Source organism: Suillus discolor (genome assembly GCF_016758755.1).
Source record: "Suillus discolor strain FC423 chromosome Unknown F5147scaffold_1, whole genome shotgun sequence".
NCBI classification, from domain to species: domain Eukaryota; kingdom Fungi; phylum Basidiomycota; class Agaricomycetes; order Boletales; family Suillaceae; genus Suillus; species Suillus discolor.
The window spans coordinates 727,949-1,670,019 of record NW_024541248.1 but is presented as its reverse complement, the minus strand read 5'-3'; the positions used below and the strand labels follow the sequence as shown (position 1 = coordinate 1,670,019).

The 942,071-nt window shown below is 47.5% G+C and overlaps 378 protein-coding genes and 2 non-coding genes across 380 annotated transcripts; 181 read left to right on the top strand and 199 right to left on the bottom strand.

The window, feature by feature from the left end:
• Window positions 1–86: 86 nt before the first annotated feature.
• F5147DRAFT_624812 (Endonuclease/exonuclease/phosphatase) lies at window positions 87–1,809 on the bottom strand (the record flags this gene model as incomplete). The annotated part of the gene is made up of 8 exons (XM_041432660.1): window positions 87–241; window positions 293–724; window positions 781–863; window positions 913–933; window positions 992–1,299; window positions 1,359–1,465; window positions 1,523–1,544; window positions 1,597–1,809. The coding sequence occupies 8 exons, from the start codon at window positions 1,807–1,809 to the stop codon at window positions 87–89; spliced, it is 1,341 nt and encodes a 446-aa protein (XP_041300380.1).
• Window positions 1,810–1,922: 113 nt separating this feature from the next.
• F5147DRAFT_663977 (Metalloenzyme, LuxS/M16 peptidase-like protein) lies at window positions 1,923–6,398 on the top strand. Its single transcript, XM_041434953.1, has 21 exons — window positions 1,923–2,279; window positions 2,328–2,366; window positions 2,417–2,453; window positions 2,505–2,614; window positions 2,668–2,774; window positions 2,833–2,927; window positions 2,979–3,070; window positions 3,124–3,440; window positions 3,488–3,573; window positions 3,630–3,816; window positions 3,872–4,044; window positions 4,092–4,464; window positions 4,514–4,824; window positions 4,873–5,096; window positions 5,145–5,245; window positions 5,296–5,367; window positions 5,425–5,565; window positions 5,617–5,703; window positions 5,754–5,819; window positions 5,868–5,954; window positions 6,001–6,398. The coding sequence occupies exons 1-21, from the start codon at window positions 1,955–1,957 to the stop codon at window positions 6,310–6,312; spliced, it is 3,342 nt and encodes a 1,113-aa protein (XP_041300379.1). The 5' UTR covers window positions 1,923–1,954; the 3' UTR covers window positions 6,313–6,398.
• Window positions 6,382–7,640, bottom strand: F5147DRAFT_562850 (uncharacterized protein; the record flags this gene model as incomplete). Its single annotated transcript, XM_041430645.1, has 3 exons — window positions 6,382–6,582; window positions 6,640–7,222; window positions 7,279–7,640. The coding sequence occupies 3 exons, from the start codon at window positions 7,638–7,640 to the stop codon at window positions 6,382–6,384; spliced, it is 1,146 nt and encodes a 381-aa protein (XP_041300378.1).
• Window positions 7,641–7,923: 283 nt separating this feature from the next.
• On the top strand, window positions 7,924–8,600 carry F5147DRAFT_663972 (acyl carrier protein). Its single transcript, XM_041434952.1, has 5 exons — window positions 7,924–8,130; window positions 8,187–8,267; window positions 8,322–8,379; window positions 8,441–8,470; window positions 8,520–8,600. The coding sequence occupies exons 1-5, from the start codon at window positions 7,948–7,950 to the stop codon at window positions 8,525–8,527; spliced, it is 360 nt and encodes a 119-aa protein (XP_041300377.1). The 5' UTR covers window positions 7,924–7,947; the 3' UTR covers window positions 8,528–8,600.
• Window positions 8,601–8,970: 370 nt separating this feature from the next.
• On the top strand, window positions 8,971–9,686 carry F5147DRAFT_14971 (uncharacterized protein). The gene is made up of 2 exons (XM_041428286.1): window positions 8,971–9,339; window positions 9,403–9,686. The coding sequence occupies exons 1-2, from the start codon at window positions 9,022–9,024 to the stop codon at window positions 9,562–9,564; spliced, it is 480 nt and encodes a 159-aa protein (XP_041300376.1). The 5' UTR covers window positions 8,971–9,021; the 3' UTR covers window positions 9,565–9,686.
• A 681-nt stretch (window positions 9,687–10,367) lies between these two features.
• Window positions 10,368–11,484, top strand: F5147DRAFT_663961 (60S ribosomal protein L13a). Its single transcript, XM_041434951.1, has 4 exons — window positions 10,368–10,667; window positions 10,727–10,993; window positions 11,048–11,143; window positions 11,199–11,484. The coding sequence occupies exons 1-4, from the start codon at window positions 10,509–10,511 to the stop codon at window positions 11,277–11,279; spliced, it is 603 nt and encodes a 200-aa protein (XP_041300375.1). The 5' UTR covers window positions 10,368–10,508; the 3' UTR covers window positions 11,280–11,484.
• Window positions 11,485–11,697: 213 nt separating this feature from the next.
• Window positions 11,698–12,809, top strand: F5147DRAFT_563437 (uncharacterized protein; the record flags this gene model as incomplete). Its single annotated transcript, XM_041430674.1, has 2 exons — window positions 11,698–12,009; window positions 12,078–12,809. 2 exons carry the CDS (start codon window positions 11,698–11,700, stop codon window positions 12,807–12,809), a joined length of 1,044 nt encoding a protein of 347 aa, XP_041300374.1.
• Window positions 12,810–13,381: 572 nt separating this feature from the next.
• Window positions 13,382–14,376, top strand: F5147DRAFT_741849 (ribosomal protein L17; the record flags this gene model as incomplete). Its single annotated transcript, XM_041439509.1, has 4 exons — window positions 13,382–13,446; window positions 13,496–13,580; window positions 13,627–14,070; window positions 14,146–14,376. 4 exons carry the CDS (start codon window positions 13,382–13,384, stop codon window positions 14,374–14,376), a joined length of 825 nt encoding a protein of 274 aa, XP_041300373.1.
• A 2,580-nt stretch (window positions 14,377–16,956) lies between these two features.
• F5147DRAFT_14828 (uncharacterized protein) lies at window positions 16,957–18,017 on the bottom strand. The gene is made up of 3 exons (XM_041428275.1): window positions 17,439–18,017; window positions 17,227–17,386; window positions 16,957–17,172 (listed from the first exon to the last, which is right to left on the bottom strand). Exons 1-3 carry the CDS (start codon window positions 17,645–17,647, stop codon window positions 17,170–17,172), a joined length of 372 nt encoding a protein of 123 aa, XP_041300372.1. The 5' UTR covers window positions 17,648–18,017; the 3' UTR covers window positions 16,957–17,169.
• Window positions 18,018–18,317: 300 nt separating this feature from the next.
• Window positions 18,318–19,996, top strand: F5147DRAFT_14859 (uncharacterized protein). Its single transcript, XM_041428278.1, has 3 exons — window positions 18,318–18,703; window positions 18,772–18,881; window positions 18,941–19,996. Exons 1-3 carry the CDS (start codon window positions 18,389–18,391, stop codon window positions 19,701–19,703), a joined length of 1,188 nt encoding a protein of 395 aa, XP_041300371.1. The 5' UTR covers window positions 18,318–18,388; the 3' UTR covers window positions 19,704–19,996.
• Window positions 19,685–21,282, bottom strand: F5147DRAFT_663942 (uncharacterized protein). The gene is made up of 5 exons (XM_041434950.1): window positions 20,986–21,282; window positions 20,835–20,935; window positions 20,530–20,784; window positions 20,000–20,476; window positions 19,685–19,944 (listed from the first exon to the last, which is right to left on the bottom strand). Exons 1-4 carry the CDS (start codon window positions 21,107–21,109, stop codon window positions 20,051–20,053), a joined length of 906 nt encoding a protein of 301 aa, XP_041300370.1. The 5' UTR covers window positions 21,110–21,282; the 3' UTR covers window positions 19,685–19,944; window positions 20,000–20,050.
• Window positions 21,283–21,322: 40 nt separating this feature from the next.
• Window positions 21,323–22,261, top strand: F5147DRAFT_663937 (ML domain-containing protein). Its single transcript, XM_041434949.1, has 5 exons — window positions 21,323–21,543; window positions 21,594–21,706; window positions 21,756–21,835; window positions 21,886–21,977; window positions 22,032–22,261. The coding sequence occupies exons 1-5, from the start codon at window positions 21,414–21,416 to the stop codon at window positions 22,139–22,141; spliced, it is 525 nt and encodes a 174-aa protein (XP_041300369.1). The 5' UTR covers window positions 21,323–21,413; the 3' UTR covers window positions 22,142–22,261.
• A 69-nt stretch (window positions 22,262–22,330) lies between these two features.
• F5147DRAFT_663935 (uncharacterized protein) lies at window positions 22,331–25,663 on the top strand. Its single transcript, XM_041434948.1, has 13 exons — window positions 22,331–22,386; window positions 22,437–22,509; window positions 22,564–22,689; window positions 22,736–22,839; window positions 22,889–22,951; window positions 23,009–23,240; window positions 23,291–23,337; window positions 23,391–23,756; window positions 23,814–24,083; window positions 24,134–24,580; window positions 24,637–24,771; window positions 24,828–24,887; window positions 24,955–25,663. Exons 1-13 carry the CDS (start codon window positions 22,339–22,341, stop codon window positions 25,225–25,227), a joined length of 2,244 nt encoding a protein of 747 aa, XP_041300368.1. The 5' UTR covers window positions 22,331–22,338; the 3' UTR covers window positions 25,228–25,663.
• F5147DRAFT_663931 (RlpA-like double-psi beta-barrel-protein domain-containing protein-containing protein) lies at window positions 25,664–27,188 on the bottom strand. Its single transcript, XM_041434947.1, has 4 exons — window positions 26,528–27,188; window positions 26,381–26,477; window positions 26,268–26,329; window positions 25,664–26,219 (listed from the first exon to the last, which is right to left on the bottom strand). Exons 1-4 carry the CDS (start codon window positions 27,027–27,029, stop codon window positions 26,077–26,079), a joined length of 804 nt encoding a protein of 267 aa, XP_041300367.1. The 5' UTR covers window positions 27,030–27,188; the 3' UTR covers window positions 25,664–26,076.
• A 210-nt stretch (window positions 27,189–27,398) lies between these two features.
• On the bottom strand, window positions 27,399–28,953 carry F5147DRAFT_663929 (translation initiation factor 3 subunit 3). The gene is made up of 5 exons (XM_041434946.1): window positions 28,722–28,953; window positions 28,434–28,593; window positions 28,202–28,372; window positions 28,050–28,149; window positions 27,399–27,991 (listed from the first exon to the last, which is right to left on the bottom strand). Exons 1-5 carry the CDS (start codon window positions 28,884–28,886, stop codon window positions 27,454–27,456), a joined length of 1,134 nt encoding a protein of 377 aa, XP_041300366.1. The 5' UTR covers window positions 28,887–28,953; the 3' UTR covers window positions 27,399–27,453.
• Window positions 28,954–29,036: 83 nt separating this feature from the next.
• On the top strand, window positions 29,037–31,076 carry F5147DRAFT_663925 (cation efflux protein). Its single transcript, XM_041434945.1, has 9 exons — window positions 29,037–29,176; window positions 29,229–29,280; window positions 29,331–29,370; window positions 29,430–29,577; window positions 29,632–29,712; window positions 29,773–30,294; window positions 30,345–30,643; window positions 30,697–30,772; window positions 30,828–31,076. The coding sequence occupies exons 1-9, from the start codon at window positions 29,089–29,091 to the stop codon at window positions 30,848–30,850; spliced, it is 1,329 nt and encodes a 442-aa protein (XP_041300365.1). The 5' UTR covers window positions 29,037–29,088; the 3' UTR covers window positions 30,851–31,076.
• F5147DRAFT_601446 (mediator complex subunit Med5-domain-containing protein) lies at window positions 31,073–34,770 on the bottom strand (the record flags this gene model as incomplete). The annotated part of the gene is made up of 14 exons (XM_041432234.1): window positions 34,551–34,770; window positions 34,424–34,493; window positions 33,725–34,368; window positions 33,472–33,678; window positions 33,342–33,407; window positions 33,165–33,283; window positions 32,963–33,107; window positions 32,797–32,913; window positions 32,574–32,742; window positions 32,450–32,523; window positions 32,226–32,398; window positions 31,987–32,175; window positions 31,730–31,932; window positions 31,073–31,668 (listed from the first exon to the last, which is right to left on the bottom strand). Coding segments are annotated over exons 1-14 (2,829 nt in total), but the record flags the coding sequence as incomplete, so codon positions are not given.
• Window positions 34,771–34,946: 176 nt separating this feature from the next.
• F5147DRAFT_663918 (uncharacterized protein) lies at window positions 34,947–35,986 on the bottom strand. The gene is made up of 4 exons (XM_041434944.1): window positions 35,697–35,986; window positions 35,151–35,642; window positions 35,027–35,095; window positions 34,947–34,971 (listed from the first exon to the last, which is right to left on the bottom strand). Exons 1-2 carry the CDS (start codon window positions 35,937–35,939, stop codon window positions 35,205–35,207), a joined length of 681 nt encoding a protein of 226 aa, XP_041300363.1. The 5' UTR covers window positions 35,940–35,986; the 3' UTR covers window positions 34,947–34,971; window positions 35,027–35,095; window positions 35,151–35,204.
• A 214-nt stretch (window positions 35,987–36,200) lies between these two features.
• Window positions 36,201–36,467, top strand: F5147DRAFT_563483 (uncharacterized protein; the record flags this gene model as incomplete). Its single annotated transcript, XM_041430677.1, has 1 exon — window positions 36,201–36,467. A coding segment is annotated over one exon (267 nt), but the record flags the coding sequence as incomplete, so codon positions are not given.
• Window positions 36,468–36,839: 372 nt separating this feature from the next.
• F5147DRAFT_562956 (uncharacterized protein) lies at window positions 36,840–41,566 on the bottom strand (the record flags this gene model as incomplete). The annotated part of the gene is made up of 14 exons (XM_041430648.1): window positions 36,840–36,917; window positions 36,967–37,224; window positions 37,274–37,381; window positions 37,435–38,037; window positions 38,090–38,631; window positions 38,684–38,726; window positions 38,778–38,917; window positions 38,967–39,338; window positions 39,606–40,003; window positions 40,521–40,753; window positions 40,804–41,088; window positions 41,138–41,191; window positions 41,243–41,452; window positions 41,504–41,566. The coding sequence occupies 14 exons, from the start codon at window positions 41,564–41,566 to the stop codon at window positions 36,840–36,842; spliced, it is 3,387 nt and encodes a 1,128-aa protein (XP_041300361.1).
• An 86-nt stretch (window positions 41,567–41,652) lies between these two features.
• On the top strand, window positions 41,653–44,874 carry F5147DRAFT_832136 (elongation factor Tu GTP binding domain-containing protein). Its single transcript, XM_041443796.1, has 19 exons — window positions 41,653–41,755; window positions 41,812–41,901; window positions 41,955–42,029; window positions 42,086–42,292; window positions 42,348–42,704; window positions 42,761–42,796; window positions 42,850–42,893; window positions 42,944–43,028; window positions 43,082–43,107; window positions 43,164–43,424; window positions 43,473–43,572; window positions 43,628–43,658; window positions 43,727–43,847; window positions 43,901–44,102; window positions 44,157–44,306; window positions 44,361–44,404; window positions 44,461–44,548; window positions 44,606–44,643; window positions 44,697–44,874. The coding sequence occupies exons 1-19, from the start codon at window positions 41,698–41,700 to the stop codon at window positions 44,745–44,747; spliced, it is 2,064 nt and encodes a 687-aa protein (XP_041300360.1). The 5' UTR covers window positions 41,653–41,697; the 3' UTR covers window positions 44,748–44,874.
• On the bottom strand, window positions 44,875–45,489 carry F5147DRAFT_663905 (ESSS subunit of NADH:ubiquinone oxidoreductase-domain-containing protein). The gene is made up of 3 exons (XM_041434943.1): window positions 45,279–45,489; window positions 45,105–45,220; window positions 44,875–45,044 (listed from the first exon to the last, which is right to left on the bottom strand). Exons 1-3 carry the CDS (start codon window positions 45,402–45,404, stop codon window positions 44,963–44,965), a joined length of 324 nt encoding a protein of 107 aa, XP_041300359.1. The 5' UTR covers window positions 45,405–45,489; the 3' UTR covers window positions 44,875–44,962.
• Window positions 45,490–46,436: 947 nt separating this feature from the next.
• F5147DRAFT_786269 (cytochrome P450) lies at window positions 46,437–48,761 on the bottom strand (the record flags this gene model as incomplete). Its single annotated transcript, XM_041442929.1, has 13 exons — window positions 48,399–48,761; window positions 48,217–48,346; window positions 48,120–48,164; window positions 47,923–48,066; window positions 47,721–47,872; window positions 47,553–47,668; window positions 47,391–47,502; window positions 47,327–47,340; window positions 47,079–47,268; window positions 46,971–47,027; window positions 46,717–46,921; window positions 46,537–46,663; window positions 46,437–46,481 (listed from the first exon to the last, which is right to left on the bottom strand). The coding sequence occupies exons 1-13, from the start codon at window positions 48,637–48,639 to the stop codon at window positions 46,437–46,439; spliced, it is 1,578 nt and encodes a 525-aa protein (XP_041300358.1). The 5' UTR covers window positions 48,640–48,761.
• A 1,283-nt stretch (window positions 48,762–50,044) lies between these two features.
• Window positions 50,045–51,223, bottom strand: F5147DRAFT_14412 (acyl-CoA N-acyltransferase). The gene is made up of 8 exons (XM_041428253.1): window positions 51,183–51,223; window positions 51,059–51,122; window positions 50,951–51,009; window positions 50,805–50,894; window positions 50,557–50,751; window positions 50,384–50,505; window positions 50,298–50,334; window positions 50,045–50,246 (listed from the first exon to the last, which is right to left on the bottom strand). The coding sequence occupies exons 2-8, from the start codon at window positions 51,089–51,091 to the stop codon at window positions 50,147–50,149; spliced, it is 636 nt and encodes a 211-aa protein (XP_041300357.1). The 5' UTR covers window positions 51,092–51,122; window positions 51,183–51,223; the 3' UTR covers window positions 50,045–50,146.
• Window positions 51,224–51,372: 149 nt separating this feature from the next.
• On the top strand, window positions 51,373–53,340 carry F5147DRAFT_563097 (RIO1 family-domain-containing protein; the record flags this gene model as incomplete). The annotated part of the gene is made up of 9 exons (XM_041430654.1): window positions 51,373–51,435; window positions 51,497–51,638; window positions 51,694–51,807; window positions 51,871–51,925; window positions 51,977–52,097; window positions 52,163–52,251; window positions 52,304–52,498; window positions 52,553–52,739; window positions 52,792–53,340. 9 exons carry the CDS (start codon window positions 51,373–51,375, stop codon window positions 53,338–53,340), a joined length of 1,515 nt encoding a protein of 504 aa, XP_041300356.1.
• Window positions 53,341–53,978: 638 nt separating this feature from the next.
• On the bottom strand, window positions 53,979–55,208 carry F5147DRAFT_663888 (uncharacterized protein). Its single transcript, XM_041434942.1, has 5 exons — window positions 55,055–55,208; window positions 54,751–54,951; window positions 54,544–54,700; window positions 54,418–54,486; window positions 53,979–54,361 (listed from the first exon to the last, which is right to left on the bottom strand). The coding sequence occupies exons 1-5, from the start codon at window positions 55,081–55,083 to the stop codon at window positions 54,182–54,184; spliced, it is 636 nt and encodes a 211-aa protein (XP_041300355.1). The 5' UTR covers window positions 55,084–55,208; the 3' UTR covers window positions 53,979–54,181.
• An 806-nt stretch (window positions 55,209–56,014) lies between these two features.
• F5147DRAFT_540345 (uncharacterized protein) lies at window positions 56,015–56,678 on the top strand (the record flags this gene model as incomplete). Its single annotated transcript, XM_041430218.1, has 3 exons — window positions 56,015–56,310; window positions 56,366–56,591; window positions 56,646–56,678. Coding segments are annotated over 3 exons (555 nt in total), but the record flags the coding sequence as incomplete, so codon positions are not given.
• Window positions 56,679–59,404: 2,726 nt separating this feature from the next.
• Window positions 59,405–59,940, bottom strand: F5147DRAFT_663878 (uncharacterized protein). The gene is made up of 2 exons (XM_041434941.1): window positions 59,918–59,940; window positions 59,405–59,856 (listed from the first exon to the last, which is right to left on the bottom strand). Exon 2 carries the CDS (start codon window positions 59,773–59,775, stop codon window positions 59,560–59,562), a length of 216 nt encoding a protein of 71 aa, XP_041300353.1. The 5' UTR covers window positions 59,776–59,856; window positions 59,918–59,940; the 3' UTR covers window positions 59,405–59,559.
• Window positions 59,835–60,623, bottom strand: F5147DRAFT_663873 (uncharacterized protein). Its single transcript, XM_041434940.1, has one exon. The coding sequence runs from the start codon at window positions 60,543–60,545 to the stop codon at window positions 59,871–59,873; it is 675 nt and encodes a 224-aa protein (XP_041300352.1). The 5' UTR covers window positions 60,546–60,623; the 3' UTR covers window positions 59,835–59,870.
• Window positions 60,624–60,831: 208 nt separating this feature from the next.
• Window positions 60,832–62,446, bottom strand: F5147DRAFT_563331 (Eisosome component PIL1-domain-containing protein; the record flags this gene model as incomplete). Its single annotated transcript, XM_041430667.1, has 3 exons — window positions 60,832–61,659; window positions 61,709–62,040; window positions 62,098–62,446. The coding sequence occupies 3 exons, from the start codon at window positions 62,444–62,446 to the stop codon at window positions 60,832–60,834; spliced, it is 1,509 nt and encodes a 502-aa protein (XP_041300351.1).
• Window positions 62,447–62,774: 328 nt separating this feature from the next.
• On the bottom strand, window positions 62,775–63,856 carry F5147DRAFT_741831 (cap binding protein; the record flags this gene model as incomplete). The annotated part of the gene is made up of 5 exons (XM_041439508.1): window positions 62,775–63,101; window positions 63,153–63,266; window positions 63,316–63,379; window positions 63,429–63,619; window positions 63,674–63,856. 5 exons carry the CDS (start codon window positions 63,854–63,856, stop codon window positions 62,775–62,777), a joined length of 879 nt encoding a protein of 292 aa, XP_041300350.1.
• A 211-nt stretch (window positions 63,857–64,067) lies between these two features.
• Window positions 64,068–65,513, top strand: F5147DRAFT_14234 (mitochondrial carrier domain-containing protein). The gene is made up of 4 exons (XM_041428246.1): window positions 64,068–64,197; window positions 64,244–64,520; window positions 64,570–65,200; window positions 65,251–65,513. Exons 1-4 carry the CDS (start codon window positions 64,134–64,136, stop codon window positions 65,284–65,286), a joined length of 1,008 nt encoding a protein of 335 aa, XP_041300349.1. The 5' UTR covers window positions 64,068–64,133; the 3' UTR covers window positions 65,287–65,513.
• On the bottom strand, window positions 65,368–66,610 carry F5147DRAFT_14238 (PX domain-containing protein). Its single transcript, XM_041428248.1, has one exon. The coding sequence runs from the start codon at window positions 66,534–66,536 to the stop codon at window positions 65,448–65,450; it is 1,089 nt and encodes a 362-aa protein (XP_041300348.1). The 5' UTR covers window positions 66,537–66,610; the 3' UTR covers window positions 65,368–65,447.
• A 42-nt stretch (window positions 66,611–66,652) lies between these two features.
• On the bottom strand, window positions 66,653–68,286 carry F5147DRAFT_663863 (CBS-domain-containing protein). The gene is made up of 7 exons (XM_041434939.1): window positions 68,029–68,286; window positions 67,823–67,981; window positions 67,560–67,759; window positions 67,252–67,506; window positions 67,027–67,203; window positions 66,785–66,974; window positions 66,653–66,731 (listed from the first exon to the last, which is right to left on the bottom strand). The coding sequence occupies exons 1-6, from the start codon at window positions 68,279–68,281 to the stop codon at window positions 66,807–66,809; spliced, it is 1,212 nt and encodes a 403-aa protein (XP_041300347.1). The 5' UTR covers window positions 68,282–68,286; the 3' UTR covers window positions 66,653–66,731; window positions 66,785–66,806.
• An 89-nt stretch (window positions 68,287–68,375) lies between these two features.
• On the top strand, window positions 68,376–70,655 carry F5147DRAFT_663861 (SPRY-domain-containing protein). Its single transcript, XM_041434938.1, has 4 exons — window positions 68,376–68,819; window positions 68,879–69,976; window positions 70,055–70,430; window positions 70,485–70,655. Exons 1-3 carry the CDS (start codon window positions 68,474–68,476, stop codon window positions 70,396–70,398), a joined length of 1,788 nt encoding a protein of 595 aa, XP_041300346.1. The 5' UTR covers window positions 68,376–68,473; the 3' UTR covers window positions 70,399–70,430; window positions 70,485–70,655.
• On the bottom strand, window positions 70,656–72,696 carry F5147DRAFT_663857 (uncharacterized protein). The gene is made up of 7 exons (XM_041434937.1): window positions 72,489–72,696; window positions 72,074–72,436; window positions 71,872–72,015; window positions 71,665–71,824; window positions 71,226–71,607; window positions 71,052–71,175; window positions 70,656–71,000 (listed from the first exon to the last, which is right to left on the bottom strand). Exons 1-7 carry the CDS (start codon window positions 72,636–72,638, stop codon window positions 70,725–70,727), a joined length of 1,599 nt encoding a protein of 532 aa, XP_041300345.1. The 5' UTR covers window positions 72,639–72,696; the 3' UTR covers window positions 70,656–70,724.
• Window positions 72,697–72,883: 187 nt separating this feature from the next.
• On the top strand, window positions 72,884–74,778 carry F5147DRAFT_663853 (pyridoxal phosphate-dependent transferase). Its single transcript, XM_041434936.1, has 7 exons — window positions 72,884–73,203; window positions 73,256–73,365; window positions 73,422–73,550; window positions 73,614–73,835; window positions 73,887–74,437; window positions 74,493–74,697; window positions 74,760–74,778. The coding sequence occupies exons 1-6, from the start codon at window positions 73,098–73,100 to the stop codon at window positions 74,647–74,649; spliced, it is 1,275 nt and encodes a 424-aa protein (XP_041300344.1). The 5' UTR covers window positions 72,884–73,097; the 3' UTR covers window positions 74,650–74,697; window positions 74,760–74,778.
• F5147DRAFT_14147 (uncharacterized protein) lies at window positions 74,494–76,558 on the top strand. The gene is made up of 3 exons (XM_041428241.1): window positions 74,494–74,697; window positions 74,760–74,874; window positions 74,930–76,558. Exons 2-3 carry the CDS (start codon window positions 74,779–74,781, stop codon window positions 76,328–76,330), a joined length of 1,497 nt encoding a protein of 498 aa, XP_041300343.1. The 5' UTR covers window positions 74,494–74,697; window positions 74,760–74,778; the 3' UTR covers window positions 76,331–76,558.
• An 845-nt stretch (window positions 76,559–77,403) lies between these two features.
• Window positions 77,404–78,218, bottom strand: F5147DRAFT_663846 (uncharacterized protein). Its single transcript, XM_041434935.1, has 4 exons — window positions 78,105–78,218; window positions 77,904–78,034; window positions 77,645–77,846; window positions 77,404–77,594 (listed from the first exon to the last, which is right to left on the bottom strand). Exons 1-3 carry the CDS (start codon window positions 78,155–78,157, stop codon window positions 77,653–77,655), a joined length of 378 nt encoding a protein of 125 aa, XP_041300342.1. The 5' UTR covers window positions 78,158–78,218; the 3' UTR covers window positions 77,404–77,594; window positions 77,645–77,652.
• F5147DRAFT_14124 (NADH2 dehydrogenase) lies at window positions 78,212–78,820 on the top strand. The gene is made up of 2 exons (XM_041428240.1): window positions 78,212–78,577; window positions 78,631–78,820. The coding sequence occupies exons 1-2, from the start codon at window positions 78,255–78,257 to the stop codon at window positions 78,704–78,706; spliced, it is 399 nt and encodes a 132-aa protein (XP_041300341.1). The 5' UTR covers window positions 78,212–78,254; the 3' UTR covers window positions 78,707–78,820.
• Window positions 78,821–78,919: 99 nt separating this feature from the next.
• Window positions 78,920–80,027, bottom strand: F5147DRAFT_766839 (histidine phosphatase superfamily; the record flags this gene model as incomplete). Its single annotated transcript, XM_041440814.1, has 8 exons — window positions 78,920–79,003; window positions 79,057–79,320; window positions 79,349–79,521; window positions 79,572–79,637; window positions 79,684–79,765; window positions 79,815–79,866; window positions 79,919–79,949; window positions 79,997–80,027. 8 exons carry the CDS (start codon window positions 80,025–80,027, stop codon window positions 78,920–78,922), a joined length of 783 nt encoding a protein of 260 aa, XP_041300340.1.
• A 108-nt stretch (window positions 80,028–80,135) lies between these two features.
• F5147DRAFT_t3 lies at window positions 80,136–80,225 on the bottom strand. The gene has a single exon. It is a non-coding gene; the product is annotated as a tRNA-Ser (tRNA).
• Window positions 80,226–80,369: 144 nt separating this feature from the next.
• Window positions 80,370–81,000, top strand: F5147DRAFT_741818 (Sm-like ribonucleoprotein; the record flags this gene model as incomplete). Its single annotated transcript, XM_041439506.1, has 4 exons — window positions 80,370–80,424; window positions 80,524–80,592; window positions 80,657–80,772; window positions 80,830–81,000. The coding sequence occupies 4 exons, from the start codon at window positions 80,370–80,372 to the stop codon at window positions 80,998–81,000; spliced, it is 411 nt and encodes a 136-aa protein (XP_041300339.1).
• A 226-nt stretch (window positions 81,001–81,226) lies between these two features.
• Window positions 81,227–82,490, bottom strand: F5147DRAFT_741817 (uncharacterized protein; the record flags this gene model as incomplete). Its single annotated transcript, XM_041439505.1, has 4 exons — window positions 81,227–81,470; window positions 81,522–82,170; window positions 82,231–82,322; window positions 82,372–82,490. 4 exons carry the CDS (start codon window positions 82,488–82,490, stop codon window positions 81,227–81,229), a joined length of 1,104 nt encoding a protein of 367 aa, XP_041300338.1.
• Window positions 82,491–86,271: 3,781 nt separating this feature from the next.
• On the top strand, window positions 86,272–87,817 carry F5147DRAFT_663814 (uncharacterized protein). The gene is made up of 5 exons (XM_041434934.1): window positions 86,272–86,414; window positions 86,468–86,665; window positions 86,710–86,812; window positions 86,864–87,308; window positions 87,358–87,817. The coding sequence occupies exons 1-5, from the start codon at window positions 86,375–86,377 to the stop codon at window positions 87,595–87,597; spliced, it is 1,026 nt and encodes a 341-aa protein (XP_041300337.1). The 5' UTR covers window positions 86,272–86,374; the 3' UTR covers window positions 87,598–87,817.
• A 356-nt stretch (window positions 87,818–88,173) lies between these two features.
• On the bottom strand, window positions 88,174–89,659 carry F5147DRAFT_663805 (MEMO1 family). Its single transcript, XM_041434933.1, has 8 exons — window positions 89,556–89,659; window positions 89,464–89,504; window positions 89,297–89,402; window positions 89,179–89,247; window positions 89,010–89,122; window positions 88,848–88,959; window positions 88,653–88,793; window positions 88,174–88,582 (listed from the first exon to the last, which is right to left on the bottom strand). The coding sequence occupies exons 1-8, from the start codon at window positions 89,570–89,572 to the stop codon at window positions 88,195–88,197; spliced, it is 987 nt and encodes a 328-aa protein (XP_041300336.1). The 5' UTR covers window positions 89,573–89,659; the 3' UTR covers window positions 88,174–88,194.
• A 24-nt stretch (window positions 89,660–89,683) lies between these two features.
• Window positions 89,684–90,707, bottom strand: F5147DRAFT_663803 (ribosomal protein L32e). Its single transcript, XM_041434932.1, has 5 exons — window positions 90,570–90,707; window positions 90,329–90,381; window positions 90,142–90,274; window positions 89,946–90,091; window positions 89,684–89,888 (listed from the first exon to the last, which is right to left on the bottom strand). Exons 2-5 carry the CDS (start codon window positions 90,373–90,375, stop codon window positions 89,828–89,830), a joined length of 387 nt encoding a protein of 128 aa, XP_041300335.1. The 5' UTR covers window positions 90,376–90,381; window positions 90,570–90,707; the 3' UTR covers window positions 89,684–89,827.
• A 943-nt stretch (window positions 90,708–91,650) lies between these two features.
• F5147DRAFT_663802 (kinase-like protein) lies at window positions 91,651–94,059 on the top strand. The gene is made up of 4 exons (XM_041434931.1): window positions 91,651–92,589; window positions 92,647–93,133; window positions 93,185–93,302; window positions 93,362–94,059. Exons 1-4 carry the CDS (start codon window positions 91,795–91,797, stop codon window positions 93,783–93,785), a joined length of 1,824 nt encoding a protein of 607 aa, XP_041300334.1. The 5' UTR covers window positions 91,651–91,794; the 3' UTR covers window positions 93,786–94,059.
• Window positions 94,060–94,233: 174 nt separating this feature from the next.
• F5147DRAFT_786247 (translation elongation factor EF-1 alpha) lies at window positions 94,234–96,249 on the top strand (the record flags this gene model as incomplete). Its single annotated transcript, XM_041442928.1, has 8 exons — window positions 94,234–94,539; window positions 94,589–94,723; window positions 94,777–94,871; window positions 94,924–95,136; window positions 95,185–95,321; window positions 95,373–95,690; window positions 95,743–96,155; window positions 96,212–96,249. The coding sequence occupies exons 1-8, from the start codon at window positions 94,506–94,508 to the stop codon at window positions 96,247–96,249; spliced, it is 1,383 nt and encodes a 460-aa protein (XP_041300333.1). The 5' UTR covers window positions 94,234–94,505.
• Window positions 96,250–96,462: 213 nt separating this feature from the next.
• F5147DRAFT_13577 (dienelactone hydrolase) lies at window positions 96,463–98,173 on the bottom strand. The gene is made up of 12 exons (XM_041428213.1): window positions 97,912–98,173; window positions 97,830–97,845; window positions 97,646–97,776; window positions 97,559–97,584; window positions 97,477–97,506; window positions 97,362–97,422; window positions 97,282–97,310; window positions 97,219–97,227; window positions 97,026–97,166; window positions 96,953–96,970; window positions 96,828–96,899; window positions 96,463–96,776 (listed from the first exon to the last, which is right to left on the bottom strand). The coding sequence occupies exons 1-12, from the start codon at window positions 98,024–98,026 to the stop codon at window positions 96,600–96,602; spliced, it is 825 nt and encodes a 274-aa protein (XP_041300332.1). The 5' UTR covers window positions 98,027–98,173; the 3' UTR covers window positions 96,463–96,599.
• On the top strand, window positions 98,130–99,371 carry F5147DRAFT_663795 (uncharacterized protein). The gene is made up of 3 exons (XM_041434930.1): window positions 98,130–98,493; window positions 98,555–98,717; window positions 98,768–99,371. Exons 1-3 carry the CDS (start codon window positions 98,382–98,384, stop codon window positions 99,297–99,299), a joined length of 807 nt encoding a protein of 268 aa, XP_041300331.1. The 5' UTR covers window positions 98,130–98,381; the 3' UTR covers window positions 99,300–99,371.
• Window positions 99,372–99,417: 46 nt separating this feature from the next.
• F5147DRAFT_741810 (uncharacterized protein) lies at window positions 99,418–100,667 on the top strand (the record flags this gene model as incomplete). The annotated part of the gene is made up of 5 exons (XM_041439504.1): window positions 99,418–99,712; window positions 99,767–99,889; window positions 99,940–100,367; window positions 100,420–100,519; window positions 100,573–100,667. 5 exons carry the CDS (start codon window positions 99,418–99,420, stop codon window positions 100,665–100,667), a joined length of 1,041 nt encoding a protein of 346 aa, XP_041300330.1.
• A 25-nt stretch (window positions 100,668–100,692) lies between these two features.
• Window positions 100,693–101,464, top strand: F5147DRAFT_786221 (uncharacterized protein; the record flags this gene model as incomplete). Its single annotated transcript, XM_041442927.1, has 3 exons — window positions 100,693–101,116; window positions 101,169–101,224; window positions 101,279–101,464. The coding sequence occupies exons 1-3, from the start codon at window positions 100,702–100,704 to the stop codon at window positions 101,462–101,464; spliced, it is 657 nt and encodes a 218-aa protein (XP_041300329.1). The 5' UTR covers window positions 100,693–100,701.
• Window positions 101,465–101,612: 148 nt separating this feature from the next.
• Window positions 101,613–103,508, top strand: F5147DRAFT_663791 (Thiolase, N-terminal domain-containing protein). Its single transcript, XM_041434929.1, has 10 exons — window positions 101,613–101,872; window positions 101,930–101,984; window positions 102,034–102,232; window positions 102,280–102,346; window positions 102,393–102,491; window positions 102,540–102,813; window positions 102,867–102,964; window positions 103,020–103,096; window positions 103,145–103,182; window positions 103,235–103,508. The coding sequence occupies exons 1-10, from the start codon at window positions 101,663–101,665 to the stop codon at window positions 103,381–103,383; spliced, it is 1,266 nt and encodes a 421-aa protein (XP_041300328.1). The 5' UTR covers window positions 101,613–101,662; the 3' UTR covers window positions 103,384–103,508.
• On the bottom strand, window positions 103,245–105,610 carry F5147DRAFT_13508 (general amidase). The gene is made up of 9 exons (XM_041428212.1): window positions 105,307–105,610; window positions 105,094–105,253; window positions 104,928–105,040; window positions 104,734–104,876; window positions 104,314–104,687; window positions 104,219–104,265; window positions 103,862–104,163; window positions 103,666–103,808; window positions 103,245–103,598 (listed from the first exon to the last, which is right to left on the bottom strand). Exons 1-9 carry the CDS (start codon window positions 105,568–105,570, stop codon window positions 103,477–103,479), a joined length of 1,668 nt encoding a protein of 555 aa, XP_041300327.1. The 5' UTR covers window positions 105,571–105,610; the 3' UTR covers window positions 103,245–103,476.
• A 1,004-nt stretch (window positions 105,611–106,614) lies between these two features.
• Window positions 106,615–107,192, top strand: F5147DRAFT_766827 (kinase-like domain-containing protein; the record flags this gene model as incomplete). The annotated part of the gene is made up of 4 exons (XM_041440813.1): window positions 106,615–106,636; window positions 106,692–106,966; window positions 107,018–107,051; window positions 107,086–107,192. 4 exons carry the CDS (start codon window positions 106,615–106,617, stop codon window positions 107,190–107,192), a joined length of 438 nt encoding a protein of 145 aa, XP_041300326.1.
• Window positions 107,193–112,706: 5,514 nt separating this feature from the next.
• F5147DRAFT_530003 (Rad1/Rec1/Rad17) lies at window positions 112,707–113,517 on the top strand (the record flags this gene model as incomplete). The annotated part of the gene is made up of 5 exons (XM_041430061.1): window positions 112,707–112,795; window positions 112,844–112,985; window positions 113,058–113,219; window positions 113,266–113,330; window positions 113,388–113,517. Coding segments are annotated over 5 exons (588 nt in total), but the record flags the coding sequence as incomplete, so codon positions are not given.
• Window positions 113,518–117,538: 4,021 nt separating this feature from the next.
• Window positions 117,539–118,831, bottom strand: F5147DRAFT_647325 (uncharacterized protein; the record flags this gene model as incomplete). The annotated part of the gene is made up of 8 exons (XM_041433194.1): window positions 117,539–117,667; window positions 117,739–117,897; window positions 118,041–118,085; window positions 118,201–118,213; window positions 118,318–118,380; window positions 118,429–118,505; window positions 118,545–118,681; window positions 118,750–118,831. 8 exons carry the CDS (start codon window positions 118,829–118,831, stop codon window positions 117,539–117,541), a joined length of 705 nt encoding a protein of 234 aa, XP_041300324.1.
• A 1,884-nt stretch (window positions 118,832–120,715) lies between these two features.
• Window positions 120,716–121,045, top strand: F5147DRAFT_647324 (uncharacterized protein; the record flags this gene model as incomplete). The annotated part of the gene is made up of 1 exon (XM_041433193.1): window positions 120,716–121,045. One exon carries the CDS (start codon window positions 120,716–120,718, stop codon window positions 121,043–121,045), a length of 330 nt encoding a protein of 109 aa, XP_041300323.1.
• A 4,725-nt stretch (window positions 121,046–125,770) lies between these two features.
• Window positions 125,771–126,427, top strand: F5147DRAFT_563694 (uncharacterized protein; the record flags this gene model as incomplete). The annotated part of the gene is made up of 2 exons (XM_041430688.1): window positions 125,771–126,237; window positions 126,307–126,427. Coding segments are annotated over 2 exons (588 nt in total), but the record flags the coding sequence as incomplete, so codon positions are not given.
• Window positions 126,428–128,795: 2,368 nt separating this feature from the next.
• On the top strand, window positions 128,796–129,775 carry F5147DRAFT_766822 (uncharacterized protein; the record flags this gene model as incomplete). The annotated part of the gene is made up of 5 exons (XM_041440812.1): window positions 128,796–128,942; window positions 128,990–129,182; window positions 129,235–129,313; window positions 129,468–129,613; window positions 129,678–129,775. 5 exons carry the CDS (start codon window positions 128,796–128,798, stop codon window positions 129,773–129,775), a joined length of 663 nt encoding a protein of 220 aa, XP_041300321.1.
• A 1,057-nt stretch (window positions 129,776–130,832) lies between these two features.
• On the bottom strand, window positions 130,833–131,389 carry F5147DRAFT_562768 (uncharacterized protein; the record flags this gene model as incomplete). Its single annotated transcript, XM_041430640.1, has 2 exons — window positions 130,833–130,992; window positions 131,046–131,389. 2 exons carry the CDS (start codon window positions 131,387–131,389, stop codon window positions 130,833–130,835), a joined length of 504 nt encoding a protein of 167 aa, XP_041300320.1.
• Window positions 131,390–132,483: 1,094 nt separating this feature from the next.
• Window positions 132,484–133,041, bottom strand: F5147DRAFT_647322 (uncharacterized protein; the record flags this gene model as incomplete). The annotated part of the gene is made up of 2 exons (XM_041433192.1): window positions 132,484–132,891; window positions 132,943–133,041. The coding sequence occupies 2 exons, from the start codon at window positions 133,039–133,041 to the stop codon at window positions 132,484–132,486; spliced, it is 507 nt and encodes a 168-aa protein (XP_041300319.1).
• Window positions 133,042–134,256: 1,215 nt separating this feature from the next.
• On the bottom strand, window positions 134,257–136,890 carry F5147DRAFT_741824 (uncharacterized protein; the record flags this gene model as incomplete). Its single annotated transcript, XM_041439507.1, is given in 9 exon segments — window positions 134,257–134,658; window positions 134,680–134,867; window positions 134,947–135,172; window positions 135,192–135,306; window positions 135,356–135,694; window positions 135,792–135,938; window positions 135,986–136,332; window positions 136,413–136,532; window positions 136,627–136,890. 9 exon segments carry the CDS (start codon window positions 136,888–136,890, stop codon window positions 134,257–134,259), a joined length of 2,148 nt encoding a protein of 715 aa, XP_041300318.1.
• Window positions 136,891–142,056: 5,166 nt separating this feature from the next.
• On the top strand, window positions 142,057–142,344 carry F5147DRAFT_563247 (uncharacterized protein; the record flags this gene model as incomplete). The annotated part of the gene is made up of 1 exon (XM_041430658.1): window positions 142,057–142,344. A coding segment is annotated over one exon (288 nt), but the record flags the coding sequence as incomplete, so codon positions are not given.
• A 4,279-nt stretch (window positions 142,345–146,623) lies between these two features.
• Window positions 146,624–148,152, top strand: F5147DRAFT_647319 (uncharacterized protein; the record flags this gene model as incomplete). The annotated part of the gene is made up of 7 exons (XM_041433191.1): window positions 146,624–146,697; window positions 146,990–147,125; window positions 147,180–147,234; window positions 147,423–147,494; window positions 147,556–147,668; window positions 147,724–147,855; window positions 147,952–148,152. 7 exons carry the CDS (start codon window positions 146,624–146,626, stop codon window positions 148,150–148,152), a joined length of 783 nt encoding a protein of 260 aa, XP_041300316.1.
• Window positions 148,153–151,482: 3,330 nt separating this feature from the next.
• F5147DRAFT_562629 (uncharacterized protein) lies at window positions 151,483–151,829 on the bottom strand (the record flags this gene model as incomplete). The annotated part of the gene is made up of 2 exons (XM_041430629.1): window positions 151,483–151,603; window positions 151,657–151,829. The coding sequence occupies 2 exons, from the start codon at window positions 151,827–151,829 to the stop codon at window positions 151,483–151,485; spliced, it is 294 nt and encodes a 97-aa protein (XP_041300315.1).
• A 2,859-nt stretch (window positions 151,830–154,688) lies between these two features.
• Window positions 154,689–155,295, bottom strand: F5147DRAFT_766815 (uncharacterized protein; the record flags this gene model as incomplete). The annotated part of the gene is made up of 4 exons (XM_041440811.1): window positions 154,689–154,782; window positions 154,833–155,022; window positions 155,095–155,189; window positions 155,243–155,295. 4 exons carry the CDS (start codon window positions 155,293–155,295, stop codon window positions 154,689–154,691), a joined length of 432 nt encoding a protein of 143 aa, XP_041300314.1.
• Window positions 155,296–158,151: 2,856 nt separating this feature from the next.
• Window positions 158,152–159,066, top strand: F5147DRAFT_647315 (uncharacterized protein; the record flags this gene model as incomplete). Its single annotated transcript, XM_041433190.1, has 3 exons — window positions 158,152–158,338; window positions 158,390–158,497; window positions 158,882–159,066. 3 exons carry the CDS (start codon window positions 158,152–158,154, stop codon window positions 159,064–159,066), a joined length of 480 nt encoding a protein of 159 aa, XP_041300313.1.
• Window positions 159,067–159,992: 926 nt separating this feature from the next.
• F5147DRAFT_647314 (uncharacterized protein) lies at window positions 159,993–160,741 on the bottom strand (the record flags this gene model as incomplete). The annotated part of the gene is made up of 3 exons (XM_041433189.1): window positions 159,993–160,071; window positions 160,127–160,296; window positions 160,349–160,741. The coding sequence occupies 3 exons, from the start codon at window positions 160,739–160,741 to the stop codon at window positions 159,993–159,995; spliced, it is 642 nt and encodes a 213-aa protein (XP_041300312.1).
• A 15,877-nt stretch (window positions 160,742–176,618) lies between these two features.
• On the bottom strand, window positions 176,619–176,927 carry F5147DRAFT_540473 (uncharacterized protein; the record flags this gene model as incomplete). Its single annotated transcript, XM_041430220.1, has 2 exons — window positions 176,619–176,804; window positions 176,838–176,927. Coding segments are annotated over 2 exons (276 nt in total), but the record flags the coding sequence as incomplete, so codon positions are not given.
• A 1,502-nt stretch (window positions 176,928–178,429) lies between these two features.
• On the bottom strand, window positions 178,430–178,894 carry F5147DRAFT_563283 (uncharacterized protein; the record flags this gene model as incomplete). The annotated part of the gene is made up of 1 exon (XM_041430662.1): window positions 178,430–178,894. The coding sequence occupies one exon, from the start codon at window positions 178,892–178,894 to the stop codon at window positions 178,430–178,432; it is 465 nt and encodes a 154-aa protein (XP_041300310.1).
• Window positions 178,895–179,723: 829 nt separating this feature from the next.
• F5147DRAFT_766808 (uncharacterized protein) lies at window positions 179,724–180,644 on the bottom strand (the record flags this gene model as incomplete). Its single annotated transcript, XM_041440810.1, has 1 exon — window positions 179,724–180,644. One exon carries the CDS (start codon window positions 180,642–180,644, stop codon window positions 179,724–179,726), a length of 921 nt encoding a protein of 306 aa, XP_041300309.1.
• Window positions 180,645–185,612: 4,968 nt separating this feature from the next.
• On the bottom strand, window positions 185,613–186,729 carry F5147DRAFT_647311 (uncharacterized protein; the record flags this gene model as incomplete). Its single annotated transcript, XM_041433188.1, has 6 exons — window positions 185,613–185,622; window positions 185,755–185,858; window positions 185,986–186,170; window positions 186,198–186,446; window positions 186,504–186,647; window positions 186,690–186,729. The coding sequence occupies 6 exons, from the start codon at window positions 186,727–186,729 to the stop codon at window positions 185,613–185,615; spliced, it is 732 nt and encodes a 243-aa protein (XP_041300308.1).
• Window positions 186,730–187,554: 825 nt separating this feature from the next.
• Window positions 187,555–187,890, bottom strand: F5147DRAFT_538354 (uncharacterized protein; the record flags this gene model as incomplete). Its single annotated transcript, XM_041430196.1, has 1 exon — window positions 187,555–187,890. A coding segment is annotated over one exon (336 nt), but the record flags the coding sequence as incomplete, so codon positions are not given.
• A 1,678-nt stretch (window positions 187,891–189,568) lies between these two features.
• On the bottom strand, window positions 189,569–190,528 carry F5147DRAFT_647310 (uncharacterized protein; the record flags this gene model as incomplete). The annotated part of the gene is made up of 1 exon (XM_041433187.1): window positions 189,569–190,528. The coding sequence occupies one exon, from the start codon at window positions 190,526–190,528 to the stop codon at window positions 189,569–189,571; it is 960 nt and encodes a 319-aa protein (XP_041300306.1).
• A 1,366-nt stretch (window positions 190,529–191,894) lies between these two features.
• On the bottom strand, window positions 191,895–192,515 carry F5147DRAFT_741806 (uncharacterized protein; the record flags this gene model as incomplete). Its single annotated transcript, XM_041439503.1, has 4 exons — window positions 191,895–192,004; window positions 192,032–192,158; window positions 192,180–192,340; window positions 192,371–192,515. The coding sequence occupies 4 exons, from the start codon at window positions 192,513–192,515 to the stop codon at window positions 191,895–191,897; spliced, it is 543 nt and encodes a 180-aa protein (XP_041300305.1).
• Window positions 192,516–196,333: 3,818 nt separating this feature from the next.
• On the top strand, window positions 196,334–198,951 carry F5147DRAFT_766804 (uncharacterized protein; the record flags this gene model as incomplete). The annotated part of the gene is made up of 5 exons (XM_041440809.1): window positions 196,334–196,900; window positions 196,950–197,742; window positions 197,794–198,427; window positions 198,477–198,576; window positions 198,625–198,951. 5 exons carry the CDS (start codon window positions 196,334–196,336, stop codon window positions 198,949–198,951), a joined length of 2,421 nt encoding a protein of 806 aa, XP_041300304.1.
• Window positions 198,952–199,010: 59 nt separating this feature from the next.
• On the bottom strand, window positions 199,011–201,431 carry F5147DRAFT_832108 (P-loop containing nucleoside triphosphate hydrolase protein; the record flags this gene model as incomplete). The annotated part of the gene is made up of 6 exons (XM_041443795.1): window positions 199,011–199,139; window positions 199,192–199,779; window positions 199,831–200,236; window positions 200,285–200,371; window positions 200,421–201,053; window positions 201,105–201,431. The coding sequence occupies 6 exons, from the start codon at window positions 201,429–201,431 to the stop codon at window positions 199,060–199,062; spliced, it is 2,121 nt and encodes a 706-aa protein (XP_041300303.1). The 3' UTR covers window positions 199,011–199,059.
• A 500-nt stretch (window positions 201,432–201,931) lies between these two features.
• On the top strand, window positions 201,932–202,600 carry F5147DRAFT_663785 (uncharacterized protein). Its single transcript, XM_041434928.1, has 4 exons — window positions 201,932–202,048; window positions 202,123–202,179; window positions 202,245–202,268; window positions 202,324–202,600. Exons 2-4 carry the CDS (start codon window positions 202,146–202,148, stop codon window positions 202,473–202,475), a joined length of 210 nt encoding a protein of 69 aa, XP_041300302.1. The 5' UTR covers window positions 201,932–202,048; window positions 202,123–202,145; the 3' UTR covers window positions 202,476–202,600.
• On the bottom strand, window positions 202,569–204,686 carry F5147DRAFT_562346 (general amidase; the record flags this gene model as incomplete). Its single annotated transcript, XM_041430612.1, has 9 exons — window positions 202,569–202,690; window positions 202,758–202,909; window positions 202,963–203,264; window positions 203,320–203,366; window positions 203,415–203,788; window positions 203,835–203,977; window positions 204,029–204,141; window positions 204,205–204,364; window positions 204,423–204,686. 9 exons carry the CDS (start codon window positions 204,684–204,686, stop codon window positions 202,569–202,571), a joined length of 1,677 nt encoding a protein of 558 aa, XP_041300301.1.
• A 528-nt stretch (window positions 204,687–205,214) lies between these two features.
• Window positions 205,215–206,484, top strand: F5147DRAFT_13335 (ribosomal protein S3). Its single transcript, XM_041428201.1, has 4 exons — window positions 205,215–205,635; window positions 205,690–205,898; window positions 205,948–206,160; window positions 206,208–206,484. Exons 1-4 carry the CDS (start codon window positions 205,495–205,497, stop codon window positions 206,431–206,433), a joined length of 789 nt encoding a protein of 262 aa, XP_041300300.1. The 5' UTR covers window positions 205,215–205,494; the 3' UTR covers window positions 206,434–206,484.
• A 34-nt stretch (window positions 206,485–206,518) lies between these two features.
• F5147DRAFT_13400 (polysaccharide lyase family 8 protein) lies at window positions 206,519–209,600 on the bottom strand. The gene is made up of 11 exons (XM_041428207.1): window positions 209,158–209,600; window positions 208,998–209,110; window positions 208,744–208,946; window positions 208,407–208,688; window positions 208,286–208,353; window positions 208,107–208,239; window positions 208,040–208,057; window positions 207,951–207,994; window positions 207,734–207,899; window positions 207,598–207,681; window positions 206,519–207,548 (listed from the first exon to the last, which is right to left on the bottom strand). Exons 1-11 carry the CDS (start codon window positions 209,325–209,327, stop codon window positions 206,535–206,537), a joined length of 2,295 nt encoding a protein of 764 aa, XP_041300299.1. The 5' UTR covers window positions 209,328–209,600; the 3' UTR covers window positions 206,519–206,534.
• A 177-nt stretch (window positions 209,601–209,777) lies between these two features.
• On the bottom strand, window positions 209,778–211,262 carry F5147DRAFT_663763 (uncharacterized protein). Its single transcript, XM_041434926.1, has 4 exons — window positions 210,637–211,262; window positions 210,362–210,583; window positions 210,185–210,310; window positions 209,778–210,132 (listed from the first exon to the last, which is right to left on the bottom strand). Exons 1-4 carry the CDS (start codon window positions 210,914–210,916, stop codon window positions 210,053–210,055), a joined length of 708 nt encoding a protein of 235 aa, XP_041300298.1. The 5' UTR covers window positions 210,917–211,262; the 3' UTR covers window positions 209,778–210,052.
• A 73-nt stretch (window positions 211,263–211,335) lies between these two features.
• F5147DRAFT_663762 (Mpp10 protein) lies at window positions 211,336–213,867 on the top strand. The gene is made up of 6 exons (XM_041434925.1): window positions 211,336–211,550; window positions 211,613–212,344; window positions 212,395–212,763; window positions 212,818–213,323; window positions 213,377–213,664; window positions 213,738–213,867. Exons 1-5 carry the CDS (start codon window positions 211,406–211,408, stop codon window positions 213,656–213,658), a joined length of 2,034 nt encoding a protein of 677 aa, XP_041300297.1. The 5' UTR covers window positions 211,336–211,405; the 3' UTR covers window positions 213,659–213,664; window positions 213,738–213,867.
• Window positions 213,868–214,006: 139 nt separating this feature from the next.
• On the top strand, window positions 214,007–215,532 carry F5147DRAFT_663758 (uncharacterized protein). The gene is made up of 4 exons (XM_041434924.1): window positions 214,007–214,054; window positions 214,120–214,708; window positions 214,760–215,310; window positions 215,367–215,532. Exons 2-4 carry the CDS (start codon window positions 214,195–214,197, stop codon window positions 215,382–215,384), a joined length of 1,083 nt encoding a protein of 360 aa, XP_041300296.1. The 5' UTR covers window positions 214,007–214,054; window positions 214,120–214,194; the 3' UTR covers window positions 215,385–215,532.
• On the top strand, window positions 215,533–217,729 carry F5147DRAFT_663757 (uncharacterized protein). The gene is made up of 10 exons (XM_041434923.1): window positions 215,533–215,741; window positions 215,807–215,832; window positions 215,880–216,046; window positions 216,093–216,435; window positions 216,487–216,540; window positions 216,592–216,914; window positions 216,972–216,984; window positions 217,035–217,184; window positions 217,242–217,343; window positions 217,400–217,729. The coding sequence occupies exons 1-10, from the start codon at window positions 215,704–215,706 to the stop codon at window positions 217,573–217,575; spliced, it is 1,392 nt and encodes a 463-aa protein (XP_041300295.1). The 5' UTR covers window positions 215,533–215,703; the 3' UTR covers window positions 217,576–217,729.
• Window positions 217,711–219,301, top strand: F5147DRAFT_624678 (PUA-like domain-containing protein). The gene is made up of 11 exons (XM_041432658.1): window positions 217,711–218,121; window positions 218,172–218,225; window positions 218,280–218,309; window positions 218,367–218,462; window positions 218,512–218,528; window positions 218,576–218,616; window positions 218,663–218,725; window positions 218,775–218,857; window positions 218,913–218,946; window positions 218,996–219,055; window positions 219,111–219,301. Exons 1-11 carry the CDS (start codon window positions 217,760–217,762, stop codon window positions 219,171–219,173), a joined length of 903 nt encoding a protein of 300 aa, XP_041300294.1. The 5' UTR covers window positions 217,711–217,759; the 3' UTR covers window positions 219,174–219,301.
• A 96-nt stretch (window positions 219,302–219,397) lies between these two features.
• On the top strand, window positions 219,398–220,548 carry F5147DRAFT_663747 (uncharacterized protein). The gene is made up of 5 exons (XM_041434922.1): window positions 219,398–219,698; window positions 219,749–219,785; window positions 219,838–219,858; window positions 219,911–219,994; window positions 220,051–220,548. Exons 1-5 carry the CDS (start codon window positions 219,466–219,468, stop codon window positions 220,462–220,464), a joined length of 789 nt encoding a protein of 262 aa, XP_041300293.1. The 5' UTR covers window positions 219,398–219,465; the 3' UTR covers window positions 220,465–220,548.
• On the bottom strand, window positions 220,549–221,993 carry F5147DRAFT_663744 (uncharacterized protein). Its single transcript, XM_041434921.1, has 3 exons — window positions 221,962–221,993; window positions 221,268–221,915; window positions 220,549–221,205 (listed from the first exon to the last, which is right to left on the bottom strand). Exons 2-3 carry the CDS (start codon window positions 221,875–221,877, stop codon window positions 220,631–220,633), a joined length of 1,185 nt encoding a protein of 394 aa, XP_041300292.1. The 5' UTR covers window positions 221,878–221,915; window positions 221,962–221,993; the 3' UTR covers window positions 220,549–220,630.
• Window positions 221,994–222,090: 97 nt separating this feature from the next.
• F5147DRAFT_766792 (uncharacterized protein) lies at window positions 222,091–222,597 on the top strand (the record flags this gene model as incomplete). Its single annotated transcript, XM_041440808.1, has 2 exons — window positions 222,091–222,141; window positions 222,193–222,597. 2 exons carry the CDS (start codon window positions 222,091–222,093, stop codon window positions 222,595–222,597), a joined length of 456 nt encoding a protein of 151 aa, XP_041300291.1.
• Window positions 222,598–223,220: 623 nt separating this feature from the next.
• F5147DRAFT_741796 (GAMM1 protein) lies at window positions 223,221–224,592 on the top strand (the record flags this gene model as incomplete). The annotated part of the gene is made up of 8 exons (XM_041439502.1): window positions 223,221–223,268; window positions 223,319–223,406; window positions 223,459–223,630; window positions 223,679–223,766; window positions 223,813–223,965; window positions 224,014–224,187; window positions 224,238–224,478; window positions 224,537–224,592. 8 exons carry the CDS (start codon window positions 223,221–223,223, stop codon window positions 224,590–224,592), a joined length of 1,020 nt encoding a protein of 339 aa, XP_041300290.1.
• Window positions 224,593–224,802: 210 nt separating this feature from the next.
• On the top strand, window positions 224,803–225,857 carry F5147DRAFT_663732 (uncharacterized protein). Its single transcript, XM_041434920.1, has 3 exons — window positions 224,803–225,196; window positions 225,251–225,392; window positions 225,443–225,857. The coding sequence occupies exons 1-3, from the start codon at window positions 225,054–225,056 to the stop codon at window positions 225,704–225,706; spliced, it is 549 nt and encodes a 182-aa protein (XP_041300289.1). The 5' UTR covers window positions 224,803–225,053; the 3' UTR covers window positions 225,707–225,857.
• A 335-nt stretch (window positions 225,858–226,192) lies between these two features.
• F5147DRAFT_562621 (major facilitator superfamily domain-containing protein) lies at window positions 226,193–228,359 on the top strand (the record flags this gene model as incomplete). Its single annotated transcript, XM_041430628.1, has 8 exons — window positions 226,193–226,395; window positions 226,454–226,644; window positions 226,691–227,174; window positions 227,221–227,280; window positions 227,340–227,433; window positions 227,481–227,652; window positions 227,702–227,775; window positions 227,832–228,359. 8 exons carry the CDS (start codon window positions 226,193–226,195, stop codon window positions 228,357–228,359), a joined length of 1,806 nt encoding a protein of 601 aa, XP_041300288.1.
• Window positions 228,360–228,388: 29 nt separating this feature from the next.
• On the bottom strand, window positions 228,389–230,207 carry F5147DRAFT_12930 (uncharacterized protein). Its single transcript, XM_041428179.1, has 8 exons — window positions 229,866–230,207; window positions 229,677–229,815; window positions 229,369–229,624; window positions 229,267–229,320; window positions 229,134–229,218; window positions 228,952–229,079; window positions 228,783–228,900; window positions 228,389–228,729 (listed from the first exon to the last, which is right to left on the bottom strand). The coding sequence occupies exons 1-8, from the start codon at window positions 230,065–230,067 to the stop codon at window positions 228,419–228,421; spliced, it is 1,293 nt and encodes a 430-aa protein (XP_041300287.1). The 5' UTR covers window positions 230,068–230,207; the 3' UTR covers window positions 228,389–228,418.
• Window positions 230,208–230,231: 24 nt separating this feature from the next.
• On the top strand, window positions 230,232–231,598 carry F5147DRAFT_663721 (ribosomal protein L15e). Its single transcript, XM_041434919.1, has 5 exons — window positions 230,232–230,606; window positions 230,664–230,818; window positions 230,870–231,060; window positions 231,116–231,202; window positions 231,254–231,598. The coding sequence occupies exons 1-5, from the start codon at window positions 230,530–230,532 to the stop codon at window positions 231,347–231,349; spliced, it is 606 nt and encodes a 201-aa protein (XP_041300286.1). The 5' UTR covers window positions 230,232–230,529; the 3' UTR covers window positions 231,350–231,598.
• A 2-nt stretch (window positions 231,599–231,600) lies between these two features.
• Window positions 231,601–233,763, top strand: F5147DRAFT_663717 (glycoside hydrolase family 16 protein). Its single transcript, XM_041434918.1, has 14 exons — window positions 231,601–232,004; window positions 232,058–232,093; window positions 232,154–232,165; window positions 232,218–232,334; window positions 232,386–232,462; window positions 232,515–232,533; window positions 232,584–232,611; window positions 232,659–232,731; window positions 232,779–232,822; window positions 232,870–233,029; window positions 233,082–233,222; window positions 233,272–233,286; window positions 233,340–233,422; window positions 233,473–233,763. Exons 1-14 carry the CDS (start codon window positions 231,778–231,780, stop codon window positions 233,629–233,631), a joined length of 1,191 nt encoding a protein of 396 aa, XP_041300285.1. The 5' UTR covers window positions 231,601–231,777; the 3' UTR covers window positions 233,632–233,763.
• F5147DRAFT_832093 (sure-like protein) lies at window positions 233,764–235,159 on the bottom strand (the record flags this gene model as incomplete). The annotated part of the gene is made up of 5 exons (XM_041443794.1): window positions 233,764–234,459; window positions 234,517–234,550; window positions 234,614–234,676; window positions 234,727–234,803; window positions 234,862–235,159. The coding sequence occupies 5 exons, from the start codon at window positions 235,157–235,159 to the stop codon at window positions 233,810–233,812; spliced, it is 1,122 nt and encodes a 373-aa protein (XP_041300284.1). The 3' UTR covers window positions 233,764–233,809.
• Window positions 235,160–236,078: 919 nt separating this feature from the next.
• On the top strand, window positions 236,079–239,762 carry F5147DRAFT_786135 (ras guanine nucleotide exchange factor domain-containing protein; the record flags this gene model as incomplete). The annotated part of the gene is made up of 12 exons (XM_041442926.1): window positions 236,079–236,417; window positions 236,469–236,655; window positions 236,677–236,841; window positions 236,894–237,097; window positions 237,155–237,584; window positions 237,639–237,709; window positions 237,767–237,908; window positions 237,966–238,515; window positions 238,568–238,668; window positions 238,725–239,024; window positions 239,076–239,298; window positions 239,349–239,762. The coding sequence occupies 12 exons, from the start codon at window positions 236,079–236,081 to the stop codon at window positions 239,493–239,495; spliced, it is 2,859 nt and encodes a 952-aa protein (XP_041300283.1). The 3' UTR covers window positions 239,496–239,762.
• Window positions 239,763–239,813: 51 nt separating this feature from the next.
• Window positions 239,814–242,762, top strand: F5147DRAFT_663701 (DEAD-domain-containing protein). Its single transcript, XM_041434917.1, has 8 exons — window positions 239,814–240,131; window positions 240,181–240,862; window positions 240,914–241,443; window positions 241,497–241,678; window positions 241,735–241,921; window positions 241,977–242,097; window positions 242,155–242,231; window positions 242,280–242,762. Exons 1-8 carry the CDS (start codon window positions 239,940–239,942, stop codon window positions 242,616–242,618), a joined length of 2,310 nt encoding a protein of 769 aa, XP_041300282.1. The 5' UTR covers window positions 239,814–239,939; the 3' UTR covers window positions 242,619–242,762.
• Window positions 242,763–242,781: 19 nt separating this feature from the next.
• Window positions 242,782–248,898, top strand: F5147DRAFT_749844 (anaphase-promoting complex, cyclosome, subunit 4-domain-containing protein). Its single transcript, XM_041440147.1, has 16 exons — window positions 242,782–243,422; window positions 243,478–243,808; window positions 243,862–244,457; window positions 244,512–244,618; window positions 244,666–244,796; window positions 244,848–244,999; window positions 245,050–245,303; window positions 245,363–245,590; window positions 245,644–245,701; window positions 245,758–245,943; window positions 245,994–246,121; window positions 246,193–246,295; window positions 247,136–247,271; window positions 247,329–247,363; window positions 247,420–247,953; window positions 248,005–248,898. The coding sequence occupies exons 1-16, from the start codon at window positions 243,191–243,193 to the stop codon at window positions 248,718–248,720; spliced, it is 3,927 nt and encodes a 1,308-aa protein (XP_041300281.1). The 5' UTR covers window positions 242,782–243,190; the 3' UTR covers window positions 248,721–248,898.
• A 20-nt stretch (window positions 248,899–248,918) lies between these two features.
• Window positions 248,919–250,407, bottom strand: F5147DRAFT_12536 (phosphatidylinositol N-acetylglucosaminyltransferase subunit C). The gene is made up of 6 exons (XM_041428156.1): window positions 250,201–250,407; window positions 249,928–250,149; window positions 249,689–249,869; window positions 249,491–249,638; window positions 249,272–249,438; window positions 248,919–249,219 (listed from the first exon to the last, which is right to left on the bottom strand). The coding sequence occupies exons 1-6, from the start codon at window positions 250,304–250,306 to the stop codon at window positions 249,174–249,176; spliced, it is 870 nt and encodes a 289-aa protein (XP_041300280.1). The 5' UTR covers window positions 250,307–250,407; the 3' UTR covers window positions 248,919–249,173.
• Window positions 250,408–250,716: 309 nt separating this feature from the next.
• Window positions 250,717–251,364, bottom strand: F5147DRAFT_12419 (uncharacterized protein). The gene is made up of 4 exons (XM_041428149.1): window positions 251,102–251,364; window positions 250,933–251,049; window positions 250,824–250,876; window positions 250,717–250,757 (listed from the first exon to the last, which is right to left on the bottom strand). Exons 1-3 carry the CDS (start codon window positions 251,252–251,254, stop codon window positions 250,868–250,870), a joined length of 279 nt encoding a protein of 92 aa, XP_041300279.1. The 5' UTR covers window positions 251,255–251,364; the 3' UTR covers window positions 250,717–250,757; window positions 250,824–250,867.
• Window positions 251,365–251,376: 12 nt separating this feature from the next.
• Window positions 251,377–252,298, bottom strand: F5147DRAFT_663672 (uncharacterized protein). Its single transcript, XM_041434916.1, has 5 exons — window positions 252,181–252,298; window positions 252,074–252,125; window positions 251,831–252,022; window positions 251,632–251,780; window positions 251,377–251,582 (listed from the first exon to the last, which is right to left on the bottom strand). The coding sequence occupies exons 1-5, from the start codon at window positions 252,241–252,243 to the stop codon at window positions 251,475–251,477; spliced, it is 564 nt and encodes a 187-aa protein (XP_041300278.1). The 5' UTR covers window positions 252,244–252,298; the 3' UTR covers window positions 251,377–251,474.
• F5147DRAFT_663671 (actin-related protein) lies at window positions 252,299–254,086 on the top strand. Its single transcript, XM_041434915.1, has 9 exons — window positions 252,299–252,445; window positions 252,499–252,563; window positions 252,622–252,820; window positions 252,877–253,001; window positions 253,053–253,175; window positions 253,229–253,418; window positions 253,469–253,643; window positions 253,696–253,835; window positions 253,884–254,086. Exons 1-9 carry the CDS (start codon window positions 252,392–252,394, stop codon window positions 253,947–253,949), a joined length of 1,137 nt encoding a protein of 378 aa, XP_041300277.1. The 5' UTR covers window positions 252,299–252,391; the 3' UTR covers window positions 253,950–254,086.
• Window positions 254,063–254,971, bottom strand: F5147DRAFT_663669 (ribosomal protein S24e-domain-containing protein). The gene is made up of 5 exons (XM_041434914.1): window positions 254,884–254,971; window positions 254,464–254,748; window positions 254,337–254,408; window positions 254,146–254,280; window positions 254,063–254,087 (listed from the first exon to the last, which is right to left on the bottom strand). The coding sequence occupies exons 1-4, from the start codon at window positions 254,884–254,886 to the stop codon at window positions 254,227–254,229; spliced, it is 414 nt and encodes a 137-aa protein (XP_041300276.1). The 5' UTR covers window positions 254,887–254,971; the 3' UTR covers window positions 254,063–254,087; window positions 254,146–254,226.
• Window positions 254,972–256,148, top strand: F5147DRAFT_663665 (uncharacterized protein). The gene is made up of 5 exons (XM_041434913.1): window positions 254,972–255,106; window positions 255,157–255,412; window positions 255,465–255,515; window positions 255,567–255,693; window positions 255,742–256,148. Exons 1-5 carry the CDS (start codon window positions 255,071–255,073, stop codon window positions 255,836–255,838), a joined length of 567 nt encoding a protein of 188 aa, XP_041300275.1. The 5' UTR covers window positions 254,972–255,070; the 3' UTR covers window positions 255,839–256,148.
• A 198-nt stretch (window positions 256,149–256,346) lies between these two features.
• F5147DRAFT_663663 (uncharacterized protein) lies at window positions 256,347–257,660 on the bottom strand. Its single transcript, XM_041434912.1, has 3 exons — window positions 257,080–257,660; window positions 256,753–257,025; window positions 256,347–256,700 (listed from the first exon to the last, which is right to left on the bottom strand). The coding sequence occupies exons 1-3, from the start codon at window positions 257,477–257,479 to the stop codon at window positions 256,537–256,539; spliced, it is 837 nt and encodes a 278-aa protein (XP_041300274.1). The 5' UTR covers window positions 257,480–257,660; the 3' UTR covers window positions 256,347–256,536.
• Window positions 257,661–257,945: 285 nt separating this feature from the next.
• On the bottom strand, window positions 257,946–260,653 carry F5147DRAFT_663662 (ARM repeat-containing protein). Its single transcript, XM_041434911.1, has 10 exons — window positions 260,525–260,653; window positions 260,435–260,471; window positions 260,077–260,373; window positions 259,766–260,014; window positions 259,475–259,711; window positions 259,299–259,413; window positions 258,998–259,243; window positions 258,606–258,943; window positions 258,279–258,549; window positions 257,946–258,224 (listed from the first exon to the last, which is right to left on the bottom strand). The coding sequence occupies exons 2-10, from the start codon at window positions 260,459–260,461 to the stop codon at window positions 258,220–258,222; spliced, it is 1,785 nt and encodes a 594-aa protein (XP_041300273.1). The 5' UTR covers window positions 260,462–260,471; window positions 260,525–260,653; the 3' UTR covers window positions 257,946–258,219.
• A 1,894-nt stretch (window positions 260,654–262,547) lies between these two features.
• Window positions 262,548–264,216, top strand: F5147DRAFT_663653 (galactose mutarotase-like domain-containing protein). The gene is made up of 4 exons (XM_041434910.1): window positions 262,548–262,738; window positions 262,788–263,070; window positions 263,120–263,582; window positions 263,630–264,216. The coding sequence occupies exons 1-4, from the start codon at window positions 262,691–262,693 to the stop codon at window positions 263,754–263,756; spliced, it is 921 nt and encodes a 306-aa protein (XP_041300272.1). The 5' UTR covers window positions 262,548–262,690; the 3' UTR covers window positions 263,757–264,216.
• F5147DRAFT_12305 (uncharacterized protein) lies at window positions 263,908–269,937 on the top strand. The gene is made up of 21 exons (XM_041428141.1): window positions 263,908–264,239; window positions 264,289–264,398; window positions 264,453–265,462; window positions 265,510–265,581; window positions 265,627–265,683; window positions 265,733–265,786; window positions 265,838–266,516; window positions 266,567–266,681; window positions 266,729–267,028; window positions 267,076–267,274; window positions 267,323–267,469; window positions 267,520–267,652; window positions 267,703–267,946; window positions 267,999–268,126; window positions 268,175–268,327; window positions 268,377–268,556; window positions 268,605–268,762; window positions 268,818–268,949; window positions 269,002–269,172; window positions 269,231–269,478; window positions 269,530–269,937. The coding sequence occupies exons 1-21, from the start codon at window positions 264,029–264,031 to the stop codon at window positions 269,805–269,807; spliced, it is 4,779 nt and encodes a 1,592-aa protein (XP_041300271.1). The 5' UTR covers window positions 263,908–264,028; the 3' UTR covers window positions 269,808–269,937.
• A 113-nt stretch (window positions 269,938–270,050) lies between these two features.
• Window positions 270,051–273,833, top strand: F5147DRAFT_663647 (uncharacterized protein). The gene is made up of 5 exons (XM_041434909.1): window positions 270,051–270,253; window positions 270,299–270,413; window positions 270,466–272,514; window positions 272,567–272,749; window positions 272,804–273,833. The coding sequence occupies exons 1-5, from the start codon at window positions 270,093–270,095 to the stop codon at window positions 273,740–273,742; spliced, it is 3,447 nt and encodes a 1,148-aa protein (XP_041300270.1). The 5' UTR covers window positions 270,051–270,092; the 3' UTR covers window positions 273,743–273,833.
• Window positions 273,834–274,312: 479 nt separating this feature from the next.
• Window positions 274,313–276,937, bottom strand: F5147DRAFT_749833 (DCP2-domain-containing protein; the record flags this gene model as incomplete). Its single annotated transcript, XM_041440146.1, has 8 exons — window positions 276,702–276,937; window positions 276,584–276,655; window positions 276,323–276,530; window positions 276,173–276,271; window positions 275,969–276,121; window positions 275,825–275,916; window positions 274,760–275,774; window positions 274,313–274,738 (listed from the first exon to the last, which is right to left on the bottom strand). Exons 1-8 carry the CDS (start codon window positions 276,815–276,817, stop codon window positions 274,313–274,315), a joined length of 2,181 nt encoding a protein of 726 aa, XP_041300269.1. The 5' UTR covers window positions 276,818–276,937.
• A 794-nt stretch (window positions 276,938–277,731) lies between these two features.
• F5147DRAFT_663642 (uncharacterized protein) lies at window positions 277,732–278,727 on the top strand. The gene is made up of 4 exons (XM_041434908.1): window positions 277,732–278,224; window positions 278,275–278,328; window positions 278,396–278,425; window positions 278,490–278,727. The coding sequence occupies exons 1-4, from the start codon at window positions 278,030–278,032 to the stop codon at window positions 278,538–278,540; spliced, it is 330 nt and encodes a 109-aa protein (XP_041300268.1). The 5' UTR covers window positions 277,732–278,029; the 3' UTR covers window positions 278,541–278,727.
• Window positions 278,728–278,884: 157 nt separating this feature from the next.
• On the top strand, window positions 278,885–280,490 carry F5147DRAFT_663638 (phosphoribosyl pyrophosphokinase). Its single transcript, XM_041434907.1, has 6 exons — window positions 278,885–279,001; window positions 279,063–279,102; window positions 279,153–279,462; window positions 279,579–279,626; window positions 279,761–279,855; window positions 279,908–280,490. Exons 1-6 carry the CDS (start codon window positions 278,968–278,970, stop codon window positions 280,332–280,334), a joined length of 954 nt encoding a protein of 317 aa, XP_041300267.1. The 5' UTR covers window positions 278,885–278,967; the 3' UTR covers window positions 280,335–280,490.
• Window positions 280,491–281,500: 1,010 nt separating this feature from the next.
• F5147DRAFT_562754 (Pkinase-domain-containing protein) lies at window positions 281,501–284,860 on the top strand (the record flags this gene model as incomplete). The annotated part of the gene is made up of 5 exons (XM_041430639.1): window positions 281,501–281,747; window positions 281,808–282,037; window positions 282,089–282,769; window positions 282,824–284,674; window positions 284,726–284,860. The coding sequence occupies 5 exons, from the start codon at window positions 281,501–281,503 to the stop codon at window positions 284,858–284,860; spliced, it is 3,144 nt and encodes a 1,047-aa protein (XP_041300266.1).
• Window positions 284,861–285,148: 288 nt separating this feature from the next.
• F5147DRAFT_663632 (ubiquinone oxidoreductase 20 kd subunit) lies at window positions 285,149–285,934 on the bottom strand. The gene is made up of 5 exons (XM_041434906.1): window positions 285,608–285,934; window positions 285,513–285,553; window positions 285,436–285,461; window positions 285,396–285,400; window positions 285,149–285,312 (listed from the first exon to the last, which is right to left on the bottom strand). The coding sequence occupies exons 1-5, from the start codon at window positions 285,921–285,923 to the stop codon at window positions 285,275–285,277; spliced, it is 426 nt and encodes a 141-aa protein (XP_041300265.1). The 5' UTR covers window positions 285,924–285,934; the 3' UTR covers window positions 285,149–285,274.
• A 9-nt stretch (window positions 285,935–285,943) lies between these two features.
• Window positions 285,944–289,333, bottom strand: F5147DRAFT_663629 (P-loop containing nucleoside triphosphate hydrolase protein). Its single transcript, XM_041434905.1, has 8 exons — window positions 289,103–289,333; window positions 288,922–289,049; window positions 288,456–288,871; window positions 287,786–288,403; window positions 287,461–287,736; window positions 287,022–287,406; window positions 286,531–286,968; window positions 285,944–286,474 (listed from the first exon to the last, which is right to left on the bottom strand). The coding sequence occupies exons 1-8, from the start codon at window positions 289,182–289,184 to the stop codon at window positions 286,103–286,105; spliced, it is 2,715 nt and encodes a 904-aa protein (XP_041300264.1). The 5' UTR covers window positions 289,185–289,333; the 3' UTR covers window positions 285,944–286,102.
• A 121-nt stretch (window positions 289,334–289,454) lies between these two features.
• Window positions 289,455–290,854, top strand: F5147DRAFT_741772 (WD40-repeat-containing domain protein; the record flags this gene model as incomplete). Its single annotated transcript, XM_041439501.1, has 8 exons — window positions 289,455–289,681; window positions 289,735–289,782; window positions 289,841–289,928; window positions 290,000–290,070; window positions 290,123–290,356; window positions 290,405–290,470; window positions 290,523–290,535; window positions 290,561–290,854. 8 exons carry the CDS (start codon window positions 289,455–289,457, stop codon window positions 290,852–290,854), a joined length of 1,041 nt encoding a protein of 346 aa, XP_041300263.1.
• Window positions 290,792–293,404, bottom strand: F5147DRAFT_11904 (uncharacterized protein). Its single transcript, XM_041428112.1, has 6 exons — window positions 292,360–293,404; window positions 292,263–292,295; window positions 292,187–292,210; window positions 291,765–292,122; window positions 291,342–291,712; window positions 290,792–291,290 (listed from the first exon to the last, which is right to left on the bottom strand). Exons 1-6 carry the CDS (start codon window positions 293,178–293,180, stop codon window positions 291,074–291,076), a joined length of 1,824 nt encoding a protein of 607 aa, XP_041300262.1. The 5' UTR covers window positions 293,181–293,404; the 3' UTR covers window positions 290,792–291,073.
• On the bottom strand, window positions 293,243–294,920 carry F5147DRAFT_663614 (uncharacterized protein). Its single transcript, XM_041434904.1, has 3 exons — window positions 294,447–294,920; window positions 293,666–294,395; window positions 293,243–293,615 (listed from the first exon to the last, which is right to left on the bottom strand). The coding sequence occupies exons 1-3, from the start codon at window positions 294,851–294,853 to the stop codon at window positions 293,433–293,435; spliced, it is 1,320 nt and encodes a 439-aa protein (XP_041300261.1). The 5' UTR covers window positions 294,854–294,920; the 3' UTR covers window positions 293,243–293,432.
• Window positions 294,921–294,991: 71 nt separating this feature from the next.
• Window positions 294,992–296,017, top strand: F5147DRAFT_663609 (uncharacterized protein). The gene is made up of 3 exons (XM_041434903.1): window positions 294,992–295,415; window positions 295,460–295,688; window positions 295,742–296,017. Exons 1-3 carry the CDS (start codon window positions 295,050–295,052, stop codon window positions 295,879–295,881), a joined length of 735 nt encoding a protein of 244 aa, XP_041300260.1. The 5' UTR covers window positions 294,992–295,049; the 3' UTR covers window positions 295,882–296,017.
• A 660-nt stretch (window positions 296,018–296,677) lies between these two features.
• On the top strand, window positions 296,678–300,569 carry F5147DRAFT_563157 (P-loop containing nucleoside triphosphate hydrolase protein; the record flags this gene model as incomplete). The annotated part of the gene is made up of 4 exons (XM_041430657.1): window positions 296,678–296,922; window positions 296,978–297,098; window positions 297,151–299,814; window positions 299,868–300,569. The coding sequence occupies 4 exons, from the start codon at window positions 296,678–296,680 to the stop codon at window positions 300,567–300,569; spliced, it is 3,732 nt and encodes a 1,243-aa protein (XP_041300259.1).
• Window positions 300,570–300,982: 413 nt separating this feature from the next.
• F5147DRAFT_741769 (adaptin N terminal region-domain-containing protein) lies at window positions 300,983–304,306 on the top strand (the record flags this gene model as incomplete). The annotated part of the gene is made up of 11 exons (XM_041439500.1): window positions 300,983–301,012; window positions 301,060–301,150; window positions 301,203–301,233; window positions 301,282–301,390; window positions 301,443–301,636; window positions 301,696–301,825; window positions 301,872–301,973; window positions 302,024–302,129; window positions 302,180–302,857; window positions 302,908–304,166; window positions 304,214–304,306. 11 exons carry the CDS (start codon window positions 300,983–300,985, stop codon window positions 304,304–304,306), a joined length of 2,823 nt encoding a protein of 940 aa, XP_041300258.1.
• A 135-nt stretch (window positions 304,307–304,441) lies between these two features.
• Window positions 304,442–307,544, bottom strand: F5147DRAFT_563384 (Rho GTPase activation protein; the record flags this gene model as incomplete). Its single annotated transcript, XM_041430671.1, has 11 exons — window positions 304,442–305,326; window positions 305,379–305,455; window positions 305,502–305,677; window positions 305,725–305,983; window positions 306,037–306,199; window positions 306,251–306,293; window positions 306,343–306,935; window positions 306,992–307,108; window positions 307,158–307,273; window positions 307,320–307,383; window positions 307,431–307,544. 11 exons carry the CDS (start codon window positions 307,542–307,544, stop codon window positions 304,442–304,444), a joined length of 2,607 nt encoding a protein of 868 aa, XP_041300257.1.
• Window positions 307,545–308,042: 498 nt separating this feature from the next.
• On the bottom strand, window positions 308,043–309,885 carry F5147DRAFT_663596 (GNS1/SUR4 membrane protein). The gene is made up of 8 exons (XM_041434902.1): window positions 309,380–309,885; window positions 309,232–309,322; window positions 309,104–309,177; window positions 309,007–309,052; window positions 308,917–308,957; window positions 308,791–308,860; window positions 308,528–308,741; window positions 308,043–308,472 (listed from the first exon to the last, which is right to left on the bottom strand). Exons 1-8 carry the CDS (start codon window positions 309,707–309,709, stop codon window positions 308,457–308,459), a joined length of 882 nt encoding a protein of 293 aa, XP_041300256.1. The 5' UTR covers window positions 309,710–309,885; the 3' UTR covers window positions 308,043–308,456.
• Window positions 309,886–309,944: 59 nt separating this feature from the next.
• F5147DRAFT_832069 (uncharacterized protein) lies at window positions 309,945–310,909 on the bottom strand. The gene is made up of 6 exons (XM_041443793.1): window positions 310,714–310,909; window positions 310,615–310,652; window positions 310,476–310,549; window positions 310,337–310,422; window positions 310,155–310,288; window positions 309,945–310,108 (listed from the first exon to the last, which is right to left on the bottom strand). The coding sequence occupies exons 1-6, from the start codon at window positions 310,783–310,785 to the stop codon at window positions 310,054–310,056; spliced, it is 459 nt and encodes a 152-aa protein (XP_041300255.1). The 5' UTR covers window positions 310,786–310,909; the 3' UTR covers window positions 309,945–310,053.
• Window positions 310,910–311,184: 275 nt separating this feature from the next.
• F5147DRAFT_749822 (vacuolar protein sorting-associated protein 13) lies at window positions 311,185–322,980 on the top strand. The gene is made up of 47 exons (XM_041440145.1): window positions 311,185–311,347; window positions 311,407–311,479; window positions 311,530–311,607; window positions 311,660–311,875; window positions 311,932–312,050; window positions 312,102–312,206; window positions 312,260–312,358; window positions 312,406–312,471; window positions 312,522–312,671; window positions 312,727–312,930; window positions 312,981–313,733; window positions 313,788–313,918; window positions 313,973–314,162; window positions 314,211–314,642; window positions 314,690–314,868; window positions 314,918–315,297; window positions 315,348–316,042; window positions 316,095–316,892; window positions 316,943–317,332; window positions 317,382–317,498; window positions 317,552–317,621; window positions 317,672–317,700; window positions 317,748–318,062; window positions 318,114–318,399; window positions 318,446–318,514; window positions 318,568–318,721; window positions 318,785–318,984; window positions 319,032–319,152; window positions 319,205–319,353; window positions 319,401–319,427; window positions 319,476–319,543; window positions 319,598–319,911; window positions 319,961–320,153; window positions 320,212–320,403; window positions 320,453–320,930; window positions 320,985–321,120; window positions 321,175–321,318; window positions 321,379–321,703; window positions 321,753–321,831; window positions 321,882–321,963; window positions 322,015–322,081; window positions 322,136–322,209; window positions 322,262–322,317; window positions 322,370–322,425; window positions 322,479–322,511; window positions 322,564–322,654; window positions 322,701–322,980. The coding sequence occupies exons 1-47, from the start codon at window positions 311,309–311,311 to the stop codon at window positions 322,967–322,969; spliced, it is 9,291 nt and encodes a 3,096-aa protein (XP_041300254.1). The 5' UTR covers window positions 311,185–311,308; the 3' UTR covers window positions 322,970–322,980.
• Window positions 322,981–327,527, bottom strand: F5147DRAFT_663582 (DENN domain-containing protein). The gene is made up of 10 exons (XM_041434901.1): window positions 326,926–327,527; window positions 326,160–326,874; window positions 325,803–326,104; window positions 325,660–325,719; window positions 325,421–325,602; window positions 325,239–325,370; window positions 325,012–325,174; window positions 324,604–324,961; window positions 324,009–324,553; window positions 322,981–323,956 (listed from the first exon to the last, which is right to left on the bottom strand). Exons 1-10 carry the CDS (start codon window positions 327,283–327,285, stop codon window positions 323,261–323,263), a joined length of 3,513 nt encoding a protein of 1,170 aa, XP_041300253.1. The 5' UTR covers window positions 327,286–327,527; the 3' UTR covers window positions 322,981–323,260.
• Window positions 327,528–328,275: 748 nt separating this feature from the next.
• Window positions 328,276–329,144, bottom strand: F5147DRAFT_663580 (uncharacterized protein). The gene is made up of 5 exons (XM_041434900.1): window positions 329,036–329,144; window positions 328,862–328,972; window positions 328,702–328,809; window positions 328,565–328,652; window positions 328,276–328,513 (listed from the first exon to the last, which is right to left on the bottom strand). Exons 1-5 carry the CDS (start codon window positions 329,087–329,089, stop codon window positions 328,368–328,370), a joined length of 507 nt encoding a protein of 168 aa, XP_041300252.1. The 5' UTR covers window positions 329,090–329,144; the 3' UTR covers window positions 328,276–328,367.
• Window positions 329,145–329,175: 31 nt separating this feature from the next.
• On the top strand, window positions 329,176–331,273 carry F5147DRAFT_11508 (uncharacterized protein). Its single transcript, XM_041428084.1, has 5 exons — window positions 329,176–329,472; window positions 329,527–329,837; window positions 329,895–329,937; window positions 329,988–331,059; window positions 331,110–331,273. The coding sequence occupies exons 1-5, from the start codon at window positions 329,315–329,317 to the stop codon at window positions 331,194–331,196; spliced, it is 1,671 nt and encodes a 556-aa protein (XP_041300251.1). The 5' UTR covers window positions 329,176–329,314; the 3' UTR covers window positions 331,197–331,273.
• Window positions 331,110–333,716, bottom strand: F5147DRAFT_11510 (uncharacterized protein). The gene is made up of 5 exons (XM_041428085.1): window positions 333,346–333,716; window positions 333,277–333,296; window positions 332,914–333,218; window positions 332,317–332,860; window positions 331,110–332,258 (listed from the first exon to the last, which is right to left on the bottom strand). Exons 1-5 carry the CDS (start codon window positions 333,579–333,581, stop codon window positions 331,351–331,353), a joined length of 2,013 nt encoding a protein of 670 aa, XP_041300250.1. The 5' UTR covers window positions 333,582–333,716; the 3' UTR covers window positions 331,110–331,350.
• Window positions 333,717–335,246: 1,530 nt separating this feature from the next.
• F5147DRAFT_766756 (uncharacterized protein) lies at window positions 335,247–336,033 on the bottom strand (the record flags this gene model as incomplete). Its single annotated transcript, XM_041440807.1, has 3 exons — window positions 335,247–335,666; window positions 335,715–335,834; window positions 335,890–336,033. The coding sequence occupies 3 exons, from the start codon at window positions 336,031–336,033 to the stop codon at window positions 335,247–335,249; spliced, it is 684 nt and encodes a 227-aa protein (XP_041300249.1).
• Window positions 336,034–336,333: 300 nt separating this feature from the next.
• On the top strand, window positions 336,334–337,880 carry F5147DRAFT_647271 (uncharacterized protein; the record flags this gene model as incomplete). Its single annotated transcript, XM_041433186.1, has 6 exons — window positions 336,334–336,835; window positions 336,878–336,969; window positions 337,023–337,256; window positions 337,331–337,615; window positions 337,674–337,758; window positions 337,783–337,880. The coding sequence occupies 6 exons, from the start codon at window positions 336,334–336,336 to the stop codon at window positions 337,878–337,880; spliced, it is 1,296 nt and encodes a 431-aa protein (XP_041300248.1).
• Window positions 337,881–337,896: 16 nt separating this feature from the next.
• F5147DRAFT_741763 (uncharacterized protein) lies at window positions 337,897–339,543 on the top strand (the record flags this gene model as incomplete). The annotated part of the gene is made up of 6 exons (XM_041439499.1): window positions 337,897–338,110; window positions 338,162–338,370; window positions 338,420–338,609; window positions 338,679–338,723; window positions 338,772–339,159; window positions 339,378–339,543. 6 exons carry the CDS (start codon window positions 337,897–337,899, stop codon window positions 339,541–339,543), a joined length of 1,212 nt encoding a protein of 403 aa, XP_041300247.1.
• Window positions 339,544–339,891: 348 nt separating this feature from the next.
• F5147DRAFT_563279 (uncharacterized protein) lies at window positions 339,892–340,474 on the top strand (the record flags this gene model as incomplete). The annotated part of the gene is made up of 2 exons (XM_041430661.1): window positions 339,892–340,053; window positions 340,103–340,474. Coding segments are annotated over 2 exons (534 nt in total), but the record flags the coding sequence as incomplete, so codon positions are not given.
• A 1,644-nt stretch (window positions 340,475–342,118) lies between these two features.
• On the top strand, window positions 342,119–343,875 carry F5147DRAFT_766753 (uncharacterized protein; the record flags this gene model as incomplete). Its single annotated transcript, XM_041440806.1, has 7 exons — window positions 342,119–342,427; window positions 342,479–342,598; window positions 342,654–342,737; window positions 342,791–342,922; window positions 342,976–343,083; window positions 343,139–343,689; window positions 343,740–343,875. 7 exons carry the CDS (start codon window positions 342,119–342,121, stop codon window positions 343,873–343,875), a joined length of 1,440 nt encoding a protein of 479 aa, XP_041300245.1.
• Window positions 343,876–345,503: 1,628 nt separating this feature from the next.
• F5147DRAFT_663570 (uncharacterized protein) lies at window positions 345,504–348,358 on the top strand. The gene is made up of 8 exons (XM_041434899.1): window positions 345,504–345,957; window positions 346,007–346,222; window positions 346,267–346,449; window positions 346,498–346,916; window positions 346,975–347,020; window positions 347,070–347,206; window positions 347,257–347,600; window positions 347,651–348,358. Exons 1-8 carry the CDS (start codon window positions 345,676–345,678, stop codon window positions 347,932–347,934), a joined length of 1,911 nt encoding a protein of 636 aa, XP_041300244.1. The 5' UTR covers window positions 345,504–345,675; the 3' UTR covers window positions 347,935–348,358.
• Window positions 348,260–351,270, top strand: F5147DRAFT_766751 (Rec8 like protein-domain-containing protein; the record flags this gene model as incomplete). Its single annotated transcript, XM_041440805.1, has 16 exons — window positions 348,260–348,468; window positions 348,518–348,528; window positions 348,575–348,698; window positions 348,747–348,816; window positions 348,867–348,894; window positions 348,946–349,303; window positions 349,350–349,519; window positions 349,570–349,772; window positions 349,826–349,946; window positions 349,996–350,082; window positions 350,135–350,314; window positions 350,365–350,423; window positions 350,472–350,799; window positions 350,856–350,940; window positions 350,999–351,120; window positions 351,197–351,270. The coding sequence occupies 16 exons, from the start codon at window positions 348,260–348,262 to the stop codon at window positions 351,268–351,270; spliced, it is 2,229 nt and encodes a 742-aa protein (XP_041300243.1).
• A 296-nt stretch (window positions 351,271–351,566) lies between these two features.
• Window positions 351,567–352,424, top strand: F5147DRAFT_663561 (uncharacterized protein). The gene is made up of 5 exons (XM_041434898.1): window positions 351,567–351,694; window positions 351,768–351,957; window positions 351,996–351,997; window positions 352,050–352,246; window positions 352,309–352,424. Exons 2-4 carry the CDS (start codon window positions 351,847–351,849, stop codon window positions 352,231–352,233), a joined length of 297 nt encoding a protein of 98 aa, XP_041300242.1. The 5' UTR covers window positions 351,567–351,694; window positions 351,768–351,846; the 3' UTR covers window positions 352,234–352,246; window positions 352,309–352,424.
• F5147DRAFT_11342 (uncharacterized protein) lies at window positions 352,101–353,170 on the top strand. The gene is made up of 4 exons (XM_041428081.1): window positions 352,101–352,246; window positions 352,309–352,488; window positions 352,542–352,657; window positions 352,707–353,170. The coding sequence occupies exons 2-4, from the start codon at window positions 352,324–352,326 to the stop codon at window positions 352,894–352,896; spliced, it is 471 nt and encodes a 156-aa protein (XP_041300241.1). The 5' UTR covers window positions 352,101–352,246; window positions 352,309–352,323; the 3' UTR covers window positions 352,897–353,170.
• On the bottom strand, window positions 352,995–353,709 carry F5147DRAFT_766750 (uncharacterized protein; the record flags this gene model as incomplete). The annotated part of the gene is made up of 5 exons (XM_041440804.1): window positions 352,995–353,050; window positions 353,131–353,201; window positions 353,253–353,323; window positions 353,382–353,493; window positions 353,564–353,709. The coding sequence occupies 5 exons, from the start codon at window positions 353,707–353,709 to the stop codon at window positions 352,995–352,997; spliced, it is 456 nt and encodes a 151-aa protein (XP_041300240.1).
• A 340-nt stretch (window positions 353,710–354,049) lies between these two features.
• On the top strand, window positions 354,050–354,958 carry F5147DRAFT_741761 (Isopentenyldiphosphate isomerase; the record flags this gene model as incomplete). Its single annotated transcript, XM_041439498.1, has 4 exons — window positions 354,050–354,200; window positions 354,253–354,588; window positions 354,641–354,754; window positions 354,807–354,958. 4 exons carry the CDS (start codon window positions 354,050–354,052, stop codon window positions 354,956–354,958), a joined length of 753 nt encoding a protein of 250 aa, XP_041300239.1.
• A 599-nt stretch (window positions 354,959–355,557) lies between these two features.
• Window positions 355,558–357,291, bottom strand: F5147DRAFT_663545 (uncharacterized protein). Its single transcript, XM_041434897.1, has 5 exons — window positions 356,733–357,291; window positions 356,478–356,676; window positions 356,340–356,424; window positions 356,060–356,285; window positions 355,558–356,007 (listed from the first exon to the last, which is right to left on the bottom strand). Exons 1-5 carry the CDS (start codon window positions 357,187–357,189, stop codon window positions 355,796–355,798), a joined length of 1,179 nt encoding a protein of 392 aa, XP_041300238.1. The 5' UTR covers window positions 357,190–357,291; the 3' UTR covers window positions 355,558–355,795.
• Window positions 357,292–357,448: 157 nt separating this feature from the next.
• F5147DRAFT_832058 (uncharacterized protein) lies at window positions 357,449–358,051 on the top strand (the record flags this gene model as incomplete). The annotated part of the gene is made up of 5 exons (XM_041443792.1): window positions 357,449–357,506; window positions 357,564–357,583; window positions 357,630–357,727; window positions 357,779–357,798; window positions 357,849–358,051. The coding sequence occupies 5 exons, from the start codon at window positions 357,449–357,451 to the stop codon at window positions 358,049–358,051; spliced, it is 399 nt and encodes a 132-aa protein (XP_041300237.1).
• On the bottom strand, window positions 357,779–361,546 carry F5147DRAFT_786033 (ATP-dependent DNA ligase; the record flags this gene model as incomplete). The annotated part of the gene is made up of 16 exons (XM_041442925.1): window positions 357,779–358,225; window positions 358,285–358,722; window positions 358,772–359,002; window positions 359,059–359,241; window positions 359,297–359,594; window positions 359,644–359,719; window positions 359,769–359,934; window positions 359,996–360,097; window positions 360,153–360,293; window positions 360,345–360,510; window positions 360,561–360,626; window positions 360,684–360,954; window positions 361,006–361,059; window positions 361,109–361,180; window positions 361,236–361,418; window positions 361,477–361,546. 16 exons carry the CDS (start codon window positions 361,544–361,546, stop codon window positions 358,139–358,141), a joined length of 2,604 nt encoding a protein of 867 aa, XP_041300236.1. The 3' UTR covers window positions 357,779–358,138.
• Window positions 361,547–362,107: 561 nt separating this feature from the next.
• F5147DRAFT_663534 (40S ribosomal protein S11) lies at window positions 362,108–363,009 on the top strand. Its single transcript, XM_041434896.1, has 6 exons — window positions 362,108–362,169; window positions 362,228–362,279; window positions 362,345–362,440; window positions 362,499–362,627; window positions 362,680–362,763; window positions 362,816–363,009. The coding sequence occupies exons 1-6, from the start codon at window positions 362,158–362,160 to the stop codon at window positions 362,905–362,907; spliced, it is 465 nt and encodes a 154-aa protein (XP_041300235.1). The 5' UTR covers window positions 362,108–362,157; the 3' UTR covers window positions 362,908–363,009.
• Window positions 363,010–363,345: 336 nt separating this feature from the next.
• Window positions 363,346–364,998, top strand: F5147DRAFT_766744 (Metallo-dependent phosphatase-like protein; the record flags this gene model as incomplete). The annotated part of the gene is made up of 5 exons (XM_041440803.1): window positions 363,346–364,219; window positions 364,272–364,697; window positions 364,751–364,778; window positions 364,832–364,924; window positions 364,977–364,998. 5 exons carry the CDS (start codon window positions 363,346–363,348, stop codon window positions 364,996–364,998), a joined length of 1,443 nt encoding a protein of 480 aa, XP_041300234.1.
• Window positions 364,999–365,614: 616 nt separating this feature from the next.
• F5147DRAFT_663528 (uncharacterized protein) lies at window positions 365,615–367,523 on the bottom strand. Its single transcript, XM_041434895.1, has 5 exons — window positions 367,202–367,523; window positions 367,101–367,144; window positions 366,794–367,048; window positions 366,139–366,745; window positions 365,615–366,088 (listed from the first exon to the last, which is right to left on the bottom strand). The coding sequence occupies exons 1-5, from the start codon at window positions 367,310–367,312 to the stop codon at window positions 365,915–365,917; spliced, it is 1,191 nt and encodes a 396-aa protein (XP_041300233.1). The 5' UTR covers window positions 367,313–367,523; the 3' UTR covers window positions 365,615–365,914.
• A 30-nt stretch (window positions 367,524–367,553) lies between these two features.
• On the top strand, window positions 367,554–367,985 carry F5147DRAFT_10871 (ribosomal protein L36-domain-containing protein). The gene is made up of 2 exons (XM_041428067.1): window positions 367,554–367,864; window positions 367,915–367,985. The coding sequence occupies exons 1-2, from the start codon at window positions 367,628–367,630 to the stop codon at window positions 367,924–367,926; spliced, it is 249 nt and encodes an 82-aa protein (XP_041300232.1). The 5' UTR covers window positions 367,554–367,627; the 3' UTR covers window positions 367,927–367,985.
• Window positions 367,961–369,029, bottom strand: F5147DRAFT_10907 (dihydrofolate reductase-like domain-containing protein). Its single transcript, XM_041428071.1, has 2 exons — window positions 368,478–369,029; window positions 367,961–368,423 (listed from the first exon to the last, which is right to left on the bottom strand). The coding sequence occupies exons 1-2, from the start codon at window positions 368,717–368,719 to the stop codon at window positions 368,045–368,047; spliced, it is 621 nt and encodes a 206-aa protein (XP_041300231.1). The 5' UTR covers window positions 368,720–369,029; the 3' UTR covers window positions 367,961–368,044.
• Window positions 369,030–369,127: 98 nt separating this feature from the next.
• F5147DRAFT_766741 (SGS-domain-containing protein) lies at window positions 369,128–369,886 on the bottom strand (the record flags this gene model as incomplete). Its single annotated transcript, XM_041440802.1, has 4 exons — window positions 369,128–369,462; window positions 369,516–369,678; window positions 369,729–369,825; window positions 369,873–369,886. 4 exons carry the CDS (start codon window positions 369,884–369,886, stop codon window positions 369,128–369,130), a joined length of 609 nt encoding a protein of 202 aa, XP_041300230.1.
• Window positions 369,887–370,264: 378 nt separating this feature from the next.
• On the top strand, window positions 370,265–371,597 carry F5147DRAFT_766740 (uncharacterized protein; the record flags this gene model as incomplete). Its single annotated transcript, XM_041440801.1, has 7 exons — window positions 370,265–370,331; window positions 370,395–370,407; window positions 370,462–370,514; window positions 370,573–370,620; window positions 370,668–370,753; window positions 370,805–371,276; window positions 371,329–371,597. The coding sequence occupies 7 exons, from the start codon at window positions 370,265–370,267 to the stop codon at window positions 371,595–371,597; spliced, it is 1,008 nt and encodes a 335-aa protein (XP_041300229.1).
• A 519-nt stretch (window positions 371,598–372,116) lies between these two features.
• Window positions 372,117–374,302, top strand: F5147DRAFT_563089 (glycosyltransferase family 31 protein; the record flags this gene model as incomplete). Its single annotated transcript, XM_041430653.1, has 5 exons — window positions 372,117–372,413; window positions 372,468–372,903; window positions 372,959–373,673; window positions 373,725–373,975; window positions 374,028–374,302. The coding sequence occupies 5 exons, from the start codon at window positions 372,117–372,119 to the stop codon at window positions 374,300–374,302; spliced, it is 1,974 nt and encodes a 657-aa protein (XP_041300228.1).
• A 99-nt stretch (window positions 374,303–374,401) lies between these two features.
• On the bottom strand, window positions 374,402–376,028 carry F5147DRAFT_663512 (uncharacterized protein). Its single transcript, XM_041434894.1, has 3 exons — window positions 375,672–376,028; window positions 375,113–375,621; window positions 374,402–375,058 (listed from the first exon to the last, which is right to left on the bottom strand). Exons 1-3 carry the CDS (start codon window positions 375,943–375,945, stop codon window positions 374,504–374,506), a joined length of 1,338 nt encoding a protein of 445 aa, XP_041300227.1. The 5' UTR covers window positions 375,946–376,028; the 3' UTR covers window positions 374,402–374,503.
• A 634-nt stretch (window positions 376,029–376,662) lies between these two features.
• F5147DRAFT_10841 (uncharacterized protein) lies at window positions 376,663–378,618 on the top strand. The gene is made up of 5 exons (XM_041428066.1): window positions 376,663–376,815; window positions 376,866–377,351; window positions 377,412–377,597; window positions 377,649–378,444; window positions 378,493–378,618. The coding sequence occupies exons 1-5, from the start codon at window positions 376,754–376,756 to the stop codon at window positions 378,535–378,537; spliced, it is 1,575 nt and encodes a 524-aa protein (XP_041300226.1). The 5' UTR covers window positions 376,663–376,753; the 3' UTR covers window positions 378,538–378,618.
• Window positions 378,619–379,027: 409 nt separating this feature from the next.
• On the top strand, window positions 379,028–380,153 carry F5147DRAFT_562712 (Isochorismatase hydrolase; the record flags this gene model as incomplete). Its single annotated transcript, XM_041430636.1, has 6 exons — window positions 379,028–379,296; window positions 379,347–379,457; window positions 379,509–379,727; window positions 379,783–379,879; window positions 379,930–380,052; window positions 380,103–380,153. The coding sequence occupies 6 exons, from the start codon at window positions 379,028–379,030 to the stop codon at window positions 380,151–380,153; spliced, it is 870 nt and encodes a 289-aa protein (XP_041300225.1).
• Window positions 380,154–380,376: 223 nt separating this feature from the next.
• F5147DRAFT_10774 (uncharacterized protein) lies at window positions 380,377–382,225 on the bottom strand. The gene is made up of 2 exons (XM_041428059.1): window positions 380,929–382,225; window positions 380,377–380,880 (listed from the first exon to the last, which is right to left on the bottom strand). Exons 1-2 carry the CDS (start codon window positions 382,004–382,006, stop codon window positions 380,456–380,458), a joined length of 1,503 nt encoding a protein of 500 aa, XP_041300224.1. The 5' UTR covers window positions 382,007–382,225; the 3' UTR covers window positions 380,377–380,455.
• Window positions 382,226–385,731: 3,506 nt separating this feature from the next.
• Window positions 385,732–387,248, bottom strand: F5147DRAFT_663493 (ras family-domain-containing protein). The gene is made up of 8 exons (XM_041434893.1): window positions 387,091–387,248; window positions 387,014–387,040; window positions 386,904–386,957; window positions 386,772–386,854; window positions 386,693–386,724; window positions 386,574–386,636; window positions 386,365–386,519; window positions 385,732–386,317 (listed from the first exon to the last, which is right to left on the bottom strand). Exons 1-8 carry the CDS (start codon window positions 387,140–387,142, stop codon window positions 386,052–386,054), a joined length of 732 nt encoding a protein of 243 aa, XP_041300223.1. The 5' UTR covers window positions 387,143–387,248; the 3' UTR covers window positions 385,732–386,051.
• Window positions 387,249–387,592: 344 nt separating this feature from the next.
• F5147DRAFT_663485 (putative serine dehydratase domain-containing protein) lies at window positions 387,593–389,275 on the bottom strand. Its single transcript, XM_041434892.1, has 6 exons — window positions 389,008–389,275; window positions 388,830–388,958; window positions 388,584–388,780; window positions 388,465–388,540; window positions 388,199–388,409; window positions 387,593–388,144 (listed from the first exon to the last, which is right to left on the bottom strand). The coding sequence occupies exons 1-6, from the start codon at window positions 389,218–389,220 to the stop codon at window positions 387,711–387,713; spliced, it is 1,260 nt and encodes a 419-aa protein (XP_041300222.1). The 5' UTR covers window positions 389,221–389,275; the 3' UTR covers window positions 387,593–387,710.
• Window positions 389,276–389,457: 182 nt separating this feature from the next.
• Window positions 389,458–391,063, top strand: F5147DRAFT_601185 (Alpha/Beta hydrolase protein). Its single transcript, XM_041432233.1, has 5 exons — window positions 389,458–389,902; window positions 389,954–390,013; window positions 390,072–390,234; window positions 390,288–390,704; window positions 390,827–391,063. Exons 1-5 carry the CDS (start codon window positions 389,626–389,628, stop codon window positions 390,897–390,899), a joined length of 990 nt encoding a protein of 329 aa, XP_041300221.1. The 5' UTR covers window positions 389,458–389,625; the 3' UTR covers window positions 390,900–391,063.
• Window positions 391,064–391,095: 32 nt separating this feature from the next.
• Window positions 391,096–391,893, bottom strand: F5147DRAFT_10688 (Endoribonuclease L-PSP). Its single transcript, XM_041428052.1, has 4 exons — window positions 391,639–391,893; window positions 391,492–391,589; window positions 391,309–391,437; window positions 391,096–391,254 (listed from the first exon to the last, which is right to left on the bottom strand). Exons 1-4 carry the CDS (start codon window positions 391,688–391,690, stop codon window positions 391,159–391,161), a joined length of 375 nt encoding a protein of 124 aa, XP_041300220.1. The 5' UTR covers window positions 391,691–391,893; the 3' UTR covers window positions 391,096–391,158.
• Window positions 391,894–392,378: 485 nt separating this feature from the next.
• F5147DRAFT_741742 (uncharacterized protein) lies at window positions 392,379–394,632 on the bottom strand (the record flags this gene model as incomplete). Its single annotated transcript, XM_041439497.1, has 12 exons — window positions 392,379–392,513; window positions 392,568–392,673; window positions 392,729–392,800; window positions 392,850–392,931; window positions 392,978–393,050; window positions 393,104–393,173; window positions 393,221–393,358; window positions 393,412–393,459; window positions 393,509–393,643; window positions 393,698–393,907; window positions 393,954–394,544; window positions 394,601–394,632. 12 exons carry the CDS (start codon window positions 394,630–394,632, stop codon window positions 392,379–392,381), a joined length of 1,692 nt encoding a protein of 563 aa, XP_041300219.1.
• Window positions 394,633–394,841: 209 nt separating this feature from the next.
• On the bottom strand, window positions 394,842–396,308 carry F5147DRAFT_741741 (IlvN-domain-containing protein; the record flags this gene model as incomplete). Its single annotated transcript, XM_041439496.1, has 9 exons — window positions 394,842–395,003; window positions 395,055–395,159; window positions 395,223–395,286; window positions 395,337–395,396; window positions 395,452–395,679; window positions 395,742–395,907; window positions 395,959–396,122; window positions 396,176–396,235; window positions 396,292–396,308. The coding sequence occupies 9 exons, from the start codon at window positions 396,306–396,308 to the stop codon at window positions 394,842–394,844; spliced, it is 1,026 nt and encodes a 341-aa protein (XP_041300218.1).
• A 300-nt stretch (window positions 396,309–396,608) lies between these two features.
• Window positions 396,609–398,172, top strand: F5147DRAFT_601175 (NAD(P)-binding protein; the record flags this gene model as incomplete). The annotated part of the gene is made up of 7 exons (XM_041432232.1): window positions 396,609–396,848; window positions 396,907–396,943; window positions 396,990–397,106; window positions 397,168–397,261; window positions 397,314–397,504; window positions 397,563–398,081; window positions 398,138–398,172. 6 exons carry the CDS (start codon window positions 396,609–396,611, stop codon window positions 397,670–397,672), a joined length of 789 nt encoding a protein of 262 aa, XP_041300217.1. The 3' UTR covers window positions 397,673–398,081; window positions 398,138–398,172.
• Window positions 397,688–398,982, bottom strand: F5147DRAFT_10500 (uncharacterized protein). Its single transcript, XM_041428040.1, has 7 exons — window positions 398,695–398,982; window positions 398,534–398,645; window positions 398,379–398,464; window positions 398,222–398,324; window positions 398,138–398,171; window positions 397,851–398,081; window positions 397,688–397,793 (listed from the first exon to the last, which is right to left on the bottom strand). Exons 2-6 carry the CDS (start codon window positions 398,639–398,641, stop codon window positions 397,882–397,884), a joined length of 531 nt encoding a protein of 176 aa, XP_041300216.1. The 5' UTR covers window positions 398,642–398,645; window positions 398,695–398,982; the 3' UTR covers window positions 397,688–397,793; window positions 397,851–397,881.
• Window positions 398,959–400,693, bottom strand: F5147DRAFT_10526 (peroxisomal membrane protein PEX16). Its single transcript, XM_041428043.1, has 6 exons — window positions 400,506–400,693; window positions 400,179–400,446; window positions 399,742–400,121; window positions 399,501–399,690; window positions 399,340–399,446; window positions 398,959–399,289 (listed from the first exon to the last, which is right to left on the bottom strand). The coding sequence occupies exons 1-6, from the start codon at window positions 400,642–400,644 to the stop codon at window positions 399,276–399,278; spliced, it is 1,098 nt and encodes a 365-aa protein (XP_041300215.1). The 5' UTR covers window positions 400,645–400,693; the 3' UTR covers window positions 398,959–399,275.
• A 113-nt stretch (window positions 400,694–400,806) lies between these two features.
• On the bottom strand, window positions 400,807–402,527 carry F5147DRAFT_663462 (Nsp1-like C-terminal region-domain-containing protein). The gene is made up of 8 exons (XM_041434891.1): window positions 402,300–402,527; window positions 402,183–402,242; window positions 402,066–402,131; window positions 401,964–402,014; window positions 401,855–401,914; window positions 401,623–401,801; window positions 401,368–401,570; window positions 400,807–401,307 (listed from the first exon to the last, which is right to left on the bottom strand). The coding sequence occupies exons 1-8, from the start codon at window positions 402,376–402,378 to the stop codon at window positions 400,992–400,994; spliced, it is 1,014 nt and encodes a 337-aa protein (XP_041300214.1). The 5' UTR covers window positions 402,379–402,527; the 3' UTR covers window positions 400,807–400,991.
• A 708-nt stretch (window positions 402,528–403,235) lies between these two features.
• Window positions 403,236–405,067, top strand: F5147DRAFT_766727 (uncharacterized protein; the record flags this gene model as incomplete). Its single annotated transcript, XM_041440800.1, has 3 exons — window positions 403,236–404,667; window positions 404,723–404,932; window positions 405,003–405,067. 3 exons carry the CDS (start codon window positions 403,236–403,238, stop codon window positions 405,065–405,067), a joined length of 1,707 nt encoding a protein of 568 aa, XP_041300213.1.
• A 199-nt stretch (window positions 405,068–405,266) lies between these two features.
• F5147DRAFT_741738 (uncharacterized protein) lies at window positions 405,267–407,562 on the bottom strand (the record flags this gene model as incomplete). The annotated part of the gene is made up of 7 exons (XM_041439495.1): window positions 405,267–405,436; window positions 405,489–405,668; window positions 405,717–406,253; window positions 406,302–406,364; window positions 406,412–406,433; window positions 406,487–406,705; window positions 406,753–407,562. 7 exons carry the CDS (start codon window positions 407,560–407,562, stop codon window positions 405,267–405,269), a joined length of 2,001 nt encoding a protein of 666 aa, XP_041300212.1.
• A 175-nt stretch (window positions 407,563–407,737) lies between these two features.
• Window positions 407,738–410,638, bottom strand: F5147DRAFT_10437 (uncharacterized protein). The gene is made up of 19 exons (XM_041428038.1): window positions 410,351–410,638; window positions 410,103–410,276; window positions 409,991–410,045; window positions 409,904–409,941; window positions 409,773–409,852; window positions 409,697–409,717; window positions 409,607–409,643; window positions 409,534–409,555; window positions 409,451–409,474; window positions 409,363–409,398; window positions 409,217–409,310; window positions 409,071–409,167; window positions 408,851–409,016; window positions 408,743–408,802; window positions 408,680–408,692; window positions 408,598–408,611; window positions 408,487–408,543; window positions 408,340–408,431; window positions 407,738–408,280 (listed from the first exon to the last, which is right to left on the bottom strand). The coding sequence occupies exons 2-19, from the start codon at window positions 410,210–410,212 to the stop codon at window positions 407,869–407,871; spliced, it is 1,428 nt and encodes a 475-aa protein (XP_041300211.1). The 5' UTR covers window positions 410,213–410,276; window positions 410,351–410,638; the 3' UTR covers window positions 407,738–407,868.
• Window positions 410,639–410,692: 54 nt separating this feature from the next.
• On the bottom strand, window positions 410,693–412,087 carry F5147DRAFT_663436 (uncharacterized protein). Its single transcript, XM_041434890.1, has 5 exons — window positions 411,778–412,087; window positions 411,473–411,724; window positions 411,242–411,422; window positions 411,078–411,194; window positions 410,693–411,023 (listed from the first exon to the last, which is right to left on the bottom strand). Exons 1-5 carry the CDS (start codon window positions 412,046–412,048, stop codon window positions 410,906–410,908), a joined length of 939 nt encoding a protein of 312 aa, XP_041300210.1. The 5' UTR covers window positions 412,049–412,087; the 3' UTR covers window positions 410,693–410,905.
• Window positions 412,088–412,174: 87 nt separating this feature from the next.
• On the top strand, window positions 412,175–414,169 carry F5147DRAFT_624493 (phosphoacetylglucosamine mutase). Its single transcript, XM_041432657.1, has 6 exons — window positions 412,175–412,284; window positions 412,335–412,452; window positions 412,510–412,899; window positions 412,947–413,381; window positions 413,435–413,942; window positions 414,000–414,169. Exons 1-6 carry the CDS (start codon window positions 412,190–412,192, stop codon window positions 414,077–414,079), a joined length of 1,626 nt encoding a protein of 541 aa, XP_041300209.1. The 5' UTR covers window positions 412,175–412,189; the 3' UTR covers window positions 414,080–414,169.
• Window positions 414,170–414,317: 148 nt separating this feature from the next.
• Window positions 414,318–416,272, top strand: F5147DRAFT_663431 (N-terminal nucleophile aminohydrolase). The gene is made up of 11 exons (XM_041434889.1): window positions 414,318–414,579; window positions 414,639–414,738; window positions 414,791–414,858; window positions 414,917–414,975; window positions 415,035–415,110; window positions 415,168–415,267; window positions 415,317–415,351; window positions 415,408–415,515; window positions 415,564–415,653; window positions 415,709–415,798; window positions 415,854–416,272. Exons 1-11 carry the CDS (start codon window positions 414,529–414,531, stop codon window positions 416,100–416,102), a joined length of 1,026 nt encoding a protein of 341 aa, XP_041300208.1. The 5' UTR covers window positions 414,318–414,528; the 3' UTR covers window positions 416,103–416,272.
• Window positions 416,273–417,929: 1,657 nt separating this feature from the next.
• On the top strand, window positions 417,930–419,268 carry F5147DRAFT_563532 (uncharacterized protein; the record flags this gene model as incomplete). Its single annotated transcript, XM_041430680.1, has 6 exons — window positions 417,930–417,973; window positions 418,033–418,465; window positions 418,520–418,722; window positions 418,773–418,962; window positions 419,014–419,086; window positions 419,141–419,268. The coding sequence occupies 6 exons, from the start codon at window positions 417,930–417,932 to the stop codon at window positions 419,266–419,268; spliced, it is 1,071 nt and encodes a 356-aa protein (XP_041300207.1).
• Window positions 419,269–419,338: 70 nt separating this feature from the next.
• Window positions 419,339–419,915, bottom strand: F5147DRAFT_563135 (molybdenum cofactor synthesis 2; the record flags this gene model as incomplete). Its single annotated transcript, XM_041430656.1, has 2 exons — window positions 419,339–419,685; window positions 419,744–419,915. The coding sequence occupies 2 exons, from the start codon at window positions 419,913–419,915 to the stop codon at window positions 419,339–419,341; spliced, it is 519 nt and encodes a 172-aa protein (XP_041300206.1).
• On the top strand, window positions 419,908–423,395 carry F5147DRAFT_663421 (Indigoidine synthase A like protein-domain-containing protein). Its single transcript, XM_041434888.1, has 15 exons — window positions 419,908–419,925; window positions 419,995–420,568; window positions 420,618–420,634; window positions 420,689–420,720; window positions 420,775–420,865; window positions 420,916–420,931; window positions 420,983–421,063; window positions 421,110–421,155; window positions 421,208–421,420; window positions 421,472–421,504; window positions 421,557–421,612; window positions 421,666–422,166; window positions 422,219–422,330; window positions 422,389–422,395; window positions 422,453–423,395. Exons 2-15 carry the CDS (start codon window positions 420,116–420,118, stop codon window positions 423,177–423,179), a joined length of 2,385 nt encoding a protein of 794 aa, XP_041300205.1. The 5' UTR covers window positions 419,908–419,925; window positions 419,995–420,115; the 3' UTR covers window positions 423,180–423,395.
• Window positions 423,207–425,704, bottom strand: F5147DRAFT_766719 (P-loop containing nucleoside triphosphate hydrolase protein; the record flags this gene model as incomplete). The annotated part of the gene is made up of 10 exons (XM_041440799.1): window positions 423,207–423,326; window positions 423,374–423,548; window positions 423,598–423,784; window positions 423,835–424,297; window positions 424,357–424,445; window positions 424,497–424,676; window positions 424,731–424,891; window positions 424,944–425,141; window positions 425,195–425,305; window positions 425,367–425,704. 10 exons carry the CDS (start codon window positions 425,702–425,704, stop codon window positions 423,207–423,209), a joined length of 2,022 nt encoding a protein of 673 aa, XP_041300204.1.
• Window positions 425,705–425,805: 101 nt separating this feature from the next.
• On the bottom strand, window positions 425,806–427,312 carry F5147DRAFT_663415 (mitochondrial carrier domain-containing protein). The gene is made up of 7 exons (XM_041434887.1): window positions 427,218–427,312; window positions 427,112–427,140; window positions 426,986–427,054; window positions 426,781–426,931; window positions 426,409–426,729; window positions 426,248–426,359; window positions 425,806–426,196 (listed from the first exon to the last, which is right to left on the bottom strand). The coding sequence occupies exons 1-7, from the start codon at window positions 427,258–427,260 to the stop codon at window positions 425,983–425,985; spliced, it is 939 nt and encodes a 312-aa protein (XP_041300203.1). The 5' UTR covers window positions 427,261–427,312; the 3' UTR covers window positions 425,806–425,982.
• A 129-nt stretch (window positions 427,313–427,441) lies between these two features.
• On the bottom strand, window positions 427,442–430,240 carry F5147DRAFT_663410 (PINIT domain-containing protein). Its single transcript, XM_041434886.1, has 10 exons — window positions 430,161–430,240; window positions 429,895–430,112; window positions 429,546–429,745; window positions 429,425–429,493; window positions 429,288–429,372; window positions 428,972–429,236; window positions 428,817–428,922; window positions 428,697–428,764; window positions 428,485–428,645; window positions 427,442–428,430 (listed from the first exon to the last, which is right to left on the bottom strand). Exons 1-10 carry the CDS (start codon window positions 430,191–430,193, stop codon window positions 427,599–427,601), a joined length of 2,037 nt encoding a protein of 678 aa, XP_041300202.1. The 5' UTR covers window positions 430,194–430,240; the 3' UTR covers window positions 427,442–427,598.
• Window positions 430,241–430,345: 105 nt separating this feature from the next.
• F5147DRAFT_9938 (nuclear movement protein nudC) lies at window positions 430,346–431,527 on the top strand. The gene is made up of 7 exons (XM_041444521.1): window positions 430,346–430,482; window positions 430,535–430,729; window positions 430,779–430,923; window positions 430,974–430,995; window positions 431,053–431,070; window positions 431,122–431,163; window positions 431,217–431,527. Exons 1-7 carry the CDS (start codon window positions 430,389–430,391, stop codon window positions 431,277–431,279), a joined length of 579 nt encoding a protein of 192 aa, XP_041300201.1. The 5' UTR covers window positions 430,346–430,388; the 3' UTR covers window positions 431,280–431,527.
• F5147DRAFT_9997 (WD40-repeat-containing domain protein) lies at window positions 431,213–433,380 on the bottom strand. The gene is made up of 9 exons (XM_041444526.1): window positions 433,203–433,380; window positions 432,905–433,144; window positions 432,718–432,858; window positions 432,398–432,664; window positions 432,310–432,348; window positions 432,135–432,256; window positions 431,900–432,074; window positions 431,831–431,846; window positions 431,213–431,780 (listed from the first exon to the last, which is right to left on the bottom strand). The coding sequence occupies exons 1-9, from the start codon at window positions 433,311–433,313 to the stop codon at window positions 431,368–431,370; spliced, it is 1,524 nt and encodes a 507-aa protein (XP_041300200.1). The 5' UTR covers window positions 433,314–433,380; the 3' UTR covers window positions 431,213–431,367.
• Window positions 433,381–433,449: 69 nt separating this feature from the next.
• Window positions 433,450–434,088, top strand: F5147DRAFT_832027 (uncharacterized protein; the record flags this gene model as incomplete). The annotated part of the gene is made up of 3 exons (XM_041443791.1): window positions 433,450–433,692; window positions 433,753–433,872; window positions 433,925–434,088. The coding sequence occupies exons 1-3, from the start codon at window positions 433,500–433,502 to the stop codon at window positions 434,086–434,088; spliced, it is 477 nt and encodes a 158-aa protein (XP_041300199.1). The 5' UTR covers window positions 433,450–433,499.
• Window positions 434,089–434,162: 74 nt separating this feature from the next.
• Window positions 434,163–437,263, bottom strand: F5147DRAFT_756727 (uncharacterized protein; the record flags this gene model as incomplete). The annotated part of the gene is made up of 5 exons (XM_041440357.1): window positions 434,163–434,348; window positions 434,406–434,702; window positions 434,771–435,400; window positions 435,456–437,045; window positions 437,104–437,263. Coding segments are annotated over 5 exons (2,776 nt in total), but the record flags the coding sequence as incomplete, so codon positions are not given.
• A 118-nt stretch (window positions 437,264–437,381) lies between these two features.
• On the top strand, window positions 437,382–440,160 carry F5147DRAFT_832025 (uncharacterized protein). The gene is made up of 6 exons (XM_041443790.1): window positions 437,382–437,696; window positions 437,749–437,830; window positions 437,882–437,921; window positions 437,973–438,222; window positions 438,277–438,479; window positions 438,529–440,160. Exons 1-6 carry the CDS (start codon window positions 437,528–437,530, stop codon window positions 440,032–440,034), a joined length of 2,250 nt encoding a protein of 749 aa, XP_041300197.1. The 5' UTR covers window positions 437,382–437,527; the 3' UTR covers window positions 440,035–440,160.
• Window positions 440,161–440,603: 443 nt separating this feature from the next.
• On the bottom strand, window positions 440,604–441,684 carry F5147DRAFT_663393 (ribosomal protein S9). The gene is made up of 4 exons (XM_041434885.1): window positions 441,565–441,684; window positions 441,279–441,369; window positions 440,848–441,227; window positions 440,604–440,792 (listed from the first exon to the last, which is right to left on the bottom strand). Exons 2-4 carry the CDS (start codon window positions 441,321–441,323, stop codon window positions 440,783–440,785), a joined length of 435 nt encoding a protein of 144 aa, XP_041300196.1. The 5' UTR covers window positions 441,324–441,369; window positions 441,565–441,684; the 3' UTR covers window positions 440,604–440,782.
• A 6-nt stretch (window positions 441,685–441,690) lies between these two features.
• On the top strand, window positions 441,691–442,804 carry F5147DRAFT_624465 (ribosomal protein L4). The gene is made up of 3 exons (XM_041432656.1): window positions 441,691–441,752; window positions 441,804–441,882; window positions 441,928–442,804. The coding sequence occupies exons 1-3, from the start codon at window positions 441,720–441,722 to the stop codon at window positions 442,665–442,667; spliced, it is 852 nt and encodes a 283-aa protein (XP_041300195.1). The 5' UTR covers window positions 441,691–441,719; the 3' UTR covers window positions 442,668–442,804.
• Window positions 442,805–442,828: 24 nt separating this feature from the next.
• On the top strand, window positions 442,829–444,309 carry F5147DRAFT_9863 (Rad51-domain-containing protein). Its single transcript, XM_041444514.1, has 6 exons — window positions 442,829–443,124; window positions 443,182–443,292; window positions 443,343–443,643; window positions 443,696–443,825; window positions 443,877–444,001; window positions 444,054–444,309. Exons 1-6 carry the CDS (start codon window positions 442,899–442,901, stop codon window positions 444,181–444,183), a joined length of 1,023 nt encoding a protein of 340 aa, XP_041300194.1. The 5' UTR covers window positions 442,829–442,898; the 3' UTR covers window positions 444,184–444,309.
• F5147DRAFT_9860 (uncharacterized protein) lies at window positions 444,245–445,973 on the bottom strand. Its single transcript, XM_041444512.1, has 2 exons — window positions 445,531–445,973; window positions 444,245–445,476 (listed from the first exon to the last, which is right to left on the bottom strand). Exons 1-2 carry the CDS (start codon window positions 445,909–445,911, stop codon window positions 444,436–444,438), a joined length of 1,422 nt encoding a protein of 473 aa, XP_041300193.1. The 5' UTR covers window positions 445,912–445,973; the 3' UTR covers window positions 444,245–444,435.
• Window positions 445,974–446,027: 54 nt separating this feature from the next.
• On the top strand, window positions 446,028–447,970 carry F5147DRAFT_663386 (uncharacterized protein). Its single transcript, XM_041434884.1, has 3 exons — window positions 446,028–446,195; window positions 446,247–447,039; window positions 447,101–447,970. The coding sequence occupies exons 1-3, from the start codon at window positions 446,076–446,078 to the stop codon at window positions 447,820–447,822; spliced, it is 1,635 nt and encodes a 544-aa protein (XP_041300192.1). The 5' UTR covers window positions 446,028–446,075; the 3' UTR covers window positions 447,823–447,970.
• On the bottom strand, window positions 447,968–450,070 carry F5147DRAFT_663384 (Pal1 cell morphology protein-domain-containing protein). The gene is made up of 3 exons (XM_041434883.1): window positions 449,616–450,070; window positions 449,385–449,560; window positions 447,968–449,321 (listed from the first exon to the last, which is right to left on the bottom strand). Exons 1-3 carry the CDS (start codon window positions 449,939–449,941, stop codon window positions 448,330–448,332), a joined length of 1,494 nt encoding a protein of 497 aa, XP_041300191.1. The 5' UTR covers window positions 449,942–450,070; the 3' UTR covers window positions 447,968–448,329.
• A 155-nt stretch (window positions 450,071–450,225) lies between these two features.
• On the top strand, window positions 450,226–452,004 carry F5147DRAFT_766704 (fatty acid desaturase-domain-containing protein; the record flags this gene model as incomplete). The annotated part of the gene is made up of 5 exons (XM_041440798.1): window positions 450,226–451,014; window positions 451,070–451,088; window positions 451,141–451,162; window positions 451,213–451,609; window positions 451,639–452,004. The coding sequence occupies 5 exons, from the start codon at window positions 450,226–450,228 to the stop codon at window positions 452,002–452,004; spliced, it is 1,593 nt and encodes a 530-aa protein (XP_041300190.1).
• A 279-nt stretch (window positions 452,005–452,283) lies between these two features.
• F5147DRAFT_766703 (60S ribosomal protein L13) lies at window positions 452,284–453,083 on the bottom strand (the record flags this gene model as incomplete). Its single annotated transcript, XM_041440797.1, has 4 exons — window positions 452,284–452,316; window positions 452,376–452,552; window positions 452,607–453,001; window positions 453,062–453,083. 4 exons carry the CDS (start codon window positions 453,081–453,083, stop codon window positions 452,284–452,286), a joined length of 627 nt encoding a protein of 208 aa, XP_041300189.1.
• A 1,320-nt stretch (window positions 453,084–454,403) lies between these two features.
• On the top strand, window positions 454,404–456,465 carry F5147DRAFT_624453 (uncharacterized protein). Its single transcript, XM_041432655.1, has 5 exons — window positions 454,404–454,682; window positions 454,735–454,769; window positions 454,818–455,074; window positions 455,126–455,177; window positions 455,231–456,465. The coding sequence occupies exons 1-5, from the start codon at window positions 454,559–454,561 to the stop codon at window positions 456,209–456,211; spliced, it is 1,449 nt and encodes a 482-aa protein (XP_041300188.1). The 5' UTR covers window positions 454,404–454,558; the 3' UTR covers window positions 456,212–456,465.
• On the bottom strand, window positions 456,427–457,728 carry F5147DRAFT_663379 (uncharacterized protein). The gene is made up of 6 exons (XM_041434882.1): window positions 457,645–457,728; window positions 457,487–457,592; window positions 457,276–457,413; window positions 457,172–457,218; window positions 457,033–457,119; window positions 456,427–456,979 (listed from the first exon to the last, which is right to left on the bottom strand). Exons 2-6 carry the CDS (start codon window positions 457,581–457,583, stop codon window positions 456,752–456,754), a joined length of 597 nt encoding a protein of 198 aa, XP_041300187.1. The 5' UTR covers window positions 457,584–457,592; window positions 457,645–457,728; the 3' UTR covers window positions 456,427–456,751.
• Window positions 457,729–458,601: 873 nt separating this feature from the next.
• F5147DRAFT_9716 (TFIID and SAGA subunit) lies at window positions 458,602–461,512 on the bottom strand. The gene is made up of 8 exons (XM_041444498.1): window positions 460,980–461,512; window positions 460,853–460,931; window positions 460,503–460,802; window positions 459,959–460,451; window positions 459,767–459,906; window positions 459,367–459,713; window positions 458,892–459,307; window positions 458,602–458,840 (listed from the first exon to the last, which is right to left on the bottom strand). Exons 1-8 carry the CDS (start codon window positions 461,433–461,435, stop codon window positions 458,726–458,728), a joined length of 2,346 nt encoding a protein of 781 aa, XP_041300186.1. The 5' UTR covers window positions 461,436–461,512; the 3' UTR covers window positions 458,602–458,725.
• Window position 461,513: 1 nt separating this feature from the next.
• Window positions 461,514–464,452, bottom strand: F5147DRAFT_9715 (ATP-dependent DNA helicase). Its single transcript, XM_041444497.1, has 15 exons — window positions 464,352–464,452; window positions 464,242–464,299; window positions 464,145–464,188; window positions 463,918–464,096; window positions 463,784–463,868; window positions 463,697–463,729; window positions 463,504–463,649; window positions 463,173–463,450; window positions 462,858–463,119; window positions 462,791–462,803; window positions 462,550–462,741; window positions 462,419–462,500; window positions 462,320–462,354; window positions 462,124–462,268; window positions 461,514–462,073 (listed from the first exon to the last, which is right to left on the bottom strand). The coding sequence occupies exons 1-15, from the start codon at window positions 464,418–464,420 to the stop codon at window positions 461,616–461,618; spliced, it is 2,079 nt and encodes a 692-aa protein (XP_041300185.1). The 5' UTR covers window positions 464,421–464,452; the 3' UTR covers window positions 461,514–461,615.
• Window positions 464,453–465,793: 1,341 nt separating this feature from the next.
• F5147DRAFT_663371 (ferric reductase NAD binding domain-containing protein) lies at window positions 465,794–468,282 on the bottom strand. Its single transcript, XM_041434881.1, has 8 exons — window positions 467,939–468,282; window positions 467,614–467,884; window positions 467,071–467,561; window positions 466,703–467,009; window positions 466,491–466,655; window positions 466,209–466,438; window positions 466,058–466,150; window positions 465,794–466,002 (listed from the first exon to the last, which is right to left on the bottom strand). The coding sequence occupies exons 1-8, from the start codon at window positions 468,047–468,049 to the stop codon at window positions 465,991–465,993; spliced, it is 1,680 nt and encodes a 559-aa protein (XP_041300184.1). The 5' UTR covers window positions 468,050–468,282; the 3' UTR covers window positions 465,794–465,990.
• Window positions 468,283–468,745: 463 nt separating this feature from the next.
• Window positions 468,746–473,807, top strand: F5147DRAFT_741712 (nucleoporin; the record flags this gene model as incomplete). The annotated part of the gene is made up of 21 exons (XM_041439494.1): window positions 468,746–468,953; window positions 469,007–469,117; window positions 469,164–469,260; window positions 469,311–469,726; window positions 469,778–470,577; window positions 470,610–470,749; window positions 470,797–470,987; window positions 471,033–471,138; window positions 471,190–471,361; window positions 471,409–471,518; window positions 471,570–471,702; window positions 471,753–471,827; window positions 471,881–471,957; window positions 472,009–472,094; window positions 472,141–472,484; window positions 472,544–472,683; window positions 472,737–472,986; window positions 473,037–473,157; window positions 473,214–473,318; window positions 473,373–473,515; window positions 473,571–473,807. The coding sequence occupies 21 exons, from the start codon at window positions 468,746–468,748 to the stop codon at window positions 473,805–473,807; spliced, it is 4,062 nt and encodes a 1,353-aa protein (XP_041300183.1).
• Window positions 473,571–474,866, bottom strand: F5147DRAFT_9684 (uncharacterized protein). The gene is made up of 4 exons (XM_041444496.1): window positions 474,714–474,866; window positions 474,527–474,659; window positions 474,014–474,479; window positions 473,571–473,964 (listed from the first exon to the last, which is right to left on the bottom strand). Exons 1-4 carry the CDS (start codon window positions 474,849–474,851, stop codon window positions 473,877–473,879), a joined length of 825 nt encoding a protein of 274 aa, XP_041300182.1. The 5' UTR covers window positions 474,852–474,866; the 3' UTR covers window positions 473,571–473,876.
• A 1,576-nt stretch (window positions 474,867–476,442) lies between these two features.
• F5147DRAFT_766696 (uncharacterized protein) lies at window positions 476,443–477,262 on the top strand (the record flags this gene model as incomplete). Its single annotated transcript, XM_041440796.1, has 5 exons — window positions 476,443–476,540; window positions 476,594–476,715; window positions 476,772–476,867; window positions 476,924–477,078; window positions 477,137–477,262. The coding sequence occupies 5 exons, from the start codon at window positions 476,443–476,445 to the stop codon at window positions 477,260–477,262; spliced, it is 597 nt and encodes a 198-aa protein (XP_041300181.1).
• A 125-nt stretch (window positions 477,263–477,387) lies between these two features.
• On the bottom strand, window positions 477,388–479,264 carry F5147DRAFT_601111 (uncharacterized protein). The gene is made up of 2 exons (XM_041432231.1): window positions 479,171–479,264; window positions 477,388–479,116 (listed from the first exon to the last, which is right to left on the bottom strand). The coding sequence occupies exon 2, from the start codon at window positions 478,802–478,804 to the stop codon at window positions 477,710–477,712; it is 1,095 nt and encodes a 364-aa protein (XP_041300180.1). The 5' UTR covers window positions 478,805–479,116; window positions 479,171–479,264; the 3' UTR covers window positions 477,388–477,709.
• Window positions 479,265–480,328: 1,064 nt separating this feature from the next.
• Window positions 480,329–481,900, bottom strand: F5147DRAFT_9610 (uncharacterized protein). The gene is made up of 2 exons (XM_041444494.1): window positions 481,440–481,900; window positions 480,329–481,384 (listed from the first exon to the last, which is right to left on the bottom strand). Exons 1-2 carry the CDS (start codon window positions 481,858–481,860, stop codon window positions 480,549–480,551), a joined length of 1,257 nt encoding a protein of 418 aa, XP_041300179.1. The 5' UTR covers window positions 481,861–481,900; the 3' UTR covers window positions 480,329–480,548.
• Window positions 481,901–482,520: 620 nt separating this feature from the next.
• Window positions 482,521–485,671, bottom strand: F5147DRAFT_663351 (10 TM acyl transferase domain found in Cas1p-domain-containing protein). Its single transcript, XM_041434880.1, has 6 exons — window positions 485,322–485,671; window positions 485,185–485,268; window positions 484,284–485,126; window positions 483,977–484,237; window positions 483,771–483,928; window positions 482,521–483,707 (listed from the first exon to the last, which is right to left on the bottom strand). Exons 1-6 carry the CDS (start codon window positions 485,431–485,433, stop codon window positions 482,607–482,609), a joined length of 2,559 nt encoding a protein of 852 aa, XP_041300178.1. The 5' UTR covers window positions 485,434–485,671; the 3' UTR covers window positions 482,521–482,606.
• A 16-nt stretch (window positions 485,672–485,687) lies between these two features.
• Window positions 485,688–488,165, bottom strand: F5147DRAFT_663346 (uncharacterized protein). Its single transcript, XM_041434879.1, has 14 exons — window positions 487,632–488,165; window positions 487,429–487,584; window positions 487,293–487,381; window positions 487,129–487,243; window positions 486,972–487,071; window positions 486,840–486,921; window positions 486,732–486,793; window positions 486,606–486,684; window positions 486,495–486,551; window positions 486,391–486,445; window positions 486,323–486,337; window positions 486,096–486,272; window positions 485,981–486,046; window positions 485,688–485,926 (listed from the first exon to the last, which is right to left on the bottom strand). Exons 1-14 carry the CDS (start codon window positions 488,071–488,073, stop codon window positions 485,883–485,885), a joined length of 1,539 nt encoding a protein of 512 aa, XP_041300177.1. The 5' UTR covers window positions 488,074–488,165; the 3' UTR covers window positions 485,688–485,882.
• A 137-nt stretch (window positions 488,166–488,302) lies between these two features.
• F5147DRAFT_663345 (NTF2-like protein) lies at window positions 488,303–490,413 on the bottom strand. The gene is made up of 13 exons (XM_041434878.1): window positions 490,203–490,413; window positions 489,860–490,134; window positions 489,478–489,802; window positions 489,403–489,427; window positions 489,328–489,344; window positions 489,198–489,275; window positions 489,127–489,141; window positions 489,033–489,075; window positions 488,929–488,981; window positions 488,864–488,874; window positions 488,721–488,810; window positions 488,648–488,653; window positions 488,303–488,593 (listed from the first exon to the last, which is right to left on the bottom strand). Exons 1-13 carry the CDS (start codon window positions 490,302–490,304, stop codon window positions 488,428–488,430), a joined length of 1,206 nt encoding a protein of 401 aa, XP_041300176.1. The 5' UTR covers window positions 490,305–490,413; the 3' UTR covers window positions 488,303–488,427.
• Window positions 490,414–493,961, bottom strand: F5147DRAFT_663335 (DIL domain-containing protein). Its single transcript, XM_041434877.1, has 10 exons — window positions 493,361–493,961; window positions 492,914–493,311; window positions 492,638–492,856; window positions 492,437–492,587; window positions 491,907–492,380; window positions 491,810–491,855; window positions 491,633–491,756; window positions 491,503–491,577; window positions 491,311–491,451; window positions 490,414–491,261 (listed from the first exon to the last, which is right to left on the bottom strand). Exons 1-10 carry the CDS (start codon window positions 493,737–493,739, stop codon window positions 490,626–490,628), a joined length of 2,643 nt encoding a protein of 880 aa, XP_041300175.1. The 5' UTR covers window positions 493,740–493,961; the 3' UTR covers window positions 490,414–490,625.
• A 67-nt stretch (window positions 493,962–494,028) lies between these two features.
• F5147DRAFT_663334 (Rrp15p-domain-containing protein) lies at window positions 494,029–495,156 on the top strand. The gene is made up of 3 exons (XM_041434876.1): window positions 494,029–494,502; window positions 494,555–494,734; window positions 494,791–495,156. Exons 1-3 carry the CDS (start codon window positions 494,043–494,045, stop codon window positions 494,853–494,855), a joined length of 705 nt encoding a protein of 234 aa, XP_041300174.1. The 5' UTR covers window positions 494,029–494,042; the 3' UTR covers window positions 494,856–495,156.
• A 247-nt stretch (window positions 495,157–495,403) lies between these two features.
• Window positions 495,404–496,978, top strand: F5147DRAFT_663332 (CTLH/CRA C-terminal to lish motif domain-containing protein). The gene is made up of 6 exons (XM_041434875.1): window positions 495,404–495,571; window positions 495,620–495,705; window positions 495,774–495,841; window positions 496,000–496,195; window positions 496,385–496,756; window positions 496,811–496,978. The coding sequence occupies exons 2-6, from the start codon at window positions 495,703–495,705 to the stop codon at window positions 496,880–496,882; spliced, it is 711 nt and encodes a 236-aa protein (XP_041300173.1). The 5' UTR covers window positions 495,404–495,571; window positions 495,620–495,702; the 3' UTR covers window positions 496,883–496,978.
• Window positions 496,979–499,228: 2,250 nt separating this feature from the next.
• On the top strand, window positions 499,229–504,064 carry F5147DRAFT_624419 (MAP kinase). The gene is made up of 9 exons (XM_041432654.1): window positions 499,229–499,374; window positions 499,431–499,983; window positions 500,042–500,188; window positions 500,240–502,604; window positions 502,653–502,911; window positions 502,962–503,103; window positions 503,152–503,421; window positions 503,476–503,564; window positions 503,617–504,064. Exons 2-9 carry the CDS (start codon window positions 499,459–499,461, stop codon window positions 503,705–503,707), a joined length of 3,888 nt encoding a protein of 1,295 aa, XP_041300172.1. The 5' UTR covers window positions 499,229–499,374; window positions 499,431–499,458; the 3' UTR covers window positions 503,708–504,064.
• Window positions 504,065–507,481: 3,417 nt separating this feature from the next.
• F5147DRAFT_9353 (uncharacterized protein) lies at window positions 507,482–507,973 on the bottom strand. Its single transcript, XM_041444478.1, has one exon. The coding sequence runs from the start codon at window positions 507,850–507,852 to the stop codon at window positions 507,541–507,543; it is 312 nt and encodes a 103-aa protein (XP_041300171.1). The 5' UTR covers window positions 507,853–507,973; the 3' UTR covers window positions 507,482–507,540.
• Window positions 507,974–509,150: 1,177 nt separating this feature from the next.
• F5147DRAFT_766685 (uncharacterized protein) lies at window positions 509,151–509,505 on the bottom strand (the record flags this gene model as incomplete). The annotated part of the gene is made up of 2 exons (XM_041440795.1): window positions 509,151–509,246; window positions 509,281–509,505. The coding sequence occupies 2 exons, from the start codon at window positions 509,503–509,505 to the stop codon at window positions 509,151–509,153; spliced, it is 321 nt and encodes a 106-aa protein (XP_041300170.1).
• Window positions 509,506–511,702: 2,197 nt separating this feature from the next.
• F5147DRAFT_9176 (DUF866-domain-containing protein) lies at window positions 511,703–512,529 on the bottom strand. Its single transcript, XM_041444468.1, has 6 exons — window positions 512,453–512,529; window positions 512,317–512,400; window positions 512,211–512,267; window positions 511,972–512,160; window positions 511,827–511,916; window positions 511,703–511,767 (listed from the first exon to the last, which is right to left on the bottom strand). Exons 1-6 carry the CDS (start codon window positions 512,456–512,458, stop codon window positions 511,714–511,716), a joined length of 480 nt encoding a protein of 159 aa, XP_041300169.1. The 5' UTR covers window positions 512,459–512,529; the 3' UTR covers window positions 511,703–511,713.
• Window positions 512,530–512,693: 164 nt separating this feature from the next.
• F5147DRAFT_562683 (mitochondrial ribosomal subunit protein-domain-containing protein) lies at window positions 512,694–513,477 on the top strand (the record flags this gene model as incomplete). The annotated part of the gene is made up of 3 exons (XM_041430631.1): window positions 512,694–512,853; window positions 512,904–513,238; window positions 513,286–513,477. The coding sequence occupies 3 exons, from the start codon at window positions 512,694–512,696 to the stop codon at window positions 513,475–513,477; spliced, it is 687 nt and encodes a 228-aa protein (XP_041300168.1).
• Window positions 513,478–513,608: 131 nt separating this feature from the next.
• On the top strand, window positions 513,609–514,993 carry F5147DRAFT_601081 (carbon-nitrogen hydrolase; the record flags this gene model as incomplete). Its single annotated transcript, XM_041432230.1, has 5 exons — window positions 513,609–513,751; window positions 513,808–514,200; window positions 514,255–514,274; window positions 514,328–514,690; window positions 514,741–514,993. 5 exons carry the CDS (start codon window positions 513,609–513,611, stop codon window positions 514,770–514,772), a joined length of 951 nt encoding a protein of 316 aa, XP_041300167.1. The 3' UTR covers window positions 514,773–514,993.
• An 82-nt stretch (window positions 514,994–515,075) lies between these two features.
• Window positions 515,076–515,969, top strand: F5147DRAFT_663299 (uncharacterized protein). Its single transcript, XM_041434874.1, has one exon. It carries the CDS (start codon window positions 515,194–515,196, stop codon window positions 515,830–515,832), a length of 639 nt encoding a protein of 212 aa, XP_041300166.1. The 5' UTR covers window positions 515,076–515,193; the 3' UTR covers window positions 515,833–515,969.
• A 130-nt stretch (window positions 515,970–516,099) lies between these two features.
• Window positions 516,100–518,241, top strand: F5147DRAFT_601080 (Septin-domain-containing protein). The gene is made up of 8 exons (XM_041432229.1): window positions 516,100–516,422; window positions 516,479–516,607; window positions 516,657–516,738; window positions 516,791–516,925; window positions 516,985–517,102; window positions 517,153–517,520; window positions 517,574–517,820; window positions 517,872–518,241. The coding sequence occupies exons 1-8, from the start codon at window positions 516,206–516,208 to the stop codon at window positions 517,896–517,898; spliced, it is 1,323 nt and encodes a 440-aa protein (XP_041300165.1). The 5' UTR covers window positions 516,100–516,205; the 3' UTR covers window positions 517,899–518,241.
• F5147DRAFT_663296 (armadillo-type protein) lies at window positions 518,222–521,660 on the top strand. Its single transcript, XM_041434873.1, has 9 exons — window positions 518,222–518,379; window positions 518,452–518,544; window positions 518,593–518,871; window positions 518,922–519,012; window positions 519,064–520,073; window positions 520,129–520,363; window positions 520,412–520,825; window positions 520,876–521,335; window positions 521,392–521,660. The coding sequence occupies exons 1-9, from the start codon at window positions 518,257–518,259 to the stop codon at window positions 521,501–521,503; spliced, it is 2,817 nt and encodes a 938-aa protein (XP_041300164.1). The 5' UTR covers window positions 518,222–518,256; the 3' UTR covers window positions 521,504–521,660.
• Window positions 521,661–521,818: 158 nt separating this feature from the next.
• On the top strand, window positions 521,819–523,304 carry F5147DRAFT_663294 (succinate-CoA ligase). The gene is made up of 8 exons (XM_041434872.1): window positions 521,819–521,922; window positions 521,974–522,089; window positions 522,148–522,264; window positions 522,315–522,458; window positions 522,509–522,635; window positions 522,691–523,029; window positions 523,081–523,169; window positions 523,219–523,304. Exons 1-8 carry the CDS (start codon window positions 521,886–521,888, stop codon window positions 523,243–523,245), a joined length of 996 nt encoding a protein of 331 aa, XP_041300163.1. The 5' UTR covers window positions 521,819–521,885; the 3' UTR covers window positions 523,246–523,304.
• A 30-nt stretch (window positions 523,305–523,334) lies between these two features.
• On the top strand, window positions 523,335–524,197 carry F5147DRAFT_663292 (uncharacterized protein). Its single transcript, XM_041434871.1, has 3 exons — window positions 523,335–523,438; window positions 523,487–523,936; window positions 523,986–524,197. The coding sequence occupies exons 1-3, from the start codon at window positions 523,349–523,351 to the stop codon at window positions 524,094–524,096; spliced, it is 651 nt and encodes a 216-aa protein (XP_041300162.1). The 5' UTR covers window positions 523,335–523,348; the 3' UTR covers window positions 524,097–524,197.
• On the bottom strand, window positions 524,198–525,256 carry F5147DRAFT_663291 (ribosomal protein S16 domain-containing protein). The gene is made up of 4 exons (XM_041434870.1): window positions 525,028–525,256; window positions 524,955–524,957; window positions 524,531–524,849; window positions 524,198–524,470 (listed from the first exon to the last, which is right to left on the bottom strand). Exons 3-4 carry the CDS (start codon window positions 524,768–524,770, stop codon window positions 524,360–524,362), a joined length of 351 nt encoding a protein of 116 aa, XP_041300161.1. The 5' UTR covers window positions 524,771–524,849; window positions 524,955–524,957; window positions 525,028–525,256; the 3' UTR covers window positions 524,198–524,359.
• F5147DRAFT_663289 (like-Sm ribonucleoprotein) lies at window positions 525,194–525,982 on the bottom strand. The gene is made up of 5 exons (XM_041434869.1): window positions 525,925–525,982; window positions 525,775–525,870; window positions 525,689–525,716; window positions 525,565–525,637; window positions 525,194–525,508 (listed from the first exon to the last, which is right to left on the bottom strand). The coding sequence occupies exons 1-5, from the start codon at window positions 525,947–525,949 to the stop codon at window positions 525,470–525,472; spliced, it is 261 nt and encodes an 86-aa protein (XP_041300160.1). The 5' UTR covers window positions 525,950–525,982; the 3' UTR covers window positions 525,194–525,469.
• A 24-nt stretch (window positions 525,983–526,006) lies between these two features.
• On the bottom strand, window positions 526,007–528,255 carry F5147DRAFT_663287 (ARM repeat-containing protein). Its single transcript, XM_041434868.1, has 6 exons — window positions 528,132–528,255; window positions 527,897–528,072; window positions 527,666–527,845; window positions 527,296–527,616; window positions 526,410–527,243; window positions 526,007–526,361 (listed from the first exon to the last, which is right to left on the bottom strand). Exons 1-6 carry the CDS (start codon window positions 528,163–528,165, stop codon window positions 526,311–526,313), a joined length of 1,596 nt encoding a protein of 531 aa, XP_041300159.1. The 5' UTR covers window positions 528,166–528,255; the 3' UTR covers window positions 526,007–526,310.
• A 279-nt stretch (window positions 528,256–528,534) lies between these two features.
• F5147DRAFT_601058 (26S proteasome regulatory complex non-ATPase subcomplex Rpn2 Psmd1 subunit) lies at window positions 528,535–532,218 on the bottom strand. The gene is made up of 10 exons (XM_041432228.1): window positions 532,011–532,218; window positions 531,763–531,950; window positions 531,566–531,699; window positions 531,135–531,512; window positions 530,963–531,085; window positions 530,238–530,912; window positions 529,522–530,187; window positions 529,292–529,471; window positions 528,694–529,233; window positions 528,535–528,637 (listed from the first exon to the last, which is right to left on the bottom strand). Exons 1-10 carry the CDS (start codon window positions 532,154–532,156, stop codon window positions 528,620–528,622), a joined length of 3,048 nt encoding a protein of 1,015 aa, XP_041300158.1. The 5' UTR covers window positions 532,157–532,218; the 3' UTR covers window positions 528,535–528,619.
• A 34-nt stretch (window positions 532,219–532,252) lies between these two features.
• Window positions 532,253–533,058, top strand: F5147DRAFT_831992 (COX6A, subunit VIa of cytochrome c oxidase). Its single transcript, XM_041443789.1, has 5 exons — window positions 532,253–532,444; window positions 532,498–532,525; window positions 532,575–532,597; window positions 532,646–532,818; window positions 532,867–533,058. Exons 1-5 carry the CDS (start codon window positions 532,318–532,320, stop codon window positions 532,891–532,893), a joined length of 378 nt encoding a protein of 125 aa, XP_041300157.1. The 5' UTR covers window positions 532,253–532,317; the 3' UTR covers window positions 532,894–533,058.
• Window positions 533,059–534,280: 1,222 nt separating this feature from the next.
• On the top strand, window positions 534,281–535,441 carry F5147DRAFT_663281 (ribulose-5-phosphate 3-epimerase). The gene is made up of 7 exons (XM_041434867.1): window positions 534,281–534,457; window positions 534,543–534,608; window positions 534,662–534,744; window positions 534,863–534,866; window positions 534,920–535,053; window positions 535,090–535,240; window positions 535,288–535,441. The coding sequence occupies exons 1-7, from the start codon at window positions 534,352–534,354 to the stop codon at window positions 535,398–535,400; spliced, it is 657 nt and encodes a 218-aa protein (XP_041300156.1). The 5' UTR covers window positions 534,281–534,351; the 3' UTR covers window positions 535,401–535,441.
• A 512-nt stretch (window positions 535,442–535,953) lies between these two features.
• F5147DRAFT_766672 (Ribulose-phosphate 3-epimerase-like protein) lies at window positions 535,954–536,321 on the top strand (the record flags this gene model as incomplete). The annotated part of the gene is made up of 3 exons (XM_041440794.1): window positions 535,954–536,016; window positions 536,077–536,137; window positions 536,179–536,321. 3 exons carry the CDS (start codon window positions 535,954–535,956, stop codon window positions 536,319–536,321), a joined length of 267 nt encoding a protein of 88 aa, XP_041300155.1.
• Window positions 536,322–536,822: 501 nt separating this feature from the next.
• F5147DRAFT_8916 (uncharacterized protein) lies at window positions 536,823–539,631 on the bottom strand. The gene is made up of 5 exons (XM_041444450.1): window positions 539,111–539,631; window positions 538,800–539,053; window positions 537,484–538,748; window positions 537,321–537,428; window positions 536,823–537,270 (listed from the first exon to the last, which is right to left on the bottom strand). Exons 1-5 carry the CDS (start codon window positions 539,553–539,555, stop codon window positions 537,039–537,041), a joined length of 2,304 nt encoding a protein of 767 aa, XP_041300154.1. The 5' UTR covers window positions 539,556–539,631; the 3' UTR covers window positions 536,823–537,038.
• A 1,538-nt stretch (window positions 539,632–541,169) lies between these two features.
• On the top strand, window positions 541,170–543,261 carry F5147DRAFT_766670 (uncharacterized protein; the record flags this gene model as incomplete). Its single annotated transcript, XM_041440793.1, has 4 exons — window positions 541,170–541,331; window positions 542,001–542,261; window positions 542,325–542,549; window positions 542,614–543,261. The coding sequence occupies 4 exons, from the start codon at window positions 541,170–541,172 to the stop codon at window positions 543,259–543,261; spliced, it is 1,296 nt and encodes a 431-aa protein (XP_041300153.1).
• A 139-nt stretch (window positions 543,262–543,400) lies between these two features.
• F5147DRAFT_647203 (uncharacterized protein) lies at window positions 543,401–544,508 on the bottom strand (the record flags this gene model as incomplete). Its single annotated transcript, XM_041433185.1, has 5 exons — window positions 543,401–543,658; window positions 543,694–543,905; window positions 544,214–544,287; window positions 544,360–544,439; window positions 544,467–544,508. The coding sequence occupies 5 exons, from the start codon at window positions 544,506–544,508 to the stop codon at window positions 543,401–543,403; spliced, it is 666 nt and encodes a 221-aa protein (XP_041300152.1).
• A 9,160-nt stretch (window positions 544,509–553,668) lies between these two features.
• F5147DRAFT_766668 (uncharacterized protein) lies at window positions 553,669–555,120 on the top strand (the record flags this gene model as incomplete). Its single annotated transcript, XM_041440792.1, has 9 exons — window positions 553,669–553,777; window positions 553,828–553,835; window positions 554,047–554,160; window positions 554,204–554,274; window positions 554,329–554,350; window positions 554,428–554,494; window positions 554,547–554,768; window positions 554,843–554,911; window positions 554,960–555,120. 9 exons carry the CDS (start codon window positions 553,669–553,671, stop codon window positions 555,118–555,120), a joined length of 843 nt encoding a protein of 280 aa, XP_041300151.1.
• Window positions 555,121–555,256: 136 nt separating this feature from the next.
• Window positions 555,257–556,721, top strand: F5147DRAFT_647201 (uncharacterized protein; the record flags this gene model as incomplete). The annotated part of the gene is made up of 7 exons (XM_041433184.1): window positions 555,257–555,500; window positions 555,550–555,600; window positions 555,673–555,767; window positions 555,842–555,904; window positions 555,969–556,154; window positions 556,259–556,476; window positions 556,502–556,721. 7 exons carry the CDS (start codon window positions 555,257–555,259, stop codon window positions 556,719–556,721), a joined length of 1,077 nt encoding a protein of 358 aa, XP_041300150.1.
• Window positions 556,722–560,371: 3,650 nt separating this feature from the next.
• On the bottom strand, window positions 560,372–561,737 carry F5147DRAFT_647200 (uncharacterized protein; the record flags this gene model as incomplete). The annotated part of the gene is made up of 7 exons (XM_041433183.1): window positions 560,372–560,547; window positions 560,583–560,628; window positions 560,762–560,881; window positions 561,065–561,259; window positions 561,322–561,516; window positions 561,620–561,675; window positions 561,728–561,737. The coding sequence occupies 7 exons, from the start codon at window positions 561,735–561,737 to the stop codon at window positions 560,372–560,374; spliced, it is 798 nt and encodes a 265-aa protein (XP_041300149.1).
• A 2,713-nt stretch (window positions 561,738–564,450) lies between these two features.
• Window positions 564,451–565,813, bottom strand: F5147DRAFT_741689 (uncharacterized protein; the record flags this gene model as incomplete). Its single annotated transcript, XM_041439493.1, has 7 exons — window positions 564,451–564,555; window positions 564,594–564,731; window positions 564,782–564,802; window positions 564,824–564,935; window positions 565,015–565,177; window positions 565,232–565,361; window positions 565,775–565,813. 7 exons carry the CDS (start codon window positions 565,811–565,813, stop codon window positions 564,451–564,453), a joined length of 708 nt encoding a protein of 235 aa, XP_041300148.1.
• Window positions 565,814–566,867: 1,054 nt separating this feature from the next.
• On the bottom strand, window positions 566,868–570,557 carry F5147DRAFT_663266 (Phosphatidylinositolglycan class N-domain-containing protein; the record flags this gene model as incomplete). The annotated part of the gene is made up of 21 exons (XM_041434866.1): window positions 570,470–570,557; window positions 570,330–570,400; window positions 570,106–570,270; window positions 570,017–570,051; window positions 569,939–569,956; window positions 569,743–569,887; window positions 569,521–569,687; window positions 569,330–569,474; window positions 569,175–569,270; window positions 569,047–569,143; window positions 568,915–568,974; window positions 568,823–568,891; window positions 568,664–568,776; window positions 568,417–568,625; window positions 568,346–568,362; window positions 568,172–568,282; window positions 568,028–568,127; window positions 567,871–567,979; window positions 567,515–567,815; window positions 567,333–567,402; window positions 566,868–567,057 (listed from the first exon to the last, which is right to left on the bottom strand). The coding sequence occupies exons 1-21, from the start codon at window positions 570,499–570,501 to the stop codon at window positions 566,869–566,871; spliced, it is 2,319 nt and encodes a 772-aa protein (XP_041300147.1). The 5' UTR covers window positions 570,502–570,557.
• A 121-nt stretch (window positions 570,558–570,678) lies between these two features.
• On the top strand, window positions 570,679–571,866 carry F5147DRAFT_663257 (ATP synthase subunit C-domain-containing protein). Its single transcript, XM_041434865.1, has 7 exons — window positions 570,679–570,774; window positions 570,829–570,940; window positions 570,997–571,074; window positions 571,134–571,170; window positions 571,223–571,301; window positions 571,354–571,530; window positions 571,580–571,866. Exons 1-7 carry the CDS (start codon window positions 570,696–570,698, stop codon window positions 571,648–571,650), a joined length of 633 nt encoding a protein of 210 aa, XP_041300146.1. The 5' UTR covers window positions 570,679–570,695; the 3' UTR covers window positions 571,651–571,866.
• A 260-nt stretch (window positions 571,867–572,126) lies between these two features.
• Window positions 572,127–575,250, bottom strand: F5147DRAFT_663254 (uncharacterized protein). The gene is made up of 6 exons (XM_041434864.1): window positions 574,585–575,250; window positions 574,276–574,529; window positions 573,056–574,227; window positions 572,895–573,002; window positions 572,372–572,845; window positions 572,127–572,319 (listed from the first exon to the last, which is right to left on the bottom strand). The coding sequence occupies exons 1-5, from the start codon at window positions 575,003–575,005 to the stop codon at window positions 572,614–572,616; spliced, it is 2,187 nt and encodes a 728-aa protein (XP_041300145.1). The 5' UTR covers window positions 575,006–575,250; the 3' UTR covers window positions 572,127–572,319; window positions 572,372–572,613.
• Window positions 575,251–575,268: 18 nt separating this feature from the next.
• F5147DRAFT_663249 (pyruvate kinase) lies at window positions 575,269–577,990 on the bottom strand. Its single transcript, XM_041434863.1, has 15 exons — window positions 577,867–577,990; window positions 577,608–577,747; window positions 577,537–577,558; window positions 577,425–577,484; window positions 577,292–577,366; window positions 577,200–577,240; window positions 577,101–577,145; window positions 576,943–577,032; window positions 576,841–576,892; window positions 576,325–576,785; window positions 576,260–576,268; window positions 576,090–576,207; window positions 575,807–576,040; window positions 575,648–575,754; window positions 575,269–575,590 (listed from the first exon to the last, which is right to left on the bottom strand). Exons 2-15 carry the CDS (start codon window positions 577,707–577,709, stop codon window positions 575,408–575,410), a joined length of 1,599 nt encoding a protein of 532 aa, XP_041300144.1. The 5' UTR covers window positions 577,710–577,747; window positions 577,867–577,990; the 3' UTR covers window positions 575,269–575,407.
• An 85-nt stretch (window positions 577,991–578,075) lies between these two features.
• Window positions 578,076–580,886, bottom strand: F5147DRAFT_601041 (uncharacterized protein). Its single transcript, XM_041432227.1, has 4 exons — window positions 580,398–580,886; window positions 579,636–580,344; window positions 579,205–579,579; window positions 578,076–579,153 (listed from the first exon to the last, which is right to left on the bottom strand). Exons 1-4 carry the CDS (start codon window positions 580,830–580,832, stop codon window positions 578,348–578,350), a joined length of 2,325 nt encoding a protein of 774 aa, XP_041300143.1. The 5' UTR covers window positions 580,833–580,886; the 3' UTR covers window positions 578,076–578,347.
• Window positions 580,887–580,920: 34 nt separating this feature from the next.
• Window positions 580,921–581,556, bottom strand: F5147DRAFT_663246 (uncharacterized protein). The gene has a single exon (XM_041434862.1). It carries the CDS (start codon window positions 581,519–581,521, stop codon window positions 581,120–581,122), a length of 402 nt encoding a protein of 133 aa, XP_041300142.1. The 5' UTR covers window positions 581,522–581,556; the 3' UTR covers window positions 580,921–581,119.
• Window positions 581,557–581,593: 37 nt separating this feature from the next.
• Window positions 581,594–585,043, bottom strand: F5147DRAFT_663243 (uncharacterized protein). Its single transcript, XM_041434861.1, has 4 exons — window positions 584,484–585,043; window positions 584,143–584,435; window positions 583,955–584,091; window positions 581,594–583,903 (listed from the first exon to the last, which is right to left on the bottom strand). The coding sequence occupies exons 1-4, from the start codon at window positions 584,894–584,896 to the stop codon at window positions 581,903–581,905; spliced, it is 2,844 nt and encodes a 947-aa protein (XP_041300141.1). The 5' UTR covers window positions 584,897–585,043; the 3' UTR covers window positions 581,594–581,902.
• Window positions 585,044–585,181: 138 nt separating this feature from the next.
• Window positions 585,182–587,212, bottom strand: F5147DRAFT_8725 (P-loop containing nucleoside triphosphate hydrolase protein; the record flags this gene model as incomplete). Its single annotated transcript, XM_041444441.1, has 3 exons — window positions 585,182–585,840; window positions 585,900–586,846; window positions 586,893–587,212. The coding sequence occupies 3 exons, from the start codon at window positions 587,210–587,212 to the stop codon at window positions 585,314–585,316; spliced, it is 1,794 nt and encodes a 597-aa protein (XP_041300140.1). The 3' UTR covers window positions 585,182–585,313.
• A 26-nt stretch (window positions 587,213–587,238) lies between these two features.
• Window positions 587,239–590,175, bottom strand: F5147DRAFT_663235 (general substrate transporter). Its single transcript, XM_041434860.1, has 20 exons — window positions 590,012–590,175; window positions 589,937–589,953; window positions 589,777–589,883; window positions 589,562–589,730; window positions 589,466–589,511; window positions 589,360–589,419; window positions 589,185–589,306; window positions 589,011–589,137; window positions 588,862–588,957; window positions 588,795–588,807; window positions 588,719–588,736; window positions 588,645–588,659; window positions 588,516–588,594; window positions 588,406–588,463; window positions 588,246–588,355; window positions 588,159–588,192; window positions 588,055–588,110; window positions 587,893–588,008; window positions 587,785–587,841; window positions 587,239–587,733 (listed from the first exon to the last, which is right to left on the bottom strand). The coding sequence occupies exons 1-20, from the start codon at window positions 590,105–590,107 to the stop codon at window positions 587,570–587,572; spliced, it is 1,560 nt and encodes a 519-aa protein (XP_041300139.1). The 5' UTR covers window positions 590,108–590,175; the 3' UTR covers window positions 587,239–587,569.
• Window positions 590,176–590,583, top strand: F5147DRAFT_663230 (uncharacterized protein). Its single transcript, XM_041434859.1, has one exon. The coding sequence runs from the start codon at window positions 590,318–590,320 to the stop codon at window positions 590,534–590,536; it is 219 nt and encodes a 72-aa protein (XP_041300138.1). The 5' UTR covers window positions 590,176–590,317; the 3' UTR covers window positions 590,537–590,583.
• F5147DRAFT_663229 (uncharacterized protein) lies at window positions 590,176–592,957 on the bottom strand. The gene is made up of 3 exons (XM_041434858.1): window positions 590,705–592,957; window positions 590,549–590,651; window positions 590,176–590,495 (listed from the first exon to the last, which is right to left on the bottom strand). The coding sequence occupies exons 1-2, from the start codon at window positions 592,926–592,928 to the stop codon at window positions 590,584–590,586; spliced, it is 2,292 nt and encodes a 763-aa protein (XP_041300137.1). The 5' UTR covers window positions 592,929–592,957; the 3' UTR covers window positions 590,176–590,495; window positions 590,549–590,583.
• Window positions 592,958–593,003: 46 nt separating this feature from the next.
• Window positions 593,004–595,103, top strand: F5147DRAFT_624358 (peptidylprolyl isomerase-like protein 2; the record flags this gene model as incomplete). The annotated part of the gene is made up of 10 exons (XM_041432653.1): window positions 593,004–593,163; window positions 593,212–593,358; window positions 593,414–593,638; window positions 593,691–593,842; window positions 593,895–593,992; window positions 594,044–594,181; window positions 594,228–594,317; window positions 594,368–594,516; window positions 594,570–594,737; window positions 594,791–595,103. Exons 1-10 carry the CDS (start codon window positions 593,072–593,074, stop codon window positions 595,101–595,103), a joined length of 1,572 nt encoding a protein of 523 aa, XP_041300136.1. The 5' UTR covers window positions 593,004–593,071.
• Window positions 594,952–596,255, bottom strand: F5147DRAFT_663226 (Snf7 family). The gene is made up of 7 exons (XM_041434857.1): window positions 596,157–596,255; window positions 596,050–596,092; window positions 595,849–596,001; window positions 595,642–595,794; window positions 595,507–595,593; window positions 595,384–595,456; window positions 594,952–595,332 (listed from the first exon to the last, which is right to left on the bottom strand). Exons 1-7 carry the CDS (start codon window positions 596,210–596,212, stop codon window positions 595,277–595,279), a joined length of 621 nt encoding a protein of 206 aa, XP_041300135.1. The 5' UTR covers window positions 596,213–596,255; the 3' UTR covers window positions 594,952–595,276.
• A 233-nt stretch (window positions 596,256–596,488) lies between these two features.
• On the bottom strand, window positions 596,489–598,121 carry F5147DRAFT_647191 (uncharacterized protein; the record flags this gene model as incomplete). The annotated part of the gene is made up of 8 exons (XM_041433182.1): window positions 596,489–596,854; window positions 596,903–596,927; window positions 596,984–597,224; window positions 597,286–597,442; window positions 597,607–597,696; window positions 597,751–597,785; window positions 597,837–597,966; window positions 597,999–598,121. 8 exons carry the CDS (start codon window positions 598,119–598,121, stop codon window positions 596,489–596,491), a joined length of 1,167 nt encoding a protein of 388 aa, XP_041300134.1.
• Window positions 598,122–598,681: 560 nt separating this feature from the next.
• On the bottom strand, window positions 598,682–601,082 carry F5147DRAFT_831975 (histidine phosphatase superfamily; the record flags this gene model as incomplete). The annotated part of the gene is made up of 9 exons (XM_041443788.1): window positions 600,611–601,082; window positions 600,020–600,559; window positions 599,940–599,958; window positions 599,605–599,884; window positions 599,481–599,556; window positions 599,422–599,427; window positions 599,154–599,360; window positions 599,026–599,099; window positions 598,682–598,972 (listed from the first exon to the last, which is right to left on the bottom strand). The coding sequence occupies exons 1-9, from the start codon at window positions 600,786–600,788 to the stop codon at window positions 598,682–598,684; spliced, it is 1,671 nt and encodes a 556-aa protein (XP_041300133.1). The 5' UTR covers window positions 600,789–601,082.
• A 294-nt stretch (window positions 601,083–601,376) lies between these two features.
• On the bottom strand, window positions 601,377–603,613 carry F5147DRAFT_663212 (histidine phosphatase superfamily; the record flags this gene model as incomplete). The annotated part of the gene is made up of 9 exons (XM_041434856.1): window positions 601,377–601,804; window positions 601,858–601,931; window positions 601,982–602,188; window positions 602,309–602,384; window positions 602,433–602,712; window positions 602,768–602,786; window positions 602,848–602,936; window positions 602,987–603,386; window positions 603,439–603,613. The coding sequence occupies 9 exons, from the start codon at window positions 603,611–603,613 to the stop codon at window positions 601,514–601,516; spliced, it is 1,611 nt and encodes a 536-aa protein (XP_041300132.1). The 3' UTR covers window positions 601,377–601,513.
• Window positions 603,614–604,302: 689 nt separating this feature from the next.
• On the top strand, window positions 604,303–606,280 carry F5147DRAFT_8449 (phosphatase 2C-like domain-containing protein). The gene is made up of 10 exons (XM_041444434.1): window positions 604,303–604,558; window positions 604,612–604,681; window positions 604,740–604,892; window positions 604,942–605,165; window positions 605,216–605,345; window positions 605,399–605,545; window positions 605,597–605,626; window positions 605,677–605,747; window positions 605,798–606,046; window positions 606,104–606,280. The coding sequence occupies exons 1-10, from the start codon at window positions 604,444–604,446 to the stop codon at window positions 606,130–606,132; spliced, it is 1,218 nt and encodes a 405-aa protein (XP_041300131.1). The 5' UTR covers window positions 604,303–604,443; the 3' UTR covers window positions 606,133–606,280.
• On the bottom strand, window positions 606,175–609,067 carry F5147DRAFT_663194 (gamma-glutamyltranspeptidase). The gene is made up of 19 exons (XM_041434855.1): window positions 609,048–609,067; window positions 608,737–608,999; window positions 608,612–608,678; window positions 608,400–608,560; window positions 608,251–608,350; window positions 608,165–608,195; window positions 607,819–608,115; window positions 607,746–607,764; window positions 607,574–607,697; window positions 607,502–607,515; window positions 607,388–607,452; window positions 607,276–607,338; window positions 607,185–607,224; window positions 607,075–607,125; window positions 607,007–607,021; window positions 606,872–606,954; window positions 606,720–606,815; window positions 606,465–606,660; window positions 606,175–606,414 (listed from the first exon to the last, which is right to left on the bottom strand). The coding sequence occupies exons 2-19, from the start codon at window positions 608,894–608,896 to the stop codon at window positions 606,260–606,262; spliced, it is 1,737 nt and encodes a 578-aa protein (XP_041300130.1). The 5' UTR covers window positions 608,897–608,999; window positions 609,048–609,067; the 3' UTR covers window positions 606,175–606,259.
• A 504-nt stretch (window positions 609,068–609,571) lies between these two features.
• On the top strand, window positions 609,572–610,101 carry F5147DRAFT_563303 (Prefoldin; the record flags this gene model as incomplete). The annotated part of the gene is made up of 4 exons (XM_041430664.1): window positions 609,572–609,700; window positions 609,752–609,876; window positions 609,926–609,986; window positions 610,048–610,101. The coding sequence occupies 4 exons, from the start codon at window positions 609,572–609,574 to the stop codon at window positions 610,099–610,101; spliced, it is 369 nt and encodes a 122-aa protein (XP_041300129.1).
• On the bottom strand, window positions 610,044–614,514 carry F5147DRAFT_8310 (RNA dependent RNA polymerase-domain-containing protein). Its single transcript, XM_041443775.1, has 13 exons — window positions 614,128–614,514; window positions 614,014–614,077; window positions 613,697–613,962; window positions 613,408–613,647; window positions 612,878–613,357; window positions 612,731–612,830; window positions 612,549–612,676; window positions 611,825–612,491; window positions 611,664–611,770; window positions 611,566–611,607; window positions 611,415–611,511; window positions 611,050–611,362; window positions 610,044–611,000 (listed from the first exon to the last, which is right to left on the bottom strand). The coding sequence occupies exons 1-13, from the start codon at window positions 614,302–614,304 to the stop codon at window positions 610,283–610,285; spliced, it is 3,399 nt and encodes a 1,132-aa protein (XP_041300128.1). The 5' UTR covers window positions 614,305–614,514; the 3' UTR covers window positions 610,044–610,282.
• A 472-nt stretch (window positions 614,515–614,986) lies between these two features.
• Window positions 614,987–616,041, bottom strand: F5147DRAFT_8283 (uncharacterized protein). The gene is made up of 4 exons (XM_041443774.1): window positions 615,572–616,041; window positions 615,473–615,518; window positions 615,258–615,422; window positions 614,987–615,088 (listed from the first exon to the last, which is right to left on the bottom strand). The coding sequence occupies exons 1-3, from the start codon at window positions 615,674–615,676 to the stop codon at window positions 615,283–615,285; spliced, it is 291 nt and encodes a 96-aa protein (XP_041300127.1). The 5' UTR covers window positions 615,677–616,041; the 3' UTR covers window positions 614,987–615,088; window positions 615,258–615,282.
• Window positions 616,042–617,292: 1,251 nt separating this feature from the next.
• On the bottom strand, window positions 617,293–619,411 carry F5147DRAFT_562821 (MFS general substrate transporter; the record flags this gene model as incomplete). Its single annotated transcript, XM_041430643.1, has 12 exons — window positions 617,293–617,365; window positions 617,417–617,520; window positions 617,572–617,673; window positions 617,725–617,940; window positions 617,991–618,125; window positions 618,181–618,361; window positions 618,419–618,468; window positions 618,510–618,681; window positions 618,738–618,838; window positions 618,896–619,088; window positions 619,151–619,212; window positions 619,268–619,411. 12 exons carry the CDS (start codon window positions 619,409–619,411, stop codon window positions 617,293–617,295), a joined length of 1,533 nt encoding a protein of 510 aa, XP_041300126.1.
• A 1,113-nt stretch (window positions 619,412–620,524) lies between these two features.
• On the top strand, window positions 620,525–622,540 carry F5147DRAFT_601013 (WD repeat-containing protein 8). The gene is made up of 10 exons (XM_041432226.1): window positions 620,525–620,970; window positions 621,022–621,094; window positions 621,148–621,254; window positions 621,311–621,397; window positions 621,463–621,600; window positions 621,645–621,719; window positions 621,766–621,826; window positions 621,890–622,015; window positions 622,067–622,309; window positions 622,363–622,540. The coding sequence occupies exons 1-10, from the start codon at window positions 620,560–620,562 to the stop codon at window positions 622,473–622,475; spliced, it is 1,434 nt and encodes a 477-aa protein (XP_041300125.1). The 5' UTR covers window positions 620,525–620,559; the 3' UTR covers window positions 622,476–622,540.
• A 1,988-nt stretch (window positions 622,541–624,528) lies between these two features.
• F5147DRAFT_663134 (ATP-dependent metallopeptidase Hfl) lies at window positions 624,529–627,398 on the top strand. The gene is made up of 4 exons (XM_041434854.1): window positions 624,529–626,459; window positions 626,513–626,814; window positions 626,866–626,961; window positions 627,016–627,398. Exons 1-4 carry the CDS (start codon window positions 624,690–624,692, stop codon window positions 627,206–627,208), a joined length of 2,361 nt encoding a protein of 786 aa, XP_041300124.1. The 5' UTR covers window positions 624,529–624,689; the 3' UTR covers window positions 627,209–627,398.
• On the bottom strand, window positions 627,286–629,921 carry F5147DRAFT_7899 (MFS general substrate transporter). Its single transcript, XM_041443036.1, has 19 exons — window positions 629,654–629,921; window positions 629,508–629,597; window positions 629,379–629,459; window positions 629,287–629,326; window positions 629,164–629,230; window positions 629,029–629,102; window positions 628,806–628,973; window positions 628,637–628,750; window positions 628,571–628,589; window positions 628,471–628,522; window positions 628,399–628,402; window positions 628,231–628,348; window positions 628,159–628,175; window positions 628,033–628,108; window positions 627,956–627,975; window positions 627,887–627,896; window positions 627,771–627,839; window positions 627,688–627,721; window positions 627,286–627,635 (listed from the first exon to the last, which is right to left on the bottom strand). Exons 1-19 carry the CDS (start codon window positions 629,837–629,839, stop codon window positions 627,363–627,365), a joined length of 1,512 nt encoding a protein of 503 aa, XP_041300123.1. The 5' UTR covers window positions 629,840–629,921; the 3' UTR covers window positions 627,286–627,362.
• On the bottom strand, window positions 629,877–631,089 carry F5147DRAFT_624329 (UreD urease accessory protein-domain-containing protein). Its single transcript, XM_041432652.1, has 2 exons — window positions 630,788–631,089; window positions 629,877–630,732 (listed from the first exon to the last, which is right to left on the bottom strand). The coding sequence occupies exons 1-2, from the start codon at window positions 631,034–631,036 to the stop codon at window positions 630,004–630,006; spliced, it is 978 nt and encodes a 325-aa protein (XP_041300122.1). The 5' UTR covers window positions 631,037–631,089; the 3' UTR covers window positions 629,877–630,003.
• Window positions 631,090–631,094: 5 nt separating this feature from the next.
• On the bottom strand, window positions 631,095–634,413 carry F5147DRAFT_8000 (uncharacterized protein). The gene is made up of 3 exons (XM_041443249.1): window positions 632,362–634,413; window positions 632,116–632,301; window positions 631,095–632,062 (listed from the first exon to the last, which is right to left on the bottom strand). Exons 1-3 carry the CDS (start codon window positions 634,178–634,180, stop codon window positions 631,434–631,436), a joined length of 2,634 nt encoding a protein of 877 aa, XP_041300121.1. The 5' UTR covers window positions 634,181–634,413; the 3' UTR covers window positions 631,095–631,433.
• A 1-nt stretch (window position 634,414) lies between these two features.
• Window positions 634,415–638,236, bottom strand: F5147DRAFT_7896 (NRDE-2, necessary for RNA interference-domain-containing protein). Its single transcript, XM_041443025.1, has 8 exons — window positions 637,689–638,236; window positions 637,553–637,641; window positions 636,790–637,504; window positions 636,691–636,736; window positions 635,839–636,636; window positions 634,985–635,785; window positions 634,815–634,933; window positions 634,415–634,764 (listed from the first exon to the last, which is right to left on the bottom strand). The coding sequence occupies exons 1-8, from the start codon at window positions 638,137–638,139 to the stop codon at window positions 634,532–634,534; spliced, it is 3,252 nt and encodes a 1,083-aa protein (XP_041300120.1). The 5' UTR covers window positions 638,140–638,236; the 3' UTR covers window positions 634,415–634,531.
• Window positions 638,237–638,336: 100 nt separating this feature from the next.
• F5147DRAFT_663121 (uncharacterized protein) lies at window positions 638,337–639,412 on the top strand. The gene is made up of 6 exons (XM_041434853.1): window positions 638,337–638,506; window positions 638,564–638,791; window positions 638,862–638,996; window positions 639,046–639,122; window positions 639,177–639,204; window positions 639,261–639,412. The coding sequence occupies exons 1-6, from the start codon at window positions 638,447–638,449 to the stop codon at window positions 639,273–639,275; spliced, it is 543 nt and encodes a 180-aa protein (XP_041300119.1). The 5' UTR covers window positions 638,337–638,446; the 3' UTR covers window positions 639,276–639,412.
• A 1,079-nt stretch (window positions 639,413–640,491) lies between these two features.
• On the bottom strand, window positions 640,492–641,134 carry F5147DRAFT_7843 (uncharacterized protein). The gene has a single exon (XM_041442851.1). The coding sequence runs from the start codon at window positions 640,999–641,001 to the stop codon at window positions 640,657–640,659; it is 345 nt and encodes a 114-aa protein (XP_041300118.1). The 5' UTR covers window positions 641,002–641,134; the 3' UTR covers window positions 640,492–640,656.
• Window positions 641,135–641,526: 392 nt separating this feature from the next.
• Window positions 641,527–644,974, top strand: F5147DRAFT_7814 (secretory pathway protein Sec39-domain-containing protein). Its single transcript, XM_041442633.1, has 3 exons — window positions 641,527–643,558; window positions 643,608–643,767; window positions 643,819–644,974. Exons 1-3 carry the CDS (start codon window positions 641,623–641,625, stop codon window positions 644,735–644,737), a joined length of 3,015 nt encoding a protein of 1,004 aa, XP_041300117.1. The 5' UTR covers window positions 641,527–641,622; the 3' UTR covers window positions 644,738–644,974.
• Window positions 644,975–647,869, bottom strand: F5147DRAFT_7810 (uncharacterized protein). The gene is made up of 2 exons (XM_041442550.1): window positions 647,183–647,869; window positions 644,975–647,132 (listed from the first exon to the last, which is right to left on the bottom strand). Exons 1-2 carry the CDS (start codon window positions 647,821–647,823, stop codon window positions 645,212–645,214), a joined length of 2,562 nt encoding a protein of 853 aa, XP_041300116.1. The 5' UTR covers window positions 647,824–647,869; the 3' UTR covers window positions 644,975–645,211.
• A 260-nt stretch (window positions 647,870–648,129) lies between these two features.
• On the top strand, window positions 648,130–648,548 carry F5147DRAFT_766633 (uncharacterized protein; the record flags this gene model as incomplete). Its single annotated transcript, XM_041440791.1, has 3 exons — window positions 648,130–648,209; window positions 648,260–648,385; window positions 648,440–648,548. The coding sequence occupies 3 exons, from the start codon at window positions 648,130–648,132 to the stop codon at window positions 648,546–648,548; spliced, it is 315 nt and encodes a 104-aa protein (XP_041300115.1).
• Window positions 648,260–652,591, bottom strand: F5147DRAFT_663100 (Pep3/Vps18/deep orange family-domain-containing protein). The gene is made up of 13 exons (XM_041434852.1): window positions 652,511–652,591; window positions 652,327–652,460; window positions 651,587–652,280; window positions 651,434–651,538; window positions 651,138–651,382; window positions 650,919–651,086; window positions 650,664–650,861; window positions 650,433–650,606; window positions 650,223–650,384; window positions 649,599–650,173; window positions 649,219–649,549; window positions 648,441–649,159; window positions 648,260–648,386 (listed from the first exon to the last, which is right to left on the bottom strand). Exons 1-12 carry the CDS (start codon window positions 652,521–652,523, stop codon window positions 648,680–648,682), a joined length of 3,279 nt encoding a protein of 1,092 aa, XP_041300114.1. The 5' UTR covers window positions 652,524–652,591; the 3' UTR covers window positions 648,260–648,386; window positions 648,441–648,679.
• A 16-nt stretch (window positions 652,592–652,607) lies between these two features.
• On the top strand, window positions 652,608–653,907 carry F5147DRAFT_663099 (histidine phosphatase superfamily). The gene is made up of 9 exons (XM_041434851.1): window positions 652,608–652,755; window positions 652,819–652,843; window positions 652,900–652,906; window positions 652,957–653,038; window positions 653,096–653,306; window positions 653,361–653,421; window positions 653,466–653,589; window positions 653,645–653,673; window positions 653,729–653,907. Exons 1-9 carry the CDS (start codon window positions 652,716–652,718, stop codon window positions 653,807–653,809), a joined length of 660 nt encoding a protein of 219 aa, XP_041300113.1. The 5' UTR covers window positions 652,608–652,715; the 3' UTR covers window positions 653,810–653,907.
• Window positions 653,908–653,983: 76 nt separating this feature from the next.
• Window positions 653,984–657,907, top strand: F5147DRAFT_663096 (uncharacterized protein). The gene is made up of 7 exons (XM_041434850.1): window positions 653,984–654,427; window positions 654,482–655,054; window positions 655,104–655,334; window positions 655,386–656,186; window positions 656,236–656,322; window positions 656,379–657,250; window positions 657,475–657,907. The coding sequence occupies exons 1-7, from the start codon at window positions 654,053–654,055 to the stop codon at window positions 657,518–657,520; spliced, it is 2,985 nt and encodes a 994-aa protein (XP_041300112.1). The 5' UTR covers window positions 653,984–654,052; the 3' UTR covers window positions 657,521–657,907.
• Window positions 657,908–658,144: 237 nt separating this feature from the next.
• On the top strand, window positions 658,145–659,894 carry F5147DRAFT_600978 (mitochondrial carrier). Its single transcript, XM_041432224.1, has 8 exons — window positions 658,145–658,307; window positions 658,368–658,384; window positions 658,570–658,707; window positions 658,765–658,915; window positions 659,066–659,240; window positions 659,295–659,448; window positions 659,508–659,695; window positions 659,748–659,894. Exons 1-8 carry the CDS (start codon window positions 658,250–658,252, stop codon window positions 659,761–659,763), a joined length of 897 nt encoding a protein of 298 aa, XP_041300111.1. The 5' UTR covers window positions 658,145–658,249; the 3' UTR covers window positions 659,764–659,894.
• A 20-nt stretch (window positions 659,895–659,914) lies between these two features.
• Window positions 659,915–661,090, top strand: F5147DRAFT_663093 (uncharacterized protein). The gene is made up of 6 exons (XM_041434849.1): window positions 659,915–660,138; window positions 660,203–660,484; window positions 660,537–660,628; window positions 660,677–660,736; window positions 660,788–660,829; window positions 660,888–661,090. The coding sequence occupies exons 1-6, from the start codon at window positions 660,045–660,047 to the stop codon at window positions 660,993–660,995; spliced, it is 678 nt and encodes a 225-aa protein (XP_041300110.1). The 5' UTR covers window positions 659,915–660,044; the 3' UTR covers window positions 660,996–661,090.
• Window positions 661,086–665,980, bottom strand: F5147DRAFT_624301 (ER-golgi trafficking TRAPP I complex 85 kDa subunit-domain-containing protein; the record flags this gene model as incomplete). The annotated part of the gene is made up of 18 exons (XM_041432651.1): window positions 665,790–665,980; window positions 665,446–665,739; window positions 665,242–665,395; window positions 664,876–665,188; window positions 664,557–664,826; window positions 664,288–664,503; window positions 664,102–664,227; window positions 663,890–664,046; window positions 663,653–663,834; window positions 663,388–663,601; window positions 663,163–663,332; window positions 662,743–663,109; window positions 662,510–662,691; window positions 662,232–662,452; window positions 662,000–662,183; window positions 661,535–661,950; window positions 661,389–661,484; window positions 661,086–661,350 (listed from the first exon to the last, which is right to left on the bottom strand). The coding sequence occupies exons 1-18, from the start codon at window positions 665,923–665,925 to the stop codon at window positions 661,086–661,088; spliced, it is 3,963 nt and encodes a 1,320-aa protein (XP_041300109.1). The 5' UTR covers window positions 665,926–665,980.
• Window positions 665,981–666,056: 76 nt separating this feature from the next.
• Window positions 666,057–666,898, bottom strand: F5147DRAFT_766627 (uncharacterized protein; the record flags this gene model as incomplete). The annotated part of the gene is made up of 2 exons (XM_041440790.1): window positions 666,057–666,764; window positions 666,824–666,898. The coding sequence occupies 2 exons, from the start codon at window positions 666,896–666,898 to the stop codon at window positions 666,057–666,059; spliced, it is 783 nt and encodes a 260-aa protein (XP_041300108.1).
• A 5,041-nt stretch (window positions 666,899–671,939) lies between these two features.
• F5147DRAFT_663075 (uncharacterized protein) lies at window positions 671,940–672,350 on the top strand. The gene is made up of 2 exons (XM_041434848.1): window positions 671,940–672,119; window positions 672,191–672,350. Exons 1-2 carry the CDS (start codon window positions 671,949–671,951, stop codon window positions 672,293–672,295), a joined length of 276 nt encoding a protein of 91 aa, XP_041300107.1. The 5' UTR covers window positions 671,940–671,948; the 3' UTR covers window positions 672,296–672,350.
• Window positions 672,351–673,605: 1,255 nt separating this feature from the next.
• F5147DRAFT_766626 (uncharacterized protein) lies at window positions 673,606–673,831 on the bottom strand (the record flags this gene model as incomplete). The annotated part of the gene is made up of 2 exons (XM_041440789.1): window positions 673,606–673,706; window positions 673,756–673,831. The coding sequence occupies 2 exons, from the start codon at window positions 673,829–673,831 to the stop codon at window positions 673,606–673,608; spliced, it is 177 nt and encodes a 58-aa protein (XP_041300106.1).
• Window positions 673,832–674,700: 869 nt separating this feature from the next.
• F5147DRAFT_647171 (uncharacterized protein) lies at window positions 674,701–675,897 on the top strand (the record flags this gene model as incomplete). Its single annotated transcript, XM_041433181.1, has 7 exons — window positions 674,701–674,783; window positions 674,874–674,994; window positions 675,062–675,229; window positions 675,294–675,394; window positions 675,492–675,568; window positions 675,680–675,819; window positions 675,871–675,897. 7 exons carry the CDS (start codon window positions 674,701–674,703, stop codon window positions 675,895–675,897), a joined length of 717 nt encoding a protein of 238 aa, XP_041300105.1.
• F5147DRAFT_7400 (uncharacterized protein) lies at window positions 675,870–676,348 on the top strand. The gene has a single exon (XM_041439454.1). It carries the CDS (start codon window positions 675,960–675,962, stop codon window positions 676,212–676,214), a length of 255 nt encoding a protein of 84 aa, XP_041300104.1. The 5' UTR covers window positions 675,870–675,959; the 3' UTR covers window positions 676,215–676,348.
• Window positions 676,072–677,526, bottom strand: F5147DRAFT_663071 (uncharacterized protein). Its single transcript, XM_041434847.1, has 4 exons — window positions 677,259–677,526; window positions 676,529–677,205; window positions 676,310–676,458; window positions 676,072–676,254 (listed from the first exon to the last, which is right to left on the bottom strand). The coding sequence occupies exons 1-3, from the start codon at window positions 677,302–677,304 to the stop codon at window positions 676,390–676,392; spliced, it is 792 nt and encodes a 263-aa protein (XP_041300103.1). The 5' UTR covers window positions 677,305–677,526; the 3' UTR covers window positions 676,072–676,254; window positions 676,310–676,389.
• Window positions 677,476–679,928, bottom strand: F5147DRAFT_7440 (uncharacterized protein). The gene is made up of 5 exons (XM_041439647.1): window positions 679,493–679,928; window positions 679,004–679,442; window positions 678,093–678,948; window positions 677,798–678,043; window positions 677,476–677,740 (listed from the first exon to the last, which is right to left on the bottom strand). The coding sequence occupies exons 1-5, from the start codon at window positions 679,758–679,760 to the stop codon at window positions 677,648–677,650; spliced, it is 1,902 nt and encodes a 633-aa protein (XP_041300102.1). The 5' UTR covers window positions 679,761–679,928; the 3' UTR covers window positions 677,476–677,647.
• Window positions 679,929–680,096: 168 nt separating this feature from the next.
• Window positions 680,097–682,052, bottom strand: F5147DRAFT_563059 (uncharacterized protein; the record flags this gene model as incomplete). The annotated part of the gene is made up of 6 exons (XM_041430652.1): window positions 680,097–680,275; window positions 680,334–680,394; window positions 680,459–680,586; window positions 680,722–680,938; window positions 680,985–681,551; window positions 681,609–682,052. 6 exons carry the CDS (start codon window positions 682,050–682,052, stop codon window positions 680,097–680,099), a joined length of 1,596 nt encoding a protein of 531 aa, XP_041300101.1.
• Window positions 682,053–682,217: 165 nt separating this feature from the next.
• On the top strand, window positions 682,218–684,913 carry F5147DRAFT_663056 (methylmalonate-semialdehyde dehydrogenase). The gene is made up of 15 exons (XM_041434846.1): window positions 682,218–682,459; window positions 682,516–682,649; window positions 682,711–682,787; window positions 682,838–682,924; window positions 682,973–683,027; window positions 683,074–683,097; window positions 683,147–683,395; window positions 683,451–683,521; window positions 683,569–683,616; window positions 683,671–683,703; window positions 683,763–683,859; window positions 683,918–684,094; window positions 684,153–684,312; window positions 684,416–684,541; window positions 684,598–684,913. The coding sequence occupies exons 1-15, from the start codon at window positions 682,247–682,249 to the stop codon at window positions 684,670–684,672; spliced, it is 1,626 nt and encodes a 541-aa protein (XP_041300100.1). The 5' UTR covers window positions 682,218–682,246; the 3' UTR covers window positions 684,673–684,913.
• A 167-nt stretch (window positions 684,914–685,080) lies between these two features.
• Window positions 685,081–686,178, top strand: F5147DRAFT_7291 (SH3-binding, glutamic acid-rich protein-domain-containing protein). Its single transcript, XM_041439349.1, has 5 exons — window positions 685,081–685,220; window positions 685,276–685,380; window positions 685,444–685,490; window positions 685,545–685,558; window positions 685,612–686,178. The coding sequence occupies exons 1-5, from the start codon at window positions 685,151–685,153 to the stop codon at window positions 686,084–686,086; spliced, it is 711 nt and encodes a 236-aa protein (XP_041300099.1). The 5' UTR covers window positions 685,081–685,150; the 3' UTR covers window positions 686,087–686,178.
• F5147DRAFT_7365 (uncharacterized protein) lies at window positions 686,178–687,553 on the bottom strand. The gene is made up of 6 exons (XM_041439434.1): window positions 687,358–687,553; window positions 687,268–687,300; window positions 686,991–687,206; window positions 686,794–686,937; window positions 686,596–686,737; window positions 686,178–686,535 (listed from the first exon to the last, which is right to left on the bottom strand). Exons 1-6 carry the CDS (start codon window positions 687,442–687,444, stop codon window positions 686,270–686,272), a joined length of 888 nt encoding a protein of 295 aa, XP_041300098.1. The 5' UTR covers window positions 687,445–687,553; the 3' UTR covers window positions 686,178–686,269.
• A 126-nt stretch (window positions 687,554–687,679) lies between these two features.
• Window positions 687,680–689,471, bottom strand: F5147DRAFT_663046 (uncharacterized protein). Its single transcript, XM_041434845.1, has 5 exons — window positions 689,123–689,471; window positions 688,888–689,068; window positions 688,616–688,839; window positions 688,327–688,558; window positions 687,680–688,277 (listed from the first exon to the last, which is right to left on the bottom strand). The coding sequence occupies exons 1-5, from the start codon at window positions 689,395–689,397 to the stop codon at window positions 688,161–688,163; spliced, it is 1,029 nt and encodes a 342-aa protein (XP_041300097.1). The 5' UTR covers window positions 689,398–689,471; the 3' UTR covers window positions 687,680–688,160.
• A 45-nt stretch (window positions 689,472–689,516) lies between these two features.
• F5147DRAFT_7252 (uncharacterized protein) lies at window positions 689,517–690,380 on the top strand. Its single transcript, XM_041439106.1, has 2 exons — window positions 689,517–690,255; window positions 690,308–690,380. Exon 1 carries the CDS (start codon window positions 689,609–689,611, stop codon window positions 690,245–690,247), a length of 639 nt encoding a protein of 212 aa, XP_041300096.1. The 5' UTR covers window positions 689,517–689,608; the 3' UTR covers window positions 690,248–690,255; window positions 690,308–690,380.
• Window positions 690,381–690,979: 599 nt separating this feature from the next.
• On the top strand, window positions 690,980–691,800 carry F5147DRAFT_7221 (uncharacterized protein). The gene is made up of 4 exons (XM_041438896.1): window positions 690,980–691,122; window positions 691,180–691,569; window positions 691,617–691,728; window positions 691,778–691,800. Exons 1-4 carry the CDS (start codon window positions 691,069–691,071, stop codon window positions 691,789–691,791), a joined length of 570 nt encoding a protein of 189 aa, XP_041300095.1. The 5' UTR covers window positions 690,980–691,068; the 3' UTR covers window positions 691,792–691,800.
• Window positions 691,801–692,163: 363 nt separating this feature from the next.
• Window positions 692,164–693,091, top strand: F5147DRAFT_7223 (uncharacterized protein). Its single transcript, XM_041438904.1, has 4 exons — window positions 692,164–692,338; window positions 692,390–692,779; window positions 692,837–692,945; window positions 692,998–693,091. The coding sequence occupies exons 1-4, from the start codon at window positions 692,285–692,287 to the stop codon at window positions 693,003–693,005; spliced, it is 561 nt and encodes a 186-aa protein (XP_041300094.1). The 5' UTR covers window positions 692,164–692,284; the 3' UTR covers window positions 693,006–693,091.
• Window positions 693,092–693,420: 329 nt separating this feature from the next.
• Window positions 693,421–695,596, top strand: F5147DRAFT_663037 (rab GDP-dissociation inhibitor). The gene is made up of 8 exons (XM_041434844.1): window positions 693,421–693,544; window positions 693,621–693,752; window positions 693,816–694,140; window positions 694,201–694,309; window positions 694,361–694,794; window positions 694,848–694,992; window positions 695,048–695,479; window positions 695,551–695,596. The coding sequence occupies exons 1-7, from the start codon at window positions 693,527–693,529 to the stop codon at window positions 695,232–695,234; spliced, it is 1,350 nt and encodes a 449-aa protein (XP_041300093.1). The 5' UTR covers window positions 693,421–693,526; the 3' UTR covers window positions 695,235–695,479; window positions 695,551–695,596.
• Window positions 695,590–700,525, bottom strand: F5147DRAFT_766615 (RAVE protein 1 C terminal-domain-containing protein; the record flags this gene model as incomplete). Its single annotated transcript, XM_041440788.1, has 20 exons — window positions 695,590–695,959; window positions 696,015–696,202; window positions 696,252–696,505; window positions 696,557–696,803; window positions 696,857–697,159; window positions 697,210–697,339; window positions 697,390–697,445; window positions 697,494–697,630; window positions 697,677–697,873; window positions 697,924–698,088; window positions 698,139–698,229; window positions 698,292–698,744; window positions 698,794–699,193; window positions 699,243–699,579; window positions 699,632–699,744; window positions 699,796–699,859; window positions 699,913–700,006; window positions 700,056–700,179; window positions 700,240–700,386; window positions 700,445–700,525. The coding sequence occupies 20 exons, from the start codon at window positions 700,523–700,525 to the stop codon at window positions 695,590–695,592; spliced, it is 3,951 nt and encodes a 1,316-aa protein (XP_041300092.1).
• Window positions 700,526–700,834: 309 nt separating this feature from the next.
• F5147DRAFT_563286 (uncharacterized protein) lies at window positions 700,835–708,371 on the top strand (the record flags this gene model as incomplete). Its single annotated transcript, XM_041430663.1, has 18 exons — window positions 700,835–701,468; window positions 701,522–701,779; window positions 701,830–702,369; window positions 702,419–703,603; window positions 704,032–704,124; window positions 704,174–704,282; window positions 704,331–704,394; window positions 704,452–704,747; window positions 704,807–704,945; window positions 705,002–705,130; window positions 705,188–705,214; window positions 705,276–705,309; window positions 706,797–706,866; window positions 706,913–707,063; window positions 707,133–707,329; window positions 707,378–707,422; window positions 707,476–707,954; window positions 707,989–708,371. The coding sequence occupies 18 exons, from the start codon at window positions 700,835–700,837 to the stop codon at window positions 708,369–708,371; spliced, it is 4,833 nt and encodes a 1,610-aa protein (XP_041300091.1).
• Window positions 708,372–709,628: 1,257 nt separating this feature from the next.
• F5147DRAFT_663026 (glycosyltransferase family 4 protein) lies at window positions 709,629–711,824 on the top strand. The gene is made up of 6 exons (XM_041434843.1): window positions 709,629–709,862; window positions 709,916–710,223; window positions 710,277–710,466; window positions 710,577–710,897; window positions 710,954–711,254; window positions 711,312–711,824. The coding sequence occupies exons 1-6, from the start codon at window positions 709,681–709,683 to the stop codon at window positions 711,567–711,569; spliced, it is 1,560 nt and encodes a 519-aa protein (XP_041300090.1). The 5' UTR covers window positions 709,629–709,680; the 3' UTR covers window positions 711,570–711,824.
• A 662-nt stretch (window positions 711,825–712,486) lies between these two features.
• F5147DRAFT_663022 (mitochondrial amino-acid acetyltransferase) lies at window positions 712,487–714,810 on the bottom strand. Its single transcript, XM_041434842.1, has 3 exons — window positions 714,510–714,810; window positions 714,384–714,449; window positions 712,487–714,337 (listed from the first exon to the last, which is right to left on the bottom strand). The coding sequence occupies exons 1-3, from the start codon at window positions 714,609–714,611 to the stop codon at window positions 712,616–712,618; spliced, it is 1,890 nt and encodes a 629-aa protein (XP_041300089.1). The 5' UTR covers window positions 714,612–714,810; the 3' UTR covers window positions 712,487–712,615.
• A 1,198-nt stretch (window positions 714,811–716,008) lies between these two features.
• F5147DRAFT_756661 (uncharacterized protein) lies at window positions 716,009–718,319 on the bottom strand. Its single transcript, XM_041440356.1, has 7 exons — window positions 718,102–718,319; window positions 717,660–718,048; window positions 717,371–717,614; window positions 716,539–717,321; window positions 716,273–716,372; window positions 716,161–716,203; window positions 716,009–716,113 (listed from the first exon to the last, which is right to left on the bottom strand). Exons 1-5 carry the CDS (start codon window positions 718,180–718,182, stop codon window positions 716,331–716,333), a joined length of 1,539 nt encoding a protein of 512 aa, XP_041300088.1. The 5' UTR covers window positions 718,183–718,319; the 3' UTR covers window positions 716,009–716,113; window positions 716,161–716,203; window positions 716,273–716,330.
• A 9-nt stretch (window positions 718,320–718,328) lies between these two features.
• Window positions 718,329–721,722, top strand: F5147DRAFT_831937 (uncharacterized protein; the record flags this gene model as incomplete). Its single annotated transcript, XM_041443787.1, has 12 exons — window positions 718,329–718,402; window positions 718,458–718,517; window positions 718,566–718,922; window positions 718,976–718,984; window positions 719,036–719,311; window positions 719,363–719,679; window positions 719,734–720,193; window positions 720,248–720,839; window positions 720,894–721,080; window positions 721,128–721,268; window positions 721,321–721,380; window positions 721,437–721,722. The coding sequence occupies exons 1-12, from the start codon at window positions 718,367–718,369 to the stop codon at window positions 721,720–721,722; spliced, it is 2,781 nt and encodes a 926-aa protein (XP_041300087.1). The 5' UTR covers window positions 718,329–718,366.
• Window positions 721,723–721,913: 191 nt separating this feature from the next.
• F5147DRAFT_6897 (glycoside hydrolase family 16 protein) lies at window positions 721,914–724,885 on the bottom strand. Its single transcript, XM_041436988.1, has 17 exons — window positions 724,613–724,885; window positions 724,489–724,554; window positions 724,220–724,413; window positions 724,075–724,165; window positions 723,833–724,021; window positions 723,590–723,782; window positions 723,513–723,527; window positions 723,443–723,463; window positions 723,361–723,395; window positions 723,078–723,311; window positions 722,989–723,030; window positions 722,812–722,941; window positions 722,701–722,763; window positions 722,635–722,654; window positions 722,470–722,580; window positions 722,253–722,422; window positions 721,914–722,199 (listed from the first exon to the last, which is right to left on the bottom strand). Exons 1-17 carry the CDS (start codon window positions 724,769–724,771, stop codon window positions 722,106–722,108), a joined length of 1,827 nt encoding a protein of 608 aa, XP_041300086.1. The 5' UTR covers window positions 724,772–724,885; the 3' UTR covers window positions 721,914–722,105.
• On the bottom strand, window positions 724,873–726,206 carry F5147DRAFT_831935 (uncharacterized protein). The gene is made up of 3 exons (XM_041443786.1): window positions 725,926–726,206; window positions 725,745–725,876; window positions 724,873–725,697 (listed from the first exon to the last, which is right to left on the bottom strand). The coding sequence occupies exons 1-3, from the start codon at window positions 726,197–726,199 to the stop codon at window positions 724,991–724,993; spliced, it is 1,113 nt and encodes a 370-aa protein (XP_041300085.1). The 5' UTR covers window positions 726,200–726,206; the 3' UTR covers window positions 724,873–724,990.
• A 67-nt stretch (window positions 726,207–726,273) lies between these two features.
• Window positions 726,274–728,172, top strand: F5147DRAFT_831934 (Ima1 N-terminal domain-containing protein). The gene is made up of 6 exons (XM_041443785.1): window positions 726,274–726,512; window positions 726,561–726,679; window positions 726,732–727,038; window positions 727,099–727,268; window positions 727,316–727,474; window positions 727,531–728,172. The coding sequence occupies exons 1-6, from the start codon at window positions 726,311–726,313 to the stop codon at window positions 728,146–728,148; spliced, it is 1,575 nt and encodes a 524-aa protein (XP_041300084.1). The 5' UTR covers window positions 726,274–726,310; the 3' UTR covers window positions 728,149–728,172.
• F5147DRAFT_663005 (uncharacterized protein) lies at window positions 728,173–729,981 on the bottom strand. Its single transcript, XM_041434841.1, has 2 exons — window positions 729,349–729,981; window positions 728,173–729,294 (listed from the first exon to the last, which is right to left on the bottom strand). The coding sequence occupies exons 1-2, from the start codon at window positions 729,643–729,645 to the stop codon at window positions 728,539–728,541; spliced, it is 1,053 nt and encodes a 350-aa protein (XP_041300083.1). The 5' UTR covers window positions 729,646–729,981; the 3' UTR covers window positions 728,173–728,538.
• Window positions 729,982–730,029: 48 nt separating this feature from the next.
• On the bottom strand, window positions 730,030–732,896 carry F5147DRAFT_6751 (chondroitin AC/alginate lyase). The gene is made up of 4 exons (XM_041435890.1): window positions 732,436–732,896; window positions 731,994–732,377; window positions 730,745–731,937; window positions 730,030–730,693 (listed from the first exon to the last, which is right to left on the bottom strand). Exons 1-4 carry the CDS (start codon window positions 732,775–732,777, stop codon window positions 730,267–730,269), a joined length of 2,346 nt encoding a protein of 781 aa, XP_041300082.1. The 5' UTR covers window positions 732,778–732,896; the 3' UTR covers window positions 730,030–730,266.
• On the bottom strand, window positions 732,886–734,674 carry F5147DRAFT_663000 (Thiolase, N-terminal domain-containing protein). The gene is made up of 8 exons (XM_041434840.1): window positions 734,449–734,674; window positions 734,363–734,393; window positions 734,053–734,306; window positions 733,533–734,005; window positions 733,386–733,483; window positions 733,226–733,334; window positions 733,102–733,163; window positions 732,886–733,050 (listed from the first exon to the last, which is right to left on the bottom strand). Exons 1-8 carry the CDS (start codon window positions 734,607–734,609, stop codon window positions 732,982–732,984), a joined length of 1,257 nt encoding a protein of 418 aa, XP_041300081.1. The 5' UTR covers window positions 734,610–734,674; the 3' UTR covers window positions 732,886–732,981.
• Window positions 734,675–736,229: 1,555 nt separating this feature from the next.
• Window positions 736,230–738,707, top strand: F5147DRAFT_831930 (Sodium:solute symporter family-domain-containing protein; the record flags this gene model as incomplete). Its single annotated transcript, XM_041443784.1, has 8 exons — window positions 736,230–736,815; window positions 736,870–737,049; window positions 737,104–737,177; window positions 737,217–737,352; window positions 737,403–737,512; window positions 737,566–737,670; window positions 737,721–738,422; window positions 738,470–738,707. 8 exons carry the CDS (start codon window positions 736,230–736,232, stop codon window positions 738,698–738,700), a joined length of 2,124 nt encoding a protein of 707 aa, XP_041300080.1. The 3' UTR covers window positions 738,701–738,707.
• Window positions 738,708–739,199: 492 nt separating this feature from the next.
• F5147DRAFT_562510 (uncharacterized protein) lies at window positions 739,200–740,746 on the top strand (the record flags this gene model as incomplete). Its single annotated transcript, XM_041430622.1, has 9 exons — window positions 739,200–739,266; window positions 739,399–739,455; window positions 739,506–739,619; window positions 739,691–739,846; window positions 739,904–739,954; window positions 740,030–740,199; window positions 740,250–740,272; window positions 740,326–740,408; window positions 740,466–740,746. 9 exons carry the CDS (start codon window positions 739,200–739,202, stop codon window positions 740,744–740,746), a joined length of 1,002 nt encoding a protein of 333 aa, XP_041300079.1.
• Window positions 740,680–742,494, top strand: F5147DRAFT_6654 (glycosyltransferase family 21 protein). Its single transcript, XM_041435105.1, has 3 exons — window positions 740,680–740,943; window positions 741,004–741,257; window positions 741,309–742,494. The coding sequence occupies exons 1-3, from the start codon at window positions 740,825–740,827 to the stop codon at window positions 742,325–742,327; spliced, it is 1,392 nt and encodes a 463-aa protein (XP_041300078.1). The 5' UTR covers window positions 740,680–740,824; the 3' UTR covers window positions 742,328–742,494.
• F5147DRAFT_6671 (uncharacterized protein) lies at window positions 742,421–743,385 on the bottom strand. Its single transcript, XM_041435218.1, has 2 exons — window positions 742,878–743,385; window positions 742,421–742,824 (listed from the first exon to the last, which is right to left on the bottom strand). Exons 1-2 carry the CDS (start codon window positions 743,276–743,278, stop codon window positions 742,515–742,517), a joined length of 711 nt encoding a protein of 236 aa, XP_041300077.1. The 5' UTR covers window positions 743,279–743,385; the 3' UTR covers window positions 742,421–742,514.
• Window positions 743,386–743,859: 474 nt separating this feature from the next.
• F5147DRAFT_6588 (exocyst complex component Sec3-domain-containing protein) lies at window positions 743,860–748,260 on the top strand. Its single transcript, XM_041434494.1, has 16 exons — window positions 743,860–744,066; window positions 744,115–744,227; window positions 744,278–744,443; window positions 744,494–745,380; window positions 745,436–745,561; window positions 745,616–745,717; window positions 745,767–745,899; window positions 745,949–746,049; window positions 746,101–746,262; window positions 746,312–746,417; window positions 746,468–746,604; window positions 746,652–746,917; window positions 746,970–747,099; window positions 747,152–747,416; window positions 747,466–747,611; window positions 747,667–748,260. The coding sequence occupies exons 1-16, from the start codon at window positions 743,907–743,909 to the stop codon at window positions 748,051–748,053; spliced, it is 3,387 nt and encodes a 1,128-aa protein (XP_041300076.1). The 5' UTR covers window positions 743,860–743,906; the 3' UTR covers window positions 748,054–748,260.
• Window positions 748,051–749,156, bottom strand: F5147DRAFT_662975 (TB2/DP1, HVA22 family-domain-containing protein). Its single transcript, XM_041434839.1, has 4 exons — window positions 748,995–749,156; window positions 748,786–748,935; window positions 748,671–748,734; window positions 748,051–748,620 (listed from the first exon to the last, which is right to left on the bottom strand). Exons 1-4 carry the CDS (start codon window positions 749,024–749,026, stop codon window positions 748,219–748,221), a joined length of 648 nt encoding a protein of 215 aa, XP_041300075.1. The 5' UTR covers window positions 749,027–749,156; the 3' UTR covers window positions 748,051–748,218.
• Window positions 749,157–749,546: 390 nt separating this feature from the next.
• F5147DRAFT_766595 (uncharacterized protein) lies at window positions 749,547–750,170 on the top strand (the record flags this gene model as incomplete). The annotated part of the gene is made up of 2 exons (XM_041440787.1): window positions 749,547–749,716; window positions 749,774–750,170. The coding sequence occupies 2 exons, from the start codon at window positions 749,547–749,549 to the stop codon at window positions 750,168–750,170; spliced, it is 567 nt and encodes a 188-aa protein (XP_041300074.1).
• Window positions 750,171–751,099: 929 nt separating this feature from the next.
• On the top strand, window positions 751,100–754,917 carry F5147DRAFT_662968 (uncharacterized protein). Its single transcript, XM_041434838.1, has 15 exons — window positions 751,100–751,385; window positions 751,439–751,446; window positions 751,509–751,645; window positions 751,700–752,456; window positions 752,509–752,635; window positions 752,689–752,740; window positions 752,796–752,929; window positions 752,979–753,083; window positions 753,131–753,202; window positions 753,257–753,389; window positions 753,445–753,725; window positions 753,782–753,988; window positions 754,039–754,105; window positions 754,156–754,223; window positions 754,280–754,917. Exons 1-15 carry the CDS (start codon window positions 751,268–751,270, stop codon window positions 754,690–754,692), a joined length of 2,679 nt encoding a protein of 892 aa, XP_041300073.1. The 5' UTR covers window positions 751,100–751,267; the 3' UTR covers window positions 754,693–754,917.
• Window positions 754,918–755,467: 550 nt separating this feature from the next.
• Window positions 755,468–757,290, top strand: F5147DRAFT_624216 (DUF1212-domain-containing protein; the record flags this gene model as incomplete). The annotated part of the gene is made up of 7 exons (XM_041432650.1): window positions 755,468–755,556; window positions 755,608–756,112; window positions 756,161–756,285; window positions 756,339–756,424; window positions 756,480–756,672; window positions 756,724–757,046; window positions 757,099–757,290. Exons 2-7 carry the CDS (start codon window positions 755,631–755,633, stop codon window positions 757,288–757,290), a joined length of 1,401 nt encoding a protein of 466 aa, XP_041300072.1. The 5' UTR covers window positions 755,468–755,556; window positions 755,608–755,630.
• Window positions 757,278–761,970, bottom strand: F5147DRAFT_662963 (SNF2 family N-terminal domain-containing protein). Its single transcript, XM_041434837.1, has 9 exons — window positions 760,986–761,970; window positions 760,585–760,927; window positions 760,308–760,528; window positions 759,407–760,242; window positions 758,160–759,353; window positions 758,080–758,106; window positions 757,832–758,029; window positions 757,741–757,777; window positions 757,278–757,692 (listed from the first exon to the last, which is right to left on the bottom strand). Exons 1-9 carry the CDS (start codon window positions 761,895–761,897, stop codon window positions 757,504–757,506), a joined length of 3,957 nt encoding a protein of 1,318 aa, XP_041300071.1. The 5' UTR covers window positions 761,898–761,970; the 3' UTR covers window positions 757,278–757,503.
• Window positions 761,971–762,086: 116 nt separating this feature from the next.
• F5147DRAFT_662957 (uncharacterized protein) lies at window positions 762,087–763,877 on the bottom strand. The gene is made up of 5 exons (XM_041434836.1): window positions 763,436–763,877; window positions 763,269–763,385; window positions 762,631–763,219; window positions 762,469–762,567; window positions 762,087–762,410 (listed from the first exon to the last, which is right to left on the bottom strand). Exons 1-5 carry the CDS (start codon window positions 763,763–763,765, stop codon window positions 762,403–762,405), a joined length of 1,143 nt encoding a protein of 380 aa, XP_041300070.1. The 5' UTR covers window positions 763,766–763,877; the 3' UTR covers window positions 762,087–762,402.
• Window positions 763,878–764,026: 149 nt separating this feature from the next.
• On the bottom strand, window positions 764,027–770,854 carry F5147DRAFT_662949 (uncharacterized protein). Its single transcript, XM_041434835.1, has 20 exons — window positions 770,454–770,854; window positions 770,348–770,399; window positions 769,445–770,291; window positions 768,127–769,388; window positions 767,854–768,077; window positions 767,729–767,803; window positions 767,330–767,675; window positions 767,207–767,280; window positions 766,962–767,156; window positions 766,853–766,916; window positions 766,692–766,800; window positions 766,475–766,640; window positions 766,359–766,424; window positions 766,139–766,306; window positions 766,073–766,081; window positions 765,943–766,021; window positions 765,717–765,890; window positions 765,385–765,662; window positions 764,931–765,332; window positions 764,027–764,879 (listed from the first exon to the last, which is right to left on the bottom strand). Exons 1-20 carry the CDS (start codon window positions 770,766–770,768, stop codon window positions 764,376–764,378), a joined length of 5,409 nt encoding a protein of 1,802 aa, XP_041300069.1. The 5' UTR covers window positions 770,769–770,854; the 3' UTR covers window positions 764,027–764,375.
• An 80-nt stretch (window positions 770,855–770,934) lies between these two features.
• Window positions 770,935–772,242, top strand: F5147DRAFT_662942 (uncharacterized protein). Its single transcript, XM_041434834.1, has 4 exons — window positions 770,935–771,028; window positions 771,076–771,172; window positions 771,221–771,328; window positions 771,387–772,242. Exons 1-4 carry the CDS (start codon window positions 770,946–770,948, stop codon window positions 772,050–772,052), a joined length of 954 nt encoding a protein of 317 aa, XP_041300068.1. The 5' UTR covers window positions 770,935–770,945; the 3' UTR covers window positions 772,053–772,242.
• Window positions 772,243–777,093, bottom strand: F5147DRAFT_662939 (Sec8 exocyst complex component-specific domain-containing protein). Its single transcript, XM_041434833.1, has 18 exons — window positions 776,451–777,093; window positions 776,325–776,374; window positions 776,146–776,263; window positions 775,893–776,094; window positions 775,669–775,837; window positions 775,517–775,619; window positions 774,720–775,468; window positions 774,582–774,665; window positions 774,412–774,534; window positions 773,966–774,362; window positions 773,855–773,916; window positions 773,545–773,796; window positions 773,348–773,494; window positions 773,108–773,295; window positions 772,943–773,057; window positions 772,775–772,893; window positions 772,514–772,724; window positions 772,243–772,461 (listed from the first exon to the last, which is right to left on the bottom strand). The coding sequence occupies exons 1-18, from the start codon at window positions 777,085–777,087 to the stop codon at window positions 772,270–772,272; spliced, it is 3,918 nt and encodes a 1,305-aa protein (XP_041300067.1). The 5' UTR covers window positions 777,088–777,093; the 3' UTR covers window positions 772,243–772,269.
• Window positions 777,094–777,175: 82 nt separating this feature from the next.
• On the top strand, window positions 777,176–778,782 carry F5147DRAFT_662932 (uncharacterized protein). The gene is made up of 5 exons (XM_041434832.1): window positions 777,176–777,550; window positions 777,600–777,862; window positions 777,915–778,010; window positions 778,065–778,437; window positions 778,500–778,782. Exons 1-5 carry the CDS (start codon window positions 777,370–777,372, stop codon window positions 778,508–778,510), a joined length of 924 nt encoding a protein of 307 aa, XP_041300066.1. The 5' UTR covers window positions 777,176–777,369; the 3' UTR covers window positions 778,511–778,782.
• A 779-nt stretch (window positions 778,783–779,561) lies between these two features.
• On the bottom strand, window positions 779,562–781,846 carry F5147DRAFT_785757 (uncharacterized protein; the record flags this gene model as incomplete). The annotated part of the gene is made up of 14 exons (XM_041442924.1): window positions 779,562–779,844; window positions 779,901–779,954; window positions 780,016–780,148; window positions 780,208–780,232; window positions 780,293–780,350; window positions 780,401–780,428; window positions 780,485–780,544; window positions 780,592–780,741; window positions 781,035–781,104; window positions 781,160–781,185; window positions 781,403–781,543; window positions 781,593–781,606; window positions 781,657–781,735; window positions 781,785–781,846. The coding sequence occupies 14 exons, from the start codon at window positions 781,844–781,846 to the stop codon at window positions 779,749–779,751; spliced, it is 996 nt and encodes a 331-aa protein (XP_041300065.1). The 3' UTR covers window positions 779,562–779,748.
• A 1,164-nt stretch (window positions 781,847–783,010) lies between these two features.
• Window positions 783,011–784,091, bottom strand: F5147DRAFT_662920 (uncharacterized protein). Its single transcript, XM_041434831.1, has 5 exons — window positions 784,048–784,091; window positions 783,987–783,994; window positions 783,824–783,937; window positions 783,389–783,772; window positions 783,011–783,341 (listed from the first exon to the last, which is right to left on the bottom strand). The coding sequence occupies exons 1-5, from the start codon at window positions 784,049–784,051 to the stop codon at window positions 783,189–783,191; spliced, it is 663 nt and encodes a 220-aa protein (XP_041300064.1). The 5' UTR covers window positions 784,052–784,091; the 3' UTR covers window positions 783,011–783,188.
• Window positions 784,092–784,119: 28 nt separating this feature from the next.
• F5147DRAFT_6216 (uncharacterized protein) lies at window positions 784,120–788,202 on the top strand. Its single transcript, XM_041432629.1, has 12 exons — window positions 784,120–784,512; window positions 784,568–784,672; window positions 784,726–785,139; window positions 785,191–785,415; window positions 785,470–785,871; window positions 785,918–786,259; window positions 786,307–786,512; window positions 786,566–787,416; window positions 787,467–787,616; window positions 787,667–787,832; window positions 787,883–787,933; window positions 787,984–788,202. Exons 1-12 carry the CDS (start codon window positions 784,282–784,284, stop codon window positions 788,099–788,101), a joined length of 3,261 nt encoding a protein of 1,086 aa, XP_041300063.1. The 5' UTR covers window positions 784,120–784,281; the 3' UTR covers window positions 788,102–788,202.
• Window positions 788,203–788,302: 100 nt separating this feature from the next.
• F5147DRAFT_563267 (uncharacterized protein) lies at window positions 788,303–793,060 on the bottom strand (the record flags this gene model as incomplete). The annotated part of the gene is made up of 9 exons (XM_041430659.1): window positions 788,303–788,969; window positions 789,024–790,495; window positions 790,546–791,432; window positions 791,482–791,640; window positions 791,694–791,905; window positions 791,953–792,055; window positions 792,115–792,270; window positions 792,321–792,753; window positions 792,944–793,060. The coding sequence occupies 9 exons, from the start codon at window positions 793,058–793,060 to the stop codon at window positions 788,303–788,305; spliced, it is 4,206 nt and encodes a 1,401-aa protein (XP_041300062.1).
• Window positions 793,061–793,195: 135 nt separating this feature from the next.
• On the bottom strand, window positions 793,196–794,922 carry F5147DRAFT_662914 (carbohydrate esterase family 1 protein). Its single transcript, XM_041434830.1, has 8 exons — window positions 794,743–794,922; window positions 794,572–794,690; window positions 794,382–794,503; window positions 794,213–794,325; window positions 793,892–794,155; window positions 793,702–793,830; window positions 793,612–793,642; window positions 793,196–793,556 (listed from the first exon to the last, which is right to left on the bottom strand). The coding sequence occupies exons 1-8, from the start codon at window positions 794,806–794,808 to the stop codon at window positions 793,531–793,533; spliced, it is 870 nt and encodes a 289-aa protein (XP_041300061.1). The 5' UTR covers window positions 794,809–794,922; the 3' UTR covers window positions 793,196–793,530.
• A 49-nt stretch (window positions 794,923–794,971) lies between these two features.
• On the bottom strand, window positions 794,972–797,288 carry F5147DRAFT_662909 (alpha beta-hydrolase). The gene is made up of 4 exons (XM_041434829.1): window positions 796,454–797,288; window positions 796,149–796,405; window positions 795,714–796,100; window positions 794,972–795,661 (listed from the first exon to the last, which is right to left on the bottom strand). Exons 1-4 carry the CDS (start codon window positions 797,268–797,270, stop codon window positions 795,152–795,154), a joined length of 1,971 nt encoding a protein of 656 aa, XP_041300060.1. The 5' UTR covers window positions 797,271–797,288; the 3' UTR covers window positions 794,972–795,151.
• Window positions 797,289–797,339: 51 nt separating this feature from the next.
• F5147DRAFT_662906 (uncharacterized protein) lies at window positions 797,340–797,876 on the top strand. The gene is made up of 4 exons (XM_041434828.1): window positions 797,340–797,421; window positions 797,474–797,531; window positions 797,583–797,611; window positions 797,659–797,876. Exons 1-4 carry the CDS (start codon window positions 797,367–797,369, stop codon window positions 797,757–797,759), a joined length of 243 nt encoding a protein of 80 aa, XP_041300059.1. The 5' UTR covers window positions 797,340–797,366; the 3' UTR covers window positions 797,760–797,876.
• Window positions 797,877–798,443: 567 nt separating this feature from the next.
• Window positions 798,444–800,110, bottom strand: F5147DRAFT_562774 (kinase-like protein; the record flags this gene model as incomplete). The annotated part of the gene is made up of 9 exons (XM_041430641.1): window positions 798,444–798,716; window positions 798,819–798,978; window positions 799,033–799,079; window positions 799,131–799,310; window positions 799,352–799,443; window positions 799,498–799,597; window positions 799,649–799,688; window positions 799,852–799,906; window positions 799,969–800,110. The coding sequence occupies 9 exons, from the start codon at window positions 800,108–800,110 to the stop codon at window positions 798,444–798,446; spliced, it is 1,089 nt and encodes a 362-aa protein (XP_041300058.1).
• F5147DRAFT_6039 (uncharacterized protein) lies at window positions 799,983–802,720 on the bottom strand. The gene is made up of 8 exons (XM_041432288.1): window positions 802,655–802,720; window positions 802,506–802,601; window positions 802,352–802,460; window positions 802,083–802,302; window positions 801,770–802,030; window positions 801,333–801,712; window positions 800,856–801,275; window positions 799,983–800,806 (listed from the first exon to the last, which is right to left on the bottom strand). Exons 1-8 carry the CDS (start codon window positions 802,655–802,657, stop codon window positions 800,268–800,270), a joined length of 2,028 nt encoding a protein of 675 aa, XP_041300057.1. The 5' UTR covers window positions 802,658–802,720; the 3' UTR covers window positions 799,983–800,267.
• A 488-nt stretch (window positions 802,721–803,208) lies between these two features.
• On the top strand, window positions 803,209–807,047 carry F5147DRAFT_749679 (RNA dependent RNA polymerase-domain-containing protein; the record flags this gene model as incomplete). The annotated part of the gene is made up of 11 exons (XM_041440144.1): window positions 803,209–803,296; window positions 803,363–803,651; window positions 803,701–804,163; window positions 804,222–804,321; window positions 804,374–805,210; window positions 805,260–805,366; window positions 805,414–805,455; window positions 805,509–805,608; window positions 805,668–805,679; window positions 805,735–806,023; window positions 806,078–807,047. The coding sequence occupies 11 exons, from the start codon at window positions 803,209–803,211 to the stop codon at window positions 806,823–806,825; spliced, it is 3,075 nt and encodes a 1,024-aa protein (XP_041300056.1). The 3' UTR covers window positions 806,826–807,047.
• Window positions 807,048–807,666: 619 nt separating this feature from the next.
• On the top strand, window positions 807,667–809,446 carry F5147DRAFT_756637 (uncharacterized protein; the record flags this gene model as incomplete). Its single annotated transcript, XM_041440355.1, has 8 exons — window positions 807,667–807,700; window positions 807,821–807,968; window positions 808,130–808,133; window positions 808,171–808,231; window positions 808,365–808,413; window positions 808,584–808,694; window positions 808,750–809,012; window positions 809,060–809,446. The coding sequence occupies 7 exons, from the start codon at window positions 807,667–807,669 to the stop codon at window positions 808,985–808,987; spliced, it is 645 nt and encodes a 214-aa protein (XP_041300055.1). The 3' UTR covers window positions 808,988–809,012; window positions 809,060–809,446.
• A 535-nt stretch (window positions 809,447–809,981) lies between these two features.
• Window positions 809,982–812,170, bottom strand: F5147DRAFT_749678 (cytochrome P450; the record flags this gene model as incomplete). Its single annotated transcript, XM_041440143.1, has 11 exons — window positions 811,902–812,170; window positions 811,746–811,853; window positions 811,567–811,695; window positions 811,345–811,507; window positions 811,209–811,292; window positions 811,063–811,159; window positions 810,894–811,011; window positions 810,727–810,840; window positions 810,500–810,674; window positions 810,210–810,453; window positions 809,982–810,153 (listed from the first exon to the last, which is right to left on the bottom strand). Exons 1-11 carry the CDS (start codon window positions 811,989–811,991, stop codon window positions 809,982–809,984), a joined length of 1,494 nt encoding a protein of 497 aa, XP_041300054.1. The 5' UTR covers window positions 811,992–812,170.
• A 729-nt stretch (window positions 812,171–812,899) lies between these two features.
• F5147DRAFT_662861 (uncharacterized protein) lies at window positions 812,900–815,622 on the bottom strand. The gene is made up of 3 exons (XM_041434827.1): window positions 814,434–815,622; window positions 814,351–814,380; window positions 812,900–814,295 (listed from the first exon to the last, which is right to left on the bottom strand). Exons 1-3 carry the CDS (start codon window positions 815,469–815,471, stop codon window positions 813,318–813,320), a joined length of 2,046 nt encoding a protein of 681 aa, XP_041300053.1. The 5' UTR covers window positions 815,472–815,622; the 3' UTR covers window positions 812,900–813,317.
• Window positions 815,623–815,684: 62 nt separating this feature from the next.
• F5147DRAFT_756634 (uncharacterized protein) lies at window positions 815,685–817,616 on the top strand. Its single transcript, XM_041440354.1, has 2 exons — window positions 815,685–815,858; window positions 815,910–817,616. The coding sequence occupies exons 1-2, from the start codon at window positions 815,747–815,749 to the stop codon at window positions 817,481–817,483; spliced, it is 1,686 nt and encodes a 561-aa protein (XP_041300052.1). The 5' UTR covers window positions 815,685–815,746; the 3' UTR covers window positions 817,484–817,616.
• A 507-nt stretch (window positions 817,617–818,123) lies between these two features.
• On the top strand, window positions 818,124–820,583 carry F5147DRAFT_624170 (uncharacterized protein; the record flags this gene model as incomplete). Its single annotated transcript, XM_041432649.1, has 2 exons — window positions 818,124–818,353; window positions 818,409–820,583. Coding segments are annotated over 2 exons (2,291 nt in total), but the record flags the coding sequence as incomplete, so codon positions are not given.
• A 135-nt stretch (window positions 820,584–820,718) lies between these two features.
• F5147DRAFT_662853 (uncharacterized protein) lies at window positions 820,719–822,631 on the top strand. Its single transcript, XM_041434826.1, has 8 exons — window positions 820,719–820,851; window positions 820,911–820,976; window positions 821,028–821,273; window positions 821,326–821,679; window positions 821,734–821,868; window positions 821,925–822,037; window positions 822,084–822,225; window positions 822,282–822,631. The coding sequence occupies exons 1-8, from the start codon at window positions 820,771–820,773 to the stop codon at window positions 822,573–822,575; spliced, it is 1,431 nt and encodes a 476-aa protein (XP_041300050.1). The 5' UTR covers window positions 820,719–820,770; the 3' UTR covers window positions 822,576–822,631.
• On the bottom strand, window positions 822,632–823,611 carry F5147DRAFT_662852 (mitochondrial ribosomal protein S25-domain-containing protein). Its single transcript, XM_041434825.1, has 2 exons — window positions 823,192–823,611; window positions 822,632–823,133 (listed from the first exon to the last, which is right to left on the bottom strand). The coding sequence occupies exons 1-2, from the start codon at window positions 823,563–823,565 to the stop codon at window positions 822,665–822,667; spliced, it is 843 nt and encodes a 280-aa protein (XP_041300049.1). The 5' UTR covers window positions 823,566–823,611; the 3' UTR covers window positions 822,632–822,664.
• Window positions 823,612–823,739: 128 nt separating this feature from the next.
• Window positions 823,740–824,762, top strand: F5147DRAFT_766574 (MED7 protein-domain-containing protein; the record flags this gene model as incomplete). Its single annotated transcript, XM_041440786.1, has 6 exons — window positions 823,740–824,006; window positions 824,059–824,128; window positions 824,186–824,376; window positions 824,426–824,499; window positions 824,549–824,651; window positions 824,697–824,762. The coding sequence occupies 6 exons, from the start codon at window positions 823,740–823,742 to the stop codon at window positions 824,760–824,762; spliced, it is 771 nt and encodes a 256-aa protein (XP_041300048.1).
• A 1,383-nt stretch (window positions 824,763–826,145) lies between these two features.
• On the top strand, window positions 826,146–826,899 carry F5147DRAFT_563374 (uncharacterized protein; the record flags this gene model as incomplete). The annotated part of the gene is made up of 2 exons (XM_041430670.1): window positions 826,146–826,313; window positions 826,369–826,899. The coding sequence occupies 2 exons, from the start codon at window positions 826,146–826,148 to the stop codon at window positions 826,897–826,899; spliced, it is 699 nt and encodes a 232-aa protein (XP_041300047.1).
• Window positions 826,900–827,946: 1,047 nt separating this feature from the next.
• F5147DRAFT_662834 (uncharacterized protein) lies at window positions 827,947–829,148 on the bottom strand. The gene is made up of 2 exons (XM_041434824.1): window positions 828,656–829,148; window positions 827,947–828,635 (listed from the first exon to the last, which is right to left on the bottom strand). Exons 1-2 carry the CDS (start codon window positions 828,769–828,771, stop codon window positions 828,092–828,094), a joined length of 660 nt encoding a protein of 219 aa, XP_041300046.1. The 5' UTR covers window positions 828,772–829,148; the 3' UTR covers window positions 827,947–828,091.
• Window positions 829,149–832,187: 3,039 nt separating this feature from the next.
• F5147DRAFT_600830 (uncharacterized protein) lies at window positions 832,188–834,295 on the top strand. Its single transcript, XM_041432223.1, has 2 exons — window positions 832,188–833,416; window positions 833,469–834,295. Exons 1-2 carry the CDS (start codon window positions 832,309–832,311, stop codon window positions 834,107–834,109), a joined length of 1,749 nt encoding a protein of 582 aa, XP_041300045.1. The 5' UTR covers window positions 832,188–832,308; the 3' UTR covers window positions 834,110–834,295.
• Window positions 834,296–838,079: 3,784 nt separating this feature from the next.
• F5147DRAFT_562425 (uncharacterized protein) lies at window positions 838,080–838,694 on the top strand (the record flags this gene model as incomplete). The annotated part of the gene is made up of 3 exons (XM_041430617.1): window positions 838,080–838,178; window positions 838,234–838,356; window positions 838,410–838,694. 3 exons carry the CDS (start codon window positions 838,080–838,082, stop codon window positions 838,692–838,694), a joined length of 507 nt encoding a protein of 168 aa, XP_041300044.1.
• Window positions 838,695–838,858: 164 nt separating this feature from the next.
• F5147DRAFT_662816 (uncharacterized protein) lies at window positions 838,859–842,445 on the bottom strand. Its single transcript, XM_041434823.1, has 2 exons — window positions 841,613–842,445; window positions 838,859–841,562 (listed from the first exon to the last, which is right to left on the bottom strand). The coding sequence occupies exons 1-2, from the start codon at window positions 842,324–842,326 to the stop codon at window positions 839,199–839,201; spliced, it is 3,078 nt and encodes a 1,025-aa protein (XP_041300043.1). The 5' UTR covers window positions 842,327–842,445; the 3' UTR covers window positions 838,859–839,198.
• A 12-nt stretch (window positions 842,446–842,457) lies between these two features.
• On the top strand, window positions 842,458–845,501 carry F5147DRAFT_756625 (phosphoribosylglycinamide synthetase). Its single transcript, XM_041440353.1, has 10 exons — window positions 842,458–842,814; window positions 842,861–842,927; window positions 842,981–843,268; window positions 843,320–843,565; window positions 843,613–843,764; window positions 843,821–843,959; window positions 844,015–844,195; window positions 844,243–844,514; window positions 844,567–844,770; window positions 844,829–845,501. Exons 1-10 carry the CDS (start codon window positions 842,614–842,616, stop codon window positions 845,434–845,436), a joined length of 2,358 nt encoding a protein of 785 aa, XP_041300042.1. The 5' UTR covers window positions 842,458–842,613; the 3' UTR covers window positions 845,437–845,501.
• A 15-nt stretch (window positions 845,502–845,516) lies between these two features.
• F5147DRAFT_624148 (uncharacterized protein) lies at window positions 845,517–848,312 on the bottom strand. The gene is made up of 6 exons (XM_041432648.1): window positions 848,072–848,312; window positions 847,915–847,992; window positions 846,794–847,862; window positions 846,583–846,739; window positions 846,211–846,528; window positions 845,517–846,161 (listed from the first exon to the last, which is right to left on the bottom strand). The coding sequence occupies exons 1-6, from the start codon at window positions 848,166–848,168 to the stop codon at window positions 846,015–846,017; spliced, it is 1,866 nt and encodes a 621-aa protein (XP_041300041.1). The 5' UTR covers window positions 848,169–848,312; the 3' UTR covers window positions 845,517–846,014.
• Window positions 848,313–848,601: 289 nt separating this feature from the next.
• F5147DRAFT_662805 (6-phosphogluconate dehydrogenase) lies at window positions 848,602–850,418 on the bottom strand. Its single transcript, XM_041434822.1, has 8 exons — window positions 849,909–850,418; window positions 849,693–849,849; window positions 849,621–849,645; window positions 849,472–849,568; window positions 849,307–849,419; window positions 848,976–849,253; window positions 848,887–848,908; window positions 848,602–848,838 (listed from the first exon to the last, which is right to left on the bottom strand). Exons 1-8 carry the CDS (start codon window positions 850,346–850,348, stop codon window positions 848,714–848,716), a joined length of 1,257 nt encoding a protein of 418 aa, XP_041300040.1. The 5' UTR covers window positions 850,349–850,418; the 3' UTR covers window positions 848,602–848,713.
• Window positions 850,419–850,534: 116 nt separating this feature from the next.
• Window positions 850,535–851,928, top strand: F5147DRAFT_662802 (t-SNARE). The gene is made up of 7 exons (XM_041434821.1): window positions 850,535–850,806; window positions 850,855–850,901; window positions 850,952–851,164; window positions 851,214–851,289; window positions 851,342–851,523; window positions 851,575–851,826; window positions 851,883–851,928. Exons 1-7 carry the CDS (start codon window positions 850,596–850,598, stop codon window positions 851,907–851,909), a joined length of 1,008 nt encoding a protein of 335 aa, XP_041300039.1. The 5' UTR covers window positions 850,535–850,595; the 3' UTR covers window positions 851,910–851,928.
• F5147DRAFT_831894 (uncharacterized protein) lies at window positions 851,929–853,255 on the bottom strand. Its single transcript, XM_041443783.1, has 4 exons — window positions 852,744–853,255; window positions 852,633–852,689; window positions 852,323–852,579; window positions 851,929–852,268 (listed from the first exon to the last, which is right to left on the bottom strand). The coding sequence occupies exons 1-4, from the start codon at window positions 853,189–853,191 to the stop codon at window positions 852,020–852,022; spliced, it is 1,011 nt and encodes a 336-aa protein (XP_041300038.1). The 5' UTR covers window positions 853,192–853,255; the 3' UTR covers window positions 851,929–852,019.
• Window positions 853,256–855,178, bottom strand: F5147DRAFT_662795 (uncharacterized protein). Its single transcript, XM_041434820.1, has 5 exons — window positions 854,607–855,178; window positions 854,191–854,550; window positions 854,043–854,142; window positions 853,445–853,991; window positions 853,256–853,391 (listed from the first exon to the last, which is right to left on the bottom strand). The coding sequence occupies exons 1-4, from the start codon at window positions 855,081–855,083 to the stop codon at window positions 853,588–853,590; spliced, it is 1,341 nt and encodes a 446-aa protein (XP_041300037.1). The 5' UTR covers window positions 855,084–855,178; the 3' UTR covers window positions 853,256–853,391; window positions 853,445–853,587.
• Window positions 855,179–855,449: 271 nt separating this feature from the next.
• F5147DRAFT_662792 (uncharacterized protein) lies at window positions 855,450–856,837 on the bottom strand. Its single transcript, XM_041434819.1, has 8 exons — window positions 856,507–856,837; window positions 856,349–856,454; window positions 856,186–856,292; window positions 856,068–856,130; window positions 855,968–856,013; window positions 855,801–855,912; window positions 855,706–855,745; window positions 855,450–855,655 (listed from the first exon to the last, which is right to left on the bottom strand). Exons 2-8 carry the CDS (start codon window positions 856,363–856,365, stop codon window positions 855,600–855,602), a joined length of 441 nt encoding a protein of 146 aa, XP_041300036.1. The 5' UTR covers window positions 856,366–856,454; window positions 856,507–856,837; the 3' UTR covers window positions 855,450–855,599.
• Window positions 856,838–856,967: 130 nt separating this feature from the next.
• On the top strand, window positions 856,968–858,668 carry F5147DRAFT_562701 (WD40-repeat-containing domain protein; the record flags this gene model as incomplete). Its single annotated transcript, XM_041430634.1, has 4 exons — window positions 856,968–857,151; window positions 857,211–857,534; window positions 857,589–858,282; window positions 858,332–858,668. The coding sequence occupies 4 exons, from the start codon at window positions 856,968–856,970 to the stop codon at window positions 858,666–858,668; spliced, it is 1,539 nt and encodes a 512-aa protein (XP_041300035.1).
• A 199-nt stretch (window positions 858,669–858,867) lies between these two features.
• Window positions 858,868–860,150, bottom strand: F5147DRAFT_647113 (proteasome activator pa28 REG alpha beta subunit; the record flags this gene model as incomplete). The annotated part of the gene is made up of 9 exons (XM_041433180.1): window positions 858,868–858,909; window positions 858,960–859,073; window positions 859,128–859,258; window positions 859,309–859,326; window positions 859,386–859,399; window positions 859,511–859,548; window positions 859,609–859,872; window positions 859,997–860,059; window positions 860,115–860,150. The coding sequence occupies 9 exons, from the start codon at window positions 860,148–860,150 to the stop codon at window positions 858,868–858,870; spliced, it is 720 nt and encodes a 239-aa protein (XP_041300034.1).
• Window positions 860,151–860,270: 120 nt separating this feature from the next.
• F5147DRAFT_662788 (TAF1 transcription initiation factor TFIID subunit TAF1) lies at window positions 860,271–864,318 on the top strand. Its single transcript, XM_041434818.1, has 14 exons — window positions 860,271–860,425; window positions 860,476–860,911; window positions 860,959–861,107; window positions 861,156–861,432; window positions 861,498–861,679; window positions 861,738–861,962; window positions 862,019–862,114; window positions 862,168–862,331; window positions 862,383–863,035; window positions 863,092–863,444; window positions 863,497–863,648; window positions 863,716–863,842; window positions 863,897–863,933; window positions 863,988–864,318. Exons 1-14 carry the CDS (start codon window positions 860,414–860,416, stop codon window positions 864,260–864,262), a joined length of 3,138 nt encoding a protein of 1,045 aa, XP_041300033.1. The 5' UTR covers window positions 860,271–860,413; the 3' UTR covers window positions 864,263–864,318.
• On the bottom strand, window positions 864,319–866,929 carry F5147DRAFT_662784 (uncharacterized protein). The gene is made up of 5 exons (XM_041434817.1): window positions 866,506–866,929; window positions 866,419–866,450; window positions 866,094–866,361; window positions 865,818–866,045; window positions 864,319–865,761 (listed from the first exon to the last, which is right to left on the bottom strand). Exons 1-5 carry the CDS (start codon window positions 866,855–866,857, stop codon window positions 864,425–864,427), a joined length of 2,217 nt encoding a protein of 738 aa, XP_041300032.1. The 5' UTR covers window positions 866,858–866,929; the 3' UTR covers window positions 864,319–864,424.
• Window positions 866,930–869,857: 2,928 nt separating this feature from the next.
• F5147DRAFT_562937 (EF-hand) lies at window positions 869,858–870,593 on the top strand (the record flags this gene model as incomplete). Its single annotated transcript, XM_041430647.1, has 3 exons — window positions 869,858–870,071; window positions 870,122–870,453; window positions 870,474–870,593. 3 exons carry the CDS (start codon window positions 869,858–869,860, stop codon window positions 870,591–870,593), a joined length of 666 nt encoding a protein of 221 aa, XP_041300031.1.
• A 123-nt stretch (window positions 870,594–870,716) lies between these two features.
• F5147DRAFT_624119 (uncharacterized protein) lies at window positions 870,717–872,071 on the bottom strand. Its single transcript, XM_041432647.1, has 4 exons — window positions 871,842–872,071; window positions 871,388–871,789; window positions 870,903–871,340; window positions 870,717–870,853 (listed from the first exon to the last, which is right to left on the bottom strand). The coding sequence occupies exons 1-4, from the start codon at window positions 872,044–872,046 to the stop codon at window positions 870,738–870,740; spliced, it is 1,161 nt and encodes a 386-aa protein (XP_041300030.1). The 5' UTR covers window positions 872,047–872,071; the 3' UTR covers window positions 870,717–870,737.
• Window positions 872,072–872,335: 264 nt separating this feature from the next.
• On the top strand, window positions 872,336–874,353 carry F5147DRAFT_662753 (uncharacterized protein). Its single transcript, XM_041434816.1, has 9 exons — window positions 872,336–872,453; window positions 872,507–872,571; window positions 872,625–872,666; window positions 872,741–872,816; window positions 872,866–872,908; window positions 872,956–873,350; window positions 873,407–873,580; window positions 873,633–873,713; window positions 873,765–874,353. Exons 1-9 carry the CDS (start codon window positions 872,403–872,405, stop codon window positions 874,218–874,220), a joined length of 1,383 nt encoding a protein of 460 aa, XP_041300029.1. The 5' UTR covers window positions 872,336–872,402; the 3' UTR covers window positions 874,221–874,353.
• On the bottom strand, window positions 874,335–875,782 carry F5147DRAFT_600785 (uncharacterized protein). The gene is made up of 3 exons (XM_041432222.1): window positions 875,315–875,782; window positions 875,190–875,262; window positions 874,335–875,136 (listed from the first exon to the last, which is right to left on the bottom strand). Exons 1-3 carry the CDS (start codon window positions 875,744–875,746, stop codon window positions 874,514–874,516), a joined length of 1,128 nt encoding a protein of 375 aa, XP_041300028.1. The 5' UTR covers window positions 875,747–875,782; the 3' UTR covers window positions 874,335–874,513.
• A 93-nt stretch (window positions 875,783–875,875) lies between these two features.
• On the top strand, window positions 875,876–877,032 carry F5147DRAFT_766552 (u3 small nucleolar RNA-associated protein 11; the record flags this gene model as incomplete). The annotated part of the gene is made up of 4 exons (XM_041440785.1): window positions 875,876–876,232; window positions 876,263–876,467; window positions 876,518–876,714; window positions 876,766–877,032. The coding sequence occupies 4 exons, from the start codon at window positions 875,876–875,878 to the stop codon at window positions 877,030–877,032; spliced, it is 1,026 nt and encodes a 341-aa protein (XP_041300027.1).
• On the bottom strand, window positions 876,937–878,646 carry F5147DRAFT_5226 (PLC-like phosphodiesterase). The gene is made up of 8 exons (XM_041429938.1): window positions 878,385–878,646; window positions 878,307–878,330; window positions 878,167–878,255; window positions 878,071–878,113; window positions 877,986–878,018; window positions 877,705–877,926; window positions 877,391–877,653; window positions 876,937–877,343 (listed from the first exon to the last, which is right to left on the bottom strand). The coding sequence occupies exons 1-8, from the start codon at window positions 878,596–878,598 to the stop codon at window positions 877,134–877,136; spliced, it is 1,098 nt and encodes a 365-aa protein (XP_041300026.1). The 5' UTR covers window positions 878,599–878,646; the 3' UTR covers window positions 876,937–877,133.
• Window positions 878,647–878,739: 93 nt separating this feature from the next.
• Window positions 878,740–878,843, top strand: F5147DRAFT_t4. Its single transcript has one exon. It is a non-coding gene; the product is annotated as a tRNA-Leu (tRNA).
• Window positions 878,844–878,847: 4 nt separating this feature from the next.
• On the bottom strand, window positions 878,848–879,912 carry F5147DRAFT_662744 (uncharacterized protein). Its single transcript, XM_041434815.1, has 4 exons — window positions 879,708–879,912; window positions 879,572–879,651; window positions 879,432–879,507; window positions 878,848–879,372 (listed from the first exon to the last, which is right to left on the bottom strand). The coding sequence occupies exons 1-4, from the start codon at window positions 879,874–879,876 to the stop codon at window positions 879,065–879,067; spliced, it is 633 nt and encodes a 210-aa protein (XP_041300025.1). The 5' UTR covers window positions 879,877–879,912; the 3' UTR covers window positions 878,848–879,064.
• A 67-nt stretch (window positions 879,913–879,979) lies between these two features.
• F5147DRAFT_662740 (uncharacterized protein) lies at window positions 879,980–881,316 on the top strand. Its single transcript, XM_041434814.1, has 2 exons — window positions 879,980–880,866; window positions 880,916–881,316. Exon 1 carries the CDS (start codon window positions 880,099–880,101, stop codon window positions 880,825–880,827), a length of 729 nt encoding a protein of 242 aa, XP_041300024.1. The 5' UTR covers window positions 879,980–880,098; the 3' UTR covers window positions 880,828–880,866; window positions 880,916–881,316.
• Window positions 881,317–881,854: 538 nt separating this feature from the next.
• F5147DRAFT_662736 (malate synthase) lies at window positions 881,855–884,010 on the bottom strand. Its single transcript, XM_041434813.1, has 6 exons — window positions 883,602–884,010; window positions 883,415–883,550; window positions 883,032–883,361; window positions 882,835–882,969; window positions 882,582–882,786; window positions 881,855–882,517 (listed from the first exon to the last, which is right to left on the bottom strand). Exons 1-6 carry the CDS (start codon window positions 883,945–883,947, stop codon window positions 882,047–882,049), a joined length of 1,623 nt encoding a protein of 540 aa, XP_041300023.1. The 5' UTR covers window positions 883,948–884,010; the 3' UTR covers window positions 881,855–882,046.
• Window positions 884,011–884,800: 790 nt separating this feature from the next.
• F5147DRAFT_562389 (uncharacterized protein) lies at window positions 884,801–887,831 on the bottom strand (the record flags this gene model as incomplete). Its single annotated transcript, XM_041430615.1, has 10 exons — window positions 884,801–885,155; window positions 885,206–885,612; window positions 885,669–885,845; window positions 885,893–886,006; window positions 886,057–886,388; window positions 886,423–886,533; window positions 886,594–886,710; window positions 886,759–886,916; window positions 886,968–887,444; window positions 887,491–887,831. 10 exons carry the CDS (start codon window positions 887,829–887,831, stop codon window positions 884,801–884,803), a joined length of 2,589 nt encoding a protein of 862 aa, XP_041300022.1.
• Window positions 887,491–888,680, top strand: F5147DRAFT_5013 (HIT-like domain-containing protein). Its single transcript, XM_041429929.1, has 3 exons — window positions 887,491–888,092; window positions 888,150–888,295; window positions 888,353–888,680. The coding sequence occupies exons 1-3, from the start codon at window positions 887,987–887,989 to the stop codon at window positions 888,626–888,628; spliced, it is 528 nt and encodes a 175-aa protein (XP_041300021.1). The 5' UTR covers window positions 887,491–887,986; the 3' UTR covers window positions 888,629–888,680.
• A 51-nt stretch (window positions 888,681–888,731) lies between these two features.
• On the bottom strand, window positions 888,732–890,311 carry F5147DRAFT_563637 (uncharacterized protein; the record flags this gene model as incomplete). Its single annotated transcript, XM_041430686.1, has 3 exons — window positions 888,732–889,766; window positions 889,818–889,851; window positions 889,908–890,311. 3 exons carry the CDS (start codon window positions 890,309–890,311, stop codon window positions 888,732–888,734), a joined length of 1,473 nt encoding a protein of 490 aa, XP_041300020.1.
• A 213-nt stretch (window positions 890,312–890,524) lies between these two features.
• On the bottom strand, window positions 890,525–891,975 carry F5147DRAFT_600760 (kinase-like domain-containing protein). The gene is made up of 2 exons (XM_041432221.1): window positions 891,676–891,975; window positions 890,525–891,618 (listed from the first exon to the last, which is right to left on the bottom strand). Exons 1-2 carry the CDS (start codon window positions 891,895–891,897, stop codon window positions 890,722–890,724), a joined length of 1,119 nt encoding a protein of 372 aa, XP_041300019.1. The 5' UTR covers window positions 891,898–891,975; the 3' UTR covers window positions 890,525–890,721.
• Window positions 891,976–892,119: 144 nt separating this feature from the next.
• On the bottom strand, window positions 892,120–895,328 carry F5147DRAFT_662727 (P-loop containing nucleoside triphosphate hydrolase protein). The gene is made up of 10 exons (XM_041434812.1): window positions 895,207–895,328; window positions 895,136–895,149; window positions 895,012–895,074; window positions 894,755–894,955; window positions 893,356–894,701; window positions 892,861–893,307; window positions 892,692–892,806; window positions 892,415–892,642; window positions 892,294–892,361; window positions 892,120–892,243 (listed from the first exon to the last, which is right to left on the bottom strand). Exons 1-10 carry the CDS (start codon window positions 895,209–895,211, stop codon window positions 892,202–892,204), a joined length of 2,529 nt encoding a protein of 842 aa, XP_041300018.1. The 5' UTR covers window positions 895,212–895,328; the 3' UTR covers window positions 892,120–892,201.
• A 450-nt stretch (window positions 895,329–895,778) lies between these two features.
• F5147DRAFT_624082 (tRNA synthetases class II (A)-domain-containing protein) lies at window positions 895,779–899,349 on the top strand. The gene is made up of 11 exons (XM_041432646.1): window positions 895,779–896,025; window positions 896,074–896,179; window positions 896,233–896,315; window positions 896,367–896,556; window positions 896,612–896,645; window positions 896,691–897,201; window positions 897,258–897,660; window positions 897,710–898,599; window positions 898,651–898,770; window positions 898,820–898,906; window positions 898,960–899,349. Exons 1-11 carry the CDS (start codon window positions 895,789–895,791, stop codon window positions 899,239–899,241), a joined length of 2,943 nt encoding a protein of 980 aa, XP_041300017.1. The 5' UTR covers window positions 895,779–895,788; the 3' UTR covers window positions 899,242–899,349.
• A 100-nt stretch (window positions 899,350–899,449) lies between these two features.
• F5147DRAFT_662724 (pali-domain-containing protein) lies at window positions 899,450–901,378 on the top strand. Its single transcript, XM_041434811.1, has 3 exons — window positions 899,450–899,771; window positions 899,942–900,781; window positions 900,829–901,378. Exons 1-3 carry the CDS (start codon window positions 899,543–899,545, stop codon window positions 900,996–900,998), a joined length of 1,239 nt encoding a protein of 412 aa, XP_041300016.1. The 5' UTR covers window positions 899,450–899,542; the 3' UTR covers window positions 900,999–901,378.
• Window positions 901,379–903,111, bottom strand: F5147DRAFT_662720 (arginase family-domain-containing protein). Its single transcript, XM_041434810.1, is given in 11 exon segments — window positions 901,379–901,536; window positions 901,590–901,630; window positions 901,688–901,766; window positions 901,818–901,838; window positions 901,895–901,914; window positions 901,975–902,108; window positions 902,166–902,369; window positions 902,427–902,443; window positions 902,500–902,653; window positions 902,706–903,074; window positions 903,087–903,111. The coding sequence occupies 10 exon segments, from the start codon at window positions 903,060–903,062 to the stop codon at window positions 901,415–901,417; spliced, it is 1,149 nt and encodes a 382-aa protein (XP_041300015.1). The 5' UTR covers window positions 903,063–903,074; window positions 903,087–903,111; the 3' UTR covers window positions 901,379–901,414.
• Window positions 903,112–903,128: 17 nt separating this feature from the next.
• On the bottom strand, window positions 903,129–905,131 carry F5147DRAFT_662714 (arginase family-domain-containing protein). The gene is made up of 9 exons (XM_041434809.1): window positions 904,482–905,131; window positions 904,274–904,428; window positions 903,996–904,224; window positions 903,805–903,938; window positions 903,737–903,756; window positions 903,666–903,686; window positions 903,534–903,612; window positions 903,436–903,476; window positions 903,129–903,380 (listed from the first exon to the last, which is right to left on the bottom strand). Exons 1-9 carry the CDS (start codon window positions 904,866–904,868, stop codon window positions 903,262–903,264), a joined length of 1,185 nt encoding a protein of 394 aa, XP_041300014.1. The 5' UTR covers window positions 904,869–905,131; the 3' UTR covers window positions 903,129–903,261.
• Window positions 905,132–905,237: 106 nt separating this feature from the next.
• On the bottom strand, window positions 905,238–906,377 carry F5147DRAFT_662712 (uncharacterized protein). Its single transcript, XM_041434808.1, has 4 exons — window positions 906,188–906,377; window positions 906,110–906,138; window positions 905,980–906,046; window positions 905,238–905,929 (listed from the first exon to the last, which is right to left on the bottom strand). Exons 1-4 carry the CDS (start codon window positions 906,339–906,341, stop codon window positions 905,388–905,390), a joined length of 792 nt encoding a protein of 263 aa, XP_041300013.1. The 5' UTR covers window positions 906,342–906,377; the 3' UTR covers window positions 905,238–905,387.
• A 1,847-nt stretch (window positions 906,378–908,224) lies between these two features.
• Window positions 908,225–910,953, bottom strand: F5147DRAFT_662703 (WD40-repeat-containing domain protein). The gene is made up of 12 exons (XM_041434807.1): window positions 910,701–910,953; window positions 910,275–910,648; window positions 910,152–910,227; window positions 910,070–910,099; window positions 909,819–910,020; window positions 909,754–909,772; window positions 909,511–909,706; window positions 909,322–909,457; window positions 909,053–909,271; window positions 908,827–908,995; window positions 908,627–908,773; window positions 908,225–908,572 (listed from the first exon to the last, which is right to left on the bottom strand). Exons 1-12 carry the CDS (start codon window positions 910,885–910,887, stop codon window positions 908,363–908,365), a joined length of 1,965 nt encoding a protein of 654 aa, XP_041300012.1. The 5' UTR covers window positions 910,888–910,953; the 3' UTR covers window positions 908,225–908,362.
• A 416-nt stretch (window positions 910,954–911,369) lies between these two features.
• On the top strand, window positions 911,370–913,689 carry F5147DRAFT_662694 (WD40 repeat-like protein). The gene is made up of 10 exons (XM_041434806.1): window positions 911,370–911,493; window positions 911,548–911,919; window positions 911,967–912,118; window positions 912,169–912,218; window positions 912,275–912,509; window positions 912,557–912,683; window positions 912,734–912,848; window positions 912,899–913,117; window positions 913,171–913,336; window positions 913,388–913,689. Exons 1-10 carry the CDS (start codon window positions 911,424–911,426, stop codon window positions 913,547–913,549), a joined length of 1,668 nt encoding a protein of 555 aa, XP_041300011.1. The 5' UTR covers window positions 911,370–911,423; the 3' UTR covers window positions 913,550–913,689.
• Window positions 913,690–915,214, top strand: F5147DRAFT_662688 (Bax inhibitor family protein). Its single transcript, XM_041434805.1, has 7 exons — window positions 913,690–914,016; window positions 914,078–914,273; window positions 914,326–914,426; window positions 914,476–914,603; window positions 914,651–914,821; window positions 914,871–914,975; window positions 915,029–915,214. The coding sequence occupies exons 1-7, from the start codon at window positions 913,756–913,758 to the stop codon at window positions 915,075–915,077; spliced, it is 1,011 nt and encodes a 336-aa protein (XP_041300010.1). The 5' UTR covers window positions 913,690–913,755; the 3' UTR covers window positions 915,078–915,214.
• Window positions 915,204–917,821, bottom strand: F5147DRAFT_749643 (Sec1-like protein; the record flags this gene model as incomplete). The annotated part of the gene is made up of 9 exons (XM_041440142.1): window positions 917,700–917,821; window positions 917,386–917,642; window positions 917,122–917,335; window positions 916,851–917,067; window positions 916,626–916,793; window positions 916,282–916,576; window positions 916,058–916,232; window positions 915,694–916,005; window positions 915,204–915,641 (listed from the first exon to the last, which is right to left on the bottom strand). Exons 1-9 carry the CDS (start codon window positions 917,721–917,723, stop codon window positions 915,204–915,206), a joined length of 2,100 nt encoding a protein of 699 aa, XP_041300009.1. The 5' UTR covers window positions 917,724–917,821.
• A 1,342-nt stretch (window positions 917,822–919,163) lies between these two features.
• Window positions 919,164–923,807, top strand: F5147DRAFT_662683 (uncharacterized protein). Its single transcript, XM_041434804.1, has 10 exons — window positions 919,164–919,648; window positions 919,705–919,775; window positions 919,823–920,578; window positions 920,635–920,839; window positions 920,893–921,847; window positions 921,903–922,073; window positions 922,130–922,453; window positions 922,505–922,642; window positions 922,695–923,147; window positions 923,198–923,807. Exons 1-10 carry the CDS (start codon window positions 919,253–919,255, stop codon window positions 923,497–923,499), a joined length of 3,771 nt encoding a protein of 1,256 aa, XP_041300008.1. The 5' UTR covers window positions 919,164–919,252; the 3' UTR covers window positions 923,500–923,807.
• Window positions 923,808–924,672: 865 nt separating this feature from the next.
• On the top strand, window positions 924,673–924,891 carry F5147DRAFT_563494 (uncharacterized protein; the record flags this gene model as incomplete). The annotated part of the gene is made up of 1 exon (XM_041430678.1): window positions 924,673–924,891. A coding segment is annotated over one exon (219 nt), but the record flags the coding sequence as incomplete, so codon positions are not given.
• A 2,423-nt stretch (window positions 924,892–927,314) lies between these two features.
• F5147DRAFT_647090 (uncharacterized protein) lies at window positions 927,315–927,737 on the top strand (the record flags this gene model as incomplete). Its single annotated transcript, XM_041433179.1, has 1 exon — window positions 927,315–927,737. The coding sequence occupies one exon, from the start codon at window positions 927,315–927,317 to the stop codon at window positions 927,735–927,737; it is 423 nt and encodes a 140-aa protein (XP_041300006.1).
• A 1,052-nt stretch (window positions 927,738–928,789) lies between these two features.
• Window positions 928,790–929,427, bottom strand: F5147DRAFT_647089 (uncharacterized protein; the record flags this gene model as incomplete). Its single annotated transcript, XM_041433178.1, has 3 exons — window positions 928,790–928,989; window positions 929,041–929,113; window positions 929,275–929,427. 3 exons carry the CDS (start codon window positions 929,425–929,427, stop codon window positions 928,790–928,792), a joined length of 426 nt encoding a protein of 141 aa, XP_041300005.1.
• Window positions 929,428–934,401: 4,974 nt separating this feature from the next.
• On the bottom strand, window positions 934,402–935,446 carry F5147DRAFT_785539 (uncharacterized protein; the record flags this gene model as incomplete). The annotated part of the gene is made up of 7 exons (XM_041442923.1): window positions 934,402–934,704; window positions 934,772–934,894; window positions 934,951–935,012; window positions 935,066–935,104; window positions 935,160–935,193; window positions 935,284–935,409; window positions 935,439–935,446. 7 exons carry the CDS (start codon window positions 935,444–935,446, stop codon window positions 934,482–934,484), a joined length of 615 nt encoding a protein of 204 aa, XP_041300004.1. The 3' UTR covers window positions 934,402–934,481.
• A 6,133-nt stretch (window positions 935,447–941,579) lies between these two features.
• Window positions 941,580–941,780, top strand: F5147DRAFT_563537 (uncharacterized protein; the record flags this gene model as incomplete). Its single annotated transcript, XM_041430681.1, has 1 exon — window positions 941,580–941,780. One exon carries the CDS (start codon window positions 941,580–941,582, stop codon window positions 941,778–941,780), a length of 201 nt encoding a protein of 66 aa, XP_041300003.1.
• Window positions 941,781–942,071: the final 291 nt, after the last annotated feature.

Genomic DNA, 942,071 nt, shown 5'->3' with positions numbered 1-942,071 from the left:
CCCATTTACCAATGCTGGTTGGGCTCCATTCCATTTGAAATACCCTAGACAGGTTATGCCACATACCTCCTCGACGTTGTAATCTATCATGATAAAAGGAGTTCTGCACAAAGAGAGACATGATCACTTCCGCAAACGCCAATCTGAGGAAGACCTGCTTCCATGTCAGTGGTACGATGTGGGTTGAGGTAGCCTGCGACATTGATGCTGTGTTTGGGTGTGTCCACGAAGAAAATGTAGTCTAACAACATCAAATTCAGCAAGCGAAGGGGGACGGGAGAGACGAAGAAACCTAGCGTCGTCTTCCAGTAGTTTGTGTAACTAGTCCACATTGGTTCATGAGCTCCGAGTCTGGTCGGGGGCAAAGAGACTCGATCGCCAAATGTGTACAAATCACTTGGGATGCCGTTGTCTCTCTGAGTCCTTTGACCTTCATCATATGCGCTCCGAAGCTTGGCACCATTGATGAAGAGTGATGTCAATTCAAGGTCGGACAGCAGTCCGTCTGATGAAGTGGCTACTCTGGAGTTATTAATGACCCTGTCTGGATCAGCCTCTGAACCATCTCCCTCTTCATCGTCCGCCTTTTTCGCAGTTGGCACTATAGTGGGATCGATGGTTATATGAATAACACGAGACATATGCAAACGCTGAGACTGGGCCTCAGTAAGCGGATCGCCGACGAGCAAGGAGTATGCCGGGTCATCGGGAGTAAAGTTGAAGTCTGTAATCACGAGGAAGTCAATACACAATAATTCACTTCGAATTTACCGTGTTTACCGCCGGCGATGATGCAGGGCCAATGGTCAAGTTTCATAGACTGTCGGAAATTAAGGACTTCTCGAATGAGAATGCCGGCCTGCCTGTGAGCCAGCTCAGCGATATGTTCGACTGGCGAATGAACTGAAATACCTTGCCCTTTCGTACGTGAATCTGAAACAATAGACCAATATTAATGTGAGTTTAGTTGAAACATATAAATTGCACTAACGCAGGATGCCAAAACAGATGGGTGGTTGCAATGATGACACCTTGGTGATCGGCGCCGACTTCAGCTAATGCGACCATGAAACCGATATTTTTCGTAACGCGACTCGATCCAATACGTGTAGCAGGATGGGAAGAATTCTCAGGGACTTCTTGCTTGTCGTACTCAATTATAAGTTCGTCCACTCGGCTGTATTTGTTCTGCTTGTAAGCAATAAGGCAGCCATGCTGCTTTCCAGGGCCTGCAGCATAAGCAAAGGAATACCCTGCTTGTTCTAGAGTAGAAGAAAGCTTTTCTAGGCGATCCACTTCCTGTGGGTGGCCGTACTCGACATGGAATTTTGAACGTCTGAGATGGTTTGACAACTAACCTGCAAGCACATTATATCCGCAGAATGGGACAGAATCTCTGCATGTATCATAGGCTCCCTGTGAGAGGTTTTAAGGGCTTTTAAACTTGTTGGAAATAGGTTCGAGCCTATCCTCGACCATCACTGAGCCTGAGCACACACTGGGCGTGAACCAAACCACGCACGAATCAGACATTGAGCAAGAAGCTAAAGTATTGATGCATCATGGTTTCGAAATACAAGATGAAAATCCACAAACATTCCAGGACATGACCTTGATAGTGGACCGAGGTGCAGTCTGAGTGCTTGGTAAAGATTTCCACGGCCTTGGAAGAAACATTGGAGGGAGATGAGCTTGATTCTGGGCATTCTGTTGCTGCAATTTCTTTGCTTCGCGCTGTCTACGTCGTTCCTCCGCAAGAGCCAATTGCTCAGGCGTTGGCTTGTAATCAAATATACGCTTTGTCTCCATGAGTGGTCTTGAAGAGCAGGCGCGAGAGAATGCAGGAGACAGTGTCATCATCTGTAGTCACACGTGTGAGCAGTATAAAATTGGACCCAAGTAAGTGCTGACGTAAAGAGCACTGTTCCGCTCAGAAAAATCTCGAGTTGAGTGAATGCAGCGGCGACTGTTAACGGCGTCCCGGCTTTGTACAAGGGCTCTCTCTCGGAGACGCATCGGACTATCAAACCTATCGGTCCAACTGCAAACCGGCGCTAATCGCAATCTCCCCTTCCTTTCCCCTTGCCGCTTCTTCCAATCATCCATCTCATCGATGTCACCTCAGTCTCTAAATGGTTCAGCTGCCCCGCACGATAACTTTGATGCTTATGGCAATTTCGACCTGATCAAACGTGTCAAGCTAGACTACACTGACGTCGTCGTATCAAGATGGCAGAGCCGTGTTACTGGTCTCACTATTGTGCATCTCGATTATGAAGGTATGCATCGTGCCAACCTGTTCGGCCTATTCTTAATATTCTGGCTAGCGCCTATCGTCAACGGCTACTTCGTTGTGGGTACCGAAAGTCGGTGTCATTTCATCTTGTGACTGACGTCGGAGCTAACTTCGTGACAGTCTTCGATGACAGCGGCTGCCCACACACTTTAGAGCAGTAAGTGGAGCGTTTAATGGATTTTCAAATGTAGCTTAATATTGCTGGAAGTCTCGTCTTCATGGGTTCGGAAAAATACCCATACAAAGGCATCATAGATCATTTTGCGAATCGCGGGTTTTCTCATGGAACCAATGCATGGACAGACACTGATCATACTGGTAAGTCTTTTCTGAGTGCCGTATTCTTTCCTTCCATCAATCCTTTTCTCCAGCGTATACTGCTTCAACTGCTGGAGAGCAGGGCTTCCTCCAACTTTTACCGATATATGTGGATCACATCCTCTATCCCACGATGACCAAGGCAGCCTTCTTGACTGAGGTCGGCAGTTTGTCAAAGCTGTTGTTCCCGGACATACTGACACGCGCGCCGCGATTAGGTTCATCACATTAATGCAAAGGGCGAGAATAGTGGTGTTGTGTACAGTGAAATGCAGGGCCGCGAAAATACGTCGGGTGATCTTATGGGCCTTCGGTCCGTTATTATGCTATACCATTGTTTTTACTGCTCATGTTTACCTTTCAGCTCACAGCGTCTCTTGTACCCCCTTGGGAGTGCCTATCGTAGCGAAACTGGTGGACTCATGTCAGCACTTAGGGCACTCTCTGTCGAGCAAAGTGAATCAATCCCTCTTGGCGTCCATCCTTCACTAATGTCCTCCTGATCTTAGTCAGGGATTATCACGCCACTTACTATGTTCCGCATAATCTGTCCTTGATCGTTACCGGAAAGCTTTCTACCGGAACAAAGTCTTTGTTGGCTGTAGTGCAGGACAAGGTTGAACCTAGTATCATTTCACATGGTCAAAACCATGGGCCCCGCCCGAGCGGTTGGAAACGACCCTTCTTAGAGACTGCTAGTGCCAACCGTTCTCCCATCAAGAAAATCACGAAGGAAACCGTCGAGTTTCCTGAGAAGGACGAGAGCCAGGGCGAACTTTTGATCATTTATACTGGTCCCTCGCCCAACGACTTCGTGGAGCGAAAAGTCTGTGGTCTTACAAACCTTCTGATTCGGAGCTTACAATCTCACAGGCTTTAGACATTCTTGCTACATACCTTACATCATCGCCTGTTGCCCCTTTGAACAAGGAGTACATCGAAATCGAGTCACCGCTCTGGTGAGTATCTGGTTCATAATTTGGTGCGGTATTAGACTGACGACACTCCTTGTAAGTTCGTACATCTACTTTAGCGAAGACACTCGCGCGACAATGGTTGATCTGCCGATCTATATTGGTTCAGTCCCTGTCGAAGCGTTGGAGAACTTCGATGAGAAGCTTGTCGCAAGTTTCAAACAGATTGCCTCGGATGGTATAGATATGACGAGAATGTCCATGGTCATCAACCGGGATGAACGCCAGGTAGGTTGGCACCACCAGGCCGTGATCAAACATTGACGTTATTGACGTCACCTAGCTTCGCAGCAAATTGGAGTCAGCTAAAGGCGACACCTTTTCAGGTGCCATCATAAGTGACTTCTTGTACGGTGCTGCGGATGGTTCGGACATGCACCCTGCCCTAGATGAAATCAATCATTACAGGACTTTACGGACATGGACTAGCTCACAATGGGTGGATCTCTTGCGCAAGTAAGTCATGATAGATGATGACCTCGACATAGCTCAACTACCGTTAGGTACATTGTTGACCGCCCTTACGTTGTCGTCATTGGCAAACCTTCTGCAACTCTGGCAGAGAAGCTCGAGAAGGATGAAAAGGCTCGCCTTGTTACTCAGCGGGAGACGCTGGGTCCAGATGGTCTTGTCAATGCAGAACGGGAGTTGGAAGCTGCAAAAGCTGAGCATGAGAAGCCAATACCGACTGATGTTTTGACATCGTTCCCTGTTCCGGATGTGAAGAGCATTTCCTGGATACCTGTTCAGTGCGTTCAAGAGCCTGGAAAAGGGCGGTCAAGTACTGTGCAGAATTTTGGACAGTCTCAGCTTTCCAAGCACATCCAGTCTGATGGGTCGCCACTTTCTATGTTTGTACAATACGACCATGTCAAGGTAAAGGTTTCATAATCTCCTTTTGATCATGACGCTCAAGACTGTCCAGTCCGACTTCGTTGCTGTCCATGCTTTCTTTTCGTTGGCTAAGTTGCCTAATAGGCTACGGCCCTATCTCTCGACTTATCTCTCGGTATTTTTCTCGCTCCCCGTGCAACGCGCTTCAGGAGAGGTACTCAGCCATGAAGAGGTTGTCAACCAGCTCGACGATGGGACAGTCTCGTATGAGGCTGTTCTCGGTATATCCGACCAATTTTCCGAATTAATGCGCGTCAGCTTCAAGGTCGAGACATCCCAGTACGAATCAGCCATCGCATGGTTACGTGATCTCGTATACAATTCGATATTTGACAAGGAAAGGTAGGGTCTCGTGGTATTCGTCTAGTTTTTATGTCTCACGCGGTGTAGACTGCAAATTTCTGCTGCCAAGCTGGCACAGTCGCTTCCGGAACTCAAGCGTGATGGAAACAATGTTCTGTCCTCTGTATGGGCCGAGATGCTTTACGATAAGAGCTCGACATCGCTCGCTGGCGCCATCCTCCCTCAATCAGAATTTGTGCCGAAACTTATCCAGAACCTTCAAGAGGATCCTGATACAGTGGTCGCGGACTTTGAGGAACTGAGGAAATACCGTACGTATCATGAAAGCATGACATGGCATTCATTCACAATATGACCAGTGACGGATCCCACTGGAGTACGGATATCAGTCACGGGTAACGTTTTGGACATACCCAAGCCAAGGAGCGTCTGGTCTAAGCACTTTGGGGACCTTCTTCCGGTACGTGTTTCTTTTTCTAGCATCGGCGGCATCATTTCATGATCACGCAGGAATCCAAACTTGCTCCGTTGAAGCTTACGAGTCACACGCTTAGTGAATTGGGTAAGAATCCTGCAACCAAGGTGCGAAGAGCTTTTGTTTTACGGCTCTGCAGCATTCTTACCGGTTCCTGCTCTTAGGCTACCGTGGTCAGCTTGCCAACGATCGAAAGCTCGTTCGTTAACCACACTACGAAAGCAATACGAGGCTTCGATCATCCTGAATTCCCCGCTCTCCGGGTGGCTCTCGAGGTTCTCAATGCCACAGAAAGCTTCCTCTGGGTAGGTGAACACATTGTGAGCGCAACCAAATCTTACTTATTACATGTGTAGCGTTCTATCCGAGGCTCTGGTCTTGCGTATGGCGCCTACATAACTGTAGATAGAGAAGCTGGCTTGCTCACATTCTCCCTCTACCGGGTATGCGACTCTTGGGCGAACGGTGAACTTTTTTGCTGATGCTCTTGCAGAGTTCCAACAGCCTGGAAGCGTTCAAACAAGCAAAAGAGGTCGTTAGCGGACTAGTTGATGGGACTGTGTGTTTTATGTTTTCCTGATCATAATATTTACTGATCCAAAGCAAGGTGGCGCTGGAGGAAACCGCTCTTGATGCAGCCAAAAGCAGCATTGTTTATGGCGTCACCAAGAATGTCGCAACGGCTGGCCGAGCTGTACGTGTATTTATTCGAGCTTGAATCATGCTAACAGTGGTCATAGGCTGTTAACTCCTTTACTAACCAAGCTCTTAGAGGAGTTCCCCAAGACCACAGCCTGCAGATGCTAGAGAAGTACCAGGAAGTGACGAAGGCTGATGTGCTTGCTGCTCTGGAAAAGCATATTTTGCCTGTATTCGACTCGAAGCGATCTATGGTAACAGTGGTCACCGCACCTTCCAAGGCGGCCGAGATTGCGGCCGGATTGACTGGTTATGGCTTCGAAGTTGAGAAACGGACGTTGGAGGTCGAAGCCGATGAGGATGGGAGTGGAAGCGAGAGCGATGGTGATAGTGAGAGCGACTCAGGACGATGAACGATAATTATACGATGAATCTACACAACATCCCTACTTACTCCCGCACTTTGGCCAATGATATCATTACTATTCTAATACAGTCATCTGGGACTTCGGATCTGAGAGAGCGGTTTGAAGTTGGGGACCAGTGCTGCCCAGTACTTCAATCATTTTCTGCTGCGCCTCGCCTGGCTTCAACTCTACTCCTCGCAGAAAGTCGTTGTCAACCAAAAATCGAACCGCTTGAGACAAGTTTGATACGGTGATGCGAATTTCAGGAAGAAGCAACTAGATGAAATATATCAACTCGCAGTCCAACAGATAATGGACACAAGCACTACGTACACTCCTAAGCAAGGTAGGTCGTGACGCGAATGTATTTCGCGGCGGGAGCTTGGGTTGAGGTTGAGGTGGCCTCTTTATGGGTTTGGGTGGCGCTTGTGATTGTAGTTCTTGCTTGAGCTGTGGTGTTGAGACCAAGACTGCCTCTGCAGCTGGAGGAGGCTTAGAAGACACAACTTCGGGAGCACCATCATCCGAACTAGAGTCTAGATCAGATCTGTCCTGTTGTTCCGTAGGAATTGATGAGGAAAGAGGTGCTGCTTGAGGTTTCATCGGTGACGATGTGTCTGGAGTCCTCGAGACAATGAAACTAGTGTGACTGCCACGACCCATTCCTCTACCCCTCCCTCGACCCCTTGGTTGCTGACCCCGAAATGACGAATCTTCCCTTCTCCGCTTCCTTCTCGCTTGTAAGCCAATGTCTTCAGGTGTCAGCTGGCCTCTCGCGATGGCTTCCTCAAGCTTCCTCTTCTTGTCTTCCACCTTCTGTGTAGTAGGAAACCGGGTCTTGCGCTCTGCTATCCAACCATCGATCGCCTCTTGGGAGTCGAGGATTAAAGATGTTCCCTGAATCGCAATAGGTTTGCTAAGCTATGAATTAATCCAAAGTCACCAGGTTGACAGAACTCAAGTTAAACCTACCCTTTTAGACTTGGGTCGGTATCCCATTCGTCTTTTTTCTGCCATCCAGGGGGAAAGATAAAGTGGCGGTCCATCATATGTATCTCGACTGATTTCTTAGAACCAGTAAACACACAACCCTGACGAGTACAACGACAGTTTCCAGACTGGTACCAACTAGCATACGCTTGGCCACTAGTGGAATCTGACCTTCTATCGTTAGTCCGCACAGGGACATTATTGCTAGCTTCACGGGATACATTTCGCGGAGCACTTCCACCGGTGGTGTGTTGAAGCATGTAAGTCGACGATAGGGTATATCCTTGCGCATTTATCGGAGGCTGCATGGCCTGCATATATGCCTGATAATAATGAGGAGACATTCCATGCTGAGCATACGGGTTAGCCAATGCCGCTGTTATGGCGTTTCCGGCCATCGCAGCCTGGGAGGATGCATATGCGTATGCAGAATGATTAGCATCCTCGTGCTGGTGTGCATTCTGAGGGTGACGAGACGAGCCAGCTTCGAATTGCCGGTGAGGTAGAGGAATCATGACGATCGATTCAGACTTATCAAAAAATCAAAATCAAAAGCGCGTTGCGCCCACGTGATCACAGTCTAGCCGCTTCGGCCAAAGCCGGACATTTTGACTTTTCCTTCCAAGTTGTAAAACGTTGCCTTTGCAAATCATGTCTTTCACTCGCCTTGCCCTTCGCAGTGTGACTCGTGCACGACCCGTGCTTGCGTCGTCCTCGAGACAGACCTGGGTATCTCGTGCGAACTACTCGGCAGCAGCAGGGTTGTCGAAGGAAACCATACAGACACGCGTACTGGACGTACTAAAGGGCTTCGAGAAAGTGGACGCAGCCAAGGTCTGAATGTTTTCTCCGATGACACCTTTTTTCCTGTTAACAGCACTCTGTATTAGCTCACAACTTCGTCTTCATTCACGGATCATCTCGGGCTCGACAGCTTAGACGCAGTTGAGGTGGTTATGGCGGTAGAGGAGGTGCGTGGCCACGTCTATATTCACAGAGAACTACCTCAACACGTACTTTAACAGGAGTTTGCCATTGAGATTCCGGATGCGGAAGCCGATGAGATAAAAACCGTACAGCAAGGTGCGCTTCCGTTGCCCATTTTATATGGGCTGTCTACTAACTGTTTGTAAATGTCCTTTAGCTATCGACTATATTGCAAAGACACCAGAAGGTCAGGACATCATTTATCTTTGCAATGTATTTACTGACCTTCTTTGTAGCTCAGTGAGGGATTGGTAGCACAGTCATTAGCCAGCTCCTTTACGCGCCCCTACTCATTTATACAACTGCATTTTTTTCTATAACCGTGTGAAACAAAGTCGTGAAGCAATGTTGTCTGCACGTCAATTGACTTGTGATCAACATGTTTGATGATGACTGGTATCAACAACTGTCAAGCGTATTGTTACTGTTATGCATGGACAGGGAGCGTCCGGTACGTGACCTTATTTTCTGTCAGTGATGTGTAACATCCCCCATGCATCGGTGAGTTTTTAGTAGCCATTCGTCATATTTATATGTAAGCACACTTAGGCGCCACCAATCCTCAGAACGGAACATGTAGGGAAGAGTCCGGGTCTTGTTAGTGTGAATGACGTGAGGGTGTCAGTACCTTGTTTGCTCATGGATTGAAGGAACCGAGGAAGGTCCGAGTAATAAAAGGGTGCCAGAAACCGTTCTCAAGTGCTCTTGCCTACTTATCAAAGGTTCGAGTTCGGCTGAATGTTCGTAACTTCCATGGTGTCCACATCTACATACCACATCCACATCACCTATTTTCCCGTGCGAGCACGATGTGAACCGGTGCTACTCATTCTCGCAGATTCGGGAACCCAGTTTGAGTACGAAGAAGTTCCCCGTGTGAAGTGGGTAGAAATGAAGAAGGCAGGCCAAGTTACGCCTGCGATGTTTCCATATGGTGGCGTACCTATTCTTCGAGTAACAGACAAAAGCTCTAAACAAAGAAGCGAATTTCTGCTTGGAGAGACTTCAGCTATCCTGTCTTACCTTGAGGAGATCCTGACACTGCCAGGAACTACGGTAAGGAGTCTTGCGCGTCCGTAAATAAACTGCACCAGCGCTAAAGCATCGATCATCCGGCAGTTGAATAAAGACCTCCCACTCCAAACCCGTGCACGCACACAGATGATCAAGGAAGCATCTTTGTTCTTCACCAACAGGGTATGGCAATTGAGTGGGGAAGAGGTAATTAAAGTCACTGTGATTAGAAGTGAGCTGAGAAATAAAAACCACAGGATTGGCTAGCGCCACCATCACGAGATAAGATTTGGAAAGCCATCACCGTACGATACCTGCGCAACACAGAAGCTGCACTCGGAGAACTACAGAAGGAGATGAGAGTAGTGCCAGAAGAGATGGGCCCACTGACTGCGCTTCATGCAACAGTGGCAGCAGCCATCACGTTTATAACGCAAGTGTTTCCATCTGTCAAGCGGGGGCTGGTACCTGGAGGGAATTTTCCGTTGTGCGGGCAATTATGGATAGCAGTCATGACTCGCCCAAGAATTGTTGCTTATTGGAAGGAACATGCGATCGCCGAGAAGGCATGGACGATAACGGAGTACGGGACAGCAGAGTGGATTGCAAGGGAAGCAGCAAAGTATGACTCGCCGAGTTTGCTGGCCAAGTTATGACAGTATCAATGGATTCCTCAACTAGCGTTGAACGTCCGATTATCAGATTCGCCGAGTCCACTGCGCACATGTTTATAGGAGACCTACTGGACGTGTATCTTAATGTATCCCGCTAACGTAATTTGTGTATCCCGCCTCAGCAAATGATTCCGTCGCTATGGCATAAAGTGCCCCACGGGCCAAGCGGGAGTATTTTATTATCAGAATATTATACCTGGAACATAGCTGGTGATGGAGCCTGCGAGAGAGAAAGAGCATGATAACTTCCCGACGCGCACTATAGTTACTTGATTATTTTTTAAAGTCTGTGATGAACGTTTGAACAAAGTTTCAATCGAAAGCTCGGAGATTGCCGAAAGGAACTGCATAGTTCTGGTCACAGTGGCTGAGACTTGCAAGTTCCCACATTCGACAACGACCTCAAGACCTTCAAGGTAAGAATCCTATCCGCCGTGTAGACGCTCCTGAACACGTATTTCTATCCCCTAGGTGAGCACGGAATATTCATGTCGCTATTTTCAAAGCTGAATCCGGCGCGTTTTGATAGACTTTGTAATGGCCACCTTCTCATCGACACCCATCGTTATTGATGGCAAGGGTCACCTCCTTGGTCGACTGGCCTCAATAATCTCCAAGCAGATTCTCTCTGGCCAGAAGATTGTTGTCGTGAGGTGTGAGGAGATCAACATCTCCGGCAGCTTCTTCCGCAACAAGGTATTTGGTCATTTCATTAAACCAGTCAATGAACGAGACGCATACGCTTAAACATTTAGCTACGCTACCACAACTTCCTCCACAAACGCCATATTGTCAACCCCAGGAAATCTGGGCCTTTCCATCACCGTGCTCCTTCCAAAATTCTGTTCCGTGCTATTCGTGGTATGATTCCCCACAAGACTCCTCGGGGTGCCACCGCTCTTGAGCGCTTGAAGCTCTTCGAAGGTGTTCCACCACCATACGACCACAAAAAGCGGATGGTTGTTCCTGAGGCTTTGCGTGTGTTGCGGTTGAAACCCGGCCGGAAATACTGTACTGTTAAGGTGGGCTCAGTCGTTCAGTCGTATGACTTGGATGATAAACAGGGTGTGATTTAGCGTTTGTCGCATGAGGTTGGCTGGGGCTACAAGGATGTTGTGGACCGTCTTGAGGAGAAGAGGAAGATCAAGGCTGAGGCCTTCCACCAGCGCAAGGTACGTGAACTGGACAAGCTTCATTGAACAAGACTGACTCAGACATGATACATAGATTACAGCACTGAAGTTGCGCCAAAAGGCAGTTTCGGATGCTTCGCCATCCTTTGAGAAACTGACGACGCTGGGGTACTAGTTGGATGAGAGACTACTTCACCTTCTATGTGCTTGCGTTACTTTATGTTATGATGGTTCCCATAAGACATGCATGTAACTATGCGATCTCTGCTGAGCTGGCGTTTTTTTATGACGATGAACCTCCACCAAAAACACTTGCAACAGAGATGTAGTTTTAGGCATGCATATGATACAAATTGAAGGATAATAATTGACTTTGACAACAGTTTGGGAGAGACGACCTTAAACGTCATATGAGATGTGGCTGTGTGATCGGACGGTAGCGGCACCGAAAAAGGTATCGACGACGGTGGCAAGTTTTGTTAACAAGTTTCGTTTCTTTGCATCTTAACCTCCATCATCATCATTTAAATAAGTTCGGTTTCCTCATCTCCATCCCCTTTCACTTCTCTCTCTCCCCTTTCTTTCAGCTCACAATGTCTGCTGAGTCTCCAGTTCGACACGCCTCTGGTAATCTCATCTTTTTATCTAGGGGTGATCTTTACAACTCATATTTGAATGTCACATCAGTTTCTCCCCCAGGATCACGTTCATCTTCTCCAGATAATGCTCATGACACCTTGACTCTTCGTGCTCTTGTTAACACAAAGGAAGCTGGCGTAATCATAGGCAAAGGCGGGAAAAATGTCGCTGATCTTCGTGAGCAGACTGGCGTCAGAGCTGGCGTCAGTAAGGTTATCCCTGGCGTGCACGAGCGCGTCCTTACCGTTGGCGGATCTGTTGAAGCCGTTGCAAAGGCAAGTCAACTCAAATATATACTCGATTTAGCGCTCACACGTTGTGGCTCATGTTTCAGGCGTACAACCTCATAATCTCCCAACTTGTGGCATCCAGCCCATCACCCATCTCCCTATCATCATCATCGCCTCATACCTCAATCCGTCTTTTAATTTCTCACAATCTTATGGGTACAATAATAGGCCGCAGCGGTGGCAAAATCAAGGCTATTCAGGATGCTTCGGGCGCGCGCATGGTGGCGTCAAAGGAGATGCTCCCACAATCAACTGAGCGCATTGTCGAGGTACAAGGCGCACCTGATTCGATCGGCCGTGCCATCGAGGAGATTGGCAAGTGCTTACTGGAAGACTGGGAGAGGGGTCAGGGCACCGTTCCTTTCCATCCTGGTGCTGGTGATGCCACCTCAGGTACGAGACGATCAGCTAATGGCTATTCGGGTGGAGCTCGCAAGTCCAATGGAGATGTAGCCCGACGTTCACCACCACCTTCGCCCCATTCACCTACCGTTGCACAGTCAACAGCCAACCTGCGCACACAGAACATCTCCATACCATCGGATATGGTTGGATGTATCATTGGTCGAAGTGGAAGCAAGATTACTGAAATTCGGCGGTTGTCAGGATCCAAGATTTCCATTGCCAAAGCTCCACATGATGAGACAGGCGAACGGATGTTTACCATCGTCGGTACTCCGGAGGCCAACGAAAAGGCCCTTTTCCTGCTCTATAATCAGCTCGAGAGCGAGAAGGAGAGGAGGGTCGGCAGAGAACAACAGCAGCAAGAGGAGTAATTTGGCATACACACAATTCGGTGTCTGTTTTCGTATTGGAGACTGCTCAAAACTTGAACCTGCGTCTCCATTCGCACACGCGTACCATATGTATCATGTCCCGTCACCTCGCCACTTCTTGTTTTGCTGTTGTCAGCATACTGTCTCAGCCATACTCTGTTTCGTGCATCGTCTCACACCATCGGTACAACGTGCTGATACTGTCCTCTTACCCGCCTGTGCATTCGTCTCCTTCCGTCCAAAACTCTTACACACGTGTTCATATCTTTCTCTCGCCTTCTCCCTTCGCCTTCTTGCCTCGCTCTCATGCTTGTGTTTGCCCTCTTCCCCTCTCGTAAAAACTCGTCGCTCCCACTGTCATGCGTTACATACAGCACATTGTAGTACACATACTCACGGACGATAAATCTATGCACGTATAAGTACCTGCTGTTATACATACATATTGTTGTTCATTATCAGATCACGTGTAAGCAATTTTCGGTACGTATGTACTAGGCGGCACTATACGTCGGTTGCTACATCCTCTCGTGTCACTTGTTCTGAAGAATAAGTTGCGAATTTAGGCAGCTATGAAACATGGAGTAGCCTTTCGAAAATTCTCGAGGACATCCTCGCATCGGAATTTAATGCTACGGTGGGCAAACCAGTTCATTTTGGTTACACTGGCGTTAAAAATACCATAGGAATCTTGTGACTTCCCTCTTCGAACACGAGCAGATTAGAACAACATTACCCAAGGCCAAAGACACTGCCAGGTTGGCAGAGAAGGCAAGACCACAGTTTTATCTCTTACAGTCTGCTCACGCGTGAATAGATCATTACGTTGGGGAAGAAGAACAACGAGACTTCGTATCGCCAGGCTCAAGCATTCATCTTGAAACCTCCTGTCCTCCCTAAGCTTTTCACTACCTTTGCCGAGCGTTATGCAAACAGGCCAGGAGGCTACACGCGGATTCATAGGCTCGACAATCGATTCGGAGACAATGCACCCATTGCTCTCCTTGAGCTCGTCGACAATCCCCGTGACTTCAAATTGGAGATGACTGCACGCGCAGTAGGGCGGGAACTCTTGAATGAAAAGCTTCGGTGGGACTCACCCCGCGGTGTCGTCAACAGCGGTGTTCAAAACGCAGATATTGTCGTTGCAAAAGAGCTGCACTTGGGTGGACTTGACAGCGGTGAACTGCGGCCAACGACGAGGCGTAATCTTCAGAAAGTCATGAAATATCGAGGACGAGAGGCATTAACAGAAATAGGTGTCAAGCTTCAGCTTATATTGTAAGACCTCAATTACTGTCACTGTTCTTCATCCTGATTATATGCGAACACGCAGGAAACCATTTTGGCCAAGCCGGTCGCCGAAGCCAAAATGCAACTTCGAGCTGACTCCAAGGAGAAGGAGAAAGCTCGGAAACGAGGGAACCCCAACTTTGTGGGCAGCTTCCCAGTTTTGCCAGCCCGTGCAGGTGTTGCATCACCTGGAGAGACTCGGCCTGCAATGCGGCTCGTTCAAGGGGCACTCGGTCGGCCCGCTCGTTGGAAGGGCAGGCATGCACTGGCATAATATATACCTCATGCATGTTTGATTACAATCTTAGGTTCTAATTCATGCATAATATTCGAGCTTGAGTCACGTATAACTCTTCAGTCTGCTCCAGATAGTCTGATGCGTGCTCATCTTGTGTAGCATGAGTGGTATGTGATCTTCGCCATAATTGTAAGGACTCCTTATCTTCCACGCCGCAAACTAACACTTCTGATCAAAGGCGCAATTGAGCCATTTCCGAGTATCGTCGGTGCGCGGAGATTCTACCTTTCACATTCGAGACACGCAAATACATTCTCTTGTGCATGACTTTGCATAACGTTTCACACTTTCACATTTCACATTCTCACATACATCATGTGTCACGCCTCGTTGCACATTCTCGGATGGGCCTCAGCGCTCAGCGCCAGCCTTGTCTCCGTTCGCCTCACACCTTCGTTCACGTATTCACAGCTTGGCTATTGAGCCACTCACGAAAGTATATAGTCCAGGTATGTACCCTTGTAGTCGATAGCAGAATCACTCAGTGCTTTCTTTGCTCCAAGCAGACTTGGATCCGATAACTTTCAAGAGTCTCTGCCTCACTTCGTAAACCGCACTTAGTGTCTTCAAACGCGCTCCCTCTGTCTTCTCGTACTGATCATCATATATCTTCGAACTCATTGCCAGCCCTACACAATCGACATGCTGTGCACGATGCATAAAGTCGTGCGTGTCGCATTTACGTTGAACCGTATGTTTGGTGCTCAGTGACCTTTCGCTCGCATGGTATCCTCCCCATGTCCTCCATGTAGTATTAGGCCAGCGTCCCGCACCCGTGTCCAAATGCCCAATAGTTCGTACAGAAATGCACTGTGGAAACGCAGACAACTGCATAAGCATAGATGGCTGCACGGCTTCAAGCTTCATCGCTACCAGCTAAGCATTTCATATACGATCACCGTGACGACAGCATTTTAGGTAGCTGACTTTTTCGCCACGACTTCAATATACATAAAAACATGACTCGTGAACAATACTAGAGACGTATCAGGAAAGAATTGCTGACAATACAGGACTGACGCTTTACTTAATACACCCAGTCATCAACTTGACTGAGCTTCGGAGCTCCGTCGGAAGGCGGCGAGGAGAACCGTCTGAACCGAGTTTCCACAAACACTTTTTCAACACCTATGTGTTTGTCAAAAGCGGCTTCCAACGGTACGCGATGAGAAATTATACCGAAAAACTAGGTGAAGTGAACCGCCTGAAGCAGGACGAAGAAACTCACAATTTGGGGTCGAATTTGCCCGTCATGATGTACATCATGTAGTTGTACAGAATTTCTTTCTAGCACTTGTGGACTGGCGCTTGACCGTTGCCGATAAATCTCACACATTTCTCCATGAGCGCACCGATGTTGAAGCTGTTGGTAAAACCAGTATACGCAGTAATGAGACCGCATCGACCCATCTTCCTCACAGACACGATCATCTCGTTTGCAGTCTCGGGAACATCAGTCTCAAGTATGAGTATCTCCATCCCTCTGTGAAGTAAGGTCTTCGGCTCGTGGTATGTACCTGAGAACTGTGTCAAACAATATAACTGGATGTGTTTGCGGCGGGCTCACTACAGTCGAGTGCGACGTCAAGTCCTCCGGGAATTATTTCATGAACCTTCTGACTAACGTCCTTGACCTTCCAAGTCGATAACTTCGCAACCCTGCTCCTTTGCACGCTCCAGACGCTTTGGGACTTGGTCTACTATAGCGATGATGCGAGATGCTCCCTTCAATCTTGCTCAGCGAGCGAAGCATTGTCCAATGGGACCGAGACCTGCTCGGAGTTAGGTTGGAAACTCGACAGTGTAAATACACTAAACCATATTCTGGGTCTTCTGACGGTGTCACCTTCCTGCACCCAAAATATCGCCCTTCTCAAGGGTTATGATCTCCCCGTGGTACAGATGTAAATCTGGTTCACAAATAGTTGTGCCTGTCACTTCAACAACCACGTCGTCCGATTCTGTGATGTCGGGGATATGCATATCGATGATTCGAACGTCTGTCACGAACCATGCGAGGGCTTTCATAGTTGAGCCATCTTCGCGAAGTTTGTATTCCAGCTGTGCAACTTTGCAAATTGCTTGGCATATATTCATCAGCAAAGGTAGATGAGCCTATCCCCACGCAGACTCACCAACTGTACTATGCTAGCGGTAACTTGCATGTTGTGTCAGGAGGTTGAAAGGCACGTTCAGGAGATGGTTTGTCGTAAATATGCGTCCTTGGTCATGATGCAATGGACTTCATACATATGGCGCTGGCTATGATCATTCTCACGCGACAGTCCGAGCGTTCAGCACGTATAGCCCGTAACATTACGATGGGGAGATTATCATGACCAGCAAATATCATGCATGCTGCAGTGCACCTGGACCATCGGAGTGTTAATCCGGCTGACATCCCCACCTTATCTCAAGCCACCGAAAAACTTCACGCACTGATTTGTACAGAGCCTGAAATACAGCATTCACATCTATATCCCTGCCCAGAAGATCCGTAAAATTCCACTCGCCGTTGTCGAACCGGAGCAGGTTGATTACCCTTAATATGTCATCAACACAATGTCGATTGCGCAATTTGGAAGGATGACAACAATAAACATTTGATTGCGTATCATCCTACGGCGTGAATTTCAATTGCAAGATGAGGTGTGTACCAGCAACAATAAAGAAATAAATTTACGTTACAAGATTACGTGCAAATGCTGATTGGTATCGTATGAAGGCTTCTGCCCCTCAGGGTATAGTATCTCGTCAAAAGGGCTTGCTTCACTGGTTATTAGAGGTAAGACCGAATAATTGACAGGGGATATGGTAATTACTTACAGCATCGTTCCAAACATTGAACCGATAGTCCCGCCATACTCGGTCAACGGTGACGCCGCTGGCGGGCGAACCCGTGGACCCACGTAAAGAAGCCCATGAGGGTGGGCTAGCAGCAAATAGATGCGATATTTCGCACTGAATATCTCGCCAGCTCCGTGCACTGTATACAATACATATGAGAAACGAACGATAGACTGGCCGTGCATACACACCTCACGTTGGCAACCTTGGAATGTGATTTGAGAGCATATTTATACATGGAACCTGCCTCGAGGACTAGGGTGAGGCTTTCTCCAGGGTGTAGCAGAACAACTGCGCTAGTGTTCCGGCCATAATCACGCAGTAACTGGATCGTTGCGCAGTCATGCGTATCGTTCGTGAAGTCGAGTAAGACTTCGTATGATTGTGTAATTGCAGGCATATTGTGATGGCGTTAGGAACGGAAAGTTACGGGAGCTCAGGTTTGTGTCGATAAGTAGAAGTCTTTGGGGATGGGGAGTGGAGAAAGGCGAAAGGAGGACCAGACAGAATAGCAATATTAATTGACTTGAGGATGACACGCGAAGACACTTCACTCGGAGAAGCGTTGATGCGCTGGCCTCTTTTGTTTGCCTTACGGCACGCGGTATAGTCGTGCCCAAACACTGCAGTGTTTAGACGTCGAATTTGAACTGTCAAAAGATCAGGGTAACAAAAGTACGATCCTGAATGAAGAGATGCAAGTTACGGTGAGTTTATGTGGCTTGGGTAGCATGAAGTTCCTGAAGTAAGGCAACGGTGACTCAAGAACAAATAAGTAGAGTCAGGCGTGTTGCCACGTTTTGCTTGTTTTATTGTCCTCGTGCGGAGGAATTGCGCAGGTATTGCGGCCTCCGATGCCTTGCGAACATGCCAGTCCAGGATCGGAAGCAGGGAAGGACAGATCCATGCTTAAGTGGTGAGGCTTGCGGATTGATGGATCGTTTTCCCTCCAAATGTCAAGCTCGGGATAATCTGCTGATCAACTTGGCTCACACCTTTTTCAGCAATTTATAATCACCTTAGTACTAGGACTAGTACGGTTACCAATATTAATTCCCTTCGAAACTTTTTTACATATTTCAATGGTACTAATGAGCTTAGTTCAGTTTCAGCCTTCCTACGTCTTGGAAACCCTCATAATATGTCGACAAAAGGTCTTTCTATACGAGACTTACCTTACGACGTTCGTTTCCTCATCTATGAAGCCATCTTGGCTAATCACCTGTGTGTGAATCAAAATCGGCAACCCTCCAATAACCATATTCGTGTCCTTCATACCTGCAGGCAGATCTTCTATGAAGCACGCGCAATATTCCATAAGTATGTCTCCCTGCGAAATGATTGGGACGTGGATCACTACCTCGCTTATCTGGATTCCGAGCCCAAAGCTGCGCCCATAGTTCGTTGGGCCGATGTTGCCAACGATGGACGTGTCTCGGAGAGTACGCATGGTCAGGTATGTAACATTCTCTTATTCTGCCTTGAATAGGGGGTCGTTAAATTAGCTATGTCGTCATTAACTAGACTGGCCCAGCCTCCCGGTTGTATCTTGTATTAGCAAAGTTCGTATCGCTGGAGAAAATACGAGTCTTCAACGTTCGTCATTATCATCCCCACATGATATCCTGTGGTAGGTGAGGCGCTAATGATATTACCTGCTGGTCTCATGACTCAATCTAGTACCATACCCAAGGTATCGGCTGAACTTCGAGGGTGCCATGTTTCCTGCTGCAAAGGGTCCCCAGCCCCTCTTGCAGGCATACGAACTTCACCTGGATCCATCCACAAGGGCGAATCCTTTCCAAACAATTCCTTCGAATCACATTCGTTCGCTGCGTTTATCAGGAGATTGTCGTTTCGAGCAAACACCTTTTCCTGCCCTGCGCCATCTCACCATTCGGGGCGTCACAAGCAATGCCTTTGACCAGATACGCTTCGACACCAGTTTTCCCAACTGTCAACTCGATTCCTTCATCCATGCACAAGGTCATCGACTTGGTTTCGAAATCAGAAACGTTCATCTGGAATCCCTCCTCGCGGGGCCCGGGTCATGCCTTCGTAAACTCGTCTTATTGGGCAGTAGCCGGCTCTCAAGTGCAACCATCGCTTCATGCCTCCGCAGTTTGCCCACGTTAGAGTACTTTGCTCTATCCTTGGTGACTGTCAACGAGCTACGTGAAAACTTTATTCTAGCTCTGGGTCCCTCGCTCCAAGTGCTCAAGTTACAAATAACTCATGCGTGGTATGCTCTACCCCTGTTTGAAGAAGAGCGAGTTATTTGTGATACGATAGAGGAGAGAATTCTGCTTCGGCACTTGCCCCATAAAGTGGCGCATGTCTCATTTCATAGTCAGTTAATGACCGAGCATGGCCGACAAGATAGGTGGAGGAACATTGCCGCTGCACGGCACATATCACTAAAGATAGGACCCTGGGAAGACGAGGAGGAAACATAATTTTGAAAGTGGAGCAAGAGATACCACGTCTAATATATAGTCGTAGAAATAGATCAGTCCATGTAGAGGAATGTTCGCTAAAGGTATATTACAAACTTCGCACAAAAGTTCATGGGGGAGGAATACTACATATTCCGTAAGAAATCCACAAAGCAATGATGGAATCAGAGAATTTCCTTCTGCTACAAGAATGTGGTGGTTTTGACCATCTGTGGCGTTGGGCGACCGAAGAACCCTTAAGCTAGGAAAAAGGAATCAGCTTATAATGATAACGCTATTCGGGAGAACTGACAAACCCGCTCATTCAAGTCGACCACAAATGGCGATTGTGATGAGCGACCTAGGAATCAATACACACCAGGGTGAGCCTGTGTAGGTGCAGATTGCCCAGTCGGACTATCAGGGCCGTAGTAGTTATTAGCATATGGTGCAGGCTGAGGGCTCTGTGTGCCTGAAGGGGCAGTTCGCGTCGACTGCTGCCGCTCAAATTGCGGCTGCGGTTCGGGGGGATAGGTCGGCGTGAGATAAGATTGACCATCGGCGTATCTTTCTTTCTGTAATGGAGCATTCATGGTTGATGCCGTACTTGCATTTCGCCTATGACCGCGGCCGTCTTCGTACTCGGTAGATGCTCTGTAATCCCAAGGATCGCCACGATCAGACATCGGAATATTATCCGTCAGTGGTTTCGTGGTATCATTGAGAGCGTCGTACTTCTCATAATCTTGTCTTTGGGCGGTCCCGTAAGATGAAACAACAAAGAGCAGATATGCCTGTGGAGCAACGATCAGCTGTCTACTGGAGTATCAGATGGTAGGTAAGCTACCTGCACAAGGGCAAAGAAAACCCAAGCACCGGCCATCAACCCAACGTCAACCCAGGTGATGATGCCGCAGACGGTTTGACCCTCGGTAGTATTGCTACCGTTGGACGCTGTAGGATAGTATTTGTTCTCGCAGTTGGTCAGAGAAGTCGAGTGACGAGTGGCTGAGAGTATGACCCACGCCGCGGCAATTGCGAAAGCGGCAAGGGTGATGAGAGAGTGAAGAGTGGCATAACGGCGGAAAAGTATGTGTTTTTCCTAACGACGCAAATTTCAGCGTCGGCAGCTGCATTGAAAGAACATCATACCTGGAATACACCTATGAAGCCAAGAACTTGAATTGCAGCGCCCACGTAGCATACTGCTGCAAGAAGCGCTGGCGCGTATGAAGGAGTTGCTGCTCCAACAACTACGCAGAGACGGGTTACATACTAGAAATCAGAAGTTGGAGCGACTCACTGGAAGGCGTTCCAACAGAAAGGGTGCCTATGATAATCCCAAGAGAAAATTGTTCGATCAGCGTGGTATATATACCAGCTTTGACCAAGGGGATTGCGCAACAGCAATACTCTCTAGCTTTCATTTTCGGCAGCACAACCCGGGGACGATATCAATGAAAAATGGCCCTGAAGGTAAACGCTGCTTGGTAGGATCAAGCTACCAATATTCTCTGGCTGCTTTGCACGATTGTTAATTGCCTTGGTGTTTGGTCGAGAAGAGAAAGGAAGCGAGTTGCCTTGGTGCACACCAGTGCGCAGTGACTTGCGCTCATCGCCACAGATCGCTCCGTCCTGTATGTAATTCTCCCACGCCATACTGCCACTTTAGCTGAGCTCCGGACAAGTACTCTATCTTCTCTCAGCTTTTGCTCGAATTACCGTTGCGCCATGGTTCATATATTCTCCGTTTCTTTGCTCGCCATGTTAGCAGGTCTTGCTTCCGCAAGTTCTCCTCCAACACAAGAAGTTATGAATCAGCCGGTGCATACAACGGAGAGTTGGTCATGGTCCGATTGTGGTGAGACCTGTTTGATAGAAGCGCATAAGATATATGCTAAGTTTCTTCAGGCTCCCCAGCACACGTTGTTCAGTTGAAATCAATAAGTCTATCTCCCGACCCACCCAAGCCGGGCCAAGACTTGACTGTCACAGTCGTGGGGACTGCTCAAGAACGAATTGAGGTTGGTTTTGTTAATATTACATGTCGGAAAATATCATGTCTATTCGCAGGATGGAGCCTATGCCGACGTTGTTGTAAAGCTTGGACTCATCAAACTTCTCTCGAAGACTTTTGATGTTTGTGAAGAAGCGTAAGTTGGTTGTTGTTTTTGTCCTGGATTTTGATTGAAATCAGATATAGACGCAACGCAAATGCAACTGTCCAGTGTCCAGTCGAAGGGGGTGATTACACTGTAGTCGAAACGGTTGCATTGCCAAAGGAGATTCCTCAGGGTGCGCACAAGTCTATGTATAGTATAGTTAAGCCAGTTGCTGAATTTTTTGCAGCCAAATTCAACGTCGCCGTGAGAGGTTATACTGTGGAGGATGAGGATTTGCTGTGCTTGGATCTTCAAGTTAATTTCATGAAGAGCCCATTCCCAAGGTTCGGGTGGTAGATTGCAGTTACCTTCATCTCACAACGATATCCTTTTGCCTGTACTACAATATGTTTAACCTGAACGTTTGAACTATGTATCAGTCTTGTTATCAATTTCTGCTTTTGATAAGCTCCTAAATAGTGAAAACTAAGTCATGTGATGAATTTTGGAGCAAAGATCAAGCGCGTTTTCATCCATTCTCGCTATTCGACATCATGCCAAAGAGCTCCAAAAAGAAGAAAGAGAAAGCAGTCGACTTCTCGGTGAGTTTTCACTCGCCCGACCCTTTCTATTTTTTAAACTTGACAAACAGAAAGCCAAATTGAAACTTGGTAAAGGCAAGCAGCTACCAATCAATGCGGTGGATACTTCATTCAAAGCTCGTAGTGAGTATTTGATTCGGTTGCATTTGTGGGCCGGGATGTATCTTATGGTTCAAGGCATTGTACTTCCCACCCAGAGTATTGCTATAGAGAAGGATGTTACACTTCCTACTACCAGGAGGAAACAGTCATTTGATGACCTCGTTTCGCTCATGAAACACTACAATGCAAATACCCGGAAAGGTATGTGTCATTCGTTCGCAACGACAAAAGCTTATTGAATTCACAGATGCCATCTTAAGCTTCCGGGAGTTGTTTGAATTGCATCCTGACATTGTAGAATCCTCAATGACCATACTACTAGGTGCTTGTGTCCGCTTGATTGGAGATGAGGTTTGTCCAGTGACGCGTTCATGGAAATGAAATATTTAAGTATCTACAGGATGCAGGCGTTCGAAAGACACTGCTTTCATTTTTGAGTTGGCTGCTACCTCTTGTTTCGAAGGTGATGTACTACATGACTTATCGTGATCACTCAAATGTTTAAGCTGTTTTTATGCAGGAGGATCTGATTCCTCATGTTCCACTGCTCATTCTTTTCACTACATCAGCCCAGACCCATATCTACCCAGAAATCAGGATCGATGCCGTGCGATTCTTAGACTTGTTTCTTGAGATAGTTCCAGAAAGCGTGGTCGATGGCTGGACCCAAGGAAACTCTGGACACGGCAAAAGAGTTTTAGAGGGATACTTAGGGATATTGAGCGCAGGAACCAAATATGGTGATACCGAAGGTAGGGGTTACAACGCTTTGCAAACTCATGTGACTTCTCATCCCACAAAGGTGAATTAAAGGCAACATCGACTGCTAGTGTAGTTCTTTCATCGCAGGTATGGCTAAACCATCAAGCATGCTACAGGATCAATACTGACATGCATTGCAGTCGAAGCTCATCGTACTGAAGTCACTTTCGGCATTTCTCACTCATGCGGTATCACAACAACTGCGACTGTCAAACCATGCAACTTCTAACCTGGACCCGGCCGCAGTCCCATTACCAACATGGTTCCTCGCTCCTTCTTTCCGCTCTACTCGGCCATTCATTGCTTATCAACGATTATTCCGACCCGAGTCGGTTGATCGTCAACCTCAGCTGGACGCCGAGCACCCTCACGATGACTTTATATGTATGCCGAACTTCGCAACTGGCCCATTAGCCACGGCTTGGTCTTTAAATGACCTTTCTGATCTATCACTTGCTCAAACTGAATCATTGACTCATCTAAATAGTAATACTTCCTCTCTCATCGTGCGTCACCGATTATTTTCATCGTCTAGTCTTCCATCAACGCCACATGATCCATAGCACCTGGCTCGAACGCTGTACTCGACTTTACTAGCTTCGTATCTTGATTGCGCTCCCATTGTCTTTTCACCTAGCGCGAATCCTCCTGAAGCAGAGCTCAACCTTCTTACCGTGACGGCGCGAATCATGAAGACGCTCTATGGATCGATATTGCAAGACAGGTTCTCCTTAAGCCACGCCGAGGAGGAAAACCTTTGCGACGAGCTAAGTACCTTGCTTGGTTATATGACAGGGTACTTTCCGTTCAGGCCTGCGCGCCGAGATTTCAAGGTAATGATTTGTCAATCTGGGATAAAGATTCCCCAGCTGATTGCAATCAGGTGGAACATGCATTCCAAGATCTGAATATAATCTACTGCGAGCTCACAGCACTATTGGTTCTCGTATCCTTCCGCCGACCATCAGGAGATATTTCACGCAAAGCCCGCTTTCCAACTTCTCGATCAAACGCTTTTTTTTCTCATGTCAAATATGAGGGCAAGTTAACCTTACAAGCCGGCCTGGTCAGAACATACGTCACTAGTCTTCTGCGAGGGGAAGACCACTCTGGGGCACAGATTTCAAGGCCGCTAATCCCGACGATGTATATCGCGCTGCTACCCACGATATGGGCTCTTCTAAACCAGCCGAAGGAGAGCCACACGCGGAGTCAAGGCGAGGCCCCCACAGACACCGTATTATCCGCGATGCTTGATCAAGCGATTAGGACGACATCGAAGTCTGCTGTCAAGGCGCTCACTGTGGAGTTTATAGCTCGGATTCTTTTGGTATGTGTTTTCCCTCACCCCCCTCTAATGAAATGAATGGGTGACATCACTCCAAGCTCGAAACAGAGTCAGACTATTGCGGACATTTCGATGTGCGCAATACAGGGGAGCAGGAAAAATTCCGAGAATGGATATTGCACCTCCCAAAGACGCTTTGGGAGATAGGTCCTCACAACCTGGCTACTTCCGAGGTAATTTTTTTAGTCGAGCTTATTGCCATTTTTTCAGCTGACCGTCCTGGTTTCAGATAGTCATCAAATCATTGTTACGTCTTCTCCAACGTGGCTCCATCATGATCAAACATGAGGTGCGTCCTTGATCGGAACGACGGGCAATTGACGAACATATGATCCCGTTCCTTTGTGTGTTTATAGGAAATCATCGGATTGCAAACCCGCCTCACGCCCTTTTTCATGATCACGCATCCTGTTCGCGGTCGGCTTCCTGGCCCGTTCACCAAAATCCCTACTTCTTCACTACTTATCCGAAGGTTAGCAGTGGACCTTGTAGTTACGATTCTCTCAGTCTCAACGAGATCGGAGGGAGAGGAGAGAGAGAATCTTATGAACGCAGTGGGTAGTGCAGTATCAGGTACCCCCGAAGAAGGCTATTGGCAGCAACTTATGACAGCAACAGGGCTGTCGTGAGACCTGCAATGCGGCTATATTTGCCTTCGGCCTACAGTGGTTTTTTTACATCACATGATCAGACTACTACCCATAGGGCCATAACATCGTTTGAAACCGCGGGGATACTGCGCCTTCCCGTTGGCGTGATTCGGTGTCTTTGCAACGTTTTTTCAAGGGAGCCTGTCAGTCACAGCCTTTCAGCCAGACTTTACCGAATGGACCAATCATATTACCTACGTTCATGTGGTAATTACAATGCTTGGATAACGGCAGCGACGCGGAAATGAAAGATCATATTCGATTAATCTGATTCCTCGATTCTAGGACCGAGGGCAGAAGTATCGGGCATGACTACTGTTCGCTTTGACTTGGAGTGTCAAAATGTAGCCTAACGGCAGTGCGGATGCGAAAATCGATGGCGACTGATTTCGGATGCCGTATGATAGGATGGCGTATACTTGCGACGAGTCATTCAACAACGGGATGTACATGTTACATAGCAGGCATCTATATTCCACTTTATGTTACAAACTGCACAATAATAAGACCTAAACCAAAGCTAAGCCTATCAAGAAGAAAAGCGCTGCAAGACCCAAGCAAGCAGCAACTGCTCATTCCAACCCATCAACTACGTAAATAGGAATCATCCAGTGATCACAAGTACATAGCACGTGTGTGTGGGTATACGGGAATGAGTAAAATCGATAGCGATCCCAAGCTCTCTGCTAGCAGAAAGGCGACTGGCGCGAAAGCAATCGAAAAATATATACCTTGAAGCATATTTGACCGCAAGAATAACGAATAAAACATAGAAGACGTGATGGCCATTCGGCGCGAAAGCATGAAGGCGTAACGGGAGCGAGATGTTTAGCTCCATGACCAGTCGATGTCAATACGTCCCAACGACTCATTCGCAAGTTCGCTGAATGCAGAGGGCGAGAAATCAAGGTCTTTAAGCTGACAGCCCGTGCACCGGTCAGTGATGGTGACTGTCACACTCTTGCCCTGGTCTGAAGATAAAGTCAAAACATGATCGTTAAGAGACAGAAGAGGCTTACAGGTAGCAGTGACTTGCTGGCCGCAGAGAGGGTTGTCGTTAGGGTTCACACCATTATAGCCACTAGTTCACCAGAATAAGACCTCGGCTAGGAACAGAGAGTATAATACTTACGGGTAGGCATCGAACAACAAGTGCGAGACAGCAGCGATGTGATCACTGTCGGTGTTTGTGATACCACACGCTCCAAGACCAGTCGCGTAGTATGTGCCTACCATGAAAAATGAGCCGAGGACCGGACAATGATGATGAAAAACTTACCCTGCCCAGCATTAATGCCGCTTAGGAAGCCACCTGGTGCACCACCACTGGATGCAGAAGTAGTCTGCGCAGCCTTGCTGGTGGTACTTGGGGAAGGTGTGGGCGTGGGTGTGGGTGTGGGCGTAGGAGTGGGAGTAGGACTGGAAGCTTCCTGGGTTGGCTCCGAAGCAGACGAGGAATGGGAAGAGGAGTGGGAAGAGGTGACAACAGGTGATTGAGCAACGTTAACCGGGGCGCTTGTAGCAACAGCAGACGGGGAGGTCGATGGCGAAGAAGATACAGTGGAGTTACCAGATGGTTTAGGTGCGCAGCGTTTGTTCAGAGAACGTTTGCGTGTGGGAGCTGACGGAGTATCGACTTGACCACCAGTGACTGCCTGCACGTTGACATGAGTGAGAGCGCGGCGGTGGTTAAAAACATCATTGGAGATGTGAGGGGAAGTGAGGGCAGCAGCCGAAAGTACAAGGGAGAGAAAAGCAAGGCACTTCGTGATGGGGGCCATTGTAATGAGCGGGGGAGAAGACTCTTGCTGGTTCGACTAAAAGGATCGACGGGTGACTTTATAGTAGCAGTACCAGCTATTAAAAAATAAAGATTGTGGACAAGAAAAGACAGCCGACAACCAGGGAAAGAACGATGAAGAAGAAGCAAGTCAAACACCAAGATAATGTGTAAAAGACGAAGGAAGCACCTCAGTTAATATACATCCCACAAATTATATTAAGTAATCATTTTAACAAAAAGGTTATGTATTTTTTTCCGGTATCCACCAAATTTATTGGCTGCGGTCACAATCACCCTATTTTTTGACAGGTACCAACAACGACAGGTCACGCTTGTAATGCCCTAAACAATGGCATGTAACCTCGCATTGTTCTCAAACGCTAATCCATTATTGGTCTAGCCCCTGTATAATACAAGGAAATTTATACACCAGAGCTAGCTTTGGCTGCATACATCTTCACTAACCCCGCACCTGCAATGCTCTCGAGACTCTTCGCGTAAGCATCCACCTGTCCTAGTAAGAGCATGCTCTCCAACCGGCTCGGCTCAGGCGGGATCCTGAACAACCTGCTTACATCTTCTTCGGGCAGGGCGTTCAATCCCTGCGCCACCCGCCGCGCATTCTCCTCTTTCCGTTTCGCAACATACGTCTCCGCGCGAAGCTTCTCCCGTGCGATTTGCCTCGACAAATACGCGACATTGCCTTCTTCTGTCCGGTAATTATCGATCGCTTCGGCGACTTGTTCCAGATTCTTCGTCAGTCCCACATTGCCTATATCAAGCACTGAATAGGACGGAGGTAACGCTGACGTCGTTGCCACCCCCGGATGAGCATCCGAAAACGTTGAAGTCGAGGGAATCGCAAGCGTGTTCAAATACGAACTCAGAAGCGCATTTGTCCTAACTCTTAACGGGATCTCTTCAAGTATGGAAGCAAAAGTTAATCGATGGCTAATCAACCTATAAATCTCACTCAGTTAAATCGATCGAGGAGCGTGATCAAAACGAGAAAACATACCCGGCTGTACTAAAATTAGCTCTTCTGTAGGCATCCATGAATGCTGGCGTCAGCTTGAATGCACGGAACGATGCATTTCCGCGTGCCGTCTGTGAGATATCTAACCTTGCTGTCAGCATGTGGCGTCTGCATGTCGAGCCACGTGACATTACCATGAACAATAACAACACCGCCATGTCTAAGCCTATCTTGGTGGATTGCTTGTGTATCTATCAGTGATTGATTGAAGAAAGCACCAAGCGAGGTTGCTTGGTAAAACCCTACGACGTTGTCGTCTCCTTGAACCTCTTTTAGCGATCGCAGCATGGATTGCTGGTAGCGGGCTACCATCAACAACGTTTTATTAGTGTTTACGATCCGTGGAGATAATAACGGGGGACCCACCAATAGATTTTGTCGCCTTTTCATCGTCGTCATTGTGATGATTCGGTAATGCAAACGAGTTGGACACCTCGAGGATGCCATCAAGATCAAGGCCTAACAGAAGCCCATGCGCGGTTGTTGAGAACGCCTCGCGACTGTGTTTCAAAATTTTGGTAATAACCTGCGATTCAAAAGTCAGTATAGCATAAATAGAAGTTCAACGGGCAACTTTAAAAAGTAGAAGTAGTAGAACCGTCCATAGGTAAGTGATGGGGACATAAGGGAGAGGGGATCCACAAAATTACGCACTATTCCATCAAGCTGGACGCATGTAAGAGGTATTTCAGCCTCGATGTCGATCGCCTTGGACATGGATGCAGGGATGGCTTCATACGTGGGGGCTGCAGGTGTTGGTGCGGCCTGAGGGGCGGGAAGTGAGGCAGCCAGAGCTGCAGCCATCGATGGAGCGGCCATTTTGGTTTCCTATGTAAACGATTCTGATGGTCTATGATTTGGACCGAGATGCTACTGTAGTCTTTGCTTCAAACGATGGTCGACGGCAGCCGAAAAATGTTGCATAAAATGAGTTTACGTAAGCAGCGGTGGTGAGTTGTTCCGCCGCGGTGAACGGCTTAGTAGGCATTACTTAGTGCCAGCCTCTACAACTTACCACTCGATGTCCGTCTTCGGGATGTCTCGCTCAGGGAGAATAACGCTGTTGCTTATTATTGACGTTATATTCTTCTTCATCGAGCTCATTGCAGGTAAGTTGACATTCTGTAGTCTTACACCAGGATCCTCCTAAGAGAATCGCAGGTTATGCTGTTGGTTCACTTGCCCTTGTCGCCGACAGTTTCCACATGCTGAAGTTTGGATTCCTTCAACTTACTCTGCCATGTAGCTAAATTCTCTCAACAGCGATGTGATAAGCCTTGTGGTTGCTCTCTACGCCATTAAGGTATGATGCCAATCGTTTCAGGCCATTGAATAATTCATAACCTCTCTTTTGTCTTTGAGTTGTCACAAAAAAGTGCCAACGATTCTAGATATTCTTATGGGTGGCACAGAGCTGAAATTCTCGCTGCTCTTGTCAATGGGGTTTTTCTCCTTGCGCTTTGCTTCTCTATTACGATGGAAGCCTTGGAGCGTTTTTTCAGCACTCCAGGTGGGTGACTCCCCATGTCATCCAGAAACATTTTCTCACCATTCGCTCCCGCAGAAATTTCCAATCCTCGTTTGATTGTGATCGTAGGGTCCTTCGGTCTGGCGTCTAATATTGTTGGCCTCTTCCTCTTCCATGGTCAGTTTTGATGTCATCACCATGCTGATTGCTGCTCAGACATTACCACGCTATGTCTAGAACATAGTCATGACCATAAGACCTCTCCGGCCCCAACACGTTCCTCGAGCATATCTGAGTTAGAACAAGTTGTAAATGATGACGTCACCTCCCCGAGAAAGATACCTGGAGGGCCTAGTAGCCATGAGCGCTCTGACTCCTATTCCTCGATGTATGGTCACCCCATTGCGACGCGTGCGTCCGTCGTGCAAGCTGCTCAGGACATAGCATCCCCTTCTCCGCACACGAGGCGATTAAGCACCTCCAGCCACGTGTTCGACGAGCGCCTCCCACTCCTCGGATCCGGAATAACCGAAGCGCCGTCTTCCAAGAGTAACACAGTCCACCATCATGGTCACGCGCATGGCTCTATGAATATGCGCGCCCTGGTATTGCATGTGTTAGGCGATGCCCTAGGGAATGTTGGAGTCATCGCTACCGGCTTGATCATCTGGCTTACGGAATGGAAATATAAATTTTACTTCGACCCTATCATTAGTCTTGTGATCACGGCCATTATCTTTTCGTCTGCTCTGCCTTTGGGTGTGTGGATTTTCCTACCTGTATCATTGGCATCAACTCATCTGTCTCAGTCGAGAGTGCGTCTTTCATTCTCCTCCAAGGCGTACCGCCGGCTATATCCCTGGACGAGGTCCGGGAATCCATTCTGAATGTAGATGGGGTTCTTTCCGTGCATGAATTGCATGTGTGGCAACTCTCAGAATCCAAAATCGTCGCCTCGGTACACGTGATGGCATCACGAAACCATGACTTCATGCCTGTTGCAGCAGAAATTAGAAAAGCTCTTCATTACCACGGCATACATTCTAGTACTATTCAACCCGAGTACCATACTCGCAACCCAAACATGTTTCCAGAAGACCAACTTAGGGTGGGTGCCCTGCGTCGATTATACTTATCCCCATTTGGCTGATTACCCTTAAGTCATCCATGGACTCATCGTGTTTGATACTGTGTCCAGCGGATCAAAACTGTGATCCGGTAGAAAACGCTTGCTGCCGTGAGTCCTCCATCTATCTGTCATACTATCGCTTACACTTACCCTGTGCTGCCAGCTCCGCCCGTACCAAGCGTTTAAAAAAACGTTTACCCATGCGTGTAGCACCAGTAACATGACTATTTATGTGTTTCAGACCCTTGTATATATCGTGATATTGCACGCCACTGGTGTGCGCGGAATTGGTTCTGGCGAGTATGTAATGCATGGTCGTGTAGAAGCTAGACGGCAAGGCGTAATTAGATTTTCGCAAGATAGATTATCATGAAGTTTCGTCTACATTATTACAGCTTTTTACATCACAAACACAGGAAAATTGGTGACGAAAGCAGGGGATGATCCCAGACGCTGCAAAATAGTTGCACTAGTAGATGAACCGCGCTTCTGCGCTCGGAGGTCAGCTGCAAGCCGCCTTGCGACAGCGGCACTTGGTTGACCAAGTACAAAGCGCTGCTCTTCACATACTGTTTGCACCGCCCATTCGATGTGTAGTGCGGCGGTCAGGGCGGATGAAATGATTGTCACCAGGAGCTGCGTGTTCATACCCTTTTCTGTTGCCTGCTGTTGGTCTATGGTGGTGATAAGGTAGGGGAGAACGTTGTACATAAATATCGGAAGGAGGGGTGGCGCCGATGATAGCTGACGCGGCATGGCTAAAACGAATGTCGCTAGGCGCCTGCAGGTTTCCATCTCCCCTAGACTGGAAGCGACACTGAGCTCTGACCAGAGCAGATTAAGGAATTTAGAGGGTGAAGTGGCGGAAAGACACCGTGTAACGTCAATGCGAGGAGCCTTGTGGCGCCGAGCTAACGCGAGTGCCTCGTGGATCTCTTGTTTTGGGAAGTCCATCCATCTGGTGGCAGGGCTGATCTGATGATCCTCCAACGCCTTGCAAGATGCTGTGTCAGATGATCAATTTAGCTGGCAGGAGGAAATGATTGTTTCGAACTTGTTACTCACGGTCTTTGTTGACTCCGAGGGTTTGGAAGCACGTGGCTCGTATAACGCTGATGTCCAGAACTGGACTCTGGGGGAAAGCTTGGATCCGTCTACTAGATAATAGTCTGAGACAGCTCGGACTACAGAGACGGCGGACAACGATGGGACAATGGGGAGAGCATAAAATAGTTTGTACGATCGCGAGGTGAAGGGGAGCTATAAGCCTGCAGCGAGAATGTGTCGACGATGAGTTCATTTGATACTGGTATTGCACTTACGCTCTTTGCCCAATTTCAAATAACATAGCATGGATCACGCCAACGAGTGTCCACCGGAGCAACGGTCCAAGGAAGTATGACATACCGGTCTGCAGCGTGTCGTTATCAAGTCGGCTTTCTTGACGAGCCAGGGCAGCCTGCGAGAATAGTGTGGCGGAGATTTGCAGGAGAATTTGGGGTTTTGTTGTACTACAGGGAAATGAGGAACAAATTTCATTGCAACGGCGGGAACACATTACCGGAGTAAGGCGTCGTCAATCCCTTCGCTATTGCTATCAAAAATCGCCTTGTACCAAGTGGCAAATGCGGATTTGTGTTCTAGGCTTAATTCATCCAACTGATAAACTCTCGAAGTGCATCGGAGAAGTTCTGTGCGGTACATCTTTCCGTCTTTGATGATTGGCGATGAGATCTTGACAAAGAATGTCAAGGAACAATCGTATTCCGATGATAAAAAACATACCCGGAATTTTGCCAAGACCATCTCTGCAAATAGAACTATATCGCCCAAATGGCTCACTGCAGTTTGTGGATCACCTATGAGTCGTTGTTAGCACGAATGTTGTAAGCTTCGGTGGCGAACATACCAACTGTTTCGCAATCATACTCCGAGATTATCTCCAGTGCATTACAAATCAAGTTTGAGATCTTGAGATGCAGTGATAGTATATCTAAGGCGAAATCATGGTGGTACAATGTCCGCGTTAGGTGACTCAAGTGTTCGAGATCCAGGGACGTAGAGTGTGACGTAAATCGCTGAAAAGTGCCTGATTAACGGACGGGATCAATCATGAATGGCCTCGCAATTACTTTCTGAACCACAGCAGCAAGATAGTAGTGGCTGCCAGGTTCTTGGCGAATTTTCTCCAGCAGTAACGAAGTGTCTTCTGGATCTGAATCTAAAGTGAGTTTTGAATCTAGATAAGTCTGCAGGTCCCGTCATCATCAGCAAGGAAAGTATGGTGTGATAATTTACTTCTATGGAACAGCCATGATCAAAAGCTTCTGACTGTAAACGTGTCCTGGGGTCGTTTACCATCATGGGGTCCATGGAGACCGCAAATGCATACTCGATAATCCCAACAGCTAGAAGTTGTTGAATGAATTCGCGAATAAGTGATCTATACCTTCAGAATGAGATGTTCGCACGAAGGACGCGGAACAACGATTAAACATACGATGTGTTATTATCCTGACTGGAATCGGGTCCTTTGCCTTGTCGGGCTACAGCGTCACATTGTGCCAATAGATCAGACCGTTGAGATAATGATAACAATGCAGCATGCATTGCAGCTCGCTGATAGAATCGTAGTTCATACTAAGCCTTCACGACTTTCAAAAAAGATTTCGCTTACCCAATCTGCCTCGGTTGTTCCATGAGCTTCAAGACTTTTTTCGAGGGCAAATAGAAGCCGCGGAAGCTATAGATCATGAGTTGGTGGTAAGCTGTAATGATACTCACGGTGGCCTTGCACTAAAACTTACACGACCAACCACAAACGCTTTCCATAGAGAAAAGGAAGATTCATGATCATCCTTAGCAGAGCTTTGAGCGACGCAAGTCAGAGCAGCCACGAGTAGCTGCGTACAAAAGACATTCGGGGCCCATGACGTCCACCGCAATGTACCTGTCAATACTGCAACAGCTTCTAAATCACTTCCCGCTCCAAAGTCACAGGTACGGCATGCCACCTGTAAAGGATGAGTGGTGCTCGAGTTACAGCCCTGAAATACGTACAAGGCTTTGCAATAGCAGACCACAGGTGACGGTATCAGTTTCACCATTGACACCATGGACGTCATTTTTTCCCATAGTCAACTGCATAGCGTGCAACATTTGTGCATCTCTGACAGCTTTTGCATCATCTCCCATGAGCAAGCTCAAAGATAACACGAAGCCCTCTAATACCTGCCGGAGTTCCTGCGAAAGGCGCAACGACTGCAGCACATCATTCGCATCCCCGAGATAAATCATAGCTTGAGCGGCTGTTAACTGCGACATGTCAGTGACACACGACAGTAGCAGGATCGCGAGTTCAGAAGCTGATATAATAAGCTGATGGAAGTTAGAAGGGGGAAGAGAGTGGGCAATCCGCAAAAGAGCCAGCGCATCTTGTACTTTGGAAAGTACAGAAACCTGGGAGTCCGCTAAGGGGATGATGGATCCTGCGGGTGATGATCCCGATGTGTAATGTGTATTAAGAGCTAAGCGGCAAAGCATATCCAGGGTAGACCCATTCTGAAGTTCTGGGTCCCGAGCAGCGCGTATAAATGTGGAGACGAAGACCGCGTTCGAGAGTAATCCGTCACTCAGAGCAAGTTGAAGGTATTCGCGAAGAGTAGGGTCTGCGGGGTACAAGCGATAAAGTTCAAGGATAGTATCTGGTCAACAGGTATTCAATGCAGAGTCTGGATCATCAGTATGCAGGCCACATACTGCTAATGGCGGTGCTAAAGTCGACACCGACATGATGTTGCTGTACAAGCAGTCTGCATAATCCCAACCACTGAGAAGCTCCGGTACACCATTATAGCATGTAGTACTACAGATAGAAACTACTCACCTGTTGCGGAGATACCCCGCATTGAAACGAATTCCTCGTCAACTCAGCGAGTGACATGTTACAGGTGAGAACTACTGTTGCCGCCCTTTAGTATTTGCTTGGTTTGTTTTGTTGTTTCACGACGTGTTCAGCGGAATACTGCGTCAATGTAGAAATAAAGCAGCGTAAGGATTCACGCGCAGGGACGATAGCCTACGCGACCTTCAGTAGCAGATCGAGCTGAGGAATTTGTGGCTGTGGAGCCTGTGGTCCATGACTTGCGAGTTGCCGACGCGGCAGCCCAAATGATTAGTTCTTGTAATTCTCATCAGTTCACATCTCCATAGGATTTGATATATTGCCATATGTCAGAGACAAAAAGAATGTGGCCAGGTTATGTAAAAGCGCCCTTTATTTCCAACTCTCAAGTAAACACCAAATGGTGAGAGAGCTTCACCCATGACTGTCATCGTATTCCAAACATTTGTCCGCTCTAGGGTAGTACTCATCGCATACAATATATCGTCACGACTCAGCCGCCTGAACAAAACCCCGAACTACTCTTGGCGGGTATAGATTCATCACTCGTTGATTCCGTTGTCGGTGACGAGAATGTCTTAGACGCCATTTCCGAGTATCTTGGCTACCTTGACCTCTTCGTCTGAACTCGGAGCACTAGCGTCTACGTCCATGAGGTGCACTGCTTGCAACTGATGATCCAGCAATGACATTGTCTGCGGGTACATGGAAGTACGCACATGTCAAACTCTCAGCTACGTCAAGCTCCTTGTCAGCATTAGTGAACGCTGCCGCCTCAAGCTCATAGACGGAAACACTACATCTCTCGCGGTCGTCGAGTTCGTCGAGCGTACCGTCAACCAGCGTCTCAATCGAAGTTTCGAGTGATTCCGAAACAGCATTGGCATATGATGTAGCTTCACTCGCAAGAGTCAAATACATAAACTTCTTGTGTTCCACAATGGCGTCGATTTGTAAAGCTGCTGCGACAGCACGCGCGCGTCTCCATTCAACGTTAGCTCCAATCGCAATTACGGCCTGAGCACGGGCCTCAGGAGATAGGCTCTGCATTCTACGTTCCAGTCGAGCTTTGTCCTGGAACGATATCAATAAGTAATAGTAATATCCGACATACATAGATTGACATACTTTTGGACTATCCAGGAGACTCGTGGAGCCATTGCATCCCGAACACTCCTCACCGCAGAAACGCTCTATGATGTTGGGACTGACTCTCTTATAGGGCGCGGGTCTTTCTTTTGCACTCTTCACATAAAAAGACAGATCACGAAGAATGGAAGGAGGGAGTATAGGTGCGATTGTATCATCATCCGATGAATCGTAGGAAGTGTCGGATGAACGTGATGACCTTGAACGCCTGCAGGTGTGCATGTGTGAAGTCTATACAGCGGGGAGGGAAGTGACTGAGTTTCAACGTTTCAACTTCTAACCATTACTTATACATACTTATTTCATCTTGACTGAGTGACGAAAAAGGGAGAAATTTCATGCAGCTGTTGGAGAGTCACTGCCAGGCTAGACTATCATGATGTATATGCTATGCTATTACAAACGGCTAACTTTGCTCGAAACGAGGATCTCCATTGTCACTGTGACTCGTATTAGTAGCTTGTCCTTCAAGCGCTCTGGAAACTCCGCATACTCGGTTTCATGGAAAGTGGCTTAATTCTCAACACATGCCACAGTGTCTCATCTACGATCCGATGTGGTGATGTCTGCCGAGTTGCACAAACAGATGTGTGTCTATTCGATGGTCTTGCTTCAATGTTTTTGCAAGACAACAGTATTCAACAGTGCGTCTCGCTTATACGATTGCCGCGTATCAGAGAAACGGCAGCTCAGATCACTTCCCCCCTCGATGCCATGACTATTGCATGCATCATTGTAATTGGCACGTGACCCATATTTCGTTTCGTCTCTGTCACCGAAGCTGCGGTTGCGAATGGCCAGTACCCCGAAGCTAGCGCACTTGACGGTCATCAAATGTGTCAGCTCTTAGGGCACACCGTCGAATCAGAGAAGGCATGGAGACACCAGAGTACAAGCGCGTTATCTTCTCGCACTCAAAGGCCTTGTGAAAGAGTATTGGCTGACCTTCACAGTGACTGACGTTGTTTGTGAGCGTTGCTACTAGTATGTGTTGTCGCGCGGTGTTACCACAACAGGAAGCTGCGAGATTCACAAGTTCTAAGAGCATCCTACATAATACGTCTCGGCAACGTAGATATCGTCCTTCTAAAGCTTCATCGAATAACTGCAATAATTTCCTCACTAGACTTTCGCTATCAGCCTCCGGGTCTCTTGTGGTGTAAAACGCAAGATGATGGACAAAACGCGAACGAGATTGGGCTGAAACAATGGATTATTAGCACGAACATATTCGGTGTTCTGCACTCACTCTCATCTCCTTGTGTTCTAAAAACTGCAATATCACGTTTCGAAGGTACTCCAGGTTAATGTCTTCATCGCCTTTGGACGGGGCGGGCGATGTTGGTCTAGGAGATGCAGCTCGCAATGGAAGATCAGAGCCAGGCGATACCGACACGCGAGAATCAGTGTTCTCGGTCCGCGAGGTCCAATAACCCACTCCTGGATTGCGCTGACGCTCAAGTAGAGCAGCTGAGTTTTGCACCTTGCGGAGTTCTTCTCGGAGCGTCTGCAAGTGCTATGAGACAAAAGGAGTGAAGAGCTCGGATAGTCATCACCTTGATGTGACCACGCAGCTGTACTTCATGAGCCTTCAGGTTTTCAAGCTGGCTCTTGTAACCTTCGGCTTCTGCTTGAGCGTCCGAGATGCGAAGCTGGAACGACGCCTGTATGGCACCTGTCATAAAGAGCATTCTGGCGCATAGTACACAAGCCATACCTCGGAATTGTTCATACGGTCAACCTGTAGCTGAAGTTCCAACGCATGACGCTGGTGATTCTGCACCTCAGCTGTTAGCTTCTCGATTTCAATTTTCAGTACCCCTGTAGTGCTCTCTTTCTCTTCCCGTAACTTCGCAGAAGACTGCAGAATCGTCTTCAACTCGTCCGTTTCTCTACTTTTATCGGAGAGCTTGCGACTCCAGTCCGCTTCGCTCTCTGTCCGCTCCTTCTCTGCGAGGACCAAGTTCCTCTTGATTTCTGCTAATCTGGCCTCGTACTTGGCTTCCATCGTGGAGATGAGCTGCGAAACGTCTTCCTGTGGAGCGCCTGGCCCATGCGGTCGCGTTTCTTGTTCCCCTCGAAGATCTGATATTTCCTCGGCGAGAAGAGTAAGGCGATCCTGTGCTTCCCTGAGCTGGAACTGTAGTTCAGTGTGTTGACCCTGGAGGGTCCCGACGTGGTGCTGAGAGGATTCCAACTCGGCCTGCCGAATCTGGAGTTGTTCAAAGAATGTCCTATTCTCCCTAGAAAGATTATTGACAGATGCTTCCAATGTAGCGATCTGTGACTTCTTAAGAGTCAATTCCGTTGAATGCGACATCTATATTGCAATTTCTTAGATCATTGACGAAGTTGCGACCATCTATACGAACCTTCAGCGCTGCAATTTCAACTTCAAATTGTGCGCGGGTGGTAGAAAGCTCCTTCTCACTGCGATCCTTGACAGCAGCTACCTCTTTGTCGAACTGGGTCCTTAAGCCTGTTACCGCTTTCTCTCGCTCTGCATTGACTGCGTCGATTTCCGACTGTAGCCTTGCTCGTTCAAGCCTCTCTTTGTCTCGCTCCTGCCTGTCCCTTTCCTTAGATTCCCCGATTTCTTTCAGCGCATCGTCTCTATCCTTCTCAGCTTTGACAAGCTTCTGACGCACAGTCTTGAGGAGGCTAATTGCCTTGACACGTTTCTCTTCCTCTTCTTTTGCTACTTCTTTCGCTTTGGCAACTTCGACTGCAAGTCGTTCGATCTCGGCTGTTTGCTTCCCTGTTTCTTCTTCCATAAGAGAAGCTGAAGTTTGAGAGGCTGCAACGAGGGCTTCTGCTTCGTTAAGCTGTTGACGAAGCTTGTGAATCTGGTCCAACTGAGACCTGGTTTCAAGCCTGTGAGTATCTCTGAGCTCCTCGATACGTTCCTCTTGACCTGTTTTAACGAAAGTCAGCATTCTCTTATGGCGATACGAACAGTTCATTACGTGTCAGTTTTCCGTTGAGACGCTGCAGTTCATCTTGTGTGAGCTACTTAAATGGTTAAGAGGCTAGAACCGAGCAAACATTGTGGTACGTCACCTCAGTCTTCATATTCATGTTAGACAAATAGTCACGTAGTACAGTTGCATCATCAGCATCCTCCAGAGGAGTCAATTCCCGAATGACATCATCTACAGCCGACCGTTCTGCCTGAAGTTTTTTAAAAGATGTCGACACATCTTGAAAGAGTAAGCATGTACCCAACGTACAGTCCAACCAACAACGTACCTGAAAACCGTTGTTCAACGAGTCTTAGACGTTCTTGAAGAGCTTCTACGTCAGCTTCGCTGCACTTTGACGAAGGCACAGTAGGAGGGATTTCTGGAGGTTGTTCCGTCTTTTCACCATCGCCATCGCCGTCTGAAGTAAGTACTTCTATTTGAATGGGAATATCGGCGTTTCCATCAATGTCTCCAGAATTCGAGTCTTGAATTTCTGACACATGCGAAGCAGATGAATCCGTATGGATAGGAATATCGGCGTTGCCATCGATGCCTCCCGAATCCGAGCTGTGAACTTCTGGTACATTAGAAGCAGATGCATCTGTATGAACGAGGTCATCGGTAGTGCCATCAATGTCTCCAGATTGCGAGTCTTGAACTTCTGACACATGCGAAGCAGATGCATCTGTATGAATAGGAACGTCGGCGTTGCCATCGATATCTCCAGAGTCAGAACCGCGAGCTTCTGTTACATAGGAAGCAGATACGTCTGTGTGAATGAGAACATCGACGTTGCCATCGATGTCTCCAGAATCCGAGCTGTGGACTTCTGACGGAAGTGCCGTGTCTGTATCAGCGGGAAGATCATTAGGCAGCTGGAGATTTTCTTCTATCCCGATAGATGCTGATACGGGTTTTGGGGGACTAACAGGGTATTCTGCCACAGGTGCCTCCTCTACGTTCGGTGGCAGTGGAACCTGAACTACAGCTTGAAGAACCTCTGTTGTTGAGGTAGCATGAGGGCCTTCTTCACTAGCATCTTGGAGGTGAATTGCGGCGAGGGACAATGGTGAAGGATCTGCCGGGAGGTCGCTGGGGTGGGTGTCAAATACTTGCGGTGGAGGAGATGCTGTTGGAAGTAATGCAGGGGAGGCTGGCAGAGGAATAGATGTGGGGGAGAGTGGATGCTGCGTGACAACAACTGTATTCGAAACTGGCGAAGCTCTCGAAGATATAGCAGGCGATGTAGTATTAGATGCATCTCCAACTGAGAATGACGCGCGTAGACGTTCTTCGAGAGTAAATTTGCGTAGTCCAGGATCACTCGTACTGTTACTCTTTGAGATAGACGAAGAGACAGGACTAGAGGATCGCGGACTCCCAGGGCGCTGTGATGCAAATGACCTGCGCATGTTAATCAGTGCAGCGTCCGCGAGTTGATTTGCGGACTGCGACTGTCGCGTAGACTGCGCGTCAGGTGAACCACTTCTGAAATGGTTATCATCGTTGTTGAGGTCTTGAGACCGACGGGGTTGCGGCTGCGCAAAGCTTTCCACTGCCTGCCGAAACTGTGAAAACATTAGGGATACCAGAAGTACTCAAACCTAACTGTAGAGGTAGTGGTGGCCGTCGCACTTGGTCCTGGACAATGATCGGCTCTCGAACAAGTCTCCCACGTGAGCATGCCAAAGGAAACGTTCAAATTGCATATTTTAAGTTTGAGAGTACAACTTGCTATAAAACGAACAAATAGTATACATGATTTTACGATGAAGATTCATTCGATAGTGTCTCTGCTTCCTTCTCCTTTCCATTCAACTGGGTGAGAGATGTAAACGACCCATTCAGTGAAGTTGAGCTCGGTAGTGACTCTGCAGTAGATGGCACCGGGGCCGAGCTAGCTAATTGCCATGAAGGTATCGATGGTCTACTGGCCAACAAGGGTATTGGTGTCGAAGGAGAGCTCGTCAGTGGAGCAGACCCGCGACTAAGCAACAGAGCCTTGAGGGATTTGAGTTCTTGCTGCAGCTCAGAAAGAGACTCCTTTTGAGACTCTTTGTTCTTCTCAATCATCTGTGTTGAAATATGAGAGACGCGAAAATGACCGACATCGCGAGCCCTACCTTGGGAAGCATCTCTCGGATATTTTCCACTTCGTCACGAATTTCACGCATCTCGTCCCGCGTCTTTGACTCGCCCTCCCTCATTTCAACCACTACCGACTCAACGTCTTTGGTGACTTTGTTCACCCGTTCATTTTGTTCATACACCGCAGATTTGACGGCTTCGGTTTCTGCCTGAATTTCTTTCAAGAGAGCCTCTGCAGCATCAAATTGTGCTGTCAGTCCATCGCGGTCTTGTTCATATGCAGTCGCTGCTGGAGGAATAAGGTGTGGTTGAAGATATTTCTAGGGCCAAGGTAAAAGCAAGAAATACGGAGTGATTCAAGTCGTTCACCTTGAACAGCGAAACGGCACCATACACCACTGACCCTGATATCACAGCAGTTATCTATAGTGACTATGTCACAACTTGCACCACAAGGAGAGTGAAACGACGCACGAAATAATCGCGCCAGTCCCATTGCTGAGAAGGATAGCTGGCTGGCCCATATGTTACATACGGTGATTGGAAATTATTATGAGGCTGTGCCGCAGGCTGCGAGCGCGTAGTCTGGCTCGCCGCCTGCTTCATTGCCTCCTCGATCTCTGGTCCACTGAGGCCTTTTGCTTCAAGGAATTGGACACGCTGGGCAAGCGGCGCTTGTTGAGTCTGATATACCAATGAGTGTTGTACACTTCAAGAAATTTATGACTTGCACACCGTAAACTCTGAGAGGAACGAAACTGCATTACGGACGAGTTCACGTCTATCAGTGTCTGCCATGGTGCTAGTAACTTATAAGCCTTTGAATACTATGCCGATTAGGAAAGTCTACTCCTTACGCTCCGAATTCATTCTCCGATCGTCTCCAATTTTCCTGCAGGACGTTGGACCAGAATTCTTTTGCAACAAGTATGTTTAGGTTGGCAGCTCAGCGGGGAATAGCGAACAAATTTGCTGGCTCTTCAAGAGGTATCTCATGCTCTGCCTCGTGTTCTCTACATGTCTAACGTTTCCTGGTTATCAAGCTCTGAGGGCTTCTTCACTGTATGCTCGTTGCCGGTGCTCAACATGGAAACCAACGTCTGGCTTTTTTCTGCCTTCCGCTGCAAGCTGGGGTATGGTCATGCTTATTGGAGCAAATTTACTCGTGTCTGAGATATTCTAACAGGCAACCGACGTGGTTATGCTGAAGCCGCTGGCAAATTCTCTCGCGAAAAGCCCCACATGAACATCGGCACCATTGGTAAGGCTATGTTTTTTTTTGCATTTTAACGCGCTTTAACTTAGTTTGATCTTTAGGTCACGTTGACCATGGCAAAACAACGCTGACTGCAGCTATCACCAAAGTTCTCTCTGACAAGGGTGCTGCAAAGTTCACGGACTACTCGCAGATTGACAAGGCGCCTGAGGAGAAGGCTCGTGGAATCACTATCAACTCTGCGCATGTCGAGTATGAGTCTGATGGGCGCCACTACGGACACATTGACTGTCCTGGTCACGCTGACTGTTTGTCCTTCCTTGCTCACATACGTCTCCAGTTTTATACAGCTAATCCTCATAGATATCAAGAACATGATTACTGGTGCTGCACAAATGGACGGAGCCATTATTGTCGTATCGGCAACGGATGGTCAGATGCCTCAGACCCGTGAACATTTACTTCTTGCTCGCCAAGTTGGCATTAAGAAACTGGTCGTCTTTATCAACAAGGTTGACATGATTCAAGACCCAGAAATGCTCGAGCTTGTTGACATGGAGATGCGCGATCTACTGTCAACTTACAACTTTGACGGCGAAAACACTCCCATTATCATGGGTTCAGCATTGGCCGCTTTGGAAGGTCGGGATGACAGCGTAGGGAAGGAAAAGATCCTTAGTCTTGTCCAGGCTTGTGATGAGTGGCTTGACGTCCCCCCTCGTCAGTTTCTTTTACATATGGTTCTTCATTAGGAGAGCTGATTTCTTTTTTCATAGGTGACCTGGAGAAGCCTTTCTTGATGCCTATCGAAGGTAATATCAAGATCATTGTTCTCAGGGCTTTGACATATTTGCTCCCCTCAAAGATGTGTTCTCGATTTCTGGCCGTGGCACTGTTGCTACTGGACGAGTGAGCTTCGCGTTAGGAACATGTATCCTCTGAGCTCACCTGTTGTACAGGTTGAGCGTGGTATTGCAACTAAGGGTGCTGAGGTGGAGGTCGTTGGTCTTGGCAACACTTTCAAAACCACGTTGACTGGTATCGGTACGATCAATACCAATGCATCATCAATTTTTGGATTTCTCATGAATTTGCAGAGATGTTCCACAAGGAACTTGACCGAGTATGAGACACTCTGTCTTGTGATATGCGTCATGTTTATTTTTATCCATTTTTCAGGGTGAAGCTGGCGACAACATGGGTTGCCTCCTACGTGGTGTCAAACGGGAACAAGTCCGCCGTGGCCAGGTTATCATTGCCCCAGGCTCGATGAAGGCTGTTAAGAAGTTCCAAGCTCAAATTTACGTCCTCACTAAGGATGAAGGTGGTCGCTACACCCCATTCATGAGCAACTATCGTCCTCAGCTTTTCCTCCGGACTGCTGATATCACCGTTGCTCTAACTTTCGCCGAGGGTACTCCTGACGCCGAGGAGAAAATGGTATGCACTATGCCGTTTTCTGATCTATTGCTTACACTTTTTTTGTAGGTAATGCCCGGAGATAATGTCGAGATGGTTTGTGAGCTGGTCCACGATGTTGCCGCCGAGGCTGGTTCCCGCTTTACTCTTCGTGAAGGTGGCAAGACAAGTAAGTTTTGATTTCATACACTCCATCAGGTCCCAGCTGAACGACCACGATACAGTCGGCACTGGTATCGTCACGAAGATCCTGGAGTATGCATGAATGATACTAGATTATTATATACTATTCTGTCGTAATCCTTGCTTTTCTTCACTTGTAGTGTTGTTGCATCCCCCCTCAGCATCATGTTCAAAAGTAGACTCAGAGTTCATTATGCACTACATCTGTCGTTTATCTATGTGGCCGCCTTGAAGCCACTATTGGCGATTTTCCCTACGGCTGTCCGTCACCGGTGTCACCCGTCATCCCTGAAGTAAACGTCGGTTGTTTCAAGGTTCTAAAATGCAATGCCAAGATTGTTTGTCTCACACCTCACACCCTCACTTGCATCAACTACCTTACGCTCGCTTGCCTCAGCAACTTAATTATGTTCTCTACAATCAGACAAGCTGCTCGTGCGCGAACGATGTCCTTGACGACTGCGAGGACAAGTCCCTCGAATATCATGCGCATTCCCGGTTGTCGGACTATCGTTAGTGAGTGAAACCCACCACCCGCCGAGTGAACCCTTATCTAACAATCTCGACTAGCAAAAAAGTACACCGAGGAGCACGAAGTCGTTGCTTTTGACGATGAGACTGGGTTGGGTGCTGTGTCTATAACGCATCATGCGCAGGAGAGTCTTGGAGATGTTGTGTTCGTGGAGCTTCCTGCCGTAGGCACGAAAGTTTCAAAAGGCGGTAGGTACCCGTTTTCTGTGAACAGGTGAACAACGCGCTAAAACCCATTTGTAGACCAGATTGGTGCAGTTGAGAGCGTCAAGGCAGCCTCGGATATAGTTAAGAGACACTGATTGCTTTTTGGCCCATAGCTCATGAATGTTCGTTTACACAGTATGCACCAGTATCTGGCATTGTCACTGAGGTGAACGAGGCCTTGAATTCTGAACCTGGGCTCTTAAACCGCTCTCCCGAAGAAAAAGGTAATATTTTGCACATCCGATTGAGTTATAGCAGAGTAATTAACATGAGGCTTGCAGGTTGGCTGTGTAAAATCAAACTTTCTGCTCCCGAGGAAGTGAGTGGTTCACACGTTTCTGTAAGGATTCTAACAGCAGCTTATTGTAACAGATCAATGCACTGCTCACGCTCGAGCGCTACAAAGCGACTTGGGAAGCGTAAATCATAATACTGAAGGAGTGACTATCTACCTTCTATTTGGTCTGCCTGCAGGAGACTAAGTTTGACCAACAATACAAGACCTGGCCTCAACTGCCATACCTTTGTTATTACTTATATTATCATAGATGTTTAGACGTCATCAGCTCTTGCAATGCATTCTATCTCGAGTACCAGTATGGATTGTCAGAATGAGATGGTAAGGTAGTTGATGAAATTCATGATGATGGTTCGTATTTGTATTTCTCTCCACGAGCTTCCATACGTTCCTTGGCTTCCCTTAGGGCCCACGTTTGTATGCTGTATAGACCAAGTTGACTGATGAACGAGCTGGCTCAGCAGAAGAGATACGTCGCCCACCTTGTGTCAGGCTTGTAGTACAATAATACTGCAGCCATTGCCATAGACCCGAACATCCCTACATACCAGATGTTTTCCCACTCCTCTTTCACTCGCTTTTGTCCTGGTGCAGGGGGCTAAAGCACTCATCTTGTCAGCTTCCCAGAGGTCCTGAACAAACGTTACAAACATCACCTTTTCGCCAAAAAGCAAACCGCTAGGCTCGTTGAATTGTGGTGGGCCATGGGATGCAAATCGCCTGCCTGTTATGCGGCGTGGTACTTTCACTTGAAGCGCACGCAGAGATGAGGTCGGGGGCATGAGGAATAATGATTTGAAGTTGACCGACTCCAGTGTACCTCGGGTAATTTCGAGGTGGATTGGTCTAAATAGATGCAAACACGGCTTCATGGCCGCCTATCAAAGGGCACTTCTGCCTTCATGCAGTATTAATTTTGCCTAGGCCTCAATATTTCTTTACGATGTCTAGAAAGCAGCAATATGATCCACAATACTGAAAAAAATCAGCAGCCCAGAGAAGTTAGCAAAAGAAACAGTAGTCTTCAGTTATCCGAGGTATCCGCTTGTAAGCACTTGTTTCGTGACTGGATTGCAATTTGCGAGAGCAAATAAGAGACCATGATGATCCTGGACTACGTGTGGTCTCATTCAAGTATTATCTCTCTGATTGATGCAAGCCTGGGCGCCAATGCAAAGCATCAGATGCCATATCTTTTATAATTTATGGCTGGATCCGCACGAATGCATCTCAGACTCGGAACAATATGTATGTCGTATTGTGAAAAGCCATGCTGGTGCAGCAGAATCGGTAAAGGAGACATAGAGCAACTTCCAGATGTCGGTGAGGATGAATCACTTCCAGGCAAGCCCGAAAGATGTGGTATAAGTTTCGGAGGCCGAGGTGACACAAGCGGGACATAGACATCGACGGTTCGAACAACAAGAGCGACTAAACTTACTTCCGGTCAAGAATGACAGTGATTTTTTGCATATACCTGTACTCCGAACGGGTCCAGGGACCAGAAACTCCGTTACCAGGAGTCAGACCATATATACTTAGCAGAAGGAAGGCAATTCTTCATGTTCAGAGTACACAGGTTGTAGTTACACTCAACAAATTCAATGGACATCGCGGCATAGACTAACGTAGTCGCAATGTCATCTTACACAGACAACAAAGTCAAAGTAGAAAGCTATTGGGCTGCGTATTACCCGCACCGCACGCCACAATCACGATTACTCTAACACTGTATGTCAGTATGTGAGAATACCGGGTGTTATCGATAGAACGAACCTAAGTTAGTCGAACGCGTCAGCGTCTTCAAAGATGCATCAGGGAATCGCTGGAGAATGCGACAGGGAAATGTCTCCGGACGACTAAATAACAAGAGCTCAGCATACCACTCTCGGGGCTGGATGAAATTCTACAAACATTGTGAAACCAGTGGTGAACTTCGGAACGACTGGGATGTTCATCAAGAGCATTGTGGGCCGAGAAAGATGCCAGGAAATTTGCCATCGCGATCCAGAGTGAGGCGTCTACGACATACCGTCCCACACTGCCGGTGACCAGTTGCTTTCAACGGAGGGCGAAGGAAGAATAGATACTCACCAAATCCGGCGACCCCAACCGAAGCCTAAATGCATATTGTCGTTGTTGAGAGACCCGTCTGCTTGGAAAAATCTTTCCGGTTTGAATTCGTTGGGACTGGGGTATTTCGTTGTATCGTGTGTCATTGCCCTAAAGGTTTCGTTATTTGGATATATCAGGATAAGGGTAGCAGGGACTTTCCATGCATTTGGAAATACAGCAACACCTAGCAAACTAGTCGTCAGCGGCTATTATTAAATCAGCATGAGACAAACCTTTAGGGATGAAATAGCCATTGTAGATGTCACTGGTTGTTGTTGCGTGTGGGATACCTGCGAATATTGTCAAAGGATATTTGGAAATGATCTGTGCTTAGGACGAACCCATTGGAACCACTGGGTGCCACCTGAGTGTTTCACGCAAAACAGCCTCTAGGTAAGGTAATGCTGGTCTATCATTGAAATTAGGAAGTCTATCTTTGCCAACGACTCGATCAATCTCTGCCTGCGCTTTGGCTTGTATCTCCGGGTTGAGCACCATAGCAAGAAGGAACACAAGTAACGTGGCAGTGCTCTGAGTCGAGGGTTGCAAACTGATTATGATTGGCAAACGAAGACCACAACAAACTCACTGTCTCAGTCGCCGCTGAGGACAAAAATAAGCATCGAGAGGAAACAGTTTATCAACTTGCATACCTGTGAATGCAACGGAAGCAGCCTCCTTAACTGCAGTTGTATAGACGACGTCCTCTTGACCGGTCTTGTTCAAGGCATCAGCTACCAAGCACGGCCCCATGTCATTGGCAGACTATCAATGATTCGTTAGTTCGATGTACCTCCTCTAGTGGGGTACTTCACCATCCTCTCTTTGACATATTGAAAGGGTATCTCCTTCACGTCATGGCCTGCTTGGATACACTTGAGTGATGCTTGCTTAAATGTGGCACCGGGAAACCAAGTAGGTAGCTTCAAAACTAGAAGGATTATCGAGTTACTTATATGCAATTACTGGATGTGCGAACGTACGGAAAGGGAATGTTTCCATCAATGTCATAGCAGTTGGCGCGAAAACATCGACTATAAGTTCCCCATACTTTGTGATTGCGTGGGCAACGTGGTCGTCCTCAGCTTTGCCTTCACAGTCATATATTATAGACAGCATGAATGTCAAAGTAAACCTGATAAAAATCAGCTTCAGCGCTAGACTGAACAAATTCTCGCGACCGACATCTGAAAATGGTCTGGATAATTGTCAGGGTCCTGTAGAAAACTGGACAGCATTTTGCGGGCGGAACGGAGTTGCACGGCTTGATGAGCAGGTGTAGCAGCTTGATGAAATGCCTGATGAAATATTCGTCGGTGAAGGCGCCACCTGCTTGTTATCAGACACCCATCAACATATCATAGAATGACGCAATTATGTACCTGTTTCCATATGGCATGAACCCCGTGTTAAAATCTGAAGCGAAACTGACAACATGTTAGTGATTGATGTCGACTAACAACCCAGGATGCAACTCACGCTTCGTAAACAATTGATTGGGGTCTATCTGAATATATGCTTGAACGCCGTTCAAAGAGGTCTTTAGCGACCTCCTCAGAATTAACGACCACGACAGGCTTGTTGAGGAGACGAGCATAGATAATGTCACCTAAGGAACAAGATGAGCTGTTATGAACAGATCCCAGCCATGATGTACCAACCATATGTGGATCTCCAGGCATTGAAGGTCAGCCAAGGCCGAGCAGAATCAAGACTGAGAACATTTCCCAGTACTGGAAGGGGGGTAGGACCAGGCGGCAGGGGAGGATGCGAATGATTGAGCCAATATTTTCGACTGTAGCTTAAGACAGCTATCATCAAGGCTGACACTGCCAAGTAAAGTCCGGGTCCATTATCGAGCATCGTTGGATAAGACCAGGTATACAAAGGAGGAGGGTGCATTGAAGTCTGTGTTAGCTTGAAGTATATATCGCACTCGGCTCAACTGAGCCTCGGATGCAGGATGTCAAATGTACTATATCAATCAAGTAAGCTGACATGCGAACTCCACGCTACAAAGAGTTCCTCTGCTGATTGTACGTCAGGATTTATATTCGTTGGGGCAAGAGCGGAGGCGGGGTTCAAACATTAATGAATGCATCACGGGCGTAAGGCTCAAACTGACGGAGCGACGAATGAGAATGATCTTATCTCAATCTACATGAATCAAAAGCAGGCTATTACTAGTTAGCAAAGGAGCTGTGACGGAGCTTGATGATTAAAAGGGCTCGCCTTCATCTGACATGATATAAGCCGCAGTACAATGCGATGTTTGAATTCTGGAAATCCCATCGAGAACAGAAGGACAAAATCTGATGTTTTTCGAGAGCCGCGCCACAGATCACTCGACTTGTCTACGTGCTCGCAAAAATGTCCTAGTAGCAAAGTCTGCCAAATAAGACCAAGCATGTTATCTAGCTGATTGAACCTGTACGGCATGCGTCTTCTGGATCATGTTCGCGATTGGGAAGCGTTCCGGCGCCTGTAAGATCTTCGAGACATCGTTCAACGGCATAAGTCTTGCTTTGGAGTAAGGTAGCAGTCGTGCGGATTCTACCTGCCTCACGTGACAAGTGTGATGAAAAAGTGACTCAGGACAAAATTGTAATATCAATTAATCAGGAGCCTTATGCATCAAACGGCTACACAGTTGCATTGGTAGTAATACTGCGAATATTTTCTGTTAATAGACATGGAGTAGTTATATCAGAAATGCTCGGCATCTGCTTACACACTTATCCTGCGCGGCGTCAGTCAGTCACAATCACGTGAGGTAGGCACGACTGCTACCTTACTTACAAGAGGAGTGTACTCGAATATTGCGCCGGGTGGAGTCAACGTTCTGCTCCAGGATGACGAAGAACCCTTGTGCATGCCCCTAATTGATAGTCATGTGAACGCTTGGCGTAAAGCATCCGGGCAGGAATAGCTCCTCCATGACAAAATGGGTTGCGCCCAAGCTGTGATGCCTACGAATATCGCAAAACTGCCAACCAAACAAATCTACCGTGCTGAATATCTAAGGCACGAACTTCACACATTGAAAGAAGGCGCAAGCCGTCGAAAGTTGTCGGCCGTAAACCATTCTACAACCAAAAGTGAAAATCGAGATAGGATTCGGAAGGTCAGCGCTAGCCGCGTAGAGGGTGACCCGTCACCAGGAACACACTGGTACTGTGTACCAAACCTAGTCACCTATCTATAGTGGCACTCGTGCCACATGTGCCGCGGTAGGGGTATTCGCACCTAGCGCGACGTGCCCGCAATGTAGCGGCGGAGTGCATAACAAGATGGCTTGAGGTGCGAGTTCACACATGAGAGTTACGCGAATTGTTTCCGCAGAACAGAGTTCCGTCCTTGGATCTATAACATGAGTAGTTCCTATAATTAAGAGTGATATTATCAACGATCACGGTATAGATTTGGACAAAATGACGTAGTCGCAGTCTAGTTCCTCATCTTGCCAGTCATCCTCCACATATCCAGGTGAACTCGGATCGAGATCAAAGCTAAATTCATTCGTCAAGGAGGTGCAAGGGATATAAATGAAGTGAACATACCCCAAAGATTTATAGAAAGCAGACGCAGCATCATTGGCTACTATTTATGAGGATAGGGCAAGTTGAAGCTGTGTATCGGAGCTTACCTTTAAAAACGGTCAACATAACATTCTTCATCCTCCATCGTGAGCCAATGTCGAACAGAGAGCTCATCAATAGCTTTCCAACCCCGAGTCCTCGAGATTCTTCGGTCACTTGGAGTTCATAACTTTCATCGATCGGTGAGCTAGGAGTCTGCAACCTGTAGCATTGTACCCACCAATACACCACGTCTTGTTTGGCTTCACGTTCGAAGCGGAAGATAGTATATGCGACTATCCGAGATTCTGACGGAATTGATTCACTACCTGAGGGCGTATCATCGCGTCGCTCACATAAGACGAGCCGAGCGTGTGGGTGAAACATCTCTTCTTTCTTCGAACGAGGATCCCAGCCAAATGAGGACGTCGTGTAGCTGAGCGGGGTAAATCATGAGATACTTGAAGATGAAGCATCGCATGAGCTTACAACAGGTGCATATTGGACTCGAAGATGTTCCATATTCGCTCGGATTCAACGTCGGACAGCTCTGACGAAGTCTTCACGGCGAAATGCAATCTAATCGTATGGTTATGTGAACAAACATGCCGCAATTTACAATACATTAGACATACCTGGTGCCATTCAACTCTCTAGATGTCGAGATGCAGGCTTCGAGCTGTGCTGAAGTCGCCTAAGGCATGGTTCGAGTAAGGTTTTCTGTCAAACAAGACGCGGAAAACCTTGTTGGCTCTATTTACTGCACTAGACCGCATTCTATGCGAGGTCACTGAGTGATTGAACGATCTGATAACGAAAACGTCTCATATCAACACCGAGAACACACCGCGAGCAGTCTTCACGCACCAACTCGTAACCAAGAATAATTTACTTGATGAAAGGTTACTTGTAAGCCGTAATTTCCAATTTGGCAATATTAGTTCGCGGAGATTTTTGATTGCAAGTTCGTTCTACATCGCAGTTACATGCTCGCGTACCGAGTCTCACTCACTTCACTTTGTGCCATACTCGCGGCTAGCAGCAGAACAAGCAAAATATGAAGCTTGACGCAACAGATCTGCGATACATCACCTCGGATGAATTTCGGGTACTGACTTCAGTAAGTAAGGGGGTCCTTCGTCAAGCTGATGATGGCCGTATCTCAAAACACTCGAACGCAGGTGGAAATTGGATCGAAGAACCACGAAGTTGTCCCAACTCCCCTCATCGTACAAATCTCCGGCCTTCGAAATGGGGGCGTTAACAAGCTGATCGGGAGTTTGGCGAAACGCAATTTAGTCGCTAAAGTGCAGAACTCGAAGTGTTAGTATATGCCCTTTTGTTTAGTCTTCCTTGTAAGCCTGACTTTCGGTGATAGATGATGGATATAGATTAACGTATGGCGGATACGATTATCTGGCTATGCGTGCATTATCCAAGCGAGACTCGATGTACTCTGTTGGAAACCAGATTGGAGTCGGGAAGGAGGCTGGTGGGTTCGCTTTTAGCGATTCTCAATATATTCACCTATGGAACGACTGATCACACGGCACAGATGTATACATAGTTGCAGACGCGGAGGGCAATGAATTGGTCCTTAAACTACACAGGTAAGCTGATGACAAGGCCAGGTTCCATGGACTTTGCACTCATGGAATCAGGCTAGGCCGTATTTCATTTCGTGCCATCAAGGAAAAAAGAGATTATATGGGAAAGCGCAAGTCGGCGTCGTGGATGTATATGTCGCGACTAGCAGCGCAGAAAGAATGGGCTTTTATGAAAGTCAGTTAGCTGCAGGACTTATGATGCAATCTATTGAGAGCGTGGCGCTGACGGAATGACCGCAGATCCTCCACGAACATGATTTCCCGGTCCCCCGGCCTGTTGATCAAGCTAGGCATTGCATCCTTATGGAAGCAATCGATGCATATCCGCTGTAAGCACACGCTTTCATCTACCACTCTCTTTGTTTCTCATGGTAGATTCAGACGACAGATCGCTGACGTTCCGTCGCCGGGCAAGTTATACTCGACGTTAATGGATATCATTGTACGATTTGCGCGGGCGGGGCTTATTCATGGCGATTATAACGAATTCAATATCCTGATTCGACGAGAGAGTGGCGAACCGATAGTCATTGATTTTCCACAGATGGTCAGTACGTCACACGAAAATGCCGAATGGTGCGCAATCGCAGTACTCGACCTTATTTAACACAGCCTAATGTGTTCATCAAGGTACTTCAATCGCGATGTGGAATGTATACGCACCTTTTTCCGCCGACGTTTCAAGTACGAAAGTGCGTTGTACCCCAGGTTCAAGACTGTCAAAGCCGAATCAAATGGTGAAAATGATGGTTTCCGATTGGATGTAATGGTTGCAGCTAGCGGTTTTGCGAAGAAGGACCAAAACACTTTAGAGGAGGTGGGGGCCCTTGCACCTAACACCTTTCGAGCTCTTATGAATAACGCTGTAGTATATGGAAGCTGTTCGAGCAAACGAACCCCAGGATGACGCAGATCAAAACAGCTCCGATGAAGAGGAAGAGGAGGAAGAGGAGGAAGAAAATGACGAGGGCGAAGCTGACGACGTTCTGGAAAGCCATGAAGACAACGTCCAGGTTGAAACCGGTGATGGGCACAGTGAATCGGAGATGCAAGAACCTGAAGGCATGCAAACCCCTCTAAGCACCAAAGTGCCATCGTGTTCACAACCTGGGCCAAGCACTGACACGTTCGATTCCCCGGACCCAATTTCTCGGCCCAACAGCCGCATGTCTCGGTTGTCAAGATCACCGCCACGCTCCCGCTCGCCTTCGCCTGATAGCTTGGCAAAGATGGCCGCTTCTCTGAGCCTACAGGACGCTGCTTTTCGGGAGAGGGTCGCATCTGACCTCGCCAAGCGTTCGCGCCAGCAAAAAAAGTATCACACAAAACGTGCTGCACAGAGAGCCGGACGGCCGCAAGGAAGCAAAGCCAAGCAGGACACGCGGGTCAAACTTGACAAAAGCGGAATATGGGAGTAATGTTCTCAAAGAAAATCAGATTGATTGTCAAGACCCTATGTCGAATTACGAGTTGAAACGGATGATCCAAAGCTGTTCGGGTTCCTATCACATTATTACAAGGGTTGTTCACTTTCGAAATTCGGGATCGTCGTAGCTGATAATGGAAAAAGATCCCCTGACCTCGTAGGGCAATAACACGAGGGCGGCGATACTGTCTTAAGGAGTTAGTGGTGATCTTCGGGTTAAAAAATCGATCGTCGGAACTTTGGGAATGAGTGTCCTTTGTACGTCCCTAGAAACGTTTGTGGCACGCAGTCGGTATCGAAAGTCGGGCGGCGTGGGACCTTAGGGGGCATGTGATTGAGTTCACGGGTGGCACATCGAGGGCATGTGATTGAGTTCACGGGTGGCACATCGAGGGGATGGATATGAATTTCAAACGAGCTGAAATGAAGGCAGCGCCGGGGCCGCGAAGACGGTTGTACCCGTGCACTAGTAGGCTGAGCATTGAAAGGGTGTCATTAATTGCCGATAACTAGGACCAGTACTAGCGGCTGCCGCTTACGAAAGATATCGATTAGTTCCTCTAGGGAGAGGGTGAAAGAACAAGAAGGCGAAGAGACATTATAGGCGTTTCCCGAGGTAGTCACATTTGGGAACAATATATCTACTGTACACGTTGAACCTTGCAGATGGGAGGTCTATTATATACTGGTAGCCTCGTAAGCAGTAGCATAAGTATAGGGAATGCCGTGGTTCGATTATGTACGATACAGGTGCGATGAACAAGCGATTAAAGAAATACATAAGTTGGTTGTATAAATGACCACATGACCCTGGAATGCAGCGAAATAGGGGACTATGATCTTGCCGAATAGGCAAGGGAATCCATGATCATCGGGCCTGTGGAATTGATGGCGGTCCTTGCGTTTAAGGCCATTCCGGGTGAATCCATAGAGTGACGGCGTACATCTGCTTCAAGAGAAATGGAGCAAGTTGAAGTTGCTTGGGTGCCGAGCAGCTTGTGCAGATTATTATTCTACGATAAAGCTAGTTTAATATGTGGTTTTGGAGGTGAATAAACGAAAAATGTACCGAACGTTCGAGCTCTAGCAACTTGAGCTTTGTGTGGGTAGCATCGTGCTGTAATCCAGCTACCATACTCTTTGTAAAAATAAATGAGCGGCTGGTTTAAAATGTAAATATAAATTGAATTGTTACCTTGGCCGTCTTTGAATTAAGGCCCCGGTATGGCTCGAGGCGTTGAAACGGGATTGGATAAAGGCCGATCCCGAGCAGCTGGTTGTGTAACCGATCGATGTGCGCCTCGAGAGAGGCGATGTAAATGGTACGCCTGTGCGGTGCGCCCATGGTTGACCTGAAAGCGAAATTAATGAGTGAGTGAGTTGAAGTGAATGGAAGACGGACAATTCCTGAGGAGAAAAGAGTTGTTTCTCGAGGACATGGTTCCATATTTTTCGTCGCTTGGAACCGTCCTTCTTTGCGTAAAGGCGGGCGTATGGGTGTGCGATAGTGAAACGAGATGCTCTATGTGAATTATCACGAGATGGGTGTTCGACGGAGGAGGTATCAGAAGATTGGTCTGTAGATACGGGGCTCTCGGATAATCTAGACTTTATGAAGGAAGAGTGGTCTTTCTGTTGTGGAAAGAGATATGGGGAGTAATGGTAAGGGGGCGGCGAGTCATGATATGAGTAGGAGGAATGTGGACATGGGGTAGATGGAGATTGTAGAATTCATTGGAATGAAGGAAATATTGAAGGTAGAAATATATTATATATATAACATTGGACTGGCCGAACTGGTTTAAATTAAGATCGCCAATCTTGTTACTACTTCTCCGTCGTGGTAGGTCTCAGCCGCAGTTTTTCCGGGAGAGGCTTCTGGCGCCACGATCCGGGCCCGCGGCGCTTAAGAGGTGGACGAAAGAGATAACACGGCCGCGACAATCTAAATTCAAGTCCGCGAGTACCCGTCTAATATTCTCACGCTTAACCCTCGGACGAAATCGATTTGAGGCTACCATCTCGTTAGTACAACGTTGATCATCCAACTGAATTAGCCTTCAGACACAAACCAGTCTTGCGGTATTACGGCTCATGATCTGCGAGTACCCATAAACGTTTCTCACTCCAGTAGATGACTCAGTTACCCTGAACCTTGCCTCTCATCGGCGAACATTCATTTCCCTCGGCTCCTAGTTTCCATTTAACGAAATCTAATCAATTATATACCAGTCAGCATATGCATGTCATTTTCATTTCTATAATATTATTTCTCTCTATTTAGCCTCCCCATTCGCTCATTTCGAACCCCAGCAATCATGTATCCCATCCCATCTACTGACTTTGATCCTCAATACCATCAACAATTCACTGACCCTACTAGCTTGCATCTTGCTCCATCTTCAGACTACACTTCTAGACGCGACCCCTACGGCTTGCCTGAAGATCCTTCGATCCCCTTGAATTATTCCTACCCGTCTATTCAATCTTACGACTACTCAGACACACAGGCACAGCCAGAGATGCATTTGCATACTCCAGTCCCAGTCCCCTACGGCCCACCTCTCATGCCAAACTTTTCTCGTCAAATCACACCACCATACGTGGAGCAAACGTACTACGACCATCACGTCCCATACACCCCTTCTTTAAATCAAGCCCCCCCGCAGTCCACAACCATCAATACCGACATTCTCAATTATTATGCAAACGCCCCCCAACTTCTTTTCCCAACCCCCTCGGAACTTCTTACAGACCTTTCAACACCGTCTGCTCAGATCCCCACCACTCTCTCAGCCTCCTCGTCCGTGTCTCACCAGACACAGCGCGAGCAGTCTCAGAGCAGTGAACGTAGCACTGAGCCTCCTACCTCTGCTGCACCTAACACGAGTAAGACAGAAAGCCAACGCAAGGCACGACAACGTGCCGTTGCCGAAGAGATAGGTTTTATTCCTACCGATCCGTAAGTTGTTTTGTTTCAACGAATTCAACTCCAGACCTTGACCGATATTTTCCAGCGACACTATTTCGTCACACGAGAAAAAACGCCACTATCTGGAGTGTCTCGAACATTATGTCTTATATCTGCACGAGCAATTGCATCTCGTCAACACAGCTCCGCTTGACCTCGAGCGCGTTTCTACCTATCGGGGTCTGAGCTCTCGCAGCATCAGAACATTGCTTGTGCACATGCAAAACACAAACCGCCGCCTTCATGAAAATACGCTGGAAGAGGAGCAGGTGGTAAGTCAACCCCTCCTTCCATTCCTCTGTGGAGCACTGACGATCTCTCCGCAGTTTTTGGATCTCTCCGCTGAAGTAATGGCGGCGCACGGGGCAGGATTTCCCATGAGACGACATTCGGTTGATGTCATCGATCAGACGGCTAGCAGCTACCCATCTGACTCCGCGAATATCGGTGCTACTACTACTAGTAGCGATCGCGTATTTTTAGGAACCGGTATATCGTTGAGCGGTGTTGACCAACGTCAGCTCCCCTCCGACTAAGATAACGGCGTTGCATTCTGCCTTCTGGATACCAGTTTTATTCGGTATACGTCGTTTTTGGTTCCCGTTCATTCTGCCTGTTCTTGTAACACCTCCGTCGCATTGATTTCTTTTGTATTTCATCATTCAGTAGTTACAGTTTGTGGGTCCTCTTGTATGTATTTAGATATGAGCATTGCAGGCAACTTTAAGTCGTCTGAGGAAATCTGAGCAACTGTTATGATGAACTCAATTGAGCAGGTCTCCGATAGCGGCCTAGTTGCGCCTCATGGAGCTGATTAATGATTATGCAAACAAGTCGTGCTACTTGCAATTACAGAACATGGTACCACACCTTGCCCGGGCCGATACAAGACGAGTGACCATGCCTCTAGCGAGCAATATGGCCCGACTTCTCGGCGCAGGCTGTACCCACACGCGCAAGATCACTGGGCCCCCAGATGCCGCTCCTACATACCAAAGTCTGCCTAATTAATGACGTCCAGAAGGATTTCCAGCTACCCAGAATCGACAATAGTTGCGCGTAGAGCGCGTCTTTAATCAATCTGGTGCGCGTAGTTGGCGGCGCATGCTTCGTCATGGATGGGGCAGGTCAGGGGTCGGCGCCTCGGCACCAATACTCGTACCCATGTGATCGTTTCGATTCACTGCTCAATACTCAGTTCGAGAAAGACATCCCCCACCACATTCATTACTCGATACTCAGTTCCAGACATACAGAAGACATTCATCGTTGAGCAATTAAGCGTTCCTAAAGTCGCAATGCACCTGCGAATCTAAAAAAAGGCCGCCGAAGGCGAACCGACAGATTGAATTTCATAGGGACCATTTCCGTTTATGGGACTGGTAGCATACGCTTGACAAGTGGCGTTCCTCGGTCAGCTCAAGCGATATCGCAAGCGCGTATGGCTCCTCCATTACCTACGTCTTCAAACTGCGGTTCTGAACTGGGTTCATGGTTACACGTATATGCCAATCATCCGAAGCAAGGCACAGAATGCACACTCACCTTCCCTTCCCTTCCTACTTCCGAATCCATGTACCCCGTCAACAATTAATCGCCAGAAGGACCGTCGAGGAGCATCAATCATTCAGATTATAGTCGTCCAGAATACCTAACTCGTCCTGTCCCTCCTCCCCCTCGGACTCGGTAGTAGACATCAATCAATCAGCAACCAAGTCGCCGGTCAACGCCACACCTGGTCAAGCCCTGGACACTCAGCCCGTCGGAGAAAGGGGACGACAAGCGCTATGTAAAAGACGAATGCACGTCCCATGTGATCAAGAAGCCGTGGTATCGTGATCTGAAAATCTCATCATTGATAAAGCCGCTGAAGACCACTGAACTTCCTCACCATTTCAGATGTGAAACATCTCGAGGGTCTACCATGCATACTCGAGGAACAAAATCCAACATCACATTCAAGTCAACGAGCCTCTGCGAGCGTTGAACAATCGCTAACGGCATGAAGAGATAGTACTGCGTACATTGTCCAGCGAGCGGCCTTCTCTCCAAGGGCTCATTTCCGTGGAAGATGAGTCTGACAGCAACCTTCATATCGACAGACTCGGACCAGATTTCATCCACCTTCGAGTTGTCAGCGGGGCACCCGCTTTTACGTCGTAGACAACTTTGGTCTCATCATTTCTAAAACCGGCAAATGCGTCAAGCGGTGCACTCTCGAGAACTCCCATAACCAGCCGTTGTGACCATTAATCGTGTATATTGATCCAGTGTCCGCTTATCTCGACCGGACTTTCTGACTTTCCAGCTGAGAGATCCTCTGGCAACAGAACCGCGCGCAGTACTCAGAATTAACCATAATTTGATCCTACCACAACACTGGTATTCATACAGGTTGACATAGCTCCCCACCACCATTCGAATGGGTGGTGCTACCGTCTTGAAAACTGAACGGGACCTTTTGTGTTTGTCCAACTTCGCAGATAGAAGCGCCCAACCGAATAAAATGACAGGTTGTTTTGATATGAAAGTCGTTGGTTTGCTAGTAATGTCGGCAAAAAATCAATTTGCGCTGCCACCTCGCAAAATACTTACTTGATACTGGTTAAGCGCCATATCACATCTTCGACGCAGGTGGTCAGGTACATGCCAGCGACGGTGTCACGCACAATCACGAGAAGCGAACATGGTTCAATTTAAAGTGGAAGGCGGCAAAGAAGCACAGCTCACCCAGATCGTTCAAATCAAAACGCAATCTGCACAGATCACTCCAACTTCTTTGCGCACTAAGAATTAAAATATTAATGGCCCACCGATTGCTGTTTACGATACGCATTCCAATTTGAAGGTGACGATGAAGAACGGCATTCATACGAGCCACTCATCAGTAAGTAATCGTCAGATGAACGTCGAGATACACCATTGACAGTCATCCTCTTCTAGATCCTTCTCGCGTATCGCATCATGCTGTCGCCATATGGTGCATTATGCGAACATTCTGCATATGCACCATCAAGGACCGTTTCACGCATCACAGTTGTGAGTCTAAGCGTATTCTGCACAAAATAACGCATAACAAACGTACGATTACACCAACGGACATCGGCTTCGCAAGTGCCGACAGCAACGAAGTCTCTGATAAATAAGGCGAGAAAGAAGAAAAGCGGTGATGAGATCCTGATAACAAGTAGAAGAGGGGAAATGCATCACATAGATTATCGGTATCAATACCTGCAAGCGTCATTGACACCAGTCTCTGTCCGCGAAACCTGCTATTGACGGGAAACACAGAATCATCAACGGGCATCTAGTATAGTTTGATAAGACGACGTCAAGTTCGAGCTGTTGACGGACAATTAGCATCACACGAATCATGACACCCCTCGCTTCCGAGGCGATGAGTACGATACATACATACTTATGGAGGAGAGGACCCTGACTGCGCCATCTACGCATTTGGTTCGTCGGTTGGAGCAAATTTATGCTTGCCTCGAATCGCCACTTCCGTCATTCCTTTTCCGCTGCCGGTAACGCCGACTACAAGGCCGTTATCAGAAATCAAGAAGTCTGCGTTCAAACAAACTGAAACGATACGCACCACGGCCTAATGGGTTGTCGGGCGTCTTGAAGATGCTGGTGCCTGCCACACCGGCAATATGGACGCCCTTCTTCTCAGACTTCTTAGCAAACTTCTGCCACGTCGCCTGTTTTGCGAGTTGTTCCTTGGCTTTTGCAGCTTTGACCTCGAGTTTTTTCTCGTTGCGCTTCTTCTTCCGATCTCTCTCCTCGTCCTCTGCTTTGGTTAGCTTTCTTTTGCTCGGCGCTGATACTTTCTCCTGGTGATTTGCTGGTAGTGCCTTGATTTCTGACCCTTTTATCAATTCCGTCGTATTGTAGCCTTTGAACATGATGCTGTATACAGGGTTCTCTGCGGAGCCACCAACGCTGGTAATGCGTGCAGGATACCAATTGCCATCACCTGAGTATTTGGCGAGACAGTCGCTTCCTGCAGTCCATGTGTGTGAAGGTGTTGAATTTGCTGTCTTACGGACAGCATCTGTACGTGATGAGGAAGCGGCTTGCGCAAGCGACTGTTGGGTGAGAGAGATAAGTTCTTGTAGTTCCGAACGGAGGGAGAGGAGTCCGGCATTTTCAGTATCTGTTTGGAGTGCGAGCTCGACTTGAGAGAGCTGAACTTGATATGTCTCGAGATCCGTAGTGTCCATCTTCAAGGTAATGTTGGAGTAGTTGGAAAGGAGGACCGTGCGTAGTATACCTTTTGTCTGGGGTTTATTAGGGTTAAGGTTACAGTCCACCAGATAATCACTGATTATCTCAAAAAGTGATCTCTTCCCTGCAGATTAGAAGCTTCCAATCTCCATTGATCTTGCCAAACTTTGGGTATATGAATGGAATGAATACATTGCATAAGAATGGTACAACTTGTAAATGCATACGAACAAAATCCACAAAGTAATTGAGATATTGACGATAAATAATATCAGACCCTACTTATTCAATGTCCTGGTATGGGGGAAGCTCATCACCATCTTTGACCTCGCTGTGTGCATTTCCGCTGTCAGTGCCAGCGCTAGCAAGAACACGTTCTCTCTCTTCCCGTTCAAGTCTTTTCTTCTCCTCCTCGGCAGACTCGTGTTCAGAAGTAGAGGATGTCCCCGCTGCGGATACCCGCTCGCGTTCCTCGCGCTCAAGGCGACTCTTCTCTTCTGCTGCAGTCTCGTGTGGCTGTCCATATAGATCATCAGATGGTGAGTTTCCCGGCAGACCGCCACTGCGTGGTCCCGCAGCATCTGAGGCACGGCGTATGTCACGAAGAGAGCCGCTAGCAGGGCCTGGACCAGATGCACTCGCAAGTACGGGAACACCAGTTTCAGCCACCGTAGGTGCGTCTACCGGGATTGCGATAGGAGGAAGCGAGTGATCTTCCGGAATTGGTGCAGGAGATAGATTGAGTGTCCTCGGGTCAATAGGAGGAGAGTGCGACGCGTCTCCGAACTTTTCTGCGTCTTGAGGTGGAGGTGTGATGGGCACACCTGGATGACCAGCGTTTGCTTCAGGGTTGGATGCGAGACTGTGCAGTTCCGAAGCGTGACTCTCCCCAAATGATTGGGTGTCGGCGCGCGAAAGATTTGCACCGGGCCGTGTGGCAAAGGATGTGCTTCCGGGAGTATAATTTTCCAGTGCGTTCTGAAGCGCAGCACGAGCAGCGGCTGTTTCCTGAGCTCCTGTATAAGGACTTGAAGGTGAAGGGGGAATTGGTGGCAAGACGGCAATAATAGGCTTGGAAGCCTGCGACAATAGGACTAGTTTTTCTCCAAACTGCAAAAAATGTGTCAGTACACCTTCATAGCAGCACAAAGTAATTTACCTCGCGTATAGCGTCCCACTTCTGCGATTCACTCTCACGAACTGCCTTCCGCTTCAAGATCTCATGTTCCTTTTCGAGGGGCTCGTCGACACGTTCAGCCTTGGCGAGTGTCTGTTTTAGTTCAGAAAGCTTCTGCTCCATGCCCTTCTCCACATTATGCTCCATACGAGAAATCTGGGTGCGCAATCCAGCACGGAAGTTGCGCTTTGGACCAAGGACAGCCTCGGCATCGCGAAGAGCTTTGAACGGCGCTCGTGCATTGTTGAGTTTTATCGCAACAGATGATGCAAGAGATCCCTGAACAAAGTTCAAGTACGCCAATCTGTCCGTTACTAAATGTCAAACTTCTCATTAGCTCAAATCGCGTTATTGGGGAAGAGGCGGCCTACCATCCTTAAGATCTTCTGGCTGTGCCTGACCCCATGTGTACAATTCCTTGCTTTGCACCTTCGCATCCCTAGCAAGGGCATCGCAATCGATTGCAACACCCTTTTCAGATGTGATGATTCTTTGCACTGGTGTGGTGGTGGTATATTGTTGTCCAATTGTGCGAAATTGATGCTGCAGTGCCTCCAAAGCCACTGAACGATGGCCGCCCTGAGCTGCGGATTGATTGGCAGATGGTTGGTCGGCGGTGGTGCCGGGGGTGGTGCCGGGGATATGGCCAGCGAGAGGGGTCTGATTGATGGCACTCTGTGCCTTATCGGCAAACGATGACAAGAAACTTGACACCGACATGGAGTGGAATAGCCTAAGGATGTGAAGATGAGTGGTTAGAGAGAGATTTTATTGCGTTTGGAGCTGTTGTCGTAGGGTCTTTATACAGGAGACATGATACGCAGTCACATCAATTACGTCACACGCAGCGTTACGCAGTTGCACTGCCAAGGGTGCACAGCAATGCACAGCTTCAGGTACAGAGTGATTTCAATATTGTGTATCGCAGCAGCAGCATGAGCTTGAAATGAGAATATTCATCCGGACACCATACAAATGAATGAGGCATATCCAGCAAATCTATTTATAACTTTGCTCAATCGATATAATAGCAAACTTATGCACCCACTCAAATGACAAGCTTCTTCGCTGCCTTGCCCTTCTTCTCAGAATCCTTGTGCGAAAGGAACTCAACCTCGGTTGCGAGAGGACCGGCCAGTTTTTGGGTCTCGGGATAGCCTAGTACATTAATCTTGAAGTGCCGTCCAACTGTCTCGATGCGTTCACGTAACTTGTCCTCATCTCCAGAAGGCGCAAGGCGCGTCCAAATTGATAAACGGTAAAACTGCGGTCGGGTAGATACGATCACACCGGTGATAAGCGATTGAGTATTGGGTTCAGTTGCCTCCCCGCTTGTAAGATGAGGATCGAAGGTTTCACCAATAGCAGCAAGCATCTTTATGCAGCAGTCAAAATAAAAAGATCAAGAGATGAAAGGGAGACGTACAGTGTAAAGCCACATTTTATCAACCTGACTGCGATTCTTCTCTTTGGGCAGCTGTATACTCCACTTGCCTCCATTCTTGTTGGCTTCATCTTCCCATGCAGGTATGATACCCTCCTGAAAGCGCTGTTAGGTAAACAAAGACACGATTATACGAAATAAGTACCTTGAAGAGGTAGTAATTTGCTTTCTGGGGGAGCTGTGAAGGAGGTACAATGTGATTGTAGAGGCTATGCCTTGGTAAGCTTTCAGTCTTCGACATAGGAGAAAGGGACTTGCCCCCAAAACTCTTCAACGCTGTCGAAGCTGACAACTCTTTTGATATCCTCCATCCATCCCTGTGCAGCCGCAGCACTGGGAGTCTGAGGAACGGGAGTTTGGGGGAAGGAAGAAATGGGAGTTTGGGGGAGGTTACGGCCTTTAGTAGCAGGGGAATCGAACCAAAGGGTCCATGGTGAGTATAGAGGATGCTGTATAGGAGAAAAATGAACACTCTAAAGCGGCCAGTCAATTCGGTTGCTCACCTTTACATTGAAGCTGGTAGGGTGACTGAAGACGGTGCGAATGTCGTCTGCCTGCGCTTGCATATCTACTTCTTGAATTTCACCAGGCTCTACGTCTGCTCCAATAGATTCTGAATTCTCAGCAAGAGCCGCGGCGATAGCAGCCTTGTTAGCATGCTGAAAGGAGGCAGGTAGAGCAGCCATGGTGAAGTGAGCGGGGTTTGCAATCCTGTTGCTTTTGAGTTTCAAGACTATCAAAGTCTGTTAACAAGATTGAAAAGATATTGATCAAAGGATCGAATGAAGCTTGAAATCAGTTCTTGTTGGCGAAGGCTTCCGGGGGTCGGTTGTTGTGTGTGATCAACAAGTTTATTTACTTGTTCACAAAATTAATTTCCCGGTCATTGCCGGTATTCCGTGATACCGCCGGCACACCGGGAACCGTCAGGCAAGCCAGAATAATTTCTGTTCCTCCTCCGCCATGGATCCGTTCCATGCTAAACTCGTAGCTGCGGCGTCGGGGTCAACGATGACCGCACTTACAAGTATGTTTCAATCATTTCTTCATTCCTTGATATTTATTATATTCAGTGACTCCTTTTGACGTCGTGAAGACCCGTCTTCAGACTCAACCTAGGGTGCCTCTCTTTTCACCACCACCACTTAATAAATGCTGTCAGCCAGCACATATACCTTGCGTACGCAACATGTCCTCGTATGCACGTCCGCTAGCCACAGAAGAGGTCGTCTGTATTTTCGATCACGGCGTATACCGCACAGAACGTGTGAATGGGTTCTTGGATGCTGTCCGCCATGTATGGCGAGCAGAAGGTATGAGGGGATTATGGAAAGGTGCTGGCACAACACTGTAAGCTAACTCGATTCATTTTTTGGTCACAGTTCTCATCATGCAATAGACTCATCGGCGTTCCCTCATCATCGATATACATGCTCACTTATGACCATCTTCTACGAAATGTACTCCCTCCCCTTATTCCCTCCCCTACGTTCATCCCTCTCGTAGCTGGTATTACGGCTCGCGCTTCTCTTACTTCCCTATTCTCACCACTAGAGCTCATACGAACCAACCTGCAATCGACTCCAGCATCCCCCGACAAACCACATACACTTCCATCTGTCCTTGCTTCCGTGCGTTCAATCGTCCAGAAACAAGGCATCTCCTTCCTATGGCGTGGTGTTGGTCCTACCTTGTGGCGTGATGTACCTTTTAGCGGCATATATTGGGCGGGCTACGAGGCTTGGAAAGGATTTTTCGAGAGCCGAGGAAAGAAGGGGGCATACGTTGCCTTTGCATGCGGTGCTATCAGTGGGACAACCGCGTCATTAGTAACTTCACCCTTCGATGTTTTGAAAACCCGACGGCAAGCGCTTCTCATGACTGGAACCATGTCATCACAGACTACAGCTACGATACCGCTGTTGGCTCATATCGTTCGCACTGAAGGCACCGCTGCCTTGTTTGCTGGCGTTCTTCCTCGTACAGCCAAGATTGCCCCAGCTTGCGGGATCATGATTGCATGTTTTGAGGTATGGTTACTCTACACTGTTAAAACATACGGCTTACCGAGTTATTCCAGGGAGTTGGCAAATTTTTGGAGAAGGAGCAAGACTAGCTAGACCTATATTATATTTTCATGGAGCATCAATGCATCGTCATCATCATCATTATCATCATCATCTACATTAATTCAATGTGTTCTAGATGTTAACTATTGGTATATGTGTAGCACTTCGTACATCCCTACTCAAAATTGGAAAACCGCCCTGATCTCACTCATCCCAGGCGGTTGAGCTGCTTCTTTGCGCTGCTCAGTTTACCCCCAACACGTTCAACATCGTTATTAAGTTCATCCAACAACTCGTTGTGCACTGCAAGCTCAGCACCGATTGCTTCCCCAAGGTGCCTCTGGCGTTGTAGTATGTGCGTGAGTGTAGCAAGTTGACCATCTTGCTGCTCCATCTGAGTGTTCTGCAACTGCACAAGACCCTGATCGTCAAGCGGTCTCGTCACCTCCGTCTCTTGAGGTTTCTTAGCCCCAAACACTCGCGTGACTGGTTTGCTAAGGCTCAGCAGTGCAGCCCGATCCGACTCGGGAGCGATAGCAACATTTGTGAAGCCCTGTGAGGAAGGGGCTGCCGTAGGACGAGAAGCCTGTCGAGTGATGGTGACCATCTTTCCCAGCTTCTCGCAGTCGTCCTGCAAGCGTGCGACCATATCTGTACGGCGTTGCAGCTCTCCCTGCGCCATAGCTGCCATGCCGAGTTCCTGCAGACCCTGCTTGAGCGTACGTACCCGAGAAAGGGTTTCCGCGAGCTTCTTCTTCGCTTGAACATTCGCAGTATGCGATGCACTGACGTCTCCCCGGTCAGAGAGCGCATCCCGCTTGTTTATATCTGCGCGGATGTCACGAATCTTGGCCTGCAGCTCGAGGTGCTCGTCGAGCCAGGAGGAAGAAGAGAACTGTTTAGAGGATGTGCTGCCTTCAGCCATGGTGCCCAAGCGGCCGACTGGCACACCAAGGAAGTCGCGGAAGGCATAGCATTCTCGCCATTTATCATCCTTTGCGCTGATTATGGCGCGCAAGTATGTCTCGAGGCCAGCCCTGCGCTCCTCGGTCATGCTACTACTATCTCTGAAAGGTCCGCGGAGGATGGCGAGGGAGTTTTTGGGTGGTAGAGGTGCTGGGGGTGAAGAGCCTGTAGACTTTGTGAGTTCTGTGTGTAATTCCACGAACTCGGAATAGCGTCTCCACATTTGCCATGAGCGGACATGGGCTTGAATTTCGATGCGGTAAACAATGTGAGGCTTAGGATCGGAGCGTTCTTCGTGCCCGCGTACGTAGACGGCTTGGATAGCGGTCATGGTGGTTGATGGTATAGTGCCTTGTGTACAATGAGGCCGTCGCGTGCCACAAGTTTACACACCACAGGCCTTCCGCACGTCTGCTGACTACTATTCACAGCTGCTCCCACAAAGACGGCAACATTATTGTATAACCTATGACATCTACGGGTACAGCTCATGCAAAACATACAATTGCTAGTCAGATCCAGCTAACTGAGAATTTGAAAGCGCATAAGATAACGAAAACCTGAAACTCGGCGACGAACCCCTCATTTCTGTGCGCCATCATCATGAAATAACATCTGGAGAGAGCAGTGTGCTTGGAGCAGCGGACAGGGCCGCAATCTCCTCAACTGACTCGCCGATACCCACCTCACCGATAACGTACCGAAGAACGTCGCTCAGTGTGATTATGCCAAGTAGGCGTCCTTTCTTTCCGCCTTTCTTCTCCTCCTCCTGTAAGAGTATGATTGGTATAGTGAGTGTGTAAGTCAGAACAAGGCCTTACATCTCCTTCCACGACGACAAGTCGGTGGACTCTACGTTTCTTGATTAGCTCCAGTAGTGTTCCCAGCGAATCGCCAGCTGTACAAATGACAACTCCCGGGAAGTCCGGAGAGCGTTGGTTAAGGGCCTCTGATATCGTAAGGTCAAGGGATTGATACGCTCCTAGACGCACAAGAGTCTGCAAAAGGGATAAGATTTGGTATACACATAATAGGACATGACGTACGATCACATCTACTGTTTCGTACAGATTCACGACAACGCCGTCCTGGTCGATGATAGGGACTGCAGATATGGCACGCTCAGAAAACATATGGACGACGTCAAATACAGGGGTATCGAGCGTGGCGGTTGCGATCGGATAATATGGATTCTGAGTTTCCGGGTTTTCCGGGTCTGGGGGCGGTGGATTTGATGAAACATAGGTACCGATCTTGAGTTTCCGGAGCGAGAGATGGAGTTGCTGAATTTCTCTCGTGCACTAGAAAGGTAAGGTGAATGAAAATCTTACGTGAAGGCAGGGCGTTATGTTACATTTATAGAGATAAATTTGAGAAGTCTATACTGTGTGAGGACCGAAACGATGACTTCGTGACCTGTTTCTGTATCATAATCGAGGAGAGGTAATCGGCGAGCATGTGTTTGAATTAAGACTCTGGCAGCCTTGTAAAGGGTACTATTTGGATGTTCTGCTAGCATTGGAGGGGTGGCTACACCAAGGCTCCTCTCGATATCTAAGTTAAGAGCAGAAGATGATCAGTTTAGGGATACGATACCGCGGCAGCCCGTATACGTACCTCGTATTGATTCTAGCCTAAAGGTCTCCACGTCTGCAGCAGCAGCTTCATAATTTGCTGTGTCGTAATAATATTGAATGAGATGTATTATATCTAAGACTGTAAGCATCCCAGCAAACTTTGACTTTTCGCTGTTCCATAATGGTGCAGAGACCACACCTGTGGTGACAGTGAGGAAAGGTGAATAGTAGCGATTAAAGGATTACCATTGAGAAGCAAACATTGTAAAGCTTTTTTGACATTCAATTTAGTGTCAAGGACTATGAGCCTGAAGCTAACAGGGAATGCATCGTAAGAAGTTCTTCCTTTGAGGAGGTTACGAATGGCATGTAGGGCAGCGTCGTGAGTTTCCTGAGATTGAGGTGGAGGTATATGAGAGGGGGCGCGTCTTCTCGTTGATCCCTTTCTTTTGAGCGTCTTCGGAGAGGGAGCTACGGATGGTAAGAGCGTCGTGTTCATCGCAGAGGTTAATGCTTAAGGTGTATTTCCCACGCTTCATTAATAATAATATCACCCGGAGTGGCTCGGCTTATGCCGGATTACGTTCCTGTCTGCCCGTTCACCCAAAGCTAAGCTACACTTCTTTGCTAGAGTACTCACCACACCACACTTAGCTATTGCTCATAAAATCAACCTAATTCCTTGGTCATTATGGCCACACAGGTCGTCGTCAACATCAGTCACATCGTCGACAACTCCCTGGGTAGCTTTCAGACCTCAAGAGATAACTTCAATTCACAGCCTGCGCCAGATGCTCTTCTCTTCATATTACCTTTGCTTATCGTGCTCTCCACTTTCCTTTTCATTCTCCTCATCTTTCTAGTATGTGTTATATTCATTCGAAGACGACGCGGTATCGTCTTGCGAGACAGTGATGGACCTACCGACATGAGTCGAGAGGAACTTATAGACGGGGAAGGAGGCTTTGAAGGCGTGGAGTCTCGCTGGCTCGAGAGTGTTTCTGAAAATGTTCGACGTTCATATCTCAGAGCAAAAGGTCCCTTTTGTTTCTCAAAATTTCCTGATCCCATATTCATGCAACCTTTCTTCGCTCAGATTACCAATTGCAATATGCTCCGAACTCGGAGCCTACAGATATCACGCTATCTCAATTCCTTTCTATCCAGGAGAAGGGTGTCTCAGCATGGTCCTTTGAGCCAGACTACGAAACTATTAATTCACTTTTGGTTCATGCTCGCACGGAAATCACCTTCCTTCCCGATCCTGCATCCGCCTCGTGCGTGCAGTCAAATTTACCCCTACCCAAATTGAACGAGGTCTACTATTGGGAAGTCAAGATGTTTGATCTTCCCGAAACTACTACAGTTGCCGTTGGACTGGCCACCAAACCCTATCCACCTTTCCGACTTCCAGGTCTAAACCCTTTCTCCGTCGCTTACCATTCCAACGGTGACAAGTGTTACAATTATCCCTTCACTGCATCACCATTCGGTCCTCTACTCAAAGAAGGCGATGTTCTTGGCATTGGTTATCGTCCTCGCACAGGAACCGTGTTCTTCACTAGGAACGGTCGTAAGATGGAAGATGCATTCATCGGCCTCAATCGTTACAATCTATTTCCCACAATTGGAGCAGATGGTCCATGCAGTGTCCATGTCAACCTCGGCCAAGCTGGCTTCGTCTTTATTGAGGCGAACGTAAAGAAGTGGGGTCTGGCCCCGACCGTGGGAACTCTGGCACCCCCACCTGCCTATGGGAGCGAACGAGGCAGTATCTTACTGGATGTGGGAGGTGGCGTACGACCCAGCGCCCCAATTATTTCTCCGCCGGGCACTTCTTCCACGCCCCGCAGACGCTCTCACCGCTCTCGAAGACCGAGCAATGCAATCTCAGCATCTATTCCTGTCGCTTCTTCGCCACTTAGAGGCACTCCCATATCATCACATACTGGGGATCCTGGTAGTCCTCCCCCACCGATTACACCCATCATCGAAGAGCCCGACAGCACAGACCCCTCAAATGGCCAAGAATATCTGTCTCCAACAGATTTACCTTTCCACACGCCACCAAATCACACGCTTCCATTGTACCCTACGCCAGAAGGCGAGAGCGAGCAGGAGGACGGAGAGGGCACCCCCTCCCAGTCACCAACCTCCTCGCGTTCACAATCGCCAGAAAGCGAAGGTGCCGCAGGTGCGAGCAGCCTTTTTAGCATCCCTCGCTTTCGGCGCGAATCCTTTACTCACTTCCTGGCCGCGATGCAACACGCAGGTTCCGACTTGACCATTCAGGTACATCCACCGCCTGATTCGCCCCGTTCGCCGAATCCGCCCACGCCTAATCAGCGTGATATTCATTTGCAGGCCTTCACTAGCTCTGCATCGACAGAAGGATCGGATGACGCGTCGGAAGCGAGATCTCCGACGTTTATGAGGCGCGATCCACCAGCATATTCACCGTTGGATGCATTCACATATGCGGAGGGCGTTCATATTGACTTACCAGCCGATGTGATCGCTGCAGCCCTGGAAGGGGGTAGTATTCCTCCTAGTGCAATTGGTCAGGGGAACAGCGAGCGGTCAGAGAGGCGTCGTAGCAGACGAGACAGACGGTGACATACGAGGTTTTATATGACTGGATTATGATGGTGAGTCCCAAGGGCTTTGACTCCGAATTATACCTGAACGCGCGAATATTCCAGTATCATTTGTGCTGTGTAATGCTCTGTAAATTCGTTGCGAATGTCAATCTTTGCTCTACATCTACTACCCACATATCTCATGTATTACGCATGGACACTTTTCGCCTTCACCTTACAATTTAATTCGACACAACACTCAGCATTTGGGGTGGGGTTACTTGCGATGTGATGTTACAAATGTGGCAAACAGTAGATATCATTTATTCGTGTCAATCTATATATGTATCATTCGTGATTGCTCTAAGGCTCAAGGCGCTTGGGGTCCCTTGGGAAGAGGGAGGCGCGTCTTATGTTGTTCAGCTTTAAGAACAACATGAGTACCCGCTCGAGACCGATGCCTCCTCCGCCATGCGGAGGGCATCCCATACGGAATCCGTCGATATAGCCCTTCATGCTCTCAGGATCAACACCTTTTGCTCTCATTTGCTGGCAGAGGAATTCAGGGTCGTGGATGCGTTGTGCCCCGGAAAGAATTTCCTCGCCACGCATAAAGAAGTCATAAGAGTTGGTGAGGGTCTGGATGAAAAGAGTAAGCGCCACGCCAAGATAAATAACACGTTTACGTACTGGGTCATTAGGGTCAGGCATGGTGTAGAACGGACGAAGCTCGAAGGGAAACTTGTCGACGATGAAGTAGTCGGTATCATACTTTGCCTTTACAAGCCGTCCAAGCCTCTTCTCGTTCTCCGTGCTAACCCACAGATGTCAGCGTATTTATCATTGAAATTTCAGAACGCCCACTTGATATCATCCAGATTTTCGCGGTCGACACCATCCTCGACGAGAAGGTCCACTGCTTCTCTAAACGTCAAAGTCAAGGTCTCTTCCCTCCATTTGAATTCTTCCGCCTCGAATTGCTTGCTGACCACTGCGATCTCTTTCGCATACCTCTCTTTTAGACCCTTGAAGATAGTCTTGAGCATTCCGTCAAGAAGCTCTTTGACCTCGTGGTAGTGCTCTTCGATCGTCATCTCCAGATCAAGGCCGATGAACTCGGTAAGATGTCGGTGAGTATTCGAATCCTCAGCACGGAAGACCGGTCCGATCTCGTAGACTCGCTCAAAATCAGCGGCGATAGCCATCTGCTTGGCCAGTTGAGGGGACTGCGCGAGGAACGCGTCACCTGGGATATGGTCAAGTTAATGTTAATGATACGAATGAGTCAAAGCAAGTAACAAACCTTTAAAGTACCCAACCTTGAAGACAGATGCCCCTGATTCGGTAGCTGCTCCTTGCAATTTCGGGCTGTGGATCTCGGTGAAGCCGTTGTTGTTGAGGTAGTCACGGAATAGGTCTCCAATGGCATGTTGAAGCTTGAAGATTGCTTGATTTGTTTGTGTCTACAGATCGAGTGAGCAAACAATCATTGAATAAAAATGAAGCGAACCCGGAGATCGATGATACGGTTGTTTAAGCGGGTGTCCAATAAAACTCTACTGAACTGCCCCTCGACTTCAGGGGCAGTTTCTGATCTGGATGCATCCTCAAGAGAAAATGGCAATCGACCTTCAAGGCCTGCAACTAACCAGATCTGATGGAGAATCAGAAGTAAAGTCAAGTGGTACAAGGAGAAAAGATAAAATACATACTTCGCTGACTTGGATTTCAACGTCATCGATCGAGCAGCTTTTAATGGATTCTGGTGACTTTACTACTGTCCCATGAACGAGGACGATGCTCTCGTCGGAAAGACTAGCAGCCCATTTGACCATTTGTTTGCTAACTTGTTTATCGTCAACAGCGAGCATGGCCTGGATCGTGTCGGTCCGTTGACGAAGACTGAAAAACGCCATCTTGTTTGACTGAAGACGTGAAGTTTGAATCCGAGCACGAAGAAGAACGTGTTCGGAATCATTCTTGGCGCTGAGAGTCGCGATGTCAGTGCGTTTACGATTGGGGCGCGACTGGGACTGGTGCAGAGGAAGCTTTCCATAGTGCGCTGCCGCATAGTCCTGCGATTGTCGATGATATGAAATCAACACATGAAACGAGCGATCAACGTACGGGCCCTTCTGCAGCTTCTCTGACCTGCTCAGCCTCTTTGACCTTCGCAGCTTTCTCTGCCTTCTTTCGAGCCTTTTCCTCCTCTTTTGCTTTCTTTTTCAGAGCACTCTTGGTCAGACCTTCCTCGCCCTGTTCAACAATGTCGGTCATGATGATGAATGAAAGTCTAGTCGAGTCAACCAAAAAGTTGATCTTATCTCTACGTGATTTGTATGCAATTGTTGTGACGCTCCAACTGTAACCCTAGCATGAGGTTAGGTTTGAAATTGTTATTGGGCCTCGGCCGTGTGTATTAATTGACAGAATATGACTACATGCGAGAATTTGACTAGTGACGGGTTCTTAGCCTAGTAGCTCCTACCGACGAATGCGCATTAGTCTCTGTTCCGGTACTGCTAGAGGCTCCAAATGATCAACAGCAGTGCTTGAGCCATCATGTTTCGGGTTAGTAAACCCACGTTCTAATCGGCGCTCTACCGCCGAAATCGGCTTTCACCGCCCTCGCCATCACCATAAAAGTTTACTTTCCTTGATCTTCCAAATTCCAATAACCGCTCAAATCCTCTTCCTTGACTTTCCCTCTGTGTTTTAGTTTCAAACCTTAGACTAATGCTGGCCATTAACGCTGTCCGTCGTGCACCTGCAATTTTGCGCAGTGCTGCACCTCTTTCGACTTGGTCAGCTGTTCCAGCCGGCCCTCCTGACCCGATCCTCGGTAGGACTAGCCTACCTGAAAACTGACAGTGTTGATTGATCCGTTCGCATAGGTATCACTGAGGCATTCAAAGCCGACAAGGACCCTCGTAGAATCAACCTTGGTGTTGGTGCATATAGAGACGAAGACGGCAAGCCGTACGTTTTGAACGCAGTCAAGAAGGTACGGGATGATAAGTGCCTTTTCTCTGCAGCCACTAACCGTGTATTCTTCGGAAGGCTGAAGAGAGGATTTCTGCTGCTAAGCTCGACAAGGAGTACCTCCCAATTACCGGGTTGCCTGGCTTCACGAGCAACGCAGCTAAACTAGCGTATGGCGCTGATAGCGTGCCACGGAACCAAAATGCGGTGAACAAGCTGTGGTTGAATCCCAGAAGTGTCGTCATGATTGCTAACATCGCAACTTCTCAGATTGCCGTGACTCAGTCTATCTCTGGAACTGGTGCTCTCAGAATCGGTGGTGCTTTCTTAGCAAGACACTACCCGCACTCCAAAACCATTTACGTTCCTTCGCCCACATGGGGCAACCACATACCTCTTTTCAAGGATTCTGGCCTGGAGGTTAAATATTACAGGTACTTTGACAAGAAAACTGTCGGTCTGGACTTTGAGGGCTTGAAGGAGGACTTGCAAGTACGACAACTCGATTCGTATAATTGTGTCATACATATTGATGGTTTTCAGAATGCCCCGGAAGGCTCCATTGTGTTGCTGCATGCTTGCGCACACAACCCTACTGGAGTTGACCCCACTCAGTCGCAGTGGAAAGATATTTCGGACTTCGTTGCTGAGAAGAAACTTTTCCCTTTCTTTGACATGGCATATCAGGGCTTTGCTTCGGGCTCGACTGATCGTGACGCATTTGCTGTGCGATACTTTGTCTCGCAAGGCCACCAGATTGCTCTCTCACAGTCGTTTGCAAAAAACATGGGTTTGTATGGAGAGCGCGTTGGTGCGTTCTCTCTTACGACCGCCAATGAAGAGGAGAGAAAGCGGGTGGACAGTCAATTGAAGATCATTGTGCGCCCGATGTACTCGAACCCTCCCCTGCATGGTGCCCACATTGCCAACACGATTTTGTCGGACCCTGAACTCTACCAAGAATGGGAGGGTGAAGTGAAAGGCATGGCGGACCGCATTATCAACATGCGTGAACGCTTGTACCAGCTGTTGAGCAATGATTTCCGGACACCTGGAGAATGGAGCCACGTAAAGAGCCAGATTGGCATGTTCAGGTTAGTGTACTACTATATATTACCCTTGCTGGTACCGACTGGTTTTCATTTTTAGCTTCACCGGACTTAATAAGGAGCAATGCAAAGTCCTTGCGGAGAAGGCGCATATTTATATGACTATGGATGGACGTATTTCGATGGCAGGATTGAATGGTAGGAACATCGAGTACTTCGCTAAGAGTGTGGATGCAGCAGTTAGAGGTGACTTGTAGAACTGCCGAGAAATAGATGTTCCTTTTTGGGTTGTGTTGATCCCCTTCGTACGTCGCGTGCTAAGTCCGAGGGCAATTGAATTCCAATTGAATTACATATTTTTTTCGAGGTGCGGTTTAACTCTTTCTATGTTAACTCTCATGTCCAGTCCTTCAACTCCTACAAAACTCATACCAGGTGCTTGGTTAGACCAAGCCATCTCTTCATCCATTACTTCCTCCTCGGTACGTGATTATTGTAATCTCAAAGTAATTTCCGTGTCATTGAGGTTCTAACCAGGGTCAGACCATCATACGAAACGTTGACCAGGTGATTACTGCCTCGCCCGGGCAAGGAACCCCTGAAATGCCCACGACGAGTACAGCGGGCGACCGTCCCCTGAGCATCACAGTGCCAACACCAGTCTTTGTGCCACCATTGGCGTATTGCCCGTTCAGCACAGATTTTTCACTGCCCCCTCTGCCAGCCTCATACATTGGAAAGAATTTTACGCCAGATGAGCACACAAGCTCTAGTATGCCATCTACGCCTGGTCTTGAGCATACCCCATCTTCGAGTCACTTCTCATCCGATCCAAATAACATGACATCTCCAACACCTAGCAATTTCGCAACAATGCCCATCACTCCCGAGGCGCATGATAATCGTGACATTGCTGCCATAAATACGTCTCCTTCAAAAATAATTAAACCTCAGGCCAGCATGACGCTGATGATGGACAAACCACCCAAACTACCAGATAATCTATGGGTGTCTGCTGGATCCAACTGGCTCAGCGACCTCGGTGGAAATACAGAAACAGACCGCATATTCCGCAACGCTCTTTTTGGTCCAGTTCCTTCCCTAAGCCCCCAAAGTAGCCCACTCACTTCGAGTGTCGCATCCCCCACTTCCTCTTTCCCCGCAGCACTCTTACCGAGCATGTCTGCATCCCTCAACAGTACTCCGGTTTCGTCTCCCTCCGCACCGTCCTCTCTCAATTGTATGTCTTCAGCCTATTCACCAACTACAGCACGCCTGGCGTTGGCACCGACCTCGACTTCAGCCTTTCCATCTAGCATTGATAGTTTCGAGCGATGGCGTGAAGATGTTACAGTCCAAACGAACAGACGAGAGACCATGCCAGAGACTCCTTCTGCATATGATGACACTGGTTCTAGTGCAGATCACACCGAACGCATGAGCCAGCCTCCCCCTGGCTTAAATCAGAGAGTGGTGAACTCGAATGCACCGCCTGCAATGAAGTCAAGAACATTCATGCAGAAGGCGAAGACGATTGGCGGACGCGTTAAACGCTTCGTAACGCGCGGCAAAAGAAGTCAATGGAATGCCGTCATCGAAGCCGGCGCTTTCGATGTTACCACTCACACGGGAAGCGATGACTCGGATGGGAGCATCGTAGTCATTTCCGCATGTCCTCCGTCATACGACACACGCCTTTCTCCACGCATCTCACCACAAAGTCCTGAACAGCGCAGGAGGTCTGTGCCAATGCTCTCTCCGCATTATGTCCTCGTTAGAGAGCGTGTCTCAGCGATCGCTGAGGGGGTCATTGAGGTACCTCGTACAGCGACCCCCGCGGACGCGAGGGGACTTCCGGGGTCCATTGTCTCGAGGGTTCCTACTCGCCGTTTTTCTCTCGCGGCGTTCTCAAGTCTCGCATCGCTCAAACGACCATGAGAGGATTTGTAAAATATTTTTATTCCATTGTATTTGAGGTTAAATGCATTGCAAGTCAATGTTCGAGCTTTCCTATCGGCGAACATTTCTTCTAGATTGTAGTATTCCTTTGGCTCTTCATTACGACCCCCATCTTGGAACGGCTTCTTGATTTCGTAGTCCATACTCGAATAGATAGTATGGACATGTCTGTAGTTCATGACGTTGACATTAATGACTAGATTACAGTAATTTTCAATGTAACATCATGTTCATATACCCGATGTCGACGGCACCCTGAGGCGTGTCTGCTCACTGACGTTGATGATAGACAACCTCTCGCAAAGACCAGAAAGAGTTGGAGTTACTAGCACTCACGCCGATGTCCGAGAACATCGAATCAATGCAAAAAGAAGAAACACAATAAAAATACTCGCAACCCTACTCTGCAGCGAAGTTGGGGTCAGAACTTCCATCCGGATTCTTTGCTGATCATATTTCCGCCGCGATGAAATCCGCCGTGGTCAGCTCCAAGTGCACGAGAACCAGCCTCCAACTTGAGGTGTCGAACTACCCGGTTGAACAAAAAGCACATCAATGGATCAGTGCCAACGTTTTGTATTACACAGGAGGTGCGGGGGACCTAGAATCAGGGTCGCGGGGATGGGATTCACTGCGATCGTGATCCTAGACAATGTGAAGAGGCGTCAACGAGCTGGAAATGCTATTGCTTTCTTCTGAGCGAGATGATCTCCGAAGTCGCGGTGCCCCAGTCGTTCGGGACCCTGTGTGTGATACAACCAGCAGACGATACGCGCGTCAAAGACTGCTAAAACATGCGCTTACTACCCTTTGCCATTTGATTCCAACGCTGACATCAACACTGTCTGTTCTTTTAGAAGAGCATCTATGTCAAGTGGTACATTTGGTCAAAGGAAGATACAGACGAAGCCCAATCATGTGCGTTATGTGCCAGCAAGGTGCTGGATCCCACAGGACCAGATTCAACGCCCTTTGGCCGGTTTCTATTGTTGACGAGAAAAATAGACTCAACTTTTTCTTCGCTCTTGTACTCGTGCTGCAATACATCACTCGAAGTGGCGACCAGTGATCCATTGCGTGACAGATTACATCCACGCAGTCACGTTCTGTTTAAGTGAAGAACAATGCGAACGGCTTGAAGGTGATTATTACGAGTTTGTCGAGTAAGTACAGTGAATATCATCTACCCAACTGGCGTTGGGGCCACGGCACAGATCACTCTAGAGCATGGAATGCGCAAATGCTGTCGAATAACTTAGATAATGGGGACATGGAGATAAGGAGAGGACGTACACTAGAGATCATGAGTCCTTAGGGCTCTCAATCATGGGCGGCGCCTTGACCTCCGACCAGCTCCCCCCGCTCATGCGTTTCGTCGTCTCTGTTGCCAACCTCTTAGTCTCCATTCTGAAACGCTTCATTATTGCAGAATAGCATGCTTTACATGCATGATGTGCGAGCTTAGGCTCTCCGCAAGCTGGACAATTAACGATATCTTTAAAATAGTCAGTTAGTTGGGGGAAGGATATGAATAAAAAAATTGAGGGCGTACTCCGCTTGTCTTTAAGTCCTTTGTTTGCACTGCGCATCGACTTTCGCGAGTGAGAAATTTTACTCTTTGGAACTGCTAGGACAATGGGAGGAAGCAGTTCAAGTAGGGACTGCAAGCCTGGTAGAGCCCAACTGAATGACTTTTGCCGCAGGTCCAAGTTGGCAGTTATAGAAGCAGCATGCTGGCAGCTGCGCCCATGACGACCTGAACGTAGAGATAAACGAGCGCGTTTGATGTAGAGCTAATGAGGCCATGACGGTGTAGAAAGACTTTTGTAACTTTTAATGACTTCTCGATTTGTACTCCAAATTCAGACAGTGAATCAAACACTCTTGCTAAACAGCAACCGTCATGTTCAGATTCACGCGTCCATTGCTGCAACAAGTCACTAAGAAGACGACTGGTATCGTCGGTCTTGCCGTCCACCAAAATCCGCTCCCAGAACTCTCCAACACTTATAATTCGACGCTCAGCGTCCTTGCTTCAATACCGCCGACCTCCGTCTACAGACAGGGCGTCGAGGCACTCACCAAACACAAACTCAACATTGTACAGGGTGCAAATGGAGACATTGCAAGTGTGGAGAAACAGCTGGATGAGGGGCAAATCGAGGAGTCGTTGGATATTGCTAAAGATGAACTGAAGTTGGCCGAGAATATGCTTGAATGGAAGGCGTGCGTTTTGAGATTTAGCATGTCTTTCTGCGCTTATTAATTTTATTCTTTAGCTGGGAGCCTCTAGAAGAGAAGCCATCACCTGGTCAATGGGAGTACTTTGGCAATACATCGAGCCCGACATCGTAGTGTCACTCAATAACTCAGGGATTTGTCGGGGGCAATATCTCACTGCTGGACCACGTCCGGTAGTGGTCGTGGAGGGAACTTTCGCAAAAATAGATTGATGGTACACATCCAGACTGCTTTAAAACATGCCACTGCGTGACTCTACTGATTCGTCTACCTGGTCTAACTTGTCAAAGGTTTCCGAAACACCACCGCATATCGCTCTGAGAGTTATCACAAACTGCTGCGATGTATCTGGGGCCCACAATTGTCTTCTTCTTCTTCTTGCATCGCGGGAACACCTTGGTCCGATATAACCTGGTTCGCTTTGTCAGCGTATCACTTAGACTTCCACCTGCTCACACACTTACCTTGCCATTCGCAATCTGGATGTCCTCCAAGCCCCAGTCTCTGGATGCACCTTCCTTCAGGTGGCTCCCTGAAGCCAAATACTTGGCTTCCCAAGCTCCCAATACACCTGAAGCGTTCGGTTTACGAGAAAACTCAGAGATTGAGCAGCAGCCAACTCTCAAAGGGAGATCTGGTTGTGCTAGCAAGGCCCGACACAGCACGATAACAGTCGCAGCGTGACTGACTAGAAGAATGTTCTTATGCTTGACTGCCAAAGCGTGTTTCTACCTCCGTAATGAGCAAATCTAATACACCGTTGGCGCGCTCATGCAAGGCTTCGACGTCCTCGCCTCTCCGTGTGGGATACCAGATCGAGGACCACGAGGGGTCGATCTCTGAAAAGTATGTTTGCATGACTGTAGCGGACGATGGCCTAGGGTGCAAGCCAGTGCCAGGAGCGACAGGGGAATACCATTCGGACAATCCTAACCAACTATGAGCTGATATACGTACATCGCCACTTGGATTTGCCCACCGTGTTCGACATAGATGGGCACTTCAAGAACTTGGGAGGTCGGCTTGGACGTCTGCAGACATCGATCTAAGGTAGTCTTAGCCCTGAGAGTATTAAGAAGTGATATGCTCACAGTAAGGGGAAGATAATATGATGGTGGGGCGCTTCTCTTCGGGAAGAGCTAGAAAGTGGTCAGCAAGTTCCTGTGCTTGAACCTAAGAATCATGCATGAGTTGATGATCTCTTCCAACGGTCCGATGGTACCTCTCCATAAGCAGCCAAAGGAGGATCTCTTGGAAGACCCGTAGGACTCTTCCTGTAGTATCCGCGGGTTAAATTATAGTTTGGCCTGACCTTCATCCGCTCACCAGTTAGTGTTCATCCAGTTTAATCTGAAACCTAAGACTTGGTGAACACCAGATGGAATAATTAAAAGATACACTGACCATGTCTAGCAATGTAGATCGTCTCAATCATATTCTACTAGTGGGTATACCGAAGAGCTGGGAGTACATTGATAATTCATAGTACTAGCCGTCGGAGTCTAACCCTAACCGAACAAAATGTGAGAAGACCGAAAAAATTCGCTGACAGCAGGATTTGAACCTACGCGGGCAATGCCCAAGTGATGATGAGTATTCAAATCACTCGCCTTAACGACTCGGCCATATCAGCTTGTATTCCGTGCGTAAATCGAAAATTATAACCTCGCTCCCACCAACGATATCAAGAACAAATCTCAAACTTTTACAGCTTTTGGTCTCTCCTTACATCTCGTAGTACTTATTCGCTGCTCGGGAGCAGCATTAACCACCTTCCATGGATTCTTTAATCCCATTCACGACATCGGGATCACTGGTAGATTGCGTGGACAGTACGTCTACACAGTCAACTGCACGGCAACCATTCGACCTGAAGTCTCCATGATCACTTTACCCCCCAATTATGATATGCACTCTTTCGCCCGTCCCAGGAAAGATGTTGGTCGTCCTCAGAGACGGGCGAAAATTACACGGTGTACTACGCTCTTATGATCAATTTGGTAAGTTTGTTTTCGTTAAGCATACGATAGTCTGCTGACTCTTCCAACTCGCCCGCTTTTTCAGCTAACCTCGTTCTCGAAGACACCGTCGAGCGAATATTTCATGGTAAAGCATTCGCAGAACACTGGCACGGCCTTTTTCTCATACGCGGGGAGAATGTCGTGTTGCTTGGCGAAATTGTACGTATTCGAGCGCCATGCAGCAGGTGCATTTACGTTGTTGATGTCTCTTGGCAGGATCTCGATCAGGAGGATGATGTCCCATTACAACAAGTGGACTATTCCGTTCTTGATCCATATCATAAGAGGGATATCGCACATAAGAAGGCACGCGAAGATTTCAAATCCAAGGTCTTATACGAGCAGAAAGGGTTCTGTAAGGAGGGTGGCGAGGGCGATGGCTATTGATGAACTATCGTACTAGTACTGTTTATTCATTCCTCATGCATACCGCCTATGGGCGTATTGGTTTATTGAGTCCATCTAGCATAAATGTGCGGTATCACCGGGTAAAGGCCAGGGCTACAAAAAAAGACGAAAACATCATTATCAAGAACTGCAAAAAAGCGAGATAGGACGTCAAATACTCTGACAACAAACAAGAAAAGATGTCTTAAAAATACAGTGGTGTGAATTACGATTTCTTCTTCTTCCCCTTTTCTATAGTCTCCCCGTTAATCCGAGGTTTGCTAGTGCCATTAAGTGGCGGATCTGCAAGTGAGGGCTTGGACGGCGCCTGAGAGGCATTCGTTGATGGTGGGTATAAAATATCTTCGATTCCTTTCCTTATTTCGCGTTCGCGAGTGGTGAGAGTGGAGAGGATCGTTTCCTTCGTTTCTTTATCAAAAGCAACCTCGGCAACGCGTAGTTTCTGCCACCTAAGCCACAGTCAGATCCCCCACGTCAAAATTCATGAAATCAACGCTCACCCTGCATGTCGCTCACACTTTTTCTTCCCCGTACACCACCACTCCCCATGACTGGTCGTGACGCCATCCACCTGCATGACATCATCTGATGCTTCCTCCTTTGCCTTCTCCTCGTAGCTCTCCAACACTTCCGCACCAAAATCATCCCACTCTTCCTCACCAAAACAAAGCCTCTGATCCCACCCACACTCATCCACCCTTTCCGCCCGCTCAGAAGCAAGTTTCACCAACTTCTCCCTCCACAACACCATATCCATCTCACGTTTCATCATCTCCCGCTCCCTCACCACGTTCTCGAGGCGTGAATTCAAGCATGCAATTTCACGGTCCGTCTTGCGCTTCTGTGCAGAAATAGGCGCAGGTGAGAGTTTACTGTCGACCTCCATCTTCACGTCTGCACAGACGACAACGCCCTCACGCTTTTCTGCGTTCTTGACGCTTTCCCAGAGCTTGTCGCGTTTGCCACCGCTGCGCTCCCATTGCGAAATACGCATCTGCATATACTTGATGCCGCATTCGTCGGAGCAATACTTCGAAAATGCACCTCGAGATGGTTTGTGGCACGCATTCGACGATGATGGGTCTGTATGCTTCAACCCGAAAAAGCAGCGGCGCTTATACGTCGTTTGAAGGTGCAAGTGGGGGTTAGCTGCAAACGCATCCAAAACAAATGAACAAGTTGAATCTCTGCGTGATAGTGATGACTCACTTTGGATGCACACCGGGCAGATGAACTGATCCACAAGATCGACCTCAAGATCGGGCATGTTGACGCACTGTGTATGATACCATTCGTCACAGCTACACCACAGATACATTAGCTCTGCTCTTGAAAAGAGAGAGCACTCACCGATCGCATGCAATCATGACTCGATCTTCGTCATATCGTGTTTTGCACACGCAGTACAGCTTATCGTCCTCCCTCTCGCTGTCCTCGTCTTCCGGCTCCTCCTTTGTGTCGATAGGCATGACAGACGCAGATCGTGACCGTGAGGCAGCAGCATGCTTTGCAAAAAGACTGTTTTTGAGAACATCTTTCGGCGTGGGTTCCTTGGCTTTCGTCTTTGGAGGAGGTTTTGCGCGCGCTTTTGGTGGAGGCTTGGGTTTCGGAGGGGGCTATGACACGAAAATGGGTTATCTGAAACTACAAAATAAAATAAGATATCACCTTGGGAGCAGCCATGCCTTTCTTCTTCCCGGCCTTTGCTGGCTCTGCCTTCTTTTTGATAGGCGCCGCAGGGGGAGGGGGCATGAGCTCGTCATCTGGAGGAGATGGGCGTTGTGGAGAAGGCGACGGCTTGGGTTTTAGACGCGAAGCTTTGTGATTTAATGATGGGCGATCCTCGATGAGACTCAGGAGTTCCTCGTCCACATCCATAGAAGAGGGGTCGGGTTTGTGTATGGGAGAGTGGAAGGGACGAGTAGGAGACACACGAGTGGAAGATAAATATAAAGGGGATTGTGGGCCTTCCGTCGCAGAGGGTGCAGTGGCGTGGACGGGAGAAGGAAGGCGCGTCTCTTGCTCCTCCACCTTACTTGGTTGGGAGAGCGAGAGCGGAAGCGTTGGAGAATGTACCTTTGTCTTACCACGATACATTGGAGGCAAGTTACGTTCCGCGGTATCATCGGGCGAAGGTTGGATGGTCGGGGAGCCGGATGTGGAGGTAGGTATAAATGGCTGTGGCTGCTCGTCCTCGCCTTCCACAGCGTCTGGACTCGTATCAACATCTTCGTCCTGCTGGACTTCGTCCAAATGCATCTGCTCAAGCTGCTGTCGGCGCTCGAGTTCCTGCTGCTGTTGAAGTGAAAGTTCTTCTTGCTGTCGTCGCAGGGCTTCTGAACGTTGTTTCCACTGGAGTTCCTCTCGTTGGCGCTGTTCCTGTTCCTCTCGTTGACGCTGTTCCTGTTCCTCTCGTTGCTGCTCCTCTCGTTGACGCTGTTCCTCCACCAATCGTTGGCGGTCAAGCTCCTCCCGCTGCTCACGTTCGAGGGCTTCCCGTTCCTTGCGTTGAGTCTCTTCAGCTAATCGCAATCGCTCGGCTGCTTCTCGCTGCTGGCGTTCAAGTTCCTCCAATTTTCTGCGTTCGAGCTCTGCACGCTGGCGTTCGGTTTCCTCCTTCTGTCTGCGTTCGGTCTCCTCTTTCTGCCTACGTTCGGCCTCTTCTCGCCGAGCCTGTAGTTCGAGATCCTCAAGACGCTTGCGCTCAAGGTCTTCCCGTTCTTTCCTCTCAGCTTGTTCACGCAGCCTGCGCGCACGATCTTCCTCCTCCCGGATCTTGCGTGCTTCTTCTCTCTGCCTGAGCAAAGCCTCCTCTCGTTGCCGATGTAACATCACCTCGCGCTGCATCCGCTCGAGCTCTTCTTGGCGTTTATGTTCCTCGTCCCGGCGGCGCTGTTCGCGCTCAATGCGTTGACGATGCTCAAGCTCAGCACGCACGGCTTCTGCTCGTTCGGCCTCTGCACGTTGGCGTAGCTCAGCCTCTATACGTTGGCGCTCAGCCTCTGCACGTTGGCGCTCAGCCTCTGCGACACGTTGACGCTCAGCCTCCGCGACACGTCGTCGCTGGGCATCTTCCTCCTTGCGTCGGCGCTCAGCCTCCTCTTCTTGGCGTCTGCGCTCAATCTCCTCTTCCTGCCGTCTCCGCTCGGCTTCTTCTTCCTGTCGTCTCCGCTCGAGCTCCTCTTCCGCCCTCCGTTTCTCGAGCTCTTCTTGGCGGCGTCGCTTCTCGATTTCCTCCTCTTGCCGCTTTCGAGCGAGTTCTTCACGCTGACGCTGCTCGGCTTCTGCACGAATGCGTTCGTTCTCAGCCTTGGCCTTCAGCTGGACCTCTTCTTCTTCGCGCCTCCTCGCCTCTGCCTCCCTCTGCCTCAAAGCTATTTCCTCCCGCCGGCGTTGTTCCTGACGCATTCTTAGCTCCTCTACCTGCCGAGCGGCGGACTCTTCTTGCTGTCGAAGAAGTTCCTCGCCCTGCCGACGCTCACGTTCTTGACGCTGCAACTCCCGCTCTATCTCCTGCCTCCTCTGAAGCTCCTGATCGAGCTGTCTCATCAGCTGTTCACGATATCGAGGGTCCATATCATTTGGGTGGAGGAGGGGGTCGCGCACGGGATGGAGAGAGGCATCACGTTTTGGGCGATGTAGAGATGGCTGGCGATGTGAGGATCTGTCACGACGTTGGGAGTCTTCCCGGGGGGATTGATGCAATGTGTCTCTCCGCCCGCGCATGTCTTCCACTTTCCATGCAGAGTCTTCCTGTGCGCGGAGAACACTCTCACCCTGCCAGCGCTCGAGCTCTTGTTGTCGAGGGACCTCTTCACGCTGTCTGAGAATGATTTCGTTTGCATGGCGTTGACGGAGCTCGAGTTCCTGACGTTGACGGATCTCCAGTTCTTGGCGCTGACGGATCTCCAGTTGGAAGTCTAGCTGGTGGGGGTCGGGCTCTTGTCTGTGCCGTAGCTGGTAGTCATCTCTATCATGCTGGCGTTCCTGCCTGAGGGGTTCTTCACGCCTTCTGATATCGTCAACTTCCTCTTCATCCCATACCGCCCTGCCGAGACGGGGGACGTCAGAGCGCATTGCAGCATATACGATGGGTGACATTCGGGTGGGAACGATAGGGGAATGGCGTGCTATTGTGGGAGAACGATGTAGAGGTGGGTGATAGTGTGGAGGTGTTATGCCTGGGCCTGACAAGGGTATATTGGAGGGAGAAGATAAATGTGGGATTCCGGGCCCTGTGAGACTTGAGCTGAGAGCGCTTGTTGTTGGACTTGGGTTTGGGGCTGAGCGGTGTGGTGGAGTTGGAGAGCGAGATTCTCTTATTCTCTTGTGTGGACGAGGTGAGTCGTCTGTGATGTATAATGGATAAGGGCGGGGAGGGGGTAAGCTGACTGGACTTGTACTAGATTCACTTGTTGATGAACCTGCGCTTATGCGCCTTCGTTCTTCTGATGCAGCATGGACGAGAGCGTCAAGACCTGTTCGAGGATGTGACATTGACTGTGTAGGATTAAGAGATAAAGGGTGTGATAAAAGAGGAATACTGACGAAAGGCGAACGAACTGGATTTAGGAGAGCGTTTACCGAAGAATGAGAATGAGAAGAATCTGGACGAGGTGAAGGATGGTGCAGTAGGGCATCGATAGTTCTTGGTGGCATGTTGGGTGAAGTTAATTCTGGTATGTAATTATGAGTTGGGGCCTGTCGTGCGTGTTTACCACGAAGATGTGGAGCTAGAATAACAGGCTGATAGATTAATGGTGAGGACGACGACTGTTGCTCGTCGTCGTTGTCATTGTTGTCGTTGTCGTCGCAGAGTAGCGATGAAATGTCCATTCGTCTTGCAGCCATGACATTGAAGAAAGAGAGAGAACGTGAGACTCTTTAACGTGCTTGTTTACGAGAGTTTAATTGCATCAAAAACAAGCTTGTACGGACATCAAAGCTTGTACAACGAGACATTGCGAATTTCGCCCAAACGGTGACCATGAATAGTCTCCACTACGAACGTACCGCACCCAAGTCCCATCGAAAATCTCTCTTCAGCCCATTTATGACGGTCTCAAGGTCATAGTTCTACAACCATCCAAAAAAAAGGCGGGTAAAACTCGTCGAGATGCTTTTGAAGGCTATAAAATTTTAGTTAGAAGGACGTTCGTCTTCCGACTGCATGAAACTAACCTGTTTTGTTTTAAGCGTAACCCTTTGAATTCGAAGCAGACTGGTTTTTATACCTAGCACGTGTCATAAACTGTACAGTGGCTTGAAAGGACCCCAGTTCGTGTTTACGGGGTCATCACAACTAGCACTCTAATCTCATCCCTCACTCTGACTGATCCTTAAAAAACCGGCCATGTCGGTGGCCACAAGAAACCCTTTTGCACTCTTGGACGGCAGGTTTTGATTTTATCATTTCATTCAGTCACTTACTTTCTTATACTAACAGAGGACAGGCCATCCACTCCTCCCCCTTCAGCTGAGCCTGCGGCACCAGCGCCAGCTCCACAATCACAACAAACTCGTACTCGTGGACGCGGAGGCCCTGCCTCTCGTGGGGGTAGATACTACCAGCGTGGAGGCGCTGCACCCCCTGCTGCCCCTCCAACTGATGATCAGCCAGCTCCAGAGCCAAAACCAAGGCGATGTGAGTACTTTCTTTCTTTTAAATCCATATCTAATAAATAAAAGTCGATGGCGAGCGCAAAGAAGGCCGTGGAAGAGGCCGTGGTCGTGGTGGTGACCGTGGCGGACGTGGTCGTCCATTCGACAGGCACAGTCAAACTGGTAAAACGTAAGTCCCCCCTCACGCTCATTATTCACCCACCCTTATCCTCTCACCTAGCGACTCTGAAAAAAAGGTCCACAACTCTTGGGGTGGCGATGATGGAGAAGCAGAACGCAAAACAGAGGAAGCTGCCACAAACGACGCTTTGGCAGAGAACGCTGCTGGTAGTCTAAATGACTGGGCTACCCCAGCAGCTGACCCCTCTCCAAATGACTGGGCTGCTCCCGCAGATGCTCCTCCTGCAGATGACTGGGCTGCTCCCTCGGCAGCAGAAGGTGCCGAAAAGCCTCAATCAGGTGAAAGGCGTGAAAGGCGCGGTGACAGAGAGGAAGAAGAAGATAACACTCTCACTCTCGACCAATACCTTGCACAACAGCGCGAGAAGGACAATGCACTCGTCCCAAAGTTGGACGTCAGAAAGCCCAATGACGGTGCAGATGATGATGTCTTCCAGGGTGCTGCACCCTTGCAGAAGGACGATTCTGAGTATTTCGCTGCAAAGGTACCTTTTTGCTTATACCTGTTAATCGCATCTCACACATCTCCACCAGGTTAAATCTGCTCCAAAGGCTCGCACCAAGAAAGATGAAAAAGTTTTCATTGAAATCGAAGCTCGCTTCGAACGTCCAAGCCGTCCTGGTCGTGGCGGTCGTGGTGGAGACAGGGGTGGCGGAGAGCGGAGCCGTGGCGAGAGGGGTCGTGGTCGTGGGGGACGCGGACGTGGTGGTGCTGCGAACGGTGTAGCTGCCGTCAACGTGGACGACGAGACCGCATTCCCCTCACTCTCATAGGGGAGTTGTACGCGTATAATAGGCGCCCCCAAGGTTGCAGAATAGCTCGATTGACGACTTGATTTAATGTGTACTGACTGAAACTGACACCGATGCTGATTACACCCGCTCGTATACATATCACTTTCTCTGATTCGTTTGGTCTTTTTTTTTGGTCTTTTTTCCTCTCCCAATCTGTCTTTTTCGAGGTTCATGCAATATTATTTTGCCATGATGCAAACGTTTGATGTGATCTGAAATCTCCCCGCAATCTGGGTCCCACACATGTCACCGTGCGTCCAATAAAAAAATCAGCTCCCACCGCACTTAATCCATTTCCACCCGAAATCAGCCGATGAGCTATAAAACCGCCCACTCATCCACTCACACCTCACGCCCCATTCTAGTCTCGCAGACGCGTTATGGCCGTCTGGGAGAACTTCCTCAGGGCTAAGAGAGACTCGTAGCGCATAGTGTCTAACTGTGTTTTCCTGTCCTCAGGTAGACTATGGGTCAGCAGTCTGGGCCCAGCGCTCCACACCCGTGCATATAATGATCTGTAGTCAAATATATTGTTGTTATACACTGGCATCGCCAATCGCATTATGCACGCCCCCTCTAAAAAGTAACAAACGCACTCGCATAACTCACGCTCCAATCATCAAACGACACACACCGATTGCTTTGCTCATATCGCACCCATTTCATTCTAGCCTGCTTGCCTTTCTCTTCCAGCGCACTGAGCGCGCCCATCAGCACCCCGATGGGATGTCGTCCACAAATCGTATTGTGCGTGCGCTCCAGGTACGCTACAAATTTGGCATGTGCAGTAGACGCAGGCTGTTGGGCGAGGATATCCATCGCTTCGTGGTCCAGATCTGAAATGGACGCGTGGATGGGTCGGGAGGGTGCCGGGCGCGGACCGCTACGGCGTAGATGAACACCTGGGACATCGCTAGGAATCGTCTCGGGATAATAGAATGTGTATCCATAATGCGAGTGACCCCTATGTACCGCACCGCACATCAAACACTTAATTCAATGTTAATGCACCGACACCACCAAAACAAACGTACCAATGACAAAAATCAGAAGAGATAACAAAGAGTGTATCGTCCCTTTCAAGGTACGGCGCTAAGATCTTCCCATACTCTTCTTCCTGCGCCTGATCGATAGCGCCGACCATGATCGGCACGATCTTGATATTATCGATGGACCTGCAAACCAGGCTCGAAACGGATGAGGAGAGGGAGGGATAAGGTACAGCTTACTCCTCAAACACTTTGTATACGTAGGGCAGGTGCATCTCGATACTGTGCTCGCCTTGGTCCCTGCGTGGTTGGAGGTACTCAAATCGTTTGGTCTTGTAGAGTTCTTCGATGACTTGGGTGTAGGGTTAGATTTGGGTGGCTAACTGTTAGTGTGAGCCGTACCTTCCCTGTCTAGTGTGAGGTTTCCTAGCGGGGTCTCGTACGTCTCACATTTCGAGAGTGCACATCCACCGAGATAGAATGCATGCGATGGGCCTAGGATGAATACTCGGGAGCTGCGTGGTAGTGTATCTCATCAAGGGTATTTATTGTTTGGGAGTGAGGCACTCACATTCCAGCAGTGGATATGCTCTTGTACGCCCAAGCAGCTGCAGGGCCAGAGTAGGAGTAACCAGCGTGGCTAGTAGCTCTAACTCAGGAACAAAGAAGAGACAGGAGCGAGAACATACGGAGCGATGATCGCTTTACAGCTTGCGACCGGCGGCGCAAAGTCGTCCTCGTCAGTAGGCTTAACGCCAGCCAGCCAGTTCGAGAGCTCCGTGTCGAGAGTGTCCCCTGTTGTTTGAGAGAAGAAGATATCCAGTACTTAAGTAGGTGATCTGGCGGAGCAACGAACCATCTGCTGAATACCACAACTTGGTAGCAAATACAGCCGGTCTGTTGGACATGCTGATTAGCTACGAGCGTATGGAACGAACGTTTTCATGCCTGGATTTGAAAGACATGCTGGGTGGTTCAGGTAAAGGTGATAGCTAGTGCACCTCCTTTGATCAATGAGCGATGTGATTGTGTACCTCATTAGGCAATCTCAGGTTATCAGCAACTAGACAGGAATAGCACAATATCCTCATGCATATGTGACCGATCTTACAGATTGACAATACATGATCATTCAGCCTGAAGCATGCTTGCATGTCGAGATTATCTCCAGCATATGAAATGAATACATGGGAATGGCGTGAATAAGAAACGACAACAAATCACTCTTCTGACCGCAGCCGTGCTGCAGAGTTGGTCACCTTCACTCCGAGAGCCTTTGCTCTAAAAGACGCATCAGAATATTAAAGAGCACAAGACCCAGAAGTAATCAAGACTTACCGCTCAAGAATGATAGTGCGGTTGCGGCTGCTGACGTTGTGTGCGATCTCTGCCGCGTAGCTTTTGTTGTGCATCAGAAGGAGGTCAATTTCCTTGACATTGTTGATGAGGAACTTCTTAAGGCCGTTGGGGAGAAGGTGACGGGTCTTGTACAGAACATAAGCATGCGCATCTAGCAGCGGAGGAGCATCTCTACCTTCTTGTTGCTCCCGTAACCAATTTTGGGCATGGGAAGCTGGCCCTTGAACCGACGTCTCACTCTGTTGTCAATACCCTTGGGTTTCCGCCATGCTTCCTTGACGCTGTGGTAACGGTCGGACTGGTGGCGCCTGTGTTGGAGAAAATGAGTCCTGGTTTATGAAGTGCTGCTGCTTTGTACACACTTGAAATGCTTGGTGCGCTTCTTGACGATGGGGATCTTGATGGCCATGGCGGTCTGAAAGGAATGGTTAGTGGTCGACTTTCAGCGGAGATGCCGGATTCCAGGGTGACCACATCATCAACACATCCGAGTATGAATCCATCCATCCATTAACTTCTTTGGGCTCAAACTCTCCAAAATCGAATATTATCGACATCGGACTGTGCTGTGGACTTATTGAACACTAGCATAAAGAGACTCACCGACGAGTTTTGGATTTTGGGAACGACGGCTTCCTTGTCCACTAGTTTCTGCTCAGCGAAGTGGGAGCTCCAAATAGAACCAAACAATTCGGTGGCTGTGCTAAACTTGTACTACATACACGAGTACTCACTCTGGGCCACATGGCACTGCTGCCTCTTCCTGCATTCTCTCTCTCAGTTTCTATCAACTATTTCAGATTACACCGTCTCCGTGTAATTTAGAAAAGGAACGATTATCTTACTTCCGCCACGGCTACCTAGGGAGACTACATTTCCTGATCCCTCTCGGCCAGAGCAAATGGAAGGAATGTGATCTTTCTCTACGGTGTCATTTTTATGTGGATGTACGCACGAGCATGTCACATGAAGAACGTTGCTTGCACCGGATGCCGCTGTGTGTGAGAGGTCGGATCTTCTCTTGTGTCTTTAGTATAGATAGCTATGCTCTTCTCACGTATAAACGCGCACCTCCCATCAGCGGCACCGCGGCTGCACCGCAGATGAAACCCCAAAATTTTAGACCAGTCGGTGGTACACCGAGTCCGACGGGCGTCTTATGCAATGCAAGGTTTGAACAAGATTGGAAAGTTTATTTAAATCACAAAACGAAGCAGGTCAGTCGGTTTACCCATGCTGTGAATAGACTTATGCAGGTCAGCGAATATCGGACATGCCCATTCTGAACTAGGGTAGAGTTGAAAGCGGCCCTGACACCACAGCAGTGTTGCATCCGGTGCTAGGACATATCCTGTGCGTCACAATGCAGGAAATCAGTTAAAATTCACCGCTTGCATTAAGATGTTTCACAGCCGCAACGGGTCCCAGCTACTGCAGTCACTGGCAAAGGGCGTCATGGTGTGAGTGCGCGAGTAGTCACAGACTCACCACGTATGATCATTGGCAGATTGTCATTTCCATGTTTGGTTGCTGTATTGAGATCTGTCCTAATAGCTTCGCATTCGCGTCAAGTACCTGTTTATGAACTTTGGTCAATAAATGTACTAGTACAATAATAGACGTAAGTGTGTGGGGTAGCTTGGATCGTAACTGGGCCGGAGAAGCGTGAGAACAATGCCGGTCTAATATCTTAGTGGCGGATGACAACTAGTCCGCCATGCCATATTAAAGGGCTCGATCAAGTGATTCCGGCGCTCACTTTGTTTCTCATCCTTGCTCAGCCTGTTTCCGCCTTGTGTCTTGCAAGGGATCATCGGTGCATAATTTCATGCTCGCCGCAACTCCCATCGATTTTGCCTTCGACGAAGATGATCATTGGCTATCCACAGCTCCTCCTTTGCTATACAGGTCGACAAGTGTCGGAAGTAGCTGGGGAGTCACATCGATAGGTCGCGGCTTTGATTGGTCTGCGAAAGATGATAATGAAGTCGAAGTCATATCGCAACCTCAATGTCCATTGGAGAAAAAGCCGCCACAGGATCTTCCAAAGCTCGAAGACTCTAAGTCCGCAATGCCCACTCGACCGCCTCTACTGGTTTCTCCAGTCCCTGTTCGTTTGCTTTCAGAAACTCAAACACCCTCCCCAAACTGTGAACCATTAATGTTATCCCCATCTGCATCTACTCCCAACCTAACGGACTCTCCGATATCTGACTCTCCGTCTCGTTCGCTATCGCGCTTGTCATTGCATTCGACAACCCCACTTGAGCCAAATGTATCTGAAGCACATCATCCCCCACTTTCCCGTTCCCCTACCTTGTCACGAGCTCGCAGGAGGTCTTCACAGCAGCGGGTGTCCCTCATCGCAGGTCGCGTTATGATAGCCCCGATAGAACCGCCTTCACCGCCTCCTACAATGCCAAAGATTCTACATCGGTCAGGAAGCACTGGAAGTATGTTGTCTTCCGTTGCAAGTACCTGTCCTCCGACCCCCGCTCGTGAAGCCTCCTCATTACCTGATGGCAAGGCCATATCAGACTTTTTTATCGAAGGTGAGATCGGCCGAGGCGCGTACGGCCTCGTCAAAAGAGCACGCGAATACAAAACAGATGGATCCCTTGGGGTGAGGTTTTATCTACTAGACTTTCGCTTGATCCTTGCGGTCTGACAATGGGATAAGCCACCATTGGTCTTGAAACAAATAATCAAGTCTCGCATCCTTGCTGACTGTTGGAAACGACATCCGCGGTTTGGCACGATACCAATAGAAATTTTTGTCATGTCTGTTATATCATCAACGTCGTACACCTTACCCGCAGTACGGCCATGGGATCCATCACGACGACGGCCTCCCGCTAGAACCGACGGGGACCCGACACGTTTTCAGCCTGATTGTATTCACATGGCCGACGATGAAAGGTGGCAAGAAGGAAAAGAGATCAAGGGACATCCAAATATCTGCCCTCTGGTGGATTTCTTCGAAGACAACCATTATTACTATCTTGTCCTACCGTCTTCCACGCCTGAAAAGACGTCCAATGAGCCTCCTCCAACAGATCTATTTGATCTCGTCGAGACTTACCCCCAGGGACTTTCACCGTTTGATATTCGCAGCTATCTCGGACAGCTTGCAGATGCCCTATGTTTCTTGCACTCTCATGGGATAGGTTAGCAGTTTGTCTCCAGAATCTCTTGGTGATATACTGATTTATCATCAGTTCATCGAGATGTAAAGGATGAGAACGTTGTCCTTGGACCGAATGGCAAATGCGTCTTAATAGACTTCGGAAGTTCGGGACTTGTGAAGAAGAACGGATGGGACACATTCAGTGGGACGTAAGTTTTCTCCATGCTCACGGCTTCTACTTGTCGATGCAGTTGCTTACCCAATCAAGGTTGGACTATGCGGGCCCTGAAATTTTACGTGGGGAGCGATATCACGGGAAGGAGCAAGATGTATGGGCGTTCGGTGTTGTGGCATACGTCCTTCTCGTAGGAGAATGCCCTTTCGTCACGGCAGCTGAGGCCCAAGAGGGGTTGGCCTCGCCGTTTGCGAACGCATCTATTGCACTGGATGAGCGTTGCGGTGATGATAAGGAGAAAGATGGAGAAGAGGAGGATGGAGGTGGAGCAGCAGGAGATGCTGCAGCCCTCGTCAGGGCTTGCTTGCAAGTGGAAGTGAGTGCGAGACCTACGTTTGAGAACATTTTGCAGTGTCGATTTTTGAACGGGGGAAAGGGTTGGGGGATGGAGCTGCCCTGCGGTAATTATCAACACCTATCTCCACAACCGAGCGCGTTTCCAGCACGTGTCACTTGATCGAAGGCAACGAGGCAGGTATTTTGTCTGTCAGACTCCCACTGATCCTAATGAGGATCTGTTCGGCCTATCTTGGACATCTCTCCTCTTATGTCCTTTCTTTTTATCTCAAACCATCAAATCTCACCGTATCAGCATCGATCTGCCATGAGGCCTCATAATACTATTGATCTGTTTCAACTAGCTAGTACGCAATGCTATCGATAGGCTGTACTAGTAGCACATCGTAACCCTCTTCTTGTAGATTAATCATATCTGTATCAAATTGATCGGGACATTCGAGTCTGTTCGAGTCTGCTTCAGGAGGAGTCAGCGCTCAGCGGCAGTGTAAGATGTGACTCGGCCAGTCCGGCGCCACGCGGCCGGTGCCGAGCGGAGTCACGGCGGCATATCAAATCACCAGATTGATAAAAATTTTCCTTTGGGAAGGTATAACTATCGGCGAAATCAACAGGCTCTCTCTTTCTTTCCTACCACCACATCCCATTCCTCTGTTTTTTTCTCTCTTTCTGTACACTTAAGTGAGTCTTTTTTCTTTTCCGATCTTTCAAAAGATCCTGGTTACTAGCGCGATGCATGCCCTGATGTCCTTATCATCATCGCGCGATGGTATTCTGCGATTTTACATCGCCTGGTCTCTGATTACTATGATCACTGCCAATCCACCTTGTTGAAGGATCAATCACTAACGATCGCTCCATCGGACAGAAATCCTTCAAAATGGGAAAGGACAAGATTCACGTTAACGTTGTCGGTATGTATCTCACCATCTACATCTAGCCCACTGATCTGATCCATCGCAGTCATCGGCCACGTCGATTCTGGTAAATCTACCACCACCGGTCACTTGATCTACAAGTGCGGTGGTATCGACAAACGTACCATCGAAAAGTTCGAAAAGGAAGCTGCTGAGCTCGGCAAGGGTTCCTTCAAATATGGTAAGCGACTAGATAATCTACATCTCACTAACGTCACTGATAACGATCTTTAGCATGGGTGCTTGACAAGCTAAAGGCTGAGCGTGAGCGTGGTATCACGATCGACATCGCTCTATGGAAGTTCGAGACCCCCAAGTACATGGTTACCGTAGGTTTTTTTTGACAACTTTCCAAGTAATATCTACTTATGGATTTTCCAGGTCATTGATGCCCCAGGACACCGTGATTTCATCAAGAACATGATTACTGGTACCTCCCAGGCTGACTGTGCCATCCTCATCATTGCCGGTGGTACTGGTGAGTTCGAGGCTGGTATTTCCAAGGACGGTCAGACCCGTGAGCACGCCCTTTTGGCGTTCACCCTCGGTGTCCGTCAGCTCATCGTTGCCGTCAACAAGATGGACACGACTAAGGTATCCATCGACACTTCTAACAATATATCCACTTACACTTGAAATCAGTGGAGCGAGGACCGTTTCAACGAAATTATCAAGGAGACTTCCACTTTCATTAAGAAAGTCGGCTACAACCCCAAGGCCGTCGCATTCGTTCCCATTTCTGGCTGGCACGGTGACAACATGTTGGAGGAGTCCCCCAAGTCAGTTTTATTTCTGTTAGCCAGTTTATCGCATTCTCATGTCTTACACAGCATGCCATGGTACAAGGGCTGGACCAAGGAGACCAAGGGCGGTGTTGTTAAGGGCAAGACCCTCCTCGATGCTATCGATGCCATCGAACCCCCTGTCCGTCCTTCTGACAAGCCCCTTCGTCTTCCCCTCCAGGATGTCTACAAGATCGGTGGTATTGGTACTGTGCCCGTCGGTCGTGTGGAGACCGGTGTTATCAAGGCTGGCATGATCGTTACCTTTGCTCCTTCGAACGTGACCACTGAAGTCAAGTCCGTCGAAATGCACCACGAGCAGCTTGTTGAGGGTCTCCCCGGAGACAACGTCGGTTTCAACGTCAAGTCCGCATTTGTCATTTGTTCCCCTGATTTTCACGCTTATATATATCTTTAGAAACGTTTCGGTCAAGGATATCCGTCGTGGCAATGTTGCTTCTGACTCCAAGAACGACCCCGCCAAGGAAGCTGCTTCCTTCAATGCTCAGGTCATCGTCCTCAACCACCCTGGTCAGATCGGTGCTGGCTATGCTCCAGTGCTTGACTGCCACACCGCCCACATTGCTTGCAAGTTCGCCGAGTTGATTGAGAAGATCGACCGTCGGAGTGGAAAGTCCCTCGAGGCATCTCCCAAGTTTGTCAAGTCTGGTGATGCTTGCATTGTCAAACTTGTTCCCTCTAAGCCTATGTGTGTCGAGTCCTACAACGAATACCCACCTCTGGGTCGCTTTGCCGTCCGTGACATGAGACAGACTGTTGCTGTTGGTGTCATCAAGTCGGTCGACAAGACCGACAAGTCTGGCGGAAAGGGTGGGTCTTCCAGCTATCCTTCTGCGAATAAGCTTACTGATTGGTGTTCTCTTTAGTGACGAAGTCTGCGGAGAAGGCCACCAAGAAGAAGTAATAGATGTAGAACTGCCGTTTCCATATTTTTTTCTTTCCGGCCTTCTGCTGTTTGCTGTCTCTCTGGTGCCGCCCATACGGTATTCATACCTGCAATGTGTTTACTATCATCATTTGTATGCACGGTTAACGAAGCTGGCAGCGAGGTCATGATCAGTGGCCTCGCTCGCCTGTTTACTAATGTCGCGGAGATATTGTCTCGAATAAGAGCGAAGGGACTTAATTGTATCAATATTTTTATCCATCATGGGTCCCCTCTTCCATCGCAATCAACGTGTATCAAAAATTCCCAGACTCTGACGGGTTCTTTGTTGAATTCATATCTCATTGCCTACGATATTTATCGCGGATCTAGCATACGTGCTCGACTTGCTCTCCTTTGTCGACTTTGGGCCCAAGATCTCTCCCGATGGTTCTGTCAAACACCTCCATCATGAATGTAAATAAGGACCGCGTGAGGGCAGCATCCCATCGACCTTTAGAAGATTCATCTCTGATGAACGCGTGTTGCGCCTGCACTTCCAGAAACTGCATTTGTGGTGAACGTTCTAAAAATGCACGTGAAATCGTGTAACTTACAGAGCAGGGCACCTTAGCATCCTCAATAGTCTTGCGGATGAGATCACGACCTTCGCGAGGGACATGCGTGTCCTAGCGGTACTAAGTTCAAACACGCGCCTCTTCTCCCAAATGGCTTCACGTACCTGTTTCCCGAATATCATCTATGAAAAGTTTCAGCATGGTGTCACTGCCCTTCTCGATCGCAAACAAACATACCACGAGTTCACCTTTGCCTGTCATATCCCCCTTGTGAACACGCGCAAGAGAGTTGTCATTTTTGCCTTTGCCAAGGGTTGCACTGTGAAGATCAGTCGCAAAGAAGCAGACTGAGGATAGTACACGGGGATCAAAAGCAGCCTTTACAAGGGTTAACGAAAACTGCTAGTAGCATCGTCGCCCTATCGCTTACCCGAAATGCCTGTGATCTACATATTCAAAGATGTGGCACAGCAGGCAAGGCTGACAGACGCACCAAATGCCCTCCTAAGCACATTCCTGTCGCTGAGAGACATTTCAATGTCTAGTATGTAAACGGAAGGCTCGTTGACATACCTGCAATGCGACCGTTGCAGTTTGGCAAAGAAACCAGAAGATCGACGGAGAGCGTAGCATCCTAGACCACACCTAATCGGAAGTCTGTCGACAACAACAGAACCAGGAAGCTGACCTCGTCGTACGCAGTTACGTCTTTCTCGATCTGACACGAAAATAGATGAGAATGCAAACCGTGACGATATGAAGTTGCTTGCCTTGTACCTGTTCCCCCTATCAGTTCCTGATATTGACAATGATAAGCAACGAATGGAAGTGGCAAAGATGAAGAAAACAAGACATGCCTTCGGTATCGTATGGAATGGCCTCTGGTCCCTCAAATTCATGGTAGCTTGATGGGCAAGCGACCACATATCCCTGGCTCGCGATCTGACCAGCGAACCTTTCCACTGGCCCTGTTACTTGATAGATTTCACTGACGAATGTGAACAATTGTGCGTGAGTTCAACCCACCGAAATCAGACCCACCTGAAGCACACCACACCTGTTCTCGTCCGCAAGCACTGGATCAGCTTCAAGAGAATAAGAGTGATAATGACATGCGACTTACCGGGAAACTTTGCTCGTGGGTAATTTGGAACAACAGGAGAGACCACAAAGATACGGATTGGACGCCCGTTGTCGAGTTTGCTGGGCACGTCGTGGAATGTTTTGACGATGAGCATGGCCGTAGAGAAGTGCTCAATGTGGCTTCAGGTAGGTCGAGAGAACAGTTCAACCCACGTTCGATAAAGTGTGTGAAGCAAGCGAGTTTGAGGAATTCCAAGTCAAACCTTCAGTGTCTTCAAGCATAGTCACCATCAATGATCATCCTCAGTGGAACTTGTTTGCTTTGAGCACTATCCATCGCACATGCATGGGCCTGCACTTAAAACTTCCGAATCCTGAGGCAGCACTGCTGTGGATCGCATTATTGTTGTGCCTGCCTAGACAAACGTGCGATGAAAAGTTGCTACAAATCATGGCAGTGAAACTACAAGCTGTTTCATTCTCACTCCCATCCATTTGCACGGTACAATCATGACAGAAGCTGATGCGCGCATCCGGTTGTATGAAGCTTCCGACGACAAACGGGTCAAGTTCAGTATCGGAAAGGCCTCAATGGAGGGTCTCGCAGTCGCGAATCGAAGTGGTATGTGTTGTGACTGTCGTCTTCCACTTTTTCGCGATGAGTTGACCAAATAATCCTGTAGCCTTTTTCCACCCATTCACGCTTAGTGCCTGGGTGGCCCTGTCATGCATCATGATCCAGTATCTCAACTGGTGGCCCAGACCGGAGTACGGGTTCCTTGGTTATTTGCAACCTTTTCCAGCTTTCGGATGTTGGGGCGCCGTTATACTCTACCTCATGGATTGGTATGTTGATACGCACACATTACGGACCGCTCAATAATTTAACTCGATAGGTTCAACCGCCCACACTTCGAAGATGCGTCTCTTGACTTGTTGCGAAGACCAGATGTCGCGGACATCGCAAACTATTATCGGCGATCTCCCTCATCAGGCTTTTTCATTCTCGAATATGCCGGAAAGTTCGTCGGTCTCATAGCTATCGACGCGTCCAAGGACTCTCAGTCACAAAGCACGCTTATGGACAAGGGAAAGCCATCTTCATCCCTGAAGTCGAAGCATACAATGCCTCAGGGAACATCAACCGTCGCCACAATCCGTCATTTTTATATCGAGGAGCCATATAGGCAAGCAGGAATCCAAAAGGACTTGCTCGCACATGCTATACAGCATGCATTCAAAGCGGACAATGCAGTCAAGGAGATCAAGGTGACCACTACTTCCCTGATACTGTATGCTCAAAAGTGCATCCACGACGCCGGGTTTGCTTTGGAGAAGCCCATTGGCAAGTTTGGTGTTTATGGGTGGAAACTTGACCTGCTCGTTCTCCGGAGGGCACAGTGGGAAAAACAAGGTGTTGTTTCGTAAAGTTAATTATTTACAATGTCGTAGTAGTTATAAGGAACGGCTATATCAAGGACTTCAGTGGTTCCAGCGACTTGAGCCATATCATGTTGAAGCAACTTGGACTCACCACAAAGAGAAGATGTCTTTATTATCTTCCATCATCAACAACCCAACAGGATTAAAACCACATCAACCACTGATTATCCTTCAGTCGTCTTCCGCACAGACATGTTATCCCATCTTGAGGAATCTGATCTCAAATTTCAGACCGACTACCCAGACTCTGCTGTTTTGCTTCTTGCATCCACCATCAAGCTTGATAAATGTCGATGAGGCTCCAAATATCATTGCGTTCGACTTCACTGAGCGAATTCCCGGCTACGACGATTCGTGGTGTGGTCCTCAGGACGAGATACTAGCTCGCATCAATTCTGGTGAGCATCAGCGCATTTGATGAGCATGATAATCAGACTAGTAAAACCTTGTAGCACCTCCGGGATCACTGAATGTGATCATTGACTCTGTGGATACATTAACATCTGACCTCGGATCCACACCAAAAACTTACAAGTTTATTCGGACACTCCTCGGGCTCATTACAACGCGTTCTGGTGTGTTTACAGCACGACTGATATATATGTGCCTACTTATGTTCCTCAAGAACCTTCGATCCTCGCATTACACGTCCAGCCCAGTCCTCTTCTCGAACTATTGACTCAAACTTCCCTATCACCAACACTTATTCATCTGACTGCGCATCCCCCGGCCATCATTACACACATCGCCTCTGCATATCTTACACATCCTCCACCAGCTGGTCCGGCAGATAAATTCTGGAGTATCTTCATCCCCTTCTCTGAGCGTATACATGAAAGTGAGCGCCTGGTCTACGGCCCCGAAGGCAATGGGACGAGTGCCGGTGCATGGGTAAGCAAGGGCACAAGGGAATTTGTCGTGGAGGTCCTTATAAGGGGTGGAGGTAAGCGCGGTGTAGAGAGGATTGTCGAGGGCTGGAGAGGAGATGTACCGTGCGACCTGCAAGCTCTCGACAGCCTTAAAAGCATTTGGACCAGGAGAAAAACGGAGGAGGTGAGCGCGAACGCCATCTTGACATGACATCTTATACCTGACCACACTATAGGCACGACCTGATCCAACACAGAACGTATCGTTTAATCTAAATCTCACGCCATCACAGGAGAGATCGCGGGCCCAAGTCCCCCTACCGTATGCACACGAAGGTGGCGCTTCCTTCATTTCTCTATGCTTTACGTCATTTTAATCTCGACTTTAGGCAACCCTGTTACAACAACTGGGGCGATTCTGTATGACCCTGATTCTGCCGATGATATCGATGACGATGATCCGGATGAGGACTTGGATATATAGCCTATCTCTATACGCGTACACAACACCCGTGACAATGCGAAAACTGTCGTCATGGTGCTTCCATGACGTCGAGAAAAACGGAGTAGATGTGAGACAACCGTTGGTCCTGTTCGCAATCCAGGATCCAGTCTCCTTTTTTATTTTCTCTCCTGTAAACCTGCGACATACTATGTCCAGCTCCGATATCTCTCTCGTCGCGGTTTGGCCTGACCAGCGCCAGTTCGTCATCGTGGATCGCATGGCATATCATGAGCTACCTAACCGCACAGTAATGTGGCTTCGCTTCGTTGGCACCTGGATTCTCGGTAGTATCTTCAGTCCGTCCAGTTTCAGGTTATTCAACACGCTGCATGCGAATGACCCTTGTGCAGAGGTTGAGAGCAATGGATCAGCCGCCATCATCCCTTGCATTCCAGGAGAGGATCGTTTCTTTTATCTACATGTCGAGGGTGAGCTGTGCTTTTTCATCGCCGCTGTCCTAGCTGATCGTCTGTAATCAAGCTTGGGTTCCATATCCAAAATTTGCGGATGATACCGGTGATGATGCTCTCGTGGCAGTGGGTGTAAACGCCCCTAGTGTTCTGAGTCTTCGTTTATATTAGTACTTCTAGGATTCCGAGTCTGACTCCAGCTCTGATGAAGCTGAAGAAGCGGACGTCCCACACACTCCCAAATTGCCGAGTTTCCAATGGCTGTCAGGAGGGTTACTAGAGGGTGATGATTTAGATGAACTCGAGAACAGCGCGGTTGCGACAATAAGTCTAGAGAGCCAATTGCGGAAATTTCCTGGAGCGTAGCTATCTACTTACTGCACATGCGGGATCACAGTCTTCGACATATGCACTCCTGAGTACTCGGTCTTTGTCGTATATATTAGGTTAACGCGAACTTCCTGATCCGATTAATATTATCGGCCCGGCGCTCGTAATCATCCATATGATCCATAAGTACTTGAATCTCACACTCGATGCCTTTTGAGGATCCCAGTTTTCTTCATGTTGGCTAGCGCTGCGGTCCTACGTGCTAGGATCCTGTCTACGATGCGTAATGTCTCTACACATAGCGGCAAAGGCATCTCTGCGGTGTTGCAGAAGAACCCAGATGACGTGGTCATTACTTTTGCAAAGCGTACCGCGATGGGGAGGAACAGAAAGGGTCAATTCAAGGATATCCCAGTGGATGAAATGATGCAAGCTCTGCTCAAGGTTGACTGGCTGTTTGTGGACTACCTACAGTAACTCATAAAACCTTTTGAATCTCAGGCGACCTTTGAGAAGACAAAGCTGGACCCCGCGAAACTTGACGATATTTGTGTTGGTAAGTGGAAGCCATACCCTGCTATGTATCTCTGTTGAACTCTCTGCAGGCACATGTCATCCTCCTTCTCCAATGTACTCCTCGCGGGCCGCTGCTCTCGCATCCGGCATTCCTCATGATGTTCCTATCTCGACAGTGAACAGGCTATGTGCATCCGGCCTTATGGCCATCCGAAACATTGCCCATGCTATTCAGTCAGGGGAGATATCTATGGGAATGGCAATTGGAGTGGAGAATATGACACTGAAGCGAGTCTCCAATAGTCTGTGGTACACTAATGTTAATCTTCGCGCAGCCCTCGTCCTACGCCTATTATTGCTGAATCCGTGGACAAAATTCCCCGTGCTCACGACTGCATTCAAGTGTGTCTGGGCGAGCTATATAGATCAAATACTGATTTATCTGTAGCCTATGGGTTGGACGTCTGAAATGGTTGCTCAAACCTACAAAGTCTCGCGACAGAAGCAAGATGAATATGCCCTCATATCCCATACTCGCGCAAACAAGGTCTGTACGTCCATATTTCTCCATGTTGCATCTTATTCATGAGAACAGGCGATGACCACCGGTATCTTCTCTGAGGAAATCATTCCGGTCGAGATCCGAGGGACTGTGATATCCGTTGACGACACAATCCGGCCTGGCGTGACGACGGAGATGCTATCTGGGCTAAAGCCTGTGTTCCAAGATTGGGGCGATGCAGCTACCACTGCTGGAAACGCTAGTGGCATTGGCGATGGTGCCGCGTTATGCATTCTCACGACAAGAGAGCGCGCGGAGAAGGAAAACATGGAAATTCTTGGGAAATGGGTCGGAAGCGCAGTCGTCGGTCTGTTATTTGTTGTGTGTGTCTGAGGGTTTGTTGAACTGTCACTGGTGAAGGTGTCGAGCCCCGCTACATGGGCATTGGCCCCATCGCCGCTATCCCTAAGGTCCTCACGCAAGTTGGTCTCACTAAGGATGATATTGACATCTATGAGGTCAAGCACTGTCTTCTATGTTCTTTCTGTTTATGGCTTAACGGCTCTCACGTAGATCAATGAAGCATTCGCTTCGCAATTTGCATACTGTGTCGAAGAACTTGGCATTTCCATGGACAAAATCAACCCGAAGTAGGTCATTCCAGCTGGAGTACTTCTGTTCTGATACTTAGTTGGCAGTGGTGGGGCAATAGCCGTGACGCACCCTTTGGGAATGAGTGAGTCTCATCGTTGTCTTGAAGCTTCGATAATTCATCTACGAACTATTAGCTGGCCTTCGTCAAGTTGTCACCGGCCTTACAGAACTCCGCCGGAGAGACAAAAAGTTGTTGTGCACAAGTATGTGCGTCGGCAGTGGCATGGGTGCGGCAGGTATCTTCGTGAACGAGGCACAACCACTTCTTGGAGCGAAGTTATAGTTTTCGAATTGTTTGTATTTGATCGAGGTGTATGTGTATTGTACATATTCATAACTGCTTTCTCGAACAAGTCTCGAATGGTATATCTCGAACTTATTTGGCCGCTGCCAGCGCCGCATCCACGATTTCTGTCATTTTTATCACTGCCTCTTCCTCCAGAGTCCGACCGACAAGTTGCAAACAAACAGGAGCGTTCTTGAATTTCTCTGGGTCATCTAAATCAATCGTTGGCATCAGACATCAGTAATCAACTAGGGGTCATTCAATGCTGGCACTACTCACACATTTCGTAAACGTCCTGATCGAACTGGTCATAGAATCTATGAGGAGGGTCGCGAGGATCGAGAGTGGGGTCGACAGTAGTCACAGGGAAAACCGTAGCGGGATAGTCGAGTACATTCCAAACAGTAGTATAGTTGGCGTACCTGTGCATCGTCTCATTGAAAGTTCGAGACCCTGAAATTACTAAGATACTCACCTGTTCTTCCCATGGGGAGTTGCAGCAAACGGTGCGGCTGGACAAATGATAGCATCGACAGCCCGTCCTGTCCCGGTCTCAGAGGCAGTTGCGTTCCAGTGGTCTATGTATTCTTTCCGGATATTCTGACGCAGCTTCTGCACTTGCCAGAGCTGATATGCAGTGATACCACTATTTTGAAGACGGAAGGATGCCGCCGTAGTGTCTGCGTGTTCAAGTTCCATCGTTGCAATTATCGGCTCCCCTGTCACAGAGGTTGTGATCGCAAAGTCCTCGGCGGAACCGGCGTTCCAGATGTCCCACTGCACGGTGTTAATTAGTCAATAGATTGGCGAAGTGAAAGACACAGCTGCTTACCGCAACGTCTCCAAGCAATTTGTGTTTGATGGGTTTCCAGTCAACAACTGCCACTCAATGAGTACAACTCGGCAGGGGAATTAGACGAGAAAAACCTTTGTGCCCAGCCTTCTGGAGAGCCGCTTTGGTGATTTCCAGAGACCTCCTGATAGGTGGGTGGGGCACAACAACCCCGTCATCCCACATGATCGCAAAGCACAGATCCTTGCCAGACCCATGGTCCGCGAGTTGGTACTCGTCTTCAGCCCAATTCTTCCGAACCGCAAGAGGGTCCTTGAGCCATGGTTTAGAGTCAACGACAGCTTTCATGAAGACTTTGAGTCCGGATAGACTGTTTGTCATAGGACCAAACACGGAGAGAATCGAGTCTTGGCCCTCAAGTGAGTTGCGGGCACCACAGTACGGTACACGCCCGTATGACGGCCTCAGGCCGTATATGCCGCAGAATGCAGAGGGAATACGAACGGAGCTGTCGGGGGGTTACTACCAGTGATACTTCCAAATTCTTGTCATACCCTCCGATATCAGAACCGACACCCAATGGGCTTCCTTTTAGGGCAATCAATGCACCCTCTCCTCCTGATGACCCACCTGGAGTCAGGGAGACGTTGTGTGGGTTAGTTGTCCGGCCGAAAACACTGTTGAAGGATTCTGGCCACTGAAATTACTTTGAGCACACGAGCAGGATTCATTTTCAGGGTGCGCTCACCATGAGTGCCTGTGGAATGTTAGTGCGGACAAATGGCACGGCTCCGCACTCGATCAGAACATCGACCAACACTGCGTTTTTCTCTGCATACTGTCCAATCCACGAGACATAACCTAAAACCCAGCGAATCACAATGCGTTAGGTCTAGACCGGGATTGTGACTTACCCATAGTGGTTTCTAGTCCTTTGATACATAGTTGGTCCTTTAGAGAGATGGGCAGTCCGTGCAGGGGACCAACAACCTTCCCGGTCTTCTTCAGGTAATCATCAAGTTCAGCCGCTCGGGCCAATGCGCGATCAATAAAGATTTCCGTCAAGCAATTAACCTTGCCGGCCAGTTAATACCACATCATCGAGCAAATGCCTGGCAATGGCTTACAAGCTGATGAGCAACAATGGCCCTCTTGGAGAACGCGGTGGTCACGTCTACAGCTGTCCATTCTGCACTTGCAAGTTTCCTCAATAAGACATCCACCGAAGTATTGGTAATCTCAATTTCTTGAGCATTCAAAAGACCACAGGACTCTGGAAAACCAGTCACATCCAAGGTAGAAGGTGGAGGCGGAGTCACAAGCCATTCCTGTGGAATAGATTTGAGCTGCCTCTGTTTCTTCTCTGCGACTAAAGCAGTCCAATGCGGCATATGGATAGCGTTGGGGATGAGATTAATTAGACAAGAGAATGATGAAGTTCAGACCTAAAAGAACACACTAAGAGTAGATAAGACATACAGGCAGCGGATAAAGGAAGTCCGTAGCTAATCTTAACAGCGAGATAAGACTGTAAAAATGATTGGCTTGAGGGTCAGATGGGTGCGGAGAAGGAAAACATGGAAATTCTCGGCAAATGGGTCGGAAGCGCAGTCGTCGATCTGTTATTTGTTCTGTATGTTTGAGGATCTGTTGAATTGTTACTGGTGAGGGTGTCGAGCCCCGCTACATGGGCATTGGCCCCATCGCCATTATCCCTAAGGGTCCTCACGCAAGTTGGTCTCACTAAGGATGATATTGACATCTATGATGTCAAGCAATGCCTTCTATGTTCTTTCTGAGTTAACGGCTCTCACCTAGATCAACGAAGCATTCGCTTTAGTGTTCCGTGAAAAACTCAGGAATTTTTGACATCATCAGTTTTTGACATGTTAACGACATGTCAAAGACTCAATTGCAAGGGCGTTTTGAGGGTGTCGAGAACTCTAAATATACCATAGAAGTTAATAGATTGGTTGAGGATGTCGGAGTTGACCATACAGTGACAAGAAAAGAGCCGAAAAGTATGCAACTTTATGTAGTGTTGCCGCCGAAGTGAAGCGACTTCGAGGTAACTTCGTGACTTCACTTCAAAAACCAGACTCCAAACCATTGGCAGTAGTATTGGGGTAGCTTGGTTATGGCTGACTCAGCTCCGGCTTTTACCGGTTATGCATCAGTTCGGTTGGCAGTAGGTTGGCTCAGTTAATTTTTCAGTTTGGTTCACCCCGGTTAGCTGCATGAACCAGCTCTAAGCCCATTATGTGTGAAAGGCAGTTCGAGCCGGCTTGAGCTGGCTGAAGCTGGCTCCAACCAACTGGATGCCAGCTTGCATGCAGCCCTCTTCAGTTGTTTCCCGTCTACCCAATCTTCGAATATATTAGTGTACCATGAAAAACGTCCCAATTTGAGTCAATGGCAGATTCAGGCTGGGAGACATGTTAGGATCTGGCTCGTATGGTATGTTATTTACATGTATAATCTATATGTTGCATTTGAATTTAATGTATACTAGGTGTTGTATACCATGCACAGAACATTATCAATGACGATGAATTTGCCGTCAAACTTGAGCCTCTTATCGACAACTCATCCTCTTTAGAACATGAATATAATACTTTGAAGCAACTTGAAGGTGGAGCTGGGATCACGCATGCTGTCTGGTTCGGTAGAGAAGCCGCATATGATGCACTGGTTCTTGACCTCCTTGGGTCATCACTGCATGATATTTTCCTTGTGCACAATCAAAAATTCAACCTTTGTACCATCCTGAATATCAGAGACCAACTGGTAAGTTGGTTTATGGTGGGTCCTAGCGGCAGATGCTAACTTATTTCCTAGCTCTCATCTCTGGAGCATATACACTCACAACTACGTGCATGGCGATATCAAGCCTCAAAATATCTTAGTCGGTCGTGGCGCTTTAGAGAACACCGTCTTTATTGTCGATTTTGGTATCGCGAAGGAGTACTGGAGCTCTACAACACAAGCCCATATGCCATTTTGTCAAGGTTGACGTCTTACTGGCACTCCTGCGTTTGCGTCAATCAATAACCACCTGGGAGTCGTGCCTGGTCGTCGGGATGATCTCGAGTCGCTCGTATATATGTTGATTTATTTCATTTGTGGCTCCCTTCCATGGTTGACTAGCGACCATGAGAAGCTCTCTAGCTCCTTGATACTGGCACGCAAGGTCGACTGAACACAACGCCTCTTTGCCGATCGGCTCGTCGTGTGTGAGTATTTTGTGTTCACTCTTCCCACTGTGACTCACTAACTCAAACCTTCAAGTTTACGCCCACATAATGGTTACCCTGTGCCTGTAACTACTTCTAAGACATCACGTTGTAAAAATGTTTAGTTATGTACTATATCATTCTATTTCTCTTTCTTTTTGCTACCCCAACACATGTTTTATGTAGACGCTGAGACATGTTTGTGTACGTTTATCGTCACACGAGTGACGTGACACATTACTAATTTACTAAGCGACAACTTCTTATCGATACAAACACGTATGCTACCTTGCGTTCTGCCATCATGCTGTCCCACTGTCCCCTACAGATTTAATGTGCAAATCGGAAAATGCGGGGGACCTTCTACCAACACACTGTTGAAATTTCGTTTGTGATCAGGATTCAATCCAGTCAGTCACTTAGCGATTACAGAATGGGTTTGTAATTCTGTTTCATTTATTCTGCCAATTTTATCGCTGATAGTGAACTAGGGAGGAGGCAGACCTAAGCGTCTGACTCATGATCGCATGATGCCAACCAGCTTTGTACCGCATGTCCAGGGGCCAGGGCACTGCACGAGGGCATTACTACACGCTTATCAGGCGATGAAGGTAACTCCTGAATTCTAGATCTTACTGTTACTGAGGCTCTGCAGCATTTTGGGGTTAGATGATCCCTGGATTCTGTGACGTTCTAACCGCATCTTCCTTTGCTAATCAGTGGCAGCTGACACACCCTCGAATTTGCGAGAACCTAGTTACATGTACGCGGCATTATGATTTAACGTCAGGTGAGTCAAGATCACTGCATGTGTGTGTTTCCTGGGACTCACAGGGCATCCGTTTATATAGAACAGTCATTAACTCATTAAATCCCCAACACTTGCGATCATGCCACCTCGACGACGTCCTCCAAAAAAAACTCAGACTCCATACCCTACTGCTGTAGCTCCCCCTGTCGACACATCCGAGACTTCACCTCCTGCTGTTGTAGTCCCCCCTGTCAGCACACACCAGGCTTTACCCCCTGCCGCTGCAGTTCCCCCCGCTGCAGCCTCCCTTGCTGCAGTTCCCCCTGCTGCAACCTCCCTTGCTGCAGCTTCTTGTATTGCAGTGACCGCAACTCTCCAGAATCCCCACAGAGCTCAATGGCCCACCACAAAGCTTCGAGGCAATAAAGCTCCCAGGGCTGGTCCAAGCCGTGCAGCGGACGACGGCGAGTTCGACATTGACAATATCTACGAGGAAGATGAGGACGACCTACTAACCCCAGTAGAAGCAGCCCGCACAGGCCTCGGCCCACTTCAGATGCACACAGGTGCAGATACAGCCCGATCTGATCCCTTGGCCACGGGGCGTCGAACAAAACAGACAGGATCGGAAGTGCATCATTTTTTCACTAAGGATGCAACATCAGGCCAGCGCATATGTGAACCTTGCGCGTGAGTATCATCTCTGAGTCTTTTTTGTTTTTCTCTTTTTCATGCTATTCGCCAGGGACATACAGAAAGAAGACACCTCGTATGATGTTGCCAAATACGGTTCGTCAACCGGTACCAGCATTCTTCGCGGTCATTTGCTCAAATTCCACTTGCGTGTCTATGTCACTGCACTGGAGCAATTCAACCTGAAAGTTGGGGCCAAAGCCATCCAGAACCTTCTCGATATGGGGTGGACTCTCACCCAGATCCGTCAGGAGCTTGACCAAAACCCAGATAAGTCTCTTGAGTCATTTGGTTCCCCCCTGGCGGGGGGGTCCTTGGTTCAGGACCCAGGCTAGGGGTGTCAGTGCTCGCAGATGAGATACCGGATTTCACTATTGACAAGATGCATAGACAACTTGTCAAATTCATTGTGGTCGATGACCAAGTGAGTACGTATTTGCTCTCAATGATGCTGTTATTGAATGACATCTTTAGGCGATGAATTTAATGGAATGCCCTGAGTTCTGACAGTTACTTCGACTTCTGCGAAAGGATCTACGCGAGTCTGACATTCCTCATCGGACAAAACTCCACGAGTTGATAGTCGAAACATGGTACAAATATTTTGACGTTTTAAAGCAAGAATTGGCCGTAAGTGTATAACTATCTGATCTTACAAATTATCTCATGTTCTCTTAGAAAGCAGAGGGAAAGATCTCGTTTACCTCTGACCTCTGGTCAGACGAGAATCACCGTCCATTCATGGCATTGACGGCTCACTGGATCACCCAGCAAGCATCAAAGCTTATTCTCAAGGCCGCCCTTATAGCTTTCACCCACATTCCCGGTTCTCATGATGGGGTGTCACTCGCCACAATTATATTGGGGCTCCTGGACCGTGCAGGAGTGACAGACAAAGTTAGTGATTGACTGCAGTGTGTAGCATATTCTGACTCGGTCTAGGTTGGACATTTCACTCTAGATAATGCAGCAAACAATCAGACTGCCATGGCCGAGCTTTCTCGTCTGCTGTTGGCACAAGGTATCGAGTTTGATCCTGTTGATCGCAAGATCCCGTGTTTCCCGCACATAATCAATATATGCGTTCAGCATATCATCTCCACCTACTATTCTGTGGATGTTGCAACAGCGCCCGCTGAGTGGCTAGCTTGCGGTACCGTCATCAAAAAGGGGTCATATTCAGAGGCTCTGAAACTTCAACCTGTCAAACGGGGCAAAAATCTGGTCCATGTGATCCGGGCATCGGGCCAATGATGAGAAGCCTTTCAGAACGCTATCTTGATTGGCAACGAAGGAAATTTTTTTCCAGGAGGAAAGCTTCCAGTCGTCGAACTCTTATGCGATGAGCCTACTTGATGGGATTCGACATATGTAATGCTCAATCGTCTTCGAACACTTCACCCGGTAAGACTTCGTCTCATATAACATTCATTGTAAACTCACAGTGGCGCAGGCTATTGATTGCTACCTTGCGACACACACAAACTTAACCGAACACGGGTTGAGTCCAATGGAATGGATGGTCTTGCAAGATCTTGAGGTGATTTTAGAGGTCAGTGTCAATATCATTAGAGCCCGTGATGCATTTTAATTCGTCTCAGGTGCCCCATGCTTGTCAGCAATCAATGTCTAGTGAGAGTACCCCTATGCTGAGTAAGGCAGTCTCTGCCTTGGAAGGTATGATAGAGCGGTGGGAAGGGGTGGCCCGGATTGCCAAGCACTGTGCACCCATGATTGATGTAGGCTTAGCCTGGGCAGATAAATATGGCCACAAGATGAGCGAGACAAACACGTATGTAATCGTGATGTGTGAGTTTGGTCTTGGTACAGGTCGTTCGAACTCATGATTTTTCATAGTTGTTGACCCTACATTATGTTTGTCGTGGATCGATGGTCACTGGGCTGAAGAATGAGCTCGTAGTGCCAGGGAGTCTATTATGCGTCTGGTACGTCTGCCTTGTCTCAAACAAGGCACCTTTAAGCTAACGTGTCCTACAGCTACGGGACAAGAGAGCCAATGCTACTCAACGTCCACCCATAGAAACGCCGGCTCACCAATCGCGCACTGCAACCTTAGGCGCACAAATTTACGGTATTCCTGATATTGACTTGCCATGCCACGACCCCGGTGTCCAAACAGTTGACGAGGAATTTAATGCATACAGTATGTCCCATGTCAGCCCTCAAGGAACTGACGTGCTCGCATTTTGGAATGTGAGTTTTTTCTATTGAGTCACCTACTTATATTCATTATTGATGGTACATCGACCAGAGCTCGAAGTCCTTGTTTCCAACTATCTACAGCCTCGCAATGGATTATCTGCCTATCCAGGCTTCCGCTGTTCCCTGCGAACACATTTTCTCGTCAAGCAGCGAGACGTGTACAAAGAAGCGCAATCGCCTCAGCCCTGCTATGATGGAGGCGCTGCAGATGCTGAAGTTTTTGCTGAAGAAAGAGCGACTCGACTTTACCAAAGGATGGGCAGCATCGGAGCAGGGAATGGAATATGACACTCAAATACAGTGTACACTCGAGTCGGATGACAAGTGCCAGGAGGAACTTTTGTCATCTGCTGGCAGTACCGGCAGCAGTCGCGAATACGACGCTCTTCTTAAAGCCATGGCAGCAGATGAATGTGACAATGTTCCCAATATTGCTGTTCTCTATCACTGACAATTTTTTGCATTTTCATAATCTCATGTACCACTACTACCTAGTACTTGCTGCGCTTTGTCTCTCGTTATATCGATTTCAATGGTTGACTATTTTTCCCCTAGGTTTCTAATATTGTGCTGTAAGCATCTGCGTTTTGCTTCGTAACTATTCTAAGTTCTAGATAATGAGCTGCACAGCTTGTTCCTTCTTCCAGTGAAGCTGTAGGTGAGTGAGCTCCATGTTGAATTTCCATGTCTCACATCATAGGAAGATAGCAGAACTGAATATTTTAGTCCCACCTATCAGTCGTATTACATGGTCATCATGAAACAGCCCCTGTGTCCAGCTATTGTAACGAGTAAACGTGGTAAAATTCCCGTCATCTGTTGAGTTTTTGAATCACATCTTTTGCTAGGTTATCATCCATCCCGCAGCGCTTTGTGAGGACTCCAAGAATGTCTGACTTGCTTGGACGTCCTGTTAAGAGGTCTTTCAACTTTCCGATGAACCTGGCAAGCCACCCATCTCCTCCATTCCAGTCCACCACTGTATCCTCATGCCGTGTGATCAAGTCCTTGACTTCCCTTCTAAATGCTTCGCACTTCTGCTTGTATTTTGGGTCCAGGTTGGCTGTCGCAGCGATACAAGCATGGTCAACACACTTGACTGCATGGCGGTCGAACGATTCCTTGTTTCATGTGTACCAATGATCCATGGGATCCGTATACATTCACGCACCGTGCCTATGGAACGGATATGTTCAGGTACTCGGGCAACTTCACACTGAGTTGGTCTAACTGGATGAATTAGGAGAATGTTATGACCATACCCGCTGATGTCCTCAGCAATTTTGATACTTTCTGGACGGGACAACATCTCAATGTGAGTGCTCGTAGTTGCTGCTTCTTTTTTCTAGTGTTGACATTGCGGTAGATTGGAGTGGTGTCGCGACCACCTCCAGCGTCGTCGTGCATGCAGATCTGAACTACAAGCAGCAGCGTCGTGTTCCCCAGTTCCTCGCTCAAGGTCCTTTCAACAACTGGAGTTATGACCAGGGTATCTCCAATGCGATGAACCTAGTCAGCGATGGCACTTGGGAGCTCGAAATCATGGCTGCATGGCCAACGTACCTGCAACTCAACATGTTTGGGTACGGACAAGAGGGGTGATGATGCATGGCGTCCTAATGCCATTCGTATCGATCAGCACTTCGGCGGTAACGAGAAGCGGACGAGCATGCATCTCACATATGCAGGACCCGGACACCCCTTGACGCTTGTTCTGTAAGCTTCAGACCTCTTGTCATGATCGATTGTACAGATATGTTGCAGTGCGGAAGACTCATCAGGGCCCACAACGACATGTGAGATATCGACTTTCGATTCTGAGCCGAACTTAGAGCTCCCATTCGATGCTGAGCAGACATTGAGTGCCTCCTCAAATACTCCTTCATTCTGCCTTATACCTTCTTTAGTGCCCTCAAGATCATTTTCAAGGTCTGTTTAACAGACATCGAGTTTATGATGCAGCTCACACGGTGACTAGTCATCATTCTGGCTCCACGATGCCCTTTCAGAACTTGATCCATCTTGTGAAAAAATAACATTGATTGCCAATCCTGTAGCAGATGTCCAGAGCGCGCACAGAGGCATTCCCACTAAACCCCTCTTTCGAATACAGGGAACGGGAGCATTCGGCAGTACCGAGGTGAGTTTCTAACTTTGTACAGGGTTCAGGTTCCAATCTACTGCAGATGGACTATCCGAACGACAGAGAAGTCCTAGAAACATTCGAATGTTCACGTAGTGTCAGCTTCAGGTACTGTTATTCGTTGTGCTGCATGCACCTAGCAATCACTGAGATGCTCGGTATTAGCTATCGATTTGCACATATATCACGCATGCTGCAAGCTTTGCAGAACTCAACAAAGACCTCTCTTTGCCTTGAGCAGGAGGGTTTGTTGAGTTTGCAGTTCTTAGTGCCCGTACCAAGGCCACGGGGTGGGATGATTACTTCTACGGTGACGTCGACGGGGACAGCATTATGGATCGGCTACCACCAAACAGCATTGCGCTCCTAGGAGCTGTTGACCCATCAATTTGGGGGCATGCTAAAAATTGAATCAGTATGAAGGTTTGATTAAGCGACGGTGTTATGCACGAATGGTATTGCTGGAGTAGGTTCTACATGCGGGACTAGCAATGAGTCTTTCAAAGGTTCCAACGTCCTGGGCTTGTACCAACGTACGTCCGGGAAAAATAACACTTTTGAATGTTCGAGCGCGCGTGGCACCTATCACCGGACTCAATCAAATTTCTCTCGTGCAAATGACTTAGTACATTGAGCTACAGTAACGTTTCGTTCTCTCTTCCGAACCTTCTCTAACACACGCAGCTCTTCCTACAACAGCCCGGTTCTAATCCTGCCCTCCATCGCGACCCACCATCCTCAACAACCAACATCGCCACTTTGATCTCCACGGCGATCCTCCTCCTCCTCCTCCTCCTCCTCCTCCTCTCTCCCTTCTTCGAGTTATGGCTTCTCTTTCGGCTCTGCGGGGTGCCTCAGCCATCCGCGTGCTCCTCTGCTCTCGTAGCTGTCGTGCGCGAGCAGCGCTGCCATACAACTAACATTTACTTTAGTATTTGATCGGACGTCAACGGGACCACATACATTATCCTGGGGACCCATAAGTGCTTGAGTCGTTATGCGTTGATTGTAGATAGTACAGCATGCAGTTGCTTTCCTTTTCGGCTGTAAGTCTAATTTCTAATTTATTTTTGTAACATAGTTTAAAAATATATATTTGAGCCAGCTGTAAGCCCTTAAATTGACTTAGCCATGCTATTTGGGCCGAGCCAGACCGTAAATTATGTAAGCTAAAGCCAGGTGTCGGTTCGACTATTCATGGCTCTAGCCGCGGCTAAAACCAGCAATAAGCCGGAGCCGCAGCAACACTAATTGGCAGTGTGTTGAGAGTACATCTGAGTGCCGCCACACAAACCAAATACGACCAACAATAATTCAAACAGTGCAACTTTGGACTCTAACACACTTGGCCGACTGGCACAAGTTGTAGTGGCGCAAAGGTTGTATCTATTTGTCCCTCCAAAAAATACCTTTGAAATAGTCACCTAGTGTTTTATTTAACAGTGTGACCGTCTGTGACACAACACATATTTATTTTGATTCTTTTGAGTTAACCCTTAAGCATTATAATGTTGGCCCGTCAATCCAAAGTACCAAATTTGACTGATATGAAGACAATTGTTCACAGTGCATTCAGTATCACCCCTTGTAATTGTCAGAAATTCCTAATTTAGATTTCAATGCCTTATAAGGCATTTCAAGGCAAAATGGCCTTTGAAATGGGTTTAAATAATAGAGTTGTACTTAAAATTGCCATAGAAATGTAGTTAAAATGGCATTGCAACAGATTGCAATGGGCCTTGCAATGGTACAGCATGTTGCAATTTGGTTGCCACATTATTGCAATATATTGAAAAATAGCAAAATTCCTTGCAAATTCATTTCAAGAATACCTCATTACAATCACTTTTGGAAATTTGCGACATACTTGGCAACTTCAGTTGGCTTTGCATCAGCTTGAGAAGAAGAATGTCTTTACTATTTCTCCAACTGGCTCAGGCAAAACATTCATGTTCTGGATCCCCCTTCTATTCAACAACAATGGAATTATCCTCAGTGACACCTCTGAATATTCTTGGTGAGAAAACTCATAATGAAGCAAAAATGCTGGGCTTCCCAGCCTACAATCTTTCTGCAGAAAATGCTACTGATGAAGCTTTCAATGTGGGTGCATATCATTTGAATCTACTAGCTGCACTGATGCTTGTTATACACAATAGGACATTGCAAAACTCAAGTACTATGTCAGTGAGATTTTTGTGTCCTGGTGTTTGACATCATGGGCTGCTTTCGAAAATGCCACTCATGAAGGTTGAGGTGGACAGGCCATTATCTTGTAGGCACTGCATCACTTTTGATAGTCTACTTGCAAGACTCATTGTACAACAGTAGTTCATGCATGACAGCGCTCATTTTATCACGAACTTGCTGACTACTATGCCTCATGTTCTCCTTGCATTATTCCTTCTGCGCTGCTAATTGCCTCACAGTTTATTTATATAATCAATATTATATTTCAATAATGATTATATCAAAGGTTTATTCAAATACACCCATGTCACACCTGGGTGCACTGGCGACTATTTCGAAGGTATTTTTTGGAGGGACAAATAGATATAACCTTTGCACCACTACAACTTGTGCCAATCAACCAAGTGTGTTAGAGTCCAAAGTTGTGCTGTTTGAATTATTGTTGGTTGTATTTGGTTTGTGTGGCGGCACTTGGATATACTCTCAACACACTGCTGATGGTTTGGAGTCTGTTCAAAAATGTGAGAATTTGGTCGACTTTGTTGTTCTGAAGTCAGTTGAAGTGTGACTTCGTCCACTTTGAGAGGTGAATTGAAGTTATCACATAGATTAATCATCATCATTGCACATCTGAAGACCTCTATGTGCCCCCTGTCTCTATCATATTTCAATCATCAGACATCACTGTACATACTATGTACATTCAATATAAGGTTTTTGTGCATGATCTTGAACATTTGCCAAGTTGGCTCCACAATGGAATTAAAATTTATGACCTAAAGACTAAATGTAGGCTCTCACTGTCTGTGTCTTAAAATAAAAAATTCTCTACTCCCATGTACCATTTAACAGCAGGTTTTCTTCCTAGTAGTCAGTCACAGTTTCCTTCACACTCAGCTGCACAGCCTACAAACAGTCATGGTCCATCAGTTTTGCCATTAACAATACCACATGGTTCTTTCAAGACTTTGTGAAACCTCTCCCCACCCCTGCATGCACCTCCTAGTAATCACTATGCCCAGTATATGATGCCTCATAGTGATTACCAGGAGGTGCATGCAGGGGTGGGGAGAGGTTTCACAAAGTCTTGAAAGAACCATGTGGTATTGTTAATGGCAAAACTGATGGACCATGACTGTTTGTAGGCTGTGCAGCTGAGTGTGAAGGAAACTGTGACTGACTACTAGGAAGAAAACCTGCTGTTAAATGGTACATGGGAGTAGAGAATTTTTTATTTTAAGACACAGACAGTGAGAGCCTACATTTAGTCTTTAGGTCATAAATTTTAATTCCATTGTGGAGCCAACTTGGCAAATGTTCAAGATCATGCACAAAAACCTTATATTGAATGTACATAGTATGTACAGTGATGTCTGATGATTGAAATATGATAGAGACAGGGGGCACATAGAGGTCTTCAGATGTGCAATGATGATGATTAATCTATGTGATAACTTCAATTCACCTCTCAAAGTGGACGAAGTCACACTTCAACTGACTTCAGAACAACAAAGTCGACCAAATTCTCACATTTTTGAACAGACTCCAAACCATCAGCAGTGTGTTGAGAGTATATCCAAGTGCCGCCACACAAACCAAATACAACCAACAATAATTCAAACAGCACAACTTTGGACTCTAACACACTTGGCTGACTAGCACAAGTTGTAGTTCAGATGTGCAATGATGATGATTAATCTATGTGATAACTTTGATTCACCTCTCAAAGTGGACGAAGTCAACCAAATTCTCACATTTTTGAAGTGAAGTCACAAAGTTACCTCAAAGTCGCTTCACTTTGGCAGCAACACTACATATAGTTGCATACTTTTCGGCTCTTTTCTTGTCACTGTATGGTCAACTCTGACATCCTCAACCAATTCATTTCTCATGTTTTTGAAGTGAAGTGAAGTTACCTCAAAGTTACTTCGCTTTAGCAGCAACACTAGAAAGGACAGCTGTGCTTATTACATAGCATGACAACACCTCATACTAGGCAGGTGTGATGCAGGGACACTGTGCACCTGTGCTAGCTTAATTTTTTTAATAAATGTGTGGCCAAGCACCGTTCTGCTATAGCCCAAAGGACAAGAACACAAAAAAACAAACTCTACAGTAGTAAGCTACTAATCATATGTTTCATCATTGTCCTCCTCATCAGAGAATCCCATAATAACTAAACCCTCCTCTTCTACAATCGGAGCTGTAGGTAGTAAGTGTGCACTTGGTTCATCCAGCTCAGCCAGTTCATCCAGCTGGCGATGATCAGATGCATCTGTCATACAGTAATTTAGAACAAACCTTATTCAAACTAAGAAAAACATACCAAGACCTTGTCTGCCATGAATACCACCCATGTAGTAAGCACCATCAGTATCTCCATGAAAAACAGGTCCTTTTGGTTTTCAAGGAGAGGCAAAGGCTCTTTGTCCAAGTCAGTGACATCTGTAAGAGACCTAACAATGGCTGATACCTGTGCAGAGCACTGCATAGAATAATACAAATCTAAGGAAATTGTCCACATGAACTGGCAAGTGACTGGAGGATGGCCTAAATCATCATAACAGCCTTGAATAAAATCGTTGAGTGGTTGGAGAACCAAATCAAAGACAGGATGATCAGGTTTACATAGAGATTGCAGATATGGTCTATAGCATCTTGTTTGACTGTTACCTAGAATGATAAGCCAGTTAGTCATAATGCGATTCAAGTAGCATTCAAATAAAATATATCTTAAAATCTAAGGCTCCAAAATCTTCTGTGGACTCATATATTAGATTAGATACACCATGTGGAAGTACCTAAATTATGTGATTGTAAGTGCTAAATGAATGTAAATGAATACCATCAAAATACCTTGTTACGATTTGGCCTTTTGAGGGTGTTGTTAACATAGTCCTAATACCTATCTAGCTCACACTGCAACCATGGAATGAAGACCCAACGGAAGATCATGCTAAATGCACAACTGTAAGCAAACTTAAAATATCAGCAAACCAGAGCCAAGGTCACTTACACCTGAAGGGTGTTATCACTATCGTACCAGCCACTCTCCACTCCTTCATCTAAAAGTGTTTCAAAACCAGGAGTAAACTAGCATCGTAACTGAGACTAAGTGATCTCCAGTTTAACATTCTTCTTTGTCCACATCCAGCAGTGTTGTAATGTGCCTTGTAGTGCCAGATCATACATTTGGTGAAGCATTGTATGTGCATTAGTGATTCCATAGTTTTCAGTGCTAGGATCACTCTGAGTCACCATTGGAATATCTGTTGCAGCCAAGCAAGGCAGCTTGAATAAGTAACAGTATGAGGAATACTTATTTGAATAAACTTACGTTCCAGTTTCTCAATGGTATTGAGATAGTATGTGAGAATGAGTTGAGGGTTGTGGTTCAAATACCAGACTCGGATCCACATGATATAGCCAGAGAATGGCTCTACTCCAGTATGTAATGCAAGACTAAATCAAAGCCACGTATCATGCTGATCAACAGCAAATATGTTATTGATACCAGCAGCCCAGAACTGCCTGTGCTTAAGGCGACCAGCTTTTCATCGATGTATAAGGTCTGCTTCATAGGCGGCACAGTATAATATCACCAAATTTCTAATTGATAGCTAGTCAAATCCCTTATAGATCAATGGTAATTGAATTAAGTACCTCAACACATTCATTTCCTTTTCATGAGATAGAAAAATGACCATTTCCTATGCACCAGCATTTGAATATGCCTTGTAAAGCTCAATCATAGCTTCACAGATGGATTCAATCGAGTGGTTCTGCTTGCAGGTATGCAAAAGACCCATTTTATTGCATATCTCTTTGAACTTTATGATCCTGCCCACAAAAATTAGGAAGGTAGTACTGATAAGTGGAAATTGACTGACCCTAGTCCATAGTAAGACATATCAAAGTGGTTCAACAAGTTCTCTATAATCTTCTTGTCAGTTTGACGAGCTTTCCAATACTGAAGAATATGTGGAGTGATCTCCTCAAGAGGCACTGATATCACAAGTCATGTTGGCCTTGTAATCACTACATATACAGAAATAAGTACAGGTTGGCTTGTTCTGGTTAGGCATAGTAGTATGAGTGGCAGTCACCATACAGCCAGCATTTAAAAACTCAAATGCAAGTACTGGCAGAAATAAGAGTCAGCTGAATAGGAGTATTGAACACCAATAAGAGAAGAGTGCACTGAATATCAATAAGAGTCAGCTGAATAGATAGGTGCACTGAACATTGCTGAACACCCACCAATAAGAGAAGAGCACACTGAACACCAATAGCACACTGAAAACCAATAAGAGTGCACTGAACACCTTAATAAGACTAGTCAAATAGGCATACTGAACACTTCAATAGGAGTCAGAGATAGGTACACTGAATATCTACCAATAAGACAATAAGGGTGCACTGAATACCTCAATAAGAGTTAGTTGAATAGGCTACTGAACACCCACCAATAAGAGAGAAGCATGCTGAATACCAATGGTGCACTGAGCCCCATACTGAACACCTCAATAAAATAGGCAAGCTAAACATCTCAATAAGAGTCGGTCAGTCAGGCAATTGAATACTAACTTGAACAGCAAGATTATAGTTAGATATTCTAAGGCACGTCTTGCAGGAGCCCCAAAAGATTATAGAATACTATCGATGATCCGGTAGTGCAAATCAGTATAGTAATACAAATTTTCAAACTACACACCCGACCTTTCATATGACTGCTGCCTGTAAAAATCAAGTGTACTGGTATTCACCACGAGAGTGAGTATATAAAATTTCAAGTCGCTTAATGAAGTATAGTGTTCTCGAGAAAATTAATAGTGCTAGCTGCAGGTTCAAATTTGTGCAAGCGGTTCATATTTTGCAGTACAGAGCATGTATATACTCGAGAAAATTGGAAAAAAGTATGAGACCATACACTAGAACCTTCCCACTATCCAACCTACTACCTGACTTGACATTACAGGCGCTCCTGCACTATCAAAACACTTGTGCAAATTGCATGGAGCATGAGTGTGACACATGCGTGATGGATTCAAACTCCGCCATGTTGACGCGTCATGTTGCAATTCGAAAACTACTACATGTGCTGCACGCATTATATTGTCTACTCGCGTCTGAATCCACCTGTGCTGTACGCATCAATTCCACTCCTACAGATAATTGTATACCCCACTACTACACATGCTGCGCGCATTATATTGTCTACTCATGTCTGAATTCACCTGTGCTGTGCGCATCAATTCTACTCCTACAGATAATTGTATACCCCTGGATCTCCTTCAATAATCATGCCGAAAGCTGCAATGTATTGCACAGAAGGTCTCAAGGCCGAGAAACATGAGGCACTGATTCAAGAGGCTGTCACTGCTGTTCATGAGAAGAGATACCTCAGCATTGCAATGGCATGTTGTAAACTTGGTCTCACTAAGTACTATCACACTGTGAACCAGCATTTTCTTGGCAAGATGAAGCCACATGTGAAAGCCCATATGTGCCAGCAGCTCCTCAATAGCTTGCAAGAGAAAGTTCTACAAAACTGGATCAAGTGGCTCAGAGCCACTGGTATACCACTCTCTAAGTGTACCATTGCACCGAAAGTCGAACAGCTCTGTGGATAAAAGCCATCGAGACGTTGGGTTCAGTGCTTTGTTTGACGTAATCCTGACTGCGCACTCCACCGTCCTTCTGGACTCGACCCCAAACATGCATGGCAATTCAACTTCACAATCGTCAATAAGCATTTCAAAAATATTCAACAAGTGTTTGATGATGGCAATATTCCACTTTGCAACATTTTTAACTTTGACGAAATCGGAATTCAGCTTGGCAGTGGTTGAAAGAGCAATGGCGAGCTCTTCTTTTTCTTGTGTGTCGACAAGAGCAAGTATAAGCTGAAAAGTGATGAGCTTGAGCTAGTCACCATCCTCAAAACAATCTGTGCAGATGGAACTGCTTCTGTCAAACTCTGCTTCGTGTTTTCAGGCACGCACCATAGTGCAGAGTGGTACAAGGCTGCTGATGGTGTATTGTAATTGATTTTTTGTGTCATTGGTGTTGCATGGCTGATATGTGCCTACTAGAATTGCAACAACTGACAATGGCTGGACATCTGACAAAGTCTATGCTGAGTGGTTTACAAAAAACTTCATTCGTGATGCGACGGCACATGCAGATACATCCAAACCAATAGTTCTCATATATGATGGACATGGCTCGCACAATACTGTCAAGCTGATTAATGCTGCATGTGCAAACAACATCATTCTCTACCTACTGCCACCTCACACAACACACCGTCTCCAGCCATGTGATGTTGGTGCCTTCGGACCTTTGAAGCGAGCCTGGTATAGCCACTGTGATAGCATCTACAAGATGACTGGGCAGCACATGCAAGCAAGTGATGTCATACGAGAGTATCTAGCTGCACGGGATGAATCTTTCAAAGAGTCAACAATCCAGAAGGCATGGTCAAAGTCAGGCATTGGTATTGACAAGAATGGCCGACCGAAATGCACTCCCGAAATCTTCACAAATAATGACATTGCTCCCAGTGTCTCATTGTCGACACAACTCAACCTTCCTGAAGGGTATCCTGCTGGCAAATCTGATCCATCGTCATCTGAAAGTGGATCCGAGTCTGACAGTGACTTCGAGTCTGATGGACCACATCATCCTGCAACATGCCATTCTAGATGTGTACTTGCCTGACAAACTGTACCTGCCGCTGTCGACAATGAAATCAACCCTCCACACAACAACATCAAGCCTCTTCCTCCTTTCAATGGCTGTTACAATGATTCACTCTCTGATCACTCTGATAATGATGGTGACATTAGCAAACATGAATCTGAGCCTGCGAAGCTGAAAGCAAAGGCTTCACATTACAAAAAGCAAAGGGACCATGCTTGTGAACAGCGTGACAAGGCTGCTGCACATGCAGTACTTGCTGCGAGTCACATCCAGAGACTGCAGGGCCAACTTAATGCAAAGATAAAGAAAAATGGTGCCGGTTCATGCACTGTTCTTATGCCGTCGCGGGTGATTAGTACTGATGAAGGTCGGATGGAAGCACAGAAACAGAAGAAGGCTTGTGAGGCAAAAGCACAAAAAGATGATGAACGACAGCAGAGGAAGCTTGATGGTGCCATCGAAGTGCATGAGCGACGGAATCGGGAGGGGAGGGATAAGATAACCTTCAGTGGTGCTCTCAAGACCCAGAAGCTCCCATTGCTCTGTGACATTGCATGGACATTGGACATGTCGGAGGATGGGACACACAATGAGTTGATCAAATGAGTCAGTGCGTTTTTCAATGCCAGTGAGAACACACACCTTCATCACAATCCACGTTACAAGGGACTATTCATGACCAGTAAGCGTGCACCAAAGCGGCCTCTCCCAGCACCCACAGATGATGAACTACATGAGCCACCACATCAACGATGTCGCTTAGGTGAAATCACCAACTTATCTCCCATCTTGCCTTTGGATCCTCGACTGCAGCCTGAACATGAATCACCAATCTACTCATCACCAGATCTTGACATGATTAACCTGCTAAACGATACCTCAAATGGGTGATTCATGCCATACGAGCCTCCCACTGGACCAAGCACAGGCATTGCATTTAATCCCCCGCTGAACCATGATCATCGTTCGATTCTTTGTTTCATGGGTGCTCCTGGACCATTCTTTCGATCACAGCCTGGCCCTATGTCATACATTCCTACCTTTACATGATACTTCACTTACAAATTGATCTGTAGGTTGTAATGAGTGTAGTCATTTTGTTGAATCTGTAATGTATGAAGTTTGAATGTTCAAACGAGCGCCGATTCACATTCACGCACGCAACATATGACTAAGTGTGACATTGTGTGACATGGTGCAAATTTGAGGAAGAGAGACGTGCCGTTGCATTTGTACATATCTTGGTGGTGTAGCATTGCAGAAAAAATTCATGATTTTTGTGAGTAAATTTTTAAGCTTCTAGCTACAATTTGCACTAACTTTCAAGGCTCTATGTGTTGTGGTTGAGTTGTGAAACACTTGTGCGAATCAATTTGCATTACCGGGTCATCGATAGTAAGTCTGACAAAAAAGTCTAATATGAACAAGTCTACACCAAATGAGCCTCACAAGATTATAGAATAAGTCTGACACATCAAACACATTAGATGTTGAATGCACTGTTTCTATTTTAGTTGGACACCAACTGAATGTGACCATAATCATGGTGACTCTGATTCCAACTATCCAACATGGAGAATTTGGCAACTCTCAACTTAGACGCACCTTAGTGCTGCGGGAGATTCCTCAACTTAGATGCAACTTATTGTTGTGGGAGCTTAGTTATATTTCAGAGCAGTGAGTTGTCCTGGATGGTCCAATATATAAGCCTGTCTCTCAAGTGTTGTAGGGCTATTGTTCCAACAGTATTCCTTCAACTCATCCTCATCACACAATTCCTTACTGCCATTATGGCCAATATTGAACTTGTATCTCAGTTTACTGAGGATGCTATTGCCAAGGAGGATTGTATCTGTGGTTGACCCGCTTGTGGTAGCATGATACTGAAAGGTGCTCCATATCATTATATTGCCACTATTGTGCCTGGCCAACCTGGTTGCTTTGTCTGTAGAGCGTGTTACTTGCGATATACACAGAAGCTTTCAACATTAGTCCGACCCTCTTCAATTTGCCCTTCTTGTAAGTACACTTGAAATCCCTATGTATTTTTTTAATCAATGATGCCATTGATTACATTTAGCCGCACAATCACTTTCAGATCCTCACATCATATGACAAAGTGTAAATGCTGCACAGCACAAATGTAAGTCCAATTTCTCTACTAGAACTTGTGTCAATCATATCTCAATGGTGAAATTTAATAGCTATTATCAACACCCCTCATGTAATTCCCCTTTTGCCTCAGCCCTCAAGTAGCACTGCACATATGGGCCGCCTTCCAGGCCCAGATATTGCAGTACCTTTATCACGGCAACAACCACTGGCAAGTTCCAGCCAGAACAGGGTACTCTGCATATCATGCTTAATATAGTCTGGAGTGTGAGTGATGGGTTAAACTGGCATATGCTCCACCCCCTGCAGAGACCATCATGTTAGAGATATCAGCTGTATATGAGGAGAATTTATAAAAGAAAAGTGAGTGTGGCATCAACTTTGGGGTATATTTTCTCTTTCTATCTCTCCTGTGTTGCTATATTTCTGACACTCATACCAGAATATTTGTAAAGGAAAGAAGGATATTGATGTTCGCTTGGATGCCCCTAGTCTCATAGCAATTGCTTTTGATACTGTTCTATCCAAAATCCTTGCATTCAGAAGGGGATTTCCTTGGTGTACTCAAGAATTTGTTGTCCAAGATGCTGCCTGGGTTAACCTAGCTGGACATTTGCCTGCCATTCCATATTTTTTGGCTCAGTGCTTAGTACAATCTCGGTGTGCATCAAAAACAATGACTTTCAAGACTAAAAAATTCTTGCTCATGGTTATTGTGCCTGCAGTGCAGTGCAGTGAGTATGAGGAATGACTAGAAAAAACTGAAAAAGAAGTAAGATTCTGCTCATTTAATGTATTATAAATCGGCTAACTCATATTTTTCTCAGAATACCTTACACAAACAGCTTCAATGATGCAGATACATCTGTACTGATATTGAAGAACAAGACCCTCACATTGTTAGTACTAACTTGGATGACTATGAAGATTCAGACCCTTTTGGTAACGGCTTGGAACCTGTGACATGTCCATTAGCAAAGTGGGCTCATATTCAAAGGGAGAGTGACTCCACAAATAGTACTGTATCATCTCCCCACAAGAAGCCAGTGCCTGACATATTTTGTCTTCCTGACTGTGATGATCTGAAAGAGGCCTTGAAAAATGGAGGTAGTGTAGATGCTGCACATGCACTTAAAGGTAAGAGTTTATTCTCATCTTAGAGCGGGATTTTTAGAATCTAAATAAGCATTGACTTCAGTTTATGATTTACACAATGAGGACATTCAATTCCATCAAATCCCTGTGTGTCCACTAGCTGATATCTTAAAGACTCCTCAACATCGTTCATTCAGACTTGACATCTCAAATTTGTCTATCAGCTAACTCACTATTGATGTCCCCCTTCACAGCATGATTGGGATTGGTGCTTTCAAGACAGCACATCCAGGGTGACTCACACTATCCCTCCTGTCCTCCAGTGGCCTTGGGTTACGCACTCAGCAGGATGTTGTTGTTAAGCAGCCATTCTACAGACCTTCCTCTCACACCACTGGATCAGCACCCTTAAGATCTCATGTTACTCACTAGCAGATGAGCTCTGAAAGCCCTTAAACAAAAGTGATGTGTTGTACTGGGCAAAATCTCTCCTTAACTTCACTTACAAGTACATTGATTACTGTATCAATGCTGCACCAAGTCCTTCATCTTTTCAAATACCCCATGTGCACTTCATGGAAGCAGGAATTGCTTTGGCATTTTCTCATCACTCATTGAATACTCAGGGGACTTCTAATCAAGCTCCCATAGCAGACATCAAGGCAGGGACATTTTCGGCAGTGTATCTCCTTGAGGAGCCAATGATGTTTGATGCTAATCAGACATTCACAAAATTTATCCACAACAAGGACTGTGAACCATCACTTGATGATAATGAATATGGCTATGACCTAGCCGTCTTTCTTGCTTTCACTCAGTACATTCAGTATGCAAAGACAGAAGGTTTAGCCTTTGTTTCTGATTATCAAGGCAGCACCGAGCTTCTAACTGATCCTCAAATTTTGACCCACTGGTGTGTATATTTTCAACTAGTATTAATTGCAACATTTGTTTATCGCAGTTACTTCTTTAGCTCAGTTAGTGATGAAAATGATATTTTTGGTGATGGAAACATCACAAGCATGATAGATGACTTTGAGACAAAGTATGTTTGTAATTATTACTGCAAGTGGCCAGGATTCGGATTGGAGGTATATGCTTAGCAGCTTAGGAGACTTATTTTGACAGATCCTGTAACACATGATATGAAAGTTTTGATAGACTGTGCAATGAAGATTTAGCAAGTCATGTGGCCTCAATGAGACAAAATGTGGCACTTTTTCCTTGAGTGATGATATCACTCAAGGAAAAAGTGCCATGTGCATCTGCCTCTTCCAAGTTAGAAAAAATACTTGTAAACAACTTATTTATTTGAGTTTGAGGTGTATGGAGTCCTATTGCCTTATATGTGTTTGTGACATGACTAAGTGAGTGCGGCTGTCCTGTCTTCCATACAACTGAGAGATTACTTGATGTGGACAATAGGGTGGTTGAATATATGACCAAACTACCTCAACCTCATGTGATTCGGAGCTTATTAGATTGCCATAATGGGGTGGGAATGGCATCCTAGTTAGCATATGATATTTGCTATCTCACTCACTGCCAGTAATATTACAAATAAATAGTTTATTCCCTAAATGCTTGCTAATATAAGAAGGCTATTATTGGAGGCTGCCGATGGTAACTATCAGCTATGTCAGCAATGTGATCCCTACGCTTTTGGCTGCTCCCACGATGTGTGCTCATCACCAATAGTCTGCACTCGCTGTTTACCATGATGAGCAAGGTAAGTCCCTTAGTTCTGGACTGTTTTTTTTTCAACATTTTTTTATTCAGATGCTATTTATCTTTCCCATCACACTCCTAATATCCTCAGGGCCCTGTGCTCTTGTGGGCACTATGTTTTAACTGTAAGTCTTTTACTTAAACATACACATGACTTTGTTGACCGTGCATGATACATAACCTTGTTCGTGAACATCATGCTCGCTGTCCGTGCACCACCTCTCACTGGCTTCGATAATGGCTGTGTTTGTGGTATTGGGTGATCGAGATCCTGGAATAGTGAATATTTAGTGAGTAGATTGCTTGATCTTACTAGAAATTAAGGCTGGTACAATCATTACAAGCCCATTCACCAGTACAAGACAACCAGTGTGGTCATTGGTTGTTGCATGTGAAACTACTGAACAAGCTGAACACATCATGACCTTGCAGCCTTTTATCAAGTCGCTCAGCCAACAAGTACCACCAATCAGCATGATGGACTCTCTCTTACAGTCTCAGGCCCTCAAGGCAATATTTTTGCATCACACACCATTTTACCCTGTTGTGTGCGGTATGAATGTTAGAATATACCTTACCTGGTGAGTACTACACATTGTCTTTACTAATGATTATCCAACTGTGGTACAGGGAAGCGGCATTTCAGCAAGTGAGTAGATAACAAGTGCAGAAGTTTAAGAAAACTAGGACATTTGTCAAGGCTGTTGAGTTCATGCTCACCAGAGGAGTTGAATGCACACCCACCCAACCAATATTGCTACCATTGCGCGCTCCAGTGTCCCCCACAAATCCTTCATCCTTGAAGTTACATATTTCCTCAAGGACAATGACAGGACCATCTGTCACACAGCCTACCAATTCTAAGCCTCGCAAGATTTATCGTTTCATCAGATTGCTTGCTGGAGTTGTTGGAGAAGAATATGATCCTCCCAGCATTCGCAGTAGTGAAGAATACCCTCCCATGGCCTTCTTGGCCTGGCTGCAGAGAAGTACCTTGATGCTCATGGCTATAAGGGCAGTGCCGTCTTTCACATCCTACTTGGATTTACGGAGGTGTACTGCGTGTTGGATTTTGTCAACTATGTCTGCCCAAGGGGCATGTCTCAGGCAGAAGCCATTCACATATATGAACTCATCAGTGGCTCTGATACTGGGTGCGAGGATTATGAAGCTGTATACTAATTTTCACTCATTGTTTGCTTTATTTACATATATACTACCACTGATATCTCATTTGTATCAAACACTATCCCCTGCTCAACATGACTCGTCTGTCTCTGCACAGCACTCAATGCTACATTAAGACCACAAAAGTCAGTCAGCGCACACCATGGCGCTCACGAATGAAGAGAAAGCAAATAGCAAAGAAATCAGTAGCTGAAAAAAAGCTCTTGCTGAGAAGCGCCTCAAGAGGCAGACAGATTATCACACCACACTTGCTGAAGCACAAGATGTACTAATGCAAGAAGACGTCAAGATGCACGAGATGCTTGGCTCTCACACAGTTGACTACTGCTATGAAGCCATTATCCAGACATCACATATGACCAAACACCAGAGGGCATGCAATCCATGGAACACATACCTCTGAGCTGAAGTGAAAAAGTATAATGAAGGTACATTCTATAAGGATGATACTACATTTTTTTGCTGACCTGTCTGTACTCTGAAGCACTACCTGACAACGAGCCTCATCGTAAGGCTACCAAACTAGCAGGGGAAATTTCTGTCAATTGGAAAGCCATGAGTAATGATAGCAAGAAAGCTGCTACCAAGGAAGCGATGGTGTTGCTTGAGAAGCACCATATTAACAAATGCACAGGTGTTAATAATGTGCCTATCAACACATTCCACGACATGCATGTCACTCTCAAATCTATCTCTAACAAAGTAAGTGACAAATGACCACCTTACATGCTAAAGTCTATGTCTGGTAGCTCACAGTGCTGTCAGCTCGTACAGGATGCTATAGCCTCTTAATAGCAGTGTGTGGTGACACTGATCATTACTTGTGTCCCTTTGTATACATGTCGGATGACCATATTGGAGACTATTTCCAGCTTGCCCTGCAACAGGCACCCACTGATGTGGCCACTCACCTCAAAGTGCATTGTTTATCTGGGGTCACTGGTGAGTATCAGAGTGTGTCTGCTTGAAAAAAGCCTTGCTAACTCGAACATAGGTGTTGTCCAAAACTACAAGCAGGCTCTTATTGATCTCAAAGCGCAAACAAGTTCATTGATCATCAAACGACTTCGCAAGTCTATCTTTATATCAGTGTGTATTAATTTTAACTTTTGCAGGTGATGCTGTGCAAGTTAATGTGCCTAGGATGTTTTATGTCAACTTCAAAGAAAATATTATAGCAAAATATGGTGTAGTATGCGAGGGCTGGCCACTGCTGAAATTTTGCAGCCCTGGAGACATTGGCTCGCACACTGAAGTCAAGGTACTCAACAGCGCATGGAAAACAGGGACTGCAAAATTCTGGAAGATGTCAAAGGCTGAGTTTGAGCAGTGGGACAAAGATAGGTTCCAGCAGAAATTGCTTGCTGATTCGGGTAAGTTTATGTACACTTAAAAATTTTCATTGCACTAATTCAACTGTGCCCTTGATTCCATCAGAAGGCTCCATTAATATCACCCAGTCTTCACCCATAATGGAGGTGCCTGCATTGTACTGCCCACTAACAAAACAACAAGTCATCCGCCAGAAAATTTGATCAACATTATTTCCGGAGTAGGTGGCAAGGAAGTTGTAGGCACTAAGAAAGCTAGGAAGACACGTTCTGACAAGGGAAAAAAATGAGGCTCTAAATGCCCACAAGCAGCAGCTACTGAATTTTCTCTGTCAATCCTTACTGCTGATAATTGTTCCTTGTACATTACAATCTGTCTATGTAGTCTTGTCCATACTCATATGTATGCTGTACCTGCTCACCTGCCTGCAGAAGAATCATTGGTGGATGCAAATAGGTCGCTGTGGAAACAACAATCTTGCTGGGTGGCAAGAAAAGGTTGGGTCAAGCTAATGCCTAGCTGCTATGTCTAAACAGACGTGTTCGACCCTAAAGAGAATTGCTACTAGAACGATGATGGATGTGTGTGACCCAAGGGCGCATTAAGCGCGGGAAAATAGTGGACAAGGTATGCGCGAGGTGCCGGAATGTATCCGAGGCTATCCGAAGTGCAGGAACACACGGTCAAAGGTGCGGAAAGCGCAGGAAAGTGCGGACAAGGTATAGGGAAGTTAAGGAACGAGGTTCAGAGAGAGTGAGGGCAAAGGTATATTGCGAGGTAAGGAAAGTCTAGGTATCGAGAGGTATAAGGAACCTAATAGGGGCTAAAAAGCGCGCACTACAAGGGACTACTTCGAAGGTAAACCTATAGAGAGAGGCATACAGTACGAGGGAAGTGTAGTAAGGAAATAGTCCCTCAGGAATAGTCAACTTATACTGTCTAGACTCTCACTCGGAGAAGGAAGGGATAGGAAATGTAGGAAATATGTAAGGACATGTAATAAGGCTGCAACACATTTTACAAGCCTTGAGGTAAGGAAATTCACATACCAATGGGGTTTGGACGGACTATGGATAGACGAGGGACCTTCCTAATGCATTTCCGAGGTATCCGAAGCATGGGAACGCGCGTCCGGTGCGGCCGATGCGTGGGAAAGTGCGGATAAGCGGATGCGCAAGGTGTGGGAAAAGCGGTGTAGCACTCGAGCTCGCGCTGAGCACGTATTCTCTCATTTCTCAATAAGGTAGACCTTGCGCACTTTCAGCAAACCTCACATAGTATCTTTGCTGAATCAAGCTTGCTCAGGATTGAATCAGGAAGGACACGATGTCCACAATACTTTTTCATTGCCCAAGCAGCTTGCTTCCCATTTAGGCCTCTATGATAAGCGTCCATAAAGCGCTGCGATCTCATTGCAAACCTGTGCAGTTCCATCAGAAAATGTTTCATTTTCCAAATCCTGTGATACCTTACCTCTGCATGCTGGCAATAGGAACGGAATCCAGCACCTTAACTACATTGATCTCTAGGTCACTGTCCTTCATTGACATGGGGTAGGTGCGATAAAGCCGCTTCACAAAACCCCAGCATTGCTTGATGAAATTTAACTCACAATGGAATTTCGGAAGGAAAATGACCTGAAAACCCCTGGCCTTGCAAGTAGTTTCCAAGAATGACTTGACATTTGTGAAGTCAGGCTGACTATAGAGAATACAACGGCAGCAGCAATCAGTTACTCCAGCAGCACACTCAAAGTTTTTACATTGGGCCTTTAAATTTTTGACATCAAAACCACGCTCTGTCAAAATGGTTGCCATGCCTTTGAACATGCCCGACTTCTCGTGCCCCTCCGGCCAATAAAACTCCTGGGGTGCTCCGTCATGGAAACCATTGGCCATGCAAACCTTTTGCTTTGTTGGCTTCCCATCAGGGCCATGGATCAGTTTTCCTTGTGTGTCCCATACTGGTGTGTCAATCCCCCATTGTTTGCAACCTTTTGGCATCTGACGAGCAGATATTGCATCATCAGCTCTTTTCAGGTGAGTTGAAGCATTATCAAAAACAAAGACATGGTTGTCGTCAGGATAATCTTTTTCCAGGATTGTCATTGCTGTTTCAGCGTGCTGAATAATTTCATTGTTCGTAAAATATCCATCTCTTGCTTTTCCCGCGTGGAAGAGGATGCAGATACAAAGTCTACTGCCATGAGGGATACTCCCTGTCCTTTGGGTTGCGGTGTGCTTTTTTCGTCTTCGTGTACCCATCGCTTTTGACAACAGTCATGTGCATAGAACGTAGACTCGTCATGGAACCATACCACGGTATGTCTTCCCAACATCAATTGTCCCTCGCTGAGTTTCATGGGATCCAAAGATGACCATTTTTGCATTTTGGATTCTAGTGCATACCATGCAGGGCAGAATTTTTTCTGTCAGTAATTGACAACATCCTCTCGTTCATGACCATCAACATATTGACCATTTTTGGCAGTAGTCCAGTGAAATCCACAAGTCTTCATCCAGTTCTGAGCTGTTGCCAATGAAACTGTCTTTGACAGTTTGTATCGGCGCTGGACATCCGGTTTTGCAAGATATTTAATGATCACAGAAGCCATAACATATTTTCCAAGTGATTGGAGATGGACGAGTAATTCATCTTTCAAATCCTCATCCTCAATCCGTGACTTAGTCCAGTTTCGGTCGCTCTTGCACATTGGTAGGTTCTCGCGGTCCTGGATGTAGGCCTTTGACCATTCCTGTACCTTTCTAGCCATGTATGTCCCCTTCCCAACAAACTGTGCTGTTTGCAATGCCGCAACAGACCATCCTGCGCCCTGTACATATGCATGGAGGAAATATTCCATCCTTGATAGGCGTCTTTCAAGAATTGAAGTGAGTCCAGTTACTTTTAGTCAATGTCCCTTATCATGAGGGGGATAAAGAAGGTTTTTGAGATCACATAGAGCCAGTTTTGCTGATTTGAGGCTTGGTGGAATACGTGCATCAATGGGATGCCATGGATAGATGTATTCCTTCTCTCCTGGACTGTCAGAGGCTAGACTTTCCCCCTCAAACATCTCGAAGCCCTCACTTGGTCCATACTCAATCTCATTGCACGTCTCAAAATCCCAATTTAACTTATTGCTATCAGAATCCAAGTCCGCATCTGGGTCTGAGTTTGAGTCCGAGTCTGAGTCTGAGTCTGAGTCTGAGCTCAAGTCTTCCTTGGGTATGTCCAGAGCTTCCTCAGACAACTGAATGTCTGATCTATATTCATGAGGTGAGACTGATACAAGAACTGTCGTGTCTACTGAAGGGCACTGGAAAAAGACATTAGTTTTCAGTACTCTGAATATTTGAGTATGTTTCACCTCTTTCTCCTTGTCTACTTGGACTGAAACCTTCCTTTTCTTTGCATAATGCCCGAGGTTTTCAAGGGCCAAATGCACCTTTGATGAACATTTGGGCATCCTGGTGCTGAAAAGGGTAGAAAGGACCTCCGGATGTCACTAACAGCATGTCCAGTGGCAAATTTAGACTCAGTGGAACTTTGATTAGCTTTGTAGACCAAATATTGAGTATCTTCTCTTGAAACATGACATGAATAAACAATCAGTGACAGATGATTTGTAGCTAGAGCTTTTCTCTACAACTTATCCGTCTCTGATTTTCCCAAACTGATCCTGTTACCTTTCCTATACACAATCAGTACTTTTGTCACGTTTTATCATGCTTTATCATGTGACGTTTGCTGAAAGTGCGCAAGGTCTACCTTACACGTCCAATGCCCATCACGCACTAATCACTTCCCGATGCTAACCCGCTCAACCTGACACTTTGACTAGCGGACCCGATGTTTCGGCCGCATCGGACCCAATATTTTCCCGCGCACTTGTCCTATCCGTATCCTGTTATGTCTTGCTAGCCCCACTAGGTGCGTAGTTGATTGTTTCACACATTACTCACGTTGTAGCCAGCGCTATTGAATGTTTTCCCATCATCCGCAGCACCTCGTGTTTATTTACATGTACTTCAGACCCGAAATCGTCGGCCGCTACTTTCGCCTACAGCTTCTGCATTTCTACGTACTTACATATATATATTGGACTGACTACAAGTATTTTGGAGGAGGCAAGTAGTAGGGAGCTGTTCCCCAATACTTAGTGGTCAAACCTGATATTCCATAGCTCTTAGTTGACATTGCAAATATTACCACTCTTTCTATCCGAAATACCCATCATTATTGTTAATCCACATACCGCTCGCTTTCCCGACACTCGTTATCGCCATTCCCGCTAACCCACTAAACCTGACCCTGAAACCCACTAACCCGAAACCCGAAAACATCGGACCCAAAGCTTTGGCATCAGACATTGTAGATATACCTTCGGACATTGTTTCTCGCACTCGGACTTTTGACCGTTTATTGTTTCACTAACTACAGACCATTCCATACAGCAAACCCCTCGGGTCAAACACACTTGTCTTATAAGTATAGCAGACTAGGCTGTGCATGACCACAACACTTTTTTATATTGCTGGCTACTTACTTCGTGTAGTGTCCAGCAATTGTTGTATCTCTACAGCGGGTTCAGTTTCGGACAAGGTTACTTGCAGGACAATGAATGTGCAAGGACAGGAAACTCATAGTGTTCTATGCTCCTTGACACAAGTATCAAAAAGGCCTATTTGCTGCCCAGCATGGGTCCGAGCGTCACACCGCCCATGACCCCACAAGCTTCATCATCCTCATCCATGTCAGATTCTACTTCATCAGCCAGGATGTCCGTGTGCATTAGTGAATGATTCAGAATAGCAGATAAGTTCTTCTTCATGCCAACCATCTTATCTCCTGTGAAACCAGCAAGGCTAAATGTTTGAAAAACATGGGCAAGGTTATGAGAATTGATTCGGATGTGGCACGTGGCAAATTCTTTGATGGGGTGGTACAATGTGTTGTTCTCAGCATTGAGGCATTGGAGAGTGGCTTCAAAGTGACAATTTTCAGCAACAATGGATGAGTGAAGGCGATGAAGCTCGATGTTACAATGATGGACCTCTTCATGAGCATGTTTGATGCGAAGTGACTGGCACATCAATTCATGCACTTCCGGACAGGTCCATTGATTTGTTCGTACATCTTGCCGCGTTTCACAGAGAAGTGTAAACTCATGAAGAAAGCCATAGTGAGAGACACGCAACCAGTCGAGACTCGGAGCAGGTGGAACAAGTGCAGATGCTGCTGCATTGTATTCCTTCACCTTGTTTTGAATTGCCTTGCAGCAAGTTTGGAGGGCTTTAGCAAGTATGAGTGCGCATGTGATAACCTGTAACATGGACATTGTAAGATAAGAAAGACATTGAAAAAAAAATACCAGTCTGTGAAAGGTTTAACTTGTGCAACTCGAAGAGTCGCAGCACAACAAGACACTGCAGCTCATCTAGAGCATGGTGATATTTCTGTGTAGCCATGTACCTCATAGGCTCAACATACTCACTGTCTGATGGCTCCCACCTCTGTGTAATGTCCATCTTCACCTCCATGGCAGTGATCTCTTGCAATATGGTATCCAGGCGCTCATTCGCGTGTCGTCGTTGAGTCTCCAGCTTGCATGTTCACTGACAGATTGGCGATATATGCAGGATCTGTTGATGTCACTGATGAAGTTGAGACAAATTGATAGTCGGTGGGAATGCCATCAAGGAATGATGCTGATGCATTCTGTGCTGCAGCCCTGGAAATGTAATGTTAGTTCATCAGATGTAAGAATTACCTTCACATACATTGCATTTTGGAGATTTTTCAACAACTCAATGTACGTCATCGCATGCACGTCCCACTCGGCTTCATTTCCAAGGGTTTCAAGGTACACTGACTGCTGCTTCTGCCATTCCTTGATATTGTCATCTGTAATGTCAAGGCACAGTTTGGCGTGCTCAAATGTGATAATTTCCTGTTCAATAATGTCGAGAGCTTGACGATAGTTGTTGTATAGCATGTTGCCAATATTCATGTACTTGTCTTCGTCCCACTGTTTGAAAAACATGTCAATATAGAAATGACGGTTGTAGGTGCTTGCATAACAAATAACGGGGGCGAGCTGGTTAGATGAGTCAAAAATTCTCTTTATCATGGAGAAGTCCTCAGTCCCATCCCTCAAATGATGTTTGGATGGTTTTTATCCTGACATGCATATACCCATGGAATGCATCAATACACAAGCGGCTGTTAGATTCATGAAACTTGGTAGCAAGGGAGGTTGACTTGACAGTGGTAGCAAGTTTGCATCCGACATCATAACTGATCAATAGTTCGGGGCTGAGGACTTCAAGCACCTTATTCACAATGGAGAGTGGATACTTAAAGCTAGATTAAAATCAACAGATGAAGCTTCCTTATGCAACGTGACATACAGTTCACCGCTGTGGACCATGTCAACAATCCACAGTATCATGCCATGATGGCATGCACATGCAAAGATCCCTGTTTCTTCAAATATTCCCCACATCTTTTTCTTGGCTTCAGCAGCAGCAGCCTTCCAATTTTCCGTGCACAGTCTTTCCATATTCTCACCAACTTGAAGTTGCAGGGCACATTGATCAGCTGGTGCTTGGGAGGACGGTGCTTCATCAGCAAACTGATTGACGTAGTCATGGGAAAGGAAGAAGTCTGAATCAAATGTGCGCATGTCACCGACATTGCAGCCACCCAGTGGCACCATTCGAGATAGAGAGTTGTTGCCATCAAAGACAATCATGTGCTGGTAGAGAAGCGGTGGTTCTCCTCAACCTACAAAAGTCTGAGGGTCTGATGAGTTAGCGATAGCAACATAGTACATACCTCAAATGAGCATGGTGGACAAGCATTCAAGACATGCCAGTTAGGTGAATTGTGACCAAGGGCTTCAGAAACTTGAAGCTCAACTTGACGGAGGACAATGTTATAGACATCAAAGGCTGCCTACCAGGCATGTTTGATATCTGCGGTGAATAAGGTATCTAAGTAGATAGAAGAAATTGTTAGCAAGTCTGTAGGTATGATTACAATGACGTACATTGTAAAGATCACACAGAACCTTCATAAAGGCCTCAGCACTAAATGATGGTTTTTGCAGGCGAATTCTGTAATACAGTTCCAGGGTGCGAAGTGAGATAGCAATGGAGGGAGACTCTGGAGTTGCTCCAATATAACTGTTCAGAACAAGTGCCTCAGAGACAGTCTTGACATTGGTGTGGCATTGGATGTGAGTTGTGTTGGACAGTGTATAAATATCAATGCATTCAATTTCAAAATCATAGCTTGAAGGTGAGGGTGACATTGATCGTGAGGGTGACGCTCATTGTGAGGGTGATGCCAATTGTGATGGTGGAGGTGCTGCATTATGTGGGGGAGACTGTGAAGGGTACTTCCAAGTTAGATAGGCTAGAGTCAAGTCTTTGATGATTGGTCCCCAGTTCTCTTGAAGGCGGGTAACATGCTGGCACCATGTTCGTCCATCTTTATACACTCTCCACCTATGAAATTCAACTATATGATGGTCAAGACTTGTTACAAGTTTTGAGTACTTACTAGCTTCCAACAATATCCTGAACTGCATGCACAAATGTGTCATTATCCTTCAATGTCTTTAGGATGGTCTCCCATTCAAGGTCTGGGTCCATAGCAGGATTTTCGACATCCATTGCAGTGGGCTAATCACGTTAGAATAGGTATGATGGAAAGAAAATTGTTGAAAACACTGTACCTGATGTATTGAGCTCATATCCATCCTGTCAACGAACACGCTCATTGACAAGGTCCTTCTGCTTGAGATTTCTGACACTGAGGGTACCGTGTTTTCGAGCATTTCCAATGACAAGAGTGACCAATCATGAAACATCTTTCTCCTTTGGCATAGTGTTGGATGGAGAGAAGACCGAAGCCAGTAAGAGGTGGTGCACGGACAGCGAGCGTGATGTTCAAGAACGAAGTTATGTAACATACATAGTCAACAAAGTCATGTGTACGTTTAAGTAAAAGACTTACAGTTAAAACATAGTGCCCACAAGAGCACAGGGCCCTGAGGATATTAGGAGTGTGATGGAAGAGATAAATAGCATCTGAATAAAAAAAATGTTGAAAAAACACAGTCCAGAACTGAGGGACTTACCTTGCTCATCGTGGTGAACAGCAAGCGCAGATGAGCGCACATCGTGGGAGCAGCCAAAAGCGTGGGGATCACATTGCTGACATAGCTGATAGTTACCATCGGCAGCCTCCAATAATAGCCTTCTTATGTTAGCAAGCATTTAGGGAATAAACTATTTATTTGTAGTATTACTGGCAGTGAGTGAGATAGCAAAGATCATATGCTAACTAGGATGCCATTCCCACCCCATTATGGCAATCTAATAAGCTCCAAATCATGTGAGGTTGAGGTGGACCAAACAAGTCCATATGATGACATCAACTATTAAGATAGGGCTCTTGCGCACAACCAACCAACCTGTGACGCCTTGTGATGCCATGTAGTGACTAGTGTAGAATGACTTAGAGGAAGTACTAAGCTTGTACTAAGTGGTTAGTACTATATATATTGTATTAACTGTGCAATGAAGTTACTTCTAATTAATGAACTAAAAGATAGTTATATGTGCTATGTAATAAATTATACAAAATGATAAGTGAATGATACTTTACAGTCCAGCTTTCTTGAGCTTAGTGAGAGTGGAGTGAGAGAGGACTCAATGATATTTACCAAAGTGCACACTTTGGCATTGAGAAGCCTGTGGTGCAGTAGTCTGAAGATATGAACATAGAGGTGACAGATTATCTTTTTTGTAGTGTTATCCCCTAATTGTCACACACAGAGATCTTAATTCCAAGCCCATAAGACTCATTTTTCTAATGGCACTCGCAATTCTCAATTTTTTGAAAATCCAGCCCCATAGAGTTATTCTAAATACAAATATAAAGAGGACTGCAGAATTTCTTTTGCCAAAAAGTCAAATTTATGATGGCCATTAGCTGTACACTCTAAAGTCACACAAAAGTCACTTGTGGTCATGTGATGTTGGTTGGTTGTACAAGAGCCCTATCTTATATATTTAGTTTTACCACATTGATAAACCTATGAACAAGCAAATACAATTCATTTTTTGCTCAGATTCAGACCTGTCATGATTTCATTGCTCCATGCTGGACCATGAGGCTTCTTGAAATCCTTGTGTCATGATCAATCAATTTGATTATTAACTGTAATTCAAACTCTTAACTATTATGTTTTGTGTTTCACCTATAGTAACTACACATGTTGTATCAGAGACTTTTGCCATGTATCACTTTTTGCCCATCAACTACCATCACCCACTGGCCAGTTCTCTGAGTTCAAAATAGATGTTTGATTTCACATTGATCTATAGCTATTACACTCCTATATTTGTCAGTGTTCCAAATTTGCCTCTTATTTACCTCCATTCAAGTTATCACTATATGTTACATGTGTATGCCTAAACAGTTTGATCTGTTCACATAATTCAGTTTTTACTCTCATTGTTATTCTCCTTCTATTGCTTTATGTGACCACTGCTGTCTCAATTATACCATCAATTAGCTGATTCAGTATTGAAGCAGTATTATTGTAATCATGCATCATGTCATGTAGTAAGTATGAATAATCACTGTTCAATTCAGTTTTCAGTTTTACAGATAGGCTAACAATCTACAGTTGCTATTACATTTTCTGCACAACACTAATCACCTACCTCAAGGAGGATATGATTTGTTGGTTTATGTAAATTTGTTAAAGTTGTAAGTACTACTTCTTGTGCTCACACTTACTCTACTCCCAGTAACCTCCACCTTCCCCTGCTCTATACTTTCAGCATTATATACAGCTGCTAGAAGACTAATATTTATTTTTTCCAATCAACTCAGTGACCAGTTAGATTTGGGGCCTCCAGCATCATATCATGAAGGAGTCACAAGAACTTATTTTTGCACTAGTGGTTAGTCCTTCAGCTAACATCATCTACTGGGTCACTAACCAATCAAGCAAGGTCTTATTATGATGATCCACTACAGGAATTTCTTGGTGTAACTGAATCATCAGACTACCCTTATGCACCAGGTATGTCACTACTAACTATTACATTCTCAGTCACTGACTTAAGATACAGTACTCCCAGGCCCTGGGTCATTGTCCAACTCCAGCAGACCATCTACCAGTGATACCAGTAACAGCATCCATCTACTTCTTCAATCACAGGAATTTGATGCCTTTTATTCCTTATTATTTCCTCAGTCACTCACAGGACCATCTCATCCTGAGAGATTCTAGCACAGTCGAATACTCTCCTCTATACCCTATTTCACACCTGAACCTAGAGTTACATATGATACATTATCAACTACCACCTTCTGCAGCAAATCACTTTAATACTTTATAGCCAGTGATAATGATTGTAGCTTCTGTCACCCTGCAACCTGCCAATAACTCTATTATTTCTATCATTGTCACCCTACACCCTGTTATTGTCTCCATCACCCACCCCTACTGTCCAGCAACCTCCAGCTCCTATTGAAATTAGTATCTCCCATGAGGTCCAGAAGCAAATCATAGATCATGCCAAATAAAAAATTACACAGTTTCTTCCTACATCATCTGCAATGGCCACTACTGATAATGAAAAGATCCAACTAGTTTCTTAAGCGATTTCAAAGTTAACCCCAGCTATCCCTGGTATAAACAATGAGTCTTCATGTATAGAGGTTGTCAAATTGATTTCACTGCAAACATTTTTTCATTTTCCTCCACCAAACATCCAAAAAACATTGATTAAGAAGACAGAAATTTTCCTTTTCCCTGTCGAAACATTGGAAAAAAGTCATACATGTTTTAATGATGTTCTGTGTATGAGACATGATGCAAAAATTGGTCATGTTCCTTCAAGGATACTGCTGTATTTTTGATGTATTGTCTTTGAAATAATAGCTGAAAATAATTTTAATTTTCTTCTTTGTATTTTTCAAATATATACAGAACATTTGAAAAACATAGTATATTTGAAAAACACAGAAAATAAAATTAACATTATTTTCAGCTGTTATTTTAAAGACAATACATTAAAAATACAGCAGTATCCTTGAAGGAACATGACCAATTTTTGCATCATGTCCTACACACAGAACATCATTGAAACATGAATTACTTTTTTCTAATGTTTCAACAGGAAAAAGGGAAATTTCTGTCTTCTTAATCAATGTTTTTTGGATGTTTGGTGGAGGAAAATGGGAAAATGCCTGCAGTGTTTCTAACTTGATTGATTTCTTAGTTACAGTATGCATGTCAGACAATCAATGCCAGCAGGTGACAGCTGCATGGACTGCCACCTTCAAGAAGCTCCTGAACATCATACAGACTTATCTTACTATCAGTTATACCATCTACCTACCAATTGACTCTAGTTTGACACCAAAACGATTCTGCTATCATGTTATTTCTGTGTTAATTGACAACATTCTTAACCCTTTTGCATTTATACACAAATACATTGTCGATGCTGTATGTCCAATTTTCTTTTCAGATTTTGTTAATTGATTTTGTTTTTTTAGAACAGAAATATAACAATATTGGATGGTGTCCTTGACCATCCCTTCATCCTCAATATTATTTTCTATATTGTATGGTGTAGAGACATTGGCCTTGCTGAGTTCATTGATGATCCACAGAAACAGCTTAATTACACTATTGCTGCTGCTAGTGCCATTACCGCCTCATCTGCCAGTCATCCTTCTGCTCACGCAGCTCAGTGGGAAGGATGCTTTCAATGGTATATCAGGAAAATGCAAAATTCATGTAGGCACATGCTACCCACAGCCACCTATGTAGACCATACCATCCTATATACACTTTGTAGGACATGTAGCCCTCATATATGCCAATGAAAGCCAAATAATTCAATAAGATAAATCACACACTATACTCTTTTCAATCTCAATCTCAATCCTCTGAGCTCTTGTCTATGCCACCTGTTGTTCAATGGTTTTTGCAAGGTAAGCCTCATATACCTGTACTACAACACTCACAAACTAGCTTTAGTACTCAAAAGCTGAAGTACTCAGACCAAGAAAATTTCCCACTGCTGGCAGTGAACTCACCATAAAATACTGCCAAGTAGTAAGGACTGCCATTATGCTGGCCATGTCTCACCAGCTTCTAACCTTAATTTTGTGATGTTCATTTCCAGTCTCCAGAGTGTGTCGAAGAGTCATATATCAAAAGGTGTGTCATTTTAGTACTATGGTGCCACTGCTAACCTTCTTGCAGGTCCAAATGAGAACTCAATAGGTGGATTCCCTTTATACTAATGCTCCTCCAAAATCTACATGGAAACAAGCAAAGGAGACCATGGAGGAGATGATGACATGGGTTAAACAGTTTGTAAAAGTAACAAATCTGAGTGGTCTTGCATATATTTTTTTTTATGAAGTATGATATTAGATAGGAGAATCACGTCAGAAGAATGAAACTATTGCTGAACACAAGTCAATTTTCATTCATGCATCAACAATTGTGAATCAGACCCAGATCAAACAAAGGGAGACTTCTATGGGCATCAAGGACACCTTTCTGGACTCATTCTTGAATCGCCTAGCTGAATCATACTGCAAAATCCAGGGTGGCAACAAGGCAAAACAGGAAGCGCTCAATAGAGTCAAAGAGACACTGCCTGAAAATGTCACAAGTCCTATGTGGCGAATCAAAGGTATCTCAACCATTTTCACAGTGTAGGATTGACTTCAATAACATCTCAGGTATTGATCCTTACACTGACACACCTGCGGAAATCCTCCACACAGTCCTTCTTATATTTGTCAAATACCTTTGACATGATGTTGTCTATGTGAGAATCAGAAAAGACAAATTGAAGCGTGAACTTTTAGAAACTCGCCTATCATCTGCTGATGTCTCAGGTCTTGGATTCAGCCATCTCGCTGGTCACACCCTTATTCAATATGCAGGATCTCTTGTTGGTCGTGATTTTCGTTCTATTGCACAAGTTGCACCTTTTGTGCTTCATGATTTGGTACCCACAGAATGCTATGATACTTGGGTTGTGTTATCAAACCTGATACCACTCATCTGGCAGCCTGAAATTGAAAACTCCACAGAACATTTAGTATGTATTAGCATACTTTTCAGTCTTATTTGCTGATATTCATATTATCTGATTATTATCATCTCAGTGCAATCTCACAACATTGATCAATAACTTCCTTGTGTGTACTGCCAGGTGGACTCCTCAATGGTTCAATAAGCCTAAATTTCATATTCTATCACATGTTGTTGACCACATTCAATAATTTGGACCAGCTGCTTTGTTTGCAATAGAGGCATTTGAGTCCTTCAATGCTGTCATCTGTGTGAAAAGTATCCATTCAAACCACTGTGCTCCTTCTCAGGATATCGCATGTTCTTTTGCCCATGGAAGTCAGATTTGTCATATTCTCTCAGAAGCGCAAATACTCATGCATGATAACAATATAAATGACATTCGCTCTGATTCTCCCAATCTTATCCAAGCCTCTAATCCCTCATCAGACAAGCTGCCAGATGCCATAAATGTCAAAGTTGTTGGAAAGGGTCCATTGTCACTTGTTCAATGGCCAAATATTATCACTGACTACCTTAGACTTGATGCACATGCTGACACTAAAAATACAGTAAAGTTCAATTTTATACGAGTTCCAACTTTGAGAAATACAATACTAAGGGTCAGTATCTTTAGGTCAATGCCTTCGTAAAAACCTACCACTCCAATCATACTTGACTACCGAGACAGGGAAATGCTTTCCAAATGCACTTTGATCACTTCCAAACAACACTCTTGAAGGACATAATTTCCATACTTGCAAGTCTGTGGTGCTTTTCAATGGAGATGTTTGTAAAATAGGAGACTGGATTCTTGCAGTGAATGGCACAGCAGAGCAGTCCCTGATTGTAGCATGTATTCAAGAAATTATTCAGCACCAAGGCTCGGATGCAGATAAGCTTCTGTGTCCAGATGCAATTCTTCTGGAACACGGAAGTGTTGGCGAACCGGCAGCATCCTACTCTATGCCTGCAGTCAGGACATATGGTGGTTTTTTACTCTTGTCATATACCAGATTCTACACCCCACTTCCACTATGATATCTTGTCCAAATCCTCATATATCCGGACATATCCATATGATTCCCACCCAATCCAGTTCACACATTCAATCTGTACTCCATCTGATTCTCATCTGATCCTCATCCATGTCCTATCTGAACCCCTAGCTTTTGGACCTTTGGATCTTGTTTGTGGTCCTATCCAAAACTATTCTTGTGCACCTGTGTATTACCCCATTTAGGATATACCTGTGTTTCCAGCTCTCGGTTATCTCTGCTTCCGCCTTGATAATGTATTCTATACAAGTTTCATCTCCAAGTTCATCATATCTATGTTCCATTGTACTTACTAATGTGTTTCCATATGCTACATACATAGCTTTGGACTATGCTTACTGATCTCCCGTTATGCTACCTACAGTATATAAACTTGTAGTACATCTCCTGCAGACCTCAGTCTGATCATTGCTTCTGCTTCTGCTTTTACTTTTGCTTTTACTTTTGTTTCTGTTTGCCCTATTACTTATTATCTTGTATCTTCCTTACCTCCTGTCTATATAACTCCGTTTCCATTCTTGTACTTGGGCTTTGGCCCTTGTAAGCCTCCAGCTCTGGGCTATGAGATTATTCCCTAGTCCAGAGCCTTGATCCTTGATCCAATTCCAGTCTTTGTTCCATTTCACCTCTGACTCTACCTATGGTAGTCTTATCCTGTTTGTTTCTATTCTGGATCTTGTCCGGAGTAGTCTATACTATCCTTACACAACCTCCGGACCTACTCCACTATAGTAGTTCACACTACCCCTTAGATCCATGGAGCTCTGCTCCTCCATCCATCCATCTGCTCGTCCGCTCGTCCAATCCTCCACTACTCCGCTCCTCCTACCTTCAGACCTATCCTATCATGTCCTCCAACTCCTGTGTATCTCCTTTCCCTCTGGAGCTTTGCCCTTATCCTGCCCTGGACTTTGTCCAGTGGTCAACTCCTCCATCCATTCTACTTAGAACTTATTCCAGTAGTCTTACTATTATTCCCCTCACTCCAAAAGTAGTTCCAGTGTGCTTTCCTATGCTCATCTGGAAGTCTGTTGGTGCTCTATTGAGCAATCCAGCCCAATAAATGGGGGTGTTGTAAAGAGTTGATTCTATGTGGGCGCTACAAAAGTGTTACCTTAAGACTCAGAGTGCGAGTGAGATGTTCGTCCCAAAGAGACTGCCTATAGAAATGCTCCTTAATATAAAGCAAGGGATATATTGTTGAGATCAAAGTAAGAGAAGGAAAGTTACCAAGAGTGCACTCGGTGTTCCGAGGATATGTCCGAAGTACCGAAGTACTTGTCCGAAGTGGTCCGAGGGTGGTCCGACACCTAGAAACGAAGGTCCGAGGTTGCGCGAGACGTCCGAAGAGCTTCCACTGAACAGCGAAGGTTCCGAGAGAAGTACGGCAGGTGTATCGAAGTATAAGACTTGCAAAGTATAACTAAGCAAAGACTATCGGGAGAACTCAGAGACAGCAAAGAGCGAAATGGCAGCGGTCAGGCCAAACAATCGTTCCAAATGAACAAAGATCGATTGCGCAAAGTACGACTATCCAAAAGTGACTCTACTAACTATGACTCGTAGCAGGGAAAGTGAAGTGAAGTGCGAGTAGCTAGCGAGGCAGATTATATCCTACAGCGTGAAGGTCCGGAAACTGCATAGGCGAAACCAGTAGTGAGATAAGACATCCGAAATGTAATAAGACTCAAGGCGAGCCGCTACAGAGATATACATGTAATAAGGCGCAAGGCGTGTTCGTTGTGTGTATAACCGACAGGCTGACAATGTATGTGCCCCTAGACATGATCAATAACAGATAACCAAGTGGAAAACACACCAGCGAAGTCAAACGGACACAGACGGGACATGGTACGGAGGATCAGAACTGTATACAGGCCTCGGAAATGGATGGACAACCTTCGGACGACTCGGATGAACGCACGGAACTCTCGGAAGGTAAATGGAGTGTCGAGGAATGTGTATGTGGAATACCTATGTGTTTGGCAAGATACGAGCCCAACACCAATCCGAGTGCTACAGTGTGCTTTGACCGTAACAGCTGTGATACATCACATTGGAGACCCTGATGACCTCATTCTCAACACTGCACGGATGCAAGATGCAAAGCACATGCAGGGCCTTCAGGTACCTATTCAGCCACCAGATATGAACCTCGCAATCCTTGAGGGTGCTGCGAGGGAGATTCGGACACACAATGACACCACTAGTGGAGCTTCCATGACATCTATAGCAGCAGCACATGGACCATGTGCTCAAGGCCAACAAGTTAACAGATCACTACAGCAACACTGGTCTGTATTACAAGTTCAGTAATGATTAGGAGTAGCTTTTCGCTTCTATATATCATCTGCTGCACCTACAAGTATGATCCAGTATCCAGGAGCAGATTCTTTATCATATCCCCTTCTACATAATATCATCTGCTGTATGTGCCCCTCTTAGTTGATTACTAATACTTGTCGCTAATATGTGGTGTCATCATTTGGTTGCAGGCAACATGATCCTTATTACAATAATGAAACTGAAATTATACCTCAAGGCCATTCTTGCTGCAGTGCTGACTACCACCAAACATCCTTATTACAACAATAAAATCAAAATTATATTACCTTCAGGCCATTCTTGCTGCAGGACTGACTATTACTATCACCAAACATCCTTATTACAACAATGAAATTATACCTTCAGGCTATCCTTGCTGCAGTGCCAACTACCACCAAACATCCTTATTATGATAACTAAACTGAAATTATACCTTAAGGCCATCCTTGCTGCAGCGCTGACTACCACCAAACATCCTTATTACAACAACAAATACCTTGAGGCCATCCTTGCTGCAGTGCCGACTACCACCAAACATGATCCTTATTACAACAAGGAAACCAAAAATATGCCTTGAGGTCATCATTAATCCTGCATGGAACCCACTATTGTAAGCTGTGTTTTCATATAAATGTGTCAATGAGCATCACATTTCATTAGTAGAGCACTTTCCAGTGACTCACCTTTGAGTCAGTCATTCATTTTCACTGTCACTCATCCCAGTCTACAAACATGTCCTTCGACTTCTCTACTCCACCTTCCGGTTCTCAGCCATGAGTGTTATCATCCTTCCATTTATCTGGTCCACTTGATGATTCCCAGCCAGGAAGTCCTTCAAATTCAAGCTTGCTAATGAGCCCTTCTGCCTAGTACCTATGCACTCCTGGATCTCCACCTTCAAGTTCATGTCAACCACAAATTGACCCAAATCTATTCACAAATGAATTGTCTGCCCTCTTTGTGGATGCCCTTGCCAACCAATTTGGCCTTAGCGATGCAGAACAGGACTTACGGAAAAACCTACATGGTTTTGCTAAGGTATGTCAATAGTTTGATTTTTCATCCACATGCTGACATTTTTTTGCATTGCAGCTTGGTCATGGATTGAGCAAATATGACCTTGCAACTAGAACTTATCTCCTTGGCAGTATATTCTGCATTCTTAAGGAACAGTGCATGATTGCTGCCTCTCACCAATCAACACAACAACTTCTCGCAGATTTGCAAATCCATCTTGAAACCACATTTTCACTTAGTCCTGAGCAACAAGTATCTTCTTGCACCATCATCTATAAAATATCTAAAGCATAAAGACGAACATACACATTGTGGCAGGTGATCTTATCTTTGATCCTAACAGGATCACGTTCATGACACTTCATTTTGATGTCGTGGTAAATCCTACCAGTGAGTTGTTAGATAGCACTGTATGCTTATTTTCTAATCCCACAGAATCATTTACATAAAGATCGCAAGGCCTTCAAACTCACAAACATCTATGGAAACCCAGCAAGGGAACATTTTCTGACCAGCTATACCAAAAATCAGTGTTCTAGCATCTGTAATTCATTTCGAAAGTTGGTATGCACAAGTGGTTGATATTTGTTTCGGTTCTCGACTGATTGCCTTGTTGCAGCTATGTGACAGTGTCATTGGCGATGACACAAGCACACTATCAGACTTTATTTATGACAGTTCGAATCATTTCCGTCGGGCAGGCAGGAACTCAGACCTTGGATATCCAATCCATGCCTGTTTGGCTATCTTGGTACAGTCTTTCTCCATTGTATGACCACTAAATTTCCTCACTGTTTCAAATTCCAGTGTCATTTTGTGTATGAAAATGCCTCATTTGCTTGACCAGGCAGAGGAAGAAGATGAGAGTCCCACAATACTGAGTACAGAAGATGCTGAAGACTCTCCTATCAGAGAACCACTGAAGAAGAAGCATAAGCATGGTCAAGGTGGGTACATCGTCAAAGGTAAGGACTTCTGGTCCAAAGTTGAAATGTGGTTTGAGGCACAACAGAAGCAGTGGGGAGAATGTTGGGGCACACCAGGCTAGACTGCATATGTTTGTCTGACTATCTGGCTGCACATCAAGCTGACCTAGCCTTAGATATATCAACCATACCATTGAACTTGACACCCATCACTACCAGAGGCCAGTCGTCCAAAATCCGTTCATGATTGATGTCATTGTTCCAGAGGCTTACAGGGCACACAGTGGGTCTTCTGACAGAAATGTCCTAAGTTGATGACTCAACATCAGACAAGGAATGATATTCAGGCTCTTAAGACAACTTAACTAGTACTGCACAAACCTAGGCATGAAGATCAACGCTAGATGGTGACCAGTACTGCGCAAACCTAGGCATGAAGATCAACGCTAGATGGCAAGCAGTATTGTGTGAATCTGGGCATGAAGATCAACATTACTTGGTGACCAGTATTGTGCAAATCTAGGCACGAAGATAAATGACATTCAATAATCAGTATTAAGCTGATCTGAGTGTGAGGACCAACTCTACTTAGTTCTGTTAAGCTAACATTTATGAGTGAAGGCTCCTCTGTGACTTACATCAATTCTATAACCATTAAATTTCTAGTACACAGCACATTGATCCTCATGTTCTGGAACAACTGGTAATCAGGTGTGTGTGAGGAATGATAGCTAGATGAGAAGGGGTGAAAGGGGAAGAAAGAGTGAAGTGGGGTAAAACTCAAATAGACCTCTGGACGCGAGTATAGATTTAGCCCAAGGGGATTGCTACTGAGAATGATTCCTCTAAGTAAAAATATGAGGGGAAATCTTGAAACTAATAAGAGTAACTGAGAATGGAAGGGGCGCACGAAGATGCGCTGACGTGATGTGAGCGTGAGTGAACCGCCAAAAGTACAATATGATGCACGACCGAGTGGCCGAAAATTTGATGAAGCACAAAGGCATGGGGGAGAACCGAAGAATATATAAGAAAGCTTAGCGTAATGTGGAAGCAATGTGACACAACAATGAGACAAGGGAAGCATTTAGACGATAGATGCGATGGACGGAGTGCGAACATTAGCGCTATCATTAGTGAAGCACACGATGTAGTTGGCCAAAGGTTTAGGTTCTTAGTCTGAGTGCAAACAGATGATAATTTCAATGGAGGGAAAAGAAGAGATACATGAAAATTTAAAGTACTAAATATATATGATAGCGCGCTAAGCACTGTTCAGAGCCGGGTAGGTAGCAATAATATGTAACAAGGGTCCATAATGCAAGTATCATGAACATAAGCAATATAGCTTCGGAGATATGGTCAGTCTAACATAAATGAGATAAGGTACGCACCAATGGACAAGTGGAGGACATGGATAGGACAGAGGAAGGATACACGACGGAGCAGAAGAGGAGCAGAAGCAAGCCGATGTGTGCATGTGAGCCGCGACCGTCGGCTGATGATAGAAAAGTTGCACGCCATGTTAGTGATAGCGCACACTGTGCGAGGACCTGAGGGACACTGCAAAAATAGCCTCTACGAGGCCACAAGGACTCCAAGTCCTACACAGGTTCCGATCACCCTCATCAGTGAACTGGTGAGGAAATTAGAAGGTCATATATAACAATATATAGCACATAATAACAAGCATTAGCATAATCCTGCTGTCGACCATCACATTGTCATATTTGACTTTGTAAAGGAAAGGAGACTTTCTGATTTTCTTATGCACATTTGGGATCGGGAAAAAACTCGTACATTTTTCAAACTCACACTGGACAGGAAGGTAGTGCAAAGCTAATAATTGGCACCATTAACTGGAAATGCTTGAAGACTGTCAATTTTATTGTAATTGTCCAAGTAAGAATGAAAGATAACATCCTTCCAGTAAATAATGATATTTCAGTAAGTGAGCCGGGATAATATGTGTTCACCAAGTGCATGACAATCAAATTATATCTTGCTTCACATATCCATATGACCTTCTGTATTTATTGAATAACCAAGAGTTTGTTCCCTTGGGACAATACCTCAAGAGGTCGTGGCCTTGTGTGAATGCTGCATCGTCACGATGTAGTTCATTAGCTCAGGACTTGATAGTAGTGGGTCATAGACCACCCCAGTGCATCACATACCATTTGATGGGCATAGCATATATTGTGTTACAGTTTGGGACAATCAAATGTGTTGGCGCGCTACAGGAAAAATTCTGTATGGATTCATTTTGGCCCTAGGTGCTTTAAGTTCTCAATCCTGCAACTATGTCATCATGAGGCAACAATTCATATATTCAACAAATTCTTCAAACTGCAAAGAAACATTATCAAAAACCTAATGAACCAACAAAAACTCAATGATCTCAAGTGTTGTCGGTGGGACTTTGAAGTTGAGACGTCATCCAATCATGTTCACTTGGTAGGTCCAACTGTTCCATTGTGTGATTAGCGCAATGATTAAAACTCACAGAGATGACCATGCTTGCACTACACTTCTTGGATTCACAAGACTCCACTGTCTACTTCAGAATTCTAATGTTTGTGTGGTAGATATCAATTGGGAATGTGTGTGAAAAAGCTTTACCTTTATGCAGCACATCGAGATATGTTCACAGGGTGGGCAATGATCGATTTGTATCGTGGTTCGGGTCTCTGAGCCATATTTTTTTGCTTTACTAAAGACTAGCAGAGGCACATTACTTGCGACTGCATCCTAAGAAGTCGTAGCTTTGCCTGAACACTATGGAGTTATCACTTAGTACCTTGACTCAGAACTTGGCAGCCAAGGGTCATACCACTACCATGGTACTTCACTCACCATTCAACAGCCTTCATGCAACACGTGCGACTGCGCTGTGAGAAATCCTGGCTTTGCCTGGACAGGCCACCTTCCTTGTGTATCTAATGGCTGACAGTGCTATACCACTCACAACTTTATTGTTATGCCATATCCCTCTTATGTAGTGCCCCAGATGAAGTCTCGGCTGTGCGTGTTCTATGTATCACTGCAGCAATGCACTTTAACTTCAAACTCGTCACCAGGGGCTCATGCATAACCTTGTTACCCATCTTGTCATTGGAAATCCCTCCTACATGGTGTCTCGTACATACAGGTGAAGTCGCAGCTGTGCACAGACCATGTATCACTGCAACAGTGCACTTCAACTTCGAACTCACTGCTGGGGGTTCATACATCACCTTAGTACCCCAATTGCCATTCACCATCCCTCATATGTTAAATTATATAGTACATAAGCCTGCATGCATAGAATAATGCTACTATGTTATTGTTGATTCCTTCAGCTCAAATATCTCACAAGGCAAATATGAGACAAGGATGGCAAGTCATGTTATTAACATCAAATTATGACAGTACTAAGGTAGACAAAAACAACATAGTAAGATACGATCTTTTTAGTTTGAATCAAAAGTAGCATCATTGAGTTGTGCCCTCTGCCTTGCAAGGGCATTGACAGACATGTTGGCTTTTGCTGTGTTGCTAAGGTCATCATGGTGGTGCCTCCCAAAAATCTTCCTAAACAACATAGCATTAGTTCAGGCTGGTTGCAATTACTGCAAATACCACACCTTGTCCACCACTCAAGAAGTTTATTGACCCTGCATTGCGCTTCTCGACCAGGGGGCTTTTCGAAAAAGTCCACAATGGACCACCAGAATTGAATGTAGTCGAAATCGCCATCAACAGACCACCATGAGGTAACTGAAGAAAGTGCAAATCGTACCTGCCAGAATATTATCATCTATGATGGATTAAAATGTACACTCTCACGATGACTTACCTGACAGGTGACATGCAATTGAACGAGGTGTGACTTTATCCATCTTGATAATTTGTGTTACGTGTTTCTTGACCTTTAATCCACAGAATGACTTTTTAGCATGTTGGTTGTTGGCTATGACATCTGTGCCATCACTGTCACCCTTGACATCTTTTGCTGAAGACAGAGATGTAAATATGGCTTTGTAGCCCTACAGACAACAGTGAGATTATTGCTGGGCAACTGTGGCTTGGCAGATGTAATGAACCTGCAGCAAAATTTTACCCTTGAAAAGACCTTCTTCCAAGTTTTCTGCATTGGCAGTGTAATTTTCATACATGAAGGCCAGAAAAGAGAGGTCCATTGTAAAGAGTTGATTCTGGGTAGGTGCTACAAAAGTTGTTACCTTAGAACTCGAAGTGCGAGTGTAGTGTTTGTCCCAAAGAGACTGCCAATAGAACTATCTCTTGATATAAAATGCAAGGGATATCTTGTTAAGATCGAAGGTGAGAGAAGGGAAAGTTACCAAGAGTGTGCTCAGTGTGAAGAAGTAATAGTGACTGGCCAGCAAGAAAGCTAGAGCACTAATAAATCCAACTGAGTGTGGGTGTGCTGTCTCGATCCAAGAGGATTGCTATGAAGCACTTTCTTCAAGTATAAATGCGAAGGGAGCAGATGCGGAATGGAAAGAACTAAGGCGATGTGGAAACAACAATCTTGCTGGGTGGCAAGAAAAGGTTGGGTCAAGCTAATGCCTAGCTGCTATGTCTAAACAGACGTGTTTGACCCTAAAGGGAATTGCTACTAGTACGATGGAGGATATGTGTGATCCGAGAGCGCGTTAAGTGCGGGAAAATAGCAGACAAGGTATGCGCAAGGTGCGGGAATGTATCCGAGGCTATCCAAAGTGCAGGAACACGTGGCCGTCAACTTATACTGTCTAGACTCTCACTCGGAGAAGGAAGGGATAGGAAATATAGTAAATATGTAAGGACATGTAATAAGGCTGCAACACATTTTACAAGCCTCAAGGTAAGGAAATTCACATACTAATGGGGTTTGGATGGACTATGAATAGATGAGGGACCTTCCTAATGCATTTCCGAGGTATCCGAAGCGCGGGAATGCGTGTCCGATGCGGCCGATGCGCGGGAAAGTGCAGATAAGCGGATGCGCAAAGCATGGGAAAAGTGGGTTTGGTTTCGGACCAGGTTATTTGCAGGATAATGAATGTGTGAGGACAGGAAACTCATAGTGTTCTATGCTCCTTGACACAAGTATCAAAAAGGCCTATTTGCTGCCCAGCGCAGGTCCAAGTGTCACAGCAATCTTGGAAAAGCAAATCCACCAATGAGAGCAAAAGCGAGACCGTGGGTCTGGTAAATGCGCAATGTGAAATGAACGAAAGCGGGAGGATCCTAGGTAAAGAGCGGTGGGTTTCTAGGTAAAATGTGGTTCCACAAGTAGTGGCTAGGTATAGATGAGGTTTATGGCCGAGGTATAACTAGGTATGGAATGCTAAGTCGGAAACCAAGAGTGGTTTGGATTCATGCAGAGCCTAGGTAGAGAAAACTTAGAGGCGCATTCTTGGAGCAGTCAAGAACATGCGGGTTCAAAGTGAGGATGAACAAAGCTTGTCAATTGATCAAAAGTACTAAGAACATCTAAGATGACTCCGCAAAACAAAGGTAGCATCCGAGGGAAGGGAAGTAATGTACTGTATGTAGCGCGCAAGACTTTATCCTACTGTGTGAGTGTCCGGAACCCATAGGCGAGAACTGTAGCGATGAAACGAGGCAGATAAGTAATATGTAATGAGAATGCACGCAGAATGGAATATGCAGTTACATGTAATAAGCCTTGATATTGTTTAGTCAAACCGAGAGAAAATGAACACACACCAACAGAGATAGGTGGACATGGAAAGGACATGGACGGAGGATGGGCCCGAGTGTGGATGCATGCCAGTTGGCTATTGGCCAAAGGAAACTCCTAGGGGAAGACTGGAATGACATGGATCCTGTGAGTTCCTATAGGTCTTGACATGTGTATCAAAAGACACTCGTTCCTGCCCAATGTGGGTCCAAGCGTCACATCGGTGTTCCAAGGATGTGTCCAAAGTACTGAAGTACTCATCTGATGAGGTCTGAAGGTGGTCCAATGTCAAGAAATGAAGGTCTGAGGTTGCGCAAAGCATCCGAAGAGCTTCCAATGAACAGCAAAGGTTCTGAGAGTGAAATACGGCAGTTATGTCGAAGTATAAGACTTGTGAAGTATGACTAAGCAAAGCCTATCAAAAGAACTCAAAGACAGCGAGATGCAATTGGCAGCGGTCAAGCCAAACAATCATTCCGAATGAGCAAGAAGGATTGATTGCGCAAAGTACGACTATCCAAAAGTGACTCTACTAACTATGACTTGTAGCAAGGGAAGTCAAGTCAAGTGCAAGTAGCTAGCAAGGCAGATTATATCCTACAGTGTGAAAGTCCAGAAACTGTGTAGGCGAAAACAGTAGCGAGATAAGCTATCCGAAATGTAATAAGACTTGAGGTGAGCTGTTACAGAGATATGCATGTAATAACGTGCAAGGCATGCTGCTATATGTATTAACCAATGGTTTTGATGGGCCAACAATGTATGTGCCCCTAAAACATAATCAATAACAGATAAACAAGTGGAAAACACGCCAGCAAAGTCAAATGGATATGGATGGGACATGGTATGGAAGATTGGAAGTGTATACAGGCCTCAGAAGGGGACAGACAACCTTCAGACAACTTGGATGAACACACAGAACTCTCGGAAGGTAAGAGGAGTGTCGAGGAGTATAACGTGAGATACCTATGAGATTGGCAGGATACATGCCCAGTGCCGATCCGAGTGCTGCACCATCACCACATGGCCCTCCGATAGATCTCGAATGCCTGTCCTTACACTGGTGACTAAGTTAGTGTGGTGCGGGATACTGAGTGAACTAGTACGTACACTGGGTTGTTCCAGTCAAGTTCAGCCGGGCAGAGTAGCCTCCTGCATGCATCACAGATGAATTCACGGCAATTTTTATCATTGGAATCAATGAGGGGATTTGGCTTGAGCTCACAGTTGACCCAGTCTGAGATAAGAGTCTTAAGCTTTGCCGTATCATCTCCTCGGGCACCATCAGCCCCTGTCTGAGCTGAATAGTGACTTGATATGATAAAGCCCAAACATTGACATGAGGAAGGTATACGCACTACTTTTAACATACACATATAATCATCATGATCCATGTCTGAAGAGCCCTTCAGAAACCACAGCATGGTCCTTGTGAGGACACCGTACCCTGTCTGCAACCGATCTTGGCTACACAAAAATCAGTGAGGAGGCTCACCATAAAGCAAGGACAGAAAGCTTACTTGAGAGTGGCATCCTCATTGTTGTCATTATCATATCTCCTATCATTTTCCATGATGAGATCTTCAATACTATTGAATAAAGCCACCACATGCCTAAGGACCCGTCCTTGAGCCAGGTAGTAATTTGATTGCCTGACAAATGGTGAACAAAGCTGACCCAACAAATAGTATGAGATGACGGTACATACCACTCTTTGACTATGTGCCCCGACTCCAGAACTGTGATTTTACTCTCCAATTCAGCAATTTTCCATCTCTGCCAAGCCTGTGCAAACAATGAGTGTGCTTGAGATTCTGCTAGCAGTGGTTCTGGAGACCACTGAAAGCTGCTGTCATTCTGTCAATCCTCAGTTTGAATGACTGCTGGCTCAAATGTAGTACTACCCTCAGCATAAGACATGCTACTCTCGGTATGGGGCATGAAAAAAGAGAAGAGAGGAGGTTCACTGAAAAGCACATGAGAAATGAGTAGAAGTGTGAAACAATGGACAGAAACTCAACCCAGCATTCTTGGCCCATTTTATATGTTGGCCAACACTCAAGAACCATGTGTTGCGCTATGTAACAGTTAAATCAAAGTTGGCAAACATCATGGTTGTTGACAGATCTGAACTTGGAAGTGGCTATCAAGTTGTGTGCTTCTTTAGGAATTATGCCAATTGGACAAAAGAGCAAAATAGAGCCGCTTAGTACACCAAAGTGAATCAGCTTCAATGTACTTCTTCAGAAGTTTTAAAAGGAGCCCAACTCAACTTTGAGTGCTGAGCTTGAAGCAGTGTTCCTCCAGTTAGTGATTGTACAGGTGCCAATACGTCACCTGTGAAGTTTCTCTTACTATTCCCTGGAGCTGAAAAGTTTTATGATACAATCCACTGCTTAAATAGCAGTTAGGAACTTGTGGGATCAGTTCTAAAAACATCTGTGATATGCTCACAAGAAGGCCACTGGTTATGCGTGAGCATCATCAGAGCACCTCCAGATGTTGGAGGCTAAGTTTAATACCAGGCCCATGCATAGCTCAGCACTGTTACAGTTTTTGTATGGTGATGATTTGAACGTCGAAATTTGGCGCCTAACAGAAGTGAGACTACTGCAGAGAGGTCAGCACAGCCTGAGGGGAGGCCTGAAATGGTCAATCATTCACTTAATTTGACGTGTGGGAAATTGAACTTGAACCTTACACTACATGAAGCCACAGATTGTTGTGGTGTAGGATGAAATGGGGATGTCCCTATCCCAGTGAAATCTCATGGTGATATCATGGAGATCCTCTAGCCATGAGGATATCATCGTGTTGGCTTAAACATTGACTGATTATTTACAAATCATGTGGGGATCATCAACATCTCTGTCATCAGAGATTTTGTCCTAAAGTGCTTGTATTCAAACCATGCATACAATACTGCATGCATTCCAGCTACTTATTTTGTTGTTCCTTGCGCACAATGAACTCAGCATGCTTCAAGCAGTTTAGAATGAGCAATAACAGTAAAATTCATAGTAATACAACAATGAGGAAGTGTAAAGCAAGGTGAACAACAGCAGTATCCAACACCGACATGGTCCGCAATAACAAAAATTTACTCCTCAAACATGTTGACTCAAGCAATGACTCGAGGGTTCCGTGGTGCTGATGAGCTGGTATTGGAGGCATCGCGCATGGCATAATGGAGGCTGTATTCAGTGTTAGTTTGTCTGCTTTGATTGAAGGTGAGGGTACATACCATTTTCTATTGTCTAACTTCGTCAACCTGTCAGCACAAAATATTAGTATTGCTACTTCAGAGGTCCACATCAGCACTGACTCACTTGCAGGAGGGCATTTCCATTTGGTATTGCCAGGAAGAGGTGGCTGAAAATGGATAAGCAGCCTTATATGCCTGTCACCTGCCAAGGAATAACTTACTAGCAACCTCGACAAAATCTTTGGCTCCATTCATGTCACTGGTCCTGGACAGGGCTCCCTCATGTGTCTGATTTTGATGTCAGTATTGAATGTGTGAAATAACATAGCATACATGCAGTGTTTGGTGTGTGCCCAGTGACAGATGGCTGGATAATGTTGTTGGTGGTGTCCTGGAGCATGATCAGTGACTGTATGCATAAAAGCCACATACATACCATGAAAATTGTAGTCAAGGACTAATCTGTCAACTGGCATATTCAGGCTAGTGTAATTTATGATGGAGGTGATGGTGACTCGGAATAACTAGATGTGTTTGTCAGACATGGTGCTGCAAGGCATTTTGTGCTCTATAGTTATAACTAGCATATATATAAAATGAGTCGAAACAATGTTTGTAGGCTCACCAGTGATCAAAATGGTAGGTGAGTGAAGAGGTAGTCTGCCCAGGTTGTGCTCTTGGTCATGGTGGCGGTGGTTGGTGACATGACTGCATCAAGTTGCACTTGAGAGACGAAATATTTCCAAAGTCCAAATTCCCACACATATATCGCAATCACGAGCTCGAGCTTGAAGGATGGATGTGGAATTAAGGCAGAATTGTTTTATCCCATCTAAATCCTAGTACAATGGGGATGTGGTCAGGATTGCAGTAGGATTGTGTTAGGATAGACAAATTCCCACTCAATCCTTGTCTACAACAATCTCTGGTTTCACATGGTGTTAGCTTCAACATTGACATTGGTACCATAATGCATGCATTGGAATTTGTACTTGATGTTATAACTTCCTGTCAGCACATCAATGCTATCACTGTCCATAAGGCCTATCCCAACTTCTGGCTCCTTTGAGGGGGGCTTCCACCAATTACAAAGGTATACTGCTCCATTGCTATTGATTCCACCTTGTACTATTTATCAAATCCTCCACTATTGATTAAATCCTCTGCTAATGATGGCATGCTCACTCAAACCTCCTTGCCAACAACCTCTTGCCAACTCGCCACATGATCGTCTTTCTCAATGAATTTCACAAGGCTCAACTACCAACTGGACCACCTCGCATCAAGCATGGGTTACCCACCCAGAAAGTCTCAGAAGAGTGGCTTGAGATGTGCAAAAGCAATGATGCTGAGGATCGGAGGCAGATGGATGGCATACCATGCATCATGGGTGGGTTGACTGCGCTGTGTGGTGAGTTCTGCAATTATTGAGCATACTGTTTGATTTCTAAATATGTCACAGGCAGACTTGACAGGCGGGGTGGGAACTTCGCTTGGAAGACCCTACCTGCCCTACTAGCAAAACACAGCTGCGTCATCTGCAACTATCCTTACAATACTCTCATGCCCAGTGAGAAACACACCACAGTCATATGAAGCAAAGGCATCTATGATCTATCACTTCATGAGCATGATGTACTTGCCAACACCCTCAAATACAACTTGCTGACCCTTCAGCACATCACCACTAATGGTGCATGCCGAAAACTTTTGGTGTCATGCAACCTGGTCATATATGGTGAAGCTCCTGGAGCTGAGTCACATTACTCACATAGCTGTTGCCAGTTCTCCAATTCTCATATTGATCGGAAGGGTCTTCTTTGTCTCATTTCTCCTGCGCCTTCTCCTGTGTCTCCTCATCCTCGCTATCAGAGACTTCGGAGACTCCAAGTAATATCACCAGTGTCATCTCCTGAACCTTCTTATTGTCCCAAATACTGCATTTTCATGAAAGTTCCACTTCCCCCACCCTCCTGGAGGTTGATTGCTACACAGCAACCTCCCGTACTCGCTGTACCTGCCAGTCAATGTCACACCAGTGAGCTCATTCTGAAGATAGTCTCCCTGACACAGCATTCGTCGATGACGGACATCAGAGTCGATCAGCTTGATGAACTTCTTGGGCCCCAGGAGAATTAAGTGACCGAGCGATGTATATTATGTACTCTAGCATGTATATGCTCTCTGGCAAATGATATTTGTTTTGAGTTGGGGCATCTGCATTATCTGCTGAGAATTCAAACAGGGCTATGGACATCGACTGAAAGGGCAAGATTTGACAGTTTTTGCAGTGCCATGGAAGGGTAAGATACATACAGCAAGAGTGCCTTGTTTTGAGTGGACTGAATACTAGGCAGAACCAGAAAAAACTTAGTGTGAATGAAGTACTGAGAGCATCGCCTGGCAGGTGTGCCATGGAGAATATTGAGATGCTCAAGGACATGTCGACAAGGATTGTGACCATCACAGAGAAGGTACAATGTATTCTGGAAGGGCCACAATGAATCGTCGAGGGTCCCAGGAGGCACTGCAGGAGGAAGCAAGGTATATTTGGTGCTACTCTACTACTGAGAAGTGATGCCTGAGGTGGAATGTCATAGGTTGAATGAGTCAGATAGAATAGTAGTACTGCAGTAGAAAAAACTATATATAAATAAAAGGGAAAAAGCATACAAAAAATGGCCTCAACCCCGTAGGCCTGGTACTAGTACAACCGACGAAAATATGGAACTTCAAACCATAGGCTCTCAGTATGGCTGTAGATGATAGGGCTGATTATTGTGATCAAATGATGGCACCAGGCCGAATGACTATTGAGGGTGTGGGTGATAGTTGTGTGGTATCGCAAGTTGGAGAGGTGACTCTACTAAGTTTAATCCCATCTCGGGTCCAAGGTAATGTGAACTTGCAAAAGGAGGTATCAATGAGCCTCCTGCAAAGGTGTGTGATTGTGGAAATGGGGAAGGTATCTTTGAATATGGCTCAGCACTTGCCGAAGATGATGGCGCAGTGGAGAAATGCAAGATACTATGACAGTTTAATTTTAACTTGACCAAGTGCAAGAGCTAAGAGATTTCCTCTGCTGACGAAGGTATATAGGTGATCCCGACGCTCAGATCATTTAATGATTTCACTATCTTTTCCCTGTAGTGAAAAAATGACTATAGTGTGCACGCATAAGGCCATAGCAAACACTCACATTCCTTTCAGGTGTGTGTCTAACAAATGTGCTTTAAACACTTCCTTGTGGATGGGATGCAGTAAGGTGTGCTCCATGTCTTTTACGAGCTCAGAGTGCCATCCAGCATACTTCATTTTAGTGAATCGGGCAGTCTGCAGATCAACTATGTGGTTAATTAAAACTTGCAGCTACAAAACACAGAAATGAGAGCTATGCACAAGGGAATAGCATGTGACTTACTGCAACTGCTGACCATGCTAACAAGACAATCGGGGTCATGGTTAAGCTGCACTTGAATATCTCATCACAGAGAGGCAACTTGACATCATCATACCATTTATGGATATGACCCTCTATCAAATGTTTGTTGCCAAACATGAGAAGGTTGACAGTATTGCCAGTGATCTTGTAACCATGGAGGAAGTTTGTGTACAGCCCTTCCTTCAACAAATCAAAGAGGATTGATCGGCATTTTTTCATATAGTCACTGCGGACAGAGGCAGACATCTGAGGGTCTGACTTGGATGGTTTGATATTGTACTTAGATGTGAAGGGTTCAAATCCTTCGGTAACCTTCAAATGACATGTTCCAAGCCATTGAATCAGATTAGCGGCTAAAGAATCCGTGAACATTATATCTGATCAAGTCAGTCACTGGTGCTCAGGCTGTGGGATGACTTGGAGATACTGCAAAGATGTTTTTGGTTCACTTGGGCCACAACTTCTCAGAAATACACATTCACTGCAGACTTTTCAGCTTTGGTGGTGAGCGTCAGCCAACTCTTACTTGTGAGCATATTCATCTCAAGCTTTTTGTACATCTACTCAACAGCAGTACATTCCTGTGCTGTATACTTGGTGAGATCCAGTTTTGGGGGTTCTGGCTGTTTGCCTTTCCAGCTCCACTTAGATTCAGAACTAGCATGGACACTATCAAGGTCGTTGTGGAGTAAAGGTAAGATATTATCAGACACCTGGGACTTGGAATTTGCGCGGGAGATACTGGTGCTAGTAGTAGTAGTAGTAATAGCACTGTTGTATGGATAAGGATGGCCCAGGTGCACAGACCTGTGTGATGATCGTTCAGAAGCCACCGGCCACTATCTGCCATCTGTAGCCATATGGTCTGGGTGGAATTGAATTACATCGAATGACTCAGACATATTGAGGAATGGGGTAACCTGTAGAAGGTCAAACTTTTGTTTGATTATATGATAGCCAACTTAGAAGGTTGCTCTATATGACTCATAATCTCTTGATCACTATATTCTAATTTGGTAAGCTGCTAATGCCACCAATGCCACCAAATTGATTATTTCCATCATCTCTATACCTATCTCCACTCAAATAATTAGCAAGTCTCTCAAGACAGCCAACCTTAAAGCTGTAACTAAGAAAAAAAGATCCTTCTGTCTCTAACCTATAGAAAGAGAAGATAAACTGCTGCTTTAAAGTACAAATACTACACTGCTAATGGCTGAAAGAGGGTTATCTGTTTAGATGAGACTAAAATGAATAGGATGAGATCAGGTGGTCAGGAATTCTTATTCAAAAAAGCTAGAAGAATCATTAAGATAAAAAGAAGCAAACAAACACTTCAGTTTTAAGAAGAAAATTTAGTGATATGGGCCTGTATGGGATGAAATGAAGTGGAAATTTTAGATGAAGCTGAAGGGGAGGATGAATAAAAAGCAGTAAATCTTCATTTGATAGGAGTGTCTGCCAAGAAGCATGTAGAAGTCATGTGTTACTGAAGAAAATACTATTTGTTGTAAGATAATAACCCTAAGTATACCTCCAAATTGGTTACCAATGGCTTGAAGACTATGATATTACTGTTCTATCATGTCCAAAACAGATCCAAGACATCAACTGTATTGAATATCTTTGTGAATCACTCAAGAAATTGCTTATAGCATATTAAAATCCACCATAGGGGCTATATTAGCTATGAGACAGTGTTACAGCAGAGTGTAATAAGATTACTAAGTAGAAATACCCAAAATTGATAGAGAATATGTCTAGAAGATTAGTAGAGATGATTAGGGCAAAAGGAGGTCACACAAAGTATTAGAATTATAGAGATTGCATTAGTCAAACTCAAAGTCAAACAAGTGTCCAAATAATTCATCATTTTAAAATGGTCATATCTTTGCATAATATCATTTTCTTTCCACGCCACAGGTAACAACAATAAAGCTGAGATGCAGACCTTTCTAACGCCTTCCTATAGCTTAGTCATATTCCCACATCCTGACATATTATAAAGCAATTACATGAAAAGCTATAAACATTCGGACACTTTTTTGAACCACTGTAGTTACCAAACAATCATCATCATGGTACTGGTGCGTAGTACCACAACCAGCCCTTCAGTCAATCTGCACTTCAACACCACCATCATGACAGTCACTGAAGATCATACAAACATATCAGAATGCTGGCTGTGATGAACACTAAGCACTCTCTCTGATTGGTAATGATATTGCTCACTTTCACAATCAAGGGCCAGTAAAATTATGATTCTCACAATAAAGCTGTGCAATCTGACCGTGTTAGAACACGGGACTTTTGATTGTGTATGATGTGATGCGATAGAGGCAAGGTAGAGGTTCTGAGATGAATTCAAGAAGGGTGATACAATGGGTCACATGTACAGTTCGAGGTGATTGAATTCACCTCGCCACTGCCAGCAACCTGAGTATGTCAACCTGGTAAACGAGATGAACACAGTGGTATCTTAAAATAAATGATCCATCAGACAAACCATTTACCATATGATACTGATTGAGATATAATGCGTGGCAGACAGGTAGTACAGCAAACAGTTGGAAGCAGGACCGGGCCCAATCATTTTGTACTTCTAAATCAAAGCCAGTCCACGGTAGTTCCTTAATGCAGATACTAAATACCAAATCTAGTCTGACATAGTATTACTAGATAGATTTTTTGAAAAAAAAAATACACATACAAATTATAAAGTGGTGGTAGTAGTACCACTAGTAGGAATGATATCAGGGTTTTTCCGTTGTGGGCCACAAACACCCCTTGATGCTCGTGAATGATGTATCTTCAAGTTATATGCTTTTTGCTGTCAAATCCAAGTCAGTGTTTGAATGGCTGGCCCACGCACTGACTCTGACATCATTCTTTCAACAGTGCAGTGAGAGTTATTTGTGAAAAAATGGATCAGTGCGGACTCACTGGAGGTCAAGGAAAGCTTTTTCAGAGTGTGTCCCTTGAAAGGTGCAGATAGTACATAGATAAGAACAAAATCTAACACGCACTCGGAAGCACATGTCAAGTTGCTGCATACCAGGAGAGTAAGGGTTGCTTGAACTCAGACTCGGAGGAGGATAGACAGATCCTCCCACAACTAACATGATCTCATTGCTGGCACTTGCCACTGATCTATTTCGGTAAGTATTCTCCACATTAAAGTGGCTCTGAAACAGCCTGAGAGACTTGGATAAGTGCATAGCATGCAAATAGCAGTCTGCCAAGTGCACACTGCATATTGACAAGGAGCAATGGAATGCAGGTGGAGCTGGGCCAGGTGGAGTGTGTACATGGGAAGCAAGATCAAACATTTTTCCTTCAAGTTAGTACATATGTTAGTAGACACCAAATCTGAATACATGAAAAATACGCACCTAGTAGTACCACTAGTGGTATTTGTCCTGGTCAATGTACACATACATTGGCGCCACATCCAAGTCAGCAATCATTGACTCGGAGGGATATGGTATCACTATCATGATATGACTTGGGGGGCCATCACAGGAGTGAGAAGTCTGGGCCTCAGATTATTGGTATCACCCACATACTATTATTCAATTTGGATCAGCATCGATCTGATGCTAATAATAGTACTCATTGTGACTGACACATCCAAATACATTGGCGAACTCCTTCATGAATTGTCAGGTTAAATCTGACTAGTCGACTCCCAAAGATGAAAAGGGCCCTACCTTTTCATAGTAATAGCTTGAACTCCAGTATAAACAAGTCACGCCTTTACTAAGTAAACAGCAGTAGTGCTGTTGTTTCGAAGGATAAATTGAATAGTAATAATGATTGGAATCAGAAATCTACAAAGGTTGCGATACTTCCAAATTGAAATATCATTTAGCTGTATTGCATCCGCAACACAAGATCTTCCAAAGAACTATGATATATTTTTAGATCATTCTGGGGAAGCGACATGATTCCTGTCCAAACCTCACAGCATTGGGGGTTTCAATATTTGCAAGATTTCACTCTAGACCTAGCCTAGAGTGTTACAGAGCACTCTGGACTACCTTTCAAGTGTAATTTCACTGGCAGCAAAAGGTGGTAAAATATCAGTTTCCCCCACTGTGTCATCAACCAAATTTTTTGATGTTCCTGTCTTAAAATAGAGTTTTATTTGTATGATCATGCGAGACTGTTTCTAATCAACATGTGTTGCCTCTGTCACATCAGGGTGTTCAATATTTAGAGTGGGTTTATATGTAGTACAACATGCAAAGAAAATATTTGAAATTTAAACTAACATAAAGATGGGCACAACTTCAAATTTTGTCAGTGTTTTGTGTGAAATCCAAAATATGAGAGTCTGTTTGGGCACCCTTGTTTGCGCAAATTAGGATTTGAATCATGCAAAACTTGGCTTAGGAGAGTCACAATGTGATATACATAGATCAATCACAATCACTGGCATGCCTGTTACTCAACGACAGTCCATCCATCTATGCAACTCTCACAGGATGTCATGCGGTTGCAAAAGTGCTCACGGTGGTTTAGAAGTGATGGAATCAAGGGCTCAATGTATATGGACTGAAGCAGATGAAATTATACTCATCCAGTATGTCACTGCCAACCGCCCCAAAGGTGGGGATGGCATGAACTTTGACAAGACATCCTGGGTCTCTATTGCTGATAGCATGGCAAACCATGCCTGCTCAGGTGCACCCAAGACACTGGCTGCATGTCAATCAAAATGGACATGGGTGCATTGTAGCACTCAGCCTCACACTGAGCTCATATTCTGTTATTTCCCAGTACATGTCCAATGCCCATCGCACACAAATCATTTCCTAATGTAACCCGATGCTAACCCGACACTTTGACTAGTGGACTCAACGTTTTGGCCACATCGGCCAACCTGAAATCCTGTGCACTTGTCCTACCTGTGTCCTGTCCCATCTCGCTAGCCCCACTAGGTGCGTAGTTGATTATTTCGCACATTACTCAAGTTGTAGCCAGCACTATTACATGTTTTCCCATCATCCACAGCACCTTGTGTTTGTTTACATGTACTTCAGATCTGAAATATTCCACCACTACTTTCGCCTATAGGTTTCCGGATTTCTATGTACTTACATATATATTGGACTGACTTTGAGTATCATTCATCATCCAAGTAGTAGGGAGCCGTTTCCCGATACTTAGGAGTCAAACAAGTCACACATGGTAAGGCTTGCCTGGAAGCTATGGTAAGTACTCATTTGTGCTGTTTGCTCTCCCTTTGATCTCATTTTTGTAGTTTGATATCTATTACAAGCTACCAAGTCGGACTGCTGTCATCAAAGAGTCATCTATTCTAGCATCAAAACCCTCACACAAGAACCAATACAGTGATGATTGGATGTACTGTTAAAGGGTGAGAGCTAAGATAGTGCAAGCCTCAGTCTATGGTAAAAGAGACTAAATTCCTAATGTATGGACCTAAGATAGTGCGAGCCTACAAGTACACTAATGGGTATAGTAATGATAGGAATAATAAGAACATACACACCTCAGTCTATGGTGAAAGAGACTGAGGTGTGCCAAAGGCATCTATCTGTCTTAAGTAGCGAGGAAAGTGAGGAAAAGGAAAATAACTGTAACTAGGGAAGTGACATGCAATGACAAGGAGAGAATGTAAAATGACAGACATGATATTAGACTGGAACCAGCTTAGATTCTCTGATGGATCACCTCTCAACACTCCCACTTGTCAGGGCATCCAGCATACTCTGGCAGTGCAAGCCCATCTCCTCTTGATGTCGTACTCCTGCAGGGCGAGGCAGCACCTTTGTTAGACTGTCTGCAATCATTTCCAATATGGATTTGTACTGCAGTTCGATCTTCTTCGAGTCGACAAGACTGCAGATGAGATGATAGTGGATGCAAATGTGCGTTGCTCTCTCATGGAACTTTGGATTCATCGAGAGGGTGATACTGGCTTGGTTGTCCCTGTACAATAGCACAGGATCATATAGATCAGAGTCAAGTCAGAAGTCATGAAGAAGTTGGATGAGATGCAATGTCTCATAAGAAGCATTCGATAGGCCAATGTATTCTGCTTCTGTGGTTGACATGGCGATGATGGATTGTTTTTGAGACTTCCAACTGATGGGCCCACCAAAGAGTTGGTAGATGTAAGCACTAGTATATTTACTGTCATCCTGATCTGCAGCATGGTCTGAGTCTGAATGACAAATGAGTCCCTCGTTTGATGAGCTGAAGATAAGCATTAAGTCTGTCATCCCACGAATGTATCAGAGGAGGTGTTTGAGTTGGCAATAATGGTCAATGCTCGGATTCTCCATATAACAAGAAAGGCATGATATGGAGTTGGCAATGATGGTCAATGCTCGGATTCTCCATATAACAAGAAAGGCATGATATGGAGTAGGCAATGTCAGGGTGTGTCATTTGCATGGCGTAATTGAGTTCGCCAATTGTTTGATGATATGGGATGGATGCGATGGCAGCTGCCTCTTCTTCAGTTGGGGCTTGTGTAGTTTTCTGCAGGACAACACCTGGTGTCATTGGCATGCTCACCAGGTTACACATCAACATCCTAGCATCATCGAGGATCTTCTCAAGGTAAGCTTTCTGGCTAATAGCGAGAAGTTGTTTCTCTCTGTCTAGCATGATGTGCATGCCAAGGAAGTGTCTGGCTGGGCTGAGATCTGAGAGGTCAAAGCACTGTTTGAGTTGTGCCTTGAAGGTATTTAAGAGATTGTGAGAATTAGATGCTGTGAGCATGTCATCAACATAGACTACTAGCCATATGACCTTGCCTCCTTTATGAAGGACATATAGGCTGTGGTCTGCTTTGCTCCTCACAAACCTAAAACCCTCCATCCACAGGTACTTATCTAGCATCTGATTTCACTTGTAACCAGCTTGTTTCAGCCTGTAAAGGGCTTTTTCAAGCTTCCATACCCAGTCTGGGTGTTTGGGATCTTTGAAACTAACAGGTTGTTTGAGGTAAATATCCTCTTTGAGTTCAGCATTGAGGAAAGCTGTCTGAATGTCCATTTGGTCTAGCTCAAGGTTGAATTTCACCATGAGAGCGAGAAGGATGTGAACCGTGTCATACTTTGTGACTGCTGTGAATGTTTCCATGTAGTCGATACCCTTGACCTGCATGTACCCTTGAGCAACAAATATTGCCTTGTGTCGGGTGATGCTCCCCTCTTTATCAGTCTTCACCATAAATACCCTTTGATCCAATTGCCTTTCATGACCTGAGGATGCCTACTGATCTAGCTCTTTGTGAAGAGACTAGCCATTATTCGATCACTTCGCCAGAGTTCTACCTCTGGTCGTCGTTACCCAATACCATACTCTAGATCTCCTTTATTGGAGCTGTTATGGAAGACTCTATCTGAGTTCATAACAAAAGATTCAAGTTATACTCTGAACCCCAGCTATCCAGCGGGGCCTATACTTGACCAAGACGCCTGCCTCATGAAAGCAGCAGCATGCATTCAGCGAGATTGTTGGACTGAACCCCTACCCTAGATCCCCAGTTTTAACAGCTGGATCTAACAGACCTCAGACACCCCCGAACCCCTTTCCCACATTCTTGAACATGCCAGGGCCATCATCGGTCCAGGCAAGAACCACTGTATCCCTGATCGGACCACTGACAGTCCTACCCGACCCTATCTCTGAACCAGTACCACTCGTATCTGACAAAGACAAAGAAATCTCCGATGCCCAGCCAGAATACCCAGAAGAACCTCCATCAGACAACAAACCTTCTGACGAAGAAGAAGAAGACTCTGACAACGACATGCCGAGACCAGTAGAAAAGAAAATTGGTGTTCCCCCTGACTTCAATGGAGACAGAGAACTCTCCTCCAGATTCATCCGACTTGTTCGACTCTATTTAGACATTAACACCCAGATCTACATAGAAGACACTGAGAAGATCAGCTTCGCCCTCTCCTTCTTCAAGGAAGGCACTGCCCCAGTATGGATGGAAGATTTCATCGACCATGCCATGGAAATTAACCTAGAAACTAGTCAGCCTTTCAGCTATGGTACCTGGGCAGAATTCCTAGATGCCTTCTCCTCCTCCTTCGAACCCATTGACTCTGCAGGTACTGCATTATACAAGTTGCATAACCTTAAGCAAGGCAATGATGTAAACAAGTACATCAACACGTTTAAACAGCTATGCAGCAAGGCTGGAATCACGAACTATGCCGCCAAGAAAGACTACTTCCTCCATGGTCTGAAACGAGGAGTCATACAGAAGATCTATGACTCCGGAGATATCCCCTCCACCTTCGACGGGCTTGTCAAGAAAGTTGTAAATATGGAATCTGCATATCAACTCCTCCTTGCCCATTGCTCCCACCACCAGAATGCCCAGAACAACCAGAAGCCAACCCCACGCTACACCCCCAACCGATCTGATCCCAATGCCATGGATGTAGATCGAATGACTGAAGAAGTCAGAACTGAGCATATGAAGAAAGGACTATGCTTCAAATGCCACAAGAGCGGTCATTGTGCCAACGACACTGCATTTCACCCACGCACCACTGGAGATGCCCGAAAGAATGATAAAGGAAAGCAACCAGTAAGGCATACAAACCCTGATGATGAAACAAGCAAGATTGAAGACCTTGATGATGAAGATCTAGAAACCAAGAGATTGGATTTTTAGAATGGGAGCCTACCACAGCGTTAGACCTCCCATATCTCGATGTACGAACTGTCAAAAATGTAGGAAAGACCAGAGAATTTAGGGTGCCGGTCACCATCTTATCCTCCGAACATCAAAGCAAATTGCTGGAAACCACTGCTGTCGTCGATACTGGCGCAGTCGCCACATTCATCCACTGGATGTTTGTCAGAAAGCACAAGATCCGAACCCATGAACTATCCCAACCAATCAGAATCTGAACCGCAGACAGAGAATACTTGAAGCACACTGTCACGCACTTCTGCCACCTCGCAATCAAGATCGATGACCAAGTCATAATAGGAAAGTTCAATGTCCTCAATATGAGCGACAAAGATATGATTCTCTTAGGAAAACCCTGGCTAAATGCCATGAACCCTGATATCAATTGGACTAATGACACCCTTCGATTACCATCCACTCCCCGATCCCTCTGCCTCGAAAACATCTACCAAAAGAAATATGGCCTCTACAAGAGAACCTCCATAACAGAAGAACTAGAGAAAGGAGGATTCCACCCCGCACATAACCCGCTGCCTATGAACGGCAAAAGAACCATCGAACGAGTCAAGCAGAAAGAAGAAGAAGTCTTCCATGACACATTAGAAGAACTCCCCCCTACTGTCCCTGACCTCGCAGTCCCACCCCAGTATGATACTAACTGGGACGTGTGGGATGATATCCCCACCGAACCCCTTGAACGCGACCTCTTCCTCACTAGGAAAGTCAACAATCCTGCCACCTACCTCCTCAACGACAACGAGGTCCTAATAGAATACGCCCAAGATGGTTCCGAGGTAACCCTATTCAAAAACCTCACCTTTGACACGCCTCTCACTCGGGATGGCACATCCGCCACCGAGATCCACCGCATGGCATCCCTCACTCCGCTCAGAAATCACTGGATCCTCAGAAAGGCTGAAGAAGACAAATATCTAAAGACCAGCAACAAAGCACAAGAATTTGCCCTCAAAGACGCACAAGAAAAGAAAAAGAAGACCTTCGAAGAGCTTGTCCCCTCCTATCTCCACGACTTCACTGATATTTTTGCCAAAGACAGCTTAAATAAACTCCCTCCCTCAAGACCAGGTGTTGATCATAGAATCGAAACCAAACCTGGCTTCATCCTGAAATCCGCAAAAATGTACCCCTTATCCCTGAAAGAAACCAAAGCTGTGAAAGCCTTCCTAGATGAGCACCTCACTAAAGACTTCATACAACCTTCCAAATTGCCTCAAGCAAGCGGCTTCTTCTTTGTTGGAAAGAAGGACGGTTCCCTTAGACCTTGCCAAGACTATCGATTCATTAACGAATGGACGATAAAGAACACCTATCCCCTCCCCTTGATTCTGCCCCTGATTGCAAAACTCCGTGATGCGAAGTATTTTACCAAGATGGATGTCCGCTCCGGATACAACAACATCCTGATCCACCCTGATGACCGCTGGAAAGCAGCGTTCACCACTTCCTTTGGGCTCTTTGAACCAAAAGTTATGTTCTTCGGGCTGTGTAATTCACCAGCCACGTTCCAAGCCTACATGAACCAGACCTTCCAGAAGGAGATAAACAAAGGCTGGATGATCATATATATGGACGACATCCTCATTTTCTCGAAGTCCCCAGAAGAACACCAGGAGAGAACCCGCCGCGTACTTGAAATCATCCGCAAAGAAACCTTGTTTTTGAAACCCAAAAAATGCCTCTTCGACGTCCAGGAAGTCAACTACCTTGGCATGATCATTTGCCCTGGCCAAGTAGCCATGGACCCTGCCAAGCTCTCCGGAATCAAAGACTGGCAGACCCCAACCTCCGTAAAAGAAGTCAGATCATTCCTCAGATTCTGTAACTTTTACCGACACTTCATCTCCCACTACTCCGACCTTGCCCGACCCCTGATCGACCTAACAAAGAAAGACGCTAAGTTTGGATGGACACCACCCTGCACCGAATTGTTCCAAAAGCTGAAACAATGCTTTCTTTCTGAACCTGTCCTTTGAAACCCTGACCCCTCTCGACAATTTGCCCTTGCAACTGACACCTCCCTTGTAGCCACCAGAGCAATCCTCCTCCAGACTGATGAGAATGGGGCATACCACCCGTGTGGCTACCTTTCCCAATCCTTTAACCCTGCAGAACAAAACTACCAAGTATATGACCAAGAACTCCTTGCCATCATCTGTGCTCTCAAAACGTGGAGGCACTACCTCGAAGGAAATCCCCACCCTGTGATAGTATTCACTGATCATAAGAACCTTCTCTATTTCTGCTCTGCTCAGAATCTCACCCGTTGCCAAGCACACTGGCAATTAACCCTGAATGAATTCGACCTAGAACTCCACCATGTTGCAGGAAGCAAACTCGCTGCCCCTGATGCACTCTCCCGTCGCCCTGATCACTCCACCAAAGCATCTGACAACAGCGATGTCACACTTCTCCCTAACTCCCTGTTCGTTCATATTCTCGACACTGACCTTGCCCAATCCTTGAAGGATTCCTCCCTGACCCTCTCTGATCCCCATTATCCTTGCCACACAACAAGCCCTTGATGGACTGAATGCTCCCCCTATGAAATCAGCCCTTTCCGATTGGAAAATTGACGACGGAACCCTATTCTATAAAAACCGTGCCTATGTTCCCCCCTCGCTCCGTCACCATATTTTATCCCTCCACCATGATCACCCCACCACAGGACATCCCGGACGCTTTAAGACGGAAGAACTCGTCAAGCGAGATTACTGGTGGCCCGGAATGGGCACATTCATCCGAAAATATGTAGAGGGTTGCGCCCTTTGTCAGCAAATGAAATCCAACATGCACCCCTCCTTCCCCCCCCCCCCCCCTGAATCCCATCCCTTCAACTGCACTTCGCCCCTTCTCGCAGATCTCAGTAGACCTAATCACTGATCTCCCTGAGTCCAGAGGCTATGATTCTGTCATGGTTGTGGTAGACCATGGCCTTATGAAGGGGGTAATTCTCTGTCCCTGCAAGAAAAACATCACCGCTGAAGGAGTTGCCCAACTCTTTTTCAAGAAAGTCTTCCTTAGATTCGGCCTTTACAACAAAATCATCTCTGACAGGGGACCTCAGTTTGCCTTGAAATTTGCAAAAGAACTGGGAAGACTCCTTGACTATGAAGTTGCCCTATCCACCGCCTATCACCCTCAGACTGATGGGCAGACCGAACACCTGAACCAAGAATTAGAAACCTATCTCCGCATCTACTGCCAATTCACACCTTCTGAATGGGTAAAGCATCTTCCTATGGCAGAATTCGTCCATAACCACCGAAAACACGACTCCCGCAATGCCTCTCCATTCTTCTTCATGATGGGCTATGAACCCCAAGGAATCCCTTACGCCTTCCCTGAATCTTCCATTCCCGCAGCAGAAGATCAAGTCAAGCACCTCCAGAAGATCCGAGAAGAAGTGATATCATGTCACAACCTTGCAATGCAACACATGGCTGATCGGACATTTGGAAAGAAGTTTGTACCCTGGAAACCTAAAGACAAAGTTTGGCAATCTGCTGCGCATCTCATCACACACCTCCCCTCAAAAAAGCTTGCCCCTAAACGCTACAGCCCTTTCGAAGTCGAAGCTGTCCTTTCCCCTATCACCTTCAAGATCCGACTTCCCCCCTCCTGGAAATCACACCCTGTCTTCCACACCTCAGAACTATTGTCCTATCAAGAAACAGAAGTCCACGGACCCAATTACCCTGAACCTCCCCCTGACCTCATTGATGGACATGAGGAATACAAAATAGAAGCAGTTCTCGCCCACAAGGGAAACATAAAAGGAAGACGCCACTTCCTCATGTCATGGAAGGGGTATCCTAGCTCCGAAAATTCTTGGCTTTCTAAAAAGGAGCTAGCCAATGCCCAGGAAATCCTGAAAACCTATAAAGACCACCTCAGACTTGCTCGACTTCTCATCTGACCATGCACAAACGATATGCCTAACTCCAAGAAATCTTCTTCCTCTTCCACCTCTTCTCTTGAAATCCACCATGCTTCGCTTGCTCACTGTGAAAGAAAAGCCATCATTGAAGCTGCCCTCCTGTCTCACGACTGCATACTCCCCTTTGAATCATTCTTCTCTGAAGACCTCGACGCACTAACACAAATCACCATCTTCCGCTCCGCAGACCTCACCATTGCCTACACCAATACTATGATGCTTGACGACAAAGCTAGACTTGTCGTCTCCCAACAAGTGAAAATCAAACATCTTATTCTGCAATGCCTCATGGACAAAGGGATTGAGACTGCAATGTCCCTCCCCGACTTCCCCAGACCAGATGATTACCTCCGCTCCTCCCACTATTCTATCACCTGCTCCCCTGAACCAGTCGCTCAGACTGTCCCTGTCTCCCCTCCTCTTCTTCTGATGATACCCCCATCCCAGCACCTCCTCGCTCCCAGCTTGCTGTCTGATCCCTCGGAAAACCCTGCCAAGAACGCAAGAAAAGGAGAGAAACCCTCATCTTCGGTACCAGCTTATCCCGTCCTATTTGCCCCACTCCACCTCTTCCTGATAAAGACAAAGAAACTGCCTCCGCGTTCATCCATGCACCCTCCAAAGAAACCTTTTGCGACCGCAATGGTGTAGACTACTCCACCATCACCTGCCGCTACTGCAACGAGGAAGGGCACCGTCAGATCAAATGCCCTAAGTACTTTTGTCGCATATACATGAAGCATGAACCACGCCACCTCTCCGCCAACTGCCCTGACCTTCACGGGACCAAAATCATCTCCGCCAAACCAGGCACCCATGCATTCCATTATCAGCTCAGGCTATGGGAGAATGAAAGAGACAACAAGGCAGACGAGTATGAGAACCAATTCGCTAAAGATGCTGACTTGGACACAGAGCTCTACCAGAATTGTGAATGAAGTTGGAGACTCCAGACGTTGACAGGGGGGTAATGTTACAGTGACCCCATCATTTTCCCATCATCACCTATAGGACTACACATGTACTATACTTCTTGATCCCCGTCTCGCTTCTAGCCTACTTCATGTCGACCATGAGGACTCCCTTATCTCTGACTTCCTTTTCTTGTACTCCTACAATACCTCATGGACTGGTCTGTGCACACTTCTCTTATGTATATAAACCCTAGCCACCTCTTGTATTCTCCTTAACTTGAATCTACTCAGTTCTACCTGATACCTGACTAGGACCTGAGGGTGCCTACTGATCTAGCTCTTTGCGAAGAGACTAGCCATTATTCAATCACTTCACCAGAGTTCTACCTCTGGTCATCGTTACCCGATACTGTACTCTAGATCTCCTTTATTGGAGCTGTTATGGAAGACTCTATCTGAGTTCGTAACAAATAGTAGGTTTGTTGTGGACTAGCGCAATGCAATTTGGGAGTATTATTCACCAACTTTTACTGCTCATTTTCTAATGAATTCAATGTGATGCTTGTAATGATGTATGACTAATAATTCTAATAGGGCATAATGTTGCTAACACTAGATGTCTGGCATCTGTGTGAGGAATAAACTCGTTCTACTGTGTCCAATGCATATACAAGATCAAGAGTACTTGCTAATCCAAAGGGTAGCTCTTCCTCTTCTCCTGCAGTGTTACTATCCTCGCTGTTGTCCGATCTACTAGTGGGTTGATTAAAAAAAAGAAGTTCTGGTGATACAAAATGGTTTGGTCTTGAACGTTCCAGGTATTTCAGCTTAAGACGCCAAAATATGGATAACTGAATGAAATCGATAGGAATAGTCAAAATGTATGGGACCACCTTGCCGGGACCTTGCCTGTGAATCTTGATATCTGCCCACCCTTCTCTTAACCAGCTAATTCCGATGAATTTTCCGCGATAGCTTTGAGCGAATGCTGGCATGTCATCCAGATGGACAATGTCATGAAGGCGAATGCGCTTCCGAAAGTAAACCTGGACATGACTGGCTATCCAATGATGCTGGAAGAGCTGAGTGCCAGGATAAGGAGTGGTAGTAATGTAAGCATGAATATCTTGAGGTGCGACATTGTGCACATCGAATTCATCGTAGGAGCAATTCATGTTGTATTGAAAAATGAGCGGTGTGGGTTATTTTGATGATGGTTGTTAATGAAGGTTGCTTGTGACTTGCAACCTGCAGAGTCTTATGAGGCGGGTAAAAGTGTGATTAAATTTCAATGTCTATCGATCGGTAGTAGGGTCTGTGCTCAGTAAGGAAATTTCCCTGACAGTGTCTGAGAACAATGTATTCCGATGTACGGATATTAAAGTGGCAATAAGGATTTGTCCCTTGTGGAGTGGCGTTTAGGCAGGTTATATATTCTTAGGCTGCGTCCGGCAATGTTCTAATTCGTTCTTCAATATGCAGAATTAAATGATAAATTCGATAGCATACAATGCAATCTTGATGAATGTGTTCTTTCAACCCAATGCTCCATAAAAATATGATGTTGTTTAAATAAAAGTAGGCATTTCTATGGTCAGTGCCAATATGAAGGAATAAAGTGACAAGTAACTGATGTAATAGAAAATATCAAGAAGTTGATGGTATTGGAACGGAGGCATGAAATATGATGTGTAATCTAGTCTAAATCTGTATCACTATTTTCTGAACTATTTGATGATAAATTGTCTGTTGCAGAGTTCGATGTGTCAAAAGTATTTCGGAGATGAGCAAATTCAATTGAATTTCGGGTTATGTATGGGAGTAGTCTGAAAGCAGCTATCCCTCTTCTTGAAATAGTGCCATCAAGTTCTTTCAAAATGTAGGAACCTCCTTTGTTTTGCGGTTTAACTCTTTTTCTATTTGTGTGTTCCGTACTAGTACTAATTCCCCAGGCTTATAGTGGCCTTTCTGAAGTCATAATAGAAATCTTTTTTCAAACTGTTCCTTTGATCAGAAATGTGCCTTTCTTAAAGTTTCTGCAGCTTGAGCTAAGTCTTCAGGCTGTTTTTCTAACTGTTGAATTCTTAAGGCTAGCAATTCTTCTGATGTTAAATTGCTATGAAAACCTTCTACCGTGAATGTTGCCTCAGCTAAGTCAAAAGGTAAAACTGGGTGAACTCCATGAACCAAGTAAAAAGCTGAAAATCCTGTAACTCGGCTAGTCATAGTCCGATCGGTGAATAGTGTGTGAGGCAGCATTATTGGCCATTGAGTAATCTTCTTTCCGCATGCTTTTACTAAGGCTTCTCATAAAGTGAAGTGCCCTCTTTCTACTACCCCATTAGCTTGAGAGTTATATGCTGAAATTGTAACATGCAGAATGTCAAGTCTTTTCACTAGGTTGGCAAATGCTCCTTTGACTTCAGGACCATTGTCTGTTGTTACTTGGCCTATTGCTCCATATCTACAATGAATGTCTTCCCAAAAGAATGCACTTAATGCTTTTGCTTTGTTTGATTTTAAGGCTCACCCTTCTACATAATGTGACAAATCATCCCTAGCTAATACTATATATTGGTAACCATGTGCAAGTGGCATTTTCATTATGTCAATATAAATCTTTACAAATAGTGTGGCAGGAGTTGAAACAGTAAGGGGAATGTGCATTTTCTTTGTTGATTGTATTTGACATTCATGACAGGACTGGACATGGTGTCGAACATCGGCTAGCAAGTAAGGCCAAAAGAAACAGTACCTGATAGTTTCCCATGTTGAGTATTCTCCATGATGCCCTAGTTCTTCATGAGCTTTATTTAGAATGATAGATCGTAATTTAGGATTTAATACTACTAAAAGAGGGGGTCGCCCCTGAGCTCATTTATACATTCATCCATTCTGTACAAAAAATTGAACTGTCTTTTTAATGAATATTTTTCTGGCTGTGACAGAATCAAATGAGGGTGCTTGTAAAGTAGTTAAGAAATGAAAAATATCTTGAAGGGTGCTGTCTTGACTTGTTAATCCCATAAATGAGGTGGATGCGACACCTTCTGTACTTGTGATATTTGCATGATATGAGAGGTAGGGGCGAAATGTTGCCTGGGATTGTCCAGAATAAAGAGCAATATCATCTAACCATGAATCTTCTTCTTCGTCTTCTATTTGTTCTCCTTCTCCAAGTCCCCTACGAGATAATGCATCAGGTCCTTTGAACCGAGTAGCAGGAACATGAACTAGTTTAACATCAAATAACAATATTCCTTGTATCCACCGATTCATTGCAGCATTTGGCTGTAAATCTGGTTCATTAAGCATTCCTTTGATGTACTTGGCATCTACTTCAACCTGAAGATTTTTCACTCCAATGAGGTGAACACGAAAGGCTCATAAGGCACGAAATAATCCAAATAATTCCAACTTTGGTTGTGAATACCATGATTCTACTTCTGTGAAAGAGATAGATCCATACCAAGCTGGTCTTTTCTTTCCATTCTCATCAATTTGTGATAAAATAATTCCTACTGACATGTAGCTGGAGTCTACTGACAGAATAACTAGAAGATCTGAACTATAGTCAATAGATCGTAAAGCAGGTGCTGAAGCTACCAATTGTTTCAATTTTTCAAAAGGCTTCTTTTCGTCGCTCATCCCAAATAAAGTCAAAGTTTTGTCTCCATAATTCTGTTATGGGTCTAGCTAGTTCAGAATAGCCAGGAATCCATATTCTGACAGTTCCACATAATCCAAGAAATCCTCGTGCTTCCTTTGGTGTGGTCAAGTCTGGCCAATTTAGAATTTTGTCTACTTTTAATTGATCAGGCAGCCGTCCTTCTGGTGTGCAGGTTTGACCTAGGATCAGTACCTTTGGTAAACATAACTGAATTTTTAATGTGGAGAATATTGCTCCTGATTCTTTGACTCAGTGCATAATGCGATGCACATCTTGCACATGTTCCCAAATAAATTTCCGGATTCCTGAATTTTCTTTCAATGTCTCAGGGTTTCCTTCATAGTCTAAGTAGGCTGATTTTGGACCTTTGATAGGTAGGTCATTGATAAAAAATATTGGCTTTGGTAGGAATTTCATCATGAAGGATAAATGTCATGCACTTTTGGAATTCAGCTTGTGAATTTGTGAATCCAGTTGGTAAAGATGTAATTCTAAGAAGTCCCAGTGGAGTCAAAAATGCAGTGAGATCTCGACTAGCAGGGTGAAGTTTGCAAGCATCAAATCCCTAGAATAAATCAAAAACCGTGTAACATTGTGCACCAGCAAATGGTTCTACAAAATCATCTAAGATAGGGGGTAATCCAGCATCTCGTATAGTGACTTTGTTTAATGGCTGTAAGTCATGAACAATACAAAGCTTCCCATTCTTCTTAGTTACACAAAACCATCGAGATCGATATGATGATTGACTCGCTTCATATACTCCTGCACTTATTTTCAACTTAAGTACTTCTATTACTTTGTCTTTAATTCCAGGGGGTATTCACATATTTTTGTATTCCCATGGCACGTGTGGTACAGTTGGAATGATATATGGTGAAAAATATGATTCTTTAAAGGTGCCACGATCATTATCCTCAAATGCTAGGGCATCTTCATTAAGCATCATGATATGACTGAACAATTTCTCTTCTTCCGTTGACAGGAATCCTATAGAATTAATATTAAGGGACTTCATTCTTTCAGTTGTAATTTTAATGGATGGCTTAAATTCAGGGAGATGAGGTGATAAGACAGGTAGGGTTTCTAAAGGGTCACTTGGAAACCGTCGCTGGACTTGTGCTTCTTGGGGAAATACTCCTGGAACAGGCTTAATTTTCTTATCAACTCGCTTATACATTGTATATGAAATGGCGATGTCATTTGAAATGTCAATGTCTTCTATTGGAAAGTTCGGTGGAATCCAAAGGGTGGAATCGGTGCCTATGTTATCAAATTGATCGGACATGGCCCAAATGGTGCCTACTTCTTCAAAAAATTCATATTCGTCCCTGTGTGACATTTTGTTAGGGACTTAATTGGCAAATGGTCCCTAAGGGTTTTTTTTGAATAAGGCCATAATCTTAACAATTTTGTTTGACTTCTGACTGCTTAATTTGTTTGGGATGTATATGGCTAAATTTGGTTGTAGTGCAAAGTCTTTCCAGATCATGTGAATTTGCTCTTTTCGGATCATGTGAATTGGACTTTAGTTATTTTCACAAAATTACACTATAAGAACCTTGAACATATCACTGGTATTGTGGCTAATCTAGCCCTCCAAGGCTCATGGACACAATAACACTTTGTAAGTAACTAAATACTTGAATCTGCTTAGTAGTCGTACATACAAACAAATAGTAGCAGGCATATGTGTGCAAACACGCGATCTTCACAGGGAACAAATGGATCAATACTAAGTATGAGCGAAACAAACATATCAAATGAAGACACTAAATAATAAGTACAAGCAGACAAACAAACTTGGGCATATAGGTGTACATAGACAGACAAACAAATGCAAACCAAATATTTGGACTTGAAGGGCTGAGGCTACCGAGACGAGGACATATTGAGAATGTTGACAAATCTATTTGTTGAAATTAGATATTTGACAGCTGAATCCAAATAGAAACATACCAAGCACTTGAGAGATCCTGTAAAAGTACACATACACAGATAAACATCAACAAATGAGGGACATATGACAGCAAATGGCTTCAAGATGCATGACAATGAGGACGAAATACAAACAAGCGCATCTCGCAAAGAGAGCAGGATCCAAAAATTGGTGTGCTCTAAGCACTGTTAACATAGTGATGCACGTCCTCGAACGTATTTGCGAGGCCAGGTCGAAATATAACAAACTCCTCATGATGCTTACATTCGTGTAGTGCGAGGATGTCCCCAAGGCTGGCAAGAGGCTTCACGCCAGTGCATGAAAGGTCGTTGAGTAGAAGGTCTTGAAGAAGTATGTATATGACGTCCTCGTCTGGTACTGTCAGCTGTAAAACATGATCAATAATGTTAGTCGTATGTTCGTAACCGTAGAAACAAAAATAGCTTGCAGCCGAGCGAAGGTAGGTAGACTCGTGTTGAGTCAAAAATGGATTACAAAAGGGTGCCATCTGTAGGAAGAAGGCGGAACGATTAACCCAGGCAGGGAGTGCCTTGTCGTTTTCGATGAGGATGAAGCAAAGGTCAGCTTCATTACAGTCCCTGGACTGTTCTGGGGTTAGTGTAGCATGGACCGCCGAAAGGAGGTCAAGATGGAGATGGTGAAGGTTTCGCCATTCATAGTAACGATTTTTGAGGCGAGTTTGCCCATGGACAACTGTGCCAGGGTAGTGAGTTCTGTTGTAATGGTAGATGGAGGGAGGACGAGTAGCCAGGAACTTAGCTTGTTCTGGCCCGACCTCACACTTGATGTGTGCAGCCATGTCGGAATAGATGAGGGAAGCCGTCTTGTTAAGGGTCTGTACCAAAGAAATACAATATATTCCGTTAAATGGAATGATAAGGTGTTGCTCATGCCCGCAGTGAACTCCCTTAAACGGTGCACAAATGTTAGTTTCGTACTTAGGTGGGTCGGCGACCAAAGCATTAGAAGTTGGATCAAACGAAAGGTACAAAATAAACGCTGGCATAGTCGTAAAGCCAACAGCGAGACGATCCGCCGCGATAAGGACATCACCTAGTGGGAGGCGAGGGTCACACATGTTGAAAGATTATAGATAAGTCGGTGATAACTTTGATTCGGACAAACAACAAACAATGCTCGCTTACCTAATACGCTACACTCATTAGAAGTTTTTCATTACTTTGCACCTCAGTCTTCGACTTCCGAGACTGAGGTAAGACACTCTTTTATTATATTCGTTCTTCGTATAATACTGACTATTGATACCTAGTATTTACATACATTCATTTATAGGTCAGATTATTGCTCTCAAGTCTTCAACTTCCAAGACTGAGTATTTACATACATTCATTTATAGACTTCGTTCTTTTTGTCCGCCGTGTCCTCGAACAAAAGGTTATGAGCCCTGGTGCTTAGAATCAATCCAGTACCACACAGGAACGTCAACAGAAACAATAATTAAATGTCGAACACACCCTCAGTGTCTGCAGCCCAACCAGCTGCAACTCCTTCGTCCTCGAGCATCCCTTCCATATCATCCAGCTCTACATCAACAAGCAGAACTGCACAAGCCTCCAATCGCCTATATGACATTCCGTCACTCGAAAACGACGGTTCGAATTTCCAACTATGGAAGTACCGTGTCGAGTTAATCCTTGACCTTCGAGGACTATGGGCAATTGTCGAAGGAAGTGAAAAGATGCCAGATAGCACAACACACCCTGTTCAACACCAGGAATGGTTAGCAAAGAACAAGGAAGCATGAGCTCAGATAGCTCTCACGCTGAAAGATGACCCCTTGGTTGGGATACTCTATGTGCCAATAGCTAAAGATGCCTGGAAGAAGCTCTGTGAGCGATACGAGGGTAGAGGAAAGCAAACAATTGCTCAACTCATCGGCGAATTGTTTCGAAGTACCTTGACAGATGAATCTCCCATGGAAACGCAGCTCAACACCATGCGACAGAAGGCATTCATACTGTCCTTGCTTGGTCAGCCACTCGAAGATTCACTGGTCGCAGTTGCGATGGTGATATCCCTACCCTCATCCTATGCTACTCTTCGAACGATCCTAATGTCCAGTAGTGACAAACTCACCACCAAAACCGTCATAGCCCAGGTGCTGGTGGAGGAAAGGCAATGACAGGCTAGCAATAGCCAGTCTGCGCTCGTCATGAAGGGACCTGCGCAAAAGAATAAGCCTAAGCACAAGGACAAGGACAAGAAGAAGTCAAAGGAAAAGTGCACGTACTGCCAAATTCCTGGACATGAGGAGAAGGACTGTCGAAAGAAGAAAGCTGCTGAAGACGCTGCAAAGAGTGGGAAGCAGGCAAATAAAGACAAAGGGAAAACGGACCTATCTGCGAAGGTCGCACGCATCTCATTGGACCATGACACACCACTTCAATTATTCATGGCACATGGGCACTCTACAACCGCATCCAAAGATGATTGGATAGTAGACTCTGGTGCATCTGCAAACATGACATGTCAGTGGGAAATTTTCATCAAATATCACACGCTGAACCCACCCGAACAAGTCATCATCGGAGATGGACGCTCGATAGATGCGATAGGCATCGGACGTGTCAAAATAAACATCTATATTGGTGAAAATGAGTACATGCACTCCATCCTGCAGGAAGTCTACCACATACCAGATCTAAATGCGAACCTTCTGTCAGTTCCCCGCCTCATGAAACAAGGTCTCGAAGTCACCTTCGATGGTTCCCAGTGCAAGATCCTTGCAAAGGGAAAGACCATTGCTCTTGCATACATTCTGCAAGGACCATCAGCTCCACTCGATCCAGATGTCCCTATAACAGCTCTCACCTTGCGCATGCTCCATTTGAGTGCGACTCTTGACACATGGCATCGACGACTTGGGCACATAAATTTCAACTCCATATCTAAGTTAATTTCGAAAGATATGGTCAATGGGATAAATATAAAGGGTTCAAGTACTCACAATAAGGCAGTGTGTCAGCCTTGCCTCGAAGGCAAGCAACACCGGAACCCAATCCCAATGAAATCCAATGTCGAAAGCCCAGGAGTCCTGTATTGCACATACTCTGACATGTGCGGACCCATGGAAACAGTGTCGCACGCAGGCTTCTGATACTTCATCACATTCATAGATGCCTATTCACACAATCTCGTGGTTAAACTCGTGAAAACCAAGGATGAAACATTCACACTCACCAAAGCATACTTTGAACACGCGGAGACCGAGACTGGAGAACACCCCAACTATTTTCGTAGTGATGGTGGGGGGGAATATGGATCAAAACAATTTGCATCCTATCTCGAGTCAAAAGGCATCCATCACGAGAAAACAAACGCATACACACCACAAGAGAATGGTGTCGCAGAGCGGATGAATCAGACCTTAGTTGAAATGGCACGCAGCATGCTATGAGACGCTGGACTGCCAAACACATATTGGGGTGATGCAATCCTATATTCAGCGCACATATTGAACTGGGTACCAACTTGTGCGATAGACGGAGACGTTACACCACATGAAGTGTTCACTGGGAACAAGCCATCAGTATCCCACCCTCGGGTATTTGGGTGCAAAGCCCATGTACACATACCTGATGAAAAACGCCAGAAGCTTGGTGTGAAATCGCTCGAATGTGTCAGCCTTGGGTATGCCGAACATCGAAAGGCCTATGTATGCCTGCATCGTCCAACCAGCCGCATCCTCGAGTCGCGAGACGTCATCTTTGATGAAGGAGATCCACAAGGGCCTAGTCGTGTCAAGATAGACACATTTCTCCCAGAGAAACAGGTCACCACTGCAAAGCACAACACAGCCGACCTGCAAGGCCTAGAAGCTCCTCATAAGTCAACAATTATAGAAGAATTACCAGACGACAACGCACCAGAAATGGGGAATCCAGCTACCGAATCTCCCCATGAGGATGATGATGTTGATGAACAGCCGGCTCCTCTAAGCATGGTCAAGTTCAAGCCTGAAGACCAGAACAAGGAAGTGTCAGCACTGAACAACATGTGTGCATTAGAGACAAACCGCGTTCAACCACCGAACCCTTCAGCTACTCGACAAATAGGACCCCCTGCTCCATATCCTCACCCAGCTCCTCCACCTGAAGTACGACGTAGTTCACGCACATGATGCGCACCTATGCGAGACGATGATCCTCGCTACTTCATAAATGCCTATGAGAAGTTAACACTTCAAAGAGAGGAACCAGTTATACAGGACATACCTGAGGCAGTGGGCGAGATTGAGACTGCAGAGACGCATGGGGAGGCTTACAAGGCTACAGTAGCTTGTGATGGTGAGCCTGGGACGTTCAACGAAGCAATGAACCGTCCAGATGCAGATCTATGGTATACGGCGATGACCAAAGAATTAAAGATCTTCGAGAAGATCGGCCTATACGAGGTAGTCGAACACCCTCGTGACCGCAAGGTTGTAGACTCGAAATGGGTCTATAAAATTAAGCCCGGCCCGCATGGCGAAATTGAATGCTATAAGGCCAGACTCGTCGCAAAAGGTTTCACACAGGTCCAAGGAGTCGATTACACAGACACTTTTGCCCCCATCACAAAGTTCTCGATGATTCGAGCCCTTCTTGCCCTTGCAGCCAAGTACGATCTAGATATACATCAGATGGACGTCAAGTCAGCTTTTCTAAATGGTGAATTGGATGAAGAGATTTACCTGCAGCTCCCTCCTGGTTTTCGCGACTCATCAAGTCAAGTTTGGAAGCTTAAACGCGCCCTATATGGTCTTAAGCAGGCACACAAAGCATGGTACAAAAGACTACGTACCGTCTTCGAATCTCTCGGCTTCACGTGCAGCAATGCAGATCATTCGGTCTTCTACAAGTTCGAGAACGGCACCATCATTATAGTCGCTGTCTATGTTGATGATAAAATGATACTGTCGAAGGACAAGAAGATGATAGATGAGCTGAAGAAACGGTTAGCAGCAGAGTATGAGCTTACCGATTTAGGAGAAGCGCGCTGGATCTTGGGGATGGAAATCATTTGCGACCGCGATAAGCGCACGATCAAGCTGTCGCAGAGCTGCTACATTGAATCAATACTTGAGCGTTTCGACATGGGATCCAGTCGTCCTGTTAACACACCAATGGACCCTAATACCAAGCTCATCAAAGTGAATGAAGCCGAAGTCGATGTAAAGACTTACCAAAGTGCCCTAGGTGCACTGATGTATGCAATGCTTGCAACATGTCCAGACATCGCGTTCGCAGTAGGTGCTCTAAGCAGATTTGCAGCCACCCCTGGACGAGCACACTGGACCGCCCTAAAGCATGTCTATTGGTATCTATGCGGCACCGTCAATAAATGTTTGATGTATCAAGGAAAGTCAGAAACGGACTTACATGCATTCGTCGATGTGGACTGGGCCTCAGATGTCAATGACCGGCGTTCGATAACCGGATATATATTTTCAATATCTGGAGGAGCGGTTAGTTGGAGTTCGAAGAAGCAAAGTTCAGTCGCACTCTCCAGTACTGAAGCAGAATATATGGCTGCCGCTGCTGCTACGAAGGAGGCCATTTGGTTGAGGACCCTACTCGGAGAACTAAACTTCTCAGAGACTCCCCCAATAACTCTCCAAATCGACAATCAATCTGCAATTCTGTTAGCCGAAAATGCCATGTTTCACGAGCACACCAAACATATAGCGATCCAGTATCACTTTATCTGAGAGAAGTTGGAGGAAGGGAAAATATGCGTTGAGTATGTTCCCACGAATGAACAGATCGCCGATGTTTTGATGAAGGCACTTGCGCGCGAGAAGCATGGATGATTTGTTGAAGGAATGGGAGTGGTGAACAGCGAGAGTTGACTTGTTGAGTGGGTGTGTTGAAAGATTATAGATAAGTCGGTGATAACTTTGATTCAGACAAGCAACAAACAATGCTTGCTTACCTAATATGCTACACTCATTAGAAGTTTTTTCATTACTTTGCACCTCAGTCTTCGACTTCCGAGACTGAGGTAAGACACTCTTTTATTATATTCATTCTTCGTACAATACTGACTATTGATACCTAGTATTTACATATATTCATTTATAGGTCAGATTATTGCTCTCAAGTCTTCAACTTCCAAGACTGAGTATTTACATACATTCATTTATAGACTTCGTTCTTTTTGTCTGCCGTGTCCTCGAACAAAAACACATAGGTAGGGAATAGTTGAAGGGCTTGATGATGTCGTTGAGGGGGTCCTCGTTGACAATCTCAAAAGAATAGTCTGTTGTCGTCACTGAAAAGGCTGCTTCCGTCTGTGTCGATGAAAAAGTCAGCTGCAGAGACTTTGTCGACGCAAGAGTTGGGTGGTACATGTAGGATATGATATGGCAAGGATAAAATAGATGAGTTGGAGTTGGTAGGTGAAGCCGGGCTGCACACATACAACGTGATGTGAGGGAGGAGCTGGTTGGTGCCGGTGAGTGAAAGATTTGCCGGAGGTTGCGGACCAGGGAAAGGAGTAGGCGCACGGCTTGCCAAGGTGGGTGCAGGGAGCGGATACTGTGAGTCCATCATGGCGGACAAATGAGTTTCTTTGTGTTTTAAAGTTATGTTATTAAATGAATCTGAATGAAAAAAAGAGGGTGGCTCACCAGCAGCAATCAACCTACTAATCCTGGGATCCCTAGCTCCAAGGTGTCCAGCATCAAGAGTGGGCGGTTGAGAGTGAGAAGGAACTTGCGGGACCTGGAACGGATCAGGAGTAGATGGCTGAGGTTGTTGCAGCCAGTTGTGACCAAGGGAAGAAGTAGGGGAAGTATGAGAGTGAGAAGGAACTTGCAGGTCCAGGAACGGATCAGGAGTAGATGGCTGCGGTTGCTGCAGCTGACTCCCTAGAGGTTCTTGAAGTAGTATAGATTTTGTTAGTGATGGCGGCAGAGAAATGGAAAGGTGCTCACCGATGGGCACTTTCCACAGCAAGGATCCTGGACCCAGATGGTCTGGTTCATCCTTGAGGTTCCTGAGAGTACCCTCCCCAATAGTAAGGGGAGAAGGAGGCGGCTTGGTGATGCATGGAGGAGGCGGCAGAGGTGCTGAAAATACTGAGACTGAGTTAGTTGAAGATGGAAGGGTTAAAAACATACACTTTTCCTCATGGCACACGGATGCTGAATGCTGGGCCATGGCCCATCCTAAGTTGGAGTAGTTGCATTTAAAAGATGGGGGCGATGGCGAGGAAAGAGTGTTGAAGGGTGATGTATAGTTGTGATATCCCTGGACATAAGGTCCAGGGTGACTGTGCCGTCCAAACACGACCAAACATGGAGATTTGATCTCATGCACATCTTGTGGGAGAATGGGGCATCCAAGAGAAAGGTGGGTGCCGGCTGTACCGCCTGATTTAGTTTCTAGGGCGTAAAGAAGTTGAAAAGAATGGATGTTTTTAATTTTGTCGCCATAGTCTTGGAATTGGAAGGTGTTGAGTGTGACGTAGTCGGCCACGTGATTTCCCAAAAAGGAATGTGCGCTGCTGTACTTGGCATTTTCACACACAGTAGCTGGTTCATTGATTGATTCTATTTCAAAATATTGAGCACCTCAGCCTGCAAATTCAGGAGTTCCGGTGTCCAGCTGAAATATTAAGGAAGTAGCGCAGTCCATGCTGCAGAATACATTTTCTGGGCTAGTCGGCAGACTTCTCAATTTTTTGCTTGCTTTTATACTAACTACTGTAATAACTAAACAAATCAAATTCATAGTTATTTTATTTAAAGTTCTATCTAAATACTGTAAGGTTGTACAGAGCATGAGGAACATGAAAAGTTGCGCAAGGTATAAACCTTGTGATGTGTGTGTTGACAGATTCGGCAGTAGTGGCTCAATTAGGGAGGTGAAGAAGCTTGTGATGTGAACCAGCAAATTACGGGTGTTCGATTCTTGAGAAAAACAACACATGATTTCTTCGCGTGGTGTAATCATTAATTCTAAGTCCGGTGCTTTTTTTGAAACCGGATTAGGGAATGTTAGATATGTGCCGTCGGCTCTCTCTATGAGGCCAACTCTATTCTCAGATTGCCAAGATCGGCCTAATAATAAGTCAAAAGGTGCATTCTCATTTAATAATACCATTCCTAGGGTCTTAATACTTCTGATTTCAATTGGAACACTTCTAATAATTCCTTGAAGAGTTCTGATTCCGCTGTTTGCATCTCTTAGACTTGTCCGATATTCCATGTCCGCCAGTAAACCTAATCCTTGCTTGTATATTGACGTATTTAGAATATTTATTTCACTCCCGGTATCATAAATAGCTCTAACTTTATGTCCATTTATTTCGGTGTTAATATAAATCAATTCTCCACGCGTTTTGGACTTCTGATCTTGCGACAGGAAAGTTTCCACAATGGGCTGGTCTTTTCCGGATTTAGGTTTAATCAAATCAATTAAACTTCCAGACAATTCTTTTGATGCTGCTAATATTTCACATTGTCTTACTAGGATGTGATTGGCAATAAAAATCACCAGTTCTCACTATCCTCCACGGTCAACGGTTCAGACAAATACCAACGGTTGATAACATGGTCGTTCATGGGAGGAGGTGTAAAAAGTTGGGTTGTTAAAGCAAATTTCTAATGACTTTTGAAAGGGGTGAGATTAAGGTAAATCTCAGGGACAGTGACCATTAACTGGCTTGATGCAGTGCTTAGGTACTTGATAATTGATAGTCCGTTAACTGGCTTGATGCAGTACTTAGGACACAGATGATAAGGATTGATAGACGATGGTGTAGCCGAATCGATAACTGGCTTGATGCAGTACTACGATGCTACAAGAAGATGGTTGCAAAGATATGCAAAGATATGTAAAGATAAGATGCAGATATGGATCGCAACGATGTGCAATGAATCAGAGTATTATCTCATAAACACTCCCTATTCTCAAAATCAGAGGAGATCAAACTAAGCCTCTAACACAATCAAATCAACCGAAATATGTGGCTTCGAAACTAACTTCTCTGCTGCTCAAGTACTGCATGATGAGTATGACACAGGTCAGAACAGAGTACACCCTCATGATGTAGTCTTAAAGTAGCCAAGCTCTTAATATTGTTGAGTAAAGTGCTAGTCTTATTTGTTGTCCTTGCTAATTGTTAAGAAATACGTGAATTCTCCCCACAGAAAAGATATCCTGTGTCGTAAAGAGAATAACGAAACTACACTAGACAACTGATAACCATGTACCAGCTAGTGTAATTTGAGGATTGGCTCAAGGTAGGCCTCAGAAGATTTAATATGTCGTGAAAAATGATGACAAAAGAATGGAGGGAATAAACTAATATACACTCAGATGTTCACACAAATATAGGGTGAGAAACTTAGGAAGATATTCAAATCCTCCTTCCTTCTCAAAGGGGAATCTATTCAAGAAGGGGATCTCTTATTCAGAGGGGAAACAAAGTCCCTTATATACTACTCTAAATGTGGCTGTGTAACTATCTAAATAAGGAAATATGACTCATTCTGACTCATACCTGAGTCATAATAGATATGACTCATAGTGACTCAGACAAGAAAATGACTCATAATGACTCAATGGTTGAAATGTTCCATGATGACTTGTTCACTTCTCCAATATTCCCGTCTATAAACTTTCTCCATTCAAATATCTGACTAATCCATGTCATCTGACTAAGCCATTGACCATTTATGAACCGTTGATACGCCGAATTGTTATCTCAGGTATGTTTCCAAACATACAGAAAGTTGTGAAGAATGTGTGAGAAAATGTAAGAGATCATGAGAAATGCTGATTAATCAGTTGTGATATGTTTGACACTGAACTTTGAGCCAGATAAGTATTAATTTAAACTGTTAAGTGGTAATGTAGAATCTTCAAGTCTGAAAATGTTCAAATAAAATCTTAAAGTAGTGCAGAAAATTCATGATAATTCCATAGAGCAAAGTAAGGAACTTTAGGACTTTAAAAGTAGCCATGACCATGCACAAAACAGGTTTGGTGTGTGTCAACGTGCTGATAGCTGAATTTGGCTATTTAGAATCTGTTCTAATAATAATTTTGGATCTATTTTTGCCGATAGTTTGGATATCCTAGGTATGTGTTTCGGTTCTTCCCGGTTAAGCGTGGGAACTGATACATTGGGCTTTGCATCCATATTTCTTATAATGCCCTGTAGCATCCCCTTTTCCCTATCTCCTTTCTTTTCTCTTTCCCTTACCGCTGGGGCGTCTTCCATGATTTGATCATCATCTCTGTCATCATAGTGTGGTCGCTGCGCTTTTACAGGCATTGAACGTGCCTCCTTGCATCCTCTCTTTTCAACTTCTGTATGTTTTGATGCGGCTGGCACATAGCGCCGCTCGACGTTTTCCTTGATTGGTAAGTTGTTTCTCACTTCAGTTTCTAACTTTTTGACTTCTGTAGGGTTAAATTCTCTCTGTATTGGGGCACCAGGACCAGGGCGCACTCTGGCCGGTCCATCTATTCTTATAATGTCTTTATTGTGGGTCGCCTGTTTATTGTCTTCTGGGGCACTGTCTTCTACTAATTCTTCTATCTGACTAGACTCTTTAATTTCCCATCCGCTCTCAACTTTTATGTTGTCCTGTGGGATAACTTGTACATTTGGTCCTGTTGCTCGTTGAGCACTCAAAGGTATGTTTTCTTTATTCTTTTGATCTTCAAAACGCTGACACTGTTCTTTCTTCAGTGTCTCCCTAAAATCTTTTGCCGATGGTGGGTATACTTCATCAAAAACTGCTCGATGTTTTCCAGATTTGTCCCTTAATGTCCTTTCTGCTGGGTAGGCCACATATTCTATTTCATCATCACTGATATCTGACCCGCTCATTACTGCAGGTATTAAATAAACTTCATGTTCTGATGAATCCCATTCACTATCCATAACTAATTGTACAAAGTGAGTACTTGCCATTTGCTGACTCACGAGCCGCTGCTGAGCCATCACAAAGGTTTCATTTTCCTGTCTCCGTAGTTCTTGGCCTCCTGGTAGTGTTAGTCATCCTGTAGCATCTTTTTGTAGTAGTCCTTTGTCCAATAATGCATTTATTTCTGGGCACCATGAAAGTCTGTGGCTGCCTCCACATCCATAACAATTATACTTAGGGGGCCCTAATTGAATATTATTTGGGTAGGTTGGAGTGAATGGTACTTCTGGTGCTCTATTTCTAGGGGGTGCATTGACATAATTCTCACGTTTCTTCTGAGGTTTTGGGAATACATCTCCTATAGTAGAGTCTATCTTTAGGGCTTGAAAATACAGTAGTGTATAATTTGGATCATCAATTGAAAGATCGCTTAATCGTTTCACCAAGTCATTTATCTGATCTGGATCTTTAGACTTAGACTTCTTCTTCCCTTTCTTTGTATGTGAATACCTTTTTTGATCTATTTCTTCTTCCGAACTGCTATCTGTGTCTAGATCCTTAACTTTGGATTTCTTTACTTGTGATTTCTGCTTCTTCTTACTATAGTAGTCACTTGAATCTTCCTCATCTGAACTATCTGCAAATTTCACTTTATGCTTAACTGATCTAGACCGTGTCTTAGTAAGCTTTTTGGATTTCAACTTACGCCTTGACTTATAATCATCTTCAGATTCAGAATCACTATCACTTTCTGAAGAACTGTCCGAGGAACTGGATGTGTCAGTTTCGCCTTCCTAAACAGGCTTCTACAGCTGCTGTTACAGTAACATGGCATGAGTCCCCCGCCAGCAGACAGCCCTCTGCCACCGCACGGCTATAGACGATACTGGAGCCTCACCAGCTCTATGACGATAGATGATGATAGACGATAAGCGGCAACTGCCGGCTTAGATAAGCGGTCTGGACCGCATATGACGACACATGACGACATAGGTCTAGAAGACCTATTTATGTTATCAAGATAGAAGGCAAGCCTCGTGTTGCCTCATGTACTGATAGAAGGGTACCACATGGACCCTATCTACGATAGAAGCCCGCCTCATGGACGCTATCTCTGACTCATGTAGATAAGCAGATTAGAACCCAGCTTTAGGCTGAGCTTAGATACGAAGAGTAGCCTTATATAAGGTCGAAGATTAAAGTAGACGTTCCTTACTTTAATCTTACTAGGTTTACCCTTGAACTCCTTGTCCTGCTAAAGCTACCTGCTCGACATCGACTCGTACCTTCAGTGACGCCTCTCACTGTCTGTAAACCGCTATCATCTCAGCGTAACCCCTCGTTAACCACCACGAGCTACGTTCGAGTACGCAACCTTTGCTTGTCTGTAAAGGCTGATGACTCTCAGCACTCGGTACCACTGTCGTGGTTGTCGCTGTTAGATTATCCTAGTCGCACACGACCGTTTGTCGTAACAGCTGCTACAATTTCAGTTGGTGAATAGGGGATAGTGCAATCACATAAGGGGTCTCTGGCAATAAGTCTTCCTTCCACTCTGTTTCGTAGATCTCTGTGTATACCTTTCCATAGATATGTAGCATGATCATTACTGCTAATTTTATGGTGTGTCTTGAGCCATCCACCAATAATGGTGAACTTACGCATATAACACTTCCATTCTGATAGTGTTCTGATTTGTTTCTTATTCTGAGTAAGGACAAATCTTACCAAATCTTTTGGTTTGTATCGCTTTGTATCATGGTCTGCATCAAAGTTATTCATTAGATCAGCTTTGAGTTGTGTCCAGTTATAATTGAAAAAGCTTTCTAAGACCTCAATTAGGTCAGTGACATAAGTTGAACAATATTGGATAACATTTTCACACAGGTCTATTTGGGAAGTCACATGATATTGCTGACAAAGCTTCTCATATTGCTTGATAAACTTCTTAACTTGTGTAAATTCACCCTTGAATTTAGGTGGTGCATGTTTTGTACCGGGATAAGGGAGTATTAATGGTCCTGGGGGAGTAGAACCTGAAGCAGTTGCAGTTGTAGTAGTCATGGTTGATACTGATGTTTATTGTAGTTCTGTGAATATTGGAACTATGGTTGACTGGTTTTGATGGGTGGAAGACACTTTATTGTGAATTCTGCAGTTCAATTCCTGCCAAGTGATAATTATGAAACAGTCAAAGAAAGGTGATTAGATGGAACAAAATTTCCCCCCTTGCGGTGGGCTCCAATTATGTCTTACTAGGATGTGATTGGCAATAAAATCACCAGTTCTCACTATCCTCCACGGTCAACAGTTCAGACAAATACCAACGGTTGATAATGTGGTCGTTCATGGGAGGAGGCATAAATAGCAGTGTCAATCTAAACAAACTTCTAATGACTTTAGGTGGGTTGAGACGGTGACCATTAACTGGCTTGATGCAGTGCTTAGGATGTTAAAGATAAAGATCGTAAATGATGTAGCCGAATCAATAACTGGCTTGATGCAGTACTATGATGCTACTAGAATAAGATTGCAAAGGTGTGCAATATGAAGATGAATATACGGATCACAACAGTACACAATGAATCAGAGTAATATCTTGTAAAACACTCCCTATTCTCAAAAATTAGAGGAGATCAAACTAAGCCTATAACACAATCAAATCAACCGAAATACGTGGCTTCAAAACTAACTTCTCTGCTGCTCAGGCACTCACGATGAGTATGATGCAGAATCAGAACAGAGTACACCCTCTTGATGTAGTCTTAAAGCAGCCAAGCTCTTAATATTGTTGAACAAAGTGCTAGTCTTATTTGTCGTCCTCCTAATTGTTAAAAATATGTAAATTCTCCCCACAGAAAAGGTATCCTGTGTGGTAAAGAGAATGTGACGAAACTACAACTAGATGACTGATAACTGTGTACCAGCTAGTGTAATTCAAGGATTGGCTCAAGGTAGGCCTCAGAAGATCAGTATATTGTGGGAAATGATGGTAAAAGAATGGAGGGAATAAACTCATATTCACTCAGATGTTCACACAAATATAGGGTGAGAAATTCAGGAAGATACTCAAATCCTCCTCCCTCTCTCTAAAAGGGGGATGTCTGTCCTCTCAAAGGAAGCTTATTTCAAAAGGGAGATTATCATTATTCAGAGGGGAAACTGGGCCCCTTATATACTACTCTAAATGTGGCTGTGTAACTATCTATTTAAGGAAATATGACTCATCCTGACTCATCCTGAGTCATATTAAAGATGACTCATAGTGACTCAGACAGAAAATGACTCATAATGACTCATACTGAGTCATAGTTGAAATGTCTCATGATGACTTGTTCACTTCTCAAACATTCCCATCTATTAACTTTCTTCCTTCAGTTTCCTGACTAATCCATCTCATCTTACTAATCCATTTCATCTGACTAAGCCATTGATCACACATGAACTGTTGAAATGTTGGAATGCTACCATAAATATGTTTCAGAACATACAGAAAAAATATGAAGAATTATAAAAAACAATCATAAGATTGTGAGAGAATGCTGAATAATGTGTTGTGGTATGTTTGGAACTTATCTTTAGATTGGATAAGTGTTAATTGAATTATTATGTAGTATTATGGGTTTGTTATGTCTGAAAATTACTCAAATCAAATCATAATGTGTTATAGAAAATTCTTAGTAATTTCGTAAAGTATAGTAGAGAACGTCAAAGCTAAAAAGTAGCCATGACCATGCACAAAACAAGTTTGGTGCGTGTCATCAGGACGACAGATTTTTTACAACACAGATTGTACATGTCAAATACAATCCCACTAATAGTACGCATCTGAATCGCCCCTTGCCAGGGGGAGCTTGCACATTGAGCCCTAAAAGTGTTTTATCCATTGACTAGTAAATTAGACACCCCTGCCCAGTTAGCCAAGCACAAGCATAGGCGCCGTGTACTATGGCAGGTGGCAGAAGCAGGGGGGATACCCCCCTCTATCAGTCAACTCCCTATCAACATCCCCTCCTCCAGAAAGCATCATCACATTGCAAGTAGTTGGAACCACCCAGTCGCCCTATTCACGTTTCTTCACGAACACGATAATGACCCAGCTCTGAAGGTAGAGGTGATCTTGTATCTTGAATGCATCTTACTTACGGTGATTATCAGAGATTTATATCAAAATTGAAGGACCACGTCCTCTATAGACTGCACAAGCTTGATGTCAGTTATTGCAACTTCACCTTCTCAGACAAAGAACATCGGTCAATCATTATTCCTAATGACACGATTTATTCAGTCCAGACAATGCAAGTGCATTATACTACATACGACATGAGGCAAGAGTACGATACTATAAATGCTAGGATGCACACCAACATCATGGTGCTTTCAGAAGAGACAACACCTAACCACCTGTACTGGTATGCCCATGTATTGGGTATATACCATATGGACATGTGGCTCAACGAGGGAGTTCAACCTGTGAAAGAGTGCCTCAAAGTGCTCTGGGTTAGATGGCTGGCTCCAATCCGGAACCATAAATCTGGTGTGAATCATGCTTGCCTTCCCAAGGTTGCCTTTGTCAAGGAGTCGGATGCAGATGCATTCGGGTTCCTCGATCCAGGGCAAGTCATTCGAGGAGCCCACTTAATTCCAGCCTTTAATTCTCAATGTGGTGTAAGTTTGCTTCGCCATGGGAGATCATTAGCTTGTCCCGGTGGGGAGCTAGATGATTGGGAAGCATATTATGTTGGCATGTGAGTCCAAATATCAATTTTTGTGCTGTGTATCCACTTACTTTTGCACAAGATTCGTGGATCAGGATATATGTGTTATACACATTTTGGTGTTGGCCATGCTGGAAGATATCCAGAGACTGTGAATCCGTGGTACTAGGGGGTGTTGTGGGCAGCATGACCAGTACTAACAAAATAGATATGGACCATGACGAGAACAGTCACTGTGACATGGAGGATGAGGGTGACAAAGACAAGGATGAAGAACTTACTGACAAGGAACTGGACATTGAAGACATTGATGGGGATGAGGATGAGGATGAGTTTAATGACCTACTGTTTTTCTAAAATTACGCTACTAGTTAATCCTTGTCTTGAACATACTGTTGTGAATGCCAACTCAAACTCTAATACGACCAGGCATGCTGTAAAGTGCCCAGTACTCACACTTGACAGGGAAGCACTGACCTTATGCCCGGTCAATCACACAGATTGGTCTGTGACATTACATTCCCTTGTGAATCGGGATACCTCTAGTTTTGGCACCAGCATATTATAAAAAATAGCTATGTAAAATACAGCTTGAATTGAGGAATATAAGATTGTTCAACCAGGGTACCCTACCGTCTTTTCCCAGGTGTGATGGCCCAATGATGACACATCATACAAACTCTCCTGAAATGCAGATTTGATGACCAGTGCCAAACCCACTTTCCGTGAGATAGTCTTAAATTGCCTTGTAATTGAAAACTTAAACAAGGACAATGACAATGCTCAATGAGGTGAACACACCTATGCTATTATCCCTTTTCAGCCATGAAGTTGCAAAGTCGCAACCTTGTCACGAAATACTAGATATCATCCAGGCTCCTTCCCAGCCCCACGGTTCGAGTGTGGAGGGGCGATATTTGATGGCATTGTTGGTACTGTTTCATAAGTCACATGATACAAGAAAAATTCAAACCCAGCACAACCTTATTCCCCCTCACACTCTCACCGGGGGCTGGAAGATAACATTTGTAAACAAAGGTCAGCCACAGTGACCGTGACCGTGAAACTTCGAAAATATGAGTTTGCACCTAGCGTAGGGTTACAAAATTTCGAATATGATATGTATTTTTTATCCCCGGCTATTGTTACACCCGTTGTTATACTATGGACACAGTGATTGCAACACTACAAGAGTGCAACCTGAGTGCTTCTCAATTCATCATATCAATTCTAAGGTGCCAAAAATATCACAGACATCATCTTGCCGAAGATCTTCTTGTCCATTCTGATGAAATTATTGAAGCTTTGATTAAGCATCCTTCTCGTCAAGACAACAAGTCGCAACCCACTGCAAACCACGATGCTCTGAGACAGCAATACATCACAGAGATTAAATTGATCTCATCTGAAGAAGTGGGCTGGCATTTTGGACCCTCGCATGCAACTACACAACAGCTGGAGGAGTTTAGCATCGAGGAAATGGGAACTGAAATGCAGTCTCGTGCACCTGCACTATGGGATTTGCTTGGGCTTTTGCTAGGGGCCGATAGTTCATCTTCATTCGAAGACGTGAAAAATGCCGATGGAGATATTATGATGGGCAGCTTGCAACGGACTAGCTCTGAGGTATATGATGAAGAGGATGACTATTGGGGTGATGTAGACGACTTAGATCTTGATGCACATACTACGACGAAACAAACCATGCGGCGATCTGCAGTCATCATGATAGTAAGCATTGCGCACATATTTTTGATGTATCTGAACAAATGAAAATTAGAAATGTGTCGTCATACTTGGTATTTTGATGCAAAGCACGAATCGTAGATCAAATGCCTTGCAAAGTATACTCGGCATATTCTTACAGTCGACACACACACCCCAGAAGGTGATCGATACACTTGCATGCATCGGAATCTCGATATCTACAGACTCAATCAATGCCGCAATCCGATCATTGTCAACAGAGTCACAGAATACTCTCCAAACCCTAGGAAAATCACTCCTCGCCTCGTATGCATACGACAATTTCGATGTTGATCTGAAATCTCAAGTTCCTCTTGCTGAGAAGTCAAATGACTCGTTAAAGCATCTCACCTCTGGTTTGCTGTTCCCATTGCAGCATGGTGTTACCGCAGATGACTTAAAATGTTCCGAAGAGCTATGGAGACAATCAGCGTTAAATTCCCATGTTCCGCTCTCAACGCTACCTCCGAAAAGATCATGGAAAGATCTTTTACGCATCCACCCAGAATCCAAGGACAATTCCACACCGCAACTCTCTCGGCGCGATCAATTCAATGCGCGGATGTTCCTGTTGGATTTATGTGAACATGGGCCTGAGTATTTTCGTCAATTTCAATCCGAGATTCCCAAGCTGGACGCTGTAGAGGAGATACCATTAGTCAAAACGTCAATCACAGCTGCACGTGCGATGGACATCAACAATTCAACCGTCAGCGGGAATATTCATGCAGTCGTGGAACTACTTGCCCAAGGTGGTGTACACGATCCCACCGACACCAACATTCCTGACAATCCCAACATCTCGCAATATATCATCTTGATTCACGGTAACCTGGGCACAGGGGAACGATTGCAGGCCGCACAGCTTTGATGGTCAGTGGAGGCAACCCCATGGAACCGCTTCCAGCATGTTGTCTTCATTCCGGGATTGTTCCACTTGAAGATGGCGTGTGCTGATGCTATTTGGAGAACCTTCCTGCAGCCATTAGCAGCCAGAGAGGATGAAACAAGTCTAATGCGCGACGTAACACAATTGCAACCCAAGGAGACAGGAATATATTGCTCGAAGCCTGGTTTTAGGCAGATGCACCAACTCATTGGCCACGCTGGCATATGTTGGCGTCTTGATTGCTGGCGTGTTCATGTGGCGGGTATGGACCCAAGTTATACGAGCCTTGATGCTTTTGCAGCGTCCAAACCGGACCTTGAGAAGTTGAAGAGTACTGCTAATGAGATCGCACTCAATTGGGTGGCAAATCACAAGCTGCTGCGGACGCGCCGTAAGACTCGAGAACAGCGTGATATGCAGTATGAAAATGCACTCCTACTCAACAAATACTTCCTCCTCTATGAGGAGCTATCTTACTCGATGAATCACAGGGACATTGGGCGAGTCGAGACGTCCATAGTTGCATGGATCCCAATCCTTAAGGCAACAGGAAAACATAAGTATGCCACTCATATGATGAATTTTCTAATCAATACGCACTTTGTTTTCCCCGCTGGCCTGAAGTACGTGGATTCATACGCTGATTTTCATTGAATGCTGATATCGTACCAGACACGCTGTGCGTTACCACATACTCGTCAACCCAACTGGAAAGCCAATGAAATGGCGCGCAGTTGATTGGTGTGTTGAGCTCAACAACCTGTTTACCAAGGTGCGCCCGCTGAGCTGTTGGGTTAGTTGTGTACTTGACACCATGCAGGTGAAGAATGGCGGGACGGGATCAAACCATACCATAGAGCGAATTTTCATTGAATCGCCTCTTGTCCAGGCCTATCGAAACACTCAAGCCATCGTGCAAAAAAAATTTCTGCACGCCCACCTTACCACAGATCATGCTGCCCCGAACATGATAAAGTCATTTCAAGGGCTATCTAACAAGATGGTAGCGCAATCCCCCCATACTGTGGTGCTAGGTAGAAAAATGCGTTGTGAGATTCCTGATCTTGTCGACAAAGGGAGAGAGATGATGGAAAAAGCAGCTTGGGGAGAGGGTAACAATGAATCTAATGCAGAGATGGAAGTTTGAGGAGAAGGGGCAGAAATGGAGGACGTATTGATAGAACTAATGTAAGAAGTCCGAGTAGGTGTTGAACCGACATCATTGATTCGTGCCAGAGGTGTTGAACCGACATCATCAATTCGTCATGATGGTTGTTGCGTTCTCCTTATTCTGTCCTGAGCAAGATGAGTGTTGCTCGCACACACGATTGCGGGCTAGTGAAAAATGTTAGCGTGACGAGAGTTGTCTGAAACCAACGAATCTCACCATTATGCCCTTCAAGGCCACATGCGCTACACCGGTTCTTTCGTCGTTCGACAGCAGCAACCACCACATTAGAAGACGACTGGGTGGGGGGCACATTGGGCAAGGAAGCGGTAGATATAGATCTCAGTGGTGTGATCACAAATGGTGAGGGAAGCGGCGCCGCATGTTTTTTGATGAGAGTGACGACTTCCTCCCCAAAATCTTCTGCATCTGTCCAACCAGTCTCCCGCTTGAGATCATAGACGCTCTGAACCTTATGGTGATGTGCGCAGTCAAGGATCCAATCCAAGATGGCATTTGGCAAGATGAGGGAAGGGCCAAGGTCGTTGAGGTGGTGCCAACCATAGGCAGACGCTGTCTTCTGTTCCCGCCAATCATCCAGTGCCTCTTGTAGAGCAAAGTCGTGCACTGTCTTCTGGTACTTGGGAATGCGGGAATGCTGTGGCATGGTTGCCGGCTTTTCAATGTGGGAAGCGTACTGAGAAAAATGTTCGGGGTGGTGGATATCACAGCAAATGGTTGGTTGAGTAATGGAGCACCGTTTGCAACCCAAGGGCTCTTGTTTGTTGCAGTCGAGATGATCAGAATCTGGAACAAGTAAGTATGCGTTGTCACATCACACAATTATGACTTTCTCACCAGCAGCATCATTATCAAAGCTAACATCAAACACCTTCCTGCGGCACATTAAGCTATCACGTTTCTCCGCATTAATCAAATAATCCATTGCCGTGTCAAGACTTGATTTTTGTCGCCTTCCTGTATATTTTGGTGCTTCCACATCACCCTTCACTAAATCCTTTAATCCCTGCAGGCCCTCGTCCATTGGAGGAGTATCCTCGTCAGACCCATCAGACCCATCACCGTGATCACCAATGCTGGCAGTCGGCTGTGCATGGGAACCAGCCACCCGAGAATTCGGTGTATTCACGGTACGCCACTTCGAAAGTGATGTGATAGGTAAGCTATCACCCTTTCTCTTCCAATTCGTCTCCCGCGTCTTTTTCCTTGCTGCTTTAGCTTGTCGTTCATCGTCAAAGTACTCCTTCTCCGCGAATAGCAATGCCGTGCCTTGAAGGCTTCTATCTCATACTGCACGTCCAAACCGTTGCCAAAGAGTCGTCAGCTTGCACATTGCTCGCCATTGGATAATAAGCATGATATCGGGAACGTCCATTCCCTGATTGGTAAGTTCATTTATGAATCCTAGTCTGATGGAACATGCTTACCATTCCAAAGGAATCCGTTGTGCAGTAGCCCCATGTTTCTCCTGATATGAGGTTTGTGAGCTCAGTATCTTTGTACTCTCCTGTCATGTCCGCATTGAACCACTTAATTTTATCTTGCATATCCGGAGGTAAGTGTTTGCGCAGGTATTGAGTTGCATTGATAGCATCTGGAATGCTGTCAAAAAATATTAAGAACTTTGGTGGGGGGGGGTTACCATCCTTCCAGCCCGTCGGGATGAGGAAAGCAAGATCGCAATAGCTATTGAGTGCGTACTTAATTTTTCTGACTCCAATTTTAATGTTTGGGCGGTCACTTGAGCGATGTATGGTGACCATTTTGTCAGCGTGCATGTGAAGAAGCCGGGTGGTATGTGTCAAGGAGGCTTTCGTGAGGGTAGCGGAAGCGATCATGATTGATACAGTTGCTGGTAAGATGTAATGAAGGCGGCCCAATTCTCGGTATTCTGGACGGAACTCGCCCCATTCCGTGATACAGTGGGCTTCATCAATGATGATACCTACAAGGTAAGAAGCGAACAATGGGTCCTTCAGAAGCTTTTCAAAATCGCCGTTTGGTTTCATGATTTGTTCAGGACTGACTGCAACAGCGCGGTACTTTAAGGCTTTAATTGCCTAATATCATGTGAGTGGTAACATTTCGTAGTGTTTCAAAGTAATACAGACCAAGAAGTTTGCAGCGCTAGCAGTTTCTGCATTGATAGCAATGGCCCGGATGCCGGCCTTCGCAAGAGATAATGCATTTTGTTTTCCCAGTAGGTTCAGTGGAGTGACGACGAGCTGGATGCTATTGATGCGAAACAGCAACAGAATCCAGAAGCCAAGGGTCTTACCCATCCCTGTGCCTGCAATGCATAGGACATCCTGGTCGCCTTTGAGGAGAGCATGCGCTACTTTCAGCTGCCACAGACAAGGGCGGACACCGAATTTCTCCTGGGTCTTTAGATAGATTTCAGATAATGCAGGAGTCTCACGCAGATTAGGAGCTGTCATCTGTATAACAACGGGTGTAACAATAGCCGGGGATAAAAAATACATATCATATTCGAAATTTTGTAACCCTACGCTAGGTGCAAACTCATATTTTCGAAGTTTCACGGTCACGGTCACTGTGGCTGACCTTTGTTTACAAATGTTATCTTCCAGCCCCCGGTGAGAGTGTGAGGGGGAATAAGGTTGTGCTGGGTTTGAATTTTTCTTGTATCATGTGACTTATGAAACAGTACCAACAATGCCATCAAATATCGCCCCTCCACACTCGAACCGTGGGGCTGGGAAGGAGCCTGGATATCGTCTAGTTTCAGAGACTGACATAGCTATATAGTAATAACACAAATTTCTCGCACTATAGATGCCCATACCTAGCAAGAGCAGAATTCTATCCCTCTATAGGTCTCACGGATATAATATCAAGGACTCCTCAATTCACTGATGCTCGTTCCCTGGATAAAAATAACATCGCAACCGGCGGCTAAAGTTGAAAATGTCCTCAGGTTCAAACTACATTGCCCGTGGGACAAACACCGCGATAAACCGAACTTGAGTGTCACAACAAGCGTTGCACTTCAGATTCAATAGTACGGAGGCGCACGGGTCCTTTTTGCACTTCGGTTGAGTCTGAAATTATCCTATTTCCAACTATTGTAGGCTAACCCCGGGTGCATCCAACTGTCTTGCTGTGTAGGTTTGCATCGGAGGGTTTTCCTGATGTTGGCATTTCCATGGACAAAATCAACCCGAAGTAGGTCATTCTAGCTGGAGTACCTTCTGTTCTGAATCTTCTGATACTTGGTGGTGGGGCAATAGCCGTGACGCACCCTTTGGGAATGAGTGAGTCTCATCGTTGTCTTGAAGCTTCGATAATTCATCTACGAACTATTACTAGTAGCTGGCCTTCGTCAAGTTGTCACCGGCCTCACAGAACTCCGCCGGAGAGACAAAAAGTTGTTGTGCACAAGTATGTGCGTCGGCAGTGGCACGGGTGCGGCAGGTATCTTCGTGAACGAGGTACAATCACTTCTTGGAGCCAAGTTATAGTTTTCGAATTGTTTGTATTTGATCGAGGTGTATGTGTATTGTACATATTCATAACTGCTTTCTCGAACAAGTCTCGAATGGTATATCTCGAACTTATTTGGCCGCTGCCAGCGCCGCATCCACGATTTCTGTCATTTTTATAACTGCCTCTTCCTCCAGAGTCCGACCGACAAGTTGCAAACAAACAGGAGCGTTCTTGAATTTCTCTGGGTCATCTAAATCAATCGTTGGCATCAGACATCACTGATCAACTATGGATTATTAAGTGCTGGCAATACTCACACATTTCGTAAACGTCCTGATCGAACTGGCCATAGAATCTATGAGGAGGGTCCTTCTCATCGCGAGCATCGAGAGTGGGGTCGACAGTAGTCACAGGGAAAACCGTAGCGGGATAGTCGAGCGCATTCCAAACGGTAGTATAGTTAGCGTACCTGTGCATCTTCTCATTGAACGTTCGAGACCCTGAAATTACAAAAATACTCACCTGTTCTTCCCATGGGGAGGTGCAGCATATGGTGCAGCTGGACAAATGATGGCATCGACAGCCCGTCCTGTCCCAGTCTCAGAGGCAGTTGCGTTCCAGTGGTCTATGTACTCTTTCCGGATATTCTGACGCAGCTTCTGCACTTGCCAGAGCTGATATGCAGTGATACCGCCATTTTGAGGACGGAAGGATGCCGCCGTAGCATCTGCGTGGTCCAGTTCCATCGTTGCAATTATCGGCTCCCCTGTCACAGAGGTTGTAATCATATAGTCCTCGGCGGAACCGGCGTTCCAGATGTCCCGCTGCACGGTGTTAATTAGTCAATAGATTGGCGAAGTGAAAGACATATCTGCTTACCGCAACTTCTCCAAGCAATTTGTGTTTGATGGGTTTCCAGTCAACAACTGCCACTCAATGAGTACAACTCGGCAGGGGAATTAGACGAGAAAAACCTTTGTGCCCAGCCTTCTGGAGAGCCGCTTTGGTGATTTCCAGGGACCTCCTGATAGGTGGGTGGGGAACAACAACGCCGTCATCCCACATGATCGCAAAGCACAGATCCTTGCCAGACCCATGGTCTGTGAGTTCGTACTCGTCTTCATCCCATTTCTTCCGAACCGCAAGGGGGTCCTTGAGCCATGGTTTAGAGTCAACGACAGCTTTCATGAAGACTTTGAGTCCGGATAGACTGTTTGTCATAGGACCAAACACGGAGAGAATCGAGTCTTGGCCCTCAAGTGAGTTGTGGGCACCACAGTACGGTACACGCCCGTATGACGGCCTCAGGCCGTATATGCCGCAGAATGCAGAGGGAATACGAACGGAGCTGTCGGGAGGTTACTACCAGTGATACTTCCAAATTTTTGTCATACCCTCCGATATCAGAACCGACACCCAATGGGCTTCCTTTTAGGGCAATCAATGCACCCTCTCCTCCTGATGACCCACCTGGGGTCAGGGAGACGTTGTGTGGGTTAGTTGTCCGGCCGAAAACATTGTTGAAGGATTCTGGCCACTGAAGTTACTTTGAGCACACGAGTAGGATTCATTTTCAGGGTGCGCTCACCATGAGTGTCTGTGGAATGTTAGTGCGGACAAATGGTATGGCTCCGCACTCGATTAGAATGTCGACCAACACTGCGTTTTTCTCTGCATACTGCCCAATCCACGAGACATAACCTAAAACCCAGCGAATCACAATGCGTTAGGTCAAGACCAGGATCGTGACTTATTGTGACTTACCCATAGTGGTTTCTAGTCCTTTGATACATATTTGGTCCTTTAGAGATATGGGTAGCCCGTGAAGGGGACCAACAACTTTCCCTGTTTTCTTCAAGTGATCATCAAGTTCAGCCGCTCGGGCCAATGCGCGATCAATAAAGACCTCCGTCAAGCAATTGACCTTGCCGGCCAGTTAATACCACATCATCATCGAACAAATGCCTGGCAACTTGGCTTACAAGCTGATGAGCAACAATGGCCCTCTTGGAGAACGCAGTGGTCACATCTACAGCTGTCCATTCTGCACTTGCCAGTCTCTTCAATAAGACATCCACCGAAGTATTGGTAATCTCAATTTCTCGAGCATTCAAAAGACCACAGGACTCTGGAAAACCAGTCACATCCAAGGTAGAAGGTGGAGGCGGAGTCACAAGCCATTCCTGTGGAATGGACTTGAGCTGTCTCTGTTTCTTCTCTGCGACTAAAGCAGTCCAATGCGGCATGTGGATAGCGTTGAGGATGAGATTAATTAGACGAGAGAATGGTGAAGTTCAGACCTTAAGAGTAGATAAGACATACAGGTAGCGGATAAAGGAAGTCCGTGGCTAATCTTAACAGCGAGATAAGACTGTAAGAATGGATTGGCTTGAGGGTCAGATGCGTGCACGAAAAAGAATTTTGGTCATGTGGATTCATCATATAACTATCTACATAGACAATCGGTCAATACGTGTATGGTTCTGTCAAATAATGGAGGCCCGGCCTAACGGAAGAGTTGTCAGCTGAAAGCTCAAACCAAAAACAAAACAAAAGAATCATGATCAGAAAGTCATTGATGTCAGTGATACACGTCCGCCGTGTTACGGGCTCGCGTGCATCAAGTCGACTAAGAGGTGCCAGTGGTGGTTGATATACAACGCTCGTCATTGAATTGGAAGTTTGATGTGAAAGGGTAAGAAACATGAAAAGATCACTCACCGCCAACTGTACGCTGTCCCAGGCAGGAAGGTTTAAAAATTGCAGTAGTATTTTCAGCACAATTTATCAAATGGGCTTTAGGCGGCGATTAAATATTATTCGGCAAGCAGTACCCGCCGCAACGAGCAGCGCGACAACACATACGGCGTCGAAGGCCCAATTTCATCAAGGTTCGTCCAATTTCTTGCAGTCAATGTGTCCATAGCCTGTTTGCGTGGCATCGCAGAAGATCGGAGCCGGCAATGGCTTTGATGGGATGGATGACAATTCTGGGATTTGGATGATGACAGTGTCTTATCTATCCGTCTTTGCAGACATTCTCCCGTCCCCAACATGTCCGCTCAAATCAGCAAAAAGCGCAAGTTCGTAGCCGACGGTGTATTCCGCGCTGAACTCAACGAATTCTTCACTCGCGAACTCGCCGAGGAGGGTTACTCTGGATGCGATGTCCGTGTCACCCACGCCCGCACCGAGGTACGCTAGTGTGCGCTGAACAGCCTTGCCATCTTGCAAATGCATTACTTTCAGATTATTATCCGTGCCACACACACTCAAGAGGTCCTTGGTGAGAAGGGCCGTCGCATCAGGGAGTTGACTGCGCTCGTCCAGAAGCGTTTCAAGTTCCCCGAAAACTCTCTTGAGCTTTACGCCGAGAAAGTGCAATACCGCGGTCTTTCCGCTATTGCTCAATGTGAGAGCTTGAGATATAAGCTCCTTGGTGGTCTTGCCGTCCGCAGGTCCGTGTTTCTACCAATCACAATGGGTCGTTCCTGATCATGTCTCCAGGGCATGCTATGGTGTCCTTCGCTTCGTCATGGAATCTGGTGCAAAGGGTTGCGAGGTGGTTGTCTCCGGCAAGCTTCGTGCTGCTCGTGCCAAGTCGATGAAGTTCACCGATGGATTCATGATCCACTCCGGTCAGCCCTCGCGAGACTTCGTTGACTATGCTGTGAGACACGTTCTGCTTCGCCAGGGTGTCCTTGGTATCAAGGTTAAAATGTAAGCTGATCAATGTATTTGAGGACATATTGCTCATCATACAATAGCATGAAGGGCTATGACCCCGAAGGCCAATTGGGCCCTCGCAAGCCCCTTCCCGACTCTGTCCAGATTCTCGAGCCTCCTCTCGACAAAATTGTCTCGGAACCTTCCTCGGAGTCAAGAGAGCCTGCCGTTGTTTCCGCTCCACCCCCAGCTGCAGAGGAACCGGTTGCGTATGCACAGGAGCCAGCTTACCAGCAGGAGGCATATGGCGAGCAGCCTGCATTCTGATCTTGTCTTTGTTTATCTCTCATCCACAAAATATGTACTCGACCGTTGCAACGCATTAGGATTTGCATAGTACTGTAAGATCCCATCTGATGAATGATGTGCTATTTCCCTAATACGTGGGTCACGCTGCTTCCTGCCGAACCGTTGCTAGGTAGTGTGAAATGCATAATAAGGGTGTTCTGAGGACTCCACCCTTTTGGTTTAACTCCGTCTTCAGCTGTCATTTCTACAGTGAGCTCAGAGAGCGTCTGCGATGGATCTGAGACTGTCACATTGCCAGATTCTACCCGATAGAGAATGGCGGCGTTTGCACTGACTGTGACGGTGATTGGTGCGTAGCCATCCAACTGGAACGTGAAGGAACCACCAGAGGGGCTCCAAAGTACTGCTGTTACCGTTCGATAGACTTTATCGAGCAACGCGCTAATGCTTGCGCTATTCTCAATTTCTTGCAACCGGGTGGCCGCCCGCTTGAGCATGAAGGTACCGTAATCAACTGCAGGGTATGATGTATAGGAGACGGGGGCGGATAGATTGTTATGATAGAGCCATGCGGCGAAGAGTTCGACCGTCTCGGGAGGCTGCGTGGAGCTTCCAATGTTTGACCAAGCACCCGTGCGGTTACCCCATTCAACGGAGAGTCCATATGTCCCATTGGCAGCTGGAAACTCATAACCAACTTGGCCATGCCACATGGTTTGTGGATTTGTGTAATTGCCACCAAAAGTCCCTGCTCCGTTGACCCAAACACCGCCTCCAAAGCGTCGTTGGTCAAGAACCGAAAACACAGGGGCTGCAGTGGCAGACGAGATGTTGGCAATCATGACATGTTGAACGTCAGTCTCCAGGAAAAACCATGTCTTTTGCCAGGATATCGAACCACTCTCAGGGTTGGTGTAGCGCATTGCTGCGGCGCCAATTTGACCGTCCGAGACGCCACCGACAAAAGCTTCTTGACCGGCATATGAAGTATGGTTACAATCGAGTACTGTAGCGTTATAGTCCACGGTAATTCCAGGGATAAGGTTCCAGTCCCAGGCGGCAGCGATGTCTTCATATTCATTGCCTTGAAGGTAAGTGTAAACAGTACCATCAGAGAGGTGGAAGCCCCAAGGCTAATATGTCGTTAGTGCTGCTTACATGGCGTAGGAAGCGACACCATACATTTTGAGAGTTGAGACACTCTGTGTTGACTGTCCTATTGGAGTACATTCTCACTGTGGTCACATAACCTGGACCGCGAGTTACCTAGGGACGCGGGTCAACGGACGAGTCGGACGGAAAAAAAAAAAGGACTCGCCATGTAGTCATTTGCAAAAAACATGCGATTCCCGTGGAGCTCACCCACATTTGCATCGGTTGCATTGGCAGATACGGTCAAAGAAAATTCAAGGAGAACAGTAGAGTTCCATTCCTCTCCGAGTTGTTGAACTTCTGAAATGTTCATATTGATGCTACCGGTAGCCCTAGGACAGAGTTAACAAGAACCTAGCCAGCAAGTATCATGATAGCCTCACTGCTCGTCAATCACAGGGAAACTGATGAAACGACCTAAGACGCTCTAGGCAGCGTCAGAAAACACGGAACCGCAGGAACACCAACTCACAAAATCCCAATGCGATACCTGCAAGATAATCGATCATAGATAATATGACAGTAAACCGTTGACAAACATTGGTCTGAACGTTACGGAAAATCATCCACTGATTTCCGTCGAATAGAGTTTCAAGTGCAGTTTTGGAAGTTGCATTAGCAGCAAATTGCGTTCCTGCAGCCTCAGTTTCCAAATCGAGAACGTCATTTGAGCTGGTGCGATTCAGATGGAGGCTTTCAAAGTACAGAGATGACATACAAGTCTTTCCCATAATTGCCGTTATAGATGATCCCGAGGTGTTGACCGAAAGATCCGTCGGGACGAATCTGTTTGACAACTGATTATTAGTTCGCCAACTTCAGCATAATGATTGGCTTACCCCATCAGATCCAACAGGCTGTTCGATAACCACAGTCTCATGGACCCTCGTGAAGGCATCTACGATCATGGAGATATTGACAACCAGAAGACCTTCATCGATGCCAATTTTCGCAAGGTCTAATGCATTCGCACCAGTGATATAACCTATACCATTGACATAGTGGTCGAACGTGCCATATCCACGGAGGGTGATGTGAGTACAATTGCCGAGCTGAGTAGGCGTTAATGTGTCGTTCAGCAGGAGGCAGGATTGTGACACGAATTCGGGAATTAAGATAACCTAAATCAAGTGTCAGAAGAAATTGATACGGTTAAAGAAATAGCTGCGATCCTACATTGGAGAACCAATTGGTGTTCCAAAATCCCGGCGTACCACAAGGGCAGGTTGGAGTGCCTCCATAATCTAGACATGCAGGGTTGGTAAAATCATTAGCGAACCAATAGTCCATGGCGAGTGATATGGCGGCCAAGGTCTTAGAATCATTGACGTATTGCTGCCCCCCGCTAAGACCGCCATGCCAAGCAGCGGCCATGGTACCTGTCAAGAGCCAGTCAATGTGTTAATTCGTGGTCCAACATAGATCCTCACTGATGCGTTGCCAGTGTAATTGAGCAGGCCAGTTGGACCTTTGTGCATCACATCCGGTAGTGTAATCCACTTCGGAACTAGGCCACCGACCATTGGCTCCCAGGTCTGCAATCCTGCAATGTCATTGTAACCAGGTGTTACATACAAAATAACGACTAACCAGGATGTGATATTCTCAGGGCTGAGAGTGATTCCCTCTGTAATTGTTACCAGCCTGCGCTGATGAATGGTGTTGATGTCCTGGGTGATAGTGGTGCCAACAGCTGGTGTGGGAGATGATACGGGTGGTGTGCTAGTACTGGGCGCAACTGAGCTGTTGGAAGAGGACATAATAAGGGTTCAACGTCGAACATGTACGGTCAGCAACATATTTGTGGCTCAACCGTACCTCGAAACCCCATCATACCGACCTCTATTGTGGTGAGCGGCAGCAATGTTGATATAGTCTGGAGTGTGAAGGCCCGTCGCATAACCGCAGACCACACGAAACAGTAATAGTAAAAGAAACGTGAGCATAAGCCCCGACAATGCTACCCAGCTGCAGGAAAAATTCGAGTTGGTTGACTGAGTGGAGTTCAAGATCAGAAGCCTCCATTCTTTATATGGTCTGAGTCAGTGCAACGCGGAGACTAGAAGCAATCATCGGATCAATTAATGTTAGAATCGTGACGGCGCCGGTGCCAGCCCCGGACTCGCTTATTCCTGGGTCCTTGGCATTAGCGTGTGACAGAACAGATAGAACCGTGCTCAGCGATATTTCTCCTCTAACCACATCTTAAGCTTGAACGTTGAACATCCATCGATGCACTCATGAATGAATCTTGCGAAAGATTCATATCAAATTTGATTCCATCTGATAGATTAACTAGTATATAGATATACCTCACGTGCTGATCTGTGGTGCATGCCTGTAACTAGATGAGTTCACCAAGGGTACGGGTAGTAACTTCCATTATGGATACAGCAATAGTTAACAACTATGGATAAGTATACATCTTGGATAGAGGGAAATGAAAACTTCTATGTCCGTGTAAAGGTAATAAACTTGTTTATCATCACTTCGTAGCAAGAACATGGAACTTAGCCAATGAAACAACGACAGGAATGGCAAAGAATGCATAAGCCACCCAAATCACTACCAGACTTGATTAGAACTGAGCTTGAGAATCGAATGTACGGTCACTCACTCGTGAATGCGTTGCCAATAGTGGCAATTAGTTGGGGACCATTGCTTCCTTGACCTTGGATACTTTGATTGAAGTCATCGGCGGCCTTCCCAAACCACATAAAAATGATGAGAGTAGATCCGAGACCTAGAGCCCCAGATCAGCGCCAGCAATGTGTACTTCGAAATAGATGCATACCAATCAAGAACGCAAAAATCCCAATCCATGCGGAGACTCGCTGCACCATGGGTTTTTCCCAAACAGCACCAGCTTTACCCATCAAGTGACGGAATGATATTGCCGTGAACATGACGAAGAAAATCACGGAGAATACAAGGGAGATTGCGATGAAGGTTGGTGCACCTGCAGGTGGGGCCGATATGACGGAGCTGGGGGTGTTAGATGTAAACACCGAAGTGTCTTCATTTCATGTGAGCATGACTGATATTAGCAATCAGATAGCTTTAACTTACTATAGATGGGAGATATGGAAGATGGCATACACGTCAGACCAGCTTCGTTGTTTGGTCGAGAGCACGATCCTAGAGGTCCAAGGAAAATGCTGGGACCATCCACTGCTTTGGTAGATCCGGGCTGCGTCAAGGCGGAGGAAGGTGTCACTGTAAGCAACGCGACTTGGCTATGTAACATAACGGTCGGGGCAAGGTACGAAAACAACGAGAGTAGGAGTGCTGTGAGCATGAGCACAGGGGTGAAGTACAGAATGGTGCCTTTTGAAATATCGGCTAGCATGGTTGAAGCAGTTGTGTAAAAGTATTGAGTTGAAAAAATGAATGTAGCGAGAGCCTGCTCGAATTTCGCGGGACCGTGCGCGATAGAAACTAGGTGGACCGATGAGAGAAGGGGACTGGAGCGTACTTTTCCATTGCTTGGAGATCGATCTTATGTACCGCAGCAGGTATCATACGTCGGTTTGGTAGCCTGTAGGACAAAGTGCAAGAACAAAGAAATCGCGCTCAGTGCAACGCAATTATAAATTGTTGCCTAGGCATTTGCCTTTTGTTATGTGACTCGGATATAGAGCGAGAAGAATGGAAGCAGGTCGAGACCGAATATCGTTCGCATATGGAGAAATCGTCCGGTCAATGGTACCGGTCAGTCGACCGGTCATATTCGTGCGTCTATCGAACAAATAATCACAAATAGACGGCGTCTGTCAGAAACTCAGAAATTTCACCGATCGTACAAGTTCAGTGCAGGCCTGGTCTGCTGGTGCATGCAATGGAAATCGAATCACAAGTCATTCTGCCGAGAGAGCTTGATGATCTCTCGTCTTTCATTCAAGAAAAGCCCGAATCATTGGCAACTGCCACTACTGAGCTACAAGCCATAGCTCTCCGCGCAACCAAATTCATATTCGATCTTGGTGAGCAAACCAAACCCAATTCAATATCTGCACATGATACAGCTGGGCTGAGTAGTTCATAGCTTTGCGGTCGGAACCTGCATCTCTGCCTCATATTGAGAACCTTCTGTCTTCACTCAAACAATCTCAAGCACCACAGACGAGATCACAGACTCGCGCTAATGCCAAACGGAAGAGGAGTCCAAGTCCTGCCCTGGAATCCCCGAAGAAGGTCACTATAAAAAATACACCGCTGCCCTCACTTTTTATCGAGGATATGAATGAAGATCAAATTTGGCAGCAGCTAGACCTTAGGGCTGCACCTCTTTGCAGTAATCTTCTGCTGCTAGAGGGCGAGACTGAAGACGACTTGGAATCGCCAGACGGGATGTATGACGATCAGGAGGACGAAGAAGGTGATGAGGTATCAGAAGAAAGCGAAGATTCTGAAGAAATGGAGAACACGGACGATTCTGAAGAAGACACTGGTGGGTCAGAAGAAATGACTGACCTTCGCGAGGAGCTGTCCGAAGACGAGGAGGACGATTCAGATCATCATCCATCTCTTCTTGATGTCGTCAAACCCTCTATAAAACGTGCAATCGCAAAGAGACACAAATCAGACCTTGACGACGATTTCTTCAGTTTGGACGCATTCAATCGTGAAACGGAAGAGGCCGAAGCAACTGCTGTTTCCCGTGGCCAACTACGACGAGAATCGGATGACGATGACGACGAAGATGACAGTATTGATCTTTTCAGGCCAATAGATGACGTCTATGACTCTAATGACAATGCTTCAGAAGACGGCGCAGGTATGCAGTGCTGTACTCTTTTTGTTACGCGTAACTGACATAACACGCAGAACCGCTCTACAAAGATTTCTTCGATGCTCCCAGGGGCTCCGGTTCGAAAGTCATTACGAATACCTCTTCCTCAAAGTCGAAAGTGCGATTTAGTGAGCAGGTCAGAGTGAAGAGCATCAAGGCAAAGGGCAAGGGCCTACCGGTAGCTAGTTTGATGGACGACGACGATTCCGACGACGAGAGTGGACTGAACATGTACTTAGAAGATCCGGACGAGGTCATGATGGACGCCGAGGTTGAAGAGTCATTTGTAGACGAGTATGAAGGTGGAGACGGAGATGAAGACGAAGATGAAGACGACGAAGGTCGTGCTACCATTGAAAGACTGAAGGATGACTTATTTGCGGAGGAAGATGAACCAGATTCCAGTAAGGCCACAGTCATATTCTTGTCGGTATCATTCATTCACAACCTGGCTGCAGATATGACCACTTATGAAAAACGTATGGCAGCACTGCAAGCACAGATCAAGGAGCTCGAGGCCGAGAATGTTGCTAAGAAGGACTGGGTATTGATGGGGGAAGCCACATCGAGATCTCGACCTCAAGATTCTTTGCTGCAAGAAGATTTAGAGTTTGAACGAACGATGAAAGCGGTGCCCGTCATCACTGAAGCTGTGGTTCAAGGTCTGGAAGAGCGAATAAAAGCTCGCATAAAGGATGGCCGATTTGACGATGTCGTGCGGATTCGCGCTATCGACGATAAACCTTTCCTTCCGTCACGATTCTTTGAGCTCCAGGATACCAAGTCTTCCCAGTCACTTGCTCAAATCTACGAGGATGAGTACGTCGTCGCACAGAACGGCGGTACGGGAGGTGACGACAGAGATGGTCGGCTCAAGAAGGAGCACGACGAAATTACAAAACTTTGGGATAGCATATGCAGCAAGCTAGATGCACTTTGCAACGCGCATTACACTCCAAAAGCGGTACGTGTTTTGGACCCTACCATTATGTTGACATGACGCTGAAATTCCGACAGCCGAAAGCTACTATATCGACAGTCTCCAACGTTTCCGCAGCTACTTTGGAATCAGCACTTCCTACGAGCAAAACTGTGTCTTCTATGCTTGCTCCAGAAGAGGTTTTCAAAACAGCATCTTCTGATCTCCGCGCCCGTAGCGAACTTACACCCGCGGAAAAGCGAACGCTACGTGCGAAAGAAAGAAAGGCAAGGAGGAAGACGCGAGATGCCCTTGACAAGAGCGTTCACAAGTATGCCAAAACGAAATCAGGAAAAACCTCCTCCAAAAAAACGAGTTAATTTTTGGTATGTTCATTGAAATCGGATAAGACTAGTTTTCCTAACCCCGGTCGCAGATTACTTACGGTAACTTTTCAAGGTGTTTTCTTTGAAATTCAACTGGATCCTATTTTGCTTCCGGGAGAACCCAAGCAAAATACACGAACATCGATTATTTTATTGGCATATTTGCAAAGTACTACATACACAAAAACAACTCATCGGATAGAAAGATGATCGATGAAAGATCATTCATTCATGTGCAATAGATCGGTACTTGTGGCGCCGACATGTTCTTCGTCGCGTTGATGATGGTGAATATAGTCGAAAGCAAGAAACATACCTGACTGTTAGAAATCCACATCTAATGGCAAACTTGGAATGAATTGCGTCTGGAGAAGAGAGGCCACTAGCGGGACCTCCCGGGCCGGCAATTTATATTATTAGTTTACGGTTTGGTTACGGTTTGGTTAAACCTGTTCACCTGTGCAGCAGTGCTCGACCTCTGATTCCCTTCATCATCCGAGTCCATTAATATTGTCCTCGCATTTCAAGGAATGTCGTTCTTCAAGCGTAAGGAGAAAAATTTGATTCCTCCCATCCAGTCAGCGGTTTCCACATCAGATGGTTCGCGAGGTCCATCTCGAAGCACGTCTTCCCTCCCCAGCTACAAGTCCACCGCCAGTACCTACGTTGCCAGTCGCGATGGGCCCGATCCTTATAATGCCATGAGCACCAGAACTCAGTCACAGAATTCGTACGACAACTATGATGCTTATAGTGCCACTGCGGGTAAAGCTCCTGATGTCGAGGGAGATCGGAACCGCAATGAATTGTTCGCTGGATACAAACCTCAGGGAAAGACAGGTTCTGGTCGATACTTCGATGGCCCCGCGCTAGGCAAAGAACCCTCTCCTGGGGAGGAGAATGATGAGGATGTAGAAGGCATCAAACAGCAAACCAGATTCATGAAGCAAGAGAGCGTCAACTCTACCAGGAATGCACTGAGGCTTGCTCGGGAAGCGGAAGAGACTGCGGGAAACACCATCGGAAGGCTCGGGGATCAATCTGGTGAGATCCGGCTGAAGTCGTAGTTTATTCTCATTGATCGTTTCACGACAGAGAAACTCGCTAACACTGAGCGTCATCTTGATGTTTCAAAGGGTCACACCTTGCGCGCCGAGGATCAGATCGGTGAACTGAAGCAGCTCAATCGTTCGATCTTCCGCCCTGTCATTACTTGGAACAAGGATGCAAAACGCGCCGCTCAGGAAGACAAAATTCAGCAGCGGTATGAAGATGAAAGGCTAGATCGCGAGAAGGCTATGCAAGACATCAGAGATACCCAGAACCGCTTGGGACGTGCTACTACATATGGCCGTCAAGATGAAGAAAGTCTAACATCTGGAGGGTCAGGCAGATTCCGCACTGAGGAACAGCTGGCCACAAGAAAGGAGCAGCGGAAGAGATATCAATTTGAGGCGGGTGCCTCTGATGACGAGATGGAAGATGAATTGGACGACAACTTGAATGAGATCTCGGCTATCACCAAAAACCTGAAGGCACTGGGTACTGCTATGGGACAGGAGCTCGATCAGCAAAACTCGAGACTTGTTACCATTGAACAAAAGACGACTACCTTGGACAACAACGTGTTCAGGAACACTGAAAGGGTGCGCTGCCATGTTTTCCACGTCACAATATCATTTGTCTGATTTCCGAACAATAGCTCAAACGCATCAAATAGAATGGCTCTTTCTGTTGGCAACAAGATGCTGTCTTTCACTGCTCTTCTGTATTTAATTCATGGACATTTTCGTAAATGCTGTAGCGGACCCTATACCTTGTACACGTTATATATTGAGACGCCACCAGGCTGACATTTACATAAAGCCTGAGGAGGGATTTTGATGCTCCGCCTCTTACGTCGTCTGACCTGCAGGCCTGTTCCTTGGCATAATATTCGGAACTTGCTTTGCGCATCTCTCATGCTGCGCAGCATCTTGCACTGGACTTCTTAGGACAATTGACGAAAAAAGGTAGTCAGCACTCCCAGAGCCAGCGCTATGGAAGAATGCGCGACCTTAAATGACCTTCAGAAATGGTGAGAGCCTGGGTCCTTCCACTTCTACTGTCCCAGAAACCTATTTATGCTAATTTCGTGCTAAGGGAGCGCCTGGTCGAAGAACAGTCAAGTACGTGGCATTTTATTACATGACAGAGAAGACTAATCTGTCAAAAGGCCTCTTTCGTCTTACACTCACCGACAACCAAACGCTACGCATTCGGGTCGACGAACTGGAACGAGAACTATCGGTGTGGAAGCTGGCTTTCAAGGCTGCCGAAGATGAAAAATGCAATCTACAAAAACAAATGCTCAAGTTAGAGAAAAACATTGGCTCATTAAGGGTTGGTCATCTAATATGTATTCTTCAATACTTGATGTTGTATGCAGGATGATAACCCGCTTCTCCTCTGCCTCATTGATGGCGATGGCAACATTTTCTCCCAAGACTTACTTGCGTCAGGCCATACAGGAGGCCGGCAAGCAGCTATGCTGCTAACCAAAGGGTTAACAGACTATATGGTCGATGTTGACGCTGGATCTTCCGGGCGTGGACAAGTTTGGCTGACTGTGTACTGCAATAAAACCGGCTTGATGGACACGCTGGTGAACAACGGTATATGCAGTGCTTCAGAATTTGAAGCATTTGTGCTGGGTTTCAACTCAGCTTCACCGTTATTCTCTATCGTGGATGTGGGTGGGGGAAAAGAAGCAGCAGATGCGAAGATTAAAGGTGATGTGATAATGCTTTGTTTTCGTCTGATTTCTTCTAACTTCCCGGTAGAATGTCTTCGTGTTTTCACCCGCTTTCCCCAGACTTCACGTGTATTCTTCGGAGGTGAATCTTCAAGGCAAGTTCTTGTTCAGCTGATGCTGACGTGATTCAAAGGTGGGCACGATAATGGATACACTTCCACATTAAGTACCCTTGAAAACGAGGGCCTGCTGGAAAAAATTGTCTTACTCCGTGGATACAAGACTCTCGCCGCTGAGCTTCAACACTTCGATTTGCCTCACCTCGATATTGGAGGTGTCTTCATGACAAAGAAACTTCCCTCGTCTTATACACACAGGAGGTCGACGCCTCCAACAGGGTTCGCTCCCCAAGAACATGACAGACAGAAGATAAACCCCAAAAATTTCCTCGTTGGAACGCAGAGTCCAGTCATTTCTACGAACACGCCCTTCTGCAGATATCTTGATCCTTCTCTGGTAGGGCCTTGTTGCTTACACCATTCCGTGTTAATAATGATTGTTTGCTGTGACCAGCCACTCAACAAGCGTAGGTCGTTCGTCATTGTTCATCGGGCATGATGTCGATCTTTTTTACAGAAACTCCACGACCTTGCACATTTTTCTATCTGTCCGTGTGCAAGCAAGGTGATAAGTGCACCTATGGCCACGATTACTTTCTTACAGCAGACAATTACGCCGAGCTTCGTGCCAATGCGAAGAAATCTCCTTGCCCCGTCTTTAATAAGAGTGCGTCACGCCTGGTTGTTCTCCATGGATGGAAATCTCAGTCTTCTGCACATCCAGACCAACCTTGTCCTTTCGGCAAAAGTTGCCCTTCTGGACACTACTGCCCCAGAGGGTCTAAATGTGGCTACAGGAAACAAGGCAAATGCAAATTCATCGGGAGTGAGCTCTTCGTGTCATCCATCAATTACGCTATTGACGCAATGTGTGATATGTAGGAGAGATGCATATTCCGCTGAATGAACGCATAAGCGTAAGTGGACGACCTCCATCTAGAGCCCAGAGCAGCAACGTCAGCGGGCAGACAGATGGAACTCCGACTCCTCCGATGAGCCCAGTTGACCTCAGCAATTTCGCCACCATATCACCCTTTGTGCCACAAGGCACTCGGTGATCCATATGTAGATTACTAGATCCCGCTACGCTGAATTGTAGTATGTCTATAAATCTAATACTATTACATACATGTCGCTTAGCTATAGCATGAAACGCGGTCACGTGGGTGACACGATTTTATTCCAAGTTGCAATGAGCGTATTCGCTTCCGCCCACTTTCACTGTTCAACTAACCAACCACTATGTCCTATGCAAAAGAGCGAGAGCAGAACATTGCACGCAACAAAGCTATCCTTAATGGCCTGGGTATCGACCCCCTCAAACCCAAAATTGAGCCGAAAGAGAACTTAAGGAAAAAAGTGGCAGCCAAGAAACGGAAGTCCCCCTCGCCCGAAAGCGACGAGCTCGAGGAACCGCCCAAGAAAGCTTCTCGTTTAGCAGATGATAGTAATGAACCAGGGGGCGCGCGAAGAAGCTCTCGTCTTGCTGGTAAAACAGTCGATTACAAGCAGGAACAAGACCGCGGGGTCCCGGAACCGATCACATTCAAACGGGCTCAAAAGGTCAAAGTTGGCCAGGTAAAATCAAAGAGAACATATGACCCGTCAGTAGCCCTGTTCCCTTTCTTCAAGCTAATTGTGTAATTTTGCGTAGTCACATGTACGGTCACATACCCGACGTAGAGGTGGGGACATGGTGGGCAACAAGGTGAAGATGACTTGGTAATTCTTGGCACGGATATCGGCTCACTTGGTGTACTAGAGAAGATTGTTCAACCGCGTCTGTCCATGCGTAAGACTTTCCCCTCTCCTTTTCGAATGGGCACCCTCGAGTTAATCAATCTTATAGCCCTTGGGTCTCGGGTATTGCACCAGGTCCAAATGGTGCATACTCGATCGCACTTTCAGGAGGATATGATGATGATGTAGACGAAGGATACGCATTGTGAGTCGTGATATAAGCGTGCAAGAAACAACGACTCACAGCGATCCAGCACATTCACCGGTTCTGGTACGTGTGTTGTGGTAGAGCAGCTGAGATGTCCTCACCTTTCTTAGGCGGTAGGGATTTGAAGGGAACAAAGACAGCACCCAAGAATGTAGGTATAATCACCAATCAGTTTGATCAGGCTAATCTTCGAAAAGCTTCGAACGGCTCCTCAAAGCAGTGATCAGACTTTCGAGGATAGAAACAACGCAGCCCTCCAGGTAAATAGGGAAGGTGGCGCTTGATTTCTAGTTGATCCATTCTTTACAGAAATCTGTTGACACTCTGAAACCTGTCCGTGTGATCCGGGGCTTCAAAGGGAAGGCCAGGTCAAAGTACGCGCCGTCAGAGGGGTCTGTTTCGTTTATATTTCGCCAACTTCTTCGTTAATTGCAACTCTATTAATAGGTATCGCTATGATGGCCTGTATCTTGTCAAAAAGGTGTGTTCCTTGGTCGATAGCCACTGTTTCCTTATCACTAATGTCGTAGGCGTGGATTGAAAAAGGGCTCAATAAGGGGGGTTTCCTCGTATGCAAATTTGCGTTCGTCGTAAGTATTCTGCATTTCCGGTCATCAGTCCACACCTAATAGCGGTTCACACTAGCGAATGCCAGGACAAGAGGCTATCCCTGTGAACGATGGCGGTGATGATGAATTTGATGAATGAATATACCCCAACCATCTAATGACCATATCGTGCTCACTTCTGATGTAGATAAATCATATTGTACTTACTATCTCCTGCATTATCTCGTCAACTTGCTAGTATTACATCAAGCATTTGCTGATGCTGAATTGATAAAAAAAAAAGTCGGTTCCTGAAATTTGAAACGCTATAGTGTGTGACTTTATATAAGTAAAAAATGATTAGTCTTGAAATTTCAAGGTTGAAACGTTGACTCTCTTCCACCTTCATGTTTTCGTGTTTTGCGGTAATAAACTAAACATTCATTGATAAAATGCACTCCTTTCATTACCTGTCTGTCGCTTTGTGTGCTCTTTCGTTTTTATCCTCCCAAGTAATCGGCTATAGTGGGGTCCAGTCGTCCGTACATGACCGCTCGCGCAGGTTGGCACACGTACGCGCCCTAAGTGGTAACGACCAGCCCCGGGCTTTCGATACCTCTGTCAATCAGTCGAGAGATACGAAAATATCAAAGAGAGATACATTTACTTATTTTCAAGATGGCAAGTAAGTAAGACCTGCAATCCATCAAAGACCCTCACTAATTGCACAACCAGTGGTGCTTGCGGAGGTTTCAATGGTCCTAGCGACTATGTATGTTTTCTATCCTCTGGTTACTGTTGATCATCACTTCACATTCATTCAGATCGTTGCGCAGAGCTCATGTGTAAGTTCTACCGGTTTCTGACCGCATAACCTAAAACTTAAATACAACGAAGGATTTTGCTGGAGGTAGCCATTGCTTCCAAACGATAACTATCACCGTGGATGACAAGTCGGTGCAGGCCCAGATTGTGGACGAGGTATTTTTTTTGCCAATTACTGCTTTGCGGAGCATTCAAGTGACACAATTCTACAGTGCCTTGGATGTCCTTGCGGGGGACTGGACTTTAGTCAGGGTCTTTTTGAGTTCTTCGCACCAACCAGCGTTGGAGAATTGTCTGGATCGTGGAGTTATGGCACTAGTGCTTCTACCTCGTCCACGCTTCTGCCGTCCACGACGACCCAACGGTCTTCCACTAGTACTTGGACGCCACCTACTACCACCTCATCAAGTACTCCCACACCCACATCCACCCTCACAACTACGAGCACCCCCGTAGCCACAACCACACCTATGACTTCAGCTCCCCTACCGACTACAACTTCATCCACTCCATCTCCTCTCCCTACTTTTAGCTCCGATAATCCTCAAATCCTTGCACAAATTAATCTTGGGCTGATTGAATTTGGTTCACTGCTCCAAGCTTGTGCAGCATTGTCTTCGGAATAATAGATATTTATGCCCTTCTTCAAACGCCCGCTTTGAATACGCACCATGTTCTTGTATAAATCTTTTTACCACTTATAGGTGTGATCTAGAGGTAGTGCAATGATGTACATCATGTACCCGTCAATAAGGCGTGTAAACATGTAGCTCAAGAATACTAAACCAACAATCATGGACATGGCTGAGTTACGGCCGCTTGGACAATGCGTAGGAATGCGTCACTGCTCTCTTCGTCTGGTTGGTTCAACTTCCTCGCCTTCCACAGGTAGTATATGCCCTTTATACTTTCAGTCACTGCCTTGTCCTCTTCAACAGAAAATTCGTCGTCCTCTTCGTCTGCGTGTCCGTTCCCTGCATGCCGCCCGTTAGAATATGACATGTCATTTAACGTGATTTTCACGGGTTGAGCAACGTGGGCATATTGACCGGGATTCCCAGACACGGGGGTCTCAAGGTCCGAATGATCCAAAGTTGAGGGTGGTGACGGGCTATCACGGTCGAAAGTTGACGATGGTTCGTTTGACGTGTGCGTGTGTATGTCTTTGCGTGGGGAGATAATATTAAGGAGATGTGCCAATACAGTAGGCGATGGCGGCCCAAACTTACTGTCGGGCAGCGGCAAAGAATGTATAGTATCAGCTGGTATGGGTATAGCTTCTTCTTGCTGTGTATAATACGTCGGAAGCGCAGTTTCTAGTTTCCGGTGGTTCGGTAGGGGCGAGGGCACCGTGGAATCAGCAGATCCTAGGATAGAAAAGATGTCAGGCAAGGTAAAAATACCAAGCTTGGAAAGAAAGAAACACCACCTTGTACTGATGAATACCGTGCCCAATAAGCATCTTCTGTTCCATCGGCCGAACCTTCCTTAAATATACTGCGAGGTGCTAAAGCGGAAAATGATTCATGCAGCGGGGCATTGTATGCGTTCCAATAGCGATCTTCATCATCTAGCAAACCACGAGCCACTGAGGGGAAACGTTCACGCGCCTGTTCCGCTGCAGTTGTTGGTGGATGTAACGCAGAGCGTGAAGTGGGTGGGAAAGGCATCAGCTGAGTGTCATGATACTTCCATCCGTCTTCGTCATCCCACTCAAAAAGGAGGCGGACACCCTGCTCATGAGATACGACCTGAACATGAGCATAAGTGTGCTCTGAATCTGAGGTGTACCGAACGTAATATTGGCCTGGCTGATCTCCAGGGGATGAGAAGATGTTGAGAAGCTCGATAGCACGGGCACTTTGAGAAGCAGGCCAACATAGATACTCTAGAGGATTATCAGGTGAGATCTGAAGGAAATGATGTCGCTGAAGCAATGATCTAGACAATAAATGAGGTGGCAGGGGTTGAGTTAACTCAGAGGGGGGTGATATGTATTGCAAAACGAGGTGTACGGTATGCGATTGAATTGGGAACATAGTCGATGGTCAATCAATGAATCGATGTTGGTCGATGGTAAGATGGAAATCACATTTTTTGTTTTTGATCTCATTATAACAAGGGACATAAAAAACGACCCCCCTCGACCCCCCTTCTCACCCAGGTACTGCCTGTGTCAGACAGTGTCTTGTGTTACTCACAGTCTCTTTCTCTCACCGTCCCGCAACCATCGTCGCTCTCGTCCTTTAGCGATGTATCTACTTTCTTTTCTTCTGGCTTTACCTCTGCTCTCACTTGCCCAGGTTCGCAGTTAGTTACTTCTCGTTTCCCTGTCAAGCTCACCCCAGCGTTAGTCATCGCAGAGTGGTGTTCAGCTCTCAACTTCCACCACAGTGGAAGAGACTCTCGGCTCGAATCGCCAAACTAGCACAGTAACACAGATCACAGTTTTCACTATCACTCCCGCTCCCACAGCGTCCGCTACAGTTTCTGCCTCTGGCAACTCTTCTTCAGCAATAACCAGCGGTACCAACAACGGGACCACCACATCAATCGCCTCCAGCAATCTACCCACTGCAGCGTCTACCATTGCTGGAGCAGATGGTGGTCCCAACGGTGCCCCAAGTCCAGGAGCATCAGCGTCAGGTGGAATATACGGCCCTCCAGATGGCTATATTGCAGGCGCACAGGCCTTGCGCAGTACAAACATTCTCGGAGCTGTCGTCTTTCTCGCCGGAGGAGCATTGGTTTTGCTTTAGAGGATAAAACGGTTTCAACACTGCACACTGTTCGTATGTTTATATATCCGTATGACGTGACCCTGGCTGCCAAACATACTTAGGATATTCCGTCTAGCTCTCTTCAAGCTCTCTTTATTGAACATGGACAAACCAGTTTGCTTTTAGGGTTTGCTAATGGAACTGTACTTTTGCATATTTCGCATATATCCTCGCATGCCTACCGTTCATTGACACTTTATTATATCTGGACTGTCTTGGACCGAGTACAGTACTAGCATACTGTAATGACCTGGTCTTTTGACTAATTCTAGATGGGACGATTATATGGTGCCGAAATCGAGTTACGTATCAGTACTTGGGCCAGGTCGAACAAGTTATCAAAGTACACACTTCTGACTGAGTCTGCAGGGCTGCTGCTTCGATAACACACTGATAATTAAATAAGAATTCGAGATTTCGACGAGCGCTTGATTTTGCGTAAGCACGTCAATATTAATCGATCGGAGTGTTTGTTCTTCACTCGCACCTACTGCCCATCTTTTATGACCTTGGTAAACAAGGTCATCCCTAGCGTACGTTCATCGACCATTACTTTGGCCTACCTATTTCGCCTGGATCGCAAGCTGAGTAGCAGGACAGTTATGTCACAAACAGGGCCCGCTACCAAAAAGCAGAGAATGGATGTTAAGGTTCGTTCGATCACTTGCAGGATGTATCTTCATCTCCAGCGCCTGGATAGACTATAGGCACTCATAATGGCACCTTCCATTGTGATGAAGCACTGGCAGTCTTTCTTTTGCGTCAGACGGACGCCTATAAAGATGCAAGTGAGTATGTCAGATTTTTCATCAGTGCTCACCTTCACAAGTGATTATCAAGGCCTAAAACGTACAAGGGACCCAGCTGTCCTCGATGGTTGTGACATAGTAGTTGATGTGGGAGCTATATACGATGAAAGCAAACGCCGATTCGATCACCATCAACGTGGTTTTACGGAGGTGTTCGGTCATGGCTTTAGCACTAAACTGTCATCTGCAGGTCTCATCTACAAGTATGGAACTTTTGCTTTCTTCTGGAGGTACCTAACACCTTCATAAAGGCATTTTGGAAAGGAAGTCGTTGCTAATGCGGCAGGGCTGGAACCGAGCGACAAGAAAGTTGACACGCTATGGTTAAAAATGTACAAGGTATGCAGTCGCTCAGCGAAAAACACATCTTTCCAACTATCTGCAGGAGTTTATTGAGGCTCTGGATGCAATTGACAATGGGATTTCGCAATACTCTTCCCAAGAACAACCGAAATACCGCAACCGCACCGATCTATCGAGTAGAGTTGGATGGCTTAATCCTCGTTGGAATGAGTCTACAGAGTCTGAGAAAGTGGATGTTAGTGCCTGCGTCTTTACTTGTGACACACCTCGCTGAACTGTCTAGGCCCTGTTCTTGAAAGCGTCGCAGCTGGCTGGGGGTGAGTTCCTCGGCAGGCTTGACTACTATGCCAATGCATGGTTGCCTGCACGAGATTTGGTATTGGCTGGGCTCTCATCGCGCCAGAATATCGATGCCAGCGGAAAGATCATATTATTTGAGCAATTTGCTCCATGGAAGGTTATATTGTTGTCGATCACGACCTTTCACTAGATTCTGACATCTGACAGGAGCATTTGTTTGAACTTGAGGCTGAACAGGGTGTCTCCGAAGATGAACTTCCATTTTATGTGATATACCCTGACGAGACTGGGGGAAACTGGCGTATTCAGGCAGTCCCTGTCTCTCCTGAGAGCTTTGACAGTCGAAAGGCGCTTCCCGAGAAGTGGAGAGGCGTGCGTGATGATGAGCTGTCAAAAGTAAGCGGTGTCGACGGATGCATATTCGTGCACGCATCAGGGTTTATTGGAGGTAGGTGAAGCATCAGTGGTGCAGCTGCATCGGAGCTGATCTCTGGTATTTGTTTCAGGGAACAAGACGAAAGAAGGCGCTTTGAACCTAGCAAAATTGGCACTTAAGATGTAATCGATCTCGCTTTCAAGGAATCTCCATGATCTCGGTAGTCCGTTTTTATATGTCCCGCGAGTTTAAATTGCCGTTATACAAGGTAGCTGATATGTAGACCAGATGAAATGTTCTTTGGTGAAAAGAGCGGAGACCATTTAGTGTTCGAAACAGCATCCGATCCTACGTAATTAAAGTTGCCGTCGGCGTATCGGTGAGATTTCTTTCCGTGTTACAATTAACTTGCTGCAGACACGTTTTCATCCAGAGCCTACCCGAATAAGATGTGTGGTATTTGAACACATCCGGCAATAGTCGCCCTCGTGTTCTTCGCATGTCTCGCAGCTGCGTGGGGGCCACGAATGGAACGCGCGCAAAGGTTCAGGGTGGCCACTATTAGTTTGGTCTGCCCTTCTCACTTCCAACCCGTATTTTGCTATCTAGAAGCTTTGACTCTCTTTTTTTTTTGACACCGTTGAACGATGCCTTACATCAAAGCCCATTACCACCCTTTCCTTTTCATCCTCATCACTATGTGTGCTATGGCTGAGCTGGGTCTCACTGCATACCTTATCAGCGTTGGAAATCAGAGTCGTAATTGGCCTAGCGCTCGTTATCATTCACTGTAAGTCTGTTTTCTACCTTGAAAGGGAGTCCTGCTAACGTAGGATGCATTCAGCTTAATACTCTTCGAATTCAACGCCGTGTGGACCACGTTATTCGGGGCAGCTTATATGCTGTGGATTGTTGATGGTGCTGTGCACTTTCTTGCCAGCATAGCAAGTTCCATCATCTGGCTTGCTATCACTTCGGCACTTTGGGTAAGACATCTTATGGTATAAAACACCCACAGTTTAATCCGGGTGGACAGGGCGCTGCAGCTGGCATGATGCATAACACGCGGACTGGGGGCAACTGTAATTGGATACTCAATAGCTCCCCATCCGTTAACGGGGTCTTGCCATGCGATTCGCCACAGGAGCTGAGTGTATCCAGCTGTCGAGAAACGCTAACAGTCGAAGCAGTCGGCTGGGTACTATTTGTACTCTGCGTCCTCACACTCTTTGCGACATGCATGTGGGTACGAACGAGCAAGCGAGGATATGTGAGTGCAGAGTATAAGCCGGGGATGTGACAGGTTGATGATCGGTGCCGCCCTTACCAGAACTCGAGCTTTTATGTCTAGGAGATTGGTTGTAAAGCAGGAAGTGGGTTTTGGAGGTAGCTCGAAATAGTGTGCGGTGTGGTGTTAATCGGGATTTATGCCCGGGCTACTAATACGTCTGGTATGCTCATAAGTTATCGAGTCAGTCTAAGCGATTGATAAAATTTTCGGTTACGTTAAAGTACATCCACGATCATATATGGATAAGCTATGCGTTGGCCACACCATGGAGCTCACAGACTACAAACAATCCAGGTCCTTTCCGTAGCTTTGGTCTGATCCAGACGTGTGCGTTAACTTCATACGTGTTGAGACCGATACTTGCAAATCAGAAACTCAAATCCAGGTCAGGGAACAACCGTTTTAGGGACGATAGTTGTGGAGTCAGAGTTAAGGTTACGTCATCCAAGCTTATCAGATAAGAGCGTCGGCGATCTAACGTACAACTTTCACAAAATGACCCAGCGACCTCAAAGCAGAGAACTTTACATCTCGATTCCAAGTCGTAGCTACACAGAACCACATATAAACTCTACCTCCACCAGGCAGCGTGATGAGGAACTTGTAGGGAGGGGGGATGCTATCTCTCCAACGAGGGCGTCCATTGTTCGGATGTTGGCTTTACTGTGCGCATGTTCTCTCAGCGTCGGTAGTCACTAGTGCGTTTTTCTTCCATTCTTCCATTCCATCCACCATTTACTGTTCCCCATTTAACAGCGCGTCATATACACTAGGGCCACTGAAATCTCGACTTGCGCGAGAGATTAACACATCCAACACGGAATTTAGTCTGTTGATTTCTGCATTCAGTTTAAACAGTACATGGACACCTCTAGTCGGGGGCCTGATGGCGAGTAAACTTGGTACAACGCTCACTAGTATCATTGCTACTGGTGTCATATTTATTGGTAAGTAGTATTTGTTCATGCTACGCACTTTCCCATCCCTTTCTAGGCCAGGTTTTACTACTGGTTGGCGACATAAAAGGAGACGTTCGGTTGATGGTATTTGGATTGTTCGTGTTCGGATTTGGAGTTAGTCCTCTTGCTGTTGTGCAGGAGTCCATTATCGTGCGATTCTTTAAATCACACGGGCTCGGTGTCTCAATGGCACTGGGTCTTGTAGCCGGCAAATTGGCGTCATTTATTTCAGCGCGAACTTCCCTCCCTCTTGCGGAGCGTTTTGGGCGCCACGCACCGTTCTACGCGTCCACATTCCTAGCTGCTCTTTCCCTTCTCATCAACCTGGTCTACATGGCATCCTCGAAGTGGCTTATACGGGGTTCCGGCACCGTCTTACTAGAGGCTTCCGAGATACGAAGTGAGGCGAGGCGCCGCTCCCTGTACGATCTCTCCGAGGCGCAGGCACTGGAAAAAGTTGCAAAAAAACGCCACATCAGGTTCAAAGATATTCCAAAGCTTGGAGATATCTTCTGGGCGTGCGTGACAAAACTAGAACCCACGACTTGTGCTGACCTTTCGCAGTTATATAGGGCTAAACATCCTCTGTGGCACTATATGGGCCCCTTTCACCCATTTGGCAGCGTGAGTCTGCATATCAGGATATCTTTCGTGACTCATGACGTTCTTTGTGCGACCTTTAGCAACATTTTTGAAAAGAGATATGGATTGACGGAGCACACTGCCAGTACACAAGCTTCCTACCTTCTGGTTGGGAGCATACTCTTGTATCCCGTCGTAAGTGCATTCGTATTGCTCCATAACCTTGACCAACACCAAGTCAGACCGGATTCATGGTAGATCGGATGAAGCACCCGCAAGCTGTACTTCGCATGTTCACGCTGTCATCTGTATTGACGTTGTTTGGATATGCATGGCTTGTTCTTCCACCAGCGTGGACGGGAACACCTTCCCCTGCAGTTGCCGCCTTCGCGATTGGCATTGGCTTCTCCCCTTGTGAGTCAGTATTGCACTATTTAATCATCATTCATTCGACATGTTTTAGTACTCCTTGTGGTCTTGGTCCCTCAGCTGGTCCCGTTCAAGTTTGTATCAACTACTCTCGGTGTGCACAAAAGCGTAAATCGTTTATTCAGTCCAGTGTCCTTATCTGAGCTATGAGCTTGATGTTTCAGATGGAACAAACAGGCGCAACAATTTTCCAAACCATAGCTGGCCTTGTTTTGGACGGTGATCAACGAGTCAAAAAAGGCGGCCAGTGCACAACTCAGCAGTTGTTGAACGTGTTTTTCGCTTTCAATGTTTTGCAACTACTGGGCATCATCGGTCTATCGCATCTTGATAGTCGGCGGAGGCAGGCAGCAGAGACTATTGAGAACACAGTCGGGGATGAAGAAGATGCCGAACGTGAATCAGAAGAGTCAACCTTCACCGGGGGCGAAGGAGATATCCTGGCTTCAGAAATCGGACCGTTGTGTTCTCAAGATCCAAGAAAGCCTCTACTTGGTCGCCGGCACAGAGCAGATTCTGGGGCCAGTTGTTTCCCCTCTTCTTGTCCTCCTCAAGGGGTTTATCGACACTCTGAGATAAGGAGGGGTCGTATTTTTGTGTGTCTTTGCGCCGTGATTATTGGCAGCGCTTGGATACTGTTTTTGAGCACTGCGTGGCTGAGGCTCCGGTCGGGACAAGAAAGAGATTTATAATAGTCCACGTGACTAGTGTTTAGATACTTTGTTATCAGGACTTTCAGCGTCATGAGCCACTATCTACGCGCACTCATTAACCAGTGTCCACAAGGCACCCCGACAGTTTCATCCGAAGTGTCTGATGTCGCAGAGTCATCAAGAAGATCAGGAAGTAGTGTGACGGTCGTTGCGAAAGTTGGAGATGGGAAACTCTCATTTTCGGTACGCTTGGCGGGTAATTTTTTCCTCCATGACTCTATCATTTCCCAGGTGAGGGCCGGATCCTTCGACTTTTTGTAGAGAACATCTGGACCATATGGATCGTCCACTCCCCTGTCCGAAACATCAAGCGCTACCGCGCCTGCAGCTCCAGCCGAGGACGCCGGTTCTGCTCAATATGTCAGTCCAACCGATGAAGACACAATGTATCATATATCTCACCATCACTCGTGCCGCTCCAGTTCGATAAGGAGGGAGCGATTTCCGGCACTTTTTCCGGTTTAGCGATCGGTAGCTCGGATTCATCATCTGAGAGGATATTGTGAACAGGTTCCGCGACCTGTTGAATGGTTTAGCTCAGTCATTTCTAATGATGATATTCAACGCCAACCTCCACCGGTTGTACAAAACCACCAGGGGCACGGAGAGCCGAGCCGAGCCAATATAGCAACGCATGCATAACGGTCGGAGAACGTGATTGTGCGTCTATAACGGGGGAAACGAACGCTGTTGTCCAACCTGTAAAGTTATGAAATTTTTCTTTCCCTGATCTGGCTTGACGGAAAATCTTACCGCGTGAAAACATACCAAAAGCCCATTGCTGGTACGAAGTCAGAATGAAAAAGGGGGTTTGATTATGAGCGCAGGTGTCCCATAACTAAAGGATCTCCTTAGAGTCTGGGAAATGTGCATTATGTGCACTTACCTTCCCCCAAAGACGCTCCTTTCCACGTAATGGGCGCTTAGTACCTTCAGGAAGCTACCAAATATGTTCCGTATTCACGGCTCAAGGGTTCTAAGTACGTACCGATCTGAGCTGAGTGAATTGCCGCATGAATTCGTCGGACATTATCCAAGGAGGTTGGCAGGCGACAACTACAGACAAATCATGTATATCAGGGTGATCTTGGTTGACATCCGTCCAGTGAAATGTCTTGAAATTTTCCTCATCGCAGCCGTGATCATCAAGCATCGCAAACCCCCAATCTTTCGTTGCAGGAAACATGATATGAAAAACTCGTTGAACTGTTTGGAGGGGGAAATTGTCCAACCAATCACACACTCTGATGATAACAAGGTTAAATAACCTCGTGTTTCAGGTAATTATTTACATACCGATTGATATCCGAGGCTGCAGGAAGCAAGAGTTCCGGAACATTGAATCTATGCGAAGAGCGTACTGTAAACCGTTCGCCTGTTTTCCGGTCCTCATCGTACAGACAGAGCGAGCGATTTGGCACATGCTCCTCGATCCCTGCAGATAGTACATTAGCTCGCGAAGCTTGGTGTCAACAGCAAGCATACAATTATTAACAAGTTCATCAAACGTGGAATCCAGGAAAACTATGTTAGCAAGGTTGCGACGTCGTCGGCGAACTGTAAGTGTGATTCTACGGCTCTTGTACCCTTGGTGAGACACCAACTCTCGTTTGTGCATGAGCTTCAGCCGGGGTAGAACAGCGTCCTTAAGGTAGCCTTGCAAGTCGTCTGTAGCTCTGTAAGCCATATTGACCTCGCAGCGAATATACGTGGGGGGAATGTTGGCATTGCTCCTTGAGGATAGCAAACATTATATATCAACAGGTTGCTGAACAACCTCGATACAGGTTGGAGTAATACAACAATATTAACAACAACAAGATGCACATGAGGAAACAAGGAATCGCATGGGTCGCTAAGTACGATGCCTAAATGAGGCAGGCTGCTGGCATAATCCGATGCACAACGGCAATAGCCGAGAACCCTCCTCCAGTCGTCAAACAAGACGTTGTAGTCGTACCAGAGTCAAGACCCTCAAGAGGTATGTTTCCGTATCGTTATCGTATGCAGCTATGCTACAAAGGGTCTACGTTGCGGTCAGAAACTCTAGTTTGGAGAAATCTAAATGGAAATCGATGGATGCTTTCGTCTTGATTGGATGTATGTTGATCTGCCGAGTCACTAACCATCTTGCATTGCAGCCTGCAACATGGGCGCATACAAATACATCAGCGAGTTGTACAGAAAAAAGCAGTCCGATGTGCTGCGTTTTCTTCTCCGTGTTCGGTGAGTCCTGATACTTGTGACATACTAACGATGAAAGTTGCTGATTTCGTACTCTAGATGCTGGGAGTACCGCCAATTGAAAGTCGTTCATCGTGCATCTCGTCCTTCTCGTCCTGACAAGGCTCGTCGGTTGGGATACAAGGCCAAGCAGGGCTACGTCATCTACCGTATTCGTGTCCGTCGCGGTAACCGCAAAAAGCCAGTTCCAAAGGGTAGGCTCCTGACCAGCGTGCCTTTCGATATAATCTGAATTTATCTTTTAGGTGCCACCAATGGCAAGCCTGTCCGTCAGGGTGTCAACCACTTGAAGCCCCAGCGCAGTCTCAGGAGTACCGCCGAGGAACGTGTTGGAAGGCGTTGTGGAAACCTGCGAGTTCTGAACTCATACTGGGTAAACCAGGACGGCGTTTACAAGTATTTCGAAGTCATTCTTGTGGATCCTAACCACAAAGCTGTAAGCCCGAGGTTTCCTCTGCTTGTTATGTTTACGAGGACACATTATGGTGTAGATTCGCCGGGATCCCCGTATCAACTGGATTACCAAGCCAGTGCACAAACGCCGCGAAGCTCGTGGTCTCACCAGCGTTGGGAAGCAGGTTTGTTCATTATCCATGTCCCTCAGGATTTTTTCTGATATTTTGTTGCAGAACAGGGGATTGGGCAAGGGCCACCGTCACAACCACGCTCCTGCTCGTTCAACCTGGAAGAAGCACAACACACTGTCTCTTCGTCGTTACCGATGATTTACCTGCATATTTTCTGTTGTTCTTCCATTATGTTACTTCATACTTGCTATGCTTTGTATGACCATGAAGTTTCACCAAAAAGTTATCATGTGCTCTTACATTTTGTAAAGGAACTTTTAGGCTCCACAATAAGCACAGCAATGGCAAGCCGGCATCTCACCAATTCTCACGGAATGTCAGACGGGTCATACATGCGTTTATTGTGATTGCGGAACAATTTTTTAGTCACATTCGCCTCGTGGCCACCATGATGATACTGTGAGAGCCTTACTGCACAACTGCGGTAATTCATTTCGGCCGTCACATCTACAAATTTATTAGAGCTACGCTAATGGCAACTTCCAATGTTATTGTGTTTGGACGGTCTAGTTACCGCACCATAAATCCCAGTTCATTTTCTTTGAATTACATTCCCCCTTCCGAGCATGCTGCAACTTCGACATGCAATTATTTGCCTATTATGCGGATATCTTTCGAAGACCACGGCCTTTCCAAGCATTCCCAGTAACATTGATTGGAAGGCCGGAGTTGAGTTACTGGGCAGCTTTGAATGGCCAAAGATCACATTACCGACGAAGAGAGAAACCGCTCCCAATGGATCTACTATACTGTGGGTTATTCAAGATACCTATGAGGGTAGTACTTTTTTCGAGTAAGTGTGTCGTCCAGATCGCCCGATCGCCACTGGTAACTGATGGGCTGCAGTACATTTAACTTCTACACTGGTGCAGATCCCACAAAGTAATGTTTGCTTTTCCATCCAATTTTCAGAGTACTTAACACCCAATGATAATTGTTTAGTGGTTTGGTGACGTGCGTGTCTATTCGTTGCACGGGATTCTTTCATTCTTACAATTTGAAATAGTTTTGTTGACCAACAGACGGCATTCAACGACGGCTTAGCATCAATAACCTCCGACAACAAGGTCATCATGCGGGGCGATAATACAACTCAGCTAGCATATGGGGTCAACAGAAACAGGTAAAAAAACTCCAGTGCGCTGAGTGCACCGAGATTAATTTAACCTCTTAGTGTCCGCATAGCAAGTCAGGCTGAGTACAATATGGGTCTCTTTATACTGGATCTAGACATGGCTCCATGGGGTTGCGGTGGGGCAGCTTTCTTTCAGTGTACTGATGTCATTTAACTATTTTGATCAAGGTGTTTGGCCTGCATTCTGGCAAGTAATACCACGCAAAGGTTGGATGATGAGTCTGACGATGTAGCTAGGACGCTTGGGAGTGGGACATGGCCATACGTAAGCTCGAAATACCTTGCATTTTCACTCAATAATCTCTATTAAAGAACGGTGAAATAGACATCATCGAGGGTGTACACGACAACGAACACAACCAAGTCACCTGGCATACAGCTCCTGGTAAGCGAATTACTAGCTACTTGTTCCGTAACTCACGTAATTCTCAGGTTGCAACTTAACCCAGAATACCAACTTCACTGGGACGATTGTGGTATGTCTTATCTTAGCATGAACGAGGTGGTGGGCTAATTGTCGAAGCAAACGAATGGCACGGATAACCTTCAATGCAATGCGTTCATCAATAACAACGCAGGGTGTGGTGTGACAGAATGGAGTCAGGCTTCATATGGCCCATATTTTGATGAAGCTAATGGCGGTGTCTTTGCTATGAATTGGGACGAAAACGGCATCGCAGTTTGTAAGTTCGTGAACCTCTAGCACCGTGAGACTCTAGACTGTTTCACCCACAGGGTCATTTTACCGGGCAACTGTTCCACTAGACATTACACAGGGACGACCAAATCCATCTAATTGGGGTGAACCTGTTGCTGCATTGTCCACCCAGTCGTGTAATATCACTCACTACTTTGCAAATCACTCGATTGTATTTGGTGAGTATTTTGATGAAATTCAGATCCTCATTGCTCACCAACAATGCAGACATCACGTTTTGTGGTGAGGCTTCATTACTCAAGTGCATTTTGAAGCAATTTATCAAGACTAACCAGGTGACTGGGCCGGCAACTCTTACGCTACATCAGGTTGTCCTGGCACCTGCGAGGACATACTGATGGATCCGGCTAATTTTGTTGTGAGATTCTATTGATTTCTTGCATTAATTTTTCTCAAGTGATCCCATAGAACGCCTCTTGGATCATCAACTCACTCAGTGTCTACAAGCAGTCTTGGTTGGACATTGTCAGCACGTCGAGCGCAACCCGAACACATCCAATCATGAACCTGAAGACTTGTTGGATTATCTCTACAGTGATATTCTTACACTTGCTTGTCTCGCTTTGAGATGCTGGCTGTCCAAGCAGAGGCATGGCAAATTATGATATGACGAGCTACTGTGGACGATCAGAGGAACATACTAGTGACACCACGAGGCCATGTTAATAGATCTTGCACCCTTAACATTTGCCTCATAATTCGCTTGCATTGATTATATGAGTGATATCGAAGGGCTGCAGGTACTCTAAAGTTTCAAGATCCTGAGAGATTCTGGCCCTATTGCCGCAGGGTCATGATCTACATGTGCAAAACATGCCCGTAGTGGGGTAATGCTCGCGTGGCCTTTAGCGATGGCCCAACCATCCGAGCCAACTGGGAGGGAACCGAGCGAAGGTGTGATAAGGGGTTGGAAGTCAGGGGAGAATTTAAACACTAGCGTTGCAGGTTCATCTCTCGATACATCGCCTTCTACATCGCCTCCGGGTTCACGTTGTTGTGCAGGATACTGTCTCGCCACGTCCTGGCCCTTGTTGGGGACGTCCCTCGTCGTGCTCGTAGCTCCAGGATCCGATATTGCTTTAAAAAGGCGCCCGTATGAGTTACGCCACATGTGCGTCCAATGGACATCTATGCCCTCGGGGTTAAGCAGTTCCATTATCATGGGAACATTCACGTTATACATGTCGATTTCTCCGTTGCGTATTCCACCAACGTCTTTACCCCAATTGTTCCATAGGTATTGGATGATCTGCCCCGAAAGGATATTTGCGGGTCCAAAAAGTTCGTTTGGGGTGGTATGGAGAACAGTGCCGTATGAAATCGCGACGGAACGGATCTGAGATAGCGCTGACGACATTGCGGCACCGATGGTTCCAGAAGACATGGCTAAAGCAGCTGGTAATCATGATTTGTTCATGGAATGTTCAAACATAACGAAGAGAACACACAGACCAGAGGAATTTCTGCCGAGGTTTGGTCCCGAGATCTTACATACCAATTTGAATCAGACTTCGAGAGTTATCACAAGGAGCAGCTGAAGGGTACTGACCACAAGGTCGATTGTTCCGGGATAAAGGTTATGAAGCGCAATGTTGGTACAGGTCGCGGGGGTCTACGGAGCATACGCCATAAGCTCGCAACAAGAATAGAAATCTTACATACACCATCCAGCAGTACCCACTCGGCAACTTCACCCTCACTTAAAGGACGCGAAGCTGACGATACCTCTCCCATTCCGTCTTCAACAGACTCTCAATTAAGTACGGTGTATTTCTCGTCACATACTAGTACACTCACCGGGTTCCTTCGGGTAGTAATATCTTCCTCTCGTGATTTCCTGAATGTGAAACGCGTTCCCTGCAAGCGGTGCGTCAGCACGAGAGCTCGGACAGGACTGTTTAGACTCGCCAATCCACGATTTCTGGGAGCTTGGCACGACTACCTTCACATCCCATCCTGGTTGCATGTTAAACACAAGCATCTTCATGCATGCAGGGTTCACTGAAAGCTTACTGAGATTTGTAGTGAGGTGTCGATAAAGGCCATAGATGTATGGAGATTGGGGACCTGGAGGGCCGTCATCATTCTTTGGCATGACATAGGATATAGTTAGTGAAGGATCTTGAAAAGGAAGGATAAATACTTACGACGAGTAAAACTCTGGGAGACATTAGCTAGTATATCAGAGGAATGGTAATGAATGACCCTACAATGTTGTCACCAGCGACGGCGATGGTGATGAGCGCTTGTGTGTAAGATCATCGATTCCCATAATTAAAAACTGTCCACCATCTTGAACCACGCAACTTCTTCTGTCTCTTCGTTTTCGCTTCTGCTCCTGCCAGCCCTTCTTCGACGTCGGCCACAGCGATACCAGGCGACACCTTTAATCGAGGCTGATTCTTCAAGGGCTAGGCTCAAGGCTAGGCTGAGCCATTGTTATTTCCACTTAGACGTTGGCTCTACTCTCTACTGAGGCTTGCTCGAGCCGCTGTGTTCATGATTCACTAGTTCGCTGGTGATTCCATACCTCTCGACGACTACCAGACATGACTACGCCAATGACGAACACAAGCCATTGTTTACCTGCCATACCATCCCTCCCTCCAATTCAGATGCCCGGCGACACCGATAAAAATACTTACCTTGACCTGGGACATGATCCAATTGCACCTGTGTCTACATCGTCCACATCCCCCAAGGCTTCTTTTTCCTCTACTTCATCTACTCTTGTTGTTCCTCGTAACACTCCTTTCGATACAGGCTGCTCTGGATTTTCATTCTCGACTTCAACCGACCCTTCGTCCCAATCCTTGCGCAAATCAGTCTCTGTTGACTCATTTGTTGTTTACGATAGGGAAACGTCACAGAAAACAAGCGGTTCACGAGCGAATAGAGGCACCACTCACTCCACTTTCGAGGCATCTAGGACACATAAACAGGACGGTCTATTGCACAGCGAGCCCACTCTTTCTCAACCGTCTATTCGCAGTCGCGGTGCGAGTGTGAGTACGATGAGTCGGAGTCATGTTTCCGGAATAGAGCACGAGCGGGAGGCCGAGATTTTTCAGCGGCGGAAGCGACCAAGTGAAGGCAGACGGGGCTCTGTGAAGGGCAAAGATCACCTTCGAACAGCTCCCCGTCCAGGCGATCTCAATCTCCCTCCACGCATGCCGGTTCAGGTTATTGACGATACCCGCCGCTTGCATTCAACAACATCGCTTAGTTCACTGCCTGTATGTAATCCTGCGCTGGCCAATCTTACGTCAGGGCGCGCAAGGAGTGACAGCCTTGGCTTGCCAACCACCACCGCTTCAGGTAGAGATCTATCGATTGATACCCTTCAGCCCTCTGTGAGCACTCGCCACACCCATTGAGCTCAATTTCTGATGTTGCGTACCCAGTTTTTGTCCAAAGAGATAGCCATCGCAGTAGTCGGGGTTTCCGGTTGTGGCAAGTCGACATTCATCTCGGAGGATGCTAAAGCACACGGGGCATCGGATGTTGAGACACTATTTGCGTCGCCGGGAACTTTTCCTCCCACTCCTTTCCGTTGTAAGTTCATATTCAATACATTGCCCATCTTGTTCTGTCTGACTGCAATCTCTCAAGACACACGTCGCTTTGACCGGGCGGTACCACGCGATTTTTCAATGGTAATCTATGAGTTAGACATTGAAAAGGTCTCGCCCGAAAATCTTCCACCTGTCAGCGGGGTTGTCGTGTGTTATGATGCTGCCAACAAGGCTTCATTTTCTCCTGTGGAAGAGTTCATTCGTATGTTGCATTTTTCATTTTCGTCGTTTTTTTTATCAATCATCTTTGAAAGGGCGGATACAACCGTTGAAGCTTTCAACCATAGCGGTGGCCTTGAAGACAGACTTGGACGTCGTTGTCGATCCGCAGGAGTCTTTGAACCTGTTGAAAAACTACCATGTTGGTCTAGTGCAGGTTGATCACTTGGGAGAAGCAGAGAGGGCTAGGATAAAGAAAGTGTTCAATTGGTTGACGTTATCTATTTTGCCAGGTCCTCGTGAGTCTACAGAGTGGTATATGAGTGTGGTGTTAAACCCTGTCGTTGACATTTCAGATGCTGATCTCCGAAATCCCGCATCACCAGATGCTCGCCACTCACCGATTACTTGGGAAGCCCGAGCATCAGTATCATCAACTACATCCACCGTTTCTTCTTCTACAGCTTCTACGCAGACCATGTCCCAAGACCAGGGTGGCTCGTTGCGACACTCACCCACTTCTACACTCCCATCATCTCCACCGCCAATCGCCATCTCTCCAACGCGCGCCCGGTCAACTCCAGATCTCCTCTCGACCCATGAGATATCAAAGTCACGAGAGTCGTCTGAGCGAAAGTTATCGAATGCTCGCAGTGTCACAAGCTTTGTTGGGTCATCAAGCGTAAATTCCTCGTCGTTCGGCTCCTTTATTTCTGGGAGAGCTCTTTCATTAAATGTTACTGAGAACGGCCATTTTGATCACCCTGTGAGCAAGGAGAAGGAACCGTGGGTCGTCTGCAATTATTCGAATTAACGCTGCTAACTTTCTGATTTACTTAGTCGCTCAGGACAATACGCAACCCTGGAGGAATTACTTGATAAATTATTATTTCTTGCTGTCAGCGGTGATGGTAGGCTTGCCCTTTTTTGACCTGTTGGCACTACATGATTCACAGCATCGATTGTAGATCCAACATTTATCTCGCATTTCCTTCTTACATATCGAAGATTTGCAAGTCCTCGCAGTATTCTGTTGGCCATGCAGAAGCGAATGCGACAACTCGACAATTCAACTGGCGATCCGATGTTTGCGAGCTACGCACAGATGAGGTATCATAATCTTGCGACCTGAAAAGTCATCATCCTAACTTGCCGGTTGATTTGAAGAATATGCCATCTACTTGAAACCTGGATCCAGACGTATCCACAAGACTTCGCTGTTCCGGGGGCCCCTGGCGCCTTGCACGCCCTAGTGAGGTCAATCGTCGGGAAGACATACCTCCTACATTACGGTTCCGATTTCCTCCCTTTCCTCTCACATCTTCCCAACATCGTAGATACGGATGCGGCCTGGGCGCTCAAATCCGAAAATCCTGTGGATGAGAGCGAGGATCCATATAGCATATCAGATGGAGAGGAGGAACCACTGGTTGTTGAGACCGAACCATCCTCTACGAGCCGTTCGTCGGTGGCTCGCTCGAACGACAACCTCCCTAGTGCAGCGAGCGTCAGGGAACGCAAGTCAAGCTTGCCGCTTAGCGCAAAGATATTTATACCAGTGAATTCGAGTCATGGCCAAGGAGATGTTCAAGACATGTCTTCGAAGGATCTCCTGATCAAGCTAAGGAGTAATGCCCAGAGTCTGGCTAACTTTGATTGCTCCGAGATCGCGGAGGAGATCACGCGAGTGGAAGCGAAGTTATTCATGGATATCGAGGTTAGCATTGATCACTACCGCGATTGCCGTGATCATGACGACCTTTTTGCAGCCACGGCACTGGTTGCAATATACCCTCATGCCCGGACGCAAAGACCCTGAGTTGGACTCAATATCTCGATTCAATGCTATCTCCAATCACCTTGCCGATTGGTAAGTCGCCGTGGGTGGGTGGCGCCAATCATAAAGATAATTAATGGTCTCTCCAGGGTGGTATCCCTCATACTATGTCACGATAAACCGAGGAACCGCGCAAAGCAGATAGAGCGATTCGTGGATATCGCGCACGAACTCCGCGCATTAAACAATTACTCAGCACTGCGTGCTTTCGTCGCTGGAATCAATAGCTCCACTTTCCAGGGCGATGAAACCATGGAGATTTTCAAAAACAAGACTCCAGATCACTACAAGAATCTCTTGTCTTGGGATGTTCTTCTTCAACATCGCGGAGCTCATCAGGCTTATCGCATGGCGCTCAAAAACACCAAAGGCGCTTGTATACCAGCGCTGTAAGTGCGGTGACTTTCATTACAAACAGCTTGATATTTACCTCTTATTAGGGAGGTCCATATGTCCGACCTGATCCGTGCCCACGAAGGAAACCCCAATGTCAATCTGGATGATCCTACAAAAATTCATTGGGGAAAATTTAATATGTTTGGTCGGTTTATTCAAACCACCACCCACTGCCAGATACAGTGTCAAACAAATCCGGATTATTGCTTACCATCGCGAGATCGAATACTGAAGGTCATATTTAACGAATATGTCATGTCGGAAGATGTGCGTCTTGGTTCGAAAACTCTTACCTTCCCTTAATTGACCCTACGTAGATGCAAACATCTCGAATGGCACCTCTCCCAGACTCAGATTTAGTTGAAGAACCCTTCCGCTCCACGCTGCCTCGAACAATGTCACGCGAACATTCAACATCCTCCCAGAGAGACACAACAATTCTTCGCAGAATACTGCAACGGTGAAGACAGCCCCCAGCATGTATCAGGATTTTCCTTTATGTATCTGCAGTTTGGTTCTATTCATCTGTCGCTCTCAGAGATCCCATTTGTTTGATACCCCGTCCTTGTACGTATCATATTTGTTGTTATTCGGCAAATGTACCCTTTCATGTTCAAGTTACGTCGCTACTTCACACTCATCCCATAGGCACAGTAGTAAATCTTAGCATCCATCGAACCAGTCGAAGAATGTGTTGCACCTATGACCAATTGATATGTGTAATGCTCTGCAGTCAAACTTCTCTTGAAAATTTTGGATCGAGCACGTGACATTTTTAGTGCGTTACACTAACGGTAGGCCAGATCTTCATAACACAACTGCTCTTAATATCGTTCTCTGAGGAACTTGATAGCCCGCTGAAACTCGTTTGGACTCTGTCGGTTGGTCGCACTACATTATATCTAGTCATGGACTTCGTAATGACCATCGAATCTGACGATGAATCACCACCTCAACGCAGAAGCAGTAAGAAGCAGCAAGTGGATGATGCCGCCCACCTGGACCCCGATTTCCAGTTTGATGTCGCTGGTGATCCCTACACCGATTTTTTAGAGTTTGGAACGCAGCAGGAGGATATTGTGAAGAAGGTCTCTAAGCCGGTGAGCATCGCTGCTACACACGGTAGTCGGTCACTGAATTGGCACATAGGATCCCGTCTCAGTAGATGAAATCATCGAAAGACGCAAACTCCAGACTCTCTCAAAAAGAAAACGCGAGCCAGAGACCGAAGATGAAGCTGAGGACGATATGGAGGAAAGTGATGCTAGCGGTGCGGAGGACTTCCCTGAAACGGATGGTTCGGGCGACGAAGATGACCCCCTTGCCAGTTCCGGCGAGGAAAATGACGAAAGTGCCGAGTCCGTATTTGAGGAGGACGAGGAGCAGGGTGATAATGTTGATGTGGAATCAAATTCTTCGGATGAATCAGAAGAAGAGACTCAAGTCGAAAAGGACCGCAAAGAAGCATTCTTTGATTCGGAGGCAGCACCTACGGAGCATCATGCATCTTTTTTGACCATGAATCTTTCCCGTCCAATTCACAAGGCGTTGGCCAATCTCGGGTTTACTTCACCGACACCCATTCAAGCCGCGACCATCCCTGTTGCTTTGCTAGGCAAAGATGTTGTCGGAAATGCTGTCACAGGCTCTGGAAAAACTGCTGCATTTACTATCCCTATGCTGGAACGGCTGCTATATCGAGAAAAGGGGAAGCATGCAGCGGCAACTCGGTGTCTGGTGCTAGTCCCGACAAGAGAATTAGCTGTGCAATGTTATGAGGTTGGTTCTAAACTTGCAGCACACACTGACATTCGCTTTTGCCTCGTCGTTGGTTTGTTCCCTTCAAATTCCACAGCGGCCAGTTCTCATGTAAAATATCTAGGTGGACTTTCCCTCAAATCGCAAGAAGTAACTCTAAGGACTCGCCCAGACGTCGTCATTGCAACTCCTGGACGGCTTATCGATCACTTGCGTAATTCCCCTTCTTTCGCGCTCGATGCACTGGACGTTCTTGTCCTTGACGAAGCGGACCGCATGCTTTCGGATGGATTTGCAGACGAGTTAGCCGAAATCATCAAAGCATGTCCTGTTTCCCGTCAGACAATGCTGTTTTCCGCTACAATGACTGACACTGTCGATGAACTGGTGAAGATGTCTTTGAACAAGCCTGTACGACTGTTCGTAGACCCAAAACGAACTACGGCTCGAGGCCTTACTCAAGAATTTGTTCGTGTGCGAACGGAGAAGGATGCAGACCGGACTGCCCTGCTTGTATCTTTATGCAAGAGGACATTCAGACAGCGCGTCATCATATTCTACAAGAGCAAGAAGCTAGCACACCAGATGCGCATTGTTTTCGGTCTTCTTGATATGAAGGCCGAGGAATTGCATGGCGACCTCACTCAAGAACAGGTTAGACAGCACTTGTCCACTCTCTTACATGTCAGACATTGATTCTGGGATAGCGTCTCAAAGCTTTGCAGCTATTTCGCGATTCACAAGTAGATTATTTGATGGCGACTGATCTTGCTTCTCGTGGGTTAGATATCAAGGGCATCGAAACCGTCATCAATTACGACATGCCTAACACATTGTCGCAATACCTTCACCGAGTAGGTCGGACGGCCCGCGCAGGCAAGTCTGGTCGGTAAGCTTCAATTTTTGATCCGTTTCCGTTGATTGTGTTTTTGATCAACATTATAGCTCTGTCACTCTAGTAGGAGAAGGAGACAGGAAAATGCTTAAAGCAGCCATCAAGCACAGTGCGGGAGAAGATAATGTTCGCCATCGGGTTGTCCCTGCTGATATTTTTCCCAAATGGGTCAAGAGGGTAGAGGCTCTAAGAGACGAGGTCGCGACAATTCTTAATGAAGAGAAAGAGGAGAAGCAGGTAACTTGGGTCGTTGAATATCATTCCAACCGCTTTTATCCATACATCATACTAGATCCGACAGGCGGAAATGGAACTCAAGAAGGGACAAAATATGATCGAGCATCAAGATGAGATTTTCTCTCGGCCTGCTCGAACTTGGTTTCAGAGCGAAAAGGAGAAGGCAAAGGCAGTTGGTGGGTGAACATTTATAAGGTTTGCGATCAGCAAGAGCTTTACGCCGTTTTTTCTAGCCACGAGCAAACAGCAGCATGAGAGTGGAATGGCACTCGCGCAAAAAGGGAAACGTAAGGCCGTTGACGAGCCTAAGGTAGGTTTGTTGCATCATTCACAACTCCTGTTTGAACTATCCCTTCAGCCAAAAAGAGATAAGTTTGCTGGTCTGACCAGGAAGGCAAAACGACGGAAGATGGCATTAGAAGCCGACAAGGAATTAGGTGAGACAGGTGCTGTGAACGCTGCCATTCGTTCCGCAAAGAAAGCTGCTCGTCCCGCCAAGATTGGGATTCCAGACCACCGAAACGGACCTGTTTCAAAAAGAAGGAAGACGAAAAAGGGGGTATCGAGAACTGGTGGTAATACATTTGACAGGGATTTATCATCGAAGGCAGCAAGGGGTGAAGGGGTTCATGCGAAGAAGGGAGACGCAATCGGCGGGATGGGCAAGCGCAAAGGGGGAAAACGGAGGGACAAATAGTAACTTGTTTAATCGCCCAAAATGCGACTCTTATGGTTGGCGTTTGAAACTTCACATAGGTTAGACCACGTGGTCAAATGTATACATACAAGTTCCTGTGTTGTTCCTTCCAGAGCATCTTGTGCTCTGCTTTCAGGCACCTACAGTATAAAGTTCAAGGTAGCAAAACTTTTTTTTATTCTATTTAGTTATGAACATTACTGAGACTAAAGTTCACCAGGGACGCAACCTTGTCATCCTGCTGTGGCAAGTAGATAGTGAAATCGAAGCAGTGTATTTGCAGCCTCCATAATAAATCCGTTGAGAATTTGAGTTCCGTGGATGTGACCGTAGTAGGCTCTGCAGCGAGCGGCCCTGCGCAAACAGCACACAGTGCTGATCACCTAGAAGGAACAACCCATCTTCTTGAAACCTCCAATGAGGCTCCAGGTTTGAACTTTAACAGAAAAGGCAACTGTTTCACGCGCACGTGGAAATGCAGGTGCCTGGACTTACAGAACCCTCGACTCGCCTACCTGAGCCTAATACTTCAAATCGGGGACTGCGCTTTTGTATCATCAGAGGCAGAGCACATGGAGCACGACGCGTTTGCGTCACTGGCTGTCTTGCAGCTCTCGTCTCCATGTCGTCTACTGCCACTGGCTTGCTGCCCAGACAAGGACCTTGTCGTCCTGGTGTCCCGTCTTGGTGGAAGGGATAGGTTGACTCTATGGAAAATGCAAGGAACCAAAAAGTGGGACATTGAGATAGAGTGCGACGAAAGCTCCATTGAAAGCGTATCAGCTTTAGCGTGGAGTCCGTGTGGTACGGTTATACGCCACAAATTATGAGCCGTGATATCTAACATTATTTACTGCAGGCCAGACGATCGCTGTCTCTCATGGATTCTCCCGCGTTACACTTCATTCCGTGCAAGATGGGCGCACTGAGCGCTCTCTCACTATTCCGGCATCGTCGCATAATTCTGAACAACAACCTCGAATAACCGGAGCTTGGTGGTTCTCGGGTTGTCGCGATTTACCAAGAAGCACGATTCCAGATATCTTCAAGAGAAATGAGATCAATGTCTGTGGATTGGTTTATCCCAACACTTCCTCCAGTCTTATCATACTGAAGACAGGGTCTGCTCTCTCCATATTGAAAGTTCTTCCCCTCCTTGATCCCCTTCGAGAAGAAGATCACAAGCTCACGTGAGTCTTCCGGGGCCATAAAATTTGCACTCATCTCATTAACGCTTGTTCAGTGCCACCGACCTTTTCGCTTTCCAAGGAACGCAGACAGGTGCCGCGCTGAAGTTATCCATACCTGAAGTCATCAGTGATTGGCCATCGTTGCTACCAGACCCATCTCTTGCTTCTCTATGCCCTCCGATCTTGATCGATGAACAAGGCAAGACTGCAAAAGAGACACAGATTTATATTTCTGCGGAAGACGAGAACAGCCTCCTCGTGATAGGTGACGACGATGGCAAGCTTCACTGTTTCTTGGACGGCAGTTATTACCTAGGGCCGATCAGTACGCTTCCATCGACCGTGCCAACGGCAGTGTTCAAGGATCCGAAGCAACCGCTATTTCTACTTCATCCTCGGGCCTCAGCCTCCGACTTCTTGTCTGCCACGTTCGCGCCTCTATCGATCGACTTACCGTTGCTTGCCTCCCATAGAATCAGAGATTTCGCCAGGCTTTCCTCCGCCGCACGGGAGTTGATGTGGTATGCCATGCGGGTCATTGAAGACCTGCGTGAAGTCTGGTTTGGTTCTGGTTCACTTACTGGAGCACGAGAAGCTGGCCCAAAGTGGATTCAGCTGCTAGAAACCAGACTTCGTGATCAATTTGGCCGTTAGTGATGCTGTCCTTTGATGGATTTTTACTATTCTCAAGCTTCATCGACAGAGAAGGAACCTAGTGCAATTCTCGAACTCACTGGTCTCCTGGTCGCTGGTTTGTGTTCTGAGGGACTTTCAGATTTCTTATCGTCCAGCGAACAAATGAGTGAAAGGGTTGATTTTTCCAACGATTTGTTGTTCAGAGCTAATTTTGCGTTCAGGCTCTCCAGAAATGGGAGTCCACAGTGACCGATGCACTCATTAAAATGCGCGACTTCTCTACGTTGCGACTCGTTCCTGCGCTTCAACGGTTACATATCATTCTTGAAGAAGTTCGAGGATGGTCACTTATGTCAAACAGGATTTTACTGGATTACCCATCGTTGTGCTGACACTTTTCCAGTCCTCAATTCGTCTTGTTTGGGTTCAACACTGACGACATTACCCATTGTCTGTCTGTGCTGAAGCAAAGCATCTTCATTGCAAATTTGTTGGCATTTCAAGCAAGAGGGGAACTTGGGTCATTCAAACACTTCCTGAGTTTTCTTCGGTATGGTGAGTGAGTTACTGAGCTGCATATACCCGTAGCCTATTTCCCGTGTTAGAAATCGCCTTAGCAGGTAACTCCCCCGAGACCCGCTCACCCCCTGAACATGATATCCTCGAAGTCAATCACTACTTAATGTCCGGGCTGAAGACAAGTCAAATAGACCGGTGGTTCACAGGACCAACTCCCCAATTTGACACCGGAGATCTTGGCTTGCCTCGACATAACACAGATACTAACAAAGTTCTTGAAGAAGCGCTGGAACAAGCCCACACCGCGTTGCAGGATCCTTCTCAAACATCATGGCAGCCGGTAGGTTTCTCACTTAATTGTAATGTATACTCTACGACATGAGTTTGTATGTGTTTTAGAAAGTCTCCACGGCCGATAAATCACATCTGGACCGGAATCTGTGGGTACTTGTTCATGATTTGGCTGTCCGGTGTCAGCGGGTCTTTGCACATGTTTCGAAAGCTACCGCTCGATCAGCCATCGTGTCAAGTAATGTTGGTGCTACGCCATTTCAGGTAGGGGCGAGTGAAACAGTTTCAAGCGGTGCTTGCCAATTTATCCGCGAAAGAGTTGTTCAACAAAATGAGGTGAGTCATGCTCTTTACAGTGCAGTGCATTCAACCGAATTCGGATCTCTTAGCCTGGCAACCACCTGCAGCATCTCGCGATCTATTTGGCCTCGGAAATGCGGCCCCTTTGTGAGTTGCGCCTTTGGCTCCTTCGCCTTTTTTGTAATTCAATGTGTACAAATTAGTCTGCCTGACCCGGACGCCTTACGCAAAATGTGCCGCTGGGGTTCCGCTGCATATTGATGTCATTGTTATGGAGTGCTCCATAGCTGGTCATGAGCCCGAGAATGTTACCGATGTTCATCTTTGCAATGCTGAGTTTTTCGACGACGAGATCCTCGTTATTGTATACAAAGTCAGAGGAACCGACGGTAAGCCATTATTTATGTCCATTTGGCTCTCCATTCAATAACAGTCAAAGGCCCGATGTTTGCAGCTACGGTTCACTACAGCACCCTAGAGTATCAAACGCAATCAGAAGGATACGTAAACGGCCCCGCACGGAAAGATATGATAGCCAACGTGCTTCAAAGGTTGAACGAAAGGCATGTAAGTACCGTGCACCACCATGTTTTTGTCGAGACCTTGTGACCGGTGCTTTTACTAACGGCATGATACAGCTGTTGAAACCCATCCCGATCAAGAGACGTCGCCAATTAACCGCGTGCAGAGACGGATCAGTATCCCTCGCGGTCAACGGAAGAGCCGGAAGGAGAGTTGTTTGTATTCTTGACGGTGATGGCACGACAATGGATATACTGGATATGGAAGGAGATGAAGATATGGAAGGTGAGGATGAATCCGAGATGGATTCCACCGGTGCATAAGAGGGTATAACCGTAACGAGAGGATGTTGTGATTCGGTCCGTAGGTTTTGCATTCGCGGCCTCATTTTCATGGGACACGGCGTGTCTAAGCCGAAAAAGATGGATGACTATGTCCTTGGTGTGCCCCTTTAGGGTCGTGAATCTCCATTAGTGCGTTGATCGCGGTCACTGCGGTGAGTTGGAGTGAGAGAAGAGTGGAGAAGTGTTGGATCTATAGAGTGCAATCGGCCGTCAAAACGCGGCTTTTCAGAGTGAAATGAAGGATTGCATCGGGTAAGAACGAGATTCGACCGCACATGCGCCAAAACAACAGGTTCCTGAGAGCGGCGAGCACTTGAGCAAGGGTTGCTACCGGGTACGTTCAATGGCTCGGGAATGAATGCAGATCACACACAAGGGATCACATGTGCAGTCACTCACCTCCCATCACCTGAAGGTCAAACGTCTGCCAGCATCTACGATTTACAAACATATTATGATTCCGAATTGCAATAACTTCCCCGTGAGGCCCCCACGGACAGTCTGAAATTGTAAACAGTTTCGCTTAACGTGATCACACCGCGGCCCTCTCCTCGTGCCCTTGATTCGAATTCTTTTTTTCCATGCCATTTTAAACCGTCCTCTCTTCTGTGGATCGTCTCAAAGTCCCTCCTTTACATCCCAAGCTTGTCTGGCTGGGTTTGATAGAAGCCTTATTGTCCTTTTTACAACCTTTGTATTCACATGCCTAATAGAGCCGACACCGGCCATTCTCCCTCAGACGATAAATCCAACTTCAAAGCAGACGTTGACGACGATCCTACCGCCCCCATGTCTGATATTGCTGTCCGAAAAAAGAAAAATGCGGATGCCCAAGCCGCCTTCCGCCAAAGGTGAGCCATACCTCTCCAACCCCTGCTTTAACCATGTTCAAATGTTATGTTTTTGAGGCGAGCAAACTACATAGCAACTTTAGAAGAGACAGGTTAGTCATATCTACTTTATTCTACCTTCACCGCTCATCCTTATCATATGCGCTAGTCACTAGTCTCGAGTCTGTCGTCCTCCAGCTTCAGGATTCATGTCGCGAAGCGCGATCAGAATCCGGGGATCTACGACAAGACAATGCACGCCTTAGACATGAATTGCGCGAACGTGAGAAGTTCTGGAGAGCCCTTTGGCAGGCGAGGAAGACAGGACAGGCTCCTGAATCTGACGACTTGCCTCCGCTCCCTTCATCTTTTGCTGCTCATCCTCAACCAACCAACATCAACAATCGTACCTCCTCGTCGCATGGTCATTATAGTGATGATAGCATGGGATATCAGACCAGCGATGAGACGTCCAATTCTTTGTGCAGCAGCTCGTATACCAGCGCGCCAAGTCACTCATACGCGACTCAGTCTCCCGCACTTTCTTACACTGGCGTGGAGACCGAGCAGATAACCTCCGGTGGAGCTGGACATCATATGAACGCCCGAGTATCAAGATATGGTTCTTACCCGTATCCGATGCAACCCATCAACCGGGACGGACCATGGACTCACAACGTGGCGCAGACTACGTCCGCTAATGGTTAGTTAATGCTCCCGCCACCAATCTTACAACTTCTGATAGAGCTTGTAGGTTCTCCTACCTTGACATCTCCTGATGTATATGCAAACCGCCCTTTTGAAGAGCAGAAGACTCAACTCAATCACTTAGAAACAACCCCATATATCTTTCCCAGTAGTCGTTCCATCTCCCCCACATCATCAACTCCCCCATCCTCATCTAGCACGTCCTTGACGTCTCCATTCCAATTTACGTTCCCTGCTGATGGCCCGATCACGCAAGATCGTGCGGAATTTGATTATCGCAGGCACTCCAATACCCACGGTGCTGATTTAACCTTACATGGTGGCACTGCCGACATTTCGCTTCCTAGCGCGGGCAGCGACGGTGTGCGTTACAGACTTGGGGCCCGTCGCGCGAATTCCGGTCCGAGTCCGCTTCTACCCTCCCTTCCTCATTTCTCTGGAAGCGAGAACGGCTCTCATCACGAGCGGGGGAGTAGCGAAGGTGAAGCCACCCCCTATTCGAAACTCCGACCTCGTAGAGCACGTTCTCGGGAGTCGAGGTCACCTTCTCCTGGTGCACCCCCAATCTCGGGCACGCTGGCGGTCATCAAAGCTCAAGCTTTTGGAGCACTCCGTCGAACTCGTACCAGGACCAAAAAAACTTCTGAAGGGGCGGCTAAGGTTGCTATGGAAGTTCTCGAGGCCAGGGGCATCGGAATGGGCGTAGTGGCTGGCTCGAAGCGTCCCCGCCTTCACCACGACGATTCCGACATGCAAACATGATGCATATATAAATGTACTCCTCAACGATTACCAGTTCACTCATTTGATCCCTAGGGATTGTATCATTCTTCTCGTCACCAGTGGACTATGTAACCACAATTATTTGTACAGCGACTAAAGATCCCAGTTACTTACTGTATTGCACTTACTCCATAAAGGTCTGCTGCATAGTGTCACATGTAATATGTTATGTACCTTCGTTGCACAATACATTTATTATTAAAACACTCTATTTGATGGCTGCGCATGCGTAACACCGCGTGTCCTTCGCGGAAGTCGGTAACTCGCCAGCGGCTCACTGGCCAATGCTATCGTTATACTCGTCTGGATCTATGGGCTCGTGGCATTCGCCTACGGGCCGACAGAAGTCATTTCTGCTCGGCGGAGGACAAAGATATTTAGAAAGTAAGATTCTATGCTGTGCTCCACGTTTTAAACAGGGTGGACCAATTATCAATTAAGTCTCGGAACGGCGACATCCCACGGTCCTCTTATCTCGCTGCGGAAAGATATGTTAACCAGAAAGGAAAAAGCTTGACGAAGTGACGTGCTTTTTGTATTTTTGTGCCCAGACTAGGACTCCCGGGGCAACGAACGTTACCGTAATCGAAATGCCTGCATAAATGTAGGCGACCGAAACGGATAAAGGTAACGTTAGAGCAAACGATAGTACACAAAGGGTCAGTGTGAAGAGGATCTGTGCGACTTGTGGTGTGACCTATAATCAGAGTTTACACGATAATATAACTAGGCAAAATTACCGGGCCCACCTGAAGCTGATGACGTAGGATCGGGAAAAGAGCGAACAATTGCACAGCAAACAGGACAAGAGCAAAGACGGCCAAATCGTCAGGCAGTCGCGAGGCCAAGACAACCGATGACGAGATCGCGGCATTCATGGATAGTACAGATGTCAGTCTACACGGAAGATGAGAATTGACAACAGGGTCAACGTGGCACTAACCCACCTTTCCTGTCGGACTGGTTTCATGGAACTATAATCGGCGAGCAACGCGTTAAGAAAGAAGAGACATGCTGAAAGCGCCCAAATGGAGTCCGAGGACGTTGCTGCGGTCAAAGTTCGCAAAACAGGTGACAAACCCATCAACGCGAGGAAAACAAGAAGGGACGATTTGATCGTATTTGAGCCTGGTAGGTGCAACAACAATCAATGAAGGGTCCAGGGGTGGTGGATGTGGAGACGTACGGGTGAAGGCACCACGGCCAAGATTAGAATAGCTGAGGATCTCATACATAGCATATCCCCCAAAGAAACTAACTATCGAGACCCACAACAGGACACGGGCATCAAGCCAGCGTTCCTTGAGCCTCACAAAAACTGCGAGGAATGTGAAGATTGTCGCTAAGTGCTGTGTGATCGCACAGCATAGCAGTACTAGTGGCCAATAGGTGTACGGCTTGAAATTAGCTTTAGAGAATATTAAGTACCACGTTTTGGAGATAAATTATGCCTACCAACGGTTCCGCCTCAAGGAAGAGAGGAAAGAATGAGGGTGGATGTAATTATCAGGAAAAGGCTGCCTTTCCCACAACACTTTGTTCCATTCATCGGCTTCGGATGACATTCATGCGTTCGGTGATCGTAGAGACAGTTCTTAAGGGCAGCACTACTTATGTATTTGGTAGACGTTGTGACGATCACGACCACGTGGCGGCATCGAACATCCGCCTTAATGCAATGAGCCGAACCGGGGGATTCACACAACCATATCATATCCTCCAACAATCATCATTTACCCATTTGCATCTCAGGGAGTACATGGACCAAGACAAATCAAAACGGCGTCACTTTCTTCGATCATGGGAACAGAAGAGATGGCATGCTCTACAATGAAAACAACGTGTCCGAACATCCGAGTCATGCTGTCTCACCGGTAGTCCGCTGAGTTCGACGACGTGTAAGATAATAGTGGGACATGATATACAAGAAGAAACATGCCCATGAGGCCTTGAGGGATCACTTCATGATTGTGCGGGTCCGAGGTAAATTGAAAATTATGGGAGGGATCGGCGATCCTGTTATTAAACAGCACGAGAAAACCTGGAGGTCAGAATAAGAAGTCCGGAGGATGGATGACCCACATGTTATACTGGCGGTGAGGCGATACACACGCACAAAGTATTATTCAATCCCACTAGAAGTAGCGACAGTGAGGAACGGTAAACAATCGGTCATAGAGCTTAACATTACCACTAGCCGTTCTTCATCTCTTGACGTAGGTACTGATCTCACCGCTTTCGCGGCCTCGACCTGTTCGGCAAGTCGTCCCCGATTCGGATTCGAGGCATTAGTACCTCGTGCATGTGCCTATGCTGCCTGGTGAATCCTGTAAATGGATACTAATTCAGATTCGGCTTACCGTTTTCAACCTTCTCTCAGCAGCCTCTGCAGCTGCGGCGCGAGGATTAGAAGACGGTGCCACGGTGGTGCCATCATTTGACTGGGCGACAGTGCTTCCCAACACCTGATGTCCCCCGGAATGCGCACCGGCCTTGGAGCACAATGAGCCCATGAAGCGCTAGTAGGTGGCAGAACAGACTTTGATTGTTATAATGTTACACAAGTTTGTTGTCCCTTAGTAGGTGCTAAAGAGACTGAGAACGGGTATTAAGACGTTGTGGTCTGAATTCAGGAAGCGCAGCCTACTGTGGCGCCTGAATGTGCTCTATAAGGGAAACATGTGTAGGCAAGGCATCACCGTGGATCTACTGCAAATCGTACATATCAAAGAACTATATGGGAAGCGTATTCGATATCTCTGTGTAATTTCCCCGACTGCCATTGCCAGTGGGACGCTCACGAAGGTTATGGTCTTCAGAATACCTACGCGGTAGCCATTCCTGCAATTATGACTGAGTATCACTCAAATCGAAAAGAAACTGTATGAACCTCCCACCAGCGCCTGCTGGCAGACCATGCCGTACTAGAATCCACACCGGCCTTGAGCATGCGGTTTTTAATGCTGACACTAAGTAACAGTCCGAGGATAGTCAATAAAAAGAGGGTAACCACAAGCTGGTCCCTAGGAGAATCTCGTTCTGGTAGGGACAAATTAACGTTGGCAGACACAAGGAAATTGAAGACACACGAAAACATCGCGCTTCCACATCTCCCTCTAGACCGGTCGCAGTGTCTGGATCTGTGTCGCCAAGAGATGCACCGGCGCAGATAGGCAGATTCTGATTCAAGCACCACTGCTTGGTGCACGATAGACAAGGTTTGGAGGGGTTGTCGGGCGTGTTCAGGGATAAGATCGTATAGTTGGCAGAGAAGCAGATGCCTAAATTGCGATTAGTTACTGCAGCATGATGATCAAGTTCAAGGGACTCGCATTTGCAGAAGTTTGTCACCTCCCACTTGTTCATGGCAGCTTCGACTGGCGCCTGCTAAAATTGTTAATTGAAGGGTCCCGGTTAGATAAGGATTAACTCGACGTACGATGCTGAGTATGAGCGTAATAAAGAGAAAGCTAATAAGCCGTGTGGGACCATGTCGTATCATGACGAAGCGCAGTGGCCAGGAGGTGAATTCTGTGATATTATGTGAGAAACACGCTCAAACGGTCAAACGCGTCTGCTTTCACATTTGATCGTCAAACCGAATCTTTAGACTTCCTTAATAACTTTTTTTCTTCATTATCACTGCAGGGATGTCGGCAGAATTTGAGGATGTCCTAACAAATCAACCTGTCGTGATAGACAATGTAACGCTCATCTTCCAGCTCGGCGCGTGTAGGCTCAACCAGGTTTTGAACAGGGCTCAGGAACTATCAAAGCAGGTTTTGCGGGTCAAGATCATCCGAAATGCTTTTTCCCGTCATTGTACGTTCTTACAGCGCAATGCTGGCCAACACGTGGTTCCAATCACTTGAATTTCTAGCGTTGGGAGACCAAAGCATGTGCGCGTCATGGCTGGTGCCCTCGAAGGTGATGTCTTCATCGGTCGTCGCGCCCAAGAGTTCCGCGGTCTTCTCAAAATAAAATACCCTATGGAACATGGTATTGTAACTGATTGGGACGACATGGAACGGATATGGAGTTGGATATATGCTGAAGAGCTTGGGACCCTTAGTGAAGAGGTATGTCCCTTTATCTAATATAGGTGCCAGGACGTTCCGATCAGAATGCATGAAAGCACCCAGTTCTCTTGACGGAAGCGCCGCTCAATCCAAGGAGTAATCGTGATGTAGCCGCTCAGATATTCTTCGACACATTCAATGTTCCAGCTCTCTTCCTCTCCGTACAGGCCGTTCTTTCGCTGTAAGTTATATACTTGTCATAGTTATTCTAGCCCCTTCGAACTATCCATAGATATTCTTCAGGGCGAACGACTGGCATAGTACTCGACTCTGGGGATGGTGTTACACACGCTGTCCCAGTATTTGAGGGTTTCTCCATGCCTCACGCAATTCGAAGAGTGGATGTCGCCGGAAGGTATGATGTCCATCTTCCCGTCGAATAACACCCTCATATATCGCATTACACAGAGATGTAACTGACCATCTACAGCTACTGCTAAGAAAATCTGGCCATCATCTACACACGACTGCGGAAAGAGAAGTTGTTCGGATAATAAAGGAAAAGTGCTGTTATATCGCGCTAAATCCTTCCAAAGAGGAGAAAGACACGGTGGGTCGGACTGAAGAGTTCCGACTCCCGGATGGAAACCTAGTTCAGGTAAGTTCCCAACTTCTAGTCTGGAGATGCCAATTACATATTTCTTGCAGCTGGGACCTGAGCGATTCCGCGCACCTGAAATCTTGTTTAACCCAGAGCTCATTGGACAGGAATACGCCGGTGTTCATCAGGTTGTTGTAGATTCCATCAATCGAGTTGATTTAGATCTGCGGAAGAGTCTCTTTTCGAATATTGTGCTCAGTGGAGGCAGCACGTTATGCAAAGGTCCGTAAGCTTTAGCAGGCAACTCACTCGCACTGATAGCATCTTCTTAAAGGTTTCGGCGACCGTCTTCTCAACGAAATCAAGAAGTTGGCTTTGAAGGATGTTAAGATCAAGATTTACGCCCCTCCGGAGCGTAAATACTCGACGTGGATAGGTGGTTCTATTCTTGCAGGTCTTGGAACTTTCAAGAAGGTTGGTCTCAACCTGTTCTATGTTGGCAGTTCTGAAACATATCCACAGATGTGGGTATCAGCAGAAGAGTATCAAGAGGATCCGGATATTATCCACAAGAAGCTCGGCTTCTAAAGCTTCAGCTTTACTGTGTTTCATCCCCTCTTTGTAGGACTCTATGCTCAACTATATTACCACTGCATCGATACCCAACATAATCAACTGATTTTGCAATACTCTTACGAACGCACAGATTCCAATGGAAATGCTTGTGAGCCGCATGTGCATATGATTCATGAATGTGGTTGTGAGTGTGACATACGCCATAGGTACAGCTCGCTCGACTGGTTCTTAATAATAAGGGGGGCACTCGAGCAAGAAAGGAATATAGACTAATACGAGAGGGCAGTGTCTACTTGCCCTTCTTAGCAGGCTCAGCAGCCTTAGTCTTCTTAGTACCACGGACCTGCAGACGAAGTGTATCAGTCCATTATACGATAATGATTGAAGAAATTGTCGTACCTTCTTCGCGCGGTTCTTTCTCTCGTGTCGCAGTTTACGTGAAGGCTTGTCAACTTTGGTTTCAAGGCCAGACTAGTTAGATAAAGAATGAGACCGTAGTCGTGCGGTAGGGGGAACAAAAGCTTGCCTGGACCAGTCTGTGCTTAGGCTCGAACCTCCTCTGTGATGCCTCATCATCGTAAATCAGCGCAAATCCAGTGCTACGTCCACCACCAAATTGTGTTCGGAAACCGAAGCAGACTACACGTGCTTTTTCGGTCTTGTACATGGTAGCCAACTTCTCTGCGAGCTCGTTTTTTGGTACGTTCGCCCGCGATGGGTGGAGAACATCGAGTACGAACTGACGGCGCGCCAAGAGGCGGTTGGTGATGAATTTACGGGCGCGAAGGGTGACGGGTGCTGTGTTGTCGGCCTAAAGTCATAGACCGTAAGCTTAGTACATCCAACCTGCATTGGTACCATCCATCATCTCCCGACCGCAGATCTCGCTCGGTTTCGACGATTCGACATAGTACAGCAACCTGCAGCATTTGACGGGAACTCTCACCATGATTCTTGTCGTCCTTGACGTTTTGCGACCTTTTCTTCCCGGGGTCTTGACGAAATGGTGTGTGTAGGCGTAAGTAGATCGAAATCCGTTCGGCAGAATCCGTACACAGCCACCTGCAATTGCCAAAAAGGGTTGGATAGCTCCTTAGCCTTGGACTCCCTCGGGCTTGTGATATCATAGAGTTATGTCGTCTAGCTTTGCCTCTTCGTTCGCGCCCTATGTAAGTATTCTCCATAGGCCTTTATGAATGAATTGTACCCATGTGTGCAGACCCCTCCACCAGATGACTCTTCCTACCGATCAGCCCCGTCTCCAAGCTCCAAAGCGCAGTCATGGTTTCCTGTTCACTCATCCTCACGAGGAACAGAGATATCCTATCAATCTGGCGGTCTCCCTACATTTAACAATTCTATCAGTGGGCATGAGGATACTCAGGAAGATGTTCAGCAGAACCAGTGGGAAACGAGTTATGGAATGCGTGTGGACGTTCTATCAGCCTTCGCATATATCTTGGGTCCGATCTCAGGTAAGTTATACAAGTATAAGAGATTATTTCGTCGTGTAATGATTTGCTTCAGCTTTGATATTACTTGTGCTGGAAACTCACAACGATTATGTTCGGTTTCACGGTGACCTTCCACGCTTCCTTACTGACTTACCACTGAGCTCATCGTTAACAGCCTACCAATCTGCCTTACTATTGACACCCCTGTTGTTAGTGCGCATATTTGCATCACTACTCGGGTTTCCTTCATGGATGCGGTCATTCCTCACTATTTCATTCGCACTTTCCGCACTTTCCATGGCGTAAGTGATCCGTAAAGTCGATATGAGTCCCGAGTTCACACATTTCAGCGTACGGGCGTACCTTGGAGCTTCGCGCGGAGGTCTCACACGTTATCATATCCCAATAATCGGGCTGCTCGCTGAGAGATGGGTCTTCGAGGAATGAGCTACTCTCCTCCGCGATATCATCCAACATCAATGTACACCAGGATTACACCCTCTATCTATGTAGCAACGAATACGTGAAACCATCATAACAAGCGGTGGCCCCTTTCGAGCAACAGTACGCAGTGGGTGCAAGCCACTGTATTTTTCTATGTTCACGCAGTTGATTACGGGCGGACTGGGACACGCACACTGCAGATCAACAATTTTGTGAAGGACAAGGAACACTTTCCTTCTCTAAAGCACCCATTATTGATGTTGTACGGAGAACCCACGCCTGACCTCCCGATTACACCACAGTTACAGGCCTGCATTGTATTACTCATCCGCATGTGTGTAAAACAGGACTGACTGACAGAAAGAAATGCGCACACGGTGTGGTGAATGTAACATATACTATGTGCAGAATCGAGCTCACTTTCAGTCGAACAACTCATTTCATAGAGCATCACACGGATTTATGTAAGACATCCTTGTATACTTTAATCGAAATCCATGATAATGGACTATTTCGTCTTTTCAGGGAGGTAGTCGAACGAACAGCATAGATAGTTTAAAAAGCATGAGGAAGTCCGTGATAATACAGTGGCAAGGTAAGTACAAAACAAATCTGTACGCGTGCTCTAATAGAAGTGTCAACGCGTGTGTTCTATAGATATATAGTCTGTAGTTATAGAAGAAATCGAGTCTAACCCGATGTTATATGCAAAGACCTACAACCTGGACGCCAGACGCGCATGTCGCGGTAACAGCCTTGCCGAGAACAGCCTGAAGGAGGGGTTGTATCGCATTGATGATAGCATCGGTCAGATTCTCGACGATGTCCAGGAGGTCGTCCAGAGTACATTTGAGATCGTATACGACTAGAAAGACAATTCATAGCCGCTACGCACATAAAAGATGACTGGGACTTACTGGGACCCAAGATCGGGCCGACAATAGGCAATGAGACAACAAGGTTGTAAGTGACCGTGAGGATGTCTTTGTTGGCGTTGATAATGCTCTCTAGCAAGGTTTCTAGATTGTTGGTGGGATCCAGGTTTGCGACGCCGTTGTCACCGCCAAGTTCTGCTAGAACAGAAGTGAAGCCCACAAAGTTCGTATTGAATCCAGAGAGCTCTGTTGAGGCCTGCTGTTGGAATGCGGGGTCGGAAGCGGACGCAGACGTTGCATTTGAGGCCAGGTTGTCTATACGAAAATGATAAGTAAAGGCCACAAACAATCCCCACTTTACCAACGTACGGTAATTTGCGGCGTGCTGCAAAGCCTGACGGTGATATCTTCGTAGACGAGCAAGCTTGCCGCTCGACGCGTTCGAGCTTCCATGAGCACTAGCAGCAGACGGTTCACGCAGCACGTGTGGAACACTCCTGGCGGCTTTACGTTCTGTATGCCCTGCCGTTATCCGCGATGGCGCCTTCGGTGACTTAGCTTGTATGGCTGTAGTATGAGAAGCTAGATGCTTAGGCGTGGATAACTTGTCCGTTCTGGCAGCGATGTTCGCGAACCCGTCAAAGGCCTTTGGTGAAGACGGCATTGAGATTGGTTTGGCCAGGGCATGCTGTACCGCGAAGGGTGTGCTAATCATCAACGTCATGGCGGCGGCGGGCAGGAAGACAAGGAGAGAACGCATGACCGGCATATTGAAGGAGTGGTATTAAAAGGAGCGTGGAGAAGAGTTGTAGATATTAAGACAAGCGACTCGCGCTGAAGTTATAAGAGATATAAAACTAGAGGAACAATGTGGCAAACAAGTTCCCAGACTTGCGATAGTTGTGGTAGGAGGCAAAAGTGCAACTCATCTAGTGAGACGCGTTCTTATACCCTAATATTTAGATCGCCAAACCTTATTAATCAAACCTCGTCTCTGATTGGCTCCCCCCACCTCGCGCCGATATCACGTGATAAAAAGCAATTCACCCCGCAAGATTAGGTTCAAACCTCTTCACATGAGATCTGGGCGCGGGTCATGACACTACGAGTAACGCCTAATGGCCACTATTAATCTAAGAAATACAGTTCCACTTGATCTACGGAATCGTGAGCAAGCTTCTCAAAGGCGCGTAACATTAACGTACGACATATTTTCTTACTGGGAGCCCGATCATGCGGTACCCAATGCATTACAGTTTCTATATAGTTTAAGGAAGACTCGGCACGCGTTGTGTGCAATAGAGAATCTGACAATCAACAGTCTTCGCCAATGTAATCCCATGTGCTGCGCATTGGTACGGGGAGCATAATAGGCAGTGTTTTGTCTGCAGTTCATGATTCATCGAGCACAAAAGAAGGTACACTACTATTTATTCTCTTGGAATGTTCGTGAGTGCGAGAAAAAGACTCAAAGGGAGGGGGTATGTGTAGACTGCAAAGATCGCCTAATCAACCTGTGCTACAGAGGTCAACACCACGGATGATTTTTTCGTACTTTCAACACTTGCCTAACATATCCGCTGACGCTTTTTGAAGGGCACGTGCGGCGAAGTAACGTACGTCTGCGTCAGAATCTGTTTTCTGTTGCTCTAGTACCGGAACAATGCTTTTACGGACAAATTCGCGACCCTCCGTAGTATTTCCATATGTAGTGGCAAGGACTTCTAGAGACTTTGCGACATTGAAGCGGATGTTCGGGATGGGGTCTTCAGCAAGCTGCAGGAGCGGCCCGATAATCTCAGCTTGAACAATTGCAAGATTCAGGGAAGGTGCGATAGTCTACAATTTGAAAATTCCACTCAAATCGCTGCAGCCTAGCAAAGATAAGCACGTACTGTGATCGCTTGCACGGTGGTCATCCTGTAGAGGTAATTTGGATGTTGCCCCATACCCATAACCTTAGGGACAATCTGAACCTTCGCCCAATCGACGCCGAAGACTTCCGTCAGTTTCTTGAGGTTAATGGTTGCAGATTCGCGTATACTGAAGACCGTGTCACCCAACCATGACATGCACAGGTTCCCAAGTTGCTCGTCGAAGAAAGGTTTTCCGAGTTGTGTTGCGAGAAGGGGGATATATTCTATGATAGCCTGTCTGACGCGCCATGACTTATCCTCTGCAAGCTCGATGATGGCGGGAAGGAGACTATCAGACAGGAGTTCAATATCAATGACTGACAATAGCAATTTCAGAGAGCTATTCGCATGCAAACGAGCAGGAAGCTTACCACCATTTACAGTCTCGAGCTTACTGATGACATTGAGGCGAACGTCGGGAAATTCGTCCTTTAAAAGATGAAGGAACAAGGGTAAGAGATGCTCTATAGTAGCATCTCTGCCCAAGAGCGGTGCAAGGCCACTGATATGGTTTGCAAGAGCGGCTCGCACGTGCTGAGACGCATCATGCGAGAGGTCACGCACGCAAGGCACGATGCGTGCAAGGATGACTTCCTTCTCGAGCAGTTTCGAAAACCCTGAAAGTCGAGGGCGGAATCAAGCAATATTCTATAGTAGTATCGATTACCATACCTGGAATTTGGCCTGCAGCCGCTGTGCGTACTTCTGCCTCGTTATCTTTCAGAAGCTGCACATATTGCCCTATTAACTCCTCCCTAACCAGTTCTGTGCCGACGGCTTCTGCGAGCTAAACGCCAATATGAATTATGGTACCCAGATAAACGTAGAATTTGGCATCAGGGACGCACCTCATTAAAATGTGTTGCAGCCATATATCGCACTCGCCAGCTCTTATCAGCAATACTGTGTCTAATTTGCTTCAACAGCTGCTCCTTCACCTCAGGTGGCGTAAGTTGCTTCGCGATAACAATAAGATCTTCTACTGTGAGTAAGCGCACAGAATCCTGATCATCGGATTGAAGTCTGCGGTAGATAGGTAGCCCATCCGACAAGACATGTTGCTTTGACAGGTTTTTAACAAATGGCTGCCAGAAAGTTAGTATTTCAATCGACGCAGAGACGGAATATATATTACGCACCCCGAGCCACTTTGCTGCAGCACGTCTGACCATAGGTGTATCATCTGCACCCAGAGCGGCGAAGCCCTTCCGGAGATCCTCCTGGATTGACCACGATACTTTGTTGTAAACTGGAGGATACAGTGCAGCAGAAGAAGTGCGTGATGTAAACCATTCGCCCTGTGAAAGCCGCTTCAGGAGTGGGATGTAAAACTCTTCGATTTGCGGAGTAGATAGAACTTCGGCTATTTTGGCGATAGATTCTGCAGCCTGGTGGCAAAAGTATAAGTTATTAACCAATCGATCCAGCAACATCTCTTGAGGACGCGCACCTTATCCCGTACCAGGGTCTCTTCTACTGCGGATAAATTCTCCAGGGGGCCTAGCAGCACATGAGCGAATTGCTTTCCACCAATGTACTCCTCAAAATTCCTTCCAAGCTCTTTGGCCAAAGCCAGTAGTACCTCATCCTCATCATCGACAGAATCTTGCAAAAAGGGAACAAGCTCGTCACGGGCACGATCTGGCCCTAAAGCAAGTGCAATCGTGGGTATGCTGTGAATAGCGTTGAGGCGTAGTTGAACGTCTTCCGAGCGCAGCTCGTCCATTAGAACGGCAATAGGTGCAATCTGCAACAATGATGTGTTACTTTCATGTTGTTCACCATGGAATTTTGATGATGAGACTCACGTCCTCCATGGTGTATCCGGGTTCCATCGCAGTGGCGCTGTACCAAGAGACGTTCAGTCCCAGTTGAGAAATCACGCGGGGGCTTCTTACTGTTTAATAAGTCAGATGCTAGCCTGCTACACCTCTACAAGAGTTGCAAGGCTGGAGATGGTTGTGTTGGAAAGTGTGATGAGTCTAGCGATTAAACGTTGAGGGCAAGTGATCTGTCCTTGATTAAGCTTGATTAAGATGAAGGGTGTATCTTTGTTTAGCCTGAGGTGCATTTAATTCAATCACCAGGCCAATATTTATCGTTCAAGTTTGCAACTATAACTACCCAGTGCAGAATATCAGAAATATGATGATCGCACTGACTCCATGCTACCCGTAGGGACGTCGCTGAAGCAAGTACTAGCCTATCGTACTGATGCCCGACTTCGAGAGCTGGTACTCGTGAGACATTTGACGGAATCGGAACTGACCAAGTAGTGCCGTCATAATTTCATACTGGCCTTTAAACTAAGGACCTTCCCGGGTGGAACGAGGCTAGTCACTGCACCAACAAACCTAGCCCCAAGGGCCGTCACGAGGGATAATAGACAAATCACTCAATACCTAAAATCAAGAACAACTTCATCACGGATCCTGTTGTACATATAGAGGGTAAAGCAGTTAACCTCCGACTAAAAGATATTCGTCCACTGTAACCTCTTCACGAAGAAGAGAAATAGAAAAAGTATGCGATAATCATCAACAGCATGCCCAACGGCTCAGTTGAAACGACAGACCATGACGCAAGCCATGAGGTCTACCTCGCGATGACGGAGGGGCACCATCATCCGGGTTGCAAGTCCCTGTAATATCCCATCGTTAGTATTGAATCAGTGTCGGACAATCATACACAATAACTCACAACCCAATAAACCATGAGCCACCACCCGCAAGGGCTCCATATAAATCTATAAAATCTCAACCCGTTCCAGAGCGGAAGGCACCCATAGTCTTTGGCAAGTTCTGCAACCAGTACCGATCTCGGCAGAATACTCCCAACGGGCTTCCACTTCGCTGTGTGCATGCACACAGAGATCCACATACACCCAAGGCAACTCAAAGTAAAGCGAGACCTGGCTCGAAACTAGCCTCATCGGATCGACAGTATGTAACAGCATTTTGACGTCAAGGTGTACACCGAGTTTATGAGACCGTAAATCCATGTCCTTGGTTATAAACTCAGCGAGACTGAGTCACACCGCACGAAGTACGGAAGCATCGATAAACCTTGTTGAATCGTCCTCGTATGCTTTGACCATGACTTGCCCTGCGAGCAGCACTTCATGTGCCTTTTTGCAATATAGCACCACAGTTGTAGTACGAGTATTCCTTGTCCATGCGGGATAGGCAGTGTATGATATAGCTGCGTGATGCACCTTTCTGTGCAGGTATAGACTATAGCATGGCGCAATAATGCATATCGAACCGTCAAGGCGGGCGATGCTGCACGCGGGCGCATCGATGCACCGATAAACCACGCCGGAGGCATCGAGGCGAAGAGTCATCGTGTGCAACGAAAAAAGGTAACTTGGTCCTTTGATCACGAGTTTCGTGATAGCGCAATTGTCAAGTGGGCAAGAAGGATAATGCTGCATACAAACGCACGAATTAACCACGCCGAAGGTGTCAAAGTGAAGAGTCATTGGGTGTGATGAGACAAGGCGCCTTGACCTTTGATATCATGTGTGTTGTGATAGTAGCAATTCGTCAAAATTTACAACGAACAGGTGACGCCATGACAGTATGGCAAAAGTTCAGAGGATGTAGCAAAGCAGCCACAGCACCGATAAGAAGTAAAAAATCGAAAACATATCAGCTGGAGACGCTGAACAAACAGGAAGTCAGCAACGATTCAGGACAACTTTGGTCTGCGGCGAATGTGACGGCATATGCATCTACCTATTTGAAGAGTCACTGCCGCGCCGCGAAAGGATCGCAGAGGAAGCCGATAAGAGGGCTTCTTTCTCGGCCGACCTGGCCCGACCATAAACACAATCTCGTTCGGGAGTCAGGAAGTGTGAAAGAGGTGTCGACAGTGGGAGAGGTGTATGTCATGAGTTGACAGTGACAAAGTAAGAACAAGGTAGAAAAGTAAGCGATTCTACCTAAGGGCAGGCTTTTGATTAGTCGCGGGGGCCGGGCCGCTAGCCTCCTCCCAGGGTAATCCCAGGGGGTATATCTCATAGTTGCCAACTCAGTCCCTCAATCTCACCATCTACTTCGAAGATGCCAGTCAAACAGGTTTCTGGGCGAGTTACTTTGACTCATGCAAAGGTCCGTGATAGACCAGACTAAAAGTAGACATCCCTGATTCCTGAAATAGGGTTCCTCTGCGGAACTACTTCTGTACGGTGCGACAGTCATTTCATGGAAGGCTGGAACCATCACCGAACCTCAGCCAATTGAGCGGCTATTTGTTTCATCCAAATCCGCTATTGATGGCTCAAAGCCCGTGCGGGGAGGTATCCCAGTTATATTTCCTTGCTTCGGACCTCCCAGCCACCCAGAGCACATGAAACTTGCCCAGCATGGTTTTGCCAGAAATGAGGTGTGGAAATTCGATAGCATTGTAATGGACAACGACGAGGGGGTATCCGTGAGACTCAGTAAGTACCATCTCACTGGATTTGTGTCGCTTGATATATTTTCTCTCAGCGCTTGAGCCAACTGCGGGTATCACAGCAAAATACGATAAACCATTCCATCTGGCTTATATCGTTACCCTGGCTGAGCATCAGATTAGTACTGATCTGCACGTCACGAATACGTCGACCTCCGCGGCTTACCCACCAGACAATCTCGAATTCCAGGCTTTGTTCCACAACTATATCAAGGCCCCTGCAAATGACGTCCTTGTTTTCCCATTGCAAAGCAAAAGTTATTTTGACAAAACAGAGGCATCTGAAGAAGCCAGAAACAAACCGAAAGTCGAGACTAGAGCAGGAGTTGACGTTCGTCAGTTCACTGACTCTGTGTACGAAGATGCAGGGGGCAAATATGAAGTCACGTGGCCAGGAGGTGGTGTAGAGATTACGGTTCGGGAGCTAAAGGACGTTGTTGTCTGGAACCCTCAGCAGGTTGCAGGTGTGAAAATGGGAGACATGGAAGATGGGGGATGGTGAGCATTTATACTGGTTAATGCATTTGGATGCTAACACCCCGTAGGGAAAGGTATGTATGTGTCGAGCCGGGTTATGTGAGGGGATTTGCGAAGATAGAGCCAGGCAAGACGTGGATTGGGCAGCAAGTTATATCTGTCATTCACCATGAAAGGAGGATCAATCAGTTGTGATTAGTCGTTATGAATCGCGCACTTATTCAATACCATTAGACCAGTGAAAGAGAGAGATTATTAGTAGATTTTGTAGGTGTGCAGCTCAAGTGCAGCTGCAGGAACTTGAACATTGCTTGAACATGTGACTTAACCTATGTTTTTGGCATGTGACAAGCGCGTCCACGTCTAACTCGAGCCGCCAGTAGGGCCCCTCACTGATACTTGCGTTCAGTGCATGCGTTGAGCGACATTTCTTCCACGCTGTTCATACTGTACAACAATTAGTTTTTATGGAGCAGGAGGCTACACTCCGAGTACTCATCAACCAAATTGACTACACTGTGGCCTCCCCTGGCCCTCTCGACAACACATCTCTCCCTCGAGTGCCTGTGATCCGTATTTATGGCGCATCGTCCACAGGAACGAAAGCATGTGTACATGTGCATCAAGTGTACCCTTATTTTTTTGTTGAGTATGAGGGTAAATTGAGTCCCGAAAATGGTATGTGGATTCAGTTAATTCCGGATGTTTTCGTGCTGACTCCAGTCAGTGAACCAGTACATCGTAAAGTTATCTCGTTCTTTGAACCATGCTATCGCCATCTCGATGAAGCGCAATCCACACTCGCGCAAATCACAGTTTGTTCGGGGTGTACTTCTCGTGAAAGGCGTTCACTTCTATGGATTTCACTCCTCTTATACGCCGTTCTTGAAGATTCTTATTGCAGACCCCGCCTTTGTCAATCGTGCTGTCACTATATTGCAGTCCGGAACTGTTATGCGAACACGCTTCCGCGTTTACGAAAGCCATTTGAGCTACATCCTGCAGTTCATGTGCGATTTCGGGCTCTATGGATGTGGCTGGATGAATATCGCGGAGGTCTGGCAACGAGGACACGAAGAAAACGATACTGAAATAACGGAGCCAACAACATTCAAGATATCACCATACTTTCGTCAATCCCGCATGCCGCTTGAAGTTGATGTTGCTGCTCATCAAATTTTAAACCGCCGTCTTTTATCCGCACGCAACATCCACCACAAATTGGAAATACCCTCACCGCCTTTACCTTCTGAACCATTTGTTCTGAGTGTTCGTGAGCTGTGGGATGACGAAAGACGTCGAAGACTTGCCAAGGGCCTCTCTCCAACCCCTGCGCTTTCTATTGATTCAAGCAAGAGGTCGAGGGGCCATGGAGGTGAATGGGTTGCGGAAATGAGGTGGTGGGAGGAAGTCAGAAAACGCATTGAAAAAGAAAGAGACCTCAAGCCCACTTTCGCAGACGGTGCGGGACTTTGGGAGAAATGGGTGATGACTACCTTTGAGAGTGTAGAAGCCTTCTGGGAGGCTGAGTGGAGAACTTGGAGGCCAGCTCGTAAAGAGGCCACTGGTCATAATGGACAGAGCACTCATATTTTGGAAGCCGGGGACAGCGAAAATCCTTTTGCACAAGCGACACAGTATGGGTCTTCGATAAATCGGGAAGGACCACCGCAAAGCACGGATGTCGATGTCGACGAGATGTTACTTTCTACACAGGAGATGAGTCAACTGATGGATCGCGAAGACCAAGAGTGGGCGGACTTGCAGGCGGGGGACACCATTGCAGAACCTGACGCTGCTGCTGATGATCAGTTGGCCGAAGAAGGGCCTCCTACAGACTTTGGGATGGATGTGCCCAATCCCTCTGGCGAGGCTGAAGCTACAACTGATGGGAACGAAAGGTTCAATCACTTATTTTCCAATGCTCGTGTGCTCATACTTGCCTCAGCAGACTCGGCTCTCCTACGCGGGAACTTCCCCGAACAAATTCATTCCGACATTCATGGCGTGATCTGGAAATGTAGGCAACTCCTTCTTTTAAAAGTCATCATTTAAATGAGAACAGCTGCAAACGAGCGAGGAGTCTTTCAGCATCTTCAGAGCTTTCAGCAACTCCTGCCAAGTGAGCACACTTACTTCCATGGAAGGGTTTTTCATTTGTGCATATTTAGGAGAATGCGGTACATCAGTAACGAGGTCGCCTACGATGCGACTACACCGATGATGTAATTGTTGAAGCTACCATATATCGATCAGTATTGAATGGTTGCAAGCAGACATGCGCTACCATCTATGGTTCCTATAGAGCCCGCAACACAGCGAGAATTATCCCCTGGCTCATCTAATTCAGCTGATAATAGTGTTGGATGCGATATCGAAGAAAACCCATTCCTATTTCGAGGTGAACAGTCGATTGATGTATCAGGAAGGCCGAAGAATTCACAGGGCCCTACAATTCGCTCAACGTCAATAGAAACAAGAAAGGAACGCCGAGACGATCGCGTTGAACGCATTGAAAGCATTTTACAGCCGACCTTACCAAGAGTTTCGTTTTCAAGACATATACCACCAACCTCAAGCCCAACCACGGCATTCGTATTCGCTGTACCACCGCCATCCTCCTCTGAACTTTTCAGGACTATTGAGACATACGGTATCCCCCGAAGGCTTTATCGTAATCCTTATTACTCCAAGCGTGCAGATGCTCCAGAGCACCCCAGAGAATACGCAGGTCTACTGTATCACCTTAAAGGCGGGGAGGGACTGAACGCCCTGGACCAATGGAAGTCTCATGGAAGTCAGCTTCATACGGGAAGAAATGTGCGTCGTTTGAAAGGCACGTCTCTGTCATGGGGATGGGAGTATGCAGCCCTGCCTCCGAGTAAAACTCAAATGAAAAGGTGGCTAAAAGAAAACCCAGTTCAGCGGGCCTCAAGGGCCAGGATATGCTCTCAGGTAAGTTGAATTTACTATGTCAAAGCAACATCTCATGAGAGGTTATATAGATTGAGAGCAGTACCCAAATGAATCCCTATGGCCTGAAGTCAATGCCACATGTTCGATCTGACTCCAACACCAGAGCAGCCCAGCACATGTCCTTGTTTTCCCTGGAAATGTTTGGTAAGCCCCGAAATGACCATTTGCCATGTGCTCACCTTCGTTGTTAGCTCCTTCACGTGGTAATAAAGTACCTGACGCAAATGTTGACGGGATTGTTGCAATCTTCTTTGCTCTCGGGGATGATAATATTCATTCAGTGTTTCACGAACGAGGCATCCTGGCAGTTAAGAATGCGCAACTGGATCCTCGTCGAATACGCGATTTCCCGTTGGAGATTGTCGCTGACGAACTGGAGTTACTCAATCGGATGGTTGACATAGTAGTTGACTTTGATCCGGATATCATCGTCGGCTGGAATGTTCAATCAGCATCTTGGGGCTATCTCAGTGCTCGAGGAAACCATTATGGTTCGTGCAAGGTCTTTTCCAATTTTTGGTAATTAATACATGTGAAGGTTTTGACATTGGCGAGCTTATATCTCGAGCTCCTAACAAGAATGATGCTGCAGGAAACTATCAATGGAGCCAGAGGACAACAACCACGTTCAAGGTCACTGGTCGGCATGTGTTCAATGTCTGGAGAATTATGCGAGTTGAGCAGACACTGTCCATATATTCTTTCGAAAATGTGGCCTTCCAGTTACTGCGTAGAAGGTATGCTGACCAAATCCATCACCACTATTTCACCGCTCATCTGCACAGGGTCCCTCGTTATACTCCTGAGGTTTTAACGACTTGGTATAATAGTACAGATCCCGTGCACACCTCCCGTGTCCTTCGCTACTTCCTTGAACGGACGATATTGACACTGGAGATCCTCCAAGAAGCCGAAACAACCACAAAAAATGCGTGAGTCTTCAATCCAATCCAATTCAAGTCCTCATATACGGCGCCAACAGAGAGTTTGCGCGTGTCTTTGGAGTCGACTTTTACTCCGTAATCAGTCGAGGCTCACAGTTTAAAGTAGAGTCATTCATGTTCCGCATTGCGAAGCCAGAAAGCTTTGTTCTCCTATCTCCTAGCAAACAGGATGTGAGTCCGAATGATACCATTCTTCGAAATCAGTTGACACCGTCTTTTAGGTTGGAAAACAAAATGCTGCAGAATGTATGCCTCTCATTATGGAACCCCTCTCCGCCTTTTACAACGGACCTGTCGTCGTGCTCGACTTCCAATCACTTTATCCGTCAATTATGATTGCTTACAATTATTGCTACTCAACCTGCCTCGGGAGAATAGTCGACTTCCAGGGTCGTAACAGGTTTGGTGTCGTGGATCTCCAAAGACCACATGGACTCTTGGAAAACTTGCAAGACCACATAATAGGTCAGTTATCTCTTTTGTGGGCTTCATGCTCGTCTTAAGCTCTCGGCTATAGTCGCGCCGAATGGCATTATGTACGTGAAGCCTGAAGTGAGGAAGGGTTTACTTGCGCGCATGCTCACGGAGTTGTTGGACACCCGAGTAATGGTCAAACAGGCGATGAAGGGTTCGAAAACTGACAAGGTAATGTGTATGTCGTCAATTCTGACTACAATAACCATGGTCACACAGGCACTTAGTCGAGTTCTGAACGCCCGCCAGCTCAGTTTGAAATACATCGCTAATGTCACCTATGGATATACAGGCGCAACATACTCTGGCCGTATGCCTGCTGTTGAGATTGCAGACAGTATCGTACAAAGCGGCAGAGAAACCTTGGAAAAGGTTGGTATTTCAGCCATGTTGTTTTGTATGAGCCTGAAAGTGGAGTCAGGCTATAGAAGTCATCGATAGCAATGCTAAATGGGGAGCTAGAGTTGTTTACGGGGACACGGACTCCCTGTTCATATACCTTCAAGGGAAGACAAAAGAGCAGGCTTTCCACATCGGCTATGATATCGCGGATACGATTACGGCGATGAATCCAGCACCCATCAAATTGAAATTTGAAAAGGTCTATACATTCCGAGATAAACGAGTTGACTACTAATGTTTAGACTAGGTGTATTTGCCATGTCTATTGATGGCGAAGAAAAGATATGTTGGATTCAAATTTGAGAATCCAGACGAGACTGTCCCCGCATTCGATGCGAAGGGGATCGAAACTGTCCGTCGTGATGGGGTACCTGCTCAGTCAAAAATGACAGAAACGTGTTTGAAGTGAGTATGTTTTTGTATTCTCGCGACACGAACCCTTGCCTAAATTCGCGGCAAGAATTTTATTCCGTACCCAGGATCTTAGTCAAGTAAAGGACTATTGCTACCAGTCATGGACTAAAATTCTTCAAAACCAAGTCTCAATACAAGATTTCATATTTGCAAAGGAAGTCAAGATGGGGACATATTCGTGCGTGAAAATCTATTGATGCATTACATGTACTGGAACGAGGTTACATCAGTGAAAAGGCACCACCTCCACCAGGGGTAGCTGTTGCCGCTCGAAGAATGATAGAGGACGAGAACGACGAGGTTCAATATGGCGACCGGATTCCATACGTGATCATAAGAGGTGGTCCCCAGGCGCGGCTTGTGGACAGGGCGGTGTCCCCAGAAGAATTATTGCAACATAAGTGCGCCCTTTATCTTTGCTTTTGCTGTGAATCCGAACTGCTGCTAACCACAATCTAGGCACATGCAATTAGACGCTTCATATTACATATCCCGCGTTCTGATTCCACCGCTCGAACGTGTTTTCAATCTGATAGGTGCTGACGTCAGAACTTGGTTTGACGATATGCCGAAGGCTATCCGAGTCGATAATCCAAATCCTCTTGCAATGTCTCCCAAAAAACAGAGGATCGCAGCAAATCGGTTGAAGATAGATGAACATTTTCAGAGTTCCCAGTGTCTTGCATGCGGTGGCTTGTCTTCAGACGGTAGGCATTCTTATCTTTTGCCTCTCTTCAAGGTTAATGAATTCACGACAGGAATATGCGAAAGGTGTCGGAGAATGCCCCGAGAAACAATGCCCGCCATCCTTGATCAAATACGAAAAGGAGAAGGCCGGTTCCTGGATGCACAACGGGTATGCGCATCGTGCGCGTCATCCGCAAATGCAGAGCCAATTGAGTGCATTAACATTGACTGCCCGTGGTTGTTTGACCGAAAAAAAGCAGAAAGAAGGGCGGAGTTTCTTGAAGGGTTACAGGTACTCATGGAGGACCTTGAAATGTTAGAGGATTGCTATGACGGTATACCAGACTGAGATAGTTAAGCATTAATATTCATCCTTAGCATCAGGAAAGCATCAAGTTCCTCATTTGCTCCTTATTTGCCTTAATTCACACAATAGTAAGTTAGCATCTACTTACTGTTTATGTCTATTTACTTGAAAATCGTAAACTCGAGTCTGACTAAGTTGCTACTTATGGCGCGAATTTGTTGCAGTCATGTGATGTGCGCGTTGTTGATGCATTGTTTGGTGCTAGCTACTCAACTACTGCGAACGCCGAATACCCTTCAATTGCTCACAGTTTACGCGAAGGCAAGTATGGCGCACCCAGCGCCCGGAATCGTAGCATGGACAACTTCTATTCGCATGTCTATGGCAAAGGATCCATGTCGGCAATTATTCGAGGACCAAGTCCAAACACACGGCTTTATCTTCTTAGACGATTACCTCGAGAATATCTTGGCTGGCCCAAAGCAAGAGTGCGTGAACTGATACACCCTTTTCTCTACTCTGAGCATCTGTAGAGCCATTATCGACCTCGTCAAGACACCTGCTCGAAAGAAAGCCGCACCCAAGCGAACCAGAGCAGCCACTTCAGCAGCTGCAAAGGCGCAAAACTCCACTCTTTCGTCTCTCGAGGTATTTCTTCTCTTTGAAGACTGATGTATTGAGAAAAATGTCTGTTCTGTAGGAGGACATATGCAAGGAGAATCAGCCACCTGTCAACAGCTTTCATCAAGCACTTCTTCACGCCAAGCAGAACGCGGAGTCCACGCATTCTCATGCAGACAGTGACTGTGCTGAGCAAGTTCTTCCTCAGTCCAAGCCCGCAGGCACGATTGTGGGCAAGCGTGTCAGTCATGATCCGGATCTAGTAGAGGATGACCCAGCCCCAGAGGTAGAGGACACGATGGTATCACCACCTGACGCCTTGCGTTCTGTTCCCCTTGACTCACCGAAACATACCCACGTTCGAGAGGTACGCACTGGCAATCACACTCAACCACTTCCGCAGATACCAGCAGTCAGCTCTCCGATCACGCATGTCAGGGATGCATTGACAGCTCCGCTGCCCATTCTACCTGCGTCCAGTTCCGCTCCTGATTCAACTACTATGGTAGTTCCACTTAATGACTCGCCGTCTCGTACTCTTGCGCACAAGAGCAGCGCACCGCAATTTCCAACACTTCGCGCTCCATCTCCTCTACGTAAGTCGATGCGCGTCGTAAGAGAACCATCTACGGGCGCTGGGAATTTTGCGTCAGCTGCTCCAGCACAAGCGCAACCTTCCGCACTGGGCAAACGTACGTCGTGGCTAATGAAGGCTAGAGAAGTGAAAGCCATGGAAGGCATCGTGCATAACAAGACAAGCATTCTCGGCCCTGGTGTCGGCGCAATGGGTCCCTCTGGCAACATTGTTGCTCCTTTGAAGCGGAAAAGTGGTGACATGGCTGCTGCACCCTTAGCTTCAGACAAGACCAGCGAGGGGCGTAAAGCGAAGGTGGCCAAGGCCTCCGAGTCTGATTCTGCTCCACAAAATTTGAAGGACCCACCTTTGAACCAGGGGGCAGCTATGCCGACTCAGACTCCTTCATCCATCCTGGTGCCGACTAGAGCTGTGCATCTCCCTGAGGAGCACTGGGAACCACTGAACGACAAGGAGGAAGAAGCTAGTTTCATTGGGGTGTTCAAACGTACAGTTGAAGGTCTTGGTGCTCGCGCGGGTAAAAGCATGGGGAAGTCCCTCGGTGGTGGTGTGGCAGCCGCTGCACTTGCTGAAGCTCGTGCTGCCGCAGAAGCGAGAGTAGCAGAGAGGAACAAGATCAACGAAGAACAGGTCACGGAGTCAGAAGACTTCTCCACGCTAAACGCTAAAGAATCCCAGCCGGCAACTGAAGATGTTCACTCTGACATCGTGACTAATGAGAGCCCGGTAGCCCTTCAATCTGCGTCTGCAGCGGATGAGAGTGTCTCAACAACCCCACCCAACTCCCCACCTCCCACTCGTACTTCTGGCTCCAGCTTCGTTCCTCCTCCTGGTCCAGTGTTTAATAGGCAACCTCCTCCAGTGTTCATGCCTCCTATCTTGAAGCAGATCGCACCCCTCGCCAAAGAATTCTCTTTCAATTTGCCAGCAACAACCTTTACGCTTCCTCCACCAATATCCCTGGGTCTAGCGGCAAGACTTACATCGTCTCCTTCGTCGCGTCTTCCACAGGCAGGCGGTATGCAACAATCTTCGCAATCAAACACATTGTCGGATGCTGTCTTTGATCAAGTAGAGGACATTCCAGCCTGGGTGCCCTCTACCCAAGACGCTGAATACACAGATGGTTCAGAATCCCAGATTCATCGGGCAAAATTTGCTACACTGGAAGATGACGATGATGATAGTTGGCCTCTTGAGGAGAAGTTGGCCGCAAGCGAACAGGGATGGACTGCTTTCAACTTCAATAACAAGGAGGACAGCATGACATGGAGTTCACTTCCTACCGAGTCTCAGGGACTCACTAAAACCAGAAGTGACCTGACTGGTAATTCAGCGAAGAATGCAGTGCAGCGAGATGAGGGGCCCGTAATCCCCAGTACCTTTCCCATGGATATACATGATGATGCGGCTCAGCTTCAGGACAATGAATCCAATGTCTCCGAACCAGAAGCCGACCCAGAGTCAATTATGTATACGAGCGATCTGGGCAATGTCCTCAAGGCTGGCCAGCCGACTATTACTCTTATCGAGGCATGTACAATTCAATCGTCAGTATTCTTAATACTCACAGTAACAACCGAAGTCTGGTGGCATTCCGCGAAGCGAGAGCCAACTATCCATGGCTTCGACGTCTTCGTCTTCCCAGCAGTCACAGGCTGGATTCTTCGGTCAAGCCACAAAGCTCGTCAATAGTATGCTTGGTACGGGCAAAAAGGCCAAGCCAGAGGTTAAGAGCCTACAGCTTGCAGCTGCTGCTGCGAAGAAGGTATCTTGTTCACCCTTACCTCGAGTGTTTCGTGGGACTCAAAGTGTTGTATAGCAAGAAGAAGAAGCCAACAAAAAGGCCACCCGTCTCAAGGAGATGGAGGCGAGGCGCCAGGCAGCGCTTGCTCGCAAAGCAGATGAAGAGAAGTCACGTGCTGTTGAGGAGGAAAAAAAGATCAAAGAGGAATCCGAGAAGCGCAAACGCGAGCGCGACGAGACTACGGAAAAGCGGCCTCTCAAAGCTGCTGTACTTAAGAAGACGGAGGAAGACGCGACAAAGAAGCGAAAGATCACCATCGACGATAAGAAACCCGAAATTAAAAAGCCGCCTTCAAAAGACAAGAAGGATACTCTTCCTTCCAAGTTGGCGAAATCCAGTTTGGTCACTCCTGCAGCAAAAGTTGCTTCTGCTTCCAAGAACATTAAGGTCCCCGCGTCATCTGCGCTTGTGTCTTCTGCGACCTACAATGCCTCGCAGAATGCTGCTGGGTCATCAGCAGTTAAATCTGCAGCTACCGAAGTGAAATCTACCAAAGTTGGTCCTCCCAAGGGAAAAGCTAAGGTTGCACCACAGGAGAACGAAGATAAGCTTCCGTCCGCCATGGTGCAGAATCAGATGGCAGCACGTGCGATGGCCCAGATACGGGCAGCTAAGCAACAGCTACCTGAAGTTCCTAGCGAGAGTATTGAACTTCCTGACATTAACAGCGAGTACTCTGACTCGGAAGATGAAGATCGGCCACGGACGTTTGATCCTCCTGATTGGGCCCAGTCACCGGAGCTCCGACAGGCGTTGCAAACGCAAAGCACAGTTGACCCAGATGACATATTCGGAGCGATCCGGCCACTGCGAATGGAGGAGTTGTTCAGGACGAGACAGAGCCGGTTTAGAGCACGGACGAGTTCAGCAAATTGGTCAGGTTCGGACCGACTGACGGTCGAAGAGGAACGAGAGTATGCCCGTCGCATGGGATTTACCAAACATATATCCTGACCTGTATCACCATTTATCTCTTCTTTTCGACATACATGTTCCACACATCCTTGGTTTCATGCAGCATATTTATTTCCTTGCTTCAGTAGCAAAACAAATGTGTGACGAAACTTGGCTTGCATTCGGCGGTCAAGGGACAAGTACAAGCGAATGAGCACGGACTAGGCCAGCGATATATCTGGTTAGAATGAAAATGGAGCTACAAAACTACAGGGGGTATTGCGACGAGACCAAGGATGACACCGGAACTAGTACTGTAGATTCAAGGATGACAGAAAGGTGTCGAGAGTGGACAAATGGATGATAGCAATTATTGTACTGCAGCAACAAAACGTAATGAACGACGAGAATGACAATGGTTCACGTCAAACTCATTGAAACCCGCAGTCAAAAAAGACAGACAGAAAAAGATGTCTCGAAAGTAAAGGACCGAAGACAAGGAATAAGTGCAGGAGAAAAGGCGAAGGCATGCCAAAAGAGGAGAGTGAACGTAGCATATACACTATGGCGTTGATGACAAGCAAAATATATGATGCAGGGTGGGGTTATAGCAGAGATATAGTGGTGTAATCATCTATGGCCAGCATTAACGGGGGCTGGTGCCGGTGCATGTTTATTACCGTTTAGAAGTGAAAGTAACTGAGCGCTGTTGGTCACAGGGGTTCGCGAAGTGATTGGCGGTGGGAGGAAAGTTGATTGTAACGTATGGGCTGATGGTGTGATGGCAGAGAATCGAGTAGATGCGATTTGAGCACTGACTGGGGGCATCCCAGTAGGGAAACCGGTTACCATATGAGGACCCGCGCCCTGATGTGCGGGGGGGAAGAGTGCGGAAGGATGGGCTTGATAATTATGGACTGTAGAGTAGCCTTGCAAGTAGGAGGAATGTGGATGAGAAGTGTGTGGCATTCCGACAGGAAGGGATGGGGGGCCTGTCAGCAGTGACAACAACTGATTTTGTTGGACATTCCGAGGGGAATAGTCGTGGGTGGTAAACTGACCGGAGCGTGGTCGCACTTGAAAAATGTCATCAACAAGCGGCGGCTGAGGGTACCCTGTGCTGGCTTGCTGAGAAGTAGGTGTGAGATAATATTCAGCTGGCATTGATGACATATGTCCAAATAATGGGCGAAAGTCAGCTTGCGGATAGTGCGTAGATGGTGGAACGGAAGCTGACGGACCCGGACGACGGGCGCCAGAGGGTAACTCCCTACTGGGCAGAGTAGGGGTCATGCGTGAAGACTCATCGGCCACTGATTCCAGTAGGGCCAGCTGCCTCAACATCTTGCCTGAGGCAGGAACCTCAGTCAGGCGCGGAAGGTAGGGTGATATGTCGGCAGTGCTCGACGTACGTCTTGACGACAATGGGACCTTTCGAGAGGAAGCCAAGGATGAAGTAGACGATGCGGCAGACGCAGCGGATAACGAGGCGGTCGAAAGGGCTCCTGATGAAGGAGTTCCAGGATCATGAGCAGGTGAACTTGGTAGTGTGGATGACTCGATAAAGGAAGCCTGCATGCTCAAAGATTGGGAAACCCGAAGGGAATGTGCGGAGGACGATGTCACGTTCGAGGGCCGTTGTTTCGGAGGCGGAGAAGACATCACACCAGGAGTTTCTGACTGGGCAGAAACACGAGAAGACCAATCAACAATATTCTGCTTGGCTAGTGGTGTCGCGTTGTGAGCGAGTACCGAGAGAGGCGATTTAACTGGCGGAAGAACAAGCTGAGGCTTTGAATCGTCTTGCTTGACAGCCGAAAGCGTCAGAGAACTGAGTAGACGAGCAAAATGCGGGTCCATGTGTTCAGGATCGACAGCTTGCTCGTCATCGGATTCGTGGGCAGCCACACGACGGTTTGTCGCAGGAAGTGCCTCGCTATACTGAGGAGACGGCGTCTGCGGTTCGCCATTATCCGCCGAAGATGAGCTAGACTCATGTGTGCAATTATCCGTACTCGTGTAGCCTCCAATCCTCCGAACTCGCCCCTCCATGGCTCGAGGCTTGTTGGCAGTGACGAATGCCTTCAGCGATCTACTCGAAGTTGACGACAACTGATAAACGAATAATAAAAGGAGACTCACGCGATGAAGGGGGAAATTAAATAAAACTTTCCCGGTGCGGCTTTGTTCCGCCTCCAGGTTGGAAGATCAGTTAACTTGAACCACTCGATCCGCTGCAAGAAAAGATTACGACAAAAAAGGGGAGGCGTGACTAAATGAACGTACACTTATCTCTTTGCGGGTTCGAGTTTTAAAAGGAAAGTCTTCCGGGACTCCGGGTACCACAAAGAGAGAAATCCATTGCTCCTTGATCGACATTTCAATTACGTTTGCAGGAACCAGCTGACCTGCCAGATTATAACCAGTCTCCTCAAGCACCTAGCGGAGAATCTCAGGTCGCCGGACAGGAATGTGGACAACACGACGCACTTCTCGAATGGCACACTCATGGGTAGGCTCGCTCTCGTTTATCTTACCCTTTGGAAAGCCCCAACCAGAAGACGACTTCCACCCCTTGACAAGGATACACTAGAGATCTGAGTAAGTTGTGTTCGTTCCTGAGCACCAAGAGCACCATACCTTTTCCCAGGTGTCGTTTAACATAATTGCGCCGCATACAGGGACTCTAGTCTTGTATTGCATGAAGGTATTGAAGGCTTGTTCATGATCGTGACTCCACTGGTGTAGCAGAGGACAAGCTTGGAAAAGCATTGCGGAGAATTTCTTCAGCGGTAGCGATGGAAATTTGGGATTTTGTTCTCGGATGAAGTCTTCGTAGAACCAATGCCTATATGAAAAATGTGAGCCGGAAGGGAATCGCAAGCACTGCGGGCGGCTTACGCTTGCTCCACCTGGAAACATATCCGCTCAAGAGACGATAGTTCTTCCTCTGGGAGATTTAAAAGAAAGCGACTTTTTGGCGTAAGAAGAAAATTGATCATAGGTGGAGTGGATATACCTAGATAGATCTTCAAGGACCTCTTCATGTGTTGCAAGTTTATAGGAAAAGCGTTCAGCGGAGTCTACCGGAGGAGCAGGGTGCATTTCTGGCGATGAGGACGAGGAAGAAGTCATGTTTAATTGAGAAAGAGAGAGAAAAGAAATAAGTAAAGAGAGTTCAGGAAGCCAGTCTTGGAATTGATCGTTGTATACACAGTTGGATGGAAAGACGATTGATGCACTTGTTGTTAGCGGTGAGTGATAGCGTATGATTTCGCTTTAGCCACGTAACAAACATGACACAACACATATCCTTTGTCACAAACCGTCACTTAGGAGTTCAACTGTGCACACTTAGCGCAATTGACCTTGGAGAACTCTGCATCAAGATGGGCAGAGTTTCCTGAAGAGCAGCTCAGGAAGGCTGCCTCTATCCGCAAGAGAATAGGCACTAATACTTATCTCGATCAGGTGCATGTTGAAGCAAAGGGCGACTTGAGTTCAGGGTTAGGACAGTTCCACCTTGGAAATGTTATAGTCTGCGGAAATTATAACCTGGTATGTACCACTTCAATAGATCTTTATGGCACCCGCTTAATGATCTGCTAGTGTCCCGGTACAACGTTTGATCAGAGCCAGCTTTTTAGCTTGTTTTGGATGCAAGGTACCCGACTTTAGACCGTATATGGTTGAGTAATATTTTATGTCTCGTGGAACTTTAAAGAGGACACCCTCAAAGCTTTCCTGTCTGTGTGAGGTAAAAATATGTTTTGACTCTGTTATCGCAACGGCACGGCAGGCATGTAATCCAGTCTAGCAAAGCACAAAGTACCACTGGCCTGGGTGTCCATGTCAACCCTGTTACATGATATTCACTTCGATCCAAGCTAATGCTAAAGTCAGCGGCTTAGGTTCTGATATATGCTGATTGCAAGGTTCTTGTTTCCCGACAATCGAAGCTATTTCTTTCAATGAAAACATGGCCACATATCTGGATCGTTCGGACATGAGCGGGATTCGGAAGTTGGCACTTCCCAACAAAGCGAGCTGAATAATAGACATCTCATGAGTCTCATCTCAGTACCTTTACCATCTCATCGTACTCACTGTATCACCTTCAAATGTCTGGCCTCACAATGCACTTGCATTCCAACCAGGCCTCTGGGATGGCTGTTTCTCAGGCGGCTATAAATAAACAACCAAGCCCTTAGCCTTTCTAGCCAAGGCGATTATACCGGTGCAGAGGATCTCCACCTGCAAGCACTCCACCTTAAACTCAGTGCAGTTGGTGAGAATAATATTACTACTGCCATAACTCGCAATGCACTCGGAGAACTCTACCTCAAGATGGGCAAGATCACAGATGCTGAAGAGCAGCTCAAGAAGGCTGTTTCTGTCCGCATGGAGAATGGTCCTGCATATGATGCGGCAGTCTCTGTCGAGAATCTTGGTCAGGTGCATGAAGTGAAGGGTGACCTTGAGGAAGCGAGAAGGGTAAGACTATCCCATCCTGCAGATATCATGGTCTGCGGAAACTATGACGTGAGGTAGTCTCATGTCATCTTTATAACATTTGCTAATCGCACTGTCAGTGTCCTGGTGAAACGTTCGACCGGAGCCAGCTTTTGGCTTGTTCTGGATGCCAGGTACGCATTTTTAGGCAGTTTCAGGCTGAAAAGACGCATGAGAGAACTGAGTGACTTTGTTCGATAGTCCGCCTTCTATTGTGGAAGAGCCTGCCAGGTGAGCTATGAAATCAATGTCACCTACCTGACGTTTAACTATAATGCTACTCCACAATGCTTAGGTGAAGGATTGGCGTGCTCGCCACAAGACATTCTGCAAAAAGCGTACGTAAACAACGAATCACGGATTATCCTCCCGATTTTACAATTTTGCGTCTTGTGGCATTTTGAGGAGATCCAGCCCTCCTCCCGTTTGTATCGCTTAATGGCACGGCATGTATGTAATCCCAGTAGTGAAGTCCATTGGCCCGTCTCCTATGTCAAGACTTTAATCAAAGTTGTAACATGTGGTGCAATCATACAAGAAAACTTGTTATTGTGATCCCCTTAGGATGTTCCAAAGAATCGTGCACATCAAGTTGCCTATCTATTTTAGTTGCCTCTCAGCCGCCCTGTACAGCCATCATCTTATCGTCACGCAGTCACACGCAGATTTTCTGTGACACGTGTGATGAGTGTTAGTTTTGCTTTTCCTCACCTTTTCTTATTTTTTTTTCTTACAATCCATGGATATCTCTCTCTTGTACTTAAATTAATATCATGCTGAACGGAACTGGAGTCAAAATCTTCACTGGTTCGTCTTTAGATTCTGACTTTTGCGACCTTCTCTTACGGAGTGACACTTACCCTGACAGGCACCAGCCATCCCGAGCTGGCGGAGATAATTGCTCGACGGTAAATACAAATGAACTCGCGAGCGCGCTGTTCACCCATGCACTCTCTAGCCTTGGTCTACCTCTTGCGAAAGCTGATGTAACCAAGAGCGGCATTGGCGAGACGAGCGTCCGCATCGCAGAAAGCGTTCGCGAGAACGATGTGTACATTATCAATACTGGCTGCGGAGCAGTCAACACATCCCTCATGGAGCTTTGTATCATGATCCATGCCTGCAAGATTGCAAGTGCCAAACGCATAACGGCTGTCGTCCCTCTTTTTCCATACGCACGACAAGATAAGAAGGACAAGAGCCGCGCCCCAATCACGGCGAAACTCGTAGCAAACATGATACAAAAAGCAGGTTGTGATCACGTCATTGTAAGTATCTATCCTGCTCCAAGGAATATCGGGGCACCGTTCCGGTGTTTGCGCTGTCTTGACTTGAGCGCTCTGTCAACCCAATGCGTCGATCCGGGCTGACAACTTGGATATAGACCATGGACCTCCATGCATCACAAATTCAAGGATTCTTTGATGTGCCAGTGGATAAGTAAGTCTAACGTTTGATCCTGTTTCCAAGCGTGGGTCACTCATATTTGTCCATTTTTGTCGTGCACAGCGTAAGTGCTGTGGCATTTTATAGATTGGGCAATAATTTGACACGTGTCCATTCCAGCTTTTCGCCGAGCCATCATCAATCCTGTACATACGCACCCATTTTGATCTTGAAAATGTCGTAATCGTTTCCCCCGATGCGGGCGGCGCCAAGAGGTGACAACCTACTGATAGGAGGTTTATGACAACTCTCATCATTATATCTCAGGGCTACGTCCATCGCAGATCGCCTGGGCGTCGATTTTGCTCTTTTTCACAAAGAGCGCAAAAAGGCCAACTCCGTATCGCGCATGGTTCTCGTTGGGCATGTCAAGGACAAAGTTGCCATCCTCATCGATGATATGGCCGACACTTCCGGAACGCTGTGTCTTGCCGCGCATCATCTCACCGAAGCAGGTGTTGCCAAGGTTTACGCAATCGTGACACACGGAATATTGAGCGGTAATGCTCTAGAAAATATCGAGAAGAGCGTGTTGGAGAAACTGATCGTGACCAATACGTTACCTCAGAAGGAGAACCAGGCAAAGTGTTCCAAGATCGAAGTTATTGACATCGGACCTGTCCTCGGGGAGGTTATCCGGCGAAGCCATTATGGGGAGAGCGTGTCGAAGCTCTTCCATGAGGTTCCGTACTAGAAGGAATAAACGAGAGGGATATTATTATACGAGTGTATTTGCATCCGATCTGCGAGAAGGATATATACATATGTAGTAGAGGGTAGGCTTGTGTCTAGACTTGGCCATGGTACTCGGATCAATATCATGTCAAATATCAAGTATCCCGCCAATTATAGGTGACCTTGCTGTAAGATCAAATTCGTGAGACAATGTTTTTAAACCAAACTCAATCTATTGCACGCGCACGGTTAGCAGGTGAGTTTATGACGATATGACAGAAGTTTCGAATTCCAAATTAAGAGGTGAAAAGTGTGAGATCCTATCGCGGGTCGCTTATTACAAGGGCTGAAGCGGAAGGACCATTCTTCTAAGGGGCGTCGCCGGAATGAAGATTGGACCGCGCACAAGGCAGTGGCTGCCACTGGTGGATATATCATCTAGATGCGGCTGCATCATCATCGAGATGAAGAAAGAGAGGCCAACCGGTTGCTGAGAGATAATTAAGGTGCCGTTGGGGTGTCACAAAAAAATTGCCACGGTGTGGTTCTGAGAAGTTCTGGACTACATAACGAGAAGGTGATTGCGTAGGGTCTAAGGGTAGCCGGCTAGACAGCCTCGGTGGTACGCAGGATGGAGGAGAACGGGACCGAATATTTGGGCAACATAATGATATCCGGTTGAACCCGGGAAAAGCTGGGAAAGACATGTGTTAGGGAGGACTGAGACGGAGTGAGACTCACAGAAAATTCCTGAGGGCTATACCACTATACAATTAAAAGTTTTTTGGCGTGAGTATGAAACTATTGAACGTACCGGTTGTGTAATCTCACAGGATGAAACGGATGTACTCACCATCAACGGAGAGAGAGAAGGGAGAGAGAGCTATTGAGTTCGGTTGTTGTAGCACAGCTTTAGTAGTGTTCCCTAGTCTGGCGATGAAGATGCTTCTTTCGACTAAACCTCCTCGCTTTACCTTTTCCGCTCTCTTGTCTTCAACACTTGTCTGTTTTTTCGAGTTCGTCGTAGTCGTAGTCCTCGTCTAGCTAATTGCGAGCATTCGGTACATTTCTTATCATCACTTATTGTCTCTTTCGTCGTATGTTCCCTTAGCCTCAGCATCCGTGCTGGCCCTCTCGTTAAATTCTCCTTCCCACTTTCCATCGCCAGGCAATGCTCTGCGTATCATGTTCACATCCTCGAATCATGCCCACCAGAGCAATGGTCACTCAAATACACACTACGACTCTCACAACAATAACCAGACAAATGGACATACTATCCACCAGACAAATGGTCACTTTCACCCACCACCACCTTCCCAATCCCACAAATCAGCAGCTTCATCTCAGCCAAAGGAGACAGTTTCTGTCATTGGTATACCCTCTGTTTCCATACAGAATGGAAAACTCCAAGTCGGAGACTCTCGTTCCAGTCAGTCTTGAGTATCTCAATCTCTTTCCTTGTCTCTCATATTCGCAATTTGACCTAAAGGTTCACATCGCTCTTATACACCAATCAAGACCCTGGGTGACGGTTCATTTGGAACAGTCTTGTTGTGTGATTGGCATGGGACGCTACCGCCCAATACACCACTCTCTCCTATGCAATGCGGTGGCGGCGCTAGACCAGAATGGGCTGGAAAGCGTCTTGTCGCCGTCAAGAGGATGAAAAAGAAGTGGGAAGGGGGTTGGGACGAATGTAAAAAGCTAAAGGAGCTCGAAGTATGTCAATTAACTTTCATTCACTGCTCCCATTCTCACCAACCCTTTCAGTCATTACGCGCAATACCATTTCACCCTTGCATTATTCCACTCTATGATTTTTTTCTCCTCCCAGATACTAAGGAGCTCTATTTCGTCTTCGAGTCCATGGAAGGGAATTTATATCATCTGATAAAGGCGAGAAAAGGCCGTACCCTTGCTGGCGGCCTAGTCGCTTCTATTTTTCGCCAGATCGTCTCGGGTTTACACCACATTCATTCTTCAGGTTATTTCCATCGTGATATGAAGCCCGAGAATGTTCTCGTTACAACAACGGGTCTCTTCGAATATCGTTCACTATCCCCGGTAGCCCCTCCAAATGCACCTACGGAGAAGGATGTTGTCGCGATCATCAAGCTAGCCGATTTTGGGCTTGCGAGGGAGACACTCAGTTCACCGCCATACACGGAATACGTCTCAACCCGTTGGTATCGAGCCCCGGAGGTGTTGCTTCTCAGTCGAGATTACTCGAATCCAGTGGATATGTGGGCCCTTGGTACGATCATGGCTGAGTTAGTCAACCTTCGACCATTATTTCCAGGATCCGGTCAAATAGACCAAATACATCGCATATGCGAGGTTCTCGGGGATCCTGCAGACCATGGAACGGATCTCCGCGGTAGATCCCTTGGTGGTGGTAAATGGAGCAGGGGACTCAAGATGGCGAAACAATTTAATTTCGCTTTTCCAAAGGTTGGTTGCTGTAATGTTATGTACGTATTGAATATTGTTGACATGTCATGTCAGAGCACTCCTCGGGACTTCTCTTCGTATTTCGAACGCAGTGTCCCTCGCAAACTTATTGATTGTATATCAGACTTACTGAAGTATGATCCTGATAGTCGTCTCACGAGTCGACAGTGTCTCGAACACCCATACCTTATTGAGGCTCTACCAGGGAATGGTCCCCCGATGCCTCCTGCTCTTCACACACAGACTCTGCCACCAACGCCATCGAGATCTGTCTCGAATGGCATATATCACATCACTCCCTCTGCTTCACCACGCAGCATTCCTCCGTCACATTCACATAACTCCGCCCCGAAATCACCCTACCATCAACCCCCAAGCCTGCACCCGTCACATATCCCCGATGCTTCCTCGTCCCATCGCTCTGCATTCGTCCCCTCCTTCGTCACGTCGACTATTCACACACCTACCTCACATAAAACATCCGAATATGTCGTTGATCCACGCATACATTCGCATTACTCGGATATTCCAGAAGAAGTACGCGCTCAAGGGGGCGCTTCCTCGTGGGCTAGTCACGCACGGAGTGACTCCGATCAGATGGAGGTATCCTCTCCACAGGCAGAGCCCCTTCTCGATGCTTACCACGCGGGCTACCCGATGGAAGTACAATCTTCACCGATGGTACCGGAGTACCAGACTCGTCCCCGCGTTGAACCTGACCATCCGATGCCTGCCCATGATGCTACCCAATCGCCGAGCATCAAACTCAGCAGCAAGCTACACTTCAGCCTTGGCAAGAAACCCTCTAAATGGGGTCTTTCCATGTTTGGACACGGAGAGAAGGTCCATCAGCAACTTCCTCCCGTCGACGAAGTACCGGGTGCGTCTTCCAACTCAACGCCGTCGCTCAAGCGCACGCAATCTACCAGCTCGGATAGTCCATCATTGGCGGAGTTACAGCCTATGAACGGTTCAGCTCGTAAGAATGCCAAAGCTATCAAGAAAGAGGCCGAGCGACAATTACGCGAAGCGGAAAAGCAACGCCGCGCGATGGCAGAACGGACCCAGAGGGAGCAGGCTCGTGCAGTCATGCAGAAACGCAGCCAAATGTACATGCAAACTACTTCGCGGAACGAGTTGGAGTGGATGTGGCAAACACATGCCAGTTTGCTAAATTCCCATCAGCGAGGAACGCCCTACGACGAGATGGAGAAGAGCAAGGTATCTGCTTCTGGTCCTATTCGACAGAAGGAGACCCAAGGAAGTGCAAAAGTGTCATCGCCGACGTTGAACGCTGCTTCAGGTCGATATATTAACCCTATCGACGGGACGCTGGCTCCTAACGACCGATGGGGGTTACGAGATGAACGTTTGACGAAAGTTCGACGAAGAGGCTTTGATGACGATCATTCCATGTCTTCATCAGACGTTCACAGCTTAAGCCGAATGTCCGCCATCTCGTTCGCTACAGTCGATAGCGACCCTGGCCCATCACGGACGCGAAGGCCAACGCTGTATGGGATCAACCGAATGACGTCCGCTTCCTCACTACGCACGGGCACGACGTCCTTTGATGATTTCCCCACTTCTGCTCGGTCATCGAACTCTATCTCTCTGGACCACCAGTTCAATGACTTCTGCATACGTGCCTCTGTTGATACTACATCCTCTGCATCGGGAGCTTCCTCACCTCCACCTCTAAATCTCCTTTCCCTATCACCATCACCACGGCCGTGGATCCGTACCGATTCTTCCAGTCCACAACACTCATCATACATGGTTCCTCCGATGATACGATATCCTTCGTCTTCTCATAAGTCATATGAATGTAACGGGCAGTTGTATGGTCACCCTCCAAGTCCAGGGATAGACCCTCAATCTGTCATAAATCCGATATTCAAAGTGGTAAGCAAAGCTCTAGTTCCACATCTCAAGTAGAGCTGACTTCCATCTTAGACCCCATTACCAACATCGCCCAGTGATCATTTATCATCACATTCTCTCCCCCCATTTTCTCAACTGGAGGCAGTTGCAGAAGGGGAATACCCTCCATTATCGCCCATGTCCTTCCATTCACCGGAAGATGACTGATGCCGGTGGCATCACCACTCTCCTTTTGGTTTTATTTATCAGGTCTTGTGAGGTTAGGAACGTTCAACTGGTGGACATATAAACCATTCATTGCTACATCTGTTCGTTCTTACCGCCCGGCGCCCTCTAAACCGTATCTCACCGAACCCAGGAGGTTGATCGGGCACATCGCCCGGATTCACTGTGACTCTAGTATTCCTCCTGGTTTATCTTACCATACTTACCCCATTCTAGTAGCATATTTACTCTGGTTGGGCGTTGTAGAGCGCCGCTGTACTTTTACCCACATTTGCAATAGGCGGCAATCAGAAACATGCAAAGCATTGTTTAACACGGGATGAAAAATTTTAATCTAGTCATATGCCAGACGCCAGCCCGTGCTAATTATATAGCTTGACATCCTAAGCGTTCTACTTAGTGGTCATGTGGAGCTTGTTCAAAGCGGAGGCCGCTGGAAGTCGTACGTGAGTTTGAAGTCTGGCCAGAAAAAATAGTCACATACCAGTAGCTAAAGGTAAAGTACAACAAATTTGTTAGTAGTGACAATCAAGCCAAGGCATAGCAATAATACTTACCCGCATGGCCGAGCACCAGGTTTGTCCTGCAAAAGAATGTCAATTATGGAACAGCATCCAGAAGTACCAACACAAACCAGGTTGATGAATATCTTTGGATGACCAAGAGGTCCTCCTCCTGCAACAAATTGTCGCACCGACGCTCAAGTTGAGAAGAAAAAGTATTACTAACCACCATCACAAACAGCTTTCCGCCCATGCACAACACGGATAGGCTCATTGTTAACCATCTCCATTGCGCTCAATGGGTTGGGCTGGAGTTCGAGAACGGTCTGCTCAAAACGTGGACCTGACTGGGCGACCGCGCGAGATATCTGGCTGGTTGTCCATGTCGTTGGATAATTGGGTGCTTGGTTCGCGACGGGTGATGGAGAAGTAGGTATAGGTGTTACAGGGTTTGCGGAAGAAGAAGAAAAGCGACTTAGCACCTTCAGGTGAGAGGCGCGATGTATCAGACGACGGCTAAGCATGGTCACGGTTGCGGACATCGAGACCGCGGTCGAACCCGAAAGCGAGAAATCTCGCAAGGACTTTCACCAAGAAAGGAAAGTCAGTTAATCTTCAGATTCCTCCTAGCTACAATTACAAAGGTTACAGCTGGTACTAGCCCGTCATGCATATTATGATACAGTGCTTGGGTACTATAATACAGAAGTGCACACGTTCCTTAATCCATCTCTTCTATTTCAATGTCACTATCTTCATTCCAATCTTCATCCATTGCATCAACATCGGCCTGGCCTTCATGATTGGGTACGACAACAAGTTTGTTGCGGGGGGCGTCGAACCGAATATTCACAGTCTCCCCGTCGCGAATACGGTCAGAAAGTAGCATCACCGACAAGGGATTCAGGAGCTCGCTCTGGATAGCGCGGTTCAGCGGTCTTGCTCCGTATGTCGTCGAGTACCCGATGGACACCAAGTATCTTTTCGACTCGTTATCAATGTCGAGTACTATTTTCTTCTCGGCTAGACGGTCTTGGACCTCCTTGAGCCTCAAGTCTACGATCTTGAGCATACTGCTTCTGGAAAGTGCACGCTGTATCATAGTGTAAGAAATTTAGAACCTAAGATGCATGCTATGCGGTGGCTTACAAAGACGACAATCTCATCTATACGGTTGATGAACTCGGGCGGAAAGTGGCCCGTTATTGCCCCCATGACTAGCTGCTTGGTCTGCGGAGTTACTGGACCCTGACCTACGTCGTTCAAGTATGCAGCACCGAGATTTGACGTCATGATGATAACGGTATTCCGGAAGTCGACAACGCGGCCCTGTCCATCAGTGAGTCGGCCATCGTCGAGGACTTGAAGGAAGAGCGTGACGAATTCTCGCGAAGCCTTCTCAATCTCGTCGATGAGGACGATGGAATAGGGTTTGCGCCTAACATATTCGGTGAGTTGTCCTCCGGCGTCATGACCAACATAGCCAGGTGGGGCGCCGATAAGACGTGCGATAGAATGCTTCTCAGAATATTCAGAACCATCGATGCGAATCATAGCATCAGGGGTGTCAAAGAGAATAGTAGCGAGCTGCGAAGGTTTCGGTTAGTGACTGTAGTTATGACGAAGTTACATCAACTTACTGTCTTGCTGAGCAATGTTTTTCCTGTGCCAGAAGGACCGGCCATCAAAAAGCTGGCAATAGGGCGCTGAGGATTAGCCAGTCCACTTCTCGAGAGCCGGATAGCGTTGGCGACAGCTTTCACAGGTTCCGGCTGACCAACAACGTAATCGGCAAGGATACGTTCCATGCGAAGGAGTTTCTCCTTTTCGGTTGACATCAAACGTGTGACTGGAATACCCGTCCACCGTCCGACAATTTCTGCGATCTGTTCGGGAGTGACGGTATCTGTACCTCCACCAATCTTGGCGTCCTCTTCGAACTTTTTGGCTTGAAGGGCCTCCAGGCGATTCTGAAGGTCTGGAAGGGCATAATAGCGAAGGTCAGATGCAGTTGCAAGGTCATATCTAATATGTGCTGTGGTCAGGAGATGGTCAATTAATCCAGAATGGCAAGCACACCTTCTCTCTGCCTCGTCGGCCTTAGCGCGTAGATTGTCGATCTTCCTCCGCACTTCGTTAATTTCGTCGCCTTTGCGCTTTTCAGCCTCATAGGCAGCCCGAAGCGGTTGTAGTTCGTCATCAACATCGGCGATGGCTTTGCGAGCCACACTTAGACGCTCCTGGCTGGCCTGATCCTTCTCGCGTTCCAAAGCATGAATTTCAACCTCCAGTTCGAGCTTACGACGTTGAAGCTTGTCGATGGATTCAGGTGCTGTCTCTCGGGTAACACGAACACTAGCACAATTCGTCAGGTAGTTTCATGACGGGTATTAAGGAAACATACCTTGCACAAGCTTCGTCGACAAGATCAATGGCGGCATCGGGAAGACGTCTCGAAGTCAGATATCGATGGGCCAGAGTGGCAGCAGAGATCAGGGCACCATCCAAAATTCGAACACCATGATGAACTTCATACTTTTCCCGAATGCCTCTGAGAATGTTAATCGTCTCGGGGACACTAGGTTCGTTCACCAAAACTTGTGCGAATCTCCGTTCCAGAGCAGCGTCTGTCTCGATATACTTCCGATACTCGCTTAGCGTGGTAGCCCCAATACAACGCAGCTTGCCTCTAGCCAGAAGCGGTTTGAAGAGGTTGCCTGCATCCATGCCACCGCCTTCGGCACCTCGACCAGCCATGATGAGGTGAAGCTCATCCACAAATAGAATAATAGATTGGCCGTCCTCGGATGATTTCTCCACTTCGCTCAAAACTGACTTGATGCGTTCCTCATACTCGCCTTTGTACTTCGCACCAGCCATCAATGCACCCATATCAAGCGAAAACAGGCGCCCAATGAGGCTGGCTGGCACGTCCCGGTTAACGATACGCTGAGCAAGACCCTCCGCTATCGATGTCTTTCCAACACCAGGCTCGCCAATGAGCACAGGATTATTCTTTGTTCTAGACAAGCTACGTTTAGAGGTGACTACCAACAGAAAAATATGAATCCTACCTTCTGCAAAGAATACGAACGATCCTCCGAATCTCATTATCTCTGCCAATCACAGGGTCGATTTTCCCTTCTTCGGCAAGAGCAGTCAAGTCGACCGCATATTTCTGCAAAGCGTCGAATCCTGCCTCTGCATTCTTGCTTTCCACACGACGGTTTCCTCTAGTCTGCTCGGTAGCTGTCTTCAAGGCGGCCTCAGTGAGACCAGCGTCCTTGATGATAGAGGATATCGATGGGTCCTTTAGAAGTGCGAGAATTATATGATCCTGCGCGATGTAGGAGTCGTGCATGGTTTTCTGGAGTGACTGGGCCTCGCGCAAAACCTTCAACGCACTAGCGCTCATGGAGATCTCCTCCGGAGATGGAGATTGTGAGGGTAGTCTGACAATGATCTTCTGAAGTCCACGTTTTACATTGACCTGTCATGGGGGTGAGGTGGCATACCAAGCCGGTACACATAGACACGTACTGGATCACCACCAGCCTTCTGTATAACAGAAGAGAATAGGGAGCTTGCACCAACGTTGGACATACTAATTGGTGAATCATCTCCCGCACCCTCGTTCAGAAGAGCTGCAGCGATATGTGCAGGGTGAACTTTGGAGAACGAGTGAACAACAAATAATTATCAGTAGAATATGTACACATACCTTGGGCATTAGAATAATCCTTTGCGAGTTGAATGGCAGCCGACAAAGATTGTTGGGTTTTATCTGTGAAGTCGAAGTTCATGGTGAAGGCGAAAAGCGAACTGAGGTTGGTGACAACGATTCCTTGCCTGGGCTACCTTTTTATCAACCTTGGCTGGTTGTAGTATGATCCAGAAGCAGACACCCCTTTATCGAACATTGCAGAACTTGCTGGTGATATCATCACACGTGGCAGTGCAGGCCTAAGTGAACTTAATGACGCGGTTGTGACGCAGTATCAACGGGCGCCTAGTAGGTATGTAAGCACCTGTGACACCGTGACACGAATCTAGACTCTGCACCCTCTTCTCCAATGGTCGTATTGGATACCATCTGGCCCGCAGATTCGATTGAGTTTTGCCCCCACGAGAGTGCTTCTGATATCTTTGTTTGCGGGACCTATCGATTAGAACATTCCCCCGCCGATACTCAGGTGCACACAGATGACAATAAAGTAGATTTCGAACCTACGGCGAGAAAACAAAGTCAAGTCCGTCGTGGAAAGTGTCTTGTATTGCAAGTAACAGAGGACAGAGGAGTGTAAGTAAGCGAATCGATTCCTGCGAATCACTGGTTCAATGTCTATCATCAAGTTCCCAGATTCAGGAAATCAGTCTTCCAGCTGTCCTCGATCAGAAATGGTGAGATTCGCGTCGTATACTTGAGTCGTATCAAACGTCAATATCTGCACAATCGTAGGTGTCATACTTCTCGAACAGCCTCTTCAGTACTCGGAATTGCAGACTCGGAAGGGAATGTTACCCTTCACGAGTGGCACAAAGAAGAGGTATGTTTTAATGTATTTCAATCGCATAAATTGTGACTCAGTGATTTTAGCGCCAGCTCAAGGCATTTCAGAGCGTATCCTGCGCAACCTCGGACGTTCTGTGCCTTTCCTTGGACTGGTCTACCCGAAGATACCCCACGAAGTACGCTAGCTCAAGAGACTGCAGGCAATGCTGACCCAAGATTCTGAGACAGCAATCACGGTTCTCTGGTAGTTTCCTTGTCAAATGGATCACTGTGCGTTCTGAATCCTGATTCAACTGGCCATTTGACTATTGTCAACCGGTGGCACGCGCACGATTACGAACCTTGGATCGCTGCTTGGAACTATTGGGATACATCCATCGTTTATTCGGGTGGAGACGACCTAACCATGAAGGGCTGGGATGTCCGACAGAATTTTATCCAGCCCATCTTTACAAATAAGCGGCATGTAATTATCTCCACATGTTTTGTTTGTTTCTCATACCCTCGAAGATTTAACGCAGGTGTAACAACTATTCAGAGCCATCCACACATCGAATATCTCATAGCCGTCGGAAGGTGCGCAGTTTTTCTTTGCTATCAACATCACGGCTTTTGAAATCGCGCACAGCTACGATAATAGCGTTTGTCTTTTTGACAGCTCGGAAGCCGCTGGTACCGCTCGTCCAAGGAGATGTTGGAGGGGGTGCGTGGCGTGTCAAGTGGCATCCGTCGCCCAGTCGTAAGGAGGATCTCCTCGTTGCAAGTATGCACGACGGTTTCAAGGTGGCGAGGGCCCACAACGGAGAACATGCAACGTGGGAAGTTGTGAAGCGGTTTGATGATCACAAGTCGCTAGCATACGGCGCAGACTGGTCATTTGCTCCTCCAGGTGTAGATGGGAAGACATTGATCGGGAGTTGCTCATTCTACGATCACATGTTACACCTTTGGAGCGGCTAGTTAGCAAAATGTAAGTGAGACAATCGGAGATGCGTAAGGATATTGACTGGAAATGTTTTTATGGTATAATCAGGAGTATATCTGGGCGAAGATCGTAAAGTATGCGGGAAAAGGGGCATGATCTAGATCGAAGATTGGTAGAGACATGAGCAAACTCTCCCAAAATACGCCAGTCCCAGAGTCGGATTGCCGCGGATTAAGTTGGCGTTGTGGAACGTCTTACAAACGATCGACGCTTTGCGTGGAGATTGAGTTGGAGGGCGGAGAGATAGGCGTCTGAGGACAAGTCTCAATGTGTTCTTTACGTTTCTTCCAGAACTCAGCATTTGACCCTTTCATGACAAAAGCGAGGGTCCATCGCGACAGACCTCTCAGAGATTCTGGCTCATGGACTGCAAAAGTGAGCAGTGAAGCCAGCGACAGAACAAATACGATTCTATTGCATCCCATCAGCACCACAAGGAAAATACTCTTTAAGAATACTAACCGCTCAGCTAGCCTCGCACCAGCATGATTACCTGCAGTCCACCTGGCCGGTAAAAATGCTTTAACGGCTCTGGGTAACACATATAACGCCATCTCTCCCCTTCTCCGCGTGTTTTCAATGAGTATACTCCAACCGCACGTGAGCGATCCCACGAGAACACTACCATATGGCCCATCCCACACGTCATGAGGGATCCATGGGAACAGCTTTGCCAGCACTAAGGTACGTGTGAGACAGGCAGCGAAGAAATATGACGACAGGAAAGTGGAGAGGAATGTCGCACTGCGGATCGCAGCCAGGAGAGCGGGAATGGCGCGATGACGCTGGAGGATGGAGCTAGGGCGAGTAAAAAGGAGAGGAAGAAAGTGAACCTTCAAACATGATTAGCGGTGCAATGCAGTGCACTCCAGGCCATACACTTACAGGCAGGTATAGAGCCATAGCCTCAATGAACGCTAGGGAAAATCTCACGCCAACATTTGCTAAACAGCTGTTATCGAGACCCCACCGCGTTGTAACACGGGAATGCAGGAGCTCGCAGGGCAATCCGCCCACACCACCCCGGCCAGGCACGCCAAGCGCCTCCCAGACCACATCTGCACCTGTACCACATGCAGGCAAGACATGTGGATTGCCCCAAGATGAAGGGTATCCGCGGTCCTTGGCATAAGACATCAAGAGGTGAGAATGGGAGGAACTGTGCCCATAGACCCATTCTTTGGAACGCATAACACGCAAGGCGTCCAACAGCCGTTTGTCTACGTTGGCTAGGGATGATATCCTGATGATTGATCATAAAACGATGAGCGAGAGCTTCCCGACATGATAACTGAATGATATCTAACCATTTCACGTAAGAAGGGGGAAGTCTGTAAAAAAATGGATTTAGACATCAATCTATGTTATTTTATTGCTAAGCACCTATGTGGCTGGTAGAAGAAACACCACATGATTCTGATATTGCACGAAGGGTTTGAATATATATATGTTGACATCAAGAATGCTACATATCACGCACCTAGCACTGCAGGCCCAAAATACAACGGCGTCCAGCCATACAGCTATACTTCGATGATATTTCTTGGTTTTTCCATCGCCTTCAGCAGGCAGTAGTAAATCAGTAGATGGTCCAGCTGGCTTCGATCGATTTACGGAAATGTTGAATAGGTCAGCTTTCCGGGCTGATGGCACGAACAAGAAATGCTGCATGATTGCGTCGGTTGCACGACAGAAAAATAAGAGCGTTAATCCAAAGGTTGAGAATGGTTGACGCGACCCTGCTTTGGATAGTCGAGTCCTTTGGAGCAAGAACAATGCGATTGTCGAGGACAAGATATTTGATAGGAACGCTTTCTGAGAGGGCGTTGAGTTGGACATGCCTGAGCATGCCTGAGCTGCAAGCGATAGGACTGTTGCGCGTCGTTGGGATGTGGAAGCTATCACTGGCTGTTGTCGAACAAGTTCTGGATCATCTTTTTTATCGACATTGTGGAGACCTATTGCTTCCAAGAGGTGCTTCAATGCAATTCCACCACAAATGGCTACTGTGATGGCGAACGGAAATCCTGTAAGGCCCACTTCGCGCTTCAACACGCGCCTGAATGAGCCCAAACGAGTTTCCAGACTGGATGAACGATTGACGAGGGTAAGAGCAACTGGGAGTAGTGCAGGACCAAGAGAGAGAGATAGGCTGAGAGAATATGTACGAAGGGCGACCTTCACCGGATGACTTGGGTCATCTGGCCAGAGATTCTTCGGATTGATATTTCTCCATGATGAATTGCTATGATCCGAATCTGGTTCAGTAGGCTCAATGACCCGAGGAGACGGCGCTGACATCAAAGCGCTGTAGAAGGGCTCCGGTTTGAAAACGACGGGTGTTGCACTCACATGCAACTTCACTGCTGTACAGTATTTACATATATTACGATTAGCATAACGATACGATCTGTATGGTGATCTCCGTGGAAGTCACGCGTTTTTGACCACTCTCGCGAGTAACTCTGTAACAACCTCAACATAATTTACCACGACATCCTCATCAGAGAGCTCTTCCTTCCAGTCCTTGGCCCCGACCCGACCCGATTCTGTTTAATCATCCTTGTCGAGTACTTTGCCTAAGCCATTTGAGTAGCTCCAGAAGTCAACCTCAGTGGAAGAGAACCCATCTCCAAGACCTCGCACTAATTCATGAGCCAGACCGGCACGTTTGACAAGATCGATGAACTGCGCTCTTGAATCTGGGAAGACAAACAACCGGAGTACTGCATCTCCCTATAAAAGTGATATCAAACGATGATACACTTGTCAATGGAAATGCATACGTGGCTCTGGAGAAGTGCTCCCAAGTATTCTAGAGGTGGAGTTTGGATGTCCGAACCATCATTTTCCAACGTCATCGGTAGAGAAAATGTAGATTCAGGAAGCTTCCCTTTGTCCCCCGGATGGGTATTGGAAACATCAGAGAGATACGGCGAAAGCCACATGCGCCAGAGTTCAAGTTTGCGACCATCCCGACCGAGCCTTCGCATCAGTCGATGACAGCGCACCCAGTCTTGTTCACTTCCTTCCCATTCCAGGTTGACCGAGCGAGCGAGCTTGTCAAGCGTGATCTCTGATTGAGGGTAAGCGAGAGACACAAAGCTTGTATCCAAAGGCTGGTCAGACAGCCTGCTCTTGCTAGTGGAAGGACTTGGACTTCCCTCCGAGTGCGCTATTGCATGCTGTGCAGGACGCATCATCAATCTTAACCATCGTCTTCTCCGTACCCAGGCACCAGTGCTTAGTTTGCCAATCTCTGCGTGCCAGTGTTTCTCCCGAAAAAACCAGTTGTACTCAAAACCGTCGCATTGAACTTCTCCTGAGTCTGTGCGCATGTCGATCATCCATGTTCTGGAAACCCAGCGCCAAGTGCCATCGGGCAGGGGATAATTGGAAAGAGAGATATTGGGTTGTCGGGATTGTTTCAAAGAATCGGACGGGATAGTGAATTGTGGAGGATCGATAGGAAGCAGTGATAGGTGTGAATAATACGGGGACGAGAGTACGGTGAGGCTTGGGATGATAGTTACAGTCTGCCTCACATGAGGTAGATGATATACATACCCTCTTTGATTTTCATATACAACAGCCCAACGATAATCGTCCTGATTAATGCCAGGGATATCTGAGATACCTGAGATGTCCAAAGTGATTATGGTGGTATTATCGTTGGTTTGTTCGAGGGCCGGTAGTTGCTCTATGGACTTGTTTGAGCTGTCTGCCTCAGCTTCTGGATCTGAATCCCCCGGTTGTGATTTGTGATGCCTAGAGCGGCAACAGGAGAAAAGGTTTGGAAGGAAAGAAAATATACTTAAACGAGTCTTTGGAGCCAACCGACGACGTGCTGGTTCTGCGGCTGAAGGATCATCGAGTGTTAATATTGCCTGAGGAGGAGCAGGCCACTGAGGCTCGGCCAGCGAGCACAAGTCCTGGATTTGGAGCTCAGCGGTGCCGCTAGTACTGCTCGACATTGTGAGGACGAGTGATGATCAAGTTGTCCAAAGGCTCGCCTACTAGCAAGTACTCAGTGATATCCTCGACGTGGTCTAGTACTTATAAGTCCTATATATATAAACAATGACGAAATTGTTCCAAAAGGGAATTTCCATGCTCCATGCTATTCATTTCCATCCCTCGGCTTAGTAAACAAGTAACCCCCTCATCCGAATGTTCCGTCCTTTCCTTGTCCGCGTGGTCGCTGCTGCTCAAGCAACTCATCGACCGTTGGCGTTGTCGAACGGATATTATACAAGAGCATTCACCGACAAAGCTAGTTCATCTTCCTCACGGCATTCCGTGGTCACTTCATTAACTAAGACGTGTCCATCATGTGGGACTATTCTTCCAACTGCGTTGCCTGCCTGTCGAAACTGCAATTATATTGCAAGGATCCACGACTCAATATCATACCACGATATACTGGGTCTTCCTTATGAGCCTAACCCGTTTGTGGTGGATGCTGCACTCCTTAAACGCCGTTTCATCGAAGCACAGCGAGTCTCGCACCCAGACGCGTGGGCAACTAAGAGTGAAGTGAGTGATTCTACGTACAGTACTAGCCAAAATTTATTCAGCAGTTCCAACGAGACATTGCACTTCACGTGTCGAATACGGTGAACGCTGCGTACAAAGCACTGTCGTCACCCTTGCACCGTATAGAATATATTTTGGAGCGGAATGGCCTCATGATTGAAGAAGCAGATCCATTAGAGGATATAGAACTCATTAGCGAAATCATGGAAGTTCGAGAGGAGATTGAAGCTGGGGACCTCGAGCGAATTCGCACATTAGAAGTGGACAATGACAGTGAGTTTTGTCATTTGTGAACGTTTGGCAAGTGCTGATACTTGTGGTCACAGACAAAATTAGTGAAGTTGTGAGCGCGGTCACAAAATTTGTAGCTCAAAAGAACTGGCAGGAAACCAAAGTCGCAGCAGTGCGATTGAAATATTTGAATGGAATTGCAGATGCTCTCAAGCGGCGATTAGACAACATGTAAATAAATTATACACCACATCCTTGTTGGCACAAAAATTGGTCATGGTGTTCGGCGAAATTAATGGGTCAACTTCCCAAAAAGAGGTGCCTTCCCGGCCCGGGGGGACACCTTTCTTCGGCAAAACAAGATTCCTATACGTCACGTGTATAGAGAAGCGGGACCCTTGCCATGACTCTATCCGAAGGCATTTTTGAGTTCTGGACGGACAGACCTGTAATGGAGGGAGCTAGATCGAGTTTGATCATATTTTATTATTAATATTGTATTGATATTGGTTATCCGTGGTCACATATGTCACACTGATAATGATGATGACAAAGCACTCAAGTTTTGAAATTTTGATTCCAGTTCAATTGCTTCGTGGCCGACCAGACTATGGTCCACCATTGGTCCATTGGCTTTTCATCATTGCAGTCCTCAAGTCATCATGATGAGCCGTGTCTTTGCTGTTCTCAGGTGTCGCCTCATACCATTGGATATATTGTCATTGAAGCGCGCTCCTTCCGTTGCAGCCTCTCTCGAACGATCCTTTGCCAGTTACGCGACAGCAAGCCTGCAGAAGGACCATACTACAGATGTCAATCATTCTCGGTCGCGTAGCTCGTCCAAAGTTTCAGAGAAATGGCCCGCTACAGCTCCCAAGCTAGCGGGAGCTTTCACAACCATTCCTACCATGTCCGCATCCTCACAAGGGACGCAACGCAACCCTACTGTATCACCTCCATTCGAGATGCCGTCTTCATCCAAAAACCGTGGTTCACTTGGGCCGCGTATTTCTGGTTCATCAAAGCGTAGAATGGGTAAGAGTAAAGAACAGCCATCGAAATCAAGACTTCCGGACCTTGGCGGCCCCATTCGTGACGCGGCATTTATTGAACAGGAGCACAGGAAGAATCTTGGTTCCCGCCCTGACATAAAACCTGTGTTTGTAGATAACCCGAAGTCTCCGGTCGCTAATTTTACCTTTACTCATCTGGACAAGCAACCTGCTTATGAATCAGTTGAGGGCATTGTTTGTGGTACATCAGAGAGGGTACACAGGTTGGTGATGATTGCTTAGCCATGTTTTTTGGCTTGTGCTTATAGCTGTATGAAGGGTGACCGTTACCCTCGATACGACTCCTCCAGTGCTTGGCATTGGTGACCACAGAGTAAGGAGAGATGCTGAGCGGCTCGCAGCGCTTTCAGCTCTCTATCAACTTCATGATACAGGTCAGGTACGTGTCACAAATTGCAAACAACTCAGCTGGTTCTAATGAATGCGGTCAGCTTGACAAGCCCAAGCCCTCAGTATCCTCGAGTTCTGCTCCACAAGTAATCGAACTGAGCGATGGTTCAGTCGTTGACTACGAGCGCGCACGAAGCTTTATGGACTACTACTGCCGCAGATATGGATTTAGCAAGCCGGACATCGAGCTGGAAGAACAGCGTCAGGGGCGCGCGAAGTCGACTTGGGCAGCCGTTATGATTGTGGGTGACAAAAAGATCGGCCTGGGCTCCAGCGCAACCAAGAAAGCAGCCCAGATACAGTGCTACTTGGACGTCGTGCAGTATCTGCAGCAATGTGATCCCGACCTATGGAAGACTTTCGTGGAGGCGTCCAAAACTGGAAAGGACCTTGGTCTAGCCCCGAAGGTTTACTTCCAGATCAGCACAAAACTCGAGGAAGAGATACACAAGCTAAATGGCGATATCAAAAAGAGCACTCTATACAGGAACAGGCCCGTCATTGGGTCCAGCTCAGACACTCCAAGATCTCAACCTGTCCCTGTTCCTGCCCCACGACCGTTCTATACCCGCAGGTTTCCTCAGGGTTTATTGACCCAAAAGTCGGAAGAACTCAGGGAACGAAGAAAAAAATACATTACGGATCCAGCGATGGAAAAGATGCGAAACACAAGAGCTGCGTTGCCCATCTATGCTCGATCGGAGGAGCTCGTGTCACACATACGTGAGAATGATGTCACAATTTGCATGGCTGCGACGGGTTCAGGCAAAACCACGCAGATACCACAGCTACTCCTGGATGACCATATTGACAGGGGTGAGGGTGCTCGCTGCAACCTCATTTGCACTCAGCCTCGTCGGCTGGCTGCGCTCAGTGTAGCTAACCGTGTTGCCAAGGAGAGAGGGGAAGTTGTTGGTGAAGGATCGATTGGCTACAGTGTCCGTTTCGAGTCGAAATTGCCAGAAGAGCATGGCTCCGTCACTTTCTGCACCACGGGGGTGCTACTCAAAAAACTTCAGTCTGCCATGGCTGAAGGCGGGCTATCGGCTGCCAGGATGGACGAGGTGACACACATCATTGTCGATGAAGTCCACGAGCGGGATGTTGATACCGACCTCCTCCTCGTTGTTCTCAAGCGCCTCATGGATGATCGCAAGGCTCGGAATATCCCACTAAAGATCGTCCTCATGAGTGCCACTATTGATCCTACGCTGTTTCAAGAATACTTCCCTGACGAGCGAGGCCAACCGGCAAAAGTAATCGAGATCCCAGGCCGCACGTATCCCGTTACAAAACACTTCATGGATGATTTCATCCCTACGCTGAGAAACCATGGCGCATTAAACTGGGTGTTCCAAGATGACTTGGTCTCTAAATACCTCGCTCGTGAGGAAGCTTATGCGCGGTCTTGTGAGCGCTCAATGACAGAGGGAGACTCCCGCGTGCTGGGCGGTAGAGACGAAGAGTTAGATCTACCATGTCCCTTGGTGGCAGCTAGCATTTCATATGTCTTGCAGCGGTCTAACTCAGGACATGTATTAGTCTTCCTGCCTGGGTGGGACGAGATGTCTGCAGTTCAGAAAATTCTTCTTGGTGGAAGTATGGATATCAATTTCAACAATCCCTCAAAGTACAGCATTCACCTCCTCCACTCTACCATTCCTCTCGCCGAACAGCAAGTCATTTTTGAGCCCCCTCCAGAGGGCGTTCGTAGAATCATCCTGGCTACTAATATTGCGGAGACCTCCATAACAATTCCAGACGTTGTCTATGTCGTTGACGCTGCAAGGATCAAGGAACAGCGATATGATCCCGACCGACACATGTCGTCCCTCATCTCCGCATGGGTTGGGTCTTCCAACCTGAACCAAAGAGCAGGGCGGGCGGGTAGACACCGGCCCGGAGAGTATTTCGGCATTCTCAGTAAGGCTCGCGCAGCCAACCTTCATCCTCATCCAACCGTGGAAATGAAACGCGTCGACCTAAGCAATGTCGTCATGCACGTCAAGGCTCTCAGTTTCCCCGGGATGGTCATTGAAGAAGTTCTCGCTGCCGCTATTGAACCCCCTGAGCCCGACCGTGTCGCCGCTGCCATGACGAACCTACAGATGGTAGGTGCGCTGGATCAAGACAAGAACCTCACGTCACTGGGAAAGGTTCTACTACAACTACCTGTGGAGGTCCAAGTGGGAAGGCTCGTCCTTTACGGAAGCTTTTTCCGGTGTCTCGATCAGGCTCTTACTCTCGCTGCCATTCTGACCAATCGGGATCCGTTTTTCTCCCCTATGCACCTGAAGGCTGAGGCTGCTGCTGCTAAGAACAAGTGGTCGCCCAGCGGGTTCAGGTCAGATCCGCTCACCATATTGAATGCTTATAACGCATGGAACGAGATGCAGCGTCGCGGCGAGTATATGGCGGCCAATCGCTTCTGTAACAACAACTTCCTCTCGAAGCCAACGCTACTTTTGATTACCAAGATCCGCGGGCACTTAATGCAGTCTCTGTACCAAGCAGGAGTCATTGACGTTTCTGCGGGTGGCAACGTCGCATCAATTGAGCCTAGAAGTCGGGAGTTGACCGTACCACCTGATCTGAACGTCAATGGCAAATCCCTTCCTCTCCTGGCTGCTCTGATAGCAATAGCTTCCCAGCCAAAGTATGCTGTTAGGACCGGCGAGATGACTTACCGCACTCAGATGGACAAGGTAAGCTTCGTGCAGTACATTCACCTCTCGCTTCATAGGCTAATTATATGCAGGCGACCTTTATACATCCGGGCAGTGTAAATCATCGCAGGCACGCCGTTGGGAATGACCAGGTCATGGAAAAACAGCTTTACGCTTTTTCTGAAAAACGACAGAATTTGTCGATGGTCGGCTCCAGTCCTCAAACGTATCTAATCACCACGACCCGCCTGGACCCTATGACGTACATGCTCTTTGGCGCCTACGAGATCCAAGTCACTGAACGAGGACTGGAGTGTGATGGCTGGCTGCCAATCGTCGGTAATGTCAATGTATTGGATGACATCCAATGTTTGAAGACCGTCATGGAGTCTTGTATGCTTCGAGTATTCGAGGGTATTGTGATGGCTCGACGAAAGAGACGTCAAGCACTGACTCTCCAGATTTCGGCTCCGGAGGAAAACGAGAGCGAATGTGAGGATGAAGGCACACTCAACAAAGACTACACCCTCTCTGCTACAGAGATCAAAGAACTAGATTTCATGACCACAGACATAGTACGGATTCTCAACCGCTACAGCGACGAGCGCATTGCATATCAATCCTGGTCCAAACCTCGCACCGCGACTCCCGTGGCTTCTCCCAGCCCATCCTACACACGATTTCTCCCCTTTGAATCCAGGTCTGAGTTCTCCACATCGTATGGTGTGGGGTCAGCCTACAATTCAAGGTCTGGTACATCTAGTTATCGTTCGTCTGCTTCACGCAGATTCTAGACCCTACTATATATCATCATCATCATTGTGTCCTTGTCTGATTGCACTTCTAGATTTATCCCTCCTCATTTACGCATTTTCTGTACGCTCAACATCCCTAATATAATGTATCCTTGCATTGCATAATACTATCGAAACAGTGCTTGCTCTGCATGCGCTAGAGTCGTGCAAGTCTAAGAAGACAAGATAACGTAAGTAACAGCACTTATTCGAAATTCAAGATGTTTCCCATGTAGTACTTGTGAGTACCGTCACTGGTGACCTAAACGCAGCGCGGCTTGTCACTAAGCGTCGAGTACGCGGACGCATCTCTATTTTCTCGCCGTGCAGAGTTACTCTGTCGTCAAAAGAGCCCAGCTTGTTCTACCTATTAATTTCTTCTACTAGCTGCTTTCCAGAAGCATCTACGAAAGATGGCGGCCAATATGCGGGGGCTGACCCAGGTGCGTCCCTCCAAAGTCATGTCAACCGTTTGATCATATTCTCTTAGTTTATCGCGGATATCCGAGGTGCGAGGGTGCGTGAACTGGAAGAGAAGCGTATCAACAAGGAGATGGCGAATATCCGAAAGAAATTTAAAGGTTTAATGCATCCTAGTTACTCGTTCAACTTGGTGCTCATGTCACGCTGCAGACGGAAATTTGGACGGGTATCAGAAGAAGAAGTGAGTACATCACTGGCAAAGTCACGCACATCTTTAACAATGGTACAGATATGTCGCGAAGATCATCTTCACGTATATACTTGGGTACAAGGTCGATGTGGGACACATGGAAGCCGTTAACCTCATATCAAGTTCCAAGTACAGTGAGAAACAGATAGTGAGGTTAATGAACAATTTCATCGGATATATCATTGATAGGGCACACGTAGGGTTACCTTGCTGTTACTCTGCTGATGCACGAGAACTCGGATTTCCTTCGATTGGTTGTCAACTCCATTCGGAAGGACTTGGATGAGAATAATGAGGTCAGCAATTGCCTTGCCTTGCATGCCATAGCAAATGTGGGTAGCAGCGAGATGGCAGAGGCGCTGTCAGAAGATGTGCATAGGCTTCTGATATCCCCGTGAGTAACCAACTTACTGTCTACAATTCAAGTACATGAAAACTCATTTGTACTTGCAGAACGTCGCAAACTTTTGTCAAGAAAAAAGCTGCTCTAACGCTACTGCGACTCTACCGCAAACATCCCACTGTAATACCTGCCGCTGAATGGGCTTTGCGTCTAGTATCTATCATGGACGACCAAGATCTAGTAGGTTGTTATTCATACTGGCGTTCAGTGTTGAAACACTTTGTAGGGTGTCGTAATATGCGTTACCAGCTTAATCATGGCTCTGGCCCAAGACCACCTCGATGCCTACGCTGTTTGCTACACTAAAGCTGTGGATCGCCTACACCGAGTAAGTGTGTGTCATCAAAGCTGGGATCCATTGTGGCTCAGTATCCCCAGTTAGTCATAGAGGGCGAGTATTCTGCCACATACGCATATTATAAAGTCCCCTCGCCATGGCTACAAGTCAAACTACTCCGTTTGTTGCAGTATTATGCTCCTTCTGGTATGTGCGTGTTTCAGCAACCATAACTTCCCTCACATTACTGCTTTTAGAGGACGCTACTTTACGATCTGTACTCCATGAGGTACTACAAACAATCATGAATAACAGTGCAGAACCCTCGAGGAACGTTCAACATAACAATGCGCAACATGCCGTGCTCTTCGAAGCAATCAGCCTTGCGATTCATTTAGACGCAAGTTCGCCCCTTGTGGGAACCTCTGCAGTTCTGTTGGCTCGGTTCATATCCTCAAAGGAGACAAACGTACGATATCTTGGTCTGGACACCATGGCTCATCTTGCTGCTCGTGCCGATTCTCTGGAGCCCCTTAAGAAGCACCAAGGCACCATTATCCTATCTCTTCGCGACAAGGATATCTCCGTGCGAAGGCGCGCTCTTGACTTGCTATACAGCATGTGCGATACAGACAATTCAGAGCTGATTGTCGGGGAGTTGCTACGCTACCTCAAAGTTGCAGATTATGCTCTGCGGGAGGAGATGGTGCTCAAAATTGCTATCTTGACGGAGAAGTACGCAAACTCATACAAATGGTATGTCGATACGATCCTGCAGCTCATCAGCGCTGCTGGTGATCATGTCGGGGATGAAGTCTGGTACCGTGTCGTGCAGATAGTTACAAATACCGAGGATCTGCAGGAATATGCTGCAAAAGTCGTCTTCGAGCACCTGAAATCCCCGTCCACACATGAAAGCCTTGTCAAGGTTGGAGGTAAGACAAACTCACGTTCGAATTCAGTTTAGTGACTTGTGACCGCACAGGATACATCCTGGGAGAATATGGACATCTCATCGCGAATGACACTGGTTACAGTCCTCTTGAACAATTCCAGGTCCTTCACTCTAAATCTCAATTCTGTGTCGCTTCCACTCGCTCCCTTCTCCTATCGACGTACATCAAATGGGTTAATGTCTTTCCCGAGATAAAGCCTCAGCTCATCAACATCTTTGAACGATATAGACATGTTCTGGACGCAGAGCTCCAGCAGCGGGCCTGTGAATTCTACTCGCTAGCATCTAGACCTGATGACGATGAAGTGTTGCAGAACGTTTGCGAGGAGATGCCACCGTTCCCTCCTCGCGTCAGTGCTCTGATTGGTAGACTCAACCGTAAACTAGGAGATACAGAGGACAAGAGGACCTGGATACACGGAGGAAAGGAAATGAACCTCGAGCGACACGCAAATTCACGGAAAGCGACGCTAGGACCAGGATCATCTGCCACTGGGACAACTACTGTCACTGGCAATACAGATGCACAAGACGTCATGAGCTCTTTGGCAGGATTGAATTTATCTAGCCCAGGTGAACAGTCAGACCTATCCCGCGTGGACAGCTCCGTGGTCGCCCCTCGAGTCGCTGTCGGACCCAGCGTTGAAAAGTGGTTTAACAAGCTCATCTACAGCGCGGATGGCGTCCTCTACGAGGATGTACAGATCCAAATCGGTATCAAATCAAGGTACCAGGGACACCTTGGCCAACTAGCCATCTATTTGGGAAATAAAATATCAGTACCATTGACATCATTCACCTCCACCATCCATGTCAATGATTCAGAGGCTTTGTCGGCTACGTTTGCTAAAATCCCACCGAATATTCTCGTTCCTCGTACACAAAGCCAACAACTTCTACATGTTGAATGTAAAAAGGCGTTCAGCTCCTTCCCCATCCTCACAGTGTCCTTTTTAGCTGGCGCGCATCAGTCCGTATCAATTCGACTGCCGATCAGCGTTACGAAGTTCATCGAGGGTGTCAAGCTGGGGCAAGCTGACTTCTTCGAGCGCTGGAAGGTCATCGGTGGTGCTCCACGTGAGGCACAGGCAGTTTTTCCTATTACACTTGATGGTACTGGTCAGCTTGATCTTGTACGGTACCGTCAAGTGGTTTCAGGAAACCATCTGGAGATATTGGGAGATGTTGATCCCAACCCAAACAATCTAGTGGCAGCTGGAGTTTTGCATACATCGGTTGATGGCAAGGTTGGTTGTTTGCTTCGCTTAGAACCAAATCGCGAGGCAAAGGTGAGTCTTTACCGGCTCCTATGATCTCGTAGACTGACGTGAACTAGTTGTGCCGACTAACAGTCCGCAGCACTTCTGAGGATGTAGCCGCGGAAGTGCTTAGGCTGATTGAAAAATTGCTAAGATTGGATTCTTCTTAATTACACATGCATCGGTGGACATTTGTGTGGCTCGATTTCCCTCGAGGATTCAAGGATTGTACATCTGATTCATACAGTACGCAAAACGTAATATAATAGGAGGAAACAAAAAAAGACAATAAATATGATGGCCACTTATCGTTTCGTAAGTAGACCCTGCAGCACGTTCTTTCTCTTCCTGCTAGCTTCAAGATCTTGAAACTCAGGTGGACTACGTAGAGATTGTGCACTTGCAGGGGATGCGAGTGACGAGATCGAGTCAGCTGATATTGATTTAGGTCGCAGAAAACGCGGACGGTTTATTGCCCGTGTAGATCGCTCTTCAGGAGATGAGGCGACCTTTGGGCTTGAAGGAATATCAGGAACAGAACCTCTACGTAGACTGGACAGATGATGGGGGACGGGACTTGAAGGTGTCATGTCGCCGGATGATGCTTTTCGGTGATCTACTTCAGACAAATCAGACAGTGATGGTGCGGTATACGGCCTTGACACGTTCCGCGACTCAACCATTTTCGAGGGCGAGGCCGGGGATGAAGGAGCGGCGGAAGACACTGTGGATGTTATTCGAGGTGCGTCCCATTTAAGAGCAACAGGACATGATTCCACACCGGCTAACTGGCTGACGCGAGTCAGACTCTGGTCCTCCAGGTCGAAGCATTGAGCACAAAGACCTGACAGATGTTGATTGTCTCCTTCGGAGGATTTGTCCTTTGGGTCAGCGGACCGTGCACTTCGAAGAACCGAGGAAGTGATACGAGCTAAATGCCTTGGAATATCAAGCACATGAGGTAGCAACGGAATCGACTCTCTTTCTAGGACGGGCATCGTAGTACTTCTCTCATGCAATGAACTGACCACATTAAGCCGTTGGTGGCTGTGAGCTGGGTGACCAGAGTGTGGACTACATGGATCTAGCGGAATAGGAGTCGAAACGACCAGGATGTAATCTACCATTGCAGGTAGATTCTGCTTGAGGAAGTCCTTTATCCCGCGCATGAACTCCTCCTTCTGTACATTCTGCTCGAGGGGCGATGAGCAACAGTGAGAACAAGAAAGGGATGCATCTCACGGGATTAAGATTCGCAAGACTTTGAATGACCTTGGCGATGAGTGTGAGACTGCGTTGAATGCGGGCACTGGGAAGACCTGGGGTCGATCAGTTTAAGGGAGACACGATGGGAATATTCAATACCTGGGTATAACCCAAACAGATGAGGGTTCAAGATGCCAGGGACAATAAATCTTAAGAAGCAGAAGGCGGAAACGCTTTGCCAGGGGAGTTCCCGGTTATGAGGGTCTTGCGAATCTTTCGTGTGATAATGTTTCTCAACGAGCTTTCTCACGTGTTCGAACAAACGTCGCAACTCGCTAAATTTGACTCAGTCTTAGTCAGACCAGAATAACATAGTACTCACTTCGGACACTGGCCCCTTACAGCATATATCTGGTTCCACACCTCTTGGCTCCAATGTATCAGTTGATCTACGCCACGTTCAACCTCTTTTGCACCTTTGCCGCTCCTCACAGGATCAACCTCGATAGCAATTTTTTCAGAGCAAATGCGCCGAATGGTGCATCCGATGCTGGACTCAAGAAATGCTTTCCCATAAAACGCCATTGCCAGCTCCATCGTCTTTGTGAAAGTGGTATTCCCGCGGAAAATGGTATTGTGAGCTGCAAAAGTTGTCAGTAAGGTGATTCATGGCACATGATGATGGCTCACTGACAGCTAGGTGTACCATCAACTTCACGATCGGCATATTCCGTGATATGCTCAACAAGGATGTTCTTGGCAATTGCGATGCACATCAACTGATAAGAAGTAGTCCGCAAGTGGAGCCTGCGCTCGAAGTCACTCATCCACTCTAGGACATTCCTATCGCGCAGTACCTGGCAACCAAATACAACTACATGTCAACAGCGGTGTCTGAGACGACTTACGGTCAGAAGACCCGAGTAACTATTATGAGGTAATATTATTTCCCTTAAACAAATTCAAGTCTGCGCGAGTCTGCGAATATACGAACACTCACTCGTCAACGGTAAGTTTCATTCGTATTTCCCCAACTTGGATACTATTGCTCACTCCGCCAGCTTGTATGACCGGAAACCATCCTTCTACCGCTTCACTTCGGCGAAAGTTCGTCAGTGCAATGCGGACCGAGCCAAGTAACACGGGTTTCAGAAGCCTCTTCTCTCTCCAAACTGTGACCTCGAGGGTCTCAAAAGGTGGCAAGTCCGGAAATGAGAAATTTTCAAGCCAGTCGGGAGAGCCAATCCCCTTCTTGACTGTCGTACGAGCACATATGTTGTCGTTGAGATGGATTTCGCAAAAAGCATCCAAATCGATGGGGTCTGCCTCTCGCGGGTCGCCTTCGCTCAGTATAGCAGAGCTAGCATTCGTGTCTAATTGGGCCTTGAAGTGATTCCCTAGGTTACGTCCTTGCAAAATTGACAGCTCTACCTGGCGCCACATGCGGTAGAGCCCGCCATCCCGTGAACCGAAGGTTTGGCCATATATCTCCGGTTTAGAATATGATCGTAACAGGACCAGCCAAGTATTGCACGTATCGGCGTCTTCAAATTGGAAATAGATAGGCTCTGTATTAGTTGGGGAGCCCCACCGCTGCCCTCTTTGATAGCAGTCTCATTAGCAGTGCTACAAACAGGATAAGAAATAACTTGCCCAGCAGATGCAAGCGCAAGACAATTCTTGCGAAGAAATAAGGAAGAGTCAGCATGCCGGATGTCGAACTGGTTGAGCATATGTATGTATATGGTCTGGTACAGAATAGTCTCCTGTGGAGGCATTCAGAAGATGGTAAGACTCCTGTCTCCTGAGACCCACGTCGACATAGATGTTGAGGGAACAACTCTCGTCCTCGTCCATGAGCTTACATGTTGCAGGTCGCCACTGTCCAGCGCTTGCGGGACTCCGACTGACCGATATCCAGCTAGACTTTTCTGAAAACGCATAAATAGTTGTGTGGCAGAATAGAAGTATTCTCACCTTTGAGCGACCTAGGGGTTTCCTCCGTCTTGCTAGTGTCAGCTTTACGGCGAGAGACCACTGGCTGCGAGCAGTTAGATGTATCAAGTAAGACATGTGCATGAGACTCACCTTCCGAAGTCCAAAACTTGCCACGGTGGGGACATACAATTCTACAGACACCAAGAACTCTCGAGGGCAACCGGAGGTCCCAGTGGACTGCGTTGAGTCTGATATTTCAGACATTAGACAGACTTCTAAGCCGCACAGCACGATTGGCTGAGTTTCGTTGGTAAGGCAGTCCCTGTCGTCGGCCTTGAAATCATTCAAGACAACCGTTGCAAACTGACTCACTGCGCTTTACGGGATGAATGTCTCCCTGCACCGCAATGTATGTACACTCCTCGTGGTGTATAAGTTAATGCAGAGATAGTGATGATGGGAAGAAATAAAGATATTCGTGTGTATCAGAGCTGGTGAACAAGTTATAGTCACAGTTCTCAGGAATTCACTAATAGGAAGTAACCTGGGGCAATTTTTTCGGAGCTGCAAAATACAAGTCAACCTAGATAGCTGATAATTGACTGTAGTCTTTGGTACAAGCTTGGAAGTAAGAAAAGCCAATCAATGATATACGTAGTGACAGAGTGAGACTAAGCGTCGGATGATGCATCGATGATCAAGGAATGACCGCAGCCAATCCTTACGGCACAGCAAGATGATTATGCAGTAGACAGTGCAAATGGAGGGACATAACTTTGCAATAAAAACGCGAGGCAAAACAAATCACTCTAAGATAGTATCATGGAGGAGTAGTGACATTTCGTTTGGGTATTACTACGGTACTCTTGTTCGTGAAATGTCTTTTGCGTTCCAACACAGCTCCAAGCACACCCGTATACTAACATGCATGCCCGCAACGAAAGCAAAATCCGAAAGGAAAGAGATATGCAAAAGAAATACTCGACCATGAAAAAATAAGGCGACGGGGAGTAGCTAAATAGACACAAAGAACGACAGGCTGTATGAAAAGATTGGACAGGTGAACTGGAGGTGAACTCGTTGATGCATTCTGTATATTAGTGTCTTGCATGATGCTAGATAAGTATAGGTAATCGCTGGCATGGCCATATCGTCATGAAGCTGTGAATTGCGTGCTCAGTCCTTTTTATAGCTATCAAAAACTTGAACATCAACGTGCAGTACGGTAAGAGGGAGGATTTGCGCACCTGTTTCCATTGTGCGCATGACCATTGGCAATACCGTTGGCTGTAGGCTTCTTTCCCTTGGCGGATTTCTTGTACGTCTGGATGTAAAAGTTGATGAACAAGCCAAGGTAAGTGGTGAGAAGACCACATCCGAAGAGAGCAGCAGTTTCAGTGCCGGCACAATTCGACCAGTGAGGGAGGTGATGGTAGTGAGTAGCTGCGTAATGTTGGTAGGCTTAGGCCGGATTTAGCATTGATATCGAGCTATAGATCGATAGACTTACTGCCGAAGTAAACAATGACGATGTCGATGACGAACTGAATGATCTGCATGGACGTGAGGTATTTCTTCCACTAATCGAGGCATGTCTCAGTGAAACATGCGTGAACATTGTACAGCGCATACATACCCATATTTTGGCACCACCAGCAGTCGCAAAGTAGTAATAATCTTCGTAGTCCAATGAGCACATACATGTTGCAGCGAACAGAGATCTTACACATGATGACGTGAACTGCTAGGTTCAGAGAGATCACAACCCATGACTAAAATTGGAGAGGTCAAGCAACGGCTGGCAGATGTCAACGTGGACATACCACACTTGTTTTGCCGTTAAGTTGCACAAAGCATAACAGAGCAGTTGCGGAATGATGAAATACATGAAGGAAAGCTAAAAAATGGCCGGTCAGCGCGTGAATGCCACGAACGATATGGCAACGCATACCAAGAGGTTTCTTTTTGAGAGCGAGGAACACCGTGTCAAAAAGTTCGATATACTTGAAGTAATAGTTGATCATGTAATAAAATTCCAGCCTCTGGGATGATGGATGAGTCTCAAAAGATAGATATTCGATAAACGTGTCAAAACCTACCTCCGTCCATGAGGTCTCATCACACATTGTGCCGTAGGTCGTATTTGTGAGCCATATCGAACCAACTTCTTCCATCATAAGGACAAGAAGGATGAGGCTTCCAATACTGAGGAAAGCGTTGTGTATGCGAAAGAGGGTGTTGAGCCGCTGTGGAGATCTATCCTTCATGATTTCACGAATACCAAATATTACAGCGAGGTACGACGCAAGGGCTGTGGTGACGACGGGCCATGTCGACAAGGGCGTCTCGCCTGGGATGTAGGTTTTAAGATATATAGGTATAGAGTCCTTTGGGACGACGGTGAGGAGGAAGTCAGCGAAAAAAGTCATGGCAGACGTGGAAACAAGTCAAGAACTAAAGTTGAAAAATTGCGTGAAAGGTTAAGTTAGTGGGTTTACATACAACAATCCCGAGTTGTGACATCTGTCACATTTCTTCTCAGATTGCCATGGCAGAGCAAGTTCCAATGGAGGAACCTGGCCTAGAGACGAACCAGGAACGTTCAGCCAGACCAGCTAGTTTGAACCAAGCTTTCCATCCTTGGAAGGTAGAACCCAACATTCAAGATTGTTGCAAAATATGAGATTGCTTCATTTAATGGTACAGATAACAATGCAAAGGGTGTAGATGTATATTATACGATGTTTTGATGTTCTCATAAAAGTTACAGGGATTAGGAAATGATCAATGCGGGGCCGCACTCCAGGTCAGCCAATAAAACCTTCTCCCTGCGTTGTGGTGAGATACGACTTTAAATATTCAAATTTGCCATACCTTGCATGTATATTCGCATTCTGCAGAATTTCGACTGCAGCTGACCTCACCTTTGGGGCACTGAGCTCAGTCGGCAATGCACAGATGAAACAGAGAGAAGAGTTTGAGGGAGCAAGTCGATAGGATGCGGAAATCTGGTACATCTGTTAGAAATGTGATACAGGTCAAACGCGGTGACCAACCCCCGCTGAATGCAAAGACTCTAAGAGATCATGAACGAAAAGAAGAACTCGTGAGCGTAAGTCGTGAAGGTCGTGTAAATCAAGGCCTATTTTTCGAGTGGGTCAAACAACTTTGAATTCATAAATGCGAACCACATACATGTATCAGAAGGAGATGACCACATGGGCACAGAACAATGCAGCCTCACGGAACGACCAGTCTGGCTTAGGAGCCTGAGTAAGATCGCATTGATTCTTTGCATGAGCGGCCAAAATAAGATAAAATCAACGAATAATACCTTGCGAATGGCTCCACAGCATCGGTAAGGCTGCCCAACTTAACACAAAGGACGCCGAATAAGTACCGCGGAAGGACCTTGAATCTAACGATGACTGACCTCATTCAGCTGCAGCTCCTGCTTGGCAGTCGGAGAAGGCATAGAGAAGGATCTGGGAACGACAGACACCATGATACACTTTTATATGCTTGCAGAGAGAGGTTGGGTGTTGAAAGGGAGACGAGGAACAAGTGCTCACACGACCCTCAAATATACTAAGTAGCATTCAGAGGTCACGCGGATAGACCCGGACTAGCGGGATTGAACGGAACCAACGGCATAAATGGACTATCACTTAAATGTGAGAAGATAGTTGGAATGATCCGATAAATTATCTTCGAAAGGAATAACCTCAGCCTCGAGGTGCACTATCGTACACATTTCAGGAGGTATGTATATATACATACACATCCTATGACCGGCCTAACCCGGTTTAACTCCGATATTTACTTCCATTCTCCGGCCGCGTTTAATGAGTTGATGTAATATTCTCCAAATTTAGTAAGTGTGCCCCCTACCCTCTTCGTTCCGCGCGGTGAAGTCTGCCACAAAACGACCTCCATCTCTCACTAGTAACTCAGGTCCAACTACAGAAAAATTCAGGTGTATTTTAATCCGATATCAGTATAACTCGATACCATCAACCATCCCCACAATGTGGTGGTTGGACCCCGGAAAAGAAGTCTTGAATGTGGTGCGTCATCAAGAAATTCCAGCTCCACATATCCTTGAATATAATTGTGTCTCGTCTAGTTGTTCAATAGGATACTCGCCCCGTATGTCGAGAACCTTGATATGAATCAAGTGAACTACGGTATTGGGCAAGGTAGCGTTGACTTGTCGCTCGTCCATATGGCGATTTTGATCCAACTCCAGGTCAATTAACGCTACGCAACTTACGCCTCAAGAAGGGCGCCTTGGATAAATTCAGACTCCCAGTCGATGTTCTCGAAGGTACTATCACACGTCAATGGCATTGCGTGAGCTCACCCAGGCCTCTCTTCAGGCCACCTCGGGACATTCACGCTGTCTCTCCATTGGATGAACCTTGGCAACCAGCCTGTCGAGATATTGATTGAAGATGTGTATCTGCTTGTTGTACCATCTCCGCAAACAAACATAGATCCGGAGGAGGAAGCACAGCGAGCACAGGCCGCCAAACTTGAGCGGTTGGAGAATGCAGAACTTTTGCATATGCGTGGTCAAGTGGGAGTTTCCTTAGGTTTGCTATTGCTACATTGGTATGGTATGACCATCAGATGACAATCACTGTTCCAGAGGAATCTCCGCAGTCGCAGGGTCTCTGGGCTTCATTAACGGCTAAGATAATCAACAACTTGCAGGTGACCGTAAAGAACATTCACATACGGTACGAAGACAATATGAGCGTTCCTGGCGTATGTAGGACACACGCACCTCGGAAATCATTATATGACATACAATATTAGCATCCTTTCGCCGCGGGCATCACGTTGGCAGGTTTCACAGCGGTGTCGGTCAACGAGGAATGGCAACCGGCTTTCATAGAAAGTACCGCCGGTGCAATACACAAGGTAGGCAGCTAGATGAAGTGAAGGGTGGCACAACTGAGCTTGGATTCTTTTAGTTGGCTAGGCTGGAGTCACTAGCGGTATATTTTGATACAGACTCGCAAAGTATGGCAGGGCTGCCCCTGTCTGCAGCCAAAGAGAAGTTTATTGCCATGGTTAGTTTGATTTTATTTCACACCATCAGATTTGACCTCCTAGCTAGATATCACAAAAGGATCACCAGTCCTCCCATCAATTCATTCTCAGCCCGGTATCGGGTGAGGGAAGAGTAAGTTGCCAACAGCTACTAGGCGCGTTCAATATATGATTGTCCATCAGATTGTTATGAATCACAAACTTGATAAGAACACACCACACTTCGACGTACAGTTGCTGTTTGATCAGATCGGTATCGCCTTTGATGACAACCAATATCGAGATGCCATATCTTTGGCTGACATGTATCACGTATATCTCCGTCAGCATCAGGTAAAAACATTTTGAACTAGGCGATGTTGATATTAATCGTGTGTTCTCCACCCAGTACAGGAAACTTCGCCCAAGCGACGAGGAGTTCAAAGCAAACCGCGCAAGGGCATTGCTACGCTTTGCTTCCCGGGCGATTTTAGATGGTGTGCACGACCGACGTCGTAAATGGACTTGGGCATACTTTGCGGAACGTCGAGACGACCGTAACAAATATGTCGAGTTATTCGAGAAGAAGACGGTGAATTCATTACGCGAATCCGTACGTTTTGTTTTGTTCCACGCTATGAAATGTACGATTATGCTTTTCAGGACACTGCGTTGCTCAATGCATTGGAATGTAAGTTGTCATACGAGGACATCCGCTTCTACAGGTCAATTGCCCGTTCCCGTCTACGAAAGGACATGGAGCAAAGGAAAAGGCTTGAGGAAGACCGTGCTACACAACAGCAACAACAGTCTGGTGGTTGGCTATCCTGGCTCTGGGGGTCTCAGGCAGATCAGCCGAAAGACGACCCCGCTTTTGGAGGTGAAATGACAGAGGAGCAACGCAGGCAGCTCTATGACGTGCTTGATTACGATGAGAAATCGGCCATTGTCGACTCGTTCGAGGCGCCCCGAGATGCCCTCAAGGCTCGAGTGGTTGCGGAACTCAAGAAGGGGTCATTTGCACTAAAGGTGGATCCGAGCGGGAAAGCTACCGAAGTTATCTCCACGGTCTTCGACTCGTTTCGTGCCGAAATCATCCAAAGACCGGACAATTTTGAGGCATCTGTATCCTTGAGAGGATTTAGTGTTTTTGATGGGACGACCAAGAATACACTGCATCGACAGATAGTTCGAGTCAAGACCCCAGAAGGTGCCAAGGCTATTGAGCACGGGGAAGCTGAAGATCCGTTTTTCTTCGTGAAATTTGAGAGCAATCCTCTCGATGAACGTGCCGACACTGCCCTCACAGCCCGCATGCGTCACATGGAAATAATTTATCACAGGGGGTATGTCGAAGCCATTTTCAAGTTCTTTCGCCCACCCGAGAGTCAGTTGGAATCGGTTGAAGCTTTATTAGTAGGTGCTCTTTGGGATTGCTCAGACAAAAAGATCTCATACTTTCACTCCAAGAACGTAGCAAGCCAGACACTAGAGGGCTTACGAAAGGAGACTCGGGCTGGTTTAGAGTATGCCTTGCAAACTCATAAAACCATTGATCTTCAACTGGATATGAACTCACCCATCATCATCATTCCAGAAGAGTGCGTTCTCCGAACCCGTAGTATCGAAGTTACCAAACTGACTTGTTACTTTAGCGTCACCACGCACCAATGCAGTCATCTCGTCATCGATGCTGGCCACATAGCTGTCGAGAGCGATTTGGCCGATAAAGGTGCTCTGCGAGAGATACATGCAAAACGGAACCAGCCGTACAACGAGGACGACTACAAGAGATTGGAGTCCCTAATGTATGATAAGATGTTGCTCAAACTTCAGGCAGCTCAGGTTAGTCCACGCCAGGATGGCATAAATAAGTCTAATGTTATCGTTCAGTTTGTCTTGGGCAACGACCTGCAAGCTTGTCGTAATGCTCTCACTTCTGAGAAGAGCGACACACTCCATCTACTGGAACGCATAAACATCAATTTGCTGGTGCAAAACTCCATTGTACCGTCCGCTGTTAATCTCGCTCGATTCAAAATTTCCGGAAAATTGCCCAGTCTTCAAGTGAACATTTCCGACGCCAAGTACAAGTCTTTAATGCGCATTATAGATGTTGCGATTCCAAACTTTGATGAAGGCGGCGACCAGAAACCTCCCCAGATGCACATCGACACTGCACCACTTGTGTTGCCTTTGTCAGGTGGTCTGTTTGGACCTGTTGACACAGAATACAATGTAGATGATCATGATGGTGTCGACAGCGAATCCGCATCGACACACAGAGATGATTTGTTCTTTGAAGCAAGCGATGGCTCGCTCGAGGTAGATCATGTTCGTCCTCCATGTCCCGTATTTTTACCTTTTTTTAGCATCCTGAAATCCGACAACACATCTTTGAGCTTGATTTTGAAGTTGATACCCTTCGTGGGGCTATCTCAAAGTCTAGTAACGACGGTAATGAGAAACCACTTGGGGAAGTCATCTTCCAGCAGTTCCGACTCGCGTTCTCTCTTCTCAAATTCAATATGAATGTGGATATCAATTTGAGGTACGGCGTACAAACCTTTCTGAGCTCGAGTCAATAACACGTATTCCAGATCACTGGCAATGAACGTCGTGCAAGCCGCCGGAGATCCCATTCAACTGATGTCTTCAGAAAGCACAGGTTCAGTCATTAAAGATCTCATGAAGATATCGTACAAACGAGTCCAGAAGAATTCACCCGAATTTGTAACCGTCTACGAAAGCATCGACCAAAGTGTTGATGTCCAACTATCCACGTTTATATTCCACGCTGCACCAGAACCAGTTGTGTCACTTTATGACTTCATCATGACGACGTTTGTTCCTCAAAGCCCAGAGCAGCCTGCGAACACAACTCCAAGTGCGATCGTTATCTCAGATGAAGAGGGGTTAGCTCCGCCTGCTAACGACACGGGAACCATCAGAGTATCTGTCAGACTTGATAGTGTGCAAGGTCTGTCTTTTATTCAGATCCACCAGCAGCGCCCTCACAGCCACATGTAGTTCTACTCCTCAACGACCTCGATAGCTTGGCCACTCTTTCTTTATCTACAGCAGACGTCCAGTTACTCCTCCGTGCGAACACGATGGGAATCACGGGTCGCTTAGGAAGCCTTGCGTTAAGTGACGATCGCTCAAAGGAACTTGCCAGGCCGCAATTCAAACAGATATTGTCGATCGAAGGCAAAAACTTTGCGGAATTCCGTTATCAAACTCTTGATACCGCAGAAACCTCGACCTTGGGCTTTAACTCCACTTTTTCTCTAAATGTCGGATCTCTGAAAGTCCACTTTTTGGAGCAGCCTCTGCATGACATTTATCTCTTCGTTACCAAGCTAGCAAAACTCAAGGTGCTTTATGATGCTGCGCGTGACGCCGCAGTTCAGAGAGCTTCGGAGATTGAGAGAATGCAATTTGACGTCTCCGTCAAGACACCAATCATTGTTTTCCCTTCGGATCCTAGCCGTCTGCAAGACGTCTTGGTCATGCGACTGGGAGAGATTAGCGCTCGTAATTCACACGAGGCTGATGCTAGTAAAATCACTGCCAGTTTACGTGGTATCCAGCTAGTGTCCGACATCTTTTATGATGGAGCATCCTCTATGCTCAAGATGGTCGACGACATTGATATTATTGCGAATGTGATTCAAACTAGCGGAATAGATCGATCGCAGGAGAGTGAACTTCCAGACACTCAGGTAACGCATTTTTTCTACCGTTATAGCCTTTCTAATAGCGAGAAAACATCAGATTGCAGTGAAGATATCTGATGTCAAGCTGTACTTGACACAGACTCAATACATTCTTCTCATGAAGTTCGCGCAGTCCATACCCAAGGTTTTGGTCGCTTCACCGGAAGGAAATGCCCAGGCACTGGAGTTAGCATCGCCCGTGAGTAGCAGTGACAGCGGCGGTACTACCAGCCATCATCTAGTGGACCTCGAGCCCGAACTCCACGTAGCTGACGGTATTCGCGCGTGGACGACCGTGGATCTGGTCGCTTCTGTCAAGATGGTGAAGTTACATTTGTACGATAGTTTGGCGACCCGCGAAGAAAATCTCGAAGACCATGGCATAGCGCGTTTTGCCCTCAATGGTAGCAGCTTGCGCTACAAATCGATATCTGATGGCGCTGCGGAGGCACAAGTTGTGCTGAAGTCATTCACAATGAGCAATACCCGCCTAGGAGGGTCCAAGTTCCGTGAAATCATACCTGCGGCGGATCATGACCGTAACCAATTCATGGTTCTCTACACGACGTCAGGCAGCTCTTCAATGGTCATTCTGACTGTGGATTCACCACACGTCATTCTGGCTATTGAGCCTGTCATCGCATTATTGGAGTTCTTTATGAGCGCGTTTCAGCAGGACGCCCCAGTCGATATTGACCACGCATCTACGGCTGAGTCTCAGCGCGAGTCACCGCAATCTCGACTTGATTTCCGACTCGAACTGCACGATGTTTCGGTTAGTGTGCTAGAGAATGATGAAGATGCGAACTCCCAGGCGCTCAGGTTGTACATTGACCAAATCCTGCTGTTACAACAAGTGTGTTCTTTTTTCTTTGTATCACCACGGTGCTAAGAATGATGGCGTAGAGGATTCTTGCGTTGACTGTCAATCGACTAGGGATGTCGCTTATCCGCATGGGCGCCGATGCTGATACTGTACGCTTCTTGGATGATGTTGATTTAACCTTTTCTATGGATAGTCAATCATCAACACGAGAACAGATGACGAGCATGGAACTTGCTGTCAAACCTATTGTGTTTCGAGCCTCCTACCGAGATATCATGTTGATCACCACCATCGCTAGCAAAGCGGTAGACCTTTATGGCAAATCTCAAGATAACTCTTTCGTGACTAGCACTGCTAGCACGAAGATCGCACAACCATACGAGGGGCTCAGTCAAGCATCACGGTCTAATGCCACGAGAAGCCATAGATATGCTATCGGGGAGGCCCGCGTTTTGGTATCGAAGGAACAGGTCCGTCGAGATAAGATTCACTGGCTTGGTTATTAACACATCTTCTCAGCTAAAAGCATCATTTGATGGATTCCGTCTGATTCTCATAGGCGACATGCATGAGCAGCCCATGCTTCACTTGAAGATCAAGCCATTTATCGTCGGTGCTCGTGATTGGTCTGGAGATGTACGTAAAGAACAGCCCCGTGCTAGTCTCATGATTTAATTATTCACTACTAGCTTCGCGCCACTGCTACCCTTGCGACCCAAATCAGCTACTGGAACTTGTCAAATTCACATTGGGAACCTTGTAAGTGGCATTATTTTCACATGTCTTCTTGTGCTAAGTAAAATATGCAGTAATCGATCCATGGGCTTTCACTCTTTCCGTGAGTCTATTGAAACTAGGAATTAGGTTAATATTTATATATCTTAGGTTGGCCGGGATCAACGATCGAGTGAATTCAAGGTATCGGTGTCAGCGCAAGAACGTTTAGACCTCAATGTCAGTACTGCCTTTGTGGAGCTTGCTGTCACGTCTGCCAATATGTGGGGCAAGGAAGGACAAGTCTTGCTACAGAAGGCCCGCGGAAGCTTTGCACCATACCGTATCAGGAACCGCACTGGATCCCCTCTCTTCGTGTGGTCTGACGATGATGCCAGTCGCGACTCAAAGGATGCCAGTGCAATCAAGATTACAAATGATCAAACTATAGACTGGAGGTTTGATGACTGGAAGATAATGCGCGAGGCAAGTAAACTTGTGCGTTTCAGTGGTGCTGTTTTTACTTTGCTCTTGCAGCATGTCTCAATCTCCGAACAACACAACATTGCCATACAGATTGTCGGCAAGCCATGGGAAGCGCTGCGAGGTATACCAGTGGACAGAGAAGGAGAATTTACGTTCTCCCTTCGCCCTCGAATGGAGAAATACGCTGATCGCTTGTTATGCGTTGTATCGGTTGAAGACAACGTAAAAATTGTTACGCTCCGTTCCACGTATCTGGTCGAGAATCAGACCTTCTATCCACTGGAACTTATGCTGGTAGATCATACGGGACATCCAGTCTACTCGTTAGAAAAGATAGGTCGGTACTGAAAAGCGCTTGTCATTCGGTGGTTAATCGTTTTCAGCCCCTGGCCAGGATTACGCTCTGCCCATAGAAGCAGTAACTCAGAACAGGATCCGACTGCAGCCAGATCGTGCGTATACATTCACTCGAAACTTGCGCAGCATGCTCATTAGTCCTTCAAAGAGGGGTTCGGGTATAGATGGTGCTCCTCCATACGTTTTGACGACCTCATTACCAAGAAGAGTCTTACAATAAGTTGCCCTCACAATGACCAGCAAGAAGCCCCCTTTCGATTTCAAGCGTGGGCACAAAGTGACTCGAATGAGCCTGGAACACGGTGAAAATGTCTTTATGTTTCTGCTGCATCCCCACCACTAACTAGTTCCTTTTTGCGGTTCAGGAAACCACCGAAAATTAAACTCAAACTCCGTGCCCCAATCGAGCTCGAGAACCTACTGCCTTATAATATCCAGTATCGAATATATGACAAAGACGCTAATCAAAATTGGAAGAGCTACCTCAGAAAGGGTGGTGTCATGCCTGTGCATTCTGTGGAATTAGGTCATTTAATCCTATTGAATGCGGAAGTCCAGGATACGAGTGAGTCCAATGGCTCATCCGAGTACGTTCACTCACGCAGACACTAGTCTTCAAGCCCAGCGACTTCGCCATCATCAACACTGACCGGAATTCGGACTTTGAAGTAGAGTCTCGTTTAAGTCTGCGGGACCAGAGTAATCGTAAATTTGATTTACGTCTAAACTACGTGTTCGTCCTACATCCCTATCTTTTCACTTCTACAACTTATATATATTCCTAGACGCTATCCTGAGTCTGGTGGTGCCTTCAAAGTGCAGATATATTGCCCGTATCTCGTCATTAACAAGACGGGGTTACCTTTTGCTGTGAAGGCTGCACGCTCCCATCGAGCGATGTCCCCTGTCGAGATTGCCGCTGATACTAGACTCGGTAAATTCCAGTCAACGATTTACCATGGCTTGCTGACTGTTCACTAGATGTCATTTCCAAACCAGTTCCATTTTGTGGGTATCTACACTTTTCTTCTTACGATGGACTTATCGTCTCACCAGTATTGTCACACCCCTATGACAACGGTCAAGCATTTGTGTTCAAAGTTGGTGAATCTGGCTGGTCGAAGGTACAGTCAAATGATGGGAAGCTATGTCCACTAGATTCAAACGTTACCCTTTAGGTCTTCAGTCTAGAGGCCCCCTCTGTGGAAACTGAGATGGTTATACCGTCCTCAAGGCAAAAAGCAGAGGAGTTTCACATTGGACTGTCGTGGACTGAAGGATTGGGGAAATACAAACTTACCAAGGTCATAACCCTCGCCCCAAGGTTCCTCATCAAGAACAACCTGCCTGATCCCATATGCTTCCGCGAGCATGGCGCACCGCCCAGAGGACGCGCAATACTCGACCCAGGCGAACGTTGTCCAATGCAGATCATGCGTGTCAGCCGGGAGAAAATGCTTACTATTGCATATCCTGGACTCAATTCTCAGTGGTAATATCCCGGTTATATTGTCTCTGGTACCGTCCTGACAATGCCTCAGGTCTGCACCCATAAACATCGAAGACATAGGTTCTGTTCACCTTCGCGTCGGACTCCCAGACGGTGATATGCAGGTAGTGAAGGCTGACGTCGTGATTGATGGATCCACAATATTCGTAATACTGTCTGCTACGGAAAAGTGGCCCTTTGTTATCGAGAACGACAGCGATGTCTCTGTCTCCATGATACAATGCGTATGTGTTTCCCAACTCCTTTACGCCTGAAAATACGTCCTCAATGTTGACTCCGCAGGATCCCAAACGTGGTGATGCTGACGTGGTAAAATCGACCACCCCACGATACAAGTTAGGGCCTCGTTCAAGCATGCCATATGCCTGGGACCAGCCTGCTGCCAGGGAAAAGAAGATCATACTCACGATAAACGATGCTTCCCGCATTGTGGACATTATGGAAATTGGTGTTCTCGTGCCATTCAAGTTCTATGTACCTTCACTTCCCCTCAAGTCCGATTAGTTACTAATATGCAACCTAGGAGCGTAAAAGGACCCGTGCTGTTTCATTGGACGTAAGAGCGGATGGACATCAACAGATATTACGCATCACACCATATGTTGCTGAGCATAGCCTCTACAAGCCGAAACTTCACAGTTCGAGCTCTCTGTCACGGTCCGACACCATGACCAGCAGCACAGAAGGTTTTGAGGCGATCATGGAAGACGTCTCTCCGATATTGTCATTCAACGTGGAGTTCGCAGGAATAGCAATATCGTTGGTTAACCGCAGGATGGTTGAAGTTGTTTATACATCCATCGAGTCTTTGAAGTTCGAGTACAGCAACAGCCCTGTTGCACAGTCTTTGAACCTGTCCTGTGGCTCACTACAGATAGACAACCAGCTGCATGACGCGCTATACCCAGTCATTCTTCAGCCTAGCCCAATATCCAAGGAAGCCAGTGGTGTTGCAGTTCTCCCGACAATACAGGGTTCAGTGATTTGGCTCAAAGACCAAGGTCAGCAAAACTTCTTTTCTTAGTTCCAAAACTGCACTCAGACTGTAAATTCAGAACACGGTGTCCTATTCGTCAAGTATTGCTCTATACTCCTCCAGGCGTTGACCATTGAAGGAGACGAAGATCTGCTTTTCGCCATATATGATCTTGCACAAATCCAGGGCGTCTCGTGGGAGGAGAACACTGAGGAGTGAGTGTAGAATTCGATCATACCGCCTTTCTTTCGGCTTACATGCGGGACCAGTGTTTTGATACAACATCCAGACGAAATACCAGAACCTCACCTTTCTACCGCTGGTCAGGTTGTGTACTTTGAAGTTTTGGAACTTCAACCAATACAACTATCTCTCTCATTCATGCGCACCGAAAGAGTTAGCAGCGAAGAAAAGTACGAATTGCGCCTCAACTTTGTCTGCAAATTATACATGCACTAATTCTTTCCCTTCAGGCTCAGCATTCGCAACCCTCTAGCTGTTGTCGTAAATGCATTGACAATGACCTTGGGTAACATCAATGATGCGCCGTTGGAGTTGAATGCACTGGCCATCAAGGACATGAGACTGACATTACCTGAACTGCAAGCTAGAATCACTTACCATTACCGTCAGGATGTTCTCCGTCAGCTATACCGCATCCTCGGATCAGCCGATTTTATTGGAAATCCTGTTGGGCTCTTCACGAACGTAAGCTCTGGCGTGTCAGATATTTTCTATGCCCCATACAATGGGGTTGTCATGCATGGCAACAAGGAGCTAGGGATTGGAATTGCCAAGGTACGAGACGAATAATACTCGTGGAGTATCTCAATTAATCCTCTACCAGGGTGCCGCTAGCTTTGTGAAGAAAACGGTGTTTGGCTTATCAGATAGTATGACCAAGTTCACCAGCAGTGTTGGCAAAGGTCCAAATTTGAATTAGATCATATGAATCGTCACTTATGATATCTTCCAGGACTATCTGCAGCAACTTTTGATTCTGAGTACCAGGCTCAACGTAGAATGAATCAGCGGCGCAATCGCCCGCGCCATGCTATGTGAGAGTAAATTTTTTTGATTAAGCGTAAGCGACTGACCTTGAATGCCAGCTATGGTGTTGCGGCAGGGGGCGAAGCCTTTGCCAGTAGCGTTGTTAGCGCAATGGAAGGGATCGTTGTAGGTCTTTTCCACTCGATCCTTTTGTTGCTGTGTCTAACTGAGCCTTGCCAGACAAAACCCATACAAGGTGCTGAAACAGAAGGAGCACTTGGCTTCTTCAAGGGCGTTGGAAAGGGCCTTGTGGGGTAAGTCAAGAAGACTACACAGTATGTTTTGTTGATCTTGTTTGTTCTATAGCGTTGTTACCAAACCGGCCGTTGGGGTCTTTGACCTCGCGTCCAACTTATCCGAAGGTCGGTCTTGTCATGTTTGCCACACAAGGATAGCTTATCGTGCGCCTCTCAGGGATCCGAAATACAACAACTGTGTTTGACAAGCCAGAGCGAGACCGTGTTCGTCTAGTAAGTAGTTACCTTTTCCACGCGAATTGCCCTTTATACCACCATGTTCACAGCCAAGGCACGTCCCATCGGATGGCATTTTGGTGGCAAGTAACCTTTTTGAGCATTGGGTCTCATACACTAAGCTCCGTTTACCAGTCATTCTCTGCTCGTGAAGCCTTGGGTCAGTATTGGATGAAGGACCTTGACAATGGCGCATACCGCAAAGAGGCCTACGTTGCACACATCGGTATGTTGGCATTTTTTTTTATTGAGCATAACTGATTGGGTGATAGATTCTCCTGGTAGTGACAACGTCATATTACTGACTTCGACACGAGTTCTTTCATTTTGGTCGAAAAAGCTCCGCCTTGATTGGGATCTCCCCCTGGCCATGGTGCAGGGTGTTGCCGTGGAAGACACTGGCATCCGTTTCACTCACAAATCTGGAAAAGAACATGACAAATTCGTATTCATACCGGATAAAACATCTCAAGCTTGGTTCTTTGGTCAAATCGCTTCTGTAGTCAAAGCCTTCAACAATCGTCGTAGAATGGACTCATGATTAGATCGCAAAGATTTTTGGATTTAATGTAAAGACTGTATTCTCTAGCATCTGTACTATGAACAAGTAGATCTCTGTATATGCAATGAAGTTGAAACGCATGAAATCCGATAGAACAAATACGACAAATTATGATCAGAAAGCAACGAGCGTGGTGGGGAGAATGGGCAACCCAAAATGACAATAATGATGATGTAGAGGTGGGTATAGGCCATAGGTATATAAAATTAGACTGATTGCATTCAAGCGTGCCGTTCAAGGACCCGCCTTTTCGACACGACTGTATCTTCCCTAAGAGGCAGTTCGAGTGTGAAGAATTGCCGTCCCTGTACTAGTGACTCGCTCTCTAACAGGTGCTTTTATGAGCTGAGAAGCGACCTGTTTCCCGTAATCGCGACTTTGATCGGTAAATTCAATGGAATCGTCAGAATCGTGATAGAGAGGTGTTTGGCGGCCATCAAAGCTGACGTAGCTATCCCGAGGACTTGTAGAATAGGCACTCTGGAACTCAGTGTCCGAGTCATCTGTGATGAAGCTGATAGCGGGCGTAAGAGCAGGAGTGGAGGGTGTTGCTGTGTCGGAAGGAGAAAGCGCAGATAGAGATGCCCCAGAGGCAATCTTACGCAGTGGTTGATTGGAACCAGCGACAGTGCCCTCATCAGCACTGCTCTCTACCTGGGGTTCCACCTGCGACATTGTCTGGTCCGCCCGGGGAGAAGCTGCCCGGCGAGGGGTAGCCGAAGAAGATATGGTATCCACTGAGCGACGGGTGATGGTACTGGTTTGCGTTGAGGATGCGGTGTTGCTACGAGTTCTCTTTCGTGCTTTACTAGGAGGGTTGTTTACAAGCCTCGTTCCTTTGGCTGGACGTGCACGAACAGGAACGGCATCAGAATCATTGCTTCGTTCATCCTCCGTGGAACTATGGGCTGCAGCAGATCTGTTCTTCCATTCTTGAACCCGTTCTGAGGCCAGTGCAGTCTCAAGCTGAAATCTCAGTTAGCTCTAGCGTTGCGGAGAACAATTCGAAAGACTTCACCTTCTGCTGGATCTGCAATACTTTCTGTGCGATTCTATCGCTCCTTTCGCTAATACCCTCGTCGACGGCCATCATACCATCTTGCACCAACTCAGCTTGAGTTGCGGAGAAGCGTTTTGTCTTTGGTGACGCTGGTGTCTCGTCCTCTTCCGCAATTGTGTCAGTCTCACGATCACTTTTGCCGTGTACAAGAGTCTCATCACCGTTCTCGTATTGTTCCGCAAGGGTGGATTCGGTCCCGAAACTGCGCAATCTTGATCCACTAGCGACCGAACCGTCCTTGATTGGGTCACTGGCTCTGCGGGAGCGTGAGCCACTGGCGGTAGACCTCGCTACTGACATGCGTGACCCTGGACGAGATGCGAGATCCCCTTCATAGTCAGACTCGTCGACGTCGACAGCCATGGAAGCAAGTGCACGTTCGATCTGGGCCTCGACCTCAGCAACCATCTCCGCACGTTCTTCCTCCATCCTTTCCATGGTCTCGCGCATGCGCTCCAGCTCAACAAGAGCTTCCTTATGCGCAGCCTCTGTATCATGCAACTCTATAAAGCTTTGTAAGTATCGGTGTGGGTGGTTCTCATTCGATGCTTACGTGTCTGCAATTTCGCCTTCTCGGCAGCTGTGAGGTGGACCAAACCACTTAGGCGCTTTGTCTCTCTTTGCTCCTTTCCGATCTTGCTACGCAGCTGGCCAGCCTCGGCACTCAAGCGCTCCGCGTATTGCTCGAACGTGACAAACTTATCCCGCCATAAATCCGCTTCTGTCATGAGGAAGTTGAGACGGCGAGAAAGACGTCCGATCTTTGTCTCAAGGTCATCACGAGCATCAACAAATGCAGTCGCACGCTTGCGAATGGATAACTGAATGTGCTGCTCGGCAGGAGTGAGCTTGGGTATGCGTCGAGCTGCACCAAAAGAGGAGATGCGCTTGAGGAACGAAGGCTTCTTAAACTGGGCCAACGTTATCAGTATACATAAAAAACTACATGCAAAAAACCGACCTTATCCTGCAGCACGCTATCAAATGCTTGGATAATCCGCGTGGAATGCCACCAGTCAGGTGCCTTGATTGTGTCTGCGACAGCAGCAGTTTCACCACCGCGTTTCGCCTGAATCTTGCAGACAGGGCGGAATCGACCCGCAGGGAAAGCTTCTTTGAATTCGCTAAAAATAGCGCCCATATATCCTCGGTCTTCGCATTCAGAACCAAAGAAGGAATAGAACTCACGAAGGAACGCTATGATCGGGATGATAGTGCGGCTCGAATGCAATAAGAAGACGCTGCCTATATTTGTCTCGTTGCTGCTTGGCAGACACTACACCGGGAGGAGGAGATGGACAACTCAGGTAGTTGATGTCTCTGTTTATCCTGAGCTCCTCTCGTACTTGCCAGTCAATGAGATAACTTACAGGTCAACTACGCAGACCTCAGCGCTCGGACGCACGCTGTACCTCGCTTCAGTGGCAAGGCCGAGAATCCATGGTCCGGGGTCGTCGATATAGATCTTAGCATCTCGGGCGTGGACAGAAGGCAGGGCAATCCCAGACCAACCCCGCAACTCGACAAGGTACTTGATCGTGCATACTGCAATCTACGTTGAAAATTCGTCAGTTTTACAATAGGGCGTTCTCCAACATCAAGAACGCACTCCGAGCATGGCAGGATGCCTAGAATAAAATAGAATGCGGCCTGTCGGCGCCAGGGCAATCTGAAATCGGGTCAGCACGGAACAGGTGCCCGTGAGCGTGACGAACCTCGCATATAGTGAGAATGTTATCAATGTTCAGGCACTTGAAACAGGGGCCACATTGTAAAATTGATGTCGACGAGGCCGCGGCCAAAGTCCAAGCCGCCAGGGAAGCGAGCGATAACCTCAAGGTTTGTGTCATCACTTTGTGGGGAAGCAGAGTGCGTCAAGGGGATGGGCGTGGATGAAGCATCGAGCTTGATGAGATCACCAGCGCGTGGAGCGGGATGCGCTAGAATTTTGGAGATCTGCAGGGTGTGTGACTGTACATCTTTAGAGAAACGAGCCCAAGAAAGGGTTAGGTAGTCACGCATAAGATCGTAGATCGGGTGACGCGACACCAGCGCTAAATAAACAAACTAATCAAAATCTTCCACGTGAAGCTCGAAAGATATACGTACTGAGTGCATAGGGGAGCCAAAATACAGTATCACCAGGCAAGAACAGGGTACTCTCACCAGGGCCGTGGCCACCTACGGTACTTGCCACGTCATAATCACTCTCGCTGACAGCACCGGCATCAGTTTCGGCACCCTCGCCGTCGGTCTCACCATCGGTACCCGACCAAGGCCCTTTGAAACCCTTTTTATTCGCTCTCCTGGCTGGATCTCCAGGGGACTGAGAAGACCCTGGAGGGTTTGAAGAGCGCAACGCTCTCAGCCGCGTAGTCACTAGCGATTGTGCACTCTCCTTGCGAGCACGGCCTGCCTCGAGAGTGCGACGAATTGCCGAACTTCTCTCAGCATCAGCGTGACTCCATACGGTCAGACAGACACCGTGGTAAGTAACTGTTGCGCCATTTCCACCTGACGCTTGTTTTTCGAACATGGGAGATGCCGGGGATGCTGGAGGAGGTGGGAGGACGCTGGGCGGACCGAGGTATGCTGATGAAGGACGGGCATTGAGGAATGGGTCATCAGTGTAAGGGAAGGAAAATGTGGGGGTTGCGGAAGAACGATCCGTTCCGGTGAGGACCGATGCGCGAAGTAAACCCACTTCAGAAGGTGCTGGCGCGAGGGGAGTGGAAGGCGCAGGAAGGGTAAACGTAAAAGTATGGATTGTGCTCGCCGGTTGAAGCGTTGACGCGATGATTTCAACTTCACGCGTGAATGAGAGCTATACGAGAAGAGGATCAGCAGCGATAGGAAGCACACGATAAGAACGTGCCTTGAGCGCTTTTGATAACATTTTTCCTACTTCAGCTTTTGACAGAGCACCTGCGCCCTTGAGGATCTCGGTACTCTCCCCCTTGTTTGCTTTCTTCTTTTTCTTGCCCCCACCGGCACCAGGGCTCACAGTGCTACCGAGAACCTCGGGCCTCCACCAACGGGCGACTGCACCCTCTGAGTGAGATAAACCAAGGACGGCATCGGGGTCGGCAAGAGTCCATGTATGAGGACTCTTTGGAAGCCCTGAGACGACATATAGAGAAGTGAGAGGAAGAGTTGGGGCATGTTGTGTTGGGGTTGATGGTGCTGAACGAGTTGATACGATAGAGGTCCGGGTAGAGGCGGGAATAGGCTCCATGGACTTGCGATGAGCAATTCCTAGGATACGAGAAGCCTTATCCGCTGGACGGGGAGAAGATGGAGGTTGAGAATGAGAATCGAGTGGAGCTGATACAGTAATATAGTCGAGCTCGTTAGCGAGAGCGGCGTCTGGGGAAGAAGAAAGAGGAGATGAGGAAAGAAGAATATTAGAATTTCAGTTTGATATACTGAAATGGTTGTAACTTATTACCGGAATGGTTCGTATTCGAGATGTTTACGATTGTGTTGCTCTGAGCCGCGTTAATGCAGGCGCTCGAACTAGACTTGATCGACGTTTTATACGGATTAAAAGAAATATCAGAGCAACGCGACTTGACCATCTTTTCACCGATACCAATTGGCAAGACAGTGATGGGAATTGCTGCTACTGCAGGTGCCTGAACGCTTGGTCGGCGAGGCGGAAGCAAAGACATTTCAAAGAGAATACAGCCAGATGTAAAGAATGGAGAGAGAAACGAATAGCGAAAATTAAAAAAAGAATGGGATGCACACCAAGTGCAAAGTTTCAGATGGAAGTACAAGTCAAAAAAACGAAGCTGAAGCGGGGACTAGTCCAACTTCGCCTCGAGTAGACGTTACTTACGTCTGGCATTTGGCGGTTCACTTTAGAGTTGGTTTTAGGAACTGCGGGACATCTTGTCTTTCTCCTCAACTTAACCTGGTGTTGCGCGTCAACGCCAGTAAATTAGAGATGGTGCAAGCAAGCTGCAGCACACCTGGACGATGTTAACCTGGAGTCAACTGAGGATCGACATACTAGTGGATCTAGATGCCATTCACACACTCATCTTCCTAATTTACGGAAGCTCCTGATGGAAATTCCTATATTGCGTTGTCAAGGAACGCAGTGTTAACCCCATCTCTTCGGAAGAACAGGGTACATTACCTCACTCTAGCCAAGACCGACGCTTTAGTAGTAGTAGCTAGCCCCGCCTAGCCTCGCTTATTTCAAAATCGTTTTGCAGAAAAACATTCCAAATCAGATGTCTATTTTCAAACATCATACAACATATAATTCATAGCGCCAAACCACCTCAGCACCAAGTTTCCAACTGATCTTCAAACAGACTGGTATGCGCCGGACTGGTTGGCAGGCTGTGGTGCTGGAACAGAGCTAACTTTTGACGGAGCACGTGGGGTGTCGTCATCCACCGTCTGGTAGCCATCCCGGCCACCGGAGGTGAAACCCCCAGGCATGGACCAAACTATGACAGCATGAACAATCTGAGGGTAATTACTCTGTAAGGTTAACTTACCCGTAGGACCATGGATATCAGTTCCGAGGCCCGGGAACTGTCCCCCGCGTTGACGCATGGCAACCAAAAAAGCACCAGTGGTTGGTATCTCGATGGGAGTCAATTTAAACGTCGATAATAGTATTTCAATTGCTCACCTTCAACAGTAAAAGGACGACAGTAAGGAACCTAAGGAAGCCACCTTGGTCATTCTTGATCATCCACAGTACGTCATAGAATATCGAAAACGACAACAAGCCCGCAAACTGGCTCTTTGTTGAGATCACCAAGTACTACGATGGGAGTGACGATGCGTACCAAAGTCAGCGACTGTGCCGCGTCGCTGCTCTCCTGTACATACGAACCGAAGAGGAAGATGGGCAAGTTGTATGCTGGGACAGTAAAAGGACTGATTATGAAGGCCAGCGCCTGCGCAGTACGCAATGCGTAATGAGTAATCCTTCTCACCAGAATGACTGAAGGTCTACTTACTGTCTCTGCGAGTAGTAGTTTCCCTGGGTCAAGTGCCTGAATAAAGTCTGCCATCTTTGCTCGTAGTCGTGAATGTTGATGAAAGAGGTTTCAAATAAGGGGACTGCGTGGACTTGCCTTTTTTGTGCTAGTCTAATACACCTTGTTCAATTAGCACTTCTTCGCAAACTGAATTCAACATTTCACTAGTTGCATGTCCCAGCTTGGTCTCAACTAATTTACTAGTAGCAGGCGTTTCGCGCATTTCTTGCGCAACTCAAATTCGCCAGTCGTTCGCTCATGCCACTGCCCCAGCGCAAAATAGTCGAGGAGCTGCTCCGACCTCCTTTTGGTCCATATCGTGACGAAGAAGTGCTCAGTACAGAATGCGAGAGCAAGGCAGGAAAGATACTGGTACTGAAGTCATTTCAGCTGGCTTACAATGACGAGATTATTGGGTACCGTTTATGCCCCTTTGTGCTACGTGTATCTCGCTAAGTCTTATTGACAAGGCTCGATGAATCCGAGCAACCTCTAGGTACCGGAGAGGTAGACACTCGACAATTCCGTTTTCGTGGAATTCTTGGTATACGTTCGCTCGTTTGGCTATCTCAAGTCGGCGTCAAACGAGTGGAGGCAGAGCTCAACCTGCGTGCCAACACGCGTAGTATGTGTGCAGGGGAACGCCCTCCCAATACAATAACGCTTGAAGAGCTATTTAATAGGAAAAATAAATATCTTGGGGGCCCACCCGAAGACGATGAACTCGAGCTCAGGTTGCAAATCCAGGGTTTCAGGAACTTCCCAGCTCTATATATGACATGTGCGTTTGGATGCCTACACGGTACAATTTTGAAGGACTAAGGTCGAAAATATCTAGCCAAGATACTTCCGGATGGATTATTATGGCACTCCAAAGACCGGTGGGTATCATGACATGTGTGATTCTAGACACGTCTTTACTCTCCTTTAGTAATCGCACCTATGAAGTTGCAACAATGGACGTCTACACCTTCCAGCTCTCAGAGAACTTCTTCTGGCGTTACCGGCTCCTTGCTCTCATGACAAAGATCGTTGGAGAGGGACGAACGCCGCTCGAAAAGCGGACTCCTGAGTGGTTTGTATCCCAATACCTCGAACGGTTCGCTCATCCCGCCAGTGATGAGCACGAGCGACTCATCTACGATTCTACCGATTCCGATGTCGATGAAGGCAGGACTCACTTGCCCCGTCACCCAAGGCGAATACACAGGCGCGATATTCTAGGGCTATTTGCTGCCCAGTCGGAATGGTTCGTTACTGATAACGAAGTGAAGCGCAAGCGGATATTTCCTTTCAAACCATGGAACGCATTTAGAAAGGAAGTCAAAAAAGCAAGATGGCAAGCTGCACGTAACAATGTCATATGGGGCTGGCCGATTGGTCGTCAGAATCAGCCGGACCTGGAGTCAGAACCAGACAGCGAAGAGGGAGATGATGAAGATGATGAAGATGACGAGGACACCAGAAATCTGGTGGAGCGGAATCCCGTTATCGGCAAGACAAACGAGATCGTGCGCCGTAAAATCGACAAAGCTAAAACCAGACGAACCCTGTTGTCTACCCGGCGTGACAACGAAGCAGGCTCGTCGTCGTCGTCCTCAGATGAACTCGATCCTGCTAGGGCACATGCGTATATGTCGGATTTCTCTAGGGAATCATCTAGTATTGTTTCTGAATCTTCGGATGAATCCGTGGACGAGCGCCTGCTTGAGTTCGGAGAGCTCATCCCACGCCAGTTGTCCCAAGTCCCGGAATTACCAGGCCCCGATAACCGCTGGTGGTGTCCTGTACCAGAATGCGGGCACATGGTTGATTTGCAACGTCTCACACGAGATGATATAAAAGCCCTCTCAGCAACCACCGTCTTCTATCTCATGGAGAAGAAATGGCGGAGTATTCGAGAAGATGAAAGAGCTAAAAATTGTTTCTTTGAAATGGTGTCTAAGCATTACGAGGATCATTTTACAGACCTTGGTTTAAGGTTTGTTCAGACTAAGGGAAGGGTAAGTAGGTCGAAACCAGTCTTTTACAATCGTTAACAATATTATTTCAGACCGGAATAGATTCGATCAGGGATAAACGGCGTGGTTCGCAGGCGGTAGTCATCGTGAAGGTGGAAGTTATTCAAGAGCCCCTTTGATTCCAGTCCGAGGCCCTATACATATAGACTGTAATATAGGTTGCAGTCTGTTAATAACATCCCACGGACTTATTGTGTACTCAGTAAAGTACTAGCAGCCCAAATGACTTCAAGGAATGACAGGATAATGATGATATAGTCCGTGTGGTATAAACTATCTAGCCCTAGCGTTCCGCCCCAAGAAAATGTCTCTTAGCCACATCCATCGCATTCCCGTTCTGCGTGTTTCACCAGCAGTGCCATCGCCCTCTTCCACGTCCTGCTGCAAGAGTTCGGAGCGAGGATCGCTCAAAACTCCCCCGTCCCGAGCTTCTTCCGAGTGTCTCCCCCGTCCCTCACTCCCCGTCCACCTCCGTCCACCCGCAGTATCAGCCAAAGACATGGTCTCATTGACGACAGCTGCAAAGCCAAGTCCTCCACTGATACGCCTAGAAGTTCTTGTTGAAGGGAGAAGCCCGAATCCAGGGCTGACTGGTGAGAGACCTATTGTCAATCCCGTAGGAGACAATACGCTCGACGATTGCTGCTGATGTAAAGATGAGGCCATAGTACGCATAGATGCAGATGGATCGATAATGGTGGGGTGCTGACGTGATGAGCGGGAGGTGCCTGGTAGGCGTGGGGAGATACCCGTCTGATGGGCTGTAAAGGGAGGTGAAAGCTGTGAAGACGATGCGCTGAGGGTGTGCAAGGAGACGGGACTCTGGGGAAAAACAGTGCCCTCCGACCGCACCCGGCGGTCCATAGGAGGCGCAATTGACCCAGAGAGAGATGAACCCTGGGGACCAACGGCAGTACTTGCATACGAAGGGTAGTGTGGCGAGGGGTTTGTTTCGGGAGTTGCGCTTCCGCTGTTGAGTACTGCTTGGTCTTCAACGTCAGATTCAGTTGCTGTATCACTTTCATCGACGTTGGCTTGGGCACTGACTGCCCAAACCCCAGCAAGAAGAACAAACATGCCGACTATGACGAGGATAAGGTGCCACCCTGGGAGTTGTCCAAGCTGGTCGAAGTAAACCAGGCCATTGATAATCGATGAAAAGTTATAAAAGCAAAAGGCAGCTAGGTAGTCCCCGTGTTAATGGCACTATCAGGAAAAATACAAAGGAATAGGACACACATGGGCAGACAAATGCAGGATCTGCAAGCCTCAGACCACGATTAAGGTACCAAAGTTGTCCCAGAGCAAAAATAATGAGTCCACCAACAAGAATCCATGCCTCCCATCTAAAAAATTGATTGACGCCGCGGAATGTGAGGACAAGAAGTTCAACACCAGACTTTGCGAAAATCAAACAAAGCCCAGACAACGTCCCTGAAGCTGCAGCATATGCGAGGGCAAGAAGAAGTGGGGTTCTGCCAGGAAGTGGTACGCGTAACGGTGATGAGGACTTTGAATTGTGTAGAGTAGATTTGGTAGATGGAAGGCGACCGCATTTTGGATCGAGCAGTGGTGTTGTCTCAGATGCAAAGCTGCCATTGACTTGTTCCTCAGTAGGACCAGTGGATAGATTAGATTGTTGTATGCGTGTGGGAGGTAGCGGTGTGGGAGAATCATGCACGGAGGTGCAAGAAGACGACAGGGGTGAGTCATGGTTGGCCTGCAACAATGAATAGGCTGCGGCTTCCAGTTGTCTCTTGTAAGAATATTCAATACTGTGGGTCTGCAGGAATGCTATATGTACAATCAAAACGATACGTCGCGACTGGCACGCACCACGATAAGGCACACGAGTAGGATGAAACCTTCGGCACAGAACCAGCCTATAAATGCAGGACGCGCGAAAAGTGCCATCAATTCGTCGAGACTACGCGTGGTTTCAGGAACGATCCCATAGATAGCAATCAAGGCAGCGCCACCAGCGATGAGAGCTGTTCCCAGGAGCATTCGTGGGCGAAGGAGGAGATTAGCGAAGAGGGCATTCCAAAGGAGAGAAACGGCGCCCAGGGGTGCCAGTATGACGACCGGAAGAGATGCTATTTGTATGAAAGATCCAAACACATTAGATATCAAAAAGATAGCTGACAGAGGTTGTGTTGGTCGGCGGAACGAATATAAGCAAAATTTGAGTGGGCTCACCGAATCCTATCAACCATAATCTAACAAATGTAAGGGGAGACTGAGTTATAGAAGATATACATGACTCACGGTCGGCGGTGTTCTACTTTCTGGTCTTGTTCTTGAAGCTGTGAGTTGTGAACATGGCTACGACGCTGGATCGCGAGACCAAGGCTTTGGACAAAAGATGCGAGCAGTCCGATAAAAATCCCCAACGGTATGGGTATGTCTTGATTTAAATTTGTGTTTGTAAAGAATGAAGTAGGTGCTGCGGCGACATGGGCTATAGAGGATGTGATGTGCGTACAGCCTGTGAGTATGCCCATCGACGACGGCGAGGAGGGAAGAACTTGTAAGAATCTTCTACTTGTCGTTCAGGTGCCAATTTGGTGTGTACTGGGAGCAGTAGCTAGAAATAGAATAATCTGTGGGCAAGAAATGTAGACGTTGTATGTAGCCGCAGTAACCGAAGAGGCAAGGAGGTATTACACACGTGATCGACACTAAAACGAAAGTCTCATGGACTTGAAAGGATATCCATAACTATTCTATCACGACTTCCTCTGCTTGTTGTATAATAAGGGGATCTGCACAAGCCACTATAGGAGCTCTGAAAATAACATGTTCAAGTGGTGGAGTGCTCTGGCGACTGAGTACAATGATCAAATGTACAAGGAGTTCAATATTCTCGCTGGGAACTTCAGGTGTTACAGTGTGACTCGGGCTATGCTGAGCCGCATTTTGCAGTATTAAGATAGGTTGCAGACCAAGGAAGATACGAGAACCTTGATGGTCTTGGGAGCATGCGATACTTTGTTACAGAAACTTGAAACTAGACTTTCGCCAACTCAGGAGAAAGGCCAGCCTTCTTAAGCCTTTTCGCTTCAAGCTTCTTCGTCCATGTGATCATCTTATCCTCAGCAAATGCTGTTTGGCGCCTTCCATCAATGGTTGTTACATAAGTGAAAGTTCTCGAAGTAAGGCTGGATAGAATACCTTCGCGCAGTAAGTAGTAACTGACCTTCGGTATGGCCTCTATGCTATGCAATTGACATGATGTGTGGCCTGACCGAAGAACCCAGTTTATGATGGCTGCAGACGTCGATGTCATGGCCGTAGTTCCGCAAATGCTAAAGCGTGACTGATACATTACGAACACTATCAGGCACCCACTGTGTCTCGGGGAAACCAATAGTGGACCGACCAGCCTTGGGAGGATCGTAATCCGGCTTAGCCTCGAATGCCTTGGCCAGTAACTTCACTATACGTCCGTCGTTTATGTATGGAGCAACAAGTGCAGCAGCAAGGCGTTGGCATTGTTCCGTTCAACGGCTAGTGGCGAGGTAGCTTGACGTGGGCCGATAAACGGTGCGGAACGGAACGAAACATGTTGGAAATTTCAAGTCCGCTACGCCGCTGCCCTTACTAGTACTGTATGTACACCGCCAACTGCCACTTTGGGCGAAACCGAGCTAGCGCGAAAAGGATTTTAAACGCCTGGCAACCAGGTGGATACGAGTTCAAATACAGACTTGGGCCCATAAATAATAAATTGTTCCTGTAAAGCTTACAGATCTGGTCCTTTTGAGAGCTTTTGTCCTGATCCTGGGCAATACCTTGATTATTGCTATATTGCTGCCCAATTCTGGGCTTGTGTGGACCTCGAAGTCACACATGTCAGACACATCGGAATGAGTCATATGGTGCAGGTCGGGCGGCATACCTGTGGCAGACCTATGACAGAGCTCGTACTGATATCTAAGTGACCTCTGTACGTGACACTCACCATTAATTCCTCTGCACACTTGAATATTGACAGATGGGTGGTTCTTTTAAATCCCTTTAAAGTGTCCTGGTGGTGTGATCAGGTCAATCAAAAGAGTACAACAAGGTATGCATTGCAGATAAGCACTGTACTGTAGTATATACACAAAATATGTATTGATAAGTATCTAACAGACTAAGACTGCAGGAGGAAAAGCATCTTGGAGTCAATCAGAAGCGACGAGAGGATGAGGAAAGAAGAGGGCAGCATGTTTACAAAACTCAGCCCAGATGTCGGGCAATACATTCATAGCACCTCGATCCCCCGTCGTAGCGACATCACCTGACCGTTCTAACCACTGCTTGATGAACGTACCCTCCAAAGGAATTCGGGAATCCCACTTCGGCCACGAGCCCCCTGGGAATGATGGATATGCCGCAATGAAAGCAAGCCAAAATGCATCGCATCCCCATGTCCACAGCTGCATTTGGCAATTCACCTGATCAACGAGCCATGCTTCGATATCCTTCATCAGCGAGGCCCATTTAGCCTGGTCAGCATAGTCAAAGTGTTGAAGGGGCAGGAACGGAATAAGAGTGTCATCCAGGAGCACAGGAAAATCATCGTGGCCATGACTGCAGACTGACTGCGCAATGTAAATTTTCAAAAGAAATTATGAAGACTGTAGACTCACAGCATTGTCTGAGGGCGTCAAATCTCCAGCACTGGAGCAGAGATCCATTGATATGGCTTCCACAACTGGCAAGGCAAAGGTCCCATATTCATCTGCAATAGAGACTGTGATCTGGACAGGCTGTTGCACACCGGTAATCAGAAAACAGTCCTGATGGTGTATAGAGAGAGCTCACGATATTCCTTTCGATAACCTGCCTTGGCAGTCTACCCGAAAAACATATAGTAAGGAGCACAGATCGCAGTGGGCCTGTGCCGACATCCTGGTATTGAATATCTGGATAAACGGTCACAGTATTTGTGAGTAGTCCGGACTCCATTGGCTGAAAGTTTGTTGAATGAAGACGACAATGAGCAAGGACAGCGTCGGACTTGTTGATTTCAACAGTCAAGAGTCACGTGACCAGAGCTTCGCCACGGAAATTATCAAACAAGTGCAGCTTATTGACTCAACATGAATTCAGCTGATCTCGTTGACGGCACTGGTATGCTTTCCCCCTTCATCTCATATATATGTATATACATGCTTATTTGGTGGCACAGTTCTGCAGTTCTGCGATACTACTCAAAAGCGCGTCCTCTGCACAGTGTGCCCTCGGAAAAATGGTATTTATTGTACAATGGAACTGCGACATGTCGAGAAGCACACTCTACAAGGAATCCATACTTGTCACATTAGATACTTCACAGAGCGACATACGAGGATGAGACTTTCGCATTCGGTCCAGGGCAAGAAGGGTGCCAATGTCATTCGCATGGAGTCTGAATCGCCACTAACTGCTGCCGACACCGATATCTCTTTCAATGCTGATGACTCTTTCATGGATATAGACGACACTTCTGATGTGCCACTTGCTGTCACACAGTCTGGTATACCACCACCTGCAGCACCTGTTATGGTGTCAGATGACATGGACTCTGATAAATTGTCAGAGCTCATGAAAAAGATAATCGGCCATCGCACTTTTGAATTCGAAGGAGGATGTCCAGACTTATTTGCTGAACTTCAAGCAACCCTTGCATCGGGTGAATTACCATTCTCGACTCCACTTTCCCGGTCCTCTGACAAGGAGCACGAGCTCTTCGATGACAGTGCTCCCAATTTTGGGGTTGAGCTCCCTGGTGAGTAACATCACCGTTCGTTCTGCAGGGCCATGTGTTCAGTGACATTACCAGATGATATCCACGATAAGGTGAGTGCGAACTTCAATACGGTCTCAATGAATAACCCAACATATCCATGGCCATCAAAAGCGGTATGTTTCTCATTGTATCTGTGTCACAACCTAATACTTACATCCCTGTCAAGCACTTCTTCACATCCCTGCTTTTCAGCTCTCCACGACTCCCATTCTCCGAGACCCAGAAGAAAGCCATACTCAATTGGGCCAGAAGTCTTGGTGCTCAAAATGTCCCCTCACTGGGTTCGATGAAGAAGTGCCACACATACCTGGATAATCTTGTTGGCAATCCGACTCAGCAAGTCACATCTCGTGCTGGCGACATATTTTATATCAACAACATCACAGAAGTGATCGCAAAGGTGCATCTAACACGTCTCTCACACGAGCGCAGTAGTGACATTAAATTTAGGACTACGCAAATCCACTTACTCAGTTTGCAATGAAAGATTACCCCGAGGATGGTGGTGAGGGGATGTTGCAAGTATTCAATGGGAAGAAGATGTTGCTCGATCTTCCGTCACCACCGGCGGTTCGAGTAGATGGAACAATTTACTTCACAGATGAACTACTACAGGATAACTCTGGAGACTACTTTATTCCAGAGCACTTTTTTCATGCCTCGCCTCCTGCAGACTCAGATGGCGATGACACTAAACTCCATGAGCATGCAGATGCAAAGCCCTTATATGCACTTGGTCGGGCAGTTGAACGAACGGAGGTACGTGGTCATCATGCATCTATTATGACATATAATATTCTAACTACTCAAATAACAGGCCGGATTCATCGTTCATGACGAGCAAGAGATCATTCCTACGTCCACATTTGTGTGGTCATTTGAAGACATAGCTGCGACACAGGGTGAACTTGATTGTGGGCTTACAGGTGTGTTATGTGCCCATCTGTATCAGCAATCGCGGGACTCACATGATAACAGCCTCGTCGACCAAATATGCATCACTTTTGCCAAGTCCAATGCGTAAAAAGGCAAATGGTCGCATGGTATATACAGTCCCCCTCATCATATTCATGGACGATGTTTCTGGTAACATATCCAAACAATGGAATAAACATCACGCGATTTATATGTCGAACACAAATTTACCCCATGAGATGCTGGAGAAAGAATTCTTTGTACGCTTTGTTACATCTTCGCCTCATGTTGCTCCCATGGAACTCATGCGGGCAATGAAACAATCAATTTCATTTGTTGGTTTATTGACTCGCTCAAATTGAAGTTCTAACATGACCTATAGCGATGCAGCTACATCTGGTGTCGTCGCATGGGATTGCAAAGATAACGAAGAAGTCTTGCTGATTCCATGCGGGCTTTTCCTTGCTGGGGACAATCCCATGCAGGCAGAGGAGTGCAGCCACGCAGGGCTAAATTGTAATTATTTCTGTCGGACGTGCGACATTGGTGGAACAAAAGAATTCAAGGCATCTGAGGATGGTTATAGTAGCCTGTTCACGGTAAGCATGTATTTGAATCGAACTTTAACACCTGATGATGTGCTTGTAGTCAGGAAATCTGCGAACACCAGAAAGCACTGCAACGAACATCCGACAGCAGTTTGAGACAGCATTGAAGTCTGGTGCGACAGAGAAAATCAAGAATTTGGTGTCGACAATGGGTATTCGTGATACGGCCTCCATCTCTATCATCAACACCCTTGTGGAACTTGAAAAGAAGCTCCGAAAACGTGTGGCTGGTACTCAAGCAATGTCCGAAGCCGATGTCACAGCTGCACTGGAGAAGGAATTCGAGGAACTTCTGTGAGGCAACACAGTCGACGACACCATCAACCCGTTGTTGGGGATGGATGGTTAGTCTCTTTTCACGATGTCGACCCTCTCATTAACACTACTAGCAGGTCTCAATATGCACATGGACACACCAACGGAAATCCTGCATACAGTGCTACTTGGTGTTGTCAAGTACTTCTGGGGACAAACTGTATTTTTACTCGAAAAAGCAAAGCTTATGGACGTTTTTCAGACCCGTCTCCATTCTGTCGATACTGATGGACTGAATGTTCTGTGCCTGGGTGCGGATTACATTTGCCATTATAAAGGTAGCCTGATTGGAAAGCATTTCAAGAGCTTGGCACAAGTGATGCCATTCTTAATTTATGACCTTGTGCCTTCAACTGTTCTCGACACATGGACCATCATCGGAGAACTTGTCGTGCTTGTATGGCACACCAACATATTGAATACGGAAGCTTATCTTGTAAGTTTATATGCAAATATAGATTCTAGGTCTCATGCTGAGTCTTTCAGGCAAAGTTATCTCGAACAATCGAGGATTTCCTTAACGTCATGGCACAATGCTCCCCCAGTATCATTATCAGCAAGCCGAAATTTCACTTTTTGATTCACCTCCCAGCTTACATTCGTCGGTTTGGGCCTGCAATTGTATTTCCAACAGAAAGATATGAGTCATTTAATCATGTTTTCCGTTTGTCATGTATATATAGCAATCGTCAAGCGCCGAGCCATGACAGCTGCAGAACCTTCGCTCACCAAGACATCATCAAGCATGTGGCCACTGGTGGATATTGGTACAACCCCAAGGCAGAAAAATGGGTTCAGGCAGGTCCAGTGGTCATTGGGTACCTGCACGATCACCCAGAGCAAGCCTGACTTCTCGGGTTGTCCCATTTTGTTCAAATCCCCCCAGTACCTGGTATTTAAGCACATTTTACCTTGCTTTATCTTCACTCATATTCCATGTAGGTTCTGGAAAGGCTCTATCGACTGCTGGCGCAAATGGAAAAACAACAAGGACCGATGTCATGGCCTGGAAGAACACTCGTTGTGCAAAGACCTTGAAGACTGCACGGCCTGGCATCATTTGCCATTTTGGAAAATCAGTTGTGCTGAGTGAGGGCGACGTCACTCATTTAGATAGTAATGTTATCTTTTGTCAAGGGGTGAATGGACCGGTAAGCAATTTTGTGACTTTTCATGACTGTTGATTCATGCTACTAGATGGGCATTGGACGGATTCACGAGATCCTCATATCACCGGAGGACCACAAAACAGTGATTCACGTCGCACTACAGCTCTTTACGTTTCTGGATACATTACATGCCTCTGTCCATCTCCCATGTCTGAATCTTACGGATGATGAAGTAGTTGTAATGGCATCAGTGAGTCTTTTTTACAAATGCATGAACCATTCAGACCATTGTCCAACAGGATATCATATGCATCGTCAATCTCCAGCACAACTGTATCAACTCACAATGTACGGACACCCTTGAACAACATGTCCGTCAAGAATGGATTGAAACATCTCGAACAAAACCTACCATTCGCCATAAGTCCACTCCGCACTTTCTTGTCAATGCCTACTCTCTTCATAACTATGCACATATCCACCTTGTCATCCCCGAAACGCTTCGTGAAACGCCACTGAGAGTTACAAATGTGGCGGAAGTTCAGGCCATGGCTGTACAACATATGAAGGAGAAGAAAGCTTCGAAGAAAGCTGGCGACGCACCTCAAGAAGCTGAAAGCACCAAGAATGATGTTCAGGGTTTGTTGATACCGGTTCCAGCCTTCGATAAACCTTCTGCCAAACTGAGGACCACCACAAAATCAAAAGCAAGAGCAAGCAACTCCAGCACACGGGGCAAGAAGGCTGTGCCGTCTTGTCCCCATCAGCTTGAAGCTGTTCACAGGTCACCACCATCCGCTCAGCAAAATTCTGTGGTTCAATCTAATACTGCTGCTTTTGATCAGCATGGCCAGGGCCACTTCACGCCGTCATACCCTCCTCCGCCCCAATACTTCCACTCCTCTTTACCTCATGCACACTATCCGCCACCACAATATGTTCCTCTACCACAACCATACCTTCCTCCACCGCAACCGTATATTCCTCCGTCACAACTGTACCTTCATCCGCTACCAATGCCACTGGCTCCACATCTTTACTCAGGCTATCATCCAAGTGCAGACACACGCCCCATCCATGCACAGTCAGCTCCCACAGCATCAGGTTCAAACATTCGCATGGCACCACATACCCTTCCTGGTGAACCGTGCATCCCAAACCCCTACTTCCTGCCTCCTGGTTCCGCTTAGAGACACGAGGACAATTGAAGAGTTTCCTTGACAGTGCTTTTATCACCAACAGCGGTCATGTAAGCAAGCCTGCCTCAATTACTACACACTAACACTCACAGGTTCAAGCAGGATAGCTTTCAGACCACCGCTCTTGCTGTTCTAAAGCAGAGGTGAACTGCGCATCCCAAAGCCCTACTGTTTCCTCGACAGTGCTTTTGTCACCAACAGCGGTCATGTAAGCAAGCCTGCCTCAATTACTACACACTAACACTCACAGGTTCAAGCAGGATAGCTTTCAGACCACCGCTCTTGCTGTTCTCAAGCAGAGGTGAACCGCGCATCCCAAACCCCTACTGTTTCATCGACAGTGCTTTTATTACCAACAGCAGTCATGTAAGCAAGCCTACCTCGATTACTACACGCTAACACTCACAGGTTCAAGCAGGGTAGCTTTCAGACCACCGCTCTTGCTGTTCTAAAGTAGAACAATTCTGTGTGCTGGACCTCCACACAGATTCCCCACAGTTCTGCTAGTTGAAAAGTTCTTTCAAGAGTGTTTCTGTCATGCTGGTCCACTAGCTGGGCCTTAAGAAGATGCGAGGCTTGGTTACCAATGCTGGTAACTATTAGTTCGAGAACACCACAGTCAAGGTAAGGATGTAGACATGGTTGACGATCACATTTGCATTTTTTTTTTAACTATCATGTACCCATGTTCTTCCACCTTCACACCTTTGATACTAATTGTATACTCAATGCTATTCGATTTGCCTTCTCTGCTGCACTTTGTTTTATCAAGCTTGGTTTGTTAAAGTTTCAATGTGTGCCCCGAATTTACCGAATTTACGTTAAGCGTAAAGTTTAGCGTGATTTGACTTGATTCCGACTTTCCACTTGTTCATTTGTCATTGGCAACCCCAGGTCTTGTGCATTTTCTTAACCTCTAACATCATGATTTCGTGTTTTCCTGTGCGTCCTCGAAGTTCAAAGACTTCAGGTAATTCACAGGCTCAGAGTTCCAGAAATGATGGTCTGTTGGCCCCAGACATCAACTTACTGCGGCCTCGAGGAAGAAGTGTTTCAACTTCCAGCGGAAGTCAACTTGGCAGAACACGAGCCCCTTCTGCATGTGGTCCTCAGGCAATGGGAAACATCGCTCATGCACGCTCACCACTTGGCATGCTTCCAGTTGACAGCACGTTGTTGTCTCACAGCTTGACTGCTGTTGGCAATAGTATGACACATTCTGCTGTTCCACGTTCTCCCTCATCTAGTGATTTGATTGATGAGCCAATTACCGCTGGTATATGTCGCCGAAGGACAGATTCTGCTGCTGACCAGGATGACCCAACAATCCTTACACCCTCACGCACGAAACGGCTCAAAGTGTATGCTAAGACGGTGGCTGAGGAGAACGACATCTCAGAAAAGGGTCTGTATGACTTTATCGATGTGAGTTGCTGTATCGCTTGACAAATCCTCACTTTTTTGAAACACCTCTAGACCGGAGGAATTTATTACATGCTCATTGATCTCAAAGTGTGTATGATGAAGAGTGATACAGGCCGAAAGGCTGCTCTTCTCCATGATTTGAAAGAGTTGCTAAACTCCAAAGATTTCAAAGTATTTTTTTTTGCCGTCTCCACCCACAAATCACCAGGTTAATTGTGCTACGCAGTCCGCACTCCAAAATCACTTGATAGCATGTCTACTGTCGCCAAACATTACCGCATATGTGACGGACACACATCCCCACATCATGGTGACCCCCTTCGAGTTATGGCGACTCATTCACAAGAACTGACACTGCGACAGAATTTCATAAAAGACAACAGTGGTGTATTCAAAGTTCCGCCATCACTGTTCGAGGACGTGGAGCTGACTGCGGTATTGGCAAAAATCATCAGTGAGCTGCTTTCATCGATTCATGGTAACATGAAGAACAAGGTACACAACATGATAGTCAATTTGTCTCAAGAATCGCTAAAATGATTGCTCAGTTGCTCGCATCTATCCGCAAACACATGAGCATTATGGACACGGCAAAATCACTTGCGCATGGTTCCATTGAGGTTGACTCGGCTCATTGGAACAGGCTTGCATTTTTGGTGTGTTTTCATCCTATGATCAGACATTGTGGTTATAATAACCTGCAATAATTAGCGGTGCTGCTTGCGCGTCTTTATGATTGGTATCAGTGACTACAGGACCGTTCCACTCAAGGACCTTTATTCGCCTTTTCTTATTCTGTCTCTCCACACTGCTGTCTGTGCTAGAATTGGACCGAAACTCGGCATCGACATCGACAGCATCGAGCGTGAGATGCTAGGTGAAGAAGAAATTCCGGATGGCCAGGATGAAGGCCAGGAAATGCACAGCACGGGAACTGCTGGCAGTGGAGTCATCGACAATGGTGATTTAGCTGATGGGACAAGAGAGTTGGAGGAGAATTCGGGTGACAATGGCAATGCAGACCAGGATTATGAGCCTGAGGATAACGAGGGGCCTGATACCACCCCATATAGCAGAGCTCTTGCTGAGGACGACTCTGGCTTTGGGGACAATGGCAAGCCCGCCATTTTCACTTCGGGAAAATTTTGGAATTTTGTTGATACCTCACTCGAGAACATTCACAAAGTTGTCAAGCAGGAGGCAGTGAACAATCATCAAGGTACTGTTTTCCAACATACATCAATTGAAAACGTGTTTCGGCAGTAAGTGTTTCATGATTGAAACTTATATATCATTGCTCATTATTGCCAAGAATACTCGTAGAATATTTCCAGGAGGACCTTGCTGATTTCCCCGGTAACATGGCCGTTCCTAAGCTCCTCACAAACAACAGTCCCCAGTGGCAGACCACGATTCAGAACAACCTCCTGTGGAATGAGAATCTGTGATGTTCATTCCGACGCTGCTTCTTTTCCATCACTCCATATATCACACTCGTTTTCTAATGTTTTTTGTCTATATCTAAACTGTCGTAATGCAATGTTTCAATTTGTGACCCGTTTTGTTTGCTCAGATGCTCAACTCTTGTAATGGCGTGAATATACCTGCAGCTTCGCTGCAACAGTCCATGCTGGTGAGATCAGAATGGTGCACAAAATGTCAATTAGATATGGTTCACATCTGAAACTCTATGTACATCAAACATTGGGGAGATATGTACACGACCTATGGAGACTGACCTGTGTGACAGGTATGCGCGAGATGCTTCTGCCAGGTGCCGTACAAGACCTACCCAGAATCTCTGATGCTTATATTAACTATAGCTCTGGTCGCCAGGGTATCGACGGTGCCTCTAATAGCTCTTTTGGTGGTCGTAAGCATGTCTCACAACCCCTTCGCCTCCTCGCTTCCTTATAGATATATTGGATGACTTTCCGCAGGCTCGAAATATTCTGATTAGAATATCATATCATAAATTTGACCGTATTAGGCAGGTGTGCCGCGATGCCGCTGTTCATTTCCCGTCAATTTGCAAACATGTGTCACCTACCCCCCCCCCCCCCCCCCAATAGATTTTGCAGACTAAAATAAACAACTTCCATCCATTTTCGGTCACTAATGCCAGCAATATCCGCTGACATAATCCGCCTTGCTCGACATGCATTACAACACCTTGCGCAGTGATACCAAGCTACGTTCTCAACCTTTCATCCATTGTGCTAATATCTATCTCCTGGCTCTATTTAGATGACACCCTGTGCTCAGAATGACAAACTTGATTGTCTATGTGCAGTAATGAACTTCCTATCCTCCGGTGCCTCCAATCTTGCTCGATTCATCCTAGCGCCTGTCTCCAACCAATCCTCGCCCTATGTCAACGAAAATTTCCTTACAATGCCTCAATATGGATTTGGCACGTGCTCCTAGTCTGTCTGTTTTGCCTTCACGCGCTCGTTGCACTGTTACCAGCCTGTCCATCCCAGGGTCGTCGAGTTTTTTTTTTTACTATGAATATCCCCACCCCTTGTGGCTGACGGCTCAACAAAGACTTCAGCAGCTAGGATGTGAGCTCTTTCATCATTGTCGAAAAGGTCTGCCTCGTCTTCATTAAGGAGTCTGATGTACTGGACTGCAGGACTGTCCATCTGGACTAAATCTATTGCTTGAGCGTGCGGGGGATTATTCTAGTATAGATTAACATATCTTCGTTATTGGTAATGTTTTTGAGACTCCGAAATATTCTATTCTGGATTATTTTGCCCACGGAAAGTCATCCATTATATTGCTCGGCAAGAGGTACCGAGAAAGACATTGGACCGAGGCGGCTGTGAGGTCAGCCACAGGGTGCTACTTTTAGACCTGTGTGATAGCCTTTCGGCACTCAGCGGTGTACAAGAGTCCGTGACGACAAGTCATTACTCGGCATAGTCGTTAAAGCAGATTATGCCTGTGGACGATTAGAAAGGACGGGTATCTTCATTCGCCTATGGTCTGTCTGGGTTGTGAAAGAGCTGGCTTATTGTACGGTTACATCGCGCACTTGCGTGTTAAATGTTATGTATGTTATCTGAAGACAGGCACCGCAGTATTTGTGGCTGTGTGTTTCGACACAAGTTCCTTCCATCAAGTTTAGCGCCGCTGGTCACTGTACACATGTATACCGAGCATTGTCCCGAGTAATCACTACCACTACCATAAAAACCAACCTGACAATTCCCTCGTTCAAATTCAATCCACTTTTCAAGGTCATGTCATCTCCTAGCAATCACAACGCTCAGTCTAGTGATGCATCGTCTGTGTCCACTTCGGACACATCATCTCTTCGTGAACGAGGAGTCTATGAAGCGTCTGGCGATGACGACTCATCTGTCTTTACTGTAATAGGAGATTTGGACACTACCGTGACCCCTAGCCCTGTGGGTTCTCAAATAGACTTGTCAGGTTCTTCAGAACAAAGCATGTCTGAGGCCCGTCTTCGTCAACTATACGATGAGGAAGAGATCGAACGTTATCTTCGCTTGTTTTCTGCTGTAAGTTCTTGCCGTACTCGATGGGTGGTATATCCTGAGGTCCAATAAGTATGTGACGGAAGTGAGACTACCAGGTGCTTTGCGTAGCATCAAGGCCAAGCCATCAAGTAGCTCTCTCCACCTTCCCCAGTTACCAAAACCACCCCCACTCCCTCCACGACCATTTGCTCGTAATATCTCTGAACAAACAGAGCCGCCTACACTTCTTCCACCCACCATTCCTCCAGGACAAGCGGATCCCTCCTGGTCCGAACAGATTGCCATTGTGAGTGCTACTGTTATCACAGTAATTAAATCTCAGTTCTCCAGAAATATGTATTACCAGCTCTTCCACCCATGCCTCATCCGCCGCCATCCTTCTCTTTAAAGCGCCTGAAACTTACTAGCCAGCGTTTTTTCCTCGCAGTAGTTCCTCCTTACCAGACTTTCTTCCTCTCCATGGCAAATTTAGCGTTATGGAAGGACCCACAACGTAGCGGACTATATTGTGCGGTAAGCAGGCTGTTACTTTTGGAAATCGATATATTCACCAACATCCAGGCGTTCTGGGGACTATGGCTGTATGATCTCCTTCTTCCGGCGATAATGTTTGGAATTTTGTGGGAGATGCTCAGCCGAAGACTTCTCCCGTATCCCACTTTAGAATCTTTACAGATGCGGAGAAAAGATGCCGAACGTGCCAGGGAGTTCGGAGACGAAGTTCAGGAACGCCTATCGGCACCTTCACTGGGACCCAAGGATATATTTCAGTTCCTCAAATCTCATAGATCTACAGCAAAAAGTAAAACCAAGCCCCTTCCCAAGGACACAGGGGTGCTTCAAACGAGTTTAACTGGCGATGGTGGCGAGGATGAAGCGGTTGCTGTTCTCGATGGTGATACCCAAGAAGAGCAAGACATCAAACGAGAACTCCTACACGTTCTCAATACTATCGCTGATATTCACGAACGTATTAAAAAGTACGTACTCCGTGATTCGTGATGGGCCGTCAACTAACCGAATATCCGTCGTCGTTAGCGTTTTCATCTGGAGACGACCAGCAGTCTCCCGAAGATATGCAATCGTGAGTAAGTTCTGTGGATTACTTCGGCATGCGCTTGACTGCTAGAAAGATTTTGGCTGTTGTAACCTGCTGCACCTTGATCATTCCCGCGCATTACCTAGCAAAACTTGTATATGGCAGCTGCGGGTTATTGTTCTGGCATGTCATTCCTGTGTTAGCTGCTCTACCACCAGGCGCTCGAGCCAGGTTCGTGTTCAATGTATATTTGCATCATATTTTGTCAAGTGGCGAAATAGACTGCCCGGTCCATTGGCTGATGCCCCCACCGATGCCGACTATGCCATAGAAATAATTACACAAAGGATTGCCAGGGGCGAGGAAATCAAGCCTCCGCGCAAGCCTCATCCTTCGAGTCCTCGTGCTAATAGCGCAAACGAAGCCGATCTTTCGGCGATCCCGACTTCCGACGCATCATCCAGAAGCCAAATGCAAACTAATGATGGAGTTGATTGGAAGAAGTGGGGATCGCGTATCGCGCACGGCAAGTCACTGCTTAATGAAGGCAAACAACGCCTTTCTTCTGGACAAGTGAATACGGTCGGTCTGACGTCCGCAACTTTACGAGATGAAGACACACATAGTACGCCTATAATAATCCAGGCTGTACTACAACAACTGATCCATTCTCAGCATATCCTGCACACCACACTTCAGCGCCTGGTCTAATCACACTGACCACTACTACAGTATACTTCACAACACTCGCATCACAACAAGCCAAATTAAGTATACCTCGCGGGAACCTCTGCGGCGTGAAGAAAACTGGTTTGATGAAAGGGCTTCTGATTTCCTGGGTTGACGGCGAAGAAGGTCACGGAAAAGAAATAGAAGAGAAGTTCCACTGGGTCGGCAATCGAGATGAGCTTTTCGCGCGCCTTCTTGGCCCAGATGGTGCCCGATGGATGCGAATCTGAAGGCTCGAGAGTCGACGCGTCAGTGGCTGAATTAAAACTCAGAGAGCTCCGCGCAAAGGACCATACCATGAGCGACATACGCTTCCCCCCTCCCTCATAATTTATTCGGTCTCTTTGCCTCCATCCGTTTTTTCGTACGTTTATTGTATGCATTCTGCTCATTGATCTCTTGCTATTACCGTAACCTATTTGCTAACCCAATTTTGTCATTTATCTGCCACCGCTCGCTCATTCTCCAAGGACACTAAACTGCCAAATGTTTTTCTCTACTGAACTGTTGTCCAGGAGGGATAGCGGATTCGGCCTTCTTTGGTATTGTTCTTGTATGCTGCATGGACGCTGGAATCATATCTCATTGCTTGGTGTTACAAATATCAGGCTAGCCGCAACCCTTGGCTCGAAATCAGCCTTTAAGAAATTACCCAAGCGCTCCGTGTTGACGGCAGATATCTCTCAATTGTGTGATCTGATCGCTTCTCCTGCGGAGCCTCTGGCTCTTCGCCTCTCCAGTAACTTGATGGTCGGGGCTGCACGGTAGGCAGATCAACTTCGTCGGGCCCTTGATACTCACTCAGTTCCACAGTGTATATAAAGGTTTTGTAATTCATGGCTGTATAACCACATCTTACTTTGCTTCTAGTCAAGCAAGAACTTTTTCTTTCCGATGTCACGAGTTGCTTCAACTCCCTCAAGCGAGTCGTGCAAGAGTTCCGTTCGATGGCTGCGTCAGAAGCCCATCTTCAGATGGCTCAGCCGAGCGTGAGGTGAGTTAGCTCACACGATGAAAGCCTCCTCTGACACCTCCTGTCAAGGCCATCAGCTGTTACCCTTGCTGCTGATCCTGGTACTGCATTTGCCATGGATTTTGACGCAATGGTCGCTGTACGTTCTGTCTTTCTTTCTGTTTGTATCTAAGCCAACGATGCGGCTAGGACTGGGACGAATACTTGAACATTGGAAGTACGTTAGATTACTGTGCGTCAACTCGCGTATATTCATTCTCAATTGCAGACAACAAGGGAGGAGCGGAAGAGGGCTCATCCGATGATGAGTACAATCCAAAAGCCAAGAGACCAAAAGGAAAGGGTAAGCAGTCTACAGTTGCACCGGCCTCCACCGCGGAAAACGCCCGCGCCGATGCGCATACACTCAATGAAAATCACGACCTCTTCCTCGCCAATTCTTTCGACGCCTCATTTGGTGGCAGCGGCGCCAATATGATTCCATCTTCTCAGAATGATACCTTCGGCTTCGACGATAGCTTCTTCGGCGCTTTTGATGGCCTGGATATTGGTGAGGGCGTTGGCGATGACCTCGTAAGGGAACTTGGTGAAGGCTGGGGAGGAACTGCCCCGGAGAATCAAGTCGAGTGTGTGTCCCTTTCGGTAGGCTGAAGTTTGACTGAAATGCCCTAGCCATGATATGCAAGTGGATGAACCGATCGACTTCGGGTTCAATGATGCAGATAACCTGTATTTCGAGCACGATGTCCCCATTGACGATGCCGGTGCATTAGAGCGGAATGCCTTGCCGCTTCCTCCATCGGCCTTTGCTACGCCTCAAGGCACACAACGGGGCTCAGCGGGTACGACAAATTACTCCACATTGACCACCTTAACTTATGAAAATTTAAAGCTGCCCTTCCTCCCTCTTCCTCTCTTACCGGACACTCTCTCGAATCTCCCTCTGGTCCTTTGGCTGTAATTGCCCCGCAGGTCGAAGAGATTGAGCCCGTTGCACCTGACGATCATCCGGCTGAACCCGTACCACCTAGGAAGATCAAGCGCGCTAGACTTCTTTTAGATGTGCGAACGGAGTTGACGGATGACGAATTAAAGGTGCGTAGTAACGCCGCTCGTGACCTGCAGCTACAGCTTGTATTTCTGTATAGGCTGCACGCCTGCATTATCTGGAAGAACAGAATGGTATCCATCGACAACTTGCGCGGAAGAATTTTGAGAAGGATCAAGGCAGGCTCGTTGACGGTTTGCTTTGGGCTATTCCGGAACACAGTAAGTTTCGATTTTGTACTTGCGCTCATCATGAGCTTACATTTTGAAGTGCAAGCCAAAGAGTTGGTAGACTTCTGGCTAGATCATTTCAAAGCACAATTGGACGCTCGATCTGTGTTCATGATTGGACCCCGTGGTCAGTCTTACAGCACCTTGAGTGTGCCTTATTAAATATACGCGATCTTTAGACGAGTCCCCTCCGCCAAAACGGAGGAAGACCAAGACCAATGCTGAAATCCCCGGTGAAGTTGAGCATGTCCAAGTCCGCCCTGAAAGTCCTGCATTCGGTGTAGGCCGGGCAAGCCCAGATTTCAATGCGGGTGGAGCGGATATTGACATGAATTTTGACATGAATTTCGACATGGACAGTAAGTTGTATTGACTACCATGAATGGCTATCACCCAATGTCCTTTTCAGATGGCTGGGGTGGCGCAGACGACGCGGGACCGGAACTGAACAATCTTCGCTCGTCCGAGGTAAATTAGCTGGCAACGCTTTTCATACTCTCCTTGACAAAGTTTTAGGAACCGGGACAAGCACGTCATGCCCCACGCCCAATGTCCGTGCTGGGCGACGAATTCGGCTTGGATATCGTGCAGGGCTCCTTATCGCAGCGTAGTGCACTCTTCCCTTGGGACAATGCGGGTGGAAGCTCGTCTATATCTGGTGCAGTACTCCTTGGTCGCCAGAGCAGTGACAAAATCAGTGTTGACCACGCCGAGACTCGCCTGAGGGGCAGCTCACTGAGCCGACGAGGAAGCTCTATTCCAAGTCAGCAAGGCGACGTATTTGGTGGTGCCGGAGGTTTCCCTGCGAGCCCCCAAATAATTGATGACGATTTTGTATTCAACGGTACGTCGATGCAACTGTCGGACTTGCCAGGCGATCTAGCTCATGGAATCGACAAGTCCCGGCAGGCAATTCTGTGGCTGAATCCCAATTGTCCGAGGTCAATCCGGCCACCCTGGAGAGAACCTCCTTCAACTTCCTTGAGTAAACATTTTCACTATCTACCATTTAACTTTGGTGTATTCACATATTGTGCTGAAAGATACGCCAAGATGCAATATAGATCACTGTCTGGGTCAGCTCGATTTCTCGCTTTTGACGATGTCGTGCCGCGGACCACCAGCACCGCACACGTCGCAGCAGCAGCTCTCTACCACTGTCTTGGTGTGTCTGTTCTTTCCCTTTCAAGCGGCACCATGCCGGACCGTATCCGAGTATGAACTGACGCCGATTTGACCAGTGTTAGGCACGAAGGACCTCATCCAACTTCGTCAAGAAGAGGCATATAGAACCATTGAGATCCGTATCAAGTGATACGTTGGCACTCATTCGCTCCCTTGTCGGCCGAAACGTTTCAATCGATTACATTAGATTATTAGTATTATGGGTCCATAGACGTCGATTCTTTCTATAGTGTTATGCTTGTACTTATATAGACTAGCCGCAACAGTGGTCGTGACTGTTGAGCGCCCTGAACGTTCAGACAGAAGTAGAGCTGATCACGGTGAAATTGACGGTCCAGCACAGGCTTACCCAAGCGAGCACCGCCACCACGGCACGTGAACCGCGACGTCGAAAAAGACGCGACCCCAGACAGCAACATTTCGAACCGCAGATAGGCTCGGAAAACGCGTGGGAGGGCACCGTACGGGCTATGGACGCCATAGGCAGCGAAAATCGACGTTTTTGAGCTGCGAGAGAGCTCTGGATGGCTGCTGGATGGGGTGGAGGGTCCTGGGTGAGCACAATGCAAACCACCTGTGGGAGAATGCCGAGACGCTAACCGAGAGACTGCAAATTTCGCACATTAGGACCGTCAATTTTTCGTTTACACCCAGCTTCGGTCTTGGTGGCGATGCGTCCTTCCCTCCCGCCAAAAAAACGCACTGCATGCTGATGTGCTGCAGATTGACGGTCCTCGGATTTACAGTCCCGGCTGGCTGCTATACCATACATGGTACTGCCACCGCTTATGTATGCACACATACGCTACTAGTACTAGTGAGTACCTCCTCTTCTCGTTCGACTCCCGTCTCCTCCACGCATAGCGGCTGTGCTTGTCAGCCTACTGATCTCAAATTATACTTCCAGCGTCCTCATCGTCATGGGCATCAACGACCTGTGGGAGGCACATTCCCACTGTTCACTCGGCAGGTGCTGAAACTCACCCCATCATTTGTCAGGTGCTCGAGCCTGCCGCAACGACGGTGCCCCTCATCTCTCTCGCCATCCGGGGCTGATATGAGGGACCTGCCCCTCACTCGCCTTATATTGTAGGCGTGGATGCAAGGTTTGTGTTCGCTCGCTGTGTTCGATGGCAAACATTCTCACATTCTCATTTCTTGATTCTAGTGCGTGGTTCGAACAATGCCAGCAGGGCAGGTGGCACCGTGCACATGCTCAGACAGGCCAGAATCCCGCCCTTCGAACATTTTTGAAATCAAATGGGGCCACAGAGTGTCTACCAATGACCATTGGATGGTCAAGCCCACCCAGCGCCTACTCAATGCATTCAACGTGCAGTGGATCATGGTGAGTTTTTTCTTTTTTTTTCGTTGTCATCTATATCAATCCTGGCTATCCAGACTGCCAGAGAAGCTGAGACACAGCTGGCACTGATGAATGGTGCCGGTATTATTGATGCTGTCATGACAGATGACAGTGACTCATTTGTTTTTGGTGCTCAGACTGTCCTGCGCAAGTAAGATCTCTCATGTTCTCTTTCGCATGCCCTGCTGACTCTTTTTAAGCTCGACATTTTCAATAGATTCAACTGTCAACTTGTATACAACGAGTGCCATTCAAGAGCACTCAGGAGCACGTTTCTTTATCATATCCCCCTGGACTCGTCACTTACTACATATCCCATCCATGCAGCGGCACACCATCAAATTTGCACTGTCTACCACTATATCCCTACCTAGCTGTTTCTACAGGTAACTTCAATCTCGCTCGGGCATTTGTCCAATAGTTTATGATTATAAACCATACATTCTCTTCTAATCTATCACTGTACACACAAGTATGCACTACATAATCTAATTGTCTTGTCTCCAACCCATGAACAGAGCGCTCAAGAGCTTCTCCAGCGCACCTGTAACCATTAACAGAGCACATCGGTACCTGGTGCAGGGATTTGGTGAGTCTCGGGGGCCGGACAGAGATGGCACATACCTATAATCATGAACGGAGCGCTCATGAGCTTCTCCAGCGCACCTGTAACCATTAACAGAGCATGTTGGTACCTGGTGCAGGGATTTGGTGAGTCTCGAGGGCTGGACAGAGACGGCACGTACCTATAATCATGAACGGAGCGCTCATGAGCTTCTCCAGCGCACCTGTAACTATGAACGGAGCATGTTGGTACCTGGTGCAGGGATTTGGTGAGTCTCGAGGGCCAGGCAAAGATGGCACATACCTATCACCATCAATGGAGCACTCATGAGCTTCTCCAGCACACCTGAACCTGGCAGCACATTTAGGAACCTATGAATAGGAACCAGGAGATCCGTGGCCTCGACATAGCGCGCTGCATACCTGAATGCACAATCAGACGATGAAGAAAAGGTGAGCATACCTTCGAGAACTTCATACTAACAACACTCACCTCACTGATATACACCACCAGCGAGACCCATCGTCTGGCCAACGGGTCTTGGATGCCGATTGTGCTGATTGTCGGTGGTCCAGGTCCAGGTGGAGCGCGATTGGCAATCGAGCCAAGGAAGGAAGCGAGCGCTGTGGCTGAGTCATCGTCACGTGACAAGTTTGCAGTCTCAAGCGAGGACTGCAAACGCCACCGGTGGGACCGTCAATTTTTCACACGAAGAGATCTGTCATAGGACGACCAATAACCGGCTCTTGTATTTTCCGTTCCGAAACAATGATCAGACCATCCAGCAAAAATCTTGATGGTGCCATTTTTCACCCGAATACCTCTCCGAAGCGAAGCACACGGTAATAACGTGAAAGGCTCATCGCTTCACGCACTTATTATTTGCTTGTAAACTTTGGTATGAATATACTACGTGCTAGCCTCCCCTCCTCGTCTCATTTTACTCGCACTCTTAGATCACATTTTGCTCAACGTACCATGTCCTCGCCAGCAGTTCTTGCCGCACGCGCTGCTCTTGCCAGCATAGATCTCACCAGTTATGACCCTGAACAATCGAGACTGATGGATGAGAAATGCATCTTGGTCGACGAGCAGGACAACGCCATCGGCGCGATGGATAAGAAGACTTGTGAGTCTATTTGTTCTATATTATACGGGGTTTTGATAGCAGACTTCAATAGGCCATCTCATGGAAAATATCGACAAGGGTTTACTGCATCGAGCCTTCTCTGCGTTTGTCTTCCGTCCCTCCGATGGCAAGCTTCTCCTACAGCAGCGTGCTTCGGAGAAGATTACCTTTCCCGACATGTGGACGAACACGTGTTGTTCGCACCCACTAGATGATTTCGAAGAAGAAAAGATCGAGGAGAATCAGCTCGGAGTGCGGATCGCAGCTTCGAGAAAACTGGAGCATGAGCTTGGTATTCCGCAAAGCCAAACACCAATCGACGAGTTCCAGTACTTGACGAAGATTCATTACCTCGCACCGTCGAACGGTATGTGGGGTGAGCATGAAGGTGCGTTGACAGGTTGAAAATACAGGTGCATGTCCTTACGTGCCTCTCATAGTCGACTACATCTTGTTTATGACGGCGGATGTTACGGTGACGCCAAATAAGAACGAGATCCGGGACTACAAATATGTGGACAAGGCTGAGCTACAGGCGATGTTCAATGACTCATGTGCGTATGTTGCTTGCGATATGTTGGATGCGAGCTTACTGGGCACGCGCAGCAAATTCTTTTACACCTTGGTTCAAGCTGATTGCTCGTGACTTTTTGTTTGAGTGGTGGGATACTCTTGTAGAGCGGCAGGGCTTTGATGGTCGTGTCTACGCAAAGACTTTAACAGGCGTCGCTGACGGTTCGAAGGTTGTCAAGATGTGATACATGTTACACTCATGTCTGTAGATTAGTAGTGCAAATGCAATTCTGTATTCAATAATAGATTCTGATTCACAAATTCTAATCCGACTAGACGCAATTCAACAAATTTATTCAAGTTCTGTTTGCCCAGCACCATACACAGTCAAGAGACTATGAAGTAGTTACTGAGCAAAGAGAGACAAGAAAAAAGAAACCCCCGACGACGCAGGCCAGTAGTGCAGTAGCAAGGTCATCATGTCCTCCGAGTTGCAAGCAGAGCTCGAAGGAACAAGGGCGGCAAAAATTTGATAACCAAAGAATGAGGGCGGTGCCCTCATAATAGTGGTTAAACTATTAAGAACAGATACTACACTTGATCTAAGCCAAAAGGCCAGAGTGGTAAGGATCCAGTTCGTTCACAGCTCCCTTTTATATCTTCTGAATCAGCGCACGGACCATTACCATAACCGGTCGTAGTGCCACAGGGCAGAAATTACATCCGAAAGGTAATCCAGAGTGCTCTGGAACGCTCTAGGCTAGGTCTGATCTAGCCAGGTCCTCGATCGAACGCGTGGACGAGGCGAACGCGATAAGCAGCGGAGTTTAAGTGGACACATTCCTGTAGATGAATAGCCTTGTATTACACACGTAGAAGTAATAGTAACAGGATACACCGTCTGCATAACGGTACAATTTATATCCTTCCTGTGCTACAGCAGAATTAGAACTATAAATACATACGGTAGTCGTACATCATGAGCATGTCGTTTCCAGTATCGTTACACCCCGTCGTTGGGGTAGGCAGTAGGTGGACGCTGTCACAGGTGAACTGCGTCGTTCCTCGGCGCGTTCCACCTCTTAGTGATCAATATTCTGACCAGCACGTGAACCCGCACGAGAATTGGCACGCGAACGCATTCTCGTCCCACGAAATATCCATATCTCCTTCTTATTCCCAAACCCAAGCATCCCTGTACGCGCAAGGGGAACCGTGGCTTCAAGCTTGTAGCCCATAGTACTGATTTCCTTGAGTGCAGACGCTGCAAACACGTCTTTGCTTAAATCAGGGGCTGCCACGAGAGCACATCAGCAAGGGAAATTGCATGTGCAGAGAAAACAAACCGCCAATCGCATTCCTCTTGAGCTCAATTGTGTAGATCTCGTCTTCACTTGTTCGATCTCCAGCAATTTTAAATGGCCATGCAGCCCGAAGACGGGGACCAATCTGCTCCCCGACACGGCGCGGCGGACGGACAAGCGTCATCCTGTGTCCTGAGCGCGATATATGCGCAGCAAAGAAATCACAGTGTTCATCGGGACCGCTATCTTGAAATATCAACTGAGGATACTAAATACACCGTTAATGATGCTTGTACGACCCTTGGGTTAATTAAAGACATACGGAATAGCCCGTACTGAGAGAGGTACGGTACTGATAGCCGTTATGTGCGAGGCAAGTAAATAGTTCGCATATCATTTTTTGTGCGCTGCATCAGATCAGCACGTGATACAGGATCAGTGATTGGATGATTGGACCTACATGACGCCCTCGCCCCCGCTCGCACTCCAAGGATTCCTGTTAAAGAGAATCCGAAACGCGTGATGAACAGGGATTGCTGTGGATATCCCGTGTGGCCACATAGGAATAATGTTCTCCTTTATCTCTTCCATCGTATCTTGGAAAGCGACATTGCCCATACGGAGCTCGTTTGTGCCGTGAAAAGAGACAAACAGATGTTCTGTGATGACGTATGGCGTGGGAGGAGTGATAATCATAGGTCAACTAGTAACTTACCTGGAAGATAGGACGGGTTAGAACTCATGCCATTAGCGCGTGTCATGGGCACGAGGCGCTGGCGTGCACTGGAAGTCGTCCGAGTACGCTCGAGAGTGGGTGGGGCGGCACCAACGGTCTCTGAGCGGCGAAGACCACCGTTCTTCTTCATCGCGGACTTGAGCTGGGCCTTCTCTGGATTATATGAGGGCTTTTGACGGGTTGTACTAGCGCGCTTGACTCGTGGCGGGGGGGCTGGCTCAGAATTTGGCGGGATGAATGGCGTGTTAGGGTCCAGGTGGCCTTGTGAATATTGAGTGGCTTGATAATTTTCGCGAGGCCATGGTGGAGAACTGTACGGATCAGATGTAGGAAAAGGTTGTTGTCGCTGCTGTTGATGCTGATAGCCAGGAGGGTAATATGTATGGTATGGCTGACCATAGTAAGGGAAGTTAGGCTGCGGGTAAGCTGAATGCATTGGTGGTCAGGGAAAGAGATAGGAAAGATGGCCGTACACTAGTTAGTCGATATCATAAAATGGCCTCGTGTTAGCTGAAGACAGCAGACATGAGGATTCCCATTCTAGGCCGCGGAGAATTCTTTGGGCGTTACTCGCATAAGGTTCATGACATCGGTCCGCTCTCGGCCCCATTGATCACGTGAGTGTTTTTATATCCCTTGCTTCCAACTCACTCGGAAGTTCTCTTCACAAACGCCCAAGTCACATCAGGGCAGCGATGGCATCAACATTCTTTACATGGGTCAGATCTCCTGCTGCTCGCGAGTACTTCTTCAGTATGTTTCTCATCAATTATCATTTGCTTGAAACATGTTTCATCATATTCTTCACAGGTACACACTTCTGGGGACCAGTCAGTCATTTCAACTTTTACGAGTTACATAACTCACTCATTCCAGGTCGCAAACTGGGGTCTTCCCCTTGCTGCCCTCGCTGACCTTAGCAAAGATGAAGAGGTCATCTCAGGTACTATGACCACTGCACTTGCTACCTATTCGTACGTCCCATTTCACTCTCACGCAGCTGCATGCTGAACCCACGCAACTAGAATGGTCTTCATGCGCTTCGGTGCGTTCTGTGACGAGGTTATAAAGCGCATGTCTGACCTTCCGTTATAGCCTGGAGAGTACAACCCCGGAATTACCTGCTCTTTGCCTGTCACTTGACAAATGCGACAGCACAGTCAATCCAGGAAGCCCGCTTCGTGAACTACTGGTATTACGGTGGCCGTGAGAAGAAGTTTGGTCTTGACAAGGGTCCAGTCACACAAGCCATCGAGGAATCACAAGCAGAGGCAAAGAAGGTTGCAGACACAAAATAATAATATCCCTCTATGCAACGCTGGCATACGCTGCGCCTTTGACTAACCAATGTCTGAAGTGAGCATCTAGATACTGATACGTAATTTTCACCAAAATCCGTCATCCCCATCACCTTTGCTTTTCTTCCCACCCTTGCTCTGTGAAAGCACCTGTCGTTCATACATCTCAGAGATCTGAATAATCATAAGTACCCGCCAACTTACTGAATCTCAACATGCAGCGAAACACTCACTTGCTCGGGTCCAGTAGCATCATCCGCCGATTTGTCATCCCGTATTCGGATGAATCTCGGAAACCGCAACGAGATCCCGCGTTCCTCTACCAAGCCCTGTGCCGCTGTGTATACCGGGCTCAAACTCAAATCTGCCGCAAGCACCTCCCACACGATCTTTGGCTCAAACCACACATCAGGCTTCGCTCCACCAGGTTTGATGTCCCCACGTGGTTTTGTGATCTCAAGCGGTCGCAGTGTGTCCCAGTGCGTCTGCAGCATCTCTTCGCTGAACCCGGTGCCGATCTTGCAGATCGTCTGATACTCTTCAGCATCGGCGTCGAAGCAGGCTAGGAGGAAAGCTCCGTAAACTTTCGTACGCTTGCCTTTGCCGTAGTATCCCCCAACGACGACGAGGTCCAGAGAATCACCAACGCCAGCGAGGTAGTCTTTCTTGAGCTGTATATGATTGATCAATATCAGTCGGATTTCGACGGAGCAAAAGCACCTTGAGCCAGTTGACGCTCCGCCGACTGGGTTCATAGTAACTTGCGTCTGACTCAAGCATCTTGACCATAAGTCCTTCGCAGCCGTCCTTCACACTCTCTTCGAGGAATGCCTGGATCTCATCTGTTGTCGATCCGTCTGAAGACTTGGCAAAATCGAACTCTCCAGGCACGATCTGGAAGTGCTCCCTCAACAATTCTCGACGTTCGCTGAGTGATTTTTGGAGAAGTGGCTACTCGCACGTCGATCAGCGCAACACCCTAATATCGTTGAGGATGGGTAACAAACCTCGCCATTGAGATAAATAAGGTCGAATGCGAAAAGGCAGACTTTGACCTGGATGTCTTCGACTTTTACGTCCTTGCGCTTTCGCTTGCTCAGCTCTTGGAAGGGCATGAGCTTGCCTGAGGTCTTGTCAATCGCAACGGCCTCGGCATCAAGCACGAATGACTTTGTCTTCTCCATGATGCACTGTCTTTCCATCAGCCCAATTTGCACAGGCAAGTCTATATAGATCATCACCTACCCTCGGCAGCTGCTCCACTAAATCTGGGTACTTGGCCTTCATATCCTCTGAATTTCTACTAAAGACGCTGACGCTGCCATCCTCCAGCATGTGTACCTGGGCGCGTTCCCCATCGTACTTGTACTCACACGTAAATCGCCGCCCCTCGAAACGGTCCAGTACTTCGCCGATCGCTTTTGTTGGCTTGGCGAGCATTGGCTTGAGTGGAACCCCGGGCGTAAGCTTGCAATGAGTGCGCAAGCCCGATAGACCATGCGTGAGCAGCGCGGGGATCACAAGTTCGTACGTAGGGAGCTCGCTGGAAGATGTGTCAATGAACGTAGATGGGCGAGGCGAGGGGGTCCGACCTGTACACAGATTTCATGATACTAGCACCCTCTTCGAGGCGAGATGCCAGTTTCTCTTTGCTCCATCGCTTTCCGGCTTGTAGACGATGAATCAGCTTCATTAGCGAAGTTTGAAAAATACACACCATGTTCTTTAGCCAGAACAGCAGCATGTGCGAGAGCCACGAGAACCGTACGTTCAGCATTACCGATCCGGAGCTTGCCTTCCAGGCTGCGCACAATGTACTTCGCCTCGAAGTCCTGGCATGCGGCGAGAAGCTTTGTAATGATCGATACCTTCTTTGCCTGGGACTGTATCAGGGGGAGAATGGTGCTAAGTCTTGAAGAACTTGGAGAAGCATGAAGAACAAACCGAATGTCCAGATGACAGCGCAATCTCCCGCAAGTTTGAGAAGACAAAAGGAACTGTAAGCGGCTTGGGTTTGAAGAGCGTCTTCTGACTGTTTTTAGAGTTCTACAAACGAAGTAAGTTCGTGTGGTCGGGGTTAAGGCAAGTAACAGCAGAGTACCATTGCCACGAGCCCGAGATCACCTTCTTTCTTGAGGTCTGCTTTAATTGTTGCAAGACTCCGTCCTGTGGACTCGCTAATAGCTTTAATGAGCAGGCTCTCGCCGATACCCAGTTCGACACCAACATAATCTGGGCTCAGCTACGTCTCTTAGTACACAAGAGCAGAATAATTGAATACCAAACAACTTACGCGGTTTATGCACAGGTATACAGACTGCAGGAGGGAGTTGGAATCATCCTTCTTGCTGCGTTGGATGACAAGAAGGAAGAACGAGGTGAGGAGAGCAGTCTTTTCGAGCCTCTTGGTGGTGGCTTCGATGAGTGAGAAGGTCTTCGTTAATGCAGCGTAGGGCACTCTACCAAGTCACTGTGTAAGGAGAATTTCAGAGATTGTAACACGACGTACGAGTCTCCGATTTTCCACCCGCCCTTGACGTCTACCTCTGCGACTCGAGATAGTGCTTCCTCGGCGCTGTGTACTCAAATTAACTTGGCACATGTGAAGACCCGCTAGAGGAATCATACGTACGTTTGTGTTGCCGCATCTTCGTCGTCATCATCTGGCTCGCTCTCGTCAGGAATTTCATCCTCGCCCTCGTCGGCACTTGCTGAGGACTCGGCTAGCTGCTTTTCTACAGGCTCAGATTGGGGGATTGCTTTGGCTTTCCCTTTACTTTTGGAGGAAGGCTGTGGCGAGGAATGCCCATTTAGACTGGTGAGAGCGAGTGCGGTGGTCGTAGAGTCCTCGTCATCTGACTCGACCACACGTCTCCGTTTGGACTTTGAAGGCCCAGGTGATGCTAGTGCGTAGTTGATTACAGCTTCGACTTGCAAGGCTGGGTTGTACTTACCAGCGAGTTTTGGCGAGGTGACATCCTTCCGTTTAGTTTTGGACTTAGCCGGTGCTATTCGTCATTATGACCTGTCAGCTGTGAAGAGCGGAGAAGCACTCACATGCTGATGGTTCGTCGACTTCCATCCGATCTCCCTTTTCTGTTGGCTTTTTGCCATTTGAGACGGGCGATACTAAGAGTCCGCGAGGATTAAAAACTCTACAGTTTGAATAGTCCAAAATTCTCACTGATTTCAGACTTCACTGACGCGCTCGTCTTCAACTCATCCACCTTCCCGTTGACGATGACATCTTCCGTCGTACTCTCCTCATTCGTGTTGGACTTTCGCTTCTTCCCTCCCCACATTTCCGCGAGGTTTGATTGCTGTGGCGGCGCCGATTTGCTGTTCTTTGGCATTTCAAAGAATTTACCTAGAAAAAGTGGTGGTATGGTAGGTGGTCAGAAAGAGAAGGACATTACGCTACGTACCGAGTGTTTGTTGTCTTCCCATAAATCTTGTGTGAGCCGCGACGCGATAGAACGAGCGCGTGACAAACATAGACGCGCGTTACTCGTCGCGTCGACCCGTGTGAACTGGTTCATGCCCCCTATTCCGCGGAGTCAATCACATATATCAAGAGATGGAATTGCTATTGGTAAATTTAAAATAGCCAGCAGAGTGGTCACTGCACAGACCTATGTAAATAGCCCAGCTCGACTGAGATCTGGCAAGTACGACCTCGACCCATATGCATCACCCCTGTCACACGTGCGCACGTCCAGCACCTGGGTTCTCCATACCGTGACGTTATTGCTCTCGAATAGGAACTTGTGTTGCCAAAGAAAGGTGACCCCCCGGGAAAACACCTCTTTTGGGAAGTTGACCCCTTGTAAAGTCTAGGGACACCCCAGTTATTTTGGCTCTCTCACGAAGCCCTCCTCATTTCTCCACAATTGTGTTCGTTCAGCCTCGCATACTTCATAGTAAACTGCACGATGAATTGGAGTGGATTCTAGAACGTGAATTGTGTAAAACATTGGAGTGACTGAAGTGGTGGGAATATCAATGGTAATTGCCGGAATCTGTACAGTTTTAATTATGTGGCTTCTTTCCCACGCAAGTAAGCACAGTGCGGGAAATTGAGCTCCTCATCGTCCTAATCATTCACCATGGCTGACCAGGTACGGGCTGCTACCTTGCTGAATCCACGCTCATTGCTTGACTTATCATCATTTTCAGATCGAGAAGGCGTACCAGAAGCAGCATTTATTCCAAAACGCCAAAGCCCGCGGTATGAGACTTTTAATTTGTAAAATCGGGGCAGGAACTTATGTGATTGCGATCGCTGTGGTAAAGGTGGCAAGAAGGTTGCGACCAAGGAAAAGCGGTGGTACAAGGATGTTGGTCTTGGATTCAAGACCCCTGCGGAGGCTATCCAGGGCACTTACATCGGTACGTCCCATGCTTTTCACATGTGGTCTGGATGGTGCATTCTTATATCTCTTTTCAGATAAGAAGTGCCCTTTCACCGGTAACGTCTCCATTCGTGGCCGTATCTTGACCGGCAAAGTTGTTTCCACCAAGATGACGCGGACAATTGTGATCCGCAGGGATTACCTCCACTACATTCCTAAATACAGTACGTTAGAAGACAGACTGATTGTTCATTCACACTTATCTTTATCTGACAGACCGGTACGAGAAGAGACACAAGAACATGGCCGTACATGTATCACCCGCTTTCCGTGTAGAGGTTGGTGATATTGTCACTATCGGTCAGTGTTCCTTTCAGTCGGTGCTACTTGGAATTGATCGCAGGCAATGTAGGGCAATGTCGACCACTGTCAAAAACGGTACGATTCAACGTCCTACGGGTGTCGAAGAGCAAGGCAGCAGCCAAAGCCTTCGGCAAGTTCTGAGAGTGCCATCGAGATTCTATTTACGTTGTTGACATTGCATGATTTCTACTACCCATTGCGCTATGCCCGCATGAAAAATTCATTGCTGCATTATGACAAGCACTTTTTTAGAAGACCTGAGTGGCAAAGCACAGGAAAGTCGATCTGAATCAGAACTAAGGACTAAAGTACTAAGTATGCCCTTCGAGCGCTTGATTAACGGGACAGGAAGTAAACAATGGAACAAATAAGGACAGCAGTGCAAGTTGCCGCTAGAACGATTGACTGGTCCTCGTTGGAGAGGACTCGGCTCAACTTAGTTCCTGTCTTCTTCGACTTTACAAGCTGGCTCCAACACTTCTTTCTGTCTTAACTTCCAAGTTAACTTCAAGGTCGCGCTCTCGGTCTTCAGCATCACAGCGAGGCTCGCCCTCGCGCGATTCACAGGTTTCACCACCAATGGGCCAACAGCAATCTAAAAAGACAAAGAAGGGAGGAAAGGAGAAGGACGTGGACCATGTGCACGACGATTCTATAGAAGAATCGAATGGTCAAATTCTCCATGGCAGTTTGTCTCGCGCAACAGGGAGTCATCCCAACCACTCCCAAAGTGTTGCCCACGAGTATGATGCAGTCCGAAATAGTGCACCCTCGCTTAATGTACCTAGTTCCGGAGAGTCCAATGGAAGCACCTCAAGACCACCAGGCTCACCAGGTGGTTCACCGGCTATCCTCAGTTCTTCCCCGAACAACCTTTCTACTCCCTCCCTACTCGCGCCAACTTCGACGCCACAACCCTCCACTTTATCAACGAAACCCTCTCCCGCTCCACTCGACATTCCACTCACCCAGACAATCCTCTCGACTTCTATGCCGTCGTCATCCTTCACGCCGGGTTCAGCGGCTAGTAGCTTTCCCTTGAGTGACTCTGCGGGAGGAAAGGTTGGACAGCTCGACATCGACGGTATGATCCAACGCCTTCTTGACGTGGGATATACTGGTAAAGTCAGCAAATCTCTGTGTCTGAAAAACACGGAGATTGCTGCTATTTGCCAAGCGGCGCGCGAGGTATTCCTCAGCCAACCAACCCTCATCGAGTTGTCACCACCAGTAAAGATCGTCGGCGACGTGCATGGGCAATATTCAGATCTCATCCGCCTTTTCGAGATGTGCGGTTTCCCTCCAGCCGCCAACTACCTATTCCTGGGTGACTATGTCGATCGCGGGAAACAGAGTTTAGAGACAATCTTACTGCTCTTGTGCTACAAGATAAAGTACCCAGAGAACTTCTTCCTCTTGCGTGGCAATCATGAATGTGCGAATGTCACAAGAGGTCAGTTGCTTGGCGCCTTATTGTCATGTGATGGTATTCTGACATTTTCCAGTGTACGGCTTCTATGACGAGTGCAAAAGACGATGTAACATAAAGACATGGAAAACATTCATAGACGTCTTCAATTGCCTGCCCATTGCAGCTATTGTCGCCTCCAAGATATTCTGCGTACACGGCGGGCTATCACCTTCGCTTCACTCCATGGAAGATATCAAACGCATACAAAGACCGACCGACGTGCCGGACTACGGGCTACTAAACGATTTGCTATGGTCCGATCCTTCTGATACAGCATTGGATTGGGAGGATAACGAGAGGGGGGTGAGCTACTGTTTTGGGAAAGGGATCATTAATGACTTCCTGGTGCGGTATGACATGGACCTGATATGCAGGGCTCATATGGTCGTTGAGGACGGGTATGAGTTCTGGAACGACCGGACACTGGTGACGGTCTTCAGTGCTCCGAATTATTGTGGAGGTCAGCATAACTCTTATCTTGTCTGTTCGTCCAGGGCTGAAGTGATGTTCTAGAATTCGATAATTACGGTGCTTGTATGAGGTAATTTCCGTCTGTCGGCATTTGGGGGTTCCAATTGATTTGTATTGTTTCAGTGTCTCAGAGGACCTTCTGTGCGCTTTCGAGCTCCTCAAACCTCTGGACGGGCCGGCGCTCCGGAAAGAGATGACGAAGGCTAAACGGAAGAGGTGGGTTATCTCACTCATTCGATATCGCGTATTGACCTCCACGCGTGCCTAGTCTAATGGCGACTGCAACGTGATCATGACATGCCATGCGTAGAACACCAGTGCCACAGGGTCAAGGGTGTGGGTAACCTGTTAATGAACACTGTATATCTTTGGTGTCACTATGTATTGAGACGCAGACACTCGTTGAGATGCCCATGCCACCCTCTCACCACAAACATCACACTACCCCTACCTCTACATCATTCCGTCTAGTCCTGATCTGTTCATTTTGATATCCGAGCGATTTGCCTCACGCGAACACACTCCTTCCTGTCGTACTTCGCATCTCTACCCCTTGCCCTCCTATCTCTCCCTACCCTTTCTTCCGTTTCATATTGTCTCGCTCCCTCTTCAGCTTTCTCCTTTTGGGCCTATTTAAGACGTCGCATATTTCTTTGTGTTTGTGCTATATAATGACATTGCAGCTGAAAATGCTGGCTGCAGTTCTCAGCTGATCAGGAGTTATCACGTTTCATCTCGCCACTTACTACTAGTATGATGTGTTAGCAGGTTGTATATATACTTCCATAGAACACTAAGGTACACGCGTTCTCCTTGAAAATGTACTTCTATTTGGCCAGTTTGAAGGGTCAGATAGCTGACATGGATGGACATCTCATGACACAACAGATCCAATTGGGTGCGACTGGGACCAATGGGACATACCCAAGTGAATTAATGTGATGAAAGGCACCCCTGACAAAGAGCATTCAGCTGGAGAGGATGCTTCTTAAGCATTGTGACTTGCAAACAGTGTTCCCCGAATGATGCAAAGGCACGACTCTAAGATTGCTGAGTGTCAACCAACTTAGTCAAAACTGTCGGCTGCTCAACTGTTATGCAAGGCACTAATACTGAAAGCTCGTGTTTCAATATTGTAGACAGCATTTATATAAGTTATGGGAACTCTAGCAAGTAAGCCACTGTGCTTACAATCTACCTTCAGCTCTAGAACATATCATAAGCAAGTACCGTGAAAGCCCCTACAATCATGCCTGCTCCCAATAGCCCCCAGGCAGTCAACCCGACAGAGTGTAACATTAGATCCGAGATGAGTGTGAGGACGATTGTAAGTAGACTTCCAACGGAAGTAACAATCGGGCCCCAGACTCCCAACAAAATCTAAAAGTGTTGATTAGACAGAGAGCGTGTTGTACGTTTATCATACACACCATGAAGCTTGCATTAAATATAACGCCTGTTATACAGATTCCTACAATTGCAACGAAGGTCACCATGTTGGATGGAAGCGCAAACTCTTCGATGCCGTAATAATGTAACACAGTTAAGGGTACCCAAAGCACGAACAAAGTGCACACGCCCATGGATGCGGTGAGAAAATTAGGATGAAGGCCAAATGGAAGAGCATGTGTGACTTGATTACTGGCGAGGAGTGGTAAAGATACTATCTCCTCATCGCCAGCCGCTGATACTGGGATATGGGAATATTGTGTAGGCTCTGCAGCTGGCTCTAGGTCTGATGGCAGTGCTGCATACTTCTTGTAAAGAACTTGATACAGACCGTATATCACGGATGCAACCAGAGTTAAAATGTCACCAAATAAAGGGGCGGAAGTTTGGGCGACAGTCGTACGGCGAACCACAGGTGCAGTTGTACTTGACGGTGTGCTGTCGCCGTATACGATAGTGAGCACTCCAACAGTGGCGAGGCAAACTGCACACATCCGAATAAGACTCCATTTCAGGTTCAGCAACTTGACACTGAAGACATAAGCGAAGAAGGCATTAGCATTCCAGATGGCCGTGACATCAGTGACGCTGCAGGATGCTTGAGATTAGAAGTGTGAAAAGTAATTAGCGACGTACGGAGCATATACGACAGCAATAAACCACAATAGGGCAGGTATACTGTAGATGACGGTCATGACTAGAATTACGACCAGAAATCGTGACAGAGGAAATCGTGAAGAGTGAACGATTCTTGGATCTCGTAATGTCAACTGAGCGGTGATAATGTTGGACAAGCCAGACATCATAGTACGAGGAGAATGGTGGGTTGTCAGGAGGAGATAGCCTAGGTGCAACGGAAAGGAGAGCGCAAATGATGAATGCACGACATAACTGCGAACTCTGAGTTCGCATCGGCATACCGCGGGGTCATTTGTCTACTCACAACAGAAAAAATGAGTGTTGATAACCCAATGTTGTCTGAACATACTAATTCAATAAGTCAGTAATCGATCGATCTGAAGTAGCTGAACTGAAGCCAATCACCTGTGTGAGTTGGGTCTCTCCAACAAAAGCAAAAATCATTGCAACGAATGTTACCAGCGCAGTCTTTCCGCCTAGACGCGGCGTAACGGGGCTCTCTCTCTCGCACGCCATGATGATAAGGTAAGGTAGGAGTACAGAGATTCAGGAACTTTTCAAAAAAGCGAAGAGATGGATGTCCCGAATAATGGGACCTTCTCACTGCTCCATCTCGCGAATAGAACTTGGAAGTGCTTATAAGTCAGCGATATCCACGCTTGCGAATTTGACGCCGAGCCGTAACTGCAAAGTCTGCACAACACGCTGGTAACTGAGAGAAGTCTCAGAACAGAACAGAACAGAACTATGTAGTACTTGAAAGTAAAATATCTAGCACGTGACCACAGCGTCGTTCCTCACGAACTTGTTTCTGACCTGTATTTCACCATCATGTTGAGAACTTTGCTAGCCTCAAGCAGGCCATTGCTAGCGCGTTTGCGCATCCCTACTCTTCCTCACATACACAAATTCACACCTGCAATTTCATCACCCACGAATGCAATACCGTCCACGGCGCGTGGAATGAAAGTGAGGTCATCTGTGAAGGTTATGTGTGACGGGTGCAGCGTTGTGAAGCGAAAAGGCAGAGTGTATGTCGTGTGTTCGAAAAACCCGAAACACAAGCAGGTGTGTGATTGATCATATCCTCATCCCGACCCTGATTGACTGTCGTATAGCGTCAAGGATAATCATCGTCGAGACTGCGTTTTTGACACGCCAAACCCGGTTTGGTAGAGCGCATGTAGGGGAAGAGGGATCGTTTTTGTCGATATAATGCACAGCTTTCGAAATATTCTACCACCAATGTTATTGACGAAGCCACATCTGGAACTCGTAGCTAACTCCCTTTTCCTCCTGGACCCCTGCTGGCACGTCGAATCCCGTCCATTGCACGAGTTCATCATGAGTTGCCTGCTTCCATTCCGTTTCCCCTTCCTCACTTGCTCCCGAGAAGTCTGGTATAAAAACGTCACATTGAGGAAAATCAGGTGCAAGGATCCGTGTCAAGAGGACACGGTCAGCGATGCAAGACGTCGGACTCGAAGATATAGGGTTTAGTGTCTCTGAGATCAAGGATACTCCACCGATAATAAATCGGCGGTGTATGTCGGCCTGAGATGCCAACTCAACTGCCAGAGTCAAGTTCGAGCAAAGGTGAACTGGAGTTGACGGGTTGGAGGATGTCCTGGTTGTCGCTCTATCAATAAGATGACGAAAAAAGATAGAGAGAAAGTCGTACAGTTCGTAGTCCTCGTTGTGACTGATGACTACATTGAGACGTTTAGAGAGAGGCCTGAAATTGGCTGGTATGCTCTCCCATGTTTTCCGCCCCATGATGATCGCGTTCTTCCGTCCTTCAGGCGCGGTGGATGTGACCCGAGCAAAATAGGCCATCTCTTTCGACAGCCGCCATGGAAGTCCACCATGTTGGCCGATACCATTTGATTTCGTGGCGGCAACGATGATCGTAAGACGTGACATGGTCTCTAGTAGGGAAGACAACGAACCCCGGCCAGTACCGTTGTAAGTAATTGCTAGTAAAGGTTCTGCCAATACCTACATATATCACAACCAAATATCATACGCGGCAACTCTTTCAATCAACTTTCAATTTTCGCTTGTTTTCACGATCCCTCTCAGGCTATGTCAGGGTTTTATTCATGCGCAAGTAGCAGTGGGAGGTCTCGCCTCACTATCCAATCCAACGCTGCATGTTGTAACCTCCGAGTCCCATAGGCCACGGCCCTTCCTTCTGACAGGATAGAAATATGCGTTTTGAATGATATATGCTGACAAGACCCTGATACTTTCGATGCGAGACAATATTCATCCACTTTGAAAGCGTCGATAACATGCAGAGTAACTGATAATACAAGCCAATGATCAAGTTCAATTCCACTTCTTCCACTCACTACCTGCCGGAGGCTTCACTTCGACGTTACCCTTGCTCACTTCCTCCCAGTTTGTGCTAAGGGTAGTTCCTCCACTCTCCTGGAAGCTTTTCATCATTGCGCGTTTGGCGTCATCATCTGCATCTCCGAAGATCTTTTGAAAGAAGGAGTTGACCGTACTGTCACCGCCAACGTTGGGGTCCTCGTCTGTGGTTGCCTCCTTTTCAGATGAGAGAATTTTGGTGGTAAGTTCCTCCCAGTTCTTCTTGGGCTTAGCCCTTGCCTCAGCCACTGCCGGAGAAGTAGCTGGTACAATAGGGGCAGTCTGGAGAGCTAGTGAGCATTAGTACGCATTGAAGAATCTGGGCTACATGGAAGACACGAACGATCAGGAGCGTCACCAGTGATACCTCCCCAGCGGCCTTGAGCCATTTTCACAAGGCGAATTTCGACCTTGACTTTGCCGACCGTGAAATCGCACCTCTCTGGATCAATCCGTCCTTTCAACGGCTCTAAGGATAGCGTCTTCTCGCCATTTGCATAGCTAACCTATAACTTCTTTGAGGACTGTGTCTCCCAGAATCAGTGAGGTTGCTCACCTTGTTTGGCTCAAACGTAAGGGATACCTGTGCAGGATCAGCCCCTCGGTCAAAGATGGAGATCGTCAGTTTTTCGTCTGTCTCATAGAATTCGTGTCTTTATGACATTAGACGAATGTGAAGCGCTAGTGATGTTGGTCTGACCTTAAGGATGCCATGGTTGGGGCGAAGACGCAAGAAATGATGAAGAAGTTACGCGACTCAATGAATGCAGAACTTTCCAGTACAAAAGGGTCACGTGAACTGTCATGAGGGAAAAGAATCAAAAGATCCACAAAAGAGTGAGACTTGACAATTCAAGAATCTGAACTGTGCATCGATCAACTTGTAATCGTTGATGTTTCGAAGATCCTAGAAAAATATATGGAGTCACCCATGTGGATAGCACTCCTGCGATCAAACAGATGATGCATCGACGATGAATGTTTCGTGCACACGATGCGTGCCGACCCTAACTGGAAATCAAAAGAAGGACAAACAGGTGGGGTCCAGACGTCATTTCCCTGACTGCTGTTAGGCAACAGCCTACGATGACCATGTCGTCCGCAATACTACCTAAGGCCGTATTGTACTACAACCCACAATCTGTGTGGTCTTCTGCGGGTAAGCATCGGTCTTTATATTCATGATCAGTGTTGTTGTGTTCTTACTTCAATATATTACTAGTACTTCTTGCACTGTGAGGTCATCGCGAAATAACATATCATGCTATTGATCTACGATTTATCCGCAGGAACGAGAAAGGATACGGAGAGGATGAAGTTGATCTCAGGGTTGTCGACATTAGTACGTCTTGAGTACATCGAAGTGGCTTGAGCATTGGCCAACGTATGCTTGCCATCAGACAAAGGAGAAGAATTTTCCCCAACCTTCCTCAGGTTGAGCCCCAAAGGTGGGATTGGGCACTTTCTGTTTTACAGATCATTTACCACCCCTCAGCAATGGTGCCAACTCTTGTTGCACCCCTCCGCGGCTCTCTCGCATCTGATGTTGCAAGCCGCTTCAAAGCTATCTCTGACACGAAAGTCAGCTGGCCTTCGTTTTGCCAATTTCCTTTCTGCTAACGGAAAGAGCAGGCACTGATCGAGTTCCTGGACAAATCTCGATCCGCATCATCTCACACGCACACTACATCGAGCGCTCCAGCCCCATCGTTGTCCCCTGCGACGGTTGCATTTGCCACTGCATCCAGCAAGATTATTGATTCTATTCAGGCTGATGAGGTCTCTCCCGATCATTTGCAGTACTTGAATGCCCGCGATCAAGCCTCACTTCAAGAACTTGGAAAGTCTCTGGTCCCTATTCTGGAATCTAGACGAGCGGCAATCGTGGAATATCTCACCGAATGTGAACACGAAACCATACGGATGTCTGAAAAGACCAAGGCATTCTGGCGAGAGAAACAAGCGGAGGTGGACACGGCACTGAGCGTGTTTAGCGGGAATGATATTGACGGATACTTATCACGCTCCAGGAATACGTGGGAAATCACAATTCCAGGTGTCCTCACTCGAGTGAACGAAGAGTTCATTGGGCCCTACGCGTTAGGTTCGTCAAGAAGCTACTTTTCTCGGCTTATGATAACATAACGTGAATATAGGCGATCAGGTCTCTATCGCAGATATTCACTTAAGCGCTTGGCTCTCTCACCTTGTCAGACTGGCTGGCGGAAGTCCTTCTGATAATGGAGATGTTGCTATAAAAAGGGTGGAAAAACACATTGGAAATGGATTTGTCTTTCCCGAGGACTTCTTACCTTCGGCTTTTAGCCCATTCACGGAAGAGAAAGCAGTCGCGAGGAGCAAGCTAGCAGCATTTTGGGATGCAATGAAATCACGGTCCAGCTGGAAGAAAGTTTATGCTTCATGAGACATTCGATTTGTATACATACTGGATGATATTCTCAATGATCTCTACTACTTGGCGACCAATGGAATCTCTTTGTATTTCAACCAATTAGCTCGCACGCCAAGTTTGATCGCAGCTGGAGTGGCAGTGTTCCTGCCACACCTATTAGTATCATACCCGACTCAGGACTGTTTACTTTTAACTTTACTTAAGGACGCTCATATCATTTCATACCAAGAAAAAACCAACGCGGGAAGTAACACAACGCTAGCATCCGACAGGGAATCCTAGCTATTGTGTTATCAACGATACACTTTGTTAATTTCGCAGGCCCTCATTTCCTGAGGCTTGGCTTACACGCTCTTTTTCAATGCCATGCCGGGCATTGTGGATTTCTCTGACTCTTCCCAGTCATTTCGAGCACCAACTAATGAAGAGCACCGCGACATTCTCTTGGGAATTGACTATAGGGAGAGTCGTTCGTCTAACCCTCCCTTATCCGAGCGCTATCCCTTCATGGACACTGGATACCCTGATGTAATGCCTGAAAGGTCGTCTTCGGATTCTTCGTCATCTACAACACCCACACCGTCTCGCGCTTCTTCCCCTCTACCATTTTCTCTCCATTCTGCATCTTCATCAGAAACCGAGTCCAACTCACCTCTACTCGGCCTCGGAAGATACACTTCTCCGGGAGAGAGCCGCTGGATTTGGCGTAATCTAGGTTCAAGTTCTCCAAGGAGGCGTAAACGAGATGGAAGAAGGTGGAGAACCTTCAAGGGTATTTTGAGACGTATTGTTAGACACCCGCTATTTCCTCGTCAACCGCTAACCATTGTATGTTTTTCTTTTTGCATCTGCACTTCGTTCCATGTCTGACAATTCGATAAGATACTTGCGCTCCTAGTGTTTACCGTCTTCGCTATTTCTCTCACATTAATTTTGCTCTATGTCCTGAACCCCGACAAGGAAGCTCTACCTTGGAGGGCATATTGCACCATCCCGCCAACAACTTCTGTTCCTCCGCATTATCGTGACACATTGCCATATCCTTACATCAACTCCCTTCCCAAAGTGATGCCACCATCGTTTCCACCGGATGATCTTGATGCACTGCCCCCCGCAGGACTGTTCTTAGCCGTCTTCTCGATGGATTCGTCATTAGAGCGTAGAATGTTGATTAGAACAACGTGGGCAGCACATCCTCGTAGTCGTAATGGCGCAGGAGAAGGAGATGGCGGAATGGGCACCTCGAGAACTGTGGTGCGTTTTGTTCTCGGACAGCCCCGCAAAGGATGGGAAAGACGTATTCAATCAGAGATGGAAAGTAAGTGTATATCATATTGGTCTGTTGCATTACTCTGACACATGCTCTTACGTAGTGTACAACGATATGATAATCTTGCCCTGCTCAGAAAACATGAATTCCGGCAAATCGCATGCCTACTTCACGTGGGCAGCATCGAATGCTTGGGTCCCACCAGTCTACTTCAATACCACGCATCCCATACCGGAGTTCTCTTACTCGAATCAATATACCCCTGCCCCCCGTCTTGCCCCCCATGATCCCTATTTCGCTTGGAAAGACAGTGCCTTGGGTCATCCAAGGCCTTGGGTGCGGCCCGATTATGTGGCTAAAGTCGATGACGATGCTTTCGTTATGTTGGCCGAGCTCGAGGCACGTATGAGACTAGAGCTGTATGCTACAGGGCAGAGGCCATACGGCATGCCCTACATTTCGCCAGACTCGCCATCCTTTAGAGTAGAGGCATCAAAGATGGAACCGCCGACCAGTGCTCCTGCCAATACCTCTACATCATTAATGGTTGAACAGGAGATGCCGCGCGACGGATCAGTGAATGACCCATTGGTTTACTGGGGCTATCTTGTTAAAGAACAGTTTATGGCTGGTGAATTGTATGGTTTGAGCTGGAGTCTTGTCGATTGGGTTTCCAAGGATCCAGGCATCAAAGGTCTTACTAGAGGCGCGGAGGACAAGCAGACGGCCAAATGGATGGGACTGCATCCACGTGCAGCGGAGATTCGTTGGTCAAGCGACCATTGCTGGATATATGATCATCCCCGGTCAGGGACTGTGTGAGTCAACTCCCCCGCCCATTTAACATTCTTGTGCTCATCTTCTTATAGATATTCCCATGGCTTCCTGTTTCCTTCTGAAGTCTCTCGCGTCAAGAAATCTGTTTTAGCATTTCTTGACAAAGTGTCCCGTAATTCATCGACCGGGACGACTGTTGTGACTTCTTCGACGCTTTTATCTTTGTCACACTCAAGTGTTTCGGCATTCGGCACCCGGTATCAGCAGCCCTTACAAGAAATGGACTTGGCTCATAGTGTTGAGGCACTAGTTGAAGGCAGCAATATGTCTGAGCTTCAGGAAGGTGCGGTATCAATTGTCCTCAATAAGCGTGTGTTAAATGTTAGTCGCTGCAGGGAAGTCTATGAACCCGGAGAGAGCATGGCATACCCGCGAGGGACGTATCACACGGTACGAAAACAAGCGTGTTGGCGGAACTGTCGTAGTGCACTTCATCAAAAAGCACATGTGGTTCTTAGAGACTGCGCTCGCTTTTTTGGAAGGCGACAATTTTTCTGAAGCTGAACTCGAGAGTCTCGATGCGGACGAGAGCAGGCTCAACGTGAGCTTGGCGTCAGTATGGACAGACAGTTCGGTTTTCAAGCCGATAAATGCAAGTGCTGCGTTGTGATGGCTATATGTGTGATATGTGGACTGTTTTAGCAGACCCCTTGCTTGTATTTATCGCCCGGGACCATCATATACCACTGCTCGGAGACTACTTGACACCTTTACCACTTGAACGTAAATTTTATTGCATACAATATTATCAAGAAGATGGAAATCGTGATAAGTGTACATTGGGGGTTTCCTTTCACCCCTCGAGGGGTGTTCAATACCCATCCAACGCCAGTGTCTGATGCGCAGGGTGATCATCAGGCATTGTCAAGGGTTGTCTGTCCTGCAGCCTGTTTTGCACTGCTCTTCTGATGGTTCCCTCCCATTGCCTAAACCACTCTCCTTCTCGCATGCCAACGACTTTCGTCCGTCGGCCCGGAGGGTTAGTGAGGGAAGATCCTTGGGCAGTGGCATCCACGGTCTCAAACACATCACGGAAAGGACTCTCCGCATGCACATCGGGAGCAAATTGATTTGCAGTTTGTTCGACGCGCTTCAGCGCATATGCGCCGCCGCAGACATCCCAGCGCCCACCACCGCGTGAGTGGAAACGTTTGAATAGCCATATAAACGGGTATATGAAGGTAATAAAGAGCAAAAACTTGATCCAGCGGTTTGAAAGAGCGCGGGAAAGGCGGTTGTGTGACCGGACAGATACGACATTTTGGGATGTTTCGAACTGGACGGATAAGTCGCCCCGATAGTGGGTAGAATTGATGATGGAAATAGTAGCGACCCTTATGGCCTCAAAGTTCCAACCATAAGCAATCTGTGGATCGAGGATGAGAGCTATGCGAATGAAGTCGCTGAAATATCTACTGACCTTGTTATAATTAAATTCTTTCAAGTACTTGCGGCTGGCACAATAGTCGTCTGCCCACTGGCGTAATGTCCACGATGATCTGAGAACACCGTGAGTTTGCGTGGCATATGATTGGTCCTCTCTCCATGCGTAGTCACTACCGATCCACGGAGGGAACCCCCTGCGAGTGCGCTCAGTGTCCCACGCCTTTGCTGCCTTTCTTTCAGACTTCCATGCCTTCCGTTTCTCCTCAGAAATGCCCACTTCTTGATACATACGCCCCCTATATGCAGGGGTGGAATCGGCATATGACCAGTGGGTTGGCTCTCCGAAAATATACTGTCCGACATCTATACAAAAGTCGAAGTCTGTTATGCTTTCGGTATACTGCTCTGTCTTCATCCTGCTATGTCCATTGTCATGCGAGTGGACCATCCGCGTGTGAGTCTCGTTATGTGACCCTTTGCAACGCAAGATGACGGTGGGTGGCGTTGAGGCCTGTGAGAGTAAGAAACGGTATAGGGCTTCGCCTGAGAGAATTGAGAACGGTTAAGGTGTCAGAAATTGGAGGGCTGCGTACCATCATCGTTAAGATGAGGATCATGAGAGATAATGTCACCAGACCGTGAAGTAAAGAACTGGGCGTCGTAAGGGGCAAAGGCAGGCGGTTCCGCACCGCCTTCCTGCTCAAAAATCAAATTGTCGTTCTGAGGTAAATGCAGAACATGGTCTGCAACACTTTCTTCGAATGTTGGAGGAGGCTGCTGCAAAGATGATGATGCAACCGAAGGGTTGCTGCCTCCAACAGAATCCTGCTTGAACTTGACAGAATCTTCTGCGTCTATAATGAGCATGTCGTAGTCGTCGTCGTCGTCGTCGTCAAAAGCGTAGCCGTGTGGCTAGAACAAGTCTGCATTTTGACAGGCCTGGGCCCGAGTGTAAACGTTGATAGTAAATATTGCACAGCTTGGAGTACATAGCGGTGTTACGTAACGTCATACTTAACGGCAGTGTGTGTGTAAAATGAATCTGCCGCGCTCCAGGAGGTTAACCCTTACAAGGTGTGTCGCCGTCAGGTTTCCGTCCCAGCGCTGACCTTTGTTTACTTGTTATCAGCTTCTATCGGGTTGCACGCGATGATCCTAGAAGCTTCGTCTATTAAGCCACGTCTTTGAGGTCGGCCCTGCAGTGTGAGTCTCGTTCCTAAAAGTTGTCTTCTTCATATTTTCTTCATTTTACTTGTGTGGCAAGAATTCTGCAATTTTTGCCTTTGTTCCTAGAGTCTTGTCAGGAACCTTGTATGATCAGTTCCTGTAGGAAAGACACTCAGGTCTTGATTGGGGTCTTATTGTTTTTCTAATACCATTTCCTGCTAGGCTGAGCCTGCTGCGGCGTTTGGCTTGCAGTGGTGCAAGTCTCCCTTGTCATCGTGCACCATTTTTTGTTCATTCTCCTCCAAACATTGTTTCTGATAAATCATCTCCTTGTTTCACCCCGGTTCGTATTCACAATCTGCCGACGACACGCCTTGGAAAAAATACGACATTAACGCCATATCCCACCCCTGTACTTGGACTCTTCCACCAACTACACTGCGCTCATTCGCTACGCCCACAACTTTTGCCACCTGTGTCACATCTACATTTGGCTCACTTACATCATATGTCTGTTGTGCCTCCATCCGTGACTTCTATAACGTCAATGTCTTCGGATACTTCTTCCTCGTAAGTTTCCCGGCTATCATCCAGGCCCTGTTCCTTGACCCATTGCGCAGTGTCGCGCCCACAACCGCAGCACCCAGCAGTGTGCCACCATCGACTAGTGATTCTTCATTGCCCGCAAGTTCTTCTACGCGCCTGACGACGAGCCCTATCTCGTCCTTGACGTCTACCATGTCTTCCGGTATCGCATCATCGACAACCCCCGCATCATCGCAGTCCCCGATCAGTGCAGATACAAGCACAGTCGCAACGACAACGTCTTCTTCGGCAACTAGTCAATCGACGACGACGACAAGTAGTACCGCCAGCTCATCACAAACGACTTCCTCATCACTCACTACAACCGCTTCATCATCAACGACAACCACTTCATCATCAACGACAACTTTCTCATCACCAACGACCACCTCGCCATTGGCCACAAGTACACCACACACTACTTCCAGTACGCCTTCGCAGACATCAACTTCATCGACATCTGAGCCTTCACCGACGTTGCCTAGCACACCGTCATCGTCGGTCACACCGGTGCCAGTCGTGTTTGTGTGCTCCTTGCGTTTACACGTCGTCTACTGACGCATCCTGTTCACACATTGCAGTACAACGTTGGAAAGTACCTTGTTTATCACTACAACGAATGCTCAAGGACAACCGACAACGACGGCACCCTCTATTGTCACAGAAGTTACCATTTCCACAAACAGCGCAGGAGCTGCTACGACTATCACAGTAGCATTTGCAAACCCCACCCTTGCGCCTGACAATGGGACATCATCGGGTTCCGCGTTAGTTCCACCACTTATCAGTCATTATTTATGCTTATAATAATATAACAGGTTCTTCAGGAACACCGGCGCCGTAGTCGGTGTCTTCCTTGTGGTTGGATTGGCTGCTGCATCCATCGTACTCTGGATCTTCTTTTTCATACGGCGTAAGCGTCGTATCAGTCGAATTGACCATGAGACCGAAGTGGAGGCGGCTGTTGCTGCCTCGGGCTTTGGTCGAGCTCCTTTGGATGATGACAATGATTACCGAAGTGCCCGGTCGCCACAATCACATTCTCTGTCCTCGACACAGATGGTGCAGCGTGGGAGCCCCGTTGGTTATATTCCCGACGGTTCTGGCTTGCCCAATTCCGGTCAGCTAATTTCAGGGGGGCCATTCGATGACGATAATGTCGCATTCAATCCCTACGCGGGCTACATAGTCGAAGGTCTACCAACAAGTGGAGGGTATATTCAAGCTCGCAGTGCTAGCCCTCCTCCGGAAGCTGAACAGCAAGGGCCTCCTAGTAGTGCAGGATTGCATGACATTGGTGATTCTTCCCGGGATCGAAAAAGCTCCTATGGCCATACCCCTACTTATAGCGTTGCAAGCTACGAGCCGCTACTAGCCGCGTATACGCAAGGATCCTCTGCGGAGCGGGGTGCCGGTTCACCACCCACGCCACCCCCAAGGAACCCAGCACGACGTGCGCACCTCGACAGTGTCGCTTCCCGCCCTACAAATAATTTATCAGACGGAGGTGCCGATGATAGGTTGGATCCTGAAATTCGGAGGCGGACCAGGTCGGATAGCCTTGGCTCAGACGACCTCAAGGATGAAGAAGACTACAGCCGGCCGGTGCTCACCGTAAGGTCTTCAATTTTTTATTCTTGACGCCATACTCAAATATCACAGGTCCGCAATATGCCTGATGGTCGCAGTATAAATTCTGCGTTATGACGAACAGTGTGTTCGCGTCTGGGTTTTACTTCCCTCCGATTTGACTGTTGTGTCCGAAACAATCTGGACTATTTACTGATTTGTTGAGCAGATCACAATCATCCTCATCCTTTCTGACACTCGTACATACTGCAACCGCATTCTGTATATCACCACAAATCATGGACATACACGGACGAATGTTGCTCTCACAAAATTCATACTTAGTCTTCAATCTACTCCCGTTCAATGTTTGTGTTACGTCGTTCCATCATGTGGTGCTACATCTCCGGCATGCTTTCCGTGACTCCTTAAGACCCCATGTATCCCGTGGTGCATCTATTTGCAGACAGTTATCATACCTCATTATTATCTCACGTCACTGGGCAGAATTCTCTCAGGCTGCCATCACCCATACTGGTCGACTTCTCTCGGAACTCCTATGGATCATGATGTATGAGGTATAACTCCTCGATTGCCTCTTATTCCGTTGTACTTACGTTGCCCATACATGAGTCAGGTCCCTATATACGATACCCCAATACTCGGCATGGCTACGCGTCCCAGACTTTCAAAGGCTACTGAATATGGCAACGTAGCCAACTTCTGGGTTGAATATCCCTCGGGTCTTATAGACCTCACGCGTTCGCAGCATCTCACGGCTGATAGGGTGGAACCATCCTTGGTGAGCTCGACACAGCTCGACATCCCTGTGACTGGCGACCGTACCATTCGCGTCGACAAGTCCAAGGCAGCTGTGGTGATAATTGATATGCAGAAGTAATATACTATCCCATTGTTTGCTTGAATGACAAATTGATGATGGACAGCTTCTTCCTGCATCCCGAACTCAGAGTGCATAAAACCGGCTTGGCGTGCGTTGACCCGCTTTTGAAGGTTATCGGCCCTCTTCGAAAGCAAGGAGTGAAGATACTTTGGGTGTACGTCATATCATTTTTGCATCAGTTATTGTTCACCCAACCGTAAAATAGGAATTGGGGCCTCACTGATCAAGAGCTGAAGACCCTCCCCCCTGCTGTGGTCAGGGGATTCATGAAAGGAGGGTTAGGAGGGTTTGGCGCTGAAATGCCTGGCAATTTTGGCAGATTGCTCATGCGAGATGCTCGAAATTCGGAGTTGTATGGCCCTTTGCAAGAAGAGTATTTAAAAGGAGAGAAAGAGGGAACCGACGTTTGGATTCACAAGAATAGGTCCGTTTCCTCGAATATACTCCCAGTTTGTACTGAGTTTTGACTGGGAGTGCAGGATGAGTGGGATATGGGGACATCAAACAGCGTTGGACCTCTATTTGAAGGAGAATGGAATTACAACATTATTTTTTGGAGGTGTGAACGCCGACCAGGTGGGATTTCAACTTAGCTTCATACTTTCTTGCTGCTGAAGTTGACGCAGTGCGTTTCCGGTACCTTCATCGACGCCTATTTCCAAGGCTACGATTGTGTTATGGTCGAGGATATCACGGCGACAACTTCTCCAGCTGGCGGTCTTGAGAACGTCTTACACAACGCTGCAAACGTGAGCATCCGGTGTTGTGATGGATTCGGAACTAATCAAATAGAGGACAGTCTCAAGGTTTCGTTACCAATACGTCCAACATCATCAATGCGAGCGGCTGATTTATTTCCATCGCTCACTTTGTTGAATTATGCTATGTTATCTACCTATCATACAAGCTTAATGGCTACAAATTTATGCTCTTCTCGTCCTCTCAGGATTGTCCATGGCACCATGTGTCCACACGCATGATTCGTAGTCTTTCACTGGCAAAGGACAGAACTACGAAAGACGATAGCCACAATATGTACTTGAGGGGCAAAATTATGGCAGTTGTTGGCTTCCAAGTGAGTATCAGTCAGACACTAAATATCAATGGCAAAATGAAATCAGAACATGATATCGCGTTACGAAGTCTAAACATTCAAATAAATAAGACCTCCCTGTCATCAAACCCTACATCCACTCGCAGTACACCTCTCTCTAACAATCTATCCAGTCTCTGATTGACAATCCCGCCCATCCTTCCATCGCCTTCATTTGCTACTACAACAAGTACATCTTCCAGGGTTGTCCATGGCCTTCCGTCTAATACATGAGCTAGCCCTTCGAAGTCCATCGAGGAAAGGGCGTGCAGATCAGCGGGATACAATGCGAGCGAAAGAGCTCGCAACGGTGCGCGTACACCATCGAGGAGGGCAGTGAGTGGCATCAACTGCGGTGGCAGCCGCGTGGGAGGTTGGAAGTTTGATGGATCTGAGGGTGGCAAGGAGGGAATAATGAGTCCATACACATGCATCTCTCTCAAAAAATTGTTATGGCTGAGGTCAATGTGTGATACAACCTCGTCTGCGCTACGTGAGTCCTGGCCTTTCGTTCTTAGGAAATAGTTCTCACCTCCATTGTCTATGAATGCAGCATCGAATCCGAGATGGAGCTCTTTCAAGCTTGTGCCCAGCGTCTTCAAGAACTTCCCCACTGCTGGGGCACTCTTGGCACCCAACGCTCCGAGTCTCAGTACTTCCACTGTCACCCGCCCTCCATCGTGCTTCATCGCCACCCTCATCCATTTCAACACATGTCTGGTATGTGCTCCCCGCATCGCGAGCTCCCTAAGTCTTCTCGGTGGCTTAGGAATCGTTCTATCGTCGGCTCTAGACACAAACACCTCCGAGTCCACAGGTATATCATCCCACTCGCAGTGCACCCGGTCCAGTGCGAGCGCTTCTACATCTTCAAACTCTCCGATAACCCTGATCATATCCAGCGTCGTCCTGAACTCGCATACGTGCAGCGAAAGTTTCCGAACACCTTTGAACCCTTTTATAAAAGCATCCCGAGACTTAGATGACAGGTACTCCCAGGTGATGCGCTCGGCTTCGAGAGAGTGGAGATTGACGAGCGAGCCAGCTAGGGTTGGCAAGACGGCGTTAAGCCATTTCGGGCCCCACGATAAACCTCCCCGCGATTCACGAATGAAGAGGTGTTTGACGTGCGGAACAAAACTCGGAAGGGTGGATTCATGCCCTGAGGTGTAATGTTGAAGTAGCTCAATGAAAGTATTTCCTCTTCGTCCGCCTCCGAGTCGCACGTGTCTCCATAAATGATCCCGGGCTGCGTATAGCCAAAATTTGCTCACAAGGGAGCAATTGCAGATTTCTGCGAGATTGGACTGGTCGTGGATGTCCGTTATGGTGGGCGTGTCTGGAACAGCAAGGAACGAGACGATATGCAAGAAAAGCTCTGGTGGAATACGCGGGGAAGAAGTTACACGAGATGTACTCTTCGTGGAGACGCGGTGTTGGAAGGTGGATGATACTGGGCTCGGGAGGGGCAGTATCGGGGAGAGATCCGGAAACGCAGGTGATTGTGGGGACTTCCAAGAATGCAGCAGCGTGGTCGGGGAGGTGATTATCGACAACGAAGGTGACTGCAGGTGCAATCCAGGAACGGTGGTGATCAATGTAATTGCCATGGTCGAAATTGAGAAGCTAGATAGTGAGGTTTGCAGATCAGCCCGGCGTCTAATGGGCGATCAGAAGGGGTATCTGTGCGCAAGTACTGTTGTGGACCAGCCAAGCAACCCAATCCTAGTGAGAAGCTTATCTGGGGAAAGATGCAAGGCACGATAACAGAGACAGAAACAAAAAAGCATGTTTATACCACGTCGAGCCGTAAGACACAGCATCCTTCACAAAAGACTTTCCCATATTGGTTCGCCTCCAAGTCCTGCTGCACAAGCTAGTAGAGGCTAGTAGCTTGGTTACAGCCATAGCAGCAGGTTTAGGGGAGAAAATTTTCTCCTCCATATCGGGTTACACCTGTTGCGCCAGGTTACGCCCTAGTACATGTTCCTTAGCACGTGCCATCCGCCAATAAGAGCGGAGGTAACAAGACTAGGTTATTCGAGTTAATGCACTGTCAGGTTGAAGTGTGTCGTTTGGAAATAGGACCGCGTCAGCATAATCACCCCCAGCAAAGCATACAACTTGAAGATCATGGAAAATTGCAATCTGTCCAAAATGGAGCGCACCAATCAGATTCACTCTGGCAGTCTGTGGCCTTATGCCCATCTTTCACAGCAAATGCATACATTGAACTGTGAGATGCACAAGAGATGGCTGCATCTTCGCTTCTTAAATGTTGCAAAGTTACATTTAGCTCGATTAGAAAGCGCACCAAAGGCATTAGAGTAAAAAACCTACCTGCCAGCTCGATTCATCTAGACACCGAAAACCATGATTCGAGCCTGCTCTGGTAGATAGACTGCGCCGAAAAGGACGGGTAACTCAACTTCGACACAACAACAGCGATGCACACTGCCAAGGCGTCAGTACGGGGCAAGCACTGGTAGTGGCAAGTGCGGCATTGTGATTCATATGTTTTGCCAGAGAGGCGATGCGTGGCAAGTTACAACTCCGGTGTTCGTGGCATTGCAATGGGAGACGTGGCTTATCCATAAGGAGAGAGAGCCCGAAGATTGAAACTTGAGTAGGAGAAAGGGTTCTGAAATCAAATTCAGCACTCATGCGAATAGACGGCATCTGTGGTAAGGTAAGAATGCAGCGCACCCGGGCCAAAGTTACTTTTACCACGATACAAGCCAGCGTGCAACGTAGTCTGCCAAATTTTCCATCTACATTTCCACTAAAATTGAAATCGCTGTGCAAGACCGGCAGAAGCGCTCCTGATTGGCATATGGAGGCCAGATGAATAGTAGACTAGCAGTGATCCGACGGCGGCTATCGTTACGGTATTATTGACAACTTAGTCGTAGCCTGCGGACACCGGCAACCATAGGTGTGAGTACACGATGAAGCTAAATTGTCCCGTTCCCTGCAAACGGTACCCGGAAAAGTGTTAACCACTTCGAGCATTTCTCGTGCTACACACTACTGCTAGTTGACACAGCAGGCATCTCCAAAAAAACAGCTGAACTCACGGTGGTTTCCGCATCGGAGTCGGCCACGAGCCTAGCGTGTGTCGAACGCTAAGGATCGGATGTGATGATCCCAGCACAAAAATGTGGATGAACGTAAAAGAACGCCAAAAGAAACACGATCTTCCATGGAATTTAAGTCCTATAGAATGATGGACTGTAGTCAGTTATACATGTTGCAGGAGTCAGTGACAGATCGGCATACCGCTGACAGTATTGGAGACAAATAAATGAGATGGATGCAAGAACCAAAGCTAGTATCCGCGGAACTTCAGCAGAAAAAGAGAACCACATTTACATTTGAGCTCACCTTGCAAAGTAAACTATGTGACTCTTCATCAACGCCATGAAACAGTCCCCGATAATCCACCCTTTCGATAGTCGTTGCATTTTACGAAAGTGTTTTTGACAGCAATCCAAACTGTGAGACAGTGAGGACCTCCCATGCAGTTGTGAGCATCGAAGTCATAGAAAACAGATATAGATCATCCTCCTCAAAGGTTATAGTTATCGGTCTGATAGGTACCGGACAGAATGAGTACTTCTGCTGAGCTCGTCGATGAATCTGATGCACCGAAGTCTTTCATCCGTGAATGAAGCTTACCCTTTGAGATGTGAATAATTGATATCGCGGTGATCACTCCGGTGGCAATCTTGACAGCCAAGAAGACAAGAACGAGAAAGGTCAGCATTTTTGTGAATCCCTGATGTGCCGAAGGATCATGATGACTTGCATGATGTTTCAATTAAGTCACAATGACCGAGGTGTCGCGTCATAACTCACTGCAAATACAACGATATTCATCCAATTTCGTATGATGGTCATTATCTTGCCTGACAATTCAGTTGGGCATAAATGGCGGGCATTGGTGGAGGGAACTCACGACATATGTCACAAAGATCGTGGGGACATTTAATGTATGCAGCCGGTCAGTAGAAACGTGGAGCATGCCACAAGGAGATCTACCCGATATACTGATGGGCTGATTGTGAGATATGGCTGATTAGCAAATCGATTGCTTAGCCTTTCAAACATACATACACAGAATATGATATTCCAAGATAGCACGCCTAGCAGGATACTGTCAAGTTAGCATAACTTGCAAACCATATTTATAACGTGCGCAATTAGGCTACAAATACCCAGATACATAACGGTTATGAGGGACCGGCGTTGTCCCTGCCACAGATGAATTATAGTTTACGTTGTTCTGCTGATGCATGACTCTGCTTGCTCAGACCAGTTCAACCTACAAAATCGTTCAGCGAGATGGCTGCTCCAGTGGTGGGATCGACCTACCTCTTATCCAAATGTTAATGCTGGCAATAAGGATGTTAGCGGTTCCTGAATCCTACGTATCTTACTCACTATAAGGGTACATCACCATAGCAGAGGGAGTAACTGCGAAACAGCAGTCAAAGTTAGTTTGAGAAATTACCCCTGCTTGATGGCTAGCCACCAACTGGGGGTAGGATTTGAAACCATCAGTAAAACTCGAAACCACTAAGTTTTGTAATGTAATTAAAGGTCGTAGTTGACTGATACCCCATCTGTGTACCGGTCTGCTGAAACGCTGTGACTGTCGCTGCTGCGCATGCTATGAAAAAAATTACGTCCTGGATCAAGTCGAGGATTTGAGGCGTGCAGGCCGACTCCACTGGCACTTAGTAGTCCTCGAGATCCTCTCGCATAACCTCGCAGGAATAATCGATATTTAACGCAGTGATCGGAATCATCTCCAAACGATCATTATTGGCATAGAATCGTTGAAAGTCTGTCTTTCACAACTTTGAAGGAGAGTGGAACGCCGATGTGTATTCAAGATTCATCCAAAGGAACCAGCGACTGTAAGTATATCACATACCCTGGTGAGTAACCATAAGTGCTCACCTATTCCATATCTCACTGCCGGGCACAGTACTTGCTCATGACTCGGAATCAAAGATTCGAGAGGAGCCGTGACTCCGCTCTGGCAGCCACTGCGGCATGACGGGCCTGAAATTCGGCCCGGATTCCAATATTCTAGCTGAAAGCTTCCGAGTCCACATCAGACGCACAAGCTACTCAAGAATCTCACGTGCTCACCCTACATTCAAGTTGCAAATGGTGGGTATCGGGTACAGAATAATTACTGACGCAGCGGTCCATGTGTCAAATATGCCGCTGACGAGACAACCCCCTCCGACAAATCTTCGTAGGTCTTTAGTGGGTATTTGTGGACAAAGTCACGGTTGCATGCTATAGAGCCTCACATGGTGTTGGGGATACTATATCACATTGATAACGAACCTTCTACGCGTGAAACATATAACTATCCATGACGATGAGATAACAACAATGATGATGAATAACTATGGGAATAGATGGGAGATATGAAGCATCCACCATTACATATTAGATGCTGTGAATCAGTAAAACGCAAGGGTGAAATGATGTACAGCGTTTGAGTATTAGAATATGTGATCGAAAACATAACAAAAGACTGGTATCCAAAGAGATAGCACCAGGCGTACGACCACATACGCAGGGAACGAGCTTGACAAAAGTGGCACTCTAACCCGAACAGTCCATTATCGATACTTAACAACATTTGCCCGAGGGTGCCCAATTTTTGAATCGGAGCCTATCCGAGCGTCGCCTTCGAGCTCCACTAAGACTGCCAAAGCTAAGATGGCTAGAACTGGTCACTCTTCGAAGGGCACGGTCCCCATAGCTGACACCGCTCCCGGGTTTCTCGGGATCTAAGATTCCTGACTCTATTGAAAGCAGGATAGACCTTGCAGCAAGTAGAAATGGAGCTTCGATGTTGTCGCCACTTAATGAAGAAGCCTCGAGAAAGTGAACATCTTTTGACAGCGTCAATATATGGAAGGCCAGAGGAACGATGGATTACCATTCTGCGCTGCCCATCTACTAGCTTCAGCCCACTCCACTTCACGGTCCTCCTCCCTGTCCGACTTATTTCCAACCAGGACTGCAACTAAATGCGGGCTTGCTAAAGCTCTGGCATCAGTGAGCCACTGGGACATATTCAAAAAAGAATCGCGGCTGTCAGTAAAAACTATGAGGATCGTGGCAGCGAATAAGAACGAATACACCAACTTCGTGATATCGTATACAAGAATTACGCCAGCCGCACCACGGTAGTAGCTACGCGTTACTGATCTGTTCCCCGTACTGCAGTCAGAATTGGAGCAAGTCGCATCGAAAGCACGACGAACCGAAAGCGCTCCTGACCGGCAGTGTCCCATAGCTGTGGAAACTGTAAGGGATGCGGAGTCACTGAAAGACATAGCTTACTTGAAGCTTTATCCTCTTCTCCCCTAACGTTACTGTTTTACTAGAGAACTCTACTCCGATGGTATGTTGAGAGTGGTCCTTGACTGTGAGGAGGCCTGAGACTGACACCCCATAGAGAAACAGACGACAAACATGCGTTGTGGGTAAAGTGGTGCAACAAACATGATTTGCCTGTCCCTGCCTCTCCTGCAAGTGCAATGAGTCTTGCTCCAAAATAACCGTTCCCGGTAAGCGCAACACACCGATGATAATGTACTTCATTAAGAAATCTGAAAGTTGATGAGCACGAATCTGATTCAACAGAACATCCAAAACAAACCGTAAGTTTCCAAAAGTTCCGTAGCATCTACATCATACTCGTCTAGCGCCATAGGGTGAGGAATAGGGTGTCGGTTTAGGTGCCAATTCGTGAAGCTTCCGCCAACTGCAGAGAGGCTTACAAAGTTCGCACGGTCTCAACATGGACGTTCAACTTATATCTTCAATTACATAATACATGAGTTTAAGTCTAGTATATATTTGTCACGGCCCTCCGGGCAAGCCACCGGCCGGGATCCGTCATTTCTTTACATTCAAACTGATTTACATCATATTCATTTCATGGCTGCTACATAAAATTTATCTCTTACCAATGTCTTCCACTGTGTCGTCTTCGGCTACATGACCATACATATAATTTCAAGCAGCAACGAAAAGGAAGAAATCGGCCTTTGCTTCACTTACTCCTGGACATTCACGACCTCCGAGCGATCATAAGACGAGAGGTAAATCATTTTTGTGACAGTTGTGCTCTCTAAGGTTTGTTCTTTTTCGACCTCCCAATGGTATGTGTTATGCCTAGCTGTCTGTGGACAATTCACGCTCGCTACAGTCACACATACGGAACGGTTCTGTGGATATAAGAAATCGTTGGACCAGTACCCTTTCAGGGTCCTAGAACTACCAGCCCTTCCATGGGACCCAGACGTCAACCACTTTGTCACCTCCTTCACCCGAATCGACGATGTAGTACCACGGGTGAGCAGCGGCTATCAAACAAGCGTGCTGCCCAACAATCTCGATAGTATCTCCGATCTTCAACGTAGGATCTGTGCGACCTGACTCTAGGTCTGGGGGAACTTGCACCAATATACCATGCTCCTGTGAAATTCTTCCCAACTTCCATGACTTGCCAACGACCTCCCCGAAACCTGGAATACGACCCGTGTCTTTGCTCATAGCTATGGCACCAGCATCGCACATGGCCTCGTCTTGCCCGTCACTTCCTCTTCCGGGGTAGTATGAAATGACGGTGACCAAGACCTTCTGGGAGATCTGTGGACGGCCGATCAAGGTTGTGTGTAGCTGCTGGAGATCGAGCATGGTGTAATTTCCTGTACGAAGCACTTTATACCACGCCAAATCCCTTCTTGTTGAAATTCGCTTACCTGTATGAAGCTCCAGTGTTCCATTGAGTATGGATGTCATCTTCAGCTTGGCTTCCGCGGTTGCGCTGAGAGCAGTCGGAGTGGATCCCACGGACAGGACGAATGGCTGATTGTTGACCTCTCTGCTATCTGACTCTGCCAGAACTTCCATGGCCATGGCCGCCGCGTCATTGGTAAGACGCACTTCCCCTGTTAAATACGAGGTAGCTTCCTCCGCTGATGTCGATTCCATACGAGTATCCGGCGTGGGTGTAAAATCCAAACACCGAAATTGCTGAAGATGCAAACACCCTCCGCATGAATGCCTTGAAAGACACGGGCTCTGGAAGTATCCCGGCTCGCCTATGTTTGTGAGTAATATATCAGTGATATTCAGAGAACACACTTTAGACCGCCATTCATCTTGATAAACGCAGACCATTTCTTCGGGTGCTCTTGTTTCCTCTCGTATTCTTCCAGAAATTTCACTTGATCTAAATGATCTAAGAGAATACGGACGGTTCCCCCGTATTTTGTCATCTCAGCATGTAGAGCAGACAGATCATCCAACTTGTTCAATCCAACTGGAAGGCCGTACAGAATCTAAAAAATGAGTGAGAGTCGGAACAATTTTACATGCCTCTGGACTGACATCTTTGACTGTACCGTCCGCTACGAGACCACCTTGCACGACTCCCCAAGCTTCCATGAGTGTCGATACAACGACCGCGGAAGCTCTGCCGGTATCCGAAACTAGCTGCAATTTCGTTCCTTCGACTGTCTGATGGAAGCCATCACAGTCAATTTCATCTGTGCTTAACCTCTCTTACCTTGTGTGTCTTCAAGTGTGCCCTAAAAGTTGCTCCCCAGTTTCTGGCATTCTCGTGCATCTTCCTGCAGTTCTCTGCGAACACCGCGCGGTCCACGATGAAGGCGGGTGTTCTCAAAGCATTGAGTGGTTTTCCCACAAAATCAGCAACTAATGCATCTTTATTGGGGTTAAGAAAGTGCATTGGCGTGGTAGTCTGCAGTATGGGTGACATGATCTTTGCGGGGAGGTTGGTTGTCAATAACCCGCCGATAGAATTTGCTTATAACTGTACAATGTAAGCTGCTTCTCTCCAAAATCTATAACGTGTCCACCTCGTGACGATGTGGCTGCAACTGCCTTTTGTATCTATCATTTGTGCACATTACGTGGCAAACTTTTCATTCGCTTTCAATGGAGGCTTTACAAGCTCCGCCGTGACGGTATTTACGATTAGTGTATACTATTAACAGTTCTTCATATCTACGGAATTCCGTCGTATGTCCTGGTGACCTTACAAGATCGGTCCGCTCTGACCGAGGTTAATCGTCCAACCTTTACATAGAGAAGATGATCTGGAAAACTGTTTGTCACTTTGAAAGAAGCCTCCGAGTTCGAATCTATTGTTTCAGTTGTTGAAATGGCAGCTCCGCAAGCAATTGACCCAGACATCCTTCCTCGTCTCGATCCCGAGTACGTTGCCTTCCATAATAAATATGTTGCTCATCTCGTTCCCCCTCACTCTCTACCTTGGGATCCCGCCATCCGTAAGGGTGACACCGTACCAGGAAGCGCAGAGGTCTTGTCAGTCGGCAGTGTTCAAGACTATGACTTGACCCACTGTAAGGTACGCGTCTTTACGCCGGAGGGCACTCCTCCCCCTGACGGCTGGCCTGCATACGTCTGGTACCACGGTGGTGAGTTTGAGGCACTTTTCAATTTCAGTGACATTGAAGCAGTGCTATAAGGTGGATGGACCCTCGGAAACATTAGCTCAGAAAACGCTTTCTGCTCTCGGCTCTGCAAAGGTAAAATTATGAGGTGTCAAAACACATCAAGCATTGTATGCTTATCGCTAGCTTGTAGGAGCGAAGTGTGTTGTAGCATCACCAGACTATCGCCTTGCGCCAGAGCATCCTTACCCCGCCGCAGTGGAAGATTCATTTGAAACGCTGCAATGGGTCTTTGAGCAGGGAAAATCCCTCTTAGGAGTCGATCCTACGAGACTGGCGATTGGTGGTTCATCTGCGTAGGTGATTATCACCTAATGTATCGAAATTGAACTGACCACTCTTTATGTAGTGGCGGTAATCTTGCTGCCATAATCTCCATGAAGGCTGCCGAGCTTAAACCACCTATCCATCTGAAGCTTGCACAGCTCATTGTTCCGGTGACCGACAACACTGCTCTCCACACGGACGATCGGTACCCATCTTGGAAGGAGAACGCAAATACAGTCTGGCTCAATACAGGGAGGATGCTCTGGTTCCGTAATTTCTACATTCCAAAAGAGTTAGAAAGGACCGAGTGGGACAACTCTCCAATCTTTGCGCCCGATGAACTGCTAGCCAAATCTCCAAAGACCTGGATCGCGGTGATGGAACTTGACATTCTTAGAGACGAAGGCCTGGCATACGGCGAACGACTTAAGAAAGTTGGTGTGCCAGTCTCACACAAGGTGTATGCGAAGGCACCGCATCAGATTTTGGCTATGGATGGTATGCTTCCTCATATTGTTATCATACGAATTGATTAGCTGATCATGTTTATCCGGCTTTTGTCTATAAGGGTAAGTCACAAGAGTTCATTCTTATTTAACGTTCTTCTCATCCACTCTTCAGTGTTTTGAGTGTCGGTCGCGAGCTCGTGAGTGATGCTGTCGAGAACCTTGCCGAAGCCTTTGGTACATTGTGAATCAATGGAGTTGCGAGTATTTTGTACTAAGTAAAGTTGGCCAATTGGGCTGAATGTGATAACGAGGATGTGGCCGCTTTTTTCGTCCAAGCCTGTGCTATAGGTACTACTGTCATCTAGGTCTTTCCTACTGCTCAAGGCGAATATTATTGGTGTGCTACCCCTGTTCGAACAGAGTCTTATCACCTCGGAATCAAACAGTAAGTAACTCATGTTGACAAGCCTAAACATAATTCTTGGAAAATTGCAAGTATGATAATCAAACTGCAGCAATCGCTTCGATCTCTACGTCCACATCATAAGGCAGTCCACCAGCTTGGATACATGTACGAGCCGGCTTAGGGTCCGGGAGAGCCTAAAAATATTGTCAATGAGCCAATCCCATTCAGAAGGAATGATTATGACGAGCCTTGATATACACCTCGTTCATAGCTGCGTAGTCGCCCATGCTCTTGAGGTAAATGTTCACTTTCACCACCTTGTCCCATGACGAACCAGCGGCATTCAATACGTCGGTCAAGTTAGAGAGGCATTGAGCCTGCAAAGTTCGGGTGTCAGGCAACACGTAACGGGTTCATCATGATGAACTTGCAGTGTGGGCTTTGATGTCTCCTGGGACCACGTTGCCTGTACTGTCCATAGGGGTTTGCCCGCTACAGAAGATAAGACCCGGGATCTTCACCGCATGCGCTGAGGCCCGTTGGTTAGTTTCATATCATCAACTCGTTCGGGCTCATACAGTACATAGGTACTAGCGGCCTTTCGGGGCTGTTGATTTTTTGAACAGACATGTTGAATATCAATGGCAAAAGGAAAACAGATTCAAGGGGATTGGAATAATGAACTTGATATCGAGCTACATAATATAGGGACAAGTGCTATCCCGAGTAAGTTGTTCAGGTGACCAGACATCTTATCTTAGACCGTTAGGTCCTACCTGGCATAAATATCGCCAAACCACATGAGCTGCAGGATGGTGTCACAAGATAGCGGAGGAGACACATTCGCACTTACGGAGTCCGTTTTTCCGAAGCACCGCCAACGATGTAAATCGCTGTATATCGTTGTCGCAAGATCTGGACCAATCATCCGAGGCTTGTGTACCTGTGCATACCATGACCTGGTGACCACTCTGAAGATATCCCACGCTCCTGGAGTGCAGGCTTGTCAGGCTCACCACCAGGATAAAGGCAATCAATGACTGGATTTAGACAGTACGAGAATCTACGGCAAGAAAAGAATTCTCTGAGAAAATGAAACTCGTCATGAGATGAACAAGAATCGGCGATCAACCTGCCTGTGCTTGTTATCTTTTCTCCGGAAGACTATGCACAGCATAAGTTTGGGAATACCAATCGAATCGGCCAATAGAGACCTGTAGCATACAAGCATCAATATCTTCAAACCGTCATCACTTTAGCATGGAATAAGTCGAGAAAAGGTCAGTCGAGTGGCGACCGCAGTCGGTAGAGATATTGCTCATTGATGTGCAGCCATTATCGCATCGGAGATAAATACCGCAGAGACCTGTTTGCCACCGAACCACCGAGCGTTCAGACCTTGTACAGCTTTCTTGGCGGATTCGATTGCGTCGAACTTGACGTAAATCTCACCCTGCAGTTACGTTCAAGAACTGAATCAAGAGCTAAATGCGAATAGAATGCAAACCTGTGTCTCCCTTTCGACTTTGATGGCCTCTACTCTGCCATATTTTTCTTCACACTCGCCTTTGACATCGTCGGCAAGCTCTTTATCCCAGTCACGTTCAGTTTCCCTATAGCACAATAAAGTTTGTTAGAAGAAAATCGATTGCTTGAATGTGAACTCACTCCTCTGGGTCAAACATATTCTTCAATAAGACAGAACGGGACTGCATAGCTTGTGGAATGTTCGGTTTGCTGCTGCAAATAAGTGTAAGATAAACCGTCGGTACAATTGAATTTTACATACACAAGCTGCGGCTTCGGAGCAGGCTCGATTCTAGCAAGTTTCTGCATTAGTGCTTGACGTGATGCCGCGTTCAAATTACCGCCTATAAAAGTATTAGTAAACAATTTGAAACGTTGATCAAAACGCACCGCCAGCTTCGTCCAACGAATCCTGCTGGGCGTATCGCACAGTGCCCTTTTCGTGGACTGTATTGACTCTCAGCTGTAGCTGAAATTGAATGACAATCTATGAGTTTGCGATTTGGAATGCCCTACCGTTCTACCAGCAAGCTCGAAACCTTCCATCTGTTCAAGAGCCATTCTGGCATCTTCGGCACGTTTATATCTGCTAAATTTAGCGGATGCTTAAAAGGCAAGACAACGTTCACTTACTGCACAAATGCGTAACCTTTGCTGCGCCCGGTCATAGGGTCCCTGTGCAAATCGACAAATTCCAATTCCCCGAAGGGTTCAAAGACCTGCTTGATATCGGATTCGGTAAGGTTGAAATGCAAGGAACCAACGTAAAGTCTGGAAAACAACACGTCACAACTTTGGAGCGAGTAGCTGAGGAGTTTGCTCACTGCATAGCTCCATGAGGCGCATGAACGCCAGGCGGAAGATTTAGGTTCCTCGATGAACTATTAGATAATAGAAACACGCCACACCTGCAAAACTCACCCGTCTCCTGGATGAAGCCTATTCCTTTCTGACTCAGTCAATTGAACCATGATAGGGAGACCCATTACGACTGTTCCGCTCAATGACATAGCTTTCTCTACCAAATCAATCGACCGGAACTCGACGTATCCAATACTACCAAAAGGCATGAGGATCTCAAGAACAATATCAGGAAGTGATGGAACACACCCTTTAGAGCGGCGCGACAGCCGGTCCGTGACAATCCTAGAATCCATTACTGTGCCTTCACCGAGTTTATCCTCGAAAAAGTACCCAAGGTCACGCGCCGTGAGACGAGCGGCAAGCTGAGAAACAAAGACCGACCGAGCTTCCGAATCGTCTTCTTTAGGTTCGTCAGGATTGTAGTCTTCTTGAGCCTCGTAAGTAGGTGAGGGTCGTCTGAATATTATGAGTAATAAGTCACAGTGATGCGAAAGTAGCGTACTTGATTGGCGGGGTACTCATCCTTAACGAGACCTTGTCTGGCTCCTCCTCGTTAATTGAAGTGTCATTGATGGAAGGACGTTTGTCGGGTGCAGGATCCCTTTCCCTCCGGAACCGAGGGGGGTCATCGAACTCGTCTCGTGGGTCACGATACCTACGTTCACGTGAGCGATCTCTACGGTCATGACCCCTTCGTGGACTGTCCTTGGGCGGAAGTCCAGCAGAAGACTCGTCCATGTCATCGTGTCTCTTCTTCTTCAAGCGTTCATCCGGGGGTTCATCAGTTTCATCCCTCTTGCGGCGCCTGTCACGGTCTCCCACATCACGTTCACGGCGATAAACGTCTCCCCGCTCTCGTCTATCGTCGTCACGATGACGCCTGTCTTTGTCTTTTTCACGATCGCGGTCCCTGTGGGACCTCTCGCGCGAGCGATCACGGTAATCTCGTTCACTTCCTCTGTCACGACTACGTCGTCGTTTGTCGTCATAATCTCTTTCTCTGCGCTTTTCACGACGGTCACGGTCTCGCTCATGCGACCCAGAACGAAGAGACCGCTTCGTGCGATGGGTATCAGTGGAATGGTTGCGAGACCTCATGAGGATATCTGTAGGTAAGTTGAAACAAAACAATGAGTGTGGACGACGCACGATTTTCGGTTGGGGGATATGTCTATATCCATATTGCTTGGTGGTGGATTTCGCTTGTGGTGGACAGTGTTTGAGTTGCTTGCAGTGATTTGGAACAAACATGCGAAAACTTCATGTGGCAACACAGCCACAAATTTAAATGTGATTTTTGGATAGACAGTGTATATACAAAGGACACGATACATGTAAGTACTTAAATGTGGTAGTACACAGGGCCAGGTGCTTGGCCGATGAAAATTGTCTATAAAAGCCCAGCCAACCTTGCTCTGACGCGCTTCTCAGCCTTGACGAGCTCCATCTCCTCTGATCGTTTATACAGCTCATTCAGGGGGTTCGTATCACCTTCCTTGTCGAGATCATCCTCAATTTGGCTGAAAGCCTCACAGAATTTGCCGCTCAATATCTGCACGGGAGGATTCAGCAGGGTTTGGAAATTAAAAAAGAAAAATCATGCCTGGTTGTACAGGATGTCCTTGAAGTGTTCCCGCATGGCTCCTCCTTCGAGCTTGAGTGAACCACTCAGTTGACCATACTGGGAGACAGTAGAGTGGTGCTTGAGCTATTGTTTTTTTTTACCGCGCATCAGTAACATATATCATTTTACTTCATACATATTTCTTACCTGTGCGACGAAACCATCATCTGCGGCTCGCTCGAAGATCTCTGCAGGTTCTTTCGACATCCACCTAGGAGTGGATTAATTCATTACAAATAAAGTCTGTGAGAGAAAACTCACATTTCGTAGCAAAGGGCCTCGTCCGAGCATCCAGCATCCTTTAGGACATTGAAAGCTTCCCTAACGGCAACTATGTCATTTACGGTGGCGTTTGAAAATTTGGTAGTATTCAAACCTGAACATCATAATAATGTTGGGCCAGAGAGCCTGTTCAGCGAAGAGATCCATTACAGTCTCTTCCCGCACTGACGAAGCAATAGCTCCCTGTTTGGTTGCACCAATGGCACGGGAAAGTGCAAGAGCTGCATCCAAGCCTTTGCCGGTTCCATTTTGCTCGACGGAAACAAAGCAAGGGAAACCACGGCCCTTCTCGTGGAGAGAGCGCACTGAAGAGCCAATCATCCTGTAAAAAAGCGACAGCCAGGGATTGTGTAACTCGACAAAATGGTACAGTTATCGACTTACCGTGGCGCAACCATAACAACATCCTGCCCTGGCTGGAATTTTAACAAGTTGAAGAAAACATTGTACCCGGAAGCAACAACAATGGTGGCATTACTCTTCAACTTAGGCGAGAATTGCTCATTGAACACGCGGGGTTGAACCTGGTCTGGTATCAGGATAAAAAGCACTAGGGATTCCTGCAATTAGTTAGAGTTGAACAGCACAAATTCATGCATACCATCTGCAACTTCAGCAGCTGTTGCAAAGTCGTGTTCGACGTGAAAGCCTTTGGCTTTCGCAGTCTCAGCATACGAATCTACCCGGTTGGCAATCAGGATTTGATCATTGGGGATACCACTATCGCGTAAGTTCTGCGCTTGTGCAGACCCCTGATTTCCAAAGCTAAGAAATGAAATGAACGGGGTCCGAATACACTAGCGGACTCAAGGACTTGCCCGAGGAACACAATCTTCTTGTTGCTCAGGACACCTAGGTCGGCGTCAGAGTCATAGTAGCTGTAAAATAAAGAACTTTTAAGATCCTCGTGACGTTTTAAGATAATCAGACACACATCTTGGCTTGTCCCATGATAAATTTAAGTCGGGAGGGGAGAGTGTGCTTGCAGAATACCCATTTCCCAGTATCATAGGTCCTTATAAACCCAAAGCGGGGAGCAGTAGCCGAATAACAGTCCCAATGGCCAGTCACGTTCCCAAATTTTAGATATCGAAAGGAGGTGTGATGAACTTGTGCAAAGGTCATGAGGAGCACAAGATGATAGAAGACCCAGTTCGCGGACCGGTCGACACCGTCTACCCGTACTTCATGGGGCCCGGAATTCCGGATGGCGCTGTATATAAAGAGATAAATTCTTTGAGTCGTTTGACTATGGCTTTGCTAGCGAACAAGATCGTGTGCATAACTGGATCGTCTCGAGGTATTGGCCGAGCATGCGCGGTCGAATCGGCCAAACATGGAGCAATTGGTTTAATATTGCATTACTTTGGAGACCAGGAAACCGAAGTGGAGCTTCAGTCTTTGAAAGAAGAAATATATGTGACGACTCACAATCACTGTCAAGTAGTCGGTGTGCCCGGTGATATCGCGAATTCGGAAACTTCACAAAAGGTGCGCTATTTAAATTATAAACGACCAACTGTTCGAGTTCTCACAATATCCGAAATAGATCGTCGAAGCAGGCGTCGAAGCGTTCGGACGAATCGGTAGGACTTGTAAAACAAGATATATCTTAACTAATGCTCAGACCAGATGTGCTCGTCAGTAATGCGGGAATTTGTCCATTCGCTGAGTTCTTGACGATGCCCCATGCTATATGGGAACGTACCCGACAAGTAAATTTGGATGGATCCTTTTACGTGGTGCAAGGTGTGTACCCTCGTGACTGTAACATTAATATGATTCTAAGGTGATATCGCGTTTCGTGCAGCGGTGGCAAATCAAATGAAGAGCCAGGTCCCCCAAGGCGGGTCTATCATCGGTCTGGCTTCCATTTCAGCGCTCGTGGGTGGTGGATTCCAATGGTTCGTATCTTGATACATCGATGAACGAGACTTAACCTTTTAAAATGCGTAGTCACTACACACCGACAAAGGCAGGTATCTTGTCGATGATGCAAAGTTGTGCTATCGCTCTTGGGAAGTATAACATACGCTGCAACGCTATACTTCCTGGCACGATTGCCACAGACATCAATAAAGAGGACCTTGCGAATGAAGAAAAGCGGGAGTATACGATCAAAAGGACTGTGCTTGGGAGACTTGGTGGTACGGTTCAGCTGAAAATATGGGTGCCCGCTGTTACTGAAGTTTGATCTAAATATAGCTCCCGACGACATAGCTGGGCCTATGGTGTTCCTTGCCAGCGATCTCGCAAAGTATGTCACCGGCGCGCAACTACTAGTGGACGGTGGCCTGTTTGTCAACCTTCAGTGATATATTTTCCCCTGGTGCAACAAAGGAGGAACGATCGTCTTCCTCGCATGGAGAGCTAGTATGTGCATACCAGACACTACTTATAATACTCAATCGATGCTCAGCCTTGAATGTTTCATGTCTGAGTAAGGAACACGTTCAGTAACCTGTTCAAACAATACTTTATGTGGACACCTACTTCAGTGATACAGATCTTTCGAATTTACTTGTCAATCTCCAAAAAACAATCCCAGCTCCTGTCCATTTACCACCGCTGGTTTCGCATCGATCAGAACGGTCGCCCACCGTGTCCATTCCGTCCCAGGGTTTCTCCAAGCGTGATTTGTCCCCTTCTGAATCACAACATCTCCTGCGTTCTTGAGGTGGGTTTCTTTTCCATCGTCTGTTATCAAAATGAGTTCCCCGTGGACTATCCATGATATACTTCAGTCAGGGTACGTCGTGCACGGCGAAGCGTATACGTACTCAGGATGTTATAGTCGATCGAGGGAGTCCGATGCTGTTCTTCTACTTCCATCAATTTCGTATGTATCAGACAACTCTACGCACCATCGGAGTACGAACTCCGGGACCAAGATCACTGTATATGAAGTTGGTCGTATTACTTGCAAATAATCCGAAGTCACCCACTTGACGGGCTCCGCCGTCCTCCCTATTGCGTGTGATTGAAAATACTGGGCTAGGATATTTCAAGTACACTACTCACGAACAATTGTTGTCATTCGTTGGCAGACCATCAGTAGACGCCCAGAATGTGCCCGTTCGATGACCATTCAAGCCTTCTATCATCACCTAGGTTTGAGACGATGATAAGTCATTCTCATGTCCTACTAGTATAGTAAACTTGGATAGAGTGCACACCGATGAATGAACTGTCCCGTCAACTGAAACCACGGCTTGTCCGTCGCCATCATGCGAAGTCACGATGCGACGAGGACCTGGGAGAACTGGAGATAGAGTACCAGACATGATGCTTTAAAGGAGGTAAGAAAGGTCGTAAAGCATTAACGATCTCGGTCTACCTAAGTACTTGCGAAACTTGCTGACTTGACGTAAATTACGGTAGTCTAGAAAACATGATAGAACTCCACGTTCGTCAGTACTAGTCAGTATTTGATCATCATGCATCATGATGTGGCCGATTAAAGGATGCGAATCGCGAATTTCCGCGTACTACGGTCCAGTTCAAATGGACCAAGCAATCGTGTACATCATGATGGCACTGAAAACGCTGACCAGTAAAGGACGGGAATCGCGGAACTCCGGGCACTACGGTCCCGATTAATAAATCTACATAGACACCTGATATCAGTATCCCCGATATCAGTAAGTGCATATATGAGTGATCTAGGTACGGCGCGAAGAAAACAGAAAACTCACCCTCAGTCGGATATAACGGACTGAGGGAAGAGTGAGACAGCGGGAAATCCAAATATATGTCTCTGTATAGTCGCATCAACACCGATAGGTTCGTGCAAGGTTACTGACAAGAGTTCGCTTGTTTCCTGAAAAGGTAAAGGCAAAACGCCAAGACACCAACACTACAGCAATGTTTAAGTGCATAGGTACAACATTGTACATGACATCGATAGCACGCTAGCATTTAAGGAGCAGTATCTGGCGCCAGTCACTGTCAGCGAGAGCAAGGATCCATCAAAAATACTCACAATAATAATATTCATCGACAAGAGGTATCCAATCCTTCACGAGAGAACTGAGGATTCCAAGTATTGGCGTATTAGCGGTCTTCTCCACAACAGCCTCAACCTTGGGTCTAAAAAGGTTCGTGATATTATGCTTCAGCAAAAGTGGCATAAAATGTACAAACCTCGAATACGTCTCCCATACAGAGCCACGCAGAAGGTACCAGAGAATATCCCTGTCCCTGCGGGCATATTCTTCACGTTCTAGATCTGCAGAATGTGATGGCATCCGCCTCAAACTACGAGAGATAAGTTCCATCGCAAAGGCAGTCACGAGAGCCTTGCCCTCGTGTTTCTTGGTGCTTAACATACTCGCTACAAGTAAGTCGTGAGCATGTCAGATCCCGGCCCGTGCTTTGCACTCACCATAAACCAAGGGGCGAATGATATAGATGCACTCGGAAACCCACTCCAAGGGTGATGACATAGGCTTCATCAGTAGCATAGAGGGCTTGACAGATGACGTTGTAAGAGCTTTAGGGAGGAGATAATCCTCCACTGATGTGTCAGCACGGGCAGGTGGTGCGGGGGTGAGCATTAAAGCATTTGGCTGTAAGGGAATGTGATTATTCTTCAGGTGATCCGGAGTAGGCGGGGAAGACGGAGATGGAGAAGTGGGTGCAAGCGTCGGAGAAGTGTGCGTAGAGCTAGGGGGCATCGATGCTGGATCAATGTCGCGTTCTGGAATTGGAGGAGACAAAAGTGGTCTTGTCGTGACTTTGAGTAACGTGAACCGTAGAATCATTCTTTAGAAGTAAATTCAGACGTGAGCTCAGGGTAGTTAGATCAACCTTGTAACTTACTTCACAGTTTCGAGGAACACAATACCTCTCCACCGGTTCTTGTCTGAGACTTTCCTCCGAAGTAACATTTCAACAAGAAGTTGAGTAAAGCGAATAAGCTCTAAAGATCGAGCAGCCCATTTGTATAATGTGACCTTGTCTGACCAGGCGCGGGTATAGCGCGTGTGCAAGGGGGTGGGAAGGATAGGCTTCCAATGAGGGTCACTCTGCACAACTCTGGCCAGAAGGGTATCATGATACATGCTGGATACATGGAGTATCGCAGACACTAAGACCGCACGTTATTGCTTGAACCAAACAAAGAATTATAGCAATGTTAATACTGACGACCCTCCGAAGCAAGATCGGCGTCTTTGAACCGTCCAGGTAGAAACCATGTTACAGACCTCAGCGAGGATTCGAGGGTAGAGATGGTAGAGACGTTTTTCACGAGAAAATTTTCATATTTTTTCAACGTTGACGACATGTATAGAGGTCCAGTGTGTATACCGCGAGCTGGAGGTGTGTTGGACCTGGGAAGACTATTACCGCCGCTCTGGCCAACCGGGTATGTAATCAGATGTAATCCCACGTGTTTTACGTACGTTGCCGCCGATACCTTCTGCACGGTCAATACGACTCCAAGTGGGAGTAGGGAAATGGTGCAAATATCATATTCACAATGGTAGCAGTAACATGCTCTCAAGGGTATATATAGAGCGGTAATACATGAGGTTTGATGTTAACGCTGCATGGACCAGGAATCATTTTGTAACTCATATAGCTTGCAAGAACATACCAATATTATAGGACAGTAAGTAGTGACACTGAAGTTCACCGGTTTAACCCAAAGCCCCTGGTCTTTGTCGCACCGCTTCCTGTTACCGTGTTTACTCCACCCGCTTCTCGCACGCGCCTCTCCACCTCATTTACCTTGCCCTCGACTTCGCGCACAGCCCCATCGATCCACTGCAGGCTATCCAAATGGCTGCTCAAGATCTGAGATATCTGCATCATGGGATCATCGTTGCCAACTGTCCCTTGTGACCCATTCGGTATTAGAGATAGCGCATTGACCGAATCAATCATCTGTGTCAACGATCCAGATAAATCATCCAGATGAGCATGCAGCTCTGTTGCCAGCATATAACTGATGGGGAACGGAAGTCAAAATCGTGCAGTCTCGACCCGAAGTAATATTAGGACTCACTTTTTATCCCGCTCAGTGTCAGCAGGTCCAGTATCGAGCGCCCTCAAAGTACCGCTTTCTCCAAAAAGTTCTTCAGCAGATCGCTCGTACGCATCCAGCGTCGCGGAGAGATCCTTCTGCTGTTGCTCGATATGGTCAAGAGCTTGATCGATGTCATTTTGTTCTCGTTCTACAGTCTGGACATGGGTAAACAGAGTAGCCAGCTGTATCATATATTGTCAGACGACGGATTCGATAAATGCGGAGCAAACATACGTTGTTACCATTTTCCATCAAGGCCCGATCCCATACAGCGACTTCGCCAGCGAACTTGTTGAACTCCCGGACATGCACTTCCAATTCAGATGACCACTTGTTTACTATTTCCTCGATGGTTTTCCCCCTGAGTGCCGATGGTGGAGGCACTACTACTGAAGTGGCGGTAGCGGTGGTTGCTAACAGTAGGAATGAATGGATGGAGGATCATTTTATCGGAAACTGCTCATACCATCTTTTGGCTTTTCAGATTCCTTAGACAGCCCAAGGGTTGATTGCCCTTGTAGTGTGGCTGGGGGAAATGAGGTCGTAGACAGGGTTTGCCAATAAGACATACTTACTTGTCGTGGCGGTGGTTGTGGATTTACCACCAAACAAGTTGGTCACAGGCGCTGTGTGACTGCTGAGGACAGACCTAATTCATCTGTAAAACGTGATCTCACCTGCAGGGGCTGTGGTTGCAGAAGAGGCGTTCTTTGCACCAAACAAATTGACTGGTGGTGTTGACGCTGCGCAATATCCGTCAGATGGGTCATATATACTAAACGCAGATAACTCACATGTAGGGGTAGTAGCTGCCGCGGTTGCAGGCTTCAGGCCGAAGAGACCGGTCGCAGGTACTATACAAAGGAGCATCTTTGATGAGCAAAACGATGGAGGCATTCAAAAGAACATACATGTGCTGGCATCTTTCTTGTCTGACGAAGTATCCTTGTTTCCAAAGAGGTTGAACGTCGGAGGAGTAGTGGACTGCATTTCTTTGCCAACGTCCAAAAACACAACTTGGGGACAATTATCGGTTCTTCCGAAAACGTCGATTTTGCAAACAAATCCAAACAATTGCGACGCGCTCTTGAGGAGTGTTTCACAACGTCAGACAGTGCTCCAGACACACCGTAGACGCGTTGTGGGCGGTGCCATCAGCGCTTGAACAACCCCTCGTAATTATTCGAACCAAGATTCATTCATCAACACAGCAGGCTCAATGATACTAATAGTAAGTACTATCGACACGTACTTAATACTCAAACTTGAATGCTTCGCGACGACACTTCATCATTCCCTGACAACTCGAGGCTATCGTGCGCTTGCCGGATGAGTAATGTGCCCCTCTTCTGTGACAGGAGCGGAAAAGGGACATGCCCATTTTATTCACCTAATTCCTCAAGTGAAAACCACGAACTTCCCGGCGTTGAACGTTCTTTCATCGCAACTCTGAATTGTTGAACAACCACTGCAGTGACTAGAAAGAATTTCGCGGACTGAATTTGGTCTACGGTACATCGGACAGGGATCCCCATGAAGGGTCCACGTTTCGGTTCTGCACAGCAGCTTACCCTCGAATCAATGACGAATCCGCATGTTTCATAGCCTTGAATACTTATTACACACAGCTACACATACATACGATTGATTATATATATGCATAATGACCGGTCTGACCCGTTGGACAATTCATTTATGTAAAAAATTCTCAGAAGTGTGTACAAAGCTTGTCAACAAACAGGTACATTCAACAAGCAACCGATTGAACAATGAGAATCTCGCTTGAGTCATATGCATAATATTCCCTTTATAATAAAGTCTCTCTCCGTTCCGCTTTCCTGACTCTGATGCGCAGAGATTCAACTGCCAGCACTGCTACACTCCCTCCGTTGGAATACCTTCATGCCAGTCCAATCAGAGGTCAACTAGAGCCTTCAGATGAGGCTACAAAAAAAACCGGATGGCGTTTTCTCCAGTGCACAGACACTCCAAATGAGCTCAAGGTGGGGATAACAACTTTCTCTTTTGATAACTCTCAATCAGGCGTACTGCAGGTGCTTTTACCTCCCCGCACTGCTCAGCTATACGCTCGCCTGCTCAAAGCAGAGAAATCTGAGCTCGCTAAAAAGCTCGATGCATCTTGGGACCGTATCCTTGAAATACGGCACCTCAAGGATAGGATGATTAGAAAGTGCCAGAGGCTAGCTCATTCTTATTCCGCCAGCAGGCCTTCTGCGAAGGTTCCCTTCTTGTCCATCCATGCGCCACTAGATTTCAGATTAAAAGAGATGGAGAAGTGGATCCGCCTGCACGGTGAGCCTGATGAATCTAAGAAGGTGCCCGTGGGCGACTCCATCCGCCCACGCAATTCATTCTGCTGTGATCGCTGCACAAATATGGTTCCTCATCAACACACCATATCTCGTCGTCCATCCACCCAGTCTACCCATTCCCGTCGCTCAGCAGCACACTCTGATCATTCCACATCAAAAGCTCTCCCGACATCTCCCCGACGCGCTCGCTCCTCCAAGGCGAGTTCTGTACAAAGCGATCACAAACCTTCTCCCGTTGCGAGCTCCATCATCCTAAACGAGAGTCATTCGCATCATCAAAATCAGTCATACGAAAGCAGGGTCCACGAAAGTATACATCAGGAGGCCATGGATACCCAAGTACACGCGACTTTCACCGCACATGAGAGCAGGTTCGATGATCACAGTAGTACTCAGGAGAGCAGAGTTCGAGACAGCAGCAATATCCGCACGCGGCAACACAAGCACTCCAGGAGTATGTCGTATGATGCACGAAGATTTGCCGAGACGGGTCTTCATGAAATCACGCGCGCTATGCACGTCATTCCTGAAGCATCAGAAGTCGGTACCGATCCCAGCAACTGCTCAGCAGCAATGTCGGCCAGCAAATTATCGATCATTTCGCCTGAACCATTGCCTCATCCGTACCATGGTTCCACTTCAGCAGTTTTCTTGAACATGGTCGAGAGTCCCGTAGCCGCTCCTCAGATGCAGAACATTGAGCCTGGCTGTGTTCACCTCGTAGAAGATGAGGGAGTAAGCACACCTCCTTCCGAAGACGAACCTACCAGCGACTCCCCTCCTCAACCAAATACGCTTCGTAGACGCAGTAGCCTCAAACGCAGCAACAATGACTTGCGCCTGAGTATGGCGTTCTCCGCTAAGACCGTATCTTGGGCGATGGACCGCGACTGGGCCGACCAGGTTTCGAAGTATAACGCTGCGGCGGGTGAAATCGAGCATGCTGGTAGGTTTATTTCCCATATCCAGTGGCGTTGGAGGTTCACCAGTCTATCCGTGAGACCGAGAATGGGATGCCATTTGTGCGACGTATCATGAAGAACTTGCTGGCATGAAGACTCTACGTCGAAATGTCACGCAGACCCTGACCAGGTTGCGCTTGGAGGCTGAGAAGCTACAACGCGAGGACGAGGTGATCCGGGATCAAGAGGACAAACTGCGAGAAGGATATAAGCAGCTCGAGCAGAAACATGGACAGTATCGAGAAAAGGGTGAGTATTCGTCCTCATGTTTGCAGCCTGTCGAGAGACCCTGATATTGACTATAATTATCATCGGTTAGTTAAAGCCGTTCTAGAAGAGACCGAACAGGTTCTTACATTGTGTGGCACCAAACGAGATTCTTAAAGTCAATGATTCGTTCGATATCGGAAAGTGCTTGAAGCTTGCACATCTATATTGCTTTCCATTACAATGTACACAAAATTTACATACCCATATTTTGACTGCTGTAAACCACATAACGATATTGATGTTTTAGATTAGGTTCAACACCGGTTTATAGGGTCATGAAGGCATTAACAGCAAATATCATGATGAAGAATCCCTATGAAAGCCTTGATCGAGTACGTTTCGCTTGATTCCACCAGCGCCGCACGGTAGCGAGAAAAACAGTCACAATGCTAAGCAAAAAAAGTATGACCATGACGAAATAATTGTAAGGGCCCGGAGGATGAATGCTATTCTTCGGAATCTTGATGTTTTGTGAAAATAACCCTATGGAAAAGTAAAAGCCAATGATGACGCTAGAGGACAGCTGATAACATACCGATCGGAATTTGAAGGCACAAAATCCCAATGCTAATGAGAGACAACACCAAAATGGCCTTGTCAGTGTATCCTTTGTTCATAGCGAGACGAGTTTGTAGTTGAGTCAGATATGCAGGGTGAGAATCGCTGAGCATGTGCTCATAGTGGTGAAGGGATTGCTGCAAAGTCAATATATGATCTACAAAACAGCTCAGTTGCATCGCGAACGGTCGAGACAGCTCTTTACCTTGGACATCCCCCATGTACATTGCGATTTCAAGGTCGACGTTCCCCTGAGGGGATGTTGTTTGTCGTCCACCGATCAGAAAGCGTTTGCGAATTTGCGATATGACCTCCGACTTTGTAGCAAGAAGACGGGTCAAGGAAGTAACAAGTCTTCTCGCCCTGGCCATGCGCAGTAATGTGTTTGTTGTCGTCGCTTGTGTTTTGGCCTTACGGGTCGTTGCAAAAGTATTCCGCAGATTTTGAAGGCTGCACTTTAAACGTCGGAAGAATAGTGGCTGGGTGAATCGAGGAAAGTAGCTGGGAGGTGTTTCTCCCATTTCTTTCGAAGGGATAACTGATAGTTTTTCGATGTTGGAATCACATTGGTCATCCGTAGGTATATGAATGAGATCAACAAGAGTGTTTGTCGACGAAGTATGAGAGACGTCGTTGCTCGAAAATACGAGAGCTTCTACAGCTAGAACTTGTTGCTCGATCTCATTGAGGAATGGAAAGAATGAATCCACAACAGAGTCCAATACGCCATGAGCAATCCAGTCTTGGAAGTACGTCAGTGTGAACAACATGCAATTCATACAATAGTTACCTGATGACATATTGAAGGAGTCCTGGAGAAGTTGAAGTCTATTCCTAACTTTCTCTATGTGTTCTGGACAAGGTTAAGCATCGAGTCTTTCTACTAATATACAGGCCTACCTGAGACATCGGCGAAATAAAACTAAACGTCGTTGAGCATGGTCTTCACAAGCCCAATGTAAAATGCGAACCTACCGTGCAAATACCTTCCTTGAATACCACCACGTATATGTTAGCCTCTCTTAAAGCACCGTTGTCAGCCTTGTAAACATCATCACCCAGCTGCGTGACGGCTGCATTCTGTATAGTTCGAAACGAGATAAAATAATAACCCAGTCTTGAGAAGAGCTCCATTTTTTCGCGCGGATCTTGTTGGAGAATATCCTCAAGTGTAAGAGGATGAATATGTAGGAGCTACTCATTACATCAGCATGGCATGCTGACAACACGAATGCACCTACCTTGCCAATTGCTTGTAAGTCGTCCCAAGTGGGACTGGCGACGTCAAGCCACCAGGCTTTGGGAGCTCGATTGAGCTCGAGCGAGCCTCTGGGAGCTGATTCGTTGGGCGTACGATTCCCTGAGGAGAATTCTTTCTGTTTCCCTTGAACGGAAGACAGCAAGGCGGAGGAGAGGTCACTGAAAGACGCAGGTCGCTCGAGCACACCATTAGACATATAATCATGATGCGGGAAAAGCGGAGGTGTGCCAAGGCTGAATTGACGTTGTTTCCCTTTGCCCTTTTTTGCCCTTGACGCCTTCTTCAATGCAGCCTCCAAACGGTTGAGGACATCAGGTAGAGAGATAGACTTCTGAGGTCGATCCAAAGATTCCGACAACCGGGTCATAGTGATCTCGGGATTCAAACCAGGTGGCAGGTATAGGGTGAACCCTCTATCAACACGTCTAATTTCCTGTCTGACCCTAAGACGAGCAGCTACCTCACGTTCGGAATGTGTGGAACGCATGTTAGCGAAGCTTGTTGGTCTCTTGCGCCGACGACTATGGCGATGGCGAGAAGGCGTGTAGATAGAAGAGTGGAAAGATGTAGAACTATGGGATGATGAAGAAGTTGAAGCTGATGAACTTCTCCTTCGAGCCCAACGGGTGATTGCATTCTCTAATACAGCAGCAAGAGCTCCCAAGCGACCCGCGATGAAGGACCCGGATGATGTCAATGATGAAGTAGATGATGCAGGTGCCACCGACTCCGCAATGATAGGTAGGGCAGAGGGCACCTTGCCGCGATAGATGTCGTCCTCTGAAAGCATGTCTTTAAATGTATTTTGTGCTTCAAGGGAAGAGACGAAAGGATGCCCAAAGAATAAGAACTGTTCAAGACATCCGAGTAGTGGACTAGCACTAAAACAAAATATTCCTGCCTCCAACAAGCAGTAAGCACAGCTCTAAGAGCCGAACGCCGCATAATTAGTACAAAGCTCCGACCTCATTTACTTGCAACCATAACATGGTACATGCACCGCGCGCGCGTTGAGTGAAATAGAAAAACATGGTATATGTATAATAAGATTAACGTAATTCGAATCCATGAAGTAGCAGTAACAAAGACTAGCTATTCATAACTGCGCTAAGGGGCCCAACATGTGCCGGAGGCTTCCGAACAGAGATGTATGTGTATGATCATTCGTAGTCTGAGATGTTGTAACTTGTGTCTCAGAGATGTAACGATCCGAGTGTGTTCCCACACGGTCTGCCTGCCTGGCCGAGCCGAAGGTCCAAGAGACTAATCGCGTGTGCACCACTCCGTTTACCTGGTGGTTCAAATCGTGTTTCCCTTCAATATATGACCATTTCTTCTGTAGCTCTTCCTCCAGAGGTAGCAAGTTGCAAAGAATAGCGTGATTGAATGAAATTGAATGTTTCTGTCGGAGAACAGAGGGGTGGATTGTTTCGTGCGTGATGTCATCCGTGACTATTGGAAGTTTTCTGACATTTGCCTCCGATAATACGAATATACCGGTGCGTGAACTGCAATAATCATATGAGCGTGGTTCTGAATGAACATTATGATATACCTGTCGACTTACTCGTGTGGGGGCTGCTCTCCCCAAGGCGCCACTGGATCCGATAGCGATGAGATGTATGCAGTATCAATGGACAACATGTCACCAATATTGGCCTGCATAGTGAGCGACGTATTCAGAAGCAATCGCACCATAGACTCAGACACTCACCACCATCCACGCAAGAGTTATGTCAGATAAGTCATGTTTTTGCCAGCCACCTCCGATCTATTGGTTTAGACAATCAGCAGATGGTTGAGATAATGAATGTTCATCGCTTACGTCTGAATGTTCACCTATGATGTACATATGTTCATCGATGAGATATGCACAAGAATTGTCACGGTATTGTCCCAAATCTTACCAGAAAACCAGCACTGTGAAGAACTATGAGTAAAAATCTACAAGCCAATCAAAATACAATCACCTGTTTCAAAATCTGCCCTTTCCGTCGTCCGCCGTCCGTTTGCACGAATTTGCAGCAGTCCTAGAATAGATGATGAACGAAATTCCGTGGGTCAGTATTCGAACTTACGAAGTCTAGTCTGGTTTCGTTGATAGCAAGCGCATGATATGCACGTTCAATATGTTCCCCAAGTTCGTTGTTGGGAAAGCCAAAAATAGATTTTGTGGAAGGCGACTTATGCGTCAACTCTTCAGGTAGACCGACCGAACCGACAGTATCAAAAACACCGACACACCTGAAGACGCATCTCAGTCATTGTTGCTGCCGTGGATCAACCGATGAAGCTCACTTTATGGAGAAAGAGTTATTATCAGAGTGAGCTCTTCTCTTGCCCGGGGAATCGGGGGAGGTCCAGTGGCTCAACGATGCGTCAAGCTTTTCGATCTCTGAAGTGCAATCAGAATTACCGGAATAATGAAAGTCAACGTGACAAACCTTTTTGGTCAGTCTCTTTGCCAAGTTTTTGGTATGCAATAAATATACTGGCAAAGCTATCCATGTCGGTGCGGTCTAGGACACCGATAGCACCCTAAATGAAGGTTTGTTTCTGAGACGAGCGTCGACAACAGAGGTCTACTTACGATAAACATGGCTACCATCCGTGCGGTATATGCACCCTAATAAAAACGTCAGTAATAGTGAATTTCATGCTAGTATAACATTGCATACCCTAGAGAAGCCAAAGAGGAATATCTTAGATGACGATGTTAGTCTGAAATGAAGAAGTCGACCGAAACAGGCTAATCTCTTACTTCATCACCGGGGTGGTAGTTTCTGCAAAGAGATGTCTAAGCCGTAGCTAAGTATGTATTCGGCAAGACTTACTGGGCAATGAACGCATAAGCCTCTTGGACCTTTTCACCTGTATACAGTCATAAATCCTTGCCAAAATCCGCGAGCGAGATATATTCTTACCGAGGGATCCTCCTGTCGCACCTGATCCAAAGGAAGATCGTTAGCTCCATACTACTAATGAACTCATCCCACGAACCATCGACATATTCAGAGTAGATATTATGCCCAGTTCCAACGCCACACTGGTAGTAGACGACCTGCGGGATCAGAACTCCCCTGTCGACGCATATGAATGACGAAATAAGGACATGGCACAGATGAGCTTACGATCGTTCATCCACATGTTCCAATCCCCGCGATAGTTTCTGAAAAGCAAATATGTGTTAAATTCCCAAATGCGTACAATCGACGCACCAGGATATTGGTTTGCTGCCAACCCTCCTTCACGATCAATCCGTCTTGCCAGGTTCTAGAAGAACACCAGCGTCAGATAGCGGTAGCGCCCAAGATTTCATAACCGGCTTACCCATCGCAGCACACAATGATTCTTTTCTTAAATTTAGCGCCGACTTGGAAGGGTTCACTTGAGGCCCTTGGTAGTTGTGCAACGTCGAGCTCGACTCTGGCGGTGATCATGACTCAGTCCAGGGGAAAGTTGAGGTGCAAACAAGAATGATGCGGGAGTATTTATGCTGTATTCCTTCTCGCGGCCAATATTAGTATAGCCATGATCAAGCCATATGAGCACGCTGATATCATAAACACAGGACTTGCCATATCAATTTTAATTGGTGAAACCGATGTGAAAATGTTGCTAAGGCTGAGCGAGCGCTGGATTCTCAGCGCGGCTCGACTTGGGATCTGATGCCGATTTGGTTTCTAGTTTCAGGTATTTGGTTTCACGTTTGATAGCCGCTTGCCACGGGGAAATGCTAGTACCTGTAAGAGATTAGTAGCAAGGTCGTAATAATCACGAAGACTGCTAATCGACCCTAGGCCTGTAGGCTCAAATTCGAGAGTCACACAGCAACGGCGGCCCGAGATTGGTGGGTGGCCATGTGTTAGATCATTACTAAGTACTATTGATAAATTATCACACACCGCTTCAGTCCGGCCTTTGAAGAGAACCGCTCTCAATCTCTAATTAGAATGAATAATAATTTAAAGTATCCTCTAATAGCTCGGAAGTCGGTACCAACATGCTTGTGCCTTTGCTAGGATGCTCAAAATTTAATGTACATGCTGTACCCAGTCAGGCGATGAACGTCCGAATGCCGGACATAGTAGTCAGGGCATGTACAACCAAAAGAGGCTACTGTCAGGATGAAATTACCTCCCCAATCGAAACTGAGCGCCGGCGTACTCGTCTAAGGCACGACAGAACGCTTCCTCAGTGATTAAGCTTGCCATTGGATTGTTTGGAGCGACGTCATGAGCAATAGTCCGGCTGTGTCATGCCAAGTGTCAATCTGACACAGCAATACGTCAATCCGCAACTTACTGGATTTCTGTTAACGCCATCTGCCATGGAGGGAAACCGTGTAGTTCGAGAGGAGGCGGGGGGTCCTGCAGATGGACATCATGGACAATCATGAAGTCCGGTGATGGTAGACCTCCTAGTATAGAAGTCAGATGGGTGAAATTCAACACAGAGTGAACCTTCCTTCTAATATCGAGTTCAATTCAGAGATGGGAAGTTCGTATGCCTTGACGTGGTCCAGGTCCTGACTGTTCTGGCGCCTGCAAACTTCTTCATCTGAAAGGAAGCGTGCAGCAGATGCAATGGCAGCCTTTGAAGCACTGCGTGAAATTATATGGAGTGTCAAAGGATTATGAGAGTGCTTGTCTGTAAATGACATGTTAATAGTCCTTTTGACTGCAGAGCAATCCACCTACGGTGCGCTCGTCGGCGAACGGCAACTTCTCTTGGCCTATGATGCGAAGCGCCTTTCCTGAAGGAACATACTGTTGTAACGTTGAGTTGTACGGGAAAATCTCCCAAGTCGGGCGAATGGCTTCTTGAATCTGAGGCCTCGGATAGTGGAGGGGTCAACGGATACTCGACTTCTGATTCACTCTCGTCGGTGGGCAGATCATCATGATGTGTTAGGCGTTCCTTGACAATGTCAGAGCACCCCAACAGTGTACCTGAGGATCGTTCGATGTGAGCAATAACAATAACATCCCAACAAAATGTTTACCCTCAGCATCATATGCGGTAAGCTGCTCTATACCTAACGCTTTGCACCATTTAACAACCCTAACTAAGCACTCCAAATACAGTTCTTCCGTGTGCTTTGGATTCGCCGCGTCATGGGAGACCAGAATGATTGCCAAGTGTTTTGGTAGCTTGCTGCGGTACGCGGTTAAGGATTGAGGAGGTAAATATCGGCGTTTTCGAAACTTAGTTGTCAGAAACACTAGCGAGGCATGCACAAAATGCAGGAGCCAGAGAAAGAGGGAAGCCACCATTTAGCCAGCATGGACCAAAAGTTAGATCGTCGCAGTCTTGCACAACGACGATGCATACGTTGCAACAACAGGATCACGTGATACATTGCGATATGATGAGCGCTGAGCGTTACTATTAGGCATTGTCTTTCCGTAACCACCATGCTCCCCGTCAAAGAAATACAAGAACGATCTGATCGTCACCCCAAGCCTTCGGATATCAAGTTTCAGTATGGGACTGCAGGTTTCAGAACACTGTACGTTTGCGTCTGATATTGGCATTCATCGATCTGACAGTAGCGACTAGGGGGAAGACCCTCGATTCAGTGCTTTTCAGAGTGGGTGTTCTCGCAGCCCTTCGAAGCAAGAAACTGGATGGAAAGACTATTGGTGTAATGGTGACTGCCTCACACAATCCGGAGCCTGTATGTACTTCATATGTGCACTGATCGCCTTGAGTTCAACGGTACACCCCTTTATAGGACAACGGAGTCAAACTCGTTGACCCACGCGGCGAGATGCTTGAGTCGTCATGGGAGGCACACGCTACCGCACTCGCAAACGCGCCCAGCAGTGCTGCTTTCGTTGCTGCGGTCGACGAACTGGTGAGAGCGACCAAAATAGACCTTTCAATTCCCGCCCGTGTAGTGTATGCCAGAGACACACGCCCGACAGGCCCGAAACTTGTTGCCGCCCTTAAGGATGGGTTGGAAGCGATCAAGGCAGAGTATAGGGACGCTGGCGTTACCACAACGCCAGTACTCCACTACTTAGTGAGGACAATCAACACCAAAGGCACTAAAGATTCGTACGGCGAGGATACTGAGGAAGGATATCTTACGAAAATAAGCGATGCCTTCAAAAAGCTGCTTGTGGGTGTTGCATATATGCGCATATATGACGTTCATTTCCGGTACAGGCTGGAAAACCGACGCCGCCGCCGTTACTCATCGACTGTGCGAACGGCGTTGGTGCCTTGATGGCTGAGAGATTCAAAGCATATCTCGGAGGTATCTTTACGATCAATGTCGTGAACACCGACCTGCATACCCCTGGCGTACTGAACAACTCCTGTGGCGCGGACTTCGTCAAAGTCAATCAGAAGCTACCTCCTTCCATCACTCTGCAGCCAGGACAACGAGCTTGCAGTTTAGATGGAGATGCCGATCGCCTTATGTACTACTACGCAGATGAACATGGCGAGTTCCATATGCTCGACGGAGACAAGATTACGACACTTGTGGCGAGTTATATCGTTGAGCTGGTGAAGGCCTCGGGATTGGATGAGCAGATCAAAGTCGGCGTCATCCAGACGGCATATGCCAACGGAAGCTCGACAAAGTACCTTTCCGGGGTAAGTGGGACGATGAATATAGTATGGTTGGAAATCTAATTCTGCAATCTCAGAGACTTCCTGTCAAGTGTGTTCCCACGGGTGTGAAACACTTACATCATGCTGCAGAACAGTACGACGTTGGGGTCTATTTCGAGGCCAACGGGCACGGCACGGTCTTATTTTCGCCCGCTGCTCAGGAATTGATTTCCAGCCACACACCTTCCTCAGCGCTCACAAACCTGAGGAACATCATCGATGTGATTAACCAAACAGTTGGTGATGCTCTTTCAGATGCATTCCTAGTGGAAGCAGTTCTAGCACACAAATCTTTTAGCGGTGTGGAGTGGGACTCCATGTATTGTGACCTCCCGAACCGTCTTGTAAAAGTTGTCGTGAGTGATCGGAACGCGTTCAAGACGGAGGATGCGGAGAGACGCCTAGTCAGCCCTCCCGGACTGCAGGTCAAGGTCGACGGGCTTGTGCGTAAGTACGGAGGAGGTCGCTCGTTCGTGAGACCGAGTGGTACGGAGGATGTAGTCAGGGTTTATGCTGAAGCAGCAACACGCGCTGAAGCTGATGGTGACGCTGCTTCCTTCTGTTTGTTGATCACGCACTCATGGTCTTTTTCTCGCTTAGAACTTGCGTTTCGTGTCGCCGGTCTTGTGTATGATGAAGCAGGTGGTGACCCATCACAGAGACCAAAAGAATTTCTTTGAATTCACAGTCACGTTTAGATTTGGACATTAGTACCCGATGTGTACTCTGTAGTAATAGGAATGGAGGAATAGAAATAAGCTACTTGCCGACGTGGGCTCATGCGGGCTGCTCCAGCACTCAGAGTACAGGTATGATCAGGCACCTTCTGCTGGCATCAAGTCGACGACTATCTGATTTAGTTGTCTGATCAAAGTGTGATCATACTTTTGAGCGTATTTGTATTAAGATTGATCAATTGTAGCAAGTCGTTCACATGCGATAAGACGTAATCTGGAGCAAATCTCAAGTCATCATCACGTATTTTATACACCAGCTGTTGCACTCAGTGCGGCTGGAGTGACATGATTCCAGTTTTGCTACGTGTCCATCTAGTACATTTTCACTCTATAACAGTTACTTTTACAATCAAATAAAACCCTTTCCCCCTGGACCGACTTCACACTCGCGCATGTGCCGCTTCGTGATTTACAAGGGCACATCACCTGTGCAACTGTCTCACGTTAGTAGCTAATTCGAAGCTGATTGCTGCAAAAAAGACACTGACCTTCCCACTCTTAGCTCTTAACTCGACCGTGCCATTCCATTATAAACCAGGCCTTTGATTCACGCCTACGTCTCGACCATCGTCGGCCGATAAACGGTGACGGCTTTGGCGTCGGTGAGTCGCTTTCTGAATCATTTCAAGACAACTTTGGGACTTAAAGGTTCAGGCTGGTATGATTCCATCCACGACGAGGAACTTGGCAGCCAACCTTGTATATTTACTTCCGTTTCACCGGTACGCGTGTCCTGTCACCAGAGTCGCACCATCAACTGACTGATCTTTTGCATATCAGGCATGGAATAACGCAAACTTAATCCGATTAGCAGAGAAGATTAAATCGCCGCTTGTCTTGTGAGTCGCTGGAGTCGCCTGCCGCTCCGGTAAATTGTACTGAACAAGTATTGTGTTAGTGGGCACGTCCGTGCGACTACCACTGGTTCTTTGTCTTTAGACAACTGCCACCCATTCACATATGGAAAACTTATGGTATGTCATGACGTGTATGGCCGTATGATTGCCCTTGCTGACTTTCTCGTTATGTAGTTCATGCATAACGGCGGAATTGCAGGCTTTCATCTGATTAAGAGACGACTGCAGGCCGATCTCTCGGACGATGTCTTTAATATAGTACAAGGGAACACAGGTGAATGGAATATTCATGAGAAATGATGAATCATAACCATTTCTCATAGACTCTGAGTGCGCTTTTGCGCTACTGCTATCCAAGGTATGTTCCTTGGTACCTTCATTGTTTTTCATCTAAATATTGTTGTGCATGCGCAGCTTCCCGACCCAAAGGCTAAGAGTTTTACCACTCGCAGCTTGCAGCAGGCAATGTTGGATACCATTGCAACTTTAAATTTGTATGCCGAGCAAGCCGGTATCACTGAGGTGGATTGAAGTTGATTTTCCTGTGCAGCATTGCTGAGAGTCGATTAGCCAAGCTTGATGAACTTTTGTGTCACAGATGGCGAAAGTGTCATTGCAACGCGTTACATTTCCTCTCGGCACGATGAAGCCGCATCGTTGGTAGGGTTTATCGCTGTATCATATGGCAATGGGTTCTGATCGCATTAAATAACAGTGGTTCTCATCTGGGACGACATTCAGTGAGTATGCCCAAGGCGGTCATTACAGGATGGCGAAAGCTGATAAAAGAGAAAACATTATCATGGTGGAACTCTTCTAATCTGGTCATCCATTCTCATTCCTGATCGCTCCAATTGCAGATTGCCAGTGAGCCGCTTACTTTCGAAAAAGCGGACTGGATGGAGATTCGCACGAACAACATGGTCGTGATCACACCCAAAATGAACCTCCTGCAGATTCCCATCGTCGACAAATTCTATGTATCTCCTTCTGACCCAGCGGCGCTTAACCGTGACACTGACTTTGCCGCGGCCAAGGGCTTCCTCAGCCCACGTATAGCCTTGGCTCCGGTCCAACCTCGCGAAAACGCCCCCCAGTTGTCCATTTGATATTTTTCCTTGCGATACCTTCACCGTATTTCATCTATGCATCGCTGTCTTTGTTGTGTTCCATTGCTATTAGGATCTGTACCGTAGATAAGTAATGTCGATTAATCGTTGTAGACCTTTGTGTTGGTGTGTGTAGCTGTGAATATTGTTGACGCGTTTTTTTCCTTCAAGTGTGGCTTTGTGCAACGCAGCGGCTCGTCAAGAGTAATATTGCCACGATGCGGTTCAGAACTGGTTCGAGGTGTAGCATGTCTGACAACCCGAACACGAACCTGTTCACGATATCTCAAGGCCATCGAAATCGAATATTAGCCAACGGTCCGGTCAAGAACCGGTCCTAACTGGTCAAGTTAGAAAAGCAACTGAGTTGCCATGGCACATTGATCTGTCTTGTCTGCTGTCTGCATTCTGATAAGCACGCGCCACAGCAGGTACAGACGAGATGCCATGTGCTGTAGAGGTGTGGCTGGCGGCTGCTACCAGTACAGCTTGATATGTGAATATGTGACACACAGCACCTCCTCCCGGATCTTAAGTTTACGCGGAAGACCGTGCCAAGCTGAATTTACATGGACCAACAAAGATAAAGCTGAGGAAGCCATTGACATCAGATGGCATGCGTGGAAAGAGCGAAGCAGTAGACACAATGTTCATGTCGTGCGCACAAGTAATTCCATGAAAGACCTCGGAGTGCACAGGATCAGAGGATTGGAACAAGTATGTCGTATGAGCGCTAGCTGTGCATGTGAGGGGCCAACCGTGGGAGTCCACGGCCTGCGAATACATATCACGATCACGGACGTGGCAAACTGGTCTTACTACAAGACCGAGGCTAAGCCTTTAAGACGGGGTAACCATCAAAGGGTGGACAGCGGATGCGCTGCAATATCACATCAACAGATAGAGTGCACAGGAAGAAACTTAATGGCAAGGGCAGGCCATACTAGAATACAAAAACAATTGAGCGAGTCATATAACAATCCGGAGGGGGGCAGCGAAGAACCTCAGCAACCTCATCTGCATACACACAGATCAAGCGGGCAGACAGGAGAGGCAAAATGGGTGCGAGGAGGTGATTTGCAATAGTCTGTTTAGTGTGACCGAGCCAAGCCGACAGCGGCCGCGTTTCGAGTACGAGAAATGAACTGGAGTAGAAGCACACAATAGCGATATCCGGACGCCTGAAACTCGCGCCGAGAGTTAGATATGATATGGAAGATAGTGAATGTGCATCAAATGCAACACAACCACGGAACAAGGGTGACAGGAACGGTGATGGGAGGCGAGCGATTTAAATAGCCATGCACAGAGATTACTGGGGGATCTCAAAGTGATATTGGGGGTAATAGAGTGCATCATAGTATATCCATGTCAAGTGTGGTGCGCAGTCGAGCTCCACACTTAGCTGATGCGTTGTCGGATGTTTCACGAACGCAAGGTGTCCAGTGTCCACAGTACCACAGCTGATTCGTGGGAACGAGTCTACAGAACCACAGCTGCTACCTCCAGCTTATTGTAACATTCTGTTTGATACGACTAGTACTCATTTCAGTTTCCTGCTTCCTTATTCCATGACATTCTGTACCCTACAGTATATAAGCTAGCATATATCCACTGGTAGGGCAGTTGATTCTTTTTCCCCCGAGTAACACGCTGAGTTCCAACTGTTAGTTCTGTCCGCTTGATTCTAGGACAACTTCTCGTGCGAACCGTCGAGCGTTTATCCAAACGCCACACTTTTGGCAGCGCTTTCCTTGCCTGTAGTTGCGCTACAGACCAACTTCTCCTTTCTCATTCACTTACGTGTTTTTTAAATCCTTCAACATAATGAACCCATGGCTACTTTGGAGCGCCTTGTCGCATACCGCTAGGTCTTCGATTCGGTGTCATTCAACACTTCCTGAGCATCTGACTATAGCCTTAAATTCAGGTTGTCGACGGCCTTACAGATCTTGCTTTTCTTGCCATTGACGCTAGCGACCCTTTCAACGCAAGCTTTTCTCTTGCTTTCGCTTCTGCTCTCCATCCACTCCCTCATTCATGGAACTCTCATATTACTCTGGGGATCCAACGCCCTCTCCATCATGCAAGTGCCAATGCATCCCTTTCTCCTTCTCGTCACTTTCAATGCCTTCTCGCAATCTGCACAACCTTGGCTTGCCACTGCAGTCTACTGGTGGGGAAAACTCCTCACGTTCTGCGGTCCTTCCTACGTGGCCATGGAGGGTCTTTCAAGTCTACTGTTCGCGCAGAAAGCGGGCCAAATAGGCAGAGGTATTGCGGATGAGGCAGAAAGTTACCAATTCGTGATTCTCATCCTAACAGCAGCTGCATTCGTTGCAGCTGCGTGGTGGGTCGTCATCGTGCGCGCTGCTTCGTGTCTTCCTGAATCGCGTCACGTACTAAGTTTTATACAGGCATACCCTGCAGCTGCCGCATCTCCTTTGTCGTCCACGTTGCTGGGTGTAGCATTGACAGCATTCCTGTTCCTCGTTCTTATCGGTTTCCGGTTACGACGCACCAACGTTGTCGAGGCCTCTCTTCTCGCACTCTTTCTTGCATATAACGTGTGGCTCTGCGGGTTTGATCAAACATCGTTCTCCGACCCTGCTTCCTCCTAGTATGTTCTACTGCAGTCTCATCTACTCATGCTTACTGACGGTTCCCCAGTGCCCCTCTGCTTTCAAATATCCTTCCACATCTACAGACACTTGTAAACTTCATCACGAATACCCTCCCCAAGCCTGTACTCGTTGCGCTACTCTATCGTCTTTCAATATTGCAAGTTGCATCGCGTATTTTACCTACGATCGGTGCTGACAACTGGGAGTCGGACCAAGGAGAGATTGATGGACGACCGGTACAAGCACATGCTCTGTGGTTTCCTCCTGCTGATGGTTATTTATGCTAGACCTCGATTATGACACGCATCCTTCTAACATATAGACAGTTAATCTTTATCATGGTATACTCGCACCTTCTTCGTATGTGTTTTCTGTTTGTGCGACTTTTCAGAAATCGACTGATATCCTGTTCAGTTCTAGATCCCTCTTCACAAGTCTGGTGGCGGTGGGCGAACATCATGTTTACTCTGTTCCTGTGGGCTGTGGAACTTGTGGTTAGCCCTGATGGGGACGATGATTCGGCAAAGTGGAAGATCGATTAGTTCTGTTGTCCGACATCCGGAGAACCGAAGCCCTATGCCGTACTTAGACCATCCTCAGCATCACGCCAATTTAGCTGCTATTCGCCTTCCACTCTGCTTCGTCCTCTTTTTCGCCCTCGTAGTACTCCCTCTTCCATATCTGTACTCTCTGCTTGACTTCCTCGAGGATCTGTTCACACGCAACGAATGCCTCCTTCCGATGCGGTGAAGATACCGCTATCACGATCGAGGGTTCTCCTACCGGCACCGTCCCCAGCCGATGGTGCACAGCGCAGGAAATGATACAGGGCACTGCTGCGGGCGTTGAATAGTGGGTGGAGCGTGTGGCTGATTGATGTGCTGTTCGGATGATGTCTGTCATGGTTTTGATAGCTAATTTGCTGTACGCCTGGTATTCTAGACGTGTCACGACCTTTCCTGTCCGTAGCAGGTAGTGAATATTAAGACATGTGATGACTCTGGTGCAAGGTTATACCTTGATATGAATTTCGAGTCGTGCCGATGAAGAGTGCTGTTGCCCCTGCACCATCATCGCTGACTGATTTTATGATTTCATCAATCTCTAATGACTTGTATGTGAGCACGCATACGCTCCTGCCCACTTCTTCTCTCGCTTCCACTGAGGTGCTTGGATAGGAAGTTGTCATCTGATACTATCTGTATGAACACGAAAACTAAGATAACGAGCATACGTACAGGACGATATTAACGGAAGGATTGACTCACGTGAAACCGATATTAATACTACTTTTGTACCGGCCCATCCTGCAAGTCAGTGCAAGAACGATCGAGGAGTTGTCGAGCCCCAATATTTTCAACCACCAGCTCGTTGACCTCCAAGGCTCCAATGCTTCAAGCTTCCTTCCGGAGAATCTTTACCAACCAACGTCTCATTTCACTAAGGAAGGCGTCGAGTCTATCTGCTGCTCGGGGGCGTCGAGCTCCCATAGATGTTCATCCTGAGGTAGAGGATGCATTGGCTACTGGAAAGCCTGTAGTCGCCCTCGAATCGACCATCATTACTCATGGAATGCCATATCCGACTTCATTGGAGATGGCTCAATCAGTCGAGAGGATAGTCAGGTCCACAGGGAGTATACCAGCCACCATTGCTGTTATTGGAGGACGCATCAAGATTGGACTTCACCCAGCAGAACTGGAACGTCTTGCAGACCAACACTCAAACCCAACCGCCGTGAAGTTGTCCAGGCGGGATATTGCGGCTGCAATTGCTCTGAAGAAGGATGGCGGGACTACGTGTTGTTCCACCCTCATCTTTGCTGCACTGGCTGGTATCAAGGTGCGCATGGCGCAAATGTATTTGCACGTCGATATGACAGTTGTTCTAGGTCTTTGCCACTGGAGGGTAGGTCAGAGAATGTTGACTTTGAATTCTTGTATTCTGAGGCGGTATTCTTAGGCTCGGTGGAGTGCATCGCGGCGGGGAGAATAGTAGGTCACACTGAGTGTTTATGGGACTTCTGATGATCTTACCCTGTGTCTTAGCAATGGACGTCTCAGCTGATCTACATGAACTCACGCGTTGTCCAGTTGGGCTGGTTTCAGCTGGAGTGAAATCCATTTTAGATATAAGGCGGTATGACTTTGTAATCATCTCTATCGCTTGTCACTGAACTGATGAAATAGAACCCTCGAGTATCTGGTGTGGCTGCTAGAAATGTTCGAAGGATTTATCTCTAATTCGTTCACACAGGAAACGCTTGGTGTACCAGTAGTATCTTACGCAGAAACGCACGATTTCCCGGCTTTCTACAGTGGTCGAAGCGGTTTTGAGGTGCGAGTGCAACAAGTGTCGGTGTTTTGGCTCACTAGTTTCACAGTCACCTTGGAGGATAAATGATCCTAGAACAGCCGCTCAGATTCTACGTAAGAAATGCTGGCACATGACTTAGTACGGCGGACTCATCGATATTTACAGATACTCATTGGCAACTGGGCATGTCTAATGGTGCCCTGTTTGCTGTCCCTATCCCTGCTGAATATGAGGCCGTGGGATCAGCCCTTCAAGAGGCAGTCGAACAAGCTGTTCGCGAATCAGAAGAACAAAATATCAGTAACCTGGGGAAGGCCGTCACTCCTTGGCTTCTTAACAGGGTTGGCGAGTTAACACAAGGAAAATCACTTGCTAGCAGTCAGTATTGAACCTTCCTAGGCGTTACTCACTGCTCAACTTTGACCTCAGACATAGCCCTTGTCGAGAATACTGCGCTCGTCGGTAAGAAATTGATAAAAGAGGTTTTTCCAAACTGTTGACATTTCGAGCACAGGAGGTCAAATTGCAGTAGAATACGCGAAAATTGCTGGAGACAGACATGACCAGGATGTGAGGTGATCTATCAGCCATTAGACATAGCAAGTGATGTTTGTTCCTCTTAGCAATGTTATCCTGTGACAGGAATACGAGGAAAACCGGATGAGCCTCACAGTGCATCCGATGTCGCCTCATCAGGAACTACTGATGATCTCAAAGGGCAACCACTACCGAACGCTTCGTTGGTCGTAGTTGGTTGTGCTGCAGTAGATATTACATCACAACCTCTTACAGATTCGGACCTTGGACACCAGTCAACATTTCCTGGGAAGGTTTCCATGTCACTTGGAGGTGTTGGCCGCAATATTGCTGAGGCTGCTCACCGAGTTCTTTCGTCACATAGTGACGAGTCCTCGGCCGCAACTTTGCTAGTATCTTTAGTCGGCGATGATTCTTTCGGGAGACTGTTAAACGAGGAGACACGAATGCTAGGGATGAGAACAGATGGTCTTATTCCCGTGCGGGGAGGTAGGTCGTCCGTGTGCAGCCTACTTCTGGAGAGATCGGGAGGATTAAGGGCAGGCGTGGCTGACATGGATCTCGTTCGGAATATGGATGGACATGTGGTCAGTTTTGTCCTATAACCACTCATAACAGGCTTGATGAGTTTCTTGCCAGGCACGTGAATTTATATTGGCACACAAACCAAAACTACTTGCAGTGGATGGGAACTTATCACCTGATACACTGAAGGTAGTAGTGAGCGAATGTCTTCGAAATGGGGTTGATGGTAAGTTTCTTCGTTGATATAAGTTGGGGGAAGTGTGGCTAAAATTTGTGTTTGCTAGTTTTTTTGTTCGTCCACATTCATGTTACTATCGAAGGAGCTGCTAATAACACTTCAAAATTTAGCGAACCAACTTCTGTCATCAAGTCAGCTTCGATTCTTCCCGCTATAGCCGGTAATCTCGACCAGCTTGCATGGTCACCCATTACTTTTGCATCTCCTAATCTGCTCGAGCTCGCTCATCTGTATCAACAAGCACAACTTCTGAACCTCACTTCACATGACCGATGGTGGCAGGTTCTGGACAGCCTCGGACTTGGTTCGAAGTTCCGCACAGACCTCGATCTGCTTTCTCGAAAAGAAGCATCAAGTCACGATACTTCACGAGGAAACCTAGCCTTCCTTGTTGAAAAGGGTGTTGCCCAAATGGCAATCAATCTCCTACCGTTCTTTCGGCACCTCGTCATCAAGTGCGGTGACTTGGGAGTTGTTGTCGTAATGCGTTTCACGGGAGATGATGCGGCTGATTCACCGTGGTCGACGGAGTCGACTAATCATCATAGGCGCTATGTGGTATCCCACTCGCCTACGTCGGGCGATACTGTGGTTTTGCAGCATTTTCCTGCAATGCAACTCCCAAACAATGCATTGGTCAACACAACAGGTGCAGGAGATTCGTTGGTTGGAGCTTTGCTGGCCGCATTGGTGCAGTCTCCGAAGGCGTTCCACTCCACAATAAGCCTACAACGTACGATAGACATCGCTCAGCATGCAGCCCTGCTGAGTTTGCAGAGCCCGCTTGCTGTTTCGCCACTGCTATCATCCTTGCACGGAGAGCTTTCCCATCAATGATAATAATGACACCGTTTCTAGCGTGCCTCATGGACCATGGACCACCAACGGTCCTACCTGAACTGTCTCCCGCTCCTTCCTTCGTCTCTCCTTCTCTGCTAGTTGGGAGGCTTTCTTCGTTTCCCTCGCTTTCTTCTCATAATAAGCCTTCTCAAGAGTATAAGCACAAGCTGAAATATACATATGGACTATACCTTGGCTCCATGTTTCAAACGAGTGATAATGTTGGCTGCCTCGCCCTTGGTTATGTTCTGCAAGGTTGCGGCGGCAGCATCTTGATCTAGCGCACGTTTTACACGTCGTTGATGGATGAAGTTCTTTTGGTTATCGGATGCAGACGCTTTCCGCCATTTTGCAGTCCGCAGTAGCCTTTCTGCACGTCAGAAATGTTATGACTCGTGTATAAACGGAGGTCTACCCCAGTGCCAATGATCCACGAAGGATTTTTTGCGCTGCATAAGTGTCGCAGCCTCGGATTGCATCCCTGAGTGTCTCCGCAGTCATGATCAACCTTTTCCGCATGAATGGCGATACTTTAAATGCCTTCGCAGATGGTATGTGCATCGTTGCCTCGGTAAATGTGGCACGATAGTGTGTCGGGTTTTCTGGATGGTACATTGAGACGAAGGAGTACAGCAGAACTTGTCGGACTGACCCTTATCAGCAGAAACGCGCTCAACACGGATATATCCCTTGCCCAGGCACTCCAAGATGTAGATGTCTTCGCCACATCCTACCCATGCATTGGCGCTGAGCTTTGTGACGTGAGGGGCACCTGAGCAACCATCGACTAGTGCGAACGGGTTCTGGTAATCGACATATGTTATATATTTTGGATCGGGGATATCGTCTCGGCTGTCAACTGGCACCTGCTCTTTCTGAAGGCTGGAACTCTGAGCACGAGCCTCCAATGTCTCAACGGACTCATCTATGTATGATATTAGCCCTACTTTCATGAAACAGAAATGCACCTTGCCGTCGATAAGTTCCTCGGGATCAAGGCCGAATAGCGTTGGAGTCGAGACCACGCCAGCTACCCGGTTTGTAGAGTCGACAAAGTCAATTATGTGGCAGTTCTCTTTGCCTGTCGATAATGATTGCCGCATGCCCCTCCCGATCTATCGAAAGTGGATGATGGACATACGGGAAGCGTTTAACATATTGTACTTCAACCTACCATTTGTGCAAAGACATTGCGTGACCGAGTCGGGCGAGCAACTATAACACAATCGATGTTGGGAATATCGGCGCCCTCAGTAAGGATTGCTGTTTCGTCCCAAAAGTGAGTCGGAAAAAAAACAATCGTGAAATACAAACCGCAGTTGACAAGCACAGGGTATTGGCCTGCTTTAAAAGCGGTTATCAATGCATGCCGCTCAGCAGCAGGCGTCCCGGAGTGCAGATAACGTGCATCAATTCCAAAATCTTGAAAAGCCTTTGTTAGTGCTCGTATGTGCGCAATGTTAACGCAGAAGACAAGTGTTGATTGGCGCTGCCCTATTGCAAACATAAAGTTGCGGGACAGTGCCTCAAAGGACGAACATCACTTACTCGCTCTGTCGAGCCACGCTTGCACGACAAGGTTATTCACGGTATCCGTATTGATGATGTGCGCCAGGCTTGTAGCATTGAAGTCGCCAGTTCTTGAGTTCACAGTGACATTGCGCAAGTCAATGTTCGCCTTGACAGATGTGAAACGCACATCACAGAGCCTGTCATAGCAGATTGAGAAAATTTTCAATGGCCAGATTGTAATGGTCTGACCACTGTTCCTTGATCATCTCAAGAAAATCACAATGGTAAACTATTTGTTGAAAAACTGAGCCAAGAGCAAGTCCATCATGACGACTGAAGGTGGCAGAAAAGCCGATAATTGGAATAGGGCGAGACAACTGTAGAGGCTGAAAGGTTGGATCGGGGCTCCTTATTGCAGGATTGAAGTGCGCAAGAATTCGGCGGTATCTATGTAAAGCGTATTAAATTTGAACAAATCTCCCAAAAATGAGGGTATTCACGATGGGGCGGCAGCGTGGTGTGCTTCATCTACAATCACTGCCTTCAGATTACCCGGATGAAACTTGGCAAGGCGCTGAGGTTGTAGGAGTGTCTGATAAGTGGCAACTGTCCTGTTTAATAACGATACATCGAGATGAGAGAGAAGTGAGTTGTATAAAGTCAAGTACATACACATCTGCATTTCCAGATGCTTTGTGCTTGCCGCCCTGCTCAATCTCGATGCGCCATTGCGGGAATTGTGCTGCAGCCTGAGCGGCAGCCTGTCTTGCAAGCTCAATACTATTCACTATGATTAACGAACGTGATGTGGATGGAGAACGAGACGGTGGAGAAATCTGCGCCAATAAGGATATGAACACAGTTGTTTTACCAGCCCCTGTTGGCAGAGATACGCCAATGCGCGTCACACCAGCCTGAAGCGCATTCTTGCATGCTTCAAGACAGGACTCTTGATAGGGTCGCAGCTTGACCGTGGCAGCACTGGCAAAATAACGCCGAGGCTTGAACATACAAAATTAATAGTTCGGGGCATCTGTTCACTTAAGCTTTAAACCAGTAGATCACGTGAAGAGACGGGCGCAATGCTGACTAAATCTTGCCTCAAACAATGTTGGTCGTGAATGTCTTCTGCATTCGGTATGAGCTAAGGCCTACTAGTGTGGGAGTATGTAGAAGAATCCATACTCGGAGGAACTCAGTGAGATAAAGTCTATCGAAATAAATCGTAATGCGTGTACTAAAAGAAGGGATGGAGCCAATGCCCAGGTAAATATGCGATGCAAGGCGTTTAACCAGATCCACCAGAGTAGACCTTGCCGAACATGACTTGCTGGAGCTTGTCGTATAGCGAAAGCACACCAGCACCGGCAACACCACGGAGAATGTTGGCACCTGCACCCTTGAACAATGACTTCATACCCTCCTTGGCAACGATCTGGGAACCGGCATCGAACATGGACTTGTAGTGAACGCCAGCACCGGAGGTCATCATCATACGACGACTGGAGATGATGAGCACGTCGTTCGATTTGAGGTTACAGGATAAAACTCACCGGATAGTGTCGAGAGGATAAGAAGCAAGACCAGCACCAATAGTCACACCCCAACCAAGCGCGAAGGAAGCCAAGAACGAGCCCTCAAGAGCACCAACGAGAACAACGGGCTCTGTAACCACAATTAGTGACATGATCAAGAATTGCTTCAATCAACTCACTAAGCGAATCGTATACACCAAAGTAAAGACCACGGTACACAATGATACCGACGACTGAAGGAACGAAACCGCGGTAGAGACCGGCGATACCGTCAGAAGCGAGGGTCTTCTTGTACACGTCAACAAGACCGTTGAACTGACGAGCTCCTCCACCCTTGGCCGACTTAGCATCATTGGCAAGACGAGTACGAGCGTAGTCAAGGGAGTAGACAAAGAGCAGTGATGAAGCACCAGCGGCACCACCAGATGCAACATTGCCAGCGAACCACTTCCAGTAACCCTCATTCTTCTTGAAGCCGAACAGAGACTTGAAGTAATCCTCTGAAATTTATGTCAGGTATGAATCATACAAGAGTATGACTGAAAACGTACTGAATGCGAAGTTCAAGGCCTGCGTGGGGAAGTAACGAATCACGTTGGCAGTGTTACCTCTCCAAAGTGAGACAAGGCCTTCTTCCTTGTAGGTGCGACCAAACGCATCGCTGATGCCCTTGTAGGGAGTAGCTAGACGCCCCTGCTTGATCTGGGAGACAACATGTAAGACACTTGCGCATTGGTTATGGAATAGAGAACGTGCCATCTCATCCTGATTTTGTACCAAGAGCTTAATGCGCTCAATTGGAGCTGCCGACGTCTTGGCAACGGCCTATAAAACACAATGTCAACGTCGACAACTTGACCGCATAGTAGTATTGACACGTACAGCAGAAACACCACCCATCAGGAAATCCACTGTTAGACACTGTATTAGCGCTCCATACGCGACAGAATGCGAGCTGCATGGCAAGCAACGACGACGAGCAACTCACCCATGAAATCCTGGGGAGTCTTGACCCTCTTGGTTTCGGCCATTTTTTAATTAGAAAAGCCAACAAGGAAAGGCTGGTAAAGAAGGATGGAGGGGAAGGATGAGAGCTAAGCAGGGAAAAAAGTTCGCGTCAAAAAGGAATTCGGAATCATCCGGAAGGTTTTATCTCCGCTCTTCACCGATTGAACAGCATCGTGTTTAGGTACGTTCCGGGTGTAGCCTCTGTTCCGTTGCTAATATTCTGATATTCATATAGTTGAATACGTAAATAGAGATGATTGCATAACGCTATCTCTGCGAAAAACAACATTATTATAGCTAACCGAACCTCAAACAGACAAATAGTAGCGGAATAAACTGTCCCTGCAATGCGAAATTAATATTAAGGCCACACGCCTGGTCGGCTCGTAGAACCACTAGCTCTGGGCGGATAATAACTGTTGGGATTGTACGTATCATATGGACTACGCACGGTGTCATGAGGAGAAGTAGTTGTCGCAGGTGGCACGTATAAGCTTGAGTTAGAGTAACGTACTGGAGGTAATTGAGGGACAGCGTAATTGCTTGGCCCAGTAGGATACGATGTCACGGGTGACCGAGGCGTACTCATAGGTATGACATTAGCAACTGGCGACACGGGAGGAAGATGCACCGCGTGAGATATTTGAGGCTGTGGCGGCGGCTGTGGTTGCTGAGTTGCTGGAACGGAATCAACCCGAGATTTTTTCCAGATCTGCTCTGTGGGCGAGGGTGCACCAGAAAGTGCCTTGCGCTTCTCCAGAGAACTCCGCGCCATGGGTGGTGGCTGAGGCTCATCTTCGTCGGAATCAGCTGTTAGGTCGATGACATCACCGCCCCTGGGTTGCCGGGCAGTTGTCGGAAGACCTGCATTGGAGGTGGGGCTGGAAAAGGTGTTCATCGGGTAGGAATCCGATAACTCCTGCTTGACTCTGCCCTCATCCTCGTCATCAGAGTCCAGTACAAGAATCTCCACATTTTTCCTCGCATGGGCTTTCGCGGCAGCCTCTTCATCAACTGATGCTGGCGATGATTCACGAGGAGAAGGGGATAACCTGAAGGGAACTGTCCCTGGATTCGAGGCCAGCCAGGATGCTGAGCCAAACTTATTGTCACTTGTATGCCACTGCCCATCGCTTTCGACAATAACATCTTCAACATCCTCAGAAGTATCCTTCAGAATCTGGTCGAAATACCTATTGACATATACATTAATCAACCGACGATTCAGCAACACGAAAAGAACGGACCCATCGATGATGAGATCTTCAAAATTTAGAGCCTTCTCACATACAGGACACAGCCACGTTGTCGTTTGCTCCATGCAGCTGAACCACGAGTTTGCATCAAAGCACTGCGGATGAGGGCATAGTATTGATCTGCACGGCGTTTTCACTCGCATGAAGCTCAGCTAGACCATTTTACGATGAGAAAAAGTCAAGCAGGTGGAGGACGTCCATACTGGGCATTTTAAAGACATCTTTTGTGACCCGGCGATAATATCGTCATCTTCGCTTGAGGTTTTATTCACTGCAAGAAATATTATTTAACAAATAATTTGCTCAATAAACAAACGGTTTACTTTGTGCCACAATATCTTCATGATTGCGATACTTGCCCTTCTTAAGCTTGTCCACGAGCTGATCTACAGTTGTGGCTTCAACAAGCATGACGATCAGATAGAATTTCTGCTGGCGATACTAAGACAAATTGTGTGTAGATGACAGGTCCACCAACCTTGGGCTGTATGGGCTGCTGACTGTTCACGTATACCATTTCGACCCGGTTTTGACCAGTCGTTCTAACGGGCCTCCCAAGGTCTGCTGGCGGAGCAGTACCAGGCTTCTTCTTCAAACCTTTCAGGTTCGCCGTCAGCTGCACACCATTGACTCGCACTTCACACGTGGGAGGAAATTCGATCGGACAAAGTGCTGTGGTGGGCCTGAATCCTGAGGAATAAAACGTGTTTGAGGTACAGTATAATCGAAGCTGGAACTTGGCACTAGAATGGTGTGTCAAGCTCGCGACATCTAATTCAATGACAGAAACATACGTCGTCGAGTTCAACTTCATCGATTGCTCGCTGGTGAGAGTGAAAGTCAAGGTTTGCTGTTTTCGATCAGTCGAGCTTGTGGATTCTAAAAAATTGTCAAACAGGACCCAATTAATGAAAAGTAAGTATGTACTCGCCAGGACACTCGACAATGCCAGAGACAGCTTGATCTACACGAAAGAATGGGGACGGCTTGAAGCGCATACCTGCGGTATGTGTGGGTGATAATGAACTAGGTAGTGTACCCACTTATCTTACCTGGTTTAGACACAGCCGACGGACCAGCGCCTGTGGTTGGTGGCGGGGGTAGCCGCGGAGGGGCGTAGGGATCATAGCGGCCAGCGGGGATCGCGTTGAAAGTGCTACGAGCTGTATTTGAAGCTGAACTATATGCTGCCGATGGAACCGAAGGCAATGACTGGGATGCCATCGCTCCTGGCATACGAGAGCTCGTGTACCTGGTGGTCAAGCGCGCGGTCAGTGCTGTGTACGGAGTAAAGGATGCTACCACACATGAATGCTGTAGCTAATGGAAGCAGCCCATAAATGCGGCGCATGAGAAATTCCACGCACGCGAACCGAGTCAGCTGCATGAAATGGCACTCACATTCCGGTATTGCGAACCTGGAATAATATAACTTTCGCTTTGGTCCATTTGTCGATGTTGTTGGCTTGACGCCAGGATTCCAACTGCTGTACGATCCTCTCTATCAGGTCCTGCTTCTTTCCAGACTTGTGAAATACAGTGTTGCATTCCTCATTGAAACCGGTAAGAATTTGTTTGAGTTTATCCACCGTATTGTGCTTGACCGTGTGTCGTAAATTCTAGAGTAATGATTTAGTAGCATATGATATAAGATTTACAACCCAGACCTCAAAATCGCTCCAAGAGTCAGTGGTGGCCATTGATGTCTCCGCTGGAAGCCACAGTGAGCAAAAGCTTTCAGGAGAACAGAGAAGAGTTGAGACTAGGCTGAGCGGGAAAGAATTGGGTTTACATACTATAATACACAAAGGTAAACAAAGCAGATTCAGCTCACGTGCGCCATCTCTTTCATATCGTTTAAACTTGTAGAATTATCAAAGGATTGTTTCATACGTATGTCTTCAGAAAACGACTACGACAAGCTCACGAAGGAAGAGAGAGAGGCGCGGGATAAGGTTGATAGGGAACGCGAGGAGGCCGAACAGGCGGGTATGGTTCCACTTAATCAGAGGTTGATCAAATCATAGATCATGGCATGCAGCTCTCCCATACAAATGGAGGCAAGAGTTAGGCGAAGTCGATATTACTGTTCCTGTTCCGAAAGGGACACGAGCCAGAGACTTGGCAGTTATCATTCAGAAGAAGAAACTTAGCGTTGGTTTCAAGGGTCAGGAAAAAATTATGGAAGGCGAACTCTGCAGGGAGATCAAACTCGAGGACAGCACGTGGACACTCGGTGAGGTGCCGCATCGCGATACATATGCTGATTCTTAACCGTAATTTAGAGGATCAGCAATCTCTTCTCATTCATCTGGAGAAGCTGAATAAACAGCAGTGGTGGGACAATATCCTCACACATCACCCTAAGATCGACACTCGCAAGATCCAGCCAGAGAACAGCAAGCTCAGCGACCTTGATGGAGAAACCAGGTAATGTTCACGTTTATCAGTCAAAGCTCGCCCTTACCCAGCTTCTTCAGGGGCATGGTCGAAAAGATGATGGTGCGTATTTAGCATGTGTCTATATTTCTTTCTACCAACTTGTTTTCGTGCTTTTAGTTTGACAACCAACAGAAGGTATGTACTTAATCATGCCTACGACAATATGCGTATTCAGTATACATTCAGCAAATGGGAAAACCTACCTCAGACGAGCTGAAGAAGATGGAGGTTAGTAATTCCTGTGTTAAGTTTCTCGAGGCTAACCACTTTTAATGTCTTAGGCATTGAAGAAGTTCCAAGCCGCACATCCTGAACTCGATTTTTCGAATGCCAAGATCTCATAAATTCGATCTATTGTAACGAGTGCCAGGTTTCATATTGCATCCGCCATGTACAACAAAGAAATTCTACATCTTGTGAACAACATGAGAGTTATCTTAGCATTTCTCTCCAGATGCAAACCCTACGTTTCCCAAGTGTGACCAGCAACTGTCCTCCAAAGCCGAGCACACTGGCTTGCACGCTTCCCTGCGCACCAGGAACTAGAACCTCCCACCTCTGTGGTTCGGGTGATTTCCCGAAGAATGTTGTAATTGGTTGATCTTCCTCTTCCTCTTCATCGTCCAGACGTACATTTTTGAATTCAGATTCAATGTCACGTTCCGGTGGGTCACGCTCCGGTGGGTCTGGCGCTATCACGCGGGGGTGGAAGTTTGCGACGTTGTACAAACGAACACTGTCGGGAAGAGACAATGCAAGTATGTAGTCACCTGTAAACGTCTGGGTGACATGAACGTGTCGAGTCTGTTGGGGCAACGAGGACGTCGAGATCAGTGTAAATGATGCTGCAAAGACGGATTAAGCCACTAGTTCCAACAGAAATGTTGATGCATACAGCTCTCATGATAATCCTGCACGATGATCAGCCACACAATCAAAGAAATAGAGGGCAATGGCAATGTACTGATGAGCAACCCCTCAACATCCTCCCAATCTCTTGTCCTGCAGGAAAAAATCTATCGAATCCAATCCACCGGAAAATTGTCATAGTTCCATCTTCGTAGTATATATCATCCTTGCGACCGCGGCGTCTCATGAGAGCGGGTGCGCTATGAGTTATTAAAATGTCGGTGCTAAGCCTGTTTTGGCGTGGCCGGCGAATTGAAACCGATGTCCTTGAATTACATAGAAATACGTACCAACTGACGGAGATGACACGCGCCTTGTGAATCCGACTGCTGCTGAAAAGAGGTTTGTCTTCACGAGTAAGTTGATTGGAAGGTGACGCTGAAAAATTCCAAATCTTCACAGCCCGATCTAGCTGAGCAATTGTCGAAAATGTTACGCAAAATATGCAACCTTGAATGGACCTACCCCACACGTGGCGATCAGAGGATGCGTTGGATGGAATGCCTCATAATAATACATCAGTCATGGTATCAGCCTAATCTACAGGACTCACAGCGCTTAGAACGGCAGCCTCATGACCACCTGACGGACCACCACAAAGAACACTAACGCATCGGCCTACGCCCATACCCTCGGGCTCGCTAGCTTGCAGTCCATGGGGGGCTCCGCCTAGGCTGGAGACTTTAGATGGTGGCCAGCAAGGATTGTCAGGGCCCTGTTGCGGGGACAATGTCAAATCATATATGCGTGTTGTAAAATCCCTTGAAGTGGTGCAGAATAAATAGGGATGCGTAGGGTGAATGACTATGGATGTGATCGGCTAATCACAAAAAACTTCCATCAGCGGAGTGAAAGAAGGGCGCAGGTACTCACCCCACCATGTCCACGCAAGTGGCCGATGATCTCGCCTTTCACTGGGTTCAGGATGTAAAGGATACTGCCCGCTGAGAAAACAATAAGAGGTTCTAGTGGTGCCTCAAAAGGTAGAGCCCAGCCCACGGCCATTACGGGTGTCTATACACGAGTTAGGTCGAGTAGGTGCATGAATGTTACCTCATACGTTCTGTTCTTGTTTTGGTACAGACACTGAGAGGCCTTTGCGTGGCCTTGACGCGCTCAGTGGGATAACTAGTAGAGAGTCCAGAGTTCCGATCGCGAGGGCCCCAGACCAATCGGAAATCATCTGTATCCATGGCCCGTCCTGCAGTTCTTTGTCCTTCTCGCCATACCACAGGGCACCCAAAGACTGTTCAGACCATGGAAAGAGCGCAGTGCAGTAACATTCCTCAACGAAGTCAAGCTGACAGATGCTAGTTGGCTCAAGTCACGATCAGCAAGCTAGGGAAATCAGCACGGACATCAACAGTTTTAGAAAGCGTGAATGGCTTGGAGCGAGCGGGGTCTTGAAACCACGGAGTGTCGCTGTCATCAGCGACTATCTGGTCACTGTCATCGAGAGACTCTTCCATCGTCGAGCTACTAGTGACCTATTCAGAATCCACCGATGTGACAATAGAGGATGTCGGGATGGAAAATATCGACTGACAAAGGCCTTCAACTTATAATAGTAAAAAGGGCTATCGACGAATAAGGTAATCGTTCAATAAACCTTTTTCGCCGACCTCCGCCTCGTTCCATCACTCATACCAGCCATTATGTCTGAACTACCCCCACAAACCTTGGAAGACGCTTTCGAGTCAAAACCTGCACTGCGCAATGCAGCTACCATAGGTTTTCAAGCAGGTATTGTTGGCGCATTTGTGAGTGCAGTTCAAAATGCCCTGGGATCGCATTCGCGAGGCGCTGCTGGGTTCTTGACACGTAGCGGGGGCACTATTGGAACTTTCGGTAAGAGAAATAAATCTACATGCAATATGAGAGTGTCAATGTTGAGTTCCATATTTACAGCTGCTATGGGTGCTGCTTTTGCATTCACGGAGGCGGCTATAGCGAATCAACGAGAAACAAATGATGCACTGAATGGCATTGCGGGTGGTTGTGCAGCAGGATTTCTTGCAGGTCTTCGAAGTGTGTTGTCATGTTGGGTCTATTATTCATTCACCTTATACGTCAACCTCAGCACGTTCAATACCTATTGCACTTGGATCGTGCGCTGTAATTGGTGCAGCTATGGGCACCTTCGACTACGCAGGGGAAATTGCTGGCAGGTCGAAAGAGGAACAGGAGGAGAAGAGAAAGAAGTTTTTCAAATCAGTACCTCAGCCTGTTCATGCTTCCGAGTAGAGGCAGCATCACTCTATCTCATCACCTCACTTCGATCTAGAACTAAATGCTGGCATCGAGCCTCACACCTAAGGAATTTCAAGTGCATTCAACAGATACTTGAAGATACAGCATGACAGAACGGTTCATAAAAACCACAAAGTCACTCATGGATCGTTCACCTAGCTGGAGGAGCGTACAAGCTCCTCGATATGTGCATAAACTTCATTTTGGTGTGTCGTGTAATACTCTGGCCAAGACTCTGCGCTTTTGCAAGGTCGCTGAATGACATGACGGTCAACAAGGGAGTAAATATCAAGACGACGGCGACGGCTCACATGTTGCGATAACTTTTCCCATACCCTCTCGTCATTATCATCGTCACCTCCACCGTTAGCAAAGAATTCGCAGATTACTTCAAAATCCTCTCGTTCCAGAGTTTCTTGTGATACAGTAGGGGAAGCTAATCGAGGCTTCTTGGATGGGCCAGGTCTTTCCTCCCCAGTTGATTTCTCGGTATTCCCATTCAAAGACTTGCGAAATGCGATATTTGCCCTCTTGCGAATTTCAGTAAGTTGTGTTTTCAGTTTCGAAGTAGCCTGCATCTGCCAGGACCCAACTGAGTGATGCGGCATCTGCAACGGATGTCAGAATCAGCTCTTTGGGAATAGATAGGATATGCACATCAAAGGCAATCACGTACCTTTTTGTGTATAGCTTGAAGCAAGACCGTGGTGGACATCGTTGGGTCTTCATTGAGCAGGAATTGAGCATACCGGCAGAAGTACTCAATTTCTGGCTGCGTAAAGTGAAACTTTCCATCTCTCATGGCTTTGCGCGTCTCTGGGGGAGGAGGGGTAGGAGACCGTCGTGCATGATGGAACTCTGCCTCCTTCGAGGACGGTAGCAGCGGTGCTGCTAATATTTGTGGGGAAGTGGGCGCTGATATCTTTTTCACTTGCTTTGTTGGCGTCTCTGTTGGCGTGGTCCTCTTCGGCTTCGGCTTTGGCTTCGGCTTTGGCTTTGGCTTCGGCTTTGATGCAGATTTCTGGCCTTCTTTCTTGGCAGAAGGAATATCCACCTGCACAAATTCAAAAAATGCGCTGCTTGGTCTACCGCGCTTCGCATTTTTGGTCGAGACCGTGTCGAGCATGTACTCGCTTTCATCCAACAACATGTTTTCAGCGATGCAATCGGCAACGAATGCCGACTGAATCGGAACCTTGTCGCAGGCATGGGCCTCACTCAAGAGGCCTTGGAATGTCTGCGAGCGCGTGAAGAGAATGACATAATCTGCATCTGCAATACTCCCGATGATCTTGCCTTTATTTTTCTGTATGTTGGTAGTTAAAACCAACATAAATGCGTGAAAAGCCTGAATATACAACCTTGATGTTCGAAACTACTCCTGATCGCCCCTGCAGATCAACCTGCACAAAGAATGTCAAAGGCTGCCCTTGATCGTCAAGGAACACCTCTCCAGAATTCTTTCCTGCAATCGTGCGGCCCGGCGAGCTCAAAAGAGACTGCTCAAATACATCGTCTGAACCGGTAGGAGGGGCACCTTCGTCATCATCAGATTCGTCGAATATTGAAACACGTTCCTTGCCCTTGAGAGATCGTTTGTTAGGCGGCTTTCCTGGCACTTTTGGGGGTAACATGGCTTCGTGAATAGCTTTGCGCTTCACTGAAGGAGGGAGCAAAACTGTAGAAGGCCCACGAGAAGATATGTCGGTGCGAGGTTTATGTCCGGAAGGACGAGGTTGTTTTTCCGGGTACTTCAACACAACGACGTCGGGAGTTGGGCTGCGTGATTTATAAGAAGACGATGAAGGAGGGTAGGGTTGGTCTGGAGCAACGGTTGAATCTGGTGTTTGTTCGTTATGGATGGCAGACGGAGCACTGGATGAAGCTTCTATTTGGGGATACATAGGTGAGGGCTGTCCCGCCTGCAAGAATTCACCACCGTTGGTGTTCCTCATAACATCCATCAGAGTCACAAGCATTTGAAAACTCTGCGGGTCCCTTAAGTTTTGAAACGGCATGCCCGTTGGCATCGTCATTGATTGGGGCGGTATGTATGGCATGTGACCAGAAATAAGCTGTTGCTGAGGAAATTGGCCAAGCTGGTATGACTGTTGTTGAGGAGCAGCAAATTGTTGAGGGAACAGTGAAGCTTGCGAAAATTGTGGCTGAGAAAACTGAGATACTTGAGAAAACTGGGGATGCATAAAAGGTGCTGGCGTGACGGATTGTGTTGACTGGGTTTGTAGAGGAGTCTGAGAGAACTGGACATGCGGAAATGATGCTGGTGTGACAGGCTGTGCTAACTGAGGTTGCGGAGGAGCCTGCAAATTATAAGGTAATGCTGAAGTGAGCTGCTGAGGTGGTGCAATGGGTTGAGGAGTATTAAATGATTGAACAGGTGGGGAAATGCTTGGTGTATGATTATACATAGGTTGGCCTGCATGTTCCGAAGGCTGCCGTAGATTTTGTGAAACGACGAGTGGAGCTTCTTGGGGTGACTGAGATGGCCTTGGATCATTCGGGATTAGAGGGACATGTGCAGCCGGTGTTGCAGGGACGTTATTAAGGATTCTCTTTGTAAGTGGTTCCTCAGGCGTAACGCGGGGCGTAGGTAGCGGACTTCTTATCGAGAGCATCAGCAGAGAGTCCCCTTGAGGGACTTCAGGGCGTGAAACTGACTTTGAAACGAGCTGTTCGACCTCTGCTTCTCCGCCATCGGCAGCCACTTCGACGATGGGTTTGCCATCATCCAAAGTTTCTGTCCCACCCCAGCCATCGGCTTCAAGGAGAGGTTTTCTAGCTTCGATACTTTTACGTAGCCATTGAAATTCGAGAACGGCTTTCCCTGGGGTCTGATGCCAGGTACGAATGAGACGCTTTCCATCGAGTTGGGAAGAATCAACGAGAATGATGTCTGCATCCTCTGGGCGACAGGCGTATGCCCCCCCTTTCTATAAAGACATAACATTATGGGGTCTATTACTTAGGTTAAGCTATAAAATCACATACCTTCATCATACGAACCAAGTTTGGCCGTAATGATATCCCATTGACTTGCAAATGGATGTTGAACCCTCTACCATCTGGATGGACAAGAATTTTCTCGTTCTCGGAAGTGCTCTGCGATGCATAGAGCGTGTCCATGGGTGGCTCGGATGACAGCTCCATGGCGGCCCAGCTACTAGTACGAACGTGTTCTGATTCTTGAATTCTGACTTCACTTCAAGTCACGTGCTTTACGTGCCTTTGAGTCAAATTAAGAATAAAGTCGTGAACCGTGGGCCGTAACGGACCACAACATACAAGGTATCGAGGTCCACACACATATTATATTTTATATGATGTAGAAAGAGCCACAGCAACTTCTAATTGTTCTTCTTCACATAAAATTCAAGTCATTCACAACGAGTCTACCATCCTCCCCTTTGATACGATGGTCCTCCCCGCACCCGACCTCGAGAATGAAATCTCGAACTCAGTCGATAAGCTGCAGAAGCTGTACCCGGGCGGATTGGATGCAAAAAAACACCTATACTTGCCTCATGGCAAGTATGCATTCGCCGCTAAACACACGTTCCATGGGAAGAATAAAAAGCAAATAGGTTGGTGCTCTTCACAACTCTGTTCCAGCCTGCAGCTCAAATTTAAATCAAGGCCATCTCTCAGGGCACGCATACCGTATAAACGTCCGAAGTGGCGTTATTGCTGGACATAATGTCACCTGTCTCTGGAAAACGCAAGTTATCTGTTTTGTCGAGGTTTATGATAAAAGCTAACTATTCACCAGTTGGGATGTTTCTAAATCATGGAGAGAGTTCTTTCAAGAGGTACTATACATTCTTCTCATAGGCTTGCGTTTCTTTGACAACGCTTCGAAGTTATACTTCTATTCTCATCCACAGCTTTTGAGATGGCTTCAAGGAATCGTCGTTTCACACGTAATTGGCGTACATGATGGATCTAATGGACAAAAGAGTATTTTCATGGAACCACCCCATCACATATCCTGGCATACAGCACATCTAGGCTTGTCCGTTGGCGAGAAACAGGCAGTTATTCGAGCTTATGAAACCTTGCATGCACACGGTATCCTGCACAACAACATCGGCGCCCATAACATATGCATAGGTCAGAGACTAACTCAAGCTCATGCAAAAGATTCATAAATTCATCAACATCTAGATCAAGATATGAACGTTACGCTACTAAACTTTGAAAAGGCCTGTTGCTTGAAAGATAAGGGTATAGACGAAGTCCCCGGGTGTGATCAGGAGGCGTTGGTGCGAGAAATGCGACAAGTCAAATACTTGATTTCCTACATGGATGCGAGGCTTATTGAAAACGGAATCATTACAACCTCACAAGCTTATACCGGTGAACGGCAGGCGAGTTGCCCCTTCTTACGCATCGTATCTTAATGACCCTCAAACCCAGACCCAGGCGCTCAATCTCGACGATTCTATTCGCTGGCTTAAACATGTTGAAAACACCCATACCATCCCGATCGAGATGCGTCATCGGCCAATTCCCAATGATGGACGTAGAAAACCAAAGAAAAAGGTCAAAGTTGGAGCCGTCAGTCAATGGGAATCAGGGGGGCTTGTGCAAGATACTGGTGATTCTGGATTCTATAGTGAACCGATTGTGCTTCCCATTATTCCCCCGCCTGCCGAATCGTCATCCTCCGCAATCATGGCTACGCCTTCGCTACAATTAGACCCTCCTGCAGCTATACACGATCTCTTTTCCGTAGATCAGCTTCCACTACCGAATCCTGGGGCTGCACTGCCTTCTATTTGTCCTGAAGAGGTCATTTCTCGTACGCAGGACAGGGATATCAATGTGCAGCTTCCGCCGTTCCAATCTGATCTTGAAGGCTTTCAAACTGTATCAAGAGGCCTGCATGGTATCCCTGTTCACTCGTCGGCAGTCTCTCCCTGTACCCCTACCCTGTTACTGCTCCCAAGTACACCCAATTCGGACACTTCGGAGCGAATTCCACAAACACCTCCATCTTGCCCACCTTCGCCTACCCATCTTCAAAGTCGCGCCTCCGTTCCGTATCTCGACCAACCGCCTTCACCTAAGGTGTTCTGCGACCTCACACACGAGCAACTTCGCCTAGCAATAAAGCAGCACAACGCAGATGTAGACGCTAGATTATCATCGCACGCTGCAATAAACACAGACAAAAACAACGTCGTTTTTCACCCCAACACCAATGACAATGGCACATACGCTACAGGAAGCGATCCCTTTCGCAAGCGGAAGAAAAGACGGCGACCTACCCCCTTTTTCTTGGAAGACTCTAGTTTCACGGAGGAAGAGACTACCCCTGATCCGGAAAATACTAGCTCGACTGAGGACGAGGAAGATGAAAAGCCTGAGCCCGAGGTCGACGTTGATTTCGAAGAACTCGTCGAGGAAGCTCATCTCGCCAAACTCAGAGGGCGCCGACGCATGTCACGTTCTGCTGTGATACCTGACATGGTTCTCACCAAACCCGTGTGGCCTGATCCAGAGGCAAAACATCTCACCCAACGAAGTCCTACCACATCATCATCTCCAGCATTGTCCTCGATCAGCGAGGAAGAGAGTTCTGGCGATACTTCAGGAGTTCCCCCTTACACTGTGGTTTTTGTCGGAGCTAACGGGAGTCCGGACGAGGTTTGGAAGCTCCCCGTACCTGCGTTCATGTTAATCAAGTCGTCGGTGGCGAGGCAGCCACAGGCTCAGAAACTCCGAGTAGAACAGGTCCCTCAGCTGCGAGGACTTTCTCTAACAAATTCCTCCTCTCTGCGGACACTAAATCAGGACACACAAAGTCGATCTTCCAAGAAGCGGGATATTGACTGCGTGGAAGGGATTGAATGTTTGGAACGGACGTCGAAGCGTGCACGCCAGGACCAATCAACGCTTAGCTCATGCACCATATGTTAGATTATACTCAAGTCGGACCACTCAGCTCTTAGTAGTTATTATTTCGATGTTGGTAGTACTTTACAATAAAATGTACAATCACGGGTAGAAAATTGTAATTCAAGTTTTACATCTCATAACTCTCCACCATCTCGTTCTCCATCTACATCACGTTCGTTAATTATAGTGAATAGTATTGAGCAAGCTGCCGTTCATGCTGCAGCACAATTCTCACAATGGCCCGTCGAGATTGAGCAGGGGTGGCAAGCACAAACCATCTGGAAATACAGATATGTATGCACTTGACTCACTTCTCTTATCATATATCGTGTCCCCCACACAAGGGCATGGATAACAGCTTGGTTGCACTTTGGGTTAGATTAGCCATGCTCAGCATTGCCAACTCAAAAATTGCATGCCACGACAGTGAAAAATGTGGTTTATCCATCGGCAATGGAGCCGAGGCTACTAGCTGAGAGCCGTTAATGTTTGTGAATCTTGATGAGATTTCATCTACCGTTAGGTCATCCAATATCCTCTACATGTATGTAGATGCACAGAAATGAGTAGAGGCAGCTTACGATACATAGGTCTGGCTCATAGCTGGTGCGCGCCTTGTTCACTCTAACAACGCTTTGTTTTCCGAACATATAAACACTGGAGTGGCAATGTTTGCAATTCATAATCATAGTTGCACACATGCTATCATGGCGTTGTTCAAAGACAAAGGAGTAACATGATAAAAAAGATATGTACCAAAAAAGTGGTTTCACCGGTAACTGGAGATTTTTGTCAGTCGAGTGTTCACGAACTTCACGCAACCGATGTACAAACCTCTTTTGCCTGCGAGCACGAGCACCAGCACCACCGAACTTCTTCGGCTCCATCCGTCTAGGATCTGCGATCAACAGCGTCCGGTCATACGCAACCAACTTTTTCTTCAACTCCATTGCGCTGTATGCATCGATGTACTTGGCGTAGTACGCGACAAGAGCCTTGGCAATGGCCTGACGGATAGCGTACACCTGTGATGTGTGTCCACCACCCTTGGCGCGCACACGGATATCAAGTGGTGCGAATGAGTCTTCACCAGCTACAAGGACGGGTTCGTAGATCTTGAAGCGGAGGATCTCAGGCTGGACAAGGTTGATGGGAGAGCCATTCACGCGGATGATACCACGACCCTCCTTAGCGTGTGCGACTGCAGTTGCAGTCTGATAACTCTGGGGTGAGCAATAAGTCAGCGCGACGGTGTTGTTACTTGCCTTCTTTTTGCCGAATGTTTGGACGGCCTTTACTGTAGATGCCATTTTGTCGTATAGAGGAATCTGCCGGGGTTCGGCTCCTTGATGAATTCTAGGGGCGGAAAGAGCGAGTTCAGCAACTGGTCTCGAGTGACATATTTGAAGCCAAAGTAGGTGTAACCCAATTCATCTAACCCCAATCCATCGAATACTGGCCATTCCCTAATGATATTCGTGCATATTCCGGACCGTATAGACACGACCGCATCGTATGTCTGCAACACGTAGCATAAGAGCATAAACTCACCCTCTGGAGGTCGTTTGAGGTGTTACGGTCGATATTCACAGCGGGCTTGCAACAACAGGTGAGTGGTGGCAACAAATTCTCACGATCCAAATTTAGAATTGCAATTCGTCTTGTCCTTTCTCTGGTCTGTAAATTATCAAGCTTGACGGTTCCCAATGTTTTCTGCTCTGCGGAAATCAGTGGCAGGGGTGAGGAAAAGTCCATATTTATTTCCATGGCCGTCCTAACAACATCAGCAGTCTTCGCAAGCAATATGCCGCAGGCGAATGGCCACAATTGCGCCGACTACTTCACAAAGCAAACTTGCAATTCGCAAAGGTGATTTTATTGATGCCAAAGAGACATACGCTCATTGGGGAATAGCTGCTGATTCAATCAAACCGGTATATGTGACAATGTCGAGTTTTACTGGGAAGTCGAACAGTGCCAAGAAAGTTGTTGCTCTGGACCCAACGGTGTTCGACCATCCTATCCGGCGAGATATTCTACATCTTTGCGTCGTGCACCACCTGGACTCTCTTCGGCAAGGAACTGCATCTACTAAGACGCGCGCTGAGGTTGCCGGTTCACGTCGCAAAATTCGTCCACAGAAGGGAACCGGCAGAGCTCGCCTGGGAGATCGGCAGAGTCCGATGTTGAGGGGTGGAGGTGTCGCTTTCGGTCCCAAACCGCGAGATTTCAGCACGAAGCTTAATCGCAAAGTTATCCAGATGGGCATGCGCGTGGCTTTGACGATGAAGCTCCGGGAACAACGACTGGGTGTCTTGCAGCGGATTAACTGGTGGTCACACAAGACTGCCACCCTCAACTCAAGGTTGAGCGGACTCGGATGGAGAACCGGTACCTTGTTTGTCACCGGAGAATCCGAGGTGCCGGCAAGAATGAGATTGGCATCGAGGAACCTTCGTGGGATAGAGTGCAGAACCGTAACAGACTTGGTGGTCTACGACATTGTGAAGTGGAGAAGGGTTATACTTGACCTCGCCGCCGTCGACGCACTGGAGCGAGCTCTCGGAAAGGGCTTGTTGGGAATTTCGGATTCGGAGAGGGTAGTTTCTGATGTTACTCACTCGTCTGTGGAGGAGGTTGAGCCATCCGCTTAGACTCATAATATATCTTATTCTGGGCGTGGATATCGATATTGTCCAGTCGCGAGTCATTGTACTTACAAACGCACCGGCAAAGCCGACTGTAAATGAAAAAATTAAATGGATAATACGCGACCACGTGACACAACGCGTCCTCATTACATATGACTGCGCCTCGACTGGGACTCCCACTCTTTCCCACTATACAGTCACGGTTGTGTGTTTGTTTTCTAACAGAAAGCGATAATGTCTCAGGCATCTCAAGATGAAGAAGCGCAGGAGGGCGGCCTTTCCATGTCTGGTCCGCTCATGGTTGGCAAACTGGAGGAAGCCGGAATTCACGCCAATGACATCAAGAAGCTCTCCGATGCAGGACTCAACACTGTCGAGGCCGTCGCATTCACGCCCAAAAAGAATTTGATAGCAATCAAAGGCATTTCAGACGCGAAGGCGGACAAGATCTTGGCAGAAGGTGAGTGCTGAGATCCTGGCATCATGCGATCAGTGTCTGATGAGTCACATCATCCAGCTCAGAAAATCGTCCCCCTTGGCTTTCAGAGCGCCACTGAGGTTCATGCACGACGTTCTGAACTCGTTCACATTACGACGGGCTCAAAGCAGCTCGATGCTTTACTCGGAGGTGACATTTCAGCATTCAGAAAGTATGATTGTTTTCTCACTTCTTTACAGGGGGTATCGAGACCGGTGCCATCACTGAGCTCTTTGGAGAATTCAGGACCGGAAAATCACAACTGTGTCACACATTGGCAGTAACATGTCAATTGCCTGTGAGCATGGGCGGTGGCGAGGGCAAATGTCTCTACATCGACACTGAGGGCACTTTCCGTCCTGCTCGCCTACTTGCAGTCGCGGAACGTTATGGGCTGAGTGGAGAGGAAGTTCTTGACAATGTTGCATATGCAAGAGCATATAACGCTGACCATCAGAACTCCCTTCTCACCAGCGCCAGTGCGCTAATGGCGGAATCAAGGTTCGAACTGGTTATATGCGTATTTTGATGGTGTTCCTCACGATTATACTAGATTCTGCCTTCTCATCGTCGATTCATGTACCGCGCTCTATCGCACTGACTTCAGTGGACGCGGTGAGCTGTCGGCGCGTCAGAACCATCTCGGCAAATTCTTAAGAACCCTCCAACGGCTTGCAGATGAGGTAAGAGGAGAAGTAGTCTGCATATACCTCCGTATTCATTCCGCACAACAGTTCGGCATTGCAGTCGTTGTCACAAATCAGGTCATGTCCAATCCGGATGCATCAGCAGGACCATACGCAGGCAACGAGAAGAAACCCATCGGAGGAAACATCATGGCACATGCTTCCACGACCCGGTATGCATTCATATTATCGTCGGTTGGTTCGCTAAGCGAGCTGTCTTATTAGGTTACAACTCAAGAAGGCCCGCGGAAACACTCGAACTTGCAAAATATATGATTCGCCCTGCCTTCCTGAGATGGAGACTCACTTTGCAATCTTGTCCAGTGGAATCGGTGATCCCGAAGAAGAGACTTGAGTATCAATACCCTCATGTAATTTGTATTCTTGTAGCATTCAGTTTTCTATCACTATCAGGGAAGCTCCGTAATCGATTCTAAAAAGACATTTTGTGTAGTGGTTTTCTTCCACCCTAGAAACACTTAAGATATGTCTCTATTCGAAAGATAAGATACCAGTTGAGTGGGACCTGTAGTAGACTATACTGTGGGTGGAACAGTCCGTTTCTGTCAATGATGCTTCAAATCTACAAATGTATACATTCCCACCATCAAGCCAACAAGCGAGTGAGGATGTTCGCGCTCGTGTGCTTAATCATCTCCTGTAGCTTGTTCACGTCTTGGGGGCTGACGTCCGCAATATCTGCCAGCAAATATGCGACGTCACCTTTCGAATCTGAGTACTGCTTCTCGACGTTGTATGGCGAGAGGGCTTCGTTGACCTGTTTCAACACACCAGGCTGATTGCTGTGGACATGGCAAACACGGACATGATTGCCCTGCTCTGCGGTGATCGCGCGGAGGTCGACTTCGGGGAAATTAACTGCCCCGAGGGTGGAGCCGTAGGTCAGGTACCGAGAGAGAGCAAGAGACACTTCCTCCCCAATCATGCGCTGCGCTTCTTCTGTTGATCCACCGATGTGAGGCGTGAGTATCACGTTTGGCAAGCTGCGTAGAGCGCTTGACCATGAGTTAACCTGATCGTCGAATGGTGCCCCATTAGACCCCGGCTCCTGTGGGTATACATCTATGGCTGCACCAGCGAGATGTTTTGACCGGAGGGCTTCGATTAAGGCTGGGATGTCGACGACACGTCCGCGAGCGTTATTAATAAGGTAGGACCCCATTTTCATCTGCGCGAGCTCCTGCGATCCAATCATATTGATTGTCTCAGGAAGCTCTGGCACGTGAAGCGTGACAAAATCAGCTTCCGCTAATAGCGTAGGAAGAGTGTTAACTTGTCGAGCCGAACCAAGAGGCATGATGTTTATGACATCGTAAAAGATGACACGCATGCCAAGGGCTTCTGCCAGCACTGACAGCTGTGACCCGATGTGCCCATAGCCAATAATACCCAACGTTTTGCCTCGAACCTCCCAACAGCCTTTCGATTGCTTGTTCCAGATTCCCTGGCGCATTTCATGCGAGCGCTCGACGAGCTGCCGCGAAAGCGCGATCATCTCGGAGACGACAAGCTCTGCAACAGAGCGCGAGTTTGAGAATGGAGAGTTGAAGACAGGAATTCCGGCCTTGCCGGCAGTAACCAGATCGACCTGATTTGTTCCAATACAAAAACAGCCGATCACAAGAAGCTAGGGAAGGAGGACTTAGAGGTGGCCATTGAGATCGGGGATAGATGGACATACTTTGTGTGCAGCTTTGATGACCCGTTCTGTGATCTTGGTCTTGCTGCGTATGCCTATAGCATGGTACTGAGAAATTTTGTCTATAAGCTCATCCTCAGAAAAAGCTTTTGTGTAGTGGTCGACATGAAATCCTTGCGCTTGAAAAGCTCGGACTGCATCCTGGCTGATGTTCTCTAGGATCAAGAGCTTCAGGTCTTCGTTGTCGACTGGATGAAGAACCTTGGGCTTTCTGATGGCTGGGCACGACTCCCGCTTGCGCAGCCTGTCATGGAGTGTCTGCGACGATGAAGGAGAGACGGAAGCAGCTACGGCTCTTGGGGATTTTGAGGGGATGGCAAGTGGGGGGGTCATTCTGAGGGATTGGAAGTAAGGATGATCCATGTCAGTCTGAATATACCTTCTTATATATGAGACGTTCTTGATGAGTGAGTCCTATATTTACGACATCCGGCGCTATTCTCAAACTTGATTGCAAATTTTGATCATCCCGATATAGCAACTCACGAGTGAGTCAAGCTCAGGCTTAAGCTTGTAAGTTGTAAACCATGGCACTCTTTCTCCTCGACCATGGTGCAGGTAACGTCCAGAGTCTCGCTAATTCAATCAAGAAACTCGGTTATGATTTCTCGTGGATATCTAGTCCAGAGGACTTCCACAAAGCATCTGTATGTCATCACCTCACTATGCCCATCTGACCTTGATTCATCTCCACCCAGATCCTTGTATTTCCAGGCCAAGGTGCTTTCCACACTGCGATCGAATGTTTGACAGAGCGTGGTCTACTTGAACCCCTCTATAACTACATTCAATCTGGGAAACCGTACTTTGGCATATGCATTGGGATGCAAATCCTCTTTGCGTCATCTGCAGAATCCCCATCAACGCTTGGTCTAGGTCTTATACCCTGTCAAATGGAACGATTCGATGATACCACTAAACCAGTTCCTCATATGGGCTGGAATACCGCAGAACCCATAGACTCCAACACTTTGTCCTCAGAAGGTGTTTCTTCTTCAGATCACTACTATTTCGTCCATTCGTATCGTGCCAAATACGACCCAGAAGGCAATCCTGAGGCTGCTATGTGGGCGCACTCAACTACCCAATACGGGCAGGAAGTGTTCATGTCCACCGTCCGAAAAGGCAATGTATTTGGTGCTCAATTCCATCCCGAAAAATCCAGTGTTGCTGGACTCACTGTTATCGACGCTTGGATAAAACAGTCACTGGCAGGTCGCACACCAGCCGAACCATCAGCTCGGATTCCACGCCCTCCTAAATCGCAACACGGTTTCACTAGACGCATCATCGCTTGCATGGATGTTCGTGCGAACGACGAAGGTGATCTTATCGTGACCAAAGGGGATCAGTATGACGTCCGCGAGAAGTCTCTCACATCAACGCCACTATCGAGCACCACTGCTATCAAAACTGCAGGTGCAGTCCGCAACCTTGGCAAGCCTGTTGCACTAGCAGCCCGCTACTTCGAGTCAGGGGCAGATGAGCTGTGTCCTCCTTAATATCACTTCCTTCCGTCACTCCCCCCTCCAGGATCAGCCAATGCTCGCAGTTGTGCGGGCTGCAGCAGAACGTGTATTCGTACCGCTCACCATCGGAGGGGGTATCAAAGATACAGTCGATCCCGATGGCACGAAACGCTCTGCTGTCGAGGTCGCTGGTGCATATTTCCGAGTCGGTGCTGACAAGGTTAGCATCGGCTCTGAAGCAGTCTACGCTGTCGAGAAAGTTCGCGCAGCCGGCGGTATATTAGACGGCAGCAGCGCCATTGAAACCATTGCGAAGGTATATGGCTCTCAAGCCGTCGTCGTTTCCATAGACCCCAAAAGAGTATACGTCGATCCCGCCACATATGACGGCCCCTACAAGGATGAGCTTGTACATGGTCGACCAGACAGTCCTGAAAACGAGCGGGGCAAAGCTTGGTGGTACCAATGTACCGTGTCAGGTGGTCGCGAGACTCGCCTCGTGTCAGTTGTGCAACTCGCGCAAGGTGCACAGATCCTCGGCGCCGGCGAGATCCTTTTAAATAGCATCGACCGCGATGGAACAGGCCTCGGCTTTGATCATGACTTGATCGGGCTCGTGAAGCGCGCAGTGACTATTCCTGTTGTTGCGAGCAGTGGAGCAGGCACCAAGGAACATTTTGTGAGTGTGTTTGTTGAGACAGGCGTGGAAGCTGCTCTTGCCGCGGGGATATTCCATCGGGAGGAAGTTGGGATACACGAAGTCAAGTTAGCTTCGAGGCTGGCCGGTATCAACGTCAGATCATGAAGAAGACAACTAAAATTATAGACTGTTCATATTGTAGCTGTGATCGAGGGGTACGGTACTGTGTGATCTTCTATCTATAGTGCACTTTTCTATAGAAGACTACCGTGAACACATTGTAGAACCAATTGATCAGAACATCTGCAGATGCATCTTCGAAAAGCGTTTAATGAAAACCTCAGGGTATTGACTGCCACTGCATACTCTTACAACAGGAAGTATGGTAGAAAAATGCAGAGTAAATAAACCGTCTCGCGAGTATATGTAGATTTTTACAAACACCGTAATGGATACAAGCATGGGGTCAGGAGCGTCGACGACGAAGGGAGAAAAACACAACCGATTCCTAGGTATATCTCATCCAAGCTTTGGACGAGAGAAGAGAAACAGGGCAGCGATCATGGCTGTAAAAGTGCAAGAAAGGACAAAAACTAGAGTGGTCTCAACAAGACATGCGTATGGGGGCTAGCGGTCAAATACTCGGATACATCCAGAAATCGAGGACTAGGCTCATTTTGGGCCCCTGACTACGTCCTTCACTTTCTTCAATAAGCTAGTTTTTCGCCCAAGGCCGCCCAATGGCGGAGAACTGGGTGCACCGTCAAAGTACCCGCGTCTGTCTTCGGCGGATGGCGTGCGAGTTGTCGCTGGAGCATAAGGAGTGGCAGGTAGTCGTTTGTCCCTGCGCAGATCATCGACGTACACATATGCTTCATCTGAAGGAGGTGAAGTGTTTGGACGACCGGGACCGTTGTAGCCATTGGAGAAGCGCCCAAGGAACGAATTCTGTGACCGATGTGTAGGGCGCGATGGCTGGTAGATATCCGTATTGGGAGAAGGAGGCTCGACACTCTCGTCAAAACCCAAGGGCACATTTGGGGAGTCACGCATTTTGCGAATGCGTTGCATCAATGATTTGGTGCGTTTTGGGACTCCTGGCAGTGACGGAGACCCCGGTGCGCTGTCATAATCGGTACTCTGGGCTTCTGGCACAAGGATAGGCTGCGGGGGCGGGATACCACCGCGTTTGGTGCGTCTTCCTTCTCTCTCACCGCTTCGCTCTCGGTCGCGGGCTTGCATCTGTTTCATATCGTCGTCGGGGTACTCTCTATACACATCACGAAGGTCACGCCCGTCCTTGGAGCGCTTTCCAAGGGAGTGTCGCGGCGTGCCGTTCCGTGATCCGTGGCCCTCCCTCCCGGCGTATATTGAATTAGACGGTGTGTCACCATCACGTCTGCCAGTACCCCCACCTGCAAAAAATTCCTCGTACGGTTCTGGCTCATGGATACCCCAGGCCTCTGCGATGGCATCGACTTTCTTCTTTGGGGGTTGGTAGGTAGCGGAAAAGGCACCTTTGTAAGCGTCAGGTGAGGGGTAGGGGGATTCATTGGATAGCGCCACATCTGCCCCCGCGCTGCTCCAGGCAAGCATAGGCGCCTTAGTTCGATGGCGGTTCCGAGATGGTGCACAAGCATCAAATGGACCATCATGATGGAACACTAGAACACAAAAAAGATTATAGATTAATAAACAATAGTTTAAGGAGCCGAATAAGAACGTACTGGGACCGACGCCAGTGAAATCAAGTCTGTCTATGACGTCCGCATGCATGGAGCCTTTCTTGCCTCGTGCCTTGCCCTTAGCCTTATCAAGAGCATTCGCTGTGTGAAGGATGGAATCCTGGGATAATGAACGACGACCGGTATATGTGGGACGTAACGGGGAATTTCCCTGGGCACTGATAAGTGAAAAGATTAGCGTCAGTGAGAAAAACGGGTGAGACAAGGACATACGTTTGACTTCTTCCCATTCTTGTGCGTGAAGACTGATCTACACCTTTGACCTGAACAGTGTCCCTAACAGCCTCTACGATTGTATTATCGCGATGTGTGAGAGATTTGGCAGGAGACGGGGCCATCCTATTGTATTGGGGATATTTAGGCGGAAGCTCTGGGGGAAGGCGGGGAACAGGCTTTGATGGGTAAACTGGGTCTGAGAAAGGGTCTGAATGAGATCTGTGGCGGGTTCTACTCTGTTTGGGTGGTTGGGTTGGTTGTCTTGATGTAATATGTTTGCTAGCTGGATTATTGGAAGTACTCAACATATGCGAGGCGGCCATGTCACCCGTGTTCACCTATTGACACGCCCAGACCAAGCGTTATTTACTTCAAAGAAGAATATTTAATGGTAATGCTGCTCGTCGTTTGTGATAACGAAGTTAGGCGATTGTGGACGTCGACTGTGACGGCGGGAACGATGCTGTCACCAAGGCTATGTTTGCCCTATTTATACCAACTTGGCAATCCGGCCGTAGTGTGTTATCCACTTTCAGTCACCTACGGTTAAAATTTCAAAGTAACTTTGTTACTACCTAATTTCATCACCTTGCAGCAATCTGCTGCCATGGGTGCAACGAAGAAGGAATGGAGCCGAGAGGAAGTCGCAGTCCGCGTTCTTGCTGGTGAAACACTGGTTGTTTACCATAACCAGTTGCTGCGCATTCCCCAAGCTTGGTTAAATGCCCATCCAGGTGGTTCCCTCGCAATTCTTCATTTCGTAGGACGCGATGCCACCGACGAGATAGACGCGTATCACTGTGACCAGACTCTTGCAAAAATAAAGTCGTACGTCATTGGCACAGTCGAAACCTCGGGCGGCATTTGGGAACCTCTTGTACCCCCAATCATGACAGGTTGGGTTCGGAAATTGTCTCATGATGGCAAAGCCGCATGGCACAATGAAGCCACTCCACTACCACCTTCCAATCTCTCCTCCGAGATTCTCCTCGTCGAACGTGACTCTTGCCTCCTTGAAACTTCAGGTCCCACTTTATCTCATTTGGTTCCCCCTGCAACAAGACTTTCCTTGAAAGACCAAGCTCGTCATTCTGCTGCTTACAAGGCGTTGCATAATCGCATCATCGACGCCGGTCTTTATAACACGCGTTACATCACTGGTTATGGCCCTGAGATTGCGCGCTATCTTCTCCTCGCTGCGTCATCCGCAGTAGCTTACTCCCATGACTGGCTCATAATAAGTGCTGTGTGCCTCGGCCTTCTATGGCACCAGCTCGTATTCACCGTCCACGATTTAGGACACATGGGTGTCACTCATGATTGGACCAAAGATCGCCTCATTGCCATCTTATTAGCTGATTTCATCGGTGGTTTGAGTGTCGGTTGGTGGGTTGACGTAAGTTCACTTACTTCTCCCACGTCCACTCGCTGAACACCTGTCGTATCTCAAGAATCACAACGTGCATCATTGTGAGGCTTCGCTTTGCAACATACCTTGGTCTAACTACTGATACTTGCTTAGTGGTTACAAATCACCCTTCGCAGTAAGTTCGATGGCTGTTGTGTCACTGCACATACACTTAAAAAATGACAGTGATCCTGATATCGCGCATCTACCATTCCTCGCAGTCTCAACGACGTTTTTCAAATCGTTGTGGTCGTCGTACTACAAGCGAACCATGGTCTTCAATCGAGTTTCTGCTTTCTTGATTTCTTTACAACACAAGCTATTCTACATATTGCTTGCTTTTGGCCGCTTCAATCTATATGCCAATGCATATGGATTCTTGTGGCGCAAAGCCTTCGATCATCGAAGAGCAAGGGGTGGCCGGTGGTCCTGGTGGCTCGAAGTCATCGGCGTCCTCTTCTTCTGGTTCTGGTATGGAGCAGTCCTGAAGGGATGTGGATCATGGAGCAGAGCCATTACATATTTTATGATCTCGCATGTCGTCACAAGTCCTCTTCATGTCCAGGCACGTGACTATCTCGGTGTATTGCCCGTTCATTAATGTGGCCACAGATCGTTTTATCACATTTCTCCATGTCTACGGAGGATTTGGGGCCGGTGGAATCGTTCCCGCACCGCCAACTTCGAACTACAACAGACGTCATATGTCCTCCTCACCTTTCATTCATACATGGCGGATTGCATCTCCAGGTGACTCATCACCTCTTCCCGCGTCTTCCACGACACAACTTGCGTGAGGCTAGTGTCCTGGTGAAGGAATTCGCCAAGGAACAAGACCTCGTGTATGCCGAATTTGGATTCATTAGCGGTAATGGAGAAGTGCTAGACGTGCTCAAAGGTGTGGCGGATCAAGCAAAGATCGTGGGTATGGTCGCCGATCACGAGATTCGGGAGGCGATAGAGCAAAAAGTGCGATAAACGCATGGGACTCTTCGACAGAAGCATTACTAGATCCAACCATAATCGGACACCTTCGGCATCTTCACGTTCTGATACATCATGACTATGTAGATAGAGCGTGTGATTGAAACACTGAAGTGGCTTGCGATTTCGATGCAACGCAAAACAGTCGTGTCCATGAGCATACGTAACGCATGTAATGCCCTAGGCACAACTTGTCGTACCCGGCTTTTAGGAGCATACAAGAGGGTAACCGGAAAGCATGATGTAGTGTGGTAAGACATAAAGAAGAGAAGACTACTTTTTCTTGTTTGCTTCCTCTTCCTCCTTCTGCAAACAATAACATTTCGTTGAGTAGCTGAATTCATGACAGCTGGTGAACAACAAACCTTGGCTGCCCGGATTTTGCGTACACCATCATACCGAGCATCAGCTCGTGCAACGCGAAGGGTCTTGAAAGCCTCGAATGACCGTTCATTGTCTGTGATTTTGCGGGGTGCTTCATGAATGTAGGGTGCAGGAAGAGGAAGGTGCGTGCGTGTAGTCTCAGCCTCGAGATCAGCACCCTATCAAGCAAAAATCAACATCGATCCAATATTCCAAGGGCGAACACCACATACAGTCGAGTCGCCCTTCTTGGGCTTCTTAGCATTCCGAGGGAAAACGATCAGCTTGGCCTTGTAGGCCTTCAACCGCTCGACATTCAATTTCTTCCCCTCCTCGCTCAAGTTCCTCCTCCTGTGGTCAACGACAATACCTACACCAAGTGCTTCTTTGCGGTTAATACCAACTTCTTTCAGCTCAGCAAAGGTGAAACCGCGGCCCTCCCGGACCTTACGGTTGTAGCGAACGGTCTGGGCACGAACGGCGGGACGGAGGAGAGTGAGTGGGCGGACACCAAGGGCAGCGGCCTTGGCCTTGCGAGCATTACGTCTGCGGAGTTTGCGACCGGGCTGGTCGAACCAGGTGCGTACCCGGCGCTGCCAGTCTTTGCGGAAATGGTTAGAGTGAAGTACTGTGGACACATATTGTCAGATCGGACGTGTCGAACGAAAGTTTCCGATGAGGTACAGACCGTTGTTGTGCGCGAAACCCATGGCTTAGTCTAGAGCCAAAATTATAATGTCAGCACAATGATTTTGTGATGTGGATGCATGTAGAGTAGTACATCTGACAGCATATGGTCGAATCCAGCTTTTCCACCTGCCTGTCCGCACCATTTTCTCCGATCATATGCAGCAAAGGCAGGCCTTCGTATAACAGAACATGCAATGGACGAGCATACTCACCTTGAGGACGGGCTTTCTTGACGCTGAGGACGGCGAGCAGCTTACCACCCAGCACAAGATTTGGACTTCGGCGATTGCCGTGGGTTAATGCGGCGATTGATTTTTAGAAGTTAATCATCACGTGGACATTGTAGTCACGTCCGTCGTTCTAGACGCGTTGACGCGTGACGGCTACGCATGCTTCATTGAATTTCCGTGAGGTCTGTTGTGATATCCGCCTCCTTCTTCATAGCAGATTATCTATATTGTAATGCGACACAGCGAAAACAAAAATTTAGCCTTACGGCTCACAGAGAAGGCAGTTGAAAAGAAATTTTCAACGATCAACTATCAGAAGCGACAGTGTTCAATTCTTGGAGGTACTATTTGTATACCTTTGTCTATGCCATTTTGATCTCTCGAGCCCGTTTGATAGCTGTCCCTGAGGCATCAACTCAAACGTTGGGTACATGGTTCAGGCTTCAGCCCTATGCTTTCTATGAAATCGTACTGAGTATGAGAAACACCTCGAAAACTGTGCCACTACGTTAGCCCACCCTCACATGTTCTAGCCTGACTGTTGTATGCAGTGCATCTTTTACTGGAATCTTATCAAGAATTCAATCAAATGCATCGCACATAATCGATATACTGTAATCGGCTGCGGTCACGGTTTCCCTCAATATTTCTTACCCGTATCACAACTAGCCCCAACGTCTCGGCAGACGATGCAGAGGGGAAATTGAGCTGTGCTTACTCCTTGTCCGTCCGAATCCAATTCCTCACTTCCATGGTCAATTACTGGATACGCGGAGACAACTCATGATGTACATCGTTTGTCGATGATGTCTGCAACACCACTCAGGGTCACCGGTGTTCCCATGAAATGATGGACCTTGCGGCCGCAGGCACGCGCCGCTGCCTTGCATCCAAGCCGTCTCTTTTGTGTCCATTGTGAAACATTTCCTCTCCTGACACGATAAATGCAATCTAAAAGTCACCTTGTCATATGTAAAGTATTATCAAAGCGCCTGTAGGATATTCTGACATATGATGTCAATCAAACGAGCTCGAGCGTGCAGTGTGCTTATTTATTTTTCTCATGGTTGCGCCGTTATGGAGCCCCTCGTCTAATTACTTTACTTAGAACCAGTATCTATGCTGACATAAGCAATTAATTGGCATGAGGTCGGCATTAGGCACGATATTTTCTGCACTTTCCTCTTCGCACAAATTCTCTGTCATTATTCCTTGGCTGGGACTGTGTCCGTGTCCTTCTTTATCATTTTCTTCATTATCTGAGCATGCGAAACTCACCGCACCTTCGCTCGTTTACGTGCATAATTTCTTTCTTCTCAGCAGCACGCGCATTCAGCGTGACAGTCGGGACTCCATCTCAATGCGACGATCTCTCTGTTTCATGGACTGGTAAGCAAGCATCTAGTATATTTTATATACTCCTGCTGAACCTGATAATCAGGTGGTCAACCACCATTTGAGATCCTCTTGACTCCCGTTCGTCAGCGCTATCGTGTGTGTCGATCATGACCTTACGCCTTCTAGGTTTTCGCAGTACCGCAGAATATATCTGTACCGGCATCAGCCTTCAGCAATAACAAAGGCTCATATACAATATCCCAATTGCCATTTTGGAATGAAACACAATTTCTACTCACTATGTCTGATGCCACCGCATTTGGCTCAGGTGGGACGTCACCCATCTTAAAGGTCGGTAATCCTGTTGCCAAGAACAACTGCAACACTACAGGTGCATCTGTGGATTTCACGTTTGATTTGCCATCATCACTCCAGCAATGCAAGTAAGTTTTGATTGGCTTACCTTTTGTGGCCTTGACCTATCATTTCCGTAGTGGGTATACCTTTGATGACTATGGCAATGCAACCCAACCCATTACTATTACGGTAAGATTACCACTGACCCTATCATGATTATGAATATACTTACCTTTCCACAGGCACTTATTCCTGGTGGGGAGTCGCTCATACTCTACCCTCCGATTGGCCCCAGTTATACTTGGGTTGCAGATGTTAGCGCCGGGACGACCCTCGTATTTGTGATGACAGATTCCCAGGGTAGGCAAGGTGGCAGTTCTGACTTTGAGACGGTGGCACTTTCAAACAATGCCGCGTGCCTCAGCTCCAACTCACCATCGTCAACTGCATCTGTGCCTTCGTCCACCACAGCATCCACGTCAGCTGGCATTTCGCCAACGTCCAGCCAAAATACTTCATCAAGCAGTAATACTGTTACTATTGCCAGTGCGGCGATTGGTTGTGTGATAGCCCTCGCCGCGTTGGCCTCCCTCGGCATGTTCTTGTTGCGCAAACGAAGAGCGTCTCGTTCTCCGTACGTCATATCTTCTTCGAAACGCCATTCACATCGACTCCCATCTATGGATCTCGACCGCGAAGGGAGCCGATATGGTCACGTTCCACCAATTTACCCATTCCCATATCAGACAGACTCTGTCAGCCATCTTGCTCCACCCATTCATCCCGCAGCCCAATCACACCTTACCAGTCCGTCCACTGGCGATTTTGCGCTCAGCAATCCTCACACACCATTTAACCAGACACAGCATTCGCGTCAAATATCTAATCCAGACAGCTTCGCCGGGGACCGGGATGGTGGAAGTTCATCTATGACATCTACTGGCAGACGGAAAGCTGCAATGGCTGGCCAAACAGCATACAAACCTTCCACTCGGTTCATCTTACATACTGACGTGGAGGACGTTTTGCCAGACGATAATGGCATAATAGAACTTCCCCCGCAGTATTCAGAGCATCGGCAACCCCTTGCCACACAACCTGGGTCTGTACCAAGACCAATATCATCACAGTCTGATTACTCGGGCCTGACCGATCTAGCATATGCCAGTACTGCACTTGCTTCACCCACTTCGTCGCACTCTCCTTTATCACCTCATTCATGATGCACAATCTATGTTGTCACAGTGCGCACTCTCTCGTCTCCTTGGACATGTTGCAGACAGTTTTCTTTCGTATAGGAGGCGTCTTGTCCTCTATCTCTACTGCTTTTCTGGCGCTTCATTACAATTGTTATTTAGACCACTTATTTATGGCCAGCGCTAAGCTCGACATCCGCTCCCTTTACATTCGTAATATTATATATTCCCCGGGACGCCGCCACCGGAGTGCAATACAAGAGGAAATTTTGATACCTGTACGCAACTTGTGCTGGAAAATTTGTGACAACCGACAAGCATATTGTGCGTATCTTAAGACAGTTGATGGGATGAATAATGATGTAAAGTCGCCAACATATGCAGTAAACAAACATCAGTTTTGTCTAAATAGTACATGCTCAAAGTCAGGCCACCAGAATAAGAAGTTGTCAGGGGGTAGTGTTTAAATACAATGTGCATGTTACTGCGCACCTTCAAGGTTGCGCAATCATGTACGGTTGTTGGTCAACACGTCGTTACTCTGTCTAATCCATCCATCGAATACATTCATGAATCTGGCACATCATCGGCGAGATGGTGTTGCTGGAATGCGTCAATCATTGCATCCTGGTCTTTACGACGCCTATGTCTCCTGCGCCTATCCTCTTTAATGACACGCTCAATGCGCCGACGAGCCTTGGTATGGGTTCGTGGATCAACTACGGCGAGTCTGCAACGATAGCATGCAAGTTCAATGCTTGCAAGCAGGCGAAGCGTTTCGGAGTTGTTCACGGCCTGAAATTCGGTATGAGCTTGGTATGACACGATCAAAAAGGACGACCAATCACGTTCAAAGACCATGAGATAACCCGAGAACCCTCCACGCAACCGACGACAACGAAGTTGCCGCGTTTTTCGGCCTGGAGCTCGGATACCTGCGTCTAGTTGCTTAGTAGTTTCATGATAGTAAAATGAAGTCATTGCTACCTCTCCGAATGCGACCAACACTTTGCTAGATGTCAACGAGCGTACAACTGCATGGGGATATGATTAGAGATCGAACGTAATCTCGCGAATCAAACGATGCTTACCGACGCGAGAGGACTGGCCTACTACTTCCTGTGATACTAAAGCACGTCCAAGATATGCCCAGGAGTCCTTCTCAGGTCGACGAATATGCACCTTGACCTGGATATCTCGAAACTCGCGGACAGGCGGGAGGACATTGGCTATTCCCCAAACCAGAAGTCAAAAACATCACACTTGAGCACAATCGAATGTTTGGCGAATCACTGTACGTACGCATCAAAGAGGAAGTGTATTCACTCTCAATACTGGGCAGCCGCGGCGCTACCTGTACGGAGGAGCTGCCGCCTTCCATCACGGCATCATTATCCATTATGTGTATCTGCAGATTGCAGGATCAACCCAAATTCAGTTCATAATAATGCTGGACAAACTTCTGTGAGTGAGGACCGTTAAAGCTCGTCGTTGCGTGCGTCTGACGTGCAGTGGGGTGAGGCATCGGCTGAAAGGGCTATTACTGCACGCTCACGTGACTCATTATCGGTGCAATACGACTTTGGGCTTTCTTAGGCTTTCTCCCATTAACAAAACCAACTATAGTCAACCACGAGCACGACCAAGGATTACTACGCACCTGCCGTATCCATCGTAAATTGTGATCTCCCTTGAATGACTTCCAAGCTGGTCCTTTCTTTTCAAAGGTGCCCAAGCACAACATGAAAGAGTTCTTGCTACTGGCGAGCCTTTGAGCCACCAAATCACTATATATACGAGAGCTTGCTGGCCAATGAAGATCAGAACTGGCTTGTATTCATCAATGCATTCATCTAAGACACTCCGCCGCACACGGGTGCCTTGCCCGCTGACAGCAGAGTTTTCCGAAGAGTTTGAAGAACCATCCTCCTCTCGGTTTGCTCATGGAGATGAGCAAGTTTCACAGAAGTACGTGATACAATTGCACGACTTCGAGATCGAAAGAGCAAACAACAAGGCAATGTCTCAATGAAGCTGGAATGTCTTGTTTGATCGCTTATGCCAATCTAATTCATAACAGTACGACACGAAAGATGAAGGCTGTATTGAGAGTAGTCAGGGATCAACCAATGCTGAAGGCACATCTGGTAGTATGGAGGACGATGACGAAAACCGCTCACGCAGGAACGAAGAAAGTGCGACAACTCCCTACTGCCGGAAGTCAGGATGTGGAAGAGACGTTTAAAAAATGTCCTCCATGACATCGAGATTATCAAGCGATTGCTTGAGTACATTGGCTACAGCAAGGATCGATCTAAAGTGGCGATAGCAGTTGCTGGGAAATCGGGGATGAACAGCTGCAGTCTATAAAGACTTGGATTAAGCAGCATGGACACGAAGTGGACAACTGGCCGAGTGATTTTAGTGCTGGCACGGATGGCTGCAGGAGATAGGATATCATGGGTTGGGTTTAACGCGAATATACGAGATACTCCACATCAACGTGAACAATGACGTAAAAAACCAAGGGTGGCAAATCAATTATCGTGAGTCGGGTGCAAGGAAATTACCTGCTACCAAGCATAAATTACGGGGGGTGAAGTGCACGTTGGTGATAGGGGTCCGTTTGGTAGGGAACGTCGCGAGTAGGTCAGATCTGATGGTAATGTCAATATCAATGGCGTAGGTTATGTTGCATGGAACGAACGTTTCATTGTTTTCATCGTCGGTCGTCCGTGTGATAGTAGATTCGGTAACGCCACTCTCCCGCGATTTACCGGATCCACCAGCTCCCCTCACGTCCCAGCAGCGTACCGTCCAGTCTGCACCTCCACTAACAAGCATGGATGACTCAGCACTAAACGAGAGAGAGTATACAGATGCTGTATGCCCAGTCATTTTTTTGATACGACGTCCAGAGCCGAGATCCCAAAGATTGATTGCGAGGTCTTCGCCTGCGCTGGCGAGATATCGTCCATCTGGACTAATAGCCAACGTCGAAAGGCTCCCTTGATGGCCGATAAAAACACGAACGCAAGCACCACGTTGAACATCCCAAAGCCGCGCAGTCCAATCACTTGAACCCGTAGCGAGGTATAATGAATTAGGATGGAACCGGACGCACTTGAAACAACAGATGTAAAATCAGTTATGGGAAACTTATCTTCTGCGAGGTCACTCACGTCCACATCACTCAAGTGCCCTGCATAGATTCTCAAACACGATGTGCGATCTGTTGACCATAACCTGGCGGTTCGATCACGGCTTGCTGTTGCAAAATAGATGCCCATAGGACTCCACTGAACGTCCCATACAGGGTTTTGGTGGCCACGAAAAGCAACGACATTCGTCATTGTGTCAAGGGACCACAGTCGTGTAGTTGCATCTGCTGAAGCAGAAAGAAGGTATCTTGGGGGCACAGCTGATCCTCCCAATGGATCAAAAGATAAAGAATACACAGGACCGCTGTGGCCGACGAGCTTTCGGGTTGTATTTCCTTCTTTTTGCTGTATTTTCGACAACGACCCAGCTAGCGTTCGAATAAACATCATCGTTGTCACTCATTCAACTTAAGAGACTCACAGTCCTTCACTGAACTCAGAGAGAAGTCATTGCGTAGTCCCTTGAGTTTCTCATTCTTCAGGCTCCATAAACGAATGTAACTCTCAGAAAAGCCGGCCGCCATCAGAGTCAAGTCAGGTGAGAAGGTGCAACACGGCGCACTGCTCAAATCATTTCGTTAGGAAATATGCTAATTCTGTTTCAAATACTTACCCTTCTCCGACGTCATGTAGCGTATACGCGCAAATGCTGGGCAAGCCACGCGCACGAGCAGCGCCTCCTTGCACCGAGTTCATGTCAATAGAACTTAGCGCAGAGGGCTCGAGTCGTATACGTTTCCTTGCATCTCGTACTTTCTCGACCTCTCTTTGAACATCAACCGTTTTGAACGACTGGGGATAGGGAAGCATGTCTGATTCAGTGGGTGAGATAACTCCCGGGACAGCTGGAGGCCTCAAGAATTGCAAGTCGTATTGAGCATTGGGATCGCGGTCCAGTACAGATTGTTCGCGGATGACGCGTTCAGTCTCCGCGCGCAACTCTTCAGAGATGGGGGCAGGGCCAAGTTTTAGTTCGCCTTTGGAGGCATTGAAAGCATGAGGATTAGGAGTGGCAGAAGCACTTGTTTGCGGAATGAGTTGCGACAGCAGGCCAGTCGATTCTTCCCATGCATTGGGCGAAACTGCTGTTGCGCTCGCGGCAGTCACTAGCCTAAGTTTGAGCTCATACACATTGCTTAAGAGGTCAAAAAACTTACCATCAAAGCGAAGATGGTTGTTCACCACTCGCATAATTGCTGCTCGGCCTCTCTTTCCTTTCTCGCCAGAGAAGCCATCCCCTGCACCAGTGGCTTCACCTCCAACTCCTTCCGTCAGCCATCCCACCAACAAGCTGAAACCTGACCGGCTCATTCTGATGACATATTTTTCATTTTTGAAGCGCTGTGCATCATCATCATTTTGAACATGTGAGGGAAGCAGGAGAGTCGAGAGATGATGTAAAGTAGCGTGATGCATCGAGGCTAAAGACGGCGAATACGTCGCGTAGAAGCGCAGGGCTAAGAAAATATCGGTCGAACGAATGCAGTAGAAGGTTTGCCAGACATACCAGCTTCCTTGAATCCTCGCTGCACAAGATCCAGATGGAAATGGCAAAATATAGGAAATAGGATAGGTCGGAATTCCGGCTATGTGATAGAATTAACCTACATCTAGGCAGATGGATGCTAGAGTACCTTGTACATATCAAGTGAACCTTCAACCCACGCTTCGAGCTCTCGGAATCCCTCCTCCTTGTCCGTTGGATCAACAGACAGGATATCTTCCGCACCAACAGTCCCAAGGCTAGCAATCAAGGTCTGTATACTCGGCGGATTTCCCATCGCCGTTAGTTCCTGTAGAACGTTGGCACTTTCCTTCAATACATTGTCCCCTGGGCGCGATGGCTTTTGTGCATAAACAGCAAGAGTCTTGATGAGGTCTTCAGCAGATACAGTCTTCGCAGACTCATCTACGCTCCCGCTTTCAAGTGATTCATTAAGAGCCCTTTCTGCATCCTTGTGTCCTCGAGAGCGAAGATACTCCAATACCAGACGGTCAATTGAGCTTACGTTCTGGGTGACATCGGGTGCACTGGCGTTGACTGGAGAAACACCTCCAGAAGACGAGGCTGCAGGCGTTGCAGCAGACATAGAAATAACCAGTTCAATGTCCGGTTTGTAATGTCAGAAATGATTGTACCGTGACGTCGAGGTCCCTAATGTTCAACAGAAGTATTCGATTACGTAATCAGCAGTACGATTGTAATTTACAATAAAAAGATCGGTAATTTAGTTTGTCTGTTGGCTCTGTTCAAACGTTCAACCCGTGAATTAACCTCTTCGTGCTCTCTTGGTGGCACCTCCTCTCGCTCCGCTTGATCGGCTGCAGGACCCGTAAGAAGCCGACTGTGACATAGGACGCTTATTGTTTGTCGGTGCGGGTTCAGCCGTTGCGTATCCTGCTCTTGCACATTCCTTGTCGAATGCTTCCACCAGAGCATTAAAATCAACTTCTACCATGCTTCCAAATAGCGGATGACTGGTGGACCACTTTCCCGCTGTCAACCTGGGAGACGTAACACCAAATGCCATGCGCGCGAGGAGGCGAGGGTCGTCACGTTCGGGACATGCGTTCAGAATGGCCTTGATCTTAATAGGATCAGGCAAAGTGGTGATCCCTGACTCAAAAGTCATGCCCTCGCCCGTTTGACAGAAGCTGCATGATCCGCACAAGCCAGTAGGAATGGCCGCCTCATCCCCGAAATATGAAGCAAGACACTGTGCCATACCTATACTCCAGACATAGGCAACATATATGCGTCAAAAATTGTGGACTCACATTCGTTGTCGGTGGCGAAATTAATCACCTGTCGGAGCTTGACTATGGCCTCCTCCTCTTTATCGAGCATACGGTTGTACATCTTCTCGGCGATATTTGCTATTTCTTCCTTTTCTATCGGGAGAGGATTGAGTATCTTATATCGCTGCAGCAACATTTCAGTCGACAAAATATTGGATTGATCAAATATACTTACTGCTCTAACTTGTGAAGCTTTCACATTAGCCCAACCTAGATAACAGAGATATAGGTCAGTATCAAGCAATGCTGCAGAACGTAGAACGGGATCCCGTACCGCTGAGCTCCCAATCACTTATTTTTCTCGCGAGATCTGCGCGATCCTGGCCTGACTGCTGAGCTGTAACAACTACATCGATCTGTGACAGTTTGTTAGAAGGATGAACCACAGCACTTACAAAGGCATACCTGGTAAGTCGAACCGCGGGGTTTCCAGTACATCTTAATTGTCTTTGCTGCCTCGGACTTATCACCCATTACCTTCTGCCAGCCGTCAGCTGTGCGCGACGATATATCATACTGAGAGTATAATGGCGTCACAGCACGGATGTAGTTGTACTCGAGCTCGAGTTGTGCATAACATAAGCCCAGGATGGTAGGCTGCAAAAAGTGAGCGGCAATACAAACTGACAAACAAATAATATCGTACGCGAATATCATACCTACAAGTGTGACAAGATAAGAGATTGCCATACAGCAGAGACTCGATTGCTTACTCTCTAGATTGTTGGTAATTGTTGAAGCTTAATGTGCCATCCCCATCAGGTGTTTTGAGCGCTACTTCTTGGAGCCATAAGTGGAGGCTCCTCTTGCTGCACGTATCGCCGCGAAAAAAACCCTCCAAAATAGGGATATCTGGCGCAGAAAGGAACATCAAGCACGTGGACGGTAAACCGTCGCGTCCTGCTCTGCCAACTTCCTGACAATAGTTCTCAAGAGTCTTCGGCATAAACAGGTGGACCACCTGGCGGATGTTGGCTTGGACCAGTCAACGCACTGGCCTCGAAATTTGAATTGAATGAACGACTCACCCTTATCGATTCCCATGCCAAAAGCAATGGTAGCACAAACTATACCATTATCTGATTCCATAAATTGCTGTTGGACACGTGTACGCTCTTCGCTGCCCAATCCGGCATGATACACCATTGGCGTCATTCCATGAGGGCGAAGATGGTCGGCAACCTCTTCCGTATGTCTCTGCAAGGTCACATATATGATTGCAGGTCCGGTTCGAGATTTCAAGAAGGGAATAAGAGTATCAAGTTTTTGATCTAGAGTATTTGCGACTTGAACCCGCAAAGCCAGACTAGCATTCAAAAATATTATTAGTGGGGACAATAGGAACGCGAGAGCACTTACTTTGACCGGTACACTGGGGTGCGAAACACACCTTTCTGAGTATCAATGAAGAATGATTTACAGATGTCTTCTGCCACATTTGGAGTAGCGGTTGCCGTCAAGCAGAGGACACGTTCTACATCCATTTCCTCTGCAAAACGCGCAATCTACAGGCCCATGAGTGCAAACCAGAACAGGCGCACGGCATGCTTACCTTTAAATACTCGGGCCGAAAGCTTGCACCCCACTACAACCCGCTCATGAATGACAATGTCGTGCAAATTATCCATACCAGACACACCTGGGAGATACAATGCGACTCGTCGATGGCTAGCAGTGAGATTTTGACATGGCTCATCATCGCAATGAATCCTTCATTATTCAGCCTAGAGAAATATTGTCAGAGTGATGCATGAGTCGTACATAAATGCGAACCTTTCAGGAGCCACATAAAGCAGTTTTAGACGCCCTGAGACAACCTCTTGTTTGACCCAGGCTGCCCGTTCTGCATCCAACGTGCTGTCCAGGTTTGCAGCTTTCACCCCACGATCGACTAGGGCATCGACCTGATCCTTCATCAAAGCAATGAGAGGAGATATTACCACAGTTAGCCCCTGTAATAATGTCAGTGATGTCACACTCAGGAAATGTAACTACGTTACTGGAAGGCATAATGCTGGAACCTGATAGGTGAGACTTTTCCCACCTAAGCGGTAGTCGTTAACGCCTGTTAGTACTCGAAAAAACGGGTTGCATCACCTCCCGTGGGATATAAAACCAGTGCATTCTCGTTGTCCACAATCAGGCGTTTAATGACCTGTGTAATACAGTATCAGTGGCTGAATTTCACGTGTGATGTGAGAACTGGCCTCTTCTTGAGACAACCTAAAAGATGGAAAATCCCATATATTCTTCAATACTCTATGTGCGTCTTCCATTTGAATTCGAGGTGAACGTTTGAACACGCAGCAGAGCGGAAGCGGGGTAACCGACAGTTGTTTACGCGTTATTTGGTTGATTCCATATTTGGCGCTTTTTCCACGCCTGCATCAATGGGCAGAGCTTGAGTTTGAGCGCTTCGATTGATGCCCATCAACATCGATGCATCGACATCAATATGCATAGCCTATATGCCACAACTTACCCAATTGTTTATCACTTTCCTGCGCACGCTGTGCATACGACCATTCAGGATGCGACCATGTCCACCATCAATGTTAATGATTGCGATGATGTTATCACACCTTAGCGACTGGAAACATGTTCTGTGTGCACCCGCAGAAAAAAGTTGGACGTCGGGAATTCATGGGAGGCGCCTTTCAGCAGCGCCTGTCCTAATTCCATCCCTACCCATGAGCATTTTCTCAAGCTTCAAATTCTTGGAACGTGCGCTGGGGGCTGAGCGCCCTGTCAATGTCAATGCTACCCGTTCCATTTCCGAACCAGGAGAACTGCTGTGGACTGATTTACCGCTGCCCTGTATTTGATGAATTGTGGACATCTCAGAGTTTGGATTCCGCTCATGGCGGCAGAAACCATCGTCGGCGCACCTCAGCGAATAATAAGCGGATAACAAATCGTAACTAGACTGCGGGACCTTTAGCCATCAATTATTTTTGGCACGCGCTTATAGCTCTCCACATTCCCAAACTGTGTGTACACTCACAGTACGTTCATCCGCATCCATCGGCAGGAGAACCGCAATGATGCTAAATGCTCCGCAAGTTCGGAACCCAGGCTGTCATCAAGAAGCTCCGGGTATCAGAGGTATTCTGCTATCGAAACCATGTTGCAATTGGCAATCTGTCGCCAGCTCAAACGTTCACCGATAAGCCGTACCGATCATGATAGCTGCGGTGATAGTGCCACAACAAACGAAATCAAAAGGGTCCTGGCTCCACTGCTACCAACGGTCGAGAGACAAGTGTCCTTCCTCATCTATCATGTTCAGGCAACTTTCGAGTGTAGATCTTATCATGGACAGTGACAATGGCTTTGGGTCCTCACTCAAGCGGCCATACCTAGCAAAACTGTCAGCGCTAGTGATGCCGTCAATCAACGCCTCCCCTCGCCATTCACAGCACCGCATGGCTATCCAACGAGGCAGGGTCCATCACATTTCAGCATCTCGCAAATCTATCGCTTTTCATTGGCTTCCTGAGCGGTGGGATCTGATGGATCTATTCCTTTTACTGCACCATCTCGAACATTCTTTCTACTTTCAGCCCGCATAATATCCGATGTCCCCCAGCCAACTCAGGCCAACTCCCGAGCACGCTTGCAAAAATAACTTGGAACTGATTGTTACTGACGTTGAGCACATGGTGCCATGTTCAGATGTGACTTCACGATACAGTTCAACCAGTAACTACCCGATAAAACATACGTTTCAGTACACCGTGACAATACATCTAACATATATATCCCAAACACATTATAGATATAGCATCGTTACAAATTGACTACACGAGACTCCTCCACGAACTTGATTACGGCCAAAGCAAAAATCTAGAAGTGTTCCTGTGAATGCACATGTTCAACATTGGAATGAACAACGAATAATTAAAAAACAGACCTTGGCAAATGTGAATTCGACATTATTGCTACTGTGCATGAGAGTTGCTGCCTTGATAGATTTCGCGAGTACACCCGGACCACAGAAGTAGGTCTGCGAGAGCAACCATGAGAATCGTTATCAGGAAGAAGACTGAATTCTTCAGACTTACACCAACTTTGGTCTTCAATTGTGCACTGCTACCAGGGAGATACTGACCGATCTCAATTGCTTCCCTGATCCTGCGGTAGATGCTCTTCCAGTCGGGGCGACCAAACATGGTGCGAGTACGAAGCAACGTGAGAGGATCATAATCGGCACCAGCATCGTTCACAGCAATGTTCCAGAGCATGTCTTCATCGATCTTTTGAGTGAGGTAGATATTGATGTGTAGGAAATTTGCTTGATATCGTGTGTGAGCTAGATATTTCCTAGGTCAATCAAAATAACTCACGGTCAACTTGAGCTTCCTCAACATCTTGCAATAGGCTCTGGAACCAGCCAAACGAGGGCGCATCACGACAAACCCAGAAAAATTCGACCCTTCGGAGGGAACCAAGATCACCTTTCTTTTGACGGTACCAGATATGTTTGAGAATTGACGCGAAGGGAGTGACACCTATATAAATGTGATTAACAAGCATTAGGCCCTACGTCGTTTCTTACCTATACCAGCGCCAATTAGCACAGCAACCTCGTTGTCGAACACATCTTCAGCAGGAGCGCCATAAGGCCCGTCGATTCTAACGCGAGGAAGTGAGCGGGAAACATTGGGTTCGAGCTCGACAAATTCGCCACGAGTGCCGCCGTACTCGGTTTCGTCTTTGTCAATGCCCTTCATGGCGGCTTTTGTCATCGCAGCAACCACAGATGGACCGCAGCCAAGTCGCTCTCCTAGGGAGTGAGTCCAATCACCAACTTGACGAATGTGAACGGACACATAGGGGTCTTCAGGAGCAGAAGTGATAGTGAACTATATTTTTTACGGCGGTCAGAAAATACGAAAGCCGAGCGGCGATCTACTTGTTACGCACAGGATGCCATTGCCATTGGGAAACTTCTGGGACTTGAATAAAGAGCCACTGGCCTGCTGTATACTTGAAACTGGGTTTGATGATCCGCAGTTCCATGGCTCCACTAGGATGTACAAGAACTTTGGACAGCGTTGTTGCCCTTCGAGCACGATACTCCCTGTACATCCTTTCGCCGAAGTAGATAATACCAGGCCAAATGGTGAACCTCCAGCTTTCGTAGCCAAGACAGTGCTCCGTAGAGTAGAAGGGGAAAGTATAAGTGTAGTCCGGATTTGCAGAGTCGCGGACAAAGCACCCAGTGGCATGGCTGTAAAGGCCGATGAAGAAGAAGAAGGCGAGGTGATGAGTGTACCAAAAAGCTTCGAAACATTGGTTGCGGATCTTGTGGTGTGCAGTGGTATACATGAGGACCATGATGAGGAGCATGAAATGTCCAGTTATACCACCAGCCTGTGTATAGTGAATCTGCAATGCATACTCCGGACGAACCTCTGAAAGAAATTTAATAACGAGTGTCAATCCAAAATTCACTGCAGCACTCACGAGTGCGTTCGACGTTGAAAAAGTTGACATAATGGGCTGTGGTATGTACCATTGCCCAAAATGCCATCGAGTATGCGACCTGTCTATGGAACCAGATGTTCTCGTCGGCAGGGAAGAGCCACGCGAGCTTGGGACGAACGACACGAATGATATTGCGCAGCATGGGGACCAGGAGCAGTCCCGCATTGAACGCAAGAGTGAGACCAGCACCACGCGACGTCCAGACAGACCATTTCAGAGCATTGAGAGCAGCCAATTTAGTGTCAGTGGCCTGTTAGACACGTAGTGAGTAATTGTCGAATCTGGTGCGGTGAATGAGGCTTACTTGTAGATACCAACCCAGAGCGAAAAGGCTCGATTGGATACCGTAAAATATGACATTGAAAACAAGCCTCCTCGGGTTGAGGAACTCGCTCTGAAACCAAGATTCACCCATGGTATGATGTTGCGGAAGTAGAAGAGTGGGGCCTGCCCAAAATGTAGGAAAGAAAGACGAGAAAAAACAAGGCGCTAGATCTAAGAAGGGATTTATAAAGGGTACCGGACAGGACAATGACAAGGTGATGCCGGGATAGTAGAATTATACATAGTACAAGCTGTACCCCGGGAAGGCTGTCGCTATCTAGAATCTTTCCGGTATCCGACGTGGTTACGGCAACTATATCCAGCTGTGCCAATTCAGCGCGTAGCAGCTCTAATTATAATTATTGAACATTGTCCATTGAGGCTGAAATTCACTGCATCGCTGTGACAGTGATCGTCCCTATACCGTCCTAGATTTAGACCCAGGACCGTGCTTATATATGAAATTCCGTTCATAGTCACGTATTCTCAAAACAGGCAAAGCACCGGGTGGAGAGGTCTGTCGAAATTCGGTGTTCGGCGGTGTTTGCAATATCACCGCCTGACTGCCTAGGCGCCTACCTATCACCTTAAGCTCGCAAAATCAATCACTTGATCGTCAGACTGCCCATTATTCCAGACTCCAGTAGGCAAGATCAATGAAAATTCTGACAAGAACTTGAAGTGAAACGATGGCCAGAGCCATATAAGGCAAAATGGCACGTGGTTTGTAAGATTTGTTTCCTTGACGCGACTTGTTGAACTGCTCATTGCACAGAACACCACTGTAATGGCTACACTAGCCCCCTTCTCTACGTCGTATCGACAGCAGCCAAGTATAGGCACACCCTCATCAGTATTTCGTCAGAACCAAAACCAACAAAGGCCGACCTCTGCCCTTGACCTTCCAGGTCTCCAAAGCGCAAGTCGCGTATTGCACGACCAGTTCATGAAGGATGCCCAGATAATACCAGATATCGGTGACATGCTTACGACCCGTAAGTTGGAAACTCTCTGGCATATTCATATCATCTCTAATTTCCCTTGCCAGCTGGTGGGCAGTCGTCAGCACTCTATAGTGTCTTTCCCGACGACTACCGGGCACCATTTCAGAAGAGGAGGCTTGTAGGCATTCCTGAAGCATTGTTTCAGTATTATAACAGTAAGTCTAATACATTCGGCTCTGATGCTGGCCTAAAGCTTCATAGCTACCAACGTTACTTCACACATGGGTCTAATACCCGAAATTGAGCGTGTATGGATATCAATTGATCATAAACTATTTCTTTGGGATTATATTGAGGGGTATGTATCCCTTTCATGCCTCTTTTCAAACTGATACAACCCTTCCAAAGCCAAGACATAAGCTCCTTTGTCGACCAACCGGACGTCATCACGCATGTCGCTGTCGTAAAACCAAAAGTCGGCGTCTTCGTCGATGAAATCACATCCGTCATGGTCATTTGCACTCCTGTATCCGTTCTTTTAATCGGGTTGTCCATGTCCACCGTCATTGGTACCAATAATCGCTCCCGCAAAGAAATCAGGATGTATGCAACAGACATGACAGTTTCGACTGACATCGAAATGACCTCTGTTGTGGGGATGTCCGACGGGCGTATCTTTATGTGTGGTTCTCAAGATGGCTGTTTGTACGAACTGCACTATCAACAGAGCGAATCTTGGTTTTCGAAACGGGTGCATATAGTCAACCACTCTGTTGGAAGTGTACAGAGTCTGTTCCCGAGATTCACCTCACCAAAGTCGGAAGGTCTGTAATTTGTTTTGCGCTTGATTTGCGATGAATGACCCTTGCACCTAGACCGTATTGTTGCTGTGATCTCGGATCCAAAACGCAATTGCTTCTATACCCTGTCTGCCAGGAATTCGATATCTATCTACCAGGCCAGCAGCGAGAAGGCTGTGCACCATGTGCAAACTATGTCGAACCTTTACAAGTCTGCGCAAGAGAAGGCACCTGGTTCTCCCGCTCTTACCCCTTCAAACTTCCAGATCGTGGCTCTACATGTCCTAGACCTGGGTGAATCGCGGACAGGGGTTCAATTGATAGCCATCACCATGAACGGCGTACGCTTGTACTTCTCTCCATCAACCTCGGCATATGGTTTTTCATATGGACCAACCCCAAGTGCTGCGGGTGGTGTGCGACCTCTACAACTCATTCATGTGCGACTTCCACCCCCAAATCTATTGCATCCAGACGAGCAATCTAGTCCCCATCGTCCTGCTTACAACAGCTCCACCCGAAACTCTCCTCCACAACCTCCATCCCGTCCCTTCATCGTGTCAGGACTTGAACACTCGTGTTATTTGGACGGACTCATGGTCTCAGCTCAGCCTGGTGATACAGATGGGACAGACTTTTTGCTTTGCACCGCACCTGATCTTACTCGAATTGGCTCGCTCGGGCAACTGAATCCGCCATCGCAACTACAACCATCCCAGCAACCAATATATGGTCCCTCATCATATGGGACTGGAGCAAATCAACGACCTCCTTTAACTGAATATGCTACCTTGCTGGCCATCCCTGGTCGGACATGGTCAATGGCGACGGTTCCTCGAGAATCGACCCTTGCGTCAGTTGCTCCTTCACCTCCGGTCACAAATGAACTCGCAACACAATTTCTGAGCCTTCACGACAATTTATGATCCTCACGAATGTCGGTCTCACATTTTTGATCAAAAGGCGAGCTTTGGACTATCTCAAAGCGGTCATAGAAGAAGTCCAGACCGAGGGAGTGGTGCAGCCAATAATTGAGTTCAGAGACAGGTAGGTTTATTTGTAAATACATCGCTCAAAAACTCACTTTTATATAGTTTTGGAAGAGATCAGACATGTGCCATGTTACTCGGTCTTGCAAGCGGGAATACTTTCCTGGATGCTGGAGAGCCATCGACAAGTGGCACACTCTGCACGATTAGTCCCGATATTGCTAACGTTGCTAAGCAAGCGTTTTATGATTTTGGCGAGCGACCAATTTGGACAGAACGAGTGACTTACGGTACAAGTAAGTAGTGCATTCTCTAATCAGACTCGAACTCACACCTTTCAGGCGACAGTTCTGGTAGTGCCATCTTCAGTGGTCGAAGGGAGGGCTTTGCTATATACTTCGCACGTCTAGTACGGCCGCTGTGGAAAGACAAGTTAACAAAGCCAGGGTAAGGTCCAAAACCTTCGTAGTCGATTCTTCTCATACTGAAATCGCACAGCCCCCCTGGTTTGCAACAGTCGAACTTCGAGGATAACCTTTTGGTAACTGTACAGAAAAACCTCTTCGCACTGAAGGAGTTTCTGGATAAAAACCCTCACCTATTCCACTCTGCTCCTGGAGAGCATTCAGTATCGCGGGCGTCATCTGGCAATGAGCAAGAAGCTTGGAAGGTTATTCGTCTTCCACATCGTGATGCTCTCGCTTAATCTTTCCTTAGGCTGAGCAAAATTCTGTTTCCCAGCTCCAAGCGCTATTATCCAGGACAATCGAAGCAATATCTTTCATACTTCTGTTGAACGATTACAGGCTGGGGGAGCTGACAGCCCAGTAAGCATTTCTGATGGGCAGGGAATTTCCTAATCTCAAGCTGATTGCCAGGTGCGATCCTGATACGCAAAAGTTGATCACTTCCATGACATTTGAAGACCTTATTACTTCACAAAATGGTGTCACGGCTGCACGTGCATTGGTTAACGTCGTAATTGACCAACAGATCGGTCAACAGATTAGCGTGCGTATCTGTTGTAAACCTGCTGTACTGGGATAACAAGCTCTGTACAGGTGGATACAATCAGTGAGGTACTACAGCAACGCTGTGGCTCGTTTTGCAGCACAGACGATGTCATGTTGTACAAGGTTAGTCGTAGTAGTTGTTTCCTGTTTTAGTGATCCGTCTTACAGTGAATCAGGCTCGTGAAAGCGTTCGTAAGGCCATGGAGTCACGGAATCCCTCCGAACGTCATAACTGGCTCGGCGAATCTCTGAGGTAAATTGAAGATACCAGATAGGGCTCATGATTCTCACTGTATTGCACCAGACTGTTTACCAAAGGTGCGCGGATGCTAGACTTTGACAAAATTCGCGAAGTCTGTGGTGAATATCAGCAGCTCGGTTATGCCAAAGGTTAGTACGTTTTGGTCTAGTGGTCACTATATTTACACCCGCTCAGGAGCTGTGGAACTTCCATTGAGTTGCGCCCAGGCACTAGACTCTGATAATCTGGGCCTCGAGTACTGGTATGCGGCATGTCCGCCAAATGACACCCGAAAGGAGTATTGCGACAGACGACTCAAGTGTTACGACCTTGTCCTGCATTCTCTGAGCGTCTTTGAGGAACAAGCCTCACAGACACAGAGTCATTCTGTAAAAGGCTCAGCGTCAAACGCAATTGACGACCCCGAAGCTATTCGCAGCCATGCCTATGACCTTGCATTTTCCAGCGAGGACGAGATGTTTCACTCTACGTTATATGAGTGGTTAATTAACCGTGGTCTTGCTGACGAGCTTTTGGCGGTACGTTGTTATCGTGCTCAACAATCTTGACTTCGCTGATAAGTCTGGAATGATTGTAGATGCGGCCTCCATTCCTGGAAGCCCACCTGAAGCGGGAACCGATCACGGTGCCCAAGTATCAGCTTTTGTGGCAATTCTATGTGAAAGACGGTCAACCGTTGCGCGCCGCAGAGATACTTGCTGTCCTAGCAGAGTCTGAGTGAGTGTTGTGTCTATCTATTCTATTCAATCGACACCTCATCAGACATACAGTACTGACTTGCTGTTGGACAAACGCCTCGAGTACCTGACACTGGCCGTTGCCAATGCGAAGTCTCATCCCGTGACCATCGGTGGCAGGCATGAGACTGCTATTTCTTTCCTTACCAACCTCGAGGAAAAACTGGACGTTGCTCAAGTACAGCTCGAGGTATACAATGCCCTCTTACCTCACATGAATGATCCTGGGGAAGCTGGAGAGAAAATAAAGTATCTCAGCAAGACCTTGTTAACCATGTCGGAGGTATGTCCCAATGAAATGTCTCAGTCGTTGTTTTCTTTATGTGCGTTCAGCTGTATCAAGTTTATGCGGAACCATTCGATCTACCGGTCATGAAGCTCTTGATCTTGCATGTCTCTGATCATCACGATGAACACGTTGTCCGTCCTATATGGGATAGGATATTTGATGATGGTACGTAAGATCAGTTTACGAAAAGTTGGCGCCTGTCTTACTCGCGTCTCGTTAAGCAATCGAGAAGGGTGCGGATGCACAAACCAATGCTGACCACATCATCGCATGTGTTGTTCCACTAGGGAAACGATTTTACCCCTCCGAGAGTGCCTTCCCCTTGAGTGAGTCAAGACTGCACTTATTCTGGGTCTTCTCAGCTCATAACATAATTTCAGAGTACATTGCATCGTTGTTGGTCAAGTTCGCTCTCAAAAACAGAACACAACTACCAAACGGTTGGAGTCCTCGGGTGCTTGTTCAGTGTGGCGTTCCTTACGGGGATGTGTGGGATGTACTCCATGAGATGTATGAATCACAGGTAATGGGTCTCATCTGAGAACTTTGCACGAGTGAATCTAATTTCGGCAACACAGATACCGCCTTTCAACACGCAAAGTGGCGTGCAAGTCGTATCTGCTGACATTGCAATTCTTTTAAATGACTGGCTCGAGGAGGCAAAACGCCCTCAATCCTCAGTTCCCCGAGGAGAATTCCCTGTTGGCAGAATAGATCTTGCTGTTGGGCAGTACCTGACGGAACTAGGTACCAATCAGGCGGAGACAAAGGCAATTTATGAAGGAATCAAACGTCAGCTAAGAAGAAACTGGTAGCACATGGGAAGCCTTATCTATTACTCATCATAAAATCCTACTACTTTCATAACACCTATGTCGGGTAAATCAATTGACTTCCAGAATGACATCCTCCGCAAACAGAAGTAAACGTTCGCTGATCTTTCGTGTCAATTTGTACGCCTCGTATAACGCCCTGGATGCAATGATCAGGCAAACATACAATGTGCGTAAGAGACACCTGCCTCGCAATCCCAATAACTAGTAAACCCAAGATGATCATCGCAGCTATGTCTGTTGAGTTACCCCTCCTGCTTCTATTACCCCTGAAACGAGCTATCCAATGGACTGGCCCCAGAAGGGGCAGCGACAGCAGCATATGAACTATAGATCCGGCACCTATCATAGGGAGGCCGATCACGAACCTGCGCACAAACCGCTTCAAGAATGATGGTGAGGATGGGAACGGGGCAGGATCAGTCCTCGTCAGTCTTGGAACATTGTCCTCTAGAGGAAATGCGTCCTGGTCTCGAAGTATTCGCAATGCTGCACGGATGAGATCGTGGCCAACGTCAATCGGCGAAATGAAGAAGTAGTATGATGATCCGTAGGACGAATAATCGTCGAAGGAACTCATGAAATACGTTGTAACATAGGACGAACACATGACAAGTAAGGTGAACAAAAAGGAAGATATCATGCCAACTACGACTGGAAGGACGTCAGTATCATCTCACTATGTGGAAGGTTTCACTCACTCGGGTTGGTCGCCAACCCAATTGCTTTGGTTCGAGCAAAGTGATATCGGTAATGGCACTGTGGACAGCGATAGAAAGAGTTGTTGCTGAAAGACGAGTTCCTCCACTTTTTCAGGCAGGTTATATGGACATACTAAATAGATGTCAGTGTATCGATGTTCGAATGCATTGGAGGGAGCTGACTGACGCTAATGGAACCCTTACACAGACAAGGTCGAATAAGTCTTCCCAATGTGTCGTCTTCGCCATCGAAGCAGATACGGCATTGTTTCTCCTGCTCGGGCGCTGGTTTGTTCTGTGGCTCTGCCATGTTGGCCATGTTCATGCACACATGTTGCACTGTCGGCGTCGAGGAATGATTATGATCAGTTTCGTGCAAATATTGTGACAAATATGGACATTCGTACGAGGGGACTTCGGCCTGGCATTCGGCACCATAATTTGGCTCGTATGTGGAAATTGCCGAATAGAGCATAGATTTTCCTAACTGAGCGCTATGAAGCTAAGCCAGAGCGGTCCTTTCACGTATTTCTAGCTACTTTAACTGACATAGATATCACTGTCTGGGTTGAATGAGAATTGAAGCAGAAATGAGTGAGCTAGCTCCTGCCGATGAGCGCCGTGACGGAGTTTGAATAGCAACTTGTGGGTGCAACGCTACTCTTCTGTCGATCAACCTGTCTTCTGGCGTGAAAAGTCGGAGGATAGTGTATCTCCACATAATCTGATGGGACAACTCTATCACAACTCTAGTTCGACATCAAGGTTGTAATCCGTGTCAAGTCAGTTCGCTTCGGTGCTTGAATTTAATTTTCATCGTGTTTCTTTACGTCTAAACGGTGGCAGTGGAAGGTAATGTTACTCGGTGACTAGGTTCCTCGAGTTGACGTATTTAATACAGAGCTCAGTCGCGCGATCCAGGACGTTGTTCGACTGCATCAGGGGTTAAGGGATCACCGCGTTTCAAAGGCGAGGGTTTCATTGCTTCAAAGTTCACATAACGCTCTCAGGCCATTGTCGCGCTTATTGCGCGCTATCAAGTAAATATCACTTTGTTGGGCGATGGCTGATGCGTTCTTTTTTTCTTGATATCGAATCCCCCCATCGTTGCTACGAGCTGAATGTCCCCCTCCACGATAAATTTCCGATGATACCGCTACTAATTTATGTAAATCCCCGGTTGCACAAATTAGGCGAAGGGACCTGATTTGACGCCCCACCTCTTGAAGAAAATTCTTCTGATACATTAGGTCCACACTAGTGCTGAAATCGGGGAAACCTTCCATAGTACTGAATATTGAATAACCGGCATTTCTGGTGAGCGAATACTCTCCGTCGGCGATAACCGATAGTCTTCTAAGTTGGTAAGTAGCAACTGCTCTCGTTCAATCATAAACATACTTGCAGATCTACTTCAGATGTTCTCTAATTCCTCCTTGCTCTCATCCATGTCACTCGCCACCACCACTAACAAGCAGCCGAGTCGTACTACAGTCAATGGCCAACTACTAAGCGATGCGCGATATCATACTCGGTCCCAGTCAATTTTCGCTCTACAGACGTAAGTAATCACGCTTGTACATGAAAGTATCGTCACCAGGACCATCATGTGTTTTTTCCAGGTACCTCGCATTAATTTCACCTGACTTCGAGTCAGGATAAATCTTGCCAGATCTCCACAAGGCTAAGCTCTTCCTTCCTGCCGTAGATCGTTATTATTTTAATGGTCAAGTCCTAACGCACATTAATGTTACGTGCCCACCTTCGGGCTTTTACATCAATCAACCACGGCTCATGCTCGAACGCACCTTTGTGTCGAGCTGGTCTATTCCTTATTGATGTAGTCTACGACATGGATCTCGATCGCTATGTCTTGAAGGATATAACGGTAGGACCCAGTCCTCTATCTCACTAAGATGGCTACTAAGTACCCTGTCCCATCCAGCGATAAAATACTCGCTCTATCTTGCATGAATGTTGGCGTTGGTCCTGGTGGAACAACCGCAATGCTCGCGTTCGTCATGCGGATTCTTCATGACCCCCTCATCTATAACACTGACATTCCAGACGCGTCTCCATCGTCGATTACAAAGGTCAAGTCACACTTGATACATACGTATCACCTACCATGCAAGTCAGCGACTACCGAACTGCAACCACCGGTATAGAATCTTCTCACCTTCTTTCTCGTGAGTTCAAGAACCCAGTGTCATTTTTCTGCTATTCACCCGACCTATCACACCAGCCGACACCCCTACTTTCGCCCAAGTCCAACAGCACGTTGCTGACCTTATCAAGGGCAAGGTACTTATTGGCCACAGTCTGTGGAACGATCTCTCTGGTAAGCATAGCTTTTGTTCAATTACCCCAGTTGTCACTTATTGACGTCTTACCCAGTTCTAGGAATTCCTCACCCCGCAGTGGCTACTCGGGACGTTGCTCTATATCAGCCTTTCCGAAACGCTCTTCGGTCCCCTAATCAGGTGATCGGCCTTCAAACTCTTATGTGGCATTTGATGTGCCGTCGATGTCAAGATGGCCAGCTTCACCCAGTGAGTTCCTACTGTCATGACAGTCCTGCTCGACCCCTGAGTAATATGTTTCCCGTAGGTCGAAAATGCACGTGCTGCACTTGACTTGTATCGGACTGTTTCGTCTGAATGGGAAGGGGCAATTGCCATCGGAAATTGGCCCTCATCCCTTCCTCCTAGCACATTCTCGCGTTGCTATCTCTGAACAATTTCCATGCCGATTACTACTCGTTACACCTACATGACATTCTTCCGCAGGACTATTTCGTATTTAGATGCTGTTAATCCTACTATACACTCGTCTTATGCCAATTCGTTTTATGCCAGTTCGTTATGGGCTTTATGACTCTATGTAGGGGTGCATTGGCTTCGCCTCGGAGTTCCAAGTAAATTTACAACGACTGGCTAAGTTACTCGGTACGTCACTGCACAATCCTCGACCCTTCTTTGCTTCAGCATTGAAACCTTCCTCTTCAACGCCTGCCATTTCCTATTCTCGGCTCCCCTTCCATGAAAAATCTTTCCAGTTGGCCGTCTAAGTAACCTGGTAAAAGCCCGAGGGGATGCACCTCCCGTAATGTCCCGTTGCGTTCGCCATGATTGCTTCTGCAAGCGAAGTGTTCGCTCAGATTCGAGCATAACCGCGGCGATATCAAGGACGTCCTTCTTTGATGGAGAGACTAGCGATCCGCCGCCTGACAACGCTGGATTCTGTGCGCGGACCCCATCGCGTGCGAAAGGTTTTGAGGCACTTCATGGCGAGAGTCCCGCATCGTTTGCAAGACCGGAGACTTGCGAGGATTAAAAAAAGTGTTTTTGACGATGGTCGGATCCCAGGGTGAGCTGAAAGTAAATGGGAGATAACACGACGTTGGGCGAAATGTCGACCAAGTCCTGATTTCTCGGTTACAGCCCTGATGTGCAAGTGAATGATATCCAGCACTGCGTGCTGCTGTCTGCGGCTGAGTCTCCTTGGGAGCGTTTGGAAGTATAATGAAGTAGATTCGAGCGCCTTGACGTGGTTTCCCAACTGAATCATAGCCTCCGCGATGAAAAAGACGGCCCTTGGTGGCAGCTGAGAATATTCGGGCGAGGCAACGAGTGGAAACATGTTCATAAGAGAACGATAGCGAGAAACCTGCACTGGACCAGAGACCGTGGATGTTTGCAAGACCACGCATCTGAAGTTCGCAGACTTCCATCCATCGCCTCGCCGTTGCGGAATTTTAACCCACCGTCGTAGAGCACCGCGTTTCAAAGAGCCGAAAAACTCCATCCACAAAGGCAATGGTAGTCCATCCTGATGCCCGGATCGTAAGCCTAACTCTTCTGGCCACCGCTCTCTTCTCATAACACGTTGAACACGTCTCATAGCCTCATCCCATCTGCCAGTCCGTACCAACCACCTTACAGTTAATTTCCACGTTTCGAGATTTGGTAGGACCGACTCGGCTTTCATGGCATCGAGAAGACGGGCAGCAGTGCCGAAAGCCGCTTGTCTCAAAGCAAGAGAAACCAAGAAATTGAAGGAACGAGTTGAACGAAGGAGACCCGTGTCCCGAGGGTTTGAGAAATGGTAATTGACGAGTGTAGTGAGTGATGAGTGCGAGTAATTATGCATGTCCAGGAGATTTTGATAGAACGTCTCACAAGAGGTGGGAGTTGGTAGGTGAGGTATCGGCGCAGCGGCGAGGGAATGGACACTGACGAAAGTAGCGGATTCGGAGGGAGGGTTTGGGATATACATTGATTCCGCTGCGACCTGGATCCTTCCACGAAGCCTCCCTTATAGAGATGGAGTCGGGATCTATGGGTATGACACATTGACCTCGACGTGGTGTCTGAGGTTGCCGCACGAACGATTCATCAGAACGTGAATTTCTAGACATCCCAACATGCTTCTTGTCGGGAAGAAGAGATCCATGGTATTTAACACGTCGAGTCCAAGCGCGAGCTGCAGCTGACTGCAAAATTGCAGAAAATGAAGACGTGGTGTCTGGCGGAATATATGAACATTTAAGCAGGCGGGATGCATGATGAAGCATGCATGAGCTCGCAACTACACGCTGGTCAATATCGTTTCTGACTTCTGCGCGTTTTTTTTTCGACTTACTTGCAAGGCAAGCTTTGGGAGACTGGCGCTTGCAGTCTTCTTCTGCCTTGAACAATATTTCTGATTTCGTCCGATTCTGGAGGCTCGATTGACAAGGTTCTAAACTAAACAGTGACAAACACTCTCCGTCATGTGCGTTAAGTCACTTCGGCGCCTCAACTACGCTCCAAGATCGTTCTGAGTTTCGCGTCCACACTTCAGGCCGGCGTTTTGGTGAGTGGAACGTTCGTTGGACTATTCCAGAACTAATAATTCATAATTGACTTCAGATTACGTCGCGCATGTGCATTTCATAGAAGCATGCTTGAAAGCTTACATTGAGCTTATTTTCACAGCAGGGTTGGTCCACTCTATCGTAGACAAGGTTCCTAGAATGATGATGCAGGGCACAAACGTGCACCGCCGGGTGTCATGGTCTTGCTAAAAAACTTTCCTTGTCAAGCTTCTTATCGCTTGAAGGGACACCCCAGAGTCGTTTTCCGGCAGCGATCGAGGGAGAAAACTGGGGCAACAGCATGTGCCGATCTAGCACAGGCGCTAGCACTAGAAGGCCAGCAGCAAGCTCGGTCACGGTGTTTTCTCGAGCCCGACACATTGATGCCATATTTTCGACGTTCACAGCGTGTCACCAAGACGCTGAAAATTTATTTGAGTTGGCGATCCGTCACACCATGCAGTGCGTTCGAACTCAGAAATAGTCTTTCTACTGTCTTTGAAATTTACCAAGTGACTTTCCGCAGCCCAGGCTAGATTTTGATTCGAACCTTAAGCTTAAAAGTCGGAGTGCACCTCGTCACAATCTAGAAAACCTCCATGATATCTAGATTCTAGCATGTAAGCCGACATAGTCACGGAGTTTGAAAGGTGTTTTGAATATGTTTTGAATCTAGGGTCTACCCCCCTTCTTGATATCACTTTAGAACTGGGCGTTTTGGACATGCAGACTTGCAAAATACTGACGTTTGACGATGATCCGGGCACATCGGCACGAGGACTTAGTTAGAACGACGTTCTAAACGCTGTTGGGAGTCACCTAGCCACTGAAGCTGACTGACCCGAAGCATCTAGATTCTGAACTCCGGGGTCGCAGCCCCTGCATGATAAGACACTCAGGTGTTTTGGGATCGCCGGAACTGCAGGCACTCGGGCTGCGGCGTCTGAGATCTGAAGGCTAATGCACCTAAAGACGGGCGATGATATGACGAATTTAAAACAGGTGTGCACCTTCCATATAGTCATACAAACTGCGAGCATAAGAATCGATCATGACTAAATACACACTTAATGAGTGCCACGAGAAAAAAAAACTTATGAGCTATCCTATAATCCAACGAGAGCTCCGCTCAGGATCATTAACAGTAAAAAATGAGTTCCATTATCAAAGTTCCTCCTCCATTAGGTGTAGAACATTCCTTCCCACCAGCCAGCCGACTTTGCGTACCCACTGATCTCGCACCTTTCGCATGTCCTGCCATCCTTCCGGACCTTTCGCCTCGGCAAACTCATCCAAGCCTTTTTCCCAACTTCTAACGGTGTCCACTCCGAACATCCCCCCTTGTTGATTCACGACCTCATCTATCCGATCTATCCAGGCTCGCCACTCCTGAATTAGCCGGGGTAGTAACAGAGGAGCAAGAGATGATTGTGTTAGAGGTGGTTGAGAAAGGATATGGTTCGTGAGGGCCGAAAGGAAGAGAAAAGTCTCTGATGGATGAGACCTGTCTTTGTGTTGCAGCTGAAGGGCTGCAGAGAGCGACTGTGACGAAGCACCGGAATCGACGTGCAACGGCAATGAAGGTGATGCATAGGAAAAATATGGCACATATGACATGGAGGCGGACACGAACTCGTGTATAGCTGGTCGTAGACGTGATAGGATGTATGATTCTCGCATGCCACCATCAGGTGGGCCTGCTGGGCTCTGCTGGCCGAAACGTGTGAAGCCAGATGGTAGGCCGCCGGCGGGTGTTCTATAGTTTGTGATCCCAGATCCAAAACCAAAGGAAGTCGTTGATGATGATGATCCTAGCGCAAATGATGAAGGGTTGGAATAAGGATATGCTTCCCGAAGTTTTCGAGCTGATTGCTCCAGAGCTTGTATAGCTGTATCCAGCGTCGGACGGGGTATCAGAGGTAGTATAAGAGATTTAAGTGATGGCTGAGCACTAAGCATGGAATTAAGCAGAGAAAGTAGTGATTGCGGTGGCAAACTCGCTAATTAAAGCAGGTTAGATTTACCAAGATACGATAGGCGACTAAAACGACATACCAAGGAGAACGCCAACGTCAACATCGTTATCTGAGCTCACTGAACTATTTTCTTTCTCGCCTTTGTCATCTTTTGAGTTACTTGCACAGGTGATCTTTGCTCGCTTAGGTGCCCCACGCTTAGGGCGTTCTGGTGTTGGACTTCGGTCCATAGCTACGTCCCGGGCGCCATGTCGACTGGAGCTTTCGGTTTCATCGTCAAATTCGTGTCTTCTTTTCTGTGAGCGATGCGCAGAAGCAGGCAGGTTCATGCTAGAGGCTAATTGCTGGAAAGCAGCAGGCTGCGTATGTCCCATAGTCATTGTAGACTGCCAACTAGCTCCGGAGTTTACTGAGAGGCCAAAACCAAAGCCCAGGCAGGATGGCGGATGAGTGGCTGGGTTGTGCAAGAAATCAAGCGGAGGATGGACAAGATTTGCCATGGTTTCGTTGTTGAAAGAATGGTGGACACTTACAAAAGTCCTTCAGGCCACAATGCAGCCACGCGAATGCAGGCGATCACCTTGACCAGCCCTTAACAAATTACACGTGACATTCATATTAAAATGCCTGGTTTTTTTCGGATGGCTCCAGGCTTGCTCTTTCTTTCTCTTTCTTTCTCTTTGAAATGTTGCTTCAATTGAGGTAAGCACCAACTTGTCGAGCCTTATTTCGCGGTGACGACACAAACGAATCGCTACTTCGAAGCTCACAGAGCTAATGAATTTTTTCGTTTATACCCAAATTTCTGAGCTGTTTTTGATGCTCAGTTTATTCGCATCGTTATGCTTACCAATCTTTTGTAGTTCACCACGGCGACGTTGATAGTTGTGAGTATCATATGCCTTTCCCTTCTCGAATGATCGAACAAAATAGAAGTCAAGCCCTGACCTTGTCTAAAGGACAAGTGTTGATGAGCATCCATGCTAATACTGACTTTTCAATGTCATCAATGCAATCACTTGATGCTGATTCCTTTTTTCAGGTCATTAACGCTCCACCTCTGGGATGCGGCTGATACAATCAGTTGTCATAGACATAGATCAAACTCCAAATATTGTTGTATCGTATCCACCGGCGAGCCGTTTCTGCAATAATATCGATGATTCAATTGCGATGTATGATATAAAGATATCTACATAAGCCACAAAGTGTTAGTGTTGAGTCCAGATAAGTATGTAGTGCCATGCTATGTCGATGCCCACAATGAGTTAGCCAGCCACATCACTCCGATCCACACCACCAACTTGGCTTTTACTCCGGGTATCCAACCTGACTCTTTGTACCACACCTTGTAGCCTGGCTCACGCTGTGGCAACGTCCCATCAGCTAATCTATCCACCCACCGCCTTGTGGGTCGCACGGGTGAATCAGGTTTTACGGGATGACTGTCGCCATCCTTATTCGTGTGGACGTCAGTAGCGAGGGGAACAGATTCTGCGCTGGAACCTGATGAGGCCGTGTGGCGGGTGACATTGCGAGTTGAAGTGGGAAGTGAACTTTCCTTGTTTCCACATATCCACGTTGTAAGCTCTCCTGTGGCATGGGAAACATGATTGGAGATGTATATGAATATGATCGTGGAGATTACGAAGTTTATTGGACGCCAGCGTGTTCCAGGGAGAAGGACAAGAACACCCTTCGTGTCACCTGCGAGCCATAGATGATACTGGATAATGAATGTCTCCAAAGAACATCTGCCGATAAAAGTGAAAGCCCGAGAGCTGCATGAACGAAGGGAAGAACTTGCGTTCCTGAGAGTGATGAATGCTACGATGGGCAAGAATGATATATATCGATGCCATGGGTTATAGGTGAACTTGCTTTCCTGCATGAGTTCAAATGCGAAGAACCACAGCAAGATAAAGATAGAAATCGCAACGGCCGCTTTCACCGCCATGGGCCAAAGATGATGGTCGGGGAGTCGATATGCTTGGATCTTGATTACAGCAATTGCCAGAAGCATCCCGAAATACACGATCCACAGGTCAAGAGTTACCCGGAAACTCCATTCACGGGCGGACCAATGGATGCTGAATATCTGCTCCAGAAACGCGAATACGGTATCTAGCATCCACGTCTCAGTCATGAACCACGTGAATATGCCCATGGAGATCGCAATCTTCGATAAGAGAAATGGCATGCGATCGTTATATTGCGAGCCTATCGCCATTGTCCCGTACACGATGAGATACCACATCGAAACGAGGGGCGAGAAATAGTACGAAAGGTAATTGACGTCCATGGTGTATACCAGGACTACCGTTAGAAGATTTAGGCGAACCAATACCTACAACCAATTCGACATTATTAAATGATACTGTTACAAGGCATACTCGGATCTGACGCTTACCTGAGCAATACGCAGAAAGGCAAAGTCGGCTTTCTTGATATAAAAGATTGTGTGACCGTAACCAGTCATGAACAAATATGCTGCGACCAGCACTCGAATAGGATTGTAGATTCCAGAAATCTTAGATGCTCCCAAGTAATGATATATAAGGATTGCGACTGGGACGAGAGTGAGAATATATAGACATTAATGTCGTAGTGACGAACCTTGCATCCACCCCTTCCACTCATCGGTTTGATCACGGTTTAGGAAGCCCATATCTTTGTCCGCACGCTTCACCGTTGTCAGCCCCGCCGCGAGAGAGCATAGCATGAGAAATCCAAATGTCCACGGGTTGAATTGTTTTTGTTCTTTCAGCCAGAAGCCAGTTCGATCAGCGATAAAGATCAGGCCAATGGATAAACCGAAAACAACAGCTGGCCTATATTCGCCTGCGAAGGAGATATTTTTGGTTGGACTTCGAGTGTCTGAATAATTATCAGGTTTGTGTTTCCCAAGAAAGAACGGGCTCACACGCAAGATACCACATGACTGGTCCGTACACTACGACAGCTACTATGATAGCAAGCTGCAAGAACGACGGCAACGGGTAAGGGCGGCAACATGTCTTGTCGAAAGGGGACGTCTTTGGCCACACGTGATTGCAACGCAAATTAAGGAGGATGTTGGCATGTGCTTTTACGATGTCGTCCGAGAAATGTAGTCCATCTTGTGTGCTAGCGTCGTCAAGCATCTTATTGAAAACAAGTGGTAAAGAAACGGGTAAAGCCACGGGGGAGCTGGAGAATATGGAATAGATAGCAGGTGACGGAGGATTGATGCGATGGTGGAGGTCCGAGTTCATCGCATCTACATCTGAGGAGTGCATGGTTTCGGCACGTTCAGGAGACAGTTTTGAAGATACAATGTCCTCCACGGGAAGGATTATCACCTCATCTGCCGGCTTTCTCTGGGCTGCAGAGACAGATTCCAAAAGACTCTCCATATTCGCTTCCCAGGCAGGGAGACCACCGGTAGTGGCATAACGCAGGTACCACAAGCCCGAACCTAGGACAAGTATAGCAGGGCGGTCATCGATGCCAGGAAAAGGCAGATGACCATGAACGAGAGAAAGAGTGCCTGATGTATTCAAATACGGATCCCAGAAAAAATCCAGTCTTGTTACTGAATCTGAAGTGAACGAATAGTTAGAATGCTTATGGTCGTCATCAGGAGGAGTAGGAGGAAGCTTCGGATCGACAATATGCATGAAATGGAAATATAGCGAGCGTGTTACGGAGTCACCAATAAAAACGACGCGTCTGGAAGCAAGGCAAGATGTGGTATCCTTCGATTGGTATGTGTGTAGCATACAACCTGATTATTGGTTAAAGGGTGAGCACGACAATGGAAGCCTGAGCAACAGACAACACACCATCAGGTTGCCAGTTCTGGTGGTTCTCATCCAACCAGGTACCTCTAGTAAGCAAGGAATTGCAATGCAGTGGATCTGCTCGGCCTGCGACCCCGTTAGACGCAGGGCCAAAATGTATGAGGGATAAATGCACTAACCAGAAATTATATAATGTAGTATCCCTGCCAATACGGCGAGTGCTCCGGTAGACAGCGCTAGATAGTGGTGAAATGAAGGGTTCAGCGAGAACAGTCTTTTGGATGAGGACATGATGGCGGTGAGAGTCTGCTGCGACGTGGCAGTACAGGAATGTTTTTATGCTTGAGCGCTTGAAGTCAGAAGTGAGATAATTAATTATGCTGGCAAAGTTTTTAACCCCAACGTAAGCATCGGGCGAGACTTTAAATAGTTCGTGATCATCACTAGTGTCGATGAGCTGCAGAGCGACACAGCAAACCCGATGGTCGTTTGAAACGTGTTGTGTGTAGGTACCTTTTTGGGCTTACTCGTCACCGACGTCGTTATTGTACCGCAAAATGATCTATGTTATTAATGTCCACATGCACATGATATAACGTGCAATATCCAGCTCGCATTCATCACTGGGGAGTGGGTCAAATTATCAGTGTAGTATTACTGTCCATTGGCCATTGATATACATAAAGTGATGATGCAGTGCACGAAGTTAATGTCCAAGTATGAGATCGGAAGGTTTACATTTAAATACTCGACCCGCCAGTGGTGGTATTACTAGTGCTAAAACCTATACAACAGTCAGCAATTAATCGGACGATAAATTATAGGAGGAAGTACATACCTGTACCTTGACAGTGATTGTTAGATGCAGTTGGTATACATGACAGGTACCTGCAGCCCGAGCACGCTAAGAAATTATCAGCCATCATGTCTTCGTGATCGCAACAAACACAAACCCGCATAAGGATCTGAAGTATAGAAGTTCCGAATCAGGACAACGAAGAGGACGATTGCTAATGGTATGGCTGCCAGCCGGAAAGCCCACATAATGAGCTTATGGCGCTTCGTTGGACTGATCACGGGGTACAGGGTTGTGCCAACGAGAAGACCCATACACAAGCCCCCCAGGTGAGCTGAAATTTTCTATGAGTTGAGTTGAGGGACGAGACAAACAGTCACTTGCCGAAGTTATCCACATCTATCGAGAAAAAGTTATCGATGATATTCAAGACAGGATAAGTGTGCACGTACAAGGTATATACCCAAGAGCGATACCGAACAGCAGTTCCACTGTCATGATGGCGAGCTACGGAAAAACATAAGAGAGAAATAAGCATGAATGTGATTGTCATCACCTTTCTACCAGGTCGGTATTGATATTTCCAATGTGCGAAAAGATCCACCCATGTAACCTAAGTTGCGAGGTGATCAAAAGGTAAGAGGTGTAAACAGGTTTTACAGCTTACCGCGACTGTACCGAAGATGGCACCACTGGCGCCTATTGAAGGTGCGCCGACCAGTGAAAAATTACCGCCCAACACGTTACTATGCCATACGTTGGTGTGTAAAATAATGAAGTAAGAAGGATTTACCCAAAGATTCCGGCCGCGAAATAAGTTATAAAGAAACCAGCGGAGCCCATTTCACGCTCTATCTGGAGGGGCATAAGAGCAAATAATTGGACTAGAAAGACTACCAACTTGAGCGGATATTGTCAACTGAGCGAGCATGTTGAGGATGATATGGATGAATCCTGCATGCAGGAAAATGGCAGTGATGAATCTGAAGTCCTGAATGTTGGCCCTGAACTGTTACGACCACAGCTTGCTTACCTGAACCACTGGTCGGGCTCGCCGCCGTGGAAGCCACCGAAACCACATATGTCCTCGATCGAACAGAGCTGATCTGGCGGATTTGCGGTATCATTGAGGCCTAGTCGTCAAGACGGGTCAGTTAGAGTCGTCAGGAAGTAAGACAAGTTTATCTTACAAGCAATCGGAGTAGTTAAGGGGAGTCCTTGAATAACTTTCATGCATGGCGGGAAACGAGCACCCAAATTAATTAATGCACTTTCCGACGGCCCAAGCATGGGATTTACAACTGGCTGAGTGGAGGTCAGCGACGAATATGGTGCTCACAGTTTATTCGCAAACCTTAAAGGATATTGGGGTACCCTGTGCTCTGGTGTTCACCACCAACTCATTGATGAAAACGCCAACCATGATAATTGTTAAGGCCCATACTACGAGGATAAATATCTCGCTGATGGGATGACAGTTGTATGCTCACCAACGTAAGGATGCTTTTGCCGCCCGATACCCCGCTTCTTGTCCTCGATCCGCTGATCCATAGGGTACTTCCCCATGTCCATCCCGAGAACCTTCTGAAACGGAGATGCGCTGTCTGCAGCAAGCTTGGAGTTCTCATCCAATGGTTCTGCGTATTCTAGAAAGTTTAGGCCATTGTTACACTACCAAGGTCGCAAGACATACCCAGGTCTTGATAACTATCTGAGCGTCCCATATCTGCAGCATTATGCATCAGGTGGTCGTCTGACTTGCCAACGACAGACGATGGACGTGTTGAATAGGAGTCCTCGTCCTTATATGGGACACTCAAGTCACTGAAAACTGGACCATTTCTTTCGGACAATGACGGTGTAGGTTGCCGGCTTGGTATGGCTGGCAGGGAGGGTGACTTTGTACGTCGATAGTTGAAGATGAGAGATTGTGCTTCGGTTCGACCAGCACCACGCAAGAATGATGAAGGGTCCAGGGCAGGAATGCCGCTCGTAGTTGTTGCGAGAGTTGTGGTATCGTCTTGTATTATCCCATCTAAACCGTCAAAGGGTTTGTTTCGACTGTCCGAGTTATCACCAAAAGGATCTGTATGGAAATTCGATCCAGCTGGATGGTTTGTATCAAAATGTGCCATGATTTCCAGAAGCACGGCAAAGAATTACTGGCAAGTGAAGGTGGTGGTACAGGAAAGAGATTATATGTGGATTGCCAAGCTGCAAGCCATAGGTTTCAAGACAGAATTTCAAACCGTATCACGTTACACACACTGCCCCAACCACTACCGGCGGACTCCGCAGTCAAATGCTGTGATGAACCTGGCGACAGATCACAAGTTGGAGTCAATGAGGCTGGGGTACAATTCACACTGTACAGAATGTATTGCATATTGTATTTGCGGGCTGAATTTCGTTAACTATTGAAAATATTGAAAGATCATATTTGGATCGTATACAACTGCGTTCGTCTAGCTTCCTCCAATGGGCCACCGTCAGTCGATTGGAAGTCCCTCGCTTTCATGCCATCTTTTCAGGAGTGTGTTACTGGGCATACCGAAAGGGTCTAAAACTTTCCTAGCGGCCTCAATCCCAGCAACAGGAAGATTGGAGGGGTCCAGCAGTCCAAGCTGCACAAGAACCCCGGCTTGGTCCCAATACCTAAAAAGGGTGAGCCATGTAGCCTACAAGCCAATATCTTGAAGGAATACCCACAGATGTCTAGTAGTAGCAGCGTTGAGGATAACGGCAACTTTAGACTCCTCTAAGAGTGACTGAATGCACTCACTCAAAGAAAAGTTTATCGCCTCTGAAGGCAACTATCCCGACAATGGCGATCTCAATGTGTTTCCCTGTAGGAGCTATTCCAGGCAGAAAACTGTCGACGGGTCGGCTTCATAAGATGAGGAGAATTTTCCTTTGAAAACGTACTAGTCTATTTCCTGAAAAGCAAATTTAGCTTGCTCATAGAATGATATCAATGAATCGCAACGTACAGATGTGTGGTGGCACTTGAAAATCATCTCATCAACAATCCTGTCACAGCCCACTGAACAAAATTTAGCGGGTCAAGTCCTGAACTGAGCTATGTATACGTCACCAGTCCGGGAGACGGTAATGAGCTCAACGTCTTGCGGTGTCACCTGTCACAGGTCGTGAAAGCGGAAAATGCATAGGGTAATATTACCCCTTACAGTTGTGAAATGATACTAAGTGACGAGCAGGTGAACGCTGAGCTGGAACATCGTTACGGTGGTCCACTAACCTTATAAAATCTCGTCAGATCGTCATACCCGACACCCCCGACCATCGTTGCAACATGATTGACGTATGGTGTGGCAACCTGTATCAACGTATTACTGCCTGTCAATTCATCATTTGGAATGGAGATGAACCATTGTAGTCATCGTCTCTATTGATAGAATGAATTTAGTGGTTTTGAATGCGATGGTAATGATATATTGACGTACTAGGTGCATTTCTTTCGACGAATTCCTGCCCAAAAACGTGTAAGTGACTTCTTTAGCGCCATATTATTCATGTACATAATAAGTGTGCTTCTCCCAGAGCCTCTCAAGATTGAAGTGAGGGCCAAGATGCGCCTTCAACAATTCGAGGGTCCGGGTAAGCGATAGACTAGAGGCCGAGCGAAGATATGGGTCGACCGATTGTATGTTGTTAACATTCACACAGACGGGGGGTTGTATCGAGAAGGGAAACGGTGGGGATTTTGACACCAGAGGGTATGAATACACCCGCACCGGTAATCGAGAGTGAGTCGGGAGAGAATAACCAAGATTAGCCGGATCCTCGAAAAGTAATAGAGAGGCATGGAGCACTTCTTGGGAAGAAGCAAGATGAAAAGTAACTCTTAAAATGGACGGCAACTATAAGCTAATATAACGCTCGAGGCAATAGTCGACTTACGGGATGTGTCTCCTGTGGCTGTCCCTCATCAAAAAACCATGGGTAATATCAGCATCTGGGCAAAAGTGAGCACAAGCCTTCAAATCTGCGAGCGAGAGAGCGAGTTTCGATACAAGGGTCTCTGCATCTTTTGTGGTCAAACCATATGTCAACAGTCCCCAGTCAGTTCCTAGAGCAATGATTTTGTCATTGACAACTTTCATCGCATCCTTGAAAGAAGAATTGGGGGGAAGAGGGTATGTCAAGTGTACGACATTGTATCCTTCCTGTGCGAACTGGAAAGTGACAGCACCGAATAGCAAGTTGAGACCGAGTTGGCCAAAGAGAATATCTGATAACACACCTGTTGGCACCAACTAGTCTGGTCTTGGGGAAGTAGCATCAATAGAGTCGCGGGTTTCACTACGGAAGCCACGGTATTGAAGAATACTTCTGTCTGCGTCATCTTGTGGTTGTGGTGGTTGTGGTGGGGCTTTATCAGAAGGAATGATTATCTTCCTGCATCTATAAAGGTCTGCCAGCTAGCAAGACTATGCCATTATTGGGCTGGATCAAGGCGGTCAGTCTCCCTTTGGCATCATTGAGACCAATTGAGATAAGCGGCTCCTTCCTATTCGACTAAGTACTACCCTCCCTTATCATCAAACTCGTGGTCGACAGATTGTTGAAACGGTAACACGACAGATGCGTAATATATGCAAGTCCAATCCGAATGCAATATCGAGGTAGAGCAATGACAGATCAATGAACAAATGAGTCTGACGATTCATAAAGAAATTGGTATGACAGGATCCCCAATAAGACTAGGACGCCCTCTACTGCGAGCAGATGGTCTCTTGGTAAGTGGGGTACCGTGCGATACGGTGTTAGGCACATCGGTGTTGATGTGCAAGTCATCTATTCCATCGGATAGTGGTGTGGATGGGTAGGTCTCTTCGTACTCTTCTTCGTGCACGGGCAGTTGGAAGGTCTGTGGTTTAGTCCTGAACCTGTCGACCCACTGCAGTGTTTCGAAGTCGACATTTCGTACCCTTCTACTGCGACATCTCCACTTCATTGGCCCTCCATCGAGAGTGCTTGCTTGGCTAGTGTTCCGAGCGTGGGCTGCGGTTCGCGCACCTGCTCGTTCACCGTATCCGCTGACCACTCGTTTTTCGGGCGTTGCAGAAAGCACACGAGGGTCTGACGGAAGGAAAAGGGGCAGCATATGGCGAGAATCTAGAAGCTCCCCTAGAACCTGAGGTGCCTTGGCTGGTTCCCATTCCGATTGTGAATGCGAACGATCGAACAAGTCGTCGATGCCATGTTGGGCAGCAAATGTTTCTGAAGATGCGTTGAGGCTTGCATTAGCTTCGTTCGCCATGCTATCTTCTAGCTCACGTTCCCGCTCACGCTCGCCCATCTGGTGGTGCGTTAGTTTCGCTTAGCAAAGATACCAGCCAGGGCAATACCTCCTTGCGCAGGGCCTCAACACCCATTTTAACACGATGGCGTTCCCAGTCCTTTTGAAGCTGCGTCAAATACTGAATACACTCGTCTGTCATCCTCCCCTCATTAACTTCATATTTGTAATCCCGCACAGCACGTCGCATCTGGGTTTGAGCGGTAAGCATAAAATTGTGATGTTCTAATAAATGACTTGCTTGTAACGGGTTAATACTCTTCATTGTCTGTATCGTAGCCACTAGATTGGAAAAATCCGTAATCGATGACAGGCACTGTGATTGCAACATTAAGCGGACGGCAACATAAATTCGAGTATTGAGACCTCACCTGAAGCCAATTCAGCAAGTCCCGTACAGGTGTAAGATGGGATGCGATTCCACGAGGTAGACCCATATCTTCTATCCACTCTTCCAGCACAACCAGATTCATGCCGATCTGCATCGCTTTAGACCTATGCTCGGTATGTGTGAGTACTGGTAAACTGCGTTTGCAACAAATACATACCGGCAGAGATACTTTTTCCTGGTCAGAATTCGATTGAATATTTCACCTAACGTCCCGAGTCAACTATAAGTGGAAAAGAATGGAAAAATACACTCACACGAAGTCCAGTACATCACTTGAGACCAGAATTGAATCATTAGCACAGGATTGACGTCTGAAAGGGTTAAAAGTGTATGTAGCGCCGTCAAGAACGAAGTCATGTCCCGCAATCCTGTAGTTTGTGGGACATCAGAATGCGTGTTGAACGCTGTCGAAGGTGTTTTTGCGCGTGAAAGGGTTTGTCTCAACGATGTCAATCCTTTAGCTGTGACAGGCGCGGGGCCGAGTAACATAGGGGACGGAGATGGTGGACGACTCGGTAGAAAAGGAGGTGAAGACGGTGTGCTATTCTTGGGTGTTCCATGATTTGGAGTGTTTGTCGCACTCTTTTTCTTGGCGCTAAACGGCCTCAAGAATGACCACTCTGATTCGAACTGCACGGATTCAAATCCCGATGCCACGAGCGAACTGTCCAGTATCGCTGCGTCCAGTAATTGATCTATCCTACGCTCGGCGTAACGAATGATGAATACTTCAGACGACGTCAGGGATAAAAAATAAAACCAAACGAAACCGAATGAAACTTACCAAACACAGAGTTGATCACTTGCTCGAGGAGCTCAAATGAGCCCAGCATTTCACAACACTCATTAATAGCGTTGTCGCATTGCATGAGGTGCAACCATATGGTGGCGTTGTATAAGCAAAATACAAGACAAGTGATATCTTCTGAACGGCTCTGAGTGACTGGATTAGTGGTGAGAGCATAAAAGTAACAAGTATGCACACAAAGAACTTCTCTTCGATTGCATCTGTCGCTCCTAGTACAAGATCTTCAAGCCAGGTTTGATCGCATGTTAAGCATGCAAAACGCGCCATAAGGTATAAAGTAATGGCAGGTTGAGAATTCCGAACAGAAGTATGGGAGGTCGTGATGACTGCATCGAAAATATGTGAAAGCTCCTGCGGAGACCATGCGAGCATAGATGTGAAGTCTAGTTTCGGAGTCTCCATAACAAGATAAGGCAACCGCAAGTGTAATTTCAAGGAGGATATGCAACTCACATACAGTTCTTCGTCGAGTTGATCATCCTCGCCATCAGAATCATCTGATGACAAGCCTTCATCTTCTTCACGGGAACCCCACCATTGATTCTGTAGACCAAGCACTTTTGAGATATTCTCGCGTACGCTTTTCTGTCTCCCTTTACGTTTTAGCTGCTCGTCCAACGCTCTTCGCTTTTTTTCCATCCTGCCTCCCATCCACCCTTGGCTCCGCATTGCTTCTTCGAGTAACAGCGCAATGTCATCACGTCCTGGCAGAACAGTGTGAGCAGTCACTATATCGAGCGGTGTCAGCCGTCGGCGTGTTTCTGCGAAAGGAGAGCATCCATGCGTCATCAGATGGGAGACCAGAGTAGGGGGACAAAGAACTGCAGCGTGATGGAGGGCGGTCCAGCCGGCTAATAGCGAGATGTCAACAACTGGGTGAGATGGAAGCGATGTACTCACCTTTATCTGCAGAGGTAGCGTCAGCTCCCTGTGCAATCAGCAGCCGGACACACTCTTCACGTTCGACATCTCTCTCCGATTCAGACCCGAAACCTAGGATTGCAAGACTGATCAAGCTAAGCCCATCTTCGTCGCGTGTGCTGAGGTCGACATAAAGTTGTGATTGATGGTCAGACAAAAGATACTGGAGAAGAGATAGATCCCCAAATACGCATGCTCGTGACAGTGAATGGGATACCAGTTCAGCTTTCTGGGAGGGTGCTAAGCCCGAATCGGGTGACAGCAAGTGGGATATTAGATTTGAACTCGGATACAAAGGATGAAGATCAGGCTCCGGGGAGAAATCCAGTGGTCCAAGCGATACAGGAATCATTGTCATGATAAAACGTTGGGATTAACGTTGGGTCACTGATGACAGCAAGGTAGCTGTTGCCGGTAACCGCGTTGACTACCAGACGGGACCTATCTTCTCCTTGTAAAGACCGCGATCAGGCGAGACAGAGATTTTTGTGACAATCGCCTGTACAAAGAATGATCTGTAGGGCCTCGATGCTTGCGGGAATGGTGTAAAACTAAAATTTAAAACATGCTCGTGTAGTTCAATGCTAGCATGTGAGCAAAGTGACTAGTTGTCCAAATTAAAATTAGACTTATTTCAAATCCACCTTGGTTCAACCACATCATGCCCGCTAAACGGCTAAGGCTATCAGAAGATAGCGATGTTGACGCGTCTGGTGCAGACCACGAACAGAGTGACAATGATCTCGATGCTGCACAGCAGTCCACGACCTCTGCTTCTTCATCAGAAGACAACGATTCTCCGGACACGGAGGCTGAAATTGCGGATAAAAGAATAACAAAGTCGAAGAAAACATTAAAACGAAAGCGGCGGGCAACAGAGCCCTCGCAGTTTGGTGCTACCTTGCAAGGCCTGCTTGACACCATTGCACCGTCAGACCTGCCGCTATCGCTCAAACCTTCTATCGCGCGCCAGAAAAATGGTGCAAAGCTTGAATTGAAGGCCCACAAAGTGATTCAAATAGAGAAGAAGGAAAAGGCGGATAAAGGACATATACGGGATGTTATCGGAGGTTGGGGCGGCGAGAGCGAACGCTCTTTGCGCAAGGTTGCTCAACGAGGAGGTGCGTATATGTTTGCTTGCATTATCCTATCATGTATTGAAAATATCTCAAGTGGTGAAACTCTTTAATACTATTCAACAATCGCAGGCAGCGGCAGGCATCGCCGCCGAACAGTCAAAAGGTTTGCGAGGAACAGGGAAACCTACGCTTCCAGCGCCCCTGTTGGACAAGAAGCCGAAAGGAAAACTAAAGGCCAAGCACAAGGACAATATTATCGGGAGAGGAAATCCAGGTTCGTGCCTGAAATGATGCGGCGAACCTGAAGTGACCCTATGATACCCTTTGCAGCGACAATTGGGAAGGACGATTTCTTCGACATGATCAGGTCAGGTGGAATCGTCTCAAAAGTGTAGGCGTCTTGTGCCTAGTCTCCCCCACACAGACCGTAGACGAATAGAGTCAACCGTTTCTGTTACGTTGGCGTGACATCTGCCCAAATGGTTCATCAGGGACTAGTAGGCTCAAAACACCTTACTCGTCGCAGCTCGCAGTGGAGGAACTCAGGTTGTATTGATAACATTGGACAGTGTACGACAGCTGGTAACGTTCGCATTCGAGAGCGACCAATTACTTCGTGCAATATGATATGGACAACCCCTTTGTGCCACAATTCTCAGTCTCATCTCCGTCTACCGCTGGCATCGATGCACCCGCACGTCATTCATATACAAGGAGGACCTTTGGTTCACATCTTGAGAACTAAGCACGATCTTGGGTATGGATTGTATTATTTATGCGACGCAGCATGAGTCTCCATTCGCTAATAATTTAATTCTAAAACAACGCTGCAAGTGGTACAGCAGAAGTTACATGCGGCGTTGAGTCTTACATCTGGGTAGTCGTTTTCACGCCTTCCTGGAAACTTGTGAGGTTGCTCATTTCCATTCCGGAGTCCGATCGCTTGAACCTTAGAGAATACTTGCTAATTTTGGTCGGTCATGGCTATACCTGTGGATACTACTCAACGATACACGAACACTACGGTACTAGATAAGTACTATCTGCTCAGCTGCAGGGCCCTTTTTCGAATTCCGGTAGCAAGACAAGACAACACACGAGTCAAAAAGACGTAAGGACTGCAATCTAAATTCGACCGCGTATTGACCTGCCAAATCAGAACTAAATAGGTTGCACGTTGCCAAACCTGCCCTGAAGTGACGCAGAGCTTAAATTCGTTTCACCTTCACCCCCGTCACATCCATGGTGTGTATTTTCAGGCTTCATTCGTGCAGCATGTCTCTTACAATTATTGGCCAAACTTTAAACTTCAGCCTCCGAGGACCATAATTCGTAAAGAAGAGTGGGAGCGGCGTCTACGCGAGGTTCAGGTCACGAAAGAGTGAGTGTTTGTCCTTAATTTCTGGGCTTAAAAGATGAAAAAATCATCAATGGGAATCTCTCTGAAATTCGAGATGAGAAAAGATATTGCATGTATTATCTGATACATCCTTGTTATACGCTGTATCTTGAGCATTTTCTGACATTCTTGCTTGTCAGTGACTTGAACCGACTTATTATGGACTACCTCGTCATCGAGGGATACAAGTCTGCCGCAGAGGAATTCAGTGATGAAGCCAATGTTCCACCACCTGTAGACTTCGAGAGTATCGAAAGTCGCATGGTGATTCGAGAAGCACTGCAACGGGGAGATATCGAGGAAGCCATTTCCCGCATGAATGACCTGAATCCTGAGGTGGGTCCCGTGTTCTTTTTTCGTGGCTTTATATCAAGGACGTAAGATTAAAACGTTTCATGCACCACTCTCAGACTTTTTCGGAAGTCGGTGATGAGAATTGTAAACCAAAACTTCAGTCTTCAATATGATCCGTCCTTGATCTGTTTCACATGTGAGATGTACGAATTCTTACCTTTTGCATTCTAGATCCTCGATACAAACCCTGCACTGTACTTTCACCTTCAGCAGCAGAAGCTAATCGAGCACATTCGGCATGGGCGTATCACAGAGGCATTGAAATTTGCACAAGACGAACTCGCGCCAAGAGGTGAAGAAAGTCCAGAGTTTCTTGCGGAGCTCGAACGTACGATGGCACTTTTGGCGTTCGACTCCTCATCCTCGGCCCCTCCAGCTATATCCGAACTTCTTTCGCCCGCGCAGCGGATGAAAACTGCGGGTGAGGTCAATGCCGCAATTCTCGAAAGTCTTAGTCAGGGAAAAGAGGTTAAGCTAGTGCAGCTTTTGAAGCTTTTGTGCTGGAGTGAGGGGATGTTGGCGGACCGTGCAGATTTTCCTAAGGTTCGTGCCTTGGCATTTGGATTCGATTGGGTTGGCTCAACTCGCGGCTCTTAGATTGATCTTCAAGAGGGATTAGTGGCGACGGGCCGAAAAGAAGCAACAGATGATTCCATTATGCGAGAATGAGGGGCAGCATGTATAGTATCGAGTGTATCATATGCAGTAGAGGGCGTAACATGGATGAGTTGTGAGCATTTATATCCACTTGAGATTGTTCTTGGCAGGAAGGTCCGTGGAACAAGTAACCGTAAGTACCACGGTGAGAGTAACCCGGGCGGATTGTGTTGATGGCATAAGACATGCATGTGACAGCACGACGCGGCTCAGCGGAGTATGGTCTGGAAGTCAAGCTTATTGGGCTATTTGCGTGCGTACAAAATAATTCAAACCTATGCTCGTCGACACAGCTTGTTGATGTTAGACATTATTTTGTGCGTTTGATATAATTGGTCTTCTAAATCTGACTGTGCTTCATGCTAACACATGTCTGCCAGTTGGGAAAGGGTTCTGGTTGCTGCGGCCGCTTTAACCGCTTTGGTTGGTTGGTGTATCGTGAGGAGTAAGTAAGTGGGTCACGTGACGTTAAGGAACGACGACGCGACCCAAGACACCACTGCAACAACAGTGATGGGCACAGGTGACCACGAGAATCGAATAAGCAACGAGAAGATAGGACAAGACGCGTCGTGGTTTAGGATTCCCACTCGATTAGTAAGCACTTGTTCGAGTTCTGTACTCGCAGGCCATCATGATTTATCATTACTACTTTCTTTCCTCAATCCGTTGTCTACGGCTGAGGGTATGTCTCTAGATTGTTTCATCGTATGCTACCTTGACGCTGATGCAGCTACGATAGATTGACTGTTGTCTAGTCATAACCTCATAAACAAGCGAGCAAACTCGATCTTCTAGGCATTGTCACCCCACACTTATTGGGACTTGACAAAACTAGACAACAGTCAACCCATCGTAGCTCGTAGCTACGTCAGTTTTTACGACGAAAGGTTTCGTGAAATTCTGATTTCACTTCTCAGGTACCTTGCGTTCGATGTGAATCATATTCTTGCTTTCACTAACCGACGCGGCAGATTTCTATCGTATCCATAATCGCTAGCATAGATCACAGCCAAAACCCCTACCCCCCAACTGGCGAAAAACCTGTTCTTTGTGCTAGGATTAAGCATAATGCACGCTAAGACATTTCATCCAGACTCACATAGAGTTCTCGACTGAGGCAAAAAGTATGCAAAACGAACGCGGGAGAAACACGTAGACAACGAGAATACAGAGATAGTAAGCACGTCGAGCAACGAAGTCGTAAATCTAATGAGTACTAGCTTCATAGCGCGAGGCTACGTCTAGCACTTCGTCCTGTGCTCAGACGTCATTCTGTCAACTCATGTTCAAGCAAGTACCTCAGTCCCTTTATCGCACATGCTGTGGTGGATTCCACTCTGCGTATTGTGATGGCATCACACTAGTAAGCAACCAATTGAAAGCTATATCTCACTCAAAGTCCCACTGAAGACATTTGTGATTGTCGACTGATTCTGTTCATTTATAGGCTCTCGTCAACGTTGTCATTTGATCGAGACGTTAAATCACCGAGATCTCAAATCCACATATAAGGATACCCCCGCGGTAGGGTGTAAAGGCACACGATAGTATATCGAATGGTAAGCGGAGTACCGAGGTGAGTCATGGTCTGTCATGGTTCCCAAAGGACATTGCATCGAGGTTTGAAGCAGGGTACAAAACCGAGCGTCGCTCGCTTGGTGAACATATCTCGGCTGTTGCGCAAAGGTACAGCATTTTCGCACGGGGCATCGTTTTTTACATACAGGTTCAACCTTTACCTCCAAAATCATTCATTCGAAGAAAATGGCGTTTGGATTTGAAGCGACTCATAAATTTAGTGTCGCTCGCTTTGCCGAATACATTTTCGTCTATTGTCTATCGTACTGAGGTGAGGTTGCAAGTTGTTGACATTATTGTCTCGTGTTCAGATATGGAAACGACTCATCGATCGCTTTGTCGAACACATTTTCGTCGTGTGGAAGTCATCGTCTATCGCGCTGAGGTTGTAAGTTGCTACATTTCCGAGGAGACTTCACTTCAAGTCCGTCTTTGGTCGTAAGTAGCTTTTGTCAGAAAATGAGGAACTAGTCCTCTATAAAACACAAATATTGTCGATAGAGATTATGTAGTAAACCCGTTTCGGTTCACTGATCATTTGATATTGTTCCTAGGATTACGGGTCCATGGAATAACCGGCGTAACTGATGATCTAACTCGGTTTAGCCACGGTGAGAGTAACCCGGGTTGCGAGCTGGAAGAACAACGGAAAGAACAAGGAGGTACTACTTACCATAAGGTACCATAACTATGCATGGCGGCCATGAGGATGTTAACGGCATCATATATATATGGTGGATTTGATTTTTTGTCTTCCCCCATTGGGGCTTAAGTAAGCTTACGGTTGGATGCCACTTTCCAGCGCCAACGGACAAGTTTGACCACCTTACGACGAACTCTCTTCCTTCTTACACATAATACTCGTCGTCCGAGTATAAGTACTCTTTATAAAGTATTCTTAGGATATATAAACAGCCAGCAAGGTGCAATATCCAACTTCACCGTTTTCATCATCGTAGTAATCATGGCTTACAAGCAGATCAGGAAACCGTTGGAGAGAGCTGTTAATGCCCTCCTACTCTATGTCAGAGGATACTAGGTCGTCGAGCGCACCTAGACCTCGTCGTGTCCTTGTTCTATCAAATCCAGATCCAGGCGATTCTAGCAGTAGTGAGGATGAACGTCCTCGTTACCCTCCTCATCATCCACAGGATTCTAACTCTTCCTTGAATCAACATCCAACATCAGTAATTCCAACTCCACCATCTCGTCCTCCAAGACGTCCGGCTCCCCCCTTAACAACGACCGATCTGCCAAACCACTATCCTCCATCCCGTTCAAATCCCAATCTATCCTCACCCTCGAGTCAGAGCTCAAATGCAGTTGAATCAACTCCGCCACCAAGCACTCCTGGTCAAACAGCACACTCAGATTTGAGTCATTCAGTCATTACCATTGATGATGGCACAGCACTCGTTGAACGGACCGAGACCGCTCAACCTCCTACTCGTCTCCAGAAGATCGCCGATGTCCTTCACTTCCGCCATCGCAGACCTTCACATCGACATTTGGGTTCTGATGTTTCTCTCCATGTGAGCTAATTCATTTATTTGTTTTTCCTCTGACCGTTATCTCATATTCATGCTTCAGTCTCCATCTCCTTCTTCTTCATCGCCGACTGTACCACCTCCGCCTGCATGGGTTATCATGGTAACTTACGACTGCCATGCCTATACAGCTGTAGACATCACAAATGCAAACAGCGCAGCTTTCATCTGGGAACGCATTTTTGCTGAAGTGCGCCGATTCTTCCCATTCCATTTCAATCCTGACCAAATGCCGCCGCAGCTCAAAGTACCTCATGAAGATCAGAGTGGACAACTCTCCATCTATCGCACTCAAATCGGCAAAGTCGCAATCGGCGATCCACTGTCAGACGATAACCTAATTCGGCTGGTTCGTGATCGAGGCGATAGTGAGGGGAGCTTGAAGTTTCTGGTTTGTCCTTCTCAAGCAAGGGTTCAGGACCCCTCGCTCCTGAGTTCTCCAGTCAAATCCGTCCCCCCACCCCCCGTGCCAGTATTTAGTCCCTTAGTCCCAAGGCCACGGGCAACCAAGTCTTCTCAGCAGGAGAGTGTATCCTCTGACGATCTAACCCCGGACGCAGGCTATGAGCCGTCTGTGATATCTGATGATATCGATGATTCAGACAACAGGAGTACGATGAGGCCACCTCCTCACCCTAATTTATCCGCCACCACGTTGTCGTCACCACCACACAGTGCACGATATGAAGACCGTCAACCTTCTCCCGCATCCGCAAAAACACCGCAATCGGCAAGCGTCGATCGCCATCGTTACGATTCGCCTCATGGACAGAGTCTTCCCTCTTCTCAATCTACCCCCATTCTGGAGAATTTCCTCAGTAAACGCCACCTGCGGAGAGGATCAGATGCAGAGACAGTTGAACAAGCTTTTCGCGACCTTGAACGTGCAGCGGAGCTAGCTGATGCGGAATGGACAAAACCACAGGATAAGGGCATCATTCGGGCGCGGGCTGTAAAACATCGACCCGAAAGATTGACAACTTCCGACGATCATGCAGGACTCGCGGCCGCCCGTGACAACGAGTTGGGATCTGTGGTGAGAAAGCCTTCTCCACCTTCGTCGTCGGGAATGGCGCGTTCGCCCTCGACCAAGAGGCGACCGTCACACACTGAGTATCCGCCTCGCCCATCTCAGACCAAGAAGGGGGGAGGAGGCAAGCCGGTTCCATCACACTATATATCCGCTCATAAGCCGACCGACTCTTCGACTGCTATAAGGACAGTCAATAAAGCGAAGAGCTCAGAGTTTCTCAAGAATCCTCTGCCACCCATGCTTCGCACTTCACCGAGCCGACCCCATCTTCCTACTCCATCCAGTTCGGGCACCAATTCTTATCCAAGACCCCTAGATTTGGGACCCAGACCCAGACCACTTCCTCAAAGCAGGCCCGATATTGTCAATGTGGATACTACCACATATACTCGCGCTCAACAACCATCAGCGAGCGGCACTCTTGGTTATCTGTCACCCACTCAGGAACCATACCCGCGCCCACATTCTGCCTCGCCCTCCCAGCAGCGGTACCCTACCAATGACATACATCGCGACCGTGATGAATTTAGGCCCACTCACCAAGCTCAGTCCAGTAGTGGCTCTTCAAGGTTTGGTGATGTTCCTCTGAGAGAGGATGGCTATGGGATCACCCTTCCGTCGTCCCTAAGACCTGGTCCTTATGCTGGTTCTCCAGCTCGCACCAATCCTCCATCTGAAACTCCCCCACGTAGCCCCGTTACTTCTCGACCGGGTACATCGAATACTACATGCGGACTTACCTTTACTTCCACTGGGACGATGGTGCCTTCAACTTTCAAGAACGATTCTGGTGCTGGCAGCCAGGAGAGCACAGCCACAGAGTCCACTTTACGTCCAGATGAAAAGGACAAGCTGGTATGGGATATCAGAGCCTCCATACTATCAGATTCCTCGGATGATGGAGTTGGCACTAATGAAACTTACGGGACCGCTTCTTCTGATCTGTGGTCACGCAAACCCACATCAGAAAACAATGACAGCTCTAGGACTCCCATTCCTGGTACCAAGCAGAATCTTAATCCTTCACGTCCCGCTCTTCACGTTACAACCCCAAGCTCTGGACCCGGCAATATGACGCGCGGTGTTCCGGCCAATTTCCCAGCACCACCCAGTTTCATGCCTCAGCTACGCCCTCCTCGGCCGCGTACGCCGAAGACTAGGCACAAAAGCACCACGTTCGAGGAGTCCACCTGGGCGCATCGTCCTCCTCCAGAGGATGTCTACGATCGGCTCGAAGAGTTCTTCCCGGAGCATGATCTCGACAAACCCGTCATTGAAGCTAATTCTGGTGGAACATCGCCCACTGCCATAGACTATAACTACGGGATTCCAAACATCGCTGATAGAGACAAGGCGCTAGTGCGACCGAAGAAGTCCATTCGTATTGTTGCGGAAGAGCACAAGAAGCGGATAGATCGTTTCTCTAGGGCTGATCCATTAGGCGATAATAGCATCTGGCGGAAAAGGAGCACGAAGTTATGGGGTAGTCGTATTGAGGAAGTCGATACCTCGTCGCAGACGTTGGCAAACTACAGCAAGACGCTTCCTGACTCCCCGGCGGGTGGTCCCAGACGTAAGTTTTCTGCTTTTCTTTACCTTACTGAGCTAAACTGTACTTCAGCGATATTTAAATGGGTCCGTGGTGAACTCATCGGCAAAGGAACGTATGGTCGCGTATATCTTGCCCTTAATGCCACTACGGGCGAGATGATTGCTGTGAAGCAAGTTGAAATCCCCGTAACCGCCAGTGACAGAAAAGACAACCGTCAGATGAGTTTCGTACAGGCACTCAAAATGGAGAGCGAGACATTGAAGGATCTCGACCATCCTCACATCGTGCAGTACCTTGGATTCGAAGAGACGCCGACGTTCTTGAGCATGTAAGCGCTGCGGAAACCATCTTCGATAATATACTCATTTGCGTTTTCAGTTTCTTAGAATACGTGCCCGGAGGCTCGGTCGGAAGCTGTCTGCGAGACCATGGCAAATTCGACGAGGAAGTCACAAAATCATTCACTGGACAGATTCTTGAGGGTCTGGAATATCTCCATTCCAAGAACATCATACACCGAGTAAGCTTCATCTACGATTGTTTCTTCGTACCTCATTGTCTTGCGTAGGATTTGAAGGCAGACAACATATTGGTGGAGAAAACAGGGATTTGCAAGATCTCTGACTTTGGAATTTCGAAACGTACAGACGATCTGAATGGAATGGCTTCTACGGCAATGCAAGGCACAGTTTTCTGGATGGCACCGGAGGTCATACATCCCCAGAAAAAAGGCTATAACTCCAAAATCGACATTTGGAGCGTGGGCTGCGTCGTCCTTGAGATGTGGGCAGGGAAGCGGCCATGGAGTGATGATGAAGCTATAACGGTCATGTTCAAGGTCCGTTTCATCGTATATTGTGCAAAGTGCAGTGCGCTCATGACTTTGCTACAGGTATACCAGAATAAGCAACCCCCGCCCATACCTTCCGATGTAGTCCTGTCCGAACTTGCAAAAGACTTCAAGGACAGATGTTTCGCAATGCAAGTGTTGTAATTTACCGTCTTGTCTGTTGTGCTCACGGACGATGCTTAGTGATCCGGATGAACGCGCGAGCGCTGCGGACCTTCAGCTACACCCATACCTGGAACTTCCAGAGGGCTGGATATTCAACGATTTTAAGTAGGACCTCATTTGAACATTATTTTTCAACATCATTTCCTATATCACCCATTTCTTATCGCATTTACTCTCATTTGTCCCAATCGCGCATCTTTGTTGTTTCGCATGCTGTTTCATAATGACCATTATAATTTTTTTGTACTTGTGGAGGGTGTGCTCATACATAATTACTTCACGTATCTGAGTTGACTTGAACTGTGTGATTAGAGTTTGATGCCCTCATAGACGACCGTTCCTTTACGAAGTGACCCTCTTAATTGACAAATCATGGGACTAGTGTTCCTGGCCTTGACCTGATTTCCGCAGTATTTAGAATTCGAGATTTTGATTCAAACCTTGAAAATTCGGAGTGTCGTCTCACACCTCGTCGTAATCTAGAAATGCTTTACACACCGTAGACCAATTGTCTAATGTACAAAAGGCACATGTAATAAGCGACGCTTACACGGAATTAGATTCTAGGCTCGTTTAGGTGTTTTGAAAATGTTTCAAATTGAACAACCAACCAGGGTACCCCCTTCTAGATATCACTTCAGAAAATGTACATGCGAACTTGTAAAACACCGATGTTCGACGGCAGCACGAGGACATTCTAAACACTGCCGGAAGTTATCCATTTCCGAGTTGCGGAACGCTGCATGATCAGAAATGGAACAGCCGAAGTGACGGAACGTTGGCTCAAATACATTTTCAGCGTTTTGGTGACACGACCTGTGAACACTGAAAATATGGCACCAATGTGTCGGGCTCGAGAAAACACCGAACTTGCTGCTAGTCTTCTGGTGCCAGTGTGTGTGCTAGATCGACACACGTTAATGCCCCAGTTTTCTTCATTGATTGTGACCAGAAAACGACTCTGGGGTGTCCCCTTTCAAGCTTGACAAGGAAATGTGAGGATTTTTTTTAGCGAGACCGCGACACCCGGCGGAGCACGTTTGGCCCCTGCATCATCATTCTAGGAACCTGGGTCCTGGTCTACGATAGAGTGGACCAACCCTGCTGTGAAATAATATATAAGCTCAAAGTAAGCTTTCAAGCTGACTTCTATGGAATGCACATATCTGAATTCAATTATGAATTATTAGAAACGCTGAACTTTCTGGAATAGTTCAACGAACATTCTACTAACCGGAGGGCTGGCTCAAGAAGTGTGCGAGCGAAATTCAAGGAGATCTTGGAGCTCAGCGAAGCGATATTTATCATATTGCACTGACGAGGCGCATCAACAAAAGAGCCCGAAGCATATAAGGCCTTGTGAAGCTTACATGAGTACACAAGTCTGTTAACCAGCTTACAAGGTGCATATAAGGTGCATATAAGGCATTAAATTTTGATACAAGCCCTGATATTCAACATATATACTTCGGGCAGCATATATTGACATACATGTTTCAGGCTCTTTTGTTGATGCGGTTATACTATGGAGCGTTTGTCACTATTTGGTCGAAATACCTTGGACGAGAATCACGAGATTAGAAACATTGATGCATATTGTTCAAGGCAGAAGAAGACTGCAGGTGCCAGATGAGTACTTGAGTGCCAGTCTTCCAAGTTCCGAAGCTTGCCTTGCAAGTAAGTCAAGAAAAATGCGCAGGAGTCGGCTCACAGTGTCGCGATGTGATACCTGGCTCCCATCTTCCTCTGCTCTTTCCCAGCCTGTTAGCGTCATACTGTGATGACCCCGCCCGCGCTATTGACCCAACGCATCCCGCCGCCCGGTGGAAAACCCATGCCATCCCGAATTTCTGCTGCACCGCATTCACGCTGTGCCAAAGGCTGCGCTTTTGCGCCTAGAGTTCAAGGGGCGCGTCCTTCAGGTGCAGCGCTCTGCCATGATGTCCCCGGGATCCCGAAGGACTGCTCTCTAGGAAGCTAGATATGGATATGAGCATATACGAATAAAAGGGCGGCGGTGTGCATTAGGGTTACTTTCGAGCTTACCATTGTCTGGGTGCGCGTACAAGGTGGAGGCGGTGGTAAGGAGTGTGTGCCTGTAGAATCGGCGCTGTCGAAAATTGTTTGAAATTTCAAGTAAAAAAAATGATTGTTCGGTACACAAGTCGAGCCTCGCTTAGCAACTTATTTTCGACTACACCGTCTAATCTTGGGCTTGTATCGAATCTCCCCCCACATAATGGCATCCTCCAAGGTATGTCATTGAAAAAATGTTTCTTCTCTTCTGACTGGAACCAAGACTAGTACTGGTCATATATTTTGCCTTCTATTCTAAGCTACCAGATGCCGAGCACTTGAGAGTAGTCGATAAAGCTCGATGCGCTGTTGGGACTGGAACAAATCCTTGCCCTTGGCCCACATTCAAGTTGTAACCGAATAACCTGAAGCAAATTGCAACTGACGAGGACGAGCTCCCCACGCTATTCGACCTCAATGAGTCCGAGAAATACCTCAACAAGGACAAGTGATCTATTGATACTCAGAAACAGCTTCTCAAGCTGATTGTTGTCGTCTAAAGAGTCGCTCTCAGAGGGTCGACAATGCACTTACTATCCCATATGCAGATTATCTCATTGCCACCTGATGCGATCTTGCAGTGGCCGTATGAAAGAGTATACACTCCGCCTTCCTTCGTCTTGATTTGGTGCGCCTGAATTTCGGGCTCTCTGCGTTTTGAATGGGCATTCTTCTACCGTTTAATCCATGGAGAGATGTCCGCTGGGAGACTATGAGAGTGACCACACTGTCCTGCCATGGCCGATCCAAACCTTTCTATCATTTCTCAATCAGTAATTCATCATTGAACGTTTCTCCTCTAGCTTGCTTGCTGTCTGCTGACAGCATTAGTCCCAATATACTTCCACCCGTACTTTCCATGGTTCACCAATAACGGGCCCTGTATTGCAGGTCCAATTCCGCATCTTGCCACCGCTCACGATGTGTGCGCTACCGTGCAAGGAGACGAGAATACTCAGAGTTCTCATTTCCCTTAAATCCGTGCTTCAGACTTGGTCTTTCGGTTCGCACCAGCAGTGATACTTCCCTAAGGGTACAGGTCGGCTTTGCAGATGATTCAGGAGGCACAGCTTGTTATTACAAGGCGCCTGGTGTGTTGATCGGCCTGTGTCGTGGTCAAACAAGTATAGGCGGTAGCTGTTTATCAGTACTCGCCAGTTAATCTGCGATCCGCGGAGTAGGCGAGTTTCATGTGGATCGCATGCAAAGCGGTGCTAATCATGGATTGGAGGCGAGGCTGTGCCAGCCATGGTTCATACCCTATTACGATATTTGCAAACCACGATGGGCCACTGGTAATACTCTTGATAGTCTAACCCGATGCCTCATAGCGCGCGATGCACAGGCGTACGATCTCGAGATCTCAACCAGGAACGCTTCGAATACGTCCATACAGGCGAGCCCGAGGGAGTGCCCTTCCTCTCGCCGAGGAGGTAAGGGCAGGTGTTCCAGTTCGACAATTCAAAAGAAGGAAAATGGGGCTCCAGTCCCACACGTTCAGAGGCGCAATTCTAATTCTTCGACCAATACTATACAAGGCACCTTCGTGAATGTTGATAGGCGGTAACTGTTATCATTTATTTACTCACTGATGTTCCTAGACCTCCCTAGACTCACAAGTCTCTGCGCTGCAACGTAAACAGTTGGACCGGATCTCGTAGCCACAGACATGGAATGATGTTGTGGGAGGTCTAATTTAAAACGCTATACAGCGTGATGTGATACCCGTGTGAGGATGATCGCGTCGGTATGTCGGCTGCTAGACTTCAGTGTAGGCTGCCTGATTTCAACATTTTTTGCATCGCTTCCTAATCACCCAGCTCCATGGAAACGTGTTTCGCCAGATGTCAGCGCTCTTTTCTTTCATTACCACCCTGGGTGCCATGGATCCTGGTATCGATCACCTGCCCTGGTGTCTGCTGTGCAAAGATGCTTAATTTCAGGGAACTCAGGGGTAGCTTGGGCTCGCAGCCAACCAGCGTTCTCAGCACGATCAATAAGGCAGCTAGGAGGCTCGTAGCCTTCGTTATGCTGATCGGACGATTTGGAAGGCGGAGGGTCGCGATCAAGGGGCGTCCATCTTTCCACAATGAACCATTCCTGGTTTAAAAGGCAAAAAGGCTCCGTATGCACAGGTTGGCGATCTGCAACTCGATAGCGATCTTCTTCGGCAACCATGTAGCATCGGCCAGCGGGAACGGCGGACTGATGGAGGTATACCTCACATCAGGGCATTTGCGACTTGGGAGGACACTGGGGGTCCTGAAGTAATGTCCTGCATAGAGCCATCTCTTAATAGGACAAAATTGTATTTTTTTATCGTCGTGCACCAAGATGAGATAACGTGCTTTAATACCATATTGTCTGACCAGATGGTCCATTGCGATAATGAGAAGGTGCGAGTAAAGGACCGCACGACCCAAATGTCATGTAATCCGAATCAAATTGTGCCGGAAGAAGTTCCTTTAAAGGCAGGGCAGTTGTGATTCCACATCCGAGAAGTGGAGTTCGTAGTTGATCAGAAAGCACGAGCTCTCCGTTCCATCAAACCAGTGTCCTCCTAAATAAATCCCTGTGATGCGTTTAGGTGACGCGTACAAATTTTCTGCGAGACGTTGAACTTGATCGAGCTACATACTGGAATTCGACTGTAGAAGGACTGCATGACCAATGCATGACGCACCCCAGCACGATAGATTCAACACCTTTGCTTGGTCACGAGAGTTGCACAGGATGCTTGCTCTCTTTGAATGAAAATCTGTTCCTATGACTTTGGTGCTTTCGGTTATCCGTCCAAGAGCCGTAGCACCATGGAATCCAAACTATGCGTCGCCCATACAGCTCGGAATCTACACCTCTTCTCAGTCCACATCCGCGTTAAAGATAAAATACCCCTTGGGTGCGCGCACCCTTAAGCCCTGAGCCAACGCGGTTTTGCTCCGCGTTGCTCGCCGTGAGCCACATTCTCTTGTAGCACGGCACGTCACAGTGCTCATTGTGATCACCTGAAGAGTTACCTCATGTCCGGGGTTCGTCCGAAGATTCAGGTAGTTCGAACGGTAGATCTAACGCTCCCCGCTCCCAGACCATCTGGTTTAATATGCGATCACATGCGCTGATCACTGCGCGTTCTTAATGCATCAATCGCTTCGTAGCTAGGGTTCGAGAGCGTGACGAGAGCGCCCCATCCTGCCAGTGTGCACATTTCATGAACGTTTTCCCAAGTGGACTGCCCACGTTCCCCTTCTTTATGTGGTAACTTGTAGAAGACAAAGATCCCTTCAAGCACATGTCTTGTAGGGTGTCATCCGTTGGATCATAAAAATCAAGCTTCAAAAATCATCGGGTCGCAGAAGGTCCAGCCATGTTCCCGCGAGTAGAAAAGCGACCAGCCTTGCCAGGACAAACGGAGGATGGAGGTAATGCGATTTCGTACTGTCTTCCTTGAGCTTTGCGAAATCCCGGTACCTCTTCAGCTAAAATGCCTTTGATTTGGGCTCCTTAGGAGTGGGCTTCTTACGTCGGAGGAAAGAATCGGGAACAGTCGATGAGCACGCTGCCGTGGACTCGAGCTGTAAAAGGAAGAAGTCAACAGAAGTTCGGTACATCGACATCGAGACACCCCTGTTGAGTGTGCACAATACCGCTAGATTTCCCTGTGATGGATGTCCAATCGAGTTGAGAAAGCCAAGGATCATCCTTCCAAGACTCGTCCTTCATCCTGTCCTCGGCCTGCTCCGCGAGTTCGACAAGGCATCTTTTCGGTGCAGCTTTCGTAGCAGACTTTGCGAGGTTGAGGAGATGATGGAGGGGAGACAACAATGGGCGCATTTTCTACTCGGAAAAGAGATACAGCCAGCGAAAGACGCGCAATTGGAACCCATAAGAGTAGATACGACAAATACAGTGAGGGGATGATAAATATGCCTGAATGAGGCCCTACTTGAAATCGTTAAATACCAAGCCTTCTGGAAGCTCCAAGTATGGATGTTGCTAAAGTTCTGTAGCTGTGCTTGAAGTCTTTTCCAAGATCAGATATAGGAAGGTATGGGCGATGGTTGCTTCTGGTGTACCTGCAGCAAAATCATGAGTGACCGCAGGTACTAAGCAGCACATACGAAGAAACGGACCTTGAATATGACCATTACAGTTTCATCATCACTCTACGGCCGCTTCCCTGTCCACATCTCAAGGACGACGTAGCTCACGCTCCAAACATCGATTTTGAAGTTATAACCTTCTTTCCGGGGATGTATGGCTTCTGGCGCCATCCAAAAAACCATGCCCTGCATTGCATGTGACGCAGTTAGTAGTTACATCGAGATCGTCAGTGCGCTTCGAAACTCCGAAGTCAGAAACTTAGCAAATCCCGGTTTTCTCCACCAAGATGTTATCTGCCTTTAAAAAACAATGAGCTAGAAACAAATAATCACTTACTCGGTGTATGATGTTCTTGGAATGGAGATATTCCAAACCCTCGAGAATCTGTCCAGTGAATGATTTCGTAACTTCCTCGTCGACTTTGCCATGGTCTCGCAGACAGCTTCCAATCGAGCCTCCGGGCACGTATTCTAAAAAAACTGGAAATCCAAATGAGTATGGCTGCCAAAGATGACCATAGTTTCCATGGGCTTACATTCTCAGGAATGTCTTCGTCTCCTCGAAACTAAGGTACTGCACGATGTGAGGATGGTTGCAATCTTTCAATATCTCAGTCTCTGTTTTGAGTCCTTATATTCCATTTGTCGGCTGTCATTTCTGTCACTGGTACTGGCGGTTATGGGGATTTGACAGCGATCATCTCGCTTGTAACGGCATTGAGAGCGAGATACATATGACTTTTGACGATGAGTTCACCACAGACCCATTTAAGTACTAAATGACAACTTAGCTTCAAGTTAACGCCAAAAAGTAAGCCAGAAAACTTACTCCTGCCAGGACAACCTGTCTGGGAGTCAAGGTTCGTTTCCGTCTGCATCGATGCATCGAGGCATCGACTTTCTCGTACGATTGCCCCATACATTCGTGTCCACCTTCCGCCAGACGAGACGGTCGTGCCGGCTGATGGGTCACCCCTGGAAACGCGATCTATCTGCTTCGTAATGTTGCTCCGCAACATTACGAACGGACTTCTGTGGTTTTACTAGGGCTTTGTCTATCATAATCAACAATATTTGGCAGGGCGTAGTTGAGATGTATGATTGGACGGTGCTGAGGGTTTGGCAGGACACCATGCATCATCCTACCATGGCCAGAGCTCGGAGCCATGGGATTTAGAGGAAGACGTGGAGGACCAGCTTGAAGCTTCATGGCACTGAGATGATGATTGGCACCAGTGTCCTGAAAGATGGGCCGAAGCACTGCTCTACCCGAAACGACACCCTAGTCTTCCGTAGACAGATGGGCCGCCATATAGAGGAAAAGTAGTTGTTCCTTTAGCGGTCCGACAAAATACTGGAATATGAACGTTCATCCTCCTTCCACCGAGGTCCAGCACGAGATACGCTTGGACTCACCGACCGAATCTGTATTTCGTTCCCCATGATGCTTTTTCGAGTATCGACAATCCACATCTCTAAGTTTTCCGAGCTCCTTTTCCAGTTAGTCCGAGCATGAGGGACTCCCTCACACTGCATCCCGAAGTCTCGCTCACGTACCCACTGGCAGTGGGCGATGTTCTACACTAAACGCCAGTGCATACCGTCGGCATTGGAAAGCAAGACTGGCACAGCGTCCTACATGCAGCTCATCGCGAAGCCCTGGGTAAAATCGACGTTGAAGGGTAAGAGTTAGCCGTGAATCCTGTGCCAATAGCCACATGGTAAATATTATGAACCACGACATATGGACATGACCAATTGTGGCCTATATGCAGGGCAAACTCTTCGAGTGTGGCAGATGAGACGAGAACTAGCAATAAACCGAAAACTATCTTTCGCATCTATCAAATTGCGATGTACTGAAACTTTGAGAGGTACCTCACAAGACTGTATCTTGTACCTGTTGTGGATATACTGATGATATCTTCCTCCTGATGATTCACGCCCTGGTCCATTGGCTTTCAATGTTTGAAATACGAACATCGACTTTAGCCTGAAGGGGGACTCCGTGGATCGTCACGATTATAAAGTCAGGACGAAGTACTGCCTTACCTTCTCGTCATAGTCGACCCAGTCATCATCTTCAAGATCAACATCGGAGAACTTGGTGCCAGTCTCTCCCTGGCATGTCCATCGCCCTTTCTGTGACATTTTTATGTAATGAGATTGGAGAAACACGATAGAAGACAATACAAACTGGAGCAAAATCTGTGAACTCTAACCCACGACACTCCATCTTCAATAGGGTGGAAAATTGTCCATTTGATTCAGCGGAGTATGGTTTTGACGGTTCAGCAACAAAGCTGGCTGAGCTTTCCTTTTTACAATTACCACAACGCCAAACGAGGTGAGCTGAGCCTCTACTGTTCGAGATATTTCGTGTTTCCTGAAGAAACGAGATGGAATCCTCCATCATCATGAAGTAGACATACATACCAATCTTTTCAACGTGACGTACTTCGGGTGCTCCTCGTGACAACTATTGCAGACTACCTGCATGGGGTATTCAGAATACAGGATATGACGTGTCACCGAGTATCACTTTGAAAAAGTACTCGAAATCATCACCAGAAGGGGCGAGATCTGTGACGTTTTCTAGCTCAGCTTTGATTTCCAGTTTCAAGAACTTTTCAAAATTAACATATGAAGGTCTTTCCGATGTAGCGAAAGAAACTTACGACCATGATAGGATGATGTATCTTTCAAGTTCAGGATCGTGGTGTGTCGTTCATCGATGAATGATCAGAGTTTGTTCTTGTTTGCGTACTTCCGTTTTCGAGGTCGGTTTTACAGTCGGACGACTTCTGCCAAGTTGCCAACTCCAACATGTGGTTACTTCCGCCATGTCGACGCGGTCTGCCTTCAATGATGGTCGCCAGGCAATTTCATGCCACTACACAAGTGTCCATGCGGAAAAAGATGTCCAAGGCATCGAAAGCGGATGACGAAGAAATACTTCAGCACTTTCAGCCAGATGGGGGATTAGATGTACCAGTGGCCGGATACCTATTACACCGTCAGCAGCGGCAGGCATTATACTACATGCGACTAATTGAACACGAGATTCCAAAACTCGTAGGTCAGCCATGATTGACCCTAATTAAAGACGTCCACTCATTCGCATTTTAGCGTTCCGCAAACCATTCGTCCTTCCAATTGCCGCTACACCCCTCGTCGTACGGTCGGTTGACTTTGCTGGAGAACAACATCCGTTGACAGCTAAGCGGAGTGTTGTCGTTCCGGTCGCGCATCTTCCTCTGCGGAACGAAGTAGCTTTTCACAGAGCGAAACTCCTCGCAGGCGTGAGGTGGATGCCAGAGCCCCCAAGAGACTCTGGTATTTCAGCGGATGAGGATGCGGCCAAGCATGGTTTTATCAAAATTGCGTGTGAGGACTTTCCGCGAGCCAGCATGAATTTAAAATGGATCAGCGATACGCTTGATAAGTTGGTTCTCGAAGCAAATGTAGGTCGAGTTTGACGTCGGCTATCATCCATACTCATAATTGATAGGCTGAGGGCGAGGCACCATATCAACGGCTACCACTGGATACCCGACATCTCGATTCTAAAGTGCGGAAATCGAAGAAGGGTGATCATGTTCGAGGCAGAGGTGGACTGCGTCCAAGTCTCAAAGACTTTCCCACAGAATGGCTTCCAAAGCGTCAAGAAAATGTGATATCTTCTATACTTCCATCTCAATAATAGACTGTATCTCTGGATGGCCGCTGTTAATCGGTCCGACATCATGATCACGAGTGTATGGTGAATCATCCAAAATATGTTATAAGCTCCATCGATGAACAAGCCCGCATGCGTTTCTCCTTATCTTCCTCATGGCGAATACAATTCGTGCGTCTGTGATTCAATCCTGCACTGCCCGTTTCAATCTATCAGAGACATTGGACAAGTTTGAAAAGTTGACTAGACTTGCAAAAGAGCGCGATGGATCGCAGCTCGTTGTATTTCCCGAAGGCTTGTGAGTCCACCTTGGTCTGCATGTCGTTTTACCTATGACATGTAAATCTTGCTCAGCATCGGGGGCTACCCAAAATGGTCAACCTTCTCATGCTTCGTAGGAGAGAGAACTTCAGAGGGCAGGGACGAGTTTGTCAAATATCATAACGCGGCCGTTGAGATTCCTTCGCCAGCGACAGATCGTATCGCAGAAGTGAGCAAGGCGACAGGGGTTTTTGTAGTCATGGGGGTTATCGAGCGTGATGTCGGGACACTCTACTGTACCGCCATATTCGTCGACCCCGTTGAGGGCCTAGTGGCAAAGCATCGAAAACTACTGCCAACAGCATGTGAACGTTTAATCTGGGGGCAGGGCGATGGAAGCACCCTTCCCGTTGTAGCAAAGAAGTTCCAATCCTCCGTCGAGCCAGCTCGCACCGTCGAGACGAAGATATCCGCTACCATATGTTGGTGAGTGTCAAACCTGATCGCCCTCACCTAGAGATCATGAACGAGTTGTACCAGGGAGAATTATATGCCTTTGCGTGAGTCTTGAGATTGATCTGAGCAAACCTCTTAAACAGTGTGTTTCCTCCAGTCCGAACCTATTATTACTCTCTCGGGACGCAGATCTATTGCGTCCCAACAGTTGACGCGCGTGAGACTTGGGAAAGCTCTATGCGACACATCGCATTCGAAGGACGTTGTTTCGTGCTTTCTGCGTGTCAATTCGCGACCGAGAAAGACTATCCTCTGGACCATCCCGTTGCAGATACCAGCAATCGCAATCCTGATAATGTCATGATCAACGGTGGCAGCTTGATAGTCAGCCCTCTGGGAAAAGTACTCGCTGGTCCCACGAGGAAGCCCGAGGACATCCTGACTGCAGATCTTGACCTTGATGACATTGTCCGAGGAAAGTTTGATCTTGATGCTGTGGGGCACTATTCACGTCCAGATGGTACGACCACTTCATTTTGACTTGAGATGCGACTCATGGTCTGTGCTTAGTCTTTCAGTTCAAGGCAAACATCTCGCCTTGATTTTGGCAAGGGGGCCCATGTTCAAGAAAGTGTGATGATGATCTCTTATCATCATCTCCACTGTCAATAACGTGTCTTCTCAAGTTGATCTGTACAATAAACATCCACTGATATTGAATGTTGGACACTGCAAGTCATATCTTTCCCAATTAATTATGCTTTGTACGACATGCATGTGGCTCGGTACTAATGTGGCCGATAAGGACAAAGATCAAAGCGACATCCTCTTTCTCGTACTCCCACAGCACGCACAAAGTGATGCATAGAAATCCATTTGAAAACTTCCACAACTACTATGATATAAGAGCTAGCAACACATACAACTCCCCTTATCACTTGAAGTCACTAAGCTGCGGCAGGTCCAAAGTTAACCAGACTCTTCAGCCAAAAAACCCTCGCACTACTTGCTATACCCTCCATAATGTCTAACTCGCAAACTCCTGATGCACGCACTGCGCTTATGCAATCTATTCTGTCGCGTCACTTGCAGGCGAGTCCGGCGAGAGCACCCTCAAGCTCTCTATTGCGGAGACCAAGCCGCAATTTTAATGTGCAGGACTTTGCTGGCCACCGAAAGCAGGCAGCTAACCCTAGCAAACGCAAGGCGCGCGAGGACAAAATTGTCTTGGCGATTCGAGGTAGAACGATCTATGATCCACGAGCCAGCCCCATTACATACTCGGCACCCAAGAAAAGCCGCCCACGGAAGAAGTTGATGAAGCCAACCGCGCCCTCATACCACCCTGGTGCATCCTTTGAAGAGAAAGCATTGACTCTGAATATTTTAAAACGGATGGAAACCGAGGAAGAACATCCAGAGAAGAACCTAGGTTTCTTGGTGAAAGCCGGAGGTGAATCTACACCGAGCTGCTACTGGCAGGCGCAGGACAAGTCTCCTTGGATGGGCATCTCCGAGTCTGATCCGGACTGGCCAGGAAGCAGTGAAAAGGTCACACCCTCGGATATGGAGTATTCCCCGTCTTGCTGGAACGCGCCGCAATTTAACTCAGGGGAGGGCGACTGGGAGATGATGTTTGACATGTACATCAAAGAGCAGTGAAGCTATGATGCGGCTTTTGGGAAGAACTGTTGAATAATCATCATCAATACGGTAATCACTCATTTTATAATATTTTCTGTAGTTAGTTGTGGCAATATGTATATCCTGCAAGTGCACTATCATTTACGTACCATCACCCTTTATGAACGGCTGGTCCGCACCGCCCGGTCGATATTAATCGCTACGGGATTAAGTTATTCGCTTACCGAAAAGCGGATTTAGCGCGCCACTGAAGCCAAACAAATGCAACACATTTGTAGACAAGAACAGTGTTTGCTTCATCTTTCTCTCCTCGTTTGCAGTCAACCGAAAGTAAATTTTGGACCTTATTGCTAGTCATCTTAAGCCCTTCATCACTGACAGCAGCGTCCAGATGACTGACTCCTACACCTCTCGCGCCGGTGACCACTCGCCTTCTCCAAATGGCTACGCGAACGGTTCCAGTCCGTTGTTGGCCCAATCTAACAACGCTGGTATCTCACCTGTCATTCGCAAAAAGCTTATGGGCTACGTCGGCTTCGCCAACCTTCCAAACCAAGTACACAGGAAGAGCGTCCGGAAAGGTTTCCAGTTCACTACAATGGTCGTCGGTTCGTTGTTTTATGCCAACTTAGTAACATGCCCTCAAATATTCACCATTCTCTAGGCGAGTCGGGTTTGGGCAAGTCTACGCTGATCAACACTCTCTTCAACACGCCTCTATACCCTCCCAAGGAGCCCCTTCCTCCTTCGGCTGAACGACCCAAAACGGTTGCTATTGAAAGCATTGGGGCAGGTCAGTGTCATATGACAGCACGTGAGGTGCCATTAACACTTTCACTTAGATATCGAGGAGAACGGCGTTCGTCTTCATCTCACCGTCGTTGATACTCCCGGTTTTGGCGATTTTGTCAACAATGACGACAGGTATGTAAAAATTTGGCCAAATCAAGAATATCCCACCTATACGTAATGTTAGCTGGAGGCCGATTGTAGAAGACATTGAGTCGCGCTTCGACTCATATCTAGAGCAGGAGAACCGTGTAAATCGGCAGAAGATCGTTGACAACCGTGTTCACGCTTGTCTTTACTTCATCCAGCCCACAGGCCACTCGTGAGCAGTTTTGTTGTCTTTTGTTGTACTTCTATCTGACACGTTCCCTATTTGCACAGGCTGAAACAACTCGATATTGAATTCATGCGTCGCCTGCACACCCGAGTTAACCTAATTCCTGTCATCGCAAAAGCTGACACGCTGACGGACGAGGAAATTGTTGCCTTCAAAGCCAGGGTAAATCGTCTGTCCGTGTCGCATTTTTTGTTACCTGACCTTGCATGCAGATCCTCGCAGATATTGCTCACCACAATATTCACATCTTCCAGGCACCTAGCTATGAGAACGAGGATGAGGAAACCCTTGCCGAGGCCGAGGAAATTGCTAGCAAGATTCCTTTTGCAGTCGTTGGTTCGGACAATGTCGTGGACACCAAAGACGGTCGCCAAGTCCGTGGACGTGCATACCCTTGGGGTGTCATCGAAGTTGACAATGAGGAACACTGTGACTTTGTCAAGCTTCGCCAGATGCTCGTCCGGACTTACATGGAGGAGCTTAGAGAGCGCACAAACGATGTGCTATATGAAAACTGGCGAAGTGAGAAACTTCTTAGCATGGGTGTCGCCCAGGATTCTAGTGTCTTCAGGGAGATCAAGTAAGTGCTAGCTTTGTTGTTCGTGGAGAAAGTTGATTGACATCTCGTCGAAGCCCTTCTGCCAAGATCCAGGAGGAACGCATTCTGCATGAGGCCAAGCTTTCCAAGATGGAGGCTGAGATGAAGATGGTGTTCCAGCAGAAGGTCCAGGAGAAAGAGTCGAAGCTGAAGCAGTCCGAAGAGGAACTTTATGCCCGACACAAGGAAATGAAGGACGCTCTCGACAAGCAGCGCGCAGATTTGGAAGACAAGAAGCGAAGAATCGAGAGCGGTCGACCGCTGACCCCAGAGAAGAACACTGTAAGCCCAACAACCCAACCCTGGAGTGCTTACTAACTAACGTTCATATAGACCAAAAACCGTCGCTTCTTGCGGTAGATTCTCTTCGTCTCGGTACTTCTTTCTTATTGTTCTCTCTTCGCCTCTTCTAGTTTGCCATTTAGTATTCTTGCTATCGTACATTGCCTTGGCGTTTCACTCATTACCTCGCGCTCGAACATTTTACACTCTCTTTTGGATTGATATCCAGGTTTGGCTACCCTCTACCCTTTTAGTACTATGAGCAACTTCTTATGCAAAGTTTCTGGATGTTGAAAGACGTCGAGGAGACGATTGGATTTTTATTTTTGCGCGCGCAGATACCCAGTGTTGCCACTATGTCAATACTGATAAACAGATAATCTTGAGTTGTCACAGCTTAATGAGATTTGATCACGAACCACGACGAAGCTCAATCATGGCTGATAACCAGTCCGCTAACATTCAAGCACTATTGTCCGCATTAAACGTGTTCACTCGTGCACCTGACAAGACTTCTTTGGAGAACGCGAATTCCTGGCTGCAGGATTTCCAACACTCTGTAAATGCACTTTCGCCCTTCGCCCGATCTTCCAATCCGGTCATCTGACTTCGTCCATCCGCCCTGTCCTAGCCCGAAGCATGGTCGACATGTAACGTCCTCCTGCTATCTCCTGATGCACCCCCAGCGGCCAAGCTATTCGCTGCACAGACTTTCAGGTCAAAAGTTAGTCAATCGTGATTCATCTCTGCGCTACTGAAATCTCCCCGACAGGTTACTTATGATCTTCATCAAGTAGATCCATCGAATCTCCTTCCCCTCAGGGACACTCTTGTCACTGCGCTGGAGAGATATCAAAGCGGTCCGAAGACTATCATCACACAGTTATGTTTGGCGCTTTCAGGGCTTGCCCTGCAACTCCCGGCTTGGGACAATGCTCTACAGAGTATCGTCGAGACATTCGGAGCAAACCCTGTAACAGTTCCTGTTTTACTCCAATTTCTGACCATCCTTCCGGAAGAAGTATCGGGTAACACAAGGATACCTGTGACTGTGAGTGGCGCATAATCGGTAGATTTAGGAGTTTTTCATGACCCCAACAGGACGATGAATATCGTGAAAGGTCTACAAAACTCCTTTCAGACAACTCTGAGCAGGTATTGGAGCTGCTGTCCATGTATTTGCAGGCAACTGGTCGGTCTATTTATTTGATTGCGAAAAGGCATTGGTCACAAAATTCTGCAGGTGTCACGCATGCGGTTCAAAGCCAAATATTTGATTGCCTTCGTAGCTGGTTAGTCGCAGGAGAAATCGATATGCCCGCTTTTGGGAAATCTCCTTTGCTTGCATTTGCATTCGAGGCCCTAGCCTCGGAGGAACTTTTTGACTCGGCAGTCGACGTCGTCTGTGAAATGATACACGAGACGCAAGAAATCGACGACAATATGCCCGTGATTGAACTCATCGTTCCTCGAGTCATTGCCCTCAAGTCTCAACTGGAAGATCAGAAGGATGATCCGGAAAAGATTCGAGGCTACGCAAAGATTTTTGCAGAAGCGGGCGAAACGTACCGGCTACTTATTCTTCAGCACACCGACACATTCTACCCAATCGTCGAGGCAATTGGCCGGTGCTCAGCCTACCCTGACCTCGATATTGTGCCCATCACTTTTCCTTTCTGGATGCGGCTGGCTCAGACTATCGGCAAGAAAACAACAATTTCGCCCCTATTTGGGGAAGCGTACAAGGCATTGATGGGAGTCGTCATTCGCCATTTGCATTTCCCTCCTGATCTCGCCTCTATAACCGGCCAAGAGGCGGATAATTTCCGCTCGTTTAGACATGTGATGGGAGATACTCTCAAGGACTGTTGTCTAGTTCTTGGTGCAGATGCCTGTCTTCTTTCTGCTTACGGGCTCATCACTATGGCGCTCTCTCGCAGCCCACAGTCTATCTCCTGGCAAGAAATTGAGGCCCCTCTCTTCGCTATGCGCTCCATGGGTGCTGAAGTTGATGTGATGGACGAAACCGCCGTGCCCAAGATAATGGATCTCATTCCCTCCCTTCCGATTCATCCTCGAGTTCGTTATGCTGCACTGCTAATCATATCCCGGTACACCGAATGGATCAACCGTCACCCGGACTACATTGCATATCAACTACAGTACATCTCGGCAGGCTTTGAAGATCCTGACTCCGAAGTCAGTGCGGCTGCAGGGCAAGCGTTGAAGTACTTGTGCCAAGATTGTAAACAGGTGAGACCAAGCGTCACCTTTGTTGTTCAATTTTATTTTATTAACGCAATCGCAGCATTTGATTGAATTCCTTCCTACGTTGCATACTTTCCTCACAACAACCGGAGCAAAACTGGCTCAGGACGATCGGCGACAAGTATACGAGGCCATCGCTTACGTGATTTCTGCAATGTCTATGGAGAAAGCCGCGGAGTCCCTGCGAACCTTCTCGCTTGATATTCTGTCTCAAATACATGCCATAAGCAGCAAATCGACAGCAGTAACCAAACAAGAGCTCAAGGAAGTCGGATGTGAGTTTCGTGGACCGTGTTGATATTTGGCTAACGCCTGTCTTCTAGATGGCTTGGAAAATCTGGAAGTCATGTTGCATGTCGTAGGACCCTTTGGAGACCAGCTACCTGCCGCCTGTCAGAACAGCTGTCAAGAAGCATGGTCGATTTTTGACACCTTCATATCCAAGTTCGCGTTCGACTATGACACTTCTGAAAGAGTCACTCGCGTACTTCGTCACGGCATTACGCTGTTTGGCGAGAGCGCTCTTTCAGTTGCATCATCTGTCTTGTCACGGATGGTGACGTCCTTTGAGGCAACAGGTTTCTCGTCTTTCTTGTGGATTTCAGGGAAATTTGTAGGGAGGTTTGGTCACGAGTCGGACCCGGTGTTGCGAAATGCCTTCCAAAACATATACGAGAGAGCGACCAACAAAGTCGTTAGCCTCCTACAATCAAAGGATCCAAGAGACATTCCTGATGGTGAGCCTTTGCGTTCGAATCTTGACGAAAGCTGACTTTGGTTTAACAAGTATTGGAGGATTATGTTCAGCTCTTACTCCAGCTCATACGGATGGCCCCAGACGTCTTCTTCCAGTCCAGCGCATTCCCGCTGGCATTTAGAGCCACCATGGCTGCCCTCACTCTAATTCATTCTGACCTCGTCTTTGCATCCTTAGATCTCTTCCGCGACATCCTTACTCACGAGAGTCTTACTCCTAGCTCATCGCCGCCTCCCAAGTTCCCCATTTACTCTTCAGCCATCAAGGCCGTCATGGAAAAGGAGGGATTCGAGTTTGTCGGCTACATGCTCTCGGGCCTGGTTGGAGACTTCCCCGAAGACTCTACTGCGATTGTCGTCACCATCTTCCGCGCCGTAGCGCTTCTGTGGTCTACGCAGCTGGTCGCATGGCTGCCACCTATTTTGCAGCAGCTTCCTCCATCCAGTGCCCCGAACCAAGTGAAGCGGCAGTTTTTATTGGACGTGACAAAGTGCGTGTGCCTTATAACTCCTTTTGACTATGGTATTGAAGTCACCTGATTGTTAGCTCGTTGAACACCGCCCAATACGACAAGGTCAAGTATTCCATTCTAGCACTCCACCGCGCTTCACGCAAGGCTCGAGATCGTAGACGTGTAACTCCCTTGAACCAAGTGTGAGATCCAAGTGAGGAAAGCTTTCTCGTCTCACACGGACTTGGAGAGATTCAACGAAGGGAAGAGATGTGCACACTTACAGAACTGTAATAGGAATTTTGTACATGACAAAAAATTGTTTAGTATTTGCTTGTGAATGCGTTACCAGTGTCTACCATCACTCGGCGCCGAGGGAACGTTGCTCACGAAAAAGTGACATGGCAGAGAATGCTGCGAAGCGAGACTTTTAGTCCGATTCAGGAACACCAGGAACGCGAGAGTATCTCATGACATAGTACCTAATCGGGAAATACCGGGGTTTGAGGTTTTGGCACGGCGGGCGGGTTGCCACATATCACAACGCAGCGGGGAGATTTTGCATTTCTTTCCAACACCACATCCACTAATGTTTCGTCGTTCGGGTCATTCATTTGCTTCTGACCGTACGTTATTTATCTACTTTGCAATAGCAACGGAAGCTAATGTCTTCATAGTCGGTCGCCGGTCGTTCTCAGTTTCGGCTTCTCGAAAGAGTTACGCCGACACCATACACAACCTACGTATTCACAAAGACACTAAAGTACTCTGTCAAGGTTTTACTGGAAAGACGGTGAGCTCCCAACGTTCTCCTTGGATTTTAACGCGCGAAGAATTTATCATCGGAACAGGGAACCTTTCACGTGAAAGAGGCTTTAGCATATGGAACAAACATGGTTGGGGGTGTTTCCCCAAAAAAAGCAGGCCAAACGCATCTTGGCCTCCCTGTTTTTGGTAGTGTCAAAGAGGTATGAAGGAATCCGTCATTATTCTACCAATGTCTCATCATATCGAATAGGCTGTTCGGGCAACAAACCCTGATGCAACAATCCTTTATGTTCCTCCCCCCACCGCTGCTGATGCCATTATTGAGGCCATCGAGAACGAGATTGGTTTGATTGTTTGTATAACAGAGGGTATTCCTCAGGCCGATGAAATCAAGGTAAACTATTTTTGCGATACATGAAGCAGTTTGTGAACTTTATAATTTAGGTCATGAATGCCTTGAAGAGCCAATCTAAATCTCGTCTCGTCGGACCTAACTGCCCCGGCATCATCAACCCACTAGGTTGCAAAATGGGCATTCAGCCTGGTCACATCCACATGCCAGGAAAGATCGGTATGTCCCAATCAAGAGGCTTTCTCTAATCTCCCGCCTCATCAATATATTCCAGGCATCGTTTCGCGTTCTGGAACCCTTACGTACGAAGCTGTCGCGCAGACCACCGGTGTTGGTCTCGGTCAATCACTCTGTATTGGCATTGGTGGCGACCCATTCCCCGGTACTCAGCACATAGACGCCCTCAAAGTTTTCATGGAAGATGATGCAACTGAAGGTATTGTTGTCATCGGTGAAATAGGTGGTTCTATGGAAGAGGAGGCTGCCGATTACCTTGAAAAATACAACAAGAGTCGTAAGAACCCCAAACCTGTCGTTGGGTTCATTGCAGGACGCACTGCTCCCCCTGGGAGACGCATGGGCCATGCTGGTGCTATCATTTCTGGCGGCAAAGGTATAGACCATTGGATTCGCTTTACTCTCCCACTGACTTTTTGGATCGCAGGCGCTGCAGTAGACAAGGTTGCTGCTCTTGAGAGAGCTGGTGTTATAGTGACGGACAGTCCTGCAAAGATTGGTGCTGAGATGCTCAAGGTTTGTTCAATTTTTATTGTTTTCAATGGTATGCTGACTTTTGGGAAAGGCAATGAAGGCAGCAGGTCTCGTCTAGATAGATATTACCGCTATACCAATGTACCACAGTTCAATCTATTATTTTTATTAGGCCAATAATCTGATGTGTGCTTACATAATCGTTCACCAATCGTTCATCGATGTCATTTACTCCGTCCATAGATGAAGCAGCAAGCTATCTATCATCTGCACCGTCCCTCTCAAAGGTTTCCACAACCATTAAGCTCGAGGTCAACATGGTGCTCTTGACTTTTATCTATTCTCTAACTTGTTCATAGTTATATGGTCTATTCAAATATCTCAAGGTGGCCCCGAAGCCGCAGGGCTCAAGGCCACACATATTTGACATGACGGGACGCGCAAAGTGGGACGCGTGGAAAGCGGCGAGCGATACATATGTGAACAATAGTCACGCCGCGGCACAGCGGTATCGAGCAATCGCTCAAGAATTGGGATGGAAATCAGATTCTACTCCCAACAGTGCGTCTGGGAAGCGATCGGAGGATGAAGGTGCGGATGCGGGTGTTCAGAGTGACTCGGCTGGCTCGGGGTCTTCAAGTGGCGGCGGCGGCGGCATGGGAACATCGGTCAGCTTACTGGTCAATCCGGGCCCAGATTTGGGTGAAGCTCAGACGCTGCACGGTTTAGCTATCGCGGGAGACGCAGAGAAGCTGATGGCGTTCTTGCTTGTCAATCCAGCGGTCGATATAAACGCACGCGATGAATTTGTGCGTTTCACCGTTACTTCTCTACATGAAACTAAAGTTCCAGTGACAGGATTACACCGCCCTTCATTTGGCCTGTGACAGAGGGAACTTGTCAGTAGTCCAAGCATTACTGAGCAAGGGAGGGGATCCTCTGTTGAAAGTAAGGCATGGAACCTTATAATTCGAATACTGACCTTGTGATCCGACAGGATCCCGACGATTACACTGCAGCAGAGCTAGCTCAGGTAGCTGGACATCAAGAAATATATGACCTCCTGAATAATTAGAAGATGTTTGAATGATAATGGAATTATAGCTGCAATCTACATATGTGAGGCTGTAGTGGTAATATATGACTTCCTCCTCGCTCTTAACAGACGGTGGAACGAACCCACCCCAAATCGACGTCGATCTGCTCAAGATTCCCTCAAGATACCACGAGAACTACAATGTAGCTGAAGTCATTCCAGAAGAATTGTCTTTTGACGATTCCGTGCCGAATTTTGGTCCCAAAACCTTCGGGTGATACTTGGAGTCCGGCGGTAGCACACCACCCTTGAATGTTGACTTTAGTACCAACAAGCGTACGAATAACAATAACAAAGGCGGACTTACGCGTTCCAATAGCTTGACTACAGATTTGCTGGGCAGTGCTCCAACACCCAGCCAATATTTTATTCTGTCCACACTCCATTTGACAGTCTTGTGTGTGTCCCCGAGCTTAAGAGCAGGATCGTAGATGCCCAATAGCTCCATAGGCTTTGCGTCTCGTCTCGTGCGCTGATTAATGGCGACTAAATGAAATATACGGTTGTGTCTTTGGCCGTGCATGGCCATCCTGAGGCGCACAGGCATGGTGTAGTATTGAAGTAGTACGCCTGTAAGTTGGGAGAGAGCGAAAGTCGTATTTATTACTATTTGGTCAGACGCGAGCCACGGACTAAGCTGCTGTATTTATTTTTTATTCCAGACTGGAAGTGCTTGCGGCAGTGAAATACTGCTCAAAACATTCACTTTCCATCAGAGGGAAGCCATTACAAGCACGAAAAAATTCAGGAATTTTACTAGTGATTGACATTGTCTTCTAATACTCCTCTTAAATTTCTCCAACATTAGAATATGTTGAGAGATATAAATGTTGTACTAGGTACTATCAAGATGCATGGCGTGACAGGAGTGAGCTTTTTTTCGGAGTCGTAAAAGCACCACTCGGCAACTCGGCCAACACCTGCACACTAGCCTGGCAGCAGTTTCGTTCGTCGGAGAGTCAAAGCGGCAGTGTGATATAGTGGACTTTCATGCGGATGCAACTCTGCAAACACTGTTTCGCACCGGCTTCTCTCTGGCAACATAGCCTTGTCAAATTTTTTTTACATAGTATTAGAATATGTACCAAACCCTGCACGCTCCTGTTGTTTTCTTATTTTTATGTTGTGTCGTTGTTGTGTTCTCAAAAACTGGTCGGAACGTTTTGCAACTCTGGGCAAAAGATAGTACAAGCGGCCCTTGAAGTTAAGCTGAGAGTGCAAGAACAAAGTGTTGTATTTTTATAAGTCAGGAGTCTGACTCGGGACCTTCGCTGCCTGGAATCAACTGGGTAGGTAGATGTCAGCCCCCACTCGAACATTCAGTGAACGAATTTCACAAACCATACAAATATTGTTGCCGTTGAGAAGCGTCTGTGCAAGTCGTGTTTTCTTCTTTCCCTGAGGAGTAGTCTCGCTGAGGACGACCGTCAGCAACAGGAAATCGCTATCATCTAGTCTTACTGACTATTCGGTTACGTCCTCTAGCACCATGTCTGCGTGTAGGCGTGTTCAATACCAGCTTTATCGTGTAGGAAAAGGTGGCTGACTCACTGACGAAATCGTCGAAGCCAAGCAGCGTCCCAGTAAACTCACGATCACTCTTCATAATGACCCATATCCGGGATCCAATGCATCTGTCAATCAGCTCTGCGACGGCTGTCAGGAAAGTGATCAATGATCTTTGTTGTCTTTTGTACTCGCCTAGCGGGAGGATTTGAGAAGCCATGATGGTACAGTTTGTGGTGGCGCAAAGCAAGACGGGCGAGACATGTTGGCATCAGCATCCAGATCAATGTTGTAAATTTCATGTATCGCATAACAGACATCATTGGGTAGTACAGGTTACCAATAATAAACATTATCAGCTACTACACTGAATCATTTTCTCGTGCTCTGACATATATTGTTGTCATAAAGGAATTTGCGTCCGTTAGACGCGTTACATGTAACATACCGCAAAAGCGTAAAGGGTAAGTAGAGATCACAAGTTGCAAACAGAATGGGGAGTTGAGCGATAATGGTTGGTGCAAGATATAAGTGACAGTAGCACACAGTGGAAGAGATGGCGAATCAACAAGGCCAACAGTTTACTGCTGGCCGAAACTAAAGCCTCCTTGAGGAGCAGTCACATCCTGGAACTGCGCAGAAAATTAGTACATGAAAAAGGACAATATCAGCGAACTCACAGCAAATGTACCAGTAGCATCAAGGCTAGGTGCGCTAATTGCTGCATCCACTTCCTCCTCATCTGGGAAGTACTTGTCCATGATATTGAACGCCTTCTTATATATCTCTAGGTTGTCGTGTGATTGGAGGTTGTGGATGGTGATCATACCGCCCGCCTCTTCGACATATAGAGCATACTGGTTGACAGATCCGGGACCTCCAGCCTGTTTGTCCGTCTCACCGACCTTCAGGATGTTATCGAGACCATCAAGGGCAACTTGAATGATCTTGTTATCCATCATAGTGAGCAGGTCACAGAGTGGCTTGATGCAACCTTGCGAGACGAGATAGCGGATCTGCGCTGGTTCGTGAAGACCGCCAGACGTTGCGTTCGAAATTGCCCAGCAGGCCTCCTTCCGCGTTTTGAAGTCGGCATTGGAAAGGATGTTGATGAGTGGAGGGATGATGTTGGCATCGATGACTGCCTGAATTTGGGGAGGTGACCCAGCGGTGATGTTGGATATCGTCCAGCACGCTTCTTTCCTGATACCCTCTTTTGGGGACGATAGCAGCGAAAGAAGAGCGGGTAAAGCCCCAGACGCGATAACGACCTGAGTCTGAAGATCATCTCCAGTAACAATGTTGCCGATTGAACGAAGAGCGGGCGTTTGCACGGAGGTTGAACTGTGCATGAGTAGATCAACGAGGCGCCGACATACAGCTGACTCGATAACTGCTTGGATCTTGTCGTTTGAACCATCTGAAAGGTATGAAATAGCCCAGCAAGCATCAATCAAAATTTCGTCATCGAGCGAGTAAATGAGTTTGGTCAAGACGGTCAACGCGGGAGAGATCTAGTGAAAGACGTCAACATCCTATGCATACAAGCCATGATTTGTCACAAACCAGTTCCCAGTCGGGCTGAGGATTTTTGCCCCTGCAGAAGTTACTCAAGGTCCACGTAGCGTTCCTGAGCATGCTAAGTTTGTGATTTTCGCTTAGCAAAGTCAGGAGTGGCCTCAATGCCCCTTGCTGTAGGACGTAATCTCTGCATTGTGGGCTGTCACCCGCGATGTTCCCGAGGGCCCATACCGCCTGCTCACGAACATCGAGGACCGGCGATGACAGGAGGTTGATGAACTCAGGCACAGCTCCAGCGGAGATGACAACTTGAGTGTGCTCAGCGGTTCCAGAAGCGATATTTGTGAGCGCCCAAGCGGCCTCGAACTATAGACCGATTAATATTGACTCAATGGTGAGGGACGGAACAACAAACCTGCAACATGGAAGCACCAGTCCGAAGGAATTCAACGAAACGGGGTACAACGCCACACTCGATGACTTTCTCGATTGGAGGGTTCCTCTCCTTTGACAGCAGTTTCCGGAACTTCGTAGTTGCATCCAACTGGCGATCAGGATCATTAGAAAACACGCCACTAATCATTTCTTCCGCAAGCTGCAAGCACATTCAGTGGAAAATCATGAAAGTGGATGAGATCGTATGCACCGGAGGCTCCCAACTACTTGTCGTCGCTTCTTCATCTGAGTCGGCTGAAGCTGAGGGGAGGAAATTACGCCTTTTCGCGATATTCTCCTCGCGCTTCTGTCTTCTGATCTCAACCTGCTGCTCCTCTCTGCGACGCCTAAGATCGTCTTGCTTCAAACCACCTTTATTCTTATAGTCTGATCAAATACGCGTCTTCAGTAACTGATATCAAGAAAAAAAATTGAGACAAGCATACTGGCTCTGCGGTGTTCCATGGTACGTGACTCCATGACGGATTGCTGGATCGCAAAAATCTAAGAAATGGTAGAAGAGAGAGATAGAACCAGAAAGAAGATCAAGATGTTGAAAGCCCTCGCGTCACAACAAAGGATAAAGCATTATCAGCGAGGTGTGACACTGTCATATCCATCACAATGTGACTCAACGAGTCACGTCACAAAAGTTTTCGTTCCACATATTAATTCTATCAGTCTCCGTGGCCGTACAGATTGTTAGTCAACGTTGAACGTTAAGTGCTTAGCATCTGATTTTACAAACAATTGGTATCAGGAGTGCGACAGTAGGGTGGAATTGAGCAGTAGAAAACTTGCGAGCGTTGGTAGTACTTCACGGAAAGTTGTGTCGTTCTCGTGCCTCGATCGGACTTAACTCAAAAGTATTGCACGACAAATTTCTAAATACTGAAATGTTCGATTGCAGTAAGAATACAGCGTGGATGATAGTTTACGAGTCAAACGGGTACTAGTAAATATTATTTAGTCTCTCGGGGTGCCCAGTCATTGTTAACGATTACTCACCTCAAATGATTCCGGAGGGTCAACGTCCGGCGAACTCTCATCTAGAGCAATGTGGAAATCTCTCGAAGGTCTGGCACGATGTACGAGGGCTTGCGGTTGTGCATGTTCGTTCTCAGTTGGTGCTGGTTCCACGACAGGAGGTTCGAACGAAATGAACTCCGCTTCCGTGTCTGGCTTCTCATCCACCATCAGGAGAATACCACCCCCGCCCGCGTATCGCTCTGAGGCAACACCGGATGGCGCCTTCCTGAGACCAGGGTTCGGGTTCCCTTTGCCACTAGTCTTATGTGGGACTGTGTTCAATGATACCGGACGAACGGGTTGATACCGTCCTTCAGGGGGGAAGCTGATGTAGGCGAGCTGCGTGGGAGTAACACGGGAGAAGTTCGCAACATTCTCTGAGGAAGGCTCTGATTTCCGTTTCGGCTTAACGTCTTCGGGAGCGTTGGTCGAAGGCGAGCCATCCGTAGGCTTGCCGGTAAAACCCTCTTCACCTTTCATTTCAACATCGCCATCCTTCTTTTGTTCGGGTTTCTCGTCCTGAAATATCACACAGATAAGTAAAAAAATACCCTGTGGTAAACGCAAACACGCGTACAGTATCCATAGCATCTGCATCAGCAGCTGCTTTTTTCTTTTCTCTCGCTTTGACCTTAGCGGTTGTCGAAAGAACTGCGGTAGCCGCTTTAGCGAAGGTCTCCCGTTTGGGAGGTGTGGCGGGAGGAGGATAGGCGAAAAGACTGGGTCTGGCATTGGAGACAAACTCGAACTTTGGTACCTGAATTCTAGTTAAGTGGAAATGGCCGAGAAGCGTTGCATGGTGCTTACTTTCAAGTCTTCATTCAGTCCAATAATAGCGGTTGGTTCAAACGCGAGGCACGCGCAGTGTGCTAATGGATACCAATACCAGAACTGGCAGAACATGGTCATGCCAACGATCGCGTTCGTGTTTTTGCTCCCCGCTCGACTCTGCAAGCTAATGGTAACGTTGCGGCCACCTGCATCTATCAAGCCTTGCCCAATAGCAGCACCAAAACGTGCCATAGGATCTTCGTGCTTGTCAGACACCACTTTAGTGTAAAGGGCACGGGTTGAGGACATGGATGGAGATGAAGCTTCTGACTGTTGGACCAAGATCATACCAAGGGCGATGAAGGCACCCTGTCGCACGAAATCAACGCCATCCTTAGTCATGGGCTCAAGGATCTCAACGGCATCTTGAAGACCGGTGCCTGCGCATGCGATACCCAGGGCTAGGGTTGCACCACAACGAACGTGGGGGTTATAACTTTCACTGAGGAGTTGGACAATTCGGGGGACTTGACCTGGGTTCTTGAATAGGAGGAAGGCGAGTGAGGTCACAGCTGCCCTCCGAACATCATCTGAGGTGTCAGAGACTGCAATGTGCAGTAGCTGCCGGACTGCGTCGTTATTTGACGTCCCTGCGTAAGCTAGTGCGAGAGTGTAGACACCACCATAACGTAGAATAGGGTCCTGAATGGAAACTTCAATAAGAGCGTTGACAGTCACGGTAGGGCTTTTACCTTTTCAGTCAAAAGTGAAGTAATTGTAGAGTCGGCCTCCTCTTGGCGACCATAGAATATGAACGCCAGCCCCATGGCCAGACCGCGAATGATCTTCTCGTGCTGCGTCTCCCTAGCATACGTCAACATCTCCTCCGCGGATGTCTGATCTGCAGAACCAAGCATCACGAGACCCATGGCATAACCAGCTGCTTCGCCGGCCACGGCGGAATCGGTGAACAGCGTTTCCTTCAAGTCATCGTATGCATCGGAACTTCTTCCGCCCATTGCTGAAATACCAAGGCCGAGAGCGGCACCGTGCTGCACAACCTCGCCCTGAGCGGTTTTCATGGTCTCCCGAAGGTAGTTCTCAACGGGTTGGCCGCTACCACAGCCAGCATTGATCAGACCAAGAGCATAAAGAGCACCACCCTCGGAGTAGGCGGCCCCTTGGATCTGGCTTTCGCCCCCTGCTTGGGGGAGGTATGGGCCAAGAATGGTCATCCCCTCCTCGAAATGGCCCTTGTGGATAACACCGAGGGCAGCGGTCGTAGAGAACTTTGCCCAGTTAGACGCCAAACCGAGCCATTCAAGGTTTTCACGAAGGAACACGTCGGAAGTCGTTCCAGCGTGCATGAAGGCGTTCTGTAGAGTAACCGCAGTATGATATATAGACGTCCGAGCTTCGAGAACTTCCTAGCGACAGAATATTAATGACATTTAAAATCTACCATGAGAATACTCACTTTCGTGTTCTTCAGAATTAGCATATCTACTTTATTGTTGCGCTTCAAGAATTCCAGGTATAGTTTGACAGACTCTTGCCCATCCAAGATTTTACGGAGCTTGTCGTATATGTCTTGTGTTTCCTAGGGGACAAACTTAACATATCGTTCGCATGTATATGATAATACTCACCTCCTTGCCCTCAGGTAACTCGGCCTTCACCCCCTGCAAGAATTCCCGAGCACCTCCCTCAACTAAGTCGAATGCGAATTGATATGCAAGAAGCCTCTCCTTTGGAATCAGGGAAGTCAGGAGTGGAACGACGAGTGATGGCCGATTAAGGGTGACGAGTAGCCGGGCCAGGGCATGAATGTGCGGGGATTTTGACAGTGATGTTGGAGGAGGGAAGAGAGGTAGGAGGAAGTTGAGGACTTGATCACGGTAGGAGAGGGAAAAGCCTGTATCTAAAACAGCTTCCATCGTGTACGAGAGAAGGCAGACATCGTGAGTCAAGTCATATATACGGTTCACAACATCGAGACGATGAGACTCTAATGCAATGCCAATTGCCTGCCCACAAACGGTGAGCTCGGAGTAGGTAGCATTCATAACGATTATGTTACCTGGCGGTACTCCCCCTCTTCAATACAGCGATCAAAAATGCTTTCTATGATAGCTTGTAGCCGAGCATCAATCTTCGTCGAGCTCCCGGAAGGCTCTTCAGTCCGTAGTGTGACGTATCGGTCAATTGCATTGGCTTAAAGGTGAACGAACAACATAAGGTTAATTTGTGGGCCAGGGCAAAGGGTCTGACACTCACATATCACTGTCTCGACATATTCACCTGCGCCATGTGCGCGAGCCTCAGCCTGAAACGCGCTCCCTGCGCCCAAGGCAAAGGACAAGGCTTCGTCATACTCTCCCAAGAAATAATACACTTTGCTAGCCAGCAAAGCAGCATTATGGCGAGCAGCCTTTGGAAGATCATCGGACTCGTATAAGCTTTCTCTAAGAATGAATTCCGAGGTCAGAATCGACTAGTGCACAGCGAGTAATGGCAACCCATACATGAGTGCAATATGCTCCGAAATTTCTGCCCAAAACTGAGGAACCAGGGGAATAAGTCCTTTGAGAGCATGTTGCTTGAATACGGTGTCCGGTTCTTGAAGGAGAGCGAGCACGCCGGCCGCGGAGGATTGGGAACGAATGACCATGACTTTCAAGTCAAAGAATACTATGAGACGCGTCACCTTTCATCACGCTGCACACGAACAAGTCTTTCAATCGGAGATTTAATTCACCTTCCCGACCTCATCCGTTCAAAGACTTTAAACGCGAATATTCATTGCATATTTAACATTTCGACGCCGTATTCATGTTTGCTCGCACCGCCGTACGTGCTGTTGCTCGCGCAGCTCCCAGAGGTTCCCGTGCTTCCTCTGCCGATGCAGGTGCAGGTGATTATTTCACAAAGCGTGATGCGGTCAGGGCCCATGCTGCAGGTTTGCAAAAGCACTGTCTCGCGGATATAATTGGCACTTAATACACCTGACAGAGGTTACTCAGCTTTGGCGCAGAATAAGGTCTGCCCAATATCTGCTGCATAGTTGATTTCCGCTGACATTATGGAAGCTTCTATGTTTGCGTCCCAGCTAGTGCGTTTTAACATCAGCTGTCTGTTTCGTCTGCTTACCCCTTTTTAGCCATTGCCTGCGCCCTTTGGGTGCGTAATGTGGAGGCAGAACATGCCGAACACGTAGAACACATAAAGGCAGAGCATGATGGTCACCTCCCCGACATCCCTCAGTACGAATACATGAACCGTCGTCTCAAGCCTTACCCATGGGGTATGAACTCGCTGTTCTTTAACCCGCATGTAAGCCGTTCAACTGTTCTTGTGTTCGTCTCAACTAATCATTTACAGGTCAACAAAGATTTGTCGGATGAATGATTTTGTTTCGTATCAGTAGACTATGATGTCATTTCATCTCATTCAACAATTTCAGCGGCATTTTTGTCTGTCACTCCAGTTGGTGCGCAGGTCGTAATTTTCTGGCGTTATATTTGCCTCCATAGTTTCGATGAAATGCCGGCTAAGTTTCTGCCATTGTCGTCAATATGAAGTGTGATTGAAAGCTAAAAGCAGGGAATGACTTAACCCCGCCCGCAAGCCTCAGATTTCACCATTTACAAGCAGTCCTCGAAATTCTGTTTGCCAAAAGATACCAACAAGATATCCCCTAGATGGCTACAGCGATGACTGACGAATATTTTTTCCTTCGTTGTTGCCTGCAACATAATGCGCTTGCACATCTTTGCGACGTTCGGATCTCAGTGCTCCTTCAAACGACTATCTAGTGCGCCTTTCCCGATTACAGCGCGTTTTAGGAGTTGAACACGCTTTTCAACATTGGTACATCTTGGAAGCCGAAAGCGCTGCTTTAGACAGACGTGATTTACGAGCTTCGCCGAGTTCAAGACAGATGTCAGGTTGTCGTTGGTGGATATTTACTTTCCAAATGAGCTTCACGCTTACATGAAACTTATCGCTTCTGTTGTTGTTCTGTTGCGTCCCACTGTAGGACGCTGCGGCCTCCGAACTGCATTGCTTAGCGTGACACTAGCGGAGGTAACTCGGTGTTCTACAAGACCAGTGATCCGAGGGTGCAATTATGATCTGCATCACTAAAATTTGAATTAATTCCTGATACCTTTAGGTAGGTCTTTGTCGGCCGTTCAAATGGAATTCGTATTGCAAGCCGGATACTTCCTTATCCCTTGCAATGTTGGCCTGGACTCGCGCGAGAAGACACTTCCGCGACTCGCTACTATCTACGTCTTTTTTGGATTCGGATGCGCTTGACTGTTCCCGAGATGGCGTATTTCGAGTGGTCGACTCGCTGGCCTCTGCACACAATTGGTGGTGCCCAAGTGACACGCACCATAGACCTAGTACCAGCGCTGGCAGTGACAACGGGTAACGAAAGCAGATACAGCATGCCTTTTGCAAGATAAGAGGTCACTGGCAGCGTGTGAAGTCGAAGTGGTCGAAGACTCAGACGCGGGTTCCGATATGAACGATGCGGCGGCCGGCCCTTTCATTTACGTAGAAGTGTGCGGGCCTCTGTGTGCAGCATTCATTCCTAGGATGAAGACAAAACCATATTGATGAACTGTACTACCGCAGCTAGGCGTTGAACATTGATATAATAGTAAGTACGGGTGAAAAAGCATCTAGTACTAGTACATACTAGTAACTACACGGGTGGTGTGATTGTCGCCAAAAAAGGAAGGTGCTGTAGATCGAATACCGCCAAAACTGCTTTCATGTGGGACATGTGGAGACTTTCACGCATTAACCACTCACCTTTGCAACCACCTACACTACCACCACCACCAACATAGAGTCATGCCTCGCGCAATTATATCTCCTTCAGTCCTTGCCTCTGACTTCGGGCAACTCAGTGCAGAATGCAAGAGAATGATCAAAGGCGGAGCGGAATGGTTACACATGGGTACGTCTCTGATATGTGAAGCTTCAGATATAGTCCTCATCACCACCTCACCTTGTGCAGACGTCATGGACGGGTAAGAAATGAGATTCAATACTCTTATCCGATGTCAATCTGTCCCAATCCAGCCACTTCGTGCCCAATATCTCAATGGGTTAGTGCACTATCGCGCTCGTTTGCTTGCGAGTAGTTCTCACGTGCATGTAGGTGCACCAGTCCTGTCTTGCGTTCATAAAGGTGTCCCGGGCATATTCATGGATTGCCATATGATGGTTGCACAGCCCGAGAAAGTAAGCACATATCTTATCGAACTCGATTGAAACGGCAGTAACTGACATCGGCATCTCTTCAGTGGGTGGACGACATCGCAGGATGCAGGAGGCTCGCTGTACTGTTTCCATATCGAAGCCACGTGTAAGTAATCTCGCTTTCGATCTTCTCCTGAAAACTTAGCTCCTTGCGCAGCTGATGCTGTTTCGCTTATCAACGCCATACATGCGCGAAACATGAAAGCTGGGGTAGCCATTTCTCCGGATACGCCATCCACAGCCATCACGGATGAAATAGGCGCAGTAGCAGACATGCTTTTGGTTATGACTGTTTATCCTGGTGCGTCACAATATCATTTTTGATAGGTTGCCTCACGTGGCGCAGGACGTGGCGGTCAAAAATTCCTCGAGCGGTGTGTACCGAAGGTTGCGGAACTGCGGGCACGCTTCCCAGAAAAGGACATCGAGGTCGATGGCGGTGTTGGGCCCAAGACAATTGATATCTGTGCCGATGCAGGTCAGTGCTGTCACAGAATCCCCTAGATGATTTTGACTGGTCCGCAGGCAGCAACGTCATTGTAGCAGGAACTGCTATTTTTAACGCGCCAAATCCAGAAGGCGTCATTACTTCACTGAAGACTACCGTTAATACCGCTCAAGCGAGATTCTCGAAGTAGATGCTGAAGTCGCTGAACTGCTGATCGCACGATATGTATTATGCATCTATGTTCATCGAGGTAGCACAGTTTATGTTATTAAAGTAGACTAAGATTGGTCCTAACACGGCGGCTGAACCAGAAGGGCAGCAAGTAAACTACTTGACATGTCCGAGGTGAAAAGATCGACAAATAGTAAAGGTATGGACAGTGAAAGGACTGGGAATCAGAAGACCGGGTATCGCCCTATCGATGTTAGAGTCTATCTTGCATTTACGATATGGGGTCATTTCAGATGACGTGATTAGAGAGTACGGTAACGGCAGTATAATGTATGGTATATAGGGCCAGGGGGCCATTGAATTTTTAGTCGGGTGAACTTCACCAGCTTTCCCACGAAATGCAGTCAACAACCATTCATTGACCCGGCAGAACACTTAGTGATCTGACGCTCCGAATCGGCGCCTTGCTCATAGAGCCGAGTGAGTCCGACTGATAACAGGATGAACTCTGTCCGGACTTGAGTGTGACCCCTGCGAATACTAATTCTCATGTACATGTAAGTGCACCTCTTATGTCTTGCGTAGCCCCAGGAATATTTATAGATTGCCATATGCTGGTTGCACAGCCCGAGAAAGTAAGCACATGTTTCACCGAACTTCGACACGGCAGTAACTGACATCGGCATCTACCTCAGTGGGTGAACGACATCGCGGATGCAGGAGGCTCGCTATATTGTTTCCATATCGAAGCCACGTGTGAATAATCTCGCTTTCGGTATTCTCAGCTCCTTGCGCAGCTCTCATCAAAGCTATACATGCGCGGAACATGAAAGCTGGGGTGGCCATGTCTCCGGACACGCCATCCACAGCCATCACGGATGAAATAGGCGCAGTAGCGGACATGCTCTTGGTTATGACTGTTTACCCTGGTGCATCATAATATCATTTTTTTGATAGGTTGCCTCGCGTGGCACAGGACGCAGCGGTCAAAAATTCATCGAGCGTTGTGTATCGAAGGCGCGCATGCTTCCCAGAAAAGTACATCGAGGTCGATGGCGGTGTTGGACTCAAAACAATTGATGTCTGTACCGATGCAGGTCAGTGCTACCACAGAATCCCCTAGACGATTTTGACTGGTCCGCAGGTAGCGACGTAATTTTAGTAGGAACTGCCATTTTCAATGCGCCAAATCCAGAGGACGTCATTGCTTCACCGAAGACTACCATTAGTACCGTTCAAGCGAGATTCTCGAACTGGATGCTGAAGGCACTGAAACTATTGATGGCACGATATGTAATGAGTAATAAGTACGCATCTATGTCCATTGAGGCAGCACAGTTTATGTTATTAAAGTAGACTAAGATTGGTCCTAGCACTGCGAACCAGAAGGACAGTAGGCAAAACTATTTGACATGTCCGAGTTGAAAAGATCGGCAAATGGTAAAGGTATGGATAGTGAAAGGACTGGGAATCAGAAGGCTAGGTATCCAAACAACTTGCCCTACTGATGTCAGAGTCTGAATCAAACAATAACAAAGGTTGCAGCATGCAATCTTTGCATTTATGATATGGGGTCGTTTCAGATAATATGTTTGATATTGATTATATGATTGCGGGACCATGGTCGATGGAAAGCCGCGACGGAAGTGATTCAAGATCACCATTGAAGCCATTCACCGTACATGTTTGGCCTCTCCCCACGAATGTAAGACTCGAACGTTCTCTTGAGAACAGTAGCCCAATCAAGATCGCGTTTATCGTCAGCGACCCGGTCAGTGGCATCTTCTGGATCGATATCGGGTTCCGCCGCTGCACGAGCAGCCCTCTCGCCAGCTGAAAATTTGGGGCCTAGGTCAGGCCAGTTACGAGATGCATCGAATGGCTTCCACCTAAATTGTGATTGAGCACGGTATGTCACACGGAAGAGTAATCTGCTCACCAAAAGTTATGGAAGTGATAAGAGAAAGCACCTTGGAAGAAGCCTTCAAACCCTAGTGCCTGAGGAGCAGCACTGGCTTGTGTAGGTGTGTCAAAGAAGTCCGAGAACCTATAAGAAATGAATGAGTAAGCTATGACGTGAGAACCCGGAACTGCATACGCACTCTTGGAAGTATGGCTGAGGTGGTCTTTCGCGTTGGTAATACTCCGTGTTAAGCCACGCAGAGTCAAACAAGGCGTCAGGCAGTCGTAGCAACAGACCCTCCAAATATGCGTCCTTGGTATAACGAGATACCGTCATGGGGTGGAAGTCGAGGCCGTTCTTCAGAGCAGTGCGGAATAAGAATGATCCAAGAGCAGAATTCTTGTTCATGCGTAGAACGGCAGTATTGTACTTCTCCAACCGGGACCACCTATATGCAAACGCACCCTTCCAACCCCAAAGCTCTTCCCAGTCCCGCAAGAAGATGGTGTCCGCATCAAGGTAGATACCACCGAAGCGATGACAAAGGACAAATCGTGCCATATCAGAGAGGATAACTGAGAGACGGTCGTATGAAGACGAAGATTTCGAACCGGTACGGTTGAGCATATCATCTTCATCTGGCTTGTTGTCACCGGTAGGTAAAGGCTTTGCAGAAGTGTCGGCATCAGTGCTGTTGGTCGAATCCTCTATAGTACTGGTACTGAAGACCTCGGTACTTTTCGATTGCGACTTCTCGGCGGGCACGCTGACAATGTGTCCTCCCGAGTTGAAGAGGGTCTCTCTTAACTCGCGCCACTCGTCCTTAAGTTCTGGGATACCGTCAAGTTGGTCTGTTGTATTCCACAGTTTGAATTTGATAACGTCCTTGAAGCGATGATGTAAGAAAGGGGCTGCCCAGGGATTGGTCTTGAGTCCTTCATACATGTCACTCAAAGCGGAAGGGTTTGGGACAGACGCCGCAGGACCTGGGTTAATCCACATCCAGAACTCGGGGCGGCAAACATTAAGAGCGTCGCCATCCTTCAAATGCAGACCGACATTCTGTGTGAAGAGGAAGGAGAGCAAAGCGAGATATGGCTTGTCGGTGAATGGGCCAGTCCAGAACATGTGGAAGAGACGGGGGTTTTCAGGGTCGCAAGGTGCCGGAAGACTTGAATAAGGCGTATGCTGCAAAGGAGCACGGAGAGGTAACTGTGTCTCCCAGTCTACCCCTACCTTCTTTCTTAATCCTGCGTTAGGGTCCGTCTCTCCACCTGAAACTAATGGACGAGGTGGAGCAATAGGATTGGCTATAGGGATGGGATCCGTGAAGGGATCTGTGAAATTCTCCTTTTCTTGTTCCATGTAGATGTATTTCCATTCGTCCATTTCGCCCCGCCTGAGTCTGTTGCCATTGTCGAGGCCTGCGCCTACACGCAAAACTTCGAGGCAGTCACGTACATACTTTGGAAACATTAGTGGGTGAAAAACAAAAAAGGGGGGCGGGGTGCTTACTTTGCCCTGTGAGAAGTCACAATGATCCATAATGACGTCCAGGTCAGCGACACTGCCCGGTACAGGGCGAGGTGGATATGCAAGGTTGGGAGGCATGCTTTGTACATCGAGATAAACGCGTCGTGGACCATCTCCACGCGTGGTTGTAGCTACAGGGCCTGGAGGAGGCCTGAATCGTGAAGGAATCGTTGGAACTTTTCGTGGAGGAAGAGCAGGGTTGAGTGGTGGAACACTTAGTCCGACCTGCTCGGGTACTGAGAAAATTCATGATCAACACGTATGATCACGACAGTAAGAGGGATGAGGCGCACTCTTTGCATTACTTGGATAATGGCCGCTATCTATTTCCCATTTCCAAATTCGCTGTAAATCATCTCGCCCAAAGACTAGGGTAGAAGACTCCCCAAAGTTCGTAGTCCACTGTTTTTCCTCTGTACCGAACCGACGTGCGAAGGAACATACTGTGATGATGGAAGCAATCAAAACTACACAGAGCAGTATAGGCCCTCGTCGTCGTCCGAAACGCGAAATACCGATCTGGCGGACACGACTTGGATTTGGCATAAATAAACGAAGACGACGCGAATGTACGCCGGGGATTGGGACTGATACTGGGACTGTCCAGGACATTGAACGGGAATGTCGATGCATTTTCTCGGTTACAGCGGAAGAGTAAGTTGGAAGAGCGTTAGTTAAACGGCTCTTGTCTGGAAAGCCATTCCCGCGTTGGGGAGTAAAATAATTAGAAGACGCCATTTCGTCCAGTAAACGGCGAATTCACGACGCTCGTGAGGACGCCAAATGAGCACTTTTAAGAATATTGATGTAAAGCAGAGAAGCGTAGCAATCCGTGGGAATTTATCATCTCTCATTTGGGTGGGAATTTTTTGGCTAACTACCATGATATCAAATTTAAGAATGCAGTGAGCGGGCCAACTTCATCCGGTCGTTGTGCCGGACATGCAGTGAGTCCGAGCGCAGGCTGCGCAGCAGTCACAGTATTAATAAACAAACAAAGTACATGGACTCGATAGTCTGCAATTATGGACTGGCAGTACATCTCAGTCCAATAGACTGAAATTTCTATTTCTAGCTTATTTATTATAGCAGTGCTAGAAAGTGCCAGTCCCAGACTCCAAGAAATGATGATGGATTGGCAGCAAACAGTATATCAATATACAACATTTGAGTATGTACAGCAATAAGACACCTCACAGGTCAAATGTAGCACTAGACAATTTGAACAATATCCAAGTCTACTCATCATCACTTTCCAGCTCCATGTTGAAGGTGTTACAGCTCTTCATTGGCATCTTTGAGTTCTTAGCAGGTAGCTGGTCTTTGAGCTCATCAGTGGCCTTCCTTTTTCCTTTCAAATAGTGGAGAGCTTTCCTGTCTTGGGACACTGTCACACAAGGGTATGGCAGCGAGGATTTGTCAGCGCAGTGTCCCAGGACACAACGGTAGGGCACATGATGTGAAGACCCCGCGCTCGTGTAGGAGAGTCAATACGACGAACATGGACGTTCGGAGGGGTCATTCTTGGCATGTCCGTCGTAGTTTGTTGTTGTTGTTGTTGTGTTGTTGTTTTGTCGTCTTCACCATCTTGCAATAGTACACTTGTTTGTTTGTTTCCGAGTTTGAGTCAGTCCTGAGTTCTCTTTCTGAAATGCTTGCACCCACAGCACCAACACAAACATCAACGGACACGTTCGACAGATCTGTTTTGTGACATTGGACCGTTTCACACATTGGATCATTTTTCAGGTGCGTCCATCACTACTTTTTTTAGCTGTTTTCGATTCTACTGACTCTTTCTGAAATGCTTGCACCCACAGCACCAACATGAACGTCAACGGACACGTTTGACGGATCTGTTTCGTCACATTGGACCATTTTTCAGGTGCGTCCATCACTACTTTTTTTAGCCATTTTTGATTTTGATTCTACTGATGCCATTCATGCACCAGCTGTCTTTGCGCTCGCATACTGATGCCGAGTGCTGCAGTCCCACCATCTGATGTCACTGTACAAGTGCTGAATGCTGCCAAGGGCATTCAGCTGAAGTTCTGGATTGAGGAGGCCAATTAAGCTGTGGGGAAGAAGGCCTTGATGAAGACTGGCACCGTGAACACCCTCAGGACAAAGCTCGCCAAGTTCTATGGCCTCGACCTTGCAGCTACCCCCAAGAAACCTGCAGGACCCATCACTAGTGATGTTCTGGCCCAGCTTGGGCTCAAAGCCCTGGCTTAGGCTCACCAAATTTCAAGCCTGAGCTGTGAGCCCAAGCCAGCCCAAAGCTGGGGCTTAGGCCCATGCAAGCCGCGGCCCACATGCTGAATTGCTTGTAATCAATGTCCGAGCTCCACCATGCCATTCCCAACACCACAAACACCATGCACAAATGCCCAGCACACATCAGCAACTGCTGACGTGGCTCAGACAAATACGGACGATGGACGAGAGCAGGAGAAAGGAAGAAGACAAGGAGGAGAACAAGAACAAGAGAGAGGTGGATGGGACGAGGGCATTGTAAGCCGAAGGGACAAGAGCTGAGGGAGAGACGCAGCAACCAGCTGAAGGAACGTCGAGTGCGAGCGCATCCAAACAGAGAACAGGAATGACATGTCATGGTTGGCTCATGCACTGTCCATCTTTTAGTTTATTTTACTGTATATGACTGTACCTGGGACACTCACATTTCAACACAAATACTGCGATATTCATACCTTTGTCTAGCTCCCATGTGACCATCTCGCTATACATTACAAGAGTGGAGGCACGGGCAAGTGCAGACATGTGCAGACAAGTTCAAGTGAGCTGAGCGCATGATGTTGGAAAAAAAAACACACACACACCTTCAATCCAACAAAGATATTAGTCCCCCATCCAGAGTCAAGTCTACATGTGCAAGCAGTGCAACATATGAAATGAGTAGTGAGTTATGTCGAGCTCACAAAGCACAGGACATAGCGCTGGCAACTCACCGTGGCTTTTCTGTAGCAACAGACAAGAGATAAGGTGTTGAAATTGCTGGATATGTTGGCCAATGCAGGCTTTTTGACTGCGACATGTGGACCATCCGAGTCGAAGCTGATAGAGTTGATGGAAGTCAGAGAAAGACAAAAATAGAGTTGGGAAATGTACCTCCGGCAAGGCTTCTATGGCAGTGCCACTGAACATGCCAAAGCCGTGGCTTAGGCCGCCGGCTCAGGCTTCTCGAAACCCAAGCACAGGCCTAAGCCTTCCTCAAGCCATGACTTAGGGCTGGGCTGGGCCCAGCCTATTTGGGCCTGGCTTGGGCCAGCCCAGGGCCTCAAGCTGGGCCATGCACATCACTACCCATCACCCATGGACACAATGTCCAGAAGCGGCAGTTTGCCTATCTGTGTGAGCTCTGGAACGAGTGGATGGGGTGTGTGGCCTCGAGCTGACCATTCCTACTCTGCTCAACATCTGCTGGTGAGTTTTTCGTGCTCCTTGCTCTGACAACTGACATATCTACCTATCTAAAATACACCAGAGTCACTCGATGTGCGGCTCCTTGAACTTGCAATCACCTCCGTCCCCACCCAGCTCAGCTTTGCACTGCCAGAACTCCTTCCTGAATCTCCTCCACTGCCTGCTGTCACGAATGACAGTGTGTATGCACTGTCACACCTTGTGCGATCAGGGGACTGGGATGCCTTCATCATGCTGCTTCGATTTTGTGCTATTGTGCAAGCACATGCAAGTTCCATCATCCACCTTGTAAGTCGATCATCTAATTTTGTGTTTCATTCATTGTCTGACTTTTGATGGTTCAGTGTTGTAGGGAATCTCTTGCAGCTCCAATACACCATACCTGTCACTGTCTCTCTCGAGCCTGCCACCCCATCAAGCAGCCTTATGCATGTTGACAGAGGTTTCTCCTGCTGCATTGCCCATGTCACCTGTCACCACCAGCACTCCATCAGCTGTAGCTGCACCTGCTCAGTCTGATGAAGCAGTGCTGTTGGCAGCCTGCAAAGCTGACATTGCAGTGCTCAATTGTGCAACTTCACTGCATGATGTCATTGCACAGATTGAAGCTGGAGATGTTGCTTGCATTCGGCAGCTCTATGGGCCATGCACAGGATGTGCAGCCATCTCACTCTGGCAGTCCATCAAGTATACTGTCTGTCATCGAGAGTGGCTGTACTTGCAGCTTCAGGATGAGTTCTGTGGTGACAAGAACCACTTTTTTGAGTTTTTTACAATCCAAACAACACCAGAGGTAAATGGCAAGTCCCTGAAGCGGAAGGCTAAGCACAATGCATCTGTTGAGCACCTGCAGCCCTTGTGGAAATTTGATGAAGCTATCAGTCAGAGGGATAAGAACCTTGCCGAGCTCATGGTGAGTAATGAGTACAGTGATGAGGGTAGGTTCTGTAGTGAAAAGTGGGAAGCAAAGTGGTTGGGCATGAATTGGTGGGAGATATGAAGGGCAATTGGAAAGGAGAGATACTGAGGACATTGAATTATTTACACATAGTACACTACAATTGCATTTATTGCCTACCCCACTAACAGACCCATTGATCCTTGGTGTACCTGCTTTCCATCATTGCGGTCAAAATCAATCATGTGTTCATGATTGTCATTGGGGGAGTAGAAATATCTGAACATGGTGACTGCTTTAACTTGTGACCAGCCACCCCATGCAGCAACCATACCAGGGGACCAGCCTTGATCTCGAAGGCGGTGTTGACACCCCCCTCAGCGGAATGAGTGTGTCCCATATAATATCCAGGACTTATATCTAAGGCCCTGTAGGTCTCTTGCAAGTGCTCAGCTAATGGTAGTAGAAGATTAGCAAGGGAGTTCTCATGCTCAGCCACCTATCATTTGGTAAGGGGGAGGGGAAGAAGCTCACCAGTGGTTGAGTGGTCACTGCACCATTCTTGTTGATCACCAGAAACAAGGGTCTAGTGCAGTCATGGTTTTCTCCATACAGAGCTGCAAGTCTGATTAAGGCCCACTTGGGGCATATTTTTGGGTCTTTGTCATTTGCACAGAGACACATCCATTGAGAGATACCAGTCTGTGCATTCTTACATGTGCCAAGGTCGATATCAAAGTATACTCCTGAGGGAAGTTGTCAGTGTCCCTCACTCATTTTATGAAAAAAATCATACTTTCATCAGGGAGAGCATCAATGCTCTCAAATGTCAGGCTCAATGCTTCCTCAACTCAAAGCACAAGGAGCCATGTAAAGAGAAAGACCATCTGGCTAGTGTGTTAGTGGAAGAAACCCAACCAGAACACTAGACATACATATCGGACAATCCCACGTCGTCGATCAGCATTGTTCAGACCATGGCACATTATGCAATAGTCATAGAGGCAGTACATATCATCTAGCAAAAGGGCCCGTGCTGACTGGGAGACCTCACCCTGCCTTGCCTTGGTCTTTTCAAGACCAATCATGAACTCAGACACGGCACGAGATCTTGTTGGAAGGCCAGAACTGACCAGGAAGTCAGACAGTGGACAGTAAGAGAAGGGAGATCCTCACCACTGCCCTGTCTCATGGACTCACCACTCCACCACACTCTCTGATGGTCGGACAGAGTGATACCACAGTGTAAAGGCTGCTCGAGTTGAAATTTCAGTGGAGAACTGCAACAAATATGTAGATGAGCTCACCACCAGCCAAGGAGACAGAGACAAGGGCCACTGACCTTGCATCCTTCATAGCCATCAGCCTTTGGTCCACACTTTTGAGTGATGAACATTCGCACATCATATGGTGTGTTCCTTGTCACCACTTTGGGATCCTAGTTTGGTGTCTGTTTCATATGAAATGTAATATATGCTTTGATGATCCTAGCCTAGCAGTCAGCATCACTCAAAGCAAAGCACAGATTAGTATGTCACACAATACCTAACATGCTTTGTGTGGTGTAGCACTCGAGCTCGCGCTGAGCACATATTCTCTTATTTCTCGATACATATCCAATGCCTGTTGTGCACTAATCACAACCCGACACTTTGACTAGCGGACCCGACATTTTCCCGCGCTCTTGTCCTATCCATGTCCCGTCTTGTCTTGCTAGCCCCACTAGGTGCATAGTTGATTATTTCGCACATTACTCACGTCGTAGCCAGCACTATTACATGTTTTCCCATCATCCGCAGCGCCTTGTGTTTATTTACATGTACTTCGGACCCGAAATCGTCGGCCGCTACTTTTGCCTACGGCCTTCCAGATTTCTACGTACTTACATATATATTGGACTGACTACAAGTATTTTCATTATCCAAGTAGTAGGGAGCCGTTTCCTGATACTTAGTGGTCAAACCTGATATTTCGTAGTTCTTAGTTGACATTGTGAATATTACCGCTCTTTCTATCCAAAATACCCGTCGTTATCATATATCCGCATACCGCTCGCTTTCCCGACGTTCACTATTGCCATTCCCGCTAACCCGCTAAACCTGAACCCGAAACCCACTAACCTGAAACCTGAAAACATCGGACCCAATGCTTTGGCATCGGACATCATAGATATACCCTCGGACTTTGTTTCTCGCGCTCGGACTTTTGACCATTTATCGTTTCACTAACTACAGACCATTCCAAATAGCTAACCCCTCGGGTCGAATGCACTTGTCTTGCAAGAATAGCAGACTAGGCTGTGCACAACTACAACATTTTTATATTGCTGGCTACTTACTTCATGTAGTGCCCAGCGATTGTTGTATCTCTACAGCGGATGAGGGTGCACAGGGTGCACATTGCATTCCATCCCAAAGGGGGATGAAGTGTTCCAGTAGCAGGCATCTGAGAGGTCATGACCATCGTCAGAAGTTGGCAGAGGGCAGGAAACAACAGGTGGAGCATCATGTTCCAGTAAGGAGCTGTTGTAAGCTTATGAAACACTTATTTTAAAACAATGAAGAAAGACGTACCATCATAAGCGAGAGATGTGTGTCCCATGAATGCAAAAAATTTGACTTTTGCCTGGGACACGCAGCAAAGGGAGGCTCCAGCTAAAAAATGCATGTCCCATGAAGCAACAAATTGCTCAACTTAGCATGGGACACGTGGAATGCGCCGAGACGGACCTGCAAGCCCAGGACAACATAAGTTTTGACGAAAATAGCATGGACAGACTTACAGAGCTTCAATAAACAGTGGCAGGACATCCTTCTTGCAGTGACTGGAAGGGAGAGCCCAGCAAACGGCATCAGAAAGTGACTGCTGTTGATACGTCAGTGCACACATTCAAATGACACCGAACACGCACTTCTCCACTCTTCGTTCATCGTCATCGAATCTTGATCATTGTTAGCAGTTGCTTAGAGGCCCAGTGTCTTTCGGGGTACTTGTTTGGTTGTGAGTGCGCAGAACTCACATGACTTACCTCTGTGTGTCCCAGAGCAATGTAAAGGTTGCTTTCTTCATGTAGGCTGTGCATGGCAGCAACTGCATACACTGCAGTATAAATTGATATGTGTGGGAGCCATCCAAGTTAGTGTTGCAACTGTTGGGTGGTGCAGCTTCAGATGGCCTGATGTTCCAACTGGTAACAGCTGTCAGAGAAAATGAGGACATGAAATGAACAAACATGCAGTTTCAAACCTCCACAACATCACTGTCAAAACATTCTTATCTGAGAGCAAGTCAAATCTCAAGAACAGAAGATACACAAGCCCAAAATACCTGCTCCAGCATGAAATAGGGATAGTGCACATTGTCGAACATGATTAGCGAGTGCATTACACATTTTTTGATGAGAGAGCCCATTGCAGAGCATGCAATAGCATGGTGCAAATTGATGAATACATGTCTGGACATTGGTGTGGTTCAGCTTCTCTAAACAGCGAGTGAGATCATCAACAGATGCTGAAATTCATAGCAAAGACATGGCTTCAGAGGCTTGTGTAGCTGCTAAATTGATAACAAGAGATGTGCTGATGACAGGGGGGGAGTGCATAGAGCAGTAGCCACCTCAGGACCATACAAGTTCTGAAACTCAGCAGCAAGCAAAGTGCATCGTGTTCTTGTACAAGCAGGTAGGACAGGTGCCATCAAGAGACTCTTGAAGAGGATATTATCTGACATGCTTGTGAGCTTTGTGTGTTTAGTAGTGAAATGAGATATGATTACATTGACACTACATTCCTTATTTCATGCATCTGATCTTTTAGTTCCAACTTGTAGTGCAACATCATGCAGAACAGGCATGGACAAAGCAGATAAATTCTCTGGATAGCAAGTATTCATGTAAGAAAACCATCTTTTAGTCTGGACATAATGCACAAGGCAGCAGTTGGGAGTACCTTGTTGAGCAGCCTCCAGCTGTTGGATATACAGATTCATTATATTGTGGGTAGTACAAAGCATCATAGAATAGATGATATGTTTGTATATTATGAATCTGTAGCATTGAGAACTTGAGAACATCCAACATGTTGGGATCAGGAGCATCAGGGACATCAGAGTAGGAATGAGGTACAAGCGAATATGATGTGCCTGTGTGTGATGTCGGCCAACCCTCATATATTTCAAAACCATATCATTGCTTATTTTCTCTTCTCCAAGTTTTACCGTTAGCATATGTTAAAAGAACGTTCCCATTGTAGAAACATCTCAGTCCTCATTACCAAGACTGAGATGTGAGCCATACTTATTCATTCCCTTGTACACAAGCTGACAACACTATTAGAATACATTCTCTTATAGGTACCTACTAATGTACATGAGTCCTTGTTACAGAGACTGAGATAATACATTCTCTTATAGCTCAAACTCCCCGTGTGCGCTCGTCTTTATTCACTATAGGTTATGAGCCCTGGTGCAGCTACAATGGACACAACACTCCCCAACTCCAACTCTGCATTGTTCAGCGTCCTGAAATCAGCTGAGGACGGATCAAATTGGATCATATACAAAGAATGTACCTTGACCACAATTGGAGCCCGAGGTTTAATGTGATATGTGGACGGCTGTGCTACAAAACCTGCTCTGTTCCTCGTAGACCCCGAGAGTGGTCTAGTCAAAACGGAAGATGGGACAACACCTACCGAGGAAGAGATTGAAGTGTTAGATAAGAGAATCAACGAGTTCTACCAAAAGAACTCACTGGTAAAGCAACAGATATTCAGCATGATAACGGACAGACTTCTACTCTGCGTGCAAAAGCTCAAGCTCACATCCAGAATCTGGGCAGAAATCTGTGAAATTCATAAGGGTAAAACTGAGTTAGTCCAAATCGACTTACATCGACGCTTCCAAGACTTGAGGTGTGACGATGTCTTCTTAGATAGATGATCTATAGATAAACACCTACAAAATCAAAAATCTCCACGGTCAGTGATTCAGACAAATACCAATGACTGATAACGTGGTTGTTCGTGGGTGGCTGTTTACACTTCCCCAAGCTATGTTCAGACAAAAGTACTTCCTGTGAGGTCAGTAGCAATACCAGTCAATCCAACAGTATGGACGCAATAGAAAATAAAATAAACAGAATGTAGTCAGCCCAACGGTATGGTGATGACAAAAAGAAATTGATTCACTCCAACGGTATGGCAGTGTTTAGAGAACAGAGAAAAGTCAGCCCCACAGTATGGTACTGATAAAAAAAAGAAATAGATTGATAAGGGAAACCCTTCCTTCAGTAACAATGCTTCTTGTAATAAATTTACTACAGAAAGTCGTGCAAAATTATAGCAATCACCCCCTCAGCACAAACAGGTAGAATCAAAGGTCAGGACTAATCAGTGATCAGTAGAACTCTTAGTTCACTATTGAACCTGCTGCCAAGGAACTCACGATGAGTATTAAACAGAATCAGGAACGGACGTCCTTGGATTTCAGTACCAAGTCCCCTATTCAACAACTAAAGTCTAGCTGACAAAGAAAACCCTGGCTCAGTATCACTACTCAGATGAGTGAGGTCAAGCGTCACTATCAACTTCTGAAGTCTTCCCACTAAGCCGGTGCTTAGATGGACGTAAAGACAACACAAAGATCTTGAAACAAATTCAGACAATAACACTGAGACGTGAATGAACTGAACAGAAAGAGAGACAAATGAAAAGAAACAAACAAACAAAGAAACAGAAAAAGAAAGAGAGAAAGAAGAAAGAAAAGAAAAGAAAGAGACTAGAGGTTCACCAGTAGAAAATCAAAGAAAAAGTTTGCTCACTGTTGAGCACAGTGAGCTCAAGATATTTCACAGTTGTTGACGATGAGCTAAAGGTATTGCTAGATGTTGCTTACAATGACCTCTCACTTAGTTGCTTAACAGCTCTTGTCACTATTGTTGATACTGATCACACTTCACACTCAAATTTATTTTGTGGGGCTTAAAAGTTCCCTATATGCATCCTTTTATTGGCAAAAAGTGGGGTCTTATATAGATAAATTAGGGTGGCTGTGCTACTATTTCCCACGTTCTAATAGGCTTAGTCAGATTGTACCAATACTATTTACTGTAGTCATGTGCTTTATAATTTGTGTCATCAAGCTTTAGTCATCTCAAAAGGTTGCTTTGTCATGATTTGGTTTAGGATCATAGGTCACCTGACTGTTAGAGTCATATGACTTTAGTATCATGTGACAAATATTAAGTAACAGACTGATTATGTTATTTGTTGGTGTTTTGTTATGATGTTACTTTATTGACCATAGAAATGACGCGAGCTGTGTATTTAGAGTGTTAAGAAAGTTCCCACAAGGCAACTTATGCAAGAACTATTTTACACTGTTACTTGACATGTGTGGGATTCAGTCTGAGTCATTGTTATTGCTGACTAAGCAGAATTTACCGCAAAATTAAATATACAAGAATATTCAGCCTATCTGAGTCTGTCTGAGAAATGAAAATACTATCTGAACTGCAGTCTGAACCATAAAGTAAAGGAAGATTGTTCATAATGATTTCTAGGGTATCGGGCTCATGAGAGAGCATTAGTCATCCATGCACCGAACCGGTTTGGTGCAGGTCAACGAGAACACCAATGTAAAGGTGCACTTTGCCGAATTGCTGAGGCTCCATGAGTCCCTTGCTGGCATGGGTGCCTCCATCGAAGACAGAGATTTTCACACTATAATCCTTGGATTCCTCCCAGAATTGTACAGACCCCTGATGTTGTCCATCAATGCTACTGCAAAGATCCTCCAGATGTCTCTCTCCCCTTATGAGCTGATCAGCGTGGTCAGTGAGGAGTATGAACACCACCTCCTGACAGATAAACACACCTCCAAAAAGGGGTCCAGCTCTGCACTCATGGCAAGAGGAACCAATGGAAAAGGCCATAACCCCAGAACCAACAAGCCGAAAGATAACAAAGTTGTCTGCTTCAATTGTGAGTGAAAGGGGCATTACAAAACAGATTGTTGGCATCCAGGGGGAGGGAAGGAGGGGCAAGGCCCCAATTAGTGCCAGAGCAAGGGCAAGAAGCAGGTGGCCACCGCAGCCACTGAGTCTGAGCCCAAGGAGAACTATGCATTTGCCACATCAGACCTTGTGGGATTAGCTAGCAAGCTTAACGTACCTGCAGGGCGCCAAAGCGCCATCATGGACTCCAGAGCATCGTCACACTTCTGTCCAGAGTGCAAGAGATTCATGAACTGCGTGACAATTGCCCTGCAGGACATTCAAATGGCTGATGGAATGAAGATAAGTGCTGTTGGGAAAAATGATGTCTCACTGGACCTACCTTTGGGAGACAAGAGGACTAGGGTAACATTGAAAGACATACTTTATGCCCCGAAGATGGTGTTTACTCTGATCTCCACTAATTGGATAACAGCTGCTGGTCTGCTGTGCACTTTGAGGAGTGTATGTGCAAAGTGCTCTCCCCTGCTCCAGAACACGAGATAATTGCCGAGATACCCCAGATAGAGTGTCTATATGCTGTCATCAGCAACCAAAGGCACTATGCGCATGTTGTGAAGACCAGACTTACCCTGTACCTCAAGATGCAGAGCTAAAACTTATGGGGATACCATCCATACGGACCTCTGGGGCCCTGCCCAAATGAGCAGCTTGGTCGGATCGCTGTACTATATGTCCTTCACAGACAATTTTTCATGGGAGACTACCATGACATTTCTAAAGCACAAAAGTGAGGCTCTAGATGTATACAAGCAATACGAAGCAAGATTTACCACACAACATGGAGTTCGCATTAAGACCTTGCGTTCCAATTGCAGAGGAGAGTACTTGAGCATTGATTTTGATGCTTATCTGAAGGATCAGGGTACTGTGCATGAGCTAACCATACACGACTCACCTCAGCAAAACAGTGTCATGGAGAGACTTAACCGCACATTGGTAGAACATGCATGTGCCATGCTCCTATCTCGTGGGATGCTGAAGTTCCTGTGGGCAGAGGCCATTAACTATGTGGTGTAGCACTCAGCCTTACGCTGAGCTCATATTCACTGATTTCCTGATACATATCCAATGCCCATCATGCACTAATCACTTCCTGATGTAACCTGACACTAACCCGCTCAATCCGACACTATCCTGACATGACCTGATACTTTGACTAGTGGACCCGACGTTTCAGCTGCATCGGCTGACCCAAAATCCTGCGCTCTTGTCCTATCTGTGTCCCATCCCGTCTTGCTAAGCCCCACTAGGTGTGTAGTTGATCATTTTGCACATTACTCATGTCGTAGCCAGCACTATTACATGTTTTCCTGTTGTCCGAAGCACCTCATGTTTATTTACATGTACTTCAGATCCGAAATAGTCTGCTGCTACTTTTGCCTATAGGATTCCGGATTTCTACATACTTACATATATATTGGACTGACTGTGAGTATTATCATCATCCAAGTAGTAGGGAGCCGTTTCCTGATACTTAGTGGTCAAACCTGATATTTTGTATTTCTTAGTTGACAGTGTGAATATTATTGCTCTTTCTATCCAAAATACCTGTCATTATCATTAATCTGCATACCACTTGCTTTCCTGACATTCACTATTGCAATTCCCAGTAACCTGCTGTAGCACTTGGATCGGTGCTGGGCATGTATCCTGCCAATCTCATAGGTGTCTCACATTACACTCCTCGACACTCCTCTTACCTTCTGAGAGTTCTGTGCATTCATCCGAGTCGTCCGAAGGTCGTCCGTCCCCTTCTGAGGCCTGTATACACTTCTGATCCTCTGTACCATGTCCCATCCATGTCTGTTTGACTTCACTGGTGTTACAAGTAACATCGGTCACACGGCCCCCCTATCATTTTCTCTTCATCCTCGCCCTCACCATCTACCAGCTCATCCTCCTTTACTAACTATCTGTTGACCGGATCCTCAGGACCATTCCTGTCCCTCGCGTCATCTGCCTCTATGCATGTGCACACACATTCCTCCTATGACTCAACCACCAATGTGGTCCTGCACCTCTGACTCGGTCTGACTCATGCCACCAATGTGGCTTTCCTTTTCTGTTCTCTCCTGACTGCACTTCTCGCATGTTGTATTCTTACCGTTGGATCGTTCCAACGTTTCTCAGTCTCATTCCACATTTCGACTATCCATCACTAATCTGGCTGTGTTGCCAGCGTACCTATACCATTCTCATTTCCCCTTCACCCTTACCTACAGTATGGTAACCCAGCCCTCAACCCTTTCCACTTAGTATAAGTAGTCGGTCACCCTGTATTAGATTCTCTAACTTGAATTTACCCAATCTTCCCTGGAAGATACTTCTCTCTGAAGCCTCTTCAGCTTCAGTCTCTAGTATCTTTTCTTAAGTGCTCTCCACACTTAAGTCTACCTCGATCGACACTCATCATTCGGACAAGACTGTCCTTACTTTGAGCCTGGTGACTTTGAAGACATCTGTCTTAGAAGTCACATGACACACATGTCTGTGATCGCTGCTGACTCGACATTGCCAGTCTCACTCGCTATACCGGACCCTTCCAGTTATGTCATGAACGTTAGCGGACAACACCCCTCTTAGGGCTCCGCATAACAGACCTATTTGAGTGCATAACAGCTGGTGTGTTTTTCACTTGTTCATCTGTTATTGATTATGTCTTAGGGGCACATACATCGTCAGCCTGTCGAAAGCTTGATTAATATGTATAGCTGTGCGCCTCGTGTGCTATTACATGCATATTTTTGTAGCGGCTCGCCTTGAGTCTTATTACATTTCAGATAGCTTATCTCGCTACTGTTCTTGCCTACGCAGTTTCTGGACCTTCATGCTGTAGGATATAATCTGGCTCACTAGTTACTCGCACTTCACTTCACTTCCCTTGCTATGAGTCATAGCTAGTAGAGTCACTTTCAGATAGTCATACTTCGCGCAATCGATCCTCCTTGTTCATTTGGAATGATTGTTTGGCTTGACCACTGCCATTTTGCATCTCACTGTCTTAGAGTTCTTTCAATAGGCTTTGCTTAGTCGTACTTTGCAAGTCTTGCACTTTGGCATAACCGCCATATTTGACTCTTGGAAACCTTGCTGTTTTATCGGAAGCTCTTCGGATGCTTTGCACAACCTCAGACCTTCATTTCTTGATGTTGGACCACCTTCAGACCACATCGGATGAGTACTTTGGTACTTCGGACACATCTTCGGAACATCAAGCACACTTTGGGTGACCTTTCTGTTCTTTCTACTTCGGTCTTAACAAGATATCCCTTGCATTTTTATATCAAGAGATAGTTCTATAGGCAGTCTCTTTGGGACGAGCATTACACTCGCACATTGAGTTCTGAAGGTAACACTTTTGTAGTGCCTATACAGAATCAACTCTTTACATCGGGTTTACTGCAGTCAAGTGCTGCTTTCTTGATCTCTCCACATCTACTACACCTCCCATTTCCCAATTGATCAACTTGTTCTTGAAGAGTCGTGGATGCACCATGAATGGTACCAATTATTGGAACTTGTATGCTAACTACTTCAAAGAGCACATGCAGACAGAACTTGTGTGCATTGGCAGAGAGGCCCCAGCTGGAGGTGGCATGCCTAGTAAGTACCATATTATATCTTGTTTCGCACGAGGTTTATATTCCTTATAGGTGCAACCGTGCACTCAGTGTTATGACAAATTCAAAGAGGTCTATCCCGATTCTTACCAAGACCTCCTGTTAATGCACAAGGAGGCATCACTCCTTGGATCATCTACTCAAACAATAGCTCAGCGTGGACAGGGATTCCAGAAACATTATTGAAGAGTAATACAGATTGTATGTTATCTTGCCTGAACTTTTCATCATCATCTCACATTATTATCGTAGCTCAAGTCTGCCTCTGCTAAATCTGGCTTTGAAGCAGCCATCGTCCTATGTGGCAAAGTAGTCAATGAAGATGGGTCACTCAGCCATTCATATAATATGCCAGGTGCTGCAGGGGTAAGATTCTTTGTCATCCAAATCCTCACATATACTTAGAAAGATACAATTCTGGAAAACACAATGTCATGCGAGCGATGATGCCATCATTGGGCATCTTAAAGCACATGTGTAGTAAGTATAAATATATCTATGTTTATGCTATGACTGACATGTGTCTTCAAATAGTAATACCACATCCTTGGCCGAGGTGGATGAAGCATTCCATAACGATGCTCACAGTGACACATTGACCCCCACTCACCTCCAAACAATGGTCGTGATCAGTCTCAAGCTCCCGAGGAATGGAATGATGGTTTGAAGTGGGTTAAGCTCAAACTGATCAAACAAGTTGGTATGTCAATGTGTCACTGGTCTTTTGATTTATTTGATTAAATGTATACTAGCCCAGCTTGGGGGCAAGTGTGCCTGGGATAAAAACTTTCCTTGGAAGGGCATGTCCAGTGTGCTTGCTGATGCCAATCTCTGCATCAAGGGATATCCAGCTAACAGGTGTCTCTTGCCTAGTGAAGCTCACAATGAGAACTCAAAGAATAAGGGCATTGGAGCGCTGACACAGAAGGAAATTGTGGTGCTCATGGAGGCATTGAAGTCAGGAACCATGCAAGGTGTCAAAGTCGAAAAGAAGTATTGAGGTAAGATTCTCATTGTAAGAACATTCTAATTCTAATATTATGTGCAGCATCTATTATGGCATCTGAGAGGCCCATTATCACAGGCATAGTGCTTCCATCTGACTGGTCACACACTGGTGCTAGATGACTGTTTGTTAATGGTGACACTGACTACCACAACCCAGCTCATATCAAGCCCAGCAATGCAGCTACCAAAGTTAAGAAGGCCAATAAAGTGACAAAGGTCCCTCCACCACCTGACACCAATGACGATGACAATTCAGATGATGATGATTCAATAGTATCTACTGCTTGCAAGTTCAGAAAACCTACCATGAGATTATAAATCGTGGCACCACCACCATCGTGTCCATTTAAAGTTGTTACACTGCCACTCTCACACCCACTCAAAGTCACTCCAAAGCTAGGACTGACTGCTGCAGCACAGAGTGAGGTGATTGAACTTACTTTGGCTGGAGAAAATGCCACCAGAGTCTGACTCTGAGTATGAAAAAGCACATGGGAAGAAGAGGAAACTGAAGTTTGTGAACACGTCACATACATCAAAGAAGCCAGCCCCATCCAACAAGAAGGCTGCATGGCCGAAGCAACCCAAAATGCCTGGCCTACCAATATCAGCAACTTCTCCAATGAAGGGTGGCCCTCTGTCTCCATTGACAGTGGGGTCATCAAGTGTGGCAGCATCACTAGAGCCTGAGACTGCTGGTGAGTACCCTTTATTTTAAATTAACTTTACTTGATACAAGGTGTATAGCTACAGCACCAGCATTCCTCCAGGATGGTCCCTCTAACATACACACAAAGGGTAAGCTTTTTTTTCAAAACAGATATTCTTGCAAAACATTTAATGATCTACCGTCTACTATCTACCCCCTAGTAAAAGCATGCCCAATCACAAAGGAATTCAAGGATGAAATGAAACAGGCTCTTTGCATGGTGTACAGGCACTCAGATGGACTGAAGTTGATGAGGGTGAGAAGACAGATGTGGTTGTGAAGAGTGCTGTCTCTGCTGATTTAGATAATATCCCTGAGGAAATATTACAGAAGGACTTGCCTTCAGAGGTGATGCAGGATGACAGACCAGCAGGAGATCAGGAATCACCTCAAGTCACCAATCCCATTGAGGATCCTCATACCATTGATGACTCTCGTAACCCCTGTGACACTCCAGCTAATGCTCCAGCCAACCCACCCCAAGCTCATCATGAGCTCCCTGTCCATCGTGACTCTTGCAAGGGTATTCAGCGAGGCTCTGATGAAGGTATCTAGCGAGACCCTCATGAGGGTAACACTATACACCACTCACAGGAATCTCAATGTGAGGTTGTCCACAACCATTGCAATGATTCTTATGAGGGTGAGCCTCTTCGTAATCCTTACGACCCTCATAATGATATCCTTCATGACCCTCAAGACACTCCACATTATGCCTCTTGTAATACCTTGCATGATCCTCATCAGCCTCTTCGCAGTCATTCTCATGAGCCATGGTACATGCATGAGGCTGTGCATCATTGTGAGGTCCACCATTCACATGAAGATACCCCAATCACTGAGCGTGATGCTCTCTACCCTTGCAATGCCTTCTACCACCATGACTCCCACAATTACCACCATGCTGGTTTGCAACCTCATAACAATTATGGACCTGAGCCTCATGCTAATAGTGAATTTGCCATGTGAGATAGCTCTCCGGCCTTAGAGGTATACCATGATGACCATTATGCTCACCATGAGTGTGAATGCACATACCCAAGTCAATATAGTCCAGGACTTGGTCCTGACTATGCTCGTGAGAGTGGATACTCTCAACATGATGACTTTGATGAATAGCAGGCATTTGGTGGAGGAACTTACTGTGACAATGGGTACCCTCAAGGCAGAACTCGTTACCAAATTCCAGATGGACAGATCGTGTCCGTAATACTCCACCTTTGGACTATGTTCCTCATGATGTTGTGCCACAATCATTTAGTCGAGATCCTATTAACCCTTCTCGCCCTCCTTCATCTTAATTTTCTTTCAATTTGCATGCACCTATGTTTTTTTTGGATGCTATTTTTGCTCATCTTTTTGTGCTGTCTTTGTGTTTTTGTGGTGATGATTGTTATGATGGTTTGCTCACTCCCAACTTGTCCTATGCTAATCTTGCCCTGTCCCTCTCATACCCTACTTATGTTACTATGGAATTGTTGTTTTGATGTCTCCTTGTTTTGACAATGTCAGTATAGCAGCTCCAACACCTGCTCTTGTTTGCATCAGAACATGTTTGAAAATGCTGTGAATCTTAAGAATGATGATACCAGAGTGCAATATATATTATTAGAATATCATAACTACAATAAAACAAAAACATAACATGGGGAGAGAGAACATGTGAGAAGATGACATAGTAGGTATAAGTAGAAACACATGAGATATGTCATGGCAAGGAAAAACATAAGTCATATGCAAGGAGCGCCAGAGGCTCTAGATTACATCATCAGGGCAAGGGAAAAATAATACATGCACAAGGAGCACCAGCGGCTCTACTAGTGGATTATCTTGAGGGTAGTGGGACTTAGTATGATATCATGCTGGAGGCTCTAGATGATCTTGAGGGCAGCAGGACCTACAGTAACAAACTAAAGGCTCTCTAGAACTACATAGGACAACCAGAGCCAACCCTCTGACGAGACCTACAAGAGGATTTGAGGGAGATCCTCCTACAAGAGGGTTGTCTCAGAGATGGGTTTGGTCCTACATGAAAACCAGGTCTGACAGACTGTGGGAAGCACAAAAAAGTGCTGCCAAGGGTGGTTTTAATTACATAACACAAAAGGTTCCCATGCATCAGCATATAGGTGCCTGAATGTTTGGATCCAACAAAACCCTTTTTCCACTGTAATGATACAACAATAGCTAGGCACTACACGAAGTAAGTAACCAGCAATATAAAATGTTGTGGTCTTGCACAGCCTAGTCTGCTATACTTGCGAGATAAGTGCATTTGACCTGAGGGGTTAGCTGTTTGGAATAGGTCTGAAGTTAGTGAAATGATAAATGGTCAAAAGTCTGAGTGTGGGAAACAATGTCTGAAGGTATAATTACGAGTCCAATACCAAAGCATCAGGTCCAATGTTTTTCAGGTTTAGCATGTTACTGGGTTCAGGTTTGGGTCCAGCAGATCATGGGGAATAGTGATAGCAAATGTCAGGAGAGCGAGCGGTATGCGGATTAATGATGATGACAGGTATTTCAGATAGAAAGAGCAGTAATATTCGCAATATCAACTAAAAACTACAAAGTATCAGGTTTGATCCCTAAGCATTGGGAAATGGCTCCCTACTACTTAGGGATCCGCACAGGTATACCCCCAGGTGCCGGAGGTCGTACCCATACCCGTACCCATAGATATACCCGTACCCCAATAGCAGGTATGGTTTTTGTGACGGGTATGAGGGTATGAGACCCGGGGTATGACCTGTTGTAGAGATACAACAATTGCTGGGCACTACACAAAGTAAGTAGCCAGCAATATAATAATGTTGTGGTCGTGCACAGCCTAGTCTGCTTTACTTGCAAGACAAGTGCGTTTGATCCGAGGGGTTAGCTATTGGATTGGTCTGTAGTTAGTGAAATAATAAAACGGTCAAAAGTCCGAGCACGAGAAACAGAGTTCGAAGGTATATTTACGATGTCCGATGCTAAAGCGTCGGGTCCGATGTTTTCGGGTTTCGGGTGCGGGTTTAGCGGGTTAGCGGGAATGGCGATAGCGAACGTCGGGAAAGCGAGCGGTATGCAGATATATGATAAGGACGGGTATTTTGGATTGAAAGAGCGGTAATATTCGCAATGTCAACTAAGAACTACGAAATATCGGGTTTGACCACTAAGTATCGGGGAATGGCTCCCTACTACCTGGATAATGAAAATACTCGTAGTCAGTCCAATATATATATAAGTACGTAGAAATCTGGAAGGCCGTAGGCGAAAGTAGCGGCCAACAATTTCGGGTCCGAAGTACATGTAAATAAACACGAGGCGCTGCGGATGATGGGAAAATATGTAATAGCGCTGGCTACGACGTGAGTAATGTGTGAAATAATCAACTATGCACCTAGCGGGGCTAGCAAGACGGGACGGGACATGGATAGGACAAGTGCGCAGGAAAATATTGGGTCTGATGCGGCTGAAACGTCAGGTCCGCTAGTCAAAGCGTCGTGTTTGCATCGGGTTGTGCGGGTTACATCGGATAGTGACGGGCATTGAACATATATTGGGAAATCAGTGAATACAAGCCTAGCGCGAGCTCGAGTGCTACACCATCAAGGGTATACCCGTGGGTACAAGTAGAATAATGCAGTGAACTATGACATGGTGTAGTAGTACCTATCCTACTCAATGATAATGCAGTCCCAGCCTTCGTTGAGCTCCTCTTCATCATCTTTAACATCAGGCAAAGAAGTCACCTTCAAAACATCCTCGTTCTCGATTAAGTTGAGTTTGCTCCATAAACCAAGGCAAAGAAGAGTGCGCGTTGACTGAGCCATGAGCCGTGAGTGAACATGAGAAAGCAAAAGCCGACCTCAGCTGAATAGCCGTTCAACATCCACTGAAGTTGCTATCTAATAATTAGGGCACTGAATAACCATAAGAGCGACAGAGCTCACCAGGGATAGTCAAATAATCCAGAGCCATGCGGGAGAGATGAGGAAAGGAGCCACGACATTCATGCCACCATGTGATTGCATTGTTGGCACGCTCCACGTCAGTACTAAGGTAACAATCTACTGTTGGATTATGAATGTACTTACCGGTGAGCACAACTTGACTGGAACCTCTCGATTACATAATGTTTTGTAATATGGACCATAGACCACATTACTTAGCATGACGGACTGGCTATCTTTTATTAGTGTACTATAGTATAAATACTGATATTTTAGATGTAGATAGTCTAGAGAAAATAACTAGTGTTTTCGATCTCAAACCACAGGTTATGAGCCCTGCGTTATAGTGCTTACTCTCACTCATTCTTGTTGTTGCTCTCACTGTTGATTCAAACATTCTCGCACTCTCACTTACATCATCATTGTTTGCCTACTGGGGCCAAATCCAGCAAGTTGTTGTTGTTGTTGTTGTTATTGTTCTTGCACCGCTGCTCAAATTTCCTTTTTTCGGTATTACTCACACATTATGCCGTCCAACAACTCATTTCCGAAGCTCGATGAAGCAAATTACTATGAATGGAGAATGTTGATGGAAGCTGTGTTGGTTCGGAAGGGATTGAAAGATTATGTTGATGGGACAAAAGTAATGCCACTTGGAAGTCCAGGCTCGAAAGGTGTCAAGGATTTTGTTTGAAAACAAGCAGAAGCTCAAGCAGAAATTGTGCTCCATGTTGAAACCTCCCAACTCTCTCATGTCCATGACCTCGATCCTACTGTTATATGGGCCAACCTCGAAACTGTCCACTGCGCCCATGGTTTTGCCACCCGCCTCATGCTCCGCTGCAAATTCCACACACTCAAGAAAACTGATGACATAAGCATGCAAGCATGGATCACTAAAGTCCGACGCACCGCATTCCAATTAAAGGAAATTGATGTCGATGTTTCTGATGAAGATCTTATTCTCATTCTCACTCTTGGTCTTCCCCCATCCTATGAAAATTTCATTGTTTCCCTTGATGGTACCCCATCCAATGATCTCACACTTGAGCATGCTATCACTCGCCTCATGAACAAAGAAGCTTGTCAACTCCATGGCTGTGATATTGGAGAATCACATGACGCCACTCTACTTTCCCATGCTACTTGTCGTCGTGTTCCACTAGAGAACATCACTTGCTTCAAATGTGGAGAAAAAGGACATTATCAGTCACACTGCCAGAAGGAAAGTGCTACAACTGCTATTAATAATTTTGCATTCTAGTTACATTTTTGCGCTCAAGGAGGACTGTTGGATTATGAATGTACTTACTGGCGAGCACAACTTGACTGGAACCTCTCGATTACGTAATGTTTTGTAATATGGACCATAGACCACATTACTTAGCATGACGGACCGGCTATCTTTTATTAGCGTACTATAGTATACATACTGATATCTTAGATGTAGATAGTTTAGAGAAAATAACTAGTGTTTTCAATCTCAAACCACATCTACCTCATCATGGAGGTCAGTAGATTTGGGTGGTGTGAGAGCTGGTATATGATCAAAGATATTCTTGCTCTAGGAAAAACATGACATTAGCGAGTGAAAAAACAATGAAATAGAGCGTACCATGGAAGAATCAACATCCATCAAGCCAGCAGGCTCCTCATCCATCTCGGTGTCCGTGTCATTCTTGATGTCCAGGATTGAGTAAGAGCATTCAAATTCCTCATGCACCAGGGTTTCGGCAGTGTTGATCCACTCTTCTGTCCATCCAGCATTCTTGAAGTATGATAGTTTATGCTGTGGATGCAAAACTATTTTCTGATTAGTGAAGGAAGCAAGAAAGTGAAAAGAAAACATGCACCCATTGCTATACGATATACTTCGGATTTATCGGTAAGCTCATAGTAGCGGTTCAGAGTTTCCTTGGCGAGATGCACAGCCGCATGAATAGAGGCACAATATTTCTGGTTCCGGGAATAACTTGTGAGTGTCTCATGGATTAGGTCCATGGCAGGAATCACAGTGGCCAAGTTAGGCGTGGAGCAAGAGAAGAATGTAGTTGCATCTTTGAGAATCTATAATGTAAACCTTAGTTGATAACCTATTAAGACTAGACAGTGCATTAGCTATAAACGTCCGTTAATGTCTAGGTATATCTCGGATATGCAAAGAGCTCACCCTCAGTCGTAATGGAACAGACTGATATATTATGATATACCTAGACAGTGCATTAGCTATAAACATCTGTTAATGTCTAGGTATATCTCAGATATGCAAAGAGCTCACCCTCAGTCATAATGGAACAGACTGAGGGGAGAATATGAAGCACAACAGTCTATATACGATGGTTTGTATTCCAACAGTTCGACTCCGCTAGGCGCATCGCGTCGTGTCACGTGCAAAGCACTAACACTCCTCCTCGATGTGATAAGCATCAACTCCTCCTTGATTTCTCACTGTAGACCCAGGCATGCATGTAGACGTTCGAAATCCTTACGTGGGAGAGCTTTAGTGAAGATGTTGGCCGCGTTATTCATAAATTTAACATAATGAAGTTTGATTTGTCCGCAAGCCACGCGTTCCCGGATAGAGTGCACGATGATCTTGATGTGTTTTACTTTTGAATGATACAATGCATCTTCGGAGAGGGTGATACCTCCAGTGTTGTCGCAAAGGAGGGGAGTGGCGGAAGGCTGAGTGAATTCGAGCTCGCGAAGCAAGGTACGGAGCCATGCAACTTCTTTAGATGCTTCAAACGCAGCGATGTACTCGGCCTCACACGTAGACAAAGAGATTGTCTTTTGTTGGCAAGCGCTCCAAGTAATGAGGCCACTTCCGAGGGTAAAACAATAGCCGCTGATGGATCGTTGTGTATCAGGACAGTTAGCGAAGTCGCTGTCAGTGAACCCTAGAAGATGAGCAGGATGTTCTCCCCTGAGAACGAGCTTCAAGTCCCGAGTCCCCTTAAGATAGCGCACGACTCGTTTGGCGGTGTCCCAATGAACGTGTCCGTAACAGTCGAGGTGACGGCAGAGTTGTTGGACGGAATGGGCAATGTCCGGGCAAGTACCAACGGCGAGATACATTAGTGATCCCACTAACGACCGGTAAGGTGTGCGAGACATAAGCTCTCATTGATTGTCGGTGGAGGGGGCATGGTTGCAATGGGAGAGGTGTAATCCAGCCTCCATTGGAGTGGAGACGGGGACGGCGTCTTTTAAGCTGAATTGAGTAACGACTCTGTCGATGAGCACCATTTGAGATAGGCTGATGGTGCGTGCAGCTCGATCCTGTTCGAGGGCGATGCCAAGGCAGAATCGGGCTTCTCCAAGGTCTGAAACAGTCCATTTCATACGCAGTTGATCCTTGAAGTGCGTAATCGCACCCTTAGAGCTCCCAACAGTGAGAAAATCGTCAACATGGATCGCAACGAGGAGAATTCCTACGGATGTCCGTCGATAGTAGATGCAGTGTTCACATTTGAGGCACATGAATCCCCAGGAAATCATGGTGTCATTCATCGTCCGGTTCTATATTCTTTCGTCGCATTTTGTTGAGTCAAGCGCAAGTAGCTCCAAGGCAGGCATACATCGCAGAGCTGGAAGAAGGTCCTGCAAGCGCGTTCATGCACGGTATTATTGTCTTTCTTGATGTCATAGTCGAGCCGCCCCCTCGTTCTTCGAAAAGAGTTCAGAGGGATATCAAGAAACTGGGACTCAACACCATGCATAATGATGTGTGATCTCATTAACATTCCTTGACACCTGGACACACGATACCTTACTTTCTTAGCACCCATCTTCGGCACAACCGTGATAATGCGCTCTTCATTGGCGATCCCCTGTCAAAGGTGCCAGTTACTTCCCACAGCAAAATTCAGATTCACTTACTCTCCCCGCTAATAAAAAAACAGTGACAGGCAAAGCACTAAAGCGCCAGGGTTCCATATTCACGCATTACCAAGAGACAATACGTTCCTGCTGACCTAAGCTAGCTAAACAAGCTGAGACGGTTCTAACCAAGCCGAGATGTTTCTAACCGGGGGGACGTCCTGTAGTCTTCGCTTTTGTTTTTGCTGTTTTGCTTTGTATCGTAGTCTGGCTTTAACACTACAGTTCCATTTTGCTACCATCCTGTCCCCTTGGATCCGGCGTGCTCTGGTAGCCGCTGCATAGTTGTATTTAGTGTCTTCTCTGATGTTTCTTGGAATCTGGCAATATGGGGGGAGATTTATAAATAATTATAAATATATGTAAACCTAAACAAATACCTTTAGCACATCACAAAGCTGCTGCGCTATCTCCCATTCGACGTCGGTGAGTTCAAACTTGCACAAACCTAAGCCTCAGGTTTGTGTTACAACATTGATTGCATCCCGATGGTCCAGCGCATATTTCAACATGTTGAAGGTCGAATTCCACCAGGTAGCGACGTCCTGTGGCATATTGCTAATGGACTGGCCAGATGCACACAGTGCTTTGTGCCATGTGGGGAGGAGTACAGTAGTCGAGTGAATGAGTTTGTAAGCAAGCTTGTGCAGCTAGATTCTGGCATGTCAATTTCAAAGGTGCACATTGTCTTTTTTCACTCACCTTCACTAATACTAACTTTATGGGACAAATCTCTCACTGCAGCTCATTCCTCTCCCGCTCTGGCAGCAAACTTACTTCATCCACCCATCCTTCATCATTATCGTCATCCCCAGCACCCCCATATTCTTTGGGAATCACATCTTCAGTTTCAGCACTCGCCTCATTGAAATCATCCTCTGGCTCAGATATTTCCTCCTCAAGCGCCTGATTGGCGTCTTTCTTCGTCATGTCGAATTCCCTTATCAACGACTTAGCAATGAGGTTCACCATATGCAAGAAACATCGAGTATGATTTGGGGCTCCAGGAAACGATGGGAGCATCTCGGCCAGCTTTTCAACCATCACCATGTTATTCGAGGCGTTATTGCATGTGATGCTGAGTATCTGAATCTGTGTCCTGCTGGTGAGTGACAATCCTCAACCCAACAATTGACTAACTTTCTCCGATATCCCATACTCCTCCAGAATGTCTGCAAATGTTTGTGCGAGTTCCTCTCCTGTGTGCGACTGTGATTCAATCAGCTGAACAATTTGTAAATACATTGTAAGTGACTATGCACCTTTGCGACCTCAATAATATCTAATGGCAATGTTAGTGGCTTGCCGTTGAGTTTGAGGTGGACCGAAACTGCAACAAATGCTCTGTGGTTGGGTGATGTCCAGCCATCAGTAGTAAAATTGACTTTTCCTGGGTATCCCTGGTATGTGCATGTTATTTTGTATGTTTTTGACTTCAGGGAAAACTTACCTTGATCATCCCAGCTATCCGCTCTCATGTCTGTGCAAAAACCATTTGAACATCCCTAGCGACAGTAGAAGGAGACAGTATGTAGTATTCTGGCCGTCCTGTCTTCATGAGTGACTGAAACCCTTTGTCTTTGACGATTTCGAACGGACGCAGGCTTTCGGAGACCCAATGGACAAGTTTGGCCCTATCAATTGAGTCAGAAGGTACTCTTGATGCAATCAAGGGCCACGTACTTTGTCTCAGCTCGTGTGTGCTGACGATGAGAGTAAGTCACCTTTCCTTTGCCCTTGCATTCAAATGAGGCTGTAATTGACCCATTGCGCAGGAAGCTGCTGACAATTTTTTTGCGAACTTCATTAGCATCTTTGGCCTGGTTGGCGGCTTGCAAAACATCCTCTCCCCAACATGCCCAAACATGTTTTCACATGTTTCCAGTGGAACAGGCATCACCCTTATCCAGGAAACATTGGACTTTCGCCTTACATCCTTTTGCCTGACATTTGAATTCATGTGCCCGCCATCCTCCAATTTCGACAATATTTGGTGTTGGATGAAAGAAGGCATAGACCGGTGAGACCCACTCTCACATGAGATGTTCTAATGATGTTGCATTAGATTTACAGATTTATTAATGTACTTAGTTCATCTTGTGGATCCTGTTCTTTCTCTCCGCTTTGTGATTCCTCGTCACTCTCTTTCAGGTCAGCATCACTTCTGTCTGCTTCTTCCTCCTCCTCCGTGTGAATGACTGCACAACGACTTTTGTCAGTCAGAGGGGGGGTTGGTGTAACAGATGTTACTGGTATTGGTGATGTCGATGGCAGCGACACTGTCATTCTGGGGGGGAGTGGTATCAGCAGGTCAGTTGGTTTTTGCCTTCTTCGGCAAAGGATTAATGGTTTCTCCACTCGCTTCAGGTTTACGTTTCTTCGATGAGGTCCACATGGTCTTCTCTTTCAAAGCAGCCTTTGCTTTGCCTGTCATCTTACTTACCTGTCTCGCTGTCGCAGCAAAGAAATTGGATTGTGACATGGTGAGGGATGGATGAAGTTGAGAGCGAAAATTTGCATGCAGGGTAGTTACTAGTGAGGTAGTATTATATCATATATGATATATCGCAATTTATGTTTGACAGATGGCAAGTTAGTTTGACAGATGGGTGCTAGTTGCATGGTTGCATGATACCATTCTAATTTAAGTTTAAAGTTTGTTTGTTGAACATTTTGGTGAAAACCCCTGCCTGGGGTATGGGTATGGGTATGGGTACCACTAAGTTGTACCCGTACCCGTACCCCAGGGGTACCTGTACCTGGGACCTGTGTGGGTTACCTGTACCCATGTGGATCCCTACTACTACTTGGATGATGAATAATGCGATAGGGAGTCCAATATATATGTAGTACATAGAAATCTGGAAACCTATAGCAAAAGTAGTATCTGAATATTTCAGGTCCGAAATACATGTAAAACAACATGAGGTACTGCAGACAATGAGAAAACATGTAATAGCACTGGCTATGGCGTGAGTAATGTGTGAAATAAGGAACTACGCACCTAGTGGGGCTAGCGAGACAGGACAGGACATGGAGAGAGCAAGTGCACAGAATTTCAGGTCGGCCGATGCGGCTGAAACATCAGGTCCACTAGTCAAAGTGTTGGATTGTGTTGGATTGGGCAGGTAAGCATTAGATTACATCAGGGAATATTTGGTGTGTGATGAGCATTATACATGTACCATGAAATCACAGGATATGAGCCTAGCGTGAGATTGAGTGCTACACCAACCTGAAAGTATCAGATCTGACATTTTTGACTTTGAACTATCCTGCTTTTTATATAACTAATTATTCTACTTCCAAATAGCAAACCCCTTGGGTCAAACACACTTGTCTCACAAGTATAGCAGACTAGGCTGTGCAAGACCACAACATTTATATTTGGCTGGGTGCTTACTTTGTATAGTGTCCAGTCATTGTTGTATCATTACAGTACTCATCCTTTTTCAAGGCTTTGTGATGCTGGGTTGGGCATGAGGATAATGTGAGGATAATTGAAAATTCAGTGACACAAACAGTGCAACACATTGCTCATTCTAGCTTGTGACTATCCATGGACTTATGGAACACTAATATGTCTACCATGAGATACTCCCCAGCAGTGCAGATACCAGCTGACCAAACCAATAATAGAGAAGTTATGCAAAAGAAGCTAATTGATTGCCCAATTTCCAACCATGATCCTGTGTCATATGTCAATTCAATATAATCTGACCACCACTACTAGTCTACTCACCAGTATCTGTGACATTCAGGAAAAATGTCATTGTCATTCCTGATCCAGATATTAGTGAGCAGTGCAGTTCAAAAGGAATAACCCACCATCAGTGAGTGTCAGAGCAATGAGGAATAGCAAGAAGGGTGGTAGGTGGAGTCTTGCATTCAAAGTGGCAAAAACAACTGACAAGATTACATATGGAGCAACAATTTTGAATATCTGGGGCAATCCCTTCAAGCTTCAGACTGGTATGTGAAGCAATGTTTGAAGAACCCACTAATAACGCTGCCATCAAGAATGGATTAAAAATTGGCACCAGACTGTACACAGGTTCCAAGTAGAATGATCTACGAGAGGTGAGTGGCAGAGCTAGATCAACTCGTCAGGAAACTCACGAAATTGGAGCAACACTGGACATCAACATCAGCACCACAAAGGTCAGTCCTGTCCATCACTCACTTTCCGGTTCCAAAGAAAGCCACCTGAACGAAAAACAAGAAAAAGAGTGCTATTTTGATATTGTCAGTGTGAAACTCATATCCTTGATTCTGCGAAGCAGCCCCAGCTCGATTCGACTGAACGATTGCTTCAACTTCTATCCACAAGAGTAAATTGCATGTGAAAGCAACATAGAATAGGCCTTCAACACTGATCGAAAGAATGATGAAACAGATGCCGAAGCTCAGGAAAAGCGATATGATTCTGGAGGTTGGAGTGCTGTGCTGTGCTTTAGAGATGAATGGATATATCGACGATACAGCTGAGAAGTATAAAAGTCAGATGAATAATTGATGTCAGTTGATTAGCAAGGGTACCGAGTATGAGCCATGCTGAAGTTTGGTTAATTATGGACAATCCCTGCTTTGCTTGTAAACTTTTGACTGAGCTTGCAGTAACTGTCATGGCGAGCAAGATAAACAACATCTTGGATACGAATGAGTTAACTACATGACGCCATTTACAACTACCTACCTGGGTGATTTTAGATAGTTTTGCAGCCTTCGGAGCACCATCCAATGCCAAACGCGTACAACCTGCGCCAACTGCAAGGATCATTGCCCCTCCGCACATGCTAGCACATGAGCAATATGCACAAATCTGTCAGGCTGCGCTCACATCATGTACAGATCCTCTCTCTTGTTAACGCTGAGTAGTGGGAATATGCCAGTTACAGGACAGTTACTCATCCAAGAAAGTAAGAGTCTCGGGTGTTGCGACCGAACGTGACTTGGCCATGACGCATATGGCCATAAAATGCCCATGGCCAAAGAACCAATGCTTCATAGCGACCGGTGAGTGTAGGCAGCCTGAATCATTCGTAAGTCAAACAAGCTTCATAACATGAACAAGGGCCGACGCACGACCATACACTGGAGCACAACCACTACAATAATCAAGTGAAACAACACTTTGTCTATAAAATGACCGCGTCTGTCGCTCGACTTGAATTGTTGCACAACGATTGGAACTCCACGCAATGCGAATTGCTGCCAGAAGTAGCAGGGGAAGGTTACGTAGACATAAAACGTCCATGGAGCTCTCTCTGCGGCAAACAGTGCCCAAAATATTGCTAAAATATAGTTGCGGTGGCAAGTCTGACCACGGTACGCTGCCTGTCTGAAACCGAGGAAGCTGGCAGGGGGCAAATTGACAACGATGCATAAGCAGACCATCCCAGATATACTACTATGACGATGATCCGTATAAGTACTCGATTATAGCTGCATTCTCTCAGTAATTGTTTCTAGTGGTAGTCGAGCAGCTTACGTTTCGAGATATCGAAGACCTTGTAGAGTAACCTTGATGAGTTCAGTTGTCTCTCGATGGCCTTCGATTCTACCAGGCAGCTAGTTATGGACAGAGAAGCCAGATAGCGCATTTGGGACGCACCGTGTTTTACTCGGTAGTGTTCTAAAATACTTTCTGCATTTGCCAATGCAAGCCGGGCCAAGGCTGACTCTCCTTCTCGCGGTAGCAAGTAGCCAGGTCACGTAGGATCTGCATCAGGAAGGATTCCCACTGAATTTACGGGGTAGTTAATACCAAGTAGCGCAGCCATCAGGGGTGCAAGATCCGCTTGTTCCACGTCTCGTCGCAGAAATTCGTCAAGTTGCTTGACGAAAGTACTCATCGTGCAAGGAAGGAATGATATCAGGAAGTGGGCCCCTGATACCTCGCCCCCATGCAATTAGTGGGGTACGTGTGTTGTCCGGGTCTGCGAATGCGAACTTCTTCAGCACCTCATTGTTAAGACTGATACAGCGCGGACCTCACCAACATCTCCATGATTGCCGATCCTAGACATGCCGCGGTCAGCTGTAAATACGAAGTTCGTCTCTTCATCATGGTAGAAGTTGGAGAAAAGTTCTTCTGTTTGTTGGACGATGCGATCGACGACTTGGATATTGTTCATGTATTCCTGTAACGAAGTAAATCAATAAAAGCGCACTGATAGAGATGCTCACCTTGGAGTGTGGCCTATATGAGTGACCAGTGGTATCCAAACCAAGGAGGTGCAGGAAGAATACCACTTTGTCGGCACGTAATTCTGAATCAAGCAAGTCGTTCAATGATGCGTTCTGAAACAACGTCCAAAGTTGGTCCAAAACCCAGATATCTAGAGCGGTGGCATCTATCCGGTTGGTCTGATTTAATAGCATGACTGTAGTAGTGCTGGACATTCGTGCCTTTCGTAAAGTCTTCGTCTTCCTCATCGTAGCTCCAAGTGTCAACTTTTCCCGGCGTTGCACCTTGGGCAAACATTGGTAATATATCTGGGGAGCCGAAGGAGAAAGTGTGACTAGATTGATTGAAGATGGAGTCGAAGTGAACCTGGAGAAGGAATGAGATATTGCTCGCAGTGTCTGTTGCGATGATACTGACTGGATTCGTTTTCCAACCCTATCTCACGAGTCTCGTCAGTGTATAACAACAATAAGAAACCAGAAATTGACTCTTTACCTTGGTCACAGCGGATATATCCTCATACATACCCCCTTATATTTTCTTAAGTCAGCCCAATATTACTGACGTATCGGGCAGTGGCATACCAATGATTGCGACATGCCCAGGTCGACTTTCCGTTGGTACTCGAGTGTGCGACAATCCAAACGCCCCTCGCGTTTGAATAATATCACGCACATAAGGCACTACAATCTTTGGTAAGGAAGAGAACGCGTCCACACCAAATAGAAGGTCTGCGCGAAGACTGTCTCCTGATAGAAATTGTAGGTCAGTGAGCAGTTGGTGCTACGGAAGGTGAAGGTATACTTGCCCACAATGAGAACGACTCGTTTTGCTTCCCCAGAGCCAGCCCTGCGAGGAAGTATGCCATGGACGACTAGGCTAGTGAAGTATCAGTCAAAAACAGAAGCAATGAATACGACGTGGAAGATGAGTCCCAGCGTTAGCAACTTGAGAGCATTTCTATGTGATGACACTGTCATTTGTATGCTTGAACAGAAGCCGCCGATCTGCAGGTTGCAAGATCTGGGCAAGTATATCATGATAATTCATTCATAATAACGTAGGACCAGTGACACCTATTACACTGCAAAGCGTGTGAATAACATGCCTTTTCAAGATGCGGCACCTCTGCTTGTCCTCGTCAACCTGTTAGAATCCATTGATATCGCTAAACATGGGCTACAAAACCTATACATCGTTCGGACTCCCGACGTTCCTTATCATCATAATTGCTTTGTATTTGCTGTTTACAGGTATGCTAGAAGTCATTTTATTTGTTCCGCAGCACTTGAACACGTTTCGAACAGGTTCTGGAGAAGTGTTCGATGTTGGTCGGTTTCTCGAGGAAACCAGCCCGTTCGTCTGGGGTTCACTCGGAATTGGACTTTGCATAGGCTTGAGTGTTTTTGGAGCAGGATGGTGAGTTTGTATGGTTTCATTCATTCTTGTTTAGTAGCATTGACGCTATTTTGAAGGGGAATATTTTTGACCGGGGCATCGATACTGGGTGGAGGAGTAAGGACTCCAAGGATTAGTACAAAGAATCTGATTAGGTGCGTTGTTTTTATATATACACCGTGCACAGAAGTGACTGAGTGCTGCTCATTGCCAGCATCATTTTCTGCGAGGTGGTTGCAATCTACGGAGTGGTGCGCATTCGTTCCCTCGAGTTTCTGTATCATACTTACCCCATAATAACAGATCATGGGTATCGTATACTCATCCAAACTACAACCGGTGCCCGAAGCGCTGCTGTATACAAAAGATAACTACTTCACCGGTACATATTTCCTCTTCGTTATTTTCATTGAATACCACTTATTAAGCTACAGGATATGCACTATTCTTTGGCGGGCTCACTGTTGGATTGTGTAATCTTCTTTGTGGCCTTTGTGTCGGTATCGCCGGCAGCACTGCTGCGCTCGCTGATGCAGCTGATTCTACGCTGTTTGTGAAGGTACTCGTAGTAGAAGTGTTTGGAAGCGTGCTGGGACTTTTTGGACTCATAAGTGAGTGGAATCATATGTTTCATTATGCAGTGCACTGACCCCACCGAAGTCGGCCTTCTGATGATTGGGAATGCGAAGGAGTTCTTACCAGGATCGCCTGCAGTGTCTGCCGTCTCATGACTTCAGTATCTAGAGCAGACCCTAGCTTCCAGACACTGAATCGTAACGGTGTTTGCGTACCAGCCCCTTGCTCTCGAATCCGATTTTTCAACTTGTATATTTTGCTTCTGTCCCTAGAAATATACTAAGTATCTCCCACAAATCTTGCAGCCCTGCAGCTGGCTAAACAGCATTCGATCCCATCGTCTTGGGCCAGTTGACTCCTTTGGCGAATACCATTTGAACGGTTTCGCCTCAATTCTACCAGTATGTCCAAAACACGACTCGACGCCACCTTCTGTGGAGTATAGAATAGACAGCACCAACAATCAAGTTGCCAACAACCTGTTCTCTACAAGTAGAATCAATTCATCGTGCTTACCCGTCTTTCTACCGCTTTCGTTCTGCTCCTCGGCCTGACGGCCGTTATTAGCGCTGGAGCGCCAGTGAGCCTTCCTCAGGTCAAATCTCATCATATTATCATACGACGTCCGCAATGGGGCAACTGCTGTGTGGGATCGATCCCTTATGCAGAATCAGTTACAAGGAATCTCAAATGTAATATAAGTAGTGCTAGCAAGGATACGAGACGATTCGAGATGTTAGGCGCAATGCCGGTTGTGTGTTTGAATCTGCGTCTATTAAAGTCCAACACTGGGACAGGTACTTGCAGGTATAAATGTTCAAATGCTGCAGGCATAATCGTTGAGTACAGGCGGAATTGACATAGAGTGAAACTCACCCTCTGTCCATCCAAATCGTGGTGATTAGTACTGGAAGACAACAAGTGACATGCCTTTTTTGCATCTGCCCATCCGCAGCCTCAGCAGTCACAAATATAATCACCGCAGCACATGCGCTCCATTACAATATACAACAGCATTCTGAATTATTCAAATAAACATTGGTTGAAAAGTCTTTTGATAGGCATCTGTCCAATTGAGCTGCGTCCAATAGATCCGCATCGAAAATGTCTTCAGATCGTCACCACCGCAACCATTCACCATACATATTTGGTCTTTCTCCACGAATATAGGCCTCAAACGTTCGTTTTAGCACCGTTGCCCAGTCCAAATCGCGCTTGTCATCGGTTATTTTGTCGCTCCAATCATCAGGATCTGCATGAGGGTTGGCAGCAGCGCGCGCTGCCCTTTCACCACCTGCAAATTTCTGCCCCAAGTCCGGCCAATTCCTTGCAGGGTCAAACGGTTTCCACCTTTCATAAAGATCTTAACAAAGGTAATATGAAAAAAAAATTTACTCACCAGAAGTTATGAAAGTGATACGAGAATGCTCCCCTGAAGAACCCCTCAAATCCAACAACCTGCGGCGCAGCACTCTGCACTTCTGGAGTGTCAAAGAAATCAGCAAACCTACGTGGTGGATCGTTAGTAAGTTACAATGACAACCATCTTCAGGAACATACCCGGCGAAAAAGGGGTATGCCGGCCTTTCCAATTGATAACCTTCCGTGTTTAGCCACGCTGGGTCGAATAGCGCGTCCGGAACGCGTAACAAAAGGTTCTCCAGGTGTGCCTCTTTAAGGTACTTAGAGACAGCGACAGGATGAAAATCGAAACCGTTCTTCAATGCGGTGCGGAAGAGGAAAGAACCAAGGGCAGAACCCTTGTTGAGATGGAGTACAGCAGTGTTGTAGTCTTCATGATAGGACCACCGGTAAGCAAAAGCACCTTTCCATCCCCAAAGCTCCTCCCAATCCCTCAAGAAGATGGTATCAGCATCGAGGTAGATCCCTCCATAGCGATGAGTGACGATAAAACGCGCCATGTCAGACAAAATCACAGAAAGCCTGTCATAAGTCGCTTCCGATTTCGAACCAAGGCGATGAACCATGTCACCGGTTTTAGATAAGGCAGTACTAGAATTCCCTGCAGGCTGCTCAGCAGGTACGCTCACAGTTACACCTCCTGAATTGAAGAGAGTGTCCATTTTCCTCCACTCGTCCCTCAGCTCCAGGTTGCTATCAAGCTGTTCCGTCGTGTTCCATAATCTGAATTTGATCACATTCTTGAAACGCGGATGAAGGAAAGGTGCCGCCCACGGGTTCGTTTTCAGTGCGTCGTACATATCTGTGAGCGCGGAAGGATTTGGAACGGCCGCTGCAGGGCCAGGATTAATCCACAACCAGATCTGTGGATGACAAGCGTCGAGGTCTTGCCCCGGTTCAAGATGGAGGCCAAGATTCTGGGTGAAGAGAAAGGATAATAGCGCGACATATGGTTTCTCGTTGAATGGACCTGCCCAAAACATATGGAACAGGCGAAGGTTTTCCGGGTCACAAGCAGTCGAACGGTTTGAACCCACGCTTGGTTGCTCGGGGGGTGGGAGCTCTAGTGGACGTTCCCAGTGAACGTTCCTTTTCTTCATCAATCCTGCATTGGAAATTTGGCGTCCAGTAGGGTATGGCCCAGCAGGCACTATAGGTGCAGCCTGCGTAGCGTGGGGAGGAATTTCTTCCTCTAGTCGATCCTCTTCCATAAACGCGTATTTCCATCCATCAACTGATCCTCGTCGAAGTCTTCGACCATTATCCAAACCAGCGGAGACGCGTAGAAATTCCAAGCAATCGCGGACGTACTACATAACAACGTAAACATATGGGTAAGATCTCCGCGAATGACACACCTTGCCCTCTGAAAAATTGCACTGCTCAAGAACGATATCTAAATCTGCAATGCTTCCGGATATCGGTCTGGGCGGATATGCAGCGCCGATAGACTGCTTCTGATTTTCAAGATATGTCCTACGGGGACCAACTCCCCGTGTAATAGTGGTCACTGGCCCTGGCGGGGGCGTAAAGGGTGAAATGAGTGTGTGTGCCTTTGCTGGAGGCAAGGCTGGATTCAAAATAGCGGAGGTGAAACCAATCTGCTCGGGTACTCAAAGCAAGTCAGCTCCATCTGACATAAGACCCAAAAGCACGTTGTCACTTACTCTTCCCATTGCTGGGGTAATGTCCGCTCTCGATCTCCCACTTCCAAATGTGTTGCAAGTTCTCTCTGCCGAACACGAGGGTTGAATCCCTGAACGGAGGTGTCCAGTGTGACTCTTCGGTACCCAACAACATGAGGACGATCACTGCCATAGCACAAACTACGGCAAGGAAAGCAACACATCGACAGACGAAAACTCTTCGTCGACCAACTCGGGCTAATCTGGAACGAGGCGCGGGGCTCAGGGACTGGAGACGTATTCGGCGCGTTGATCCTGTAATAGGCATGAGCCATTGCCCACCACTGGACTGGAGATCCAATTTTTCGCGAACAGCAGAGGAATAAGAAGGAAGGTGGGGATCATAGAAGGGTCGGTCGCGAGTAGTACCACGTTGAAATGCAGTGAAATAACGAGCTGCCATCCCGTTCAGGGAGTAATTTTGAGTTTTGTGGGATAGTCAAGGAAGAAATGAAGGAAGGATGAGAACCACAGGCCTCAGTACGTCAATACTTTCTACGATAGTGGAGTAAAGAAAGTGGGCCCATCAGGTCATCGCGTACAATTAAGTAACTTGCAAGGAAGATATTTTACCGTTATGAATTGGGAAAGCTGACATTCTACCACGAAGATGCGCAGCTGATGGCAGAAGACATGAATAGCTAAATCACTCACGCAAACATCCAATCGCCGTTAACCAGATTTTTCAATGTTAAGTCATAGAAACACCATAATCGTACATTGTTAGACGCATGATAACCCCCCTCAATACATGCTACAGTATCTTTACAGCAAAGTCCAGTCTCGACAAGTCAACTTCAATCATCTAGTTTGCTCCTAGGGATTGCAACTCAAAATCAGCAGGGTCAGTAGGGACTGACAAGATGCGCATGGTGTTGGTGTGGCCAAGACCTCCCTTCCAACCTTGCACAGCGATGACGGTAGTTCCCGTCTTAATGATGTTCAACGCAAGCGCGTTCTTCAAGCCGAACCGGATACGGTTGTCAACCTGGATAAAATATATCAGTTTCAACTTAGAGTCAATCAAACATGGGCGCATGCTCACATCTTTCTGCCACTGACTCTCATGAATTCCACGCGGCTCAGGGTACCAGAATGGATAACATCCACGGTGGAGATGGATTTGGCGCGCGGTCTGCTCATTCCGAGTGACTTGAAAAGGTGGCCGAGTTAGAGATATCGATAGTAGTAGAAGGACACTTACCTGTGATGATAGGTATCCTAGGGCGGTATTTGGAGATCAGACGAGCAGTGTTTCCACTTGTGGACAGTACAATAATGGCGCTCGCATTTTGCTCTGAAGCAGCAGCGACTGCGGCAATTGCCACAGTCTCTACAGTCTCGGTGGGACGAGGCTGGATGCCTCGTAGCTCGTCGTACAGAGGAGGGTAGCAAATTGCTGCCTCGGCCAGTAAACATGTCTCAGCCATCATGAGAACTTCACACGGCGTCAGTCATGTCATAATCATCATGCGAAGAACACACACCAGACTCTACGGGATAACTTCCCTTTGCAGTTTCTCCCGACAACATGACGCAATCGGCACCATCAAGGACAGCATTGGCCACGTCACTGATTTCAGCACGAGTGGGCCTGGGGTTGTACTGTGCGTGATCTGAGCAATGCTCAGGGAGAACCAGGTCGATTAACACATACCGTCATTGACTATAAGTACCGTGTATTCAGCGGACGCATTATCGCACGATGAGCTATCTACGTACCTCGAGCATCTGGGTTGCCACAATGACTGGCTTCCCAGCGATGTTGCACTTCGCAATCATCATCTTTTGTGCCAAGAAGACCTGGCTTGCGGGGATCTCGATACCGAGGTCACCACGAGCAACCATAACACCATCGGTTTCTCGCAAGATCTCGTCAAAGTTTTCAACACCCTGCTCGTTCTCGATCTTCACGATGATTTTGATGTTTGCACCATCTGGCCCTAGAACTGTACGAATGTCTTTAACATCCTGGCCGCGGCGGATAAATGACGCGAAGATCATGTCAACACCATTCTTGACACCAAAAAGCAGATCCTTTTTGTCCTTCTCAGAGAGAGCAGGAAGGTCGACTTCGGTCTTTGGAAGGTTTACACCCTTGCGAGAAGAGAGGGTGCCGTTGTTCACGGCACGTACGCGAACGTTGGAGCCCTCAATACCCAAGACGAGCAGAGAGAGAATACCTAGGCAGTTATTAAATGAATAAAATAATTCAAAGGAAATCACAGATAAACGTACCATCATCGATGTAGATGAGCTTGCCGGGAGCAGTGACCTTTGGCAAGTTTTTCTACAAAAATATGTTAGTGTGAAACGCACAAACGAGTATTTCCCGCGTACGTAGTCAAGCCATAGGACCTTGTCGTCACAAATCTCGCTGTGCTTGTCTTCTGTTGAGATGATGAATTCGTGGCCAGCCTTGATGGGCACCTAAAGAAGCAAGGTGAAACATGATGTCAATCACCTGATGGCGTCAACGATAAAGATCAGACGCATACATCTTTTCCATCTCTCATCAAACCCGTGCGGATTTCGGGGCCTTTCTGTTATCAGCCGAATATCAGCATGAATTTACGACACGAGCGCATGAGCCTCACCGTGTCCAAAGCAATCGCGACGGGTCGTCCACTGGGATCCGCTAATATCGGGTATCAGTCCAACAGTCGTATGATCGGACAATTAGAATTACCCGCAACCATCTTTCTGGTGTTATCGATGACACTCTGGTGGTAATCATATGAACCATGAGAAAAGTTCATGCGGACTGAGAGAAGGGGAGCGAGTCAGTCGTCGTAGAAATTGTATGTACGATCATCACTGACCAACGTTGACACCAGCGCGTCTCAGGGCGCCAAGTTTCTCGACGGTGTTCGTGTTCGGACCTAGAGAGGATCAACATTGTACTAAACATCGACGATCACACAAATAGCGCACCGATAGTTGCGATGATCGAGGTCTGGAAGGTTGTGGTTAGATAAAGCATGGAGGGTTAGGAAACAACTGACCTTGCGAAGGAACTTGGTGTCAGCAGTGGGTTGGGGGGCATTGGAGACGCTCAAGGTGGAGTTCCACTCGAGCTGCGATCGGATACCATCGTAGGTGAACATCGTGTTGGTTCTGGCAACGTTGGACAGGAATCGATTATCTGAGGAAGAAAGGATACTATCAGCACTCGTAGACGATATAAGTCTTTTAGTGGCGCTAGCGAGAAAAAAACCAGTGCGGATCATACGATGTTGTTTTGGCTCGGGTTCGGTGACTTACCTGATGATGGCAGGGTTAAGGGAGCAGTGTCTACCAAATGTCAACCAAATGTCCACACATCTGTGTATTTATCCATCCCCAATTGTTGATCCCTGCATTGATCTAATCGATTTCCACTTAATCGACAACCCGCACCAATCGCGTGTTGGTCGTATCTATGTCAGGCCGCCGCCTAGTGCAATTTTGACACGAACGTTCTGGGCTTGAACGTTCCAGCCTTTACGTTGGCTATATCGGACGATAGCTAGCAAGTATTGTGATTAAACTAACAAATATGGACCCATCATGAATTGACAATACGATAAAAAAAAATCTTGCCAGCATGTCTGGCTTACAGAAATCCACTCAAGAAAATGAATCGGTAGAAAGAACGGTAGGTACGGGAACTGGGAGCTTGACGACAGCGATGATCTGAAAGATAAGACAGAGCAAACGAAGAGCAACAGCAACGAGAATCGACGACAGCATATCTGAATCAATGTTACATCACTCTTAACGTCCAACCATGCAAACCTCCATCAGCCGCAGCCGCAGCCTGCGCTGCAGCGAGCCAGGTAGCGTCCGCTGATCCCCCAGGCGGTGCTAGGACACCGCCAGGTGCCATCGACCCTAGCTCCATAGCCTGGAATACGTTTTCGCAACTGATTGTTCGTCCAGAGTGATAACCAATACCATCCGAGGCGCGAATGAATAACAGGGGAAGACTCCGGCCAGCGATGGAAGGTGGAGGGTGTGATTGTGAACTACTTCCGTTGGGCCCGTCAAGCGGCGTTCCATGTTCACTGTGTTGCGATGATTGCCGATGAATGAGACCATCTGGGGTCATTACGCTCGGAGTCATCACGTCCTCTTCAAGCGCCTTGATAATTTCAGCCAATGATGGTAGCTCCACTGTCACGATGGTGTGCAAAGGGGGCTGAGTGAGATATCGTGATGCAGCATCGGCAGGGGAACTTGCAACGTCTTCACCTCCACCCACCACTACCTCACTAGATGAACCGGGCATGGCAGAACCGAAAGCGGCAATGTTAGTTAATGGTCCTGGGGGAGCAGCCTGATAGAAACGCGCTCTGAGAGGACCAAGGCCACCTAAATACACGGTCAGTGGCATTTGAGTTCGTGTCTTTGGGTCTTCATAGAAGAAATGTGACACGGTCATTTCGAGTATATTGTTCGTTGGTCGGTACACTGGCGCCGTGAATAGTGTCGGGAAGGGTGTGATGGGCATCTCGGGTATTGAGTTACTATGCTGACCAAACGCATCAAAGAATGTATACTGGAACTTGGCTATTCGAGCGTTATTAGTGCAACCCAAACAGCTCAATGAAAAGCACTCACAAATGCCCACAATTGTCCAACATAAATAGTCATCTACTTCATCGATCAAGCTTCGCACGCCATCTTTCATCTCATCTCGTATGCGAGGCGATTGGAAGATCAGGGGGTGTGTTCCACCCTGAGCTGGTGCCCCTGGGACAGATGGGGTAGAGTTCGGAGCGCCAGGTATGGGACCGGCGGCAGACAAATAATGTCTCGTACCATCCTGATTCACTCTTTGCAGAGCAATTTTCTGCATTTGACTCACAGGTCCACCATCCTCAGCAGATACGCGACCTTTGTCTACTTTGCGAATGATAAGGGGTGACGTGGCGATATTAGACAGTGTGTCAGAAAGGACGACCTCACATCCGTAAGTGACAGGTTGCGGACCGGCTGAACGTGAACGTGAGTAAACATGTATAATACTTTCCAGTCACGTGAGCACATACCATTGGTGGGCGGCGCGTCATCGGGGCGTCGCACTACGTTCACGTTAAACGCAGACCAAGTGACATTACTTGCACAGAGCTGAGAGTTGTCGATGGTCATATACTTGGTGCGTACAGTCTGTGAATTGATCCTGTTGAAAAGAGACACAGGACCTCCCGCGAGGATACAGGAAGAGATGTTACGCGTTTTTGCTGTCTTCTTCGAGGGTTTAGATATAATGGTTACAGGAGCTGAATCAAAGGTGGCCCAAACACGTCCTGGAGTACCATCAGCGCTGCTCTCGCCTGACAAAGCAGAAGGAGGAGGTTCTATTATGTCGAGGGACAGCTGGAAGCTCTTTGCCTTTGCTGTGCCTGTCACGTGCAAGAATTTGAAGCTTCCGGTCATGTTATTGTCCAAATTAGTCTTTTGGTCCAATGATCGTTCACCCTGCTCGGAGACAACTGACATGGCGAGTTGTTGAGAGCGCATTTGCCATACAGGACCTTGAATGTGCACAACAGGAGGAGGACAAAGGAAGCGTTTCTCGCTACCATAAGATTTCTGTGCAACAGCAGCATGCAAGCACATGACGGTTGTCATTTGAAGGAGAGGATGCTGGTGCTGCTGCGCCACATGTTCGCGAACAATAGGCCGACGGATTTTTGGATGCGGATCTTCAGGCTCTGTCTCGTCGAGTTTGCGCTTACCACTCTTGCCGTTTGAAGACTTGTTTGATATACATATGAGTAGTACACTATAGTGATGTACTTTGTACTTACCTGGCCTGTTACGGATGGAAGATGAGGGGAAGAATGATGTGGCTGAGGTGAAGGTTGGACAGGGGGGATACCCCATTGATGTAATGAATCTGGAGCTGCTGAATCTTTTCGGTTCGCGGCAAGTAGAGATTGAAGAGACGCGTTCGGATCGGGATTGTTAGAGAGAATAGAAGGAGGAGCGGAAGTTACTGGAGGTTGTGAATTAGAGATGACATTGCTGCTTGATGATGATTGAATATGATTTGTATGCTGAAACTGTTCACCAATTTTATTGGCAAGTATATGAGGAGAAGAAGTAGGGTTTACAAGTAAATCCAAAGTAGATTGTACGGGTGATGTTGGTGATGAAGTGCTTGAAGTTTTATTCAGCTGCTGTTGAAGAGCAGCTTCGGGCATTTGGATGTGTGAAGAAGAGTAAGGATGGAAAGTCCTCATAACAGTTTCCCGCCCGATGTTGGTAGCCAGCTGTGGGAATCGAGGAAGAGAGGTGGGAAAATAGAGAAGAACGATTTCAACTAAGACGTGAGAAAAAACAATTACAAACACGTGTAATCGTGAGACTTTTATATAAATAATAATAATAACATTAATAAATCTAAACTATACTAGACATCGCATGTAATGCCCATCGTATAGGCCACCAAGTAGATCCCTGTTTGAGGCATAAATCATCCAGCTGTGTAAAATCTTTGACATATCAACTTCATGCACAGCTCATGCGCTCATGTTAGATCGGACTTACTAAGTACTGATAACACGCCCATTTTATCCTCTCCTTTGATTGTCTCCTCTATCTCGTCTTCAGCTACGACGGGTACCGAGCACTCCGATTGTACTTCATCCTCAGCAGGTTCAAATGTTTGCTCTTGTCGTAACCATTCCCAATGTTCCCCCTCGTATGAGACGGGAAAAAACCCCGTAAGACTGAATGGGTCCTCTCTATCACGCGGGGATGCAAGCGGTGAGGCCGCCGTCGCCACGAAGGCGTGGTGGGATGATGCGGCTAACGATGTTTGATCTAAGCGGGGAATGAAGCCATCTACGGTAGACTTTGCCCTGGCTAGACCAGGTCGAACTTGATATTCGAAAGCCTGAGGTGCGGTATTCGAACGACGGATGGCCATGGTGGGCCTCTTCTATGGGTGATGTGATGTCGAGCATGGAAGTCAAAACTTGGATATTACAAACTCCGCGACTGTGCATAAGAGGGGCAGGTACACCCCAGAATTGATTGGATGAAGCTATCTACAAAACATACGCAGATCTGAATCGTCGTGCGATATGTATTACGATGGTCCTACATATGCATAATGCAAGAAGCAAAAGGGTAATTGATGGTAAGAAAAACAATATTAATGTTGTCGAAGGTGCAAGAGACACGCAAATACCCTAATGGGACGACGGGCGTAAAAATATGTCCATGAAGCCGAACGTCCAACGTGTCTTAGAAAATGAGTGACGTGATCGTAACACCTGACGTCTGACATGATCTCAGGCCCAGTCCCTCAACTTGGAGGGTCCCGAGGGACCCCAGCGGAACGACGTCTGTCCATAGGGCGACTTTGTCCAGGGAATGGAACCGTGGCGTTAGCCTCAGTCTTCATCCCACGAGAGTCTCGCTTCGCGCCAGCAGCGCGTTCGGGGCGAACTCCAAGCTCCACATCCTGCTGGTGCCGCTGCCAATCCTCCACCCTCAGTACCGATTGGCGTTTCGACGACGATGGGTTGTTGACACCGTTAATCGCAGCAAGCTTGTCAGCGCGTATTCCCTTGGGTCGACGTTCTAGGTTCTTGTCATCCTCGGGCCCTGTCTTGTCCTCTGACCTGCGCCGCAACTTCTCCTTCTCTTCTCGTGCAATTCCTGCGGCCTTCTCAGCCTGCCGTCTGTTGACCGCTTCCCGCTCCGCTGTCTTCGAGCGTTCCCAACGATCCTTCGCAGCCTGAAGCTCCGCATTTTGTTTCTCAGCCTCCGTGATGGGAGCTTGCAGACCCCGCATCTTCTCCCGATGCCGTTCCTCCATTTCCTCAAACGTCGCAACACGCTGAGGTTCTGGCTTCTTGGCAACTGGCGCTGCAATGTTTGCGCTTTGTCCGCGAGGAATGATCATGGGAATATTGCTGGAGGGCTCAGCAACCGCAGCCTTCAATGGTCGAGTGGGGGGGAGCACGATCGGTATGTTGCTTCGCTCGGGCTCAGGTAACAATGACGTGCTCCTGGAGAGGATGGCAGGAGGATAACGTGCAGCAGCTGCAGGAGGATGCGAGGGTGCTAACACAGCTGGAATCGTGCTGTTGAAATATGATTTGGGCTTCCTCTGGGCTGATACAAGCGTCGCAATGGGCGCATCCTCGTCCGACGTATCTTTCGCGCTTGTATCAGGGCCAATACTAGGGTCCAGTAATATCTCCCGTTGTTTCCTTTGGGAGAGGGCTTCAGTGACAGCTGGTGGGATAGGTAGGCGTTGTTGTGCAGACAATGATCCTGTCGTGGACACACGGCTCGTTGGGATGGGTGCAGTTACCCCAGCCGGTGGTTGTAGGAGCTTACGGTCACGAACGTACGAGTCCCAGTCATCATCGCGCAGAGGAACACTTGTAGGACGGCCAATAGATGCACCAAGCGGAGGCGTATCTATAAGCTTGGAAAGTTCCATGGACTGTGCACGGCCGCGTGGATCTGGTTGTCTGGGTGGGCGAGTGTGTGGACGGGGAGCAATAGCATTGTCAAGGTCATAGCTGAGGGTGCGACGAGAGGTCAGAGAGATACGATGAGAGCGGGAGTCGTCCGAGTCAAGGCCAGGGGTCTCCGATCTGAGTGCATCGATTGAGCGTCTGATGGTTTGAATTTCGGCAAGAAGCTCCTCCTTGCGTGCGAGATCTTCCAACTCCGATGAGATAGCTTTCTTCACATCGCTATGTTTCGTGTCACTACTGTCAGGATCGTTATCCGTGATGAACCCAGAAGGAACATCATGTTGGATTCCAAGGCCAAGATCAAGAACAGGCAAGGCACCGGGCGCTTGAGACTCGCGTGCGACCCGCTTAATATCTTCATCAGGCGCGGGAGCAGCCATGAATTCAGACACCCCCGACGTGTAGCGACCACGCCCGCCAACCAACGTGAACACGGAAGCCCGCCCATCTTGAGAACTCCGAGTGGGAAAGTCTTTCATGAGAGGAGTCCCAGAGTAGCCACTGGCAGTCCGGCCATGCATTCCAAGTGATGGGTGATCGCGCTCCCATTCCTCCTGCTCCGTTGATAGCTCACGGAATTTACCGGCAGCATTGATTTCGGCCTCTTCATCCCGCTTCTTTTCTTCCTCAGCTATTTCCTTCAGTTTGCGCTGCAGGATGCGGAGGATGCGGAGCTGAACGGCTCCACCCATAAGAGCGATCGCTCCGATGAGTCCAAGTTCGATTTCCATCGTTTGGGTTACCGGGAACGCAATGCCATTACTGACATACTTCGGGAACAGGGAGGTGAAACCTAGATTCCAGACGTAGAACTACCATCTTGTGTGAGCTATTATGAACTGACTATAGGAAGTGACACGAACCTCTTTCAAGCCAGCTGTAGTGTAGCAATCCACACCGAGTATAAATGCGGACGAGCCAACAAAGGCCGTCGCAACCAGAAGCATATGCCAATGTAACTTGGGTATTGTGCAGAGAACAAATGCAACTACGGTGCATGCTGAGTGACAAGTTAGCAGGGGGCAAGGTGGACTACGGAGGAAACAGTTACCTATATACAGAATCCATCTCATGCCAACAGGGGTAATAAGACCGCCATTTTTAAAGCATTGTATCCATAATCCGAAAGCAAAACCACCCCATGCGCCAATAAAGTATTTAGTGGCCTTCCAAAAGAAGATCGTGAACGCGCCGCCCATGATACCAGCAACGGCGGAGGCTAATACGAACATGCCCTGGAGTGTGTTGCTCGGTGGGTTGATCGCGGGAAGAATGCCGAACTTGACGATAAGGACGAAACAGACCAATGAAAGGGTATAGAAACCAATGAGGAAGAAGGATGTCCTACATAGTGAGTGAGAAAATGGTAGATCCACAAAAGAGAGAAATTACCATCTATTCTTGTGGCCCCAAAACGCACTTGGTAGTCCAGTTATGATGAGGATCGCTCCCAATACACCGAAAGCCGGAGTGATCCTAGTAGCTAGGACGATGGGAGTTGGGGTGGATGAGGCTGAGGCCGAGGATGTTGGTGTGGATGAATTTGCATGAACAGTGGATGTCGCATTGTACACTGTGGGTAATACAGTAGTGATGGTGGTTGCAATGTTCCCTGAGTGACTGACGGATGTCAACGTGTATGAGCTAGTCGTCAAGAACGTTGTAACATTTGCAGAGACAGTAGGTGAAGGTGTACCGCTGCTCGCAGTGGTCTGGTTTGTAGACTGAGCCGAAACCTGAAAAAAGAGGGATGAGCAAAGTAGAAGACATAACATAAGGCATAAGCCAGGTGGTGCTCTCGCCATGGTCGAGCACGAAGAACAATGAGAGTGGTTTAACCGAACTACAACCTGGGGGGGTATACGTTAACCTCTACGTGGAGGGAGAGAACTAGGCCAGGCTAGTGGCCTCGGCGCTAGCAAGTCAGCCACCAGGCTATTCATGGATTCATTCACACTAAGGTTACATCATGCCACTCAGTGGTCCTATTTGGACCTATGATTGGTTTGATCCGCGTGCAAGGCAGCAACCAACCAACAATACCGCCGTTAATAATCCCGTCACAACTTTCGTTCAATCACCCACACACAGGCGCCACATCAAAACTCATGTTCACCATTACTCCCCGAATACCACGGTTGGGTTTCCCTAGGGATATATAATCTACCGACGGGCACGGTCACGATGGGACAAATGCAAAATATTTCTGCCTGCTGCTTCTGTCAGTCAAAATGCTCCAGCTTGGTTGCACTAATACCAAGCTTCTTCAGCATAATATCCATCTTCTTCGAATCATCCCTGACACAAACTTTACCTTTCTTCCCCTCACTCTCCCGGCGTCCTTCCACAATAGTGATTACTTTCCCTCGGCGGCCAAATCGGCCAACTCTTCCTGCGACATGCTGGTAAACGTCTCCCGCGCGTTCTTGCGGAAGTCCCAGGAGAAAAACGTGGGTTAGCGCAGGAAAATCGATCCCTCGGGTCGTTGCGAGCGTCGATACAAGTAATGTGGGATTCTCATCGGGAATATCCCTGTCCTTAGACAGAAGGTGTGCTCGACCGGCTTCATTGTCCACGAGATCAAGACTGTGGGCATTCACTCCCAGTTGATTCAGCTCAAAAATAACTCGTCGAACGGATGTAGTTGCAGGTAAGACGAGAAGCGCGATATTTGGTACGTCAAGAGCGAATGCGGATGCGACGGCTTCAAGCATCCCTGGAGTAAAAACAGGAGGAGCTTGTAGCATATCTAATCGCAAATCAAATTGTCGATAACCGAATAAAAATATAAAAACATAATATCCTCACCTATGTCAGTTTCATCATCGAGCAGTGCTTCATCATCTTCATCAAAAATCAACTCTTCTTCTTTGTCCTGTTCCTCAGCAGAACTCACATACTCGGAAGAGTCCAAGGGCGTGGGAGCTCGAGCTTTGCGAGCACCAGCTATATTTTTCACACAGCCATCCTGCGACATGACAAGAACATGATGTGTGATCGTGCGATTAAGACCGTGAGCTGGACGTGAGGCCGACGAAGCTTTGATAAGCTTGAGCACTTTTCCCCTTCTAAACCACCCGTAAGCACCAAAGAAAGCCGTCCTCAACCTATTTCGCATTGTTGCACTGAGCATGATTAGTTGCGGCCGATCAATTGGGGCCAACTTCATCTCTAGAAGACGCTTCCGCAAAAAGTGTGAGGCGTTCGTTTTAGTGCTTGTATAAAGGACATCCAGCAAAGTCTTCAGAACTTCAGGATGCTTCTGACTTAGCCGCGCTGCTTTTTCCGTGGTATACTTGCTTTTCTGGGGCACCATTTGCAGAAGCCAGTCCACCTCATCGACGACGACAGTCGATAACGTGGATAACTGGAGCACTTCTGGCTCCTTGCGAAGCACGTCCATAAGCGCAGTTGGTGTGGCAATGAGTATATGCGGAGGATAATCCCGGAGCACGGATATTCCAGGTGACGATGGGTTCACAATCGCTTCCAGGATCCGAGGAGATGAGCTTGTGAGGTTTTTGGGTGGTGAGCCGCGGACTAGCACCTGTGCAATCGAAGCGAGCGAATATGGACCAGGTTCACCCGCAGACGTCAGCATGTGGTGTAGCCAGTGCAAAAATTGGTATGCAAGGTCACGGTGGGGAACGATCAGGAGAGTTGTAATTCCTTTTGTTGCTTGAGCCTTTCCTTTTTCCGTTTCGTATCTAGATATCCTTGGTTTGCTCAGGAGTCCAAGTAGCAATCCAAATGACCTTGAAGGACGTTAGTTTGAGTCAACATTCAGCGACAAGTACGCACTTTCCAGTACCCGTGAAGTCCTGCAAGAGAATATCTTGCTTACCCACCACAGCAGGTATCATCTTGCGCTGCATTGTCGTGGGTTGCTGAACATCGGGGAATGCAACACGGAGGGCCGCTGCAATCGGTGTCCCCACTCCAAGGGACTCGAAAGTCACACCCAGTGGAGCTTGTCCCGTGCTGTTCTTGTGCAGTGGCTCTTTTGTATGTGTCTCCAAGCTACGGCTCATATAGCGAAGTAGTCCATGTTTCCTGCAGACTGACTGACGCGCCCAGCTGCGATATAACAGCGCGACTGCTGGAGGTGAAGGAAAACTCATGCGGACACGTGACATCACCAGAGTGGTATATATAACGCATCATATTGTGGTTGGAAGTACAGTAATGACCAGTAAGATACATGAATGGTGTCAACGAAGTGAAGTCGTAATTGTGGGCCAGTACGTAGTGTATCGTGAGGATTGAAAGGCACAACTGCTGGTGGTAAATGAAAGAACATGCCAGAGAAGTAACGTTGCCGCATGCGACACTGGCATACTGTCTCGCAATTAAACAGCACTTCAATTATCAACCGTAGCAGTAACAGGAGACGTGGGTGAAGAAGAGGAGGGCGGGAGCTGCTCCCTCGTATCTTCTTTGTGCGCCTTCACGTGGTCACCTTCAATCCTCGCGAGTTCCTATTCATCGCCCTCACCGATGGGCTGGTATGTGCTCCTGTCGTTACGATAGAGTAGCCGGCTAACCCATCCACGTTCTGTGACTCGGGAGCCAGAACGTACCGAAGGGCTGCGGGCATTAGACATCAGAGATGCCCGCTCGGATTCATAATCCAGCCTCTCCTCTGCAAAGATACATTCAATACCGTTCGACTGGAAGAATCGGAAAACTGTACCTTCACCGAACACGGCATCCATTTCTTCGAGAGGAACACCTTTAGTCTCGGGATATACTACGTGTAATCAGTGAGCATGGAAAACGGCATGCAAGAGCATCTACCTACAGAAATAAACGAGAATGAAACTGCATGCGCAATAGAACCCATGCATAGGGTATAATCTCCATGTAATGGCTTCTTGGAGGTATGGAGTTGTCTCTCCGACGATGAAATTGAATGCCCTGGTCGTGTCAGTTGGTTGACATGTGAGAGGTGCTTCGAGCTCACCAATTGGTTGCAGTTGATATCGATACACCTTTGGAGCGGAATGTGAGGGGCATGATCTGAAGCAAATTCAGCATCTTATTAGCCTATTGCTGAAAGGATATCACCTCGGGAGGATAGAGCCATGGAATGGGACCCCAACTAAGATAACGATATCATATCGAAGGCTCGAAAAATGTGCCGAGAAAGCTTACCTATAGCCAAATGCAGCATTGTAGACGATAACACAAATTACCACAGCATTGGGTGTAGCTGGTATGTCAACATACATCCACCAGCCAGTCAAGCCCAAGGCAATGCCCATCTACGTATCGGTGAGCACCCTGAAGGCCGTTCATCAGAAAAGGAACCAACGATAACGGCACCAGAAAGTAGAATAACGCGACGACCCCAACGGTCTACGAGGTACCAGCTATAGGAGCGTTTAGCTTTCCTAACGAGACCGTTGGTAGGATGCCACTCACGGGGGTAAGGTGCTCAAGGTGTAAATGATCGCATTGATACCCGTCATTAACACAGCATCACGGCCAAGCCACCCGGCCTCTGCGTTTCAATGAGATTTTCGCCAGAAAAAAATATTCGTCCACCCGTACCTTCAAAAACAGATGCTAAACAACACGCACTTTGATCAGTCAAAGATCACTTTAGTGTGAGATAAAATGCGTACGAGCGTAGTATCCAATCACTGGATGTCGTTTCGACTCATTAGTTTCATGAAAGCCGCACAAAGGCAGACACATTACCGTTGATTCCATTCTGGGAAAAATATGTTCATGACGGCATGATATGGGTAAAACGGCAGAAGCTTACCAGTTGAGCAAATGCTTGGGAAGACATGGCAAGCAACACGCGTCGTTTATACTTCTTCCACATCACAGCGTACGAGCGTCCTTCCCCAAGTTCACGCTGTGAGCGTTGAATTGTAAAAATGATGATAGCTGCATCGACAATTAGCGTACCTCATAAATGACTTTGTCCTTGATTTCTTGGAATTCCGCTTGAGCGAGGATGTTATCAGGATCTCCTCCATGCAGATCCACGATAATACTCATTCCGGCAACATCTCGGTCAGTATCAATCAACCATCTGGATAGTTTCAGTGCATACTACCGTAACAATGAGAGATAGCATACCGAGGGCTCTCAGGAATAACCAGGCTTCCCGCAGCGAGGATGCTTCCGATGACGCATTGCAGGAAAAGGGGAATGCGCCAAGAAAGATCTGATTCGATGAATGAAGAAAAATAATCCACCCACTTTTGGGAATGTTAGCTTGCCTTCATAACTGCAGCAGACAAAGACGACTCACAACAGAGGTTGCATAGCCGAAAACATTGCAGGTGAATTCCATGCACGCAAGCGCGCCTCTCTGCAAACCAAATTAGTAGCATAAATGTGTAAAGTTTAAGACTTACATGATCAGGTGGAGAAATTTCGCTTTGATATATAGGAACGATCGTCCTGAAAAGTGCGCTGAGCACTTGCACAAAAATTAAACCTTGAGGACCTACGACAAGAGCCCAACTCCACAGCCGCTTACCACTCGACCAACGATCATGATGTAGTAACCTGTGGTAAATGTCTGAATAGCGCCACCAATGGTGAAAACGATAGCTCCAGTGAAGAGGGTCCCCTTCCGGCCAATTATGTCGCCGACACGACCAGCAGCAATCGACGTGGCTGTGAATGTCATTATACAGCGCAAAACCGGTCATTAAAAACATACCAAGTGCCCCAAGCTCGAGAACTGCGACCATGGTACCAATTTCAATGGGACCGGGATTGTTGAAAAACTGTTTGAAATAGGGACCGGTGATGATACCTGACATGACGCTGCCGCATGGACTCAGTAGCTAGTAATCCAGCGAGAGATGTGTATAACGAACCCCTGGTCATATCCGAACTAGAAATTAGCACCAGTGATTAGTTTTTTATGCCTCGTTCCTCGTGACGTAGCGTACCAGGAAAACACCCAAACTAGCGAATACAGAAATAGCGTAAAGGAGAGGTTGCCCGACTAATTTGCGTCGAGAGGGCAGAGGAGCAACATCCACCATAATGCATGGACTGGTGATGGTAGGAAACAGCTGATAACAAGAAGTAGGGAGGGAAAGCAGAGAAAGCGTCAATACCTAAAAGCGGAGTGTCGTACGTACAGCGCCACTCTGAATCAAGTGACTCCACTGGTAGTGGCAACACCATCAACTTAGAACTACTTCATTTGGAGACCATTGCGTCAAGACACCGCAAAGGCAGACTACTAAAGCATGCCACGCTCGGACCATTCTTCAGACTCCTCATCAAATGTATCATATGATTCTGATGAAGACTACCGTTTGGCCCAGAAAGAGTGGAACGAGAGTTTAGAAGAGCTTCAGCAACTTGCACTCGTCTTACTACTGCCATGGGTGGGCAAGTACTTTGGCAGGAGGTGTAGTTATTGGCGTATGTGTAAACGCATCAAGCCTGTCTACACTTACGAATAATGTGTCTTGCAGTGTATGATCGTTACACTCGTGTTGGTCTCGGCAAGTCATTTTTCATGGGCGAGAAGCCTTTGGCTTGGACATTCTTCTCGCGATGAATGATGCGTATTATATTGTAGGTATGTCTACGTCAGGCATAAAACTTTGGTCCTAACTTCATCCTCCAAGCTGTCCGACGTTGGATTCTACCAACCAGGCTCTCCAATGCCCCAACTGGTTTGATATACCTCAGGAGGTCATCTACCATCTCATCTGCAACTGCCCACTCCTCCCTCGAAATCAGCCCATGTAGTAGAATATACCATGTATCATAATTCGTCGGGACTCTCCGGCTTGCCATTTCCCTGTAGTAGCCCAATGCCCCTTGCAATCCTTCTGGTTCTGGGTTCTCCAAACATGCTTTGATCAGTATGTGGTAGGTCACCCGATTAAACCGGATGTTTCGCTCCTTCATCCTTTTAAGGATGTATCTCCTGCATTCCTCGGCCAGGGCGGTGTTGGGCCATACCTGGCGGTGCAAGGATGCAAGCACGCCTGTGTATGTCACGTCATTGGGTTGGGCATCCGGATTCGTTTCCATCCTCTGAAGTAGCTCCATTGCTGTTCTAAGACCTTCCTCCCATGGCTCGCGAAGCTGTTGGTCTATGATCGCGCTGAAGACGGCGACGTTGGGCACCACATTTTGCTTCTTCATCAGATTCAAAATAATGTCGATAGCGTCAGTACGCCCAACCTTGAGAAGAGCTGAAAGTACAGAGGAGAACGTGAACGCATCGCCGGTCAGCCCATCTTCTCGGAGACGCTCGAGCAACACCGACACCGCACGGAATTCGCCTCTGCGGCCATGGTGACGCAGGAAAGTATTGTAGGAAACGATGTCTGGCTTTGGGCCATTCTGCCGCAAATTCTGCAGCAACGCATCGGCGTCACCCGGTCGTCTATTATTGAGAAGACCGTGCAGCACTGTATTGTATACAGGCAATGCGTCCGCAGTGTTCGGCAACGAACCGTTAGCAAGTTCCCGCTTAAATATTGCAAATTTCTCAGTAGCGTCATCTGGTCTCCAAGCGTTAAATAATGTCGAGATGACAGCGCGATATGTCAAAATTCCCGGTCGAATCCCTTGGGAAACCATGTTATCCCAACTGGTGGAAGCGGCATCAGCTTCTCCCATGCTATCAAACCCATCCAAGAGCGCTGTCCAGGTGATAACACCAGGCTGGATGCCACATTTAAGCATGTCATTCCAGAGATTCTCCGCCAGGTCCCGACGGTGGCACCGCAAAAACCCTGTCAAGAATGCTGCCCAGACGATCTCTTGGACTACCACAGGTCTTTGGTTGGATTTCTGGGAATCACGGGCGGCGAGATATGGCTCTGGACCATTCAAACCGTCGATGATTGCCCGGTATAAGTTCTGGATCTGTGAAAGATCCTGATCCCTTGAGAGATTTGTGATATGAGTGCTGAGTGAGTGGTGGCGAGAGATGAGTCTTGCGATGTCAACGCGGCGAACGTAACTTTGAACTTTTGTCCGGAACGAGATGTTATCAAACGATGCCGTGAACTCTTTCTGAGCGGACTGATTTATGCGTACAGGATTGTCGAGCATTATCTTCAGCGCGCCCTCGAATGAATCTTCGAGTGCATGTGCGGCTATTGCTGCGAGGACGAGTGACAAATTGGGTTGGTGGGATAGCTGGTCGCCTAGAAAATCGAGAGCTAGCCCATTCTTATCCTCGACATCTTCCTGCGTTGGGGATGGTAGGGGCTCAGACACGGCCTGGTTGCTGGAGTGAACCAGAAAACGTCTGTACAGGTGAAGGGCTGCCTGCGAGTCACCTCTCTTTATATGTGCGATCATACAAGTCGTGAGGGCATTGACTGCACCCTCAAAGGCGGCAGCAATGGCTATGCCCTCGATGACCTTCCTCTCGTCTGCGTCCCAAGACTCAGAGTTGCCCGTGAAGCACAGCTGAGCAGCGCGCTCAGAAAACCCACGCAACTCTGGACCGAGGAGTCGCAGTAGCTTTCTATCTTCCAACTGCGACCATAGCTCTCCTACTCGCGCGATGTCACCAGCCTTCAGAGCGAGACGAAGCTCGACAACCTTTTCGTCAAAGAAGTTAATATCTGGGTCGGAGACAGCAGCAGCGCCTGACTGGCTCAGTAAGCTGATACGTTGTTTGATGTTCTGACAAAGAATTGCCGGGCTTTGTGTACATACGGAGACTGGAAATTCTGCAAGTCTCTCCGTATCGTGTCTTTTGGATAGTTTTGTCACCGAAGGTCGCACCTTGGAGCTACCGAGACGGTGTCCGAACGCAGTCGGCGCAAGGAAATCAAGCACGCCAGTAGTCTGCCTTGCTTTTGTGGTGGCATGACGCAGCATCTGCAAGCTGACGATGAAAGAAGATGGAGACCTTCAATTTGTGATTTATCTTATTTACGTTTATTAGATTCGGAAGCTTGACCAGGTCCGCTGAGCGCTCACTTTGAAGGTTATTATACACTCAATCACAAACCAACTGCAACATGGGCCACGGAAATTCTAACAAACTCTATATCACACATGCAGAACATGCTGGCGAATTCGGGCAGCATTCTGCTTCATCTGGGTACAAAGCGTAAGTCTTTTCTACGCCTAAATTATGGAGTTCTCATGTTTTGCACAGAAAACTTCAAGGATCGGACCCTCGAGTGCAGACGCCATTCGACTGTTGCGCGCTTTCTTTCCAGCCATTTAGTCATCCAGTGTGTGCCCGCAATGCGGATGGAACAGGCTTCGTGTTTGATCTCGTAAACATTATTCCTTGGCTAAAGCAAGTCATCCTCTCTTCCTGCAAGGTGACGTTTGTCTTATGCTTCCATTCAAAGGCAGCATAACAATACAAATCCCATCACAAAAGAGCCCCTCGCACCTGGTGACCTGATATCACTGCACTATTCGCGCAAAACATCTGGCGAAATTCATGATCCAATCTCATTCAAGCCATTCAGCGAGCACTCGCATATAGTAGCAATTGCAACCACAGGAAATGTTTTCCTTGCAGAAAGTATCAAAGGCGGTAAGGATCTTCTTGAAGATGCAAAATTCAAGAAGTTAGTTTTCCAATCTTTCTCTATCATTCTGGACTCAGCATTACTCTTGCAGGGAGGACGTCATCACATTGCAAAACCCTCATGGTCTCCCACCTTTGTCTACAACCAATACTACTACTACTGCCATTGTAAAGAAGGATGAGAAGCCCAAACCAGCTACTGTTAAAGTGATCTCTGAAGTCAAGGGTAAAGCTGCTGTCCCTTGTGAGCTCCACCATTTTTTTCACGGCAGGATGCAGCCTGAGTACCATACCAGGGAACATTTCTCCTTATTCTAGTGGTGCGCCCGGTGCATCATTGACTTCAACGTCTGTGGATCCTCAGACACGAAGTTCACAACTACTGTGGGACGAGGTGCGCAAAAAGAACCGGCTGTGACGAGCATTCTTGTTGATGGTAGCTTAGGAAGAACTGATGTTCGAAGAAATGTCGAACCCTCCCAAGGGCAAGGGGAAAGAGAAAGACGTTGGTAAACGAAGAGCATATGTCCGGGTCGTGACCAGTTTAGGCGGTTCGTTGAACCTGGAGTTGTATTGCGACAAGGTCAGTGCTACTTGCTCTTGTTGGCGTCGCTAACATTCCCTCACAGGCACCGAAAACTTGTTACAACTTTCTCATGCTTGCAAGAGCAGGGAAGTATGATAACTGCCTCTTTCACAGACTTGTTCCTGGCTTCATGGTACTTCTTCATTCGTCGTCTCGCGAGATTAGATACTCATGTCGCCGTAGGTGCAAACAGGTGACCCTACTGGTACAGGCTCTGGTGGAGAGTCACACTGGGGTACTCCTTTCCGAGACGAGTATGACATGAGAGGTGCCGCTAAACACGATAGTCGTGGTATTCTCGCCATGGCCAACAAGGGCGCTGGCACGAATACGTGCGTCTGCCGGTTTACCTTGTTTTCTGTTTCACTGACAAGTGCCACTACAGGTCGCAATTTTATGTCACATTCAAAGCTACACCAAATCTTGACAACAAGCACACTGTCTTCGGCAAGCTAGTTGGAGGAGACGACGTCCTCGATGCTCTGGAAAAACTCCCTCGTAAAGATGGAACAGAGCGCCCAGCGAAGCCGGTGCAGATAACGGAAGTCATTATGTACGTACATTGCTTTTTTGCTCAGACCTATATTCATATAGCTTCCCTTGTAGACATCAGGATCCCTTTGAAGCATATAAAACACGGCTTGCAAGAAAACTTGCTCGGCGTGCAGAAGCACAAGATGATTCCAAGAAACAACCTGACAAGATTCAAGGGGATGATATTAATTGGTTTGGGGTCAAAGTCGGTACTGGGGACTCGGCCTTTGGTGGGGGTGCTGCAGGTGTGGGGGTGGGGGTGGGCAAGTATCTCGGCGTCAAGAGGCCGTTAGATCAGGTCACACCTGGCGTACAAGCCAATGACGTCGGCGACGATGCCAAAAAAAAGCGAAAAATAGGGTTCGGAAACTTTGACAGCTGGTAGTAGACCGATACTGTTGCTCTAGTCTGACGTCTAATATTTGTATTATTAACTGCCATCCTACTGTAGTGTCGTAGTATCTGTAAATGTCTGGAGAAGGCCTAGGCCACGAATGAGGATATGAGTAATGCCAAAATAAAAATCTCTGTGATACTATGCGTGCTAAATAGCAGGTGCTAACCAGGTAAGGGAACTCGCTCCCTCTTAGTCTCTTGGAGTACTTGCTGGGCTTCTAAATAGAAATGAGGATCAAGGCCGTTCGACAATCGTGAACTACTCTGACCTTCTGAAACAAGCGGCAACGACCTAGGTGGAGATGGCAAATCCAGGCGCACTTTAGGTTCAGCTTGTCCAAGCTAGATATCATGTGAAAAAAGTGAAATAATATCCGACAGTTCGTACTGACCGCTTCCCCTTGTAATGCCAGGAGCTCCGCCTGGACGGAGTCCTCTTCATCATGTGTTAATCGGTTCGCCAGCAAATCACCGATTTCCTGTACACCATCCTCAATACAGCACAAGAAGCACGGAATATAACTTACTCGCTGATATTCTCTCGCTTCTTGCGTCTCATCCATGAGCTTCTCAACGCTCTCAATACTCATCTCGCGATGGATCTCTTTAAGAACTTCATTTCCTTGCTTGAGACCGTGAAGGACAGAAACCTCGACCAAAGAAAACTCGATGGTTGACACCTGCAAGGAACATTGGGTTTTAGCGTACATTTGAGCAACATGAACGAGACGGACTAATTGTTCCAGGTTCTCTAATTGACTGTCAGTCTTCAGTAGCAAGCTCTGCTGGTACTTGCGCCTTCGGAGGGCTATGACGGCACGGTCCTTCTGACCGGTGGCGAGATGGGCTTTCGCAATTTCATGCTCGCGGTCGAGCACGACTTGTATCTGTATTAAAGGGTTATAGATGCAAAACCCCTACGAGTGTAGTCTGACCTTCTTCTGGTACTGCTTTAGCTTATCGCGCTGAAGTTTGAGACTACGCAGTAGATGCTCTTGTTGGGCGTTACCGTTTGATTGAGAAAGCATGAAAGCCCACGCACTCGAGAATCGCCCGATCATGAGCAGTGATCTTGGGTGCCGACTGGCTCAACCCCATGGTAATGTCTGTGTTGACGAGGTTGTGGAGACCACCGAGTCAGTCCGGTCCGTGTGTAGTAGCAACACTGCCACCACTGAAGTGGCTAAATCCGGGTCATTGCTATCCTACTCTACCCCACAAACAAGACCATTGAATAGCGACATGTCATTAAGGACGTTATTTACAGTGTCGAGGCTAGAGTAAAAGTGTTGCAATACAAGTACGGAATTTGGACTCTGTGCAGCATGAAGCAGCGCACAGCATTGGGTGGGGTCCCATAAAAATACAAAACAATCATTGCTTGGTATTTGATACCTCAGGGTGAGCAAAGCGCAACTCGGACGAGGAGCGCTGTGGTGGTTCTGCGAGTTCAAAACTCATAGAAGGGAGCACTCCTTCTTCAGGTTTTGTATCATAGGGATAGTGCTTGTGGTGTTGGAATCGGTTAGTCCTACCGAATTGATTTGAGCTCGTGGATGTTAGAACAACCCGGGAGGGCGACCGACGTCTACGCGGAAGGAGCTTTGGGCGCGTCAGCGTATATAGGATTGTGTTGAAGAATCCCGACAAGAGAAGAAGGGTGTCTGCCCAAGCCGTCACTCCCCATGGCACATTTTGTGTGTGAAACTCCGTGAAGCGGGCAGCAGTGATAGGCAACACCTGTCAAAAATATCAGAGGGTGAATAGCTTATGAGTAATCCCACCTACTGTGATAATGTAGACCGCAGGGTAGCTGGGAAAGTAAATATTAGAAATGTTCCACTGACTGTGGGCCATCGTCAAACTCACAAGAGCATACGTAGCGCGATGGCGCCTTCATCCCCCCGTTGTCGGGGATCAGAACCATCGGACGGCGTGATACTACGGATCTCGGAGGACGTCCACCGAATCTTGTATCCATCAATGCTAACGATCCGTTTGACCACAAGAGCAAGGAAGATGTAAACAACGATAGTGATGAATGCTGCAAACCACATCCACATGTATTGAAGACCCATTCGTTGGAAGTTGTTACGTTCTATCCAGCACCCTGTCCGATACAAAATTATTTAGCGGCGTGGATGAGCACTCTCACTGAATGGGGGACGTACAATGCCCGGTTGGTCCATAGAAATCATCAATGATTATGTTCGGTATTCCGACCATCAGGCCAACGATCATCCATATAATAGCTGAGCCAAGTAGTGCTCCTTTTGGAGGGGTACTCCACCTCAATATCAGTACCTGCATCGTGTGCAAGGCGATAGTCTGCAGAAACCAATTAGCATGAGAAGGGTTTCCAATGACGATGGCGGGATGTAGTTACAATCGTGCTGTTTTGGGAAAATTGGTTAGCATCTGGACGTAAAACCAAATGATATATCGGACTCGCCTGAAAGCTGCGCCCGTATTGCCCACATGCTTGAAGGCACCTGCGATAATTGTGGTAAATTGGCGCTCTCAGGTTCTACCTCAAGAATGATGATACCTTGCACAGTGCATATGGTGCCGGGATATATCTCCTGCAGATCGAAATCAAATTTATTGAGCGGTCATGATACAAAGTGTAAACCTACAGCAGCATCAATCCACACGATATTGAACATCCCCCCTGAAAGATTGTCAGAAGACTGTGGAAGCGGCACCGACATGGATGGCTCACCGATTGCTTGAATGAGGTCAAAGATCATTAGATTTAAGAAATAATAATGAACGTGAGTGTCGGTGGACCATCTGCGTGTAGGCACCCATTCGAATTGTGACGGCGCTATACTAATAGGCCTGGGATAAGTCTGCGAGCTTGAAAATTAAATAAGATACGTACAGTGATGTATGCCAGGAGAGTTGTGATAGCCAGTACGGATAGTGTTGCGGCCTCTACGATGAAGACTAGGCCGAGCCTATCATCGAAGTCGAAAGCAGTCGCAGTTTCCTGCGGATTTGCCATAGTATCTGGTTGTTCAAGAGCGTTGAAGAAGAAAAATGATGAGTGAACAAATTGTTTGCGCCCACACCCATCCTGCAACTTAAAATAGGCACCGCCGTCCGCACTTCGGATTTCAGGACGCCTTCAGGGGTTGTATATTTTGCAATTAAATTGCCAGATCTGGAATTAAATGAGACAAACAAGCTGTCGTTGAGCTGTCCTGACTGCTGCCGATCGATCATGACAATGTTTCCTCTTGAGTTATGTAATCCGCCGGGCCCGAGAATAAAATAATTCAAAGGGAAAATACATGGTGAGAATATCAAGGGTCATGGTAAGGCACGTCGTAGATCCCAAGCTAAGAAAGTTTTTAGAAAAACAGCGAGATTAACAGGGTCGAGCTGCAGCAAGAACCGCGGTTCAACGTGGAACTTTGAAAACTTAGCTTGATATACTATTCCGGTCATGATGGAAACGGAATTAAGCACGTGAGATGTCACAAACACATGGTTATCGCGTGACGCGAGTAATTACATTCAATTGACATTGACATTCATTAACAGGGTGGGGTATATACGACGTCATCTAGGGTATCTTCCATCAATGATGTTGTCGGGTTTGGGTATCGTATATTTGGCAAAGCAATCATGCGCATAGTCGATCTGCCCAATTCGTTCATGCATTCCGCTGATGAAGCTGGGCAGCGCGCAGAGACCATTCGAGTCATCCGTGCAACCACGGATGCCCGTTAGTGGCACTACACCATCGTTCAGAACGAACCGGATATGAGTCGGCTCCTCTGATGCTGGGCAACTGAGTACCTGCGCTACAAGCTGACTGGCAAAAGGTGCAATCTGGCTAGCAATGTATGACTGATGTGACTGGTCAGAAATAGAGGCAAGCGGTGGTCTATGAGACTGCGTACACGGCGAGGAGGTATATGATCGGTCGGCAGAGGACCAGTTGCAGCTAGACTGGTAAAGTTCAGAGCAGTGACGACTGAGCCCTTCCGTCAGCAGTCTTACATTAGAAAGGAAGAAAATGGCAACCTACTATTGGAAATGACAGTGTCGTGGCTAGCATCCACATATATAGGTTGATTGAGAGGGAATGTGATATTGCTCGAGTCGAGAGTGCTGTTGGTACTGCTGTTCCAGACATTAATGGGAGTGTGAGTGAGACGCGACACTAGTTCTTGAACATAGCCAAGGCCCTGCGCTGCTGCCGTTGGATTGCCTGGTCCATGCCCATACCAGAAACCTTTGTTTACAATGAACTCATTAGTCACTCAGGCTGCAAGTTTACCACTCAATGTACTCACTAAGATCTGCAAATAGAGATCACCGCCGAGCCCAACAAGGATCATTTGAGAAAACATACCGACGTAATACTCGTATCCTTCCCATTCTTCCTCAGTGAAAAGGTTGCAAAACTTGGAATATCCGAGGGCCACAGTCTGCAGGATGTCAGAAACTCATGAAGACCGTGTAAATGGTGTAATCACCTCATAGGCGCATAGTGTCTGCATATCAGCCAATCGTGAGATGGTCAAATTAAATCCTTGAATCATTGGTTGCAAACGCATTTGAGCGTCTTTGAGATAGATATTCGCCCATTTGTTAGCCTGAGTGCCACCGAATTTACCGATATCCGCCGTATTGGAGTTTGGGCATACATGATTAGGGGAGAGGGTGTTGTTGAAGTTGACCCCCTCGATGATGATCTCCTGGTGATAGTCGGTCTTGTAAGTTCTGATGTCAAAAAAGCCTGCTGCAAAGTTCAGGCTACCAATAGCGTGATCAGGCATGGAGAACGCAAAAATATGAATGAATTGCTCACGCAGAATCCACCATGCGATCTATACGACACAAGCAAATAATCAGAGCGTAATTGTAGAACCACTTTCGACGCAGACAAACCTTCAGAAGTAGTACGGAATACTGGGAGGTCCGTAAAGGCATTGAGCAAATTGCCGTATCTGTAGCGGAAGGCAACCCCATTGCTAAAGCTGATGAAGGGGAGCGTCAATGGAAGTATCGTAAAGGAGAACAAACGTACAGCGAGTCGCGGCCGAAGGGCGTTTAATATCTCCGCGCCCAACTTATATGTCCAGGTTGCCAAGAATTTCAAATCGCCAGTGACACTGAAGCCTTCTTTCGATGCAGCAGCATGGATTTTAGAGGCAAAGTGAGAAGATCCGGAGTCAGAGGTTGGATAGCGAGCGCCATGGCGCATCAAGAGATGGACTGCGTTGAGGCCACACCCTTCTGGGATGATGGGGGATGCATCAGGAAGGCCAAAGGACTCCACGGAGTACATGGGGGCCAAGTTTCCCCATTGACGCATCACATTGAAATTGGTGTTTGCGCCGTCTGCCGAGTGGGGCCTTGACAAGGGATATGCGTTTTCGACCTTAGAGAACGGGATAGCAGTGATAATGGCCGCAGGTTCAGCACCAGCTAATTTAATAATTAGACCACAGGAAATATAACACTGGCATAATCACTGACTAGGCGTTGGACCTGCATAACCGACTTGAGATCCATCCGGGAAGTAAGCGTTAACAGCAGGGGCGTTGGTGGCACCGGGGGGAGGATAAGAATCAACAAGGGTTGATCCTGCATAACTGGATGCTGAGTCTGCAGTGCAGAACGGCAGAGCAAGCAGCAAAACGACGGCGCTGAGCATGGCTTGATAAGTTTACACCAACTGTCGTTTTTTTGAGAAAGATAGTGAGAAAACCATTTACAACATCTGGCAACCAGGTCAGGCGGACGAGTTTGAATCTAGACACAGCGGATGACTCGGAGGTTGAACGTTCTGAATGTTGAACTATAGGTGTTGTGAGACTAGAAGTAGAAGCTCTGCCGGTAGAACTGGTAGAACCATCGTGTTCTGCCAGCGCGTGGCAGATACGGCAGACTCAGAAAAACTTGTGTTTCATGGCACGAGAAGTAACTGCATAGATGTAAGACCAACTCGATAGCAACATTAAGTCAATGAAACGAAAACGTCCCGAATCAAGTATTCGTGGTCCAACTCACGTGCTGGCACGTCGCTCACGTGCATGTCACGAGTGCGTCGACGCGTCGCGTCAACAATCCTTCCTTGAATTTCGAAGCACATCCCTTGCCACCCACGTAATTACATAAGACTCGTCTTGAAGAGCACAAGTACCCGGGAGAGCTCAATATTTTATTGCTCGTCTGCATGTCGCTGCTTGTTAAAATTGAAATTGTCTGTACAATTGAGAATAGGTTCAATCCAACTCTTCTAGCCATCATTATATTATGTGATCCTTCTCAATTTAATTTAATTTATTTAATTTCGGGTGAGCGTTAGGTCGGTAGCCCGTTCATTAACATTCTCCAAAAGGTGGCCACTTGTGAGTATACTAATACCCAATCATCCTTTTAACTAGGGTATCTTCCATCGATGATATTGTCGGGATCGGGCATGGTATAGTTGACGAAGCAATCATGCGCATAGTCGATCTGTCCAATTCGTTCATGCATCGCGCTGATGAAACCGGGCAGTGCGCAGAGACCGTTTGAATCTTTCGTGCAACCACGGATGCCCGTCAGTGGCACCACACCATCGTTCAGAAGGAACCGGATATGAGTCGGCTCCTCTGAAGCTGGGCAACTGAGTACCTGCGCTACAAGCTGGCTCGAAAAGGGTGCAATCTGGCTGGCAATGTATGACTGATGTGACTGGTCAGGAATAGAGGTAAGCGGCGGTCTATGAGATTGCGTACACGGTGAGGAGGTATATGATCGGTTGGCAGAGGACCAGTTGCAGCTAGACTGGTAAAGTTCAGAGTGGTGACGACTGAGCCCTTCTGTCAGTAGTCTTGAACTGGAAATGAAATGGCAACGTACTACTGGAAATGACAGTGTCGTGGGTAGCGTCCACATATATAGGTTGATTAAGAGGGAATGTGATGTTGTTTGAGTTGAGAGTGCTGTTGGTGCTGCTGTTCCAGACATTGATGGGAGTGTGAGTGAGACGCGACACTAGTTCTTGAACGTAGCCAAGGCCCTGCGCTGCTGCCGTTGGATTACCTGGTCCACTGCTGTACCAGAAATCTTTGTTTACAATGAAGTCATTAGTCGCTCAGGCTGCAAATTCGCCATTCAATGTACTCACTAAGATCTGCAAATAGAGATCACCGCCGAGTTCATCAAAGATCATTTGAGAAAACATACCGACGTAATACTCGTATCCTTCCCATTCTTTCTCAGTGAAAAGGCCACAAAACTTGGAATATCCGAGGGCTACGGTCTGCCGTATATCAGAAATCCATGAAAACCGCGTAAATGATGCGATTACCTCATAGGCGCAGAGTTCTTGCATATCAACCAATCGTGAGGTGGTCAAATTAAATCCTTGAATCATTGGTTGCAAGCGCTTCCGAGCATCTTTGAGATAGATATCCGCCCATTTCTTAGACTGAATGCCACCGAAGTTGCCGACATCCTCCGTATTGACATTGGGGCATACATCATAAGGAGCGAGGGTGTTGTTGAAGTTATTTTCCTCGATGATGATCTCCTGGTGATAGTCGGTCTCGTAAGTTCTGACATCGAAAAAGCCTGCGGCAAAGCTCAGGCTACCAATAGCATTATAAGACACAGAGAACGCAAAAATATGAATGAATTGCTCACGCAGAATCCAACATGCGATCTATACGACATAAGCAAACAATCAGAGCGAATTACGAAACGAGTTTTCGATGCGAGCAAACCTTCAGAAGTGGTACGGAATACTGGGAGGTCCGTAAAGGCATTGAGCAAATTGCCGTATCTGTAGCGGAAGGCAACCCCGTTGCTGAAGCTGATGAAGGGGAGCCTCAGTGGAAGTATCGTAAAGGAGAACAAACGTACAGCGAGTCGCGACCGAAAGGCGTTAATATCTCCGCGCCCAACTTGTATGTCCAGGTTGCCAAGAATTTCAAATCGCCAGTGACACTGAAGCCTTCTTTCGATGCAGCAGCATGAATTTTAGAGGCAAAGTGAGAAACTCCGGAGTCAGAGGTTGGATAGCGAGCGCCATGGCGCATCAAGAGATGGACTGCGTTGAGGCCACACCCTTCTGGGATGATGGGGGATGCATCAGGAAGGCCAAAGGACTCCACAGAGTACATGGGGGCCAAGTTTCCCCATTGACGCATCACATTGAAATTGATGTTTGCGCCGTCTGCCGAGTGGGGCCTTGACAAGGGATATGCGTTTTCGACCTTAGAGAACGGAATAGCAGTGATAATGGCCGCAGGTTCAGCACCAGCTGATATGTTTAATTAGACCACATGAAATACAACACTAGCATGATCACTGACTAGGCGTTGGACCTGCATAACCGACTTGAGATCCATCCGGGAAGTAAGCGTCAACAGCAGGAGCGTTGGTGGTACCAGGGGGAGGATAAGAATCAACAAGGGTTGATCCTGCATAACTGGATGCCGACTCTGCAGTGCAGAACGGTAGAGCGAGCAGTAGAACGGCGGCAAGCATGGCTTCAAGTTGGAGAGGTCAGAAGAAAAATGAAACACTGGAGTTACATACTTTATAGCAAATATACGTGATTATGACAGAAGTTCAACACCGGGAAGTCTACATAAGAACGTGGCCCAAATCAACTGTAGGAAGCTACGTTCAGGCATTCCGAATCATAAAACGTTTGATGATCTTGCAATGTGTGCCAACTGGCAAGATAGTTTTTAAGCTTTTGCTTTAGGCAACTCCTGCCGAATTTGGCAGACCATCGGCGAACTTTTGGTGATTCAAAGTGATTTCCTTCCCCAACGTGCATCGATACATGGTGACAATCAATGACTCAAGCGAGAATTCAAATATCAAGGCCAAGGATCGCGCGCATCGCTCCAACGTTGGCCTGAGGCACCATCATCATGCGGCAAAATGCACTTGGCAGGCCTGGCAATACCTACATAAGAAAATCAACCACTATCAGCAGGGTGGTAGTAATAATCATGAAACGACGTGCGCGAGTTGGGTAACCATGACGGCGATGTCGTATCAGAAGTTGTTGAACGTTGCATAACGTCGCCGACTTTCGGGGCTGGACCAAAAGACCCGGGTTTGTTGAACTTGTAGAGGTGAACTTCAAGTCTTAGTACCTCATGCTATCCCGATGGCCAGTCAACGGTGTTGGAACCGACCGTGACTGTGGCTGGCGCCAGCTGTTTTTCCCACCACCAGGTATACTTATGTAGTGACTGGCTATAAGCGACGGTTTCAAGTTGCATACAGCCGTGGCTTCTTGCCCCAACTCTAAGCTTTATTATGTATTAAGGCAATGCTTGTCATCCCCTTACACCAATAGCATGCAACGAATACCGTCATTACTATTCCAGTCGTCCAAAGTCCTAAATACAACATTGTCCCCATCAATCATTTCCTCATGCCAGTATCATGACTTTGTTCGCTTCTCTACGCCAGGTTAGCTTCACTTCTTTGCTTTGAGGTTTGGACGAACAAGTTACCGTGTATAGGTGGCGCAGCCCGTGTACCACTCCATTCCCCCACCATCATAGGCGTGGCAACCTCAAGAGGTACTCGCGGGTGAGCACTCTTTTTCCCCCCTCGTTGCGCACCTAAGGCTCAGTCTCTGTTCGCGCAGTCACCAGGAAGATTACTATGCTTTTGCATCACTACTCTTGGATCCTGACGGGCTACAGGCAGGCTTGAAGAAAGCACTCGACATTGATTGGACCCCGAAGAACATCAGTGATCCGTTAGCACGTCAGGTAGTTTTTGTCGGCCTTTATGATGGGTATGTATCGTATACATCTTGACACATACCGCCCGTTAACACCATACAGACATGGCGGATCCACCGTTTCTCAGTTTTTGCGCCAGGAGTTACATGGGCTATTCGAATCCGTCGACAAGGCTCACATTCCAGAGTTGTATCTGTGGATCAAAGACCAAGGGGGTTATTTCAAGAGGTTCCGTGGAGGTGCCCTCACTCCCTGGATAAATCAGTCCAATAGAATGCCTCCGCTAGATCTCGAGGCACGTGCTACTCAGGCGTTCTTCGAAGTTGGTGAGCAACAATTTCTCTTCCATTTACGTTTATAAATGGGGTAAGTTTAGACCGCCTCCTCTCTATTGAGAGTGAAGCCAAAACATGTGGAGCGACAGCGTCCGTCGCCATCCTCCACTCCCTTGATACCCGCCCGTTCTTCTCATCCACGAATCTCGTTTTGACAGTCGCTCACGCTGGGTTAGTCATATTTTTAATAAACACAGACATGCATTTAGAGAACATGCAAACAGCGATGCTCGAGTACTCCTTTGTGGCACCAATGACTGTCTTGTCTGCCCGATGACCGAGAATCATCACCCCGATACCCTTATGGAGGCTGCACGTCTCCGACGGATGATGGGTTCATCACTTATCACTGATTCTTTTGGCGAGTCTCGGTAAGGCAAAGCAATGTTTTTTATTATCGTGTCCTGCTCATGACCTTGCAGCTGGATGGGTGCTCTGGCAAATACGAGAGCGTGAGTAGCACAGCCACCTGCTTCTAGTGATTTACTGATGTTCGTCTTAGTCTCGGAGATCTCAAATGGAAGCCGTACGGCGTGACTCCAGAACCAGATGTTCGAACCATGCTATTGGAAGGTGTTATACTTCCTGTGGAGTGTTGTCATAACTTCTTACACCCTCAACAGGCACTAAATGGGCGTACATGATTATCGTCTCCGATGGTGTGTCATCCATACTATCCGATCAAGAAATAGTCGACGTTGCCCGAGGCGCACCAAGCCCCAAGAAAGCTGCCGAGCAAATCTTATCATACTCCGAAGAATTGGGTGGGGAAGACAATGCAACGGTCATAGTCGTGCCCTTGTCTGGTTGGAGAGAGATTCAAGGGCCTGACAGGACCCGCGCTCTTCGCGAGTATCGAAGTCAGCAAGCGGGTGAGTGCTTCGAGTTCTTTGAGTTTTCTTTTTCCCCGATTAACAGTGTCATGATAGTCGGAAGTGAGCGACAGAGGAGAATGTGATTTAGAGGATTTATGAGTTATACCCCCCGTTAGAGTACATAATTCGCTAAATTTTTGCGGAAATTTATTGGACTTTATTTGTCTGGTGTTTTAGTACAATGGATCAGCCTCCTTTTGAGGGAGGTCTCTAAATCTGCGCTACGGCATGACCATCCGACCTTGGGTCACACCCAGCAGCCCAAACAATCTTCCCAGACGCATCAGCAATCTTCTGAATGACCTGCCCACGGCCCATCATCTCCCTCCCCCAGCCGCTGACGGCATTGGCATCATGACCCATAGCTAAAGCGACTCATTCAGAACAGGGATGCCAAAAAAAAAACAAGCCATACCGCGAAGCTTCTGAATAGTTGACATAGGGATAGCGTCTTCAAAGTTAATTCCACCGCTGGCCACGCCGAAGGCAGCAGGATCTTTATCATCTGGGTCAGGCATTCCAGCTGAGATGCAGAATCGAGGGGCATCAAGGGCAGCTTGGGCGGTGAATCCACGCAGAATGTTAAGTAGGACCTGGATGTGACCTTGGGGCTAAATGATGTTCATTTAAGCTCCATATCATTGGGCACTGGAGGGCTGCGAGTATATACCTGCATGAAACCACCCATCACACCGTAGGAGAGGAACAGATCGTCTCCTCGTAACGCCATTGCAGGGATGATGGTGTGATATGGCCGCTTTCCGCCCTACAAAAATGGCACAATTCAATGGGCTGCACCGTTAAGTTTGCTGTATGATATACCTGTAAGCAGTTAGGGTGACCCTCCTGCAGAACAAATCCAGCGCCCCTGTTTTGAAGAGTAAAGCCGCATCCCTTGGGTACAGCTTCATATAAAAAATTCAGTGTCGTCTAAACTGTGGCGCGGATTGATGTCACCTCCTGTCCCAAATCCTTTGTTTTCAAATCATCAGCGCATGCACTCGCGGATAAACTGAATGCCCTACCTGCATAATTGCTCTGAATAAAACTACATGCGTTTCCCCACTGATCCGAAGCTGAAACACGAAAATGTTTGGTAAATGGACGCTGCATAAAGCCGCATTATCTATCATACCAGTGAAGTAAACCGTATCAGATGAGTTCACTGGGTTTCCCTACCCGACTGTGAGTATATTAAATGCGAATGATCATCGAACAGGGCTCACATGTACGATATTGGGGTTTCTAGCTTGAGGGTCGAATAGAGCTGCGCGTTTGGATAGATATTCCTATAGCCTAGATTAGTTACGACGGAGCAATCCAGGCTCGAACACTAACCTTGCTTAGTAGTTCCTCGACCGGTATTTTGTTGAACTCAGGGTCAGTCACGTAGTATTGTGTATCTGCTGCCTGTCAGCTATGAAACAAAAGCAAGCGATGTAATGATCTCACCCGAAAAGGCGAGGCTAAATAAAAGAGACGTAAATGACAATGAATCTAGAGCATTCGATCACTAATACGCACCGCAGAGCCTCAATGAGTGCATGGAGATACTCGGCAGAGTTGTGTTCTAATTCCAGGAGGGACGGAATCTTTCCTTGTATCTGCATTTGCTCAAGAATGCCAAGAGCAACCAATGCAGTGATGCCTAGCAATGAGCATTAGTTACGCTCAATGGAGACTCGTTCATCTTCACCTTGACCATTGGGAGGACACTGCATTACGATAAAGTCAGCATCTACCCGTAAGCCACAACATCGACGGCTCACCTCATAAACAGTAACATCTCCAGCATAAGTGTATTTGATCGGTTCTACGAATGATGTCTCGTGCTTTGCAAGATCGTCGAGCTCCATAACACCCCCTTTACTTTGAACGAGCTCTACTATAGCTTCTGCGATACGACCTTTATAAAAACCATCCTTTCCTTGCTCTGCAACGGCGCGGAAAGTCTTGGCAAGGTTGGGGAACTCCATGATTTGACCTGGGAGAGGTGCTTTTCCATTCAAAAGCATTTCATGTCCGCTCGGTGACGCCTCTTGTATCAACTTTTCCGAGTGCTGCCACTGTAGACAAATCAGTAATTTGCCCGACGTAAACAAAAGCTGAACTGGCATTATAACTGTGAATTTCAGATACTGGAACTCTACAACCAAGAGTAGTCAATAAACTTGGTGATATGTGAGATAAATATCACAGACCCTTCCTCGGCGAGCCTAATTGCAGGCGCCAAAACTTCAGCGACGGTGAGTTTTCCACTTCCGAACGTCTCCACAGTATCGACCCACGCAGCAGCAGCACCTGTTCGCTTGTTCATTCGTCGTGTGATCAGAGGGTCAAAGAAACAAACCTGGGACAGTGACACAGTTGAGGTCTCTAAGAGGAATCTGGCCGCCTTTAACACCTCGTTGACGCATGTAATCGACCGACAACTTCTGAGGAGAACGGCCGGAGCCATTCATCGCCTTTATAGTTTTCGTTTTGGCATCATAGAAGAGACAAAAGGCATCCCTATTTCACTCTCAGATTGGAATTATGCACTGGCTCTTGGAACAGACTCACCCTCCTATGCCGCAGCAACTTGGCTCGGTCACATTAAGAGCGGCGGAGGTTGCAACAGCAGCATCAGCTGCAAATGAGAGCACGCAATGTTGGTGAAAGCTGAGATCGAGAACACCGGCACTCACCTGCATTCCCGCCTTTCCTTAGGATTTCAAGTCCAGCTTCCGCTGCGAGAGGCTGAGAACAAGCGACGACACCCTTGGTACCATAGACTTGGGACCGTCGACTTGGAAATTGCTGGAACAAGAGGTCAGGCTGGTCTATCTTACTCCAATCGACTTTCATTGCGGTGAATGTGGACTTGGAATCTTGCGGAGGGAAAGAGGAAGATGATGGTAAGGAGCGACGAGAAATTGCTCAAGATTGCTGTTAGTTAAAAACGGAGTCCCTATTAGCGCTCACATGCACACACCATCATATCGTGTTTCATGCTCACATGAACATACATGAATGTGACCAAGGTATTCCTGACGGAACACCGGCGTGCCAAGTGATATATATATGATTACAAGCGCTCCAGTCGGACCCCTTCGGGCGGTTGCACATTGATTCATAATAATAGACGTCTGTATACTGCGTTAGCCGTTGTCTCTTCCTCTTCTGTAATGTTAGGCCCTTCCGGCTGTCAGTATGTTTCGTCATTGTCCGTGTGATTCCATGCCCACCAAAACCCCCTGGCGATGCATCTAATATAATTCGTCTAAAAGGTGTAACATTTTGAAACGACTGAAAAGAGCACGCAGGGGTGCGAAAAAAAGGAGCCTCAAGGTGTTGGAGCGCCAGTCAGCTGAAGCTTTGGCGCCAGTCACACCATACTTATTGGAAATCGCTCCGTCCTTACAATATGTCGGGGTAGAAATAGAAATAGAAAAGCAAAAGTAATGATTACATAACAATCAGAGGAGTTAACGGGATATATCGGTCATCGGGCAGGCGAAGGGTGACTGTCTATTTTTCGTCATGTCTCTAGAATTCCGTTTCCAATCAGCATCGACGGAGTACCAGAAAATACAAACAGAACTGGCAAGTTTGGTGGAGAATCGTACTCGTCTCGATGCCCAGCTTTCCGAGAATGAGATGGTCAAAAAGGTCTGCTGCCGAACATCTTCGCAGACTCGGTTTACGAACTCCATCTTCTAGGAGTTTACGCAGTTAACCCCCAGTAATGTTGTCTATAAACTTGTGGGACCTGTATTGGTACCTCAAGATCAGAATGAGGCCAAAACCAATGTGGAGACGCGCCTGGAATTTATCAAGAGCGAAATGTCATTGGTTTCATGTCCGAGTTGATTGCAGGACTTATCAACATCACAGAAAACGCGTAGATGCACAAATAAATGATGGCGAGGATAGATCAGAGAAAAAGAAGAATGAGGTATTGTCGCTTGCCATTTTCCCCAATGACGAGTTTGACCCGACAATTCGTTGTGTCGCAGCTCGTCGAGATACAAACGAAGCTTCAGCAGGCTCAAACTACGCCAAATCCTTGAACGAATATCGCCAAAATACCGCAGTGAAGATACTTCGGAATGGAATTCCTGATCAACTCAATTCAACGATTAACTTGTATTTTACCCCGCAATCACTCCAAGTGCTACTCATACAATGTACACCGTGCGTGCTACTACAGAGATCTAGCCTACACATAACAGATCAACACATACTGAACCATCAATTAAATGCTGCTCGCGTCAATACAAATCTCTCATAGAAACCGAGCGCGACTGTTTTCGACGGACCAAGGCTCCTTGCCTTGATCATCCCAAGCTCTCGCATAGCAACATCCCAGGGGAATTGACCAGTGGTGTTCGGGCATTCGTGAATATATGCGTAGGAAGCCTTGAGCCTTGCCACTTCCTCCGATGAGAAGAAAAGAAAAGACGAAACATCTGGGGCAGCAGAGAAATCACGAGCGAGGGAGCGAAGAATATCCTGTCGCCGTTCAATCTTAAGGCCAGAGAAACTGCGACGGATGCTCTTCCTGTACTCCTCACGCATCTTTTCGACGTGTGTGCGTATCTTGGAGAGCTCCATTTCCATTGTCAAAGCAGCGTGCTCATTGTTGCACTTCACACGCTGCAGCCTTGACTCAGCATCCTGCCATGGCTTCTCGAGAGAGGAATCTCTGTGACCATGGTGTCTGGAAAAAGCGCTGTCGACCTGTTGCAGTTTCAGGTCCCGGTGGTTCCGGGCATGGCTCATGATTGCATCCATAACAAATTCTGTCATGCCTTTGGGACGCTGGGCGTTCATTTCGTTGGTTTCCGGTTTCTCCTCCCCACATTCTTTCCACTGTGGAGAGCGTTTGTGGTAGAGCTTTGTATCGCTCTTCATGACCTCCGGTAAAACGGTCAAACCACTCTTCGCACCGTCGAGAATATTGCAAAACCTGTGGTTATATCAATGTGTGTCCCATGACTATAGCAACTATGACCCACATATAAGCCAAGCGAATGGTTTCATTATGCGCATATCCAAGGGTGTACACCGCCACGTCGTGCAAGTTCGAGTACTTTCCGACTGACGATATGTCGCGCAATCCTCCTAACAAAAATGACTGCAGGCGGGGTATTACATCATCAAATTTGCATCCTTGATGCTGTTCCAAAAAATCGTCGACTCGTAGGGTGTTTTTATGGAAATTCTCTGAGAGATTATCAGGCGGATGAGAGTATTTGAGATCGGCATTTTTGAAGTGCGACACTATAGACGGCTGCCAAACAGCAATTGCCTTGTCCCCATCGTAATCGCCTAATCGCCACTCGGTATCTTGACATGAATATAATTTTATGATTTGACGTACCTCCAGCAAGAAGATCTGCAAACCGGCGAGTTCCCTGCACAGAGCACACTATCACGTCTGTGTAGCGCCTGAGCTCCGGTTTCTCAACAGCTTTGACCTGCCTCCAAATCATTAAGATGCGAAAGAAACGGTAAATGACAGATCAACATACCTTCTGAGTATCTGTCGGCAGTTTACAAGGATGTCGTGTGAGCTATTGTCGGCTCAGCGTTTGTGATGAGTCGAGGAGCGATATTGAACAACACTGACCAGGATGTCACCCAACACAACATTTGACTCGGTTCCATCAGGACAACGGAATTTCGAATCCTTCGAGAGAATTTGCACTTCGTCAGGAGCCAATGTTCCAGAAGGGTCTAGGTTGCACAGATGTCAAATAAATGAAGTGTTGATGATCGATAACCTCGCACCTGGCACAATCCATCCTACACAAGACATGGGTACCTCGATTTTATATCGTTGCACAAAGTTGTCGACCATCGTCTTGAGAAAATTACGAAGCTTCTCAGCGAGAACTGGGCAATCGCGAGGAGTGAAACCAGAGTCAAGCATGACCATTACCGTCTCTTCAAGAGCCGAAGGGCAACCTGAGACCTCGTCACCCCACCAAGCGATTGAGCGAGGAATTTCGATGACCGCATTCAGATCGTCTTCGTCATCATCTTCAATATCGTCGTCTTTGATGGCGAAACCTCTTGATCGAGCCTCTCCACCAGCTTCACGAGCTAATCTAGATCCAACCACGGCACCGGCTCTTGCGACACTGTGCCATAGACGATACATAGCATCTGGGCCATCCCAGTCAAGCAAACCGTCGACGATAGCATCCAAACCTTCCTTCATCAAATCAATAAATACTGAGTGGGGAACGCCATTTTCAGCAAAATTCACTATGGTCTCCGCAGCAAGGCGAGAGGGAGAGCGCATGTGAGACGACCGTAGCACATCAATTGTTAAGTGACCAGACGATAGTTCTCGAGTTTCAGGATACTTGACCTTGATTTGTGATTCGCGTAACCAAACCCGAGGGACGTCGGAACAATTTTCTGACGAATCAGGATGCAGGATTAGGAGTCCCTACAGGAAAATACATAAATATTCGACTTTCACAACACTCGAGCAAGTGTCTGTTACCTTGGCACCAGCGATTCTACATTGGATTGCTGTTGGTGTTGTGTCCCATTGCAAGAGCTCGCGCAACGCCTTCAAAGCAATTTTGTTAATGTACCCGCAGCCATCTGTCATGTCCGGACCCCCCGGGTCTTTGGTGCACGAGTCAATTTTCACTATATATAACAACAATAGCAAGAGCTTACCTTCTTCTTTCAGATACATGATATTTTCCCGGCTGATGGTAATACCTGGGACAGAGTTCGAAAGTCCCAATGCAAACCGCGAGGACCATTTTGCCACACTCTGAAACACATCAGTGATCTTCCTGAACTCTCAGAACTGCTGCCAACCTGAGACGTGTTGTAAGATATAGGGTTATGCCAGTCGAGATAATTCTCCAGAGATGGTGGTGGAGGGTGAGCATGAGAAGGAATTCGACTGTATCCCGTCGGACAATTAGTTGCCACGAGAAAAACACTTCCATCTTTTGCATAAAATGCCCGATAAACCAGACCACAGAGGAGAAAGTGTTGCGAAAAAAACTCCACAAGGCCATGCTGAGGCTTGTTCAGAATATTCCTCGGCACCTTCACGCGTAGAAAGTTCTTGGAACCATACTGTCGCATTAGTCTCGACGAGGACCCAAGCTCTGGCGGATTGAGTTGAATGCGGTATTCAGGTGTCTCAGTCTTCTTATCGATAGCCTTCAAAGTTGCACCAAAATGCACTTTCCCTCCATACCAACCATCGGCCTGTCGCTGAAACCCGTCAAAGCTGTCACCCATTGCAAGAGCGTGTTCGTGTTCTCTGTCAAGCTCTTTCCAAGGCGACTTGTTATGTCATCAGTTTTCAACCATCGTAATCCAAAGGATCACCGTACCAAAACTGCCTTTTCTTTAACGAAGAAACCTTCTTCTTCGCCCTTGGAGTTCTGGCATGCAAATACCTTAGCTACGCGTGGTGTGGCTTCTTCATTTGTGCCGCGAAGCTTATCCAAGTCGGGAATATGGATGTCCTCGTATGCAAGAACATCGTAACTGACCATTTTGGCAATCAGCCACTGTACCCCAAAGGATATTTTTTTATTGTCAAAATAAGCTTGTAGATTTCGATCATGAGCCTGTGAGCTTCGTCAAGAAGAGTCTCAAACCAGCGCGAGAAGCACCTACGATTGAATGGATTTTAATATTTGCATCGCTGATTCTCGCACTCTTACGTGGAGACAAGGAATTGTCAGGAGGTTCGTCTGTTTTCCGTTTACCTAGGACAGAAGACCAACTACTCGAAGGTGAAGCCGAATCCGCTGAATCCGACGAGCCAACAGACATAGTTGAAAGGGGTTGGGCAGGACTGGAGCCAACAGCGGTAGTCGACGGACGGGAGACCATTGGAATATCAACTCTTGAGGTAATGCTGTTCACAGTGCCATTCAAGACTGTAAATAGTTGTTAGGCTCTCGGATCACATTGACGATGAATTAACTCGCCATTTTCTGGCATATTGCACATCATATCGCTCAGGTCTTCCAGACCGGAGTAGACGGATGATTGCTGATGTCAGTGTCAGTTATGCGAGAAAGATGCTAGAATATGAGACTGACTGTTGATGAGATCGAGTGGTTTGAAGCACTCCTTTCTACTGGTAGTGGAATGAAAGGAATGAGGGCAGAATTAACCTCTTGGTGATATGAAGTGGGTGTCCATGTCCATAACAATGTCACTTCACGCGCAAAACACGAGATCAAAGACAATCGCACCTTCTGCGAATTCCCATTCATCGTCTACTAAAATCTCCTCTTGTACCTCGCGGTAATAAGCGCGTGACATACCCCTCGACATCCCTAGATACACAAAATATGTGCAAGACGAAGTTCCTAGTTAATGTGAGTTCAAAAAATCGGGACGAGGACGATGGTGAAGAATGTAGTGGGGACCAAGGCCAACTTGAGTTGGATCAAACTGATCATCCAAAGAAGCACGATTGGAATCGCTCAAGATGGAAGGTGTACGATCAGTTGAAACGTTGCTGACAATGAGGCTGGTTGCAAGTTGTGATATCGGATGGATGGATTGAAGTCGAGATTGACTGCTACCGTAGGCCCTAGGGTGCGAGGTTGTAACATACTAGTAGACTAGGTCTAGTAGTTGACCATTCTTTTGCAACGTTGTGGACAGCATCATGAATCAAAACTGATAATATGATTTGTCTCTCCTTGTTGCTGAAATTGGCGTACAAGTTGCGTGTTGCAGTGTCAGGACCATTGTTGGGGAGTCACGAGTACATCACGGGTACAAACATGTTGCTATTGCATAAATATACACCCTATCAGATACGTGATATAGATAGCCCATCAGCTTTCCGTTCTTGACCGGGCCCTCAAGCGGTTCCTTCCCATTCGTGAAGTGTACCAGCTCAAGTAACCCAGCCTCGATGTCACTGAACCCTCGAAACAAGGGCTCTCTAGACGTGAAGTTTTGCATCATTTGGGCATAACGCTGGGACAGTCGAAAGCGTGTTAGTAGCACATATATTTGAAATGAATGCTTATTGAATGAACGCCTCTACATGATGAATATGAACAAGGAAAGGACTCGAAGCGCAGTCTAGAATGCCATGCAGACTCTGGAAGTTTGGTCAACCAGAGATTGGACCATGAAAAACTAGGTCCAAAATCACGGAACACGACTACGTTGGGCGAGCAAGTTTGTCTGTGCGAGTGAGCAGACGTACACATTAACACAGTGCAATTACACCCCTACGACTGTTGTGCAGCTTGCATATGTGCCAAATCCCGCTCTGTCTCTGGACTCTTCAAGATCTTTTCCAGCTTAAAGCGTTTCCGCGCAGATATCGGAGGGCAGTTTCGTATCAACACGGCATCGTTCAATCGAAGGACTATTCCACATCTCAGCATACATGCGGAGAGTGGCATTATGGCGACAGACCTTCTTGTTCGTCGTGTGTTAAGATCTTTTTGCTTCGTTCAATGCGCTGAAGGCAGGGTGAGCATACTTGTTCTTCGTAGGGCAAAATTGAAAGTGTACTTTTCCGGTTAATTTGTGGATGACATGGCGTGAAACAGTCACAGTGGCTGTCTTGCGCATGCAGCCGGCTTTAGTGACAATTCCGGTCAACGCCATGGGAGGCATGATAGGCAAGTATAACGAGTTTGAGTTTGCGAATCACGATGCTGCTGTTTGGACTCTTTACAGCGTGGGAAATAAAGGTCATATTCAGATTGAAATATTCCCGCTGCGGGCACGGCCTAGCCGTCACTGGCCAGTGGACCGCACGGTGACCAACACACTGCTCGTGGTTTAACGTTTAACCTTCGTGGCTGTATCAAGTGACTTGACATTTATTTTAACGCTAAACTCTCCTTTCCCAGAACTATACACTGCACTCGGGAGTCGGCGGAGTCCTTGGTTTTTTCGCTGATATTCCTGCCACTAGTGGGTTGTTCATGTCCACGATCCGAGCCCTGATTCCACCGCATCGTTGTTTTCAACGTGTCGCATTCTGTTTCAATTACAATGGGGCAGTTATCGAGTCGACTTCTGGCCCGGCGCGCGCTCCTATCGTTGGTGATTGGTATAATTCTTAACAGTTCGCACGGTCGTGTGTTCTTACCTTGAGTCGATGACTTGTGTTCTGAGTCTAGACCGTATCGTTGTCTTTCCTACACAAGCACACCGTGCCTTGTTCTGCTACGAATCATAACAGGCTATCGAGTCCACTCTTGGCTCGGCGTCCGCTCGCCCGTGGCTGGTACAACTCCTAACCCACGTCTTGTCCCGCCTATCAGACGATGGGCTTGGCCGTGATAAAAATTGGCTCACAAAGCCTCACATGTGTGAACGCCAGGTTCGATTGATCTCGGCTCGGATGTACACGAATGCCATATGGTTTTCTGCCGGCTATAGTTAACCTGAAGTTATGTATTGGTGGTTGCCCATGAACTTCCGGCAGAATCAACAAGGTAACCATGACTGGGAGGTCGTGCTTTCTGGACGTGATCGCAAATATTATTGACCGCTTCGATTTCACTATCTGTAGCGGTGCACACCGACTGCCTCGGCCTTGCACAAAACCCGTGCAAGACCACGTGCGCCGCGGTAGCTTGCTACCAAGCCTCTTGGCAATTTAACCGATTAGCCTTTCCTCCAGTCAACTTTGAACCACTTCTTGACAATGTGGGAGACCTCAAAAGACCTCAAAATTTGAGTGCTAGCATTTTCAACGAGATTTTGCTCCGGGCTCACTCTGAGCGCTGCCCCGGCAATGCATGAGGCTAGTAGCTAAGTCGAGCTCGCAACCAGGTGTCTGGCAATGGAACGATCTAGAAACTTGTGGAAAGCCATTGCAACATTAGCCAAAACTGTCGTCCGCTTAACCGTTACACCAAAAGGCAGTAATATTGAAAGCTCAAGTTTCAGTATCGCAGACAGTATTTATGTAGATTATGCGCACTCTAGTAACTTGAATCCAGCGTGCTTATAGCCATGCAAGAAAGACACTTCTCTTATTCGATATACAGGTGCTTAAATATTCAGATCTCCTACTACGTACAGTCCGGGGACAACGAACTACTATTTGTACTTGTAGCCTTCCTGCATCATGACCAATCCTTCGATGCGAGTTCCTCATAGTTTGAGTCTGACCATAGCGGCTCTGCCGCGATCAGCCCTGCGTGTTATTTTCAATATGCGGTATGTATCATATGTATAGGGTAATTTATAATGTCATGAAATATGTCGTTATTAAGTTATGCCGGGGAGCTTGAAGGTAGGGGTCTGGAAGGAGCATATTTTGACTTGAGTCTCAATGTTGCTCCATATCTTTCCAGTGTTAGTCCAACACGATACAGCAGAGTCTTGTATGAAACCTACCTTGACAGGACGAAGGGAATTGGCATCATGATCAGAGCGATGAAACCAAGTAGTGTCGAAGCCCATTCAGGGCCGAGCCTATCGTACATTTGAGTGGCGAAGAGCTGAGCGAAGAATGATGAGCCGATGGAAGGCAGAATATTATCTTCACTCACAGGAAATCCAGCGCCGAACAGACTACGAACGACAGTAACTATAGCTAGCGCCGAGGCAGCGACAGCCAAATATGCATCGATGATGTAGTTAATCAGGGCAAGCTTCAAAACCGTCGTGAGCCGTAAGCCAGCACGCAAATTGTAACGACATACGAATATCAAGCAAATACTCCATCCGAGCAATGCACCCGACAGCATCGGGGCCCATATCGAGATGCTAGGAAAGGACGTCCATGCAAACCAGAAGAACGATATAACAAGGAATGGCGCTGAGATCATGGCGACCCTCAATCTAAACTCTGGCGGCACCGGGTTTGGTGCGCATTCCTGAGCTTTGCGTTCGTAACTTGGGTTAAAAAAGAGAATGTACTAAAAACGCATGATGAGAACGTGGAAGCACAAGAATGAAGTATACATACCGTTGCAACCGCAAGAAACCCGCCAATGGGCAGCGGAAGGAACACGAGTCCAGAAACACCCGCATTCAAGTTGTGACCCTCGGTGAAAACCACAGGATAGGCCTCGAAAAGCAGGTATATACAGCCATAGACGAACTAGGATATAATTGTCAACAACCTTCACGTCGATTTGAAAAATAACCACGCTTACGCTCATGTACAGAGTTATAGCAATCATCATCGGCTCAGTAAAGAGAACTTTGAAAGGCCGAGCAAGAATGTTTTCTATGCGCTGTGAGAGTGTTATGCGTTGTAATTCAGTGGCAGCATAATATTTCTCGTCTCCAGTGCGCTTCCGGATCTCTTTAGCTCTCTTGGCAAGAAGCACTGGACTAAAATTATGAGATAAGCGCCTGGCCAATAGAAGACATTCCGTAATATGCTCTCACCTATATGTCTCGGGCATCGTGAAAATGATCTGCAACCAACAGACACCAGCCTAAAAACATATGTGAGTCGTAGTTGACAGAACATGGAGACAGGACTTGCAAAGATAGTCAATATCCAAAAAAGCCAGCGCCATGATACACCAGCTAGAATAAGGTATCCTGATACTACTGGTCCAATACCTGGACCAGCAAACGGAGCCACAGTGAAAACGGCGAGAGCAGTGCCGCGTTGCTTTGCGTCCCAGATGTCCGATATGAGCGCGCTAGAAAATTCGCGTTGTAAGAATGTAACTTCCCCACTGGAGTAGAGAGTCCCTACCCTGAATTTGCTAATGGGGCAGCTGCAAATGTACCCCCAAGGAAACGGAAAATCAACATGGATGTGATGTTCGGTGACAAAGCGCAGCCAATTTGGAAACACTGAAATATAAAGGTGATTGAGTGAAAGGCAGGCAGTGAATGGAGAGGCCGACTGACCATGTATATGAAGAAAGATATAATAAATATTGGGCGTCGTCCGTACTGTTCGGACAACGGTCCCCAAAGCAAAGGGCCAACACAGTAACCGCACACGAAAAGCGAAACGGTCAAGGTTGCAACCTCCTCGGATATGCTAAATTGCTCCATGAAAGTGGGTACTAGCATAGATGGGGCACTACTCGAGAAGGTGCTAGATAGGGCAAACAAACAAAAGTTGAGCGTTTAATATTTCCCGAGAGATGCTGTACGCACGCATTGAGGACCAGGAGACCAGCAGCGGAAGTGAGGTACCACTTTTTTGCAACAGACCAGTTCTAAATGAAATTTTGAGGTCATCGACATGGTAGTCTCGCAGCAAGTGGAAAGTACCTTTGGATTGGCTGGGTCACCCTCATCGAAGAGCACTAGAAATGAGTCTGGGTCGACCTTGTTGTCGAGAGTGATAGTAGAGTTATCCGGAAGTTTATTGGCGGTGGTGGCTGATTGAAATGATAGCCTAGATGAGTCGGCCATGTTTGCAGCCAGAAAAATGAGGGACCGAGTAGATTAGGGTGCCATTTTAAGAGGCTGAGAGGTGATTGATAACAGGACCCTACAGGCGTGGTCCTCGGGTATTCTGCTCCTACTGACTCACTCGTAGTGACATACTGGTAAGTTGGGATGTAGTCTAAAATTTGTCAACATTGTGTCTAGGGGGTGCCGATGAAACTTTGTCAGCTAGACCTGACTGATGCCGAAGTGCCGATGTCAATCTTTGTACTAGTGCGCACATGGAGCATCCTGTGTCCGCCCACAGGCCTTTTCAAGGTCGGCGCACGCCTCCAAATCTGGGATTGCCCACTAGTGATCGCCGGCCGGGGTTTCAGCGTCCACTGTCACTGTCAGGGCTAGTGTTAGCATGTTGGCAGAGCCCAGCATGAGAGCAGAGCCCCTAAATGCGTTTAAGAGTTGAACCAAAGGCTGTAACAAGGTCAGGTGTACGTTTGACCCTTAAGTTGCGCATATTGGAGATTTTGTTAATTTAGAAAGTTTGGGAAATGGCACCATCTCCGTCTCGGGGTACGGGTCCTGTCCACTCTCAACAACGATGACCCGACTGTGTCACTTCAATTTAGCAATCTCCCAGCCTGAATTTCCCAGTCCGAGACCATAGTCAGCACGTGCTATATTGGACTTCCTGTCTCTAGGTACTCAGCTTGAAGACCGAAATAGACCGCGTCCCAAGTCATCATTCAGCCTGAGACACATCCCCCTTAAACTTCTTAGACTCCACTCATCGGGGAACATGACTGCGACTGCAGTACGTGTTGCTCTGTCGATGAAGACACATTCCGTTAAGAGTGGGCGCACCTTAGTAAACACCAGTATCGTGTGCAATGACATGCCTGTCATCGTATGCTTTCTCGGAGGCCGCGGGGGCGCAGTAGACCATTATTTCCTGTTATAGCAGTTTGACAAAAGTATGTATTTGAAGAGAACAAAGCGGAGATCGATGTCATAAGAAAAGACACGTTGAAGATAAGGTGAACCAAAGTAGTCCACTTGGGTAACGGAAGTCACCACCACTTAGCACCGTCCCAATTCCAAATACTCACAATTACATAAGCACTTCAAGTTTAAATCTATTTGAATATCTTCATGAATCATCGACATCAGCGATCATGGACTTTACAGAAATCTACAAACAATCCGGAAACCTCGCGTCGTTTAGCCCAGGCGCTCACTTCATTCTCAACGTCGTCGAAAACACCTTGATTGTCAGGCGCACGGACACTCTACAGATTACGCGCACATGGACAGTCAGCACGCCTTCCAGCACAGCTAGCATTCTATCCAACTCAAAATCAACCCCATTAAGCTCAGGAGTCTCGCCAGAAGCGTGGATATCTCATGCTGGTTGGTCTTGCGACTCTGAATATCTCCTTGCTGCATCCGCGAAGAAAGGCATAGTAGAGGTTTTCAAGCTCCGGGACGAAAATTGGAATGCCCGAATCGAAGCTGGTGTTGAAGGCCTCCTCAAAGCTGAGTGGGCACCCGATGGTCGCCACATTCTCTGTTTTTCTCAGTGGGGCGTAAGTTTAGTTCCGTTTCGACCGTCTGTCGCTTGTTTGATTCGTCGGTAGCTTCGAGTTACCATTTGGTCTTTAGTCACCGGTAATGCCACTTACATTCAGTTTCCGATACACCCTGATAAAGGTACCGTGAACTAGTATCACCGCCCACCTGTCATGTTATCTAATCAAGCCCAGGTTATGCTTTCCGTTCGGATTCCCGTTACTTTGTCTTGGCTGAGCGACATAGATCAAAAGACGCCATCGGTGTGTATGATGCAACCGACTGTTACAAATTAGTACGGGTAAGCATGCTTTCATTCTCTCCATTCATAGCTCATGACTAGAAAGGCATTCACAGCATTTTCCTGTACCAACGTCCAATCTGTCATCGCTGGCTTTATCCCCGACTGGTAATCATATCGCCGTTTGGGAGGGTATTTTGGAGGTGTGTCATCTCATATCGCAAATATAGGAGTCGGCAAAACGTTCACTCTGACACTTGATCGGCAGTACAAGTTGCAGATATTGTCTCTAGCCGGAGATGTGCAAGGGACTTTTTCACCCAAGCCAAATCCAGGGTTCGGCGTTCGTAATGCAGCTTGGCATCCTGCTGGAATGTTCCTTGCCGTGGCAGGATGGGACGATAAGGTATGTGGACCTACCGTGTACACATCACTATCAAACATTTCTAGATTCACATCCTTGATGGCCTAACTTGGTCTGCCGCTGCAACGCTCGAGTTGTCAAGTAAGATACCAGCAGGCGCTGTGAGTAGATGGGTTAAACAATGCGGAAGGTGCTCAATCTTGGTAGACACTATGGCGGGAACCGTCAAATTGGCTTGAAACTACGCAGGGTCGAGGATTTCTATCTTGTGCGAAATATATTATTGTCGCATTCATTCGGTGGTAATGCTGACAAAGCGCCCTCCAACTAGATGAACGACTACAAGGCCCACAAACAATCAGCTTACAGCGCACAGATCCGACGAAGCCGAACCCAAAGTCAGGTGCGGTCCAACTTGAATGGAATAAGACTGGCACGTTACTGCTAGTGCGGTTTGGTTTGGCAAGACATCTGTTTCTTTGAACATAACTTGACATGATGACTATAGAAAACTGCTCCACGGTAGTCCATTTGTACGATTTTCCAGCATCATCGGATCCATTTGTTCCCCGACTGCGTTGTGTTCTTCAACACGCGAAGCCAGTCCTGCAGGCACAGTGGAACCCAGTCCGTAAAGGCAGCTTGGCCCTGTGCAGCGGCAGTAGTAGTATCTATACATGGAGTGACGAATGGATTGGAGAGAATGGGGTAGAGGAAGATATGGCGGAGTGCATCGGTGTACCAGCGAACAGTAGGTTGCTCCATTATTTCTCTTCATTCAGGATCATTAAACGGTTTCCATAGCAAAATTTGAAACAAGAAGTATTAGATGGGCTCCCGACGGCAAAGGGCTGGTATTGTTAGATAAGGAAGTGTTTTGTTGCGCGTTTGAGGTGGAAGATAGTACGGAAAGCTAACAGTTTTTAGTCGATTTGCTCATGATGCTTACTGTCGGGACCGATGCATGTGACCCCTGTCAAAAGTGTGACATTGATCCATTAACGTGCATGTATTATGCTGCATGTCAACTGTACGTACATGGCACTGACTAAAGGAACGCGGCCGCCTGGCTTTCCATAACATGGGAATATGTAGGCAACACCTGGTTTGTGCGTTTTTTCCTACGTAGTATCTATTCCGAAAAGAGAACTTATCTTCACTCGTGTGCGGTCGGTCTATCTCGCCAGGACCAAACTCTTCATTACCACTGGATTTCGGTGCTGCATGTGCATTCAACGCTGTTATGCAAATCAGACATTCGACTATCACGTCCATCGTAAATCGTATCTAGGCGTTATGCTAGATTAGTGTTATGCAACTTCATTCTTACCCAGTGCACCTTAGGATCGATCACGTCTAGCTCTGAGGCTACAAATTAGAAAATATATAAATTGAAGTCGAAATTAGGTGTGCGTATCGCGGAGGTATAAAGTCTGGAATATCGAAGTCCTTGGCAACAGATTGCGTGTGACCATGACTGGATGCCACGCGCGAAGTCATTAGATTGTCTCAAGAATGTCTTGATAAACAAGGTTGGAGAACACACGAAAATGATCATATGCCAATATGCACGAACACTATCCGCTGGGCCAAGTGTATGTCCTTGTCACTAGCCAATGCTCGGTACAGCACTCGAGCAGCTCGTTTGGAATTCACTGTGCCGTCCCCGCAAATATTCTTGTAGAATGCCTTGACTAAGCGCTGCACAGTACTATCGTTGAAACGTTGACCTTCCATAGTGTCCCAACGACACTCTTGACCCCGGCGAATTATGGGCTAGCCGCTAGATGCATCACCTCGTTCGGAGTATGATGGTTACTTACTGACTGCGGTTTCACAGGCAGAAAGCAATGCCAATTCAGGCCGAGACAGATCCGTTTGTGTGATGTCGAGAAGTGTGAGCGCTTGAGCAGTCGATCGCGCATGAGAAAGGCCGACTTGAAAGGATCTTTGGGTGCCTGTGTTCTGTGACACCTAAAATAGAGCCCAGGATTATCCCGCTGAATGCGCAGTGCTCTCGATGTGGCATCAATACCGGTTATTTTGAAAAACATCACCAGTTGCTTTTCTAACTTAACTTGTCACTTGCATAATACCTGCGGAACGGACGAGCTTATTAGAGACAACTCACAAATGAATGCGCTTGTGCCATTCAACGACGGCCCCGGGTCTACATGTACAGGCTTGTTGCTGATTTGGCACTCAGTACCGTCAGTCTTCACTATCACATGGAAGCCAACGGGGATCCATCGGAGATCAAGATTGAGATCAGTTGCATGAATGGCTTGGAAATCGTTAATATGTGCTAAACGAAGATTGATATTACATACCAGTAATGACAACTTGTTGTACTCCATTGAGACGTCTCTCTCGCTAGTCCTGGGTGTCTTCTAGGTGGCCTTACCCAAGGCTGGAAGGGTATCGTCGAGTAGGTCCAACATGGAATCTGTCATGGGAAATCATGGGTACCACGTGCCGAGTGAAGGGAGATGGTAGTACATACTGTTAATGACGACTTGTAGCATTTCACTGATAACGAGGTTTATCTGTTCTGTGTCCTAGGTGTGTCCTAAGTGGATAGGGCCCTGTCCCAAGGATAGAGGGGAGTCATTGACACGGCCAGCGACGAAACTTGACATATGACTGAGGGATGGACACTTGAGAATAAGAGGTTGTCCTGGAGAGAAGAGCACACTTTCGCAAGAATTCGCATATTGCCGCGAGGCACTGCACCCTTGGCATGCTTGACACTGGTTGTGCGAGAACGCACGGAACGGACAAGAAGCGTCCACACGGTCAATGAATTGACGAGGTACTTACTATGTAGCCAATTGAAAATCGTTCATCTTTCATAGTCTCCCCGATTGCTGGCTTCTAATTGATAGAAACTCCCACAGCTGGAGTATCGCCTGCAATAATACTGTTTCTCCCACATGCATGATTGCTTGGAAAGCCTACTAAAATTACCACTTGGCACCGTAAAGTTGTACTGTTGCCGTCGACGGTCGACGACGTAGGTCAACGGCAGAAACCGTCCAAAGGGCTGACATAATCACATCGGCACATTTTCGCAAGCGTTCAATTCCGCCCCAGTACGGCGAACCCAGTCATTCATTCCATCTTGTCATCCAATGCTTTCCCGTTCTCTCCGTGCTGCCAGGCTTGCAGACACTCGATTGGTTTTTCTAGGTACATCACGATGGCAGAGGACATATGCAACACCGTCAGATCACAATGACAGCAAACCGCGGCGGAATGAAGAGGGCGAAGGAAATGTGCAGAAAGGCAAGGAGAAGGCTAATAATGGTGCAGTTAAAGAATCTGGAGATGGAGGTCCAGAAATCCCGAAGGGTCTCGAGGGCTTTTTCAAGCGATATCAGCAGCAGACTTGGTCTCGTCAGTCCTCCGACGAAGACGAGACTCCAAGACAGAAATCACCACCACCACCACCGGGCGGTAATAATCCTAATAATGGATTTAACGTCAACCAACTTGCTCTCCTCGCCACATCCGCTGCTATCTTCTACGCTCTAACCAATTCTTCATCTTCGGGCTCACGAGAAATTACCTGGCAGGAGTTCCGCACCGCATTCCTCGATAAAGCTCTAGTTGACAAGCTCATCGTTATCAACCGGCAGAAAGTCCGCGTCAAATTACACTCCAATGCCACCGGCGCGATGTACCCCACAGCATCTCTCGGTGGAGATTACTATTTCTCAATAGGCAGCGTCGAGGCTTTTGAACGGAAGCTTGACGAGGCTCAGGCAGAGCTTGGTATACCTCCTCACGAGCGGATACCAGTCGCCTACCATGACGAGATATCTACCTTCAATACCATTCTTAACTTCGCTCCCACTATCCTTTTCGCCGGTCTCCTTCTGTACATGTCGCGACGAGCTGGAGGTGGTGCAGGTGGTGGACCAGGTGGCATCTTCAGCATTGGAAAGAGCAAAGCCAAGCTTTTCAACAAGGACACAGATGTCAAAGTCAAGTTCAAGGATGTTGCGGGTATGGACGAAGCAAAGGAAGAGATCGTGGAATTTGTGAAGTTTTTGAAGGAGCCCGCCAGATTTGAGAAGCTTGGTGCAAAGATACCTCGCGGAGCTATCTTATCGGGACCACCAGGAACAGGAAAAACCTTGCTAGCAAAAGCGACTGCTGGCGAGGCCTCTGTCCCCTTCCTGTCTGTGTCTGGTTCGGAGTTCGTCGAGATGTTCGTTGGTGTCGGTTCCTCCCGCGTCCGTGATCTGTTCGCGTCAGCAAAGAAGAACGCACCTTGCATTATTTTTATTGATGAAATTGATGCCATTGGGAAGGCCAGAGGCAAAGGAAGTAGCTTCGGTGGAAATGACGAGCGGGAGTCGACCCTCAATCAGTTATTGGTGGAGATGGACGGTTTTGGAACCCAGGAGCACGTTGTAGTACTCGCGGGCACCAATCGTCCAGATGTTCTGGATCCCGCTCTTATGCGTCCTGGACGTTTTGACCGTCACATAGCCATTGACCGTCCAGATGTCTCCGGCCGCAATGGGATCTTTAAGGTGCACCTCGGACCACTCCGACTAGCACAGGAGCTCGATACAGACAAACTTGCCCAGAAACTTGCCGTTCTTACCCCAGGTTTCTCAGGAGCAGACATCGCGAACGTCTGTAATGAAGCTGCTCTTCATGCCGCACGCAAGGGTCACGAGTCCGTCAAGGTGGATGACTTTGAGAGCGCAATTGAGCGTGTTATCGCGGGTCTGGAGCGCAAGAGCAGAGTTCTTAGTTCGGAGGAGAAGAAAACCGTTGCTTATCATGAGGCTGGTCACGCTGTCTGCGGCTGGTTCCTCGAACATGCCGACCCGCTCCTCAAAGTAAGCATTATCCCTCGTGGCGTTGGGGCCTTGGGGTATGCGCAAGTGAGTACAGATATTCTTTGACAGTCTCTCATAAATAATGATTTTCTGTGCAGTACCTTCCTCCAGACCGCTACCTGCTCTCCACTCCGCAAATGTTGGACCGAATATGCATGACCCTCGGCGGCCGTGTATCAGAGGAGATTTTCTTCGGCCCTGAAAATATCACGACAGGTGCTCAGGATGATCTCCAAAAGATCACTCGCATGGCATTTGAAGCTTGCGCAAACTACGGCATGAATACTATCATTGGTCCCGTCAGTTATGGTGGTCGTGAGAGCCAGAAGGAAAGTTGGACGAAACCATTCAGTGAGAAGACGAGCGAAATGTTGGATTTCGAGGTGCGGAAAATGATCATGTAGGTGGATTCGTGTGATCTCTGCAACATCAGCTAATAATAATATTTCAGTGGAGCACATCAGCGGACCACTGAGCTTCTGACACTCCACCGGGAGAACGTAGAGAAGGTCGCCCAACTTCTACTGAAGAAGGAAGTCATTACACGGTATGTTACGCAGTGTCCATTTCGGCTGCCTTAAGCTGATGATTGTTTGTATAGTGAGGATATGATTGACCTCTTGGGTAAACGCCCATTCGCCAATAAATCCGACGATATGGACAAGTGGCTAGATGATAACCGCGGTCATGAGCGCAGCGCTCCAGCACCGATTGAAGAAGCCCCCCAGAGTGTTGTAGATCCAGCCCCTGCACCAGTTGCCACGTCGACGAAAACAGAAGACTACAAATGGTAGTTCCTTCTCTTGCACTGATACACTGGATTTTATTTCACTACGACTCGGGTTCTAGACGGCAACCACATATATGTTTTGTATTTTCAATTACACGTGACGCTCGTGTTACCCTTCTACTTACCGTTCTCGATGCGTACTAAGTACTAAATAATATCTAAAGGGTATATCGGAATTGACTCCACTCATCACCCTTCTCGCGTCGTGCATCGTCAATTGTCTCAAATCGCCCATTCTTCAAGGCTAACTCGCTCATATCCTCCCCAGAGTTGTCGCTGCCGATCACCTCATCGCGCTCTCCTCTGTCCCTTCGCTTATTCTCCCTACGCAACAGGAACATGAATGCTGCTGAACATAACCAACCAATTGCAATGTAGGCAAGAATGATGCCATGGCCAAGCCTATACCAAGGTGCATCCTGTGCACGATACTACGGGCCAATATAAGCTGGCAGTTAGTTTGAGCTAGTTTTGCGGACTGACAACGTTCGAGGAAACAGCTCCGTTCAAATTTCCCCTTTATTGGTGTCAATTACACTGCCTGGTTAATGTAAGGATCGACGTACCACCCGATAGCCATGGCTAGTGTGACACCTCGTTTATATGAGCCCTCGACGTTGTTTGCCACCCATGCCCTGAAGTACGGTCAGTAAGAGAAGTAAGAATAAACCAAGTAACGGACACCGAGTTCGCTGTTTCATGGCTGCGTCAGTTCCATGCTATCTGAGTGCAAAAGAAAATTAACACATACGGGCTGTAGGATATATAGCGCTGAGGATAAGATGTTCAAGCTAGTATTCAAGTCAGAGTACATCTCGTGAGACTTACGATGAAGCTAGGAAGCATGCAAAATAAGACAATGCTGGAGTCCTGGATGTGATTAGTATGGTATAACCAACCAGACCTGGAAGATCTATAGCCTATGTTTCGTCATGGAAAGCTAAAAACACTTACCCGTTCCGAATAGAATTCTACCGTGTACATGCCAGTGAGACTCGAAAGTTATTTAAAAATGATGTTGCGCACAAATTGATGTATCCTCTCTTCCCGAGGCGGTCACCGACTAATCCCACAATCACGGTCACTATGCATGACCAGATGTATACAGGTACGGAAAGCAGGTTCGCTGTTGTCGCTGTGTAACCTGGTACGATGGTCAAGCACTTTAGCAGGATAAACATTGACAGCACTCACCAAGCTGCCAGTTTCAGCAGTAAGGGAAGGAACATGAGAGATAATATTTGAACCTGTGGATAATTTACGAACCTCGTCGATGATTGTCGGGGTGAATAAGGAAAACGCAAATAATGGACCATTACTGAGGACGTATTAGAGCAATCATGGGGTTATGACTCTTTGAACTAACTATCCCATACATATACCCACTATGTCCACTCAGTAACACTGACAACAATGACATGAATGCACGTACTTGCTAAGTAGGGTTTCCAGTCCCTAAGGCTTTGCCAAATATATCGGGCTTTGAATGCCTCGCCGCCAGCGCTGAACTGCATGTCGTCTCTCAAACGTCTAATGACGAAAACCCCTGCGTTCACTGTGTCAGTGTCGAGTAAGTGTTTTGGAGATCTTTTACCACATACTCTCTTCTTTGGTCAGGAACCCCGCTGTCTCAGGGAAATTCGAGACGACCCAATATGAAGCAACCGCACACAATACGGTGAAGAGTCCTTCGAGAATGAAGATCCAAGACCAGCCAGGCTTTCCTGCGACACCATTCATGTTGGATATAGCAGCGGCCAGGAGACCACCTACGAACATACGATGTTTCACAAAACCTTAGATGTACTGGGAAGTAGTACTCACTGAATGCTCCCGCTATAGTGGCAGAAGTGAAGAATGCTGCCACCCGTGTACCAAGCTCGGACCGCTTGTACCAGCTGCATGCGCGATATCAGCACCGCGAAGTGGGATTCTGAGGCACATGGATCATCAACATACCAAGAGATATAAAATACAATTCCGGGGTATAAACCGGCCTCTGCCACTCCAAGCAGTACTCGCAAGGCTAGAAATAGATATTGGTTCCGACAGCGATCAGCTTTCAGAGTATACCAAACTTACTGACGAGCCCTCCGTAGTTGTGCAGAAATCCGTGGCACATCTTGTCTGGAGTGATTACATTGCGAAGATGTGAGAGAGCTTCTAACACATACCATGACAATTCCCCAAACGAACATCATTGAAGAAAGCCATATCGAGGGTCGAACTCTTCTGAGGATTACATTGCTTGCAGGCTGCATAAGGTCAATATAACGGGCAAACATCGCATATGTTCCCCTTACCTCAAGTAATGCATACGGAAAGAAGAAGGCAGTAAGTGCAATGAGGTATTGCTTATCTGTGATGCCCAAGTCGGTCTCCATGTGGTATAACTGAAAACGCGTCAGAGTCTTGAAGGTCAACTAGTTAGCTAGCTAGAAAGCGTCACCTTCGCATTTCCTATACTTCCCCGATCCAAAAAGTTGAGAAAGTAGAGAAGTCCCAACCAAGGCACGACTCGGAGGTCGATCTTACGAAGGAGTCGTCTTTCGTTGACTTGACTAGTGTCGACATGGGCCTCATAGAGCTCGGCCTTGTCTGTTGTCGATGGCACGACAGATCCTGAATGCGACATCAGACAAGAGGATGATGAACATAGGTATCAAACTGTCTTATCGCATAACAGTGCGCTCGGAACCGGCAGCTATCATGGTCATGGGTAATCCTGAATGTGAGCATACATGCACTTGAATATCCTTCTCAGGCTGTCGGATTCCGACTACAGCATCTTGTGCGGCATCAAAGGAACGCTTTGCGATATTCATTAATCCCAACAACAGCTTCCAGCCCCCTAAGTACCTCCTTGAACCAATTCTTCACGTCCTCTGTATCAACCCCAGCAGCTCTTACAACCGTGCCTTTGCCATCATCCACGGGAGTCAGGGACCAAAGGAACCTCTCCGGGGTAGCACGCTTGAAAATAGAAATAGTGCGATACTTTGCCTGCAAGTCAGTCACGACACCATGCGTCTGGGGTCCGTAAAGAAGAAGCATGGCATAGCATGAATAGGGTGCAAGCCTATTTTTGAGCGTCCGAGGTGGTGGGCGGGTAGTAGGATTCGATAAGCAGGATTCGGACGCAGTTTGGGTATCGTAGGACGAGTTATCTAGCAGTAAAACGTCCCGTGCGACGCGGCGGCCTTCTACGAAGACTTCATTAACGCTGTAATACCGGAGGAAATCCCACTCCTCGTCCATAGACTTGCGGCCCGAGGTAACCCAGTCTAGCAATACAATTGACGCACTCCCGGCAAGATGGAATGTTTGCGCTTGGGTATAGGATGCAGAGCGGAAGCACGTCACGGGGTCGGGTAGGAGGAAGAGTGCGCTGTCTGGAGCTATGGTAACTTCCATAGATTGAGTTGTGACCGCTTGCAGACTCAGACTACTTGGAGTCGGTTGGGAAGATGTTCGAAAACGCGTGGATGCTCTGTTTCCAGCACGCGTTTTGAAGACTTTGGTGGATCCCTGGCGGACGTGTCTTAGATAACCATTCTCATATGATACACACCATCTATCGCACCTGTGAGAGTAGTAAGAGTTTGCATTCTTTTCCTACTTCAACAACAAGTTGCATGCAGTCACCGCCAACCAGACCACCACCGTAGCTCATCACATACACTATAGCAACCCCATGTTCTGCAACTCTGGGCGATAAGAGCTTGAGCGGATATGAAGACGAGAGCTTCGAAAAGACGACAGTTGATGAATGTAAATCACAGGTGATATGTCCAGTGCCCACAGGAATACTCTCCCCAGTCGTAGAGGACATTCGTTGTCAGTTGACATGGAATGGCAGTGGCTAAAGTTGGAGAGCGGCTTATGTTCGAACCTAATTTATTGCCGACCTATTCACAATGTATTTGAACAGCGTATTCCATATTATCCCATACACATTGAGTCAAGACGAAACGTAAAGGAAAATCAAACGAGCGACGATAAAAGAATCAAGCAAAAGTAATAAGATAGGCGAACAAAGACGAATCGAATCGACAATACACAAACGATCCAGGGAGTGGCATGGAACAAATCCAATAATTTTGTACGGCAAATCTGAGAAAACTCCGGAAAAGGATATGCGAATCAAAGACATGCATGAGGTCGTCGTGCAGTTCGATCAGGGGAGACTGGGGAACAGCTGGGGAACAGCATAAGGTACGAAAATAATATCAATACTTCCGGGTAGCCAGGGCACGGATTTCATACAGTTCTCGTCGATCAGGCGAACCAAAAGGATCCGTCTGCCGTGACGTTCGCCATCCTTTGATTTCTTGCCTGTGTCTTTCTTCTGCAGCACGACATATTTCCACGAAATTATCAGCCACGTCATAAACAATGGATGCCCTTGAACCACGATCGCTTTCCGACTCGGAATTTGTCCGTATTCGACTGCGTGCTGGACTGGGGGCGGTGATGATGATAGCTGAATTTGTCGAGCAGCTTGTATCTGACATGGCGCCATTGGCGCATCCTTGGCTGGCACGGATTGTGCCTCCCTTAGCTTCCCACGCATCTTCATCGTCCTCGTCATCTGCGAGATCGGCGAAGACATCTGGTTCTTCTTCATCGGGAGGTAATGTTGACACCCAACACATCCGTGTGGGGTCGAAGATCATGTTGCCGACCTTGCGAGCACCGGCGGCAAAGGAACCTACTGGGGATCCAATGGATGACCCGGTGAGGTGTGTAATCAACGCAGGGCGTGTGGAAGTTCCGACGACTGTATCGAAATCACGGAGCACTTGATCATTTCCTTCCCAACGGAGGGTTGTCGGATTCCATTTCATCTCACCCACGACTGTGTTGACGTTCCCATGAACATCAAATTAGGAGTTACTAAGACTATCGTACCTTTTGGTCCGCTTGCACTGCCGAGGTGGCGGATCAGGGTAGGTTTTCTCCTTGTGTGACCAAGTACAGGCGATGAGGCATCTTTCTTCTTCTTTATGGAAATCTCGGTGCCAGAAGCCTTTGAGAACTCAATGCGACCCGTGCGCCTCAAGGTGTTGGTGGCGGGTGCAAGTGCGCCAGAGACATCTATAATAGGAAGATATATGAGGAGGGCGAGCACACAAATACACGTGTTCTTGCCTGGACTAGTGACATCCTTTCTTCCCTTCTTGCGCATCGTACCTGTCTCCTTATCTTTCTCCTTGTCGGAAGATTTTGACAAGTTGGCAACAGACCCACGATTTGTCGCCTTAGGTTGTACCCTAAATCTTCCCTCCTTATCTCGATCCGTCGGGAGGTCATCAAAGGCGTCTAGTTCAGTGCCGTCACCGTATGTGCGTTGTCGCTTTGGTCGGCGCAGAAGTTTAGGAGCTGATGTCGAAGGTACGAGTGGTGTCTGCGTCTGATGAGCACGACTACGTAATGATATTGTTGAAGGAGGGCGAGGTGGTATGGGTGATGTCGCGCGATGTGAAGGCTGAGGTGTAGGGAGGGTAGTGACAGTGGCAGGTCCGGGAAAGACAGAGGACAGGGCAGGTCGCGACTTCATACGCATTGAAGTTGGCATAGTCAAGCGCAGTGCTGCAGGATTTGAAGAAGGGGTGGATGGCCTCGTGGGTGGCACGATAAAGTCGAGGCCGTGGATACGACTGGCTGAGCTCGTGTGTGACTTTGCGCGTGAGGCAGCTGTGGGTGCCTCGTAGCGTGCGAGTTTACCTGATGATGGACCTGCAGTAACAACGATACCAGAGCCTGATGCCTGAGAGGTGCTGCATTCCATTAAGGAAGACAAAGAGGCTTTGCGGGTAAGCCCCTTGCGTTGTGTCGAGGGAGGGGTAGGGGGTTTAAGGCCAGAATGCGACTTTTGTCCTCGGAGACTGCCAGGTTTAGGGGATAAAAAGGTGTTTGTTGGAGGAGGAGGGGCGGCGGAAAGTGCTTCCTTATAAGTGAGAGCACGTGTACACAATGGGCGGGGTGGGGGTGAAGACGAAAGCTTAATGCGCTGTAACTGACGGGCAGATGATATAGGAGGATTGACAGGCGACTTTGCCCTGTCGACCCTCATCCTTGAGGGCGGACGTATGGGCAAGAGTGCGCGAGCAGGAGCGCTTTTGCTACGATTGTAGCGCTGATTCTGCTTTGTGTTGACGAGCCTGCTTGGGCTGAAATCGTCATCATCTTCGATAAGGAGACCCGTTTCAAAGTCATCCTCGGGGTCGGGGCTGGCAACCTTTATACGTGGATCAGTTATCAGGGCCTGTTTCTTGAGTTCGAGCATCTTTTTGAGATGCTTTGCGCCCTGGCTGGACTCGAAGAGGCCGGAGGGAACGACTAATCCCTCAAGCTCGCTCTCGTTTTCATCGCATTCACTTTCTTCTGTTTCGTGTAAGGAAAGGGAGGATACAGAGTTTGATGACGAGGAAGCATCGGCGAGTCCAAGGGAGGAATATGCATCAGAGGATTGAGATGATGAAGTATGATCACCCCATTCCAAGGAGTTCTTCGAAGAGCGATGGCTAAGCGAGAGAGGTGCGAGGGACAATTGTGTGAGGTCTGAAGGAAGTGCGAAGGCAGATTCGATGTCCTCGTCGATGGGAGAAGGAAGGGGCTTGGCAACAGCCATTTGAAGAGCAGCGACCTTTATAGTGGACACACCTTCATCTTCCTCTTCATCTTCTTCCTCCTGACAAGTGAGTGGGGGACGGATTGTGATCATGTTGCCAGAGACAATCCTTGAGAAGTGTGACCTGGCAGCCATGCTAGCGACGACGGCCTTTGCCTTTGCGCCGCCAGTTTTCCCGAGGTCCATTTCAATATCCCAATCCATAGCTTCATCATCATCATCATCATCCTTGTCGGATTCGACGTCGAGAGAACGGATATGGTCGCCATCTGGTAGATCGAAGTCTGCATCTGGCCACTCTTCACGAGCGAGCGGTAGTAAGGGAGCTGGAATGGTGGACATGTTGGATTACAGTATTTGTTGTAAATAAACTATAGAGCCCCGTACGGGGCCGGCGAAGTAGAAGGTCAGTGATGTTTAATGGTAGGGAGCGTAATTGGAGAGAAGGGCGATTAGAAGATATACCGGCCAGATGATTTGGACGGGTGATATTCACATACGCGACGTATGAACGAACAATGGCCTTGGGTGACGATAACTGGTCAGTACCTGGCGTTTAACGAAAACCGACGAAGGCGAGGGAGAATGTTTGTAACTATTTGTCATGCAATGGGGAGTTCTCGTCACAAATAAACCAAAACAATATCAAGGTCTTGGTTTATTTGCACACCGGGAATAGTACACTAGAATTAGCTAGTAAGGCATTAGTAGCCGCCTCTGCCTCGCCTCGTGTTCGATCTCATCCTCGGAACCATCCAGATCTTCGCTATCAGAACCGCTTTCATCTCCGTCAGTCATCCTTTCAACGTATTCATCAACACCTTTCCTCATCCGAATACCCCTTTCCGCCATAATGTCCACGAATCCATCAAGCTCCCGAGCACTAAACATAGAACGCAGTGGCCCAAAAGCCACCATGTATAAATCTGCATATCAATTTTAGCTTATAGTTTGATCAGCATCCCAGTATACTTACCTTTGGCAAGCGGACATTCATTCACTGCTCTGTAAAGCAGTTTCTTCGCCCTTTGCAATTCCTCGACCCGAATCTCAAATTCCAAAATGACACGCCATAAAATAGCGCTTCCCGTCGTCCTGAAAAATAATGTCAACCCATGATAGCCGGAAAAGGATAATTGCACATACCTCTCACTCTCCGCAGCCGCGGTAAGTCCGCTCCTCGTCCGTTCGATCTCACTCTGCCATCGCCCTTTCTCCCATCCAGCAACCCATACTTCTGCGATACGCCGTGAAATGCTCTTTTCCCTTGGGCCTCCATCAGCTGTGCTTTGTCCAAGTTGTGCCCGTACACGACCCCAGATACCATACCCCTTCTCAGCCTCTAGAAACATTCCCAACACCAGGCTATTGTCCGGGTAAGTGTTGACAGCAATCTGCAGTCGATCCCTCAGGACAGTTGGTGGAGTAGGACTTCGTAGCACGACCGAATGATTGTACAATAGTATAAGAGATGCCACCATCATGCTCTCTCTTGATTCAGAGCTCTCATTAACGCTCGGCTGAGAGTCAAATATCTTGAGTGCCCCATCTTGAGATGAGGAGGTAAGCAGCTCGATCAAGGCTCGCAGTTTTATCCAACCCTCTCGGTCCTTCCACTGCTCGTGAGCGCAGCTAATCGTATCATCGAGAGTGCGTTTTACACGAAGAATCATCATGCCACCTGCACCCTCGATGTTGACTGAGCGCTGGATAACACGTAGTACCGCATTCTGGTCACCACTGAGCCATTCCATTTCAGCCCAATCCCACCATAACCGACCAACGAAAGGCTCGGTAGGTGGGTGCTGAGAGGCTACAAGTACCGTTTGATAGACCTTACGGGCATCACCCACCTGCTCGCGCAAGCGCTCAAGACGTGCGTGGGTTGCCCAGTGTGGTAGAGAATCTCGTGCTGTCGATAAAAACGACCGCGAGAGCTTCAGAGCACTAGAGCACCAGCATGAGTGCTATTGGCGCACACATAGAGACACGGATCGCACCTTTTGATATTAAGAGCTGCCTCAAATGCTAATGCATAAATGTCCCACTCATGGTCCTCACTACCGCACCTGAGCTGCTTGAATACAGCTCGTACGAAATCCTGGTCGATCCCTTGCAGATCTACGGCAGTCCACATGCGCCACTTCTCTTGGCCTACCCACTCCAACGGTCCGAGGGTATCGCGACTCCACTCTTTGATCGGACCGAATGAACTAGAAAATTCTCGTTCTCTGCCTATGAGCGTCCCAGCATGAGAGTCAGCGATCAACTGCCGCTGTCCTGCAGTAGCAGGAAAAATCGTGTCCAACCGCGAGAAAGAACAGAGGTAAGTGAATGACCATCGATCATCCCAAGATCCCTGCGATAGCGTTTCCGCAAGGCCAGGAATATGCAAGCCTAGAACAGATAACCAGATTAGGCGGAACGCATTCTTGGCACCTTCTGTGCGGAGGGGCAGTAATAGTGCCTTGATATCTGAAAGCAGAACTGTCGCGTATGGGTCAGACTGGCTCCGTGTATCAACGGAGCGGGCGGGCACACGCGACGTGCAATCGGCGCGCGACTCATCGTAATGCCATTGGACATACGGATCTTTCGATTGGATGTCAACGTCCATCTGGGGAATCGCCTTCAACGGGGAACCAGAGTTCTCAGGTCTACCGCATGAGATCCAATGACCCCAACCTTTCGCTCCAGGCTCCCCGATGCGCGGTACTTCGGACTCCCAAAATTCTTCGAGGGATTCCAGTTGCGATTCAAGGGGAAGTCCGTACAATGGCTGGGGCACCTCGAATATTCTATCGCAAGTGTGAAAATAGCACTCATTCGAAGTGGAATTCCACAGAACTCACAGTTCCGCTTGTGCCTGGAATAAGGCTGTAGTACGTTCATAGTAGCCTGAAACAGACCGATAAGGAATACAGATAATCAACGCGGTAGTAGTTCCGTACCTGCTTGTTGGAATGCGACTGCAACTCGCCATACGACTCGTAGTTTATCAATTTCACAGCTTTCAGAGCTACCGAGAGCGCTTAAGATGCGCATCGCATCCATGATTGACGTGTCAGCTCCACCGGCAGCGGTACGAATGCGCCATTCAAGCCATTCCATCCAAATTTCAATTCCGCCAAGTTTGAGGGCTTCCTCCCACTCGGCCTTGGTTTTACTTTTGTGCCAAACTTCCTCTCCTGCCCTTAGGAGATTCAGGAATAGAATGCGAGATGACCGGTTGTGTGGATGGGAAGCACGAGCACGGGTAAGAATAGCAAGCGTTATCTCTGCCCGAGCTTTGGTCGCGTTTTTCGAGGTGATGGGGATGTTAGACAATGAGTGTCTCACGAGTGACAACCATGTCTCGACTGAAGATGGATCGGCAGCTAACTGCTGCTCGAGTGTCTTCAAAGATAACTGATGTGATGTGAGAATGGGTCCTGACTCATCACCCGAGCTGTCATCTGGAGTAGACGACTGAGAGTCTGAATCAAGGTGTTCTTGCTGCCTGGTTATAGAACGATAGTTTTCGGCAGCTTTGTGACCATGGTCGGAGGGCAGTCGCAAGAAACCGTCAACTTCTTCATATTTGTAACTATCCCCGGATCCAATGATGCGTCGAGACGGGGGTGCTGCCAACAATGTTGTCACGCTCGAGTCGGTCAGGGCGGGTTGCTAGAAACAAGGTCATTCGTGGATACCTTTGACGTAGGACTACGGTACCTTATGCCTCCTTCCTATGTTTATCTCTATACCCTTGCTTCCGCGATAGATAGTCCAGTCCCCATCAAGACCAAGAATACTTCTGCCACCTTGTACATCATTTAGACATCAACCGGGCATCCGAGAGATGACTTACGGTTTACAATATGGTACTTGGGAACATTTCCAGCGTGAATACCGCCGTAGGTAACATTTAGTTGGTCACCTTTCCGATCAGAGAAAAATACTGGGCGAGAATCCCATTGACTTTCTTGAGTATCACTCTCAGCGAGACGTCTATCCTCCTCGGCCTTGATTTTTTCATCATCCGATATACTCACTCCCTTCCATGTATGTTCGTGTTGCCTGGGAAGCACCGGCTCAAGGTCGTGCTTCGCCGTCTTATGCTTTTTGTCTTTTCGAGACTTGTCTGCCAACTTCTTGCTGCCACGTCGGCTGTTATCCTTTTTAACCATGCTATCTTTCTCCCGAGCGTCTGTGGAGCTTTCATTTCGCGTCCGGTCCAGGGTATTCCTACTCGGACCAGGGTCAAGGTCTGGAAACGAGGCGAACGAGGGTGGAAATGACGAAAATGAGGGTGTGGACATTTCGAATGGACCTCAAGGCAGGAGCATCGAACAATTCGGTCGTTGTAGTCGAGTCAGCTGGGCCAATCTTTGTGTCTCGTGGTGTGCAAGGAGCTAGGTACTAATCACGGTGTTCTCAAATTGGTCCCGAACTTGATCTAACCGTTAACATAGATCTGTTTAAGTAAGCTGTGCTTTCGGACATTCCCGATGAGAAATCGAAACTTGCCCCTCACCTCGTTACTCGGAAATCTATTTATTTCACAGTCAATTTCATTGCAAACTGTCACTCTAGCCTCATCTACCCCAAGTAACTTCAATTTTTGCAATGCGTCCCCTCACAGAAGACGAGAGCAAAGCAGTTTTCACAAAACTTGCAAACTACATCGTGCGTATAATTGCCTCTGTTTTGATACCCCTTCTTCACTGACCCTATAAAAATTAGGGAAAGAACCTCATCCACCTCATCGACCGCAAGGATGAGCCATATTGTTTCAGACTGCATAAAGATAGGGTCTACTATGTCTCAGAATCGTCGATGCGCATGAGCATATCGGTCGCTCGGCCAAACTTCGTCAGCGTTGGCACTTGCTTCGGAAAATTCAGTAAAAGTGGCAAGTTCAAGTTGCACATAACAGCGCTTGACCATATTGCACAATATGCAAAATATAAGGTGTGTCCTATGGACTTGCTGCCCTTCTGGTAGTTTCTGTAGCGCAATTATTTACTTTGACGTCCGATAGGTTTGGATCAAACCAAACGGAGAGATGCCGTTCCTGTACGGTAATCATGTTGTGAAGGCGCATCTTGGCCGCATAACAGAAGATACTCCTGAACATCAAGGGGTGGTAGTCTTCAGTATGAATGATGTACCATTAGTACGTACTCTTTTCTGATGCCTTCGGCACAGACTCATCATTTTGGTAGGGCTTTGGCGTCACAGCTCGGTCAACAGTAGATACCCGGAAACTAGACCCAACAGCCATAATTGTCTTTCATCAAGCGTAGGTTCTATCCATCATCACGTTTGCTGTGTCTTACGAAGCATCCTTTCCTAGTGATGTTGGTGAATACCTGAGAGACGAAGTAAGCTCATAAATGCTACATCAAAAGTTTGTCGTTTGTTTACGTTGTTGCCTTAGGAAACCTTGTTTTGATCGCTCAGTTTTCATTTCTCTTTCTTTCTTTTGGTATGGGAGGTTCATGGACCCACACATCTTAGATTAGGCGTTCACATGTCAGTGGTTTTGCAGTGCTTGGCCACGCGTAGACCGCATATCATCTCTTTACTCTGGTAAAAGTATCGTAGTTTCACCTTACGGATGAAAGTTCTGACTATTTATCGAGGTAAAAGCCATATGTACGGATATGATCCTACATATTTATGTTGAGCGCTGAATGCTCGTCGCAAGACGTGAAGTACACCATCGATCGCAGTAACATCATGTACCCAAAATGTCCCGGTAAATGTGCAATGCCGTCTCGAGATCTACGTTCGTTTCGTCCTCGAGGCCTCTCTAGATCATCGTAACAAACAAACGGGAAATATTCAATCGTTTCTAGATCCTCCTCGATGTCATATGCTGAATATAATACCAAGGAGACGTTCTCGAATGTCTGGTCATCACTATCGTAGTCGGAGTCTCCTGGCATCGAATCGATGTGGGCGTGATTCAATCTTCCGAACGATTCATGGCCAGCACATACGGCCATGTCCCGTATATGTCCTGCATCATGTTGCACGTGACTCTGGACCCCTGGAAAACGCCACTCCAAGGTGTCGCGGTGCTGCACCGAGTCGGTAGGGATGACTAGGTGGAGAGGTAACCTTGTAGTTCTGAGCAGCGCCCGATTCAAAAACCTAATGGCTTGGAGTTGCCGAAAGCACTGAGACTTCCATAACACCTGTGTGGCATGCCATGGGCGGGCGGCGCCATTGGGGAGAGGTGCCACGTCACCCAGATATCTATCCACCGCAAAGTCTTGTGCAACAAAGCCCTCCCATACATAGGCGAGGAACAGTGATCTAGAAGAAATCAGTGGACATTTTGCATGCCCAGAAGGGGCTCATGGGCCGACTCAGCTGCGAGTTCCGTCATATGTGGGAATATTGCAAGGTGTTCCAGACAGGCGGCGGTCTATAACCGACTGAACACGTTTCAAGCGCAGAAGAAGTTCAATGGCCCGCTGGATGCGGTTGAGGGGAGCAGTGATGGAAAGTCTTCCAAGTGTTTTCCGTGTGCATCCAAAATTTTGAGGTACTGCGAGACTTGGGATGGTTTGAGTCGCCATTCATACCCGTGAAACAGCGAAGGCAAGGCAGTTTCCACTTCAGAGCGATTGCATTAAGGAAGTCTACAGGCTGCGGTAAGAGGACCACAACACGGTAATCTGACATTCCTGGAGGTGTTCGAGGGTAAAATATCTGACACAATCCTTGTCGTAGATATCAAGGACAAAGACAAGATGGTGAGATTTTTACACTGCGGAAGGCATAGAAGAATTATTGACAAACGCTCCTTCCAACGTCGAGGTGGACTACTTTCGAGGGGTCATACTGGCGTATAGAGAATACCGATAGGTAGCTGACACCCACTTTAGCGATAATTGCGTGGAATTTGAGCTCATCCTCAAGATGCGTTGGAAGTACCGGGACATTACATGGCAAGACACATTGATGTCCATAATCATCTCGCCAAGTCGCGTATTGCACTGCAAAGTACCGAGGAGTACTGCGACTATTCCGATGTGGCGAAGATGGATTTCTCGGTATAACAGAGGGGTGCTGATCTCCTGCCAAAATTTGCAAGCAAGAACTGAAGATCTCTTTGTTCGCTGCACCAGCCCCCAAGCAGACAAAAGGTCCGCAAGCCAAGGATGCATTTAGAAAGACTATCCAATAATATTTCTAGAGGTGGCTGCTTGATTGTCAGTGGCCTGCTACCCTCCGAATCACTAGCATCAGAGTGTTCTCCCTACAAGTCAATCCTATCAATAGCCTGAGCTTGCCCAGGTGGGTAGCGGAAGGTAGACGGACTGGTCACGAGTCTAAGCGGAAGGGCTCGCTCTGAAAGCGGGCGTTGAGAAGTGCTTTGTAAATGATTCGGACAGACTCATTTTATAGGCACGATGACACTACAATAAATATTTCATACATGCTTCAGATCAGTAAACATGATTCTTGAGAAGAAAGAAATGGTATGAAAACATACGGGTTTCTGGACTGTACGGTCACTGGTCGGGGACCGCCTCCAACCTGTGATGGTATATTAGGATGAATGTTTGGAGATGATGGAGGTGCAGCAATTACAGCTGTTTGCAGCCTTCAAAGAGTGACTTGGCACTAAATATTCAAGTTGATTTTGAGTTGATCATAAGGTTTGATTACAATTTCACAACACTTGATGTAATCACACGCAGGTGGTATGCACGTGGCGTACTTTGCAGAGTGTAGCACTACTAACTCGAGGCCCCAAGGTCGTTCATCATCTCCTCATTACCACCATGGTCTCCACTGAGTCGTCATATACTCGCTGGGAAACTCTCAAAGACCAGGAAATTACAGTCAGCGATGTTCAGGACACTCTTGTCCCAGCCAACGATGACCTGTGGGTGGCAGCTGCCTGCGTCGACCGGTTCGTGAGCGACGAAGTAGTTCAACGTTCCCTCATCGACCTTGGAATCAATCGAACGAGCGCAGCAGTGCAGAGGTGCAAAGAGGTCCTTCTCCTACCCTCTAGGGCTTCTGGAAGTTCTGACGCTGTAAATGAGCCTAAAGAACTGCTTAGCGCGTACTTCACTGACACACCTGAAGATGCTCAACTGTGTCTCATTCGGACTGCTCTACTTGCACGCCTCGACAGATTGAATTCCTTCGCCGAGATCTATAAGGAACTTCTGGCGAAGAAGAGAGACGAAGAAGACAATTCAGGGATTGATGAAGAATGGGAAGATGACCCTTGGAAAGAGGAAGTGGAAGCTTCCATCATTGCTCACGCAGCAACTCCTGTTCAACCTCCTATACCGCTACAGGACTTTTTGACAGAGGACATTTTGGATATGGCATGCTTCTATGCATCGCAGGAGTGTTTCGGCGCTGTACGAACACTTCTAACGTATCACCGCTCGTGTCTGTGGCCGTCCCGCTTCACCATTCTGGAAAGCATACCGTGTCACTCTAACCCTTCCGACTACTGTGACGTTCTTCCAGCTTATGATATGACCACAGACAAAGAGCTCGCAAGCCCGTTACACAAATGGCGGACGGAAGAAGATTGGGTAGAGTCAACAGAGGTTCAAGCGGCTCTTGCACAAATGAAGTTCTCAGCTGAATTCGAAGCTCTGCATCCCTCTCCAGCCAACGTTACTTCCCAAGAAAGTCAGCTGCTGTCTGCACAACAATTGACTAGTTGGTACCGGAGACGCGTCGACCAGGTCATATCATCGACAGGGATGCTAGACATAGCACTTTCCCTTGTGCAGCACGGTGGCTCGCTAGGCATCCCAGACCTTGATGAGCTAGGAGAAGATCTGAGCTTGATGACCCGGTTGGTTTACGACATTCCTCGGGCGTGGGTTCAAGATGATGAGGATTGGACTTTAGCGCGCTGGCGAAACATGGAACCGTCCCAAGTCGTGGGTGCATACCTAGCTCATTCAACAACAGACACCGTAGCTAAGGATATCTCGCGGTTAATCATGCCCTATCTCTTCGTCTTGGAGTCGCGGTCGGAACGAGCTGGTCAGCCTGACCCAGACCTTCCTGACCGTCTTCTTCATAATTACATTCTTGGTGCACCGTTGGATATCGTCGCGGCAGTCATTGAAGCCTCCAAACCGACATTACTTCCACCACAAAGGGTCATCAAGAACGATGAGGACGCTGTACGGCTTGCTCTGGCTTGCCTTTACGGCAACAACAGCCTCACCGAGTGGGTCACAATGAGCCGAATTTTTGAGTGCCTTCCCGCATGGGACATTGGCCCAAGTCCCGAAGACCAAGCAGATGAAGCAGACGCTACGATCGTTTCTCTTGGGGAATTCGTGACGCCATCCACAGCGCACCCTCAATGTAGCCCTACAGATCTACTTTTTTTCTTCAAGCCTCTTCCAGTCGCCTCGCTTTCGCGCGCGCTCGATATTCTTGACGTCCATCTTGAATCCGGAGAGATATTTGCGCGGTGGAACGTTCCCGCACCATTACGCTGGTTTCTCCAGAGCGCAGGCAATGCCACAGAACAGCGTGCTTGGGCCAACAGGATGGCGCGTCGCACTGGTACCACCGCCGACAAGCTCGGCGAGATGGAGGACTGGGAATGGTTGCTTGATGACATGCTAAAACTTTGTGGGAGGAATGAATCTGGTGTACCAAGTGCCTTTGGACTTTTGACGGAAGAAGAGGTGTCATCCATATTTTTCAGCGGGCTTCTGAGCTCTGGTCGTGAGTAAACCAGCTTTTGGTCTTGACTCGATGCTCAACCGTCAATCAGGATTTGATATCGCCAAAGACCTTATTCATTCCAAGCACAGCAAGCTAGCCCTTAAATCCTCCAAAATTGAAGATCTCTGCCTTGCCGCGTCTCGCGAGTTTTATGATAACGCAAGCTCCGCTAATTACAAAGTTGGCGACATGAAGCTTGCCTATGACTGGTGAGCCCTCATAATACCGGAGGATACCAGGTACTCATATACTCCCTTTAGCTTGGACGTTCCTGCGCCATCTCAACAGTTAACAAAGGAGCGAGATTTCATCGAGGCCACATCCCGCCTCTCTTCATTCAATGTCATGTCTCGACCAGGAATTCCCATTTTACCCATTGAGATACGACTCACCAAAGACCGCCTGTCCCTAATCTCCCGGGTCCTTTCGAGCAATGCAGACGCCTATAAGCATACACAAGTAATGCTCGACCTCCTTCACAAACTCGGGTTCCGAGGCGACGTTGTTGCAGAGGTGAAAACTCTCGCAATGATATCTGACGCCGCATTACAAGCGGAGGATTTTACGCGGGCTTTTGATACGAACCAAAAGATGATCGACGTAGTGTTCAAGCTTCGCTCAGCTATTGCATTATCAGGGTCAGAGGACCCACGACTCCAGGAGGCCAGCGAAGTTTGCTGGCTCGCCTGCTTCCAGCTCGGGCGGCACCCAGAATTCCCGGACGTTGAACAGAAGCTCACGCTTATGGGTCGTGCGCTGGAGCTGTGCCCGGCAGACAAACTGAACGATATTTTGATTCCTTGGCGGCGAATGGAACAAGAGGATTTGGAGGTGCGCAAGGAACGGCTTGCTGATCATTCCCCTCGTCCGAAACCTGCCACTACAAAACCTGTCTCTTCCCTTCAATCACGCTTAAAAAATCTCCACGTTCCCACAACTCCCCTTCTTAATGCCGAGGATGCGGCTGCCCTCGCTGGTCGAGCCTTCAGCCGCGTGGCATCTAATTTCCCCTTCAGAGTTGGTGGACGCGAGCGTTCGGAGAGTCGCGAGGGTCAAGCCAGGTCGGGAAGTCGAGACGAAAGCCACCGCAGGCTGGATGGTGAAGACGTCTCCCAACAAGCAAGTCGAGTGCTTCAACGAGGCCTTGGCTGGCTGTTGGGGGCAGACGACGAGAGCTGAGCTGGTCGAACTCTTATATACATGCATAGGACTTTTGGACAGCTAGACTGTTTCTATATATCACATACATCTGCTTGCGAGAAAACATAACTAACAGTATACAGTACTCAAAGAGATATGCCGATTGAGAGGTATGTGTGAACCGGACAGAAAAGTAGGAACAAATCAAAGGTATCAACAATGAACGACAACGGGGAAGGCGCCAGAAAGAATGTGGTAAGTTACTGATAAGTTTATAAGATGAATAGAATTATACCTAATTAGCGACGGGGGAGGAAAAACAAGAAGTTATACATAAAGACAAGAGCTAGATGGATGGTGTAAGCCCAGATATCAAAACGCACACAATCGACTGATTAGCAGTCATATTTAATGTGGCCCAAACAAGAAATAATGAGTGACGAGTACCATGATAGCGATCCAACCTTCCTAGATAAGTGAATGGGGTAGTCGTGGTAATTGGCAGACATCAGCCTAGATCCTGCTAACGAAGCGAGTGGTATCGCCCGTGCGTCCTCTAGGTCTGTCGACAACACCAATTTTCTTCGTTCCTGCATTAGAAGCTTCACGCTCCTTTCTGAGACCACCCCTACCGCAGTGTTCGCAATATCCTTTGTCTTCATTCACAGCATGGAGGTCCTCGATTTCAGCTTGCAGGTGCTTCACCTGACCTTGCAGTTCCCAGATCTGGCGTTGCCAGGCCGTCTTCGACGCTATCATCTGCTCTTGCAAAGTCTTGATTACGAGGGACTGTTCCACTGGCGATGATTTATCATCGCTGGGTCGCGACAATCCAGGAGTGAAGGGCGAGAGCGCTGCCACTGAACTGATCGTAGATGTCGGCGTGTCAAGTTCGAGTTCTGGCGCATGCTCTACCTCTGGCATGGCAACAATGTCTGCAAATTGAGAGCTAAACGTCGTAGACATTGGACGTAGTTTGAGAGCTTGAAAGTCAATGGCCCCAAGCTGAGGACGTCCAGGTGTTTTGTTCCCAGACTGGGGTGACTGAGCCGGGTCTGTGGGTCGAGGTTCAGCGCAGAGCGGCGAGTGATTTGATGCACCAGTGGATATGTACAACGAGGGTGGGACGCGCTTCAGCGAAGGTGAGGACAACTTTGGGGAAAGCTCCTGTTCGGCATCCGATGAAGACTCGTTGAGGGCAGTGCTGCTCCCGGCATCTGAGCTTAAGGACGACAAGCGAGGTGGGATTGTCGGAAGCGACGATTTGCTACCTTCGTTCCCTCCGTGAGGGTAGTCTGAGTAAACACCATGCAAAGGCGGAACTGGGGGCGGCGGACTCCTCCCCTTGTCGCGACATTTCTCCCGCTCACGCCCGTTAAAGAGTCTCATAAACCCGCTCTTCTTGTGCTTCAGGGTTTGTCCGCTGGAATTAGCGACTTCGGGTTCTGAACCCCTTCGCTCAGGCTTACTATGGAAAGATGCCGCAACAACTGAATGAAGGACACCTTTGGCACGAGCGCCAGCACTAGTGGAGCGAGCACGAACCCGTTTGAAGTTGCCAGTAGCAGAAGTCTCAGTACTCGCTATACTGGCAGAGTCGTCTGGCTCAGGAAAAGGGACGCGTGAAGTAGTCTCATGGACCTGAGAGGGGGACGAAACTATGGCATTGGCGGTAGCACTGCGGGTCCTTTCTCTCGCTTGTGCCTCCTGCAGCGATATCAAAGTGACAGTTGGAGAGGGATAAGCATTCCAACCTGGAACACCTTCAATTACGGGTGGGGGGTGAAAAGACGGTAAGTTGGTGCTCTGGTCGCATTGCGCGGAATTGAGGTCGTTGGAGTGGAGGACTGTGATGGGAGGAGAAATATCTTTGCCATGAACGCGCATGCCTGTGGAAGGGACGTGATCTCGTGATGGTATGGATGAGGCAGAGGTGTCTGGTGTTATAGTGGATGAGAAAGCACCGGACCGCGAACTTAGTGAGTCAATTACGGTGGCAGCCGAATCGCTTCGCGAGACATGTCCAAAGGTAGAACGGAACTGAGCAGGTCTAGGAGGGGTATAAGAAGCCACCAAATCAGGGTTGGCATAGGGATGTACGAAGTCCTCGTGAGACAGACGGCATTGGGAAGTATGAAACGACGAGACAGTATCACTACGTTCGTGACCTCGTGAAACCTCCGAAACTGGAGAGTATGGTCCGGGTGTATCTTGTGTGGAGGACGACGGCCGAGAAATATGTCCCATTTCTCGCAAGGAGCTAGTGGCAGACTGAGTTTCTTCTGACGTGTGTTCGTCATAGTGAGTTGTGGGTGGATAGTTTGTAGTGCGGGGAAGAGAAAAATTGTGGCGATTTCTTAGCGAAGGGGCAGGAAACCGTTGAGAGGTGGGAACAGTCAAAGAGGAGGTCGAGAATGATTCCTGGGCCAGGGTGCTGAACGTTGGGGGTCAAAACCTCACACAGTAAGAGAGATAAACACGTACTATAAGGCACCTCGCGAGTTAGAATGATTACCCGCAATAATTTCAAAAGAACCATTGGACTGAAACTGAGAACGGCTTGACTCGGCGCTGGGTCTGGCGGAGGAACTCTTGCCAAAGTGCCGCATGAGATCAGCCTTCGTAGTCTTAGTTTTGACTTTCTTGCCAAACGCGGTGGACATGGCACTATGATCCGAGTCGTTCTCGTCAATGGTGTCTTCTCCAGTTTCCCAAGGAGCTCGAGAGTGAAACCGTATCTTTGGGCCCTGAACACTTATCCTATGGGAGGAATCATCATCTTCGTCGTCATTCTCCGTGTCGTCGGTTGCATCTGCGGAGTTAATTAAAACACTCGCAACGTCCTCATCATCAAGGTCCAAGCTACTCGCTGCATGATCATCAAGGTAGTCGGAGTTGGACACGGATAGCCGACGCTGGCTGGAGGTGTCTGGTCCATCATAACAATATGAACTAATATTCGGTTCGATATCCCTGCCGTCTGGAGAGAAGTAAGCGTGACTGTAGACTGATGGGGAATCGGGAAATTCGGATATTGAGGAAAAATGAGTGTGATGAGGAGCATAGGAGCGGGCGCTTCGAAGGTCGTCTTGAGGGTCCCATGGAGAATGGACGGACCTCAACATGACCGCAGAACTTGGTCCAAGGTAAGATATGCTTCCGACTTGGTTCTAACACATTATGGAATATAAATAATCCCACGTATAAAAAACAAAGTCTTTCGGTTCACAAAATTAATTTTATTAAACTATCCTCCGATGGTACGTACAGGGCCTCGATCGGTACGCGAGAGTACGCATCAACCAACAAAAAAACATAAGTAACTTCGAGATCACCGTGAACAATTCACCTTGGAGACTCTTCATTAAATTAACTTACGTAAACATTATCTACCATCCTAATATGGACATCAACACCTTCATCAAACCACAATGGAGCTCGTCCCTCTCACTTCCTCATCACATGGGCGTGTCTCTGGGAAATCATGGAAGGCACAAAAATCAGCGACCTTGTACGTACCATACTTCACTCAATCTGGACAAAACATCATTCCCCAACTAGTCGAACGCAATGTTCTGTCGGACACAGGTCCAACTTTGAGGAACGAATGAAGAAGACTACAAAAACCAACGCTGCAAAGAAGTTGGAAACCGAGCTCAAAAATGAGAAAAATGCTGAGAAGCAACGGTGAGTGACAATTTCTGCATCGTGTTGGGGATCACATCTAATCCTGTGGCGTAGGAGACGAGAAATCACCCTCGAGAGGAAAAACGCAGCAGAGGAGCGGCGCAGACTGGAAGAAGATAAAGCAAAGGTACATCCAGGTTCTGTATCCGCATTTCAAGACTAATTGTAACCAAGATGGGAGCTAGAAAAACCGCGAGGCTACGACGAAAAGCAGGACGCACAAAAAAAATTCATGGTTAACCACTGCTAGAGATATTGTATTAGAGCATGCTATGTCCATACAATGTACCGTCCCTACAGCGCCCAGGTCGTGTCCAATTCACCTGGTTTCACGAATGGCTTATCCAACCCTGCAACCACACTCTCGCATAGCGGACAGCTGCTCGCGAGAACGTCGTCCAGCTCGGCCCGTAACTTCTCTACCTTCTTCTCAATGTCTTTATCCACCCCAACCTTTTTCCCCCCACTCATACCCGGTATCCACCCCGGTGCAGATACAACCGAAGCCAGCGCATCTGGAACAATAAGATCTCTCAGGCGGTCTCCAGCAGAAAGTAGATTTCGTCCGAGGAGATTCGCTGCCTTGCTACCATTCTGCACAGGATTTCCAAAGCTAGCAGACAGGAGTGTGCGCTGTTGAGCTGCCTGGCGCGAATGCCCGTTTGGCGTGACAGAGACTGCATTATCAAGATTGGTTTTTTGACCTCCCTTCACCAGCTCGGTCTGCAGAGTAATGATCCGCCGGAGCGCATGTGTAGGAAGATATTCTTTTGCCTTGACGACCGTGCGATTCAGTACAATCTTTTTCTCTTTAATAGCAAGAGTAAACATACCAATCCGATCAGACAATCTGCATGGAAGGTGTGCTGGCAGGGGAAGACGTAGAACTGCCTCGTTAACAAAGGCTGCGAACAAACGGAGCACCTTTCCCCCGCATCGATAGTTACGAAACGATTCTTCAACTCAGCGATGTCCTGCTTGATAGACTCCGCAGTACGAGTCGCATCGTCCATCTCTCGTTTCAAGTCATCGATGTGGGCCGAGTAACCTTCCAAAGCATGCGCGATTTCCTCCTTGAAGTCGTCAATGACGACGAAATCAGGGAAGAAGGGCAAAATATCCTCAATCTTCAGTATATTCGTGTTCTCCAAGAATTGCATTGCGCTACACAGACTCATGAGCAGGAAGGCCCACTGACGAAGATCTCACTTACGTTTTAATGTCCTGTTTATCCTGCACCACGTATCGCGCAATCTTGAGCCAAAGCTTCTTCTGCAACGGTGCGTCGTCCTCCGGTTTGTTGGCATTTTCCTTTGCAAGCTCCAAGTCACCCTTCTCCAAGGCCAGGTCCACGCTATTTTCCCAAAGACCCATTTGCGAATAAATGTGGACGCATGATTGGATGCGCCCCGTTCTTTTGCACACTCGAAGAGCGTAGTCGAGGTCATAGTATGGTTTGCCTGTCATCGGATCCGAGGGCGCAGAGGTCAAGAAATTTAGCAATGGGCCATCCTCTTCTGAAGAACGAGGTAGCCGAGTCGCAAGGAATGTCACGAGAAGGTTATGAACCATCGGTGACTTGTCACCCTGCTCAAACACCACGTAACTGAGGTACCGCACAGCGTGGTCGGGAGACAGCGGGTCGCGAGGGAGATGCTGCAGCTGCAGTAGGGAAGGAATGAGGCGCAAGGGATCCAAAGACGGTTGTTTTAACCAGGATTCAATCATCTCTTTTGGTGCTTGCCTGGTCAGCACGGTACCGAAGCGGTAGTATAACTCAGGGTTCGTCTTCCTCCAGTTAGTCAGGGACATTGCGGTGCACAAGTATAATGCTTACCTGGCGGTTGAGTACATCAATGGCCTTGGTCCACTGTTCTTCTAATATCCAGTGTGCAATAACGCGTTCGAAGTCACCGACCGCTGTAGCGTAGTGTAGGAACATGTCAGTCCGCCCATGACCTTGAATCAATTCATAAACAACATTTTTGTCTAGATTACTCTGGGGAAGATATGTTCAAGTGAGTAAATCATGTATAGAATGGTGTACCTTATATGTATCGAAGAATTGTCGTAGGTCGTCTTCGAGTATCGCACGCTGAGTTTGCAGGTTTTCGGCATCGCTAGTCACCAATTCAGAAGCACATAGGTTGTCCAGCTCATTACATCTGCTCAGATAGAATTCGACGAGCCATGTTGCCAACATCATCCGCTGAGTCAAGTCCTACCATGGAAAGACAGTGAGGGCCCAATTGCTGGATATCGCAGAGGGAAAACTCACCGACTTCCGTGTCCGCTCGAGTCTTGAAATCAAGTACGAGCGCAGTGCATCCCGTTCGCCAGCATCCAAGAACTTTAATGCAACTTCCTCGAATGGCGCAGAACACTGAGAATAGCACTGTGCAGCCTGGAAATAACGACCCTCATCAAAGAATGCATGGGCTTGAGCGGACAGGATGCTATCTCGCTGGCCCGCCGTCTGCACTCAACTAATCAGTCAGCATCCAGTGAAGGTAACCTATGTAATATTACCGACCTTTGCATACCGAAGTGCGATGTCAAACTTCTGCTGAGCCAGATATATCTGCCAGACGTCCCGATTCTCATTGCCAACGATAAGCTCGAAAATGGATTGATCCGTGTAAGCCCAATATGTTTTTCGAACTGGGTCAGCAGCAAGTCCTCGTACGACTTCATTTGGCCTCTAAGTCAACCCTCAGCAACAATGTGACCTGCGTTGATATGTATGACCTACCAACGGTATGGCATCCTCATAAGTCTGCTTTCCATTCAAGGTGGAGATACCAACAATGCGGTCCCTGTATAGCAAGATGAAGTGGAACTCCGTCAGGGAAATCGAGACTGGGACTTCTGGGGGTGACTGAGAGGTATCAGGGGATGTGCCGGGGAAGAAAGATGGGTATGGATGGAGTTGTGTTGAATCGATGTGGTCGTCAGAATTCGGGTCGAAATTGAGCGTCCCGTGATAGATACCAGGGGCTACGAACGTTCGCATTAGGTGAAGGAAATCATAAACACAAAGAAACACACCAGTCATCCAAGCAAGATTCTTCGGGAGGGAGAGTGCTTGGTCTGAGTTAGGGGTGTAGAAATGAAGTTCGGAATACTGCAGGTTTCCAGGTAGTTCGGATATTTCTTATTCATGTCAGGGAAGAGCTATGCTGCTAAGCACCCAATACTCACTCGGCGTAGTTTCCCGATATGCGGCGAACAAGGAAGAGAAAACACGACCACCCTCCTCAGACCGCCGATCTGGTGAGCCTGCAAATTGATATATTCGTGAAGGAGTCGTAACGATAACCAGGGCATTCCGCAGATCAGAGGGGGGAAATAGGTCAAACTTGATCCCGGTGACTGGATACTTTTCAGGGAGGGTAAACAGAAGTTGCAAGTACCGTTCCTGTGATTTGAAGAAATCCTCGCCAGCATCTAACACAGCTTCGAATATACCGCCATTCCGCGTGCCGATCAAAAATTCTCTTGTTGACATGGAGTGGGTGGATGCCAATAACGCAGCCTTATTCCACGCAACGCTCTCGATGACCATCTTGAACGACTTGAGTTGCCTAGGCTTCTTCCAGCCACGGTATAAATACCAGTTCTCGCCTTGAGTGGAAGTGATGATAAGATGGCGGCCTGATGGGTCCAGGAAGATCTTGTGTATAGTCAATTCGGTCGCTTTTCGTGGGATGGGGATCGTAACGACATGCTCTGCATGAGAGAGCTCGATGAGAACTATGGTATTTGACGCTAATGCCATGGCAAGAACATCTGAGGAGACTGCCAAAGACACGAGAGGAGATGGAAGCGTATATTGGACACGTCCGAGGTCGAATAATGGTGTGTTGGCCGTAACTGGGCTCGGTAATGGAGCATCCTTTGAAGATTCAGTGAATGAATTCTTCTGATATTTGTTCACACACCAAGGCTCCAGTATGTTCTAATTCGGCCTGAATTTCGCTGTCATAAGGCGACGGCTCGTAACCCTCGTACTGGACTTGTGGAAGAGGCGCAGTGCCACGAGAATGACCTGCTGTTGGAGCAGCGTGCTCGACAACTACGTGTATCGTTAGCAAATGACGGCAAAACATAACCGCGAGACATTACAATCGTCGAACATGGCACAGATGGCAAACTGTGGCTTCGGTGGTGACTTGTATAAATTGTTTCAAGTTACAGCACTCAGTCTTATTATACTTAGTCACTACCACTTAAGCGGGACCAATTTAGGATGGCCTCCTTTTATTACCCACAGTTCTCAGGTTCACTCACTGATAATCGATACCAGTGTTAACCGTCATCTATTAGCGTCATGACCCCTCCAACACCAAGACTGTTTCTTATTCGACATGGTGCGCACAGTACTATTCATATTTTGCACTAAGTAGAAGAGTTGACTCGGATTTTCTTTAAAGGTGAAACAGAATGGTCCTTGAATGGGTGAGGTCCTTGGGCTTATAAGGGTGTAGTCATGGCTTATATTTTTTTGGCGATAGACGGCACGTAAGTACTCGAGACGTTCTCGTTTCGATGTGTCAACACGACCTCGCTAGACTGGAACAAGCGACATTCCTCTGACAGTCCGTGGAGAGGAACAAATCAAGTCCAAAGCACACATCTTGGTCGGCGAAGGCAGTCAGTATCATATTGTTTACATTGGTTGCCCAATTCATACTGTTCCTGCTTTTGCAGGACCTATCGATCCACAGAATCTCTGTGTTGCCCTTATATCTCCTCGTCAGCGAGCGCACAGAACATTCCACTTGTTATTCGAACATTTGTCCAAGGTCCCGGACCATATCATTGATGAGTCCGTTAGAGAATGGGACTATGGGAAATACGAAGGCTTGTTCAAACATGAAATTCTTGCTATAGACCCCAAATGGGATATTTGGAGAGACGGGTAAGTTGTCACCAGGTCTCACTCAATGTTTCCCGATCGACTTGACCAATCTAGCTGTCCCGGAGGCGAGAGTGCTCAGGAGATGCGCGATCGCGTTGATTCTGTGATCACTAAGGTCGGTGCTTTAGTTGCATACTCTGCAAATCTCATTTCTGTCAGGTTCGTGAGTACCACAGACAATATTTCGAAGAGGGCAAGGGAACACGCGACGTGCTAATCATTGCTCATGGCCACTTCAATCGTGTCCTCATTTCCCGATGGATAAACTTCGAACTCGCTTTAGGTATGATACAACCGACTGTTGTTTGTAATATCTTGTGTTCAAGTTTGATCATCAGGAACTCGTTTCAACGTTGAACCTGGAGGAGTAAGTGCATTTTTTAGTTGTGCTATTAATAAGGGGAACTAAAGACGTTGGTAAGGTCTCTGTCCTGAGCTATAATCATAGCTCCCTCGATGAACCTGCTTTGAATGCTTTGAATCTGTATGCTGACCTCAAGTAGTTTGTTGTATGCGCTAGATGTAGACCTTTAGACCTTGTCACAGGCTTCGAAATATGTGAATTTGTGTTCCCTAGCCCACGGATAAAAATGATTCGGTGCCGGCCGGCGCCAAGTTGGGCGCGTCCCGTGATCGGCAATGTTAGATTTTCTGGTTTGTATTTTATTTCTTTCCCTCATCAATTGACCGTTCGAATTCCGGTCTCAACACGTTTTCTTTCAACCCCGCCATCATCTTTAGTGATTATGGCTGACACAGAGAACATTCCCCGAACTACCGACCTCGAAACTGCGGTTAACTTTGCTGCCGAGGATGGCGTGTCTCCTGAACCTCATGATGAACATGAGGCGTTTGTCGTGGTAGAAGACCCAGTCACACAGGGCGAAATTGGCTCGTCTGCCGATGGCGCAGTAGATGATGATGTGATCAATCAAATAGTCATGCAGGAAGCCACGCAGCCCGGTGACACGCCTAAGGATGCTGCACCTGCCACAAAGCCGGAGGTGACTAAGAAGCTCACTGCTCCAAAGGCCGTCTTGAAAATAGGAAAGGAGAAACCAGTCATATCCGCTAAAGCTGTTCCGACAAGATCTGCACCGCCTACGCCAACCGTGAAGAAGGTGTGTTTGCCTCACCTCAGTCTGACTCAATTCATCTTAGCCATGTGAGCAAAGGTATTGAATTCTGGCACGTTTGGATCTGGCGCTACTAGTACGAAACCAAGCCCTGCGAGCAAGGTCCTTACTTCAACTCCTCTCACTACTGCGAAAACCACCCCTTCTGCTCCTTCATCTTTGAGGAAATCTATCAGCACTCCCCCTGCCAATTCGCCAGTAAAAACAGCGTCCACCATGGCGTCTTCTAGAAGCCCTCCCGTTCCCCCATCTCGCCGATCATCCGTGCTCCCTCCAAGGGCGCCATCTGCTACGGGCAACCCTCCGCCATCAAAGTCGAGGGGTTCTTTATTGGCATCCTTAACATCTTCCAAACCTCCAGCTGAAGCCAGCGCACCTTCGCGCTCTTCTGTTATTTCTCCTTCTGGTTCCACTGCGTCATTGAGGTCCAATGCCGCTGCTTCTGCTGTCTCTCGTCCTCGTGCTTCAATATCAGATGTTGTGAGGAGAACGCCTTCAACGTCATCCTCGAAGGGAAACTCTTCGATAGTGGCCCCTACGCGACAGGCTACTTCAATCTCATCCATTCGAGAAGTTAATGATGGAAAATCTGTAGAAGAGATGCAACAGAAAGTGAGGTGTTTGTATTTGGCTTTAGCTTATTGCTGACAGTTCCTCTTAGCTCAAAGAGGCGATGGATGCGCTCTCAGTAAAAACGCAGGCGGTTGCCGACCTTTCAGTAGCTCTAGATACGGCTCGTGCAGATGCTGGAGCAAGTCAATCTTCACTTCTGCAGCTGCAGCAAGAGAGGGCTGCTGCTGTATCGGACCTGCAAGAACTCAACGCTACTTTGCAACGAGATCGCGCTGAACATTCACGGGTCCTTATTCTACTCGAGTCCATGAAGCGGGAGGTAGGTGATTTATTTTCAGGCATCCAGATTGTCTCAGACACGTTCTTTCAGCTTGATGCGGCAAAGTGGGCGTCATCTAACCACACTAATAATGTTTATGACCTCCAGAGTCAAGTAGTTTCTCTCACAGCTGAACTGGTTGCAGCTCGCGAGAACTTTGAGACTCTGCGCGCCTCAAGCGAGCGATCTTCTTCCGAAGCAGCAGCAGCAGCTCAAAGCGAGCGCGAGGCTGTTCTTAGGGCAAGGACCGACTACGAAACTATTAGCGCAGAACTGGAAGCGTTGAGAGCTTCTCACGCTTCTACAATTCAAGATTTCCACGTCAGGCTGAGTGAAACCGACGAGCGAGCCGCTGATGCAGACGCTCTCGAAGCCCAGGTCAGGCAACTCAGGGCGGAGCGCGAGGAAAACGCGAACAAGCTCTCAGAGCTGGAGGTCGAGATTTTGGAGTTGAAGGAGAGTCAAGAGCAAGCAGAGGACGACCATGCGAAGGTACTTGACCGCCTCAAAGGGGTGGAGGAGGAACTAGCCCATGCCGTCGCAGCCACTCAGAGTGCTCTTGCTGCATCTAAAGTCAGAGAGGAACAACACGCTGAACAGATGACTGAGGTCAAGGAAGCTCACAGTGGCGAGCTGCAAACCGCCACCGATGAGCTCTCCAATATTGTTGCCGACCTTGCAGCATTGCGGGAAGAGCTCGCTGCTGCTCATGCAGCCCATGAGCAGACAAAGATCGAAGCTCAGAATACTGCCGAGGAGCATGAGCGTCAGATCGAGGAGACCGAAAGTGAATTTTTCTCCAAGCATCTTGAGCTTTCGGAGGAGATCAAGAGAATCACTATCGAGCTGGAGGCGAGTTTATGTTTAACATCTGTAATATCATTTCTCATGGGTGACATAGAGTCAAGAAGCACGCTACAATGCTAAAGTTGATGCTCTTAAGGCGGAGCACGATTTGCTCCTGCAGGAGGCATTTGAACGTGCTAAGGCATGTATCATCTTGTCACCGTGTCACAACTTACACTAATTCTGCCGCTGCATCAGAATGAAGCTGCAGATGTACATAGCGAAGACCTTCAATCGCTCCGTGCTGAATCACAAGCGACAATTGAACAGCTCCGTAGTGCCCACCAGTCGACGGTGGATGGACTGAAAGCAGACCATGAAGACGTTCTCACATCGCAGGTCGGCGATCTGGAGAAGAAATTAAGTAACCAGAGCCTCGAGCTACGTGCTACGCAAGATGATCTTGCCAAAGCCAAGACAGCGCTAGAGTCTTCGCGGTCTGACGCGGAAAGCCTCAAGGCGCAGCTTGAAGATGCCCGGGCGGCATTCGTCGCCGCTTCCACCTCTGCTGACCAGGCGTCCGAGATCGATCGCCTGACGAAAGAGCTTGCCAACTTCCGTGATGAGAATGTCATGCTTAACGACGTTCTTACCGTCACAAAGGAATCCCTTTCGGAAATGTCTGCCAATCATACAAAGGAGCTCGAGGAAGCGGCTCGTGGACGTGTCGAAGACGTGATGAGCCTCCGTGCTGCTCATGAAGAGGAGATCGGCAGGCTTGCAGCGCAGAAATCAGAGCTGTCTCTTAGACTATCCGACCTGGAGGGGGAGATCGCCACGCTTCAAGCACAGGTTGCGGCTGCGGCTGCAGCTGCACCGAAAAACAGCGGGGCAATGTCCCCATCGTCGACTATGGTCACCAGGGAGGAACTGCAGAGAATGCACGAGGCGCACAACATGAAAATGCACGACGTGGTGGCTGATCATGAGCGCATCGTCAGGGATCTCAGGAATGAGGTTGACGGGCTCCAGAACAAGCTGGACGAGGTCCACCAGGACATCGCACGCAAATCGATGGAGATCCAGTATCTTGAGCAAGAGCAAGAAGAGAGCCAAGACTCTATCACTCGGTATGTCAAGGTCTTTGGACTTCAAAGTGTATTTGGGGTAGTGATCGCGCTGGCCGTGATTTTCGACTTTATCTGATTGTTCTGACTTTTCTCGGTGATGGCCGCTTTACTTTACTATAATTTATCATACCTTTCTTTACTTGTCCTGCGGATGGTTATCTTTGGATTATCTTTGGATCTCATTTATTGACTTGTACTCATACCATGGCGTGTTTCCCCCGCAGATTAAAGGCAGATATCGAACAACTAAGCGGCACATCCAATGCATGAAGGCTCGATCACCAACCCTCCGCCGTCAGGATTCACTAGCCTCATGGATTCCGCGCAGCTTCCATCCCCCCTCCTCGTGGTTGGACTATGTCTGCGGGTGGTATCCTGCTCTGTCGGGGTTATTGTTGACTTGCCCTTCCTTTCCTTACCCCTCTCTATTCGTAATATAACAAACTCCCCGCACATTTTTACCTATCATTCTTATCACTGTCAGATGTCTCAGTCTAGCATCAACTTCCTTTTCACTGCATACCCCCTATGGTTAATGACTGCACATATCTGGATGTCTTTCTCTAATGCGACTGTACCATTGTAGATCCTGCATCGTTTGAATGGAACTCTTTAATTATGCCGACTTCTTACTGCTGTTCTGTACCAATAGACTCATCCTTGGGTACGAGCAACGTACTTGTGTGACTCGGCTTTATAAAAATCTTGGACGAACGTACGATTAGTAGAGCGCTCCGACTGCGCCCGCTTATACAGAATTTTGACCCCCAAAGTGACACCCGTGTCAGGTCATGTGAGATAATATGTCACTCTAAAATTAGCTATTTTGGGGCTATTTTGTGAAATCAATGGACGTCGCCTCTACATTGAGAATGGTCCCATTTGGAAGGTACCGGTTAACGTCCAACCTTTTATTCGCATCAACTTCAACGTTATCTTTCTTTACCTCTCTCACCTTCTCTTTTCTACCCGGTCACTTCCTGCGGCGACTAGCACACGATGGCAATTCAAAGGGAACCCGGCCAGAAAGGCATCAACTGGTCTAACATTGCTGTCGGTCAGCGCGTCTACGTGTTTTTGCTTCATGAAACATGCTAAACAATGTGAATTCCCGTAGGTGCTATCATGAACATGGTATGTTTCAAAATTCGCCGTGATTATCAGCTAATGTACGCGTCGTGATGCGTCTTTCATGTCATAGTTTGTGCGTTCACTCTCATTTCCGTTGGGTGACTTTTACTGACCTATCTTCGCCCTTGCAGGAGGCAAGTCGAGGGAGTGTTTATCGTGTTAAGTAAATTTGACAGTCCTATCTTTAGGTCACGACCCTTGGTCAACCCTTGGAAGTCCTTAAGACCCAAATGGCCGCCAACCGGTCACAAACTATGCTCCAGGCCACCAAGGCGGTATGGGCCCGTGGTGGTATCGCCGGAATGTATCAAGGTCTGATTCCGTGGGTCAGTGATTACCTCGTGAACGTCTAGGTATTCAATTCATACTGATTTCATGAATAGGCTTGGATTGAAGCCTCCACTAAGGGTGGTGTGCTTCTTTTCACGGCTTCTGAAATCGAGACCGCTGGTGTTGGTATGGGTGTCAGCCCTGCTACCGCTGGTCTCTTGGGTGGTATGGCCGGTGGTGTTGCTCAGGCTTATGCAACTATGGGTAGGTCTTCACACAGAAGCTTTCTTCATGCGTGATGCATACTTTTATCTATTGAGACTAGTTCATAATACTGTGTTGCCTTCAATTAACCATCTTTCGGGACTGACTTGCATGCGATGATCGCGAATATTATGCTAATGTCTCCTACAGGATTCACGACGTGTATGAAGACTGTTGAAATCACACGACACAAGGAGGCCGCTGTTGGTGTTGAACGGTCAACTTTCCAGGTGTTCATGGACATCTACCGCCGTGAAGGTATCAAGGGCATCAACAAGGGCGTCAATGCTGTTGCTGTGCGACAATGCACCAACTGGGGCTCTCGGTCTGTAATATTCACACAATGTGATGGTACTCTCAGCTGATGCTCGGTGGGCAGCATGGGTTTTGCTCGTCTTGCTGAAACTTCGATCCGCAATATACGCGGCAAGGGCGAAAAAGACAGCCTTGGTGCCATGGACAAGATCTTGGCTTCCTCTATTGGTGGTGCACTGGCTACATGGAATCAGCCTATAGAGGTCGTCCGGGTTGAGGTTAGTGTAACACCATGATTGACTTGACTATGATTTCAGCCAACATCTTCACGTGACAGATGCAATCGATGGCCAAGGCCACTGCAAATGCTAACCGCCCAGCAAAACTAACTATTCTCAACACCCTCGGCTTCATTTACAAGGAGAACGGTATCAAGGGTCTCTATCGTGGTGTCACACCCCGGATAGGTCTCGGTATCTGGCAAACAATTTGCATGGTGTCGTTTGCGGATTATGTGAAAGCCTGGTATGTGTTCGTATATTGCTTGCGAGGGGAAAGAAGCTAACAGAGCTTACAGGGTTAAAAAGAGTTAGTCAGGGATCGCAATAGCGGTGTCTTGCATTTTAATCCTCCTAGACAGATAATACATAGTATACTTTACTATAGATACATACCACTTTTGTTGCTTGCTATACACTTTCCTGGACATTCTGGGTGACTCGTATCGAGAAGTTAGGATGCATTCGCACGTGCCCTCATCATCATTTAACACGGTAATCGGTTTATGGCTACTTCATTTATACAGCATTAGCCGGTCCGCGCCGGTTGCATTGCTCAACACTCATTGCTAGCTGGCCAAATATCTGCAACCACTATGAGCGCAGACAAAGCCCCCATGCATCCACTGCTGGCGCGGTACCTCACGCAGCTGTCGACAAACCCACTGCGCACCAAGGCATTGACGTCCAGTAAGCTTTCGTTCAATCTAGCAAAAACGTATGACGCCCAACGTGTCGGATGCGTGTTCGGCAGGCACATTTTGTTTCCTCCAGGAAGTTATTGGATCGAACGCAGCCGGTCTCCCGCCACCTCAAATCCCAAAAGATGCGGCCCCCTTGACGAAAGCTCTCTCGCGCGCACGTATTGACTCCAAGGCCATCAAGATGGCTTTGTACGGGTTCTTCGTGTCTGCTCCTGTGGGACATTTCCTCGTCGGCACGCTGCAGAAGGCTTTTGCTGGGAAGACAGGGCTCAAGGCTAGGCTGGGGCAGCTTCTTGCGAGCAATTTGCTGATTTCGCCAATAAACGCGGTTGGTGCGCAGTCTTTACTCGTTTCATTTGTTTTGGCGCTGAGGCTCATATCCAGTGTTCTTGGCCTCTATGGCTGTCATTAATGGTGCCAAATCCATCGACGAGGTCATCCGCACCGTAAAGGGTGGCTTCTTCTCCGTGCTCCGAGTAAGCAGGAGTTTTTATCCCTTCAGGCAGTGATCTTACATCCAGTAGGTATCATGGGTGGTTTCCCCGTTGTCCATGACCATTGCACAACAGTTCATTCCTGTCGAAGTATGACCTCCCATCATGTCCATGATTACTTAAAAACTAATGGCCAAACAGCTGTGGGTGCCTTTCTTCAATACGATGCAGTTTATGGTCGGCGTAAGTTCTCCTTGGCTCATCCGGTCATTTGATACAGGCTGACCACATCACTCTGCAGACCTTCATGAATATCAAAATGAAGAAAATGAGACTCGCCGCAGCAAGGAAGGAAGTTGAGGAACGGGAGCGAGAGAAAGCGAGAGCGGCCAGGGTAGAAAGAGACTGATTACCTTATCTTGTATACACATCGTGCGTGTAAGTGAATGTCATACTTACACTGTTTTGTTATATCCGTAATATATTCCCTATGCATACATTATAGTCGCGAGAGATCCGATACAACGATTGATGACAAGTCGTCCGTAACCGCCCTCTGCTCGTAACGGTGCCTTACTTGCCATAACCCACCCTCCGTGTCGGGTTCGCCTACCTCAGTCTCCAGCCGCCAGCCTGACAGTGCGTACGTTCCTGGTCGGGTAGCGCACAACTGGGCGAGGACAGATGTTGTCTGCAACGGCGCCAGAAGCCCCCTGAAGGTTGTCCGGCCACAATATGGTGCAGGGAAATGATGTCTACAGACACTGTCAGTTGACAGTATATGGGGCAAAAAATCACTCACGACGATTGTTGACGATGGTCAAGTCTAAGGACAAAGCGCGACGGATGGGACAAGGAATGGTTACGAATCGTGAACTCCACAGGAACCATGCAAACACTAATCAACAGCTGCTCAACAACCGTTACTAGATATGAAGGAGTGCTCACCCTTGGCTGAAATCATGCTCTCTCACCAAACCATCCTTCACAATCACAACAACCGGGTTCATCTCAGCGTTCCACTCGCTATCCCGGATAGCTTGCAGCATTTCAGTTTTCTCCCGTTGCGTCTCAGCATACATGCTTCGCTTGACTTTGGCGCTCTCCACACCCTCGAGTACTTCTCGAAGTACAGCATGACTCGCACCTAGAGCAATCTCGGAAACAAGTATATGTCCAAAACGCTGCTCAGAAGGGATCTTCCAGAAGATGACGAAATCTACAGAGAGGGGGTTGTACAATGGGAAGATACTGGGGTAAGATGACGTAGGTATTTGGGGGTGTGATTGAGCGAGCGTGCGAGAGACGGCTATTCGCCGTGCGTCCATGATGAAGTGGGCGACGAATGGCTCGTAGGCAAATGTCTGTGGACGGCCGATGAATGATGACTTGTGATGAGAGGGAGATCTGTACCTGGGAGACATGTCCGCAGAGAAGCTCCAACGGCGGGGGATCGTCAGGCGCGATAACTTGACCATGCAGCACGTTGGTCATTTTCCTCGAGACGAATGCTGAGACTGCATTCACACTTGTACAATCGCCGGCGGAGGTGGCGCTAAACAATATACGCGTTGATTGAGATGGACGCAAAGGCTCACTAGAATGCGATTAGTGACAGGAACAGGAAACATTTGTGTGCACTTACGGCCAGAGTTCAACGAGGGGAGAACATGTCCAGTTAGCACTGATCGTTGTCACTTGATCGATCTCCACATTACTCGAAGATAAGATATTGGTCAGGTCCAGGCTTAATGAGAACGAATGATTTGGCGAGTGACTTGGGTGCGAGGCGGTAGAGATCTGGAGGCATTGGACGACCTCATAACTTCTCGTGACACGTGTGCAATGAAACGGGCTGCCTTCTGCCTATATCAAACATCTCAACATAACAAAAGCAGGATGAGGGATGTTATAGCGACTCACCTCGCGGTAAATGAATAGAAGCGACAAGTTCTGTTTCTGCTTGCGACCTGCATGTAAAACAACCGTGACTTCGGTGCTCCCAGCTGCCACGAGCTTCTCTGCGAGGGGTATACTGTATGGTCTCGGTGGAACAACCTTATTATCGGACCGCCACGTTTTCCATGCTATGCCCGTAGCCGAGCCTAGCTCAACATAAACACTTGCGAACGTAATAAACCAGCAATCAAACATACCTTCCCCGCTATCCAGAGGCTGGATCCAGAGTTGATCTTCAGGACCAGGTACAACCCACACCTCCCCAATATCCCTCGAACCAGCATTCGAAATCCACAGTTTCATCCGCTTACACTCTCCTTCAGCAAGCACAAGCGGTCCATCGTCCACAAATGCCACTGCAAGCTCTTGGCTGGCCTCTTCTACGTTGAGCTTCAAGAATTCGTCAGGGGCGTATGTGATTGTCTGTCTCTGCTGAGGTGTATCCTGTAGCCTGCGACCGCGGCGTGCTAGCGATTCTACCGTTGGAAGGAGACCCAAGAAGTCATAGGCGACACCTGTGATAACCAGTGATGCTGGTTTGGAAGCCTTAATGGCGATGGATATCTGAATGGGATTACGGTCAGCCTAAGCAGGAAAACCCGACTGTTACCACTAACTGTGCGCGATTCGTTGGCATAGAGAATAGTATCCTTGGTAGTCTCGATTGCGATGTTATCTCTAATCCAGGCAGCATCTCCAGAAGACGATTCGACGATCATCGTTGGATTGGCCAAGGTGACTTCCGTTTCGAGGGGATTGTGCAGGGTGATATCAACCCAGAATGCCTCTGTGCAAAAGCTCAGTTGATAGAAGTCGGAAAGCATAGCGACAGAGAAAATTACCTTCCACAGCAGCATTTCCACTTCGTTCAAGCTTCTCCTTGCCTCGGTGCTTCCAGAAGGACGACCAAATCTCTTCCCGAGTCTCCCACTCGGACTGTTCACCTTCGACAGAATCTCGAGCTAAGCGAACGCAGGTCTGCGAGGGCACAACGAAACGAAGTGGTAGCTTGACATCTGCAAGGCGTGCTTGCTCCCCGGATACTGACTTCAAGTGCTGGCAAATGGTGTCAGAGAGTTATAAAGGTGACGGAAGGATGTACATTACCGAAATTGCAACCTGGAAGTCCTCAAGGAACACTTGGTCCGAGTTACTAGGATCCTTCGCAATGTCCACAGTATGACTGGAGAGTTGAGCAAGTGGAGAGGATGACGCTGAAGACCACCGCAAGAGGCCCAAAAAGTGTCGTACAGCGCCTGATACGTCCCCAGTGGTATACAGCAATCTTCCTAAGAGATACACCATATCAAGGAAATACGAAGATAGCGGCAAAAAGACACTCACCAAGTGGATGTTCAATGCCAGACATGACAGCGTCGAATCCTTCAAAGTCTGATGGTTGTTTGTTTTCGGACATCCAGAATGATGGAGACAAGAGTTTGTCCGGTCGGGAGATGGATAATTCATGGGCTCTCCGAAGGAAATACATAGTTAGCGGTTTCTGGAAACGCGTTTGGGAATCGGTAAAATTACTATTCGGAATCGAGACAACGTACAATACCACATTTCTCTAGGCGATTTGCAGCGAAGAAATACCACAGCGCTGCTCGCCGTCTTGCATTCTTCCGAACGCTGAGGAGTGCGGCATGAGCTAATAAGAGGGCTGCTGGTGGTTCTTCTGCCTTAAATCCTGACAGTCAATTGGTGCACTTGTCGAGGGCAAGAAATGGTAACAAACGCACGTTGCCTGCAGCCCAGACAAGCCATCGCTCGCCCTCAAGGGTATCACTTAGAAAGTCACCAATGGTCAGTGTCGATTCCCATCGCACAGCGTATAGCAAGGCGCGTAATTGTACATGTGAATGAAGCTCAGCGCTTTGGGGGTGGATGGTAGTCAGAGCATGAGAGACGTGGAGCTGCACGGCTGGCGAGGGAGCAATGAGCAAAGGGAGGATATCCTAAGAGCAACCTTGTTAGATAGCAGGAGTATATTATAAGATATGACACTTACGGAGCCTCCTTTCCCTTCCTTCCGCAATGATTCCCAAACGGCAACTGCTAGTTTGAAGTCACCAAGGATTGTTGCAAACTCAGCTAAGCGTCGTTGCTGGGATGGTGGAGGGATGGTGGAACCGGATACTGAGGACTGAGGTGCGGCGTATGTGCTGGAACGTCCGGGCAGAGAAGGTGTAATAGCGTGCATTGGGGTTGTAGACGAAGTTCCGAAAAGCCGACGTGTTGATGAAAACAAACGTGACGGTAGTCTTCGGCTCGAGGAATACTGGTGAAGGTACTCAGTAAGTATGCGGAGGCGATTTGTTGATACTCACCGCCTCGTTCCATTCTATCACGCACTTCTCCATCCATGGGACCAAGTTCATGGTGACAAATTCTCGCGCAAATCTGGCTGTTTGTTGGATGTCTTGTTCAGACATTCTGAGAGTATTCAATGGGACCGTCTGTGTGGTCTTTAGGTCAGGGCGCACGGTATCAGCAGAACCGTTGGAAATAGTAGGTGGAGGTAATCGGGGAACGAGTGCTGGGATAGATACGGGGGGTGGCGGAGGGGATGGAAGCTCAAGAGAGAGAAGGTAAGTGTGTAGACCATATTGTTTCCTAACGGCATTGAAGAGTGCACCTGCTCTGAAAAGGTATGTTATGAAGAGCAAGAACAGTAATGAGCAGTGATTACACACTCTTCGTCAGAAAGCGGAGAGTTCTTGGGATGAATTATAAGGGTGTAAATGAGATGTGTGACGTCTACCCATGATGGAAAGTCTAATGTTCGGGAATGCAAGGCTGTGATCGCTTGCAACGGGTTTGGGGCTGTAGTAGAGACTGCTAATATTACTGCAGCAAGACTGTGAGGTGCAATAGAAAGGTGAAGTAGAAATACTGACTTGACATTGGATGATTCCATCCCTCATCTCTAGCTGGGATGTGATCTCCTTCGGCACAACGCCTCAATTCATCCCACCAAGGTGTTCTTGCAACATCCTGATCGTTCATCTTTTCGAAATCATCTACCCATTTGGCGCAGCGTTTACCGATACGGTCACCGATCCAGTCAATAGTTCGGGTGGCGCGTTGTTCCTCATCCTCGCGACAAGCGGCCTCGATTTCTGTCAAGTCAGAAAAACGAAGTGCAAATGATGCATGGGGCACAGTGGTCAAAGCAGTGGTGCGGGTTGTGACTTTTTGAAGGGATTGAATAATAATATTGGTCGAAAATAATCAAACAGACCTTGTGGTAATGGCGAAAAGGACTGCAATATATGATGCAGGGAAGGTAGAGCAGAAGACTTAAGGAGCTCTTCAAGGTCTTGAGAAGGAAGGATGCATATGTGCGGGGTTAGCGATGAAGGCAGCACCCTAGCCATGAAAGTTGCTCGTGCACGTTGCTCTTCAAGATGCGTAGCTAGCTACGTCGAGTCCCTCCTCAAAATACAAAGTACCATAGTTCCCACATTCGGTGTCACGGTTAATGTACATAGGGTATATCATAACAAAATTAAAAGAAACCCCCACCACCAAATCCTCCGTCAAATCCTCCGCCACCAAATCCACCTCCGCCAAACCCTCCGTCAAGCATATCCCCAAGTAAAAGTCCACCTGCCAATCCACCCAATAAAGGTAATGCCATTCCCCCTCCAAACCCTCCACGCCGATTTCTAGACGCTCCTCCATACCGACCTTCATTGTATCCATATGGGTCTCCTGCAGGTGGGCCATATCGACTCTGACCATAAGAGCCGCCCGAGTAATCTGGGTAACCATAACCACCGTACGGCGGATAACCACCATGTTGCTGCATGTACGCAGCACGTTCCTCCAAATTTCGTCTCCGTGCCTCATGACGCAGTTCTTCCTCACGCGCACGTTCTTCAGCTTTTTGCTTCTTGTGTGCCTCGCGCTCTTCCTTCGTACCAATAGCCTTATCTTTCAGCTTCCCGAACATCCCACGCTTTCGCTCCTCATTGCGCTCGTCGATTGATGGCGAGACTGCACTCCCGGAAGACTTGGCGTTGGTGTGAAGTGGGCCGGCCGCCTCTCCCCCGCTGAATGAATGACGTCGCTTTTCGTACGGAGGGGGATCTTCCAAAGATTCTCCTTTGAGCTTCTCTACTTTTGCTTTGATATCTGGATTCTCAGAAAGGAACTGCTCGTCTTCATAGGGGTGCACCCATATTGCTCGTGGTGGCTTTGCCGTTGTATCAACCTATAGAAGGGTCAGAAGACTCAGAACTCAATCTGATAAGAGAAATCAGTGGTGCTTACCCAGAATGGGTGCTTCTGTTGAGAATCATATTCCTGGATCCAACCATCTGGCAAGGGTAGCTGAGACTGAGACATGCGAGATACGATGGGGGTTATGGTCAATTGTGAGTTGAGTAAGTAAGCTGTCCAAGCGCGACTCCAATGGGCACTGTCACTCTTATACCCATCCATCACGTGCCTTTAGGGGTGCACTACTACCCCGACGGCTTGTCACAGACACAGCTCTGGCATAGCTACAACCACAAAGGAAACTTCGATACCAATTAATCGCTCGACTGCCAACGTGGATGCATGCTACATTCCTGATGCAAGCTGTGTATGGATCTACACACAACTTCATACCTGTAGTAAACAAATGAGGACCTTGTAGTTGCTATAGGCAACTATTATATGTAATCCGACGGTTGCATGATGGAAGTGAGACCGAACAGCTCAATCTTAAAAATAACCTCGAAAGCGAGTGGCGCTCCGAGTCAGCACCCTTTTCCGCAGCACAAGCTGTGTCAGGACCGCCATGTCCAGTGGACTCAGCTACACGTAAAGGCTGTGAGTAGGTACCGCAGTACTATTCTGAAAAAAAACTACGTACATCCTCTTCAAATCTAGAATTTTGCCAGTACCACACCGTCTTGGTTTCGTGCATGTCTCAGTCACCGCGGCAGGCGATGTACATGTCTTGACAGTATACGTTTCCCTTACTTCCATACCAGCTTCACGCCGGAAATCTATCGCATCATCATCAGACTCGTGGCCGGAGACAACTCATAACTCAATACACTCACTCTCGGCAGACTCAGGTATCAGCAATCGGGGAGGCGTTAGCTCAGATGACGCTCAGCATCATTGCGACGGATACAAGAACAGTTGAGACACGCATTGTGACTCTGAAGGAGCAAAAACTTGGAGGAAATTCTTTCTGAGTTTGATTGAAGGCGAACAGTACTTTTTCATGTTTTCTTTCGCGACAAGCTTACGTACTCAACTTTGCACCCTGCATCGCCCATTCTCGTCCATTTTGATGTTATCAGGTCACCAAGCTTGTCATCATACTGGAAAATGTCCTCAAACCATTTTGGTCGTGACCGAGCGCTCCGAAGCTGGCGATAGCCACGGTTAGTAGGCCCTTTCAACGATCCGAAGCACGTTGATTACATTACAATCCCATCACAAAGCGATAGTACGTGCTCGAATCCAGGTATATTATCTGACGCAGCACAGGGAAAGCTAAAGTTACGGGCACCTCCAGGCGGGATTCGGTATTCAACTATTTCTCCAAGATAATCATTCTTTGTTGTATCCTCCCCTTCCTGGTTCCCTCGCTTCCCTGTTATATCCTCCCCTTCCCAGTGGTTCTCTCGCTTCCTTATTATATCCTCCCCTTCCTGGTTCCCTCGCTTCCCTGTTATATCCTCCCCTTCCTGGTTCTCTCGGTACTTCACGCTGGACATCTACCGTGTCATCATTAGACTCGGGACCGGAGCTAGCTCATAATTCAATCCCACTCACTCTCAACGGAGGCCTCAGCGATTGGGGAGGCAGCAACTCCGATGACGGTCAGCATCATTGCGACAGATATAAGAACAACAGATGAGACGCGCATTGTGAGGGAGCGGAAGATTGAAAGCAAATATTTCTGGGTTTGATTGAAGAAAAATCGCGCCTTTTATGTGTCTCGGGACACACGGTTACGAACTTAATGTTGATGCACATGCACATGTTCTGGGGATACTGGCACCACTAGCCACCGCCCACGCCTGCGGCCCTGAGTTCATTTTGAAGTTGTCAAACCAGCATTCTTTACCATCATGCTTGCAACCTTAATATCTGACAGACACTCCTGACAGTTTGGGTTGTGGCAGAGCACTGAGCGCAAATCGGAGGAAAACTTGGTGTGCACAATTGGTGATAGTCGAGCCCTTTCGACGATCTCAAGCCGAGGTATATAAATGGCATGTCAGTCCGCTAGTGAGACGATAGTACGTGCTCGAACTCCTGTATATGTCTGACGTGGCACAGGAAAACAGGAAAACTCCAAGTTACGCGAAGTTCCAAAAGGAGTTTGGTATTCAAATATTCCCTATAGCAGTTGATACGTTCACAATCAAACCTACACTGCAAAGATACTATTACAAGTACGTCCACGTCCCATGATGCTAATAACCAATTGCAACTGATAGTAATGCAGAATTCAGGACTAATCACGGCATTTATGGATCTGGCATCCTTGCTGTACAGAGCATCTGGCGCCATCTATCCGTGAGAAAGACGATTCGATTCTCCTTGAGACAGTCTAAACTCCCGACGAAAGAGAACAAATAAATTACAGGAGCATTTACTAAGAGCGGTGATCGTGTATCGGGTAAGGGATAAGTACTATCGATGATAATGGCTGATTTCTCCAAGCTAGCTAGACTCGGTAGGGATTATAATTAATATGGAATATTGATTATGGCGCAAACTACGTATAGCAAGTATTATCATGATTGTCAAGAGAATTCATTGCGGTGTCCTGAAAATTCCCAGTCAAGCTGAGGGTAAGCCATTTGCAGCTACAGTCACTGACGGCTCGGCAGGTGGCAAACACGAAGCGGCGCTAGCACTAGGACATGCACGAACCACTACTGTGTCATCATCAGACTCGGGAGGGAAGAAGTTCACAATTATGCTTACCTGTGGGGTGAGCATTGGCTCCAATGATACCCAGCATCATTGAAATGAATACAAGAACAACAGTCGAGATGCGCATCGTGAAGAACAAACAATGATGTGAGTTGAAAAATATTTGTAGGGTCTCACGAAGACGAATGGTGCTCTTTATGCATGTCCTGCACGCCGGTGCGATGCGATGAATCTGACATAGGATTTAGCACGGCGCCCATGTATTATGGTATGCGCTGCACGAGTGTAACCATAGGGGAGACCAGTGTGACTCGGGCCATGCATACTGTGATCAGGCTGAGAACTACACCACGGACGAGTCACCTCACCTCACTGGCCAAGTCATCCATATTTTCCGCAGCTTTGTACACCACGGACGAGTCACCCCACCTCACTGGCCAAGTCATCCATATTTTCCGCGGCTATGCTTGGTCGAAAGTGCATCATTTGGGCAAGGCCAGGCACGAGGGGGAATGTACACTGGATAATAAATATGGTCGGGCCCATGGCGAGGCCAATCTGCATGACAATCTGATACTAGCGACCTGATAGTACCGTGCGTGCCTACACCCTTGCATATTGCCTGATACAGCCCTTGAAGCGAATGCTGGTGTTGCGATGATCGATATTCCTGGTACGCGAGCAAGCTGAAACGTCGATGACCAAACCAGTGCATGGACAAAGCAAAGCGGCTAGTAAAATGTATCCGTGCAATATGCTATTCTTCGTGGTTTTAAAATATGAGTGGTAAACCGATTCCAGTAATTATATTGATATGACATGTACGCGTCCCTGGAAAATCTATAAATTAACGATGCTAGGGCGTTAGCGCCATCTTCCATTGGCTATGATTAATCATTCTCCATATCATCCGAGGGGTTACATCTCCCAACATCTGTTCCATCCTTACTACTTAGCATGGGTGCACGTGTTCAGACATATTGCTCAACGTTGAAACACCAGATAGTTATCAGAACGAAGTTTCGCACAAACTTCTCGTGCTCCCAGGCTGAACTACCAGACGAGTGTTGATGTCCAGTGCTATAAATCACTCTAAGATAACACATGACTGTACTCCTGGAAGGCAATAGTCACGTCGGTTTCTACTTCGGAGCCGGTCGCAAGTTAAGTTGGCGTTGAATTCTTGAACACTAGCAGTACAACGGATAAGGCGGCGTGGTCTCAGTACACAAATCCGCGCATTCCACAGAAATTGAAGGACACCGGGCCGCTACTAGTACTAATATAGATCAGAGATCCTATGTATCCTGTAGCAATGATGAACTGTGGTCACATGCAGTGGCAGCCACAGATCGGTGTACCAAGGTTGGAGACTAATAGCCGAATTTACTATGTAAAGCAAGAACAAAGCTAGTACATGTGCGAGAAAATAACTGTATCGAAATTATGACTTACATCAGTAAATTCACGCGTCGTGCTCGGTATCGGTTTGTTTTCACTATCATCATGATGGATTTGCAGTGTAAGGATTGCATAGTAGTATCCTCTACGCACGGCCCGCACCTCAAAAAGGAAATCATAGATTCTACCAGCGACGGTCCAGCGTTCGCAATAGTCCACGTGACTCACTGATGCGAACAAGCTTTACGCGAGTCACGCGGATACATTTCTTTTCCTTCTCTCATTCTTTCATCATCGTTTTCAACTCACATAACCGTTACACTCGCTACTTACATCAAACCCTTGCTATTATCGACCCTCGGACTCTTTCCTTTCGTCACAATTTCTCCATTTTCACTTTGCCGTACCGAAATCTATCAAAACCGCTACAAAATTCTCGTCATTCTATCCAAACCGAACTCTTTCATACCGCCACTCATTCAGTCTCTCGTACTCTCTCTTTTGCTCGCATTAGCCACCTATCAGGTTCAACGCCACTTCTCCGTTTCACCTAATCGTTTGGTCAAGCCATACCGAGGACCCTTACCGTTTCGCGTTTATATACAGTCCATGTACTCTCATATCTACCAGCGAATCCTATACTCAGACCCCCGCTCCAAGATCCTCAGAAAATCTTTAGAACGTATCTGTCTCGTTTCTCGTCTCATCATTTCTCTTGTTTTCATATCTAAATCAACTTTGCTCACATTCCCCTTCGAACTCAAGTAGCCGCCTTACATTTGCCAACCCTTCAAGAATCAAAATCGCTATATACAACCTACAAAATCTCCACTTCCGAGGAGTTCAATACAGCATCACGCAGCGTCAAACCCGGTTTTATTGCTTCTGGCATCGTGTCGGCATGGACCTGGGCGGCAACACTCTTACAAAGCTCCACAGTGACCTACGAGTATGGTTTATGTGCTGGCTATCATTAAGTGCTGGTAGGTTACGATTCAAATATTCGTTATGGCAATTCTCGCCGTGAGGGTTAAACAGATCGCACCATACTGTCACACCTTCCTCGAGATTGTTCACGTTCGTTTACAGCAATACAGCACACTTCATGTTCGCGACTTTTGGACTGGTCGTCAATCTTATTGTCTCGAGTATGTTACTCCTTGGTGGCAGTGCAGTTGTCAATGCCATCACTGGGATGAACATTCATGCCGCCAGCTTCCTCATTCCGCTTGGAGTCTGTATCTATGTCATCCTTGGGGGTCTTCGCGCCACGTTCCTATGTTGGTGATCGAAAATTCCTCATGAGTTAACCCACTGATTCAGGCTTATCGTAGGCGACTAACTCACAAGCTCCGATGGTGCTTAGCGGGCATCATTGCGACAGATACAAAAACAGTTGAGACACGCATTGTGGTTCTGAAGGACTGGGAACTTGGAGGAAAATATTTCTGAGTTTGATTGAAGGCGAACCGTACTTGTTTGATGTCTTTTCGCGACAAGCTTACAGGCTCAATGCATTCCATATGCTCTAAATACTCCACCGCCTATTCCTGCAGACTTGAGTGCATTTTGATGTTGTCAGGTCACCAAGCTTCGCCATCATACTTGAAAATGCCTTTAAATACTAGTTTTGGTTGTGGCCGAACGCTCCGAAACCGGTGACAGCCATGGGTAGGCCCTTTCAGCGATCCAAAGCTCATTGCTTACATTACAATCCCATAACGAAGCGATGGTAGGTGTTCGAATTCATGTATATTATCTGACGCAGCACAAGGAACACCAAGGTTATGGGCACCTCCAAGCAGGATTCAGTATTCGACTATTCGTCCAAGATGCTCATTCTTTGGTGTATCCTCCCCTTCCTGGTTCCCTCGGTACTTGACGCTGCACATCTACCGCGTCATCATCAGACTCGGGACCAGAGCTAGCTCATAATTTAATTCCACTCACTCTCGACGGAGGCCTCAGCGATTGGGGAGGCAGTAACTCCGATGATGGTCAGCATCATTGCGACAGATATAAGAACAACAGATGAGATGCGCATTGTGAGGGAGCGGAAGATTGAAAGTAAATATTGCCGGATTTGATTGAAGAAAAATCGTGCCCTTTATGTGTTTCGGGACACAAGGTTACGAGCTTAATGCTGATGCACATGCACGTGCTCTGGGGATGCTGGCACTAGCCACCGCCTACGCCTGCAGTCCCGAGTTCATTTTGAAGTTGTCAGGCCAGCAATCTTTAGCATTATGCTTGCAACCTTAATGACAGTTTGGGTTGTAGCAGAGCACTCAGCGCAAACCGGAGGAAAACTTGATGTGCACAATTGGCGATAGTCGAGCCCTTTCGACGAACTCAAGCCGAGGCACATAAATGCTATGACAGTCCACTAGCGAAACGATAGTACATGCTCGAACTCTTGTATATGTCTGACGCGGCACAGGAAAACAGAGGAAAACCGGAAGCTCCAAACAGAATTTGGTATTCAAATATTCCCTACTATTACAAGTACGTCCACGCCCCATGATGCTAATAATATTAACCAATTGTAACTGATAGTAATGCAAAATTCAGGGGTAACACGAACTAAGAGCGGGTATCGTGTATTAGGTAAGGGATAAGGACTATCGATGATAATGGCTGATTTCTCCAAGCTAGCTAGACTCGGTAGGAATTATAATTAACATGGAATATCGTTTATGGCGCAAACTGGGTATAGTAATGATTGTCAAGAGAATTCATTGCGGTGGCCAGAAAACTCCCAGTCAAGCCGGGGGTAGGCCATTTGCAGCTACAGTCATTGACGGCTCGACACGTCGCGGTGGCATGCCCGAAGCGTTAATCTCATTAGATCCACGAACTGCTACTGCGTCATCATCAGACTCGGGAGGGAAGAAGTTCACAATTATGCTTACATGCGGGGTGTGCATTGACTCCAATGATACCCAGCATCATTGAAATGAATACAAGAACAACAGTCGAGATGCGCATCGTGAAGAATCAGGAATAATAAACAATAATGTAAGTTAGAAAATCTTTGTAGGGTCTCACAAAGACGAATGGTGGCCTTTATGCATGTCTTGCACGCCGGTGTGATGCGATGCATCTGACATAGGATTTAGCATGGCGCCCATGCGCTGCACAAGCGTAACCATAGGGGAGACCAGTGTGACTCAGGCCATGTATAATGCTGAGAACTACACCACGAACGAGTCACCTCGCTGACCAAGTCATCCATATTTGCCGCGCTATGCTTGGTCAAAGGCCCTTTACTAGTGCATAATTCGGGTGAGGCCAGGCACGAGGAATGTGCACTGGATAATAAATATGATCGGGCCCATGGCGAGGCCAATCTGCATGACAATATGATACTAGGGATCTGATAGTAGTACCGTGCGTGCCCCCCGCACTCTTGCATATTGCCTGATACAGCCCTTGAAGCGGATGCTGGTGTTGCGGTGATCGATATTCCTGGTACGCGAGCAAGCTGAAACGTCGATGACCAAACCAGTGCATGGGCGGCTAGTAAAGATGTATCCGTGCAATACGCTATTCTTCGTGGTTTCAAAATGTGAGTGGTAAACCGATTTCAGTAATGGTATCGATACGATATGCATGATGCGTCCTCGGGCAATCTATAAAGTCGATGCTAGAGCGTTAGCGCCATCTTAACGCATTTCCATTGGCTATGCTTCTCCATATCCTCCGGGAGGTTACATCTCCCAACATCTGTTCCATCCTTAGCATGAGTATAAGTGTTTCAGACATGGTATTGCTCGACGTTGGAACACCGAATAGTTACCACAACGAAGCTTCGCACAAACTTCTCGTGCTCCCAGGCTGAACCACCAAAAGTGTTAATGTCCAGGGGTGTACTACTCCTGGAAGGCAATAGACATGCCGGTTTCTACTTCGTCCGGAGCCGGTCACAACTTGAAGCTAGGTTAGCGTTGAATTCTTGAACACTAGTGGCACAACGGATAAGGCGGCGTGGTCCCAGTACAAACATCTGCACATTCCGCAAAATTTGCAGGACGATCAGAGATCCTATGTCTCCTATAGCAATGATGAACTGTGGTCACATGCAGTGGCAGCCAGAGATCGGTGTACCAAGGTTGGAGACTAATGACCGAATGAAACAGTGGCAAAGCCAGGTAACAGCCGTAAATGGGAATCTATCGCTACGTAGTGTTATTTTTAGCTTTAATCAAATAAACTCAGGCCTCGGACTCCATGATCGATGATGCCCTGTGGTACCGAAGCCGAAGGAGGTGTTTGTGGAGATTAGATTTCTTTCAGACTGCTCGCACGTTTAGCTGCGAAGTCGACACTTTGACTTTGTCAAAAGAACAAAAGGCTCTTGCTGAGGAATGCATTAAGTTAAGGCTGGTCTGCAACTTGAAGATGTCATTCGTGTTCATCTCATGGACGACCACGAAATTCCTCTTATAAGCACTACCACTTCAAACTTGCCGACTTTGCTCTAAAGTCCAGCAATGCAGCGGCTGTGGTTAGTGCATCAATATTCCCAGAATCGCGGTACTCTGGCTATCAGTACGTTGTTTGCATTTCACCGTGACACGCTAACCAAAAGATTTCGGCCTGAGGATTTCATGCGCAAATAGATGTGGCCTAATTCTTACCTCCCTAGTGCCACAGCGCTCATTACCGCCAACACTGGTTCAAAAGGGCATTTCATGCTCGAGGGTGTTGAAAATTGCGCAGCTTGTAGGTGCTTTTGCTTTACATGGCGTTCTCAATAACTAATCATTGTGTACGTGTAGACTACCCGCGGACGCTGCGCGAATGGGGACGTCGCTTGATGCCAATGTCGACAAGACTTGATTATCGAAAACTACCCTAGTCTAGAAGACAAGGCCGATTTCGATACTTTCCAGTGCAAATGGCAATACCTGTTTGCATATGCGGGCGCTGGTTTTGCCAAAGGTTACCATGGCATGCTAACATTCACCCGTCCGGTAGGTTGTCATGCTTTTTTGATTGACTCTTTCCCTTGATTCCATTCATAGAATGACTGCCCTGCCACCTGCGACTGAAATCAAAGTGCATCACTGCCTGCGTTTTGAATCAGATTCGAATAAGGATCTCATAAAGATCGATGCCTGTGTACATAGGCTCTCGTGCACATTACTACTTTATTCCTCCGATTATTGCGCTAATGATGATCCCCCGCTTATATATTTGGCTCAGCTGCGCACATTTCGTTCTACTCTACTACTGTATCAATACATTGCATAGATCCGCGACATCACATCGTTACTTTCGCATCCATACACTTACCAATGTCTCTTATTTACGTACGGGAATACCATTGTTTTATGAACCACTAGTAGCCCTTGGTTTGACAACTTGACTTCGCTCCGAGCAAGGGTCAACTTGAAAGAGCTCGCTCCTTATCCTTCAGCTTCAACTTGACAAGTCACCCCTGAAGGCTGACTTGCCAGTTACCAAGACTTTATATCAACGAGTGGGCGAACGATGAGGGCATGTTAACAACAACGAGAAGCGGCGTATTAAGGCAGCGACTGCTAGGCAGGATGGGCGCGAAGGTAACGGATCATCTCCTGAATCTTCAGCACCTTCTGTTCCGTCGGCATCTGTTAAAAGCATAACATTAATAGTTTAATAACTTGCAGCCCTGTCAAAGCCCTGCAGGAGGTTACTCACTTCAAAAAAGTGGTTCATCCTTCGGCGCCTATCTTCACCTGCCGCTTCCTGAAGAGCGATGTCATCTACAAAAGGATGCGTACCGCCGAGATCTCGTCTCTGGTGGGAAGAAGAGCTACTAGTATTGGTAGGGGGAACCGCCCATTCCTCCGTAACGCCCCAGCCTTTATCCTGGTCGCCCGATGTCAAGTCCGTACCGGTCACGGTGGCAGCCCTGGGAATAGGCACATCATCTTTACGCCCCCATCCATCGCTCCCCTCTTCATGATTCGGCTTCCTCAAAGCTCCCAACATCCCCCAAACCTCATCAGAGGTCCGCCATCCGCCATTCTCCTCCATCATCTGCAGGAATTCCTCCATCCTTAGCACCTCACCCCTCTCAGCAGCATCCACCCCGCGGATCCAGAACGGCACTAGATCATACACATGATCCACGTGCGTTTGCATCTCCCATGTGCGTAGGCCATCGGAAGTTAGCGGAGGCTGTTCGAGGGTTCCCCAGCCGTCATCGTCCCGTGGTTGCCACCACTCTACATCGGAAATGTGTTGCGCGTGTTCGGGAGATGTATTCTCATGTCGAACTGCGGCTTGCATAGTTGTGAAATGGAATTGATTGGGGCACCTTGGGATGCAAATGTTGCAAGTCCATTCGCGGCGTGAGCCGTCGGGAGTGAAATCTATAAGCGGATCATGATCATGCGTCTAGGTACCGTTCAAGGTGAGGACGTACATTGATTCTTGTTAAATTTCAACTTTTTGGAATAACGAGGTGCCATGGGTTCAGATCGAGAGTACTCAGAGGATGATGGGATGATTGAGAAAGTGTGAGGGCTGCCTCGGAGCCTCTGGAAGATCAGTATAAATGTCCTTCAATTGGCCGTGTGTCCACAGACCAGGACTCCAGTGGCACAGTCCACAATTACGATGAGCAGCCGTATATATTCCGCATACGGAACAGCTTCGTATTTCCACTGTGTACGTTGCTAATACAAGAGAACCACGAGGACAAGCCAACAATATTGGTCATGACGAGATAGGAAGTCCTGAACCTCCTATTACTACGCAACGACAGCGTCCGAAAACTACAATGTTCTAGCTATAGATAATGATCATAAATATCTACGAAGCTCCGGGTAGCGGGTCCACCCAAGTTCCATTCGGCCAAAGGGTCACAGGCATCGTAAAATCACCAGCTGTACCATCCAGTGCGTACTACAAAAGAATCCACCAGTCTTTAGCCAGCGCAGAAAGTCCCTTAAAAGCACTTACAGCAAGCCTAAAGAAATGTGGCAAGCCAGCTTCTAGTGCAGCAAGTGAGTAGTTCAGTGCAGTGCCCACGTACACCTCCACATCATCCACGAGTAATGCGAAACCATTCCAGCCTTGCGTGGCAATGGCCGTAGGCATGCCGTACCAGCTAATGGTTTGGTTCGCGAGAGCAACGGAGGCGTTGTAGGTGGTGGAATTCGTGAGGAAAGTAGGCAAGGGAGAGCCAGTTGTCCCGCCGTCAACAAGCTGAACACTACATGAGCTATTGAGGGCATGCATAGTTAAAAGGGCATACATCAGCAGCGGTCTGCAGTATCGAGTCAAAGCCGAACGCAGCCACATCATTAAGGAACATTCCAAGGAGGAACCCTTGATAAATCGCTGAAAGCCTCGTTGGGAACCCAACACCAGGAAACAATACCATCGAGATGATGTAATGATGCAGTCTGAACTGCAGGCCAGGCAGCAACGCCAGTACCAGCGCCACGAGGCCTCCGATGATGTACCACCCAAGATAGTATGGCAGCCAGCCAGTCTTCCGAATAACACGTATCTGGTTGACCACCAGGACGAAAAGGATGAGGACAATAATGATAAGCGCTAGAACACCCCCCGGTTGTTGCTTGATATCAGCTGCGGTCAATCGATCAATAGGAATTTGGTCCATGGTAAGATTTGTAAGAACACCAGTCCAGTAAGGTGCAAGGTACCATATCATAGCTTCAAACGGAGCGTTTGCGAACAGAGGCAATGTAAACCTCACAGCAACGCGCCAGAATCCGTAGCAGACGAAAAGGGCAGGCAGGAATGCACCGAAGGCGACGTCCAGTGGAGGTGGAGTCGCTTGGGGCTGGGAGAACAATGCAATGTGCCAAAATCCAATGCAGACGAGGCACCACCACATGACGATAGCTTTGGGTCGTAATACGAGGAAGAGTAAACATGTAATAAGTATGTTGAAAGCGAGCGCCGGTGTGCGGAGGTCGGTGCAGTGAGTCAGAACATCTGACGGTGAGAATCTAAAGGACATTGGGAATACAGAGGGAAATCCGATGGAAGACAGTTTGAAAGCAGTTGTAGGTAAATAGTTCGTGAAATTCCCCACGAGGTTAACAGATGCACAACCTCCTGTCGAGTCACTGAAAAAACCGCTATGTAGAGAACACGTGAGTGAAGTCTGCAGCGTTGAAATGATCGACAACTTACGCCTGAACGGCAGAAGCGCAGATAAAACTATCAGCTCTATAAGTCTTCTGACTATCCCCACCTCCAACAAGTAGCGGTACAAAATCCACAGATTCATCGCCCACCACACGCGGGTTCTGCAGGACAACACTGTTACACTGCGCCGGGCATCTGAAATCAAAAGACGAATTACTGAACGGCGCGCACAAGCTACCGTCCAGACCGCATCCTGCGTCTCCTGTCCAGAAGACGGATGTACAACCGACAAAAGAGCTTGCAGGGATTGTATACCATTGTGCACGGACCAAAAAAGAAAAGGAAATGATATATGCTGCTACGAGGAGGACGAAAAGCCATGCAACGGTAAGTGGACGAGTGAATCGAATGATTGCAGGTTCGAGTGCGATGGCAAATCGGCGGCCTTTGAAGTTGTACGTGCGACCAAGGAGGGGCACAGGGTCTGCATATCGTGAATACTGGTAGTGAGTGATTCAAAACATAGAAACTCACTCGGAAGATCGACCTTCGGCCTGGGTCCCCGAATGTATTTGACCGCTCGATCAATAACATGATACAACTGAGGAGATCGTGCTCTAAATGAATCAGCGAGTCTTGAGAAACGAGTGGAGGGTGGTGGAGGATGAGGTGAGGCTCCTACTAGTAATGAGTCCGGACCATAGAGGCCTTGCTCTGAGGTCCCTGCCTCAAACTTTGATCTCTCCTCGCTTGAGTGGACTGTTGTCTCGCGAGAAGAACTGTTCCGGAGCTCTTGATCCATGAGAGCTCAGTTTGAGGCAACTGTCATGAAGAGTTGGTTGTGCGAAAAGACATCTGAGACGCACACTGCGCAGTAACCATCCAAAATTAAAACATCACCGATGCTGTCCCCTATATTATTACTTAATAGTTGATTATTAAGTAGCACCACAGCATACTTGAGCATCCTCATAGCACAGCTCAGATTGAGAGAGGAATGCATATGCGTAGATGTCATATGAGATTTGCAAAAGATCATTACCAAAAAAAAGTATGGTACCTTGCCGAGGCCATCAAAATATCGACCAGCATATCATCCTATATAGACCACAGGCAAAACTTCTCTGCCGCATATCCCCTACCTTTCTCCATCGTCTGTTTCATAATCGCCATCTTCATCCGATCCTTTTTCTTCTGTTCCTTCTGTGCCTTGCCGCCCCCGGTTGCGTGCCCAACTCGGCCGCCCTTGCTGCATTTTGATACTATCATTACTCGACCACTTTGTACCTTTGTAGTGGGCTGCCAGTGACATGATGGCTATGTGAAATTAATGAGAGACAACCTCAGGACATACATGCGAGAGGAAGGTGCTCACCATCTTCGTTCCTTCTGTAGAATTCACCCCATGATTTTTCTGATCTCTCGCTATCCGGGAACTACACCATCAAATGCACACGATCAATTCACCAAATTCAGCATATAGAATATGATAGTACTCACCTTTTCAAGAAAGCCTTCCCATCGTTCCCGACCTACCATGTCATTCCACCCCGGAGTGCGCGCAACATACCTGGCTATAATCCTCCAATCCGCAGGTGTGAACGAACCACCAATCGCTCCCATGTCTGCTTCGTCATTATCTGTCGTGGCGGAGGCATCGTGATTGCCACACGAGGGAGAAGGGGAGGGTTGCGAGGAAGCGACGCCCAGTTTGGATGCAACCATCTTAGTGTTTGGGACACGAGCAGCCGATTTTGTGCGACGAAGTATGGATGTTGTCTGGCGAATGACTTCAGTTTCTGAGTCTTCAACCGCATCGGATAGTGCGTTTGGAGAGTCCGAGTTTTCTTCGTCTTCTTCGTCCTCTTCCTCATCTTCGTCCTCATCCTCATCGCCCTGAAAGGAGTGCAGGATCTTGTCTGCAATGTCATGTCTGGCATGCCAGTGAGATGCCCAGGAAGGTGCGCTATGATGTGGGGCCTGTACAGGGTCAATATTGAACACGTGTTCAAGCACAACTCCCCACCTTTTCATTCAACATCGCACATAACTCTTTCTTCGTCAGGCTCGCATCCTGACTCAGCCTCCAACTGATAAATTTCAAGAAATACGCGCGATCCTCCTCTGTATACCTGTTCCCGTTTGTCCCAGCTTCGATTCTTGTTGGGGGCGTAGGGCTTCGCGACGGTGGACGGGGTAAAGTGATATCTGCTTGAAGCGGCATAAGCTTGGAGGGAAGGTTTGTTGGGAGTAGAGGTGCAGAGAGGGAGTTTAGGGTTGCTCTGGGGCGTTTTGGGGGACGGTAGCCCAGGGACTGAGTTGTGCTGATGGCGGTAGGTGTAGAGCGTTTGGGGGGTCGACTTTGTCGGAGTGGTGGGGAAGGTGAAGACTGTCTTTTCCGCGAGTCACGATCGCGATTGTTTAGAGGGGAAGCAGACTTTGTCGCGGAGGTGGATGCGCGGCTGGAACTGAAAGGTTTTTTGACTGCTTTTGATGTTTGGCTTTTTTCTGCTAGACGAGCGACGAGGACATCGAAGCGGTCGTGGTGGTCGAGGTAATAGTCTTTCCAAAGGTTGGCAGCGTGATTATTGACCTAAGGGAGTGTGATTAATGCATGTGCATGTTACGATTTAGTAGAGATGACACGCACACCATGTAACCCCTCCAAAGCTTGTCTGTACGTCTTCCCGGACTGCTTGCAGTCGAAAAGAGCTTGAGCGAGGATGGAATCGTCGTTAGGTGACTGGCCGACTGGAATTGTTAGGCGAAGAAAGTCCTGCATGAGTTGCTGTGGAACGACAGACGCGAGATCAAAACTCGGATTGGGGAACGCGTGCTGAATTGAGTTCACGTTCGGTGCAACTGGCACGTTACAATTTGGCTGTTGCTGCTGGGCCGTATGATGACCATTAATCTGCATGCTTTGCTGGTGCTGTTGCCATTGATGATTCTGGGGTTGGTGAGGATATTGGTTCTGGCTCATCGACGGCCAGTTTTGATGGTTGAGGATGCCTGTCATGCTCTGGTTGTAGAACTGGTCTTGAGGTCGACCGGTGTGGTGGGCAGGTAATCCATTCGGTATTGGGGCGTTCATTTAGGACGTACGCGACAGCGAGAAGATGAGTTCACCGTTGTTGACCCTGACGAGCCCACAATTTGAAAGTACTCAAATCCACGTGTCTTCATCACGTGCTATAGTCACGTGAGATTATCGCGGGGCACCGTAAAGTACTTGAGACTCCGAGCGAGAGCTGCACTCGGTCTGCCTTCCCGTTGGATCCGTCCGTCATGTCGATCTCTCGTCTTGCTCGTATTCCTCTCCGTAGTCCATCGCGCTCTTATGCTACGACAGCAGGCTTAAATGCCCTCGCACGTCCCAAGGCAGAGAATCTCAGCGCGACTTGGCAGGGTACTAGTGCAACTGGAGGTAACACCAAGAATTTCATTGGCGGCGCCTTCGTCGACAGTAAGACAACACAATGGCATGATGTGCTCGACCCCGTACGTCTATGTCCCAGATTACTGTGTAAGAGCAAGTGTTAATGATTGTCCGGCAGTCGACCCAAACACTGCTCACACGCGTCCCTGAGACTACCATGGAGGAATTTGACCAGGCAGTTGATGCTGCTAGTCAGGCATTCAAGTCATGGAGCAAGCAGAGCGTTCTCGCTCGCCAACGTTTTGCCATAGAGTCTGTCTTCGAGAAAGAATACCCACCTTACCAACACCTGACCCGCTTACGTTGCATTCAGACTTCAGTATCAGATCCGTCAAAATGCAGACGCACTTGCTCACAGCATCGTCCTCGAGCAGGGAAAGACCCTTGCCGGTACGTGTACCTTCTCGGTCCTTTCGGCATTCTCTCTAATCACTTCCAAGATGCTCACGGTGATGTCCTCCGTGGTCTTCAAGTTGTCGAAACTGCCATCGGTATCACCTCCAACATCGTTGGCGAGAAACTGGAAGGTTTGTGTGCTGTTTGAATTTTTGGTCATGGTGCTCACGTCGCCGCAGTCAGCAAAGACATGGACACAGAAGTCCGAAAGCTCCCTCTCGGCGTCTGCGCGAGGTCCGTTTTGAAGTATCCCACGCAAACATACACTTACCTCTTACAGCATTGCACCTTTCAACTTCCCAGCGTAAGCTCTTTTCTACACGTCCCTGGCTTCCCCTTACGTCCCTATTCAGAATGATTCCCCTCTGGACAATCCCCCTTGCTACCGTTACTGGTAACACCCTCATCCTTAAGCCATCTGAGCGGGACCCCGGTGCAGCCATGATCATTGCTGAGCTCTGTGCCCGTGCTGGTCTCCCCGAAGGTGTAGTAAACGTGGTGCATGGGACCGTGCCTGTTGTCAACAGAATTTGTGATCACGAGGCAATCAAAGCAGTGAGCTTTGTGGGGGGAGATCGCGCAGGAAGACATATATACGAGAGGTGAGTAGAACGAGCTAAATTATGATCTTCGGAACCATGTCGATGGATACGGCAGGGCCACGCAGAACGGCAAACGTGTGCAGGCAAATTTGGGCGCAAAGAATCATGCGGTAATCATGCCTGATGGTAAGATACCTCTCATTGTGTGTGACTGAAACTCACGTAATACACAGCAAATAAGAATCTTGCGCTCAATTCCATTATTGGTGCTGCATTCGGCGGTAGGCGTCCACCCTTTTAATGTGGACTGTGCTGACATGATCGTGCCTGGACAGCTGCGGGACAGAGGTGCATGGCAGTTTCAGTAGGTAAGTCGTGCGAACCTGCCGTTTGACACCTACGTTATGGTGCATCTGTGCATGTATAGCTGTACTCGTCGGCGCAGCGCAATCATGGCTCCCTGAGCTTGTAGAACGCGCATCAAAGCTAAACGTGAACGGAGGATTTGAGGAGGGCGCAGATCTGTAAGTACCCTTTCACCGTCCTCTGAACCTGCGCAACGCTGACCTGCACCGCACACAGTGGCCCCCTCATCTCTCCCGCCTCCAAAGCTCGTGTCACGGGCCTCATCGCATCCTGTGCAGACGAAGGAGGGCGAATTCATCTTGACGGGAGGAACGTTCAAGTTCCTGGGTACTCCGCTGGTAACTTTGTAGGTCCAACAGTTTTAGAGGGAACGGTGGAGATGCGGTGCTACCGGTGTGTATTATCTCTCATCCATGACTGGTCACAATCTGATACTCGTCGCTACACTCAGCGAAGAGATATTCGGCCCGGTGCTTACCGTGATCACCTCAGACACGCTCGACGATGCGCTCGACATTATCAATAAAAATAAGTACGGCAACGGTGCTGTGATTTTTACGCAGTCGGGCGCGACAGCTAGGAAATTCGAATCGGGGGTTAATGTGGGGCAGGTGTGTTTCTATTCTTTCATGCGCTGTGATGTTGGGGTTTTGGGTCACTGCTTCAAAGGAACTTGGACTGATGCTAATGGAATATCATCTCCTGCCTCTACAGGTTGGCATCAACGTTCCTATTCCGGTTCCTTTGCCTATGTTTGCATGGAGCGGTAACAAGGGCAGTGTGCTTGGTGATATCGGATTCTATGGGAAGAGTGGTATTAATTTCTATACGCAAAATAAGGTAAGTCTAATCAAGCCCTCTGTGTTTGAACTTAGTTGTCGACTTCATCTGTGCAGACCACGACGAGTCTCTGGCGTCAAGAAGATGCCATTGGCAACAAGGCGTCAGTTGATATGCCCACGCACCATTGAGCGTGCGAGCCATGGTCATAGCACGTGCTGTCCCGACCTTTTTAAACAGAAAGGAATGAAGATAAAGGAAAAGGATCACTTGTCTGTTATGTATTCATCACGCAATATTTCCATCATTAACCATCTGTATATCTCGCATCTTCATGTATGAAATCAAGTTGCTTTCTGCTCTGCCTATCAGTTCACTTCATTTGATCCAAATCACCTCGAACACAGCAGATATGCATATTTATATCGAGCTTGATACAGCTTCGTCTGATGGATCCACCAGTTGACCCCTAGTAGCTTAGCGATGTTTCAATCACATGCATCAGTCTGCGTCCTAACGACACTATGCACTTGAAGCGATCCACGTATGCACTTGGTGGAGCAAATTCCTGCTTTCGGTCTTCCGTATCGTCTACGTTCACGTGATACCTATCAGCTTTTGAACTTGGACGGCCGTGACTTCATGAACACCTGAAGTTCCAAAGCACGTATGCCCTCACCCCCGATCCAAGTCTTCCTCACGACAATCGCGTCGCAGGTCGTCGTAAGGAAGCGCCAAGGTTCGTACATAGACACTGAACGTGCGCAACGTTGATCTACCATCATATGAACCAGAATACATTCTTCGCATCCTCCAAACCAAGAAGATCCCATACACCTCCTATGATCTTGCCTCTGACGATGATGCCAAACGTTTGTGGAGGCGTAAGGCCCCGCCTGGTGCGTTCGATCACATCCTGCTCTGATACTGCGCTCATACTGCCTCTCGGACGGATTCGGCAGATAAGCAACAGCTTCCAGGTATACTTGTAGGCGGCAAATTTATTGGGGTATGCTCTTATCCACGCCTTCTGAACAGTACTCATCACAATTGCGCCGAACAGGACTTTGATGCCTTGTAAGCCTTCTCTCCTACCCCGTTGTGTCTCAATGGCAATTTACCCCATACAGCGAAGAAGCCGTCGAAACCGAAGGACTGGCTACCTTCTTGCGGCTAAATGAAAGCTGGGATGTCGCCACCGACGAAGATCGTCCGGCGCCCGAGGTCAAACCCGTTGGTGTGCCCGGGGCCGTCCCCATCGCGCAAATGACGCCGGAACATCACAAGCCCCGATTCTTTCCCCGTGACCCAGATACCCCATTGAAACCAGTGAACAAACACGAAGGCAACTTTGATGTAAGCACGGAGCTGGAGGGGTACGGGTTGCAGGGCGTAAGAGTCACCGATGACGATTTAAGGTTGTTAGTCGAAGAGCTTGGGCTTGAAGGAGACGATGCAGAGGATATGGTCAAGAGTTTGGGTGGTGGTGGGAATGGAAAGGATGCTCCCAAGAAGGGTGGTGAGGGTGATGAGAAAGCAAAGGCGAAGGAAGCGACAAGTACAGACACTAGGGACGCGAGTGTGACAAAGGAGGACAACAAGTGACCCTTGTGGTCTGATGTATTATATCTGCTTGATCTATATACCAGTCATGGAAGTGGAACGAAAATATTAGCGTCTGGAATTGGTCTGGAAGGTGCAGAACTCTGCCGGCCGGATGTGGTTAGGTTACTTGTGCATAATTTTCCTGAATGCGAAATGATAAGGCATATAACGTCGAGTTCCTTCTTACAGTTTGCTCATCGGCATGTTGACAAGAAAGCCACCATCGAGGGCAATGGTCGCACCGTTCACGTATGCACCAGCCCTGCTTGCCAAGAACAGCGTGGCCCCTGCGATGTCCTCGGGCGTACCAAAGCGATTCGTCGGGATCTGGTTGATGATGATGTTCCCTGCAGTTTCAAAAAATTGGGCCGTCACTGTAAGATTCAAGTCAATGAAACGACAAAAATACAAATGAACCATGATGGATTTACTCTTGCTTTCGAACGCACCTGCAATGTCGACGCAAGTCGGTGAATTCAGAGGGGAAGTGAATGAAAGAGCGGACTCACCACAGGCTATGGTATTACTGACTATGCCCTCGGGCCCAAGGCGGCCGGCGAGGTGGCGACTGAGGTGATGCAGACCAGCCTTGGCAGCAGCATAGGCATATGTGTCATGATCGGGCACACCGATGCCCTCGACCGAGCCAATCTGATGGGATCAAAAGTTGATAGAAGGACATCTCCGAAATTTCAAGATGCACCCACATTGATAATACGTGCCGGATCATTATATACGGCCCCTGTCTTGCCATCTTGAGCTGCGCCCGCACGTAATAATGGCAGCAATTTTTGCATCAGAGTGAACACACGTTGCAGATTCAGAGTGAGGACCTTTGAAAACCCCTCATCCTTTGTTGTATGATATTCAGCGAGACAAACAAAGGCGACAGTAAATGACGCACTGGGTATTGGTCGATAGGCTCTGCCCATGTTGTCCCCGCGTTATTGATGAGGACATTGAGAACGGATTCTCGCGCGGAGAGTTCTTGCACGAACCGCTCCACTTCAGAGAATTTAGACATATCAGCTGGGATTGCGGTGCATGAACCTGGGCCACTGGATCCGAGTTCTTCTGCGGTGGCCTGACATTCCTTCGCAGAACGGGCCGAGATATAGACCTATTTCACGGCGGTACGGAGGTCAGGTGCCTTCCATGTGCCAGGAGGTTGTAATACACACCTTGGCACCGTTCCTCACGAATGCGGAGGCAATCTGGGAGAAAAAAACTAAGTCCTTACCACCACGCGCAGTTGAATTTTTGGGACACACCATTTTCCCAATCCCACGAGAACCTCCTGTCACGAGAACTACCTTCCCTGCGACAGCGAAGAGATTTTCGACGTGCAATGTGGACATTTAAGCGGTACGGTCTGTGCTCAGAGTGGGTGTAGTAATAATGGAGTCTGTAAAATGGAAATGACGACACGTCCTGGTGGCTCAGGTTGCATTCTTTGTTAGTCAGTACTAATAGTGGCAATTTTTCAGGGATGAAGAGGTACCGAGACATGTGGAGCATGTGTTTCGCGGACTTTGAATTTCTCTTGTCTACCCTGTGGTCGATTCTAAAATGTCGTTGTCAATGTCGAATTCAATTGACCTTGCGGGCCGTCCTCTCGTAAATTACTTACGCTCTTCATTTGACCACCACCGCGTTTCGCATGGTACTTGTCGCGGAGTATCCTAAACCTTACCTTGTCATGCAATCCACTAGGCGCCTTAAGCGATTTCACATTCGGATATCCAAGTTTAAATAGCAATGCTACATGGAAAGGTTTACTGGGAATAATACATGAAAAGGTTTAGCAATACTACGTAGGTTGGCGAACAAGGTGGTATCTCCCACATGCGAAGGTTTAACCGACGCGATGTTCAGAGTCCGCGTAAGCAATTTACGAGAGGACAGCCGTAAGGTCAATTGAAGTCGACATTGACGGTGTGCAGCACTGAAATTACAAGACATTGAGATTGTACCTACTACTACCAGCGACAGAACTATAACTATAAATACAATCGTCACGGAAGTGCCAACGAAACATGTCCGTGCAAAACAATTACAGTCCGAGAAGAAACATTTAAGGTTCAGAATCGTATAAAACATCTGAGGCTCTTGAGCGACGCCGGCGCAATGGTTGTTCAGAGAACGTAACCGCAGGAGGCATATCAATCGGGACATCCTCTGTTTTATATTCCTGGGATACCGTTCAGCATACAATTCATAAAACTCGACAATAGACGAACGCTTGGCGAATCGTTTTCATTCTTTGGGGATAACTTTCTCCTTTGCCGCCTCTTGCGGTATATGCGCTCTTTGGCGGCTTCTTCGGTCAGCTCACCAGATCCGTCGTCCTCACTTGGGAAGCGCCACTGAATTGCGGGAAGTATGCATGACGCAAGCACAAGAAGAGATATCACGAGAAAAGTGGCAGATGATACAATAGCAAAAGTGACTGGGAAGCGTGTCACAAGCCCCCTATACGGTAGCAGGCCATAAGGTTCAGGTAATGAAAACGGCGACAGATGTGCTTACCGAATTCCGTGGTGCTTGACGGCCCCTCTCAGGAATGCAGAAACAACACTTAACTCTCGTCCTTCACCATTGCCAAGGGCCCTCCATCCATCCCTGCGCCCCAATTCCACTCTGGCGATAACGCGAGACGCGCCGGGTGCGTGCGACTCAAGGAAGAGAATGTCAAGGTTGACTAATTTTGGCGACGACCATACTCGGCTTTTTGTAGGTGGTAGAACTATAGCCTGGGATGTGTGAGTATCTTCTCTGCGGCTATACCATTCAGTACCTACTGGCTTCCTAATTGATGTCAAGGTTCTATTAGAAGGCGTCGAGAGCGTCAAAGTAGTCATGAAGTTCCCTAGGGCAAAATTCGCTTCTGATGCTGGTATAACGAGGTGCATGGAGATATCATAGAGTTGGCTAGGTACCAGAGATGGTAACGATATCTCAGCATACGGCGAAGTACCATCGCTATAACGAAACAAGTACCATGAGCAACAGCCGAGCGGCTGGAAGAGACCTCACCCATATTGCAGATACAGAGGAGACTCCCACCCTACGGCGACATTCTTCCAAACGTACCAGCCAGAGAAAAGGGAGAAAAGTATGATAACTGGAATTAACGCAAGACATACGAATAATGGAATCAGCTGAGGTGCTACTGGGCGAAAGAGGTTCATGATGAACCGAATGGCACTAGATATGGCATTTTCGAGCCAAGAATACTCTTCATGCTGCCCTTCATAGAAGGACTTGGAGTCCTCAGGCTCGACCTTGGCAGTTGGTGTCGATGAAGCCATGGCATCACGTTGAGCACGCCTGTTCGAAGACTACTTGTTCGAGACCGGAATGGGACATGTTACCACGTGACCACTCGCGCAAATATTTTGTTCTTTATCTCGTTACATCTATAGCAGCGGACTGTCAGGAACCCTCTTGTCCTACCGTCGTACGCTCATGCTCGAGTACCAGATAAACTTACTGATTGATTCCTCTGCTCATTCAAACTAGATGGTGCCGGGTATCCAGACTTTACTGGGCGCCAATCCATCCGCTGACTCCATAACCGTGTTTTTGAAAGATCTCGTTCAACACTCCAACACGAGCTTGACGGTTCCCGATGTGAAATCATATTCAGATGCAGTCTACTTCAACTACTATCCACTAGGGATCAGCTTCCTCTTTATCCCTCAAAATGGGTACAAGCCCACCGGAGGGCTGAAGCTCGAGGACCTTCAAGTTGATTCATTAGTGCTTGACAGCATTAACATCTACAACACCCCAAAGCCTAAGGTGACCACCACAAAAACATCTACATCCAGTCGAATAGCGGAGCTCGCCTTTTCTACCTATTCCATGTCAAAGTGGAACCTATCGCTCTCACCTGAGGCTTCGGCGTCCAACGAGTCCTCGATCGAGATCTCGCTCACATCAAACGGTAAAGATTTCGTCAGCTGCCTTGGAGAACCTGATCGCAAAGGCGGTGGTGCTGGACCTTCATCTGGATCTATTGGCATTTGGTGTGAGTGGTTGAAGCACGGAATTATGGTTGAATTCGGAGGGGATGAAGCCAGAGGACCGCAAGCTTGGGAACGTGGCAAGGATGCCATATGGAGGGTCATCACAGTATTTGCTCCAAAGCAGGAATAGACTAGAAGGTAACATCTTATGCTACTGAGCGTTCTACTTTTTGCTGATCCTAGGTGGCAGAAGGCTAAATTTAAGTTAGTCTCCCATGGGCAGACCATAGAAGTTGCTTCTGCTTCACGGCGTGCTCGTCAAAGGAAGTTGCACCTGACGCATCCAGATCTGTATGATAGCGTGCCTCGTCCTTTCTCTCATGATAATAATATTTTTTTCGAGCTCAGGCAAGACCTAGGACCTGTGAGAAACCGTCATTGCATCCCCAGTCACTTGTTCCTTGGATCGGCATTCGATTACCGCAAGGCCATGGGTAGAGACTGAATTGCGTACCCGAGGGGCTACTGCCACTGAAATGAAGGCGGCGACCAGAGCAAGTGATAAGTAAAAAGTCCTTTCCTGCTTGGAGGTAGAGATTATATTGACTATGATTATACAAGAATGGGTTTTCGATATCCAAATCTTTCGTCGAGATCGATGATATCGATTAGCGTCAGCCAAACTTGAACGTTGCATGCGCTGCTCGTTATATCTCAGTGTAACCATAACATCATGGGCATCCAGTCATTCCATCTCGATGATTCTGATTCTACAAAAATGGTCTTGGGGATTTCCTGTTGACAAGTCGGCAGTCAATTTCAAACGTCAGCGCGTCAGCAAAGATCAACGTCCATGTCAATATGAACTTAAGAATGCACCCGTGAATGGATCGTGTGAAATTCTGGCCGCACCAAGAGTACTGTGAGATCGGTTTAATGTTGAGACATATAAAGCGATGTATTATACGTAGAGTCTACTGATTAGCCTCGTCAAGTCTCATTTTATCCGTCATGGCCGCGCCTCCCGAAGTGACCAACAAGAATCTCACCGGAAAATATATTATGGTTCGTCTGCTCAAGTTATGTACGTCATAGCCACGATTCTGATGATGACCGTGACAGAACAAGTCACTGAGCGACGACAGCGATGACATCCTCAAGCTCCAGGGCCTATCTTGGTTCAAGCGACGTGCCATCTCGATGTTTACATTGACGCTTAGCGTCAAGCATTATACAGACGAGGCCGGCGAGCACATTGACGTCGAGCAGACTCTGTCTGGCGGTATCAAGGGCTCGAATGAAGATCGCATCCTTGATTGGGAGGAACGTGGCGATATCGATGATGTTTTCGGTGCTGTGATCGGAAAATCAAAGAAAGTCAAAGTTGAGGAGGTGGAGGATGAATTCTTGAAATCTGGCTGGACGGAGGATGCGGCAGCTGAAGACGGGTTGGTTCTTGCTGTAGACTGGAGCGATACTTCAAAAACTGGCATGGAATGGAAGGCAGAAATGGTACGACTTTATCGCTTCGTCTTACTCGTGTCGCTTATATTTTTCAGACGTGGGGGTTTGAAATATTGAATGGCGAGAGGAGGCACGCAAGACATTTGAAATTTACATCATCAAATAAAAAGGATGGTCCCATCCTCAAACGCTTGTATTATGATTACAGTGAGTCATTTCTCGCAGTGATCTATATACTTTGACATCTTTCTCCTAGTCGGACCTTTATGAATGTACAATAAGAGCTGCTATGGCGAACGTTGTATACGTTTAACTTTATTTGTTCGAGTCCTCGAACTTGGGGTCTTGATTACCCCAATGTTGCCAAAGACACCAAATCTAGGGTAATCGGGCATGACCGAGGTCATGACCGGTCCCTTGCTGAGATCTGATGACAAGAACAATTGTCGTACCATTGTCCAAGTTTTGGTAATTTACGTTGATGGCTCTCGTGTGTGCTGATCACAAAGGCTCGGCAGTCAACTGCGCGTCCCCGAAGTAAGTAATAACTTGACTTCATCAAGCGTTTAAATCTCGTTTTAGAACTCACGCTATTCTTAAAGGGGTATCACTCGGTCAAGGGTCGTGGCCCGGGGATATCGAGTTGATAGGATCCTTATCTCGTTCCATATGAAATCAAGGCTTTCTACTCGCAATATAAGAAGGCAAGGCATCATGCCCTTGCTACCTATTGTTTTCCACTCATTTACGATCTTTTCTAACCATGGCTTGTCCTGACACCGTTACGACTAAGAATCTGTCAGGAAAACTCAGACTCGTGGGTCTTTACTTTGATGCACTATCGCATAACGCTCACGATATATCGCAGAATAAAGCGCTGAGCGACGACATTGATGAAACCTTGAAACTTCAGGGCGTTGGCTACATAAAGCGCACTGCTATTGCCAACTTCACCCTTACACTGGAACCCACCCAAACCACGGACGATGACGGTGTAGAGGTCGTTCATGTTAAACAGACACTTTCAGGAGGCTTCAAGGCTCCTGCAGACACTCTACTTTTGAATGGTCAGGAGATTTCCAAGGAGGATTCCCTCTTCGGACATCTGATCGCCAAAAGTTGGCGTTCAAAGGTCGAGGATCTTGATATTGATTTCTTGAAGGAAGGTTGGTCGGAGGATACCCTTGAGGATGGCCTCATTGCCGGTGTCGTGAAAAGTGACACCGCCAAGTCCGGGAGGGACTGGGTCATAAATGTGGTGCGTTTGATGGGTTCGGTCTAGTGGACATAGTGTGATCTTAATGATCTACGCCAGGTTTGGGGTTTCGTCATCCTTGAAGGTGTCAGGAGATTTGCCCGGCGCTTCAGATTCACCACGAAGGAAAGGTCTGGGCCGATCGACGTCAAACTGTACTACGACTATGGTGGGTACCTCCCATCCTCTTACTTCCTAGTACGAACTAAGCTTTTCCTCAGTGGAGTGAGCCTTTACAAGAACAAATCAAACTCTGTCTGTACAATGTGTATAATGAAGTTGCATGCAATTGATCGATTTATCCTTGCGTTGGGTCTGAGGGAAAAAAAATCAAGACGAGCACATCTGTTTGAGTTCTCCGCGATAAGCTGTTGAATGAGCAAGGTCAACAATAATATGTATTAATCCAGCAGCTTGGTATGCGACAAGTCTTTTCTTTGATTAGTATGGATCATGTCGATTTTTACCGGTTCACGGACTGACACGTACATACGCTCATGCGGTTGGCTGAAAACTTGAAGCACTGGACTCTTTATTGTAGCGAGGTCCAGAACAAAGGCCTGCTCACCATTGGGTATCGGTTATGTTGGGGTCACGTGCTAATTTAAACTGGCAACCGTAAGCATGGTCCAGGTTGCCCAGCCCAGATTATCAACCAAGCTCAACCGCCAACCATTCCATAACGGCCTCCACTACCTGTTGTTCCTAGACCTAGTATATTTCAACACTCACTCCGCATAGCCGATCACGATGGATGAAGAATACGATGTAATTAACCGCCCCTGATTCTATCTCATTCATCTGTACTGACATCTGATCATTGGTTTTGGTTGGCGCGATCTAGGTCATTGTCCTTGGTACTGGCCTCACTGAGTGTATCCTCTCTGGTTTGTTGTCCGTGGAGGGGAAGAAAGTCCTCCACATGGACAGAAATGATTATTATGGTGGAGAGTCTGCCAGTTTGAATCTGACACAGGTAGGTGTCTTTCTTGCAACGGAATCAACGACTCGACACCCTAACGAATACACACGATTTCAGTTCTATCGTAAATTTCGCCCAAAACAATCTCCGCCCGCCGACCTGGGTCGTGACCGCGACTATGCAGTTGATCTTATCCCAAAGTTCATCATCGCCTCCGGTGAACTCGTAAAAATACTCGTTCACACTGATGTCTTGCGATACCTCGAGTTCAAACAGATCGCTGGCTCATTTGTGTATAAGAATGGCAAGATCAGCAAGGTCCCGAGCACGGAAGTGGAGGCAGCGAGGAGCCCGTTGATGGGTTTGTTTGAGAAGTATAGAGCCAAGAAATTCTTTGAATTCCTGCAGAAGTGGGAGGAAGAAGATCCGACAACTCACCAAGGTGAGAGCCTGCATAAACATGTGTAGACGTGAAGACTCTATCATTCTAACGCGGGGACAGGATTGAATCTTGATAAGGATAGTATGAGGAAAGTATACCAGCACTTCGGATTAGAACCCGGCACTCAAGACTTCATCGGGCATGCCCTGGCACTCTATCTCGATGATGAGTGAGCGTGATCTCTCCACACCTCGTCAAGTCCGCTAATACGTCTCCACAGCTATATTAACAAACCTGCCCGCGAGACATACGAGCGTATTGTCCTGTACACCACCTCTATGGCACGATGGGGCAAATCCCCTTACATCTATCCTCTTTATGGGCTTGGAGAGCTTCCCCAATCCTTTGCACGTTTGAGTGCAATTTATGGCGGGACCTACATGCTTGATAAGCCGATTGATGAGATCGTGCTCAACAAGGATGGATCGTTTGCAGGTGTCCGCAGTGGAGCAGAGACCGTACGTGCCAAGATGGTTATTGGTGACCCGAGCTATTTTGGTGCGGGAAAGGAGGCGGAGGGTGGCAAGCTGAGGGTGGTCGAAGATGGTAAGGTGGTGAGGGCGATCTGTATCTTGAAGCACCCGATTCCTGGTACGGAGGAGAGCGATAGCGTGCAAATTATTATCCCGCAAAACCAGGTAAATAGGAGGAATGGTAAGCGTCTGTTTTGTGATGATCTTATGAGTCGTGCTCATGGCGTGGCACAGATATCTACATTGCGATGGTGTCCTCGACACACAAGGTATGCGCTGATAACATCTATGTCGCAATTGTCAGCACCATTGTCGAGACTTCCGCTCCTGAGAATGAAATACAACCTGGTCTGCATCTCCTAGGCAGCATCTACGACAAGTACGCACACTTCTTCATCTTTCTTTACTCTCATTCATTCTGACTAATCCGACAGATTTGTGACCGTCTCCCCCATATACACTCCCGTCGCCAACGGGAAGCAAGATCATATCTACATCACACGCTCGTATGATGCGACATCACACTTCGAAACTGTCGTTGAAGATGTGCAAGATGTGTTCAAGCGTGTAATGGGCAAGGACCTCGTACTCAAGAAACGTGAATCCGATAGCGAGCAATGAAGGCGATGAGATCTCAACTCCATGGCTACCCTCTGCCATAGTCATACCTTATATAGTGTACACCAGGATCAGGCGACAAAACTTTTCGTGCTAGTTTCAAAGTTGTTTGTACTCTTTAGTCTTTCGCTTATCCGCCCTCCCTACATTTGATTACAGGTTTTCTGTCACTACATTTTTACGAACAATTGAATCATGACTGCTTTGGATGGATGGATATTTGTCATGCTTGTTCTCAGACCTCAAGAGTAAGTATCGCCCAACGTTACAGGCTCAGATTCAAAGTCCTAACATACAGTTCGCATTTGGGATTCCAAAGTCCACAACCCCATGAGAGGTGATCAGAATCTACTAGGGATTAGACAAATGAAAACGAATCCATATTGAACTCTGGTACTTGGACATCCTGCTTAGCAGATTTAAGTAGGCTGCCGAGGCCTGCCTTGCGTGCTAAGAGGTCACCCTCCTCTTTGATGGTCTCCTGCGTGGGTGCCCTGACAAGCGAGCGCTCGGGAGAGACTTTGCGTGTTGAAGCTGGAGATGCAATGTCCATGTCAATCATAATTGACGAACGTCTGCGCAGCTTGGGATCTAGCGCAAGAGATCTCCGCAATGTAGCATACGGTGTTGGTGGGGGTTCCGTCGGAGCAGGGACAGATATCGATGGGCGCTCAAAGGACCACGAACGCACGAGATCTAGCGCTAGTGCATGACAACCTGTAGAGAAGCTAGTCAGCCAAACTCTAGCTTGACATGTGATCGCACTTGCCCATCTTGCAGAACACCCGGGCGATCTGGAGCACGAAGTTGAATTCAGAGCGCCCTGATATCTCGCTTGTGCCCTTGGCTGTTTGAAGCGTCTTGGAGCGGAGTTGGGAAAACAGTAATGCAAGACTAGGATCATCGTAGTGGGGTTCGCCGATTTCTATGACTTGTATATCTAAAGCATCGGCGATATCTCGCAAGGGTGTCTAACCAAATGAACTCTCAAGGGTTACGCAAAAGAGTGACTTCGCTTACCACCAGTATCCTGACAGCGAAGTCTCTTCGATTGAGCATCCAGAAGGCCCAACTTCCAAGCCATCGATTGCCTTCACGAAAGGCGGTAGGGATCACCGTATTGTGTAGTATGTCCCGCAGCACAGGACCATCCGAGCTTCCTTCCACCACACGAGCGAGAGCGATAGCCAGCTGAAAATCTGACAGATGCCTGAGGCAAACATGAACGGCGTCTTTCAGACTCCCTCCCAAGAGGAAGAACGCAGCAGCATACTCTAAAGCGATCATGTAGTGGCAGGATCCACAAAGAGGGTATGGAAACTTACCAAATCTCTGCTTACCTAGCAGAGCATACGCGTTCTTTAGTGCTGCAGTCTTCTGTTTCGGTTGCGTGAAGTCGTTTGCAAGGAACTTCAGCATAATGGCTTGTTCTTTGTGCCATGCAGCTTGCTTCCACAGGCCATGCACCAACTTCATCTTGCCCAGTGCGAAATAGAAGAGCGAGCATGCTGTAGGGTCACGATTATCACCAGCCATGTATTCATTCCGTGCGATGACTTCCATGTGAGCCCTCTGCATGCCCCGAATTTCAACATGACTCGATACCAGTGTGAAAATGGACATACCAGGGATTCAACCGAATTCAGCCATATGAAGACTCCAAGGGCGCGGGCATCAGACCAGAGCATCCTTCCACTGCACGCTGCCGTCGATGTGCTTAACAAAAGCCCTTGGCTCTCACTGTGAAAGGCCCAGACCATATCACGATATCGCAGGCGTTCCCTCCAGCCTGTTGATCGTGGTATTGCCCCGTTTGAGCGTGGACTGCTGGGATCAGATGTGACTCGACGGTTGAGGATATAAAATGACCGCATAGAGATCACATAGCGAAGGCCGTTAGCGTCCAGTGCTCGTCTCTGTTCTTCGATCTACACACAAGGTGAGTTGGTGATGGTTTGCCATACATTCGCACACTGACCTCGAGGGTCGTCTGAATGAGAACCAGAAGAAATGCGTGCTCATTGGGAGTCAAATGAGGAAGAGGTCGCGTTTCAAGTTGCTCGATAAGCGTCTCCACCATATGGCGGGAGAAGACGGTTTCATCCGGTCTTCAAAATGTGAGTAAGTCCCATATGCTGTTACAGGGGAACACACTTACAACGAGTTCTCCTGCGGGGTGCTGAACAAGGAGTTATATCGTTTTGAAGGTTTATTCTGGAAGATAATTATCACTAGTGATGACAGAATCTTGAAACAGCTTACAGATGTCATATGCTGACCACGCAGGTATTGTTCCACAGGAAAGGCATTCCAGTGAAAATCCTGCGTAGGGTCTTCGTATATAACCTTTACGACCAGGGATAGAGCAACGATAATTTGCTTCACCAACTCCACCTTACCTACAAAATAATTAGATCAATTTACTACTCCATCCACAATACTTACCCCAAAGCAAGCACTGAAGGAGCATTTGCGGATGGTAATCTTCCAGGGGTCCATTATGTCGAGCAACGTACTGAAATAGGGGTTCCTGATCCTTTTGAAGTGCTGTTTGACCAAAGAGAAACAACTGGTGACCCGCTGCAATCAAGAAGGACCCATTTGCGAGCCATATTGAATCACGGATCGGATATGAGATGTAACTGGCGAGAATTCAGTCCACTCTCAAGGCTCGTTGGAACACCGAACGTACTTTCTGATATCCACTTTCCAGCAGATAGCCCACGCAGGGTCATCATTAAAGTAAGTTTTCCTTTGCTGGCACAATAGCTCGACGTGATGCGTGAAACCGACAGCCAGAATCGACTGGTTATCAGGTGTTGATGTCCAGTCCAAGTCGTTAATATGTTCAGAAGTACTATCGAAATGATGGATGAGACAGTGTTAACAACAGACTGTCCCGCCCACCTGAATATTCTGCGATGCTCGAGACCTGAGGCGAATTCAGATTCTTTCGAGTCCCAGATTGTAAGCTCTTGGCCATCCGGCAGCTGTACAACTGAGATATCAAGACAGTATAGATGTCAGCTATCACCGGTCTACAATGAAAGACTTATTCACCTAGGACAGACTTTTTCGCAGAGCTGCAACTTGCCAGAGCGAATGTCTTCCTTCCCGTCTTGACCTTGCCTGTGCATCTCCATCCAGAGGGTGTTCCATCCTCTGCTATCCAGAACGAAAGCTCGCCATCGTCAGAGATACTGAGTAATGTGTCATGCTCCTCCAAGGAGCTATCCCTACTCCACGACATTGGATCGACGGGAATGATTACTTTTGGCGGCTGGGCCAGTGGTAGATTGTTCTTGGAATGCAGACGTAAGGTTGGATTAGGTTTGCTGTCAATATATATGTATACGATGGAACTGTCTGAAGTCAGGCCAACAATACATTCATGCGTCGTCCTCGAGGGTGCCGAAAATAAGTCGGTGATGGAAAGGATTGTAAGCGTCGAAATGGGCTCCGAATGTAGAGTCAAGACCGAGGTTTCGGACGAGTATGTCGCTAGTAGCTTACCTGCACCAAAAAATTAGGTCATATGTCGTGCAAAACGAGATCATCTTACCGCCATCCAGAACCACAACATGGTCTGCGTTAGACCATCGTCTTCCTCGGACGAGCTGAGACCCCCCTTCAATGACCCGCCAGACTTCCCCTCCATCGACGCGTACGACTGCAACGCCTCTTCCAGCGGGCGTCCTAACCAGTCTTCGTATCTTGCTCTCCTCATGGGGAAACCTATCAAGTCCTTTGGCATTAAGGTGCAATCCTGTGGATTGGCCATCAAAGAAGGCTAAGGGCGACACCTCGAATGTAGTGAGGGGAGTAGATGTTGCCATGATTAAGCTGGTAACATTAGGATGCGGGAAAAGGTACAGATGAGAAGGAAGCTGAGAGAGGACATTCGAACTCGTATGTGAAAGGGCAAATTGACGTATGAGCGTCGGAGGTCTGCGGTCAATGTTCTGTAACCCGTTTGAATTTGCGTCAAATGAATAGATCATTAACACCTACTGCGACGGCGCTGACAAGCATAGAGCCATCCCCAAGAGCGCGAACGAAGAGATCCCAACCTTCTTCATCAATTTCTCGCAACCTCTTGACCTGAAGACTTGCATCTTCGGTAGCTGACGCTAGGACAGCTTTAATCGTGCGCCGGACGACTTCTTTGTCCAACCACATGACCGTAGACTTCCTTGAATGTGATCCAAGTTTTGCTGCAACGAGGAACGGAAGCGAAGAGAAAAGGTCGAGGGATGCATGTAATTGCAGACGATGCGGTGCGTCAATCACAGGGAGGAATATCCGCAGCGTGGAATCAGATGTAATGGTGTAGAGTGCGGGATCACCACTGCACTCAATGTGTGAGCTTCGTGTCAAAAGTAGTGTCTGAAATGCTCGACCTTCGTGATGCCTGAGAAAACCTCCATATCAAGTCCGTAACGGGCCTGGGGTGAGGAATGTCTTGCACCAAGCGGCCGGAAGTAGTCGAATATAATCTAACCAAATCATCGTGCTGTCAATCATAATTCAGTGGGCATCAAAAGCGGGATGCGAGGTCCCGTACGTGAGATATAGTGGCAATAAATGCAAGAGTTGGAGCAAATTTCGCGAGAGACGGGGTTGCCACCCTGACGAGCGAGGTGAAAATGATATTGAGGCAAAGGAACATGCGCCGCTGTACCTTGCTTCCCACTTCTTCGACCATGTGAGAAGGTCATTTTCCAATATCAACGTGTAGACGGATAGGCCGTTCTGACTGCCAACTGAGAGAAGCCCTGAATAGAAATCAATAGTTGATGCATAAAGGGCACACAAGACTAGTACCAGATCTGCAGTCCAGAGTTGTGACAGAGCCACTATCTTGGAGAGAAATGGAAGAGTGAATTCTCCAGGTATTGTTACCTGACAATAACCATGCGGCAATGTGCGTGTCCATGGAAGCAACTATCTACTTCGAGCATCAAATTAGGCGTAGCAGGAGGGAGAGTAAAAGAGGAGATACACGTACGACTTTCATGGCGGAGTCGACTGCCACGCAAGATATAGTTTGATTGAGGTGCTGGGTGCCAGGATAGATTTCCCCGAAGTTGAGCACGCGTACGAGGTCAAGAGTACTGGCATCCAGGATTACTACAGTGTCTGCAGAGGGGTACAGCTAGTTGAAGAGGATCTTAATCAGTATGAACTTGAAATTGAGCAGATGGATTGCGCACTATAAGAGTGACATGAGGTAGAACCAGCTGGTGAAGTGCACCAACTGGAGAGCCGGTGAATGTTTTCAGGAGATCTAACATCTGTGCAGCGAATGTGAGTTCAGATTGTTTGATTCACGCGGAGTAGACCATGCCAGGGCGTAGAGAGTAGGCTGCCTGACGTTGTAAGCTTTCAATATGTACTGCTGCAAGGTGAAGGAGGGCAGGCGACCGTGACTTGTTAAATATGCTTCCGGAAAACTTGTGCTTCTGACTGTTTCTGGCCAAGATTGGACTACGTAGCTTAGCCACCTTCGTCATATTAATTCACAGACTGCGGTGCGCGGCTTTAGTACTATTCCTCGACGTTCTCTTTCGCCAGCCTCTCAGTGCTAGCTAACTCATACCAGAATGCGCCTCTGGGGTTGCATACCACTCACTCTCCTGGCTTTGGTAGCTGTTTCTACGACCACCCAAGTCGCATGGAATTCAGATGCAACTATTCAGCCCCAAACATTAGTCGATGTTCTCAATAATGACGAGGACTATACATCACTCCTTTCTCTCCTGCAGAAAGCTAAACTCATCCCAACGTTGAACAAGTTGAATGGCAGCACCCTTTTCGCACCAACTAACGACGCAATTAATCGTCACGATATTTGGAGGTCAGCCCTCGAGTATCCTAACTTGCTCAAAGACAATGTGCAAGAGGAGCTACGTCAGCAACTGTTCTACCACCTCCTTAATTACTCCGTAACTGAAGATCCAAAGGACTTGACTACACTGCGAGTTCTTGACACACTCCACTTCCCGAAATTCTCCCTGGATTCTCCTACTAATAAGCCTCCCCCATGGATCCCAATACCCGAGAGCACTCTAGGCAACCAATCTCAGAAGTTACGCATCACTTCACGAGATGGCGTAGGCTGGGTCGGTGTTGACGCTTTTGGACAAGGGGGTATTGAAGTGAAGAAACAGAAGGTGGAGGCGGCAAATGGTGTCGTGTATGGAATTGCTCATGTCCTTGATGTTCCACTCCACCTCGGTTAGTTTCTTCTTATATCTACACCATAACACTTTTCTCACTCACCCACCTAGGTCGTGTCCTGTCTCATGAACCATCCTTGTCATATTTTCAGAAGGTCCTCACACCTAGCATGCTCAATGTCATCAACTCTACCTCTGAGCTTACGTTGTTCATTCCCGTCGATTCTGCATGGGAAGCACTCGATCCAATTGAGCGGTTATACCTCGAAAGCCAATTTGCTGCAGATGATCTTCTGCGCATATTCAACATGCATGCTGTTGTCGAGGAGAGTGTCAGATGGTCGGACAGTTTCGACTCAGCCACCACCTGTAAGCAACAATGCGTACACGTGATTATTGTGTTGACATTGGGAGTGCAGTGACTACTGAATATGGATCTGAGTTGGAAGTCGTCGTCTCCGAAGGGAAGACTACAGTATCAGGCGCTACCCTTTCGCAGCCCGATATTTATGCGAGTAATGGAGTCTTACACCTCGTGTCCTCTCTACTGGTTCCACCAGGAGCCCTTCAACTAACACCTGAGAAATACCTTCTTGCACTCAACTGCACTTTGTTTATTTCTCTCATACACTCAGTCAATCTTACCCATCTCATCAATGATACCGAGACTCAATACACCATCCTAGCACCGAAGGACGATGTTTTATCCGTTTTCGGGAACGACGGCTTACCCAAACAGGGGAGCGATGAGCTAAAGAGGATGTTGCAGTACCACTTTCTCCCCGGGAAATGGACGCCCAAGAAGTTGGCAGACGGCATGCTTCTAGAAAGTGTACTTCAGGAGCCAGGTCTTGGTAATGGGAGTCAAGTTATACACGTAGAGGTCAACGACGATGAGAAGCAGGATGTCCCATCCAGACATATCAGGTTTGGTGGAGCTGGCATTGTTGGAGAGCACCGTGAGTGATTTCCAAACGATGTAGTTTGTTTGTACTGAATCACAGCTAGTTGTTATCAACAATACTGTTGTCTACTTCATCTCATCACCTCTGGAACCACCTGTGGACCCGCTTCAAACAGCTCTACCCTCTCTTGAGTTGTCTTCATTCCTTGCCGCAGTCTTCTCCACGTCCATTGCAGAAGACATCAAGAAGACGCCCCGCGCAACGTTCCTCATCCCTCACAATGCTGCTTTCAAGCGGCTCGGTAAGCTGGTCAGCGACCATCTGCTAGCTGCGTCATCCAAGACGGACTTGGAGCGCGTCATAAGGCACCATATCATAGACGGTATTGAATACTCCCAGAGCCTCGTTAACGGCTCTGTGCGCACTTTCGCCACCCTTGAAACATCTGACTTACAACTGGAGCACCTACCAAATCTATCCGTTATCGTTAGCCCCAGCGGTGGCTGGGCTGGCATGAAGAGCGCGTTATATCCCACAAACACGCTCACCGAAACTGGCGTAATACACGAGCTGTCAGATCTGATGATCCCGCGATCCGTGGAGTTAAATGTAGGAAAGCTTATGAAGGCGGCCAAGGCCACCACTATGATTAACATGGTCACGAAAGCTGGATTCGACTGGATCCTGAATGGAACCGCTCCTCCTGAAGATTCAAAGTGGGCAGACCAGGGTTTAGGTGGGGCAAGTTGGACCGTACTTTGTCCAACGGATGATGCGTTCAAGAATAACAACCTTACACAGCTCCTCGAGAATATCGACGTTCTTCGTGCAATCGTTAGCCAACACCTCATTCGCACATCATCTGCAGGAGAATCTGGTTCATTTAACGTCTTCGACGTCTTGAATAACAACCGACCCCTTCCGCTAGAAGATTTGGGCGAATATCCCACTCTCCTTTCGCCTTCTTCGGCGTATGGTGATATTGTCTTTCGCGCGTTGGACGACAAAGTATCCCAGTACATGGTCGGGATCAAGAACGCAAGGGGGACAGACAAACAAGCTGACTGGGCACGCGTCCTAACGTGGGGTCGAGCAACGACGGGCGGGGGTACGGGCGGCGTTATCACCATTGACCGCATGCTCGTCCCGTATCATCCGCCATGGTGGATCGAATACTTCGCGCCGCTCTTCGTGGGAGCGCTTGGCGTTGGGTTGATAGGCTTGTTCTTCTATGCTGTCCGGACAGTATGGAAGAGGGATGTTACTGAAGCCACATATGAGCCGATTGGTGGATTTGAACAGGACGGCGATGAATCCTTTACGACTAATTTGTAGATTCTATGTGACATTAGTTATGCTATCATTTTCTAAAGTGCAACTTGAGACATCCAACATGTGGGTTCTCTGTTCGATTTCTAGATGTTACATCATACTTGCGGGGTAAGGTGGCTTGTGAAAGCAGATGAAAGCTTAAACATCGGTGGAGGAGTTTGATCGGGGAGCCGGCTGCAAATCATACTAAACTGACGCGCGAATATCATATGAAAACGCATCCGAAAGGTCCTTGTTTCCTTGTCGGAGCACCGCAGCGTATTCCTCGCTTACTGTCCTCTTTTTTTCTCATACTCGTCCCAAGACTTCGCACCGTCCAGCATGGTCAGAACCATCCTTCATTCAGTGCACAGCACGCTCACACAAATTCTTAGAGCAGCGAAGCACCAGCAGCCGAGGAGGCCAAGAACTCGGCAATTGACAACGTAAAATCGTTTATTGCAGGAGGTTTTGGAGGAGTTTCTGCTGTCCTTGTAGGTAAGAAGGCTTGACTTGCGCATCTTGACATACGCTGATACGTTTTTAGGGCATCCTTTCGACCTGACCAAGACCCGATTACAGACTGCAGCTCCTGGCGCGTATACTGGTGCAATTGATGTTGTCAGGAAAACATTAGCTCGAGATGGTGTCACTGGGTGAGTGGTTGTGTCTATGCTCAGGGCTACTCTCAATTCAATCAACAGCTTGTATCGTGGAATGGTACCTCCATTGCTGGGAGTCACTCCAATCTTTGCAGTGTCCTTCTGGGTAAATATACGGTGCCCATGTCCAAATTACGTGTCTTGCTGAGACAGCTACCTCCAGGCATACGATGCCTCTAAGAATTTGATACTCGCACTCACACCCAATCGTACATCCGAGAAGCTTTCTACAGCAGAACTTGCCGCTGCCGGTTTCTTGTCTGCCGTACCGACGACCCTCATTACTGCACCTGTTGAGAGAGCAAAGGTTCTGCTGCAGGTGCAAGGTCAAGGAGGTTCAGGGCCCCAATACAAAGGTGTCTTCGATGTTATGAAGCACCTTTACAGGGAAGGTGGTATACGAAGTATCTTTCGAGGCACTGGTGCAACTATCGCTCGCGACGGACCAGGCAGTGCTGTGTAAGTTTACATCTGACATTTGAGAACACTTCGACCTGGACTGAAATCACGCTCCTCAGTTACTTTGCAGCGTATGAAGTTACCAAGAAGGCCCTGATGCCGGCTGGGTCGTCAGCAGGAGACCTCAACCTAGGCGCCATCATGTTCGCAGGCGGAACTGCAGGTGTTGCAATGTGGTCAATAGCTATACCTCCAGATGTAAGGCCTCACGAGCCATAAATCTCTCCAGGATTCTATTCATGTTGCTTCAACAGGTCTTGAAATCCCGCATACAATCTGCACCTTCTGGTACATATTCTGGACTTTTCGATTGCTTTAGAAAGACCGTAGCGCGTGATGGGATTACTGCATTATGGAAAGGTCTTGGTCCAGCGATGGCTAGAGTATGTCGTTTCCATGATTATGCCGAACATTGCTTACATACTGTGATATTGCTTTAGGCTTTCCCAGCTAATGCTGCCACATTCGTACGTTTTGTTCCTCGATCTGACTTTGTTACTGTGTTCTAATCAGTATTGGTTATGGCAGCTTGGTGTCGAAGCCTCGCGGAAGTTCATGGATGGTTTCTTCTGAATGGGCCACGATTTTATAGAACATATATCACAAATGGAATTCATCACTGGGCTGAAGTTGTGCCACAAGAGAGTTCAGTTTGTGAGCAATCGCGTCTCGAAATCACAGCCCTTCGCCGCGACTCCTCTCCTCGTATCCCCCGACCCCCGGCAATGTCACGAAGCTGTACGGTAGGCTCGTGACCAGCCTGATATGGTGACTACGCCATTATTTGACGTGGTGACCGGACTTGTCACGGGTCTAGGTGCACAGGGCATGAATATCGATCTTCTATAAGTTCCCTTCACAGCCATTTCATCTCATCTCCTCTATGACAAGTTGCTCCGTCACGATGTTTGATTGGTGACCGGTGACCATTCACATGAATGTTGCCAATTTGTCGGTAGAACTTTGTGCACAAGACAACAGCAGCCACGTGGATTCCAACAATAGCTCACTGTGAGATTGGTGATATCTCGGGGCCTCATAAAGTACCGTCGGCCTCATCACACTTATTATTTCTGCCCATCATGGCTGCGCCTCCCGAAGTAACGACCAAGAATCTCACTGGGAAATATGTTATGGTTCGTTGTGCTCAGGTTATGTACATCGCAGGGATGATTCTGATTATATTCCCTGGTGACAGAACAAGACATTGAGCGACGACAGCGACGATATCCTCAAGCTCCAGGGCGTGTCTTGGTTCAAGCGGCGTGCCATCTCGATGTTTACGTTGACGCTTGTGGTGAAGCACTATGCCGACGAGGGCGGCTTTGAACACATAGATATCCAACAGACTCTATCTGGCGGTATCTCAGGCACGACTGAGTATCGCACTCTCGATTGGGAGGAACGTAACATAAACGACGATGTTTTTGGTGCTTTGATAGCACAATCAAAGAGAATCAAGGCTGAGGAAGTGGATGATGAATTCTTGAGGTCTGGCTGGACGGAAGATACAGTTGAAGATGGGTTGATTCTCGCTGTAGCCCGGAGTGATACTTCAAAAAGTGGCATGGAGTGGAAGGCAGAACTGGTACGACTTTATCCTTTGGTTTTATTCGTTCCTCATGCTCTTCAGACATGGGGGTTTGAAGTATTAGACGGCGAGAGGAGATACGCTAGACATGTGAAGTTCACATCATCGGATAAGAAGGATGGTCCCATCTTCAAACATCTATATTACGATTACGGTGAGTTACCTCTCGCAGTGATCCATCGTATGCTCATGATTCCTAGCCGGACCCAGTTGAATACCACGGACCTTTATGAATGTACATTGTACAATAAGTACTACGGCGACCATGACTCGGAAACAGATATCCTTTGTAATTACCACTCACTGATAAACTTGTACTTGTACTATATTACATAGAGTTGATTCCACCAGATAAGATGCAGGAAGCGTTGAGCAACTTAGCGCTCGGTGGTCATGTCAGCATGTACTCAGGAACCCTGTCTCGGCAATGGGTTATTAATATGAACCATAGTTATGAGCTTTGGTCATGTCCGACTCCAAGAAAAAATACAAGTCGTCCAGTCAACCACGAGCTGTATCTGCTTCTGAGTAGGTCCAACCTGTTCTCTAACCACCCGACCTAATCACCGCTCAGAATTGCTCGTAATTTGGGCAATTTTGAAACATGGTCGTCACATCAATGTTGTGAACAAGTTTCTCTCTCTGACCTTCCCTCTGAATTTCAAGAGGATGTGGACAATCTCTTTGGTACCACAAAGCGAATTCCTCGCTCCTGGTTAGACAGGGTAAGCGGCGCGTGTATCAACTATCCAAATCTCCATTATCATGGTGTTCATGCAACGCAACCCGTGCAGTCTTTTGACTGTAGCCCAGGTTTTGCCAAGTTTATAGCAGATGCTTCACGAACAGCACCGGAACTCTTCTCCATCGACCAGAGTGCAAGCAACGAACTATTTGAAGACGTATGTGTCGTTTTCAGTGCATGGAAGCGTTTGGCACAAATGAGAAGTTCCAAAGAGAAATGGTCCGAGGCGGACTTCGTGGCTAACGTGTGAGGCATTAGTTGAACATCGAAATACAAGGCTCTGACATATTACAGATACAACGTATTCCGAACTTCTAGAATCAGAGAAAGCACCTTCCGGTACGTCCCATCTCTTCTACGTTTGTAGTTAAGTTATTTACGAACGACATCAGGGTGCAATGCGCGATTTCGCTCCCACAACCGCAAGACACATTTCAAAACGCCTTCGATGTGCCCCGTGTGTTGAATACGAAGACCGTCATCCCTGACTGCGCAATCTTCATTCCCGCTTCACGGACTCGACCGTTGTCGCATTCTGCCAAGTCACCATATAAGCTCCTCAAGAACCACCCTACCGTAGTAAAAGCCGGTAATGCGGCTAAGAGATCTTCTTTCAGGTACCAGAGTACCCCGTGTGCTCAGCTTCCCGATATGCCTGGCTTTGAGTTCGCAAGCAGCTTCTGGGAGGATAAGAAGCCGGTACACGCTCTTCTTGATGATGCATATCGCCAGAACCGCATGTCAACAACTGCTGCTGTCCGGCATTTACACTCCCTTGGTATCCATGCCCCTGTCACGGGGCTTATTTGGGCAGATGGAGTTGTCCGCGCGCATGTTGATTGGTGTGAGGAATCAGAGGGAAAGACGGTATGTCCATTTATTCTGATCTGTATTATTTTATGGAGTTATGGCATTGCAGGTCATGATGTCTGCTCCGTATTGTGGTCCCCGTGGTCGATCATCAAATGATGTGTTCCACGAGTGGAAACTTGATCGTCCAAGCGACATTCTGCAGGTTTACTTCCTTGTTCGGAATATTGACGAGTGGACCACAGGCAAATTCTTAGAATATACTGTTCGGGGTGTAAACCAAATGGTGGAAAAGCTTTCCTCCAGCGAAAGGACATATAAACCCTGGAAAAGGGTTGGGGACCTGGCACCTCCATTAAAGACTAACGCGCTGAAAGAGAACCACAACATTTCTGTTACTACAGTTGTGACTTCGGATGCATCCCCCTCCCCGCCTAAGCCCAAGAGCAGGCGACGGAGACGCAGGTCCAGTAATTGATACTCTCGAATTGCCATGTATTATAATTTACTCGTGCTACATCATTGAAATGTTATCCCCGACCCCGGCTTTAATGGGAGAGGGTTTTGTCGAGTTATAATTTACTCTCTGCATTGACCAGAAGTCTCTCACAGAACTCCTGGGCTTTTTCATAACTTTCATTTGAGGCTGAATCTTACATAGCCAGAAATGACAGCGATGAGCTGTTCCAATGGCGATGTAAGGTCACGTTTTTCCTTGAGTGAGATTAGTTGATAGTTTAATATTACGATACCAGACGTTACGAAAGCCATTCCGAGAGCCCGAGGCTGTCAAATGGACGGTCGACCGGTCAATACTAGTGATAAGTACTTCCCTCGAGGGCCACTGATCACGTGATCCATCAATGGTATAGCAAGACGATCTGCTTGCGATGAGCACGATGATGGGCCCATCACGACCTGCATCCTGAAGATCGGAAAACAAAGGGGAAACAGGAAGCGAGAGAAGCCCTCGATCATCCGGATCTCTTCTACAGTTCCATTTCAGTTCTCCACCAGACGTCTGTACCGAGTTTCTTCCGCTTCTACTAGTACATCGACCCCTAGTGTGCCATCGGAATGACTCGTAGGAGGTTTATCAAAGAGGGAGCTGAGGTCTCTGAATCTCTTCATTAGAGTCACTGCATAATCGCCGTAAGTCTGGAGCCTGTCAGCAGGCGTGCGGAGTCCTGCCATCTGGGTCCAAATGATATTCGTGCCTTGCTCCAACAGCTCGACAGCACGACGAACATCGCCACCGTGAAGGGCACAGATGATGTATCGAGTGAAGGTAGATGGCACATACTGTTGATGGCGACTTGTATCATTTCACTAATCACGAGGTTCGTCACTCCTGGATCCTGGGCTTGTTCTGGCTAGCCTGGCTCCTCACCCAAGGCTTGGAGGGTATAGGGTATCATAGTCTGTCGCGAAAACAAACAGGAGATGAATGAGGAAATAAAATGTCGCCTGAATTGCGTTGGGAAGTCATCGTTACGTGCTACTTGAAGGTCGAACGGGATGGCTGCGAGGCCGAAGAAGAGCAGGGCATTCCACACTTTTCCAAGAATTCACATATTGCGAAGGTTGCCGCGTTTGACTGGTCATCAGGCCTCAGGTTGAACTTGCATTAGGAAGAATTGAGTGGTAATATCAAATTCAAGTTGTACGTATGTAATGAAATTTATAAGCGGTTCACCAGAACGGGACATCTTGGCAGTGGACACGGCGTGTTTGGCTCTCGTCGGCGAGGTGAGCATCAAAGCTCCGCTGCAGGCTACCTTGCACTGATGGCTTTTGCTATTACTCTGCTGTGCCTTCTTCTAACAGGCCTCCTTGGTATCATCATTTTTACTGCTTACACCAATAAACTTGCCAGACATTCAGCACAAGCTCGCCATGCCATCATCAAGAATCTTGGCATCTCCACCACATCAAACCCTCAATTCATCGGTTTCTTCCATCCTTACTGGTAGGTTTCTCCGCCAAGGACTGGGTAATGTTTAACTCGTGGGATTTTTGTAGCAATGCAGGTGGGGGAGGCGAACGTGTCCTCTGGACTGCTATAGCGGCTACCCAACGTGCACATCCTAACTGCGTCTCATTAGTATATACTGGAGACGTCGACGCGACAAAAGAACAGATTCTAGCTCAAGTCGAAGCACGCTTCAATATCTCTCTTGATCCCAAATCTTTACATTTCGTCTTCCTAAAGAGAAGACGTTTAGTGGAGGATGCCGCTTGGCCGCGTTTTACACTTCTTGGCCAGAGTCTTGGGTCCATGTTCCTCGCTTGGGAAGCTTTATCCCAAGTCATCCCAGACTTATACATTGGTAGGTCTACTTGTTTTGGATGCTGCAGGGCTATCGGTGCTCATACCGCTTAGACAGCATGGGTTACGCTTTCACATTCCACGTAGTTGCATGGATCACTAAGGGATCCATACCTATGGGTGCATATATCCATTATCCAACAATCAGTACGGACATGCTGGCCCGTGTGAAAGCCAGAAAGGTGGGTCATACCAACCGTGGAGACGTCGCAGGCTCGTTGGTATTGAGTCGCGGGAAGATGTGGTGAGTACAAGTGATTCACCTTCCACCTTTTACATTCTCGCTCTGTTTAGAATTCTATATCCTGCTGCGGTTCGGTTTGTGACTGGTACTTATCATAACGCACCTCATAGGTATTACCGTTTCCTAATGTATCACTACTCCTTGGCGCTCTCCCGTCCTTCCTTTATTATGGCAAATTCCAGCTGGACAAAGAATCATGTCGATGCAATACTCTCGCACTCCGACCCCGTCATGAACGTAATGCACTTTCTCAGCCCCCTTTTTATCCTTCGTCTCTTTGCGACTACATTCAAGTCAAAGAAACTCCACCCCGATTCAGCAAGCAAGAAACCAGAAGCCAATATTGTCTACCCGCCATGCGATACCCGCGAGATGGCACAATTCCCATTGGACGAGAGGGAAAGAATTATTCTGAGTATCGCACAATTCAGGTATATTTCTATTCTACTTTACATTTGTTACTGGAGCTCAAGTGTCGCTTTTAAAGGCCAGAAAAAGACCACCCTGCTCAACTTCGCGCCTTTGCGCAGTTATTGGCCGATCACCCAACTTATATTTCTGGCTCCTCTTCTGTGCAACTTTTCCTACTGGGTGGCGCACGTAACACGGACGACCACGCCCGCGTGCAGTCGCTTAGAGATCTCGCGGAAAAACTCGAGATCACCCCCTACGTCCAGTTCATCGTCAACGCAAGTTACCCGAAAATGCTCCGCTGGCTCGCAATGGCTAGCATCGGGCTCAGCACGATGGTGGACGAACATTTTGGAATCAACGTCGTTGAATTCATGGTGCAGGTTCCCTGTTTTACTTTGTGTCGTATAGCCACTTACCTCGGGCGAAACTAGGCTGCAGGTGTGATTCCTGTGACGCACGCTTCCGGCGGCCCACTTCATGATATTGTTGTACCTCTGGACGGTGAAGCAACGGGATTCCATGCACGTGATCCGCAGAGCTTTGCGAACGCCATGCACACGGTGCTGAGCATGAGTAAGTCGGAGCAGCGAGCAATGAGGACGCGTGCACGTACCTGGGCTGTAAGCGCTTTCGCTGAGCAGCGCTTTGTGGAGGGTTGGGAAGCTGCTTGGAAAGGGTGGGTCATATGAAGGAGGTACCCAGTCATTCACAGGGGCACTCGTCCCCGATATTTTCGTGTTCGTGTTTTCATCACATTGAACCGAGAATGCCACATGCGGATGAAAATTAGCCCCTGCTGGCATTTGGTGAGACGTGAGTCCTTGAGGCAGGAACAATCCACCTTATGCGCAATGTTCAGAGCTTTCTCAGTTCAGCTAGGAATATAGCCTTTTCTTTCACATGCGTCTCCGTCGCGGTGGATAATAAATTCAGTGATTAGACCGTTATCTGCAGCTTCCAGTCTGTGAACAGCAGTGACAAGTGGGTTTTAATCTAAGATGGCAAGAATTTATAATTCGCGTGGTTCATTGGTTCATTGACTTAGGTACCCGTAGAGACGCTCAGTTTATTCTTTGCATTTACAGGTTCGAGGCTCCGTACCGCGCCACTCCGGTGTTCGACGAGCGTGCCTACCACTGACATGCATGTCAATTATGACATGTATGATTGCCCCAATATATCCTGTGATGCACTCGACTATCGCTTTGAGACCCGCATATCTTTTGCGTATGGCTACTATTTAAATCGCTTGTCTGTTATCACAGTTCCGTATGAGTGAGTTTCAGACATTCTGGTGGTTATCACCACTGCGTTTCTGTGGCAGTTGAATACGCTCGCAATGAGGCAATCTAATTATCTGGTGCCTGTGGGCTGGGTGCCCAGAAGACGGCTCACCTGCAAACGAAGTCGGAGTGTAGTGCGTTTTGATGTCTGTCAGGCTAGAAGACATGTCACATCACATGCAAAGACCAAGCACTAGCGAGGGATTCCAAGAGATCTGTCAGGGAGATTCTCATGGGACAGGAGATCGTAAAGCACAGCTGGTACAATGCCTGAGAACTGAAGGTGATAAGAGATCTCGTCCGCAGCAATCGCTGCACATGTTCAGAGGAGTCGGAGACTGCGGGCTCGCCGTCACGATGGATAATAATTTACTTGTCCTACATTGAGTGTTGTAATTCAAAACCTACACCACTGAAGTGTTATACTATGAAGTACATACAGATCTCAACTTCTATTTCCAAACAGATGGAATTTTGGTGATAACGTCTGCCCACCGTGACAAGCGATTCTCTTCCCATTCTTCTACGTAAGAAAGGCCGGCGTTGGCACGGCGTCCTTCCTCCACTCTCAGACGTTTCTCAGCATCACACCAGAAGAATACCCACGAGCCCATCCGCATATGGCCGGAGCTACGCTCAAAGTACCACTTGTTGATGGGGTTATCATCACGACTCCGCCAAACAAGATCTCGGCCTTCACCCTTGCCCTCCTTGCCCCCGTTTGGGTTAATGGAGAACGGGTGGCCCAAACCATAAGATTCGTCGTGGAGGGCGACCCACAAGAAGTCGACGGTACCGTCACCTTGGTGACTAGGTAATACAGCAAATTTGTCAAGATATGAGATGGGTTCAGAGGAATTGGGCGAAGGCTCGTTGGTGACAATGGCAGCACCGACATAATCTCCTGCGACCACAACAAAGTCGAGAGTCTGTTCTAGGCGCTTGTAGAAAGCATCAGCATCGAGAGTGCGCTTGAAGGAGGTCTCCAAGAGATAGTTCATCTTTGCTTTATCAACGTCCGCAAGGCTGCGAATAACTTGTATTGGGAGACCGCGACGCAGAAGAGTTGGCGTGTCCCGCGTGAGTTTTCGGTTACCTTGGAGAAGTGCGTGAGGCAGGCTCGAGCTAACGGCGGGCTTGTTCGTGATGAGGTTGGCGATGAGGGAACTCGGCGAACGGTGAGAAACCATGATGGCAGATGATGTAGGCGGCATGTACGCTAAGCAGGTACGCGCGAGGGACAAATTTGAAAGCGAAGAATCCTTTTCATTGGACCATGATGGGTCGTAAGTATCGCGGATATAATCATACTCGGATGTGAGGTTGATGAGGAGATGAGGGAAGCCTGTTCTGGCATAGGAAGGGACCCCTCCTTCCCGACTGATAATCATCAGTCGCAGAGGAACGAGGTTGATGTCTTGAGAGTAGTCTGCATGGGGATCACGAGGACTTGACTTCATGTCATTGTCATCAAGCGCAGCAGCTTCGACCATGCCGCGAGCAAGGGCGCCAAGAACGTCATTAGCACCTATCCGTACTGATCTGCAGAAGGAGTCCAGGGCGAAAGGAGGAAGAACTGGGATCTCCCCGGCGCGAAGAGCAGAACGGATGGCGACAAGATCCGAGGGAAACACATGTGCTTCAGGGGGAATAAAATTGCGAGGCTCGCGAAGCTGGTCATCATCTGGCTTAGGACCTAGTCGGACAGTGGTACCGAGGACGGGGCGCGCCTCGGCACCTTGTGCTTCTAATGCGGAGACAACACGCATAATCTCTTCGATGAGAGCGGAGCGCTCTCCATCATCGCCCCTGATTTGATCATTTTCGACGACGATAACGCTGACAAGTCCAAGTTTCTCGAGGTAGACCATGCCCCTGGCGATGCTATCGAGCTGCTTATTTGTGAACGGACCCTGGAGTTTCACAAGAGCAGTGCGACGGTAGACAGGATTTAATATAGAAGACAAGATAGGGCTCGGGTCAGGCTTGGCCTGTTCTGGTTGTTTATCGACAGATATATCTGAGGCTTCTTTTGGAAACAAGGGTGTGAGAATAGTAGATGGGAAAACGGAGTCGGCATTTTCCGGAGCTGATGGACGAACGCCAAAATTCGCCAGGTAAGATTTAGTATCCCGCAGAGAAGGATTGGCTTTCAGGAGGGAAAGAATGAAGTCCTGCTGGGAAGGTTAGCTTGTCGTGGAAAAGTAAATCAAGACATACATTATCCCGCGGGTCGAGATCATCGACCTCGACAGTGGGCGGAGGTTGACGAAGACTTCGAATAGTCTGCAAAGGACAAGTCGGAGTCAATACATCTGCCCTGTGTGATTAAGCTATAGTACGTACGGCATAGAAGGCCTTGAACGTCTGAGTTCGACGTGCTTTCAAGGCTGAGGCTGCAACAGAGGACAATATACGAGGCCCGTGGTGGATAGTATGTGAGAGCATGATGATGACTCGACTAGGCTGGGGGTGTGCAGCTTTTAAGCGGCAGGTGAAACGACATTTAGGAAATCCTGTACATAAGGAAGAAAGATCAGAGGAAATCTATGAAAGGAACACGCTGGCAGGCAGCCAAGCGCCAATGGTCAGGAGCAACCGTGACTCCACGCAGTCATAGGACAGCGTCTGGCATAACTTTCTCGTTCGTATCCAGATCCTTCTAAATTGGGAAAATCTGAATCATCCATTCGTTCGGTTGAAGGTTGCTCGAACGTTGGATCAGTGACTAACTTGCCACTTCATTTCTTGATCTGAGTCCATTTCTGCCACCCAATCGGCGTATATTCTCGAGCAAAACGAACGCATCATGAGACCGGGGCTAAGCCCATTCGTGACACTCCATCACCGGGCCCGCCGCCGGCTGCAAGAAATGCACGAATCCGAGTAGATGTCAGCGCTACAGAAACGTTCTGCTAACGAAAGCGATAGCGGATCTACTAACATCTAGCGTACCCTCGTGCGTTCTATTCCGAAATATTTATAATATCCTTTGTTCACGTAGCGCCGCAACTATACAGGAAGCATACGTATCCAGCCTGTAACCCAACTAGTAACAATAGCACAGGCCACAATAACGTCCTCGACAGGCTATAGCCAACTTCCAGTGCCCCATAATCATGAATGACTTCTTCTGCAAGCAGGTTCATCAAATATGACGAACTAGGCGATATTTCCTGCAATACGACACGCAATATGACGTGCTATTTCCACCAGCGCGGATCCCATCTTATCATGTGGCCATCTCAGGGCTATTATGTATCTTGCATAAGTGGTCCGCATGAATGGCAAGCGGCAAAGGTACCGACATGGAGGAATACTCGTTGTTGGTGTCACTAACATGGGTTTCAAGAGTAACCGGTAACTTGCTGTGATTTTCCTTGATACGCTAACTTTTATTTTTGTTTCATTCTGATTTTAATGTGCCACTGCTGGACACTCAAAGAATCTGCACCAGGCGGCAGACAACCAGTAAGTCCTTTAGGGCGCGTTACGTTGATTGCAGGGCCCTTTACGTCGTAATATATGACTTTATATTGGTTTTAGCGATGAGAATATGAACATGCTCTGTATGGGATGGTGTATAACTTTTTGCCATCAGGCCTGATGGCCGCTAGAGGCCATTGCTTTTGGGAGGTAATTCACTATTTTATATGTCCGTGATTTGTGTTGACCTACAGTTGGGACAGTAGCAGTATGGGGAGATGACTTGCCTCATAGTTCAATCGATGGTCCTGGAAGAAACCTGCAGAACTAATACAGGTATGACGAAAAAGCGTTGGAAGTACGGAAATTAATCTCCACCGCTATGATGAGCCATTTTCGCGGAAACATGATTCTGATTTTCATACACGACGCTTCGAATACGAAATTTCAGGAAGGTGCTGGAACAGATGCCCATTCGCGAGGGCACTGCGGCCTAATGGCTCGAAGGATGTCTGGTCCAAAGCCTGCATGCTGATTAAACCATGCAAATTATGCCCATCCCCTGCCACACCCCCTGCCCATCCCCTGCTAGGGATGCCTCACTGCCTAGCCAACTGCAGGAAGCTTTGCAAATAAAATGCAATACTCATTTTTCAATATTATCACTGGTTGCGCCAACGGACCGAGTTCCTCGATTGTTCAGAATATTCACGTTCCTTGACTCGTTTTGGCTGAAGTATATCACTTGAACATAGTGTTCGAAGTTGGGTGGTCGCCGCGCAACTGGAAATGTAGGATCCAGGTGGCTTTTTTAATTGTCATTTGAAAATTGCAATGATCTCTTTGCACTGCTCAAAAAGTGAGAAGGCGAAGATACCGGTGACTAGACTGCAAATGGACGTGCGCCGTTAGAGAAACGTTCGATACGGTAAGCGTGTGGCATGCTTACATCTACTAAAATGAGGCTGTCTTCGCTACATATGACAGCAGTAAAACTTAATTCCGGAGAAGAATGTGGAGGTAGGGTGCGCTTGATAACCCGGTAGGGTAGACTCGTGTGGATTTCGTCCCCAAAGACTTTATCAATTACCGTCGTATCACGTACATGATAGCTGATACCACCTTGAACTTTGGCATCTCGCTTCATTGCGAGCTGGTTGAAATCCCACATCTCCAAAGTCTGCGGAGACGTGTGGGTCGGCTCAGTAAGAGACACGAATTTGGTCCCGAATACGTAGCACACCCAGAGGGAAGGCTGCGACAAAGACCGCATCAAGCGTGTGCCTGCGGGGCCCCACTCATCCCATTTGATTTCACGGGAGCGAACCTCCGTAGGAAGGGCTTCAATATGAGATAGCAAAGTATCAGCTGAAACGAACATATCGTAAGGGACGATACGATCATTGTTCACCAAAGAGACTGTAATGATGAGGAGCCTGTCCCCAGGCGCCGTTGAGAAGGGTAACCGAGCTTCTGGATTAGGCTGCCAGGTAGGCGACGGATCAGAGCGGATTGAAAGAGCCACCGGGTTGGTCCAGAAGTTGAATTCGGGCCAAAGAAATACGCAAGAATAGTCCGCCCAAAGGCCAAACTTTTCGCTAGATGGCTTGGTCATATCAAACACGTAGAGGCGGGCCTGTGTGTTTATAGCTTCGGAGTCAAAGACGCTGCCTACTAGCAAAAAGCGACTGCTGAGGAATGCAAATGTCGCAATCTCGGAACTGAAGCATGTCTAAGAAATGACGATCAGAGGGTGACTCCATGGAACCTTGAACAATTACCAAAATAACTTTGCCCGTTGACCAGTCCCATATGGTAAGTTCGGGGTCCGCATCTTCATCCTGGAGTGTGAATAAGATACCCAGGAGATTATCGCACACTCGTAATGTATACGTTGCTCGGGCGTGCCGCACATTGAGGTCATGAACGACAATGGCTGGTTGAGGCGCTAATCTGTGCCTGTCTCCTGTGGTGAGGGAACGTAAATGGATCCGAATGCTACGGGTAGTGGCGTTGATATGAGGGCTGTGGATGTGTCAGATTTGGTAAATATACAGTGAAGTAACATACAGCTGGGTGGGCTCCTCGATGAGCACGAGAAGGTCCTGCGCAGGATCCATTGTGAAGTCTCGAACGTTTATGTCCAGCGCCACATCCCATGTTTTTTCTTCGATTTTTCTGTACTTTGATGGCAGCTGACGGAAGTGAAGGACATCTGGCGTGCTAGATTGCGCGAACACATCGCCGTATAACTCCCAGATGTGTCCCTGCATCATCGGAATATCCCGCGATTCTACCCATCTCAGAGACTCCCATGCAGCATTGCGTTCCTTAAGAAGTGCAAGCCGATCTGAGGTGGTGAGTGGGCTTGGAGGGCCGTCCACCATCCCAGACACAGCAAGCTCAATTTCATATTGAGCACTATCTCCTTCTACTATTGAGTGGAATAACCTGCAAACCTGTATAACATGAGTGCGGTCGACTTGCAAGAATAAGTATCCGTTGTGCGCACCTCCCGGCAAACCAATATTGTTCTCCAGTCCAGCAAAGAAATGATCTTGTGAATGAGTTCCACAGGCAGCGAGGTCAACATCGCATCTTCCACGTTCGTAAACGATTCTCGATAATGATTGTGGTGTGGTAATTGTAGTTCGGCAGCTTGGTCAATCGGAGATGTGCCCCATACACGTGACCTACAGATCAAAGTTAGCGATGGTTTTGGTCTCTTCTCATTCGACCAATTCTCAGACATATCTTCCTCTCAGGTTGCTGTGGTAATGACCACCGCCCAAAGGACAAGATTTCCCACCAAGGTATGCGTTTGTGTTATTACTCTGGATTTCTTTCGATTTACTTCGGTCCATAAAGTTCTACCAGGAGGATATCGTGCGCCGCATCGACTCGCCGAATGTATATGGAATTGTACTTGTGAGTATGCACCCGCTGAACTCTATACATTTCTCATAGAACCAACAGAGATGCTGGCACGATGCCGAGGATATCCCACCACTCCCAAGTCCGTTCACGGACCCCTTAATGAGATCCCTTGATCGTGGTGAGATCGGGGTCTCATTCTTCCCAGGCGGTGTTCGCGACATCGTCCCGGAGTCTCACTATGAGCTCGTAGATAGAACATTTCAGTCAGGGGATTATTGCAAGCGTAGCGTTGATGATGTTTGTTCTGGCGTAGTGACCAGTATCGAGGTACAAGCACGGCTTGTGCACGCAATCAGCGGAGAGCAAGTAGAGGGTTGGAGAGATATCAGGGAAGTCAGACGTGCTACTGACGTTGACGGGGGAGATTATGTGATCTACGATGACTGGATTGGACAGGTGCGCTTCAATGTCTCGCAAGTCGAAATGACATGCTGAGTTCCCACATGAAGGTCATAGAGGTTTGTGCAATAATTACGGTACAAAGAAGTGACGGTTGACGATTCCCATAGCTATTCGACGAACTTCTTGTTTCTGCGTCTGGCGCCTTCGTCCGCTTACCTGAAATTAGTTCTCGTCTGACAATCGGCGACAAGGGGCCGGTAGGTTCCACCTGGGTGTCTATTGTTTTGTGCGCTCACTTTGTTAAGGACATTCTACCGGACCCCGAGGCACTTCACGGGCTAGTGAATTATCCTAAAGGAGCCCCACTACCTAGCTCGGATGACACTGTCATAGATATGAAGCGCACAATACTAGCCATCTGTTGGCTAGCGGTAAATCAAAGCGTAGGTCTCCTTATCTTCTTCAGTCCCTCACATTCTTAGCGCATTGTGTAGTTGAATCCTAGTGTCGCCCAACTCAAACAGCGACCAGCGCGTTTCTGGTCTGGCGAAGATTTGACTAAATTGACAGTGATTAGGATGCGTGTGGATGATGTACGTGTCGGGGATAAGGTTCTACTGGAGAACGATGCAGGTGTGCCTGTCACAAGATACGGTGTCGAATCAGAATCAAATGGCGCCATGACGATCAAGACCCTATGCGTGAGGGAGACGAAAACGGTCGTCAATGTTCTTTGGCAAGATGGATCACAGGAGAGCTTCCCTTCCACGGAGCTGATTCCATACCTGAATCCAGATGAATATGACTGCTGGTAAGGTTTCTTCACTATGTCTTGTATGACATTGAATAATACATGGTTCCTCAGGCCAGGCGACCACGTCCTATGGAAATTTGAGCATGAAGAGCACGCAGCCGTTGTTCAATCGGTCAATTCTACTGATCGAGTCGCCGTCATTCGTTTCACGAGTACTGGCAAGACTGAAACTGTTTCTGTTCTTGAACTCGACCCAAACGGTGTCAGTGATTGGGCGGCAGGCACTCCACATACCCATCTCGGCGTGCGTCGTGGTGACAAGGTATTCGTCCACCGTGAGGGCGCCTCAAATGGTTTTGAATCCCCTCGAGTTCCGAGAATCGGCGAGGTCGAGGAGTGGGTGAGAGAGGTGCCAGTTATGCCAGACGGAGAATTCAGCGGTTGGAGGCGCACGATGGCAGATATGGGGACGAAAATAGCGTCCGAACGAAAAGAAAAGCCCACTGTTTCCCGTGTCAAGCATCCAATGCGGGACAATGCATCTCTGTCATGGTTTGGAGAGGTCACTGGGGTGAGTCCCCTACCGAATTGCATCATATGCTTCTGAACTAACTCTAATTCGAAGCTTCGTCTTGACGGAACAGTCGATGTCACTCATCCGAATGGATCTATGGCTATCTACCCTCTCTCACGGTTGACCAAGCTTTACGACACTCTTGAACAATTTGAAGATGATGGCTGGGAGGGTGAAGACGGATCCGATCAAGGCTCTCATGTTGACAACACTGAGGGTGTGTGGCATCTAGATCCAGATGGCACATGGCGCTACGACCATGACGATTCAGAATGGGAGGACGAGGAGGATAGTGATGAGGATGGCGATGGAATGGACGTGGACACCTGGGCCGACGAAATTGATATCCCGTTGGGTGATGGCATCCCAGATTCTCTGATATCACACGATGTAACTTCAGACGTGACCGATTCGGACTCACTGTTCCCAGTATCGTCGTCCAACACATCGCCAGATAGTACCCAAGAGATTATTGTTCAGGAAGATGAGGACGGTCATGCCGATTCTCCATGGAAGAAATTCGAAGTTCTCCCAAGTGCACCCCATGACCATGCATTTTATTCGTCTGTATCGAATCAGCCGTCGAAGAATTTCCTCGCGCGTCTGACGAAAGAGTACCGTGCGCTCTCAACCAGCCTACCAGGTCTGTATCATCAATCATTCCTCCCATTTGCTTCACATATACTAATAAAAACAGATTCAATCCTCGTCCGTGCATACGAGGATCGTGCAGATTTATTGAGATGCCTCATTATTGGACCGGAAAATACACCCTATGAAGACGCACCGTTTGTAATAGATTGGATGCTTGACTCAAACTTCCCTCAAAGTCCACCTATTGCTCACTTCTTGAGTTGGACCAACGGCAACGGTCGCGTTAATCCGTGAGTGAGGATGAAGAAAGCGCTACTCTCGGCTAATCAGGACTCAGAAACTTGTACGAGGAAGGCAAAGTTTGTTTGTCCATCCTCGGCACGTGGAGTGGAGACCGCACGGAAACGTGGAGCGCGGCAAGATCTTCACTTCTCCAGGCCTTTGTATCGATACAGGGTCTGGTGTTGGTGAAAGAGCCGTAGGTTTCTGCACCCTGTCTTCTCTTTTATAACTTGCTGAGTACTTTCTAGTTGGTTCTGTGAACCTGCGTACGAGAAATTGAGGGGTACTGAGGAAGGCATGGTTAACAGGTGGCGTCCACGTTCAATTCCTCGCATCTGCCCATGACTCACTTCATATTATGTAGTCGACTTTACAGTGAGAAGGCATATGTCCTATCCCGTGGATTCGTTCGCCGCGCCTTGGAGATTCCTCTCGGTGGACTAGAGGCAGAGATCAACTGGTTGTACAATTCCCAGGGCAGGCTATCCAAAGTCCTAAACGACTCCCGAGCACTGATCCAGAAGAGTCAGTCGGGCCCAGAAAACACAGACGCAGATGAGAATATCGCAGTGCCCCGCCTGACTGCAGGCGGCATCATCATGCTGGAACGAACGCTGTCCAAACTGCAAACACTTTTTGACCGGATGTAGGATTTTATCTCTTTGATGTCTTTATTGGATATTCGAACACGTAATCATGTAATCGCAAGTGGTATGAATGAATTCAGGTCACTCTTAATCTTAACGCCTTTCATTATTCCAACCAACCTCTACAGAAATATGATATACTCAAATATGCCCGTTGAACATAGGTGTAGATGACAGACCTTCTACAGAGAACAAACAATATGGGGAGGACAAACAGGGCATAGAATACGTAGGGAAGTGTGCACAGGGTCCCGGAGGTATACAAAAACGAATGAAATCCTGGAAATGACAGACAACAAGTCTGGATGATACCAGTCCGACGGTATCAAGGTCCGTAAAAACAAAAACAACAGAAAACGGGCAACCGAATAAGTATGTATGTACCGCTAGCACCCGGTCGTGAGGTTGTTTTTGGGGAAGGGTTGTTGAAAGTCATTCCTCCAAGTCGTCAGGTTCGGGTTTGTGTATGCTTCAATATACCTGAACGTACGGGGCATAAACTAAATCAGTATCAGTAGAAGTGTAGTGCGTACTCATTGATATATGCAGCCGTCGGGAAATCCTTAGGGTCACAGCCGATGTTGATAGAGCCTTGAGGCTGGTAGACACGAATCCAGTCTATCCGCATGGTAGCTGGGAAAATAAGGTTCGTGAAGTCAACCGTTTGGAAGTTCTCAGAGATGCCCAAGTTGGTGATAAGGTACTACGAAGAGCATGAGCTAAAGAACAGCCCAAAAATGATATTCTGACCATTGGCTCCTGGGGAATTGGTCTGTCTGAAATTTCAGTCACGGAATCAGCTACCAATGCACCGGCATCAAGGGTCCACCCAACGACATCATTTGTGATCCAACTGATGTACTGCGTAAAGACTACATCAATAATAACCGTAGGAAAAGTGTGGGTTTCACTTACGCCTCCATCAGCTGAGTAACCTGATGACAGTGTTAACTCGTGTAAAACACTAAAGACGATAGATACCTGGCTTGTACTCGTATCCATATGTCGAAAAGCAGCCAGAGTTTTGCGTGTAGCAACTCTGGTCTAAATTCTGGTTAGCTTTTGAACAGTTACAAGATAAATATGACTCACTTGTGTTCGTGACACCAGACGTGGACTGCTGGTAGACACCGCCGAGGTACGAATTGAGTTGGGTGACGTCTGGGTTGGGAATCTTATAGTTTTGCGACGTGTTGGACCATTGGTACGCATAGTTCATAGGCTGTCTTCATTGTGAGTCAGGACGCTTGACAAAGACCATGTACTTACAGCCCACTGTGCAGATTGAGAAACTTGGCCTTCGGTGGTGACCTACGGTTGTTGGGAAGCCTATCAGAATAAAAAATGAACTACCACACCTGTGATTCGAAAACATCGATTTCGGGTGCAGACCGACCAACGTATGTCCCATCCGAGTGCACAGGTCCTGGATGGGATTCTCCTTTGCAAGTACACCTTGATAAACGCTGGCCAGGGAGATACGAAAGCGCGCTGTTGCCGTACGGGTTGCCAGTAACAGCTGCCGCTGGTGCGCTATTGATTGTCTGGTTGGGGGCTGTACCGACATCGCAAGCATCATAAGAGTAAGGCCACTGGCACATTGGTCAACGATTGAATTTCGAGCCTGAGAGGGGGACCTACCATTCCCTCAAGGCTCGCGCCATATCCGACTCGTCCTGTGAATAGTCAGATGAGAACGCTTTTAAAATACGACGTTACTAACCGAGGTTACCCATCGACCACACTGAGATCATGTTAGTACACTCGCAAAAACTAGTAGCTCGGTTTCGTACCTGCCGGCCACAGACCTAGATGACGGAAGTAAAGGATCAGTAAAAATATCAAACAGACAACGTAACATCATACGTACCACTGACGTCGTTTTTCCCTGGTAAACTTACTGACGCCAGAACCATACCACCTGTGAAACAGAACTTATTCCAAGTGGAAATCAATCCACTGGTGAAACTCAAGTTGTTCATTTCCCTTTCGGATAGAGTAATTTCCAACGAGCCATTTCTGGTCGTGACCTGATCAGGATAATACCATTCAAGGTCATTGGTCTGACGACAGTTTCAGTTAAAGCCAATACCTGCGGAAATATGCGATTTACCTGCCAATAATGAAGGTTTACAGCCTCCCAATACGGGTCATCTCCAGGCCAGAAGGTCCGGCCTTCTACTTCGAATTCATCGCTGAAAACTAACTGCCATTGCGAGGAATCTGCAAAGGACGTGTAGGTATGGGCGGATGATGGGGTATCCACGTCAATAAGACCATAATTATTTGTCATAGTGGGGATCTTTGCAGTGGTAATAGGTATTTGTAACTTGGAGAGAAGATATGAAGACTTGCCTGTCCGCTCGCATTAATCCCACCAATGTTGAATCCACCCTCATTTGAAAGAGAATGCTTCGTAAAATAGGAAATCATAGGGTATCCAGCACTGAAGAGCATGTCAATCTCAGGGACTAGGCTGGCATGTATGATGTGGGCGTACAACAGAGAAACCATTCCAACAGCAAGGAAGATAAGGCAGCCAAGGTTGGTTAAACCTCTGTAAGTGAAGACAGAACCGCCACGGTCATTCTTGCGGTCTCTACGAGGATCCGGATTATGAAGCTCGTCATCTGGTTCCTCGAGGTTCATGGCAAGAGTAGCACCCCATAATGATGGATCAGGAGAGAGTGAGAACTGTAGTAAATATTGCATTAGGGATCGGCAAGACGCAGCTAAATTAAAAATAGGCATATATTAGTGCATACGTACCTTTTCAGATATTGACTGTTCTTGGAGAGACACTGTCCGCCCAGCACTGCTGTAAGGCGACTCACTCTGGGAGGAAATTCAGAACATATTACGTGAAGGCTGTCGTATAAAGTTGACGACGAACAAGGGTGTGATAACTTTGCGTACTTCTCAAAGACGGGGGGGGCCTAGCAAACGCGGCCTGCACGACCTGGGAGCCCCCTCCGGATTGAAAAAGAGTTGCTGTTGAAGGAGCATTGGGAGGTGTTTGAGAATGAAAACGCCTTTGGCTATCAGAAGCCATCTAAAGGCAAAACGATTGGATTGAATATAAAGAGCGGTAAGGATTGTATTGAGGGATACTAGGTGTTACAGTTGAATATTTGAATTTTGTGGTGGCGGCGGCGGGGAGAGTAAGTGAATCTGAATTTTGCCGTGGGAAGTAACTGGCACCGTTGACAGGGGATATTGAGTTTTAAAATAATATAGATTGATGGGTTCACAGAACGGCATGGTTTCCCCTCTATTCGACGATGCCCGCGCCCTCTAACAATCCAAGTAGCCCACCACGACCTCCTAGCGACCCAATTTTACCAAGCTCATCAGCAGCTCTCTCCACACGACGTAATCCAGTCCGCTCTCCGCCTTCTCCCCCAATCTCCATCCCCTTTGCTGCCGCTTCCTCATCTATTTTTTGTAACCTGCTAACAACCCCCAGATTTGCTCGTTCCAAAGCTGCTCGTCCAGGTCCTTCAGTCGTCACATACGGATAATCGGGCTCGAGTTTCTCTAGCAGCTCCGATTTTTTCCCCCGGTAATTGTTCCGTGTCGTGCTCGGCGGATGTGAAAGTAGAATATGCGTAGTGACAGACTGTGGAGTCTCTGCACTTGTAACCCGAGGTGGTTGATATGTATATGCAGTTTTGTCTAGCCACTTGTCCAGCGCAACGACAGCGTCCTTGGATTTCTTCACCTTGTCGTGTTTTGACGGTCGACCTTTCTTCTTGGTTGCATTTGTGGTAAAATAAGCTGCCTGTTCGTACCCATCTGAGATAAATTTTTCCCTTGGCAGTTCTCGCGGACTATGCGGATACAAATTAGACGGGGGGAGTATATGAAAAAACTGAGCTTTTTGCAAGGCGGAGAGTACATATATTATGTGGGGTCTTAAAGGGCGCAGGAAATCCGTTTCGAGTACGTCAGGCAGCTTCAGTAAAGACTGATACATGTCTTAGACCCAATGAGCTATCCGACCTCAGAACACAAGAGCGGCTTACCGATTGTCATAGGGAGATGAGCGAGAGCATACAACGACGGAGCCGACGTTGATGGTTGAGTCGCAAAGAACGTGTAAAGGCCAAACAGAGCAGCAGCTCTAGTAAGAGGATACTCGGATTCCGCTAACCGTTCTGTATACGATGACATGAGTCGTGCACAGGAGGTGAATCGTGATCCTACCTGATAAGAGTTGCATAGTGACTTTGAGAAAAGCATCGCGAGATCTTGCATCAAAAACCTTGAAATGCAACCACGTCCATCCTTCGTTGTTCCAGATGTCCTTGAAGAGCACAAAAGGCTGTGAGGGCGGAGACCTGGCATACCGCTCGGCATAGACATAAATGAGGTGGTCAATGTCTTCGCGAGCAGGGTCCACAAACAAGGAGCACGTGAAATATGTGGGTTGTAGGACCACTTGACCTCTAGGCGTTGTGTGTGTTGGGGCCAGTGACATTCTCTTGTTAAAAGTCCACAGAGGAGCAATTTTTTCCATTCTCGTCAATTTATAAACAAATGCCAATTTCATTTATCCACTGCTCCTCCAGCTAACACGTCTCAAACCCAAATGCCAGCTCTCTTTCGTCACACTAGCAGTACAATCTGCTTTTTCTGTAGGTCTGCCATCAAGCCTGCACCGCCAGATCAACGATCTTTTCGTTGTCCGCACTGTGACTGTTGGAACCGCTATGATACGAACGGCGAAATAATGTCAGATGAACCTGCCATGCATGACGAATCCCTGAATTCGAAATCTTTTGCAAAACGAGGTAGGCTTCAAATTTCTTGTTGCTATTCACGCTCTAATTTATTGGTAGCCTCTCCCAGCAAGGACCGCCTGCCATCCATGTACGGGACCGGTCAGTTTTGTCATACATGCCAGACAAACCAAATGCTCTTGGTCAACCTTCTCTCAAACTACCTACCGCCACCACATGTGGGAAGCGTCCTTTTTACACGCGTTTCATCACACTAAACCTCATGAACAGCATCCGGACTACGCACATCGTTTGGAGAAACTTCCAGAATATCGTGAATCGTTGCACGTCCGATATCCTCCGGTGTGTGCCAACTGTATGCCTGCTGTCGAAGAGGAGATCCGAAAGAAAGATCACATGGCTCGGACAAAGGCACTGGGCGGATGGTTAAATGACAGCAGAGGCAAGGAGAAGCAGAGACAAGTTTCGGGATCCAATAGGGAAAGGGAAAAACTTCAGACTCATTTGTTTCTGTGGAGACTAAGAGGGTTTCTATGGTTTATGACGTTAGCGGTGGCTGTCGTCGCTCACTCATCTGGTGCGCCAACACATTATCACAGTTCTAGCTTCACCATCGTATCTGATTATCATGTCGCAGTTGTGTTGAAACTCCGTTTCCCCGATGTACTAGGTTATGTGCGACAGGCTCTTCCTCTTATCGCTCTATGTAGTTTATTTTGGACTGCATGGGACCCGACATACTACTCCTTCAGGAAGGCACGAATACAAGGTCGTGATCTCCGCGTTCGGGGCAAGAATCATTATATTGTCAGTCCATATGATAATCAGAGTTTAATTTACTGACGCACCACCAGATTCTGCAAATGATTGCGTGGTTCTCCAGATTGCTCTCATCTATTCTTCTCTCACTATCATTGCACTCGCCTTCTCGGGACTACTTGCATCTTTCGCGATATCCGGATTCATCACGAACGCATTACTATTGTCTAATATCACTTATCGCTGAAGTTCTTGTAAGTGCTATTCCACATTCTCCCTTCTTTCGTATTTACGTGCCGCATACGCTTAGATCTCTGCTACCTCATTCGTCGCGCTGCGTGTACAGAAACCCCCGCCAATTCGCTTAATCGATACCTCTAGCCACCAGCATCTAGCCGCCTCTGAACATCCTACACCTGAGCTTTCTCCTCGTCCTTCACCTGCGCCCCATACGCGAACCGCTAGCGAACCAGACCTCCTCGCATCACTCTCACTCTCGTCGCAACCCATAATCTCCCCCAGTAACCCGATATTCGGCCTTCCTTCTCTCATGGCGTCCAACTCAACATACACAGGCTCTCAAACCAAGGATGAAGACGAGGATGACGATGCTATGGACTGGACCCCTACAGTTCCTTCTCCCGCAAAGCCGAGGAAGATCCTTAATGACGACGATGACGGTTCGTGGGTCAGGCCACAGCGCTTCTTTCCTCCAGAACGGCCGACGGGCCTGGAGTCCTTGTTCGCAAGTACCAAATTAGACGATAGAGATCAGAAACTTTCGTCTGATACCCGTCCCACGCATACACGGACTACCCTACGTCTATTTGTAGTGCGCTGGTGGTGGACAGGTGCCACGTTGATCCTCATCCCTCTTGTGGCTTTGGGGTTCAATTTCTTGCAAGGAATGCAATCGACAAGGAATTAAATTGACCTAATTCCAACTATGCCATGTAGATTACAGTATATTCATTTGTGACCTGCACAAACCGCATTTTTCATTAAGACAAAAGACGAGTACCCAACCATGCAAACGATTGCCTAGTAGTGCATGACATCAAGAACACAAGAATAGCAATGAAAGGTATAAGTACGACGGGGAAGGAATAGAAATGCAATGACTTGAGGTATGGGCGCGAGGAATATAAGCATAACGTTTGTCGTCTAGATACGCATATGTAAATGGGAATGAAGCGAATGCATAGCTCAGCAAGCCGATGCCATTAACTGATACGACAAAATAAAAAGGTGAGCAATAGATAGCATCTCCCTGTACGAGGGATAAATGAATGCTGTTCTCCGCGCCTTTTCTCCTGGCTCAGTATCCGTGCGTGGCGTACGCGCCGTGGTGAAGCGGGACGCCATATTGGTCAGACTGATACTGACGCGCGTTGAAACTCGGACCACGCGCGAGTTCCTGCATCATAGGCTGAGGACTGGGACCACGCGCAAGGTCAGCATAACCGCCAACAGGTGCGAGATTGGAAGGCCCTGCGGTGAAATCATGGTCAGCAATTGGGCTGAGTGTTGTTGCACCAATGCCGGCGTGGCCGGAGCCAGAGTGGAACGATGATGCAGTGGAGTTACGGCGATTCAGGCCGGGAATACCACTATTGTCATCGATATCGTTACTCGGCTGCCAGTCAATAGGCTGCATGCGACCATCGAAGCTGGAGGATTTGCCAAATTTCCACTTGCGAATAATGGTCCAAATGATGATGGAACCACCGACACTTGCAGCAATGACAATGAGGACTATGAGGGCAGCGTGCGTGATACCGGTAGAAGAAGAGGACAAAGTAGATGGTGTGGCACTTGCGCTTGCACTTGAAGAAGCGGTGTTGGTGACAAGTATGACTGACTGGGAGGTGGGAGAGCCCGCCTGTGCAGGTGCATCAGGAGTCGCAAGAGGACTAGATTGAACACTTTGGATGGCTGATGGTGTTGACGATGTTGATTGAGTGCTCGTTGGGGAGGTAGAGGATGAAGAAGATGTCGACGAAGAAGTCAAGCTCGCCGTCGTCGTTGTTGGTAGAACTTGACTAACTTGACTTTGCGTTGTCCCAACGGACGTCTATCGGCACAATCTCAGCTGTTGCTTATGTAGGGTAAATATGATGAAACTCACTGCAGCGGGAGAAGACGAAGGTAATACAGAAGATGTGGGTGTACTATCAGCTGTAGTTGCCGGTGACGCGGACTGCGTTGCCACAGCAGGGGTTGAAGTCAAAGGATCAGCCCCTACTCCGATGACAGTGGGACCAGGCTGGGGAGCAGTGAAACCACCAATCAGAAGAGCCGGCACTCGCTTCTTGAGGAAGCGGTTGTGGCTGACTTGGTGATTCGGGTCGAATGCTTTTGCGTCTGAGGCAATGACCAAGGAAAAAACGAGTGTGATGTAGAAAAGGAGAGAAAGTTTGGGCATCTTCACTAGATTTTGTGTCGCGCGTACGTAGTAAGAAAAAACTTGAAGCCTAAACTAAACCTTGGTGACTGGAGACCGTAAAAATAATGGTCGAGATTGAGAACACAGATAGAACGAGCAAATAGATGGACCAGCCGTCGATACAGGTCGTGGTTGAAGAGGTGAAATAAGTCAACAAAATGGAACCACTTTACAGGCGCGCTAGAAGGTACTCACTCGGTGAGGTAACAGTTCTCTATCCCACGTAGTTCCAAGCAGAAAAGACAGATTTGAAAAAAAGAGCGTGGTTGTTTAGGCCTTAGGAGTGAAACCCTTGTGGTGAAGACAGAACGTGTGGGGGCTGTCAAGGAAACCAACTGAGTGTTATTGTAATATTGTTAGCCGTCCAGGCTAAATAAGTATCTAAAACTCAAATTGTTTTCAGACGGTATAACTACAACACGTGTCCGTCCCCGTTCGTAAATGATCAATACTCCGAAAGCACAACGGAAGGAACGATACGTAGGTTAATCAGTGAAGCTCCGTACGAACGTGGAACTACCTACAACTCAAGAAAATTCCAATCTTGTTTGTAAACGTCTATCACCGCATAACAACAAAGGTGTCCAAGAAAAATCTGAACTAAGAAGAAGGGCTTGTCAACGACCACTGACTCAGAGGCACAGAGGCGGGGGTGATATATGAACTCGATGACATTCCTGGCCATTGTGGATTAATGAGCACCTCCAACGTGTATGAGCCAGCAGGCAGACTGATCACCAGGACAGTCACACCATCATTAGGTTGATCAGGTTGTGGGGGGATAGGATCAGTAGCGAACCGAACAGGCTCCATGGTGGTGAACGCCGCGCCAGATGGAGGATTGAGCAGTTGAACAGTGGTGGTCGCAGAACCGATGGTAAGGGTGGCCGTGAAGCCATCTGAACTGATGGCCACAGTTGCGTTGGTGTGTGCTCGCCACATAATGGAGGCTGAAGCGTTGATCTCATCCTGAATGAGTACCTGTTTGCGTCCGTTGATCAAATGAACACCACGGGAGAACGAGGTACTGCCAGTGGTCATCAGTGCAAGTTCCATATACAAGCATCAGCAAACGTACACGTCGAAATATGCACTCGACAGGTCCGCAACGAAGTAGGCACTGGAGTCACCAGGAACATTCATCACAGTACTGGACCCTTGAACTGTAGCTGAGGTATCGTGTCTGACAGTCGGAGCGGCGGCGACGTTTTGGTTCTGCTGGTTGACTAAAATGGTGTTCTGGCCCTCCGTCATTTTGCGGTAGTACATCCATCGCTCACTGATCTGACTGTCATTGCTGAAGTAGCCTATTGAATTGTAGTCCCCGGACCCAAGCTCTCCGAACCAACGAACACCAAGAGCATCAACGACAAAGTCGCCGCAATCAAGGTCGTTGTGTGTCTGGTGCCCCTGCAGCATGCCTGCTTTAACGGCAACATAAAGAGCATTCTCGTCTGTCCAGCTGGATCGCATGGAGGCCCATTGATCAGTGCTGTTATCAAAAAAGTGGTCGAGTGCTAAACCATCCCAGAAAGCACCGGTGACAGCAGGGTTGTACCAGAACATGCTCCATGGTTCAGCAGCGTCGAACTGATCACGTTGGAAAAGCTGGTACTGCGGCATGTCATACTGCTGGCCGTAGAACATCATGGAGTTGGCGGTGGTGGAATACTTGTTTGGACCACAATCACCGTAGTTGAAGAGGGAGCCGGGCCCGGACACATACATGTGGTATTGACCGGTCAACTGAAAGGCAGGATTGACGGACAGAAGATCATATGTAGAACCAGTAGCAGTCAACAACGAAGATGCCATCTCAGCATGACCCGTAGTACCGAAGTACCAGTAGTTGGCGGTCTCAGACCATGTGCCGTCGCCCGAGGGTGCAAGAGCACAGTTCTGGAGGGCATTGGGGACGGTCAAGGCAAGAAGTTGTGCAGCGATGCCCGTGGTATCGTCACCGAGGATGGAAAGTGCACCCATGGTAAGACCATTGTTACAAACACAGTTCCAATTGCCCTCTGTGTTGGTGTTCCACCAGCCGTAGGCACCCGGGTCGCCGTTACTGTAAGCGGTAACCCCAAGATTAAGCCCGTACGTGATCATAGTGGTCATGATCGAGCTTCTTTGAGGAAGTGTCCACGCATCATACAACCAGTCATAAGCGATAGCATAGGCTGCAGTGAGCTCAGCAGTGTCGAGGAAGTGAACTGGGTTCCATTTCGTGGAATTATCAGGACCCCAACCGCCAGTCAGATTACCAGCTGCATTCTATAGTCGCGGGGCATCAGACATCAAACTACATCAAGATAGGGCAAGAAACATACCTGCAACTCGACATAGGTGCGATCCAGCCACTTCGTGTCGTTGGTTAAGCGATATGCGTAGGAGAATGCTTTGACACGTTGTTTGATCTCACGCGCAGGATCCAAAATACCATTACCGCCATCCAAGAAATATGCGACGGGAGGCAGGGCCATGTACTGTGTTGCGTTGCTGAAAATAGTGTCGTTCCAACCGGAAAGATAGGGATCATGTTGGATGAGGTTGGGAAGGGAGTCCCACATGTATGCAGGAGCAATGAGGCGAGGTCTGTCAGAACGAACTTGGGTTGGGCTGGGGTTGGATGGTTGGAAAGGATCTTGCGGCCAGGCAAGATTGGTGTTCGTAGTGGAGACGAATGTAGGAGTAGTAAATGCAGCGGTGTTAGTCTGCGAAATTTAAGCAATCAACACCTCGAGGAAGATGCAGACAGTAAACAGGACTCACAGTCATTGGGTATATGGGCACCAAGTACTGGCTGTCTGTTGCTGTGGCAAAACGACCGATACCATTCTTCGCACTGATAGCCGAGGTAGCAGCAGCGCTGGCCGCCGCCGCCGAGTTCGCTGAAGCGTTTTTGCTTGAGCGACTGCCCAAAACCCCACCCAAAACTGCGCCAACTATAACAACGACAGCGACGGGTATACCAAACTTCACCCATTTACTGACTGTCTTTTTGGGCGGTCGAGCAGGTGTAATGTACCCTGACGACTCGTTGTAGTATGGGTCTCCAGACCCATATGGTGAACCTCTGGTCTGACTACCCAGTGCATCATAATTTGCGGCCATTGGTGCAAAACTGGCCTGAAGGTTAGGCCGAAGAAGAAATAAAAGAGAGACTGTAGGTGGGCGGCGTTAACAAGACGAAGAAGCGAGTGTTGTGTTAGAACGTTGACAGAAGGTGAAGAACCAGTGAGATCGTCGGACCACAAATTTAGACAACGGCATTACGGCTGCTAACTGCTTGCTGACGTAAGTACAAAATTACTATCATCAGATCTCCCGGACAAACACCGCCGCTGCACCCATTCCAGTTCCAATACACATAGAAGTGACTAATACCTGCATTGCATTGTTAAACATAGATAAGTTGAACAAGGTAGAATATCATACTTTTCCCTTTCTCCGATGGAGCTCATTTAATCCTGTAACGATCTGTCTCGCACCGGTGCAACGTGATCAAGGCAATTTACATCAGCTTGATGTAGCAAATATACACCGCATGAATTTGACTCATCTAGTGGGTGACCAAAAGCTATGGCACCTCCGTTAACATTCACTTTCTCTGGATTTAGACCAAGCTCCCGGATGCAGTAGACGTACTGCGAAGCAAATGCTTCGTTAATCTGTATGTACCGTGAGTGAGCATGCATCTCCTGACAAGTTGTCAAACTCACTTCATACAAGTCAACGTCTTCTATGCTCAGACCAGCGTTTTGAAGAACCATGGGGATGGCAAACACGGGGCCAATGCCCATCACACGAGGAGGGCAGCCTCCGGATGATTTTAGCAAGTGAATGCTTATTCTGGATATTTACCTCACCTGTAACAACAGTAGTGATATGTTTGCCTAGAATTTTAAGCCCAAGCTCCTCCGCCTTACGCCGAGTCATCATCATGATTGCTGCTGCACCATCAGTGATTTGGCTTGCGTTCCCACCCGTCGTGCACGATTTCCCCCACTGAGGGAACGCTGACCGAATCTTCAAAAGTGCCTCTTTCGTCGTCCCGTAACGGATGCCATCGTCCTTTGTAACTACGATCTTCCTGCGTTCACCGGTAATGGGATCTTTCTCGTAAGCAGTGAATGGAACAATCTCCTTCGCAAAGTAACCGGCTTTCTCAGCGTGTTCAGCCCGTTGATATGACTTCGCTGAGTATTCATCCATAATTTCTCGCGAGATATCAAAATCTTGAGCGACATTCTCGCTGGTCCAACCCATGGGATAAAGGCAGTCCTTAGCAGCAGCATTTACCCCGAGGGCCTCGGACTGGGGAGGAGCGCCTTTGTCAGGGCTTGCATAGTTAAGCCTCGCAAGATAAAATCGATTTTCTTGACATACTTTTGGGTCATGGACTCAGCACCAACAGCAAGTCCAATCTCGATCTGACCAGAGCGGATTTCATTTGAGATGACGGTTGCTGCCATAAGACCGGAGGAGCAAAAGCGGTTGACGACTTGAATTGGTACGGATTCCGGAAAACCCGCTGCCAACGCCGCTTCTCTGGCATGATAAACCGGATCAGGGGTGAGTACTGTGCCTACACAGATATCACCAACGGCACTTGGATTAACACGAGACTGAACTATTGCATGCTAAAAGGCCTGCTCAGTGATGATGAAATGTATGTATTGAATCATTCTGGATGTACCTTGAACATCTCCAACAAAAGCTCGTCCGTCCTTCCAAAGAAGTTAAATGTGTATAATATCCTCAGCGACGGTTTAGACCGCTCACATCGTATCTTTCAGAGCTCCCTTCTTCGCTTTGGTCAATGGAGAACGGATGGCCATTGTTATGACCACATCATCTGGATGTTTCTGCTCCAAAGCAGTCAATCCCGTGGCTGGGGTACCCGTCAGATGCGAAGAGAGCTGTCGCAAGCGTTGCAGAGCCATGGCAAGTAGGTTTGAATTGGCTTTCCTAGACAAACAGCAAAGTAGTAATTAGTAATTGTGACGACGTCTGCCTGGGGTGCCGTAAGCCGGAACCAATTCAGACGGAACTTGATTCCCGGGAAAGCATTATGTCATGCAACTCATGTTTTCTCATGGTGCATGAATCTTCGCCGTTGTTGGCATATGCATGATGTATATATAATAACAGGGACGTTCTCACCCGGGAGTAAGTTATACATAGGTTTGTGGTTATCCGTGCTTATGCTTATCCGTGCTCATGCTCAAGCTCAAGCTTAGACTCGTAATCAGTCTGAAAGGAATTTTGACTTACTTACAACCCCCCGACACAGATTCTGAGATTACGTAATACACCAGTACTGCTGGCACGAATTTCTCTCCAAGTTGTTGACCATAATCCAGAACTATTCCCCAATGAAGCTGTTATGCTCCAACAAACACACTAACTTGAAGATTCTACATGGACGAGCACCTGTTTCAAAAGCTGGCAAGTCTTCATCTCGCACGGGAGTTTAGAGGTAGCGAAATGATAACACCGAGAAGAAAGTAGTCCCGTTGATATTGGGTTGGGCTTGTAGCTGTCTCGCAGCACGACAGATCCAATACGTTGAAACACGGTAATATTGCTATCACTGGGTGTATTCTATGGCCCAGGCATGCTCAGAAAACGAATGCAGATCTAAAAGTGAATGGTACTGACCTCCTTATCCTGCCTCCTTAAAACAAGCTTGTTCTCGTCTTTCTCGACCTCTGACAGCGGCAAGGTCTATATCATATCCACGGACAAGTGGAATGGGAGGTGAGCAGATCCTTCTTTCTTATGGCATTAACAAAACTCATTGACAGAGGGGCGCTTCGACTACGCATGTAACGTATTTTGGTTTGTTTACACCACGTACAGATTGGATAGTATTTGGGGGTGTAACATAAGCTAAGCTCCCAGGTGTGAGCGTCCCTACTTGTCTTATCACTTCACTTTACGTTCATTCTCAGCCTTTCCACAAATCTTAATCAAGATTATGCACTCGGGAGTCCGCCGCACGACAACCATCAAGATTGTGCACTCGGGAGTCCGCCGCACGACAACCATCAAGATTATGCACTCGGAAGTATGCTGCACGACAATCATCGGCTTTAGACCTCTAAACAAAGATACAGAGGGTGGAGCAAAGCATCGCCAAGCCATCATTACTGTTGCATTCCTCCCACCACATGATAGACAAGATACCAAATGCTGGCTTGGGATATGTAGTACGTCCGATTGAAGTCTACCATGGTACTAATGAAAAAGAAACATTTTCACCAAGTTCTTACGAACGAACCTGTCTCCGCATACGATAACCTCATCGAGTTTATCCATAATCGTCTTCTTCATGTGCAACATCTTGCAATTATCTCAGCGCTTGTTGAGCTCTAAAGATATCCGCGGCTTGCGTTACATGTTGTAAGGAGAAAGCTGTCCAAGTGCCTGCTTGGATCTCTCATGCTTATCTCTGCAAACTTGATAGCAAATTTTGACTGCGCCTTTACTGGGTTGTCTCCCTAGGTACCTATTAAAGCCTGAACTTCTTTATACATCACTCCTGTCCCTCTGTCGTTGCAATGTCTTCAACTACAGGTGCTGAAGTCCTGACACAAGGCACAGGGTATGGCGTCGTACTCGGTATCGGTTTCGTTTTCGCTATCATCATGATGGGTTTGTCAACCCTTCAAAATCGCTATACGACCTACAAAATCTCTACTTCCGAGGAGTTCAATACAGCGTCACGCAGCGTCAAACCCGGTCTTATTGCTTCTGGCATCGTGTCGGCATGGACCTGGGCGGCAACACTTTTACAAAGCTCCACAGTGACCTACGAGTATGGTTTATGTGCTGGCTATTATTATGCAGCAGGTGCTACGATTCAAATATTCGTTATGGCAATTCTCGCCGTGCGGGTTAAACAGATCGCGCCATACTGTCACACCTTCCTCGAGATTGTTCACGCTCGTTACGGTAATACAGCACACTTCATGTTCGCGACTTTTGGACTGGTCGTCAATCTTATTGTCTCGAGTATGTTACTGCTTGGTGGAAGTGCAGTTGTCAATGCCTTCACTGGGATGAACATCTATGCCGCCAACTTCCTCATTCCGCTTGGAGTCTGTATCTATGTCATCCTTGGGGGTCTTCGCGCCACGTTCCTATGTCGGTGATCGGAAATTCCTCCTGAGTTAACACACTGATTCGGGTTTATTGCAGGCGATTACTCACATACACTCATCTTGATGATCCTTATATTTTACTTCTTCTTCTGGACATACACAAAAGCAGACCTCGTCGGCGGTTTTGAGGGAATGTATAACTTGTTGCAACAAGCGAGCATTGAACGACCTGTAGCCGGAAACCAAGATGGCTCATACTTAACCTTGAAGTCCAACTGTAAGCTGTCTCTCTCACCCTTTTACAGACGTTGACTTGACGTTTTTTTTCGAGATGGACTTACATTTATGATCATTCAGATCACTGGTGGATTTGGTACTGTCATGCTGGATCAGGCTCGTTATTTGGTACCGTAAAAAGTAGACACTTGCTAATATCATAAACAGGGCTACTGGCAACGTGCAATCGCATCAGAGGCAAAGACTGCTGTCCAAGCCTATCTGATGGGCGGTATTGCCTGGTTTGCTGTACCTCTTACCTTCTCCTCTATCATGGGTCTTGCTGCTGTCGCGCTTGCCAAAAGTGAGGTTAATGCATATATTTAAAATCGTGACTATCTGATGACGTTCTAGGTCCCAGCTTCCCGTACCCTGGTGGGCTTACAGCAGCGGAGATTAATGCTGGCCTAGCTGCTCCCGCTGGTGTAGTGACACTATTGGGTAGTGGTGGTGCAGCAGCTATGGTGAGCTACATATTTCCCATTCACTTACAATTGAATAACAGCTGGTAATTTAGTTGATACTGCTTTTCATGGCAGTGACCTCAGCTGCATCTTCTGAGATGATTGCGACATCGTCCATTCTTACATTTGATCTGTATCAGATCCACTTTAAGCCTGATGTACGTGAAACTGATTGCTACCAAGAACGAATATTGATGATGATACCCAGGCATCACCAGAGTCTCTTATACGTGTATCTCACATAATGGTCGCAGTATGGGCTCTGGTAATGTCGTGTGTTGCCTCATTGTGGATCGGAATAGGAGTGTCTTTGAACTGGCTATTCTTATTCTCGGGGACTCTATTCACTGGCGCTGTTGGCCCAGTCATCTTTAGTGTGGTATGGCGCCAGCAAACCAAAGAGGCTGCCATCAGTGGTGCATTGGGAGGAGTAGTGGTTGGCATAATTGCATGGCTGTCAGTTGCAAAAACATATTACGGTGAATTGACTATCGCAACCACAGGTAAGCTCTTGTTCACTGCAAACACCGTGTTCTATGCTGATGAAGAACAAGGCTTAATGTATCCCAACCTCGCTGGAAACCTGGGCGCTTGCTGCTCGGGCGCTATCATTTCCGCTGTCGTCACTCTCATTAAACCTGACAACGAGTTCGATTGGTCTGCTACTAAAAGAATCAATCCCAGAGCAAGAGAGATGGATCGAAAGCGAGCAACCCTACCGGACTCTGCGTCTGGCCCTGGATCCAACTCACCTGTCGAGAAAGAGAAACAAGAAGATGCCACGGCAGATGTGGCATCGGCGGAAGACGACACAACGATTGATGTCCCAGCTGAGGAATCCGCCGAGCTTCAGAAGTCACTCAAGGTTGCTACCTGGGCAGCATTGATACTGACATTCATCGTACTTTTCGTGAGTGTAAATGATGTGTCGATGCTCGGTGATTAACTTGAACACAGCTTATACCGATACCCATGTTCCTATCACACTACGTGTTCTCTCTGAACTTTTTCAAGGGTTGGATTATCATCTGTGTCGCGTGGCTCTTCGTGGCTGCTGGTATTACATCAATCCTACCTCTGTGGGAGAGCCGTGCAGCGATAAAGGACATCTTCTCGGGGATGGTTCGGGACATATTTGGCGGTGAAGCGCGAAAGAGGGCAATTGGAAGTAGCAACACCGATGCATAGTTGTGTTTGGTTATTTTGCAAGTAGTCGGAGTTTATTGTTTCGTAGCACGCGTTGAGTTTTGATGAAACCAACTGCATGTGATCGTCGACCATGCGTCAAGAGGAGCGACAGACATGAATATATCAGAGACTTCGGACCTTTTGCTAATCCTGGTTCACCCATTTATTTCTTCTCTCTGTTGTTATCACCGCTTCAGGCACTCTATTCCGCGTAAACGATAGACATTCTCTATTTATCGTGCGACTGTAGTATACAAATCATCTCATCTTCGATGTAAGAACATGTCTAAAATGGACGGAAGCGGCGAAACTGATGTGGGGGCCTCACACCTGCCACAGGGCATTCATGTCTTGAGCCTCGGGCGAGTTGGGACAGGGGAGTCCCCTCTGAATAAAGAAGAATTAATATTGGGCTTACAAAATACCAATGCTATATCTACTAATATCTCTAGCTAGATATTATTCTCGCGGGTTCCTTGCGCATGTACCTAACATAGACATGTCTGTTACCGTTATACCATCAAAGCCAGTGCCCGCCGAGTTATCGGGGACTTTCAGATTCATAGGTGAGTTGATAATTAAGTCTGGCATCTGCTGGTCGTATTGATATGGCTAATCATCATAGACATCGGAGGTGAGGAACCATCGACTAGGGCAGTACTCGATTATAAGACGATCTTGATGTTCTCATCTAACAGTTAATCTGACGGATGCTGTATTTCATGGCATTCACCATGGTAAAAAAAAACACGAAGGTCCATCGTGAACTTCAATGTTTCTGGGCCGTGCTAATAGTCATTTGCAGACGACTTTGAAGCAATGCTGGATAGGTCACGGCTAGCTGGTGTTCAATCTATGGTAATCACAGGCGGAAGCCTTCGAGAATCAGAAACTGCGCTGTCTCTTGCTGCTCAACTTGGTTCGCACTATCTCGTAAAACCAGAATTATTTACACCCTAATGTTATCGTGTGCTGCCTTGCTTTTACAAGGCTTTTTTGCAACAGTGGGATGTCATCCAACCCGTTCAAAAGAATTTGACGAGTACCCAGGCGGTCCAGAGGCCTACCTTCAGGCGCTGGATAGCCTAATAAGTGCAAATCTCCACGGTAAAGGCAGAGTTGTTGCTATTGGCGAGTGTGGCTTGGGTATGTCTAAATATTACACGATATCTGCATGCAAATCATTGCTATCGAGGTCATCAGATTACGATCGCACGCATTTTGCACCGGAAGACGTACAGCGAAGACACTTCCGTATGTGTGGAACGTCGGATCCCTTTTGTTTCAAGCTAACTGTTGTATGCTGGGTGATACCTTGTATCGGTACAGGCTCACAGCTATTTCTTGCCAAGAAGTACAAGTTACCGCTGTTCCTTCACTCCCGTGCAGCCCACGAAGACTTTGTGAATATCCTTCGTGAGGAAGGTTTCGGAGAGGATGGAGAGAGAAAGGGAGTTGTTCACAGTTTCACAGGTTCGGTTGAAGAGGTCATCGAGCTCGTGAGTTCACAGTCCATCATCCTTCAAATTGCGCTGACTCTGATGCACAGATGGACATGGGCTTCCACATAAGGTGTGGTTTTAAAGGGTTAGCATTGGATTCTGACACTGATATTATCACATCAGTGTCAACGGGTGCTCCCTCAAAACAGAGAAAAACCTGCTAGCTGCAAAGGCAATTCGACCGGACAAGCTTTTACTCGAAACAGGTCAAATTTCGATGACATTGCAGTTGTGGAGGGTGCTGAAAAATGGTTTGATGTTAGATGCTCCTTGGTGCTCCATGACTTCAACACATGCGTCAAATACCTTGCTAGAGACGCTTCCGGTGTCATTAAAGTCAAAGTATTTCCCTTCCAGCACTAAATTACCGTCGTTCATGATGGGCAAGCCAGTGAAAGGGAGAAACGAACCCAGTGCGATTGGAGGTGTTGCATGGGTCATACACAGGCTCAATGAAGGAGTCCCGTTCGAGAAGGTGACAGAAAAGGTGTACAAGAATACCATTGAGCTATTTGGCCTAGATCATGATGAGCTTCGGGTATAATAAGAGACAAAATTACCCTAATTTTTGGTTCCGTAATTATGTCATGCACTCTGCTTTACACACTGTAACACAGTACCGATGGAAACTCAGTCGGGGCCTGACCATAATTCCTCGTTATTTCCTATCATCTTTGCTATCATCGGGCTCGCGTGGTATGTAGTTTTATGGAGCATCGGTCTCCTGGGATGTAGAACAGGGTGAGCAATTGTGTTGCTTATTACTGGACGACAGTTGTCACTGAAGGACTTTGCCAACAGCCGAAGAAGGTACCGCATTCGACCGCGGTCTCCACTTGCAACGGCGCCGCCAGATTCTGTTCCTGGTGTATCTATCCTGCGACCACTGAAAGGCCTGGATGCCAACTTATATGAGAATCTCGAATCTACGTTCACGCAAGAATACCCCAATTTCGAAATCATGTTGTCCGTCGCTGATGAGCAAGACCAAGCTCTTCCGGTTGCGAGAGATCTTATTTCTAAATACCCCAGGGTTACTGCCAGGATAATAATAGGTCAGTCTACAGTGAGCAATGTTGACAGCTCAGCTGAAGAAGGCAATTCAGGAGAAGAGGTAGTGGGGGTTAACCCGAAAGTAAACAACCTCATTCGTTCATATCGTGAAGCTACCCACGACATTCTCTGGGTCATCGATTCAGGTATCTCGGTTGCACCTGGCACACTTGCGCGCTCCGTTGACTTACTCGAGTCATCCACGCACGCAAGACCTCCCAAAAAGCGCGTTGCGCTCGTGCATCACGTCCCATTTGTATCTGCTCCAGAAGGGTTTCTCGGTTCAAGAATTGAGGAAGCATTCCTCAATACCAATCACGCGAAGATGTATCTCGCAATCAACACTGTGTCTATCGAATCTTGTGTTGTTGGAAAATCAAACCTCTACCGGCGCTCTGATCTAGAGCGCGTAAACGGTTCACTGAAGCCTCGAGCGCACACGGAATCAGACGATGACCAAGATTGCACTCGCGGCCTTGCTGCGTTCGGGAAATTTTTAGCCGAAGATAACATGATTGCCAGTGCTTTATGGCACGAGCTGGATCTCCGCCATGATTTATCGTGTGACGTGGCGCATAACGCGATCGGGAAAATGTCCTTATCGGACTACATGTGGAGGCGAGTGCGCTGGATTCGAGTGCGCAAGCACATGATTCTTGCGGCAACAATCATGGAGCCCTTTACCGAAAATCTTGTCGCCAGTTCCATCGCTGCTGCAAGTTTGCGGTATCTTTTCGGCGTTCCAATATGGCTTTTTCTTGTGGTTCACCATGCAGCTTGGCTCTGGGTAGATTTAGACGTTTACGAGTCACTCGCTGGTCATCCTCTTCCAGCAGATAGACGATGGTCGTTCATCACTGCATGGTGCCTGCGCGAACTTCTAGCGTTGCCAATCTGGTTCTTGGCTATGCTTAGTAACGAGGTGATTTGGAGAGGGAAGAAATATGAGGTATTACGAGCGGGAGAAGTCAAGGGGACGTCGGGCGATGGTAATCACAGGGGATTATTTACCCGGTGGAGGCAGCAGGATTCTCACTATCAGCCTTTGCCAAACAATCATTCAGATACTTGACGCAATGTGCTTGTTTTGGGCGTTTGTAGCTAGCTCATGATTGGTTATTGTTCATCATTAACGGCGACCATATGATAACAGGTACGTATACCCACGATTAGAATGTACAGAAAGCGTCTGAGTACTACAGCTGCATACAGTAAGAGTGAGGGATGAGATGAGATGAAAGGTAATAGACGGTGGTAGGCTATGAGGGTATAGCCACATCAGGCTCAGATTCAACGAGAGCTGCCATTGCTTCTTCTTGACTGTGCTTTGCAAGAAGACGGAAATTGTAAATCATGACCACTTCATCAAAGAAGGTATCGGACCAATCTTCTGCCCTGCATGAATTCAGTGCAGCAGTGCGCAAGCGCAAATCACGTCCGTCGCATGTAATCTTGCATAAAGATGCCTCGAGACTGGCAGGAGCAGCGGGCTGAGGTGTGTGTTGCCGCGAATCTCTAGCGTCTTTCTGCCGTTGATTGGAAAACCAGTTCTTAACTTGGTGATATTCCCTATGAATGGCGATATTAGGCAATACGGCAAAAATGAGACACTGACAACGAACCTGTTTATGATGACCCCTAGCTGGGATACCCAAGCTTCGTCAGGGTATGGGGTGATCTCATCATAAACCATCTGCATTACGAGGCGTTGGCGTGAGGTTGCGGGAGTCTTTCCGGTAGATGTGATTGCCAACGCGCGTTTCTTCAGTTCCCGCACTCTAATTTCTCTCTCGCTTTGAGCACGGGCGGCAGATTGTAAAAATGCTTGTTTATATGCTTTCTTCTTGAGATTGTCTTCGGAAGTAGTCCCATGACGTGCTGTGATGGCAGAAACGGAAGCGGGCTTGAATCGCAGCGGTGATCCCTTGCTCGTCGTAACTCGTTTCCTTAAAGTACGTCGCGGAACAGACTCCTCTGAAAGTATGACGGCCTCCATGGGTGGGTTCGCAGACTCCACATCCATGCCATCATCTGCTGAAACATCTAGAGACGGTTCCCGCGACGAGGATGACGAGACGGGACTATCGACTGCAGATCCATCTTCCTGACCATCAAAGGAGGAAAGATTGTCACGGAAAGACAGAGTGGGTGAATTTGAGAGTGCTGTTGTAGACGAGCCTGTGTGTGATGTGTTCATCAGTGATCTGTTTGCAATGGTGTACGGGATATAAGGGATGAACTTGTCTCGGTTATTTACGAGAGAGAGATATGAAGAGATACCTGCCTGAAATAAATACCGACGCTTGATCCACTGGTGTTCGGTGCAGGTAAGACAAACCTTCTTTATTGTGGTGCCGCTGTGAGGAGTGGTCCAAACCAGATATTGTTTCGGAGGGCAGATCGTTGATGTTTAAGAAAGGAATGACTACTGCTTGTATGACAGATGCCGCTATGGCTAAGTCTATGGGGACCAGACGTCCTTACTCTTGGCTGAAGTCGATAGTAAAGGGTGGTCGGTAGCCGGAACTCGCCTTCTTGACTCTTATGTGTGGTCCTTTTCTGGATTATTGAAGCCTTTAGTCAATAAAACCAAACAACCACTTTCCCGAATCAATTAATAATTTAGAGGAGACGAGGGGACTCTGGCAGCAATGTCCGATCATGATCACACAAAACAACGCATAATCGCTTCAGTATTCGATAAGCGCAACACAGGTGCTGCGATTAAAGAGACTTATGTTGGTCACATAAAGATATGGGAGGATGCAGGAGAAGATTCTGGGAAAAAGCCGCGCTATATCTTGCTGTCACGTATGTCATTATCATCTGTCTTCTGGGATTGCTTCAACAGTTATTCAGAGGGTAGCGATGGAACTGGTTTCCTTCACAAGTCAAAGCTGAACACAAATGGCTCATTCTCCGTAGGGAAGACATGGAAACTCTCCGAGCTGCGTGGTATAGAGGTTTCGAATGTACGTATAAGCATAGAATAAGCATAATCACACACCTGACAATTACGCAGCCAGCATCCTTCAATATCACACTGGCTCGTACATATAAATGGCAGACCGAAAACCATCTTGATCAAGCAAACTTCATTTCCGCGGCAGTGAAACTGTTTTACATCGTCACAAATGGCACTGGTACACTACATCTGGTCGGAGTGCGACAAAACGAGCCAGGTCCTGGTAAGATGACTGGGTCCTCACCCACGCTTGCTATTGACCCTTATTACCAGCCAATGGAGCATCTGAATCCTCGGAAACTCAGGTCACTCAAGCACCGCAAACTGACTTGAACGTAACTCCTGGGCCAGCGAGACGACAAGCTGCAACTTCGCGAGCGGGAACACCACAGCCAGGTATGCGTACGGAGCTCCCTACTCGCACTCAAGTCGCAAGACCTCCATCCCGTGCTCCTTCTCCTGCTGGTTCCAATATTAGTAATCCACCTCAGAATAATTCCAGTTTAGGCGTAATCCGACCCCCTTCCCCATCACCAGCCTCTCAGCTACAAGGGCAACCGCAGACCGCTCCATCCGGTCTACCAAGTTCACTTCGACCGCGAGTTATTCGCCGTCTATCCAATGCAACGCCACCACAAAACACTTCGTCGAATGGTTTGCCAGCAAACCTTGTACCAGCTCGTGCACCTCTCTCTGCGTCGCCTCTACGTACTCCCAAAGAGATTTACCCTTTCGCTGCATCTCGCCCTTCTGCTGAATTTGTCCACGCGCCGAGTCCGCTTTCAGCCGCTCCAGCAGTTGCCCAGCTTCCTCGATCAGAGTCCCCGCTTTCTGTTCGATCTCAAAGATCTCAAAAGCTGCCTTCAAGCAAATCCATACCTACCCCAGAACCTCCGCAACCTCGCCGGGAGCATAACAATCGGGTATCATTCTTTGACCCTCTTAATCAAACTGCTTTGGATAGGCTTGTAGCAGGAGATTACCCAGATAATGGGAGTGTAGGTGAAGAGGAGACCTCACAGGCTACAATGGCGAGTGTAGAGGAGATGTTAGAGGGATTTGAGTGGGCCGGCGACGACTTATTTGGGAAAAAGAACGCAAAGGGGGCAGCAGACTTGGTCGAGGCCCGTCTGCTAGACGAGTTAATAGCCCTCGAGAAGGTGAACCAGGCTTCCGAGAAGCCTCATGTTTCTTGATTACTAACTCACATTCTAGGCCAATGTACACTCCTTCGTGGAGTCCGATGATCGTGTGGCTTTAGTCATGAATTTCCTGGATGAAGCTATCACTGAAGTTGACGCAATGGACAGCTTGATTTCATCATACAAAATTCATTTGAACGTTAGACCTTGTCATCAAACCGGCTGCATCACACACTAAAATATATGACCGCAGGCCGTCGGGGACGATATCTCGTTCATACAATCTCAGCGGCGCGGCTTACAGGTTCAGACACAAAATCAACGTGCTTTGTTGAGCGAGCTCGAAAATCTCCTTGTACGTTCTTCCGAATCTGCCACCACACATTATACTGATGCCAGGACAGCAAACTGTCCAAGTAGACCGTGAAGTACTGGTGACACTCACTCAGGAATCCCTTGAAAAGGCATCCGGGATACATAAATTAGAGACAGCGGCCACAGAACTTTATAAAGCTCTCCAAGCTGGTCAAGACACTGGTATGTTTGTATCTTTTGGCGTTTCTTCCCAAGGTTTCACTGTTCACAGACATGGCTGCTACCATGGAGCGATTAGACGAATACAGGACCCACAATGCACAGTTCTGTAAACGTATCTATGACTATCTATCAATCATGTCTGTCGCACAGGTTAACTGTTTATCTGTGGCCATGAATATGATACTTATATTCCGTATGTAGGCGGAAATTATCCTGGATGGAAACAATGGGATTACCAAGCCTGGTCGAGGACGCCCGGTTATCAAGAGCCACCAAGGCATGGAGACATACCTCGGTCGTTACGCAGGACTGCTTCTCTACCTGAAGGAGATGGATGAGAGTGTATATTCAAGATTCTGTGGGGTAAGGGAATTCCAGTACCTGCAACTCCTATTGACGGATTTATCTCAAGGCATACTTCTCGGCCACCAGTGAACTTCACAAAAAACAGATGGGGCATTTACTCTCGATTTACGCGGGACTGCTGAAGAGGACACCAGACGAAGATGCCGACCAGAGTTTGTGATCGACCCTTTTTCAGCATTTTTTTTGGCTCATATTGAGATAGACTTTGGGTCGGCTAATGAAAACAGTCAAAAGGCATCAATTCGTCGTGCTGGAACCATAGTCCGTTCGCCTATCGAGGGACGAAAAGATCGAAATAAAGACAGGGAGAGGCAGGCGGACGAGTATCGTGCACCAGAGGTGCGCTTATATCTAATCCAGCTAGTCTTGACTCACAACAGTATCAGGCTCTGGGTCTCATTTTGGAGCAAATTGCCCCTCAAATCTACCGGGAAGGAGACTTCATTGCAGATTTCCTGCAAATCAATGATGCTGGTCTTACGTTTGCTGATTATGCTGGGCTGGACAATTATTTCAGGCGACAAGCTGCGCGAAGCGCAGGCTTGAGCCAAACAACCATGAAGCTCGCACGTGGTGCCATGGACTTAATTTTCGGCTTTTTACCTGCCGAGTTGAAGCAATGGATTGACTCCGCTATTGCCAAAGATACGCTGTACGTATTGCATAATTTTCCCATGGAGAAGCTTTGCTCACTCCGCCGGTAGTCAGGTGGTCGGAGTCCTAGTTTGCTTGGAGCGCTTTGTAGCAGATGCGGATGAGCGTGATAATGCGTTTTTTCTGCAAATGTTGGAAAAGCAGCACACTAGGCTCAAGGGATCCTTCGATCGTCATATTGTAAGCCGTCGTTTCTGTTATTAAATTGCTGCTGCTCATGACAAGTTTGCAGAATCAACAGATCAAGATGATCGAGGAAACTAAACTCACAAGCAAGAAGCGAAAAGGGGTCGCTCATTTCGTGAAATACTTCCCGATTTATGTCAGTCGTATTGAACAGCAACTAATTGGCGCGGATGGTTTGGAGATCAGAGCCAATATTGATCTAGCTTATGAAAAGATCGTGCATAGCATGTTTGAATGTCTTAAGCACATGGCTACCCTAGACGGTGATGATGAAGACAAGGGCCAGCTGAATTATCATGTGCTGCTCGTTGGTAAGTGAGCTGATACACCTCCCATTGTTTGTTAAACGTCGGCTTGCAGAGAATATGCACTACTTTGTTGCGGAAATGTCTCAGCTGGATGTAGGCTCGGTTTCTGGCTTCCCGAAACAAGCGGAGGCGATCTACAATGAGAATCTGAACGCCTATGTCAAGATTGTCCTGAGACGACCTTTCGCAAAGATCATCGTACGCAGTTCTTTCTCATTCATCGCCACTTTTCTGATTTTTGCCTTCTACGCAGGACTATTTCGACGGCATCGAACGGTTGCTCACGACTACTGCCCCGACAGAAGTCTCAAAGAACAGCAACTACAACAGATCCTCGCTAAAGAAAGTTGTCAAGGAGTTCGATGGCAAAGACATCCGCAAGCATATTGATGCTCTATTCAAGCGCGTCGAGAAACATTTTACTGAAGCTGAAGAGAAGGCGACAAAGGAAGAAAGCAGCGGCATTGCTCCTGGCACGGTCATGGTCGGCGTGTGGAAAACTTGTGAAGAGGAATTGCAAAGAATGACAGAGAACTTCAACAAGCGGATCTCGCAATGTTATGCGGATAGTGGCGTCTCACTGGAATATACTAGTGCCGACGTTGAAACGTCTTTTAGGCGCCACAGACTTGGATCATAACTTATTTTGCAGTACTAATCACGAACCTGACATTTTGGATGCACATTGTATAGTACGCACTGTCTACCTTATACACATACCACCCATTCTTGTTGAAATGATAAGATAAGAGATAAATCAGAATCCGTGCTTGATAGACTAGAAATACCTCAACAAAATCAACTTTTAAGTGGACTCTGAGAGTGCCTCAGGGGCCTGTCCATCGTCATGATTGACGCCAGCACCACTAGCATATGCAGCCTGCTTTGCAGCAGCATCGGGAGAGGAACTAGGTTTCATGAAAGACTTTGATAATCCTCCCATAACGGCAGGACCATAGGATGTCCAAAGCCCCTTCACTGATTCGAGGGAGTAGGGCTGTTGTTCAGGTTGACCTTCGCTCGCAGCTTGAGGTTGTTTAGTTAGAGTCTGATTCAAGATGGTCCACAGGAGGTCAATGAGCATAGAAATGCGCGACTGAAGGAAACCAAGGACATTGTTCTGAGCAGAAGCAATGCTGGAATCCAACTCCGCCTCATTCTTGGAGCAGAAGGGTTCAAGGTAGGTTTGGTAAATGTAGGTCGAGCCCTGTCTACCCGTGAAAACCTAGATAAGGACAACGGGAGATGACTACGGACCTGGATTTGCGGGAGAGATAGATAGAGCAAAAAAAGGGTTCGTGTTTCCCAATAGAATGGCAACCTTAAACGCAAGATAGTAGGAGTGAATGACATTGAAAAAGTGAAAACTAACCATGATACGAATGTGCCTATGGTCGACTCGATCGCAATAAAGGCTCCAACTACAGCCCAATACATTGAAAGGCCCCGGAGGTCACCGGACAGAGGAGAGGAGAGCGCCTTGTAGGTAGAATAGCACGGCAGTAAGAACGCGAACCACGCGCTGAAATGGAAGCATAGTCAGTGTATTTATGGCCATGATGAGTCGACAGATATTATCACCAAAGCAGATGGGACACCATAGACATCAACATTATGAATTCCTCTAATAGCGGTCGACGATGATCTTTATCACAAAGTGTTATTGGAATGACTTATAAACACTGGACAGAGGAGATGATACTTGATGTTGCGATATCAGAAACAAGTCCAGATGGATTGATCAGGGTCAGAAGCACTACCACTACTGCGGCCACGTAGATTCTCAAATGCCACGGAGTTGAACCGCATACGTGGCTTTATGTAATATCGCCTCTTTTAGTTGCAGTAGTTCAACCACATGCCTCGCATGCATGCATTTTATGTCATAGTAATCGTCCACCCTTAGACCTTTTAACTGCAGCCAAAGAGTCCACAAAGCAATGGGTTATTGTTCTGCCCAGAATGGCAAGGACTAAGCAATGGACTGTCCAATATCCACATCTTCAAAGCGGTGGGCCACAATCCACAGGTGGCTTGATCAATAGTATATATACATACCCTACATGAAGGAAACTGTTTGGTATCATTATCTTCAGCCAGGCAAATTCTTCCAACAAAACTCGAGTCACCATTATGAATTCTCAAAGCAAAAGATCTCATCGTACTTCTCCCTATAAGGTCGAAAATGCTCCCAAGAAGAAATATATGACACATGAACAGCTTAACATCCTGGAACCTTACTATGCCAGAAACAATCGCCCTACGCGGGATGATATCAAATCACTAGCTAAGGAGATCAATGTGTGAGTTGGATTCTTTCACAGAGTGCGACCACGCGAACTGACCAAATGGCTCTATAGTCCAGCCGTGAAAGTTTACAACTGGTTTAATAATCAGCGCGCCAAAGAGGCTAGACTACAACAGAATTCGTCGCAATGCCTCTGGAACATGAACGTCGATGGTACCGCTGATACGACCGATTCGGATCACGACGATGACGAGCACGAGTCGAGTGATGTCCAAGGTACCCTAGACCAAGGGAGTCTCAACAAAGAAACCGATTACCAAGAAGCCCACGCCTATGTAGCGACGATGGCAGAAATGTCACCTGAGGAACTCGATACGCAGTTCATCGAGCAAGAAGCTGCCCGTGCCTGTGTCTTGGCCATGGCCAGGATGACACCAAAGGAGGTCAATGCAGCGTTCATTCTGAGCAACCTCCAGCGACGAATTATTGTTCATCCTCCCAAAAAATGACAAAGCGGCGTGTTTTCGAACGTATGACTGGCCCCTACATTGGTACTCGATCGGCGCTATATAGCTGCCATATAATGACTGATTACTTACCTTATTATTGATACCCAACATAAATATGACGTACTTATATTGGCCCCATCATGCACTTTGAGGAAGTTCTCCATCTTCTTAGGGCTCACCATAGGGTCAGCGATAAAAATTATCATTTGAAAGATTCTAGCGGTGCCCCGATTATCCGCTGCTTGGTTTATGGAAGTCTTGACATCGGAAATGAACCAACGATTACTGGCTCCGAACTAGAAGGTCCTGTGGTAAAACCTCGGACTCACCGACTGCTGGCAGAACTTGAAAAAGCCCTCTGAAATTGAGTCAAAGTTCTCACAAGTTGCGAGAAAACCGTCCGCGGCAAGAACCACAGAAATGAGTATGATTTCACCACAACAGCCTAGTGCTACGGAACATCTAGCTGGACACTGTAGGAGCCGATAGAAGCTAGGTACCACCGCATTCCAGGGGTATCAAATCCGGGAGGAGCACAAGTAGGGTCACTCCACTCAACGAAGTTGAGCAGGGCGCAGCCTTGACTGCATAGATACGTGAGGGGGAATTTCCGACGATATCAGAAGCGGCCAATTATAGCCTAGTGTCCGCAGTCGGACATGTTCGTTTGAAAACTAAGCTGATTGACCTGAAAAGTGATATTTCAATGATATGATGGATGCAGGACGCACGGTCAATGAGTCAATTGTTATTGGAACGATGATAGTAAAGGGAATTAGTAGGGTGGCATGGGGATGATATCAGATGTGGCTGCCATGGTCGTGGGGAGTAACCTCTTCGAAGGACGGTTTGTCCATTTACAGAATTGATTTTGTATCGAAAATTATCTTTTATATTTAGATTTTGCTATTTATTTTTATTTGCTGTCAGCACCGATATCGTACCAGTAGATGAAGTTGAACAACGTCGCATGTGGCAAGGCAGTCTTCGCTGAACGTACGTGTTCGGTTCGGTATCGTTTCTTACCTGGAAGCTTTTTCTATCTGTCCTGGTATTAAATCAGCCTATACAATACTCCACCAGTACACACATCAATCATGGATCCTGCCTCAAGTGCTAACTCTGTGCTTCACAAGAAGCATGATGACGATTCTGACAAGGCTAATGACAAGCGGGATGTCAAGCCAGTCGTGAAGACCCTTAATCGTGTTCCCCGTATGTTCAATTAAGTTCTTCATGTATTAGATCTCCCCACTGACTCGATACAGGCGCCTGTGTGAGCACGCTCCGGCTTTCCAAGTCCCCGATGCATGCTGACTTATGCCATTAAATGAACAGAATGCTTGTCGGAAGCAGAAGATGCGCTGCGAGGGTGCAGATAATCCACCATGTAGACGTTGTCGTCATGCAGGACTCGAGTGTCTATTCGAAAAGCCTACCAGAGAAGCAACTCTCACGGGCGAGGCAGGACTTGAGTCAGTCAATTTCGCTCTATGATTTGTCGTGATTTTTTACTCACAGCATTGTAGGCGTATACGAAGTCTAGAAGCTCATGTTGCTGAGATACGTTTCACTCAATCGTCGATACAGACTACTCTTCTCGAGATCGTCGGCCACCTTCGAGGCGCTACGCCGTATAATAACCGCTCTCCCTCGACGTTCTCACAGGCGCCCTACAATACACAGTCGCCAACAATGCAATCCATGGGATCTTCCCCAATGTCTTCTGGCCCAAACGGGTCCCATGTGGGTGAACCAAGCATTCACAGCGTACAGGCAGGGCCTACCACCCCCACAGTCTATCATCCCAACCTCAACCATGGATCTCTTCCACCGATGTTAAACGCCCCACCGCGTCATTCGAGGAGCTCTGTATCCCATGGTGCATTGGTATCGGTTGGGCAACCTTCTGGTCATGGAGAATACCACCCACCACAACTTCCTCCCTCAAATACAAATCCGACTTCACCGACCCAATCGTATGGTTATTCCCCTTCTGGGCAAGTTTTACCCCCATTTTCCACGTTACAAGAGATCGGTCGTACAACCTCACAAGTATCTATACCTGGTCGTCATGAATCACATCACCATAGGCAAATACAGCGTGGCCACAATGTGCATTCACCTTCAGGATCTAAACGCACTGCCCCATCCTCGTCCAATCCCACCAGCGCGGACTCGACAGATATTGATGATGACAATGGAGAACTACCAGCTTCTGGCCTAGTAGCACCATGGGAAGTTCTAAGAGGTCTAGCCGACGTGGCTATTGAGCGAGCTGCCAAGGTTAGTGGTTTTACCGTTGTACACCCACTGTGCGTGAACTCCTATCACATAGGAAAATGGCGAAGGAAGCAGTGAACCACAGAGCAGAACCAGAACGCCGTCTCCTGAGCGAAAATCTAGGCCAATGAAGAGGCGAAAGATCCGTCATCGGTCCTTCCGTGGTTTGACTTTCCCGGATGGTAATGTCTTCTTATCCACTTGTACAACTGATTCTCAACATTTAAATGGGCAGTTGTCACAACGAACATCATCTCAGAACAAGAAGCCCGTGAACTGTTCAGAATGTGGTTTTATTTCTAGCCTCTTTTCTTCATGCTACGTACTAATGCCGTTATACAGATTTTATGCCGGATGTTCCACATTTCTCCCAGTATTCGATTGCCAGGTGGACACGTTCGAACAGCTCCATGAGCGGTCACCGTTCGCTGTCGACGCCATTTGCACAGTTGCTGCCCGCGTGAGGGACGGTGGAGGTAACTTGCTGACATTATTTTATTATTAGCTTATCTTATTATCTATCAGGAAACGCAAGCGAGACTTACACCCGATGCTTGGAAGCAGTCCAAAATATTTCGTGCGCCACGTTGTTTGCTCCGGTAAGCCGCGTAGAAGCCGTGCAAGCGATGAGTGAGTGCGCTTTCTGTGACATCCAAATTGAATTAATCGTATGAAAGTTCTTGTGTCCGGGTGGTCGGATAACGGTTGGCTCAGTGGCGGTCACGCAGTTCGCATGGCCATGGAACTTTGTAAGAAAAACATTCACTGCAAAAACGAATATCTGAGCGTTTTATTCTTTTTAGCACTTCACAAAGCTTGGCCAAAACTTCTGAGGCGCATGCAAAACAAAACAAAAACTACTATTGACGGTTCGGAAGACCGCGACCTCGTTGTTGCATCCCGAACTTGGTTTTGTCTGTATCTCTTCGAGCATCAGTGCGTTTACGGACGGCTTTAAGCACATTTCCCGCTCACTGATTGCATACCAAAGATTATCCTATGGTACAGGACGTCCAGCAATTCTAAAGGATGATGAAAGCATATGGCAATGTCGTTTGCTTCTACAGCACCCTTTAGCAATTGAGGATGATATGCGCTTAGTTTCGACTGTTGAGCTTATGGCTATCCGCGAAAGAGTCCACAACAAGCTGTCACCTTTTGAACGGCCTGTCGATGAAGGCACTTTTGGAGTCATTCAACAAGCTGACTCTGAGTTCCGAAATTGGTATAAAACTTGGGACCATGCTTTTTCGCAGAAGTATGAAGATGCAGGTGCGATCCAACTGTCAGGAACCACCTCTCACTTGCCCTCCTGACTCTTCGTCAAGCGTTTTACCGCCAAAGTTTGCAGATCCAACAACTGCATGCAGAGCTGTTCCACAATGCGACTGCCTTACGTGGTATCAATGGTCCAGAGGATGTTCAGAAGATGCCAGCCGCCCAAAGAGAATTGGCAATACGTTCAATACGCACTGCTCGCCAGGGCCTTGAAATCACAGTCAACTCGCCGTCGTATAGCGAAGGCATGAAATATGGTTGGCTTGTTATTTTATCTTGTCAGCATCCCCAAGCTCACGTGAAATAGCCGTTCACTATACACATGCAACTGCAACATTTGCAGCATCGTTCTTGCTGCGATTAGCACGTCTTTTGTAAGTTGCGCGCGATGCAAGCGGTGAATAATGCACTCACGCCATCTCAGCCCGACTGATTGTGATATGCAAGAAATACGGTCGCAGGTCGAACGTCTCGCTGGCTTAATGTCTCAAAGTGAGTCCTGTTGTATCTTACTGTTAAAATACACACATCAACTGCTTCTTTGGCAGTCCCTGGCAAGCGCTATGCCATCACGCTTCAGCTGATGCTGAAAAGAGCTAAGAGGCGTAAGGCGGCATCAAGCTCCCGCTCCCCCAAGATACCTAGGGAGCCCCCTCGAAACATGTCTATGGTGATTGACATGCAGCAGAATGTGCACACGAGCCCTGAGAATTTTTCTCAAAAGTATGAAATCGCGTATTCGAGTCCTGAAGCCGTGCAGCAGCAGATGCAAATGGGCATGATGCCGCAGCAGACCGCCGAGGTCGACAACATCTGGCGTGGCTTTGAAATGACATCGAACGAACAACTTCCAGTGTGGATCTCTGATCAGAGCCTGGGTGGTAACTCATTCTCCCAGCAAGGCATGGATGCATTTTTGCTGCCTGCTGACTACCTACCTCCTGCCCCTCAGATCTGGTAGTGGTTCTCACGGTCTACCGACGTGCTGTTTTTATGGTTGTTGTGATTCTTTATAGGTTTTTGTCTATATGTTGTACGATTGTAAGTTCCTATTCTGTTTTCGCGTGGTTATATATATTTCCAGTATTCTTGTATAGCTCTTTCATCGCTACTCAATCGATCGGTGTGCTTTTGGACGACTATCCCCGGCTCAGGCTGGACTGAATTGAAAGTAAGATGTGGGACATGGAAATTCGAGTGGGGTGCATTCACGACCATCGGACTGGATCAGAATGTTTGAAGGGTATAAATGCAGAAGTCCCTGATGCACGGTCTTCACAACCACTTTTCGTGTATATAATGTACCCCACTGTTACTCCAGAAGCGCGCAGGCGACCCGTATGTCATGAACGACTCCCCCATCTTGCTGGCATTGGCCTTGCGAGAGATTCGCCTCGATCCTCACAGCAGTCGACTGCTAGCTCAACTTTGCAGCCCACTGATGAGGCGATATCAGTTTTCTCATCTCAGCACACCAAGGCCAGGGAGGAAGTTGCTGCTGCCGAAATCAGCCGTACCTTCAGCGCATTGGAAGACGGAAGAACTCCGCCCAAGCGAAGGCGCTCCGTCATGGACAAGCTAGTCCCTTTCAGTCGACGTCCGCAAGAAGCGCTTGATGAAGAGATTTTCAGTGATATCAAGACCTCTAATCCGGCGAGCCGGAAAACAAGGGTGTCCTCGATCAGCGGGGATACCAGCACTGAAGCCAAGCAACCCAAGCGGCCTTTGGGAGGGGGAGGTCCAAACAGCTTCTATCAGGGAGCCAAGCTTCGTGCCAGCGTGATCAAGAGCAAGCGGCCTTCCGCGATAACAAAACACGTTCAAGGTGAGTCTCGGAAGAGTATTATACCTGCCAACCAATGACGGTCTCGTGTAGATATCGATAAGCGTCGTGCTTTCATGCTCAAGCTCGCCAAGTGCTTGCTCGCTTTTGGTGCTCCATCCCATCGGATCGAGTCGCAGTTGGCTACTGCTTCCCAGATCCTTGATGCGAAAGCCTCATTCGTCCATATACCGAATATCATCATCGTTACATTTGGTGATGAAGACATGACATCCGTGGAGACTCATTTCGTGAAAGCGAATGGACGAATTGCGCTTACCGCGTTGCAAGGAGTCCATATTGTCTATCGCAAGGTTCTTCATGACAAGATGACCGTCGAAGAAGGCACCAGGCGATTGGCTTCCATACTCTCCGCTCCCCCGATATATTCGTTATTGGTACGCTGCTTTTTAGCCTTCGTATGCGGTTCTACTATATGCGTCCTTGCATTCGGGGGATCGGTCATTGATATGGGGATCAGCGGAGTGTGTGCCTTCGTCTTGCAGTACCTAGGCCTTAACACTGCGACAAAGAGCGCGACGTACGCGAATGTCTACGAGTAAGCGATCTTTCCCTCTGTATTCGCTTAGTTTAACAGATTGATTAGGATATCAATCGCCATCATCGTGTCTTTCGTGGCCCGGGCACTCGGCACCATACCAGGCAGGTTGTTCTGCTACAACGCCATAGCATCTGCTGGGGTGGTGTTGATTCTCCCAGGATTTACTATCCGTAAGTTGCTGACTTGTGCTATCCACCACTCACTGCGACGATTTAGGTATTAGTCATCAGTGCACTAGAGCTCACTTCTAGAAATGTTCTATGTGGATCTGTAAGAATGGTCTATGCGATCATCTACACTTTGTTCCTGGTACGCCCTATTCGCAATTGTTTTTTGTAACTTCACTTCTCAAATCCACAACCAGGGGTTCGGCCTGACGATAGGCTCCGATCTTTATCTTGTGCTCAACAAACATGCCCGACATAATTTAGATAAGACCGAAGCAGAGAGATATACAATATATCACGGGACTTTTCACGCACAGAACGGCACGTCTCCCGTCCCAGGAGGGGCCATCTTCGGTTTTGCTCAAACCAATGACCCTCATATCGTTAATGGTATTAGATTTGATCGATTAGGTTTCAACTCACACTGACCCGACTTGAAAGGATGCTACAGGGAACCCAGTTGGCCATGGTGGAGAAAGGAACTTCCCTGGTGGACGCTCTTCTTCCTCGTACCAGCGTACTCTCTCTGCTCGTCTTTGTCCAACTTGCAGAGATTGCGCAGCTGGCAGCTTCTGGTTATGGTCCTATTTGCGTGCTGTGCTTTTGTCGCGAATCGACTCTCAAATAACTATCTTCCTGGCAAAAGCGACATCATTTCAGCTTGTGGGGCTTTGGTCATCGGGATCTTGGGCAACGTGTACTCGCGAGTCATGCGTGGAACCGCTTTTACGGCCATGGTCACCGGTGTCTTGTTCCTTGTCCCTGTAGGTCGTCCTGAAATATGCTTTGTTTGTGCATTCAACTAATATCGGACAGTCTGGTATTGGTCAAGGCGGCGGCCTGCTCTCCTCTGATGAGACATCGTCTACTCAGCAATACTCAGCTGGACTTCAGCTTGCCATACGGATAATAGAAGTGGCGATTGGAATAACAGTTGGTCTATTTGTGAGTCAGATCTTCGTATATGCCCTGGGAAGAAGAAAGAACGCTGCACACTTTGCTTTCTGATATCTTCCAATTAAACGCCATCTATCTATGTACACATATCATGCTGTAAACACTATCGCAGTAATTTGAATCGATGGCAGGCCAAAACGGAGAAGTGAGATTCGTGAATCAAGGTGTTCTAGGGATTACATGAAGTTTGTTACGAGTAGGGAATTAGTACAGGTATTCCAAGAGTGTTCCAAAAAACGAAGAAACATGAAAGGTTTAGATAAGTTACGCTGCGAAAAGCTGATTCAGCTCTTCCATGCGTCGTTGCAGCATGTCGGCTTTGCTGAAGTTCTGACCCAGAGTCATGTTGGCCAGCTCGGTCTTCTTGCGCTGTACTTCCAGAAGGCGGTCTTCGATGGAATTCTCGATGATGAGCTTGACCGTTGTTACAGGGCGTGTCTGCCCTAAGCGATGCTATAACGAAATAAAGTAGACTGCAACGAAAGACGTGAAAGGACTCACAATCCTGTCCACTGCTTGATTCTCAACTGCGGGATTCCTGCGAAAAGCTTGAGCAACACTTGAATCACAGGAATTATAAGGATGAAGTTACCAATATGGGTCCATCAAGTACACGCGTTGGGCGGCAGTCAAGTTTAAACCCACTCCTCCGGCCTTCAAACTGACTAGAAGGACTTCACATCCAGGGTCATGTTTTAATGCTTCCATGGCACGGGTACGGTCATCACGTTTCATTGTACCATCGAGACGATCATAGCGAATGCCAGCAGTCTCCAACGCGTCTTCGATCCTAAACTCGGGTAAGCCAATACACCACTTTGCGAAATTGTAATGACACACTTATCTAGCATTGTTGTCCATTGGGAGCTAGAATACAAAGATAAACTGTCGGATCCATCAAATGAGAATTAGACACATACAAGACAACAGTCTTGATTACGCCATCATCGAGTTTATTGCCTTCATTATCCACCATTTCCACCTCAATCGAATCGGGGTCGTAATTGACAGAATGCGGATTTGCCCGGGAGAATTGCATAAGGTCCCCGAGTAAGGCCTTGACTTTGGTGGACGGATGGAAGTTCTCAAGTGCAATACCTTTGGTTCGCTTTTCTCGCTTGGCCGGCTTTTTCTTGACGCTAAAGTCAACTGGCGAGCAATCAGGTCGGACTCGAACTGCATCTTGCGGTAAAAGACCAGTCTGGCAAGCCGAGCAAGAACGACGGATATCGGTAGGAACATCTGGCCAACCTGGGCATACACACTGACGGTAGCATCCCAGGCAAAACAGATGCTGACAGCGGGTGAGGACGAGTGACGGTGCTGATGGACTACTAGCTCGCGTAGGGGCACGGGAACCGGAACCTTTAGTCTTCCTTCCTCGCTTCGGTGCCGACGGACCATCCATATCCATGGCACCAATGTCCATCTGCCCCTGCTGATCAGAAGACATACACAGCTCTTCTCCACATTCAACGCATTGAGTTGTAGCTGCCTCCCGTAGCAAGGCAACGATCGCAGCTGCACGAGTAGGATTGAGACCTTCCTTCCCAATGGCAGCGGCAATGTCTTCGTAGCTGGTGAGGTCCATGTTCTGCATATCTCCTAGTGGTCCTTTACCCTCCACGAGCTCGAAGTGGTCGCAAATCTGTCGGAGACGTAAAATTTTCTGGAGGATGCCAACATAGTTCTTCATGACTTCATTTTTGTTGGAAAGCTCGTTGAACTCGGCTTTAGACTCCGAGAAGAATTGGTCGTAGATGGTCTGCTCATGCGGATCAAATTTCAAATACCGGAGTTCATCGCGACGTGGAGGGAGATGGAGTATTCGACGGCCATCAGAAGCCTTTGACTCCTTTGTTCGCCTCAAGGTAATGCACTTCATGATCGTCTGAAGACGTGCAACACCCAACGACTGCCCATACTTGACTGGAGTGCCAATGAACTCCGTCCAGATGTTCTTGTCATCAAAAGGCTCCAAGCGCAGGAACTTGATGAGTGCATACACATCATCGAGCTTGTTCTGAACGGGAGTCCCCGTGAGGCATAATCGGCGGTCTGCCATTAAATCGCAAGAGGCACGACTGCCAACGGTCTGGGTTTCCTTAATCGAACTGAATATAATGGTGTTAATCGTGATACACGAGGAAATTATGCAAGAACGTACTGAGCCTCATCAAGAACGACACGGAACCAATGTATAGTCTGCAGAGCACTAGACGCCTCAGACGCACCAAAGCTCGAACATGATTTTTTCCTCTTCATTCCTGCTCGTTTTTGTTTCGGCAATTTGAGCACTTGATTACCGCGTTCGTCAACGTCGACCCCGCCGTACCCATCACTGCTACCATCGTCGTCATCCTCGGCTTCTACATTCGCCATCTTCCGATTTTGCTTGGAGTATTCTGATGCTAAGGTCGCATACGTAGTAATGACAGCATCAAAGTCTGCAAGGAATGCTGCGTCTGGTCGTCGGGAATTTCCATGATATACGTAGACACGAAGAGGACGACCTTCGCGTTTTCGACGAGGTGGCTTCGTCTCCAATTTGGTCTCGGCCTGAGAAGATGGAGGGGAATTATTCTGTAAGGAAGACAACGTGGCGGCCGAACAACTCATCCCACCGCCACCGACCACAGTAACTTCTCCTCGCCAATGCTCGCGAAACTGATCTTCCCAATTCGACACGGTGGAAAGAGGGCATATAATCAATGTCGCCCTACTTTTCGCTTTGATACGACATGCTCTAGCGTATTCAGCTTCAGCCTTATCCTGGGCCTTTGCTGCCTTCCCTTTGCCCTTGGTGGAAAATGATGGCGAATCAACCTCCGGTATTCCCCACACACTCCCTGCGAAGTGAGCAGCAGTCAAGGGATCTTCCAACATACTCCGCTCCGGAGGAGGCGCGGGAGGAGGCGGTAAAGGCGTAGCAGCAAATGCGTGTGCCGAATCGAGTGTCGCTGCAATAAGGGAAACGCAAGTAATCGTCTTGCCAAGACCCATCTAATCGGGAGACAAGGCACGATTCGTCAGATAGGGTAGAGATAAAGGGCGTAGGGCAAACTGACATCATCAGCGAGAATAGCACCTTTGGCTTCTTGAGGTTCTTGAAAGACCTCTTTCTGCGTAACGATATGAAACCAGGATGATTGACCGGTATGAAGATCGTTCCGTGGCTGCCACAATGACGAGTAACGACCGTCTGCGCAGCGTTTCTCCCGCTCCCGCTCGAGTAAAAAAGTGACCGCCTTCTTTTGATGAGGATACAACGTGGTTCCTATGTCATTAGCTTTCGAAGCCAGTCAGATAAAGACGAGGACCGACGAAAACAAACACAACACTAACTAGGCTCTGTCTCTGCTAATTCGTCTCCACTTTTTAGACTCTTGAAAAGCTCATCAATTTGGCTTCGTTGTACTTCTAATGTTTTGCCAGAAACCATGGGGGCATTCCAACGAGGGCTATTTCCTCCTGGACCAGCATATCCAGATCTTGAAGGAAGCATAGAACGATGCCCCCCTGGTGGTGGAGCATGCGGGTTACAATAGTGATAGTTCATGAGGCGCGAGATATCATATGGGCCAGAGGGGTGGTCAAGCATCAGACCACATGATTGCAGATAATTGCCAACCACAGCGATATTGCCTTTCGGCGTATAAACCAGCATCTGGAGAGGTAGTATAGGAAGCTTGGCAGAGCGAATGAGCGAATGCGAGGTTCGTCAGGAAGAAAGGAATGTTGCTTACGTTTGGCGAACCACGCCGCACCTTTGCATCTAAGCGGATCAAGCCCTTACCTAGCATGGGGCCGAGATCTGTAGCGACCTTTTGTTCGACCACACCAAAAGCTTCCCCTTGAGAAGGTTCGCCCGACGATGTTTTGCTACTAGGCGTCTTGATATGTATCGTCTCAGTTGCACCTGCCCTCTGAGGATTGTGTTCATACTGCAAGCGGACGTTTGCCCACTCGATTTCATTAGGTGAGTCTTGGCCTTGCAGATAGGACACGGGGTATAGAACGAGTGCGGTAACTGTGAGTTGTCCTATGCAGACTGGAGTCTTGGGATGCAGATCATCAGGCAACGCAGAAGACATGGGTTGTTGGCGAGGCCGAGGACTAGGAGGAGGTGATGGAGAGTCGGTGAGATCAATGACCTGATGATTTGAAGGCGGAACAGATGAAGATGGTCGAGTTGGAACAAGAGGAGGTAAGGTGCGAGCACTGCCTGTAATTGGCAGTTGAGTAGACGTATTCCGTGGTGCTTGCGATGGACCAACAAAAACGGGACGATAGCTGGAAGATTGTAGGTGAAGCGGTGGTGGCGACGAATGAAAGGATGTCTGGTCAAGTGGTGAAAATATGCTGGGCTTCATTGGAGGAGAATGATACGCAAGCGGCAGTTGATTTGGAAGAGAGTATTTAGCATAAGATTGCTGGTGTTCAGCTGAATGCACTGGATCATAAAACATACTCTGCCTGGGCGGAGGGGAATGATAATCGGTTGTTGGGCGCTTCAGGCTGCCAGAATTGAAAACGCTCTCAGAAGAATTGGGTTCATCGTCATCTAGGGTAAGGTCAATATGATTTGACTGGCTATATGAGTCAAGTGATAAAGTCTGAATGTTAGGCGATGATCCCGATGGTGCATGCGTCGCCATTGTGCATGACAATGAGGAAGAGAGCGTTCCGGACGTCACGGACGACGAGTAAAACAGTAAGCGCGAAAGAAGCTGTCCAGTTTAAAGATCATGTCGCAAGAACACGTGACCATGATCGATTCAGTTATTCTTTCTCACGCTCACCATGCCTCGGGCTATCAGTCAGCCGCCGGTATCTTCCGTACTTCCTGACGCGAACAAGATAATAATTAGACTCCATCCACCGTGGTCACGTTGGTTCCTACTATGTAATGCTCGTACAGATAACTCTTCTGTACTTGATTTAGCGTAGTCCGTCCACGGCAAAAACTATGGAGAAGAATCGATACCTGTTCGCCACTCCGTTCCTACAAAACTGCCGGAACACAGGACGTCAGACAAGTCATATATCTTATAATAGTGCTGTTCGGGCACACAGCCATATGCTCCGGTAAGAGTCCGTGGTTGGAACTTGCCCGAATAGCACTGCTATGAGAAACGCCTAGTACCCCTGCATCTGATGGCGTTAACCTCCTGTAAAAAGATGGCAACTAAGGTCGAACGTCAACCAAACAAGGATAATCACACTTACGAGGTGCCCATCCCATCTCGTAGTAAGCCTGTCTTGCAGCTTGTTCTTTAGCTTGCTGCTTAGTGTCGCTGCATCCTTTACCCTTCTCGATCCCATCAACTAGTCCCACAATTAATTATTAAACGCTATTTCAACATACAAGATGACGTTACACGTGCTCACCAACGCAAGTCACGTTCCATTTTCCGGCATGGGGAGGACCCACTAGTGACGCTGGGTAACTGACGCTCACACCACGTTGATGAGCTGTTTGATTGAACAGTGGTAGGAATGCAAGGTGAGGTTGAGCAGGGGCCAGCGGATTTGGAGGTGAGATCCTTGGGAGAGACGGCGGTCGAGCCAGAGTTGGCCGCAAACTTGAATACGGATTATAATGGGTAGGTTGAGGTAATTGCGAAAAAATGGTCCGCGGGTGTATAAGTGGTGGTGGCAGCGGTTGTACCGAGAAACGTGTTTGTGGGGGCGGCTGGTGAGGCGAAAAACGTGACGGCAGTTGGTAAACTGGTGGAGGAGGAAATGACGGTAACGGTGGTGGAGGAGCAGAAGGCTCCTCTACTTTAATTCGTTTTGAGGTGGGAGCAGGTGACGAGGGTTTCGAAGTTATCGATGCAATATCAACATCCATATCGTGATTGTCGTTCAGTATCGTAGTGGACAGCCGAAGGAGGCCGCCTATCCACTCGTGCACTGTCTGAAGCCCGTGCTCGAGGAACACGGCTCCCAGATAGGCATTGAATATTAGGCGCCCTTCCTGGACCTGGATCAGAATTGAATGATGTGCATGAGAAACAAGTGAGTACCTCGGGAGTCTGGAGTGATTGTAGACACCTGGGGTCACAACGAAGCTCCTCTCGCAGCCGGTATAGTTTTGACCAGATATCAATCGTTTCGTCAGTCAAGAGTTGTGCTCGTTGTACCTACTCCAAAGTAGAAGCTATCGTGAACATTCAGAAAACATATGACTCACCTCAATTTGATGCACTGTAAGCTTGGGTTTTCGGAAGAAAAGTAGTTGCGTTGTCATCATCTCTAAAATATTGTGGCCAAGGACTGCCAATCGCTCGTTGTCACGAAACTGTGCATTGCACGCCAGTCGGAGAGATCTGTGAGTGAAGACTTCAAGAATAATATGCCCTGTAAGCTTTGGAAGGTCAGGTAGCTCCTCTGGCATTGCATCGATGGTCTGTGAACGATTTCGTTTGAGGGTATTATGTGGCATTCCGAGGCCAGGTTCAGGTGTTGATTCCATGGCGAAAAGTGCAACACTGTGGCCGCGAAGACGAGGAGGCAGAGACATTAATAATTATTAGATGTGCAATGTTTGTCCGAGGTGAATCGAAAAAGATCTTCGTGGCTCAAGATGGTGGTTGTGTTGCGTGGTCAGAGTGGGTCCACAACCTATATTTAGTTAGCTCCGGTAGTCAGCTGATGAATGTTGAGAGCTTTCTAATGTGTTGACTCCAATACAGGGGGACTTCGAACTGTTGCTCCCTTCCCTTGCTTTCAAGTCCACCTTTGCATGCTTATTCCCAATGGCTACCTCAAGCACTTCCAATAATCAACACACGAAATATATTCGTAGACGAGTCCAAGTATCTAAAAGTAAGTCTACTACTAGAGTCTAGGAGGTGGGAATCGTCTCGCCAGCTCGCGCATTTCGGTAGTTATATGACAGCATGTAAAGTATGGGAAAAATCTGAATTCTTCACTAGCCCAACATCGAAGGGCCATCGAACCCACTGTAACGAGTTGCTTCTTCAGCTTGCTTCCGCCGCTGGCGTCTAAGCTGTTTCTTAAGACTAAGCACTGTAGCCTGTTGAGAAGGGTCCTGCTCCAACCGTAGGATATGTGTTGTAATACTGTAGGGTGAACGTCAGGAAGTTACATATACTACAAGGCAGGACACATCACCTGCGAGGGCCAAGTGCGATGACGGGACAATCTTTCAAATGGTGATACGGACCTTCACAAACTGGGCATTGCGAGTTTGATCTATGCTTCTTGGAGGAGGATGACTCAGCCACAGGCACAGGTGACGGCCTTCGTTTCGATGGCAGAGCGGATGGCTCAGCAGTTCTACTCTTCCTCTCACTGTCTTTATCCGTGACGGAAAACAGTGTCATCTGTCGCCCAGATTTCTTAGCCTCGCCTGCAGGTCTGGAAGACGATACTACGGAAGGCTTGGTGGAGGAAGATTCGAGCGGGGCGATAGAAGAAGAGGTGGATGACTTGGATGATGCGACTGTCTTCGGTTGCTGAACACCTAATGAATCACGAGCACGTTTCTTTTTTTGCTTGACATAAGCCTGGTTGCTGTTGCCGTTTGCGACAAGTTTGAGCGGCTGACCAGCAAGAAGATGGCCATGCCCCCTTTTAACAAGCGTCTTCTCTATGGCATCGATAGCAGCTATCTGAAATAGGCGTGAGTATCTTGATGAGGCCATGTGAAGCGACATTCATACCCTGACTGCCCATGGCTCATCCGACTCATGGTTCATCAGTATTTCCCTGTACTCCACAAGATTGGTGGAGTCTTCGGTCATGTAGCAGATCCCCTTTCCATGGCGCGTGTCACAAAGACCGCAAGGCAGGTTATCCTCATCTTCTTTTGCCAAGGCCTGTTCTCGATACTTGGCCCTGGCCTTGACTTTCATCTTCGGCTTGTGAGAGGTCGGTAAGAGTTCGTCAACCATGTCCATGTCCATGTTCATTGAGCTAGCACCCGAATCACTTGCTTGCGCACCAGGCGTACCCGCATAAGCGTCGGAATCGCTGGATGTGTCTGACTTCGAAGATCGATATTTTTTCTTTTTCCTGCTCTTGTCGGGCGTGTCCTCCAGACCTTCAATGTGATCAAGCTTTTGCTATAGAAACAATGAGCCTTGCACATTAGCAAGCAGATGTCACTGGAATCACCTGAGGGAATATAGCAGCCGCCTTCCTGCGAGCGCCTCTGCCTGTGACTTCGGTTACCTGCTCCGCACCTTTCGCAGCGGCTATCCGCTCAAGTGCTAGGGCCCAAGAATCGCCCTGTTCCGTATCCTGAACATCCTCTTGGATCTCCTCCATGGTATCCTTGTCTGCCGCCCATACCTTGGCAAACGCGAAGGAGAGCCCAGCCTCCTTGGTGGCTGCCTGTTGATCACCTTCTACTTCAGTCTTCTCGATGAGTTTCTCAACGTCATTGTCGACGTCTAACATGAAATTTGAGCCCAACATTCGTCTAACGGCGGCAATGCTGTACGCACAAGTTATGTCCTTCGAAGATTGATCTCCTCCTCCTTCTTCTTCTTCAAACAGGGCTTTAGCTCCAAACGTGAGAATCGACTGAAGATCTTCGCCAGCACCGTCGTCGTCATCCATCTTCTGAACAATTAAATGATCGAGAACAAGCTTCTTCTTCCCCATTAGCATGATTCGTTCTAAAATGCCCTGTGAGTGCCAACAGACAACAATACGCGTGGTGATTCATGCCTTCAGCTGAATTCTTGACCATGAACTTAAACACCAAGCATGTCTTCGTCTGTCCATACCGGTGAGAGCGAGCTATGGCCTGAAATATGACATTACAAAAGTTAAAAGCCTAACGGGAATCATGCCGTACCTGCAAGTCCTAGAATGCCAGATCTAAGTTAGGGCAGCCAATCTAAATAGATCTGGCCATACACACCTGGTGAGGGTTGAAATCAGGATCAAATATGATGACCGTATCTGCAGTATACAAGTTGATTCCGACGCCGCCCGCTCGAGTACTGAGCATGTAGATAAAAACATCCGAGTTAGGTTTGTTAAACTCGTCCATGCCCTTTTGGCGATCGGCCTGTTTGGTGTTTCCGTCCTAGAAAGGGTCAAGGTCGCCATTTGCATTCAATACGGGCATGAATAATTACCAGGCGCAAGTACTTGTAGCCTTCACCTCTCACGAAGTCCTCGATAATATCAAGCGCCATAACAAACTATGGAACATAGGTCATCAGATTAACCTACCAGACAGTGTTCCACTCACCTGACTAAACAATAGTATACGATGACCTCTGGCCTGAAGTTTAGGCAAAAGCATCTTCAAAAACCGCAATTTAGTGCTAGCACCTATCAGTCTCTCGTGAGCCTCTGCAACGGTAAGGTTGCGAGGCTCGATATCCTCAGAATTAAGATATGGATGTTGCAGGCATCTACATAGGGATGAGTACCAAATATCAACGACTAGGCAGTGGTAAGCTAACTTGCGAAGTTGCATCAACATATTATTCAAATTGGCCTTGCCAACCAAGGGTTTTCCTGCTTTGGTAGTCGCAGCCTGGGTTAGACTTCGGAGAATGTCCAAGTTTTGACCTACAGAACGATAGTCAGCGTATGACAAGGTAAAGCCACCATGGAAACGTACTCAGGATAGACCTATATATTTCCTTCTGCAGAGGAGCCATGGAGAGGGGAACGATGACCTCGTTCTAGAGAATGTAAGAATACAACCGAACTCATTAGGCCAAACAAACCTTAGGGGGAAGTTGTAAAACCTCGCTCTTGATGCGCCGCAAGAAATAAGGCTTGAGTCTAATATGCAGCTGTCGCACCAGTTCCTCATTCAGCTCTTCATGCTCTTTCTCCAAGGCCTCAAGGTCACTCCATTCTTCGGGATCGAGGAAGTTCATGAGGTTGAAGAGCTCACGAATATTGTTGTTCAGAGGTGTCTACAACGAAGTTAGTCGCTGATTGTCATGCAATCGCGGAGGTATCTTACTCCAGTCATGATCACGCGATGAATTGAATTCAGCTCGTTAAGTTTTTTGAACAATAGACTATGATCGCTCTTCACTGAACCGGAGTCAGCGATATTGTTCATCATTAATACTGGGTAACTTACAGCGTTGTCCTTCGTCCACAACAAGGACTTCCCAACGCGGAATGCTCTTGAACACCGAGTTGAAATCCCTGGGGTTGACGAGGGTTTCATAAGTGGTCACCATCACATGGTACTTGGGTTCCGGACCACCCTTTCGATCAGAGGGATGGAACAACTCATATTGAATGATGATGTCCCGAGCCTTCGCTTCCCCATAGAACGGTACTACTCGTAACTTTGGTGCCCAACGAGTAAATTCCCGAACCCAGTTTGTGATGGTAGAGTTGGGAACGACGACAAGTGCAGGAGCTCCTTGCCATTTATCGATGATAGCCCCGAGGAAAGTCACGATCTGGACTGTCTTACCCTGTGTAAAGTTGAACATGAGTAAGGAGGAATGATGTTTACTGATGGGCGTACCAGTCCCATCTCATCGGCAAGGATGCAAGGTTGCAAGTTCCACCAATTGTCACAGAGCCAATCAAAGCCATCCATCTGGAAGATCATTAGCATGCCAGCCGGACCGAGAACGCTGAAGAGCAAACCTGGAATGGCAGAAGTTGTAGTTGACTGTTCTGACCAAGCTTAGGTTGACGTTTCTGACGAAGGGCGTGCTGTGCATATCCATCCTTCACTCTGTTCTCCAGCTTCTTGACATCTTTGTCCGATTTTCGAACGAAAATTTTCTGCGAGTCTATAAAGCGTTGGAAAGCTGCCTTGAATGCTAAGTAACCAGGCTCGTCAGGGCGGGGGGGAGAATCCCAGGTTGCTATTTCGCTAATTGAGTCGCACAGCGACAAGCCGGAAGAAATATTCACCTTCATTATAGCCCAGATCATCCCATTTGATAAATGCCCATGCGATATACTTGATGTCTTTGATGTCCAGCTCCGACTTATCGACAGTGCTCAAGAAATCATCTACATTCTCCATACAGTCATCATTAGGTTGTTCACCTCTCGACTGCGTTTTCACCAGCTGATCCTGGAGCTCCAGCGGCAAATTCAATTCCTCGTCGCTCTCCACGACCGAGTTCCTTTTACCTTTCTTTCCACGCCCTGACCGGTTGATTGTCCAGAAAAGTACGTCCAGCACACGATCTGTGGTTTTCCATGCAGGGGGAATATGACGTTCTGCATCTGGCAAAGGTCGTAGAGACGATACCGACCTGGACTTGGCCTCGACCTCAGGAGTCTGACTGGCATTGGCCTCCAATGACACCGGCTGAACTGGTATCTCATTCGCGGAAGAGTCGACCAGCATCGTATCTTGTTCTGGAGCAGGGTTATCCAACAATTCTACTTTGGGCCCGGTCGCAATGAAATTTTTGAGTTTCATATATGTTGTAGATGCCAACCACATGTGTGGAACCCATTGAGTGCGCCGATAACTTCGTTCGTTCCATTTCACAAGGTACTCCCGAGGCAGCATGCTCTTTGGATCTGGAGAGTTCGCGGGTGAGTATTGTGGTTCAACGGCGTTGGGAGGATATGGACGCCATGCAAGAATCTTGTCTACGGTGTACTCATACGAGAAGCAATCCGCACAACGCCATCCAGTCTCGAGTTGATAGAAGGATGCAAGCTTGATCTCGTCAAGAGAAGCCGGGTCATCAGGTTCGAAGGTATCTGGGATAGGAAGATGACGATAATGGGCGAGACGCTTGCAGGTGAAGCATCGGTAAACAAGCTCTCTTGCAGGGCTTGATCCACTGTCAGCGACATTCTGCGCAACGTCAACCATTTCGACATCCTGAGTGAGCCCCGCAGGTTTAGGTTCCGAAACGGCGGGCGGTGCGGCAGGCTGTCTCGTGATGGTTGAATCGGCTTCTAGAGCAATCTCCTTGCAGCCCATACAAATTCCGCCCTTCATGCAGTTGGCACATATGAACTCCGTAGTCTGCACAATGTCGAGCTCCTTGCGATTTGGAAGTTCGGAGTCTGGAGGGTTGTGACCATCGTAACCATCTGGCTGTTGACTCTTCCATTCCTCTTTATCGCGCGCACGCGCTGCACGGGTAATCTCATCTTTCTGGGTCTTTGCGAGACACCGCCAATGAACTGCAATAGGACACTTTAGGCTGTGTTTTGAACATCAGTATTCAAGTGAGAGTTGAGTCAGTTTGATCATACATACCATCGAACCCAACCACCCAAGGACTGAATGAGATCATCCTCGTTCCCCTCGAACCCATAGTCATCTTCCTTATGAATCTTTTTCCTGCCTTTCTTCGGCTTTTCCAACTGCACATGAGCAGGAGCTTTGTGGCACTTCTCGCAAATGTCTCGATGAGCGCGTAGCAATTCCGTATCCTCCTCATAGGCATCAAAGTCAAGATCCGCAACAGAACGAAAGATGCCATAAGCAGGTCGGGAAACAGGTCCCCGTTTGAGTCGCCTTTGAGGTTTCGCGGCTGACTTGAACTTTCCAGCCCTCTTGTAAGTTGCCATGTACGATTCGTCATTGCTTTCACTGTCACTAGCCTCTTCAACGTAATCCTCTGCGAGGTTAGTTTTTGCGTTCTTGCGCTCACGAGTGGACCTGCGAGCGGGAATGACATCTATGACGTCCTCCTGCTCGTATCCTGCTAATTCATCCTCCGATTCGCTCATATACCGGCGAACACGCCTGCTGCGTAACTTTTTGGGACTGAAAGGAAGCTTTGATTGAGTTGTAGCACGTGACATGCCTTTGCCCTTAGCAGCTACAGCTCGGACAGGCCTAGAATTGGCTTTGCGGGTGGGTATGCTCTGTTCCTGGCGGTATTCGTCTTCGCTCTGGTCATCCTCTTGCTGATCAGATTCAGAAGGTTCCGTAAGATCAGACAGGGAGGCCAAAGACGACGTATATTCCCGCGCCCTTGTGCTCCGGGCAACACCATTGACCATGTCTATGGTGATGATAGTCCTGATGCGAGAATCCTCGTGCACCGCGCTAGAGGATGGGTCAAACTCTCCGAGTTCTCCATTATCTTTCTTTTGATCTGCAAATACAAATCATGAGACACGCGTTATACACGCCACTAAAGTGGAAACTGGCCGTATTCCTCAACCAGGTCGGCATATTCGGCCTGGAAGTCACTAGCAGGAAGCTATATAAGTTACACATTAAATCTGCAAAAAGGTTTTAGGCAAGCGATGCGTACTCTATATGCTAGCCCATCCTTGAAACGCACAAAGTAGGACAAGTGGGTGCCTTCGTAGTGTTCGCCTACTACAGCGTCAATATCATCCCTGTCGAAGGTAACGCCTTCTTTGAACTCTTCAGGAACAGGTTTATACTGCTGCCTCTGCAATTCAGACAAGACAGGAGGCTCTATGAAAAAGGACGCTTTGGGGCGCGTCTTGGGAGCCATCGGAATGTTGGTGGACGCGACGCTATCACTAGTAGGTGGTGCATCAGGAGAACTGGATTTTGGTGGAGTAAAAAGTAAAAGAGGATCAGAGCTTGGAGAAGACATGTTGGGAATGTCTCTCAAAAAGTGCCGTTTCCACTTTGAACCCGAGTGCGTAGACACGCTCCGTCACAGAAATGAATGAGTTTACAGCAAGACGCGTGTGATTTGTCAGCTCGCGTCTTCGCGTTTTCTCCCAGATGAAGAGGCTTACTAATTGGGCAACGCTACTAGCGTCTTCTCATGAAACATCGACAGCAGGCAATTGCATCAGTATACAGAAGCTATATTCGTGAGATTAGACGATTGCCGCATGCTTACCTTCGGTGAGGCTCATCCTCGGATCAGTATGAGCACTGTTAATAGCCCGTAGTCAAGTTTTCCGTCTGAAGGCAGAGGATGGCTGCCGCGCTGCGCTGTTGACCGAATGTGATGATCGCAGGACGGGGAAGCTGAAGAGAGTTTCAAAGGCGAGGCTATTTTCGCCCAATACCAATTTTCATCTTATTTCTGGTTAGACCATACAACAACTCCGTGCAGCAAATAATGGCAACCACCAGGCCTTTAATCGTATCCTGGACCTTGCCTACGGACGAGTAGGGAGGCTGAGGTGGGAATTGATGGAGGTGATGAGTTCAAGTGTCCGTTTGCATTGCTCGTGATCGCCTGATAACGTTCCGATAGCCCTTACTGTCTGACCCAAACGCACCACTTCCTCCACCAATCATCCCCAGCAAAGAATCCTCGCGCCCTCCCATATACTCCCAAGAGCTTACCGCACTTCTCACATCGGGTCTGTCCCGCAGGAAGAGACCTTTGGTACCTGGCGACCTCAGCTTCCCGCCAATACTTCCCGAACGTGCAGACCCTAATTCATCTGATGCCCAGATACTAGGTCCTTTTAGTAAGCGCCGGGAAGTAAACGCTCGCTGGAAGTACTTTGGACAAGAGTGGAAGAAAGTGCTCCCACCTCTCCAGATCTCCGTTTTACCTTCTCCTCGAAAAGTCGGCGACCAAGGCAGCGACTTAGGCACTCCGACTGCTGTCAGGAAAATAGGCTTTGGCGGTACCACTGTCCTCGAGGAGCTGGTTCAATTAACAACAAAGCCGAAGGATACATCTGGTGCTTTCCTTCAGAGACGATGGTTGCGTAGGAGATACCAGGAGTTGTTGGGAAGGCTACCCATCCTTACATTCATCTCAGCGCAGACCAAGAAGCCTGGCGGCTTCTCGGTGTCATTGGCACCGAATGCGCTGAAGGCACGTAGTCAAGGGAGATCATTACCGTGCGCAACAGACGAAGATGTAGCATGGAATCAAAAAGTATCCAGCGAGCATGTAAGGCACTAGCCGGAAGCCGTGATCATCAGGAAATCACAATCCACGAGCAATCGCAGAGCGACGTCATTAACAAATGGTCGGGGAACTTTCAGTAGCTCGGTGCAACGGATCTCCAGCGCGATCTACTCCGTGTGGCAATTTTGCAAGTATGGAGGGGATATATTACCCACAAGGTACTAGTTATAAATATACAAACATAACTAGATGCTCGAAGTCTGAATGAACCTCAACTGATGTCTGCGGAACTCTCCAGTTCCAAGCCGTGTAGGTCAATAAGATACCTGCTATAATTGTGGTCTGCGGCTTTAACTGCTCCAGCTTCGCCAATTGACTGATCCACCCCACACTGAAGATTGAGTATGGTCTTATACTCATCGAAGGTGAAATTTTGGTGTTGACGGATACTGTCGAGTAAACCCTGGTTCGACTCATAAGCAGTTTGTCCCGAACATGCAAAGATGGAAGTGTACCTGAGGTGTCAGGAAGAAGAGTGAATAATAACTCTTCGCGCGCTCAAACTCGGCATGCTGCTGGTCGTCGCCGATAGTCCGTACGCTCTGCTGCAGTGCGAGAGTGTTTCGTATGATCTTCCTGATACCAAAACCATTCGCCATGCGCACATGTCGAGCATTAGAAATAAGGAGTTGTTCCATTAAATGTTCAAGTCCAGCAAAGACAAATCTGCGAGAGGTGAGAGAATTACTTATGTGAGGTGAGGGACAGATATTTACCGGTGCTCCTCCTTCAGCATCGCTGCTGACACAAACTCGTTACAATTGCTAATTTCGGTGTTAAGGTCCACGATGTACGGGTCAGGCTCGCCAGCTTCATGGTCGATATTGTAATTACCCTGCAATCAATTAGTAGGATGATAGGTGTATATGCAATTTAACACCAACAAGACGCATGGCTGCATCCAAATAGTGCATTGTTCGGCAGCGAATGTCGATCCTAATGGTATGCAGAATAATCTCGGCCAGTTGGGAGTACGTCTTAAGCAAAGCACTGAACCGCCTAGATATATATATAAGCACGATGGTTAACGTCATGATCAGCACACCCACATTGCCATTTCTCGCGAAAGGGGAAGGCTAAGTTGTTCGTCATAAGTGCCCTGCGACAAAAAGGTAGAGATTGCCGAAGGAGTGAACAGCATCACAACATTGGCGGACCCCAGTGCCACAGGTGTAGTCGGCGAGAGTGTGCCGTCTGGAGTTGACTTCAGCGCATTCAGCTCTTCTGTGAACCATGCCTACAGATCAATTGAATCAATGTAAGAAATTCATACATCCTGTGCAACTGACCACACTACGGTAAAGACCACACAGACCCGCCAAGTTGCGAGTTGAAGAAACCAAGTCATGCTTGGCTATCTGAGCTTGACCGAGGTAATTCAGTTCCAGATGTGTTTCCTGTCGACTAAGCTGTCGCCTGATCACATTATTTGAATGCTGCAACACAACTGTCAGTTTCACCAACATCTAAAATGTGCGATACGCACGGGTGTTGCGAAGAGCTCTGTTAAACATGGAATCAATTCCGATTTTTGTGCCCACTGAGCTGCCAACACGAGATGTGATGTGTCAGGGATGTTAGTTATTGAAGAAACCAGGTCTTGGAACTTGTCACTACAGCGCTGATAAAATTGAATGATTACCCCAACAATCAGACGAGAATAACTCTCTCGATGGAACGGAGTTGTGCGGAGCATCGCGCATAACGAGTTTATCAGTGCCATAAGCTGTGTAGTTGCCTGGATAACCATGCATCAATGATCAATGTTATAGCATAGCATCCACGAAAGCACGAACTCTGAATATTGGTTTTGGACTAAATCGGGATGACATCTGGTCATATTGGAAAGCATCAGGACCTAGTGGGACTGTGAGTAAGATTAGGTGACATGAGAGAAATCGACTAACTTGTCACTGCGTGATGGAAAAGTTCAGAGATGCGCTCTTCCAACTGTGGCAGATAAACTTTGAGGACAAAGTCATCCAGTACACCACTTGCAGAGCGAGCGCTTTCCACACCATCCGGGAGAATTTCGGCGACACGGTTCAAGAAAGCAAGAGTGGGTTGGAAAAGTACGCTAACATGGAATGCATCCGGCTTGATCAGCAAACGATGATGCTGCCCAACACCTAATAGACGGTCGTCTGTACCAACTGTCGACAGCGTTGCCTGGACAGCACTATCGGAAGAATTTTGCACAAGACCGGGCATGGTATCTCGAAGGACCCGAGTGAGCTCGTCCTCGTGACGTCGAAGGACTTTGCCCGTGGATTTCATGTCAGTATCCGCAAATCGGAATACGGGCTGTAAGTAAATTATCAGTGTGAGAAATGCAACAGTACTCTGCACGGACCTTTTGTTTGTCCCTCGTAAACCGACCTTCTCGTAGAACCTCATTGATAGACGATATTGGATTTCGCCCCGCCACTGATCCTTGTTCCTCGTCGGTTAAATAGTCATGCAAGAGCGCCCGAACCTGTAACCCACTTGATATGTTAATCATAAAATGATTGCGCTACATACCTCAGCTTGTACTGGTAACCATACATCGGCGAGTGGAAACAAAGCTCCCGGTTTGGCACCGGACGAGTCCTTGAAGTCTTTTCGCTGAGGGAATACAGGTCAGTATGAATCTCTTTTGCAAGATAAAATATAACATACCGATCCTATACGATTAGCAACCTCATAAACTACCCTTAATCCCTGGGTTACTGCATCAAGCTTGGAATAAACAGTCCAAAAGAAGTCCTTCAATGTTTCCTGATCGACTTGTTTCGTGGAAGACTCTAGTGCTGCAAGACGTAGGGAAAAGGTCCGGAGGAGAACACCTTTTGCTGGCATCGAAGGAACAACACCATCTGGAGTGATGCCGACAGAATCATTAGCAACGAAAATATATCCACCCTCTGACCGTCTTCCTAGGCTAGCTGCGCCGAACAGAGAAACTCTCTTGGACTCTTCTGTTCTTTCCTCAACTTCGTCCAAGGTACACTCGACCAATGAGTATATCTCGCCTTGCAAACGCTGTGCGACAATATCGAGCGCACTCCCAAGCTTTCCCAAGACTGCAAGAGACTCCAGTAGAGTTTCGATGTAGGCAAAGGAGTCACCTTCCGGGTTTGCATCAAGCTGAGGTGCCTGAGTTGCAAGCGCAACAAGATTAAGATTCGACGAAGAAGACGGAGCAGATGGAAGAGATGAGGAAGACAAATCCTGAACAGATGCATTGCTGCGAAAGTTCGATTCGCTGAGATCATGGGGAGGGTCGTTTGGTCGGAGTGCAAGAGAGTTGAGAAAGCGAGATAATCGGGAAGATGCAAGTTTCAGTGAAGACGATTCAGGAGAAGGATATGCAATGCCATTCGGAGACGGTTGTCCACTTGATTCATTCTCAAATTCAACCTTGGGAACTTCGAAGACAAGTCAAGGCGAGAGTTGCACAAATTGGGATGACTTACAGGCTGTCTGATTCGGCTTAAAGGCAGCCCACCGCGACTCACACCAGAAGGATTTGAGATAAAGATGGTTGTGAAGTTCGTCGATCAATATTTCTCGTAGAGCCTGCTAAGTGATAAGATGTTGCGTGTCGCTAAGTAATTGACAAACGCACATTTTCCTGACCAATGAGATAACTTCGCAGATCTGAAACTGCTCCAATCTCTTGCATGTCGGGTTTGTTGATCAACTTGAGGCTCCGCACAAGGAGAACTGATGCTTGAAGTAACCTTTTCTCCGACATGAGGGTCTCGAGTGCGTCGGGCACCGATTTCAGATGCTCGCTTCATAGATCGATAGTTAATAGGTGAATCAATTGGCATATTAAAAGAAACTGACATCTGATCCAACAAGCGCATCATCTCTTCTAACACCTGTCCTCTTGACCACAATTGAACAAGATCGGCGCGCTTATTTCCCAAAGCTTCCTTCGCTTCCATAAGAGCTGTCTTCGACTGCTTTATTTGTGTCTGGGTAAGTCCAAGGTGATTGAGAAGAGCGGCGTGATGCGGAAGTGCATCCGCAAACGCCTTGTGGTGCTCTAAGTACAAACATTATTGATAAGGACACGAGTGCAGAGCTCGGGGCTTACTGTCTACTGATCCTTTTAATGCATGGGAAAGCATTACCTTGGTTTGTCGAAAAGACTCGATGCCTTTGCCTGTCGAAGAGTCATCGACTAGTGACAAAGCCAAGTCGACGTTGTTAAACTGCAACGATTGCAAGGTCATATCGCTCAGCTACTGGTTGACAGTAGAATCCACGCCTTACATCAGGGTCAATGACAAACTCCCATTCGTCCTTGATCTGGTCAAGCACAGCTACAACGCAATGTTAGCATACGATTAAACAACTAAGACATAAAGTTAGGCAGGTTCTGACGATTAGACTCCTCACCGTCGATATCTCCTGCTTTAGCCTTCCCGGTTGCTTTCCGGTATGGCATTCGCTCGCGGATGCGCTCTTGCCTCCTCATCTCCAACTCCTTCTCCCTCTGCCTTTCTTGTTCATATGCTGTATCTTCGTTACCATTTGTTATCGCACGTTTACGAGCTCCAGCTTCCCTGAAGGCAGCCATGACGGAAGCTAGTGCAGGGGTTGTCGGGGAAGTCTCATCATGAGCGCTAGATCGCGAAATGTCCACCCGGGGCCTATTATCTGCAGTGCCTATACTTCCGTTATGGTATTGCGGCGCAGCTGACGAATCCGAGCGCGTTGTGCTGGAACTATCTCTACGGTCTCTTGCCGCGTGATCTTCAAGTTGGGTTGCTCGAGATGAAGTGGAGGCTCGCTCCGAATATTCAGATACCTGACGCGGTCTCAGCTCTGATCTTTGTGGGCGTAGAGGACCCTTTGGTGATGAAAAACCTGAGCCCTTGGGTGATGAGGAGGCAAACGTGTTGTTGCTGGGGGCTGCCTGACGTGATGGCGGGCGCGCGATCTGCAACGGTCTAGTGGTCGGATAAGAACCGTTTGAGTTGTTCAGTGAGGGAACGCCTGTCGGTTCGACAGGAAAGGTCGGTATTCGAGACATCTGAGCTGTATGACCGCGAGCCAGAAACGCTTGTTTTAACCAAATACGGCCCAAAAACTATTACTCACCATTTTCAGACTCGACAACGGTTTACTAAGTTACTACTATAAACACTGACGACGGTCTACTAATTCTAGCTGGTATAGTGCTTACCGCTAATTCTGGCTGCCAACAAGGTGACGCGGCCTTTGACTTAGAATATAACCTGAAACGTTACGAACCTTCACAGCAAATCTCAGTGAACCCTGCCAGTGACTCGGAATTAGCTCAGGTGTATGCAGCATGACCCACGACACCAAAACCAGTTTACCCCCATTTCTAGAATCCCTAGCACCAGATTCCAGCGTTCCATATATAAATGCTCTTTGTCCTGCCAGTGATGATATACCACCTGTACATGTGCACTGGTGGCCTTGCAAACGAGTAGGTGTGTCACCCTCCACAATTCTGCTCTTTATACCAGGTAGGTTCAATATAGCACTTCCACCCGAGCTTATTTTGGACGACTACAGGAAATCCTGGAATGATTGACTTTTATCATCCATTTCTCACTGCAATACACAACCAGGACAGGTCTGGGACACTGGCGATACTGTCGCATTCGCATATCGGACATGACCCTGCTGCGCCGGCAAGCCACACTCCATTTAATCATACGTTGCCGTTTCAGATACAAAATTCCCTTCGAATTTTTGATGTTATGAGCCTCTCTTTTGGTGCCAATACACGTACCGTGATCGCTGGCCACAGCGTTGGTTCATGGGTAGCTCTGCAGGTACCGTTTCCGAAGTGTCCCACTGTGTTGCCTCTCCAATGCTCTTTGAAAGGTCTTGAAACTACGATCCACTGCCGTTGCAGGGGTTTTCTTCCTTTTCCCGACTCTCACAGACATTGCTTGTACACCGAATGGTCGACTCTTGTCGGTTGGTAGTTGAATTTTGGTAGTAGTCATACTCACGATTCCTGTCTTCTCTCAGCGATTGTTTCGGCCTCCGTTTCCGCGCATTGTATCACAGGTTGCTCGGTTATTGCGTCTTATGCCCCTAACCATCCTTTGTCGGTTGTTTCCACAATACCCGATCTCCCAAGCTCGCGTCCTTCAGTCATTTCTGCTATCTCCTTCGTCGATATTTGCGGCGATGACGATGGCACACGATGAAATGCTCAGCATCAGAGAACTGGACGTTGCCACCTTGGACACATATCGACATCAGATTTGGTTTTACTTCGCAGAGACCGATGACTGGGTTGACCAAGGAAGAGAAACGATTCTCCAGGTCTTCAAGGCAGATCCTGGCACTGTGAAAGTCGTGCACGGACACTACGAGATCCCGCATGCGTTCTGCATCAGTGTGTCCTTGTATTCAATTTTCTGTACTATTTTGGTACTGATTGTGATCGATAAACCATAGTGAAGAACTAGCAGCGGAGTGCTATGAGTGGCTCGTTTCTGGGGGATTTGTATGACATTAGACGCACTGCCACTTTTACCCTTAACCACCAATTATATATTGCGCTGTTTATCACGCCGTTCTGCAGTTCTCTTCCATTTTGCTTTCATTGATAAATACATATTGAGCTACAGTTGCAGCAAAGTTGCAGTACTACCAGCAATGTTGTTATTAACCTGGGTTATAACGTGTACTATCCCTTCCGGTGCAATTGGTACCCCACAGAAGTGGGTAGTCATGCAAATGTCACTGTAAGTCAAAGTGAGCTCGAGAGTCAAGCAAGAGCGCAAGTTCAGTCTGTATTCGGCGTAATAGATATGTCTACTCAAGTACGAGGGTGCTGGTTGTACAAAGGAGGGGAGTATATGCATGGCCCGGCTTGAAGCCGGGCCTGATCCGAGCCAAACCGGACGTCGGAGCTCACACCAGCAATATCCGCTGACGTAATCTTACCAAGCAGTATCGCGGGCGGGGGCCGCAGCGTAGCGCCGTCCGATCTTACCACTCCTGCACTTCACGGATCCCTCGTAGTATACTTTCGCATATTTGCCTTGTTTCTATGGGCACTGGTCTGGATGTTTGGTGATGAACCAGATTCCAAAGCCTGATACTAGAAGTTCAGGCTCAGGGTGAGGTCGATCTTCCGACTCGGAACAGCACTTCACTGGCAGCACTTATTTTGACTGTCTTTTGGTATTTTTAATCAATAAAATGACAAGGGGACACCATAATATATGCCATTTAGTATATTACTTACCTTTAAGCAATGGCTATTAATTGAGTACACCAAAGACATGGTGTAAAAATTCGTGCAGCATCATGACAGGATTGACTCGGATGATTCTTGTTTGCCTATTAAATGATCAATAGAATGAAATACGGTGGTGAATCAATTTGGTAGAGGGGGGCACTGTGCATTAACTACCACTTGATATTTGATCAACATCCCTCTCCTCCTCCCTGGGATTTGATTTATTTAATTTTTCGTGAATCACCGACGTTCAGTTCATTTCGTTCAAATTCGTTGGCATCAAGAGGCTAAGTAAGTACATACTCAAAAATAGGGACTATAAATACCAAGGATTCACAAAAGCCGCAAAAAAAGAGTAGAGTTTTGAATATATCAACAATAACGTGTTCACAATCAAAAGAAGTGTTGTGTATGATATGATCAGCATAGCCAAATCTCAAAATGTAGAATATCAACGTATTAGACTGTACTTCCTTCTGTGCAGCTTTCTGTCGGTTGGGCCAGCGCAACATTTTCGGGCTTGGACTCCACGACCCGTTCAACATTTACTTGGATCTGCTTCAAGTTGATGGTCAAAGACGGTCAGAATACTTCATGGCAAGTCTACGAACTGTTTTCCCCCGTTTTTCATTTTGAGCCCTCGGAATGTAAGAATTAAGCTGCATCTGCGATTTTGTGATATATATATATGCCAGGTTCGACTGTGATGATGACCATGGCACTTACTACGGGAAATCCGTGTTGCGAGCGCAAAGTCTCAGTTGTATTTTCCCAGTCCTCCGAAAAGACAATCGGCAATGGATGATCGCTCGAAGGATCATATTGCTTTCCATTTCTTATATGCTGCCTGGCATTAAGGCTGCAGCAGAAATTTAGACCTAACTAACGGATACCGCATCAGACATGACAGTTACTCACGTGGCTAAAAGCGAGTTTGCATATACTGCTCCAATAATATCCCCTGGTAGGTGAGATGCATTCGTAAGGATTTAAGATGTCTTACATTTCGCTACAACGAAGTGAAGACCCAGGAATATGAGGTTGCCAGGCATAACCAACCACTGTAATATTTCAGTAACTGAACTTAGCAGAAAAATTACAAGATGCCCACGCAGATCAATGATGCGATGGCAGCAGCACTGCAAGGAAGGCGGTGTCAGGATATGATCGCGGCTCCATTGCATCCAGATTATACCTTGTCATTGATCCATTGCGAATCGTCCAGAGTGTCAGGGTGTCGACGATACGTATGGTGCTATCAAACAAGTAAACACCAGTTCTGCATGGTTTAAAATAATTTACCTTGTAACCACTGTACGATTTTTGCGAAGGAAATAGCACATGAATGCTGCGATCATGATATCCACGAACACTGAAAGTGAAAGGCCCACGGTAAAAATCCACTGCAGAAATATCCAATCGATATATTTGGTAATACAAAGTTGGCCATCACTTACACGTGACAAAGGTTGTTGAACGAATGCGGTATATGATTGTAAGCGGATCCTGAGGGGAACATGCTTCGGTAGCCATCAATGGCATGTTTAAACACTGCTCACATCATGCCCATCGAAACTATTTGATGAGATGCGCGTAATCAGAAGAGCTACAAATGATGGTGTTTAATAACTTACCATTAGCCGCAACTGAAGCAGAATGTCAGCATTAGCACACGTAGTAGTTGATTCGCTAAGCACTGACATAAACGAAAGAAAGCAAGTGTAACCTGACATGAAGATTAGTACATCATCAAGTAAAAAACACTTGAACATGAACTCACAATTGGGACCGCTACAGCAAGTCTCTTCTTTTGTACTTCACATCGACCAACTTTAGTAATGGGGAAATATTATTGAAGAAAGGTACGAACGTCTGTAGATTCGGTATGCAAAAAAACTGAGACGACGAGTGAGGGTAATGTATTAGCTGTCTAACATAACTGACCTTTGGACGAGGAAGGTGATCATAGCCTGGCGAATATTTTGCTTAGAATCAAACAGCTTCACACGTATGAAAACACACAGTAAGCCCGACTGCAGGCTAGAAGGGCCTATATAAGGATAGTCCAATAGGTCTAGATTACTAATACTCACACCAACACTCCTAATAGCACATTAAATTTCCAGCTGATAGTGAATAATGAGACCATGCGTACCAAGGGATATTGTCAGATTCATTCATATTACTGTAGGGCATAATGATGGAATCCCACAGGGCGATTGCCACAAATGCAGAATGACACAAGTCAAGCAGCCTGAAATTATATTGTCGCCGAACTTGTGCAAAAAGTCGCTTGAACGTACCAAGTCGCAATGACCTATGTAGGCAATTAAAAAGTGGAAGCTCATAGAATAATAATTTCCATACCAGAGACTTGGCACGCAAAGACTCGTAAGAGTACAGCCGCCAATACACGAAGAATTGCATGTTTACACAACCCGATAAGCTATGGAGACTTGTGTCAGTCAGGTTGTATATCGAGACTAATCACGCACCCGAAGGCTAGTAAGCCACCGAGGAGGATGGGTCCACAATCCTCAACAACGTTGCTAGACATTGCAAATACGACAAGCGGAGCAGTGGGGTAAGGGGGTCTAGGACACTATGACCTCAAGGTATAAGTAGTTTGCGGTGGTGAGGCGGTGAGAAGGAAGGAGTTGATTTAAAGTAAACATGCACATGAAGGTCATGGTCACCGATACGTCACTATCCTGTGCCCAGCTTCCGATTCGTGCTTCGAGTTCTTGCTTCGGATTCCGGAAAAGCTATATTATAGGCTTCCTATTGCTTCCTGCGGTGTCAAGCTTGAATAAGAGGCACTGGATGTACATACATACTTTCATCACGCCGCAGATTGATGGCCATCAGTAAACCGGTGAAGTTTTGATAAGAGTATGTAACTCAATTGAATAACAAGAATCAACATATTGATTCTGCTATACCGTCAATCCTTCGCAAATGCAAGAAGTTCATTCTCGGTGGGCGCCATAAGATCTGGCCTCGAGGCAGCTATCTATTCGTCGCGATAACTTCACGGTGAAACGAATAACGCCGTGCCAAGACTGCTAGTAACCATAGTTATAAGCACCTGAGCACCAATCAATACCCGCACCTCCATTGAGGGAAAAGCGCTTACTGCCCGAAGACCGCATGATGTATGACCGGAGTTAATCAAGATGGGTATCTGCATAGCACCTGTCATTCTGTAATGCTACAGATAATGATTGTGTTCCCCCGGCCCACCGGGGTTACCGGTTACCCCAAAGCACTGCTGATTGCATAGAAAGAGTCAGTTCCGCTCCGACCATAGAAACGTAACCCCACATAAGCCCTCTAGTTAGAGGTGCTACTAGTATCGCTTAAAGTTCGCGCCTCTAGTTAGTACCGGTTTCACTGATACAGGGTAATTTAGAATTCAGTCCTCCGTGCTCCCGCGACGTGGGCCACGAACGATGTCAACATCCATGAACAGGAGTAACATTGCATTCTTGATCAAAGAATAAGTTGGCCCATTAAGTGCCTGGACGAGCACAGCTGCCACCAAATTGCCCTTAGCGTATTGAGCGCAATGGACTCTTTAACGACGTGCCAATCAATTTACTGCCCCCAGGATGAACTTTGACACCGAGAGTTTCGGTGTCCGTGGAAACACCCAAAGAAGACAGGTCTGCTGGGTCAATCCCACAAGTGCCTTCTACAGTAAAGAGAAGTCTGCTACATGTGTGGTAACCCTGGTGCTCACCGCGTTGTTGATGACATGGTATCGAATCGAGACATCCTATATCGGAGGTGATGCATGTGATATTCGACATAAACCACACCAAGCACGGCAAAAATGATCCCATAATTCAGGGCGGGAATGAGTACAGATACGACGTGGAGGGAACATTGTGTGAGCGTCAATAAGTCAAACGGAACATGAACTGGAAGCTATACTGTTTCGTATCAGGATCCCAATATGACCAGTTCCAATATCCGGCATCGTCAGCTTCGTCTTCTATCTCGCGCGCAGGAATGCGAAAAGCAATTGTCTCATACGGTTCAGCAGCCACCTAACATCCAATAAGCAACGTGTGACTTTGTAAGTAATCGCACCTACGATCAGATACTGGTATGCCTTGTTCGGGGGCTCCCTCTTTTGCTCCCAAGCGCTCATAAATCGTCGGCGAGGGATTACGTCCGCTTTGATCTGGGGAAGGTGGACCTGGACCATCATACCTTCTTTGCCTGTATCTTTGTCCCGCACTTTTGTTACTCGGTAGCCTGGGCGTCCTATTTTGAGGAACACCTTGCGTTGTACATTGCTTTGAGTCGGGGCAATCATCAACTGCGTGTCCTTAGCATCACGAGCCGCACGACGAGCGAGATTGGTCTGATGCTTCTTTCCTTGAGTATGAGCCAGGTATGAACCTTCGTTGGTATGAAGCGTCAGACAGAGACGACATTCGAGGCCACCCAAGTGATTCCTTAAGATATAAGGATCCTAAACGACACATCAAGTTATCGTTGGAGTGCAAGAAAAATAAGAGCGTACTTTGGCAAGATCGATCGTCTCAAGCGCAAGTTTGCGTAAACGTTCACGCCTGTCCACATTGGTCTCCGAAGCCCCAGCGACACCACCTCCACCGAACTTGGAGCCGACACGGTTCTAGAGCAAGGTGAACTTAAATTCTCAAATCACACAAGACATGACTTACTTGAAAATCTAGAAAGATTGATAATCGAGGGATGTCATTAGGGACAAAGAGAGCGACTCACCCATAGTAAGTTTGCGAGTATGATGAGGTGGTTGGAAGAGATGGCTGGTGCTGACATAATCAGCTTCTTGTAATTTCTCGGAGTCGCTCAAAAGTAAGTAACGGGCAAGTTGCAGTTCACCAAACTCGCAGCCGTAGGGAAGATATTTTCAAGCTTCCACTCCATTACGTGTCGAACGGTCAGATACTACGTGCTGCAGTGTTGACACCCCCAATCCGGGCATTTATCAAGAGCATGGCTGGCCAGAAACGTGCCCCAGAGGATAACTCGCCCCGCAATGTCAAAAAGAGTAAATTTATGAAAGACAGGTTAACAGATGTATCGGAAAAACCTGTCCAACTCGTATCCAATCTCATGGACGAAGAGGTTGATTTTCCACGAGGAGGCGGAACTAGCCTAACAGCTGCAGAGGTTAAGACTATCCGAGCTGAAGCTACACAAGAAGCGAACGAGGAGCTATTTGCTGTGAGTTCTGCTCGTCTTACTCCAAATGAGCTTGACAGAGCAGAATTTTTTGTAGGCGTCTGGGAAGTTTCAAAAAAAGAAGAGTAGATCTGATGCCAAAAGCAAGGCGAGTGTTACGTCGAAGAGAGATGTAGTTCGCATCGAGCATCTCAATTACAAGGTAGCTTTCACATCATGAAGCTGGAGAGCAGGGACTCAATCACGCATTTGCAGCGCATTGTTCCGGGTATGAAATTGCTTGGTCAAATCGCATCGATACAACCGCTGGCTCTCATTATATCCCTACCGAACCAGCTCATGGGTCACGTTCCTATCACACAAGTTACATCTCAGTTGACTAATCGTCTCGAATCAATGCATGAACAAGAAGAGCCTTCAGATAACGAATCGGTTGATGATGGGGAATCCGATTCTCAGACGGAGGTGCCGGATTTGTTTCAACTCTTCCATGCGGGACAATACGTCCGTGCAATTGTGACCAATGTGCACGCATCAGGGTCTACGGACGTTTCTGCAATCGGAAAATTAAGGGATGAAGCCGCGAAAGCTAGTCGTCGCATCGAGTTGAGTCTTGTACCCAAGACAGTAAACTCTGGAGTCCTTAAAACAGATCTCAAACCTGGCTTTGTGAGCAATATCTTAGATCACATCATTTTATCATGATTAAGCCTCGCGTAGACACTCTCAGCGGCTGTGCAAAGTGTAGAAGACCATGGGTACATTCTTGACATCGGTGTACAGGGCTCCTCTGGTTTCCTATCCTTTAAAGAGGCCAAAAAAGGTGGTTCCGACTGTTCGAAGCTTCATGTTGGCCAACTGCTCGATATCGCTGTCGTGAAGATGTCCAGCAACGAGAAAATATGTACAGTTTCGGTCGATCCTCAAGTGATACAGTCATCTTCAGTCAGTCTTGCTGATCACGATTTGCGATTTTCCTCACCATATTCCAATTCACAGATCACAGAAGTCAATAATGTCACCTCCATATTGCCAGGAATACTAGGTCAAGCATTGATCACGGGAATGTCACCAAGTGGTATCAATTTACAGATACTTGGTTTTTTCAATGCAACAGCTGACGAGTTCCACGTACCCACTAAACCTGCCAAAGTATTCAAGATAGGGCAGAAAGTGAAGACCCGAATACTGTACGAAATTGCCGGAAGTTCACCGCCGAAGTTTTCTGTGTCGCTCTTGGATCACATTGTCAACTTGAAAGAAAAACTTTCCACTGATGATACTGCCATTCACTTGGCGTATCCCAATGGCACGATCTTGGATGCTATTACTGTGAAACGCGTAGAGCCGGAACGTGGACTCGTCGTTGAAGTGCAGCCTCACCTTGATGGATTCATTCATGTAAGGTTTCACATCATTCTTTATCCAAAAACTAATTCCTTGATAGATATCTCACACATCTGATGGACATGTTCCAATGCTCTCTTCCTCCTCAGGCCCATGGAGATTGAATACCATTCATAGAGCGCGTGTCATAGGCTACCATCCGTTGGACGGATTACTGCAGCTGTCCCTCCGACCCTCAATTTTAGATCAAAGGTTCCTTCAGGCAGGTGATATACAAGTCGGAGAGGTCCTGAAAGGCACTGTCAAACGCCTTACGGATTCTGCCCTATTCGTGTCGATCTCTTGTAATGCGGATGGAATCATATGGCCAAATCACTACGCAGATATACCACTTAAGCATCCATCAAAAAGGTTCAAGGCTGGAGGCAGCATAAAATGCCGAGTACGCAATTGATCATTAGATGTGATGCATGCTAAGGAAATCCACAGGTTCTTGCCGTCGATCCCGAACGCATGAGAGTTGAGTTGACGGCTAAAAAGACGTTGATTGAATCTACTCTACCGGTCCTGACCTCTATTGAGGAGGCGAAAGTCGGGATAATCACAGATGCAGTAGTGTACCGAGTTGTGGACAAAGGCTTGATTGTCCAATTCTACAACGATCTCAAGGCGTTTGTGCCGTCTCGAGAAGCAAGGTTTGTTCAATTTCGTCATTGGTTTTGGTTTTGATTGACGCTTTACTTCGCAGTGACTATTCAAGCAATTTGAAGGACATGTTTATCGCGGGAAGAGTCGTCAAAGTACGAATTTTAACCGTTGACCTGAATCCACCACGAGTTGTCGCAAGCATTCGTCAAGCGTCATTACCAAAAGCTGTCAAGGTGGCCGATACCAGCGACATTATATCAAGTCCTGTCGCAGAGAGTGTAGTAGCGGTCCACAAAACACCGCGCGTTCCGTCACTACGTTCATCTCATGCTCACGAGTCCATCCCTTCAAAGGCACTGGCTAGCAAACGTAGCAGTCCATTGCCACAAGTAAAAGCTGTGCCTACCCAGTCGCAGTCGATGCCGAGATCTCACACTCCCGAACAAGCTGCGCCTTTGAAAGTTGAAGGGTTCTCCTGGTTCCCTGGTGACACCAGGTCTGATGCGGAGTTTGATGAAGCTTCTTCTTCCGACGAAGGCAGCGAAGAGGATGACTCAAGCAAAAAGAAAAGACGCAAGAAGAAAGAGATTGAGCAAGATCTCACCGCTGACATGCACTCAAAGCTTCCAGAATCAAATGCCGACTTTGAGCGGCTCCTCCTGGGCTCCCCAAATTCATCCTATCTGTGGGTGCAGTACATGTCTTTCCTCCTCCAACTATCCGAAATCGATAAAGCAAGGGAGACTGGCCGACGAGCAATTCAGACCATCAGTTTCAGGGAGGAGGAAGAGCGGCTCAACGTTTGGATTGCTTTACTGAATGTCGAAAATGTTTATGGCACAGATGAGTCACTGGAGGCCGTCTTCAAGGATGCTGCTAGACACAACGACTCCAAAACTGTCTATCTCCGTCTTGCGGCCATCCTAGATCAGAGCGAGAAGCATGAGGCAGGTTTGTTACCTCGGCTTCACTACTGTACTAATGACGAGGCACGCAGAAAGCAGAGGATCAGTATAAGCGGACGTGTAAGAAGTTCGGCCACAGTTCAAGAGTGTGGACTTTATTTTGCGAACACTATATGCGCCGCCGAAACTTGGAGCAAGCACGCAAACTATTACCACGTTCACTGCAAAGCTTGGAAAAGCGCAAGCGTGAGTCGTTTGATGGCATTCTTGTATTCAGACTTGAATGAGATGTACAGACTTGAAAACAATATCAAAATTCGCTCAGCTCGAATACAAACTCGGCGATGCGGAACGAGGCAAGACTATATTCGAGGGGATCGTAGACTCTCATCCGAAGCGCTGGGACTTGTGGTCGATTTATATGGATATGGAAGCAGGGCAAGGGGATATTCAATCATTAAGGTAAGCACTCATGCCTCACAAAGTGCCCTCACTATCATAACAGTACGCAGAAACATCTTCAATCGTATATTTGGCATTAAGATGACTAGCCATAAGGCGAAGTACGTGTTCTACCACTTAGTAGAATTGCATGTGCTAATGTCGCATAAAGGTCATTTTTCAAGAAGTGGCTTGAACTGGAGCGGAGGATCGGGGATGAGGAAGGTGCATCGGCTGTCAAGCAGAAGGCAGTCGAGTGGACACAAAAAGCTGCATCTAATTCACAATGAGTCAAACTCGAGATGTCGCAAATGTTGATGCATGTCACAATATATATGGAGAATATTCGATGTCGAACAACGAGGAAGAAATGGAGTAGCGTAGAAGTACGAAACGAAACGAGTGTGAGCATGAGCGGCGGTCAGCAATCAAGGCAATAAGGGTATAACTATATGTGCAAAGCAAAAAAAAAATGTCACAAAAAACAAATGTTACGATCGCGACCGGGTTCGCTCATGTCCTACTAAATGAGAGGGGGATTCGAAGTCGCTGAGCGGTCGCCGGGCACCAAACGAGCTAGCCATCTGTCGCTGCCAATCGTCCAGTTCATTCGACAGGTGCTCAAAATTCTCTGAGCTCGTCATGCTGGATGGTCGTTTGAGAGGTTGATCGACTTCCAGGAGAAGGTGAATTTTGTGCGAAAGTTGTTCGTTTTCCCTTTTGAGGTTGGTGTTTTCGACGGTGAGCTGTTCCAATAAACTGGCGCCACTTCCTTCGCGATATACAGCAAGAGTAGCGTTCATTCTTTCAATCTCCAACTCAAGCTCCTCCACACGAGTTTGGCGTTCGTCAAACTCTCGTTGAGAGATGACGAAGTTATCCTTCATGATGTCGAGATCCTTCTCCAGCGTCTCCATTCTTTGACGGAGATCTTTGTTGTCATTAATTAAACGCTGGCTTTGTTTCTGTGCATCAATCAACTGGCCGCGAAGGTGCTCGTGATTGTCGTCTGAAGGAGTGCTGCGACCGTTGACACCACGTCGCGGTTCAGTACTGGATCGTCCTCGCACAGTGTCCAGTTCCGCTTGCAGACTAGCATAGGCAGTCTTCGTCCTCGTAACCTCATCTTTCATCCTTCGCATCATTTTTTCAGTTCCTCTGCGATGGACAATTAGAGCCAGGACATGCATAGGTACTTGGGGAAAAGCTCACTTTACATAATGCACAGCAAGCTGATAGTCTTCTTCCATCTGGCGCATTCGCGCCTTATAGCTCCGTTCCGTCTCCTCGAGTTTCCGTTCAGCTTCAAGAGCGCGTGCGTCAGCATCTGAGTCACCTTGATTGTCAGGGCTCTGCATGGACTTCGATCGATCTTGTTGTTGTGCCATCGCACTTAACTGCGCCTCGAGTTCGCGCTTCCTCCGAAGGGCTCCATTGAGTTCCCGCTCTGAGCGTTCGTACATCAAGGAGCGTTCTTCTAGCTGTTTCTCCAGGTCTGCCAATCGTGAAGCACTTGCCGAATTTGAGGAAGGTTCATCTGAATCTGGGATGATGCCATTTTCTGAAAGATAGTTCCGTAGCATGGCCAGGCGGATATTGGTATCGGCCGTCTCTTTCAATGCTCCCCGCAGATCATTATCCTTTTCTGCAAGATCTTTGCGCAGACGACCCTGCTCCAGGACAGAGTTGGACAATTGCGCTCGGAGGCCCACAATTTGCGATCGTAGGAATGTTTGCTCGGATTCCGTCTGTCGTACCCTGCGCCGTTCCTCTGAGAGGTCCCTTTGCACTTCCTCCAGCTGCTGCGTGACCTCCTTCAACATCTTCCGTAGAGAAGTAGCTTCCACCTCCATAGCCTCCACTTTCTCCACATGTCCTCTCGTTAACCGGTCTTCGTCTACCCTAAGTTCACGATGCGAGTCGAGAAGTTCGCCAAGACTGCCAGTGGTGAGTGCACGGAACGCATCAGCTTCTTCACGAGACTTGGCCCACGCGTTCTCAACTTCTGCAAGCCTTATCCTTGCTTGCTCCACTTCGGATGTGCGAGTCTCCAGGTCACCGCGTAATTCTGCAATGTCGGCCTCAAGCTGAGTAATTTGATCACGAGCACGTTGATCCTCTTCTGAGCGGGAGGCTACGGCTTGTAGTGCCGTACGGGCTTGATCGAGAGCGCGGATATGCTGATCCCGGAGTTGGCTCAACTCTTCAACCTGTCTCTTGACCTGGGAAGCCTCAGCGTCTTTTTGCTCAAGCAGAGAAGTCTGGCCAAGAAGTCGATCGGCGTGATCTCGAAGAGCGGCCTCGGCTTCTACATAACGGTCTCGGATTTCAGAGTGTTCACGAACAACACGATGGTGTGTCTCCTCCAGGGCGTCAGCACGGTTGTTGGCGTCAGAGGACCGTGCCTCCGCCTGCTCAAGAAGCGTAGTCTGCAAGGCAAGCGAGTCACTCAGTTCGTCTGCTGTCTTCTTCTGTGCAGTGTGTTCCGCCAATAGAGTGGCAAGATGGCGTTCGAGCTCAGTAATACGCTCTCGCTCTATTTGCGAGACCTCGCCAGGTGTAGATGCTTCGTGGGCAGTGAGCTTCGCGCGGTAATATGCAGCTTCCTGGATTGCAGCGGACTTCATGCGCTCAGCATCCGCAATACGCTCAGAGGCCTGGCGGGCTTGATTGACCAGGGTAGTCTGCGTCTTCGTTGGAACATCTCATTTGTTCTTGAAAGGATAAAACACACCTGCATCTGGGTTTTGAAGTGCCTGAAATTCATGACCATGTCAGCAAGTTTCCTTTGCTCCTCACTGGCATCATCTTGGAAGTCTATATCCTCAGCTTCCAATGTTTCTTCGTCAAGTTGAACAAAGCCCGACCGGGATGCCTTCAAAAGCGCTGTCTTCATCCAAGCCTCTCGCCTCCGCAACGTCTCGACCTCCATCTCTTTAACCTTGTAATCCCGAATCAGGTCAGCCGTCACATTGCCCGTTGAACCGAACTTCCCCTGGGCATGACCATTTCCGTTCCCGTTTACGCCGGGAGAACCACCTGATGGCTGATAGAAAGCATCAAGTGGAGGCCTGCTACGATCCACAACTGGTGATGGACTTCGGGCAGCCAGACCGCTCATCGCCACGCTCGCCACGTTGGGTGGCTGTACGTTGCCATAGAGATCGGATCCACTCTGAGATGTTGGGGACATCGCACGGGTGACACTGAAAGAATTGGGACTCCGTGCTCGGGTCTGATCTGGAGATGGTGCGTGATCTCGAGAAGTAGTGACGGACTCGGTGGTAGCACCGGTATCTGTCCCGTTCCCGTCATCCGTTCCCAACACGTCCCCGTCATCTCTTCGAGGGCGTGTCGGTGCTTTACCTTTGGTATTGGGAGATGAGTGCACAGGGGCACCATTCGGTGTACGAGTTCCAGGCCGGATTCCTGGTGGAGATATAGCCCGGCGGAGGTCGTCTACGTCTTGTGGAGCACCTGTCGGTGACATGGCACGGGTACCATTAGGCACATTGTTTCCTGGTGCGGGTGGTCCTGGCGGAGGGGTAGGTGTTGCAGATGATTTTCGATCAGACTTGTTGCCTGGTGGTCCTTTGCTTGAATCAGGGTATTTGATGTGCTCTGAGCAATCCGTCAGCAGTGACATTTGTGCAGTCGAGGGGTCACGTACTAGTGTCAAGAACGTTAATAATTCCATGGTCATCGCCCTTGGTTGGCGTGAAAGACTCCCCGCCAAGGACAAAAACTCTGGTTCCCATGGATGCCATAGCATGACCAGAACGGCCACTAGGCGCTGGTCCCATATTTTGGAACATGTACCACCGCTGGTCTGTACATAATACGCTTAGAACGCGGACACCTGTCATTCATCAAATCACGTACTTGACATCTTGAATGCTGCCAAGTCGCCAAGGTCCTTGCCGTCTACACCCCGGCCACCGAATATATAAATGACGTCGTCAACTACAGCGGCTGCATGACCTTCTCGGGGTGAGGGAATAAACCCGATGCATTGCAGTTCCGACCAGGTCCTGGTATTAGTATCATAAGACCATGTATCATTGTAATGGTATTGGCCATCTGTTCCTCCGAACCTGTGAAACGTGAATACGAGCCAATATTGAATGAATGACGGACATACACGATGATGCGATCCTGGTATGTTACACAGGCATGTCCTGTGCGTTGAGCAGGACGGGCGGCTCCGACGGGTTGACACAGCTCCCAAGCTGTTGTTGTCCGTACTCAGAGCATAACATAACATAAGGTTTAGGAAAATAAGCTTAAATCGGATGGGACTTACGGGTATTGAGATCAAATGACCAGAGGTCATTCAGGAACTCGCCATCTACCTGACCTCCGAAAACGAAAAATTTGGTGCCAACCATAGTAACGGCATGACCATACCGTCCAGCAGGTGCAGGTCCGTGCATAGCTACCCGGGTCCACTCTCGTGAAACTAGAGTGTACGTGAAGTATGGTTTCTCTGAAAAACTAGTGTGAACGCACCGAGATTCAGAAGATACAAGCCATCATCTTGTTTTTCTGACTGATCGGACGAGGGGTCTGTTTTTGTGTCGCCTCCCCATATAATGAGAACGCTGCTAACGATTGCACTAGCATGACCAACTCGCGGCGAGGGTATTTCTCCGGCTGTCTGCACGAGTGTCGCAGAAAGATCGCGCGTAGAGAAAAGATATAAATCATTGCGGGCGGTTTCGCGAACGAGACCACCAAAAAGGTACAACTCTCCCGAAGCAGTGGCTGTCGCCGGAAGTGCATGACCATAGCGAGGGAATGGTGAAGGTGAAGGTGAATTTGGTGCGGGCACGCCAGGTTTCGGGATTACGAGTGGGGGCGGGAGGAGTAAGCGCCGTGCAGACCAGGGATAAGCTGGCCGTTGTTGAGGTTGCTGGGATGCTTGAGGTGGTTGCTGCTGTGACTGGGATGGCTGTTGCGGTATAATGGGGCTGGTTCCACGAGCTTGTTGACGTTGAGCGGGGGCTGCTACAAGGCCATTTGCGGTATTTGAACTGGAGCTGGGATGAAGAAAATGATGAACGGCTGTGGGAGAAGAAAAGTTGAATATGAAGGACTCACGAATCATTGTCACGTAGGTGTTGAAGCTGAACGGCATTGTCCTTTGCAGCCAGCTGCGCGAGAGCTTGGCTTGGAGTCTGAGCTACTGTTACGGATGAAGCAGCGAGCTGACTTGCACTAGGCTGCTTCTTCCTTGAGAAGAATGACATTCTTCGTGCTCTGTTTACTAGGATGGACGGTATGGTTGGCTAATAAATTTTGTTTGAAGAATTAAGAGTGAGTATGTGAAAAGGACGAAATGCTATGACAATTTGTTGTCGTTGTAGAGAACAGGCTTGTCTGGTGGTATAAGCACAGTGCTTAGTTTCTGTATTAGGTTTACAACTATTTGCTTTTCATCCAAGTACTCAGCTAGTCTCTTAACCTAGCTAATAAATCTGAACATCATGAACATCATTCAACAATCTCCGGTCTCCTTCGCAACCAACGCTGTCTAGTTATGCGGCGGCTCTCAAAGTAACCTCTCCTTTGGTAATCAAACAGGAAACCCGTCTCACATTTTCCCCACACTCAGCCGTCTTCGGCAGATAGGTCACACTGCATGGTCCATTGCAAGACTTAACGCCCAGCTAACGTATCTCCATTCGTACAAAAAGGTCGGCTTCTTACTTTATTCATCCTACGCTTTCAGGAAGTTAGCATGGACTAACAACTCTTCGCATCAGTATTGACACATTCTAGAAACCAGATAGAAACTCACAGTGAATATGGTCTGATGCAAATGTCGATATCTGTACATCATGATTCCGTTGTCAGTACATCACCCCATCATCCAAAAGCAGAGACCCACGAAGTAGTAGCTATGATCGTACCCTTCCTGTTTCCTTACTCGTACCTGTACCTCATCATGCCCAGCCACACGCGCAGCCTCGAGGAACTTATCCGGATGCAGTTGGTACAGGAAATTATCCGCGGTACCCTGTTACTACATCAGCCCCATCTAATATAAGGGCCAATGAATAGACAAAAACATGACGCACATAATCCACAAGTATATTCACCGCTCCCTTCACCTTCCCGATCATCGCTGTTGCATCATATCGGTCTTTCCCCTCCGCAACACCGCCCGCAAGGTACCCCGAGAATGCCTTCGTGCCCCATGGCACCTCGGATGGCTCGCAGATGGGTGAGAACGCAGATGCACTACGATATTGCTTCATCCCCGATAACAGTGACGCAAGGTACACAGTCAGCGCCCCGTGTCCGCCCATCGAGTGTCCAAAGATTGACTGGCGTGTGAAGTCCTGTGAATATTGTCGTCAGGGAAAGAAAGGGGAAAGATAAGAGGCGCTGAGACAGACGAGAGGCAAGCCTGCTTTTTCAAGCACCTGAGGGAGCTCTTGAGTGATATGGCTGAACATATTATAATGCTTGGACCACTTGGGATTCGTTGCGTTCAGGTAAAACCCAGCGCCTATCCACCGCGTCCGCTGTTAAATAAGGATGAGCACCAAGATAGAGATTACCCACCACTGCCAAAATCCCAATCTACATCTTCACCATCGATACCTGCACCACGCGGGGAGGTGTCAGGGAAGAGCAGTGCGATACCCTGAGCTGCTGCATCGCGCATGAAACCGCCTTTTTGGGCCCTGTGCAGTGTGGGGCGTGTTTCGTCATGTGAGTTTGTGAAGTCAACGGAAGGACGTTTAACACGCACCCATTATCCTCCGTGCAGGTGAGTCCTGCAAGATAGACAAGTACAGGGACCTTCCCCTGAGCCGCATTGGCGGGGAGGAAGAGATTGAATTGAGTATAGGTATCGCCCAGAGCAGCAGACTATTAGCCTCATTATCAGCGTGGCATTGCCGCCGCTGCCAAAACGACGTACTCTAAACTTGTACTTTGCGAGCGTCCCCTCGTAGTGCTTGTTCGATGAAAGTTTTTCGAGTGACATGTCGGCGGGCTATACGCCAATGTTGAGATTCACGATAGGAAGATCAAAACTATCAAATGTGCGAGTTGACGAAACAGACAAGAATGATACGCGCTTGTCAGTGGGTGAGATGGCTTGGACACTCGTCTCATGATCATGATTCCCCGCTTATCCGGTCCACCCCCCGGTCATGGTATTAATTTGGCCTACTCCAACTCACATTGGATGAAATGTGTTTTATTCCGTGAGAGATACCAATCAATGCTGAATCTCAGTAGTAAGCAATTAGAATACAATACGACTATTAATGCAGCAGATACTTAATCTTGTAATTACGGGTATGGCACAATGCGTGAAGGGTGATCTAGTCTCGTTCTCCCGCATGTGCAGGCGGGGTTGACGATTTTGTAGGTGGTGTAGGTGGTGTCTCGTCATGAGGAGGTGTAGGGGGTAGAGATCTCTGCTTCGTTGATGGAGGTGCTTCTGGGAATGTCGCAGACCTCGATCCTTCCGCTGGTTGGGAAGTACGCTGGGGTAGTGACATTGATTCTTCTTGCGCTTTTGATACCATCTCTCCAAGTGCAGGGTGCATCCTCAGCAGCGGGCTTGGCGTCGACCTGGGAGACGGACTACTACCCAAGAGGTTCTGCTGCATTCTCTCCCGGTGACCTTCAACCATGCCGTTCTCTAGCGTAGCATCATCGCCCTCGCCCTCCTCTACTCCGGCCAGCAGATCTGCGATACCAAGGTAGAATGAAGCAGGCTTGAAGAGAATTTCCTTTCCCCACATCGAGGCCCACGTATATCGCGCAGCATTCGTCCATCCAACAAGATCGAGGTGGTTCACGGGTGAAAGGGTACCGAGATATGTGCCCTGCATGCGTATTCAGCAAGGCACACACCAAGAAGTCATACTGCGCACTTACCCACTTGGCTGATTCGACACTAACCAGCCCATCGTTCGGACCCTCCTTCTCTAAGATGACACTATGTGGCCATTTCCATGTATCAATAAGCCCTGGTTCATAGCATGCACCCCAGCTAAAATAGCGCACACCGTCAGCATCAGGTGTCTCTTCGTTGAACCGGCGCATGCTCTCTACAGTAAGACATTCAAATGCCTTCCCATCGCCGCCACCGTTTGGTAGTAGCTCGAGTAGCGCGAGAACGGATGGGAGATGCTGCGAGGCGAGCGACATGAAGTGGTCCGCGAAAGAAGAGCCACGATGTGGAGTAGCAATTGTAGTGATGCTTATCACAGAAAACTTGCGCTGGGTGAGGTGTGTTGTGAGATAACGACAATCGAGGCCGCCCTGCAATGTGTCAGTAAGGGTAACTGTCCACCTCAATGCTCAGCTTACCATGCTGTGTCCTATGAGATGGACAGCACGGCCAGGATAAACTTCTGAGATCTTTTTCTCAAGAACTTTTGCGCGCTCTACAGGGGAGCTTGTTGCAGGTACTCGCGTGATAAGAACTTCACAGCCATTTGCCTCCAATGCCTCCTTGATACCACGCCAATGTGCAACCTGTAAGGGTGCAAGGGAAGGTCCAACGGTTACGGTATCAAAACCAAGAAGTCCATGGCAGAATACAACGGGGGCTTTCGGTGAACGATCTACGCACAAGCGGTTAGCCAAGCTCGAGGAATAAACTATAAACATACACTTCTGATGAATTTTATTCAACGATGAAGCCTGATCTTCCTCATTGAGGAGCTTGCCCACGTTGTCCTTAATCCCCGAGTCTGAATCACTTTGAAACCACCATTTACTTAGAATAGGAGGGGGCGCAATCTGTGGTGCGGTAGATGCATGGATCGAACGCAATGTATCGATGGACGAATGGGTGGGTAGGGAGTGATTCAGCGATATGCGTGGCTCGTCGGTGTGAGCTGCCGAATCTGCAGAGGATAAAGGGAGTCCATTTTGAATGTGTGGAGGAATGGAAGTCACAGATACTGACGGGAGAGTTGATAGCAGATTACTGAGTAATGGAGGTGGACGACTGAGCAGGCGAGCAGGCGAAAAGGATTGAGGCAGTCGTGCGCGTGGAGGAAATGTCGGAAGGATGCTGTCACTCAACGCCTCGTTTAGTAACGATATCCCCGGAGATGGCGGACGCGACGATGATGGTGAGCCATCTGTCGACACTGAACTGGATAGCGGCATGTCTCTGGCAGACGACGATAATGGCCACCACACAACAGGTGGCTTCTGATTAGGACTAATAGACATAGGGTGCTGAAGTGCCCATGAAGGAGGGGCAGACGCTGAAGAAGCGCTGAACGACCTGCCGTGAACCCCACGTGTAGCCTTGCCATTGATGGCCGTAGTAGACGTTAACCGGGTACCCCACATCCCAGACCAACTTGCAGGTATTTCTTCGTCGTTTCGACTGTTCTCTGGATGTTCGAAGCGGGAAGTTAGCGTCTTGAGAGTGGAGCTCACTGTGGTTGACGGTGATGAAGATAAGTCATACATACCCTCCCGAGAGTAAGTAGTACTTAGCAGGCTACTCTCGGTCAACTTTTGGTAATTAGAAGTGGCTGTGCTACTACATTTCTTCATCCTACAATAATGCATGGTCCGTCGTTGCCGTCCGTCCTCAAGTCGAAGCCTGCGACCCATGACAGTAAGAAGGACATGTTCGTGATGTTATGCGAACTGAGTGACTTGTCTGACAGCAACGACAACTCATGATCAGCTAATAGCTGGTCTCGCTCGCGTTACCTCTCCTCAAGAGTAAGTCGTACTACATCACACCAGCGTGTTCTGATTCACTCATTGTTGTAGGACACCGATATACATTTGTGCATTCCAAGGTACGCGTTATGCCGTTTATTATCTGTCTGTTAACTAGCGCCCGTAGATTGTAACAGACTGTTTCCTTCACGCGAACGTGTCATGCTGCACCGTAAACGTGACCACAACTCAGAAGAAGATAGAGACATCATTACTTGGAACGAATAGCAGCTCAGAATGTTCAGGACATCAAATATTCATACTCAAGTCCCGAGGCCCTTCACCCCGTGATTCTTACAGTTTATAACTCAGCAGTTTTTTTTCACTACCACACTGACGACAGATACATTTATCTCGATTTTTGACCAGAATCGGATATGAACCGTTGCAATTAAATACCACGAAAGCACTACAAATCTAGTGTCACAAAAACACACAACAAAAGCAATAAGAACAGAGAGTATCGCAAACTGAATTACGTGAAGTGCGCTCGGATTCGCTCTCGGTACGCTTGATCCAACTCTTCGAGGTCCATACAGATCCACCAACTCTTGAGTGCGGCGTACACAGTTGCACGGTCCTGCGGGTCCGGGACGAGAAGGTGAGAGACGAGGACCTTGGCTACACACCCGCAAACAGTCAGGGGATTGGTTATCAATTCGAAAGAGATGGGTTGTAGAGGACTGAAACAACAAATAATCTTGAGCACGCACCGTCGCGAAGTGGACCCCAGATCGGCTCATGGAAACAAATCTGCCCATCAAGGATACGTTGTTTTGTTCTTTCATCTTGAGCCGTCGCATGTTGGGATTGGACGAAGCCCTGAGAGTCCACGATGTCTTCAAGAGAGATGCGAGATTGAGAAGAACTGACAAAATCGAATGGGTGACTTCCGCTTCAGTAATCCGAGTATTAGCTCTGAACATGAGTTCTGTGACAACAAACATAGCAGAACACGCACGTCAACATCGCAAAAAGCGTCACGCCTGCGCTCCAGCAGTCAGCTGGCATACCAACGTAGCCAAGATGTTTGTGCTCGAGCGCCAGGATACCTTCTGGTGGGAGATAAGATATGGTGCCACAAACATGCAAGGTTTCTTGGTAAGCTTTTGGACGTGCAAGACCGAAGTCGGCAATCTGGATGCGTGGATAAGGTCCAGGTGAAAAAAGTAGAATATTTTCTGGCTGTTGATGACAGAATGAAGTCAGCAATTTCAAGTACGCACAGGGCGTCACCTTAAGATCTACCTTAAGCTCAGCTAGGGCTTCGCTGAAGAGGTATAGAACCTTACCTCTGTGGGAGATCATACGATCGTGCAGGTACTTCAAGCCCTTGAGGAGTTGATACATGATGTACTTTGCCTCCCCTTCGCATAATCGGTGTTTTGAGTGCGTGGTGATGTACGTGAAAAGGTCGCCACCGGTACAGAGTTCAAGAATAATGTATCTGATGCACACAATTTGTCCCTTCGGTGGTGAACCAAAAAAACAAGCGACATACAGGAATTCCGGATCTAAATCGACAGCATATACCCTATTGATGTTGGGCTGCTTAAATCAAGATCATGACATTATAAAGAGATGAAATTATGCACGAACGTGATGCAGGTTCATGAGCAGTGTTGCCTCCTTCATCTCTTTCCTAAGGTCACTACCCTCCTTGCGCCTGATGATCTTGCAGGCGGCTTGTTGGTAACCTGTGGTATCAAGCGCAAGCTGTACGGTGGCATAACTTCCACTTCCAAGGCAGTGAGATGTGATTAGGAATCGACCGAGGTCCTGCATGAAGTCTTTAGAATTAATATGTTGCTTTGGTTAACGGTAGTAACTTTGTATGACTGCGTTTGTGACTGAGAAGGCTGTGACGCATGTTTTTCATGAAGGTGCCTCCATTTTATTATGCATTGAAACGCTGGTAAAAGGTCAGCAAGGCACAATGTGAAAGCGGTGCATGGTTGAGATATACTCTGCGAGGCTGGTATTCTGAATGTATCGCCATTCATGACAATGACAGATGTTTTGCGGATTTTGTGCCCATTCAAAATGAGTCCATTTGTCGACAGGTCCTTTGCAGCAGTTAAGTTGAGCCAGCAAGATAACACGAGACAAGTAACTACCTGGCATGATACAATGATTCCTCCGGTGCTAGACTGGACCCTGTTCAACGCGTGTTAGGAGACGTATGAGTTCGTAAAAATATGAACTGACGCGTGTATCTTGCAATGTAGGCTAGACACCACGATATCTGATATCACGTACGAGCTGCATATGAGCAAATGAGTAAACAAGATGACCTAGGGCAGAAGATGCGTTAAGCGACCAAAGAGAAGGGTTCCTTCCAATGGTTATCGGCTTCCCAATACTCAAAGTTATTGCTGCGCAGCAGATCGTTGTTTAATCATCACCGCCGGTTAAAGGAAGAAGATAGAATTCATACCTTCCGTGCGTCCATCCGCGGTCGTTGTAACAAATTTGGCGCATACATCCGATCTTGATAAAGTCTGCGAACGTGCTGACTTTGAAGAGACAAACGAAGGTACAGGCTGAGTCGGTCCTAGGGAGCGTGTCTGTGTTTCCATGCTTGGTAGATTTAGAGAAGAAACAAGAAGCAACGTAGATGCGGCTCGAGACATTTATCGAACTGCAGAGGGGTCATTGCTACTTTTGGAATTTGACCCGACCACTCTCAACAGTCCTCTTAATAGATAAATGTGTGTTCCACCAGCGTGTTAGGCATCAATCATATCCCTTGCCACTCCTCTGCTTCACTCGCTTGTTCTTTTTGTTATGCTTCTTCCCAACACTACTAGCACTCGCCGACACAGCGGCCTGTTTCGCGCTCCCATGTCCCAATGGAGTACCATCATCAGCCACCATATTTTGATGAGGATATATTCTTCCCCTCGAGAACTCCTGCCCGTTACGAGATGTACCTTGTAGAAATGCCCGTGCTGATAAATTCGAATTATGAGCAAAGAAGTCTTGGTCAAGAGCTTGAGATTTCAGCCCCTGCCCTTGAGCAACAAGTATGGGAGACGGATTGGCAGGCACGAATGTATCCGCGCCTTTTCCAACTCTTGTGACGGGTGCACGTTTCTTTCCCGTCACTCGCAGCAGCGATAGTTCGTGGGTTGTTTGGTTGAAAGATTCCTCAGGCGTGCCCGGCGGTGAGTGGCAGAAAAGTAGCTTCCCGTTGACATAGTCCTTTAGGACATATCGTGCTGCTCGTGCCTCGTCTGGATTACCTTGGCCAGACCGCATGAACCCTCGAGCAACTGTTTACTGATGAAAAACAGTTGTTTTCACCAAATGAAGAGTACCCACTCGCATAAGCGATCAAGAAGTCCTCCGCAGTGATCTTTCCGTCACCCCCCTCTTCTACGCCCTTGAATTTAACAGTCAAACCGTAAGTCGCTTCAAGCACCTCCTTTGGTAATCGCTTGGCTACCAGGGCTACTGGACCAGAATATTCCCTCATTTGGTCAATTGGTAACACACCGTCACAAACCAGTGCGGCTTTGGTCGTCGCAAATTGAGGGAATACCAACCCAGGACAGTCGCAAAGTACTATCGCTGGGGAGAGATGGATAGTTTGAAAGTGCTTTGTCTTTCCAGGAGTAGAGGAGACGGAGACTTTTTTTTCTCCAAGAAGGGCGTTGATTGTGCTGGATTTACCAACATTGGGATAGCCGACAAGCCCAACCACTAGTTTTGTTGGAGGTTCCCCAGACGGGCCAGCAAATACTACCGATTGGCGAGCTGTAAGCCTTTACTTTAATTAGAAAAACAATCGAGCTTCACTTGATAGATCTGGAGCAGCTGTGACGAAGAGATCTTCGAGCTCCAACACTGAGAGAACTTTGGTACGAGGATCTTTTCCGTCGGGACTATCTTCCTCTGTGTGAACGTACTGATGTTCGTCGTCCGTGTCGCTGTCGGAGTGAGGCGACGATTCCGGCACCGACTCTTTTGCGAAGTCATCATCACTGACATCGTCGCTGGGCGTATCCGGACCATCTGAATCGGACAGTGAAGCTTCGTCTTGATTATCCTCATGCAGTTGCTCCTCTTCGGCCTGAGCAATAGCATCCCGGCGGGCTTGCTGTAATGCAGCAGCATTCGCAGCGGAGAAAAATGCGTATTGTATCCCTTGACCATCAAAATAATCTGCCCATATGCGCCTTTGGGTGAAGGTTCGAATAAACTAGACATTCGATTAGAACTGAAACCACGCTCACCTTTGTGTCGCAGTGAGTAGATCGGCCTTATTGATCAACAGGAGAGTTCTGCGCTTATCTCTTCCTGTACCCGCCTCGCCTTCCGCACCTTCCACGTCTTTGACATACGACTCGAGATCCTCGCACCTAAATCTTAGCGGATTGCGAGCATCTACGATTTGCACGACTAGATGTGATCGCTCCAAGACACGCCACAATTGCCTCCAAACTTCGAGATTGCGTTCGAATGGCGTTAACAGAAATTTATCCTCCTCCTGAAGTCTTTATCGGTATTGGTTAGTGGCTGCAAAAGATCATAGGTTTTCCCACATACTGAGCGAGCCCTCTTCGCCACTCGAGGAAGGCGTCTTTCTCTTGTCGGTCTAATTGTGATGTTGTGATTGCTTTCGTCCATGGAGGTCTTCTGGGCACCCTGAGTCGCTCCTTATTCAGCTGGTGCTTCTTCAAAGTCGACTCCTCTTCCTGATCGGTGAGAAGATGGGGATTGTGTGTTGATCCTGCAGGCGACTGGATAATCTTCACATTTCGTCGTTCTACCTTTCCGCATGAGGCTATAAACAAAAGGAAATCATAGTCACGCACCCGCCGTAAACTCTGTGCCCGCCAACTGTGCTGTGTTCAGGAATTCATCTAGATCTCTCTCCTGCGTAACAGATTTAAGGCGGGTTGTCGAGTCAACTTCGGTTGTATACTAAGAACATGAATAAACGCATGCAGAACACAAAATATCACATACAAGGCCGGACTCTTGTCTTTCCTTGGCATCCTTGAACTTTTTATTGATGATAGCTCGACCAAGTCCCGAGGGATTCTGGTTCTTTTGTCTTGGTGGCTATCATTGTACACCGTAAGCAGCCAGCATCTCGCTCCTGCTTTTTAACTCACCATAATCCCAAAATTCTGATCGGATTAGAGTCTGAAAGAAGATGGCCTCGGAGGACCGACCTGCACTGATTATCAATTGCTATATTTGGTCATGACTCATGAGCTCGTAAGAATTTCTCCGTTCACCTGTGACTTCAGTCCCAAATCAACTTAGTCCTGTACCAACTTGATCAGACTAAGTACCCATTCTCCTAATATTATCCTTTGACGTGGAAGGCATCGATGTTGAAGTAAGTTGTAGCAAGGCCTAGCCTAGCGTACAAACCATTCACTATGCAATTGAAGTGGAACGTGACTCGGACTGAGCCTGCTGATCAGCTGTGACTTGGCGAACCAATGCATTTATCATAATAATGCCTTTAATGCGCTTCTAAACTTACCCAACTAGATTTGTCTGCCTCGAGTTGGCAGGGTTCAACTTCTACCTCGCCATTAGAACGGGTTCAGAAACTCAGACGCTGGTTCATCTATGTGATCACTGATAGAGACCGACAGCGACTTACCATCGTCAACACCGCACTCTTTCGTACAGTCACACAACCAGACTCGAATCGATGTTGTCCGTTGGATCCATGGGTCAGAGGCGTCCCCCAGAGCCTGGCTGGTCGTCGCAAATGACTGCTCCCACTACGCCAGCTGTAGGTTTTCACATTCGTTTTGCTTAACGCACGCTTACCGCAGCCCTGCAGCTGAATGCGCCACAAATAGGGATAAGGACAAAACATCGTCCTCCCGAGTTTGGCGTTCAGTTGAATATTGTACACATCGCTCATTGTAAGAGAGCTCAAATAGTCCTCGATCAGCAACATCTCGCGTGGGGAACAATTTATGAACTGGCACGAGGCGTCACTCGTGGCATGTGGACGTTCGGAGATATGACAGAACACCGTTTGTGTAAACTCAAGGGTTCAAATGTGCAAGCTGCATGGAAAGTGGCTGCCGTTATCAAAGACGAAATGGGGCCATCATCTGCAACGAGAGCATCATCAGAAGTTTGGTATAAAGTTCAATTCTCTCACGAATTCCAAGCTAAATATGACTGAAAGGCTCGAGTACGATCGAGAGCAACTTGCGATTGTCGAAAACAAAGGCCGCGGCCTGGGAACTATGGGCGACTGGGAGGGAAAAGAACATTGGTACGGAGGCAAGATTCAGCAAGTTGCCCGTATTGTAAGAGCTGGAAGTTCGTTTAAACTCGAGCTCGAAAAACCCGAGATTCGACGGTCGCATCGATTTGGTCGGTTTTTGGCGTCTCGACACATACTCCAAATCCGTGTCCCGGACAACCTGATATACGACACAGAAGTCCCCAAGTTTCTAGGGTCCAGCAAATTTGTGTTGTGTGGCCGCGTCTTCGTACCATTTCATGCGAAGGAGGGGAGTGTCTACCTCTTTGAAACCAACGAAAATATAGATCGGCAGACTAACCCTGGCGATGGTGACAGTCACCGACTAACACTTCACGAATTTGTACAGTGGCATAATCCACTGAGGCTGAATTCAAAACAGGTGATTGCCTTTTCGTTTGAGTCTGCATGATGCAGCTCTGACGCGCACCCCGACTAAGCCCATCAGCAAATGGTCTACCCGATGGGCGCTCGGCCTATCAACTTCGGTACCAACAATCAAATTCGCCTCTGAGGATATATTCTTCATTGACGATCAATGTAGCATTTCCTCTAGCTTACAAACTATGTTGCATTGACTTAGATCTTACAGATACTGGGGACTACGGCGAGGGAAAGCATCCAGTTGGAAACATCATGACCGATGGGTGCGGGTTCATCAGCGGTGCAGCATTGACTGCCATCATGCGAGTAATCCAATATCCGAGTCGACCGACAGCTGTGCAGGGACGTATTGCTGGTGCCAAGGGAATGTGGGTTCTGCATCCAGATCCTGAGTATCAAGTCGCCGATGGACCACCAAAAATTTGGATACGTAACTCGCAAAACAAAATCGATTGCGGACCGCTGCACAAGATTGACGCTGCTCACAGAATTTTTGATCTCGTTGCGCCGTCTCGTGTAACTGGACCGAGCCGCTTATCCAGAGACACTTTGGTAAATTTAGCGCACAATGACGTCCCCACCGGTATTTTGAAGGAACTCATGGCTGATGGACTGCACAATGAAGTGCGCCAGCTCACTGAATGGGATGGCCCCGATTCAATGCTTGTAGTTTGGCGGGCTGTTGAGCGTGCTGGCCGTGTTGTGATTTGCAGGCTGCGGCGGCGCATTGCTGGCCAGGTCCGTGCACTCGGCCTTGGCGAACTTCGGCCCAACGAGGAGCTGGGTGACGAGATTGATGATGATGGTGATGTCGTATTGGACCAGCCACCGGCTACCTCGGATCCCCGAAGTCGCAATCCCCATAGCGGCCAACCAACCTCCCTACATGAATCTGTCCTCGAGCTTCTCCAGGCAGGGTTTCACCCCTTAAAGTTCGACCAGCTCTTTAGCAAGCTCAAGAGCGTGGTGATGCTCGTTCTGGACGATTATGCAAAAAATTGTCACATTCCAGTCAAGGAGTCCCTCGAGGCCTACATCATACCAGGCAAGTAGCGCCTTTAACGACCCCTGTTACTCGTCTAATCGGACCACAGATCCGTATGGTGTACTTGAGGAGGGCCAGATACATTTTCGGTCGTCCCAACTCATCACCGATCCTGAAAGTGGAACCCATATGGATACCATCACAGGACCCGTTCTAGTAAGCACTTTAATTTTGTCGAAGTTTGTCCTGAGATTTGTGAGTAGGTGTGGAGGAATCCCACGAGACTGCCCTCGGACGTCCAGAAGGTAAGAAAACTGTTTTACGTAAGATTGCCTCCGAGTCATCACACATGGGTCAGGCCACTGCCGTCAGTCACCCTAAGTTGTCAAGTTACTTCGATGTCATTATATTTCCGGTGCAAGGCGAGCGATCACTGGCGAGCTACTTGGGTGGTGGAGGTTGGCACTTTCTCCTCATGCTTATTCTCGAGGCATTTGCTCACAAGTCCACTTTGTAGATTATGACGGAGGTGAGCTTCTTTTGCTTCTTATTTTCTCTCTCATTGAGCGATTGTTTTTTCGAAGATACCGTCGTGTTGGTCTGGTCTAAAGATCTCGTTGAAAACTTTAACAGCGCTCCGCTATGTGAGACACCCGTGGATCTGAGGAACGATTTCGAAGAAGATATCGAACACCTTCTTGATTTTGACCAAAGAGTATCCAAGCTCTCAGACAAAGAGGCTCAAATAGCTTTTCAAAAGGTTTTACTGCACGGGCTGGTGGAGACGAAGTACAAATTGTATTCTGGCTTTCATGATGCAGCTGTGTATCAAGATGGCTATGACAGTACAACAGCCGTTCGACTTGCATACATGTAAGTACTTTAAATTCTGTCGTTACCATGCTCGGTTTATAATATGTGGTGAAGGTTTACAACGTGCCTGGATGCAAAGAAGACTGGGCTACGAGTCAAACACGATGTTTTCGAGGCGCACCGCAAATTTTACGGGAGCCGCAAACCATATTACAAAGTGGCGGCTCTAAAAAAGAACGACTCTCCCAGAGAAGACCTACCGCCAGTGAAGCGAATTTCATCATCACCTTTCATCCTCGATGACCTCGTGGACGAGGGAAATCGCCTCCGTGACGAGTTTGTCGAGAAGTACTCAAGCCTCCGCAGTTCCTCGCCCCGTGTTTTGGACCATGATACCCATCTCACCTCTCCTTACACATCTGCATCTTACAGGGCAACACAAGCGGTGCATGTTGGTTTCCAAGGATTGCAAGTCAACCTGACTGTTGCCAAACTGCATGTCGAAAAAGCATATCAAGACTGGCTATGCGCTGTTGCAATGCAAAAAAGTGCTTCAAGCCCTAGGCGTTCTTCTGATCCTAAGGAACAACAGATCCTAAAAGTTGCGCGATACTTTGCGCAGCGGCCGTTGTTCCAAGACGTACTCTTTTTTTCTGAAGAAGAAATCAAGACTATTATGGCATCTTATGCTTACACTCTCAACCAGTCGTTCGGGTTCTCTGTTGCCTTCAGGGAGCTTTGCGCCATCAAAGCGCGAGTACAAGGCGGAGTCCCTTTCGAGGATAAATTTGCACAGGTTATGAACATACCTAACAATGTTTTACGAGCTCTTTCGCAGGCACAGGATGACACAGATAATTGAGGTTTTCATGTTTTCTATGACAGTATATCGATCAGCGTATTTGATTGAACCAGTTGTCTTGTTTACATCCCATAAGTACTTCAATACGTGTTGCATCTATCCTTATGATACGTGGCGCCAATGAACTTGTCTGACAGCTGGTGCACAATCAAAGAGTAAATCCAATAATGTAATGGGGCGAGCCTTGCTTCGCGATTGTAAAATCGGACAACCAAGCACAACCCGGTACTACTGCATCTGTGATCTACCTCCTCGGATCCATGCGAAGGTTAGGACTGTATTTGATCAACATATTTCCTATAGCCGGCCCACTTGAAGTTGCCGCGTAGCAAGAACCTGTGGTTTTTTCGCATGCATCATGCATCTGAAATATCATTGTGTACTGCATTTCTGCTGCGTCAGGCCTCGTAATAGATATAAATGAGTAGTAGTGCTTTGGCCATATGATGCTGTCCACGTTACAAGAGATCGACATGAATAGAATGGCATTGGCATTTCAGCGCCCCTCTGATCGGTCTGTGTATCACCTGCCTGAAGATCCGACGGATGATAGCCTATCACATGCGATGGCGTTCAAACGTTCAATCTCCATGGTCCCGAGGAAGAAAGCGTTGGAAGATGCCCGCCATTCGACAAAAGAACGTACTAGTGTAGTTGGTCTGGGATAGACGATTAATGTAAAAATTTACATGAATGAAGGGTTATGCTGCAATAACAAGCCCTCGTTTCGGCCCGCGCTTCACCTTAACGACATTCAGAACTGTGCTAATGGAACGTGCCAAGTGAGGGCATTCATTCATCCATGATACCATGAACGGAAAGCTTCTCTTCCAAGCTTGCAATGGGACCCGAGCGCGAAATGCAAAACCTCGGGAGTAAGTGTCTGGGAATTTGATACAATATCCGGGTCTTCACGTTCTGCTGCACGGTATAATTTGCATTGGATGCGTTACTTGAGCGGGGGCACGTGAAAATCCTCAACTGTTGCGTCGAAGAACCCGCTAGTAGTATCACGCTGGCGTACGTATACGGACCATTTGGTGGCGTGGCCGACTTCCGTGACCTGGGAATCGGAAACAATGAGGAACTTCATCACACATTACGAGGTTCGGGACTGACCGAAGATGACCATATCTCAAGTTGGTAGGCCACATCACCGGACATCTTCGCAACTGCGACATCAAGCGTGGTCGGGCTTTAAGCTACCCAAACCAGGCTATGTCAAGGAATGGTGTACCCATGATCTTTTGACGATTTCAAACGGTCGCCGAAAATATGATCATCTATGTGAAGCTTCACCGTAGTGAAGTGAGTAAGTAACTGGATTGAGATATATCCCTCACAGACATTCAACAGATTTGTTTTAAAGAGCTCTAGAACTCACCGCCTTGACTGGGTACTGTTGGGTACGACGCTACTAGTAGTAGGGTCTAGTGACGAGCTGCCGGCTGGCTTTTGCATCATTCCTCACTGACTGACCGAAGTCAGAAATATCCTATGGTAGACTCTGACGAGCGTGCATGCATGCACATCTTGCAGGTCTGATCATCTGGGCGACGGCCCGCGGGAACTGTAATCAAGCAGGCATGTGTGTTGGCTGAACCGATTATGTCAGCTCTTCGGGTGAGTTACTCTACAGGCTTTGTCTATGACTTCGTGGCAAGCAAGGTGATGCTAGCATTCCTGATGCATTTTGCCAGATTAAGCGAGTCATAGCTTCTAGTTCCTCTGGGAATATAGTTCCACCTTGTTTTGTAGAATCGTGTCGGCTCCAGGTTCGGTGGAGGAGGAGGAGGTGTTGCTGGGGCTTTGGAGACCAACATGGATAGGTGTGAATGTTTGCGCAAACTTGTGCTTGAGACGAGCGATGTAAGTTCCTAGTATTTGACCTGCCCTCCAATGTTAATCTTAACGTGTTGTACAGGATCCATAATGTATCGGCTCACGACGCTAAGGACACGCAGTTGACGATTACTCCGACTCACAGTAATGTACAACACGAAGTGTCCCTCAAAATAGGACTACCGAGTGGAAATGTGCGGGACAAAGATACAAGCAAAGAACGCATGGTGGTCCAGGTTCACCTTCCCCAGATCCAGGCGGATGATATCCCTCGGCGCCGACGACCTACGAACGTTTGGGAACAAAAGCGGGAGCCTTAACAATGCAGTATACCTGTATCTAATCGTAGGTGCGACTACTTTCCAAGTCACACATTGCTTATTGGATGCTAGGTGACTGCTGAATCGTATGAGATAATTGATTTCCCCTGCGCGCGAGCTAGAAGACGAAGCTAACGATGACGGATATTGGAACTGGTCATATTTGGGATCCTGATACGAAACAGTATAGCTTCCAGTTGTTCCGTTTAACTTGCTGATGTTGCGTACTAACCGGTGCAATCTCCTTTTCTTGTTATGCTTTTATTCTTCGCCGTCCCGAATTGTTTGGATCAATTTCATCCTGATAAATTTAGCTTTCATCTCATGCCGTCCTCAGAGGTGTACGCCGTATGATTTCTCGTGATATTATTCTGATCCAAGAAACTTCGATTCACATTTTGGACGGTAAATGACCTGTCAGCACCAAATTTACCACTCGTGTAAACTTCCCATTGCTCCAGATTTACTCGTGGAACTTCTTAGGGCAAGAAGTATGATGATCTAAGTTGGTTATATACACACCAGTGAGCCAAGTGAGTCACGGCCCTGAGGCCTGAAGTTTGTACCCCGTAATTGATGTATTAAGTGCAACTCTTTCATAGTCACCACCATCACGCCTAATAATTCGCACAAGACCACTTAATATACACCAGAAACTGGTTTCTATTACGATGGCCCCCGAGTCTTCGGTACAACTTTGACCAGCGATAAGACCTCGACAACGGAGATTTTCAGGAGAGCTATGAAACATAAACGGCGTTGTGACAACACACTTGAAACACCATCAGTAACAAGATCGGACTCTATTCATGGGACCTTGGCCTGTCCATCGGTGGTGATACAACTTGATTATACGTCGACTTAGTATTCAGCCGAGGTCAAGAATGAAGTTCTTCACGCGATTCATTCAGTGTGTTATTGCTGGAAATAATGAAGTAGTAAACAATGTGGGCATTATTTGGGTGTCTAGTGTGTATGTGTGAAATCGATACATTCAGGGCCGTCGCCGTCTAAACATAACCTCTGCCTTACGGTTGGGAGAGCAATTCATCAGAAACCATTCATCTGGGGGACGCTCGCCTTCTTTTTCCAATTTAATATCATAGTTTAGCACAAGATAAGCCATCATGGCCTTCATCACACTAGAAGCAAAGAAGCGGCCGGGGCTGACAAAACCAGTGAGTGAGAACTTAAAACCATAGATCGGGCAATTTTAGCGTACCAAGCATGATGTCCATATCCAAAAGGAATATAGCTTGCACTTGTGGAAGCTAGCAGGCTTTGTGGGTCTTCTCCATTGTCCTCGCGCCGCTGTGAAAACCGGAAAGGTTGAAACTCAGATGCGCTTTCGAAGTATTCCTCGTCGAGATGCATGGGTAATGAAGCGACAACGACGTGAGTTCCGCTGGGTATCACAGTACCATCCGAGAATACGAATTGCCGCATTGCTTTGCGCATCATAGGGACTACCAGAAATCAGCTTAATATCACCAAAAATGAATAACAACCTACAGAGAGTGGTGCTATTGAATCGTTGGGATTCCTTGAGAAAGCTGTCCATCTTGACGAGTCTCGTCATCGCAGTCTTCGACCATCCGTCTTGATTAATAACAGCTGAAGCTTCCTCTCGAAGAGGTGTGCAATACTGAGGGTATGTAGCAAGGTTTAATAGAGCGTGGGTGAGGCTCTTTGTGAGACAAGAGTCAGTGATCGATTTGTTCTGAAGCATAACGTCATACCTGAGCTGATGTATGTAATGCAGCGAAATTGAGGACCAAAATCCGCAAACATATACTCCGAAGATTCCTGTGTTCATCGTCGGATACGTCAATGAGCCAACTAATCATGTCATTCTTATAGAGAAACATAGTCAAGTGGCGAATCATGTCATAGGAAGATAACATACAGGTTGAGCATCCCCGCCTTGTTCTAGAGTCTGTAGTCGTTCTCGCACGATAGGTTCAAGAAGTGCCATGCATGCCCTAATACTACTGGGCGTGTTCGTCAATAATCGACCAATGATCCTAAAAGTCAAAGTTGGGTCTTCGCACCATCAATTCAGCAACACTGCTTACGGATGTGCAAATTTTGGGAAAAAATTCACGAGAGTTGCACGCAATACCACTTGTAAAGCGAATTGCTGTTGCAGGGCTTCAAATTCAGGGGATCGGCCTGTAAGCGGGCTGAGCGGATGCACCCTTGATCTAAGCGAACCACTTACATAGCGGAAGCCCAACAAAGAGGCGATTGCTTACGCGACACATAGCCTTCATGATTTCCGGGTATATGCGAACCTTAGCCCAACCTGCGCAAAAATAACGTAAAAATAACCTCACGGAGAAGGTGACGAAACTTGCCATTTTGGGCTGATGGTATGATGGTGCTGAATGTGTCAATGATCTCGTTGTAAACATCAGGAAAGAGTGCTTGAAGGTTTCGGGAGAGATGGTTGCGAGTGACTTGGATGTGATAGGGATATTCTTGCGCGTCGATGCCAAATGTATACTTGACTTGAAGAAGCTGTGAAATCGTGTATTAAATCTCAATGTTACGGAACAAGAAAGAAACTTCCAACATACATCTCGCATAGCATGATCAAACGAAAGCTCGTCTTCCGGCACTTTCCTCAACTCCTCTATTAGCCGCGGCCCAGTCAGGACTACGACCCATTTGTCAAACAATGGCACTCTGAACATCCCGCCTTTGTGCTTCATCGACGTTCAAAACATCATTACCTAATAATAGCATTGTCACCAACCTTCTCATAACCTTCTTGCACCATGGCTGGAGCATCCCTTATGAAGCGGACGGCGCCAAGCCATGAGGAGACTGCTCCTGATGGACCGATCGCAGGAATAACACTAAGCTAGATTCGACGTTAGTCAGTCTACTGCGACTGGACAAAAGTGCTCGCCTCAGAAAACCTGCAACGATCGTAAATGAGGACGAGGAGAAGGGGTACTATAAGAGCCAAGCCATAGACAAATAGACCAGCACTGTCCATGGAATGAGCGTCGGAGGCAAAAAGAGGTGGAGGGCATTTCGGACACCACTCCCATGCGGACCAAGGGTATTTATGTTGGGCGCACTGCAGATTAGTGTAATGGAAATTAGAGTTAAGCACAATCGAGCCTCTTACCGGGTGGCTGGCTTAGATTAGATACATAGAACCCGAGCAGTGGCGCGGAGTATTGAAACATATAATTTTTCGTTCTCAAGGAGAAGTTTTCAGGCTAGTGATCCCTATCCTCGACGCGCATGAGAAGCTATGAGACGAGCCAACCTCGTCAATCGGAATTTCGTCATGTCAACGAAGCCATGATCCATGGCCCGCATCAGTAATAAATTTTAATTTTTAGTAACAAAGGACAGCCAGGGACAACCCTTGCAACTTTTGTGAACTTATCCTGAGCTTCTGACGTTGCAAAAGGTCATAGAGCCAGCACATCTCCGCTCAGACTGCTAAAGTTACTATGTAGGGCGTCTCACCTCCGCCAGAAATGAACGGAATCGAACGGAACTTTCCCGCGTGTCCAATCGAGTATGCAGGTCGATCAGCAGCATTGCCATTGTTTTGGCTAAAGATGCAACGTTGAAGCACCTCAAGGCCGCCATCATTGGTTATTGCTGTCGTAATTAGAGCGGAAGTTAGTGGGCTGGGTGTGCAACTGCGGAAGGGGTAACTTACTAATCGTGGAATTAACCAAGCGCAACATGTCCATGAAACAGAATGGAGGTCAAAGTAAGATGAAGGGGATTTGTGTTAAATGATGATCTATATGTGCGATCTAAGAACAAGCGATCGATGCCCATCTGGGCCACAGTATCCCAGCTATTGTCTATTCAATGCGTTTGGTGAACAAGTACTGCATTGTTAGTCAAATAACTATCTAGCGAACAGAAGCGATCATCGGATGGTCAAGGTGGCATCCCCATTCAATCAGGGGCCATAGATACCACTTTTTTATTGGATAGCCTCGGAACGATATCCGTTTGCCAGCCTGACCCTGCGTCACCGGGAAACCAACTTTAACAGCTTTCAGCACCGCAACCTCGCAACACGCCATGGACTGGAAGAAAAGTGCATCAATTCCACAGTCGTGCTAAAAACACATACAGAAAAATCAAGAACATCTAGGAATACTGTTGTGGGTTATCAGTTAATGCGATTGGTGTACCAAGGTCCATAGCCAAGGCACCTCGATAAGTGGTCGGATCGTCCTCTATGAGGTAAATCAAATCAACCAGATAGAAGACAGCTCAAACAAGAACACCAACCCATCTCCATATCAGAACCTGTCAAAGTCCAGAAAAAGGGTTACAACATGAATCAGATATCATGTTTCCGTTTACTCAGCCTTCGCCGATGAACTACTTCCTTGACCTTCCCAGTATCGGTTGCTGACAAGGACAGATGTTTTGTCAGTGGAGGGTTTGAGTGAGCATGCGCTCCGGGCACATGCGTTGGCAAAGGTATATTTCCAGGGAAGACGGACGCTTTCTTCCGGAGTAGGTTTCGGCCTTGGTGATACATTGCTGCCGATTCGTGACTGTGGCCTTTGGTTAGTGGGAAGGGGTCAGGCTCGGGGTGGAGATCGTAGGGGTCAGTTCGGGGATATATATCTAGGGGTTGTTGGGGTAGTGCTTGCGCGGACTGAAGCAGAGCTGGCATGACAAGGCGTTTTGGAAGGTGATGATTGCGCGGTGGCTGTAAGCTATTTTGAGTGCGAGATATAGATTGCGTAGGTGTGGTGGTGCGCGTGAGCGAGCTGTCCAATGAGTGAGTTCTATGATGACGAGGAGGAAGGTTCGCCGGGTCGATCGCTTGACCATCAGGTGGTTCAACAATGAGCGGTGATGAAAAAGGCGTTGCCTGATTTGCATCTCCGCGAGCTTGTGACCGAGTTTCAAGATATCGTTCATTATGACCCGGCGGTAAACCGGGGGCAGAATGTATTTGATAGAGGGGATAAGGCGCGAGCTCATCATGAGCTGGCCGTTGTGGCATGTGAGGTATATCGTCACCAAAGCGATGGATCCGAGAAGCAGACTTGCTGGCGGGTGCACGTGACGATAAATGAGAAGGCGGCGCTTCGGGCGGATGGTGGTAAAGAGGAGAGTGGTCTCTGGCGTGACCGGGTTCTAACTGGTTTGAGTTTAGATTACGAAGATCTGGGTTCGGAATTACGATGTTGGCCTGAGTGGTATGCATAGGCGGCGATGTAATACCAGATGGAATAATTTGCCCAGGAACGAAAGTTAGAGACGGTCGACTGACTCCTGGACCAATTGGAGGCAATCTGGGGAGCTGCAGCAAAACATGTAAAGATAAAAGTGTCATGGTTCTCAGCTACCAAACATACTTTCTGGGTCCGCACCTGACGAGGGGCATTCTTTGCAAAGAGAATGTAAACAAAAATTGGAAAAGCTTGCATGTCTAACTTACCTCACGCTTAGATTTAGTATGGAAATCGCCTCGCAGGACATCAATGTCATTATACATGTGAGCTGGCCCGAGTTGCGCAAGATTGCTACCAATAGCATCGTAAGGACCGGCATGTTGCCATCCTGCTCCAAAATGATCTGTCTCATCCATTTCGTCGATTCGATCAAGGGCGCGGGAGATTGTGAAGCGTCGGATGAAATTCTTCATACGATGTTTTCCCGTAGGCCTGTTGCTACCATCTGCATGAACTGGAGTCGAGTCAAAGCGCATTGGGGCAGGTTTCACCACTTTTTCTCGCTGCTCTGGAGCTGTGGCAATACGTGTTGGGGTAGGACGATTAGAAGTAGGGGGACACATGGCTGGCGAAGACCCTGGGTCATGACCTGACGAAGACGAAGTAGGACATGAAGACGAAAGCTGCAAAGGCACAACAATACGAGGTATCGTGGGATCATTCAGCGAGTGGGAATGAGATGTAGCAGATGGTGCAGTAGGCGACGTGAAAGCAGAGAGACCGGTGTGGGAGTCAGAATCTAAAGATACAGAAGGAGAGGCAGTCGGCGACATGTGAGCTTCTTCCGAACCGGGTGAGTGTGCAACAAGGTCCGGATCCCTTACAGGACAGAGCACCTCCTGATGAGGGGAGGCGTCACCGGGAGTGGTCTGGGAGGGATTGTTGACAAGAGATTTAGACGGGAGTTCCTTGTAGAATGTAGGACTAATGAGTGGAAAATGCGGATGAACACGAGGATCGGAGGAGAATGCAGGGTCATTTAAGATGGTCATTGACAAAGGTCTTGAAAACCTGGGAGGGCTGTCACGGTGATAAAATGAAGACGGAGATTGATCGAAGTCAGGAGTGAGAGATGCTGGAGATACAATGGCATATGGATTAGGATTGGCATGGTGCTGATAAGCAGCAGAAGTAGGAGACTGAAAGAAACCTGGAACACGCTCATCGCGGACTACGTTTGACGTATCCCGAAAATGATGGTTGGTTTGGTGTTTATGACGACCTGCACCCCAGTTAAAAGGCATAGATAGACAGATGCAGTGCAAGCCTTAAAGAAGAGCTAACCAGACAAAGAATCGTTGTCAGTATTAACGAATGTTATCAACAGAAGAAAGACTTAAAACGGGACATGCAGAGCTTGTGCTGCCCACATGTCACCACATGAGGTGACTGTCCATCAATGATCAATAAAATTAGACTGCACTTCTCTGTTTGGCCTGGCTTTGTGGCAACTTTGTGGTAAACCATTAAGACGGGGTTAACGTTCAACACAACCTGGTTTCTGCTTGAACTCAACTGAATGGCAGACGTCGTATCTCTTCGAACAGAAATTAAAGCTTGGGAACGTGATTTCAAGTCAAAGTTCTCCAGAGATCCTTCTGTTCAGGATATTAAAGATCAACCTGCTATAGGTGCGTCTAATCGGTACTTTCACGTCGCGCTTACACTCAATATCTTTGCAGCTGACAAGTACAAGTTATATAAGAAACTATCCAAAGCAGTAGCAGCAGCTGCCTGCCTCTCTCAGACCCCCACCACTCCACCGAAATCTACTGCTCACCCAAGTCGCTCCCGTATTATTTCTAAGCCGCGCGAAGTCGAAGTCGTAGCTCCTCTTCCAGGCTTCAATCCGTTCTCACCAGTGAAAAATAAAGGCAAGCAGAGGTATTCCCCCCCTGCATCCTCATTTTCAACTCGAAAGGCACCTTTACCAAATCCTTTCGCGACTCCGTCCAAGAATATACCAAACCGTTCCTCCCGGCGCGAATCCCCAGATAATTTTCCAGAAGGACAGCCAGATTTGTCAATTGGTACACCTCTCAACTCCCAATTACCTCCTGCGCGAAACACGGCAGTCTCGCGCGCACGAAAGAGACTTCGCGGTGAACCCGTCTCGCCCTCGCCCAATAAGCAGAAACGTCAACGTATCGGTTCTCATTCGGCTTTACCCTTCCGACTATCACATTTTTCTAGCGATGATGAAAGTGATAGGGTAATGGGTGGCCCGGATGTCAACAACTCTTTTGTGGATGATTCTCCCGTAAAACTACCGGCAGGCGGCAAGTCATTTAGGCTCCTCTTCGAAGACACACTACCAACTGCAAGTGTACCTAAGAGGCCTGCAAACATTTCCAAGTCACATTCACGAGGCTCGGACGATGCTGTAATCTCACACGGTGTCGATTCGAATGATGCCACGAGTCTCGAAGCATCTCCGGCCAATGCCCATAAAGATTCTAGACGCTCGAAAAGCCGCCAAGATAATCAGAAATCAAAGGCAGATACAAAACCTACTTTGATGTCAAAATTCACCAAGAAAGATCAGTTTCCCAGTGCTGAAGGCCGGGTAAACCAGTCGAGATCGCGTACAATTACTGCAGAGAAACGAACGCATATCAAGTCCCAGGAACCGAAGTTGTCACTCAAGCGTGTTTTGGAGGTCGTGTCAGTGAATAATGGACTGACATCAACTTCTTCTCCACAGTTCCCCTTACTTCCGCCATCTCCCACTTCTGAAGCGGCCTCTTCAAATCGACGTGTTGCAGCAAACGGACAAGGAAAAGCCGGAACGAGCCGAAAAAAGGCCAGGGTTGCAGATGAGGAGGATGAGGAGGAAGACGAAGACGGTTTAGACGAGCTTGCTGTTAAAGTCATCAATCGGACCCAGACAGCACAGCAAGTGTTGGAAAATGCGGAAGAGCTTGACTGGGATCCAATATTACATGGCGGTGCCCGTGACCGCGATCAATATGCCACGGCTGGCGACACGAGCTGTGACGAAAAGGGAACGTTTCATGTTGATTTACCTGAAGAGCTTCGCCTCATGTTGGCCATTTCACCATCAAGAACCCGCAACAGCAAGGAGGAGCGTGTCTTCCGCGGTTTACTTTACGGTGATCGTGTTGGCCATTATGACGCGTCGAGAGGTGGGGATATATGGGATATCGGTGAAGCGGAAGATGTCACCCGAGATAGTACCGAGGGGGAAGATGATTGGGAAGGCGAGCCTATACCATGGGAAGTCGGAGAGTTGTAGGATTTACTAGCCGTATGTGGTCGTGTTTTATTATTTCAGTGCTTTCACAGGACGTTTTCAGTGCTTCATATCGAGACGCTTCGTGCAATTATACTTGCTATCACTTGCAGGATCAAGTACAGAATGAGGAACACATGTAAAACACGTGTCTGATGCTGGCGTCTGACCCAGAGCGTGTGGTGCCCGCCGCCCCAAGCCACGCACTGCACAAAGCGAGGCAGCAGTGTACTAACGTATAATCACTCCGCGATAGCGGAAAGGTGGGACTTGACACGCCTCAGTATAGACACTAACCATTCGCTTCTATTGCGTAAGGGCAAACCCTTGACGCGTGTTTCACCTCCGTGTTCGAAAGGGGAGCATGGCTCGGCTCCTGAAGTCATCGCGCACGTTTAATTTGTTATTTGAACCAGCCCTCATCCTGCTGGTGACTCCTCACATAGTCCGGACGTTACGGCGTGTGAGCGCAGTAAGTGGTTTAAAACCAGGTGTTTAAGCCAGGCATCCATGTCTTCCACCTCCTTGTTTTCCGACGCTTTAGCTTCTGTATCTCTTCGCCTTCGCCGCTCCCGCGATCCTGATAGTCAAAGCAAACACAACAATCGAACTTCCTACCGCCCTTATTCTGTCCATCAGCAGACAATGTTTCCCACTATCCTCCGGGACCCTGATGCAGCCAAAAAGCTGTTTGAGACTATCATCGACTCTCCTAATGGCCGCCGCTCCATGTCACGCCTTGCGCGGACCTGTAGAGCTATGTGCGAGCCCGCTTTGAATGTACTATGGAGGGAACTGGACTCCTTACTTCCAATTATTTCGCTGTTTCCCAACACCCTGATGAAGAGAGCCCGCCGCCCTGGGCTCGGTTTGGTGAGTTTTCCTTGACAGAAAGCCTCCCGATTACTTAACTAGATACCTCTCGTAGGCCAAGGCACCCAATGCCGAGGACTGGAGCCGAGTTCTCGCTTATGGTGAACGTGTGCGCCGCATTGCGTACATCGAGTCCTCCCCCAGCGTTTCTCCATCTATCTTCGCAATCATCGCGGAGAACCGACCCGTGCAATACATCCTTCCTCACTTGCAGCAGCTCATCTGGCGTGTGGATACTGCCGCTGGTTTGCAACGCTGCACCATTTTCCTGAACCCAGAGCTTCAAAGTCTGGTTTTGGAGGTCAGCACGAGGATCCCACAGCTTGCTACTTTCCTTGCGGAGGTATGCAGTACCACTCAACTGTCATCCTTTTCCTTCACCTCGCCCACGAGCCTTCCCGACACATTCACTGATATTTTGAGGTCCCACAACACATTGGAAAAGTTGGTTCTAGTTGCACCTGGCGCGCTTTCATCGAGCGTCGGGCAATGGGCTGCATCTTTGCCTATGTTGCGTGTCCTCGAACTTGATCTTACTGGCCGGTCTGTCATCGCAGTTGAAGGCTTCTTTGACGACATTGTCGCTTCGGGAGCTTCCACTCCCAGTGATGCGTCGTCAGACAGTGGTGTCTTCTCTGCGGATGAGATAGACTTCACGGAAATTCGCAAGTCATCCTTGCGCTTGACCGGTGACCTGCGCTCGGGTGGCGTATTTACAGATCTCCGTCAGCTATCGTTGACTGGAGAGGTTGCAAACATCGCGGTGTTCCTAAAGCATCTGACGAGCAATCTTACGCACCTGGAGCTCGTTATCGAGGACCCCCCGGATATGGCCGACTGGCAGGACCTCTCTGGTCTGATCTGCGAGCGCTTCAGCAAGTCGCTCCTCTCGTTGCGTATTAACGCAACAGGCTCATCCCGTTTCAATGAGCTTGTGAGATCAACATCTCGAGGCGGAGACCCACCTTCCCGTCACCTTCCCCTTCAGCACTTCACCTCGCTTCCATCTCTGCTCCGTCTAGAAATAGACCTGCCAGAATCAGTCCTCTTCCATAATTCAGATTTGCAGGCTGTGGCCCAGGCATGTCCCAACATCGAGACCCTCCGGCTCTGCCCTATGGCACGCTTCCCCGCCTCGTCTGGGCCCAGCCTTACGTTAGAAGGTGTTGCGGTTCTGACTCAGGGCTGCAAGCGACTACAGACGCTTGCACTCGTGCTAGATGCCCACACGGAGTCCGAGGAGACATTTAACTCCCTCGATGTATCCTCGCGGTCACTTCTCCGCCTACACGTGGGTCACTCCGTCGTCAACGACCCTCTTCAGACAACCATTCTTCTCAGTCACCTTGCGCCCTATTTGGAGACAATAAAGTGGTTCCATGAGAAGAACCGTCCCGGATATGTCGAGGCAAACGCATCAGGCTGGCAGAAGGTTTCGGACTGGCTGCCACACATGCAAGGCATGCGCTTGATGGAGAGGGCTAGGGTTGTGCATCTTTCCACGCAGAAGCCTGAGACCCGGGAACAGAGTATTGACGCCACTGTGACTCGCATCACTGCAGACAAGTCCCTGCAGGCCAAGCCTCGTTTGGTTCAGCGCCATGTCCAGGTGTCGCCCAAACTGATTGATAGATCAACTGAGGCTAAGCCAGAGTTGGTCTCAATGTCCATTGATGCCACACCGTCAATCATGGATACAGGCGTCGATGCTACTCCGGCGATCTTACATCAGTCCGTCTCCGTTCGGCCTAACATGGTCTCCACCGAAGTCGATGCATCGGTTCACACGGAAACCAAAGCTATCAGCGCCATCCAAGCGCTACCCTTTGAAGAATCCAGCTCAGCTAAATATGCCGACCCCGTCTATGCTTTCCCTTCCGTCATCCCTGCAGTCCTTGCTGGACTGCTTACCTTCGCATGTCGTATTCTCACATCTTACCCTCTCACGATCCCTATGCATATGCTCGACAAATCTCTCTCCATACTCCATGCTCAACCAAAAGAAGGGGACGATTCGTCTTCAGAAAAACATGAACTCAGGCCTTCTCCTGCACATTCGGTTTCATCATCGACATCGGAGCTCCTGGATCATGATATTCCTCCTGTTTGTCTATGAATTCCTTATCGCGACAGGACGCTTTACTCATTTGGTACACGGTGCTGGCGCTTATCATTAGGGTTACTATCACGCATATTATTCTAACGCAGACTGGAATGGCATGAAATTCACGAATGCTGTGGGTGCTCAACAAGACATTAAGGAAATGGTCGGGGAGGCGAGTATCGCTCCCGTTCAGGGGTCATCCCAGAAATGGAAAGTCAGTGCAGAAAAGCAAATAATGCCAAACATTTTTGCGACGCGTCACTGCACGCCAAAACATGACAAGCCATATTCTAAGTCTCACTACTCAATTGCAATGGCCGAGGTTAGAAAACAGGAGAAAGACTTCACAAAGGAAGTTGACGAGCTCCTTCAAGAGACTTCCGCTCTCGTCAAGGTGTGTGCAGAGTTGTATATGTGTCTTACTGTTCGAACTGACGGGGTACCTTGACTTAGTCAGAGTCTGTTCAGCTGTCAGATGCCTTGGAGAGATTGCTTGCGCTGGAGAAGCAAACACGAAATGCACGTCTTGTTACTTTGACGACTTCTTCATACTGAACTTGCTATGAATAGGCCAATGATCTGCCATCCACGACGCGGCTAGCTAAAGCAGCACTTGAACTCTGCTACGAATCCCGAGACTACACACAACTCAACAGCACCATCAGCTTACTGAGCAAGAAGCACGGCCAACTCAAAGTCGTTGTTCAGGCCATAGTCGAACAGGCAATATCGTGGCTGCCTGGGATCCGACAAGAACAAGGTGTTGAGAAGTGGTTAGAGTTAGTTGAAACCCTGCGATCTGTGACTGAGGGAAAGGCTAGTTCATCATGTCATGGACTATCAACAATGCTCATGATATATCTCGCAGATTTTTCTCGAGACGCCCCGTGCGCGCGTGACTCTCGCTCTCTCCCATTACCATGAAACTCTTTCCAAGGCTCCAAACGCCCTGGCAGCTACAATCAAAGAAACACTACAAACAGCTTCGGATCTCCTTAGCGACCTGCAAGTGGAAACTTACTCGTCAATGGAGCGGAGAGAGAAAACGGAGTTTATTCTAGAGCAGATGAGGCTATTGATTGCTGTCGCTCGATTGAAAGATGCGGAAGCTCCCGCGAAACAGGGGAAGAACGCACTTGGAAGTGGTGAGCCAGAATGGGTCAAGGCCAAAGTTGGGGGCCGCAAAGTCAACGAATCGTTCCTCAAGGAGAAAGCAAATGAGGTTTGTCCGTTCATGGACCTGACGGGCGAGACGCTCATGACTGACTGGATCTAGGATCTCAAACTCAAATATTATGATCTAATGATCCAACAAGCTCTTCGTCAAAGTGCTTATCTGGAAGTAGCGAAGCATTATGAGAAGGTTTGGGATACGCCGTCGATAAAGGAGGACGAGAGCAAAAGCCGTGCCGTGCGTACTTCTTATTCCCATCAGGCCTATAATGACTGACAGGTTACGGTCTTCAGGCCCTCGAACACATCGTTTATTACGTGGTACTTGCGCCTCATGACAACGAACAATCAGACATGCTGCACCATCTATTCGCTAACCCCGCACTCGAGAAGCTTGAACTCCATTAGTGAGACTATTGTCCTTTGTTAACGTCAATACTGACTTTTGGATAGTAACCTTGTCAAGTCATTCGTGACCCGTGAGTTGATGAGGTGGCCCGGAATTGAATCCTTGTATGGACCTTTCTTACGAACAACGCCGGTGTTCTCGGTTTCCAAGCAATGGGAGGACCTCCATACCCGTGTCGTCGAACATGTTAGTTTAATTCATATGTCTAAGTGAGTGCATTACTGATTCATGATTTTATCCAGAACGTACGCGTGGTCGCACAGTATTACACTCGAATCACCCTCTCCCGTCTCACGGTTCTTCTCGACCTTACACCACAACAAACGGAAGAAACGCTTGCTCGGCTAGTTGTTTCACATACCATCTGGGCACGCGTAGACCGACCAGCAGGTATCGTCAACTTCAGGAATAAGCGCAGCGCAGAGGACGTGATGAATGATTGGAGTTCGGACATGCAAAAGTTACTTGGACTTGTAGAGAAGACTTGGATAGGGATGAACGCGGCACAGGCCGCTCAATCTCGCATCAAGGCATAGTTATGTATTATTACTGGCGGCTTATGCTCTTGATATAATACTTTAAAACATTAACAAGTCGGTGGCCGAGAATTGCAAGGTAATGACGTCTATGGTGAAGCCAGTATTTTAGCAAACGCTAGGCTCGCGGCGGCATGATCCTGCTCTATGGACTGCACAGGCTTCCCAGCTTCTGAAGCAACTGCCAGTTCATCTACTGGAAGGTAGGTAGGACGGACACCTTGCTTCCAATTCCTGGTATATTGTTGTCCTCTGTCGAAGTCTCCCATCCCATTGTTCACATCCAAGATGGCCTTCCACCTCTTGCGAGCGAGAAGAGCACCCCTGTCAAGCTCAACCTTGCGGTCTGCCGATTGGTAGACTGCATTTTCCTTCTCGAACGTCCGGTCAATTTCGGATGGGAAGACAGTGCCATAAGCTTCAGCCTCCATTCGAGCAAAGGTGTTGGCAAATTCGTGCCCAGCTCGTAGTGATCTGAACTCTGCAACAGCGCGCGTGTATGCAATGCTAAGAGCCATTTTGTGGTGGTTGTGCAGGTTAACAGCAAAGTGGACAGCGCTGACAAAACGGGAGTTGCCATGTTATTCGATGGTTGAATGAAAGAGGGTGTACTTACTCCTCCGGAGAAGGATTGAGTCCTCTTTGAGCCAGCCGTGTCCAACTAGTTCCTCGTACTGGATGCTCATCCTCTACTTCGCGACCTTCTACAATGCTGACAGGCCTGAATGCCTCAAAAGGATGGTCGCGAAAAAATTGCCGACGAACTTTGTCCTCCAAGTAGAATATAGGTAACGGTTCGGTCTTTGGTTTTCGCATTTTCCTACTGGATTGTAACCGACAGTCTTCGCGGACTGGGGGAGCTCTTGGAGGGAGAGGAAGGGGAGGATGTTCGAGAACCGCTTGAAACCACACAGGCTCATTTTTGATGTAATTCGCGCGCATGAGCCGCGCGGCCTGCTTGTGCACCTGTGAAGCAATTCGGCGCACCATTTTGACGACGGCAGCGACAGTACAACAAGAACAAATTAAAGAAATGACCGTCCGCGTCAAGTTTGTTTGGATCACAAGCCTTTGCCAAACAACTGTCACAGAACGGCAGCTTTCGTCAACATTGATACATTGATCATTTGGCGTTACTGACTCTCTGCAAACTCTACACCGCAAATGGACGAAGAGGAGGCTGAACTTCGTAGTCCCTTTCCCTCACCTCCATCCCACTACAACAATTATACATCGCATAACCTGAAGTTACTTACTCTGCTCAAGGAACGAGTCGGGGATCAAAATGCTGATCTCGGGATAGTGAACCAGCACGAACTACTCTCAGATCAAACCGATGTACCCACATGGTCGCTGGCCCAGCTCGAGAAACCACGAGTAGACTGGGTCCTTGAGGAAGGCCATTATAGCGTCTTCGGCGATACGTGGTTTGTATGCATGCTGCTTTGCGTTCAGACATAGCGTTTGATTTTTTCCCAACCAGGTGAAAGAGACCATCCCATCTCTAGCCGAACTTGGTGGACATCAGCTTTACCCTCCTGACCCAAGTGTAGGTGAGACAGTCCTAGAGTCTCCTCGATATGTCCGTTGTCCTGAAGTTCTTCCCTGAGATCGGCGGCCTGCGCTTCTTGCTGTCCTGAGGTCCATCCTGGTCACATACTCCAATTTGACAAACGCAATTCTTGCACCACCACCACCACCTTCATCCTTGGCACAACCAGAATGGCAACGCCAGCTGGAGTGGATAACGATACTTGCCCAGAATCTGATGGCAGCTGCAAATGATCTACGGCCCGTCCAGGTCTTTATTCTTACACTCTGACTCGTACGGTTGGCTGATGTTTGGATAGGCTAGAGGAAATCTTGAACTCATGATGCAACGACAGCTGGAGCTGAGGCGTGAGGAAACAAAGAACATTCACTCGTGCGTGCCCCATACTATGATATAAATGTTATTGAACACGATAAGCTAGGCAATGTGATATTCTCGAAGCTCGGCTGTTGGAGCTACGTTCTTCAGCTCAGGAAATGGCGGGTTCAGACCAGAGGCAGGCTGCGAAACCTAGCAGTTCTCAGGTAACTTTATCTCGTGCACGTCGACGCAAAACTGACTTCATGTAGGTACAGACATCCACGGCTAACGTGTCCCTTGAAGACATGTTGCGTTGGGCAGAAGAGGTCCCATAAGATTCTCAGGTTCTCTTCTGGAGTGGTCGTGACACCTGCTCATGTTGGATGTCGTGTTCAATAATCTGCTGTGTGTATGGCTCACTGAATCGCACACAGGATTTGTAAACTTGCTGACGTACGCTAGAGAAGCGAATGTGTCGGGCGGTGGTCATATCGTCCATTACTTTGTCCCTTGTTCACCATTACAAGTTGTGATACAGGTCGTATACAATTCCACTTCTGCGCTACATCCCCTAGACCATGTAGTGAGCCCTCGTCATACCAGGGCAGCGGAAGACTTCATCCACTTCATTCGAACCTTTCAAGTCCGCGGTGGCAGTTCTATTTGCTATGTTGCAGCTCATTTTTTGCAAAGTCTGTCTGGTTATTCATAACTTATATTTGACGTATGCGTATATTATGCTGAACACCTACCAGTTGAATGCTCCCAATACACTGTGTCATCGCAAGGGGTACAAACGGTCGACCATTTTTAGTACAGCACTTGGAACAGCCACGACCCAAGACTGGTCTACATTGTATTACAACATCGACCCTTTCCAAATATTATGCTTCCTTCAGTGGCGACTCTAATGCCGCACCACGTCGATTTCATCCTGGATTGTGGAGTGGGGAAAAGGCGTTATCTCTTCTGGTGCCTTGAACTTATCTGTGAAGTTTAGGAGATAAGTTTACAAGGCGTCTGGCGCAAGTAAAACTTTATTGCCTCGCTCACCAGCATCAGCTCCTTTCTGTCACAATATCATTTATTTTGCGAGATGACACATACCGATGCGTGCGTGCCTGGTTTCGTATCATCTCGGCGGAGACTCTTAGTGCTGCCGTGGTCCTGCCCTGGACTATGGTTCGAACCGGACTTTGGTCCGGTTCCCCTGTGGTTCGGTCCACGGTCCAGGTGTCAGCCAGAACCGGACCATAGATTGGCCTCGAGGTGTACCTCGCTGATATGTCGAGAATTGAATCTACCCATTGATGTATGTGGCAAGGCAGAGAATTTCACAATGGCGTAGCGTCTGCCAGAATCAAGGTAACGATCACACTATCTCTGTATACGGAGACTAACTCTACCCTTCAATTCGTCTGTATGAAGTTGCACTGGTATACAAGTGTCAAGAATATTGCCAAAGCTTCTTCTAGATGTTTACCCAATGACACAGGTTTTCTGAAACAACATGGCAAACGAAATCATGATTGATATTAATATTTCCTGTGAACGATGTTGGCGAAATTCCTTGCAATATCGTGTAGTGGGTCTGATCATGAGGGAGGCGTCTGAGCGACGACCCCCAAATGGGTGGCGAAAGCTCGTCCACTTGCGTTCACAGCTTATTCAAAAGAATCTATGAACACAATCAATAGTCTTTTCTTCACATCTGTATCATGTCCACTAGGCGAAGAATCGGCGTCAGCATCGCAACGACGGAGGCTGCAAGACGCCAACTCATGCAGCCAGTCGTTTGCTGGGAGAAAGTATGGACCGTTCCAGAAAATGCTGCTCCAAATTCTTCTGTGAAGATCTACAAGTGGGTGAAGACGGACAAAAAACAAGTAAGTAGTCTGAGCAATTGATAGAGTGACTTCGAAATCCTAGTCAATCTTGAAGCAATTTAGTGACGATGAAGGAGAAGTGGACGAACCACTGGCGCCCCTTCCTGACGAACCTGAAATAGTAGAAGGAGACGAAGAGATGGACCAAGACGAGCCAGTTGCCTCTGTAGCTCGCGATGCGTTAGCGCCTGTGGTGGACACGGAGACAAACTCAGTTAATCAGGAAATTCCGTCAGAACCTCAAACCAAACCATCCTCGCCGACACCTCCTACACTTTCGCTCCAAGCTGCTGAACCTATATTGGTCGCAGAGGAAGTTGCAGACATGTTGGACGAATCGCTCAAAGCTCTCGATGGCAACGTGGATATCGAAATCGGTCCACACGAGAACGTCAATCCTGAAGACGTCGGAGACCTGGATATGACGGTGCTCGGACCTGATGGAACTGCGTTTGAAAGCGTCCATGATCTCAGTCAAATGGAAAACGGCGACGCATTATTGGGCGGGCCTCTCATGGATCACACAGTTGATCCATTCGCCGTAAACCTGGATAATGATGAATCTGTTGAGGGAGCAGCTCCATGACCCTCACTCTGATCGTACCAGGTATAACTCCATGCAGTGATATATCATCTACCTGTAGACTGACTCATTATATAGTTCACTGCTTCATTAGTTGTTGCTGCTCGTGTACAGACTACTGCTGCAACAATAGGAGACGTAGTCTGTTGTTCTCCACGCCGAAGACCCTAGAACCGTACCTCCACTCCCAATATTGACGTAGTATCCGGTCCTGTACTGTTGCTCATACAAGAGCAGTCGAGGTTTATATTCTTCTCATTCTTGAGAGGTTGTGCTATGGACGTCGGTGTTCGAAACGGTCGAGTGTGTTACAGCTCTTTGCATAATTATGCGACATGGTATGCAGATGCGGCTAGTCAGCCAGATTTTGAATGGAAAGCCAAAGACCATTTGCCTCACCAAGCAACAGGCTCGTTCGTACTTGCTGTACAGGGGCCCCGGGGGCCTGGTGACATGTCTGTTCGGAATAGCAGAATTATTTGAGACTCAAGATGCAGTCACCAGACATATGGGGCACCTGCAAGGGCTTTGTACAATTCCCAGGTAATAGAGGAAATATCCAGAGCAAGGTCATAAGTTCGAGCAAACACCTACCCAGTGTGCAGATGGCTAGTCAGCCAGTTATATATCGTTTATCAGCAGTGACAGGGGTCACTTGTAGCGGTTCTCTGATTCTGATAGCGCAACGATTTGTTCGCTCACTCTCGATTCAATTTTATATCTACAACTCCAGAACTATGAATAACCATGCCGATGCTAACGAAGGAGTGGGAAACCAAAATGAAAACGTAAACCAAAATCACCAGGTGTGTCAAGAATCTTCTAACATCTACTCACCTACATTAATATTCTACAGATCCCTCAACACCTTCTCCAACAAGCACCAAGGCCTCGGGATGTGACATTCACAATGACCAGAGGGCAGCTGGTGAGTAACGCACACACATTTGCGAGTCATAACCCTGACGTTGTCGAAGGAGTTGATGTACATTACCTGGGCCGCCGCGCGAATGCGCGTACGCCAACAACTTTATGAACCCAACTTACCACTTCCTCCCTATCCGCTGCCTCCAGTCTGGCAAGACGAGGTGCACGCGATGATGGTGTTATGGATTGCAAGGGAACGCCGGATGTTTGAAATGGAAATGCAGGAACTCGAGCGTCTCTTGGGACTCAGAGGTGCGCGCGAGGGCTTCTAGGTAAGCCATTTAGAAATTGCCAAATTCTGAATGGACTTATCAGTATTATCAGACCGTACGGATGAAGAGGGACGAAGACACTGAGAGACAGAGCCGAGAATGAGACTAAGCAGCTGCATGCACTGTATACATACAATGTACTTGCACCGAATATCCCACACGCAAATTCTGTTCCACAGCGTAGCGTTGATAGCTTCGAGCTGATTTTGCCTGAAGGATGTCAGCCGAAACACGGCCTTCGAGATCGAAGCTCCCTCGGCATAAAAAGGGGTCGACATGTTCTTACGATGGCCAGTAAGTGCAGAGGGAGTGCATGGTGCATCTGCAGGGTCGAGCGTCGGAGTGGTCGAGGTACCCAGTCGCAATGTCGAGGGGTCATCAAGGTCCTCTCGAAGGTCATCGTTGTCAAGCCAAACAAAAGTCTCTGCCGACACGTCAGCATCAATCAGGTCGTCGACATCGACATCTTCCGGTTCGAGAACACCCCCAAAATCAGTAGGCACAGATGACACAAGAGTATATGGATGGCATTGAAGTCGGCTCGCTGATTGGGGTGAAACAAGCCAGGAGTTCGCAGGTGTCCAACCGCCATATGTCGCCAGGTATTATGATCTCCTTCTTGATGGCGGAATGAGGAAAACCTCTTTCGCCCTCGATGTCTCCACCAACCAACCATTCAAGTCAGTCTAACGAAATCGCAATGCCTGTGGTTCTGATTTGAGGGCGAGAGAGCTCGTCGGCGGATGCGGTGATGGTAGAAAGCCGGTGCGAATCTTGGTCCTCTTTGTCCTGCCTGGATCATACTCAGGAGCAGATGTACGAGGTAACTAGAGCTTTCTAGTTGGTCGACCTCGGTGCCGAGCGACTCTACGCAGAGCATGAGACAAACAAATCACGGTAAGCTTGACCTGCAAGTCGTTTACTAAAGCCTACCGCACGATCTGAAGACATCGAACAGAAGGCCATTCCGCTACTCCTCGAGATCGGCGAGGGCCTCAGTCTTAAGAACGTTCCGCTCCAGTCTTAAGAACGTTCCCACACGGAAGAACTCGGAATGACACGGAAGAACCCGTGTGGGAACGTTCTTAAGACTGGAGTCCTCGCCAATCTCGAGGAGTAGCGGAATGGCCTTCTGTTCGATGTCTTCAGATCGTGCGGTAGGCTTTAGTAAACGACTTGCAGGTCAAGCTTACCGTGATTTGTTTGTCTCATGCTTCGCGCAGAGTCGCTCGGCACCAAGGTCGACCAACTAGAAAGAAGCTCTGAAGACGCTCACTGGCTCGAAGTCGAGGAAAGCAAAGAGGAAGAACTTGCCGAGCTCTGCCCTCGGTCTTCCAAGTTCCACATGAAACCGTTAGGCTGACTTGGATGGTTGGTTAGTAGAGACATCGAGGGCGAAAGAGGTTTTCCTCATTCCGCCATCAAGATCGGAGGAGATCATAATACCTGGCGACATATGGCGGTTGGACACCTGCGAACTCCTGGCTTGTTTCACCCCAATCAGCGAGCCGACTTCAATGCCATCCATATACTCTTGTGTCATCTGTGCCTACTGATTTTGGGGGTGTTCTCGAACCGGAAGATGTCGATGTCGACGACCTGATTGATGCTGACGTGTCGGCAGAGACTTTTGTTTGGCTTGACAACGATGACCTTCGAGAGGACCTTGATGACCCCTCGACATTGCGACTGGGTACCTCGACCACTCCGACGCTCGACCCTGCAGATGCACCATGCACTCCCTCTGCACTTACTGGCCATCGTAAGAACATGTCGACCCCTTTTTATGCCGAGGGAGCTTCGATCTCGAAGGCCGTGTTTCGGCTGACATCCTTCAGGCAAAATCAGCTCGAAGCTATCAACGCTACGCTGTGGAACAGAATTTGCGTGTGGGATATTCGGTGCAAGTACATTGTATGTATACAGTGCATGCAGCTGCTTAGTCTCATTCTCGGCTCTGTCTCTCAGTGTCTTCGTCCCTCTTCATCCGTACGGTCTGATAATACTGATAAGTCCATTCAGAATTTGGCAATTTCTAAATGGCTTATCTAGAAGCCCTCGCGCGCACCTCTGAGTCCCAAGAGACGCTCGAGTTCCTGCATTTCCATTTCAAACATCCGGCGTTCCCTTGCAATCCATAACACCATCATCGCGCGCACCTCGTCTTGCCAGACTGGAGGCAGCGGATAGGGAGGAAATGGTAAGTTGGGTTCATAAAGTTGTTGGCGTATGCGCATTCGCGCGGCGGCCCAGGTAATGTACATCAACTCCTTCGACAACGTCAGGGTTATGACTCGCAAACGAGTGCGCGTTACTCACCAGCTGCCCTCTGGCCATTGTGAATGTCACATCCCGAGGCCTTGGTGCTTGTTGGAGAAGGTGTTGAGGGATCTGTAGAATATTAATATAGGTGAGTAGATGTTGGAAGATTCTCGACACGCCTGGTGATTTTGGTTTCCGACTCCTTCGTTAGCATCGGCATGGTTATTCATAGTTCTGGAGTTGTAGATATAGAATTGAATCGAGAGTGAGCGAACAAATCGTTGCGCTGTCAGAATCAGAGAACCGCTACCAGTGACCCCAGTCACTGCTGCAGCGCTGATAAACGATATATAACTGGCTGACTAGTCGCCATCTACTGGGTAGGTGTTTGCTCGAACTTATGACCTTGCTCTGGATATTTCCTCTATTACCTGGGAACTGTACAAAGCCCTTGCAGGTGCCCCATATGTCTGGTGACTGCATCCTGAGTCTCAAATGATTCTGCTATTCCGAACAGACATGTTACAAGGCCCCCGGGACCTCTGCACAGCAAGTACGAACGAGGTTGCGTGGTGAGGCAAAGTGGTCTTTGGCTTTCCATTCAAAATTGATACATATATCACGGCGCAGCAACACAGCATGACGTGGATGCAATTGGCGGTATCTCGTGCTTGATAGATGTAGACTTTCAAAGAAAAGAAGAGAGATTAAGCACAGATTTGACGCTCGGTAAACCATCAGTCTTGATCATTCAACTTATCCTGCCCTATAAAGCAAGCAATAAGTCCAGAATTCGTCGCGACCATCACCTCTAACGTATGGTCAGCTGTGTTTCACTTGGATCGCAGATAAGTCACCTTTTGATGATGTTGGTGATGTATGGGATGTTTGCTTCTGTGAAATCCACAACTGCATGCTTGTTTCCTCGAAACCCAGACCCCTCAGGGCGGTACGCGGGACTGGTAATCCAGTGCAACCTGCAACAGACGAAGGCGGAGGCCCCAGCGTCCTGAGACAGTCACGGAGTCGTCATCCGCCTGGAGGAATACAAGACGAAGCTGGCAACCGGAGACGTTGTAATGGTGGAATGTCAGCTTAAATTTTGAGCGACATATGGTTCCACGCAATGGGATACACCACTCATTATACGTGTTTGTCAATGGCCTATAGGGATGCTCTGACGTCGACTGCGTCTGCATAAATCTTGCTTGTCATTAACGCTTGTGCATACGCGATATATCAGTTGGTTGCAATGCGTTGCGAAACTCGGTGTTGACAAGTGCAGGTAAAATTTAATAGAACGACAGGGAAAGACACATTAATAAAGGATGGAGACAGAACTTGGGGAGCCAGTGACAGTCGACGAAAAAGTGTGTTTCGTAGAGACATCACGGATGACACCCTATGACGGTCTTCAGGTGTACTATTAGTAGGATGCGTTTCGCTGAGGGAGGCGGTGGCGAGTTACGCAGGACACTGGTCGAGTGAATGTTCGCTGTATTGTTCAAATCTCCCAAAAGGAAGTGTGTGCGAGTCTGACATCCAAGTAACGGATGATGTCGACGCCTTCGACGCCAAAAAGTTCTACAGCTAGGGTGACAGTCAATTGTGTTTGGCTTTTAATAAATTTATTCAAAGTTCCGTTAGCATGACCATTGGGTCATACTAGTACTGTGAATTGAATTAAATGTTGATAAGTCTTGGGGCTCATTAGAATGCCGAACGCTGGCATACGCACTGATCAGGAACACACAGTGTGTCGGTCATTCCTCCGTAACGTCGAACAGGTGTTGATGTCGTCCAGCATGAAGATTTGATTTCAGAGTCCGAGCCTTAGCACATACCATTCCAAGTCAAGCTTCTTATTCTCATCGCATAAAACTTGGCCGCAGTAATTACGTGGTCGTCGAAGGACTCACTCAACAACCATTATTATCGCTCATAGTATATCATGGGATCGGACACCCTACGATCCATCATCCTCGCGAAAAACCCCACCTTGATCTTTGGGGCTAGCGAGTTTCTGCTAGCATTCCTGTCACTGGGCCCCACGCCCACATTTGTACCATTGGTACTACTCCTCACCGTTCTGCGCATTCATGGGTTGCGCATCGCATGCCGAAGTACCCGGGTATTAGAGCTAATGTGCTCTTGGGTAGGTGTGACGGTCGGGGCTTCCTTGGCGCATTACTCTTCCGCAACCAATGCAGTGTCGAATTCGACACAGTCATTTGCTGCGGTCGCAGTCATGTCTACAATTACATACGTATTGGCAATCCTGCCGTTTTATGCAGATATCCGCCTGCATCGAAGGCTCCCAACTTTCTGGGCTCAAGTGACTTTTTTACCTGTTGTATGGGCGACGACGTGGGCCATTGTATCCCACATCTCCCCCGTGGGGAGACTCCTAAATTGGAGTCCAGTTTCTACCTCCCACCCTTTTGGATGGCTACTACCGTATACAGGGCCGATGGGGATCGACTGGGCCGTCGGTGCCTGTGCGGCTCTGTTTTCGGAAGTTGCTGCTGCTTGGTTAATGGGTACCAGCAACGATGAGCAGCTGGTTCAACTGTTTACTTCGTCCACTGAAGCCCCGCAATCCAATAAGCGCTCGCGGAGCCTTCTCGCTTTAGGAACATTCCTTGTTGCACTTGCCCTCCCGTCTCTACATGTCATCACACCCGCTAGAACTGATACGATCTTTGATACTTCGCCACTGGGTGTTGCCTGTGCCCTCCCACCCATTCACAAAGGTCAACATCCAACTCTCGGCGACTTCATCACCGAGACCAAAAAATTAACTTCGCAGGCCAAAGTAGTTCTGTGGCCCGAAAGCGCCGTAGTATTCAATAATCAGGGGGAGAGGGAAGTCGCATTCGAAGAATTGCGCAAGAATATACAGAAATCTGTTATCGGAGTCGCTTTCGAGGAGTCCGTCCCCCAAGATCCGTCAAACCCCGGTGGATCTCGCATGCGACGCAACGGACTTGCCCTTGTCCATGAAGAACAGAAGAAGGGCGAGGAAGTTATCCAGTATTACAAACGTAACCTGGTACCATGTACGTCCTTCTATGTAAACCTGACCTTGCAGAGTGTCTGATAGCCAGATAGTTACAGAATCATTTTCAGCAATTCCATCTACTGAGCCTCCTGCAATATACGACTTCGAGCTCGGCCCTCCAAAATGGGTCACGAAACCCGAATGGTCCTCGCCGCCTAACTATACCCGCCCGGTTCCTATCACATCATCCATATGTCTTGATTTCGCGTTCTCCTCTGCATTCAGTTCGCTTAGCTCCAGGCCGGCTTTGATCCTGGCACCGGCTCGCACGTGGGACTCCACCGTCAGTCTCGCGATGTGGGAGCAGGCAAAGTCGCGTGCAAACGAAATCGGGAGCATGGTGCTATGGTGTGATGGAGGGGCCATGGGAGTCAGTGGCGTTGGAGGTGGGGGCATTTCGGAGATTATGCAACTTGGCTCCGGATCGTGGACTCGCACAATCAGCTTGCAGTTCCCCTTCGACCAAAGAAGGACTGTCTATGCCGTGGTTGGAGACTTTGGTGTGCTCGTTTTGTTGGTGGCGATCATGGGCGGAGGCTCAGTTGCTTGGCATCTGCCGGCACTCTCCGGCAGCCGTTCGGTCCTGCAAGCAGTGCCGCTCTTACGGCGTCTCTTCCCTGGTAGACGGAGGGATCAAGAGAACCTGATTGATGTTGAAGTGCCGGGAGAGAGGCAGAGCCTACTGCGCTAATCTCCCCTGCAGTACTGTGAATGAGAACTCGTTTTTTGTTTGTTTTTTTGTTCTGGTTGCCCTGTGTACTTATAGCTACCGATTCCTAGTCCAAGTTACTCTGCTTAGCACAAACACAATTCTTTATTTCAGCTGGTTGTTTTCCTCAGATCAAACAATGAAAATGATTGATATTTGGTAGCTGAATCAGGAGATGCCCACAGCAGGGACGATCATGATACTATTTTCCCCCGTTCTCGTCCTGATGACTTCTCACATACCTCTCTCGCTAGCATCCGATCATCGTAGCGCACATCACCAAGGTCCCTGCTGGCCTGCGTACATTCAATTTGAATTGGATGTTTGGGGCCTTGCTTCATTCTCCGGCTGGACCTCAGGCTCGCCTTAGAGCCGCACGTTGCGCAGCTGCTGTAAAGACGTGTCTACAAAGCATCTACAGGGGCCATCCAATACGAGAAAGTCGCGCGCTTCTTTTGTAAGAAGGGTTTCTGATATCGTTCCTATAAGCAGATATGATCCGGACGTCTCATTGCGCCCAAGCATGTGTAGGGGCGATGCTGGGTTCGAATATTGCGATTTGTAGAAAACCCTGAGCTTACCACGAGCGAGTATAGCGCACGATCACGAAGCCGCTGCAATCGTCACGCGAGGTCCTGACGACATGAAACTGTCCGCAGTTTCGTAGTACGCAGTGCTATTGTTGTAGATGCTTGGGAGGAGTAGAGGGGCTGGTGAAGAAGGCCTACGTGAAAATAATGTCCGCTCAAGCTGAAATATGAGCTCATCTCCGATGAATATATGCCATGTTGGAGTTGCTCGGACATTGAAGCAGTCGACTTGGGGTTTAGATGGAGATCTCTATGAAGAATATATGATATCAGAAGTTGAAAACACTGCTTTGCTCCGATCGACAAGCCCGAGTGTCACGGTGGTAGAGCTAGATTGATGGAAGCAGTTTTGACAATTGAAACCGGCAAGGTACTGCGTATCTGATCAGAACATATAAGAAGACGGGTACTTTTTGTGTCATGGCGGACTTAGTACCGCTTCGAGTCCAGTATCATCCAATGCATTGGATTATTGAATCATCGTTTCTTGCTTAATACGGATGTCATTCATGATATCACGTACTAAGTAATTTATACCACGATCTACTGCGGTATGGCTGCATGAAACCCGACCGTTTGCCTTGTGATACTGCGAGAAAACGTTATCAGCGTGAGTGCGTTATCAGTATGAAAAACCATCATGGTGCTGATACCCAGTGATAACAATACATGCAAGGTAAGCGGTTGTAATGCTTCTATCATCGTGCGCAGCTCAAGTCCAAAGGTTGTCTAGGAAGAGAACGACTTTGGGGGGCGTGTTTTTCCTGATCAAGAAAGAAAAGGTGTCATCGTGGGCAATGCTTTGATTAATCTGTATGTGAGTGTATCAAACCTATTTTGAGTCGAAATGAGTGCTCTGTAGAAATGGAAATGATGAGTAGCTTGTCAAGAGGCAGTACTGCATTTCTGATGAGTCCATAGCTAGTTAGTTGCTGGCAGTGACTGAACGTACTTAATCTAGTAGACAATGCGATTACAGTCAAAGCTTATGTAACGGTGTGCCGATCGCGCCTCGAGGCAAGTCAGCGGAAAACTAACAGGTTTAACAGAAAACACGAGGATAAGGACTGGTAAGTAATTGAACCAGATGTAGCTTCTCCTACGTCGTCAGGATTCCACGTTACAATCACGCTGACACAGCGCCTGATTTTCCTCAAAGGTCACTCCTCCCAGCTCTAATTCTCTTCTCCTCACAAGTCACAAGGACTTGGAGCAGATACAACGTCGCCATCAACTTACTTCCAGTCGAGACTACCTCGCGGCCTTCGAGGCTCTTTGCGCAGCTCGGCTCATACTCTTGATCCAACTCGTTTGCTCTCCCTCACTTTCAAAGGGCGAGGTAACCAAGGTCTCTTTTCAAAAAAGCACACAGAGACTACCTTAGAGCAGGAGCAACAACGACAAGGTGAAGAACTTGAGGAGTTTGAACTTGTAAATCGAGAAGATCTTCCAGTCAGTCTCGACGACGAGTCTCTAGCTCGTCCTGATCCAGAACCGTCAACCGGCGAAACGTGCAATAAGCCCTCCTCTGATCCATCCACCCCTCCTAAACGACCGGCACCTTCTCGTACAAAATCCGCTTTATATCGCCTCAAGAACTTATCCAAGGGGTCCATTCACTTGTCGGGTTTCAATTCCGGTCGGCAAACAGTCCAGTCCAATCGGGCAGCGGAAGTATCCGACATATATCTTGCATTCCCAAGACCCCCAACTCACATACCCACTCCGATCGCTTCGGCCTACGCAACATCCTCACTTGCGAGCTCGACACTCATCACTGCCAATCAAGAACTCGACGAGACTTGTTCTACCCTCCGTGTCTCCCCTCCATTTACAAACGAGTTCACTCTTCGCAGTCCTCCTCTCGTTGATTCACCTTTCGACTTCGACGCAAATCCAGAACTTTCTAGCACTCCCACTCAAATATCTGCGCCATTTACCTCTCCAACTACGCTTGACTTTGACGTCAGAAGTAGTCGTAGATATACTGGCTCATTGAAGCGCTTCAGGTCTTTATCAAGGGTACTACACAGTCCATTCGACTCTCGCATTTCAGACGTTTCGTCCGGTAATACCATTAGAAGCAGGAGGAGAGTATCAAGCAAAGCAACCTCGCTATCCCTCTCTGTTCAATCTGCATTCACCGAACCCCTCCATTCTTGCCCCTCGAATCCTGTCATCGAGCCTGCAGTTGAGAACTCTTCAAACCCTTCTGAGGCCGCACTTGTCGTTTTAGCTCGCAAGGCAGCTATAACAGGTGAATCATCATCACCAGCACCCCTTCCGATCCCACCACCTGCCAGTGACGCCTTACATCCAGAGCAGGTCGCGAAACCGTTTCCTTCCGTTACCAAACACGCGTGTGTTGACCCATCGGAGTTTACTGCATCACCATCACCATTCACCACCAGCTCACTTCTCAGCCCGTCATCCCGCACATCATTTATTCCACCATCCCCTTCTTGGCTCAGTCGAAACGTACAGAACCGTGATCCATTTGACTATCGCGCGATCTTTCCACCTTCAAGGATATCTCTCCTGACAGATTCGGAGCACTTAAAAATTCCGGAGATCAGCACATATTTCACTTCTGCACTTTTTGCTCCCGACTCCCCTAGACCCTTACCCGTTCCGATATCTCTCCTTCCAGTTCCCCCACCACAACCTCTTTACGCTCCTGAATCACCTTGCAAGCCCGTTCTCCAGCGAGTAGTCACCGATATTTATTTGGAGACACCTGAAGTAGATCGGGATTCACTTGCAACTCCGCATTCCATTGCAGAATCCTCTTCCGGTGATTCCTGTACTTCGAGCATAGTATCAAGTTCTGCTTTCGTATCGGCGCAACCCTCACCTTCTCCGATATTCTACCATCGATTATCAACGGTCAGCCGTATCAGTGCAGAGCGTCATCGCCAATCAATCGCTGCTCGGAAGACTCGTCTCAATAGTTCTGGTTCTAGACGTTTATCATCCAAGGAGAATAGACAGTCTCTGAATCCTCTTTTTAAGGCAAGAGATATTTCTTATTTCCTCTCAGGCATCCTGATCACCCGGATTCACAGGAGTTATCTCCTTCGTCGTCTTCCCGAAAACATTTCTCACCCTCATCTAACACTCTCAATCTCAGCGTCCCCACTTCACTTTCCCCACTTCCATCGTAAGTCCACATCGTAAGCCACCTGAAACGCTTTGGCTGACCTTCGTTCTGATAAAGCGAACACTCTTCCAATTTACGCGCTATCTTCACCCCTCAAACACAAGGTTCTGCCCCACTTGATTCGATACCTTTACCAAAGGATCTCACCACACTACTCGAAACTTTACGTCTTGAAACCAGCCCTCCTCCTAATCGTCAAATAATGGACTTTACAGCGAAGAACGCTGAGCACGTAGATTTTGGTGGAGAAGTGGACTACTCTGGACACCAGTGGTTCCAGGAGCCACCTCCAAGGCCTGAGGTGGGTTCCTACCACCACCACTACCAACCAAGTCAGACGCTAACGCCTCGTGCAGCCTCAGCCTGTGGTCGAACCATACATCCCAGAACAAAGCGTCATCATGCAAAACGAAGCATTTGGCTTTGCACTGGGGGCAGCACCTAACGTTCTCTACGGTCGTTACAAGCAATACGGCCAAGTAAGTTTCCCTCTTCTCCAAATCCCAACCCAGTACTTCACGCACAAGAACAGCTAGGCGTACTAGCATGGTGTTCTGAATTTGGAGAACTGATCGACAGCCTGAAAGAGCTAGGGTTCCGAGGCAACATGTTCGTCACAACACGCACGCAGGCTCTGCGTACCTGCGAAGAAATCCTCAAACTCAAACTCGACATCGAGATGCAGATCATCTTAATGTACCTTTCATCACAAGTCGCACGGTTGCGTCGCTTCCTCGATGGAGAACGCCAGTGGGACGATTACCCCGCGCCCAAGTTTCCGTTGCCATTGGACTATCGGCAATTTGGTCCCTCATAATGAAATTGTGAACATTGTACACTTTTCTTTCGTTTTACTTACTTTTGTTTACTTTTGCTCGTTTTTCCAATGTTTGGATTGCGGCACATCTCGTTTGTTGGTTCGGCTCATGTGCATAACGTCCACATCAAGCTCTCTCATAATTGCATTTTGCATATCTCCTGTATCAAAGCGAATTGTACTTATAACGAAATTCGATCGTTTTCATACTTTACAAAGAGTGAGGAAATCATGATTGTAAATACATAGTAGTCGAAGCATTGCGCTCAATTAATCGAGCTGGTACATAAAATGTTTCCAGTCCAAATCAATAACAAGTGAGTAGTAAGACAGAGTGAATGAAAAAAGAACATCCGCCTAATCACAAAGCCCTGAGGGCACTGAAGAAATGAAGAAAAACAGATTGCAGTATGATCTAAATTAGGACTTGTATTTGAACGCTGAAATGCGTGATGTTGAGCATGAGCAGTGTGGTATATCAAGGTGAGGGTACGAGTGGGTAAGTTACTTGTTCGTCCAATAATCCAAGGAAGTTCCACTGCCTCGATCTGCAAGGGTTGACAAGTATGCGGGTTGATAGGATGATTCACGCGGGGGGTGTGGTAGAGGGTTCTGGCGAGAAGGGGAGTCTGCTGGGGGCTCTGTAGAAGGGAACGTGAAAGAGTTGTGGAGGGATCGGTAAACAGACTGGTGGGAGGCCTGATGAAGCACCTGTCCATACGGAGACGAGGCAGTGTAGATAATTGGGGGAGGCGCAGAAGGCATATTGGCATAAAACACGCTCGCGGGCATAGGATGTGCTTGGAGCGGCTGAACGAGGTACGACGTGTGACTCGAACCGTGCCCAGAGGCATCTACTCTGAACTCTCCGTTGACCTGCGGTGAATCGCGACTGGACGGCGAGGCAATCATGTTGGACTCCTGGTGATTCATGCTTCTGCCTTTCCATAAGCGATCCATTTCCCATGCCTCGCGTGCGCGAAGGGCATTGATATCTGCAGCAGGTGGGAGTTCCGAAATTGGACGGGTTGTGTTTGAAGGCATGCGTTCGACATGTGCGATGCCAGAAATAGGACTCGGACCAGGTCGGATGGGCTTTGGGTTGTAGGAGTCGCGTGGCCGGTCATCGCTCTTGCGCTGACGAGGTGGCTCGCCTTGAAGCATAAACACCATCGGCTGATTAACGCTCGTACGGGAGGTGGTATCGAAACTACGCGCTCGCGAAGGACGTTCCAAGAGGGTGCCGGAGTCGGCTGTTTCTGGTTTCGCCCGTTTCGTTTGACCTTGACTACTACTACCCGCACGTCCCTGGTTCTCAACAGCTTCATGAGCAGCTTTATCCTGCCTTCGTTGATCCCTCCTACTGCTCTCACGATCCTTCGTCGATGACCGCGACGACGGCTTTTCGACCCTCTCGCTCTCGTGGTAATTCGCTGAAGACCGCGACGATGGCTTTTCTACCCTTTCCACCCTTTCGCTCTTTTCTACAGGCTTCTCCTTTGTCCGCCTCCGGCGAGGAGCGTCAGAAGAATTGACGACAGTCCATTGCTCACCCTCAGCAGTGATAGTATTATCAAACGATGAAACCTTATCAGACGGGTTCCTCACCAACCTGAACGTCTCCGTCTTCCGGCTCGTCGTGGAGTTTGACTTGGCCATGCGTACTTCACCATCACCCTTCTTGACGGGAGATGTCTCCCGTGAGGGTGCCTTGCTCGGTACCCTCTCGATTTCAGGCAATTCAAACGGAAGGTCCGCGTGTAACTCGTCAGGGTTATGTGGTGTGGGTGGGTTGACAAGGATTGATGCCCTGGACAAGGGCGAGTCATCCGACGTTGATATAATGGCGGCGGTGGCGATGGAGTAAGCATGAAATGTTTTGACCTCCGGGGCTGCCACGGGCGAGGTCAACAAGGAAGACGGGCCCATCGACAACGAGGGAATAGACGGGGCGCGGCGATGGGTGGATAACGGTGGTAGTGACTGAACGCTCGCGGGAGAGCGAACCGCATCAGGAACAGAGAGTGAAGGTGCAGGTGCAGGGCTTTTGCGTTTGACAGGCGATGTCTTGCTAGTGGGATGAGCCACCGACTCCCTGCTGGGGTTCCTATCGTGACGGTGCTGCACGGGCTGTAGTAGCGGTGAAACACTTATGTGAGGCGAGTCCTCAGGCGGCAACGCAAGGCTTAGCCTGATCGGCGTACTCCCTCCCGTACTGGGCGCATCTGGGTTTGCTATCGTCAACCGTCCAGGCGAAAATGGCACCTCCAACGAGATAGACGACCGATAGTCGGGTATCTCGCGCTCCAATTCTGGCGAAGGACCCAACCCTTCCGTTGTCTGTAAGTCAATTTCTATCTGTGGCGGCGGTACACGCTTGGATGGATCCGAGTGCTTCTTCTCCATCGACGTCTTCTCTGGAGAAGGCTGTCGTTGGGAGAAAAAAGAGCGGCGAGGCTCAGAAGGTGCAGCAACTTCATCCTCTGCTCGTTCGCTGATGGTAGGTCCCACGTCTTGAGTAGACTTGGTCAACATGCTGAACTTCCTCACCAGTCGACCTAAGACACTTGTTCGTCGCTCCTTCTTTGAGGAATGCGTTGATAGAGCTACAGTAGATGTATTAGGCACGGAGGTGGGCAAGATAGTGGAGTGACGACGCGCAGATGTATCCGGCACTTGTAACGAGTCCTGTCCATTGAACAGGTTGCCCAACACGGGTTTTCGGCGTTTACTCAGTTTACGGGTGATGTTCGGCTCAGATGGTTGTGTGTGCAGTGCGGATGTAGATTGAGATAATGGAGACGGGGTGACTGTCTTACGACGAGTCGGTGTGCCATTCATGCTTGACAAACGAGAACGAGAGCGACCCTGAAGAGGAAGATGAGTTAAAATATGAGAGTAGAATAGAAGCCACTTGCCTCGGGAGGGTCGACTGAGACGGGACTTATATTCGTGCCTGTATCGTACGGGGACTGGTGATGCCAGTGAGTACCCCAGGGGTCAGAGGCGTCGAGCAAATCGGCATTATCCTGTGAAGTTTTTCTGCTGCGAGGTTTACCACCTGATTCTGGTATGCGAATCTGAGAGGAAGAGGGAGTTTGAAGGGAAGTGCCAGAGGGAGTGCGGCTCGGGCCAGGCAAGCGGATAGAGTCCTCTGAACGGTCGTTGAGAGTGGAAGCCATTGGTGGAAATGAAGGAGAGAAGACGGACGGTGGACGATTACTAGGATTGAGCTGAGCAGGGGGAATAAGGTGGTAGTTCTTGTACCACTTGGGACCTGTTGGATTATGCAGAGGATATTTTATCCTATAAGATGAAGTGTTTGCAGCAGCCATGCCGTTCTCTTTCTTGAACCAAGCTGGTAGTTCACCTAGAGGATCTGGGATTATTGAACGAGAGATGAAAGCAGAAAAATCGTGGTCTTCGTCTGAAATGTCGTTTGCGAGTTTTGAGTCCATAGAGACTAGAGATTGAGAAGATTGCAGGTCCAGGTGTTTAAGTGCAGGTCCAGCGGCTGTAGCTAGTGCTGCGGCGGTCTTCTTTGTGGATTTTCTTTTCCATAAAGACCTTGCTGATGTATTTTTTGAGGACCTTCTTGAAAGTTTACGCTGCAATTCAGATTGTTCTTCCATGAGTTCTTCATGGGGGTTTGTTGCAGCCAGACGACGGTCAAACACGCCGGCGCCTTGAATCTAGTACAAGGGAAAAAAAGAAATTAGCGATCGCGTAACGCGGGAGAACAAAGAGAACCGTGAGCCGGTCGGTTGACTTGGTCCATCAATGGTTACCTCTTCAAATGGTTCAAGAACGTTTGAGAATACCGGATTTCTGTAATTCGACATGATAAACCCGAATCTTGTGTCAGGCGTCAATTATTAGCTCCGTCTTACTATTTATCATCCATTCACTCATCTTTGCGATGAGCACGCAGATCTTAATTCTCGGTAGTGGAGGCAGAGAACATGCTCTCGCATGGAAACTTGCCCAGTCCTCTACCGTAAAACATATATTTGTATGTCCCGGTAATCCAGGATCTGCTAAAAATCAAAAAACTTCAAATCTTCATTTTCCTCTTATCCACCCTTACAACGATCTCGTCGATTTCGCCGCAAACCAAAAGGTATTTTTCTATCAAACCCATCTGATATCAATTCTTATCCGACTAGATCGATCTCGTAGTACCGGGTCCAGAAGATCCTCTCGTTCTCGGCGTAGAAAAATGCTTTCGTGACGGTTATTATTCCCCTCCCCGCTCATCACCTTGTATCTACTCATCTTTTATCCAGTTGGCATACCCGTATTCGGTCCCACAAAGCTGGCAGCCAGGATGGAAGGCTCCAAAGCTTTCTCCAAGGCATTCATGCACCGTAATGCTATACCTACCGCTAAATTTAGAACATTCTCTTCTTCTCAACTTCAGGACGCCACCGACTACGTTCAAACATGTGGTCACCCTGTCGTTTTAAAAGCAAGTGGCCTTGCAGGCGGAAAAGGCGTCCTTATCCCATCCTCTACTGATGAGGCTATCCAAGGTTTGCGATCTATCATGCTAGACAATGCTTTTGGATCAGCAGGTTTGTCCCTACCGTTTCTTAACCTATAAATACAATGATACCATTTCGTAGGCGATGAGGTTGTGATCGAGGAACTTCTTCAAGGCCCTGAGATCTCTGTGCTTGCGTTTTCTGATGGGTACACTATCGTACCCCTACCTGCCGCACAGGACCACAAGCGTATCGGCGAGGGGGACACCGGTCTCAATACTGGAGGCATGGGCGCCTATGCCCCTGCCCCTGTGGCAACACCTGCAATCATGGATCGTATTATGACCGAGTCTCTACGTCCCACTATCGACGGCATGCGCAAAGAGGGTATATCCTATCTCTTTTCTAGCCCATCTCCCGCTCACCTTCCTCAGGATTCCCTTTCGTCGGCCTCCTCTTCACAGGCTTCATGCTCACTGCCGACGGGCCCAAGGTCTTGGAATACAACGTACGTTTCGGGGACCCCGAAACCGAGGCACTCATGATGCTCCTGAGCGACGACGTCGATCTCGCTGCAGTCCTTCTCGTGCGTCCATCCATCATCAGCTTTTCCGAGAGGCTGTTGATTCTCCTATCCAATAGGCGTGCGCAGAACGCCACCTAGATTCTGTCCAAATCAACACGCGTCCAGGCTTCTCAGTCTCTGTTATCCTCGTTTCTGGAGGATATCCCGAGAGCTATGCCAAGGGGAAGCTAATCCAAATTGGCGAGGTCCCATCTGGTATAGCCTTTTCTATTTACTGATCTTGGGTGATCGATTAACCTTATTATGTCAGATGTCGTGGTGTTCCATTGCGGAACATCGATGAGCGGAAATGATCTGATCACATCTGGTGGCCGTGTTATGGCAGTAACATGCTCTGCACCAACCCTGGAACAGGCTCTTGCGCAAGTTTATGCGACTGTCGACAAAATCTCATTCGAGGGCAAGTTTTACAGGCGAGACATCGCACACAGGCAGGCACCTTATCCATCGGATCATAACCAAAGCTGACACATCGTAGAGCACTGACATCATCAATTCAAACTCCATCAAACGGCCTGACATATGCGCAGGCCGGAGTCTCAGTAGATGCCGGAAACGAGCTTGTGGAAGCCATCAAGCCATATGTGCGTGCCACTAAGCGCTCCGGCGCTGATGTAGAAATAGGGGGTTTTGGAGGTATCTTTGACCTCAAAGCAACCGGCTACAAAGATCCCGTGCTGGTCAGCGGGACAGACGGCGTGGGTACGAAACTTCGTATCGCTGTCGATGCCGGTATCCACCATCTGGTCGGTGAGTGGGTCACATCTGAGTCGCTAATCGAGTATGACGACTTTATTCCCAGGAATCGACCTCGTTGCGATGTCAGTCAACGACCTGCTTGTGCAGGGCGCTGAGCCGCTTTATTTTCTCGACTATTACGGATGCAGCAAACTGGACGTTGCCACTGCCGCGGACGTCATCAAGGGTATCGCACAGGGCTGCCAACAAGCCGGCTGTGCCTTGATCGGTGGAGAAACGGCAGAGATGCCAGGGATGTATCAAGATGGTGAGAGTGTCCTCCACCCAGGGAATCCACCCCTTGTCATAACAAAACAAACACACAGGCGATTACGACCTCGCAGGCTTCGCAGTCGGCGCAGTCGAGCGAAGTTCGATCCTTCCTCGTGCGGATATCATGCCAGGAGACGTCCTCCTCGGAGTCGCTTCTTCTGGAATCCACTCGAACGGGTTCTCGCTCGTTCGAAAAGTCATCGAGATGACAGACCTGTCATACTCCTCGACGTGTCCGTGGGACGATGGAAAAACACTCGCGCTCAGTCTTCTGGAGCCGACTAGGATATACATTAAGCAAGTCCTCCCAGCTGTACACCAAGGACTTTTAAAAGGCATGTCTCACATCACAGGGGGTGGCTTTATCGAGAACATCCCGCGGGTACTACCCAAAGGAATGGGCGCATTCATCGATGTGTCGACTTGGCAGCTCCCCCCTGTGTTCCGGTTCCTGGTGCAGCGTGGGGGGATCGCGCCTTCGGAAATGGCTCGTACGTTCAATAATGGTATTGGGTTGGTGCTTATTGTGGGCCGGGAGGATGTGGATAGGGCTGTGCAGGTCTTGCAAGAGACTGCTGACGCTGCTGTTTATCGAATTGGTGAGGTGACGGATAAGAGTGGAGTTGAGATGAGGAATTTGGAGTGTTGGGGTCCTCGATAGCAAAATGCTTGATTGTATGCACCACTGAAAACGTAGCAGAAACAAATACAGTCAATTCGTCCGCATTAGTACAAGTATCAGGATGCATTCACGCTACATTCGCTCGATAAACGAGACGCGAGAGCGCCTTGTATTTGCTTTCGCGGGACGGAGTCTCGATCATGGGTACAGTATGCATGAAAACATTGCGATATTGATACTGAATGTGAGCAAGACATGATATGAGATGGGAGAGGGAGTCAGTGTCGAAAGTAGATGTAAATAGTATGTGTACCCCAGCAGACAGATCAACACCAGTAGATAAATGAGACAAGAGCGCAATGAGAGAAAAAAATTGGACTCTTCTAGATATCAAGGGTACCGAGTGAAAAAACTGTAATGCTGTATTGACCAGACGAAAAAAGACAAGTGTGAAATCATGGTAATGGATAGTTAGTATATGCGGAAAATGATCCAGAAACAGCAGAAAAATATGGCAGCAAGATAAATAAATGGAGTCGGATGAATGAACCAAGAAATATCAGATTAAAGTAAAGCGAGAAACCCGATGATGACATAAATGTAAAGATAGGTCCGTTTTACGCAGAGACAGACACTTCCTTTGCAACTTCAGGCGCGGTCCCCGTCGCCGCAGCTGCAAAAGAGAGGGGCAACTTGGCGGGGGGTGGGACAGTAGCAGGCGTGCCATTAGGTTGTACGCCATTGACCCCAGCAGGCTTCGATTCCTACAAACCAATCAGTCCAGTACACAAGACTATTACCAATAAAACTCACAGCCTGGTTTTTTACAGAATTCTGTTCTGGAGATGCAGCACGAGTCACTGGGTCTTTCGCGGTTTCTTTGCGTGCGGGCGCGGGCGCTTGAAGTACTTGTGCTGCCGTCGGACCGCATGACCCATTAACAGAACTTCTCGACGAATTTGTCGAACCGCCCAGTACAGGAAACTCATCTGCATTGGGAACCCTCTGCTTCGGGGCAAATTTTTTCTCCGCTCGAGACGGACCATTGGACTTTGTTCCCCTCGAGCGGCTGCCGTCTGTCGATTGAGATCGGCTAGAAGCTGCGGTGCCGTTCACGCGAGGCTGGGCATCCTGTAAACCATAAACTAATCAGGGCAAATCCCAGGATTAGAATTATAATCATACTTCTCGGACGTTCAAGTGAGCCATTTTTTCCTCAATCGTAGGGATACCGTTCGGTCCGTTCCGCGCGTTATCCTTTGGACGTGGACCCCGCCCATTAAAATGAGGGGGATGAGTATTCGTAACATCAGGAAGAACATGAGGGAAACGACATTCATCGCTAAGTGTTTCTATTGAATATATAGCAATGAATGGTGGAATCATGATGACTCACCCATTCCTGCACCTGCCTGCAGGATAAAAGAGGCAAGCCGGTTTACGACTTCCGCCAAAGGATCCACGCCTCATACTACCCCGGCGATTTTGATTCACGCCCTGGCGGAACACTGGACTGTGGCCAAAGCCTTCAGTATGAGGAGGTGGCTTTGGCCCACTACTGGCTTCATTGAATCCATGGTGGTGGTGCGGGCCGTGAGATTGATATGGTACAGGATCTTGACGAACAGCGAATGGAGGGGCAGAAATTGGGCCATTCGGATATACTGTCTGCGGCGATTGCGGACCTGGGGCACTAGGTGGTTGATGGGGAGGCGGAAGCGAAGGGATAGAAAGTGGAAGAGGTACATGAGATGGTGGTGGGTACGATGGTGATACAGGTGATACAGCACCATATGGTACTGGTGCAGGTGCAGCGGAAGGGCTGAAAGGAACCTGGACAGGCGATATCGCTTCTGAACCAGATCTGGTGTGAACCATCGGCGGGTGTGGAGGAGTATGAACGGGACCTGCGGTAGGCGATGCGGGGTTGATGTGAGGAGGGACCGAACTTGGAGGGTGATATGTAGGTGGAGGTACAGCGTAATAATTAGGGGCATAAGGTTGTTGAGTCATTGCATCATAAGGAGCGGGATACTGTGCAGGCGGCGGCGGCGGAGCAGAATAATACGGGCCAGCTTGAGGGTGCGCAAAGAGACAAGAGGAACCGTAACGACAAGCAGGAAAGTATCTGCAAGGAATGAAACGTGCCACTTCCGGCGGAGGGAGGTTTCCAAAACCTCCGTTTTCACCCATTTGCATGGGGGGCTGCGCATAATACGCAGGAGAGCCATCGGGCAATGTCGGCATAGGGGGTATGCCTGGGTAATAAGCATAAGGTCCAGTGGGGACAGGATAGTAGGGTTTCGCAGGATTAACCATCGAATCCTGGGTGTAGCCTTGCTCTTGTGCAGGTACACCATTGGGTGCAGGCTTGTTTTGGGCATTATTGAACAGCTCCAAGATCGCAGCATCAGATGTGTACATTTCTGGCCGGCCATGCACAGATGCAAAAGAAGGATCGGCACCTGATCATACAATCGATGAGATAATCGCAATTTGACGCGTGAATTATATTACCTCGGTCGAGTAGCACCTTCACCACATCAACATGTCCGTTCTTGACTGCTTCGATGAGGGGAGTGGACCCTGTGTGATCTGTAACAGAATTGCAGGTGGAGACAAAGGAAATGATATTAAGTTTCTGCACATAAAATTAAAAATGCGAGCAACACACCTCTGATCTCGATATCGACCGAAGATGCATCATTGAGTATGCTAAGGACTGTTTCGAGGTTTCCCTCAGAGCAAGCGGTCCAGAGCTGTGAGACCATGTCGCAAATCCTATAGTAAATCTAATGGATGAAGAAAAAGAACAAATAGGGCTACGCAGAATGAACCGAGGGCAGATCTGAGAAACTGAGCGAAAGGAAGAAAAGATGTGACCTAGACACGTCGACCTCAACTTTGGCTTGAATCGGCTTTCGGAGTGTGGCACGCCCCTACAAAAAAAAAAAAGTAAAAAAAATGCGTGAGAAAATATTTACTTGGATACGCTTATGTAATTTAAAAGTAATATATTATTATGTGGGGAAATCTTATCTGGTTCTCCCGATCTATATAGACCACCTCACGCTGGCCAGGTTTGCAGACAGCAGAAGATGTGACTACAATCAAATAAATTATTGGACGTGGACAATAATCAGTTGTCTCTCGCATTGCTTACGTATGCATGTATACGTCGACGCGTGGGTCATTGATTTAGGCACCGGATGTAACATTCCATTTCAGGAAGACGTGTTATCAAGTTACGATCACATGTTATGCGGAAACGGGAGCCTTGTTCGAGACTTTACTTGAACTATGTATACGAAAAGGTTCATGTGTCCAATCCAAGCTTCTGCATCAACCTCTTGGCAGGTTCCCCTGCTTTCTCCGGTAGGTCCAGTTCGCGTGACGGTGGGCGACACATTAATTCTTGTATACCTTCATGCAGGTCTTTCCCTACACGAGACATTCAGATTAGGCAAATCAGGCTCCATCTGCACCCACCTTCATAGAGAAGAGCATATATCTGGGTTTGCAATCGGCCAAAGCGAGATTGTTTTAGCTGAAACATAAAGGCAGATCGTATTACGCACCCCATTGGCAAGAGGCGCAGACACTTGCATCTCATCGATAATCTTCTTCAATCCCTTCACCGTTGTCACTCCCTCAGCTACACTACCAAGTGTCTTGATAATATCTTCCAGCGGCTCTCCTTTACCTAGTCGATAACCCACGGTGTAATTACGACTGGTCGGCGAACTACACGTAAGAAACAGGTCTCCCACACCAGCCAATCCTAAGAACGTCAATGGTGATGCTCCGTACGCAGTTCCGATTCGCGTCATTTCGGCGAGGCCGCGAGTAATAAGACCTTCCCGTTCAGCTATAATTACAATTCTGATTTGAAGAATGTAACAAACCTACCGGCTCTCGTGTTATTCTCGAATCCGAGTCCATCGGCAAGGCCTGTGGCGATAGCGTAAACATTCTTAAGGGCACCTGCAAGTTCTAACCCTATCGGATCAGATCCAGTGTAACTGTATGGCACCTTGAACCAAAACGCCAAGATTGGAATAGGGTAAGTCCTACCACCGGAACCACGGCTGATGGAATATTTCTGACGCTTTCTTTGCTTGCGATTCTGTTAGAGATGCGACAGAAACAGACGTCGGTTGCCTGCGAACAACTTGGGGTTCTTCTCAGGAGGAGGCATGATTCTTTTCAAATTCTGAACGTACTTTCCGTTGCAAATGATGGTCCGGACTACCAGAGTCACGACTACGGAGATTAGCAGACAAGACAACGCTTACAATAAAAGTTGCCGCGCGCGCAATTTCACTTCCGCAGGTATCAGCAATGATCTCGAGCGTTAGTGCATGTGTGCCTGTTTCAATACCTTTGTTGACAAAAATCATCAAAGGTAAGTTTGCGCGGTCGAAGCTGTATTGTAGTTTGATGAGCGTTTCTCTGTTGGTTCCGATCTCAAATAAACTACGGAATCTGAGACAGGTCCATGAGATATTCACCTGACACCTTGCGTTGGTATTGCAAAAAGTAAAACATCCATCTGTTTCATCATCGCCTTGCTGGGTATCTCCGGGCCAACAACGCGAATATTCGCTGAAAATTCGTGATCTTTCAGGTAGTCTGGATTCCGGTGATGCTTGTTAAAGTATTCCACGAAACGAGCTTCTCGAGACCACATGAATACTTCATGGTCTGAGTTTCCGAGATGGTCCGCCAAACAGCTTCCAAAATTGCCTGCTCCAAAGACCAGAATTTTCGATTTTGGGGGCGGGGTCGAGGGTAATGACAGCATAGTGAATTTCGCAGTAGAGAGAGAGGCGGTGGAGTGAGTGCTACGCCTGAAGAAATGGTTATGATGAGAGCAGAGGATAACACTGGCCCGTGGATGTAGCTTGCTCTTGACGGTATTATTACGTCGAATAGCAATATAACGCAGCATGCACAACTGGCCAAGATGCTCTGATTAGTCAAGTAGCATAAAGTAGCAAGGAGTGCTCGAGTAAGTATCATATCCAGTAAAAGCTCACGGCGTTGTTGCCGGGCTTAGACCATAAATTCAATGTTGATGGCCGGCCGGAAGACGCGGTGGCCGGCCGCAGCCGGTGTTTACAACCTCGCCCTTCGTCCAACGCATACTCATCATCTATATTTAATACCTTATTCTTTCCTTATAGACACAACCCGCCATGGCAATACAAGATAGAACACACGAGTTTCGTTCATGCGTCGAGTCCATACGAAACAGGTCCGCTGTACCACCTCGAACCGCTGAGGCGAAACAGAAGTTACTTCAATCCCACAGCAATGGAGGAGCAAAGAGCGAATTCTCGCGTATGGCCTCGGCCATTGGGAAAGATATCAGCAGTACTGCCATAAAACTAGGAAAGCTTGCGCAGCGTAAGTACAACGTCTTATTGTTCACTGCGTTTATTGACCAGCTTCCAGTCGCGAAACGGAAGACACTGTTTGACGACAGACCAGTGGAGATTAGTGTATGCTTCTTCGCCGACGTGTCCGCAGTACGCTAACATGAATCCTTCAGGAATTGACATTTATCATTAAACAAGACATTGCGAACATAAACAGGCAAATAGCCGCTCTACAATCCTATGTTAAGCAAAGGAATGCACAAGCATCAAAATCTTCAGAGGGGAAACAGATTGAGGAACACAACCACAATGTGGTCATGATGCTGCAGAGCAAGTTGGCAAATACAAGCATGAGCTTCAAGGATGTTCTGGAAGTTAGGACACAAGTGAGCCGCCAAACCGCATGTCAGCAACTCAGGCTAAATGGAGTTCTAGAACATGAAAGAAAGCAAAGACCGTACAGAGCAGTTCATGTTCTCTACGGCAGCCGCAACCCACCACGCTCCACCGAGTAAGTCATCATTGGTGCATAAACGAGCTCTCGCGACCAATTCGCCTATCAGGTTCGCTACTTCTAAACGGGAGACAAGACCCTATGGGTGACGGAAGCCGACCTAACTCCAAAGGCAAAGGCCGAGCCTTTCAAAACGAAGACGTTCTCGCATTGGACCTTGATTCAGCCGAGGAGGGCTCAACAAAACACGGAGGCAATGCATTCATGCAGATGCAGCAAATCGAACAACAGGTGATTCAGTTGAATGTTGCTCAATTACACTTTATACTGAGAGACTTCCAGGACTCGTATATCCAATCGAGATCAACAGCGATAGAATCCATCGAATCGACAATTGCAGAACTAGGACAAATATTCACTCAACTGGCCAATATGGTTGCCGAGCAACGAGAAACAGTACAACGCATTGACGCAGACACCGTGGATATCGCGTCGAATGTGAGCGGTGCACAGAGAGAGCTGCTCAAGTATTACGCGAGCATCTCGAGCAACCGCTGGCTGATGCTCAAGGTCTTTGGCGTGTTGATCGTCTTCGTGAGTTTGTCCTTCTCGAGAAATACAGGCATGCGAGTTCTAAACCCCTTCACCAGTTCCTTGTCTTCATTCTTGTCTCATGAGTGGACGTTAAGCGCCGTTTTGTCGCATATTTACTAGCACGATATTCATATCATAATTTAATATCTCACATCATAGGAAGGAATCGCAGAATACTCCACAAAATGAAAATTCAGCCGACAGGGATAGCATTAACGCCAGTACCCCAGTCTTTGCTTTTGGTCCGCCGTGCTTTATCAGCCTTCGCGTGCTTCTTTCCCCCGCGATGTGTCGTGGAGTCTTCCGTGTCACCGACCGTCCATGTCCGCTTTTTCTGTACCTCCTGATCGGCGCCTGATGTTGTAGAGAATCTCTTTGCCGCATCCACCCTAGACGTTGGCTCTTCACCTTTTGAATTGGCTTTCTTCTGGAGTTGTTTTTGCTGTGCAATTAAGTTACTTAGCACCAAGTAGACTACGCTGGGAACGTGGCTCACTCGCTGACTCTCCAACTCCTTGTTCCGTTCCTTCAACTTCGACAGCCTCGCTTCGCCCTTGCCGCCACCGCCAGCAGTAAGTTCAACATTGATCTGACGACCATCCAAACTGGAGTGGTGCAGTTTGAGGCCCTGCTGAAGAGCATTGCGATGCCTGAATTCAAGGAAAGCGCATCCCTTGGATTTCATCACGGGTCTTGAAGGTGTTTTATTAGCAGCTGGTTTAGGTGCAAGTAAACGGACGGTAGGTGGTGGATCTGAGCGCCGATGTCAAAACCTCCTTGTGCTGCAAATTACTGTAATAACTTACCGCATGCTGCGAAGTGAGCCTCTATTGATTCTAAAGTGGTGGTATATTTAAGATTTCCTGAGGTCAAGGTGTCAGTTAAGCGGAGGGACTCCCCAGGATGCTCGATCGTACCAAGAAACAGAATAAAACGTTGTTTTGATTTTTCAGTTTTTGACTCTCCCTGCTCAGCATCCTCTGCAACATCCCCAGCATCTCCCTTGGTTCTCTTAACTCCCCGCTTCCCCGACGGCCCATCCTCTCCCTCTAGATCTCCGGCTCCTTGTGCATCTTCCGCAACTTCCCTCTTTCTCTTTTTCTTTGCCACCACCAGCCCTTCTTTCTCTCCGTCCTTCTGAACCACGGCCTCTTTCCTTCCTTTCCTTTCCCCCCCAACACTCCTTTGAGCGCCTTGAACGTCCTCCCCACCCTCCTCACCGCTAGCCCGACCGTCAATAAGGTCTTGAAGTTCGAGAATAGGGACATCGTGCTCCAGGTCTCCTTGGTTTTTCGATTTGCCTTTGCCCTCACGGAAAGCTATGCCCTTTTTTTGGCGTTTGGTGAGCTTGGGAGTTGAAGACATATTGATATTTATATAGGATCCTGGGCGCGTCTTTTGAGAGGTGGCACGTTCCTGCCGGGTTCGCTTGAAGCGAATAAGACGGCAAATTGGATATAAAAAGTATGTATTGTAATTACATCACGTGATGCTGTACATAATGTGGGTGCAGTACGGGAGAGCCTTGAACCAGCTTGCCAAGGCAACTGCGCAATACGGGACAGCTTCGCAGTGAGATGTATTAGCCCATTGCTATAGAACGAAGGGCTTCAAACACCTTGGAAAGCAGTCCGATTCAAGCGTGCGTGGAAGCAAATGCCCGCGCACTTTGCGCAACTTCCCGAACCAGATCAGTAAACGCAGATAAAGCGACCAGAATTACTATTCTGTATGTCACTCAAGGTGCCCATTTACGGTCACTCAGCTCAGTGATAATCCATTCACGGCTTCGCCTGCGCCCTCGATCTCCCTTTCCTCGCCATCAGCTCCTCTCCGCGTCCGCAGAATCGGCCGTAAGATCGGACTCACAAGCCCTAAAGAAGGCCGAAGTACGGGGCTAGAAGATAAGCTCATGGTTCCCAGGTTTACCTGCCGTGAACCCGGATAAGCTTGGAAAGCGTAACCGGACGTGACAGTGGGCGACGAGGTGGCTGAAGTACTAGAATTGGATGGAGGGATAGAAAGAGGAATCGGGACTGGAGGCCTGGAACTAGGTGTCCGAGGGTACGACACGAGTGAGGGGTGTGTTTCTCGCAAGTATGATATGGAAGGCGATACGGCACGGCGTTTTGCGGATGTAGGATATGGATCATATCTGTCGTCCACTGCCACGACTTGTTAATGTGATACCTTCGAGTGATGTGCGACTATCTTACATTTACGTTTGTTCGAGCGCACCGCGCTTGTGGTTGGTGGTGGCGTGTATCGCCATTGAATAGACATGGGCGTGGAAATGATGGAGGGAGATACCATAGGCTGCCCGGCGGTTAACAAGAGATAACGAATGAGATAGTGGAAACATACGGGATCTACATCCATGGCCACTCCCATCGGGCTTTCTGCCAGGGACATGTTCAAATCATCCCCATTTACACTCTGAGCAGGGGTACAAGGCTTGACGTTGTTTGTTTCGTTCTGTATATCAAAGGCAAAAAGGCCCTGGACGTCGTCGTCGTCATCATCACTCAAAGGATCCTCGTGCGAATCCTCGTGGCCCACTTCTTCAGGATAGCGACCACGGTCTGAGGGTGCACGAGGTGTACGGGGTTGCGAGGGGAGGTCGGAGTGCGATGCCAACAGGCGTTGGAAAGCTGCTTCAGACTGAAGTTCGTCCTCTTCTGGACGTGGTTCTGCTAGCAGATTCAATATGCGCGCAGGCTTCAGCTACATGAGATATTAGTATTAGCATACGAATAATGACTACGCAGCATAGCACTCACTGGATAAGTAGGACGGCGCAATATTGGGATAGACGTGTCTCCAGCATTGGCTGGTAGTCCATTTGTGCTCAGGTTGCGACTTGGCGGCGGCGTTGAGGGACTGGGCCCACCACTGCGTGTGCTAGCGTTGCTTTCGTCATCTCCTTCTAGTGGAAGAGTAATTGGGGGTGTTGGATTTCCTGAGCTGCTTGATGGAGAGCTTTCAGACCACATTCTCTCTCGGTCACTTTCTGATTCTTCGCCATTACTCCCTCGTCTTCTGGAGGCCACAGTGAACGAAATTGCCAACGGACTTTGTATCCTTTTGTCTGAATAGTACGGTGACTTGTTGAGTAATGTCGGTCGTCGTAGTCTCAAAAACAGTGGATTCGGCAGTCCATCGTCGGCTGATGTAGAAGATGCCACGCTCGACGTTGATGGGAGTGCAAACTCTTCGGACGAGGTTGGAAAGGGCAGACGATTATATGATTCAGACATGGTTGAGGAAGGAAAAGCTAATGAGCACCGTAGATGAATGACAGACAACGTCGTGGCCTTCCCGGACAGTTACCAAATCCACAGGGGCATTCCCATTATGTTACAAACTTAGTCGCTTTGATAAGGGCAAAAACCCGACTTTGTGGATAAAAACATATATGTATATCACCCGGGAGGACAAAATGGCATCCAGGCCAATAAGCGGAGGCGAATCACTCAGAACAACAATGAACTTCAACGAAATATTGTGACTGACTCGCGCAGCAACCTGTAGCATGAGTTGTCAGCGCGACACTAGTAGCAGGCTGCAAGCACGTGAATCGTAAGACCATCCATTTGCCGCGAAGCCATCATATCGTCACAGACGCGTGAGTTATTATAAAATCGTGCGTTAGATAGTTTAGCTTGCCAGAAAGGATGATGACAAAAGAACGTGCTGGTATTTGATCGTTTTTCGTGAGGCAAACTGCATGAATTGGGTCCCTCTGAGATAAATTATTCACAATGTGATTGGTGTCATTGACACGAAGGAAGGAGCTGGTAAGCAACGTATGTAGCAGTCGACAAGAGTCCTAGAGAGACATTAAGAGAGGGAAGGCAAGATACAGATCATACTACTTACCAAGCACTGAGAAATTGCTGACGATACTTCCATACACCCGCTGAAAAAAATAAATGAGATGATGTCGAGTATTATAACAAGGCGCAACAACGAACCCTCTTTGGTTGGCCCGACTTGTATCCAATGGTATAAGCGATGCGCGCGAAGGAATATGCAACACATATGGCAGTAGCTAGAGCAGGGTACTTCAGACCCGCCATGACAGTTCTGACGGTAACCCCTGTTATGTGTCACTTTCTCCTCGAATTCAATGCAGACTTACGAAACGAATACTACGGGTGCCGTTTCAAGCGTATTTTGGTGTGCACCTAGGTCAAGGGTGAATCAAACGCCACGCAACTACAAATTTAAAGAAAACATACGCTGCATGCAGTTGAAACGAAGGGCTGCAGCGGAATCTTTGACCTCAGCTTTTTCAGCATACACTGTGGTGGAAGGTATAAGGGAGTCTGGAATTAGTAAGAAGTCACTTGAACGCACGTTGAGGAAACTCGATCCCTGCCCTCTTGCGGTACCTTCCAACCATAATACTCTGCCAGACAAGGACCCACCCAATGGTGATCAATGAACTCGGAACATACCCATAACTATACGAAATGAAGTCGTCAGAAAGAGTATGGTCAGTCAGCCAACTTGAACGCACCCATCAGGTAGAGTCATTATTGCTTGAAATTTGAGAGAAGTAACTTGGAGTGCAGTTTATGGAGATATTATCATGCTGAACCGTGGTCTTCATTTATAGTAAGCCACTATAGTGCTTCAGGCCTTCAGAAGTACTCATGGTACGGTACGCGTACTTACTCTGACTCTACGCGTCACCCCGTCGGATACTTACGCGTCTCTTGGCTTGGTAAAAGCAGATTCATAATTCCCAAGGCACAAAGTCCAATGCCCGTGATGCCAGGCCGCGTCAGCGCTCGGCATAATGACATGGAGGAATCATTTGTAAGGCCGTCAGGTGTTAGGCTTCCCGGGATGACGCGCAAAGTGCATGCCGGTCAGGCACTGTTTTGAAGGAATCGTAATACAGGGAATAATGGGACTAGTAGTGTGCAACTGCACAGATCGTGTGCACTAGAATACCTGTGAGGTCCTGCAAGTTGTAAGTACACCGCCAGTACAGCCCGTGCTGGACCCCGTGATCAGCCCAAGCTTCAGGTGGGTGTCATCAAAAATTACTTACGTAATCAACAGTCTAACCACGTGCTCGATAATTTTGAGATCTGAGCTATGATCTGCAAGACAAGCAACCTCAATCCGAGATGTCCAAACGAAGTGCATCCGACAGGGAAACAGACGGCCAAGCATTTGCGAAGGCATCTGGAAGTGGTGCTAAGCGTGATGAGAATGAAGTAAATGATATCGGTGAGTTCGAGGATGCTTGGGAGGATGAAATCGAATCCGAAGAGGAGGTGGTTGATGGAGAGACCGGGGACGGCGAAGATGGTATGTGAAATTGTTTTTCGTGTGGCTTCGGAGTGTAACTCACAGGTGATGTTGTTTAGGGATGGATGTTGATGAAGTCATGCCCGCTATCGAAGAATCCGAAGAACTACCTCCTGCTCCAGAGGCATTTATCCCCGGGACGCATGTCCTTGGAAAGGACGAGATATTGGAGCCTGACGACTCAGTGTATATCATGCGCCATTCGATGAATGTGACATGGCCTTGTTTGTCATTCGACGTCCTCAGGGACAGTTTGGGGGACGAGCGGCAGCGGTATCCAGTAACTACATACCTTGTCGCTGGAACACAAGCAGATCAAGCAAGCAAAAATGAGCTCTCAGTCTTCAAAATGAGCTCACTACATCGAACGCAAAAAGATGGAGGTAATGTACGATTTCATGTTTTTGTCATCGATGCTCATAAATTGTCATGTGCAGATGATTCAGATTCAGATGAGGAGGATGATGATGCGCTCGATGAAGATGCTATACTGGAATTCCGTTCAGTACCTCATCACGGTGGTGTAAACCGTGTTCGTGCCCAACCCTTACCTCCTGCATCACCTCTACCTCCTGCATCACAGCCCTACTTTACCGCAACATGGGCCGATAATGGCAAAGTTCATATATGGGACATCAGACCGCTAATCGAGTCTCTGGACGTTCCGGGATACTCGTGGGACAAGTCGAGAACTAATAAGCCAGCTTTTACTATTAACTCGCATGGTCGTGCCGAAGGGTTTGCGATGGACTGGGCTTCATCAGGAAATGCAAATCCATCATCGCTACGTCTACTCACTGGAGACGTGCACTCGAAGGTATACCTAACGACAACCACGCCATCGGGATTCAACGCCCTTTCTCAACCGTTCACATCACATACCTCCAGCGTCGAAGACCTGCAGTGGAGCCCATCTGAACCCACTGTATTTGCATCATGCTCTGCGGACCGCAGCGTGCAGATTTGGGACGTGCGGAGTAAAGGACGGCGAAGTGTGGCCGGAATCGAGCCAGCGCATGAGAGTGACGTGAATGTCATTAGCTGGAATAGAAGTACTAGTTACCTCCTTCTTAGTGGTGGTGATGAAGGTGGAATCAAGGTCTGGGACCTACGCAATGTCCAAAAGAAAGGGTATGTCCAGGTCAAATTGTATGTCACGCTCATGCTCACAGATCGTCAGGACAACAGTGTTGCCTAGCCCCGTTGCCTCTTTTAAATGGCACACCGCCCCCATAACCTCTATCGAGTGGCACCCGACTGAAGACTCGATATTCGCTGCATCTGGCGCAGACGACCAGGTGACCCTTTGGGATCTTGGAGTCGAACCGGACGATGACGAAATGGGCACATCCATGAATGACACACCTGATGGTGCACGAGACGTCCCGCCACAACTCCTCTTTGTCCATCAAGGTCAAAAGGATGTCAAGGAAGTTCACTGGCATCCACAGATTCCAGGCGCAGTTTTGAGCACTGCACTTGATGGATTCAACATCTTCAAAACGATATCAGTGTAGTTGTGCGCCAGAGGCTGCACATGCCATTGTTGCCACCGGGCCGATGGAAAAGTAGAACCTTGAGAAGTTACATACCTGGAATTTACATAATAGATATCACTGACCAACAGAGGAACGCATTAACCGAAACGTCATCGACTCGTTGTTGTAATTATCAGTATGGATACGGTAAGATTACTGGACCCAGAACATCTATGCATTAGTACAGCCCGACACCATTGTTTCCTTTGGGTGCCCGAATCTACACACAACATGAACGGAGAGAACGACGGAGTGATTCGGAAAACTTACCTTGGCAATATTTTTATGCAGGATATCAGTGAGAACAGCGTAAACATTGCGTATGTCTATGAGGTTCTGGCGAGAAAAGAAAAATTGCTTCTCATCATGTTCTTTCAAACCCAGCTAAATAATAATCCCATCAGCGGTTTAAGATTATAATACACAAGAGGTGCGTACTGTGTAATCTTCTATGTGGGGGTACTTGATGAGTTTGGAGCAAATCTTCGCTCTTGCCAAATGATGTTGGCGCGCAGCATCACGTATATTATACGCGCTCTCCTGCGAACGGAGGAGTTCGCTAAGAACCTCTGGAAGCGTATCAGACCAATGATGTCACGGCCACTCCGTGATTACTTACCCTCTTGGATTTGAACACCTTGGGTGGCAGACGATTTCAGTTTAGCCACCACAAATAAGACTTATAATTTAACTCACCGAAGTTGTCACCACTGTTTGAGGGAAGACGTCAAAAAGCGACCCACTGGAAGGAAAAAGGGCTCACTCTTCAATCCTGAATCTCGTGTCAATGCAGATAATAAGAAATGTCGAATAGCACGTACTTGGGCATGGTCAGGTTCACCCATAATTTGACTTTGTCCTGTTTGATTATGTATGGTCAAAAAATACCCATAGGAAGTCACAACGGACAGATACGTACACAAGAGTCAGATAGCTGTGCACACTCTAGTTTGACCGTCTCATGCAACTTCGAGATGAGCTTGTTGGCATGTACACGCTCTGGATATCTTGCATTGACGGTCTCGTCCAGATGGGAGGGCGCGGCACTTCCGTCTTCATTGCGCTTACGCTTGTTAGATAATGAACCATTAGTCTCTGTTGATGACAATGGAGGGTAGACGGTAGTATCTGTGGATGTGGCCGCTTGAGATATTCGGTAGGGTGAATCTTCGGCATTCATAGACTCGATCAGGCTCGTAAGTTCACTGTATATAGGTGAGAAAATGGGGGAAAAGCAAAAGAAATTATAACATTCATTATCTACAATGAACATGAGCAACAAGTCGAAGACACAGCAAGTAGCTCACCTTGTTTGGGAACACGCGGAAGACGATGCCTTCTGCAGTCTCCGCGACCTTTCCACGGAAGTCCTATACATTGTTTTTGCATTTTAAATGCGTCATAGTTGCGGCTGGCACTACTTACTTCAATGCTTTTGGCAACCTCTTTAGTCATGGACATGGTGGTCAGAATCATGACAGGCGCTGGCACGGCGGAATTGTCTTTCATGTTAGTGAGCCAGTATTTGTAAGCAGCTTTAAGTCAATCGCACCCGGTTACTTAAGTTGTACTTACTCTCGCATCCACCGGACTTTGTACGACGTCTGTACGCCCCAAGTGCTCTACCTTTGTCAAAATACTCGCGGGGTTCGTTTATTTACCCGTAAAGAAAGGATAATAACCTATAGTAGTATCTGCACAAGCAGGTATTGAAGCTGAAGGACATGGCAAACCAAGTGAGTCTCGTGTCTATGCCTTAGCAAGTGGCTTTTCATAGCGAATACAGGATGAAGATTCAGTGATTTCAACACTGACAGGATTCTCTCTGAATAGTGTTCTGTCAGGCCTATCCCTCTCTACAGGCGATCTTCCCAACAGCCTTGGTATTTCAGGATTGTCTTCCTTGGACGCCAAACAGATTTACAATGACAAGTGGGACGACGATGCCGTCGGTGCGGATCAGGGAGAGGATTTCGAGGATGAAGTGAACAAGGAGTTTGAAAACGAAATGCCGGAAGACTTTGTAAAGATGGAGGTTCAATCTCCTGTTGGCATGCGTCCTACGGAGAAGCGCGTTAGGATAGTGAAGCGGCTAGTGGAGAGGCCAAAGACTGTTTATGAACGCTTTCCAGCCTTCGAGAAGGACAAGGTCCTTGACTTCTCAGAGTTATTCAAAGGGTACACGGTCAAGAAATCGAGGATAACAAAGAGGCCTTTACAGGGTGCGAATTGTACCACAGAATCTTCAAGAATGTTAACCGTTATATAGCTGAGAGTATATACCCCCGGAAACGTGACATTCCAAGGGGTTTCCTTGATACCGTAGTCGGTGATACCAAGCGGCAGGTCGAAAACAAACGCGTGGAGGAAGTCATGTCCGCGGGCAGCATCGAACATGACTTGCTGCGTGCTCTCGAGGTGAGTGCCAATCTCGGGTGCTCCTTTTAATTCCCTCATAATGTGTAGGAGCGAGAAAAATCAGATGTGCCCGTAACTCTTCCTTTGCACGACAGAAGTTTTGATTTGGTGCTACTATCTAATTGGGAGGACGAGATTGTGTACGAGCCGAGCCACACAACTACGCCATCCACTCTGGAAGACAATAATCTCACCACTCCTGTCAACAAAGCTCTGGAGTCGGGTGCTTGGACGCAGAGCATTATTTGGAGCCAAGATGCCCCTTTCCGCGATTTCATTCAACTAGAACTTAACGAAGAAGATATCACAGAAGAACATCCTCAAGGTAGTTCTTCTATCTCACTGTTTTCACGGGTACTTTTGCTAATATGAGGTGACATTTAATTGTAGAGACCGTCAGACCAAAAAAGCGTATCAGAGCACACGATGCTCAAATCCGCGATAAATTTAACCTGTCTAACGACCACTTTTACGAGGTGTCGAAAGAAGGTGGCCGTCACCGCGTGCGTCAGACGTTTGGACAACTTGTCGTCGAACATGCCTATCCCGCTCAGAAGCTCCAACTTCCATTTGTGCGTAAATTGATTTCAGCATCGACTGTAATGATTTCTTATCTATCTTCTCTATCAGTACAAGACAAGGCTTTCAAAGCAGGAAGCCCGCTCCTTCCACCGGCCCGCCTTGCAGTTCCCAACCAATATTGATATCCGCTTTAGCAAGGTGCGCACGGCAAAGAAGAAAAAGGACAAAGCGGGCCGTAAGGTTGGTAAGGGTGGTAATATCGGCGAGGGGTTACATCGTACGTCCGACTTGAGCCTCAAGGACACCAGTAACTTCGTCCTATGGGAGTATTCCGTGAGTCTTTTTCGTCTCTTACCTGACGGAATCGGATATAGCGAGGTATCCTTTAGGAAGAACATCCGCCAATTGTGCCGAACTTCGGAATGGGTAGCGCGCTGGTGAACTACTATCGTAAGAAAGACGAGAAAGACGACTACATGCCGAAGGTACGGATCAAACGATGAGTGAGGACGACACTTAATTCAATTGACTCATTAAGCTTGACCTTGGGGTACCGTTTGTCCTCGAGCCGCAAGATGAGTCGCCTTTCATGAAGTTTGGCTACGTCTATCCTGGCCAAACATTCCCGGCACTATATAACAATCTCGTGCGGGCGCCACTTTTCCGCCACAAACCCTATCCTACAGACTTCCTGGCCGTTAGGTACGGTCCTCCAATTTCACCGGTCAGGTAAATTTATTAATTGGATATTAGGAGTACCACGAAAGGCGAGACACGGTACTACTTGCGTGAGATCAAGAACTTGTTCGTTATCGGCCAGACGTACCCTGTTACCGAGGTACCAGGGCCACACTCTCGGAAGATCACCAACACCATCAAGTATCGCTTACAGATAATCGCTTTCAAACTCCTGAAAAAGAGCAGTGAGGAGCGACTAAAAATATCAAGATTGATGAAGTACTTTCCCGATCAAAATGAACTCCAGATGCGGCAGAGGCTAAAGGAGTTCATGGAGTATCACAGGCGCGGTCCTCATCAAGGGTTTTGGCGTCTTAAATCTACCGTGACCATTCCTAGTGATGTGGATATGCTGAAGATGGTCGGTCCCGAGCAAGTCGTGTTGATGGAGAGTATGCAAGTCGGGCAACGCCATCTCCAAGACTCTGGCTATACTCAAACCGCTGAAACCGCGGAGGATGACGAAGGCGAGACAAAGCTTTCTGTTGAACAACAGCTGGCGCCTTGGATCACGACAAAGAATTTTCTATTCGCCACCCAGGCTAAAGCTATGCTTCGGTTGCATGGGGAAGGTGACCCTACTGGGCGCGGAGAAGCGTTCAGCTTCATCCGCATTTCCATGAAGGATATTTTTGTGAAAGCGGGCGAAGATTATGAACAGAAGCTTGGCAAGTTTGATTATTTTTGTGCGATAAAGCCAACTAACCATATTTTTCTTTATCAGCCGAGGCAGATAACAGGCCAAAGTCCGCACATCGTTACAATGTTGCCGAACAGCAGCAAATTTATAAATCCGAGATCGAGCGGATATGGAAAGCTCAGTTCGATTCATTGAGCAGAAAGGACGAACCACAATTTACAGAGGAAGATGAAGTGCCTGCCCCTGTTGAGGTCAAGAAGCTACAACGGCAAGCTTCACACAGGAATGAGACACCCTTCTCTCCTGCAATGTCACCAGTACCGATTGGTCCTGGCCCTGCATCACCCGCTTTCAGCCGCGGCTCTTCGTTGGAACGGGACCGAGAGATGAGTTTAGGACCGAATGACAGTCGTAAAGTTCTCCGGATTAAGCGACTGGTTTGTTGTCTAACTCTTTCAAGTTCGAAACTTTATTCATTCCCGAATTCAGGTCGACGACGAATGGCAGACAGAAATCATCCGCGATCCTGCTGTCATACGTGCTTATGTGCGTGCCAGGCAAATATTAGAGGAAGAAGCCACACTTGCCGACAATCTCGCACCTACGGGTGATGCGGACAAGGATAAGAGGTACAAAAAACGGTATGTGGTCGTTCATACATGGCTAGCTGTGCAAGTAACGTGAAGCTGAAACCCGATCTCCCCGTAGGTTGGAAGAACAGATAGCACGAATGAAGAAGAACCAAGAGCGGCGTCTGCATCGTAAAAACGCCAAGATTGTCAAGGAAGGTGGCACCCCGATGCAACTCAGCCGGCCGCTCAAACCAGATACAACCGTGAGTTCTCAGCATGATTGACAGCACGAGGTTTAGAACTTACGTCCTGTTCAGAGACGCTGCGGTCATTGTGGTCAGATGGGCCACATGAGTACGTCATTTCCTTTAATTCACGAGCTGTACCTGGTGACTCTTTTTCTGATAGAAACTAACCGTAAATGTCCTCGTTGGGCAGAGTTCAATAGTGGAACGGCACCTGCACCTGCCACTCCTACATCCGTAACAAGTCCGCCACCCAACTCCGCTGGCATGTCTAGTTTAAGTGGATTTAACAGAGCTAGCGGGGCCCTTGGTTTTGGTGCACCGGTTCCTTCTCCGTTGGCAACTAGTCCCCCAGTATCTGCAATGGAGGACGTAGATCTGGCGGCACCCGGCACACCTTCCGCTCCAAAGATAAAACTAACGCTCAAGAGATCATGATGCGTCTCGCGTCCTGCCGACTTCTTTGTCTATTTTATTTTGAGTGCAGTCAATCCTAATATATGTAACGTATGTCTCGCAATAAACTCGTGTACAAGTAAAGAGTGCAAAAAGCAGAAAACAGTGATGATGGGTTTGTAATAACTAATTAATGTCTATCGCCTATGCAACGGCCATCTCCACATCTACCGAAGGCAGCCGGGTTCGCGAAACCCTTGAGGATCCCATCTGGGGACTGCCGAAGCGTTTCCGATAATCCTCGTTAATCTTCACAAGCAGGTTACGTATGAGCTCTGCATGCTTCTGCCGGTCTTCCGGTGTGACTTCCTTTGTCAGGTGATCTAGCTGGATCTTGTCAACTTTCTTGACTAGTTCATCACTCTCTGATGTCTCAGTGATTGAGCGTAGACCAGTGATGGATGTGTGAGCGGACACAGGTGACGAACGTGTCGAGCTAGGGGTCGTCCCACGGGATGTATCCGGAGATCGTGATGCAGACGTATGAGGTGAGGGCGGGCGGTACATGTCCTTAATGGGTGGGAGTCTGAACGGACCTGCATCAGGCTTGAGTGATGGTAGCTTCAAATGAGAGTCTTCGGGAAGCAGTAAGGGGTACAATTTACTGGAAGAAGGCACAGATGATGAGGGCGGTGACAGCAATGCATTGATTGATCCGCGGTGTAGAGTTGTAGGGAGGGCAGGTGCTACCGGTACCGGTTCGGGTGCATTAGCAGGAGCTGTTTTCAATTGGATCATGGCCCGCATAGCCTTGTTATGGTACTCTGGTGCAGCCATTTGCACAGGTGGAGGAGCGCCACGAGGCCTACGAAGCGAGCTGAATTCAGCAAAAGACTCTTGTATCGACGAGTGATGTGGTGGCGTAGCATTGGAAGGGGTGGAACTAGAAGAATGTGGTGATGTCGGGTCGAGCGGGGGTGTAGGGTGGAAGTGCCCTTGGGGAGTGGATGCTGAGTGATAGGCATATGTCGAGGATGGCGTATTGAGACCATAATCATGGGAGGCGGACGCTGAAGCGCGACTCTGATGGGAAGACGTGTACTGATCTGAGTAGCCACCAGGGCTGGAAACATGCATAGGCGGATAAACAGGACTATATTGAGTCTGCTGCACGGATGGGTGAGAAGATCTCCCAAGTGATGGTGAAGGGTAGGCGGCGGTGGCATATTGGTGCGCAGTCTGTGCATATGCGGCATCGTGAGCGTACGCTGTCCCTGGACCCAGCAGTCCAGGCATTCCGGTGAGCCCAAGTTGACTGAGGCTGTCAGCATCAAAATATGACGTTGGTGAGAACCGTCCGGATAGGTCCTGGGGTGCGCGATTGTTTCCAGTCACGTCCCGGCCAAGGGTCACAAGAAATTCGTTAACCGCAGCAAGTTCCTCTGGTGTGCGGACGTCAAAAGACACTGAGCGAGGATTAAACTCGTCATAATGTGCACCGTCTTGTGCATATGTTAGATTATTGAGACGCTCCACCATGTCTATGAATTCGTTCCATCAGATACTGTTTGCGGATCAAATGAGAGTGTATACATACGGTTGTCGTAAGCAGGATTGACTTTCCTCTTCTTCATTTCAGTGAAGAAATCGTCGACAGTATAGTCGAGCGACCTCTTGTTGCGATTTGAGGCGCGTGCGTCGGATTTAGTATTGTCCCATGAGGGTACCTGATTGTGGAGAAAGGGGTCGTATGACGGATGAGGCAGATGACGAGGATGATTATCAAGTTCCGGAGAAGGAGTGGGCAAGGCACTGTAGTGGCCACCTAAGGTCCGACGTTAGCGGATGTCATGGTGGAGATCGTGCGACTAACCGTCTGCTCCTATAGCGGAACGTGGGCGTGCACGAGCGAAAGGGACTTTGGAAGGCAACGCGCCCGGCGCTGGGCCTTGGAGTTTACCAGAAAGCGACCTATTGAGAGCGCCTTTTGATGGGACAGCATCTCCGCGAACACGGGAGGCGTAAGCAGGATCATTTACGGTAATTGCTTTGGAGTGCTTGTGCTGCGCATGGTGCTCCTCTGTATGGATTTTCTCGTGTTTTTTGAGATCTTGCGGGCGCTTGAAAGACTTTTTGCATATCTGGGGAGGAGTGAGCCAAGCTGAACGGTGAGGAAAAAACCAAAAAATATAACGAACCTCACAGACATGCGGCTTCAACGGAGTGTGGACTAGGAGGTAGTTTATATTAATAATGAATTATAATAAGTAATAGGGATGGTATACCTCGGAGGTGACTTGTGATATGATCGCGTTTGGCACAGGAGGTCCCACAATCCTTCCATTTGCAAGTGAGACATAAATTATTTGTACTCTTTCGACCGATATGGTCGTTGCAGAGGTGATTGTAGAGAACCTCAGGATCTGTGAAAGTTGCCGAGCAATCGACCCATTGACAATTGTAAGATTCTGAGTGTGATGGGATTGATACTGAGGTGTCTGGTGGTGGTGATTGTGAAGGAGCTTTCAAGGATGAAGCAGTAGAGTGAGGAGGAGGAGAATCTGATGGAGGTTGCATGAGGTAGCCAAGTGGGATGAAGTCTGGGACAAGAACGGTCGCGGAGTGTAAGGAAGTCATTTTGATTTTATAAGAAGGCTGGGTCTCCTTTGTATGCCAAGAGAAGAGTGAGTCTTGGCGTATAAGAATGCCAGCGCGCCAAGAAATTGCATCCTTGGCACCAAGACCGATCACTAGTGTCGGAGATCACCGTGTTCGATTTTAACCCCAATTGGGTTACCTTCCGGTTGAATTCGGAATACAACGTTAAAGCAAGTTTTTGAGCACAACAACACCAAGAGTTCTCAGTTCTCGCCTCCGTCAATCTCCATCTAGCTTCCCCCTAGAAGTCCCCTCTTGACAGAACTCAGACCCTGTGTTCTAGACTACTTTTTTATGCGTTCTTTTACAACTACTACAGACACCTTCTCACACACGGAACGGAACGCAAGGCTCTACTTTACTCTAGCACTACCGGATTCGTACGTATATACGGAGTCGACGGACTGCGGGTGGTGCCGACTGTACCGGGATGACTCCGGATGCTACCGAGAACAACGGTAAATCCAAATTCTCATGGCGGAGACATACTACCATCCTACCTGCCACCTAGGAAACTAACGGGATACCAGGTACAACGCAAAGCCGACATGTGAACAAACTGTTTCCTGGAACTGATAAAACTCAAACTGCTAATGTTATTGGGCACGCCACAACCAATGATGCTCATCATCGTGACTATTATGCGCTGGCTCTTCCGTTCTTCGGTAATAGATTTAAAATGACTGCTACAGCAATTCCTCGACCTGAGAAATCATTCACCCGTGAAACACCACAAGCGCACTCTTTAGGCAATACAACATGCCAAGCACAAGATTACTAATTGGGAATCAATTTCATTTCAGTTTGACAGACTCTGACTTCATTTGCCAAGCCAGTCCACCGCCAAGAACATTTAGTGCCAAGCTTTGTTGTACTCCTGACAACTCAAGGCTGTCCCTTTGGGATCCTTGGACCGCCTTTTAAATCTGAACCAGGTGCTCCAAACTTTCTACTGCGCATCACTTTGTATTTCTAAGCGGCGTCTTCCGGGTGTTTATCAAGCCGACTGACGGGCCCGAAAGATGAGTGGCACTAGTGAGAATGAACTCAATCCATATACTTCAGCAAATTTAACTTGTGGACGGCCTTTCCATAATAACCGGTCCCTTCGCAGTATGACCGCAGATCCAATGGCCTAGAGCAGCCTTGCCCCCAGCGGTAGTCAACTGGAAAGGAAGAAGAAGGTCACCATACTGATAAAGGTCACGCATTTCATGACCCCTCGTGCGTAACGAGCACCTGATATGCAACTTCCAGCATTACCACGCATCTTCAACTAACGACATGGGGAGCAAATCGCATTCATCAAGGCGGGCTGTAAGGTGGACTCTAATCAAGAACTCGAATGAGCGCATACAAAGTTTGGTACCTCATGCTCCAAACCCTAAGATACAAGTAAATCCTTTTGAAGAATGACGTTGACCCGGGCGACCGTATCGCTGTGCGGCTATAGGCAACCGGGGCTTCGTGAGATTGCACGACGTTACACCATAGTCTGAATCAGGGCAATGAGTCATGGATAATCTCCTCGGAAGGCGTACCAGCGATAAATTGCCCTTACTGAATACTGAACCTCGAATTCTTGCTTATTTAAATATTATTGAAGCCGCTCTTGTATCGAGATTGCTCTTTGCAAAAATGGAGTGGACACCCCGCTTGCATAAATGACACCAGTGCGATCCTTCCGGCCAAGACTTGGCGAGAGATATATGCCAAGGAGGTGAAAAAAAAAACCCCTACAAATGGACACATAAGAGGCGATCCGTGAGCGAGCGTCCCATCTAGGTACACATGTCAGCAATGATTTTCATTACCATCCACGCTGCCAACAAACGATATATTGCACGACCACCCAACGGCTATCAGGGAGTATTTATTAAAAAGATACGCACGCACAAATATCTCAGGGTATCATTGTCCAAGGATAGTGCCGAGTGCGCCTGTACCTAATGAGAAGCAACTGTTTCAGTGGATATAGCTCTAAGAGGTTAACCTATCTCGAAGAAGACCTACAGCAGAACACAACCCGTGATATCACGTTTGGCACGAGGTGGGAACAAACTCCATTCACGGCATGGCAGACTAGCGCGAATCAGCTACTATCACTTATCGTGTATTTGGACATGCCAATTTATCGACTATCATGTGAGTGTATTAGGAGGTATTACGCCGGCTACTGGAGAGTATATTGAATGTACTTACCGAGGTGCATCTAAAAGAGATACAAATAATTTATGTAACTCGGTGGAAATGCGACACCTGAAACCAATCAGTTTCACATCCTGTTGGTTACCGCCCGCTTGTATGAGCTCTGTGGGTATGATGCTGCACGTTAAAGTTGACGGAACGAAGACAGATGGCTATATGCATACCAAGCGGCTGCTCACGACGACGGGTCCGTACCCGAGAACCCCCGAGTCGGATACTGTCACTGTAAGCGAAAGCCCGCCGAGAGGAAATCCGAGTCAGCACTTGTCAAAAGTCATTTGAAGCAACATACCTAATAGTAGACTGTTCACACCATCACTGCGCCGCTATGATCACGGGCTAACAATAAAGAGGTCTTAACCCACGCAAGACAGCTCACTGATCGGGTCTCTAGGGGTGGTGTGTTGGTGTCGTTCGTACAGTCATGCGAGGTGCTAAATTGGTGAGCACCAAGAGATTGTTCAAGTCAAGTTGGACGGAAGGTTTGATCATCACAGAAATGGCGGTGGGTTAGATATTCGGCAAATATGAGGGAGCACACAATGTGGACATGGGGATATGATCATATGTCTCGTTTCAATCTCTCCCTCACTGGGCCGCAAGCGAATCACAAGTTGGATGGATATCACCGTTTTACGTTGGACTCAAAGTCCAGCGTATGCGGCTGGATTCAGTTCATTATGTGTGATGCAAAAACGGTAACGACATAACGCGTTGTCACGTGCAAACTGGTCCATTAAGTTGCTTTTGAATATAGTTTACTCAAACACCATGTCACGATACCCAGACTATCTTTCACCGAACGCAACCCCTTCTAAACCATCCAACTCGCAGAAGTCAAGAGCAAGACGCGAGCCATCCGGTGTTTTCTCCTTGTTTCAGGCACCACAGATTCAGCTGTTCAAGGAGGCATTTCAACTTATCGACCACGACAAGGATGGCTGGGTAACGGAATCTGATCTGCGAGAGATATTCTCAAGCCTTGGTGAGGTTGCACTCGTTGATTGATGAGTCGAGCGCTCATTCAGGTTTCAGGTATTTCACCATCGAAGAGTACGCTAGATGGCCTGCTCAGCGCGCGCCCCGGTGGCCCTGGGCACAGCAAGTCGCCTCCTGCGACTCCTTCGCGCGACTCGTCAGTTTCATCAGACAGAGGTATCAATTTCACCATGTTCCTCACCATGATGAGCGAACGACTTTTCGAGTTCGATCCAGAAGCTGAGTTGAGGGAGGCTTTTGAATGTTTCGACGAGGGCGACACGGGTACGGTTAAATCTGATGAGATGCAGAAATGGATGGGAGAAGTAGGAGAAAGAATGGATCAGCAGGAAGTTCGTTTGAACTTTGCACCTGTTCTCACCGTCCGAGTGGCTGATTTTGTGCACAGATTGACAAGTTCCTTAAGAGTTCATTCACTGATCGTCAAGGAAATTTCAATTACCGCGAATGGATTAAAGTGATACGAGTGAATGATGATGGTGATGAAGCAGGACCTGACATGACATGACATGACACGAGAAAACTTGTGCGAACATTTGTACTTTACCCATTGACTAGCATAGTATCATTACCGCAATTGCATTCCTCACAGGTCCGCAAGACAACTCGTGATATGAAGTTGAAGGCCACGTAGCCTTTCGTATTAACCGTGTTATGCCCACTCCCCTTTGAGAGGCTCTGCTGGGAAGCGGTCCTTATTAAAGGCCAGTTCCTTAAAAATTTGTTCGACTCGTTCCTCCGATTCGTAGCGGCTGACTTCTTCCAAAGCTAAACTCCAGTAAATATTTAGCTTCGGGATGATAGGACCAGACGTCACCTTCTCCCCGCCCATTTCCGAGGCTCTGATCATTTCCTTCCGTTCCCGTACGGGCGGGAATGAGAAGTAATTCGGCACCTTCGTGCTCCAGAAGTTCAATACAGTTACAATTGGTGAATCGGAGTCCAATCGACGAACGTCCTTTTTCACCTCTTCCAAATACGTGCTTCATGATGCCTTCTGAATAAATTGCACGTCGATTCTTGGGCAATCCTACAGGTTGACCAGCCTGAGGTTCTGCATTGGGATTTTTGATTTGGATTACGAAAGAGGATGCGATATGAATCCTAAGTGCTTTCTGGACATCTCCCAACTCGGTCGGGTGTGAAAGGTGGTATCCGAGATGAGTGGCATTTCTTGATAGGACATTCCCTTGAGAGTTGACAATTGCATACACACCACGGCCTGCGAGGCGAACGGGTGGTGTGTGACGTGTACCTAACGACGGTTTCAAAATGGAATTGTCACTAGGGGTAAAATCATACCCCGGGTTTTTGTCTCATAAGTCTTTTCCCCCAACTTCTTCTCCAGGTCATGTAAATTGTCGCCGAGAAATATTACTGTCGCCCAAATTGGCACGTGCCTTTCGCGTTCAGGATCAGGGAGTTTTTTTTTCCCGATGATGATCAAGCGGAAATGTTTTTTATCCTTTGACGTTGATTCAGGTGGAGGTGCAGCGTCTGCGCCTTGCGCCACAAGGTTCATCTGCTCCGCATCTGCACCGGAGACATCTTTACTCTGCTCAATTTCGCCTTGCACGCTTAAGGACTCGGATGAACTAGGGACAAGGAGCACATGGAACTTGCCGACATCGTCCATAGAATGAACTTCTTCACATTGGACTTTTGGGCGGTAGAAGAAGTATATATGACCACGCTCGATTACCCCTGAAAAAAAATAGGTTCGACGATGATGAAGCACTCGGAAGAATACACTAACCTGGAGTGAATGGGTATTCATTCGTATCAGCTTCTTCTGTCTTCGGCCTCTTCGCCTCCGTCTCTTCTCCTGTTTCAGCCTTAAGAGCTTCGCGCTTCTCACCGACCTCCTGTTCGATCTTCACGTGTGCAGAGTTGTCCTCATTTTCGGTTTTCATTATTCGCCTTTGTCTTCGGGGACGAGAAGGACTTCCACTGGAGCTCATACTAGGGGCCTGTGTAGCACTGCTTCAAGTCATGTTATGATGGTGTGAACGAAACGATGAGGATTACATTGGGACAGCCCCGTTGACGTCATAGTCGCTGTATGGGGTCGCCCTGACCGTGCTTTGTTGATCTTATCCCCATTGATGGCAAGTACTGCTCGGAGACGGTCCGCTATAAAGCCTATCGACTCCTGTTTCATCCTATTCCGCGACAGCGCACTGGCACTGCGCACCGAGAAATAATATGTATATCTGTGACAAGGTCGTGATGAGTCACGCACCCCTGGGTAAGACCGGCTATTTAGGCGCTTTTCCTTAACTTGGCGGCTGCAAGTTACAAGCTTAAGCAGCTCTTCATGTCTGCTCTCAAGTTTGCAGTTTCTGCACTCAACCGCGAGAAACCTCATGTAAGTTTCAGGATATCGCTCTTACTTGCTCAGACAATTACGATCCGCTGCAGTCATCTATTACCGATTGGGTAGACATTCTCACCTCACCTTCATATAATGATGAGGCGTATGATGGGTAGGGACAATAGTATCTTGAAATGGATGCGAAGCTCATTCAACGTTTTTAAGAATCCCGGAACTAGTAGAATCAATTGCGCTACAACCAACAGGGTGCGCTTGAAATCCGGACCTAACATTGTTTAATGGTAACCATTGATGCGTTGGGCGTCCACCCCTTACACTAGAACTCCCGAAGCATCCAGAGCAATACGAAAGAAGCTCAAACATGGAGACGCACACCATCAGTACCGTGCACTTGTCGTATGTTTAAATCTCTTATCGGTGGAAGCAGATTGACTGATAGGACTAGATACTGAACGCACTTGTCGACAATGGTCCCCAGAAATTTCAAAGTGAGTTTACATGCAAATATACGACTGACTTTGGCTTATGGCAACAGCCACGTTTGCCGACGGCCAGCTGGTCGATGCCATAAAGCAACTCTCAACTGATCCAACGACGGATCAGAAAGTTAAGAAGAAGCTCATGGTCGTTCTTGCATCATGGCACTCCCAGTTCAAGGATGATCCATCGATGTCCGTTGTTGCAGGTCTCTTCAGACAATGTCGTCCTGCAGATCGTCGCAGCCAAGGATACTCAAATAATGCAGATCCACTTAGTCACGGGCCATCATCTGACTACGAAAGGAAAATGAAAGAGAGGGACGAAAAGGAGCTGGCGAAGCAACAAGCCAAGCTGGAGAAGCAAGAAGCGAAGAAACGGGCACGTAAAGCTGAGGAAGACGCAAGGAAGAAGAAGGTCCGATCCCGTCGACCCCCCTTCGACTTTGAAGCTGTGCGTGACCCCCATTGTCAGGCTCGTGATCTGCCACCAAACTAACATGATAACAGGAGAAGCCGCAAATACTGACAACCATCGCTAACGCAAGTCAAGCGTCCAGTAATCTGGTGAATGCCATAAAGCTGGTGAATAGCGAGAAAGAAAGCGTGGTCTCGAATGAACGTGTGCAGGAGTGTCTCGGAAAGGCACGTGCTATCCGTAAGCCAATAGTGCGCTATATCCAAGTCTGCATTTCTTTCTTTTGGTGTTGATTTAGTTGCTCATGACTTAAACCAGCTCGTGGAGAACGAGGAAATAATCGGAGCGTTAATCGAGACGAACGAGCACATTATCACCGCCCTGCAAATGTATGTCAACGTAGGTGGCCGCTTTCTAGCATAAATTTGCTGTTCAGTGATCTGCGTTCAGCTTTCAGCTACTGATCAGACGACGGCGTCAGATCCTACAGCGAATATACAAGCCGCAATGGCGACGACACACCTCAGCCCAAATAGTACAGGCGAGCTGTCGGTTCAGCAACGAGCAGCTGTAGAACAATACAAACAGCAACTACACGATTATGAGGAGCAAGAAAGAAGCAGGAATCATATCCACGAAGATCTTCGAGATCTATCGTTTGGTTCTCTGGGTAATGAAGAGGGGAAATTGCCCCCACCCATGAGACCAACCGCACATCGTAACATTTCACCGGATTCGGAGTGGGATCAGGGTAGGGGAAGTCTCTCTGATTTCAGTGACTACGAGAGCGAGGGAGAGGAGCAACCTAGAAACGTCGCACACCAACCTGCAGCGTCTTCAAGCTTGCGACCCTCAGAAAGAATTGTGGATGACGAGGATCCATTCGCCGATCCGTTTGCGGATTGATATCGAAGTATACCCGGAGGGATGCCGTGGGATCGGCAATATATTTTATGCACATGTAGTCAATCTTTCGTCATCTCTTGTAATAACAGGTTCTTGCTGGAATTATATGATGATACTAGGATGAATTATACTGCATTAGAAGAAGTGTTTGGTACATTGTGCGGTACTCCTGCTGAAGTCCCGAGGAACAAACGCATGCAAAATCCACTAGACATCAACCTATCTTACAGTACAGCTTGCAAGGATGAAGCTTCTCCAAAATGATGGCGACGAATAAACCAAAATCTGGGTTGTCAACCACTTTCTATACCGCTATCCATTTCATTGTTCACTACTTGTTCACCGTTTTGAGGAGATGCGCCGTTCATTTGTTGTTGGTGTTGACGAACATCTTGATGGGACTGCTGGGGCTGCTGATGCTGATGAGGGGCCATCGCGCCTCCGTGCATACTCGGGCCAAGGACTCCAAAGCCTGGGCCCCCTACAACGCCCATCGGGCTTTCCAAATATAATCGGATGAGAACGCTTTCAAGAGCGACAACAGTAGGCCCGGGGTAATCAAATGCTCGAGCATGTTCACGAATGGAGTTAAATAGAATGCTCATGCGGTCCCACAATTCTTGCTGAGATGGTGAACCCTGAGGAGGACCGATGTGAGGATAGCCGATTGCCGGAGGTCCAGGGAAAGCAGAGAACGGATGGGGCAGATGGGCGAGTGGAGGGTTTGAAGGATAGTTTTGGACCTGTGTTTGAGATGAAGTAGATGAGCTCTCCTGCTGCGTGGCAGCGGGGGCCGTAGAAGCTGCTTGTAGGGCGCGCTTCGACTCTTCCTTCTCGGCTAGAACTGTTTGCCGCCTGCCGCGACGGGTAAATGGCAGGTTTGCCAGCCCGATTGGATGTGAATGCTCAGCAATGTCTATGAGATCGTTCAGACAAGGCGATACCCCCGACACTTGCATGAAAACTCACAACAAACTCGAACTTCATCAGTGTCATAATAAGTCTTGTAGCTGATGGACGCCAGACACCCCTGCCCATCAAGCTGAGGGAATGCGTGAACAGGCCGTACTGTAGATCGTACTACTGATACGAACCTTCCTACTGGGTACCTTGCGAACGCGCTCTGGATGTTTCTTTACATACTTCTTACGACCACTCCTTGAATGCCGGGCACAAACTAGTTTAGTATGGTCCTTGAAACGGGGAGGAACTGCCTTGCTGCCATGAGTGTCGCCCTTCACGAATTCAACCATCTGTGTTTCTTCCTCATGAGCCCTCCATTCCTGAAATGCAGCGAGATTTGGGAATATAAGAGTGTATCCATCGTCACTATCGCCACAACCGTAAGGTGACCTTGCAGTTGTCGACTTTGGGGGCGCAGGTATAGCAAGGCTAGAAGGCGCTGCGGGCGTCGATGTGGATGATGGGGGATTTTGTGAATAAGTTTGCTGCTGATTCTGTTGCAAATGTGGAGGCAAAGGCTGGGACAGAGCCAGTTGCCCGAGCCTGAAATGCTGGAAACTCATTTTTGACAAGGATTCCGAACAAAAAATGGTTGGGATGAAAGCAAAAAGGTGGAAAACTGGTCCCGCGTGTGACAACTTTATACAATGTCACGTAACATTTTTGTCACACGCTTTCCTTTTTTCAACATTATGACCTCCTCCCTCAGAAATTCGTTGCATAGGCGAAATCATAAAGAGCGCTCGCAGCTCTCTCATCGCGCAAAATTTGGAATTTTAGAAAAGCACAAGGATTATGTCCAACGTGCACGGGATTATCACTCCAAGCAGGATCGTATAACGCGCCTTAGGCAGAAGGCAGCGGATAGGAATAAGGATGAGTTCTACTTTGGGATGAATAAGGAGAGGACGGTGCAGGGGGTGCATGTCAAGGATAGAGGAAATGTTTCTATGCCTATGGATATGGTTAAGCTCCTCAAGACACAAGATGAGGGTTATGTTCGGACAATGAGAGCCAACGGAATCAAGGCATACATTTTATGCGTGCTTGTATCGATTATTCGACTTATTCCTTGACAGAAAATCGAGAGGATCAAGAGCCAACTTACTGCCTTGGCTAACCTCATTGCCCCGCAGGATGATAACATAGAGGATGATGGCGAGGATGCGTTGGACGAAACTGACCTGGAAACACTTCGAGAAGCAGGTATCATACCCCCAGGAACAAAACGGCGTCCACCCCCACGTCACATTATCTTTGCTGAGAATGAGGTGGAAGGCGAGTGTATCTTGTGACGCCGTATCGTTTATGACATAATAACGTATACACTGCAGCAAAACAATTATCTCAGCGGCAATCTTCAAACAAGGCCAAAACTACGATTGAAGCGGATGTCGAACGGACTGAAGTCGATCTCGGCTGGAAGACCGTGGAAAGTGCATCGTCTCGACGGAGACGGAAAAACAAATGCTCAGCCGGTGTATCAACGGAGATTGTCGAGGATGCTGAAGAAACACGGCAACTTAATGTGGTATGCCCATATTTTCTTGTTGTCATCCGCTTCCTGAGAATTTTCACTCAGCAAAACCGGAAGCGACTCCTAAAAGAACTCGCTGCGCGACTAAAACGTGATACTCAATTGCGGTATACACAACGTGAACTAGAGATGCAAAGACTTTTGGCGGGTAAGGGAAGTCGGCGAAAGTTGCGTGGCGTCGAAGAAGTAGGGGCTGAGAACGATCAAGATGAGGACGAAATGGACGACGCGGCAGCTTCTAAGGCAAGCAAAGTGGATGAGAAGAATTACAAACCTCGTGTATACAAGTGGCGTATAGAAAGAAAGCGATAGTATTATCGAAGTCCATGACAATCCATTGTGTAGTTCGACGAGAATAGTGCGAGTGTATATTATACGAGTTCAGTCCCAGATCCGGATCAAATGATAGATTGCTAAATGTAGAAGGCGCCGAACGCTATGCTGCCTATAACCACCCAAACTGAGCTCCACCGACTGAAGCTTAAGTTCAACGAGGATGATGTCGCACTCGGTGAGGTTGAACCTGTTCCTCCCGGAGTCGCAATGGGCGTGGCAGGTGAATAAGTAACGCCGTTAGCGGTGGCAGCGACTTCGAACACAGATCCACCACCGTACTCATAGAACTTGGAACCATCAGAAAGAAATCCATGAAATAGTTGAATGTACGTACGTCAACAAGCATGAAGTTTGGGTTTCTGCCCTGTTGGCCAGTGCAGAGACTGAACTGCTCACCCAAGGAATTTGAACCGGTGACAGCATTGGTTTGATTAGCTTGACTTGGGTCCGGAGCAGGTTGGCCAAGGACCAATGTGTCCAAGAAGTGATTAATAAGGTACATAGATGTAGCAGTGGGGGTATTGGCGTTTGACCGGTTCACATTGCAATCAAATGACGTGGTGACGTCATACGCAGTTTCCCAGATGTTGGTAAATTCTGGGGGTAAGAGTATTAAGCGGTCTCCGCGGGCTCAACTGTGTAACACACCGTCAATGATGTAAGGAACGGAGTTGAAGTTGGCGTTGGAGTCCATGAAAGTTATCAATCGCGTTCCCGAATCGATGAGGCTGCCAAGGGTCGGCCAATTACTTTCAAGTAGCGAAGAGGAGGGCGGCGAGTAAGACATTGTGTCAAGCCCGACCGCTTTGAAGACAGTGTCGTAACTACTCGGTGGAAGAGTATCAGAGTTGACAATGAGCAATGAAAGTACTGGAAAAGATAACTTGAGAAATTCCGGAGTTCTGCCTTCTATCATGAAGAGTACTGACCTTCATTTGGATTGGCGTCTAGCCAGGCTTTGACTATATGCCAAGATATGAGGAAAGCAACCTGAAGGTAAATTTGGATTCTCACCAGTTGTGAGGTAAGCCTGAAGGGTTCCGCCATCCAAGAGCGACTACAATACAATGAGTACGGCATGTCAATTGGCACAACAAGTACGTTACATACACAGCTCGTGTGGCAAAGATGAATGACTCCACTCGAGTTATGAGCCTGCATTTGCAGCATTCGAATCCCGTCATTCAGCTGTTGTGTGACTGACAGGAGTTATTTTATATAAATAAATTTTGAAAGAAGTTTGTGCTCACTGTTGTAGTCCTGGGTTGCGAAAACTTCAGGAGAATAATCGAGTAAGTATCTGCGTGTACAAGGACATTGAAACTCACTATTGTTGGTACCAACAGCATAAGAATCATGGGCACCGACAAAGGTGACGTTTCCGAAACCACGGCTACACAGATCAGGACTTCCATTGCAAATCGTGGCACGGCGAAGCGGCGGCGATTCGGTGGGCGAAGCATAAACCAAGTTAGAAACGAGTGATATCATTGCAAAAGTGGACAGAGCGACCTGCGCCCTGGTGAAAGAAAACGATGGCATGATCAATACGTTCGAAGCAAGTGAGTGAGACAACAAAAATTACAGAAGGGGACTAGTTTCAGGTTGCATAGCCTATAGAAACCACGCCACTGCGGCGCCGCCGTGTGAAGTAAAACAAAGTAAGATTGGATAATGACACATGGTGAGATGGCCGAGCGGTCTAAGGCGCCAGACTAAGGATCAGCTCATTAGATGAGCAAGTTATCTGGTCCTCCGGGGCGTGGGTTCGAATCCCACTCTCATCAATACTTTTGCTGCGCTTCGCCATGAATTTTTTTAAGTGCGATAAATATAATACCCGCTGCCCTCTTCGACAATATTTATTATATTATGTACATGAGATTTGCGAGAGGTACCGCGAAAGTAATCCTCAGAAGGTGGTGGTGACGATCGTAATGATACACAGTGCGATTCGGAAACGAACGCAAGAAGTAGCCGATTAATTTTCCAGTAATAGATAGCTCAATCACGTCAAAGTTTCTGTGATACTGAAATGCACATGGTCCCCCTCGCCTAGGGTAAGCCTGACTGGTAGACGGGGATCAATACGCACAGGAGCGCTTGAGCCAACAAAAAAGTCTCCACGACTAAAATTCCTAGTGATGGCGGCTGCCTCTTCCTCTGTGAGATTACGGGGCCGTTTGTTGGGCCGAAAGGTAGATGAAGATGCGCCAGTAAATGCACCGTTGTAATCATAATATTGATGCTGGCTGAGAGTAGGTGCTCCATGGACAAATCCCAGGGGTGCCTGAGCAAATGTAGACACACCAGGAGCTGAGAGATTACAAGATCGTGAATAAGTAGACTACGTTTCAGCGAAGTCAAATAATTACTTTGATGCGACTGATTTTGGTCGCTTTCAGGATCTGGATATGCGCATGTTGCACCGATACCTCGTTTTAAGCAGCTCTAATGGGAGGTACGCGGTCAATTTATTGGAGAACGAATATGTTTGTTCGAGATCTGTACCAACCTGGCACGGTAATACCTCGCTACAACGAGTTTTACCGGTATGACATGCAGTACATGCTCGCCTTACTGAAGGGGCTTTTGCTAGACATTATATATACATATGTGTCATCGTTGACGATTATGGTGCAAAAGCTCACCTTTACGAGTTGCTGTTGAATCGTTGACTGGCGATGGGCCATTGGAGGTATGTTGCTGTTGCTGCTGTTGAGCGTCGGCAGCATGTTGATGAAGTTGATGTAGTTGTTGTGCGTCCATGGCCGACGCCGCGTCATGCGCCGGTGTAGATGCCTCACTAAGAGCCGACATGGGTGTTGCGGAGCGGTGAGGTTCCGACGCTGTTCGGTAAAGCGGGAATATAAGTAATTCATCGGAGCGGATATACCTATTTAATTGATATTTATCTCCATTTATGCGTATTTGTACATCCGGTAGCTTCCGCCACACCGGCCAAGGCATGGTTCTGTGCCGTAATTACCGTACCGGTAATCGATTCATTCCGGGTCGGTAACAGTTCTTGCCTGCACCACCATGTCATCCCAATCTCCGTCTCAGCCACCTCCCTTCTCCGATTTCGAGTATGTATTTGATCCTGCTCTCGCAAGTCTATCCCCTCCTCTACTTCCCATCCCATCATCCGCAGACCTCTTCTCTCCGTCCGAAACAACTGATCTGCTAGGATTCCTGGACAACTTTAATTGGGATTTCGAATCAGATCCCGCTCTCACTGCGCCCTATCCTGTGCAGCAAAGCGCGCGTGATCTAGATAATTCGGGAGAAATTATGTCGCCGATACTCCCAGAGCGATCTGAGATGCCATCAGATACTTCGAACGCCAGACCTTCATCTTCATCATCCGCAACTTCGTCTTCTCCCTCGAAACAAGATTCCACAGGCACGAAGCGCAAGAGAGCTTCTGCAGCCCCGTGTCAGACGGGGAGAGCCAAAGTCCTTCTATCAACCCCTCAGAAAAGACTCAATCATATCATGTCAGAGCAAAAGCGTCGTAACGCCATTCGTGAGGGATACGCCCAGTTGATATCCCTTCTCGCCCCAGCTGGTGCACAGGCTATTGATATGCCTACTAGGGGTAGACCAAAGGGCAGCGGTAGCAGGGGGAAGGGCCACAGCAAAGGCAAGAGCGGGGTCCTCTTTCGAACAGTTGAGTATTGCCGGTGGCTCGAGGAAGGGAGGGATGCTTTGATGGATGAAGTACTTCGTCTTGAAGCAGCCGCAGGCATTGTCTACCCGTCTCCGTAGTAACGGGTATGCACTTTATTAAGACAACTTTCCGAAACCGTAGTGAGTAGTTCGGTCTTTATGCGCCCGGAGCTCATCAGTCTTCTAGAATATAGAAAATGCATTCCCCTTATTCACTGCCAGTTCAGGGTTACAGAACCCTGGCGGAAGCATGTCCACAAATTCCCATTTTTTTGCTCGAGGCTGCAGCTGTTTATATTGTATATTGGTCGAATTTCTCGACGTGAATTGTATTGTACCTTTCCATAATTCTTATCATGCCTTTCGACGTACTGCCACATAAATACACACAGTTTCTTTTTTATTTAGGGACCGCATATTGAATTGCGATATTCTGTCTGGCTACTGTGTTGTCCGCTTCCCACCTGCAGGTCGACATAAATCAAACACAAACTTGTCTTACAAAAGCCCGTGGTTTCAGAGTACAATACCAGCGGCGTCAAAGCGCGTGTGTGCCAAGATCCGCCTTGATGCCAGCTAGTGTCTACAAGTGGTGCGTCAATTTTCTGAAGCGGGACAACATTTTCTTCGGGATATTGTCTGACCGACTAATATTGTTTGGCCCCAGCGGTTGAATATTGAAGGGCGACATCACGGACAGAACTCTCAACAACTATTCGCCATGCCGGGCTGTGTATTTAGGCGGGTACGTATCATGCGGTATCGCGTAATCTTCAACGCTGACTCGGAATGTATGCATCGTGCATCTACTAAGTGTGAGCCTCCATATATAGGGCAGCCAAGAGTAGAAAGAAGGACGCCGTGAGGGACGCCGCTGTCTACACAAGCGTGCATCTCGGAGAGCCGGAGGAACCAAATAGGTTCGGTTCCTGGATCCGCAAAGGTTGAGGGCGAGGATACAGGATGAAGAATTTATTAGGCTCAAGGCCGGTCACGAGGGCACTGCGTCCTACTCACATGTGGCTCCGTATTTTTGTAATCTGTCGGCGGCGGTGCTCCTCTCAACCAGGTTTACTCCATCACGGCGTTCGCACAGTAGCAACAGTACATCTCAAGCTCCAAGGGCTGTCTCAAAAATTGCATGTGTCGTATTTCTCGTACGCAAATATTGGGTTTAACATACAACATTTGTTAGCCCATTAACAAGTCCGTATGATACTACAAATACACCGGGAAAGATATTTCAGGCTTCTGAGCGCATAGACCTACAAAGGCATTGACAAAACCAATAGAACAAACAGTCACGTATTGAGAACTCTTACAAAACACTCCTATGCCACTTGTCCTCGACACCATCAGCCATCGTCAAGTATGGCATCAAGTCACTCGTCAAAAACTCGCTTGGCCATTGTTGCCTGACTTGATCCATGAGATACTTCGTAGCAATTTTCAAGTGATCATCCTTGACACTTGGGGCGATCTTCTGGACGCCGGGTGCTTGCTCTGCGATGATGCGGTCGACATACGGTGCGGTAATCTGCTCGCCAGTGTCAATACGTGAGCTGTACTTCACCCACTGCCAGAGTTGCACCCGTGCGATCTCAGCAGTAGCGGCATCCTCCATCAAGTAGCTGACAGGGATGCAGCCATTGCCACCGATCCAAGCTCCGCAGTAGGCGAGAGCCACAGAGACATTGGAGCGAATGCCGTCCTCGGTAATTTTTCCGGCAACATTGGAGCTCAGCAAGTCCGCTGCAGCGACTTTCACATCCTCACGTCGGACGTGATACTACAACGTATGGATGATCAGCATTATGAATTATGACAGAAATAAAAATGTCGCAGATGCGAACCTGATTAGGACCCAGCATATTTTCGTCAAACACCTTGCGAGCGATCTGGTTGATCAAGGGGTGCGCAATCCATGTTCCATCATGGCCAGCCGTGACCTCGCGAAGCTTGTCTGCTCGGACCTTCTCCATTGCCACCTCGTTGGCTTTGGGGTCATCTTTGATGGGAATTTGCGCAGACATGCCGCCCATGGCAGCAACCTTCCTCCTAAAAACACGTGTAAGCACTATGATAACGCGCAGAAAATAGCCTTACCTGTGACAAGTTTGGATCAAAAGACGCACATACGCATCCATGAAAGGCACAGTCATAGTAACATCCTTCCTGTCTGGTAATACGGCACTTCTATCGGCCCTGCGCTTCTTGATTGCACTAAATATATAATCCCATCTGACCATACCACGTGAGTGAGCAAATTGACTATTCACAACAAACCATCTATATTCCCTCACCTTCCGCAATTGAGTCCGGCAGAGTGGTTTCTCAGCTCAAAGAGAATTTCTTCCATCTGGAATGCTGCGGGAAGCGTCTCAATGAGGACGGTTGCCCTGATTGTGTTGTGAGGTATTCCAATGTAGGACTGGGAAAAGAGGAAGACGTCATTCCACAGACGGGCCTCGAGATAGTGCTCCATCTTTGGAAGATAGAAGAAGGGGCCCGAGCCACGTTTTATGAGCTCATGAGCATTGGTGTAGAAGTAGAGCCCAAAGTCGAAGAGAGACCCCGAGATAGGGGTGTTGTCGACCGTGACACGCGTCTCGTCCAAGTGCCAGCCCCTAGGTCTACACAAAATATAAACAACTGAATGAGCCAGTATCAAAGATATCAAACGTACCGGACAAGAAGCACAGCTGGATTCTCAGATAACTTATATTGCTTGCCGCTGGATGAGAAGTCGATCTGTCGGTTAATTGCATCCCGCAGATTGACTTGACCAACAATCATGTTTGCGAATGTAGGAGCACTAGAGTCTGGAAACATTACATTAACGCGATGATTGGCACCGTGAATGATCCGCGTACCTTCGAAGTCTGCCATGAAGGTCTTTGCACCACTGTTTAGGGCATTGATGACCATCTTCCGGTCAGTAGGACCAGTGATCTCAACGCGTCTGTCTTCAAGACCGGGTCCAGGGGGTGCGCAGTGCCATGAAGGTTCAGCACGGATGTGTGCTGTTTCAGGAGGAAAGTCAAGAGGTACTCCTGAGTCAAACCTGCGCTGTGCATCATCGCGCGCAGCTAGGAGGCTCTGTCTTGTAGACTCGAAGGTTCTATGAAGTGCAGCAAGAAATGCAACTGCACCATCGGTAAGGATTTCAGACTGGGCGTCCTGTGCGACCTTTGTGTGGATCTGAACACCTGCGACCATGATTTGAATGAATAGGGAGTGATAAGTAAGGAGTAAGACGATCAGCGGCGTGCGTATTAAGTAGTACTAGGTCTCGGGACTCCGACACACCGCGCTAGTGTTTCCGCGAGCATGTGTTTTTGACCCAATATTGACCCGTCGTTTTTCGGGTGTCCATCGCATGTCCGCATTTCGGAATATACGTCATTGTTCGAGTCACCGTTTTGCGCCCACCAAATTCTCCGTTCCACGTCTCCGTTTTTCGATTTTAATTGTCCTGGCCGCCCTCCCGGTAGTCGATCCTTGCACCACATATGTGACATACTCTCGCAGGTCGCGTTTCTGGACAAACATATACATAGGTGAGTTGATGCAAGCACAGAGAAGACTACTGTCCATCTAGAACCAGACGTGACCCGAGTCGCGTACATATATTTCCGGCACATGTACGTAAGCCTAGATCAACGCATGAAGAAGCTGGTTCACAGGTCTTATCGACGAATACGCAATCACCACCTTGGGTTTTGTCTACTGGTGGTTCTGTGAGACCCGTACCAGTACTGCACAGGGGCGAGAGCTGTTTCGAGGTGCAACGCCACAATGGACACCAAGGAGACACTAGTACTGATGGGATTGGATCGAGAAGCGCTGGCCCGATTATCCGAAAATCTAATAAATCTGTGATCATAACTAAAATCTAGGTTCGAACCATAATGATATACGCTGGAACGAAGGGACGGCGGTGAGATGGGAACCAAGGATCTTGGTATGATATCGTAGCATGCAATGCAATGCAATATTACTTCCGTAGAAGCTACAGGGAAATACACTAAAACGCGAAAACAAACAATTGAGTGAACAAAATGGATAGAAATTATCCCCAGTCAACTTCCAATTCGTGAGCTAGCCAGTCGTCGTCTTCATCGTCTCCATCATCAGCATAATCTTCGTCCTCAGCACCTTCCTCAAAATTCTTGAGAGGTTCAGATAGCAGCGGTGATGGTTTACGGCTGTGATCCGAGAGCGACTCGGTATCTACCAATTCATCAGCAGTGACAGCCTCTTTCAGTTTGGATGCTCCACTTCGACTTGCGGCTAGTTTCTTGCGCTTGGCAAGGGGAGAACGAAGAGCATCGCCCAGCTTGTCACCAACCCCATTAGTCCCACTGTCAGAAGGTGTGACGCTTCGTAGCCTTTTGCGTTTCAGTCGAGGAGTAGTATTTGGACTACTGTAGGAAGGATGGAATTAAACCGGCAATTTGAAGGGCGGGATTCGAACCTTAGTTGACTTCGAGTTTCATCAAGCATGGCATCATCGTTATCAGATAACACACTTCTCGCACTACTTCTTTCACTCATGGCATCATCTTCATCGTCGCTCTCGTTCATAGCAGCTTCAACTTCATCATTGATGTCGTTCCAATCGATGTCCTGAAGCTCCAAGGACGCGCTCCCTGCTGGGGCAGGCTCCACGTCCCAGTCGTCTGCATCGGGCTCCGGATCTGAAGAAATCTGGTGTGGGTCGAGGATCGGACTAGAATTGGGAGCTGCGGCTGACGGGTCATCCAATAAATATGGAGTCTCATCTTGTCGACGCCACAGTGCTATCGAGTCCGTGAACCAAGATAACCACACAATCTTGATTCCCCCTCGCTTCCGTGCGGCATCTACCTTGACTGTGCCATGCTATACGATAGAAGATCTATGAGCTAGAGTCGTATGAAAGATAGAGAGCGAGCGACCTTGGCGGCAACCACGTGGGTAATTCGACTGGATAGCTCAGTGTAGCATTGTGCCCCAAACATGTGAGCTATTTTCCAGATCTCAGTTGTTTCGGGCTTTGTATCAAGAGGTATCACACTGGAAAATAATATATGTACCCCTTGCAGAGTATCCAAGCGCATTTGCGGAATAATTTTCTGCGGCCCAATTGATTGACGTTACATGAGAGATATAAACCACTTACTGTCACGTCATGGGCTTTAGAGCGTGTAAGGGTGGGCCGTCGTTTCTTACCTCGGTCTTCTGGCGATCTGTTGTCATATGAGGTAAAGAAGCGACGATGGACTTCCCCAAGTAGCTGTAATAAATTTAATTAATGCTACACTCTACAATGTGAAAGATACACACATAGCCAACCCGTTGAAGCTCGGTATCGTCGTTTTTCAATAACGCCTTGCGTGGAACTTTCTCTGCCTTGGGGCTTGCTGCTGCCTTCGTATCACTCTTCGGATGATAGGATGATGAATCTCCAGGTAGTGCAGTCGATCTGGTATCGTCAGACTCCAGCAGAGCTTCTTGCTTCTTGGCTAACGGACGCTCTTCGACTTGGGCTTCGAGTGCCATGGAATTTCGCGTTAGCATCGCCTTCGATTCCATCTCTGCTTTTTCATGTTCTTCGGGTGTTGATGTTGGTAATGACGGGGTTTCGGATTCAGAAACAGGAGGTGAGGGCGGCTTGGCTAGTTGTTCCAGTCAGCACGAATTGATGAAGACCCTTTCTAAAAAAAGACTCGCCAAGAGAGGGAGATGGGACTGTGGGGGCGAGAGGTTCGATTTTGGGCAGGAAGGCAGAATTAATGTCTCCTATGCCAACGAAAAAGTCATCTTGAAAAAGAAAATCAGTGTGGGGGTTTTAAGGCACGATGTGACAACAACGGCACGAACACGGAATGACTTTGATAAGGTTCGGACTCCACTCCCAAACGTCTGCACGATCATCGATGATAACTACCATGGATGTATCACAGGGAAATAGACGTTGTAGACTTTTCTGCGTGAGACCTTGAATGATGTTGAGCTGCAAGATCACTATCAGATGAAGTCACTCACTCCCGCTTTCATCTCTACTGAGAATCCTTCCTCCAAATATTTTACCATCAGGGTCAATGGCAGCACAAACCTCTTCTGCATAGGCTCGAGTACCCATGGTGTATACATGCATCTCATACTTTGCCGATATATTCTGAAAGAATTCCTGGGTTCCAGGTCTTGTAGAAATGAGCTAGCCACTCTGACGATGAAGTAAAGGCCCTACGCACCGAGGTTTGATGTAATACATGCATCCTTCATTCTCGATTAGTTTCTGCTTTCCCTTTCCTTTGTGCCCGCCTCTTGGAACTGAGACCATTCCAAACGATTCTGGACCCAGACGAAACTTTCGTACGTCCTGCAAAGCTTCCCAGTTTGGATTGCATTCGTCTTCAGCATCGGACGCTGTCCCGTCAGAGTCGTCATCAGAGGGTTCGTCGTTTGGAGTAGTCGATCTCTTCTTGGTTTGTCTGGCCTCCCATGCCTCGCCTTCTGCGATCCACTCACCCACAGTCGGGTCGACCGTCGCATGCACTATGGTTTGGTCAAGATCGACGATGAGAGAAAGTTTCCTCGACTTGAGTAAGTGGTCTGCTGTTTCCTTCTCTAACCTCCGGGCTTCCTCCAAGGAAACCGTTGGACCGAAGGCAGAATGCGTCATTTGGATAGATGCGCGCGACGCATCAGAGAATCCCGTATAATCAAATCTGAACATGCGTCAATAGAGTTCATGCGACCTAGTGATACACGCACTCTGTCATATCCTTCCCGCACAACCCGCATAGTCCCCCAATCTGAACTCCATGCTTGCATGGCTCCGTGATGCATATGATAGGCCTCTGTTTCGCCTTCTGGGTGGAGATACAGTCGCCAGACTTGACCCTCCAGGATTCGACAGTTCCTTCAATTGAACAGTCCCATGTGCCAAACCGAGTTTCTGGCTTCGAGACTGTTGCAGGAGATGAATACAGGAAGGAGTACGTCAATAGCCGGGTCCCGCGCTGCACAGTAGCACCTAGCTGGACATCGAGTGATGTGATCTTTATAGGATACGGTAGCGTCGGTGGCAAAAATATATCTGTCGGACTCGACATTTGGCTATCAGAGAGCCCAGTGCGAAGTTGATGTCGAGTGTAGACTTGAGCGATGACCTCGATGATGCACGAGACTGGATGACTTTGTTTACTCAACCGTATTGAGTAACTTTGACCCTTCCGCTAAATAACTTAAAACGACATTTGGTTCAAAGATGTCGCCTCCGCTCTTGTTCTCCACAATTGAAGTTACAAGACAAGCGTTTTACAGGACAGCGCTATCGTATGCTATCGTCAATCTCAAGCCAATCGTGCCAGGACGTGAGCCTAGCCCTTCGTACCATATTTCAATCTCAGGCTCATAAGCCGGACTTTTAGACGTGCTCGTAATCCCCAATCGACCTGTGCCGCGCTTGACGGATCTCACTACAGCAGAATTAACGTCCCTAATCGCTTCTGTCCAAAATGTCGGTCGAGTGGTCGAGCGAGCGTACGGCGGTGACGCGTTGACTGTGGCATGCCAGGTATAATTACTGGCTGACGAACATAGGACTCGATATTCACCTATATATACGGTCTAGGACGGAAAGGCTGCAGGACAGTCTATACCTCACGTCCACTTCCATATCATGCCTCGGAAATACCACGGAGACTACTTTTCGCAGAGAATGGATGACATATATCCTGCATTACAGCAGTCGGAAGCGGACTTGCCCCGCGACTTCCAGAATATCAAAGTGTCTAGCACCACCGTGCAACATCACCAGCTCAAAGTCGATGCAGATGAGGACAGATTACCGCGGACGCTGGAAGACATGGAGCAGGAGGCGACATGGCTGAGAGGTTTCTTTACATGATGCCAACGCAGTGCAATGCTACGTGCCCATTCTGCTATAATTTGGAAGGTTTAAATACATAGGATAAATCTAAGCGTCTAGAGGAAGGTGTGTCTATCCTGGCCTAGATTGTATCATTCCAGACATTCCAAGCAATATTATGACCGCAACCCTCTACGTGCTTTCCTGAAGTGCCTGATCCTGCAAGGCACAATACAGGCGGGGCCAGACTCGCGTTGCCATCCTGTTCGGAGTAGAATGCGTTATCGCCCTCTATAGATTCCAGACCATCATATCCGCCACCGCTGGCATCGGCGGAAATGCGCATCATCCGTATGCCATTTTTCCAAGATCCGTAAAGCCTAGACTTAACGGCTGCAAGTTGTACCAGCCCTTCATCCCAGCCCTTCTCAAACTCCTCGCGAATAGTCTGATGTTGAATGTCGGTGATAAAGGATGCTGACGTGCACAGGGAGAGTAGCACCGGTGGTGATGGAACGATGCGTACCTTAGGAATAACTATTCCAGCAGGTACGTGGATAATATCTGGCTCTGACGCGGCTGGTTCTTCCCTGAGCGAGATAGTAGCTGTGGCGAGACCACGCCGACCTGGTCTAATACGTCTGGCTGCGGGCTGTGGCATGCCTGCTAGCGTAGTAGTAGTGGCTGCATTGTGCTGTAACCAAGTTTTCAACTCCTTTTCCCGTGCTTTTGCTCGCCTGACAGTTGCAGTCGCACATATCTTTCCAATGTTGTTCCATTCCGTCGCCTGCGATTGGTCTCGCGCAACGCTGCATCCATCAAGAATCAGATGTCGCAGACCATGAAATCGAATCAGTATCCCCTCCATATCCGAGGCAAAAATATTACATGTGGACAGGTCAAGAAGGCGTAATGCAGGGACGGAGGACGGGATGCTGCTGATAAATCGGGATACTTGACGAGATGGTATACGGAGACGCAGGTGGATCAATGAGCTGATATATTTTGAGCACAATAGGACAGATATTGGCTCGAGTCGAAAGAAGACGAGCGGTTGTGCAAAATGTTTCGCATTCGATATCAATGGTTCGGGAGGATCCTGGACGATAGATAGGGCTGGTAACTTGTAGGAAGGCCAACGGGAAAGTGCAGTCAAGGTAGTATCGAAATAAGCTCCCTGACAAGTACACGTTGAGCGAAAAGTATAACGTTCAACGCGAGATGTTACCTTGAGAAATTGAAAATATGTGGCTTTCTGGACGCTTCATCACACACGTCAGGAGGGATAAACGAAAGGAATTGACAAGTTGATACTCACTAGGGGCGGAAACGTAAAGAGAGGAAGCGCAGGTCTTCCCTCGGCTTATGAAATATCTCCTCAAGATGCTCTGGAGCAAAGTTGGGTCCCACGAAGAGAAGGAGAGAAGATATTCGAGGGAGGATCCCCAGTAAATTGACGAGGACATCAGCATCGACAGTCCAAGTCACGATACCAAAGTCCTTAACCCAGTTTCTCTCGTTATTGGCATTGCGCAAGCGACTATACAATTGTACGATCTGCTGGGCATGCTTGAGGTGTATGCGTTCGAATAAATGATGGATAGGCACAGGCGATTTGGGTATCGCTCTTGTCAGGGCAAGGACATCTTGTTGGAACGAGTCGGCTGGTAGGTGACTGATAATTGCACTATACAGCTCTGCAGGAAGTCCATCCAGCTGCATTACCGCAGAGGTTGGAGAAGGTAAGCTAGCGGCGCTAGTAGTAGCAACGGCTGCCACGGAATGTGACTCGGAGACTTCGTGGAACATTACTGCACTGCTAGAGTTAAAGTCAATGACAGAGATGAGTCGAGATGTCGTATAGGAATGTGATGCGGCCAAGTGATGTAACTGCCGAACGAAGTGTTCCAGAATTACTTATATACTGTGCAGCTAACACATAACGGCTCAGATCACAAGGGCGTCGTAATCTTGAAAGTGTTTGGATGGCGCCAAAATTAAAAGGATGAGCTAGTAGCAAGACTCTTTGCCACGATAAGCACGGCCGGTGTAGTACTAATAGCCGAGTAGACTAATTGAATGAGCTAACAGTGTGACTTTCACAATATTTGTGATTGTAACGAAGCTTGCCTTCACATCAGCTTTCCAACGAGACTACCCTCCAGCCAGGCTGATGTCCCTTCAGCACCTCCAATTAACAACTCAACTCCTTCAGCAACCGCCTTTCTAGTGTCTTCCTTGTCTCCCCAATGCACCCGTGGCGTCCAAGCAACCAGATGTGCTCCAACATGTGCAATCGCAACCCTCGTGAGCGCTTCATCAGGCTCACTTCCTCCTCTATAAGCCAAGAGGAAGGATCTAATAATCGTGGACGTCTCCTCCTGGCGGCTTGCATAGAACCGCTGAAGCAGCCGCATCTCTGCGCAGAACTGACCAATGTCTAGCCCCCGAAGACCCACCTTCGCCACCTCCCAGTCCAGCACATAAAGCTTCTCTAACCCAGGCGCGTCCCCCTCTGACTCTCTCCGAAGGGTTACCATGATATTCCCAGGCCAGAAATCTCCATGTGTGAACACCTCTGTTGTGCTACCAATTTCATGACTGCGGGTCTCCGCTAGCTTCGAGATAACGGCCAGTTTCTCCTCAGGGATATCTAGACCGGGATCCGCCAAAGCCGCGATATTATCTCTACCGCTAAGCGTAGATATGAGGCGACCATATGTAACCAAAGCCGAGATCGTCTTGCCCATTTCATTGTTACCGAAAATACCCATATCGAAAGACGCGTCTTTGTTCCAGGCATGGACACGCCCAAGGAAACGACCGATCGCGGCACCAATTGCTTCGGCGAGTGTCTGTGGTAGCGCCTCGTCAATCACCAACTGTTTCAGCGTACGAGCGTCCGTCCCGCAATCGTCAATGATCATGACGTGGGCTTCTTCGTCGAAGAGATGGACGTTAGGAACGGTAATGACATCGTCATCAGCGTGCATCTTGCGGACGAGCCGTAAGGCTTCCACGTCGAATTTCTGCCAGGTCGTTATCAGTCCAGTTCCTGTGTAACGCCACTTCAAAAGAAGCCTTACTTGGCGCTCTGTAGAAAGAGCCATCGTACCGAGTGCAGCGACATACGGTGCTGCATACTTCAACACCAATGTTGCGCTGCCCTTGAATGAGTCGTTGAGGTATATTCTATATGTGAAGTTGGTGAAGCCTCCTGTCAGCGCGTTTATTGTATGTGATGCGAAAGGGGTATTAGACAAATATCTTCGTACGCCAGCGATGGTGGTGAGGTCAACGTCTCTCATGTCCGAGTAGATGGGTATTACTGGGTTATCGTCACTGCGATAACTACATGCAGCCTGCCTTTTAAGCACCTGTTCAAGTCATAACGTTAAGCACCCATGTTTGACTCAAGACGCTCGCTACCGATAGAAGGTGCGGATCCGAGGGATGTCATGCAGTGTCGCCTTACCAATGTCAGCAATTGCCATGTGGCTATTAAGTATAGGCATCCGAATCACGAAGCATACAGAATACAACAATTGAATTTAGTGAAATATGAATGACAACATCCAGAAGTTTGGTCGTGAGCACGTTCGTACAATAACTTTACAGCTTGTCGTAGTAGTGGTCGACAGCTGGAATTTCGGGCTAAATATCGTGTTAGTCATATTTCAGAATCGTGTGCAGTCACCCATTACCTTGAGACCCTTGCGCACACGAATGCCCCTGACGAGCTCTTCGAGCTTGCTACCCTTGTCGAGAGGAGCTAATAAATTTCATTAACATCAGTCTTAACACGTCGCACATGCAATTACGCACATCCGTTCATGATTTCCCAGTGGTCGAACACACTCTGGGGGAAGGCTTGCCCAGCTGTTTGGGAGCGGAGATCACTGTTGAAGCCGAAGGACTCCATGACGGGGAGATATGCCTTGACGGTGAACATGGGAGTTCCTGGCCTCTGCTCTTCGCTGAAGACCTGGCCACGACGCCTGTTCAACACGCTGTAAATACCACCGATGGCATTCTCAGGACACTGGATCTCGACTAAGAATAACATCAATACCAAGAAAAATACGATACGAGCGGGACGTACCGAGGTACACTGGCTCCTGGAGACCAGGGGTAGCAAGCAAACATGCCGCGTAGCAGACGCGACGGCACGTAGGAATGAGTTGTCCACCGCCACGATGGATAGCATCAGCGTGCAACTGTTATGATCGCATAAGAAGATGCAAATACAAGTAGGTATGAAGTGTACTTACAGTGACATCAAGAATGTTGAAGCGGATACCACGCATGTTCTCCTCAGCGCAGACACCCTCCTTTGTTGCCCACTGGAAGGCAGCGACGCAAGAGTCCTTGATTTCGTTGAGGTACTGCACACCCTTGGTGACATCGACGAGCAAGTTGGGGCCAGTGGTATCGGGACCGAAACACCAGATCTTCCTTGCATCGGTGACATCCCAAGAGAAGTCATCAGCGAGGATACGAGCACGGGCTTTGTAATCGTCACGGGAGTTAACGGTACCAGCCTCAATAGCTTTGGTGAGCTCCTCATCGAGAGGCATTGCCTTGGCATAGAGACGGTTGTGCTTATTCTGCGACTTGGACAAGGCCACAATCGAAGACTCAGCCTTAACAGTCTCACGGTAACCCACGACAGGGTCAGATATCTTGAGAGGAACGCCAGCGTGGTCTTCTTGGAGATCCTACAATGTGTCAGACTAACGAAATTTAGCAAGTAGATAGCCATTTACCTTCAAGCAGATTTCCAAGTGCAGCTCACCAGCACCAGCGACAATGTGCTCACCGGTCTCATCGATCCAAGCCTGGACACAGGGGTCAGACTTCGACAGACGCTTGAGACCTTCGACAAGCTTGGGCAAATCTGCAGCGTTCTTGACCTCAACAGCGACCCGCACGACAGGGGACACGGAGAACTTCATGACCCTCATGTTGTGTGCAGTCTCAGAGGTGGTGAGAGTTCCGCTCTTGAGCAAGAACTGGTCAATACCGACGAGACCACAGATGTTACCGGCAGGACAATCTTCAATTGGTTCGATGTAACGACCCATCATGAGCACCGTGCGCTGAACTGACTTGAGGAACATGTCCTCCTTCTTTCCAGGCACGAAGTTGGGGCCCTGGATACGGACCTTGGGGCCAGAACGAACGGTACCGGAGAACACACGACCGAAAGCGTAGAAGCGTCCTTTATCTGAAGTGGGCACCATCTTCGAAACGTAGAGCACAAGGGGAGCCTTGGGGTCACAGTCCCTGATACCAATGGCAGACTCGTCATCCATCGGACCTTCGTAGAGAGTCTCAACACGGTAGCGTTGAGCAGTTGCGGGGGAAGGAAGGTTGATGATTATCATCTCCAAGAGGGAGTCACCAGCGGGCAAGAACTTGCGCATGACGACCTTGAGGAGAGCCTTGCCCTCGAGATCATGCTCCTCAGATGTCAGCTTGACATCGAGCTTCTCGCAAATGGGACCGATTTGGTCCTTCTTGAAATTCATGACGGCGTCGAAAATCTTGAAGATGGGCTCAAGGACGAACATGTTGAAAGACCGTTCAAGGGGTTTGCCGTCGGCATCGGAGTTCTTCGTACCCCACTTGCGAGTGGCAGGGTTGAAGTAGTTATCACCCCAAAGCTTAGCCAAAAGCTTGTCTTTAGGTACACCAAACTTTTTGGAGTAGCGACCAGCGAACTGGCGGAGGCCGAAAGCCCATCCATGGAGACCTGAACCGAAAGCAACGGTACCCTTGTCTGGGTAGACCTGGACGTCACCAAGGGCAGCATCATGGTAAGTCGAAACGATGACATTGACCGTCTCGATGGTACGCTGAAACGACTGATACAAGTCCTCTTTTGAAACTTGAAGCTCAAGTAAAGCACGGTCGACCTTGTTGATGATAACGACGGGTTTAATACGCTCCGTGAGTGCTTGACGAAGCACTGTCTCTGTCTGCACGCAGACACCTTCGATACAGTCGACGACGACGAGAGCACCGTCAGTGACACGAAGAGCGGCTGTGACTTCTGATGAGAAGTCGACGTGACCTGGTGAGTCGATCAAGTTGATCAAGAACTCGTTGCCTGAAGTAGTATTTCATTAGCAAGATTTTGCGATATTAAAATCAAAGACTTACCTTCAGTCTTCTGCTGGATAAGTTCAACATCTTCCTTCTCCATTTCGAAGTACATAGAGATGGCTGTCGATTTAATCGTGATACCACGCTCCTTTTCATCGTCTCGTGTGTCCGTAAATCGCATGTCACCAGCTTTTGCTGCAGCGATGATACCAGCTTTTGAGACGAGGGAGTCGGTGAGGGTAGACTTTCCGTGATCGACTGCGTAAGTAATTTAGATTAGATCAATATGCTATCATCAGCAGGATCTTGCTCACCATGGGCAATGACGGACATGTTACGGATGTTCGTGGGCTTGTCCATGAGCCCACGAATCTGGTCTATGGTTCAAAGAATCGTTAAGAAAAAGATCGAGTTTTCTTGCACGATCTATGTGCTCACCGACTGTGAAGTTACTATGATCATACACGATGATTAGTGCATCGGAAACGTAGATCTAAGCGAATACGTACACCATCGTGTCTAGATTTTACAAGGATGCAATGAGAAAAAAAGAAAAAAAAGGGGATCCTTTTGAACGAGTTGGATGGTGAGTCAAATGCACACCGGGGCCGTACTCTGAGGCTCGTTGATCTTAAAAGTAAAGTTTTTGGTCTTTGGCTTATCGATCGACTTCAGGGCAGGTCACGTCACCATGCTGTGTGACTAGGATATTAAAAGCACACCTACTAATAGTGCTTGTGGTATATGGTACTGCGCACTCGTGTGGTAACTACATAGTTAATCATATCCACTTTTCCTGTTCACAGATGCCCATGGCCTGTTCATTCCAGTTGGTAGGTCTTGTTATCTCCTGAGTCAGTCTGCACAGCACCCTATTAGTAACTCACGGGTCCGGTCTGCTGCCGAGCTGATGAGTCCTTGATTCGTAATCCTTGTCGTTGCAAAGTTTCCCTTCAAGTTTAGCCTGATTTGTGTGGAAAATGCCAAATTTATGTACGAAAGTAGATACGTGACTTATTTCAGCCACGTGATGCGTTTCGAGTCAAGATGCGATACGAATCATGATTCTAATTGCGGAAACCAAAATCTAGATGAGACGTGTGTTTCTGCACTCATCTCTCCTTCGATCAAGACGTCCATCTCATCATATTACCCTCCCTTTACCTCTAAGAATGTCTTCCTCTTATGATGGCCCATGGACTGCACGCAAAGTGCGCGAAGAATTCTTCAACTACTTCCGCTCCAAAGATCACACTTTTGTTCCATCTTCTTCAACCGTACCCTATGATGATCCCACTCTCCTGTTCGCAAATGCTGGGATGAACCAGGTCATTTCAATTCCGTAGGCTTATGCATCAGAACTCACATCCTATCAGTACAAATCCATATTCCTGGGTACTGTCGATCCCAATTCCGAGCGAGGCAAGCTGAAGCGTGCTTTCAACAGCCAAAAGTGCATCCGCGCAGGTGGTAAGCATAATGGTGCGTGCAGGTCTATGGAAAAGGCAGCGTTCACTTTAACATTGCAAATATAGACCTGGAGGACGTTGGGAAAGACTCCTACCACCACACATTCTTCGAGATGCTCGGAAATTGGTCATTTGGTGACTACTTCAAGGTTCAGTGCTTGTTTTCCGATAGCTCGGCCTAGCCGACATTTATTTTACAGAAAGAAGCTATTGAATTTTCATGGGATCTATTAACTAACGTATACGGGCTGCCCAAAGACCGATTATATGTTACCTACTATGCTGGAGACCCACAAAATGGAATACCCACAGACGAGGAAGCAAAACAACATTGGCTAAGCCAGGGTATCTCACCAGATCACGTTATCGCGTCAAAAGGAAATTTCTGGGGTAAGGCGTGTTTTATCACCCAATGAACAATATGACTCATTCGCGTCTACAACAGAAATGGGCGCAACCGGACCATGTGGGCCTTGTAGGTGCGTATATCCCATTTCTGATCTCCCTCCGTTGATCTTCCTCAGTGAAATACACTTCGACCGCATTGGTGGACGTAATGCTGCACACCTTGTCGATGGCGACGACCCAAACGTCCTTGAGATATGGAACAACGTCTTCATACAGTTCAACCGCGATGATGACGGCTCACTTAAGTCGCTCCCAAGCAAGCATGTCGACACCGGCATGGGTTTCGAACGACTTGTCTCAGTCCTCCAGAACAAACTTTCAAACTACGACACTGATGTGTTCTCCCCGATCTTCACGCGTATACAGGAATTAACTGGAGCAAGACCGTACAGTGGGAAATTTGGCAACGATGATGTGGATGGTATTGATACTGCATACCGTGTCGTTGCTGATCACGTACGCACGCTTTCGTTTGCGTTGAGTGATGGTGGTGTGCCCAACAACGTTGGCCGTGGTTATGTCCTTCGTCGGATCCTTCGTCGTGGTTCACGCTATGTCAGGAAGAAGCTTGGTGCACCCATCGGCTCATTTTTCTCCTCTTTGATGCCCGTGGTTGTGGAGACCATGGTTAGTGAAGCACATCTATCGCATCCACTCAACCTAATTTATACCTTGTACACCAGGGTGATGTCTTCCCTGAGCTTACAAAGAAGCAAGGCGACATCAAAGAGATCCTTGACGAAGAGGAAGAGTCCTTCTCACGTACCCTTGATCGGGGCGAGAAGCTCTTTGACCAATACGCGACACGTACGAAAGATCTGGGTGTCAACGAGCTCAATGGTGCAGACGTATGGCGGCTGTATGACACGTACGGGTTCCCCGTCGACCTCACACGGCTCATGGCGGCGGAGCTTAGGCTTGGAATCAATGAAAAGGAGTTCGAGGATGCCCAAGAACATTCAAAGCTCGCGAGCAAGGGATCATTCAAAAAGGATAAAGCGGATCTTGTGAAGCTTGATGTCCACGATCTCGCTGCATTGGAGAAGAACGATGCGATACCCAAAACAGATGACTCGTTCAAATTTCGTGCGTGAATTCCTATCCACAATTCGCCCTTACTCAACCACCTTTGCAGAACTCGGCAATGTCACTGCTACAGTGAAGAGCATTTACTATCACAAGGAATTCATCTCATCATCATCTGGTATACCGGCGGATGCAAACTTTGGCGTGCTCCTCGACCGCACAAGCTTCTACGCAGAAGCTGGTGGCCAGGAGTATGACACTGGCAACATCGTCATCGACGGCGCCACCGATTTCGAGGTGACAAACGTTCAGGCATACAATGGCTACGTCCTCCACACCGGTTCTCTCAAATACGGTCAACTCTCTGTTGGTGATGAAGTCATCTCCTCCTATGATGAGCTCCGCCGCTGGCCGCTGCGCAGCAACCACACCGCAACGCATATCCTCAATTTCTGTCTCCGCGAGGTGCTCGGCGATCACATTGACCAGAAGGGCTCGCTTGTGGCACCGACAAAGCTCCGCTTCGACTTTTCGCATAAAGCACAGATCTCCCTTCCAGAACTCGCGAAGATTGAGTCGATGAGCATTGACTGGATCAGGAAGAATGTAAAGGTATATGGCAAGGATCTAGATCTCAAGACTGCGCATAAGATATCCGGGCTGCGCGCGGTCTTCGGCGAGGCATACCCAGATCCTGTGCGTGTTGTCGTGCTCGGGTACGATGTAGATGAGGTCGCGAAGGATATTGATAACCCGAAGTGGCGGAGCACAAGTGTTGAGTTTTGTGGTGGCACTCATGTCGCGAAGACGGGTGATATCAAAGACTTTGTCATCACTGAGGAGTCCGGGATTGCGAAGGGAATCCGGAGGATAGTCGCTGTGACTGGCCAAGAGGCGCATGAGGCGTCCCGTGTCGCCAATTCTCTGAAGGTCCGCCTTGAACAGCTCGAGTCGACGGAAGGCAAGGAAAAAGATACCGGGCTCAAGGTTCTTAGTGTGGTAGGTCGTAAGATGTTTTTCTTCCACTGTCTGTCGACTTATGTTTTGCAGGAACTTGGCCAGGCAGATATATCGGTCCTTTTGAAAGCAGAGCTCAAAGACCGTCTAGCGACTCTTCGCAAGTCGCTTGACAAGCAAATCAAGGAGAAGGAGAATGCGATAAACAAGGCGGTATGCCCTTCTATTTGTTGTTCTTGTATGTCGATTGATGTATTGGCAGGCCGTGAACGCTTTGGTTACCTTCTTCGAGGAGAAGCCTGACTCAGAGGTCTACTTTGCCATTCTTGAGGTTGATGGTAATGCAAAGGCATGTTGTAACAATAGTCCACAAAAGGTGATTATGCTCAACATGATGTCCAGATTTTGCAAAACGTCGTCATGCAAGGCAAGAAGCTTGGTAAGACGGTCTACGTTTTCAGTGTCGACGCAGAGGGTGGCAAGGTCGCACATGCAAACTATGTTTCTGAGTCTGCACGGTCAAGAGGTCTCGATGCTCGAATATGGGCATCCAAAGTAAGCGATATCCTCGGCGGAAAGGCTGGTGGGAAAGAGGATGGTGCTCAAGGTGTTGGGGTCAACGTCGCCCAGGTTGAAGAGGCTCTGAAGGTCGCGCGGGTGACGTTTTCAAGCAAGTATAACTAGGGATTTCTCCATACAATGAACACCCGGCTATAGACGTCTATCCTTGTTGTAATTCAGACAATGCATTGTACAATGTACTGGGGCGGGCTCTGCTCTAAATTATTTTTTTATGGTACAGCCTAGAGCAAGCACAGCTAAATAGGGGTCCACAGCCACATAACGACACGGAAGTTTCCCATTTATGTATCCGTCTAAACGGTGTGACCGCCTTTCTTGTCTACCTACATTTTGCGCTTTCCTTTGACTGATTAGCGCTTCACGAACTTAGCAATATCATCTTTCTGACGCCCTCCCTTTCCTTATGAGCTTCATTCGGCCAGCTACTCCTGGCTTCCTGATAACCCTCATAGCCACCATTTTGTTGGGTGTTGTATCCTTCTCTGTACCCCTCATAAAATCTATATACTTCCTCAAGGCAAGCCTTGCCGTCGAAGGCACCAGTGGTTACATCACGTTTGGAACCTTGGGGTATTGTTCAGATATCTCAGGGACAGCCTCATGTTCTAGTGCAACGGTGGGGTATGAGCTCAGTAAGTCAACTTCTGAACCCTTGTAGCATTCATATTGACATTTGCCTTCCCTGGCATGTGTAGACATCAATGCCTTGGTGGGCGATAATACGGCTCTCCAAATCCCCACTGTAGTTGTAAAATGGCTCACGTATGCCCTCGTCCTGCATATTGTGGCTTTGGCCTCGCAGGGGTAGCCGCCATCTTTGGTCTACTCGCTCACATTCGTGAAATAGCCATGACTTGCTTCAGTAGTTGCATATCAGGATTTGCCGCTACTGTCGCCCTCACTGCTTTCATTTTTGACATCGTCATCTTTTTTGTCGCCAAGTCCAGGATGAACAGTGTTTCAGGTGGCTCTGCTTCCATCGGCAATGCAGTATGGATTACGCTTGTCGCCTGGATTCTACTGTTCTTCAGCGGATGTTTCTATGGCGTTGGAAGGTGTTGCATAAGAAGGCGTCCAAGGGATAACGAACGTATGGGTGGAAATGGATACGCAGATCAAATGCGCCTTGACGCTGTCAAAGCGGAAGTAGATCGAAAAGCAAGACAACAGCGAGGCGAAATTGGTTTACCCCCTTTCCAGGAATATGACCCATCCCAGCCGCTGAAGGCCAGAATCTCGGGGGATGGTGTATTTTTGGACGAGGAGGATGGTGCGCTATACCGAGACAATCAGAGCGTCTCAACCGCCGGAAGAGCCGGTACGGGGTCCTATGGTCGTCGTCCATCAGCAAACGGTTACGCTGGTGGAGGTTATATGCAGGCTCCTCTCGGCACACGCGCTGTTGATGAATATAACAACACTTCTCCGTATGCGGCGCCGCCACGCCGGAAGAGTAGCACCCTCACTCAGACTACGTCCTCCAGCACTTATCCACCGACATCTACAACTCACTCAATGTCGCCTCTCAATTCATATGCCGTTCCCGGTGCTGCAATCACTGCCCCAGTGCAAAATGCTTCAGGCGCTTACTATAGTGACCCATACTCCCCGCAGGCATATGGTCATGTGGAAGGTGGCTCTTGTGAGTAATAGCTCGGCAGCACTTGTTCATCTCTCACATAATTACAGCGCGCACCCCTCCGCAGCAACATGCGGCGTATAACCCCTGGGAACCGCAGCAAACTCAGCCATCCGTTAACCCAGATTCATACAATGCTTTGGGTGTGACAGCTGCGGCTTCATATGCTAATGCATACAACCAGCCTCCTCATCGACCCGAGCAGAACTATGCTGCCTAGCACTACTGGTGCTCCACAGCTGTCGGACCCATACTATGCTTCCAATTATCGTGGTCCAACTCCTAAGCCGAGTTCTCCGCCACCAGCCAACACCAGTGGTGTAAAGGGTCCGAGGGGGCCACCGTCCCCTGTGGTGATGTCCCCTCCATCTCAGATGTACAACGACAACCCACCGACGTATGAGGATGGTCCATCGCGAACGCCTGTGCAGCGGAAGAGCTGAATATGATGTACAATTTCACGAGGATTTCATGGAGTTGATATATCTATACTGCATATTTTTTTATCAATGGACCGTATCAGATTTGACTGTAGGACTATCTACTTAGATACCCTCTGTATTCTATTGTGAAACAGTGGCTTGCCTTGAAACAATAACCTAGCATGAGTACTGACAACAAGCCATCCTATGGGTTCTAGAGCTCATCAGCCAGTGTTCGCCTTGGTTTTACTTGCCGTTTGGGCGGCTCATCGACGATCAATAGAGTGAGGAAGTCATCTGCAAGGCCAGCAGCAAGGATGCCAGTGGTCTCGCCGGCTGGATTAGACGGTGAGCCCCCCTCGTTCCTAAATTCGGGAGATGGATCTTACCATCATCGTATGCTGGAGCAACCTCGACAATGTCAGCCCCGCTACATACGAGTTATCAACTGTTTGTACAGGCCCCCGAATGACGAAGAGAATCTTACACAAAATTCAATCCAGCAAGACCTCGAAGGATTCGCTTGGTTTCTCGACTGGTCCATCCAGCAGGTTCAGGTGTGCCAGCTACCTAGACATCAATAACTTCAAAATTGCCCTAGTGATATTTGCGCTCACTTGCAGGTGCCTGACCAGGGTCTATCAGAGAGCAGTTAGCACACAATTGTTAGCGATCAATTAGAACATCTACAGACCGATGGTGTCGATGTCAAAGCTGAGGCGGGAGGCAATGAACATCAACATTACGATCAGCGACGCATTTCTCAGGACACACCTCAAGTAAACAGGGGAGTTGCCGATGCGCTGTCGGATATGCTTAACGATCTCATCTGTTCCAAGGTCGTCGATATCATCAGCCATGATGAGCTCAAAGCCGATTTCTTCATCGTGCTCGATCATCTGAGGGCCCTGCCGATTCAAAGTGCGTCAGCTCGAGCCAACTTGAGACACAAGGAACGCCCTGACCTCCAGTTTGTTTCGGATCCCAGCATGAATACTGGTGTTGGACATAAGTCCCTCTTCAAATGCCCATGTGAAATATGTCCCGTGATTGACCCTGGACTGCGTGGAAAAACCTCCCCCGCTTGGCCAAGTGTCGATGTGTGCATCGAAGTGAATGACAGATATAGGTCCATAAACCTGATAAAGAGATCGAAGAATCGGAAGCACCTAAGTATAAATTGACATGTGAAATCCGGGGGATGTAGGGGAATCATGCTATCTCACGATGGTATGGTCTCCGCCTACCACCAGATGATCAATTGCATGTTTTCAAACGAGATCATGGTTTGGGGCTCACCTAATGTCAGTATACGAGGGTGCTCCACTCCATCACGCGCAAATTTGGCGGTGCGCGCACTAGCAGTTCCATTCACGGGTCGTGCTAAAAGCGTGGTATACGCAGTTTCCATTTGATCAACAGCTAACGCGTTGTCATAGGGGCTGATAGGGACCTGTTAAAGCGCTGTCAATATGTTTAGACGCCTATGACGTGCCGAAACTTACGTCTCCACAGTCAATCACTTCTGCGCGGGTGTACGGGTTCGTCATCCATTCCAATGCGTAGCCCCTCGCAGGGGATTGACGGCTGGAGCCAGATCTAATTGCAGACGGTCCGAAACGTGCCCCTGGTCTGTAAGAAGTAGCTGTGTCAAATGGCATGCCGAGAACAGCGATGTCAAAGGTTGTCGACAAATCATCCAGGCAACGTGTGTAGGGTAGGTGGGAGTAGCTCAGAGGTCCTGTAAAACTAAGGTCTGTCTGTGCGCCATACTTGGTTGTCCATGGCTCCTGCTGCTTGGTTTCGAAGGCATGTTGCTGTGCATAAACAACGGGAAGTAGCGCAAGAGGAAGGTATCTCATTGTCAGTAGTACCTGTGATGTTCCTTCAACGTCAGCGCCAACTTATGAGGGCAATCACGAGAGATCTCTGGGGACGAGAACATTTTGTATTGCATGTTACGTACTGTTACGTACTCTGAAAGTATTTCTGCTTAGCACCTGATTAGCACGTGGTGATGTAGGGAACAGACAAAGATAGCTTGGAAAGTAAGAAGAACCGTCAAAGTTCATCTCGAAGCCAAGAACCAGGAAGTGCGTATGGTGTGGGAGGCGATTGAGACATGAACATCGATAGAAAATCGTGGACAAGGTCGGCCGCCGCCGTGCCTGTGATTTCGGCTGTAAAAGAATGTCTCAGTCCCGGTCACAAACAGCCGACTGCTGTCAAACATGCCATGATCATAGACAGGAGCGACTTCCACTATGTCGGCACCACTGTGTTGCAAAAAAAGTATGAGACTTATGGGAGCCAATGATAGCTGGGATACCTACACGAAGTTCAATCCGGCCAGGCCACGGATGATTCGTTTGACCTCTCTACTCGTCCAGCCTCCCGCCTCGGGAGTACCCGCTAGATTTCAGACATTCAAGCTTTGTTTCAGTCATGTTAATGGTGAGACGCACTAGCAGGTGCAAGACCAGGATCTGTTTGATATGTAACATAAGTGGGCAAATCCAACACGGATATCACTTACCGATAACATCGATATCAAGACTATTGCCCTGTCAGTAACATTCTAAGCAGTATGTAAAGCAGACATACCTCAAGTAGACAGGTGTGTCACCAACACGCTCCCGTATGCGTTTGATGATCGCGGGAACCCCGTGATCGTCGATGTCATCGCTCGTGATGAAGTGGAATCCAACTGATTCATCATTTTCAATGTCTCCCAGTCCCTGAATTCAGAGGTGTTCATTGCAAATAATAGGAATAATAATCAAAACCTTATTTACCACTAATTTGCATCGGATACCAGCATGAATGCTCGAGTTCGAAACCAAGCCTTCCTCGTTAGCTACATAAAAGAAGGTTCCGTGTGTAACGCGCGACTGCTCAGTCACTGTTCCCGGATATCCATTCCAGGTGTCGAGGTGCGCATCGAAGTGAATAACAGAAACCGGTCCATATACCTTGTTAAGAGCACGAAGAATTGGAAGCACGATTGTGTGATCGCCTCCAAGGCTTCGAATGATGTCAGGTGCTTGCTTGTAGATGTTTAAATTTGACAAACCTGACGATCCGTGGGCGCTCACGTCCGTCCTTCGCAAGTTGGGCACCATTCGCCCAAACAGACTGGCTGGAGGCGATAGGACGATTTAACAAAGTAGAATACGCGACTTCCATTTGGTCCATGGCCAGAACATTGTCGAATGGAATGATCGGAACCTTTGCTCTCGTCAGTTGCTCATGTCAATTACTTGTCACTGAAAAAGGCGCACGTCGCCACAGTCAATTATTTTTGATCCTTGCTCGTATGGATTATTGCCCCAAGCCAAACTATATCCGCGAGCCTCCCTCTGTCTTCTGCTGCCTGAACGAATCGCATAGGGTCCAAAGCGAGCACCGGGGCGATAGGATGTGCCCGTATCAAAAGGCATACCGAGAACTGCTATATCAAACTGCGCGGATTCATCTTCCAGACAACGGGAATAAGTCATATGAGAAAATGCCAATGGTCCAGAGAAAGGTTGGTCAATCTGGGGACCATATTTTGACAACCACGTCTCAGGCTGTTCAATAGTGTCGCCCAAAGGGATCTGGTGCGCGAATACGGCTTTGATAGAAACCGCGCTGATTACAAATTGAAGGAGTTTTTTGAAAGCCATTCTGGTAACGTTGTTCCTTGGGAAGAAGACCTATGTTGACTTGAGACCTGAGAGGCTGGCGAATTCTTATCTGGAAAATGGGACAGAGTGGGCGGCCCGTCGGACAGACGAAGTCAAACGACATGTGCTCCAATATGGGACTTCCGACTCAGGAAAGCTCTAGACACCTTATTCTTGACAAAGAAGATCAAGCAAAGCAATCTATGATATGATCAGCTGCTTAAAGAAGGATGTACATGAGGCTTGCATGAGGCGAGGCCAACAATTCATGCACAAAATTAGAGCATGCGGGTCCCGTGCACAAGGATGATGTAAGACAAAAATTAAAACGCACGTGATTCGCTGCGGGGTACTTTACTTAGTACGCAGTGAGCTTGTAAATAGATGTTCAACAAGTTTCTGCCAGTCATAGAACTACCTAGTACCAATGCCCATCACGACATAGTTTCCCAAGTCAAATACAAAGTATGTGCGCTCAAACCAAATGAAAAACAAGCACCATACGAATATCAATTACAGTCACTTCAACGGTCTCCGATGAGCAGCTGACGTACGCAAAGGCAAAATCTGCCATTGACGGCGTTTTCTAGCACTCTCACTTTCTGCAGGAGCATCCCGCTGACCGATCGTCAAAACTCTGAGTTTTCTGAGGAGCTCGGAGGAGTCATCTGCGTCGCCTTCTACGCCTCGATCCTGTTCTAGAGTTTCATCTTCGGTGAGGTCTATATCCCCACTGAAAACATCCTCAGGAGTTGCCTTCCGCTGTGCTGTGCCACCAGAGAAAAAAGAAATTGGTGTTATGACCGCGGAACTTAAGAAAGCCGATGCGTTATCTAACAGTGACTTTGGTTTGGGCATTGGAATTGATGACAGGACATATGTCTTTCGCATCCACGCGGTGGAAGTTTGCGCGGCTGGCGGAGGGTATGCAGGATCACACTGGAAAGATGCAGTGATATGCTGAGTTTCTCGGGAGTAGGAGAAACGCGGTAAAGGATGCGAGTATTCATTTGGATATGGCTGGGAGATGGGTCGGCGATGCCGAATGACCAAACGGTCCTCTACATCTACTGTAAGATTCTACAGCAGATGAATGACGCTGACGTCGCACCTTCGATATCGATTGCATGTCCTGATGATCTCGAACAAAGAGCGCCCGACGTATCGATAAAGAATACCTGGATGGCGCAAGTTTTATTCAGTGGTCAATACTAGTACTTGCACAGAAGTGACATACGTACCTGATTATTAGCTTCCGGATTTCTCAAGGCTGATGTCTTGTTAGAGTTCACTTGTGCACGTAGAGAAGGCAAACTTACTTTCAACTAAAGACTTCTCTTTCTCTGGCCAGAGTAGGATCTCGGCGCCATCTTCTACATCATCTCCACACACGTCCCACAGCCTACCATTCGCAAGGTTACGAATCACGAAGTATCCTGGAGGAAATCCATAGAGCTGAGCATTAGCAGACATGGTGGTGTGGTCAAGGGTGGGCGGGGCGATCACACAGCAAGTGCGCCAGAAAGGGAAAGCTCCTGGTTTCACCTAGGAAGGTACCACAGGCTGTCGTTCTCCATTGCATGATACATAGTGCATGATTTTCTGTTCTATGCTGCTTCGCAGGCTCAGCTGCATTCTCAGCCTGAGCACTGCGCAGCCAACTATGTCTTGGAGAAATTCTGTCTCCTTTAACCTTCGGGACATTTTTTTAGTCAGTTTCCCGGCCATTGCATTCTGTTGGGGTAAATCAGGGTAATTCGCCATCTACTTTCAACGTCGAGTACATATGTACCACAATGCACATAGTATGATAGACATTGATAGTACGGTACTGAGGTACTCATGAAACAATTTTAAGCTCCGCATTAGAAAAGTCGATCTCAATCGTACCCTACTCCGCACTTCAACATCTCGGTGAGACTCTGTGGGAGCTCCAACTCGTCGAGTCAGTATTATGATCAAGGAGCTCTAATTCCGAGAAGTGCAATCCTCGTCAGAGTCTGGGACAAATATCCTGCTCGCGCCAGGCGGTATAGTAGCCGTGGTTGTCGAAGGGCAAGAAAAATCCCAAATCGACAGCTACTGGATACGGATAGAGAGCCTGTCTTGTTGTTTGCGACTTCAAAGTTGTGTGGAAGTTTGTTGCATACGGTAGGTTATCATGAAGTTGGAAGCCCTTTTGACTAAAGTTAGCCATTCATTCACCGGATCAAAATGCGGAGATCACTGGCGTCAAGACTTTGTTAGTCAACTTCTACGAACTATTCATATTGCTCATCCCGTGGTTCAACGTTCAACAGCGTTCAGTGACGCCATCGGTATATGACATTCTCTTCCCCCAGATAACGCAGACACTAGGAGATTCAATATGTAAGCCAAACTGCTTCCTCGACCCTCGGAGGCATATATAAACGCATCACCAAGGAACTCTGCTATTCCTTAGAATGCACATTCCAGCGCCAATGAACTAGCCATGGCTTCTGACACAACCGCTACCTCCACCTTCTTCCTTTCTCCACCTGGACGACTCTTCGAGTCGACCTTACCTCGATATGAATAGCGAAAGGCAGGTTCGCAATTGGTTTGACGACCCTCGTGACATGCAGACGACGACGACCTCCACTTCCGGCGCCTCCACCAACAGAAGTTCCCTCCCTTCTTCGCAGTCACTTCCAAATCGTTAACCTCTGGCATCCTGTATCGCATGCAGGTGTAGAGATTGTTCACTTGCACTATGTAACTACCGGGCCGGGGTCTCGATGACACGATCGACTTCGTGCTTCTCGCTTACATATACCATGACTGCGAGGGCAGCCTCCGGCCTGGAGTGTCATGTGTTCAACCTAAATCACCAGTGGAAATACATGAGAACAATGACGAATTTTTTTCTTTTCAAATTGTCAGCGTATCAGCTCGTGCCTTCCAAGACCCGAAAGCTCAAGAGGGTACGCCACCTTGGGAGTCCATCGAGATGTTTTTGCTGATTCTACTCTTCCGACGTTTCACACAATCCCACGGCTCGCATCATGACTGACACTGACAATGTATTCATGACAAGGAGGCAGGGAATATGGATGCTTTCGACAGTGGCAACGCTACATGGGTCGAGAAACCCCTCCGAATCTGCAGTCCAATCAGCGGCGGCCAGCCTCTCATACAAAGGCACTCCCTCCAGAGGCACAGTCAATGTTGCAACAAGATGTACATCGAAGGGCATCTCTGGTCTGGCGTTGAATGTCTTTTGCCTTGTTGTCCTTTTCGGCCAGATAAACTACTGAGTCCATCACTGGAGCTCCAGTAGAATAAATGCGCATGTCCGTGACATGTAGCTCATTGTAAGCAGAAGAGACTGACCAGTCCACAACAATGCGGTAGAACCAAGCGTCAAACAATTGGTACCGTGAACGCGATACAATGACTGACTGTACAATACAACATGTAAATATCCAGGTGAAGGTATAAATATCACAGGCGTCACGCCTGTCCTTGACATTCTAGTCATCCTCTTCGACATCAAATGCACCAGGAACTCGTAATGTCTGTCTGGTACGCGTAGCCCGTTCGTTGCGCTCTATGTTCTGCTTCTCTATCCAATCCTCCAGACCGTACGACATCTTAGAGAGACCTCTCCATTCATGACGCGCAACAACACTCTTCGGCGGTGACCGACCCCCGTCCCAACCAGCGCTCATCATCATTGGTTCCTGTGACAATCCTTATCAGCGAAATCGACCCAAGGGTTGAAAGATGGGGCTGACATTGCTGTTCCAGCTGACATCTCGCACGCAAACCGTGCTGCGAGCACTATTGGGGAGTATGCACTCCTCCGCGGAGGGATCAAGTGTCATAGCCGACGTCTTCGAGCGATCCAGAACCTGGACTATGCGTCCGTCGAGCGACCATATCTAGAAGTAACGTGTGTTAGATACAAGGAAGTCAATTGTAACTGGACCCTGACGTGTATTTTCCCGTCTGCCGAACCGGAGTAAATGTATTGTCCACCTGTCGTCTCAGCAGGACTAAAGTGACATCGGATAAGTGTGCGTAAGACAGCATGACCTCTGTAGGTCATGACGCTACAGTCACGCGGATGTGCAGCATGTTTTGGTTTCGAGTAATGGCCATAGCTTAGCAAGACAGTTGAGGTTCATTCTCACTCAAGTTAAGACCTGAGTGAAACGCACCGGTAATCAAATCCACGTGACCTATAGTCGCGGTTAGCACCATTGTCAAAGTCCTCGCTGCTGCACATCTTCCGCAAATCCCACAACCGTAGTGCCTGATCCTTTCCGTTCGATATGATATAACGACCGTCACCTTTCGCCGAGACGTTGGTGATACCTTCTGTGTGTCCCACCAAGACTCCTGACGGTTTCTGTGATGCACCTAATGAACGCCGGTCCCTTTTGCTCATATCAGTAGAATAATTGTCGATGAGCCTGCGTGAACTCACCAAACTTTCAAAAATGTGTCATCAGAGGCACTGATTAGCACATTCCCCGATGCAGTGTCAGCCCAACAACAGCTGTTTACGTCGTCTTCGTGTGCAATAATTTTGACTGTCCTACGGTCAGCCAAGAGATCATAAACTGAGGTAGAGCGTCTGTGAGAAATCCAGGCTCAAAAATAAAATAAAGTCTACCAAATATTTGACCGCTGCCACCAGCCACGACCTCATTTCCATCTGCAGAGAACCTGCAGCTCCAGATGCCAAACGAGTTTTCATCATCCCAGCCCCAGTGTGTGCGAGCCCGTTGGCGGTGATTAGGTTCCTGAAAGCTGATGGGAGTCTGAGTAACTGATGAGTCGAGTGTGCTTGTCATATACACCGTGGGTGACTAATTTCTGTTGAAGTTGATGACAACTACTGAGCCATTCCACTTACAATCGACGAATAAATCATTCTATGAGAACGTAAGCATGACCTGCAAGAAAGATACAATCACTTGCCTTTCGTTGTTAGGACTCAAATGAGAATCTGTTATCGTCCAACGACCAGCAGACCCCTGTATAGTCTTCAATATCTTGAGGGTTGTATCATGGTCGCAGTCGCTGTCATCCCAAACACCTGTAGCGCTGCGCCGTAGGGTCCTTGGTCGCTTCATGTATGGCGAAGGAGGCGAAGTCATGTCATAGATGTGAAGACGAAAATCTCGAGAGGAGTATGAATTGCTGTCCCACAAGAGCAGCATACCACACACCTTGACAACAGGTATAGTAAAACGAAGAATCTATCGAGTGACATCAAGTGATGAACCAGGAATGGAACAAGTAGATGTTCACCTCTCGAGAATTGCCCGCAGTAAACATTTGCGGTGTAGGATGCAACGGCAATTCCGTTCGTATTCGGAATGAGTTCCTGTAATGAGTTCAGGTAGATGCATGAAATACCAGAGAGTAACGCACACTAGTCATATTCTCTCTAGAAATTGCTCCTCGGGGTCGCGAAGACTGGCCGAGGATCATTTGCGAAATGTTCCTCCGGTTTCTCTTGCTCCTGAACTTCGAACTCACAGAACCAAATTCTCCTCCCATGAGGAGCTCGACGCCTGGCTGCTGGGGTTCCTTGTGCGGAGGGAACCACACCTGGTGCCATTCTCCTACGTTTTCACTTTCTTCTTCTTCGTCGTCTTCTTCATAATCAGTGGGAGAGTCCAGAGAACGTGGATTCAGCAAATGATGCAAGTCCTGGATACCGATGGTCCTGAGCTGTCGGGGTTCACTGCTGTTACCGTCACCACCAGTGTTAGTCCGGTGTACATTTTGCGAGTTAAATAACGCTACAGGTTAGCGGCGGATGAGCGGGACATGTCCTGCAGCGAGTGAACTCACATAGAAATATTTGGGGTAGCATAGGTGATTCCTGTGCGACTCCGGTGCGCTCCTGTATCAAGTCCTGTAGGTCCTCTAAATCCAAGACAGTATCGTCATCTTCCTCATCGACATATGCGTCGGGACCATCATAATCATCATCATTTTCTTCGAGCATCCCGAAATCGATTCGATCGTACTCAGACATGATGCGCAAGATCGAACCCTGAATTTTGGGTGTTAGTGTTAGTGAGAAAGATTTGGCAGCCTGGGCGCAACTTAGTAAGTGCGGTTATCCAATGGTTATCTCTGCCGTATAGACTCAAGCCACGTGAATACCTCTCCACGGACCGAGTCAGATTGCCCGTCGGACTGAATGCACCGTGACGCGGGGTCTTGACCTTAAGGCCTAAAGCTAAAGCATGATATCTGCCTCCGCGGAAAGGTTTGTACTAGACAGTGACGGATCATAATAAGTGTCTACCTCCCTACGAGGAGTTACCGCAATGCAACATTAGACCCAGCAGGCTGCCGCATATCATTTCCCGAGGGCTACAGAAAGCACATTCGGTTTACCATGAAATACACAAAAATAAGTTCGAAAGTTCAAGCTTCAAGCATTGAATTTGAGTGGAAAACTAGAAGGGACTTTGTCTCTTTATGATTTGCAACTCCGCCACATAATTGCTTGACCTTGCTAAGCTAGCTTGATTCAACGCATACATATCACTGAGAGCAGCAGCCATGCCGGCGCCCCTTCTCATCACAGCGGATCAGGTCAATTGCCTCATACATGCTTATTTTTTAGATTCTGGTGCCGTTCCGACAATTCTTCTTGCTATCTGTGTCATCTGACTTGTTGGCCCAGGCTTCCAGCATTCTGCTTTTGCCATACGAATGGAAGGTCGTCTCGACCAGTCACCTCACATCAAGAAGCATATTCCACGCGGTGAACTTATCGAACTTCTCAGCAAAGCGCTCCTTTATTCCGAGGTCGAGGCCCATTGGAAGGGAGACGAGTTGTCTACAAATTGTTCAGTTCCATTTTCACTCTTAGACCCTCACGCTTGTTCGCTCCAGCCTCATTCTTCCACAAGCAATATTCGCGAGCCCAGTGCTGCCAAAGTAAATGGTGATACTGCCGGCAAAAGGAAGGCGACGACTCCTTCTGAAGATGCCCGCGCTGAGAAGAGAGCAAGGAAGGAGCAGGACGAGAAAGATGCGCAAATGAACGTCGACGGTGCGTTCATTCCGTTGTTAATTCCACTCTGTCCTCAATTATCACAGGTGCACCCACGCCAAAGCCAAAACCGAAGGATGCTAAGTCAGACCCACCGCAAGCCTTACAAGAACCTCCCACTAAGAAGCTCAAACACAAACCTAGTGTTGTTGGAGCACGTCCTGGTGCTGTCCGGTTCTTACTGGCTCATAAGACTGAAGTGTGCATCAATACATTACTCTCGACGCCCTGTTCACGATCTTCTCTTAGGTTTTCGTTGTCGCGTGGAATCCTGCTACAAAAGGCCAGCTAGTCTCTGGGTGTGCTTCTTATGGTGTTGATTTTCTGTTTGTGCAATTTACCTCTTACTACCCAGGTCGCGTGATGCTGTTGTGAATTATTGGGCCGTGCCCAGTGGACCAAATAATGATCACACAGCCCCCATACAACCCACCCTAACTCTACCAGACTTGACTTTAGATTCACAGGCTGATTTGACAGCATTAAACTGGAATCATGATGGCTCACTCGTAGCTATCGGCTCCTATGATTCCATCCTCAGAATTTGTACAGCGAGTGGGGAAACATATTTCAAGGATAGTCACCATAAGGTATGATAGAACGTAAATCCTTCTTTCTTCTTATACATGTTCGGTAGGGTCCCATATTCGCTGCGCAATTTTCACCTTCTGGCCAATGGATCGCCACAGCTAGTTTAGACTGCACCTCATGTGTCTGGGATGTCAAGCAAAAAAGAATACATCGACAGTATCGTAATCACGGAGGTATGTCATTGGACTACGGCAGTTAATGTCCTGTTGAACTCGAGGGAAAGATGCTTGCTGCTTGGATGTAGAGTGGCTGGACGATTCAACTTTCGCAAGTTGCGGTGCAGACAAAGTCGTTCACATCCTATCCTTGACAGCTACTGGGCCATTGCATACTCTCGAGTAAGTTTTCATGCACATAAAACACGTTGAAAAACTTGATGTTCTTTAAGGGGCCATGCAGGAGAGATCAACTCTGTCAAGTGCAATCCTTCTCGAACACGGCTAGCATCATGTGCGGACGATGGCACCGCACGTATATGGAACATCGAAAACGTACATTCCGAGAAAGCTCTACCAGCGCCTGTAATACTCAGTGGCCACCAACAATGTCTCACCTCCATAGAGTGGTGTCCTGTCACTGGACCTGGTGAGCCTGAACTGGTTGCAACGTAGGTTTAGGCTGTGGCCTTGATGAATATTCGCTTTATAACGTATATACTAGAGCTTCGTTTGATGCCACTGCCCGACTGTGGGATACCGTCACTGGAGCTTGTACTAAGGTCTTTGCGGACCACACCAAACATGTCTACGCCGTTACCTTCAGCCCAGACGGGCGTCACCTCGTCACTGGCGGAGGTGATGGTTCGTTGATTGTATACGAAGTCAAGGCAAGTCGTTTCTCTCTCCCAAATTTCATTTGCTGAAACCGAGCCATTCAGTCGAAGGAGAAGAAATGGTCATGGTATACTGGCGAGAAGTCTGGCATATTCGAGATTGACTGGCAGAGTTGGGGGAATACCAGTTTGATTGCGTTGGCTCTGGAACGTCAGATGGTGGCTATTGTTGATCCTGGCAAGGTGCCGGCGCTTCAGAGTTCTTGATCATCGATGGCCTTTCCTACCTACCTGGACTGCATTATATTATTATTATTGCGCTATGTACCGCTGTTGCTAATCAGTTTGCTCTGTTCCTGATTGGTGCCACCACGGTGACGTAGTTCGCACGCCGTCGGCAAGTGTTCCGTTATAATTCGGTGTCAGTATTTGCATGGTCTCTTTAGCGTTCCCCTCGTCTCGTTTTCGTTATAATGTTGTATCTTGGTCTGTCGTCGACTTTACGCTCTTCTCTGCGTAGTAATGTGGCAAAGGCAATCGTACGGCCTCATGTGCAGCCCTTCTCGATGCGCACACAATCAAATAATGCGAACATACGGAGTGTGTTGCAAAACCGCCCGACCGTCTTGTCACCCACTCTGCTCTCCCGGTTCTCGCGTTCTGTCACAACGGATGCGCAAACTGTGACAGCCTCTTCATCCCAAGATGCTTGGAAGCGTTTCGGAATCACAGCGGTAATATGGCCTGAAATCATGATGTTCCTCTCTCTGACTCAGATACGCTTCGGCTCATTAGGCTGTTGTTGCGGGCACCGTCATCCTAGCAGAAGGCTTCTTGAACAGAGACACACGCGATAGATTGAGCCCAGCTGAACAATCCTACTTACATGAAAGTTTCATGTACACAGGGGCTGGCCTGACATTGACTGCAGTTGCCGCCCGGAGCTTGTTTAGGTCCGGTGTCGCCTTCAGAATCATGTCCGCGAACCCTTGTGAGCTTGAAGATGGGAGTAGCATGGAACAATTCTGAAGCTCTATTTGCAGGGGTGGTACTCGGTGTCAGTCTTGCGGGTAGCATCGGATCCATGATGGGTGTCTTCTACACGCCACCGGAGCAGACCTTCCAGAAGCACGTTTTTTGGCTGGTATATTTGATCACACCGGCTTCTAGCATCTGAGCTGATTGTGATACAGGCATTTAATGCGTGTCAAGCTGCAACCCTAAGCCCGCTCTTCTTCCTGAGCCCTGCTATTTTATCTCGCGCAGCCCTCTACACGTGTGGTGTGGTTGGTTCTCTTTCATTCGTTGGCGCCACAGCCAAGTAAGTTTCGTACTTGTTGTGAGTAACTGAAATTAAATAGCACTTAGGAATGACAAATATCTGTACATGGGTGGACCACTGTTGGCTGGTGTCACAGTCGTCGCTCTGAGTTCACTCGCTCCACTTGCCCTCCCATTGGGTATGCGTGGCCTCGCTGTTGCGGAAACCCTCTCCCTTTACGGAGGTCTTGCCGTCTTTGGTGGGCTCGTACTCTATGAGTATGCCTCTGATTCATTTCATATCCGGTCATTAACTTATTTTCCCCAGCACCCAAAAGATTTTACAGCACGCACGTATGGCGGAGATGGGTGTCGTTCCCAGGGATCCCATAAAGGAATCTGTTGCCCTTGAGCTCGATATGATCAATATCTTGTAAGTGATTTCAAATTTTGCGTCGTGGCATCTGCCTCAAGTTTTTTCCTCAGTATCCGCCTTGCTCAAATCCTGGCTATGCGCCAAAACAACCGAAAGTAATTGACTGGCGGGTAATTGGTCCCCGATTGATATGGTTCACCGCTTAGCATTTATGCCTGGTATCACCACATTTATAATCTATCTCAAAGTCCAATGTATTATTAGCTAGGGGAATACGATTTTGTATCATGCAGTAGATCTCCCAAGATCCTGAAGAATACTGACGAATGCACCTGGATCAATGATCTCTGTGCCGCCATAGGTGACGCGTTTTCCAGTCTTCGCAGCCCATTCCTCCAAGTTTCCATACTCAACATAACCTGCTCCTCCAACAATAAATACCATGCCCTCTGCAAATGCCATCCGCTTCGCTCTACCTGTTCCAGACGCGCCGCCTCCTGGACCACCTGTACCTCCTGAAAGACCGAGGCCAGTGTGTCGAGAGGCTCGGGGGTCAAGGAAAATGTAATCATCTGTTTCTTGCAGCGACTGGTTCGAAGCTGCAGACGAGTCCATGATCGCCTCAGTAATTCGGGTAACAGGGAGCAATTTATTCGCCGGTAGAAAGTTCTTGACACCTGAGATAAGATTGTCGAGACCTCCTTCTTTGAGTCGGTCAGTGAGCTAGATAATAAAAATGTTACAATCTGTCTGGAGAACCAAGGATAATACTGACTCTATTTCCGAATGCTGTGAAGCCTCTGAAGAGTTCTCCTTGGCCTGCACCGAGTACGGGCGTCGAGGTTCCTCCAACAGCAGTAGCCACTGTCATCCGCGAGATCTCCCTTGTGCGTCTGACATATTCAAATGATTCGGTATCAGCTCCTGCATTCTTTAACTCCTTTTCCAACTCGATAATGTCGTCCTTCGAGATCGCATTATCCGGCGAAGACAAGTAGAAGACAAGAACTAGGCGCAGTTTATCCTCCGGTGTCAAGGTGCCGCTTGAACGAGGAGAGCGGAGCATCTCCAAAACTGAAGCAACGGTCTAGATATCAATTAATATCGAGGAATACCGAGCTAGCTGGATGAGGCCGCACCTGTTTGCTGATGGCTTCTTCGGTGCTGAAAAGTTCATCAAGCGCACGCTTCTTGATCTGCTCCAGCAATGCGGTGGCTATGTTCATATGGGTGTCGAGAACGGCCTTCCGCGCAGTCAGTTCTGGTAGCTGTGTGATCGCAGTTTTCAAGTGTGCGGCATTGGAAGATACATCACTACAATTCATCTCAATAAACACGATGGCGAAGCTTGAAGAACACGTACATTTGCGAGATGTCATTAACATCACTGACACCCGTAGATCGCGTGATTTCGGCAGCATCTTGCTTGTATTTGTTCAATTCCATGTCGATCTCTTCAGCGACTTGAGGGAATGGATTTGGTGCATTCTTTGCCCAGAAGAAGTCCTTAGAATCGAGATCATATGAGCGCTTCTGTGGTTGAGTAACAACTACGCGATTGAGCTTGATCTCTAGACAATCAGACACTAGGGCTTGGTACGTCCATCCATGGCAGATCATCGAAACGAGATCAATATTTCTGTCAAGAATCAGCAGCACTGGAACGGTGTCAGTAGTTTCACACCACGAAGAATAGAACGAACACACGTGGTCGTTGCAGATTCGACAAGCCAGATGCATCTTGCGCGAATAATGATGACGTAGCCCCATGAGTTCGGGAGGCCGAAAGAATCGCATCTCGTATTTTGATATCAAGCTTTTTTGCTATCATCTCCGCAGCATTGCCTTTGGGTGCGCGGATGATTGGAACATGGCCTTATCCATGCGATATTCAAGTTACCCATCGACGATACATCAATATACCGCACTCACCCGTTGTAACAACAGCACTGAAGAGACCATCGGATATGCGTTCAATCTCCCCTTCTATCTGTTGTTCGGTGGATGATGGGGAGTTCAGGAGTGTGTAAGATGTTACAGGTGCATTGGACGGCCCTGCTTGACTAGATGGCATAGTAGAAGGAAGCGGTGATAACAATGAGAATAGCGAGGGAGAGGGTGCAATGAATGATAGATATTGATCGAGAACCTGGAAACATACATCAACACACTGAAAACAGAATGACATGCGTTGAATACTCGCCTGTTCAACCAAATCACCTGTTCCGGCGCTCGCGACAGAGGCTGCCAGCTCTTCTAGCAAGGCACGGGGGAGGGGTTCTACAAAGTTGAGGTGAAAGGACTCATACAAGCATTTGTCGAGGTCTTCAGCTATCCGTTTCACGTTGTCGAGCGTGGGGGCAACAAAATAAATGGCCGGAACGTCTGGTAGTGGAGGGCGTAAAGAATGTAATTGTCTATGCAGAACTTAGATGCGAGCAATATCACAAAAATGATTGGTACTTACACATGGAGCGTGACGCCGACGTCACGAAGATCTTGTACTCGAAGAACAGTTGCCAACACGTCTTTCGTTTGTTGGTCTAGTACCAAGACCTTCCATACGGGAGGTCCAGTGACTGCTGGAACCTTGGGCCCAGTCGAAGCTTTTCCTGACGGTGTTCCCGGTCGTTGAACGGGACTCGGATCGGACGGAGCGTTCAGATTAAGCAGCGCGAGCAATGCAGCCGTTTGTGCTTGCTGCAATGTTGTTGGCGCGGTTGCCTGGGCCGCCGACCTGTCAGTACCAGCAACACAAAAGACTGTTCTTTGAGAACTTACATGCTTCAGAGCAGTACTTGCCATTTGAATGTGCCCTGCTTGATTCTACGCGAAAGACCAGTACTTAGTGTGGCTTTCAACACGCCGCCACGTGGATGTTATGTTAGGTGACCAGAAAGGCAATCCATGGAAACATTTCATTGTTCAACTTCCCTCTGATCGCTCAAAGCTAAATTTGATTCGCGTTCTGTATCAGTAAGGAGTTTCTCGACTAGGTGTATAACTACTGATACCACCAAACAGGATTCGCTGTTCGGAAATACTCGCGCTAAAATTTAAATGGTGATTTCGCTCGCCCCATTGCCATGCACAGCTTTTGACTTGAGATAAATTTACTTTGCAGCCCTGACCTGACCCCCATCATGATCTGATACTGCCATGCCACATTGATTGATGTACTGGCCCAATGTTGGCCGAACCTCCCAAGCACCGCCGCGCATCACGCATCTCACGCCGGCACCGCAGTTGCGAGGGGGAATTTCAAGTTGTTGAGGTCTTAAAACCCTGAGTGCAGTGGCATCTATATACACCGTCTTTCGTTGATCCCACCAGTGACTTAGCCTTCCTGCTTTCACGTACCTTCAAAGCAATCTGTAAGATTTAAGTTCGGATATGAGGTATTTGATGCTCATGATCTACTGTTCAACAGCTAGTCACATCCTTTATACCATGGGTGGATCACAGAGCAGGCCGCGGAATCACCATTACAAGGAACATGCCGTTGCTTCTTCACGGCCTGCGTTTAAGTCCTGGTCGCTCAAACGCAGACAAAAGAAGAAACGGAGCCATTCGAAACACGAATTGACAAGTCTAGTTGAAAGAGAATCCGCTCCATGGGTCGGAGGTCATAAAGTCTTTGTAGTCCTTGATGACGGGCAGGGGATGTTCGTTCATCGAGATGCGCTATGACCATGCATGACAAGTCTTATGCATCGCACTAAGCACCCGTTCGTGTTCACGAGTAAGTTCTAGTATATGTCCAGGAAACATGTCATTTGATGATAAAACGCAGCTATATGTACTCATCTTCTCATTTCATGATTTGTGTATGTCGCAATCAAGGGTACGCCAAAAGGCTGACGTTCACATGACCATGCGACGTTTTTGTTCTCGCTAAGACTGGTCTGTGTTTCTATTCATAACTTATCTGGTGCATTTGTACTTTTATTAATTGATTGTCCTGGAAACTACAGTATCATGTCTGAAGGAGCACATGTAGTAAAGTAGTCTCAATATTGCACACCGCAGGTCAACCGTAAGTAAGGTCCTGGTAGGAGTCGGAGTCCGTGCGCAGGATGCCGCGACACCCGAGGCATTCTATTTTAAGTCCTTGTAGCAACGTTCTTAGACTGAGAGGAATGAACAAGGTTGAGCATGAAACAGGAGGCAGACTTCTGCTCGGTTACTATTAACCGAATATGGTGTTGGTCGGTTCATCATTCAGAAATTTTGAACCTTCTTACACCCGCGGTCACCGAAACGAAATTGTCAATCTCCACTGAGTTACTCATTCATTACTTACTTGTTCTATACCCGCCCAGCCAAGGGCTCTTATGACTTTTCACGCAGACGCCGGTTTGGCGCTACGACCTAGACGACTTCAAGCGGATGGTCAAAGCCAAGGGTGGTCCGAAACTGCCTCTGGAACTACCCATTCACTCACTCCTTCTGCTGAACTACCACCCATATTGAATTTGCTGTCTGTACCACCAAACCCTGGTGATTCAATGTTTTCTTCAAGCCCATACCCCACTGTAGCCCAATTAACCTCAATATTTGTGCCATATTCAACTGCTGATGTTTCGGGATCCGACTCTTCATCTCATGTCTTTTCGTATCGAAGTGCTGCCCAGATTCAGCCTATATGCATCGGAGATGGCCTAGATTCAACTTCGGTCGGAGTAATCGCGACTGTGGTGCTTCCAACGAGTGTCGGCCTTGCCGTTTGGGTAAGTCGTCACCTGGTAATCCTCTGTTGTGCCTATAGACTCAATTGGTCTGGCAGCTGCTGTTTGCTGTACTACGCCCACGTTACCGACAAATATATGCGCTCAGAGAGTGGTTCGTGCAACAAGAGTAGGACGCTGGTATCTATGCAACAGTATATACTAACTCATCTGCAGGCTGCGACCCCATCGGTTAAGCTCGAATCTCGGCGCGTTCCTCTTTCCCTCTGTACCGCTTGTTCCACCTATACCTCCAGATGTCCCCGATACTGGAAGGTCAGTTCCAGTACGCGCTCGCCTATTTCCATCCGACGAGGAATTGAGCCAACGAACTCTGTGGACATGTCTCATAGTCGTGCTTGGCTGGAGTTTAGTGGGCCTTGTCGGCGCCTTGCCGATATACCTCGTGTCTACGCCATGCCTTGCGCACTTGTCAGGTGACCCTGATTTTGCCGGAGTTTACTCCACAATTCAGGACCTCAGCTTGCTACGTCTCCTGCAGCTACTAGAAGCCGACTCAGCCTCTACATACTCAGTACTAAACGTGCCTGACGGCGATAAACAAGTTTCAAACGCTCGACTGCGCATCGTTGTTCTTGCCGTTCTGGCGGTATTTGCGGTTACGCTACCGGCGCTATATAAAATACTGAAAGAAATTAACAACCTTGTTACATTCCGCCGGCGCTGGTTAGAAGTACGATGCGAAGGGAAGGAAATGGGTTGGCTGAGCTCCAGGAAAGCCTCCGGTTTTGCAGGATGGGGAGAGAAGCGTATTAAGGATCATTTTGTCAAAATTGGACTCAGTTCTTCCTTGGGAGGCTCTTCTCGGTCCAACAACCGACCGTTGCAGCACTCACGCCAAACTCAGTCTTACTATCAGAACTCTCAGGATTCAGTATTCGAGGTTGACGTCCAAAGCCTGTTCACTGTATGGTAAGAAGGCGTTTAAGATAAATATTCATGGGTGCTGATATAGCAACATTTTGCAGTGACACACATAATTTGGCATTTCTCATCAGAGAACGAGACGAAATTTTGGAGAATCTCGAAGTTGCAGAAACAAGATACATATCATCTTTCAAAATTTCAACGCCCGACCCCTCGATTGCTGATCTTGAAATTCTCGCTGCTAGTGTATCTGAAAGAACGCCATCCAAACCTCACATAGGCAGGCCTCGTGCTTTAGTTGGATCGGTGATGACCTCAATGTACAATTCCATATCTCCTGGGCTAACGATTGTTTCCAGAGAAACCGTCCACGCCATCGCAGACACAACCCGGCGCAGGCTAACTCGTCTTTCGCCCCTACCTCGTTTGTGGCCCCATCACAGTACTACAAATTACGTGGCCTGAAAAATGTCAATGGGGGGAGACTTTCCGACAGCATCAACACGCCGATTAGTCTGACAGATTCATTCAAACAACAGAGCGACAGAGGTTCGGTATCTTACAATGCCATGCCATCAGGAAGCCATGTAAAAACGGAGGAACTCGGAGAGCCGTCGATCTCAGTTCCTGACCCAAAGTACTACGGGCCAAACCATGGCAGAGGGTCATTTGAAAGTGGTGGTGGAACTGGGACAGGGACTGAATATCTAACTGTGGAGTCGTCATCGGACATTCGGCAATCTCTTGATGACGACTGGATCGTCCTCAGGCACGAGATTGATTTTGGCAAACCGTCGAGCGAGGGACCTGCTACTTACCCAGCACCCAGACCACAGGAAGAGCTTGCGCCCCGAAGGCAACCTCAGAGACCTCTTGATACGTCATCCGACCGCCGGGAGACCTTTCCACTAAGGATTCGACCAAAGGGCAATATTCCCGCTGAAGATGTTCCACCACCTCATTTACGCCTGCAGCCGAGACAGCCGTTTGTTCGACCTGCTTCTGACCTTAACTACGATAATCTCGGTGCTGTCTATTCCGAAATAAACCAGTGGCGTTCCCGGCTGAAGCTCATCAACATGCAGATTGCCGAAGCTCAGCAAGATTCCTATGCAGATATCGCCGATGGCGCGCCAGTCAAGGGTTGGATCATCATCGGGCGTGGTTTACGCCACATGCATGCTGTGGAGCTGATAGAGGGTAGGGCAAAGGAAGACGTGCGTTGGGACACCCTACAGAACGAAACAACGCTGCTGGATTCCGCAGCATTTTGGTTGGTTATGGCAGTGGTCAATATACTCCTTGCCGCTGGCCGTGAGTCGCATTTTTCCTATATAGTGAGGGAATATCGGTGTTGAACTCTGTATAGTCACGGCTGTCGTGGGACTTGCCCTTAGCGCTGCTTCGAGTGTGGAGCATTATTTACCTTTCTTTCGCCCCCTTTCAGACCATGGGAACCTTGTCTCTGGATTAGCAACTTCTCTTGCTCCCGCAATTGGTGTTGCGCTCTTCACTGTGATTGCACTCAGGATCATAAAACGTAAGCACATTCACGGCATGCTCACCCTGTGCAATGCTCATCAGGGTATGATGTAGGGGCAGCTGGATGGAGTGGTGTCGTATCCGTGTCCGGAGTTCGAATGCTCGCGGTCAAACTTGTGTTTTACACCATAACAGTCGTGGTTGCTGCAGTTACTATCACTGCCGGTGCTCTCCTTTTCGCGTTAGAGGCATTTAGTCATGGGGTTGACATTGCTAAAACGGTCGCAACCGGTTGTGTCTATATGAGCGTTTTCGCTTTCGTTCTCATTATCAACGTTGCTGTCCTATTCCCTGGGTTAATGTTGTTACAACCCCTCCGATTGTGGTCTGTTCTTCATTCGGAACAAGACGCCGTCACCCCAAGACAGCGTTTCCGAGGTACGGCTCCTGACCCGATTTCGATTGCATTAAATTTATCTCGTTGACTAGCTGTATATCCGACAACTTACGATGCTTCTTATGCTGCAAGTGCTTGTGTACTATCCATGGTTTTTGCATCGGCATTTTGTCTCATTTTCCCTTTGATCGGGCCGGCTATTGTGATTCTTCTGTTTTTGGCTCTTGTTGGTGCGTCGTTTTGTGCCTTACCATTCCGCAGAGTGAAATGACCGCTCCATAGCTCATAGATATCTCATTGGATATGTTTATGCCCGAACTCTTTCGGAGACTGGGGGGCTTCTCCAGATTTGGTTGCTGAAGCGATTGGGTACACTCCTTGCGCTACAGCCTCTACTCCTCGGTTTAATTTTGCTCAGTCGGCGGCTCTGGATAGAGGGAGGAATACTTGTGGGCATAGCTCTCGTTGTGGTGGGGATAGTAGAAGTGTACACCATGCACAAAACGAGGCTTGCAAGCCTCCAAGCGTTACCTGAGAGCACCCAAGAGTCTCTTAGATTGTTTCGCAGGGCGTTGGAATCAGATAATCGTACTGATACCGATGACGAGAATCGCAGCATGATCACCGCTAGAGGGAACCGCCCAAGGGGCTCGATGGCTTCTGTCCTCGAAATGATGTCTCTCACGTTAGCAGTTATGCCATCAGCTTCAAATCATCGTGGTCCTCTACCACTTCGTACGCACATTTGTTTGAAGCATCATCAAAGTACTGATATAGTCTTATAGGAACGGAAACTCTGGATGATCTAATTGCTACAGAGCGAGCTGCCAGGACGCATCCTGATGCTCCTCCGCACCTTCCTGCGTTATCCTTTGGGGACCATGCCGAAGAGATGTCAAGTATCATGTATCCGCCTGAGTTGCTTGCCCCAGCACCGATCATCTGGCTTCCGAACGATACAGCCGGGGTGGCCAAAATGGAGGCAATTGACTTGCGGAAATATCACGATATACACGTTACCCTTGACGTCCATGCTAGGGATGTCATCCTGCCTAAACGGAGTACATCCACACGAACACACGCGTGACGCGTTGCTCGTGCTTTCTCTTGGCTAACATCCGTTTCACATTTCCGCCATCCTCGAACCTTTTGATGTGGCATTGGTGGACTCATGTTACTTTATAGATCGTACTTACTCCACTACCGTATATCAACATCCAAGGCGACTTTCATGAACTTTATTCTCCAGACGTGGGATAGGAGTACGACGGTGCTCGGAGTTTTCGCTCAAACCGCCTACACAGCTGAAAAGTGTGCGGGTTTCTAAAGTATTTCTAGGGTTTTTCACTACCATCCTTGAGCCTTGTTGAACGTTTAACCCTGAATCAACCTTCAAAGCTTCAATTTCCGGACAATTGATAGAACCCCTATGGTGCCTGGTGATATCCGCTCAGCACCGGGCCCAGTGGTAGGGAATCTAGAGAGTAATCGCAGCGGCGATTACGCTTGCAGAGGTAGTGACTGATTTAGCAGCTGACCCAACCTGACTTCACAACCAGCTTAACTGTTTATGCCGGTTCAGGGAGATCCGGATTTTAAGTTTGAGCGACCAATTAAATCTTGTGAGTTCCTTTACATCACTAGAATTCCCTTGCACTAGTACAGAAAAAATGAAATTGAATGTTTTGATACTCGTGGGCCGCGGAGGTACAACGGTGCTATGTATACTAAAAGATGAGTGACCCGTGTTCTGTTGCGAAATGAATCAAGTGAAATAGGAACACAGGAAAAATAAGACGAGCACCAATGTGTAAAGTACTCCAACATCTGACGTGATGCAAAACCGGGGTACAAATAGTGTGAGATCATAATTTTTCGAAGTGACCCTCCTTATTAAAGTTGAGTAACTGCAGGTATCACAGATTCAAAAAATGCTTTATCTGAGACAGTATCTTCCTTTCTTTAAGCCCCGTTGCCCTGAAGGGATAGTGTCGCAGGTGATTGTGTCCTGGCCTTGCCACGTGAGTTTAACGACACAGAGAATAAATGGAGGTTGCAAGGTGTCACTAATACCGCGGGGACATTGAAGGTCTGTGACCAATTGCGTGCAAGCAGTTGTGGAGCGTTGGGGCGGCCCAATTGATCCGAATGGTTCGCAACGCCCTCATGACTTTCAACGTATATATTTCCCTATCCGTAGGCTCGTAGTGTCCGTTTTTCAGTTTCTCACTCGCCCGCTTCCCTGTTCTTCCTGATTCTGCCATCAGTGTCTATGTCTATGTGCAGTTCAATCTCTAGTGTTCAACAGGATCCACTGATATCATACTCCAAGACTCTGCATGACTATACTCTCGAACTGTGGACGGAGTCCAGGAGAGTTGCAGAAGAGAAAGCAAGGCGCAAACTGGCTCGAACGGAGGAAGAGGCACGAAAACAATCTCGCAACTCACCCACCACTCAGCGACCCCATGGTCCTTGAAAGGACACCATACCCTTTTTCTTACTCACAGTGGAGATCAGTAGCGGTTCGTATTCCAAACTTGTTGTGCTTAGCATACACTGAACACGTCTCACTACTTCCAAGATAGCCCAACCAGTGCCGTATCCATGACCTTCCCCTGCGACGTCGTATCCCCCGTACATCGGCATTCTTCTGTATTATCACACACCAGAGCCCACCAGTCGGCTTCAGTTCGCTCTTCGTGCTCCACCTCGGATCAAGTGAACATGTAATATATATGTTCGTCTGTTTTCTTGTAGCTTGATAACAGCTGACCTCTTTACTAGACTTTGATGGATTTTAGTTATTTTATTTTCACCATTCTGACGACGCAACCCTGTAAGCTCAATTGGACACGTTTATAAACACCACCTTTTACCTGTTTCGTTTTACACGATCCTCGTGTAATACTAATGTGTTCAATGTCCGCACACCGAATCCAGAGGTTCTAACGGTTTGCGAGTTACTCAGGTTCGGCTCTTCCCCAGAATGAAATAGGGTCAATGTGAGCAAGGCTTTCATTTGAGCACTCACAACAAAGGTATAATTGATATCGGAATTGATCTATATCAACTTCGATGTAGTGGAAATTACGAGCAGAATCGGCAGTAAAAATCACTCGCCTTCGAAATTGTCCTCATTGCATCTGATTTACTCCACATTGTGATAACGGCTGTCTGTCACCGGAACAATTCGTTCGGCGTCTTGCGAATCGGAATTAGGCGCATTTGACGTGTTGGATTCCTTCACACGTATCGTCCCCAACCCCAAAAATGAGCTAAGTAACAAATGTTATGGCCTCTACCGTACATAGTACGTCTCTGCATAGTGCGAAGCACGCTTGCTGATCCTGACATCATACAGGGACGAAAGACACGAAACGATCGTTCCCAAATTTAGCCGTTCCTTTTAGAATTGCCAAACTTCGTGGGCATGACGGCACTTGCGACGTCACGCCTCGTCACGTTTTGATGACGTTGAAACCGTTGAACTCACAAGCTGCTGTATATAGTTGCTGCATAACCCTGTAAAGTCCCCTCCCTTCTTATCTCGGTGAACCAACCATTTTCTCAATAGCGTTGTGCGGTTATAGCAGCCCTGGCCCGCTGGCGATGTATTCCGAACCTCTCACCTTATTAGATTGGTCTAACTGCTACCTCTGTGCAGCCTGAATCACTCATTCATTGGGCATGGTACAGCACATTTGAAATGATTCAATTCCCATTTATTTATTGGATATGAGGCTGGCAGGAGATCAATACTATCACAACTGTGGTACTTGTCATCAGGTGAAAATGGTCAAGTTTGTCAAGCTTAGTGATGTGTGGGCCCAGCTCAGCCTGAAAGCCCCAGCTTAGGCCTGGCTTTGGGGGGCTTGGGCTTTGCAAAAGCTCAGGCTGAGCTGTGAGCTCAAGCCAGGCCGAAGCTGTGGCTCAGCTTGGGCTCAACGACGGCTTTCAAGAACAAAATGATCTAAAATTCAATCTAAGCATATTTGTAACAGTGAGATACTAAAAGAACCAGATGAGCAAGACATGGATGTCAGTATCATGTGTAGAGTCTTAGACATTTGCGAAGCAGTACTTGAAGCAGGATGACAGAGCCCAAAGAACCATCTGCAGCAGCTCACTCCTGTATACACAAAGTCTTCTGCTCCGCCAGTTAGACTGTGTTTGGATTGGTTGTGCTTGAGATGGTTGGGCCCCTGTTGGTTGACCTGATTGTGTTGCACTGTTGGTCTTGAATGGCCGATCTCAGTGTCTTCTCGAGTCAACACTGACATATAGGTAAATGTCAGTGGGCGTACACAAGGAGGGGACATTCATATTGTTTGCACTGATGACTTATCGCGCATGTATTTCCATGGCATTTGTATGTTTGGCATGATATATGTAGACTGGTGACCAGCCCGTCTATGAGGCAAACCATCAATAGATGGACTGGTAAAACTGGGTTTGAATTTGGATCAAGCGCGGATTCTCAGGATAATGTGATGTATAAACCTTTTTTGGAATAGCAAAACCACGTGAACTTTTGCTAAGGCCTTTGCAAGTATCGCTAAGTTTGATCGACGTGCGTGCTGTAACGTTCGACACAATAATGTTTTAACATTCATATCAGACTCATTCCATCACTTCATGTATATTTATTCTGCTTTCTGTATTCAATCTGCTACTTGAAGGATGCCAGTCTCTTCGACAGTTCTCAATGAAAACTTTAATCAATCTGTTGACTCTGGTTTCGTAGACATTACGACAGGTCTCCCTGCAGCTGCTGCAGCAACTCCGTCGCGTCTCTCACCTCACGAACACGTGAAATCTGTTGTCAAGATCCTCAGAGAAGGCCACATGTCGATCCTGGACTTTATCCTTTGAATTCTCGACCCATCACAACCTGACTTCATGTACAACCGTGACTGGATATACAACCCTTCTAAAGTGGAGAAAGAGAACTCTGGTGACGGACAGCGTGTATCGGGAAAGCTAGAGCAAATGTTTGACCGTTTGTTTGCGGACTCACAGGGTCGAGCCCATATGCTAGAGTGGTTTCATCCTCACACGGTCGCTTACATATCCCTCACTGTCAGCAATGAGATGGACGCAGTAAAGGAGGCTCTCTGTGGGACACTCAATTCTGTGATGCTGCAGTTCCTCTCAACGTGGGACCTCAGCACTACTATACAAGACAAGGTTGCACTGAAAGCACTGATCTTACAGCATATCCTCCGCTGTGCTGCTCAGATGGAATGCGCTATCGAAAGAACAGGATCAAGGACAGCAGTACTGTATGATACACTACATCCTTTGTATTATTCCATCTTTTGAATTAATGATTCTTGACTTCTAGAAGGTGTGCATCCCTGTATCAGTGATTGCTGGTCCATTGATTTTGCAGCACATATGAGGACGTGTCGCGTCAATTAGTGAAAATTATATTGTTTATTTTGTATTCTACAATACTTGTTGAAAAACCCTAGTTCTTTTATTGGCTAGAGGTCACGTTCTCCTGAGAATCCGCGCTTGATCCAAATTCAAACCCAGTTTTACCAGTCCGTCTATTGACAGTTTGCCTCATAGACGGGCTGGTCACCAGTCTATGATATATGTGTGATTATATAAAGCGCTGAGAACAATGGCCGACTTGAGAATGTTAGCAGGAGAGTCTGTACATGCTAAAGAAGTGAGCAACATCAAGGTCAGTCATCAGCAAAACTGCTGAAAGGATGTGCAACAAAGTGGGAACACCAGCAAGTTTAAATGCCTGCAGGACAGACAGAGTTAAGGACAACTTACAGGAGAATGTGCTCGTGCCATTCCACAACAGTCTGGTCCATGTTTACAGATTTATTGCTTGTCTGTTACGGACTTGGATAGGTCTTCTCAGCGACAGCTCGAATGAGCCCACCGAGGCTGAGGGTGTTCGGCGACTTGACGGAATGTCAAGGGTTCCTCCGGTTATCTTGGTAAGACGGTGCTCGTCGAGATACAGGACTAGCGGATACGGCTAAGGCGCGGTGAGCGACTTAGGAGTGTGGTCTAGACAGCTAAGCTGAGAGGCTTAGTTGAACAGGTTTCAAGGGAAAACCAAGTAGATTAAAGTAAAGATCTCAGTACAATAATCTGTCTACTTATACATGCTATGTACAAGGGTTCAAGCTCAGTCTGTATCTAATAGTATATCTGTGGATCTATGCTATCAATGATAGCGGTACATGAGGACAGTCATGAGGACAGATAAGATACATGAGGCTTAACCTCTGATCAACCATGAGGCGCCAAGTGCGCTCCGGATCTACATGAAGCGGCATGAGGTATACATGCACTGATCTAGGGTGTCCATGAGGTGCACAGCCTCCATGGATCAGGTACAAGGCCTTCTAGGCCAGGGGCGGTGTCCCAGCGGTCTGGACTGCTGTTGTTCTAAGTTCTGGCGGCGTGCCGCTGCGTCGGGAGTCTAGCAGAGCGGGGGCTCTTGTTGATGTTGCAGTAGACTGTGACATTGTCTGGTATTCAGTGCTGTCAGCCTTGACAATTGCATGGAAGTCAGTGGGGATCTGTCGGAGACCAAGAGTGAGATCTGTTGAGGGAAATGATCATTACAAGCCGAGCGGAGATAGATATCACGTACCAGTAATGACAACTCCACTGAGGTGCATCTCTCCCGGGTCCTGAGTGTGTTCTGAATAGCTTATTGACGTTGTCTATGATCCAATAGTGGAAGCTGTGCTCTGTGGTGGATATGAGATTTCAAGTTAGAGTAAGGACAACTAGTGCTGCCGAAGTCCGGTTCGGTCCGGTTCTTAGGGCAAATTTTCCAAACGCCGAACTGAACCAAAGGTTCGGTTCAGCCATTTGGTCGAACCCTGGACCAAACATCACCGAATGTGTTCAGGAGGTCCAGTTCACGTTCGAACCAGGTTCGACTTGTGTAATCGGCCCAAAGCTGGGGCTTAGGCCCATGCAAGCTGCGGCCCACATGCTGAATTGTGTGTAATTGATGTCCAAGCTCCACCATGCTGTTCCCAACACCACAAACCCCATGCGCAAATGCCCAGCATGTAGAAGTATGTAGACTTTAGAATAGGAGTTATGAATATTATTTGGACTGACTTTTATTCTAAATATCACTACAGTATATATACTATGGTACGCTAATTGTAAGTATCCGGTCCGTGTATGTGTAAGCACGGACTTGTCTATGGTCCGCGCTATTGCTGACAAAACAATGTCCGTCTCGGACATTACCGGCTATTAGTCGTTCCCTACATCATTCATTCTTGTACGTATTACTAAGCTTTCTCTCCTGTGCTCGTACCTTCATTACTATGCGCTAACTCTAACACTCCCCCTCGAGCACAGCTTACTTTCATCCCAGTCTCTCAATTTCTCCAATCTCGGCTTTGGCAGTGCTTTTGTGAAAGCGTCCGCGAGGTTATCGTCTGTCGGTACGTACTCCAATCTAATTGTACTGTTTTCGATTACTGACCAAATAAAATGATAGCGTATGTTGATGTGTTTCGTTTGAGCGTGGAACTTGTTGTTCGTGGCGAGTGCAATAGCGCCTTGATTATCGGAATAGATGGTGATAGGTGTGTCTTTCCTTTTATAAAGCTCTTTCAGCAATGACTGAAGGTATAGCACTTCTCTTGTTGCAGACGTTAACGCGATGTATTCGGCTTCGGCTGTCGACAACGCTATGATCGTTTGTTTCCTCGCGCTCTGAGCTATCGGCGATCCGTGCAGCAGGACTAGGTATCCCGATATAGAGTGTCTGTGGGCTTGGCTTGCCCAATCTGCGTCCGCATATGCCTCTAGGTCCTTTTCCTTTCCTCCCAAGGTAAGCTTTGCCTTCTTTGTTGCCTTCAGATAGCGGATTACACGCTTTGCTGCTTCCCAGTGCGACTTCGCCGGTGCTCGCATGAATTGCGACAGTACTGACACTGCTAGTGCTATGTCCGGCCTAGTACAAGTTGCCGCGTACATTAGCGATCCAATCGCTCTCTGGTACGGTATGTGTTGTTCGGATATTTCAGATTTGGTGCCTGGCGAATGGTCTGACTGTTCTTTCGTCAGCTGTATTCCTGTCTCCATAGGAATGTGCGCTGGCTTTGCGTCTTTGAGGCGAAAATGTTCGACAATGGTGTCGACATACGCTTCTTGCGATAGCATTATGGTTCGCGCGCTTCGGTCTCTCTCTATTTTGAGACCCAGTAACCAGGTAAGCTCTCCCAGATCTGTTATCTCGAATTTTTGGCGCAACTGATCTTTGAACTTCTGTATATGTTCTAGATGCTTCGACATTACGGCCATGTCGTCAACCGATACCGTTATGATGGTGTGCTCATCCTGCTCCCTTCAATAGTACACTGCTCGATCGACTTGCGAGTGTGTATATCCGGCTTTGAGGAAAAATTCTTCTAGCTCCTCGGACCATTTGAACCCGGCTTGCTTTAGGCCATACAAACTTCTCAGCAGCTTCAAGACCTTTCCCTCGTCTCCTTTCTTCAAATATCCAGGCGGTGCCCGCATATACACATCATCCTTTAGCGTGGCATTGAGGTAAGCACTTTTTATATCCACTTGGTGCATCTCCCAATCGTTTCTTGCAGCCATCGATAGGACCGTGTGTATGGTCGTCATATTGGAGGTGGGTGCGAAGGTTTCTTGGTAATCTATTCCGTATTCCTGTCGCTGACTGTTTGCTACTAGACATGCCTGGAGTTTTATCTTCTCTCTGTTCAGACCTCTCTTGGTTGCCAGTACGAAGTGGCATGGTGTAACGTTCGCGTCTCTAGGTGGGTCTATGATCTCCCATGTTCCTAGTTTCTCTAACTGACTGATTTCATAGTCCATGGCTTTTTGCCATTCCTCTGTGTCTGGACCGTTTAACGCTTCTCTTTAGCATCGGTTCCTTCTCTGCGGCTGCCATGGCCATATACGCAAAGGAGTTCGGTTGGGTATCGTCTGGTGAGTTTTCCATTGCTACGGTTGCTCTTTCTCCTTCGTTTAACACTTTGTAGTATCCTGCAGGGGGTCGTACTCTCGTGGCTTTGGGCGTTATGGGATCCGGGAGTTTCTGTATACTCTGGGGTGGCGTTTTGGGAGGTTGGTTAGGTGTTTGGGGAACTTGGGACGTTGTTGGAAGTTGTGTGTGTACCAGTACATTCTGGATGTTACTGTTTTCGGGAGGTGTTAGCCTAGACTCCCCCTCGTCCAGTATGTCGTCGTCTATGTTGATTTTCACCGGCACAAAGCTAACGTTTCTCTCAATAGAAACTCGTCGCTTTCCCGGCCAATACGTCCGATATCCTTTGCTCTCTTCATTGACACCAACAAACAAGGCTTCTTCGGCTTTGGCTTCCAACTTTCCGTTATCTGGTACGTGTACATACATCCGTTGTCCAAATTCGTGCGCTGCGGCTAAATTTGATTTAGACTTATGCATTAATTCAAACGATGTTTGTCCTGGAATGGCCTTTGAAGGTAAGCGGTTTTTTAGCCATGTAGCGTAACTAATAGCTTTGGCCCATAGGAATTTCGGCAGTTCTTTTGCCAGTAACATGGCCCGTGCATGTTCGACCAATGTTCGATTTAGGTGTTCGGCTACGCCGTTTTGCTGCGGAGAGTCATGTACTGTGAGTTCTCTTGTTATTCCTTGTTTCTTCAAGTACTCATCGAATTCATTGCTCATATATTCTCCTCCGTGATCGGATCGAACTTTGTGCAGGCGCGCTCCGCGTTGTCTGCTGACGTAAGCTTCGTACTGTCTGAACGCGGTGAGTGCGTCACTCTTCTTCTTCAAGAACGTTATCTTTGTTTCCCAGCTATAGTCATCAGTGAAACTGATGTAATATAGGCATCCGCTGATTGTTGCTGTCTGCGCAGGTCCCCACAAGTCCGTATGCACGAGTTCTCCGTAAGTCTTTGCATGATTCTTTGTTTCCTTTGGGAACTGCTGACGCGATGCCTTTGCTTGTGCACAGGTCTCGCAATATTCCGGTTTCGAGTTTAGATCTAACTCTATTCCTCTGACCATTTCCTTCTTTACAGCTTTGAGTATCGCTTCCTGCGAGACGTGTCCTAGGATGCGATGGGCTTCGAAAATGGTATGTCTCGTTCTGGCTGCGTTTGCGCTATGTGTTGCTGATGTGACATGATAGAGACCTTCTATTTGTGGTATAGCAGCTATGATCCTTCGTTCGGGTGCAGGTGACTTTATTTTGCAGAGCATATCCTCGAACAGGATTGAAAACCCCGCCGCTGCGATTCTGTTGGTGGATATGAGGGTGAACGCCATATTGGGGGTGTAGAGAACATTCTTGAGGGTAATGTTCGTTTTCTTGTCTCCCAGAGGCAGATCTATGCTAACATCTCCTTGTCCTATGGCTTTGATGACAGATCCATCTGCGGTGTGTACATCTTGGGCTTCGATTGATGCAAAGGTCACGAATTTGGAGCAGTCTGGGCAAAAATGGGAGGTTGCTCCTGAATCAATGATAGCACCACGCTTCTCGACAGGTACGTTCAGTTGCTTTGCTATTGCAACCATGTCTGACGAAGCAAAAGCATATTCATTTGATCTCTCGCTTTCGGCCGCTGTATTTGCACCTTGCTTGTGTGTTTTTCCTCCTTGTTTCGGCCCTTGTCCTTCCTTCCCGCCTCCCGGCCTCCAACAGTCTGATTTGTAATGACCTTTTCGGTCACAATTATAGCATGTTATGTCTGGGTTTGCGCTGTTTGCGCGAATCTTCTTCACACCAACTCTGGCCGAGAACGCACCATTGCCTCCCTTCTTCGAGGTCCTGCGGTTCGACAACTGTCGATGTTCATATTCTTCGGATACAACATTGATTAATTCGTTTGGCGTGAGTGGTGTTTTTGATATTCTGGATGCAGCGTTGATAGAGGATAGTAGGGGCCTGTATGACTCTGGTAACGAGCCCATGATGATTGCTGAAAAGTCCTTGTCAGCAATCGAAGTTCCCATTCCGGCAAGGGATTCGCGAAGTCTAAGCTGCTCATCAAAATGGCTTTTGACATCTCCGCCCTCTTTGCATCTCGCATCCTGGAGCCGTCGTCGCAAATCTATTTGCACAAGCTCCGTCTTTCCTTCGTGTAGTACTCGGATCTCCTCCCATATCTCTGATGCCGAGTCTAGCTTCTGGACCTGCAGCAATAGTCTGTCCGATATGGTACTGAATATGTGCTGTCGGGTAAGTGAGTCCTTCTGGAGGTATTCATCTATCTTCTCCTCTAGTTCCTCTACCTCTTTCTCGCTTGCCTTGCTTCCATCTGGCTTGATAAAGTCTCCGGCTGTGTCTTTCGAGTATCAGGTAGGTTCTTTCTTCCGACCTTCAAGATATCGCATCAAACCTCATGCGCAAATCACTGTTAACGCTCTTTCCTTATAGGTGATCCAATTCGAGCCATTGTCGGCAAGTTTTGGGATGGTGTACAGCGATGAGTTTCCAGGGAGCGTAGTATCCATGAATGTCGAGTCAGGGCTCATAACCTGTAGAAGTATGTAGACTTTAGAATAGGAGTTATGAATATTATTTGGACTGACTTTTATTCTAAATATCACTACAGTATATATACTATGGTATGCTAATTGTAAGTATCCGGTCCGTGTATGTGTAAGTGCGGACTTGTCTATGGTCCGCGCTATTGCTGACAAAATAATGTCCGTCTCGGACATTACCGGCTATTAGTCGTTCCCTACATCATTCATTCTTGTACGTATTACTAAGCTTTCTCTCCTGTGCTCGTACCTTCATTACTATGCGCTAACTCTAACACAGCACATGTCAGCAACTGCTGATGTGGCTCAGATGAATACGGACGATGGATGAGAGCAGGAGAAGGGAAGAAGACAAGGAGGAGAATGAGAATGAGAGAGAGGAGACGGACGATTGGTAGCACTCGAGTGCTTCGATTCTGCACGCCTGGAAGAGTAAGCGCTGAATACTATAACTCGCATACCTGAAGTAGTCGAAGAGGGATGTATTTCGAACGGTTGATGAACCACTCGCTGACTTTGGATCCAATTGTAGGTTGGGCGCCTAGTAACTAGGTAGAGACAGGCACCTTGGATGCTTTGATTGATATATGGCCGAGTTCTTCATCAGAGTCATCCATCTCAACATCGTTTTCTTGCTGAGTACAGAAGTAAGTATCGGATCCACCATGGTCAAGCTGAGAAATTTGTACCTCCCCATTTTCTTGATCCATGACTGGGCTCGGTAGCATCGCTTGAATCTTTTTCCTTGAGTCGTAGGTGTTCAACTGCTTCCTGGTTCATTCCGAGGACGTTTGAATAAGGAATGAGAATGGGTTGAGAGATGAACGATACCACTTACCGATGGCCAAAACCAAAAGTGAAAGACTTGAGATCACCGTGCATATGACCTGCATCGTCAATCCAACGCTGAGGATTAAACTTGTGTGGTTCTGGGAAGACCTCGGAATCATTTGCGATAACCCTGAAGCACAAGCATCAGACACGAAGGTCAGAGGACGAAGATGATTGCCTACTGACCAATGGTTGCTGACGAGGCATTGACGCCCTTGATGCTGCATGAGACAATACTTGAGTGCTATCTGAAAACAAACATTGTATCTTGGAATTCATAGTGGCATAAGATCTTACTTACTAAGTTAGTGTTTGAACATGAATTTGTGATGGTGCAATCCTGTGTCACAGCGCATCACGACCGCGGCAGGCACGAAGGACCGCGTCAATCTCACCCGATGGCCCAAACCTGTGGTTCCAGACACATGCCTTTGCATATATTGACATGTAGTAAATACTTACATATTTTTAAAAAAGTGTGAAGCTGACAAAATTTGAGAGGTTCAAACAGGTTCGAACCTATTCACTACCAGCCTGAACCCCAAACCTCCAGAAAGGTTCAGTTCTGAGTCTTGGCCGAACCTTGGACCGGACCATGCGTCCAGTTCGGAAAGGTTCAGGTTTGAACCGAGGTTCGGAACCAGACTATGGCAGCACTAAAGACAACAACGTACCATGACATTGATGGGGGACATAAAGCCACAGCCTGAGCTGCCGGCTCAGGCTTTTCAACATGTCAAGCCAGTGTCAAGAGTTGATTCTGTGTAGGCGCTACAAAAGTGTTACCTTCAGAACTCAATGTGCAAGTGTAATGCTTGTCCCAAAGAGACTGCCTATAGAAAGACTCCTTGATATAAATGCAAGGGATATCTAGTTAAGATCGAGAGTAAGAGAGAAGAATGTTACCAAGAGTGCGTTCAGCATTCCGAAGATGTGTCTGAAGTACCAAAGTACTCGTCTGATGAGATCCGAAGGTGGTCTGACGTCAAGAAACAAAGGTCCGAGGTTGTGCAAAGCATCCGAAGAGCTTCCGATGAACAGCGAAGGTTCCGAGGTAGAAGTATGGTGGGTATGTCGAAGTATAAGACTTGCAAAGTATGACTAGGCAAAGTCTATCGAAAGAACTTAGAGACAGTGAGATGTGAAATGACAGCAGTCAGGCCAAACAATCATTCCGAATGAACAAGAAAGATTGATTGTGCGAAGTACGACTATCCAAAAGTGACTCTACTAACTATGACTTGTAGCAGGGAAAGTGAAGTGAAGTGCAAGTAGCTAGCGAGGCAGATTATATCCTACAGCGTGAAAGTCTGGAAATTGTGTAGGCGAAAACAGTAGCGAGATAAGCTATCCGAAATGCAATAAGACTCAAGGCGAGCTGCTACAGAGATATGCATGTAATAGTGCACAAGGCGCGCAGCTATACATATTAACCAATGATTTCGATGGGCTGACAATGTATGTGCCCCTAAGACATAATCAATAACAGATGAACAAGTGAAAAACGCACCAGCGAAGTCAAACGGACACGGACGGGACATGGTACAGAAGATCGGAAGTGTATACAGGTCTCGGAAGGGGACGGACGACCTTCGGACGACTTGGATGAACGCACAGAACTCTCAGAAGGTAAGAGGAGTGTCGAGGAGTATAATGTGAGATACCTATGAGTTTGGCAGGATACGAGCCCAACACTGATCCAAGTGCTACACTGGGCCCTGGGCTGTGGTCAGGCCCTGACTTGGGCCCAGCTCAGCTCAGCCTAATCAGGCTCAGCTTAGGCCAGCCCACGGCCTGAAGCCAGGCTGTGCACATCACTAGTCAAGCTTTACCTGACTTAAAATTTGTATAATATCTATCAAAATGGTAGTTCACTAGAAAATGCTTTATATACCTGGAGTAAGTTGGATGGAAACTGCCAAAAGCACAATCATGATAGTCAGCCTGCAATTACTTGCCATTTCTCACCAATCTGGCAAATATTGCCAACACTTGGCAGCCATGACAAAGTTTGATAATGTTGGGTGGCTTCAAACAAAAGCTAGAATTCTTTGACCTTTGTACACATATTTCATTCCAAAAAAATTCATTTTGTAATTAAACAAACAAGAGGTAAGTACATATATACATATATACATATGTAACACAACAAAAGATGAAAAAAAGCAAAAAAAAAAACAAGTATAAGAGGGAGCAACTAAACAGCAAGAATTTCTGAGAGTGAATGTGGCACTGGCAGATTTGTCAAAATATGTTGAAGTGTTGAAGTGACTATAAGACTAGCAAGAGTACTGAAGTACAACTATGCAAAGCCTACCCAAGAACTCAAAGAAGGCAAGATGTGAAATGGCAGCGGTAAGGCCAAATAATCATTCCAAATGAACAAAAGATCAATTGCATGAAGTGTGACTATCTAAGAGTGACTCTACTAACTATGATTCATAGCAAGGGAAGTGAAGTAAAGAACAAGATAGCTGGCAAGCAAGATTATATCCTATAATGTGAAAGTCTGGAATGCATAGGTGAGAATAGTAGTGAGATAAGCAACCCAAAAATGTAATAAGACTAGAGGCAAGCTGCTACACAGATATGCATGTAATAACACTGTAGCACTCGGCCTCGCACTAGGCTCATATTCATTTGTTTTCCAATACACATCAAATACCCATTGCACATGAACCACTTCCTGATGATATCCGACATAACCTGATGTAATCCGATACTTTGACTAGCAGACCCAACATTTTGGCTGCATCGGCCGACTTGAAATCCTGTACACTTGCCCTCCCTGTGTCCTGTCCCGTGTTGCTAGCCCCACTAGGTGCGTAGTTGTTTATTTTGCATGTTACTCATGCCATAGCCAACACTATTATATGTTTTCTCATCGTCTGCAGTACCTCATGTTGTTTTACATGTATTTTGGACCCAAAATATTCTGATACTACTTTGCCTATAGGTTTCCAGATTCCTTTTAACATGACAGGAATATATGTTCTGATTTCATCTTTAGAAATACTTCTTCTACATCCACATAATTCAATAGGATCAAAAATCTGTTGTTTGGATCTAAGCCCCTGTACTTTGGCTTGAACCCTTCATTCTTTTTGCTTTGCATGGTCAACCACCCTGTGAACCACCTCAGCACACCCACCAAACATCTGGCTTCTTCTGGTTTGACTGTTAAGGCTATCTTCTTGCCTTGTTCTGTCATCAACCAAAACTCAAACCATTTTGGAGGTTTATTTTGTTTTGCCTCAAGTTCCCTTTCAAATTTCTTGCTGGCATCTGTGGTAAGCCACTCACTAAACCACTTTGGCAGAACAGACTGTTTTTCTATAAGAATCTACTTTTGGCAGTTCTTGGCCATGTGGCCCTTTTCTCCACACTTGTGACATTTAAACTCATGGCTGAAACTGCATTTTTCACTGTAGTAACAATTGTCTTTGAATTTAAAATACTTGCACAGTATTTGAGAGATATATGACATAGTGCCAGTTGTTTTCTGGAACCCACTTCACTAATGTCAGTGAGAAGCTACTCATAAGGGCTCCTCCAGATAGGAATGATGATGAAAATAGAATATGAGAAAAGTCTACATAAAAGGAAAACTGAGTGGTCCCCAATATCTGATTAGATCTACCATAGGCTCAGGGTCATGGGTTTCTGGTAATATCCCACACTGACTCTTCCCTTATATACTGACTAAAAAAGATGTTGGAATCTATACTCTGATATTGGCCCAACATGAGGCCAAGTGCTACATCATGCACACTTGTCCTACCTATGTCCAGTCCTGTCATGCTAGCCCTACTAGGTGCATAGTTATTTGTTTTCACATCACTAACATTGTAGGACCATGTATTCTCATAGTCCATAGCACCTCTTATTACATAGGACATCAGACCCAAAATATTGCACTACTACTTTCACCTATAGGTTTCTGGATTTCTATGTATCTACATAAATATTGGACTCCCCATAGCATCATTCATCATCCAAGTAGAGGAGAGCTGTTCTCCAATGCTTAGGGGTCAAACCTGATATTTCATAGTTCTTAGTTTACATTGCAAATATCATCATTCCTTCATCATCCACACCCATTCCCATTATTATTATGCATACTGCTTGCTTTCTGACACTTACTATTGTGTCATTATTAGTTTCTAATACTCTGGACCCAAACCCAAAGCCCAACCAAACAGACCTGATGCTTTTGCATCAGACCTTGTAATTATACCTTTGAACATTGTTTCCTACACTTGGACTATTGACCCCACATTACTCACTGACCCCCAAGACTATTCCCAGACCACAGACCGCTAGGTCAAACACACTTGTCTCATCCAAGTATAGACTAGGCAGTGCAAGACCACAACATAAAGATATCAGTTTGGAGCCATCTTCATATAGCCCCACTCTGTGTTGTATACCTACACTATTTGACTTCACTGGTGCATTTTTCACTTCATCTGTCATTGATTGAATATGTCATAGGAACAGATACATCAGTGACCTATCAGGAGCCTTGTTTACTCAAATAATATGTATAGCAGCACACCTCATGCATTGTAGGAATACAACAATTGCTGGACACTACATATAGTAAGTATCCAGCAAAATATAAAATGTGTTGTGGTCTTGCACAGCCTAGTCTGCTATACTTGCAAGACAAATGCATTTGACCTGAGAGGTTTGCTGTTTGGAATAGGTCTCAAGTTAGTGAAAAGATAAATAGCCAAAAGTCCGAGTGTAGGAAACAATATCCAAAGGTATAACTATGATGTCTGATGCCAAAGCATTGTGTCCAATGTTTTTGGGTTTAGCAGGTTAGCAGTGTAGCACTCGAGCTCGCACTAGGCTCATATTCTGCTATTTTCCAATGCATGTCAAACACCCGAATCACTTCCCAATGTTATCCGACACTTACCTGCTCAATCTGATGTTTATCCACTTATCCGACACTTATCTGATGTAATCCGATGCTAACCCAATGAAAATATCCTCCCTATGTCATGTCCTGTCATATCTATCCCCACTAGGTGCGCAGTTACTTGTTCTCACATCACTAACATCATAGAACACATTATTACATGTCTGCAGTACCACATGTCTTATTACATAGGACATCGGACCTGAAAATTATTGCTACTACCTTCGCCTATAGCACTCCAAAATTCTACATAGACACTATATGTTTCACATACCTCCTACCTATTACTTTACTTACCTTTCTACTTCCAAGTAGGAGAAGGTCATCCAATATTTAGTAGTTCTTAGCTGAATTCTGCAAATATCATCCTTTCTTTATCTGAAACACTCCAAAACATCCGACATTTGCTATCCCCAACATTCACTACATTCCCAATGCTAACCCAATGCAACCCGAGGTAACCCACTAACTCAAAAACATCAGACCCAATGCTTTGACATTGGACTCATAATTCTACCTTCAGGCTTTGTTTCCTGCACTCGGACTATCTTCCTTTTCATATAACTAATTATTCTAAATACCAAACAGCAAACCCCTCGGGTCGAATGCACTTGTCTCGCAAGTATAGCAGACTAGGCTGTGCAAGACCACAACATTATTATATTGCTGGTTGCTTACTGCATGTTGTGACCAGCAATTGTTGTATCTCTACAGCAGGTTTTGGGTTTTGGGTTCAGTGAATTGTGGGAAATAGCAATAGGGAATGTTGGGAAAGTGAGTGGGTTGTGCAAGGATAATGATGACAGTGTGAAGAGTTGATTCTGTGTAGGTGCTACAAAAGTTGTTACTTCCACAAGTCTTATACTTCGACATACCCGCCATATTTCACTCTCAGAACCTTCGCTATTCACCAGAAGCTCATTGGATGCTTCACGCAACCTTGGACCCTTGTTTCTTGACTTCAGACCACTTTTGTTCACATTGAACAAATACTTCATGAGGTACTGAAGTATGACTAAGCAAAGCCTATCGAAAGAACTCAAAGACAGCGAGATGCAAAATGGCAGCGGTCAAGCCAAACAATCATTCTGAATGAACAAAGAGGATCAATTGCGTGAAGTACAACTATCCAAAAGTGACTCTACTAACTATGACTCGTAGCAAAGGAAGTGAAGTGAAGTGTGAGTAATTAGCAAGCCAGATTATATCCTACAGCATGAAAGTTTGGAAACTGCATAGGTAAAAGCAGTAGCAAGATAAGCTATCTGAAATGCAATAAGACTCGAGGCAAGCCACTACACAGATATGCATGTAATAATGCGCGAGGCGTGCTGCTATACGTATTGATCAAGCTTTTGACGGGCTGACAACATATGTGCCCCTAAGGCATTCTCAATAATAGACAAACAAAGTGAAAAACATACCAGCAAAGTCAAACGGACATGGACGGGACATGGTACAGAGGGTCACAAGTGGAAATAGGCTTCAGAAACAGACAGATGACCTTCAGACAACTTGGATGAACATGTGGAGCTTTTGGAAGATAAGAGGGGCATTGAGGAGTGCAATATGAGTCATCTGTGAGATTGGCAGGATTTGTGCCCAGCACCAATCCAAGTGCTACAACAGGTATTTTGGATAGAAAGAGCAGTAATATTTGCAATATCAACTAAGAAACTACAAAATATCAGGTTTGATCCTAAAGCATCAGGAAATGGCTCCCTAATACTTGGATGATGTATAATGTGATGGGGAGTGCAATATATATGTAGTACATAGAAAGAACCAGCAAGCAGAGGTCAAGGCACTGGTAGATTGTGGTACTTCAACACTATTTATAGACAAGAAGTTTATAGAAAAGAAGGGTATCTGTTGTCATAAATTAATGAGACTGATTCCTGTTAAAAATATTGATGGCTTGCTAAATGCTGCTGGATTAATGACACACTTCGCTGAACTAGGTCTAAAGATTGGAAATCATGTTGAAGACAAGACAGTATTCATGGTTACAGACCTCAGCAGTGATGAAGTAATTATTGGCATAGACTGGTTAAGATATCATAATCCAGACTCAGAGGTAGATTAGTACGCAGGGTGTTTCTCTCTCACCTGCCCTATTAAGTGTATGACAAAGAAGGAAAAAAGATTATTTAATAAAGAAAACAGGAGAAATATAAGAGGCACTTTGCCTGATCTGATTCCCATAGAAGAGGATGACAAAGAAGACCTGACAAAGAACAGGGCAATGGTTGAGGTAACAGAAGATGAAGAGAATCCAACAGAGTGGATCAGATATAAAGCCTCAGTTGCCATGGAGCAGAAGGTTGCAGAAGAAGCAACAAAGGTGAAAAAATCTTCTGATTGGTACAGTATTTTT

Excerpts from the sequence above, each read along its gene's own strand:
- F5147DRAFT_663334 (XM_041434876.1), top strand. The coding sequence starts at position 494,043 with ATGCCCGCTAAACGGCTAAGGCTATCAGAAGATAGCGATGTTGACGCG. Across the intron at positions 494,503-494,554 it reads CAAGGTTGCTCAACGAGGAG|TGGTGAAACTCTTTAATACT; the intron begins GTGCGTATATGT and ends AAATATCTCAAG. Across the intron at positions 494,735-494,790 it reads TATCGGGAGAGGAAATCCAG|CGACAATTGGGAAGGACGAT; the intron begins GTTCGTGCCTGA and ends TACCCTTTGCAG.
- F5147DRAFT_663629 (XM_041434905.1), bottom strand. The coding sequence starts at position 289,184 with ATGAACTTCGACTTCACAGATAAAACCCAACAATCTTTGTCGGCTGCC. Across the intron at positions 289,050-289,102 it reads GGATTATTCTAATGCCCAAG|TTCACCCTGCACATATCGCT; the intron begins GTATGTGTACAT and ends CGTTCTCCAAAG. Across the intron at positions 286,475-286,530 it reads TAGATGAGATTGTCGTCTTT|CGTGCACTTTCCAGAAGCAG; the intron begins GTAAGCCACCGC and ends ACTATGATACAG.
- F5147DRAFT_663226 (XM_041434857.1), bottom strand. The coding sequence starts at position 596,212 with ATGGGGTTGAGCCAGTCGGCACCCAAGATCACTGCTCATGATCGGGCG. Across the intron at positions 596,093-596,156 it reads CATGATCGGGCGATTCTCGA|TCTCAAACTTCAGCGCGATA; the intron begins GTGCGTGGGCTT and ends TCTACTGCGTAG. Across the intron at positions 595,333-595,383 it reads GTTGCCGCTTGTTTCAGAAG|AAGCCCAGCAAGTACTCCAA; the intron begins GTCAGAGTAGTT and ends ATTTCTATTTAG.
- F5147DRAFT_601080 (XM_041432229.1), top strand. The coding sequence starts at position 516,206 with ATGACTGACTCCTACACCTCTCGCGCCGGTGACCACTCGCCTTCTCCA. Across the intron at positions 517,103-517,152 it reads TTGTTGCCTTCAAAGCCAGG|ATCCTCGCAGATATTGCTCA; the intron begins GTAAATCGTCTG and ends CCTTGCATGCAG. Across the intron at positions 517,821-517,871 it reads TGACCCCAGAGAAGAACACT|ACCAAAAACCGTCGCTTCTT; the intron begins GTAAGCCCAACA and ends ACGTTCATATAG.
- F5147DRAFT_601041 (XM_041432227.1), bottom strand. The coding sequence starts at position 580,832 with ATGAGGACTTTCCATCCTTACTCTTCTTCACACATCCAAATGCCCGAA. Across the intron at positions 579,580-579,635 it reads TGACGCGCCGCCCACCAATG|CCGGTCCGCAACCTGTCACT; the intron begins GTATGTGCTCAC and ends GTTCACGTTCAG. Across the intron at positions 579,154-579,204 it reads TTGGACAATTGTGGGCATTT|CCAAGTTCCAGTATACATTC; the intron begins GTGAGTGCTTTT and ends ACGCTCGAATAG.
- F5147DRAFT_663345 (XM_041434878.1), bottom strand. The coding sequence starts at position 490,304 with ATGACGCAGACAGAAGTATTCTTCAATACCGTGGCTTCCGTAGTGAAA. Across the intron at positions 489,428-489,477 it reads GGGAGAAGCACACTTATTAT|GAATTCGTCGAAAGAAATGC; the intron begins GTACATGAATAA and ends GTTTTTGGGCAG. Across the intron at positions 488,982-489,032 it reads CATTACCGTCTCCCGGACTG|TGGGCTGTGACAGGATTGTT; the intron begins GTGACGTATACA and ends AATTTTGTTCAG.
- F5147DRAFT_663512 (XM_041434894.1), bottom strand. The coding sequence starts at position 375,945 with ATGCTCATTATAGACGCAGAAGATTCTGTCAAGTTCAAGCAGGATTCT. Across the intron at positions 375,622-375,671 it reads TCCTCATCTTAACGATGATG|GCGAAGCCCTATACCGTTTC; the intron begins GTACGCAGCCCT and ends CAATTCTCTCAG. Across the intron at positions 375,059-375,112 it reads AAGAATTTAATTATAACAAG|ATTGCTTATGGTTGGAACTT; the intron begins GTCAGTAGATAT and ends CTCGATCCACAG.
- F5147DRAFT_663289 (XM_041434869.1), bottom strand. The coding sequence starts at position 525,949 with ATGGCTTCTCAAATCCTCCCGCTAG. Across the intron at positions 525,717-525,774 it reads TGGCTTCGACGATTTCGTCA|ACATGGTGCTAGAGGACGTA; the intron begins GTGAGTCAGCCA and ends GCCTACACGCAG. Across the intron at positions 525,638-525,688 it reads CTAGAGGACGTAACCGAATA|CGAGACTACTCCTCAGGGAA; the intron begins GTCAGTAAGACT and ends GGTCGTCCTCAG.
- F5147DRAFT_663878 (XM_041434941.1), bottom strand. The coding sequence starts at position 59,775 with ATGCGTAGATGGCGCAGTCAGGGTCCTCTCCTCCATAAGTATGTATGT.
- F5147DRAFT_9863 (XM_041444514.1), top strand. The coding sequence starts at position 442,899 with ATGTCTCAGGCATCTCAAGATGAAGAAGCGCAGGAGGGCGGCCTTTCC. Across the intron at positions 443,644-443,695 it reads GCGCTAATGGCGGAATCAAG|ATTCTGCCTTCTCATCGTCG; the intron begins GTTCGAACTGGT and ends CGATTATACTAG. Across the intron at positions 443,826-443,876 it reads TCCAACGGCTTGCAGATGAG|TTCGGCATTGCAGTCGTTGT; the intron begins GTAAGAGGAGAA and ends TCCGCACAACAG.
- F5147DRAFT_6751 (XM_041435890.1), bottom strand. The coding sequence starts at position 732,777 with ATGGCCGCAAATTATGATGCACTGGGTAGTCAGACCAGAGGTTCACCA. Across the intron at positions 732,378-732,435 it reads TGCCCATATACCCAATGACT|ACTAACACCGCTGCATTTAC; the intron begins GTGAGTCCTGTT and ends TAAATTTCGCAG. Across the intron at positions 730,694-730,744 it reads TCGAGTGCATATTTCGACGT|TACCTCGTTCTCCCGTGGTG; the intron begins GTACGTTTGCTG and ends GACCACTGGCAG.
- F5147DRAFT_7252 (XM_041439106.1), top strand. The coding sequence starts at position 689,609 with ATGGTGCCGGGTATCCAGACTTTACTGGGCGCCAATCCATCCGCTGAC.
- F5147DRAFT_663346 (XM_041434879.1), bottom strand. The coding sequence starts at position 488,073 with ATGGCACATTTTGATACAAACCATCCAGCTGGATCGAATTTCCATACA. Across the intron at positions 487,585-487,631 it reads AGATAGTTATCAAGACCTGG|AATACGCAGAACCATTGGAT; the intron begins GTATGTCTTGCG and ends TAAACTTTCTAG. Across the intron at positions 487,244-487,292 it reads GTACCCCAATATCCTTTAAG|CCAGTTGTAAATCCCATGCT; the intron begins GTTTGCGAATAA and ends ACCTCCACTCAG.
- F5147DRAFT_663246 (XM_041434862.1), bottom strand. The coding sequence starts at position 581,521 with ATGGCCATCCGTCGTTCGAATACCGCACCTCAGGCTTTCGAATATCAA.
- F5147DRAFT_11904 (XM_041428112.1), bottom strand. The coding sequence starts at position 293,180 with ATGTCAGCGCCGTCTCCTCGGGTCATTGAGCCTACTGAACCAGATTCG. Across the intron at positions 292,296-292,359 it reads TTTTGGGCCTGCAGTGCTAG|AATCATGTGGTGTTTCTTCT; the intron begins GTGCGTGATATG and ends GTGCAATATCAG. Across the intron at positions 292,123-292,186 it reads CCCCCTTCTTACGTGAAATG|GATATCATCCCTAGCCAACG; the intron begins GTTAGATATCAT and ends ATCAATCATCAG.
- F5147DRAFT_662968 (XM_041434838.1), top strand. The coding sequence starts at position 751,268 with ATGGATCCTGCCTCAAGTGCTAACTCTGTGCTTCACAAGAAGCATGAT. Across the intron at positions 752,741-752,795 it reads GCCCGTGAACTGTTCAGAAT|ATTTTATGCCGGATGTTCCA; the intron begins GTGGTTTTATTT and ends GCCGTTATACAG. Across the intron at positions 754,224-754,279 it reads CGCTGGCTTAATGTCTCAAA|TCCCTGGCAAGCGCTATGCC; the intron begins GTGAGTCCTGTT and ends CTTCTTTGGCAG.
- F5147DRAFT_7291 (XM_041439349.1), top strand. The coding sequence starts at position 685,151 with ATGCCCTCACCCCCGATCCAAGTCTTCCTCACGACAATCGCGTCGCAG. Across the intron at positions 685,221-685,275 it reads CGTCGTAAGGAAGCGCCAAG|AATACATTCTTCGCATCCTC; the intron begins GTTCGTACATAG and ends CATATGAACCAG. Across the intron at positions 685,381-685,443 it reads GAGGCGTAAGGCCCCGCCTG|ATAAGCAACAGCTTCCAGGT; the intron begins GTGCGTTCGATC and ends CGGATTCGGCAG.
- F5147DRAFT_663802 (XM_041434931.1), top strand. The coding sequence starts at position 91,795 with ATGCTCGCCGCAACTCCCATCGATTTTGCCTTCGACGAAGATGATCAT. Across the intron at positions 93,134-93,184 it reads CTTGCACTCTCATGGGATAG|TTCATCGAGATGTAAAGGAT; the intron begins GTTAGCAGTTTG and ends ATTTATCATCAG. Across the intron at positions 93,303-93,361 it reads TGGGACACATTCAGTGGGAC|GTTGGACTATGCGGGCCCTG; the intron begins GTAAGTTTTCTC and ends TACCCAATCAAG.
- F5147DRAFT_663805 (XM_041434933.1), bottom strand. Across the intron at positions 89,123-89,178 it reads AGCATATCCACTGCTGGAAT|CTCCCGAGTATTCATCCTAG; the intron begins GTGAGTGCCTCA and ends ACTACCACGCAG. Across the intron at positions 88,794-88,847 it reads GTATACAAAGTGTTTGAGGA|GTCCATCGATAATATCAAGA; the intron begins GTAAGCTGTACC and ends CCTGGTTTGCAG.
- F5147DRAFT_663757 (XM_041434923.1), top strand. The coding sequence starts at position 215,704 with ATGGAAGAATGCGCGACCTTAAATGACCTTCAGAAATG. Across the intron at positions 215,833-215,879 it reads CCTGGTCGAAGAACAGTCAA|GCCTCTTTCGTCTTACACTC; the intron begins GTACGTGGCATT and ends ATCTGTCAAAAG. Across the intron at positions 217,344-217,399 it reads CAAATGCAAATTCATCGGGA|GAGAGATGCATATTCCGCTG; the intron begins GTGAGCTCTTCG and ends TGTGATATGTAG.
- F5147DRAFT_10907 (XM_041428071.1), bottom strand. The coding sequence starts at position 368,719 with ATGTCACGTCTTACGATCATCGTTGCCGCCACGAAATCAAATGGTATC. Across the intron at positions 368,424-368,477 it reads CACAACGAGGACTACGAACT|GACATCCTCCAACCCGTCAA; the intron begins GTACGACTTTCT and ends AGCGACAACCAG.
- F5147DRAFT_662744 (XM_041434815.1), bottom strand. The coding sequence starts at position 879,876 with ATGTCGGCTCTTAGTGAGGCATCTACACCGGCGCATGACGCGGCGTCG. Across the intron at positions 879,508-879,571 it reads GCGAGGTATTACCGTGCCAG|AGCTGCTTAAAACGAGGTAT; the intron begins GTTGGTACAGAT and ends ACCTCCCATTAG. Across the intron at positions 879,373-879,431 it reads CCAAAATCAGTCGCATCAAA|CTCCTGGTGTGTCTACATTT; the intron begins GTAATTATTTGA and ends GTAATCTCTCAG.
- F5147DRAFT_663570 (XM_041434899.1), top strand. The coding sequence starts at position 345,676 with ATGTCATCTCCTAGCAATCACAACGCTCAGTCTAGTGATGCATCGTCT. Across the intron at positions 346,223-346,266 it reads GGTCCGAACAGATTGCCATT|AAATATGTATTACCAGCTCT; the intron begins GTGAGTGCTACT and ends TCAGTTCTCCAG. Across the intron at positions 347,601-347,650 it reads ACGAGATGAAGACACACATA|CATATCCTGCACACCACACT; the intron begins GTACGCCTATAA and ends ATCCATTCTCAG.
- F5147DRAFT_663972 (XM_041434952.1), top strand. The coding sequence starts at position 7,948 with ATGTCTTTCACTCGCCTTGCCCTTCGCAGTGTGACTCGTGCACGACCC. Across the intron at positions 8,268-8,321 it reads TGGTTATGGCGGTAGAGGAG|GAGTTTGCCATTGAGATTCC; the intron begins GTGCGTGGCCAC and ends GTACTTTAACAG. Across the intron at positions 8,380-8,440 it reads GATAAAAACCGTACAGCAAG|CTATCGACTATATTGCAAAG; the intron begins GTGCGCTTCCGT and ends AATGTCCTTTAG.
- F5147DRAFT_663931 (XM_041434947.1), bottom strand. The coding sequence starts at position 27,029 with ATGGCCCCCATCACGAAGTGCCTTGCTTTTCTCTCCCTTGTACTTTCG. Across the intron at positions 26,478-26,527 it reads CGGCATTAATGCTGGGCAGG|GCACATACTACGCGACTGGT; the intron begins GTAAGTTTTTCA and ends TTTTCATGGTAG. Across the intron at positions 26,220-26,267 it reads CCAGCAAGTCACTGCTACCT|ACCAGGGCAAGAGTGTGACA; the intron begins GTAAGCCTCTTC and ends CTTTATCTTCAG.
- F5147DRAFT_12536 (XM_041428156.1), bottom strand. The coding sequence starts at position 250,306 with ATGTCATCCGAAGCCGATGAATGGAACAAAGTGTTGTGGGAAAGGCAG. Across the intron at positions 250,150-250,200 it reads CTCTTCCTTGAGGCGGAACC|CTAATTTCAAGCCGTACACC; the intron begins GTTGGTAGGCAT and ends TATTCTCTAAAG. Across the intron at positions 249,870-249,927 it reads TGGCCGTGGTGCCTTCACCC|GCTCAAATACGATCAAATCG; the intron begins GTACGTCTCCAC and ends TGCACCTACCAG.
- F5147DRAFT_663037 (XM_041434844.1), top strand. Across the intron at positions 694,141-694,200 it reads AGATCCGACAACTCACCAAG|GATTGAATCTTGATAAGGAT; the intron begins GTGAGAGCCTGC and ends ACGCGGGGACAG. Across the intron at positions 694,310-694,360 it reads GCACTCTATCTCGATGATGA|CTATATTAACAAACCTGCCC; the intron begins GTGAGCGTGATC and ends ACGTCTCCACAG.
- F5147DRAFT_624082 (XM_041432646.1), top strand. The coding sequence starts at position 895,789 with ATGAGACGTGTGTTTCTGCACTCATCTCTCCTTCGATCAAGACGTCCA. Across the intron at positions 896,316-896,366 it reads CATTTGGTGACTACTTCAAG|AAAGAAGCTATTGAATTTTC; the intron begins GTTCAGTGCTTG and ends TTTATTTTACAG. Across the intron at positions 898,600-898,650 it reads GGCTCAAGGTTCTTAGTGTG|GAACTTGGCCAGGCAGATAT; the intron begins GTAGGTCGTAAG and ends TATGTTTTGCAG.
- F5147DRAFT_663431 (XM_041434889.1), top strand. The coding sequence starts at position 414,529 with ATGTGCCGCTTCGTGATTTACAAGGGCACATCACCTGTGCAACTGTCT. Across the intron at positions 415,516-415,563 it reads AGCAAGCCGGTATCACTGAG|CCAAGCTTGATGAACTTTTG; the intron begins GTGGATTGAAGT and ends AGAGTCGATTAG. Across the intron at positions 415,799-415,853 it reads AAAGAGAAAACATTATCATG|ATTGCCAGTGAGCCGCTTAC; the intron begins GTGGAACTCTTC and ends CTCCAATTGCAG.
- F5147DRAFT_14238 (XM_041428248.1), bottom strand. The coding sequence starts at position 66,536 with ATGACCGCTATCCAAGCCGTCTACGTACGCGGGCACGAAGAACGCTCC.
- F5147DRAFT_662805 (XM_041434822.1), bottom strand. The coding sequence starts at position 850,348 with ATGCTGCGTTATATTGCTATTCGACGTAATAATACCGTCAAGAGCAAG. Across the intron at positions 849,254-849,306 it reads CGAGAATAACACGAGAGCCG|GTCTTATTACTCGCGGCCTC; the intron begins GTAGGTTTGTTA and ends CTGAACGGGAAG. Across the intron at positions 848,909-848,975 it reads CTGCGCCTCTTGCCAATGGG|ATATATGCTCTTCTCTATGA; the intron begins GTGCGTAATACG and ends TTGCAAACCCAG.
- F5147DRAFT_663803 (XM_041434932.1), bottom strand. The coding sequence starts at position 90,375 with ATGGCCATCAAGATCCCCATCGTCAAGAAGCGCACCAAGCATTTCAA. Across the intron at positions 90,092-90,141 it reads GTTACGGGAGCAACAAGAAG|ACCCGTCACCTTCTCCCCAA; the intron begins GTAGAGATGCTC and ends GTTCTGTACAAG. Across the intron at positions 89,889-89,945 it reads CGCACTATCATTCTTGAGCG|AGCAAAGGCTCTCGGAGTGA; the intron begins GTAAGTCTTGAT and ends TGCGTCTTTTAG.
- F5147DRAFT_663791 (XM_041434929.1), top strand. The coding sequence starts at position 101,663 with ATGTTGGCTAGCGCTGCGGTCCTACGTGCTAGGATCCTGTCTACGATG. Across the intron at positions 101,873-101,929 it reads TGATGCAAGCTCTGCTCAAG|GCGACCTTTGAGAAGACAAA; the intron begins GTTGACTGGCTG and ends TTTGAATCTCAG. Across the intron at positions 102,347-102,392 it reads GTGCTCACGACTGCATTCAA|CCTATGGGTTGGACGTCTGA; the intron begins GTGTGTCTGGGC and ends ATTTATCTGTAG.
- F5147DRAFT_662714 (XM_041434809.1), bottom strand. The coding sequence starts at position 904,868 with ATGGCTTTCAAAAAACTCCTTCAATTTGTAATCAGCGCGGTTTCTATC. Across the intron at positions 903,757-903,804 it reads GACACACCTGTCTACTTGAG|TCTTGATATCGATGTTATCG; the intron begins GTATGTCTGCTT and ends ACAGGGCAATAG. Across the intron at positions 903,613-903,665 it reads TCCTGGTCTTGCACCTGCTA|CGGGTACTCCCGAGGCGGGA; the intron begins GTGCGTCTCACC and ends TCTGAAATCTAG.
- F5147DRAFT_663596 (XM_041434902.1), bottom strand. The coding sequence starts at position 309,709 with ATGACTTTTTTCGCTGACTTCCTCCTCACCGTCGTCCCAAAGGACTCT. Across the intron at positions 309,323-309,379 it reads ATGAGACCTCATGGACGGAG|AGGCTGGAATTTTATTACAT; the intron begins GTAGGTTTTGAC and ends CCATCATCCCAG. Across the intron at positions 308,958-309,006 it reads AGCAGTTCACGTCATCATGT|ATTATTACTACTTTGCGACT; the intron begins GTAAGATCTCTG and ends TGGACTACGAAG.
- F5147DRAFT_663384 (XM_041434883.1), bottom strand. The coding sequence starts at position 449,941 with ATGGCCGCCTCGCATATGTTGAGTACTTCCAATAATCCAGCTAGCAAA. Across the intron at positions 449,561-449,615 it reads AGAATGGGAAGAAGTCAAAC|TGCCCAGGGAAATTCCCCGT; the intron begins GTATGTCCTTGT and ends TTCACTTATCAG. Across the intron at positions 449,322-449,384 it reads TTTCACTGGCGTCGGTCCCA|TGTTCCATCATGATGGTCCA; the intron begins GTACGTTCTTAT and ends TTTGTGTTCTAG.
- F5147DRAFT_663609 (XM_041434903.1), top strand. The coding sequence starts at position 295,050 with ATGTTCCGTCCTTTCCTTGTCCGCGTGGTCGCTGCTGCTCAAGCAACT. Across the intron at positions 295,416-295,459 it reads CGTGGGCAACTAAGAGTGAA|TTCCAACGAGACATTGCACT; the intron begins GTGAGTGATTCT and ends TTTATTCAGCAG. Across the intron at positions 295,689-295,741 it reads ATTAGAAGTGGACAATGACA|ACAAAATTAGTGAAGTTGTG; the intron begins GTGAGTTTTGTC and ends TTGTGGTCACAG.
- F5147DRAFT_663026 (XM_041434843.1), top strand. The coding sequence starts at position 709,681 with ATGGCTTTTGCTATTACTCTGCTGTGCCTTCTTCTAACAGGCCTCCTT. Across the intron at positions 709,863-709,915 it reads GGTTTCTTCCATCCTTACTG|CAATGCAGGTGGGGGAGGCG; the intron begins GTAGGTTTCTCC and ends GGATTTTTGTAG. Across the intron at positions 711,255-711,311 it reads TCAACGTCGTTGAATTCATG|GCTGCAGGTGTGATTCCTGT; the intron begins GTGCAGGTTCCC and ends GGGCGAAACTAG.
- F5147DRAFT_5013 (XM_041429929.1), top strand. The coding sequence starts at position 887,987 with ATGTCGCCTCCGCTCTTGTTCTCCACAATTGAAGTTACAAGACAAGCG. Across the intron at positions 888,093-888,149 it reads CAAGCCAATCGTGCCAGGAC|ACGTGCTCGTAATCCCCAAT; the intron begins GTGAGCCTAGCC and ends CCGGACTTTTAG. Across the intron at positions 888,296-888,352 it reads CGTTGACTGTGGCATGCCAG|GACGGAAAGGCTGCAGGACA; the intron begins GTATAATTACTG and ends TATACGGTCTAG.
- F5147DRAFT_14828 (XM_041428275.1), bottom strand. The coding sequence starts at position 17,647 with ATGCCTGCAATTACACAATCATACGAAGTCTTACTCGACTTCACGAAC. Across the intron at positions 17,387-17,438 it reads TCCAAGGTTGCCAACGTGAG|TGCACGGAGCTGGCGAGATA; the intron begins GTGTGTATGCAC and ends TATTGTATACAG.
- F5147DRAFT_663093 (XM_041434849.1), top strand. The coding sequence starts at position 660,045 with ATGAGCGCAGACAAAGCCCCCATGCATCCACTGCTGGCGCGGTACCTC. Across the intron at positions 660,485-660,536 it reads TTCGCCAATAAACGCGGTTG|TGTTCTTGGCCTCTATGGCT; the intron begins GTGCGCAGTCTT and ends GCTCATATCCAG. Across the intron at positions 660,737-660,787 it reads AACAGTTCATTCCTGTCGAA|CTGTGGGTGCCTTTCTTCAA; the intron begins GTATGACCTCCC and ends ATGGCCAAACAG.
- F5147DRAFT_663853 (XM_041434936.1), top strand. The coding sequence starts at position 73,098 with ATGCTGGCCATTAACGCTGTCCGTCGTGCACCTGCAATTTTGCGCAGT. Across the intron at positions 73,551-73,613 it reads TGCCACGGAACCAAAATGCG|ATTGCCGTGACTCAGTCTAT; the intron begins GTGAACAAGCTG and ends GCAACTTCTCAG. Across the intron at positions 73,836-73,886 it reads GCTTGAAGGAGGACTTGCAA|AATGCCCCGGAAGGCTCCAT; the intron begins GTACGACAACTC and ends GATGGTTTTCAG.
- F5147DRAFT_662932 (XM_041434832.1), top strand. The coding sequence starts at position 777,370 with ATGACCCACGACACCAAAACCAGTTTACCCCCATTTCTAGAATCCCTA. Across the intron at positions 777,551-777,599 it reads AATTCTGCTCTTTATACCAG|GAAATCCTGGAATGATTGAC; the intron begins GTAGGTTCAATA and ends GGACGACTACAG. Across the intron at positions 777,863-777,914 it reads GTTCATGGGTAGCTCTGCAG|GTCTTGAAACTACGATCCAC; the intron begins GTACCGTTTCCG and ends GCTCTTTGAAAG.
- F5147DRAFT_9610 (XM_041444494.1), bottom strand. The coding sequence starts at position 481,860 with ATGGCAAATCTTGTCCATCCTCCGCTTGATTTCTTGCACAACCCAGCC. Across the intron at positions 481,385-481,439 it reads TGACGTTGGCGTTCTCCTTG|CGAGTTTGCCACCGCAATCA; the intron begins GTATGTCGTTTT and ends TGCTTTAATTAG.
- F5147DRAFT_10841 (XM_041428066.1), top strand. The coding sequence starts at position 376,754 with ATGTCTGTTGTGCCTCCATCCGTGACTTCTATAACGTCAATGTCTTCG. Across the intron at positions 376,816-376,865 it reads TCTTCGGATACTTCTTCCTC|TGTCGCGCCCACAACCGCAG; the intron begins GTAAGTTTCCCG and ends CCCATTGCGCAG. Across the intron at positions 378,445-378,492 it reads ACAGCCGGCCGGTGCTCACC|GTCCGCAATATGCCTGATGG; the intron begins GTAAGGTCTTCA and ends CAAATATCACAG.
- F5147DRAFT_6039 (XM_041432288.1), bottom strand. Across the intron at positions 801,713-801,769 it reads CTACTCACTGCGACACAAAG|GCGCATATGGGCAGATTATT; the intron begins GTGAGCGTGGTT and ends CTTCACCCAAAG. Across the intron at positions 800,807-800,855 it reads CTTCTTGATCGCTTATGCGA|TTGCTCGAGGGTTCATGCGG; the intron begins GTGGGTACTCTT and ends ATCAGTAAACAG.
- F5147DRAFT_663421 (XM_041434888.1), top strand. The coding sequence starts at position 420,116 with ATGCTTCAAGCTTCCTTCCGGAGAATCTTTACCAACCAACGTCTCATT. Across the intron at positions 421,421-421,471 it reads AGGAAAATCACTTGCTAGCA|ACATAGCCCTTGTCGAGAAT; the intron begins GTCAGTATTGAA and ends CTTTGACCTCAG. Across the intron at positions 421,613-421,665 it reads GAGACAGACATGACCAGGAT|CAATGTTATCCTGTGACAGG; the intron begins GTGAGGTGATCT and ends TGTTCCTCTTAG.
- F5147DRAFT_663229 (XM_041434858.1), bottom strand. The coding sequence starts at position 592,928 with ATGCTGCGTCATGCCACCACAAAAGCAAGGCAGACTACTGGCGTGCTT. Across the intron at positions 590,652-590,704 it reads TAGAATCCAACGTCGGACAG|AATATAATACGCATCATTCA; the intron begins CTTGGAGGATGA and ends AGACATACCTAC.
- F5147DRAFT_14412 (XM_041428253.1), bottom strand. The coding sequence starts at position 51,091 with ATGCGGTCTAGTGCAGTAAATAGAGCCAACAAG. Across the intron at positions 51,010-51,058 it reads CAGTAAATAGAGCCAACAAG|GCGACTTCAGCACAGCTCGA; the intron begins GTTTTCCGCGTC and ends ACCATGCCTTAG. Across the intron at positions 50,895-50,950 it reads AGAGAGTTGAATGGCACCAG|ATTGCATTTCGCCGTGAAGA; the intron begins GTATGTCTAATG and ends CCATACGATTAG.
- F5147DRAFT_601058 (XM_041432228.1), bottom strand. The coding sequence starts at position 532,156 with ATGGTCATTCGTTCCCAATCCTCCGCGGCCGGCGTGCTCGCTCTCCTT. Across the intron at positions 530,913-530,962 it reads TAATTCTGAAGAACACGAAA|GAAGTTCTCGAAGCTCGGAC; the intron begins GTGAGTATTCTC and ends TTCTGTCGCTAG. Across the intron at positions 529,234-529,291 it reads ATGCAGATGCTATGGATACT|GACGAGAAACCCGAACAAAA; the intron begins GTACGCGTGTTT and ends GTGATATTTCAG.
- F5147DRAFT_663075 (XM_041434848.1), top strand. The coding sequence starts at position 671,949 with ATGTTCGCGACTTTTGGACTGGTCGTCAATCTTATTGTCTCGAGTATG. Across the intron at positions 672,120-672,190 it reads GGGGTCTTCGCGCCACGTTC|AAGCTCCGATGGTGCTTAGC; the intron begins CTATGTTGGTGA and ends CGACTAACTCAC.
- F5147DRAFT_7365 (XM_041439434.1), bottom strand. The coding sequence starts at position 687,444 with ATGTCCACATTGCACGTCGAAAATCTCTTCGCTGTCGCAGGGAAGGTA. Across the intron at positions 687,301-687,357 it reads CTCGTGGGATTGGGAAAATG|ATTGCCTCCGCATTCGTGAG; the intron begins GTGTGTCCCAAA and ends TTTTTCTCCCAG. Across the intron at positions 686,938-686,990 it reads AGCCTATCGACCAATACCCA|GATGAGGGGTTTTCAAAGGT; the intron begins GTGCGTCATTTA and ends CATACAACAAAG.
- F5147DRAFT_8310 (XM_041443775.1), bottom strand. The coding sequence starts at position 614,304 with ATGAATGGGAATTCGCAGAAGGTGCGATTGTCTTTGATCTCGTGTTTT. Across the intron at positions 614,078-614,127 it reads ACCACTCGATCTCATCAACA|CAATCATCCGTCTACTCCGG; the intron begins GTCAGTCTCATA and ends CACTGACATCAG. Across the intron at positions 612,831-612,877 it reads TATCTTACAACACGTCTCAG|AGTGTGGCAAAATGGTCCTC; the intron begins GTTGGCAGCAGT and ends GATGTGTTTCAG.
- F5147DRAFT_6671 (XM_041435218.1), bottom strand. The coding sequence starts at position 743,278 with ATGGATGTGGAGTCTGCGAACCCACCCATGGAGGCCGTCATACTTTCA. Across the intron at positions 742,825-742,877 it reads CTAGGGGTCATCATAAACAG|GGAATATCACCAAGTTAAGA; the intron begins GTTCGTTGTCAG and ends CGCCATTCATAG.
- F5147DRAFT_756625 (XM_041440353.1), top strand. The coding sequence starts at position 842,614 with ATGAGCACGCAGATCTTAATTCTCGGTAGTGGAGGCAGAGAACATGCT. Across the intron at positions 842,815-842,860 it reads ATTTCGCCGCAAACCAAAAG|ATCGATCTCGTAGTACCGGG; the intron begins GTATTTTTCTAT and ends TTATCCGACTAG. Across the intron at positions 844,771-844,828 it reads GCCAGGGATGTATCAAGATG|GCGATTACGACCTCGCAGGC; the intron begins GTGAGAGTGTCC and ends ACAAACACACAG.
- F5147DRAFT_663662 (XM_041434911.1), bottom strand. The coding sequence starts at position 260,461 with ATGGAACCCGGATACACCATGGAGGAC. Across the intron at positions 260,374-260,434 it reads CCGGATACACCATGGAGGAC|ATTGCACCTATTGCCGTTCT; the intron begins GTGAGTCTCATC and ends TCATTGTTGCAG. Across the intron at positions 258,944-258,997 it reads GCTCGAGACTGTAAATGGTG|TCATTGATATTGAACTCCTG; the intron begins GTAAGCTTCCTG and ends TGCTATTGTCAG.
- F5147DRAFT_7896 (XM_041443025.1), bottom strand. The coding sequence starts at position 638,139 with ATGTCCACACCCTCATTTTCGTCATTTCCACCCTCGTTCGCCTCGTTT. Across the intron at positions 635,786-635,838 it reads GCAGCTCTTAATATCAAAAG|TGCTCTGAAGCTCTCGCGGT; the intron begins GTGCGATCCGTG and ends CTGGTGCTCTAG. Across the intron at positions 634,765-634,814 it reads TGAATGTCCGCTTGCCAAAG|ATTTATACATGGTGGCTTTT; the intron begins GTAAGTATACTG and ends ATTGATATGCAG.
- F5147DRAFT_8916 (XM_041444450.1), bottom strand. The coding sequence starts at position 539,555 with ATGGCGTCTTCTAATTATTTTACTCCCCAACGCGGGAATGGCTTTCCA. Across the intron at positions 539,054-539,110 it reads TTATCCAAGTAATGCAAAGA|TACCCGAGCAGGTCGGACTA; the intron begins GTGCGCCTCATC and ends GAATTTTCTCAG. Across the intron at positions 537,271-537,320 it reads TATCACTTCCATAACTTTTG|GTGGAAGCCATTCGATGCAT; the intron begins GTGAGCAGATTA and ends ATCACAATTTAG.
- F5147DRAFT_8283 (XM_041443774.1), bottom strand. The coding sequence starts at position 615,676 with ATGCCTCCCATGGCGTTGACCGGAATTGTCACTAAAGCCGGCTGCATG. Across the intron at positions 615,519-615,571 it reads TCCACAAATTAACCGGAAAA|CGCATTGAACGAAGCAAAAA; the intron begins GTACACTTTCAA and ends CCCTGCCTTCAG. Across the intron at positions 615,423-615,472 it reads AACACACGACGAACAAGAAG|TCCTTCGATTGAACGATGCC; the intron begins GTCTGTCGCCAT and ends GATGTGGAATAG.
- F5147DRAFT_662852 (XM_041434825.1), bottom strand. The coding sequence starts at position 823,565 with ATGGTGCGCCGAATTGCTTCACAGGTGCACAAGCAGGCCGCGCGGCTC. Across the intron at positions 823,134-823,191 it reads CTCAATCCTTCTCCGGAGGA|CGCTGTCCACTTTGCTGTTA; the intron begins GTAAGTACACCC and ends CCGTTTTGTCAG.
- F5147DRAFT_663762 (XM_041434925.1), top strand. The coding sequence starts at position 211,406 with ATGGAAATCGAATCACAAGTCATTCTGCCGAGAGAGCTTGATGATCTC. Across the intron at positions 211,551-211,612 it reads CAAATTCATATTCGATCTTG|CTTTGCGGTCGGAACCTGCA; the intron begins GTGAGCAAACCA and ends AGTAGTTCATAG. Across the intron at positions 212,764-212,817 it reads GGAAGATGAACCAGATTCCA|ATATGACCACTTATGAAAAA; the intron begins GTAAGGCCACAG and ends ACCTGGCTGCAG.
- F5147DRAFT_12419 (XM_041428149.1), bottom strand. The coding sequence starts at position 251,254 with ATGGGCTCATTGTGCTCCAAGGCCGGTGCGCATTCCGGGGGACATCAG. Across the intron at positions 251,050-251,101 it reads CTGAGAGAAGGTTGAAAACG|GCACATGCACGAGGTACTAA; the intron begins GTAAGCCGAATC and ends CAGGCAGCATAG.
- F5147DRAFT_601111 (XM_041432231.1), bottom strand. The coding sequence starts at position 478,804 with ATGTATATCCCAAACCCTCCCTCCGAATCCGCTACTTTCGTCAGTGTC.
- F5147DRAFT_663642 (XM_041434908.1), top strand. The coding sequence starts at position 278,030 with ATGGGCAAGATCACAGATGCTGAAGAGCAGCTCAAGAAGGCTGTTTCT. Across the intron at positions 278,225-278,274 it reads TGGTCTGCGGAAACTATGAC|TGTCCTGGTGAAACGTTCGA; the intron begins GTGAGGTAGTCT and ends TCGCACTGTCAG. Across the intron at positions 278,426-278,489 it reads ATTGTGGAAGAGCCTGCCAG|GTGAAGGATTGGCGTGCTCG; the intron begins GTGAGCTATGAA and ends CACAATGCTTAG.
- F5147DRAFT_756661 (XM_041440356.1), bottom strand. The coding sequence starts at position 718,182 with ATGTTGACCTCGCTGCCTGTGGAACTCATTCACAAGATCATTTCTTTG. Across the intron at positions 718,049-718,101 it reads CAATATTGGTTTGCCGGGAG|GTTTGCAGGTTATTCCACTC; the intron begins GTGCGCACAACG and ends CATGTTATACAG. Across the intron at positions 717,322-717,370 it reads CAACGGGCAAAGTTATTTTG|ACATGCTTCAGTTCCGAGAT; the intron begins GTAATTGTTCAA and ends GTCATTTCTTAG.
- F5147DRAFT_662724 (XM_041434811.1), top strand. The coding sequence starts at position 899,543 with ATGAGCTTCATTCGGCCAGCTACTCCTGGCTTCCTGATAACCCTCATA. Across the intron at positions 899,772-899,941 it reads AACGGTGGGGTATGAGCTCA|GGGTAGCCGCCATCTTTGGT; the intron begins GTAAGTCAACTT and ends TTGGCCTCGCAG. Across the intron at positions 900,782-900,828 it reads TCATGTGGAAGGTGGCTCTT|CGCGCACCCCTCCGCAGCAA; the intron begins GTGAGTAATAGC and ends ACATAATTACAG.
- F5147DRAFT_663000 (XM_041434840.1), bottom strand. The coding sequence starts at position 734,609 with ATGGCTCTGCAACGCTTGCGACAGCTCTCTTCGCATCTGACGGGTACC. Across the intron at positions 734,006-734,052 it reads GCTGAGTCCATGACCCAAAA|CCCTGACAAAGGCGCTCCTC; the intron begins GTATGTCAAGAA and ends TAACTATGCAAG. Across the intron at positions 733,051-733,101 it reads TCCATCGGAGAAAGGGAAAA|GTATTAGTCACTTCTATGTG; the intron begins GTATGATATTCT and ends AATGCAATGCAG.
- F5147DRAFT_7400 (XM_041439454.1), top strand. The coding sequence starts at position 675,960 with ATGCCTGTGTACATAGGCTCTCGTGCACATTACTACTTTATTCCTCCG.
- F5147DRAFT_663257 (XM_041434865.1), top strand. The coding sequence starts at position 570,696 with ATGGGCTACAAAACCTATACATCGTTCGGACTCCCGACGTTCCTTATC. Across the intron at positions 570,775-570,828 it reads TTTGTATTTGCTGTTTACAG|GTTCTGGAGAAGTGTTCGAT; the intron begins GTATGCTAGAAG and ends CGTTTCGAACAG. Across the intron at positions 571,171-571,222 it reads TGGTTGCAATCTACGGAGTG|ATCATGGGTATCGTATACTC; the intron begins GTGCGCATTCGT and ends CCATAATAACAG.
- F5147DRAFT_663758 (XM_041434924.1), top strand. The coding sequence starts at position 214,195 with ATGTCGTTCTTCAAGCGTAAGGAGAAAAATTTGATTCCTCCCATCCAG. Across the intron at positions 214,709-214,759 it reads AAGGCTCGGGGATCAATCTG|AGAAACTCGCTAACACTGAG; the intron begins GTGAGATCCGGC and ends GTTTCACGACAG.
- F5147DRAFT_663863 (XM_041434939.1), bottom strand. The coding sequence starts at position 68,281 with ATGAACACGACGCTCTTACCATCCGTAGCTCCCTCTCCGAAGACGCTC. Across the intron at positions 67,760-67,822 it reads TAGGCTAGAATCAATACGAG|ATATCGAGAGGAGCCTTGGT; the intron begins GTACGTATACGG and ends CTCTTAACTTAG. Across the intron at positions 66,975-67,026 it reads TTGTCGTCGTGGAAGGAGAT|GAGGAGGAGAAGAAAGGCGG; the intron begins GTAAGGCCTTGT and ends ATACTCTTACAG.
- F5147DRAFT_663235 (XM_041434860.1), bottom strand. The coding sequence starts at position 590,107 with ATGGTGGATGTTGCTCCTCTGCCCTCTCGACGCAAATTAGTCGGGCAA. Across the intron at positions 589,138-589,184 it reads GTTATTCCTGAGAGCCCTCG|ATGGTTGATTGATACTGACC; the intron begins GTATGCTATCTC and ends GAAACTATCCAG. Across the intron at positions 588,958-589,010 it reads AGGACAAAGTCATTTATGAG|CGTGAACTTGGGGAAGGACG; the intron begins GTACGCTAATTG and ends CAACGCTCACAG.
- F5147DRAFT_7440 (XM_041439647.1), bottom strand. The coding sequence starts at position 679,760 with ATGGATCAAGAGCTCCGGAACAGTTCTTCTCGCGAGACAACAGTCCAC. Across the intron at positions 679,443-679,492 it reads GCCGAAGGTCGATCTTCCGA|ACCCTGTGCCCCTCCTTGGT; the intron begins GTGAGTTTCTAT and ends CACGATATGCAG. Across the intron at positions 678,949-679,003 it reads TGCGCTTCTGCCGTTCAGGC|CGGTTTTTTCAGTGACTCGA; the intron begins GTAAGTTGTCGA and ends TTCTCTACATAG.
- F5147DRAFT_11508 (XM_041428084.1), top strand. The coding sequence starts at position 329,315 with ATGCCACTGCCCCAGCGCAAAATAGTCGAGGAGCTGCTCCGACCTCCT. Across the intron at positions 329,838-329,894 it reads CCCAGCTCTATATATGACAT|CCAAGATACTTCCGGATGGA; the intron begins GTGCGTTTGGAT and ends GAAAATATCTAG. Across the intron at positions 329,938-329,987 it reads TTATGGCACTCCAAAGACCG|TAATCGCACCTATGAAGTTG; the intron begins GTGGGTATCATG and ends ACTCTCCTTTAG.
- F5147DRAFT_663099 (XM_041434851.1), top strand. The coding sequence starts at position 652,716 with ATGACCCCTCCAACACCAAGACTGTTTCTTATTCGACATG. Across the intron at positions 653,307-653,360 it reads TGGGATATTTGGAGAGACGG|CTGTCCCGGAGGCGAGAGTG; the intron begins GTAAGTTGTCAC and ends TGACCAATCTAG. Across the intron at positions 653,590-653,644 it reads AAACTTCGAACTCGCTTTAG|GAACTCGTTTCAACGTTGAA; the intron begins GTATGATACAAC and ends TTTGATCATCAG.
- F5147DRAFT_9684 (XM_041444496.1), bottom strand. The coding sequence starts at position 474,851 with ATGAACATGGCCAACATGGCAGAGCCACAGAACAAACCAGCGCCCGAG. Across the intron at positions 474,480-474,526 it reads TGGGTTGGCGACCAACCCGA|TCGTAGTTGGCATGATATCT; the intron begins GTGAGTGAAACC and ends ACGTCCTTCCAG. Across the intron at positions 473,965-474,013 it reads CTAGTTATTGGGATTGCGAG|GGCGTTATACGAGGCGTACA; the intron begins GCAGGTGTCTCT and ends CATTGCATCCAG.
- F5147DRAFT_8449 (XM_041444434.1), top strand. The coding sequence starts at position 604,444 with ATGCAACGAATACCGTCATTACTATTCCAGTCGTCCAAAGTCCTAAAT. Across the intron at positions 604,893-604,941 it reads TTTGTCGGCCTTTATGATGG|ACATGGCGGATCCACCGTTT; the intron begins GTATGTATCGTA and ends AACACCATACAG. Across the intron at positions 605,748-605,797 it reads TCGAACCATGCTATTGGAAG|GCACTAAATGGGCGTACATG; the intron begins GTGTTATACTTC and ends CACCCTCAACAG.
- F5147DRAFT_663814 (XM_041434934.1), top strand. The coding sequence starts at position 86,375 with ATGTCGGTGGCCACAAGAAACCCTTTTGCACTCTTGGACG. Across the intron at positions 86,813-86,863 it reads CACAGTCAAACTGGTAAAAC|CGACTCTGAAAAAAAGGTCC; the intron begins GTAAGTCCCCCC and ends CCTCTCACCTAG. Across the intron at positions 87,309-87,357 it reads CTGAGTATTTCGCTGCAAAG|GTTAAATCTGCTCCAAAGGC; the intron begins GTACCTTTTTGC and ends CATCTCCACCAG.
- F5147DRAFT_663861 (XM_041434938.1), top strand. The coding sequence starts at position 68,474 with ATGGCCACACAGGTCGTCGTCAACATCAGTCACATCGTCGACAACTCC. Across the intron at positions 68,820-68,878 it reads TTCATATCTCAGAGCAAAAG|ATTACCAATTGCAATATGCT; the intron begins GTCCCTTTTGTT and ends TTCTTCGCTCAG. Across the intron at positions 69,977-70,054 it reads AGAAAGCGAAGGTGCCGCAG|GTTCCGACTTGACCATTCAG; the intron begins GTGCGAGCAGCC and ends TGCAACACGCAG.
- F5147DRAFT_663194 (XM_041434855.1), bottom strand. The coding sequence starts at position 608,896 with ATGAAAGTCGATTGGAGTAAGATAGACCAGCCTGACCTCTTGTTCCAG. Across the intron at positions 608,116-608,164 it reads CTGAAATTCACAGTTATAAT|TGGCAGCACTCGGAAAAGTT; the intron begins GCCAGTTCAGCT and ends ATTTGTCTACAG. Across the intron at positions 607,225-607,275 it reads GAAACCCCAATATCGTACAT|GGAAACCCAGTGAACTCATC; the intron begins GTGAGCCCTGTT and ends ACAGTCGGGTAG.
- F5147DRAFT_663795 (XM_041434930.1), top strand. The coding sequence starts at position 98,382 with ATGACAGAAGCTGATGCGCGCATCCGGTTGTATGAAGCTTCCGACGAC. Across the intron at positions 98,494-98,554 it reads CGCAGTCGCGAATCGAAGTG|CCTTTTTCCACCCATTCACG; the intron begins GTATGTGTTGTG and ends ATAATCCTGTAG. Across the intron at positions 98,718-98,767 it reads ATACTCTACCTCATGGATTG|GTTCAACCGCCCACACTTCG; the intron begins GTATGTTGATAC and ends TTAACTCGATAG.
- F5147DRAFT_832069 (XM_041443793.1), bottom strand. The coding sequence starts at position 310,785 with ATGGTGTCTGTCGTTCCCAGATCCTTCTCTATGCCTTCTCCGACTGCC. Across the intron at positions 310,653-310,713 it reads AGGAGCTGCAGCTGAATGAG|TTGGGCAGCCTTACCGATGC; the intron begins GTCAGTCATCGT and ends CTTTGTGTTAAG. Across the intron at positions 310,550-310,614 it reads GCTGTGGAGCCATTCGCAAG|GCTCCTAAGCCAGACTGGTC; the intron begins GTATTATTCGTT and ends GATCTTACTCAG.
- F5147DRAFT_14971 (XM_041428286.1), top strand. The coding sequence starts at position 9,022 with ATGTTCGTAACTTCCATGGTGTCCACATCTACATACCACATCCACATC. Across the intron at positions 9,340-9,402 it reads TGACACTGCCAGGAACTACG|TTGAATAAAGACCTCCCACT; the intron begins GTAAGGAGTCTT and ends ATCATCCGGCAG.
- F5147DRAFT_663046 (XM_041434845.1), bottom strand. The coding sequence starts at position 689,397 with ATGGCTTCATCGACACCAACTGCCAAGGTCGAGCCTGAGGACTCCAAG. Across the intron at positions 688,840-688,887 it reads TGACATCAATTAGGAAGCCA|GCTATAGTTCTACCACCTAC; the intron begins GTAGGTACTGAA and ends CACACATCCCAG. Across the intron at positions 688,559-688,615 it reads GTCAAGCACCACGGAATTCG|GGGGCTTGTGACACGCTTCC; the intron begins GTAAGCACATCT and ends GCTACCGTATAG.
- F5147DRAFT_663294 (XM_041434872.1), top strand. The coding sequence starts at position 521,886 with ATGTTTCGTCGTTCGGGTCATTCATTTGCTTCTGACC. Across the intron at positions 522,090-522,147 it reads AAGGTTTTACTGGAAAGACG|GGAACCTTTCACGTGAAAGA; the intron begins GTGAGCTCCCAA and ends TCATCGGAACAG. Across the intron at positions 522,265-522,314 it reads TTTTTGGTAGTGTCAAAGAG|GCTGTTCGGGCAACAAACCC; the intron begins GTATGAAGGAAT and ends CATATCGAATAG.
- F5147DRAFT_831935 (XM_041443786.1), bottom strand. The coding sequence starts at position 726,199 with ATGTCACTGGCCCCAACACACACAACGCCTAGAGGTCAAGTGGTCCTA. Across the intron at positions 725,877-725,925 it reads CACTATGCAACTCTTATCAG|AACGGTTAGCGGAATCCGAG; the intron begins GTAGGATCACGA and ends CATCGTATACAG. Across the intron at positions 725,698-725,744 it reads TCATCTCCCTATGACAATCG|ACATGTATCAGTCTTTACTG; the intron begins GTAAGCCGCTCT and ends ATTGGGTCTAAG.
- F5147DRAFT_9997 (XM_041444526.1), bottom strand. The coding sequence starts at position 433,313 with ATGGAAGAGTCTCTCGATGACAGTGACCAGATAGTCGCTGATGACAGC. Across the intron at positions 432,665-432,717 it reads ACTTGCGTGGACATGGTGGG|CCGATCACATCCATAGTCAT; the intron begins GTGAGTACCTGC and ends TTTTGTGATTAG. Across the intron at positions 432,349-432,397 it reads AGGCTGCCGTTCTAAGCGCT|GCATTCCATCCAACGCATCC; the intron begins GTGAGTCCTGTA and ends TATTATTATGAG.
- F5147DRAFT_831934 (XM_041443785.1), top strand. The coding sequence starts at position 726,311 with ATGCCAGCTCTCTTTCGTCACACTAGCAGTACAATCTGCTTTTTCTGT. Across the intron at positions 726,513-726,560 it reads GAAATCTTTTGCAAAACGAG|CCTCTCCCAGCAAGGACCGC; the intron begins GTAGGCTTCAAA and ends ATTTATTGGTAG. Across the intron at positions 727,039-727,098 it reads TGTCGTCGCTCACTCATCTG|TTGTGTTGAAACTCCGTTTC; the intron begins GTGCGCCAACAC and ends ATCATGTCGCAG.
- F5147DRAFT_6654 (XM_041435105.1), top strand. The coding sequence starts at position 740,825 with ATGGAAACTCAGTCGGGGCCTGACCATAATTCCTCGTTATTTCCTATC. Across the intron at positions 740,944-741,003 it reads CTCCTGGGATGTAGAACAGG|CCGAAGAAGGTACCGCATTC; the intron begins GTGAGCAATTGT and ends CTTTGCCAACAG. Across the intron at positions 741,258-741,308 it reads TACTGCCAGGATAATAATAG|GAGAAGAGGTAGTGGGGGTT; the intron begins GTCAGTCTACAG and ends AAGGCAATTCAG.
- F5147DRAFT_6897 (XM_041436988.1), bottom strand. The coding sequence starts at position 724,771 with ATGGCTTCTGATAGCCAAAGGCGTTTTCATTCTCAAACACCTCCCAAT. Across the intron at positions 724,022-724,074 it reads GGATTAATGCGAGCGGACAG|ATCCCCACTATGACAAATAA; the intron begins GCAAGTCTTCAT and ends ACCACTGCAAAG. Across the intron at positions 722,200-722,252 it reads ACGGCTGCATATATCAATGA|GTATATTGAAGCATACACAA; the intron begins GTACGCACTACA and ends CCGTACGTTCAG.
- F5147DRAFT_749844 (XM_041440147.1), top strand. The coding sequence starts at position 243,191 with ATGGAGCACGACGCGTTTGCGTCACTGGCTGTCTTGCAGCTCTCGTCT. Across the intron at positions 244,797-244,847 it reads GTTCGAGGATGGTCACTTAT|TCCTCAATTCGTCTTGTTTG; the intron begins GTCAAACAGGAT and ends ACACTTTTCCAG. Across the intron at positions 245,702-245,757 it reads CTCGGAAATGCGGCCCCTTT|TCTGCCTGACCCGGACGCCT; the intron begins GTGAGTTGCGCC and ends TGTACAAATTAG.
- F5147DRAFT_663291 (XM_041434870.1), bottom strand. The coding sequence starts at position 524,770 with ATGCCTGTGCGCCTCAGGATGGCCATGCACGGCCAAAGACACAACCGT. Across the intron at positions 524,471-524,530 it reads TAGTCAAGCTATTGGAACGC|GGTGGTGTGCTACCGCCGGA; the intron begins GTAAGTCCGCCT and ends TCAACATTCAAG.
- F5147DRAFT_10500 (XM_041428040.1), bottom strand. The coding sequence starts at position 398,641 with ATGTCTGGTACTCTATCTCCAGTTCTCCCAGGTCCTCGTCGCATCGTG. Across the intron at positions 398,172-398,221 it reads CCGGAGTTCGTACTCCGATG|CATCGGACTCCCTCGATCGA; the intron begins GTGCGTAGAGTT and ends GTAGAAGAACAG. Across the intron at positions 398,082-398,137 it reads GATCGACTATAACATCCTGA|TCCACGGGGAACTCATTTTG; the intron begins GTACGTATACGC and ends TATCATGGATAG.
- F5147DRAFT_7223 (XM_041438904.1), top strand. The coding sequence starts at position 692,285 with ATGGCTTGTCCTGACACCGTTACGACTAAGAATCTGTCAGGAAAACTC. Across the intron at positions 692,339-692,389 it reads TGTCAGGAAAACTCAGACTC|AATAAAGCGCTGAGCGACGA; the intron begins GTGGGTCTTTAC and ends GATATATCGCAG. Across the intron at positions 692,780-692,836 it reads GGGACTGGGTCATAAATGTG|GTTTGGGGTTTCGTCATCCT; the intron begins GTGCGTTTGATG and ends GATCTACGCCAG.
- F5147DRAFT_663096 (XM_041434850.1), top strand. The coding sequence starts at position 654,053 with ATGGCTGACACAGAGAACATTCCCCGAACTACCGACCTCGAAACTGCG. Across the intron at positions 655,335-655,385 it reads TCGAGTCCATGAAGCGGGAG|CTTGATGCGGCAAAGTGGGC; the intron begins GTAGGTGATTTA and ends ACGTTCTTTCAG. Across the intron at positions 656,187-656,235 it reads GAATCACTATCGAGCTGGAG|AGTCAAGAAGCACGCTACAA; the intron begins GCGAGTTTATGT and ends TGGGTGACATAG.
- F5147DRAFT_663918 (XM_041434944.1), bottom strand. The coding sequence starts at position 35,939 with ATGCACACCTGCAGGCGTTCAAGGTCATCACGTTCATCCGACACTTCC. Across the intron at positions 35,643-35,696 it reads GTCTCCTGGATAGTCCAAAA|GACAAAGCTCGACTGGAACG; the intron begins GTATGTCAATCT and ends ATATCGTTCCAG.
- F5147DRAFT_831894 (XM_041443783.1), bottom strand. The coding sequence starts at position 853,191 with ATGTCTTCAACTCCCAAGCTCACCAAACGCCAAAAAAAGGGCATAGCT. Across the intron at positions 852,690-852,743 it reads ACGTTTTATTCTGTTTCTTG|GAAATCTTAAATATACCACC; the intron begins GTACGATCGAGC and ends CCTTGACCTCAG. Across the intron at positions 852,269-852,322 it reads AGGAGTTGGAGAGTCAGCGA|CAAAAACAACTCCAGAAGAA; the intron begins GTGAGCCACGTT and ends TTAATTGCACAG.
- F5147DRAFT_663415 (XM_041434887.1), bottom strand. The coding sequence starts at position 427,260 with ATGGCCGAAACCAAGAGGGTCAAGACTCCCCAGGATTTCATGG. Across the intron at positions 427,055-427,111 it reads TGATGGGTGGTGTTTCTGCT|GCCGTTGCCAAGACGTCGGC; the intron begins GTACGTGTCAAT and ends TGTGTTTTATAG. Across the intron at positions 426,360-426,408 it reads TGGTGTATACGATTCGCTTA|AGCCCGTTGTTCTCGTTGGT; the intron begins GTGAGTTGATTG and ends TTGTGGTTACAG.
- F5147DRAFT_9860 (XM_041444512.1), bottom strand. The coding sequence starts at position 445,911 with ATGGATCATCCTTACTTCCAATCCCTCAGAATGACCCCCCCACTTGCC. Across the intron at positions 445,477-445,530 it reads TCATCAAAGCTGCACACAAA|CTTCTTGTGATCGGCTGTTT; the intron begins GTATGTCCATCT and ends CTCCTTCCCTAG.
- F5147DRAFT_663292 (XM_041434871.1), top strand. The coding sequence starts at position 523,349 with ATGTCATTTACTCCGTCCATAGATGAAGCAGCAAGCTATCTATCATCT. Across the intron at positions 523,439-523,486 it reads CCACAACCATTAAGCTCGAG|TTATATGGTCTATTCAAATA; the intron begins GTCAACATGGTG and ends ACTTGTTCATAG. Across the intron at positions 523,937-523,985 it reads TAAACGCACGCGATGAATTT|GATTACACCGCCCTTCATTT; the intron begins GTGCGTTTCACC and ends TTCCAGTGACAG.
- F5147DRAFT_663614 (XM_041434904.1), bottom strand. The coding sequence starts at position 294,853 with ATGTCGAGCAGTACTAGCGGCACCGCTGAGCTCCAAATCCAGGACTTG. Across the intron at positions 294,396-294,446 it reads GTATATGAAAATCAAAGAGG|CCTCACCGTACTCTCGTCCC; the intron begins GTATGTATATCA and ends TATCATCCCAAG. Across the intron at positions 293,616-293,665 it reads GAGCACTTCTCCAGAGCCAC|GGAGATGCAGTACTCCGGTT; the intron begins GTATGCATTTCC and ends TCACTTTTATAG.
- F5147DRAFT_14147 (XM_041428241.1), top strand. The coding sequence starts at position 74,779 with ATGTTAACTCTCATGTCCAGTCCTTCAACTCCTACAAAACTCATACCA. Across the intron at positions 74,875-74,929 it reads CATCCATTACTTCCTCCTCG|GGTCAGACCATCATACGAAA; the intron begins GTACGTGATTAT and ends GGTTCTAACCAG.
- F5147DRAFT_663672 (XM_041434916.1), bottom strand. The coding sequence starts at position 252,243 with ATGATACGACATGGTCCCACACGGCTTATTAGCTTTCTCTTTATTACG. Across the intron at positions 252,023-252,073 it reads GGTGACAAACTTCTGCAAAT|GCATCTGCTTCTCTGCCAAC; the intron begins GCGAGTCCCTTG and ends ATCGCAATTTAG. Across the intron at positions 251,781-251,830 it reads TGTGGAAGCGCGATGTTTTC|AACGAGATTCTCCTAGGGAC; the intron begins GTGTGTCTTCAA and ends TGTCCCTACCAG.
- F5147DRAFT_600830 (XM_041432223.1), top strand. The coding sequence starts at position 832,309 with ATGGGATCGGACACCCTACGATCCATCATCCTCGCGAAAAACCCCACC. Across the intron at positions 833,417-833,468 it reads CAAACGTAACCTGGTACCAT|TTACAGAATCATTTTCAGCA; the intron begins GTACGTCCTTCT and ends ATAGCCAGATAG.
- F5147DRAFT_663249 (XM_041434863.1), bottom strand. The coding sequence starts at position 577,709 with ATGTTCACCTACGATGGTATCCGATCGCAGCTCGAGTGGAACTCCACC. Across the intron at positions 577,033-577,100 it reads TGATGAGAGATGGAAAAGAT|GTGCCCATCAAGGCTGGCCA; the intron begins GTATGCGTCTGA and ends TTGCTTCTTTAG. Across the intron at positions 576,041-576,089 it reads AAGTTATCCCGTAGAGTCTG|TTCTCATGATGGCTGAGACA; the intron begins GTGTGTGTTCTT and ends CGCCGTGTGAAG.
- F5147DRAFT_663638 (XM_041434907.1), top strand. The coding sequence starts at position 278,968 with ATGCTGAACGGAACTGGAGTCAAAATCTTCACTG. Across the intron at positions 279,103-279,152 it reads GCGGAGATAATTGCTCGACG|CCTTGGTCTACCTCTTGCGA; the intron begins GTAAATACAAAT and ends TGCACTCTCTAG. Across the intron at positions 279,627-279,760 it reads AAGGATTCTTTGATGTGCCA|CTTTTCGCCGAGCCATCATC; the intron begins GTGGATAAGTAA and ends TGTCCATTCCAG.
- F5147DRAFT_663744 (XM_041434921.1), bottom strand. The coding sequence starts at position 221,877 with ATGTTCCCAATTCAATCGCATACCGTACACCTCGTTTTGCAATACATA. Across the intron at positions 221,206-221,267 it reads ACGGTATTCATCAGTACAAG|GATCTGCTGATTCCACGGTG; the intron begins GTGGTGTTTCTT and ends TTTCTATCCTAG.
- F5147DRAFT_13335 (XM_041428201.1), top strand. The coding sequence starts at position 205,495 with ATGTCCGCTCAAATCAGCAAAAAGCGCAAGTTCGTAGCCGACGGTGTA. Across the intron at positions 205,899-205,947 it reads GGTGGTCTTGCCGTCCGCAG|GGCATGCTATGGTGTCCTTC; the intron begins GTCCGTGTTTCT and ends TCATGTCTCCAG. Across the intron at positions 206,161-206,207 it reads CTTGGTATCAAGGTTAAAAT|CATGAAGGGCTATGACCCCG; the intron begins GTAAGCTGATCA and ends ATCATACAATAG.
- F5147DRAFT_663121 (XM_041434853.1), top strand. The coding sequence starts at position 638,447 with ATGCGTCCCCTCACAGAAGACGAGAGCAAAGCAGTTTTCACAAAACTT. Across the intron at positions 638,792-638,861 it reads CACAATATGCAAAATATAAG|GTTTGGATCAAACCAAACGG; the intron begins GTGTGTCCTATG and ends GACGTCCGATAG. Across the intron at positions 638,997-639,045 it reads GTATGAATGATGTACCATTA|GGCTTTGGCGTCACAGCTCG; the intron begins GTACGTACTCTT and ends TCATTTTGGTAG.
- F5147DRAFT_600760 (XM_041432221.1), bottom strand. The coding sequence starts at position 891,897 with ATGAGAGACGTTGACCTCACCACCATCGCTGGCGTACGAAGATATTTG. Across the intron at positions 891,619-891,675 it reads CTCTTTCTACAGAGCGCCAA|AAATTCGACGTGGAAGCCTT; the intron begins GTAAGGCTTCTT and ends ACGACCTGGCAG.
- F5147DRAFT_663632 (XM_041434906.1), bottom strand. The coding sequence starts at position 285,923 with ATGTCCGCAACCGTGACCATGCTTAGCCGTCGTCTGATACATCGCGCC. Across the intron at positions 285,554-285,607 it reads GAAAGCTGTTTGTGATGGTG|GAGGAGGACCTCTTGGTCAT; the intron begins GTTAGTAATACT and ends AATTTGTTGCAG. Across the intron at positions 285,462-285,512 it reads CAAAGATATTCATCAACCTG|GACAAACCTGGTGCTCGGCC; the intron begins GTTTGTGTTGGT and ends ATTCTTTTGCAG.
- F5147DRAFT_662688 (XM_041434805.1), top strand. The coding sequence starts at position 913,756 with ATGTTGTATCTTGGTCTGTCGTCGACTTTACGCTCTTCTCTGCGTAGT. Across the intron at positions 914,274-914,325 it reads AATCATGTCCGCGAACCCTT|GGGTGGTACTCGGTGTCAGT; the intron begins GTGAGCTTGAAG and ends CTCTATTTGCAG. Across the intron at positions 914,427-914,475 it reads AGAAGCACGTTTTTTGGCTG|GCATTTAATGCGTGTCAAGC; the intron begins GTATATTTGATC and ends ATTGTGATACAG.
- F5147DRAFT_662914 (XM_041434830.1), bottom strand. The coding sequence starts at position 794,808 with ATGTCACTCGAAAAACTTTCATCGAACAAGCACTACGAGGGGACGCTC. Across the intron at positions 794,691-794,742 it reads TCGCAAAGTACAAGTTTAGA|TCTGCTGCTCTGGGCGATAC; the intron begins GTACGTCGTTTT and ends TGAGGCTAATAG. Across the intron at positions 793,557-793,611 it reads TGCATCAGACCATATTCACT|TCCATGCTAACTTCCTGAAA; the intron begins GTGAGTTTCTAT and ends AAGAGTTGTTAG.
- F5147DRAFT_662834 (XM_041434824.1), bottom strand. The coding sequence starts at position 828,771 with ATGGTTGGTTGGTGGAGACATCGAGGGCGAAAGAGGTTTTCCTCATTC.
- F5147DRAFT_600785 (XM_041432222.1), bottom strand. The coding sequence starts at position 875,746 with ATGAGTTTCCAGCATTTCAGGCTCGGGCAACTGGCTCTGTCCCAGCCT. Across the intron at positions 875,263-875,314 it reads GCAAGGTACCCAGTAGGAAG|CTTGATGGGCAGGGGTGTCT; the intron begins GTTCGTATCAGT and ends GCATTCCCTCAG. Across the intron at positions 875,137-875,189 it reads TGATGAAGTTCGAGTTTGTT|ACATTGCTGAGCATTCACAT; the intron begins GTGAGTTTTCAT and ends ACGATCTCATAG.
- F5147DRAFT_663493 (XM_041434893.1), bottom strand. The coding sequence starts at position 387,142 with ATGGCGCTAGACGAGTATGATGTAGATGCTACGGAACTTTTGGAAACT. Across the intron at positions 386,958-387,013 it reads AATGAAGTACATTATCATCG|GAGAGGCAGGGACAGGCAAA; the intron begins GTGTGTTGCGCT and ends TTGCACTTGCAG. Across the intron at positions 386,855-386,903 it reads CCACTTTACCCACAACGCAT|TCAAGGACCACTCTCAACAT; the intron begins GTTTGTCGTCTG and ends GCCTCCTCACAG.
- F5147DRAFT_663296 (XM_041434873.1), top strand. The coding sequence starts at position 518,257 with ATGGCTGATAACCAGTCCGCTAACATTCAAGCACTATTGTCCGCATTA. Across the intron at positions 518,872-518,921 it reads ACACAAGGATACCTGTGACT|GACGATGAATATCGTGAAAG; the intron begins GTGAGTGGCGCA and ends TGACCCCAACAG. Across the intron at positions 520,364-520,411 it reads AGAGCTCAAGGAAGTCGGAT|ATGGCTTGGAAAATCTGGAA; the intron begins GTGAGTTTCGTG and ends CCTGTCTTCTAG.
- F5147DRAFT_663351 (XM_041434880.1), bottom strand. The coding sequence starts at position 485,433 with ATGTCCTCATCCAAAAGACTGTTCTCGCTGAACCCTTCATTTCACCAC. Across the intron at positions 484,238-484,283 it reads AGTCATGTGGTATCTTGCGT|ACACTCGAAGTCCAACCAAA; the intron begins GTGAGCCCGTTC and ends ATAATTATTCAG. Across the intron at positions 483,929-483,976 it reads GTGGAAGGGGTGGATGCAAG|TCGCAATCCTTATATATCAT; the intron begins GTTCGTCACTAC and ends CTCTCGTCCCAG.
- F5147DRAFT_663942 (XM_041434950.1), bottom strand. The coding sequence starts at position 21,109 with ATGAAAGCTAGAGAGTATTGCTGTTGCGCAATCCCCTTGGTCAAAGCT. Across the intron at positions 20,936-20,985 it reads TTCTGTTGGAACGCCTTCCA|TTGTTGGAGCAGCAACTCCT; the intron begins GTGAGTCGCTCC and ends GTCTCTGCGTAG. Across the intron at positions 20,477-20,529 it reads TTTTCTTTGCCCTTGTGCAG|GCATATCTGCTCTTTGTTGT; the intron begins GTAGCTTACCTA and ends GTTGCTCCACAG.
- F5147DRAFT_663888 (XM_041434942.1), bottom strand. The coding sequence starts at position 55,083 with ATGAATTCTACAATCTCCATCTACCCCAT. Across the intron at positions 54,952-55,054 it reads ACAATCTCCATCTACCCCAT|ATTATCCGAGAGCCCCGTAT; the intron begins GTCCACATTCCT and ends CATAAAGTCTAG. Across the intron at positions 54,362-54,417 it reads TGCTAGAGCTCGAACGTTCG|AATAATAATCTGCACAAGCT; the intron begins GTACATTTTTCG and ends GCTTTATCGTAG.
- F5147DRAFT_662792 (XM_041434819.1), bottom strand. Across the intron at positions 856,014-856,067 it reads TCGTTTCAACTGCATGCAGC|GTGCACACCAAAATACGCTT; the intron begins GTATGTTTTCTT and ends CCCTTGACCTAG. Across the intron at positions 855,656-855,705 it reads CAGCAATTTCTCAGTGCTTG|GACTCTTGTCGACTGCTACA; the intron begins GTAAGTAGTATG and ends ATGTCTCTCTAG.
- F5147DRAFT_662975 (XM_041434839.1), bottom strand. The coding sequence starts at position 749,026 with ATGTTGATGTCTATGGTGTCCCATCTGCTTTG. Across the intron at positions 748,735-748,785 it reads ATAGGCACATTCGTATCATG|GTTGCCATTCTATTGGGAAA; the intron begins GTTAGTTTTCAC and ends CTTGCGTTTAAG. Across the intron at positions 748,621-748,670 it reads TATCTCTCCCGCAAATCCAG|GGCTCGACCTACATTTACCA; the intron begins GTCCGTAGTCAT and ends ACGGGTAGACAG.
- F5147DRAFT_662802 (XM_041434821.1), top strand. The coding sequence starts at position 850,596 with ATGGCAATACAAGATAGAACACACGAGTTTCGTTCATGCGTCGAGTCC. Across the intron at positions 850,902-850,951 it reads ACAGACCAGTGGAGATTAGT|GAATTGACATTTATCATTAA; the intron begins GTATGCTTCTTC and ends TGAATCCTTCAG. Across the intron at positions 851,524-851,574 it reads TGCAGCAAATCGAACAACAG|GACTCGTATATCCAATCGAG; the intron begins GTGATTCAGTTG and ends AGAGACTTCCAG.
- F5147DRAFT_663665 (XM_041434913.1), top strand. The coding sequence starts at position 255,071 with ATGTCGTCTAGCTTTGCCTCTTCGTTCGCGCCCTAT. Across the intron at positions 255,413-255,464 it reads TATCTTGGGTCCGATCTCAG|CTTTGATATTACTTGTGCTG; the intron begins GTAAGTTATACA and ends GATTTGCTTCAG. Across the intron at positions 255,694-255,741 it reads CTTTCCGCACTTTCCATGGC|CGTACGGGCGTACCTTGGAG; the intron begins GTAAGTGATCCG and ends CACACATTTCAG.
- F5147DRAFT_663846 (XM_041434935.1), bottom strand. The coding sequence starts at position 78,157 with ATGGCCTCATTAGCTCTACATCAAACGCGCTCGTTTATCTCTACGTTC. Across the intron at positions 78,035-78,104 it reads TTTATCTCTACGTTCAGGTC|TTGGGCTCTACCAGGCTTGC; the intron begins GTCATGGGCGCA and ends AAAGTCATTCAG. Across the intron at positions 77,847-77,903 it reads AGGACTTAAAGACAAGCGGA|ATATCGTTAATTGTCCAGCT; the intron begins GTACGCCCTCAA and ends ACTATTTTAAAG.
- F5147DRAFT_663857 (XM_041434937.1), bottom strand. The coding sequence starts at position 72,638 with ATGACCGACATTGTTGAACAGGGCGAGGAAGGTCTGACCAAGAGTGCT. Across the intron at positions 72,016-72,073 it reads TTGAAATCCAAGTCAGCGAA|ATCTGGTTAGTTGCAGGCCT; the intron begins GTATGTATTTTA and ends ATTCTCCATCAG. Across the intron at positions 71,608-71,664 it reads CAAGGTTGGGTACTTTAAAG|GTGACGCGTTCCTCGCGCAG; the intron begins GTTTGTTACTTG and ends ACCATATCCCAG.
- F5147DRAFT_663299 (XM_041434874.1), top strand. The coding sequence starts at position 515,194 with ATGTCTAACTCGCAAACTCCTGATGCACGCACTGCGCTTATGCAATCT.
- F5147DRAFT_662861 (XM_041434827.1), bottom strand. The coding sequence starts at position 815,471 with ATGCCTTTTAACTGGGGTGCAGGTCGTCATAAACACCAAACCAACCAT. Across the intron at positions 814,381-814,433 it reads ATACTAAATCTAAGCGTGAG|AATGCCCCTCGTCAGGTGCG; the intron begins GTAAGTTAGACA and ends CTCTTTGCAAAG. Across the intron at positions 814,296-814,350 it reads GTCAGGTGCGGACCCAGAAA|CTCCCCAGATTGCCTCCAAT; the intron begins GTATGTTTGGTA and ends GTTTTGCTGCAG.
- F5147DRAFT_663961 (XM_041434951.1), top strand. The coding sequence starts at position 10,509 with ATGGCCACCTTCTCATCGACACCCATCGTTATTGATGGCAAGGGTCAC. Across the intron at positions 10,668-10,726 it reads GCAGCTTCTTCCGCAACAAG|CTACGCTACCACAACTTCCT; the intron begins GTATTTGGTCAT and ends TTAAACATTTAG. Across the intron at positions 11,144-11,198 it reads AGGCCTTCCACCAGCGCAAG|ATTACAGCACTGAAGTTGCG; the intron begins GTACGTGAACTG and ends CATGATACATAG.
- F5147DRAFT_9938 (XM_041444521.1), top strand. The coding sequence starts at position 430,389 with ATGTCTTCAGAAAACGACTACGACAAGCTCACGAAGGAAGAGAGAGAG. Across the intron at positions 430,483-430,534 it reads CGAGGAGGCCGAACAGGCGG|CTCTCCCATACAAATGGAGG; the intron begins GTATGGTTCCAC and ends CATGGCATGCAG. Across the intron at positions 431,164-431,216 it reads ACGAGCTGAAGAAGATGGAG|GCATTGAAGAAGTTCCAAGC; the intron begins GTTAGTAATTCC and ends TTAATGTCTTAG.
- F5147DRAFT_624329 (XM_041432652.1), bottom strand. The coding sequence starts at position 631,036 with ATGTCCTCTACGACTGGGGAGAGTATTCCTGTGGGCACTGGACATATC. Across the intron at positions 630,733-630,787 it reads AACTCTTACTACTCTCACAG|GGATCCACCAAAGTCTTCAA; the intron begins GTGCGATAGATG and ends CACGTCCGCCAG.
- F5147DRAFT_7810 (XM_041442550.1), bottom strand. The coding sequence starts at position 647,823 with ATGTTGAGGTCCGTCCATTCTCCATGGGACCCTCAAGACGACCTTCGA. Across the intron at positions 647,133-647,182 it reads AACTCGCGAGGTGCCTTATA|CACCCTGGCCCAGGAATCAT; the intron begins GTACGTGTTTAT and ends CCCAACGTTCAG.
- F5147DRAFT_662740 (XM_041434814.1), top strand. The coding sequence starts at position 880,099 with ATGTCATCCCAATCTCCGTCTCAGCCACCTCCCTTCTCCGATTTCGAG.
- F5147DRAFT_624678 (XM_041432658.1), top strand. The coding sequence starts at position 217,760 with ATGTCCTATGCAAAAGAGCGAGAGCAGAACATTGCACGCAACAAAGCT. Across the intron at positions 218,122-218,171 it reads TCAAAGAGAACATATGACCC|TCACATGTACGGTCACATAC; the intron begins GTCAGTAGCCCT and ends AATTTTGCGTAG. Across the intron at positions 218,726-218,774 it reads GAAACAACGCAGCCCTCCAG|AAATCTGTTGACACTCTGAA; the intron begins GTAAATAGGGAA and ends CATTCTTTACAG.
- F5147DRAFT_11342 (XM_041428081.1), top strand. The coding sequence starts at position 352,324 with ATGCCAGCAGGGCAGGTGGCACCGTGCACATGCTCAGACAGGCCAGAA. Across the intron at positions 352,489-352,541 it reads TCAACGTGCAGTGGATCATG|ACTGCCAGAGAAGCTGAGAC; the intron begins GTGAGTTTTTTC and ends CTGGCTATCCAG. Across the intron at positions 352,658-352,706 it reads GCTCAGACTGTCCTGCGCAA|CTCGACATTTTCAATAGATT; the intron begins GTAAGATCTCTC and ends ACTCTTTTTAAG.
- F5147DRAFT_601185 (XM_041432233.1), top strand. The coding sequence starts at position 389,626 with ATGGCAGCTCCGCAAGCAATTGACCCAGACATCCTTCCTCGTCTCGAT. Across the intron at positions 390,235-390,287 it reads GCGATTGGTGGTTCATCTGC|TGGCGGTAATCTTGCTGCCA; the intron begins GTAGGTGATTAT and ends CTCTTTATGTAG. Across the intron at positions 390,705-390,826 it reads CAGATTTTGGCTATGGATGG|TGTTTTGAGTGTCGGTCGCG; the intron begins TATGCTTCCTCA and ends TCCACTCTTCAG.
- F5147DRAFT_13508 (XM_041428212.1), bottom strand. The coding sequence starts at position 105,570 with ATGCCGCATTGGACTGCTTTAGTCGCAGAGAAGAAACAGAGGCAGCTC. Across the intron at positions 105,254-105,306 it reads CCATTGTTGCTCATCAGCTT|GTTAATTGCTTGACGGAAAT; the intron begins GTAAGCCATTGC and ends CTGGCCGGCAAG. Across the intron at positions 104,164-104,218 it reads AATTGCTTGGAGACGTTGCG|TGGGACATCTGGAACGCCGG; the intron begins GTAAGCAGCTGT and ends AACACCGTGCAG.
- F5147DRAFT_14859 (XM_041428278.1), top strand. The coding sequence starts at position 18,389 with ATGTCGACAAAAGGTCTTTCTATACGAGACTTACCTTACGACGTTCGT. Across the intron at positions 18,704-18,771 it reads CGGAGAGTACGCATGGTCAG|ACTGGCCCAGCCTCCCGGTT; the intron begins GTATGTAACATT and ends GTCATTAACTAG. Across the intron at positions 18,882-18,940 it reads CACATGATATCCTGTGGTAG|GTATCGGCTGAACTTCGAGG; the intron begins GTGAGGCGCTAA and ends ACCATACCCAAG.
- F5147DRAFT_662788 (XM_041434818.1), top strand. Across the intron at positions 861,680-861,737 it reads AGAAGCTCCAACTTCCATTT|TACAAGACAAGGCTTTCAAA; the intron begins GTGCGTAAATTG and ends CTTCTCTATCAG. Across the intron at positions 862,332-862,382 it reads ACAGACTTCCTGGCCGTTAG|GAGTACCACGAAAGGCGAGA; the intron begins GTACGGTCCTCC and ends ATTGGATATTAG.
- F5147DRAFT_9715 (XM_041444497.1), bottom strand. The coding sequence starts at position 464,420 with ATGGAAGACGCACATAGAGTATTGAAGAATATATGGGATTTTCCATCT. Across the intron at positions 463,869-463,917 it reads CTTTATGTGGCTCCTGAAAG|GCTGAATAATGAAGGATTCA; the intron begins GTTCGCATTTAT and ends ATATTTCTCTAG. Across the intron at positions 463,730-463,783 it reads AGTCGCATTGTATCTCCCAG|TGGGGTGCAAGCTTTCGGCC; the intron begins GTGTGTCTGGTA and ends AGCGGGTTGTAG.
- F5147DRAFT_662957 (XM_041434836.1), bottom strand. The coding sequence starts at position 763,765 with ATGTCTCTGCCTCCTCGTCTTCGCGGCCACAGTGTTGCACTTTTCGCC. Across the intron at positions 763,386-763,435 it reads TTACAGTGCATCAAATTGAG|GTACAACGAGCACAACTCTT; the intron begins GTGAGTCATATG and ends ACTTTGGAGTAG. Across the intron at positions 763,220-763,268 it reads AATCACTCCAGACTCCCGAG|GAAGGGCGCCTAATATTCAA; the intron begins GTACTCACTTGT and ends ATCCAGGTCCAG.
- F5147DRAFT_662795 (XM_041434820.1), bottom strand. The coding sequence starts at position 855,083 with ATGTCTGAATCATATAATCGTCTGCCCTTTCCAACCTCGTCCGAAGAG. Across the intron at positions 854,551-854,606 it reads TGCGCCGTCCTACTTATCCA|CTGAAGCCTGCGCGCATATT; the intron begins GTGAGTGCTATG and ends TATCTCATGTAG. Across the intron at positions 854,143-854,190 it reads TGGCCATGGATGTAGATCCC|CCTATGGTATCTCCCTCCAT; the intron begins GTATGTTTCCAC and ends ACCGCCGGGCAG.
- F5147DRAFT_663071 (XM_041434847.1), bottom strand. The coding sequence starts at position 677,304 with ATGGCACCTCGTTATTCCAAAAAGTTGAAATTTAACAAGAATCAAT. Across the intron at positions 677,206-677,258 it reads GAAATTTAACAAGAATCAAT|ATTTCACTCCCGACGGCTCA; the intron begins GTACGTCCTCAC and ends ATCCGCTTATAG. Across the intron at positions 676,459-676,528 it reads GGATGAACCACTTTTTTGAA|ATGCCGACGGAACAGAAGGT; the intron begins GTGAGTAACCTC and ends TGCTTTTAACAG.
- F5147DRAFT_7843 (XM_041442851.1), bottom strand. The coding sequence starts at position 641,001 with ATGCATCCTTGGCTTGCGGACCTTTTGTCTGCTTGGGGGCTGGTGCAG.
- F5147DRAFT_624119 (XM_041432647.1), bottom strand. The coding sequence starts at position 872,046 with ATGAGCTCCAGTGGAAGTCCTTCTCGTCCCCGAAGACAAAGGCGAATA. Across the intron at positions 871,790-871,841 it reads TGAATACCCATTCACTCCAG|GGGTAATCGAGCGTGGTCAT; the intron begins GTTAGTGTATTC and ends ATTTTTTTTCAG. Across the intron at positions 871,341-871,387 it reads TTATGAGACAAAAACCCGGG|GTACACGTCACACACCACCC; the intron begins GTATGATTTTAC and ends AACCGTCGTTAG.
- F5147DRAFT_9353 (XM_041444478.1), bottom strand. The coding sequence starts at position 507,852 with ATGGTTGCCGAAGAAGATCGCTATCGAGTTGCAGATCGCCAACCTGTG.
- F5147DRAFT_663254 (XM_041434864.1), bottom strand. The coding sequence starts at position 575,005 with ATGGCAGCTCGTTATTTCACTGCATTTCAACGTGGTACTACTCGCGAC. Across the intron at positions 573,003-573,055 it reads GCATACCCCTTTTTCGCCGG|GTTTGCTGATTTCTTTGACA; the intron begins GTATGTTCCTGA and ends TCCACCACGTAG. Across the intron at positions 572,846-572,894 it reads TATCACTTTCATAACTTCTG|GTGGAAACCGTTTGACCCTG; the intron begins GTGAGTAAATTT and ends TCTTTATGAAAG.
- F5147DRAFT_663561 (XM_041434898.1), top strand. The coding sequence starts at position 351,847 with ATGCTGATGTGCTGCAGATTGACGGTCCTCGGATTTACAGTCCCGGCT.
- F5147DRAFT_662712 (XM_041434808.1), bottom strand. The coding sequence starts at position 906,341 with ATGTCTGCTAATGCTCAGCTCTATGGATTTCCTCCAGGATACTTCGTG. Across the intron at positions 906,047-906,109 it reads ATCCGGAAGCTAATAATCAG|GTATTCTTTATCGATACGTC; the intron begins GTACGTATGTCA and ends TGCGCCATCCAG. Across the intron at positions 905,930-905,979 it reads ACATGCAATCGATATCGAAG|AGGACCGTTTGGTCATTCGG; the intron begins GTGCGACGTCAG and ends CAGTAGATGTAG.
- F5147DRAFT_13400 (XM_041428207.1), bottom strand. The coding sequence starts at position 209,327 with ATGTCCTCTTCCAACAGCTCAGTTGCGCCCAGTACTAGCACACCACCC. Across the intron at positions 207,682-207,733 it reads TTTTTGCAAATGACTACATG|GTAACTCGCGGTCCAGGTTA; the intron begins GCGAGTCCTTTT and ends CCGCGTCCCTAG. Across the intron at positions 207,549-207,597 it reads AGTGTCTCAACTCTCAAAAT|CCTTGGGGCTTCCACCTCTC; the intron begins GTATGGTGTCGC and ends ACGACATATTAG.
- F5147DRAFT_662753 (XM_041434816.1), top strand. The coding sequence starts at position 872,403 with ATGTCTGCTCTCAAGTTTGCAGTTTCTGCACTCAACCGCGAGAAACCT. Across the intron at positions 872,909-872,955 it reads TGGTCCCCAGAAATTTCAAA|CCACGTTTGCCGACGGCCAG; the intron begins GTGAGTTTACAT and ends TTATGGCAACAG. Across the intron at positions 873,351-873,406 it reads CCCCCTTCGACTTTGAAGCT|GAGAAGCCGCAAATACTGAC; the intron begins GTGCGTGACCCC and ends ACATGATAACAG.
- F5147DRAFT_663545 (XM_041434897.1), bottom strand. The coding sequence starts at position 357,189 with ATGCATTCAGCTTACCCGCAGCCTAACTTCCCTTACTATGGTCAGCCA. Across the intron at positions 356,677-356,732 it reads TAACCCGTCCTATCTTCCAG|AACATCTGTTTGTCTCTTTT; the intron begins GTAAGTTACTAG and ends ACGTCATCACAG. Across the intron at positions 356,286-356,339 it reads CTCTCAGTACGGGCTATTCC|TATCCTCAGTTGATATTTCA; the intron begins GTATGTCTTTAA and ends CGGTGTATTTAG.
- F5147DRAFT_662906 (XM_041434828.1), top strand. The coding sequence starts at position 797,367 with ATGCATGGTCCGTCGTTGCCGTCCGTCCTCAAGTCGAAGCCTGCGACC. Across the intron at positions 797,422-797,473 it reads GAAGCCTGCGACCCATGACA|CAACGACAACTCATGATCAG; the intron begins GTAAGAAGGACA and ends CTTGTCTGACAG. Across the intron at positions 797,532-797,582 it reads CGCGTTACCTCTCCTCAAGA|GACACCGATATACATTTGTG; the intron begins GTAAGTCGTACT and ends TCATTGTTGTAG.
- F5147DRAFT_663386 (XM_041434884.1), top strand. The coding sequence starts at position 446,076 with ATGGCACTCTTTCTCCTCGACCATGGTGCAGGTAACGTCCAGAGTCTC. Across the intron at positions 446,196-446,246 it reads AGGACTTCCACAAAGCATCT|ATCCTTGTATTTCCAGGCCA; the intron begins GTATGTCATCAC and ends ATCTCCACCCAG. Across the intron at positions 447,040-447,100 it reads GTCAGGGGCAGATGAGCTGT|TTGTGCGGGCTGCAGCAGAA; the intron begins GTCCTCCTTAAT and ends CAATGCTCGCAG.
- F5147DRAFT_663022 (XM_041434842.1), bottom strand. The coding sequence starts at position 714,611 with ATGCTCTCACATACTATCCACCACGGGCCTCGTATATTGTCCTCTGTT. Across the intron at positions 714,450-714,509 it reads CGTTCAAGGCCTTCTATGCC|ACTATTCGAAGTCTTCGTCA; the intron begins GTACGTACTATA and ends TGTCCTTTGCAG. Across the intron at positions 714,338-714,383 it reads ATCTCGACCCGCGGGATAAT|GACTTCATTCTTTCCCTCCT; the intron begins GTATGTCTTGAT and ends CCTTCCCAGCAG.
- F5147DRAFT_663785 (XM_041434928.1), top strand. The coding sequence starts at position 202,146 with ATGTTGGCATTTCCATGGACAAAATCAACCCGAA. Across the intron at positions 202,180-202,244 it reads ATGGACAAAATCAACCCGAA|CCGTGACGCACCCTTTGGGA; the intron begins GTAGGTCATTCT and ends GTGGGGCAATAG. Across the intron at positions 202,269-202,323 it reads GACGCACCCTTTGGGAATGA|TAGCTGGCCTTCGTCAAGTT; the intron begins GTGAGTCTCATC and ends AACTATTACTAG.
- F5147DRAFT_624148 (XM_041432648.1), bottom strand. The coding sequence starts at position 848,168 with ATGGTCTCACAGCTCTGGACCGCTTGCTCTGAGGGAAACCTCGAAACA. Across the intron at positions 846,740-846,793 it reads GCAGGCAGGTGCAGGAATGG|CGATGAATGTCGTTTCCCTC; the intron begins GTGAGTCATCAT and ends AGAAACACTTAG. Across the intron at positions 846,162-846,210 it reads ATTCTGTAAAAAACCAGGCT|GAATCGAAGCCTGCTGGGGT; the intron begins GTGAGTTTTATT and ends ATTGGTTTGTAG.
- F5147DRAFT_662694 (XM_041434806.1), top strand. The coding sequence starts at position 911,424 with ATGCCGGCGCCCCTTCTCATCACAGCGGATCAGGTCAATTGCCTCATA. Across the intron at positions 912,119-912,168 it reads TACTGGCTCATAAGACTGAA|GTTTTCGTTGTCGCGTGGAA; the intron begins GTGTGCATCAAT and ends ATCTTCTCTTAG. Across the intron at positions 912,510-912,556 it reads TCAAGGATAGTCACCATAAG|GGTCCCATATTCGCTGCGCA; the intron begins GTATGATAGAAC and ends CATGTTCGGTAG.
- F5147DRAFT_662816 (XM_041434823.1), bottom strand. The coding sequence starts at position 842,326 with ATGGAAGAACAATCTGAATTGCAGCGTAAACTTTCAAGAAGGTCCTCA. Across the intron at positions 841,563-841,612 it reads TCTCAGTCGACCCTCCCGAG|GGTCGCTCTCGTTCTCGTTT; the intron begins GCAAGTGGCTTC and ends CTTCCTCTTCAG.
- F5147DRAFT_663230 (XM_041434859.1), top strand. The coding sequence starts at position 590,318 with ATGCCACGCTCGGACCATTCTTCAGACTCCTCATCAAATGTATCATAT.
- F5147DRAFT_9716 (XM_041444498.1), bottom strand. The coding sequence starts at position 461,435 with ATGTCTGCTGCAACGCCTGCAGCCTCGTCTTCTGGAGGTGTTTCTCCA. Across the intron at positions 460,452-460,502 it reads CAACCATCTTCGCTTTGATG|TGACTGCCGCGAGCGCAACA; the intron begins GTAAGTTTTTTG and ends AACTTAGGCTAG. Across the intron at positions 459,714-459,766 it reads TCTGAGTTCAGTGAAGGACT|CTGGGTCGTTGTCGAAAATA; the intron begins GTGAGTCTCTTA and ends TTCGAACGCTAG.
- F5147DRAFT_662727 (XM_041434812.1), bottom strand. Across the intron at positions 892,643-892,691 it reads CCAGGAGCCAGTGTACCTCG|TCGAGATCCAGTGTCCTGAG; the intron begins GTACGTCCCGCT and ends TGTTATTCTTAG. Across the intron at positions 892,362-892,414 it reads CTGGGAAATCATGAACGGAT|CTCCTCTCGACAAGGGTAGC; the intron begins GTGCGTAATTGC and ends GAAATTTATTAG.
- F5147DRAFT_663281 (XM_041434867.1), top strand. The coding sequence starts at position 534,352 with ATGCCTCGCGCAATTATATCTCCTTCAGTCCTTGCCTCTGACTTCGGG. Across the intron at positions 534,458-534,542 it reads AGCGGAATGGTTACACATGG|ATTCAATACTCTTATCCGAT; the intron begins GTACGTCTCTGA and ends GTAAGAAATGAG. Across the intron at positions 535,054-535,089 it reads ACATGCTTTTGGTTATGACT|GTTGCCTCACGTGGCGCAGG; the intron begins GTTTATCCTGGT and ends CATTTTTGATAG.
- F5147DRAFT_663332 (XM_041434875.1), top strand. Across the intron at positions 496,196-496,384 it reads TGAATGACCTGAATCCTGAG|ATCCTCGATACAAACCCTGC; the intron begins GTGGGTCCCGTG and ends TTTGCATTCTAG. Across the intron at positions 496,757-496,810 it reads ACCGTGCAGATTTTCCTAAG|ATTGATCTTCAAGAGGGATT; the intron begins GTTCGTGCCTTG and ends CGCGGCTCTTAG.
- F5147DRAFT_662720 (XM_041434810.1), bottom strand. The coding sequence starts at position 903,062 with ATGAGATACCTTCCTCTTGCGCTACTTCCCGTTGTTTATGCACAGCAA. Across the intron at positions 901,767-901,817 it reads CCCTGGTCAGGCACCTGCAA|CTGGCACACCTGAACCTGCT; the intron begins GTGAGCGCAAAT and ends ATGTCTAGGTAG. Across the intron at positions 901,631-901,687 it reads CTTGCTGGATTGAATTTTGT|CGGGGCTGACATTGTCGAGG; the intron begins GTAAGATTCTCT and ends ACTCGTATGTAG.
- F5147DRAFT_662909 (XM_041434829.1), bottom strand. The coding sequence starts at position 797,270 with ATGTATGACTTATCTTCATCACCGTCAACCACAGTGAGCTCCACTCTC. Across the intron at positions 796,406-796,453 it reads GAATAAAATTCATCAGAAGT|ATCGTTCACCGAAAGCCCCC; the intron begins GTATGTTTATAG and ends GCTTGTGCGTAG. Across the intron at positions 796,101-796,148 it reads ATCTCATAGGACACAGCATG|GGCGGCCTCGATTGTCGTTA; the intron begins GTAAGCTGAGCA and ends GACACATTGCAG.
- F5147DRAFT_7899 (XM_041443036.1), bottom strand. The coding sequence starts at position 629,839 with ATGTCGCATTCAGGATCTGTCGTGCCATCGACAACAGACAAGGCCGAG. Across the intron at positions 629,231-629,286 it reads CAACTACGGAGGGCTCGTCA|CCTTGCGAGTACTGCTTGGA; the intron begins GTAAGTTTGGTA and ends ATCTATTTCTAG. Across the intron at positions 628,974-629,028 it reads CACTATAGCGGGAGCATTCA|GTGGTCTCCTGGCCGCTGCT; the intron begins GTGAGTACTACT and ends GTATGTTCGTAG.
- F5147DRAFT_662683 (XM_041434804.1), top strand. The coding sequence starts at position 919,253 with ATGACTTTTCACGCAGACGCCGGTTTGGCGCTACGACCTAGACGACTT. Across the intron at positions 921,848-921,902 it reads TATACTCCTTGCCGCTGGCC|TCACGGCTGTCGTGGGACTT; the intron begins GTGAGTCGCATT and ends AACTCTGTATAG. Across the intron at positions 922,454-922,504 it reads CCCAAGACAGCGTTTCCGAG|CTGTATATCCGACAACTTAC; the intron begins GTACGGCTCCTG and ends CTCGTTGACTAG.
- F5147DRAFT_663580 (XM_041434900.1), bottom strand. The coding sequence starts at position 329,089 with ATGGCAGACTTTATTCAGGCACTTGACCCAGGGAAACTACTACTCGCA. Across the intron at positions 328,810-328,861 it reads CGGCACAGTCGCTGACTTTG|TTTGCGGGCTTGTTGTCGTT; the intron begins GTACGCATCGTC and ends ACAAAGAGCCAG. Across the intron at positions 328,653-328,701 it reads TCGTCCTTTTACTGTTGAAG|ATACCAACCACTGGTGCTTT; the intron begins GTGAGCAATTGA and ends ACTCCCATCGAG.
- F5147DRAFT_662703 (XM_041434807.1), bottom strand. The coding sequence starts at position 910,887 with ATGTCTGAGTACGATCGAATCGATTTCGGGATGCTCGAAGAAAATGAT. Across the intron at positions 908,996-909,052 it reads TCACGTGGATTTGATTACCG|CTATGGCCATTACTCGAAAC; the intron begins GTGCGTTTCACT and ends TGTCTTGCTAAG. Across the intron at positions 908,573-908,626 it reads ATGTCAGCTGGAACAGCAAT|GAACCAATGATGATGAGCGC; the intron begins GTCAGCCCCATC and ends GGATTGTCACAG.
- F5147DRAFT_663582 (XM_041434901.1), bottom strand. The coding sequence starts at position 327,285 with ATGGAGCCTATTCCCGCCTCTACCCGGACCTCTATCGTATCAACTCGT. Across the intron at positions 325,720-325,802 it reads CAATGTGGCCCCTGTTTCAA|ATTGCCCTGGCGCCGACAGG; the intron begins GTGCCTGAACAT and ends ACCCGATTTCAG. Across the intron at positions 325,371-325,420 it reads GAGGTCTGCGTAGTTGACCT|AGACATCAACTACCTGAGTT; the intron begins GTAAGTTATCTC and ends CAGGATAAACAG.
- F5147DRAFT_756634 (XM_041440354.1), top strand. The coding sequence starts at position 815,747 with ATGGCAGACGTCGTATCTCTTCGAACAGAAATTAAAGCTTGGGAACGT. Across the intron at positions 815,859-815,909 it reads TAAAGATCAACCTGCTATAG|CTGACAAGTACAAGTTATAT; the intron begins GTGCGTCTAATC and ends ATATCTTTGCAG.
- F5147DRAFT_663371 (XM_041434881.1), bottom strand. The coding sequence starts at position 468,049 with ATGGGTGAATCTTGGTTTCAGAGCGAGTTCCTCAACCCGAGGAGGCTT. Across the intron at positions 467,562-467,613 it reads TTTCAACGTCGAACGCACTC|AGGTTCGTCCGGAGTATGCA; the intron begins GTGAGTGCTGCA and ends AATTTCTTTCAG. Across the intron at positions 467,010-467,070 it reads CCCAATGGCAATGGCATCCT|TTCACTATCACTTCTGCTCC; the intron begins GTGCGTAACAAG and ends TAAAAAATATAG.
- F5147DRAFT_663379 (XM_041434882.1), bottom strand. The coding sequence starts at position 457,583 with ATGGATAATGATGCCGTGATGGAAGGCGGCAGCTCCTCCGTACAGGTA. Across the intron at positions 457,219-457,275 it reads AGGCCAGTCCTCTCGCGTCG|TTGTACGCTCGTTGACATCT; the intron begins GTAAGCATCGTT and ends ATCCCCATGCAG. Across the intron at positions 457,120-457,171 it reads TGTTGGTCGCATTCGGAGAG|GTATCCGAGCTCCAGGCCGA; the intron begins GTAGCAATGACT and ends AACTAGACGCAG.
- F5147DRAFT_5226 (XM_041429938.1), bottom strand. The coding sequence starts at position 878,598 with ATGCCATCGTTTTCTTTCACCAGGGCGCAGGTCGCTCTGTCCACTTTT. Across the intron at positions 878,331-878,384 it reads TGCTGTTGGTACCAACAATA|TTTTCGCAACCCAGGACTAC; the intron begins GTGAGTTTCAAT and ends ATTCTCCTGAAG. Across the intron at positions 878,019-878,070 it reads TCAGGCTTACCTCACAACTG|TCAAAGCCTGGCTAGACGCC; the intron begins GTGAGAATCCAA and ends CTTGGCATATAG.
- F5147DRAFT_663287 (XM_041434868.1), bottom strand. The coding sequence starts at position 528,165 with ATGGAGTCACGTACCATGGAACACCGCAGAGCCA. Across the intron at positions 527,846-527,896 it reads CAAGTAGTTGGGAGCCTCCG|CTTGCGGAAGAAATGATTAG; the intron begins GTGCATACGATC and ends ATGTGCTTGCAG. Across the intron at positions 526,362-526,409 it reads ATGCTACTGGTACATTTGCT|TTCCAGGATGTGACTGCTCC; the intron begins GTGAGTTCGCTG and ends TTTTCTGCGCAG.
- F5147DRAFT_662736 (XM_041434813.1), bottom strand. The coding sequence starts at position 883,947 with ATGGTCGCAGGTGTTCAGATCCACACAAAGGTCGCACAGGACGCCCAG. Across the intron at positions 883,551-883,601 it reads CTTCATGGCAGACTTCGAAG|ACTCTAGTGCTCCTACATTC; the intron begins GTACGCGGATCA and ends TAATGTTTCCAG. Across the intron at positions 882,518-882,581 it reads ATATGCTGGGTCCTAATCAG|TATCACGTCCGACGTGAGGA; the intron begins GTTCGCATCTGC and ends CATACGTTGTAG.
- F5147DRAFT_662942 (XM_041434834.1), top strand. The coding sequence starts at position 770,946 with ATGAAACATCGACAGCAGGCAATTGCATCAGTATACAGAAGCTATATT. Across the intron at positions 771,029-771,075 it reads TTGCCGCATGCTTACCTTCG|TCAAGTTTTCCGTCTGAAGG; the intron begins GTGAGGCTCATC and ends AATAGCCCGTAG. Across the intron at positions 771,173-771,220 it reads AGCTGAAGAGAGTTTCAAAG|ACCATACAACAACTCCGTGC; the intron begins GCGAGGCTATTT and ends ATTTCTGGTTAG.
- F5147DRAFT_663977 (XM_041434953.1), top strand. The coding sequence starts at position 1,955 with ATGCAGCGGCGACTGTTAACGGCGTCCCGGCTTTGTACAAGGGCTCTC. Across the intron at positions 3,441-3,487 it reads ACGACTTCGTGGAGCGAAAA|GCTTTAGACATTCTTGCTAC; the intron begins GTCTGTGGTCTT and ends ACAATCTCACAG. Across the intron at positions 4,045-4,091 it reads TGGGTGGATCTCTTGCGCAA|GTACATTGTTGACCGCCCTT; the intron begins GTAAGTCATGAT and ends AACTACCGTTAG.
- F5147DRAFT_10688 (XM_041428052.1), bottom strand. The coding sequence starts at position 391,690 with ATGTCTGTTCAAAAAATCAACAGCCCCGAAAGGCCGCTAGTACCTATG. Across the intron at positions 391,590-391,638 it reads GCCGCTAGTACCTATGTACT|CGCATGCGGTGAAGATCCCG; the intron begins GTATGAGCCCGA and ends AACGGGCCTCAG. Across the intron at positions 391,438-391,491 it reads GAGACATCAAAGCCCACACT|GCTCAATGCCTCTCTAACTT; the intron begins GCAAGTTCATCA and ends CGAACTTTGCAG.
- F5147DRAFT_663410 (XM_041434886.1), bottom strand. The coding sequence starts at position 430,193 with ATGGCCACCACTGACTCTTGGAGCGATTTTGAG. Across the intron at positions 429,237-429,287 it reads ATGAAGTTGAACTCGACGAC|TGCCAAGTTCCAGCTTCGAT; the intron begins GTATGTTTCTGT and ends ACACCATTCTAG. Across the intron at positions 428,646-428,696 it reads AGATGTCTTTAAAATGCCCA|CTGAGCTTCATGCGAGTGAA; the intron begins GTATGGACGTCC and ends AAAATGGTCTAG.
- F5147DRAFT_7221 (XM_041438896.1), top strand. The coding sequence starts at position 691,069 with ATGGCCGCGCCTCCCGAAGTGACCAACAAGAATCTCACCGGAAAATAT. Across the intron at positions 691,123-691,179 it reads TCACCGGAAAATATATTATG|AACAAGTCACTGAGCGACGA; the intron begins GTTCGTCTGCTC and ends TGACCGTGACAG. Across the intron at positions 691,570-691,616 it reads TGGAATGGAAGGCAGAAATG|ACGTGGGGGTTTGAAATATT; the intron begins GTACGACTTTAT and ends TATATTTTTCAG.
- F5147DRAFT_624465 (XM_041432656.1), top strand. The coding sequence starts at position 441,720 with ATGTTTTCTGCTCTGCGGAAATCAGTGGCAGGG. Across the intron at positions 441,753-441,803 it reads TGCGGAAATCAGTGGCAGGG|TCTTCGCAAGCAATATGCCG; the intron begins GTGAGGAAAAGT and ends CAACATCAGCAG. Across the intron at positions 441,883-441,927 it reads CAAACTTGCAATTCGCAAAG|CTGCTGATTCAATCAAACCG; the intron begins GTGATTTTATTG and ends ATTGGGGAATAG.
- F5147DRAFT_601013 (XM_041432226.1), top strand. The coding sequence starts at position 620,560 with ATGGACTTTACAGAAATCTACAAACAATCCGGAAACCTCGCGTCGTTT. Across the intron at positions 620,971-621,021 it reads TCTGTTTTTCTCAGTGGGGC|CTTCGAGTTACCATTTGGTC; the intron begins GTAAGTTTAGTT and ends ATTCGTCGGTAG. Across the intron at positions 621,827-621,889 it reads GGGTCGAGGATTTCTATCTT|ATGAACGACTACAAGGCCCA; the intron begins GTGCGAAATATA and ends CCCTCCAACTAG.
- F5147DRAFT_624419 (XM_041432654.1), top strand. The coding sequence starts at position 499,459 with ATGCCCTCCTACTCTATGTCAGAGGATACTAGGTCGTCGAGCGCACCT. Across the intron at positions 499,984-500,041 it reads GTTCTGATGTTTCTCTCCAT|TCTCCATCTCCTTCTTCTTC; the intron begins GTGAGCTAATTC and ends TTCATGCTTCAG. Across the intron at positions 502,912-502,961 it reads ACGCCGACGTTCTTGAGCAT|TTTCTTAGAATACGTGCCCG; the intron begins GTAAGCGCTGCG and ends TTGCGTTTTCAG.
- F5147DRAFT_663701 (XM_041434917.1), top strand. The coding sequence starts at position 239,940 with ATGGACTTCGTAATGACCATCGAATCTGACGATGAATCACCACCTCAA. Across the intron at positions 241,679-241,734 it reads CGCGCAGGCAAGTCTGGTCG|CTCTGTCACTCTAGTAGGAG; the intron begins GTAAGCTTCAAT and ends TCAACATTATAG. Across the intron at positions 242,232-242,279 it reads AGGCCGTTGACGAGCCTAAG|CCAAAAAGAGATAAGTTTGC; the intron begins GTAGGTTTGTTG and ends CTATCCCTTCAG.
- F5147DRAFT_10774 (XM_041428059.1), bottom strand. The coding sequence starts at position 382,006 with ATGGCAATTACATTGATCACCACCGTTCCTGGATTGCACCTGCAGTCA. Across the intron at positions 380,881-380,928 it reads TGCATTCATAGACAATGGAG|ACGAGGTTGTATCACACATT; the intron begins GTGAGAACTATT and ends CACGTAGCGCAG.
- F5147DRAFT_663005 (XM_041434841.1), bottom strand. The coding sequence starts at position 729,645 with ATGCCCAAACTTTCTCTCCTTTTCTACATCACACTCGTTTTTTCCTTG. Across the intron at positions 729,295-729,348 it reads CTTCGTCTTCTCCCGCTGCA|ACGTCCGTTGGGACAACGCA; the intron begins GTGAGTTTCATC and ends TTGTGCCGATAG.
- F5147DRAFT_663436 (XM_041434890.1), bottom strand. The coding sequence starts at position 412,048 with ATGGTGGCTTCCCTCTTTCTCTGGCTCCTGCATTTTGTGCATGCCTCG. Across the intron at positions 411,423-411,472 it reads CGTTCGCCGACGAGCGCACC|ACAAGCACTCTCATAATCCT; the intron begins GTAGGTGGATTG and ends TGTCATTTACAG. Across the intron at positions 411,195-411,241 it reads GAATTGAACTCGATATTAGA|AGGAGGTCTACCATCACCGG; the intron begins AGGAAGGTTCAC and ends GACTTCTATACT.
- F5147DRAFT_663929 (XM_041434946.1), bottom strand. The coding sequence starts at position 28,886 with ATGGCCGCTCCATCGATGGCTGCAGCTCTGGCTGCCTCACTTCCCGCC. Across the intron at positions 28,373-28,433 it reads AAAGGCGACAAAATCTATTG|CCCGCTACCAGCAATCCATG; the intron begins GTGGGTCCCCCG and ends TGTTGATGGTAG. Across the intron at positions 27,992-28,049 it reads GCTAATTTTAGTACAGCCGG|GTTGATTAGCCATCGATTAA; the intron begins GTATGTTTTCTC and ends TGAGATTTATAG.
- F5147DRAFT_662853 (XM_041434826.1), top strand. The coding sequence starts at position 820,771 with ATGGCCGAGGTTAGAAAACAGGAGAAAGACTTCACAAAGGAAGTTGAC. Across the intron at positions 820,977-821,027 it reads TGGAGAAGCAAACACGAAAT|GCCAATGATCTGCCATCCAC; the intron begins GCACGTCTTGTT and ends TGCTATGAATAG. Across the intron at positions 822,226-822,281 it reads ATACCCGTGTCGTCGAACAT|AACGTACGCGTGGTCGCACA; the intron begins GTTAGTTTAATT and ends GATTTTATCCAG.
- F5147DRAFT_9176 (XM_041444468.1), bottom strand. Across the intron at positions 512,161-512,210 it reads ACGTCACGTTGAAAAGATTG|GAAACACGAAATATCTCGAA; the intron begins GTATGTATGTCT and ends TCGTTTCTTCAG. Across the intron at positions 511,917-511,971 it reads AGTTCACAGATTTTGCTCCA|AAAGGGCGATGGACATGCCA; the intron begins GTTTGTATTGTC and ends AAAATGTCACAG.
- F5147DRAFT_663462 (XM_041434891.1), bottom strand. The coding sequence starts at position 402,378 with ATGCAGTCCACTACTCCTCCGACGTTCAACCTCTTTGGAAACAAGGAT. Across the intron at positions 402,243-402,299 it reads CAAGAAAGATGCCAGCACAT|TACCTGCGACCGGTCTCTTC; the intron begins GTATGTTCTTTT and ends TCCTTTGTATAG. Across the intron at positions 402,132-402,182 it reads GGCAGCTACTACCCCTACAT|CGTCAACACCACCAGTCAAT; the intron begins GTGAGTTATCTG and ends GATATTGCGCAG.
- F5147DRAFT_7814 (XM_041442633.1), top strand. The coding sequence starts at position 641,623 with ATGGTCTCCACTGAGTCGTCATATACTCGCTGGGAAACTCTCAAAGAC. Across the intron at positions 643,559-643,607 it reads CGGGCTTCTGAGCTCTGGTC|GATTTGATATCGCCAAAGAC; the intron begins GTGAGTAAACCA and ends ACCGTCAATCAG. Across the intron at positions 643,768-643,818 it reads ATGAAGCTTGCCTATGACTG|CTTGGACGTTCCTGCGCCAT; the intron begins GTGAGCCCTCAT and ends TACTCCCTTTAG.
- F5147DRAFT_8000 (XM_041443249.1), bottom strand. The coding sequence starts at position 634,180 with ATGTCCACCATTCCAGCTCCCTTACTACCGCTCGCTCGTGAAGAGTGG. Across the intron at positions 632,302-632,361 it reads GGGAAGAAAGGATGTCACTA|ATGTCTCTGGCGCACTTGCA; the intron begins GTCCAGGCAAGA and ends TTCCTATTATAG. Across the intron at positions 632,063-632,115 it reads CAGTGCAAGCGGACCAAAAG|TCGTGGGTGAGATGAAATGG; the intron begins GTACGATAGTCT and ends ACGTCAACACAG.
- F5147DRAFT_13577 (XM_041428213.1), bottom strand. The coding sequence starts at position 98,026 with ATGCTCATCGTCAAAACATTCCACGACGTGCCCAGCAAACTCGACAAC. Across the intron at positions 97,311-97,361 it reads CTGCAACGGTCGCATTGCAG|CGACAGGAATGTGCTTAGGA; the intron begins GTATGTCAACGA and ends AATGTCTCTCAG. Across the intron at positions 96,777-96,827 it reads ATGCTAAGGTGCCCTGCTCT|TTTCTGGAAGTGCAGGCGCA; the intron begins GTAAGTTACACG and ends CCACAAATGCAG.
- F5147DRAFT_663528 (XM_041434895.1), bottom strand. The coding sequence starts at position 367,312 with ATGGCGTGCGAGAGAGAGAGCCCCGTTACGCCGCGTCTAGGCGGAAAG. Across the intron at positions 367,145-367,201 it reads GAGAGACCCAACTCACACAG|TATGTTCAGACAACATTGGG; the intron begins GTGATTGGCTTC and ends TTATTGAATTAG. Across the intron at positions 366,746-366,793 it reads ATTGCTGTCGTATATGCTCC|CGTCACTGATGTCACGGCCA; the intron begins GTACGTCGCTAA and ends AGCATCCTGCAG.
- F5147DRAFT_663747 (XM_041434922.1), top strand. The coding sequence starts at position 219,466 with ATGCACTCCTTTCATTACCTGTCTGTCGCTTTGTGTGCTCTTTCGTTT. Across the intron at positions 219,699-219,748 it reads ACTTATTTTCAAGATGGCAA|TGGTGCTTGCGGAGGTTTCA; the intron begins GTAAGTAAGACC and ends TTGCACAACCAG. Across the intron at positions 219,859-219,910 it reads TCGTTGCGCAGAGCTCATGT|GATTTTGCTGGAGGTAGCCA; the intron begins GTAAGTTCTACC and ends AATACAACGAAG.
- F5147DRAFT_10437 (XM_041428038.1), bottom strand. The coding sequence starts at position 410,212 with ATGATCACCGCCAGAGTCGAGCTCGACGTTGCACAACTACCAAGGGCC. Across the intron at positions 409,168-409,216 it reads CAAAGAGACTGACCAAAAAG|AGATCGAAAAGCTTGACGCA; the intron begins GTTTGTCACGTT and ends ATTGCACTTCAG. Across the intron at positions 408,281-408,339 it reads GGAGAGCAGCCCCCACACGA|TTCACGCACCGGTATATTCG; the intron begins GTAAGTCGACAG and ends TGATTATTGCAG.
- F5147DRAFT_663663 (XM_041434912.1), bottom strand. The coding sequence starts at position 257,479 with ATGCCGGTCATGCGTTCTCTCCTTGTCTTCCTGCCCGCCGCCGCCATG. Across the intron at positions 257,026-257,079 it reads GCAGCACGCCGCAAATTACC|ACAACCTGGCCTCAAATGCA; the intron begins GTACGTTGGTAA and ends ATTTTCGTATAG. Across the intron at positions 256,701-256,752 it reads CGGCCCGATCTTGGGTCCCA|TCGTATACGATCTCAAATGT; the intron begins GTAAGTCCCAGT and ends TTGTCTTTCTAG.
- F5147DRAFT_663100 (XM_041434852.1), bottom strand. Across the intron at positions 650,385-650,432 it reads AATTCTTCGATACATATAAG|AGTAATCTAGACAAAAATGT; the intron begins GTACACCATTCT and ends TATCTTCCCCAG. Across the intron at positions 649,160-649,218 it reads CAGATTGTCTGATCGGATTG|GCAAAAGAATATCTTCCTAC; the intron begins GTATGTTTACTC and ends ACGGTCGTCAAG.
- F5147DRAFT_663647 (XM_041434909.1), top strand. The coding sequence starts at position 270,093 with ATGGCGCACCCAGCGCCCGGAATCGTAGCATGGACAACTTCTATTCGC. Across the intron at positions 270,414-270,465 it reads CCACTCTTTCGTCTCTCGAG|GAGGACATATGCAAGGAGAA; the intron begins GTATTTCTTCTC and ends TCTGTTCTGTAG. Across the intron at positions 272,750-272,803 it reads CAGCTGCTGCTGCGAAGAAG|CAAGAAGAAGAAGCCAACAA; the intron begins GTATCTTGTTCA and ends AGTGTTGTATAG.
- F5147DRAFT_6588 (XM_041434494.1), top strand. The coding sequence starts at position 743,907 with ATGTCCGATCATGATCACACAAAACAACGCATAATCGCTTCAGTATTC. Across the intron at positions 745,900-745,948 it reads CCAAGCTGGTCAAGACACTG|ACATGGCTGCTACCATGGAG; the intron begins GTATGTTTGTAT and ends CACTGTTCACAG. Across the intron at positions 747,417-747,465 it reads TTATCATGTGCTGCTCGTTG|AGAATATGCACTACTTTGTT; the intron begins GTAAGTGAGCTG and ends GTCGGCTTGCAG.
- F5147DRAFT_663485 (XM_041434892.1), bottom strand. The coding sequence starts at position 389,220 with ATGTCACCCATACTGCAGACTACCACGCCAATGCACTTTCTTAACCCC. Across the intron at positions 388,959-389,007 it reads CACACTTGAAGACACACAAG|ACAGTCGAAGGAACGAAATT; the intron begins GTAAGAGAGGTT and ends GGCTTCCATCAG. Across the intron at positions 388,781-388,829 it reads CGGACGGTACAGTCAAAGAT|ATTCTGTACGGCCTTCCAGT; the intron begins GTCAGTCCAGAG and ends CTCATTTTTTAG.
- F5147DRAFT_832025 (XM_041443790.1), top strand. The coding sequence starts at position 437,528 with ATGGTCCTCCCCGCACCCGACCTCGAGAATGAAATCTCGAACTCAGTC. Across the intron at positions 437,831-437,881 it reads GTCACCTGTCTCTGGAAAAC|TTGGGATGTTTCTAAATCAT; the intron begins GCAAGTTATCTG and ends ACTATTCACCAG. Across the intron at positions 437,922-437,972 it reads GGAGAGAGTTCTTTCAAGAG|TTATACTTCTATTCTCATCC; the intron begins GTACTATACATT and ends AACGCTTCGAAG.
- F5147DRAFT_663653 (XM_041434910.1), top strand. The coding sequence starts at position 262,691 with ATGCCAGTCAAACAGGTTTCTGGGCGAGTTACTTTGACTCATGCAAAG. Across the intron at positions 262,739-262,787 it reads TTACTTTGACTCATGCAAAG|GGTTCCTCTGCGGAACTACT; the intron begins GTCCGTGATAGA and ends TTCCTGAAATAG. Across the intron at positions 263,071-263,119 it reads GGGGGTATCCGTGAGACTCA|CGCTTGAGCCAACTGCGGGT; the intron begins GTAAGTACCATC and ends ATTTTCTCTCAG.
- F5147DRAFT_663134 (XM_041434854.1), top strand. The coding sequence starts at position 624,690 with ATGCTTTCCCGTTCTCTCCGTGCTGCCAGGCTTGCAGACACTCGATTG. Across the intron at positions 626,460-626,512 it reads GGGCCTTGGGGTATGCGCAA|TACCTTCCTCCAGACCGCTA; the intron begins GTGAGTACAGAT and ends TTTTCTGTGCAG. Across the intron at positions 626,815-626,865 it reads GAGGTGCGGAAAATGATCAT|TGGAGCACATCAGCGGACCA; the intron begins GTAGGTGGATTC and ends ATAATATTTCAG.
- F5147DRAFT_11510 (XM_041428085.1), bottom strand. The coding sequence starts at position 333,581 with ATGGGCATACTCACAGGCTGTACGCACATCACATCCTCTATAGCCCAT. Across the intron at positions 333,219-333,276 it reads ATTATGGTTGATAGGATTCG|CTATCTTTTTGATATCTAAT; the intron begins GTGAGCCCACTC and ends AACCTCTGTCAG. Across the intron at positions 332,861-332,913 it reads TACTCGTGTGCCTTATCGTG|ACCCACAGTATTGAATATTC; the intron begins GTGCGTGCCAGT and ends GCATTCCTGCAG.
- F5147DRAFT_832136 (XM_041443796.1), top strand. The coding sequence starts at position 41,698 with ATGTTTAGGTTGGCAGCTCAGCGGGGAATAGCGAACAAATTTGCTGGC. Across the intron at positions 42,030-42,085 it reads CATGAACATCGGCACCATTG|GTCACGTTGACCATGGCAAA; the intron begins GTAAGGCTATGT and ends TTTGATCTTTAG. Across the intron at positions 44,103-44,156 it reads CGGTTGTCGGACTATCGTTA|CAAAAAAGTACACCGAGGAG; the intron begins GTGAGTGAAACC and ends AATCTCGACTAG.
- F5147DRAFT_663393 (XM_041434885.1), bottom strand. The coding sequence starts at position 441,323 with ATGGCATCTACAGTAAAGGCCGTCCAAACATTCGGCAAAAAGAAG. Across the intron at positions 441,228-441,278 it reads AAACATTCGGCAAAAAGAAG|ACTGCAACTGCAGTCGCACA; the intron begins GCAAGTAACAAC and ends CAGAGTTATCAG.
- F5147DRAFT_663935 (XM_041434948.1), top strand. The coding sequence starts at position 22,339 with ATGCCAAAGAGCTCCAAAAAGAAGAAAGAGAAAGCAGTCGACTTCTCG. Across the intron at positions 23,338-23,390 it reads GTGTAGTTCTTTCATCGCAG|TCGAAGCTCATCGTACTGAA; the intron begins GTATGGCTAAAC and ends CATGCATTGCAG. Across the intron at positions 24,084-24,133 it reads CTGCGCGCCGAGATTTCAAG|GTGGAACATGCATTCCAAGA; the intron begins GTAATGATTTGT and ends GATTGCAATCAG.
- F5147DRAFT_663243 (XM_041434861.1), bottom strand. The coding sequence starts at position 584,896 with ATGGCGAGAGCACCACCTGGCTTATGCCTTATGTTATGTCTTCTACTT. Across the intron at positions 584,436-584,483 it reads TGGGGCCACAAGAATAGATG|GACATCCTTCTTCCTCATTG; the intron begins GTAATTTCTCTC and ends CTCACTATGTAG. Across the intron at positions 583,904-583,954 it reads CTACAGCTGGCTTGAAAGAG|TTCTACGTCTGGAATCTAGG; the intron begins GTTCGTGTCACT and ends ACAAGATGGTAG.
- F5147DRAFT_624493 (XM_041432657.1), top strand. The coding sequence starts at position 412,190 with ATGCTCCCCGTCAAAGAAATACAAGAACGATCTGATCGTCACCCCAAG. Across the intron at positions 412,285-412,334 it reads ACTGCAGGTTTCAGAACACT|GGGGAAGACCCTCGATTCAG; the intron begins GTACGTTTGCGT and ends AGTAGCGACTAG. Across the intron at positions 413,943-413,999 it reads AACACGCGCTGAAGCTGATG|AACTTGCGTTTCGTGTCGCC; the intron begins GTGACGCTGCTT and ends TTTCTCGCTTAG.
- F5147DRAFT_663335 (XM_041434877.1), bottom strand. The coding sequence starts at position 493,739 with ATGACAATGATTCCTGTATCGCTTGGACCACTGGATTTCTCCCCGGAG. Across the intron at positions 493,312-493,360 it reads CGCTACCTCTGCAGATAAAG|CCGGCTGGACCGCCCTCCAT; the intron begins GTGAGTACATCG and ends TCTCGCTATTAG. Across the intron at positions 491,856-491,906 it reads AGTGATGTACTGGACTTCGT|GTGAAATATTCAATCGAATT; the intron begins GTGAGTGTATTT and ends TCGGGACGTTAG.
- F5147DRAFT_663763 (XM_041434926.1), bottom strand. The coding sequence starts at position 210,916 with ATGCTAGCCGATATTTCAAAAGGCACCATTCTGTACTTCACCCCTGTG. Across the intron at positions 210,584-210,636 it reads TTCCATATCTCCCATCTATA|ACACTTCGGTGTTTACATCT; the intron begins GTAAGTTAAAGC and ends CATGAAATGAAG. Across the intron at positions 210,133-210,184 it reads TATTGGCAACGCATTCACGA|TGATTTGGGTGGCTTATGCA; the intron begins GTGAGTGACCGT and ends CAAGTCTGGTAG.
- F5147DRAFT_663717 (XM_041434918.1), top strand. The coding sequence starts at position 231,778 with ATGCTGCAACTTCGACATGCAATTATTTGCCTATTATGCGGATATCTT. Across the intron at positions 232,612-232,658 it reads GGAGTGGGACATGGCCATAC|AACGGTGAAATAGACATCAT; the intron begins GTAAGCTCGAAA and ends TCTCTATTAAAG. Across the intron at positions 233,030-233,081 it reads CGAAAACGGCATCGCAGTTT|GGTCATTTTACCGGGCAACT; the intron begins GTAAGTTCGTGA and ends TTTCACCCACAG.
- F5147DRAFT_12930 (XM_041428179.1), bottom strand. The coding sequence starts at position 230,067 with ATGGCTTACAGAGCTACAGACGACTTGCAAGGCTACCTTAAGGACGCT. Across the intron at positions 229,080-229,133 it reads TTTTGGTATGTTTTCACGCG|GTTGGACAACAGCGTTCGTT; the intron begins GTAAGATTTTCC and ends ATAACTTTACAG. Across the intron at positions 228,730-228,782 it reads CTGGAGCGGCACGAGTGATG|AACCGGCGTCCTCGGCTGGA; the intron begins GTGAGATATATG and ends CATATTGAGCAG.
- F5147DRAFT_663873 (XM_041434940.1), bottom strand. The coding sequence starts at position 60,545 with ATGGACACTACGGATCTCGAGACATATCAAGTTCAGCTCTCTCAAGTC.
- F5147DRAFT_662920 (XM_041434831.1), bottom strand. Across the intron at positions 783,773-783,823 it reads AGACGATCGATCTTGCCAAA|GATCCTTATATCTTAAGGAA; the intron begins GTACGCTCTTAT and ends TGTGTCGTTTAG. Across the intron at positions 783,342-783,388 it reads AGGCATACCAGTATCTGATC|GTGGCTGCTGAACCGTATGA; the intron begins GTAGGTGCGATT and ends ATTGGATGTTAG.
- F5147DRAFT_663937 (XM_041434949.1), top strand. The coding sequence starts at position 21,414 with ATGGTTCATATATTCTCCGTTTCTTTGCTCGCCATGTTAGCAGGTCTT. Across the intron at positions 21,707-21,755 it reads CTGCTCAAGAACGAATTGAG|GATGGAGCCTATGCCGACGT; the intron begins GTTGGTTTTGTT and ends GTCTATTCGCAG. Across the intron at positions 21,978-22,031 it reads GCCAAAGGAGATTCCTCAGG|CCAAATTCAACGTCGCCGTG; the intron begins GTGCGCACAAGT and ends AATTTTTTGCAG.
- F5147DRAFT_6216 (XM_041432629.1), top strand. The coding sequence starts at position 784,282 with ATGGCTGGCCAGAAACGTGCCCCAGAGGATAACTCGCCCCGCAATGTC. Across the intron at positions 784,513-784,567 it reads CGAACGAGGAGCTATTTGCT|GCGTCTGGGAAGTTTCAAAA; the intron begins GTGAGTTCTGCT and ends AATTTTTTGTAG. Across the intron at positions 786,513-786,565 it reads GTGCCGTCTCGAGAAGCAAG|TGACTATTCAAGCAATTTGA; the intron begins GTTTGTTCAATT and ends TTTACTTCGCAG.
- F5147DRAFT_662784 (XM_041434817.1), bottom strand. The coding sequence starts at position 866,857 with ATGACTTCCTTACACTCCGCGACCGTTCTTGTCCCAGACTTCATCCCA. Across the intron at positions 866,451-866,505 it reads TATCACAAGTCACCTCCGAG|TCCACACTCCGTTGAAGCCG; the intron begins GTATACCATCCC and ends ACTACCTCCTAG. Across the intron at positions 866,046-866,093 it reads TTCCGCTATAGGAGCAGACG|GTGGCCACTACAGTGCCTTG; the intron begins GTTAGTCGCACG and ends GTCGGACCTTAG.
- F5147DRAFT_10871 (XM_041428067.1), top strand. The coding sequence starts at position 367,628 with ATGTTGAGAACTTTGCTAGCCTCAAGCAGGCCATTGCTAGCGCGTTTG.
- F5147DRAFT_663905 (XM_041434943.1), bottom strand. The coding sequence starts at position 45,404 with ATGCCCCCGACCTCATCTCTGCGTGCGCTTCAAGTGAAAGTACCACGC. Across the intron at positions 45,221-45,278 it reads GTTTGCTTTTTGGCGAAAAG|CCCCCTGCACCAGGACAAAA; the intron begins GTGATGTTTGTA and ends TGAGTGCTTTAG. Across the intron at positions 45,045-45,104 it reads TACTACAAGCCTGACACAAG|CATACAAACGTGGGCCCTAA; the intron begins GTGGGCGACGTA and ends TGGTCTATACAG.
- F5147DRAFT_663669 (XM_041434914.1), bottom strand. Across the intron at positions 254,409-254,463 it reads CTAAGCACAGACTGGTCCAG|TCTGGCCTTGAAACCAAAGT; the intron begins GCAAGCTTTTGT and ends TTATCTAACTAG. Across the intron at positions 254,281-254,336 it reads GAAAGAACCGCGCGAAGAAG|GTCCGTGGTACTAAGAAGAC; the intron begins GTACGACAATTT and ends CTTCGTCTGCAG.
- F5147DRAFT_831992 (XM_041443789.1), top strand. The coding sequence starts at position 532,318 with ATGTTTGCTCGCACCGCCGTACGTGCTGTTGCTCGCGCAGCTCCCAGA. Across the intron at positions 532,598-532,645 it reads CTATGTTTGCGTCCCAGCTA|CCATTGCCTGCGCCCTTTGG; the intron begins GTGCGTTTTAAC and ends ACCCCTTTTTAG. Across the intron at positions 532,819-532,866 it reads CGCTGTTCTTTAACCCGCAT|GTCAACAAAGATTTGTCGGA; the intron begins GTAAGCCGTTCA and ends AATCATTTACAG.
- F5147DRAFT_600978 (XM_041432224.1), top strand. The coding sequence starts at position 658,250 with ATGGCAATTCAAAGGGAACCCGGCCAGAAAGGCATCAACTGGTCTAAC. Across the intron at positions 659,241-659,294 it reads TGCACCAACTGGGGCTCTCG|CATGGGTTTTGCTCGTCTTG; the intron begins GTCTGTAATATT and ends CTCGGTGGGCAG. Across the intron at positions 659,449-659,507 it reads TAGAGGTCGTCCGGGTTGAG|ATGCAATCGATGGCCAAGGC; the intron begins GTTAGTGTAACA and ends TTCACGTGACAG.
- F5147DRAFT_662963 (XM_041434837.1), bottom strand. The coding sequence starts at position 761,897 with ATGGCGACGCATGCACCATCGGGATCATCGCCTAACATTCAGACTTTA. Across the intron at positions 758,107-758,159 it reads GTAATCAAGACTGTTGTCTT|CTCCCAATGGACAACAATGC; the intron begins GTATGTGTCTAA and ends TTTGTATTCTAG. Across the intron at positions 757,778-757,831 it reads TACTTGATGGACCCATATTG|GAATCCCGCAGTTGAGAATC; the intron begins GTAACTTCATCC and ends AGCTTTTCGCAG.
- F5147DRAFT_663721 (XM_041434919.1), top strand. The coding sequence starts at position 230,530 with ATGGGCGCATACAAATACATCAGCGAGTTGTACAGAAAAAAGCAGTCC. Across the intron at positions 230,819-230,869 it reads CAAAAAGCCAGTTCCAAAGG|GTGCCACCAATGGCAAGCCT; the intron begins GTAGGCTCCTGA and ends TTTATCTTTTAG. Across the intron at positions 231,203-231,253 it reads TCACCAGCGTTGGGAAGCAG|AACAGGGGATTGGGCAAGGG; the intron begins GTTTGTTCATTA and ends ATTTTGTTGCAG.
- F5147DRAFT_662939 (XM_041434833.1), bottom strand. The coding sequence starts at position 777,087 with ATGTCTCGAATACCGACCTTTCCTGTCGAACCGACAGGCGTTCCCTCA. Across the intron at positions 775,620-775,668 it reads ATCTCATTGGTCAGGAAAAT|GCTCTACGAGAAATATTGAT; the intron begins GTGCGTTTGTCA and ends ATCACTTAGCAG. Across the intron at positions 772,725-772,774 it reads ATGCTGAAGGAGGAGCACCG|ATTTGTCTTTGCTGGACTTG; the intron begins GTAAATATCTGT and ends CACCTCTCGCAG.
- F5147DRAFT_663732 (XM_041434920.1), top strand. The coding sequence starts at position 225,054 with ATGCCTTACATCAAAGCCCATTACCACCCTTTCCTTTTCATCCTCATC. Across the intron at positions 225,197-225,250 it reads AGCGCTCGTTATCATTCACT|CTTAATACTCTTCGAATTCA; the intron begins GTAAGTCTGTTT and ends GGATGCATTCAG. Across the intron at positions 225,393-225,442 it reads CTATCACTTCGGCACTTTGG|GGCGCTGCAGCTGGCATGAT; the intron begins GTAAGACATCTT and ends CCGGGTGGACAG.
- F5147DRAFT_663671 (XM_041434915.1), top strand. The coding sequence starts at position 252,392 with ATGTCGGCAGAATTTGAGGATGTCCTAACAAATCAACCTGTCGTGATA. Across the intron at positions 252,446-252,498 it reads AACCTGTCGTGATAGACAAT|GGCTCAGGAACTATCAAAGC; the intron begins GTAACGCTCATC and ends GGTTTTGAACAG. Across the intron at positions 253,419-253,468 it reads CGGATGGAAACCTAGTTCAG|CTGGGACCTGAGCGATTCCG; the intron begins GTAAGTTCCCAA and ends TATTTCTTGCAG.
- F5147DRAFT_624453 (XM_041432655.1), top strand. The coding sequence starts at position 454,559 with ATGCGAAACTCACCGCACCTTCGCTCGTTTACGTGCATAATTTCTTTC. Across the intron at positions 454,683-454,734 it reads TCTCTCTGTTTCATGGACTG|GTGGTCAACCACCATTTGAG; the intron begins GTAAGCAAGCAT and ends CCTGATAATCAG. Across the intron at positions 454,770-454,817 it reads TTGAGATCCTCTTGACTCCC|GTTTTCGCAGTACCGCAGAA; the intron begins GTTCGTCAGCGC and ends TACGCCTTCTAG.
- F5147DRAFT_10526 (XM_041428043.1), bottom strand. The coding sequence starts at position 400,644 with ATGTCGTCAACGTTGAAAAAATATGAAAATTTTCTCGTGAAAAACGTC. Across the intron at positions 400,122-400,178 it reads GTGTTCCTCGAAACTGTGAA|AATGATTCTACGGTTCACGT; the intron begins GTAAGTTACAAG and ends TTACTTCTAAAG. Across the intron at positions 399,691-399,741 it reads CATTCGCCCCTTGGTTTATG|CGAGTATGTTAAGCACCAAG; the intron begins GTGAGTGCAAAG and ends ACTTACTTGTAG.
- F5147DRAFT_663534 (XM_041434896.1), top strand. Across the intron at positions 362,628-362,679 it reads CCACTACATTCCTAAATACA|ACCGGTACGAGAAGAGACAC; the intron begins GTACGTTAGAAG and ends TTTATCTGACAG. Across the intron at positions 362,764-362,815 it reads TGGTGATATTGTCACTATCG|GGCAATGTCGACCACTGTCA; the intron begins GTCAGTGTTCCT and ends CAGGCAATGTAG.
- F5147DRAFT_14234 (XM_041428246.1), top strand. The coding sequence starts at position 64,134 with ATGGATCCGTTCCATGCTAAACTCGTAGCTGCGGCGTCGGGGTCAACG. Across the intron at positions 64,521-64,569 it reads AAAGGTGCTGGCACAACACT|ACTCATCGGCGTTCCCTCAT; the intron begins GTAAGCTAACTC and ends ATCATGCAATAG. Across the intron at positions 65,201-65,250 it reads TCATGATTGCATGTTTTGAG|GGAGTTGGCAAATTTTTGGA; the intron begins GTATGGTTACTC and ends GAGTTATTCCAG.
- F5147DRAFT_662949 (XM_041434835.1), bottom strand. The coding sequence starts at position 770,768 with ATGTCTTCTCCAAGCTCTGATCCTCTTTTACTTTTTACTCCACCAAAA. Across the intron at positions 770,400-770,453 it reads AGGATGGGCTAGCATATAGA|CTTCCTGCTAGTGACTTCCA; the intron begins GTACGCATCGCT and ends TAACTTATATAG. Across the intron at positions 764,880-764,930 it reads ATGAGCCATGGGCAGTCAGG|ATAGCTGCTATCGATGCCAT; the intron begins GTATGAATGTCG and ends CGCCTATTTCAG.
- F5147DRAFT_749822 (XM_041440145.1), top strand. The coding sequence starts at position 311,309 with ATGTGGTGGTTGGACCCCGGAAAAGAAGTCTTGAATGTG. Across the intron at positions 311,480-311,529 it reads GAACTACGGTATTGGGCAAG|GTCAATTAACGCTACGCAAC; the intron begins GTAGCGTTGACT and ends ATCCAACTCCAG. Across the intron at positions 322,210-322,261 it reads GTTGGAAAGGGCCTTGTGGG|CGTTGTTACCAAACCGGCCG; the intron begins GTAAGTCAAGAA and ends TTTGTTCTATAG.
- F5147DRAFT_14124 (XM_041428240.1), top strand. The coding sequence starts at position 78,255 with ATGTTCAGATTCACGCGTCCATTGCTGCAACAAGTCACTAAGAAGACG. Across the intron at positions 78,578-78,630 it reads AATATGCTTGAATGGAAGGC|CTGGGAGCCTCTAGAAGAGA; the intron begins GTGCGTTTTGAG and ends TTTATTCTTTAG.
- F5147DRAFT_663056 (XM_041434846.1), top strand. The coding sequence starts at position 682,247 with ATGTCGATCTCTCGTCTTGCTCGTATTCCTCTCCGTAGTCCATCGCGC. Across the intron at positions 682,925-682,972 it reads CGTTGGCGAGAAACTGGAAG|TCAGCAAAGACATGGACACA; the intron begins GTTTGTGTGCTG and ends ACGTCGCCGCAG. Across the intron at positions 683,098-683,146 it reads GCACCTTTCAACTTCCCAGC|AATGATTCCCCTCTGGACAA; the intron begins GTAAGCTCTTTT and ends GTCCCTATTCAG.
- F5147DRAFT_12305 (XM_041428141.1), top strand. The coding sequence starts at position 264,029 with ATGGAGCAGGAGGCTACACTCCGAGTACTCATCAACCAAATTGACTAC. Across the intron at positions 266,517-266,566 it reads GGGCCAGGATATGCTCTCAG|ATTGAGAGCAGTACCCAAAT; the intron begins GTAAGTTGAATT and ends GAGGTTATATAG. Across the intron at positions 268,127-268,174 it reads AGGGTTCGAAAACTGACAAG|GCACTTAGTCGAGTTCTGAA; the intron begins GTAATGTGTATG and ends ATGGTCACACAG.
- F5147DRAFT_663925 (XM_041434945.1), top strand. The coding sequence starts at position 29,089 with ATGTCCGTCTTCGGGATGTCTCGCTCAGGGAGAATAACGCTGTTGCTT. Across the intron at positions 29,281-29,330 it reads GACAGTTTCCACATGCTGAA|CGATGTGATAAGCCTTGTGG; the intron begins GTTTGGATTCCT and ends TTCTCTCAACAG. Across the intron at positions 29,713-29,772 it reads TGGCCTCTTCCTCTTCCATG|AACATAGTCATGACCATAAG; the intron begins GTCAGTTTTGAT and ends CGCTATGTCTAG.